General features: G+C 42.5%; 5 protein-coding genes across 22 annotated transcripts; 2 read left to right on the top strand and 3 right to left on the bottom strand.

Moving 5' to 3' along the window:
* Window positions 1–19,735: 19,735 nt before the first annotated feature.
* Window positions 19,736–43,208, top strand: PLAC9 (placenta associated 9). Of its 2 annotated transcripts, none has more exons than XM_054033743.1 (4): window positions 19,736–20,146; window positions 40,529–40,629; window positions 41,770–41,887; window positions 43,017–43,208. In XM_054033743.1, the coding sequence occupies exons 1-4, from the start codon at window positions 20,089–20,091 to the stop codon at window positions 43,025–43,027; spliced, it is 288 nt and encodes a 95-aa protein (XP_053889718.1). In that variant the 5' UTR covers window positions 19,736–20,088; the 3' UTR covers window positions 43,028–43,208. The 2 variants fall into 2 exon arrangements, with proteins under 2 accessions (XP_053889718.1, XP_053889717.1); XM_054033742.1 differs by having other exon boundaries at window positions 19,743–20,146; window positions 41,767–41,887.
* Window positions 43,209–44,584: 1,376 nt separating this feature from the next.
* ANXA11 (annexin A11) lies at window positions 44,585–114,252 on the bottom strand. The gene is made up of 15 exons (XM_054033741.1): window positions 113,931–114,252; window positions 68,321–68,381; window positions 64,243–64,355; window positions 61,816–62,250; window positions 61,261–61,348; window positions 60,719–60,813; window positions 60,125–60,238; window positions 58,778–58,868; window positions 58,293–58,372; window positions 56,695–56,751; window positions 53,358–53,451; window positions 51,352–51,447; window positions 48,121–48,179; window positions 47,013–47,135; window positions 44,585–45,337 (listed from the first exon to the last, which is right to left on the bottom strand). Exons 2-15 carry the CDS (start codon window positions 68,370–68,372, stop codon window positions 45,278–45,280), a joined length of 1,557 nt encoding a protein of 518 aa, XP_053889716.1. The 5' UTR covers window positions 68,373–68,381; window positions 113,931–114,252; the 3' UTR covers window positions 44,585–45,277.
* An 89,241-nt stretch (window positions 114,253–203,493) lies between these two features.
* On the top strand, window positions 203,494–370,247 carry ZCCHC24 (zinc finger CCHC-type containing 24). Of its 2 annotated transcripts, XM_054034315.1 has the most exons (4): window positions 203,506–204,115; window positions 234,819–235,019; window positions 348,306–348,470; window positions 362,490–370,247. In XM_054034315.1, exons 1-4 carry the CDS (start codon window positions 203,876–203,878, stop codon window positions 362,601–362,603), a joined length of 720 nt encoding a protein of 239 aa, XP_053890290.1. In that variant the 5' UTR covers window positions 203,506–203,875; the 3' UTR covers window positions 362,604–370,247. The 2 variants fall into 2 exon arrangements, with proteins under 2 accessions (XP_053890291.1, XP_053890290.1); XM_054034316.1 differs by lacking the exons at window positions 348,306–348,470; window positions 362,490–370,247 and adding an exon at window positions 246,221–247,077 and having other exon boundaries at window positions 203,494–204,115.
* Window positions 370,248–409,176: 38,929 nt separating this feature from the next.
* On the bottom strand, window positions 409,177–424,347 carry PPIF (peptidylprolyl isomerase F). The gene is made up of 6 exons (XM_054034770.1): window positions 423,977–424,347; window positions 420,097–420,127; window positions 417,973–418,061; window positions 413,727–413,823; window positions 412,697–412,772; window positions 409,177–410,529 (listed from the first exon to the last, which is right to left on the bottom strand). Exons 1-6 carry the CDS (start codon window positions 424,142–424,144, stop codon window positions 410,394–410,396), a joined length of 597 nt encoding a protein of 198 aa, XP_053890745.1. The 5' UTR covers window positions 424,145–424,347; the 3' UTR covers window positions 409,177–410,393.
* A 38,571-nt stretch (window positions 424,348–462,918) lies between these two features.
* ZMIZ1 (zinc finger MIZ-type containing 1) lies at window positions 462,919–953,649 on the bottom strand. 16 transcript variants are annotated; one of them, XM_054033720.1, is made up of 26 exons: window positions 953,474–953,649; window positions 885,270–885,390; window positions 838,920–839,044; window positions 794,043–794,122; window positions 746,243–746,348; window positions 678,755–678,865; window positions 650,321–650,434; window positions 631,890–631,995; window positions 526,689–526,833; window positions 503,163–503,277; window positions 501,127–501,344; window positions 499,170–499,368; window positions 497,859–498,149; window positions 493,590–493,772; window positions 491,759–491,933; window positions 490,019–490,205; window positions 485,874–486,084; window positions 484,523–484,628; window positions 483,091–483,251; window positions 481,946–482,013; window positions 480,963–481,031; window positions 480,050–480,297; window positions 479,571–479,651; window positions 476,981–477,144; window positions 471,055–471,303; window positions 462,919–467,209 (listed from the first exon to the last, which is right to left on the bottom strand). In XM_054033720.1, exons 6-26 carry the CDS (start codon window positions 678,812–678,814, stop codon window positions 467,102–467,104), a joined length of 3,258 nt encoding a protein of 1,085 aa, XP_053889695.1. In that variant the 5' UTR covers window positions 678,815–678,865; window positions 746,243–746,348; window positions 794,043–794,122; window positions 838,920–839,044; window positions 885,270–885,390; window positions 953,474–953,649; the 3' UTR covers window positions 462,919–467,101. The 16 variants fall into 16 exon arrangements, with proteins under 16 accessions (XP_053889695.1, XP_053889694.1, XP_053889704.1 ...); XM_054033719.1 differs by lacking the exon at window positions 746,243–746,348; XM_054033729.1 differs by lacking the exon at window positions 746,243–746,348 and having other exon boundaries at window positions 490,019–490,160.
* Window positions 953,650–1,110,898: the final 157,249 nt, after the last annotated feature.

Here is a 1,110,898-nt window from a genome sequence, read left to right as displayed (position 1 = left end):
GCTCCGTCGGCAATTTAAAGGGCCCGGGGCTCTGCTGCGGTAGCAGCAGCTAGAGCCCCAGGCCCTTTAAATTGCCCCCGAGCCCCAGGGCTCCCAGACACCTCTGCAGCTGGGAGCTCAGGGGGTGATTTAAAGGGCTTGGGGCTCCCAGCTGCTGCTACCACAGCCCTAGCCCTGGGCCCTTTAAATCCTGATTTAAATCCTGATTTAAAGGGCCTGGGGATTTAAAGGCACTGCCTCTTCCGGTGGAGGCCACGCCCCTCCTCAGGACTCCGGAGTACTGGCAAGTCCTTTAAGTTACTTTCACCCCTGATGGCAACACAGGAAAACAAAATGATCACTTAGAATTATGCTGTGCAGTGATGCAACTGACATTTTACAGAACATCATTATATAAAAACTAATGTTGATACACAAATTATGTGAGGTGAAGAGCCAACGAGAAACACACAAAATATAGAACAAACACTAACTGATGTCAAATTTCTCTTGATCAGTTTCAAGTTCTGTTCTACCTAATGCTCTGTTCAATCTTACAGACCGCATCACTCAGAGTTTAGTGGCGAGTAAGATCAGAATGTGTCCCCATCTGTTCACATTTGTAAAATAGCAGCTGAGGTATGTGCGCATAATTTCATCTTATTGTTCATTATCTCCAGGGAGCAACTGAATAACCTCCCCCAAAATGAAGCAGCAGGCTGAAATGAATGGGAACAGAAACAGCTTTCCTACGCTATGTAAGGTGGGGAGAGGGAGGAAAACCAATTCAAAGAAAAATGTCTGTCGGTGTAAAACTCTGGAATGGAGTCTGACACTTCTCTGCGAGACACTTACTGTGTGGGGTACAGACTCAGACCGTGTTCATTTATAATTCAGATACACGTGCAGAAGTTAACTTCCAAAATTCATATTTAGACACCTCTGTAAGTGATCTGATTTTCACAAAGGCTGAGTACCTTCACATGCCTAGGCCAGTATGCGCTAGTCCAGTGATACTCAGACCTCAGTGGTTCAGGAGCCAAATGTTGATTGCTAATTATCCAAAAGAGCCACAGTAGTGTGAATTCATTGTTTCATTTACAATAGTGCTATATATTCATATTTAAAACAGTATGCTAGGGGAAATATTTAATTTTTATATCTTATTCTCACAGCAAAATGACTGACCAAGTAGCATTATTTTATCAACTACAATTGATTAACAGAGTAAAAGCATGCCGATTGGTTAATAATTAAATCACACAGTATTTTAATATCATGTGCTGCAAAGACTACTGGAAACACGTTAAAGAGCCATTTGAGGCTTGCGAGCCTCAGTCTGAGTATCACTGCTCCAGACCTTCCTACAATTCAGAGACAAAAATAGGTGTTGTGTGCTCTTTACACAAACAAACAATGTGAAGGAACCACAGGCACAGTGGGGACCAAAGGACTGCGTTTACTCACTGTTTACAGCACACTAAGCTGCTCTATGTTCTCTGGTCAGGTTCTACTGGACTCCAACAGGATAGACTGTGATGGTTACCAGAGGACTCACACACCATTTAAAGGTATAATACCCAACTGCTATATCTACTGTTGTGCACTAAAGCATCTCTCTAACTGCCAAGATGGACATATCTGATGCAAAATGTGGACCAAAAAATATTACTTATGCAGGCAACTGATTGCTGTGGGATTCATTCCTTCAGCGTAAGTAAATTTTTATACTTTCGGTTTCATGTTCATTTCTGATTTAAACCATATTCAACAATGAAAGTGAAACAACTCCCAGTTTGGTGGAAGGAAGGTAACTTTGGGACTAAAATGAGGGTGCCAGAAAGTAGTGCACCAAAGTGATCTGTAGTTTAATGCCACAAATGAGGCTTCTGCTTGCCTTAATGTCAAAAAACATCATTTTAACACAGGCAGTAGAGACAGTAGTGCTAGCACTGCAGATACACAGAAATGTCTAACAAATCATTTAGAACCAACATATTATGATACTAACCAGGGAAACTGATATCTAGATAGAGATGCACAAATAAATTTATATTATGCTACCACACCAGTCTTTAAATGTATTGTTCCCCTTTTACAGACACTAACGTCCCTTGCTGACATCAGCATTGTCCCTCAGATGAGTGGTAGCAGATGGCTGGGGCCTTGCAGGTTGGCTTCCCAGTACAGAAGAAATCAGTAACTCAGATAGATTCTATATTTAGTTTGCACTATTTACACATATGTCAGTCCTGGAACAGAGGTGGTCAATCATCATACAGGGCAACCCCATTTTTCAGAAATCACAGCCCAAAACTAATGTCCAGTTACTAGGAATTAACTCTGCCCCAAGAATTTACTCTAATCAGAGCTCAAGCTCTGATGCCACCTCACAGCTCCCTCTCCAAGGACCCTTGCCCCGACACACAAACTTGCAAAACAAAAACTAGCAATAACACAGCTTGTGTTCCAAGATGGCACTTTTGATTGCTTGCTCACTAAGAAAGAACTCAGAAGAAAACTATGTAACAGCACCACTGGGGGACACCTGCCAGAGCGGCATAATAAAGACCAATCAGACCAAAATAGACAAGAAGAATGAGCATCAGGAAAGGAACAAGAGTAAACAGATGATTGAGATTTTCCCCTTTTGTAATTCACTTACAGAATTATTGTCTCCTAATACTGGAGAGTGATCTGCCATTACGGATTAGGTAAAAAGGAGAGTCATCCGCCCCATCCCACCCTCCCACTCTGATCATGGCCTGAAGGTACTGCACACATGGTCCAAAGAGTACCAAGATGTGATCTCGATTCTGTCCATACTTACACCCTTACCTGCAGACACTTATGCACCATGGGTAGTCTCATTGATTTCAGTAGAACTACTCACGGCTTCTAAACTTAAGCACCTGCTTAAGTCTTTGCAAAATTAGGGTCTAAAGCCCTCAGACCCGCAATTGCATCCGTGCAGGAGGAACCCCATGCAGAGCCCCTGAGATATGCCAGACTACTTCTTGGAGGGGGAAGTGGACTCTTCTCACCACTTTCTGGTCTTTTTCCTCTAACAGCTGTGAATAGAAGTGACACATTCCGTAACTCACAAGGCTCAAGAATTACTATCATTTTCTATTAACTGCGCTTCTATTTGTTTCCTCATCTGTGTAATGAGGATAATGATACTGACCTCCTTTGTAAAGCACTTTGAAATCCATAGATCTCAAACTGTTATACAAGAGTTAGGTATTGTTGATTTTTAAAACCCAAATACCTCAATTAAAATTTAAAATTCACTTTATGTACAATGTATGTATATTTACAAATGTAGCCAAAGAGCTAAAATCCTAATAAAACCTGAGAGCAGAGACACACATAGGTTATTCTAGAATTGTTCAGAGTGGCTAGCATTCCTTATGGTGTTTAGAATCATAGAATATCTGGGTTGGAAGGGACCTCAGGAGGTCATCTAGTTCAACCCCCTGCTCAAAGCAGAACCAATTCCCAACTAAATCATCCCAGCCAGGGCTTTATCAAGCCTGACCTTAAAAACCTCTAAGGAAGGAGATTCCACCACCTCCCTAGGTAACCCATTCCAGTGCTTCACCACCCTCCTAGTGAAAAAGTTTTTCCTAATATCCAACCTAAACCTCCCCAACTGCAACTTGAGACCATTACTCCTTGTTCTGTCATCAGCTACCACTGAGAACAGTCTAGATCCATCCTCTTTGGAACCCCCTTTCAGGTAGTTGAAAGCAGCTATCAAATCCCCCCTCATTCTTCTCTTCTGCAGACTAAACAATCCCAGTTCCCTCAGCCTCTCCTCATAAGTCATGTGCTCCAGCCCCCTAATAATTTTTGTGGCCCACCGCTGGACTCTTTCCAATTTTTCCACATCCTTCTTGTAGTGTGAGGCCCAAAACTGGACACAGTACTCCAGATAAGGCCTCACCAATGTTGAATAGAGGGGAACGATCACGTCCCTCGATCTGCTGGCAATGCCCCTACTTATACAGCCCAGAATGCCGTTAGCCTTCTTGGCAACAAGGGCACACTGTTGACTCATATCCAGCTTCTCGTCCACTGTAACCCCTAGGTCCTTTTCTGCAGAACTGCTTCCTAGCCATTCAGTCCCTAGTCTGTAACAGTGCATGGGATTCTTCTGTCCTAAGTGCAGGACTCTGCACTTGTCCTTGTTGAACCTCATTGGGTTTCTTTTGGCTCAATCCTCTAATTTGTCTAGGTCCCTCTGTATCCTGCCCCTACCCTCCAGCGTATCTACCACTCCTCCCAGTTTAGTGTCATCTGCAAACTTGCTGAGAGTGCAGTCCATGCCATCCTCCAGATCATTAATGAAGATATTGAACAAAACCGGCCCCAGGACCGACCCCTCGGGCACTCCACTTGAAACCGGCTGCCAACTAGACATGGAGCCATTGATCACTACCCGTTGAGCCCGACAATCTAGTTAGCTTTCTATCCACCTTATAGTCCATTCATCCAGCCCATACTTCTTTAACTTGCTGGCAAGAATACTGTGGGAGACCGTATCAAAAGCTTTGCTAAAGTCAAGGAATAACACATCCACTGCTTTCCCCTCATCCACAGACCCAGATATCTCCTCATAGAAGGCAATTAGGTTAGTCAGGCATGACTTGCCCTTGGTGAATCCATGCTGACTGTTCCTGATCACTTTCCTCTCTTCCAAGTACTTCAGAATTGATTCCTTGAGGACCTGCTGCATGATTTTTCCAGGGACTGAGGTGAGGCTGACTGGCCTGTAGTTCCATGGATCCTCCTTCTTTCCTTTTTTAAAGATGGGCACTACATTAGCCTTTTTCCAGTCTTCTGGGACCTCCCCCGATCGCCATGAGTTTTCAAAGATAATGGCCAATGGCTCTGCAATCACATCCGCTAACTCCTTTAGCACCCTCGGATGCAGCGCATCTGGCCCCATGGACTTGTGCTCGTCCAGTTTTTCTAAATAGTCCCGAACCACTTCTTTCTCCACAGAGGGCTGGTCACCTTCTCCCCATACTGTGCTGCCCAGTGCAGCAGTCTCGGAGCTGACCTTGTTCGTGAAGACAGAGGCAAAAAATTCATTGAGTACATTAGCTTTTTCCACATCCTCTGTTACTAGGTTGCCTCCCTCATTCAGTAAGGGGCCCACACTTTCCCTGACTTTCTTCTTGTTGCTAACATACCTGAAGAAACCCTTCTTGTTACTCTTAACATCTCTTGCTAGCTGCAACTCCAAGTGTGATTTGGCCTTCCTGATTTCCTGCATGCATGAGCAATATTTTTATACTTCTCCCTGGTCATTTGTCCAATCTTCCACTTCTTGTAAGCTTCTTTTTTGTGTTTAAGGTCAGCAGGGATTTCACTGTTAAACCAAGCTGGTCACCTGCTATATTTACTGTTCTTTCTACACATTGGGATGGTTTTTTCCTGCAACCTCAATAAGGATTCTTTAAAATATAGCCAGTTCTCCCGGACTCCTTTGCCCCTCATGTTATTCTCCCAGGGGATCCTGCCCATCAGTTCCCTGAGGGAGTCAAAGTCTGCTTTTCTGAAGTCCAGGGTCCGTATTCTGCTGCTCTCTTTTCTTCCTTGTGTCCGGATCCTGAACTCGACCATCTCATGGTCACTGCCTCCCAGGTTCCCATCCACTTTTGCTTCCCCTGCTAATTCTTCCCGGTTTGTGAGCAGCAGGTCTAGAAGAGCTCTGCCCCTGGACCTAGTTGGTTCCTCCAACACTTGCACCAGGAAATTGTCCCCTACACTTTCCAAAAACTTCCTGGATTGTCTGTGCACTGCTGTATTGCTCTCCCAGCAAATATCAGGGTGATTAAAGTCTCCCATGAGAACCAGGGCCTGTGATCTAGTAACTTGTGCTAGTTGCCGGAAGAAAGCCTCGTCCACCTCATCCCCCTGGTCTGGTGGTCTATAGCAGACTCCCACCACAACATCACCCTTGTTGCTCACACTTCTAAACTTAATCCAGAGACTCTCAGGTTTTTCTGCAGTTTCATACCGGAGCTCTGAGCAATCATACTCCTCTCTTACATACAATGCAACTCCCCCACCTTTTCTGCCCTGCCTGTCCTTCCTGAACAGTTTATATCCATCCATGACAGTACTCCAGAGTTATCCCACCAAGTCTCTGTTATTCCAATCCCATCATAGTTCCTTGACTGTGCCAGGACTTCCAGTTCTCCCTGCTTGTTTCCCAGGCTTCTTGCATTTGTGTATAGGCACTTTAGATAACTCGCTGATTGTCCCGCTTTCTCAGTCTGAGACAGGAGTCCTCCCCTCTTGCACTCTCCTGCTCATGGTTCCTCCCAATATCCCATTTCTCCTCTTACGTCAGGGCTTTGGTCTCCTTCCCCCGGTGAACCTAGTTTAAAGCCCTCCTCGCTAACCTGAGGCCTTGGCTACACTTGCAGATGTACAGCACTGTGAGTTAAACCTGACTTCGTGCAGCTGAGTAGGGAAAGTGCTGCAGTCTGTCCACACTGACAGCTGCCCAGCGCACTGTCGTGGCCACATATGCAGCAATTGCAGCGCTATTGGGAGCGGTGCATTATGGGCAGCTATCCCACAGAGCACCTTTTCCCATTCTGGTGCCGTGGGTTGTGGGAAGGGGGCGTGGGTGCGGGGGATTCTGGGTCCTGTCCCAATGCCCCATGATGCATCGCTTCGCATCCCAGAAATCCCTTTGTTTCCGTCCACCTTTGGTGCCATCTTTCAACGGTTTCTGTGTGGTGTGATCTGTCTGCGGGAAATGGAGTCTGAACTGCTGAGGCGTATGCTGATGAGTCTCGCCAGCACGTCACGTTTGGCTGTCGAACTATTCCTTAAGATCCAAAGTGACAGTGAGAGTGAGGGTGAGGAGTCCGACGATGCTATCAAGCCGCATAACGCGTACGACACGAAATTGCTTGTGGCATTCACGGACATGCTCAGCACCATGGAACGCCGCTTTTGGGCTCAGGAAACAATCACCGAGTGGTGGGATCACATCGTCATGGAAGTCTGGGATGACGAGCAGTGGCTGCAGGACTTTCGGATGAGAAAAGCCACTTTCATGGGACTGCGTGAGGAGCTTGCCCCCACCCTGCGGCGCAAGGACACGAGATTGAGAGCTGCCCTGCCAGTGGAGAAGTGGGTGGCTATTGCAATCTGGAAGCTGGCAACTCTACCGGTCGGTCGCAAACCAGTTTGGAGTGGGAAAGTCGACCGTTGGAATCGTGTTGATGCAAGTTTGCAAGGCCATTAATTGCATCCTACTCAGAAGAACCGTGACTCTGGGTAACATGCAGGAAATAGTGGATGGCTTTGCACAAATGGGGTTCCCGAACTGTGGAGGGGCGATAGATGGGCTGCACATTCCTATTCTGGCACCACTCCACCTAGGATACGAGTACAATAATCGGAAGGGGTATTTCTCTATGGTTCTCCAGGCGCTTGTGGATCACCGTGGGCTTTTCATTGACATTAACACAGGCTGGCCCGGAAAGGTGCATGACGCACGCATCTTTCGGAACACTTGGCTGTTCAGGAAGATGCAGGCCAGGACTTTTTTCCCAGAGCGGAAGATCACGGTAGGGGAAGTTGAAATGCCCATTGTGATCCTTGGAGATCCCGCTTACCCGTTAATCCTGTGGCTCATGAAACCCTACAGAGGGAGCCTTGACAGCAGCAAGGAATGGTTCAATACAGGCTGAGCCGGTGCCGAATGACTGTGGAGTGTGCCTTTGGCTGTTTAAAGGTCCGCTGGCAATCTCTGCATGGGAAGCTGGACTTGGCCGAAAACAGCATCCCCACGGTTATATCCGCGTGCTGTGCTGATAGCACTCCACACCACACCGGGCTGAGCAAACAGGAAGGGGATTTTTAAAATTCCCGGGGAATATAAAGGGTCGGTCACATGGTTGGTTACCTGAGGCCAGGGCAGTAGAGTTTGACCAGAGTGGCTACTGCCGAATAATTCTGGAGGCCATTCACAGCGCATTGGGCGGCCACACTGGCGCTGCAGCGGCAGTGCTGCACTTGCTATTCCTCTTGAAGAGGTGGAGTACATGCAGTGCTGCAACCACGGAGATACAGCGCTGCAAATGCCTTGCCAGTGTGGACGGGGAGTGAGTTACAGCACTGGGGGAGCCTTTACAGCGCTGTAACTCGCAAGTGTAGCCAAGGCCTTAGTTATGTGATGTGTTGTGTTGATAAGAGCTCAAAAAGCCTTCATTTATGATGCATTGCTGCTTAGATGTGACAACAGAAACCATGAATGATTGTGCACTTTGCTGAAAGCAAATAAATGTTTTGGCTCAGTGTTAGACAATACATCAGGGCGGATTTGGAAATGGAACACTAAACTCTTTGCTTTCCAGTCAGCACTAGTAGTCTCAAGGTAAAGTACTTAATGGTTCAAAGTCTCTTACCCTGTTCTAGACTCTCATTGATCTAAATCCTCTTTCCTATCCTCCTGATGTGTCTGATTAAAACACTTAGCTTTGAATCACAGTTCAAGCTGTGCTTAAAATCAACTCGGTTGGCCCAATGCCAGGCAGGCCTCATTTTCTGTTGGTGCAACTGTGGCAACACTGAAATAAACCAAATGTCTGAATTGGGGTGGGGGAACAGCTGTGCAAAATGTATGCCTATTTGGCACATAGGCCAATAACAATAATGAAGGGACCCTGACAAAAATGTACTCAAACAGGAAATAAACCTAAGAAATAGGTAACCTATAAGTACAGTACCAGAATCAGACTAAGAAATGAGCAAGATCGGGTAAGTGGACTACCTGTGCAAGTTTCCGGATCATAGCTCTTGGGTTAAAAAAAAAAATAGTTTACCTGGATCCTTTAATCTCATTGCTACCCACTATCCACCTTGCTTTTTGGTTGGTCTGCTCTCTATAATCATTCCCACTCATGAGTTAACTAGTCTAGGATCAGATCTTGCAGCCTTCGTGCAGTCAGATCTCCTGCTAACTTCATAAAGGCTGAAAGATCAGGCCCCTTATACGGACTATTTCCAGGAAGGAAATATGGTGCCCCCCCACTGCCCAGTCTTCTTACAATACCCAGTTACCCACATGGGGCAGAACATTTTCTACTGCCTAGTCTACCACATTTTCCTTTTTTAACTTCAGACCATTGCTTCTTGTCTTACCATCTTTTGAGGTGAAAAAGAGTTCCCTTCCTTATTTGAGAGAGAGAGAGAGAGAGAGTGTATATTCCTTCCTTGAAATTATTCATAGGCTTATTACAATTCGTATCATCTCCTCTTCTCCTATCCCGACTCTTCATTTCTTGAGCATAATCAATTAGCTCCCCGGTTCTCTCCTGTGTATTTTATCTTCCAATCTGTATAATATTTAGTGCTCTGGGAATTCTCTGTATCAGCTTTCCTCAGTGGCAATATTAGTAAGTGACCTTAGAAGTGCATTAGCTTTCTAAGTAAACATCACAAACATTTTTAAAGAGTTATGAATGCCCTTGAATTACTACTTGGGTCACAGCAGCATCCATAGATATTAATGCAAAATAACTACTGATAAATAGGTGAAGCCACAACAACTAGGTCTGTGTGTACCTTCCACTGAATTCCAATGGGGGGGGGGGGTTCTACATTTAAGACCCATAAAATTAGCCACAAAGGACCATGTGAGGACATCTGTACATTTAACTTTGTTTTGGCAAAATGCTGCCACACAAATATTTTATCAGCGTATGTACGAAACTAGTGTTATCGTAAAACTATAATTGATGTACCAAAACTTCACATTATAAGCAGCATCTAGCATTCTAAATAATGCAGAGCTTCACATGAAAGCCCTCGCTTTATTTCACTTCCTTAATCTTAGTAATTATTTGTTCATTTCAATTTCAGCATTTATTGGAATCACCACTGTGTCCCTGGCAGAACCATCTATACTTGAAATCGTAAAGAACTGGTGTATATTTCTGTAATGATTAGTGCATCTTAAGAAATACATTGTCTTTTTTAGAAAGAAACCTCAAGAGAAAAGGACGGAGGGAGGATCATAATTCAGATTATGCATCTAGCTCCTAACAACATGAACCAAAGTCTTGGCTCCTGCTAATTTAGATCTTTTATTAGGTAGTTTAAAGTGTGTCAAGTTTTTTTATGCTGTGGACCACATTTTAATAGAGAGTTTCATGGCTATCTGCATTTCTACTCATGATCACAAACCATCTGTGTGGCAAATGTGGCAGTTGTTTCCGAGAAATAGTCTTTGGGAAAGTATTTAAATGCCTTTTCATGCAGGTTTGTGGCTGGAAATAAGGAGAAGTCAGTGCTGTATGATCAGCCAGCTCTCGTTTGACAATTTTAGGCTTATTCTACGTGCCAATGCTGGTCAGGAGCCCTTATGTGATTAACTACGTAACTAAGAAAATATCAGACACTCACATTCTCTGCTCAGCAAAGTTATGAACTGAAGTTCCCAGGCTTGTCCTTTGAAGGCATTGTGCAGGTTTCCTTTGAGGACAAAGACTGAGAGGTCAGATATGAAGGGATCACTTTGTGAAAATTTCCCACTTCACTTTACATGGTGTTCTACAGCACACGTGAAGCCCTTGCCTGTACTTAATCTGTCGTATCTTGCATTTAGCTTGGACATTCTGGTTACCTTCCCCAGAATTGAAGAGCTCTGCAAAGCTCATAAGCTTGTCTCTCTTACTAACAGAAGTTGATCCAATTAAAGATATTACCTCACCCACCTGGTCTCTCTCACATACTGCAACCACCACAGCTACAACAATATGGCTAACATGTCTCCTACTACCTATTTTAAAGGATTCATTGCTTGCTTCTGTTATATGCCACCTGAAACATGACATGTGCGCGCTGTATGTTATCAGAAGATGGGTAAAAATTAACCCCTTTTCTGCTGGTTTCTGCCTCTTAAAAAATGCTACTGGAACATTACAGGTAACATAGCAGGAACATGAGGGAGCATTGGAGGTGTCTTTTATTCACTATGCACATTTTCATTGAAATGGCTCATTTGGTCCCTCCCTTTGGCAAGACATTCCCTTTTCTGAATCAGTCTGTGACCTCCTGTAACTATGGAAAAGGGAGCATAGGCCAATGGTTAGAGTCCAATTTAGGAGTCAGATTCAGGTTCTATTCCCAATTCTACATCTGACCAGCTAAATGGCCTTGGATAAGTTTGTATGATATCCTGCACCTCAGTTTCCCCACGTGTTAAGTGTCACCTATGTTGTGAGGCTTAATACACTCATGGCAACTGCTATAAAATGCAAAGTAATACAGTGCTCAGTCTCATTGGTATTTGACAACACGACTTCCCTTCCTCCACAGCAAGAGAACCTTAACTTGCTGTATGCAAGTCCTACAGTCACCTAAGCTTCTCTCAGCAATCAATTTCTCATTCTTGTGATGAAAAAGGTTCTTCCTGCACTTTCAGTTGTTTTCCACTTTGACAAGTGCAATTTACAAAGCTAACCTGCCAAAGACCCTAGCAATCTAATCCTGATTTCTGGGTTACTCAGATAATTCCCTGACTAGTTTTTCTGAAGTATGAAATGCCATGGATCCATTTTACCATTTGGTAACCCTGGAATACTCCACATTAGTGACGGGTCGTACTCTTGTATGATCTAAAGTTGTATTATACAGGAAGTGTGTAACAAATTCTTTATATTTAGTAAGCAGCATGCTTAGAATAGGGGACTGGAACTCACAAATTCTACTTCTGCTTCAGTCATTTAGACCTTAGTTAAGTCAAGTTCTCCAGACCTAAGTTTACCCCTCTCTGATGTAGGTATAACTAATATTCACTGATACCGATAACACTGGTCTACAATTTTTGAGAAGTCGTCTGCTTCAGAGATAAAACGTGCTATTTATTATGTATTTTGATGTGCTGAATTCAAATATGACAATTAAAACAACTGATTGGCTACTGTTTCTAAGATATTTAAGTTTTTACATTTTATGTCTATGTATATTGTGTAGATAATAGAGTTTTAATCATAAATTGTAAATCTAGGTCTTTTCATGTGTTTATGGTTGCTTTACATGATAATATTTCACCTGTCCTGTTTATGTAACACTTTAAAAATCAGCAAAAGGGTTATATAAATCAAATTTATTATGAAACAAAAGGCAAAAAACTATTATGTACATAGTTTAGTCCTATTCAGTGTCTACTCGGCGCTTCTTGGCTTGTCTCTTGTATTCATTAAATGGAGCATCTCTTGTCACTGTCCAGCAATAGTCTGCAAGCATTGATGGGCTCCATTTGCCCTGATTGCAACAATGGAGAAACGCTATGTCCTGGTGAAATCGCTCGCCGTGCTCATCGCTCACTGTTCTGCAGTTCGGTGGAAAAAAATCTAGATGAGAGTGCAAAAAATATATCTTTAGTGACATGTTGCAACCAAGGCTTTTGTATGCCTTGAGGAGGTTTTCCACCAACAACCTGTAGTTGTCTGCCTTGTTGTTTCCAAGAAAATTTATTGCCACTAACTGGAAGACTTTCCATGCCGTCTTTTCCTTGCCACGCAGTGCATGGTCAAATGCATCATCTCGAAGAAGTTCACGAATCTGAGGACCAACAAAGACACCTTCCTTTATCTTAGCTTCACTTAACCTTGGAAATTTTCCACGGAGGTACTTGAAAGCTGCTTGTGTTTTGTCAATGGCCTTGACAAAGTTCTTCATCAGACCCAGCTTGATGTGTAAGGGTGGTAACAAAATTTTCCTTGATTCAACAAGTGGTGGATGCTAAACACTTTTCCTCCCAGACTCCAATGACTGTCGGAGTGGCCAATCTTTCTTGATGTCGTGGGAATCTCTTGCACGACTATCCCATTCGCAGAGAAAACAGCAGTACTTTGTGTATCCAGTCTGCAGACCAAGCAAGAGAGCAAAAACCTTCAAATTGCCACAAAGCTGCCACTGATGTTGGTCATAGTTTATGCACCTCAAAAGTTGTTTCATGTTGTCATAGGTTTCCTTCATATGGACTGCATGACCAACTGGAATTGATGGCAAAACATTGCCATTATGCAGTAAAACAGCTTTAAGACTCGTCTTCGATGAATCAATGAACAGTCTCCACTCATCTGGATCATGAATGATGTGGAGGGCTGCCATCACACCATCGATGTTGTTGCAGGCTACAAGATCACCTTCCATGAAGAAGAATGGGACAAGATCCTTTTGACGGTCACGGAACATGGAAACCCTAACATCACCTGCCAGGAGATTCCACTGCTGTAGTCTGGAGCCCAACAGCTCTGCCTTACTCTTGGGTAGTTCCAAATCCCTGACAAGGTCATCATTCAGTTCACCTTGTGTTATGAGGTGTGGTTCAGAGGAGGAGGATGGGAGAAAATGTGGGTCCTGTGACATTGACGGTTCAGGACCAGAAGTTTCATCCTCTTCCTCGTCTGACTCAAGTGAGAATGATTCAGGTGCATCAGGAACCGGCAGTCCTTCTCCGTGGGGTACTGGGCATATAGCTGATGGAATGTTTGGATAATGCACAGTCCACTTTTTCTTCTTTGACACACCTTTCCCAACTGGAGGCACCATGCAGAAGTAACAATTGCTGGTATGATCTGTTGGCTCTCTCCAAATCATTGGCACTGCAAAAGGCATAGATTTCCTTTTCCTGGTCAACCACTGGCGAAGATTTGTTGCACAAGTGTTGCAGCATGTGTGTGGGGCCCACCTCTTGTCCGGATCTCCAATTTTGCAGCCAAAATAAAGGTGATAGGCTTTCTTAACCATAGTGGTTATATTACGCTTTTGTGATGCAAAAGTCACTTCACCACAAACATAGCAGAAGTTATATGCACTGTTCACACAAGTACGAGGCATCTCTGCTCACTTTGGCTAAACAGAAATGTGTCCCTTTGCAAAATCAAACACTGACAAATAAGAGAGCACGACACTGGATGATTTCTAGAGCTGATATAGGGCAATTTGTTCAGCAGAGTGATGTAAGCTTCGTTATGATTGCATCACCCATGACTTCTAGGAATAACACGATGCAATTCATATCATGTATGACGCAATACCAGCTTCAGATTGCATCATTCATTGTTTTGCCTAAAAAGCAAATACTGTCCAAACCCAGTCATAGATTTATTCATAGATCCAGTCAAAGATGTATTTTAGTCATTTCTGGTTTAAATTGAGATCCCTTCCCTTTATAACTCACTTATCCTCCGCCATTCCCAAGTCAAGGGTCGTATATACTGACCCAATAGCATATCTTGAAAACTAGAGCCAATCAACAATTTTAAGCATCATTTTCGTTCTCAGTGACCCAGAATTAGTAAAGTTTGACTACATGTATTTCAGAAGCATTTTGGCTGTAGAGCAGTGTAATATTTCACAGGGGTGTTCTGCGTCCTAATGAGGCTTCATAAAGCGCTGAGATCCTCAGTCTGAGGCTGGTTAAAAATGCAAAGTGACAATATTACTCAATTGTTTTCCACTTGAACCCCCTATTTTCCTGTCAGTTTCCCGGCCCACCTAGTTGATTACTCACAAAACTCTGAAGCAACTGCTGCACACAGCTTGGAGTCATCATTAGATTCTTAGCCAGTTTTGGCAAATACACTAAGCTAGATTGTATTGGCACCAAGAAGACCTAGGAGCAACATTTCCAATTACTGACTCACTGCTGGCTTTCAACACAGTACAAAATGTATTGTTCTAAAGGGGGCTGGCTCCAAAGAGGTCTGCTACATTATCCTAAGATTTCTCTCTTTGTCCCTGTGACAGTATGTGTGTATACCGTTATGCATGCAGTTATTCTCGGCAATACATTATGTAACCATTTGTTTTTTTGCTTATTTCCACACTGTCAGCTGTTGGTGTAGTCATGTTGGTCCCAGGCTATTAGAGATAAGGTGGGTGAGATGGTATCTTTTATTGGACTAACTTCTGTTGGCAAGAGAGACAAGCTTTTGAACTTACATTGAGCTCTTCTTCAGATTCAAAGAGCTCTGTAAGCACGAAAGTTTGTCTCCTTCACCAACACAAGTTGGCTCAATAAAAGATATTGCCTCACCCACCTTGTCTCTCTACTGTCATCTGCAGAGTTGTACTTCAGTGTCAGAAAATAGAGAGCTTTATTGAAATGATGTAAAGCTTCATGCGCAAAGTATAGATAGTAGACAACAACACTAGTTCAGTTCAACTGCTATGTTGCTGCTTATGACAGTGATACTGTCTAGCAGGCTGTAATATGAAGGCACTCACAACACAGGCTGTAGCCCACAGAATCTTGCAATGTTGATCAAAGTGCTCTCATGTAGAATATGTCTTCACTGGAGACTACAGGTGCTAGGATGCCGCATTCCTGCTGCTTAGAAAACAAATGTGTATGGCTGCCAACATGACCCTTGATTAGGCAAATACTGACTGCCCCGTCTGAATTGTAGTCGGTGTCTTTTTATTCACTCTTTTTCTTTGTAATTAGACTGGAAGTTCTTTCATCTTTTCAGAGGATCTGAACGGTTTTCCCATTCGTGTTCATTTCTTAAAGTAAGGACTGAAAAATAAAGCACTTCTTATATTTCTGTGCTTCGTACCTGGGGGTTTCCCACCCTCTCTCATTGGCCTATTATATATATTTTCATACAAAAATTAGCAGATAAGAGGAACAGTTTGTGTGACATTCTAAGTGTTAAGGTGAGTTTAGCGCTGGTGAAATCTCTGGTCCTCAGACCTTTACTTATTCCCAGAACAGGTTACAGTAGCAGCAATGCAAACTTCCCCCACAAAGATCATCCCATGAGTTGCAATGGTGCCCTGGAGGGACCCACCCCTGAAGGCAAAAGGTCAGTTTAGTTTCCATGTCTATTCAACCCGCAATCTCTTGCCTGCAGATGCCAACAAAGGGGGACAGGTGTTCAGTGAGACCTATCTAGTGCACACTGGAATGGATCCAGAACAAAACCCCTCGTTTTACATACAAACCGCTTTGATAACTTCTGGTCATTACCAGCCAACCACCATTAGCTAAGTTTAGATGGGGGAGGGGAGACAATTCTCAGAGTACCTATAGGCATGTCTCCTTGGTTTGATCAGCAAAATGATCTCCTCCTAGTGATGAAATAGCTTTTATCCATATCAGCTCAGGAGAAAGCTCATTGTACTTCACCCCCTTCTCTCTAGTGAAGGATGCTTTTCTTTCCCTAGACGTTGCCACAACATTTCTGTTCCTGGGGTGATTTCCCTTTGAAGCCTATCGCTGCATCTCCTTCCCTGGTCATAGGGGACTCCACATCAGACAAAATCCTTGCCCAGGACATGCCCAACCCTAACTTCAGTCAGCCCTTTTACAAGAGATCAGACCCAGGAACGCTACTGATGTTTCTCTCATTGCAGTACAAAATCTGCCTACAGATGTCCCCTCTTTACTTCATTCCTCCTCCCTACAACTCAGCAATATCATTGAGCATTTATTTCCTTCTTTTACCAAGCATTGGACTTGTTCAAGTGAAAGAGAGAGAGAAAAGGTTTATGCAAACATCATTGGCCAGTGGTATGTTGGGAACTTCACAACAGCTGGATTTTGTACAAACCCATATTCACATGATCTAATTAGTTTCTCATGTTATGCCATTGCCAAAATGAATACACTGGAGAATGGTAATTAGTAGCTTACTTTCCAGAGAACTGCATCTGTAACATTCTGTTTTCTCTGTTCCAAAAACTTCCTTCCACTCTTCTGTTGAAGAATTTACTTAATCAGCTTAGTCATGTATGTGCTGTGCTTTTTTATCTAGTAAGTCACTTTGTTGCTAATTACGTGCTCTTTGCCTGTATTTTTGTTCTAAGGCCTAGATCTGTAAAGAGTCTTGGGTGCTAGCCAGTTTTAGGGACAACTGCAATCCACAAAATCCCTGCTTGGTGGCCACCTAACTCTGCAGACAGCTAAACTCACAGAATGCCTAAATTTCCTCTGTAAATATTCCTTAAGTGCCTAAATTTCTGCCACTGGGCATCACACTGCTGCCTCACTCCTAGCTCCCAGATGCCTCTCTTATGTCTAAGATTCCGCACGATTCTCAAGCCAGGTGTAGATAGGTGTTCCTCCCCGCCCTTGCCAGGGGGGCCTGAGCCGGAGCATGCCTAAGGGTACGTCCAGACAGCCCGCCGAATCGGAGGGTAGTAATCGATATATCGGGGATCGATATATCGTGTCTCATCTAGACACAATATATCGATCCCCAAACGCGCTCCCATCGACTCCGGAACTCCACCAGGGCGAGTGGCAGTAGTGGAGTCAACAGGGGAGCTGCGGCCATCGATCCTGTGCCTTGAGGACCCGAGGTAAGTCGAAATAAGATACGTCGACTTCAGCTACGCTATTCCCGTAGCTGAAGTTGCATATCTTACATTGACCCTCTTTCCCCAGTGTAGACCAGCCCTAACTCCTTACATAATGGCCAGGGAGGAGGTTGTGGCAGCAGCCTCCCTTATAACCATTAGCCCAGTTGTTAGGTTACTCATTCAGGATGTAGGAGATGCTAGTTCAATTCCCCCACACACACATACCTGATGAAGAAAATGGATTTGAATAGGACTTTCGCACCTCTCAGGAGAGTGCCCTAATCACCGGACTATAAAGTCACTATTATACAAAGTGGAACAGCTTCAATAAGAGAGATCGAGAGAGAGACCACCTAGCAATATTGTATAGTTCAGCTGCTCGGTCCCAAGAATTGACCTCAAATACAGCAAATGAGAGAGACCAAACTCTCCACTGTCTGCAACAGCATCTCTCAAAGGACATCAGCATAACAAAACTAAAGGCAGCATTTCTTCAGAGTAAAAATTTGTGTGCATGCTAAGAAAGAGCATTTGTAAGATTATGTACAACAGCACCACCTGGCTTATACCACATCAAAGTGGGGTAGATTAAAGCGGGCTAGGAAATTTCTAGTGCAAGGCAGCAGGATCCACACAGATTTCCCTTGTGCACTGCAGGTGAGCATGGAGTAGACTCAGGGCCGGTGCAAGGATATTTTGCACCCTAGGCGAAACTTCCACCTTGCACCTCCCCTCCCCGAAATTATGCCCCAGACAATTTTTTCTATCTGCCATGAGGCTGCATCAGCTGAAAATGAAAAAAAAAATTATTCCTATCAGTTCTTTTTCTTGTTCACTATTAAAAGCAAAGGATAGAGAATACATGTCACTTACTAACTGTGAAAAGAACAGGAGTACTTGTGGCACCTTAGAGACTAACAAATTTATTAGAGCATAAGCTTTCGTGGGCTACAACCCACTTCTTCGGATGCGTGGGTTGTAGCCCACGAAAGCTTATGCTCTAATAAATTTGTCAGTCTCTAAGGTGCCACAAGTACTCCTGTTCTGTTTGAGGATACAGACTAACACGGCTGCTACCCTGAAACCTTACTGTGAGTCACTATTTGAATTTCATCAACTGTTTGACATAAACATTAATTAAGAGATCAAGATGACTTTTCCTTAAAATTAAGCAATGTTGATTGTAATTGGAAATACACCCTTTTTAGTCGCGTATACATCCTTCCTTCATTCTTTCATATCAAAATCTACTGCATTTTATTCTACCATCCTGAAAAGCATCCAAGAAAAATACTAACTCTGCAGGCTCAGTACGACAACAGGATTTTCAGTGGGTCCCACCCAGAACAGATGTTATGTTATCATAGCCACTCTTCGCTGAAGTGGCTTTTGTAATTTTTTTCCCGTGTGTTCATTTTCCTTCAACAAAGAATAATGCTTTACTTGTACATATCCCCCTTTTCCAAGAATCGCAACGCACTTTACAAACATTAAGTAAGCTTCACGGTCCTGTGAGGTAAAGTAGTATTTTGTTTCCACTTTGCAGTTGGAATCTGAGGGATAGAGGGTTTAAAGTGATGTGCTCAAAGTTACACAGGAATTCTGTGGCAGAGTCCAGACTAGAGCCCAGCTGAACCCAAACCATAGTCCCATACACTAATCACTGGCCCAGCCGATACAGGCTAGCCCCATTGGACAAAAATATATGTTTGGTAACAGTTAGTTGTGATCCTGTTAAAAGATAACCAAGTCTTCAAGACAAGCCTTCCTTGGCACTGAAATTTTCATGCATGACAATATCAAAGACAAATATCATGATTTAGGTTAGTATTTAAGACGGCTGCAAAACTGAAAATTCAATGCGGTGAGCCCCAAATTAGGTCCAGCAGTATTTTTAAGACATTAGGCAGAAAGAACAACTACTAATAGAGGCAGTGTTGGCAAGAGCACTGGTCAGGGATTCAGAAAACCTGGGGTCTATTCTGATTCTGCCACCGGCCTACTGGTTGATTTTGGGCAAGTCATTTCCCCTCTGTGCCTCTGTCTGTAAAATGGGGTAATGATAACCCTTGTAAAGTTCTTTGAGATCTATGGATGAAAAGCCCTACACAAGAGCTAGATATTATTACCACCTGTAATCCAATACTATTTAATCCAGTAGAATTTTCAGCTGTCTAAAAGACATTTAGACACTAGCCAATATCTTTAAAAAGAAAGAATTTTACTGCCAGGAAGATTTATGGATTTAAAAAAAATAAAACCTGTTAGATCATATGCTGAAAGCCATTATGTTCTTAAATGTTCACCCTCAATATCCCCACCCTAGACTGACTCCTAAAGGAGGACTAAACATGCACACACCCACTTCTGTCTCAGGATCCCAGGCAGATCAGCCCCCTCTTTTTCTTGCCTCATTTGCCTATAGTCAGGATTCGAAGCTCTTCAACACATTCCATTCATTCTCAATATAAATAAATACAAGAGTTAAAGGTTTGGGAAGCTTGGACTGCAGCCAATTTGCTTGGTTAACTGGACCCTTTGTGGAGTTTGAAGGGTGTTTTTAAAAAGAGGAAGGAAAGAGATCAATTTAAGAATCTTGGCTCAGCCTTGGAGTATTTCCTCCCAGCTCTGGCTAAACCTCAGCACAAAAGCCTGGACTGGGAGGCTGTGTAAACGGAGGAGGGACTCTGCATTGCTCCTCTCCTCCCGGACTAAGAGAGACATCCCCAGACAGAGCTTGGAGGCTTCGAAACCATGCTTTTCATTTGGGCTTTGGCTTTGATTTTAGTGCTTCAGGAGCAAGATTTTTCAGGTAAGTGATTCCAAGCTTGCAAGGAACAGACTGTAGGATAATTAACTTCTTGAGTGATGGGTTTGCATGGGGAAAAAAGTAGATAATTTCTTTTTATAGGTGCTGAAATCAAGTCAACAAGGATTTTACGTGAAGATGACATAGGTAGTGTTTGTAAAGCACTACATAGGTTTTTTTTTTTTTATATATAGAAGTTCATATTTTGTGCTATTAAAAGGCATGTGAGCATTACAGCTCTAGTTAGAAATGTTACAGAATAGGAGATGTTCCATCACTTGTGAAACATACCATCACTGAGCTATTGCAGAAATTTTAGCATCCACAGGCTGCTTCTAATGTCCTGCATGTTTATAATTATAGCTGTGGCAGTCTTAAATAATAATGTACATACAAAACCATCTTGAATTAACTCCACATGGGCACTGGGAGATAAATGTCCCAGGAGATCAGAAAGACATTTCCTCAAAAAAAAAATCTACTTTAATTTTCCATTAGTAATAACAACTTCTGTTTCTGGTGCTTTTGCAATTATTGACTTTTACTCGTTCCTGAGCTGTCTAAGCACATAAATCTAAGCATGCTGAAACCACGTGATGATGAGCCTAGAATAAGCACGTAGACAGAAAGCACACTGATATCTATGTTTAATTTTTATTAGTAGTACATCTAGCTCTGCGCTACCCTCTAACAAAATTGCAGCTGCTTTTATGGTGAGCACTGAAATCTATTCTCTAATCAAAATTTCCATTTGGCTGGTTCAACGATTTATAGTCCCCATGTAACCACAAACCTTGCATTGCTGAATGTTTGTTTTATGTGTTTTTTAATAACTAGAACCAATCATTATTTTACCTCTCCTATTACTTCTTGACAGCACTTAACTTTTTTGGATTTTATGACAAGGTAGCAGGTTTTCTTTACAACCAAAATAGTTTCTGAAAAAAACTAGTGGTACCTTTCCCCTCCCAAACCTAGGCCAACCTTCGCTGTTATTGTACAAGCCCACCAGGGATTATGCCAGCTTTCAGCCTAGATGGGGCACTGTAACTTTCCTTCACTTTATACGAGTTCATTACCCTTTTCTGCATTTTGTGGCTTTCAAGTAGGACTGGCTGCAAAACAGCGTTTGTGTTTCATGAAAGATTCTGAAATGTTGAAATCTGTTTTCATTCTGATCCAAACAAACATGAGCGAGACCATCCCAATAGCCAATTGACCAGGGTATTGATTGGGAGCAGCGGCTTGAACCTGGGCCTTACACATCCGAAGTGAGTACCCTAGTCATCAGGTTATGGGTATTCTGGGCCCTCTCTCTCTTGTCCCAACCTGAGAAAGTTTTCTCTGAACTAATACATCTCCACAAATTGGCATTTTCCACCGAAATCACGCATCTCTCAAAAATTCTCAACCTGCTCTACTGACAAGTAGCTTGATGAAGACTAGTGGTGACATGGCGTCTCCTAGGTTAACACACTTATGCTCCCTACATAATGGCTGTGCTTTGCTATGGTTTGCTGGACTATTCGATGGGGTTCTGCTACTGTTAAGGTGTACTAAGCAGCCCGGTGCTTTGCAATGGCTGCCCCCTCAGAACAACTCCGTTAATTCAACTCATTCAAGTACTCCAGGGTGATACCCCGGGCTGGGCAGCTCTATAAGGTGCTTTGTGGGCTGTTCTGAACTCGGTGCTGAATGACCTTAGATCAGCAACCAGACCTGGATGATCAGCATGCCTGAGTATTTGAGAGAGGAAAAATTGCTTCAGATCAGTCTATTCCTGCCCAGACGGGCTGCATGCATCTTACAATTGTGATGTGCTTTGCATCCAGGAGTCTACACTCCACTGAATACTTTTCTCAGCTGGAGAAGCAAATCCATAGTTAAGTTTTTAAGAGCATTTCCACTGTAAGCTAGATTTTTGTCCTCTATCCCTCATGTCATAAATCAATTGCGAGTTAGTTCACATCCCCCAGTCACGGACATTTAATCTCCATATGCAAGTCCAGAAGCGCTGATACACAGACTTCAGCAGATGCAGGGGTAACCTTTGGATGGGCTAGAGTTTACTTCACTGCCCTTCTCCTAGTGCCTAAAACCCCCCTATTCCCATAGCAAAGCACATGGAGACCCTGAATTCAGTCACTGAGGTTTTTCAGCAATGAATGCATAGGGTCAACACAATCAACTCCAAAAAGATTAATTAATTAAATTAAGTAGCAACTTTACATAATCTTATAATGATAAAGCAACACAAATAACTTAAGTGTTACAACATAACATGGCTACTTTATAATCCACATATATTATCTTCAGTTATACACAAATTAAATCTAAACAGGTCAGTCTCCACAGAAATGCCGTGAGAACTAACTCAGAGTTCCCAAAAGCAAAGGTTGAGTGCACCCAAGTCTGAGTTAGTCTTTTATCACCAAAATCTGTACAGTCTGCTGAGTCTAAAGCACTGCGACAATATCGTATTTCCTTTTGCTTGTAGAAACTGCCAACTGAAATCCATGCAGACTCTTCCTCTGCTGAAATCACTCAGTTAGCTAGTCAGCTAACTAATTAACCAACCACTTACTTTAAGTATGTAGATAAAAGAACCCCGCAGCAAAACCCTTCAGAGTTACGGGGGGGGGGGGGGGGGGGGGGGGGGGGGAACAGCCTGCTTTCTGCTCCTGGATTCAGTTTCTCCCAGCCCATACAGGGCACGTGGCCTTTTGTAAAGCAGCTGCCATGACTGCTTGCCCTCATGGAGTCTGAGTCCAGCTACAGGGAACTTATTGAGCATACCCAAAACTACCACACCCAATTCCAGAAAGTTCTGGGTGTGGAGAGCTAATTGTGCATCTGCGTAGCAACAATGAACCAGACAACTCATTCCTACCCCCATAGATCTCTTTAAGAGATATCTTCCTATTAAGCACCTAGGTTACATGGACATTGTTATCTGGGAGCTCTTATGGGGGAGTGAAAAGGAAGGTTGGCACAATAGAGGGGATGTGTCCGGATACAGGGAGGGCTCTGAGCAGAATAAGATCATACCAACAAAAGAACAGCCATGGTGGGTCAGACCAATGTTCCATCTAGCCCAGTATCCTGTCTTCCCGCAGTGGCCAATGCCAAGTGCTTCAGAGGGAATGAACAGAACAGATAATCAAGTGATTCATCCCGTCACCCATTCCCAGCTTCTGGCAAACAGAGGCTAGGGACACTTCAGAGCATCCCTGCCCATCCTGGATAATTGCCATTGATGGACCTATCCTCCATAAATGTATCTAGTTCTTTTTTGAACCTTGTTATAGTCTTGGCTTTCACAATGTTCCCTGACAAAGCATTCCACAGGTTGACTGCGCATTGTATGAAGAATCAGAGGTCTGAAGAAGGGGTCCAAGTAGGATTGGGCTCTTTACCAGATTTAATAAACCCTTCAAAAGTCCATGTTCCAGACTTTACATTCCATTAAGTGGAGTTTAGTTTATTATTAAATTCTGTGGAGTTTATAAACTCCACATGTAACAATCTTAACTCCCAAGCCAGCCAGGGGTCAGGTGCAATTTATAAACCCTGTGCTCTTCAGCTGTATTTATAAAGTGTAGTTGATCTGCTCTGGCTGAAGGAAGCATTAGGTTTAAATGTTGGAATATTGTACATTGAATATTAAATATTAAACATTAAATACAAGGCCCTCCTTAACTAGCAAAATTGCAATATTAGGGTTCCACTGCATTTTTGGAAGTGGATGGCTGACAGTGGAAAATCGCATAAAAGTAATAGTGGACTTCATTACTGCAAATAAGGTCTATTATTACTTTTCCATGGCTTGCCTGCAATTCAGCCGCAATATTTTGACAATCATCCTGCAATTCAAGTAGAGCCTTAAATATACCATATTTACACCACATGGAACAATAGGAAAATGTAATCTATCTCCCATCTACAGCAAGCTCTCAGGAGTAGCTAAGTACTGCCGGGGGGAGGGAACCACCTTTGCCTCACACAAAGGTTGCAAAGACATAAATTACTCCCCCTGTACTGTCCTATTTCCAGTATAAGCTACCTACTCACACAAACAGCCCATACAAACTACATTCAGTATGGAGCTGACAAGCTAACCCCAGAGCCTTCTGGCATGAGGGGCTACAACAGCTTTCACTCTCCTATCTACTAGATACAAATTAAGAGATGTCTCCTTAGGCCAAGAGACAATTTCTGTCTCATTATCTACTGTAAGAAAGATAGGATATAAAACGAACCTAGTTAAGCAACTGCTTAATGGAGTATGTGTACCACCTTTCTTGGGGTTCTTTTAAATTCAATTGCTTAACACAAGAACAGGATTCAAGAGATCAATTTAGTTTTATTATACATCCTTAACAGCAGCAACTAATAATAATAATAATAATAATATACGATATAAGAAGTCAAGAAATGGTATTGGACTATGATTTGGCTATAACCACAATAGAAAAATAATTCTTATATTCAGTCACTATATTGGTGACTTTTTTTAGATTTTATGACTAATTGTTGCTCAGAACAGGGCCTCACTTGTGTCAATTGGTTATCAGCTCTGGTGTTGCTAACACAACAGAGGAAAAACAAATCAAAGCTAGATCACAAAACAATTTGGTCAGTTATTCACATGCCAATTCACGCAAGTTTCCCTCCCAATCGATCTATGGTAGTCAACCCTTGTTACCTATTTCCTAATTAACAATATTAGTCCTAGGATCTGACTAACACTCCTACAGACAGAGTGCAGTTCAAAAAGCTTGCACTCTTGGTCTCATTTTATGTCTACATACACCTAGGACTTGAAAGGCTGTGTGAAACCATTGACTATGGTAGACACATGTATATTGTTCTATAATCCTAGTTAACAGTACCTTATTCAGTTTTAAAGTTACTTTACAGCAATCTTGATTGGAACCAGTTACAAAACAAGACACCCTGCAACTCTGTGACAATCTTTAGAACATATACAGGAGCATATACATTTCCTTACTAATTAGATACTCTGTTTCAGGAACTGATCAATTAACTGATTTGGGTCATCACTCAAGAAAAAGTCTGTACTGTATATTACTTATCATTAGATCTTTGCTCAGTCATCAATTTTCAGCTCTGTTATTGTATCAGGTAGAGTGAAGGATGGACACAAGTATAATCTTTTCCCAGTGCGCTAGCAGGAAACCCATATTGCTGAAAAATGGGAAGACAGTTGAATGTGCCTCTCCAAGACAGACACTTGATGTCACCAGGAGGGCTCCAAGGTGGCCAGCCTTGGAGCCCAGTCTTCTCCCTTCAAGTTTTTCTTTGGCTTTCTGGAAGCAATGTGCCAAAGGAGAAAGGTAGTTTTATCCTATTTCTGCTGGGTGGCGCAACTTGGTTCCTTTTCTTGGAGGTGCTGACATGGGCAAATCAGATGGTTACTCACACTTCTTCCAAAGATTCAAAATCTCCAACCAAAATGAAAGTCTTCCTCTCTCACCATCCAATCAGGGAACAAGACATCAGACACCACCCCATCTTAATGTTTTGTAGCAGCATCCATCACTCCAATGACTGAGTGCCTCAAACATCAGACTGGTCTTCTAAAAACTCTAATGTATAGTAGTACCAGTGCCACTACTTGCTGCTTATTTTCCTTCCAAATGAAGTCATCCATACGCTGCTATCCACTGACAACTGTCTTGTCAAGTGCCAGATGCAATCTACAGAACACAGTGCCTCAATCTCCAAAACAAAAAAAATTATATTTATAACAAATAAAATAAACGGGCACCTCTCCAAGGCTCTAGGCACCCATCCCATAAGTTACAAAACCAAATAAAGCTAATCCATTTGCAGGAGCACTAAACTCCCCTCTCCTTTCATAAATCTGCTTTCCTCCAAAAGCCCACCTCTGCAGCAGTTTGCACAAGTAGATTGGCAGCATGACCCGGAGGTCAATAGTCTTGCGCTATTTTGGACACATGTTCCAGAATCCAAGGCAGAGGACCCATCACAGAGAACGTTGTAGTACCTGCCCCCTCTCTTTTAAATCACTGTTGTCGTATGGAACAAGGAAAAGGCTAGTCTCTCAAGTACCAACATCCTAGGGCTTGTCTACACAGTAGGTTAATGCACTCTATGGGGGTGTGATTTCTAAAACACACTAATGTGTTGCACATTCATTGGTCTGCATAGACCCTGCTGGTAAGCACTAAAGGTTCCCCTCTGCACTTTAATGTAGAACCATTTCAAACAGCACCATGTTAAAGCACACCAGCAGGGTCTGCATGGACCAGTTAGTGTGCAAACCGTTAGTGCACTTGAGAAACCACACCTCCATAGAGTGCATTACCCCACTATGTAGGCAAGCCCCTAAGACATTTAGGGCTTTATAGACCAAAGCCAACAGCTTACACTGAACCCAGAAACAAGCAGGCAACTAGTGCAGATCATGACGCACCAGTGACACATACTATCACTGAAACATGGGCCACTGCATTCTCTATCAGTATAAATCTCCAGCTAGAAGCAAGTAGTTGCCCCAGGTAGAGTGCATGGCAGTAATTCCATCACGGGGTGACAAAGGCACGGATCACAACAGCAAGATCTGCATCCAGATTAAATGGTTGCAATCTCCTGGACAGTGCAGATAGCAAAAATATCCTTGGACCCTGCTGCTTCTGATTTTGCCTCCAAACAAAATACTTAGAGGCACCAAACAATGTTGCACAACACGTGCACACGATGGCAGAAATGATGCCAAAAAGGAAAACTAAGGACTGGTTTTGTAGTGTGCCTATTTCTTATGTTGTCTTTACCTGTATTATTAATTAATCTGGATACACAATCAGGGCTGGCTCTAGGCACCAGCAAAACAAGCAGGTGCTTGGGGCAGCACATTTCTAGGGGCGGCATTCTGGCGCCGGCCATCATAGGCACCGACCCGTGGCATGGAGAAAAAGTGCCCCCGCCGCCCCAGCTCACCTCCACTCCACCTCCGCCTGCCCCCCTGAGCGCGCTGCTGCCGTTCCGCTTCTCCCCCTTCCCTCCCAGGCTTGCAGGGTGCAAAACAGCTGTTTCACGCAGCAAAGCTGGGAGGGAGGAGAAGCCGAGTGGCGGGCGCTCGGGGGAGGCGGTAGTGGTGGAGCGGAGGTGAGCTGGAGCAGGGACTGGTTCCTCTACCCCTCGTTACTTCCTGCCCCCCCCCCAGTTACTTCCTAGCTCACCTCCGCTCTGCCTGCTCCCCTGAATGCGCCGCTGCTCCGCTTCTCCCCCCTCCCTCACCTGAGAGGGAGGGGGGAGAAGCGGAGTGGTGGTGCACCTGGGGGAGCAGGCGGAGCCGAGGTGAGCTAGGGCGGGAGGTCACGGGAGGAGCCGCAGGAAGCAATGGGGGGGGGGGAGGAATGCGGCACCCCTGGGGGAGGAGGTGGGGCCGGGGATTTGGGGAAGGGGTTTGGAAGGGGTGGAGTTGGGGGTGGGGGAGCACAAAAAAAAGGGGGGGGGCAGCCAAAAATTTTTTTGCTTGATGCGGCAAAAATCCTACAGCCGGCCTGTACACAATTGGAATTCCTTCTCTTGGTACTTCCCTTTTTCAGCGAAATGCTTTTAGCATTTATAGCAGGTACTGCATCAATAGCCCTAGTGATTGAAGTCCTAGAAATTAACTTTTTACAGTTAATGGGTAAATTCTTCCTCTCCAGTCTGCACTGCAGACCTTTATCTGTAGTTTGGGTCACTTTTGCATGTTCTACACTTGCTCTTTTTAGAATTTTCAGCAATGTTCTGCATTGCGAGTTGGAGGAGAATCAAGGTGCATTTGTGCAGATATGCAAATCCTTGCAACTACCTCTGGAATGGAGCACAGCAGCCTATGCACAATATGCCATAAACTCAAAACAATCTTTGCATGTAACTTATTACTCCACTGAGCCTCATCAATATAAATTCCTAAAATCCAATAGCTGAACATTGTATCTTAACTGGAGGTTGGGGGTGTGCGGATATAAGCAGACCCAGTTAGTGATACAATGAGTTCATCCAGTACCTTTAACCCTGGAGATGTGAGCGTAATTGAGACTTGGGATTCATGGAAGCTGAGTGATGCCCCTAGGTAAGACCCTAACCAGCATTGATCTATGTCACAAAATCACCATATATAGTCTACCAGATTAAGCATGGCAAACAGGGGCTCAGGGCAGAGCACGATCAACTATCTGAAGCTTGCAGTGGGCCTATTTTACACTAAACCTCCAGTTAGCTAACCACATTAGTCCCTTTTCATAAAGTGTATAATTTGCTGGGCTAACAAGTTATTTAAAGTGGAGCACAATAATTTAAGCAGGGAAAGGCAAAGCCCTTGGGAAGTCAGGGATTCAAGAAACCTCTCAAACTGTTGTTTTGGTTCACCATGAACTTTTCCTAAACCCACTCTAACCTCCCCACAACCCCATGGGTATTAAGGGACACTTGTGCTATGTATCAGGGCTAGAAGGATCCTTCTAGTCAATTCCCGCCTCCCCCCCCCCCCCGCCAAACATGCTGTTATCCGCATCAGTTACACCCTCTTCTCCCCTGATATATTATTCCCTCTTCCCCTCCACCTTTTGGATATTTTCAAGCTCTCACACTTGCCATCTGGTTCCTGTTTTAGTCTCACTTGTCTGTCATTTAGCTTTCAGTCTGCTCTTTTTTTAAATTTGATTTTTCCCCCTCCTCCCCACACACACTTTCTTGAGCAGATCACAAACCCGGTAACAATTCAAAGCCTCAGGGGTGATGGAATGAAGCATAGCGAGTGTTGCAGATTCATCAATTTGAAGGTCAGAATGGACAATTATGATAATTTAGCCTGACCTTTATAGGCCACAGAACCACACCTAGTAATTTCGGCAGCAAGCCCATAACTTCTGTTGAGTTACAGCATATATTTTTAGAAAGCTATCCAGTTTTCATGTAAAGACTACAAGTAATGGAGACTCCACCACATCCCTAGGTAAGTTGTTCCAATCGTTATTTACTCTCACTGTTTAAACAAACTTATTTCTAGTTTGAATTGGTCTAGCTTCATTTTCCAACCATTGGACCATATTATGCCTTCTTTTAGGCTGAAGAGCAAGTTACTATCAGAAATTTCTTCACCAGGTAGCTACTTGGAGTCTGAGTTTGCGTATCCCTAATACTAAATCAAGTTATAACGAAGTTTGGGTTTTTTGTCAAGTAAATAAAATTATCTAAAGCTTTCCACTTACTGGCAGAGAAGCGATAAGTGACCTCTGTGAATTTGGAACTGAACCTATGCAAACAGGCACACATTTAAGGGAAGGCATGTTTGGAAGATAATCACTACCTGGATCAGAGTGGGCTCTGTATGACATTTTTTTTTATTGGAGTCAATGATATTACTAATCTTAATCGCTTCATCCCCAGTGGGATTTTTCTTACTTGAACAGCTCCACTCCACCCTTGGCTACAGTCCAACAGCACAACTGGCAGTTATATTTTAAGATAAACCAGAGATAATTCTCCTTTGACATACATACATACATACATATAATTATTAAACGATTAGATGTTGATTCGAGTGTGCTGTTAACCAACTTGGCTAAACGTACACCTGGGTGTGGGCAGCTGTTATGCAAACTTCCCTTCCCACTAGTCTTCTGCAAACAAATAATCAGTCTTGACCTATAACACTGTCATAGGCATCTGTGTGCTGCAATTTGTGCTTGCGTTAGAACAGAGGTTATTACATGGGTGGCCGCGAGCAATCAGCCTCCACCCCAAACCCCACTTCACCTCCAGCATTTATAATGGTGTTAAATATATATAAAAAAGTGTTTTTAATGTATAAGGGGGTGGGGGGTCACACTCAGAGGCTTGCTGTGTGAAAGGGGTCACCAGTACAAAAGTCTGAGAACCCCTGCATTAAAATAAGGACATATGTTCTCAGAACTAAACTAGGAAGATCTTTTACTTGTGAGTTGAACCAGTAACATGACAGCCTAATGGAACACTGATCTTGGGAGTAACACAGGGTTTGTCCTCACTGCAAAGTCAACGCATGATATAACTCAAGTCCCATCCATGCACAAAAACCCATGTGTGATGATGCTTTTAACTCAAGTTGGCTGAAGTGTCGGTGGTAAAGACTAAAGCTCAGATTAGAACAACTCGTCAGTGTTAGCTTGTGTCCACACTGCAGAGTGGTCATGTTATCTCCACTTGAGTGGCGGTAGTCCTCCAATGGCTTCCCACAATTTCCTCCATCTGCCCAGAAAGGACAAACAATGTCTCCCACAGTTCACCGGAAAAGAATTGATAGAGCAGCTCAACTTACTGCCGTGTAAAGAACCATGGGACATGCCCCCAGAAGCCTTAGTGCCACTCATGGGTGAGTGCATTGCCAGTGGGACACGGCAGCTCGAACGTTATTTCATAGCGGCTGTTCTCTCTGGAGCAAGGCTAACTCCAAAGGAATAGCTTGAGTGTAGATAACGAGTTAACTCTGCAGTGAAGACATACCCACAGAGGGGTGCAAGTAAATTTTTTTTTTGTTTAGTTTGCTATGTCACAGCCAGCTTTTGAAAGCAGTTACAGGAAATTACTGTTACAATTTGGATTAGACTGGCCCATATGGAGATCTACAGCCGAGAGAGCTTCCCTACATGTCATCAAGCAAAAAGTTTCAGCTGATGAGCCACGTTATGTCTAAAATCACTATGTAACCCAATATCAAATGTACACATCATCATTTACTGGTACAGCATGGCAAACATTCAACCCATTACTGAAAGTTGCAGGCCTGATTCTCTCCGTCACTGTGTGCAGTCATTTACACCAGTTCAGTTCTCATCCAGCTACAGTAACAGTGGGAGGCTAGTGTAGACAAGGCACATGTGGCTGCTGACTTTTCAGCAACCACATCAGACAAACTTGGTGCTTCACGTTGGCAGCCACCCGGAGCTTTGTCTACTTGTTTCCACCAGTGGTAGCAATAACCAGCAGTGGTAACACTGGGGACATTCAAAAACAAACAAACAATCTGGTATATTAGAACTGGGGGCTGATCATTTTAACAGCATATGGAAGCTATCTGCAGGAAATGACAGAGTGCAACTGTTTGTAAGGGGAGGAAGGAGCCCAAGGTGGGCCAGGTATAACAGCAGCCACGGCCCTAAAAACCTCACCAAGGTTTGCAGTGTTATTTCATATTAGCCTTTTGGCTAAGCCCAAATGAATTAACAGTTAATTACTGTAACTATCCCCTATTAAAAGACTAAGTCCTGTCCTCTAGGAATGGAAAAGACCTACTAGATCAGAATCCATCCCAAAATTACTCCATCTCTTTCCTACATTTCCATGAGAGATTTTTGTTAACAGTTGATTCAGAGATTTACCAATTTCCTGGTCCCTCTATAGGTGCAGGCTGTACCACACAAGGAATTTAAAGTTACTCAACTCATTGGCATAGACAATTCAGTACAGAGATTTTAATCAAGAGAAAGGGAATGGGGGAAAAGGACAGCATAGTGCATGTAGCAGCCTTTTAAAAGTTTCCAACTGCATATACAATGGTCATAGAAACTGTAAGTAACTCTTAATAACACATGAACGTAGTTACCCTGTTACTGCAAAAAGATTAAATTTTCTGAAAAATAAGCCCTCTTTCTTAATAGTTAAGCTATTTAGCATAGAGTTGTAAAAACCATTTGAATATTAAGATGTTGACCTCCAGAGTGAGTAGTTTGGGTTTTAAGAGTCTGCTTAGCATTTCTCTTGCAAGAAGTAGACTGAAGCCCAGGGGTCTTGGACTTTGAGTTTGGAGAGAAATTTGGCCCAAAACTACTGATTTTTCCTCCAGATTGAAACATTATTGCAAAACATCTGAGGGATCTAGTCTGCTAAGTAAATACAACTGCTTGGAAGACAAGATAGTTACTTCAAAGTTTTTTCTCTTGGAGAATAGCCTGACAACCAGAGGTCAATCATACATACATACACACACACCCCCCTAAATTTCCAAGAGTGACTAGTGATTTTGAGTGCCTAATTTGAAACACTGTCCCACCCTCTGAAAACCAGGCCCCTTTAAGCTATCAAATTGAGCACCCCCCAAAAAATTCACGTTATTTTTGAAAATGTAATAGTGTATAAAATCTATGTATTGCAGTACAAAGAGCAGCTGGCCTTCAAGAGTTCTTTATTATAAACTGCCTACTTAATCTCCCAATGAAATGTACCTGCCCTATTTTGGAAGGACTGCTGACTCATCCTGGCCCCACCAAGTGCACACCTGCTTAGAGCAGCACTCAGGTCAAGCAGCGTCATGTTGAGGTGCAGCCTACAGAATAGAATCTCACTGGCACCCAGACAGACAAGGCAAAGTAAAGACAAAAGCTGGTTCTTTGAAGAAGGCCTAATTGTACCATCCCTGCTTCTAACTACCATTTTGCCACATCGTAGTCAGCAGTATTCTCCATGGCTGCTAAGTCAGGGCCAAGATGTAAGGAAATCTAGTTGTTCCAGGCACTGCAGACTGTTGGAGGAGTTAGAGAAGCAGAGAGAACCCCAAGGTCACAGTCTGTGTCCAGCAGCACAAGTAGTTACCTTTCCATTCATGCCAATAGAGCCCTGTGTTTTCAATAACCTACATGAACATTATAAGGATCATAATGAGAGGAGGCAGCATTGGCTAAACACTAACTTCCTTGCATTCTCTTTCCATAAAGTGAGAAAATGAATCTGACACTTAAGTTGAAGCTGACCAAAAGCTACTTTAACAAATGTACACAACAGATGCTGGGTCCCTACTCAGACCTTCCCATATCCTCCTGATCCAGCCACCTACCATTAGATTATCCCAGTAATCAACACTAAAGAGAATAATATTCCATTGTGGGATTTTTACATGGGGTTACCTTCCTGCATTTGCTGTACCAAGCTCAGAACACAAGAGTTCAATGTACATCAGAGGTTATTATAGATGGCAACATTCCTTTCCATTTGCATGAATTATGTGAATACCGCACATTTTACTTTTACAGCATTTACCCATTGTGGTTAAACCTGGGGAAGTTCTCAACAAGCTGAATTAGAAACTGTTTCCTTCACAAACAACAAGGAGTCTGGTGGCACCTTAAAGACTAACAGATTTATTTGGGCATAAGCTTTCGTGAGTAAAAACCTCACTTCTTCGGATGCATCCGAAGAAGTGAGGTTTTTACTCACGAAGGCTTATGCCCAAATAAATCTGTTAGTCTTTAAGGTGCCACCAGACTCCTTGTTGTTTGTGAAGATACAGACTAACACGGCTACCCCCTGATACTTGTTTCCTTCACAGCTGACCCGCCGCTACACTCTGTTAATAAATCAGCTCTGAGTCTCATATATGCAGTGTTCTCATCAGCATACATGTAACTTTTGAAAAGAATAACAGCAGGCAAAGTACACATGCAATTCTCCTTGACCTAGGTCTTCTAGACAGGAAAGACTGCAGTTCACCATGCTGCTGAATCAGATCAGGCTTAAATCTGTAAATATTGGAGCTGGAGAGAGATTTTATTATCCTCTTTCAGCAGAATGGAGCTTACCCCATTATGATAGTCTTGCATAACTGTCAAGCTCTAAGTACATATGACAAATTACTGTTTCATAGTTGATCTGTGCAGTCAATTCCTATAGCCAGACTCTGGTTTTACTTTTAGTTAAGATAGCATAAAAATGTTTCCAGAACATCAATAGTGGCAACAAAATATTGATGACTGTAGTGTTCTGTATCCATTTGCAGAATAGTTAGTAGCTATGTACAAGCCAAATTCCAGCAGTCCTTGCCGAGAGTTAAATTGGCATATTACTTTAGTAGGATTCAGTCCCAGCAGCACCACCTATTGGTGAATTCACTGAAACAAACCAAAATCTACCTTCAAAGAGAAGAATGGAAATGGTCTTTATTTAAGCACTGACTAGCCCATTTTAAAATAAAAACCAGATCACATTCTAGATTAGAAAAAATTAATCTAGCTTCAGAAAATTTCTTCTATCAGTGACACTCTAGCCTAGTGGATGGGGGGATGCAGTAAATGTGATATATCTGGCTCCTAGTAAGGCTTTTTGACACAGGCCTACATGACATTTTTATAAGCAAACTAGGGAAATGGGATCTAGATGAGATTCCTATAAAATGGGTGCACAATTAGTTGAAAGACTGTACTCAGAGTAGTTATTAATGTTTCACTGTCCACCTGGGAGAGAGTATCTAGTGGAGTCTTGCCTGGGTTCAGTCCTGAGTCTGGTATTATTCAATACTTTCATTAATGACTTGGATAATGAAGTGGTGAGTATGCGTATAAAATTTGCATATTACACTAAGCTTGGAAAGGTTGCAAGCACTTGAGAGGACAGGATTAGAATTCAAAATGATCTTTGGAGAAGATTGGAGAATTGGTCTGAAATCAACAAGACGAAATTCAGTAAAAACAAGTACTTCACTTTGTAAGAAAAAAAACAAAATCAAATGTACCACTACAGCATGGAGAATAATTTTTAGGCAGCAGTAGTGCTGAAGAGGATCTCGGTTATAGAGGATCACAAGTTGAATGAGTAAACAATGTGATGCAGCTGCAAAAAAAAAAAAAAAGCCATTATCATTCTGCAGTGGGTTAACAGTAGGTTTACCATATTTCAGCAAGCAAAAAAAGAGGACGGGAGGAGCCCCGCCCTAGCCCTGCCCCCATCCTGCCCTAGCCCCTCCCACTTCCCGCCCCCCTCAGAACCCCCAACCCTCCCCCTGCTCCTTGTCCCCGACTGACCACTCCTGGGATCCCTGCCCCTAACTGCCCCCCAGGACTCCACCCCCTACCTAAGCCTCCCTGCCTCTTGTCCCCTGACTGCCCCCTCCTGAGACCCTCCCCCCATCCTAACTGGCCTCCTAGGATCCTACCCCCTACCTGTCCCTTGACTGCCCCAACCCTTATCCACACCCCCAGACAGACCCCTGGGACTCCCACGCCCCATCCAACCACTCCCTACCCCCTGACAGCCCCCCCCAGAACTCCCGACCCATCTAAACCCCTCTGCTCCCTGTCCCATTGACTGCTCCAATCCCTCTCCCCACTCCTGCCCCCTGACAGCCCCCCCACAACTCCCACCCCCCCTCGCTCCTTGTCCCCTGACTGCCCCCTGCTCCTAACCGCCCTCCAGAACCCCACCCCCTACCTAAGCCTCCCTGTTCCTTGTCCCCTAACTGCCCCCTCCTGAGACCCTCCCACCCTAACTGCCCCCCCGGACCCTACCTGTACCCTGACTGCCCAAAACCTTATCCACACCCCCCCAGAAAGCCCCCCTCCGAACTCCCGACCCCCCCCCCCCGGCTCCCTGTCTCTTGACTGCCCACCCCAGAACCTCCCTGCCCCTTCTCTGACCCCCTGGCCCCCTTACCCTGCTGCTCAGACCAGCGTGCCGGGGAGGAGGAGCAGGGGGAGGAGCTCCAGACTGCCGGTGCGAACGGCCAGCTGGTGATCTGCAAATGCAGGGAGGGAAGGAGGGAGTGCTCTCAGCTGCAGGGGAGAGGAGGGGGAAGCAGAGGAGGGGCTCTCTCTGGCTGTTGGAGCCCCATGTAAATGGCACCATCCGGCCGGCTGCCCTGTTAGCCGTGCGCGCTCTGCATGGGGGGTGGTGGGGAAGTCCGGACATTTACAAATTCCCCCCGGATGCTATTTTTAACTCTAAAAGCTGGACAGGTCCGGGGGAATCCGGACGAATGGTAACCCTAGTTAACAGGGGTGTCATATGGAAGACATGGGAGGCAATTGTCCCACTGTACTCCACACTGGTGAAGCCTCAGCTGGAGTAATGTGTCCAGTTTTGGGCACCACACTTTAGGAAACATGTGGACTAATTAAGGAGAGTCCAGAGGGGAGCAATAAAAATGATAAAAGATTTATGACCTATGAGGAAAGGTTAAAAAACTGGATATGTTTAGTCTTGGGAAAATATGACTAAGCGGGGGATCAGATAACAGTCTTCAAACATGTTAAATGTATAAAGAAAACAGACAATCAATTGTTCTTGTTCTACTTTCACTGGACCGGGAGAAGTAATGGGCTTAATCTGTCACAAGGGAGATTTAGGTTAGTTATTAGGAAAAACTTTCTAACTGTGAAGGTAATTAAGCTCTGGAGTAGGGTTCCCAGGGAGGTTATGGAATCCCCATCACTGAAGGATTTTAAAAGACAGGTTGAACAAACACCTTTCAGGGATGGTCTAGGTTTATTTGGTCCTGCCACAGCACAGGGGGCTGGACTCGCTGACCTCTTGAGGTCGCTTCTAGCCCTACATTTCTAGGATTCTGTTCAAGTAACAACTTTTAGTGCAACTATTGTGGCTCTTAGCCACTTTATAACTGTACTTAAGAAATTCAATAGAATATTCAGCAGCTAATATATAATATTGTACACATTTCCCCTCCCCACAGCTTGTAGTAGAGCGGGAGGCGGGGGGGCGGGGAAGGGAATGGAAAAGGTGGTAAGCAAAGAATCACTCCTGAGACTAATTTATTTAAAGTTAACTTGGACAATGTAAAGTAGGTCTAAGCTTGATGGTGAGTGAGATCACTGACATTTTGACTAGAGCTCTGAGTTGGAAGAAGTGTGTATTTGAAATGCAATATTCAAATTGCCCTCTCCCAGTAAGCACTACAGTAACTCTTCGCTTAACGCTGTAGTTATGTTCCTGAAAAATGTGACTTTAAGCGAAACGATGTTAAGCAAATCCAATTTCCCCATAAGAATTAATGTAAATGGAGGGGTTAGGTTCCAGGGAATTTTTTTTCACCAGACAAAAGACTATATTATATATACAGACACTCCCTCACTTACGCAAGTTTTCCATTCTGGAACACCTTGCGTAACTCAAATTTTGCGTAAGTTGGAAATATATACCCCACCATTACGCAAAAAACACCCTCCTATTTTTAGCTTATGGAACTTTTTCCGGTAAGTGCAGATTTGCGTACGTCGCGTTTGCATAACCCAGGGGGCATCTGTACACACACACACACACACACACACACACACTATAAGTTTTAAACAAACAATTTAATACTGTACACAGCAGCGATGATTGTGAAGCTTGGTTGAGCTGGTGAAGTCAAAGGGTGGGATATTTCCCAGGGAATGCCTTACTGCTAAATGATGAACTAACATTTGGCTGAGCCTTCAGGGGTTAACACATTGTTGTTAATGTAGCCTCACACTCTACAAGGCAGCACAAATGGAGGGAGGGGAGACAGCATGGCAGAGAGAGACAGAGACACTCACTGTGTGTGTGTGTGTGTGTGTGTGTGTGTGTGTGTGTGAGATGCACATTGCCCCTTTAAGTATTCTGACCCCACTCTAAGTACATTGCCTTTTTAAGTAGGTCAGCAAGTTGAGACAGCAGCTGCTGCCAGCAAGCTCCCTTTGTCCTGAGGCCTGTTGTGTCCCCCTGCGCTCTATAGAGATGGGGCAAGTGGGGGACAGGAACAGGGGAGAGGGGGACACCCTGACATTAGCCCCCTACTTCCTCCCCCCCCCCACCACACAGCAAGCAGGAGGCTCCCGGGAACAGCTCCAAGGTAGAGGGCAGGAGCAGCACATGGCAGTGGAGGGAGGGACAGCTGAGCTGCTGGTAATTGATAGCCTGCTGGGCGGCTGCCGCACAGGGAACTTAAGGGAGTGGGGAGCGGATAGGGGGGCTGCCAGTCCACCCTGGTTCCAAACCCTCACAAGCTAGCTGCAACAGGCTGCTCTTCCTGCAAGCAGTGGACAAAGCAGGCAGCTGCCAAACGACGTTATAAGGGAGCCCTGCGCAAATTTAAACGAGCATGTTCCCTAATTGATCAGCAACATAACAAGGAAACAACGTTAACCAGGACAACTTTAAGTGAGGACTTACTGAATTCTATATTGTGGAGCAAGAAGACAGGCAGAATGGGCTAGTGGATAGGGCACTAGATTAGGAGTCAGGAGCCCAATGTTTCCCATCCCAGTTCTTCCTGTGACCTTGGATGAGTCATTTCACCTCGCAAGTTCCTATCTTTCCCCTCCCAGCCTTTACCGCTCTTGTCTTTTTGGGTTGCAAGCTCTACAGAGTGGGCCTGTAGGCTCAGCTGACATATAAATAATAATAAAATCTCTTCACTCAACACTCAAAGTTACTCAGAGCAACTTTGGCAAACTTTTCTTCTGATTGTACAAACATGGTTTCTAGGAAAGCCTATTCCAAAGAGAAGGTTAATGATATTGGGTGGGGAGAGACTAGGGGTAAACATAAGCTAGGATGCACATTGATCAGGACACGCAGGAAAATGAAGACCGACATATGGATGATTTAAGCAGCAGGCTTAACTTTATTAATGTAACAGTGAACATGGGCCCTCTCTGCCCCGGCTCTTTCATATCAGGCATTTAAGTGGGTCCAGTGCAGCTTTACAGGAATCTTACCATATAATCCAGGGGTAGTCAATAAGTGGACCTCAGGCCAAACCCTGACCACCAGATGCTTTTGAATGGACCCCAAAATCTTTTTATTTACTTATTTTCTTCTCAGGAGACTGGACCTTGACTATAGCTTGACCAAGATATCTGGACCTTGATGAAATAATTGACTACCCCAATATAACCATAACTCCCTCTCCTCTGTGATGGGGGACAAAGGGTTCCTGAAGAAGGACCTGTCAACAAATCTTCAGGACTTGAATTTGCTCATATGCTAATGAGATCCCAGGTCTTTTATTTCTGGGAGCTAGCCTCTCTCTCTCCCTCCTCCCCCCTGTATGGCTTCAAGTTGAGCAATGCAGATATTCTTCTTCTACATTTTGGCCACTCTCTACCTTTCCCTCAGCCCTGTGGGCTGGTGCCAGCAATAGCCACCAGATATGGGAGTTGGCTCAGCCCTTATAGGTATTGATAGAAAAAACTCCCAATTACTTCCATGAGTGCTAGATCAGGCCCTTTTAAATAGCAGAATGTGTCACTGTTACAAGATGTTTCTCCACTATTTCTTTAGTGTTTGTCAGTCATCTTTTAATAGGAGCTTCTTAAAATTAACTCATTATTATTTGTTTAGAATCAGAGTTTAAAGCCAGAAGGGACGCCTAGATCATTTACTCTGATCTCCTACATACCACCAATGCCATCCAGCACTCACACACTAAACCAAACAATGGAAATGAGACCAAAGGAAATGAGACCCACATTGCTCTGGGTTCTGTACAAACACAGAGACAATCCCATCCCAAAGACCTTAAAAGGCTAAATAGACAAGATGTGTGGGGTGAATTAATTTGCTCACAGCAGATCAGTGGCAGAGCTGGAAATAGAACACCCGTCTCCAGCTCACACCCTTCTCCACAGGACTGTCCTGCCTCCTGTCCTTTCACATTCAGCATTCCAATCTGAAATGCTTGTGTCTGTGGAGGTACCATTAATTATGAAATTCTTTTAAAAGAACTCTTATAGGATTTTACACAAATGCTTACAAAACCCTAAAGCAGCAGAGCATAGACACGAAAGAATTATTAAAGGAAATTCATCATGAGATGGCTACATTAATTAATGAATGCTGACAGACTCCTAATCCATACCCAGGGTCCTCTCAGAGGCTACAGACAAGAAAATGAAAAGTGCACTAATAAGAAGTGAAAGGAGCTCATTAGTGCCCTCAATCAAGTTCCTGAGTAAATTAAGAGGAAGAGCAATGCAAACAATCAACAGCACTACTAAGCAGATAAACAAAGATTAACCACATTGTAAACAGCCCCACAGACACACCATTTGTCAATAAAACATCATTTGTACACGTCTTGATTATTTCTCCTCCCTGCTGTGAAACTAGAGCAACAGACACTTGTTCAATGGCAATAGGGCATCACCAAACAGATTGTATCCCTTCAAGCAGCATAAGCAAACAGGCATGCCCTTCCAGGCCAGGGTACACCATTTTCCTTGGAGAAAGGCTGGTATAGAGTCATGTGGAAGTACAGCTACACCGCCTTGACCCTCAGGATCTACATTAGTAGAGATACAGCAATGTTATGGAAAGCACAGAATATGCATATAGCAAGGGCTACACATGGCATGGAAGAAAATCAATGGTCTCAAAAAGCATACAGCTTGATCCCAACAACCCCAGTGTGTGTACCACAACATAACACCCCAGGGCCTGGCTTAGGAGGCTTAGTTATTAGGACCACAGGTTCAAAAATCCTATGTTGATATTTCATTGCATTCTCTTTAACATCCCACGAGCCCTTCAGTCATTAGAATTCCAAGCTGAGCTGCCTGATGAAAGGTTATCAACCATTAGCAATAGCAAAGCCCCATCGCATCACTGTAATTGTTTCCACAGCTGCTGCAGATCCTGTCAGCATACCACCTGGAAGTTCAGGGAGGAGCGACTGGTGCAATGAACACAACACAATCCATAGGCGCTTAGATGTGATCGAAGAGGTAATAACTGCTGCCACCTGGCCCCAAACCTTAGTCCTAATAGGCTGACCAAAAAGGTGGGCAAAAGGCCACATTTTCAGGCAGTTTTCCTTCCCGGATTCAGTTTAGCCAGACCTTCCAGAGGGGGCAAGGGCTCTTGCACTATCTGCAGCAGACCTAAATGCTTAAAGGCAGGAGATAAAATCTTGGTGCCTCTGAAGTCAATAGGAATTTTGCCACTGACTTCAGAGGAGCCAGGATTTCACCCACAGGACATCTGTAAGTAGCTGGACCAGAGCTTCCATGGTTGTGGTTCACCACTCCAGGCCAATGGGGGTGGCGGGAAGCGGCGGCTAGCTCATCCCTCGGCCCACGCCGCTTCCCGCCGCCTCCATTGGCCTGGAGAGGCGAACCGTGGCCAGTTGGAGCCGCGATCGGCCAAACCTGCGGACGCGGCAGGTAAACAAACTGGCCCGGCCTGCCAGGGTGCTTACCCTGGCGAGCCGCATGCCAAAGGTTGCCAATCCCTGCATCAGATCATTATTAATTGTGTGAGAACATTAACACCAGTTCCTTGCAGACTTCATGGCTGAAGAAGGCTGGGCTATTGCAGATGCTTAAAACACAAATAAAGGCAGTGAATGGATTTCTAGTCAAGTCTGTCCCTTTATTGTCTTGCCATAGTGTAGGAAGCACCTGCAATACACAATTTATGTTCAGCACCAAGTATTTTCAATGAGAACATGGGCTGGCACCTAATCTGCCTTTTCTCAGTTCTTAACAGGCAGGCCCTCCACCCAGCACCTCTGACCTAGCTTCTCCATTGGTTGTGTTTTCCTGGGTGCTCTGCTGGCTCAAACAAACACATCCTTTCTAACCCACCCTCCAAAAGCCAACATTACAAACAGCTCAGTTTATTGAGATGCTACACGTAAAAAAACCCCCCAAAATTCAATGAAAATTCATCTCTCATGGCCACCAGAGGTCAGTATGACACAAAAGTTATTAAATCAACAGGCAGTTCAACTGACTGGATGAGTACAGGACTTAAACACAGTTGTAGCTAATATCCTGACCCTCAGTTAGTTGTTTTACAAGCAGGCTTGATAGTCTTTCCCCTCCATCCTATCCTGACTTCCTTGCCTCTGTTTTTATTAGCAGGTAGAGAAAACAGTCGAGTATCTAGAGTCAGAAGTGAAGACATTACTGAAGGACATCAGTGAAACAGCATGGAGTGCCCCAATTGCTCCTGGAATCCCCCTCATGGACATTTTTGATGGTCTGTATCTCCTAGGGATAGTATGTAGTAAGGTCAGCAACAATTTTTGTTACACTACACCAAAATATCCTATTTCTCCCCCCAGTTGTAGCCCGACATATAGTCTTTTGAAAAATCACTGGCAAGATTACATTTTTGATAGCCTGAGTTTACTTTTGAAATGCAGAGCTTGAACACCAAATGCATGCATGCATGCATGCATGAAGAGCATCTGCAAACCAGCAGGCCCAGAGAGGTGAAGTGACTTCCACAAGGTCCCATTTCTATACAAAATATCAGGGAGTAGCCGTGTTAGTCTATATCCACTCAATGCATCTGAAGAAGTGTTTTTTACCCACGAAAGCTCATGCCCAAATAAATCTGTTAGTCTTTAAGGTGCCACCTGACTCCTTATTACTTCTATACAAAATATTTTATTGCACGCATGACCTGTCATATGTGGTTTGTTCTCTCCCCCATTCACTCTTCAAAGGAAAAAAAAAACCTGTGCATGAAATATTGGGTTTTGTTTTGGTGAATTTTTTGGTTATTTAATGTACACACAGCTGGGTGTTTTGAGAAGGCAGGTTGCAGAAGTGTGCCTTGCAAGCATTGGCACATGGACCTTGGTTCATGCGAGAGTTCATTCCAGTGCCTCAGCCCCCCTGAGAAATCTGTATTCAGGTCAGCATCAAGAGCTGGGTTTAGGACCAAGGGCTCCTGCATCCCAGTCCAGTGCCTATTCATTAGACCATGCTGCCTCTCCATTAACCACAGTTACTAGTCAGTAATTAATGCTCTCCCTTACATTAACTATAATTTTTTCCAAAAATGAAAAATTTCGAGGGACTACAGAATGGAAGTCAGATGTAACCGGTTTTGTAGAATTAGGAAAGAAGACAATGTTCTTTATATTTTACAAGGTATAATATACACTATTGTGCGGGGAGGGAAGAAATTGTTGACTGGTCCAAGAATTGCAGAGAGACTGCAGGCATCTCCCCTCTGTGACCCAATGAATCAGTAGAGCCTCTCTCATACTTAAAGCCAGTCTCTTATTTGTTCTTTAAAGTGTCAAAAACCTCACACACGTGAAGTATCTATTTGGCCTTCATATCACCAAAAATAATATCAAATCTTCTTCCCACAGATGCCAGCTGAGCACCATGACAATGGAAGAGAACAGAATTTAATAATATTCCCAAGTATGGCTGTCTTAGACAGTTGCACTTTGTTGCTTTAATAAGCCTTGTAGGATTTCTAGAGATTGAAGAGGGATGAAGAACACTGAGAAGTCAATTACTTTGCATTTGTGCTTTTTAATAAAAACAATTGCTTTTCAGACATTGTTTTAAAGCTTTATCACAGAAGCAATCCAGACCCCACACTTGACGAAACGTGCATTTGGAGGGTGAGATTTTCAAAGATGCCTTGACATCAGCAGTTTTGAAAATTTCAGCCTGATCCTCTTTCCTTATTACCTGGGCCAGATCACACCTGACAAACTCAACTACCACAATCTCAAAGTCCAGGAAGCGGCTGTTACTCCTTTCTACCTAAGAATTCAGCTCTTGTCAATCGTGTGTACTGGTGAAGACATGTATTCAATTATGGTTTCCGTTCAGAATTTTCTTAACACACTGCTAGGCTGTCTGACAGAACAGACAGAACTAGGGGTTTTCTGATTTGGGATACAAGCACATCCCTACCTTTGCCTGAAATGTGAGTGGCACATCCATATCTGAAGCCAGAATGTTGGATACATTACCACCACCTAAACTGGAAGTGCAGTCACATTATTATAACAGTGTCACACTGCTTCTCTCGGCCTTTTTGTGGTGAGAACCAAATCTGGAGCTGAACTCATTCCAAGGCCAGAGATGGAGGCATTCACAGCAAATAAAAATCTAAAGGCTGAAGGCCAAGGAGCTTATTAGGTGAAGGTAAATTTATTCTGAGGAAGGTTTTACTAGGCAAAGGTTAAGACTAATTGATCTGTAAAACCACAGTAGGCAAAGCAGGTTTTAAAAAAAGTTTGAAGTTACTTGCCTCCCGTCCCATCCCTAGGACTCAGCCAGGCTCCTCTCCCCATAATAACAGCAATAGGTATTTGCTTACATGTTGTTTCAAACCTATATTTGGAAGGCCTAGGCTTCTCCCAGTGTAAACAATGTAATTTATCCTAGGAACAGGTGCCTGGCTGAGTTTTAGTAGATAAGAGTGGAAGGAATGAAATCAGTTAACAGAGCTTTGCATTTTTCCTAAATCTTTCCCTTTCACAGCTCTAGCTCATCCCCTAGTCTCTTGAAAATGTTGACATTTTCCTTCTTTGGGAGTGACAAAATGAAGAGGGATTCATGTTGTGGCAAAAGGTCTGAAAATTCAGAGTTACAGGAGCCAATCATAGAAGAGATGAGTCAGAGTAGAGAGATTTGCATATTTGGTACATGCCTACTGAGAAAAAACAGAGCAGTGATTAAACATGTCAAACACCCACATCTAATCAGCATGCAGGAAATTGCATAAGTAAAGAAACACAGAATAGCTGTGCACAATTAGCAAGGCACTGTCATTGGCTAAGACAGTTCTGTTTGGTTGGATAACCCTTAATCAGTTCCAGCAGAATGTTTCCATCTAAGTCCCAAGTAACATGATTTAACTGAGTCACAACACAAAAAATGTAGGATGATATTAAGAACAAAAGGAAGCTGTTCTGGGTGGTGTAAAAGATATATGGCTTTAATTTTACAATCCTCTTTTAGATATATGCAATGCTTTTAAGGCACAATCCAAAAACTGTAACTGGAGAGGCTGAATTGGTATTGATGCTACATTCTTGTGATATTTGCAGTGAAGCATAAATCGCAGAGCAGGTCTTCCTGAAAAAAAGTATTTAGTAAAACTTCTTTAAAAAACAATATAATTAAATGCAAAACAAACTGAGGGCGGTTCCATTCATGCACACAAAACCACGGTGTTCAACAGATGCAAGAAAATTGGCATGTGAAAAAAAGACTCATACAATGTCCATAGAAAAGGCATCCAAAACAAAAAACAAAGTCCCCAACCCCCCCACACCACCACCACAAGAGGGATTTTTGTACCAGGAAACAAAATTATTGTAGCTAAGGATGCAAGCAGAAATAATAATCCGTTATTCATTAACTAGAGAGTGACTTAAAAAATCCTGAGCAGTTTCTACAATCGCTAGATTTTCTTGTGTTCATTATACATTTTTGGATGGAAAGGGGAAGATATGGAGAGTTAGTTTTACATAGGCATAGTAGCTTTAGGAAAACAATTCACTGCCTGTTTGTTTTTTTTGGAAAACAAAAAGAAACAAAACCCAACATTGATATTTTAACGCGTTAACAGAAAAGCAGCTGGTTTTTAAAAAGCTGAAAGCTCCATTTAGTCGTTTCCACCACACAACTTGAGCAGGATTTTCCGGTAGTCTCCTGAAGTATCACCCTAGTAACAAATCCAAAGGGAAAAAGTTAGGGAAAGAAAGCCATCCAATTGTTACACTTCTTTTTTGTTTCTGTTTTTTGTGAGGGAGGTGAGAGAATATGCACTGTACGGATCCCAACATTCAGAACGGCTAAAAATGGACTGAGGGAAGCCTTTAATAAAAAGGAGCCTTCATTATTCTAGACTCCACATTTGAATTCCAGATCCCAGGGCTAATAAAGAGTTGAACCCCAACCACAGTATAAGTCCACAGTAGGATTTATCTAGCAAAAACCCTTCAAGAACATATTTCTTCAGAAGACTGTCCTGGACTCCTAAGTACTGTGTTATGTTCTTCTGTCATGGAGGACACACCAACTTGTCCTCCACTATTCAAATTCACCTAATTTTCGAGCAGCATCATAAAAGCAATATGATGGAAACTGGAAAATGGGGCCCGTCTTTTCTTTCCCTCTGACCTTCCATCCTGCTGTGTTATGGGGACATGCAATGAGAATGACACCCTTATAGTATCCTACTAGACACCAGTATGCAGCTAACAATATCTCATCACAAATGCCATACTGGCTGAAATTCACCAATGGTTCCTTAGGAGCAGAGGCATGCCAGCTACAATCATTTTAAATATCGGTTTCTGAATGACAATGTGTGATAGCTAAACCGGTGCTGTAAAAGGGCTCACACTGTTTTTCTGTCCAAGAATATTGTGTACTAGCTAAAGCCATGCTACAATCTGGTTTTGGACATGGCTGCTAACTGTTGTGTGTGGATTAACAGTGTCACAGCAGTTCTCAGCTGGGTTTGGAAGTTGCTTCAATACACCAGGACAAATCCTAAACATTTCATAATTTTAATAATCAGATCTATGCCATGGTCAATGGAAGGAGAGGGCTGCTCTGCATTAACAAGGGGAATATGCATTAGGAACCTGATCCTGTTTGCATTGAAGTCAATGGAAGTTTCCACTTTTACTTCAAAGGAAACAGAAATGGGGCCATATTATAACTACTTTTTAATTCACATCCACGGTGTCCTGAATACTCACCATGGATTCATATCTTTGAACCACAAACTCTGTTTAAACTGATTAGCGCTGGCAATTGCTGCTGCCTGATAAAAGAGCTGATTTCACACACAACCACACACCCCTTCCCAGCTGACAGCATGTCCAATTTTCGGGCTTTAATTTACATTCTAGTAGTTATAGTGCAAACGCATCTCCACCCAAAGACAGACTTGTAGTGAGCATTTGCTAAGGGTTGCGGACACTAGTCCTCTCTCTGTCATCCATGGTCAGGTTACAGAGTTGCTGTGCAGGCAGTCAGTCTCTTTGGCTGCCATTACAGCCCGTTACACTTCAGTAGAGGCTGGGGACCCGCATATCTCCTCTGCAAGTGAGGTGGGTGCCAGTGAATCTGTGGAGTTGCTGATCCTTTGGCCTCTCTCTCTCCAAACCCACATTCCACTGCTGCCATGGAGAGTAGACAGAAGCCACCAGTATGGCCTCTTCCCAGTCTCCTCCTCACACAGCTTTTCTATGGCACTTTGGCCCTCCATGTATGAAGAGAGAAGCAGGGAGCATACACTCAGTAATTCAATGTCGGGAGTGGGATTTTATGGTATGTACAGGAATCAACGGTAGGAGACAAATAATTAAAAAAAAAAAAAGTCTTACTGTGATGTCTGTGTAGAGGGATTTGCCATACATTCGCTTGTATTCAGTGCGTATATCCAGCAAGTCAACCTCGCTGCGCGACACCATAATCCGAATCAGAGTCCTGTCTTTTGTTCCCGCTCCCTGTGAAGAAACCAGTGAAGTGCATGAATACAATCAGCTTGTAAATTCTAGATAATTCAACACAAATTGGAGAGTCCAAGGGCCAATCCTTCCCCATGTTATGCCAGGGCAACCCCACCAAAGTCAATAGGATTGAAACAGACAAACACAGGGCAGAATTTAGCCTACAGTGCTTTAGTGAATGAAGCGTGTGCTAACAGGACATTACCACTTTCAGTTCCTTGCACAAAGAACAACTGAAGAGATGATGAATTTCCACCCCATTCCACACATTCCCATCATTGTCAACCCTTCCTTGTCTTTTGCATAAATAAATGCACTGAGTTGCATTTCTGAGGGGATCCCAGTTTTAGACTCATGCTCTAGCTCCAAGAACAAGAAATAGAAGCGAAATACATTTGTAGGAAGGTCAAGGTGTGGAGGCCAGAAATTCGCATTACAACTGTTATTAGTTTAACTTTAATGTCTTGACTTGAATGGGGCTGAAGCACACACTTAAGTGCTTTGCTGAATTGAGGCTTTCATAAACAGACAGCAGGTTATGATCATGTGCATTACTTTAATAAATCCCCTACTGAAGGCCAGATTCTATCAACCTTACTCCTGGGTGAGCAATACCTCACTCCTGGAGAAATTCCATGAAAACATATGTAGAGCTTATCGAAAAAAGGTGCTTTTCAACATGAACAACGTGGCAAGATATGGACATTAGTAAGTACAGTAGTGCCCATCCTAATACAGACAGCACACCCCAAACTCTTCACATCATTTACAGCCCTAACTGGGATGATTTTCATCCTCTCAGCCTAATTAGCTTTATTCCATGCTCACACAATAAGTGATCAAATCTTTGCTCAGTCAAAAACTCTCAACACATTTGACCCATTACTAATGAAGTTATGTTTTATCAGTACCAAGGCACTTATGCAATTATATAAAAATACAGTGATGCACAGAGAGAGCACACACAGCCACAGAGACCTACCTTCATGGCTTTATGGAGTCTTTCTGCAAAGAAAGCTGGTGTATTTTTCACGCACTTAACTGCAAAAAAAATGGTAGTAACAGGTTAGTTACTCACAGCTAAATAAAAATCATTGTACTTTATTGGACTTGCTCTGAATCAGGTATGTTTTTCTCTCTACATATACATACACATACACACACACACACACACACGCCCCTGTTCCTGCTCACTTGAGTTAATCACTGAAATTAACTTTTAATTTGCAAGACAAAATTTCTAACTTTGCATCAGACTGGTAGTAGTTGTGTCCGAGAAACCTCAGTACTTCCTTGCTAAAAGCGAATCTTTTGGTCAGTGGACTGAATCTAGTTATGGGACTGAGGCAGGGGAACAACATTAGGTCTTCGCCAGTCTTCCTGATGTGGAGAAGTTCTAGTGCAAATTTTCTGCAAGGTGGATTCAATTTCTTGTCCTAAAAGTTCAAGGGAGTGATTAAGCTGGTCAGATGAGTCCCATTCTCTCAACTTTCCAGCCTCTTGCTGTATAATCAAAAATACTTGTAATTTCCTTCAAATACTTGACAGCTGGTTTCCCTCCAGCTGCCAAAGTCTGGGATTTTTAGACAGAGAAATAACCAACAACAAGGATTTAGTACACTGCATGGCATAGCATTAATTCCAGGTGACTTCGACAACTTAATAGCCATTGTAGCACATGCAGAAATAGGTGGCAGTTTAACAGCTACACAGCCACAAATAATTTGTATTTTAACAGTTCTGAAAACTATAGTCAGCAAGTTTGATAAGCTACCAAACTATACTAGCAGTTCAACTTACAGTTGTTGACTGTGGGGAAGATTTTCAAGGGTAGGAGCATAAAATTTAACTTCTAAATCCATTTAGGAGCCTAAATCAGTGGGGTGACATTCTAAAGTTGCTGAGCACCCAGCACCTTCCACTGACTTCAACTGATTTAGGAGACTAAATTGGGATTCTAGTTTTGAGTCTAGCAGCTGCCTTCACTGGAAGCCTCACCCTTCACTTCCAGGCAAGTTATTTGTTCTTTGTTTTAGTAACTGCACACAGGCTCACGAGGACTTCTGAAAATCTTGGCATCCCCGTGTAAGTGAAATCTAGCTAGAACTGGCTTTCCATAAATCATAAAAAAGGTAAAAAAGCATATTAAAAATATACTGACAAAAATCCCACCCATTATTTCAACAGAATGAAAAAAATCTACAAACGGATCCCATATTTGATATGAATAAACAGTCAGTCACAAAGTGTAAAACAAATGATGCAGTAACCACACCACACATCCGTCTCATTAGGACAGTTCGTAGGGAATTACAAAAGTATGAAAAGCAACCAACTAAGATCAGGGTAAAACGTAAGGAGCAAATCTGAAAAGGGAGTGTTTTATAGCAATGCACACTTTATATAGAAAAATGTAGGTTTCTTGGTTTTTAATTGAAATGTAGATGAAAGACAGCAGTCCACATATACACACACAACTGCCAAGGATGTGCACAATTCACTTCAAAACATAGGATGACAAAACATGAAATGCATGTTTTCCGATTACCATAATCAGCTAAAACAATCCACTTGCACTGCAAGATATTTTGAGTCTATTATTGTAAATTACCATCTGTACAGTCCAGAAAGCTTTAAAGACAGAAAAACCAAAAGGAAACAAATATTTACAATTAGACTTTTGCAGACTAGGTGCAAAGAACAAATCATCCCAGGGAAAAGGCTGATTTATGCAAGTAAAAAAACTGGTCAAAACCAGGATGATTTCAATGTGTTACATAATGATCAAACATTAATGTTATGAAGGTCACATTAAAAAGGGTTATTGCTTTGTTTGCAAACTAGAGTCCGAGTCCTGTAACTGGAACCTTGCACTCTTGCAAAGTCCCATCCAAGTCAGTGAGACTCCATGTGGGGAAAGGGCACTCCTAAAAGGATCAGACTGTAGGATCCAAGATGTGACAATAGAGTTTCTTTGCTGTGGTAAATGGTAGCCTTTTCAAACACATTATCCTCAGTCCTAAATACGATGCCAAAGGGGTACCAGTTTTACTGTGGTAATATGTAATTAATTTGCTATTATTTCTGTTCTGTAGGACTGACTTTCTAACCTTAGGATATGATTAATCTGGTATGAATTTATCAATCATGGCAAAAGCCAAAGAAATAAGTCCCATTGAGGGCTTCAAAAAGTCATTGGAATGACAATCTGGCCAAGCAGAGAAATATAAGCACAGTTAACTAAGAGAGCAATTAGCTTTAAAACTGCATTTCAAAAACATTAATTATTAGTAAAGGATGGTTACATAGTGTGCACATTAGCTAGGGAGTGAAAAATAAAGGATATTTACATAAAATTCAACATTTTGAAAAGTTTTGTTGGAACTTGCATAAAATGAACCCGCAACTTTATCCTAAGGCAGCCAAATGGCCTGTTCTTCCTCCTGTTGCAGTTAGCTGTAGTTTTGCTATTGATTTCAGCAACAGCAGGATCAGGGCCCAAATTTTTATTGTCATGTCCCTGTTCTAGTGACTGTTGAACCATGTTAACCAGTTACTTGTTAATGTAATTAAGAAGAAGAAGAAAAAAGAATTCTGTGGGAGGCAGCACTCAAGTATCATAGCAAGACAGTTATTTAAAGGAGGTAATTTGGAACAGATGTGTCAGTAAATTAGCCTTAACAATGTGCTTTACAGAGAGGATGCACAGCAACTCTAAACTGGTAAAGCTTGACCCAGCTGAGCTGCTGTTTAAGGAATTGGGACCTAATCCAAAGCCCACTGAAGTTAATGGTCTGATTTTCAAAAGGCACTCAACACGCACCATTCTTGTTGACTTCAATGGAAAGTGCTCATTACTTCTGAAAATGAGGCCATACATGCGTAATAATTACCTCTCCTCTGTCTAACAAATTCTAATTTTAAGTCCAGAGGCTGCCTTCAGTGGAAGCCTCACCCTTCCTTTCCAGGTAAGTTATTTGTCACGTTTTATTAACCGCAGGCAGATTCACTAGAAGGCCCAACAAAAATGCGAAAAACTGGAAATACAGGTCAGGTTTCCTCTGGTGGAAAACAAAACAAAAAAAACAAAAAAAAACAAAAAAAAAAAACCCATCTCCAGCTAGAACGAGCAGTGCAAACAGTGCAGCTATTCCTGCTGCTATCGTCATTGCTGCAACAGCTTCTCTACACTGAAACAAAAAGAAAGACATACCTACTGCCACCATGCCGCTTTCAAGGTCCCCAGACATCTCACGAGATATGCTCTTCTCAATATCACGGTTACACATCCGCTGGTACTCACTGAAAACTGGGGGGGGGGGGGGGGGTGTTGGGGAAGAAAGGAAAAAAAAGAGCTTTCAGCAGCCAGTCTTGTAAGATGAGCATTGATTCATGCTTATACTTGTCAGCTTCCTCTGAAGTTATACTATGCTTACAGAGCCTTTACAGTAGCATTTGGTGACGGTGGTTCAAATGCTTTTCAGGCCTAGTTTGCCAGTTTTCAAAATAAAACTAGAAGTTCATCCTTCATGCCTGGCAAGACTTCCCCACACTTAGTACTCCATTTAGAGGCCATGCATTTATAATCTATCCCCTTCTCTTCATGGTAATTGTGAAGAGTGGATGTGAATAAATAGGACATGCCTTCTTCATATCTCCCTGTCTTGATTTCTGCTTCTTCAAGGACATAGGAGTCATAGTACTGCTATTGGCGACAACCTTTGAGAGCCCAGCAGCACGAACAGAAAAGGGGTCTGTGGTAAAGAGAGGCCTTTTTTACACACACACACACACACACACACACACACACACACACACACACACCAATCTTTAAAAAGATCTAGAACACACCTCTAAATATAAACTTAAAAAAAAACCTTTAAATTCAAACAGGATTTAAAAAAACCAAACAAACCACAAAGCCACCACCTTAATGATCAGGCAGCCTAGCTAGTGTATCTAGAGGCTGCGTGGCAGTGGATTGTTCACTCTCCACACTTCTCCATCTTGGCCTCTTTGAGACTGTCAATCATACAACAACTTTCCGGTCATTGCCAACCCGGGCTGGCTTTGAATTAGCAACCCCGCGGTTAAGGTTGGGAGCCTAATTCATTTAGGCTCCTTTGAAAATCTCAGCATAAAGACTTTATAGCCTAGTCACAGTTCCCTAAAGTTAAGCCATTCTTTTTTAAAACTTTGACAACAGACTGGAAGGTGACCTTTAAGACCGTCTTACAGTAACAGCTACTCTGTTAATCCAGGATCACAAGGAGGACCAGGGATGAAAAAAAAGCATCCTCTTCTACTCTGTCACCCTGGGGCACTTCTAAGCCACATCTCTTAGCCATGCTGAGCACGTTGCTACAGAAATCCAAAGGAAAAATGAAGTCTAGGGTCTATACATAGACTCTCTCTCTCTGTACCATGAGCAAGATGTAGAGCTGGGTGACTGCAGACTGTGACCATGATGAAACTTCACTTGTGGGGGAGGAGGACAGAAAAATGCCAACCAAAATCATCTACAGCTGCAAACTGACATTCTGAACTATTATGGCTGTGTCTGCACTAGACATGTTCCCTAAAATTTCTCTCTGCTGTAGCTCCACAAGTGGTAGCAATGGTGGGAGCACTAGTGCAGAGCAGTTTTTAACCACCATGTTGTCTAGCCCTTAAAAAGCACCTTGTCTACACTACAGCTCCATGCTAACACCAGTGGAGCTGCACTGAGAGTAGCAATGGGGAGATTGTTTAGGGATGATAAAAGACGAGAATAGAAAAGACCCATGTTGAGATCAGAGCACTATAGCATTGGATATAGAGGGAACTAATTGGGCATGGCACTAGATTTAAAGGATGAGATCTGGACCTTTTCCTTTCTCATGCCACCCCAGAGTCCCAATACCCAGCATTTAAAAATGGTGCTAACTGTAAAACAATTACAGTATTCGTGTGTAGATTCCAAAAGAGCTACTGATATGACTGTAACAAGGAATATGTGGGACTGCATGTGGATGTAAAAATTAAGTAGAGCTCCTTAATTTCTTCATAAGACACAAATTCAGACAAAAGATGAGCCTCTATAATAGTTTCATCTTTAGGGGAGATATAGGCCTACACACACACACACACACAGAGAGCAGGATAAGCTAAAAGCAACGTGTATGTGTGTAATCCAAGGTCCTTAGGAGACATTTATGTAGCAAATCAAGACACCATTACCTGCCCTGAGGTGAGCTCTGCTCCTGGCACACAGAATGGCATTGAACTTAGACTCGTCGGTCCCTAGACGGTTCTCTCCAGCAGCATAGAGCTCCTAAACACAAAAAGGAATCCACACTTCATTAATTAGTTTCCCAGTCTGGTGGCTGTTAGACCTACATTCTAGGCACTTATACACTTCCCCTCTTCTAACACTGACCACTCGGTCTGAACAACAAGTGACCTGAGTGGCACTAGCTTGAGCCTTATTTGCACCCATAATTGCCAGTGAAAGATGTATAGATGCTTGACTACAAGAGCTCCAGAGTACCCACCTTAAGGGGAAACCCCTGGGAAAAAAAGATTGGTCACATGGGATGAGAGTAATTCTTGCCAATGATAAGGTTCAGTTCTAATTTTCATCCTAAAATATTCCCAGACACTGTCGGAGTTCCTCAGAATTCTCCTTTTTCTCTTAGGATGAAATTCACGATTCAGAAAGCTAATTTTATTACTATTTATATCACACTAGGACACTAAATAGGCCAGGCATGGTACAGACCTAGAGAAAGACACAGTACTTGGCACAAAGATCTTATTCTCCCACTTCCACAGATAGTAAGTGGCTACATGCTATGACAAGGTGAAACATTTCATTAGGATCCAAGTCTCTCCCTGCTCAACAAATCCTGAGTTAATGGGCTTTGAGGGAAGTTTAGTTAGTTGGGAAGGGAAAGTTTTCCTCTACTCCAAACATGTATTTCACTTAAAAACACTGGTCTTCAGCCTGTGGCTGCTTCACATACTTCCCTCCCACCCACCACACAAGGGCTTTCGCCAACATAGCCACAAATTTACAGAATCAGGGCCTGATCAAAAGCCCATTGAAATCAATGAGTCTTTTCCCATTGCCTTCAGTGGGCTTTGGATGAGGCCTTCCATGAGAGACACTCTACTCCTGGGAGAATTCTGCACTACTGCGCATGTGCAGAATTTATGTCCTCCACAGATTTCTTTGCTTCCCCTCAGAAAAATGACTCTCTGACAGGGGCGCAAAGAGAAGCCACAAGTGTGGTCATGTAACCCTCTAACCCTCTCCAGCAGTATGTATCAGGTGCCCAGGAAAGCCAGCAGAGAGGCAAATCACTGTGGGGCAGAGGGTGGGACTGGGGAAGACCCAGCTGGTAGCTCCTACCCTAAACCAGGCTCAGCTGCTAGTACTGGCTAGGCTGGGGAGAATAGGATTTCCTCTTCCCATGCACGGCATCCAGGGTTGTGTCAGACCCACCCCCAGATTTCTCCCCCAGCTGTAGAAAACTCTGCAAACTTCCCCTCCCCGTGCTTCCCGCTGCCAGGGGAGGGGTCACTGTACAGGGAACTGCTCCCCCCATCTGCCTAACCCTCGGGGCATCCAGACCACCTCATAACGAGACCCTCTCACCAAGCCTCGTCCCCCTCCCCGCACTAAGAACCTTCTCCCTCCCCACCCCCATCAACAAGCACCACTCCCACTGCACCTGGACCACCCCGACGTGTCACCCACACCTGGATCCCCACCCTGCCAAGCCCCAACCAACCGCACCTGGATCCCCACCCCACTGGGCCTCACTCCCCCTGCATCTGGACCCACCCCTCCCAGAGTCCCTCACATCCCTCTGCCGAGCTCTATCCCCCCCCTACACCCAGATTCCCCCCCGCTGAGCCCAAACCACCTTCAACTGGACCCCCCCCTTCAGAGTCTTATTACTGATGCACCCAAAACGTCTCAATAAGACCCTGTGCATCCAGATCCCTCACTGAGCCACCCACACCCAGATTGCCCCACACACAACCCTCTCAACCCACACCTGGATCCCCCGACACTAAGCCCCTTCACACTTGGATCATGCCTTACTGAGCCTGCCTGCCCACACCTGGTGCACCTGGCATGGAAGAGCAGGGCCCTGGGGTGTTTCTGGGGTAGGCCCTGCCCTTGTGTTGTGTCAAGGTTGGGTGCAGACTTACCACTGAGTCCATGTCGCGGGTGGGAGCTGCACAGTGATTTCCTATCTCTGTGCAGCCAGTGGCCTGTGCTCCCCAATGCCATGTTGGAGCCTCCCCATTTATTTGGCAAATAAAATTTGAAGAATTTTAAATTATGCACAGAATTTTTCTTTTTTGGTGCAGAATTCCCTCAGGAGTAACACACTTTCACCTTTCCCATCTCATTCCTCAAAATCCACTCACTGGGACATAAGGAGCATCTCACAGAACACAATTCCACAACATGAAAGGGCTGTGTCCTCCTAGCTCAGGAGCTCCATTTCCAGCCTCCTGCAGCAGAAACACACAGTTCTATTGCTCTGTCAAGATTGTCTACAATGCAATTAGACACTCACAACTGGCCCATACCAGCTAACTCTGGCTAAGAGGCTGTTTAATTGCAGTGTAGATGTTCAGGCTCCCACCGCTGTGAGGTGGGAGGGCCCTAGAGCCTGGACTCCAGCATGAGCCTGAACATCTACACTGCAATTAAACATCCCCATAGCCCGATCACTGTGAGCCTGAGTCAACTGGCACAGGTCAGCTATGGGTGTCTAATTGCAATGTAGACATAACCTCAGGGTCCTTCGGGGCTCCTTCTTGGGCTGAAACATTGACCCTGGGCCAATAAAACACACTTTGTAATCAGAATAAAATAGTCAAGGGCATGCATTGCAAGGAGGTGAGACTTAAGCACCAATGTTGCCATGTCATTTTACAATAATAATAAAACAGTTTGACTTTATTTCCATAACCTGATGCAAGGAGGATGGGGCACACAGAGCTGGAACCCACAAAGGTATACAGAAAACAGAGTTCAACTTTTTCTTGTTATTAGTGCAATGGCTCACCCAACAGTATTTGGTAGTAAACCACCAGATAAACATGAACCTGACAATTCCTGCTTGCCAACATCAGTAAGCAGAACCATGTTTGGAGGTACCCACATTCTCGTGGGGATCTCCAAAGCAATTTCTAACCTCAGCCACAGACGTCATTTGATATTGTTTTGTAAAAACAGGAGGGGGGGGTGGAAGGGGGCAGAAAGCGACTGAAGTTATTAAAAACCAACCTAAATGAATCATCAACAATCTTTGAACAGTTATTTTTACAAGTAATTTTTTTAAAGGGTCAAAAGAAAATATTTGTACAAAATCAACTAAACAAAGGTAGTAAAAACATTTTGAAAGAGAATAAACAAATAAAAATCTCTCAGTTCAATGTGCCCAGTTTGAGTAGACCAAATCCTACTGGATTTAATGGGAATTGTGCTACTAAACTCCCACATACTGAGATGAGATATACACCTGTACACAAGGAAGCATCTCTTACTAACCTGAACATCCCTTTGGACAAGGGACATGTCTACATTCGTACTCTCATCTCTGTTTCCCTGAAAGAATTACAAATAGTAGCGATTAATATACACCCTTTTCAGTTAACAAAACAGCCCCTTCCACTCAAGCTCCCACACACCCAAAAAAAGCCACTAAGCCTTTACACTTTAATGTTTATAACCTGGGACAAACAAAACCGTGTTTGCTTTGTTACTATGGGGATTTTGGTTCTGAAGGTACAGGAAACTGCAGACCCTTTCACTTTGGGGCAAATAAAATTCCTATTCATAGAAGTAACAGATAAAAATATAGGATTCACTTGTAATCAAGTAAAGAAAAACATAGTTGTGTGCAAGTAATAGTGTTCACCTGAATTCAGGAGAGAGTGTTTGCCTTACTGTTGCAATGAACTGGTGCAAGCATAAGGACAATAGAAAGAATGACATTGTTACCATCTTCATTTATCCAAAACCCACAAGAAAACGTTATGAACCAATTTGTAGTGGGTAGAATATCCTGCTAATCCTTGTACAGAGACAGAAAATTAAAATAAATCCATGAAGAAGGGGACATGAGGATTTATGTATTCTAGTTACAGGATAGCAATATTATCATATTTTTATTTCTTAAAGTTAAGCTTATTTTTTCCCCCCTTCTTCCACTCATCTCTGAAGACCCACCAGCACTAACACGGACAATCATTTTCCAGACTAGGGATCAGTTTCTGAAATCATACACTGATTTCATTGGAAGTTTTGCATGAGTGAAGTTTGCAGTACTTGCTCCTTTTATCACTGCAAATAGGTAAGTAGAAACCAGTATTTCAAAAAAATTCTTGCTCTATTTTGCATCAAAATTTCAAAATTGAAAAAAGAAAAAAAAAAAAAAAAAAAAAAGAAAGAAAACCAAACTCAGGTTAAGTGTGTGTGCGTGCACGTATGCAACAATAAAATTACTTTCCAAACAAGTTTAGTTTAAGCGCTTTGCTTCTTTATTTTAATGCAGGTTATGTGATTCCTGGAGAAACAGTGAACTGTGTTAGCCACAACGGAGTTCAAAACTAAGGCCCCAGGTTCTGCAAACACTTATGAACATGTTCCATTGCAGACCTTCAATACAATTGTCATGTGGTTTAAAAATTAAGTTGTGTCTCCCTACTACATATTACCCTTTCTTAAAAGACAAGACAAGAAACGGGGGGAAAAGTGGAGAAATATTTAGAGCCTTGAGGCCTGGCCACATGATAATTTTAAGTCTTTTCTATCCTTTTAGTCTCCTCTTAGCCAGAATAATTCAACCTGTGTTGCTAAAGGACTTTCACCATCTTACACTACCTGGCACAGTAAGGACCATATACTGCTGTGGTGGCCATATTCAAGAGTGCCTTACAAAAAAACAGCACACTTCAATTTTAGAGGCTAAAAACACAAGAGAGCAGATCCTCAGCAGCTGTAAATTGGCACAGTTCCACTGATGCCAATGAGGGACGGCAGTTTATATCAGATGAAGAGCTGGATATGCCTCTCTCTCTCACCCCACTATGTCCACTAATTTTCAGGAACAATTGTACGGAAGTGTTACTTGAGTATTGAAGTACCTGAGAAAGTGAGATTAAAAGCCTCTGGAAGTGTCCAGATGTGTCACTTCGTATAGCTTCCTCCAGAGTTTTCTTAAATTCTGCAAGACCAAAAGTCATTGTGCATATCTGCTCATTTCATAAGTGCTTGTACACAGTTTTACTACAAATCTGTGATTAAAGCCTCCAATGGCTTTAATCACGGATTTGGGGGGAGGGATGGCTCAGTGGTTTGAGCATTGGCCTGCTAAACCCAGGGTTGTGAGTTCAATCCTTGAGGGGGCCATTTAGGGATCTGGGGCAAAAATCTGTCTGGGGATTGGTCCTGCTTTGAGCAGGGGGTTGGACTAGATGACCTCCTGAGGTCCCTTCCAACCCTGATATTCTATGATATTCTATGATAATGCCTGGTGGAGGCCTCTGATTTTTTTCCATTATCGTTATGAAAATGTGCTCTGCAGGGTGATCAGAAAAGGGAGAGTTACTGGGACTACGTCAAGCCTAACCTGTTTTGAAGGTCCTGCTGATTTCTCGAATGTGCTCATTACTGCGAGAAGACATTATTTCAATGAGACAGGCTTCATCTGTGCCAGCACCCTATATGCAAAGAAGAGGAGAGGAAAAAAAATATATACATATGCATATCTTGGACACTCAGTTCTTGATATGATAATACATTACAGCAGTGAGCTATCTCCAGGTCAGAATTAAAACTAGGCAATTCAGAAGTCATTATTTTGTGTAAGAAATATTCCAGCTGAATAGTTCACATGTTTCTCATAACACAAACGTCCAGAACACAAATACATATTAACAGGCTCTTTTTTCCCTGAGAAAACATAAGAGCCATGTTAAGGGCATTAATTAAGTACTTATAAAAGTATTTTAAATTATATAATCATTTATATCAATTTTATACAGCAAACTTTACACAGTTAATATTTCTTATAACGAACAATACTTGAGAAAGACTAATTTGATCCAATTCTGTTTCTGAGGGCAACTAATGTTTTTAAGTGTTGTTTCAACCCCCTGGCTACTTTTCTTATACCCTGCAACTGAGAACTTCTATGTAAACCTTGGTGCTGTGATTCAGGGATTTACATGTTTATTTCAGCTCATTTTTGTAAGGTTATCAAAAAAGTTCAAGAATTAACATGTTTAAAAATGGAACTATCTTGAGAATAAAGGTTGCAAAACAGTCTGGAAAGTTTCAGTAATAAATAACCATCATTTCTATAATGCTTTCCATCATTTAAAGCATTCTATGTCAAGTCCTAGATGAGATAGGAAACTATATCCCCATTTTACTCATGAGGGAAACCAAAGCCGGGGTTACAGCCAAAGTTTTCGCCCAGTAATTTTTGGTGCCCAAGTGACATATCTACGGACCTGATTTTCAGAGGCGCTGGGCACCCCAACCCAAAGGAAGCCGATGGGAGCTGTGGGTGTTCAGCAGCTCTGCTAATCAGGCCCAGCATGTTTCAACCTGGGCATCCAAGCCTGGAAGAACCTCAGATCAGCAGCCAATCTGGAAAATGTTGGTCTAAATAACTTGCCTCCACCCACACTGCATGTTAGTGGCAGAATCAGGATTAGAACTCAGTTCCTGAGACTCACCAACACAGATCCTCTGCATAATGTTGTTTCTCTCTCTCTTTTTTTTTTTTTTAATTAAAAAGAGAACCTTAAATCTATTTCACAGTTACACTTGGTCATTGTCTACTTGAGAGATGGAGCATAAACAATCATTTAAGAGACACAATCCAAAAACAAGTTTTTGGGGAATTTAAGCACCCAACAGGATTAACAAAAACTACATAATCTTAAAGGCTTAATTTCCCTAAACAAACCTTTATAGCCTCCTTTATTTCACAAACATCATACATGACGGGTGTCTTCAACATTGCCAAGATTGTCTTCTCAAAGTTGCCTGACAGCTCAGATTTAAGATCTTTGATCAAATCCTGATTGGAAATAATAATTTTTAAAAAAGGCTCAGAATCAGAGATATTAACAATTACTAGCACTAGATTCTTGCAGCTTACTGGGACTTTTTCACATTTAAGAATAAGTAGCACATACACAATATAAAATTGTTCCACTTAATGGTACTAATGGTAGCAACTGGCAACAACTTAAAAAAAACAAAACAAAAACAAAAAAAACAAAAAAAGAACTTTAAATGTCGTATACCGAACAAAGGGTCAAAATGAACAGCTAGCAAAGAGGACTGATGCTTTGCAACCAAACTGGATTACAGACTGGAGGTGAGGGAGGGTGGAGCCATACCTGCATGGGCTATGGTGGCTGCCCACCAATACCATCATTCCTTTATGTGTGATATCAACATTGGTTTTTTTTCAAGCACTGGCACTGGTTGGCCCATTGATAAAAGGCAGGGCAGCAGGTAGTGGTTGGCTCTTAATGGTCTGTGAAATACTTGCCTTTCCATAAGCTGTTTTGAAGGACAGGATGATCTGCTGCCTTTGCTTGTTTGAGCGACTTCCAAGACAATCTATAATTGCCTGCTCATCAGTTCCTGTGAACACAAAGGGTGATAACGTATGATATTTTAATGCTATCACATTCTATTAGGGTCTGATCCCGCTCCTACTTATGTCAGTAGCTAAATTCTTTACTTTCTTGACTTTCGTAGGCGCTGAATTGAACCCTTACTGCACAGCGTCCCCAACGTATCAGATGGGACATTACATCCAATATTCTAGTTATATGCTCTGATTGTCAAATTATTTCCAGCACTAATCTCAACTGTAAATACAACAGAAAGAAACACCAGACTCATAACATTGGTTATTCTTGTGGTCTCTCCCAGTTGATTACCTCAGATAAAGGTTTAGTTTGTTACAGGAAGGATAATAGTTCTGGAACTATTCCACTCTTCGCAAGTATAACAATGAAGAATGGCAGTGGTGGAGCAATGCTGCAATACCACTTTCAACAGAAACTAAGCCCATGGACCACTCACCAAATCCTTTCATAGCTTTTCTCAAAACTTCTGCATCCCGCAGGGGGTCGAATCCTGGTGCATCAGTGATTGTGCCTCTCTTTCCAGACTAAGTCATGCCAATAAAAAGGATAACTGTTAGATACTGGATTAGCTAGAAAACTGGATTTCACATTATTAGTAACTTGCCCCAGTCACAGCCCATGTCAGAGAAGAAACGACGAAAATTACAACGGCATTTAAATGGTTTATTCATTTTATATTCAAACTATGTGGACATGTGGAAAAGAAAAAGCCTCACAGCATCTCGTTAGGCAAATGGAAATATTTTGTTAGGAAAGGTAGATTCAATAAAAGGGATTTAGAACTCGCTTTAAAAATTTCATTTAGGATATTTTGCCAATATGGAGATTTAATGTCACCCAGTCTGTATTTATATTGTTGCTATCTGAATAAGAGCTGTCTCTGGCCAAACCTCCTCCTTTGTCCATGATTTTATTGGACTTAGTTTGCTTCTGGTTTACGCAAAGGAAACATGCAGCAATTAAAAATTAAACACACTGAAATGCATCTTACTGTTCCAGGTGTGATTGTGGGCATCACAGATCCTGAATAAGAAGGCATAGAGGGATTCACAGCTGGGCCTGATGGATAACTTGGCATTGGCTGTTGCCCAGGCAGTGGCATTGGCTGTTGCCCAGGTGGTGGCATGGGTTGCTGCCCTGGGTAGGTCATTGGCTGTTGCCCAGGCAGTGGCATGGGTTGCTGCCCTGGGTAGGTCATTGGTTGCTGCCCTGGTGGTGGCATGTGGCTGCCTGGGTACCCTGGATAAGCTGGCATTCCTGCTGTTGCATTTCCTCCAGGTGGGGGGTACATTCCGTAAGAAGCTTGCTGTCCTGACGGAGGTTGCCCAAAGCCCCCAGGAGGGACAGGGGGATAGCCTCCAGGCGCAGGAGGATATATGCTTTGTGGTACATTGGCACCTCCAAAGGTTCCTGACAAATTAGAAGCCTGCAATGACAGATAATTAAAGCAATATAGATTAAGACGGATCAGGTGTTGATTTTCAGCTGTATACTTGGCACTGTTAAAAATAAATAAATAAATACATACATACATACATAAAGTAGAGAGTCACCTCCCCCAAGTCAGGAAAGGGAAGTGTATATCCATGTGTGAAAATCTCTTTCCCCAAAGGAAAGGGATTGACCAGCAACCATGGAGAAAATGAACCATACTCCATGCATATCTGCTACTGTCTCTTCTTAAGTTTCTCTACCTCAGCCATCAGAACTACAGTCACATAATCACAGCTTCTAGCTTTATAGACCACATGCTCATACAAGCAGCACTAGTAACCACACCGTCCTTACAGTTAAAAAGGTTATCAGATTAACACCAACACCAAAAAGCCAAACAAACAAGGTACAGGTCAATTCCTTCTCTGATCATGGTTATTTTACTGTATCAGCTGGGATTTACTCTCAGATACTGTGAGTTAAAAGCATTTGCCCTCCTCCCTGGGGTATTTTATGTGGCAGACAGATAATTTATAAAATCCTCTGCAGCGCACTTGGGCATCTAAGGTAGAATCCCACAGAACTATCCTTCAGTGATCGCACCATGCTCTTGCAAAGTACTCCTTTTCCAGTAGCATAAATTAGACTAGAACAGGATGGTTCTGGTCAGTTTCATGCTGCTGGTGCTGCCACTTACTCTACTGAGAACACACTGCTAATTTCAATCTGTAGCTACCAAATATCTCCACATAATAAACACTCAGGAATGCACTTTGTGGTGCAAATGTTCACAATTTGCCCAAGTCTGTCATATAAACAGAGAGACCAGGTGGGTGAGGTAATATCTTTTATTGGGCCAACTTGTGTTCATGAGAGAGAAGCTTTTGAGCCACACAGAGCTCTTCCTCAGGTGTGGGAAAGGTACTGCCAGTGTCCCAGCAAAATGCAAGGTGGAACAGATGGTTTAGCATAAGTAGTTTGTACGTTAGGGACCATACAAGATAGAGTGGCTCCTTAATACCTCTGCAGTATTAGGACAAAAAGAGGGGTTAGTGAGTTACAGATTTTTGTAATAAATCATAAATTCGGTGGCTTCTTTCAGTCCACAATTTTTAGTGTCTAGCAGAATAATGAATTTAAGCACCCAGGCTTGTCTTTGGAAAGAGTGTAGGTTTCCTTTGAGGATGAGGATTGATAGGTCAGATCTACATTGATCACTTTGTGTATAAGCAGCATACAGTGAAAGGAGATTTATCAACAGTTTCAGCCTTTCTGCAGCTTCTACTTTGAGCACAAGAATAAAATAAAAATAAAGAGATAAATCACTTCTGCGTTTTCCTAGGTCTACAAAAGTTACTTTCACCTTAATCTGTTACAAGGAGACACATCTGGTCTTAGAGAAGGAGTGTGGGAGACAAGGGATGAGACACTGTCTCACACTATGTAACCTCAGTTAAGTCATTTGGTCACAGCCTTGCTCACTCAAACTGGCTGAAGAGTTAGGTAAAAAGCAGAACTTGGCCTGAGTTTTCCACTGTGAACCAATTAGCCATATACACCAACATTATTAGTTCTTCCCCTTCCTCTTTGCACTGCAAGAGCCACAATACCACGCCAAGATTTAAAAACAAATAACCCTCCCTGAAGTTAGGCTCCTAAACCCTTATTTTGTTGACTAAATTAGTGGCCTGATTTTCTTAAATGCCGAACTCCCAACAGCACACATTAGCCTCAATAGAGGTTATTGTATGCTCAGTACCTTTAAAAATCAGGCCATGAATTCAGCCACTACATTCTTCCCATTTTCCTCCCTTTCTGGAAATCTTGCCCCCAGAAGATATGGAGCTTTGGGCTACTCCTGTATGTTCCTAGGCAAAAACAGACAAACTGAAAACATACCCAACCCTCTTGCTGCTACAGTAGAAATACAGCTTGACATTGGAGTAAAACATATTTAAAATAAGTTAAATGGAAATATACTCACCATCCCTGACATATAGTCAGGATTAAATTGATTGGCATAGTTGGCAACATTTTCCAGTCCAATTGGAGGTGGATTTGTAGGAGGATAGCCAGAACCACCCCAGGGATTACTACCTGAAATAATCAAACAGTCACCTTGAACCACAAAACTTAAATGATTTTCTGCCCTATGCATTACTACGTGCATTTTTTACTGTAATATCTATTAAACATAGGCAGTTTGGACAAGAGGAAAATAAACTAAAAAAAAAATGGTTACTTACCTTTCTGTAACTGTTGTTCTTCGAGATGTGTTGCTCATATCTATTCCAGTTAGGTGTGTGCACACGCCACGTGCATGGATGTCGGAAAACTTTACCCTAGCAGCTACCCGTCGGGCCCCTGGAGTGGCGCCGAAATGGTGATCTATATAAGCCCCTGCCGGCCTGACCCCCCTTCAGTTCCTTCTTGCCGGCTACTCCAACAGAGGGGAAGGTATGGGGGAATGGAATAGATACGAGTAACATCTCGAAGAACAACAGTTACAGAAAGGTAAGTAACTGTTTTTTCTTCTTCGAGTGATTGCTCATATCAACTCCAGTTAGGCGACTCCCAAGCCTTACCTCGGAGGTGGGGTCAGAGTCAAGGAACCACAGATTGAAGGATTGCTCCGCCAAAGGCTGCATCATCCCGAGAGTGCTGGACGATGGCATAGTGGGACGTGAAGGTATGAATCGAGGCCCACGTGGCAGCCCTGCAGATTTCCTGGAGAGGAATGTGTGCCAGAAAGGCAGCTGATTACGCTTGAGCTCTCGTGGAGTGAGCTGTAACAGCAGGCGGAAGGACGTTTGCCAGATTATAGCAAGCACAAATGCATCCGGTGAGCCACAAAAATATTAATTGAGAGGAAACCGGGGCGCCTTTTATCTGCTTTGCAATGGCGACAAACAACTGGGTTGTTTTACGAAAGGGCTTTGTCCGGTCTATATAGAAAGTGAGTGTCCTTCTAACATCGAGAGAATGAAGGCGTTGTTCATGCAGGTCAGCATGCGGTTTTGGGTAGAAAACTGGTAAGAAGATATCCTGGCTCACGTGGAAGCGGGATAGCACCTTTGGTAGAAAGGCCGGGTGAGGTCTTAGTTGAAAGATGGTATAGGGTGGCTCACAGGTGAGAGCACATAATTCGGAGACCCGTCGTGCGGAAGTGATGGCCACTAGGAAGGTGACCTTCCAGGAGAGATAGAGAAGAGAACAGGTGGCCAGCGGCTCGAAAGGAGGACCCATAAGGCAGGAGAGGACCAGGTTGAGGTCCCATGCAGGCATGGGTGACTTCGTTGGAGGATGGATTTTCTCCAGGCCTTTGAGAAAACGCCGCACGATCGGATGTGCAAACACAGAACGCGTCGCCGCGCCTGGGTGGAATGCAGAAATGGCCGCAAGGTGGACCTTAAGGGATCCAAAGGCTAGGTGTTGGTCCTTTAGGGACATCAGGTAGTCCACAATGCACGAAATGGAAGCCTGGGGTGGGGGTACCTGCCGCTGAGCGCACCAGCTGGAAAACTCTTCCACTTCGCCTCATAGGTAAGTCTAGTTGATGGCTTGCGACTTTCCAGAAGGACCCGCCATACTGTGCCCGAACAGATGCATTCAGCCTGGTTCAACCACGTATCCTTCAGGCCGTGAGATGGAGCGACTGGAGGTATGGGTGAAGGAGACGACCGTGGTTCTGGGATACGGGTTGGGGCCGAGAGGAAGACGTAGGGGAGCCTGAATGACAGGTCCAGCAGAGTCGGGTACCAACACTGACGCGGCCAGGCAGGGGCTACCAGTATTACATCTGCCTTGTCCCAGCGGATCTTGAGGAGCACCTTGTGAACCAGCGGGAACGGTGGGAAGGCATACAGCAACTGGCCCAACCATGTGATCTGGAAGGCGTCCACTAACGAGCCTGGGCTGTGACTCTGGAAGGAGCAGAAGGCTGGGCACTTTCTGTTGATCTGGAAGCGAACAAGTTGATTCGGGGAAACCCCCAGGTGCGGAAAACAGAATGAATGATATCCGAGTGTATGGAACATTCGTGAGTCAGAAAACGCCGGCTCAAAGTATCCACCAGGACGTTCTGGACGCCCGGCAGGTACGAGGCCTGAAGGTTGATGGAGTGGACTAAGCAGAAGTCCCACAGAGAGAGGGCTTCTTGGCAGAGCGGCGATGACCGGGCTCTGCCTGGCTTGTTCAGATAGAACATGGCAGTGGTGTTGTCCATTAGGACTGCTATGCAGTGATCCCGCAAGTGGGGAAGAAAGGCTTGGCATGCAAGGCGGCTCGCCCTGAGCTCTCTGATGTTGATGTGCAGCAACAGCTCGCTCTCATGCCATAAGCCCTGCGTTGTCAGGCTGCCAAGGTGGGGTCCCAATCCCAGGGCTGATGTGTCTGTAACTAGAGTCAGAGTGGGTTGGGAGGGATGAAACGGGACCCTGGCACCCACTGTCTGAGGGTCCAGCCATCACTGCAGGGAGTCGAGTGTGTACTTCGGGACTGTGAGGACCATGTCTAGGCTGTTGCGTTCCGGTTGATAGGCAGACGCCAGCCACGCCTGAAGCGGCCTAAGCCTGACATGTTGCACAACGTATGCGCAGGACGCCATGTGACCCAGCAGCCTGAGACACTGCCTTGCTGTAGTGGTTGGAAACTTGCAGAGGCTGGTAATTATGCCTGCTATAGCCAGGTGCCGTGCCTCTGGAAGGAAGGCTCTCGCTTGGCTTGCATCCAGGACCGCTCCGATAAACTCTATTGTTTGAGTAGGGGCGAGGACAGATTTGCTGAGGTTTACCATGATGCCCAAGCAAGTGAATGTGTCCAGGAGTAGGCGTACCTGCGACTGCACATGACGATGAGACCAGCCCTGTATAAGCCAGGGGGCTTCCCAGCCGGCCTGACAGGTAGCTGCTAGAGTAAAGGTTTCTGACATCCGTGTACGCGGCGCGCGCACACACACCTAACTGGAATTGATATGAGCAATCACTCAAAGAAGAACTAAAAGGTCTGCAAGGTTCAAATGAGCAGATCTCACACCTAACCAAGGTGATAATATGACGATAATAGGAAAAGAAACCTGAGCAGAAACGTGCAATAATGTGTGAAGTATCCTCAGACCATTATGTTCTCTATTAGGAAAAGCAAACTTGATACAGTTATATAATAGAATATAGTTGAAGATCCTTCAATCCTCACGTGTAAGGACTTGATCTATTTTGGGATGGCAGCAGTTGACACTGAATATTCAGCAGGCTGAGCGTTCCAATAGGATGGACATTCTCAGGCACTTCATAGTTCTGGTAACATAGCGATCTCTTTTTATCCCTTCACTAGCAAATAGCGTCAAAGTTCAAATGCTGTTCTAAAACAGTATCTACAGAGGTTTTAGATCCAGCACTGTTGGGAGCCCTCTAGCAGCCCTGTCTGTTCAATATTTTGCTGTATTCACTGCTTCATCATACTATGTAGTGCACTGGGGATAATGTTCCATGTGGCTTATTGGTCTCAAATTACACAACAGATCCTCACTAAGCATGCAGCAAAGCCTTCTAGTTCTTTCCGCTATCCAGTGCCATCAAGGCATTTTTTCTTGCTATTTATTTATACTGGCCAAAATTTTCAGAAGTGACTACTGATGTTGGGTGCATCGTTTTTTGGGTGCTCAACATGAGACTCTCTAAGGGGGCCTGATGTGCAGAAAGTGCCGAGCCCCTTCCATCTGGAAATCAGGCTCCTTTAAGGCAGCACAAGTTGGGTACCCGGAATCACTGATAACGTTTGGAAATCACAGTCTCCAGTATCAAAATCAATTTATTTTCTACTGACTCCAGTGTTGAGTGTGCAAGTACCTGTACATTAGGAGCAAGGCTGAAAGTACTCAATTCATTTCATAAGAGGCCACATAACCACCAGACATAACAATGCTCATTCACTCCTGTCCTGAATTTTAACTGATGACTTAGACACAAAAGGCTCTGTGTTCGAATCCCCAATTCCTGAAGTCATTCAGATCCCTCTTTTTTGTGCTCTGTCTCCACTTGAACTGGGTTGTTTGGATAAGTTACCTGGGGCTGCTGGGGGGTACCCGCCTGCCGGAGGATAGCCTGGGTAGCTCATTGCTAAGATCTGAAAAGAAAAAAAGAGAAGTATTTATGAAGTTGTTTTTAAAAATATTCTGTGTTTTATATACCATGTTCATTTATTGTATATATGGGCTAACATCAAACTTTATATCTCTCTGCACTACCCTTATTGTGTAAACCACAGAGGTTCTGATACAAAAAAAAAAAAAAAAAAGACATGAACAGAGGTCCCCTGTTCCCAGCTCCTGGTACTGGATCAAGGGATATTATGTGTGTGACAGCGTGGCAACACTTCATGTTAAGAATAAAGTAACAGTATGAGTGCGCATACTCAAATGACAGAAAGAGCAACAGCGACTGACAGCATTCAAATGTTATATAATTAACCCTTATACCTGTAAACTTTGCCGTTTGTTTGGGTTAATCATACCTGCGTCTCCATCTATTAACTAGCCTGCCTAACCACCAGTTAATCATTAACAACGTGGGGGCTAGTTAGTTATAACAATGATTATTTCCCTTCCCCAATAATCACCTAAGCCTCGATCCAACAAGGTGCTTAAGTATCTTGATGATTCTAGTCCATAATTAGCTAGCCAACTGTTACCATTCGTTCAGTAGATTGTTGACTAGCCACTGTTCAATCATATACAGTAACTCCTCACTTAAAGTCATCCCAGTTAATGTTGTTACATTGCTGATCAATTAGAGAACATGCTTGTTTAAAGTTGCGCGATGCTCCCTTATAATGTTGTTTGGCAGCTGCCTGCTTTGTCCACTGCTTGCAGAAAGAGCAGCCCGTTGCAGCTAGCTGGTGGGGGCTTGGAACCAGGGTGGACTGGTAGCCCCCCTAAGTTCCCTGTGCGGCAGCTGCCCACCAGACTATTAATTGCCAGCAGTTCAGCTGTCCCTCCCCCCACTGCCATGTGCTCATGGCCGCCCAGAGGGAGGGCAAGTGGGGCAATTTGTGGGGCAATCCCTCCATTCATGCTGCCTTGTAGATTATGAGGCTACATTAACAATGTGTTAACCCTTGAGGGCTCAGCCGAGTTCTAGTTCATCATTTAGCAGTAAGGCATTCCCTGGGAAATATCCCACCCTCTGACTCCACCACCGCAACTAAGCTTCACAATCATCATTGCTCTGTACAGTATTAAATTGTTTGTTTAAAACTTATTGTGTGTGTGTGTGTGTGTGTGTGTGTGTGTGTGTGTGTGTGTGTATTATATATATATATATATATATATATATATAGTCTTTTGTCTAGTGAAAAAAATTTCCCTGGAACCTAACCATCCACCCCCCATTTACATCAATTCTTATGGGGAAATTGGATTTGCTTAACATCGTTTCACTTTTAAAAAAAAAAAAAAAAAAAAAAAAAAAAAAAATCACATTTTTCAGGAACAGAACTACAACGTTAAGCAAGGAGTTACTGTAGTTAAGTTGGCATTGCCCCAACCCACTTGTAATCCTTACTGTACTATTAACCATCATAGTTCGCCTCATTAGCTGAGAGTATGAGTGTTAGTTCACCAGTGTTCCCCTAGCCTCACGCTGCCCTACTCTAGAAGGCCATGCATAGTGACTGCACTTACGGGTTTAGCGCTTTCACTGTCTTCAGTCTAATTTTGGTCCGGGTTTGGTGTGTGGGTGCTTGCGTGGGTGGCCTGTGTTATACAGGAGATCAGACTAAATTACCTGGTTGGTCCTTCTGGCCTCAAAATCTATGACTATGTTTATACTTACAATGCTACAGCAGCACCGGTGCCACGGTAGTGCTTTAAGCATAGGCACTCCCTACAGCGACAGAAGGAGTTCTCCCATTGGCACAGGTAACCAGCCTCCCCGAGAGGTGGTAGCTAGGTTGACAGAAGAATTCTTCTGTCAACCTAGCACTCTCGACACCAGGGGATAGGTCGGCTGAGCTACGTTGCTCAGAGATGTGGATTTTTCACACACTTGAGCGATGCAGCTGGGTTGACCTAACTTTTTAGTTTAGACCAGGCCTAAGAGAGGGTGTGGCACAGTGGAAAGCGCAGGAGGACGTATGCAATACTCAATGTTAATAGAATTTGTAAACAGGTAACGGGAAAAGGGAGGAAGAGGGAAATCAGGTCAAATTTTGGCTACATTAATCTTGACAGTGTTCCTTTAAGCACTAAACTGTATGAAATAATCAGCTGTCCAAAATAACTGCAGAGAGAACAGAGATCCAAATGGGAAAGACAGCTGCACAATCCCAACAATGGTTTCCTAAGCTAAAGGTTTTTTTTTTTTTTTTTTAATTACTTAAAACAAAAAAATTGACCCAGAAATTGAGAGGAAACATTTTTAAATGGTGTGTGAGGATTTTAGTCTTGTGCCTCCTGCCAACTAATTTATCTGAGTGATGTGATTACCCAGACACCACTTGATTGATGTCTCAGGGTACACACAGGCTCAAAAAAGCTTCTGATAATGGTAAACTAACACTTTGCTAGTGATCCTACTGAAACATTGATTATGGATTTGAGCATCCAAGTAAGTAATAAGGAAAATCTTTGAGAAGCTATCACATATACAATGGGATTCACACACTCACTCTTTGTTGTATATTTATCCTTCCACATCAGGGGTGGGTAAACTACGGCCCGCGGGACCGTCCTGCCTGGCCCCCGAGCTCCTGGCCCAGGAGGCTAGACCCTGGCCCCTCCCCTGCTGTCCCCCCTTCCCCACAGCCTCATGCTCTGGGTGGGGCTGTGAGCTTCTGGGGCAGCGCAGCTGCAGAGCCCGGCCTGAGCCAGTGCTCTGTGCTGCGTGGTGGTGGTCATCGTGGTGGCGGTGGCAGCGTGGCCCAGCTCCAGCCAGGCGGCGTGGCTGTAGTGCCACCAGCCACCGGTGCTCCAGGCAGTGCGGTAAGGGGAAGGGAGAGTTGGATAGAGGGCAGGGGAGTTTGGGGTGGTGGTCAGGGGGCGGGAGTGTAAATGGTGGTCGGGGGGGAAACAGGGGGTTGAATAGGGGCAGGAGTCCCGGGGGGGGCAGTAAGGAAGGAGGACGGGTTGGATGGGGTGGCAGGGGGCAGTGATAAGGGGTGGTTGGATGGGGCAGGGCGTCAGGAATGAGAGGAGGGATTGGATGGGGCGGCAGGGGTCCAGGGCAGTCAGAGGACAGGGCGGTGTGGATGGGGCAGGGGTCCCAGAGGTGCCATCAGGGAACGGGGGGGTGGGGAGGGGTTGGATGGGGCAGGGGTCCCAGGGGGGGGGAGGGGGGCAGATGGGAGGTGGGGGCTGGGCCACAACCCCCTCCCCTAACTGGCCCTCCATACAATTTATGAAACCCGATGTGGTCCTCAGGCCAAAAAGTTTGCCAGCCCCTGTTCCACATGTTTTGTAAACAAACAAACAAACAAACAAACAATTTTAAAGTGTGTATTTCAGGCTGCAATACAGTCAGTCTGTTCTTTAACCTTTTTGGTTGCAGATGCAGGATCTCCAGGCATTAGCAAGCAGTGTTGTGAAAGCAGTATAGGAATCAGAGATCAGTGAATCTTAACTCCTAGGTTTTCCAGGTTATTTTTAGTGATAAGAAAATACCAAAGTCTATTTTTAAAAAATACTGTGCAGAGTATTTCACTCATGAAATGTAGTATACATTTGGATATGCAGAGTACTGACTGGAATACAGCATCATCTCTCATTACCACTTACTGAAGCGCACGTCACGTGCTATTGTCACTCATCAGAACTTGAAATGCTTGGTAAAGCCACAGATTTAACTGTGGATAAATGAACCAGAAGTCTTCTTTAGAAACACATTGTGACTGTTTCAGTGAAATTGTTTTTATTAGAGAATGAAAAAGGTTCAAGACGTCAGCATGCAATCAGTTTGTGATAAATACTTGTGGTTGCGAACCCACAACCTTTCACCTTTTCTTGCTCATCATCAGCAGAAATAAAGGAAGGGACATAGAATGTCAGGGTTGGAAGGGACTTCAGGAGGTCATCTAGTCCAACCCCCTGCTCAAAGCAGGACCAATCCCCAGATAGATTTTTACACACAGTTCCCTAAATGGCCCCCCTCAAGGACTGAGCTCAAAACCCTGGGTTTAGCAGGCCAATACTCAAACCATTGAGCTATCCCCCTCTCCCCCACTTAAAAAAATTATACACCATCTCAAAATTTTACATCCTCTTATTGTCAATATCTACTATAATGACTCAGAGATTAGCGAGAAAAGCATTGCTTTATTTTTTAGTTTGTTCACGTTGGGCATGTGACAGCATTGTGTGTCTAGTCAGTTTCGCAATTTCTTCTACATAGTTGGATTCATTTCCCTCTTCAGTTTGAATGGATCTTTCACACAGCAAACAGTGTAGAAAAACAGTTTTAAAAAGGAAAGGCCACAAAAAGTGGCAGGTGTGAGTGTTGTACCTAAAATGCCTATAACCTCATTCTAAAAGACTGAGTCGATTTCAAATTGCTGGTGCTCATTTAACTTACGAGACAAAATTTGAAGAATTGCAGTACAGATTACACTAAGCAGGGCAGACTAACAAAAGTCCAAAGAAATAGATTTTTCTTGTATATCCAACCTATTAGGCTGGGTACAGGAGAATGTACTTTCCTGGTGTGGAGTTCAGCAGTAGAAAGGCAGAGTATTGTCTCACTTCCAGTATAGTCAGAATGGGATGTCTGCTCACATACCTGTTCCCTGAAATAAGGATTTCCCTGCAACTAATTTAGGCTGGAAAAAGCCTGGGTATTTACCAAATCACTCGTCCCCTGTAGCTAGTGCAATGGAAGCTTCATATTGCTGCACCCAGGAAGAATAAGTGGCTCCTTCAATTAACTGTTCCTGTGTCAGGCAGGGAGCATTGAGGAATAACAAGGGCTACACTCTACAGCTGCACAAGTATCTGTGAATGTTGTAATGTCCATCCTCTATGGTTGGTGTTAACAAGGTTAATCATTTAACCAACTCCACCCATCAGGAGAGTGAGCAGGAGGAATCTCAGCACAAGGTGCGGATGTTTGTGCACATTTAGGTCCCAATCCTGCGAACTGACCCTCACAAGCAGACCCTCACACCATACAAAGCCCCACTAAAGTCAATGAAGCGGCCTTCTGGTGCTGGGATCCATCTGTACAGATCTGATTGCAAGACCACGGCCATCGTTTGGCTTCTAATGCACAGTGCACAGCCAAACTACATTTAAAAGAAAGGAGCATTTTAAAAGGAAAATCCTGTACACCGTATGAGGTGCCCCCTCAATATTCTACAGAAAGCACTAAACATTTCCCACATTTCCTCCCATCATTTCCCACTGTCCCTGGTTACTTATATAAGCACTTACTGATATGGTAATATCTAAGTTCACTGAAAGCATTTATAAATGCACAGTTGTTGCTAGCAATTAGTTTGCCACCCACACACAAACGAAATATTTAGCTGCAGGGCCACACTAAAGAAAAACCAGATCAATCAGATGCATCTTGCACTCATGCTAAGAACCACCAAATTAGGATCTGGCAACTGTAGTAAATATGATTCACCAGAGTTAGCAACGGGCCAGGCAAAATACTAAAATTTGGTCTCCCCAAATTTTGCAGGTATTTTTCAGATCTGAAACCAAAACTTTACAACTCATCCTGATCTCCATGTCTCAGGCCAAAACCCCAGATCCAAACTTTGAGGAAGGATTGGCTCAAGATCCAAATTTTGTGTTTAAGGCCTATTTCTATTTTGAATAGATTTTTCATCAGAATTATAAAAGACAGGGTAGGCAAATGAATCCAACTCCAATTCTCTAAGATATCCAGACTGCTATCAAAATCCTATTGCTTACTTCTCTCATCACATTCTCACAGCTTCCCTCTCCTGCTCTCAGGGTCTTAGGCCAGGTGGGCACACAGTATGACCTAGTAGATAGAGCACTGGACTAGGACTCAGGAGACCTGGGTTGTATTCCTGGCTCTGCCATTGGCCTGCTGGGTGACTATGGGCAAGTTACCTTCCCTTCTGTGCTTCAGTTTCCCCATTTGTCTGACCTCTTTTGTAAAGAGCTTTGAGATCTATAGATGAAAAACTGTATATAAGAGCTAGGTAGAGAAGCCTAGAGTATGCTAATGCACATAAGCTTAAGAAACAACAATAGCCTGAAAGTTATTTCGTAAACGATAATCCTTGAATCAGGGTGAACAAGGCAACAGGTATGCAAGGTGCCCCTTTTTTCATGACTGCCATTTCTCAAAGAAATTAAGGATTTAAATTTTTTTTTTTTAAGTTTCTCTAAGTGCAACAAAGGAAAAAGAGTTTGTGTTTTATACTACAGTATTTACAATCCAGGAAAACACAGACACCTTCACCTACCAAGAACCATCTTCACAGTACAAATACCACAAATTAAAGAGCTATATTCCCTTGCACAGACTTGGGAGATTGAGCTTTTTGCTGCCATGTCCCTGGTTTGAATTTGGCATGGGTTCAACAGCGACCTAAAATTGGTGCCAGCAGATGTGTGACTGATCAGAGGCCTATATAAAAGTCAGCTAGTGGCCTCAACTTTGGTAGTATGTCTTTGCTGCTCAAAATGCTCCTGAGCTGAACTGCAGGCAAAGGCAAATGCAATAGGCAAAAAGAGTGAGGGAGCGCATTGCCCCACTCCTCAAAGACTCTGTCTACACTCTCCTCCAAATATACATTCATCCTTCCCTTTGGGCATCCTGCTTACCAGTATTGCCTTGGCTGGATTGCCCACTACAGCCTCCACAATGCCAGAGCCACTTTCTTTATTGCCCCAGTAGCTTCCTTCTATTTTTGGGAGGGGGACATATGGACCATCAACCCTCCCCCCCTACCTTCTTGCAGCACACCCATTTGTCCTTCTGCTCCTACAGGCCAGCCCATTAGCCAAGAAGCCCTCAAACAGCTCTTACAAGGCCCAATCCTAAACGGGGACTTCTTTATGTGACAAACAGAATCTATGGGTTCTGAAATGCATGGTGTGACTCATTTGTTCCCAGTCTTAACAGAGACGTGATGAAGCAATTCAGACAAACCCTTCGATTGTCATGGGCTTGAGATAGGAAAAATATCTTTGAACAAAACTCGCTCTTCAGAGATTTGTTTATGATTCATCCAGATGGTAGAGATGTGCAACTCTCCCCCTTTAGCTAAGGGATTAAACATGGGGAGTCTCATGCAATCATCCAAATCTTGCCCTCTGATATGCTCATGCAATTCTCTGACTTCCCCTTGATCGAATGCACCCCAGTGTTTGTACAGTCTACCTAAATTCAGATGGTCCTCTACTGTACTTCCCCAAGTAGGACACAATCTTACAGAGTGCTAGAACCCCCCACAGCTCTTACTGTAATCAGTGGTATGTGAGCATGCTAAGCACCTGGCAAGATTTGGCTCTTTAAAGCTGTTTCATAGGAATCGTTACTGCTTCGTGAGATTTTTATTTTTAAATTATTCTTGCAGTATTTTTGGTCTTTTTTAAAGCATTTCACTTTAACAAACAAAAATAAAGCAGAAAAGAAAGAAGAACATGACAAGTATTAAAGAACAAGAAATTGCTTACACCTATTTTTCCCTAAAAGTAGGTTAGGAATAATGCTCCAAATGAATTTGTTATGAATCATTCCTTAAAAAAAAAAAAAAAAAAAAATCAAAATACAATTTGACAATTAATACCTAGCAGCCCTGTGGAGTCACTGAAATAAGAGGCTTTAAGAAACGTAAGAGATCTAAAGTATTTTGGAGTCAGTGGCAGAAATTCAGCTTCATTTGTTTGGCTACCGAAGTGTTGTATTTGTTCTACAAGCCAGGTAAACTGCAATCATCTCATGTAAAACTTCCCAGCCCTTGCTTGGATTCTGCAACTTCTTTATCATTTTAAAGACAGATAATGATTTAGCTTACACCTGCATAAATCAAGAGTGACTCTGCTGAGGTTATAAATAGAGTTGGTAGAAAAACAATTTTTGTCAGAATTTTCAAACAAAAATTGGGTTTTCAACTAAATGAAGTTTGTTGTGGACAGTGCCAGCTTTGCATAAAAATTTTGAATTTTCATTGAAAAAGTGAAAGTCTTCGGTTTTCAGGTGAAAATTTTTTGTTTTTGTTTTTGTTTTAAACTATGTAAACTCAAAATTTTCTGTGAAACTTTTTTTGGATTTCTTTCCCTTCATTTTAATCAAAATTTTCTGCAGGAGGGGAAAAAACAACAACATTTCTAACCAGTTCTAGTTATAAACTGGCAGAATCCAAATTAGGCTCAGAAAGTGTATCTAGCTCTGTGCCACATGGGACCACAAACTGAAGCACAGGCTGATGAACCTGGGAGATAACAATAGCAAGAGCCAAATCACCCAGGGAACACATTCAAAGAAGAGCAGGAAACTAGATCAGTGGCTGTGTTCATGACAGAACAGAGATGTGCAACAGTATTGTGACATTCTTTCTCCTTGAGTCCTATGGAAACCCCCTCCAAAAGTCTGCAGTTTTGTGTTCTACCTCCCATAGAACTCAGGTATTTTCCACACAAGAAAACTCTGCACACTGAAAATGGTAGGGAAGGGAAGAAGTTTCGTTCAGCCAGAAGGTTCACTGATTCAAAGCCCAATTAAGCCAATGGGAGTCCTTCTATTCACGTTAGTAGGTTTCAGGTTGATCCTTGAGGTGCTCCTCTCCCGCCTCCCTGCTAGCGTCAGTTGGTTTCCAGACACTGTGACCGTGACTCTCTCAATACCAACAATGGCTTTGTGAACGTACATTTCCACCCTGATCTCAGGTAGGAGGTAGCAAGGGATGAAGGGACAGGGAAACCAGGCCCCAGCAACAGGATGCTGTAGTGGAATTTTGTACCTGAGGGAGTTTCCAGTCCCACAGAAGGAATGAGTCCCACCCTGACCAGCTGAGACGATTGGAGGGAAACTCCATGAGTCAAAATTGCCGTGTTTTCTTCCCCCCAAACAGATTTTTCCAGTATAAACAACCACCTAGCCCAATATTTGTTCAGTGTTTTGGCATAATCCAGAGAAGTGCTGGAGCAGTGTGAAATATTTAATAGTAAAGGACACAGTCAAGAGCCCCCTGCCCTCATATTTCCTATAATTTTCCCACCGCTATTGCTCAAAATCAGATCTTAAATCAGATCTCTGGAATTGAGATTGCTCTGCTTAGTAGTATTTCCCGCTCCAAGTACCCATGATGGGTGTGTGTGTGGGGAGGGAAAGGGGTGGAAATACAGGAATTGAAGCATTTGTTTTGAGACTAACTATAAAACATTAACACATGAGGAAAAACAGGGAGGTCATATTTTTGAACTCCGGTCTCGATAATGTCCTTTTCACACTGGTAAACAAGTTTCAAAGTGGATCCACAAAAGATTTAAAATAATAAAGAGACAGGGTGGGTGAGGTAATATCTTTTATTGGACCAACTTCTGTTGGTGAAAGAGAGAAGCTTTCGAGCTACACAGTTTCCAGCCTGAAAACCACCTCTTTCACTAACAGAAGTTGGTCCAATAAAAGATATTACTTCACCCGCCTTATCTCTCTAATATCCTGGAATCAACATGGCTATAACAGGGGAAACAAAATAATAAAAAGAATCACAAATGCACCATTCTCCATTTTTCATTTCACCAGCAAGTGCATTATATAAAACTTAAAGTATCAAATCAGGACTAAAAGCACACACACATATCCCACACTAAATGAGCAATAAAGACCAAATTCCATGCATCGATGTTAACCCATAGATCCCATTGACTTTACTGGGACTGCCATGTGTGCATCCAAGGACAGAATTTGGCTCCACTGGTGTGCTAGCGGTAACAGAGCATAAAATCTCAAACTTGGGAAAAGGCCTCTGGTGCTCAGAATATACCACTCTATTGTCCACTAAGTTACTAATTCCCCCCCCACGCGCACACCCATTTTTACTGATAAGAAATGCCAAGACAAATACTGTAAAGTTATGGTGGAAACTCTGTGTGTCCCCTTTTGAAGGATATAAAGAGGCAACATTCCAGCCTGAAAGTTATTCACTGCGACTTCTTTGTTTTTCTTGGAAAGCCATTGTAACTCTCCACAATTTAATGGAACATAATAAAGCTGGGCTATGTTAAAAGAGGCTCAAATCCATGTCATACTAAACATCCAAGTGCTTTTTTCAAAACTGTATTATCCCAAAAGATAGCTCATTACTGGAGTTAGTTCCAAACTAGAAGACCTTGTAAGCGTTTCCCATATAAAGGACGTTGTGATTCCCAGTGATAATGGCACCGCCTACAAAGCAAAGTATTATTTAAGACTTCTAACCAAGGCTGAAGGCAGAACTGTTTTTTCCTGTGCCTGAAGAAGGTACAAAGGACCTCTTCCTTCTTGCCCATCTTGTGTATTCATCCAGGAAGACAGAGAGGTCAACTGAGGATGCTCCCCCTAAAGTAGGAACATTCAATTGATTTGGAGATGTAGCCAGGGCCATGCCCTAGCATGAGCTCGTTATCACCACCAAGCAGGCATGGGAAACTACATGCCACACCTCAATACAGAAGCAGTGAACACTGTGTACAGCCTTTCCTTTCTATCCGCTGTACTGCATAGGCAGAATGCCTTGGGAAGCTTGTTTGGCCATTACAGCTGGTAATGCCACTACAGCTGTTTGTACTTGTGAAAGGACAGGTTAGCCCAAGTATGTTTGGCAGCTCAAGTTGTTACATATTAACTTGCTCTTTGCTATAAAATCTGACCTCTTCCAAATGCCTTTATAGAAAGAGATGCCCTTAGTTTTTTTATTTTGTTCTCTCTCCCTCCCCACCCCCTTCATCTTTGGAAAATGGAACAGGCCTATTAACAAACAAGAGTTTTCTGGCAATAAAGTAAACCCTGCCCTTTGAAACACATCAATCAGAGAAAGTACAGTATTTTTTAAAACCCTATACTATTTCCTCATTAAGCAAGTTCTATTTATTAGTACTGTGTAGTACACTATAGCACAGCTTCTTACAAAGCGCTACAAAAGGGAGAAACTCTTGTTAAGGAAACCTGGGTATATATATACTTGGTGGATTAAGACTGTGAACAGAATGATGTTTAAAAAACAAAAACCAGCCAAAACACTAGCCCTGCTCCAGAAAACGCTATTGAGCCAGACACCTACCCTTGGGTTAATGACTCTAAATGCTGTTTCGCCCAGTTTATATTTAGCCTTGCCCAGATCCCTCCTGGTGGCCAATGGATTACAGCGACGACCGATGCCCAGCGCACACCAGTGACTTCATCGGGGGCAGGGCCGGCTTTAGGCCGATTCAGCCGATTCGGCTGAATTGGGCCCCGCGCCAAGAGGGCCCCGCGCTGCAGCTGTCCGCCCCGCCCCCAGCTCACTTCCCCCTCCTCCCCTCCCCTGCACGCTCCGCCCCCTCCCCTGCTTCCCGCGAATCAGAGATTCGCGGGAAGTCTGAGACGAAGCAGGGGCGGGCCAGCAGCATGAGGTAAGCTGGGGTGGGGGGGATGGGGGCGGGAGAAGGGCTCCGGGGAGGCGCGGCCCGTTCCCGCAGGCCCCAGCGGCTTTGGCCCCGCTTGGCTCCAGCCCGGTCCCCGCGGCTCGGGTCCCCCCCTGGCGCGGCTTCCGCGGCTTGGCTCCCCCCCGCGGCGCGGCTCCCCCCGTCCCTGTCCCCGCCCGCGGCGCGGCTTGGCTACCCAGTCCCCGCAGCGCGGCTCGGGTCCCCCCGTCCCGTCCCCCCCCCCGCGGCGCGGCTCGGGTCCCCCCGTCCCGTCCCCGTCCGTCCCCCCCGCGGCGCGGGTCCTGCTAAAGCCTCTTGCTAAAGCCGGCCCTGATCGGGGGCCTCGACTGAGACGTGGTGTGATCGACCCCGGAGGGCACAACGGTGCAACGCACTCGAGTAGTGGAGAAGCAGTTGGGGGCAACGGTGAGGAACCGGACCCTTGGATAAGGTAGGAACAATCCAGTGGGGACTTTACCTGTTTTGACCTGGGGACGCCCAGTGTCTCCATAGAATATGGGGCAGGGACAGAGTACTCTAGGCAGGGCAAGGTGTACACCCTTAGAATGCATTCTGGTGAACTGAAAGGTGTTTGGATCGGATCCGTTGATTAGAAGTAAATTAAAAAGATTCTGTACAGTAGACAGCTAGAGTGCCAGGAAAGGTGGCCACTGGAAGGATCACTTAATTACAACACAATCCTTCAGTTACTTTTGTTTTGTCAGCGAACAGGTAAATGGAATGAACATCTCTATGCGTATACATTTATGATGTTAAGAAATAGGCCTGATATTTTGCACAAGTGCCATTTGACTCCGACAGGCTCGGTAGTACCTGCTGCCAATCCTCAGAACCCTCCCACAGTTGTAATGGCAGAATCGGTATCCCCTTCAGCTCCAGCACCCCCACAGGCTCCAGAGAGTACCCCCTCGGTGGGATTGTATCCGTTGATTACTGAGAATGTGGTAGCCCGTCCAGGAACACAGGAACGTGCAGCCCAGATTGTGTCAGTGTATTCTCATGTTCCTTTTAACCCAGTGCACCTAGCTGCCTTTAAGGCAGAAGCAGGGGAATTCTCAACGAATCCAAACACCTTTATTTCAATCTTTGAAGGGTGTCTAGCAAGTCATAAGCCTGACTGGGATGATTGCAATATACTGATGAGAACCTTGTTGTCTGAGGTGGAGCAGAATCAGGTTATAGCCAAGGCTAGGGAGGAGGCACAGAAAAGGCATAATGAGGACAGAGAAGGCAAGCCCCTGCCTGAGATTGCTGTCCCCATAGCGGACCCCTGGTGGAACCCAAATGAGGAGAGGGATTTGAGGATGCTTAACTCCTATAAGGAACTGCTTATGTTTGGCCTCCGGCATTCAGCTGTCAGACATAACAATTGGACAAAGCCTTATGAGTTAATCCAGGAATCAAAAGAAAGTCCAGTGGCTTTCCTGGAGCGTATTCGGGATACCATCAGGCAAACTACTAATGCAGACCCAGATGATCAGGCAACTGAGGCAATTATAAAAGGGTATCTTTACCAGCCGTGCGGCCCCTGATATTAAAAGGAAACTGCAGAAAAAGGAGGATTTAATGGGAATGTCTGTGGCTCAGATCTTGGAGACTGCAAATAGGGCTTATACCCTTAGAGAGGGAGAGAAGGAAAAAAGGTAAGTGAAAATGATGGTAGCAGCGATGCAGGCCGGCGGCAGAGGAAGGTCACAGAAAGGTGAAAGGGGCCGGGGAATGAGAGGTCGTGGTCGCCCTGTTCCCCAGGACAGGCGCCTGGGTCACAACCAGTGTGGCATATGCCGAAAGGAGGGACATTGGAAAATTGAGTGCCCTGAAAGGGAAGGTACCCCTATGATGGCAGCGGAGGATCAAGACTAGGGGTGTCAGAGGCGACGGACCATCCTGCCCCCGGAACCCCAAGTAAAAATGAGGGTGGAAAATTCAGAAATAGATTTTTTAGTAGACTCTGGACCAGCAAGGACCACTGTAAACCAACCCCTTCAGCTGCCAGTGGCAGACTCCCTTACTGTGGTGGGTGCCACAGGGAAAGGAATTAAGTGCCCAGTGTATGCCCCAGCGGAATGTGCTTTGGGAAACAAAACTGTATCTCACAAGTTGGTTTACCTCCCCGATTGTCCAACACCCCTACTAGGACGGGACCTGCTTTGTCGCTTAGGTGCCACCCTGCATTTCACTCAAGATGATATAATTCTCATCTTACCCCCTGAGAATGCTTGGATAATGACCCTTGCAGTTGAACCCTCAACCATGCAAGCCCCAGAGTGGAGCGAGTGGGAGGACCAGGTGTATTCCCTTGTCTGGGCATCAGGGGTCCCAGGGAAGGCAACCCGTCAAACTCCTGTTCATATTCAGCTTCTCCCAGGAAAAAGCCCAGGCGAATCAAACAGTATCCGATTAAGAGGGAAGCCAGAGAGGGACTGCAAGAGACTATAGATCGGTTCCTAGAATACGGTGTACTACGAGAATGCCAGTCAGCTTGGAACACCCCCATTCTGCCCGCGCAAAAGCCCAATGGCACGTATCGGCTGGTACAGGACCTCAGGGCAGTCAATGAACGGGTTAAGACTCTGCACCCCCTTGTTCCAAATCCATATACACTGCTGGCCTCTATAGGGGGGCAGTACACCCATTTCTCGGTCCTAGATTTAAAAGACGCTTTTTTCACAATTCCAGTCGACGCCCAATCTCAGGAGATATTCTCCTTCGAGTGGGAGGACAACAGAAGGGTTAAAAAGCAGCTTTGCTGGACAGTATTGGCCCAGGGATTTAAAATTCCCCCCACTCTGTTCAGCCAGGCTCTGGCCAGAGACTTGGAGGAGTGGGACAATGAAGACAAAGCCCTGCTCCTGCAATATGTAGACAATTTGCTAATTGCTGCTGTGGGTTTAATCCCTTGTCTCAAAGCTACTGTGAGTCTCCTGAACTTTGTTGGACTCTGAAGATACAGGGTAGCTCGAAGCAAAGCTCAAATTGCACTCTTTGAAGTACAGTATCTGGGATTTCACATCAGGCAGGGAGAGAGACGACTCTCAAATGACAGAAAGGAGGCTATCTGCCAAGTTCTATCCCTAGCAACCGTAAACGGCTCAGAGCATTTTTGGGCATGGCAGGTTTTTGTAGAATATGGATCCCAGAGTATGGACTGTGGGGTAAACCGCTGTATGAATGTGTTAAGGGAATGGATCATGACCCCTTTCACTGGTCCCCAGAAGCGGACAGGGCATTTAAAATCTTAAAAAGGAAGTTGATGGAAGCCCCAGCCCTAGGTCTGCCAGATCTTTCTAAGCCGTTCCAACTGTATGTGCATGAAAGGAGAGGGGTAGCCCTGGGAGTGCTTACTCAGCTATTAGGTGCCTGGAAACATCCCGTAGCCTACTTTTCTAAACAACTGGATCAAGTTTCAAAGGGATGGCCAGCATGCTTGCAAGTGGTCGCAGCCACTGCTCTAGTGCTTGGGGAAGCTGAAAAACTGACACTGGGAGGAACTGTGCAAGTGTATATTTCCCATATGGTCCAAGCCCTGCTGGACACTAAGGGTGGTCTCTGGCTCACACAGGCTCGGGTTGCTCGGTACCAGGCAAAACTGTTAGAGAATCCTGAAGTTACCCTGCAAACCTGTCCCTTCCTTAATCCAGCTACCCTGCTACCAGAAACAGAAAAGCAGGAACATGACTGTCTGGAAATCATAGATGCCCACTACTCCAGCCACCCAGATTTAAAAAGATCAACCACTCCAAATGCTGACTTGGAATGGTATACCGATGGCAGTAGTACTGATGTGGATGGGCAAAGGAGGGCGGGTTATGCTGTTGTGACACTTCATGATACCGTGGAAACTGAAAGTTTACCTGCTGGGACATCTGCCCAACTTGCTGAACTAGTGGCCCTGACTCGTGCACTCGAGCTGGCAAAAGACAAACGGGTTAATATCTTTACTGATTCAAAGTATGCTTTTGGGGTATTGCATGCTCACGCTGGTCTGTGGAAGCAAAGAGGGATGCTAACAACCCAAGGTTCTCCGGTTAAGCATGGGTCTCAAATTCTCTGGCTGTTAGAAGCAGTACAACTCCCTTCAGCAGTAGCAGTGGTACATTGCAAAGCCCATCAAAGGGAAGATCAAGATGTAACCAAGGGCAATGCCAGAGCAGACAGGGAAGCCAAGCATGCTGCTACCCTGAAATCACCAACAGAGGAGAATGCCCAAATGCATGTCCTCATCCCATCAGTAGGTGAGCTTGCAGCTCCTCAGTACTCCCATGACGACAGAAACCTGGCTGACAGGCTCGGTCTCCAGGAAAAGGAGGGATGGCTTTATTCCACTTAGGGAAAAATCCTCCTGCCCAAGGGCCTGATCCAACCAGTGTTGCAGAAACTGCATCAAACCACACACGCAGGCAGAGAGGCTCTTACCCAGTTTATGAATAAATATTTTCTAACCTCTGGACTTAAACCCCTAGCATCACAGGTACAGGCTGAATGTTTGATCTGCCAGAAGAACAACCCTCGACCAGGAGTAGCAGTGTTGCCAGCCACTCTGGAACCTACCCCAGGTCCAGGATTGGTGTGGCAAATAGACTTTACTAAGTTTCCCAGGACCCAAGGGTACAGGTACCTCCTCGTCTTGGTGGATCAATTCAGTGGATGGCCTGAAGCCTTCCCATGTCGTAACACCACTACCAAAACGGTGGCTCTTAAGTTTGTCAAGGAGATCATTCCTCGCTTTGGACTCCCCCAGTGGATGGAATCTGATAACGGAACACACTTCACATCACAAGTTGTTCAAAAGATATCAAGTGCTTTGTAAATCTCCTGGAAGCTCCACACACCATGGCGACCACAAGCCAGTGGAGTAGTGGAACGCACAAATCAGACACTCAAGCGACACCTCTCAAAGGTCTGTCAGGAGGCGTCTCTTAGGTGGCCTGATGCTTTGCCCCTTGTTTTACTTCGCATTCGTGCTCTCCCCAAGGGCAGGTTAGGGCTTAGTCCCTTTGAGATTATGTTTGGAAGAGCCTGGCCTCTGAATAGTACACCGGTTCTGGCAGGAGAGTGGGAAATGGGGTGTGGTTTTTTGTCTCAGTACAGTGCTCTTTGTCTGCTGTTCTTTCTTCTCTTCACAGACACACCAAAGATTCACAGCCTCTTCTGCTGGATGCCCCAGTCCACTCCCTTCAACCTGGTGACTCCATTCTCGTTCGGACCTGGAAGGACGAGCCTCTCCAAGAGAAGTGGAAGGGACCCCACACCGTCCTGCTGGTTTCCCACACAGCAGCAAAAGGTCGAAGGACACAAGAACTGGATTCATCACTCTCAACTGAAAGCAGTACCCACTCCTGAACAGCGGACTGTCCAGCCTGCAGAGAAGACTGCCAGCGACGATTTGGGACTTAAGCTATTATTCAAAAGACAGTAAGGGTCACTGGGAATGCCTGGTGATCTCTCTGAACAGCCACAGCACACTCCCCACGAGAACCCTGAGCATTGGTTCTATCTATTCACAGAAGGCCGACCTAGCCTATGGTCCTGGTCTTTTTATTTTTTTGATTTGTTTGGTATCAATAATTCTTATCTTCTGGGCATTTGGGTTGTTGTAATTACAATATGGATTCAGGTTTAGGGTCTCTCACAACATTCCTTTTTGTCACAGGAGCAATCCTTCTGTTACCTACTGTTTCACCCACATCGCATGCAGGATGGGGAGCCATCCCTGCAGATATGGCTACCAATACCTAGGAGGCCCTGAAAATTGCCTTTGCCCATGAGTTCAATCTCTCCCACTGTTGGATACGTGCCCAGACTCCCCACCATTCGGCTAGATTGCCCTGGAGAGTAGTTCCCCAAAATTGGTCAGACTATTGTCAAAGGTGGATGGTTACCAGCAGTAGCACTTCTGACAATTTAAGTTTGCGATCTAACTGTACTGTGGAAGCTCCTTATGGCCTACACAATGGCTCTTGGAATTCCCACTATAGTAGCACTCTTAAGCCCCAGCCTATTCATTTACGCTCTCCACCCACTGGTCTCATATGTTATCAGCAAGCCAGTACAAGTAATCATGCCTGGTTTGCAGGCATTAGTACATATAGATTTTATATTGGTCCTGGTATAAGTCTCACTGTTCCTTTACTAAATGCCACCAGTTGGCAAACCGGCGCTGCATTCTTTGCCCTGTCCCCACAAGCCACCCTACGGGACCTACAAGATAACAATGGAAAGGCTACTTATGGTGAAGCATTCTGGATTTGTGGTAATAGTGCCTATAAATGGCTTCCTCATGGTTGGCATGGTAGCTGTTACAAAGGTTATCTTGCTCCTCCCCTCCGTGTTCTCACCCAGGCTCTCTCAGGTTGCCCTAGATACTATCAGTCCTTGAGAGCTACCATTGAACCCATCGGAGAAGGAGACAGGTTTGGGATGATATTCCTTCCTACTTATGGAGTGGGACGGCTAACCCAACTGTACAGAAGACTTTCTAAATTTCTCACTCAGTTTGCCAATGATACCCTGGCCATAGAGAAAAGCATAAGTTCTAAACTGTACCAGCTTCGACTGCTGGCTTTGCAAAACCGCCAGGTCCTAGATTATGTGTTAGCCTCACAGGGCGGGGTCTGTGCCCTGATTGGAGAAGAATGTTGTACCTATGTCCCAGAATTTTCACAGGATATTAACAAGCATATCTTGTCAGCCGAACAGGCCTTGAACCAGTGGCAGGCCCAGGAAGGGGAACCCACTATTTTTGATTCCCTTTGGGGTTGATTACCTAGTCTAGGAGGACTAGGGGGAGGCCTTGTTCGCATCTTACTCACAGGTGTTGTGATATGTTTTGTCCTTTTCCTTTTGCTCGCTTGCTGTAAAGTGCTCATACGTAAGATCTGTACCTCCCATTCCCCAGAAGTTCCTTTATACTCTCTCATTGATGATCCCAATTGCATGGAGCTTAATCGCATTTTGCTTTTATAGTATGAGAAAACTCTGCCAAAGGTTTGTTGGGTGTTCTCAAAGGAGGGATTGTTGGTGTCACTAGGCATAGCTACCAGGTAACTCGGGGGGGGGTGGGGGTGGAAGGCCATAAGTGCCGATGAAACCTCCCTGCTCTGGGTCTAAGTGAACCACAGAACTCCATCTTGTGAACTTTCACCTACTTCCATGCTAACAGCCTATGCTGAAGCAGAATATGTAATGGTCAGCTTTCCTAGCAGACAGCTGCAGTTTTGCTCGCACTAACAGAAACGGTAGTGATAATGCGGGGGAAAAGGGGGAGGGAAATGCCTAGTGCATAGAGCTTCCAAGGTCAAAGATAAGCATGTGAACGGGAAACTTTTCTAACAAGCCACAGTGTGTACCTGCTGTAACTGCTCGGGACGGGAGGGGTAGAGGGAAGAGTAACAGAACAAAACTTACACACACAGCTTGGAATATAAAAGGGAACACTTGCTTGTATGTGCTGTGCTTGATTTGAGACATGCCTGTCTCCCTGCACCACTTTGAGATCTCAAATAAACTTTGTTTGCCTCTCCATCCCTGGTGTGTCTATTGGTACGGCGCACACCAGGCAACGAACGCTGTTGCCCCCTCGGGGCCCATCTGGGCCGGCAACACTCTTGTTAAGGAAACCTGGGTATATATATACTTCTTGGATTAAGACTGTGACCAGAATGGATGTTTAAAAAACAAAAACCAGCCAAAACACTAGCCCTGCTCCAGAAAACCCTATTGAGCCAGACACCTACCCTTGGGTTAATGACTCTAAATGCTGTTTCGCCCAGTTTATATTTTTCCACAGCAAAACTATTTCAGCATCCAAATACAACATTGCTGCCTCCGGGTTTAAAGTAAATGTAGAGCCAGCAGGACATTCTGAAACTCTCAAGATTTCATTATAGAACTCCAGAAATAAAATGGTGTGCGTGCGCGCGCGGGAGAACACAACAGATCAGACCTTAACAACAAATTACAGAAGCACCGCCACAAATTTCATACAGGTTAGTCAATCACAACTTGCCCCTCCATTCTATCTTCCAGCTGAACCCTTTAAATGTTTAGATGAAAGTTTGGGGGGAAAAAAAAAATAAAGCCCATACAGACCATCTTGTCAAATTATAGAGAAATTTAGAAACATCCTTAGACTCAAAAAGCAAGACTACTACTGAAGACGTTATTTTCAACTAGAAAGGCCAGGATTCCTCAATATGCAAAGTATGTTACATAAAATCCTGTAATCCTTTTGGGTAAATACATTATTCATGTGTTATTAGAATAGATTTTTTTCAACATCACTTTGATTTCGGTCAAGTCCTGCCCACCAGAATCCGAACTTCTCACTCTCTACAGCTGATTTGTCCACAGCTTCTTGCTTGCTCTGTCAATTTTTCTTGAGCCATTTCTCCATCTCTGTGGTCAGCCACCTCTCCGGGTTATTTTCCCCAAGCACTGCCATAACCTTTTGTCCCCCTCTTCCTAACATTTCCCCAGCCTGGTGCATGCAGTGAGTGACATGTCCAATGAGGAGAAAATGCTTAAGTATCTCATTTCAATACTCATTGTGCCGGAACCAGCTATTTCAACATTCTAAAGCTGAGCAGTTGAAACTGGATTTAGAATACACCCCATTGTGTAAACACAGTGAGCATGTGGCACATGAGTTACAATGTCTACATTTCCTCAAGCCACTGATGAAAAGCACAGAAGTGCCAGATATTCCTTCCAAACCCCACATAAAACAACAGAAAGAGGGAGTGTCCTCAAAAAACTCCAAAACAACAAACACACCTACAGTCAACATCTCTCTCCTTGACGTCAATCCCACATCCCTTCATAGCATTCGCCCTTGGTCACAGCCTGAAACTCTGAAAAGTTGTACAAGGTTCTTCCCCAGCAATACAAGCTACCTGACCTGACTCAAAATTCAAACAGAAGGACTCCTTAGCTATCCAGGACAAAAAGGGAAGTGCCTAAGACTAAACGAACAGATCTATCTATAAGAGACATAGCTCGTAACATGGTTTTGAGAAGTTTATGGGGGGGCTTACTCTTCAGTAAACTCCAAAAGTAAACCCCACATATAAACCAATGTGGTTGGAAAAAAAAAAAAAATCACAAAAGACAGTATGTGTTTTACAATATGCATAAGACCAAAATGCAAAAAGGTAAATAAAATTATACAGAAAAAGCAGCTTACTTCACTACTAGAGAATTGGTTGGTAATGCTGGCAGAAAGCTTGTTACAAAGGGAAGCAAGAAAAAGCTTCACAAAATTTTAATAGGATGCCCAGAGTTTGAACTCACTGGGCATAGGTGCCATGCTCAAGAGCATGAGAGAAGGAATGTCATGGTCTATTTTTGTTGTAAAATCTCTTTTAATCTAATTAGCATTATATGCATCACAGTAGTGCTTAAACCAGGGCCCCCTTTGTGTCTTGTACCAAATATATAGTAAGAAAGTCCTTGCCCCAGAGACCTTGCAGTTTTAATAAGACAAGACAAAGGATGGAGGGGAAAAAACATGCACATAGGTGAAGTGATCTGGCTAAAGGCTCATAGTAGGTCAGTGGCAAAACTGGGAATAGAATCTAGATCTCCTGAGTCCAGCCCAGCACCGTAATTCTCGAGACCATGCTGCCTCAGCTCCTCTCTCTCTTGTTGGGAAATTCTATCCAAGTGTGGTGTCAATTCTGTCACACTTTACCAATGGCTAATCAAATTAGGCTATAATGCTGAACCCATTTATCAGTCAGTGTAGATGAGGACAAGCCACATGCAGCATATCAGCTAACTATGATTAAACCCAGGGTTGAGCAAGATATAATCATTCTCATCATTAAGTCAGATTTGTCCTGGTCCACATTGAATTAGGGTGACCAGATGTCCCAATATTATTGGGACAGCCTCAAATATTTAGGACTTGGTCTTCTATAGGCACTTATTACCCCCACCACCACCCCCTTGTTTTGATTTTTCTGATTTTTCACCCTTGCTATCTGGTCACCCTACGCTGAATGCAAGTCATGTTCATCATTATGTCAGATAAGAGCTCTTTAGTATCTCCCTCCCAAAAAAAAAAAAAAAAAAAAAAAAAAAAAAGGAGGTATGTGTGTTTATTTTATATAATTTCAAATACTTGTCTAGACTTCCTCCATTTTAAACTGTAGATATGACCTAATTCAATAAAATATTTTAAACCCATTGCAGTAAGTTTAAACATTGTCTCAATCTGTGATTTGACATAAGCCCTATCTCATGTGCAGAAAGTACTATTCATGGTTTCTCTTTGGGAACCTTTCTGGTTTCTATCCAAGAGACATTTTACTGAGAATCATGTATAATCATCCTTAAAAAGCACTACAGTCTCATTCACCGAGCCTGTGATTCCCTACACAAAGGTGCTTTCAACAACCCGTGAGATGATGGTAAGTGAGTGTCATAGAAATTTCTGTCCGTTCCAGCTGAGGAATAAGGAGAGACGGACACAGCTAGCCAAGCAAGGAGCCCTGGGAGGGGCGATCCGTTTATTTCAATTGCAATTGGGTTCGAGCTCATAAGTCAGCAAGAACGAAGAAAACACACCAAAGCATTATATGCAGTTGCTTATGATAATCTATCACCCTATGATTGGCCAAAATTTGCTATCATTACCATACATAATTAGCAAGCTACATGTATCTGCCCCTCTTATGACCCCTTATTGTTCATCTATTTGCCCCCTCCTCCTTGCTTATTTTGCAAACTAAGCGGTTAGCTATCTACAGGACGCAGGCCCAGAAAGGTCCATTGTAGCCAAACTCCAAACCTGGAGACATTTCCTCTTGAAGGAACTTCCTGACTACCTATAGCTGACCCTGCATTTTGTCCTTCTTCTTTCTCCCGTGTGTAAGTGATAAATTTGCCCCCTGGCAGTTAAGTAGAATAATTTTATATCATGAGGAAAACAAAAAACGAATTAACCTAAAAAAAAAAACCACTCCTATTTTAAATTATGTGTTTAAAATTGCTTCCTGGAGCAGAATCAGGAGAAAAACCATTACTGAAGTTTGCTAATTTTATAACACACCATAATATTACTTCCTTGGAAAACATCACAACATTTTCTGTCCTGGCTGTTGGGGGGGGGGGGGGGGGAATACAATAAAATAAATCACAGAAGCTGCAGTTACAAATCCTAGTCAAAACAAGGTCAAAGCAGGAGAAAAGAAGCTGTTTCCACCACACAGCAGCTCAGTATGAAGGTTCCTCAATAAAGCAGTTCTATTAACAAAAGCATACTACAGAGTTCTGTTATGTTTTTAATTAGTATTTATTTTCAGCAATACAGAACCGTACCACAGTAGGATCAGAAGCAAAGCTAGTCAATAACTACAAATTTCACATTATTCAGAAAATACTCTGGTGTCAGACATTTCCTAGCATATTTGATTCTGGTATTTAGAGCCTGTTTACTTTCACTTTCAGCCATATTAATTATTTAAGCCATTTTGTTTCACTTCTGCCTGTACACAGCAACTCAGTTCAACTGCAATCAAACAAGATACGCTAGTATCAATAGGATTCCCTGCAACAGAGACTGTGTACTGACCATTACAGCCTGGAAAACTGAAAGCAATCCGTTGATTTCCCCCCATAGTTTTCAGGAATTTTGACAGCTGTCATGAGTACCCTTAAACAGACCTCAAACTATTAGAAAAACTTAGTCATTAACACTAAGTAACTAAGGATACATCTAGTGCCATAAAGCCCTGCACAGTGCATGTGACGAAACAATTTTGTGAAACAAAAACATTCAAACAGGAAAATAAACTAAGCTCACATTAAAGCAGATGAAGTGGGCATTCACCCACGAAAGCTTATGCTGCAATACTTCTGTTAGTCTTAAAGGTGCCACAGGACCCTCTGTTGCTTTTTTACAGATTCAGACTAACACGGCTACCCCTCCGATAATTAAAGCAGATGTTTTCTGGTCCTGGAATCTAACAGGAACACTAGCCCATAGGAACAGTAGCCCACAAGTTACCTGAATGTAGTGCTACTCTGTTATCTGGATATCAGAGAGGAACTTCATAGGGGATAGATAATTAGAAGAGCATTATTGCCATGACAGAAGAGAGCTATATGTGAGGGTGAGAAGAAGGCTAGACTGCCTCAAGCACTGTAAGCCAACACAATGGAAACCCATTTTACATACGGAACCAACTGGGGGATGTGAAATCAATAGTAAAGAGCACACTGGAGAACAAAACACTGGTGTGTGGGGAGTATATATCAAAAGTTTACTGCATTGTAACTGGGGGACAAGGACAGCACCCAATTATCCTGCACCTTGGGAGTAACTGATCAGTGCAATTACATTCATCCGAAGAAGTGGGCTTATGCTCTAATAAATTTGTTAGTCTCTAAGGTGCCACAAGTACTCCTGTTCTTTTTGCGGATACAGACTAACACGGCTGCTACTCTGAAACCATTCATGAAAATGGGATCCCAACTTATCTTGGTTGGAAATGCTGCAATAAAGCTTTGGGTGAGACAAGACTGCTTTTAGACAGATGGTTTGCCTGTAAAAGGTAAGCTGAGACTCTAAGAAGTATGTTATACCTTCTTGTTTTCTATGTAACTATTTCTGTTCCCACTTGTTATCCTTGCTTGCTGTCTTAGATCTTAATCTTTATTATTAAACTTACAATTGTTTTCACTATAAATATATCTCCGTGCTGTGAAGTTATCAAGGACCTGATTGTGAATTGTACCAGTATAGCTGTGTGCATACTAGCCCTTTGGGGCCTGCAAGCCTGTTAATTTCTGTGAGTGTCCAGTGACAGAGATGTGTCAAGGGGGTTGCGGGGGTTGGTATATGCCTATTGCTTGTCTGCACAGAGAGAGCAAGGCCTGAGGAGACCTGGAAGACAGTGCTTATGTGGCCAGAGGTTGTTAGTCTCAGGCAGCTCATAAACAAGAGTTTAACACTAACGGGAGGTGGTGGTGACAGCCCTCACAGCCCGACCCCCCAGGGAGCATAACCAGATTTCACCCAGCTCATAGCAGTGTGATATTAAAAGTAACTTTGCAATCACCCTACTTCTTGGTGTGCAAACTATATAAATTTTGGTTTGGCCTTTAAGATATTGCTAGATCCAGATATGATTATTACCTATTCAGACTGAGTCTTACAGTGTGACACCACTTGAAACCCCGTGTACATTAGAAGTGGTCTGAAATGTGGTCATTTTTGAGCAAGAGAGAAAAGCTGGTGGTCTTCTGGTGACAAAGAAGGCAGGAGTAATTTACTGTAGCGTCATGATACTGGGTGCACATTGGTTTAAGTGCTGTAGTACACAGAGTCTAAAATATAATCTAAGATTATTCAGTTAGATCCTCTCAGTTTTCAGAGTTGCTGGCGTGCTGAAGATCTAATACTGATAGCAAAGAGGATTGTTTTCTGGTTTTGTTTCTGTTTTTTCTGGTAATCCTGCAGACTGAAAGCAGAGCAGGAGCAGAGTTGCAGCTGTTTGGCCAATGTTATCCATGCTTTCCAATGCATGTTGACTTTATTTTTATTTTTTTTAAGTTAACCTTGAATTTCCAGGGTTTTTAATATTCATCTTGCTTGAGAAAAATGCAGTAGTTTCTTAAGAATTTTTTTTTTTACCCTTTATTCTTATGTACAGTCTTTTGAGTGTGCAATTGGATGCACAAGTTTAAGCCAGTATTTCCCCAAACAAGGATATCCAGAAAACATTTGGCTGAGACAAACAACCATTGGCAACCAATCAATCAATGTAGAACTTGACTTAAGAGGAAGGGAGGAAAGTTCTTTTTCTGACCTGATAAAGCAGGCCTGCACAACTCGTAAAGCGGCGAGGGCCATATTACTCCAAAGAAAACAGTTGAGTGCCGTAACTCCCTGAGCGCCGCCAACCCCCCCACCACCACCCACCCAGCACCGCCCGCCCCACTGAAACAAATCCTCCTTCCCCAGTGCCACCCCACCGAAACAGCAGTATTGAACCTCGGTAATATGTTATAGCGGGCCCCTAAGGTAGTATAATTAAGGTAAAAGAAAAATGTCTTTTTGCTAGAAGTAAAATAAGATCTTCCCCCCACTTTTAATTAATTGCCCTGTTGAATGAATGAGGTGTGAATGAGGAAGGTGTGGAAGGCAGGTACCTCCAGACAGCTGCAACCCTTGGAGAGGGCAGGGCCGGCTCTAGGATTTTTGCCGCCCCAAGCAAAAAAATTTTTGGCCGCCTCCCCTTTCTTTTTCATGCCCCTCTGCCCCCGGCCCCACCCCAACTCCACCCTTCCAAACCCCTTCCCCAAATCCCCAGCACCGCCTCCTCCCCTGGCGTGCTGCATTTCTCCTCCCCTCCATTGCTTCCTGCGGGCCCCCCGCAACCTCCCGCCCTAGCTCACCTCCGCTCCGCCTGCTCCCCCAGGCGCGCCACCGCTCCGCTTCTCCCCCCTCCCTCTCAGGCGAGGGAGGGCGGAGAAGTGGAGCAGCGGCGTGTTCAGGGGAGCAGGTGGAGCAGAGGTGAGCTAGAGTGAGGGGGAGCAGGAAGTAACGGGGGGGGTAGAGGAACCGCTCCCCGGTCCAGTTCACCTCCGCTCCACCACCTCCGCCTCCCCCGAGCACCCGCCTTCTCCTCCCTCCCAGCCTTGCTGCACAAAATAGCAGTTTCGCACATGGCAAGCCTGGGAGGGAGGGCGGACAAGTGGAGCGGCGGCGCGGAGGTGAGCTAGGGTGGGGGGGGCAGGAAGTAATGGGGGGGTAGAGGAACCACTCCCCACTCCAGCTCACCTCCGCCATCTCCCCCGAGTGCCCCGCCGGTTGGCTTCTCCTCCCTCCCAGCCTTGCTGCGTGAAACAGCTGTTTCGCGCGCAGCAAGCCTGGGAGGGAGAGGGGAAAAGCGGAGCGGCGGCGGTGCGCTCAGGGGAGCAGGCGGAAGCAGAGTGGAGGCGAGCTGGGGCACTTTTTCCCCATGCCCCGGAGTCGGCACCTATGATGGTCGGCGCCAGAATGCCGCACCTAGAAATGTGCCGCCCCAAGCACCTGCTTGTTTTGCTGGGAGAGGGGATGGGAGCCAGACCAGATCAGTAGAACAGGTCAGCAACCGACTCACCACTGGCCTCCTCAGCCCTCCTCCCCCGGTTCACTTACTCACCCTCCGCCACTGCCTGCTCGCTCGCCTCCTCAGCCCCCCCACCTCTCCAGCTTGCCAGCTCACCTGCCCCCCCCCGCCACTGCCCGCCTGCTCGCCTCCTCAGCCTCCCCTCCCCCTCCATCGGCTCACCTGCCCCCCCTGCCACTGCCCGCCCACTCGCCTCCTCAGCCCTTCACCCGCCCGGCTCGCCTACTCATTCCCCGCCACTGCCCGCCCGCTCGCCTACTCACCCCCCCTCCCCCCCGCATGGGCCGCACAGTGAGCCTATCTACTCAACCCCCGCGGGCCGCACAGTGAGCCCATGCGGGCCGCATGTTGTGCAGGCCTGCTCTAAGACACATTTTTGCACCTAAACGTAACTCCTTAAAAATCATCATACATACATCTCACAATGATTATGCGTATTACTAGGACAGAAGCTTTTATTAGTCACCTCCCACAACCCTTTTTAGACAAATAATATGAAAGCAGCACATTAGGAGTTGCTGTTACAGAAGAGCAAACCCTTTGCCAGTTGGCATTGCAGGGTTCTTAGGGTCACAATAGGTTCAGACAGACACCATACAGCAGAGGGATTTCCATTTGGTTATTCTGTATTCATGTTCCCCGAAAGTGTCCGAGATAAAATACACCAAATAAGTCATGAGGTAAACAGACAGCCACAATCTAAGCAAGACATAATTTTGATACCCACAAATACAGCGTTCTTGCATCCCTTACTCCCATAAGTAGTTCCGCTCTGCCTGTGCAGTGGCTGACTAATCACCCTTGAAGAACACCCACAGAATAAAAGGCAGTAATTTCAGGGCAAGTTTGGTGTCATCACTGAAAAACACTATGCACTTAAGCCTCAATTTTGCAAACTTTAATTCACATGTGTAACTTTATTCACAAAGTTATGGATGTGCTATGCAGAGTGGCACCCATAACTCATAGCCCTTGCACCATGGGGATTTACAGTGCACCCAAGAGAGTGACTAGTGAACCAATTCCTGTTGTGTTATGTCTTGTTTAACAAGGACAGGACAAGAAAGGAGATGGCATTTTGTAAAGTAAGTTGACAGCTATGGGAACAGCTACTTACATGGTCAAAGCAAGGCCAGTATGCGAGTCAGGCCTGCAACAGCCAAAGATTTGACATGTGCAATAGTAGTATGAGGTCATGTAACAAGTTATTGGCTTTTTATTCTTATATTGGTTCAGGCCATTTTAAAACCCTCTCTATATTAAAGGGATACACACACACACACACACCCCCCAGGCTCAGTGAAGACAACTTTCCCAAGCAGGAAATGATCCCAATTAACCCATCTCACCAGTTCCATGTAGAACGCAGGCATCAGAAGAGCAGGGTTTACAATCCATACGAAATCTGTGGTTAAACAGGCACCCACCTGTTTGGAAGGGACCCCATAAGGGAGGCAGAGAGGCAAACTTGCTCATCAGTCCTTCTCCAGAAGGCACAAGCAGTGAGCATCCATGAATGGTGGAGAGATGTGCTGCCCCAGATCCAGTTTCTGGAGCTATATGCCAGTCTACATCCCTGGAGGAGGCCTACTGACATTTCTGTCCCCCACTGAAAGCAGAGGAAGCATGGTCAGAGTTCCCTCTAGCACTCTTACTCTTACAGACTGTGGCCTGGCAGTTGCTTCTGCCTCAGACTAGAGTTGCATCAGATCGACCACCATCTGCTGCCCCTAACGGGAGTGATTTCAAGCCCTTCCTTCCCCCAACAACTGCTTCAGGATCCTCTCCAGCACCATTGCTACAGCCACTACCAGCAACAAAGCTTGCTTAAGGTCTCCTTAGCCATAGCCGCAGCCTGGATGCTGCCTTCTACCTTTGCCCCACACTCTTGGGGGTCTGCTGCTCCTCTTTGTTTTAATCAGAATGGTGGGGTGACAGAAATGAATGGTCTTCAGGAGCCCCCCAGAGCCTTTGGACTGGAATAAAGCTAGAGAAGGTACCATGCTATTTTGAAAGACCAGGAGGTGCTCGACTTACTGGAGTTCTACTCTCAGTCTTCAGTTGTTACAACTGAATCAAATGTATCACCATCCAGAGTGGTAATAAAGACAGACAGAGACGGAAAAGAAAGAAAAGAGTTCTACCATATTGAAGAACCATAACAAACTGTTGCCTTTCTATTCTATTTCCTTGAAGTAGCAAAGGTTTCTTTTACCAGTGGTTAGTGAGGATTCTGCATAGTCAATAGGACTACTGTGGAGTTTCAAAGGCTGATTTGATGAAGTGAGCAATTCAGCAGCTCCACACCAAGACCCTTTAAAGATGATTCACAGTAGGTCCCACCTATGTTAGCACAGTTGGTAGTGACCGCCAAACAGCCATCAAATTACAACTTTCAATCTATGTGAAATAAATGGGCAACGTAAGCCCATGTTCTCATCAATATCATACCACCGGGACGCCCACATTCTCAGGAAAGGTCATGGACTGAATGAGTTTGGAGACCAAACTGGTTTCTCAGCCGTGGATGTAGTTCCTCCAAATCAGCCCAGCGGTAGGATGGAGGAGCGATACAAAAACATCCGCACCTATGCCACTGCACATTTTGTGACATATGCAGGACCACGGTCTCGAGCACAATTCACCAGCATTAAGTCAGAGGAAATCACAGGCAAAGGAAAGAAAATGTCTGTATGCTTATTTTTAAGGGGAACTTTGCATTAGGATTCCAGATAAGTAGGGGAAGGGTTAATATGTTAACTAGCATGATATGGAGCAGCCAATCATCATCAGCTCTTGATTGCTATATCCACAGAAAAGTCCAGCTTTTAACTCCAAAAATCCTGTATTATTATTATGCAGCTGAACATTTGTTTCCCCAATCATTCTGTTCTGTGCTCTCTGGGCTAGTTCAGCCCCTGTGGGCGTGGGGGATTACATTAATGCTCATTAGAGAGCTTTTAGTGAATACCAGCATAGTTCACAAGAGCTAGTTGTTGTGCAACACACTGGAGTGCCCTAAAATTGAGGCTCCTCAAGTACGGACTAAAGCACCACGTAGACAAGCTCTTAGTTTATTAAAAAGTCTCTCAAAACATACTGGGAGACAACACATACCAAAGCCTTTAACTGTGTCTGTCCAAGCTTCTAACTTCCCCACCCAGTGTCAAAAGGTCAATTAATTCCATCTCTCAGTTTACAAGCAGCCCTGATTGATCGTTTTCCTTTTGTAGCACCCCCATGGTAGTTCATTTTGAAATGCTTCTTATACTTCCAGTCAAAAAACATTTTTGACAATACACACATTATGACACTTGCTTTGAGACACACTGTAAAAACAAGATGTTTGCATAAGGAAAACATCTTCAGCTGACATCAAATGAGGTCTATGAGCTCTTGGAATATATGATTCAATTGAACGGTTATGATTTAATCCTAATATTTTCTATAAAGTCATTTGGCGAATAGATAAAACAGCCTCCATACAAATATCATGGATGTTTTTCAGAGTTCAATTACTCCTCAGAGGTTTAGAATATTCTATTTTAAAAGGGCATACGTCCAACACAGCCCAAACCTTGCAAAGTTTCAGCCTTTAATATTTAGCCTTTTTGTCTTAATTATTCTGAGTAGGTTTTTTCGAAGAGTCAAACAGCACTAAAATAACCTTGCCCTTTTCTTTGATATGAAAACACGAACACAGGAAAAAGCAGTGTCATGTTTAAGTTGTCTAAAAAAGAAAAAACAAACCATGTTGGCAATTTGTATTACAAACCCCCGCCTTGTTTACTGTTTGTTGTATAACAAACTTTATAAGGTGGGGCCTTAGAGAATGTATCAGCCACCCTCTGTGGCCTAAGGGTTCAGGAATTCTCTCCACTTAGCTCGGGGAAATAAAAATAGAAATACAGAAGCCTTTCAAAACCTCTATTGCAAATACTTGTATTTCTGTTCCAGAGACTGCAAAAGAAGGGGAAAAATACACCACCACCACCTAGCTCTTAAGGAGACAATCTCATACACAGTAGGATGGAAAACCCCAGTGGCTCTCAATCTTTCCAGACTACTGTACCCCTTTCAGGAGTTTGATTTATCTTCTGTACCCCTAAGTTTCACTTCACTTAAAAACTACTTGCTTACAAAAATCAGATATAAAAATACAAAAAAGTGTCACATTGCTGAAAAATTGCTTACTCATTTTAGCACATCATTATAAAATAAATCAACTGGAATACAAACATTGTACTTATATTTCACTGTATAGTATACAAAGCAGTATAAACAAATCTGTATGAATTTTAGTTTATACAGACTTCGCTACTGTTTTTTATGTAGCCTGTTGTAAAACTAGGCAAATATCTAGATGAGTTGGTGTGTCCCCTGGAAAACCTCTGCATATCCCTGGTTGAGAAATACTGGCTGGAAGAGACCTTTGTAGAAGCTGTATTTGTGAAACCTATGCAGTATAAATATATGAATGTGTTCTGTAAGTAGGGTGACCAGATCACCACACTAAAGTATCGGGACACACTGGGATGCCATCAGCCCCGCCCACAGTCCACCCCCGCTCCTCCCAGCCTCTGCCCCCACTCTGCCCCAGGACCCACTCCCTTCCTGCTCAGCCCCCACACCGCGCCCTTCCTCATCCCCTGACCTGCCACTGGCTTGCTGTGTCCCTCCTCAGTCCCCCACCCACCGCTCGCCTCTTTGCACTCCCCGCCCCCCCACCCCTCACCCCTACGGCACTGACTTCCCCTCTGCCGGGTGGATGCTCGCCCATCCCCCACCTCTTACCGCCCAAGCATCCACCCTCGCTCTGCCCCCATTCCAGCCCCTTCCCCCAAGTCCCCACCCCTGCCCTGCTTCTTCTCCACCTCCTCCCCTGAGTGCGCTGCGTACCCGCTCCTCCCCCTTGGAAAGCGCTAAGTGCCGCCAAAGGGGGGGGAGGAGCGGGGACGCGGTGCACTGGGGGAGGGAAGGAGGCAAGGAGGGGGGAGCTTGGCTCCAGCCCCAGAGCACCCACGGGGTCAGCGCCTCCCTCCCGCTCGCCTCCTCACCCGAATTTCGGGACAAATGGTGTCCCGATCGTACATTGATCGGGATGTGGGACAAAGTGTTAAATATCGGGACAGTCCCAATATCGGGACATCCGGTCACCCTATCTGTAAGAAGCTAGCTAGATTTGGCAAGACCAAGCTCAAAACACAGTTAAATATCAGTCTGCATATAATCAGTCAACAGTTTTTTATGGAGACTAGTGTAACAACATTCACTACATACTTAACTCCCTCAGGTGCTGAATTGTCCAGGAAGTCAATATGCAAAGTACCGTATTCAGTAGTCATACTTCGACTGTGTGCTTTGTTCATTAATGACAGCAAAGAGTTACTGCTGTGCCTCAACTAATTCTTCACAGGCACCAAGTGAACTGTATTTAAATCAGAAATCCATGCATTCCACAGTAATTAACATTTTACTAAAATAGTCAAAAGTGTAGTTAAAAAAGAGAAACGCTTTGTATACACTAGAAAATTAAGTCAGCTTAACTGCGTCACTCAGAGGTGAGGAAAAAAACCCATTGTAGACAGCGCTACACGGTCTGCTTCTGTCGACTTAGGGGAGGTAGATTACTTACACCGACTGGAAAACCCTTCCTGCCGCTGTAGCTTGTGTCTACACTGAAGTGCTACAACCCTTACAATATGTGACCCTTCCATCACCTCAACCCCAGCACATGTTGAATCAACAAAACAATTTTGAAAAGAACATAGTCAATTTACATCTTTAACATAAAAACACTGGGCAGAATTCAATTTTTAAAATTAATTTTAACAAATATTGATGTTCATTTTAAGTTTTTTTATTTTATCAATTTAAATTTTAACAGTTGTATGAAATTATGCCTGGGAGACAGCTATTTGATGACAGATATTGAGATTCAAAAAGTTAAAGTTGTATTAATTGTTAAAACAAATTATCAACATCATGACAATATCCTTTAGTCAACAAATCATATCTGTTTTCACTACTCATTTGCTTGTCCATTTGTAAAAAGCCTAATTTAAAAGTCTATATTATTGGATTTTGACCCGGTCAAGCTCCCAAGCAACATTTTTCTTACTTTGCCATCTGTAAACGTTGTCAGTTTTTGTGTATATGGTGAAAGCAACATTTACTGACCTTTACCAATATAATCCTTTTAAGCCTAAACATACCATTTCTGAGACAGTCTTTCTATATCATCTCCAGATTTTTATCATTACTATTCCAAAAAAAAATTGTTCCAACAATTTTATAAGTCTTTTCAGCAATGGAGAAACTGACTGACTTTACAGGGGGTCCAGCCTGATTATATCCAAAGTTTCCTCAAATGTAGCAGGTACTTGTAATCTGGTACTTGCAACTATCCCAGGTACAATATTTTCAGATAAAATGTGATTTTCAGGCTGGAAGTGTCCCTTTATAAAGAACACTGTGAAGGCTGAACAATGCTATTGAAGATCAGCCCAACCCAAAACCCACTTCCCGCAACTCCCATTGGCCGGGAACGGCGAACTGCGGCCACTGGGAGCTGCGGGCGGCCGTGCAAATGTAAATATTTACTGCTGCCCTTTTCACTATCTATATACCTGCAGCACGGCAGGATATTTCACCCTGGCAGCTGCAAGAAGGGAAATACAGTATTTGCATAATATCAGAAGCTGAAAAATACAATAAGATGACTGTTGTTCAAGTCAACAGCAAACCATTTAGCAGAGATGCTGGGGAGGGGAGCACCATAATTTAAAAAAAGGACTACCTCCATCAACACTATTCATTATAAAAGGTGTGTGAAGCATCAGAACACTATTTATTAGTTCTACCTGTGCATTCTATCCCTATATAATTTCTGTATATTGTAGAAAATCTAGCAGGCTCTGTTTTGAGAACCCTGGTGTTTTAGTATCAAACTTCAGATATTTGCCTGTACATTTGAATCATCATCGTTATTCTGATGACACTGAGCTCCAATCTTCTCTTTCACAGGTTCTCTCTGTGCTACTGTGTCTTACCCAAGTCCAGACCCAGATGTCAGATCATTTTCTTCAGCTGAGCAATGACAAAGCTGAGTTTATTGCAGGTGACTTCCTTGCATATTTGTGGTGCCATTGCCTCTAGGTAGGCCCCATGAATAAGGCTACATTTTAGCCACGGGTATTTTTAATAAAAGTCATGGAAAAATTCACAGGCCCATGACCTGTCCATGACTTACTAAAAATACCTGACTAAAACTCGGGGGGTGGGGGGGGTGCTCAGGGCCCCACGGGTGCTGGGGAGGGAGCTGCTACCTGGGGAGTGGGGGCGGGCGCGCGCGCAGGTGCTCAGGGGGAGGGGGCTCAGCCTTGCTCCTTACCCAGCTCCTGGGAAGCTGCGGCCCCAAGCCCTGAACCTAGGGTTACCATATCTCATAAATAAAAAAAAAGAGGACCCTCCACGGGCCATGGCCACGCCCATTTCCCCACCCCTAGCCCCGCCCCAACTCCGCCCCTTCCCCACCCTAACTCCGCCCCCTCCTCCCTCCCACTCCCAGCCAGGGGGAAAAGGGCTGCCCCAGTGCTACCAGCTCCATGGTTTCCCGGGCAGCCCCCAGACCCTGCGCCCCCAGCCGGTGCTTCCCCAGCGCAGCTGGAGCCCGGGAGGGGAAGCACCCAGCCGGGGGCGCAGGGTCTGGAGGCTGCCCAGCAAACCGTGAAGCCGGCAGCGCTCGGGCTTTGGGCAACCCCTATGCCTCCGGACCCTGTGCCACCAGCCGGGCACTTCCCCTCCGGGGCTCCGGCGGCTCTGCGTAACTTACGCTGTATAAGTTACACAGAGCCGAAGAGGAGCAGAGCCCCCGCAGCTGGAGGCTCTGCTCCTCTTAGGCTCTGTTTAAGAGCCAGGCTGCCCCAGCGCTACCGGCTTCGGGCAGCCCCGTGCCTCCGGACCCTGCGCCGCCGGAGCCCGGAAGGGGAAGTGCCCGGCTGGGGGCGTAGGGTCTGGAGGCAAGGGGGCTGCCCGAAGCCAGTAGCTCTCGGGCAGCCCGGTTCTTAAACAGAGCCTCCAGGGGCTGGGGCTCTGTGTAACTGACACTGTGTCAGTTACACAGAGCCCCGGGGGCTGGAGGCTCCAGCCGCTGCGGCTCTGGCACTTTTGTAGCTAGCATTTCAAGGTATTTACGTGCCAGATATGTTAAATATTCATATGCCCCTTCATGCTTCAACCGCCATTCTAGAGGACATGCTTCCATGTTAATGCCGCTGATTAAAAAAAAAATAATAATAATAATAATAATAATCTTTAATTAAATTTGTGACTCAACTCCTTGGGGAAGAATTGTACTTCTCCTGCTCTGTTTTACCCACATTCTGCCATATATCTCATGTTATAGCAGTCTCGGATTATGACCTAGCACATGCTGTTCATTTTAAGAACACTTTCATTGCAGATTTGACAAAATGCAAAGATTGCTACAGCACTCAACCCAAGGTTTAAGAATCTGAAGTGCCTTCCAAAATCTGAGAGGGATGAGGTGTGGAGCATGCTTTCAGAAGTCTTAAAAGAGCAACACTCCGATGCAAAAACTACAGAACCCAAACAAGAAAAATCAACCTTCTGCTGGTGGCATCTGACTGCTTTGGATCATTATCGAGCAGAACCCATTATCAGCATGGACACGTCCTCCGGCATGGTGGTTGAAGCATGTAAATATCCTGCGACACAGGCTACAACAGTGCCTTGCAAATGCCTGTTCTCACTTTCAGGTGACATTGTAAATAAGAAGTGGGCACCATTATCTCCCGTAAATGTAAACAAACTTGTTTGTCTTAGCAATTGGCTGAACAAGAAGTAGAACTGAGTGGACTCGTAAGCTCTAATGTTTTACATTGTTTTGTTTCTGAATACAGTTATTTTTTGCACATAATTCTACATTTGTAAGTTCAACTTTCATGATAAAGAGATTGCACAACAGTACTTGTATAAGGTGAATAGAAAAATTCTATTTATTTTAATTTTTACAGTGCAAATATTTGTAAGCAAAAAAATGTAAAATGAGCACTGTACACTTTTTATTCTGTCTTGTAATGGAAATCAATATATTTGAAAATGTAGAAAACATCAAAAAATACTTAATAAGAGAACATTTATTTAACAGCACAATTAATCACGCAATTAATTGTAATTAATTTTTTTAATCACTTGACAGCCCTAGTTATAAGGCAATATTGAAGTGTTTGCATCTGTAAGTCACCAGACAAAAGAGAAGCATTGAGTGTGACATATTAGGGCATGGCTACACTTGCAGATGTAGAGCACTGTGAGTTAAACCAGCCTTCGTAGAGCACCGTAGGGAAAGTGCTGCAGTCTGTCCACACTGACAGCTTCAAGCGCACTGGCGTGGCCACATTTGCGGCACTTGCAGCGGCATTGGGAGCAGTACATTATGGGCAGCTATCCCAGCATGCAAGTGACTGCAACATGCTTTTCAAATGGGGGAGGGGGGATGGAATGTGACAGGGAGTGTGTATGTGGGGGGAGAGAAGTGGGTTTTTGGGGTGCTGAGTGTGTGTCAGCATGCTGTCTTGTAAGTTCATATCCCCCTGTCCCTCCCTCACTCAAAGCAAACAGTAAATGTTTGTTTTTTTCTCAGAGCTGATAAGCAGCCGGCTTCTCCGAAACAGAGCTTTGAAAGGCTATTTCTGCATTCCTGCAGCCAATTTCACAACAATGACAAGAGTGGCCACTTGACTTAAGGGGATTACAGAATTTCCAGAGGCTGATCACAGCACAGTAACGCAAGTGTGAATGAAGTGTTGCGCCACGGTGCTCCAGCGGGGGCACAGCAAATGTTATTCCACTCCCTGAGGTGGAGTACCAGCAGCGCTGTAGCTGCGGAGTCAGAGTGCTCTACGTGTCTTGCCAGTGTGGACAGGGAGTGAGCTAGTGTGCCCGGGGCTGCTTTATTGCACTGTAACTCGCAAGTGTAGCCAAGGCCTTAGTTTCCAGCAGGAGGTGTTATTTCCTGGCCAAGAAAAGAAGGCCAACACCACCAGCTGGAAACTAAAGCCTTGGCTACACTTGCGAGTTACAGTGCAATAAAGCAGGTCCGGGTGCCCTAGCTCACTCCCCACCAGACGAACCATTGTGGAACATCAGAGGATGGAAGACTTTGTGGACTGCTCCTCCCTCCCCAGGAGATGTGCAAGTGAATTCCTTCCAACAGCTGAATTTGCAGAAGGTGGGAAGGAATCAAAAGCCCGAGCAAGGAGGAACTGTATCTTTTATGCTGCTTGAACTCTGAAGGGCAAAGATTATTAAGCATAAACAAAAGAATACCAGTGCTTAGTCTAGGTTAGTGCTAAAGAACATAGAAAGTTTGCTTATTATAGAAGTCTATTACTTTTAGAAACCTAAGATCGGAACCCAGTTGTGTTTATCTACGTTTACCTGCTTTAGCCTTGTAAATAACACTTATTTCCTTTTCCTAGTTAGTAACTCTTTAGACAGTTTATTACAAGTTTGGCTACAAGCATTGTTTTTGGTGAGAGATCTAAGGTGCAACTGAAGTGGGACAAGGGACTAGTTCTTTGGGACTGGGAGTAATCTGAATATTGTTGTGATTTTAATGTAAGGGACCATCTATCACAAGATAGATCAGAGTACCCCAGGGGACTGTCTATGACTCCATGTTAAGGCTGGTACAGTGCTTGAGGAATTTGGCTAGTGATAATTGGCTAGTGAAATCTAAGTGTAAGGAGACTGTTATCCCCCAACTAACATTCAGTGGGGGTGTTTTGGTTGGCTAGCTCCCAGTACTAAAAAGGAGAAGGGTCAATGGGAAATGAGGTCCCTGAGACTGACAATCCCCAGGGGCAATGGGGACAGGCCAAAACTCCAGGTCAGCCTGATTGACAGGACGGGCAGGCTAACCAAGGAGTCAGGAGGCCAGGGGGGTCCTGTCCTCCGCGTGACCTGGAATTGCCTGGGTCAGACAGAGTGGGGCCGAGCTAAGGAGAGAGCAGGGCCCAAACTAAGCTGCTGGGAGCAGAGCTGCAGCCCCAAAGCCAGAGCACAGCCCAGAGAGAGCAGACCTGCCCTGGGAGCAGAGCTGCAGCAACCACAGCCAGAGGGGCCAGAAAAGCAGCCCAGGGAGCTGGAGGCAGAGCAGCGCTGCAGCCTTGCTGAGGCAGAGTGGTGCAGTCCAGAGCCGGGTGTGGTGAGCAGCTGGGGAGAGGAGGGGAACCCTGGGCAGTGGGCCCAGCAAAGGGAGATGCCTCAGCCAAGAGGCTCTGCAGGCCAGACTTGGAGGAGGATCGTAACCCTGACAGGGCAGGGGCGACGCTGGGAAGAAGGGTCCTGCCACCTAGAGCCTGAGGCCACCGCCAGAGAAGTGTCCGACCCACAGCATCCCTGCAGCAAAGCCAGGGCCTGAGAAGGAGCCTGGCACCTACAAGAAACAGACTGAACTGCCCTGATGTTACAGAGACACTGTTTGTAACGTTTCCTGCCACAGAGCGGGGTGATGTGTTTCCTTCAACCTTTTCCATTTTTCCTTATTCCTTTTCAAACTAATTGTTAATTAACTAAACTAAATTGCTTTAAATCGTATGTAATGATCAGTGGGGTCAGGAGCATCCAGTGCGGAGAGAGGACCCCAGACAGGGAACACTCTAGCCCCTGACCTAGGTGACCACAGCAAGGTGTGTGTGTGTGGGGGGGGGGGGGAGAAATCGAGCCCCCCAGGAATCCTGGGCCCAGCCTTGTTAGGGTTATGAGGACTCTGCCAGACAGAAGTGTGCAAGGGGAGTCCTTGGGGGCAGGGAGGCCTCCGAGTAAAGGAAATGGGAGCGAGGACTCAGATCCTTCCGCTAGCTCATTTCACTGGGGCAGTGCAGAAGCCAGGAAAGTTCCCCACAATAGCAGGACCATTCCCCTGCTTACAGAAGTATAGAACTCAGAACCAATTTGGAGTTTGTGCCCTGGTTCTTAACAGTCTGCCCTGAGGCTGGTACCTATGCTCTTGAGCCACTGCAGGACAGCATGACAGGCTCTTATGATGCAGGACTTCTGGTGACTACTAGGTATAGGATTAGCAAGTGGGATTTCCACAAGAACCTCAGTGAGTCTGGGAACTCTGCCTTGCTCAATAAGGAGATAGATATGAGGCCAAGTTCTCTGCTGGCATAACTCCACTGTAAACAGAGAAAATAGCCTTATATGTATTTTAAGGCTTGGTCTAGGACATTTATTTCTGATGGCACTGGTCTACAATTTTTGAGAAGTCGTCTGCTTCAGAGAGAAAATGTGCTATTTATTATGTATTTTGATGTGCTGAATTCAAATATGACAAAACAACTGATTGGCTACTGTTCCTAAGATATTTAAGTTTTTATATTTGATGTCTATGTATATTGTGTAGATAGTAGCGTTTTAATCATAAATTGTAAATCTAGGTCTTTTCATGTGTTTATGGTTGCTTTACATGATAATATTTCAGCTGCCCTGTTTATGTAACACTTTAAAAATCAGCAAAAGGGTTATATAAATGAAATTTATTATGAAACAAAAGGCAAAAAACTCTTATGTACACAGTTTAGTCCTATTCAGTGTCTACTCGGCGCTTCTTGGCTTGTCTCTTGTAATTATTAAATGGAGCATCTCTTGTCACTGTCCAGCAATAGTCTGCAAGCATTGATGGGCTCCATTTGCCCTGATAGCGTTTCTCCATTGTTGCAATGTCCTGGTGAAATCACTTGCCGTGCTAGTCGCTCACTGCTCCGCAGTTAGGTGGAAAAAAAAAAAAAAAAAAGTATCTTTAGTGACAGGTTGCAACCAAGGCTTTTGTATGCCTTGAGGAGGTTTTCCCCACCAACAACCTGTAGTTGTCTACCTTGTTCTTTCCGAGAAAATTTATTGCCACTAACTGGAAGGCTTTCCATGCCGTCTTTTCCTTACCATGCAGTGCATGGTCAAATGCATCATCTCGAAGAAGTTCACGAATCTGAGGACCAACAAAGACACCTTCCTTTATCTTAGCTTCACTTAACCTTGGAAATTTTCCACGGAGGTACTTGAAAGCTGCTTGTGTTTTGTCAATGGCCTTGACAAAGTTCTTCATCAGACCCAGCTTGATGTGTAAGGGTGGTAACAAAATCTTCCTTGATTCAACAAGTGGTGGATGCTGAACACTTTTCCTCCCAGGCTCCAATGACTGTCGGAGTGGCCAATCTTTCTTGATGTAGTGGGAATCTCTTGCACGACTATCCCATTCACAGAGAAAACAGCAGTACTTTGTGTATCCAGTCTGCAGACCAAGCAAGAGAGCAACAACCTTCAAATCGCCACAAAGCTGCCACTGATGTTGGTCATAGTTTATGCACCTCAAAAGTTGTTTCATGTTGTCATAGGTTTCCTTCATATGGGCTGCATGACCAACTGGAATTGATGGCAAAACATTGCCATTATGCAGTAAAACAGCTTTAAGACTCGTCTTCAATGAATCAATGAACAGTCTCCACTCATCTGGATCGTGAACGATGTGGAGGGCTGCCATCACACCATCGATGTTGTTGCAGGCTACAAGATCACCTTCCATGAAGAAGGATGGGACAAGATCCTTTTGACGGTCACGGAACATGGAAACCCTAACATCACCTGCCAGGAGATTCCACTGCTGTAGTCTGGAGCCCAACAGCTCTGCCTTACTCTTGGGTAGTTCCAAATCCCTGACAAGGTCATTCAGTTCACCTTGTGTTATGAGGTGTGGTTCAGAGGAGGAGGATGGGAGAAAATGTCGGTCCTGTGAAAACATTGATGGTTCAGGACCAGAAGTTTCATCCTCTTCCTCATCTGACTCAAGTGAGAATGATTCTGGTGCATCAGGAACCGGCAGTCCTTCTCCGTGGGATACTGGGTGTATAGCTGATGGAATGTTTGGATAATGCACAGTCCATTTTTTCTTCTTTGACACACCTTTCCCAACTGGAGGCACCATGCAGAAGTAACAATTGCTCGTAAGATCTGTTGGCTCTCTCCAAATCATTGGCACTGCAAAAGGCATAGATTTCCTTTTCCTGTTCAACCACTGGCGAAGATTTGTTGCACAAGTGTTGCAGCATATGTGTGGGGCCCACCTCTTGTCCTGATCTCCAATTTTGCAGCCAAAATAAAGGTGATAAGCTTTCTTAACCATAGTGCTTATACTGCACTTTTGTGATGCAAAAGTCACGTCACCACAAACATAGCAGAAGTTATCTGCACTGTTCACACAAGTACGAGGCATCTCTGCTCACTTTGGCTAAACAGAAGTGTGTCCCTTTGCAAAAATCAAACACTGACAAATAAGAGCACGACACTGGAGGATTTCTAGAGCTGATATAGGGCAATTTGTTCAGCAGAGTGATGTAAGCTTCGTTATGATTGCATCATCCATGACTTCTAGGAATAACATGATGCAATTCATATCATGTATGATGCAATACCAGCTTCAGATTGCATCATTCATTGTTTTGCCTAAAAAGCAAGTACTGTCCAAACCCAGTCATAGATTTATTCATAGATCCAGTCAAAGATGTATTTTAGTCATTTCTGGTTTAAATTGAGATTCCCTTCCCTTTATAACTCACTCATCCTCCGCCATTCCCAAGTCAAGGGTCGTATATACTGACCCAATAGCATATCTTGAAAACTAGAGCCAGTCAACAATTTTAAGCATCATTTTCGTTCTCAGTGACCCAAAATTAGTAAAGTTTGACTATATTTATTTCAGAAGCATTTTGGCTGTAGAGCAGTGTGGCTTACCCAATGGCAGTTGTATTTATATATTTTATGGGTTGAGGGAAAGAGCCACCATGAACACTCCCATCGCATGGTAAGGGGGTGCAGGGAGAGGAGGGTTGGATAAGGGGAAGGAGGTCCCGACGGGCAGTCAGGGGACAGGGGGCAGTCAGGAGACAGGGAGCGGGGGGATTGGATGGGGGTGGGGTCCCTGGGGGTTGAGGAGTCCCGGGGGGGGGGGGGGAGACAGGGAGGGTTGAATAGGGGGTGAGGTACTGGGGGGGCAGTTAGGGACGGGGGTCCCAGGAGGAGGCGGTCAGGGGACAAGGAATGGGGGGGGGGATGGGTTGGGGGGCCTGTCAGGGGGCAGGAGCAGTCAGGGGATAGGGAGATGGGGGCGTTGGATAGGGGGCGGAGTCCCAGGAGGGGGCGGTCAGAGGACAAGGAGCAGAGGGGGTTGGATGAGTTGGGGTTCTGGGGAGCAGTCAGGGGGCAGGAAGTGGGAGGGGGCGGATAGGGGGCAGGAGCCAGGCTGCTTGTGAAGGCACAGCCTTCCCTACCTGGCCCTCCATACCGTTTTGTAACCCTGATGTGGCCCTCGGGCCAAAAAGTTTGCCCACCCCTGCCGTATATGCTCCACCTCATGGCAGGGATTCCCATTCATCTGACAGTTCGTTTCTCTGGCTATGTCTACATTTGAGCTGGGAGACATGTCTCCCAGCTCACATAGAGGTACCCACGTTAGTGCCTAAAGATAGCAGCGTGTCCACAGTGGCATGGATGACAGCTTAGGCTTGCCACCCGAATACATAGCCAGGGGGTCGGGAAGGATTGTACTCCAGGCCAAGTGGCCGATTGTGCCACCATGGACACACCGCTATGTTTAGGTGCTAGCTCACGTAGACATCTACACAAACTGCTAATCGCACCTCCCCACATGAATAAGAACATAGAACACAAGAATGGCCATAATGAGTCAGACGAATGGTCCATCTAGCCCAATATCCAGTCTTCTGACAGTGGCCAATGCCAGGTGCCCCAGAGGAAATGAACAGAACAGGCAATCAACAAGCGATCCATCTCCTGTCGCCCACTCCCAGCTTCTGGCAAACAGAGGCTAGGGACACTCAGAGCATGGCATTGCATCCCTGCCCACCAATGGCTATCAATCCTCCATGAACTTACCTAGTTCTTTTTTTAACCCTGTTATAATTGTGGCCTTCACAACGTCCCTGGTAATGAGTTCTAGAGATTGACTATATGTTGTGTGAAGAAGTACTTCCTTTTGTTTTAAACCTGCAGCCTATTAAATTCATTTGGTGACCCCTAGTTTTTGTGTTATGAGGAGTAAAAAAATAACACTTCCTTATTTACTTTCTCCACACCAGTCATGATTTTATAGACCTCTATCATATCCCACCTTAGTCATCCTTTTTCCAAGCTGAAACGTCCCAGTCTTATTAATTTGTCCTCATATGGCAGACGCTCCATGCTCCTAATAATTTTTGTTGCCCTTTTCTGAACCTTTTCCAATTCCAATATACCTTTTTTGAGACAGGGTGACCACATCTGCACACAGTATTCAAGATGGGGGCGTACCATGGATTTATACAGAGGCAACATGATATTTTCTGTCATATTATCTATCCCTTTCTTAATGATTCCCAACATTCTGTTTACTTTTTTGACTGCCGCTGCACATTGAGTGGATGTTTTCAGAGAACTATCCACAATGACTCCAAGATCTCTTTGTTGAGTGGTAACAGCTAATTTAAACCCCATCATTTTATACGTATAGTTGGGATTATGTTTTCCAATGTGCATTACTTTGCATTTATCAACATTGAATTTTATCTGCCACTCAGTTTTGAGATCCTTTTGTAGCTCTTAGCAGCCTGTCTGGGACTTAACTATCTTGAGTAGTTTTGTACCATCTGAAAAGGTTGCCACTTCACTGTTTACCCCTTTTTCCAGATCATTTATGAATATGTTGAATAGAACTGGTCCCAGTACAGACCCCTGGGGGACACCACTATTTTCCTCTCTCCATTCTGAAAACTGACCATATATTCCTACCCTTTATTTCCCATCTTTTAACCAGTTACCAATCCATAAGAAAACCTTCCCTCTTATCCCATGCCTGCTTACTTTGCTCAATAGCCTTTGGTGAGGGACTTTGTCAAAGGTCTGAAAATCTTTCTGAAAATCTAAATATACTATATCCACCCCTTGTCCACATGTTTGTTGGTCCTCTCTAAGAATTCTAGTAGATTGGTGAGGCATGATTTCCCTTTACAAAAACCGTATTGACTATTCCCCAACAAATTATGTTCATCTATGTGTCTGACAATTTTGTTCTTTACTATAGTTTCAACCGGTTTGCCCGGTACTGAAGTCAGGCTTACCGGCCTGTAATTGCCACTGTCACCTCTGGAGCCCCTTTTAAAAATTGGCTTCAGATTAGCTATCCTCCCGTCACTTGGTACAGAAGCTGATTTAAATGATAGGTTATATACCACAGTTAGTATTCCTTATTCCATATTTGAGTTCCTTCAGAACTCTTGAGTGAATGCCATCTGGTCCTGGTGAATTATTACTGTTTAGTTTATCAATTTGTTCCAAAACCTCCTCTAATGACACCTCAAACTGGGACAGTTCCTCAGATTTGTCACCTAAAAAGAATGGCTCAGGTTTGGGAATCTCCCTCACATCCTCAACCGTGAAGACCGATGCCAAGAATCATTTAGTTTCTCCATAATGGCCTTATTGTCCTTGAGTGCTCCTTTAGCATCTCGATGGTCCAATGGCCCCAGTGGTTGTTTAGCAGGCTTCCTGCTTCTATACTTAAAATTTTTTTTTGCTATTACTTTTTGAGTCTTTGGCTAGCTGTTCTTCAAAATCTGTTTTGGACTTCCTAATTATATTTTTTACATTTCATTTGCCAGAGTTTATGTTCCTTTCTATTTTCCTCACTAGGATTTAACTTGCACTTTTTAAAGGATGCCTTTTTGCCTCTCACTGTTTCTTTTACTTTGTTGTTTAGCCACAGTGATACTTGTTTGGTTCTCTTGCTGTGTTTTTTAATTTGGGGTATACATTTAAGTTGAGCCTCTGTTATGGTGTCTTTTAAAAGTTTCCATGCAACTGCAGGGGATTTTACTTTTAGTGCTGTAACGTTTAGTTTTTGTTTAACTAACCCCCCCAATTTTTGTGTAGTTCCCCTTTCTGAAATTAAATGCAACACACCTAAGAAGAGCAAGTGATGTGACAACACTCTGGAGGGAATTCAGGTGAAGAGGAAACACTTTCAGCTGATTAAAAGGCACATGGTATGACCTATGTAATGTTTAACAATATATTTCAACAAGGTTATTTTTATTAGCCACTCTCCTGGACCGTACCAGGAAGCAACCACATGACATCACACTGTTGCCTACTGCCCAAAAGAAGTGTAGGAAAATGTGTGCACGGGGAGGGATGTAAATATGGAAGCTTATACTCCTTCCCTGCCCCCCCCATACATACCCCTCCTGTCCTTTTAGCAGTAGTTACTGAGCAGTGAAATTGACACGTATTTCCATTGCAGCCCTGCCTGTGGTTAGGTGCTGCACCACACAGAAAGACAGTCCACCCTCCCTCCCCCGAGTTTGCAGTCCCAACCGCAGCAACCCCCCAGTCAAGCTACACCAGAAACCCTGGGTACGCTGCAGGTAAGGGGCTGGACTCTGACTGGTTCTGCCCCGCTGCAGCTCCCCAGGCTTTCAGGGAGTTTCCTTCGCTTCTGGCTGCTGGGAGATCGGCCTCGGCCGGGGAACTGCAGTCGGGGCTGGGGGTGAGAAGCAGCAGAGGAAGGGGCTGAGAAGCTGGGGAGGGGGAAGGGTTCCCACCCAGCCCCGTCTAGGTGCCGCAGGCGCGCCTGTGCTGCCCCCCGCCTCCGGTGAGCGGACAGCAAATGTGAAAAATCAGGGCGAGGGTGGGGGGGGGGGTAAATAGGAGTCTATATAAGATAAAGACCCAAAAATCAGGACTGTCCGTATAAGAACTGGACATCTGGTCACCCTATCCCCGCCGCTCCGCCTCGCCTGCCAGCCCGTCCCCACAACCTCAGCGCCCCCAGCCGCCTGCGCGCCTCGCCGGGCCCCGCCACCCCTGGGCTCCTACCTGGGGGACGCGGGGCTCTCCGGAAGCTGAGACGGCCGCTCCTCCTGTGGGCCGAGGCGCTCTAGGGGAGGAGGAGCCGCAGCTGCCGACAAGAGCTCTTCCTGCTTCCCCTCTGTGGGCTCGGCAGGACCCGGGGCGGGGAGGAGAGTTTCACTCGCCCGCAGCAGCAATGGAAAACATGACAGCGCGTCCTGCAGCCTGGGGCAGGGCGGGGCTCTCTTATCCCAGCGGGCTGCTCCGCTCGGAAAATGCAGGTGTGGCTCGCTCCGTGCTCCGGCGAGTTCTGCTGTGCCCCAGGCGAGCGCCAGCGCCTGCTCCGCCCGCTGCCATCCAGCCAGGGCGCTCGGGGCTGCCCAGGCAGGGTCAGTGTTACAAAGGGTTTGCACGCCCGAGTGCCTGGGTGGGGCTTGAAAAATCACCGAAAATAGGCTACATAACTACGCTGTGACTTGCAAGTGGAGTCAGGGGGTCTCCCACGGACTAGGCTTCATTTCCACTGTCACTAAACCTAAAAGGAAACTGATGGAATATTTTATGCAATTGTTTTCTTGCAACATCCTTTTGACTAACTCTCAGCTGATTAAACCCTCCCCAACCTCGGTGAAGTCACCCTGAGGTTGCACAGGCTATAGGTCAGACCAAAGTATTTGGTCAGGCTTTTTAATAGCCCTCTAGAAGTTGAGAAGCCAGCCCCTCCCTCACTAAGTCACCACTCCACTCCTATCCTTTCACACACACAATAATAATTATTCTTTATAGTGCCATGGATCAGGACTCCATTCTACTAAGCTCTGTACAAGCAGGGAACAAAGACTGGCCCTGCTCCAAAGAGATTGGTACGTAGAAGTAATGGTGCAGAACGGAGTTCTGATAGCATGGATTCGTCTCCCCATACAGCGATCAGATCCAGTACCTCCCGTTTGGTCCATGCTGGAGCTCTTTTGCGATTCTGGGACTCCATAGTCACCTGTGCTGATCAGCTTGCCACGCTGGCCAAACAGGAAATAAAATTCAAAAGTTTGCGGGGCTTTTCCTGTCTACCTGGCCAGTGCATCTGAGCTGAGAGTGCTGTCCAGAGTGGTCACAATGGAGCACTCTGGGATAGCTCCCAGAGGCCAATACTGTTGAATTGCGTCCACACTACCCCCAAATTCAACCCGGCGATGTCGATTTCAGCGCTAATCCCCTCATCGGGGAGGAGTACAGAAATCGATTTGAAGACCCCTTTAAGTCGACAAAAATGGCTTTGTCATGTGGACGGGTGCAGGGTTAAATCAATCTAACGCTGCTAAATTCGACCTAAACTCATAGTGTAGACCAGGGCTAACTGGCATCCTCCTGACAAGGATTGAATGGGCATGCAGACCGAGGCCTTGTCCACTTGAGAAAGTTTGATTTAAACTAGTCTTTAAACCAGTGCAACCCCTTGTGAACACTCTTATTCCAGTTTAAGAAGTGACTTATTTTGGTTTAGCTTAATCCTGTTCCCAACTGACTAAAGCTAATCCACTATAAACCAATCTTAAACCACAGTAAGAGTTTCCACACATGGCTTTGCACTGGTTTAAAATCATACTAAGTTAAACTGGTGCAACTTCCCTTGTGTAGACAAGATCTAGCTACCACCACACCCAGACTGTCAAACTTCAGGTATGTTGGCCAGGCAATAGGAGGAAGCTTGCAGTAGTGCATTCGGTACTGTATCTGTTCCAAGCCCAGTCCCTCTTGCCTTGAAATCAATGGCAAATTTCCATTGACTTAATTAGGAGTATGATTTGGCAGTCCTCGTGGATAGAGAGAGGGATTCAGTCTCTACGGTTGTCCATCAGTCAACTCTCACTAGCACAATATTCACAAACAGGAACTGGGGCAGCTGTGGCAGTCTGTGGAATAATTCTGGACAAGGAAACCATTGTAGGATGAACTCACTGACTGCCCTTTCATACAGGCAGGGAGGGAGGCATTTGGTTAATGCATTTCATTTCTGGACGTCTCCCCACAGGAATGCTACCCTCAGAGTACAGGCTCCTTAGGTAGCTTTGATATAAAATTATCCCTTGTATAACTAACTCATTGGGTCTGCCATTTGGAGCTCGCTGCACTACAGTGTTCATTTTCTTTTTCTAGCTAGTTTATTTGCTGCCTATAGCAACATTTGGGGGAGGGGGGCCATTAAACTACCTAAGGGGCCTGTAAGAGCTGCATGGTGAGTTTGAACCAATTGGTAAACGGTAAGAATGAGATTTTCTCATTGTGCTGGAGATACAGGAAGCACAGTGCTACTAGAGCCTTGTGAGATGCAGCACAGTTACGGCCAGATCCAGAGTCCAGTGAAGTCAGTAGGAATCTCACCATTGAATCTGTAAGGATATTTGCGATTTTACCCCCAAGTTTGGTTTGAAACAAGTAGGTCTAAGGTCTGAACGTAGCCCCAAAACAGAAAGAGCTCAGTTGAAAGCATGGTTAGATTAAAGCAAAGGCCATATTGGCTTGTGGCTCGGGCCCCAGATCCTGGAGTCAGTCTGAGTATAAAGCAGCTAAGTTTGTTAATACTCATAAAGCAGTATGTTACCTTCCTGTTGTGTTGTATACAGTTCAGGGTAGTGAAGCTCTGGCTTTTCATTCTATGGGTCACTTAGTAAGGGTTGGCTCCTCCACCTCAACTTCAACTGATACTACTCAAACTCCTTGTTGTATGGTCCTTAAAATACTTCACTCAGCAGACTACCAGGATAGAATTTGACAGCCCACAGCAAATCCAATGAGCTGTCTGTACATGTCCCCCCTGCCCTGCTCCTCCTCCTTTCCTAGCTCTCAGATCCAAATGTCACATCAATAAACAGCCCATGAATGGTAACTACCTATCAATGAACAGCCCTTGATTTTCTCCTGATCTAGAGAAAAAACCCAAAATACTAAAGAAGAATTACTCCTGGGGGATTTCTGCATCACTGCGCCTGTGCAGAATTCATGTTGCCCACAGATTTCTTTGTTTCCCCGTGGAAAAATGACTTCTGATGGGGAAGCAAAGGGAAGCCACAAGAGTGGTCACATGCCCCTCCCTGGCAGTGCAGGCAGGTCAGTTTGGGTGCCTGGAGCAGCTGGTAGAAACATAAATCACCGCCAGGGGGAGGGATGTTGGGAAGTCGTGCATGTGAGAGAGCGCCATTTGGTCCCTCTTGCTTGCTATTGTAGCACGCTCGGCTTGGTGGGGCAGGGTGTTTCTGAGGAGGTAGGAGTAGGGCAGGCTCTGTCCCCTCAGGCAGAACAGAATGTATACTCCTGGGGGAATTCTGCACCACTGCGCCATGCAGAATTTTGCAGAAAGTAACGTGCATGCAGAATTTCCTTTCTCTCACAGAAATGGGCTGCAATGCTGCTAGCTGCCACTAGAGACCACTGGACCCAGCAGAGTCCAGCTCACATATAGAAGACACTGTCTGGGGGAGAGAGACGGAGCTAGAAGGTTCCTGGCAGCTGTAGATCCCAGCATGCCCTGAGGGAAGGAGAGGATGGTATAAACAGCACAAGGTGTAAGGCAGGTCCAGGACTTGTTACAAGGTGTTTTGCTATAACAAGGGCTATAAGATCTTTAATGACCAGAAGTAATCAGGATCTTCATTTTTCAATGTCATCTGGAACACGGCAATTCCAGCAGCCTATTGTCCCCTAACATTATGCCAGGGTATTGGTTCAATACGGATTCAAAGGGAAGAGTCCCAACCTACTGAATCAGAGACACCATTTCCTGCTGCACCTGCATTTTTCTGGAAGCTCTCCCAACCTTAATCTCCAGCCTTATTCCTTCCCCTCACCAGACCATGCCCATGTGCGTATGCATGCTGGGATTGGGGATGGGAAACTGCTAGGTAACAGTTGTAGCAGCATATCGCACACACCTGTGATTTCACAGCTAGGCCTGGTCTACACTATGACTTTAATTCGGATTTAGCAGCGTTAAATCGAATTAACCCTGCACCCGTCCACACAACGAAGCCATTTATTTCAAAATAAAGGGCTCTTAAAATCGATTTCTGTACTCCACCCCGACAAGCGGAGTAGCGCCAAAATTGATATTGTCATTTCGAATTAGGGTTAGTGTGGCCGCAATTCGATGGTATTGGCCTCTGGGAGCTGTCCCACAGTGCACCATTGTGACCGCTTCGGACAGCAATCTGAACTCGGATGCACTGGCCAGGTAGACAGGAAAAGTCCCACGAACATTTGAATTTCATTTCCTGTTTACCCAACGTGGAGAGCACAGGTGACCACAGATCGCTCAGCTCATCAGCACAAGTAACCATGCAGGCCGATAAATGAAAAAGAGCACCAGCATGGACCATACGGGAAGTACTGGATCTGATCGCTATATGGGGAGGGGATTCAGTGCTAGCAGAACTTCGTTCGAAAAGACGAAATGCCAAAACTTTTGAAAAAATCTCCAAGGGCATGATGGAGAGAGGCCACAATAGGGACTCAGATCAGTGCCGCGTGAAAGTCAAGGAGCTCAGACAAGCCTATCAAAAAACAAAGGAGGCAAACGGTCGCTCCGGGTCAGAGCTGCAGACATGCCGCTTCTACACCGAGCTGCATGAAGTTCTAGGGGGGGCCACCACCACTACCCCACCTCTGACCGTGGATTCCGAGGCGGGGATAATCTCATCAGCTACACCTGAGGATTCTGCGGATGGGGAAGAGGAGGAGGAAGAGGACGAGCTTGCAGAAAGCACCCAGCACTCCGTTCTCCCCAACAGCCAGGATCTTTTTCTCAGCCTGACTGAAGTACCCTCCCAAGCCAGTATCCAAGACCATGACCCCATGGAAGGGACATCAGGTGAGTTTACCTTTTAAAATATAAAACTTGTTTTAAAAGCAAACATTTTTTAATGATTACTTTGCCCTGAGGACTTGGGATGCATTTGCGGCCAGTACAGCTACTGGAAAAGTCTGTTAACGTGTCTGGGGATGGAGCGGAAATCCTCCAGGGACATCTCCATGAAGCTCTCCTGGAAGTACTCCAAAAGTCTTGCCACAAGGTTTCTGGGCAGTGCAGCCTTATTCCGTCCTCCATGGTAGGACACTTGACCACCCCATGTTTGCAGCAAGTAATCTGGTATCATTGCATGACAAAGCCTGGCAACGTGTGGTCCTGGTGTTTGCTGGCATTCAAGCAACATCCGTTCTTTATCTTGCTGTGTAGTCCTCAGGAGAGTGATATCGCTCATGGTAACCTGGTTGAAATACGGGAATTTAATTAAGGGGACAGAGGTGGCCGTTCCTACTGGGCTGTTTGCCTGTGGCTGAAAAGAAATCCTTCCCTGCAGTTAGCCAAGCACGGGGGGCAGGGGAGGGGAATTGGCCCTGAGCTTTTCATGTTTGGCTAGCAGGGATCTTCCCTGTTACCAGCCACACAGTGGCGGGAGGAGTACAGCGATCATCTCAGATAATTCATGGCGGGAGGGGAGGCAGGGGGTTAGTTTGGTTTCTGCAGGGATCTTCCCTGATACCAGCCACGCGGTGTAGGGAGGGATAAAGCGATCAGCCCAGAGAATTTGATGGGGGGGGTTAGTTTGTTTTCTGCTGCTGAAGGTTAACAGGAAAACTGCAGCAGTCAACGAGCTTTGCTTGGTATGTGGGAAAGGAGGGTGCAGAAGCCGAAAGACAATGGCTTACCATGGCCGCATGCAAGCTGAATTCTGTTGCCCAGACCTGCGTCTGTGATCTCTAACACCAAAGCCACAGGCACTCAATATTAAGATGGAAAATGCGACCTTGTACTGAAATCACATGTGCTATGTAATGTGAATAGTGTTGTTCACCATGAAAGAATATAGGCATTGTTCTGTAAAATGGATCATTTTAAAAACTTCTCTCCTTTTTTTCAACCCTCCCTCCAGCAGCTGCAAATTTTTCAAGGCTCCCTCCTCCATCCCAAAGGCTATCTCAGATAAGGCAGTGGAGAAAGAGGACGCGAGACGAGATGTTCTTGGAAATAATGGAATTCACCCACAATGAAAGAGCTCATTTGAATGAGTGGAAGGACATGGTATCTAAATTTACAGGAAAGATGCCAGTGAACATGAGGTCATGAGGGATGCTCGAAATCAGAGGTGGCAGGCTGCAACGCTGGGGCTGCTGTGTGATCAAACGGACATGCTCCGGCGTCTGGTGGAGCTTCAGGAATGGCAGCAGGATAACAGACTGCCGCTGCAGCTGCTGTATAACCTCCCTCCCCCCTCACCATGTTCCATATTCTCCTCACCCAGATGTGTAAGAACGCAGTGCACCCTCCGTGCACCCTCCCACTCCACCCCAGTGGACAGCCCAACCAAAAGGCTGTCATTATATTGAATTTTTTCAGTGGCCTTTTATTTCCCTCCTATCCTCCTCCCAAACCTCACCCAGATTACCTTGTTGGTTCTCTCCCTATGTTTATAATCAAATAATAAAGAATACATGAGTTTTAAATGATAGTGACTTTATTTCCTTTGAAAGCAAGCTGAGGGAAGCGGGAGGGTGGGTTCCTTACAGAGAATGAGTCAATAAAGGGGGCGGGTTTTCATGAAGGAGAAACAAACAGAAATTTCACACTGTAGCCTGGCTAGTCATGAAACTGGTTTTCAAAGCTTCTCTTATGCACAACGCTTCCTGGTGTGCTCTTCTAATCGCCCTGGTGTCTGGCTGCGCGTAATCAGCAGTCAGGCAATTTGCCTCAGCCTCCCACCCCGCCATAAAGGTCTCGCCCTTACTTTCACAGAGATTGTGGAGCACACAGCAAGCAGAAATAACAATGGAGATATTGGTTTGGCTGAGGTCTGAGCAAGTCAGTAACGATCGCCAGCGACCTTTTAAATGGCCAAATGCACATGCTACCACCATTCTGCACTTGCTCAGCCTGTAGTTGAACAGCTCCTCACTCCTGTCCAGGCTGCCTGTGTATGGCTTCATGAGCCATGGCATTAAGGGGTAGGCTGGGTCCCCAAGAATAACTATTGGCATTTCAACACCCCCAACGGTTATTTTCTGGTCCGGGAAGTAAGTCCCTTGCTGCAGCCATTTGAACAGATTAGTGTTCCTGAAGATGCGAGCGTCATGAACCCTTCCCGGCCAGCCCACATTGATGTTGGTGAAACGTCCCTTGTGATCCACAAGTGCTTGCAGCACCACTGAAAAGTACCCCTTGCGGTTTACTGGGTACCCTGGTGCTCCGGTGCCAAGATAGGGATATGGGTTCCATCTATCGCCCCATCACAGTTATGGAATCCCATTGCAGCAAAGCCATCCACTATGACCTGCACATTTCCCAGAGTCACTACCTTTCGTAGCAGCACCTCAGTGATTGCTTTGGCTACTTGCATCACAGCAGCCCCCACAGTAGATTTGCCCACTCCAAATTGATTCCCGACTGACTGGTAGCTGTCTGGCGTTGCAAGCTTCCACAGGGCTATCGCCACTCGCTTCTCAACTGTGAGGGCTGCTCTCATCTTGGTATTCTGGTGCTTCAGGGCAGGGGAAAGCAACTCCCAAAGTTCCAAGAAAGTTCCCTTATGCATGCGCAAGTTTCGCAGCTACTGGGAATTGTCCCACACCTGCAACACTATGCGGTCCCACTAGTCTGTGCTTGTTTCCCTGGCCCAGAATCGGCGTTCCACGGCTATAACCTGTCCCATTAACAGCATGATCTCCAAAGCACCGGGGCCCGTGATTTGATAGAATTCCATGTCCATATCCTCATCACTCTCGCCGCCGTGCTGCCGTAGCCTACTCCTCGCTGACTGGTTTTGCAGGTTCTGGTTCAGCATAAACTGCACGATAACGCGTGAGGTGTTCACAATGTTCATGACTGCTATCTTGAGCTGAGCGGACTCCATGCTTGCCATGGGATGGCGTCTGCACTGTTCACCCAGGAAAAAGGAGTGAAACGGTTGTCTGCCATTGCTTCCCTGGAGAGGGGGGAGGATATACCCAGAACCACCCGCGACAATGTTTTTGGCCCGATCAGGCATTGGGATCTCAACCCAGAATTCCAATGGGTGGAGGAGACTGCGGGAACTATGGGATAGCTTTGGGATAGCTACCCAGAGTGCAGTGCTCCAGAAATCGACGCTAGCCCCGGTACATGGACGCACACCACCGAATTAATGTGCTTAGTGTGGCCGCATACATTCGACTTTATACAATCTGTTTCCAAAATTCAAATTATATAAATTCGGATTAATCCCGTAGTGTAGACATACCCCTAGTGTCTTCCTTCCTTTTTCCATGGAGGCATACGCTGCTTTCACTTGCCTACATTTTGCAGCACTTTCACTTGTCCTGCTGCACATTCAGATGCTGAAAAGCTCAAAGATAAACGCAACAGTTTACTCATTCAAAATAAAACAAAACCCACCACAAAATAGAATTAAAAGGCTTGGGAATTCTGGGCCATTGTCAATAAATCCAGGAGCTACACAAAGTATGTCTGAGAGAGGAAGGCTGTATCTAGGGGTTAGAACACCAACCTAGGACACAGGAGATCTAGATTCAAGTCCCTGCTTTGCCAAAGACTTTCTGTGAGACCTTATGCAGGTCATTTTGCCTCTCTGTGCCATTGTTTATCAATACAGATAACAGCACTTCCCCTTTCCTTACAGGGTTGTTGGGAGGATAAATACCTGGAAGACTGTGCAGTGCTCAGATACTATGGTAACAGGGGCAAGGTCCATACCTAATAGTTTTAGAGAGTTGTATAAACATTCTTATAGAACAGGAGCCATGAAAGCTTCCTAAAAGTGGGGGGCCACGGGTGCCAGAACTGTGACCCTGCCCCCACGCTGCCCCTTCCCCCAAGGCCCCGCCCCCTGCTCTGCCCCCTTTCCCCCACTGCTCGCCCTTAAGGCCAGTAAAAAAAGTGATGGAGCCATGGCCTCCTGGGTCCCCCCATTCCAGTGCCCTGTTATAGAATTCTTGCTGCAAAGCCTTATTCTGCACATACATTAGCTTTCTTTCCAAACAAGCAATCACACATGAGGCTTTGGCCTCCAGGCTGTCATTCTGGCGCCTTTCACCATTACTAAATTCACTCAAATATTAGGAAAGGAGCTAATTAGACACTTCAATTTATGCAGCATATATATGTAAAAAAAAAATCTATCTTTCTGTGAGAAGCAGATTAAGGTTCTTGAAGCTAATTCATTAAGGTGTAACAGATGGAATTGCTGCCTGCTTCCATTTAATTAATATGAACATCTCCATTCAAAATCATATTTTATTCAAATATTCAAATTACAATGGGGTTGCGCAGTGTTTTACTACCTTACCGGACATAATCCAGCTTTTGCTGCAGACTTCACACTCAGCATCATGCACTATCCCTAGAAGGGACTGGCTCAGCCCTCTGCAGTTTTGATTGCTCTATAATTTCCCTTAACAAGCTGCCAGCTGAACTTTTCCTGTTATTGCTCCTTATGCAACTCACTTGGCTCTTCTGCCTAAGGCCATAGGTTCTGCATAATCACATTCAGTCCTGAAATCTAATCTAGTTACATTTGTAACCCTATTATCTGAAGCTCTGTTTTATCCCAATCCCTTCCTTGCACCCCCCACATCTCATGCTGGGGGGCTAGGAAGGGATTTGGATAATTCAGTGGTTAGGATATTTGAACAGAGGACTGTCCAGCCAGGACTGTGAAGAGGCTGAGCCCCCCGCCATAGGGGTGGCCTCCTGCTGCTGAATAGTTCCTGAGGCAGTGCAGGGAACCCTCTGCAGCCCCACGTCCCTGTCTGACGCAAGGTTCAGGGAAGGCTGTGGTCTTGGGGGGGCAGAGCAGAGTCCTGGCCAGGGGTCTCTTTCCTGCTTTGCCCCACACCTTGCGCCTGCAGAGATTGGGTATAGCTGAGTGAAGGGGACTGAGCAGAGACCTCCCATCAAACTGCAAAGGGGAGGAAGGCATGGAGGCGGGGGAGGTTCAATGGCTCCTGCTGTCTTGATTATCTGGAGTCCAAATTAGTCAATAAAATCCATGTCCCCCAACCTAGTTGGATAATTGAGAGTATACTGTGCCTTTAATTTTCAAATTGCACTGTGCAATTTTTTGGGGGTAAATGGGCAGGTGAGTACAGCAGAAGGACCAGGCTGGTACTGGCCCAAATGCTCAGCCATTTCTACAGATTTTATATTGGCAATTCATGCAATTTTATCAGGAGTCTTGTGATAGTTGGTGTTTTTCTTAAAGCCCCAACTCCTGGAGTCTCCTGATGGAAGCTGAAAATTTCAGCTTCCATTTTAAAACAGAAGTTTCTAATTCCAGAGGCAACCTTGCCTAAAGTATAAAGAACCTCAAATTTATTATTTTTTAAAATCTCATGCACTTGGGGGGGCCTGACTTGAGTGCTTGGGGTTGACAGTACTGGATGCAGAAGTAGTCATTAGAGGACCTTCAACTGATCACATTTATCTGAATGGGGTGTTAACCCTGAAGGCTAATGTTAGTCTATCTTTCAATATTGTTAACTATTTTATTGCCATCATTTTAACCAAAATGCTACCCCAGGTTTGTGGGTGGGGCTTGGGTTTAATGGTTGGAGTTTAACTAGAAGATTAAACCCTTTTCCCCATCTGACTCTTAGATACGGATAGTGAACTGACCTCCAAGCACCTCTTGCCATCTTATCATACAATAAGGATTTTAAGAATCGGGTCAAGAGTTGAGCACAGGATTTCCTGTTCTTCAGTGAACCACTCCCAGGGCTGTGCATGGAATGTGGGAGTCTGCTTGTGCTTTGCTGAACTGTAGCATTAGGTTCAACAGCCTTGCAAGTTCAGGAACAGGATATTTCACCAGCAGCAGGTTGCTGGAAAGGAATGTGCTGAGCAAAAAGGAAGACACTTTTCCCCAGCACCTTCCCTATGTCAGCATGAATCTCTGCTGAAGCGGAAGTAGGGTATGCTGCTCTAGGCTGATAGCAGGTAGCTCTGGCAACTGTATTAGATTTCCTCCTGTCACATAAAAATTTCTCCACAACCTGTAGTAAAGGTGCATGCTGTTTACTATTAGCATGGGAAAAGCCATGCATATTTTAAAAAAAAAACTGGACTAAAGGGTAAAATATAATTCAAACCAGCTGTTGTGCAACTTGTGATGCCCTCAGTTTACCCTATGTTACACTCAATCTGATCCCGGAAGGTTTTGAGGGCCTCACTGACCTCAATAGGAGTTGAGGGTGCTCAGCACCTTGCAGAACCGTGCCCTTAAATTACAGCCAGATGTAGCTGTAGTAGGCATATTTCTATGGGCACAATACCAGAAACAATTTAGAGTACGTTTTATTTCCACAAAAATAGCACACTGTTCCCATAACTTGGCTCTGACTCTCCGGAAGAGTCCTTGCCACATTCAAAGGAAAACGGTGGCATTTTCCATGCAGCTCCCCAAAAGCCTCTTCACCCACCTACTCTACTCCAAGACTCACGCTAAGCAAGGAAACCATTGCCTTTCATATTGTCACGTTGTACCCAGCTAGCTGCGCTAGCATTAATCTAATGAATCAGTTATGCATCTATAGCTGATATGCTACTGCTTAACAGTGAGTTGTCTTTCTAGAGCAGCGTTTCCCAAACTTGGGATGCCACTTGTGGGGAAAGCCCCTGGTGGGCCGGGCCGGTTTGTTTACTTGCCGTGTTCACAGGTCCGGCCGATCGCGGCTCCCAGTGGCCGCGGTTCGCTGCTCCAGGCCAATGGGGGCTGCTGGAAGTGGCGCGGGCCGAGGGACGTACTGGCCGCCGCTTCCAGCAGCCCCCAGTGGCCTGGAGCAGTGAACCACGGCCACGGGGAGCCGCAATCGGCCGGACCTGCGGACGCGGCAGGTAAACAAACCGGCCCGGCCCAGCCCGCCAGGGGCTTTCCCTACACAAGCGGCGTCCCAAGTTTGGGAAACACTGTTCTAGAAAAAAATCTTAGTTGAGAATCACAAGGTGCGTTAGAGCCATTACTTCATGTCTGAGGCACAGAGCTGAAGAGACTTAAAGCCATTGAGCCTAGTTAAGCTCAATCAATTTTAAAACTGGTGGGAGACAAAGTGTAGGCCTGGATTTAGATGGTTTAATGCAGCATGGCTCATTTTTACTAAACTAATTTTAAATACCCATATGTGTGTATATATATATACACACTAGGACTTGAAGCCAGTTCAGGAAAAACAAATCAGGCTGCCTTAAACCAGATCTTCACTGAAGCTCTAAATGGTTTAAACCAGTTTAGAACCAGGTAGAAAGTTTCCTCATTGAGTCAGTGGCAGATCACCCCTGAGTTTCTCTACTCAACTCTACCTACTTGATAACAATCTGTCCTTCTATCCTCGCACAGGACAATCACTGAATGACAACCATCACCGGGGGGGAAGATACAATGGAAATATCTAAGGGCTTGTCTACAAACAGAAGTTATGGTACATAGATTCATAGATTCATAGATTATAGGACTGGAAGGGACCTCGAGAGGTCATCGAGTCCAGTCCCCTGCCCGCATGGCAGGACCAAATACTGTCTAGACCATCCCTGATAGACATTTATCTAACCTACTCTTAAATATCTCCAGAGACGGAGATTCCACAACCTCCCTAGGCAATTTGTTCCAGTGTTTAAAAAGTTAGGAACTTTTTCCTAATGTCCAACCTAGACCTCCCTTGCTGCAGTTTAAACCCATTGTTTCTGGTTCTATCCTTAGAGGCTAAGGTGAACAAGTTCTCTCCCTCCTCCTTATGACACCCTATTAGATACCTGAAAACTGCTATCATGTCCCCTCTCAGTCTTCTCTTTTCCAAACTAAACAAACCCAGTTCTTTCAGCCTTCCTTCATAGGTCATGTTCTCAAGACCTTTAATCATTCTTGTTGCTCTTCTTTGGACCCTTTCCAATTTCTCCACATCTTTTTTAAAATGCGGCGCCCAGAACTGGACACAATACTCCAGCTGAGGCCTAACCAGAGCAGAGTAGAGCGGAAGAAGGACTTCTCGTGTCTTGCTCACAACACACCTGTTAATGCATCCCAGAATCATGTTTGCTTTTTTTGCAACAGCATCACACTGTTGACTCATATTTAGCTTGTGGTCCACTATAACCCCTAGATCCCTTTCTGCCGTACTCCTTCCTAGACAGTCTTTTCCCATTCTGTATGTGTGAAATTGATTTTTCCTTCCTAAGTGGAGCACTTTGCATTTGTCTTTGTTAAACTTCATCCTGTTTACCTCAGCCCATTTCTCCAATTTGTCCAGATCATTTTGAATTATGACCCTGTCCTCCAAAGTAGTTGCAATCCCTCCCAGTTTGGTATCATCCGCAAACTTAATAAGCGTACTTTCTATGCCAATATCTAAGTCGTTGATGAAGATATTGAACAGAGCCGGTCCCAAAACAGACCCCTGCGGAACCCCACTCGTTACGCCTTTCCAGCAGGATTGGGAACCATTAATAACAACTCTCTGAGTACGGTTATCCAGCCAGTTATGCACCCACCTTATAGTAGCCCCATCTAATTTGTATTTGCCTAGTTTATCGATAAGAATATCATGCGAGACCGTATCAAATGCCTTACTAAAGTCTAGGTATACCACATCCACCGCTTCACCCTTATCCACAAGGCTCGTTATCCTATCAAAGAAAGCTATCAGATTGGTTTGACATGATTTGTTCTTCACAAATCCATGCTGGCTGTTCCCTATCACCTTACCACCTTCCAAGTGTTTGCAGATGATTTCCTTAATTACTTGCTCCATTATCTTCCCTGGCACAGAAGTTAAACTAACTGGTCTGTAGTTACCTGGGTTGTTTTTATTTCCCTTTTTATAGATGGGCACTATATTTGCCCTTTTCCAGTCTTCTGGAATCTCTCCTGTCTCCCATGACTTTCCAAAGATAATAGCTAGAGGCTCAGATACCTCCTCTATTAGCTCCTTGAGTATTCTAGGATGCATTTCATCAGGCCCGGGTGACTTGCAGGCATCTAACTTTTCTAAGTGATTTTTAACTTGTTCTTTTTTTATTTTATCCGCTAAACCTACCCCCTTCCCATTAGCATTCACTATGTTAGGCATTCCTTCAGACTTCTCGGTGAAGACCGAAACAAAGAAGTCATTAAGCATCTCTGCCATTTCCAAGTTTCCTGTTACTGTTTCTCCCTCTTCACTAAGCAGTGGGCCTACCCTGTCTTTGGTCTTCCTCTTGCTTCTAATGTATTGATAAAAAGTCTTCTTGTTTCCTTTTATTCCCGTAGCTAGTTTGAGCTCATTTTTTCTAGTTAAAGTAGTACAGCTTTTATACAGATATGAAAGTGCTTATACCAGTATAGATTATTCCCATAGGGAAAGGGGAATAAGTTATACCAATACAAGGCACCTTTAGTCTGATATAACTGCATGTACACTAGTTATTTTACTGGTATAACTATTCTGGTAAAAAGCGAAGTCACACTCCTAACCAATATAGCTATACTGGTAAAACTTTTAAGTGTAGACGTAAAGCTTTAAAGTGAAAATAGCTAGATTCACTGATTGTATCATATGTCCATAGAGCCGTACTGTTGTCACTTTATGTACCTATTGTACTTCAGTACTTATAAGGCACTTTCAGAGTCTGCTCCTTTTGCTCTAGTTTGCATGAGTATAAGGACTTGTCTTTGTCAGACTTTTGTTTACCTCTTGTTAAAAAACCTAGATCCAACATGTGGGGAGTGTCCACATTAGCCTATACAAACATGTTATGTAAGTACTTCATGTTGGCAATCAATTGAGTCTAGTGCAGCCATACCCTAAGGGCTTGTCTACACTGCAAAGTTGTCGACAAAACTTTTGTCTTTAACGGGTACTTAAAAAAGCCCTCCCCTCCCCCCACAAAAGACAAAAGTTTTGCGGAGGCAAGTGGCAGTGTGAATACAGCTTCCTGCCGACAAAGCTAACGCCACTCATGGGGCTGGACGTATTTTGTCGGCAAAAGTGCCAACAAAGTACCGAAAAAGAGTGTCGACACAGCCTTGTCGCTAAAAGCTGTGTGGTATAGACATGCCCTTAGACAAGTGTTAACAGACTGAGTGATGGTCTAGTGACAGTTGTTACACATATCCACCAGGCTCTGTTCTAGACCTGGTAATGCACAGCATAAATAGCTCCTGTGCCTCTGGGGCAGGTTGGTAGAAAGTTAGGTCGTATTACAACACAACCTTGATCAGTTAACTCACAAGCTGGGGAGCATAACTTCACAATCAGAATAAACCTGGCAGCTGGTTGTGTTTAAACTTAGGATTCCAACAGGGTTTACACATTAATATCACATCAGCTCCTAATGGGACTCTAAATTGTGTTTGTACAGGAGCTGATTTTCCTAGTGAGGGAAACTCTGGTTCAGAGGTTCCCAAACTTATTTGGCCTACTGCCCCCTTTTCAGAAAAAAATTACTCAGCGCCCCCCTGGAAATCTACCTTCTTTAAGCGAACAAACAGAAAGATGCAGTGACAAATTTGCATTCTTTTATGTATCTATATTTCTACCTACGTCCTACAATATAGTAAAGAAAGATGTGTTATTAGAATATCGCCCACAACATCAGGTATACAGTGGTTTTTGCGTAAGACGGCAAAAGACAACCAAACTAAAATACTAATGAAACTAATAAACTGGGTTTTGTTCTTTGCTCAGCATTAGATATATGTATTTGATATTAAATTGTCAAATATCAAACTAAATTTATCAAGAAATAATTAATTTAAAAAATAATCAATATGCAATTAAAAATCAGTTAATAGTTTTAATTTAGTTTGCCCTTATTTAAATAATTGTTCCTTATTAACACACGCCTTATTTACCAATTAACACAGATGATTCGATAGATATAAATAAATGTTAATAGTTAACAGTTTTTTTACGATTTCATTCCCGTTTTTGTTAATATTGTAATAAAAATATGACAAATATATTGACTGTACACTTCAAATAGTACTGTACTGACACAAGCCTGCTACGATTTTATTATTAGTAAGCACTAGAGACACAGAAACGTACGGTAGAGATGTAAGAAAATGTATAAAAATACTCACGTGTAAATTGCTGTTTTATTGAAACACCAATAATACAATTTGCTTTGTATGTGATCCGTAATCCGTAAAGATCGAAGGTATTGAATATGAATACAAAATTTTAAATACTTATTGCACCATTGTTAACTGCTTTTTACACAACTCAGAAACAATCTAAATTAGATTTCATACATGTCGCCTATTTATAGTATCATATTGTAAACAAGTCATTACACGCACATATTCCTGCCGATGCATGCTGGACTTCCCGAAAATGCGCGACACGCTCGCCTGCCAACACTTGCTTGTTAAGAGCTGTTGGCGGACTTGACACCTGATCGGTTAGAATTTGTGAATTTATTTGGAAAATAAAGTAATCAGTACAACTTTAACTCTATGTTACACAACAGATGAAACATGTACGAACGGTTTTTCAAAATTTTCTTATATTCTCTTCTTTATGCTTCCACCGCCCCCTTATTTTTATTCAATGCCCCCCAATTGCACCCGAGGCTACTACTGCCCCCCTGGATCGTTCCAGCGCCCCCCAGGGGGCGGTATCGCCCACTTTGGGAACCTCTGCTCTGGTTGAACATTCCAAGCATATTATGTTGTTGGGAACTTGTATACTCCATCTACAGGTCAGAAGCTGGATTGTATCTTGGAAGATCTTTGTGCTAGCAATAGTAAAGCAGATAAAAGCATTGGGGTCAGTCAGCAGAGGAAGCAGTTCCCATTAGTTTGTGCTCAGATAACAGAAGATATAATAGGTATCAGAAAACCAAGACTGGTGAAAGAGGGGAATAAATTCTTCATCCTTTTGCTATTGGTCTTGGTTGCTGCGTCTTAGTAGCAGAGGAGTAAAGCAACAAGTTTTTAAAGGTACAGTTAAGGTCAGAAAGATGACTGTAAAAATAGCACCTTCTTACTGAACAGATTTTCTCCCTGTTTGTGGATTCTGAATCAATCATACGTGCTTATTGTCCTGACAAAAATAAGTTTCAGTACTTTTTAACTGTGGTTAGCACATCAGACCCTAGATAGCTGTGGGAGAGGGAGCTGGATTCCATTGTGGTTGTAGCACCACCTGCAGAAATGCTAACTATGGGTCTGATCACAGAAGTTGTTTTCCTGGCAATGTTGTGTGAACTGGAAAGAGCCCAAGTTGACTTTCAGGTACCAGGGTGGGAGTTGTAGAGCTGGCCAAAAAAAGTCACTATCATTTGTAAGCTGAGTGAACTTATTATGGAATTACTGAGACACAACAAACATGGCATCCCATAGTGTCTTTTTTTCTTTAAAACAGAGAATAACTTTAAAAACCTCATCAGAGGAATTCTGTTGGGTGATCCAGTTACAACAGTTGCCTCCTGAAATGCTGAAAATTCTCTTGGGGCACAGATGGAAAGCCAGTCACACCTTAACAAGGTGTCTTTGGTATTAGTGATAAAAATGAGTTTGCTGGAAGCTGGAAACCAAGGCGGTAGCATGCGACATGGTGCAAAGTGAAGTGCTGAGCCACAACCTATCATTCTACCTATCTGAGTTTTAATGACCAGTGAATGACTGTTCTTTAACACCGTGTCCTCTTTACCCACTGATGCAGCAGATTTTAGAGGCAGAAATATACTTTAGTGCATCCTAAAAGGAATTTCTTTCAATCTTGTTCTAGTACAAAAGGAGTCACTTTCATCCTTTTGTTTCTTGTCCAAGAAGTGTTTGCTGCTAAATTAGGTAAAGAGGACAAAGTGGATGATGTATTATCCTCTTCCTGGATCTGTTGATCTATCTATATATTTTAATATACTGTGATTAAGAAACTTGACACAGGAAATCTGTGTTCTATTCCCACCTCTGCCATCAGCCTCCTGTGTGACCGTGGGCATGTCACTTAATCTCTGTCTCAGAATAGGGATAATGCTTCCTTTCCTCCATCCTTCTTCTGCCTTGTCTATTAAGATTATAAACTCTTTAGGACAGCAGCTGTCTCTCTACACTGCAGCTGTAAGCATGCTTCCTAGCTTGGGGAGACAGACGCACGCTTGCTCTGCCCAAGCTACCACACTAGAAGTAGTGTGGTAGCTTGGGATAGCACAGGCAGCAACTTGGGTTAGCCGTCTGAGTACAAACCCATCCGGGTACATATGCAGGCAGCTAGCCCAAGCCACTGCCCATGCTAGTCCTGGCTCCATAGCTAATTTTAGCAGCTAATTTAGCACAGAGCTAGCAACTGTCTGTCTACTCACATTAGGAAGCCTGCTTCCAGCTGCAGTGTTAAATGCACCCTCTGTGTACATCACAGCACATGCAGCACCTGGAATAGTGGGGCGCCTGGTTTCTACTGCAATGCAAATAAACATAGTTCATCTTATGGACCAAAAAGTCCCTTTCTCTGGCATTACTAAAAATAACTGATAACATGCGTATCTGAAACCCCCTTTTACTTTTGTTTATAAGTAAACCCCTTTTTACCTATATCTTTATGTTCTGCCAGAGCTCAAATGTGGGATAAAGTCCCCAAAACAGAACTCCTAAGAAACATCAGAGGGCAGAAAGTTTGAAATGATCCAGAATCAATTTCTGTGGTATTGGAATAAACAAATTTCTTCAGTCTCGATTTAATAAGTCAGCATTTCTGCTGTCACTGTTGATAGTAATGAGAGGAAGAGACAGCAGCAGTTATCTATGGAAAGGAGGTAAATCTGGATCTAAAATTAAGGAATTCCCCTAACAAACAGTTGAGCTGGTTAGTTTGTTACAATAATAAATGTACTGCAATAACGGAACTGAAGAAGTAGGGAGCCCCCTGGTGGTCAGAGGTATTGATTTATTCAAGTGCATAATCTCCAAATGTAAGGCAAAATTTTGCCCTCCTCTGTGAGCTGCAGATTGCAGCATGGGTTTCTCTTGTACATCCTACACTCACGACTCATGCAGAGTTTCCTTTGACATTAAGGAGTTTTGCGCAAAGAGCCAGGGCACAATGTGCAATACAAAGAGACAGTCAAATCAGATGCAATGAGAATTTACACTTGCCTAAGGCCACGTCTATACGTACAGCGCTATAGCAGCTCAGTGTACCAATCCAGCTGCACTGCTGCAGAGCATGTGCTGAAGACGTTCTATGCCAATGGGAGAGCGCTCTCTCATCAGCATAAACTCCCCCCGCCCCCGCAAGCGACAGAAACTACGTCAGCAGGAGAAGCTCTCCCGCCAACATAGCGCTGTACACACAAGTGCTTATAGTGGTGTAACTTATGTCACTCCAATGGATGCGTTATTTACACCCCTGAGTGACATAAATTAAGCCAGCATAAGCTGTAATGTGGACCTAGCCTAAGAATTCACCTCTGTCTTATTCCCCATCATCCTCAGCCAATTCTGGAAAGTTACAAATGGCCTCAAACACAACAAGCTTTTCTATATTTCAGCCTTCAGCCCAACTCTAAAGCCTGCAAACATACTGGAGAAGGGCTCTTTGGCTCTCAGGTCACTTTCTGAGTATAGAAATCCTCTTACTCTCTCTGCATTGGATATTAGGATTCCTGACAGAGGCATAGCTTGTACAATGCTGTGTATCCTGGATAGGAAATCTGGGTTCCAGTCCATGCTCTTCCACTGGCCTGCTTGGTGTCCTTTGGGCAAATCACTTAAGCTCTCTGTATCTCAGTGTCCCCATCTGTAAAATGGAGATAATGATACTGACCTCCTTTGTCAAGGGCTTTGAGATCTACTGATGAAAATCCTATAGATAAGTGCTAGGTATAACATGATATATCTCTATTAGGGCCTCTGTGAAATGAGTTTGGTGGTTCTCAGAATAGTTCCCAGCATCCACAAAAACTAGTCTCAGAAGAAAAAACAAAAACAACCTTAGACACTAACAAATTTATTTGGGCATAAGCTTTCGTGGGCTAAAACCCACTTCATCAGATGCATGGTGTGGAAAATACAGTAGAAAGATATATATACACAGTACATGAAAAGATGGGATTTGCCTTATCAAGTGGGGGGGGGGGGGTCAGTGCTAACGAGACAATTCAATTAAAGTGGGCTATCAACAACAGGAGGGAAAATCACTTTTGTAGTGGTAATCAGGATGGTCCATTTCAAACAGTTGACAAGAAGGTGTGAGTAACAGTGGGGTGAATTTAGCATGGGGAAATTAGATTTTAGTTTTGGTAGTGACCCATCCACTCCCACAGAGACACCCCTAGAATCCCAACATGGGGTATTCTATCTGCTACCCAAGATCCATAAACCTGGGATCCTGGATGCCCTATCATCTCAGGCATTGGCACCCTGACAGCAGCATTGTCTGGCTATGTAGACTCTCTTCTCAGGCCCTACGCTACCAGCACTCCCAGCTATCTTCGAGATACCACTGATTTCCTGAGGAAACTACAATCCATTGGTGGTCTTCCAGAAAACACCATCCTAGCCACTATGGATGTAGAAGCCCTCTTCACCAACATTCCACACAAAGATGGACTACAAGCCATCAGGAACAGTATCCCTGATAATACTTACCTACATGCCTCCCGCTTTCATCCAGACCACATCACACAATCCATTGTCTACAGCCAAGCTCTAACATACAACTGCATTTGCTCCAATCCCTCAGACAGAGACAAACACCTACAGGATCTCTATCAAGCATTCTTAAAACTATAATACCCACCTGCTGAAGTGAAGAAACAGATTGACAGAGCCAGAAGGGTACCCAGAAGTCATCTTCTACAGGACAGGCCCAACAAAGAAAGTAACAGAATGCCACTAGCTGTCACCTTCAGCCCCCAACTAAAACCTTTCCAGCACATCATCAAGGATCTACAACCTATCCTGAAGGACGATCTCTTACTCTCACAGACCTTGGGAGACAGGCCAGTCCTTGCTTACAGACAGCCCCCCACTTGAAGCAAATACTCACCAGCAACTACACACCACAGAACAAAAACACTAATCCATTAACTTATCCCTGCAACAAACCCCGTTGCCAACTCTGTCCACATATCTATTCAAGGGACATCATCATAGGACCTAACCACATCAGTCACACCATCAGGTTCATTCACCTGCACATCTACCAATGTGATATATGCCATCATGTGCCAGCAATGCCCCTCTGTACATTGGCCAAACTGGTCAGTCTCTACGCAAAAGAATAAATGAACACAAATCAGATGTCAAGAATTATAACATTCAAAAACCAGTCGGAGAACACTTCAACTTCCCTGGACACTCAATAACAGACTTAAAAGTGGCAATTCTTCAACAAAAAAACTTCAAAAACAGACTCCAATGAGAAACTGCAGAACTGGAATTAATTTGCAAACTGGACACCATCAAATTAGGCCTGAATAAACAGTGTCAGCTCTAGGTTTTTTGCTACCCCAAGCAAAAAAAATTTTGGCTGCCCCTCCCCGCTTTTTTTTTTTTTTTTTTGGCTTTTACACATATTTGCACTTTGCAGTTTTGTTTTGACTGTTTAAAATTAAAAATAAAATGAAAACAGAATTTGTAGTTAGTGAAATAAAACAATTTCCTACTAGTGTAATTTTGACATTTAATTTTAACAAAAACACAATTACAAACAATTTGAGTTCAACTATACACTGTAATGAAAAATGTTAGTGTCTTCCAGTTTCTCATAAATGAAAAGAATTTATATGAACTGACTTTTTCTGGTTTTTATTCTTGCGCAGTCTTTTAATAAGTCAGTGAAATCTAAATTTTTTGCAATAGTACTTTCAATTGAAATTAATGCCAGTCCTGACATATGATTTTGAGACATAGTGGACCTCAAATAATTTTTTAGTAATTTCAGTTTTGAGAAACTGCGCTCACCAGAAGCCACTGATACTGGTAATGTTAAAAGAATGTGTAATGCTATAGCAGTGTTTGGAGTGAAAAAATCATTTCTTGCTATAAATTCTAATACTTTTAGAGGAGAAGTTTTAGGACTTATTAGCTCAGATAAAGCTATTAATTCATCATACAATTCTACTGCATCAATGTCAGCAGCATTATCAGTACTGAGCGCTAAATGTAGGTCGTGTCACTGCTTCATGAGGTCTTCTTTGGAAAACTGTTTTTTAATATTTCCAATATTGTATAAAAATTCAAAAGTTTCACAATGACCATGCAACTGACAAAATCTTTCTTCAATGGAAGTTATAGCTACATCCAAAATACAATAGAAACATTCAACTTTAAACCTTTCGTTTGGATCGAGAATAGGATCATCATGAGCCTCATAACAAAACTGTCTTGTTTTTTTCCCCGAGGACGAATGAATTGTTGAGGTGCAAACATCGGTTCAAAATCAAGATCCTCTGCTATTGTTGTTGCTTCTTTGACAGTTTCTTCAAATCCTTCATCTGAACGGTATTTTTTTAAATATTCCAGCGTTTTATTCAAAATCGTCTTTGCCTCGGATATGTCTATGATTATGTTTTGCATAACTTTGCTGGTCAAATTAATTTGATTCAGAATATTGTACCAAATAACCGTGCAACATGAAAATTGAAACTGCATCATTTTCTGAGCCAATGTTTCAGCTTCATGTCGAAATGAAGGATCATACATCTAGTCCTGGCTTATTTTGAATAGTGCATCATAAATCTCTCCTGATGAATATCAGGATGGTCTAATAGCGTATCCTGCTTTCCCATATAGTTTGACTCAGAGGTTTAAGAGTGAGTTTTTGTTCAAGATGCTTCTTCAAGACTGCCCAACGGTGTGTGGAAGCACTAAAAACGTTGTAAATTGCTTGCACTGTGGTAAAATATGAAATGGCATCTTTACATGATTTGGCAGCATCACTGACAACCAGATTGAGTGAATGCGCATGAAAAAAGCTCGATTGTTTAAATTCAATATTCTTTGTTGTACACTTGTATGTCATCCTCGCATGTTTGAGCCGTTATCGTACCCTTGGCCGCGCATATTTTCTAAAAGGTATTCCATAGTGTTCCAGTCTCTGTAGAATTACATCTGTGAGGGCTTTCCCAGTAGTTTTGTTCACTGGTATAAATTCTAGAAAGTGTTCACAAATGTTCACTTCTGCATTTTCATCAATTTTCAGAAATTGTAAAACTATTCACATTTGCTCGGTTTTGCTCAGATCTTGAGTACAATCAACTATAATTGAGTAATATTTGGCATGTTTCAAATTCAATAAAATTTCATTATGCACTCCATTAGAAATTAATTCTATTATCTCATTTTGTGTATTTTTACCCAAATAATGGGTGTGAATCTCTCCATCTTTCACTCTTCGTATATGCTCAGCCATAACATTATCAAATTTTGCCAATAACTCAACCAATTTCCATTGTTATTCTCATATAAAATATCCGAGGATCCACGGAATGAGAGGCACTGTTTGGCTAGGAAATTAATGATTGCCAATAAACGTTCCAACACCGCTTGCCAACGTCGAAGTTCTGAATTTAGTTGACGTTGCTGTACCGCATCGATTGTTGTACCGGAACATAATCTGTTTGACAGCTCAGTCCAATTTGTCAATGAGCGTAAATGATTTTTTGATGTTTCACATTCTTTCAAATGCTGATGTAAATTTCACCAGTCATTAAAACCTGCAGTTGCCAGAAGAATGTCTGAGTTACAGAACAGTTTGCGACAAAAACAAAAAACTACATCTTTGGTCTGTGAATACACTAGCCCCAATCTATTAATTTGTTCCCCATTTTTCATTTTTTTCTTCATACTGGATGGCATAAATTGATGATTCGACTCATTAAATGGATATTCAAATGTAGGATCTAGTTTTGAAGGACCTTTTTCACAATAATAATTTGCATTGTATCAGTAATTATTGTCGGCCATGTACTTGGATCCGATCCTATGTCAGTCTCTCCACCTTCCAATAATTGTTCTTCAGTTTTAGATTTGGATAACAGTTCTTCATTTCTGGACTCTTCAGCTGAAGTAGTAAATCTTTGGATGGATTGTGATTGTTTGTCTTTATCAGTTAGTGAAGATAATCTTTGATCAGATTGTTGTTCATCTTTATCAGTTGATAAAAGGTCATCTTTAGTTCCATCGGTCTTTCAGTTGATGAATAATCACCTTCAATGCATTGCTTAGAGCTTTCTCCTTGATTGTCGACTTTTTTAAAATACTTTTTTGAAGAGATAGTTTTTCTAATTCTTTTTGCCATTTCTCTCTTTGTTGCCGGTAAGCAGCACCGGAAAGTCGTTTTCATTTTTGTCCTGGCATTTTAGCCCTATAACCACTGGCACCGACGCGAAACAGAAATTAGCACGAATGGTGCCAATAGGGCAGCACAGTACACACACGTAATCGTGATTTGAGTGACCATGTCACAACGTGACATGATATTTTTCACATCACCCTCCTATTGCACTACTGTACTTGCCGTAGGTAAGGCGCTAGTCATTGGGGCGAGAGAGCTCCCCACAAGCTCGGATACACACTGAACCCAGCCCTGCTGGCGTTTTCCCATCGCTGAGGCCGCCCAGTTGGGAGCCCGAGGGGCATGCAATGGAGAGAGCTCTGGGGCTGGAGGAGCCAAGGAAAAGGTGGGCTTGCCGGACAGATGCTGCCCCTTTCTGCCAGGTCGCTTGCCCCCTGCAGGGGGGGAGGCAGAAGGAGACTCCAGGCACCAGCACCCTGAGGCCACCCAGCTGGGTACCCGAGGGGCATGTAATGGAGAGAGCTCTGGGGTTGGAGGAGCCAAGGAAGAGGTGCTGGGCTTGCTAAACAGATGCTACCCCTCTCTGCCAGGTCACTCGCTCCTCCCAGGTAGGAGCCGGTAGCGCGGCCCTGTCCCAGCTGCAGAGGACGGGCTGCTCCTTGGCTTGCAGCGGCGGGGACAAGCCAAGGAGGAGCGGTCTGTCCTCTGCAGCCAGGGCAGGGCCGTGCTACTGGCTCCCACCTGAGGGGAGGTGGCCGCTGCCACCAAGAGAGTGGTGGGGACACACTCCCCACTTAGCCGGCTCCCTGCCCTGCCGCACCCGGCGGCAGAACAACAGGCTGGTTACCACCCCCGGGGTGGTCAGGATCCAGCCCAGGACGCTGCTTGAGGTTTGAGCTGGGGCTCCAGCATTATGCCGCCCCATATATTATGCCGCCCTAGGCACCTGCTTGTTTAGCTGGTGCCTAGGGCCGCCCCTGTGAATAAAGACTGGGAGTGGATGGGTCACTACAAAAATGAAAAACAAATTTCCCCATGATAATTTCACCCTACTCTTACTCACACCTTCTTGTCAACTGTTTGAAATGTGCCACCCTGATCACCACTACAAAAGTGATTTTTCCTCCTGTTGATAATATCCCACTTTAATTGAATTGTCACATTAGAACTGACCCCCCACTTGGTAAGGCAACTTCCATCTTTTCATGTACTGTGTATGTATATATCTTCCTACTGTATTTTCCACTCCATGCATCTGATAAAGTGGGTTTTAGCCCACAAAAGCTTATGCCCAAATAAATTTGTTAGTCTCTAAGGTGCCACAAGGACTCCTCGTTGTTTTTGCTGATACAGACTAACAGGGCTACCACTCTGAAATCTAGTCTCAGAAGGCCTCCTTGTCAGACACAGCAGAGTGGCTCCGGCTCAAGGTTAGCATGTATTGGGTATGGTAGTGAGGGGGAAGCTTATGCTACTGCTGCCTGGGCTAGATCTGTACCTGTTATAAATAAACACTTCCACCAGCTTTGCAATCCTTTTCGTCTAGCGGTTTTAATAAGCACTAGGCTCCTAACATTTTCAAATTAAATGAATGCTTAGGAGGATGTAATTATACACACACACACACACACACACACACTTGCTTTATATACTACAGATCTAAATATACATAAGGGTGACAATTTTTGAAAAGCACAGCTCTAGCTAAAACTGTTACATGGATTCTGCTAGAAAAATATTAAGAAGTTTCTGTTTAATTAAGGAGCAGTGAGGGACCCTGCTTGCATATTGATAGTTTGCTCTTTGCTTTGTCTTGCTTTGAAAAAACTGTCTGCTCCAAAAGCAGGAGCAGAAGGGGATAGGGAACAAGTAAAGGAAAATCTGTCTCCCTAGGACATCTTGTCTGAGGTTGAGTCTGGTTTGTAAGTTCAACAGTATGTTCAGGATCACAACTGTCAGAGTCTGGAGAGGAGTGTGTGTGTGTATACACAGACACATACATCCAGGGGTGGGGTCATGTGGCCATTTGGAACTAAGGAGAAACAAAGAACTTCTGAAAAACCCACCAGATGGTGAAATTCATTTCCCCTTAGATTTCTTTACTGCTTTTTAAAAACAGGATAGTTCAGCACCCAAGCATATGACCCCTCAGCCCTGTCAGGAGATGACCCAGGATTGACAACTGTCTTCATCCCTATGCATAGAGCATGGAACAAAACAACAAAAAGTACTCGGGTAAAAAGTAAAAGATAAAACATTTGTGACTAAGGTAAATATATCAGCTTATTGGATTGAGGAGTCTGAATCTTTAGAATTAGTTAATTGCAGTCTGCAGTCGGTTGTTTTAGATCTTAGCAGCGTTAACTAAATTACTGTTATTAGACAAAGTCAAAGTAGAAGCACGAAGAAGACACACAAATGGGATTTATTAATTTTGCAGTTATGCATGGATCTGCCAACAGAGGGAGTCCTTTAACTATGTAGTGTAGTTCTAGACAAATGATTATTAGTAAAGGTTTAAAACAACACCAGTTGTGTCCCTACTGTGCCACTACCATGGCAGTAATAGCACAAAAGGTTTGTGAATAACGTCACATCATAGTATTTAATAGAGTAACAAACCATGGGGTAATATCAGCCATCCAATCACTTCAAGGAGACTGCAGAATTCAATTGGTAAATTATATCTAGGGGCACAACATTAAAATAGCTGAGAGAATAATCACTTTTATACCCATTTTAGATAATTATGCCATATAGCTTAAGGGCTCTTCTCTCAGTTGGCCAACACATACCCAAGAGTCATTTGGGTTCTTTCCGGATGTAATTTGGTCTTGTCCAACAGCTACAATTCAGTTAAACCACCTCACAGGCTGTTGTGAGGCTTAGTTCATTGATGTTTGCAAAGCACATTGTGATCCTAATATGGAAGGTGTTCTCTGCACCTAAAGACATTTTGCTCTACAGTTCTCGTGTCATTATACAGGCTAAACTCACATTGACTTCACTGGGAAATTTGACCGTGCAGAGATTCTGGGATCATACTCTAAATGATTCACTGCGTTTCTATATTAAAACCACCGTAGCAATGGACAGACCAATTCTGATCAAGTAAGAGCCAACTCTAAACTGAAACCAAGCTGGAACCAAACCTTTGAGAGTCTAAAAATATCTGTTCACCTTTTCCCTCTTCAACAAGAGCAGCTCTTCACTTCCTGGTCTGTGTCAGGACCACAAAATGAAGTTACAAAACATAGTATGAGCTTCAATGGAAACAAGTACATAACACAAACACACAAGTACACACACAAACACACACACATGTTTCCAGCCCAGTTCTTGCAAGTCTGGCTATTTTAGATCAGCGTTCAAACTTTTAGATGCTTAAAGATAAACTACAACGCTGAAGCTTTTGGTGTTTCACTTAGCACCATCATCCCCATGTTTAATTGAAAGGCTGCCAGAAATATTCTTCCCGCAGGTAGATGCAGAAAGAAACCCATGCACAAATCCAAGTCTATCAAAGGAATATATGATTATCAGTCTCTTTGAATATTTAGCACATTCCTGTCTAACTAGTGGGATTTATAGTTGGGTTATGTGGGATTTCCAAGTTTTAAGAGGTTTCTCTCTCTATTTCCAGTCCATTTAAGAAGAATGACTAATGATAGAACTCAAATGATGACTGGAGCTTGGCTTTGGAGTTCCAAACTACAGATTTCCCACCAAATTCCAGCACAATAAAAATCAAGAATTTGACAGAATTTCTTACAAGATTTCAGTGGCTCTTCTTACCTGCTTATGGTTTCTAGTCCATCACTCACTCCATGCCCTCCGTTATTCAGTGTCTTGTCCAGCCTGGATTGAAACACAGATGATGGGCTACCACCACTTTACAACACAAAGTCTGATTTTCCTCTGCCTTGTACCTGGTGATGACATCTAGGGCCTGATCCAGAAATCAGTGAATTCAGTGGAAACACTTTCATTGATTTCAACGGGCTTTGGCTCTTCCCTTCGTACCTGTGCGGATAAAGCGTAACATGTATTTTGATGTGGTAGCATTTCTACACTCACTGTGTGCTGGTATAAGTCACACAGGCATAAGACAGTAGTGAATCAGGCCCAGTGGTTGGATACTAGGAACAATTTTCGAACCATTTGAATAATTAAGTACTAGAATAGGCTTCCAACTGAGGTTGCAGAATCCCTGTCATTGTTTTTAAGAACAGATTGGTCAAACACCTGTCAGAGATGCACAGGAGGATGGACTAAATGACCTCTAAAGGTCCTTTCTCTCATTCTATTTATGCATCATCTAGAAGCACGCAGTGCTGGGAAATTTCAAGCATTGAGTCTAGTATTGTTTGGTTTCTTCTCTTTGCTCCTCGTTCAGACCAGTTGGAATTGCTCTGAACTAGTCCTCTCTCTCTCCCTGGTGTTTATGTCACTCAGATCCTTTTGGGACAGTTGTCCTATTTGCCAGTATACAGACAGATGAAAATTAAAAGGAAAAAGACACAGATGGACCTAACCTAATTCACAATTCACTGAAAAAGCCAATTCATTTGCAGAAAGAAAGTTAACTGGCCTATGATGTTGTCTGTCTTTTTTGTTTTGATCTGTTTATTTCCTTTTTAAACGCCCTCAGGTACTAGTTGCTTGCATGCTGTTATTTGCGGCTCTGCTTTTATATAGAAGCTTTTCTTTTTAAACCAGTATGATGCAGGCAAGGAAAGGTCTAAACTTCCATAGGCAACTTGTATGTTTTGATTCCATTGACGAGTTTCAGATGGATGTGTGCAGGATATTTAGTTCTAGAGCTTCCTTTGGGGCTCACACCATCACACATTTCCTGTTTTGTACATGACACAATGAGCTTTTTCAAAGACACAGTTGTATGAATGGAGTTAGGAATTCATGCTGGCACCTGATATGCGTAGATGAGAAGAAAACACTGGGCCTGATTCACCACTCTGCTATTCCTGTAGAGTTACTCAGTGTAAACTGGGAGCCTGGTGAATCAAACATACTGATCTCTAACGAGACTAAGAACCGGACCTGAGTTCACAGCTGAAAGGGGCTGAATTCAAACACTAAATTTGAAAACATTGGTCACTTCGAGCTTCAGATTTGGATTGCAGATTTCTAGGTTTGGAGTGCCTGTGGCTGGGGTTTTGGCCTCATTATTTTACAGGCAAGCAGCCGAACTCTGATCTCAGTTACACCACAGTAAATTCATGGCATCCCTCAAAGTTGGTGACATGGGGGCTATATTCAGACCTAGTGCAAGCACCTGCGTTTCCATTGAAGTCAACTGAGAAGCAGCATGGTCTAGTGGATGGCACTGGACTGGGATTCAGGGGATCTAGGTTCTAGATCCAGGTCCTGCCACTTCCCTGCTGTGTGACCTTAGTCTAGCTAGTTAATTCATCCTCTGTTCTTCCTCCATCCTTGTCAATGTAGATGGGAAACTGTTTGGGGCAGGGGTAGCCTACAGGTCTGTATAGCGTCTAGCACAATGGGACCCTAATCTCAGTTGGTGCTTCTATGCACAACTCCTATACAAATAATAACATTCCAATCACTTGCACTAGGTCCGAATTGGGGATCCTGAGTGAAATGTCCCATAAGAAACCTCTGAAACATTTGCTGAATGCTACCTAGTTGGAACTACAAAATCCTAACACTGTATACAATAAAAGCATATGCAACACTGTACGAATCTGCAGGATTTCATGCTAACTATAGTATTCTTTAGGTAGTTAATTCCTAAGAAGGGACTTCAGAGCTATAGCAGTTTAAATTAGAAAAAAGATTGGCCAGAGTTTCTACCACATTTATAAGGAGGGGAAAAAAATACACCACTATTTTAGCCCATAGGAAAACTATCTGGGTTGCCATTTTCTTATTTGAAATGATTCCAAGTGATAACCTATTTAGCGTTACCACTAGCCAGATTTTATACAAAGCTATTTTAAAAAAGAAATTAGGAAGATCATGTAAGTCAATTTTCTGAAGTGTTCTCGGTAATTTAGAGCTTAAACATGCCCATGATTTAACAGTCTAATTTCTCAGTTGTTTTGCTGACAATGTAGAACCAGCATTTTCCAAGTAACAAACTGATTTCTTCAAAAGAGTTTACTTAATAAACTATTCTTTAACGTGACCTTTTTAGCAATGTAGCCTACAAGTCTCGAAAGGTGAGGCCATTGCGTGAAATGTACTAATAGCCAGTGGATCACTAGAGTGGTAAGAAAAATAGCAATGAGAAACAAGTATTTGGTATCTATTCCTATCAGAATGTGGGTTTTTTTAAAGCCCATTGGGCTAGCTGAGAAGTCTGACAGCAGTGCAGTGAACCACCGTAGATATCAGAGGCCCAGTTTCTCAATAGATCAGCTTAGCATCACAGAAGTCAGTGGAGCCAGACTGAATTACACCAGTTTATGATCTGGGCCAGAGCTCACATCTGTTGGGGCAGCAGGTGCTGGAATCACTGTTTGAAGAGTAAAAGTTTGGGCTCTGGGAGCACATTAGCACTGCTCCCTCTGATCACGTTGGGGAGCATCCAAGAGTTGACAAAGAACAATCTGAAATTCTCCATGTGTCCTTTTGTGCGATAAGCAGAGTTTCACACATATCTAAAGGCTCTGTGATGGGACACTGGATCACCATGCAGCACCAGGATCAGATGAGCCAAAATTCTCAGTAAAACCAGTGGAATATGAGTGCACCAGAAAGGCAGGATCATGCCCAAAATGAAAAACCTTATTAACTGAAGCTAAATTTTAGGCCCTTTGTGAAGGAAAATACATGCAGTACCTATGAAAGAACACCAGGAGGAGATAAAAAACCCTTCATTTATAGGCAGCTGAAGACCTGGATATTTGGCAAGCAGTGAATATCAGCTACTCAGTAAATTAGGTCAAAGGGTATTCTCTCATAGTGTGTTCTTTACTGCACGATAAACTAGGAGCAAGATCTATTCTGCGAGGGAATGAGAAACTACAAGGCACACATTTATGGGCGTTCTACAGCCAGGAAGGGTGAGTTTAGGCAAAGCTTCATGGGAAGCAAGACATGGTTCTGAATTACAGTGTGCTCCGAGCTCATCATGTGGGAGCTTAATTCAAAAAGAGGGAAAAATAGGAATTCCAACAATTCTTGCTTGAGTGGAGATTGGACTGGCCATCGGATATGGAACCTTCCATCTCTAGGCCCCGAGTGTAAATCCAGCTTTGGCATGGACCACGAACCCGTCTCACACCCCACCAAACAGCTGTCAGGCACACATTGATCTCAGCTCTGCTCCTGCAATGGCTCCAGGCAGATGGATCCATGAATGGGACTCTGTGAGGCTGCAGAGGCTGCCTATGCGGTGCTCAGCGTAGACTCCTACATCTGTTTTTTGCCTGACAGCAGTTCGGTGATGTGAAAGAGATGAGCTGATAGATGTTTGCTGGGGACTGGTCTGAGTCTCTCTGGCAAAAGTTAGTCATCTCAGCAGAGAAGCTGTAGAACAATGTGCCATGGGGACTTCATTACCATCTTACACCAAGTACTGCCATTGCTTGTGTGCTATTTGTTCAAGGCAGAGGGCTTCATTTGCCAAGGTTTGTGCAGTACTGACTGTATGGTTAACTTTCTGTCCTTGCTATGGAATAAGGAAATATACCACACCAGTGGAATTCTCTCTTTCTATCAAAGTGCTCTCACCAGGAAAGACAACACAATTACAGAAGTTAGAAATGGGGAAAAACATTCTAAATCATCTAGTCCTACTCCTTGCCAGTGCAAGATTGTTCCCTGTTGTATATTTTCATGTGCTACAGCCAGTCAAATGATGTGTCCAGGAAGGAAGTTCCACCACTTCCACAATCTAATATCAAGTTCACTGTCAGTGTAGCTTGATATTTAGAGTAAAATCTTTCCCTTTCTTAATTGCTTCCCATTATTCTTCATTATGCTGCCCTAAACAATGCCCTCTCTCATTGATGTTTACACTCTTCAAATATTTGCAGGCTGTTACCATGAACCTTCTGCACTTTAGTTATTGCTTAATCAAGACATACATATTTATTTAGCCGTTTCAGGGCTTGAACCTGCTGGTATTTTATATGAGACGCTCCCAGTGACTTCAGGGGGAATTGTACACCCAAGAACATCTGCAGTAATGGGCCTTTAATCTTTTCTCAGAAGACAATCCCTCTAGTGTTCTACTCACTTTGATGCTCTTCTCTGGACACCCTCTAGCTTACCTCTATTCTTCTGGCAATTAGGTGCCCCAAATTGAATATAGTATGCCAGTGGCTCTCAACCTTTCCAGACTACTGTACCCCTTTCAGGAGTCTGATTTGTCTTGTGTACCCCAAGTTTCACCTCACTAAAAAACTACTTGCTTAAAACCAAAGATACAAAAGTGTCCCAGTACACTGTTACTGAAAAATTGCTTATTTTCTTTTTACCATATAATTATAAAATAAATCAATTAGAATATAAGTGTTGTACTTACATTTCAGTGTATAGTATGTAAAACAGTATAAACAAAACACTGTCTGTATGAAATTTTAGTTTGTATTGACTTCGCTAGTGCTTTTTACGTAGCCTGTTGCAAAACTAGGCAAATAGCTAGATGAGTTGATGTACTCCTTGGAAGACCTCTGTGTACCCCCAGGGATATGTGTACCCCGGATTGAGAACCATTGTAGTATGCAACTTGTGGTCACACCCAAGTCATGTTAAGTCCTTCCTCCATTAGTATAACACGTCTACACACACAGCCCAAAATTGTATTGGCCTTTTTTGATATCTTAATGCTTAGCAAATTAAAATCTAGTCTGCAGTCTGATATTACCCACAGTGTCTTTTCAGATTTCTAAGCTTCTCCTTCCCATAGAATACTTGCCTTTCAAATTCACCCCCGCAGCTGTTGTAGTTGCTATTATCCATATCAAATATCATTTTATTATTCCCTGCTCATACTACTAATTGCAGCAGATCTTTTATTTCTCAGCCCTCCATGGTATTTGCAACTTACTCCAAATTTAGTATGATCTGTAAATTTTGTTAACTTGCTTTTTACTCCTTCTTCTATAGTGCCTAAATAACGTTATTTATTTCCATTCTACGTGTGCCAAGTCAGAAGTTTATCTATATTCTAAGGATTTAAAAAACAGAAAAATGTTTGCTAAGTGTTAGCTCTCACTGTTCCTTGCATGTGAAATTAGTTTAAATCCTGAGCTTAAACTTCCCCATTATTGTATTCTGTTTTATTTTACAGCTGTTTGAAGTTTATCACTGAACTTCTGCAATTGGAGTAGTAATAGTAGCTTTAAAAAGCATTTACTTACTATCTGTGTCACATTAGATTCTCACTTCTAATTAAACTCTCAGAAATGGAAGAGTTAAGCAACTCTGTTTTTAAGTCTTTTTAATCAGGAAATGTGGGGAAAACATACACGGGCAACAGCAGTGCAAACCAGTCTTTTGATATGCAATACCAATGGGAGTTAGCTATATAAAAGCTCGATAAAGAATACTGTATTAAAAAACACTAGCATTTATAAGACCAAATCATGCATGCAAATTAAGCAAGACTTCCACTGATTTCACTGAGTCAAAAGACCAGGTAAGGGCTGCAGGACTGGGCTCACAGTATTTAGGAATGCAATTCCAGATTGTTTCAAATACAGTTTTATCTTGTGAAATCTGCTTATAGCTCGAGCCAGGAGAGGCCTAGTGAAATAGTAGATCTCCCCTGGAGACAGCCCTTTTACAGTCCTCATGTGGAAATAGGATATGCAGGGGGTGGGGCTGGAGGGAATTAAGCACCAGGGAATGCATGTTAAGAAGTCTATTGTGGAATAGAACGAGAGAAAATACTAGCCAATACTACAATATAATTTATTTTGATTCACGGGAGTCTGTCCTGGAATCACAAAAAGCAGAGGGAGTGAACATTAAGTCCTTTATCTTTTTGTAACTTTCTTTGTGAAAACAAAGCATCTATCTATTTATAATTTTAAGTATTACTGAATGAGAGAGAAAGTGAGGGCAACAAGTCATAGGAAAGCCGTAGGGATTTGGGGTGGGATTTTGAGCATTGGCCCAACTCTGCTCCCACTGAAGTCAATGGAGGACTTAACCCTTAATAAATGAGCATTTAAATTCCCACTAAGGCCCCGATCCTGCAAACAGTTATGCTCGAGTCAAGAGTAGTTCCATGAGCACTGAGCATTCCATTCAATGGGACTAATCACGCATGTGTTTACTTTTAGAACTGGGGCTTCGTAGTGTCTGGCAGAAAAATCTCAACAGTCCTTTCACACCAGAGTAATTTTAGGGTCTTGCAGTCAATTATTAGGGTACTGTAGATAATGAAAGCCCAGAGCAGGGTGGAAATAGGAGAAAGACCTGCCTCTCTGTTCTAGGATAGCTGCAGGAAGACTCCTGAACAGATGGGTAAGAGAGGGTTCTGAACCCCTGGATCTCACAGATTTAAAGGGATTGGAGCATGAAGAGATCATACCATGTGGATTTCTATAAGGCTTGTGTTGGATGAGACAAAAGTTATTCTCCTTCTCCCATGAGATGCACCCAGACAAGTGAGGAGAACACTGCCTCCTAAAGCAGCTGGGACAAAGAACCACAGCTGCCAGGAACAGGGAAAGTTGCCAAGGAAAGGGAAGAATTAAGCAAAGTGTAACCATTTTATCAACAAAGTCCTTAGGCTAGGGAAAGGAAAACCTATGTGTGCGTCCAATCTCAGTACACAGAACAGTTCAGAGATAGGGGAAGGTCAGGGATTTCAGCAACGGCACAGGGTAAGGTTTAGAACAGGAAGTGAAGGGAAGAGATCACATTACCAGCCTTTAGAAATACATGGTTTTCATTTAGGGCCCAGCTGGACAGTAAAACAATCCCCTAATTCTCTTTAAACTATCAAGCAGGATTAAAACTGTAATATATAAATGGGACCAACTATTATGATTCATATTGTGCCATCCAAACAAATCTCTCTCTTGTGTGTTCTAGCTGCTCTCCTCCTTGCTGTTCTCTCACCTAGGGTCCTGTCCTGTCTCATTGTGGAAGTAACCTATGCAGGAGATCGAGTACTTTACTCACTGGGTAAAGTGCCATGAACCCTTATGAGCCAACATACAAACATTAAATAACAGAATCAGTCAGACAAATACTAGCTTATGTTTTTTTGATAACATGGGTATAGAAATATCAGATTGCTGAAGTTTGCATATGAAACTAACACACACTATTGTGGTGCTTCTCAGCTTTAACAATATCACTTAGAATTTCCCCACCCTGTTTCTAAATCCCAGAGGGGTGGGAAAAGTCAAAAGGCATCACAGAGTCACCATTTCCAGACACCTCTGCAGAAACTAATCTGACTTTAGAAAGGGTAGGGTTGGAAGAAATTTCCCTCCAGATCAGATTGGCAGAGACCCTGGGGTATTTTTGCCTTCTTCTGCAGCAGGGAGTACAAGTCACTTGCTCGTTTAAATTAGAGTAAATGGTCAATTCTCTGTAACTTCAAGTCCTTAAACCACGATTTAAGAACTTCAGTAACTTGGCCAGAGGTTAGGGGTCTAATACAGGAGTGGGTGGGTGAGGTTCTGTGGCCTGCAGGAGATCAGACTAAATGATCATCATGGTCCCTTCCGGCCTTAAAGTCTATGAGGGCAAGTATGAATATCTTTGCCCCATGCCCCCCTCTTCTACCCTACTTTTTCTTGTCAGGGTTTGTGCATGTGTGTTTTTAAACAGAGCATGGGGGGTGTGGGGGAAGAATAATGTTGTGGAAATTTCTTTAAATTGTTTCTACTCTCTGCTTGTGTAAGCAGGACTGACTTCACCAAGAAGCTACACCCATAATTCCCAAATAACATGTTCAAGTAATCTCCCCACACTCTTCCTTAACATACCCTGGAAGCCCACCTGTTCTGTGCCACATTTCAGCGATAACGGCCACATGGCACTCCCTGTTCTGTTCTCGGTTTGCACTGTATTTTACCACTGCTGGCTTTCCTTCCCAAAGTTCTTCAGGGCAAGGACTGAGTCCTGAAGCAACCCACCTCCCTGCCCCACCAACCTCTTTCTACTATATAAATAAAATTACATTGTCTGCTTTCAGAGTAGCAGCTGTGTTAGTCTGTATCTGCAAAAAGAACGTGAGTACTTGTGGCACCTTAGAGACTAACAAATTTATTTGAGCATAAGCTTTTGTGGGCTACAGCCCATCCAATGAAGTGGGCTGTAGCCCACAAAAGCTTATGCTCAAATAAATTTGTTAGTCTCTAAGGTGCCACAAGTACTCCTGTTCTTATTGTCTGCTTTGGGACCCAGAAGCTGTATGGAGCAAGCCCTCTTGAATTTGCATTGACTAGTAGGGTGATGCTATTGAATTCTATGATATGAATGCATTCATCCCACCTGCCTTAAAGGGACACTGATTTTCAGAATGATCAGAGGTGAACATAGATGTTTAGTGTTAAGGGATCAACCTTACCTGGGTTTTATTTCTGTTAGGATATTTAGTGGGACATAGATAAATGTTGGGAACTGGGGATATTAAGTATTGCTGAATTTTAAAGAAGTTCCTTAAATTTCCCTAAAGAAATGATTTTTTTATTCATATACAGATCCATTTTTTGTAAAGTTCACGCATTTCCTTGGATTTGCAAAACACCTTAAGATTGTGTCCACACAGCAGAGAGCCTCACATGTGCAAAGGCACCAGCTTTCATGCTTTTAGGATATGGGTTAGAAGCATACAAGGTGCTTTAGAAATAAGCCACTCAAACCAAAATAAGAACAGGGATGTAAAAGAGTGGCATTACCGAAGCTGCTCCCCCTTGTGGTTCTCCTTGGCTAGCACCCCAGTCAACAACTGGTCTGCCTTTTCTCCTGACCAGGTCACACTTGAGTCCCATCCCTTCTGGGGAACTCCAGTCCCAAGTCTACATAAAATAAAGTTCCAGTCTGTTCAGTAACCCCCAGGAAGAAGACCCATGACATCTTCAATGTAGACCACTCAAAGAAATCTCAGTTCAAGTACTTCTAGTCTCACTCAGCTCCCAATACTTTGCTGAACCCTGTTTCGGGGTTGCCATGGCAAGAACTGCTCACCTCTCACCACCTTGGTACTTCCTCGGTCTCAGCTCCATCCTGAGCCCCCTTTCAGGGCCAAAGCAGTGAGAATCACCACCTCCTGTAGCCTTGGCCTTTTTAGCTCTCCCTTCCAAGGGTTTTCCCTGCCTCTTGTGGCCTCCCCTGACACCCTTTGCTTCCCAGATTTCCTTTCCAGGCCCCCCACCCTCCTTCCTCAGGGCTTCTTGATGGAGCTCAGCCTAATACCTGCAAAGTTCTTTCCTGATCTTATTTCAGAGCACTGCCTCCTAGGGCTTTCTCCCTGGGATCTCATTTTCTCAAGGGCTGCCATAGGAGCCAAATCCTTCCTGAAGCTCCTTTCCCAGTCCTGAAGACTTCAGTCCAAACACTCAGACTTTACCCTCGCTGCCTTTTGGGGTTTACGGCCTACTCCTGGCTGAGGACAACACACCTTTTGCCTTTCCCTAGCTTCCCAGGCTTCCTCCTGGCTCCCTACTCTAGTTCTGGCTCCAAGCCTCCCAGGCTTCTGTCAGTTTTTAACCCAGAAGAGGAAACTCACAGTTACCTTTACCTGGATCTCCTCTCTGGCTTTTCCTACTGTCCTGTGCGCCTTCCTTTATGAAGGCCCAACTCCTCCCCTGATGGGTTTGATCACTAGTTATGCCTAACAGGTGACCTAACTGGACCTGGTAAGTGGTAAGCAGAGTGGGGTTTACACTGGTGTTTTCACAAGGTGTTTGCACTGGTATAACTCGGTTTAAAAACTGATTTAAGTTAAACCGTGCACATTTTTAATGTAAACAAAGCCACAACAGGGGTCTCTAGACACTACGATAATTGAGAACATAGATCCAAACACCTTTCCTAGTCCCATAGATAGAAACTGCTTGTATGATTGTAATAAGAGCTTTTTGTGATGTGTAATGTAGTGTACTTGCAATAAAGTATGTGCACACATGTCTACATGGTATTTAATGTAAACACGATAACTCTCATATGCAACCTACTACTGAACCTCAAGTTTTCTATTTCAGAGTGAGGAACACATTCTCCTAACAGCATGATCCTGTTTTACCAGACGGAGTATATAGTGTGTAAATGAAGAAGGGAAGCGGAAATTACATTAGTGTATTTGCACATTCTGTTGACTTAGCCTAGCACCCACTTGCCACATGCTGTATGGAAGAATATAAAAATGTACAGTAGTTGGCACTGAACTCTATGTGGCAGTAATGTACCAGTTCAGTTTGCACAGCTCAGGCCCAGAATTGTAGGCAGGGAATACACACCATTAAAATACAAGGTAATTACATGGTACAGGTCCAGCTAGTAAAGTATTAGGACTGAGCCCCAGCAGCTATATGAAAGCAAGAACCCAATAAACTACAGTTTGCCATCCTTTCTAGGTAATTGTAACCACTCTCTTCTGCATTCAGTCTGGCAGTAACTGCCCTTCACTTTTTCTGACTCTGTATTCATGCCGGGAAACAATAGTACAGTCTTAAAATCTACTTATATTTTGAGGTCATCCTGCTTGGCTTTGTAGGAGCTGTTGGAACTGAGCTTTACAATTTTCCATCCTAAGACACCCGATAGCTACACTAAAAATAGCCATGGACCAGTTCCTGTGTTACGACCTGCCTCCTAGTAGGCGTCATGTTGATCACAGTTTAGGATCCACTTGGGCTATCACCAGGGCACCCTGGACTGTAAATGACCACCCTCAAACTACAACAGTGTCATCCTCAGTGTGCACTTTAAAGCAGGGTGACCAAGGCAGTGCTCCTAGCCAAGAGATGTGTCTGTTCCTCTGCCTTAAGTGTATGTGATTTACAACATTCTCTGACCAAATGGAGGGGGATGCAACTCAAGCAGGGAGGGAGGGAGTGCGAAGAACATCTTAGCATCATTTGCACAGCTGTAGTGTCATTCCTCCTCCTCCCCCGTCCGCATTACAGCTTCCAGTATTCGTGTTCCAACCAGTGAAATACACAAGGAGATTTACAAATGTCTTCCTGTGATTTGTTACGTGCTGCTGTTCTGTAAACATCCATGCAGACAATTTATGGAGCTTTTGAGGGTTAGTCTTCCTTTGAAGCATGGGGGGGCTTACACAGATAACCCCCATTCAGGCTATTGGGAAGCACAGATTGCAATTCCCTCATGAGTACATCAATGGGAGAAAAGACCCCTTTGTATTCACTCCATGGGTGTTAGAAGCAGAAATTCCTGCTTCTGACATAGGAACGTTTCTAGACAAGTCTCATTTTACATTTTCATTTCATCTGTACCAAGCACTTGAAGTCTGAGTGTAAGTGGACTTAAAGAAAGAGAGAGAGAACGAAAACACATACAAGAAGTAAAACACAGTTTTACTGCTGATCGTGATCTCGCCCCAATGGAGGCTTCACCATACACTTGTCACCCTTCCGCCAGGGGGTGTCAGCAGCAAGCAGGGTTGGGTTCAGTATCTAGGGGTTCCTACTAGCATTACAAAACAGACCCAATTAGATCCCACCCACCCTCCCCAGGAATCTGGGAAAACTAAGCACCACCCAGAGTGCCTCCAAGAGGCAATACTTCCCCTCTCACAAGCACTGAGTCTGCTGAGGAAACACAGCATTCATTTAGAAAAACACCACCACAAAGATTCAAAAGCATGCCAACAATAAGCATGCCTACTCCCCTCAAGACGTAAGTGAATTTTAACTCCAAACAACCAAAACTGATCACTTTGACAAAACAGGTAAGCAAACAAGTAAGCGAAGTAGGTATGTCTATGCAAATATGGTCTGCTTCTGGGGGATTTTCCCACAGTTCATCAGCAGATGGCAGGAGGGAGTTCATTCAGACCACCAGCTTACATACCCTATGTCATTCTGATATAAAGGTCTCCCTCCCTCTAAGAAACTGAAGACAGGAACTTACTGGGCACAAAACTTAGGTATTGTTCATCCAACATTTTCTGCCTTATCTGATTGTGCTCCACCATGGTAACAAACATTTTGTCTCCCTTCCAGTTTATAAGATGAAATACCTGGAGCAAACTTATCCTAGTTTTTTTTTTTAAATGTTTCTTCATTACTTTACGACCCCCCATATAGGTATAAGGTATTAATGCAACTGGTTCAAATTAGTTGCCTGGTACCTCCACTCTAGACCCTCATTCAGGTAATACTGGAGTGATAAGATTGGACACATGAAATTCCAGGGATGGGATGGAATGGGTTTTTGTGAAAAGATGAGTGAGGAAAGACCACCAAATTAAAAGGCTTTCACTTATCCAGTGGTCTCCCTTTTTATTTGATGGTCCTTTATTTGAACCAAGCAGTGACTCTGGAAAGGGTTAACATGAAATATGGAGGATTAGTAAAAGGCAAATAAAAAAAATATAATTACACAGGCTCATGTCTAGTCTACCAGATGCACTGAACCAAATTCAGAGCTGACTTACAGCTGTTCTCTGTTTGAAAGCAAAAGACAGTGCTCCTACTGGAAGGAGCACCTATTCTTCAGTCCATAATCATTTGCCTGTTGTAGGAGAGGCTGGATGAGAGGTTATCTTGTAGAGGACTGTGATGAGGGACAGTTTCAATACAGCTTTACGGTGGTGGGATAATGGGATACAATCCTGGGCTGAAATGCCCACTTCTCTCCCCTTGGCAGTACAGGAATTTATTTGGCTCCCTTCCTACTAGCAGACTACCCATGGCATAGAACTTCCCAACATTGCTGTGATTTCTGGAAGGAAGAAAAGGCAAACAGAAATTTCCTGCCAAGCAGCCTGGCCACACCACAGTTTTCCATGCATTTCAACCATCAAGAGTCATGGGGGTTACATTGTACTGTTCTCTCTGTGGCAGAGTAGGGTGTAAGTCAGTGCTAAATCTGGTCTTCTACTTGTCTGACTATCAGAACTGATAACTCTGTGGTAACCTGGCACCAGAAACCTAAGACTCCATAGGAACAGTACAGTCTAAGCTGAGCATCTTTCATTCCAATCAAATACTTGGTGAAACTCCCAGAGACAGTTCAGTCACCGCAGAAGAGAATTTCTTGCATGGAGCCTGCAGAAAACAGTGCAATGTGACTCACAGGACTGTGACTCCTTGAAGCCTAGGACGCCTGTGGCCTATCATCTTTTCTCAGACACAGAGCAACTGTAGGCAGCTTTGCGTAGGGACTGGGGAGACATGAAAATAAGTTTACATGAGAACACAAGGGAGAAATAAGCCAATCATTTTACGGGTCACAAGCTAGATCATTATGAAATGTAATACACAACCAAGTATGGAGAAAGGAATGGTGTGGGCAGTGCATGGCAGGGGCATTCTGGAAGTGAGAGTGGGTCATTTATAAACAGAATCGTATCTGTCAGCATCTTCCTTTAATGTGTAGAATGTCACTTCTGTACACCCTGAAACTCACAACAACTGGCTTCGAACCTGAGGTGGGGGAAGTTCACCCATGTATATGTTAGGTTGATTGATTTTCTTTTAAGAGTTGCCTTGATTCTATATAAACATGACCAGCACAAAGTTAACAATTACATGCATTTAAATACCATTCATCTTTCTATTTTTCCATAGGACTCTGGCAAATGTCCTGCTTTATTAGAATATGTTTGACTTTGCGTTGACATCATGTAGTCGTTCTGTCTCTGGAGCTGGGATTGAGAGGGAAGGGGTAGAAAGCTAGGGAATGAAGGTACATGGAGGAGGACAAAGGGTTAAATTAAGGCTCTTGTGCCTTACACTGAAATAAAGAAAGGGGTTTTTGGGGTGGTTGGGGTTGTTTTTGGAGGGGGGGGGAGGAAGGAAGTTAGGAAGGAGGGTTCTTGATATAGCTCTCATACTACAGCAATTTCCAATCTCTCCCCACCCACTACAAACTCTTATAAAAAGGGAACACTGAGGCTCAAAGATTATGCAAAGTTACATGTGTAGGAACAAGGAGTGCAGGCTACACCTACAGAATGGGGGACAGTAACCTGGACAGCAGTAGCTCTAAAAAGGAATTTGGGGTCACAGTAGACAAGAGACAGTGCAACGCTGTGTCAAAAAATGGCTAATGTGATCCTTGGATGTACAAAGAGAGTAGAGAATAGGAGCAGGGTGATTATTTTACCTCTGCATATAGCACCAGTGAGACCAGTACCAGAATACTGCATTCTTCTCTTCTGTTCATATTTTAAAAAGGAAAAATTGAAGATTTAAAAAAAAAACAGTTGAAAAATAGGAGTGGTTGCAGAAAAGAGCCACAAAAATGATTCAAAGGCTGCAGACAATGTCCTACGTGAGATTTAAACAGCTCAATCTGTTGGATCAAAAAGAAGATTGAGAGGTGACTTGATTACAGTGTCTAAATACCTTCATGAAGAAGAAATACTGGATAGTAAAGGACTCCTTAATCTAGTGGAGAAAGGCATAACAAGAACCAGTGGTTAGAAGCTGAAGACAGACAAATACAAAAGAGAAATAAGGGAGACATTAACAACATTGAGAGTGATTAACTGCTGGAACAAGCTACTGAGGGAAATGATGGATGATCCATCTCTTGATGTCTTCACATCAAGACTGGATGCCCCTTTGAAAGATATGCTTTAGACAGACACAAGTTGGGCTCAATGCAGGGGTACCTTGGGTGAAACTGAATAGCCTGTGTTATACGAGGTCAGATTACATGATGTAATTGTCCATTCTGGCCTTAAACTGTATGAAGAATTAGATTCTCAGCACGGTATTCTGGAGTGAAGGTTCTGATTGAAGCTTCTACCACAAATCACCCAATAAGGTATCCAACTGGTTTTACTTTGGTATTTAAGACCACCCTAAATGAAGTTTGTGATGCTGGCAGACCAGATGCCAGCACACGCGAAGGCCCCTAGCCATCATTGAACACTGACAAATGCATAGCTGGAAACCAGTCTGTCTCACCAGTGTATAGTTAAGATATTGTATAGTTAAGATATTGATATAAGTGCAATACCTATGTATAGTGTTTAGATTTTATGCAATGCCTGTAAGTTGCTGCATGCATCATTCTCACTTTAACCTCTATATTCCATGCTATAAGACGATTCTTTAGTGTTTGTTCTATAACTGTAAGTGTTTGTTCTGAAACTATGTAACACACAGGAAGCTATGTAACAAACAGGAAAAAAAGTCACCCTATAAAAATTGCTGGATTCCTACAGAAGGTGTGGCCCATCAGAAAGAACTATGGACTCCAAATGGGCCATTGTGGAATAAAGACTTTGTTGATTGCTTTCCCCACAGCCTGAAGAGGGTAGGTACCCAAGCTCTCCTTCCATCATAGCTTGAACATTGAGGGAAGAGAGGAGAACTGATTATCCCTATGCTGCTTGAACTCTGAGGGGCAATGATTTTTAAGCATAAGCAAGTGGTCCCTAGCTGTTTGGCTTGGGTTAGCCCTAAAGGACACTAAGTTTGCTTATTATAGAAGTTTCTATTATCTTTTGGATCCTAATACTGTAACTCATTTGTTTGTGTATATTACCTGCTTTAACCTTGTAAATAACTAATTTCTTTTTCCTATAGTTTACTATAGGACTGTCTACCAGCATTGTGTTTGGTGTAAGCTCTGAGATGCGAATTGACCTGGGGTAAGGGACTGAACCTTTGGGACTGGGAGTAACCCAAATATTTTGTGATCTTTGGTGTAAAGTAACAGTCTATCACAGAGTTAAGTTTGCCTGGGTGGCAAGGTAGGTCAGAATATCCAAGGGTACTGTCCATGTTAAAGCTGTATAGTGCCTGAGGAGTTCATGCTTGTTACTTGGTTGATGAAAAGTAAGTATAGAACTCTTCACACTATGCCAGAGGATGTTGTGAAGGTCAAGACTATAACAGGGTTCAAAAAGGAACTAGACACATTCAAGGAGGATGGGTCCATCAATAGCTATTAGCCAGTATGGGCAGGGATGGTGTTTCTAGCCTCTGTTTGCCAGAAGCTGGGAATGGCTGACATGGGATAGATCACTTGATAATTACCTGTTCTGTTCATTCCCACTGGGGCACTTGGCATTGGCCACTGTTGGAAGGCAGGGTACTGGACCTTTGGTCTGACCCAGTATGGCTGTTCTTATGCTCACAACCAATTTGGAGTTTGTGCCCTACTTCTTAACAGTCTACCCTGAGTTTGGTGTTCTTGCTCGTGAGCCACTTCAGAGATCATGACAAGGTTTATACTCATCCCAGGCAAAGAAGAAGAAATCTGACTAAGTGTCATGAAAATGGCTAACACACAGGGCTAAAACATGCAAGCATTACCCAGCTGGTGAAATGAAACATTTGTCATTCACATCTACAGGGCTGACAGGTCAGATCATTAGATAACCCTTTCAGTGTGTCTGACTGGGTTAGTCACACACGAAAACTGGGCTTTTGGACTCCCAGGAAAAATCTCAAGTGCCCTGGAAGGTAAAACAAGCCACATACAGATGAAAAAACAGACAAACTGAGAAATACCCAATGGATTGAGGATAATATCTAGACCTTGATCTACATGCCTCTATGTTGGCATGAATGGGTTTGCCACTGTAGAGAGAGGTCAGAGTATACCCTTGATCCTAGGAACACCTGGGACCTCATCCTGCAATTGCTGTGCTCTTCAAAAGGTCTATGTGCAAATCTATTAAAGAATCTGATGTGTGGTAGTGGGGATAGTATACATGGATCAAGTTCAACCACAAAAGGATGAATTTGACCATTTGTTAAAAAGCAATCTCCCTTCCTTTTCTGGATTACAATATACAGCATGTCTTCTTCCTCTCTTTCTTTTTTTAAAAAAAAAAAATCTTTATGTAATTGTATTTTTCCTCCGTTGGTGATTTCTGACCTTGATTCCCCCATCATTCTGGAAAGGTCAGCAATGACCACTTCCTGTGGCCCACAGGCGAGACAGATTACCACTGCAATTCACACTCTGTACTCTCTGTTCCTCATGCAAGCAGTACAGCTAGGAGATGGGAAAGAGAACAGATCACATAAGGATCTTTTTTGGAGGATATGTTTCTGCACTACTCAGTGTGAGAGGTCACTCTCAAACACCCTAGGGGATTGTGGGTGAAAACTTGCCAAGGAAGGAAATGAATATTAATGGAAATGCTGTGGACAGTGGCATTTTTACCCCTTCTATTCCTCAGACTAACAAAATATGCAATGATAAGAAAATAAATAATTGGAGAATTATTTTTTCAATCTGATTCGAACATTTTTCATGTGAATGTACTAGTGGAGAGTGCTTGTCTTATGTACTGCATGCTGGGTAATAACACAAGAGGACTCCATATACCTAAAACTAAACTGGCTCTTTATTAAGAGAACTATTTGCAGAGATGTTGCATCTGCCGCTAGTATTCTGTGCATACAGACTGACTTCCTGGTCCCTCCCTCCTGCAACCTGTGTTATGCCCTCAAAGTTCCATGCAGTGCAGGTTGCTACAGGACTGGCTCTAGGGACTGATATTCTCCAGTTATGCACAGAACAAATATGACTGAGGCCACCCTTCCTCAGCTCTAAACTGGAATGACCATCTACAGGGGACGGTTCCAATTTAACCCTTGTCCGCTCTGCTCACACTGTCAACAAGCTGGCCAATTATGTCAGGAACTAGACTGGAACCACCAATAGCTTTTTGCATACACGACTGAGTATAACTCTCACATGACAAGTATCAGAGGGGTAGCTGTGTTAGTCTGAATCTGTAAAAAGCAACAGCGGGTTCTGTGGCACCTTTAAGACTAACAGAAGTATTGGGAGCATAAGCTTTCGTGGGTAAGAACCTCACTTCTTCAGATGGCATCTGAAGAAGTGAGGTTCTTACCCACGAAAGCTTATGCTCCCAATACTTCTGTTAGTCTTAAAGGTGCCACAGGACCCTCTGTCTCAAATGACAGTGACTTTTGGTCACTACAGATAGGGACTAGATTTGAAATTGTGACCTATCCATGAAAGATTTTATGGCCCAGTGTGATTCCCTTAAGCTACTTAACCCCATTCTACCCTGTGTCCACACCAGGGGAGGTATTTTAAATTACAAACAAAATGGGATATCTGCGAACCGCATTCTGTGTCAAGAGGATGTACAGGGTTCTGCAGGAAGAATGAAATACATGCAGTGTAAGACTCAGTTCTGAAAAGGAGACTGATGAGACAAATACAAGCACATGTGCGCCACACATCTTAAGATACACATTACATTCATTTCTAGCCCTGTAAACTATCTGCTAGGCATTATGATATCACAGTGATGGGCAAAGTATAAGAATCTACATAGCTGTATACACTATCCAATGTATTATCAGTCATGTGTGGGGCATAGTAGGCCAGTCCTTGATTCAAAGAGCTTGCAAAAGATGGGAGGAGACAGACAAAGGATGGCAAAAGGAACAGAAGCACAGTGGCTGAAATGGGACGAGAACAGAGCGCCTCCTAACTCTCAGCCATTGCTCTACACCAGCAGCTATTCTTCAAGAAAAGATTATGGCTTTATTCTGTATCTAGGGGCTGACAAACACAAAAACAGTTCAGAAGTGTAGTAAGATATCAATGGACCATTGTATATTTCTTTCCCAGTAGCCATTGTGCTTTATGAGATGCTGTGGTACAAGATTTAAGGGAGAGCTATAATCAACAATGCAGCCCTTCTTTATCAGAGCAGTAACATGCTTTTCAACATTTAGTTTCAATTAAGATACTGTAGCAACTGAAATATTTAAAATTGTTTAGTTTGCTAAGTGCTTTTGAGAAAGAAACAGATTGGCAGTCACAGGGGTGCATGAAAGAAATTCTCAGAGCTTTGGAAGACATTTGTGTAGGGAACAGTGAACAGAAAGGTAGACCAAATCTGAGTGATGATCATTTGTACTTCTAAAGTATCTTCCCATCAAGGATCTCAAAGCTCTCTATAAACTCTAAGGAATTTAGATTCCAAATAGCCATGTGAGGGAGGGAGGTATCCTTTTTCTAAACAAAGATTGGGAAACTGAGGTGCACAGAGGTTAAATACCTTGCTCAGGTACTGCTAGTATTCTCTCCATAACTTGCTGCCACTGCACTGGCTGAAGAGGAAAAAAAACAACAACCCCAAGCTTTGTTCCCTATATATGAGAAAATATAACAAGGCACCCAGAAAGAGAAAAATTTAAACTGTTTCGGCCATCTGTCTTTGGCCTAAGTAACTTCATTGTTGGCATGAGGGGAAGCACACAACTGTTTTTGTATGCAGTGTAGTTGTAGCCACATCGGTCCCAGGATATTAGAGACAAGGTGGATGAGGTAATATTTTTTATTGGAGCAACTTTTTTCTGAAACCTGAAGAAGAGCTCCATGTGGCTCTAAAGCTTGTTTCTTTCACCAACAGACATTGGTCCAATAAGAGATATTACCTCACCGTGTCCCTCTAATAACTGTTTATGGTTAGTTAGGAAACCCTCCTAGAAGGAATGGGCCAAATAATAGCTCCTTGAACACTGGGCTCAAAGACATGAACTGAAGAATAATGAAAGATGAAGGATGTCTATGTCTGGGTTACTGAAGGGTGGCCGTGTCAGTCTGACGAAATGGATGTGTCAGGCACTTTGTCAGGCATGCGTCTGACGAAGTGGGTATTCACCCACGAAAGCTTATGCTCCAATACATCTGTTAGTCTTAAAGGTGCCACAGGTCTCTCTGTTGCTTTTTACAGATCCAGACTAACACGGCTACCCCTCTGATACGTGTCAGTCTGTATCCACAAAAACAACGAGGAGTCCGGTGGCACCTTAAAGACTAACAGATTTATTTGGGCATAAGCTTTTGTGGGTAAAAACCCCACTTCTTCAGATGCATGTTTGAGGGGATGCATCTGGATGCAGGACTTGAGGAGAGCATTGACTTATTGATATATAGGGCCCTACCAAATTCACAGCAGTGAAAAATGCATCATGGACTGTGAAATCTGATCTCCCCTGTGAAATCTGGCTATTGTAGGAGAGGACTGGGGGTGCCCCAGCTGGGGGCTCCTACCGTGTGCCAGGCTCCATCTGCTAGTCCTGGCCTGGCGAGGGACAGAACTTCCTCTTCCCCTGCAGGGGCTGCTCTTGGAGCCAGGTCAGACCCACCTCCAGGAACTTCCCTTGGCTGCAGGAAGCTCCATGGCTGCTGGCTGAGAGCCCAGCTCTGAAGGCAGCACAGAAATGAGGGTGACTGTCAGCCCCCAACCCGGGTGGAGAGACTGCTGGGAAAACCCGGACATATGGTAACCTTCCCATCCCCCCTCACTTCTGCCCTGGTGCTGGCAGTGGTGCCTGGCCAGCAGCTTCTTCTCTCGCTGCCCAGCTCTGAAGGCAGCAGCAGTGCAGAAGTAAGGGTGGCAATCCCACGACCCATCTATAATAACCTTGACTCCTTTTTGAGTCAGGACCCCCCTGGTTACAACACCATGAAATTTCAGATGTAAACAGATCTGAAACCGTGAAATTGACTATTTTTAAAAATATTATATATCGTTCTCTATTCGATATTTTTTCTATTTTTGTAAGATAGCCAAACACACACTTCTATTTAAAGACCAGCTAGTTGGATCTCAGAATTGTTTGCTTCTGAAAGGCACTTTGGAGAGAGAAAACAAACATTGATGCTGAGGGAGGCTGAGCAAGGTATAAGTAATAAACTGGTTACGAGGCTCCAAAAGACACTTTGATTGTACAGTCCACTTAGTGCCAAAGGACAACTGGTGTGGGCAATTGTGGGCCTGGGGAAAGCCAAATGATCTAAAAGGTACTAAACATAATTACTGTGGTCCATCCAGAACAACACTGGTGGGGCAACAGGGGAAAATTTGCACTAGCACTGCCCATACCATGCACATTGTGCAGATAGAAAGAGGGCTTCCATTTTTAGGGCAATCAATCTGGCTATAAATGTGCAAAAGCTTTAAATCAGAACTATTCAATAAAAATAATTCAACACATTCTATGGAAAATAAAGCAATTAAAAGGGAGAACTGAAAAGTGAGGGGCTCTGTAAAAATAAGGTAGTGCTCAGTGATCAGCAACAGATTCCTACACTGGTAGAAAGGAAGTAGTAGCATGTGCCAACAGGTAATCACATGAGGATTTTACTGCATTAGCAAATATTTTGCAGTGTGTGTTTTAAGGATTTATAGAAATAGATATCTATATTTAAACTGTTTGGCCAAAAATGTTGTATTTGTAATTTCTTTGGTACTGAAGATTGACTCCAACCTGATATTTTAAAAGAAACGAGTAGCCAGAACTCCAGAGCACAAAACCACCTACATACATTCAGTAAAATTATAATGCTGTATGCATTATATGCACTAGATACAGTCAGGGCCGATGCTACCATTAAGGCAAACTAGGCGGTTGTCTAGGGTGCCAAGATTTGGGGGCGCCAAAAAGCAGTGCCCCCAATTTTTTTTTTTACAGCGTTCCTGGACTGGGCTGGCGGCGATGCGCTGACCTGTGTGGCTCATACTCCCTCTCCCAGCGCAGCGGCCACTCCATGCAATTATTGTCATTGCCGGCAGGGGCAGCATGCTCGGGGAGGGGGCGTAGCAGAGGTGAGCGGGGGTGGGGTAGGGTTACCATACGTCCGGATTTTCCCGGACATGTCCGGCTTTTGGGGGCTCAAATCCCCGTCCGGGGGGAAATCCCCAAAAGCCGGGCATGTCTGGGAAAATCGGGAGGGCTCGGCCAGGGCCTCTTTGGCTGGGGCCGGTGCGGGGCCGGGGGCATGGTGCCGGGCGCGCGGTGCCGGGCGGGGAGCCGGGGGCACGGTGCCGGGCCGGGGTCCGCTGGGCCCGCGGGGCCACGGGGCCGGGAGGGTCCGCTGGGCCGCGGGGCCGGGGGGTCTGCGGGGCCGGGAGGTCCGCTGGGCCAGGAGCCGGGTCGGGGCCGCGAGCCGGGGGCTGCCGGGGGCCGGCGGTGCTGGGCGGGCCGGGGATGGTCGGCAGAGGCCGGGGCCGGCACCCCAGGGCCCCAGCCGACCCAGGCTGGAGCCGCCGGGGGGCCAGCCTGGGTCGCGCCTCCTCCCCCCACACTCCCCCTTACCTGCTTCAGGCTTCCCGCGAATTAAATGTTCGCGGGAAGCAGGGGAGGGGGCGGAGACTTTGGGGAAGGGGCGGAGTAGGGGCGTGGGCGTGGGCGTGGCTGGGGGCGGGGCCAGGGCCCCGTGGAGTGTCCTCCATTTAGAGGCACAAAATATGGTAACCCTAGGGTGGGGAGCCCTGCAGCAGCTCCCCTCCCTGAGGCACCCCCCCCCCCCGTGGCAGCTCCCCACCCCAGCTCATTTCTGCTACGCCCCCTCCCTGAGAGCGCGGTCGCTGCTCCACTTCTCCCGCCTCCCAGGCTTGCAGCACCAATCAGCTGTTTGGTGCCGCAAGCCTTGAGTGGAGGAGAATTAAAGCGGGGGTGGTGTGCTCTGGGGAGTAGGCGGAGCAGAGGTGAGCTGGGGTGAGGAGCTGCCACATGGCTCCCCGGGGAAGGGGAGCTGCCGCGGGTGGGGGCGCCTCAGGGCAGGGGAGGGAGCTGCCACGGGGGGGGGGGTGCCTCAGGGCAGGGGGGGGGACGCACAAGGTGGAAGTTTTGCCTAGGGCGTGAAACATTCTTGTACCGGCCCCGGATACAGTTTGGATGAAGACTGCTTTATTTTCATGTCTGGAGAGTTGGTCCTCTATGGTTAGGGCTGAGGTCAGTGGTTTATAGCAGCACTGGGGAAAACTCACTATGTTGCTAGCTACACGAGCTGTATTGTGAGCAGGTCAGTGGATAAATATAAAACTCTGGTCTAGTGTCTCACCAGTCCCTTAATGTCCATAAACATATATACTTAAAAAGATTTTTTTTTTTCAAATTTACACCATATTTCATTTTTCTTGCAAAAGCATAGAAGATTCATTGATGAGAAGGTGAGTCTGGATGAAAGGCTAGAGTCCCTTTTCAAAGAAGACTGTAAAGTGATGAACATTAGGATCTCTCTTTTGCAATAGTCTCAGTCATATGAATCATAAGGTTTTCAGTAAAGACTGAATCTAAAACACCTCTAAAAATTGGGTTCTTTAAAATAATTGCAAAACTCAGAACCAGGCTCCTAAGTGTCTTAAAATTTATAAAGGAGCTATATCAAAACCTCCCATTTGAACACCGGTGAGGTTTCATATCTGAATTAAAATTTTCCAGCTTCTGTAGAGTTAAATGAAATTACTAAGAAATCCAACTACTGAGTATTTTTGAAGTCATGGAGAATAGAGGAGACGAAGAAACTAGGCAAAAACAAGACTTGCTCCTGGATAGTGAATTCTTTTGTATATTCATACAGCTCACCAACCCCTCCTTCAGAAAGCCAGCCTATTGGCCACCCAGAAACATGCAACAGAACAACTGGGGCTCAAGAAACTATTGTGCAAAGTGAACAATTCTGAGCTATCATCCTGTCTCTAACCTTCTCTTCGAGGGCAATGGGACAGAGAAGCTGGCAATGAATTCTCTCCAACAGGATCTGAGACCCACCAATATTCTAAGCTTCTCCCATCGTTATTTCTAAATCATATCCTAGTTTGAAGGCTGCACTGGTCACACTTGGGACCTCTGTTTAGCCCTCAATATGAAGTAAATATCCATGTTAGTGCTGTTAGGTCTTTCAACACCATTGAGCCAGTGAAAGCACTTGTGACTTACCTGATTGGCCAGAGTGAACAGAACTGTAGTAAGCTGATCCAGTCAATCCTCTTAGATCCCAGAGTGTTATCATCTGTAATTGTGCCTGAGAACTCTCTTTTGTGGGGTCTGCGAGGCTCAGGCTTGTCCAGTCTCAATTCTATTGCCAGCATCATGCAGGTGACAGACTGCTTCTCCAGATCAAATGCAAACAGGCCCAACCCCTCAGGGAGAACAGCACTTGGATGAAGAACCGCTGCTTTGAACTAAACCTAGGCATTTTCCCATTAAAGCCTTCATCACCACTGACGGCATCTGACCTCCCATCATCAACATGCTGTGGAGTCTGAATCCTCTTGGACTCAAACCATTCTCTGGAAACTCAAACAAACAGTAACTCTCCAGAAATGCCCTTCCCACCTTGGAGCTGGTCACGGGCCTCTGCTTCTCCTTCTCATACACTCACCTACACACAGTGGTGCATTCAGGGCCGGCTCCAGGCACCAGCTTACCAAGCAGGTGCTTGGGGTGGCCACTTCGGAGAGGGGCGGCAGGTCCAGCTGTTCGGTGGCAATTTGGTGGACGGTCCCTCACTCCTGCTCAGAGCGAAGGACCTTCCACCGAATTGCCGCCGCAGATCGCGATTGCGGCTTTTTTTTGTTTGTTTGTTTGGCTGCTTGGGGCGGCCAAAACCCTGGAGCCGGCCCTGCATATATTTATCATCTCCAGGCTTGACTGGTGCACGAATGATAGCTGAGGTGAAAGAGGAAGCCATGAAGAGAGATCAGCTGGTTCCACAGACAGCAGCTCGTCTACTTAGCAATACAGGCTGAAGGAAACATGTCACTCCATTGCTCCACATCCCCGTGATCAGATCAGTAAAATGGGGATACCTACTTACCTCAGAGGGATGCCTTGAGACTTTAATGCCTGTAATGTGCTTTGAGATCCCTGGGTGAAGAACTTTAGAGTACATCAGTGAACATTTGTAGACCCTTTTCTAATTCCCTCACCGCTAGTTACAATTCCGTTTTGTAGCATGTATGGGGAGTGGTCACAGTGGAAAGCTGTGGCACAGCTGCTGTCCAGTGGAGCTCCACAGGAACTATGATCCAGTGCAGACGCCACTGTAGACGCCACTGTGAGTGGGAATCCCAATGCAAAGCATTGGCAGTAGCTGGGAATTGAAACTAATTCCAACTGTGAAGACTAGCAAATCCACCTCCTGAGAAGGGCAATTCACATCTGGTGAGGTGATGCTAGAACAGCACAGTTAGCCCACACGAAGTGCATGTGGACCACTGCTTTCCCTCCTAGTAGTGGGACCTCTTGTTGAACAAAACGGTCATGAGACTCCTATTCTAGTGAGAATTGCAGACTGACCAGAATGCTGGGAGGATTCCAGCAGCCTGACTGGCTAATGATGGTGAGGGTGACCCAGTGGTTTCTGGCAATGGGCTGGGAGCCAGGGGTGAATGAGTTCCAATCCCCGCTTTGAAAGTCACTCTCCCTGCGGGCATGGGAAAGTCCCTCTCTCTCTGCCTCAGCTCCCCTATTGGCAAAATGGCAATAATACTCCTCCTCTCTATACCCTTATAGGGCCGACATGAAGATTAATTAGATCATTGTACAGCATTTTGAATATGAACAACAGTATATACATTGAAAAACTCCAGTCTCTAGCTTAAAGAAGCAAATAAAAGGCTGTTTGATATCAACCTTGTACGGAGGTTACATTGCTCCCTCTGAATTCTGGGCTTGGCCAGGCCCCAGAGTAATTCATCCTCAGTGGCTGCTCGGAATTATGGCAGCCTTCAATCCAGCCACCCCTCTTTCTGCTCTATCCCACCACATACCTGCTCTGCCAGACTTACAGTGCGGGAACCCTTTGACCTGAAGTGCTATTCCCCAGGTGACCATTCGTCCCCCCTTTACGCTACCAGAGTGGTATACTGGGGCTGGAGAGGAGAGAGAACTGAGTCCATTCTATGTACACCTACCTACTGAGAATGCATGATCTATTAAAATCCAAAATCATATGAAAACTTCCCCTTCACACATCTCCGTTTTCCAGTTCAAAACAGCAGGAGTGACATTGGCAGCAGGAATCCCCAGAAAGAAGTGAGAACTGATAAGTTTTAACGCACTCAGGGGGCCATCCAGTTCATCTGTCATTCAACTCCAGGAAGTGATCTGCAGTGAGGGGGCTATTGACTAAATAATGGATGCGTTTATCTCCTCGCACAAAGAGTTTACACAGCAGAGTGCCTTTAGCTCAAATTCTGTTTAGGGAAGAAACAAAGCACAGCTGACCAGAGGATGGAACAGACGGTGGAAGGTAAATGACAAGGGAGGTATGAGAACGTCGCCTTGGCCGGTGCTCAATAAATAAAGCCATTTGCTCAACCCTTTTGAAAGATAACAGTGATGATCACGCCTTCCATAACGTGAGAAAACAGTTCCGTCTCCCTGCCAGGCATCAAACTTGGAAGAAAAAATAATGTAACATGGTAAAAGCAAGGCATTTGAGAGGAAACTAGTGCCCCAGCTTTACAATACTTTGCCCTTCAAGGGCACCTCCCATCCAAAGCGGTCAGAATTCTTCCAGTCCAGAACCTGTGCGGCCTGCCAAACGTGCAGATGGAGGTGTCCACCAATCACACCAGTGACAGTGCTTACTGCTCTGGCTCTACAGAGGGAAGGTGGGTAGGATGAGTTGCTTTATGTTGACAGACCTGGTAGCAAGAACTCAAAGCCCTTGGGAAATCAGAACCTCTCTCTTGGCCCTCGCTGGGGTCCATAATAGATTTCTTCTCCCCTTTTAATGCCAAAGCTCCAACACTATTCTCTTTCTCCACCCCTCAACCTCACTGCACTTCTGGACATAGTCCATTTTCACCTCATATTACCCCCCTTTTCCTCAGCCAGCAGGGTAGAGGAGTTGGGATACCATGGGATGTAGACGGTTGCTCACTGAATCACAACCCTTGCAGCTAACGTGCCTAATCATGGCTTCACAAGAGGATGAGATTTGCTTGACCTAGCCCTATGCTCGGGGAGGCAGCTATGGTAACACTATTTTCTTTGCTTCAAAGGGGGGGGGGTCACAAAAGCTGGTAAATAATTTTCCATCTAAAACAATTTTTGCCATTGAAACAATGGCTTTTTGACAAAAATATCAGTTTCATAAAAAAATGGGGATTTCATTAAACATTTTTTACAAATTTTGAACTCCCCCAAAAAAAGTTTGGAAGATTTTTTTTTAATATATAAAAATGAAAATATAGTTTGTGGAAACTTTTCAGTGGGAAAATAATATTTCCCTGACCAGCTCTAGCAGTAAGCCCCATCCCTATGTACCACTGTTACTCAGCTTAACATTTTACTTCAGCAAGTGAATGCCATAAGAGTACATGACACTTTAATGGGATTTAAGTAAAATACGTATTTTGCAAACGTTCGCCAGAGTTTGGCCATAGTCAGTTCAAGTATTTATTCCATTAAAACATTCCCCATTAATCCTCCCCTCTTCCCATCTTGCAGTTACATATAGTGTATAATAAATTGCTCCTGTGTAATAATGATAGTCATTTTACAGGAAACTGATGGAGACTGTAATTAAGGAGAAAGTTGAACAACACTTGGATACAACTATAAACTATTGGCTCAAAGCAGCATGGTTTCTTTGAGGGAAAGCTGTGCCCCTCTATACTGCTAGAACACACTGAAAAAAAGTAATAGAAGAGTTGACAACAGCAAGCCACTGGACGTAATTTATGTGGATTTTCAAAAGGCTTTTGAGGAGTTCCCTCTTAAAAGATTATTAAGGAAAATAAATAACCATGGGGTTAGGTGCATAATCCTGTCATGGTTTAAAACCTGATTAAAGCGATAAGAAATCAAGAGGTATGGTGAACGGCTGCTCCACAGAGTGAAGAGAAATAAACAGTGGGATAGTACAGACGCTACATTTATTTCATCTATTTATTAATGATTTGGAAGAGGAAGAGGACAGTGCGCTCATGAAATGCAGGGTTCTTGAAGGAAAGACTTCAGAGTAAAGTTGAGCAAGTTACTCTAACGCTACCAAATAATTTTGCCTATTTCAGTTTGCTGCTAGTTGGCTAAACAGAATAGGATTTTCTCAAATATATTCATTGCTCAAATTATTTGCCAAGTAATCTCCACAAATATAAGTATGTAAGTCACATGGGAGCAGTTTGTTGAAGTTACTGGTTACTCATAGTTACAGCTGTTTCATTGGCAATGCAAACCATGTGGTGTTTTTCTAGATACATGAAGGAACAGGGGGGTTCATGTGAATGTTGCAGAATATTAACAAAGTAAAATTCAATCTTGTTTTTCCCCGCCAAAAAGAGTCTCAGCAAAATCCCAATTAAAATAGTAACATTTACCCAGCTGATGAACAGAAAGATACCATGTGACTCATACTGCCAGTCAAAACAGACGTATCCTGCTGCGCACTGCAAGATCACTTGCTGGGTCAGAATCTACATCAGCTATGACTTTCTCAAAGCAGGATACTAAGTAGGACAAAGGACCCATTATATATTCAGTAAAGATATTGATCAAGAATGTAGATCGTGTTTCCATAAAGACGAGCTGATGTGAAAATGAAACAAACCCAACACTTTAGCAACATACACCAGATCAATGAAGACTGATCAGTTGGTTCTGATGTATTTGGCAATTGCATATTGGGACAAACTCCTCTGAGCTTGCAGGACTGGATTACTAGTTCAAATTCAGCCTGTATTCAGTGGCAAGGTGCAACCCTAAGTCACGTTCTGTTGGCTATTTAGTACCCCTTGAGAGATAAGTGGTGGTCTCAAGCCATTTCCCAGTGCCCCATCTCCTTCCAATAAGAGCACCATATGTAATGCAGACAAGGACTGGAGACACATGAAAACTAAAGTGCCTACCTACTGCTGGTCCCCTCAGAACAGAGGCGAGACATTTACCGGCAACTGCTTCATATTCTGTGGACAAACAGAGGAAGTCTGGCTCTGGGACCATAAATCTGGTATCTCTTGTGACTCAAATTCACATATTTAAGTTCCTGTTTCAAATAGGAGTTGAAGCTGATAATTTTGCTCTAATATAAACTAATAAAACTTAGCAACTCATATAACATTTTTCAGCTGAGGATTTCAAAAAGTCAGCATTATTATCAAAAGAGCTCTTAGACATAAAAATGTGGAAACACTTGTACCAAATCTTTTCAACAAATGAGCATAAAGATTTGTAAAGAAAAATAAAATAGCCCTTGTACAGTATTGGGGAGGGGGGGAAACTAAAGAAAAAAAGTTGTACCATTATTATTAGACTGTCCTAAATGAATAATGTTGCACAAACAGACAACGTTTAGGGCTGCTAGTATCAAGTTTGTGAACTGACTGAACTAGCCAGTATGCTAGGGGCATCAAGAGCAGGGAGAATGAAAAAATCCTTGCTCCACAAACTAATCAACAGTACATGATGGTTGGAACCTGTGAATGCAGGGAAGTATTTTACAGTAGGCCAAGGACTCTCATACTTCCACTAGCATATCTGGGAGAGTAAGTGCAGTGTTTTCAGCAGCTGAAGGTCTGAGCTGTGGTTTGCATAGCAGACAGTGTCCTCATTCCTGGAGATGGAAGTTCTCCAGGTAGATACAGGAGGCTAGGAATGATTAAAGGCAAACCTAAAAGCCATCCTCTTTTTAGGAGATGGGGGGGATAGCTCAGTGGTTTGAGCATTAGCCTGCTAAACCCAGGGTTGTGAGTTCAATCCTTGAGGGGACCACTTGGGGATCTGGGGCAAAATCAGCACTTGGTCCTGCCTAGTGAAGGCAGGGGGCTGGATTCAATGACCTTTCAAGGTCCTTTTCAGCTCTAGGAAATGGGATATCTCCATTAAGGTTTATTAGCTCTGGGAATGCATCACAGCCAACTAATGGGGGCTGGAGGTATTCCAGGTGGAGATGCAGCAAAACAGTTTGCAAACAAAACTCTCACCTTATGCAAAGAAATTTTCAAATTTAAACATTATCCCACAAACGTAACAGTACCTACTTGAAGTCTAGCCTATACCTACAATGCAGAAGGTGGTCAAATAGGACAGTAACAGTAGAGGTTTTCATTGAAAAAGCGTTTGAAGTTGAAAGCTCATAGTAAATTATTAGCTTATGCTTAGAACACCAAGGCCTGGACAGACATTTAAATACCATGAGCACACACACACAGCCAAGCAAACCCAATTTATCCTAAGTGTCCAGAACCACTGTTTCAAGATATGGTTTTAATTACTTTCATGTGTTGATTTTGAAAACCCTTCAGCTTTAGAATAGGTTTTTAATTAAACCATTATAAGAGAATTTTGCATCCTCAGGATTGGCAGGAAATGCATTATTGGTGTTTACCACAACTATTCCAGATAGAAACAGTCTGAACTTTCTAACACATCTTCCCTCCACCCTACCCCCACTGATTGGGTGCCAAATGACAGCAAGGTTCTAGCTTTAAAGTCCCTGCTTTGCAAAGTTGCTATTTCTCACTCTGACTGAGTGCCACTTTTCAATGAAGTCTAAGCAGTGTGAAAAGAAAGGAAGAATGTGTGTTGAGGCCTTTACAGTTCCCCAGTAGTGTCTGTCACTCAAATGCAGCCAGGCTTAATCCCAGCACTGATAAACAGTGAAAACCGTTCCTCTGGAGTCCATGATGAGAGGCAGGGCAAGTGGGATGGTGAAAGAAAACTACACAGACTATGATGTGTGCCAGGATCTCTAATCAGACCAAGTCAGCTAACTAGAAAAAAAAGGGGGGAGAAGAAGGACGGTGGAAACTGGCTCCAAACTAAAATACTATCATGGAATGCAGAGTGGATTTTTTAAAATTAATGTTTGCATTTTAGACTGCTCTCCAATGAAGAGGAAAAGCCGAAAGGGCAAATATATTTTCATAAATGGGTTAATCCCCAAGGATCCTTTATTGAAAACTGTTCTTACATTTTACCAAAGGGCTCTTTCACCCTCAGTGCAAAGCAACGTTAGTCTATAGAAGGTATTTCTAGAGCATCCATCATCCCACCAGAACACACATCAAATTACTGTTGTGGTTTTAGTGCTTGGGATTGAGAGAGTGGAAGTCTACATTTTTGGGTTCCATTGCAGACTCTACCATTGATTCCCTCAGACATGGGGCACAACGTTTTGTTACTCTGAGCATATGCGCCTGGAAAAATGGTTTCATACTATCTACCAAATGCGCACTCTTTGGCTTAATTCAAACAAAAGTGCTTTACAGATATTTCTATGGCGCCTTTCTCCCAAGGATCTCAAAAGAAAAAAAAATGTGTTATTTCCCTCCCCACATGTACACAAAATAGAACCTTAATCAAATTCAAATACAGGCAATCAAGCAAGGAACAAATTTCTCCTTTCTTTGACCTGTTGACCTCCTTTCTGTGCAGTGCCAATTTCTATTATGTGTCCTGCACATGGAACTCCATTAAATGTTGATGTAGGATCAAGTCCAGAGTTTGCATTAAACATTCTCACATAGAATTCTTCTAGCCAGATTTCTTTGTTCTGGCCTTAAATTGAAGGGAAATATAAAGTTGAATACACCTCCAAGGACGCACTATTCTTATTTATGCTGAGCACAACTCACAGTGCTAGTATATGGGTGCAGGGTTAGGTTAGACTGCTGAAACCATTTCCAAAAACAAGTCATGAATAAATAACTGTAAGCACAGCCTATCTGCATATATATGCTGTGAGATTATTGCACTGTGAGTGAAATCCTTGTTGCACCTACCTTGACTTCAAGTAGGACTGGAATTAGACCTATGAGAACAGGACTGTGTGCTGGGAAATACATAAATTTTTAGTTAAAGTGAATTCCTCCCCCCCCCCCATCTTGTATTATGTTTCCGAGAAAAGGCAGGTGACTTGTGCAAAGTTTAGCAAAAGTGAGGATTTGATGGCAAAATTTTAACCAATTTATTTTTCAATTTTGCACATTTATCTTTATTTCACTGAACTTCACAGCCTGGGTTTTTTTTTGGGGGGGGGGGGAAGGAGGGATAGAGGGGAAATAGTGTTGCAATAATTTATAAGACAGCTTCAGTTTTCCTTAGAAAACACACACACACACTTTCCAAAATTACACTAGTAAAAAGTGAATATCCTTGCACACCTCACATTTTCATAAAACTGGCAATGTTCAGAGCAACTACTAAATGACTTGGCCCAGGCCCAAGGGAGCTAATGGTAGAGTCCACAACAGAACCCAGATTTGCAAGTTTCAGTCAAGATGAGAGTTTAAAAAGAAAAAGAAAAAAAAAGGAGCCTTAGATTCCTCAGGCTGTTTCTGAAGCTCTCAGAAGAAAAAAAGAGTAAAGACTTTTTGGAAGAGGAACTGGATGATTTAGGGATATTGCTACTTCTCTCTCCATATTGCTGGTTTACCTGGCCCAGATCAGCAGTGAATGAAAATCAGGCTGCCTCTGTCATTTGATTGGTGATGGCAATCCAGTTACAAGCAAACATGTGTCCACTTTACAAGTAATGCAACCCACTACAGCTGTCACTTTTTGGAAACCTCAGTAGAGAAGGAATTAATGGGTATTTATGGACAATCATTGGGGGTGAGAGAACGGCAAAGGGGGACAAAAATATGGGGGGGGGGCAAAATATATTTGGTATCTCAAGGAGGACACAAAAAAGTGTGAACATTTTACTGGGCTGCTTGTCCCCTTCCTAGCAGATAGGCAGGGAGTAGGCAAAGCCTTGGATTCACCCTCCACAGCCAGCACAGAAGGGGAAATAACTAATAATAATATATGGAGATATACCTATCTCATAGAACTGGAAGGGACCCCAAAAGGTCATTAAGTCCAGCCCCCTGCTTTCACTAGCAGGACCAAGTACTGATTTTGGCCCCAGATCCCTAATTGGCCCCCTCAAAGATTGAGCTCACAACCCTGGGTTTAGCAAGCCAATGCTCAAACCACTGAGCTATCACTCTCCCCCTAAAGTGGTTCAGTTTATTTCCATATGACAATGGGAAGCAGAGTCACAACATGGTTCATGTTCTGCTTCAGGGTTAGCACAGCTATGCACTGCCCGATACTTGGTAGGATTGTTAGTTCACAATCCAGCCCTAAAAAAAAGTAAGTATTCAAACAAGGCATAGGACAAGAGTGGAGGACAAGAGAAGGGACATGGGGCTTATAGATGACACCAAGGGAGAAGGGATTGCTTTGAGGAAGCGGGTGGGAAGGAGGAGTGAGACCTCCCTCCATCTCTAGGAATCATTGGTGGTCATACAAAGAAGGAAAAAGGAACCAGGTCAAGATATAAAGTTCTTCTAGTTTTACATGAAGTCATAAATTGAACAGTTTCTCAAGCTTTAAAAGGACTATGCAGGTACCCTGATTAAACACCCATGATAGATTATAATGAGTGTGAACTGTATCTAAATTAGCTGTGGCTAATTCAGTGGAATTTAATCACCCGTCCCAGATTTGGTGTCATTGTAGTCAAAAGTAAATTATTCAGTTTAAAGGATGACGGCAGGCTCCATGAACAATGGTTAGAGGCAGCCCAGAAAACAATCCAGAAATCAGAGCTTTACAGAGTATTCAATGAAATTATTTAGCTTTTTGCTTTCAAGAGCCATTTTACAATCATAGAATTATGATGGTGGAACAAACATATGAATCTTTAAAGTGCAGTTACGCTCCAAGATGTGACTCTGCTAAAACAGCACTATAATGTTCCTCATTTGTGTCTCAAAGATTTCTGGATTCAACTTGCTCATATCCCAAGTAAAACACGTTTTTTTTTTAAACCTGGTGCCCAAGGGTCTGAACCTGGGACTTGAAAGTCATGCTGGGCTCTTTATTCCTTGTATATCATTATCATCCTCAGAAATAAATTGCTCTGCAGACTAAGTTAGTAATACCTGTGCAACACTACTGTCTTCAGATTATACTCTCAATGATAACAGTGCATCCCAATCTGGGTTTGCACAGGAGTAACTACTTTCTGCTGATGCACAAAAAAAGAACACAGTCCAGCAAGATCCTTCCAAGCTGCATGGGGTCTGCATATCTCATCTCAAAACAATATGGTGCAATAGGAAAGAAGTTTCAGTAGGTCTGTACCATTTCCATTCAAGTCATTGTGGAACCTGAGAGAATCAGACTGAAAAATGAGGGTACTACCTATTGTAGTGCCTCAATATGGATTCAGAAGTCAGACTGTTACCTAAATTTTGGCCAATATATACACTGAAAATACACAAGTTCAGACTGCACTGTGAAATATGTACTACTACACACCAGTCAGTGAATTTGAACACTGATTTTTTTCCCCTCAGAAGCCACAAACATTATTTTAGTATTCCTCACTCTCCAACCTATAATCCCTCTGAGTCACCCCAAAAAAAGGACAAGGCCCCAAATCCCATCCTTCTCATCATACAGCACAGAATTCAGATCTGTTTCTCAGCTTAATTTGCCCTGGACGGTGTCTGAATGCTCCAAAACATATGAATAATGGTGGGTTTGCAACTAAAAATACTGACTGTGCATTCTCTCTATTGATTTTTCTTTGCCCTGAACTCATGGAAAGGAAACATGAATAGAGATCACCTTAAATGCAGCTCGACTCTCATCCTTGATCATGATTTTGATTCTTGGTACGTGATTGGCTGGGTACCAGTAGACTGCTGATATAGTGAAATGGTCCAATAATAGCTTCATTCTGAAAGTCTACCTAATCTAACTCTCTAGCCCTAAAGAAAGAAGAACCTTTTTTTAAATGTAAAGGATGCATGTACTGCAGAATTCCCATTAAAAAGTGATGCAGTCATTATTTAATAGTCTACAAAATTTTACCCTTTAGCCCAACTACACACACCCATCAAAACCTTGCTAATTTGCACTAATGATCACCTTTTGCACCATTGCAAATTAGCAGGTAAGTGGATAAAAAAAAGCAAAGATTCTTCAACCTGTCTTATCTGTTTTTCCCACTACATATATTTTTTTATTTTAACTATTTCAGATCAGTGTTATTTATAATACAATAAATATTAGAGCTATTCAGGAAGTGATTTCTTCCCCATCCCCGCAACAAATTTTTTGACACTTTTTTTAATTTTTGGTGAAACTTCCTATTTTTGAGAAACTGAAAACCAAGTTTTGGGTTTAAAAATGCTTTTACAGTGGAAACCTGAACATTTTCAAAGAGAAGTTTTCTTGCAAAAAATTCTATTTAGTCTAAGAACTTGACAAAAAAAAAAAAACCAAAAAAAAAAAAAAAAAACCCCAAAAAACCACAAAACAAAAAACAAACTTCAATAGCTCTGCTAGTAAATATACTACTTGGTAGAGATAATTAAATCTTAGTCAAATGGAAACTTTTCTATAGCAGCCTGCTATTAGATCTCTACTGCAAGGTAGGAAAACTTTTTTTGGTGCAAATTATAATTTGTGCCATTAGTGAGTATGGCATGTGACAATGGTTTAGGCATGCAAATACCATATGGACATAATCAGTGTGGCATTTGCACACACACACGCCCTCTAAGAAGTTCAGCCCCTGCTGATGATGTGCTTGTCTATTACACCGGTTTCCCTTTTTAGAGAAAGTTATTGAGAAAGTGATGACTTTACAGCGCCAGTTACACCTTAGCACTATCGTCATTCTAAGTATGTTCCAGTAAGTTCAGGCTCTTTTTTGGGGCTTGAGACTATGTTGGTCAGAGTCAGGTTATAGACTGGGGTCAGTTGGCCATGCTGGTAGTTCTCAGCAGCTTTTAAATGACAATGAATTCTAAGGGAGGTTGGTAGTGAGCCAGGGAGGTGTTCTCCAGAGAGAAGTCACATCTAGAGGATCAGAGTAAATTGGTGGGGACAGAAGTCATCACAGAGGAATGTGAAGTACAGGGTTCCTCAAGGATCAGTCTTATCTTTTCTGTTTTTTCCCAGGATATGCACATAGAAAAGGCTTCTTGTCATAATCTCTAAAAAGAGTATCAGGACTATATGGTTGTCCCTCAGTGGCCCAGCCCTACGGATCATGCTAGTTTGTGCAGCTCTCTAAATCCATAATTGGGGATGACAGTGAATTTTATACATCAGATGATCATACAGTCAACATTCTGTGGCAGTAACACTGTGGTAGGTATGCACTGGCTGTAGCATGCATCCATAAATTATCTGGAAAAAGGGGTAAACAGTGAGGTGGCAAAGTCTAGATCAGTGTTTCCCAAACTTGGGACACCGCTTGTGTAGGGAAAGTCCCTGGTGGGCCGGGCCAGTTTGTTTACTTGCCGCATCCGCAGGTCCGGCCGATTGCGGCTCCCACTGGCCGCGGTTCGCTGCTCCAGGCCAATGGGAGCTGCTGGAAGCAGCGTGGGCCGAGGGACATACTGGCCGCTGCTTCCAGCCGCTCCCATTGGCCTGGAGCGGTGAACCGCGGCCAGTGGGAGCCGCGATCGGCCAGACCTGCAAACGCGGCAGGTAAACAAACCGGCCCAGCCCGCCAAGGGCTTTCCCTAAACAAACGGCATCCGAAGTTTGGGAAACACTGGTCTGGATGATACAAAATTACTCAAGATAGTTAAACCCAAAGCAGACTGCGAATAGTTACAAAGGGATCTCACTAAACTGGGTGACTGGGCAAGAAAATGGCAAATGAAATTCAGTGTTGATAAATGCAAAGTAATGCATGTTGAAAAACATAATCCCAACTATGCGAACAAAATGATGCCATCTAAATTAGCTGTAATGACCCAAGAAAGATCTTGGAATCATTGTGGATAGTTCCCTGAAAACATCGGCTCAACGTGCAACAGCAGTCAAAAAAAGCTAACAATGTTAGGAACCATTATGAAAGGGGTAGATAAGAAGACAGAAAATATGCCACTATATAAATCCGTGGTATGCCCACACCTTGAACACTGCATGCAGTTCTGGTCACCTCATGTCAAAAAAGATATATTAGAAATGGAAAAGGTACAGAGAAGGGCAACAAAAATTATTAAGGGTATGGAACAGCTTTCACATGAGGAGAGATTAAAAAGACTGGAACAGTTCAGCTTGGAAAAAGAGGCAACTAAGGTGTGGCATATGTTAGAGGTGCATAAAATCATGAATGGTGTGGACAAAATAAAAAAAGAAGAAGTGTTATTTACCCCCCTCACATAACACATGAACCAGGGGTCACCCAATGAAATTAATAGGCACCAGGTTTAAAAACAAACACAAGGAAGTACTTCTTCATGTAATGGACAGTTAACTTTGTGGAACTCATTGCCAGGAGATGTTGTGAAGGCCAAACTAAAACTGGATTAAAAAATGAATGAGTTCACAGAGCCAAGATGGTCAGGGATGCAACCCCATGCTCCAGTGTCCCTAAAATTCAGAGAGATCTTGATAAATTGGAGAACTAGGCTGTAGACAACAAAATGAAATTCAACAAAGACAAACACAAGATGCTACACATAGGGAAGAAAAAGCAAATGCACAAATACAGAATGGGGGATAACTGGCTTGGCAGCAGCACTGCTGAGAAAGATCTGGAAGGTGTGGTGGATCACAACCTCAACATGAATCAGCAATGCGATGCTGTTGCAAAAAAAAAAATCAAATGCAATTTTAAGTTGCATTAACAGAGGCATAGCATGCAAGTCATGGAAGGTGATAGTACCACTCTACTTGGCACTGGTTAGGCCTCAGCTGGAGTACTGCATCCAATTTCATTCACCAGTGTATAGAAAGGATGTAGAGATGAGTGACAAAGATGATCAAAGGAATGGAATGCAAGCCATATGAGAAAAGACTGAAGGAACTAGGTATGTTTAGTTTGGAAAAGAGGAGATGAAGAGAGGAATATGATAGCACAGTCTTCAAATACTTGAAAGGCTGCCATAAAAAAAGATGGAGAAAAAGTTGTTCTCTATTGCCACAGAGGGCAAGACAAGAGGCAATAGGTTCAAATTACAGGATAGAAGATTTAGATTAAGTCTCAGGAAAAACTTTCTAACAGTAAGAACAGTAGGACAATGGAAAAGACTGCCTAGGGAGGTTGGGGAAGCTCTTTCACTGGAGGGTTTCAAAAAGAAGCTGGATAGCCATCTGTCTTGGATGATTTAGACACGACAAATCCTGCATTTTGGCAGTGGGTTAGACTAGATGACCCTTGCGGACCCTTCTAACTCTAAGATACTATGATTTAAACCTCTAACCACCAGATGCTGGAAATGGACGACAGGGGCTGGATCACTCAATCACTGCCCTGTTCTGTTCATTCCCTCTGAAGCATCTGGCATTGGCCACTGTCAGAGACAGAATATTGGACTAGATCAGAGGTTCCCAAACTTATTTGGCCTACCACCCCCTTTTCAGAAAAAAAATTACTCAGCGCCCTCCTTTTCAGAAAAAAAATTACTTAGCGCCCCCCTGAAAATCTACCTTCTTTAAGCGAACAAATAGAAAGATGCAGTGACAAATTTGCGTTCTTTTATGTATATATATTTCTACCTACGTCCTACAATATAGTAAAGAAAGATGTGTTATTAGAATATCGCCCACGACATCAGGTATACAGTGGTTTTTGCATAAGACGGCAAAAGACAACCAAACTAAAATACTAATGAAACTAATAAACTGGGTTTTGTTCTTTGCTCAGCATTAGATATATGTATTTGATATTAAATTGTCAAATATCAAACTAAATTTATCAAGAAATAATTAATTTAAAAAATAATCAATATGCAATTAAAAATCAGTTAATATTTTTAATTTAGTTTGCCCTTATTTAAATAATTGTTCCTTATTAACACACGCCTTATTTACCAATTAACACAGATGATTCGATAGATATAAACGTTAATAGTTAACAGTTTTTTTACCATTTCATTCCCCTGTTTTCGTTAATATTGTAATAAAAAATCTGACAAATATATTGACCGTACACTTCAAATAGTACTGTACCCACACAAGCCTGCTACGATTTTATTATTAGTAAGCACTAGAGACACAGAAACGTATGGTAGATATGTAAGAAAATGTATAAAAATACTCACGTGTAAATTGCTGTTTTATTGAAACACCAATAATACAATTTGCTTTGTATGTGATCCATAATCCGTAAAGATCGAAGGTATCGAATATGAATAAAAATTTTTAAATACTTATTGCACTATTGTTAACTGCTTTTTACACAATTCAGAAACAATCTAAATTAGATTTCATACATGTCGCCTATTTATAGTATCGTATTGTAAACAAGTCATTACACGCACATATTCCTGTCGATGCATTCTGGACTTCCCAACAATGCGCGACACGCTCGCCTGCCAACACTTGCTTGTTAAGAGCTGTTGGCAGACTTGACACCTGATCGGTTAGAATTTGTGAATTTATTTGGAAAATAAAGTAATCACTACAATTTTAACTCTATGTTACACAACAGATGAAACATATACGAATGTTTTTTCAAAATTTTCTTATATTCTTTTCTTTCTTTATGCTTCCACCGCCCCCTTATTTTTATTCAACGCCCCCCAATTGCACCCGAGGCTACTACTGCCCCCCTGAATTGTTCCAGCGCCCCCCAGGGGATGGTATCACCAATTTTGGGAACCTCTGGACTAGATGGACCAGTGGTCTGACCCAATATAGCCAATATGCTCTTATCCATTGCATTCTGGGGACATTTCAATAGCCACGTTCTGTCATGCTCTGCGGCACACCTTGGTGTATGATTATCCTACTTCTCTCACAGCAACAGTAACATTGTTATTAAAACATAAAAAAAACCCCAAGTTATTTTCCAGTTTGTCAGAAAGTCCACATTCTATTCACTGGTTTCTCAGTTTCTCAGGCAAATAAGATATCCCATGACACAGAAACATTAGAAAGTTAATTTTAGAGCAATGACAGCCCCACAGACTTCATCACCATGCACTTTTATTTTTTGTTTAACAGATGAATAGTGTTAATGATACTTTTGGCTAGTCTTCCTTACAGGACCAGCAGGGCTGGCCCACAACGTTTTGGCACCTGAGGAGGGGAGCTCAAATGATGCCCCCATTCCCCCTCGCTTGGGCCAAAACTTTGAAAGGTCTCAATTCTGCCTTCTTCCTGTTCTATTCCTCTCATGGTACTGCTCTGCTACCTACCCCAATAAAGGAGAACTAACAACTTAAAATGCCTTGTTCAAAAATTTTAAGTAACACTTAACTTTCAAACACCTGAACAGCAAATGTAACTTTTCTTGTCTGTATAGTAACACTGGCATTTTTATCTGTTTGAATAATCAAAGTTGTGCTTTCCAGGCCTTCTTGGTTGCAAAGATTTGAACTGCTTCCTGAAGGTCCACAGTCTGGGCTAGCTCATGCTCTATTGAGATGGCTGCAAGGCCAACCAGCCTCTCCTGTGACATTGTGGAGCATAGATGTGTTTTTATTAACTTCAGCTTGGAGAAGCTGCATTCTCCACTGGCAACTGTTACAGGAAGTGTTAGAAGCATGTGCAGAGCAACAAAAGCATTTGGAAAGAGAGTGGTCATCTTATTTGTGCACATATATTCCAGAACAGCCTTTGGAGTTGATCCTGCTGAAATGTATCTTGAAAGGGCTTTCAGTTTATCACCTAAATCACTTGCCTCAATATTGTGCATGTGATCATGTGTCAACACTGTCTCTAGTGCCCTGCATTGCTGGTGTAGGTCTTCTTCAGGTATAGTGAGGAGTTTTGGAATATGATACAACAACCCAAATATACTGCTGTGTTCCTTGAGCTGCATGAAATGTTCTTCAACTGACTGTATTGCACAATCTAGCACTTGGTTAAAGAATTCAACTTTGAATTGTTGTTTGGGGTTTCTTATGGGATTATCCCGTGCCTCGTAATCAAAATGTCGTCTTCTTCGTGACTCTTGTATTCTTGAATGGGTGGGAAAATAGCTTCAGTGTGAAGTTCCTCTGCCAACTTCTGTGCACTCTTCAGAACATTTTGAAATCCCTCATCTGACCAGTAAGACTGTAGGTATGACTTTGCTTTGTCCAGTTGTTCCATTGCTCCAGATATATCAAGGTCAGCACCTTGGAGTCTCTTGCTTACAACATTTATTTCAAACAGTACGTCATGCCACAACACTAAGCCACACAGAAATTTGAAGTTATGTATGTTTCTGGTGATTTCATTTCCCTCTGCCACTGTTCTCCCACAAACAGTTCCTGTCATAACATTATCCTCCATAATGGCAACTATGGCATCATCGATCTTTCCAATTTGGTGTTTGATAGGCTTTATCGCCTCCACTTGACTTTCCCATCATGGGGCACTCAATGGTTTCAGTGTCAGAGATGATCCAGTGCCACAGTCCTGGATCATCTAGACTTAAGGAACTAAACTCAGCAGCAGCTGTTTCTTGCGCCTCCACCACACTCTTCTCTGATCTACACTTTTCTTCAGGAATGTGCATGGTTACATCCATTTGAGATGGAGATATGGATGCTGCAGTAGCTGTCAGGTCACCTGCCCTCTGACTAACTGGAAGATCAGGCATCTCCTCACCACTCACATCCTCACTGGGGCCGCAAGGCTCACCGTGAACATTTGTGTCTATGTATCTCAGGAGAGCTCCTTCCTGCTTAGATAGAAAAGCTTCCTTTCCTTTCTTTCTTTTTCTGAATGCTGCCCCAGAGGGGCGTTTTCTTCTTTCACTCATGACTGCTGTTCTGTGCCAGCTATAGTGGCTCTCAACACTCAATTGTGTAGGGATATTAAAGAAGGTACTAACAGTGATTTCCCCAAGTGACAGTGACACCCCCCCATAATTTGTCCCCCACACTTTCAAATCCAACAGTTTCACCAAGTAAACTTGTAAGCTACTGTTTGTAGAAACCATTGATTGTATCTGTCCTGTGAAAGATACTTTATTACTATGTAAAACTTACAAACAAGTTAATTGACTTTGTTCTTGAAGTAAACACTATGTTACCACCCCTGATACAAGGTAAACAAACGCTATAAGCCATTAAGTGACTTTCACTTCATTGTAACAGCAACGGCTCCTAGGAACAGACCTCCACCCTCTGTGATTAAAGTGCTAGGAGTCTGAAATGAATTAGCACACACCCCAAAAGTGGTGGAAACAGTAAATTAAAATATGGTTAAGATATGGAATGTATGTTGATGAATGCTTGATGTACATGAATGGTTAGGGAGGTGTCAGCCTAGAAAGGGAGTATCCATCGGCCAAAGAATGTGTCAAGTAGATCACCAGACAACCCCCGGAGGGTAAACTGGGATCCACCCCATCACCTGGAAGGATGAAAAACACAAACTTTGGACAGTGTGGAGCCACCAGGAATGTGCCATCTGCTGATTGAGTCAGCAACAGCAGGATGAAACAGCTCCCATAGACTAACATAGAAATTAATTCCTATAAGAATGGACTCTAAAGACTGAGGACTTTGAGTCTCTGGTTCTGCTGCCAACCTCCAGGAGCATCAGGTGCACCTGACACGGACTCGGCTCCATCTTCATGACCAAGATACCTGACCAGTAACTTGGCATGAGCAACTTCTAGGCTGGTAACTATAACACCTATACAGAACTTGAATGAATGAGTGTGTAATTAATCAATCTATCTATCTATCTATGTGTGTGTGTAAGGAATAAGTAGTGATAGGAATAAGTGGTCAAACAACATTGTTTACTTTTATCTTTTGCTTTATTATATTTACAATAAATGTGGCATCTTTGCCTTATCCCTCTTAACAAGATTCTGGCAGGTCTTTACTCATCCTAGCAGTCTCACTGTCTACCCTGGTATTTATACCCGTGCTAGCCGGGTGTGCAGTGTATGTACTCTACATGGTGCTGTAAGCATAGTCACAGCCAGGGTACATTAATAGAGAAAAGAATGGTGTTTTTTAATCAAGTTACCTCAGCTGAGTTAACTTAACTTGCTCTAAGTTAACAACATGGGAGACAGATTTCAACACCTTCTAGCCCTTGTCTACATACAAGAGCTGTACTGTTTTCACTATACCAGTGCAGTTAAGTGGTGTGATCTCCCCTAACATAGACAGTTATACTAGTATAGAAGTGCTTATACTGGAATAGCTTATTCCACTATGGGAAGGGAAATAAGATATAGTGGTGTAAGGCACTTTTATATCCCTAGTACGGATGTGATTTTAACCACATCCATACTAGGGGTTGTACCAGGATAACTATTTTGGTAAAATAAATAAATATTTTTTAAAAAAAATCAACCCCCTAGCCAAAATAGTTATATTGGTACAAAAAAACACCAAGCAAACCTCACACGTACGTAGGCCAGACCTAAAATCATTTTAGATGGTTGCACTGTAGGCTAGGCCAAGGGTGTTCAGGTGGGTTTTCAACTGAGTTAAGCTAATTAAATTAAAAATATTTTTGCGGATGTATACATGGCCTCAGTGGCATGATTAACATCGCCTACTTCAGGAATAAGAGGACAAAGACAATGCCATTAAGAAACCCTTAATTTTAGTTTCCCTTTTAAAATAATAATTAAAAAAACCTAAGTGAGCCAGTAATTCAGAGCACCTCAGCAATACTGAACTAGACTGAATGGAGTATTCACCAAAACTGGAAGGTTTCCATTCCCCTCCACTTCCTCACAAACATCAACATTCTCTGTTGGCCAAACATCTTTCACCAAAAATATCCATTTTCTGTCAGAAGAGCCTTTAAATAGTAACCCCTCGATTTTATCTTTTAAAATTCCTTTAGAAAAGTTTTCTACTTCCGTGCTGATATTTGGAAGCAGTTTGGGGGCTAATCTGAGAGCATCAAATGTGACAGGAACCACTGCTTCTACTCAGCTTCCTTTTCTCTCTGTGCACATAACTACCTGCTGCCTGTCAGGTTCAGCTTTGCTACTTCTGAGCACCCTTTTGCAGAGCCTGGTCAAGCCCAAGCCAATGGGCTCTCACTAGACCATGGTGTGAGTGTGATGTCATTGTGCTAGGCATGAGACAAGAAGCCCATGTGACCATTTAAAGTATTGTCAAATGCACACAGTAAACACTGAAAAATTATCTTCCCCTCTGATCTCTCTTATGTAAAGTAACTCTGGATTTTACTTGTGACAATAACAGGAACAAAATTTTAAGATGAAAATGTGATTTTCAAGTTCATTTGGTTCTCTTAAATAACTTTTCCTGATCAGCTGGAAATTTTGCAGTGATTGTTATAGTTACCAAAGCTTATGGTTTCCGGGTCCTACAAGTGTGAAACCTGGGACAGTGCTGGGCAAGAAAGACTGTTGGAAGGTATGCTTGCTACTGGCTAGCCAGAGATGTAGAATGGGATGGGTTAGTGGTATTTGCTGGCCACTCCACCACCTCTACCAAGGTACTTGTTACAGGAAGTGGCAAAGAGTTACTAGTTACACATGAACCCAGTGAATTTGACAAGCAGGGATAAAGGATTATAGCAGGGATAAAGGAGAGACAAGAGAGAACTGCAGGGAGGGAAGTAAATAGGATGAAATTCAATAAAGACAAATGAAAACTACTCCACTTAGGAAGGAAAACTCAGTTGCACACATTCAAAATGGGAAATGACTGCCTAGGAAGGAGTACTGCAGAAAGGGATCTGGAGATTATAGTCGACTACAAGCTAAATATGAGTCAACAGTGTAACGCTTTTGCAAAAAAAGCAAACATCATTCTGGGATGTATTATCAGGAGTGTTGTAAGCAAGACACAAGAAGTAATTCTTCTGCTCTACTCCACGCTGATTAGGCCTCATCTGGAGTATAAAAACAACAAGGAGTCTGGTGGCACCTTAAAGACTAACAGATTTATTTGGGCATAAGACTATCTGTTAGTCTTTAAGGTGCCACCAGACTCCTTGTTGTTTTTGTAGATACAGACTAACACGGCTACCCCCTGATATCTGGAGTATAGTGTCCTGTTTGGGGCACCACATTACAGAAAAGATGTGGACAAATTGGAGAAAGTCCAGAGAAGAGAATACTTGTTCTTCTTAATCTCTGAGGATAGGACAAGAAGCAATGGTCTTAAACTGCAGCAAGGGAGGTTTACGTCAGACATTAGGAAAAACTTCCTGTCAGGGTGGTTAAGCACTGGAATAAATTGCCTAGGGAGGTTGTGGAATCTCCATCATTGGAGATTTTTAAGAGCAGATTTGACAAACACCTGTCAGGAATGGTCTAGACAATACTTAGTCCTGCCATGAATGCAGGGGACTTAACTAGATGACCACTCAAGGTCCCTTCCAGTCCTATGATCCTAAGCATCTCTCTCAAGCTGCCCAGGCCCAAATGTGGGACACAGAGTGAGACGAAGACCCAAAATTAGGGACATAAAAAAAACCCATTGATGCAAGGAGTGAGGGAGCACACGGTTTGGACAGAGGCATCTTTTAGAGGAAGATCTATTAATGGGACTTCTCTATATCCAATAAAGAAGAAAGGATAGAAGTTGATAAAGTACTGGTAGGAACTGAAGAGAAACAGTCAAACAAAAAAAAGAGTCCCATTCAATTACATCACATGAAGGCAAACAACAAAATAATGACAAATTTGATAAGTGCTTGAATATAAATGCTAGAAGTCTAAATACTAAGATGAATGAACTTGAATGCCTGGTATTGAATGAGAATATTGATATAACAGGTATCACAGAAACTTGGTGGAATGACAATAATCAATGGAACATGGTAATAAAGGGTACAAAACATATAGGAATAACAGAGTAGGTTGCACTAGTGGGGGAGTTGCACTATATGTGAAAGAAAGCACAGAGTCAAATACAGTAAAAACTTTAAATGAATCAAACTATAGCATAAGATCTCTATAGATAGAAATGTCAGGATTGAATAATAAAAGTATAGCAATAGGTATATACTACCAACCACCTGACCAGGATGGTGACAGAGAAACAAATGCTGAGGGAGATTAGAGAGGCTACAAAACAGAAGACCCAATAATAATAAGAAGAAATTTCAGCTATCCCTATATTGACTAGGTATATGACTCATTCCCATATGCATAGGTACAAAATTTCTAGACATTATTAACAACTGCTTCTTGGAATAGCTAGTCCTGGAACCCACAAGGGAAGAGATAGTTCTTGATTTAGTCTTTAGATTTAAATGAAGCACAAGATCTGGTCCCAAAAGGTGAATATAGGTGACCCACTCAGTAATAGCAACCATTCCGTAATTAAATTTAACATCGTTGTGGGGAGGAAAATACCAAAGAAACCCACAATAGTAGTGTTTAACTTCATAAAGGTGAATTACACAAAAATTAGGAAGCTAGTTAGATTGAAATTGAAACAAACAGTCACAAGAGTGAAATCCCTGCATGCTGCATAGAAACGTTTTTAAAACACCGCAATAGAGTCTGGAACTAAATGTGTACCCCAAACAAAAAACAACCACCAGTAAGAGAACCAAAAAAATGCCACCATGGATAAACAGCAGAGTAAAAAAGGCAGTTTGAGGCAAAAAGGCATGCTTTAAAAATTGGAAGTCAAATCCTACTGAGGAAACTAGCAAGGAGCATAAATTATGGCAAGTCGAGTATAATTATGCAGATCAAAAAAGAATTTGCAGAACGAGCAGAAGAACTCAAAAACTAACTGCATTTTTTTTTAATTACATCAGAAGCAAGAAGCCTGTCAAACAATTATTGGGGCCACTAGATGATCAAGGTGCCGAAAGAACACTCAAAGAAGACCAGGCCATTGCAGACAAGCTAAATGAATTCTTTGCAACCGTCTTCATTGGAGAGGGTGTGAGCAAGATACTCACACCTGAGCATTCTTTTTAGGTGACAGATCTGAGGAGCTGTCCCAAATGGAGGTGTGACTAGAGGTGGTTTTGGATCGAATTGATGATTTAAACAGTAATAAGTTACCTGGACCAGATGATATTCACTCAAGAGTTAAGAAAAGAAAGAAAGAAAGAACCACTGTGGCTAAATAGCAAAGTAAAAGAAGCAGTGAGAGGCAACTAGTCTAGTTCAAGTTTAATTTAACTTCCACTTTAAAAAGTGGAAGTTAAATCCTAGTGAGGAAAATAGAAAGGAGCATAAACACCGACTAATGAAGTGTAAAAATACAATTAGGAAGGCCATAAAAGAATCTGAGGAACAGTTAGCCAAAGACTCAAAAAGTAATAGCAAATGTTTTTTTAGGAATATCAGAAGCAGAAAGCCTGCTAAACAACCAGTGGGGTCTCTGGACGATCGAGGTGATAAAGGAGCATTCAAGGACAATAAGGCCATTGCAGAGAAACTAAATGAATTCTTTGCATCGGTCTTCACAGCTGAGGATGTGAGGGAGATTCCCAAACCTGAACCATTCTTTTTAGGTGACAGATCTGAGGAACTGTCCCAGATTGAAGTATCATTAGAGGAAGTTTTGGAACAAATTGATAAATTAAACAGCAATAAGTCACCAGGACCAGATGGTATTCACCCAAGAGTTCTGAAGAAACTCAAATGTGAAATTGCAGAACTACATTTAAATCAGCTTCTGTACCAAATGATTGGAGGATAGCTAATCTGATGTCAATTTTTAAAAGGGGCTCCAGAGGTGATCCTGGCAATTACAGGCCTGTAAGCCTACCTTCAGTACCGGGCAAACTGGTTGAAACTATAATAAAGAACAATATTGTCAGACATATAGATGAACATAATTTGTTGAGGAAGAGTCAACGTGGTTTTAGTAAAGGGAAATAATGTCTCACCAATCTACTAGAATTCTTTGAGGGGAATCAACAAGCATGTGGACCAAGGGGATCCAGTGGATATAGTGTACTTAGATTTTCAGAAAATCTTTGACAAGATCCCTCACCAAAGGCTCTAATGCAAAGTAAGCTGCCACGGGATAAGAGGGAAGGTACTCTCATGGATTGGTAACTGGTTAAAAGATAGGAAACAAAGAGTAGGCATAAATGGTCAGTTTTCAGAATGGAGAGAGGTAAATAGCGGTGTCCCCCAGAGGTCTGTTCTGGGACCAGTCCTATTCAACATATTCATAAATGATCTGGAAAAACGGGTAAACAGTAAGGTGGCAAAATTTGCAGATGATACAAAACTACTCAAGACAGTTAAGACCCAGGCAGACTGCGAAGAGCTACAAATGGATCTCTCAAAACTGGGTGACTGGGCAACAAAATGGCAGATGAAATTTAATACTGATAAATGCAAAGTAATGCACATTGGAAAGCATAATTCCAACAACACATATCAAATGATGGGGTCTAAATTACTTGTTACCACTCAAGAAAGAGATCTTGGAGTCATTGTGGATAGGTCTCTGAAAACATCCACTCAATATGCAGCGGCAGTCAAAAAAGCAAACAGAATGCTGGGAATAATTAAGAAAGGGATAGATAATAGGACAGAAAATATCATGTTGCCTCTATATAAATCCATGGTACGCCCACATCTTGAATACTGTGTGCAGATGTGGTCGCCCCATCTCAAAAAAAGATATTTTGGAATTGGAAAATGTTCAAAAAAGGGTGACAAAAATGATTAGGGGTATGGAGCGTCTGCCATATGAGGAGAAATTAATAAGACTGGGACTTTTCAGCTTGGAAAACAGATGACTAAGGTGGGATATGATAGAGGTCTATAAAATCATGAGAAAGTAGATAAGGAAGTGTTGTTTACTATTTCTCATAACACAAGAACTAGGGATCACCAAATGAAATTAATAAGCAGCAGGTTTAAAACAAATAAAAGAAAGTATTTCTTCATACAATGCACAGTCAACCTGTGGAACTCCTTGCCAGAGAATGTTGTGAAGGCCAAGACCATAACAGGGTTAAAAAAATAACTAGATAAATTCAAGGAGGATAGGTCCATCAATAGCTATTAGGCAGGATGGGCAGAAATGGTGTATATAGCCTCTGTTTGCCAGAAGCTGGGAATGAGCGACAGGGAATGGATCACTTGATGACTGATTACCTGTTCTGTTCATTCCCTCTGGGGCACCTGGCACTGGCCACTGTCAGAAGACAGGATACTGGGCTAGATGGACCTTTGGTTTGATCCAGTAGGGCCATTCTTATGTTCTTAAATATGAAATTGCAAGACTACCAACCATGGCATTTAACCTAGTGCTTAAATCAGCCTCTGTCCCAGATGACTGGAGTCTCCAGAGGCAATCCTGGTAATTACAGGTCGGTAAGACTAACTTAAGTACCAAGCAAATGGGTTAAAACTATAGTAAATAACACAATTAGCAGACACATAATGGAACACGATATGTTGGAAAAGAGTTAACACAGCTTTTGTAAACTGAAATCCTGCCTCACCAATCTATTAGAATTCTTTGAGGGAGTCAACAAACATGTGGACAACAGTGATCCAGTGGATATAACGTACTTGGACTTTAAAAGCCTTTGGTGAGGGACCTAATCAAAGTAAGCAATCATTGGATAAGAGGGAAGGTCATCTCATGGATCACTAACTGTCGAAAGACAAAAAAAACAAAGGATAGGAATAAATAGCGAGTTTCAGCAATGGAAAGAGGTAAATAACAGGGTCCCCCAAGGACCTGTATTAGGACCTGTGCTTCATAAATGATCTGGAAAAAGGAGTAGACATTGAGGTGGGAAAGTTTGCAGATGATGCTTAAATTACTCAAGAAAGTTAAGCCCAAAGCTGACTGCAAAGAGTTACAAAGGGATCTCATAAACCTGGGAGACTAGATCACAAAAATTGCATTTGAAACACTATGTTGGTAAGTGCAAAGTAATGTACACTTCAGTTGGAGATTCAAGTTCCAGCCTCAGGTATACATACTCATGCTCGATCTGATTGTGCTAGCATGCTAATAACAGAAGTGTAGCCCTGGCATCAGGAATGGTGGGACAGGCTAGCTACCGGAGTGCATGCCTAGAATCTTGGATGGGATCATATTTGGGGTGGCTAGCCTATCCCAACGCTCATGCCACTGCAGCTATACTTCTATTTTTAACATGCTAGTTCAATCACAGCTAGCGTGGGCATGTCTCCTTGAGCTTGACATTATACCTCCAGCTCCAGTGTAGACATTAGTTTCTATTTGGGGCTCTCCCCTGTTCCTTATCTTGTGATTGCCATCGCTCCCACCACCATTGGCAACCGCCCCATACTCCCACACCCAGATTTACCACAGAGCTTGGATGTACAGGGAATGAATCTACTACTGGTCAGGGAGGGCAGAAAAGTGGTGGATGAACTAGGGTGTTGAAGGGGCTGCTGCAACTGGCAGCAGTGGGGGTGAACGGAGGAAAGCCTGTGGGCAGAGGTGACACAACAGTCAAAGCTTTACCACTGAGGCACTATCCCCACTTCGAGAACAACCAAAGACATTCAAAGTAAAATAAACAGAGCCTCTAGCACAGCTGCTCCAGTGCCCTAGTCTGCATGGTTATACAGAGCATTCAAGGGGCTCCAGAGAAGCAGCAGGACTTCATTTAACAGCACTGAGGAGACTTAAAAATACCCTCATTCAAGTTACAGAGCCACAGCTCAAATTTTCTACCTAAACCACCACAGAACAACCTAGAGGCCATACTCCCTTGAGGTGGCATCAGCTCCAGGCATAGAGAAGGCTCCTGCAGTGTGGCAGGTGGGATGAGGATGGGCTGTCTCTCTTGCCACCATGACCCTTGCTGCTTTGTTCTCTATTTCCTGGCTTTTCAACTTCCCTATACTCCCCCTAACCTTCTTTGGTCAATGAGACCATGATAATGCAGAGGATAGAAGGGGCAAGTGACTCCCCTGATTAACATTCTGGCCACCGCTGCTGTAGATCACAAGATACTATCAGTTGTCAGAATCCAGTACATTTCTGAATGAAGCCAACAACCAGCAGAGTATCTTAGGAGCCAGTGCTGTACCGGGCAAGTCACAGCAATAGGAGGGTCAACTGAAAGAGCATGAAGGGCTGCCCCATGAACCCAAACTAGTGTTTATAACCAACCTCTATTTAGATCTGTGGCAGTGTCTCATTGCAACTGTGAAGTGATATGCGGATAACTGGACACTGTAGTTTTTGTATAGTTAGGTGACATCTCAGCCTGTCAGATGCCAGGGACAAGCCGGGAGAGCTCCCTGGGAAGCCAGTCAGGGCAGGATTTAGTTCCAGAACCCTAAATGCTACACTTTAGTCTGCTAACATCCTTCCTCCTGGTTGGGGGCTTGTCACTGGTGTATAAGCTTTGCCCTGTAATTATCCCATGCAGTGTATGTTTGTTATAATTCATTTTATTAATCAATTACACCTCTACCTCGATAGAACGCTGTCCTCGGGAGCCAAAAAAATCTTACCGTGTTATAGGTGAAACCACATTATATTGAACTTGTTTTGATCCACCGGAGTGCGCAGCCCCGCCCCCCTGGAGCGCTGCTTTACCGCATTATATCCGAATTCGTGTTATATCGGATCGCATTATATCAGGGTAGAGGTGTATAAGGAGCTTAATTTATATAAATTCAAGCAGTATAAATCAGTCACAGTAAATAGCACTGGTTGTATCTCACACCCTACAGTGTATATCTGACACTCTCCTGATAATCTTTGTATGGCGTCTTGTGCTTGACAATCTGGGTTACATTTATATGACCAGGAAATATTTAAGTCCTTCATATGGAAATAGTCTGCGCTGATGCAGCACTGTTCAGCCAAGCATCTCAGCACTCGTGGAACAGGTGGGTATCATCCCCATTGGGTTGATGGGGAAACTGAGGCAGAGACGTGAAGTGACTTGTCCAAGGCCCCACAGAAAGTTACTGGCAGAGTGGCTGGGAACAGAACCAAGGTTGCTTGGCTGTTTGTACCGTACTTGAAGATATTCACTACCAGAGTAGTGCAGTTAAATAGAGTAGCACTGTTTTAGAGTGGTTTATAAAGCCGATTAAAATCAATGCATAGGCCTGTGAGTATAGAATCAACATGTTTAAGTTTTCATTACACAGCCAAATGAAGGAGGGGAGAAGTGTCCAGGGGCCTATAAGGAATTAAAGTGTCAGGGATGCAAAGCTGATTTTGAGAACCTGAGGGGAAGGGGAAACAGGAAATGTTAGCATCAGTCATATCATTTAGGCCAAGGGTCAGTTTTTAGAAGGTCTCTTTCTATAAGTCTATAAGTCTATAATATATAACTAAACTATTGTTGTATGTAAAGTAAATAAAGTTTTAAAAATGTTTAAGAAGCTTCATTTAAAATTAAATTAAAATGCAGGGCCTCCCGGACTGGTGGCCAGGACCCGGGCATTGTGATTGCCACTGAAAATCAGCTTGCGTGCCGCCTTCAGCACGCGTGCCATAGGTTGCCTACCCCTTATTTAGGCAAAACCTTGTATTGATGCAGTGCTTTCCAGTTCCCAGGATGAGTGAACCATCTTGATATACCATTCCAGAGAGTGTTGCAAACTCGCCCATCCCCCAAAGAGGAGAGAAGCCATAGCAGTGCCTCATCCCCACACCTCAAGGCCCCTACTCCATTGTCTTGCTCCCCAGAAGAGGCAGAGGCACATAGGGGGTAGTCCCTGTAGTCCAGGGAGCACAGGGGCTGTAATTATATCTCACTTCTGTTTAGGAGTGCAAGGCAGGAGTCCTTATACCCCTCCCCTCCTTCAGCACCTGGACACAATCTAGTCCAGGGATAGGCAACCTATGGCACATGTATCAAAGGCAGCACACGAGCTGATTTTCAGTGGCACTCACACTGCACGGGTCCCGGCCACCGGTCCAGGGGGCTCTGCATTTTAATTTAATTTTAAATTAAGCTTCTTAAACATTTTAAAAACCTTATTTACTTTACATACAACAATAGTTTAGTTATATATTATAGACTTATAGACTTATAGAAAGAGACCTTCTAAAAACCTTAAAATGTATTACTGGCACGCGAAACCTTAAATTAGAGTGAATAAATGAAGACTCGGCACACCACTTCTGAAAGATTGCTGACCCCTGATCTAGTCCTTATGCACCTGCAGCAAACAATTTATAATGTGCTAAATCAAATGCATTTCTTTCCAGACAAGGATTATGTCTGACCTGCCTTCAGTTCTTGAGGAGAAAGAACTGCTGTATCTACATATCAAGGACTCATGTCACTTGTATGTCAGGCACTCCAAAAGCTACATATGAATTTGTTTTAAGGACTTAGATGTGTTTTGGAGAAGTCTTCTTATAATTTCAAGAATTTTACATGCCCTTCCAATAGCACAATTAAATCATTTCATAATAAAATGAGAACTCTCGTCACGTGAAACCCACTCGCTTGGAACATTCCATGTACATTTTGGCTGCAGAGCCCAGAGAAAGTTCCTAAAGTCATATGTTTTATATATACTAGTCCACAAATCAGAGAATTGCTTTGTATCTTGTTTCTGTATTAGCACTGTTATGCTCACTTGCACATTTCAGGGTGCTTTATCCCCACCCCATTTTGTGAATCTGGTCTAGTCTGGAGCCAGATTAGAAATATAGATTGTGCATATTACATTTGGATGAGCAGTTCTTGTAAACAGACTATAAGAATACTACAAATGGTCCATTTAGAGATGCAGATTTTTATCTATCATCTGTCAAAGCACATACAAGAGGATTAGCCTAACATTTGTAACATCACAATTTTGTATAACAGGCTGCCTAGAGTTTAGAGACCAGGATTAGAAATCCCCAAATCCTATTCCTGGGTCTGCCACTGACTTGTTTTAAGATGTGGGTCATGTCACTTAAGCACTCTGCTCATGCTTTGATTTCAGTGGGACTACTCAGGAGAAAGGTAAGCAGGATTTGTCCCTAAAGAGTACTTAACTATCTCAGTTCAGTAAGGCTACATTAACATTTGTTAAGTTATTGCAATCCAAGGATCAGACACTGCTTTCAGTCCACAGAATCACAGAATCATAGAAGATTAGGGTTGGAGGAGGCCTCAGGAGGTCATCTAGTCCAACCTTCTGCTCAAAGCAGGACCAACCCCATCTAAATCATTCCAGCCAGGGCTTTGTCAAGCCAGGCCTTAAAAACCTCTAAAGATGGAGATTCCACCACCTCCCTAGGTAATCCATTCCAGTGCATCACCACCCTCCTAGTGAAATAGTTTTTCCTAATATCCAATTTAGACCTCCCCCACTGCAACTTGAGACCATTGCTCCTTGTTCTGTCATCTGCCACCATTGAGAACAGCTGACCTCCATCCTTTTTGGAACCCCCTTTCAGATAGTTGAAGGTTGATATCAAATCCCTCCTCACTCTTCTTTTCTGCAGACTAAATAAGACCAGTTCCCTCAGCCTCTCCTCATTAGTCATGTGCCCCAGCCCCCTAATAATTTTCGTTGCTCTCCGCTGGACTCTCTCCAATTTGTGCACATCCTTTCTGCAGTGGGGAGCCCAAACCTGGACATGATACTCCAGATGTGGCCTCACCAGTGCCAAATAGAGGGGAATAATCAGCTCCCTTGATCTGCTGGCAATGCTCCTACTAATGAGGCCCAATATGAAGCCCATTAGCCTTCTTGGCAACGAGGGCACACTGCTGACTCATATCCAGCTTCTCATCCACTGTAATCCCCAGGTCCTTTTCTGCAGAACTGCCGCTTAGCCAGTCGGTCCCCAGCCTGAAGCAGTGCATGGGATTCATCCATCCTAAATGCAGGACTCTGCACTTGTCCTTGTTGAACGTCATCAGATTTCTTTTGGCCCAATCCTCCAATTTGTATAGGTCACTCTGGACCCTATCCCTACCCTCCAGCGTATCTACCTCTCCCCCCATCTTAGTATCATCCACAAACTTGATGAGGGTGCAATCCATCCATCATCCAGATCATTAATGAAGATGTTGAACAAAACCGGCCCTAGGACCAACCCCTGGGGCACTCTGCTTGAATCCGGCTGTCAACTAGACATTGACCCGTTGAGCCTGATGATCTAGCCAGCTTTCTATCCACCTTAGAGTCCATCCATCCAAGGCCGGCTCCAGGGTTTTTGCTGCCCCAAGCGGCGCAAAAAAAAAAAAAAAAAAAAAGCCGCGATCATGATCTGTGGCAGCAATTCGGCGGGAGGTTCTTCACTCCGAGCAGGAGTGAGGGACCCTCCGCCAAATTGCCGCGGAAGAGGTGGACGTGCCGCCCCTCTCCGAAGTGGCCGCCCCAAGCACCTGCTTGGCAAGCTGGTGCCTGGAGCCGGCCCTGCATCCATCCAATCCATAGTTCTTTAACTTGCTGGCAAGAATACCACGGGAGACAGTATCAAAAGCTTTGCTGATGTCAAGCTATATCATGTCCACTGCTTTCACCATATCCACAGAGCCAGTTATCTCATCATAGAAGACAATCAGGTTGGTCAGGCATGACTTGCCCTTGGTGAATCCATGTTGACTGTTCCTGATCACCTTCCTTTCCTCCAAGTGCTTCAAAATGGATTCCTTGAGTACCTGCTCCATGATTTTTCGGGGGACTGAGGTGAGGCTGTAGTTCCCCGGATTCTCCTTTTCCCCTTTTTTAAAGATGGGCACTATATTTGCCTTTTTCCAATAGTCCGGGATCTCCCCTGATCGTCACGAGTTTTCAAAGATAATGGTCAATGGCTCTTCAGTCACATCAGCCAACTCCCTCAGTACCCTTGGATGCATTGGACTTGTACACGTCCAGCTTTTCTAAATAGTTCGTAACCTGTTCTTTCACCACTAAGGGTACGTCTTCACTTACCGGAGGGTCCGGCGGCAGGCAATCAATGTTCTGGGATTGATTTATCGCGTCTGGTTAAGACGCGATAAATCGATCCCGGATCGATCCCGGAAGTGCTCGCCGTCGACGCCGGTACTCCAGCTCGGCGAGAGGAGTACGCGGCATCGACAGGGGAGCCTCCCTGCCACGTCTGGACCCGTGGTAAGTTCAGACTAAGGTACTTTGAATTCAGCTACGTTATTAACTGAATTATTATTAACGTAGCTGAATTTGCGTACCTTAGTCCGAAGTGGGGACTTAGTGGGGACCAGGCCTAAGGGCTGCTCATCTCCTCCCCATACTGTGCTGCTCAGTGCAGCAGTCTGGGAGCTGACCTCGTCTGTGAAGACCAAGGCAAAAAAAGCATTGAATCCATATGCGTAACTCCCATGGGGAATTGTGCACATGGGTTGAAGACAGTCCCTTTCTACAGTACTTTCTAGCAAAGATTGGGAGTTCCATTTTGAAGGGTCATGGAAGTCATTGCTCTTATTAATGAAACTTTGCTCTCCTTGATACTCCCTTTGTCTCCTCCTCCCACTTGTGATCAGGGTGGATTTATTTAAGTCTAGGCAATTTAAATCACCAAGTTGGAATCCTTGATTTCAATCATTGATTTAAAATCAACTTTTCCATTTGCACTTTAGTTATTTCCTAAACAAAAGGTACATTCTCATTGGTTAATATAACTTTTAAAACATGTTGATTTACAGCTAAATACAGCCTTTACACTAGATGTGGAGCAGCTTTTTTTGCTAATTAGGAGGGTACACTATATATACACACATTTTAGCAATTATAGAGTTTAATATTTTCAGATTCTTATTATTGTATACTTTTAGAATGTTAGAAAATGGCACATGATATATTGCTTATTTACTAGATAATATTTTGCTCATGATTTGTATCAAGCTGCATTAGGGATAGTAACTGGAATTAAGATACATTTTATGTGTTGTTTGATGTGTTTAAACAAAACAACCTTAAGTGTTTTGGATACATAAACTTCTTCTATCAAAACATGTTGCACATTTACAACTAGATGATTTATTAAAGGAACAGAGGGATTAACTGTAGTCAATTAATTAAACTGATTATTTCAGGTCAGAGTAGAAAACTTTCAAATATGCCTAAGTGAAAGTGACTGGAGCTTAAGTGCCTATTCGCCTAAGTCTCTTGAAAATGAGACAAGAGTCACCTTACTTAAGCTGCCTTCTGAGGAGCATTTTTCATAAGGTTGTTTCATTCTGACAAACAGGCCTTGCATCTCTTTGCTATACAATTTACATTTGGCATGGGTTCCTTTTTACCCAGAGGTACAGGAATTTCTTGAAAATATTTCCAAATAGGGTTTTTTGTAACCTGCACCCATGGCAGTCTCTTTCTCCTGTTCCCAGGTGTTGAAATGAACACTAGAAGCAGCATTCTGAAGAATGTGGTCCCTTCTTCCCACTGTCTTCTGCTTTGCCACCAGAGGCACTCCTTTCTAGTGGCACATTCTGCTCCTTCTCCCTTGTTACATAACTCCCCCACCATCCCATTCTACCCCAATCTCCCCTCCTCCCCCCAAAAAAAGAATTATCCAAGATTTCTGCTCATGTAACCCACATCTTTTGGCACTGCAGTGTTGAGAAAATGGATTCCAGGTGGTTTGTATCTCTGCATACACAAGCAAAGAGACAGAGCAAGGCCATTTACTTCAAGTGCCCAGAACCATCCACAAGGAAGAACTGGTAGTTAGTGGGCAGATCAGTTTTCCCCATGATCTGGAGAGTAAATTTCCACAGTGTGTGGAGTTACAAATATTCATAATTTGACAACTGAGCCAATAAGAGCTCAGGTAGGGAGAAGCTATAAAACCCAGATGGACTCAGGAGATGATCCTGAGGATGCTGTATCTTTCTTCATGCTGCTGTGTAATCCTGGAATAGTCTCCTTTCCATATGCCAGGAACTCTTCCCTCCCTCATGAAATACTCCTTCTATTTCCCTTGGAGAGCTTTGTGCATGTACTCTGGACAGCCATGTGTGTGCCAAAGACCAACATTCTGCACAAGCCAGAAAAAAAGAAGCCCTAAAGAGCCAGAAGATGACTGTAATTGAATCTGTGTGTCATGGGGTTGACTCACCACTTGGGATGCCTCTCCTGGCCATTCTGGGGATTAGCTCCTTCCAGGTCTGCATCCCTCTTCTGCTGCTCATTGCATATCCTACTTCTGCTCTGTCTCTGCAACCCCAGCTGCTCTTTCTTCATGGAGGAAGGCCAAGTCACTATCCGTATTTCCTCCTTCTGGGGTATCAAAAGCCTTCTGCACCAACCATCTCAGGCAGTCTTCCCATGCACTGCCCCGATGATGCCATTTCATTAGTGGCCAGTAGGGGAACCCTGGCCTGCCCACCCACTACTCCAGGTTCCAGTCCAGGGACCCTACACATGGCAACTCTGACCTGCTTCCCCTCAGACCCTGTTGCTGCTTCCCTGGACTCCTTCCTGCAGCTTCTGCCCCCCCCGAGTGTATCGGCTCAAACACCCTCCTCCTAGGGAGTAAGTGCAGACAAATGAACTCCGTTGACCTTCAAACACAACTCCCCACTCCCAGGCAGTAACTACAGCCTACTTCGGAACAGCCCCTTTCTGCTGTCAACTTCCTGTCTTTATAAATCCAACCCAGCTCTTCCCGCAGCTGGACTTCATCAGCAAATTAGGCCTTAGCACAACCTGGCTTCCCTCCAGGTATGGCCTATAGATTAATTAGCCTAATTTACTCCTGAAGGCCTCGTGTGAGATGGACAACTCACCACACTGTACTACACAGTCATATTCACATTATAAATATTACCATATTCTATGCAAGGTACAGAATGATAGGCAGAGGAACAAGGTCAACTACTTGCTTCACCCAAAGTAATAGGAACTGAATTTGTCAAAGTAAAAGGAAGATCCCATATATAAACATGGTTTCATTAAGAACAATGCAGATTCAATGGTTATAGCAGAATAGTAAAACAGGGGGGAAAAAACCTCATCTCATTATACAATCTGGATTTTCTATTGTCTTGAGAACAGTAGGAAAATGACAGCAAAATAAGGGCAAAATTATCCTCTCTGATCCTCTAGCAAGGGGACAAGATCTATTTCCTTGAATGCATAGGTTCACTGTATATTCTAAATTCAGTACTCAGAACTAGCACTGACAGTAATGGGAGTTCAACGCAGGGAACAAGTGAAGACTGCACAGGGAGGTGCAGAGGGGAAAGGGCCTGGGAATGATGAGAGAAAAGATCCAGAAAGCCGATATGAAGGGAAGATAGTGATAATGATTTGTATTGCACTTGCTGGCAGAATAAGGATAATACCCACTGGTTAGGATACTAGGCTGTGATCTCCAAGATCCAGGTTTGTTTCTCAGTTCTGCCACAGGCTTCTTGTTTGACCTTGGGGAAGTCACTTAGGCTCTCAGTGCCTCAGCTCCCCCTCCATACAATGGGAATAATAGCACTGCCTTACTGTATGGGGGTTGTGAGGATAAATACATTAAAGATTGTCTGGGGCTCATACATTACAACAATAGGGGATGCCTAAGTACCAAAAACAACAAATAAGCTTCCAATTGGCTCATTGTATGCCCCAGTGTATAATGTTATTCCATTATTCAGTTTAAAAAACAAGTCATCAGAGTTAATGCAATATTAAGTTTGACAACCAGGTCAGGACACAATAAAAATTAAACAAGTGCAACATTAAATCAGCCACACTCAATATTTTTGATACTCATCACATGAACCATGTTGTATCCATATTTGTTAAGGACTCTCATTACCTTCAATGAGAGGTCTAGAAGCCAAATGAGGGCTGGATCTGACCCATGAACAAGATCTGACATCTTTTATTTATCCAGGAAAACAGGGATTGAAAATACTCCCTTTGTGACATGGTAATTAACATGCACAAAAAAAAGGGAGTCCATTACACCAAAGACACAATTTCAAGCAATCATCTGGGCTTCCAAGCGCACTGCTCTGCCTGCCTGTTGAAGTGTGAGCTCTCGAGGCAGGGACAGTATTTTGTGTCTCATTCAGCCTTATCAGCAGATCTCAATAATTCCTTATTCCAGAGATAATGGGCTTGCAGAACCACGAAGGCCTGCTTTTGTATTGGCATAACAATATTGGTTAAAGGGTGGTGTTATTTATCAGTACAACTGCTTGTGTAAACGTTCCTTATACCAGTACAGTTTATTGCTATCTTCTTATACAGGAAAAAGTTATACTGGTATAAACCATTTTATACCAGTACAACTGCATCCAAAGTATGTGGAGGTATTGTTTTAAATTACCAGCACAGCAAAACTGATCCAACTTGTCAGCAAATGAGGCCTTTAGCATCTTGCTTCCTTTTACAAACTCCACCATCCATTGCTCCAAGTGTCTGGACTTTACAAGCTCCATCTTCAGCAACTGAGTTTATAAATTCCTGTAGCCAGACAGCTGTGCAGTTAACTAGCTACTCTCATATGCAAAATACATCCATCTTTTGAGTTTGTAGCTGACAGCTTAATGGTATTTTCTACTGTGCACACTCAGCCCTGCATTTCCAGAACATTTGTAACTTTGCTTTTTCAGAACGTTTTTCTTCCATGTGAACAGCACACATACCACTCATTAAGGCCAACTCATGAGCCAAGTCTGAAGGGTCAAAGTGTTGATGTTTTTCAGTTATCTAAGCAAAGAAAATGATGAGATTCTTAAAAACAAAACAAAGCAAATACATGCTCTGAAGGTGTGTGTGTTTTTAGCCTCGGATAACTCAAGAAACAGATTAAGGGGTTTTGTTTAAATGTAAAAATTCACCTTCACATAGAGACTCTAGCTTTGAAAAAAAAGTCTTGGTTTCGTTGCCATGGAATTTCTAGTAAGAAATAGCTACTCTGCCACAATCTTTAAACAGTATAGGGAAAGCAGGATGGAAAAGGTTTTGGAACAGTCATTACCCACTCAGGCACTTTCCCAAAAGAAGAATAACTCCTCTTCCTCTTTTCTGCTGTTGACTCCTTAAAAGGCCTAGGTAGTTATCCCTTCATTGTATGCTAACTGCACCATGGCTCTTCAAGAAGCCAATCCCAGTCTACTTAGCTGGCTTTCCAAAGGGAAGCTCACATCACTCTCCTGCCTTATTTGGGAAACCTTCACTCTGCAAGGTCTTGGCACAGCCTCAATAGCCAAGGAACCTTTTGCGGACCTGGAGTTTTGACAAAGATTGAGTGAGACAGGCCCTCAAATAATGAGCCCTTAGCCCTGGTGAGAAACAGAAATTAAGAGGGGAATGCACACTACCACGGCACCGTGAAAACACCCTCACAGGACTGGAGTCCTGGTTGGCAGGCGAGCCCTTCTCTAGGAAGACCACAAAAGAAACCCGTGCAGCGAGAGACAGACCCACAAAGGCACGGTAAAAGTTTGCACATAAGATGCACGAACTCCCGCACTTCAGAGCCAAGCAGGACTACGTTCTGTTCCACCGCCACTCGTGGCGCGTCCGTACCCTGCAGGGAGGGAAGGAGGCGGTGCCGTCCACTGATTGGCCTATAGCCTCATACATATTCAAATTAGCCAGTCCATTGAGCTTTCGGGCAGCGCCGAACTTCCATCTCCCCGCCCCAGCGCTCCATATGCAGCGAGATGACCCGCGGACTGGATCGGCTGCTGTTGCATAGTCAATCAGCCCCGCCCCTGCAGGGCTGCCTGAGGGAGTGGGAATAAAGTCAGATAGCGGATCTGGCAGCAAAAGGAAAACGAGGGGGGAAATACTCACAAGAAAGTTTCCTGCTAACTTTGTAGCCGCAGCAGCAGCTATGCCCGTGCGGTGCGGTGCCTCGGGGCTAGGGGGGCTCGGATCGCCTTAGGAAGGGGAAGGAGGGGGAGAGACAAAAGTGTGGGGCTGGCCGGATTAAAGCAAAATAAAGAGCAGCACCCCTCCCCCTAAGCGAGAAGAACCCAGCAGAAGCGCGTGGGGTGGAGAAAACATCCCGGGGAGAGCTGACCGGAGGCAGTGAGCGAGGAGAGGAGGGAGGGGGAACAGAGAGACTGAGGCAGGCGGCAGAGTTTTGGGGAAAGATGAGCTTGTTGTCAGCCATAGACACCAGTGCTGCTTCTGTCTACCAGCCTGCCCAGCTCCTCAACTGGGTCTATCTGTCGCTGCAAGACACCCACCAGGCCAGCGCCTTTGATGCCTTCAGACCCGAGCCCTCTTCTTCCCAGCACCCCGATCTCAGCTACACCAAGACCAGCCCGGAGCTGGGCTCGTCCCTCAATTCCAGCTATCTGAACAGCTTCTTCCAGCTCCAGAGGAACGAGGTAGGTGCCTTTCTCCCCGTGCCTGCCGAGTGGGATCGCTAGGTTGAGTGCAATAGTTTCTCACACAGTCTGAGCTGAGCCAGGAGGGGGGACAGTATCTCTGCTGCCAGAGGAGCCGAGCTGCAATCTGTGATCGCTTTGCAAAAGAATCGCAGAAAGTTCACTCTGAAATTTAGCCCCAACCGCCATGATGTTTGAGAAGTTCTCCCATTTTTCTAGAGTTGGATTCCTGCTATTTTAAACAAAAGCTGTCCGGACCAAAGGGAGCCTTTGCTTTTAATAGTTTTTGTAAAGTACAGGGGGAGTACTTAAGAGCTGGAGAAAGAGTTCCCTTCTTTTAAGTCCGTGAAAAATAATCAGTGCAGGTTATTTAACCAGTAATCCTGGTTTGTCTCTCCAATTTCGGATCTTGCCCTAAAGCTCTCAGTTTTGTTGGAAATGGTTTTTAATTTTCCAACCAGTAAAAATGCAGCTTTAGCCTGTAACTTTCTGCTGTTGCTGATGTTACCAAGTCTGCGCAAATGAACCGTGCTCAGCATTGTGTTCAGATGGGAATGCAACCAAAGTTGTAACAAAGTTTATTTCACTTTCAGGTTGGGGGGGGGGGGGGGAGGGAATTACCGTTTGCTTCTGTGGGGGAGGTATGGCCTATATTTAAATTATATATTTTTAAACCCCCTCCCCCCGGAGTGTGCTAGGCACACAACTTCTGTTGACAATCTGGTAAACGATTACACTGATATATTTGCATTGCTATCACGGAGCTGAACCAGATACGGTAGAACAACTAATAACGGGAGGGGGTGGGAAGGAAGAGGGGAAGGGAAAGGACAACAAATACATTGTAACCTTTTAAGTCAGTGAAATTACTGAAGTTCAAAACATCCCTCTCAAGCTTAAAAATAGGACTGGAAATAAACTGGAAATACAGGGTAACATTGTCAGATACAGATCTTGTTTAAATAAATACCTTGCAGATGGTAGAACTGAAGCCGAACATTTTAATCAATAATGATGGGAGACTGAAAATATTGGGATTGTTTACTTTAGAAAAGAGATGAAGGGATGTGATAAAAGTATATAAAATAATGGTCTACAGCAGAATCTTCTGTTCTCCCTGTCTCATACCACAAGAAAAAGGAAACAGTCAATGACGTTAAAAACTGATAAAGGAAAAATGTTGTGTGGGGAAGTATTTAAACTGTGGAACTCACTGACACATGGAATCCTGAAGGCCAAGAACTTAATATTTAAAAAGGGTTTGGCAATTTATACGAGTATCAAGAATATGGCAAAAATTGTGAAAGAGTTTCAGGTTTTAAGACCCTCTCTAATTACTAACGATCAGGACAACACCTAATGCGGCATCATTCTTGCACTTTCAACTGATGCTGGCCACTGTAGAAGACAGGATACTGGAGTAGATGGACATTGAGTCCAATGCAGTATGGCAATTCTCGGGTAATGGAGTTTCAGAACATTCCTGAAGCCTATTTAAACTAAGGAACAGGTTAAAAGGAGCTCCCACTGTAAAGTAGAGGACTCTTTTTTTTTATTTTGGCAGAGGAACCAAAGCTAAGGAATCTTCAATTAAAGTCAGTAGCCAGTTTTTGGCATAATTTTATTAATGGGTTACTAGTGATGCGATTAAGAACCACCACCAAGGAAACAAGTTTAAAAATCAGTCAGCTTCATTTAATAATGGAATGTTTTGCAGAAGCCCTGTAGTCCCAAATGGACAAGTCTGCTATTTTTCAAAGGACGTTATTCAACATTCAGAAGTTCCATGTCCAAATTTTTATTCAGTGTAATTCCTTTGAAAAGGTAAAAAATGCAGAATTCAAAAGCACATTATTCTGTTAGCAAAGTCAGCAGGCAGTGGGAGTCAAACACAGAACTGCACACCTGTCAGTTCCAAGTTGACAGATATTGTCATTTTGCATTTGAGTTGCACACATTCTGGTTTCGAGACAGAGCTAAGAATCCAGAGTTTCAGTCTTCGTAGTCTTTCTCATTAGGGGGTTGATAACACTGTGCAGCTCAGCATTTGCTAATGTTAGAATCCATTCTGTTCAGAGTCAGGTGTTTTCCCCCTAATGTAAAACTAGCCAACAGTAATGTGTGGTTGCAGCTAGGGAGGCTGGGAAATTGTGTCCCAGGAACAGAGCCCTTGGTAGAGATTTTTGGTCTTTCTAGGGTTCCCTCTTTCTGTTCCCACTGTACAATTTGTAACTAGGGATTCATCCTTCTTTCTATCAGAAACCTTACCCTCTGCCTTCTGGGAAATATTTCTCTCCAGTTCTTTCTCTACATCCAAAACCTATTCTCACCAACTCTACTTCAAGGTTCAGTCCCTAGGTTTACTAGGCCACTTCCAGATGGCTGCCTCTGTTGTATGTTGCAAACCACAACTTTATCAACCCCATCCTCACTAAGCACTCATGGTGAGTCTCACAGCTACATTTACCTGTGCTACATGTCTGCAAAGGCCCCCACTCAGGTAGGGAGCATGCAGATGCAACTGTGTTTTACTACTTTCACTCTGGTAACCACTTCCTAAAGCACTTCGTTCACATTAGCTGAGAATGCGAACACTGTACAAAGTCTGTAGGATTCAACATCCAGGTAACATGGAGCCATGATTCCGTGAGGATACTTCATATTTACAGAGGATCAAGCTTGTTTGCAATTTTCACAAATGCATTCTTCTGTTTCTAGCTGCAATTGAGCAGAGCATGCAGTTGATCTGAGGCACTTTTTACATTTCACATTAGTGTGTCTATTGTACTTGTTAATCAATAATTTGCACTTCTACAGCATCTTTCATTTAAGAATTGCCAAAGAATTTAGACATGCTGTAGCTCAAAAAAGCTCAAGTTGATACACTTCTCCACTCAGTCCAGAAGTTGGAAGCTTGAATGTTTCTTGGCAGGAGAGACCCCAAGAATGTCATATTCTTAATTCTTGAAATTCTAATGTCTGTTTTTGTCAACAGTTTCAAATGCCATTAAGTACATACTTAGTAGTTAGACTGTTTACAATTATTTTTGGGAGTAATGGTGCCGTATATTTCTTTTACATCAAGTGGGTTCGTGTGATGCCTTTGGAACACAAATAGCTTTCCAAAGTTAAACTGTTAACTGTTTTTAATATAGTGCTTACTTTGGTTGGCGTTTTTTCCTCCTCGTTTTGAATTGGCTTGGCTTAGCCTCGGGCTGAGCTGTGACAATGATTGACGCATAGCTTGTACACAATATTTGGAAAGTGACCTAATGAGAGGCCAAAATAGCAACAGATTGAGAAATGACAGGATCATAGGGAATATAATAAGCATGTGTACACCATGTTGTCGTGCAGCTGAAAAATTTTCAGAGGAGATTGCTTGGAAAAGTAGACAGCTCATGAAAAGTTGCTGTTATACAGGACTTGCAAGTCTGCATGGCAGTGCCTGTGTATGTGACTTGCATGCTGACCAAAGGAACTGGACAGAAAAAAATGTCAGCATCCACAAAGTACTTTTGCACTTAACCAAGATTTTTGTCCTCCAGACTTTTTTCCACTACACTGGATGCCTTCTAGATAAACATGATGAATACAGCTGTTTGGTGCATAAAAGCTCCTTGTACCAACAAAAAGGCAACAATAAAGGTTTAAACAGTACATTGACAATGAATGTTTTGTTCCATCTGGGAGACTAATTTTACAAAACAGACCTGGTTTAAATAAAATTTTACTGGAGCATTTATTGCCCAAGATATGAAATAAAGGCATTTTGGAACACGACGATGCTATTGAACTCAACTTAACTTTCATTATAACCTCGTTCTTTGGAGCCAAGTATTTGAAGTTTGTTGTAGAGTTGCTTACAAGGGATTTAATGTATTTGAGAGTTAGCAAGGTAACTGTGTCAATAAGTGGCATAATTGAGAAACCTAGGATAATGGTGTGGCAGATTTGTATGTTGTTTTCCATACTCACTTTCAACAGGGTGCCTCCCAAATTGGTTCAGAATTTGGTCATGTAGTAATAGCCACCATTATGTAGGGACATGGGGTTTACATAACAAACTTGACGTATCAAGTTCAGTGTCCTAACTCCATCCGAGGCCAATACCTATACTTGAGAGGAAGCACCATGTCTTTACGATACACAACCATTTGTGCAGTGCTGTACACAGCACTGAAGAGAGGGGAATTCTTTCCAGTAGCCTTTGCAACAGCCCTGCTACATCTGGTCTATTTACCGTTATTTTAACATGCATAACTGCAAGTATTTACTGATTATAAAAGTGTAACTAGAAGATAATTTGATACCCTGTGACCTCCCAGATCAAACTTCTTACTGACAAGGAAGAACTAATTGGTAATGAGAAAACATGAGCTACACAAATTCACCATTGTAAGGAATGGATTCACCAATTTCGAAAGGCAATTTATTTGGGGGGAGGCAGAGGAATTAAGAAATCTAATGGATGTCCTGTGGGAAGTAGTACTAACACCTATTGTAATGAAAGAAGGCTAGATGGCTGAAGACCACCAGCCCATCCTCACATTAGTGAGGTTTCCAAGAGAAAAGGTAATGAAATTAACAGGTAATATTAAACTGGGAAATGTGAATGACAGTGAGGACAGAGACCATACAAAGGTACTTGAGGCTCTGTTTGCTTAAAATCTCTCTATTTTTTTCTACCCAAATATCAACTTTACTTGCCTCAAATCAGCCTGTATGTGCCTAAACAGAGATTCAGGTGCCTAAGTGTGGCTAACAATATGAGCAGAAAGTAACAAAATGAAATTAACTATCATAAAAGGTAAGTACATATACACCAGGAAAAGATACTCCCATGCACTGATATTCAGTGGGAGGAAGAAATATAGGCATGATGGGGACAGTAGATCAGATGCAAACTGAAAATGTTACATGGCAACAAAACAAAAAAAGGCCTTTGTAATTTTGACTCCATACAGACAAGCTTTAATTACCTCAGGGAGTAGGAAATAGTCCTGTATATCTGTAGCTCATCTTAGATTGTAAAATCTTTGGGGCCATTGATTACATGTTTGTACAGTGCCTAGTACAGTGGGGCTTGGGCCTCTAGGCATTACTATAATACAGATAATAAACTGTAGCTAAAGTGTTACATTTGCTGTAGTTAGGTGGCTCTGAGCACCTCATTCGTTACCAAACAACTGGCCAAAATGGAATGAGTGCAGATGATCAGAATGACTAATTATACTTTTAGTAAAGCAATGACTAGAAGGCTGGAGGAATATTACTGTATATTAATATGTGAAGGATGTAAATAGTAAGCATTGAGATAATTACTTAGGTGGTACACAGAAGAAAGTGGGATGAAATCAAAAGAGGCAAAATCAAGTCAAAATATCAAGAACAGCTTCCCCATAGTAAAATCTAAAAGCTGGTGGATTAGCCTTCGAAGGGAAGTGATGGGAGCCCCGTAGATTGGGACTCTTGGAATTAAACTGGACTGTGCACTAGTGAAAACAGTGTAGGGACCTAACTTGTATTTGCAGGGAAATGGATCAGGTGACCTGTTATCCATCTCTCATTTCTAGGAATACCACACTGACTTCATATTTTGTGAAGAGAGATTTCCTTTTCTTCTAAACTTATTAATTTTGGGGGAGATGGTAAGAAAAGACTGATGAATCTTCACTACACTCTTTGTATCTTCTGAACATAGGAACTGCCATATGTGATCATATCACCGGTCCAGTAAGTTCAGTATCCTGTCACTGACAGCAGATGCCTCAGCTCAAGGTGCTAGAAACCCTTCAATAGGCAGTTCTCAGATAATCTGCCCCTAGGGCAAGTTTCCCCCTGATCCCCAATAGAAGTTAGCTTATGCCCTGCAGCCTGGGAGTTTATATCCCTTCCAGACCTCTTGTTTATTTAAAACGTTTACTATTCTAAATCTGAATATCCTCATCATCCATACTAAAGTACAATCCCTTAAATATTTCAGTCAGATGTTTCCTAACGTCTCTATTTCAGGGTAAATAAGTGCAGTTACTAGCCATCTTTTATTTAAGTGCTGTTGTGTGAAAAGTGAAGTGATAGCCACGGCCATTAAATTTAAAAAGGTTGTTTTCAGAACTGTAAAGGTTTGGTTTAAGATGACAAAAATAAGTATTTTTATTCATGCCAAATGCTTGTCATCCTTGAAGCAAATGCAAGAATTACCATTAGAGCAATGTCTTCAAGGCCCTAACCATAAAGTACCAAATTGACTTCTGTAGGGCTATTCATGCGAGTAACGATTACTTTCATAAATAAAGACAGCAGGACTATGCCTTGTGTTGGACCATGGCAATAAGCCTCCTTGACTGCTCTTCTCTGGAGAGCTTTTCAATTTCAGTTATGCCCATAACCTGTCTGTTGAGCCAGGGTAGTTTAGCTCTCCTCTATGGAAAAAGAAATTTAAACGGCTGTAAAAAAACCAAAACAAAACATGTTTTCACCTATTTCCTCTTTAATCAAATAGATTTGCTAGAATTTCCAGGGCAGTGTGTGTATGTGTGTGTATATATAAAATAATTGTGGATATATTATGTTTATAACCCCAGAGATATCAATAAGATTTGTAATACATTAAAAAGGCATTTAACACTGAAACACAGTCTATAGACCAACATACTGTTAAACATACGAACAGGCCCATGTGCCCAAAATTAAACTTTAACAAAACATGCTGTAATGGTGGTGGTCTGTTTCTTATGCTTGATTAAATTTCCTCATTGTCATTTTTCTCACTCTTGTTCATGTAATTACTGGCACTTGTGAACTGCACACTTGACATGATAGGCAATAGCTCAACAATCCCCTGCCCTCTGACTCCTTTAAGAATAATAGGAGATGATTAACCATCTTTTTTTTTTTTTTTTTTTTTTTGTGTGTGTGAATTACAAGTAGCTTATGGCCATTTAAAGTATCAGTCAACTTTATTCTAGCTAATTTTTAAAAAAAAGTTAAAAATACTTTCATGTACACCCCTCCAGTCACCATCGCCTGCTATTTTCTATTTCTCCACACAAACAGGGGAATCTGACAACACAGGTGAAAGGGTGAACCTGACTAGACACACAAAGTATTGTCAAATACAAAGCAATCAAACTGGAACAAAATAACTTTGACTCTAACTTTTCAATTCTATCATTTTTATCTGTTACTTGTAACAATAGGTAAAAAATTCCAGAGGGAAGCAAGATTGTTTTATGCTGACTGTGTCCCTTTAAATCTTTCCTTTCAGTAACCCTAGAAATACTGAATTCAGCCCCCCAAAACTTTTGAGATTCCAAGAGACCAATCCCAATAATGTAATTGGGGCCCAGTGTAAAGTTTATTTTTAGATTTTCTTCATTAATTAATACTTGTGAAAGATTCCATTTTCCATGTGAAATCCTCTGTTTATTCACAGGCATTATGGGGAAGTAGCCAGGAGCAGTGCAAGCTTCCCCCCATTGCCCAGTCAGCATGCCCCAATACTCTTTAGGAGAGATTACCCTTAAGGGTGAGAAGATCAGATTTCAGAGTCTGTTCAGTGCTGAATATATTTGTTGAGATTTTGAAGAAACTGCCAATTAGTGCTAAATGCAGTTGTATCTTCTGTGGTGTAATGTAACCTGAACAGGACTACAACCATTCTACTTATGCCACTGCATAGGGTTTTGGATGGTTAAGGATTTTGGTCATTACCAACTCAGAGCAGATTTAAAATAACAGTCTAGAGATAGAAGGCTCCATAGCCCCTTAACATTTGCTTTACTTCATATTCCTGTGTTGCTACTTATTTTTTGTTGTTGTTGTGTAGTCTCCTATGAGATGTACCCTCCAGCTGTGTTAGAGGGAGGCAGTCAACTTCACTTACAAAAAAAAGAGAGCTTGAATGAGTATGTCCTGATTTTAAAAAAAAATCCCTTAAGAGATTTATAAGGGGGTTTCTGTTTTCTGTTGATTTTCAGAAGGGTGGGGCAAAAGCCACAGCCCCAAACCTACTCAGAACCGTCTTACCTCGCCCCACTCTTCATAGGTCTGCTGCTATCAGTTCAGTTTCAGTTTTGCTGCTGTTGTCCTGGTAAACACCATCTTGCATAATCTGGGAAAGAGCATGCATGCAAACACCCTAAGGAGCAGTACATCGGAGTCAGGTCATCATGCTACTGCATGAGACAAGAAGCACAAGTGACCAAATTACACATTATGGCACATGCCAAGTCTTTCTTATTCTTAAAGTAGTGCCAGGATTAAGCAGCAGAGCAGTTTGGCTACTAAAGGGAAATCCTGCTTGTTTTACTCAGTGGAGTTATCCCACTGAAGACAATTGGATTCTTCATCTGAGTAAGGACAGCAGGACTCAGCCCTAAATTGGTCCCACTGATTTTGAAGTAGCTTCAGCTGCAAAAGCCTTTCCTCTGTTGCTCCTTTACCCTCCCCGTTTCTGAAACTAGTGCTGCTGAGTTAAGCAGTGCATATGCTTTTGCTTCGTTATCTAAGCAGTTAAAGTTTATTTACACTTGGGCATTTACATCATGGCAACAAAGGAGACATCCACACAGTGTTCCATAGCCACTTAATATCACAACAAAGGATGAGCCACATTTGGAAAACTGGAAAGGGCAAGAGAGAGCAGAATTAATTGCAAAGTCTAATTCAGCTCCCAGGAGAATGATATGGAGCCAATAATTTATGGTTAAGTTCTTATTAATTAGTTTTTGAAAAGTCAGCAGCGGAGAAGAGCCCAGTTACATGTATTTTCATTCTGACTGGTGGAAAAATCATTGGCTAACTCAGGGGTCGGCAACCTTTCAGAAGTGGTGTGCCAAGTCTTCATTTATTCACTTTAATTTAAGGTTTCGCATGCCGATAATACATGTTAACGGTTTTTAGAAGGTCTCTCTCTATAAGTCTATATATAACTAAACTACTGTTGTACGTAAAGTAAACAAGGTTTTCAAAATGTTTAAGAAGCTTCATTTAAAATTAAATTAAAATGCTGATCTTAAGCTGTTGGCCTGCTCAGCTCGCTGCCAGCCTGGGATTCCATTCACCTAGGCCGGCAGCGGGCTGAGCGGGGCCTGTGGCCGGAACCCCGGTTGGCAAGGGGCCAGCAGCCAGAACCCCAGGTTGGCAGCGGGCTGAGCAGGGCCGGCAGCTGGGACCCCAGCTGACAAGGGGCTGGCAGCCAGAACCCCAGGCCAGCAGTGGGCTGAGCGGGGCTGGGATCCCAGACCGGCGGCGGCGGGCTGAGCGGGGCCAGCACCCCAGACCGGCAGCGGGCCGAGCGGCTCAGCCCGCTGCCGGTCTGGGGTTCTGTCCGCTGGCTCCTGCCAGCCAGAGTCCCGGCTGCCGGCCCCGCTCAGCCCGCTGCCGGTCTGGGGTGCTGGCTGCCGGCCCCTTGCCAGCTGGGGTCCCAGGTGCTGGCCCCGCTCAGCCCGCTGCCAACCTGGTGCTCAGGGTGGGGAATGGGGGGTGCAAGAGTCAGGGCATGGGATGTGGGGGGGGGCTGGGTATGTGTGGGGAGTGCAGGAGTCAGGGCAGGGGTGTGTGGGGAGTGCAGGAGTCGGCAGGAGGGTTTGGAGGGGCTGGGTATGTGTGGAGGGTGCAGGAATCAGGGATGGGGTCGTGGGGGGCATACAGGGGGCTGGGGTGCAAGGGGGGGCAGAGGTCAGGGCAGAGGGCTGGGGAGGTGGGCTAGGATCAGGGGGGTGCTCCCTGCCCCCTGAGTGGCTCACGGCAGGGGGCTGGAGGGATACGCCCCGCTCCTACCCCCTTTCCCCCTGCCTCTTCTCTGCCTCCTTACTGGTCTGAACAGTGAGGGCACTGGGGCTGCTCTTCTCTCCTCCCTCGCAAGGGCCATTGGTGGCAGAGAGGGAGAGGAGGCGGGGCTCGCACAGCACGCTGGGGGAAGAGGCGGGGGAGGGGGAAGCTTGGCTGCCAGCGGAGCCTGCCATACAGGAGCGGCCGGCAAGAGCAAGCTTACTTCTGTCCCCTGCCCCACCAGAGAGAGCGGTAGGCGGGTGGCGGAGAAGAGCGTGCTGGGTCGGGCTAGGATTCGGCAGCGGGCTGAGCGGGACCCCGGCAGGCAGCAGTGTACCATTAAAAATCAGCTCGCGTGCCGTCTTTGGCACGTGTGCCATAGGTTGCCGACCCCTGGGCTAACTCATATAAACAATTTGGAATTTTACATTCCCAGAAACCCCTCATTGATGCAGCCTTAGCACTCATTTTCTGTCCCAACCCAGACTCCCCAAGATAAACCTCATAAGATTTTTTAGTTAGGTTTTTCACACAGAATATGTAACAGCATTTATCTTACCTTTCATTCCAAAGGACCTAAACAAGCTGTTATTGTAGCTAAGTACCATGGAGTGATCTTTCATTCATTCTTCCTATGTAGATCCTTATGGGGTGGAACAGTCCACAGGAAAACCACTCAGCTGTTTAGAACAGCAAGCAAAAAACAAGTTTGCTGATGAAATAGCACGGGTAATTTGGGTAGGCAGGTAGGAATTTGACCAGGACACTTGTTAACATGCCTGTTCTTGTGGAAAGTAACATGGATCTTAAATTCTCAAAACCAGATATAAAACCAAGGTCCTATTTCTTCCAAGATATGAAAACTTCTCCCCTGTTATTGTAAATGTTGGGGTGTGGGGAGATGAATGAAGGGAGGGGTAAGCATGGGTAATATGCAGCAACTATCAGTAGTTGTACTGGTCCTCAGGAAGGAAAATGGACTTTAGAAAATCACCATGTTGTCTCTGCTTACTAGGCCAGGAATAGTGCTAAAAAAAAGTTTTCTGGTTCAAAGTTTCTGGGCAGTGAAGCAGAGAGGACACTTGATTTAACACAAGTACAATGATGTTGGATACTTCCTTAAAACTGCTGGGTAGTTCCACAAGACACAAGAGTTAGTATTTGCACTTCCCTCTTTATGTGAAATCTGAGAAGCAATTTGATGCCCATTTTGCCACACTCAGGCAGTTTTAAGAGGCCCCACAATGAAATGCTTACATTAGGCAGAGAATATTAGGCTTTGCTCCTTTGACATTATATGAAGGAAACTTTTTTCAGCCATTGTAGCTCCTCTTGAACCTGAAAGTATTTTGAAGTTTTGCAAAACTATTGAGATTCAAAAAATCTAGAAAGATAGGATTTCACTAAATCTGATATGACTGAAGCAGATAATGTTTCATTAGTGGCATGAGTTAGATAATGCTTTGACATGTGAAGTCAGTCTAATCTTTCATATGATACAAAATATTGATATCTACTTACAGTGGAACCTAATAAAGATTCACCTGGGGAAGATAAGATGAGGTACAGAACTAAGAGTTTGTGCATTTTTATTTTTAATGCCCTAACCTATTAGGTCTGGAAGCAGCTGTTTTATACTCTTGGGAATTCAAGATGCTCAGCTTTCCAAGGATATGACAGTTGGAAAGCCTTAGTGGCTTGTGAGATATCACACTTTAAAACTGTCACCGGTGTATCATGGACTTTTTGTCACTGGTTAAGTCTGAATATGTATTAAGTCCCAGATTTAGAACCAGAGAAATTTGAAATCCCTGCATCTTGTAGATGTCTCACTCTGCAGCTCTTCAGGTCCCACTGAACAGTTGAAACTTACTGCATGCTTGTTACAACTAAGGAATTATGTTCTGCATTTCTTGAAATGGACTGTGAGTGAACTAAAAGCATTCTGCATGGCTCACAAAAGCGCTGCAGTCTCTTTGACTCCTGCAGCCTATTTTGAGGACTGCTTCAGCCTTGTAGCAGCTGCATAATGCTGCTTTAGTCATTGCATGACCACCTACATCCATTACCTTCAAAGGGCAAGAATCTGTGGTTCTGCCCCATCTGACAACCACATAACAGAGCAACATCTTAAGAGGATGTAGAGGCTGGTTCTTCTATCTCAGCGACCTGCCTGCCAGCCAAGTATTTTAGAGAGGCTACATGGTTCAGAGAAGGCTTTCCCCCAAGCTAACAGCTCCAACCCCTCAATCTCTCCGGTGGTGGGTGTGTTTGCAGGGGGAATCCACATTTTTTCAGGTTAGATCAACTGCTAGACAACCAGGGTACATGTCTCAGAGCCATGGACACCTTGGGCTGGATAGACCCAAAGCAGCAAAAGTTACTCTGTAGTTATCAGAAAGTTATTTTATTGACTGCATCTTAAATTGTGGGAAGCCAAGAAACTAAATGAAAGCTTAAACAAAAAACAGAACAAGATTAAGATGTAAATGTGCACTTTCATCCACTCTTCCTCCCCCGGCACCCCTGAAAATTAATTTCCATTTAATAGGACAGACTTCATCCCTCCAACAGATAAGGAAAAAAGCCTAGATTAAAAAAATCTTTAAAACCGACTTGAAAAGGAGACTGCTTCTTTATTAACGTGTGAATTAAGTGTTTGAGAGAATTCATACGGTAAAGGGCTAGCTAACTTGGACTAAAACTATGCATAACTGGAGTTACCAAATTACAATTCCAGCCTACAGCTTCGTAAACAGTTCTCTTTCTATTTGTGTTAATACAACATTTATCTTACTCAAGAACTGGCATTAAACCCCAAACATATTGTGAAGCTCAATCTGGCCGGACGATTTATTGTTTTCTACCGCTGACAGTGACCTGAGGTTTGTTTCTCAAACTTTGGCAGCCGTTGTACAGGTTGCCGTGCCAAGAAGGCATTATTAAATTGAAAGAATATAAACAAAACTGTCTCAGATTTATGGGTTAAATTGAACCGTAGCAAAATGTTTAACCATCAGATAACTGCACAGGAGGTAAATGCCTTCTTTAGTGTGTCTTAAACAGGAATTATTTTTCTTGCATTTAGAGTGTCAGAAGATCCACCAAACAAAAGGAAAGCTGACCCTTGTTTTTTTCAGACTATAGGTCAAACTGAGACAAACTCTCCTGCAGGAAGCAGAGACGTTAACAGAATGTGACCATGGGTATTAAAGTGCAGAAATCAGAATATGTCCATCCGCTCCCCATATCGCTTTTTAACCTCACATCTTTGAACAACCTGCCTTGACGCCCATAAAACTCTGTGCTTATTTTTAACAGAGTAAGGAGGCACTTTTGAATCAAGCTGTTGGCCAGAGGTCTAATATGTTGCAATCCCTCTCCCTGCCGCAAAAGGTCAGGAAGATTAGTAGTCTGTACCTTGGGGAGATTCAGCTGCACGGAGTCCAGAGACAGAAGGAATGAAAGCTCCTGTGAGGATGGGTAGCAGTAATTTGCAGTGTGAATGGTCTCCCTTGTCCCTAATATAGTGCTCATGTGTTAGAGCATCTCTTCAGTATAAGTGGGCAGTTGTTTAACATTCAGAAGATGAAAAGGCTCCCTGCAGAGCTTGGTACAGGAATTAGAAAGCTCCTCCAAGACTGTATGTCTGACCAGTGGAAATCTTTATAGTTGCCTTCTCATCCCTTACTCCCACCCTGAGGGCTTTTCCCGGGGTCACTGCTACACTGTAATGGTATTTGGGGCTCAGTGCTGCTCCCACTAACAGCGAAGGGAGCAGGAGCAGACCTTTAGGTAGCAAGGGGCAGGGGAAGCTACTTGGACTTGTGAGTCATTCTGAGTACAACAAAATTTGTCAGAAAAGCCCCATGAAGTTTTGTGGCCTACTAGGCTGTGCATTTCAGTAAATAGTCTGGGGCTTCTTCCCCCGACCTCCCCAGCTGTTCTCTAGCCATTGGCACAGATTTAGGGGAGTTGCGTGATGAAATCTCATGCAACTCTTTGCATGCCTGTTCACAGGACGCACAGAAGTGACCAGTCTCAGGTAGAATTTTTAGCTAATCCTCGCTAAACCAAGAATATCACCCTCTCTGATTTACAGATGAGGAAACTGAGGCAGAGAGGGATTGGGTGGCTTCCCTAAGGTTGCACAGTGAATTATCAGCAAATATGAGACTAACTTCCATGCCCTTGCTCCGTGCACTAGGCTATACTACCCCTGTAGCTCCAGATCTCTGTGTCTGAAAGCCCCATCCCGCTAGAGAATTCTTACAATTCCTCTCCTCAAGAAAGGCATATCTAATTATACAGTGGTCTAGAATTCCTTTCCCCTCAAGCTGAGAGGCTAAGGGAAGGAACAGATGTCATAGTTTGGGGTCAGACACTGGTGCACCATGTTTGATAAAATAAGCATCCGCCAGAATCTGAAGGTAGACAAGGCTTCCTCCTTTCACCCAGTTAAATTCACATCCTTATTCACTTCTGCATTTCAGAATTCTGGAAGAGAGAAACTATGGGAAAGGCTATTGTCACAAGAGGCACAGCTCACTAAAGAGGTCCAGATCCAGATATTTAGGTGCTTCTCTGAATCCAGACCTGCCAGCTTTCTGATAGACACCCCTTGGGATTTACAATTCTTATGCAAAACTGTTTGCCTGAAAAGGACCTAATATATCATTTAACAAGGATTTTTAATACCAGCACCCCAGAATTAGAGCAAAGACAGGCGTTTACACTTTACTCTCCCTCTCCCCCACCAAGGCAGCTGGAGCAAGATGTAAAGAGTACTCATCCTTCCCTGTGTCAAGGTGAAGGCTCATTTGGAGTTTAGAATTGTTCATTCAACGACGGTTCCCCTCCCCGACCTGCCTCCTGTATTCATACTGACTATTTAAACTAAATGTTAGCTACAAAAGTTTCTGGAGGTAACAGACCACCGGTGCATACTTTTTTAAAGGGACACCAGCACTTTGTTTTAATGCTGTGTACATCTTGGTTTTGCATGTAGAGCTTGTCAGGGATTAGGAAATGGAAATCATACCTAGTGATCAGAGCAGAAGTCGGGGGCAGATACCAGAGACAAGGGTCAGAACCAAAGTCAGGAATCAGAGGTGAGGGTCAGAACTGGTATCAGGAAACTGAGCCCGGGGTCAGAACTGGAGTCAGAGCCAGGTTACCTGGAGTATGTGAAAACAAGAGCAGGGCTGGGAACAAACAAGCACAGACACTATCAGAGCCTTAGGGGAATGTTTTGAGTAGCCAATGCCTTGTTCCTGCTGCTAGTCTTAAGAGCAGGTCTGCTGATTCCCTCAGCTAATCAGGCAGTTTGGCCAATCAGGTATCTCAGTTGGGGTCCAGCTGTTCTCATTAGAGCACCTGGACATTAAGCTAGCAAGTAAGCAGGCTAGCTGTGGTTCCTTATTCCTGACAGAGCTTGATTTCTGTCTCATCGCATTTTCATACTTATCAAACTGATCATGCAAGGTGTGGGAGGTAGGACAGACAGCTTAATGGGACAAATTGAATGTTGGTGTAACCCCACAGTTGTCACAGAGTCAGGCCAGGAATGAAGTTGTCCTCGTCTTATTTTGATAGCTTTGTTTCTGTTGCTTAGATGCACAAGCAACAATCACATATAAGTTTAATCATGTTAAGTTATGAAGAGTGGGTTTTTTTGTGGCCACTGATTCAGGGACAGGAAATCCCTCAATGGTTAATTGACCCGCACAGAATTATTCCAAATAGAATTCCTGAAATTATGTTCATTACATTACAGCCAGAGAAAAATGCCATCCTGAAATATACTTGAGAGTGATTGATATAGCCAGAGCCAGCAGCCAAAGAGAAACTGTGCAACTCCTTTAAAATGTCTCCCCTGGCTTTCTTTGTAAAGGGATTTCAGACCTACAGTGAAAAGCCACATAAGAGATGGATATTTTTATGGATAATTATTAATGAATTACCTCAATACATCTTGAAATCACAGCACTTCCAGGAGTGGCCCAGTGATTTAGGGGTAATTCTTCAAGAATCTGGTCACTCCTTGAAGCCTATTCAGTGAGTCCATCTGCCAGCTCTGTTAATATGTATAGAGTTCTATGTAATTACCAAGTAATAGAGTAAAATTCAGTGAGTAATTAGAAAGGCTACTGTCTTGAAGCCCATACTGGAGAGCCAGATCATGCAATAAATCAGGCCACACAGAGCTCATTGCATGATGGAGGCCTGAATCTTCATTCAGGTGCAAACATTCCTGCTGAAGTCAGTGGGAGTTGTGTACACTTATCTGGGGGCAGAATCTGGCTAAACCAAAATAAGTGCTTTCAGCTCACGTATTGCCAAATGTTTATTACTACTTCTGAATTAGAGATCTTTTAAAAAAAGCTCTATCCTGACACTTTTTTGGCCTTGATAGCTAACATATCCTATTTTATTATTCTAGCCTGTTTGAACTGCTGTAGTTAAGGTGATGTCACAATTTCCATTAAAACCCCTATGTTCAGGGGTTTATTACTCGGCTATAAAAATTCACTCTCCACTGAAAATTGGCATAGGAAAATGGAATCATCTCAGCTATTAAGAAATAGCAGGTGCACAAAGTCACAGGTTTGAGGTGCTGTTCCCCACATGCCAGTATTTCCAAAATAGCTCTTATTTTGTTGTTGTTTAAAAACAAGTTATTTTGGCTGTTAGTCCTTGTTGTGAGCAGGTTTTATTAGGTGAAGGTGAGGACAGTTACAACTGGTGAGTTAGTTCATTCCCAAGAGGCCACTTGCATGCACAAACCTTCCCATCAACAAGAAAATCCCAACCAATTTATTATGACTTGAGCATCTTTTGGCATTTCATTGCAAGACCTGTTAGTATAATCAGTCTAACTTCTGTGACATGTTATTCATCAGTTTGTTGGTATTTATCATTTCCAGTGTATTAGAACGTGACAAGTGACAGGACAAAACTTAAAGCTCTTTATTCAGCCAACCACAAACATCAAATAATCCAAGCGATTTAAAGTCATTGGGACGACTTGCTGGTTGAAATTTAAGCATGTGCTTTAGTATCTTGCTGAATCAGGACAAGGATAACATATGACAAGTGTTCTTTGCTGATTGCTTTTCAATTGTAATTTATTTTTGTTTCTAGTGGAATAGGTGGCACGTTGGACTGTATTTTGTAGGAAAATTAGTTATGACACCTCACTATAGCAATTAAAGAGATTGCTGATATAGATTATAAAAGGGGTCATTTAGTTAGGTGCTACTGCAGTTCCTTATCAGCCTGCACAGCATAAATCAATGTTTTTTAATTTTCACCCCTCAGATTTCAAACTGCCCCAGTGCATTTGTAGTCGAATATACCAAGATATGGGTATTCTAATCCCATCCTTCAGAGCATAAGGTGAGCAGTGCAGGAGTCAGGAGGTATTTTACCGCACATATATCTTAGTGCACTCTGACGGATGGGGTGGGGTCACAGGATTTTCTGACACAAGGTTTGGCCCACTGCTGGAGGCAGGATGCTGACTTGATGGGGTCACTAGCCCAAGGGAATAGGGAAAATCCTATGTTCCTGAGTGCCCCACTTTTTTATTTTGAGGAAGCCATCCGTGCATGAGGGAACTGCCTCTCTCCATGCTGCTGAGAAGATGTTGGTGCTTCTCTCCAATGTCAGCTGAAGAATCAGCAGTAGCGGTTTTCAATATAGCTAATGGTGCTGCCTGGGGACAGATGTTTTAACCTTGCAGCAGCGCTTCCACAATGCAGTGTCCAGTTTCACTTCTATCTCTTTCTGTATAATCAGATCATTGCCCCGTGGAAACTGTATTCTCATGGTGTTGCACTGTAACTTGCCAAGAGTCCCGTTTCCCTCAGCACTGTCTCACTTTCACTGAAAGATCCTGCTCTCACTCCCTCTCTGCTACCTTGGCTGTCAGAGAGCAGCTCTGATGATCTCTCAGCAGTGCCAGTTCCAAAGGGAGTTTTCTCATGCTCGGTGACCTAACAATATAAATGGAATTGTAGGCAAAGTTATTTGGTCATTTAAGTGCAGTTCTTCATGGACAGTAGTTCACATCACAAAAGCCATCATCCCAACTGGCCCTAATTGGACCCATGCTAGCCTCAGAAGATGATTGAATGTACATGGAGACTCAACTGCAATCTCGTTCCTGGAAATACCCCTCTAGGTCTGATTTAAGAGATATTAGTGGAGAAGGGGAGGGGATGTTTGCACTGCCACTGCCTGTGCTGAACCTGTTCTGCAGAAAAAGTACTTTCCCATCTGTAGCCACATCTGTAGCCATTAATCTAGAAGCATTCTCAACAGCTACAAAATAAGATACTATTGTTAGAAGATTTTATTTAAGAAAAATAAATACTATACCAAAGAGAGAGAGAAACACCCTGGCAATGGGTCACTGATTGGGAAAACTTTTTGGCCCGAGGGCCACATCGGCGTGCAAAACTGTATGGGGGGGCCGGGAAGGGAAGGCTGTGCCTCCCCAAACAGCTTGGCCCCTGCCCCCATCCGACCCCTCCCACTTTCCACCCCTGACTGCCCCCCTCAGAACCACCGACCTATCCAACCCCCCACCCCGCTCCTTGTCCCCTGACTGCCCCCTCCTGGGAACCCCCCGCCCCTAACCGCCCCCAGGACCCTACCCCCATCCAACCTCCCCCGCTCCCTGTCCCCTGACTGCCCTGACCCCTATCCACACCCCTGCCCCCTGACAGGCCCCCTGGGACCCCATCCCCTATCCAGTTCCCCCTGTTCCCTACCCCTACCCCCCCAACCTCTGCCCCATCCAACCGCTCCCTGCTCCCTGTCCCCTGACTGCCCCCCAGGACCCTCTTCCCCATATCTAACCCCCCTGGCCCCAGCCCCCTTACCATGCCGCTCAGAGCAGCATGTCTGGAGCCATGCCTCCTGGCTGGAGCCAAACACACTGCCCTGCACGAGTGCGCAAGCCCGCTGCCCAGAGCGCTGCCCGCGTGGCTGTGGGGGAGAGGAGACAGCAGGGGAGGGATTGGGGACTAGCCTCCCCGGCCGGGAGCTCAGGGGCCGGAAAGGACAGTCCCATGGGCCGGATGTGGCCCGCGGGCCGTAGTTTGCCCACCTCTGGATTAGAGAGAATACCTTCACTATCCTTAGATTTGCTGCTCTTTAAACTGATCAGTACTTGAGGGAAACACATTAGTAGTAGACAAGCCTTCTGTTTAGTTGATATAGTTAAGATGTCCAGATTTAAACTTTTCACAACATCCAAAGTTCTATTTCAAGAACTAGTATTGCACAGAACTCATGATTTGAGACAGCAACATTCCTTTGGAACTTTGTACGTGTACTAGGAGAGCTAAGCAATATAATAGGTCTAATAAATCCCAGGAGAATGTTTGCTGAGAGTGTGTCCAATAGCCAGAAGACATTGGAAATCTATGGCATCAAATGGCCTAAATGCTGTAGGCTGGCATAGGAATCAGAATGTGCTGGCAAGTCTGGACACTTTAACAGTTTACATAATCAAACAATAGGAATATTTAAAGACATGGTCATGCTTCTGGGAAGTCTGATTAGTACCTTCTTGAATTTTGTTCCCAGGCAAGATACTAGATATAAACTTCAGCATCATCAGACTGTTTGTCCGCAGAATGGGTTCAACGCACGCATGCAGCAACAGTGAAAGCTTCCCATCCTCTGTCCTTGTGACTCAACCCTGAGCTGAGCGGGTACTTTAGATTCCTATTTAGCCACTGTCCCTGCCAGTGAGACTTCTAACAAAGGAGGTCAGTGTTAGAGTTTTGTGACATGATCACTTATACAGTAAGAGCTGGCCTAAGCCAGACCAGTCTAACACCACCAACACAGACCAAAGAGACATCAGATGGTAAATCTACGCTATTCAAAGTGGACCTGACTAACGGGATATGAGACAAAAGGCTTCAAATCTCATGACCAATTCTGAGCTGTTCCACACTGTGGGCCTTTTTTTCTCCTAAACAGTGATACATGTTTTGTAGGATATATGTATATGTGTGTATATATATATATAGGAAATAATCCTTCAAAACAACAAAAATAGACAGTTACAGTCACATAGGATCCGGTTTGCCTAGTATTGGCAAGGGAGAGAACCATTCCTAGGTCCCCATGTGCTATCCCATCCCAGGCCAGCAATGTGCAGCAAAGACCTAAGTTCACTACTTGCCCTAGTGCAGTGGTGGGCAACCTGTGGCCCACGCCGCTTCCCGCAGCTCCCATTGGCCAGGAACGGCGAACCGCAGACACTGGGAGCTGCAGGTGGCCATGCCTGTGGACGGTCAATGTAAAGAAACTGTCTCATGGCCCGCCAGCGGATTACCCTGACAGGCCGCAGATTGCCCACCACTTCCCTAGTGTCTTCCACTCCTGCTCAGTAAACTGTGCTTTTAAATCTGCCTAGTGTGCCAGGAGCCAGCACGGCAGCCATGTCAAATGGGGTGAGTCAGCCATAGCCTCAGTGGTCAGCAGAGTAGTATCTCAGAGGTAGCAGTGACAAATACTGCATAGGCTAGCTAAATTTAAGAACATAAGACCTTAAAAATGGCCATACGGGCCAGACCAATAGTCCATCTAGCCAGTATCCTGTCTTCCAGCAGTGACCAAAGCCAGATGCTTCAAAGGGAATGCTTCATCCACTCCCAGTATTTGGCGCTCAGAGGCTTAGGGATAGCCAAAGCATGGGGTTGCATCCCTGACCATCTTGACTAAAAGCCGCTGATGGATCTATCTTCCATGAACTTATCTAATTCTTTTTAACCCAGTTTGGCCTTCACAGCATCCTCTGGCAAGGAGTTCCACAGGTTGACTATGCATTGTATGAAGAAGTGCTTCCTTTTGTTTGTTTTAAACCTGCAGCCTATTAATTTCATTGGGTGACCCCTGGTTCTTGGGTTATGTGAAGTAGTGTAACGGGGTGGCACTCACCTCTCACGAGCGCCCCCTAGCCAGGTGTGCATCTGCTCCTTTCTCAGTCTGTGGTGATCCCTGTTGGTGGTTTCTCAGGCAGTTTCAGCGATCCAACCCTCCAGCCAAGTCACACACATAGGTGGAGGGCTTTCAACAAAACAAAATCTCTTCTGGGATAAACAGTAAAGTCTTGGTCCGCAGTCTTTAAACAGTCCTGGTGCTGGTATCAAGCTGTATTCCCCACCCCCCCAGCTTCCTCTTTAGAGGCAATTGCCCTTTCTGGCCCCAGCTCTCCAGCTGAGACACTAAATAGGTTAGGTCCCCTTCCTGGGTTATATTACAGTTCCATGTCCAGTAAATTGCTGACCCTCTTCAGGGTCTTCAGTCCTCTCTCTGGGGTTAGATTCAACTCTCTCCTCAGGGAGTAATCTATTTCACCTGTGGCTGGTGGTGGGATACTGGCCCACCCACTACTCTGGGTCCTGACCCAGGGACTCTATGAATAGCAGCAATGGGCCATTGCTTACCTTTCAACTGCTCACAATGCTGCTATGATTCCCTGGCTACTTTCCTGTTGTCTTAGGAACTTCACCAACACTTTACCCTTTACTATAGAGCTGAAGTTTTGTACTCAACCCCAGCAGCCAGCCAAGAGCTCCTTCTTGCTCTCCCGGTCCCTGCCAGGAACTGCTCTGTCTGTGGTCCTGCAGCTCCCTCACACTCCTCCAGCTCCAGGCAGCAACTGCTTGACTCTAGCTCCTTTTATACTGGCCTGCAACCCTCTTACTGGCTAGCCCATTGCAGCCTCCCCCTGATTGACCATGTCCCATGCAGTCTCTCTGTGCAGCTTGGAGGACTCCTCTACTACTTTTTTTCCTGGGACAGGTGTGGCAGGACTCTGAGGTCTCTAGCAGAAGGGCCTCTTGGGCCTAGTCCACCCCATCACAAGGAGTAAATAACACTAATTTTTTTGTCTACGCCATTCATGATTTTATAGACCTTTATCATATCCGCCTTAGTCATCTCTTTTTGAAGCTGAATAGTCCTAGTCTTTTTAATCTGTTTCATACCATTAATCATTTTTGTTTCCCTTCTCTGTACCTTTTCCATTTCTTATTTATCTTTTTTGAGATGGGGGCAATCAGTATTGAATGCAGTATTCAAGATGTGAGAAAAGCATGGATTTATATAGAGGCATTATGATATTTACCATCTTATTATCTCTTTCCTAATGGTTCTTAACATTCTGTTAGCTTTTTTGACGGTCGCTGCACATTGAGTAAATGTTTTCAGAGAACTATCCACAATGACTCCAAAGATCTGTTTCTTGACTAGGAACAGCTAATTTAGACCCCATCATTTTGTATACATAGTTGGGATTATGTTTTCCAATATGCATTACTTTGCATTTATGAACATTGAATTTCATCTGCCATTTTGTTGCTGAGTCATCCAGTCTTATGAGATCCCTTTGTAACTCTTTGCAGTCAGCTTGGGATTTAACTATTTTGAGTAATTTTGTATCATCTGCAAACTTTGCCACCTCACTGTTTATTCCTTTTTCCATATAATTTACAAATGTGTTGAACAGCACTGGTGCCAGTAGACATCCTGAGGAGACACCATTTACCTTTCTCCCTTCTGAAAACTGACTATTGATTCCTATCCTTTGTTTCCTGTCTTTTAACTAGGTACTGAGCTATGAGAGGACCTTCCCTCTGATCCCATGACTGCTTAGTTTCCTTATGGCGGGCCTGGCACTGCAGCGCCCCTTTGTGGCAGGGATGGGTTGGGATGTTGGCGCCTCACCACTCTCCAGTCCTTGCGTCCGCTTCCCTGCAGGCGGTCGGTTACGGCCTCTTGGCCTTCTTTCCTGCTATCGCCTCTGTCTGGAGGGGTAGCGCGGCCTAGAGACTTTAGTCCATACAACCTGCCTCCCCTCACGAGCGGGGTAGTGCGGCCTAGCAGCCAGAGTCTATACAACCCCTCTTATGAGCGGGGTAGCGCAGCTTAGCAGCCGGAGTCTCTAGGATCCCACACGGTTCCACGACCCAGGGCCCTGGTAGTGGCAAGCTCTCCTTGCCACTTGCTCGGCGGGGATCCACCCACAACACGCCGAGCAGCAATACAGCTCTAACGCTGTTTGTCTCTAAAGATCCCCTGGGTCACTTCCTACCGTGAATACCAGTTCATCTGTGGCGGGGGGGGTCCTCCGGTCTGTTCCTCCCCTGTGACGTCCTCCGTTGGGGTCTCAGATAGTGCCTCGGCTTGACTGACTCCTGGCGCGCAGGCTCTTCCTCTTCAGGAGCTAGCACCGTGTGTCCTTCTCCTCCAGTGGTCAGCCCCGACTGAGCTGATCTGCAGGCTTTTATACCTGTTCTCCAGTTGGAGCATGCCCAGCAGAGCTTCCGGTGTGTGGCTTCCTCTGCTAGGAAGGAAGGGTTAACTTCTGCAGTATCAGTGCGGGGCCGCTCTTCCCCGTCACATTCCTTAAGAGTCTTTTGAGTGGGACCTTGTCAAAGGCTTTCTGAAAGTCCAAGTACACTATATACCCTGGATTACCCTTATCCACATGTTTGTTGACCCCCTAAAAGAATTCTAATAGATTGGTGAGGCACGATTTCCCTTCACAAAAGCTGTGTTGATCTTCCCTAACAAATCCTGTCCATCTATGTATCTGATAATTCTATTCTTTACTACTGATAATTCTATGCTTTACTGTTTTAACCAATTTGCTGGTACTGGAGTTAGGCTTACCGGATCGCCTCTGGAGCCTTTTTAAAAATGAGATTCACATTAGCTATATCCTTCAGTCATCTGGTATAGCAGCTGATTTAAGTGATAAGTTACATACCACAATTAGTAGTTCTGCAATTTCTTATTTGAGTTCATTTTGAACTCATGAGTTCAATACTATCTAGTCCTGCTTAATTTATTAGTTTGTTCCAAAACCTCCATTATTGACACCTCAATCCGAAACAGTAGCTCAGATTTGTCACCTAAAAAGAATGGCTCAGGTGTGGGACTCAGCCTCAAAGCCTCTGCAGTGCAGACCGATGCCAAGAATTCATTTAGCGTCTTCACAATAGCGTTGTCTTCCTTGTGTGCTCCTTTAGCACCTCGATCATCCAGTGGCCTCACTGATTGTTTGGCAGGCTTCCTGCATCTGGTGTACTTAAAAATTTTTTGCTATTAGTTTTTGAGTCTTTTGCTAGTTGTTCTTCAAATTCTTTTTTGGCCTGCTTTATTGTATTTCACATTTGACTTTCCAGAATTTATATTCCTTTCCATTTTCCTCAAGAGGATTTGACTTAAAATTTTTAAAGGATGCCTTTTTACCTCTACTTGCCTCTTTTACTTTGTTGTTTAGCCATGGTGACACTTTTTTGGTCATCTTACTATTGTTTTTTAATTTAAGGTATATATTAAACTTGAACCTCTATTGTGGTGTTTTTAAAAAGTTTCCATGCAGCTTGCAGGAATTTCATTCTTGTGACTGTTCTTTTAATGTCCGTTTAACTAGCTTCCTCATTTTTCTGTAGTCCCCCATTCTGTAGTGGGTTTCTTTTATTCCCTTTCCCGCCAAGGATGTTAAATTTAATAATATTGTGTTCAGAGTAGCAGCTGTGTTAGTCTGTATATTAATATTGTGGTCGCTATTACTGAGTGGTTCAGCTATATTCACCTCTTGGACCAGATCCGGTGCTCCACTTAGGACTAAATCGAGAATTGCCTCTTCCCTTGTGGATTCCAGGACTAGGTACTCCAAGAGTCATTAATGGTGTCTAGAAACTTTTTCTCTGCATCCCGTCCTGAGGTGACATGCTCCCAGTCAATATGGGGATAGTTGAAATCCCCCTTTGTTATTGAGTTTTCTATTTTTATAGCCTCTCTAATCTCTGTGACCTCTTTTTTTGTGACCTCTAATCACAGTCACTAACACCATCAGGTGGTTGGTAGTATATTCATACTGCCATGTTCTTCTTATTCAAGCATGGAATTTCTATCCATAGAGGTTCTATGCTACAGTTTGACTCAGTTAAGATTTTTACTATATTTTATTCTATGCTTTCTTTCATCTATAGTTCACCTCCCCTATCAGTTCCACCTAGTCCGTCATTCCGATGTTTTGTACCCTGGTATTACCATGTCTCATTGATTGTTCTCATTCCACCATTTCTGTGATGCCTGTTATATCAATATCCTCATTTAATACGAGGCACTCAAGTTCACTCATTGTATTTAGGCTTCTAGCATTTGTATATAAGCACTTATAAAATTTGTCACTTTTTAGTTGTCTGCCTTCATGTTATGTAATTGAATGGAACTCTTTTTCATTTGACTTTCTCTTCAGTTCCTACCTGTACTTTTCTCAACTTCTATTCTCTCCTCTTTACTAGCATATAGAGAATCCCTGTTAATAGATCCTCCCCTAAGAAATGTCTGTGTCTGAACCGTGTGTTCCTCTATACCTCTTGGCTTTCTTCCTGCACTTAGTGTAAAAACTCCTCTATGACTTCTTTAATGTTACATACCAGCAATCTGGTTCTAGTATGGTTGAGGTGGAGCCAATCCTTCCTCTATAGGCTCCTCCTTCTCCAAAAAGTTCCCCAGTTCCTAATAAACCTAAATCCCTCCTCCCTACACCATCATCTCATCCACACATTGAGATCCTGCAGTTCTGCCAGTCTAGCTGGTCCTGCATGTTTAACTGGAAGCATTTCCAAGAATGCTACCATGGAGGTCCTGGACTTTAATCTCTTGCCTAGCAGCCTAAATTTGGCCTCCAGGACCTCTCTCCTACCTTTCCCTATATATCATTGGTACCTACCACTGGCTCCTCCCGAGCACTGCAGATAAGTCTGAGTATAAGCCTTGAGAAATCTGCAATCTTTGCACCCAGCGGGCAATCGACCATGTGATTCTCCCAGTCATCACAAACCCAGTTATCCATATTTCTAATGATCGAATCCCCCATTACTATTACCTATTTCTTCCTAATAACTGGGATTCCCTCCCCCGAGGAGGTATCCTCATTGCGAGAGGATACCATGGCATCATCTGGAAGGAGGGTCCCAACTATGGGATCGTTTCCCTTCATTCCAGTTTGATGATGTCCCTCCCAAGACTTGCATCCTCCTCAGCAGCACAAAGGCTGTCAGACTGGGGGTGGGACCCAGAAAGTCCCAGAAAGTCTCATCTTGTACCTCTCTGCCTCCCTTAGCTCCTCCAGTTCAGCTACTCTGGTTTCAAGAGCCCACACTTGGTCTCTGAGGGCCCGGAGCTCCTTGCGCTGAATGCACACATATGCCACCTGGCCACAAGGCAAGTAATCATACATGCTGCAGTTAGGGTTAGGCTATCCCCCCACTCTGCTGCTGGACTTCTGCCTGTATTATTTTTACTCCTTCAGCTTTTTTGGGGGGAGGTGTTTGAGGGTTTTTTTTTGAGGGGGGGTAGGGTTGTTTATTGCCCAATTGTTAGGTGTATCTGGTTCTCATGCTCCCTCTCTAAACTCCCTCACAAAAAACTCTTCTGTTTGGTAGCTCCTCTGGTCACTTAGGAGCTGGCTTTTTAAACACCTGATCTCCCTGAGTAGCCCTGCCCCTGGTTAATGGTCAATGGATCCTAAAGGGATGGGGGATCAAAGCTTCATCAAGAAGCCATCAGCCTTGCTTAGAAGGCTGGTAGGCGCAGGCACTGCCCCCCAAACAGGCCACACTATATGCTAAAATCAAACAGTGAGCACACAACAAACAAACAAACTCACCTCAAAGGTCATGAAGTCATTCCTCCTCACCTGGCAAACTCTCTTGCCAAATTCCCCAGCTTGCCACTCTTGTTCGCTAACTCCGCTGGTCGCCTAGGAGCTGGCTTTTTCAAGTTAAACAGGGAGCTACTCAGGGGAACTCTGACTCCTGTTGTTTCATCTGCCTGGCTGTTTCGGTCCCCAGGCCTTGACAACAGTAGGTTCTTCTCCCATTATTACTAGAACTGGCTCAATTCCACCAACAGATGACGGGGCACTAACAGCACTTTAGCCACTGTGTTGTCCAGGTCTGTTCTGAGCAGGACCAGCTGACATCATGGTACAAACACCATGTCTACGCTAGCATTCTCATCTTCGCTCACTGCCTTTAGATCTGAGCTGGTTCTAGCATCAAAAGAAAGCTTTAGAGAGGGAAAGTGCAGCATAGACACTCGGAGCGAAGGGCCTTTTTTATGATATATAACATAAATTAAATTGTGTTGTTGTGTCATCCTGTTCTTATTGCTGCCCTGTCTCCATTTTTAAGTAACCGGAGAAGCAAATTTAGATTTAGTGGTTCCCTAGTCTTCCTTTTGGCATGGGAGTCTTGAAAGAGCAGCATAGGAGGTGGTCTCTGCCAAGCAAGGAGCAACCCAGGTAAGATTTTCAAGGGTGCCCAAGTGACATAGTAGCCCAAATCTCATTTTCAAAAGAGACTTTGGTTCTTTAACACCTAAATCACTTAGACATCCTTGAAAATGTTACCCAACGTGCCTGTGTGGACTTGAATAAGGAGGCTGGATAGGACTACAGCAGGGGTGGGCAAACTTTTTGGCTCGAGGGCCACATCGGGTTTCAGAAATTATATGGAGAGCCATTTAGGGGAGACTGTGCCTCCCCAAACAGCCAGGCATGGCCTGGCCCCTGCCCCCTATCCAACCCCCCTGCTTCTCACCCCCTGATAGCTCCCCCGGGACCCCTGCCCCATCCAAATCAGAGACTTAAACTAAGATTTCAAAAGCTTCCTTCAGCTTAGATCCCCATGATTCAACTAAAACAAGTCCAAGCTTTGCAGAGTCATTGAGGGAAAGAGGCAGACAGGTTTTGCCAACTAGCATTTTCATCCTCTCCCAACCAGAAGACACTAATTCCTAACACCAGTAAACCCACATCCCTAATACAGCCTGATAGGGAACTCCTTAATTCGCCACAGCTGGCCCAGCCCTTCTACCCTCACAATCCTTGTAATTAGGACATGCAGCTGTGGTCTTTCCTCTGCTTGGGGAGTGAGAGTTAACCCTCTCCCTGCCGACATTTGATGGATTCTATACATCTCGGCGCAGCTCAAAGGGAATTTTCCAGTGATAGGTAGTGTTTGGTGATTACAAAGTATGGTGGTTAGTATTAGACCACTGACTCACTGTGGGACCCAGGGAAAATTGTGTGCTCTCTCAGTGATATTCACTGCTGCAGCAGAGGGTACAATGTGGTACTAGTCGAGTGGCCAAGTAGGCACCCTCTGCAAGCCCTGCATTGGCCTTGAATATGTCAGGAAGGGTAGCGCCTGCCTTGACCAACATAAAACACAGTCATGAGGCTCCAGTAGCTCATGGATGGGGAATGGAAAGTGGCCACTGTTGCAATCTACAGGCCCAACCCAATGCCTATGGGAGTCAAATGAAGGACTCCTCTTGCCAAGAATGGGCATTGGATTGGGTCCTGTGAGACGAAAAAACACCCATGTGCAGATTGTACTGCAGCCTTGTGTCCTGCCCATGTGTTGCAGAGGACTTGCATGCGACCCAACCCAAGGAAGATCTGTGGATTTCTGCAGTGGGTGGTGGGAGTGGAATTTCTCACTCTCTGTATGTAAGGTCACGATCTGTAAAATGGGGATAATATAGATATTTCACAAGGCAGCTGAGGAGTTTAATTATTTAATGCACGTGAAACAATTTGAGAGTCCTCAGTCAAAATGTGCTATTAAAAACATTTTGTATTATTCCAAGTGTGTGTAAGTGAAAGTGGCTACTCGGGAGAGAAGAGCTTCTTGAAGTCTCTTAATTAACAACAATTTGGGTTCCATGGCACTTCTCCTTCCTCTTACCAATTTGTTGCCAAGATTTTCTCATTCCTGTGGAATTCCATAATTCTAGAAAATAAGTGCTGATGACTGTTGAAGTATCTTTAGTCACTTGATGACTGAAGCAGTTAGAACCTTTCAGTCACTCGTTGAGATCATTTTCATTTTCAAAATGTACAGAATTAACCCCAAAGACAGAGGTCCCAATTCTTCGCTCACCAAATTTATGCCACGTACTATTACACTAATGTAGCTCCTCCTGGGTTAGACTGGTGTAAAATGAGGGGAGAATCAGGTCCACCAGGTAAGTATAGATAGCAACCTCCAACTGAGATTAGGACTCATTGTGCGGGGCATTGTGCAAACACACAGTACAGACTGTGCCACCCCAAAACGCTTCCAGTGCAATTGGACAAGACAAAGGATGAGAAGGAAACTGAGGTAGAGAGGGTTGCAATGATTTTCCCAGGGTCACAGAGCAAGTCACAGGAACAGAATGCAAGTTATCTTGCCTCCCAATCCAGTGCCCTATCTACTAGACCCTTCATCAGTTGTGTAACTTGGTCACTTTTGCCTCTGGTGTGGCTAAAGGAGATTGCAAAGTGTGACACCACTGATCTGTTGCTTGCACCTAATTTTCACTTGCATATCCAAAGCCACTGTCCTAGGATGCAGTTATAGATTCAAATTATGCAGAGATCCATGTTTGAGTTGCCCTTATTCAACTATCCCTATGTGACTCCTTTATTATTTGAGCATCACATCAGCTGGACAGAAATCCTGACTATCTGAGGTTCTCAAAGATTAGTGAATTCGTTTCACAAATTCACTAAATCTCAGCTTCTAGCATCTATTTATGTAAAGGATTTTTAATTAATTTTTTTTGGCCCTCATTAAAAGTTTCTGATTGACAGCACTGAAAAAATATAGCCACAGAACAGGTCTGATTCTGGTTGCACATCAGTGTAAATTAGGAGTAACTCCACTGAATCAGTGAAGTTACAATATCGGGGTAGCCGTGTTAGTCTGTATCCACAAAAACAACAAGGAGTCCGGTGGCACCTTAAAGACTAACAGATTTATTTGGGCATAAGCTTTTGTGGGTAAAAAACCTGTTTTTTTACCCACGAAAGCTTATGCCCAAATAAATCTGTTAGTCTTGAAAGTGCCACTGGACTCCTTGTTGTTTTTGAAGTTTATAATAGTGTGAGAGGAGAACCAGGCCTAATAAGTACAAGTGCAAATTCCTTATGTTACCCTGGCAAATGTGTCCTACCTGTACTTTGGGTGGGAACAACTGTTCATGCTGTGATCCTGTCTGCAGAACAGCCATGTTGCAAAATCCAGAGAAGAAGCTATTTTTTATGTTTTAAAGCTCCTATCAACCAGTTACTATTCTGTTGTACCCCAGGGCATTAAAGATAATGAATACTTGTTATCACTTAACTCCTGTGTAGGCGATTATGGGTTTCCTGCTGTTCTGAAGCTTCAGAATGGCAAATTGGGCTCCCTTTAGTTTTGATTTGCCAGTTGAATAAAGTGGAGATCCCATGCAGGTGAAAGACAAAACTGTGTATTTGCTATTTATCAGGAAATGGTTAAATCACAGCAGTTTCCCCTGGATCTGATGAGCACTTCTTATTGTTTAAAACTCAGGACACTATGTTTATTGTCTCATCAAGCAGTCTGCAAATGAACATTTACATTTTTATTGGTGTTCTTTTCCTTTCTCTGGTTTCAATATTGATCTTTCAAATAGTTGTGGACACCAAAAAATGTTCCTTTTTGTGGGTCACTCTTCAGCACTTTGCTTGGAAGCTCTAACCACTCCATGACTGTGGTAGGGTATCACATAAGAAAGCAATCATCGCTTAGTGGCCAGGCTGGGATGAGTGAACTGCGGTGAGCTCAGTACTTTCCCCACCAATGGGATAATCTGATCTGTCGTGCCATCTTTAGGCTTACAACCAAGAGGCCTCTGTATTAATGACCCATATATTGTTTTCAAAAAGTCTGCAGCCCTGTTCCTAATGAAAAGACTCTATTCAAGTTCCTGCTGCTATTTTTAGCCTGCTGCGGTTCAGCTCACTCTTAGAAGAACCTTTAGTACAATACTATCTTTCTTTCTTTCTTTCTTTCTTTTTTTGCAGGCGCTGAGTAGCAGTCTGTATAAGAGCGCATCGCCCTATGGCTCCCTTAATAACATAGTGGATGGGTTAAGCTCGCTCACTGAGCATTTCTCTGACCTATCCCTCTCCTCGGAAGCCAGAAAACCCAGCAAGAGGCCACCTCCTAACTACCTATGTCACCTCTGTTTTAACAAGGGACACTACATCAAAGACTGTCCACAGGTAAGTGATGTGTGATGGTCTGTAAGAGTATTCACCGCACCACTCGTCTAATAAGACAATTTCCTGAACTTGACTCACTTTTTTTTTTCAGAGCAGCTTTGCAGAAATGTCTTGACAGTTTACCAAGCCAGGCCAAGGTTCTTTTCATCCACCTGTTATCATGGGGCCTGTTACCATGACATTTTACTTGTTTGTCGGCCCCACCTACCCATAGATGCTGGAACTAGGGGTGTGGGGGATGTTGCCTCACCCCCTGGCTTGAAGTGGTTTCCATCATATACCGGGTTTGCAGTTTGAATCAATGACTCTCAGCACCCCCACTATACAAATTGTTCCAGCACCCCTGCAACTACCCCAATGCGACTTGCACCCCTGCAACTACCCCAATGCGACTCGCACCCCAAAAAAACACCTCACTCCAGGCAAGTGAGTGGGTAGATTTTGGCAATGGTAAAGGTTGTTACTGTGTCATTTTCCATTTTGAAGATTGTGCTAAATTCATTTTAAAGCTGCACATTTCTTAGCTATCTTGGATATAACATTTAATAAAAAAAAATAGCAAGTAATGGAAGTACCCAGCACTAAACACTGTAAGGAAAGAGAAAATGCTATATCAGATGAAAACCTTAAGTCACTGTTGCAGGAACCCAAGCTCCAGGTATAGCTAGTGCAAAATGTCCCTTGCCTGATATATGAGAGGTTTATGCTACTTGATGATGAGTTCATGATGGTTCTTGGCTTAGTAGACTGCCTTTGCAATAGCAAAACTGGTAACGTTATTTTCTTAAAGATGTGGGGTACAGTAATTTGCACTAAAACTGTATACTAATTTGCATTTCTCCTCTGAAGAGCCAAATCCCAGCATACCAGGTTTTCCCATCTTCTCAAGTTTCAGCTTGGCATTGCTAAGGTGCGCTTGTTCCCATAGAAGTAGAGACGGTTCAAACTTTAACAGTTCCAACAAGCAATCTACTTAGAGTCCTGAGGCAAAAAAATGCTGATGGCATTCCAAAAATACAGAAGTGCACATTAGTGGCATCCTCTAGACCACAATTTTCAAATCCTGGCTTCTTAACATGTAACCTTTGTTCTCTCAGTAAAATTGACTACAGTCGATGGCAGCTAGCGGTGTCAGACATATAAAAGCCAGATTTGCAGGCAGAAGGAATGTTTGCCAGCTAAGCAAGGTCAGCATAAAATTGAGTGTGTTCCTGTTGCAGTTGGTCACAGAGGTGTGAACTAAAGAGGGGGTTATCGCCATGAAGTTTTAGCTGCATATCTCCTTCTGATTTTAAGGGAAGTTGTGGGACAAAACGCCCCGTGCAGCTCTGCAAATGCACTTCAAAATATTGTACATTGTATTGTTTCAGAATACTGAATGGAGCATTTTGTTCAGGAATGAGACAAAAAATATTTAGAAATGTGTTTTAATTTTTAATTGATTCAGTTTAGCATGTACTTGCAAAATACACAGAAATGATCATGTGATAGCATACATTGTTCAATACTAGGATAGAAATATACTAACTGTAACTGAATATGCCCAGCAGTGGACTCCAATGCAATATTGTGTGAGATAACAGTGCAGTTCTGGGTATGTATGAGAGAAACGCAACAGGTTCCCTAACAATCAATACATATCGGGCAGTGGCTTGCGTAGATTGTCCCCAGTGAATGTATCAGAAATATCTTGAGTGGAGATTCAGGGTTAGTTAAGAAAATTAACTAAAAAAAGAAAATCAGCTAATGCCAATTAAAGCACAGCATATGCAAAAGTTAAGGTTCCTACAGCAAGGTTTATGTGACTTTGTTGTACACTCTATCCAATTTTTGTATGCATGTTGGCCCAGATCTTCAAAGGTATTTAGGCATCTCACTCCTATTGAAATACTATTGAGGATCTAGGCTATTATGATTTAAGCAATAATATATTAAGCTATCCGTTGAACCAAAACAGGAATGGAGAATACTACCTATAGTATGTGCTCTGTGGCTGAATTGTAATATTATATAAACAAATATATATATGTGCCTGTGTGTTTATGAGTACATGTGTGCTGTATATCAGTGTATACTTTCAGGGGAGGTGGTATGAAATTAGGTCAGTATTGTGTGCAATATCAAAAATAAACCCTGATTCAGGAAAGCACTTAAACACAAGCACTTTACTGGGCCTCAAGCCTGCAGTTGAGTGCTTTATTGAATAGTGTTGTACTTAAACCTGTGCTTAAAGTTAAGCGTGTACTTAAATGCTTTGTAGACTCAGGATCTTATTTTCAAATGCCTTGAATCTGGAATCGGATCCACATGATCCCATATGGCACCCCACTGACTTCAGTGGGACTCAGTGCAAGCTTACGGATCCAACAGCATGGATCCAGTTGCTGGATCAGGACCCATGTTATAAAACCCCTTCATTTTACCAATCCTCTAACTGCAACTGATTTTGGTTTTTAAATTTATTAATATACTGTGTAATAGCTGTAGGGTTTGGTGGTTAATTCCTCCCAGTGTCATCAAAAACAACAGCTATTTTGAATATGGTACAATGGTTAAAAATATTACTCCATATTTTAAATTATGTTTTAATTCAGACAGGGGGAAAGATAAAATAATCAGACTTGGACAATATGCAGAGCAGTAAATCACATGGTATTTGAATTCTCGTTCTTTCTTTTTTACGTAATCACCTAATAAGAAACAGATTTTGTTATGGAGTTTATTATGAAGTTTTTTCTACATAATAAAAAAAATTACTTAACTTCAGGACTTTTTAATCCTCCCTTATTCTCCTTGTTGCAAACATAACAACATACTGTTTGCTTTTCCTGCTGCCATATGAGTTGACGTTATACCATTCTGACAGAAATGTAAGTACTTATTTCAGATTACACCTTGAGAGATGACCCAGTCCAGAAGCATAAATCACAACAGGTAAAATCTGATTTTCTAACACCTCACATATCTAAAGCTTCTTTTCATTTTAAATTCCATCTCAATACGTTTGTATCAAACCTGAAATATGATTTCATAAAGCTCTGATTTTACAAAGGTTTTTGGGATCCCTAAAGACTGTTGTAAAATCATGGTTAACGTCACTTTTTTGGAGCATGTAGAAATAGGGTAATATACCTTTAAATAGTTTGTGAGCCATGTAGTGGCGCTCAATGTATTCTATGTTTTAGAAGCTCCCTGAAACCTGTAAGAGCAGTAGTGTGTATGCAGCTAGTCACTGCAGGTTTGTGTATATTTAGTCAACATGATTATTTGGGACCCAACTGTTTCCGTGTGGTTTCATCACATTGTAATTGTGCCAAGAGGACAACACTTTCAACTAAGCACGTTTTTCCATGTGCTCCTACACTTGCTCTGAACTAATTTTTTTAATCCAAGTAGCCAAAACAGTTAAACTTCCATTCCAGTCAGGCATTACTATTCTTTCAAATGCAAAACTCTCACTGATTTCAACAGGACTTTCAATCATAAGAATTACTATAGGATTGAGGGCAAAAGCATCACATCTCAATTTAATTTGGATCTCTGTAATTATATCTAACAATGGCAAACATTCAACATATTTAATTTAAAATGATAGGTAATGTGAGGAGTGAAATAATACACTTTTTTCTTTGTTCACGCATGGGCATATGCACACATATATAGAAACTTCTTGTCCTTGTCATCAAGGTCCTACACAATTCCACCCTAACCTACATCTCAGATCTTGTCTCTGACCTCACCCTCTACATCTTCCCCATCTACATGGGCCAGTAACAGCTATCATATAGATAAAATGGAATGATTTTCTAGTCCGATATCTCACAGCCCTGCAAGGCTAGAAGTGGGAGACAATACTCACTTTCCAACAGGAAAGATCCAGAAATATTGGAACGGAAAATCAGTCTGGGGGGATGGAGATGTGTAGAAAATCTATTTTAAGTCATTTTTAGAAGGTTTTATTGCTTCCTGTGTGTTATAGTTGTAGTCTCAATATTTTTTTTTTAAATCTACAATATTTGTAAAATGGCATTCCTCCCCAGAGATATATGTGGCCTATACAAAATACATGATGGCATGTTGTGATATAAATATCTTATTGGCATCCATTTGGGATAACCAGGGTAACTCACTCACTGCTTCACCACTGTTGATTTATGCAGCCACCCCAAACTCAAGCCAATGAAACCATAAAATCTCTTTACCACATCACACTATCATGTATTAAATGTACTGGTTTTGTGTGTACTTTTACATACTTACACACACACACAAGCATGCTATCCCAACTTCTAGGAAGTCACGAAATGCTTGCGCTTCTGGACTGTTTTAATTCCTTGGTGGGAGAGGAATGAGTGGATGCAGATTCAGGATAGTCTTTCCTAGGCTATATTTATAAAATGCATAGTTCCCTTTATTGCTTTGAGCAAGGGTGGATTAACAGCAAAGGCAACAACAAAGCTAACAGAGATACAGTCCAATCTCAGGGCTCCAGCAAAACAGGTCTGTGTTCAAAACTTCCAGCCAAACCCCTTTTCTGTCTGCTGCTTCTGCCAAGCACTGATTTCAGCTGCTGGGTCTCTGTGTTCCATCCCTACCCAAATGCCTGCAAGTCCTGTTGTAAGAATACATGCATGGTCCGTCAGTCAAACTTCATCCCACGTTTATGGCCTCAGCCATGTGGTTCTGAATGCTGGCCAAAGAGTTCTTCTGACCCCTTAGTCATTGCCAAGCTGTCTAGAATGGTCTTGTCAACAAAGAGGGAACCATTTGAACTCGTTTGAACTGGAAAGGAACTTGTATCATGGAGACAGTACGTAAGACACCCTGGAAAATATAGGTGGTGGTCTTAATTCCGCACTCATGTACCGTAATCATTAATCCCACTTAAGGAGAGTTGGAAGGTACATAAACTTGTGTTTGATATCTTCTACCACTTTGTCTATATTTTTGTGAATATATATGTACGTCTACATAGATGATAACTATATACATGCAGAGGTGTATATTTATGTAAATATACACACACATGTACCAGTATAGACACAGGCGTAGTGGATAATAACATTTGCCTTCCTTTGCAAAAGCATTTTGAGATCTATGGATGAAAATCACTATATCGGCATGATTCAAAGTCATTGCAACTAATAACAGGAGTATTTCCATGAGTTTTGAATCAGACCCTATAAAAGCTATATACATATTCAGGTCAATGAGAGTGACACTCAGCATATCTGAATTGAGATGCCTAATTTCAGGCACTCAAATTTAAACATTTTTTCTGTATGGACTGACCCAGATATAGACCACATCAGTTATAAACTGAGCTTAATCCCATGCTCTCAGTCCATTACTTAGTCCACAAGCCCATGCTACCTCATGCTATTGAGCTGTCTCTCCTTGTGATCAGAGATCATGCTGGCTGCTCTACAGCAGAGTTGAGTTAGGAGGCAGCCCTCTGGTTGGGAGCTTGTAGTGACCCTAGGACCGTAAGTGGTAACCCTGAGTGGTACTGCTCCCTACAACAGTCAACTGATCTGGAGCATGCCCAAGATTCAAAGGACCGAAGGACGCGTGGCTTTTGTTTTTTAACAGACACCAAAGGGAAGCCCTGGCTAGCTGTGATGGGGATGGTGAAGAATCTCTAATCTTTACAAAAAAGTGACAAGCCTTCAACCTAAGTGGTTGGCGTGTGTCAAGGCTCTTCATAAAAAGAAGAGAAACTTACTTTTGTTTTTAAGTGAAAGATGAGATCCTCCTTTACCTTTATAGTTCCCCAGAATCAGGTCAGGAGGTCAGAGACTGTGTGAGACCTTAAAACCAGCTCTAGGTCATGGAAACATCAGCTAATTTAAGGCTACACTCATCCACACACACCCTATTGAAATCCTAAACAATTACATAGACTCAAAGAATCACAGATATTTAAGGCCAGAGGGGACCATCTTGATCACCTAGTCTGACCTCCTGCACATTGCAGGCCACAGAACCTGACCCACCCACTCCAGTAATAGACCCCTAACCTCTGGCCAAGTTACTGAAATACATGTTGGCAATGCATTGGGGTATTTTTAAGGATGATCATAGAAGGATCTCCTTTTGACTTGGTGAATATATGTGTGGCTTACAAACAAATGCACACGTTCCACTTTGAACTTTAGGGTACAAATGTAGGGGCCTGCATGAAAACTTCTAAGCTTAACTACCAGCTTAGCTCTGGTTCTGCTGCCACCATTCCCAATGGACTCCCCCCCCCCGGGAAGCCTTGAGAAACCTTTCACCAATTCCCTGGTGAATACAGATCCAAACCCCTTGGATCTTAAAACAAGGAGAAATTAACCATTCCCCCTCCTTCCTTCCACCAACTCCTGGTGAATACAGATCCAACCCCCTTGGATCTAAAACAAGGAGAAATTAACCATTCCCCTCCTTCCTCCCACCAGCTCCTGGTGAATCAAGATCCAAACCCCTTGGATCTTAAAACAAGAAAAAATCAATCAGGTTCTTAAAAAGAAGGCTTTTAATTAAAGAAAAAGGTAAAAATCATCTCTGTAAAATCAGTATGGAAATTAACCTTACAGGGTAATCAAACTTAAAGAGCTCAGAGGACTCCCCTCTAGTCTTAGGTTCAAAGTACAGCAAACAAAGATAAACACTCTAGTAAAAGGTACATTTACAAGTTGAGAAAACAAAGGAAAACTAACACGCCTTGCCTGACTATTTACTTACAAGTTTGAAATAGGAGAGACTTGTTTAGAAAGATGTGGAGAACCTGGATTAATGTCTGGTCCCTCTCAGTCCCGAGAGCGAACGCACTCCCAAATAAAGAACACAAACAAAAGCCTTCCCCCCACACCCTCCCCAAGATTTGAAAGTATCTTGTCCCCTTATTGGTCCTTTAGGTCAGATGCCAGCCAGGTTACCTGAGCTTCTTAACCCTTCACAGGGAAAAGGATTTTGGAGTCTCTGGCCAGGAGGGATTTTATAGTACTGTACACAGGACAGCTGTTACCCTTCCCTTTATAGTTATGACAGGGATCAAGTACATTATCCCCATGATTCTGCTAACCCTCAAATGCAGAACATGGGCTTTCAAACTAGCTGGCTTAACGCCCCCATCTTCTTGGGTTGGAGACCATATGTGTGGGCATTTGTTGTTACATAGGTCTGGATTTCACAAGCTGCAGTCCCCAGAATTTGAGAATCACATAGGATCTGGATCATGCAAGCTCTAGTTAGAAACAAATGGCATTTGAACCACCAGTCCACGTAGTATTTTACTTACATTGGGTAAGTGGACATTCTGTGATATACATTCTACAGGAAGACAACAGTCCAAATTCAACCTTGGTGTAACACCACTGACTTCTTTAAGACCAGGGATGATTTTGGCCCAGTACATCTTTATCCAGAAAAGAGAGCACTCTTCACCTGTACTTTATGGGAGTATATTAGCATTCTGGCCAAAATTAAAAAGGATTCTCCAGATCTGATTCTCTCCTCCACACAAGTCTCTGCTAACAAACCTCTTTATCTTTCTGAGACTTACATATGGAAAGCTGGGATATTTAAATGTCATACACGTGTTTGTATATAATGTGAAACAAATATCTGGTTTGTAACATAAAAAAGTAGCCCTGTTTTACATCATATAATATATGAGAGAGACAAGGTGGATGAGGTAATATTTTTCATTGGACCAGCTTAATGATAGAAACAAACTTTTGAGCTTCACAGAGAACGTCTTCAGATCTGGAAAAGGTAAAAGAGCTCTGTGAAGCTCAAAAGCTTGTCTCTTCGACGAATAGACATTGGTCCAATAAAAGATATTACCTCACCCACCTGGTCTCTTTCATATCCGGGGACCAACATGGCTACAACAACACTGCAAACAACATATATGGTAAGAAAAAATAACATACACTTTTAATAATGTGAATTAATTTGTTTTAATTGTATATGTTATGGACCAAATTCCCAGCTTGTATAAATTAGTGTAGCTTCACTGAGTTAAACAGAACCAAGCCAATTCACATCCGCCGAGGATCTGGCCTTATATCTTTAAAATATACTGTAAGCAACCATTTACATAAGACATTTTTTTTCCACATATGTACATCTCCGGAAGCAAAGATTAATTTGCAGATCGTGATCTTGAAAACATTTATGCACATGCTTAACTAAATACTGTGTTTACAATATCATGTCCTAGGTTTGTACATTTTAATGCACTGGAACAATATGCAGTTTTCAACCTTAAATTTCATTATTGCACATTAACGCTGTTCCACTTTATATCTCAATCATACTGTTTTTGTTTTAGGTGATTTGAAATTGGTTCAAGTTTTTTCACATGTATTTGTTTAAAATCTCTACTTGAAAAAAGTAAATCTTAGTTTATTTGTTTGTTTTTTCTCATAGGCTATGTTTAACTTTGCACTGTGAGTTTTAGAACTGTTTTCAGATTGTTACAAGTTTTGTTATGAAAACCTGCAGATGTCTTGCGTACAATAACTCAGTGCAGAGGTCTATGATTTTGTAACATCCCTTTCAACACTGGAAACTTAAGCTGGTTGAGGGTCTGAGATATCGAAGAACACTCACTGATGTCTACATTTTGAAATTCTGAATAACTTGTGTGTGTTGTGCCTTCAAACCATTTAGCAGCACAACATGTAACTCAGACTTCTGTGTGCAAGCAGAGAAGGGCCTATCATGGCCACATTTGCTAGCACATTAGTTCAAACAGTCCATGCTTTCATAGTAAGCTCACAGAGTTTCAGTTTGAAAATTGTATCTGTAGCAGGGTCCTTGACATTTGGATTAAATGTTTGATATTATTTTGAGAAAGGATAATGGATCCTAATACAAGCAGATGAGAGTGACTACACAAAGAGAAAGAGAAAATAAAGAAATCTCCAGTCGACCCCTTTGATTTTATTATGCTACTTTCCTGTCTAACATACTTTTTGATTATGCGTATGAGTTCCAAAAAGTGCACAAAACCAGCTGAAAACAAACACTTCCTGATGTGCTGTCTCTCATATACCCACCTTACTTTCACTCTGCTATTGCTATGAACTTTCTTTGTTTTGGGAAATGGAATGTAAACAGACATTTCAAAGGCAAATGGACTAAAAATAACATATGCAGCTATTGTAGAATTCTATTTTAGAATTCGACGACAGGTCGTTCTAGCTCTTCCCTTGTTGGTTATGGTACCTTTTGACTGGAGTTTTAGCCTTACATTTTTGTCTCTTTTTAGTATACCATATTAGATTAGAGCAAGAGGCTACTTCACAAGCCCATTGTCACTGCCCCAGGATTTCCTTGGGGCTGGTACTGTGGCATCACCCTTCATGGAACTCCCATTCATGTCAGTGGAATAGTGAGTTCCATAATCACAATTTCATTTCAAAGCCTATTGCCCATTGACTGAGATCAAATGGGATGGAGAGAAATGGATGTCAGGAAAAGGACAGTAGGCCCTAATATATGCGTCATATTTCAATTGAGTAAGAGCGTTATCATATGTTAATAAAATACCTGGTTACCATAAACATGCTGAATTAGATTTAAAAAAAATCATACACCACAGGCCAGATCCAAATCCCATTGAAGTCAATGGGAAGATTGTCATTTACCTCAGTGAGCTATGGAGCAAGCCACAGGTGCATATCCATTGCACAATTCCTAACGCTGTTTACTAACAAAATTATATTTGCTCAGTGTGCAATAAATGTCTTAATAAACCTGAATTAAGTTCCCAGCTAGGAACTTAAATGTAAGCATTCCCTCTGAGAGGCACAGGGTTTTATCTGGTAGAACTGAGAAGTATCTGTTTTCTCACTCTCCCATAAGGTGACCTATAGACAAAACAGGAGGAATATTAGGGCAATATTATTAATGTTTATAAGAGAGAGGTCAATATGAGCAAGGTGGAGTAGATCATGCCCTCCCACTGAAAAGCCTGTGGGATGGGGCTGGAAAGAAAAGCAACTCCTCCAAGCAGACTGTTGTTTCATGATGGGGAGAAGGGTTGGGGGTTATTGAATTCATTCTCAGTATGAACTAATCTGTTTCAAATTAATCACAACAACATAAAACAAGCACCTTCTATGCAACACAGGCAGGATAAAACATAACACAAATAGCCTGCCAGCACCAGAGGAAAAAAATTCTATGGGCTTTTCACCAAATAAGCAGTGGTTTTCTATGTATTTGTATGGACAGGGTGATGTATTTTGGTTTACTTTCATATTTAAATAACTACATTTTCAGACCTCAGTACTGATAGTGTATTGACTGTTTTTCAAGATCTCCTCCTGTATCAGATCAAATTTCCACCAGAGCCTGACCCCTAACATAAAACATAAAAGAGCAGCAAAACTCCATATGCTTTATAGCAAAAACGCATATACAGTAAATCCTGCGAAGAAAGTGGGTTGACATTTTTGAGACAAAATGTTTTTCCATTAGAAATTGTAGTTTCATTGACATCGACATTTTAAATGTCAATGAAATTTTCCAACAGGAATTTTCCATGGGAAAATGGTGACTTCAACAACACTTTTCAATTTTCCAATTGGGATAGCAAAATGAAAAGTTTTTGTTTTTAAATTGATGTGGGAAGGGGTCACCCTTTTCATTTGGAAACAAAGTATCATTTTGACATGACAAATTGTTTTGTTTCAATTGAAAATGGCAACATTTTTGTTTTGTTGGTTCAGATTTGAAACTTTCTGGAATTTTTCATTCATGAAATTTATCAGTATTTTGACACTGTTCTGATTCGGAATGGAAACTAATTTCAACATTTCTTATTGGATGAAAAATCCAGTTTTACCCACAAATAAAGAACCCCAACGAGGCTTGGGCTTGGTTCAGATTAGCGTCCTACAGCTTGGCTGTTTAAAAGGCGGTGTTGCCTTTTTAGAGGTGCCAGGTTTGTTCTTTCTCCCCTTTTCAGACTCACCACCCTTCCCAGAATCTCCCTTCTCTCTTCCCCTTCCCTAGTAACTCCCTGTACTGTGCACCCTGTTTCCTCACTTCACCAGCTGTAGTGTCTCTCCCCTTTCTTCCCTCCACCCTAGTATCTCCCATCTGCATGGTCCCTCTTTACTTCTTTCCCTATTGAGTGACATCACCAGGATTTCAAACCCCCGTCCCGAGCCTCCTTTCTTCCCTTATCTCTTCCCCTGCAGGCTGGAGCTGCTGCCAAAGCTGAGTGGATGGGGGCGGAATGGACTGGCGCCTGCTCTCCTTCCCTCCTCCTAATGCACAGAGCAGGGAGCTGGGAAACGGTAGGGAGAGAACAACAGGGAAGCAGCAGAGGAGGCAACACCCCTCTCCTTGTCAGCAGTGGGACCAGCAACTTCTAGTGGCTAGAGCTAACAGCTACTGCCCAAAACTTTTGTTTCCTTTCTGATTTGCCCAGGACAGTCTGGGAGATTCCGGGGACAGAGACAAAACCCAAACATTCCTCTCTTTCCAGTTATCATCCCATCCCAGTGGAAGTAGACATCAAAATAAATGAGTCAGTCATACCCCTCCCTCCTGTTGCCCTGTCCTCCCTAAGCAATTCAGACATTAAAGGTAATTCAATCAACCTTTTACCTCCTTCCTGATGTCCAATCTATTCAACTAGATTTTGAAATCAGAGGTAGACAAACACTCATCCACCACTCTCCTGATGTTCTGCCACTTCACCTGAATTGTGCCATTGGGAGCCACAGACAATCATTCCCGTCTTGCTTGTCTGAAGCTGCACCACCCCGTCTGGATTATGCCATCAGAAGTAAAAGGAGCCACATATATTTGGATAACCACCACTTTAGCTGTAAAATCCCTATTAATGATGGACATCAAGCACTAGTCCATTAAGTATGAGATGCATCATGTAATATACGCCATTAATGAAGTATTCCAGGTGATGCTGTCTGGAGTAGAGGTATTACCTGCGCAGTGCGCATTTGCTCACATGCCAGTCAGCCTTCTTGTAGTTACAGAGGGAGACTCAGGGATTAAAAGGTTTTTTTTAGAGATCATTGTGCATATTAGAAAATAAATGCTTTTGGCTGTGGCACTTCAAGGGCTTGTTTAATGTTCATAGTTTATAATCTTAAAAAGTCACAGTACATTTAAAAAAAATCCTGGTCATTAGTCTTTGGAACAAGTTTGATTTAGCTGCAGTTTGCTTTTTGCACTGTGAAAATCACACTTTATAGCTTTAAATTAACAACGTTCCATAGCAAAGAACTGATTGAAGGTTCCTTGGTGCAGCAGCACCACTCAGAGCATACCTTTGAAAAGGACAATGCCTCTGTAAACTTGCTGAAGTAGATCCTTGAAGACCTGTCAGCCCAGCCATGCTAATCTTCTTGTAAATCCAAGGGCAATAATTTCATGAGAGCAGCTCCTGTGCTTGCTCTGACTGATTTTCAACAGAGGCCATTCTTAATGCTTTGATCTGTCTTACTAAAATATTTGATGCCCTCTTAATAGTATTAAAAGAGTCACCTGTACCATATTTTTGCTTATATTATGGAGGGTCATTGTGCATAGAGAAGACTGAGTTCTATTTTGTACATAAAATAGGGATTCATCCTCTTTGTTTTGTATGAAAAATACAATGCATCCTCCCCAAACTTACAGCACTTACTCTTTGAGTACAGAATGAATTCTGTACAAATTTACAAGTCACTCTGTTAATTGGTTTGCGCTAATTAATTATCTGTCTTCCATCCAAGGATCTTACAAACATTAATTAATTAATGTAACATCACAGTACTCCTATGGGCGAGAGATGTATGGTTATCTTTATTTTACAGATAGGTAAACTGAGGCACAGAAAGGTTTAGTGATTTGTCCACTCACCAAATGAAAGAGCTGGGAATAGAATACTGATTTCAGTCCTGTGGCTTAACTACTGGATTATGTTTCCTGTTTGCATATTTAGTGAATGAAACTTTGGCAACAGGTCTGTCTGTATCTTCAAATTCCAGAAAGCAATGCTTAATATTCTCATAAACATCATTTCCTGGATCCCAAGTAGCAAAAGTACACTAAGCAAAGCTACTAATCAAGCTTAAATTATAATCATACTGAGCAGTTATATAATCTTTTCATTAGCCTTTAACACTAGGTACTGGAATCACAACTGAAATATTGTAGTTTAAAAAGCCATTACCAAGGTTCATAGGCCCAAAACTGTGCCTACCTTTTCTTCCAAGATCTAGTATTTCCTCCTATACTTCTTTCCCTCCTGCAGAAGAGAGAAGCTACAGTGTTCTTTTGGTAATTAAAGAAAAGAAGGGAAAGAATTTTATACTAGACAGTAATCAATGCCAGTTTAATAGCTAACACACCAGAAACTTGGGATGGAATACTGATTAATATGTTAGGGAGTTTTACCATTATTACTGAACATTCTGGAGGTAACTCATTCTTGATTTATGAATTGATTCTTAAGCTATGGTTCTTGATTTTCTATTAAACTGTTATGCACCTTTTGTTTCTAACTCACTTTCTGACTGTAACGAAATCTGAATAAGAGTTTGGCAAATTCTGCTGAGATCTTCATCTCCATTAAACAGAATTCAGTAGACTATAGACATTTTTTTTTAAACACATTACAAGTTATAAAGAATAGCCATATTTTAACTAGATTTGGACCTTTGGATCTCAACTGGGTTCAGATCAGAATCAGAATTTTCCCCAGGTTCAGGGGCTTCAGATGCAAAGCATCAGTTTGAAGCCCACTGTTAATTTTAACCCATGTTGCAGGTGGACCTACAAAGAAATCGATGAAATTTAGCAATGGCCCAGCCAGTCAATATTGCCACTTTAGGATGTGTATCTACCCACTTATGCAGCAGTTCAAATGGTGCAATGTCAGGCAGCAAAGTAAGAGGCCCAAACTCAAGCCGAGATTCTGTCTTTCACTCTCACAAATATTTGTAGCGTTGGTTTCTAATCCTGCCACAGCACAGGGAGATGGACTACCTGACCACGAGGTCCGTTCCAGCTCTACATTTCTATGATTCTGTGATCAGCTCCGTTTGCTTCGCATGGGTAGGTGACAGTTGAAATGGTCATATAAAAGTCATATACATATTCCTGTCCCATGCAATCACTACATGGGTTGGGAAGATTGGTGAAACGGTCGGGCTGATTCTCAGTAATCATGTGCATCGATGCAAAGTGGGTGTAAAAATGCACCCATTTTGATTCGGTAGCATTTTACTCTCACTTGGCACTGTTGCAAATGACTACACAAGGCACAGGACAAAGGGAGAATCAGGCCCAGTGTTTTTCACTTTGCCTCACTATATGTTACATAGCATAGCTGTGTAATAGCTGCTTCATTTCAGCCCAGAGGTGGTTGCATGATTGTGATGAGTGAAGTGGTCTCTGTGTGCATGTATATAAAATAGCATGTCATGAGTTTTTAAAATTTGTTCAGCTTTTTGGAATCTGTGATTGAAAGGTTCTGTCTGGTTTTTGTTAGCATTATTATTGCTATGCATGTCCTTGTTACGATGGACTGTAGTGGTTTCCTCTGCTCCCATTGGTACAGCTGCCCTGGATGCATGCACTATGCCGAGGTGCAGAAGATCCTTTGGAAATGCTTCCTTCTGAAATGCATAGTGTAAAGTGCTGTACAGGGTTGTTAGGCCTGAACCCCACACTGAGCTTTTCTCCAATATCTATCATTTGACCTTGTTTCTTTGGTGGGGCTTTTTGGTTTGGAGTTTGGGTTCCTTATTCTAGACCTGTTTCACCTTTTAAATCTGGAGTGAACTTTTTGTTCTTGCCTCTTTCTCGGTGTGCTTCAGCTTGTAGCTCAGTCCGAAGCACATCCTTGAAATCTTCCCCCCCCAAAACACACATGCTGATAGGATAGGTGTCTTTAGAAAATGGATCTCTCTTGATAAATGGCATAGTCAAAGGTGATGTGTTTGTTTGGGGGGAGGGACAGATGAATGTTGTATATCTGCAAGCATCAAAGTGGTTGACTAATCAAAAAAAGATAAGATATAACAAAAGACTAGAAGGATTGCACAGAAGGAATGTTTGCATAGCATCACATACAGGCCTGACTCAAAGCCCCTGTTTATATTACATTGCTGTTATTCAGTAACTAAGGTTATGGTGATTAGCAGTACTGTGACTATAAGGGCACTACTAAAACAGCCCATGCTGCTGCCCATTACACTTTTAATTGCACAAATCCACCCTATTAATGATACCCGTTGGTGTCATTAACATCCGACTCCTAAGCACCAAGCCCTAGCCCTAGTCTGGCGAATTAATTCCTTTCATACTGTACTGAATCTATTTCTTTAGGAGACAGGAGTTTGTAGCTACAGACTTGAAAGACAAACAAAAGCTTATGCCCAAATAAATTTGTTAGTCTCTAAGGTGCCACAAGTACTTCTCATTCCTTTTGCTGATACAGACCAACCCGGCTACCACTCTGAGACTTGAAAGGTGCCGCTATTAATGTGAAATTGTGGCAAAGGCTTTTTAACAGTGACGATAATTAATAAATAATGTAATGATCTGCTTTGGAGGAATTTGGGGCACTGAATCCAAAACAGGCATAAATAGGAGCAGCTATGAGGACAATTAGCAGGACCTGCATCACTTTATGGCTAGGCTGAATTTGGCCCATACTGTTGTGACCGTGTTTGCTGACTAGGTGGGGGTAGGGAGGGGATAAGGCAGTTTCTTCAGTGCTAAAAGACTTAATTCTCATCTGCTCTGGTCTGAGCTCCCATTCCTGATTCAGCACGCATGAGACTGCTAACAAAATCCAGATGTCAGACAAAAAACCCAATAAGCTCTCCCACCCATCTGGTGGCTCAGGTTTCTTGGAGATTGAGGGGGGTGGAGAGAGAATCAGGAGAGATTCCTACAACAGCTGAAACTTTAGATTGCAGTATGTAAATAGTTTTCAAGGAGAAGGAGCAGCTGGGGGAGGGGGCGGAGGTAGGCTGCCAGCAAATCAAGATTTCCCCATGAGGCAGAGGGAGAGGAAACAGAAGGGGTGATGGTTTTAATTCATGTTATGAACCCTAATAGGCACAGAGTGCCCACTCCTTTTTTGTTACTCAGTTTCTCTTGGGAAAGGGAAGTTTGGAAGTGTTGTAGGTTGTTAGTTGCCAGAGTCCTGGAAAATTACAGTGAGCACCACAGATGGCAATTTTGAGTCAGAAATAAAGGAGCAACATGAAGTAAGCTAGTCCAACTATAAAACTGGCAGCTTGGCTCTTTTCTTCCTTCACTTTGTTGGTTGTGGGCCTGAATGCACGAACATGTTTTATACTCTATTTTATTTCATTCCTGGAATGTTTGAAACTGTCACATCTTAAGCGCAGCTGTAAGAAAAGTCCAAAAAAATGTTGTACCAAAACTCTGGGAATGGGGTAGGGGAGGAGAATGGGGGAATTTTCTTCCATTTTTTCAGGGGAGGGGCAGACAATGCAGAAAAATCCATTTTACTTTAGTCTGGTGTGTAGGGTTACCATACGTCCGGATTTTCCCGGACATGTCCGGCTTTTGGGGGCTCAAATCCCTGTCCGGGGGGAAATCCCCCAAAGCCGGGCATGTCCAGGAAAATCGGGAGGCTCGGCCGGGGCCTCTTTGTGCGGGGCCGGGGGCATGGTGCCCGGCCGGGAGCCGGGCCGGGGGCCAGGGTCGCAGTGCTGGGCCGGTCCGGGCCCGCGGGGCCGGGGAGCCGGGCCCAGGTCGGGGAGCTGGGCCCGCGGGGCTGGGAGCCGGGAGCCGGCCCGGGCCGGGGTCGGGGAGCCGGCCCGCGGGGCTGGGAGCCGAGCCGGGAGCCGGCCCGCGGGGCTGGGAGCCGGGCCGGGCCCGCGGGGCTGGGAGCCGGGGGGTGCGCCGGGGGTGGTCGGCCAGGGCCCGAGCCGACCCAGGCTGGAGCCGCCGGGGGCCAGCCTGGGCCGCGCCTCCCCCCTTACCTGCTTCAGGCTTCAAGCAGGGGAGGGGGCGGAGACTTTGGGAGGGGGCGGAGTTGGGGCGTGGGCGGGGCTGGGGGCGGGGGCGGGGCCCCCGGGAGTGCCCTCCATTAGGAGGCACAAAATATGGTAACCCTACTGGTGTGAGGCCACCACTTAACACAAAGGAAGTGGGAAAAGACACCTTTTAGGAGGGGGCAGCAACTTCACACATACAGTAGATGGGTAATTAAAACTGAAATCTTTGCTTTTGACTTTGTGCTGATGTTGGGATGGATTTCCAAAACAGGCTACAACAGAACTTTAAGATGCAGATCTTCATAGGTATACCTCCGGCACACGGGGCCTGATTCTTTATTTCAATGGAGCTCTACTCGCTGCAGAATCATGCCAAAAATTACTTTATGCTGCTTTTAGAGTCCCTGTACTCTGGAGCTAGTGAGAGGCTGATTCGTATCCTGATGCAACTGAAAGAAGTCTCAGGGCTGCTCAGAGTTCATCCTGGCTTCCCAGAGCCACCATTCTGACAGCTGAGAATAGCCAGAATGCAGCAGAGCTCTGACCAACCCGATGGCCTCTTACTGGGTGAGACTGGAAGAGAGGTTGGCAAAGTTGCTATGCCAGGTCTCTCCTAGCTGGAGAATCCTCCTCTACAAGGACATTTCCCAGAAAACTGGGTAAGCCAGCCTTATGGTGCCTTTGCTTCAGGAGAAGAATTGTATGTATAGTGTCGTATTTTTTTGTGGTGTTTATTTTTTTTAGTGTGAGAAAACACGGGTCAAAGAAATGCCCTTTGCACATGGCGTGGAAGATGTTTGATGTTCATGACAGTCCACAGTTCATTCCCCAGTCTTGACCAGCCCCCAGCTAAACTTAGTCTCCTCTACTAATGAGCTTTACCCTGCTGGTAGAAAGTGCCATGGTGCCTGAGGAGCAAAGGTGTTGAACACTGTGCTCTCCCATTTAGCTATGTTAGGCCCAGAGCCTTGAAGCTAAGGACCAAGACTTTGAACTTGATTCTGTGGGAAGCCAGAGTAAAGATCAGAGGCCAGGTCTGACCTGTTCATGGTAGACCATGTCGCTGAGGAGATGCACTGCAGCATTCTGTAGTAGCTGGAGTTTCTGCGGGCTGATGGCTTCCTGCCCAGGTATATTACATTGCTGTAGTTCAGAGAGAACATAACAGTGTATAAGGCCAGGCCACTGACTGCCAGGATGGGACAGAGTCTCCTACCCCACTAGAGATGATAGAAAGTATTACCTGTGAATGCTGCTATATGAGAGCTTAGGGTTGGGGAGAAATCCAGGAGCACTTTTAAAACTATGGACTTGAATTGACCAATGGGGGGGAGGGGGTGTACTTTCAACCAAAGGAGACTGCACTGGGGATGCAGTCTCTTCAAAGCGCTTTTCTCTGCCCACGAGCATCATCTCTGACTTGCTTGGATTTAGCTTCAACCAGCCGTTCTTCATCTGAGCTGGTAGTTTATGGTGAAGAAGAGGTAGGTGTGTGTCTCATCTGCATATTGCTGGCACTTGAGTCCATGTTGTCTGACCAGTCTGTCTAGTGGTTGCATGCTGATGTTAAATCTTTAGGGACTCTGCAAGTGATGGGGCTAGTGGCGGAGGTACAATTTCCTGTCATTACTTGTTGGGTGTGTGACTCAGACCATTTTAGTACGTTCCCTTGAACCACTACCACCTCTCTCAGGAGGAACAGTAGTATCTCTTGAGTATCTCTCTCACAAGCACTTCTTGGGTGAATTCTCCTTCTGCTCCCAAACCTCCTCCCATGCACACCCTTTATATGTTTGGTTGTTGTGTAGGTTCAAGACCAGAAGCTGGTGGAGATAAGAGTGAGGGAAGTGTGAGGAATGAGGGGAGAAAGAGATGCTGAGAGAAAGCTGCTGCTGACCAATGGCTTCACACTGGTGTTAATTCTGTGTGTGCCTGAAGCCAGAAGATGCCGACGGGACTGTATGTAACATTCATTCCCCAATAGTTACCCTCAATAAGGGCCCTACAAACTCCAATTTAAGTCAGCAGAAAGACCAGTTGATTTCACCGGGAGTTGGATCTGACATCAAGACAATTCTAGCTGGGTTAAATAACTGAATTTGGATGTAGGCAGTAAAAAGTACCCTGTTGTAGGGCACCCAGAAACAAAGCCTCGTTGAGCTGACATTTGATTTAACCCCTTCATTGCTGCTGTGCTTCTGGATGAGCGATCAGGTAGATATATAGTATCATAGAACGCAGAGCTGGTATTAGGACACCTTCGTCAACACCCTTCTATCAACGCAGGTTTGTCCCAGACCGGTAGAGCTGAGAGAACAGCTTACTGCAAACAATGTATTCGGTGAATTCAGTCTCCTTCTCATGGAACAGCCGAGATCTGATTTTGATTGCCTCCATTTATTTGTTATTTGAAGAATAATAATTTTAGAATGGAGGGAGTCCAGCTCCCTGCCTAGGCTTCGGAGCCTGAGCCACAACTGCAAAGCACTGCCCAACACAGCTACGTGTAGAGCACGAGTTCAAGCACACAAGCCCAAGTCCGTTGACCGGGACTGGGAAGCTCACTCCCGTGAGCTCTAAAATGCTGTTTAGACATACCCTAAATGTACTGCAAAGTAGGGGAAAAACCATGAATCGTATTACCAGATGGATGGCAACTCTTTCTCCTGGACCAGGGTATGGCCTGGGGGAGATGGTCTCCAGGTCAAGCCAAGGAGCTGGCAGAATTCAGCCTCTTTATATTGCTGACATGGGAACTTTTCTCAAGTGAATCTTAGATCTAGTGAATCTTAGATCTTTTGGGAGATGCTCCTGACATGTTGGGTATAACCTGAGGCAATACACAACTGACCTTGGGTAAAGTGATTACCCCAGGGGAAGTTTAGCCACCACAAATTCCACTTTCCCTGTCTTCTGTGTAGATTAAAAAACTCCACCACCACTCAGTTTTAACTTTTAAGTCATAACAGCTGCACTGGGGTTTGCATTTTAACAGCCTTCCTGTCTTCGACTCCTGCCAGAAAAAAGTGCTTATGCTGCAGTTTTCAAACTGCAGGCACCCAGTTTTCAACTAGTTCTTCATTTTAAATGGAATCGCAGGGCTAGGATTTCTGAAGTCTACTGCTCCATCACACCTGCTTCTCCTCCCTTTCTTCTACCTTCTACTGGTATTACCTCAGAGCCTTTCCCACTGCTGGAGTTTTCACAAAGCTGTCTCTGCTCAGCCTTGACATGGTAGACTGACAGCTCTCGCAGGAGCTGCTCCATGGGATGCTGTATATAGGCACAGTTTTATTTAAGTCAATGAAGGTGCATCTGTTTACACCACATGAGGATCTTGCCCACAATAACTATTTGCATTACAAATAGAAAGAAAATTCCAGGTGACTCCTTCACTGAATGGGAAGGAAACACTATTTCACTAGGAGGGTGGTGAAGCACTGGAATGCGTTACCTAGGGAGGTGTGGAATCTCCTTCCTTGGAGGTTTTTAAGGCCCGGCTTGACACAGCCCTGGTTGGGATGATTTAGTTGGGAATTGGTCCTGCTTTGAGCAGGGGGTTGGACTCGATGACCTCCTGAGGTCCCTTCCAACCCTGATATTCTATGATTCTATGTTTTGCCTCTTTTTTTTTTATTGTGGTTTAGCCATTACCCAGCTTCACCACCACACAGAGGGCTACATCCTAGTGGTGCTGTATGTGTATAGTTGGTGAAGTGCTTTGCGATTGCATGTGGAAAGCGCTGTATAAATGTAACGTATGAATACTACTTCTATGAAACAAGCCTCCTACAAAATTGTGCAACTAATACATTAATCTTATATCAGTTAAAATGGCTACTTAAAATCAATTTTATTTTATTTTTTGGGTGGGGCATAAGCCTTATTTTATCTTGTGCATTCTCACCCATTGCTACATGAAGCATAGCCATGGCAACACCGTTGTGGCTGACACCAGGGATCAAAATGGGGACCTCCACAGCTAAAAAAGCATAAATTGCTACAGCTTGAGCTAAAGCGCCAGACTCCTAACCTGAGAGCTGTAACTGACTCGTATTTTCTGTTGTTGAGACCCAGAGAAGGATGTCTAACGCATACTGAGTGCATTACAGGAGCAGGGTCAGTGATTGATGCTCTATCCCTTTTCAGACATTTCCCCACCCGTCCTGTTTGTGATTTATATTTTACTTAAGTGGAGGTGGCAGGCTCAGTGTGAATTAATTGAGAGAATTTTCTCTAGCCAGTAGTCTGCTAACAGGACTGGTTTGTGCCTTATTGTTGCTGCTACTCAGTATCATCTTTCCATAGGAAGCTAATGATTCAACCAGCCAACCAAATTCGGTGATGAATCCCAGTCACTTGCCACCTGAGGCATGTTGTATATATGCCAAGAAGTGGTGAAATAAAGAAAAAATGTTATCTCAACACTAAAATTTTCTGAACAGTGTTAAACTTCTGCTTTAGGATTTGTTAGCCCCTCCCCCCCCAAAACTTCTTTAGAGAGCAAGAAAGGCGCCCATTATATCCAGTTCTGGTCTATGTATGACCCAGGGAATGGTTCATATTTGTCATCATTGACAAATCCTAAAATTGCCTGTTATTGCCTCTTTAAAAGATCCTGTATTAAGTTATGATGAGAAAGGTTCAAAGGTGTTCTGGCTCTTTTCTTTTCAAAAGGTGTGAATGTTAAGTTGTGATTTACAGTAACATCAGTAAACCTCTTTGCACTCCATTATTTAAAATGCTGCTAACCTGCCCTTGGTGATAGGACTCGGGCTTAAATAAGGCGTTAGTAAAAATATATCCCTGTAAGGTATGATCAGGAGAGCCAGTGAAAAAATGCATTTTCCACAAAAGAATTTGAATGAAACAAAACACTTTTTATTTTGTTCAACATATTTCATGGAATTTTTCCAGTGTCAATGACAGTAATAAAAACTGATATTTGTATTTCCTCTGGATTTGAATCAAAATGAACATCTTCTGTTTAAATGGAACAAAAAAAATTTGTTTTTATTAATTTCAGAGAACACTTGAAAATTTAGAAGGAAACAAAAATTTCCGCTAAAATGTTTTGTTTATTTTGAAAAGTCATTGTTTGTTAAAAAAATCTTTTTAGATGAAAACATTTCAATTGGCTCTAAAGATCAGCTAATATGGCTTGGTTCTCGTGATGTAATGCTCGTAACTTGATAGTCCAAAGAAGAGTGTTGGTGGGTTGAGTTTCTCTGGAATTAGAATTCTCTCTTCCCCCCACGCACACCCGTCTTGCTAATGCAATTTCAATCAAGTTGGGTAGACTTAGGGGGAAATCCTGGCCCCACTGAAGTCAAAGGCAAAGCTCCCATTAACTTCCATGGAGCCAGGATTTCCTAAGGCCTGATCCTGCAAACACTTACACACCTGAGTAACTTCAATTACATGAGTAGCCTCAATGAACTAAATGTCAACACACACTGGTGTTATTTTTCTAACTTGCATCTGGTCTCTAAAATACCTAACACAAACCTAACGTTCCTTTCAACTTTGTATCTTAATGAATGGTAGTTTAAAGGGATTAAAAAGCTCTGAGGAGTGGGCATCGGGGAGTGGTTACAGCAATTGTATTTTGGGCATTGCTCCTCTTTTCCATCCCCCTTTTGGTTACAAAGTGCTATTTGATGTCTCTCCCTTCTTATTGCTCCTCCCACTTCCCAGCTTCTCTTTTTACTAACACTGTTCTACCATACAGAAAAATGCCAAGAGAAAGAGTAAAGAAGAAATCTCAGAAAGAGCCCACTTGGAGCTCAACTGCAAGGAAGAAGTATAACTCAATTCAGTGCTTGGCAAGAACCATTACAAACTAGGTATCTCCTCCCAGCATGAATCTGGATGCGTGATCTGTGGAAGCCTTTTGCTCCTGAAGTTTTTTCTCACCCCTCATTCAAGTCAGCTCTTCAACCTTTAGTTGCTAGCCCAATCCAGGTGAAGAAAGTTATACTATCTTAGAACCTTAGGTTCTCTGGGTGTGGTTAAGCCTGAAGCCTCTACAGGGATTCCTCTCACAATCTCCCCTTCCTGGAGAACTGCCCCTTTGCGCCCAAAGTAGTCATGAACTCTGGAGTCATGACTTCAGCAATTGTGTGTGGGATTACAACTCCCTATGGTGTGTCACTGATAATGCCAGTCTCAGGGGTGGGAGGCACATTTTGGGAATTCCTGCCTTCAGGGACACTGGTCAGTGGTGGTATGTGCTCTCCCCATCAACCTACAAAAAGGCAAGTGTCAGCAAACGGGAGGACGACCGACAGTAGCTAGCCCCTGACAAAGCTATTCAGTTCTGTTTGTGTTCGAAATCACACTGGCTCTCTCTGTGAGCTATGTACCTTTAGAGGAAGGACGGCTCTTGGGCAGCTATGCTTGGTCTTCAGAAACTCTTGCCTGGAGAAAGGAGTCTGAAGCCTTAGATATTTCCTTACCTAGGAGTGCGCTTACTTTGTTTCCCCTACAATAACTGGTTTGCAAAGGGATGGTTGATGAAAGCATTTGCAGTTATGTGCCATCACCTGGCACTTGTTCTGTTCACTCTCCAGGCAGGCAGAGACAAGGTCATCCAGATTCTTGATTAGGAGCAGACCCCGGTGAAACAGATCCACACTGACAGGGAGACTCCCAAGGATCCTGTGGTCTGGGAGCATGGGGTATTGGGTCAGACAGGAGATTGTAAATCACCTCCATCTCATCCTGACCTGTCTTTTTCAGTGTTCTCATCAGTAGGGGAACATCATATACACCACTTGTCTTTCCTTCTTTTCCTGGATGGCCTGTCTCTGTCTGCCTAGAGAGTGAAAGGGTCAAGTGAATAGCTAACTAGTTTTCCTAGAAGTGGCAGCTCTTAACAAACTACATATCTGTCCTAGAGGGCTCATTTTTTTCAGGATGCTCTGACCATCTCTTCTTGTGGAAGAAGGCTGAATACTGAGGTCATTTGCTGCAGGGCAGCCATGTTTTATCTATTTAAAGCTTTGTTTCTGATCACAAGACGGGCCTCTTTCCCATCTTCCCTTTACAATCAGATCCTCCTGAATTCTACCACGGCTACAGTAGCATTTGCCAGATGCACTGTACAAGCAGCTGGGTATGATAAATCCCTTTCCTTATGTGGTTTTCTGCTCTTCCCACACCCTGTGTCTCTTCCATCCTTCCTTCATAGTGGGGTGTCACTGAGGGAGTATTTTTCTGTATTACTTTTCTGGAGTTGAGGCTGCTGGGGGAGTACTCAGTTTGTAGGGCATTGGATGGAGCATAACCTAATGTAAACCGGAATGACTGACAAGTCTTTTGCTCCCTGGAAGGAGGAGTCATAGCAGCGCTCTGTAAGTAACAGGAAAGATGGAGAAGAGGAGAAAACAACAGCAACAAAATTCACCAGTAAATTACTCACCGTCTTTGGAGAAAACTACTCCAAGTCTCTTTTGAAACCCTGTCTCTCCTGTGGCTCAACAATTTGCTTATGTCTTGTGGAACTGGACCCTCGTGTGCAGCTGTAGGCTCCCCTGCTGCTGAACTTTTCAAAAGCTACAGCAGCCCTTCTGTTTTGTAGGCTAAATACATTTATTAGCCATCTTTATAAAATACAGTCTCTGTCTGTCTCTCCCCTTCTCCCCGCTCCAAAGTAATCTCCTACAGTATTTAAGATCTGTGCCACTTCCTGTTTTGATGATCCACCCTCAGAAGTTAACGGAATCGGAGCACGTCTAGAGAGCTCGGGGGGGGGGGGGGGGGGGAATACAGTCCCTCACACAGACCATTCCATCAGTGAGTTAGTAGGACTTTAAAATGATTCTGGGTCCTCGGCTCTCAATGAAGTGGACCCTAGGCATCTTCCGCTCTTCCCCTTAATTTGCAGGTGTTCTGCCAGCAACAAAGCAGATGGGAGGTGACTTCTGTGCTGGAGATAGGAGTCTTAGAATAAGATTGCACTACAGAGAATTGTTGAAGTCTTTGGTGCCCTGTATAGTGGGAACAGTATTTCAGGCTATTTGGCAAAACTATGTCACCAGGTTCATTAACTTGTGATTAAAATCCACAGTGCTCATGTGCTCTTACAACAACCAAAAAGATGATTTCATTATGATTTACCTGCCTTTAATGACATGTTTCTATATTTTGTTACTCTCTGAAATATTAAATATCAGAAACAGAGTAGGCGGAGTTCCTTCTTAGTCCACTTAAAATAAATAAGTGTCCTAAGAAAATATAATTGTTTCTATAGCACACATTTTCATAAATCTTGCATGATTTTTGACTGTTAGGATTAGGATCAGTCATTGTTAAAGTAAACAAAAACTTTAACAGCCTTATGACATCAGAATTTCAACTCTAACTGCACTATCTTACAGGCCAGGTCTGTTTATACTTCCAGTGACAGGCCCAAGTGGTTAAAATCTAAATTAAGAAAATAGACGACACCCAAGGAAAGTGAGGGGAGGGGGGAAGGGAGGCGGAAAAGGCCAGGGATGGGGTGGGGAGAGAGCATATTGACTAAACTTCCTTAAAAAGGAAATCAAAAGTTAAGAGTAAGAGAGGGGTTTCCTGCCAGCTGTGGTGAGTTATATAAAGGGGATGTAGCCTTCCTTGCAGTTTGCTGATCTAAGAGTCAGAGAACTTCCCTTTGGTCTAGTTCGCCAGCTGAGATTGACCTGCATACAAATTTGACCTATCTCCCTGTGAGGTACTCCAGTGCAAAACGCAAAATTTCAGTGGAAGTCAAATTTGACTATAAAACCTTTGTTGATATTGAAAAAAAGTGATTGGGATCTGATAGTGCTCGCTGGTGGCCTGGGTGAAATAGGATGATGGTCTCAGTCCAGTTCCTAGTGGGCAGCGTGTCCCCATCACAGATGCCATTGTCATGACTGGCACAAACTGATACCCTGATTGGCAGCCTCAGTAGAGAGCCAAGTATGGATCTGGGGCACAGAGACCTCGCACTTATAAGGGTTGTCCAGCCAAGCCAACAGGCCGGTGTGGGGAAGTTTGCACTATCACAGCCTGTGCTGTACCTGTTATGTGGATCAAGAGAGAGCTTTACATCATTCCTGCACATACCAGTCTCTAAGTGGCAGCACTGCTGGGTATCATGTTACATTGTTGGAGGATGAAGGATTGATGCTATCACCTCTTTCTAGGAGGTATATCTGAAATCTCAGGTACATTAGAAATGAGGTCTGAGCATAGCAGCAGCACTACCAGGAAGGTGGACTCCTAAGTGCACTGGATATTTTGGGATAGCAGTGGGTGTCCAAAAGGATGGGTATGTTCGATATTTGGCCATCTAGTTTCAGTTATCACTGGAAAGGAAATCCACTTGGGTCACACATAACAGTGCGACAGGCCCATTGAAACAATCTCTCCATCAAAACAATGCTAGCTCAACCAGTACATCCCTCCCGTACTTGTGGCATCCAGCCACAGGGCTTGATGGCAAGAATGAGTCTCATAGCAGCTGAGAGAAGAGATTGTGAAAGACATAACTGTGTTCTGTTTAGTCCATCAAAGGCAAATCTTATTTGTTACTGGCTTGGAGAAACTCTGCAGCTTTTTAGCAAGATCTAATGAAAAACATGGAGGTAACTGAGTGCCACATTGGGAAACTGAAGGAAACTAAGGATCACACATAATTTGTATCCTGTTGCAGGGAAACTCCTCGTTATATGGAAGTGCACCCTGGGAAGACTATTATGATGATTATTTATTTGTATTACAGTAGCACTTAGAGTCCCGAACTAAGGTCTAGGATCCATTGTACTAAACACCATCAATATACATACTAATGAAAATCCTGGCCCCAAAGAGTTTATAAACAAAATAAACTAGACAAATAAAGGACGGGAGAGCAGATCCCTATTTTACATAATAGGAACAGACACAGAAATTAAATACTTGCCCAGGATACCGCAGGACATCTGCAACAAAGCCAAGGGATTGAACCCAGATCTCAGGAGTTCTAGTCTTAGCCTTAACTACAAGATCATCCTTCCCATTGACAGATCCCTGTCAACAATGCTTTAGCTAGCTACTTGAATCAAAGTGGAACATTACATCCTTGGATCTATGTGGGCTGTCCCTCTGTTGAGGAGATCTGCAGGCCACAGAATAGAACTCCTTCTGGCTGCCTTTAGCCCTCTAACTGCTCTTTGAATTCCAGTCACATATCAAAGCGTAGATAGTTTGGTTTTACTGTGTGAGTTATGCACCTAAGGAAGATAATCCCATTTACTATTCAGTGAAGATAGTTCCAGTTGTGTCCCATTCAGCTATTGTTTCTTGCAATGTCACATATTTGCCATAGTAATACAACAGAGACATTGTGTGGGGCCTCTCTGATTTAGCTGTAGTGTGCAATATGCTAAGGCATTTCAGTCACAAAGAGCATCCTTTTTTTTACAAGAAGGCGGTAATGTGCCCTTAGAAGCCGGCCACATCACGTGAAACAGAGCCATGTTTGTTCTGACTCATGGACTTTGCATGGGCATCTTTCTAGCGCAGTCAGAAATATATTCCTTGGCTCTCCCAGTTTGCCCTGAGGTGGTATAGTGCCCCACACATTCTTCCTAGGGAGCACATGCTTTTCAAAACTGTAGCCAGCTCCTCCTTGGGAAATACTAGTGCCCAGGGAACTTCAGTTTACCCTGTTGCTACTGGCTACAAGTCCTAGCTATAAAATATATACTGGAAACAGCATGGGCTTTTTGTGTTGTTTTATTAATGTAAAGATTGACTGGACTGTGTTTCTGCAGTTCATTCAAGACGGTCATCTTTGTTTGCTGCTTTGAGGACTCCAAGGGGAAGAGGCCTTTAAAGGGAATCACATTAGATTGCAGCAGTTTGTTATAGCAGTCTCCTAACAGGAGCAGAACATGGGTTTCAGAAACTGACGGTGAAGTTATGGACAAATTGCTATCAGTCCCTGAAGAACTGAAGAAAGTGACTTATATTGCTGAGTCAGCAAGCTGTTCTTTTTCTTTCCCTTTTTTGCAGCTCCGGTAGAAATTTGCAGTCTGACACTTTACAGAACTACAAATCCTGGAAGGTAAAAAACATGTTCCCCCCCCCCCCTCCGCCCCCCCGCTGCAGGTCAGGTGCAGTCTTAGCAGTTTTTGGACCTGAAAGTGGCATTTTTTGGCTTCTCGTGAGAACTAATGTTATGTGTGGTCATTTCATAATGGGTTCTGCTTAGTGTCCCCACCAGAGACACAACTTGAGATCAACAAGCTTAAGTTGTTGAAAGGAGCAGGGCTAAACATGAGCTCAGAGGTAAGAGGCTGGAGCCCAACCTGACTCCCTCAGAACTGGTGTTTCCAGTTCACAGTTAGACATCTCACAATGTCTGGGTCATCTCTTTTGAGAAAAAGGATGATTTGGGGTTAAGGCACCAGACTGGGACTCAGGCAATCTCGGTTCAATTCATGTCTCTGCCACGACTTCCTGTGTGACCGTGGCCAAGTCACGTCATCTCTTTGTCTCAATTTTCCATCTATAAAATTAAGGCAAATACAGCCATTTACCCACCCCTTGTCTATTTAGACTGTAAGTTCTTCGCAGCAGGGAGTGTCTCTTATGAGTTGAGTGTACAGCCCCTGGCACAAAGGGACCCCATCTTTGGAATTCTGTGCACTACTCTAATATAAATAATGATAATACAGTATTGGGACAAAGGGAGAAAATAGTTTCCTCACTCCCTGATTTTCATGCGTTTGGGGACAGTAGCAAGAAGTTAGTACATTTCACACCTCACCGATTTGAAGCAAGCTGACTGTTTACAGGAATGATGGTGAACCTAAGAAAAGTTCAGTTAAGGTTCAAAACTTCCACACGGAACCTCTCTCAACCTTTTGGGGTTGCCAAGCAGGGCTGGAAGGCAAACAGGAACAGACTCTTCCATGAGATTTTCCTACATCTGATCCGCCCAGAAATTTTGCAAGAGCTGCTTTTCCCGTGGTATTTTGGCACCTCTGCTTCTGGTCCCGGCTGGAACCCAGAGGAGCAGAGCCATGAGAAACTAAAAACTCACTGAGGAAGCAAATTAGCCAAAGTTTTTTGATCTTTAGCTATAGGCAGCAAAGTTCACACTAGTTCTTATATTTTATCTATACCCAACCCTCATTTGCAGGCTCAAGTCTTTACATTCATGTACCCCCTCTTACAACTGGGATTATGGTACCTCCCTGGGGGCTTGATCCTGCCCCACTGAAATCAGTTGGAGTTTCCCCATTAATGTCAATCTTAAGAAAAGTGGCTGCCTTTGGAGAACTGAATAGTGCTAGCTGTTCACCTAGCTCTAAAGCTGTCCTACTAGTGTAGTGCCAGGGGAAGAAAGAGCTGGCAGAAATACTGCTTTGAAAACCAGTTTTGTGCAACCCGGCTAGTGCATATTGCTAGACCACAACATAGGCTTCATGCATCTTTTGCAGTCAATGGGAACATTGCCATTGACTTAAATGAGCAGAGGATCAGACCCCAAGTGTACTAGTCAGCAGACTTATAAAATGTGGATACTACTACTTCCTTTTTCCCCACCCTTAGTCCATCTTGTCTATCTAGCATAGCAGGGACTGTCCCTTAATGTGTGTTTGTACAGTGCCTAGCACAGTGGAGCCCTGATCGCATGTGAGACCCCTAGGCACCACGGTATTACAAACAGTAAACAATGATGGTAATATCACGGCTTTGTCCCCTTGGCAACACAGTGGCTGGTCACCCTGCCTAGTCCTGTCAAATGGTAGGTAGGAATATAGCTCTGCTTCTGCATGGGTGAGCTAATGCAGGAAATAATAATTCCCCTCTCCCAGTGCATCCACTTTACAAAGGACAGGATCTGGCCCCTGGTTAGCAAGATAATTTAGACTAGTCTGATCTTTTCTTAGGAGTACTAAATACACCATTCCCATGAGCATCTTATCTAACCTGTTTATGATTATCTGTAGTGTTGCCATAAATGTAGTGATGTTTGTGCCAGCGTGCCTGCCTTATTTCTCTCTGTCACCCCATCCTCTCCTTTCTGTGCAATAATCTGCTAAAAACAAAAGTTGCAGCATATTGGGTTTTATGGTGAGCTGCCTGTGAGTTGATCCCTTTTTTTCCTCCACAGCCATTCTGTCTTTTTTTCAGTGTAGCACAGAGGGTTGTCCTCACCTAGTTAGATTCACCCAGGAACATATGTGCACATAGCTGGACCCACCACAGAGACTCTCAGAGTGCACTCTGGAGGCAGGTGATGGTCAGATACCAGGCTACTGAAATTTCATTTGGTCTGTACTTTTTCTTAACTACAGCTGTTTCTCAGACGATAAAAATAGGCTGAGGCTAATGCTGCCTCTGTTATCTCTTTATTAAATCAAGATGCAAAAAATGGGCTCAGCTGTGATATCCAATGGAGGGGAAACCAAAGCTTTTTTTCTTCACTTTTTTTTTTTTTTAATGTAAGCACAAAGCAAAGTTTGAGAGCTCAAACCAGCAAACCCTTTCACAGCCTTATCTAGATGTGTGCTACCAGGCTGGATAGCAGGGATCAGAACATAGTGCAACATGCTGAAGTTTACACTAGGCTCTCGTTTCTTTGATATGTTTAAATGAAAGAACAATTTGTTCAGTTCAAGAAATCTGTGTCTTAATGGGAAGAACAACAAAATGGTGGCTTCTTTGCAGTCCTTGATGACGCATGCCAGGCAACCATTGCACATTCTACATGATTGCCAGTTTGCTAAAGGGGAGGTAAAGACTGGAATAAGTGGTGATGCTGTGATAGCTTTGTAGAGTGGCGTTTACACAACATATTGACTGTCCTGGTGTCTCAAAAGGAATCACACTGATTTTCTCTGTGTTTTTATTCCTTTATTTTAAGAAGGCTTGGAAGGACCACATTTTTATCAGTAAATGTTAATTTCACTGTACACACAAACCAACAAAAAAAGATTTCCATTGATAATAATAGAAATGTACAGATAGGTGAAATAAGAAAAATGCTTTTTGAGAACTTATTTGGGCTTGATTTAAGAATATTTATTTCGTATATTTTGACACACAATGTTGACAAATGGTGTTTTAACAGCTATAGAGCTTTAACTTTTTGAATCTCAACACCCTACTGTCACTAGTTCTTTCAGTGCGGTTCACGTTTCCTTAATGTAGTGAGCATCCTTTAAAATTATTTTGCATTATTATGGGGGCTTTGTAGAAATCTCCATGACCCCAAAGAAGGGGTTAAAGTTCTGTTTTAGACTGACAATGAGAGTGTGTCCCACAACAACAGAGATTTCTGGTGACTTTAAGTCTCAGATGACAATATTTTTGTCTGTCCCAAATATCACTAGCTGGCATGAGAAATTCTTCTTTTAAATTGGCTGCTGCCATCATTGAGGACCATGCCGGGGATCAAGGCTCAGGAGAGAGTTTGGGGGCAGGAAGCACTGAGGAATCTCTTGCTTTTCCAGATTGCGAGGGTGATGCAGCTCATGCCGGTTCCTTGCATCACTAGAAGATGGCTGTGGAAGCATTTCTTGCAGCAAGATGAGCCACAGGAATGAGTGTAGCATTAGGAGTTGGGAATGGTTGATGAACAGAATCAGGTAAAATAGGAATGTTTTTTCAAAATCTCTGTCTGAACCAAATCCCAACTGACCTTTTATTGAGGGTTGAAAAAGTTTGAGTACTTGGCTTTTTCTCATCGTGTTTCATCTTATACACCTCTGCTGTATTGTTCCAGCAGGAATAGGAAGCAGACCTGCTGAGTACAGGAAAAGTTATTATGGTATAATCATCCCAGAAGGCAGGAGGTACTGGAAATCTGAAGAGAGTCCATCATCTAGACATCTCCATCTTACTTTTGCATATTTAAGGGGTTTGGATAGGAATCCAGACTTGGAGGTGTTAATCTGAACCCAACCTCTGAACCTTTTTTGAATTTTGCCCACCATCAAATAGGATTAGATGAGGGAAACAGGTCAGCCCAGACTAAAATAGTGGGTGGCGGTTTCATTACTAACCCTGCCTGAGCTGTGCCAAATTCCTTCAGTCATTACCTTAGGGAAGAGAATACCTGGGATGGCTTGGAAGTGAGTTTATACTCAAATACTAGAGCCTCTTGACAAGATGCATTAGAAAAAAAGTGAACTGTTTTCTATAGACACTACACACGTTTGATGTAACTGGAGTTCTTTTATCAGGAAGTACTCCCTGTCCCTGGAATCTGGATTAGTACTAAATGTGTAATGTTGGAAAGAACAGAATGCATTTTTAAATTGTATGATCTATGTGATGAAACTCACCCACCTGCACTGTCTTTTACCTTAGGCCAGGTCTACACTATACATTTACATGGGTATAACTGCATCACTCAGGGGGTGTGAAAAATCCACATGCAGTTATACTGACCTCTCCCCTGGTGTAGACAGTGCTATGTCAACAGGGGGCGGAGGGGGAGGCCTTCTCCTATCAACGTAGCTACCACCTCTTGTGGAGGTGGATTAACTTAGCTGACGGGAGAAGCTCTGGAGCAGCCGCACCACTGCAGCATTTTAAGTATAGACCTGCCCTTAGTCTGGCACAGTTTTATCTAAAAACAAAGGTGTTAAAACAGCCATGAATGTGTGCACAATTGTGATATGTCCCAGGCTGTAACAATATCTTCATCATGTGACATGGCCTGTATCCATCCTATTGGAACACTGAGATCTCCTCTTGGGTCATCAGTAATGTGGAAAAGTTCTTCACTATACACTGGAATGTTTTGTTTCACTTTGAGTCTACAGACAGCTTTGGCAGGTTTATGGAATTTGTTTTAGAAGCTAATTTGTCTTGCAGAGTTACAAGTGAGCTGATCAAGAGCACTGGATAAAGTGTGTATGTACAGAAGGCTGCATTTATGGCTACTCATGGAAAAGGATATAGTCCCAGTCAGTGAAAACAGAGATCATGCATGCTCATTACAACTTTGGAAAGGAGAAGTTTTCGCTTTATACCTTTTCGTTCCATTCTGAGTATAAGTTACTTGCAGATCAATTCCAATTGCCTCCGTCAGCTCAAATTCTCGATTAGACTTTGATTTAATGGTTTGGAGGGGGGGGTTGGCTGTTGTTTCGGAGTTCCAGAGTCTGCAGTTCAAATTCTCTGCTGTCATAACTCCCCTGAATTCATTGGAGTTACCCCAGCAATGAATTGCCACTTCAGTTTATACTGTAGTCTTTTATTATTTAAGTGCTGCAGTCTTGTGCTTGGTGATGTATATTACCAGAATATAAAGACAGTACACCTCTACCCCGATATAACGCTGTCCTCGGGAGCCAAAAAATCTTCTTGCGTTATAGGTGAAACTGCGTTATATTGAACTTACTTTGATCCACCGGAGTGCGCAGCCCCGCCCCCCCCGGAGCGCTGCTTTACCGCATTATATCCAAATTCATGTTATATTGGGCCGCATTCTATGGGGGTAGAGGTGTACCTGTCCAGAAGAGCTTACCTTAGAAAAGAGGAAAATAACAAGATGCCTGAGGAGACCGAGAAATCTTTCTAATCAATCAAATGTCCTTTCCTGGGGTGTGAATGAGGGTACAATCCCTTTCGTGTTGTTTCACAATATCCTCTTGCAAGGTGTAACAACAGTAACTATGGCTGTAAACAGCAAGCTATAGAAACTGTTTCTCCAGGGGAAATTAAATACCAGTCAGTGTTGTTTGGCTGTCTTTCTCATTAGTTTGTACACTAACATGAAATTCCCATTAGAGAATTACACAATGGTTCAAAAATGCTCCATTTTGGGAGGATGATCCACTTTGAAGTGTTTATGCTATTCTTTAAACTCTCAGTTAGTAAAACAGATTCCCGAGTTTGTCACCATTTCAGTGAATCATAGATTCCTCGAAATTCTAAATGGAACATACTTATTGGGTCATCTAGTCCATACTACTGCCAGTAGTAGATTTTTCCCTGAACTACATTCTTTAATAATGTCCAGTTTAAAATGAATCATTGACAAGGTTTCCACAACTACATTTTAAATCAATTCCACAGACTAATTAATTTATCTTTCTTGCTTCTGGCTTTCTACTGCTGAAAGAGAACTGCTTTTGTAAACCTTAGCACAGAGCAACTGCATTATTCTGGCACGGAGAGATGGAAACATTTATTTCATAACCTCTCTCTGGCTGCGGAGGTCTTTGATCCTATAACACTTGCACTCTAATAAAAATAAAAGCACGGGCGGGTTCAAACCATTAGACACCAATACAACTCAGTAAATCAGATCATGCAAATCAATGTGACCTCAAAGACAGAAATTTTGATCTTTGTACCAACGAACTTTTTTTAAAAAGAGCAATAGAAAAGTTTCCTTGGTTTTGTTTTTGGCTGCATTATGAACTTGAAACACAATGTCATGGTGTTAGTGCAGAAGAATCTGAAAGTGTAATTGTCTAGAACCGAAGGTGAACCTGACTAGTCTATATTCCATGTCCAAGGCTCCATTTCAGCAAGGTACTTAATCACGTGTCTGAACTACACATTTGCTTAAAGTTCGGCATTTGCTGAAATTGGACCAAAGCTGAGAGAAAGGCAAAAAGTAAAGAAATGGCATAAACAATGAGAAAGTAGAAGAAATCCTTTCTAGTTTGTATCTCAGTGTTAGTAGTATAGATAAGGAAATGTGTATTTCCTCATAAAAGACTGGAATCTCCATTACCCTTGTTGTAGTCATTAACACCAGTGCCAAGTGAGTTCTTCCCTCTCAAATACTGAGTCTGGTGTCTTGGAAGTTAAAGCATGATCCCTAGCTTCTCTTGTTAGATTAAGTGCCATTGTGATATGGGGAAGCAAGGGGAAAACAAAGTATCTACAAAGAATTTAACTTCACTTAGCCAAAGTAGTGGTTTAGCCGCAATTTATGTTTTCAGCCAATGGTGTGGTGAATGTCTGACCAATATGGCAGGGAAGGGTGCAAAGAAGGAAGAGGAGAAAAAGCAATCACAGTCAGAAATGGAAATGTTCTATTAAGTTATTTTGACTTCCTCTTGCTGCTGCCAAACTATTCCACATTTATTCTTAAGTTTTTTGTCCAGTATAGTTTCAGATATCATAAGCAGTGGTGATTCTACCACTTCCTTTGGGAGATTATTACCCTAATAGATCTCTGTTACGATGAAATTGAACAAAGGGAAATCTAGGTTGTACACCAGGGGGAAAAAATCCTATTACTCACAATTGTAACCCTGGGATTGTCTTAAACAACTCCTTGACCTCCATGGAGTTTATACCTATAAATATATGTATAAGGGTATTGTAGCACCTCCTACATCCACTTAGTCTTTGGTTAGCTAATCAATACATATTTAGACTGGAATTTTTGTTGCTTGCATCTAGTGTCCCTCTAATATGTCAACAAAAGAGGTTCTAACCAATAGACATCTCTTGTAGCAACAAATCTCATCATAGCCAAATTCCCATCATCCCAAATAGTGATCACCAAAATGTTTTTAACCAGCTGATCCAATAAAGTCACATGGCATTCCACTGTTTTGATGATGCTTTGGGACTCCATTGCTTTTGTGACTGCAACCTACAAAGTTCCTACTTCAGTATTTATTTATATCCCCTATTTCAACAATATTCTTTCCCAGCAAGCTTTGTTTCTTAAATGATTAAACAGTCTTTATAGTGTTTGTTGAATCTCTGGCACAGAACAAGCAGACATGGTGTATATTCTAACATTTTACAGACAATTGCAAACTTTCTCCACCCAGGGTGACCAGATAGCAAGTATAAAAAATCAGAACATTTTTTTCCCCCCAGGAGGGTTGGTGGAGGGGTAGAATAATTGCATATTATAAGACAAAGCCCCTAATATCGGGACAGTCCCAATAATACAGAGACATCTGATCACCCTGTCCCCATCCCAGTGGGTGAGCCTAGGTACAGAGGAGACTTGAGAAGGGTGAGAACAAAGAAGTAGTGGGAGAACTTACTCTTAAAACACAGCTGCATGTGCTGGGTTCTGAAATCACCAGTGATGTAGACAATAATAAAAAAATAATTATGAAAGCTCTTGCTGTGAAACCTCTTGTCCCCATGTGTTTCTAAGAGTATATTCAGCACTGAAATATTTATGTGATGGCCAATGGTAGGCTGCACAGCTCCATGATCCAGCCAGAGTATGCAACTCTGTATAAAGACTTTTGTGTTTATTTCAGGGTAGTCTTTGGGGTCAGGGAGCCATGTTTACTCATGGGGGTGCTGGCAGCTGCTCCTAAAGGCATATTTTTTCAGTACAGTCAGCGCAAACATTTTTTAACTATTACTTACAAAACAGCAGTGACTTCCTCAAGGCCAGATCTTTGTTTCTTTGTACAGTGCTTTGATTGTGTAAATGTTCTTGTGTAAGCACTTTGGCCCACACTGGAATTCATTTCTTCTCCTTTATGGCCTTTCACTGTTGTTCTTGTATGGCGTATTTGCCCCTTCAATGGCAGAAATCCATTTCTGTTACAGGAGAGAACATGGTTAAGTCTGGCCTTTGAGTTTGCAGGGGATCTAGACTGATCATTAGTTTCCTCTCTTCTTGGTGCTACTGCCAGAGACAGAGAGGTGGACAGACTGTTTCTCAGTATTGTTACAGAACTGCAGGGCTCCCAAATGCATGTGATTCAAAGAGATTGCTTGCACATGTTGTGTCTTAAGACCAGCCCTGGATGTGCCTTATAGCTGAACAAACTATCCTCCAGATTTCTTTGTGATAATGCCATTGGGAGATGAGTTGTCATTAATGAATCCAGAGTATACTGCATTATCTATGCTACTCTCGGTGTTATTTTTCATAATGCAGTTGTATTGCAATGTCAGCACAGAACCAAAATTATGACATTTAACTCATGACTTTTAATCACAATGTCTCATCGTGGTTGGAGTTTGGATTGGCTGAGCTTTGCAACTAGAGCTCGATCCCAAACTTCAGGTTTCCCTGACGCTTACAGGCTACCGATCTGAATACAGCACCAGAGCCTTCACAGCTCATTTTTCAATTGCAGGATTATCACTAAGGCTGCGAATCTTTCATGGAGGTCACGGAACTCACGGATTCCGCGACTTTCCGAGACCTCCGTGTCTTCTGCAGCTGCAGTGGCTGGTGCGGCTGACCCGGTGGCCCAGACAACTAGTCCTGGGTGCTGCCCTGGAGCAGCGGTCCAGGAGCAGCAGTGGCACTACAGGCCACCCCTCCCCTGCCCCCCAGATGAGCAGCGGCAGTTGCAGGGCCCTGGGCCACCCCCCACCCCCAGAAGCAGCAGCGTCTGCTGGAGCACCGCCCCCTTCTTCCCCCCTCAGGTAAGATTTAGTTAGGGGTATTTTTAGTAAAAGTCATGGACAAGTCACTGGCTGTGAGTTTTTGGTTATTGCCTGTGACCTTTTACTAAAAATATCCGTGACTAAATCGTAGCTTTAATTATCACCAGTAATAAAGATTCTTCAAGCCTGATTCTTCCATGAATTACTCTTCAGCAACTCCATTGTTTTCAGTGGCATTGCAGAGACCTAATGAGGAGCCAGATTTGGCTCTGCATTAGTATCAGTCTGTTGCTGCTTTGCCAGAAGGAATATAATCCAGTTCACTCTCCCTGTAGATGTGTTGGTTATACATTACAAACAGGAGCAAAAAGAGGTAAAATCCTATTGCTGTCACTCAGTTAACCAGGCATGGCTCTTAATACACCCATGAAGTGTATCCAAAGCACATGGGAAGTGAGTAGACTCCGATTGGCTTTAATTGGCTTTGGATCAGGCCCATTGAGGGCAGATCTGCTGAGTAAAGTGCTATTTGGACATAGTAGAATCACCTTAACTGTTGCAGCTACTATCCAAGAAACAGTCTATTCTGTGTAAATACAATAACTTATATTTTATAAATAAATGAGTTCTACTAATTAAGTTTAATCTGCAGCATTTTGGCCAACCTACAAAGAAAATCATACATAAAAAGTATGAATGTTCCGAGTACAGGTCAAATGTCAAGATCAAATCATAGAACGTATTTAAACTGTATGGGAAATGACCTTTTCATCGACATATGGCACGATCTTTGACTCTGAGTAATTTAGGAACACTTTGCATCTGAATATTCATAAATTACATAATACTATTTTTAACAACAGCTAGACTGGCTGATGGTGCCAAACCAATGTTGGGCTATGTTGATCTTGTCAAATGCAGAGGCATTAAGAAGCTTGAAGTGGGATGGAAATATTTTTCTTCTCTTTGAATGAGGTCACCCTGATGTCATCACTAATTCTCACACCTTTTTTTGGAAATCAAATCAAAGTGATCAGCTTAAAGCACAAATACTGGAAATAAAAGTAGGACCCACTGTTAGTAACAGTTGCCGACAGTGGGTTTTTTCAGGTTTTGTTTTGGTTTTTAATTATACAAAAAATTGCTCTGTATTTGTTTCTGATGTGCTGAAAGAGCAACAATTAGCATTTCCCAAAATGCTTATTGAGACTCATAGTGAGAAATCCTCTTGCCAATAGAATTAAAACTGAGAAGAAATATACTGACTGGCTCTTCTGGCATATGTCAGCTTGATTGACCTTGAATAAATAGCCAAGCTAAATGTTTTTGGTTCAGAACACAATCTGAAATCCAACATGATGGCATATCCCATAAAGGTACCTTTAACTGAGCCCTGGTCTAGGTTAGTGTTTGGCACTGCTACATGGGAGACTTGAGTTCAGTCCCCAACATGTGGGACTTAACTAGGTGAGAGAAAATGCCTCATGCTGTTTATTGACAACCTTTCAGCACATCAATTCACTGACTGTTATAGAATATTTGGCTCTTAACTGACCTGATCATTACCTTAATCACGAGGAGTGCCCTCCTCAGCCACTGCCAACTAGCAAAATTTTCTCACCCCACATAAGCACCATGATGACAACTTTCCTTCACAACTGCTGGACTTTTCTGCTAACAACAGAACAACAACAGTTGTAGTTATAAAACACTGAGATTTGTTTTTATTTCTCTATCTTTGTTTGAAGCTTGGCCTCCTGTGATTCCCTGGTAGAGATTCTCACCTCCACAATTTGGGAGAGGGGGAGCGATTGGAACATCTCTGTGGGAGGGGCGGGGGGGGGGGGTGGAGAGAATTGGAAAAGCACCCATTTGGTCCCAATATCTTCTCCACAATTGTGAGAAGTTTGGAAATCTTCATTCTGTATATAAAAGGACTCAAGCTACAGTAAAAATTGTAGCTTATAGCGTTCATCTTGGACTAAGTGCATAGTGAAGGCAGGAATGAATTTAAGGAAGTAGAAATTGAAGATCTAGACTATACACACAAGAATGGGGGGCCACCGTGTTTAGAATGATACTGAGGCTTTTGAGAAAACCTGAGGTGCCTATAACTAACTAGTGAAGCGATCCCAAGACATGACGTGCAGAAGGCCCATGGAAGACAGAAATGTAGAAGATGATAGGAGGATCCAGGTCCACCAGAATCTGTTCCTCACTGCAGTTGCAGGAATTGGATACCATTTGATACATCCACTTAATCCTAATGGCTGATATACAAGTTAGAGAAAGCAAATGCAAGTTGCACTGTCTCCGTAGTGCATTCCCCCTACAACCAGTCTAGTTTGGCACAGAATGGAACTGGGATAGCCTCTAACCCTCACTTGCTTGACATGCAGTGAGTGCAATGTACCCATGTACTAAATAGCTGAGCTAAAAAGTGCAAGTGCAGTTTGCAAGCAAAGGTTTTTGAGCTGCTACTTACAAGCTAAAAACTGCCATCAAAGTAAACGTACAAAGCTGATTCCTGTGTGTAACTCTGAAAGAAGGACCCTGGAATCAGGGAACTGAACAAAATTTCTTATCAACTTAATGGTCAAGTCTCTTTGGACTGAGCTCAGTTTGTGGATAAAGATGCAGTTGTAAAAAATAGGTTTCAGAGTAGCAGCCGTGTTAGTCTGTATCCGCAAAAAGAACAGGAGTACTTGTGGCACCTTAGAGACTAACAAATTTGTTAGTCTCTAAGGTGCCACAAGTACTCCTGTTCTTTTAGTTGTAAAAGAGGCATTAGCACTTTTGATTTCTAGGTTGACGACTTTGCAGGTCTGTATTACAGAAGGGAGCTGACGGCAGGGCTGGCGCTTCCACTAGGCAACCTAGGCAGTCGCCTAGGGTGGCAGGATTTGGGGGGCGGCATTTTGCCGTCCTCAGCAGAAATTCGGCTGCAGGGGTCCTTCCTTTCTAGGGCGGCAAAAACCCTGGCGCCGCTCCTGGCTGACGGAAGGATGACATCTGAGGGATTTAAAAGGAAAATGCAGGCAATAATTAGGTGATTCTGAGGTATCTAGCACATAGTTTACATAATCAATTGCTGAATAGTTAATATGGTAGGTCAATATGCAAATTCTCCAAGCAGCAGAAAGTTGAGGAGTTAGACCCACATTTGTGACAAAGAGCAGAAACAGATCTGCATGTTTCTTTTTGGTAAAATTAGAAACTAAGTTAACCCTAAAACAGATCTAAGTTTTCCAGGGTTCTTTGTCAGAGTGGTGTCCTGGAAACTGTTGTAAAGAAATGGGAAGATTTTTCAACTTATGGGCACGAGTGGAAATTTAGAAAGTGGAATTTAGTGTGACATGAAAATAGCCTGGTATAGAAGACTCTGCACTGATTTCAAATACACATGGCACATTTTCTTTTTAACAGTCTAGTGAGACCAACTGTAGAAATTCTGACTCGTTTATTGTGAATAATTGAACTTTGAAAAAAGTAAGAACACTGCAAACCGATTTAGCAAGCAGTATGGTCACGATAACTTCAGCAGATAGACTTCTGTAACACTGATCTTGTTTAGAATTCTACTGCATCTTTAATCATTTTATACATTTTACTTATACACTGTAATGTTAAGTCAAGATTTTTGGAGGTCTGAGGTTCTCTTTAACCCCAGGCCCTTCCAAAATATCTCATGCATGAGAAATGGAAAATCACTGCTTTCTGTTAGGAAATACAAACTAGTAACCAGAGCTGATTCATGAGCCACCAGTGCAGTCACCGGTCACACTGAGTACACTTGCAGGGAACTTCAAGCTCAGCATTTGTTTAATGTTTGGGGCAATGGTGAGGGAGCAGAAGCTGCAGATGTGTGTATGTGTACATACATGTAAGCCTAAATTTCCAAAAGGGGTTGCTGATTTTGGGAGAATTGCTAGCTATCCCTTTCTCCTTGCCCAAGTCTGATGCAATAATCTCTACACATGCTTTGCTTCTTCTCTAACATCTGACTGAAACATCCAGATGTCAGCAAAACCCACAGACGAAGCAAAGGGCTCAGAGCTGCCCCAAGGATAATTCTAACCCTCCAGGGAGCTTTCATTTCCCCAAACACAAATCTCTGTGTCTGGCCGGAGTCCAAAGGAGGGGTTTGGGAGGAACATAAACATCATGCAGGAGGCTCGGCAGGCCTGGGGAAATGGTGGTGTCCTAACAGTCTGTCTTAGTTGTGAGTACAGAGCGACTCCCTAGTAAGGCGAATAAGGTGACTTTGAGATCATGGCCTATCAGCTCTTTTCTCCACTCTCTCTCTCTCTTTCCAAGCAGAGACTTCCTTTTAACAACATTTCACCTTCCAAAAGAAACAGTCCAAACATCCAGACTCTTCAAAAGTAATTTCATTATTGCATTGCCTGAGGTCTGGAAGAATACATAGTAGGCAAAGGTCTATAATCCAAGGGGAAAGTGGGTAATGAGATCATTTTAATTAAAGGGATTAACTTGGTGATGTCAAACATCTGTAAAATAAGTAAAGTGCTTTGGGGAATCAGGGCCTAAACTTTAGGCACACAGACTTCAGCTGAATCAGGGCCTTCTGTCTGAGGACTTCAAAGCACTACATGGACATGAATGAATTAATCCTCGCAACATCTATGTGAGGCCAGGAAAGTATTGTCCCTGTTTTACAGATGGGTTAACTAAGGCATAGAGAGGTAAAGTCTCTTGCCTGAGGTCATACAGGAAGTGTATTCCAGAGAGGGGACCAGAAACCAGCACTCCCAGGTCTTAACCGTAAGCCTATTCTTCCCCGCCAAGGGGTTTTCCCCTCATTATAATATATAAGTTTTACATAAAATAATAAAAGCGTCCGTCCTTTGTAAATTATTGCACTTGTCTAACACCAGCCTACTGGCAAACTGAACAGAACAATGAGGCTGGGAGGACAAGGACACCACGGAGAAACTGTTGTTGTTAGACTCGGTGTTCTGGCTTCAAACTTTTCTTGAATGCCAAAAATATTGATAGCAGACCCTTGAGCGAGAACCCCAAATGCTGCAGTAAACTAAAGAGCCTCCAGTCCCTTTTTATACTGTAGAAACATAGGCGGGACTCTAAAATATCTGCTTGGAAACTGCTGCATGCCAGAGTTAAGAGAGTGAGGGGACATGCACGCTCATGGATACCTGCCTACCTAAAGAATGTGTAATACACAGAGGAAATACATCCCATTCCTTATTAATGTCATAATCCTAGACACGGTGGTGTGCAAGAGCTTTTTGTACTATATTTTGGGTCTATCCCATGGCATTTCTATAAAGGATCCTCTCACTCTGGAATTGGCAGGTGGCCATGTAGGGATTCTTAGGGCTTCACAGATGAGTTAAGCATACAAAGCACTTCCTTGTGAGTCCTCTTCCCAGTCTGGAAAGGGGACAGATATCTCTTTTTTGTTTTGTTCTCAAGCCCAGGCACCCCACCTGCTCCTGCAGCTCACATCCCCTGAAACCAGACCCTGTCTGGCAGCTGCATAAATCATTAAAAACAGGCCTGTACTGGGGTGTCAGCCTGTTAGCAAAACATGGGGGAGGTTACACCCTTCTCCCTTGTACTCCTCCATCTTTCCCCAAAGTAAACAACTGCAGTCCCCAATGCTGGACTGCAGCTGTGCACTGGGAGCCTTGCAGAGGTCTCACATGTGAGAGTATCTAGCATTTTCTCTTTTCCCTTCCAAGTCTCCAGTAACAGAATTCTTCACACAGGTCATGTGTCCAGACTAGGAAAAACATCATGTTAACTAATATGATGTTAAACACTCTTAGCACTTAGAGCACTGTAGAGATGGCCAAATTGTGTGTGGAAATGCATTTACCATGAGCAAACACATTTTTAAACGTGACTGCCCTTCTCAACACTAGCACATTTACTAGAGTTGTTAAAACGTGTTAGTTAACACAACTCACGCAGCGCACAGTCAACTTGTGGAACTCCTTACTTGAGGAGGTTGTGAAGGCTATAACAGCGTTTAAAAGAGAACTGGATAAATTCATGGTGGTTAAGTCCATTAATGGCTGTTAGCCAGGATGGGTAAGGAATGGTGTCCCTAGCCTCTGTTTGTGAGAGAATGGAGATGGATGGCAGGAGAGAGATCACTTGATCATTGCCTGTTGGTCCACTCCCTCTGGGGCACCTGGCATTGGCCACTGTCAGTAGACAGGATACTGGGCTAGATGGACCTTTGGTCTGACCCAGTACGGCCGTTCTTATGTTCTTATGATCTAACTTAAAACATGTTTTGGGTTTTTTTTATTTTAGCACAGCAAGCCCTTAACAGTAAACAAAATACAAAACGAAGCACCAATCAGTCAAGCTGCAAAGCTCAAATCTGGATCACTCTTAACTTCCCCATAGTTTAGTGATGTGAACAAAAAACTTCAGGTCCCCCGTATTTCTAAAAAACATGTTTTAGGGTTTGATGTATTTTTAAGAAGCTGGACTATCCCAGGATATCAAGGGCTACCCTCTGTCACAGCTGAGGAAACCATTCCCTTAGTGAAGAAATGATGGCACATAAAAAAAAAAAAGAGAGAGATTTCTGTTGAACTGGTGATCCAGAGATCCATGCTGGATCTGTGCATTACTACCCTGCAGACTCTTCACAATCCCAGTCATGATTAGAGGAATTCTTCAAGTCTCACCTGCACAAGAAGTCCTGGGACAAAACCAGCTCCAGGAAACAGCACTCTACAATATTTCTTTCACATAATGGAAGGCTTCCTCCCCTCCCCTTTCATTATACACCTCTACCCCGATATAACGCGACCCGATATAACACTAATTCGGATATAATGCGGTAAAGCAGTGCTCCGGGGGATGGGGGGGCTGTGCACTCCGGCGGATCAAAGCAAGTACAATATAACGCGGTTTCACCTATAACGCGGTAAGCTTTTTTGGCTCCCGAGGACAGCATTATATCGGGGTAGAGGTGTAATGATTTTTGCAGTCAGAGAGAGGACCAGAAGCCAGCTCTCCAAGCCCCAGGCCTTAACTACAAACTCATCCCTTTCTCCCAAAGCTTCCCCCGACCCCCATTGGCATGTTAAATCAGCATTGAAGTTTGTTGCACATTAATTTCTTAGTCCATGACCAGAAATTAGCCTGCCCTGTTGGGTTTTTAAACTCTATGCAGGCCTGAACCTCCCCAGAGTGAGATGGGCACCAATAGGAACACTCCATCTGGAACTCCTCCCCTCCCAAAGTTTGAATCTAGATATAAACTTCTCAGCTCAGGTCTATCATTATAATAGGCTGAACCAAAACATCCCAGATTGGGGGAAGTTTGGCTCTGAATCCAGATCTGAAGTTCATCACTTGGGCCTCTTTCTAATCTATCTGTCTAGAGATGAATATCTCTGCATTCCCAGGCTATAAACAACTAAAACTAATGTGTGTCAAGGAACAGAACCTGGCAGGAAGAGCAAAAGAAATCAAGCAGAGCTTGGAACAGAAAATGTAGCAACAGGAGAAGAATAACATCCTGTAACAATGCAAGTGTGAGCTCTCAGGAAAGTGTAGCAGTTCTAGTGGAATTTAAATTTTACTAGTGTCTGAAGCACAAACTCTGTGTACTGGTAAATTCCACTCTGAATTTGAGCTTTGGTAGGTTAGAAAGCTCAGTAGTTGCAGGGTGTTCTGTTGATAGTGTCCTTTGGGCTCTTTGGAGGAAAAACTCTGTTTAATTTTTGTTAATTGTAAGTGTCTAGACATTTTCTTGATATAAACTGATTACAAAAGTGGATTGAGTAAGGCTCCCTTTCTGCAGCAGGAGCTAGGGGGTGGGGTGAGGAACCTAAATATTCCACCCCCACACATATACATGCAAACATGCTTTTATGTAAATATGGGTTTGTGATTCACCCCCGAAAGAACCATCTCACTAACCCTCCCCCACATGTTAAGTGTGTACTGCATGTGTCCATGCACACAAAAAAATTGTTTTGCAGGCCCACTCCAAAATGCCAGCTGTTAACATTTATTAAATTGTTAAAATGTCCAGCCCTCTTTGAAGGTGGAATTAAGCCAGCTGCTGGTCACTAATTCCCTGCAACCACCACAATGTTACTTCACCAGCAAAAGTCTGCCTTTCCCTTTCACTGGCCACTTCAGTAGTGCAAGAGGAGAAGAAGAGGAAGCGTCAAGCTGCTGTTGCACTGAGTGGAAGCTCTGCTTGCCCCGACACCTTTGCCCTCCATCTAGGGAAACAACCCCACTAAATCCACCCCCTCTTCCAGACAAGAACAGTGCTGCGCTCACTGTCCAGGAGGCCAACTCCTTAATGACCCCATCAGAGAGGGAAGAGAATAGAACTGAGAGATTCCCACCCCCTCAGGGAATTTCACCTTCACTGCCACCCAAGAGGGATAGTTTTTGAGGCAGCCCTTGTTAAAATGTTGGCAGCACCTTGCCAAGTATCCCTCACCAGCTGCGCAGTCATTAGTTCTGCCATTGTGGTGCTATGAGATCTTTGGCTAAAAGTCACTATACAGAGACAGAGTATTGTCTTTATGGCATGTGTTACTCCTGCATTTTCCTTGATCAGAGCAATCTCATTGACGGGCACTCCCCTCCTTCAGTCCAGTATAAAGACCAACTGGCCACAATGGCTATGTGCCTCCAAGGCATGACCTCTCGCTTGCTTCTAGTATATCATTCAAGGACTTCAGCTATTTTTGGAGCGTAACCTAGTATCAGAGATTACAGGGTACTCTAGCAAGTATGCCAAAATGATCCTCTCTAACTTTGTTTTCCTCAAGGAGTTGTGGTTTCCATGTAAACACTTCCATGAATACGCCTCTTGAGATGGGCCTGGAAGAATATATGTTCTGCTAGGACATATCCACGGTGTCTTAGCAGTCTGGAATCCAAATTCTGCAGTCAAACTGAACATCACCTCAGCCTGACTGAGCTGATCATGAGAATAAAGAACAAGGAAGTGTGTGTGCTGGGGGGAGGTGGTGGCCTTTGTTATTTCTTTGCATGGTGACAGGTTTCAGTGGTAGCCATGTTAGTCTGTATCAGAAAAAACAACAACAACAACAACAAGGAGTCCTTGTGGCACCTTAGAGACTAACAAATGTATTTGGGTATAAGCTTTTGTGGGCTAGAACCCACTTCATCAGATGTATGAAGTAAAAGATACAGGATACCTGCTCTGCTTATGCCCAAATAAAATTGTTAGTCTCTAAGGTGCTACAAGGACTCCTCGTTGTTGTTGTTCTGTTGTTGTTTTTTTGTTATTTCTATGTCCCTTCCCAGCCTGCCCTCAAGGTTAGTCTTTTAGCTTTAGAAAACGCTGTGGTAAATGAGGCAAGAGATATCATAACGCCTTATGGTGCTGTTGCATTGCAGTGGGCATCTCATAGTCCTGGCTGAAGTTTGAAAGCAAAGAACAGTTAAAAAGAAGACTAGAGAAAGGTTGCACATCTCTCTCACTGAATTCTGAGGTGCTCGACATGCTCTTATTAATGAATTGTTCTTCCTGCAGTGAGTAATGTGTTTCATGAGTGTCAGGCATCTCTTTCACTCTTGCCTCTGCGTAAAACAGTATTTTCCTGATTGTACAGCACTGTAGATCAGATTTTTCACATTCCAGGCTCAAGATGCTTCTGTCACCTGACGTGTTCCACACTTGAGACAGGCTACAGTGCCCCAAAACAATGGAGCAACATCTAATGTGTATGTTGTGCTCTGAAGTGACATGAGTTAACCCACTGATTGAGGCAATTGATTTATAGAGAAGGAGCCTCCCCACATCTGCTGAGTACTTGAGTCAGATATCTGTATCATTGTGTACTGTACAAGACCATTAGTGCTTATGCCAGCATCTGTGAGCATTAACTGCCATGACAAAGCTTGTACCTTGTCTTTGATTATACTTATTCTGATAGTCATGCAAAGCATTTCCCAATGAACTGTTCTCCTGTATTTAAGACTTTCTTTATGCATGCCTGTACTGCTGTTATCTGCTAGCTCGCTGCTTAGCATAATGGAGGTCTTTCCACTGGAGCTGACCGCTATAGGTAAGTGTGACCTGCTGCATTTGTTTCCAGAAGCTGCAAATGCAGAAGCTTTTACTGGGATGAACATTTGGATTTTTTTCACAAACTGAAATCGCAACCAGAATTTGCTGTTCACCTGGAACTGGTTGGATGCTAGGTTGACTTTTACATGATGTTTCAGCTAAAATGATCAGCAGTGAAACAGCGTTGACATTTAAATTATCATTAGGTTTCAAAGTCAACAGCCCATAGAACCGAATGGGGTAGTTTTCACCTCTCTGTGCTATTGTTTCAGGAGATCTGCACATTGAGGCAGTTGACACCATTTGACATTAGTTTCCTGTTTGACAAGTTACCTTTGCAGCCATAAGGACTGTACAGCTCTTTTTCCTTTTAAATTAAAACTTAGATTCTGCAGCAGAAGGAAGGTTCAATACAATATTCTGCAGCATAGTGAAAATTCAGGGGCAGCATAAAATCAAATTGTTGAATAATACAGGCGATACTGTCCTGGTTATAATAATTCATTTTCACTTAATTCAACACAAATCTGCAATTTTAAATTGTATCAGAAGCCAGTCTGCAGCCCTAGAGTACTGCACAAACCAGAGCGCTTGCGACAGAGTTTAGGCAATCATCCCACAATGTATGCAGGGCCTTGTTCCTACACGTATATTGTGTAGGGTCTGATATTACATTTCTTACCAGACAGCTCCTTTGAAGCCCATGGGTGGTTCATATGCCAGAGCAATACAATCAGACCTATAGAGGATGAAAGGTGAAATCTAAATGCAAGCTATTGTCTGAGATGAGTTTGAAGCAAAATCCCTGATTTGAACATCTCTGAACTTTGCAGGCTGAGGAGTTCAGAATCAGAGCTCTGACCCAGGTCTGAATTTCACAGCTGGCCCTGTCTATCTAATGGTCTGAATCTAAACCCTGGATCTGAATGCCCATGGGTTTTGGAGCATTCAAAATCTCAGGATTTGAATTCCATAGCCTGGGCCCACTTCTAATCATTTTACCGTTATTCATACAACTCATGTCACTAAATCTGTTAGTTGGGTTTTTTCTCATGTGCACTAGGTCATAATCTCAGCATGCTATTAAATATTAGTAATGCTTATTAAGCTAACTGGCCAGCTGTACATAGCTCCCATGACGAGTCTGGAGGAAAGCACTGAGCTCCCATCCAGAAACTCCCAACTGCAGCACAAGGGAAAAAAGGCAACCCTGGGATTTACAATTGCAGGATGTTTGTCTTTAAGGTGTGCTCCTGCAGCAGGCAGGTTCTGAATTCATCTTGCACATAACCATTGACGTTCTTCCTTCATAACAGAATAGCCATTTCTTACGCCAGTTGCACAAAGGGGGAGACATATAGGGCAGGAGATAGTGAGAAAACGTGTGTGCATGCAGTGGAAACTGAAAATGCTCACAATCTGGTCATCAAGAGACATAGGGACTGCAGAGGAGAAGCTGAAGCCTAGCACTACATTTCCACTGTGACGGGTGTGTTAAAGGTTCACTTTTGAGAGGGCAGCATTTTGAATGTGAAATTGTTGTCCAGACAATGGCCTTTTGGCAAGCGACTAGGAAAGTTCATTTCCGGAGTGGAAGCACAAGGCCTGGTGCAGCTCAAATGGTCTATATTTCTTTTTTTTCTCTCTCTCTCTCCTGTTGGCCTCTGCTTTGCTGCTTCCTGGCAACAGGCATCTCCGAGCAGGAAGCTGCCCTAATGGTACAGGGCAGGGGCAGGGTTTCCAAAAGAAAACTCACTAAGGCCATTTTAGGGTTTGGTTGTTTTCAAAAGAATGAGAATGAGAAGCTAATCCTGGGTCAGATCCTGAAACCCACTCAGCCCTTGGGCAAATGAGCACTGCTCATTCCTCCTACAGTCTGTGGAGGATGCAGGAACTGAGAATCTCTCAGGACTTGGCCTATGAGCTCCAATGAAAGCTAAAGAAGGACTAACCTGAGGGAATTAGGCACCTAAGTCCCCCTGAATTTCCCACATTCCTTTTGCCTCCAGTTTGTCATTCTTGTGATTTATATGCCCCCCCATATCTGTGTTGTGCTCTGCCTGGGGCTCTGGGCATTTCAAGTAGCACATTGCCCTTTCCTTGCACTGCGTTGCACTCATCCGTAAACAGAACATTACATGTGTTGCTGTAGTGATTTTATATCTGGACCTTTAATTCAGAAGAGTCTTAATATAATCTGGTTTCAGTGTAGCAGCCGTGTTAGTCTGTATCCGCAAAAAGAACAGGAGTACTTGTGGCACCTTAGAGATTAACAAATTTATTTGAGCATAAGCTTTCATGGGCTACAGCCCACTTCTTCAGATGAATAGAATGGAACATATATTGAGGAGATATATATACACATACAGAGAGCATGAAAAGGTGGGAGTTGTCTTACCAACTCTGAGATAGCCCTGGGCTATCTTGATTATCACTTCAAAAGTTTTTTTTCTCTTACTTAATTGGCCTCTCAGAGTTGGTAAGACAACTCCCACCTGTTCATGCTCTCTGTATATATCTCCTCAATATATGTTCCATTCTGTGCATCCGAAGAAATGGGCTGTAGCCCACGAAAGCTTATGCTCAAATAAGTTTGTTAGTCTCTAAGGTGCCACAAGTACTCCTGTTCTTTTTAATATAATCTGATTAATCTCTTGTGATATAACTCAAGATGGTTGTATGATGGGTTGGATCACAGAAACCCTCTTGGGAACTGCCAACTGATGTGCCAAGACTACTTCTGCCCTTGCTTTCCCTGCCAGCCTGGGAATCCAGCACCCGGTCTTGTTGAGCCAGACAGGCCAGTCTGCTCCAACACAGACCCAGAGTCTGAACCATGTACCCCAAAGCTGCAGACTTAACTGAAAGCAGCCTACAGATGTGTTCCTGTCTTTAACACTCAGATGTCCAACTCCCAATGGGGTCCAAACCCCAAATAAATCCGTTTTACCCTGAATAAAGCTTATACAGGGTAAACTCATAAATTGTTCACCCTCTATAACACTGATAGAGAGATATGCACAACTATTTGCCCTCCTCCCGCCCCCAGGTATTAATACATACTCTGGGTTAATTAATAAGTAAAAAGTGATTTTATTAAATACAGAAAGTAGGATTTAAATGGTTCCAAGTAATAGCAGACAGAACAAAGTGACTTACCAAGTAAAATAAAATAAAACACACAAGTCTATGTCTAAGAAAACTGAATACAAATACAACCTCACCAGTTCCAGTAAGCTTCCTTTTACAGACTAGTCTCCTTCTAGTCTGGGTCCAGCAATCACTCATATAGGGTTACCATACGTCCGGATTTTCCCGGACATGTCCGGCTTTTTGGGCCTCAAATCCCCGTCCGGGAGGAAATCCCAAAAAGCTGGACATGTCCAGGAAAATAGGGAGGGAGGGACCGGCAGTGCTTGTCTGGGGGCCGGAGCCCCTGGGGCCGGCAGTGCTCGGCCGGAGCCGCCGGGGCCGGCGGTGTGGGGCTGGAGCCAGCGGTGTGGGGCTGGAGCCGGTGGTGCGGGGCCGGGGCCTGGGGCCGGCGGTGCTCGGCCGGGGGCCGGGACGGGCCCGGCGGTGCTCAGCCGGGGGTGGCGATGTGCTCGACTGGGGGCCAGGGCCAGAGCCGCCGGGACCGGAGCCGGTGGTGCAGGGCACGGGGCCGGCAGTGTTCGGCCCGGGGCCGGCGGTGTTCAGCCGGGGATTGGGCTGGGGCCAGCGGTGTGGAGCCGGGGGCCGGGGTGCTCAGCCGGGGCCGGAGCCGGCGGTGCGGGGCCCGGGGCCGGGCCAGGCGGTGCTCAGCCGGGGGCTGGGCCGGGGCCGGTGGTGCTCGGGGCCAGAGGCCGGGGGTGCGGGGCCCGAGCCAAGCCGGGCAGGAGACGCCAGGGCCAGAGCCACGCCTCCTCGCGCCCCCCTGCTCCAGCTTGCCTGCTGCTTCAGGCTTCCCGCGAATCAAATGTTCGCGGGACGCAGGGGAGGGGCAGGGGCAGGGGCAGAGGGCGAAGCGTCCAGGGGACGGGGCAGAGTTGGGGCGGGGCCGGGGCCCGTGGAGTGTCCTCTTTTTGGACACTTAAAATATGGTAACCCTAACTCATACCCCCTGTAGTTACCGTCCTTTGTTCCAGTTTCTTTCAGATATCCTTGGGGGTGGAGAGGCTATCTCTTTAGCCAGCTGAAGACAAAATGGAGGGGTCTCCCACAGGCTTAAATAGACTTTCCCTTGTGCGGGGAGACCCCCCCCCTCCTCTCTCCTATGCAAAGTCCAGCTCCAAGATGGAGTTTTGGAGTCACATGGGCAAGTCACATGTCCATGCATGACTGAGTTTCTTACCAGCCAAGCCACATTCCTGGGAAAGCTCCGATGTGGATTGGCATCTTCCAGTTCATTGTTGGTTTAAGTGGTTCTTGATTGGGCATTTAATTTGCACATTCCTTTCTCAACAGAAATCAAGCAAGTATACAGCCAATATTCCTAACTTCCAGTACAAAAATGATACATGCATACAAATAGGATTAATAGATTCAGTAGATCATAAGTAGATATGTTACATGGCATATGTAGCATAAAACATATTCCAGTTATATCATACACATTCATAAGCATATTCCCATGAAGCCCTATGGGGTACACCGTCAAAGGTTGCATGTAATGTTAGCACAGAATTTGGCTTCTTATAGGTCTGGTTTATTATCTATGTCTTTTTTTCTAGAGACAGGTACCTATCTGTAAAGATACACACTACACAGCTATAAACTCTGCTTTCAAGCGGTGCATACATCCTGCTGTGTAACTACCCTTTTGATACTAAAGATATTTCCTGTCATATTTCCTTCATTGCCAAGTGTTGATTGTTGACATAAGTGTTTCATTTATAAATATTGCCAGTGTGTGTGCATGTGCGTGTGCGTGGATGATTCAGCAATGTCAGGAGGGCATATGGCACCAGTCTAACAGGAAGAAAAAAGTGACTGCTTCATAACAAATAAATCAGTTGCCACATCTAGAGGAACAAGGGAAACTTTTTTCTCACTAGGTTTTTTTGCCTTGGCTAAGTATAACTCAGGATCACACACGTAGAAAAGAAACCATTTTTCAGGTCAGACTACAGTCCTGTTAACTTCTGGGCTTGTTTCTTAAACAAACGCTAGACTGCTGTAAGTGATAGTGTAGAGATGGCCTCCTCCCCAGAGCTGAAGCTTAAGCTGTTTTAGTTCATTTTAGTCTCATTTCCACTTTACTGCACATGAGTGCAAGGAGTTCCGACAGGAGAGCAAAATCCTTGTGGATAGTGGGTATCTTTGCTTCCATTGCAGATGCAGCACTGTGAGAATGTCACAACAGTGGCAGTCTTCAGCCTCTGTAACCTATGCACAACATTACCACAAGATAGAGAACTGGACATGGGTCTGTGACTAGACTGTCTGTCTGATGCCAGCGGCAAATCATGAATTTTATAGCTGCTTCTATAGCTGCTTGCAAAGTTTCACTTTAGGACTAGGCACTTGCTCATGGCCCACATTTAGCTGGCACTAAAAGCCACACAGGTTAGAGGGTTTGCTACAGCTTAAGGGAGGTCACAGGCAGGTGGAAAGGGGCCAGGAATGTGTGGGCACATGAACATGGGGGGAAAACCTGTCATATATGGGTAAGGAGCTAGAGGAGATTGCGCTTCTTTTATTTTGCATAGGGAGTCATGAAGCCAGTTCTACCCTTCCCTTCCCTACCCTCCCCCTCTCCACACACACACAGCAGTAGGAGTCGTAAGCAGTACCCATCTGTTGAAGGAATTCATTCCTGAGGATCTTCTTCATGTAGGTTTACTCCACCAAAAGGTAGGTTTTAAGCACCAAAAAAAAAAAAAAATCTACCTAGGCTTTGTAGAAGAACAGGCCCACAGGTTCATCAAGGAACCTTCTGGAATTCACTGAGGAATGAATATGTGTTGGGCACAAAGGTTTTCTAGTCATTTTTTTCATTCTGTCAAATATAATTACTAGGATTGCCAATTTTGTTTGGATGTATTCCTGGAGATTTAATCACATGATATAATCTTTTATTAAAGATTAATCTTTAATTCCTGGAGACTCTAGGTCAATCCTGTAGGGTTGGCAACCCTAATAATTGCCAATGTTACTAGTGCTTTTTCTTCCATTGGCCACAATCTTAGTAAAAAATTTTAAAAAATTTATTTACCAGAGAAATTGGCCTATGCACAGTCCATGAGGTGCCACAGAGGCTGCTTGTTTTTAAACCATTCCCTACAGTTAGGGTGACAGAAAACAGTTTATTGAGATCAAGGCTGATGCAGTCTTTCAGACATAAGGAAACATGCTGGGCTTGTGGCCCACAAATTCCTGGGCCTGTTGTTTTAGGGCGCCTATTGGGTCAGTATTGCTTAGAGAAAGTGGGGAGGCTATCAGAAAGAGAGGGTTACTTGAAACTTACTCATCCTGATAGCGTTACACCAAAAGGGCAATTAAACATGGGTAAACAAGTGTGAATATGAGGCTACCCAAATATATTTAATACTCCTGAGTTCTGTCCCTTATTCTGACACCTGCAATCCTAGGGAAGTCACTTAATTTCTCTTCCTCCATTTCCTCAGCTGCAGTACAGGGATAATAATATTTACCTAACCCCCAGGGCTATTATAAGGAATAAAGAATTAGTTGTGAGGTTCTGTGGAGATGAAAACAACTACGTAGGTGCCCAAGGATAAGTTATATGAAGGGCCAGGTTGTGAGCCCCTTACCCTGGAGAGCTGGTGCTCACACCAATAATCCCATTGATATCCTGGGAGTAACTGCTCACTAAGAGGGAGGTGTTCATAAACTGGCCCTAAAACGAATTCCAACGTTTAAAAATGAATGTAGATTACAAGCTGTAAATGCCAGAAAGGCCCACCAAATCATCTCGTCCGACCTGTCTGCCACAGGCCACCCAACACCACCACCCAGGAGCTGCACGCTAATGAGATGAAATACGTGTGTGATAAGGGTTTATTTCAAGCTCATATAAGGTAATTTTGCTACATTAACGTGGATTAAAGTTCCATGAAATCCCAACTGGAAAGTGGTTGAAGAATTAAACATTGTTTTTATTAGGCAAATATCTGGATAAATATATAGCTGAAATCCTAACTGTTCACATCACCATTCCTCTCTCTGGTTCTTTCTTGGCATAGCTGGGTTATATTTGCAGTAGTGTTTCATGATTTAAGATGTGTTTTGTGTATTATTCTGTTAAGCACTCTGAAAAACTGCAGAGCATCCATATTTGTTACCTGATGGAATTTCTGAAGCACCAGGGACTTTCTGCTCCAGCTTATTGTCCTGGAGGCTTAAAACATTCAAATCTGTTTTTCCAAATTGCATTCCCGCCCCAAACAGTGGAGCCAAGTTGGACCCGTAGGATTATTCTGTGCTCTTACTGGATGAAAGTTCTGTTTTTTAAATTGATTTAGATATAAATATTTAGCTACAGGCTTTGGAGAGTCTTCATTTGTTTGGGTTTGTCTCTTACTCCATTGCGTCACAGTGTTTGGCAATTCTCGTCTCTTGGGGGTATCTTCCTACTTACAATATTACACAAAGAAAGCATTTTCAGGCTGGATTTCCAGTAAATTATCCTGTGGTTCCAGGATATGGACTAAAATAAAAGCATGCATGCAGTACAGTGCCCCTCCAGTTGAGTTCAAATCTTTCATGCAATCATTACTCTCTTTCACTATTCTGGCCACATCACCCTCCTTTTCTCCTCCCCCCACAACATTTGAATCTATGCTGGCTTCCTCTTCCTTCAAGCATCAAAGTTAGGGCTCCTTGTGCTCACGTTCTGGGTGCTGCACAACCCCATCCTTGCTAACAGCTTTGCTCTCATCTCATCTACACCCAAATCTTCCTTCTAATGTTCTTCCAACTGTTTCCAAAATCACCTCTCTCCCACGCTCAGCTTTACATCTTCCATGTTGGCTCCTGTGTTTTGGACATCCTCCCACTTCAGACCTGTCAAACATCTTCGCTCAGGGATTTTCCTTAGAGAAAGCCTTGTTTAACACAGAAACATGGGAATTGCCATGCAGGATCAGATCAGTTTTCCTTCTAGTATAGTACCTGACAGTGGCCACTCCCAAATCATTCAGAGGAAAATGCAAGAAACCACCTAATGGTCAATTATGGCATCATCTGAATATAGGGTAAGTTTCTTTCTAAATCCCCAACAGTTAGTGGTTGACTTATGTCCTGAAGCATGAGAGCTCGCATCTAAAAATGTTTTTATCTTGTCTAATATAACTGACTGTTCTCACTAATATAAATGTCAGATCCTATTTGAAATCCTACTAAGCTGTTGGCCTCAGTGATGTCTTGTAGCAATGAGTTCCACTGGTTAATGATGCATTGTGTAAAAATGTATTTCCCTTTCTAAATTGAAAAGCAACACATTTAGAATTTAATTGAATGTCTCCATGTTCTGATATTTAAAAGGGCCAATTGGAGCTTGTGATTCACCTTCTCTGCATTATTTTATGTACTTCTCTCATATACCCTCTAATTTGTCATGTCTCTAAGAAGTTCCAATTACTTAAATCTCTTTAAAGTCATTCCAAGCCTCTAACCCTTTTTGTTGCATCTCTCTGGAGATGTATTTCTGGATGACCAAAACTGAACACAATATCCCAGGTGAGCGAATCCCATTGATTTATACAATGACCTAGTCTCAGTTATTTTCTATCCCACATTTTATACATCCTATCAGTTGGTTTACTTTTTGCAGAAGTTTTCATTGATCTGTTCACAACGATGCACAAATGTTTTGTTCCCTGAGGTGTCACAGTTATTTGGGACCTAGGCAATGTGTACAAATAGCTCAAACCAATCTTTCCAATGGACATTACCTAGCATCTTAATTAATATCTAGAAGAGTGAGTAGTCAGCAGGCCAATGAACTCTAGAGGATAATAAATTGGGCCACATTGTCAGCACCCAGTAAAGACAAAAATATCAGAAGTGGACCTCAAGAAGTTTAAAACATTGGTAGAAAATAACAAAATGAAAATCAGCTTGGAAAAATGGAAGCTAATAAGTCTAGAGAAAAGCAATCCACAGCACATAAACTGGTGGTCTAAAGGATCTGGTGGTCCATTCTGGCGTAAAACTCTGTGACTCAATGGGAGGCAGAAGCCTAGGTACCAGTATAGTACCAAGTTGCGGAGGGATGTTAAGAGGTGAGTGCCCCATTATGAGTGCCTCTGAGCAGCTGGATTTGGTATCACAGTCCTTTTCTCACCCCTGGCACCCGCTGCAGACTGCCAGTCAACTTTGATGATTCTTTAGTGACTTGGTCATCCAGCCAAGTCATAAAGTCCAAGTGATTCCCTTCCAGGACAGTCAAGAATCCAATAATGGGCCCTTTAAATTCAGACCTTTGTTTGGACTCTCAAATAAGCCCTGTCCCTTTCTTGAGGTTTATGCCACTGTGGCTGATCGCAGTAGTGGGAGGGTCCTGGTTCCCTTGTTTCCAACCCAGGGACCCTGAAAACAGCAGCTACACACTGCACAATTTCAGTTTGTTGCTGCTTCTTCCCTATGCCTCTTTCTGCCTGGTTTCTTTTAGCTTCACCCTTAGTTCAGGGTTAAGGTTCTCAGGTCTTCTCTCTTCCAGCTTAAGCAAATGCAGCCGGAACCAAACCCTGGTTATCCCTCAAGCTCCTTTGGCCAGAGAGACACACCCTTCCTCACCCCTCTGGTCCCAGACAGGCACTAATCTGCTAAGGCCCTTCAGCTCCTTTTATCTGAACCTGCTTGGCTCTGATTGGCTGCTTCCATGAGGCTTCTCTAGGCATGCTTGGAGGACCCACCTTCTCTGCTTCTTTCCCTTCACTTCGTGTTTCCTAGGATAGTAGGACCATGGGGCTTTCTGTAGGGAGCCAAAGGCCAGGTACACCCCATCGCAGATGGTAGCAGATAATAATGAGGTTGTAGATCAACTACTAGGGCAGGAGTCAAGCAACCTTTCAAAAGTGGTGTGCCGAGTCTTTATTTATTCACTCTAATTTAAGGTTTTGCGTGCCAGTAATACCTTTTAACCTTTTTAGAAGCTCTCTTTCTATAAGTCTATCATATATAACTAAACTATTGTTGTATGTAAAGTAAATAAGGTTTTTAAAATGTTTAAGAAGCTTCATTTCAAATTAAATTAAAATGCAGAGCCCCCCGGACTGGTGGCCAGGACCTGGGCAGTGTGAGTGCCACTGAAAATCAGCTCGCGTACTGCCTTCGGCACGCGTACCATAAGTTGCCTACCCCTGTACTAGGGGAAGGAAATCTGCATAGCCAAAACAAGATGACTGTAGGCTGTTAATCTAAAAGGCTGTTTTCACTGATCAGCAATGGGCAGATTATCAGCTTGTATAAATTGGTGTAGCCCTTTGACATCAGTGAAGCTATGCTGATTTGCACTGGGGATCTGACCCATCCGATTTTTTTTTCAACTCCTGAATTTTGAATTTAATGAAATAAAATGACCCCTTGTCCCAAGAGAAGTCTTGGTCATGGTCAGCCTTTCTATGAGAGGGGAACATTTAAGTCCCCTTGCTTTGTGTTTATTTCCTTTGTTGCTCTCTCCTCCCTTTTTTTCCACCACTGCCACATGCATGAATATTACTGTTTAAAGAGAGTAGAAGAACTGAGTTTGAAAAAACTGTTAGAAAAGAAAAGAGACATTACACAGCTATTCCTGCCTAGCCCCACTAGCCACCATTCACTGAATCCCTCCACTCAAACTTTAGCATAAATCTTTTCACATCCAGTTGGAACCCAGAGAATGACATTGCACTGCTCCATTCTAAATGGAAGAATGTCACTGAGACTGTCCTTGCTCTCGCTGTTACCTTAGTCCCAGAGGTATGAAAAGAGAAGAGAGGATCAACAGAGAAATTGATTGGATTGCTACACACATTGCTGATAAAGAGCAGTAGAACTGAATGTGAATTGCTTTTACCACTGCCCGTCGAGGAGAGGTGACAGCAGCAGGGCTGGGTGATCCACAGGCATCGGACCTACTCTGGACAGAGCAGAATGCAGGTTGAAGTGGGATGCTCAGCTGTTCTCAAAGCCAAATTGAGAACAAGGCCGCTCGGGCCATCCAGCCCAAAATTTCCATGTTGGTCACAAATGTCTGCCTCACATCAGTAACCCTACAGGATCCTGTGTGACTACCCATCTCACTAGCTGTTTCAACTCTGTTTTTTATTGCACCCCCAGTATAGTCAGCAGAAAAGTCTCTTATCTGAATGTCTAGCCAATCACATCACAACAGGGCAAGGACAACTTCTATCTGATACCAGCAAGTCTTGTCTCATGGTGTTGCTAGCTCATCCGGAAGCAAGACTTACAAGTTCAGTTCTCGCAGGCTCCCTATCCCAATGACCCAAACTTAATACCATGAGATATCTGGATACATTTCAGGTAGGAGCCACATTTCTGTGGTTCTCAGAACCATAGCATCAAAATGTTTACCTACTAATAGCATCCATTTGACTTTAGGGGATAATCTGACATGAAATATAAAAGCAGGCTTATCTTCAGTTAAATTCCTACCCCAATTTATCTCAGACACATTTATGGACTCTCTGTAGCATTTTATAAACTTGGCAGCTGTGCTGTCTTCTTAAATGGGAACATAGATGCACATTTGTCTTGGAAGCTCCCAACTCCCCACATGCTGCACAGGAAAGAATGGGACAGGAAATTTCAGGGTTACTGGGCTCTCTTTGGTTGCAGCTGTCTTTTTTTTTTTTTTTTTTTTTCCACACATACTTTTATAGCAAGACTAGAGCCATCTTGAGTAACGGAAACAGAGCCCCATTCACTTCTGATTCTTTTCTCTCTTTTCTGATCAAAAACAGAGAGAGTATTAGGAAAAGTAACACACACACACACAGAGGCAGGAATAAAACAGAGCTTAGATATGGCTGTTTTCTTTCTTTTTTTTTTTTGACTATGTGGGGGGAAAAAAGTTCTAGTTAAAATTCCTTAAAATCAAATCTTCCTTCAGCACTAAGGATATGAGCCAGCAAAACACAAGCGCGTGCTTAACTTTGACATCAATGGGACTTCTCATGTGCTTAAAGTTAAGCATATATGTTTAACTGCTTTGCTGGACTGGGATCTATGGTAGGATGGTTGAACTAGTTATACTAGACCCATGCATGCAAACTCCAAGTTGCTTTTAAGTTCACGTGGCTATAAAGTGGCCTAAGCAGGGCTACATGTGTATAACTCATTTTCACTTCTCAGAAAAATCGTAGGTACATATAAGATACAAAGCCAAATTCTATGATCCTTAATTCAGCAACATGGGAGCTTTGCTTGGACAATAACAGAATTTGGCCCAAGTATGTGCCTATGGTCTCAGGTGGGTATCGACTCAGTGTGGCTAGCCCCTCCTGCAGCTTGCACCACTGAGGCTACACTCCATTTTAGCGTGCTAGCTGGATCACCATGGTATTTAGCACCTCACAATGATTAATATAGTTCTCCTTATAATGTTTCTGTTAGCCTGTACTGTTATCTCATAGGCAGCGGCAGCATGTGCTAGCAGCCTCAAATACTACCCCCAGGCTTTAGGCGGGTTTGTAGTCAGGATGGCTAACATCATGCCACCACTCCTATGGCCCATGCGACAACATTACTGTTTTTAGCTGCTAGCTCAGATGAGAGCTTGTATGAGTATGTTACATGAGCTGGGATTGCACCCCTAGCTTGTAGCATAGACATAGCCTAATGGTGCCCAAGAGGGCAGACTTGAGTATTGAACTGAGATCTCCTAAGTCCCAGTCCGGTGTCAGTGATGTCAGTTTGCCATAGGCACTGACTCTGTGGGTGCTCCAGGGCTGGAGTACCCCTGGGGAAAAATTTGTGAGTTCTCCGTAACCCACCGGCAGCCAAGCTCCCCCTATCTCCCCCCACCCCCAGCACACCATGTCCCCGCTCCTCACCCTCCCTCCTAGCGCTTCCTGCCACCTAACAACTGTTTGGTGGCACTTAAGATTTTCCAGGAGGGAGGGGGAGAAACAGTGACACGGCGCGCTCAGGGGGGAAGACAGAGAAGAGGCGGAGCAGGGGCAGGGACTTGGGGGAAGGGTGGAATGGGGGCGGGGTGAGGGTGGTGCAGGGGCGGGGCAAGGGATAGGGGGGTGGGGTCGAGCACCAACCCGGAAGAAAGGAAGTCAGCACCTATGGCCTGGTTCATGATTCCCCATTAAAATATTTTGTACTGTGCATCTAAAACAGATTGTAAATGGTTAATATGGGAAGTGGCACATTATGGCACATACCGAGATGGACATAAGTCATTAGCTTTGGGCTTCATTCTGACAGTAAAAGAAATATATCATGTTGCTATAACTGTTCATACTTTAAATGTGTCCTGGGGACAGACCTGGCTTGTTAGTCTGGAAAAGGATAAAAGGATAAATGACCAAGATTTCCAGAAGTGATCAGTGATTCTGGCATCTCTATTTATGAGTGTACAGTTTTAGATACTTTAAAGGTCCTGATATTCAGAGGGACAGTGCTCCATATTTTCCAAAAAAAAAAAACCTTTTTGAGGCCTCTGAAACAAGATATCCAAAATCTGAGGCACTCAAATCACTAGTCACGTTTGAAAATTTTGACCATTAGTCAAACTTATTCAAATATTTTGTTAGGCCACTCAAAAATATTTATGAATGGATTGTGATATTTGTACAATGATTCAAAAAGTACTATGATAAGAAGTGCAAAGCATTATTATTGTTTATAATATCTAAGTCAATTCCCAAACCCACCCTGGGAAGAAAAATGTAGAGCCTCTAGGCGTTTATGGACCTACTATCAGCTCCCCTCAAAACAAGCCCTGATTGTGAGCTGAAAAATTTGCTTGCATTTGCACACACATAAGGGGTGAAATCTTGGCCAACAGAAGTCAATAGCAAAACCCCCATTGACTTCAGGGAAGCCAGGATTTCACCCAAAGTGGGTAGTTAGATAATGCTCCTTTTCCTGATTTGTTCATGCACTTAGTTTGATGCTCAGATACATGATTTGCATGCACAATGACCAGTTTGCACATCTAAAATAGATAAATGCACACTTCTGTAGATGCAAAATCAGGGCCACAGTTGAAATGAACAGGACTTTTGTGCAAGACCAGGCCCTTATTGTGTTTGTGTGTTGTGAAACTACTAATGTTTGCAGTAAACAATTTGTTTGTACACCACAAAATCCACAAAATACTTTAACACTTTCAGAAGAGATCACAGATTTCTCCATTTTGTGCAAACTGATCGGACTGATTAGCATAAAAGCTTATTTTGTGCCCATCAGCCTAAGAGGAACCTGGAAGCATGAAATTAACTTGATTAATATGTCAAAATTGCTGGCATTCTAACTGATGACATTTTGACCGCAATGTGCAATCCAGGGATGTGTGTCATATTGTGTAAAAATGTTTAGAGCCAAAAGGACAGAAGACTCCTCAGAAACCATGGCACTGTTATAGGAGAACATGCATTGTAGAAATCTGCTGCAAATCCTCCTCTAAATTTATGCTTGCAGCCAAATCCACTTCACTTCCTATGATACTAAACATGACACAGCCCTTTGAGGTCCACCACTAGCCATAAATCCTAGTGAGGAAACAGTTCTGAGGCCTAAGAGGAAAGAGAGCATTTCATTTTCTAAAGACAGCACAGAGCAGCAGGGTCAAGCAAAGCTTGGCATTGAAGCTCTCAAAATGCAGGATATAATTTTGGATGTTTTTGTATTTGTTTTGTTACCGGTGAACCATATGAAACAACTGAAACCATTTTCCGTTCTTCTTCTCCTGCTATAACTGTCTCTTTGGGAGCTGATCCTTCTATAAACTAGAGCTCCCTAAGGTGAAGATATCTGCGACGTCACTTGTATTTGAAGGAAGTCAGATGCTTGTGAACAAGGAAATTGCCAGCAGACTGAAGTCATAGACCAGTGCTGAAGATAAACTCTCCCATTCACTGCCTGTCACAGTGAAACTGCCCTCTCATATGCACCCTCACTTAATCAGACCTTTCTATTGAGAATGGACCTAGAGACCTGTCTTTTGCAGCTGTAGGGCTGGATATACGGTGCTGTTTGGCAATTAGCTGCCTGCAGATTTAAAATGTTTAATCAGTGCACTACTATAGATGTTTAAGTTGTAAACTATGATAATTGCAGAACAGTTGTTGTGAGATAAAATGCTAGTTTCACATTAAAGGGATTGGGTCCCAAATGTGCCTCTCCCCCTTCCCCCCCCCCTTGTAAATATTAGCTAAATCATACAGGCCCAGATTTTCAAAAATGAGTGATTTTGGGTGCCCAACATTTATATGAGGAATGGGTGTTTAGCAATCCCTGAAAATCAGGCCCCTTTAAGGTGTCTCAGATTGGGCACCCAAAAACTGACACCCAGATTTGCTAGTCCCATTTGAAAACTTTGGAGACAATTCTTTCCATGTATCTTTTCTAAACAAATCAAATGTTTTGGTGCTATGTGTATTAAAAAAAATGAAAGCCAGCATTCACATGCAACCCTACAATAACAAAGCAGCGTGTATAGGTAGCAGAAGAAAAACATTTTTGGTAAGGAGACATATCTTGCTTTCAAATCTCCTATGGGTTATTCTGTACTGAACAGTGAGAAAAAACCCTTCCAGACACCCTTTTAAGTAGCAAAAAGGAAAAGTTAGTTTGAAATAGCACCAGAAGAGCAGTGAATTTTTATAGTAAGGAAAATCTTCATGGAAGAACCGCACAGTTCAGAATTCAAACCTTGCACACACGAGTGCCAGCTTGGCAGCTGTTAAAAGTGCAATGGAATTGAAGTTTCCACACTGCCTTTAAGCTTTTCCATGCTGTGTTTTACATGTTTCTTACTAGGCTGCCCAAGACAAGCAGCACCAAGCATACCATTCATTAGAGCCAGACGGGGATGACCCTTATCCTGGTACATGGAGGTGAGAGGGCACATGCGACTTTCCACCACGTCTGGCACAGTGCGCATAAAGGCCAGCCATGGTTGCAGTCGCTGCACTTACAGTAGCTCAGGAACTACTCCCTCCGTGCATCTAGTCCACTGTCTTTAGCTTCCGTTTTAAACTTCCTTGGTCGGATCCTCAGCTAAGAACCAGGGCCCGAACATTTCTACCCCTCTTCTGAGCTTCTCACATGACTACAGTACCTTATATTAAATATCCTTTTATATCGTGTCCATTTTATCCCCTATCCTCCCATCTGCTTTACTGATTCTCTTACACGTGTACCAAACTCCATTTTGAGTTACATACCTAGTTCATTTCAACACTGCCAGAGAAAACGGAAAACGTTAAGGAGGCTAGTTCAAAAACTCTCCAATCTGCACTGTGTCCCAGTGGGGCTATAAGTCTGTCTGTAACCACATTTACTGCAATAAACAAAGTTTGAAAAAAAAGAAAGAAAGAAGAAAGAAATGCTTAAACAGATTTGGTGTGTTAATTAAAGCATGATTTACAGTCTCATTTCCAGAGTATTTTCCTGCATCATACTTTATGTCAAGCTACCAAGTCCACGTACTTTCTCTCAATTTTCTTTTAAGTGCTGGTGAAAGATATTGGGTTGACAGCCTGGAGAATGAAGTCTTCTGTTTATCCACAGAGACGGTATAACATAGACAGCAGCTTTTCAAGTTTCCCCACTTCTCATGCCTGACCTGAAGAGACCCACCATAGCTGTCTCAGTCTCCATTCCCATTCTATCCTTGGCCCCTGTATTAAGACCACCACAAAGGGAGATATTTATGGTAGTGGCTTTTGCCTAGGGAATGCTTGTCCTCTGGGAATTGGACAGAAACCACAATTCAACAGGCCACGAAACCAAGCGGGATATTTAAACCAAGAAACAACCTGGTTGAACCTTTGTAGAGAAAACAGATGCCTCTGTAAACAAATTAGTGCTAAGCTGTGATCAAATATACCTCTTGATCCCACTAATGCACAAGTCTAAGAAGAAAAACTTTTCTGCCCTGATTCTAAGTAAGACACATTCTGTTTCCATCTGCAGGCTACTGTGTTAGAGGGAGGTGAGGTGAAGGAAAGAGATAATAATTGTAGGTGTTTTGCTAATTGTTTGGTACTTAGCTTCCTCATTAACTCCTAGCATTGGAGCAGGAAAGACGTATTGGTTGGTTGTGCCTTTTTTTGCATACATCGGAACCATGACTAAATGCTGCCATTTAGTCAGTATATTTTTAACACCACAATTTACTCACTCACTCATTTCTTTATAATTTGTGCTCTCTGCCACCAGCACTCTTGGATGATTTGCTCCTGTGCAGCATTCTGGAATAGCATTTGCATATGTACAAAATGAAGCTATAGGGCCAAATTACTGCTGTCCATTACACTGGAGTAAATCAGGAGCAACTCCGGTGGAGTTAATGGATTTATAGCCGAGTAACTGAGAACAGAATTTGGCCTGTATTATATTGTAAAGTGGAAACCATATTAATGATTTTAAACTCTTTGGGGCAGTGTCAGAGTGGACTCACTGCTAGTATGTCCCCTTGCAGCTTCACGACATAGCAACCTCTCCTTTTCAAGTGCCGCCTGCCGACAGCCACTCCCACCCTGCAGCGGTCTGCCTCTTCTCTCTGGCCAGGTGGCTCAGTCCCACCCCTTCCAGGTAAGCATAGAGTCCAATAATCAAACTCAAACTCCTCCCTCCCTATGCTGGCTCATTCCTCCCTTCCTAGGCTCTGCAGGGTTGTCCTCCCGCTCTTATGCAGAGCAATGCCTCCCAGGGCTTTCTCCTGAGAGGCCGGGCTCCAAACTCAATAGTCCTCCTCTGCGTGTATCAGGGTGTTTCTGCCCCACCTTTTCCAGTGGACTCGAAGCCCTTCATCATCCAGTCCAGGGACTCTGTGGCAAGCAGCTGCTGTCTGCTCCCTCAGACTCTTCACTGCCTTGGATTTCCTTCAGACCCTTTTCCACAGGCCCTCCCTGGGCTTATTATACAATTGCCTCTCTCTAGTCCTCTCTAGCAACTAGAGAGAGACTGCAGCCTCCTTCTTCCCTTTATGCTCACCACCCAACTCCTCTCCCATCTTCACCTTCACTTAGGCCTAGCCCACCCTCCAGGTGTAACCAGGCACAGTAATTGCTCTCCATCTCCAGTTTACTCTTTCATTACCTGTGTGGGGTACATGGTTCCTGCCTGCGATGGGCTATCTTCTTGTTATATGTTTGAACAGAACCCAGAACAGTGGGAATCTGATCTCTGATGCGGGGGGGTGTCTTTAGGTACTACTGTACTTCAGAAAAATAATAATAATAATAGATTTGCTCCACAGCTTGGGTGCAGAGCAGTAAGTTACCAGTTCATTTACTAAATATTGTTTGAGCACGAAGAAAGAGTCAAATATAAACCCCAGAAAACTCCCTACTTTCGAATATGGTTAAGGGTTGACGTAAACACACACAGTAAAAAAAATTCAAGGCTGTGGCTGCCTCCCTTTGCCTTTTTTAACTCGCTCTGTTGGGCGTTGCCATTTCAACACATGATGTGCCTTGTAAGAGGATCACACACTTTTGGAATAGGGCTAATTAGCCAGTTCTGACTTTCACCCAGAAATTCTTTGATGAACTCAGACCTTTAAAGTCCAATTTTCACATGTGGGAGAAGCGAGTATCCGCTACAAAAACCAAGCACATGCAGATGCAAAATAGGTAACTACAGGCCTTCTGACTGGTTTGTGAATGCATTTACCTGGTGTGTATGTGCAAATACCTGTTAGCACATGCATTTATCTGGCTTGGACATAGAATTATGAGGCTTACATGTGTCAGTGAAGGCACAAAGATACATCCCACATTTTTGCCGAGATGCCTATTTTGCCTCTCTTTGGAAATTCCATCTCTCATATCTTGTACTGGAATGTAATTTTCTTAGTGTGAAATACTCATTAGCTTCAGTGGGGCCAGGATTTCACCCTTTGCATGCTAGTGTTAGTACACACGAAGTAAGGAAGAATAATTCCCTTTTCATTGGAGGAATGAGTGGATGAAATTCTATGGCCTGTTCAGCAGGAGGTCAGACTAGGTGATGATAATCAGGGCCACCCGTGGGGAGGGGGGGGCAAGTGGGGCAATTTGCCCCAGGCCCCGGGCCCAGCAGGGGCCCCCACGAGAATGTCGGAGGCTCCCCCCCACCTCCGCCTTCACTTTCCCCCATCCCCCGGCGCCTCAGCGCGCCACGTCCAGGAGCGGCCCTGGACAGTGCTGCAGCGGCGTGGCTCGGGCGGGGCCTGAGGTCCTCCCGCTCAGAGCTGCGTGGTAAGGGGGCGGGGCTGCGAGCTCCGGCGGGTTGAGCAGTAGGAGATCCTGGACGCGGCTTGCTGAGGCTCTGGGAGAGGGGGTAAGTGGCATGGTAAGCCCCTCTGAGTCGGGCACCCCCCCAGCCCTGACCCCCAGCTCCAAGCCCAGCCCCTCTGAGCTGGGCACCCCTGACCCCATCCCCCCACAGCCCTGACCCCCAGCTCCGAGCCCACCCCCTCTGAGCCGGGCACCCCCGAGCCCAGCCCCCCGCAGCCCTGACCCCCAGCTCCGAGCCCAGCCCCTCTGAGCCAGGCACTCCCCGACCCCATTCCCCCCCCTCCAGCCCTGACCCCCTACTCCGAGCCCAGCCCTTCTGAGCTGGGCACCCCTGGACCCAGAGCCCAGCTCCCCACCCAGCCCTTGGCAATGGTAGCACCACCCCCAGCCAGTGACAGCCCATTGGCACCAACCATCCCATCGCCCAGCGACAACCCATTATGTAATTGCAAATGTATACATACCATTAAAGCATTTAATGTTTTTAAATAATATATTTAGTGTATTTTCAAATTATTAAAAATTAATTTTTGAATGTATTTCACTGGTTATTTTTTTACAGTTCCAAATACATGTTACTATAGTATTGCAACTTTTTTTTATGGAAGGGGCCCCCCCGAAATTGCTTTGCCCCAGGACCCCTGAATCCTCTGGGTGGCCCTGAAGATAATGGTTCCTTCTGGCCTTAAAAATCTATGAAATCTTAATGACAAACAAATAGAAAATCCTCAGAGGTTAATGTGTTTACATTAGCCCCTCTCCCCTTGGAAATTTGTCTCCTGCAATGAACCACTCATATGAATTTCTGAGGGATAGACTGAATGAAAATCCATTTTAAACTGAAACCTATCAAATTCCAATAGGAACAGACCTGGGGTCCATTCTTAAATGCTATATATCCATGATCTGTGACACAAAAAGAAAATCATTCATACTTACTGCACTTCCGTTCTTGACTTCCTTGTTTTTACTAGAAGACTATTTGGAGAACTGAATGATTGGAGTAGGACAAAGATATCACAATAGGCTGAAATCTGCTTTCCCAGACTTCAGATGAGGGGGGAAATGAATATTGAGTCAAGAGGTTGCTTTTACACAGGTGATTTTACCCACATCAGTGAGTCTAGAATCAGGCTACAACACTCTAGTTAAAATGCTTTATTCCATTTTGGAGGGCAGCATTCATTAAAGACTGGTTAATGGAGATTCCTGACAATGAATGCTTGCAGAAAGAGATTTTCTCCCAAAAGACACAACACTCCCTCTGTCTCAGTTGAGGGCTGGGAGAACTGTAACTATGATGTCACTATAGCCGTTCTCCAAAGAGGTCCTTTCAGTATAACAAAAGAAAGGTCAAGGCCTGATATTCCCATTGAGTTCCGTAGGCTTTGCCTCAGGCCTCAAGTCACCCACACAATGTAGAGTCTTATACATCACGAAGACCAGTCAGCTGCAGGAATCAAACCAAAAAATTCCCTTTTCCTTTTTTGTTCATTTTTCAGGCCTTGAGCCTGTAAACAATTACCCAGGAGTAACTTTACATCATCTCACACGTTTGTTTGCAGGGCAAAGGCATTCAGGTGTCAAACTTAAAGGTTTGTTTCAATATAGTAGAGGTGGAAGACACACTTTTACAGATCTCTCTCAGTAACCATGTAATGAGTTGAAACAGTTATTTACAGAAATGTGGAATGGCAAGGCTATGTGGAGTTCACACTGCCTTGTCTCCGAACAAAATAAAAAATATGTTAAGCACATTTAATAAAGTGGGGGTCGGGAAATTGTTATTGCATGTTACAGGGCTTCATGAAAACCTGATGGTATCGAATGATACTTCGTGCTGGGGTTTGTGCATTTCTTTTCAGAGCCATTGCAATGTAAGCCGCAAAGGCAGATAAATAATAGTATGCATTCTGCATGTTCGTAAATGGGTTGTATTTGGTATACTAATTTTAATATGCATTCAACAGCACGCAGTACATTGTCAGGGGGTGGTGCTCTGAATACATATTTATTGAGGACACGTGTCTTTGTGGGGCCATAGTTTGCATTCACAAGTATCATGGGTACAGAATGCTGAAGGCACAAAATCAGCATCCAACAAAGTCACTGCAGAAACTGTGATCGATGCTTTTGACAACGCACTTCATAAAATCAGTTTTATAGAAGTGAGACTCACTTCCCCCATGGAAACAGGCCCTAGGAGGTGGACATCCTCTTGAAGGAGAAGGGTCATAGCAGAACAAGGTGTCTGTAACTGCAATATAATCAGGAGCTCATAGCCAGCCAAGGCAATCCGAAGGGTGAGTAGGGCATGACTGATTTATAGGCTCTCCTGGGCAGACTCCAACAATTGGGCTATCACAGAGCCCTGATGGCCATTTAAAGTTGCCCCCACCACTGTCCCATGACACTTCAGAGGGAAAGGGTGCACTAAGGTGCAAATGGTACATCAGGTCCCATTAACCTACAATGTGGACTGACGGTCATTTTCATTTGCAAATACTGTGCTCTTATTTAGCTTCAGGAGATGCATTGTGGTCTACTAGTCAGTGCAGGGAACTAGGAGATCATGTTCCTGGTTCTGTTTCCTGCTCCACTAATAACTATTATGTGACTCTGAGCAAACCACTTACCATAGCCTGTCCATGTATTCCTTTGTAAAATGGATGTAATAACATTTGCCTACCTTATGGGGATATTGTGAGGTTAACTTAATGTCTGTAAGATTCCTTGAAACCCTAGCAATATAAGTGGAAGATATTACGGTCTAAAATTAGATTATGAACTTTTCAGGGTGTCTTTTTGTCTTTAAAGCATCTAGCACACTTCTGCATGGTGTAAAAAGAAGAAATGATAATACACAGGGGAAAGTATTTGAAATGGGTAAATGTTTCTTTCTTCCTGGACTCATGTAAGTTAAAAATGCTAAATTAATTTTGCAATAATAATAATAATAATTAATAATAAAATACACATTACCCTAGGTTGGGACCTTCCCTTCTGTCCTCCTCCTGAAGAGAGATTTTGTAATGTTTACTGTAAAAATCTTGCTTTGTAACATAAATCCATAACAATAGCATGCTGCTGGCCATTCCAGTAACACTGGAGTTCCTAAGTAAGGGCAGTATTGATTGTACTGGGAAGATCTTTTGTTGGTAGCCACATAAAATTCCAGCTTCCACATGGAGATCCATAATTAACATTTGTTTTATGTTTAAGAAGAATAAAGGATTTATCAGTCCTTCCTTATTCAGATCTTACTCAGGTGACTACTGTCATTGAAGTTAGTGAAGTTTGATTGGATTGTAAGCGCTTGTCTACATTCAGAAGTTGCACTGGTTTAACTAAAGGTGTGTTAAATTGATTTAGGGAAACTGGTGCAGCTTGGTGTGCAGACACTTTTACATTGATTTAAACCTGGCTTATAGCAATTTAGCTCACACTTTATAAATTACAGGAGCAAGATGAACTGCTGTAAACCAGATTTAAATCCATTTAAGAATGTCCTCATACACCACCAGTCGCACCAGTATAAATCAGTTTAACATCACAATTTTAATTAAACCAGTACAACTTGTGTATAAGTCATGCCTGTGACCATGGTGCAGACTAACTAAAGCAAGTAAAACCAGAGTTACAGTTGATAAACTAAGAAATGTGAAATAAATATTAAAATTAAAATATTTTGGTTAACATTAAAATAAAATACAAAAATTTTGCTCTTCGGTAGCCACTTAATCAGAGGCTGTCAAAGCCTTTACCAAACATCAATTAAGTCTCACAATTTCCAACACTATGAGAAAAGGAAATATTATTCCTGTTTTACATAGAGGAAACTGAGGCACAGAAAGGTTAAGTGATTAACACAGGAAGTCAGTGGCAGAGCTAAGAATACAACTAGGGTTCCTAACTGCTAGAGTACTGCTGTAGTCAAAAGACTTCCTTCTCTGACTCTTCAGTGTTCTGGGGCTTATGAAATATTCTCCTAGTTGTTCTCTGCCCCATTTTTTTTCTGTTTCACTTCTGTGCTTCCTGGCTGTGCCTGGACCAGACGTGAAAGTGCCTGAAATCATGTGGGGGGAAAACCAACCCTTTGTTCTTATGAGATTTCAAGCCTCCCATTCCCTCACCCCCCAATTAAATGTTTGGACAAGCTTTCATAAGTATATGCACTTCTGAGAGCTTTGCCAAACCAAACTCAAAGCCTACAGAGGCTTTCCCATCACTATTAACAGCCTGACAGAGATGTGCCTGCCTCAGTGTTTTACTGAGATTTTCAGTTCTCCACGATGTTGCACATACATGACACTACAATACACACACGCAGCAGGATGAGCTAGGGAAACATCGCAAACACTTTGCATTGTCTTGGTTAGCTGCATTACAACTTTGACTACACAGCTACTTAAGCACAGAGGTAGTGTGTATGTGTCTGTTTGAGAAAGAGAGGCCTATAAATATGAAGGCGTTTTTATTGAAGTACTGTCTCTTTAAAAATAGAAATAAAAACCCCTTAATGTTTTCTTTAGTCTTTGCCGTTCTTTGGCAGAGTCCCAAAGATTTCACTGTCGTTGTCTCCAGCATCTGGAAACCATCAGTGTAAACAATAGAGTGCTAGGAACTGGAACCCCTGCCTCAGCTCCCATGGGACTTCACTCCAGAGAACACGAGAACACAAACCATTGGACACCATGTGGTCAATTACTTCAAACTAACAAATCTGTGCGCCTTCCTATTTTCTGTTTTGCTTGGCACCACATGACCCTTTCACAATGGAACCCAGCTGTTGGAAAAGCCAGCCGTTTTCTGTTTTAACCTCTTGCTGACTCTTGTGCTTTCTGTCCATCGCAATCTGAGGATTAGCATGTGCCCTAGGTAAAAGTGTCCCAGTTGTTAAAATTCTGGCTAGGCAGTAATGTTTGGCTGTATTAGTCAGTAGAAAGGTTGACAGCATTAATGTAACAGGGCACTGAAACTATGTCACACTAGAGCATCGCAGGTGGTCATCTTGTGTGACATTGCATGCCAGCCTAGGTGAGATTAAAACAGAGCCTTAAACTGGTAGAGCAATTTTATAACCTAGCTACTTTATTCAATGACTCTGTAATGCAGTGATGCTATACATTTCTTTAATTAATGGGATTTTAGCATAAGCACCACGCTGATGGCATCAGGGGACCAAAATCATCTCAACATTGGCAGGATCAGTGCAAGCTTTCCCTACACCTGAGCTTTGCCCCTGCTCAGGAAAGCCAAATTCCAGGGCTGAGAGGGGATGTCAGTTTCTTTGCTCATTCAGACCTCTGTTTCACCAACACCAGTTGCTGACCTATGTGAAACAGATCCATTTTTGCTTTGCCAGTTTTCCTGTGCAAAAAGCAAAAATGTGTGCATTGCTTTGAGTTTTACTTAAATATTAGGTTATAGCCTTTGGGACATGTTATTTTTACATTCCTTAATTCCCACTGAGGACAGGGAGACCAACTGGAAGTGGCTGATTAGTCAGAATTAGGGCCTCATCCTGTAAATTGCTGATTGCCCCTAATGCCCACTGAAGATTTAATGGAAATTTTAAAAACAGGAGCATAGCGAACACCACATTTCTGATACAAATGATCATACATGGAGTTTTGGGATTTGTAAACATTTTCATTGATACCTGGTAGTTGACTGAAAGCTTGCAAATAACATGACACCTTGAATAAAAAAGAAATTAATTTGCTCATTTGATTTGGAAAAATATAATTGAGTCAGTTTTTTACTACTCATCCAGCTCCAAAACCTACTAGATTATTGTTCAGCATTCGGCTAGTTTTGTCAAGGTGACCAACTCATAATTTCATTGTGACACATGATGCGTTATTTACATAAAGTTCATATGGACCTATATTAATACATTTGTGCAATAAAAATCGGCATATTATGAATGTTACAGGCAGGAGCCAACCATAAAATAGGCGAGTGCCAAACAAGTATAATAATCCACAATTATGCAGCATGGCTCTCTGTTCTTATCTAGGGTCTGGAGCGCAAAGATTTATGTCTGCTTTAAGCTAACAGAGTAGATCTTTCAGCTCATGCAGTAGAGGCTCACGGTTTTAGACTCAGCCGTCCCAAGTTTGATCCCTGCTACTGCTGACCCACCCAGGCATGTGGTCTGACACAAGTTTTGTCAGACAGCTCTATCAGGTGTGATCAGATCGTGTCCCCATAGTGACTCTCTTGTGCTAGTCTTCTAAGAAAAAGCTGCCAATTGTGCCATTTTGGGCAGGGCCCAGGGTTCGTGCTGCTGTGAGGAACACTACTTCTTCCAGGGATTTGATAGAGGCAAATATAGTCATATTGATTGTGTATTAAACCTAGTTTACACCTAACTCTCCAAACAAGAAGAGCTATTTAATTAACTGCTCCATCAATATTATTAGCTGAATTCTTACCTTAGATAGGGGCTCATTGTAAATTATATAATGCATTAGGGGGTAGGGAGGTCCTTATTTTTACATGTTTATTTCAGTGTTACAGGTGGGTGGGTCTCAAAAAAATCACCAAAAAATTTATTCTGTCATTTATGGACAGCCCTGTAGGTTCAAGAAGACCAGCAAACCTGATCTCCAGGAAGCAATGTTTGAGTTTTGTTGATATTGCATCACAACCCTGCTCCTGTGTCACTTTAATCCATCATTGTTCCCATCAAGAGAATCGCCTTTCGTTGCTCTTTACCAAGAGTTTAAACAACTTCTTACAATAGTGTTTTTCCCCTCAGTTAAAACTATAATTTGTGATTTTTTTTTAACAAGCATCTTGAGTACACTGGGAAGAGCAATTTTGATGCAGTTAACGTTAGTGAATCCTGTGATTTGTGTTGTTTTCATTAATGCTCCCATCCTGCCAGCTGTAAATAAGGCATTGTAAGAAAACAGTGAGCTGAAGTTCTAATGGGGGCCTCTCACAGCCCAAAACACTATGCAGCAAAGGGGCTTGAGAGTTTCTCGCTTTGCAGGAGGCTTGTATTTTCTTAGTGCTATACAGCACTAAACACACTGGGCTGGCATTAGTCAGGATAGTTCTATTGACTCTAATGGTGCTATATCAGTTTGCAGCAGCTGAGGATCTGGCCCATCATTGCAGCACTCAACAAATAGTAAAGATTTTCTTCCTCTTTCTTTCTTTCCTTAGTACAAACCACCAAGAACCTCTCCAAGGCTCTAGGCACCTTGGCCGTACATTAAAAATACAATCCAGCTAACACAAACAAATTAAACACAGCAATAATGTAATACACGCACACACATGCTGTATGAACTGCAGCTGTTAACTACAATCAAAAATGGGGGTAAGTCCAAGTTTAAAGAGACAAAGAAAACAAACAAACAGTTCTCTTTGGGAGACTGAAATAAATTGAGATAGTTGAAGTGTTACCTCTGATTTTGTGAGAGCCGAGACACAACACTGACTGTGGTGGTGGCTGCTATCTGGATATAGCCCAGTGGTGGCCAAACCGGCTTGTGAGCCACATGTGGCTTTTTTACAGTTAAAGTGTGGCTCTTGGAGCCCCTCAACCCTCCACCCATTCTCTGCCTACCAGACTAGGGAGGGGGAGCTCGGGGCTCCTGCCCTGCGGCGGGGTGGTGGGGCTAGGTGTTTTTGCCCAGCGGGGATGGAGGTCATGGGGCGTCAGCATTTCAGGAGGCGTCTGCCGAGGCTTGGGGCTTCAGTCTTCAGCAAAAGCGGGGCTGAAGTCCCTAACCCCACCACCATGCCACGGAGCAGAAGCACTGAGCCCTGGCAGGTGCGCCTGGCTCTCGAACTTCTGAAGATTATTGTATGCAGCTCGGCAGATCAATACATTTGGCCACCCCTGCCATATTATATAATCTGTTTTATTGGTTGGATCATGTTCCCCCTCAAAATGAAGTGCAAAGTGGTGTTTACAGACTTGTTTTTATATATACTTATGTTTCCTTTTAAAAGAGAGAGATTTAGATAGACCATTAAATGTGTTTGCTAGAGGAACTCTTACTCCAGGAGCTAGGCTTTGAGCCATTTTGTTTGTATCTAATAACAATTATTCAAGATGCGGTTTGCAGTTCAGCAGTAATACTCATGAAGATTTCTTCCTTTTTCTGCCAGAAGTTGTTTAACCCAAATGTCTGTAGAACTGATTAGGATGACACTGAGGCAGGTTGAGACAATGCAGTAGCAACTTAAAATGACAAAATGCATATTTAATCTTTTAATAATTATGGAATTTCTTAAATCTATGCTATAATTCAGCCTGATCAAATGTTTACAAGTGTATACCATGGATTGGACAGGTTGAGGTCAGGCTGACAGATTTCAAGTGCTCCACAAACAAGCATAGATCAAAAATGTAATGCTCGAGGGAACGTTTTGTCCCTGGCAATGTGTAATTTTCACAAGAGTTAAGGCTCTGCTCATTTTTTTGACACTAACATTCTAGACCCAGCACAATCAGGATTCAGGCCAGGACATAGAACTGAAACCGCCTTCATGGCACTCATAGACTTTAAGGCCAGAAATGACCTCCTACACATCGCAGGCCACAGAACCCCTCCCACCCACCGCTGCAATAGGCCCATAATCTTTGGCTGAATTACGAAAATCCTCAAATCTTGATTTAAAGATTTCAAGTTAGAGAATCCACTGTTTACTGTAGTTCAGACCAGCACTGATGGATGATCTCCATCCAGTGGATAAAGGCAACCATCCATTCTCATCCTTCTGGATCTCTGAAGGATTCCGTACTGTCTGCCACAAGGCACTGCTCTCTTACCTGACAGAGGTGGCAGGGGTCCAGGTGTTGCAGTACAATGGTTAGAGTCATGCCTGGAAGGATGCACACGAGTAGTGATGGGAAACTGCGCCTCCGGCTAGGCCCCACACGTGTGGAGTCCCAGCAGGATCTATTTTCTCTCCAGTCCTTTTCAACATCTAAATGAAGCCAGTAGGTGAACTGGTCAGATGACGTTGACATAAGTGCCAACAATAAGCAGAAAACACACTGCTCTATATATCCTTCACCACATACAACCCTACCATTACCACCAAGATGGCCTAATGCTTGGATGAGATCAGCTTTTGGATAAAGAAGAGATGGCTGAAGCTGTGCAAGACAAAGGTGATGCTCTTGGGCAGAGGAAAACATCCTGAAGAGCTGAAGGTACAAACCCACAAGTGTTCAATTCAGTCCATAGCCTAAGAGTATTCTTGGGATATGCCTAGACAGCCCATGGCAGCAAGCCCCCCAGCTTGGGTGGATAGAGTTGGGCTCACACTAGTGCCATATAAAGTAGCTCTGTAGACCGCACTTTGACATTGCAGCTCGGGCTGGAGCTTGGGGTCTGAACCCCAGGGACAGGGAGTGGGCTTCAGTTATTGACTTTGACACCTCTTAGCTGGACTACAGCATAAACCTAGGCATGGAGCCGTCAGCACTTTAGGTAATTTGAGATAGTAGAAAACATTGCCATACATCTCCTCAGCAACACAGGCTCCCACACGCACATGTCTTCTGCTCTCTATTCTGGCTTCCCGTGTAATATTCAAGTGATTCAAGGTCTGACTCCTGATCTTCAGGCGCTCCATGCCATAAAGCTCCTAAGTGAACAACCCTGGTCAACAACTATGCTTCTCTGGCACAATGGCACTCTCTGCGATTAGGATAAAGCTCATCTACGTGGGAGACAGAACTTTCTCATGAGTCTGTGTGTGACTGTGGAATCAACTCCCCCAGGAAGTGAGGAGCATTGCAGACCTTACCGCCCCCGTCCACTCCAAGTGCAAAGCACATTTCTTTTGCCTGCCTTCTCTACCAGAAATACATAGCAACATGTATATTTATACCTGCCTTCTCTACCAGAAATACATAGCAAAATGCATATTTATAAAAGGAAGAAAAAACTACCAAAATAAGATACTCCACGGCACATGCTTCTTTCACTGGGGAGAGAATGAGGGAACAAACCACGTCACAGACATTAGTCATGTTGCTTCATGCACTACTGAAAGGTGCTTGGATACTACAGTGATGAGTGTGGTGCAAAAACCTATATAGTACAGAATAAGTAAGTGTTTTTGTCATATTCCTGCTTCTGAACAACTCCTCCAGCTTGCATACTTTTTTATACTGTGTTTTTTAAAATGTGTGTTAGATTGACATATGTCTTAGCTGAATAAATACATAGGCATTTGTGTCACCAACCTCTCTGAAGGAGACACTTTTCCATAAACTGAGAGCACAGTTGCGTCTCCAGCCAGGCCTAAGGAAAAGCTTGCAACTAAGCTGTTGTTACAGAAGGAGAAAAGCAGGTGCCCTTTTCAAGTTCCCTGCAGGATGTTTTTATTATAAACAAGGCTTCTGTCTACACTCGTTAAAGGACTGAAGTTCAAAAAACCCAAAGCCACTGCCGCTGTGTTTGTACAATATTACTCCTACTACTTCAGTTTCCGATTTCAACGAGAATCTCCTGATAAGTACTTAGTGGAACTGGGTGAACTATTCATAGCAAATAGCTTACTCAGTGGGTTTTGGCTTATTTTTTCCCCTATTTGCAAATTGTACAATTTTGTTTGCGAATTTATTTATAACTATTAGTCTACCCGTGTATGCAAACAAATTCCAGTTAATGGGTTGTTGGTGAACTACTTTACTAAGGATGAGCTTTGAGTACAGGCAAGTAATCACCAATCTGTGATTGGTTACTATAGCTTCTGTTTCTTAATTGGATGAATGCCATTGTAACAAAGAGAATGGGATATAATCAAGTCACTGGAGTTTTGATTCTTTCAGGGTCAGACTGGGAGCAGCACATAGAGTTATGTTGACAGGACCTGGGGATTTAAGGAAATGTTTAGTCTTTTTTCTTTTCTGGGCCACTTGAGTCAGGCCTTGCGTGTGACAACACTGCTACAGAAATAAAAGGGTAAGCTGATGGCATAGTCTGGAGCCACATTCATACAAATTAACTGCATGTACCTGCCTGGTCCCAGCCATTGTCACCAGTTCCTTCCCTGGGTTACTTAATCACCTCTGACTTGGGAAGCTAGTACTAGCTGTGAAGTGTGCAATTGCATACTCTGGTTAGTTACACTTACCTACCTGAATCCCAGAGCTCTAACCTGAGGTTGTGGGAGCAGAGTCCCCAGAGTGTTGGTGCTAACCAGCGTCCTGTAGATAGCAGAAATATTGCTGAAGGGCATTGATTGAATTTACCCATCTGCAGTTTCCTGTCCCTGATACCCAGTCACCACAGTCATTGTCCCAGACTAATGAATAATTGCACCATGGCTGTCTGTATATGTATGGTCCAAGTTGGTGGGATCACATTCCTCCAACAGCCTACATATCAGGACTCTGGCGAAGAACTTGAGGAATACTTTAAACCATCTGTCCTCCTGTTGTATTAATACTCATTGTCCCATTGTAACAGCTTTTACTGGTCATTAGCACAAGCAGTGAAGGAGAGCATTGGCTGTGGAGGGAAAGAGACGTCTCCCCAAAGGAGACCTTTAGGTCCTGTCCAGAGACCAAATGACAGTCTAAGCATCAGCACTAGCAGCCTTGTGTCACTAGGGTGACTAGACAGCAAGTGTGAAAAGTTGGGACAGGGGGTGGGGGGATGATAGGAGCCTATATAAGAAAAAGACCCAAAAATCAGGACTGTCCCTATAAAATAGGGACATCTGGTCACCCTACGTGTCACCCTCTCAGCTGGCACTTCTAGTGCTACACCGCTGTTAGTACCACACCACAGCAGTGAGCTGCCCAGGGATCTGCCTAGCACAGTCAGACTCGGACTGAGATCAGCAAGTGGTCAGAGATGGGGGTTCCCCAGCTAAGTACACAAGATGTGATGCAGACTGTTGTCTAACTGGAGAGAAGGTTTCACTTGCATGAGACATATGTCAGTTTTTCCACAGAGTAGAGCTGGTCAAAAAAGAGGGGAGAGATTGTATTTTTCTTTTATTTTTTCCCCTTTTTTAAAAAAAATTAAATTTGAAACATTTCAACCAGCTCTACTGCTGAAGACGAGAAGGAAGAGGGGAGGAAGGACTGTGAGCATCACAGCAGGAAAGAACAGGACCCAGAATAGGTGCTGGAACTAGGGATGCTGCCCCCCACTCCCCAACTTGAAGTGGTTTCCATAATATACAGGGTTTACAGTTTGGTTCAATGGCTCACAGCTTCCCCACTATACATATTGTTCTAGCACCCCAGCCCAGAGGAGGAGAATAACTTGGAGAGGCTCAGTGAGCACTAATGTATGCTTTATTTTTTGGAGATTATTTAGTTTTGGTTTGGGGGCGGTGTGGGTGTCCTTACTCAGACATTAGCACTTGGCAGACTGATAGCACAGAGGTCAACCTAGCACCAGAGCCAATAAACATGTCAGAATTTTCTGTTCCTTTCTCAATTCTTTCTCAATGTGTATGTGAATTTTTGTTGTTGGTTTGTTTTTCCTTTAACCACACAAACATCTTCACCTATGAATGCACAGAAAATCTGCAAGCAGTTTAGTTTATGACCCGTAGCATGAGATTGAAATGTATTCTATTGGAAGATCTGAAGTCTTCTGTAGCAGTGTATTTGCCTGGCTTAACAGGCCATGCCACATTGGAGCTAGGAGGGAAGCAGACCTTGAAGAAAAAGGGTTTTGTGAGTGACACCTTCCCTGTATGAGGAGGAAAAATAGGATGTTTGTGCTGCCGCTCCTGCTGTCACATAGTTACGGCCCTTCACAGTCATGAAAAATGTATCACGGACTGTGAAATCTGGTCTTTTGTGTGCTTTTACCCTGTGCTATACAGGTTTCACAGGGCAGACCAGCATTTCTCCAATTGGGGGTCCTGACACAAAAGGGAGTTTCGGGGGGGGGGTCACAAGGTTATTTTAGGGCGGGTCTCGGAATTGCCACACTTACTTCTGTGCTGCCTTCAGAGCTGGGCGACTGGAGAGTGACGGCTCTTGGCTGAGCGCCCAGCTCTGGAAGCAGAGCTCCACCAGCAGCAGCACAGAAGTAAGGGTAGCAGTACCATGATATCCCCCCCCCCCCCACACACACACACACACAACTCCTTTTTGGATTAGGACCCCTACAATTACAACACTGTGAAATTTCAGCTTTAAATAGCTAAAATCATGAAATTTATTATTTTTAAAATCCTATGACAGTAAAATTGACGAAAATGGACTGCGAATTTGGTAGGGCCCTACACATAGTATGGTGTAATGTAATGTACAGGCCTTGCCTTAGAGGGCAGTCTATTTCCACCTGAAATGACCTTTATGTAATTGCAAAACGAATTGCAGCTCGGGGCCCAAAAATCACAAACATTCACCAAAAACCTTGCTCACAAAAATCGAATACACAACCGAGGCAGATACTGCAAAGTGAAATTCAGGGTCAAGTTGGCTGAAATGGTAATGGATCATTACCCTTCACTATTTGCCAAGCTCTTGTACTGACAAACTCAGGGTAGGGCTTTCAAAGGGAGTTAATGAAAGTCCCTGGCACTTGGGTGCTTAATTCCATTTGAATATCCCATCCTCTGTCTTCATTATAAGGCTCTGTGTTGAATGTCTGTCACTTGGTGTAGGTGTCACCCCTTTGCTTATAATTATATTAAAACTCAATCTGAACACCCTAAAAATTCTACCACCTCATTCAAATACTTGAAATGCTCTGTGCTCCCCAAGAATGGTGTAACAAAAGGTTTGGTAATGTTGAAAGTTTGTTTCCTAGAGAGAAAAATCCTTTCTGTCTGCTATTTATATGCTTTTTACTGGCAATGTCCCATTCATCCCTTTCATCCACCCCATTCACTGATGCAAAGGCTAAAATGATCTACTCACAGCTGTTAGAATCACCAAACTGCTCCCAGCATGATCCACCCCAGGAACTAATTGCTTCTACCAGGCATGACGCAGCCATTGCAGTCTGAATTCCAAGCAATCTTGGTCATTGCTTTTCTTGGGATTGGCTTGAAACTGTTTTTGAAAGAGCTCTATATTGCTAGCCAGGAGCTGCATATGTGTTTCTACTTTTGTTCTTTGTACTAACCGTGAGATGAGTTAGCCAAAAGAGATCTTTCTTGTTGGTTGTTCGTTAATTGTAGCTTAACTCGCTTTTTGTGAACTCTTTGATATAGCAAAACTCTGTTTATAGTGAAGCAGAATGCAAATCCCACGTTGCACCAGTGCATTTCAGCAGGCCAATCACAATTCCAGTTAGAGCAAACTTGCACTTAGAGGGAAGTTGTTCGGTGAGGAGAAAAACAAGTGACTTCAGTGTAATAGAGTTGCCTTGAACATAAGGCCCAGTCCTCCCTAAACCATGTTTAACATGATTGTGGCTAGCACAGTTCCCCATCTCCCTCAATGGGGATTTTTTCCCTGCCAAACAATGTTACACTGTAACCTTATTTGGTAGTCTGCAGCATGGATCTATCTACCTATTCTGTAACATCGACTGTGTCAGGGTGGAAACTGAGTTATAATACAATTGTAGCCTAACGCTGTTAAAATAAGGTTTGGTCTTGTAGTATAGATAACTGTATTCAATACAAAGTTTAACAGTTGGGTTTAAACATTGGTCCATGTTGGTCAAGGAAGCCATGCCAAACTCCTGCTGCATCCAAATACAGTTATGGCTAGCGCGATTACCACCTTTCTGTAGACAGAACCATGCAGTGTATTTGCTCTAGGAATAGAAATGATCTGCTTGTTTGCAGGCAGCATGATACAATGGGTTTTGTTTTAAAACTGGAAATCAAACAGCACAGAAAGGATCAGGGCAGCTGTTCTTTTTCCTTGGCATTTGCTGTGCATATCTTCTCTTTATGGAGCATTTTTATTTATTTTGTTGTTACTTCAACAATATTTTGTTGTCAGAACCTTCTGCCAAATATCATTGCATCTCTGCCCCCCACCACAGCAAAAAAGTTTTAATTTCTAACACACTTCCTATAGCACTTTAATGATTTGATGCAAGTGACATGCTCAGTAGTTCACACCAATCTGTGAGGGAATCCGCTGATCTTGGCTTTCTGTACTTGGGGCGATCAAATATCTTGTTTGGAACAAGACAGTTCTCTTGTGTTGGTACAGTTTTCTGGCATCATAATTAGCTTTTCTCCAGTGTGATAAAATCCGTCACAGTAGAATGCTCTTGACTGGCACAGATTCCCGGGGGGTAAGAGAAACAAACTAATTAAGCAGTCATCTTGACTTAATCAGGGACTCCCAGGAATTTACCAGTCTGGGAGAAGTGCACCTTATTTCACTAGCCTTATTCAGAGCCTGAAAACATTTTTAAGGTATAATACAGTAAGATCGGCCTGTTTAGTAACTCCAGTAAAGCATAGAAGCAGCCCAAAGAGAACAAAGAGAGGTATGGTGGGAAATGCGTTCCAGTAAACTCCAGTTCACACGGTTACCCATGATTTGGTGCATACAGTCTAATCATTTAAAAGGGACTACACGCAGGCTGTTTATCCATTGTTTAGTGCCAAGAAAATGTTTTTATACCAATCTGCAGAAATCAATGTAAATAAACAGTTGTGTTGTTTATCAGGGGTGAATTCATGCTGTACTCCAACCTTGCCATCTCCTTACCATCTATCTTATAAACATATTTGGCCCTTGTTACCTTAGTATCTGAGCATCTCACAGTCTTTAATGTTTTGATCCTCACAATCATTGTCATTGGCTTCAATGGGAGTAGGATTGGGCCCTTAATCCTTTGTTGTTAATACTTTTCCTTCGGTCTAGTTTTCTCTGTTTTTCTTACATCTCTCTCTCTTCTCTTCAAAGCACTGTTTTCTGATACTATCACTGTTCATTTTCCCCATAAATATATTCCCTTCTCTCACAACCTGTTCCCTATTTCCTCCCCCCACACACTTTTTTCTTTTCCTGTCTTTTTTGCCTCCTTTCCAAATGTTCTCTTTCCTTCATCGACCCCTGTGCAGAGCTTAGAATGCTTAAGCACCAGGCTGAGAATGCATAAACTTCCACAAACATAGGTTCAAATCTGATTAGGGTTAACTTGGCCATGCATCTTTTTTTAAGCAGATAACAGAATATCAGGCACTATATGTGGGTCTTCCAGATATGAGACCTTCTAAACTGAGGATTTCCCAGTACTACTGAACAAAATTTTCTCTTCTCATAGGAGTGTGCAGGATACTACACACTGGTTGCCGACTGCTCTCCACCCTAGATGTGGCTGCATTTCAGTAGGGATGTATGTATTCTGCATAGTTTGCAAAGTGCTTTGGGAGGAAGTGGCTATGTAAGGCTGAAATATTACTGTTATTATCTCAAAGTGTTTTATTTACCAAAATAAGAATCATTTGATCTTTCACTGAAATGCAGCCACCTCAGGAGTGAACCAAGGCATCTGTTTAACAGAACACAGCACCACTACACAACCATTTAGAATAGGAAGTCAAGAATACCTTAACTAGGAGAACCTGCAAGGGGAACACAGATTGCAACCTTGTCTACCTTATACATGATCTCCATTGTAGCAACTCTAATTATACCATCCCCACCTCAGGATAACACACCCAAGTGACTGGCCTCCCAAGGGTGGTGATTTCAAAGAGGACACGGTGTATTATTGTACCCACACCACTCTCAGTTTGAGCATTTTAACTTCCTGGCATCTGCTTGTAATACAACAAAATATTGCTGCTAAAACATAATGCTAGCTTGGGTCATTTACTGTGATTCACAAGCAGCTCTCAACATTGCATGAGAAACATCTGGTACTTTTTGTTAGAAGGGGGTCTGGTGATGTATGGAGAAAAGCTGTAAGAGGGCCTACGTCTCCCTCTCTCTCTCCCCCTCTCAGCTTAAGGTTGATGCCTATGCAATGGGAGTTCTGCACTCAAGTTCCAGCTGTGCACATGCTTTAAAAGCACTCTTGAAAGTATCTTGGCAGTGGTTGCCAGGTTGTTCAAAGAAGTGCAGGCAATTCTCCTTCAAGTCCGGCTCCTCATCACTGAGGTGTGGCCTAGCCCATGTGGGGCACTGGATTAGCTACTCTGCTTGGACCCCTCATTGAGGAGATGCAAGCCATGTCAGTGTGAATAGAATAGGATTGATGGTAAATCCATTTTACATTGCTTTAATTTTGCAGAGTGAACTAGTGCCATGGATACACCAATGGTGGAACCCCTGCTGTGTGTGTGATTTCCCAGAGTGCACCTGCCCTGTGAAAAGAGAGACTTTATTGCTAGTACTGAATTTCTGAAGGAGTTAAACCTCCGTTAGGCTTGCTGAAGACGCGGTCTGAATGAGGCAGCACACTGTCTTCAATTCAGTCAAGCTTCAAGACAAATGGCAGCTCCTTTTGAGTTCAGAGTTTGATAGAAGAACTTTTTTTTGTTTCCTCTTGCAGGGTATTTCCTGAGGCCCTTTCTCTGTCTCCTGGCTAAATGAATACTCTCGTTGTTCCCATCAACTTGACAAACACCAGTCTTGCAGAATAACGATGACATTTCTGTTGTGGCATTAGGTTTTGAGAGAGGGGATTATTCTGACCAGAGCTGGCTGGGAGACAGTGCAGAAAGGGAGACTACAGGATGAGATTATTTGTGCTGTGACAAGGAGGCCCTTGGAGGAAGCCAAACACAAGACCTGTGTGTGTAGAGATGCTCGCCCCCCACCCCCCATCACCACCACCACTACCACACACAGACACACACACACATGCATTGTCTTGAGGCCAAATTTCCTACTTCATGGCACACCTGTCATTTTGACAGTTTCCTTCTGAGCCCTTTTTATTACATCTTAGCCTATAAAGAGACAGCTGCACTTGTGATCAAGGAGCCCAGAATGCTGGCTCAGCTAGAAAGACCGGAAACCAGGGCCGGCTTCTCCTTTTGTTTTCTTTTTTCAATCAAGGGCTAGAGTTGAGTCTCTGCTGGATAATGAGCCACTCGCTAAACACAAGTGAACTGCGCATCACACTGAAACCTGCAGGGCAGATCAAGCTAACCAGTCCTTGGAAACACAGAAATGGAAGGGATTTTTTTAAAAGCATGAGTACTAGTGACAAGCCATAAGTCTGGACTTCTCAGTGTGGATGCAGAACAAGTTCAGCCCCCAGGAATGCTAGCACAGCTTTCACTACACCACCCTGTTTTGGAGGGATCACCCTTACGATAGAGAGTATTTCCCGCTCCCTGAACAAAGAAATGTGGGCTTCACCGATTGCCGTTCATCCCCTGGCACCCTCTCAACATGTTTCCTTGGATATGAAATGGTTTGGATTCCGTGGGGCTTTAGGGCAGTCTCCTGTCCTGCCGGTAATAGCTAGCTCAGGATGCATGTGTGATGCCAGAAGCCTAGGAGGCCAGCATCAGGCCCTGAAAACATTCTTCTCTGGTATGAGCATAACAGTCAGAGAATAACTGTGTTGCACAGTGCTTAAGTGAAATCATGAAGGTGCTTTTTTCAAACTATACCTCCTATGAAAACAGAATAGAAGGAGGTGTAAAATCTCAGATATCGGGCTCCAATGCTGTGATGTTGCTGAATGAAGTGCCCCAGTGCTGCAGATAGAAGGAAAGGGGGGCTCTTAATGTGAAAGGTGTGATCGAGGGAGGATGGACTCCTGCTTTAAAACAAGGAGAAGTCTTGCCCAATACCAAAGATGGTTCTGGATGAGGAGGTGTTTATCAAAGGTTTAAGGACAAATTCATTCCTGGAGTTACCACGGCAGCCAATGGAATTATTCCAGGGATGAATTTCGCCCTTGTTTGGCATTGTTATAAAACCAGGATGTCCGAGTGAGACAGAGAAGGGAAGAAAAGCAGGGAAAGGCCAGAGGGACAGGGGACCATGACTCCCTCTGTCCGCATCTTCACCCCAACTTCCCAATGTTGTTTTGTTTTCCTGTAGCATTGCTCTGACCAACATTTCAGATTTCTCCAGCTGAGTCCTGTGCAATGTCATTTCTGGTATATGTTCTGGCGTTAAAAGAGAAATAACATCTAGTGTGGACAATTTGCAGTGGTCTGTTCAGTGTCTCTCTCAGGAATAAATGGCTTTTACTTCAGAGAAGCTGGACTTGTTCTTGCTCAAAAGCTTGTTCCCATGCAAGTGCTGAATAACAACAAATGACCTCGTCATGCCTCCAGAACCCTGCAGTCCTCTACTAGGGTCCTCTTTTTCAAACTCTTGTTATTAAAAGCATTTATTCTTCTTTTCCATTGTTTAATAATGAAGTGTGCATGTTATCTGCTGACTGCTCTTGGGTAATAGAGCTGTGGCACAGTATGTAAATACAGCAGAGTGAGGATGGAATCAGATGTTCCAAACAGGGACAAGTGGATGAAGTTTAAAGTATAATTAGCTGCTCTGAAACAAAACGAAAGCCTCTAGAAAATTGATGATGGCTGATTAGAGCAGCTGTCCCTTGAACTTTTTCAGTGCAACATTTTCTCAGCTAGCAAGACCAGTACCTAGTTGTATGTCATTTTGTTCCTTAATAAATAGTGTGTTTTTCCTAGTCTCTATGGCAGATTTACCTCCACAGTTTGCAGGGTGCAGGATACAGCCATGAAAGTTGTGATTGTCTTGAATTTTGGGGCATTTGGCAACTCTAACTCACAACTGCTCTTGAATGCCTGAGGTGGTCTCAGAATAGGGCATAGCCTCGGGTCAAGCTCAGAGGGGATGGGCACAAAACAGGAGAAGCTTCCTGGCATCAAACAGATCTTTCTTTCTGGCCTCTATTAATCTCTGCTTTTGGCTGTGCTGGGCTGTAGAAGTGACTCTAGTGTGCTGGGCTGTAGAAGTGACTTTTGAGTGCAATAGGATAGCTGAAATCAGGGGTAAGGCAGAACCACACAAGAACTGTGGATGGTCACTTACAAATCTCATGAAGTGTGCTTAGGAGACAAAGAGCTACAGCAGGATCAGCGTAAATCAGATCCGCTTCCCCCACACTCCTGTGGCCTGAATCAACAGAGGAAGCCATGTAGCCTGAGGGAGCCCCTCCCTTTTAAGTCTGTGGTCACCAGCCAAGTTTGTAATCTTTCCCTAAGTAATGTAATGAGTGCGTGCACCAAAATCATCATTCCTATTTTCACCGACCTTAGGTCCTTAAAATGAAGGAAGTGAGGAAAGCCTGTCTCTCACTGTTTTATCAAAAAGACTTTAGTGCTTGCGAAGAGTACCTGATCCCCACTGCTGGAGAATGAAGTCCTCGGGGTATCTATAGAACAGGTACAGCCAGATGGCCGCACTGCAAGCTGGCCCACAGCTCTGACACGGAGGGGTGCCTCTTGGGACGACAAGGCTAGTTCATTCCCTATGGCCCATTCAATTCTCGGCTTCAATGTGTTTGGAGCTAGACAAAGGTATTCCTACCACTACCAACTGGCCTCAGACCAGTGGCCCATTTTCACATAGGCCACCAAACAGTCATCAGCTGGCAACAACTATGGGTCACTACCACCACCGAGGCAGATTCAGAAGAGTGACCCAGTGGGTGACAGGCTTCCCATCTGTTTTGAAAGAAATCACATACCTATGCATAGATGCAAAGTGGGGACTCTCATGTGGTCAGATTCTAGGTATCAACGGCAAGGAAACTGTATGTGTCTTTGATGGGAAAAGTATGTTTGTTTAACACAGGAAAAGCAATCTGGGCTACTGTCCAAATATATTTTGAAAAGTCAAGAGGTGCTGAAGTGGAGGGTTTTTTTAAAAAAAGGAGGAGTAGGGAGAATAGCAGATGAATAAAAAGTACTAATAAGGAAATCTCAGCCCACTTGCTGCCAGGGTCTACAACTCAAACCTTTGTCGAGGAGACTGAAGGCTGGTCATTAGTGGAAAGACCTAATACAAAAATGGTTCATCCCTACTGTTTAATTCTTTTTCTGTTCCTTGGCCGTCTCTCATCCCCATTCCTGCAAACTCTGGCCTCCTCACTTCTCACCTTGCTCCCTTTCAGTCAATCCAGAATGCTGTTGTGAAAAATCATTTTCTTTGCCTGCCATTTTGATCACGTTGCCCCACTCACTACAGATCCTCTTAGTAGCTTCTCTCCCTCCCCCCCGCCACCATCCACATCAGCTTCAGCTTCCTTATCCTCAGCTTCAAGGCTCTCCATATCTCTGAATATGACAGTGTGTGGAGTTACACTGGGAATTAAATTTGACCCATCGCCTTTTGACAAGTCTTTCATTGAAATTTTAAGAGTTCCTAAAATTCTATGGAGATCAACAAATTTTGATGGTCAGAAAGCTTGAATAGTTTATGCAGCTGTCAGTGGACTCTAGTAGCCTGACACAGACAACTCCTCAAATGATGCAGGCTAGTTTTGTATCCATGCTGTGATAAACCGTAGTAGAATTTTTAACCGCAAGAACAGGAAAGGATGGGACAGTGGGGGATTGCAGACTCTCCCAGCACTATGCTTGCATGCCTAGATATGGGCAAGTTTTGAAGAAGGCAAGCTTTTGAGACAGGGTGCTCTACTACCTAGTGCTGATGTCTATTGCTCCAAGCCTTTGCTGATGCACTCAACTAATAAGACAGTGAAAACCTGCCCTCGCCCAACAGAGCAGTACAAGGGAATGAAGAGTGGAGAGTTGCCGAGCCAGCTGGCAACTATATGAAAGATGGTTCAGATGGGCTGGGGGCAACATACATCTTGTTGCTACTCCAACAAGGAACTCCTTCCTAACATCTGCACCAGAAGGAAACATGCACTGGAGTCTGGGTCCACCAAGCCAGTAAACCATGCCAATTAGTGTTGTCATGCATGCTAGCCATGACTAGCTGCTAGGACTCGAGGAAACTTGAGTTAGATTGTAATCATGCCTGGTAGCTTCACAGGGGGGTTGAAGGGAGTTGTGAAGGGAAGGGGCTTCCACTCTGCAGCACACTCTTGTATGACAGGACAAGGTTTTTCCAGAAGAAAGAGGTTAAGGGTAGAGGAAGATATGGAAGATATGGAAGAAGTACTTGACTTGCATTGTTAAATGCTATAAATATTTACTCATCTCAGGATGATGGCAGGAGCCAAAGTCAAGGTTCAAATACTTGAGGTGCGCGTAGCGTGTATTTTTCCAGGCTCAAAAAGAATGCTGTAATTTAAAGCAGGCTGACTGACTCAACTGGTGTTTTCATGTATCATCTCAGGGAGGGGAAAAAAAGAAGGGAGGGAGGGAGGTTGCTCATCTGGTCTTTATTTCCTTTCCCTTTTCTCAATAGTTCAGAGCAAAGGACCCATTCCAGCTGGAAACAATGAGTCTCTTGCTCATTTCATCCTAGAGAAGGACAGGCTGCAGCATGAGTATGAGTATCCGAGCATGCACTGGGCCTCTGTTACATTTCCTTAGGCAGTGGAGACTAGGTGGGAGTTGGGAGTCTTTGTACTGATTTTGGGGGGAGTAGGTGAGAGGAAAGAGATGATACTCTGTCTTTAACACAAAGGACTCATGAGTAGGAATCCTTCAAAATGACCATGTATCTACATATCCCAGCTTCTAAAATAGGAATGCTTGTTGAAGTGCTGCCATGGTGGATCTTGGGGTCTAGGGTTTTTTTAAAAAGAGAGAGAGAGAGAAAGAGAGAGAGAGAGAGGCATCAGTGGAGATGGCACAAACAGTTTTGAGGAAAATGACAGCCCCAGCTACTCCAATCAATTAGTTGTAAGGAAAAGAGAAAATGTATGAAAAAGAAAATATAGGTGCACCAGATGCTTAAAATAATGCAATATCAAGAAGTGAGGTCAAGTTCACTGGTATCAGCCCTTGGCTAGCATTCATTAAAAAATATATATATCTGCCAGAACTTTACATAACTCAACAGTCTCTTCCTTGCTGATCTCCATAATACCAGAACACCTAGCACACATCAGTGAATATATTTTCACAACATGAAATAGAGACATATGCTGTTGTTACCCATTTTGCAGATAAGGAACTTAGGCACAGAGAAATTAAGTGATTTGTCCACAAGCTCACACAGGAAGTCAATGGTCAAGCTAGGACTTAAAACGAGATCTCCAGAGGCCCACTCCAGGGCCTTAACCACAAGACTACCCTTCCTGTTGGCTGCTTTTCTTACTAAAACTCCACCCTTTCATATCCTAAGTACTCAAGTTACACCAACTCCCACTCACCTGTCAATTTACCAACATAATTTAAGTAATAATTTATGTAACTTCTGAATCTGGTCCAGAATTCTAAACCCAGGACTTGGCAGATAAGAGAAAAAGGACACAGCTCATTTAAAAAACCTAGGAAGGAAAAAGGCAGAACTCTTTTAGCAACATCCTTTCCTCTGAAATCCACCTGGCTCTTATCACGTTAACAGTGTTTTCCTTTGCTTCCCAAGATTTGTTTTGAAGAGATAAAAACCTTTAAAAGAATTTGAAAATGTTTCTCATTCTAAATGGAAAGCGATCATTGGAAATGTTTCTAATTCTAAATGGAAAGCAATCATTGGAAACCTTGTCCTTGTAATAGTTCAATCAGATTTCTAGCCAAATGCACAGGACTAAAAGCAGCATTAGCCAGTGTTGCCATCAGACTCAGCAATCATCCTGTAACGTGCAAACCTCATTGACCCTCATTCTCAATTAGAGGATCCACATACTACCCCTCCACATTTTCTGGAGGTTTCCTGCAACCAAACAGAAGTACATCCATCTTGCCTGGCCCTCCTTCTCATCGATCACCCAGACTCCTAGTCTGGTCTAAGGAAAGAAACTGAACTGTTTGGGTCTAATGGAGAGATAAAGATGTATCATCAATATGCTATTGATAAATTCCAACCCAAGCTCTCTTCCCCTGGCTGGTGCTTTACATTCTCTGGAGCAATGGCAGAGGAGAAGAAACTTCCCCTTTTTTCCCCTGTATAGGAGCATTATGACCTGCACTCATGTCTGGCTTCCTTCCTATCTACTGTACCTCTGTGAGGGAACTGTGGCCTGTAAGAAGGCAGGGGTGTGACTGAGCCCCTATATTGCTAGTTAAAAGAAAAAAGATAGTCCTCATTAGACCTGCCAAGTGATCATAAGAGCAGTGCACCATATTAGTCCTTGGGGAAATCTGAAACACAACTTGAGGCCACTGTTCTCCAAGCATAGCCCAATTAAACAGGTCCTATAAGACCAAAAACATGAGCCCTGATCTCAGTCTGGAGGAGGGCAAGTCTGACTACAGCAAGGATGTGGTCCTCACCACTCCCAAACTCCAATGCCAACCATAAAGTCCCAGCATGCTTGCCATAGCGTGCGTGTGGGGTGAGGGATTGCCACTGTAAATATTCAAGCACCATATGAAGAGAGAGAGAAAAAAACACACATCAGGAAGCTATTAAGGGGAATGCATTCCTAGTTTCCTCATAATTAACTCGATATAGGCCGTTTTGTATCAGAGAGGGGGAAAGAAGGATTTCAGCCACTTACTTTTATCTCAAGGTATTTGGAACAATATGATTTTGTAACACCGAAGGCCCCATTTAAAAAAATAAGAATATGCCTGACTTCACCCTAGTGTGCAAATACAGCATTAGCTGTTGCATATGCTAATCCGATACACGAGTCCCCATGTTTTATATGACACATTAGACCTAAATTATATGGCAGGACCCAGATTTATATAAGTACTGCCCTTTCCTCACAGCCTCCCCCTCCCAGTCCCCATTGAAGCTTTCCTTGTGAATTAAATATGAAAATAAATAACACAATCAGTACAGTATTTATTTTCTCTCAGAGCTGTTTTTTCAGGTTGTCTGTTTGCTTCACGTGTCAGCTAAAATTTGGTTCACAGTTGGACGGTTATCTTCACATCCATAAGGGCCAGAGATCTACTTTTTATATTATTATTGAAAATTTAGGTTCTGAATTAGGTTCAGTTATATATTTTCAAAAAAGAGGGTAAATAGGCAGCCATTTACATTCCTCGATATACATAGGGTCCTGCTGGTATGCGTGCTAGACAAAAGCCAGTTGTGCATGCAACTGGCTATTTGCAGGCACACATAGCTGATTTGGGTGTTCATTTATAGTAACTGCAACTGCAAATTATATGTGGAGTTGTATACACACAGTTTTGTATATCAGGTCCTAAATATCAGCACTTAATTAGATAGGGTTACCATATTTCAGCGAGCAAAAAAGAGGACGGGAGAAGCCCCGCCCTAGCCCCGCCCCTGCCCCTCCCACTTCCCGCCCCCCCTGACCTCCCAACCCTCCCCCCGTTCCTTGTCCCCTGACTACCCCCTCCTGGGACCCCTGCCCCTAACTGCCCCCCAGGACTATCTAAGCCTCCCTGCCTCTTGTCCCCTGACTGCCCCAACCTTTATCCACACCCCCACCCCCAGACAGACCCCTGGGACTCCCACGCCCCATCCAACCACTCCCCACCCCCTGACAGCCCCCCCCCCAGAACTCCCAACCCATCTAAACCCCTCTGCTCCCTGTCCCGACTGCTCCGATCCCTCTCCCCACTCCTGCCCCCTGACAGCTCCCCCCCAGAACTCCCAACCCATCTAAACCCCTCTGCTCCCTGTCCCCTGACTGCTCCGATCCCTCTCCGCACTCCTGCCCCCTGACAGCCCCCCCCAGAACTCCCAACCCATCTAAACCCCTCTGCTCCCTGTCCCCTGACTGCTCCGATCCCTCTCCGCACTCCTGCCCCCTGACAGCCCCCCCCAGAACTCCCAACCCATCTAAACCCCTCTGCTCCCTGTCCCCTGACTGCTCCGATCCCTCTCCGCACTCCTGCCCCCTGACAGCCCCCCCCAGAACTCCCAACCCATCTAAACCCTTCTGCTCCCTGTCCCCTGACTGCTCCGATCCCTCTCCCCACTCCTGCCCCCTGACAGCTCCCCCCCAGAACTCCCAGCCCCCCACCCCGCTCCTTGTCCCCTGACTGCCCCCTCCTGGGACCCCTGCTCCTAACTGCCCTCCAGAACCCCACCCCCTACCTAAGACTCCCTGTTCCTTGTCCCCTAACTGCCCCCTCCTAAGACCCCCCCCCAACTGCCCACCAGGACCCTACCCCCTACCTGTACCCTGACTGCCCAAAACTTTCTCCACTCCCCCCAAAAAGCCCCCCCCGTTTCTTGACTGCCCCCTCCAGAACCTCCCTGCCCCTTCTTCTGCCCCCCTTACCCTGCTGCTCAGAACAGGGTGTTGGGCTCTGTGCGAGCCGGACACATGGCTGAGCTCCCCAGCACAACAAAACCCGGTCCCTGGTCCGGACCGGGTTGCAGGGGAGAGCTGCCCTTGTATCAGCACAAAGTGCTCTCGCTCCCGTTTTGCTACGCTGCATGGCAGTAACTGCTCCCAGTTGCAAAAGGGGAGGGCTGCACTTTGTGCTGAGACACTTGCTCAGAATGCAGGGCGGAGCTCCTCTCCAGCTGCTCCGGAGTCCAGCCCGGGACTTCCCTGCAGCCCTCCCAGCCGCTCCGGGGGAGGGGGGAAATCCCGGACATTGTGAGTGCTTTACAAATTCCCCCCGGACGCTATTTTTAGCACAAAAAGGAGGACATGTCCGGGTAAATCCGGACGAATGGTAACCCTAAATTAGATCAAATGGCAGTGGTTTCACATACAGTGGCACTCAGTATCACTCATTCAGTATTATTGATATGATATTATAGGAAAAAATCAATTTGAGTTTTTCTGCAAATAAGAAGATTGTAGCAATTGCTGAGACAGGACATGACGCACACTACCAGAAGCTTCATTTGATTTTAGGACATTTAAAATAGCAACAAGCATAAAGGTCTTGTTATAGGAAAAGGACACTGGGCCATCAATGCATTTATATAGTACCTGCTACCAGACTACTGCTTCCAGAGATTGTTCTCTAACAATTCCTGTGGCAAGTGGTTCCTTTGTCACAGAGTGCATGTCACTAGAGGAAAGAACACCTGCAGAGAGTCAAAAACCATTCCTTTTGGACATGTAGTTCCTTTAGCTTATTGTACTATGCAAGTTGTGGTCCTGAGAAACCCTAGTAGAGAAACTCCTTGGAGAAGGTGTTTCCTCCAGCTCAGAATACAAGTCATTGCCAAAAGTATCTCCTGGACAGAGTGATTCACCCTCTCCCAACTCCTTTTAGCTCATTCTCTCATGAAACTATGGGAGAAATTCTGCAAAGTAACACAAAGCCCACAGAAGGAATGCAGATCACCACTATATACTGGGTATTGCCTCTCTCGGTTCTGACAACAGTTTGATGCCAAACACTATATTTTTGTTCTTCATTCTTAATTTGCTTACTTTAGTTACCTAACTTTGTTGCTTTACATGCACTTAGCCAAGACAATTCATGCTCAGCTTTCCTCAATGTAATGTCATTCCTTAATAGAAAGGCTTGGTGGGAGGAGTAGGGAATGTCTAGCAAGATATTAATTCTGAGGGAAATTTTCAAAGGCACAGGGGGGCTCAGCCACCTCCCCTTTGTGCCTTTGAGAAACTTGTTCTTTACCTACCATGGTAACACTTTCAGCCTTTGCCTGCTGGACTATACATGCCATAAATGTAAGCATACCATCTGAGCTTCCAAATGAGAAGCTCTAGGCACCAGTTCCTGAGAATGCAATCAACCCTGAGATAAGATAAACTCTCTTTGAGGTTAGTTCATATTGTGAACCTTTGAGGTTAGTTAATATTGAGAAGTTTCATCTGCAAGTCTGAGGTCCCATTGTGCTAAGGATAAGACACGGTATTGCAGATGATTGGAACTCAGCAAATGCCACTCAGAAGTCTTATGAAAAAGAAAGAGTTGACTTGCAGGGCACATTTTAAGGGGTTCATTGGCCGTGCAGGTTTATGGGCACTGGAAGGGAAAGATGATAAAAGGAGAACACAAAGCAGAGAACCAAGATCTTAGATGGATGATGTGATAGCCTGCATGGATCAAAAGGACTATTCATCTACTAAGAAATAAGCAGCGGACCAGAATGGGCTATTATGCTTGTACACCTCCAGTAATGGACATAGGCACAGAAGAAGAGACAAACCCTGCCCTAAAATGCTTACAGTCCAAATAGAGGAGACACAAAAGCGAGGGAAAGAAAGTATAATCATTCTTATTTCACAGATGGGGAACTGAGGCACAGAGTGATTATGTGACATGCCCAAAGTCACACAGGAAGTCTGGGGTAAAGCAGGGCATTGAACTTAGGTCTCAAAAGTCCAAGACCTTCCCCACAGACTGGCCTTCTTTTCAAATAATTGTCCATCTGTATTCATTGTGCAGTGCTTCCTTTGTAAGAATACCTCCAGCTTTTCTTCATTATGAAGGCAGAGGCTTGTGAAAATAGCACACCACTGTACCATGGAGAAAATATTTAACCATTCTTCCTGGGGATTTTATAGTAAATTAGCGAATTACATGCCTCTCTCCCCTCATTCAAGATGTGGTGGGTGGGATTAATGCTGAACATCAACAGAAAAAACAGTATCCACACTCCTCACTTCTCCTAGCACTAGTGACATTTGTTAGTTGAGACGTCAGACAGTAACAAATATTTGGCAGCCCAGCTGCTGCGGTGCTTAGAACTGAACATTGTCTAAAAGTGGCTTTTATACCTTTCACCCTGGGATGGCTCTAATGATCAGCTCAATTGAAGAAAAATCTCTGTTCCAAAAGCATGACTAGGATTTTGAAAGATCTGCTGCAAAGATTCGATTTAAACAATAGAGTGTTTGCCAAGCCAGCTTCTTGGATTTCTAGACTTTGATCAGCTCATCCGTCACAACCATGCCTATCATTTTAATCAGCATCAGAAAACATGTGTGCACTATTACTGATGAACGCTGCCAAATCTTACCCATGGTTTATCATTGTGGAAACCAGATCCAAATTTCAGTTGTAATTACAGTAGGTTGGTGATTGATTTTCTAAGCAGCCGGCATTGCAAAGAGACATGCTTACTCACACATGGAAGTGACCTATGGTAAAATAAGTCTTCTGACATTTCAGAACTACCTGTAATGGGTCCATTGACACTGCTTAATAAATGTATTTTTCAATACAATCCTAAAGAGAGCATGGATAGGGAACTTGTAGAAGGAATATAAAAAGGGAGTGCAGTGTTGTGTTGCATGATGGATAAGTATCACATCCCTCTCTCTAAGGCTTTGCTCCTGGTACACTGCATTCTGTTCTGCGCACTACCTTATTAGAAAGACATTGACCAAGTGGAGGGATTCCCTACAAGAACAGTAGAAACAAACAGGGACTGGGGGGAATTACTGTCATAAGAGGAAAGATTAAAAGAACTAAGTATGCATGCCTTGGGTAGGGCAGAGCTCGGATTGGGGATTTTGTGCGGGATGTGATAACAGTCTAAACCTTTTTGAAGGGTGCAAGCACAGGAAAGGAAGGGTGCAAGCACAGTGTCACATGGAGGTATAACTATGAGTACTGGGATGAAATTAAGAAAGAGATGATTTAGGTCAATTCTTCCTTGAATATTGGGCTGTGGAAACATTTTTCAAAGGAAAAAGTAGACTCCTCATTGCATGAGACAACTGAAAAACTAGATGGAACAACATGCTATAAGTGTACTGTAGGCCAGTGGTTTTCAAGCTTTTTCTGGAGACCCAGTTGAGGAAAATTGTTGATGCCCGCGACCCAATGGAGGCATTTGGGTTTGGGAGGCATTCAGGGCTTGGGCAGAGAGTTGGAGTGTGGGAGGGGGTTAAGGCTCTGGGCAGGGGGTGCAGGCTCTGGGGTGGGGCTGGGGATGAGGGGGTTTGGGGTACAGGAGGGGACTCCAGGTTTGGAGGAGGTTCAGGGCTCAGGCAGGGGGTAGGGGTGCAGGAGGGGGGTCAGGGCTCTGGGATGGGGCCAGAGATGAGGGGTTAAGGATGCAGGAAGGGGCTCCAGGTTTGGGGGGGTCAGGGCTGGGGCAGGGGATTGGGGTGCTGGCTTACTTCCGGCGGTTCCTGGTCAGCAGCACAGCCAGGGTGCAGAGGCAGGCTTCCCTCCTGTCCTGACGCCGCGGACCGCGCTGCACCCTGGAAGCTGCCAGCAGCAGGTCCAGCTCCTAGGTGGAGGCGCGCAACCAGTTCCGCATGGCTCTCGCCCGCAGGCACTGCCCCCCTCCAACTGCCGGCCAATGGAAGTGCGAAGCCGGTGCTTGGGGCGGGGGTAGTGTGCGGAGCCCCATGGCCCCCCCACCTAGGAGCCGGACCTACTGCTGACTGCTTCCGGGGTGCAGTGAGGTGTCGGAACAGGTAGAGACTAGCCTGCCTTAGCCGGGCAGCACCGCCAATGGGACTTTTAATGGCCCGGTCAGCGGTGCTGACCAGAGCCATCGTGACCCACTGCCTTACATTCCGCGAACCAGTACTGGGTCGTGACCCACAGTTTGAAAACCACTGCTTTAGGCAACAATCCTGCACTGACAAGGAAATGGACTAGAATGATGGCCTAATGTGGCTTTTCTACCTCTAATGTATGAGATTCTATGTAAGGGCCATGCAGCACCTCAGCCCTCATTGCCCATTTTTCTATCCCAAGCCCTTGTCATCAGGACGGGAAGAGGTGGTCAGAGGTGAAAGTAAGCCGGTCCGGTCTGGTATGGCGTATAAGCAAGAGCCAGTACACCATGCCGGACCGCACCAGCTTCCGTGGAGGGGATTTAAAGGGCTCGGAGCTCCCCGCCGCAGCTCCCCAGCCCAGCAAGGCTCGGGGCTCCCCACAGCCTTTAAATCCACGTCCGAGCCCGGCTGCCGGAGCTGCGGTGGGGATTTAAAGGTCCCGGAGCTCCACAGCGGCCGGAGCCCCGGGCCCTTTAATTTGCCTCTGAGCCCTGGGGGACTCCCAACCACCTCTGCAGCTGGGAGCCCCGGGTTGATTTAAAGGCCCTGGGGCTCCCAGCCACAGCCGGCGCCCCAGGGCCTTTAAATCTTGAGAGGCCCCGCCTCTTCCGGATGAGGCCACACACCCCTCAGGACTCCGGTAGTACCGGTAAGTCCTGTAAGTTACTTTCACCCCTGGAGGTGGTCCTGCTGGACTGTGTGTAATATGCACTCAGCCTCCCACTCACCACTGCGGCAGGACTGGCAGGAAAAGCTCTGCTTGTTTTGTGGGGTGCCTGCCCTAGCTTCATTATTTGGGGCCCCACAAATCAGAATATCATTGCCTGTACAGGTCAGATTTTAAGAATGATAATGGTAACTAGGGTGACATGAGGAGAGCAGGAAACTGAGAGCAACGTATCCAAAACTAGTTCCATGTCAATGATAACTAACAAAGTCAACTCTATCAAGTACAATAACTTCAGTGCATTTAACAAACTAGATCTAGAAGATTCGCAGCAGGGGCAATAAGCTTGTGTTATTAATGTGATTGTATAACATTTCTCATACATCCCAGGGATGTCAAGAGCATACACCTGAACCAGTTATCATAGAATCACTAATGGCACCATCCCACGGTTTCATATATGGGATGAGAGCTGAATGGGTCTTCTCTATTTTGCCCCCACAAAATACCTGAGGCCTCTCCTGTAACATTCCCTTTGTTTGTCACTCATGTGTTGCCCACATATTGTGATTTAGTGTGTCAAACTCATAACTCCTTCGACCGGCAATATCTGGCTAGCTCACACTATATGTTGTCCAATGAATAGGATGATAAATACTTACCATTTGAATAGCAAGGCTTTGGTTAACAGTTTGGTTTCTAGCACTTACCCCTCCTTTCCCATAACATTCCCATATCAAATAATAGGAATACGCATCATGCTACTGCATACCAGCTATGCCAGAAACTAGGATGCTCACAGCATTAGCCTCAAATTGGTTTCTGTAGCATGTCTCTTGTGTTATATACATCATTAAAAAGATATGGCTATATAACTCAGTTAAATACTTCAAAAGCAACAATGTCATCCAACACAGACCTCACATAGCCACAGTAAATAGATTATATCAGTGATATTTCTGAAAGGCACAATCTGTGCAACAGAGTATTTGTAACCTAGATTTAAAATAGCGAGAGAATCAGATAAGGATGAGGAAAAGCATTTGACAAACTCATGAGCTAGGCTCATCTGCCATCTTGGCATTACTTTTGCCGAGCACGGCTATGGGTCTGGGACTACACCCAGACTCCTCGCAGGAACTCTATCATGAGATGACTCCTAATGGATAGCATTAGCACTGAAAGGCCATGTCCCACCCCAAAAGATTGTACACAGAAAAGTCAATGAGAAGTTAAGTAAAACGTCCACGGTCACACAGGAAATTGAGAACAGGACCCCTGGACTCCTGCTTCCCAAATCTGCAGTTTAATCACAGGACCATCCTTCCTCCATTTTCAATCCAATAGCCTCTGTATGTTCTATACCATATTCGTTTCTGAACATGAGCAAGACCACTCTGTGCTTCCTCTTTTCCAAAACTACTCAAAGGAGTGTGAAGCAGAGATCTGTGGTGGTTTTGCCCCTCCCCCCCCTTATAATAATGTTGGCTTTATAGGTTGTAGAGAGCTCAAATTCCAAGATAAAGCTCTGCCTTTACCCCCACTTCACAAAATACTGGTTCGCTTGGGAGTTAGTAAGTGGATCAAGTTGGTGTTTTTTGTTATTACTCTTATGTTACAAGGAGAGGAATTTATTTGATCAAGGGTCCCCTACACACAGATGCTTAAGAAGCCCTCTGGGTACGTCACACATCCAATATCAGGCTGACTTTCTCTTGCTGCATTCTGTACCTTTCGGATATGTAACAAACTGCTGGTCCCTGGAGTACATGGCATGGGGGGAGCGGGGAGGAAGCAGAGGGGGAAGGAATTTAATAAATTGCTCCTTTTACATTTTATTTGGAGGGAACTTTTTGCAAGTTGTTTATAATGAATCCAGTCTCAAATCTTGGTATTGGGGCTGGGTGTTTTGTTCTTTGCTGACTGTGCAAACTGATACTTTGGCAGCATTGTCCAGGGGAAGCAAGAGACCTTTATTGTGTCCATCATTGCCAAGCAATTTGGCAGGTTCTTCCATGAGATGCATGATCTGATAGGTCCTGTTAGAGCTCCGCTGGCCAGTTACCAACAGAAAAGATTAACTTAAACACTTTTAAAATCTCATTATGGGCAATTTGTGGTTTTGGCTGAAGAAAGGAAAGGGATAAAAAAAGAAAGTGTGGAGGAATGCCGGGGGGGGAGGGGTTGTGAAATATTGATGCCATTTTTGTTGCTTATGCTGCACAGAATAGGAGGCCATGGATCTGTGCATATGCTAGATCTAGCTAAAGGAAAGACATCCATTGGCTTCTAAAAGCCAACATTTGAACCAGACAGGTAAGAGAATTTAGTTGGTTTCCGCATTTCTGTATGTGTCCTAGATAAAACATTATTGTTAGAAGTCAGCTGATGGGAAGTGTCAGGAATCAGTGGGCCAGATCCCTGGGCCAGGCTAAGCTCTACTTGGCACAGGACCAGGTGGGGAGCAGGCAAGGTGGTTTTGTGACTTCTTTGCTATTCCCTGATCCCAAGGACAGCTACGGTCCCGTTCAGCCCTGACAGTAATGAGAACAGCTTGACAGCTGCTCTAACTTGTGCCCGGTTCTGTCAGCAACGAAAGGAGCCTGCTGGCAGGCAGGAATCATTCCCTCGGCTGAGGGCTGTGAAGGTGGTGGTGACGCAAGGCTGGCATGGCAAGTGTGCTACCTGGGGACTCCTTTGTACAAGGGGAATTCCCAGGAAACTCCTTAAGCCAGATCAGCACAAAGGGGCCATGGTAGGGTGGCAGGATCTGGAGCCCTAACTATAATGGTGACAACACATGAACGTCAACAGAAGCAAGTTGTTGTTACTTGTTAATCAGTTTGGATCCAAATGTCCCCAATGCTCAGGAGCAGGGACAGCTCCAGACACCAGCGCAGCAAGCGCCTGCCTGGGGCGGCAAGCCTTCGGCAGCATGCCTGCAGGAGATCCCCCAGTCCCGAGAGGCACCCCTGCTCTTACACACCCCAAATACTCTGTCCAGCACCTCCCAAATACCATCTCCCAGTACACACACACCCCTCCGGCATCCCAAAATACCCCCTCGAGTTCCCCCCCTCTCCCCCGCAGCAGTGTCCTCTATTACGGAACTTGAAATACAGGTGGGGTCACCCTAGATACAGTTGAATTTTAAAGGCAGGTGTTTCTGTTCTACCTCATGGAGTGACCACAGTGGGGCCAGGCTCTGGAAGTCTCAATGAGCTACAATCCCAGCTGGGTCCCCAGAGGTAGTTCCAGAAGGGCGGGGTGATTCCGTGCACAGCCCGGGCAGAGGCAGCATTGCCCTTTTCTCTCCCCTCATTCCGAAGGCTTGGCCCGGACCCATGACACAAGGTTGGGTGAGCTGAGTACATGCTGGGAAAAGCCCTGAGTGGAGGGACTCAGGCTGGTGCAGAGAGGGGAGCAGAGCCCGGAGGCCTCCAGCCTGGCTCTCTCTCTCTTTCCCCTCTCCACCTAGTACCTTGTGTACCCTGCTGTGGCTGGGCTGAATCTCACCCCAGGGGGCCCAGCCGAGGGACACCCCATCTCTCTCTCACTCTCCCGGGGGTCTCTCTCGGAGTCAGGGTCACCGTCCACTGACGGAAGAGGTGCCTGGCAGTTGCGGGGAGTCTCGCTTGCTCAAGTGGAGATGACTCCGTCCAAGGCAGAGTGGCGCCTGCCGACATTCCCCGTTCCGGCGGGGTCTGTCCACCAGCTACCTCGTCCCTGGAGTACCTCTGCCCCACACGGAGGGAGCCCTCATTGCTCAGTGTATAACAGGGGGGTCGCTTAGCCTCCTGTACAACACGAGCAAGAGCCTTGTGTCCAGCAAGTATAAATGGGAGTGGTTCCCTGGCTTTGTGTCTGTGGGTCCAGAAGCCCGGGAGGGCGCCGCCCCTCGCTCCCAGGCTGGGGTGGCCGCACGGCCAGAGTGAGACTGCTGTCTAGCCCTGTCCACACGGGGGGACAGAGAGGGGGACATGGGGGCACACATCAGAGCTCCTCACCTATGATATAGGAGCACAAGCCCCGTGGACTCTCGCCCTCAGTTTTACAATTGTACTTCTATTTTCTTTCTTTCTGTGTGTGTGTTTTTTCTTAATAGTTATATTTTTACCTTTTTAATATATTTTACTTGTATTTCCTTTTTGATTTTATTGTTTATATATATATATATATTAAGTTTCATTTTATTTTATTTCCCCTTTTATGGTTTTTATGTATTTTACAATTCTTTTATTTTTCAGTTTTTATTATTTTACTTTTTTAAGTCTGTTAATATTTTTGTATTTTATTCATTATTACTATTTTAAATTTATTTTGCACTTTTTATAAATGTATTATTTTTTCTATTTTTTATTCTACTTTATGTGAATCGTATACTGTTGTCCAATCATTTGGGCTCCTATCTTCTCTCACTCCAGTGAGGATCTTCAGCCTCTCACCCCATCATGGTAGTCATGTGCTGCCCCAGCCAAGTCTCTTTGTCCCCTGACTCCAGCCAGACCCCCCATCACCACCATTCCAGCCCATGGTGCTGAAGCGCGCACCCCTGGCTTGAAGTGGTTTCCATCCTATGTTTACAGATTGGTTCACTGACTCTCAGCACCCCACTATAAAAATTGTTCCAGCACCTCTGATCCAGCCTGGTCCCTTGTCCCAGGAGTCAGCTGACTGGTGTGGGGGCCAAAGGGCTGAGCTAGATTTTACAGTTCAGTCAACATAACCAAATAAAGCATGTTTGTAAGCCTCTGTGAAAAAGTGGTAGCCTAAAGGAAGTTAGGCACCAACCTCTTTTAGAGCATAAAGTGCTATAGAAAGTTAACAGGTAACAGTACTCCTATGTTTTACCCCACCCATAAAACTTTGGCTGTTTTATCAAAATGTAAATTAATGTGATCATTTACCATATAACTTGCTTAAATCCAAGGAATGAGGTTAATCCATATAAGGGACAAATTGTCAAGGCCCCAGGGCTCACATAAGTCAGGTTTGGGCATTGTTTTAAGAACGTGAATAGAATAGAATCTGACTCCTGGTTAGGAAGAAAACAATTCAGTGATAGAGTGGGGATACACAACTGGATACACAACTGCAGTTATTGCTGTAGCTCCATAAACAGGCTGAACTGACTTATTCTCTGCCCCCCATCTCTTCTCTTTCCCCCCTCTGGTAGATGCATAGGGAATTTCCTAGCATGGGCCACCTAATTCGTCTCTCCTTTCCTGGACTAATCCATGATCTCAAAGGAATAATTGTGATCTTATTACCTCTTACTAGCCACCAAGAAGGCACACTGGATGCACAAGCCTAAGCACAAATATTCCCTTTGAGTAAAGCAAGTGGGTTTAAATATCTTTTAAAAAACATCTCTGACAAATGCTGCATTTAATAAATCCCTTTGAAGATCAATTCCATCAGCCAGGGAAAAGTGGTTTTACTGAACAGCCATTATGGATAAAAGCAAGGGGAACAAAGGAAATTGCACTGCAGAATTGTGAAGGAGTGGGGAAGCATGACAGATGTAGCTACAGAATAAGTGGGAAACAGGGCCGGCTCCAGGCACCAGCTAAAGAAGCAGGTGCTTGAGGCTGCCAATACCAAAGGGCGGCACTCCAGCTGCTATCGGGGCGGCACGTCTGGGTCTGCAGCGCCAGTAATTCGGTGGCGGGTCCCTCAGTCCCTCTCGGAGCAAAGGACCTGCCACCCAATTGCCACCGAAGAGTGGAATGGCGCAATCTTGCTGCCACGGCTTTTTTTTTTTTTTTTTTGGCCGCTTGGGGCGGCAGAAAACCTGAAGTCGGCTCTGCTCAGGGCAGGGTGTTGAGATGCGGCCTATCCCTATGGGCAACATTAAATAATATTTGAGATGTTGGCATGATGGTGTATTTAGACCCTGCACAGGGAAAAAGTCAGATGCTGGGGGAAAGACTTGGAGATTTATGAGGGAGTAGGGTTTTTTAAAAATCAAATTCAGGGTTTAAAGCCTGGGACAAGCTTCCCAGCTACCCAGATGGGAGACAGCTGAAAATACTCGGGCCTTGTCCCTGCTATGGCTTGAATTATTTTCAAACACAGTTAGAGTCTAACAGCTGTAGCATGGATTGGATTCCATACATACCATTTACAACCAAATGCAGAAATCATACTACAGACTACCTGGGAGGAAGGTGAGAAGAGAGTGTGTCTAGCACAGTTAACAACACAATCCATCTCCATAATGGGTAGGGGCACTGTGCTAGCTACACTTAGCCAGGTTAAGCCAGGGGCCATGTTTTAGCACAAAACTATCTGTAATAATAGAGAAGAAACAGGAAGAGGAGAAGATAAAGTTTACTGAACAAACCACAGGATGGAAAGAGCAAAGTCCAAGATGATTGTTGTGCTTAACTTTACACTATTATGTGCCTAGATGCAATAGTTGTTGGTGCCCTATAAAATGCCACAGGATGGAGTGGGGGAAGGATTGCTGCAAATGCTGTTCAAACCATCACGTAACAGGAAACTAGTGTGAGGGGGAAATGAACTGTGGAGGCCAGCTGTCTCGGGAAGTCAAACCCTACTGTTTGAATGGTGGGAGGGTGCTTTGGGCTAGAAAAGTCAAGAAGGTCCAATGAGGAGAAGCACATAAGTGTGTTTCTTCTTGCTCTTTCTTAGCACTTGGCTAAGGAAAAGCTTTGGATTCTGTTGGAGTAGAGCCATTTACATGTTACCTTTGGACTGTGGCTGAGAGACTCCTCTGGCCTGGAAGGATGAGGAGCTTGCAAGCCCCTCAGATATGATGGAGCATTCAGTTTCTTGGAAAGTCCTGTTTGACTCAATTGTCCTGCTCCCAGCGCAACCCATGGACAAGAAATGTGTGTACTAACAAGACCAGAGAGGGCTGCTGCTGTCATTACTTCTTAAGGCTATTTCTAACTAGAGAAAACTGGCTTGTTTGTTTGAACATCCAGATTTCCTTTGATGCAGCATTTAGGAAACTGAAGATACAGGGAGGAAAATAATATCTGTGATGGCATCAAACTGTAAACATCCATAAAAAAACAATATCAAAATGCCTGCAGAGAATGCTGTAGTTTTTCCAGCAAACTAATTGAAATTACTGACAGAGAGGAGTTGTGATGGCTTAAAGGTTAAAATAAAAATAAAACAAATGTAAATGTAGTCTAGCGATTAAAACAGGAAATTACCACCGGAGTCAAGACTCCTGAGTTCATTTCCTGGTTCTGTTTCTGATTTGGGTGACCTTGAATATGTTACTGAGGTCAAATTTTCAAAGTAGATTCTAAATTAGAGTGCCTCCATGTTTTGGATGCCCAGCTACAGACATAGAAGTCCTAATTTTCCAAGGGACTGAGTATCTGTAGACCCCCCCCCCTCAGGATTTTCAGGGATGCTGAGCCCTCACACCTCCAGTTGAAGTGTGTCTAAAGTTGGCTCTAAAATATGAACAACCCTTCATTAGAAGCTCTTTTGAAGTTAACATTTCTATATCTCATATTTCCCAATGTATAAACGTAGATAATACCATATGTTGGAAGGGTGTTGTGAGGCTTAGTTAATTATTGTTTTTAAAGTGCTGTATTAATTTTAGAGTCAGTGGACCCCATTACCTGCACCTACCTTACAGCCACAATTACTGCTCTCAAGGAACTATAGTGCGGATGTATATCCAGGTCTAAGCGTAGTAAGATTCTCTGGCTAAGTAGAGATGCCGCTGAAATTCAATGAGTGTTAGCTCTGCATGACTTCCTTAAGTTCCTTCGAAAATCCCAACCTTAAAAACTAGGCCAGGTTAAAAAAAATAGCATGATATGATTGGTTATTAATGTACATTAAGAAATTAGAAGAAAATTAACTTGGGTTTCTAATGTTCAATAAAAGAGTCCTAGCTGAATCTACAAAGAAATGATTTATGAAACCTCTAGATCAGAAGAGATCTCACAAGATACCCTGGGCCCATCCCGAAAGAGTTCTACACAAAGGACTCCTTTTGATTTCCATAAGGAATTTTGAGTGCAGTGAGTCTGCAGATTCACAACAATCTATTGACTTGAACTGTACTACAAAGTCCTCTGGACATGATCAATTAAGTGTCCCAAATAAAGATGTTCAAACAAACTGACCCCAAAAATGGTAGCTGCTTGTGTTTTGTCAGAATTTTCTTGCCCCTCATTTAATGTTCATCTTCCTTCTTTATCAGAGGAGACTGTGGATCAGAGGATTAAATTTTGGGTGCATGCCAGTACTCATTTACACTTGGATGTCCAATGGTTTCTCATTACACACAGAGCTTCTCTTTACAATACTGCTGCAAATTTACTATTCTGGTGCAGTGTCGATTTCAGTTTTTTTTCCTGTTACAGTCGCCAATCAGATTTCAGGGAAGCCCTGTAAACTGGTTATTTTAGCAGCTTGGCTCTCAGTCAGTTCAGTTCATTCAGGTTACCATTGTTTGATCTCAGAAACAAAAAATTATTGCAACACTGAAAAATATAAATGTGTAAAAAGCAGTCAAGGTTGTTCACTGATGATCTCTTCATAGATATTACAAGTAGAAAAGGTCAGGCTAGTTATGTGGTCCTTCTGTTCCCCTACCCGTCTTTCTGCACTATGCAGGATGGAACATGTACTGTTCCCAACTGCTCACATGTGCAACCATTGAAATAAAACAGTACTCACAATCTCCATCAGCCATGGGAGCTGGAGTCCCAAAGTTGTTGCCAAGTTCAGGTTTTCTGCCAAGCACCTGCTTTTTCTACATACGATTATACATGCAGAGCAACTTGGACCTGCACACTGAGAAACGGTACAAGTGAAACAAACCCTTTCCCAGAATGATGGACCCATTTTAATTCTTTACATCTAATTTGGGAACTTTGTAAAATGTCTCAGGAGGGCAACAAAATGTCTATCACATGAATGGATAACAAAGAACTGTAGGCTGGTGGGCTCCCTCAGCAGCCCAGGAAAACCTCATGGCCGCTCCTCAGTCTCTCTCAGGCCTTTCCCTTGGGGCAGATTTTATTAATTCAAACACAAAACTCACTAAGTAACACAAAACAAAGCCATTCCCCGTCCCACGCAGGCTTTAGGGGCTTAGAGGCCTTTCACTCTATATCTCCCTTGATGCTCCAGGGCCAGGCCTAGGAGCCAGCTCCCCTCCAGATGAACTCTCTGAGCCCATTCCCCAACTCTAGGGTTACCATACGTCCGGATTTTCCCGGACATGTCCGGCTTTTGGGGGCTCAAATCCCCGTCCGGGGGGAAATCCCCCAAAGCCGGGCATGTCCGGGAAAATCGGGAGGCTTGTGCGGGGCCGGGGGCATGGTGCCCGGCCGGGCCGGGGGCCAGGCTGGGCCAGGGTCGCAGTGCCGGGCCGGTTTGGGCCCGCGGGGCCGGGGAGCCGGGCCGGGCCCGCGGGGCCGGGAGCCGGGGGCCGGGCCGGGCCCGCGGGGCCGGGAGCCGGGCCCGCGGGGCCGGGAGCCGGGCCCGCGGGGCCGGGGGTCGGGGAGCCGGAGCCGGGGTCGGGGAGCCGGGAGCCGGGCCCGCGGAGCCGGGCCGGGGTCGGGGAGCCGGGAGCCGGGCCCGCGGGGCCGGGAGCTGGGCCGGGGTCGGGGAGCCAGGCCCGCGGGGCTGGGAGCCGGGAGCCGGGCCCGCGGGGCCGGGAGCCGGGGGGTGCGCCGGGGGTGGTCGGCCAGGGCCCAAGCCGACCCAGGCTGGAGCCGCCGGGGGCCAGCCTGGGCCGCGCCTCCTCCCCCCCCTCTCCCTTACCTGCTTCAGGCTTCAAGCAGGGGAGGGGGCGGAGTGGGGGCGGGGGCGGGGCCGGGGCCCCCGGGAGTGTCCTCCATTAGGAGGCACAAAATATGGTAACCCTACCCAACTCTCAAATAGCTGCCCTCCCACAATTGTTCTGTGGAGCCATTCGATCAAGGGAACCTCTCTCTGGAAATGTTTAACTTTCACACGTCAGGACAGTCCATGATATTTCAGCATCCCTTCTTATCACATATCTCTTTCTAGATGCAAAGTATACATGTATGCTCGAAGCAACAGAAACCTCACAAGTTAACCCTTCACAAAACCCACATTATTCCACTAATCAAAACCTTGGTTTCCCACCTCTTCCATGCCAGATTTTCATTCTATGTATGTAAAATATTTTCCCTCATATTTCTTAATTCCCCCCAGTATCTCAGAATGCTGGGAAATATTTTGTTTGGTTGTATTAATTCTGGTGCCTGCTCCAAAAGTAGACCTCAAAAACAAAGTAAAATTATAAATGCATCTATAGGAGCAGATCTTTCACACAGGCAATGGGATCACTGATGCCTTAATTTAGCCCACAGAACGTTTATAGCACATGATAATGCATGAGAAGGAGAGAACAAAACTTCACTGAGCCCACGGTAAAGTTTGCAGGAATGGCAGACAGAAGAAGCCTCTGCTTACTTGCAATATGAGTATTTTGCCATGAAAATCATTGAGACATAATAAACATGCTACCCCACAATGAAATTTTTTGCAAAGTCACTTTTCAGTGCAGAGCTGCATTTTAAGCTTTCTGTATTAGTTAGAATATTCATTGTGTGTGTTATCTTCCATCACGAGCCTGGATTTAAATATAGCTAAGGATTTACTGGCATTACTACAACATATACTTGAAATTTGAGGAAACACAAAAATATCAGATGTCAATGCATAACTGAATATATCTAGCAGGATAGTCCAATACTAGTTTTGACACAAGCACCATGCAGACATACTATTTAAAGATTGCTTTTGTTTGTCAGTTGAGTTTGTAATTTAATGAAACCCTATGTTGGGAGAGGCAGATGTCATAAATTTCCCACACAGCCTGTCCAAAAATGACAGACAAAATTTCTCTCTCTAGTCTTCAGCCTTTCAAAATCAGAAAAATACTATTGCTATCATTCCATGCTTTTGCCTCTAATTCTTTACAGTGGCTTTCTGACATTAGGAATGATACATAGTCATGGCCTTTGATACTATTTTCAAACAAGTTACAGTCTAATGCTGCCGTTGTCACACAGTTTGTAACTGTGTTGGTCATGGATTCAAACCATTAGGAAATATTCTGCACAAGCCAGTAGGTAACTTAAAAAAAAAGCTGATTAAAAAAAATCCATCTTGGCACAGTTCATAATTATCGTACATAGAAACCATGCTTGCAGGATCATACTGGACAATTGTTATGGCTAGCATCATTCTGTTCTGATTGAGGAGATGGCCTTATGCTACTGTACTTATTCTGACACACTACAGGATGTGCCATGTTCAACATCAGTTGTCAAACACTGTTGCATCCTCATTCCCATCCCCTCAAACTGGGTTGAGCTGAATTTAATATGGGTGTGATGTTGCACTCCATAATGTTTTATGGAAATATGCTTATGAGTGTAAATATGATGTAACTGGAATATGCTTTATGCAAACGGTCTCCTGTAAGCATTACAAGCATTACAAAGCTTATAATCTACCAAGTGTGTTCATCCTATTTGTATGTATGTATCATTCTTGTATCTGAAGCTAGAAATATAAAGTATAACTCTGAGGTACGATTGTAATTATGCAAAGTGTGGGCCATTGATGATGGTTTAGTATCTTGATGCCCCCATTGACTAGGACAATCGGTTGCAAATGGTGCTGTTGACTTGCAAGCCTTCCTGTGTTTGTGTAAGCCAGCCCAGGAAGAATGGTAAAATCCATCTTAAACCTGGTACTTTTCCATTTAGAAGGAGGGGTAGGGATCCAGAGAGACAAAAGATTCCCACCTTGTGCCAAAGCTATAAAAGGGGGTGGAAGAGAACAAAGGGGGTCCCAGTCATGAGAAAGCCCCTGCTTTTCACCTAAGATGCCCGCTGGAACTAATTAGGACTGTACCAGGGAAAGGATGGGCCCAGACTAGGGAGGAATCTAGTCTGTGAAAGAAGTTTATTGGAACATCTCTGAGGGTGAGATTTACCTGTATTCAGTTTCTTAATGTATTAGGGTTAGATTTGCATGTTTTGTTTTATTTTGCTTGGTAACTTACTTTGTTCTGTCTGTTATTACTTGAAATCACTTAAATTGTACTTTTTATACTTAATAAAATCACTTTTGTTTATTAATTAACCCAGAATAAGTGATTAATACCTGGGGGAGAAAACAGCTGTGCATATCTCTCTATCAGTGTTATAGAGGGCGATCAGTTTATGAGTTTACCCTGTATAAGCTTTATACAGAGTAAAACAGATTTATTTGGGGTTTGGATCCCATTGGGAACTGGGTGTCTGGGTGCTGGAGATAGGTGACCTGCTGAGCAGTGTTTGGTTAAAGTCTGCAGCTTTGGGGGCATGGACCAGACCTGGATCTCTGTTGCAGCAGACTAGCATGTCTGGCTCACCAAGGCAGGGTTCTGGAGTCCCAAGCTGGCAGGGAAAACGGGCTCAGAGGTAATTCCAGCACGTCAGGTGACAGTCCCAAGAGGGTCTCTGTGACCGAACCCATCACAGTGGGTATGTCCAGGACTTGGTAATTGGTGTGGGGAGGTCCAAACTGTTCAGCACCTCCCATTGGATGTGTGATTAACTCCTGTTAAAATGTGGGTTTGAACAAACTTTCTTACAGTAGTTGCAGAGCATGTCTGATCAGACCAGAAGGATAACCATTTACAACACCAGCTTGGAGGTGGGGAGCCCTGCTGCATATGACACTTAATACCAAACAGGGTAGCTGTGGTAAAGTGTAGACAGCCTCTGATTCTTCCCTAATACAATGAAGGTTTGCTGGAGACTGCAAGGTTTAAAGCAGCAGAATTCCCTTTTGGACACTTGCACTGAGCACAGCTTCCGTCTCCTGTTTAAATTGGTATGATTTGAATTGTAATGCTTCTCAAAATAAAAAGCAACTGCTGGAACTGACTTGACCCAGCCACAATGCAGACAAGTGTTGTTCAGGGTTCCCCACACATCAATACATGTCAATCCTAATCTTCAAAACCATCTACGGTTCTAATCCTGGACCTTGCTGTAACAGCAATTATGAAATGCACTAGAGTGAATAGTGGTTTCATGATAAGGACAAACAAGCATTTAGGATGAGACTATCATATTTTTATATTGTGACTTACTGTACTACTTTGTCGGATTACATATAAATTAAGTGTAGTTTTCACTTGTAAATTGCAACAGTGGACATAAATAGATTATAATAAAACAGAAATAATGCTGCACTACATGAAACCTGCAAGTGAAAGTTTTCTGTAAATATTTGCAGCATATCAGTCACATAAATTCTAGCTACTGGACATTACATATGCATGGTTTGGATACTGAAGGTTATGAATCCCAAGTTTCAGTACGTTTTTAAATTAGAATCTCCATCCATCCCTCCAACACTGATATAACAAATTAATGTATTTAGTGAAGGAACAGTTTAGGAGGCGAAAAAAAAGCTATGAAATCCTACAGATTAATTGATTGATTTAGCTGGGAATTGGTCCTGCTTTGAGCAGGGGGTTGGACTAGATGACCTCTTGAGGTCCCTTCCAACTCTGATATTCTATGATTCTATGATTATATGGATTTACTCTAGTGTGCATGCATTTTTATACTCCTAAATCTTGCTGAAAATACTTAATGCCATCCTAAGTAATAGTGTATTTAACATGGCCACATTTTCGCAATATTGTAACAGACAAGAAGGCTTAATATTCAGCCATGTGAGAGAAAACCCACACCAGATCAGAGTTCATCAGCATCTAAGTTCTGCAGGATTTCTACTGATGAGACCAGAAGCACACAGATTCTGTACACAGCTGAAGTTTTATTTTTTACTAAGTACAAATTTTCTTTACTGGGATGTGGGTTGCCTAAAAGCATTCAAGTTACTCTGTGGCTGTTAGAATCCATCAGAGGAGGTTAAGCAACCTTAAAAGCTTAGGCAAAAGAGTAAACATTATGATGAGAGGCAATGATGTAGTTATCAGGCTGTCAGTCCCACAGAGAAAAACATGATTCACTGTTTCCAGGATTTGGGGTAGGAGAATGAAAATGTAAAATAGAAACCATGTGGATCTCAATACTCGCTAGATGATGGGCATTTTAATCATTTCTTTCTGCCCTTCCTCGTGAGTCATGAAATGAAGGAAATATACTCAGGAGGGTAATCAAGGGAAATAATATAATTTGTGACCTAACGTATTAATAGTTATCAGCGAATCCCCCTACGATGCTTTAAGCCACTAATTATATTATTTAGAGTGATCTGCCATTGAACAAAACCTAACCAATTTAGCGATTTATTGTGAGAGCTAATTAATTACCTAAAGGGTTTCTTTTAGGGGCACCGTAAGGCAGATTTACAAACAAAAACAGACTATCAAACAAAATTAAAACTTTCCTAACTACAGCTAGCAAATAAATACAGCAATGGAGAATGGACCAGAGTTTAATAATGGGATATGGAGCCTTTCACTGCTAGGTCACCTAACCGAATCCCATCTATGGCTTGTAGCGAGTTCAGATTACCACTGCTGACAATTTGGTGGCTAGTATGAAATAAATCCCAATCCAGTTCCTCACAGATAAATTATGCATTTCAGTGTAATAATTGACACCCTTGTTCTTAGGGTCAGAAGAGAGGTCATGAGTTAAATAGGAATGGAGGCCCAACAGCCCTCTGAGGATTGAAGCCCATTTAGGGCACCATCCGCGAGAGCTGCTGGGTACCAAATGTTTTTGAAAAAAATAAGGCAGTTTATTTAGGTGCCAAAGTTAGGAGCCTAAGTTTAGGCACCCATTTTTGAAACTTCTGTGATGGGTACTGTGTAAGTGCTCAAGATATATGACATACTTTGGCTAAATAATGCGGATTAGCAGTTAATAGTAGCAATCAGGGAGTTCAGATTTGTGGAACTCCAGCTTTGCCACAGTCTCATTACATGAACTTGGGGATTCACTTAGCTTTTGTGCCTCAGTTTACCTGTCTATAAAATGGAAGCAATCCTCTCTCTCTCAATTGTTTTGGAAATGTTCTGGTATCTGTGGATGCAAGATGCTGAAGATCTACAAAGCATTATTATTATCATAACATGGAGGATGCACCGTACAGAAGAGTCATAAGCGTGGTTTGGTTTGATTTACTGTGTTTCCTAAGAGAAAACTGAAGATTGGATTGAAAAGTTGATGGAGTATCATCGGACACTATCCTGCTGTAATGGGATAGATATTGATATCAGAGCAGTAACTGCAGAAGATGCTGAATACAGAATTCTAAATGTCCTTTTAACCTCATTTTGGAGCTATCTGGTGACCCCTTCATCTCTATTTAGCTCCCTCAGAACTGGTGAAATTGAAGTTTTGTGTATGACTAACCATTTGTGGGGGTTGGGGGAACTGGGTCCAACTTATATGAAGTTCCTGGTTAAATGTTCTTTTCTATTGATTTGTTCTCCCATCATTACTACTTATTTTTCCTTTTTGTAATTTAGGCTCGTCCAAAAGGAGAGGGTCTGACCCCGTACCAGGGCAAGAAACGCTGCTTTGGTGAATACAAGTGCCCCAAGTGCAAGAGAAAATGGATGAGTGGAAACTCCTGGGCTAACATGGGACAAGAATGTATCAAGTGTCACATCAACGTTTATCCTCACAAACAGGTAGGGTAGCTGCTGGGCAGCATGGACACTGGAGATATAGGCATGGAATCAGGAGAATTCTGACCTGACTTTTAAATCATGATGGACCCAAAATGTAACTTGGGGTAACAGTGTATGGACAAGCCTGATCAGCTGCAGGTTTTTGTTCCTAGTGAACACAAACAAGCGATTTCTATTCATCTAGGAAAGGATTTGCAGCACAAGTGTAAGCAAATATTATTGTGGGTTTTATGCCAAGTTATATGCAAACAAGATACTGTCTAATAGCGTTTAAGGCTAGAGATCATCCGGCCACCAGATCATCTAGTCTGACATCCTTTGCTCACTGTCTTGACCAGCTTGCCTATCATTGTCTCAGGGTTTCAAAATTTGGGTACCCTTCTCTTCATTGGAAAACTTCTCCAGATCAGAAACAGTCTGTCTCTGTACAGCAACCAGCACAATGGAGTCCCAACCCTGAGAGGAACCTTTGGATGCTATGGTAAAGCATAAGGTTTAACAATAACAGGCCTCCTAGTATTAGTGATTCTCCTGTCTCTTATGCCAATTTTATTACAGTTTAAATTCACTGACACCAGTGAAGTTATTCCTGATTTACATCATCGTTAAGGAACACGACATTCTCATTTCCATGTCAATTCATCTGGACAATGTTTTAAGATTAGTGATGGAAACAAACACAGAGATGAGCCCAACGTGCTATACCTCGGGGTTAACACAGTGACACAGTAAAGCAAGACAGCTTAGGTGTAAAGAAAAAGGTGTCTTGTTTTGTTATTAATAAGTGATGCAGCAAGCAAGCAGAGTTGTAGGAAAGAAAGCTTTAGTAAATATGCTGAGATTATAGAGACAGCGATAGCAGCCTGGTCCCAACTTGTATTCCTGAACCCCCAGCATCCTATCAAAATAGCATCCCATGAAAACCTCCTGAAATGTTACTCTCCTTCACTTCCACTCATCACACTACACGTCCATCCTGTACGAATGCTAGGAGTATGCAACACAGTCAGTCTGCTGGCAGAGAATTACAATTTTCAAGTGTGATGTGATTGAACACAGATCTAATTTAGAGAAGGATTGAGAAAATGGAGCTGAAGTGGCAGTGAGATTATATCAAAGCTGCAGAAAGAAATGCTATGAATATTTTCTGATGAAACTTGCATATGTAGGAAAACCACTCGCTGGACTTAGAAACTAAATTTGCTTGACCCAGTAGAAACGAACACTTAAGTTGGTCAGGGGAGACTGGAAATTCTATATTGTACCTCCAACATTAGAGAAATCAGTTCACAAAGGTCTCTTACATGTAAAATCATTTCCTCATGAGCCCAAAACATTGATATTGGGAGATTTTGATTACTCTGATATCAAATAGGATACTGACTATGTAAAAAACGCATTGCTAGTTTTATTGCAGAATTGTTTCCTTATGCAGACAGACAGAATCCAAGGCTACTCCTGGCCTCATTCTTGGAAGTGAGTCAAGTATGAAAAGCACAGTTGATGCTGATCAAGATCTAGTTATTTCAATATAATTAGACATGAAATACTTATGAGAGCAAGTTTACAGAGATGCAACACCACAGTTTCTTATTTTAAAATAGCCAATTTGGAGTAAATGCAAGATACCTCAAGGAAAAATGTGATGGAGTTTTTATAATTTTGGAGAACATTTTTGTAAATGGAAAAATGGGATTAACACATTCCACGGGAGGTGGTTTGCTGCAGATGTGATTCATCTTGGCCGAGTCTAAACAAGGAATAGAGCACTCTGTGAGACGAAGAGCTGTATAAGGTTTAAGCAGAATGTGAAACTATCTAGTAAGGAGGAGAAAAGGCATTTCTATAAAACAGGTAGAACAAATTTGAAGAGCAAATCAAATTACCAGCTGTCCATCCATAGAAGAATTGTCCAGACATATGATATATGCAATAGGTAGAAAGGAAAACTGATCCAATAAAAATAAGCTTAGATGCTCTGCAGTTAGCACCCTTTGATGTCATGGAAGAGACTCAGGCCCAGTTACACAGGCACAGTCTCCTTGGGCCAGATTTTTAATGGTATTTAGGCATCTAAAGATGCATCTAGGCATCTAATTGGATTTTCAAATCCAAGTTGAGCCACAGAATCATTTAAACAAAAATAGGGAGAACTCTGGTTTCTAACAAGAGGTTATAAATGACTCCTATGTAAGTGTTTTAAACACAAAGCAAGCAGCAAAAGACAGCTTACATGGACTTCATAAATTCAACATGCTTCCTTGATTGAGCCAAATACTATCACCCCCATACATGACTTAGAGTAGTCAGTTGCCAAAGGGGCATCAAGGATATGTGGCAGACTACACATCAGGAAGTGTAATAGGGATTTGTAGCTGTGTAGTGGGTCCTTAACTATGGTACTTAATACTTTCTGGACATCGTATATACAGGTACTAATCCTCTGATCCAAATAATCCAATAGTTTTCAAGAGGTTCATAAACAATCAGTTGACTTTTATTTTATTTTTTATTAAAAAATTAGTAAATCTAAATGCTTAGGACCTGATTTTTTTTAAATCCCATATTCCAAGGCTGCGATCTAAATGTGCATTCTATTTGCACACGCAATTACTGTGTTTGAACATACAAATAAGCGGTTTGCAAATGGTCAGTCTGTGAGGCAACTGTGAATACACTTGTGACTGGCTCTGGGCTGTTGAAACCTCAGCCCTAAGAATTTTAACACAGTTCCATACAAGTAGATACTGAATGGGCCATGAAATACAGACACTAAAATGTTTTTATGAATGTAGTACTATTCAGTTGCTTTTTATTATTTAATTGCGTGCATACACACACACTAAAATACCACTATTATAAATAGTTTCACATTATTAAACCCATCTTAAGTTTGGCCTGCTGGTTCAAAAAACTGGACTGGGAGCTAGCATTTTGGAATTTCATTGTTGGCTCAGACACCAATCTACTGCATGACTTTGGGCAAGCAACTAAAACTTTCTTGTGCCTCAGTTTCCTGATCTGTAACAGGGATATACTGCTTACCTCCTAAAAGTGTTGTTTGCCAATATTAATTAATTTAAGCCTAAGTGCATTAAGATCTGTGGATTACATGGGATACATAGAACACCAGACCCTGAAGCCAGCCTTTTTGTCCTTTTCTTCCTTCCTGGTCCAGTTCTTGGTTTTTAAAATAGCATGAGATTTATAAATCACCATATTTGATGGCAGTTGAAGAAGCCTCCCCTCATGCAGAAGCATATGGACCTGTAATCACAGCTGTCATTGTTTGATCTTTGCTATGCCATTCTGATAGAGGGCTCATCATCTTAATAAAATTGTGAAGGGATTAAAGTGATCTGCAGTTTCAGTAGCTAGTATAAAATTTACAAGTGCTTTCAGTCTTCATGCTTCAAGACATAAGCAGATAGAGTGAGGATGAAATCTGTTCCTCCTCCCATGGTGCAATTAGGTTCAGTGGGCCTGAACCTGTGCTCATTGAAGTCAGTGAGAAAATTCCTATTGACTTCAACAGTGTAGGATCAGACTAATATAAGGGATTTGTACCGTGCTCTGAATCATTTAATATTGGCCATTATGGGTAGGTCTACACTGCAGTAAAACACCCACAGCTGACCCTGTGTCAGCTAACTCAGGCTCGCGATTGTGGGGCTATAAAATTGCAATGTAGGCATTTGGGCTTGGACTGGAGCCTGGGTTCTGAGACCCCAATCGTGGGGAGGGTTCCCGAGCCCGAGCGCCTACACTGCAATTTTATAGCCCCGCAGCCCTAGCCCAAGTCAGCTGACACGGCAGTATAGACGTACGCTATAAGACACAGACTACTGGGCTGTACTACTTGGGAAATTCTCTTGTGAAATTAGAGCTGGGTGGATAATGGATTTTTCAGTTCACTGGCAATTTCAAAAAAATCATTTGGGTCAAACCAAAAATGATTTTTATCTAAAGTTTCAGCTAATCAAAAGGGCAAAAAATATCATTTCAGGTCAAACAAAACATTTTGTTCCACCCAAAATCAAATGTTTCATTTTAATTTAAAGCACGTTATTACATTTAAAATTTTTAAAAAATACATTGAAAGGAAATTTCAAAATCAAAAATAAATTTGAATGCTAAAATCAAAAATGTTTCTTCTGGAAAATGTCAGAACAAAATGTTTCTTTTTTTGGAGGATTTTTTTGGGGGGAAGGGACGTTTTGACTGAAACAATTCACTAAGATTAATACAAATTCGTGAAATGTTTCAGTGTCACTGAATCTGTATTTTTTGCTGGAAAATGTTTCAGTCAAAAAATTTCATTCCGTTCTAGTCCAAATACTTTGTGGTATTACTGGGGTAGGTCCTGTATTCCAAGTGTGCTGTGCAAATGCTAGTTTATGCAAGTAGAAGAACCAAATTTACTATACTCTGTTCTTTCACTGAAAAGTCACCATGCTTCAAAATGTCATTAGAGGGATATATCCCTATCACTCAGAATTCCCTTTTTTGAGAAGAAGGTATGCAGCAAGGCTTAATAGCGCCAGCTGTTTGCAGTCAACATCCAGAGGTACTGGCCCATAAAGGAAAAAGAATGGCCAGTGCTTTGCTTCAGTCAGTATTTGTCTTCTTTGATAATAAATGGTTGATGTTGACAAAATTGTTGATGATGCAAGAATCTCAGTATCTGTTCAATGCTTCTTATCTGCAGTATGGTTGGGTTTAGTATCCTAACCCCCTGCTCATTCCTATCACTACCACTTGATAAATGCTTGATTGTGACCTACAAAGGAAAAGGGCATCTTGACATGAACATAAGTAAAAGCACAAAGGGCCATATCCTCAACTGGTGATATAGCCATATTAACATAGTCCCATTAATCAATGTACACCAGCTGAGGACTTGGCCTGAAAATAGTTACACAAAATCACTCCTAACTTCCATTAATTAGAACAGAAGAATGCCATATTGGGTCAGACAGTGTCCTGTCTTCTGACAGTGGCTGCTGCCAGATGCTTCAGAGGGAATGAAAAGAACAGGGCATTTTCAAGTGATCCATCCCTTGTTGTCCAGTATACCAGCTTCTGCTAGTCAGAGATTTAAGGGTTACATCCCTGACCATCTTGGTGAACAGCCATTGATGGACCTATCATAAACTTATTTAGCTCTTTTTTTTAACTCAGTTATAGTTTTGGCCTTCACAACATCCCCTGGCAACAAGTTCCAAAGGTTGACTATGCATTGTATGAAGAAGCACTTTCTTTTGTTTGTTTTAAACCTGATGCCTAATCTTTTCATCGGGTCACCCCTAATTCTCGTGTTATGTGAAGGGGTAAATAATACTTCCTTATACACTTTCTCCACACCATTCATGATTTTATAGACCCCCATTATATCTCCTCTTTGTTATCTCTTTTCTAAGATGAGCAGTTCTAGTCTTTTTAATCTCTCCTCATATGGAAGTTGTTCATTTTGTTGCCTTTTTCTTTATCTTTTCCAATACAAATGAACTGCACGCAGAATTCAAGGTGTGGATGTACCCTGGATTTATATAGTGGCATTATGAAGTTTTGTCTTATTTTCTATCTCTTTTCTAGTGTCAAATACAAACTAGTTGTTTTCAACTTCCAAGCTTGTCACGACTGTTCCCACCTACATTTCTCTTCTTCCATCCCCTCCAGTGCCTCTGCTTGTTTCATATGCTCTGCAGTCTCTTTTCGTCTTCTCCCATGCACACGTTTCAGCATTAGGTCCTTTCTGCTTGGAACAGCCACAATTCCATGGGCTGGCCACCTGCTCTTTGCTTCTTACAACCCATTGAGTTCCAATGCCAGCTGCCCACAGAGAAGGTCTCCATTCAGTCTTGCACTGTTATTCCACACACCCTATCCATCCAAATTAGATTTGAATCTCTTGGGACAGGATAAGTCTTCTCAATGTTTTTACAGCACTGTGTACAAATAAGGCATTCAAGCTCTGTAAAAGAAGGGATGGAAGAATTTGTATAGTGGAAGGTGTTGCCGATGCTCCCCAAATAATAAATTATGATGAATTATCACACACAGTTTGGTTGGATCTAGGTAGTCTCAAAGCTTGTCACAGGCTGATGTAGCTTCATTTGATGGTTTCTTTTTGCTTTGTGTGAAGCTCCCCATGTCTTACGATTTTCATTCCTCAATTGTTTCACTGCTGGTCCTCCACTCCTCCTTCCTGTGCTGCTGCCATGAAATACCTGTGGACCATCAATGAAAGCCGAAAAAAAGTACCATCAAATGGCATTATTTTTCTGAACATGCCAGTGTGGACGAGTAGTGAGCTAGGGCGCCCGTGGCTGCTTTAATGTGCTCTAACTTGCAAGGGTAGCCAAGCCCAAAGAGTAACCAGATATTTCCAATCTGAATATCTTATTTCAGCAAGGAACAAGAACAACAATTAAAGTAACCCTGAGAGAGCACAGTGTGTGTATATATCACTCCAAATTAACAGGCTGCATCAGCTCTGCCTCACAAAATGCCAGTTCAGTTTTGCACACAGCAGTCTTTTGTTATTGTTTAACATTTTTATTGTGGTACTTCCTAAAGGCCACAACTAAATTGGGCTCCATTTGCTAGGCACTGTACAAACATACAATAGTCTCAAAGAGCTTACTTCTACTAACGTAATGGTGCAGTCCACTGAAAATAAGACTATTATTCCAGATCTACTTGTACCATTAAAAATGTGTCACTCTAATGGGAGTGCATAATTAAACAAGGGGAACATTTTTTTATCTGTTAGTAGAAATGCAGAATTATGTCAGCTATATACAAACTGCCCTACTTATTAATATTACTTAAACTTCTGATATGATTGATCATTCTTATTTTCTTTTGGCTTTAGCACAGGGATGGGCAAACTATGGCCTGTGGGCCGGATCCGGCCCATCAGGGCTTTGGATCTGGCCTGCGGGATTGCCCCCTGTGGCGCCGCGGGCCCCGCGCCGCTCTCAGCAGCAGCTGGCCCAACATCCCTGCGGCCCCCGGGCCCTTGCCTCCAGGCACTGCCCCCCACAGCTCCCATTGGCCAGGAACAGGGAACCACGGCCAATGGGAGCTTCGGGGGAGATACCTGGAGGCCCGGCAAGGGCAGTGTATGCGGAGCCCTCCGCCCCTGCCCTGGCCCCAGTGCGCACCACTGCCACTCCAGAGCCCAAACCCCTCCTGCACCCCTCCCCCCAACTCCCTGCCCTAAGCCCCCTCATACACTGCACCCTCCTGCACCCCAAACCCCTGCTCTGAGCCTCCTCCCACAGTCCGCACCACTCCTGCACCCCTGCCCTGAGTCCCCTCTTGCACTCTGCACCCCTCCTGCACCCCAACCCCCTGCCCTCAGCCCCTTCATACACCCCGCACCCCTCCTCTGCCCAAATCCCTTGCCCCGAGCCCCTTCCTGCACACCCCACCCCCTCCCACACCCCAACCCCCTGCCCCGGCCCTGCATACAATTTCCCTACCCAGATGTGGCCCTCAGCCCAAAAAGTTTGTCTACCCCTGCTTTAGTACAACACTTCGTACTTTCATTCTCAGGGCTAAATTCATTACTGCATAACAAGACTGATGGAGATGTACCAGATAGGCAAAATGTAGACTGACACTACAGACACATTGTGTATACTTTGGATAAGATTATTAATTACATTTAAAGTTCACATAGGAACTGCTGTCTTTGAACAGGCCAATGATCTGACAATGGCTAATGCTGGATCCTTCAGAGAAAAGCAAGAACAAACCTATAATGATATACCAGTGTCATGGGGGAAATTTCTGACCACTTGAGGATCACAAACCATTGTAACTGTTATCCTATCTGTGTAATTGTAGAGTCTATTTTAATTCATACATGTCTAATCCTTTATTTAAACCATGCAAATCTATTTACCTCATTAAGACCTTGAAACAATTAATCTCATGGGTTAATTACATGCTGTTTGTTCACTTGCATTTGAATTTCATTAAGTTCCACTTTCTATTTCTATTATGAGCCAGGGCCTGGCTGGCCTTCTCTCTCTGTGCTCTTATTATTTCATAGCTCTCCTCCGCATATCAGCTTGTTCTCCCTTCCAAACAAGGTAAATTTAGGCTTAAAATAGGGTTACCATATTTAACAAATTAAAAAAGAGGACCCTCCACGGGTCCCTGGCCCCGCCCATTACCCACCCCAGCCCTGCCCCAACTCCGCCCTTTCCCTGCCCCAACCCCGCCCCCTCCTCCCTCCCACTCCCAGCCACGCGAAAAGGGCTGCCCGAGCGCTACCGGCTTCACGGTTTGCCGGGCAGCCCCCAGACCCTGCGCCCCCGGCCGGCGCTTCCCCAGCGCAGCTGGAGCCCGGCAGGGGAAGCGCCCAGCTGGGGACGCAGGGTCTGGAGGCTGCCCGGCAAACCGTGAAGCCGGTAGTGCTTGGGCTTCGGGCAGCCCCTATGCCTCCGGACCCTGTGCCCCTGGCCGGGCACTTCCCCTCCCGGGCTCCGGCGGCGCAGGGTCCGGAGGCCTGGGGGCTGCCTAAAGCCCGTAGCGCTCGGCTCTTAAACAGAGCCGGAGGCTCTGCTCCTCCCCTGACTCTTCGGCTCTGTTTAAGAGCCGAGCTGCCCGAGCGCTACCGGCTTCAGGCAGCCCCTGTGCCTCCAGACCCTGTGCTGCCGGAGCCCGGGAGGGGAAGTGCCCGCCGGCAGCTGGGGTCCGGAGGCAAGGGGGCTGCCTGAAGCCCATAGCGCTCGGGCAGCTCGGCTCTTAAACAGAGCCGAAGAGTCAGGGGAGGAGCAGAGCAGCCGCGGGAGGGGAAGTGCCCGGCCGGCATTTTCCCAGACATGTTCGGATTTTTGGCAATTCCCCCCGGACGGGGGTTTGATTGCCGAAAAGCCGGACGTGTCCAGGAAAAACCGGACGTATGATAACCCTACTTAAAAATACATCTCTAAAAACAGGGCAGGTCATTCCAGTCCATGGTACAATCTGTGAGGGGGAAAGTGAACATCCATGAGGACCCCCATGTGGAGATTCCCTCACACCATCCCATGGGAATGACCTTGAAGCATGCCCCCAGGCAGGAAGAATCTCTCTGTATCTGCAGGAGACATTTTGTCTCCACACTGGCTCTGCACCTTAATGCTCCTGTCAACCCCATCTCCTTGGTGGTACAGCTCTGTTGGAGAGAAGCTGAATTCTCTCTCCTAAATATATTTCATTCTTCTGGACCAGCTTTTCCTTTCCCCTGCATGTGCGGTCTCCAACCCTCCCGCAAACACAGACTTAGGGACGCATTGAGAAGCCTCCACAGGTAGGGGGTGAGAGGGAGGCCCTCTCTTTTCACACAGGAAGGGAAAGATCCACAAACAGAGGGCTGTGAATCTCAAAAGGGATGATCAAAGCCAGAATATGAACTCTGTACCGTACCTTTGAGACATAGCGCAGTGAGCTTAGATCCATTACAGTACACACATCTGCAACTGTAAATTACCACTTGTAGACAGGCAGTGATGGACAGTGGTGTCCCTGGTCTTACTTCCATTGCTCATGCAGACTCGCCTTATTTTTCTAACAACTCATAAGGTTTCATTTGTTTTTTTGGTGTTTTGGTTAATTATTTATTTACTGGGGTGGGGATTATAATCAGAAAAATGCTGAATGTGGCTTAGCAAAAGGCTTCAATTAAAAGTTAATTTGGGAAGCAGGCCTTGCTGTTTAAATATAGAATCATTTCAGCTTTATTCCATGCAGGCACAGCATAGTCACTGCAGCCCAACGCCTTCTCAGTAGAGGTGGTCAGAATTTTCTTTCCCCCCTCTCACCCCACACACAAAGAAAACTTTATGTGAAAAACTAGATTTTTTTTCAATTTTTGTCAATTACAAAAATGGGTTTTTATTGAAAAAACAAAACACCAAAACCCAATTTTTTCAGTTTAAAACAGTTTCAGTTTTTCAATAAAAACTTGAAAAATTTCAGTGAAAAATTGATATTTTTTCCATGAAAGCATTCATAAACTGAAAAGCCATTTTCCCAATGGACATTTTTTGACAGCTGTTTTTTTGTTTTGTTTTACCATCACTACTTCTCAGTTTCTTATTTTTCCAGTGACCAGCACTTGTGACCAAAGAAACATAAGTGAGATTCCCTGATGGGCCTCTAAGAGGTGCATCACAGAGCTTGCAGCCCAGGGGAGGGGGCTGTGGTGTCTTTAAGCCACCTTTGTGCCCTCCAGATCTTGGGGTGCTGAAGAGGCTCTTGACATAACTTAGGCCTGATCTACACCTAAAACCTAGGTTGACCTAGCAACATATCACTCAAGGCTGCAAAAAATGTCATGCCGTGTGCAATGTAGTTAGGTTGAGCTAACCGCACTGTAGATGGACCTAGATGGATGGAAGAATTCTTCCACTGACCTAGCTACCATCTCTCAAGTGGGTGGATTTACTCCAAGGACAGAAAAACTCCTTCCATTTCTGTTGTGTCTATATTACAGCACTATAGCTGCATCGCTGTAGCACTTGTACTGTAGACATGCCCTTAGATAGCCCTGTGGGCCTGTCTGTGTTACAGCAGCTAGCTCTGAGTCTCTGCAGCCTGCATCCCTCAATACATCCCTCCTGCCACCAACCCCTTGTCCCCCCGGTACACCTCCCAGAACCTCAGGAGGCAGCCTTATAGCTGTCCTGCACCATGCCTGTGCTAGGGGAATTCTGCTACAGCTGGACATGGGGCTTTTAGGGCCTCTTTACGCCACTCTGGACCTTTCACATGGTGTAAAAAGGGTGGAGCGGGAATGCTGCGCTCATCCTAGCACTCTCCACATTGTTTTTTTATTATGAAATATTTGTTTTATCATTATTAATGATAAAGGAATAATAGGAATGGGGCAGATTAATTTTTACAGCAAATAACTTAGATACACACCAAAGCCAAGCCCTTCAGTGCATTTAAATATTGAAGCAACACATTTTATTTTTTTTATTCAACCTCTCTATACATAGTGTAGTTTCTGGAGATATAGCCCTCTAACCTCATCAAAATAGCAGCCCTAACACTGCTTTCTGCCTTCCAGCTGGCCCCAAGCAACCTGGTTTCCTGTGTTCATAACCCTTCTTTCCCCAGCCTGTATGTCGTAACGTGCTGGTAACAATAACATTTCTGAAATCTAAGTGGCTCCCAGGCCAAAAAAGCTGAGCTCAGTCATCACAGGGGGAACGCAAACCATGGAGAGGTATTGTTTCTGACAGCAGTCCAAGAAACTCTTGGCACTCCAAGGCATTCTCAACATCCTTTGCACTATTTCCAGGAAAAACGATTCCCGAGGCCTTGTGTTAAAAAAAAAAAAAAAAAAAAGCTGGCTTATATCAATAAACATGATAACTGCTGTATTTTTCTCTTTAATCAGAGCACAGCTAGTATGTAGAAGCAATCAGAGCTGTGCCGAATGGCTGCTCTGTTTTAACTGTAGCATTTCAAAGCTTCCAGAAGCTCTCCTCTTGGGATACAAATTAACTCTTGTAGTGCCTGAATCTCAACTTAGACTGTATTGCAGATGGGGGTCAAACTTCAGGGAAAACATATATTATCCAACACATCTCCTTGGGTGACATATGAAGGAAATATTTGCGGGGGCGGGGGGGACAAGGGGGAGATGACCATTTTTCCCAATTGAAAACAGACCTTACATTGCTTATTCATCTTGGTTTTATATATATACACATATATCTCCGTTACTAGACTGGCAGAACCACTGTGCGGCCTAGTGGAATGAGCACAGGGCTGGAATCCCAGTTCTAATGCTCTGTTTTTAAGGAACTCATTAATAGCCTGTTCCAAAGCCCACTGAAGTCAGTGGGAATCTTTCACAGGTTTTGAATGCTGGGAACGCTATACTTGATCCAGCTAAGTACTGAAGTTTGTGATTAATTTTAATCATGTGCTAGTCCCTTGAAGTAAACAGAACTATGCACGTTTACACCAGTTCAGAATCTGGCCCCCAGTGGACAAAGCATTGGACCATGTACTGTAGAGAAAGGGGTGAACAAACTATTGGCAATCTCCACAGAATTAATTCCATTTGCTATTATTATTATCTGTAAAAGGCAATAAGTGAAAATGTTCAGCTCAGCGCTCAGAAAGAAGAATGAACACAGCAAGAAGTTGCAGGTATCCTTTCTTGGGCTAAGTAGAATATAGTAGACTTTGGCTTATTTTATTCTTCTTTTAGAATGCAATAAAATGTACCCCTTCAACTCTGGGTTGTTACTACTTGCACTAAAAGTTTCAAATGGCCTTTTCGTTTTGATGCTCAATATTTTAAGAGGGTTACGCTGGAATGAAGAGCAGACATTTAAATTCATAAGCTCATAGACTTTAAGCCAGAAGGGACCATTGTGATCATCTAGTCAATTGTTGTTAATTTAGAAATCTTAATAATTTAGAACATCGAATGCTCTTAACATTTTATCGCTTCAGGCAAGATTGGAGCAAGGGTTTGGGAATGGGGCAGGGAGGTGAACAGGGTTAAATGTCTACTGTATATTTCTCCACTTCCCTCCCCAAGAACAATATTTTGAGACAGTCAGCAAGAAGCTACTATTCCTAAAACAGTGGAAAATCTTTGGCTTGTTTTCGGATTTCACCCCATTCGCTGTCACTATCCACAGTACCGTGGAACACTCACTGCCGCCTTTATTGCAAACCATCGTGCAACCAGACTGCCTTTTAAATGCACTCTTAGCAGACGTGAAAGTAAGCCAGTACGCCCCGGTACGGTGTACTGGCCGGGGCTGTAGAAGCACGGGATCCCCGGGTCCTTTAAATAGCTCCCGGAGCCCAGGGGTAGCGGGAGGCTCCAGGGGCTATTTAAAGGGCCCGGGGCTCCAGCTGCCTCTGCCACCCCGGTCCTATAAATAGCCGCCGGAGCTCCGCCGCTTCCCCAGGGCTCCTGCAGCTATTTACAGGGCCGGGGCGGTAGAAGCAGGGGAGCCCCAGGCTGCTGCTGCTACCCCGGCCGGGGGTGGGGGGGGGGACACACTTACCTTACAGAGTGGGCTGGGACTGGCTCTGACTCCCTAGGCCAAGCCCCTTCCGGGGGCCAGAGCTGGCCCCAGCATACCGGTAAGTCACTGGACTTACTTTTACCCCTGACTCTTAGAAAGCCAGAGAAGTTATACATTTTCATGATTCCACTATAAAGTGCACACGTATTATTTCATCTTTATGTCTCTCTCACCTTTGTACCCATCAGATCTTTCAAACAGGCAGGCTTGCTTTGATATACAGTGTGGGTGTTTTATTTTTTAAACAAATGTGAAAGCTTTTAGATCTTAGGGAAATTTAAAGTACAAGATCTAGTAAATCTGAGGAATTTTCACTCCCTGTTTTGATGATTACCTCCTCTGTCCCCCCCCCCCCACCAAATCTTACTCAACTGTTATTACAAATACTTAACCATGTTACTAGTTGAGCAGTTTTCTTCCCCTACTTTGGCAGCTGCTGTGTTTGGGAAATTCCAGCTCTCCAAATATGGAGGTGTGTGTCAGGCAAACCTCCGTTACTTGTTTCATAACCGTACATTGGCAAGATGACTTGTTGGTATTAGCACCGAAAATCCTAATGGCGTTAACCCCCCTGGCGTGCCTGAGGCAATGGGATGCCTATGTTCTAAGTGCTAATGCCTTTGGGACATAATCACTGAGGCCAAGTCAATAAATGGGGCTGTTTTATAGCATGAGGTTATAAATTAAGTCTTTTTTAGCAATATAGCTAGAGTAAGGGTTTACAAGACCTTGTGTGAAAGGGAATGACATTCATGCTGTCGAGACAGTTCCCACCATTGCAGAGCCAGATGGCTGGCAACATGTTTTGGCTTTTCAGGAAAGAAATATAGCACCATTAGCTGCACTTGGAGAAAGTCTAGCAAAATAACCTTAAAAGTTGGGTTTGTAGGCCTAGTCACGATCGATTGTCAGTGACATTTACTATAGTATGCGCTATTCCCTTTCTTCCCTGCAGAGACCCCTGGAAAAGCCGGATGGCCTGGATGTTTCAGATCAGAGCAAGGAGCATCCTCAGCATCTGTGTGAGAAGTGCAAAGTTTTGGGCTACTACTGCCGTCGTGTGCAATAAACCTTCAAGGGTGGCCTCTTCCGTCCCCATCATCCTGCGAGATCCTTTGGCAGCACGCGATCAACAGCAACACAGAATCCAAGACAAAAAAAAAAAAAAAAACTAAAAAAAAGATTGCCAATTTTGCCTATCTTTAACTAATAATATGCCTTACCATTAATAGAATGTAACACTTTTCCTGTGTATGTGTATACGTGCAAGATATATTTATAGGACTATGGTGTGTTTTATATATCGATCTATCTATATATCTATCAAACAGTGTTACTGATAGTGTTCACAATGGAACCACTGCTGTGGTTTCTGTTGATTGTTTACACAGTTCCTATATCATGGCCAGGTGAAATGAAGAGAAGTGCTGTGTGTTAGGCAAGATATAATGTTCACTGGGGAGTAAACATTATGAATGGCTTTTGCAGGACTTAGGTAACCTGCAAGGCCACTAATTGGGAGTGCTCGCTAACCCCATGAACATTATTCCTCTTATACGACAAGACAAAGGAAGATTCAACAAGCCACAGCATTAAAGAAGGGAAACTATCATGTTTTCCTTGCTTTGGAAGATTTGAAAGTTTCATGCTACTGCTTTCTTGGACTTCCACTGCTTAATATAACTTGGGTAGGGCGTAGGTGGACTCAGTGAAGGTAAAACAAAGTGTATAATTGTTTGAGGGAGTGGGTTTTTTTTTATGGAAATGGAGAATAGCAGCTGGATAGATTGTCAGTAAGGATTCCAGCATCTTTTGGGAGAGAATAGTGTTTGCTTTCCTCAGGCTGTGATTGACTGAAATCCTTCTCTTGTCATATAATTTCTTTTAAATGGGCCCTTTATGTGTATTTGCTATTCATTAGGCCACAAGCACACTAAATTTACTGTGAATAATGGGGAATGAGAATGATGAAATTTGTCCCCAAGCCCTAATTGAGTGAGTAACCAGACTTAATATTTATACTAGTTCGAAAGCCACTTTCTGGAAATATTTTTATGTCCTGTTTTCTACTGTGCAAATTTATTAATATAAAAGTATATACTTATGTAGCCACAGGGGTTGTATAGGGCATGAAGAACATAACCTACCCTCTTCTCTGTCTTTCTAAAACATCTATATAGGTTAGGAGAAATGTAGTAATTGTATGTGGTTGTCCTATTTCAGGTAGAAGGGACTTTGTGCAGGAAGATCCTGTTACAAAGAAAAATATATTATCAGAGATTGGGGAATGTCATGAAATGAAAGTACCTCAAGACAGTAGTCTGGTTTTGTATGTATTTTTAAGAGTAGATTGGCAAAAGGACAGAATGAATAAGACTTGTATGTGTCATCCACTTCTATAGAAAGCTTCTATAGAAAGCTACAGGAGGGTGTTTTTTTAAAATCAATCATTTTCATGACATTTTCTTTAAGAAATAGGTGTGTGTGTTATTGTTATGTAGTGGAACTGTTTTAAATTCAAAACACTCATAGCAAGTTAAAGCTGTTTCAAAGTTAAATTTGATAGATACAATCCAGAGTTATCGCATGCTAAGGTAGGATGAGGTGGTACCAATACAACCAGTCAAAGTCTTGTAAAGCAGATTAAAAACTTGTAGTAAGCATTCTCATGTGAAATGTGAAGATCTTCACAAAGTTGATCTGGAGTGAAACTTTTGCCATTTCCATGTTTGTCTGTGAACAGGGCAAAACGTTGATGGGGCAAAAAATGATTTGTTTAGAAATTTCACACAAAATTCAGTTTTCACAATTTATGGGGAACCCAAAAATTCAAGTCGTAAGTAATGTGGTCTACTAGTTAGAGTAGTGTACTGGGAGACAGGACACACGGATACTGTCCTGGGTTCTGCCAGTGGCCTGCTGTTTGACATTGGGCAACTCTCTGAACCTCTCCATGCCTCAGTTTCCCCATCTGCAAAATGGGGATAATAATACTTAACATACCTACCTCACCAGGGTGTTGTGAGGTTTATTTAATGTCTAAAGGCCTTTTGACATTGTTGGATGAAAACTGCTATATAATTACAAAATAATATTAAGTTAAACACTTCGAGACTAATTTTGCCCAGTTAGCAGTACCATAATTAAAACAAAAATGACTGAAATTTAACACTGATCACAGATTTTGATTGCCTAAATCAAGTGAGACAGTTAGCATCTTCAAGAGGGAACGCATTCTTAGCCGAAGACTGAAAAGTACACTTAGGGACAGATTTTCTAAACAAATCTTCTTAGTTTGCCCATGAAATAAGAAAATTTGTGCATGCCAGTTTAGAGGTGGGTTTTTAAAACTTGGCCTCAGTGTTAATTTTGACCCATTGTTTGGGGTGTCAGTAATGCAAAGGGGAATATTGCAAGAAGGCCATACAATAAACTGGCTATAATTTTTTCCCTTGAGCACTTAATGGTATATTAGCAGCAATTTCTTTGACACTTAAGATCCAGCTAAAGGAAAAGTTAAGAAATAGCACCAAACAAAAGCTAAGAGAAAAGCCGTTTTCTTCATAAAGCTAAGAATGTATCAACCAATCTGCCCCTCCATTTCAAAATAATTTCAAATTTGTGGCAACCACTTAAAGAAGAAATACTATTGATCAGGGCCGGCTCCAGCATTTTTGCCACCCCAAGCAGCGGGGGGAAAAAAAAAAAAAACACGATTGGCAGCACTTCGCTTCATTCTTTAGCAGCAATTCAGTGGCAGGTCCTTCCCTCCGAGAGGGACTGAGGGACTTGCTGCCGAAGTGCCGCCGAAGAGCCAGACGTGCCGCCCCTTTCCGTTGGCCGCCCCAAGCACCTGCTTGCTGTGCTGGTGCCTGGAGCCGGCCCTGCTGCTGATGAACATCAGAGCTGCAAAATATGTAGTTATATGTAGCTATAATTACATGCTATATTTAAGCCACTGCAGGATCTTAACATAGACCAGTTGAAGGACATTATTAAACAAAATTGTTGCCTTTTTCACATTAGTACCATTTTAAATGTTATTTGTTCAGGTTCAGTACTGCATTACTTTTAGCTTATAGATTTCTAGGGAATGCTTTAAAGCAAGGTTCCCAAATATACATCCAATGTGGCTTTAATACAGCTACCATTTGCATATGCATAGAATAACCCTTTTTTTTTTTAACATACTTGTTGGAGGTTAAACACTCATGTCATCATATTATCCTACATGTTAGAAATGTCAGCACATTAACTGAAGACACAAATCAAATGCATTTGGGTCCTGGTCCAACTCCAGATGAAGTCAATGGAAAGACTCCCATTGACTTCTCCGGGCTTTGGAGTTTCCCCACCCCACCCCATTTTAGTTAGTGAAAGGAAAGGATGAATATTGCTGGCTGGAACCAGGCAAGGACTATGCAAGCTTCCCTACACATCTCGATCAGTGAACCCCTTTCATGACCAATAGCATCCCCCTCTTATTGTAGTCTTCCACCTGTGGTGATTAAGCAATTACCACTTAATCTTGCACAATGTACCCAAATGAGGTGTAGAATGAAACCCACCAAATGTATTGTCACTGGTGACCTAGTAAGTACATCTTTAATTCATACTTAGTAAGCACATTTGAAATAATCAAGGGGCAAATGGGATCCTCCTCTCCACTTATTCTGGAGAAGAGGGGCCAGAAGCAGGTGGTGAAGGAGTTAAGACTGTGGGAAAGCAAGAAGCAACACTCCCTGGCCTGCTCCCCTCTCCCCAGAGTCAACAAAAACCACTCCACATAATGGGGGAGCCACAGGTATATAAGCCAGAAAGAGGGGGCAGAAAGGGAAGCAGCATGCTTTTCTCTGAGCCTGGTAGGGATAGATGTTGCTTCATGCAGAATTTATTCTGGCCATGGTTTCCATCTGTATCAATGAAGCAAGATATATGGTGCAGTCCGTGAGGTGTGGAGAAAGAGTGAACAACATGAAATGCCAGAGAGCTGGAGAAGTCAGCTCACAATGCTTACTGCCCCTACATCCACAGGGATGAAATTTGGCATTCCCTCTGGGTTTTTTGGGACACCCAGACTCACTGTGCATTGTCAAAAACCCCATCACCTCAAGGGGTGGATCTGGGGAAAAGCCCACATGGCCAAACAAAGTTTCAGGTGTACTCCGGCCCCCTCCTGATGGGTTTATTTGTAGGAGTGAAATGTTGAGCTCTTGGGGTTTATCTTTATTGGTAAGTATCCTTATTGTATATGGATTTATAGGTCAGTATCAGAACATATTCCACTGTTAATCTGCAGTAGTTCACAGTTGTTAGTCTTTAGTAATGGCATAGTTTTTAGTAAAGGTTGAAATTTTCTGAATTTCAGATTTACACATTTCTTTATAAAAAAAATTAATGTTGAGTAAGCGAAGATGATTTTTGCTCATTTTTTTTGGTAAAAATTCATCCCATTTCTGACCAGCTGAACTGGCTGAAATTTTCCAAATTTGAAAATTTTCTTCAAAATTTCTGATTTAGACCTGGAAATTATGGAATTATTTTTTCCTCAAATTTTCATGAAAAATGTCTACCATTTTTTTTCTTTGATCAGCTCTAGTTTTTTAACTCATCAACTGGTATTCCATGCTGGGTTTTAGCGGTTTTATTGAAAGTCAAAAGCAAGTCTTAGTGAAAACATTTGTGATTCAGTACAAATTAATTCAGTCAAATTCTGCCCGAAGGAATTTAAGTCGCTTCACTGAGTCTGCTGATAGCGGCACACATGAGAGCAGGATTTGATCCTATGGATATGTTTGGGAAACTTAATTATAAACATTAGATTGTTATCTACCTGTGAATTGAACTGTGCACCACACCCTATTCCTTGTTTCTTCTGGAGACTTACATGGAAAAAATTAATGATAAAAGTCATAATTCTTCCTTCCTTCAGTCAATCAGAACCTTCATGTATACCTGATCTTCTGGATCACTATCGCTCAGGAAAAAAAATAATCAGTTGACAGGGGTACATCAGTTTGCACCAGCTGAGGATACTTCCCCCCCACCCTCCAAATAATTTAAATCTTGGCCCCAGGTTACCCAGTTTCTACTGCTGCTTCCCCATAATACATTATGATGCCACCTGAGAAAAATCCAAGGCCTTGGTGTCTCAAAATTGTTTTTTAATTGCAAATAAATACACAAAAGGTAAATATTATTTCTGCAAATACGTGTATTTTAAAGTTCCCCATTATATGGGACCTAGTCTGTAAACTATAATGTGAAGTTATGTATATCAGAGGAGGCCATTTATAGAAGGATCCTCTATATTTTACCTTTTTGTACAACATGGAATTTAGACTAGACATTAATTGCAGACTCTTGAAGCTATAGCCATTATTCCAAAAATGAAACTACTTAAACCAGTAGATGAAAACTAAGACCATTTGAAAGTATTAGAAATAAATAGATTAGTTCTCTATGGCTTGCAGTTAAATCATTTGTGTGTGTCCAGTCAGGGCCGGCTCCAGGGTTTTGGCCGCCCCAAGCATCCAAACAAAAACAAAACAAAAAAAAAGCCACAATCACGATCTGCGGCGGCAATTCGGCGGGAGGTCCTTTGCTCCGAGCAGGGACAGTCCGCCAAATTGCCACCGAACAGCTGGACATGCCGCCCCTCTCCGAAGTGGCCGCCCCAAGCACCTGCTTGGTAAGCTGGTGCCTGAAGCCAGCCCTGTGTCCACTACATATTCTAAGTGCTAGTCAGTGAATAGCATGCAATAATTCATCAACATACAAGCATTGTTAAAATGAAGTGACTCAGCATGTGTTTCTCACTTGCTTCTGCCAACATAATTAGAAGTTTGATGGAATTTTAGCCCCTCAAAATGTCATTTTTTAAGACATCACTCCACTCCTGATTGAATATCAGTGCATATCAGTTTTACATCTGCAAAAACCACTGCTGTCCATTTATATTGCTTAAGTGCTCAGAGGGCGGATAGAGATTTTAGATGTATGGATGACGGTTTGCGTTTTTAGGATGAATTTCAAAGGGACAATCGTGTGCAGTTACTAGATGTAGTTGATTGATATTAATGTTTACCCCCTGTATGAAGTATTTTACAGTTTTACTTGCAGATGTGTATTTATCTTGAGTTATACTTGACGGAGTTCATTTCAGTTTTTGTTTGTTTTTGTTTTGTTTTAATACTATGTGTGTATTTTGGAAACCTTTTTAGATGTTAAAATTTTTGAATGGTTACAAATATTTCTTGTAATACTGAATTATCTTATCTGGAAACTCTTTGCAGTAACTTTTTTGTATATATTTGAGGGCCTTTTAAAAAAAAGAAAAATAGTATTGTTTGTTTTGTTTTTTTTAAAAAGTGTTTTTACAACTTGGAAGCTTTCAAAAGGGCCTTGCTCTCAACTAGAATACTAACAGAGGTAAGAGTTTTCTTAAGTATTTTGCAAAACTAAGGGTATATCCTCAAGAAAATATTTATGGAAGTAATTTACATTTTTGTTTTTTTACAATGCTTTTGTTTGTATAAAGTATGCAACAGAACTACATTAAGAAGGAAATATTGTCTACATAGAATATTATATGAAAGTTGGTACATAATTCTGACAAAAAACCCTTGCAATTCTTTAAGCCATATTGTTTTTGTTTTCCTTGGATGAAAATATCAGTATTAAGTAACCAATGTATTATTCAAGTGCATAGACTTCTATTAATGAGCTTATGCAGTTTATTTATATGTGTATTTTGGGAAGTATTGCCTCTTTAGGCAAAGCTATAACTAGATGTATTCATGAGTAAGGATCAGATAATATTATACTATCACTTTATGACCTTGTGAGAGAGACAGTAAATGCTGAAAGCACAGTACCTATTCAGCTTTCAGAAATTCTGGAACACAGATATTCAATTTTTGTATTGTAGGGATTTTCTTTTCATAATGCGAGGGTGGGTGCGTGTGAAGGTTTGGTTGGGGGGGCATCATTTGACAAACTGACATTCATGACAGTTTGCAGACAATAAACAGAGAGCTGCAACGCAATACTGGCTAAAGCAATATTGTCAATCAAAGGACATAATGGAAAAGGATCAAGGTAGATTGTTGTAGGGATTTGTGTCTATTTTAATTAGAATTCATAGTGTGATAGAATATGCATGTATTTGAAGCATTTTTACACTTTACGTTTCATGTAGCTTGATTATGTAATGGATTTTGTTTTTAAACCATGCTTAAATGGAAGGTTTGCCTAATCCTGTTCTGGATTTTTGTTTCCTTTAAAAGGTTATTTAGTACAGCAGTCACTACATTGTATAATAGTGCTAAAACTGTATCTTATGAATTTCTGCAGCTTTAAAAATTAGCTTAATTATTATGACTTTTGTTTGTTTTTAACCAGCTGTACCCACTGACCTTGTCAATTTTAGTTGCCAATTTGTATGATTTTCTTTTCTGTAATTGTTAATAAACTTGTACAGCTTAAAAACAAAAACCTATGGACAAAGGCCTCAGAGGGACCAGTCCTACCTCAGCAACCAAGATGATAACTCACTCAACTAGTGACTGTGTTGCTGAAAAGACTGTAAAGCCTCTGTTGTGGATTGTCCATAAAATGGCATTCCGACATGTGCCTTATTAGCTGGATAGTATACAGCTTTCCTCTAGTATCATAGCATTTTAATGCTGTATTAAAATATTGCAACAACACAGTGAGAGAGTTGTGTGCTTTTGTTGAGAGTTGTTTGTTTCAGGGTTTTAACATAACTTGGGTTGGTTTCATGGTAATAATGCAAGACCGGGTGCTGGCAGTCATAGCACGAGCTTATCCCAACAACCCAGACCTTAGAAAGAGCAGATCACCACGCCAGTTCAGTCCTTTAGCCCTCTGCTAGTTTGGTCACATTGCAATTTAGCAGGTTTTCTCTTGTGAGCAAGTCTTCTCTGTCGGGGACAGAGTTACAGTAGTGCATCCAGTGCTCACGGTTGTATCGCCAATGTCACGGTCTCTAGTGCTTTTCTTAAAGCCCTCGGAATCATGTTCTTACCTGAGAATCTTCACGTTCTTTAAAAAAAGAAAAGGGTACCTTTCTAGCCCTCACGGTTGCAGAGAAAAGCTGGAAAATGTCAACCCTAAAACCTCCAATGCCAGAAGGCAAATTAAAAAAACACCACCACATTATTTTAAAAAGTCTCACGACTGTTAAGTCAATCTCGTGATTGTGGAGGGGGGAGCAAACCAATGATTTGTAAATGTAGGATTGCAACACTGAACTCCATTAAATTCACTGCTCATAAATAAGGCTACAGTTTGGTCATGGAGGTCGTGGAAGTCAGGGAATCCATAACTTCATCAGACCTCTGTGACTTCAGCCTGCAGCCGGGAGCTGCAGGGTACCCTACCTCACATGGTGGCTGGGAGCTGCGGGGTACCCCTGCCACCACCAGCGAGGGGGAATTCCCCAGTAGCTCCCCAGCCGCCACTGCAGGCAGTGCGGGAGAATCCCCCGGCAGCTCCCCAGTCCCCATGGGCAGGTGTCCCTCCCAATTCCCAGTCACAGGGCAAGGGCCGCAGCTCCAAGCCACAGCAGGGCAGGGTGCTGGACCCTCCTCCATCCCCGTTTTGTCATGGACATTTTTAGTAAAAGTCAGGGACAGGTCACAGCTTCTGTGAATTTTTGTTCATTGCCCGTGACCTGGTCATGACTTTTACTAAAAATATCCATGACAAAATCATAGCCTTACTCATAAAGTCACAAGCCATTCTTGAAACCTCAGCCAAAGTTGATTTCTCTACTAGAGTGATTTTCAACCTTTTTTCATTTGCGGACTCTTAAAAAATTTCAAATAGAGGTGTGGACCACTTTGGAAATCAGACAGTCTGCGGACTGCCAGGGGTCCACAGACCACAGGTTGAAAACCTCTGCTCTATTAAGCCTGTCAGAGCTACCTTAGAGGTATGAAGTGTTAAAAATATAAATGGATCATTAAAATTAATTCTGTTAATTAAATATGCTACTTCTAAAATAAAACCTTCCCTTTATTTTTAATTCCAATTCATATTATTTGAAAAACATGTAACACCTTATAGATGCATAAAGCCTCCAGTTGCCCTAAGAAACATCGTGCAGATTTGATATCCACAGTATTATCCTTAGGGGATGCAATGTATCCTGTAGGTATAGCTTGATCTCTGTGGAAAGGCTTGCGCAGCTATCCTCATTCAGTGACTTTGAACTCCTCAAACTTTAAATTGTAAGGAGTTTTTGACTGGCTAAGTAATTTCTACCATCATTTGGAAAAGCAAGTGGTTCTTCATTTTAAATTAAAATTATAAAATAGTGCTGCTACCCCACAAAAGTGACTACAAAGTTGCCTGCTGATCTAGAATCCCAAGGAGAGTTTTGCCTTTTGATAGAAAACTTGCTCCTAGTACTCATAATGCACTACCCTAACAAAAACTCAGAGGTGAAATAAACCGCATAGTAACCCAGCCCTCTATTCATACTCAGGAATTATGCACAGAATCATGCACCTTAAATGGCCAACATGCCCTTTAAACCAAAAAGCAGAAGATAAACTAGGTAGAGTAGACAAACCATGCTGTTGTATACTTCCCTCTTACAATGCTTCATTATAGAAATGGCTTCCTATATTTAATACACCAAACACTAATACAAACAATATTTACCGTTGCATTAACAAAATAACACCAGACTACATTTTCCAGAGGACTACAGGATGGAGGTCACGGGTCAAAGTAACCCACTCCCAATTTACAAAACCTCCAAAGTAGTACTTCTGTAGCCAAAACAAACAGGTTAGTAATAGGCTCTTCATATTAATTGTCCATCCTTTAGATAAGCAGCACAAATATATGAGAGAGAGAGAGAGAAGAAATAACTTGTTTAAACAACATCGAAGCCTTATAATATTTGTTGTTACCAAACTGTTGTTACCTTCGATTTTTAAATGCAGTTTTAGTATGCAGAGGTCAAAAGCTCAAAAACATCCTTTCAAAACACAGTAAGATCACATTTTATTAAGTTTTTTCACTATCACTATGGTTTATTCTACTTCACTATGGGGTTAAGTATAAACTATATGACTTATGCCTAAATCTGCTGTCCAGCAAGAAAAATGCTCATTCAAGCTTGTGCATCCCTGTGCATAGCAAACACATACAAGCCATCTAAGATTATTACAACCTCCAGTATTGCATTGTACATGCAGTAAATCAGCAAAGAGTTTCCCTTTTATCTCTATCCCCAGATATGGGGAAGGCAAAGCAAGGGGTAGAAAGGAAAGTGAACCACCAGATCCCAGAATATTGGTAATGCTTAGAGTCTGTTGTGTCGATTCATAGCAGCAGCCCATAAAAAGTATTACATAAAGAACATATAAATATAACAAATGAGTAACTTGCAGTACTGAAAAAATAATATCCCCTCCAATTCCATTGTTTGCTAGCACGCAGTTCTGAGTGAATGTAAACAGATATCTTTTGGCCCAACACATTGATAATCTCAGGGCTCAGACTCACAATTGACCCCATAGTGGTTAGCTTGTTGAAAATGACAAAATTATCTTCACTTATTATCTTTGCCTCAAGCATATCTTAAACAAAGGTTTTGATGCTTGGCACAGCCTTCTTAGCAAGGACAGACCCTAAAAACCATAATTAAAACAAAATTCCCCTTCAAAACATCATAAAATCTAAAAGGTTGTTGGTGGTGATGTAATGCAATGGGAAAACCTACCTCCATCAGTACGGTTTAGTTTTTTCTTTAATGAGCTGAAATGCAAGTCTAAACAATCAGATTCCTGGATGTCAGAACCTCCCTGAGTTACACTCCAGGTCCATTGCTTCTCTGAAAGAAACAAAAAAAGATTGACCATCTTAACTGTTTAAGCACAATCCAGAAATATAACAAACCCAAACTGGCTGATGAGCAGACCATGGGAACAGCCATGACCTTGGTCATTCTCTGTAGACACTCTGTGACCCATGCTGAGAAACAATGCAGTAATTATGGACTTAAAATGATTTAGATTGCCTACCCATCAAACATGGCCCTACTTTGCAAAACTTAGATTTATTTGGCTTCCACTCTCCATTAGACTAAACCTTCATAGTTTCATCCAGATTTTGTTAAAGCAGTATGAGTTCTTTAAGAATGGGTGAGTTGAAATGGATTTTAAAAAGCCCAACCCAAGAATCAAAGAAAATCAGAGCCAAGCTTTTTTAGAGGTTTTCAAAAGTTTGGCTTGCACCATTCGCCAACTATTTTTCATTTTGCCTCTGCCCTTTCTGATTCCAGCTGAGATGAAAAACAAAAAAGGCCGATCTACCACAATGAACTGTTCCCTTGTGTTATTTCTGGCCTGGACCTAAAGTGGCAGGTACTAGCAGTCCAATATTAGCCAGTTTTCATAGGTTTCCATTCCAGTTTTGCAAACTTAATGGGCAAAATCCAGATGTAACATAAGCAAGTGCAACTCAGATGACTTCAGTAAAGTTGGACATAACTTACACTGTGTCTGAATTTGGCCTACTGCCGTTGGGAAATATGTGAGTATACTTCTGAACTTTGGCATATTAGTTTGAATCAAAGCCTTGAAATAAATTGGTTTATTGGTGTCAGACCAAATAGCTGGGCTGGCTTCTTGTAAAGTACAAATAAAATGTACCGCTATCAAAGTAGGGAAAATTGCATATATTTGTCCTTCCTACCTGGGGGAAAAGCTTCCAAAACACCACACAGCCTGGATTATCAATACCAGCACAAAGACCCTGGCTTAGCTGTCAGAGCTAGATACATGCTCCTGTGAGCTTTCTATCTTCCTTAATATTCCCTATTGCTAACTTATTGCATCTGACTCTTCCAGACATTGGAAGCCATCATCTGCATTCACTTGTCCACAGGTCTGTATGTTTAAGTTGCCTATTTGTCCTTTGCTGCTTTTTCTTAGAAGGATAGAAAATACTGCAGTAAGAACAAAGACAACTACTATTTTTCACACTTCATTTATATCCCACTTATTCACATATACAAACCACAGAAAACAAAAAAACCCAGAACAGCAAACCTGATTGCTTAAGGGGAAAAGTGAGGTGAGACAGATCACTCTGTTGTAATTAGGGAATATTGCTCAGAAGCTTTCATTTTCACAATAATTACAAGCAACACAGAATAGTCTTGGTCAGCTATAGAATGTTCATCATAGGAAATATGCAAACGTAAGATTTTTTTTGTAAAGAAAGTTTTACTGTAAATACTTTTTTAAATGAACAGACTCAAACTGCATCTAACCTCTCTTGTGCATTTTCCCCCCATAAGTGCAAAATTGGGAAGTTAATGTCAGGGCCACCCAGAGGATTCAGGGAGCCTGGGACAAAGCAATTTTGGGGGCCCCTTCCATAAAAAAAAGTTGCAATACTATAGTAACATGTATTTGGAAATGTAAAAAATAACCAGTGAAATACATTCAAAAATTAATTTTAATAATTTGAAAATACACAAAATACATTATTAAAAAACATTAAATGCTTTAATGGTATGTATACATTTGCAATTACATAATGGGCTGTCGCTGGGTGATGGTGATGGTTGGTGCCAATGGGCTGTCGCTGCCTGGGGGTGACACTACCATTGCCCAGGGCTGGATAGGGAGCTGGGCTCTGGGTTGGGGGGTGCCTGGCTCAGAGGGGTTGGGCTCGGAGCTGGGGATCAGGGCTGGGGTAGGGGATGGGGTTGGGGGAGTGTCTGGTTCAGAGGGGCTGGGCTCGGAGCTGGAGGTCAGGGCTCGGGGGGGATGGGGTCGAGGGGTGTCCGGCTCAGAGTGGCTGGGCTCAGAGCTAGGGGTCAAGGCTGCGGGGGGGAAGGGGGTGCCCAGTTCAGAGGGGCTGGGCTCAGAGCTGAGGGTCAGGGCTGTGGGGGGCTGGGCTCGGGGGGTGTCCGGCTTAGAGGGGCTGGGCTCGGAGCTGGGGGTCAGGGCTGTGGGGAGATGGGGTCGGGGGGGTGCCTGGCTCAGAGGGGCTGGACTCGGAGCTGAGGGTCTGGGCTGTGGGGGGATGGAGTCAGGAGGGTGCCCGGCTCAGAGGGGCTTACCATGCCACTTACCCCCTCTCCCAGAGCCTCAGCGAGCCGCATCCAGGAGCTCGGCCCACCGGAGCTCACAGCCCTGCCCCCTTACCATGCGGCTCTGAGCAGGAGGACCTCAGGCCATGCCACTGCAGCGCTGTCCAGGACCACTCCTGGACGCGGCCCGCTGAGGCACTGGGGGATGGGTGAAGGCGAAGGCAGGGGGAGCCTCTGACATTCTCATGGGGGCCCCTGCGGGGCCCAGGGCAAATTGCCCCACTTGCCCCTCCTCTGGGCGGCCCTGGTTAATGTTTTCCACATTTATTGGGTCTGAAGTCTGCATTTGCTTTGTTTAACTTAGGTCTTTTTGCACAGGTTTAACAACAACTGTAGTTAGCCAACATAGTTAAATCTGTGCAACAAATGCAAAGGCAGTTATACCAACAGAAAAGTGTTATATACTCTTTTCTTTCACTATAGCTCCATGCACACTAGGGAATTGCACCACTTTAATTAAGCCAATTTTTCCTACAGATTTAATTAAATCAGTGCAAAACTGGCATGCTCTTAGATTTGCAACAGCTTTACAGATGAGGAAACCGAGGCACAGATTTAGGGGATTTACAGGATCCATCTACATTGCAATAAAAAAACCAATGGCACCGAGTCTCAGAGGCCAGGTCAGCTGACTCAATCTCACAGGGCTTGGGCTGTGAGATTAAAAATTGCAGCGTAGATGTTTGGACTTGGGCTAGAGCCTGGGCTCTGAGACCCAACCCCCTTGCCAGGCTCCAGAACCCGGGCTCCAGCCCAAGGCCAAATATTTACACTACAATTTTTTTGCCCCACAGCGCAAGCCCATGTCAGCCTGGGCCAGCCACAGGTCTTTTATTGCAATGTAGACATACTCTCAGGGGCTTAACTCTCATTGATTTTCAGTGGGAATTAGGCACTCTACTGTCATTTGAAACAAAGTCTTCCCCCCAAAACTGACTTGCCCAAGGTTATACAATAAAGGTGCCTAGTTAGAGTCTGTGGTGTGGTTTTAAGTCAAGTTATTAAATGCTCATCTAGATACTTTACAAACATTTGTGTACTGCAACAAACTTGTGTGGAGTGTCCAGATTAATATTTTAAAAGTGTTAAATTGAGTCAGTGAGCAAATAACTAATTAAAATAGCACTGTAAACTGTAGTCTAGAAATAAATGTTGCACTAGTTTAACTAAAGTAATCATTTGAAAATCAGTGCAAGACCTTGGGCAGGCATTCTTATTTGAAAAATGAATCAGTTTAAGCTTAATCAATACAAACCAGGTTTATATTGGAAGAGTGCTCACGCAGCTTTTTGCACTGGTTTAACTCAGTGCTACTTCTTGGGCATGGAAAGGTTGAATGATCAGACTGGCTGGGGAGAAGACAAGCTAGCCTTTAAGGTTCTGCTACAGGGAAGATGAGTGTCTTCTTTTGACCACCCCTCCCTTTCCTGTGCCTCTTTGCACATGGGGGTTGGGTGAAGACAGGATGAGTGGCAGGGAGCTCCACCTCTTCTAACCATCCAATTGCCAATTCAGAGAGGGTGTGGGAGCTGACTGGCTCCACTAATCCCCCTTTCCTGGGTGTTTAAGCATTGCTGGGCACATAACAGCAGAAAACTGCCTTACCCTATAGGAGTCAGAGTAGGGTTTCCAGGGTCGCCTTTTGGAGTCAGGAATGTTGCCCTCTAGGGAAAGTGTCAGGTGGAGTTTTATGCCTTCCTCACTGCATGCGGGAGACCTGGTAGGTGGGGTTAAGAAGGAAGAGATGATACATCTTAAAAAATAAGAGGAAGCGTGTAGAAATCTCAAATATTGTCACAGGTGGCATCCAGTGTGAGTAAGAGGCTTTAAAGGGCCAGTTCCTGAGGTAAACGTGAGCACAGACCCTGTGGCCCAAGAGGTGCTCTTAAAGTTCCCTCAGACAGAACTCCCCTCATCTGTACTCTCATTCCCCTTCATTGGCCAGGAGGCTCATTAGTGGCATACTAGGAAGGTTGGGTTAAGTGAGCCAACCCTCCTTCCTTGGTTTTATGGCTTGAGGCCATTCAGTCCTGCTCTGGACTTGATTAATACCAGGTTGTTAGAGGGAGGGGGTCAGACCCCTCCCTTTCAATGTTAAAGTTTAATAAAGTTGTGGCCTGCCACTTTAAATTCACTCACATGTCTGCCATCAATCTCATGATAAACTGATCTTAAATCACACCTTTAGTTAAACTGGTGGAACTGTGGGTGTAAACAAGTCCTTAATCTGCAGTAGAGGTGGTAATGGGATCTGTCTCTCCCAGCCCTATGCCTCTTTTGTATAGGCAAAAATGTACAGTAAACATGAAAAAACATACATGCCTGATATTGCAGAGGCTGGATTAAGAAACCGTTTAAAATGTGGCCTCTTCCTCTTCACAAATCTCTGTTCATCTCACTCCTATGAAAGGAAGTGTCAGCCTGAGCCAGATAGAAGTGTTCAGACACAAGGAGTTACATCTGGAGGCCTTTGTAAAATAAACTTAGCCAAGAGAAGAACTTGAACTTTTTATCCCCCACCACTTTCCTTCCTACATTCAGACTCTGTATGCTTTCTAGAATTTATCACAATTGCAGAAGTAGACATTCAAATCAAGATTTATAAACAGTGAAGTTCAGTCTAAGGTATGTGTGGTTTTGTCCCCTCAAGGACTATACACATGAAATACAATTTAAAGATTTTGAAATAAGAATTTAATGTGTTCCGTAAACTCAGTCTTCCTCTTTAACACCTTACCAGAAAAACCTGGTAGTCTTTAAACAGCTTTCTAAATATTGCAAAGCGGGTGAAACAGGAGAAATTTGTTACCTGAGATCATTTTGTAAGCAGAGAATACAGCTGGTATCATTTTAACTTTACAATAATGGGTATAAAAATGCAATTTATCCTGTAGAAGGTATTTTGTTTTCTTAGGAGGTAAAGATCCCCTCCCCCACAGTGGTGATATTCCTTAAAATTATTAGCAATTCCTTTTAGGAAAATTTAGTGGTCAAATAAATAAATAATCTGGTATTAATTCCTTCAGTTCCTCCCTCCCCCAAGCAGAGTTTCTCTGTAGCTAAACTTTTAAGTGAACATCTGGCTAAAATCTTCCTAACCACAGTAATGAGACAGTTAAATTTAGATAACGACGTTTATCAATTTTGATAGAGGTTCCTTTCTCTACAAACTTGCTTGGGGGGGGGGGGGAGTGTTAACTGAAACTGTAAACTCATAAAAGTCTATAGATGCCTCTTACCCATTTTCTCCCTGTACCCCCAAAATAATCTGTGCTTTGTAATAGTTGACATACTAACTTGTCTCTTGTGGGCCTCTGTACTTTAAATCTGGGGTTAGCTACACTCCCTGCTCTGCAGTTTCCTTGATTTAAGGCTGAAGCAACAGCATTATTATTTGTAGTCCAGTAGTGCCATGATAGGCGCCCCCATTGTGCTTAGCATTGCACATACATCATCCTAAGTTAGACCCTACTGCAAATTGCTTATAATTGAAGTAATACAGTAGGGCTTCCTAGAGTCATGCTGAATGTGCTGTTACTGTTAATAAATTGTATATTCTGCTGTATTTAAGTTATTTTAACAGGGTTTTTTGTAAGCAATAAAAATAAATCAATACATTGCTATTTATCTGAAGAGAGCTGAAAGTACCATGTTTCTTACAATTCACATGTAGTTACAGAAGAATGGCTTTAATCTATTACTGAAATGCAGCCACTTCTGGGGTGCAGCTGTTTAACAGTACATTACAAAAATAGACAATATTTTAGATCAGGAAATAAATTGTTCTGTATCCAATGCAAGCAGCAGAGAGGAGAAATGTAGGCACATAATGTAATTCCCCAAGCTGGAATTTTACCAGGTTAATGCTATGGCATAAAACCTCATGATCATAAGTTACTGGCGGTTCTGGTGCATGTTCAAACCGAACAATCATTCCTCCTGCTGCACCATGGCCTTCAACACTATGCTGGTCATTGGTACCGTATTGTTGAACCACTAACAATACTAATTTTTGTGTGTGATTAATTTATTATTGATTTCCTAAAGAAACACAAAGTACAAAAAGGTAGAGACTTACAGCTTGTATACCGCATGCTTTATGGGATCGCCAATAGAATGATGGAATTCTACAACTAGTCAAAGCTGCAAGACTAGACAATACACAACCAGACAATACTACATAGATGTGACATTTTAGAGTGGTGTAACAGTAATAAAATAGAAGACAGACATGAATAGGAAAAGGAAAGAAGAAGGGGACCGAGGAGGAGCAAAAGGAATGAGTTAGGAGGAAGGGAGGTCTGGCATTCGGTCAGTCTGGTGCAGCATGTTCCATATGTGCTGTAAATGACAGAAGAGATCCTTCCTCATGATGGATCCTAGATTTTTCCATTGAAGAAATAGAAGTCATTTTTGATAATTGAGTATAAAGAGTAAAGAACAACTGGCTTCAGCCTGCATGCTTTGTGGGAACTCTTGATTTAATTTCAAGACCAGTGATTGGGATGATATAATTTGAAAGCTGGCTCAACAGAAAAAATCTGCATGTTGACACATAATGTAGTATTGTGGTTCCATGTCCCAAATGTATCGCTATTATGGGGTACTTGCTACAGGAACACAATATCAGAGTGAGGCACATAAGGGGGGCATAGAAAAAAAACATCTAAAAATGGTTCAATAAGACTTTCATATACCCGTAAGTGATCTGCAAGATAAGACCTTCTGCTTTATCCCTGTAGTCAGTCATCTGTAAAATCCTAAGCTCTAGAAAGGGGTCCAAGTTCATAAGGGTTTGTACTGAATAGTCAAACCTGAACTTCTTAGGCTTCTCTGTCCCCTACAACAGTTTCCCAAGTAGTGGTAAATTGTTTGGAAAACCCCCTGCAGTTTGGGTGGGAATTGGAGACATGTTACAACATCTGGGAATAGTTTCTGAGCCACTCTCCCTCCCTGTAACCAACTTGGCTTGGATTTAGAACCTTGGAAACTACTTCTGGCAGTCAGCTTGAAATGAAAGCCAACCAGCACACTCCTTTCATGAGGATCGTTGGTATGGACTAGGTCAAGCATTACAGATCTGCAGCTCTGTAAACAAAAAGCTGGTGAATTTCATTATCAAACGATACTAAAATGTGGCTGGTCAGTTAGCGTGCACCTCCATCAGGGAATGGATAATTAAGTAAGGGTGTGAGATATTAGCCCCCATTGCACAGTATACTCACTTAGAGGTGTGGTTATCACTAATAACATATGCACAGTGAAGTATTTTATTGCAATGCTATATATATCCAAAGAAACAGCTATTGTAAGAGCATGTGGGAGTAAAGTAAACAGTTTAATGCCCTGAACTCTATCTCTTCGTTGAGCCCCATCTAAACCAGTGGGTTCTGCCCACATCACTGGAACAGGGCTTTATCTTGCAAGCACAACCTTAACTCTGCCTCTCTATATGTATGCACTCCAGTGTGTTTTTCAGTTATAGGACCATTGCCTCATTCAATTGGCAATGGTTTGCAGTGATGACGGAAGAGTTGTCACTTATTTGTAAACATGTAGGTAAGACAATTGCACACATTACAATTTTCTGCCTATCTAAAGTTAAATGCTTATTTTAAATAATTTCTTAACAATTAACAGTGAGGCTAAAAATAACTGAGTGCACTAGCCTCCTTCAATGCCTGTCTTCTCCTCTAATAAGACCTCTTCCTCATTCACTGAATACTGTGGACCAATTCTCAGCTGGAGTATATTGATATAATGCCATTGAAGTTGACAGAGCTACACTGGTTTACACCAACTGATAATATGGCCCTTTCCCTACATTATTATGTACTGAGGGCCAAATTTTGCTTTCATTTACTTCAGTGTAAATTCAGACTATGGATTTATGCTGCCTGTTGATTTTTGCCCCAGAAAAAAGCAGGAATCTTCAAGGCCCCTGCCTTATTCACTAAGTATCCCTACCTTTTTCACTACTCCCCATCCCACTGTCCACCCCTGCCTGCTATGGTGGTACAACTGTTCAAAAAATGCATACCCTTTTATAAGAGGAAAAATTCACTGTTCAGCCAATTGTGTTCAAATTCTTCCCTTTACAAGACCATGCATGGAAAGTTTCAGAAAATTATGAACAACACCATGAGCAAAAGTGGGTTTAGCATAGAAATGCTTAAGCAACCTCTAGCTTTTAGTAATACAATACTACAGCTATAATCATTTTTTTAATATGTTGTCCTCGATGTACCAAGAGATACAGTGGTAGGTGGCACACACTGTGAAAATTAAACAAACAAAATCAAAACATGAGTGAGTTGCTAATGGAGGACAAAATCCATGAATTGAAGAGGTGGGGAGCTGGAAAAATGATACAAGGAGTCAGCAAAATAGTCTTACTGGTTGCCTTATTCAGTTTAGTTGGTCCCTTTGATCATCCCTTAAACTCTGCCATTCACCTGTGGAACTAAGGATACAAGGTCAGGCCTTTATGCACTGCCCTCTCACTTAGAACATAAGAACAGCCATATCGGATCAGACCAATGGTGCATCTAGCCCAGTATTCCGTCTTACAACAGTGGCCAATGCCAGGTGCTTTAGAGGGAATGAACAGAACAGGCAATCATTGAGAGTTCCATTCCCTGTCATCTACTCCCAGCTTCTGGTAATCAGAGGCTAGGGACAACCAGAGCATGACCATAGTATCTAATAGCCATTGATGGACCTATCCTCCATAAACTTTTCTAGTTCTTTTTTGAACCCAGTTATAGTTTTGACCTTCACAACATCCCTGGCAACAGATTGACTGTGCATTGTGTGAAAAAGTTCTTCCTTATTCACTTTCTCCATATCATTCATGATTTTATAGACCTCTATCATATCCCCTCTTAGTCGCTTCTTTCCCAAGCCGAAAGGTTCCTGTCTTTTAATCTCTTCTCTATGGAAGCTGTTCCATACCGATAATCGTTTTTGTTGCCCTTCTCTGTGCCTTTTCCAATTCTAATATATTTTTTGAGATGGGTGACCAGAACTCTGCAGAGTATTTAAGGTGTGGGGGGTACCATGGATTTATACAGTGGCATTATGCAGGGCTGCCCAGAGGATTCTGGGAGGCCAGGGCAAAGCAATTTCGAGGGCCCCTTCCATAAAAAAAAGTTGCAATACTATAGGATAATATATTCTCATGGGGGCCCCTGTGGGGCCCGGGGCCTGGGGCAAATTGCCCCACTCCCCCCCCCACCCCCCGCCCCGGGCAGCCCTGGCATTATGATATTGCTGTTTTATCATCTATCCCTTTGCTAATGATTTCCAACAGTCTGTTTGCTTTTTTGGCTGCTATTGCACATTGAGTGGAGGTTTTCAAAGAACTAGCCACAATGACTCCAAGATCTCTTTGAGTGTTATCAGCTAATTTATCATTTTGTATGTATAGTTGGGATTATGTTTTCCAATACACATTAATTTACATTTATCAACATTGAATTTCATCTGCCATTTTGTTGCCCAGTCACCCAATTTTGTGAGATCTCCTTTGTAACTCTTCTCAGTCTGCTTTGGATTTAACTATCTTGAGTAACTTTGTATGGTCTGCACATTTTGCCACCTCACTGTTTACTCCTTTTTCCAGCTCAATTGTCGGTAAATCAGGTGTAATTTCACTGAAGTCAAAGAATAAACTGCTGTAAGTAAAGCAAGAATTGAGCCCCTGGCTGGTGCCTGCTACCTCACTTCTGCTTTGTCCCCAGCTTTACCGAGGCTACAGTGCTTTCCAAACAGTTTATGCTTGAAGCCAAGCTACTTAGGGCTTTAGTGTTTTATTATGAAAGACAGATTGGGAACATTTTCCTCATTACTTGGAACCAGCAATTGCTACAGTACATTCTGCACCCCTTATTGCAATGCTTGATTCATTACACTGTGTATTACTTTGCAATGCTAACAATGTGCCTTTAACAATATGTGCTTTCTGGGGCCTGTTACAGTTACCTCCACAAGTCGGTTTTTTTTTTTTTTTTTTTTGTAAATCAAACATCTTGACAGCTCCAGCACTATGTTATTACCTGCTCAAGGCTACATCAGCACAGTAGTGCTGTAATGTTTCTCTAGGAGACTTTTGCCAGACCACCCGGTCATGGTGTTATTCTAAAAGCCAAATGCAATCCTGACAGGTACATTTACTTACAATGTTCATGGATTTAGTCTGCCAGAATAAAATGATTTTCCTGTTGAGGTTGAGTTTTGAAGCAAGTTTAGGTTTTTATTTAAGAGTCTGGAAGAATCCCTTGGAGGAGCACTTAGTGTTCAGACACTGCACTGCTATTGCACTGACAAGCTTTCCTGCTCATAGCAGGAGAGATCTATCACTCCAGGAAAAGTGACCAACTGGATTTACCAGAGGGAGAGAATACTGCAGCACAGGGACAGGTCAAGATTCAGCATGCAACATTCCAAACCCCTCCTCTTTCTCAAATTCCTTTGCCAGTCTGCCTGTGAACAGGAGTCCGGCTGGAAAGAGTAGCAGATGCGTCTAAAAGTGCACTGTGCCTATGGTGAGGAGGAGGGACAGGTGTTAGGGAACTTTTTTATGCTGAGGATACCAGAGGGCAGTTCAGCTATCACTGCAGGTTAGAGAAGTCTCAGGGGCTGCTTTCACTTGTGCCTGGCTGCCCCTAGCCCTTATGGGTTGTTGCAGCAGCCAGGAATAGTCTAAGCATAGACCCCTTCGGCTTCTGCTGGGATAGCACGGCCGCAGTTCCACTGATTCTATACCTGGCAAGTACTCCCTCTAAATCAAGGGAATTCATCAGGTAGCCCTTACAGCTCTTTACATCAGGGTAGCCAGTGTGCACTGACAAATCAAGCCGAGGGGCCACAATTTCCTCGTTCTTATTGACAGTGCTGACAGCCAGTAGCTATGCTATTGCAGCTGATGGTGTGGAAATAGTATCCATGGAAGAGGATCAGGCGAATGGCATTTAAGTGGGTGTAAGGTTCTCCCAGTTGTGTTCCTCCTGTTCTTACTACTTTTTGTAGATTATTCAGTCTTCAATCACATACCTCATGATGCAGGAGGGAGCATGTCTTCTGTGACTTAGCAACTGCTGCATTGAGCTATTGTTACCACTGTTGTTTCCTGTTCTAAGTACAAGGGAAAACTTTGGTATCATTGCAATATTCTGTGGAAATGATTGACAAATGCTGACTTCTTAATAGCAATGACAGTAGACTACTTGCACCTGAGATCCATGTCTAGGTGCTATACTAATTTTGCCTGTTGGTTGGTTATGTAACAATGTATTTATAGTCTGAGTAATCTCTGTGTTTTGAGGAGAGCTGCTTCATAAATAACCACTGGACCAGATGCTGACATCAGTTCTGCATCTGCTACCTAGTTCCCAGAGCTAAGGGATGAGATCAAAACAGAGCCTAACTCACTGGCAGGCTACTTGAGTAACAAAAAAATGAACATCTCTGGACATCTCCAGGAGCCATGGAAACTAATAATTCTTCTGGACAGGATGGATTTCCTGTTGACCTTAATAACAAAAGTTGGAGACCACAGTCTGGATACTTGCTGCTTTGAGATAACCAGCCAGTAAAATAGCATTGATAATTTTCACTGCAGAAAATTCATACTTGACAGCAGACATTTATTCTCTAACTTCTAATCATTGTTTTTCTTATTGCAAATATCTATAGGGCACCCCTCATCATGGTATTTGGGCTTGGGGAATATTAACTAAAGATAAAAATAAAGAAAAAACCTTGCTCTCAGAGTTGTACCCATTTTTTATGATGCCTTCAAAGCGGTACCTTAAATACATTTAACATTAGATGTGAGATCAGCCAAGCTCAAGGCTTTAGGTTGGAATTTTCAAAGGAGCCTAAAAGAACTAGATGCCCAACATTGAACTAGGAGCCCAGCTCCCTTCAGAACCTTTGAAAATCCCACACCGGTGACTGCTGTAGCTCTGCTGTCCTAGCCCTTGCTGTAGATGAGGCTAAGTTATGGAAGAATGTTTCTGTCAACCTACCTACCATCACTCAAGGGGGCAGAGCTCCCACAGCAACAGAAAACCCTCTTCCACATCTACACCACAAGGTTACAGCGTCAGAGCTATGCAACTGTAGCACCCCTAGTGTCAACATGGCCTTAGTCTGCAGCAGAGCAGTGAAATGCTGGGACTTGTAACCGGACAAGGGGAGAGGAGAAACCTCTACAGAACAGAATCAAGAAGAGATAACAGGGAAGGATCGGGAAGCCAAGGTTAAGGGCAGAGAAGATGGCTGTGAAAGAGAATCTCACCATGAGATTCCAGTGCATTGTATGTAAGGGCCTTTTCTTGAGGGGTTTGAATGTTGTTTTTTTCATGTCACAGAAGTGGAGTTAATCTTCTGCATTGAGAAAGAGAAAAAGTGTGTTCTGCATGGGTGCTAAGTCATTCCTCCTGATGCACAAGCCTACAAATGCACTTGGAGATTATTCCCAGAATTTTACAGTATTTCACAAACTACCTGAGAGACGTTACCACATGTCGTGTGAGACCAGTGCAGTATGTTACTGCAGTTATTTAGAAGGAAGCTGTTCACGCCATTTTTTTTTTTTTTTTTGGGTGGCACCTAGTTAGAGACACCAGCATCATCAGGAATAAATGTGAGGGTTGGACTAGACAGAGGATTAAATTTGAGAAAAATATGGAAAATTATCTCTCATTCACTACCCAGGATTAACTGCGACAAGAAGCGTATATAGAGAAGGCCAGATTGTGACTTTTGGCTCAGCCCCAAGCAAGCAGAGGTGTGTAAACTACAATGCTGTGGGAGGCATTCTGATTCCTTCCTTACTTCCTGCTTGCCCTGCTGGGTAGCAATTTGTTCCTGGTTTATATCAACAAAAGTTCTAGCAGCCCCAGTTGCACTGGCCAGTGAGATGGAGAGAGTTGCATGCTGGGATACCTATTCATGGTGCCTCACATGTGACATCAACACAAGTACTCCTGATGAGTATGCACAGTGCTGTCGCAAGCAGCCAAGCATGCAAACTTTGACAGCTGTATGCTCATTAACTTGTGACAACCAAAGTTTGTAGTATAGACACAGCCTGAGAATTAACACTCAACCTGCAGAATAATTATATTAGCTGCAGTGATTGCATTAGCAGCAGAGAGTGACTGTGTAGGCAGATGACAATTTGTGCTCACTCTAACTGTAGCCTGTGCCCCCTGGTGGGCCAGGCAACTTGAGTTAGAAGTGCCACTACATTGGAATTAAGGGATTTTGAGTGTAGACAGGATTCAAGTTAACTCTCTGAAGTCAAAGGGTATATCTACACTAGAAATGCTACAGCTGTGCTTCTGTAGCTTCTCCAATGTAAACACTTATTACAGTGACAGAAGGGGTTCTTCCATCACTGCAGTAAATCCACTTATCCAAGTTGCAGTAGCTAGGCCTCTGGAAGAATCCTTGCATTGACCTATCAGTGTCTACACCAGGGCTTAGGTCAACTTAACCACGTCGCACAGGTTATGAAATTGTTCACAGCCCTGAGTGATGTAGTTGAATTAACTTATAAGTGTAAACTTAGGCCATGTCTACACCATGGACACTATAGTAGCATAGCTACAGAACCATACTTGTGCCGGCATAACCCAGAGTGTAGACACACCCTAGAGCAAGGGTTTTCAAACTGGGGGTCGGGACCCCTCAGGGGGTCATGAGGTTATTACATGGGGGGGTCGCGAGCTGTCAGCCTCCACCCCAAACCCCGCTTCACCTCCAGCATTTATAATAGTGTTAAATATAAAAGAAGTGTTTTTAATTTATAAAGGGGGTCACACTCAGAGGCTTGCTGTGTGAAAAGGGGTCACCAGTACAAAAGTTTGAGAACCACTGGCCTAGAGGGAGGAAAGAGTTTTTCCATCACTGTACACCGGGGATTACACTGACATAGTTACGGCACTCAGGGGTATGAAAAATCCTGCCAGTGTGAGTGTAGTCCATACCTTACTCCCTTGCCAAGGGACATTGTCAGAGTCACAATGTAGTCCTCAGTGTCAGATCCTGTCTTGAATTTGGAGTAAAGGGTGCGTGGGAGGGGCAGGTCTCATTGGGATCTACATAGATAGGGAAACGCAGAAAGAAAACCTGTTGGAAGGGTGGCAAGTGTAAGCTCTTTAAAACTGTGTGTGTTTCTTCTGATACAGCCCTCAGTCTACCGGGTAATGGGAAGACAGTCAACACAATGTGCTGTGAGGCAGCTGAAAATGAACTGAAGTCTCATGAGGAAGATTTTAAAAACACATTGTACTGGGAGGAATGGATGACTCAAAGAAACATAAATTAGATTCCAACCTACTTCTAGAACAGTTGAATAGTCCAAAGAAAAACTGCCTAATTTTAAAAGATTAGAAGCATTTCTGATTACTAAAGCTGACTCAACTCGCTCACTGTCAGGGTTGTCCCTAGGGGGGTGTGGAGCCTGGGGCAGAAGTGACGGATTCGTCTCTTCTGGGACCGACCGCACGGGCCAATTGCACCGGCCCGTGGGGCCTGGAGTGGTCACCCTGATTTGCCCTACCCAAGGGACAGCTCTGCTCACTGTCACACCTCTGGCATCACAAATGACATCTCTTTTCCAGCACTAGGGTCAGAAATGCCAATTGCAATATAAAAAAAAAACAGCATAAACAAATGGGTTTCACAGTTAATTCATTTTGACAAGGGCTTCTTACCCTTTGACCCTTCCTATGACTGGTGGGGAAAAACAACCCAGTTTTCCTTAAAGTCCAAGGACTTCTGCCAGCTTATTCAGTGAAGCCCTCTCCAAGTCTCCGTCTCCTGAGCAATCTGCTATGCCCATAAAAATAGCGCTCTGGGACAGATCTTCAGCTGGTACGCCCTGGCATTGCACCACTGAAGTCAGTCGAGCTATGCCACTTTACAGCAGCGGAGGATCTGGCCTTGCATGTTTATTTTTAATCATGTAAGCATTTCCCCCCCTTTTCAAAATCCATGCAATGAGTTTGTCATGCCCATCTGTAGTAACCTCCAATCAAAATCATTGACTGTCCTTGCCAACAGACTCTGGTCAATCCCAAAAACCCTCTCTGCAAGACTATTGCATTTGCTAGTGATAACTTAATGGTGCTTTCTGGAGGCTCACCTCTACTAAGGCAGGGCCGGCTCTACCATTTTTGCCACCCCAAGCAAAAAAAAAAAAAAAAAAAAAGCCGTTCGGACTACCGCCCGAACTGCCAAAGCAAAAAAAAGCCATTCGGACTGTGCCGCCCCAAGAATGGTTGGAATGCCGCCCCTTAGCATGTGCCACCCCAGGCACGTGCTTCCTCCGCTGGTGCCTGGAGCCGGCCCTGTACTAAGGGAAACTAAACGAGGTGATGACGAAGGACTAACAACTCCTTTCCATACTGAGTCTGGGTTGTCCCAGGCTAAAATTAGCTTTTTGATTTAGATGAAGTGATCTCACTTTCTGCCATGTTATAATTGGTGAAAAATATATAAATAGAGGGGAATTTTGCCTATCTGTAAATAAAAGTTCGGTTGTGTAGCAGCACACACCAATCATATTTAGACCTTCCCGAATCTAATAATCACCATGAAATAGAACTGGCATGATGCATTGTGCAAACAAGCATCTTGTGTGAACTTTTCCTCCTCCACTCCCTTTGCCTGATGGTATCCTCCCCCAATGTCACATCAAATTGAATCCAAACAATAGTAGATATTCAGTGTCTAGGGGCAAAGGTGGTGCCTTTTTATGCTCTCTGTACAGCTCCATGCACGTCTGTGGTACTATGCAAATGGTAACTAACTATGATAATAATTCATGATAAAGTTCCCCACAAGCTGAATCAAGCAGCAGAGAATCTTTTGTTGAATAGCTACAGTTCCATTTACTAAATAAAGCCCCAGTCCTGCACACTGCTTTGCACAGGCAGACCCTTGCACATGAGCAGATCGCTAGTGAAGTCCATGGGAAAGCTATGCATGCACAAGGGGCTGCTCATGTTGATCATTTTGCAGGATCAGGGCCTTAGTAACCATTAGCAACTAATATAGAAAGAAAAAAATGTCAGTGATCTTGTTAGCAGTGTTGACTGAAAAACAGTAATTTCTGGATAAGCTGGGAGCATTTCCCACTACAGAGCTACCATCAGGCCTTTATTTATGATTGTCTTAAAAAAATATTGCATTTCAAGCTGTCAGCTTCTTTTTTTAAAGATATCTCAGTTTTGTTACAAAAAAAAATCTAGGCAGGAGTGCTGAATATTAAAAAGTAGTGCCAATAAAAATTAGCCAGAAGACCAAAATTCCTTAAAGAATCCACAGTAAAAAGAGTTGGACATGAATATGACATTTTGGAGCATGGGCACGGGAAATTAATACTTTCACTGTAAATTATTTTTTCAGACAGAACAAAACATCAATGAATTATAAAAAAATAAAATCACTGATCCCTGCCTGGCCTGGGATGAGTTTAAAAGGAACCACAAAACTAGAACAGCTTCAGACTCCGCTCTCCACAGCAGGAGTTTTGCCATTTACTTCAATGAGCCAGGATTTCGCCCACAAGCTTTACAGCAATGATGTTTATGAGTGCCTTAAAAAAACCCAGCATTGACGCATATTTTAAACAAGCAGCAAATTCCGCATACAGATCTACCCTTTCCAAAGTTCAGGGATGTTCAGATCCAATGGCTTGGTCTAGGCCCATTTCAATTTTTAATAGACTAGTGCGTACAGCACAGGAAGGGGAGATGTAGAACATGAAGAACTAAAGTATACCTTGTATAGTTTGTCCTGCAAGGTAGATAATTGGTGTGTCACTGGTGAGTATTAGTAGTTGCTGGGATCAGAGATGGAGAGAGTAAGGGGTCCCGTTTATTTTTTGTTTTTATTCTTTTCCATTCCATTTTAAGGCACCTTTGCACTGCATCTTGTGGCGGCATTTGCACCAGTACAAAGTGGTTATAAACCACTACTAATCTGGTAGCGTTTTTACACCCACCTTGCATTGGTATAAATGACTACACACGGGGCCTGCCTTTACACTGGTGAACATCACTGACTTCCATGAAGTTACTCCTGATTTATTGGTGTGAGAACAGAATCAGGCCCAAAGTGCAGATCAGTGGGAAGCGGGTGTCTTAATTGCCTTTCCATTTAGTGTAATTAGTTTATCATCCAGACACATTTTTTTTTCTCCCAGAGCTATTGAGGGCTTGACTGACCAAAGGATACATGTTCAAGCCATAGTTTTAGAGACAAGAGAAGTCAAACAATTAAAAAACAGGATAACAAATGACATCACTGGAACAAGAACAATTTGGGATCTTGTTAAACCTAGGACCTTAGTCAGCGATTTCATGCTGTGGCAACATTATTATAACCTGTTTGACTCCTTGATATAGTATTCAGTCTATCTTTTTTTTAGGCGCCTACTCTCAAAAGAGTAACATGGAGTGAGTTTATGTATCTGCAGGCTGCTAACAGCCATTGCAAACTGCCTACTTCATTTTTGGGAAATCGAGATATGACTATCTGGAGGTTGACTAAGCCAGCAAGGAATGGTCCTTCAATTCTTTTGCAATGTGACAAGAAGGAACTGAATCACTCTTAGGAGATGACACACAACAATGGTTGCAACTGAGAATCCTCACTGATATAAAGGAATAGCCGTTATGCTGTACATGTAAGACACAGCTAAAAGATTAAAGGACAATTCTGCAAGCTATTCATTATTTCTAGTGCCTGTGGAAGGGATCAGGTTGACATTCCTTATATGTGAAAGAACATGAATTGTAAAGGCAGAAGGTGTTCAACTTTCCCCAGCTATGTACCTCAACCCTGAAGTGAGAAACCACTTCCAAGGATGAGAGGATAGTTTCATGGCCATTCAATCCACAACCTCTCTTCTGGGACTGCCAACAAGGGGACAGATATTTGTGATGTGGACCCCATCCAGTAGGAACTAGACTGAGATCAGCATCACCATGGAGTTCTCACTTACAAGACATGACAGTGCTGTACGGCCCTAGCGTTTGTGCCAAGTTCCAATTTGCTGAGGGCACATTCAGTTCAGATGTCAGGGCAAACATTGACAGGATAAAAAAAAGCACATTACAATGAATATTTTAAAATACAATGGACCCACCTTAAATGGCCCCAAAGGTGCATGTCTGTACCAAGGCTCTGCTCCTGCATTGAAATCAATGGAACCCAAGGGGGCCACCCAAATAGAATTCATTACAGGAGCAGGACCTAAGTAAGGAAGCCATTTCTGGTCTACTGGTTACATGTTATACATTGCTTGTGCTTGCCATGGTTTAGGGGGTCTTTTAAGATGCACTGCGCCATGCCGTCATCTCAATGTGTAAACTACTATGCCACAAACCATAGGGGAAACAACCCCTGTCCAAAGTACACCGATCCAAAACACTTGGGAAATGTCCACAGAGCAATCAGCTTGAGGAGTATGGAATATGAATAGGAATATGCCCCTAGGAGTCATGAGCTTCCTGTACCCCACAAATCCACATGGTCTGTCTACATTTCTTGTCTGCCTGCAGACTCAAACATGTATCCTGTTTAACCACCGAGAAGAATTACCAGGCAACTTCAATTCATTTCTGTCATCCTTTTTGCCTATTAAGATACACAGCAAGAGACCAGGTTAAAAAGATGTATCTTGTGTTACTGTTGGCCCCTCCTCTTTAGCCATGACCACATCCCCTAATATCTCTTCCATCTGTTTAGCGTTACTTGTAATCCAGCAGCAGATTTGGCATATATTAATAAAACCTAACTCTTATGTAGCACATTTCATCAGTAGATCGCAAAGCGCTTTACAAAGGGGTCAGTCTCATTACCCCTCCTTTTACAGGTAGGAAAACAGTGGCACAGAGCAGGGAAGCGACTTGCCCAAGATCACCCAGCATCAGACCTGGGACTAAAACGCAGGATTTAGGAGTCCCAGACTAGCATACAGGGGCGGCTCTATGTTTTTTGCCGCCCCAAGCACAGCAGTCAGGCGGCCTTCGGTGGCATGCCTGCGGGTGGTCCGCTGGTAACGTGGATTCGGTGGCATTTCTGCGGGTGATTTGCTGGTCTCACACCTTCGGTGTACCCGCTGCCGAATTGCCGCTGAAGCTGCGGGACAGGTGGACCTCCCACAGGCATGCTGCCAAAGGCTGCCTGACTGCCACCCTGTGACCGGCACACCGCCCCCTGCGGCATTTTGAAACCCCCGAAGTTCGAGTATGTTCAGATCTGGTCTTTGGTTCACCCATTATAGAAATAGGAGTTAGCTACAAATTTTGGGATTTGGAATTGAATATTTAAACTCCCCCAGACCAAAAGACATTTAGCTCTAGGGTTCCAGTTAGGGCCCCATCTTTACTGAATTACATTAAATTCAAATAAGTGACATCAGAAATATACACAGTATCTATTATAGGTGGGGTGGGGTGGGGTACATTTTTTACCAAATTCTTTCAGTTCATTATAAGGGTATAATTTATTTTCTTCCATTCATTCTGAAGCCAGAATGGTGTGGGAAAATAAGACTTGGAGCTCAAGCTAAAAATAACGTGCACTTCGCTTTAATCAATGATAGGCTAAATCCCAACCAAAATCAAAAATATCTTCACACCAGTTCCAAATCAATGTTCACGCATCCATAATAAAAAACAACATAATCCCCCAATTTATGCCAGAAATGAGGTCTTCATTCCATGTAAAGGAAACATCTTGTTTTCCTTCATGATGTCCTGCTGCATATGTGTGCATGAATACTATTTTCCAAAGCTTAGAAGCATCATGATGTCACAATCCTTGGAAATGAAACAGAATTAAGACAACTGGAAAATGACCTGCTATGTCTTGACCCAATATGACTCAGTTCATTCCAATGAACTATTGGTAAAAACATCCACAGCAAAATAAAAGGTAAATAGGCCTACAGTTATGTCTCTGCTTTGTATAAGACAAGACAGCCTGCTTTTCTGCTCCCAGTGAAGTCAATAGGATATTTGCTACTAAGTGAAATGGGTGCAGGAAGAGGCCTTGCATTATAGGGCCAGTTCCTCAGCTGGTATAAATCAGTGTAGCTCCATTGACTTCAGTGGAACAATGACCTCCATTGAGCCATGTAGATTTACACCAAGTCAAGATTTAGCCCCATATTAGCTCTGGGGGGACTCTGATTGAGAGATGGTCCTAAGCTACAGAGACATTCACATCTAAGTCCCTTGTCCAAAGCTACTTCAATGGCATAGGTGGCACGGATTGGTTGTCTCTGTCAACCAACATACCTGCCACTACAGCCGGCACCCTTATTGGCAAACACCACTGAGGTGCCAAGGTGAAGGAGCTCAGATACTGAACCCCTCATAGCAGCAGTCCCTCCAAATTAAAGGGTGAGGTTCTGGGAGGAGGCTTGCTCAGTAATTTGTTACCCATGTGCCCAAGACCCTGTGCTACGGTTAGACAGAGGATTTCGGTTTCCAACATTGCCAATCCAACAGCTTCCAGGTGCACTAGATTTGCTTTAAAAAATTAAAATAAACTAATAATGGTAGAGTTGACCTGAGGACAGTGAATCACAGGAAGTCCAAGAATCTGTACTGCCCTTTGTCTTTGTGAAAGTAAGGAATTTACTTTAAAACAAAAGATTCTCATTAAGATTCAACTGGAAGTTTCACTGAATCAAGTGTACTTGAAGTCGCCACAATTAATTGCATGTTTACTTAAAAAAAAAACAAGGCTTTTAATTGACTTGTCGTATATCTAACTGTGAAGCTGCATCTGTTCCTTGCTAATCAAGCTGCAATGGGAACATTCTGTACACTAGCAGCTGAGGGCAAGGATTTTTGCCAAACAGGTGGGTTTCTTCTCCCATCATGATGTGCTGCCCTTGCTGACCAGTACATGTAACTGCCTGCAAAGGAAAGACAGGAATAGCTACAGTCTACTACACCTTCCATTTTGTGAGATGATAGGGAACCACACCTGCCTAGCCAGGAGTCTTTGGCCTTGGACTCAGGCCTCATGGGGATTCCTTCGGCCTGTCTCCAAACTCTCAGGGCTTTTGGCACTGCAGCTGTGAAAATGATGTTGAATAGAAGAGAGGCTTAATAGAGAGAAAGATGGCATTCGAGTACATCGAGCTTCAAATAAGACAGTTCATGAAACCCTCCATTGCCCTTCCTTCTTAAGGCTAGGCTAGGCGTGTATTTAAGGCCAGATACAGAGCTGTGATGCGGCTAGCTTCTGGTGCCCTGTTGGTGTAAACATCCCAAAAGCCAGCTCTCAGAGAATGATCTCAGTGCTGGAGGATCCTCTTTGCGTATAAAGCTGGGGTAGCAGTGTCTACCACATTTCACCTCCCTGCAGCCAGTGTAGAGAGAGAGCATGGGTGTACCTGCACCCCAGTGATTATTGGCTGCCATATCCACCTACTAGGACTATTGGCAACTGGTGCAAGTTAGAGCTGCCCTCAGGCTGCCTGCTTGGTCTTACCTCAGGGGACTGGCCGGCCCGTAACCAGCCCAGGATCAAGATAGCTTTGCTGTCCCCTTCCTGATTTGTTCTGTGCACTCATTGGCCCCTGACAATGATCTGGGCCATTATTGTCCAGATTTTTAAATATGTTTTATCTTCTTCCCATATGAGGGAGAAACGGTGTGTGTTGGCGTGAGAAAGAGAGAGAAATAACAGTGGACTTTTGGGTTAGCCACAGAGAAATTTGCCGGGTACTTTTTCATTCCTCCCTGTAATGGGATACTGAAGAGAATTCAAAACAACTATTGTGGAAGAATTGTTGCCATTAATGATCCCATGACTTTTTTTCACTGATGGGATGTTAGCATCAGTGCCTGGATCAAATTCCAATCTAAGTTATAAGGAACTATTTGAAATACTGCTTTGGATATACATTACTGTTCCTATACAATACCATTATGTTTTATTGCTCTGTAGTGTAGAACTCAATCCAATGTCTGCTGAAGTGAATGGAAGAATTTCATTGACTTCAGTGGTCATAGGATCATAAGATTTGTTCATAAATGGCTGCTTTGTTCAACCAGAGAGGCAGCTGTAATTTAGTGGTCGCAATTCCTATATATATATATATATGTTTTAGTGATACAGTTTGCAATTAACTTAAGCTACAATTAGCTGTTCATTCAGGTAAAACAAGTAGATAATGCCCGTTACCAAAAGTAGAATGTGTGGGTCTTGGTGCCAAATCAAGCTTTAAGATTCATAATTTAAGGACTCCAGGAAGACAAGGATGGTCTTGCTGTTAAGACACTGGGTTGGATCTCAGAGAGACCTGGGTTTATTCTGAGCTTTGCCACTGGCTTTCTGTGTGACCTTGGACAAATCCCTTAACCTCTCTGAGTCTCATTTCCCCATCTATGAAATGGGGATAAGACCTCCATTCTCCCACACTCTTTGTCTACTTCGATTGTAAGCTCTTTGTGATGGGGGCTATCTCTCACTGCGTGATCATAAAGAGTAATAAATGCACACACTGTTGTGTACATGATGTAACAATATGCATTGTTTTTACAGTTTTGAACATGTGTTTAGTGTTCGCGAACACAAGGGAGTCAACAGGGCCACGGGTTAGTGGGTGAAGACAGGCATAATGTCATTTCAACAAACATTTCACACTTAGGGTGTGGAATATAGGGTGTAACTGAGCATTGGGTGTAACTTGAATGCTGGATCCAAGTTACATCTTCTGCACCTCTTTATAGCCAGCCCTCTCACACCCGGCTCACACACATAACCATCCAAGTGTGGCTGCACAGCCCTTGATGTGCTCAAGAAAAACAGATCTGAAAATATTTCACCCATGCACTTTGAACAAGAACATTGGTAATACAAAAAGGAAGCATTGAAAACTTTCTGAGAGTTTGGCAGTATAGCCCTGTCCTGTGACAGTCTGCAGCAGTGTGGTTATGGGCTGGCATCCCGTGACTCTTAATGTACAGAGTTACACAGCTTTTTCAGAGGACTCTTTGCACTTTATTTGGCCTTGGCAATTATCAATCTAACAGCGAAATCACTTCCAAAAAAAAATAAAAAATCCTAACCACAGACTGACTTTCAGCAGGAAAAAAAAAATCCAAGACACTGCCTCATTTGGACCCCGTGCTGGTTAGCACTAATGTACAATTTATTACTCCAGCAAACCCTAAACATTAGCAGCTGCCTTCTCATCGCACTCCTCTGTCTCTCAAAGGACCCCCTCACATCAGCTGTGCCAGTGGTGGGGCTGGATTAGTGACTCCTCTGAGGTACATGCTAGGCCTTGTTCAGAGCCCCTCCTATGGGCTGAGGTCCCACTGGAGGCTCATGTTCCAGCTGACACATATCACAAACAGATTACATCTGGCTCTTCCAGTGGCTGTTGTTAGAGAGACACCAGCGGCTCTACAGCTTCTCTGGAGGATACTGCAGTGAGTAGGGGATGAGGCAGGGGTGGATAGAGAGAGCAGGAAAACCACAAAACACTTGCGCCTACTAGATATGATTCCCACTTGGTAATTTTAGCAGCTGTTGTGTCCCTCTGCCCACCCTGCTGGATACATTTTATGTAAGAGGTAAGTGAAAATGAAAATTGTGACAGGGTTTTTCCCTCAACCTCTATTTCCACACATTTCAATTTCTCAGTGACTTCTTCTCAAAGACACACAGCCATCTTTCCTAGCCACATATTTTTAGTCCAGGTGGGTGAAAATAGCTGGATATTCAAATTCATGTGTCTCAAGTGTGGTTGAAAACAACGACACTTGAGCGTTAGAATGAGCTGAACAGCTGCTCTTGGCTTGTCCCTTCTCCCCTCCCTCCCCTCACTTAACAGGAAATTTCAGTTTTAGGTGTTAAGACTGGATACAAATGAACAAATTTGGAGATTTTTAAACATGGGAATGAATAACTGCAGGCCAAATATATAGCATCATATCCTTATTGTGGTGCTTAATAATGGAATCGGTCTTCAAAATAAACAACACAGAACCATCTAGGTCAACGCACTTGGATTTATTTTCTGCTGGTAACCAATGCTAGCTTAAATAGCTATCTCCAGGTTTATTTCTTGTTGTCTCTTATCTGCTCTCTCTCAAATCCATAATACTTCACAGAAGTGAGGAAGATTCCATGACATGTCTGTTATCAATGTTGAGCAGCTATATGTAAATATAGATAGAGCCTACATGGCAAGTATATAGCAAGAAATCCAAGATATAGTCCCCTGTGCTACAAAGACTAACACGCTTGCTTAACTTGGCTCACGGACATCAAGGCTTCCACACAGCTTAAGTTCCAGCTTCATCTACTTGATTTGCCAGGGAGCATGTCATGCCTAGCATGCTGCACAGCTCCCAGGAACCTCTAGTGGCTAAATGATATGCTACATGTAACCATCATTACCAGTCTCTTCTTGTTCAAGTTATTATATCCAAGGCAACGTATCTGTTTTCATCTACCATTCTGAACAAAAGGGGAGTGGGGGCTGATGCTGAACCATTAGGCTGAGTGCTCGGATAGGAATCAGGGGGTTCCTGTTCATTCCCCTGAGGGTTGGGCATCCTGCTTGGGTCAGGTATCTCTTGGAAGTGGTGGCGGTCTCCCTCTCCAGTGAGGACTGGATATCTGAGCAGAGATTGACTTGCACATAACCCAACTCTTCCAAAACTGGTGTATGTTTTCAGCCAAGAAACTGGTTTAAGCAGAGCATATACAGCATGTAAAATAGTTTTCTACTAAGGACAGTAACTGAGCCTATTATTCACCTATTAAATTAGGAGGAACTGGCTACAGGGGGCCAAAAAGCACTGTTTTCAATGCCCTTTGGTCAACAAGGTACTGAAATCCTAATGCATAGCTACACTTCAGCTTTGCTACTGCTATAACTGCACACCTCAACCCACTGGCATGTTTTACACTGCCTCCCTAATGAGTGTATATGTGCATAGGGGCATACATTGTGTACACAGAGAGAGAGAGAGAGAGAGAGAGAAATTGAAAAGCCAGAGATTTTCCTCCTAGCTATTTCTTGCACCTTTTCCCCAAAAGTTTCTGTTTGATGTAAATTATGTCAAATCTCAATAACCTATTCCCCCACTTTAGGGTGAGTGTGGACCAACATCTCAGAGCTCAAGAACTGTCTCCTTGGTATTCTGCCTTAACAGGATTTGTTTGTCTATCCCTCCTCTGCTCTGTTCAATGTCACGTTCACAGCTGTAGCACCAAGACTCCTGAGATTTTAGAGACAGGATGGAGACACCTCTACAAGAGCCTGAATCTCAGACCGAAAGCCTGGCATTATGCAAGCGTGGGGCTTAAAGGCACACTCATTAACACAATCACAACAATGCTACAGTTCAGATTGTGATGTGGTTTCTACTCTAACCCTCTCCCGTACACACTACAAACTGCATCTATTTGTAATCCCCAACAAGGCTACATAGTGCAGCTAGGCTTGTGTAAGTAAAACAAAATGCATTGCACATTGCTAGTGGAGAGGAAGAACTGCCTCTTGAATGGGTTATGCTGAGGGATGGGGTGCAGTTAATTTTGTTTACATTCAGTTTATCATCTTGGATTTGTTGCACTTCCAAAACAAACAGTTGAGACCTGGGACTTTTCCTAGAGCCTTATTGACTGACTAGGAGCACTGATAACAAGCAGCTTTGCTTTAGTCCGTTTGAGCTAAAGCTGCTTGAGTTTTCTTTCAAACAAACAATAATGTGGGGGCAGATTCATCCCTGGAGTAATGCCCCTGAAATCAGGTCCAAGACACAAAAAAACATTTTGTTTCCAATACCAAGAATGGCCCAGGAGCTCTCCTGCTTCAGCCCAGATACATTAGCTACTAATAACTCTCTACCATCAGGCTCCATCCAGTCATGTGATATGACCTCATCCTACACCATTCACCCACATCGCCCATAACAGAGAATGTTCCAATCCCTCCATTTCCCTGTTCTTTACAATGTCCACAATAAGCTTTCCAATCACACCTGATGCTTCCCCAAAGCCTCTGCCCCATCCAAAGCTTAAAGCTCACTCCCAGTTAGACTCCCCTGGAACCTCCGCCACCCTGCCAAATTCCAGAGTCTCATCTTTAGCTCCTTCTCCTAAATCACATTCCTTCCAATAGATTCTCCTTCCTAGAGGCTGGGTTTGTTGTTGTTGTTTTTGCCAGAGTTGAGGTCAATCCACTTACCTTCTTGCTGCCACTCCCCACACCGCCTTCTGCTTTTTCCATCGTGCTGGGCCTTCTCCGTCCACAAAGCATTGCAGTCGTCCAGGCCTGCGTCTCTGCCATCTCCCACTGTTGGTGGCATCATGATGCAATATGGGGAGGAGACATCTTGTAAAACAAGAGCATACTGAACACCACTAAGACATGAAGGTGGGAGTGCCCCTTCTCTAGGAGTTGGGTGTGAGGTAAAGCCCCATTTGGGGGGCATGTCAGCAAAGGGAATAACCAGTTTTAATACAACATTTCCTGTCCATACTTTCTTTTTTTAGTTGGCTGAGAAACCTCTCTGCCTTTACTGTTCTCCGTGTTCCTGTAGGGAGGAGCTGCTAGACTGTACCTCCCCTAGCATCAGCTGAAAGGCATCGCTGTTGTAATTGCTATTTGTTAAGCTCTCTGGTAGTATGCATGGCACTGTATAAAACAGGGTCCCTCCCCCCAAAAGAGTTCTCCTGATATGCTAAGGCTATACTAACTGCATTGGGGAGGGGCAGCATGACTCTGGGTTTGGGAGGTTGTCCTGGCCTTTGGTCTACAGGAGACTTACTGAAGAAACAAGAAAGAGAAATCCTTCAAAAATTAGGGGTTTTGACAGAACAGATGCAGAGCATGAAAGCCCAAGCTAGCTCATCTTAAGCACTTGGGTGTCTGGAGCTGAGGTTTGGTCAGGTAACAACTATGTGGAATGGCTACCCCCGAAGGGCGCTCTCAGCCCTAACAAAAAAAAGCATTCTATGCTGGCTCATGGTAATTGGTGCCTGAGGTGAGTGTAGCTATGTCACTTCTCCCTGCACACTGTGCCCCTCCCTCCACCCCATGGCCTTCCCTCTTTCCAGTCACACCTTGGTGCTCCCCTTCTAATCCAGCTGTTGACTCGTTCCTGTGGTACGAGAGAGAGAAACCCACATTAAAAACCGGATGAGTGTCTCTGTCTAGTGGTTAGACCTCATAGTAAGGTTTGTGAGTCTAGTTACTGCCTCTGAACTAATGTACCTGGGTGGGGGTCCTTTAGCTCAAACACTAGACACTCATGCTTTTGATCCAGAGGACCCATGTCCAGTTCTCACTGTTGATCCACACAGGAGGTGGTTACATGAGCAATGTTTATGCTGCTGTCAGTGCATCTGATTTATTGTGCTCCTGCTGATTGGCTCTACAGTTATTGGTAATGGGGGAGGGGAGCATGAAATGGACCTCTTGTTGTGAAAGAATCTTGTGCAGTCTTTTCCAGAGGATTTAATGACAGCATGATGTCAGGACACCATCTCACAGTAAGAGTGTACTAGAAAATGAAGGGAATTCTCAGAAATGTCAGTTAAAATTAGAGAAGGCTGAAGGGGTGGTTTTCACTAGGACTTTTTAAGATTTTCAGCTGGGTTCCAGTTTGAATTTGACAGTGCCAAAATGCTGTGGGATCTTCTAAAGATTTTGGCCCAAAGTTGCAGAAATCTTCTGAAATCAGTTGATCTCACAAGACTTCTGCCATCATGAATGGTGAAAAATCTCATAAATTCACCAATATTGACATGGTGCCTTTCTTAAAACCAGAACTGGGAAATAGGCTCTTTCTTGTTTTGGATCAAACTCCAAACCAGATAGATTGAGATCTGGGGATTTCAACTTCAACTCTTCCAAGATTCAAAGGGTTGTAGATTTGAGACTCTAGTCAGAACCCATCTAGTTTTAATCTGTGGAGAAGTGCTTTTTACATTAGGAATTTTCAGAATGCAGAACTGAGCAAAGTGGGTTCTCTTTTAAAATCAAATAAAGTGATCATTGCAAATTTGTGTAAATACACTTTGCTGAAAGTCCTTAAATACTGAAGTTCTGCCACCTGCTGAAATCCTACAGGATCATAAGAGAGAACAATAGTTACATCTTGGGTGCCTCTTCTCCAAGTATTTTAATTTTTCCAAACAAGAGGACAGATCCTCAGTGTCGCAACAGTAAAATCAATTTACATCAGCTGTGGGTCTGGAACAAAGAATTACATCACAAGGCTAAACAAAAAGGCTTGCTGAACAGCTGGAACAACTTTAAAATCTGATTTTATTTTAGTGGGGAATATTTGGTAACACTAAAAAAAATAGAATCTGTAAAGGATGTTAATCACATGTGTATTGCATTTGGAATTACATCCACATTAACAAATAATGCCACCACTTGTATTCTTTCATTGCATTCATATCTCATGCCAGAAGAATTCAGTGTTGGCTACAGAGGGCATAATAAAATATTCTTTCAGTGTGAAAATCCTCACCATAAACATTAAGGTGTAAACTTCTGTCCTTCAGAGCATGGTGACCTTTCTTAGCACAGTTTATTAACAAAACTATCTACAATGTCTTTTAGTAACACTCTTTTCCTTTTTGAACAAGGAAAATTAGAATTGCTCAAGGCTTTTAGAAGATGAGTCAAATCAAAAAGACTTAGCACATGTATTTCCATTGTTATAACATCTTCCACGTCATCTTTAAGTTAGATTATGATAATGTGGTGCGATTGCACTTAGTAAAATTTTATAAGATTAATAATATTGTCTAACCTCCCAATGCCAAAACACTAAACTAATCTACACTTCTTTTTAGCAAGTCATGCAAATCAAAATGCAGTCACTTTTAGTACCTCCAGAGACTATACCAGTGGGATGAGATGAATGCAATGTAACTGAGGGAGACCTAAGAGCATCAAATAGAAACAGTATTAGAATTTTACTTAGAATTCAGATGCTCTTAATAAAAGCTGTATACTGTGACTTCAAGGTTTCTGCTCTGAATGTTAATAAAAATGCATTTGCAAGTCTATGGTTGGGACTTGCTCTTAGCAGCTGTCAACTGAGCAATGGACAATCCTTTGGTGCCACCTAGTGGTAGAATAAGACTAAATAAAACCTCCCTAGCAAAGTCTATAGATTTAGGATCATAAGGCATTAATGGGAGCTCATGGCAAAGGCCTTGGGGTAGTAAGTATCACCTCTTGAAAGAGTTATATGAAATGTGCTCAATAAAAAGTAGGAGGGAAAAATTAGTTTATATATGAGAAACTGATAGTTAAGGTACCAGTTCTATACAAGATAATATTTTAGATAATTTTAAAGTCTTCTGCTAAAGCAATATTGTACCAGCCCACTATCAGTTCATAAATAAAAATGCATACTAATTGTGTCGTATAACAATCAGCAAGTTGAACACAGCACTGCACGACTATCAAATGCACCACAGCCATAGAACAGATACAATTTAGAGAATTTTTCACTTGACCAGAGCTCTACTACACCTATAGCAGGATTAAAACCACAACTCAAATCTCCATCTTTACAACTTAGATACATTGGTGAAGAAAATTCCAAGTCAAGACTCAAAATTTTACTTGACAACTAAAATCTAAATACATGAACAAATTACCATAACTGACCTATTCACTAAACCCAAAGTAATTGTGCTCCTGTTATTTTGTGGAGTAGTTAGTATTCCACTCTGTCCCCAGTTCTGCTGCAGGATTCCTGTATGCTATTGCAGAAGCCACAGCGTTGGGAGCTGTAGCTCCTTCGAAAAAAATATCACACTTCAGCTCTACTCTTGCAACTCTTCACATGCCTAATTTATTTGAGACGGCTAATTAACTTCTATGAGATTATTCACATGCTTAAAGTTAAGCACCTGCTTAAGTGTTTTGGCGATCAAGGTCTTTTTCAGGTTCTTGAGACCCAATTTAGGACAGCATGCCTATCCAGGACAACACTTAAGGACATGCTTGACTCCCATAGCTGGCCTGAATACAAAGGGACTTAAGCATGTGCTTAAGTTCTATCCTGAACTGGGGCCTAAATATTGATTTAGTACTTAAACTTTGTACACCCAAGTTGAAAACGTCTGTCTCTAAGCTTCCCCCTCCCTGTCCCTATTTGTAGGATAGGGAATAGTTATCTACCTTACAGGAGAATTGAGGCCCCGCATATTCATGGTCTGTAAAATGCTTTGAGATCCTCAATTATATGTTTAATCCTCACCATATCACCACACCCAATATGTTTTCCCCGTAGGGATTTTACCTTCTTAAGTGCATTTGGACAAATGCATGAGGTGGGATTTTAAATCTCACAATTTAAATTAATTAATATCCATGTTGCACATTGGGGTGCTTTATCATGGTAACAACCATTTAAATATCCAAAATTATTTTTATTTAAAACTCCACAACAGCTTCAGCGACCTATAGCTTCTAAGCACATAATAGATCTACCAGATAGGGCTTGGCCACATAAGAAAGTTGCACTGGTTTACCCTAACCTCTGAAATTAAACTGATGTGGTGAAACTGGGGTGTGGACAGTCTTATTTCAGTTTAAATCTACTGGGAAAAAGTTTAAGCTAAATGAAAATCGGAGCATACACACAGGAATCTGCACCAGTTTAATTGCAAGCAATTAAGGTACTTGGGTGCTGAGAGTACTCTACACATCTGAAAATAAAGTAACTTTTATTTAGGTGCGTAAAGTTAGGTAGCTGATTGGTGCCAAAATTTTCAGTGTTTTATCTTCTACCATGCTGATTTCCTATCTAAGGCTAAGTTTGTAGATAAAAAATCAGACCATGATGATTGCATTAATCACCTGTAACAGATCATATTTTTCTTTAATTGAATTTACATAATGATCTTTGTTTTCCAGTAATTTACAAGTGCAGCATTGAACTAATTTTGCCACATCTATTTATACCACACAGAGGCCTTGACAAAGTAATGAATATTTGTTAAACACTCAGCTTCTCAGTTGAAATATACATCCTTAGTAATTGGCACTCTTTATTAAAAACACCATTACCTGTTTTAAATTAATTAATAACTCAGCCACAGCATCATCAATTAATAGGGATCAAAATGCTAACAAACTAAGCCAGATGTCCCAATTTTATAGGGACAGTCCTGATATTTGGGGCTTTTGTCTTATATAGGTGCCAATTACCCCCCACCCCATCCCAATTTTTCACCTTTGCTATCTGGTCACCCTAGGATCACGACCCTGTTTAAATGGGGTTGCTAGGGCTGGTATTAGACTTACTGGGCCTGGGGCTGAAGTCCTTCGGCTTTGGGCCCCTGTACTGGGTGGCAGGGCTCGGGTGGGCTCAGTCTTTGGCCCCCGCTCCTGAGGCTGTGTAGGCATTGTTAGAACAGGGTCACAGTGCAATGAAGTTTGAGAACTGCTAGTTAGCCTGATATCAATTCCAGGCAAAGTAATTCTTTATCAGTTGAATCACTTACCAGCTTTTCCATTAAAGGATAGGAACAGAACAGGCTAGTCAATGTTTCTTTGGGGGGGAGGGGGGAAGAGAGGGGAAGAGCATAGATCTTGTCAAACCTGATTTCATTTTCTGAGAATACAAGTTTGGTTGACAAAGGTAGCCATGTAGATGTAATAGACTTTAAGGTGTTTTGTAAGGTGTACCAAATGGTAGATTAAAAAATTAGCACTACATCAATAAAGCACATGGATTTCAAGAAGGCAGACTTTAGCAAACTCAGGAAGTTGGTAGGTAATATCCCATGGGAAGCAAGTCTAAGGAGAAAAACAGTTCAAAGGAGTTGGCCCTTTTTCAAAGAGACCTTATCAAGAGCAAACTATCCTACTGTGTAGGAAAGATAGGAAGTGTGGCAAGCGACCACCCTGGCTTAACCAGGAGATCTTCAATGACCTGAAACTCAAAAGAGTCCTATAAAAAGTGGAAACTAGGTCAAATTACAAAGAATATATATATATATATATATATATATAAGAACATACACACGTAGGGACAAAATTAGACAGGGCAAGGCAAAAAACAAGATCAAACTAGCTAGAGACAAAGGGTAACAAGAAAACGTTCTACAAATACATTAGAAGCAAGAGGAAGACCAAGGATATGGTAGGCCCCATTATTCAATGGGGGGGCGGGGGGGAGGGCGGGGAGAGAGACACAGTAACAGAAAATGAGGAAATAGAAGTGCTAAATGATTTGTTTCAGTTTTCACCAAAAGGGTTACAAGCAATTAGATGTCTAACATAGTGATGTGGTATATCTTTATTTTAATAAGGCTTTTGATACTATCTCACATGATCTTCTCATAAACAAACTAGGGATATACAACCTAGATGGAGCTACTATAAGATGGGTGTATAACTGATTGGAAAACCCTCCCAGAGAGTAATCATCAGTGGTTCACAGTCAAGCTGGAAGGGCATGTCAGGTGGGGGCCTGCAGGGATCAGTTCTGGGTCCCTTTCTGTTCAATATCTTCATCAATGAATTAGATAATGGCATAGAGAGTGAACTTAAAGTTTTCAGACAAAACCAAGCTGGGAGAGATTGAAATGCTTTGGAGGATAGGATTTGACACAATCTGGCCAAAATGGAGAAATGGTCTGAAGTAAATAGGATGAAATTCAAAAAGGACAAATGCAAAGTACTCCACTTAAGAAGGACCAATCAGTTGCCCACATACAAAATGGGAAATAACTGCCTAGGAAGGAGTAGTGCAGAAAGATCTCAGGGTCATAGTGGATCACAAGCTAAATAGGAGTCAACAGTGTAACACTGTTGCAAAAAAAGCAAACATTCTGGGATGTATTAGCAGGAGTGTTGTCAGCAAGACACAAGAAGTAATTCTTCCACTCTACTCCGTGCTGATTACTCCTCAACTGGAGTACTGTGTCCAGTTCTGGGAGCCACGTTTCAGGAAAGATATGGACAAATGGGAGACAGTCCAGAGAAGAGAAACCATTATTAAAGGTCTACAAAACATGACCTCTGAGGGAAGATTGCAAAAAAAATGGGTTTGTTTAGTCTGGAGAAGAGAAGACAGGGGGACATGATAACAGTTTCTAAGTACATAAAAGGATGTTACAAGGAGGAGAGAGAAAAATTATTCTACTTAACCTCTGAGGATAGGACAAGAAGCAATGGATTTAAATGGCAGCCAGGGTGGTTTAGGCTGGACATTAGGATAAACTTCCTATCAGGGTGGTTAAGCACTGGAATAAATTGCCTAGGGAGGTTGTGGATTCCCCATCATTGGAGATTTTTAAGAGCAGGTTAGACAAACACCCGTCAGGGATGGTCTAAATAATACTTGTCCAGTCCCCTGCACTCAAGGCAGGACTAAGATGACCTCTCGAGGTCCCTTCCAGTCCTACAATTCTATGATTCCATGTTAAAAGCATTAAGAACTGGCTAACTGACAAATCTCAAAAAAGTAGTAGCAGACAATGGGGAATCATCCCTGAATAATTGTTTCTAGTGGGATTCAGCAGTGATTAGTACTAGGCCTGGGATTCAGAAGTAAACATATAATCACTGCTGATAAAATTTGCAAATGACACAGATTGGGAAAATTATAAATAACTATGACAGGGCAGTCATAGTGATCGCTTGGTAAGGTAGGCCCTTTCAAACAAAATGTGTTTTAATGCAGCCAAATGCAAAGTTATTCCTCTAGGAACAAGAGCTCAGACTTACAGGAAGGGTAACTTTATCCTGAGAAGCAATGACTCCAAAAAGGATTAGGGGGTCATACTAGACAAGCAACTCCCACGTGACCTTCCAGTGGAGTACTGTGGCAAAAAGGGCTAATGCAATCTGTGGATGTATAAACAGAAGTAGTGACTAGGACCAGGAAGGAGATTTTACCTCTTCATATGACAGTAGTGAGAGACAGATAGTGGAATACTGCATCAAGTTCTGGAGTCCATATTTTAAAGAGGATATTGAAAAATTGAAGACTGTTCAAAAAAAACAAATGATTTGAAGGCTAGTGAAAATTCTCTCTATTGAGATAAACTAAACAAGATTGAGTGCTGTGTCAAAAAACATTAAGAGTGTATAAGTGCCTCCACAGTGTATAAGTGTATTACAGTGTATAAGTACCTTCACAGGGAAAAAGATACTAGATTTCTTTAATCTAGTGGACAAAGGTATGCTAACAACCAATGACCGGAAGCTAAAAATCAGACAAATTTCAAATTAGAAAGAAGGCACTTGTTTAAACAAACAAAACAAAAATTAAATACTGAAACAAATTGCCAGGGGAAGTTATGGATTCTCCATCTCTTGATATCTTCAAATCAATATTGGAGGCCTTTCTGGAAGTTATGCTTTAGTCAAACTGAAGTTATTGAGCTCAGTACAGGGATAACAGTGAAATTGTATGTCTTGTGTTATCCAGATCAGGCCAGATGATCCCTTCTGGCCTTAATCTCCACAAGCACATATTAACCCATTTTAGAAGAGCTATCTTGCCAGCGTAAGATCATAAAAGTTTGACTTGCTGACTACAACCAGTTTTGTGGTCCTCAGTATTTACTAAAGGAAGAAGTGGCAGCTCTGAGGACCATTGATATAGACCATATGACAAAGGGGAATTTCAGAGAATAGTGCAGCCTGAGTAAAACTCAACCAATGCAGTGATATTTCAGCTGTTGACATGCCAGTTTTCAATCAATGGGCAACATTATACTCACATAAGAAACAGACACTTTTTTAAACCAAAAAAAATGTATTTAATGATTTTCCACATACAAATGAAGGGAACATAAAATATTTTATGTCAAAATTCAACATTAGCTAAAAAAGTTAAAATTAATATTTAAAAACATGTAAAAAAATCAATAGTGGAACTACAATAAAAAGCTGTTCAGTCCCATTTTCTGTGACATTATACTTGAAATTCCATCACACACACACAAATGTATGTAATCTTCAATTAGCTAAAAAGATATTGATCTAGTGCAAGATACATTTTAAACTTGCATACTGTTGTTCTATATGATGGAGATTAACTCACATTTGGAAAGAGCCTTCACATTTTATTTTTATTTCCTGAATAATTACTGTACCAGCCACCAAGGCGCTTTTTCCACCACTAATACATATATATTTAGCAGTTTAAGTGACTCTAAAAATGCCATTATAAGGTTTTAATCATCATTATTTCTCAATGCTTCCCTATCAGTTGTACACAGTTTACAAGTGAAAAGATGTATTTTCTAACTGCCAGCCCTGAAAACTCTTGCTGGACTCCCATCAGTCCATCTGTATTCTTTCCTTCTCACACATCAAGCCCAGTAATAATGGTTCTGCAGATTAAACCAGGCCTCAGTTACACTGAGTAACCAATTTTAAATTAGTAATTCTGATGATAATGCACCAGAAGAAACGGAATCCAGCTAATCCCCAAGATGAGTTGGCTCTGACGGGCTAACAAACAAAAAGCAGTAAAACTTATTTGTCATTTGGGATAGCATTCTGAATACACACAGGGAACGAATCTGCTGTTATTTTTACCTAGTCAGGTTTCAGAGTACAGCTGCACTGCAGGTTAGTTTGCAGTTGCAGTACAAAAAAGTCACTTGATCAGTTCTGGTTATCTCTTGATTCTATCAAGTAAACGACTGGAGCTGTGGTAGCATGCCCACCAACTCAGTTTCATATAATGTAAAGCAAAAAGTTAAGATCAATTAATTTAGATACAAGATACTTTATGTCTTAAGTTTCCCCCCCTCTGTTGAAGAATTAGCAATGGTCCAAGACAATAGAAATCCATGGATTTAAGTTGCGTTGTAAGTTTTGTCATCTTTTGCAGAAAGAAGATTCTAGCCCTTCTGGTTGCAGAGATAGCCTTGAGAGCATTAACTAATTTGCTTTATCAATACAACTTCAAGTCTGCAACCAGACGGGAATGAAACATAGCACCAAAGGAAAGGCAGCATTCTTTATTTCATCTTAATGAAGCATTTTAACCCCAATTACAAAAGTTTAAATGCAACATCCTTAATTACTTCACTGTTGATCCTCCTGCCTGAAATATCCAGCTAATGAATTTATCCCCTGTACCTGAATGTATTTATCAAACACTAACTTTACATTCATTTGAAATAGAGAAGGGTGCAAACACTGACTAGCAAAGTCAACAAGGTAATCTTTCAAATATTCTGATAAGGCTCACAATGTTTCTTGTGACACATGACAAAATTAATATTCATATTCCTGCCAAATACGGTGTTGAATGACCACTTCAGCTTGCAGGATACTATGGGGTTCTCTATCAAACTTGGCCTGAGAGCCTCTATTTTGGTAATTTAATTTAACACGCTAATACATATTTTAAGAAAATGCTTATTGTTCTTAGTAAATATTATACAACAATGTAAAAGTTGGGCCAAGTTAGATAGAAAATGTGGACTCTCTAGACCCTACCCACAGTAAGTTGAATAAATTTTTAACTAGAATTCCTCACATTTCTACTGTCCCTGATCACAGTACCTTCAATGAATTATCTTGAACAGAAATAAATAGATTTTCACATCAGCAATTAACAACCCTAAAAGTGAAATCAGATATACTTTTCTCATTTTTCTTTTTCACAGCATCTAAGTTCTCCTGAGTTACAGGCAGTGGGGTTATGACAGCTGACCACAGTCAGTAATGACAATCTTTTTTGAGGTCTTTCCATTCTTGGAGCCAAAGCTCTCGATTTTTTTCACAACTTCCATTCCTTCCTTTACATGGCCAAACACAACATGTTTTCCATCTAGCCTGTAATAAATAATAAATAAGTGTAAGTAAAAGCAATATTAAACTAAATACACACTGAAAGTAAGGGGGGGTGCTGAATATGAATGCATATTCAGACTAGCTGATGACATTCTGACCAACTCTAGTTACCGAAAAAGTAAAATACAATACAGCTTTAGGACCTGATCCTACAGGACCTTCCCTCACATGAATAAAAGTTAGCAGCATAATGACCTTATCTTGCGTAGTGCCCATTACTTAAAAACGTAAAGCACGTCAGGTTGCAAGCCTTAAGTACCAATAGCAGAGGGAGATGGATATAGAAGGGAACTGGTATAGTTGGGGAGGGTGGGCAAGGAGAATGTCTTAAAATATTGGAGCAAAACATACTGACACAATGAGGCAGAGAACTACAGAAAATGTGTTCCAGATGGCAGGAGCAGTAGAGAGGGATATCTGAACAAAGGCTGTTCTAAGCGGGGCTAATCCAAAGCTCACTGAAGCTCAAGACATCTCTCTTGAGTACAATTCAATCTGGATCAGGCCTTTAGGGACAGTAGGGCAGTATGATGTCTAGTGAACCAAACAGGTCTGGGAGACTGGAGGCCCTAGGATTGACCAAATCACTTAACCTTTCTATCTCCACTTGTCAGTAAGCATTCTATACATCATTCTATACAGTGAGAATTTGTTCATGGAATCTTTTTCCATGGAGGGGAGGGGAAAGCATAGATTGCATTCATTACTGTCCTGCAGTTTTGTAGGATGTCTCAATACACTTACAAGATTGTTATTTAATTATGTGGCAGGGGTGGGAGGGGAAGATGCATGAACCTTCAGCTAACCAAGGTTTTAGATTTTCTAACTCACATAATGCTTAGTGAAATAGTCCCAGAGTCCAGAATCACTTGTGATTTCTTTACAAGTTAAAAAAAGTAAGCTTTTTAAACATGCAATGGAGAGCAGTCCTCCACCCATGTTCAACCCATTAACTTATGTTTAGAGCTTCTGTCTCTAACAGAATATTTCCTAGGAAGTGATGGAGAAATTTAAGGTCACAACTCACAAGGTAAATATTTGGTTAAGGCTGACTCTTTTCTTAATTGCCACTCCTGACCTATGGCTTCACCCTGCTCTACCAATGCTAATCATTTTTGGACTTGGAAAAAGCAAAGGCTTGTTCCAGCAATGAGGGAGGTATTGCTGAAGTATGCTGGAAACAGCAGGAGGTACACTACTGCATCCAAAGAAAATAATAAAAATCAACATGATGCCTTCATTTTATAATAGAAAAAAACCCATCTTATTGGACCCCATTCAAATGCACAGAGCAACATCAACTGTTTGATTTATCTCCCTTATGTCTTCAGTTTCCTCCAACCTCCCCAAATCATAGAATCCTAGAAGATTAGGGTTGGAAGAGATCTCAGGCGGTCATCTACTCCAACTTTCTGCTCAAAGCAGAACCAGCACCAACTAAATCATCCCAGCCAGGGTTTTGTCAAGCCAGGCCTTAAAAACCTCTATGGATGGAGATTCCACCACCTCCTTAGGTAACCCATTCCAGTGCTTCACCACCCTCCTAATGAAATAGTGTTTCCTAATATCCAACCTAGATCTCCTTCACTGCAACTTGAGACCATTGCTCCTTGTTCTGTCATCTGCCACCACTGTGAACAGCCGAGCTCCATCCTCTTTGGAACCCCACTTCAGGTAGTTGAAGGCTGCTATCAAATCCCCCCTCACTCTTCTCTTCTGCAGACTAAACAAGACCAGTTCCCTCAGCCTCTCCTTGCAAGTCATGTGCCCCAGCCCCCTAATCATTTTCGTTGTCCTCCGCTGGACTCTCTCTCCAATTTGTCCACAGCCTTTCTGTAGTGGAGGGCCCAAAACTGGACGCAATACTCCAGATGTGGCCTCACCAGTGCCGAATAGAGGGGAATAATCAGCTCCCTTGATCTGCTGGCAATGCTCCTACTAATGAGGCCCAATATGAAGCCCCTTAGCCTTCTTGGCAACGAGGGCACACTGCTGACTCATATCCAGCTTCTCGTCCACTGTAATCCCCAGGTCCTTTTCTGGGGAACTGCTAGGCTTGTAATAACAAAGCAATTAATGTAGATACATTTTTAAAAACTGCAGACCCATGGGTTAAGTGTTACCACATGTATTTCTACGGAAAACTTACCAGTCAGTTTTGGCAGTGCAAATGAAGAACTGAGACCCATTTGTATTGGGTCCTGCATTGGCCATTGAGAGTATACCTGCAAAAACATGAACGTTTTAGCGATGTATTCATCTGAAAAATGTGCTGCAGAGAAAATGCACTTTTCCTTTGCATACGTAAGGCTAGTAGAGATGCGGAATAGGGGAGAGGCATGTTGCTTCAACCTGACTGCTAATGTCCCACCCTTTCCTTTGCCTGTTCTCTGTCTCCTCCAGCAATGGTAGTATGGTGCTAGTTCATCTGCCATTCGGACCCTGAAGGTGGCTCCTACCTTGTAACGTCTATTGTGCCTTGCACGTAAATAGGGAAAACCAACACCAACTTGGTCCCCATGATAAATGGAATGGTCTGGTCTGATAGGAAATGTATTTGCAATTCTAACATAAGTGTATGTTCCTAGATGACTGGGTTCTCCCCCGCCACCCCCACATCCACCTGCTCTTTCGGCTATAGTTGGTTATAATTGGTCTGTTGGTATAACTGATCTTTTGGCTAAAAGCTTGTGTGCTCCCTTCCACACCATCTAGCCAGTGGACAGCCAACACCATGGTGACCAGTCAGATAGACTCATGACCACTTCATTTCACTCTGAGTAAAAATTCAAGTCAGGAGATTCACAAAACAGAAAACTTAGCCAAATTCCATTCCATCACAAAAAGAGTTGTTCCACATTTGGGAGTTTGTAAACATAAAACAGAACATAATCATGTTAGGCTATGATAATTTGCATAGCAGGCACTTAAAGCAAACTGTAAGCAATAGGTGTGATGATCTGACTGTCACCCATCAGAGGCGGTCTACATGATCACTGTATACTAGCACAGTTACTGAACTAGTAACACCTCACCACTTCGACACCACCCCAATGACCTTTTTGTAACGATCAAGTACCTCACCCACCTCAAATATGTGCTCCTTAAAATGACATTTTCTACAGGTAACAATCATTATAGGTTACTCAGCAGAAGGGAAAAAGAATAAGTTTATTTACCAGGTCCAACATGCTTAAGTATGAAATTTTCATCTGGAAATCGACTGCCATAAATGGATTTTCCTCCTGTGCCATTGTGGTTGGTAAAGTCCCCAGCCTGAAACACAAGTGGTTTTTAACTTTACTAAGGTACAGGTTGCATTTTTTACTAGAATGGGTGCTATTAAAAATATACCCACTTTTGTAATTAAAATTTACATGGACTATACGGGCCCAAAGGAGTTAATATGACCCTGTCACCATCCAACATTAGACAACATTAAGCAAGGTTCAGGCTTTGGTATACAGAGACCTCATCCTGCTTAGTACCACAGCAAACATGATTAAAAATTTTAAAGCTTTTATTAACGATATAGAAATAAAGGAAAAACAGTTAATACTTTATATTTCAAATGTGTTAAGTTGCGCTTTCATTTTAACATCTTTGTTCCCTTTAGCTGTAGAGAGTCCTTAAAGGGAAAAAACCAAAACCATCGTTCGACAGTTTTTTAGATGGTATTAAAGATGGAAATAACTGTTCTTTTTGGGGAAAAAGAAGTTAATTGAGATAGGCTTGTGTGGTTTTTGTTAAAATCCCAGTCTTGTTTCCTAGAAGACAAAATAAGAAACACAAGACGGAAGAGAAAAGAATAGCAAAGATAGAAAATACAACTTCTGTCTTGGGTGGGTCAATGTTTACTTGCTACCTCACTGCTGGAAAAACAAATACATGGCACTTGGTCTTATTAGCCACTCTGGAACCTGGGAAACTCATGCCAGCATTGACCCTTATTAAACAGAAGGTAAAAAGAGAGAGTTAGGAAAGAGAAGAAATAAACTGGGGAAGAAAAAGGACATGTGTGAGAGTGGGGATCGGTGACAAAGTCTCACATCCCAGTTAGCCATCTTCAGTGGCTCTGGCTATGTCATCTGGGTCCCCCTCCCTCCGGCTTGGTCTGGTCAGGATTAGGATGATGAAGGCTCAGTGATGTGGTGGATCCCAGAGTACCAGGAAACGATGGGGGTGGCAGCAAGGATCATATACCTTGCTCCTGTCCTGTCTGCCCATTTCTCAGTCAGCAGTTGTCAGACAGCTGCTTCTGATAATTTCCCCCCAAAAGTCTTATCATTTGTTATAGGTTCCTGTAACAATTTTATAAACTTGCACTCACTTTTTCCAGTTGAGTTCACAATTAGGATAACTTTGCAGGAAAGAAGGTCGCCAATGGATATTTTATTCACCACTCCAATACAGAGGTACTGAAGATTCACCTGGTGATTATGCAGTATTGGCAGACTTCCTACCCTCAATGGAAGAGATTCAGATACTGTGGGAGTCTTAATCCAAACATTTTGCTTTTGTAGTTTTAAATTTGGAAAGATGATCTGATTCTAGTCACACTTGGAGCTGAATGCGAGTTTTCGTAGCGACAGCAGGATCAGGCCCCCAATAGCTTCTCTTTTACAGGACAAAAATTGTTAGGCAATTAATCCTAATTCATAGGATCACCTGACGTGTCATCTACCTGACTTGTTTTATCTGCCTTGTAATTACCATAGTCTGAACGTTCAAGACACAGACTGAGACTTCTTATGTATGTACAGTGCCAAGCACACTGCTGCAAACGAAAGCTAATCCTTGCAAACAGAAGGTTAGGAACTATTAGGAAAGGGATAGAAAATAAGTCAGAAAATATAATGCCACTGTATAAATCCATGGTGCGCCAACACCTTGAATACTGTGTCCCGTACTTTAAAACCCATCTCAAAAAGGATATGATATACTGGACAAGGTTCAGAGAAGGGCAAAAAGATGATCAAGGGTATGGAACAGCTTCCATATAAGCAGAGACTTAAAAAGATTAGAGCACTTCAGCTTAGAAGAGGGATGACTAAGGGGGGATATGATAGGGGTCTATAAAATTATGGAAAGTGTGGAAAAAGTGAATAGAGAAGTGTTATTTACTGGGGTCACCTGATAAAATTAAAAGGTGGCAGGTAGAATACAAGTAAGAGGAGGTACTTTTTTACACAACAAAAAACTAACCCATAGAACTCATTGCCACAGGATGTTGTGATGGCCATAAGTATAACTGGGTTCAAAAAAGGATTGGAAAAGTTCATGGAGAAATAGGTCCATCAATTGCTATTAGCCAAGATGGTCAGATGCCACTCCATGCTTGGGGCAGGTCTAAAACCTCTGACTACCAGAAGCTGGGAGTGGAAGACAGGGGTAGATCACTTTATAATTGCTCTGCAAATCTCCCCTAAAGCTCTGGCACAGGACACTATTGGAGACATAATACTGGGCAAGACAGACCATAGTCTAACCCAGTATGGTAGCTCTTATGTTCTTTGGAATCATAAGATATTGTCAGGTTTCAGAGTAACAGCCGTGTTAGTCTGTATCCGCAAAAAGAAGAACAGGAGTACTTGTGGCACCTTAGAGACTAACAAATTTATTAGAGCATAAGCTTTCGTGGACTACAGCCCACTTCTTATGCATCCGAAGAAGTGGGCTGTAGTCCACGAAAGCTTATGCTCTAATAAATTTGTTAGTCTCTAAGGTGCCACAAGTACTCCTGTTCTTTTTATAAGATATTGTGTATGACATTCACATTTTCAAGATTGCCTTGAGCAGCCCAAAGTTGTGCTTTACATAATAGTGTGGCAATTCTTGTGTAATCCCAGAAGCATGCTTTACGTGCTGTGTATCATCAAGTGGCATTTGAATTGCAAAGTAAAGTACATGGCAACCTTTAATTAGGTGTATTCGTCAGGCTGCATCACACTAACACTGCACCTCCTACAAGTGGAATGGCCTTCACTATTTCCACCAACTTTAGAATGTTAAAAGGAAAATTGTCCTAGAATTATTATATCGGCCTTGAAGCGTATAGCAGCAGTTACACATCTGTAACAAATACAGAGCACTTTACAAACAGTAACTCATCATCTCAACACTTCTGAGAGACAGGCAACTAATTTTCCTGTTTTACAAATGGGCAAACAGAGGCAATAGGGACTATATGATTTGGATAGAACTATGTTAAGTTAGTGGTGGAGCAGCAATCAATATTTTCAAGTTCCTGACCCCAGGTCACAGTCTAGACCTTGCTTCTTCACCACCACCAAAAGATCCAACATGTATTTTCAAAAAAAAAGGTCAGTCTACTGCAGCATATTTGTCCACTTTCTCTTATCAAAAGTAGGACAACATAAGAACATTTGCTTTTTGGTATTTTTTAAATTTTAAATGCAGTTTTTTGCTCAAGATGCAAGTGCCTTCAAGGTTATCAATTAATAACAGCAATTATTTACATGTTTATAAAGCCTTTCACCTCAAATAAATCAAAGCCATTCAAAAACTCTATAAATACACTACTGTTGAAATGCAGCCTTCAGTTGGGTGAGAGAAAGCAACCAATTATCCAGTACACTGCAGCAATTGTGGGTGGGGGGAATTTTGTCCAAGTGCAATGGAACAAACCCCTACTGTCATGCACAGCATCATGGAATGTTAATACAGCATCCATACAAAACAGATAAATTAATCACCTATCTTCCAAAAGCATATATACACTTTATTTTGAACAGAATCACAGTCATGTTTGTGTACACTTTGTAGCACTTTAGAATGATTCAGTCTTCAAATTAGAAGTAATTGCCACATTCAAAATCTCTTAAGACACCAAGTATTCTTTTAGTGAGTTAGCCTATTTACTTGGAAAACACAGTAGGTGTTCTTTTTTCCCCAGGTGAGGTGTTCATAGGAAGCCTCTGATTGTTTTCTTTTAAATGCCTATATCTCAACAGCAAATATAACAAGATGTCAGCAAAGAAAGAACTGATACATTGTTCTCTTATCTCGTATGTGCTACTTTACACTGATTATAATTCTACACACAGACTGTTTTCCTAACCAAGAGCCATTTTACTGAGCACGTCACTTGTTAAGATACATCACTACACAAAAGCACAGCTCCCGAAGTCAGGATTTCTAAAGCAGTCTGAGCGGCATTTGCATTTAGTTGTACAAACCCATGTGCTACACAACAGCCATAGCAACAGGATCAGAAATGCAAGGCACATTGTCATATCTTCCTTTTGCTGTTAAGAGGTTACACAGCAAAACTATTTAAGTTAAACTTCTGTTCTAATGCAAATAAAAATCATTCTTAACTAGATATCAGAATTCAGCATAATAGATCCGTTATAATAGGTTTCCCAAAATAAAAGTTGGTAAAAATACTAAAGGTTACATTACCTGGCACATAAATAAAGGAATCACTCTGTGAAAGGTGGATCCTTTATACCCGAAACCCTTTTCACCGGTACAAAGAGCTCTGAAATTTTCTGGTAAAACAAAAACATATATGAACTACTATCATGTAACATCAGCATTATACAGTACCCTACAACCAAATTAAAATAAACTGGCAGGTAATTTAGGTCCCACCATCAGTGTTTTTTAAAAAACGTTTAACGCACATTCTTTAAAAAAGAATAGTGCCCAACAGGAATATAAAGTCCTATTAATTTTTTTTAATTCTTCTATTGTTCATGCTTGAGAGATTTGTATTAGTGAAAGATGCTTATGAGAGAGTTTTGATGAAAGACAGTTTGTTTACCCCCCACTACTGTGCAGTATTATAGGTAGCTGCAATGCAAGGTTTCTCATTTCACTTGCACTCTTTTGGCCTGGTCTACACTACAGCTAAGTGCCTCTCCCCTGACTGCAGCCCTGAGCCCCCTTTCCCTCCGTCCCCCAGCCCAGGTGCTGCTGAAGGTAGAGAAAGCTGGGGGGGAGGGGGAAGTCCTTTCTCCCCACTGTAGCCCCCAGGCAGCCTGCACTCCAAACCCTTCATCCCCAGCCCCACCCCAGAGCCCGCACCCGAAGCCAAAGCCCTCAAACCTCCACACCCCAATCCTCTGCCCCAGCCCTGAGTCCCCCTCCCACACTCCAAATCCCTCAGCCCCCACACCCACCACATGAATTTTGTTATGTGCACCAATTCATTCCACATATGTGTGGGAAAAATTAGAGGGAGCACTGCACTACAGATAGGTCGACGGAAAGCAGCTTACTTCAACCTAACTCTGTAAGCATCTAAACTAAAACGTAGCTCCCACCGATGTAACTCGCCAACTACAGTGACTTAACTCCACATCCGTGAGAGGTGTAGAGCTTAGGTCTACATAGTTAGGCCGATGCAGTGTCAGTGCAGACACTGTGTTGCTTACAAGTATCGGGGGTAGCCGTGTTAGTCTGTATCTACAAAAAACAACAAGGAGTCTGGTGGCACCTTTGCATCCGAAGAAGTGAGGTTTTTACCCACGAAAGCTTATGCCCAAATAAATCTATTAGTTTTAAGGTGCCACCAGACTCCTTGTTGTTTGTGTTGCTTACATCAACTGTGGCTGCCTTTCAGAAGCCATCCCACAATGCCCCACACTGACAGTTAAATCAGTGCAAGGGGTCCTGGTGAGGACACGCACTGCTGGCACAAGGAGAGTAATTTGGGCATGCAAAAGCAATTCAATCACTGAGGTGGCTGTACATCAAAATTAGGTCAACTTAATTTTGTAGTCTAGATTTGCCCTTAATCTCAGTTTGAAATAACACCTCTACGAGTGAGATTTCAGTCTCCATGCCTTTTAAACCTTTGCTCTTGCTACCAGTTGTGAAAGTAGTATTTTTCCCCAGGGATATTGGTCTACTAGAAAGTAGACCAAGACAACCAACTCAGACTAAGGTCAGAAGGAACCATCATGATCATCCAGTCTGACCTCCTACACACAGCAGGTCACAGATTCTTATCCTCCCAGTCCTGTAACAGACCTATAACCTCTGGCTGAGTTACTGAAGTCCTCAAATCATACTTTAAAGACTTCAAGTTCACTTGGGTCATCGAAGAGCCCTCAAAGAAAAACTTTTGATCACTATCAGGGTAGGAGGATTGAAACCAGCTTAGAGGTGAAAGGGAAAAAGTCTATATCCCCATTACCAATCTCCCAAACCACACCATCCCCACTCCACAATTCCTCCAGTTTGCTGTTGCTTTGGATTTCAGTGAAAGAAGTGCATGGGATTTTTTTGGTTAAACATTTTTGTCCAGCGTTGGTAACCAAAACACATCACTACCTTGCCTGTGCACAAAAGTTAACCCAACTGTGTCGGGGGGGGGGGGGGGGGGAGGGGGGAAATCAGAAAAATTTGTGACGAAACATGCATTATATTTTCCAACCAACTATTGAGCTAGTTAAAGTTTCTCTAAAGCTTTAATTTTGCATGAAACTGGAGGGAAAAATGCATCCTCCCGCCCCGCCCCCCAAATCTAACCTAAACCTTAAAATCACAAAGTATGAAACTTTCAAGACACTTTCTTACCAGCTGTCTTTGGAACCACATCAGCTTTCAGCTGTTAAAAAGAGAGAGAAAAAGCACAAAAAGTCAGCTTTTACATAACAAAATAGACACATGAAAAAAGTTGAAAAGATACCTACATCTGTTTCATGAACTAAGCCAATGCAAGGAGGGGGAGACCTGTACTAAGGATGACCTTTTATTATACAATAAGCCACCCCATGTCCTAAACAACCATTTTAACATAGCCTAATAGTTTCTACAATAATGTGGTTTGACCTGTAATTAAAGACCACCTCTTCGAAGCAACTATTTTTTGTTGGGCCTGTGGTCAGTCATTTAAGACTGATTCATGTTGTATTGTTAATTATAGTTCTTAAATACAACTGCAAATTCAGGAAGAATTTGAAATTTGACTGGAAACACTCCGGATCACTGACCAAAACTATTTTGGACTATCATTGCAATTAAATTACTTCCAGCAGAGACCAAACTTTGAAGCCTGCTTAAAAATAGTTATATTAGGGAAACTGAGGTAGCAGGAACAGAAAGAAGAGCAGACGTTGCACACCTAAAATTAATTCCCAAAGTCACACACTGGCAAATTAATAAGTCTTCATTTCTAAAGATTTCACAGGAAGTACTTTTGTAGACAATACAAAACTCGTCATAACAGCCAGCATGGATTTTTTAAGACTAGTGACCATCTGCAAAAAATGTACATGATTGTTCTCAAGTACATATTGTCCCTCAATCAACTTAGACCCCAAATTAGAGCAGAGACAGATATCCTTGTGAAGATGCAGGCGTTGCCAGATCCACGAAGGGTACGTATCGGATCTGCAAGTGCAATGGCAGTTATCTTGGCTGACACACCAGGACTGAACTGGGAGCCTCCAGAGCTAAAAGCATGACCAAAGCTCTCTAGCTGGGGCTTTAACAGACTCATATCCTCTGCAGTTCAGCACAGAGGGGACCCTGTAGTATGTTCTCAACAGTTACTCACAAGGATAACACTATTGCCACATAAGTACAGTCACTGAAAGACCATGCAACCATGAACATCATGCTACAGCCAAGCATGCAGACTTCCTCCTGTTGCCTTAACATTCAGTCCCAAGAAGGTGCTATCTTTATAAGCCCATCCAGTTTATAGGAATGATTTTATGATACCAAAGAGAAGACTATCTGGTAATGAACTACTTGCACAATGGTATTTTTACCAGAAGTCCCTCTAGTCAAGACAATGTGAAGATTATTTGGTTTTGGTTAGTTTTCACAGCAATACTTTCAACAAAGGTTTTGGCCACATGGAAACCCTTCTCTGAGGGAGCATTTGAGCCCTCATGTGCTACATCAAAAGAAACCTATGGATGGGTGGGCAAGAAAGAAGCTGTGATGAACTTTCTATCAATATCAAATCAGAATGGAACATGACAGTCTTTCTTGTCTTCATATTCTGAAGCATAAACATTTCAGTCCTTCTCCTACGCAATGTGTTCACAAACAGGTACTAATGATATAAGTGATGCATCACTACTATAGATTCAGTATTTGTCATGACTATCACAGGAGTAATACGTGCCATGATTTTTCTGTTTCTATAGCTTTACTGGCAAAGATTTTTCAGTATCTGTGAATTATTATGACCTAGCAAGCAACCACTTGCATGGTTGAGTGGATGTGAAAGACAGCAGCTGCCCTAACTTGTAGAGTGTGATCCTGCAGGATCCTAATGCAAAGCGTAGGAACTGGGACAACACCTCCAGGAAACAAGACAAGGAACCAGAATAGTAAACGCCATTTCCTTAACCAGAGTACAAAACACACAAAATAAAGGAAAAACAGGCAACCCTAAAACTTTATGGAAGTATTTTTAACAAATAAAGCAGCTGAAAACTCAGAAGCCTATGAGAAAGAAAGAGACAATAGATAGCTACAGACCCAAAAGTCTCAAGTGCGTTTACATAAGCTATACTAAAGACTGCAGCTGGAAAGGCAGTTTTGGACAACTGAAAGAGTTTCTGGTGTTTTATTATTTTGAAAACACTTTGCTTACTCTATGCAATTTAAGCATAATTTTCTAGATACATATTTTGTTTTTAATCAATTTAAAAATTCAGAATTTTTCTTCAAAGCATTTTAGTCCAAACTTGCCTCTTAGTACAAAGATTAACAGTTGAATCAAACCAGTATTACTCATTTCTCTCCATTTCTAGATGCATTATTTAACTTCTCAACAGAAATTGTGGGGACATAACCCAACAGAAAGCTGAGAAAGCAAAAATAGATGGATCATTTTCTGTGTGTATTACAGACATACTCATTCCCAGGACCTTTCATAATTGTCCATCTCTCCACAATTTCTATGACTCTTTTACAGGTAATTTTCATACTTCACCTTAACAAAGAAGCCAGCCTTAACAAAGCTCTTTAGCTGAAAGAAGACAAACACCACATATAATGCCAGAAGCCTACCACTGAAAAGTTCTCAAAACTGCCCTATCAGATCCTGAGGAAGTTAAATAATAATAGCCACATACAGGAAGTGGGCGGTTTCACTTTCATAATGAAAATTAAGCTTAAGAAATAGGATTTTGGGAGGAGTGGGAGATAAAATAAGAGGATCCAAAGTCTGTGGAAGTTACAAAAACTGTACAGCTTGAATTTCAGTAGATTGACTGATTCTACAAAGGAGAATTTTACAGTCTTAAGTACTCCATTGTATCAGTATTTATGTACTTTCATAGCTGAGTTCCTGAAGACAGAGCAACAGTTCATTGAGCGCTCAATATGTACCCAAACACCAGCTGGGGGTTTTGCTGTTTGAGTTTGGCTAGGGAGAATATACTTGCAACACCCTACTCAGTAACATTTCCTGTTTGAACGTTTTGGTGCTCTCCCTTGGTAAATGACAGTTCTGCTGAAGTGGTAAAGTCTGCTCCTCTGCCAATCATGACCTTGCCTGTGTCATTTTCAAAGTCAGGCACTCATCTTCTCTATGACAGGACTTTTTGCCCCCATCTCATCAATTTAGAGTAAATCAACATACAAATAAGTCTGGATATCCAGCCTTGCCTGAGCCACTTTATATACTAGATATTAAACCAATTCCTCCTGGAGTTCCTTCTGGTGCTGCCTAGAACAGGCATTCAGCAGCAGGAGAGGGAGCAGGAGGGAACATATTATATTGAAAGGATGCATGGTCTAGCAATTAAGGCACAGGACTGGGAGTCAGGATATCTGGTGTGCAATCCCAGCTCTGGCCGGACTTACTGTGTGACCTTGGAAAGTGCAAAGTAAATAATAAGAACTCAGCCTGCCAGTGGTCTCTAAAAGGCAGTGATGGGGACTGTCCTGTTGCATAATTTGAAGACAATGTCCCTACTACACACATTCCCTGTGCATGCGAGACACAGGCCTGGCGATTTCAAAGGCGCTCGGGAAGAGTGTTTAGATGGCTATTTGTAAGGCAAATATTCCTGTAGCAGCTGGGCTACGATACAGGTGGTTCAGATCTGGAGCAAACACTATTTCCAGATAACAATCCCTATTGAATCCCGATTCCCAAAGGGCTTTTTACAGCTGCCTCCCCCCGATCTCCTTGGCCAGGCGCAGAGAGGGGGACGCGCTCAGGGAGCAGCCGGAACTCGCCCAAGGTCACACCGCCAGCCAGTAGCGAAGCCAGGAACAACCCCCCGGCGACTCTCTGGATTCCCAGGCTGCTTCGGGCACCGGACACCATCACCCCGAGGTGGGGTCTCCCTCACCCCACGCACCGCCCCAGCCCGCTGCAGGAGCCTGGATCAGAGTTGGGGGCTGCTCCGGCTAACTCCCAGCGTGGGGCCAGTAGAGCCCCGCCGGCCGGGCACAGGGGACCCCGGGGGGAGGGGGGAGCGGCTACCTCCAACACGACGCGCCCCAGGGGCTGGTTGTCGGCTCCCACGTCCAGGTAGACCAGCGGGTTCCGCGGGCTGGCGCTGCTGCAGCCCCGGCTCCAGACGGCCCGCGGGCAGGCGAGCTGCGCCGGGCGCAGCAGGAGCAGGCGGCGGGCGGAGCTCAGCGTGGACATGCTGGCACGGCGGAGCAGTGCGCACGCGGCCGGCTGGCTCTCTGCGCTGCGAAGGGGGGCGGGCGGGGCCGCAAAATACTGTGGGGCTGCTACTGCGGCGCTTTTTATGGCCTCCGCCGGGAGCCTCCGCAGCGCCTCTAGAGGTGGAAAGCGCCAGGAGGCGGCGGCCAGGTGAGGTGTCGCGCGCCAGCTGCCCGGGGCACGGGCCAGGCCGGTGCTGCAGGGAGCCAGATGCAGGGAAGAGGCAGGTAGGAAAAGGCGGGGGCGGGGAACCAGGGAGAGATGGGCAGCTGGGAAAACACTGCTCTTGCCAGTCTGTGACAGCCCTTGCCTTGCTGCCTCAGCACCTGCTTGCCCAGCACGCAGCCTGAACAACAGCCCTGTCCTGGACTGACCCCTGACACCCTGGGCTAGTAACTAATACATGATTCAAACTTGACAGCCCAACTGCTTAGATCTGAGATTCCCACACAGAGGTGTGTGGCAGTCTGGCGCGGGTCCCATGGTGCTGCCTCTGTCTGCCTCCATCTTTCCAACTGTTAAATCACACCAGACAGTTAAAAATACATTAAATACTTTCCTAATGCTACTTTTCTATGGAAGCAATTGCTAGAATTGCCACTGTCTTAGACCTTTGTGACTAGGAAAGAAGGCGGTGATGAGACAATCTAGGTATTGAGGTCTGGGTCATGCTATAAAAAAAAAGTTTGAGAACCTCAGACTAAGACTGTCCGTGTTTTGGAACAAAGACTGTGTCGGTATTCTGTCAGAACTGGGTGTACAACTCAGGGCCATAAACCGACCATAATTCATCTCCGGAAAGAGAACCAGCACCACTTAAAGTGCTCAAACTAGGTTGAGTTTCTGACTGAAATAGGGTTGAGTTTCTGGCTGGTTTCCACATAAAGGGGCATTGCCAAACTGAAATTTAGGGCCTGGTTCTCATTGCCATACACCTTTTTCTTGACCATTTCTGTCATGATCACAGGAGATGTTTAATTTCTTACCATACATACATAACTACATTCTTAAGAGTTGCCACTTTTAGAAGGGTGATTCATCATATTAGTTCAAAAAACTGAATAGCCATCACCATTAAGTGTTAAGAAGGGAATGAATAGACTCTGCCAACTAATACCCCAATTCTGCAATTGATGGCCCACCAACATGCAGGGTCAGGGCCTAAACTAGTTTCGCTGACCCAACATGTTTATAATAATAATTATTTGTAGCATGCCCAAAAGTGGGATACGCCCTCAGCTATTATTTATTTAATTTTTGTTGGCAAACTTCCCCAGGAGGTGCTTTACATTTGACATGCAATGACCAGCTCAAAGACAGGGTACTACTTTCTTCTGAGACTATGCACAAGGGTGAAAGTGGATTTTGAGAGAGTTGGTAATCTACCCACTAAGAGCTAAATAGAAGCCATCAACTAATTTCCCCAGTCCCAGAACAACCATCCAATGAGACACACACTTGGAGCACTAAGATGTGAAATGCAATTAAATTGGTTATTACCACATGCATCGGGTAGTGTGATGAGCCACAAGGTCAGAGAAGAAAAGTAATTAGCTACCCATGGTGTACAGCAACCCTTTACAAATGCATTGACTGGAACATATTATTACCCATTATGAAACAGTATTTATAAATAGAAATAAGTAAAACAGTCACACCCAGGTGTGTAATATGACTCTGACATCACAGACATCCACAGGTGCCCAGGATACTAAAATGCTTTCCTAATCCTATGTAGTTTCCTGTTGTTACCTAAGAGACTATTACAATGATACAGTATGTCATTATACCATATCATGGTGCGCCAGGTTATGCTGGTTTATAAAGGAAAGTTGTGTTTCTGTTTAGTAAGATTAACAATTTACAAAATAACAAAAAGCCACAGTCTGGCAGCTTAGTTGCAGTTCTTCACCCTAAATTAGTAACATTTAGTTCAACAATATTTACTAATACATTACTAACTCTTTTTTAGCAAATTTCAGCCATTATTTTAGAATTATTCCCATTGAGTTTCCGTATTCTGTTCATTTGCCAAAATTTTCAAAATCTCCTGCTACTACAAGCTCTTTTGGGACTCTGTTGTGCTCTGTTGAAATCAAAGGCAACATTTCCAATAATTCTCACTGGTAGCAGGATGCGGCCTTTAGTAAATCATTCCTCCGCTTTCTTTTTCTCTTTTTAAAAACATTACAGTGCAGTTTCTATAAAGGGAAACAGTAATTCTCAGACCTGCTAGAGTTCTTTGAAAAAATGAATAAAGTAACAGCTAAAGATGACTTGATTGACATAATTTACCTGAATTTTCAAAAAGCTGTCAACAAAGTTTCTTTCAAAGTCATTCTGAAGAAAAAGATAACTATGGGATAAATGGCAAGGATACAATATAAAACTATGAAGATTATGAGAAATCCCTTATGAGCACATTTGGTCAAATTCATCCCTGGTTCACTGCCAGTTTCTTCATGGCATGTATTCCCAGATACCATCATATAATGTAAAGTAAGTGAAGGGGCACCAGAGTGAATTTGACTCATTGGGTCAAATGCAATACTGTATGCTAAGTCAATAGTTGACCTCCTTATGCAATGGCAGGTAAGTAAACCCCATACTCATCCTCCATAAGACAAGCCATACTGGGTTAGACCAATTGTCCATCTAGCCCAATATCCTGTCTTCCAGTAGTGGCCAATGCCAGATGCTTCAAAGGGAATTAAAAGAACAGGGCAATTATCAAGCGATCCATCCTCTGTCATCCAGTCCCACCCTCTGACAGTCAGAAGCTTAGGGACACCCAGATCATGGGATTGCATCCAGAACCATTTTATAGTGTTGGCCTTCACAACATCCCCTGGCAAGGAGATGATTGACTGTGTGTTGTGTGAAGAAGTACTGTCTTTTTTTGTTTGTTTGTTTTAAACCTGCTGCCTATTAATTTCATGGGGTGATCCCTGGTTGTTATGTTATGTAAAGAAGTAAACAATACTTCCTTATTCATTTTCTCCACACAATTTATGATTTTGTAGACCTCTGTCATATCCCTCCCTCATTTGTTTCTTTTCTAAGCAGAACAGGCCCAGTCTTTTTCATCTCTTTTCCTACTGAAGCTGTTCCATACCCTTAATAATTTTTTTCCTTCTCTGTACCTTTTCCATTTCTAATATATCTTTTTTGTGATGTGGCGACCAGAAGTGCATGCAGTATTCAAGATATGGTCGTACCATGTAGTGGCAGTATGATATTTTCTGTCTTCTTATCAATCCCTTTCCAAACTTTGCCTTTATCAATGTTGAATTTTATCTGTCCTTTTGTTGCCCAGTCACCCAGTTTTGTGAGATCCCTTTGTAATCTTCACAGTCTGCCTTGGACTTTCCTATCTTGAGTAATATTGTATCTGCAAACTTTGCCACCTCACTGTTTGCCCCTTTTTTCAGATCATTTCTGAATATGTTAAACAGCACTGATCCTTGTGGGACCCTGCTATTCACCTCTCCCCACTCTGAAAATCGACCATTTATTCCTATCCTTTGCTTCGTATCTTAACCAGTTACTGATCCATGAAAGGGCCTTCCCTTATTCTATGACTGCTCAGTTTGCTTAAGAGCCTTTTGAATGGGACCTTGTCAAAGGTTTTCTGAAAGGTCAAGTACACGATATCCATGGGATCACTCTTGTCCACATGTTTGTTGACCTCTCAAAGAATTCTAATAGATTGGTGAGGCATGATTTCTTTAACAAATCATGTTCATCTAGGTGTTGATAATTCTGTTCTTTATTATAGTTTCAACCAATTTGCCTGGTACTGCGGTTAGACTTACCAGCCTGTAATTGTCAGGATTGCCTCTGGAGTCTTTGTTTAAAATTGGCATCACATTAGCTATTTCCAGTCATCTGGTACAGAAGCTGATTTAAGTGATAGGTTACATACCACAGTTAGTAGATCTGCAATATCATATTTGAGTTCTATTAGAACTCGTGGATGAATACCATCTGATCCTGGTGACTTTACTGTTCAACTTATCAATTTGCTCCAAAACCTCCTCTATTGATACCTCAGTCTGGGATAGTTCCTCAGATTTGTCACCTCCCTTATTAGAAACACAGCAGATGTTTGCAGGTGTCATCAGGTCTGGTTATGAGAGAGGTTCTGGGTGCTGGCCCCAACACCTATTATATACAGTGATTGGAGCACACACCATTTGGACTTAGTCTACCACCCTGGACCCATTTTTGACACTCAGTGGTAACCCATCAGCAAGAAAATTTTAATTGCTGCCACATGTTAGGCATATGTGTGGTGGTTATCACCAAGGTGGAGATAGATCTGGAAATGATGCAGTTTTTCTTTATCACCTAATGTTTAAATATTATTGAGCACCAAGGCTGAAAAAAATCATAAAATCGCACAACCGGCCATAACTCATAAAAACTTAGTTTAATTTTGGCCAAAATTGGCAGATAGCTTCAAAATACAATTTATAATGCAACTACGTACTCAAAATAGTACAGTTTTGGAAAGGTTGGGAAATATTTAGCCCCAGGTAATATATTTTGTCCATTTTCCCATACTACTTTGTGTCTGGTTAAAGCAAAAGTCTGTAGTCATACCACAGTATGAGCTTGTTTGTACCATGCAATGTATCAAAATATTTGTCATTATTTGTAGAATGGATTTATTTGAGAACAGTTTTTCCATCTGCTATTTTTATGAAGTTATGTAGATAATAAGACTCCTGTCCCCTAGTTACAGAACTTTTTTATGTAATCTGCTCAGCTGGAGTCATAACTCTAAAGCACACATAGTACACCTGTAATTATCTTCTTACTATCACTGAGTAAAATGACAATACATGTAAGCTACTTATGTAACAGTAAAAACTCTTAGTAGAAGGGATGTAGAATATCTTGTATGAATATAACATGTGAATAACAAAGTGTAACCATATATGGTTTTGTAACACCTGTTGGGATGGTGCCGAATTGTTGTGGCCATACTGAATGAATGGTGAGAACATGGCTTGACATGACTGAACTGCGAAAGAGGATTCTGGGAGCAGAATCCTTCTCTTAGCATCAGGCAGTTGGCAGAGTTGAAACTGACTGGCTCCATGCTGCATGTATGATCAGTACTGATCATTGGGTCAGCAAATATGTCCACTTGAAAGGAAGCAACACATGTAGAACATCCTGAGTGGAGTATGGGCTGACCAGGGCATCTCGACCCCGTTGAAGGACATCATGCAGGGAGCTGAAGTAAATGATTAATAAGGGAGTGAATGTAGGGTAATGTTCAGTAGGCACCACTCTGCAGTCTCCTCCTAAAATATTAACTAGATAAAAATTAGTAGCCACATGCTTGTAAGACATGTGACTCCTTTGAAGAAAGAGTATAAAAATCAAGCAAATTAAATTACTGTTGGGAATTCCTTAATTAACACTTAAAGAAGCAACGCTGCTAGACAGAGTAGCCAAAACTCTGCTCCGTGGGCTCAAGTAGGACTGTGAAGCCAAGGCCTTGCCTCGAGGAAATCAGAGACAGATCAGAGGGCTGAGGAGACCAGACCTGGAGGGAAGAAGTCTTCCATGGAATTGGTAACCACCTTCTCTGCCAAGCAGGAACTGTGTGAGCTAACACAGGGCATGTTTGTGAAAGAGAGGCTCACTAAGAGGAATGTATAGCTCTTGCTGTATAGTTTTTTAATGTCTAACATAGAAGTTATGTGCTCAATGTAACCTTTACTGTTTGTGTAATTCCCTCTCAAATAAACATTGGTATGACAGTAATCTGCTCCTCTGGGAGCCATTAAAGATCCAATCAGGGGTAGTAGCCCCTGATGCCAAAATTTGGTAGCAGAGGATGGTTACTGTCACGTCCAAGAAAAAAGGGGCTTTAAACTGAATCAAACTGTTTTCTGGACTGGTGGCCTTTGAGGAGTTTGGTATCCTGAATCGCTGGTGTTAACCAACTAATTTAAACATTGTTCTGAATCAGTTCTGCTTTATATTAATTTTAGCTCAAAGGAACCAGATTTAGTTACAGTACGCAGAAAGGGAAATATACCAGTGAGCGGGGTTGTATTGGTCGTTCCTAGAGTCAATAATTTTTACAAATGCAGGCAGGGAAAGGTCATCAAACTGGAGGATGAGGGGGACACCCCAAATCCTCCACGTGTGGTTGATGAGTGTTTGTTAAAACAGGTGTTTAAAAGCTTGGGGTCTGATCCATGTCTGGCTGATGCAGTCCCCACACTGCATAAGAAAGTTTTGGACAACTTGTTGTTGAGGTACCGAAAAGGTTACACTCCCAAGAAAGCCCAAACAGAAGCACATTTCATCTGTGCTATGTATTGTGCTGTAGATAATCTTGTAAAGGAGCGAGATGTTGTGCCAGAAAGTTTGGAACAGGAATTGGAAAAACTAAAATTGCAGAATGAAAGCCTGAAACATGACTTGCAAACTGCTGTAGCACAAAATGTAACCAAGGCTCAGCAGATAACAGCTTTAACCCATACATGTACAGAAAGAATAAATCTACATGTGGAAGAGAAAGAGGAGCCCCTTCCAGGGCCTCCAGCAGCCCAGCCAATAGTGATAGCAAAAATGCCTCAGCCTTCACGGCAAATATGAGAGGAAGTAAATCGTCCTCTGACTGAAACTATAAAACAGGCACTGGCTAAACAAATGGACTCTTTGACTAAGAAAACATGTTTGTCTTGGCTGTTGGAATACGTGGCTAGAAAACCTTTAGATCTTGAAGATTTAGAAGAACTGATAATAACTTGTGCTGGCCCTATGGAAGGAACGGCTTTGTTGGCAGAAATTGAGGCAGAGTTAAACAAAGGTGATAGAGATGGGGTTATCCAGAAGGTAGCTCGATACTTTCTGACCCCCTCTGAATTGAGGACAGCTTTGTTAATACATCAGAAGGAAGGAGACTCTGTTATGGCTTATTGTATTAGGTTGTTGTTGGTATGGTCTCTGGCTGAAATCAAGGAGAAACAGCTGACATTTAATCTATGATGGTTTAAGAAAACCTATTAAGGTGTTCATAGGATCCTGGATGGATTTAGATCAGGTTGAATTGATTAAAACAGCTCGGGAGGCAGAAAGGGTAGGAAGTGGAGCAGGTAGTTCTTCTCGGAAAGTGATTAGTGAGGCTCCCTACATGCAATCAAGCAGGCTATAATGGCTCCAACCACACTGATATGTGACGTGGTAGTTTCAATGACATAGGACAAGGCCGAGGATGGTATGGTAGGAGACGTGGAGTGTTTAGTGGGGGATCATTGCGAGCACAGATATGGTCTCAACTTCAGGAAAGAGGGGCAGATATAATCTGTTTGAATAGGCAACCTATGGAGACTTTGCTAACTGCTTTCATAGAATATTAGGGTTGGAAGAGACCTCAGGAGGTCATCTAGTCCAATCCCCTGCTCAAAGCAGGACCAACACCAACTAAATCATCCCAGCCAGGTTTTTGTCAAGCCGGGCCTTAAAAACCTTTAAGGATGGAGATTCCACCACCTCCCTAGGTAATCCATTCCAGTTCTTTACCACCCTCCTAGTGAAATAGTGTTTCCTAATATCCGACCTAGACCTCCCCCACTGCAACTTGAGACCATTGCTTCCTGTTCTGTCATCTGCCACCACTGAGAACAGCCGTGCTCCAGCCTCTTTGGAAGCCCCCTTCAGGTAGCTGAAGGCTGCTATCAAATCCCCCCTCACTCTTCTCTTCTGCAGACTAAATAACCCCAGTTCCCTCAGCCTCTCCTTGTAAGTCATGTGCTCCAGCCCCCTAGTCATTTTTGTTGCCCTCCGCTGGATTCTCTCCAATTTGTCCACATCCTTTCTGTAGTGGGGGGAACAAAACTGGACACAATACTCCAGGTGTGGCCTCACCAGTGCCAAATAGAGGGGAATAATCACTTCCCTCAATCTGCTGGCAATGTTCCTAATAATAGAGCCCAATATGCCATTGGCCTTCTTGGCAACAAGGGCACACTGCTGACTCATATCCAGCTTTTCGTCCACTGTAATCCCCAGGTCCTTTTCTGCAGAACTGCTGCTTAGCCAGTCGGTCCCCAGCCTGTAGAGGTGCATGGGATTCTTCCTTTCTAAGTGCAGGACTCTGCACTTGTCTTTGTTGAACCTCATCAGATTTCTTTTGGACCAATCCTCCAATTTGTCTAGGTCACTCTGGACCCTATCCCTATCCTCCAGCGTATCTACCTCTCCACCCCAGCTTAGTGTCATCTGCAAACTTGCTAAGGGTGCAATTAATCCCATCATCCAGATCATTAATAAAGATGTTGAACAAAACCAGCCCCAGAACTGACCCCTGGGGCACTCCGTTTGATACCGGCTGCCAACTAGACATTGAGCCGTTGATCGCTACCCGTTGAGCCCAACAATCTAGCCAGTTTTCTATCCACCTTATAGGCTGTGACGGGTTAGAGTCACAGAAACCCCCTTGGGAGCTGCCACCTGATGTGCTAAGACTACTTCTATCCCTGTTTTCCCTGCCAGCTCAGGACTCCAGCACCCTGTCTTGCTGAGCCAGACACTCCCATCTGCTCCAACACAGACCCAGGGTCTGAATCACTTTCCCCAAAGCTGCAGGTTTACCTGGAAACAGCTCACAGAAGTGTGCTTGTCTTTAGCACTCAGATGCCCAACTCCCAATAGGGTCTAAACCCAAATAAATCCGTTTTATCCTGTATAAAGCTTATTCAGGGTAAACTCATAAATTGTTCGCCCTCTATAACACTGATAGAGAGATATGCACAGTTGTTTGCTCCCCAGATATTAATACATACCCTGAGTTAATTAATAAGTAAAAAGTGATTTTATTAAATACAGAAAGTAGGATTTAAGTGGTTCCCAGTAGTAACAGACAGAACAAAGTAAGTCACCAAGCAAAATAAAATAAAATGCACAAATCTATGTCTAATCAAACTAAATATAGCTAAGATCCTCACCAGTTCCAGAACGCTCCTTTTTACAGACTAATCTCCTTTTAGCCTGGGTTCAGCAATCACTCACACCCCCTGTAGTTACTGTCCTTTGTTTGGCTGTATAATTGCTTGATTTCTAAGTAGCAATGTTTATAACTTTGAACACACAAATGGTGCCTGCATATAACTAGAATAAACATAACCAGTGAATCATAATCTTTACATAGATATGTTACATGGCATATGTAGCAAAATCCTATTCCAGGTATATTATAGATACATTTATAAGCACATCCCCCCATAAAGCCTTATGGGGTACACTGTCACATAGGCCATTCATCCAATCCATACTTTTTTAACTTGCTGGCAAGAATACTGTGGGAGACCATATCAAAAGCCTCTATGAATTTAGCTCTTTCTTTTAAAAAAAACAACAACAAAACACCTTGTTATAGTCTTGTCCTTTATAACATTTTCTGACAAGAAGTTCCACAGGTTAATTTTCCTGTGTTTATTTCCTTTTGTTTATTTTAAACCTGCTGCTTAGCAATCTTAATTGGTAACCCCTAATTCTTGTTACATATATAAAAAAAGTAGTAAATAACACTTTTTTATTTACTTTTTCAACAACAGTCAGATTTCATAGACCTCTATTGTATTCCCCATTTAGTTATCTCTTTCCCAAATTGGAAAGTCCTAGTCTTGTTAATCTTTTCTTATATAAAGTTGTTCCAGACCCCTGATTATTTTTGTCGCTTTTTTCCTATCCTTTTTTTTCTTGGATATGGCTATTGCACATTAAGTGAATGTTTTTAGGGATCTATACACAATGATTCCAGAACCTTTTTTCTTTTGGGTGGTAGCAGCTAATTTAGACCCCATTGTTTTATACGTATAGTTGGAATTATGTTTTTCCAACGTGCATGACTTTGCATTTGTCAGCATTTAATTTCATCTGCTTAGTCACCCAGTTTAGTAAAATCCCTTTGCAACTCTTTAAAGTCTGTTTTGGACTTGACTATTTGAGGTTTTGTGTCATCTGCAGATTTTTGCCACTTCATTGTTTGCCGTTTTAATATATAGATCATTTAACAGTACTGCCTTTTCCCAGTACAGACCCCTGGAAATGCCACTGTTTACCTCTCTCCATTCTAAAAACTAACCAGTTATTCTTGCCTTTTGTCTTTTATCTTTGAACCAGTTATTGATCCATAAAGAACTTTCTCTCTTATCCAATAACAGTTCACCTTGCCTAAAAACCTTCAGTAAGGGTTCAAAGACTTTCTGAAAATCTAAGTGTACTATATGCACTAAATCATCTTGTCTGTATGCCTTGTTAATCCTCTCAAAGAATTCTAGTAAACTAATCTTTACTATGATTTCTTAACTGTAAAGATGAATGCAAATTTCTTTAGTTCTTCTATATTGGCTTTATTCTTCTTGGGTGTTCCAAGGTGCTAAGGAGACCTTAATTACCCAATGGCCTGACTGGTTCTGTAGTAGGCTTCCTGCTTTTGATATTCTAGCAGTATAGGAAAATCTCAAAATCTGAAAGCAGCCACCAGGCTTGATTCTCTGAGGAGGGGAAAGTTTAAAAAAAAAAAAAAATTTTGGAAAGTCTAAATTCCAGTATTAGGATAGATAACAGTGCAGATTTAATCAAAGTCCTAGCCAAAGTAAACCTTACTGTGGGACCAACTTGAAGCCAACCTCTGCAAAAAAGTCCTGTACAAAAGTCATGTTAGAGTTGTTTCCCTGATAATGTTTACTCTAGCAGCATTTATTTCACTAAGCTCAAAGGAAAAGAAAAAAGGCTGAAAGAAAGCAAAGTAAAAGGGAATAAAAGAAATTTCTATCCAGGTAACTGATTTTCCAGTACAAAAGCTCTCCACAACTCAATAAAGGAATATCAAGTTGCTAAACCCAGTAAAGGGGATGATAAGAAGGAAGAATTTGGAAGATGGGGAAATCTGGCACTCTATTGTAACAGAATCTGCCATTCCCTTTAAGGCCATAAAAGACACTCAGGGAATATGGACATTTCATATACCAAATAAGGCATGTATTTCTGTGTGGGTACAAGGATTAAATATCCAAGATATTAACAAAAGGGTGGCAAGAAGCTTCAGGAAAACATGCTTTAGTAGTTAAGAGGGAATATAATCAATCTGACAAAAGGTGCTTAGGGATCTCAAGTGTAATAAATGGTGCATATGCATTGGGGGCCAACGTATCCCAAGCAATTAATACCAAAACTGGGGAATTGTGGGACGCACATACACCACATAAAAAAAACCCTCAGATACACCAACACCATCAGAAAAAAGCACCCCAAGAATACATAATTCAAGGGGCTTGCTTTAAAAATAAAACTAAAATTCCAGTCATAAATATAGGATCAAGTGTAAAATTGTATAACATCACTGAGAATATGAAAATGTGTCAATGAAAATGTAATTGGTGCACACAGAACACATTTACTGGGGTATGGTAATAAATCTGTATTTAAAGTGTCCAAACAAAAGTTCTCTAACATAGATGTGCTTTAAAATGCCATACCACATATGGGGACAATATGTAATATATGGAAGTATAAACTTGGGTTAATGTAACCAACTCAACACAAAAACACCACAATGTTCCTAAACGTATGAAATGGTTATTTCCCAATTGTAATCATAGTATATACACACAAGGAATCTAAATTTAAGATTTCTGTAATCTTACTTCCTCCCTAAGAAGTGGATAATCAACAGTCTGTCACAGAGTCACCAGACTAATGTTCTAAAACTGCTCTCTAAAAAGCCAGTCAAAACCCTGGTAAAGCATGCCTCCCCTCACACTGTTGCCGGGGCAAAAAAGCCTAAGTCAGGGGTCTCAAAGTCCCAGCCCACGGGCCATCTGCGGCCAGAGAACCTCCCCACTGCGGCCCGTGAAGGAGAGACGCATGCAGCCACGCGGCCAGCACTGTCTGCTGCAGGCACCGCCCCCCCCAGCCCCCCCACAGCTCCCATTGGCTGGGGGAGAGGGACAGAGATACCATCACTAGTCGCCGGGCAGAGTCAGCCATGGAGGCAGCATCATTAGTTGCCGGAAAGAGTTAGCCATGGAGGCACATCACTTTTTTCCACATTGAATATAAACAAGTCAAAATACTGAACACAACGCTCTGATGCACACCTTGCTGCAATCCTGAAGGTTTCAACTGCTCAGTCACTGAGGCCAGACATCAACAAACTGACAGAACTGAATCATTGCCAGGTGTCTGGCAAACACTAAAAACTCTCTGGCAGGTGAAGAATTATATAAAGTTGTATGACAGTTTTATTATTTCTAAGAAATTCGAAATAAAAAATACAATATAAACGTTTTCTTTTCTGAACACCATCTTCAGTGTCATTATTGGCCCGCTGGGAGGATTTGAGGACTGGCACTGGCCCTTAGGTAAATTAAGTTTGAGACCCCCTGGCCTAAGTGGTCTTGGCCTTCCTGTGTCTGACCTCGGGGAATTTAGTATCCCTGCAGTGAGTCCACCTGGGCACGGCTCCTGAGGAAGCCAAGGGGCCCTGTGTGTCAACTCTGTAGTCAGCTGTAACTCTCAGCCAACATTGTAAAACAGAGGGCTTATTAATTAACAGGTGTACAATGTGGAACGGACTTGTTGGCATGGGAATCGTTAACTTTTAGCCAAGTCCATCTTGGTTTCCCTGCCTCTCTCCCAACCACAGACTGCCCAGCTTCTAGCAACCCAATCTCCAACACGCCCATTGCTCCTCCTCCTGGTCTTTGGCTCATTTCCTGGACAAAGTGTCAACTGGTCGCATCCCCCATGCCTAGGTTTTAGGTTACGAAGAGCACCTTCTATAGCTTACGTGCAGGCAACTGTAGTAGCCATACCTGCCCTCAAGGGTCTTAGCAAGTCACATACCCTTCTTCCTACCACCTAAGCATTGGTGCAACACACAGGAAAACTAAGGCACCACACAGTATTTGTGCAAAACAGTCAGAACTCACATAGATTCACAACAAAAAAATGTACCAGGTAATATATGCCAGCACCTGGAAAATAAAACAGGATATTATGGCATAGTATCAGAAGGAAATGGATTATAGTAAATACCCAAAGTGAAATGGAAACAAATAATAGGAGCCCAGTAAAAATAGGGCACCTTAATCATAGAAGGAAATTGAAATTTGGATTAAAAAGGGGGTAACCTCACCAGAATTTACAGTGGAAAAAGGATTGGTGGGAATTATATAAAATAAACCAAAACATATGTTGGTATCAAAAGGAAAAGAGTAATGTAGTAATAAATAACCTGGCCTATGGACCAAGGAATGTAATGTACTCGTGAAAAATGTAACTCACTTCCAGCATGAACAATATCAATGGCACCCTCAGATAACTAAAACCTTTATGACTCACCCTGGATTAGCATCGCCAAATTTAAGGAAATTAAAGTGAAACGATACAGATTGGGATATTAAAATACAAACTAATCAAGGCATACTAGACCAAATAAAATGGTCAACTAGATTGATAATATCTGTAAAAGGTACGCTTGCTCGGAAACATAAAATTGTTAAAAAATCTGTAGAAAAAATAAGATCTCAAATGTGTGCTTGGTATAATGTTGTATGTCAAGTTACAGCATAAAATGAAGTTGAATGGACAATGTTATTTTAAATTTCTAAAACTGCAGCATTATTCCTTGTATGTTTCTGTTTTAAATACCAAATGTGTAAACAATATAAAAAAAAACAAGCTTTGCAAAAAACTTATAAAATTAAGTTATTGGATTATGCTACTAAAAATCATAAGATAATGCTTTGAGTTTTATAAAAACCAGAAAAGGAGACACACAATCTAATAGTGTACAAATTGTGGGTATGATTGATGCGATATTACAATTATCTTTGTTAATTGAATATTGAATGGGGGACTGTTGGGATGGTGCCGAATTGTTGTGGCCATACTGAATGAATGGTGAGAACATGGCTTGACATGACTGAACTGCGAAAGAGGATTCTGGGAGCAGAATCCTTCTCTTAGCAGCAGGCAGATGGCAGAGTTGAAAGTGACTGGCTCCATGCTGCATGTATGATCAATACTGATCATTGGGTCAGCAAATATGTCCACCTGAAAGCAAGCAACACATGTAGAACATCCTGAGTGGAGTATGGCCTGACCGGGGCATCTCAACCCTGTTGAAGGACATCACGCAGGGGGCTGAAGTGAATGATTGATAAGGGAGTGAATGTGGGGTAATGTTCAGTTGGCACCACTCTGCAGTCTCCTCCTAAAGTATTAATTAGGTTAAAATTAGTAGCCACACGCCCATTGGGCATGCTTGTAAGACATGTGACTCCTTTGAGGAAAAAGAGTATAAAAATTAAGCAAATTAAGTTACTGTTGGGAATTCCTTAATTAACACTTAAAGAAGCAATGCTGCTAGACAGAGTAGCAAAAACTCTGCTCCGTGAGCTTGAGTAGGACCATGAGTCAGAGGGGTTTCTAGGCAGCCAAGGCCTTGCCTTGAGGGAATCCGAGACAGATCAGAGGGCTGAGGAGACTAGACCTAGAGGGAAGAAGTCTTCCATGGAATTGATAACCTCCTTCTCTGTTTGCCAAGCAGGAACTGTGTGAGGCTAGCACAGGGCCTGTTTGTATATGTTTGTGAAAGAGATGCTCACTAAGAGGAATGTATAGCTCTTACTGTATAGTTCTTTAATGTCTAACATAGGAGTTATGTGCTTAATGTAACCTTTACAGTTTGTGTAATTCCTTCTCAAATAAACTGCAGTTTACGCAAGTTAATTATTGTGGACCTTTTTCATTGGTATGACAGTAATCTGCTCTGGCAGGAGCCATTAAAGATCCAATCTGGGGTAGTAGCACCTGGTGCCAACTACCCCTACATATAACTATGAGCTACTGAATGTCTAATGCAACACCTCCTCAACCTATATTTACTCACAAAAATAGTCACAGTAATTTGCAGATAGTTGAAACATTTCTACTCACCCTCCAAACCTGTGTCTAATGAGTACATACACGTGTCACTGTCACAATTGAATGCATTGAATGCACGAAATCTTCCCTGTGACATTTGCATCTCCTTGTTGCACAGGTACTCACACAGCCACATTGCACAAAGGTGGGGATGGCTTCTGGAACAGGTGGCATTGTGACAGATTTTCGTTACCAATCTGCCTGGAGCATTAGGTGATCAGGCTGATGCTGCAGGATCGTTTGGGGAGGAGATGACGTAACACACCAAGTGTTTAAATTTTAAAGCTTTATTAACAAAATAATAAAAATACAGCAGAGAGTGCTGGGAATGCTCCCACGTCACTCAAGGGAAGAAAGAAAGCAATAGAGCCCCAAGCCCTAACCCACTTTCAAACGCAGACCCCCACTACCCAAAGCTGGCCAGGTCTGGGTGTAAGTAAGAAGAAGAGGGGAAGGGGTGGACGGGAGTTCTTGCCCTGGGCCCAGGTCGTCCGGGGGATCCACTGTAATCTCCGAATTGCTCCAGCTCTCAGGAGGGTTTTAAGTCCTGGGCTCCTTTGGGGGTTTTCCATTCCGCGACCTCTGTTCCTGGTGCTCCTTGTGCCAGTCCAAATCGCTTTCTGTGGTCTCTTTCCCTTTCCCAATACATCCCGGCTCTGGAGACTGTTTTCTTTTCTGTCTTGGCCTTCACTGATCTCACTGTTATCTTTGCAGCTCTGTGTCTCACTTAGTTCTTCTTTTCTCACAGCTGGTTGGGGGGTGGGGGGAGTTGGACTTCCCCCCTTCTGTCTTGGTGGGTAGCAGCTGGCCTTGGGCAGGAGTTCTCTTATCTTTGGACTGAGCTTGTTAATTGCAGTGTTGAGTTAACCCGTTCTCTGCTCTTTTCTTTTTCTTCTCCCCCCTTTTCAGCCTCTTGTGACCTACAAAAAACCTTCCACTCTCCACTCTCACACCTTTAACCCTCCCCAAAATGCTTTGCGATGCTTGCAACAGTGTTAGCAATATACAGTGCTGATCTGCCTTCCCAGGGGACTCCCTAAGGGGAGGGGGCCATTGGGTTGTGACAGCAGCACCCTTATTTTAGGAACAAGATGTTCTGAGTTATCTATCACCTATTCGTTGTTGACAGGGGACCCTTGAAAATACTGAACTGTTGCATGAGTCTATATATATGACTGATAATTTGCACATTTCAGGTACTGCCTGAAGGAGTCCATTGTTGGTGGCAGTTTCTCACTTGTTTTGTTTTTCTTCGCAAACAACTCATAGTACACATTATCCAAAGATGTGTGTTTCTTACTACAGTATAATAAAGATACCAGTGAGACAGGGAGAGGAATAGACAGAAGCAGTCTGAGATGCACTGCTTCCAAGATGCTTCAAACCCTCCGTTAGCTCTGGGTGTTCATCTGCTATCTTCAGCCATCTTTTTTCCCATGCCACTGAAAGCTGAAGTAGAGTCACATCCATTGACTGCATGAATGTTTGGCAGCATAAGACACATGTCCATTCTTAGCTCCATAGCCACTCCATGCATGGGAATGAATCTCTTGTTTTGGCCAAAACCTCTTCTGAATAGATATGTACCCCAGAAACAGAGCAATATCTTGGGCACATAGATGCAACATCTGAGTCCAGTCTCCACATTAGCACCCTGTTTACTCTGACAGTTTGCTTTGCGTGAACATGCAAAAGCAGGCATGAATCTGCTTCCTTGTGAACTGCCTCGAGTTCTGCTATTGCAGAATGGTTGCTGGGCACTATTTTCACTGCTCATGCAATGTCGCAAAACCCAACAGCAAGGTATACTTCACGATGAGGTGACAACCTCCATTCACACTCCATGACCCAGTTACTAAGGAGAAAGTTTGCAATGTTTGGTTTATTCTTTGAATTTGATACCTTCAAGTGTTGCTTTGATATGATGGAAAACAAAGTGGGGTTCTGAACGTCTTGCATTTCGACAATGCGGGCTCTCTCCCCAGATTTGATTGATTCTTCATTGGCATGATTGTCACCACCCAACAGCAGTGTATTGACATTTTAGTCCAAGGATAATGGTCAGCAGCTGATCGACAGCTCCCCAAAAGTTTTACATATTACACTCTTAGTGCACATCATCTGCAGAAGATCATGAGGTCAATAATAGCTAATGTTGGCTCACAGGATGGTGGTACCTCAAACAATGACAGATTTTTCTCCTGCTAAGACAGTGTTGCTTTTTTGAGTCTTTCTTAGAGATCCATTCAAGTTGAAGAGGGAAAGATGCCAACTTATATTTTATCAGACCTTGGCTGTCAACATCTCAGGACTGGGAAATAACTCTCAGCTTGCTGAATAGCTGGCGATCAGTAGTTATTCCTTGTGCTATCTGCTTCTACTTTTGTTTGATTGTTTTGTTGAGATTTTCAAATGATTTGAGATTATGCCTTTTTAAGGAATCAAAGACATCTCCCTCACCCCTTTGCAGCCTGCTGGTTAAAAACTACTTCATTTCTTGTGTGCCATTCTCTCTTATCATGCACAAATTTCTGCAATTTCAGTTGTGGTCACAGTAGACGATGCAGTGTCCACAAGTGGCAGTCTGTTGTCTGGGATTGTTCCAGGTTCAATGCTAAAAGTATTTGTCATTCTTTCAGTCACAGTGTTTACAGTTTGCTGTTTAGGAGTTTCATCTGCAGCAATGCACTTTGTGGTAGCTTCTTTGTGGAGATCTGGTACTGAAGGCTGCATTCTGCACTTTTGTTATGTCATAGCTGTTACAGCTGGCTTAAAATGTGCAGTCTGGTAATACTTGGTCAGAGGTTTATCTTTCAAAGCATCAAAGATGTTGATGCTTCTTACAGTCCTTGTTCAGAAATTGCTTGATGGCCACATCATGCTGTACACCACCAAAGGGTCTGGCAGTCCAGTATACTACTCCTTGACTATCAGCTAGACAGAGCATGATTTTTATCCGTCTTCTGCTACATTTATACAATTCACATGACCATACTGGAAGGCAAATGGAATAATCTCTGCAAATGTCTCATGCTCCACGGACTTGTTTTTGTCTCTCTTTGCTACTATGTAATCCATCAGTAGTTGGGAAAAACCCATTACATCGTTTTTCCAGAACAGAAATGTATCTGAATAGGTTTTTTCCTTGGGTATTCTAAGTGTCCATGAGCTGCTGGAGTGATTGGGTATTGTTCATGAAGTCTGCCAGAGCATTGTAAACATCAAAAACATTTTATAATTAGGGGCTAAGCGTCTTAGTTGCATAACTTCATAAAAAAGAAGACAGAAAAACTACTCAGATCAGTCCATTCTTCAAATAATGACAAATATTTTGATGTTTGCCAGAAGCTGGGAATGGGCAATGGGATGGATCACTTGATGTTTACCTGTTCTGTTCATTCCCTCTGAAGCATCTGGCATTGGCCACAGTTGGAAGACAGGCTACTGGGCTAGATGGACCATTGGTGTGATCCAGTATGGCCGTTCTTATGATATATTACATGGTACAAACAAGCTCATACTGTTGTGGGATTACAGACTTTTGTTTTAATTAAAAATATTTAATTTAAAAATACAGTCTCGCCATAGCTTACTTAGGGTGCAGTGCATAAGGTTACATCTTCAGTGCAGTGACCCACATGGGCACAACAGCACTTCACCAGACAGTGATGTAGCAGTTACTTGCAGATCTTTGCCAATGTAGCCTTCCCTGAACACACAGCAGCTTGCTACATTACTATATTTTAACAGTCAGGGAAATCTGTTGCCTGCATAGGACTGGAGAATTCACTCTACAGAGCTGGGGTGGGGAGATTTGAGGGGTTGGAAGCACTTCAAGTAGGTACTGATTTTTCATCTGTCCTCCAACATAACTGGGTCAGCAGCCCAGTCTTTCACAAAGCTTTAGCATAGCAAAGCTCCCAAGCTTCATCAAAGCAGAACTTCTCCTTACCCCAAACCTGAATAATGTATCAGGCCATTTTTTCCTTAGGGTAGGTCTACACAGCAAAAGATGTGCCTGGGCTGGCCTACCCAAGCTTGCTTGAATTCAGCTTGCATGTGTAAAACTGTGAGCGAAGACAGAGCAGAGTGGTTTTCAGAGCAGGCTAGTGGGCTAAGCAGGTACCCATTGGCTGTGCCAGGCTTGTACTACCCATTCTGGAGTCCGTGTTGCACTGTCTTTGTGGCTATTGTTACCCACGCTAGCTAGATTCAAACTAGCCCAGGTAGGCCAGTCCGTTCACAAATAGGACTCTGAAAAGATACCCTGCCCAACTGGCAGCTCGGGGTTTCGTATTTAACATCTCCAAGTTTTCCATATCACATTGCCCAGAAAGGAATTAATCTCAGTCTCTCCCAATTGTGTTGGCTCTGCAGTACTAAAAACTTCGCTTTGTCACCCCAGGGGATAAATCTGGTTTTGAATGCACAGGGGGAGCAGACCTGCCCCTAAATGGACACTGGGAGAAGAGCTGTTGAATGAGAAGGCACTATTTCTGCATAGTCTATTTAAAGCATGGGCCACACCTTAAACATTCCTTTCCCCCTTACAATATGGTTCTTCTCTAGCTGTGCCTTTTGCCAGTATGTTAATTGGGTGTTTTCTCCTAAACTAATCTTACACTGTAACTCTCATTCTCTTTCCCTCAACAGGAAGCAGCTATGCAGATAGTCAGAAATTACACTATTAGTTTGGCTTAAAAAGTCTGATGCAGACCGATAAACTCTACCGCCAGCCACGCTGCCTGTCACAGCTATTCAAAATGTATACACATACCCTCGCTCCCCAACCACTACATATACCCATCATCTTATAAAGTGAACCTGCCATGATCCAAAATACAATCTGTTATACTTCAGATACAGTCAGATGGAGAGATTCAACAGTTGTTAAAATGCCTGATCCTTTGGGGAATGAAAGGGAAGTCTGTAAGAAATATTGTGCTTAGGAACTAAAAATGACTTCCCATGGCATATCCCTTTGTAAATGTATATCCAGAAGATGAAAAATCATTCATAGTTAACAGCAATGTGTATGTTACAGAGTATTTAAACATACCATACAGTACTTTTGAAGGAAAATATTTGGAGAACATTTCTGTATATGTTCCTTAAAGCAAAACACTATGTTTTCATATATTTAAACAGCAAACAAATGCTGTTACTGCAAGAAACCAGCTAATTAAATATGCCAGATAGCTGATTTTACACTAATTGCTGGAATAATTGCTACCATGTTCCTAAGCAAAATTAGAACATTTTGTGCATGTAACAATATAGCCAACTCAGTATTTACCAAATTAATTCTTGTTCTTGGCTCATCTATATTTAATAGGAAGACTATTATAAAGACTATTATACTAACCTCTAAAAGATAATATAGATATATACTGCACCAAGCTAATTGGCTCACTCATCCATATAGGAAAGGTGGTGTGACCTCTATTATCCTAACATGTGTTTATTCATAAATATAAATTCCTTTGTTTTGCTTTATTCTAATTGCACTCCATTGTGCCTCACTGTGTTAGCTGGGCTCTTGAATGAATATGGACAGGATAGAGGAGAGACAATGTCTATCAATAAGGCAGTGGACTGGGAAGTGAAAGCTAGGTTCTCTTCCAATCTCTGCACTGATCTGCTGTGCAGTCACATCACTTCACCCCTTTCCACTCCCACCCTTTGCCCGTTTAAATTGTAAGCTCCCCAGGGCTTAATGAACATCTTAATGTCTCTTAAAGAGCAGCAGTACAGGGTCTAGCACAATGGGGCCCTGATTTTGGCTGGGGCCTGTGGCAGGGCACCATCCGCTATGTGCCCCCTTATGGAATGACATGGCTCAGGTCCCTCCTAGTTCTCGCAATAATTTACTTGTGCCCCAAAATACATTCCTTTTCTAGGGATCTAATTATAAAAATACAATCCCCCTTTGGCCCCTCAGACCCAAACCCTTCCCTCTTGGGGTTTCATGTTCACTCTTGTTCCAAGGCTTCAGGTGCATAGTACCCATACAGTTCCTCTGAACAAGGAAGCTTCCCAGTCCCAGGGCAGCCCCTGGCCTCTCTGAAGAGGCTTTCCTGCTTGCATCCTCATGCCCTGGTCCCTAGGCTCACAATTCCTTCCCCCGGGTTAAGGAAGTCCAGAACCCTCTTCTTGATGAGGCTATGCAGGCTTCCCCAGCTCACCAGGATCTGGGTTCCAGCCCCACTCCCTGGGGGGGTACCCTTTGTCTAACACACTTCTTCCCCTTGGTTCAGGGGCCTCACACCCCTCCTTGTAGGGCTGTGCTACAGTTCAGGCAGGCTTCCCCATCCCTTTCATTCCCACCCCAGGGAGCCTAGCTGATTCAGTGTTCCCAACTCCGCATTCTTCAGGTTATCTGTCCTCTCTCTCCTCTTCCTGGCATCAAACCTCTGGGCTTTATCATGTTCAAGAAGCAGCTCCCTGATTAACACCTGTCCCCTAGTCCCCAGTTTGTCTGCTGCTTCCTTGAACACCTGTTTCCTTAAAGGGGCCATGCCATGAAACAGGGTTTGACTGGCCCTGAGTTCCCCTCTCTCTTAATGGGGACAAACCATGCTGTTACAGGGCATTTAGGTACTACCATAATATAAAGAATAAATGACATGGCCCAGAGGTTCACAGGGGCAAGAGGTTGGTAGAGAAGGGCTTGGAAGGGGTATGAACTTGAAATGTCATTTATCACCTAAAAGGAAATGGATATTTGGATTTCATTTAGTTGCATTTCAGTCTAAAAGGAACTCCACACCAAAAGGCACTCAGCCAAAGCTCTTGGGACCCTTGATATGCCTTTAACAACACAATCATACTGTTGTCACACAACATAAAATGGAGCAGGACTTTTCTTCCCTCCTACCATGTATCCTTTAATTACCAGTTATGCAAACCATACAGCTAATGAAGAATTATTAATGACCATTTGATTTCAGTGCAAGGTAGAGACGGAGAGTAGACAGTTGGATATTTGGAAAGGACACCCGAAAAAGCTGTGTCCCATAACATCAGCAGATCAAAGGAAAGGAGAAGGCTCCTGAACAGCTGGCCGAGGTGAGCCTACTGTAAGGTTGACATCTTTACTTCAAAGTTAGAGGAATTATAAAAGGGATTGGGTGGCTGAGCAAATGTGACATGCTTCTCACAGCTCTGAGAAAGTGCCAAGGCTTTTACCATGTATGGGACAAGGCAAACTATCCACTTGACGCCTGGGCTGCACTACGGGGTTAGGTCGAATTTAGCCGCATTAAGTTGATTTAAAAATGACTGCGTCCACACAACCAACACCATTCCGTTGACCTAAAGGGTTCTTAAAATTGACTTCTGTACTCCTCCCAGACGAGGGGAGTATCACTAAAATTGACCTTGCTGGGTCGAATTTGGGGTAGTGTGGATGCAATTTGACAGTATTGGCCTCTGGGAGCTATCCCAGAGTGCTCCATTGTTACCGCTCTGGACAGCACTTTGAACTCTGATGCACTAGCCAGGTACACAGGAAAAGCCCCAGGAACTTTTGAATTTCATTTCCTGTTTGGTCAGTGTGGCGAACTCAGCAGCACCAGTGACCATGCAGGCCCCCCAGAATCGCAAACTAGCTCCAGCATGGACCGAAAGGGAGATACTGGATCTGATTGCTGTATGGGGAGAATCTGTGCAGGCCGAACTCCGATCAAAAAGAAGAAATGCAAATATATTTGCCAAAATCTCACAAGGCATGTTGGACAGAGGCTACAACAGGGACACACAGCAGTGCCCCGTGAAAGTTAAGGAGCTTAGGCAAGCTTACCAAAAGACAAAGGAGGCAAGCGGTTGCTCCGGGTCAGAGCCCCATACATGCCGCTTCTATGATCAGCTGCATGGCATTCTAGGGGGGGACCCTACCACTATCAAACCACTGTCCGTGGACATCTGCAAGGGGGGAGTCTAATGCAACAGGGGGGAGGATTTTGCGGATGACGAAGAGGAAGAGGTGGAGGAGAATGTGCAGCAGGCAAGCGGTGAATCCGTTCTCCCCGGCAGCCAGGACCTTTTCATCACCCTGGAGCCAATACCCTCCCAAGGCGGGATCCCCGACCCTGAAGCCGGAGAAGGCACCTCTGGTAAGTGTACATTTGTAACTACAGTACAGGGTTTAAAAGCAATTGTGTTTAATGTTTGATTTGCCCTGAAGAACTGGGATGCATTCGCAGTCAGTACAGCTACTGGAAAGATCAGCTCACGTCTGGGGATGGAGCAGGAATCCTCCAGGGACATCTCCATGAAGCAATCCTGGAGGTACTCTGAAAGCCTTTGCAGAAGGTTTCTGGGGAGGGCTGCCTTATTTCGTTCTCCACGGTAGGACACTTTACCATGCCAAGCCAGTAGCAAGTAGTCTGGAATCATTGCAGCACAAACCATGGCAGTGAATGGTCCTGCATTTTGGTCACATTCAAGCAACATTCAGCCTATATCTTTCTGTGTTAGCCTCAATAGAGTGATATCATTCATGCCCATCTGGTTGAAATAGGGGAATTTTTGTAAGGGAACAGTAAAAGGACCCCGTTTATGCTGGGCTGTTTGCGCTTGGCTAAAATGGATCATCCCAGAGAATAGCCACACAGTGGGGGTGAGGGGTGAAGGGATCATCCCAGAGAATAGCCACGTGGTGGGGTGGGGGTAGGTGTGTGCTGCACATCCACCTGAAAACCGCAGCCCCTCCTTTTAAATGTGAAACCCAGCCCATTGCTTGCTTGGGGAAAGGAGTACACTGCAATTTGAAAACATTCCCACATGTTATGAAGGCATAAGAAGCCAACCCCGCGTACCAAAAGGCTTACCATGGCTGCATGGAAACCGAATTCTGTTGCCCAGCCGTGTGTGATGTGTCACCATACCGGCAGGTGCTCAATATAAAAGGCATAATGTGACCTTGTACCTAAAGTACATGTGCTGTCTGCTGTGAATTGCTTGATTCACTGTGAAAGAGTCTCCCTTTTGATCTCAGAAATGTATCACCTTAAATTTTACTCTCCCTTTTTATCTCCCCCCGGAGCAAATGTTTCTATGCTCCCCCTATCATCTCCATTCCTGAGGTTATCGCCGATTAGAAGGCGAAAAAAATGCACTAGCGATGACATGTTTTCCGAGCTCATGCAGTCCTCCCGCACTGATAGGGCACAGCTTAATGCATGGAGGCATTCAGTGACAGAGGCCAGGAAAGAATTAAGTGAGCGCAAAGAGCGGAGGCAGGACGCGATGCTGAGGCTAATGGGGGAGCAAACAGACATGATGAAGCATCTATTGGAGCTTCAGGAAAGCCAACAAGAGCACAGACCCCCCCCCTGCATCCACTGTATAACCGCATGCCCTCCTCCCCAAGATCCATATCCGCCTCACCCAGACGCCTAAGAACACGGGGGAGGAGGCTCTGGGCACCCAGCCATTCCATTCCAGAAGATGGCCCAAGCAACAGAAGGCTGTCATTCAAACAGTTTGATTTTTAGTGTGGCTACAATAAACAATGTGGCCTTGTCCTTCCCTCCTCCCCCACCCCACCCGAGCTATCTTGTCCGTTATCTCATTTTTTTTAATTACTAAAGAAAGAATGCATGGTTTCAAAACAATAGTTACTTTATTTCGAAGGGGGGAGGATGGTTGGCTTAGAGGGAATTAAAATCAACAAAGGGAGCGGGTTTGCATCCAGGGGAAACACACACAACTGTCACACTGAAGCCTCGCCAGTCATGAAACTGGTTTTCAAAGCCTCTCTGATGCACAGCACGCCTTGCTGTGCTCTTCTAATCGCTCTGGTGTCTGGCTGCATGTAATCAGCGGCCAGGCGATTAGCATCAACCTCCCACTCCGCCATAAACGTCTCCCCCTTACTCTCTCAGATATTATGGAACACACAGCAAGCAGCAATAACAATGGGAATGTTGGTTGTGCTGTGGTCTGACCTAGTCAGTAAACAGCACCAGCGAGCTTTTAAACGTCCAAAGGCACATTCTACCACCATTCTGCACTTGCTTAGCAGCCTATAGTTGAACTGCTCCTTACTACTGTCCAGGCTGCCTGTGTAAGGCCATGAGCCATGGGAGCAAGGGATAGGCTGGGTCCCCAAGGATAACTATTGGCATTTCAACATCGCCAATGGTAATTTTCTGGTCTGGGAAGTAAGTCCCTTCTTGCAGCTGTTCGAACAGCCTGGAGTTCCAGCGAGCATCATGCACCTTTCCCAGCCATCCCATGTTGATGTCGGTGAAACATCCCTTGTGATCCACAAGTGCTTGCAGCACCATTGAGAAGTACTTGCGGTTCACGTACTGGTTGGCAAGGTGGTCCAGTGCCAAGATGGCGATATGCGTTCCGCCTATTGCCCCACCACAGTTAGGGAACCCCATTGCAGCAAAGCCATCCAGTATGACCTGCACATTTCCCAGAGTCACTACCCTTGATAACAGAATGTCATTGGCTACTTGGATCACAGCAGCCCCACAGTAGACCTGCCCACTCCAAATTGATTCCCGACTGACCGGTAGCAGTCAGACATTGCAAGCTTCCACAGGGCTATCGCCACTCGCTTCTCAACTGTCAGGGCAGCTCTCATCTTGGTATTCCTGAATTTCAGGGTGGGGGAAAGCAACTCACATAGTTCCTGGAAAGTGGCCTTACGCATGCAAAAGTTTCGCAGCCACTGTGAATCATCCCATACTTGCAACACTATGCAGTCCTACCAGTCTGTGCTTGTTTGCCGGGCCCAGAATCGGTGTTCCACTGTATCAACCAGCCCCACTGCCATCATGATGTCCCAATTGCCACAGCCCGTGCTTTCAGGAACGTCTGTATCCATGTCCTCATCAAAATCCTCCTTGTGCTGGCGTCTCTTAGCCCGGTTCTCCATATACTCAAGGATAATGTGCAAGGTATTTACAATGCTCACAGCAGCAGCGGTGATGGTGAGCTGAGAGGACTCCATGCTTGCCATGGTGTGGCGTCTACATGGGTAACCCAGGAAAAAAGGCACGAAACGATTGTCTGCCGTTGCTTTCACAGAGGGAGGGGTGACTGACGACATGTACCCAAAACCACCCATGACAACGTTTTTGCCCCATCAGGCATTGGGAGCTTAACCCAGAATTCCAATGGGCAGCGGAGACTGCGGGAAATGTGGGATAGCTACCCACAGTGCACCACTCGGTAAGTCGATGCTAGCCACAGTAGTGAGGATGCACTCCGCCGACTTAATGTGCTTAGTGGGGACATATGCAATAGACTGTATAAAATCGATTTCTAAAAATCGACTTCTATAAAATCGATCTAATTTCGTAGTGTAGACATACCCTGAGTCTCTAACGATAATTAGCAACTAGGCAGAAGGTGCTTTTCACAGTAGCTGGAGCAGGCATATATTATCTGACCCTTTTCGTTTTGTTCTCTCTCATCCCTGATTTTATTTCATCTGATTGATAATACTTGCTGATGATCACAAAAGAAATTAAGCTCTTATTGCTGTTATATTACTTGTATCACTGCAGCACCCGGATTGGGGCCCTATTGTGTTAGACACTGTACTCACACAGAATAAGAGACAGTTCCTGCCCTGAAGAGCTTCTGATCTAAACAGACAAGAAAGTCGAAAGGTGGGAGAAAGGAAGTATGATCCCCATTTTACACATGGGAACAGAAACAGAGACACATTAACTAACTCTCCCAAAAGTACACAGGAAAGTCTGTAGCACAGCAGGGAAGAGAATGCAGGTCTCATTCCCAGGCCTGTGTTTTAACCATAAGAACATGCCTCCTTCCTTAGTGACTGTTTGCTCAGATTTGGAAGTTTCTGGTGCATTATTATTTTTCCAGATGTATTAAAACAATAAAACTGTCCAGTCACTTGGGATTATGATGTTTATTGTTGTGCAGCAGGCAGAGTTAAAAATAATATGAACTGATGATTTAGTTCCAAAGAGTTCACTCTCCAGTAAAGATTTCAAATGTGAAAAATTCCTCTGGAAACTCACTGTCAAAAGATTATCTTAGGTCACTAGACAATGAGGTCTAAAGCTAGCTGAGCTCACTCAGAAGTGAAATGAGTTTGGTGATGATGTCAAGCCTTGTTGCTTGAAGACATTTGGCCACATCACTGAAACTCCACAGGATTTGGCTAGAAAATCAGCACAACTGGTGCCCTCTGCACCTGCAGTGATAAAAAGTGGAATGAGAAGGCTCGGTTACAAGTCAGGACAGGTAAGTTGGCAGAGTTATAAATGAACTTTATATAAGCACTAGAAATTACATCTATTCATTGGGATCATGTCTAGTCCCGGCACATGGGCACAAGGTGGGAGGTAAGAGAGTGGAAGGAGCCTTACTTGCACAAGGTCAGACACATTTGGCCTTAAGAGACTTGTCCCAGATCGCAGAAAGTGTCTTTGGCAGGGTGGTTATTAGAACCTAGGAGGAGTCCCAGATTCCTGCTTCCTGCTCTACTCACTAGCCTACACTATGTTTACACACATTCTGCTTATGAGATGGGATCTTAAAGTTATTTTAAAGTTCCTTAAAAATTCAGTTCCCCTTTTAAAGTCTGCCTCCTCCTGCTTTGATATTTCCCCCTCTGCGGCATAGCCAGAAAAGTGTGTGCCCTTGAGAAAAGAGGCAAAGTGTATTGAACAAATGACAAACTATTTTCAGAAAAAAGAGACATTTTTCCAGCACAATAAAACAAAACACAATAGCCATCCATTTAACAAGCTTTGTCCCAGAGTTTTTAGTTAGTTCCAAGCCTTCATCCCCCAAAAGGCAATACAAAATTATACCAGTAAACAACATAAGAAACCAACAGGAAAGCCCTTACAGAGAGGGCTCATAAATGGACCCTGGATAAGACATATTAAAAAAAATCCCACAAGGAAAAGAAATCAATGTATGTAGCACTCGAGGTGAGCGTGGGGGTTTCCAGTTTTTTCATATGGTTATATCAGTATTTAGTATTTATACAGTGCTTTTCAAATTCCAGGCTTTTTACCCATGTGAGGTAGGTCAGTAAATGGTACCCACATTTTGCAGATGGCAGACAGGTTAAGTGACTTGCTCAAAGCCACAGAGGGGGGTAAATGCAGGAGCCAGGATGAGAACTCAGGAGTTCTAGTCTCCAGGGACTTAGACATGGCAGCATAGTCCAGTAGACAGGGCACTGGACCGATAAGGAAGGAGATCTGGATTCTATTCCTGACTCTGCCACTGACAAGCTCAAAATCTTGTCTCACTCACCAACAAAATTTGGTCCAATAAAAGCTATTGCCGCTCACACCTGATGTCTCAATATCGTGGAACCGACCTGGCTACCACTGCACTGCATACGGACCTGTTGTGTGACCTGGGGCAATTCACTTAATCTTTCTTTGCCCAAGTTTCCTCTGGCATACTTTGTCTCTCTAGTTTAGGTAGAATTTATGCATTTCGGGTTAGGGACTGCCACACACTATGGGTGAATGCCTTACCTTATTGAAGTCAAGGGGAGTTTTGCCATTGATTTTAAAGGAATTGGGGTTTCACCCTACAGTGCATAGTACAATGGCCCTCCAGCTTCAGATGGGGTCTATCAATGGTACTGTAACAAATGATCCTGTAATATGCTTAAACATGCTATGAACATAATTGTTACGACAATAGCTGAGAAAATGCACAACATCCTTGCCATACAATGGAGCCACACAAAGTTCCATTTATAACATGGTGATTCGATAGCTATTTTTTAAAGTTAAAATAAAGGATTACTGTAGTTTCATGTTTAGCCTTGTTGAGAAAGAAATAGGGCTACTAAAACTGACAATACCTGCTCCATAGCTCTCTGCTGAGTAAGAAGATAGGTACAATAATTGCATGTCTGAACAAAGACCTTGAACCTGATGTTACTTAGTGTAGTATAGTTTTAGCAAAGACAATGATGCAAACCTTGGAAATCTGATGACAAAATTCTGGTGCGAAATTTAATTAATTAATTAAGACTACCCATCATAAATTCTGTATGCTTTGCAAGATAAAACACACAGTATTGCAAACAAAAAATTAAAAAAAAAATCTATAATTGACTTGCGATGAATCTTTCTCAGTTCAGAAGCCAAGACTAGCAGGGAGACCCACTACCACATACTTAGAATTTAGCGCTAAAAATTAGAGATGGATCCAAACTGGAACAAGTGTATATGAACCTCACTGGAACCTTGAAAAATAGCAAATCTAGATCCAGACTTAGATTCAGACTAAGAACTAAATCTATTGAGAATATACTGAGATGTTTGGCTAGGAGAAAAGTAGATGACAGCATTTTAGTTAACTTCTAAACTATGGGTTTGGCTAAGAAACTCTACTTATCTCCCTCATTTAAAGTGACGCATCCACTGAGGCTGTTGTCTTATGAGGTAGTGGATGAGTATAGCTGGCTATACCACCACATCATCTACTTTCTTTTCTAAGGATCCAATTGCAGAGAAGACATGCTCTCAACTGAAAGGCCATGCATTCCTGGCAATGACTGAGCAAGTAGAAAGGATTTTCTGGTATGGAATCCAGAGCCAGAATGAGTAGCGCTGAGTGAAAAAATTTGGACAAAAAGATGGGCTGACTCAAAACAAACCAAGAAATTTTTTTTTTTGCATCAACCTGAAATATTTTGGTCAATTTGAAATGAATTTTTTTTAGTTCTTCACTTTTTTTTTTTTTTTTTTTTAATGATGGCTTTGGTTCAAATTGAACTGGATTTTTTTCTTTTAGTTTTTGATTCAGTTCCTGAAGGCTCTCTCTGACCCAAACTCAATATCTAGATGAATTTGGGGCTTTGACAAGAGCTAGGTGGCTGCAACTTGGTACAGCTAAGCCTAAAGAAATGTTGGTGGGTTGGATGAAGCATGCACAAATATCCAAGTTAAGAAAACAAGAACTGCCATATTGGGTTAGACCATGGTCAGTCTTGCCCAGTATAGCATCTCCAACAGTGGCCTATACCAGAGCTTCAGGTGTGAAAAGAACATGGCAATTATGGAGTGACCCATCCCTGTCTTCCACTTCCGGCTTCTGTGGTCAGAGGATTAGGGTCATCCCGAGAATGAGGTTGCGTCCCTAACCATCTTGGCTAATAGCCATTGATAGAGCTATCTTCCATGAACTTACCCAGTTCTTTTCTGTACCCTGTTATGCTTTTGACCATCACAAGGCAATGAGTTCAATAGGTTAGTTGTGTGTTGTATGAAAAAGTACCTCTTGTTTGTGTTAAACCTGCTGCCTATTCATTTCATTGGGTGACTGCTGGAATTTGTACTGTGTGGAAAGATAAATAATACTTTTCTGTGAATTTTTTCCATACCATGCACGAATTTATAGACCTCTGTCAGCTATATGACAGATGTCTCAAGACATCTAGATAGACTTATGTGCAGTGCTGGGGAGGAACTAATGGTTGTGGTACTTGTAGGTACCAGTGACATAGGGAAAGGTAGGAGAGAGGTTCTGGAGGCCAAATTTAGGCTGTTAGGTAAAAGATTGAAGTTCAGGACCTTCATGGTAGCATTCTCTGAACTGCTACCATGTCCAGTTAGACAAGGTCTCAGTGTGTGGATGAGACTATGATGTTGGGAAGAGGAATTTAGATTTATTAGGACCTGGAAAACCTTTTGGGAAAGGAGGAGCCTATAGAGGAAGGATGGGCTCCACCTAAACCAAAAAGGAGCCCGATTGCTGGCATGTCAAATTAAAAAGTTCATAGAGGAGTTTTTAAACTAAGGGCTGGGGGAATGCCAACAGTTCAAACAAAGACATCCCCTAGGGGATGATCTATTAAAGGGGATACTCTATATCATAGTAAAGAGGAGAAAATAGAAGTTGATAAAATACAGGTAGGAACTGAAGAGAAAAAGTCAAATGAAAAAGAGTCTCAGTTACATCACTCGAAGGCAGACAGCTAAAATGACAAATTTTGTAAGTTCTTAAATGCTAGAAGTTTAAAAACTAAGATGAGTGAATTTGAGTGCCTGGTATTAAATGAGGATATTGATATAACAGGCATCACATCTTTCTTGGCTGGTAATAGCTAGTTTAGAGGGTTTTTTAGGTGTAGAGTTGGGGTATTTCCCACCCCCCCACACCCAGTGTACATTACTTTTCACTTATCAATATTGAGCTATACTGGCACTCCTAATACAGCGAGTCCATCTGCTCTTTTATAATGCAAATTCATAAATTAGGTATATTAATAGATCTTGGGTCATTCCCAGTAGCAGCTGTGTTCAAGAGCACGTTTTTCCACCTCTAGGTGGTGATAAGTGTGACCATTTATCTCTATCATGGATCTAGCCCCAATTATCCACGCCTTTTGCTGTGATGTGCCCTACCTTGGCCTACACATTTGAAACTCCACAGAAAAGAACCCTAATGCTGACTGCAGAGATCTGTTTATCAAGCACCGTTTCACATGAGAAGCACATTACCCCTGTGACTTAGGGTCTGCACTGCTGGTAAGTAGGTTTCATAGACTCATAGACTCATAGACTCATAGATATTAAGGTCAGAAGGGACCATTATGATCATCTGGTCTGACCCCCTGCATGCTGCAGGCCGCAAGACCCTTCCCTGTACTCTACTGTTGAAGTCCCCAGTCCTGTGTTTTAGTGACTTCAATCGGCTGAGACCCTCCTGCTAGTGATCCCTGCCCCATGCTGCGGAGGAAGGCGAAAAACCTCCAGAGGCTCAGCCAATCTACCCTGGAGGAAAATTCCTTCCCGACCCCAAATATGGCGATCAGTAATACCCCGAGCATATAGGCAAGAGTCTCTAGCCTGACCCTTGTTGGCCATTATGTTGTTCATGTACCATTGCTTGGTTTTCCTTGGCTACTATGTTTTATCATTAAACCATTCCCTCCATAAACTTATCCAACTTAATCTTAAAACCAGACAGGTCCGTCGCCCCCACCGTTTCCCTCGGAAGGCCGTTCCAATATTTCACCCCTCTGACGGTCAGAAACCTTCGTCTAATTTCTAGCCTAAACTTCCCCCCGGCCAGTTTGTATCCATTCGTTCTCGTGTCCACATTAGTACTAAACTGGAATAATTCCTCTCCCTCCCTTGTATTAACCCCTCTGATATATTTAAAGATAGCAATCATATCCCCCCTCAGCCTTCGCTTTGTCAGACTAAACAACCCAAGCTCCTCTAATCTCTTTTCATACGACAGGTTTTCCATTCCTCTGATCATCTTAGTCGCCCTTCTCTGCACCCGTTCCAGTTTGAGTTCATCTTTTTTAAACATTGGAGACCAGAACTGCACACAGTACTCCAAATGAGGTCTCACCAGTGCCTTATACAACGGAAGCAGGACCTCCCTATCTCTACTAGATATACCTCGCCTAATACATCCCAAGACCGCATTGGCTTTTTTCACCGCCACGTCACATTGCCGACTCATAGTCATCCTGCGGTCCACAAGGACCCCTAGGTCCTTCTCCTCTTCCGTTACTTCTAACCAATGCGTCCCCATCTTGTAACTAAAATTGTTATTATTCGTCCCCAAGTGCATAACCTTACACTTTTTACTATTAAATTTCATCCTATTTCTAATACTCCAATTCACAAGCTCATTCAAGTCTCCCTGCAGAGTATCCCTATCCTCCTCCGAGTTTGCAACTCCTCCCACCTTCGTATCATCCGCAAACTTTATCAGCCCACTCTTGCAATCTGTCCCGAGGTCAGTTATAAATAGATTAAATAAGATGGGTCCCAAAACCGAACCTTGAGGCACTCCACTAGTAACCTCCCTCCAACCCGACAATTCACCCTTTAATACGACCCGCTGCATTCTCCCCATTAACCAATTCCCTATCCACCTCTGGATTTTCATATCGATCCCCATGTTTTTCATTTTAACCAATAGTTCCTCATGGGGTACTGTATCAAACGCTTTACTGAAATCCAGGTAAATTAGGTCCACCGCATTTCCCTTATCTAATAAGTCCGTTACTTTCTCAAAGAAGGAGATCAGATTCGTTTGGCACGATCTGCCCTTCGTAAAACCATGCTGTAATTTATCGCATTTGCCATTAACTTCAAGGTCCTCAACTAGTTTCTCTTTCAGAATCTTCTCCAGCACCTTGCACACTACTGATGTTAAACTAACAGGCCTATAGTTACCCGGGTCACTTTTTTTCCCTTTCTTGAAAATAGGAACCACATTGGCTATTCTCCAGTCTAACGGGACTACCCCCGAGTTTACAGATTCATTAAATATAGTCGCTAATGGGCCTGCTATTTCCCGCGCCAATTCCTTCAATATTCTCGGATGAAGATCGTCCGGTCCACCCGACTTAGTCCCATTAAGGCGTTCTAGTTTTGTTTCTACCTCGGATGCGGTAATCCCCCATCCCATATGCCCCTCTGTAACGGTGCTAGTATCCCTAATACCTTCATTGGCCTCATTAAACACCGATGCAAAATATTCATTGAGATATTGCGCCATGCCTAGATTATGTTTAATCTCCTCTCCGGCTATAGTCTTCAGCGGTCCCACTTCTTCTTTCTTTGCTTTCTTCCTATTTATATGGCTGTAAAACCTCTTACTATTACTTTTAATTCCCCTCGCTAAGTCCAACTCTTCCTGGCCTTTGGCCTTTCTCACTCTATCTCTACATTCTCTGACTTCGCTAAGGTAAGTTTCCTTACTGATCCCTCCCCTCTTCCACTCTTTGTACGCTTTCTGTTTTTTCCTAATCGCCCCTTTCAGCCGGTCGCTCATCCAGCTCGGTCTAAGTCTCTTGCTTAGTAATCTTTTTCCCTTTTTGGGGATACAGGCCTCTGACAGCTCTCGCATCTTTAACTTAAAGTAATCCCAGGCTTCTTCTGCCTTTAGGTCCCTTAATACGTTTGCCCAATCCACTTCCCTTACCAGTCCCCTTAATTTGTTAAAATTGGCCTTTTTAAAATTATAAACCCTAGTCTTTGACTTAATTCTGGTACTCTTTCCATTTAGTTTAAAGCGAATTAGCTCATGATCACTGGAGCCCAAGTTGTCCCCCACTACCACTTCCTCAACAAGGTCCTCACTACTTACCAGAATCAAATCTAAAATGGCCTCCCCCCTCGTCGGCTCAGCTACCACTTGATAAAGGAATTGATCCGCAAGCACATCTAGGAACATCTGAGCCCTATTATTGCTACTAGCGTTTGTTCCCCAATCTATATCCGGGAAGTTAAAGTCCCCCATAATTACACAGTTTCTATTAGTATTTACCTCCCTTAATACATTAAACAATTCCGTATCCATATCCTGGGTCAATCCCGGCGGTCTATAGCACACCCCAAGCACTATCCCCGGAGAGGCTCTAGTAGTACTTTTACCGAGCTTGAGTATCGCCCAGACGGACTCTGTATTATCTATTCCATCCACTATTATTTCTTTACAGCTTATTTCACTATTGACATACAATGCCACCCCCCCCCCTTTACCTTTATCCCGGTCTTTCCTAAACAGCGCATACCCCTCCATACCTGCGTTCCAGTCGTGACTGCCATTCCACCATGTTTCAGTTATTCCTACGATATCCGGTTTCAATTCTCGGACCAAGAGCTCCAATTCCTCCATTTTATTACCTAGGCTTCTCGCATTGGTGTACAAACAGCCTAATATATGTCGTTTAGCCTGTCTCCCATTACTAGCACTGTATGTTGCGCTCCTCTTTGTGTTCGTCCCCCCTGTCCCTCCTATGTCCAATCTCATTTCCCCGGCTATGTCTCCTCTTATTACACTCAGCTTTTCAATACCGGAAACTGGCGTGGAGATTAACTGTGCATCTCCCAACCATCTCCCCAAACTTCCTAGTTTAAAGCTCTTTTGATAAGATGAGCCAGCCTCCCTCCCAGAAGTCTATTTCCTTCCCTACTCAGGTGAAGCCCATCCCGCGAGAACAGGTGTCTGTCCCCGAAAGCCTCCCAGTGGCCATACATCCCAAAGCCCTCCTTATAGCACCACTCCCTTAGCCAACTATTTATCCTCGCAATCCTATCAGCCCTCCACAGAAAAGAATCCTAATGCTGACTGCAGAGATCTGTTTATCAAGCACCGTTTCACATGAGAAGCACATTACCCCTGTGACTTAGGGTCTGCACTGCTGGTAAGTAGGTTTCCAACTTGTTGGTTTTAACCAATGGCTTGGGACCTCAGACACTGTATCAAGGTCATGTCAGGTTTTAAAGAGAGTTGGCTGTTGTCAGGACATTACCGTTGAAAGGTTCTCAGCTTTGCAATTACCCCTTCTTCATCCTTAATCTGACAGAGCCTGGAACTGTCACCCTGCGGGGCACACCAAAAGGGTCATTTTTCTCCCAATGGTTTGAGGAGGATGGGCTCAGAGTGGGTGTGGTATTTATGTCAGCTAGCTAGAGCTTTTATTAGCTGGTGTGTATTTTGTTCATTAGTAGATTTGGCCTGGGAAAAGAGGGTGAAATAGTTGTCCATCACATTACTAGATTGTGAAATTAAACTATGTAAGAGCCCCCAGCGCATGAAAAGGGACACACGTGTGTTTATAGATTGAAAGAAACACTAATAAATATTTGCTCTGATTAATAGGTCTATTCCTCAACTTCCTCTTACAAACATGCAGTGACTTGTCTCGCAACACAAACCTTCTCTCTGTCACACACTGTCCAGAAAGAATGGAGTTCCCCACATCTCATCTTAATTACCTGCAAAAAGCCATATGAGAAAAACCTCATCCTCCTACTCATGCTTCTTATTACCATAATTAGGCAGTTTGGTTTCAAGTGTACTGAATGACGTTGTATGCCTGGAATTCATTACTCGACCTGCACTATGTATCATTTTATAGAATGCCTTTAGCTAGCCCCAGAATGCCTTACAGGGGTGCTTCCCAAATGGTGGTCAATGGAACACGTGGTCTATAAAGCAGTTCCTGTGGTCCACAATGAGCTGTTTGGTCACAATGGGCCAGTTTTTAAAAAAGTTCTTCATTGCCTAAAGATGCAGATAGGTGCCCAGTGGGCTTCACAAATACCCATTAATACCTACCTCCCATTAAAAATCAGTGAGTTCCAAGATCACTTGTGGGAGGAGAAGAGGTCTGCACAATCGTGAATGAGAAGGTCCATGAGATGATCCCTATTAAGATGAGGCCCCATTCTGTGAAAACGTTTGGGAATCCCAGCGTTATTGAATTAAAAACTCTACATCTATAGGAATCCATTCACTTTACCTATCTGTAAAATACCACCTTTGACGCAAGAAGCAGCTACCATTATGATAGAACCAGCCACACTAATTCTGGAACAGGATATGAATATTGCCTTATCCAGTTGAAGCAAGAGGGAATTTGGGAGACAGGAGGCAGAATGCAGTTAATCAAAATGGAAGTGGCCCAGGACTCTTACAGAAGGACAAAGAGCTCTTTAATGATCATGAAGACTCAGTTTCCATCCCACAGGATGGCATAGCCAGCACCACGTTGCCCCCCCAGCACCATACTGGGACATTACTACACTACTGGCTGAAATGCAAATGTGCCATCTATTGCAATACTACTTCTTGACGCACCTGTTTTTTTCCCTGTCTGTCTCATCCAACAACTCTACTGACCGAGTCTCAACTTGATTATATAAGGATACCTGACGAAATCACAACTGGATGCTTGTCAACACCACATGCTAGATTAGTATCTACTATCTGAAACATATGCGTTAAGATAAAAAGTGCCAATATATTTTGACTATATTAAGATTGTCAGAGTGGGGCTGTAAAATTGCAGATTATGGCAGCTCTGAGGGACTAATCTTGTTTACAATTTAAATAAACAAGACAGAGAAAAGGTAGGAAGGGAAACAGAAGCACACAAAAATGAAGTTATTTGCCCAAAGCCTCACACGTCTGTAGCAGAGCCAGAAACAGAACCCAGGACTCCTGACTTGCAGTAGAGTGCCCTACCTACTAGACTACACTACACTACCTTTTGCTACATGTTGCCCTATATATTAAAACTGGCCAAAAATGGAATCTCTATCCTATGGGAAATTCCAACATTATGAAATTGTCTCATCCCAAACCGGGACAAAAAGTTGAAATCTTGGAATTTTTTGCCAAGATAATATTTTATCTTGACCTTATTGAAAGGTTTTGTGTTGATAAGGTCAAAACATTTTGTTTTAGGGGATTGTTTCACCTGTTTATTATATTATACATTGTATTACAACATAAATCAAAACAATGTCAAAATGAAATCTTTTGATAATTTCCCATTGACAATGTGGATGAAATTGGTATTTTCCCATACAATGTTTGATTTCTGACCAGCTCTACTAGATATCCAGACAATATAATGAAATCCTTTATGGGATGGGTTTTGATACTACCCTTCCCCAGCATATTAGTCACCCATTCTCTTTCCTCTCAGACCCCTCCTCTAATCTCACGTGGCCCCACGAATGCTAACCCATAAAGTATTTCATAAAAATATCAACCACCCATCTAAACAAAACAAAACCCTTCAAGACAGAATCTTTGTCTGAGCCTCCCAGTGCATTTTGCACTGTGACTAATTAGACTGTAAGCTCTTTGAAGCAATTCTTCCACTGTGTCTTGTACAGCACCAGGCAGTCTGTACTAAACTAGCAATAACAATAGTTTTGAGGCAGCTGCTCTTGATCCCACGAAATCACAGCAGAAATCTATGAGCTAACAATGGCTAGTAGAATTAGTTACTAGTTCGGAGCAGAGTCAATTAATCTTGGGGAAACTTACCTTTTATTTATTAATTATTATTATTATATAAAGGCAGCTCCATTAGTCTTGCAACAAGACTTTAAAATTCCAACTAATTCTTTAACATTAACGTCCATCCTAGAACAGATATATCATGATGTCTCTGCTTCCTCTGTATTTAGCTCCACTTTTTGCTATATAAAAGGATTACCTTTCAGTCTTTAGCAATGTTAGCATGCTTGCCAATGCACTGCTTTACGACATACCTCGATGACAACCGCATGTGGCAATTCTGGATACATAACTCCTCACTTGTTGTTCTGGTACAATTGTCAAGAGTACATTAGTATCTGTGCCACATGTATAATTTCACAACAGGTGATAAAACAAGATTTTACAATGAAACGTTATGGAATATTTAAAATGTGTGTGACTCAGGAGCCTAAAACATTTTGACCAATGTTTTTCCATGACATTTTTATCCTCAGTCATGAAATAGGAATCTGAAAATACTTTTTTCCACACAAGGACTGAAGTTCATAATTTCTACAGCCAGTGGAAAAAAATCAGTTTTGTAATCAAATAGCATTTATTTAAAACAAAAAATTTCCATTAAAAATTTCATTTCCTTCAAAATTTTCCAGTTTTAGTTTGAAAAACCTCAAACTGAATATTTTTTTGGTTTTTCATTGAAAAATAGAAACATTCCATTGAATATTTTGAAAAAAAGACTATTTTATTTCTTTCAAAAATTTTCACAGAAAATACTGGCCCTCGCTGTTCTCACTTTTCCTCCCACATACATTAGAGTTACTTTTAAATTAACATACAAACTGGGTTTTGTTTGTTTGTTTTAAAAAGAAACTTCAAATTTACAAAACCGCTGCCAATTAGCCAAACCTTAATTTTGTAAATTTATTTAGAAAAAAAATTAACATGAGCAAATGAGAATATTTCAGTGTTACAACAGAATATATGTGTCTAGCAATTGTCAAATAATTTGATTTTTAAATACAAAATAACCACATGAACACCTAATATACAGGTTTCATCTGAATACATATTTATTAGATAAATATTAGGTTGTCACATCATCTAACTACATACAGTTTTGCAAGACTAAAAATCACAATTATTTTTTCTGACCAGTTTAAAGTATGAAATGATTGCATTGTACTGTACATACAATGTACAAACAAAGACAATGGCCATTTTTGCATGTTACTTCAGATTGTACTTTTTTTTTTTAATTCTCCTCTGATCATGATATCAAAAATTGTACAAAGTATGAATTTGGTTACAATTTTTTTAAATCCCCTTATTTTCTTCATTATTTCTGTAGCACCCTAAAAATACACAGGTGATAGACTAGTACACTTAAGCTAATTATTACATGTAGGTAAAACAAAAACAAAACAAACAAAAAATTCTTTCCACAAAGGGTCAGAGTATATTACAGAAGTGAAAGTGAAACAAATGCTGAGACTTCACAAACGCTAACGAACAGGATTCATTTTCCACATAAGATGGCGCTTCAAGCTTTTTTTTTTCCTGCAAAATAAAAACAATGCACATTCCAAGGAAAATGAATGCGTTTCTGTTAACATGTCTCTATTCATCATTTACATATGTACAGATGTCCCTTGAGTCTCCACTGCAGACATCGGTGTGTATCTGTCAGTCCTATAATAATGTCTTGGCAGACTGTAGATCGTTGTGGGTTCTTTCCCAGATGAGCTTCCATAAGGAAACAATTTTTAAAAACCAAAAAGCAGATTAAAACACTACTGGGAATTTGATATAATAATTAAGCTTTAAAGGAAAATAACTGTGATTATCCTATTTGGTAGGTCTTTCCCTACATTTTAACATTATGGCAGTGAACAGATTAAAAATTATCCGTATTTTCATTTAGAAGTTTTTTCATATTGAATCTATTGTACAGTACCTGACGTCAGCTGACGAACAGTCTTGAAACTGTCTCAAATTTCTGACAGTTTGATGATGGCTAAAAATCCTAGTGTCACTTTTTCTTAGGAACCAAGTGTTTCTGTAGGCTTAAAATATCCATTTAATTCTCTGTTATTAATGTACGAAGTAGAAAACCACCCCAACCACATTGCCATTCTCTGTGGGATTTTCTGTTTATGTTTCCCAACAGGTACCTCTACATGATACAGTTAGACGACTACCAATTAGCAATAGATTGATTCTTAACATATCTGGTTTGAAAAGCGTAGACTCATTTTAATAGATGAATCATTTCAGGTGGCTAATTTAGCCAGCTATTCGAGCAACAATAGGGTAGAGCAATTAAATAATCATTAACAAAATCAATTACAGAATCCGAGCAACCAATTCCAACTCAGAGTGAGAAGTGTTCTTTATTCCAAGATCTATGACTAAAACCCCCCAAATACCTAAAGGCAATACAAAGTCAGTTTATCATTATCTGCCCATGCAAATGACTTCAACACCTACATAAATGATGCAGCAAAAATACAGGGGGAAAACTACTACAGTAAAACCGGCTACAAAACACATTGGTAACTGAAGGATGGTCTTTCCTACTAATTGTGTGAGAGTGGCACCACACCACAACCACGTCACCATGTATTATACCAAGATCTCTTTAACATTCTGCAGAGATCCTCTACATGTGGTCAAGTCTAGAGAAGAAAAAGACAGTTCTAAGCAGAATAAAACATACTGTAATGTTTCCCTGCCCCACCCACCAACACACTTATGTGTTAGACAGCTCCAGTCTCAAAGGCTGGAGGAACAGAAGAGTGATATACATATTGTATCTTATATACTTGCTGCTTGCCTTAATGCATGTTTACTTGTTTTCAGGGCTGGCTTTAGGAGTTCTGCTGATGTAGGCAAAATGTCTGCCACTAACCAGCTCATAATCACCCACACAAGTCAATGAAGATTATTTTGTGCCCCAGGAAATTATTATTCACTTTGCATGGCAGAGCTGGAACCTGATTACCCAGGTACTGCCTGATGTATCAATTCATTTGAGAAATGGATATGAAAGTTGGGCTAATTTATCAAAGAAAAAATGCTCCCTCATTCTGTTAAAGAACCCTACTTTTTTTTTTTTTTTAAGGACCCATTTTTTTTTTCCAGACAAGGTATTTAAAAACACCAGCAAAATGATAACCAGATGATGAAAATGTTGAATATTATCAAAGACGATACTAAAATATTCACAAAGATATTTACAATAGCAATTCTTAAAATAATTGATTTTGCATAATGAACAGCGCCTTTTAAAAAAACGTAAAACAGGAAAAATATAAGCGTGGGAACACCTCTACATAAAATGTTTGACAAATTCAATACGCCTATTGGAAAATAAAAGAACTAAACCGCCATTTCCTTTAATATCTACAGCAAGGTGCTGCGGACTAGCATATATATATATCACGATGCATGTACAGCAGTAGTGGGAAATGTTAACAAAAAATACGCAAAGAATTTACAAATATTGACTTTGGTGAGGAAAGCAAATCCAGAACTGTAAGCACATGTCATGCCATTTACAGCATTGCAAACTAAAAGGGAAATGGGGGAGGAGGGATTACATATTCAAACAGACAAAAAAAATCCTAACAAAATTTCATCTGGCACTTAAGTTTAAAACATATTGTTCAGAACAACTAAGGGACTATTTGATGGGATGTGGTGGTCAAATTTACTTTTGTAATAAAGAAAGCAATAACTGTACAGTGGGCAAAAGCTGAAATGTCGCACCACGAGGGCAAAGTTGGCACACATGCACTTTTTACACAGCTACTGTACATAATTTATGAGAGCGCGAGAGCGAGCGCACAAAAATGGGCACCGAAGCAGTAGGAAGCTCATGCAGGAGAAGCAACCACACGAGAAGCACGGATCACAAGGGCAAGACAGTGATTGTGGCAGCAGGGTCTGTTGAGGGCAGTAGTAACCTACTAACAATTACTTATTCTCCCCATGCCCATCCTTCTTGAAAAATAAAACCTCCTGGGCTGCTAAAGAGTTAAAAAAGCAGGGTGGAAAAAGGCTTAATTACGTGTAACAGTCTTGTAAACAAAACATAAAGCAAAACAAAAGAGAAGCTCTAAGGTGTCTGTCCAATTTCAATGCTCCTTTCAAGCTCTTAAAAAAAAAAACAACAAAAACCGCCAAGAGCGATGTCACTCTCCCCATCCAGCATGGAGCTCTTCCCTGCCTTCATCCAGCTTGTCCTGCTAGGTATTGTGCAGTACAGAGGATCTAATGACACAGAGGCTGAACACACTGAAGGCTCTGGGAGACAGAAAACTTTTTACACTTCCTCCCCACTCTTTTTCTGCTTTGTATGGATACATGGGATAAAAATAATCATGTCAACAATTGGATAACGACACAGTTACAAATGGTAGTGATTGGAAACCAATCTCCCCGCCCCCCCCCCAAAACCAAAACAAATTTAAAGGTTTTTTTCTCTGAGTCTGTGTGTCTAAGCAGAGGGATCCCTTGCAAACAGGTGTCGCAGATTCCTACGCTTTATAAACACAAACACACACTGTCTGCAGCCTGGAGATTCTCAGGGCTCCTCTACTGAAGACAAACATTAGTTATGCAGATGTCTCCCTTTGATGCATTTCTTCCCGACTTTTGATTTTTATTGTATTATTTGTGCTTTTTGGTGATTTAGATGTTTGTTTGTTTTCCTTTATGCGTGTGGCCAATACAATTTGTCCAACACAAATCTGCAGTTGAGGGGGGAAGGAGGGAAAGCAGGGGAAGGGTTTAAAAAAAATGGAAGAACACTCGTTGGAAGGACATTCCGAGACCGGTCAATTAGGACAGTTCCATTCTTTTGCCTTTTGTTTCCTTGCCAAGATCGGTTCTTGCCAGTATACTTCACACTATGTGTATCATAGAACTCTCTCCCTATAGGATTAACAATGAATGGGGTTTCCATTAGCTGCACTATTGTCTATGCTTTGTTATGACAAGTAGCGGCAGTCTACGAGATCACTGCATTTCTTTCTTTTTTCCCCCTCGCCTTGCTTTCACAGTCAGTGAAGCTGACAAAACCAGTTCTGAGATGAAGAAAGCGGGGAGTGCACCATTCGATCGAGTCTGAGTTTGTTGGTTTTTCTGTGGAAAGGGAGTGTGAAGATTCCTCTTTGTGCAGCTACCCACGTGTGGACAAGTGAGGGAGTGGGGAAAATACATAGGGTTTCAGTTGTTCTCAAAGAGAGAGAGAAGGTCGTCATTGCTATTGCTTGGCAAGTCGGGAGGATCCAGGTACGAAAGCAGCTCATCTGGATTTGTGAGTTCTGGAAGCAGCTACAAAATATAAAGTTAAAAGGAAAATTAAAGGTAATAAAAACAGATTGGCAGAACGAGGGATTAAAAACTGCACATACCTGGAAACTGACTGTAATGTATCTACATCAGAACAAATCCAAAGCATAAACAAGAAATTAAGATGGTGTAATGTCAAGATTTTTTGGCCACTTCATAGAGTATAAGACTAGAAGGAACCACTGTGATCATCTAGTCTGAGCTCTTGCCTGGGAAAGTCTGTATAACCCACTTTTGGCATAAGAATTGCAGTCATCCCAGTACGTCAATTACAGTCTCAAGGCCAACATCCTTAACATGAATTCCTTTTGTGCAGGGCAAAGTGACTTTATTCCATGGGTTACAATTTATTCCCTGGCTGGTGATATTTGCAAAGGTTTTTCTTGCCCATGTATATGACTTTCTCATAGGGAGCACTCATAAAAGCTATACGCAAATACATACTCTAAATATGCACTAAGTTTGATCAACAATTATCTCTCAGCTTTATGTAGGCAAAGTAGAATTATGCATATCTGCATGGAAAGATGAATCGGCAGCAGTATCTTATGGGTGACCCAAGCTGGGTTAATGACTCAGAGGCACTATACCCGTCTGACAGCAGAGTGCACTCACTATTCACTATAGCTTTTGAAGAGTAACTGCAGAAATATTTTGAGATATATTCCCACTGACATAATGCTTCAAACAGGGAAAAATTCTTCTTCAAAATTCCATTCAGATCCCTTTTTGGTCTGACATATACACAGGAATCCTAACTACTCAGTTTTACAACCAGTGACATTTTACAGTTTATTCTGCTCCTAACACTTTCTTGGTAAAAAGTAAAAATGACAAATTTAAACTGTGGCAGTGAAAAGGAGTATGTAATAAGCACTTTTTATATTCAAAATTCTTTTAGTGCCAAAATAAAAGATATGGATTACTTCAAAAAATGAAATAGCAGCTCAGATGCACACTTGTAGTTGCTATGTGTTTATCCAATGCTGCAAAACTAAAAGCTAGACTTTAATATATTACACTTTGTATATTAACATTACACTAATATATTTTTAGTATTCTTATGCAAATACAGGTTTCATTCCCTAACTTTAAACAGGTAAATTTATATTGCAATATTTTAAAAATGAAATGTAAACATAATCTCTAAGTTTTATGAGAAACACAAAGATTGTATTTTTTGTATTTGCTTTTTAAAAGTATGATTGCGATGATTAAAAAAGTTGCATCTCCCAGAGGAAATAATTGTTATTGTTCTTAACAATATCTATCTTCTATTCAGGAACATGCATTAAATGTAAAAAAAGCATTGTCACCACAAAGATTACTGGGCAATGACATTAGTATAATTTGCATTACAGTTCTGTATAGAGGGCCCTGTTCAGAACTACGGCCCCACCGTGCAAAGCGCTATACAGAGTACAAGGCAGCCCCCACTCTCAAGACCTTACAGTTAATTAATGATAAAGAATTAACGTAATGTTATTGAGGCTCACTGTATTCATTTTTTGCAAGGGTGGATGTAAACAATCTCTCCCTCCACTATCCCACAAGCCATACTTTTCCAAGTTTGGGGGGTGCATTTAAAATAAAGAAGCAGTTGTAAAAGATCAGGGAGTTGTTAGTATGTGGCTGAAACCAAGCAGTTATACCTGTGTGGCCCTCCGTGAATTATTGTGTAAACATAATCTGTTTAGTTATTTGTGCCAGTTATTAGGTATCTTGGCACACTGTCTGAGCTTGTAAAAAGAAGACTTCTGAAAACTAGAGTGTCTTGAATTGCTGTATAAACACAAGAACAGATCTACAGCTATATCTGGATAATGTAGATCTTTGTACAGAAGAGAAATTCTCATGTTATGGGAATCATCATACTGAGCCACACTGAAGCAGATTATTCTGCCCAACAACGAGTACACCATGCTAGATTATTAGCCACTGCACATTTGGAAGTTATCTTTTAGTTCACTGATAACACTGCATGGCATTTTTATCCAATCGTTACTTCATAACATGTTCACTGAAGTCATCACCTAATGAACTCAAAGAACTCCCACTGAACATTCTGCAGTATTTGTCTCATTACCTAGGTAAAGCAATTTCAGGGCCTCTTCAAGAATCCAACATGACTCTATCGGTGATAACCATCTCTATCTATCCAGATTTCTATACTATGATTATCCCCAAAGAATGAGTGCTTCAACCAAAAGAGCATTCTCTACGTTACCTAAACATGTGTATGAGAAGGAGCCTAGCTGTTTATGTGACCCATTAACACTATTTGAATGTGGTCTTTAATGGCTTTGTTCAGTCTCTGCCCCCTCAAAGTGCATCCCCCAACGGCTTAAGTGAGCTTGCTATGAATGGCAGCAGAATCTGGCTCACAGTAAGTCCATGTCTATACTAGCACTTATGTGGGCAAAACTTTTGTCGCTCAGGGTGTGAAAAAACACCCCCCAGAGCGACAAACATTTTGCCAGCATAAGTGCTTGTGTGCACAGCACTATGTCGGCAGGAGACGCTCTCCCATTGACATAGCTACCTCTGCTCGTTGAGCTGGTTTTATTATGTCAATGGCAGAGCTCCCTCCCGTCGGCATAATGTGGCTCCAGGAGCACTCTTACAGTAGCACCCATATCAGTACAGCTGTGCCGCTGTAAGCTTGTAAGTGTAGACATGGCCTTAGAAACTGACCTGCCTAGAACTTTCATAGTTATTAAAGGAGGAATGACCAAAATGACTTGGGTCATCCTGTTTCCCCTACTTCCATCCTTCCTCCTTTTGTATGGTTATTTAAAGACACAGTGCTGTTCTGTGACAGAGAACATTTAAAAGCACGAGCAATAAATACATGTGCAAGACTGCAGCACAACAGTAAGCACTTCTTTGGAAGTTATAATCACACCATGTATTGAGTTCACAATAGAGACTGAAAATATGAGGATAGGAGCAAGGTATTCAAAACCAAACCAAATCAAACCAAACCCTAGCATTAAGAAATGTATGTTCGAAGAAGTGCCTGGCTGACCAAAAGGATTCCTGGAGACAGATAAACTAACTCCTTAACCTTGTTTGAAAGAGAGGATTACGATTTGCCTTAAAACAGGATACAGAAGTAACTCAGGATTCAGTCATGAGCTGCCTTAAGCAACCAAACAGGGAAGTAAAGGGACAAAAGGCATTCTCTTAGCTTGCTCCTCTGCAGTGGAACCGTCAGGGCTGGTCAGTGCATAGTGAGGGAGAGCAGCCATTGCAGGGCTGCTACTGCACAGGTGGGTGTGGGTGGAGATAAGCTTTCACCCAGACACCAGTTAGCACGGAAAGGGATGGTAAAGGATGCCAGACTGGCGCAGATTACTATGTCCTAGGAGCAAGGGGGGAAGCAGGCTCTGAATTGTGACTTTCTCAGTACAATTCAGTCCATTCACCTGGGGAGGGCAACTGTGCCCTGCCCCTGACTCAGGGCCTGTGGTAACTTCAGGATCTAGCCCTTAATATGCAGGCTTACCAGTCCAAAGAAGAAAAACAAATCAGATGCTTAAATGATCTGTTGTCTTGAGAAAAGGTTGGCCCCATGGAAACACCCTCACTAGAAAGAAGATACGGCTTGCGTGTCATGCAGCTGCTTACAACAGAAAGGTTTTCTCAGCAAGCCAAGAGTGCCTATCATCTCAGCTTCAGTGATTACGTTCATGTAACAATGCATGAAACGATGACATGTGCTGTGAAAGCTGTTTCCCCTTCCCTCTCCCTGCCCTCCCCCGCCATCTCTCAGAAATGTAAAGCACATTCCAAGGCAGGCAGATGATAGTATGACACAAACTTACATCCAGTGAGGGCTCCGGCATGTCAGATGCTCCCTGTCCACCAGCCTGACCTTCTAAGGCTGAGGAGGGGTTAAAAGTCAGGTCACTGTGTGGATGGTTGCTAGAAGCGGCCTGTGGTGGCTGCCGGGACTGCTGGGTAGGAGGACCACTGTGATGTAATGGCTGCCCTGACTGGCTGCTGGGGTGAGGTACGTGCAAACCTTGCTGCATGGAACTATGGGATTGATCAGTGCTGCCAGGATGAGGGATCTGCGAAGGAGGAAAAAAGCAGGAAAAGAAAGTGAGGCCACAAGGTACAGTGCTCAAGGTGTTTGAAGAAAATGAAATTCCTCAACTGAATGTTAAAACAAAACAAAACAAAAAAAGCCATCAGAAAAGAGAATCCCATATCCCAATATCAGAGGAAATGTTTGTCTCTTTAAAGGTTTTCCGCAAAGGGGGGGAGGGCACTGAATTTGTGCTATTTATTTGCTTCTTCATGATGGGTAAACAAAGCCTTAAACGTGAGAAAAGAGCAGGGTCGGAAGGTTCTGCTTATTTCTTTGCATTAATAATCCAGGTCTGGTTGACCCTGTTTTTCCTGGAAGTGTCTATGGATGACTGGAGAAATAGTAGGTGACATCAAAGAAGCTAGTCAAGGGAAACCTGCTTAACTGAGAAGACAAGTGATCATTATTCAGACTATTTTGGTTAAGTTGGTAATATTAACAACACTTTATTCCATTCTGATTATTACTTTATTAAAAACACCTGGCAGAAAACCTTTCTTTGTCAGGGACCTCTGTCCTTCAGTTAAAGGCGGAGAAAGTTCCCAGTCCACCTCTGAGTCACCCAAGAACTCCTCTTTCAAAGTCCGAGAGGGTGAGGACTTGCCAGTCCTGACATTTCTATGTGCAAAAAAATTCCAACCCCCCAAATTAAACAAATATTCAAAACTCTGTTATTGGGGTGGTGGGGAATGGTCTTCTGTTCTTCAATTCACATCATAAAGAAGCAATCAAAGGGCACAAGCCCTATTTCCCCCCTTCCTTTCCATGCTACCTTTAATGTTGGAGTGTTCCTGGGAATTTGATCTTGGTGCCATGAGAAAAAAAGTGCATGAATGTTCATGGAACCAATGTGTTCACGTTAATTGGGTAGATGGATAAGCAAATGTGAACATTTTTTGAGGAATGCTACATATTGCCACAAAGTAGAGCTGAAATAAAAGAGCAAATGCAAACAACAGCATGAAAACAATCCAACACAAACCGACAAAAGCCAGGAAAACTCTGTCAGAATTCACTTCAAAGGGAATTGTCAGGTTATTTAGCTAGAACATTTTAATTTTAATTTTTGGAAAGTAAAAGGGAGGTTTATTATAAAAGCCTATGTTAATAGAAATATTTTACAACAGTCAAAAATATAACTGAAACCAGTCATTTTTAGTCAAATATTTGTCTACAATTCTGTATTTTAATTTCCAGTGGGCCTGACTGTCATTTACACAGAGGGCCCTTTACAATACTCTGGCTATGTAAATGGTGCTGAAAGTGGGTGTAACTGTAATTTAGGTCTCTTTATATTTCCAGAATAGTGCAAGGGAGCCTTAAGCCTTGTCAACACAAAATTGCACTCCTTTAACTATACTGGTATAGTTAAAGTGGTGTAACCCACTCTAGTGTGGGCTTTTGTTATGCCAGTATAGTTATTCCCATACAGGAAGGGGAATAAGCTCTGTACTAGTTATAAAGCACCTTTATGCCAGTATAATTGTGTCCACAGTAAGGGTTCTACTGGTATAACTAGATCAGTACCAAAAAAAAAAAAAAAAATTCACACCCCTCACTGATGTAGTGATACAAGTACAGGCCTTACTGTACATGAGTGTCAAAGCTAATAAAGTTATGAAATGCAAGAGAAATTGGACAGTCAGTGTATATCTAACCAAGTGAGTAAATGTACACCAGAAGTCGGGAAAAGTAAGCTAGCATTTTTAAAAATATATTTATTTTTAATAATTCAAAGTAGTGTTGATAAAATGGGAAAGATTTTTAAAAAAAATATGATTATCTTGGACTCCTGTTTAATTTATGCCACTTAAACTGAAAAGGCACAACAGTATAAGTATGCTGGAATAATTGCTAGAAATTTATAAAACCAATTATTTAAACCAAGAGTCATTCTTATGTTCTCAGACAGACACACTTCAAAGCAGAGAAATATTTTAGGCAATATGTGAATACCACTGTTGACAAATGATATTTCTGGCTAGCGAAATAAATATTTTGGTGCCTGAGCTATTTACTGGATGGACAATGATCGTTCATAACAACATCAAAGGATAGGGAATCCAAAAAAGCTGCATTATAGACCAATGTCTAACTCTACATTTGAGTGTTGTTTATAAGGTGAACTTGTGTCTCAGACAGACATCTGGGCTTTAAATCCACCTTATTTAGTGTATTATTTACCATAAAACCTCATAAAATCTACCCGTGGAAAAAAGCCCATGAGGATGCAAAAGCAGGATGCAGCATTTCTAAACATCACTCAGACATCTTTAATTTCTTCATGTCCCTATCCTTGTATCTTAGAGACACAAATCCACATTATAAAAAAGCTGGATGCACAGTCTAACAAAACTGCTTTTGTTTTACAGCGTGGCATACACACCAAAGACATCTAAGACCACAAACTTTTCTGGGTTTTTGTACTCCTATAACTTAAAATGGAGATATACACAATCTATACAATAGCAGTTTATACCAGAAATAGGGATGCAAGCCCCTTTTCCAATTTAATGTCACAAAATGGCACTGACCACAGTTATAAGACTGACACTAAGTTCTAGGAATCTTGATGTGAAGTACACCTGCTTAGCTATTTTGAAAATGCCAGCCAAAACCTAATATTCCTTTGACCTCAATAGAAAATTGATGTTGGGAAAAGGACTAAGAGGTAAATTCGGCAGCCCATCTTTGGATCTCACTGCAGAGAATTACAGTGCTGCTAAATGTACGGTATTAATCTGGGTACCACGTTCATATGGAACTCTTCTTCTCCTCTGCTTTTCAGAGCAATAGGCTTGAAATTAGTCTGAAATCTCCTTCTCCTTAAAACTTATTTGAAACCTCTGAAATGTTATGAAAATATATAAGTATGAAGGAATTGCACCTACTATGTTGCAGTCTTATCTTACATCTGTATAGAGCCTTTCCCTCCACGGAATACCAAAATACTTTATAATCTAGGGGTTTATTTCTCCTCTCGTAGCCACACGCTGGATTGGGGATTGATTTTCTCTTCTTGCTACATAGGTGGAACACCACTGTTGACAATGATATTTCTGATGATCAAATTCACTGTTACCAGAATCTGTCTATGTCTCACCACACACATTTCCTGGAGCGATCTACATTGTGTGTGAAGAAGGATCAAGTTTCACTAGCTTCCCCTCTATGCAGGCTACTCTATATAGTCCATTAAGGGATTACTTGCAACTTCCTCTGAAGTATCCGGCATTCATTGCTCAATGTTAGTTAGATACAGGACACTGGCCTAGATGGCCATTGGTATGGCAATTTTATATTTCTATATTCTCAGTGAATAGCAGAATAATAAACAAGCTATCTGTATAGCGCTAAAGGTAAACAGCATATAAAAAATGGTCATTGAGTAGTTTGTGTGTTAATACATCTCTTATCATGCAGTGTGTTACTTAGTTATTTTAATGTATTGATGTCCAGTTCAGGTATGCACTTTATGAGTCTGTGCAATGGAATGCAGTTACTGAAAAGCTGAGGGTTTAAAGTAATCTTTCCTGAATGCTTGCTATAGGTCAAGCCAAGATTTATAATTTTAAGGGAGGGAAGAGAAAGAACGACAAAGGGATAAAAATGAATACTTTATAATACTCAAATAGCTAAATTAGAATCCTGACGTAACCTCTTCTACGGGAACTATCTGAAGATTTAGGGGAAGATTCTCTAATCCAATCTGATTTCCTTGTGCTATTCAGGCAGCACAAGGGAGATGGAAACTGGCTATAACTTGTCAGCTGAGAATCCCCCTCATGTACAGGAAGGAACTATCAGCTGACATAAACTGGATGGAGCCTACTTTAGTGCCATCTCCACTCCACTGGCATAGAGTGCACTTCCTAGTGGGGAGAAAGCGAAACAAAGCAAAGCTCTGTTCCATCAGTTACCAACTAGTATGAGTAACTAGCTCACAAACTGACCACAGAATCAAGGAGCCATAAATAGCTCCATAATTGCCCCTTCAGTCTCCTGCACCAAGTGAAGCCCAGAGACTGGAGAAAATTTTGCCCTTCATATTTTCTCTTAGCTTACCGAAGGCCACACAGCTCCTCAAGCTCTGCATTCTAATATCAAGCCACTTGCCTTTTGAATCTTCTGCCACTTGTCATGTGAAATGTCACTGGGCCAACTAGAGGAGCAGTGACATTGCTTAACTCTGATGAACTCAATCTGCACTGGCTGGCTTAGGACTCTTGTTTGAAGTGTTTCATAGCTGGAGGCAAAGCAGAAGTCCCTGCAGCCTTTATATAAAGGGATAGTTGCTTTGCATGGATAGTTCTTGCTGGTAGCAAATCCTCACTATATTATATTTTAGGGCTATTTCAGTTGGCTCTGATACAGATAGTCTGGACGGTTCAACAAGCTGATTTCCCAAGGCTTGTACGTATGCCTTGCACTATTGCTTATTAGCCTACAATTCACAAAGTTGCTATGGTTTCTGGACTTTTCCTCTGCCGCCAGCCTTCTGTTCACTGGGACACTTGGGCCTGTCCTAAGTTCCCTTTTCTCTTCTTCCTTTATTACCGTCTTCCAAATTCCCCACCACCCTCTTTCAGGAAAACCTGCTGCTATCTAGAAGAGCCCTGTCCTAAGCTGCTGGCACCACATGTCCATGTCACACACTGTAAATGTACTTCACAATACTCACTAAAAACGCGGCACATCTGACATGTCAAGTTTTGCATTCTTCCTTTGCATGTAACGCAGTGCCAGACGATATACAGCCCCTACCCTGTTACTTAAACAAATACAGAGGGGGATATATATATACACACATTAAATTGTACTGCGCTAGTTAAAACAGATGATTAGCCAAGCCTAAAAGCTAAGTGTTGCTGTTAGGTTTTGTACTGCTGATGTTGCTGCAGTGCTGTATTTTCTGGATATAAAGTTCCGTACATGAAATAGTCACAATCCAGTGTTCTGAAATGAACAAACTCTGTTCCTAACTTGTGGTCTTGTGTCTCCATCTGAGATCTGAGAATCCTGTTTTTTTCTCTCCTCAACAACTGATGTCCTTTCAGCACAGAGTTGGCATCTATCCTTGAAATCCACAGGTCTACCTCGCCTCATCCAAGGTACTCTCCTATGTCCTGCCAGACCAGTTTACAGGCTGTTTACCCCCTCCCGCCTCAGTTTACCTTGGGAAGGATACAATATTACAATACTGTGATGCAAAATTCTCTCCCAAAGGACAAAGGCAGACAAGATAGCACCCATGCGTTGAAGCTAGTCAGTGCCATGCTTTAACAGGCTCTCTGTTGAGGATGAGTATTTACAGACCCTGCTGCCTAGGGAATGAAACACTGGGAATGAAATCTATGTTTTCCATGTGCTAGCACAAACCACTGCGACTAACATACTGGACCAGGCTGCCTCTTTCAAATAGACAAGGTAGAGTGACAACTCAAAAAGCTCAGAACTGCTGCTTCACAGGCCCCAACCTAGACTCTAAACGTGGCACTTCTGACTCTATTACCAGGACATATCTTTTTTAAGAATTGACAAGGGGAATCCACTAAGAGCTATGAACAGCTCACAGTCTGATACAGATTCCTCTAGTGCTGCAAGACCTCCACCCTGCATAAGGAAAAAACAGAAAGATCTGGTGTAAGGTTACTTACTGATTCTTGCATGGGGTGACTGAGGGGTTTGTCAAGAGCTGCCATACTGCTCGGCATGTCTGGAGGGTGAGACAGCTGTGGCCCGTGCATGAAGTCGTTCATAGAAGTTCCACCAGGATTCCCATGAGGGAAATCAAAATTGCCATGACCTTGGTAACTGTTGCCTAAAAAAAGCCAAAAAAGAGTTACCATGAAAGAGACTCTTAGCTTTCTCACACTGCTCCCTCAACAGTGCAATTCACACTGCACAGCGCTGCAATGCAGTGATTTGGACTCTTACTGTGGAATTTTGTTCTGTGTACTAGAGCAAAGTAGAGGAAGAGAAACAAATACCAAACCAGTCTCTTATATGTCGTCTTCCACAGAAAGGTAACCATTCACCGATTGATACCACATAGTTCCTATTCTATGAATAAGGGGAAACTGAAGCAGCTCAGATACATTCATGTAGTAACTTGGCAAATGCTGGTATTTTAAATGGCAACCACTTCAACTTAGCACATTCATTTAAGAAAGGAGAAAAACAATACACAGTAGCGAAGACATAAAATCCTGGAGGATATTCCACTTCTGGGGACATGGGTTCAAATTTGATTGATGTCCTACATCCAAAAGTGTGTGGTGGTCTTTGTTCCTAAAGATTATTGTCTAACTAGGATTACACGCTTGTTGCAGTTAATCAGGAGGCTTATTGGCAGAACTGCGTAAGGAAGTTACTGCAGTGCGTGCTCACAGTTGGCATCTATTTTCCTGCCCCCTCTTTAGAGTAAACATATAGCTTCCTTTAAGATTAATACAGAAGAGGCCTTAATGCTTTGGCTCAAGCCTGTGCTATCATGTTCCTTGTTTTCACAAAACCTAATAAAATTCACTCAGTGATTTGGAAAATGGAACATTAATGATCTACTTTTTAAGGCATTTATTCTTTTAATTTGCAGTGTTACAATCTGACTGCGGCCAACATTTTAAAACATGAAGTGCACATTCTTAACGGAAGATTAATGAATTTCCAAAACTAAATTGAGGTTGGTTTGAGTCTGAAGCACAAAAGTTCCAGGGGTTTTCAAAATAAATGTTTTGGTTTTAGCCCTCACTCACCTAGTTTTAAATGAAGTTAGAGCTGGTGAGGGATGGGAGATTGCCATATCTAGAGAATAAAATCCTCTCTTTGTCTGCAGAGAAGGTACTGTATGGCCAGCACCAGTGTGTTTTGCTCCATTCCATTCCAGCGACTGTGCTCCAACTCTCTTCCGAACTGATCCTCTATAGGTGTACAGATAAGTTCACCCTCCATATCCTTTTCTATCCTGGGTGTCTCTGTTAAGATTTCCAACTGGGCTGCCAACTCTGGTGGTTTACTTGATATGAACAGTGGAAACTGAACTAAAGCTACCAAGCAATCACATAAGCCAGGAATGGGATCATATTGAGCTCTGAAATAATACAACGGCTTTGGAGCTTGTTTGCAGTTTGTCAGCTGAAGTAGAGCAGCTTTAAATGTACAAGTCAAGCAGGTAGTTTGACAAACTGAAGTATCTGCATCATTTGCTTTTCAGCACAGAAGTTTAATCTCAGAGGAATAGAAGTCATTAGCCATGTAAGAGTATTTCTCAAAGAAGTTGGGACTTTGATCTATCATGTAAATGCTGTAGAGCCTTTCTAATTCTCACTTTGCTAATCTGCAAACTGGATAAGTCTCATAGTACAGAGCTGGTCTCACACCATTTCTCAGGAAAGATTTAGTAGCAGGGAGCTGGAATGAGGTCTCGTATTATTGACATACTGCAGTGTGTTTACTGCTATACTGGAAAATATTGCAATAAATAAATAAAACTAAGCTACGAACATCAAAGTAGTACTATTACTACTACTTTGTCCTTCTACAGTGCCTTTCATCACAGGACATTAAATGCTTTTAAACACTCAGTCTCACTGTCCGGCTATGTGTAATGAGAGGAAAAGAGGTAATTTGCCCCAGGTGTCACAGTCAGTGGGAAGAGCAGGGAGCAAAGCCCAAATTAAGTGACTCCTGGTCTCATGCTCTAACTACGCTTCCTCCATATTGGCTGAGTGAAACACACTTTGTGATGGAGTACCCATGATATTGTTATAGTGTTTGTTCCCCTACTTGATAATTCAAAAAGCTGGATAATCTGTTGTTGGTCTCACAATCATTGGAGTAAATTATATATATATATTCTCTCCAAAATGCCTGTAAGAAGCACATCTATTGTCTTGTAATGACATTTTCTGAAACTACTGAGAGTTGTACTGAGAGTCATATCATACCACTGCAAAGATAATTGTTTCTAGTTTTACAACAATATCATGAGAATTTGAGCTACAACCTGCCCCTATAATATACCAGGTCCTTGAATAGATATCTCCACCGCCTGCATTTAGTCCAGTGTTTCCCAACCTTGGGGCATGTGGTGGTGGAGAAATTTGCATGACTCTAAATCTGACTTCCTAATGCAAAAACACTCCTGTGCTTCTCAGCAAAGCGGTGTATGGTTCTTTAAAAGTTGCCCACCTTCTGTCCCTACACCCACAGTGGCCCTTAATGAAGCTGGCCAATGGAGAAGCTTACATGTACAGGACTGCAGGCTCAGACGGCAGCCCACTGGCCCAAGCTTCTCCATGGTTATCACCCTCAGCAGTATGTGGCCTTCTGTAGAGCGGGAACAGGGAAAGGAAGTCACCAAAGGGAGGGATGGAGGAAATGGACAGAAAGCAAGATGAAGGGAACTGTGTTGGGGCATGACAAAAGCAGACATGGGAGCAGCCGCTGCTCATCCATTGTAGGGGGGATAGAGGTGCTTTATCATAAAATGGGTGAGAATAATTGATTTACTTCATTACAGATTTTTGCCTAAATAAATTCTAAAGTGAAAGGGCTGCGTTAGTGTTTCATATCAGTAGCTGTATATTTTCTTACTTGCTCAAACAATCTTCCATGCAAGGGCATTCATAGATTACACTGCTACACATGTGGATCACAAAAACTGACTGAATCGCTCAACAATTTTTGGGATATGTTTTCTATACTCTTGAAATAATAAAACCAACCTTGGTTACCATACTCAGTGGAGTTATTGCCCCCTGGTGGAGGTGGAAGGGATGGGTAAGGTGATGGGCCGGGACCCAAAGCTGCAATCATCTCCATCACATTTGGCATGATCATCTGGCTGGGACTCATGGTTTTAAATCTCTTGGAAGGAATGCCATCTGGATCATCTTTGATGTGAATATCTGACTTTATAGGGACTGGCCTCCAACTGCACGTTGGGTCGATTGTAACTTCTTCAAACTCAGAGCTATAAGACAGAAACAACTTACAATATCACTGGCTCTTGCTTTGCTATCAGTTCTTCTGAACTTCCCACGAAAAGCTGCATTGTAACTTGTGAATTCCATTTGCCCCAAAGACAATACAATTTCAAAGTGTTTCCTTTGCAAAGAATGTGTAGGCAGCACTCTTAAAAGGTGATAGTTTCAGAGTCTTGAAAAATGAACTCCTCCCTTTGTCCACAAGTGGGTACAGTAGGACTGCAGCATTGCAAACATCTCTGTATGGTCCTGCCTAAAGTGCCACCAACCTGAGTTAGACGGGTCGCTTCTAGAAGCGAGAAAATTGTTCATTCCCCATTCCATCTTTTGCCTCTCTGATGAGTCTGCCATCAAGAGTGCCAATTAGGAGCCAGGTCCATTAGCAACCAGACTAAGACCAAGTCACTTCACCTAAGTTACCAAACAGCCATCAGATTTATAATGAATTTCACTTACTACTAACCTGCCCTGCAATTGAACAGGTGACAAGCTTCATACTCAGTAACCCAAGCTATTCAGTCTCTCCCTTGCAACTTACAGATCTAATACCTTTAAAGATCCCTACTCATTCTGGGGAAAATCTTTTTAACCCAAGCAGAGAACTGATGCAGCTGGTCAGAACCAAAACCGGAAATAAAGAGAGTTCACTTACTTTTGTATAGCGTTCAGAATACCCCACATATACTGGTCGACCTCCAAGCCCTCCAGTAGAGCAGTTTTACTAGAAAGGAAGAAGCCTAAATTGTAATAGCTGCAAGTATGTATATAGAGAGGAAGGATGGTTTGGGGGTAAGTCACCAGAATGAGACCTGTTCAGTTACTGGATGTGCCACACACTTTCTTCAGGAACTTGGATTTTGTGACTAGCCTATCCCCAGATTAAAACATTATAAGGAGCAGTGCATTACTGTTTCAAGTTCAGTGTAGATTTCCTCTCCCCCTCTACAGTAGATTGATTCCCACCTCTAAAACGTGACCTTGCCTATATTTTCCCAGTGGATGTACTGAATGTGAGCACTTTAATATCTGCTCATCTGAAGTTTAGTCATTTGTGAATTACAACATAGAAGAACAGAAATGCAATCTCAGAACAGACCAGAAGTCCTTCTACTCTGGTATCTTGTCTCTGATTGTGGCTTACACTTGATGATCCAGAGGAAGGCAATGAACCCACAATTCAATTGTCCAATGCCACCGCTGCTTGGTAGAGAGTTTCTTCCTGAATTTATCTGGAGTTCATGCTGTGATGCATAAGGAATGACAGCCTTAGTAACTATTATCCTAGCTGAAATAACCAGGTAGGTACCAATCTTATCAATATAAAGGTTCAAATCTCTTTTTAATCCTGCACAACTCCTTGCCTCATTAATATCCTGAATCAGTGAGCCACCGGTTATGAATTGCAGGGGAAAGTATTTTCTTTCATTCATTTTAATTTTGTCGCCTTTTAAATATCATGGAGTGTCCCCATATTCTTGTAACATAGAACAAGATAAACCAAACATTCTTAATGGCCTTCTCCATTCTTTTCAACAATTTTTAACATCTCTATCCTATTGCCTCTTATTGTTTGTTTTGGAAGATAACTTGGGACAAATTCTATGCAACTTGCATTTGACATAATGTTTCACTTACTTGCATACAGGACACCTCCAAGTTCCTCGTTCACAGTTCAGTTGCAAGTAAGATTCCAGATCAAAGCACTGCAAGTCAAATACACACACACACACAAACAGACCATATTAACTGAGCCAACTGAGCAAAAATAAAACTGCAGACAGCGGAGAAACAAGACTGCAAGCACTGAGACATAAATCTTCAGAAGTAAGAAGGTGGCTTACGGGAAATATCCTTTTCCCTGCTGCATAAAGGCACATGAGACTTTCCAACATTTCCCCCCTTGGTAAAAAAATGAAGACAAAGAAGGGGGATCATTTTCTTGGATAGTGATTGGTAATAGGAATTGTTCAAAACAAGCAGATGCATTGTGTTTATTTATTTACATTTACTAAATGCTAAAGCCAAGTGCTGACCATATGTTCTAGGCACCCTTGATATGGCTTAAAAATACATCACAAATAATTCCTTGAGTGCAGCAGTACAATTCAAGAGGACCCACAATCAATAAAACTGGGTAACTTAAAAACTCAATCGCCAACTGATCCCTCCAATAATTTCTCAGCCCATTTTCAAATGCCTGGAAATAAAGGTGAGCCAAGCCACCAGAGACTGGACACACAGCATTTTGGGCCAAATCTGGAAGGCCTTACTTTTTTAGTTCATGTTCTTACTTAAGTCTTTACTCTGTCAATGAAGTCAGTAGCAGCTCGCCTGTTTGCCTATGTAAGGACTCAGGCGCTGTTCCTACAAATACATACATAAGTAGTTCCACTGAATTCAATGGGATTACTGACATGTGTAAGTGTTTCAGGACTGGAGTCTCAGTAGCAACCTGAGGATCTGGCCAATGATGGTATTATTCATGATTACAAGTGAAATGTTATGTGACATTTCTTATTTCATTCATCACACTCCATGTGATTTTGCAATAGGATAAGAGGAATTAAAGCCTTCATCATCAATTGAACAACTTAGTATTTATTTAAAAAACAGTCATACCCTTTGGTTGAAATTAGACAAATTTAAAATATGATCTCGAACCACAAAATCCATGTGATAAACAGAGAAATTCATCACATCTCCTACCCACAAAAAACCACTCAAAAGACATTGTAATGCACAGCATAGGGAAAAATATCAGGACACTGAAATGCACTCACTTGTACATGCTTGCAATCATGGCCTCTCGCTGGGAGCTGGATTCGCCGGAATGTGATTGGACATTTCAGAGACACTTTAATAGCTGTCTGCTCCACTCCATCCTCACCGTTTAGTGTTGCATTGCCAGAGGAGGCTGCCACGCTGCTGAAGTTCCTCTTGACTGTTTAGGAAGATGGTATATGTATGTGAAAGAAACCACTCATGCACTATGGTTTCTAATGTAACTGCTTGAAGTCTGGCTGTGCAAATACACCTCTACCCCGATATAACACGAATTCGGATATAACGCAGTAAAGCAGCGCTCCGGGCGGGGCTGTGCGCTCCAGCAGATCAAAGCAAGTTCAGTATAACGCGGTTTCACACGCGGTAAGATTTTTTGGTTCCCGAGGACAGCGTTATATCAGGGTAGAGGTGTAGCGTCTTCCTCTGATCTGATAAACTGCTCTCATGAGATGGCATAGAATCCTATATACTTAAACCAGGTATTGTGTGCACAACTGAATATAAGCATAGATATGATAAAAATCAAATTTAGAGAAACCATCACATACTGAAAAGTTATAGGGCTGGGCACTCAGGCCCAGTTTGTCCAATTTGTGTTTCAAAGAGGATGGAAAGCAGCCCTAAATGGACAGCTAGGGATTCCACCAGCTTGGGAGGATCTCTGAGTGATGAAAAGCTGACATGGTTAGGGATTCCCCCAGCCTGACAGTTCTTGGGTCGTGTAAAGCTGACATCACTGGTCGCTCTGCCCTGTTTCTCACTCCAGAATTGGAGTATGCCAGGGAGGTAGCCCAACGGCATAATGCTCTGGCAAGCCCAGGCCAGAGTTATTAAAAGTTTCAATAGGTGAATAAAATATTATAAATGATTATAAGGCACTTTGGATAGTCTTGGTTAATACAATTAATACAGTCATTGTTTGCAGTGTTGTTGTAGCCGGGTAGATCCCAGGATATTAGAAAGACAAGGTGGGTGAGATAATATTCTTTATTGGACCAACTTCTGTTGGTGAGAGAGACTAGCTTTCGAGCTTACACAGAGCTCTCCTGAAGCTGGGAGCATGCGGCAGGGAGAGAGGAAGCTGCTGGAGTGTAATCCTGTTCTATGTTTTCTTACAGAATGCAACTTTGTTCCTGGTGGTTTGTCTGAGTAGGTCTGGTCTGAGTTGAATACACACTGGCACACAAAGCAGAGTACACTGAGGAACCTCAGGCCCTGGCCCCCAAAGCTGTGTAAAAAGCCACAAGGCAGACTTATCCTGCCTTTAACAACCCCACCCTGGCCTGGTGGACAGGAGGGGGTTACATTTTATTTGGCTGAAGAAGATCGAAAGCTTGTCTCTCTCACCAATAGAAGCTGGTACAATAAAAGATAATCCCTCATCCACCTTGTCTCTAATACATTCTCTCTCACACACACAAAACTCACTCTTAGTGATACAATGTTCCGCTGGGAGAAGACGTTTCTTTAGCAAGCCTTGAAGCACAGAACGAACTGATGGCCGGTGCACTAACTGCAACACGAACAAGTGTGACTGAAAAAAAAAAATCACTGAGTTACTAACAGAACCACGCATGTTACGTTGTTATAGACCACTGGGTGGCGCAGAGTTCTGCCCTTGGACGGCACATGTGCAGCTCTACACTGATTCCAATGGGAACCCTGCAAATACATGCTAGAGTGGATTTTGCTCATCTGAGTTAACACACTCCCTTTAAGGACAGTCTGAAGTTGCAGTCTAGGATTGAGTAACACCTATCACCTGGCTACGTTGCTGTTAAGAAAAGGTAACATTCGCTGCATCATTTTCCCCTTGAAAGTCAAAAATGTGATGTGATAATCTGTTATTTATGGGGTTTGTCACAGTGACCTCTGGATTTTCTACCCCTGCCCTATTGCCCACTTGCCCTGCACTCAGAATAGCTAGGAGGGTTGCTGAGATGACCTCTCCTCCTAGCCATCAGATAAGTGATCCACCACTACACTGTGGGGCACAAGACAAGGAATGTGAGACTGTGCACGGAAGAAGAAGTCTGAAGTAAAACAATGGGTTTAAGCTTGAGGTCTCTCTTCAAATTGTCTCAGACTCTGACCCTGGGAAAGCTGTCCCCAGACTCTTTGCCCTTGCCAATGGCAATGAAATGGCAGAAAGCCCAGACTATGAAGTGTGCAGCCCCTCTCCATTAAAAGTACAATCTATGCTAATTGTAATTGAGAGCTATCAGTGGGAGGCAAGTTGCATGGCTCAGTGGATTGAGTAATGGAATATGAGCCTTTCACCTTTATCTCACTGGTTTAAACCCAGCCCAGAGTCACAGTGGCAAACAAATGGCAATTTGATGCTCTGTGTGAAGTAAGATTTTGGCCTCAGTCCAATTCCCAGTGGACAAGTGTCCACAGCAAGAAAACCATCCACCGTCACATTACCTGCCTTGCTATCAGGACTGTTAGCCTGGCAAGTACTGACTGGGCACAGAGAGCTGATGCACTCTCCCCTTCAGAGATGGGTCCTTCTAGACATATTGGCAAGGTAGCTGCTCTGCCCATGCTGCCCCAGTTCTACAGCAAATTATGATCTGGTCTTTAGCGCTCTCTCTCTGGCCCTGTCCTGTCCCAGCGCTACAATCAGTGACACCTCCCTTCCCCCACAATGAACATTTAAAAAAAAGTAAAAGTGAAAGAGGTAAGAACTGCTGGCCTAAGTGAATATTTCCAAACAGTTCTTTCCTGTGCCGCAGACCTTTAGAGTCAGCGGCAGCAGCAAGCCCCATGTACTTACACAACAACACGCTGTTACTGTAATTTGAATTGTGTTTCTTCCCGGCTGACAGACGTGCTTTAGGTGCAGAGGTTTATGAGATGTCTTGTTGTCGCCACGTTCAATGGTAAGAGGGGTTGCATTAACGCTGACCTGGACCGATGCTGGCCAGTTTGTGTTCATTTGTCTGTCTTCATGGTGGTAGCACTTGAACTGCAGCTCCAAGTCAGACCTGTATCGCAAGGCACAAACGAGGCTTAAACTCTGTTTTCATATGACTAAAGGATTTTTTTGAGGACGCTAGAAATTCTATGCCATCTCACCCCCTTCACTTTAATTCTGCTTTGCTCAACTCTGATTTTTTTTTTCTGGAAATGTCTCACAAATAATAAATGCATAACACATATCCTCCCCATAAAAGCCATTAACAGAAACAACACAGGATGGCTCATGCATCTTAAATTTGAGAGAATAATAATAATAATACTTTACACTTATACATGACTTTTCACGTGGAGATCTCAAAGTGCTTTACAAAGGTGGGTTGTAAGTCGGTGGAATGACTCAGCAGAAAGGAAAAAGTTGCAGTCAGGTAGGTCTTTCCTCAAGCGTTAGTGTTTATAACAAGAAAATAAAGCAAGTAACACATTCAGAGAGTAAGTAGAACTCACCCAGCCTGGGGATCATCTCAGTAGCAGAATCCCTGCCTACCTACCTAAAAACACATGTCCCACTCTATCTCCAAAGCAACCACTCTTGATCTACCACAATGATAGATAATACCAAACTGAGCTGAAGTTAACCCTTGAGTAACTGAGGGTATGTCTAGACTACAGCCGCTACAGTGACACAACTACACTTCCGCAATAGTGTCATAGTGTAGACCAGTCCCACACTGATGGAATTATTTTTGTAATCCATCTCTCTGATTTTTCATCAACCTAGCTGCATCTACTGTGGGGGTTAGGTCGACCTAACCATGTCGCACAGAGCACAAAATTTTTCACAGCCCTGAGTGATGTATCTAGGTCAACCTAAATCTTAGGTGTAGACCAGGCCTCAGTAGATAGTAGTGCACTTGCACCTAATCACGTCGGTATTAACCTCATTTTACAAATGAGTAAACTGAAATACAGAGAGGTTAAAGGTGGACTGGAAAGTTAAACTGAAATTTTGGGGTTTTGTCCTTCACTGTGAATTTATTATGAACAAAGACTGCCACAAAGTCCATTGATGACCATCTTTTACATAAGAAAAATCAGGTGCTCATTTCCTTCTCTTTGCTGGATCTCCTGTAAGACCTTTGAAGGACATGAATAGTGATGTCATATGAGACCATAATCTGAGATGCAACTTGCTCTCTCCCCCACCCCCAGCAGGTGGGAAGAGGATGCAATTTGTTAGAGTCTAAGAATGGAGGCCCTGTGCTGAGACTGTTTCTTAGAATCTGATAATTTAAAAAAAAAAAAGCAATGAGCAGCCTCGCGTTTAGACTGCTTTTACTGAAGGCTCAGATATTTGTACTCAGTTTTTTCCCTGTAAAGGTCATGTTTATGTCCTATACTGGTGGTGTGGCCATGCTCAAAAATTCAGGAGCTTTAGGTTAGAATCACAATCTCTATTTTTGGAGAAGGAAAGTAACTCAGGTGAAGATCTCAAGTGACATCGCTATTCAGAGCCTACAGAAATCTAGTTAGCACAAAAAATAAAAAGAGGGAAGCAGGGACCCGATATCTCTAACCTAAAACCAAGTAGATTAAAAAAACCAGGGAAAGTCTTTATACATTACGCAGAAGCTGTAAAAGACAAAACTGCCTCCCTGACCCCTCTTAAAAAGTTTGTCCAGGGTCACATAGGGAGGAATGGAAATGTGGAGAATCTCGTGTTCTAGCCAGGCTGCTCCACAATAATAGATAATACATAAATTGTGGTGAGCAAAGACTGATCCATTTTTAAGGCAAAATTCTCCTGGTTGATTTCCTCTCCATTCTTTTGCTTTGTAAGAGCATGGAGTCCCCAGTAGGGAGAAGAACATTTGCGTCGCCATCAGATGTGTGACTATCAGAGGGATATTTTACTCAATATTTTAACTAGCATAAAAACCTTCACAGCTGGCCCCATTCCATCATTCTCTATTAAAATCTAAAGGCTTGGTCTAGAATTCACATGACTAATACATGCATTGGAATCCACACAGTACAAGGTAAACTTCATATTTACTTCATTATAATTTCAACGTGCAAAATCTCTTAATGCCATTTAATATCTATTCTCTTTTAGCCGAGCTTTTGTACAACAAATGCTAACACAACTGATGCTCCACACACAGCTGACAGGGTTAGAGACACAGTCTGGGCATTTTCCATGTGGGTGTAACTGTGTGATCAAGCAGAGAAAAATGAATGAGATAAGGACGACAGACACAAGACTCAGTTTTCTGAGTGTTCAGACTGCCCCTGGCTTCCCATCACTAACAAGTTTTTCAAGGTGGCAAACCTGAGCACAAATTACCGATGAGTCTTCATTAAAATTAATTTAAATACAAGTCCAAGTCAGGGTGCTAAAGCAGTTTTTTTTTTTTTAAAGAAAGATCAGGTATTAAGAAACAGCCTCATGTCTCAGTGCAGCTCTATAAATCTATAGAACTAGCCTGCACAATCCCCAACGGTGATTACTTATTAATAAGAACCAGCAAATAACTGCCAAAACTCCCTCTTGCTGTGAGTACTCCAGGATAATGAAATGCAAGTAAGCAATAACTGACCTCAAAGTTAGGCATTAATTATTGGATGTAGCCTATTTTAGATCTCTCACATTTCTAATTCCTAGGCTTGAGACTACCAACATCATGCAGGCAAATAAGTATCTATATTCTAGGTCAAATCTCAACCAGGAGTCGTGATGCCCAGGAGATTACAACCACCCCACCCTTCCCACATTACAAAATGGGTGGGTGATTGCAATGGGTCCCAGTATGGAAAATGTTGAGGTCATAACATTATTAATCCAATGATTCACCTAGCTTGAAGGATGACTTAGAGAAACTGGAAGAAGGGAAATTTTGGGCACACTGGAAAGTGTGTTGACGAGAAGAGGTTTCATTTGCTCAGCTATTTCATGTGTTACAAAGGAAAGCTCCATACAATAAGACAAGATAATGAGAAACTAAATTCTCCAAGGCACACAAGCACAGATTCAAAACAAGTCCATCCTACAGTATTTGGAAATGAAAACAAATCAAGGCTTTGGTTTTGATTTGATTTAATGCCATTTCATTCCTTGTCCATATATCAAAGCCAGTACAGAATCTGGAATCATTTTATGCAAGTTTGAATTACAGAGCTGCAAAATATAATCCAGAGGGACTATTCGCTCTCTCTGTCTCTGATGAAAAGTAATATTTACTGTAGGTGAAAGAGCTATATTGTGTGGGGAAAGCTGCACTTCAGCCACTTGGCTCATTTCTGTTCTGAGTAAGTTAAAACAGCTCTTTAAAATCAACCTTCTATCTGAAATTTGGGCCTTATCCTGAGAGGGGTTTAGCACCTATAACTGCCACTGAATTTACCATCTCTCTGAATCAGGTCCTTAATTTGCCTACAATTTTTATTTTCGGATACCTTTGCACTTCTGAGTTCCAGCTGAAAATAGAAGCAACCTTGTCAAGTTATTGTGAGAAAGCTTATCACAGACTGTCCAGACCAACTACCAACACAGTAACAAAAGATCACCTGTGGATGATGCAAGGAGTATGCCTAGTTCAGAAATATTCCATGAATGATCCTTGCATGCTGGTCTCAGCTACGCATGCTCCTAGCACTTTTACCAGAAAGAGCAGAAGCAAGTCAAAAGGTACATTTAAATAATTATTTTTCAGACATTGCCCTTTGCCTCATTCACATTGATTCCATCAGGTTTGCTTGGAAGGATGGCATATAACTTGGCACCAGCCAAAGGGTTGGGAGCTGAATCAGGAAGCATATTATTGCACTTTACTCTCTGGAAGTTGAGGGTTGTTCACATATATATGAGCTAAAGGGATTTTTTTTCTCTCCAGACCATATTTACTAATGTTGAAATCCATGACTGACTCAAACAAAGTTCATCTGCCCCACCATTTTGCTTTCAGTCACGCAAGATTGCCTCACAACACTGCTCAAACCTACCTCCACATCAACGTCTGATGGACGGTTGGCCGCAAGTGAAAGACATGGTTACTGACTGCCAGGTTGTGCTCCAGCCGAAAGGGCTCCAATACCACCCCATCTCTCACAGGGAATGTCAGACGCAGCTCATCGTTGTGGTTGGCTGGGATCGAAGAGGGAGAGAAAGTGTGAACTTTCCCTTTAGCATCTGCAGTGCAATAACAATGTGTATATTTATACAGAATAATGACAAATGATACAGTGATCTATTGCTGGGGTTAACATAGTAGAGTCACATATAGAAAAGAAAATGACAAATAATCGTATAAGTGGATTTCGCGCAGGTGATAGGGCACAGACTGACAGCTCTGGAGACTGATGTCTTCTACTTATATCCACAGATAAGGTTTATGAAAGGAGCAGCAAAAGTGCCTCTCACTACAGTCATGCCTTACACCTGATGTGGGGGGACCATTTTTCATTGTGAGAGATTAGTTCAGTTACCATTCAATCACTCTGCTGAGACTGCCAATGAGTGCCAGTTGTGGTGGTGCGTTGCTATTTGTTTTTCTGTGATGTGGCTATTTTCCCCATAGAAATTGGAATTGAGATTACCAAACTCATTTCAAGTGTGCCAGTAGATAGTAATGACTCTCGGTTCTAATGGTGATCTACAGATGGAAGGCTCTGGTATTCTATTACTAGTTCCACAAACAATTCAGTCTCCCATCATGAAGAGCTTTGCTGCTTGTTATGCACAATTTATGATGGCCAACTATTTTCAGCAGATATGTTCTGGCTGAAAAAACAGGTTTGTTTGAAGTCATTCTGAAGCAGGAAGACTTGGAGTATGAAAAGGTTACCACTGTCCATTGTAATTACTGGATTTAAGATTGTGTTTCTTCTTTACTCATCAGAAACAGAAGCTGCTGTTCAACTCTTACCTAAAATACTCTCCTCCCTCTGAGGCTGCTGAAGCTAAAACAGTACCAATAACCTTAATCTTTCAGCTCTCCATGAACCCCAAAATGCTGGTTGTAAAGAGCTAATACAACAGAGATCTTTCTATAGAGAACATATTGCTTCTTCCAGTGCCTAACTTTTGATTATTCTTTAGTCACTTTTAGACTGTAGACAAATTGTATGAGTACACAGCCACTGAGATGGTGTTATTCCTGACTCACTCTCAGCCAAACATAGCTGTGAAGTTGAGTGGCTTTGAAAGGAGTATACATTATTTTTTTGGCACTCTATTGAATATTTTTAAGGGGTCTGCATGGACATAATAGGAGTACCATTATAAATATTCACCCTTTAAGCTATTCTTCAGTAGTATTCAAAAGCTTTGCCCTTGACCAAAACACACTACATTACTATTGATGGAGATTCTATGCAATAAATAAACCCAACAACATGAAACGGCTGAAAATTAAGAGTTTCATTCTGAGAAATCAACTACAGGAATATTTAAGGGGAAAAGTCCTTAAAAGTTTAACTTTGGAGAGAGTTTTCCATCTGGCATTTTCCAGTACTTTGTTTGGAAACAAATATTCTTCTTTCCTGTTTCCTTCCTCTCTGAGTAGCTTGCATAATGTGGTTGGTTGATGCCATGTATCAACTGGCAATCAACATTTCTCTCCATGTCAAAAAATAGCAATCAAGATGCTATTTTTAAAGCATCACTTCTGGGTTGCGTGATATGCATGGCAGAGGAAGGAGAGACAGTAAAAGGCTGAGGGGCCGGCTGCATTTGCTACTCACTTGGAGGTGGCGGTAAAGCATTGATATTTGGCTTAATGTCAGGTGGGAATGGTGGTTTGACATCCTGGTTAGGTGACAGGTATGGTGGAATACTGCTCCCTGGAGTCATGGGTGGTGTGGGGTTTCCTGGAACTGGTGAGTGAGGGTAATTTGCCACAGGTACAGGCCTTGATGGCTAGAAAATAAATAATACCAAGTTGTTACTGAATTTTGAAAAAAAAAAAAAAGACCTAATCATATGTACTGCTATTAAACACTGAATCTATATCTAGGTACTGTGGCTTGGGCCTGGCACTATTTAAAACGTACTGAGGAGGAGAGCTAAAACCTAAAACCTTAATTACTTTTTTCTTTGCATTTACTTCTCACTTTTAAAACATACAGTAGTCTAAATTTGAGACAAGAAGTTGCAAGCCCCAGAAACTGCAGATGCTCCACTTTTTCATTCTTCCCTGCCCCTTTATCCAGCTTTCCACCTTTGATCTCTCCTATTTTTGCCCTAATTTTCTTACTCTTCTCCTCTCCTCTTGATGTAGCAGTAAATATTATAGCACCTCATCTTTGGCTGAGAGCATTTTATCTTTGGTCACTGAGCAGTCACAGGTTGAAAGGCACTACAGACTATACCCATCCCTGTCTCCGCTGAGACCAAACTTCCTCACAGTTCTCAATTCATCAAGGCTTTAGTCTCCACAATCTTCAAACTCCCAAAGACCAGGTCATCAATATTGCAAATCAGAGCCTTGCCCCCTAGCTGGGAAAACTGTCTTTCTCCATGAGCTCATCTCATCTATTCATCCTGTCACCACATCAATCTATATTTCCATGAAAAACATGCAACGCATTTCGATAGACCAAGGGTTCCCCTTTCAAATTTTGTTGTGATTTTCTTCTCAAACCAAACTAAGATTCTCTTGTAATAGCCATGGGTCACTCCCAGAAAAGGCTATTTTGTTCCTTAAACTGCTCCGGCTATAAAACAAAACAAAATGTTAAAAACCTAACAAAAATAAACAGGATAAAAATATATATAGAATCTTTCACCTTTAAAACACTCGTGACTGATCTTCAGCTGGCATAAATCATTGTAGCTTCAGTCACTGCAATGGAGCTACCCTGATTTACACCGGCTGAGCATATAGCCCTTTGGAGCATTCATCTTGACAATGTGGGACAGAAGCTGCCACAGTATACCCAAAATTTCTTTAGAAAAAGCAATGTTTCTAGGCATCCCACATCAGGCAATGAGTGACCTGACTGCATGCAAGACTGATGTTCTGTGGGAAATGATTCCTTATTCTTTTCCAATAGTGCTGTCATCTCAAACAGTACCCACCTCCCATGCAAATAATGACAAAACAACCCCATTTCCAGAACCATATGCGTCTTAATGGCCCTAAGATTCTTCTGGCTCAGAATCCAACACCAGAAATGACTTGGCTACTCTAATGTTAAAGCAGATCTGATCTACCAGCTTTACTGCAATTTTCTCAATTAATCCAAGAACCGTGCAGTGTGTGCCCTCATTGTGCTTTGCCACAACTAGAAACGTCAAACCTCAAAGGCAGGCTCAGTTTGGCATTCACTTTTACTTTGGTCCACCATTTAGCTAAAGTGCCCCCAAGTTATGATGTGGTATAGCTTACTGTACTATGGGCTTGATTCTGACTCATTAAAGGCAATGGCATAACTTCCATTGCCTTTAATAGCGTATTATCAGGCCCTATCTGGGGATCCTATGGTATTGCCGGTGTCTCATTTTATCCACTAACAAGGAAGAAAGAACTTTCACCAGCACCAGATGAGAAAGTCAATGAACCCAAGGTCTCACCTTGTAATACTGTCCCATGTTGACTGTCGGAGGAGGGTACTGCCCCGTGTTTTGCTGGGTAGGCATCCTCTGTCCAGGGTAATTGGGAGATGTAAGAGGTCTTGGAGGGTTGGGAGTTGGATACTGACCAGGCTGGGTAGGAAACTGGCTATTTGGTCCATACTGCTGGTTTCCATAATTTGGCTATTTTACAACAGAGATGAAACAAACCAAGAGATAATTTTGAACGGAACTTTGAACTATAGAATTAAAATGAAAATAAAATCAGGCTGATGTCCCCTGTCTCATGAACTCTTTGCCCAACATTTTCAAACCTGGGTGCCTGGAGTTGGGCCTTTGAGGGACAGGGGATTACGGACATTCAAAGGTGCTCAAATCTTATTAATGTTCAGTCTGGGACACCAAACCATTTGTGCCATTGAAAATCTCCACTCCAGGATGCCCAATTTTAGGCACTTAAATAAATAGACAGATTTTCAGGAGCTGAGCACCTGCATCCATCTATCTAAAGTACTTTTATGGTCCCATAACCACAGTATCTGAGGGCCTTACCACCTCACGTGTGTAATGTTCACAACACCCCTGGGAGACAGAGAAGGGCTATTAACTCCATGTTTTACAGTTGGGGAACTGAGGCATAGGGCTATTAACTCACAGAGACATAGAGTTTAAGGCCAGAAGGGACGACCAGATCATCTAGTCTGTCCTCCTGTGTACAACACACCACCCAACAACATACACACTAAATCAAACCAAAATTATTACACTCCCCAGGAGATAGACTATTATATGCCACAGGAAGAAAATAGGAGGGACTGAGAAGCATCAGTGCCTGAGGCCACTTCAGTGGCAGGGAAAGGATTAAGTGAGATATACCCAGATAATCCTTGCAAGGACCCACACCCACATGCTATTAGGATTCTTTGAGGGGGGTCAACAAACACATGAACAAGGGTGATTCAGTGGATATGGTGTACTTGGACTTTCAGAGAGCTTATGACAAGGTCTTTCATCAAAGGCTCTTAAGAAAACTCAGCAGTCATGGGATAAGAGGGGAGGTCTTCTCATGGATCAGTAACTGGTTAAAAGACAGGAAACAAAGGGTAGGAATAAATAGTCAGTTTTCAGAATGGAGAGAGGTAAATAACAAAATCCCCCAGGGATCTGTACTGGGACGAGTGCAGTTCAACATACTCATAAATGATATGGAAAAAGGGGTAAACAGTGAGGTGGCAAAGTTTGCAGCCCATACACAATTACTCAGGATAGTTAAGTCCAAAGTAGATTGCGAAAAATTACAAAGGATGACTGGGCAACAAATGGCTGATGAAATTCAATGTTGATTAATGCAAAGTAATGCATATCGGAAAACATAATCCCAACTATATATACAAAATGATGGTATCTAAATTAGCCATTGCCGCTCAAGAAAAAGATTGTGGATAGTTCCCTGAAAACATCTGATCACTGTGCAGCAGGAGTCATAAAAGCTAACAGAATGTTAGGAACCATCAGGAAAGGGATAGATAATAAGACAGAAGATATCATAATGCCACTTTATAAATCCAGGGTAGGTCCACAACTTGAATATTGCATGCAGTACTGGACACCCCACCTCAGAAAAGATGCATTAGAAATGGAAAAGGTATAGAGAAGGGCAAAGAAAAATGATTAAGGGTGTGGAACAGCTTCCATATGAGGAGAGATTAAAAAGACTGGGACTGCTCAACTTGGAAAAGAGATGACTAAGGGGGGAATAAAAAATCATGAATGGTATGGATAAAAAAAAACAACAAAAAACAAGTGTTGTTTACCCCTTCACATAGCACACGAGCAAGCGGGGTGAGGGTGGGGTGTCACCCAATGAAATTAATAGGCAGCAGGTTTAAAACAAACAAAAGGAAGCACTTCTTCACACAACGAACAGTCAACCTGTGGAACTCGTTACCAGGTGCTGTTGTGAAGGTCAGAACTGTAACTGGGTTAAAAAAAGAACTAGATAAGTTCATGGAGGATAGGTCCATGAATGGCTATTAGCCAAGATGGTCAGGGATGCAACCCCATGCTCTGGGTGTCCCTAAACTTCTGATTGCCAAGTGCTGGGACTAGATGACAGGGGATGGATCACTTGATAATTGCTCTGTTCTGTTCATTTCCTCTGAAGCATCTGGCATTGTCCACTCTCAGAAGACAGGATACAAGGTTAGATGGACTATTGGTCTGGCCCAATATGGCCGGTCTAATGTTCTTATGTTACAAAGAAAGGCTAAAGCCCTCAAAGATCACTGCCAATATGACCTGGGGAAAAATTCTTTCCTGACCCTACGTATCAGTTAGACTCTGAGCATGTGATTAAAAACCAGCCAGCCAAGCACCCAAGAAAGAGAGAATGCTTCATACCACGTCAGAACCTTGGCCCTTTCTGGCCAATGTCCCATCCCCAGCTGTGGTAATCATGGATGAAATAAACTTCCCCAAAACTAGAATACATTGGGGGGTGCGGACGGAATCCTTATAGGTGGCTGGCTGAAACGCTGAAGCAAGTGACTTGCCCAATGTCACAAAAGAAGTCTGTGGCAGAGTAGATGACTGAACCCAGGCCTCTGAAATCCTAGGCTAGTGCCCTAACTCCTGGGCCTAAGTTCCTTCCTATTTTCCCTGCAGTGATCCAACAGGAAGTCAATGGGCATGGTTATTGCTCAGCACCTTTAGGGTGAGGTCAAGAATATTACCGTTCTGATGGCAAATCTATTTATGAATATTGATTACTTAAAACAAAAACAAAATAATTCTGGAGCAAGCTAATTTATAACAACTATCCCCTTTATGACATTTTCATAAATCAATAAATAAATAGCATCTACTAAACTTACACAGCACCCTTACAACAAGCATATGATTTTATAGCACTGTAAAATGCGTATTACATGAGAACATTCTTGTATTCACTTGTGACGAAAAACATGCTATTGGAACAATGAGGAGGGATTCCCAATCTTCAACAAAGGTGTGAAATATGAAATATAACAATGAAAATAATCATCTGAAGAAGTCACACACTATGCATTGTTAGCTCAATTGGAAAGGAGTGATAGCATTTACAGAGTAGAAAAGCCTTGTTAGATAAGCAACTCCTGCAGCAGTAAGTCATTTTTGATGTATAAGGTAACAACAACAACAGAATTCATTTACAGACCAGGATACATTGCATTTAGAAAAACTGCAAGAAACTCAATAAATATTTGTTAAATGTTGGATATCAGTGTATATTTTCTGTAAACTTACATTGCCACTATTATATTTTGCCCAATAAAATGCTAGTGTAAACTCTACTGACTAAAAGCATAGCATCAATTTAGTATATGTTATGATTCTATCTAAAGTTATAGACTAAGGGCTAGATTTATAAAGGTATATAGGCCCCTAAAGATGAAGATAGGTGACTAGTGGGATTTTCAAAAGCATCTCGGTGCCTAACTCCCATTGATTTCAATAGAACTTCCCTGAAATCATACAGCAAGCCAAAGGCTGTGTGATTTTGATTACTACGTCTTGGGAAATGCTAACATCCTATGCTAATCTTATAAAAACCTGGAGAGACAAATAGATATAGACAGGCAGACAGGAAAAGAACTCAGATAATCTTCACCCCAGACCAAAAGAAAATGACCTAAATGACACCGGGGGAATTTTCAGGGATGCTGAGCTCAACAGGAGTTTTGAGTTTGAGCACCTATGAAAATCAAGCCACAGGAGGTTTGGAAAGCAATGGGATTTTTAAAAGTTTTACATGCTTTTGGTGTTTATGTGAGGTACTGCCTCATATTTCTTTAAAATAATAAAAAATCCAGAGTAAAGAAAGCTTATGCTCTGCCCATGACAAATTTATTTTAAGCTTTCAGGTTGAAATTCATCTCTGCGCAGAGAGTCTGTATAAGACTTATGAACTTAAGCTCTATTATGAGGGCTTCAAAGTGATGTTCTGAGGGCTCAAGAACTTCACAGGGCTGTGTGGGCTTGGTGTGGCCATCTTGGCTGACACACCAGGGACTGAACTCTGGGGACCTCCAGAGCTAAAAAGCACAAGCAGCTAAAGCTTGAGCTGAACCTCCATAGGCAGGGCTACTATTTGTGGACTAATCACAGAGGTGACCTGCTACACACACTCACCAGGGTGTTATACAGGTTTTCTCCACAGGGTGAATTTCATCCATAGCATAATTGGTATCGTTTGTAAGACAAAAGGAATAAGGGAGCGAGAATACTCACCTCTCCTGGGTACGGTCTCTTCATGCCCTGTATAGGCAAAGACTGGGGGCGTGGGCCTGGGTAAGCTTGCTGTGGCATCCTCTGCCCATGGCTGCTGAAGGGGCTTATCCCAGGGGGCCTCGGCTGGCTCATACCCATAGGCGGCCCACTCATGCTGGAAGGTGTCATTCCGGCTCCCATGCTCGCTGGGTTCATGCTGCCTGGCATAGAAGCAGGGCCACGAGGGCCAGATTGATTCATGAACTGGCTGTTGTAAGCCTGAGTCGGACCCATCTGGAAAGAGGAACAAACCTTCAACGGAAGAAAAAAAGAAAAGAAAAGAAAAAAAAAGAATAAAATGCGACATGCATTTAAAATGGGAGCGGGGAGCTGAACATGTTTGTTAGCAGGGGCTGGGATTATGTCGCATTTTCTTTTTATGTTCTGTAACCTTCTGTGAGGTTTTTTTTTTTTTTGGCATAATAATAATTCAACTGGAATTCTAAAAGCAACAAGAGACAAAAATAATAGTTTAGTAAGAGAAAAACTGCTTTAATATGAGCAAATAAAAATCTACTGACATGATCAGTCATCTTCCTCAAGGTAATGGCCCAGGATCCTCAGCTGGTGTAATTCAGCATCCCTTTATTGACTTCCAAGGAGCTTTGCTTATTTACGCCAGCTGAGGTTCCGCATGCGCCCCACCCTCATCCCCTATGCTTAGAACCACTACACGGAATGGAAGCGGTGACAAAAGCAGCTGCACAGATCAAACACTCATTCCTTTTTCATTAATAGTTATTACAGGAAATAATTGTGTGTTGAGCTTAGGGTCACCAAAAACGGGTGCTTCAAATTGCTATTCTCACAGATAATACCTTAAAAAGTGGGGTTTTTTACTGTATTTAGAAAAACTAAACTGAGTTGATCAACATAATGAATTAGAGAAACAGCAAGGCCCTAAAATAAAGCTTTAGAACACTTAGCTGTGTGCTAAAGTTTGGGGGAGGGGAAGTACTAATACATCACATTAGAAGTGGGTATAAAACTTTGCATGCAATTTTTTTTAGCTAAGTGATGACCTCTTTGAAGTACAAATGCATTACTAGTGCAGATAACAGGGATTCATAAAGATGATGTATTGGCCACTCTGTGTCATTAATGTACACATACTTATACATGCTACAAGAGATCTCTTGGTCTCCGTCTCTTGTGCACACAGACACACAATACAGCTGATACCGGAATAGCTCACATGCTAAACAGGGGCACTCACTTCTCTCTAAAGGCAGAAGTCAGAAGGATACGAGTTTGCAAGATCTACTTTCTTACCGGTCCATACTGGTTCATGTCCTTGTTCTGGGTTTCCTGAAGGGCTGCTACAGTGGCTGTAGCTGTAGCTGTTGCTGTGGCAGCTGCGGCGGCAACTGCAGCTGCGGCGGCAGCTGCAGCCGGCTGAGTGAAATCTGCAGGCGGCCTCGTGTGTGGAGGGATCCCCATTCCCGCAGGAGTATTTGGGCCACCAGGGTAACTACCAGGTGAAGAAAGAAAGGAATATTAAAATGGGCCTAGATTTGGGGCCTCAGTCTGATGTCATTTGGAACAGTTCCAAAACCATGTCTAAGTTTCTATTGAAACAAGCACTCTGACAGGAAGAGAGAAGCAGGGATGTAAATGAGGATACAAGAGCTGCTCTGGCATAGAGTGCAGATAAGTCGGCACTTTTCAATGGAGTTAGAAACTCCAGACTTCAGGAGTTTCTAACTAATTTTTAATACTCTGTTCTACCAAGCTGCTGGACTCAGAGGTTGTAAATGAACATGTGCGCTGATTATCCACAATTTAGGGGCAGCATGGACAGTAGCATCCGTTGTGAGCTTCCTCCACAATGAGCCATCTATGTGCCTCAACAGTGGAATGTATCAGCTTTTCCAGGAGTAGAAAAGTAAATCTGTCCCCACTGAAGTCTCAGCAAAAAGGCCGACAGGGGCCATTTGTGATCGACAGTGACTGACAGCTGTCATTTGGTGCCTCTTCAGAGTTCTGCATGAAGCAAGTTGGCTGTGCCTGCACCTGCACACTTCATGTACTAATCACAAAACTACCACAAAATAAATAAATGAATAAATAATCTAAAGTACTTCACACCTGTAATCTTTAAAGGTCTTTAAAAAGGTGGGTCAACATTATGCCCATTTTACAGATGAACTGTACAGAAAGTTTAATGAATGGTACAAATTCATGTAGCGAGACAGTGGCAGAGATGAAAACAGAGGCTATGTCTCCCAATTTCTAGGATAGTGCTGTTCCACTGTACTCTGCTGGTACCCTTTTCAGCAGTAACAACAAAGGAACCCAGGGATTGATTAGGACCGGAGACAGAGCTCACTATCACAATAGAAATGCATTCAGGAAAAGCATTAGGAGCATGGGAAGCTTGCATGCTTACTGCCTGTGTTTACTTTTTAACTGCCCATGCCTGTGTTTTGTAGATAACCTGGGATATTAATTTGACACATTTCACAAGAACTACACTTACCCCACAAAAATAAATACATAACTTAAAATTTAAGACCAAAGCCCTGTCCCTCATTCCTCCGAAGTGCTTTATAAATTCCTGTAGTGGTGCAAACCTTCTGTTATTAGCTTTGCAGGACTGTAGCCTTACTAATATTCGAGCTCATTTCTTTGCACAGACTGATGGAAGTTGTACCATCAATACTTCTCACATAGTAGCCCTACTGAATGTTAATCATTCCTAGGAGCTTGGTTTGTGTCTTGTATTTGTGGTAATTAAAACTTTATTTTTGGTGTTTGTCAGGGGTAATTGATTGACCTAATTTCCAGGTATAGTGATGAATTTCCTGCTCTTTGGGTAGCCAATTTTTCAAGCAATGGACCCAGTATGCAATTTAGCTAGGCCTCATGAAATAACCACCAAGACTTGGGGTATTTCTAAGCAGCAGCTGGGAGGTGTGCTTACCAGCACAAGTCAACATGTGCTAGCCCTGATCAAGCTAAGAGCAGCGTGGCTGCAGTGGCCTGAGTATGTACCCAGGAAGTTGGGTGGCTTGCCGGAGCAGCTGCAGCCACGCTGCTATTTTTATTACACTAGCTTAAGCAGAACTAGCCCATGTCTACCCAAGATGGGAATCACACCATCCAGCTGGTGTGTAGACTTACCCTTTAACCAAAGGGAACCTATGGCATATCCAGTAGATTGCTATGCAAAGCTAGAACACCCTGAACTATTCACATCCAATTTCCATCCCATACAGACTCGTCTTACCTCCCGCCAAAGCCTCCACTTCCGGGATAGTTGGGTCTCCCGTACATGCCCTGCTGCATATAAGGTTGAGCGGAGCCTGCCTTGGCTGAAAACTGCTGCTGCTGCCCAGCAAACTGAGGGGAATTAATGCCAGGATTGCTGGTAGTCATCCCAGAAGCCATGGGGTTTCCTGCTGGGTTCATAGGGTTATTGGCATTTGCCATTGGGTTTCCCAGCACCTATGAGGAGAAATATTCAAAATAAAGAGAAAGCCCTTAGAAAGTTTGCTACAGACATTAACGTACAATCAACTAACCTATATACTCTGTACTCAAATGAGTCCAGGGTTCATTGTGCTATATGTACCTAGGTATGTTAATTTCTTATGAGCTCTCCCTTGCCATTTTCTGATTCCTACCATAAGATTAGTCCCTCACTGAAGCTTCTGAAAAGTTACAATAAGGAACAGCAGATATCACATTTTTTTTTTATCATGTGGAGAATCCATCTGATTAAGTGAAGAAGCAAGAAACAACTGTGTTATTTGACAATTTGTTGGTCTCCAAGATGACAATTTGATAAAAAAAAAATATTTTGCCCCAACATAATGTCTTTGATGTAGGACCTCAAAATGACTTACAAATATTAATTAAGCCTCAAAACACTACTATAAAGAAGTATCTCCATTTTACCGATGACCAAACCAAAGCTACGTCTACACTATGAGCTATGCTGTGATTCCCCTGCCCATGTAACGTGTACTTGTGTTAAGTCTCTTCGAGCTATCACAAGTACAAATAGCAGCATAGCTGCAGTGAAGGCACAGCTGAGCCGTGTCTAGTACATATGCTCTGGTTTCAGGCAGGTTTCCACTCGGTACGGATCAGCCGTGCCTCCAGTGCCGCTGGCTGTGCTACTGTGGCTACAGTACTATTTACACTCGTGCTAGCTCGATGAGACTAACACAAGATGCTCACAGGAGATGGGGAATCACACCCCTAGCCCATAGGGTGGACATAGCCTAAGGCATAAAGTGGTTCAGTGACTTGACTAATGTCACATAAAGTGGGTGGTCCTGGATCCAGCTCCTTTTCAAGTAAAGGGAAGTCTTTCTACTGGCTTCAACATCAGCTGGATGGAGATTTGAGTCCTTGATATAGAGAACTGGTTGGGAATTTGCCAGCTGAATGATTTACCAATAGAAAATAGAGTTTTCACGAAACTGAATTTTTCTGTGGCAAAATGTAAATTTCCCTGAAAAATGTCAATTTTCCACTGAAAAAAATTGAAATGACAGCTCCCAGCTCAAGAGAAAGCAAAATGAACAAGAACATTCCAGTCAGGCAGCCAGACAGATGTAGCTGTGCTGGGGGAGAGGTGAAGAGCCAGGTGCTTGGCCTCTGGCATTTTGATTGGAAGGTTCTGGTCAATTTCACTTTCTGCCTGCAGGGAAAAAGTGAAATTGACAAGAACTGTCCAGGCTGGCTGCCTGCAAGCTAAAAAATTCCATTTCAGTTCTCCTGAAACAAAATTTTGTGGAAGTCCCTTCCTGTGAAAAGTTTCGTATTTTGAACTTTTCATCCCAATATGAGATGACATTTTGTTCAAAAATACAACATTTTTCACGGGAACGGATTTCTATTTTCTGGACAGTTATACTCTGGCACTAACCACTTAGCTCTTGCCTCTGTCCCAACGCTTCAGAACATTGCACCAGGCTAAATGAGAAAAGTTTTCCATTAAGGACTCAAGAAAAATGCTATAATAAACATGTTAGGTCTGATAATCACCCCTCTCCTGTACAGAAAGCAAGTGATGCTCGCAACTGCCACCAATATAATCTGACACTTCCACCCACATAGTTAAATGTGTTACCAGCTCAAAATACGTCAAACCCTAATATGTAGCCATTGTGCTGCCAGAAGAAGAAAATAAGTGGGAAAAAATACAGTTTTATAACAGTCCTTTCCCTTCTTTTCTCTATTTTTTTTCATTTTACTGACAAACATTTAACCAAAATGCATAGCTCAGGGTAGCGAGCATAAAATGAAGCTTACCTGGCTTTGGGAGGTATTAGTCACACCCCATACTGTAGTGACCACCGATAAAGAACCTGGTGGTTGGTTGGTGTTTTGCTGCCAAGGAACAGAGTCATAGGGGAAAGACCCATCACTGTAAAACACAAACACACCAGAGTCATGGTTTGGAACATGGAACATTAAATGAATGATGGTTGGGAAAGAGGGATTGATTTCTTAACTGACAAAGGCAGATGGAGTAATCTTAACTCCTCTCCAACTCATCAGCTTTATAAGTATCTTAGTATGTTTAAGAAGTGGGAAGTTTCTGTTTGGTTACAAGCAAAGTGATCACCACAGCATCAAAGCAGAAGGGAAATTAAGTTAATTCATTGCACATAAACCCATTTGGTGATGGATGAAATGAAGAGTTCACCCCTAAAACTCTGCCACCTGCGGAAGTAAAAATAAACTCTCGGCCACAGCTTTCAACAATAAGAACATTAAGCTAGCTGGATGTTTGGATGCATTCATTTTGCAAAAGTCATCCATCTCAAGCTCTTCAACAATCATTGCTTCAGCTGTCTCATTCCAATTCAATTAGGTTTTGAGACTAGACTGCAGCCCCACTGTCTGCAGTTGGTACCAGCATGGCCAGAAGAGCCTTTAAAGGAATAGCAGTCCAACAATAATTTTCAAAAAGTGAATTAAAATCCAGATGGAGTCCTACCGCATGATGGATGAGCTGTATGCCAAAAAGTATTAGCTAATCAGTATTCTAGAAAATCAACTGCTGAAACTAAAAATGCTCCTTTCAGATAACTATGTGGTGGAGAGCACTGGGTTTTTCAATAAACTAAATCCAACAGATACAAGCAAGAAGCCTGTTACATACAAGTCTTGGTGCATATAATACAGAGAAAGAATATGTGTATGTATATATTTTGAACTAAAACACTGTGTATATGCAATATAATTACTGGATACGTCAAACCTCAGTTAAATAACCAGAGGTATAAATAGGATATGTAGGAAAAAATATTGTATCATGTGTTATTATTCATTACTTTTTAAAGTTGATTTTAAGTTTATGACTTTTTCCAGGTATATACAAACTATTTAAGGAACACCACATATTGTCCTTTTATTTTAAAGAGATACTGATAAGCGGTATAGGCCATGAATTCATTTTTAAACGAAATTACAAATGATAACTCTGACCTTGCAAATGCTTATCTGGCTATCTAAGGGTACATCTACACTACAGGGGGGAGTCGATTTAAGATACACAAATTCAGCTACGTGAATAGCGTAGCTGAATTCGACATATTGCAGCCGACTTACCCCGTTGTGAGGACGGCGGCAAAATCGACTTCTGCGGCTTTCTGTCGGCGGCGCTTACTACCACCTCCGCTGGTGGAGTAAGAGCGCCGATTCGGGGATCGATCCCCGAGAGGTCGATTTCTACCCGCCGATTCAGGCGGGTAGTATAGACCTAGCCTAAGAAACTCATACAACTTCTATTATCATAGAATCTGAGTGCCCCACAATCTTTATCCTGCAAGGCAGGGAAGTACTGTTCTCATTTTCCAGCTGAGACACAGAAGTGTCATGTGGGGGACTGTGCTGAGCGGGGAATTGAACATGGGTATCCAGCTATCACTCTGACCACTGGACGATCTTTCCATTCCCCTATGCCTCAGGACTATTTGAGTGTAAAACTGAGTTAATAGGTATGTACTTGAAGGATCAAAAGACATAAATATTTTTCTTTTCAAAACTTGGTGTGAATATTATGGGGTCTGGGATGTCCTTGTGTTAAGTACTGTACATGCATGCTCCTTGCCCCCAAAGAGGCTACAATCTAGTAAGAGTAACATTAATAATATAAATTAAAATTAAGTAATTAACATACATTTGTAAAAGGGGGGGGGAAATCTTTAAAACTGATTTTCCAATTTTTAAAAAAAACTTTTTCCTCACACAGACAGGAAGTCCAGCAAATCTACACTTTAATAATAATAAATTAATTAATATAATAATATATGGAGATATCCTATCTCCTAGAACTGGAAGAGACCCCAAATGGTTATCACATCCTGCCCCCTGCCTTCACTAGCAGAACCAAGTACTGATTTTGCCCCAGATCCCTAAGTGGCCCCCTCCAGGATTGAACTCATAACCCTGGGTTTAGGAGACCAATGCTCAAACCACTGACCTATCCCTCCCCCCATTTTCTGTCTTATACAGCACATCACAATGTTTTTCACTGCACAATGTTTCAGCATGATGCTACATTTCTAATACATGCAGCAGCAACATCCCTCCATCAACACTGCAAAAAAGCATATACAGCCAGGGATGGGAGATCCTCAGGGTCTGGAATTAGGGGCTGATTTGGACTTCTGCTTTAATGCTTTCCACCTTTTCCCCTCTACCCATGTGATGTTTGCCACTTTTACTTCTTTCCTTACTCCTTTTGGTGGATGTCTACACTGGCCTTCTGTAGTCATTTGTGGTACATTCTAACATTTGAAGAGAAATCCTCTCCACAACATTGTTCTTGTTGAACAGCACAAGGGTAATTAAGTCTCTTCATTACACCCTGGAGGGCAGTGAGTCAGCTGGAGTTCACTAAAAGAATATTGGCTAATTTAAAATAATGTTAATGAACCCCCACATGGTAGGGGTCAGCAGAGGAGGGCCAACCAGCAGAGGAAGCAGGAGCGGTGCCAGGGTTTTTGCCACCCTAGGCGGCAGCGCTCCTCCTCAGAGCATTCGGCAGTGGGGGGTCCTTCCGCTCCGCGTCTTCGGGGCGCTTCGGTGGCGGGTCCCAGAGCGAGTGAAGAAGCAGAGTGGAAGGACCCCCGCCGCCAAATTGCCGCCGAGGACAGCAAAATGCCGCTCCCCAAATCCTGCCGCCCTAGGCAACTGCCTAGGGTCGCCTAGTGGAAGCGCCGGCCCTGAGAGGAAACCATCAGATGAAAAGGAAGGCGATTACTTCTCAGGCTATGATGTAGCGATGCTGCAACCATTCACCACAGTGCAAAGAAGAAAGATATAAAAAAAGATTCCCTAGCTGCTAACGCATATTGAAGCCAATGGTCAGTCAACACTGATGTCAAAGAGGTAAGTGAGGCTTTACGTTTAAATAACTTTTTTTAAAATAGTGGCATTCAAAGAACAAACTGACAAACTAACACCATGAGTTGGTTTCAGATTTCCATATCAGACCTGGATTCACTTTTCTTCCCGACTCCTCTTCCAGGTTGACACAGGGTCGCAGGTGCCCATGATTCTTCACCACGCTGTCCATGGCACAGGTTCATAGGTCTTGGAGTTCCAGTCCTTTTCTCTCAACAGTCTTTCCATCAAACCTTTGGTCTTCCATGTCCTTTCTTACTGTCCTCTTCCTCCTATGTTTTCTTTGCTGGTCGTTCTTCTCCCAATCTTATCACACCCAGTCTACCTCAGCTGTGCACTCCCGGCCTATCATGTAGAGTCCCAAGTTCATTTATCCCCTAATTTCTCCCGGGCACATGTTCTACCCTCCACTTGCCTGCTATTATCCTCAGTATATTATCTTCTACTACCTATATCTTCTTTTCTTCCAACTCCATAAGGCCCACTGTTTCCAAACCATAGAGTAGGCAGGGACAAAAACATGCAGCATATATCTTTTCTTTCAGTTACTTAATTGCCAGTGCTGCAGTACTCCTGCCACCTTTTTCACTGCCACCCAGGCACACTGGGTTCTTATTTTCAATTCTCCAGATCTCCCTCTGATGGCACAAAGTGTACTTCCCAAGTACACTAATTCTTTCTTATGATTCAGCTTCTCTCCTGAAACTTCCATCAATAGCTCTTCTTCAGTTTTCTTTGTGTTTTACCTTCAGAGTACGATCTTCAAACTCAGATGCCCACTCTGATACCAATTTATCAGTTCCTCTTTGCCATCAGCAAAAAGGGCTAGATTGTCAACATGCATTAGTTTTCTCTGTCTCTTCACAGGCTCAATTCTCCTACTAGTTGTCTCCATAACTAGGATGAAGTGAAGTGGTCTCAGCACACTGCCATGTCTCAATCCCACCATCACCTCAAAATGCTTCAAAATTCCAAGTGCTATCACCATATTTCCTGACCCTCAATACAACTCCTTATTCTTGAAGTCCCGCTGCCATCCATCTCAATACTCCAAATACCAATTCCTGCAGAACCAACTCATAGGCTTTCTCAAGATCAATAAATGTAACACAGCAATTACACCCTCCATTTATCATTCTTTCAAACTTCTGTCTCATTGCAAATGTCCTTCCCTTCCTAAAAACATGTTGCTCCTCTCCTACGTTTTCCTCCACCTTACCCTCAAACTTGCCTGCAAAACTCTCTCAAGGAATTTGAGCGTTGACTTAACAAAGTGATGCCCCATTAGGCATTGGGATCATTTGCATCACCCTTACTCTTCTAAAGAGGCACGATCAATCCTGATCTCCAGTCTGGTATCCTTATTTGATCCCAGTAAACACACAGTAATCTATGAAACCTCTTTACTCCAGTACTTCCAACTACCTTGATCATATCAACAATTATGTCATCTTCACATCTGCTTTACCATTCTTCATCTTATTCAGTGCTGCTTCTACTTCATGTACAGAGATTGATAACTTTTGAAACATCTCCATAATTGTTGATGGTGTTTGCCCTCGCAAATCTTTCTTCTCATTTAACAACCTTTGAAAATATCTTTTCCATACCTCTACTACCTCTTTAGACTTAATCACTGATTTCTTCATCTATTGTGCTTCATTGTTTCTTTTTTGCCAACCCAAAAATAAACTTCCTGCCATCATCTTCCTCCAGCTTTCTGTACAAATTCCTCTTCAGCCTCCAATCTTGCGTTAGCAACTTCCTTTTTTTCCTGTTTGAATTTTTGATTGTTTCATTATCAAAACCTGCTTCCTCAAACTCTTTGAATAATACTTTTCTTCTTTTTAACTTCTCTGGTACATCACATTCTATCACCAACTTGTTCTCCGAAAGCACCCCATCTTTCTACTCATTCTGCCACGTATTATCTCCATGAAAAATTCTTCAAAATTCCTCTGTTCTCCCCCCGCTTACTTCATTGCCATTGGCATGAAAGCCTTCACTGACTTTTTGGCAAAACTTTTCCTTTCTCTCCTCCCTTACATAATCGCCAATGCAATTTCTTTCTCAATTTCATCTTCTTTCCTCAGGTTGCTGTCAGATTTCAGCTATTAATACTGTATGTTGTTCTGCTACATATTTATTTTAGATCTTTCACCATTTTCATATGTTCTCTTCTTATCAATGTACAGGCAACACAGTCTTTACTTTTTCCACTGTAGTGTGTTACCAGGCAGGATTCTCTTTTTTCAATCCATGTAGCCATCACTGAAAACCCATTAAACAAACACCACTCAATTCACTTCTTTCCTTCTGCATTTCTTTTATCAAAGCCAAATTTACCCGCTTCTCCTTCTACTGGGCTCCCTTCACCAAAATTAGTGTTAAATCTTCACCGACCACTAACAAATTATTACTCTCAACCACACTAGTCATCATGTCGCACATGGATTGTTAGCTAAATTCACCATGAGAAGTCACTGCATGAAAAATGAGGTTTACGTAGTGAATAGAAACTAGTGATTTGCAATGATTTACACATGATTTGTGGCATTTATTTGGAAATACTGTGTGTATGTGTAAACTAAGATTTATTTTTAAAAAAGGTTTACATAACTGACATTAATTTATTAGTTCGCTTGTTAATGCAAGTGTGTGCGTGTATTGGACACTCCATTTACACACCTCCACTCACTGAGAGAGGAGCGATTCACATTGCTTTTTGTGCATGGAGAGGGTTAGGTTTGTTTAGACAATTACTTACCTTTATGTTTATAAACTATTTATTTTAATAAAACCAGTCAGTTTAAACATAGCAAATACATTAGCTATAGTATGTAAATGGGCAGCTTTGTTCATGAGGTAATAAACATACGATTTACATGGTCAAGGATTTGCAAAAGGTAATCTAACAAAGAATAATAATGAAGATGTACGAAAGATTTTTGGTGATGTATTTGTATTAGCATATAGGACAACTACTGATATACAGACGTAATACAAACCTCACAGCAAAGTTAAAGTGAAGGAAGGGGAAAGGACAGACTAGCTAACCTTTAAAATGTTTCCAGTCCATGCATATGCTGTGATGAACATACTTCTCTTGTTACCTTTTTCCTGTTTTATGGTTCTGGGGTTCCCAACAAAGCCCTAAAGGCTGATGGAGACACAACCCACATGTACTTTATAGCACTAGGCATTAGCTTTCCTGAAAAAATTTCACCACTTTCACTTCAAAGTTAGGCTACAATTATGCATAAACCCAGCTATTTCATGCAATTAGGCTCCCAGCAATTTATTTCCATTGTTTTTTCCCACGTCTGCTCTCCAGTGTTGGTTGAATCTCTGTCATTTGAGGCATAGGTGCTCTCCTTGGCTTAACTACAGTATCTGCAAAACTGCTAATACATAAAAACAGTCCTTTAAATATACTACCTGCACCAGTAATCCTTGGAATGACAGTGATGTGGATAGACAACAGCCATCACAACACTCACTGTCATTTCTCCCATTTCCTTGTCAGTTAGTCACCTATGGACACCTACAGAAACACTTGGTTGCAGGGAGTGAAATTCCAGAGTTCAAAACTAGACCAACTTTCTTGGCTCCTTTTCACAATCATTTAAATGAAAGCAGTGTGGTCTAGTACATAGCATGCTGGACTGGGACTCAACAGATTTAGATGCTATTCCTGGATTTGTTGTTTGATTGACCTTGGGCACATCACTTTGCCTCTCTGTGCTTTTCTTCTGCCTTTCCGCTGTCTTATAGTTAGACTATAGCTCCCTGGAGCAGAATCTGCCTCTTACTATGTGTATGTATAGTCCTATTGACTATACATACACATAGTATGTATGTATAGGATCTCAACCTTGGTTATGGCCTCTGGGTGCTTTTACTGTAATACAAATTATTAATAATAAATATCCTCCCCCCAAAAAACCCAGAAAACAAAACAAAACAAAAACCATTACACCTACAATGGATAAATACAAAAAGCCCAGAGTGAGAAAAAGAAATAAACCCTCAAGCCTCTCTTGTACCAATCAAAGGATTTCTTATTATAGGTCTATAAATTTAATAGCTTTATGAGTTTCTACTTTATTTTATTTAATGTTTATGTGAGATTCTCTATAACTGCTATACAAGTTAACTAATGACACATTGCCATCAGTGAGCTCTCTTAGTCAGGTCACCATTGTAAATTTAGTGTCAACTTATTTCAATGGTTTCGTATTGTAGAAGATCTGCTATATTACTAAACACACACACACTGAATTCCAACATTCTTTAGATTTTTCAGTGTGCTCACCGCATAGTGTGACCAGGCTTCTCTGCTTCGTTCCTTTTGTGTACATGAATAGAACCGTCTTCAATAAAAATGAAATTACAAAAATGGACAGAACTCCATTAATACCTTAGTTTTGATAACAGTAGAAGGCTTCAGAAAGGAACTCAGGTTGTATCTCACCACTGCTCTGAAACTGGATGTTCCTGGTAACCTTTTCAATATATACTGAAGCAAGTCAAAATTTTTATTCAGAAATTATTTTTGGACGAAGAATGGCTTTTGTAGTGGTCAACACAGAAGTTCCCATGGGAAATAGCTGATTGTGAGAAAATTTTGGGGACCCCCAAACTTGAAAATCAAAATGCTTCTGCTTTTGGCAATCAAAACCAAAACATTCTCAGGTTTCAGTATTTCAACAACCCCCCAAAACTTCTGAAGAAAATTTTTGACGTTTTCCCACTTTATTGAAATTATTTCACAGGAACAAAAACGGTGCACCGTTCATTCAGCAGAATGTAGAGTACATACCTACAGAGTCCCCCTAGCACAGGTATAAACAGCACTATAGCTGATGGGGCATGGCTGAGGCAAGGAAAGACATACCTGAAGGGTGTGGGTATGTATGCAAGCACATATCATACATGCTCTACACTCACCCAAGCCATGTCTTTCTGTCTCCTCTGCAGCAGTGTGGTGTCCTCCTGTCTCCCTGCTTCTGGATCCTTTCCCTGCTATAAGGAAAGCCTCCCCGCAGTGGGGAAAGGATCTGGTCGGGGGAAGGCAACGGAGAAAGGCTTAGGCAGCTCCTTCCCCTGGAGCCTTTCCATTCTGCAGGAAGAGGCTCTGCCACAGCCTTTCCTTCCCACAATGAAAGGCTCCAGCTGCGGGGAGCTGCTGAAGCTTTCCTCTATTGCCAAAGACTTTCACTGACACATGTAGCTACACACCAGAGTGTGGACACAGCCTGCTTTTCACTGCAGTGTCTGGCTACACATATGCTATGCCACTGCCAGTTGTGTGCAGTGTAGATGTAGGCCCTCCAACACCCCCACAGACGGAGTGTTCCAATTTGGAGCTTTTTTGGTTTAGAGTCAACTTTAAAAAAAAAAATAAAGCATTATTATTAACTACATTTTATCAAAAGTTACATGTAGTGAAGTTATCACATGTCCTTTTAGGCTATCTTTTATGTGGATTTTAAAAAACATTGCATACCGTACAGAAACACACAAATACATATTTACATATAAGCACATATAGTCTTAACTTTGGATACCGATACATTTGAAGCTTGCCGCTATGAATGCTGTGAGTTGTAATCAGATGCCTTTCTGTACGGGGATGGCCAGACCCTGGATATATGCAAGATAGGGACCAGAATGCAAGCAATGGCATGGGAATGGGCATAAGGACCACATACATTTGATTAATTCATTTTTATTAATGATTTAGGGTGTAGCCTAAGTGGTCCAAGCCAACAGGGACATCTAAGGAGTCACTGTAAGGACAACAAATAATATCTCCATTTATGTAATATCCTCTAAAAACTGGTTTTACGTGTTTATATATATGATAGAGAATGAAATAAAAGAACCCAAGCATGATGGTGTCATGATGTAAAGATTTGTACTAGCGTAAGTTTGGGGTGGCTACAATACTTTGACTATTGAATTCTGCAGCTCTTCCTAAAATAAGAGTCAGTATTTACTTAATATTGTCATTTGTATTATGGTCATTCTTAGGGCCCTTAGCATGAATTTGGACTCCACTGTGCATACAAATATATAACAAAGAGATGGACTTTGCCCCAAGCACCATAAAAACTTTATCTCACGTCACATCACTGACTAGTCTGAATATGCCACATGTTATAGAAAAGCTATTTTAGAAATGTTTCAAAAGGTTCTTATTGAGACTATTTTTTGTATAATCTCCACCAGACTTTCTTAGTAGTATGAGTATAAATGCACAAACCACAGAGGGCAAGACAAAATATAATTTTTTTAAACTTCAAAAATGACCCCAAGATGTTTTCTATACGTAAAAATGTCTAATCTGATATCTCTCAAACTTCCCAACGAGATGCATGTGTTGCGTCTCCCTTTGGAAGGCTCTGAATCTCCCATTTCCAATGGCATTAAAGCAGGCATTTCTAGCGCCTGAACCCCAATGTTCCAGGACTGAATATTGCCTATATTGGGCCATGGACCAATGTAAATTGGAAGGGAAGGGGGTTAGGAATTCCACTTTTGGGTGGAAAAAAGGTAGAGTTTTTCTGGCTGGTTGTTTGGGGGGAGGGGGAGAGTAGCTGATCAAAACTGCTCTAGACAGACAATTTGTCCGGTTTTAAGCAGGACAGTTCTGTTTTTAAATGGTTTGTCCCCAGTCCAGTTCTGAGAGAAAATCAGATGTGGTTTTGTCTGGTATCACAGATGAGGGCTGCCAGTTTCAAGAGCATGCTGCTCTGCCCCCGCTGTGATCATGTGTACATGATGTGTGCAAGGTCACATCGGTTGGGGCTTGGTGTGCTCTTCAAAATGGTGTTCTCCATACATGCAAAGTTATGCCAGCATGAATGGACCCACCCATTCTGTTCCAGGAAGTACTGGAATGTCTGGTATTCTTGGAATGCAAGAGTGGCCACCCTAAAACTGCTCTGAGGTTTGGAATGTCACTCCCCATAAAGATTAGTCAGTGGGCAGAAGGCAGGTTACATAGTGACGAGGTGCATGATAAATGCAGTTCATAACATGGCTCTGCAATTTAGCACATGGCTAACACCACCAAAAGCACACAGATGTTCATTAACCACCATCGCTACTGAAAATCAGCTATTTTTGGGGTGGAATCTGGTGGATGTTTAACACTGCAAAATAAAACCCGGAGGTCGGAGGAGGATAGCACCTCTGGATGCTGTGTGACTTGAACATTTTTTCTTTGAGGTGTGCAATGGCCCAAGCCTGTGAGGCCTACACAGCCTATGTATCGCATTGGGGTTACTTGCATAGTAAGACACTACTCAACTTGAGTTCGGGTATTGGGATCTGACTCTCTATATCTGAATATGAATCAGGCCCAAGTATTTCCCTTATAAATAAATTCACGTTTCTTAACCTGATACAAACTACACACAGAGTCCTGTTATATTATATATTCCACATGTCTAGACACATGTGCATGCAAACATACACAGCTATATGCAACTTAGTTTTGGTTGTGTAGAACAAATGACAACAAAGCTATGCAGTTAAGAAACAAACACACTCCCTGCATCAAAAAGAAGCTGGATGGGGTTATCACCATATGACATTGTGGGACTACAGCATCCATTCTGATTAAAGAAGAAAGATTAAAGCATCACATCCAATTCTGTCTATTGTTACACAAGTAGACCATGCAATGTGCTATCACAGTCGCAGATTACAGTTACAAATTCCACAACTAATGGCTCTGTTATTAACATGCCACCTGTTACCTTTTCTAAGATGTTGAAAAATATCTTAAGAACATTTTCAGCTTGACAAACGCAGTTTAATTTTTATTGCCTTTCATAGTACAGCCAGACCCATGTCTTATTTATCTCATGTGCCAGAAAGCAAAACCAATTCCTCAGTTTCCCCCCCAGTCAGTTGCAAGGCATTCATTTTGCTCTGGTTTATCAATATACCTGGGATTCCATATCCGATTGCTCCTTTGCAATAATAAAAAAACAAAAAAACAAACACCCACCCAGTATTCTACCATTGCCTGTTGCCTTGGTAATCCAAATGCCTGGGTACTCGCTGATTATCGGAGAATGAGACTCGCATTGTTCACACCGCAGCGCGTCTGCTATGTTAATGTGAGATAATGGCAGCCAGAAGACTCCTTTTGTTCCCAGCTTTGCTGTTTATTCATAATGCCTGGAGGTCAGCGGCTGCTACAACAACCCAGTAAGGAACCGCTGAAAGCGTGAGCAGATTCCACTTCTGCTTTTGCTTCTGAGACAGCGGGTGGGGGGGATGCACAGAAATAAGACTACTGGAAGATCTGCAGAGAGTCTGACTCAGAGAGAAGGTGCAGCAGCAACCAGGAGGGTTTGATGCAATTGCACTTCTGAGATTACAGACGAAGCTAATTTACTCTCCCCCAAAAAGCAGAAAAATTGCTTTCTAAAAAAAAAAAAAAAAAACCTACAGGAACTGAGGCCGTTGATGAATTATTTTCGATGGAAAAGTCACAATGAGATTAGCTTGGTTTTGAATTTCAGACGCGAGTTCAGGGGCTGATCGATTTGCAGTTCAGATACCTCAACACCTCTGAATAGAAGGAAATTACTGAATGAGCAGCTTGTGCCTTTTGATCGGAACCAATGAATGATTTTTTTTAAATTTCGATTTCTAGGACAGAACAAATTGGCCCATGCCCAGTGGAAGAGAATGAGCTTTTAGAATGAAGCAAAGTAATTAAGTAAAATGTGTGGATGGATTTTCCTTTGTTTTACTTTGAGATGCAGTTTGTGGACTAATTCTTAGTAGTCTAAGACAAACACAGCATAGTGCTTCCACAGAGATCAGGGATGGGAGTATGTTGTGTTAATACAGAGATTCAGATTAGCCAGGGGTGACTGTACTGGGGGGTTCAAATGGGGGGAGGGAGGTGGAAAGCCTTCCCTAGGCAAATATGACTTCACTGTTCTGATGTGACTAAACTTCATAGCATGTAAAGGACAGGTTTGAGAAATGTTAACAGAAGTCTTTAATACTTTGCCTGTCAAAATTATTTGGAAAATGCTATTGCTTTGAAACAATGACAGTGGCAAACAAACTATCACATCATATCTCCTTTGACATGGTAAGTGGTAAATGAGAGCATGAACAGGATTACTGCACGTTCCCTGAATTCCTTACTTAGCATGGTGGGAGATGAGCAAATTCAAGCAGCTCCCTTGGCTAATGTGTTTTTCCTCACTCTTTTAACAGCCTCTTTATTTGAAGAAATAACCAATGCCCATTAAAGGCATTGTCAGTATCTAATTAATTTCACAGATACATCTGTACAGGTTGTTGATGTGCTCTGTCTATTGAACAAAGTCTTTGTTGTTATCGCTAATGAAACACAGGCAGTGATTTTAGCTAGAGTTCCTACCCACTTTAATTTAGGGGAACCATTAGAAAAGCCCTCCATCACTTCAATTACTAGCGACTACTTCCCTTTCTTCCCACTGTGAAATTTAGTGAAACTTGAGAGCCCAAGTGTATGAGAATGTTCAAAAAATAAAAAAAATGATAGTCATAGATGAAGAATTTATTCCTTTTATGATTTCCACCTTAACTGAGGTAACTTATTGAGGAGATTCATATTTTCATCCAAGTGAATTAATTACAGGTATTTTTTAAAGAGGTGTCAGGATAAAAATCATATTAAAATTCTCATAGGTGTTACCACTAATATTAGAGCAGGGGTTCTCAAACTGGGGGTCGGGACCCCTCAGTGGGTCACGAGGTTATTACATGGGGGCGTCATGAGCTGTCAGCCCCCAGCCCAGACCCCACTTTGCCTCCAGCATTTATAATGGTGTTAAATATATTAAGAAGTGTTTTTAATTTATAAGGGGGGGGGTCACACTCAGAGGCGAAAGGGGTCACCAAAACAAAATTCTGAGAACCACTGCATTAGAGTATTAATAAAGAATTCTAAAAAACAAATGCACTTTCTACCTTTTATGCCTTTTTTTTTTTTTTTACTTTTTGCATTTCACTTAGATTTGAAAATGAAGCTAGATTGGTAAATTCACTTTCCATTCAGAGTCCTGTCACTTTCTGGTTTTCAAGCAAGAATGTGATGTTAGCCAATTGTTTGGGTTTCCATCACTTCAGACAGCCCTTTAAATAACTATCAAAGTAACAACCATTTCTATCAGTAACACCTTGTAAACCATGTCCCCTCCCACCAACCTCACCCTCTCGTTCTCTCTCTTTTTTAAAAACAGACACAAAACTTAATTTGGACCTGAAACTATAGTTGTCTTTTAAATGGAAAATCCTGATGCTCAAAGGGCCTGATCCAAAGCTTACTAAAGTCAGCAGAAAGACCCCCCAATGACTTTAATGAGTTTTGGATCAGGCCCTATATAAAGTGCACCTCGCAGTGTCACCACACAGTTATCAGGCTGACAATCAAATTGGTAAAGACAAGAGATATGGCCACAGCTGAATGATTTTAATCCAATGCCATCATAAAGGAGTTGGTTTCACCAAAGACAAGTGACAGAGGGAACCTTCCTATCACACTAGATGGGCACAAACAGGGTTGTATATTCAGCATCAATTATTTGCTTTGTACAGTAGCCTTCATGTAAAGAGATGATACTGTTATGAAAGTCAGTAAACCAAACAGTAAGTTACTAATTTATTAACTGCAAATAGTAAATATTCAGCGAAGTTTCTCCAGAAGCATTTTAAAACCCTAGGATAGGCAGGGCAAGCTGTATTTCAACAGGTTTTGGCCACCTGAGGTGAACCCTAGCAAGCTGCTCAAAGTTAATCTCAAACAGCTAGCACATGTAAAATTAAAACTTGCCCTATCTACACTAGGGTTTTAAAATGTGTTAGCTAATACCTTGTATTTAAAAAAAATCACCTTGTATCCTAGCGTAGACAGGACAACAGAATAATATTTTAAACACAATTCTAATACATATACACACATTCACACAGATACATACACGTAAATTGTATGCTATTAATATCATTGTTATTTATTATTAGCATTGCAGTAATACCTAGAGGCCCCAGTCAAGAATCATTGTGCTAGGCACCGCACACAGAAATAATTAAAAGCTGGTCTTTGCCCTAAAGAGCTTGTAGTCTAAGTGTACATAAAGAATATACACTTAAAAGAAGACATAAGAAGGAATCTTCCAATTGTTCTTTGCAGAAATGAAGTCTCTAATCCCCATGTGCACCATTAAGACAGATCGCCAAATTATTTTGTCCAGAATGTAAACACCACTCTTTTACATTCTTTATTTAAAAGACAGTATCTAGCAATTATAAATCATAAGATGTGGTGAACAGTGTCTCAAGACTTCAATGCTAGAATCTGGATACTTATCATTTGGCTTTTGCTTCTGCACTTCCGACCACAACATGCATTCAAGACCTTCTTCCATCTCTTCCTAAGACAACATGCTGACCCCAGATATTAATAGTGGTCTCATTTACAGAGCAACATGTTGAGCAAAGGCAAGATTGCACAGAACATTTTGGGGAATCATTTCCTAACAATCACATCACAACCTTTTCTGTACAAAGTTTTCAAGCACAAGTGGCCACTTTTACCACAGTTTTAAGCAAACAACCTCTAGGCACCGCAATGCTTTCCCTAAGTCTTACTACTTGATCAAGGATTTATCATACAGAACCCAACAGATTTTGGATTACGAACTTTTCTTTAATCTGTTTCCTTCTGATGGTGCAGTCCACCACCTTCCCACATGATAACACCACAACATCAGCACTACCCTTGCAGAATCAGGAGTAGCATAGGTTGCCTTATTGGACATATTCCTTTAAATTAAGCATTCACCATCTGTTAGTCCTGTTCAGTCCCTTATACATATTTCACAGTTTCATCACAAAAAGATGGACATTCTTTGAAAGTCAGCAGATGCCTCCTCTTCGCAATGCCGCATTTGTGTTGATTTTTCCCATGTTTCAAGCCCAAGCTAGGTGTGGAAAGGACCCAAACTCTCAGAACAGAAGTGTACATAATATAGAAAGGGTTGTTTTCACACAAAAAATGGCCTCTGTTCCACTGCTTCTACTTTTAAAATGACTGGATTTGGAAAGTGTTTAAAGCAGCTATCTTCACTGTTAGTCAAAACTGCCAGAGATAGTGATGGAGGCAGGCTCTCCAGTTGCTTCAGAAATGATTCCATCAACACTCTGGAACTGGATGACATCTGACCTTAACAAACCATGCACAGGGCAGGACCCTAAGCACACACAAAAAATTTAGCTGCAAATTATCTCCAACAAGCCACAGACACCTCCCTACAAAATACCTCAGTTACTGGCTATATTTCAAATGGAAAAAAACACCACTACGCTACCTACCTTAAAACAATTTTAAACAATATCGAAAGTGCTATTTTGGAGCCATGGCTTAGATGTAAAATAATAATGATAATTAAGAAATAAAGTGCCTAAAACCTAACTGAATTACTGGTTAATTTGAACGTCAGTTTAATTTTATCACAACCTCCAGAACCAAATCATTTGTATTAAAAAATAGCTGTATCCCTTTATTTCTATCAATTTTGATTGCTCTAAGCAGACATTATTATAATTCAATCACTGGCTATAAGAAAGCTGCCATTTAATTAATATGGAAGGCCAAAATTCAAAATGAGATAGAAGATAAAAAGAACCAAAGGAAGACTCATGGTAACATATGAGACTACAGCAGCCAGCTGTGTGATTTCAGACATTGTTATTGACAGTGTAATCATAAATATGCGCTGTACCATCTGTAATATGCACCCTGGCACTTATACAGAGTCAAACTCATCACAAGCAGCAGTAACATGTAGCTCCCACACACTTCGAAGAAAGCTGTGCCCATTTAAAGCTGGGCTTAATAAGGTCCATATAGAACAAGGTCAACCACTTAATTCAATAAATGCGGTAAGCATAGACTTGATCAAAATAAGGGGAAGATACTGTAATAATAATAATAATTTGTACTTACACAGCACCATTCCCCCAGGATCTTTAAGTACTCTACAAATATTAATTAAAACTCAACTACCTTGTGTGATAAGTATGTGTTGTTATACATATTAGCACAGATTGAGAAACTATAGTGTATGTCACTTGCCCACAGCCACATAGTGCGAAATTTACCCTATGCTGAGGGCCAACCACAGGATTATATGATAAATCCCACTTAAACTCTCACAGGAGGGCTAATTTGGGACTTAAGTGATGGACAGGTCTCATGTTGGCGCTCTGCTCAGGGATGGATTTTCATTAATCAACAATAGTGTTGCGAACAAAATTCATGAGTTTATTATCCAGTCTTGCACTAACTACCGTACCACACTGTGATTACTGAAATATTAAATGAGTTATTTAAGAGCCAACGGAGATCTCAGTGCTCCATAAAACACAGATGACAATTCCTGCCACAAGGAGCTTACAATCTAACCACATTTCATGTTAAACCAAAAGCATGTCTTTTTTCAAATTGAAGTCTTTATTTTATTGAACTGTTTGGCTTGCATGCAACTGACTGCACACCCAATTACTTTACTATTAGTGAAAAATATTGAATAAATAATTAGAGCACATAATTGCCTCTAACCTTTAAAAGACAACATTTTGTATTTATGAAAAACCCAAGCAGAGAGGGATTTTCAGGTTCTGTGTGCTCAGAACCACACAACCCGAAGCCAATGCTAAAACCATCCAAATATATACCTTTTAACACAAGAAACTTTCAGTCTTGCTTTCTGCTTCCCTTTGCCCTATGTTTGACCTGAAATATTACTGTCAGGGCCCTCTTGGCCTAGTTGTTTCAATTCTTCACCAACCCAGCTTAAGCTTTCAAAAAACAGTTGGACTATACATGAGGAATGGGACAAACCTGGAATCTTGTCCCTGAGTTCCTTTGAAATTCATGTGCATGTATAATCACTGATAATTCAGATGAAAATTATCTTGAATGTTATGATTCAACATCTTAACAGATAAAAACACAAGATGGGGTATTAGTTGGCGTATGCTACAGACCACCAAATGACACTACGGAACAGGATGACTGCTTCCTTATGCACCTACAAGGTGTAGGGCAAAAAAAAGCTGTATGATCATGAGGGATTTCAATTTGACATAGGCTGAAGGTCTCATGCTGCCAGTATTAAAACATCCTTGGAATTCCTAAACATTATAGATGACAATCTCCTAACTCAAAAGTGTTGCAGCCAACATGGATGAATTCTTTATTAGAGCTTGTCTAAAAGAGGAACAGATCACAGAACTAATAAATAAAGGTAGCTTAGGTACAAGAGATCATGACTTGATCACATTTATAATGTGCAAGCAGAATAAATTCCAGAATAAATAAATAAATATATATTTATATATTTATTTATTCTGCTTGCACATTATAAATGTGATATATATATATATACTTGGTCCCAAATCTGAAAACAATTGAGCCAAATCAGCTGGAAGGCAGAATTTAATCAGAAAAATGTGAATGATAATTGGGAATCATTTAAGAAAGCTTTATTATATCCCCAAAAACCCACAATCCTGGAAGAAGGCTGTACAAGTTAAAAAATCAACCTGGTTTAGAGGGGAAGCGAAGGCACTTTAAGCAATAAAATATATAACAAATAGAAGAATAGGGAAGTTGACAGCACTGAATACAAATCAGAAGTTAAGAATTGTAGAAAATTTATAAGGGAAGCCAAGGGACACAAGGAGAAATCTATGACCAGGATAGTTAAGGAATGAGAAGGAGTTTTTTAAACATATGAGGAACAAAAAGAACCATGACAACGGTATTGGTCCATTAGTAGATGTATGTGGTAGAATTATCAGTAATAATGCAGAAAAGGCTAAGTGTTCAATAAATATTTTTGTCATGTATTTGGGGGAAAACATATGATATAGTCTCATTATAGTGATAACACTCTTTCTATTCCACTAGTATCTCTGGAGGTTGTTAAACAGAAGCTATTAAAGTTAGACTTTTTAAAATCAGCAGGTGAATATGACTTGCATTCAAGAGTTTTAAAAGAGCTGGTTGAAGAGCTCGCCGGACCATTAAGGTTAATTTTTAATAAGTCTTGGAGCACTGGGAAAGTTCCAGAAGACTGGAAGAAAGCTAATGCCTCCTCAACCCAGTTTGACTTTGTATCCTTGAGGGGAGATTTAATGGTTGCTGTTGGTCCTCTATTTTTTAAAAGGCAAAATAGAATAAAATAAAATAATAATAATAAAAAAAAACACCCAAAACCAAAAACCAAAAAACAACCCAGTAAATCCCCACTCTATATTTAATTTCTGTTTTATAGGTTCACTGCAGAACAATCATGGAAATGTACAGTTTCAGCAAGGACTGCAAGGCAGTTGCAAATAAGCTACATCTGCCCTACCATCTGACATATAATTTACAGTGGCTAGATTAGGGTCCAATTTAGAGCTGAAATGAATGCACATTCTGAAGTGATGATACAAATACCCAACAGGCCTCAGAGGCTGCTGCGTGCCATTATGTTAAATTTCACCACTACAAGAAGATATGCCACAGAATTGATGTTTCCAACGGGACATCACAGCATTGGACAACTCTGATTTAGGATTTACCTCATAGTGCCAGCCAAAGTAAAGCTTTTTTTTTTTTTCAAGACAGTATTCCAGGAGAAAGAGAGAGAAGCGTGGTGTTCAACTGGACATGCCCACTTGTGAACATAACTGGAGGGCATGCATTAGTACAGGCAGTGATCTATTACGGGTACATGGAATACCCAAAGAATATAGTATTGGTTTTATAAACATTATATGTATCAGTATGGGCTAGGGATTTTATTCTAATCCCATGGAGGAGTTACAGGAGTTTCCTAGAGGAACAAAAATCAATGGGGGGTAATACAAATTCCTAGGCCAGTAACCTCAACGCTTCGGGGGAAACTGCATATACTAGTGTAACCTGGTTTAAAAGACCTGACACACAAAGAAAGGAGAACTGTGTAAAGTGACCAGCCTGACATAGAGAGGGAGGTCACTCTCACTCAGTATAAGAACTGACATGCTGAGACCAACAGGGACAGACTTTGAACCCTGCCAGGGTCTCCAGGTGGGAGAGGGATGTCTGCCTGGTAAGCTAAGGCCTGCACGTAAACTGTGTATGGTTTTTAAGATAAGTTTTCTCTGTAATGCTTATATTCTGAATAAATAATAGTTGCTTTGAAAAGCACTGGAAAACCCTGGTCACTGCCCCTGAGAGAACAGGACAGGAGAGGCTGAATTGCTAAGGTGATCAGACTTGCTAAGGTGATCACTGTGAATGGAATTGTAGACTAACTCCCTGGTCTACAGGGAGAGTGTTGCAAGACTCTGCCTGAGAAAGGTGATAGCTAGAGGCCTAAGACTTAAGTGGGATGCCCTCAGAGAGGCCACAAAGGGGTCAGAGGTGTAATTAACTCAGGAACTGTGACATAAGTCAGTCAGGTATTTCAAGACCTAACAATCTTAGAATCTAAATCTAGGCTTTGACAGGATACATTATTTACACTATGATACATGATGGACTGGTTCACTGGATGACAGCCATACAGGATTATTGCTGATTGTTTTTTTTATCCCTCTTAGCTACTCATATGGTCTCCATTACTGTACTATTTGAGAGCCTCACAATATTTAATGTATTTATCCTCAACACCCCTAGGAGGGAGGGCGGTGCTATTATCTTCATTTTACAGATGAGGAACTGAGGCACAGAAAAACTAAGTGACTTTCTCAAGGTCACACAACAAGTCTGTAGTGGAACAGGGAATTGAACTCAAGTGTCCAAGTCCCATACTAGTGCCCTAAACATTGGACCATTCTGTCTTTCCCTAGCTCTACTGACTAGTCCCTGTGGGTCCCAATAAGAGCGTGTTACTATGCAGACTTCCCATCTGATTTCATCTTGGATGATGAAAAGAGGACAGTAGTTTATTTAAAGTCCAAACAGCAGGAGCCCAACTATTATTTTTAGAATCAAAGGGGTTTTCTAGTAAGAAATATGTTTTCGTCAATCTAATGTAATTAAGTATTTGATCCAAATCATTTCATAAGCTAAGTTAGACAAGAAGCAGCCTATTCACAGATATCACTCAAATCAGTGATAGGAGAATAAGGGGCATTGCTTGTAGTAAATGATGTGTATCTTCCCTATACCTTCCATTCATTAAACAGAAATATACCAAAACAAAAACAAAAGGAAAACCCTAAAACCCAAACCTGAAAATACAGTGCCAAACACAGTGGCATAAAGTGGAGGCATAAAGTGGCAATTCAACTTAGTGTACAGTGTTATTATGATTTAATAATAAAAATTTCCTACATTTTGGCTATAAACAGAGCAGCTGTAGAAATTATTTTTGGTTTGTGATGTTAAAAATAAAGAAAAACAGAAACATATGGGATGCAGTTCCAATGTTTGATGTTGCCTACATGAATCCTCCCAATCTCTCATTGACCTGAAGCAATACCACTGCTCTTTTCCCAGCTAACTGGGAACTCGAGTTTCAAATCCTGCATGCTTTAGTCTCTCCTCAGACAATCCTTGGGGCTCACTTTTCCACTCAAATGTTATAATTCTTTTATGAATTTCTCCTGACTGATGACATTAAGAGTGCAGTGAAGGTTCTCATTTCCCTGATTAACCCCATAATATTAACACCTTCATGCAACATCCAATCTACTCTAATCTATACAGATTTTTCTAATGCAACCATCAGCATGGAACCTAAAAGAAAAAAAACCTTCAATAAAACATTTGCAGCCCAGAGAAAAAGCAGTGTTCTTTAAATATTCCATGGGAAAAAAATCTGATGAGTGATGCACAGCAGTGTTGTTTTAATTAATGTAAGTACAGTTTGCCTCCTTAGGGTGGGGCTTAAGGCTTGATGTCTCAGGGGGCCAATTACACGCTTCTTTGCTAAACCTGAACTCAGGTTGGGAAATGGAAAAGTCACATCACCATGTACTGGGTAGTTAGCAATGCTGAAAATTTAGCTTATTTAATATGTGCTGGTATCTCTAGTTCCAATCGGTGAAGGAACCACTTTAGCTATCCTTCGTTACAGGATCATAAAAGTGTAGGACTGGAAGGGACCTCAATAGGTGATCTAGTCCAGCCCCCAGCGCTCAAGGCAGGACTACGTAATAACTAGACCATTCCTGACAGGTGTTTGTCTAACCTATTCTTAAAAACCAACAATGATGGAGATTCCGCAATCTGCTATGCAATTTTTTCCTGTGCTTAACTACCCTGATAACTGTTAAACCCATTGCTTAACTACCCTGATAACAATTTAAACCCATTGATTCTTGTCCTATCCTCAGAGGTTAAGGAGAACAATTTTTTACCCTCCTCCTTGTGACAACCTTTTATAGGTACTTGAAAACTGTTATCATGTCCTCCCTCAATCTTCTCTTCTCCAGACTAAACAAATCCAAGTTTTTCAATCTTCCCTCATAGGTCATGTTTTCTAGACCTTTAATCATTGTTGTTGCTCTCTTCTGGACTTTCTCCAATTTGTCCACATCTTTCCTGAAATGTGGCGCCCAGAACTGGACACAATACTCCAGTTGAGGCCTTATCAGTGTGGAGTAGAGCTGAATTACTTCTCGTGTCTTGCTTACAACAGCTCCTGCTTATAAATCACAGTATGATGTTTGCTTTTTTTGCAACACAGTTAAACTGCTGACTAATATTTAGCTTATGATCCACTATGACTCCCAAATCCCTTTCCACAGTACTCCCTCCTAGGCAGCCATTGCCCATTTTGTATATGTGCAATTGATTGTTCCTTCTTAAGTGTAGCACTTTGCATTTGTCTTGATTGAAGTTAATCCTATTTACTTCAGACCTATTTACTATTTTCTCCAATTTGTCCCGATCATTTTGAATTTTAATCCTATCCTCGAAAGCACTTGCAACCCCTCCCAGCTTGGTATCATCCACAAACTTTGTAAGTGTACTTTCTCTGCTATTATCTACATCATTTATGAAGATATTGAACAGAACTGGATCCAGGACTGATCTCTGCGGGAACCCACTCAATATACCCTTCCAAGTTGACTGTGAACCACTGATAACTACTCTCTGGGAATGGTTTTACAACCAGTTATGCACCCACCTTATAGTAGCTCCATCTAGGTTGCATTTCCCTAGTTTGTTTATGAGAAGGTCATGCAAGACAGTATGCAAAGCCTTACTAAAGTGAAGATATACCACATCCACAAGGCTTGTTACTCTGTCAAAGAAAGCTGTTGGGTTGGTTTGACATGATTTGTTCTTGACAAATCCATGTTGACTGTTACTTATCATCTTGATTGCTTGCTTATTTGCTCCATTATCTTTCCAGGGACTGAAGTTAAGCTGACTGGTCTGTAATTCCCTGGGTTGTCTTTATTCCCCTTTATATTTTCCCTCTTCTAGTCCTCTGGAATCTCTCCACCCTTCCAAGAATTTTCAAAGATAAATGCTAATGGCTCAGATATTTCCTGAGTCAGCTCCTTGAATATTCTAGGATTTCATCAAAGACAGCTAACTTGTCTAAATAATTTTTAACTTGTTCTTTCCCTATTTTAGCCTCAGATCCTACTTCATATTCCCGAGTGTTCACTATGTTAGACGTCTGATCTCTACTAACCTTTTTGGTTAAAACTGAAACAAGAAAGGCATTTACCACTTCCACAATTTCCATATTTTATATTATTGTCTTTACCCGCTCATTGAGTAATGGGCCTACCTTGTCCTTGGTCTTCCTCTTGCTTCTAATGTATTTGTAGAATGTTTTCTTGTTACCCTTTATGTCTCTAGTTAGTTTAATCTCGTTTGGTGCCTTGTCCTTTCTAATTTTATCCCTATATGCTTTTGTTCTTTGTAATTTGACCTAGTTTCCACTTTTTGTAGGACTCTTCTTTGAGGTTCAGATAATTGAAGATCTCCCGGTTAAGCCAGGGTGATCTCTTGCCATTTTTCCTATTTTTCCTATGCAGTGGGATAGTTTGATTTTGTGTCTTTAATAATGTCTCTTTGAAAAACTGCCAACTCTCTCAAACTGTTTTTCCCTTAGACTTGCTTCCCATGGGATCTTTCCTACCAACTCCCTGAATTTGCTCAAGTCTGCCTTCTTGAAATCCATTATCTTTATTTTGCTATCTTCTCTCCTACCAGCTGTTAGAATCATGAACTCTACCATCTCATGATCACTTTCACCCAAGCTGCCTTCCACTTGCAAAGTCTCAACCAGTTCCTCCCGATTTGTCATGGTAATAAGCATTTCAGTTAAAAGATTTCTCACTGTAATGAATTTGTATATGCATCTACTCTCGTAATAGCAGGCTTGTGTGACTCACCTATGAGAGAGTGTGGGTTTCATGGAGCTCATAGAGTTCATGGGGGGTTGCATGGGTAGCTTCCCAGGAGGATCGTTTTGCCGGCTTTTCTGGTGACGAAGGAGCAAGAGCCGTCCCAACTCCTCACACCACGACGAAAGCAGCGCTGTGTAAACAGAACAAAATGAAGGTGTACAACTTAATGAAGAGTCCAGCTGTGTTGAGATGCAGGATATTTTAACCACATTAGTCACTAACTGAATGGACATACACCAGTTCTGAAAACTTTCCCCATGAGCCACTACCATCATATGAAGAATATGTTGCTACACTAAAAGGGGAAAAACTAGGGAAAAACAGAGATCATTGGTAGATAAGAAGGGAGGGGAGCAAGAGAAATCAAGATTTCTTTCTACAGTCTCCCACAACCCGTTCCACCTCTAATGTTAATAGGCAACGGATGATAGCTTTAGTTCTGCTAGTTATTCTAGTTTGGATTTAGTTTATTATAGATAAGCTCCACAATCTGCACAATCAGCATTTCTTAATATAGCCAGTCTTATATATGATTTATTGTGATGGCTGTTCTTTGCCTTCTTGCATAACTAAAATAGTATCATTCCGTACGATTGACAATACTGCAATTTCTTTGTATGAAATTTTATTGCAGAAGACACAGATTACAAAAGAAAAAATCAGGCGTTGGATTTAATTTGCAACATTATATTACCTACCCCAACTGTGAATGAGCTTACAAAATAGAGTGGCCATGATATTCAAATTTGGGTGCTTAAAGTTAGACACTGGATCCATATTTGGGGCCTAATTCAGCAAAACACCTAAACATATGCCAAACTTTAAGTATGTGAATATTCCTTTGGTCAATGGGACTACTCATATATTCACAGATCAGCACATGCTTACACAATTTGATAAATTGGGGCCTTAGGCACCTAAATAAGAGGCCTGATTTTCAGAGGCACTAAAATTCTGGCCTATGTTACAAAAGCACACAAATTCTGATAAACAGAGCCTCTAGAAATGACACTGAGCACAATCTAGGCTCCATTGATTGCAGTGAAGCAGGATTTTATCCAGTACGTCTTCATAGAAAAGTGATTAAACCAAGGAGCTGCCCTTTTAAATTCCAATTTGATAACTAACTGTTGTGAAATATAATTAAAGATCTTTTGCGCTAAGTGGTGGGTGAAGAATTCCAATAAGATACAGCTCAGACCAACTGCAAAATTTTGTGGTTGATACAAACAACTTTGTCAAACAGAAGGGTCTATTTTGTTCTTCCTTAAAAGAAGGTTTTGCAAATCTTCATGCCGATCAAAAATGGTCTTGAATGTCAATTAAAAGGTTTTAAAATGTAGAAGTTTCCCTACAAACAACAATTTGTTGTGTACCCAAACAACAATTTGTTCTAGTGGGCAAGAACCAGAAAGGCAGTCTAAAATAAACATGTGGTATAAATAGTCAAAAGTAGATGAGGTTTAAAACATTATGTCAGGTTTACCAATGGAAGTGACACAGGTGAGGAGATGTCCAATACATGGATGTTTATTTTCACTTGTATGCTTTTTGTAATGGTGTGATACCATAATTACCCATCATTTAAAAGGGACCTCACCTTCTTCTTCCATTATACACTCAAAAGTGGTGTAATTGATAATTATCAGAACCAGTTTTAAAGGATGTAATTGGAAAGTTACACTGTGAAAAGTAAGATTCTCAGATTTTGACAGGAACACAGAAAAATATGTCTCTATATAAAAACACTAGAAATTAAAAAAAAAAAAAAAATCAACTGGCCATACCAGAGAAATATTTAATAAAACCAATTCTATTAAAGAAAAGTAAACACACATCGGGGTATTGAGGATGTAGTAATTTCTTTGTATTTACCACATGCAAGGTCAATAATGGTGCTTTGGGAGGTACTTTAGAGTCCTTCTATGACAAGAAGGGGATACTGCTTCTTTATATAACTAAATATGGTTGCTCTGAAATTGTTAGCATCACATCTAGCCTACAGAAAGCATTCCCACTGAGCTCCGTGCCTAAATGTTCTAGCAACGAGTGTCATTCTAAGCTGCTTCTCTATTAGCCAAGGAATCTGTCAACAAGCATTTGATCAAATTATACTCACCTTTTATCCCTGGCATGTCATTACTTATGTGCCAGTGACAAAGGGTCTTTCCTCTCCACCCCCTTTTCAAGCCGCCTGCAGATAAAAATCACTGCCTAACATAGTTTCCTCATGCACACTGTGGCTACTTGAGTTCTGAGAAAAATGAACAAAGTGTTCTGCCGAGCTGTAAATGCAGCCATGTCAGAATAATAGCGGATGCTGAGCACTTCCACAGCTGAGTGTAATTACTATGGTGTCGAATGGAAACCGTCCATCTTAAACGTGGCTTTGATGTGAGGAGGGAGCTGTTCCTAGTGCACACATATAAGTGCTTGACAAATAAAGATAAAAAGCAGCTGCCTAATGGATTTGAGGACATGAATCTGCAAACAAAGCCAGTACCTGCTTTGAAAAAACAGAGTTAACTCCTGGCCAAATAATTTGCAATGGAAATGAGATAACATCGCATTGAGTAGGTAGGGAAGGTTAGATATTAATGAGTTATTATTACTAATATCAAATGCACACATTTGTAAAGGTGAAATGTAAATGTCAGAGAATGGCCAGGCTTTTGAGATAAGGGAGACAGTTACATGCTACAAATTATCAGGAGATGACTTACATTTTTGGAAAGTAAGAATCTGAAGGTATAAAACATAACAAATGTACTCATCCCCATCTCACTGCTCATTACTGAGAGGTTTAACCTTTCCTCTCCTGGGACTTTTCCCAGTCATGTACCATGTATAATAATAATTTGTGTTTGTGCACTGAATGAAAAGAGACCGGTTCAGAACTGTCTCAAAAAATGTCAAATCCACCATTATCTCCATCAAAGCGGGGAGGTGGGAGAGAGAAAACCCCTCTGGGTATGCCTACACTGCAATGTAAGCCCTGGGTAATTGGAATTTGAGGTAGCTGATCCTGGGTTTGTTAAGCTACGACTGAGCATCTACATTCATTTGTAACCCTAGATTAGGAACTGCAGAACCCTTGGGTCCCAGCCTGAGGCTGCAGGATCTACATTGCATTATGCAGGCCTGAGTCCAACCACCCGTATCCCAGACTCCCTAGCACTCTCCCAAAACGTGGTCACTCTAGCCTTGTGTTTGTGATGCAGTGTGGGAAAACTTTACTGTCCAGAGGATAAAAAATCAGCCAGTGGCGTTCTTTTGGTGTACCTCCAGATCACGAGTCCAGTGGGGTTGTGTCAACACTGCAAAGCAGTTGGTCTTGAACTCTGGGTCCCGGCTTGACTCAGGTTCGGACCCTCCAACACCATGGGGTCCTTGGACCTGGGGTCCAAGCCTGAGGTTAGTGCAATGTTTGTGTAGACTGAAGAGGGGTTAGGCTTGAGCCCAAGTTCAAATCCTGGGCTTACACTGCCGTGTAGACATTCCCTCAGTGATTTTGCCATTGTCTGTCTGAAATGTTGCAACTTCTCCCATACCCCCCTCTTATATTGGTTTGCACTTAGTGTAGTGAGATGAAATGCGCCACACAAGCATCTGGTACAGCTGGATTCTGAAGAACATTACTTCCTTTGCCTATTCAAGTAAGATGAAAATGAATTTACAGATTACACTATTCATCTTTAGTGTACTTAGTTTCAGCTTTTTGTGCTGACAGTATTAGGCACATCTCAACTCATTTAAACTCAGAGCACGAGAAATTCAGCATCACTCTAATGAACAGATAAAGAAGGAAGCACAAAGGACAGCTACAGATGGTGCCAACAGTCAGTCTCTCCCTCTCAGAGAATAGCCAAGCAGCTGCTTTTTCTCTCCCCACACCCTCTAATCCCTCCTCCTTGTAATACAGGAGCACAGATTTTGCAGATGGACCATCCACACTACCTCTCACAGCCTCTTTCTGCTGCAGTTTAATGATTGATTTAAATTGTGTTCCTATGCTGCATTGCTACAATGCCCCTTCAATATAATAATGTAGCTTGCTTGTTAAAATAAAAAGTCAACGTTTGCAAGGGTAGAACAGGAATTCTTTATACCTCCATATCCCCATCCCAAACCCAAATATAAAGGATATTCTGGTTAAAATACTAAAATTGACATTTTCCCACAATACTCAGTTACATGGGCTTTGCCAGGTCACACCAAAGCAGCATATACAGGCAACCAAATGATGGGCTGACAATTTTAGTGTATTCCCCATTTATTTTTCTTAAAGGGACATTCTCACAGTTGATTGGCACAATATTTGACCTACTTCTCTTTTGAAAAACCCATGTAATTCTTCATGTGATTATTTTATTTTAAGGATTTCAGTATTTTTAGTAAAACAAATTAATGCTAGCTTGCTAAATTGGATGACAGGAGCAAACCAACACCAAAACCTATAGCAACAGGCCTGTATGTTTGTGAAATGGAGAAAAATGGAATCAGTAAAAAAAAAAAAAAAGGAGGGGGGGGAAAGAGCGATTTCATTTACAAGCAGCCAAGGAGTTGTTGAAAAAGTGAGAAAAATATATTTGAAAGTTAGGAAATGTACTTTCAATGGTGTCAGCTCCTGCCATCTAGCTCTGTTGTCTTACTTTCATTCTTCCAGGGGGACTTACAAATATAGTGCCACATGATGTGTTCACATGTGCATACCTGAAGACAGAGTTTAACCCATATCCTCTCAATATTAAAATCACGTCCTATTACATCCATTTTATAGCCTTTTGCATATTTAAGATCCAGTATTGCCAAACCCTCATATTTAAATGAGTTAAGCCTCAAAAAATCATGAAGAATGGTTTAAAAACATTATATATATATGTGTGTGTGTACATATGGTGTTCTTTTAATTTCCTTCTGACTTTTAAGAGACACTTGAATAACATCTCTCTGCAGCCATGTGGGCTACAAACTTACTAAAACACGGAGATGTTTGTATAATAATTTGAGTCTAGAGTCTGGGGCTTTAAAGAAAAACACTCGATATCTCAAGACTTGCGATAAAAAAAAATCATGAGAGTTGGCAACATACCTTAATATTGCTCCTATCTTGTTAGGCCCCCTTTATACTGATATGTTGTCCACACAGTGCAACATTGTTTCCACCAAACATACTCCGGTGTATTTGATCAATGTATTGCATAATTATAAGTGTATCAATCATTGTCTTGAAATTAAAAACATGTTTTTCAAAAGTATTTTAATAAAATACTGATAACTATGATCTTAGAAAGTGCTATGCATGTTCATGTGGACCCAGGATGTAGCACAGTCATTGCAAGTGCCTATATATGTGCTGACATGACCAAAAAAGGGAATCCATTCTGAAAGACGGGTCACTAGGTGGTGCAGGAGAAATGGGAAAAGGAAGCAGCCTGTTTGGAAAGAACAGAGAAACTATTTGAGGAATGAAAACAGGAAGGGTTCATGGTTAAAATGTATGCTTCTGCATCAGTGCTCAAAGGTTGAAAGACTAGTACAATTTAATTAGTAAAATGAGTTTAGTGGTCCTGGCTCAGCCCAGAGCGATCACCTGTTACACAGACAAGAGATGCTCGGGACTGAAGAATGCATCGCTACCTGCCCTGAGGGCAGCCTTGGTTTAGGTCATTAACACAGAACAAATAAACAATGATTCGGCTAATTAAAGATCCATAGTCTCCAGAAAAGCCAGACTTTTAAGAATGTAAAAGTAATTAATCCAAGATGGGGAAACCATGGATGAAACCCAGAATGCATATTCAGTTTTTAACACCTTGCTGCAAATGATCCGACTGTACTTCACATCATTCAAAACCCCAAAATAAAATGATGATGCATTTCAAAATATATAATCATGGTACTGAATAATGGATTCTGCCCATCATAATCCTTTTATGGGGGAGAGGTGTTGAGGGAGAAAAGAAGAGATCCTAAACAATCAATGCTATCTGATAGATTCACTAATGCATTTCATTAGCTTTATACATACAACCATCAATAGCTACAATCCTGGAACTGATTTAACTTCACGTATTGCAAAGTGCTGTAGTAAGCATCTACAATGAATGAATGAGCCAGTGGACTCCCTAGAAAGCAAAATACAGAGAAGCACTGTGCTAATCTATTTACCTATTATGATACCCTAGTATTAGTTACAGCTTATCACCTCAGTAAATCACCTCCTCTTGTTAGGGAACGTGCTTAAAGGTGCAGCAAACTGTTATTTATAGGCAGACACTATATTTACAGCTACAAAGGCAGGTGAGGAAGAGACAAGACAACTGCTCAGTAATTTCAATGCCTTCTGCTTCCCAGGAGACTGCTGTAGGAGCACAATAGGATTACTGTTTTCTTGCTGCAGTTAAGCTGCAGCAGATAGTTCAATAGGCAGCTTGGCAGACTCATATTTCTTACTCAGTGCAATGAAAATTGTGAAGAAATATCTGTTGAGCACCATCCCCCAGTTTTTGTTTTGTTTTTGAATCTCAGCAAGAAATGCAATAAGGTGCTAGGGCTTTTGTGGCAGATGCAGAGCCTTTCACAGATCTACACCAATAAATTACATGTAGCTTTTAAAGGCAAATTCACATTTTCTTTATGCAGAATTTTTTAGACCTTTTAGGTGGTGCTGTATCTTCTGCTGTACAGGCAGAGTCTGCAACACTCTTTTTGACAAATCATCCTGGCAGATAATTTGTGGCATTGGGGGAGAGAGAATATTGTGCTGGCTATTTATTTATTTCATTTCTATCCTCACAAGGGACAAATAGGATGCAGAAGATACAGTCACATATCTATCTATATGAATGCTAGATAGATTTCAAATCAATATTTAACTGTCACATAGATTGAAGTCTTCAGTCATGATTTTGGAATACAGCAAAATTGAGTGTTCTCTCTCTTACTTAAAAGGGTGGCAGGTTTTGGGGAGCTGGAGAAGAGAGGGGCAACTCTGTGGCCCCAAACTACTCAATTAATTAATTAAAGACCTCTTCTTCCTGCTCACCACTACGGTCTGAAAATCACTTTCACTCACTTAACAAACCTGGCTAGGTTCAAACCAGGGACTCCAAGGTGAGAAGCTGTGTTTCCCATTATCAATACTCGGAGCTAGCAAAGTACCACAAAAGCATCTTCTGAGAAGCATTTTTGTTTATGCTAACAGGTGTTAGGAAAGGTGTTTAGGTGCTTATTGTCTAGCATATGGGAAATCTATGCTCTGTCATATTACTTTACACAGCTATTCAAAACAAAGATTTTGCATTTGAGCAAAGTTAAGTTTGAATTCTTTCTTGTTTTCTGTTTTTTCAGAATAATAATTTTACTTGAAATCTATAACATTTTAGTTATGGAATAAACAGCTCCTTACAAAGATCAGTAAACTAAGCCACCCAACAAAGACTAAATTTTAAAGATGGAGAAACTACAGCATAGACAAGAGGGGAATTCCTCAAGGTCACATTGTTAGTGGCAGAATCAAGATGAGAACCCAGGAGTCCAGATTCCTAGGAGACCACACTCCCTTCTCTCAGTGGAAGGAAAAACCACATTAACCACATCAAGGTTAGTTTTCTAGCCCCATATTTTCAGTACTGGCCCTGGAACATGTTCATACAACAACCATAAATCATCTGTACACGCTTTCAAAAAGGGAGAAAAAAATATGAAAACCATGCAGCCAAAATGTATTGCACAAATGTATTTCCTAACTTAACATCATGCTGCCAGATTCCCGGAGAAGACCCACAAGCTATTTTAAGAACTTTTGCTCTTGGGTTTTGCTTAAGGCTCAACTTAACTTGAATTTTACACTTTTACCTTGTGTGTAAAAAAAAAAAAGTTTTATTATTTGATAGCTACAGAAAATATTTTTGAGCAGAGAAGAAGGATAAGATCATTTTGTCCTAGCCGATTTTACTGAAACTGTTAAAAAAAAAAAAAAATCAGTCTTGAAATCTGTCAGCTGTGGAGGTGTTTTTTTTGTGACATGGACACCTGACTGCTTGAACTGAGACCATCCACCCAGCTCACTGTGGACACCTGATTTGACCACATCCCAGTTTCCCCCTTGTCTTTCATATGCATATAATTGCAGAAGACTATTTAGCCTGCAAGAGATTTGAAGTTAATCATAATCCTAATGATGCAAGGTAGCTAGAATGATGCAGAACATGTGTAAGGGATATATAGAACAGATATGCCTTGATTGATTAATAACTACTGATTCCTTATGGCCCTTAAAAATTAGAAAAGCTATTCACCTCTGTTTATTCCTAAAACAAGATCCATCTAGGAAGAGAAGAAACCGGCATCCATCACATGAGACACTTTGTCTAAGGACCCACAGATCAGCCAAAGTCAGGAGTTCTCCCCAAGAATAGAAACTAAAATGGCTAAATGAGAGTATCATTAATCACCTCGGCAGGAATCTCTCAGAATTTGCATATGGATAAAAGCTCTTTCTCTCTTCCAATCTAGCTAAAAAGTATTCCAGGTCTTTCATCCCAAATAAGAATCTGCATATTTGTTTGCCTTGTGAGTCAGATCAACATCCTTCTACATGTGGGAAATGTCCTAAATAAGGTGAACTGCTTGTGTACTTGTCTTAATATAAGAATGGCCATGCTGGATCAGACCAATGGTCCATATAGTTCAGTATCCAGTCTTCAAGAGTGGCTAATGCCAGTGCTTCATTCATCTCCTGTTGTCCAGTCCCAACATCTGGCAGGCAGAGGTTTAGGGATACCCAGAGCATGGGGTTGCACCCCTGACCATATTGGCTAATAGCCAATGATGGACCTATCCCCCATGAATTTCCCTTATTTTTTTTTAACCCAGTTATAGTTTTGGCCTTCACAACATCCTCTGGCAACAAGCCTTCCAAATTTAGAAGATTATAAGGATTGTGTTGGTTATCACTGTAAATAATTGCATTGTAGAACTAATAGCAGAGGTGAAAGTAAGCCAGTACGGTCCAGTATGCTGTGCCGGCAAGAGCCGGTACGCCGTGCCGGACTGGACCGGCTTCTCCAGCAGTGATTTAAAGGGCCCAGGGCTCCAGCCACTGCGGGGAGCCCCAGGCCCTTTAAATCACTGCCTGAGTTCCAGCCGGGCTCGGGCAGTGCTCCTGCCATTGCAGGGAGCCCCGGTCCCTTTAAATCACCGCCGGAGCCCTGCCGCCGCTACCCCACAGTAGCAGGAGCACCGCCCGAGCCCGGCTGCTGGAGCTCCAGCGGTGCTTTAAAGGGCCCGGGGCTCCCTGCAATGGCAGGAGCACCGGGCCCTTTAAATCACCACGGGAGCCCTGCCGCCACTACCCCAGGGCAGCAGGGCTTCCGCGGTGATTTAAAGGGCCCAAAGCTCTGTGGCGGCCGGAGCCCTGGGCCCTTTAATTCACCCCTGAGCCCCGGGGATCCCAGCCGCCTCTGCAGCTGGTAGCTCCGGGGTGATTGAAAGGCCCCCCCTCTTCTGGTTGAGGCCACGCCCCCACTCAGGACTCCGGCGTACCGGTAAGTCCTTTAAGTTACTTTCACCCCTGAGTAATAGGAATTGTCTGGCACTGGCACAAGGAAAAATAAATGTTAAAGGACATAAATGAAGCTATAAACTTTGGGATATTAAGATAAAAGGAGGGATCCCAACTGACAGTAGCGGCTAATAATGAAACACAATCCTTGAAATAGATCAGACTTAAAAAGCCTCCGATAAGAAAAGGATTGAAGAAATCTGTTATACACTATCACCATCTACTGGATACCAATGGAAGCTGCAAAGAAACTGAAAACTCTAAAACTTGATCACTCTTGGCATGTTCCCAGTAGCAATGAGGGGTGGGAGAGGGTGTGTGTGGATGAGTGCCTCCTACAAGACCTGAAACTAGGTTATATAAACTGAAGTCACCATGTGCTCAAGAGAGTTGACTGGGAACAATGCCTGTGGGAAATGCCACTTCCCCCATCCCAGGATGAACAGGATAAGAAGCTGAGATTTCATTTCAAAGACTACTGGCTCCTCTCCTTTTTAATATAAATAATTAAACATTATCTTGCTGAGTCTACGCTCTCTAGTGATACCTCAAGTAACCATATTTTAGATTTTAACTCCTTTATAAGTCCAAGCAAATTGGCCTAAGAAATACTGAAAAAAATAACTTTAAGCAATTTGTTTTAATATTCTAAACTTGTCCCTTTGGGATTAATCTAGTCAAAGAGACACAACCGTATGGTTCAAAGCTCCTTAAAGACAGGTATACCCATGGAAGTGTGATAAATGTATTAGGTACTAAAGAATTGGGAACGCATGGTCATATGTACATGTAATAAGAAATCTTGGTAATTTGCATTGTTTCTTGATATAACTGCTGAGCCTCAACTCTAGTCTGTGATAATTGCTCTCAAACCTGTATTTGTGCATGTAGTACACACGGTTGCATTTACTGTTGATTGTATATTAATGCGGTTCTGGGTGAATTAATAAATTGTTGGTTGGTTAAGAAGAAACAAGTGTCCTGATTTGAGAAATACTGTTCAAGTTAAAAGTTGACCTGAAAACCCTCCAGCATTAAAACTAGTAAGACTAACCACTCCCTAGACTCAATAAAAAAGTGTCATCCTCTTGGATTTGATTATATATTGCCAAACCGAGTTTGCTAGATTTCAGCTTTAAAAATCTAAATGACATCTTGACAAATTCATAAATTGACCCCCTAATATATGAAATATATGATTTCTTATATATTCCAAAGCTTATTTTCCACAAATATGGCAAAGAAAATAAAGCTATTATATTTTCTATTTAAGCCTAAGTTTTCAAACCTGGGAACTAAAATAAGGAACTAAAAACCTAAATACACACCAACAGATTTTCATGGGTACTTAGTGAGCACACACAAGCCTAGGGTTACCATTCGTCCGGATTTACCCGGACATGTCCTCCTTTTTGTGCTAAAAATAGCGTCCGGGGGGAATTTGTAAAGCACTCACAATGTCCGGGATTAGCAGAGCGAGCGGCTGGGAGGGCTGCAGGGAAGTCCCGGGCTGGACTCAGGAGCAGCTGTAGAGGAGCCGGATCCGCCCTGCATTCTGAGCCGGCAGCTCCCTTGCAGCCCAGTCCAGCAGCACTGTGCAGAGCCAGACCGGGTTTTGTTGTGCAGGGCCAGGGACCGGGTTTTGTTGTGCTGGGAAGCGCAGCCACGTGTCCGGCTCGGCTGCACAGAGCCCAACACCCTGTTCTGAGCAGCAGGGTAAGGGGGACTGGGGGCAGGAAGGTTCTGGAGGTGGCAGTCAAGAAACGGGGGGGGCTTTTTGGGGGGAGTGGAGAAAGTTTTGGGCAGTCAGGGTACAGGTAGGGGATAGGGTCCTGGGGGGCAGTTGGGGGGGGGGTCTTAGGAGGGGGCAGTTAGGGGACAAGGAACAGGGAGTCTTAGGTAGGGGGTGGGGTTCTGGAGGGCAGTTAGGAGCAGGGGTCCCAGGAGGGGGCAGTCAGGGGACAAGGAGCAGGGGGGGGTGTTTGGGAGTTCTGGGGGGGGCTGTCAGGTGGCAGGGGTGGGGAGATGGATCGGAGCAGTCAGGGGACAGGGAGCAGAGGGGTTTCGATGGGTTGGGAGTTCTGGGGAGGGGGTGGGGAGTGGTTGGATGGGGCGTGGGAGTCCCAGGGGTCTGTCGGGGGTGGGGGTGTGGATAAGGGTTGGGGCAGTCAGGGGACAAGAGGCAAGGAGGCTTAGATAGGGAGTGGAGTCCTGGGGGGCAGTTAGGGGCGGGGTCCCAGGAGGGGGCAGTCAGGGGACAAGGAGCAGGGGGGGAGTGTTTGGGAGTTCTGGGGGGGCCTGTCAGGTGGCAGGGGTGGGGAGATGGATCGGAGCAGTCAGGGGACAGGGAGCAGAGGGGTTTAGATGGGTTGGGAGTTCTGGGGAGGGAGTGGGGAGTGGTTGGATGGGGCGTGGGAGTCCCAGGGGTCTGTCTGGGGGTGGGGGTGTGGATAAGGGTTGGGGCAGTCAGGGGACAAGAGGCAGGGAGGCTTAGATAGGGAGTGGAGTCCTGGGGGGCAGTTAGGAGCAGGGGTCCCAGGAGGGGGCAGTCAGGGGACAAGGAGCAGGGGGGGAGTGTTTGGGAGTTCTGGGGGGGGGCTGTCAGGTGGCAGGGGTGGGGAGATGGATCGGAGCAGTCAGGGGACAGGGAGCAGAGGGGTTTAGATGGGTTGGGAGTTCTGGGGAGGGAGTGGGGAGTGGTTGGATGGGGCGTGGGAGTCCCAGGGGTCTGTCTGGGGGTGGGGGTGTGGATAAGGGTTGGGGCAGTCAGGGGACAAGAGGCAGGGAGGCTTAGATAGGGAGTGGAGTCCTGGGGGGCAGTTAGGAGCAGGGGTCCCAGGAGGGGGCAGTCAGGGGACAAGGAGCAGGGGGGGAGTGTTTGGGAGTTCTGGGGGGGGCTGTCAGGTGGCAGGGGTGGGGAGATGGATCGGAGCAGTCAGGGGACAGGGAGCAGAGGGGTTTAGATGGGTTGGGAGTTCTGGGGAGGGAGTGGGGAGTGGTTGGATGGGGCGTGGGAGTCCCAGGGGTCTGTCTGGGGGTGGGGGTGTGGATAAGGGTTGGGGCAGTCAGGGGACAAGAGGCAGGGAGGCTTAGATAGGGAGTGGAGTCCTGGGGGGCAGTTAGGAGCAGGGGTCCCAGGAGGGGGCAGTCAGGGGACAAGGAGCAGGGGGGGAGTGTTTGGGAGTTCTGGGGGGGGGCTGTCAGGTGGCAGGGGTGGGGAGATGGATCGGAGCAGTCAGGGGACAGGGAGCAGAGGGGTTTAGATGGGTTGGGAGTTCTGGGGAGGGAGTGGGGAGTGGTTGGATGGGGCGTGGGAGTCCCAGGGGTCTGTCTGGGGGTGGGGGTGTGGATAAGGGTTGGGGCAGTCAGGGGACAAGAGGCAGGGAGGCTTAGATAGGGAGTGGAGTCCTGGGGGGCAGTTAGGAGCAGGGGTCCCAGGAGGGGGCAGTCAGGGGACAAGGAGCAGGGGGGGAGTGTTTGGGAGTTCTGGGGGGGGCTGTCAGGTGGCAGGGGTGGGGAGATGGATCGGAGCAGTCAGGGGACAGGGAGCAGAGGGGTTTAGATGGGTTGGGAGTTCGGGGGGGGGCTGTCAGGGGGTGGGGAGTGGTTGGATGGGGCGTGGGAGTCCCAGGGGTCTGTCTGGGGGTGGGGGTGTGGATAAGGGTTGGGGCAGTCAGGGGACAAGAGGCAGGGAGGCTTAGATAGGGAGTGGAGTCCTGGGGGGCAGTTAGGGGCAGGGGTCCCAGGAGGGGGCAGTCAGGGGACAAGGAACGGGGGGAGGGTTGGGGGTTCTGGGGGGGCGGGAAGTGGGAGGGGCAGGGGCGGGGCTAGGGCGGGGCTCCTCCCGTCCTCTTTTTTTCTTGCTGAAATATGGTAACCCTACACAAGCCTGAATGAAATCATTGGGAGCTACAGATACTCAGCACTTTGGAATATCAAACAGTTATTATTTGGGAGCCTAACTTTAGACAGCCTGATCTGGAAAAAGTTGGTCTTTGTCTTCAGTGGAATACGTATTTTTTCCCCCTGAGTTACAACAGGTTGTATGGGGAAATGGAAGAGAGGAGAAAAGAATGATCATTTAAGGACCAGGTGATTCAATTTTGTTATGCACATCCAGAGAAGAAGCCAGTGACAATCACAGCCCATTCTGATTTTTTACAATACCCTTTATTTCCTGCCTTTGAAAATAAAAAGATGGGGAAGGCTATTCTGCAATCATCTGATAGTTGGAACATTTACAAAATGAGCCATCGATCTGAATTCTTGTGGAAGGCATCTGGCCCTGTATCGCTACAGAAGAACACTATAATTTCAGTCCTGAACAGTGCTATAAGATAATGCCATCACTACCCCTACCATCTATAAATAACAGCTGCACTGGATTCAACAGGGTCACGTGGAAAAGCTGACTAAGGATATATGTATGTGTGTGGGAGCATGCATTTGGAAACCAAGCTTTAGTATTCCAAATTTAGCTCTGGTCCATTCACTCCCTCTGGTCTCCAGAGAAGTACCGTTATTTATTTATTTTCCAATCCAGCTCTTCCCTAGGAAGCTGCTGAGTAGGATATTAACTGGGTATTGTGTAAAATCATATCATGTGCTGCTGTGCACACAGACCGCTCAGAAAGGCGGACAAGAATCAATTCCTGAGGCAGCTCTGTTAACCCTCCCGCCCCTCTAATTGACACAGTATCTCAACCACTGAAAAGGCGAATGGGCCCAAGAGATGCAGATGAAGGAAAGGAGTGGATGGCATAAAAGAGCAAGCATGCACAAGACAGCACAGAATGGAGGCCACACAGTGAAACAGTTTTGCGGTCTTGTACTGAACTGCAGTTTGTCTACCCCCTCCCTCCTATGAATATTTCAGAAGCAGGATTAGGACAATGCAGAAATGAATAAAATCTGAATGAGTCAAGAAATCAGATCTTAAGACCAATTTCATATGACAAAACTAGCTGTAGAAATGCAGAAGAACCAAATAATTTTATCTGCTTTGACTGCTTAAGTAATTCTACAGTATTAGTAACAAAGGTAGATAGGAAAGCATTTTGGACAAGTTATACCCGACTCCTCAGGGTTTCTCTTTGAAAATGTTTCGAATAGAAGCTGACATGGCCAATATAGAATGAAAAAAAATGTTTTGTTTATCTATCTGTAATAACCCCAAGTCGTTATCAGGAGGCAGATTTTGATCTTTGGGAGCAAAATCTGGGGGGGAAAAAACAAAAACAAAAACAAAAGGATGTTCCCAAGGCTTCAGTTCTGTTATTTCTACAGAGCTGTTGTTGTGTGTGGAGGTGTGGGGTTTTTTTGTTTTGTTTTTTTAAATATAAACACAGACAACCTTTCTGATATCTTATTCTGCAAAAAATCAACAGCTTCATTTCTGCATTGTCCTAATCCTGCTACTGATCATTTTATTGGAATAGAAACTAAATATGTGAGACAATTCCATGGCATCTGGAGAAAAGGAAACAGAGAGGACATCAGAACACCAAGTATCGCTACATGACAATTTGGAGGATGCTATCCAAGAACATAAGATGGTGAATAACAGGTCCAGTTTCTTCTTGATCAGCACAATTCTGGATTTGATCCTGCTAGTGAAGTCAATGGAAGTTCTGCAATTGACTTCAACGGTAGCAGGACCAAGTCTTCTGTTACCTCTGTACAATGCCTACAGTTCTGATCCTTCTATGGGAATATACAGTCAGATGTCATGTTGCAAAAGGCATTTCTATTCTTTAAATTAGAGAAAACTGTAATCTGCTGGTCTGACATTTTTAAACTTTAGTGATAAGATCATATAAGTTATGGAAAAAATGACTGAAATGGGGGTGCGAAAAGAAGAGAAAACAGAACAGACAGTAAGAGCTCTATAAAAGTGGAGAAATACAGATTTTCACCAGTGTTTGGAGATAGCACTCCAGTGAAGTTATCAACTGTCTACAGACAGTTGTGAGCATACATGGTCCTTTGCAAATACAAAAGACTTGGTCCCTATTCTGTGGAACTTGAAACAAACACAATACATGGGATAATAGTTCAAAACAAGATGGCTTGGACAAGGAATTTTCAAAGAGTCTAATGCAGGAAAGTTTCCTGGGGCGGTGGTGGTGGTGGTGGTGGTGGTGGTGGTGGTGGTGGTGGTGGTGGGGTTATAAAAGGATTGAAAGGGAAGAGGGCTTTGGAGACAGGAAGTGGAAAACTCTTCCAAAGGTAAGAGTCAGCTTTGAAAGGAGTGAAACTGGAGAAAGAAATGAAGAAAGCCCTAAAGAGCAGAGAGGAAAATAAGGAATGAGAGTAGTAGGAAAGTAAAGTAGATACTATAGGCACTGGTGGAATGTTAAAGGTGAATAAAGGATGTGTAACTATACCTGTTAAAGTAATAAGAAATTAAAAGATTTTGTTTTGACAACTAGATAGAGAGAGCAGGGACAGGTGTTCCCAGGGCCGGCTCTAGGATTTTTGCCGCCCCAAGCAAAAACAATTTTGGCCGCCCCCCCCCCCCCGCCCCCGTTTTTTTCTTACCCCACCCCCGGCCCCGCCTCAACTCCGCCCCTTCCCCAAATCCCCAGCCCTGCCTCCTCCCGCCAGGCTCTCAAGCCTAGGAGGGAGGAAGGGAGAGGGAGAAGCAGCGCGTGCGCCGCGGCCACTCAGGGTCTCCCCCTCCCTCCCAGGCTCTCAAACCCGGGAGGGAGGGGGAGATCCCGAGTGGCCGCAGCGCGCGAATCAGCTGTTTCGTGCGCCACAACCGCTCGGGATCTCCCCCTTCCTCCCTGGCTCCCAAATCCAGGAGGGAGGGGGAGATCCCAAGTGGTCGCGGCGCGCGAAACAGCTGATTCGCGCGCCGCTGCTCCCCCTCCCTCCCAGGCTCTCAAACCCGATAGGGAGGGGGAGATCCCGAGCAGCCACGCGAATCAGCTGTTTCGCGCGGCGCAGCCGCTCGGGATCTCCCCCTCCCTCCCGGGTTTGAGAGCCTGGGAGGGAGGGCAAGCAGCGGTGCGCGAGCGGCAGCAGCAGAGGCGAGTTAGAGTGGCTGGGGCACATTTTTAGGGGCAGCATGGCCCGCGCCAGAATGCCGCCCCTAAAAATGTGCCGCCCCAAGCACCAGCTTGATTTGCTGGTGCCTAGAGCCGGCCCTGGGTGTTCCTACCTGGTTAGAGTGGGCTCTGCCTCAGGAGACCTAGACACCATTTCAGACAGAGCTGATTAGGCTCAATTGAGATATGTCCTCTTCTGAGCCATTCATCTAAGCTGATATGTTTCCTTACTCATGGAATAGAGGCCAGTAGTAAATATTAAATCTGCCAAAATGCAGCCATTGAGATAATAAAGGCACAAACCCCATTCTGTGCTCATCTTTTACAACCTAAACACACCTATAACATGAACCTGAAGTTTGGAGCTCCCAAATGTCTGGAATAATGCCCAAAAACTGGATACTGCAGCCATTTGCAAAAGAAAGTGGGAGAAACCGCTTCAAATATCTTGTGATTGACCTGGGGAAAGTGTTGCGCAATAGAATTACGCCTGCTCTTATTCCAGATGATCTCTTCATTTTCAAAATAGCCAAGAATAAACTAAACACAGGCAATCTGCCCACGCTCCCATATTGGTGTAGTCCCATTAAAAGAGAAGAGCAGGGTTGACACCTAGATTCTTCTTGATGATGACATCAGGAACATGTATCTGCACGTGTACAAGCATCTATTATAGGGGTCGGCAACCTTTCAGAAGTGATGTGCCGAGTTTTCATTTATTCACTCTGATTTAAGGTTTTGTGTGCCAGTAATACATTTTAACATTTTTAGAAGGTCTCTTTCTATAAGTCTATAATATATAACTAAACTATTGTATGTAAAGTAAATAAGGTTTTTAAAATGTTTAAGAAGCTTCATTTAAAATTAAATTAAAATGCAGAGCCTCCTGGACCGGTAGCCAGGACCCGGGCAGTGTGAGTGCCACTGAAAATCAGCTCGCGTGCCGCCTTCGGCACACATGCCATAGGTTGCCTACCCCTGCCTGATCTTTTTCATGTGGGTGGAATGGGATCAATGCAGAATACCAGCTGAAGTTCAAGTGCCTGCCATCCAAAGTCTAAGAATTAAAATGAGAAAAGCTGCTATTATGGTACAGTCACTATGGTTTAAGTGTTGCAATGGCCAGAAGACTAGTATCATAATTACCTTCCTGCACAACATATCTTCTTTCCCTGAGTCTTCTGAGTCATATCTGCTCATGCTACTGACCAAAGCCTTGCAGGGTCAAAACCATCAAGGAAGAAAAAGATACATTTTGTGCTCTCTCCTGCATTATCAACAAAATTATCAACTAAGTTCTAGCTGCAAAATCTTTATTGCTAGAAATGATAGAAGAAGCAGAAGGAACATCTTGATTTCAGGTTCCAGTGTGACTTTGCAGGACTGGACAGCTGGGAAAAAATAACCTCTGACTTGTAAACAAGGAACAATGGATGTGGAAGATACTGAGGATAATAAGGTGCCCATCTAACTCCTTTTTAAGATGATCAACACTTCAGCAAGGCCGGGACAGTGTCCACTTCAACTTTTGCACACCACTCATTGTAGTGGGACCAGAATCCAAACCGGGGCTCTTGGTATTACCATAATAAAATTATTAAATATCAATAATAATGTGGAATATTTTAAAAATAGGAAAAATATCAGGATTAAGAGGGCCGTATTCAATTCTGCTAATGCTCAGCATCTCTCTTTTATTGTTCTGTAATATTTATACTGCAGCAGCGTCCCAAATTAGGTACTTTCCAAACAGAGGAATGCACAGTGCCTCTGTCAAAGAGCATGTAGTCCAACAGATATACATGTACATAAAGCACTTTTAATCTTTAAGTCACCTGATGAACACTCGCTAAGCTGCACCTAACCTGTGAAGCATGCATCATCCTAATTTTACAAAGGGAGAAACTGAGGCAGCAAGGTTATCCCTTAGGAAAATGGCCAGAGGGCTGTGCTGTAGGGACTAGTTTATTTCATGGGGGGTATGGTGAGAACGCCATCATGGACACAGCATCAGGGAGAAACGAGGTGTGTGGCTGCTGAGTGGCGGTTCTGGAGCAGGACTCCTGCCTACAATCTGTTTGGTCACATTCTGCTGACAGGAACCATGCTGTCTACCTAGTTGGGTAAGAGTGGACATGAGGGGTACAAGGGAGAGCTAGAGCTTGGCCATGCATATAGGGGAGGAATCTTCAAATTTCTATAGCAGGGCCATGGAAAGATGGGAGGGAACTGTGCTGAAGGATGAATATCCTTCAAACTCAGTATCTCAGAGTCAGTTACTGAGGACAAGCATACTTGACCATAGCATCCTAAAAGGCAGACATTGCTTAAATCAGCATCAGAGCTGGAATAAAGACTCAAACTCCTTTGAGGTCTGTGCTGAGATCACTACATCACACTAAGTTGGCTTTCCAACTACAGAAGCAGTTTCTCCTCCCTTGGTGTTCACACCTCAACTGCTAGCAGAGTACCTCACCCTCCCTGATTGAACTAACCTCGTTATCTCCATACTGATTTATACCTGCCTCTGGAGATTTCCATTACTTGCATCTGAAGAAGTGAGGTTCTTACCCACGAAAGCTTATGCTCCCAATACTTCTGTTAGTCTCAAAGGTGCCACAGGACCCTCTGTTGCTTTTTATAGATCACACTAAATTGTTGTTAATGTCTTGCACTATCACTGGGAGAGATCCTCAGCTGGTTGAAATGGGCGTAGTGTCATCAACTTCAATGCCATTCCATTTGACTCCAATGGAGTTATCCAGCTGAGGATCTGGCCCCTCTGTTTCTTTTGGGCAATTTAAAATATATGGACTAATAATTATATGGGATAAAAGAGAAAGATATCGAAGAAACTGAACCCTGCATAGCACAATGAGTTCTGCAAAGGCAGATGGAAGAGTCACAAATGTAATATTTCTATTTTATAAAGGAATAATTGTAAAAATGTTCCTAGTATGATGAGCACACCAATGAAGACTTGTAAAGAAATAAAGGCTGGGTCACTAATCTTCCTTAATGGGTGGGATTCTAGAAATACCCTGAAATTAATGGAGGTTAGTTCATGTTCTTGGTATAATGTAGAGACTTAGTTATACATGTTGATCAACACCAATAAAGATCAAAGGCTATTCTGGTTTTAGCCCTAGAAAATGTAACTCAGGTACATTTTAAAAAAGGAGTAGAGGCTGAGGAACAGGATCTAGAAATCAACAATATAAAATGAAGTAGGCTAGGCCACTGAAATATACATGAAAGGCCTCAGGAGGCCTGGACTTAAAGCTTTCATAAAGTACAGAATAAGCTTATGCTATTAAAGTCTGGAATAAACTAATATAGAAAAGTAGGATATGTTTAAGGAAGCATTAGAATGGCAGCAGCGTAAATTCATCCCAGTAAAATCTAGGAATAAAAAAGGATAGCAGGACGCAACATGGCTAAGCCAAGATGGACCCTATGTAAGTTAAAAGGAATGCATAGAAAAGGTACAAAGGTCTTGGTATAAGGGAAGACTGGAAGAATGATATGGTCTACAGCCCGTAAACTGGAAATGACATGATGAAATAAAATTAATATTCTAAATAAGAGATCATTTTAACTAACTAAATGTTCCTCAAGAACAGACAATAGACGAATAGTGACTTTTTTTTTTTTTTTAAAGTCCCTTTGAGGACTAAGATGAGGAAGAAACTGAAGATATGAAGAATAGTCATTAAGCAAGAACAGTGACTCTCTTTATAAATGAAGAACACTTGCCTAAGTCAAGGGTAAGGTGTTTAGGCAAGGAGATGAGAAACTATTATAACAAGAGCTGATAGAACAATTAACAAACAAAGCTGGAAGTTTTTAAAACTGATCAAACTTAATGTTATAGCGCTGACGTTGCACACAGCAGTCTACAAGACATGGGATCACTACTAGAGAAATCTTTGCTCATATGAGAAGCTATAATGAATCAGCCAATTGGTTCAATAAGCCCAGTTTTCTTCATCGATAAGTGGCCAAACTTGATGCTTCAGAGGAACGAGAAAATATTTCCAACACGTTTACTTATTCAGTTGTATTTTCCAGGAATTTCCAACTTCTGTGGTGCACAGTTGAAGCCCAGACAAATGAGTTTTAATTATAATTTTCTATGCACACAGATCTTGAAATATAACTGGTCACAAAATCAGGTAAGTTAAACCTAAATTCTAAATAGAGTCTTGAAATATAGTAACAATTCCTTTTTAAGTGGATCATGCAGCAGTTGCTTCTAGAATTATTTTCATCAGTGAATGAATTTTATCAATTTAATTGTAGTCCTGTTTGATGATGTACTGGAATCTTTTTGATCTACTAGAGTTTATATATTCCATCCAGGCAAAAAAACAGATAAATAAAAAGTGCTACTATAACTACAAAAATGCACAAGTGATCTACCAGATAACCAGAAGTGAGTGGTGAAAAGAAATCACTCTAAGTAAGTGAAAGGACTAAATTAGAAATCCGCTTAGCTCTTTAGAGCAGGGAGTGTGTCTTTGCCTGTGTTTTCATGCTTAGCACAATGGGGGTGCTCAGCTGGTGTTGTTTAGCATGAACACTAAACAAAGAATAAGTAACAGTGGTAAATGTTATAATCTCAGGAAAGCAATGTATCTGTGACGGCATTTGTTATAGTACAGATATTACAGTGATAAGGAATGAGTGTGGATCCTTAACTTGCTATCAGCTAAAAGATATGGGGATCTTGCATACATTATGACAGTTCACAATGCAGTCTACATTGCTACAGAAAACTTGTAAAATCCGATGGTGCCCTGAATGAGCTCACAAACTACACCATGGGAACCCAGCAATTTTGGCCTGGCATGCTGAATAGTGTCTGAAGCCTTACATAAGTCAGTATTTAACTCTTAAGATCACAAAAAGGTGAAAAATTAAAATCAAAAGCAAGTCAAAAGTGGCAAGGGGAACAAGACGCAAGCCACAAACAGTTTATGCAGGAAGGAGCTGACAAGAACGCATCAAGTGCATCAGTTCTGAGAGCCAGTACCATTCTTCTACATGAAACCATGTGGCTGCTGGCTACAGAAGTTTGGCATTTGACTGCAGTTAACTTACTGTCCTGAGTCAAAACAAGCTGTGCTGTATATATAAATAAATGGTTTGGCTGTTGGCAACAAAAGGAGAATACATATTAAAGTTTCAAAAGAACATTCATTAATTGGGATGCAAAGCAAGTAATGAGAAACAATCTAGTCAGCTACAGGAGAACTTTAGATAATTATGTCACCTAACTCTGATGGTACATGCAATCGGAGAAGGTAAATATATATCTGGGAACTATATGCTAAAAGAGAAGACAGGTCAGTGGACAAAACGCTAACAAGAAATGACCTGTAAGCACAGTGGGTAAAAAGCATGATTTCCATGTGCTTAAAACAAGCATATTGTGACAAAGCACAAGTAACAGAAGGGCAATGTTTGGTTTATGCTTGCAAAGATATCGTCACACCTAAGGGCTAAAAATGTACTTAAATCAAAGCTTAGATTTTGCAAACATTGATGCCACTTGCTTGGGAAACTTTCCTTTTTACCCCTACCAAGGAGGAATGTTCAAGCCCTGCAGCAGGAGTTCATTACTACGCTGTATAAAAAACTCCTTAGACATTCAGCTCCCCAGGACACTGTTGATTAGCATGTTAGACACTTTGAGGCAATATAACAATTAGGAAAACAACTCAAATATTTCAGAAGAGAAATGCTGCTATTGCTTCTAGAGTTGTTTCTCAGTGAAAAGAAATGAGTTAGGTGAACTAAATAGTTCTGCTTTCTATCACTGAAGATAATAAATGTGATCTAGGCAAACATTTTATATTGCAAAACCTGCTTCCCAAACAAATTGGGAGACACTGCCCAATTAGAACCTGTAAGCAAACAAGATTTCTATATAGCTCATTCACAAAATATGAAAGAGTCACCAAAAGGGGCCGTTGAAGCACCAATAGTGTCAATCAGTTCATGAGACCTACACTAGATGTGTTTCTATTCAAACGATCCTTCCCCTCCAAAACCTCCTACCCCTGCCACTTCCTCTCCCCCAGACTCCCAATCCCAGATTCCCCTCCTTGTCCCTCTTTACTCCTTTTCCTTCCCCAAGTCCGGCTTTTGTCCCCGTTGTGTCCAAATCAAGTGGCTTCCTCCTGCATGCTGCTTGAGTGCCAGCAGGGGGAGTTTTGAGACCACAGGAGAGACAAGCTCCCTGCTCTCAGTTGTGGTTGGTACCTGTCCCCTGGCCCAGAGCAGCAGGGACCGTTCAGCTCTGCCTGGGTAGCCGTGCACAGGAAGGAGTATGCTCTGTCACTCTGTGGGGATGGCACATACAAAGTCCTGTTACACACAGGAGCTGTGAAGGAATGGAGCAGGCAAAGGGCTTGTCTACACTGGCACTTTACAGTGCTGCAACTTTCTCGCTCAGCGCTGTAACGTGCCAGTATAGACAGTGCACCAGCGCTGGGAGCCGTGCTCCCAACGCTGGTAGCTACGCCCCTCGTGGAGGTGGTTTTTTTAAGAGCTCTCTCCCAGCGCTCTGCCACGACTACACAAGCCACGTTAAAGTGCTGCTGCGGCAGCACTTTAACATTGCCAGTGTAAACAAACCCTAAGTCACTCTGTGGGGATGAGTCATGCGTTGTCTGGTCAACACTAGGAGGTGGGAGAGGCTTGACATGCTCAAGTGTGGCCAGAATCTTTGGAGATTTAGCTGCTAAAATCGAAGTAGTTGCTATTGAGCCTCTGCAAACTGCATTCTTTCAAAGGCTCATGATTAGCCAAATTTGGGGAGATTTTCCAGGGGATGGCCAAATGCGCATACCTCTCACAAAGGCCACCTCCTGCCAAATTTCAAGTCCCTGATTCAAAGCATGGGGTGTTAGAGCTGTTCAAAAAAAAAAAAAAGTCACCAGTTTTTGTTTTTTAACAAAACAATGTATTTTTGTCCTAGCTTTGTTCACAGAAATGGCTGGACCATTTTGGCTGAAATTCATATATAAGCCTGATGTAGACACTCATCATATAAAATTTCAACCCAAATGGTTAAAGTTTGGCAAAATTATAAGAAACTGAAATTAGGGTCTAATAATAGGCAGTGACAGTCTACCTTAACAACAGGCAGGGCCTACCAGCCCTACCTGCAAAATAAATACATGAATTGAATGCTCAGATTTTACCATTGCACCATGTTAGACTAAAATGATGCAGACGATCTTTTGTCAAGAGCTTTAAACCAAAGAAAGCTTGATGAAATTTCCCTCTGTAACGGCTAATGTCATTTGGGTATTAAAATGCAGCCTAAAGCGTATGGCATAAAGCACTGATACAGCTTACAATATGATGATTTATTTTGGTCAGGTCAGCCTTTTCCTGCCTACATGAAAAAACTGGCAATGAACAGTGTATAGGAAGAACACACACACACAGGATTTAGTTTCCTAAGCAACACACACACACACAGGATTTAGTTTCCTAAGCAACACACACACACGCAGGATTTAGTTTCCTAAGCAATGAAACTCTTCTACTATAGGGTGATTTTTTAACAAGTTATTATTCCAAAAAAACATTCAAATATGTTCTTTCTAGACTCATTCCCCCCACCTTTCCCCCACTGGTAAAATGGAGAATAACTTGAATTCAGGTAGTCTAAAAGCCCCATTTTTCTTACAGGCTATGACATTTAGTACCACTATCAGCCACCCTCAAGGGTGCCAGAGTCACTGAACTTTTTCTTAATGTGAATTTAGTGGCTCATGAAAGGTTCTGGAGTGACAAATTTGGGAGACTAAGGCCCTCTATTTAACCAGAGAAAAGTTACAACACAGAGAACACACATGAGCTTTTCCACACAGCCCACCAATATCCCCTTACCTAGAAGGGCACTGCATTTTGGGAGATGCCCATTTAATCTTTATTGAGACTACAACATGAGTGCCAACTGTAATGGTAATTTAGGAGGTGCAGACACCTGTTCACTAGCAACTGGAGTGAGATCAATGGCTATTTGAAAGAAAGCATCAAATCGCTGTCAGAGGTCAACTACTTGAATTAACTCTCTCCTTTATGAGAGAAGGGAGAGAAACTTCAAATTGCTTGGTGGGGTTTGTTTTTTGATCAGGAGCTCAGATGCTCCAGACAAGAGTGGATATAAGTAACAAGATAGATTAGAGATCTTAAAGTTACAGATAATGATGTTAAAGGTGTCTTTTTTTCTTGTAGAACAGCTCATTCTTTTTAAGTGGCATAAACTGTTTAGGTGCAATTTTTTCAGCTTTAACAAATACTCCCCCCCCCCCCTTTTCAAGAAGTTCTTTCTAATCTTCACACATCTTCACAACTGTACTTTGCAAATGAATGGGATACTGAAAACCAGTTGGCCAAAGCCTACAAAATTGCAACAAAGTCACACTGACCCCTCCCCCGCCCAAATCAGCACTCACTGAAAGCATCATTTAAGTGCTTCCATATGTAGTTAGAGGAGATTGTGGTAAAAGTTAGCAAATGGTATCTTTTAATGGATTATGTTACACATGTTTCTTTAAATGAAAAATAATTCATTCCCATCCGGATGAGGCAAGAAAGTCTTTTTTTCATTCCCATTTTAAAGCTGGGAAAGCTAAGATGCAGAAAAACAAATTAAAACTTGGAATAAGCAGGAAGGTGCAATTCCACTGAAGTCGGGTATGAATTTGCCCCACAGGCTAAAAATCAACATTTTCTAAAGTGGCCTCTGATTTTAGGTATCCAATCTCAGATGCATAGGGCCATATTTTCAGAGGCTAAGTACCTATAGCAAATTAACTGACTTCTGTTAATTCTGGATGGAACCAGAAGAGGACACAATAACATTTTGTGAGAAAGGCTGTTCTTGCTTATTTACAACTCTGCCAAGAGGCAGCAATAACTGGGGAACCTGGAGTTCTGATAGCCTGGAGACCTGAGTTCTATTCCCAATTGCCTCTGACTTCCTGTGCAATCATGAGCCAGCCACCTGGCCACACTATGCCATAGTTTCTCTGTCTGAAATAGACAGATATTTGAAATTTACTCTGGTGCAATACAAGAATAACTAGCATTATCATAGCTGTGAAGTACTAACCATCTCATTATGTGAGACAACCTGTTCTCATGAGGTACCACATTCCAGGGTGCCACCAGACCAGTAAGGGGCTATGTCATGCTTGCCCTGCAACCTGGGGTGCCTCACACAGCTTTGCTGCTGTAGCTCCCAGCTGGGCCTCTCACAAATAGTCTGCCAGTATACAGGTCATACCCTGAGTATCTGTGTACAGTCACATCCCTGGTCCAGCAGCTCTGACCCCTGCAACCTGTCAGCAAACATCAGCCACACTCTGGCTTCCAGCTGTCTGGTTACTGTTTGCAGGGTGACCCCAACACACTCCCAGTCTCAAATTCCCCCCTCCCACACCCAAAACGTGTGTTCTGCACTGTCCAGCCCTCTCCTGGACAGTTTAGATGTATTAGGTCGGTTGCCCCTCTAATGGGATCAATATTCAACAGTCTGCTACCTTAAACGGAGTTATCCAGTGTTGTGAATTTTGGGTAAGTTTTAATTAAAGAATAAAACAAGTTTATTTAACTACAAGGAGATAAGTTTTAAGTGAGTACAAGTAAAAAGCATTAAAGTCAGAAATGCTTACAAGAGAAATAAAGTAGTGCTGTCGATTAATCAGAGTTAACTCACATGATTAACTCAAAAAAAATTAATCATGATTAATCACGATTAATTTTTTTAATCGCACTGTTAAACAATAGAATACCAATTGAAATTTATTAAATATTTTGGATGTTATTCTACATTTTCATATATTGTATTCTGTGTTTCAATTGAAATCAAAGTGTATATTATTTTTAATTACAAATATTTTCACTGTAAAAAATGATAAAAGAAATAGTATTTTTCAATTCACCTCATACAAGTAGTGCAATCTCTTTATCGTGAAAGTGCAACTTATAAACGTAGATTTTTTTTTTGTTACATAACTGCACTCAAAAACAAGACAATGTAAAACTCCAGAGCCTACAAGTCCACTGAATCCTACTTCTTGTTCAGCCAATCACTAAGACAAACAAGTGTGTTTACATTTACAGGAGATAATACTGCCCTCTTCTTATTTACATCATGAGAAAATGAGAACAGGCATTTGCATGGCATGTTTGTAGCCGGCACTGCAAAGTATTTACATGCCAGATATGCTAAACATTTGTATGCCCCTTCATGCTTCGATCACCATTCCAGAGGACATGCTTCCATGCTGATGACACTCGTTAAAAAAATAATGTGTTAATTAAATTTATGACTGAACTCCTTGGAGGAGAATTGTATGTCCTCTGCTCTGTTTTACCCGCATTCTGCCATACATTTCATGGTATAGCAGTCTCAGATGATGACCCAGCACATGTTCATTTTAAGAACACTTTCACTGCAGAATTCACAAATGCAAAGAAGGTACCAATGTGAGATTTCTAAAGATAGCTACAGCACTCGACCCAAGGTTTAAGAATCTGAATTGCCTTCCAAAATCTGAGAAGGATGGGGTTTGGAGAATGGTTTCAGAAGTCTTAAAAGAGCAACACTCCAGTGTGGAAACTACAGAACCCGAACCACCAAAAAAGAACATCAACCTGTTCTTTATTATTATCTGACTCAGATAATGAAAATGAAAATGCGTCGGTCCGCACTGCTTCTGATTGTTATCGAGCAGAACCTGTCATCATCATGGACAAATGAAGCATGAAGGGACAAATGAATCTTTAGCGCATCTGGCACATAAATATCTTGCGACACCAGCTACAACAATGCCATGAAAACACATGTTCTCACTTTCAGGTGACATTGTAAACAAGAAGCGGACAGCAATATCGCCTACAAATGTAAACAAACTTGTTTGTCAGTGAAATTGGTTGAACAAGAAGTAGGACTGAGTGGACTTGCAGGCTCTAAACTTTTACATTGTTTTATTTTTGAATGCAGTTTTTTGTACATAATTCTATATTTGTCAGTTCAACTTTCATGATAAAGAGATTGCACTACAGTACTTGTATTAGGTGAATTGAAAAATACTATTTATTTTGTTTTTTACAGTGCAAATATGTATAATCAAAAATAAATATAAAGTGAGCACTGTACAATTTGTATTCTCTGTTGTAATTGAAATCAATAGATTTGAAAATGTAGAAAACATCCAAAAATATTTAAATAAATGGTATTCTATCATTGTTTAACAGTGCGATTAATCGCACAATTAATTGCTATTAATTTTTTTAATCGCTTGACAGCCCTAAAATAAAGATAAAATGCTCCCTAAGACTAAAACTTAACAAGCTAGACTTGGTTCAAGATAAAATTCTTACCAAATGCTCCCAAGTTTCAGGTCAGGGTCTCTCCCAAAGTAAAATGGGCTGGTTTCTTTTGTGCTCTTAAGGTGAAAGAGAGAGAGATGGTATTTTTGTCCCTCACTTTTATAGTTCAGTCACCCTTTAAAATGCATTTTCCTGAGGGTTACCTGGAGATAAAGTTCATTCATGCTATGAGGATGAAGACAAGGAGTCTGGTGGTAAAAGAGGTTTCATGCTGTTGTTAGCTAAGATGCAGATCTGTTTGCTCTTGCCCTCCTTCCTTGCCATAGAATGGCCACTTGACAGGCCCCTGCCCATCAACTTTGAGGACACCTGGCTAGAGGCATTAGCTTCTCCTTTGTCTTTGAGAAACTGGTCTACCCACTGCCCAGACTTCTCTGGTAAACACACTTAAGTCATGATTGCAGCTTATGTTCATAACTTTGCATATAATGTTGCTACATATATTTCACCATGATATTACTGACCAGTATGTTATTCATTTTCAAACGATACCTCTCAAGGCTTATTTTGTACAAAGATTATTACAATAGTCAGTGCTTAGGGTGCGAATACAGGGGTGCATTCAGTCTCACCAAATACCTGTCAGGATCTCAGCTGCCTCTGGGCACAGCTCCGTTGCAACAGCAGCACTGTGGCTGGTCAATGCATTTCACACCAATAATTGTGCCAGACTTGCTTCCTATCTGGCACTTGCTCCAACCTTTGCCTACTCTGCTCCAGCCCTAGTCCCTGCCTACCTCTGAACTCCTGATTCTTGGCTCTGACCACTGGACTGTCTCCTAACCATGACTCTGCTTCTGCCCTTTGTTTCTGTTCTGGCTCCTGGATCCAATCATTGGCTTATGTCCTGACCACGCCTCTGATTCTGCTTCGAACATGAGGCCAGACTCCTGCTCTGACCATTAGGTCGCACTGTGATGTGTGACAGTATGCCGCTCAAAAGAGGATAATCCAAGTAGTTGGTTCACAGCTAGGGGGTCACATACTGGCATGGCAACCATCCATCTCAAAAGATATGGTGTAAGCACCAAAGCAGTTCAGGCACTGTGTCATGTTGCAGGATCATGAATGGCTAAAAACCCTAATTCTTGAGCAATAACCCTTGTCACAAATAGTGCACGCATAAGGCACAGGGTCAGCAGATGAAGCCACCACACTACGAGAGCCTGAGGCCTGCTGTGCTTTCCTCTCTCCCAAGCACCTTTCTTCATCCTCTCTGACTCCCTGGCACAGTACACTTTCCAGCGTGACCTGTTGCTACCCATATCTTTCCAGCTTGTGGTGTCAATGTTGGAAGTTTTCCAGTGCTTCTTCCAAATGTCCTTGAACCTGAAACCTGAACTTGGGGTCATATCCCATGAAAGGGTTTCCCCTACTGCTAAATGGGAGATGAATACCAGATAGATCCTGGCTCTACGGGAGGATGGTCCCAGTATGGGAAAGTTTCAGAGCCAATGATTTAAGGTAAAGATAAACATAAGATCGACTGGACACTTACCCTGTTAAATCCTCAGACCTATTTAAGTCCATCTGTTATTATGAAAACAAGTTTTGTAAGTGTACCTGGGGAGAAAAACCCTAGCTACATAGCTTTGTCTGCTTGTCCAGAAATACAACCTAGTTTGCTCGCAAGAGAAACTATTCATGGATAGAAAAGGCAGTGCATAATTTGTAAGTGTTTCCAGGGTGCTTTCCCCCCCCAAGATTCCCTTTTCCTAGAAACAGCATGAGCCAGACAGAGCTTTGCTCCCCCCTACTAGTCTTGACTATTTTAGGGCTTGTATGAGTGAATCGTGAAGAGCTCTAGACACAAAGTTCAGTATAAGTAACTGCCAAGACGGAAAGTACTCATTACTAGTTTAAAAGCACCCTTTGTGTGAATGACTACAGTAGGGAATGTTGAATTAAAAAAAAAAAAAAAAAAAAAACCCACACATGCAAAATGAACAGAGTCCATCTATCCAATGCAGCATAAACAGCCGGCAGACACTACTTTCTCCTTTATCCGCTTTCTCAAGCTGACCTTGTTGATCCACTAGACCGTGAGTCAGTGCACTGTATTTATAATAACAGAGAGCGCCAGCAGACAGCTGACTTCCACTAGAATGTCAGCAAAATGCCAGCTTTTCCTTTGCCTTCAAGACTCCCTTCTGACCGCCATGCAATTAGAGCCTCAGGAATAAAACATTTGAAAAGTTTGCTCAAGGAGTGCCAATCAATTAATACTTAGTACTATAGACAATTACAGTATCATAGAATAGATCCAAGAAGAAAAGGAAGGTTTTGTATTGCAGTTCAAACCCAGTGACACCCATCAGTTTACAATTATATACTATAAATCATTTACATTCTGTATTGGCAACAATCTGATTATTATGCTTTAGACTGAAATGGAGGATCAACAAGGTTTCCCCTTCACCTCATGTAGAGTCTATTACATACACTTAGCAGGACATTTGATCTAAATCCTCCCTTTAAAAACAAAAAGGAGCAGAGGTGTTAGGGGTCATCCTGGGAATTTCAGACAAGTAGATCTTGCTTCAGTGCCAGGGAAACCGGTTGAAACGGTAATTAAAAATACAAGAATAAAACAACCAGATGATTTGCATATGAGAAAGGTAAACTACTAGAATTCTTTGAGTATGTCAGCAACATGTCAATCAGAACATGCTCAGATAATTTGGGTTGGTACTATTTAGTTTAGAAAGCAGATGAATAAGAGGGGACAGAGAAGTATACAAAATAATGAATTGTCCAGAAAAAGGAAGTTGGGCACTCCTGTTTCCCCTTTCACATAATCCAAAATGCTAGTGTGTGGAACTAACATATATCACTGACGCCAAGAGCACAGCAGAATTCAAAAGATGATTAAGCACTTATGTGAATAATGAGCACGTCTCCAGTGACGTTAGAAAGGATAAAAAAATAGGGACATAAAGGGACCGCTGGCATTGGCATTTGCCAACCACTAACTTGTTTGGGGTCCTTATAGTTATCCCAGTGTGTGTGCGCATGTGTGCACACGTTCTGACTGTGTGGTGGTATCTGTAGTTTTTAAGAACTTAAAGCATGAGAACAAATCATACCATTTTATCCATTTGCTGAAACATGGAATACCATGGGAGTTCAGACCCATCAAACTAATGTTACTTAATATTTTACTTTGATTTTCACCTCCACAATGAAAGTAGCATGTCTAAATCTCTTATATGACTAAGAGCTATAAAGGACAACAAATCAAATCAGAGGATCAGAAAAAACAAGATTAGCAAATCAAGGGTCAGAAAAAAAGAACTGCATTATATAAGACTGTTGCCTATACTGTCTGTTGGACTGGTGCTTTTCAAAGCAAGCTGTTCATTCCAGGCAGCATGTACATCAAGACAATTATTTGTTTTCATTTCTCCAGTGTTTAATCACCATAAAAACGTAACTCTGCGCCTTACATTTCTGATGAAGCTCATAAAAAATTAATAGAAAGAGACGAAGGAAACATGATGTGAGGTGATATTACATCCAGATGACAAGACGACAATTGCAAGCCTTGTATGCCCATCACAAATAGTAACACTCGCTTCATTTTTAAAGGAAAGGCAGGTATCATTTTGAAACTAGAAACTGAATTATAAAATACACAGCAAAAGTTGTTAGCCATGATGACAGAAGTATATGCACTGGTCAAATATACTGATTTTATTTGTTAGGTTCTTTATAGTTTAGTTTTTGTGAGACACAAATATAGGAGAAGAAAAACTCTTGTGGTGACATCCCAACCTCATTGAAGTCTATGGCAAAACTTCCATTGACTTCAGTGGGGCCAGGATTTCACCCCTTTGGATGAGATTCTGATTGTGCAGCCCAGAACTCATACTCTAAGGTGGCTTTAAACCAACTGCATCCTTCTGATCCTGGAATGCTCTACAGCCCCCAGCATAATTAAGATAACTTATGGGTCCATGGCACTACCCAGGATCATTGCAGATCTGTGTGTTGTGGCCCTGCCCCTGCCCCAGCTCTGCATTTCCTTGCCGCATTCCCTGGGTCAGGATTTGCAAGGGGATCACTGGAAATTTCTATCAGTTCTGTTATCTTCTGATGAAGGACTGACTAATAACTTAGGCTATGTCTACACTAGCGTGGTAAGTCGACTTACGCTACGCAACTCCAGTTACGTGAATAATGTAGCTGGAGTCGACGTACCTTAGGTTGAGTTACCGTGCGGTCTACACCGCGTATGTGTGGGGGGGTGTCGTCAACGGGAGAAAATCTCCCATCGACTTACCCTGCTCTTCTTGTCGGGGGTAGAGTACAGGGATTGACTAGAGAGCGTCAATCCCTGCCGTAGTGTAGACCTGCCCTTATTTACATATCAGTGATGAGCAAAGATACTCCTTTCACAACAAACACTCCTTCTAACTTACAGCAACCTAATACAATAGGTGGGCTTGCTGTACTTTTCCCAGCATACTTATACTATCCTACTCTTGCAATACTGTGCTAAATCAGAGCTGCAGAGTTAATGTTTAGCTTCATAGCAGTAGGCCTGCACATAAGAGTACACTGAAAATGTTATTATTTTCTCCTGAAATAAAAGTGCCAACACATAAATGGCAACAACACATCAGATGAAAATCAGTCACATAGAATATACATTAGAACTGAACTTAAATCATAGGACTTAACCTGTTTCAATGAGGGGATTTAACTCAGTTGTAGAAAGGAGATGGTTAGATTTCTTATTTATTCCTCTCCATGACATTCAGATCAAATCTGATCAGTTTACAAGTCAAAAGCTGATTCTTACATCTGTTCTGCAATCTTGCCCTGGGATTTCAAAACTCAGCTATGTTTTTTGCTCATTAACATCACTGCGAGAGGAAAAAAAAGTTAGAATTTAGTTGGTGATTCATGAGGATAAAACCCAGTTCACTTTCCAAAGCTTTATTTTATCTTCAAGGCTAACAGTAGTAAAGCAAGTAGATAAGAACCCAAAAGAGAACAGCTATGAAGAACTGGAAGAGGCTGTTTTCAGTTAGTGACTTTTCTGACTAAAAATTACAGTTTAAAGTTTCAAGCATTAGATCTAATAATAGTACAGAAACATTTCTGAAACGAAAAAAGCTACCTTCTCGAGTGGAGAAAATGGCATGTTTAAAATGATCTGCCCTATCTCCTCTAACATTTTGACACACTTCTGATACACATTAAGCAAATTTTGTATAATTCCACAGTAAATCTTGCAATTGTTTTTGGATTTCTTGCTGTATTGTACTTGTCTACACAATTACATCTCCGGCTGATGTTTTGCTACTGTAATTGTATGGTAATTCCCTGTGTGTTTATGATTGGTGCTTATAATGCTATTGTTTTCTAAAGCACTATTTAAAAAAAAAAAGAATAAGTATTTACCTCAGTGAGTTTGTACCCCTCATAAAAATTAAATTAAATTGAACAAAAACTTCTTGTACTAATCCCTCTGATGAGCAGACTGACTGGGGCTGTCTACTAAACAGATCAGCAGCATTCTTGAATCATATTAGTAAGCAATATAACAAGCCACTAAGCTTAAAAGGGATGGAATTATAAATACTAATGAATCGTAAGAAGACAGATAGCAACTGAGATTACAATTCGCTGAAAACTACCCTTCCATTAACAAGGACAATGAAAGAAAATGTACAGCACATACTAATTCAGTCCCCTTGCAAACTGGTGCTCTGCAAGACTACTTAGAGTGTCAAGATTAATCATTTGATTCTGGTTCAGAATCATGCCTCTGCTTATGTCATTTTGCTTTTCGCATCTGTCCTAACTATTATATACCTGTTTATTTAAAGAAAAGAGCATATGGCACTGGAGAGACTCAAATAGCAAATGCAGACTAATGGGTACAGCTGTGATGCAGAGAAGTCGCTCAGGTACATTCACCCATCTGTCAACGCAGACCTAGCATAACATCGGGCAGCCCCCTCCAGCAAAAAAGAACAGTTCTGAAAATGGGAAGGTTTCTTAAACTGTAGTTCGAATTGTATTCGCCTTTCACATTTTAATTCAACAAAGGTTTTGTTTTCAGGCTAAAATGACAACCAAAGACTCATTGTTTCCATTAAGTATTAACATGTGCTGCAAAAAGAGACATTTGGATACCTTATTATGGGCTTGATTCCCATCTCATCTGCACCAGTACACAGTTGCTTTGACTTATGGATTTATTCCTGATCTGCACTGGAATAAGTGAGATCCAAATCTGGTGCTATCTGTTCCATAGTTGCGCATATTGGTGATTACCCATGTACGTGCATGTCCTTTTGACTTCAACCATAATGACTGTGGTTTAGTGGGTGTTCCGTTGTTTATTTAGCTGTGATTATTTTGGAATCAGATCGCTAGCAGAACCCTTTTTATATAGTGCAAACAGACTGGGTTACAGATTTACTGCATCAAACAATTTTCTTCACTATATTTATTCACTTAAATGTTGCTTTTCTCTATTTCCCTATTTATTTTGTATTGATCTTTACAAAAATCTTTCAAATATATATTTTTTAAACACAGCCAAAGAGAGTCTGGAAAACTGGACCACATGAATTTTGGTCTAGAAGGCATTACTGCATTTCTATTCATTTACTAAAGCTCCATAGATGTGGTTTAGACCAGTGTTTCTCAAGCTGCAAGTATGTCTTGCCCTCATAAGCATCAATTTCTTCCAAGAGGTGGGTCTAAGTGTGGGAGTGCAGAGAAAGCACAGGTAGTACAGGGTATATGTGAAAGCATTTTCACTCAGGGCTGCAGCAATGCGTATTTGCTTGAAACCAGGCTGACCTGACTTAGTTTTCAGTATAGTTATCAAAGGAAACTCAGGCCAGGTTGGCCAAAGAGCAAGAAGAGATTGAATGACCTAGGGTCAAGTCTTGAGCAACTACAAATTCAGATGAAGAGAATGTGAAACTCACTAGTTACAATCATTAGCAGAGCCAAGCCTGTTTCTGCTGAGTTCTGTTAAGAATTTTTTTGTGGTTCTTTGAACCAGAAACTTGAAGTGAAACTTAGGGTGGAATCAAATCCATCCAAACTGAAACCTCCAAATTATGCTCAGCTCTACTAGGACTCATCTTAAATGTGACCTGCAAAAGGAAAAAAAAAAAAGTTTTTTTTTTATGCTGCCTTATGATGTCAGGAAGGGAGAACAAGAACAAGTCTGAGAAGCTGCTCTAGTGTAGTTAAATCACTTCAAATCTACAGATCTTTTCTTTATCTCTTTGCAAAATTGCAGACTATTCAGGTTTACTGGCACAATACCATTACTTGTGACACTAAAGGGATGTCACAAGATAAAGGAAAATATAATGCCACAAGGAGAATGGCTGTTTCTAGCTAGATATTGAAGAGTGTCCACAGGAGACTTTCTGGGAATGAGTTTTATTTTTCTTTTGTGGGAACTTGAAGAAACAGCCTGAACTAACCTCACAAGCTTTTAGAGTATATTCATAATTCTGACATTCATGAACGAACAACAGGGAAGATCTAGGTATGATTACTCAGTGTGAGAGACAAAGAGGAGTATAGGGAAACCAGTGATCGGTGAGACCTCAAAAAAAGTTTGCAAGTTCAAATCAGCACTGAGAAGTTTAGATACTCCCAGAATTTTAATGCATCTTGCCTCTTTTGCTACTTGAGACAATTCGAGTAGATCAGTGGTTCTCAAACTTTAGTACTGGTGACCCCTTTCACATAGCATACCTCTGAGTGCGACCCCCCCCCTTATAAATTAAAAACATTTTTTATATATTAAACACCATTATAAATGCTGGAGGCAAAGCAGGGTTTGCGATCCCCCAGGTAATAACCTCACGGGGGGTCTTGACCCCCAGATGGAGAACCCCTGGAGTAGATCTTCCATCCACCCAACAACCCTAGAAAAGGTTTATAAGCCGAGCCCCTCCGAAGATGGATAAGTAAAAATGGAAATTTTTTATAACCCATTCATAAGCTGACGCTATAATTCAGGGGTCAGCAAACTTTGGCTCCAGGGCCATCAGGATAAGGCGCTGGTGGGCCAAGATGGTTTGTTTACCTCGAGCGTCCGCAGGCACGAAGGTAAACCTAAGTAAACAAAGTGTCCCGACGCGCCAGCTGCTTACTCTGATGGGCTGGGACAGCAACTGGTGGGGAAATTTTTTGGGGGGGGAGAAGCTGGGGGTCAGGGGAGTAACCACTGTGACCACCACCCCCCATGACCCCACTCCTAGGGACCCCCACACTCTCCCCATCCCATCCCTTCCCACCTTATTTGGGGAAGGCCAGGGGAGGATGTCTCTGGCCTGGCTGGAGCTGCTCTGGCAGGCTGGGCAGTGCGGCCGCAGCCTGCTCAGGCGGGCCAGACCAGGTGGCGTGGCCGCAGCATGTTCCGGCGGACTGGGTGGGTGGCACAGCCGCAGCATATTCCGGCGGGCTGAGCGGTCGGCCCCAGCCTGCTCTGGGGGGCGGGGCCGAGCAGCAGGGCTGTAGCCTGCCAGCCCCGGAGCTGCAGCTGCTTCGTAGACTGTGGGGAGAGCAGCGTGGCCAGAAGCAGAGAGACTCTGACCCTACCTCTTCTCTACTGGCTGTGCTGCCTTGTTGGGGGGAGGGGCTGTGTCCCACATCTCCCTCTCTCTACCTGTTCATAAGCCGACCCCCTTCTCTGGTGCTTCCCTTTTTTACTAAAAAAAGTTGGCTTATGAACGAGTATATACGGTAAGCTATATCAGCAAAAGCATTTTTTTGCCAGTATAATTGCGTCTATACTAGGGCTTAGCCAGTATGGAAATGTCATTAAAAAAAAAAAATCACACCCCAAACCAACATTACTATATTGGCAAAAGTTTTAAGTGTAGACCCGTCTTCTCTTCTCCACACTGCAAAACTCCTCATCATTCTGTGCCTTCATTGTGTTATTCCCAGAAGAGACAGGCTGTCTAAGCACGCTTGCTTTCTCTTCAGAGACAGTTAACAAGTGTAATTGCTACAGTTACAAGTACCACACTGTTCTTATGCATTCTTAAGGTAAAAGCATTACAGAGAAAACATTAAAAACAATAAAAGAACCTACACACATGCTAATATGTTTACCAGAGATCACCCCAACCCTAACATAGATTCTGGTGGGCAAAGTTCTTCAAATTCCCAACCAAAGGGATTCCTTGTGGTAACAAGTTCATTACAGTTTCAGCATCATGGGGCCAAGGTAGGCCTAGTTCTTCCACCCCTAACCTAAGGATTGTGCCCTCTCAGGACCAGGAAGAAGGCCCTGAGCCAGTTTAAAACCAGGGTATTTATTCAAAAATCTTTTTTTTTTGGTCTGTTGGTCCCTGGAAAATCCGTTTTGAATGTATATGCACAGGGCCGGCTCCAGGGTTTTGGCCGCCCCAAGCAGCAAAAAAAAAAAAAAAAAAAAAAAAAAAAAATCCGTGATTGCGATCTGCAGCGGCAATTTGGCAGGAGGTCCTTCGCTCGGAGTGGGAGTGAGGGACCGTCCGCCAAATTGCCGCCAAATAGCTGGACGTGCTGCCCCTTTCCGGAGCGGCCGCCCTAAGCACCTGCTTGCCAGGCTGGTGCCTGGAGCCGGCCCTGTATATACACACCTCCCTGAGAGGGTGGAGGGGGAGGGAGAGATGTGGCTTCCAAGGGCTGATGGTGGCATAAGTACATTAGCAACCCCTTCCTCCTAGAGAAGGTTTTGCATTTTTTATACAATATACCCCAAAGGTGTTAACCTGAATTCAATTTGGGGCCACCAAATGAAAATTAATGGGCAGCAGGTTTAAAACAAATAAAAGGAAGTTCTTCACACAGCACACAGGCAACCTGTGGAACTCCTTGCCTGAGGAGGTTGTGAAGGCTAGGACTATAATGGCGTTTAAAAGAGAACTAGATAAATTCATGGAGGTTAAGTCCATTAATGGCTATTAGCCAGAATGGGTAAAGAATGGTGTCCCTAGCCTCTGTTTGTAATAGGGTGGAGATGGATGGCAGGAGAGAGATCACTTGATCATTACCTGTTAGGTTCACTCCCTCTGGGGCACCTGGCATTGGCCACTGTTGGCAGACAGGATACTGGGCTGGATGGACCTTTGGTCTGACCCAGTATGGCCATTCTTATAAGGTTTAACTTCACTCAATAAAGTTCATTTTAATTCCACAAGGTTTGTTGAGGCTATTATAGGATATTGTCACAGTCTGTCACAATTTCCTATATGAATTTATACCAAAAATTAAGTGGAATTATTTTCAAGCTTGTAAGAGAGACATTGTCAACATGGAGGAATGAGCAAGACTAACACCAGCAAAGACAAAAAGACTTGAGAGTGTCCTTTCATACAACAAAACTACATTACAAAAACATAACAAGCATCTTCAACATGGGAAGTGTAAAGGTGGATGACCCCATATCTTTGATTCACCAGGGTGTACATAGATATTGCAGCTCATATGGAATGTAACACTAGCTTTGACCCCTGTCCTAATTAAGTTAAACTGGGTGAGTAAAGGATAGGCTGGACGGGTCTCAATCTTTGAGGAAATCTGAGCAGAAGCTTCTGGAGTTCGCAAGTTAGATTTTCTCCAAGAAAACTTAGTTCATGCATAACCAGTTTCAAAAGAGATTACCAGGAGGTGGCAAATACAAGTGGGAAAGCTCTGCTGTAGATTCTTGTTATAGATTATGCCAGTGGGTAAAATTTTCAAAAGAGCCTTAGGGTTGGTCTACACTGCGGGGAAGGAGGGGGTCGATGTAAGATACGCAACTTCAGCTACGGGAATAGTGTAGCTGAAGTCGATGTATCTTATTTCGACTTACCTTGGGTCCTCACGGCGCAGGATTGACCGCTGCAGCTCCCCCGTCGACTCTGCTTCCGCCACTTGCTCTGGTGGAGTTCCGGAGTCGACGGGAGCGCGTTCAGGGATTGATACATTGCGTCTAGACCAGACGCGATATATCGATCCCCGATAGATCGATTACTACCCGCCAATTTGGCGGGTAGTCTGGACGCACCCTTAGTAACTATGGAGCTTGAGTTCCACTGACGTTAAATATTTTGTACAGTTCCACTGCTTGCGCTGGGTAAAATTTTCCAAGGTGCCTAAGTGATTTAGCAGCCTAACACCCAATGGAAATTGAGCGTTTTTCAGAATTTTACCCAGTGTTACCAATGGAACTATACAAAAGATCTAAATGGCACAATTAGGAGGGTGGTGTAATGACATGAAACTGAGATCCACAATTATCCACAGCTAAAAGTATACAAGGGTGACCAGATGTCCCGGTTTTATAGGGACAGTTCCGATATTTGGGACTTTGTCTTATATAGGCGCCTACTGACTATTATCCCCCACTCCCATCCTGATTTTTCACACTTCGTGTCTGGTCACCCTAAAGTATACAGATGCTTTCAGAAAGAGATTTTGTGAAATTCTGAAACTTTCTGATATGCTATTTGAAGATTAAAGACTTTCATTGTCATGTTAACTGATTAATAAATGAATATTACTTCCACTTTAAGACACTGGCTGCTATATTTCAGCCCCTAAGACATTTTTACAGCGAGGTTATCATATAAATGTAGGCAGAACCTAAAACTAAAGCTGTATGTAGATAGGACTGAATTACAAAAGAACCACTCTGGCTTTATTTAGGACTTCACTTTAAAAATAAAGTGTTTAACTCACATGGTATTATTCTGCAATCAGATTCTGCCTTCTTGAAATAAATTCTCCTGTTTCAATCCGCTCTGGGTCACCCTGACACCTTTTGCAATTTGTACATCCTTAAACTGATTAAATGTCTGGAGAACAGAATGCATATTTCAAGTAAAGTACCTGTCACCCAGTATTTCGGATGATTTAGGCAAACTCTTTGAGTGTTCAAATGGGCTGTGTGCATGTGGGGCTAGCTGCAAGGAGGGCATTTATAATTGAGAACTGTGGAGCTGTGAGTGAACACTGGGCTCGTGTTGGGTGAGATTTCAGATAAAGAAATCTTAGTACTTACAGCAATCTAATACATGGTGCAAATCAGCTCTGTTGGCTTCTAATCTAAATAGTCACCATGCTGCCAAAATTATAAATGAAGATCCTGTCTCCAGTGGTAGTTCACAGAACTATAATTCTCCTTCTAGAAATGCTGAGCATAGGCTGGGTCACATTTACAACAAAGGCTTTGAATAACATACACATTTTAAAATAATGTATTTGAAAAGTCTCATTGGTTAATTGTTTTCTTGGTCACTAATAAATATGAAGCATGTGAGACAGGGAATACCTTTTGTTTTGTTTTTTTAAGATGTAGGTCCAATTTTCCACTGGGTTACACGACTGACGTGACTCCAGGGAGAGTACAGTGGACAATCACGTGAATTTGGTACTAGGGAAAGTCACAGTGGCAGTGCAAGCATCCCATACACAATGTCTCACTATAACAGTTCAGCCATATTCGGGCACGCCTTGGATTACGTGCTGGTGTGATCTCCCCTCGAAATGAGAGAGTGCCATTTCAATTTTCACTCAAATCCTTGGTGTCTCAGCTATGGCTGTCAACGAGGCTGCCAGTTAGTGCAAGCTATGATAGTGGTTCTTGTTGTATAGGTGATGGCACACAAGGAAGTGGATTGATTCCACCTGCTCATTTCACAGACGCCAAAGAACAACCATCAGATGGCAATGAATAATAATGTCAGGTCACTATTGACCCAGGACAGATTTCAACAAATGACAGAGACAAATGGCTCTACATACTGTACTAGTAGGGATAATGGCTCATTGCAGTAAATTATATGAGAAGTAATGGTCTGATCTCGGGGAAGAAAAAGGTACAAATCAGAAATGTATAGTTAAGTCACATATTTCCTGGTTTCAATCAAAACACCCTTCACTTTGCAACTTGGGGACAAAAGCCCCCCCACAAACAAGCAGACCAAAAAATAATCACAGAACACCCCTTTGGTAAGCCCATTCCATTCGATAACATTTAACCAGCATCTTAAACCCATTGAAAACCACTAGCCTGGGGTTTGGTTGTCCAGTGCTGTAGCAGCAGTGTGGAAAGTTCTTTTTCAGAGCTGCTTTCCTCTCATCTTTGCAGTGGAAGAAGGAGCACTGCACAGACTCCTTTTATGTAAGCTCTGGGTCTGTATTTACCATAAACCTGAGAAATCACAGAAGCCCACCAATGGCAACCCATTAGTTCCCATTCATTTGGGGAGGGAGCTGGATCCATCTCTCTGTCAGCTGAGTATTTAACTCTAATCCACACCCAACATTCCCAAAATATCAAATGTCACAGACAATTGTGTTTAAATACGAAAATCAGAGAACGCACTACTCTTGTGACAAAAAATGAAGCAGTAGCTATTAGCTAATCCCCTGATGCAGCCAGCCACCCGGAAAAATATTTTACAGTTGTGGGTACTGCCTCAAAACATCTGTTTTGATCAGCTAGCAGCAGCAGACAATGAGCTAAACTCACTCACTTCTGGACTGCCAAGGATTGAGAATGCTGCTTTGGCAGTGTATTGAAGGGGTACCTATCTCATAACACTTGCCAGTGTCCCCTGCTGGTTGACTTCAGTAACGTAACCACATCCAGTCGTACACTGTACAGAGGGTCGTTGTATAGTAAGTTTTGGGGCCTAAGGAGAATCCTCGGGACTAAGACTCCCTAGGGAAAAGCAGCACATCTGTTTTATTTTAAAGGTCAGACCCTTGAGCATTCCTAGTCACCATCATAGGACTCAGAATTGAGCCTGAGTGCTCCTGGAGGCTCCCAAATATGATTTTGGTCAGCGAAGCAGGAGAAACTTCCCCTCCAGAAAGACACAAATTCTGCTATTTGTTCCCTCTGTTTAAAGGCCATTTTGTGCCATCCCCTACCCCAATTAATTTCTCCTTTAAACAGCCCCAAGCTGGCCTTTTACTGCCCCCCAAAATTAGATTGGATTAGAGTTCAAGTGTAAGGACCATATTTTGTTTTTCTTTTTCACATCTTACTGTGCTTGGCTGTAATGTTATATGAAAATAATGGAGATGTGAAAACTCACTGAAAGAGAAGGTCTTTTCCATACAAATGCAAGGGCTGCAGGACATTTCCCTCCATCAGTTATATATCAGGTCTCAAACCAGGCATATTTTCAAACAGCCACATACAGTTCACCCTCCATCTTTGCCTTGAGTCACTCTCCTACTTAGTGTTTTGAATCAGCACAGCACTGTTGCTTCACATGTCAAAGTCAGATTAATCTTTAACTAACCAGAATAATGTTAACAAAATCCAGTCATATGAGACTAATCATTTCACATCTACGACCTCCCTGTAAATAGGGAAGATCATCTGTGGATAGGGCACTATACTGTGACTCCTGAGACCTGGGTGCAGGTGAAGTGATTTGCCTGGCTTAGCCACAGACTTCGTGTGTGACCTAGTGCCTCAGTTCCCCATTTGTAGATGAGGATAATACTTTCTACCTCACAGACATGTTCTGAAGTGCTCCAACGCTGTGGTGATGGGGGCCATAAAAGTGGCTACATAGTTTCCAACGTTGCAATAAAGTTGAGGTTGAGTTGTCAGCCATTAATCGACAGAAAATTCAAATTCTACAATGGGGACTGGGTGGCTTGGGAACTGGAAAGCAGAGCTATTCACCTCGACGACACCTATTTGAAAATATTCTACTTTGGTAGTGACTTCAAGCTGTCACCAGCTGCTTACTGGCTTGTGTGCAAGTATCCAGTAGATTCAGTCTATTTCTATGTGCGAACAACAAGGTGGGAGTGGTTTTTATGGGCAGTATCAGCAGGGAAGGAAGGCTGAACTAGCTAAGAGTAGACTACCCTGTATCTGTCATTTATTTCCTTGAGCTCAGGGTGAGACACACTGGTGATGTAGTGTAGGGAAATTTGCACTGCTACTGCTATAGACTTGCATTGCAGATTAAGCAGATGACATCAGTTGCTGGAGTTGTCAGTTCGACACCTTCCATGAGCACAAAATTGATTTTAAAAAACCATACAAAGCAAGACTGACATTCCATTCTAAGTCATGTCATCATGTGGTGTAAATTGACTGACAAATGCATGTGCTGGATTGTGGTTATTGCTTACTTAAGGGGCTATGTTCCCACTGAAAAACCTGCAGAATGTCCATTACTATTAATGGGAGCTCTACAGGTGCAGGGAAGGGAGAAGAGTAGGGAATCCAAAAAATACTAGTGAAACTGAACCAAGGAGAGGAAAGCTGCACAGTACTTTTTCTTCTATATGGAAAGGAAACTGGTTCTTACAAGTTTTTAAATAAGAATAGGGGGAGGGGACCTTTAATCAGGTCAAATGTATATTCAAGTGAAGGTAAGAAACCACTTAAAGCTCTTATAGGATTCCCTTTGACAGCTCTGATTATTTTAAAGGCTTAATTCCATTACAGTATCTGGCAGCCTGCAAGGGCATATTTTACTAACTATAGGTCATACAGTCATGATAGATGTTGACAGAAAACATTAAAGGTTAAGTAGATGCAAGACTATAAAACATTTCAAGCTGTACTATGCCAACCGCGTTAACTAACAAACATGCAGCTACTTAAGAGAAAAAAAATCTATTCATCTTTTCCAGATTTAAGTTGCACTGACTTATAGAACAAACAGTATTTCCGTGAGGGTTTGCAATGGTTCTTGATGTATGCATATTTCGTGTAATATGGGACATGCTTATACTTAAGTAAATACATTCTTCATTACATTTAGGTGTGTGGCAATACTCCACAAGGACCGTATTTTTACAGTTCAGTGTACCCATGCTACACACACACACACACTTTAAAAGCTTATTTTATGTACATTTAGATGAGATAGGAGGTGGAGTTGTCAAATGGTGCCATAACCCTGTAGGCAAGGTGAAAACATGGTACCCAAAACTGAGAGGGACATTTTTTTGCACAGTTTCAGAAACATGGCAACATGACTAGTACTACAGTGTTTACTATTTAAGTTCATGTCAACACCTTAATATGGTGTTTATTCGTCAAAGCTACCAAACAACAATGTATTCAAAGATTTGTATTGGTTTTGCATGGGCAAGTTTTTTTTTTCCAGAAATGATTAAACTATTTAGCATGTGGCAAAAAGGATAATATCAGCATTTTCAATATACTAATATGAAATGCTTTCACATTGCATATTCTTAATTGTCAACGTATCTCACAAGTGATTCGAATAGTATTCTGTATTTTTAATTGAAATTTTCTGACCAGATCAGTCTGAAGGTAGTGTACCAGAAGCAGTAGATTGTATGTCCACAGTTCGTAGTGCATAGTGGGTAGATATAAATGTACATGAATTCCTAATGTAATACTTCTCTATTTGTAAGCTTTTGTACCTACAACATAGTATCTAATCTGCCCTATGCATGCAGTCCTAGCCTTTGAAATATTATAGAAACTAGCTTTTTAATTCAGTGACACTTATGCACAGGTTAATATTATGTGACAATACACAGCTTCATATTGGGTTTCAAAGAGCATACTAAACAAAAATGCTATTTTGATACTGACCAATTAATCTAATTTATATCTAATTTAGCACAAGTCTGTATATGTGTACAAAATGAAAACTGGTGGTGGTGGGCATGGTAATGCTAACAATATACTTCAGGAATTTTCCTCTACAGGCAAGTTACTGCATATGAAGACATGGAGAATACAAGCCCCTCAAAGCTTACATCAAGGAGACAAAGACTCCCCACAAACTTTGAAAAATGTGTTATTTGTCAAGAAATTCAAAAGAATGCAGAAACTGTCAAAAGCCACCAATGCTGGACAGAATTCTGTGATGCTGGCAGCAGAAACCAGGAGAGATGAATTGTACTGGATCAGTTTTCTAGTTTAAATGATGTGTCACCAATATTCTATCGCAGGGGTTGCTTTCAGAAATATACAAGCAAGTTGGATTTGGCACATGTCAGAACTGTATTGAACCTAGGAAAGAAAACAGAAATCAGAAACCTAATCAGAGAGCATCATGTTGACCTGCTTTTATAGCCACCAGAACAAGCACATCCTCCAGCGATTAGTCCTATTGTATTGTTTGCCTGAGAAACGCACACAAAACAGACAAGAACCTTCATAAAACAGAAAAATTTGAAAGAGCAACCAATCTAAAGGAGGCAGTTCTTCAGAGAAAAGATGACATGTTCACAGAATATCTGTGGAAGACTTGATTGCTAAGAATATAGTTTATCACTCACCATGCCTTTCTTCCTACTTAAGTTAAATGAATCTAAGCAAAACCATCTAGTTACACTGCAACAATACAGTCACCTTATGCATTTTATCCGCTGATTGAAGACCTAGACAATGATCTTATACACAAGCGGCTCTTCTCCTGTCCTAGCTGCTACCAAGGTATGAAGTCCTACTAAGATGTAGAAACTGCAAACTATTCCAGTAGCAAGTTACAGGCAAGGTCAGAAAAACGTTATGGTTCTGCAATTTTGTTCCATGCACAACAACATTAGCCGATGCTATCCAAGCTGCTCGTAATCTGAAGCAAGAACTTAAGTCATCCAAATGTTTATGGATGTTTTTCTGGCGAGTGAGCCTGATAAACAGCTTTCAAGTAAACAAGTGGTTTTGTACAATGTCGCTTCAATCCTTTGGTTTGAAATAGCCAAAAATGAAAGCCTCCGAATATTATCCAAAGCCAGGAGACTGTAGTTTACAGAGGTCAGCTACTTATGTGCCGGAGTTTCTCCTTTGGTTGATATACAAAGAGGCACCTAATTTAGCCAGCAATGTGTACCATCCTTCAGAAGACATTCAAAGAAGGCCCCTTTCAGTTGCGGAGTATATAGTATGTAACAGTTGCAAAATTATCACACCACTGCACATAAGCCTTAGTGCACAGCTACACCGTGAGTTTGGGTCTTGCAATGTAATTGACATACAAGAAAGAAGCTGGCCCTTGTCAGATTGACCCTCACAAGCCATGTTCCGTGTGACTATGCAAAAGTTACGAGAGAAAGAAGTGACCGAAGAAGAAGTAGTGAAGTCAAAGTCCAAGAGTATTACTGAAAAAAGCAGATCTTGGTGAAGAAGAAATGAGAGATTTGTGATAGGTGCACGTGATTCTGGTGATTAATGTAGCTTCTTCAGGCCCAGTCAAGAAACCTGGCAGCAAAACATTTGCTGACATGGCCAAGAGGATCAAATTTAAGTCTGACAAGGAAGGGACAATCACAGCAGCCAACTGTCCAGAAAATTGTTTTTTGCAGAGCCCTGTCCTTAACAAGGTGCAAAGATGATATTTCAGTGGCAACTGTTCTTATTCATCCAATAGAACCTGTGTGATGATGAACAGTGAGAAAAACAGACAAAGCTGAATTAGGGCATCAAGCTGGAAGTTCAAGCTGAAAGAGTCCTTGAGCTAAGCATATGTAAAAAGAAACTACAGTGTACATCAGAGATGCCATGGCTGTCATACAAATGACGGCTGGAGACAAATTCCACACATTTGATGAATTGGCTGCTGAGTACTTGAGGCAAGGCCCTAAAAGGATTTGACAAAGCTAATTCTATAATTGACTCTTTGACAGATACGACAACAGTAACTCTGTGAAAACTGCAGAAAGACAGCGCTGGACAGGATCTAAGATTGGATTCAAGAAATACCAGGAGGTAAGTGGACACCCTGGAAAAAATTTCTGTGTGTGTCATCCAACAAGCAGTCACTTGTAAAATTCCTCTGTGAATATATGATTCAAAATGCACCTGAGTGTGTAGGAGTGCAAACACTCCTTCTTGCTGGAGGTTTTTCCAATAGTGAAGTAGCAAAGTCTATCACCAGCAGAGGTGTTGAAGAAACCCAAGTCCTTTACACTACTTTAGAAGAAGCAGACACAGGATGCTTCTGCATGCTGTATGTGCCAATATGACTTTTGGGTCAGTTGGTGTCAGAGGAACCATACTAATTAGGTCACCAGATACAGATGTTTTGGTTCTTGCTGTTCACGACTTTCCAAAAATGGAACACACAGATAACATGTGGATTGAAACAGGCACCATTACCAGCACCAGTGACAAGTTTTGAAGAATATGTCAAAAGAGGATCTTGGCAATCAAAAAGTTAGATGTCTTCACAAGTAAGTAAACCAGATATTGGATTACCATTGCAACATACATGGAAAAATGTGGATGATGAACTGCTTCCTGTATTCTTCAAGGGCCCAATGGCATCTGAGCTTCTACAAGACCCCATTCGTGCCTGTATCAGTAGGAATCGCTGCACAATCAACTGTGTTTGTAGTTAGAACAATCTCCTTTGACCAAACTGTGTACATACTGAAGAGAGTGGTAACCCACACACTCTCGACAGATTACAATGATAAATAAGATGATAATGTTGACTAGAAATGTCACCAGTACTATTACATTTCACGGATACCTGGATAAATTTATTATTAGATTTTGATTTACCCTTTAGATTGTTGTAGGGGGTGTGCTGAGGTCACAAAGGAATCCAATTTTATGTCTTGAAATAATACATAGAGATATTAAACTAACAGAAACAAATGTAAATATTTCAAAGTGGTCATTTTAACATGTTGTTAGTGTCATTGTTTAACCACATTTCTATGGCAAAGGCACCATATCAGGCACTTAATCAGGGCCGGCTCTAACTTTTTTGCCACCTCAGGCAAAAAAGAAGAGCGCCGCCCCGCCGTAACACCCCCCTGTGAGCAACGCACAGCCGAACCCACCTCCACCAGCGCCGCCCAAAGCCCCGCCCCCCAAGCGCCGCGCAAGCCCCCGCCCCCCCAGCGCCACGCTGCCTGAAGCCCCGCCCCCTCCAAGCGACGTGACGCCCGAAGCCCCCGCTCCCCCTCCGAGCGACGCGTCCCTGCCCCCCCCTCTGAGCAACACGCCGTGCCAAGCCCCTGCCCCCCCTCTGAGCGCCGCACTAAGCCCCCGCCCCCCCGAGCGCCCCGCCTCCAAACCAAAATAAATAAATAAAAATCCTAGCACTGCCCCACTCCAAGGTGCCGCCCCAAGCACGTGCTTGGTCGGCTGGTGCCTGGAGCCAGCCCTGCACTTGATAGCTCCATATCATACCTCATCTTGAAGTAGCCATAATAAGCTTTCAACTGCATGTAGACAGGGTACATTAAGTTCATCAAATCGGTGATGTCTGCTGCTTGACTAATTGAACTCTGAACACCATTTTAAACTTACTGTGTACAAGTACAAGCTTATATTCACTTTGCACAAACCACTATCAGACACTTATTCAGTTGAATACACCAGTTTGCTTCAGTCTATTCTTGGGGATGGGCTTGTATGAATAAATTAATAGGTTGATTAGAATAGAAATGCTGAGCTCCCACAGCAGGGAGCTCAGAACTCTGAAAGGCCAGCAATAATATACAACCAGCACATAGCCAGTAAAGATACTTAGGCTTTGGCTACACTGGCGCTGTACAGCACTGCAACTTGCTGCGCTCAGGGGTGTGAAAAAACACCCCCCTGAGCGCAGCGAGTAATTAGTGCCTGCAGCACTGCACGCTCCTCGCAGCGCTGCAAGCTACTCCCCTCGGAGAGGTGGAGTACATACAGCGCTGCGAGAGCTCTCTTGCAGCGCTGGCGGCGCGACTACACTCGCGCTTCACAGCGCTGTGAAGTCCCAAGTGTAGCCAAGCCCTTAGTTGCAATTGTCAGAAAACATGTATTGTCTCTATTGCTACAATAAAATCATATCATTTTACCTTCGAAAGGTGAAGCTTAGAACAACACAGCGATGAAAGAAACCACATTCATTTTTCTACTGAATGCACTACAGAACTATAAGTGTGAGTCGCACAGCAAAAGAACAGTTTAACAGATTATAGAGCAGGGATTCTCAAACTGGGGGTCGGGACCCCTCAGGGGGTCACGAGGTTATTACATGGGGGTGGGGGGTGATCTGTCAGCCTGCACCCCAAACCCCGCTTTGCCTCCAGCATTTATAATGATGTTAAATATACAAAAACATGTTTTTTAATATTATGAGGGGGGGTCACACTCAGAGGCTTGCTATGTGAAAGGGGTCACCAGTACAAAAGTTTGAGAACCACTGTTATAGAGCACACCTCACGCCTTTTGTACTTGCATAATAATAAATAAAATAACACTTCAAACTACTAACACAACATTGACTTATCATTTTGGTTATTGTCTCTTGTAGGTCCTCGGATATAATGGAAATGGGCACCATCATAAGATGATGAGATAGAAAGAATAAATGAAGTTGAGCCCTTCTAGTACCCTGCTCTAACCATCAGACAACTATCCTTAAAATCTAACATTTCAACATCCCAAATGTGTTTAAAAAAAAAATTAAACCTCCTCAGATAGTTTCTGTCTCGTTTCAGAAATGCTGTAATGTACATGTAAGAGGCAATATTTTCATCCATCTTTATTTATTATCATATTAACAAACAATTACTTCAGCTTTTAAAAAAGGTCCTCTTCTGATTGACACCTGTCTGGATAATAATTTGCCTCCATGATAAACAATTACATTAAAAGCTGTTCAAATGTGGGGAGTGTGGGTAAGAGGGGGAGGTACCACCCATACCTAACGTGCAAATAGCTTGTTAATTTGTCAATCAGCCAAAATAAACAGAATGGGCATGCAACAGATTTAGTTAAATGCCTGAGGAATAGATGTCAAATAAATCACTTAGTTAGCCCTATCTACCATGCTAAATTATAGTCATTTAACAAGGAGGAGGATTTCTTTTGTTAAAGCTTTTTTCCTACTCAGAATCCATCAAATATAGTTTGTGTCATTTTGAAGTCCCTATTAAACAGTAGGGGCAGTTGGTGTACAGAATGGCTCTTTTATGCTTTCTTACAAACACTTTAACAAAAAATCTATAGACAGTAGTGTCTTTATGGGCTTTTTCAATAGTTAGCTCCTATTCTCCACTTAGTTCCTTGGCCCTGATTGGCAAGTTAAAAGTTGTGGCTTTCCACTGTGGTTCTTGGGGGCAAAATGCATGGTCCAAAATTACAGCAAAGGTGAGCATTAAACTTGATGAATGCTCAAGATGTGACACTGTCGTGAGAGCCACAATAAGTTCTCTATATGGGAGGGGAAAGAAAAAGCCTAGCTCAGAGAAATGAAGGCAGTATTTTAGTCTGGTTGTGAACTTTGAGGAGCTCGCAGGGGAGGGACAGGGATGGACAGCAGGATACAAGCCTTCAGTGCACTGTGGTACATTGCCAACCTGGTCTTTTTTAGACCCTCACATTTCTATAGCTAAAAAAACTGCTGCAGAAATCAGCCCCTGGTCACAGCATCTCCCTGCTGTACTAGTATCTTCTCTGCCCTCACTCTCCTTGTTGTTACTCTCCACCTAAAGGGAAGTTTTCCCTCCAAGCCCACAAACTCATGTTCTGCCTTCTTTCTCCCTGCTAGCCCTTATATAGTATGCATCTTTGCAGCACCTGTGATAGGTTCTTACTGTCTGAGGCAGGATCAATAGGAGGTCGGCACATGGAGTGAATGAAGAATTGGGACCAACGTAAATGCATTTCATGTGGTTGTAGTGTCCAGAGACTCTTTGGCTCCAAGCTGCAGTACATGGAATTGATGGGCTGAATTAAGAAAGCAATGGCAGTTTTAACTCTAAATATCTTGGCTTTAGTGGATTTAAAGTTGGTTTCAGTATAATTTTCCAGTTTTCTCATATTTCATTTCAGCTGATGCAGCTCTACGAATAAAACACTCAATAGTAAGGATTCTTGTGTACCACTAACTAGGCATGCGTATGATGAAGTGGGTATTCACCCACGAAAGCTTATGCTCCAATACGTCTGTTAGTCTGTAAGGTGCCACAGGACTCTTTGTCGCTTTTTACAGATCCAGACTAACACGACTACCCCTCTGATACTTAACCAGCAATGTTCCCTGGTTATCTTGCTGATTCTGAGCCATTGCCTCCTGCCCAAATTATGGCCACAATATACCATAAAAGACATGCCACTAAATACTGTATGATCACTAACGCTTAAGATGCAGTTGTTTATGGATATTGGGAAGTTTGTTAATGAGAAGTCTAATGAAGGTCAAAAAACATTTGCTAGTCAATGTAAGAAATGTTGACTCAGGAAATAAAAAACTATACCACAGCACATGCTGAAAGCAAAGAAAGTTGCGCTGGAAGTTCAAAGTTACAATTATTATTATTCTCACTCTGAATTAGAGTGGAAATTAACAGTAATTACACCCCCCCCCAAACACACTATTTTATTGGGCCTTTTATGCTAAAACATTGCACAGGCTTATAGGTAAGTAAATTAATCCACCAGGAAAAATCTAATTGGGGGTTCAAAAAGAAAATAGGTTGTCCCCTCACTTTAGAAGATAGGTTTATCCAGAAATAAAACAGAAGCATAACCACCTAAATCTCTTTTCCATAAGGCTTGAAAGTGAATCTTGGAACCACAAACAAATTTTACTTGGAAAATCTAAAAGAACATCTTGCAACGCAGGATTAAGACGCACAGCAAGATCTGATGGACTAAGGCCATCTAATAGTTTAGAAGTAAGGATCTCAATTTTTAAGCAGAATGCAATGCACAGTGCAGTACATTGTAGACAACCATGTTTTACTCTGTGGAGTCAATGTAAAGTCTTTGTAGGCAAATCAGCCAATTAAGAAATTATAACGTTTCTTCCCCAAGGAACAGAAACAAAACAGGGATAACCATCAGGAGATCTGACTGAAACAGAAAAGCGCATACACTGGAAATGCTCCCCCTAAATGGTAAGAAGATATAGGCCAGATGTTTCTTCAAAGATAACCCTTCATTTCTGTACAGCTAGAAAAATAATATGATTTCAAACAAATGAAATATTATGTAGTAGCAACAAAAGACCAACGCGATGTTTAGGGCTACGAGCATTTCATTTTATTAGAGCGAAGACAGAAGGAGTTTTCCAATACTCAAGACCAGATAGATATCTGACAGATAAGTGCACTGGAACCAAAAATGATGTACTGATAAGAATAGACAAAACTCAAAGAATAAATCCAGATTACAGCTATAGTGCTTATTAAAGGTATCATCACATGTAGTAAAAGGCATAGCACACTGAACATAAAGAGAATCAATCAGAGATAAAACTATTGACAGCAACAAAACGAGAATGTAGAGAAATATAAGAAGTAAACCAAGTTAACAGAACCTGGGAGACCTAAAAGTTGCTCAAGGCAGTCAAATAACGTTCTGTGATCAATAGAATCAAATGCTGTTGACAGATCAAGCAGGATCCAGGCTACCTAAGCCACTGAAGTTTGCATGAACAAGTAAATCAGGATGGGCTCTACCGAAAGTATTGGTGTTATAGGTAGGAGTGAAACCAGAGTGAAATTTCCCAAACAGTTTTACAGCTGCTAGATAAGACAGTGCAAGTAACTGCACAACAACCACACTTCCTAGAGATGTAGCCAAAACACAGGTAATTCATTGGCAAAGTATTCTCACAATGTATATTTTTTGCTTCCTAGTGATGCCCAGTAAAGAGATAAGACAACTTCTGACACTTGCCTAAATTTATGACTTAATTAAAACAAACAAGGGGCCAGACTCAGGCTCTGACTTTAAGGTTAGAAGGTCATTTAATCTAACCTGCTGCACATTGCAGGCCACAGAACCTCACCTACCCACTCCTGTTAAACAAGGCTAAATGAAGTCTGGCGGGCAGTGGTGGAACAACCAGCCTCTAATAATATCAAGTTTGATCTTTGAAAAAAAGAACGACAGCCACTAAAATATTACTAGTGTGATTTTTACACTGAGCGCTGGCCTAACTCTGCTGCCATTGAATTCAATTGGAGCCAAGTGAGGCCAAAGCTGAGTGCTGCTGAGAATCCCACCCGAGAATTTTAAAATGTCAAGTATTTGAAAAAGAAAAGGCCCTACTGATGGTAACACAATCTAAAAATAAATTACACGCAGCTCATATTTGCCAGTCTTGTATGTTTTTGTTCACTTCCTCAATGGTGCCAAGATAAAATATAACACTCATAGATGGATGAGCTTCAAGGAAGAGGTCAAAAGACACTAGGAGTCATAGCTAGAAGCCTTCAAACCTGGTTTGAGGAATTAGGTTTCAAGAAAAAAAGAACAGGTATCAAAGTTTGGTTTCTCACAACATTTTTGGGAGTTACACTTGGACTATATCAGACAAAAATTAGGGACATGAATGGGTGGCTGAATATTTTTTGTATTAATACACATAATTTATGCTTTGGCAACAGGTTGAATGGGCTAACTCTCAACAGAAGGAATCTTAGGATATGCCTTCACTACTGGCCGGATCGCCAGACAGAGATTGATCCAGCAGGGATCGATTTATCGCGTGTAGTCTAGACGCAATAAATTGATCCCTGAGTGCTCTCCCGTCGACTCCTTTACTCCAGCTCGGCGAGAGGCGCAGGCAGAGTCGACGGGGGAGCGGCAGCAGTCGACTCACTGTAGTGAAGACACCACGGTAAGTAGATCTAAGTATGTAACTTAGATTGAAACCACCACCACCACCCCCCGAGTGTAGACCAGGCCTTAGTGAAGTGGGCATCAGGATTAACAGTGCTGTAGAGGAGCTGTAAAATATCAGGAATGAAGTATGTTAGTGAAATGCAGCATGATTCAGGTATGCTGGTTGAAAACATTCGATACTGATGAAGTAACTGCTGTTTCAACGTCATTTATTTTCATCCCTCTGTTCTCAGGGTTACTTTGTCTTGATACTGAAGGAGAAATTCTTAAAAGAACTTCTAATTAAGAGTGAAAAGATGGTATAATTGTTCTGGGCTTCACTCTCTTCAGTGAGTCCTGAATGAATGATCCTAGGTGTGTGCCAGATGGGCTGGCTTTCAGATTGATGATGAACGATAGACACTCTTCACCATGATTTAGCAGCAATTACTGCATGATTTTATTGTGCACTTGCGTACCTCTTATCATTTTCGAACAGTTACATTTCATAAGGGCTCAACCATCTCTTAATGTTATGTGGATTTCCTGGCTGAAGGGCTTGTTCAGTCAAACACATTTGATTCTTGGCCAACAGTTTGCAAGCTTTTATGTATCCTGACAGGCCTCGATTGTCCTGCCCCAAGCCCTGCTTGGGGTTTGTCCCAAAGTGATCCACAGATGCCATTTTGATTGGGGTATGTCTGTGGGATGACAAGGGCAGATGGGGGCAGTTGATTCTCATGAAGTCTTTAAACCATGATTTAAGGATTTCAATAGCTCAGACATAGGTTAGGGGTTTGATACAGGAGTGGGTAGGTGAGATTCTGTGGCCTGCGTTGTGCAGGAGGTCAGGCTAGATGATCATAATGGTCCCTTCTGACCTTAAAATCTATGATTCTATGATCTCCAGTACCCGTCACCCAAGAGGCAACTTGGCATGACCACATTCACTTGCATTATCTATTTATCTCTGGAAAGTCAGGATGCTTATTCCAAGGAGAACCCCCTAGCATTATCTACATTTTTGGTTCCACTGGAGGAAGAGGCGGCTTTCTAATAGTCTCTCTCCCACACACTTTTGCACACACTAACCACGAGGAGCTTCTTGATCGCAATACTGTTTTAATTGAATAGAAGGGCCTTAATTAGAGTAGCAGAGAGGGAAGATCTACTCATCTGTGCCCTGTCTCCTATTCTGATTTCTATCTTGGATGCTTATTAGGTAGGGAATAACGCTGCCATAGTTCTAGAAAAGCTAAGCAATGGATTAGTGTCATGTAGCAATATTTCTTAGGCACTGATGAGAAAAGATGTGCTCACTTTTACTCATTTCACCTCCTCTCCTTGTCTGTGTAAACTGTCTTTCTGTGTCACTTTCCAGACCCTGCTACAAACTGGAATGGGAAACTTTGCCATCTTTTCTGATTTTTTTTTCTCTGTACTTTTCTATCCCACTGTTGAAGCGCTACAGAACAAGGGATTCATTGGACCTGAAGATGTTCTGGGGAGAAGGACTGGGGGAGGGGAGAGCAATGAAAAAAATGGGGGTAGCTATGTTTACAGCACTCCAACCCTATGCTGAGGTGAGGCTTGTTTCTTTCAGCCTGTCTGCAAACTGCAATGGGCTATCCCTGCAGCCCAGCTTGTTTCATGAAGTCTTCTGTAATGACTTCCTATAAGTTTTCTGCGTAAGACACCTAGCAGTTACCCCATTTATAGGGGCAGCAGCAGAGGAAGGAATTTCACTGGTAGTCTCTTTTTACAGATGTTAACGGATATCTCTGGAATGCCAATTTGTGTCAATAACTTTGCAAATCGTAAAAATGTATTTTGTTTGCTGGCATTCCTAAAGCAATAAAAGGTGAACAGGAAAAGTAAACTTGCCTCCTGTCTTAACACAGAATTCGATCTTTTCTTTTGAGTCATCTAGGGAAAGAATATGAATATGATCAAAAATTTCTTTTTGTTCAATAAGATCCTTGCCTCAGTGGCAACTAACACACAGATTTGTGTGCTATCAGTTCAGCTTGTAACATATAGAGCAGCAATAAACAGCTTATACGCAGATTCTTATCCCTGGTTAAACCTCTTGGGTAGGCCACAGCAACTCTTAACCTAATTGTTACGCTAACCTTTAGCGCACAAGAAGTCCATGTTGCCAGATCTCTCTCTAAATTACCTCACTATAATTAAAACCACACAGCTACTACATTGATAAGCGACTTAAATAACCCCCATCCCAAAACGTACTCCCCACATTATTGTCTCACTGTTTCTTTGTATTCCTGTCTTTCTGTAACCCTCTGTTGTCTCTTTCCTTATACTTAGATTGTAAGATGTCTGGGAGAAGGACTGTCTTTCCATTCTGTGTTTGTACAGCACCTGGCCTGGTCCATGACTGGGACTTCCCTAGGTGTTATGGTAATACAAATGTTATGTGCGTGTCACTCAAGCACAGTCAATGCAACATTTCTATCAAGGCCATTTAAACAGAGATGTGGAAATTTTATGTTTGCACCCATTCTGCTACAAAACTATGCAAGATCAAAGACTTTAAGACTCAACTTTGGACCCCTCTTAGGTAAGCATTTTCATTTCCTACCACAAAATTGTCTCTTACATGTTCAGATTGTCTCATAAAAAGATCATAGAATCATACGGTTGGAAGGGACCTCAGGAGGTCATCTAGTCCAACCCCCTGCTTAAAGCAGGACCAATCAATCCCTAGACAGATTTTTACCCCAGTTCCCTAAATGGCCTCCTCAAGGATTGAACTCACAACCCTGGGTTTAGCAGGCCAATGCTCAAACCACTGAGCTATCCTCCCCCAAGCAAACTTCTTTGAGCTGGATACTTCGATACTATCAATGCAGTTACATGTCCCCCAAGAACTTTTTCTGGTGGCTCCATCATAAGGGAACCCACTCCTCCCTAAAATTACCGTTTATACTCGATCATAAACCGGTTCGTTTATAAGCCGAACCCCCCAAGATGGATAAGTAAAAATGGAAAATTTTTATAACCCATTCATAAGCCGACGCTATAATTCAGGGGTCAGCAAACTTTGGCTACCGGGCCATGAGGATAAGGCGCTGGTGGGCCGAGATGGTTTGTTTACCTCAAGCGTCCGCAGGCACGAAGGTAAACCTAAGTACACAAAAGTGTCCCGACGCGCCAGCTGCTTACCCTAATGGGCCGGGACAGCAACTGGTTGCTGGCTGTGCTGCCTCTCCTTGCTCACTCTGTTGGGGGGAGGGGCTGTGTCCCACCTCTCCCTCTCTCTACCTATTCATAAGCTGACCCCCTTCTCTGGTGCTCAGGACCGGCTCCAGGGTTTTTGCCGCCCCAAGAGGCGGGGGAAAAAAAAAAAAAAGCGCGATCACAATCGCAATCAGCAGCACTCCAGCGGCAGCTCCATCGCGCCGCCGAACAGCCCGACATGCCACCCCTTCCTCTTGGTCACCCCAAGTACCTGCTTGCTGGGCTGGTGCCTGGAGCCGGCCCTGCTGGTGCTTCCCTTTTTTACTAAAAAAATTCGGCTTACGAACGGTACATATGGTAATTTTAAATGGTTGTAAGCAATTTTTCACCTCAGTTTCAGCCCAAAAGCTTTGCTCCAGATGCCTTTTTGATATACAAAATAAATCAAAAGAGAAATAAAAAAATTGCAGAGCAGTGTGGCACAAAGTAGGAAGAGAATGTATGTTTTTGTTACTTTAAAATGCAGCATCTACTATGTATTATAAAACCAAGACAAAGTCAAACGACAAGTGATTTCTGTGATGGAACCCATTCACATCTACAAGATCCACAGCAACAGATGCTTAATCAAATCTTATTAATAAAATTGTAATAAAGCTCTATGCAAAAAAAATGGGTAACTATGAATAATTTATTTGAACTTTATTTTTAGTTTAAATACTACCACTTTTCAAATGGCATATTGCTCATACAGATGAAGTTTGTCATCTTGGCCCAAGTAACTGCCTAACCTAACCCTGATCAAGATATCACTTCTTAAAATAAACCTGGCTACTTCATTATCAGGCTAGTTCATAGTTTCATCCTGCACACACAAGAGAATACATTTCTACTTATTCGTCTTCAAAAACTAAATCCATGGGTTTTCATAGCAATCTCCCTTTCTACAGTTGCGTCATCCTGGCATAGGGCAACATGTAAGTGGTTGACAAGAATCACTATAATTGCTCAGTTCAGGCCACTCTGGACTGAAGGCCTGATTCAAAGCCCGCTGAAGCCAATGGATTTTGGATCAGGCCCTAAATGAAAACAGTTCAACTGCATGTCTGACCCTAGATGACTGAAATCAATAGGTGCTTTGCTGCTAACTTCATTGGACATAGGATCAGGCTCTAAAACTACTCAAGACACAACAGGATTCCACTGGATCAGGAGAGTTGTTACATACTGTACTACTCTCCCCCCAGTAAATAGCTGGAAGCATGCTATTCTTTACACCCATGTTGCTGATGTTTATTAGATACACAATTTTACGAATTTATACACTGCTTCATTCCAACCACATCTCTGCATGCCTAATTTCTGTCCAGATTTAACTGAGCCTGGTTTATTTCACTCTAAAACTATCACTTGCTCTGCTCCATGTAATTAAGAACATCACCAAGAGACTTAGCAGGACTTCAAATGCTTCAGTGTCACTAGTTTTAATTTTCGAACTTTCGAAATACTCTTTCAAATGTATCAATGGTGTCCTGTATTTTTTTTAAATAAAGCTAAATATCACAATTAGTATTGAAGACTGCATTCCACTTGGGAGGAAAAAATACCTGTCAACTTTAGTACCTGAGATTGCTATTGACACCATCATGTCTGTGCCAGTTTCCTTGACACCACTTGCCAGGATGCATGTTAGTTGTAAGTTACGTACAAGCAAGGTCTTTCTCAAAGTAGCGTAAATGAAATGGTGACAACACTTATAGTATTTGCTGTTTCCAGAATATCTTTTGGAATATACAACATTCTGACAGTAAAGACAGTTTAAGGAAATGCCATCAATGCTTGATGCACATTCTGCTTTTATGGTTGCAGGTAAAAAAAAAAAGCAAAAAAAGATCTTGTAAAATGTCTGCTTACTAGTCAACATTTCACCCTCTAAAATAACAATGTCCTAAGGATCAATCAATCAAATTAGTAAGATCTGAATATCCCCCAGCTTCCCAAATTCTCTTCAGGGGCAAGCACAAGGAACAGTAACTGTATGCAAATATGTCCCAGTTTCCTACTCAGTCTGCCTTTCATCTCCTTATTCTGCCTTTTCCATCTGACAACATGCAGTATTGCTTTACCCACAATGCTCTCTCTCTCTCTGTCACACATACACCACACACACAGTCTCAGACAGACTGGAGCAAACACACACGCGCACACGCTCGCACACATCCATATATACTCCCTCCCCCCAAAAGAAACCAACTTACCCACAAGTTATATTTCATTCAAAAACTAGTCCTCCTCTGCTCCCCCTCCTCTGTTTTTCCTGCCTCTCTTCCGTTGCAGAAAAAGGCCACATATGTCTGAAAACACTTCTAGGCAGAAACCATCTAGTGCAGAACAAAGACAGCCAGGGTTGCCTTAATCTCAGCATAAGGCAGCCAGTAGCTATTTTCAAGCTTGTTCTCTCTCTCTCCCCCCTCTGAGGGCACCCTGCGCTGCTCTGTTTCTCTCTCTCTCTCTCTCTTCTCTTTGCCTGTCCAGCCACTGCACAACACACATCAATTATTCATTGCTTGTCTCCCGGTTTCCAGGCAAAACCAATCACAGATGGAGTCTTGCTAATGGGCTCATGCCGTACTTGCCAACAGGCTATTTGTGCTCAAGCTACAACCCTCCAGAGACAATAAAGAGAATCAGGTTAAGCTTTAAAACTTCACACATACACGAACAGACCTGAAACAGCGATGTGCATGTCAGCATCCATATGACATTGCTTAGGAGCATGTCTTCGGCGCACAGGATGCAAGAAGGCTGCTTTAAATCTTCTGAAAGGGTTTTAAGAAAAATCAAACACTCAGAAAATCTCACCTCAGCTGCATGTTACTGATATGGCTGGTTTTCTTTTCTGTCTCTAGTGATCCATCTCTCCCATTACACACATCTCTCTCATCCATATATACATCCACTTCTCTCTCTCTCTCTCTCACACACATACACACACACACACACCACACACACACACACATACACAAGCAATCACAGCCACTTTGCCCAGAAGGGAGAGAGAGAAAGGAGGAGGGGAGGGGGAAAAAACCCAGGCAGCTCACATTTCAAACTTGCAAGGAGGGGTGGTGCTTAGAGCACTAGGACAAAGCCTCTTTATTTGGCATCCAGCCAAAATACTAAAATAAAATCCCTTGATCAATTAATTTGAAGCAACTTTTGTTCGAATGTATATAACAAATCATTAAGGGTGCGGAGGCTGAAAAGTCTTCAGAATTGGAAAAATTAATACACTTTTTTCCCCCTCCCCTGCTCAGAATGCTGTTGACTAAATCCATCAAACTAGTCATGCTAATTAGCGCCAAGAGAAGCCTCTGCATTTAGGCAGTGCTGGTGGCTTCCTATGTGAAGAGGAATCAGTCCACTGGAGGCAGAGTGGGAGGAAGTGAATGGACAAGTTTTCTAGTCAGATGAATGTTAAATATGCATCAGGAGCATGATTGATCTTAGTTACTTGTTGAAACATAGGAAGGTTGGTTAGTGCCATTTGATCGGCACCTATATCTGAATTTGTTTTTTGGGGTGTGAGGGGTGGGTTGTGAGAAAGGAAGGATTGTGTTACTTGACCCTTCGTTTTTATTTAGCCTTGATAATCCAAGATACTGCAATAATACTGAGCATTTATGGATCATTAAATATACAAAGCACCATTCAAGTATTTAGCCCTGCCAAATGGATAGGAAATATTATTCCTAATTTACAGATGGGGAAACTGAGGCATAGATAAATTAAGACTGTGCTTTCAAAGGAGCCTAAGGGAATTCAATGGAAGTTAGGCACCTAATTCCCATGGCCTGCTTTGAAAATCTCACTCAAATGATTTCCTCAAGACCACAGAGAATGGCAGGATTAGAACTCAGTTCGAGCCCCCTCAACTACCTACCTGTGGCTCATTCTTCTTAATAACTCCAATAATTTTCCATGTAACATAACTAAAACTGTTTACGTTTAAAATTAGACTTGTGCGCATTTTAAATATTTTCAACACTTCAAAAGTACTCTTTACAGAGAAAGATATTTCAATAAGCTCTTCTGTGTAAAGGCTTTCTGTAAGGAGTTGACAATATAAAGGACAAGAAAGAAATGTACAGGAAGCATATGTGACTTTTTTTCCTCCTCTGAGGGAAAACTGGCAGTTTAAGTTGTGGCTGACCAAGAATCAGCCTTTTCCTGACATAGCATCCTGTGGTAAATAGCCGCTTCCTTCCCAGGCACAACCTTCACAAATGTTCCTCCACTTCTTAAAGGGGCACTCGGACATTTTATCACAGAGCTCACTGGGTTAATATGCTGCTGCTTCCATTCCAAAAAAAGAAAATGGACCATAAATTACCAAAAAACAAACAAAAAAAACACAACCCCCCCCCCCCAAAACTAGCAGGCCCACTTACATTCCTTTTTGTTAAAGAACCTAAAAAGGCTCTGCATTTTTTTCCAGTATTCACAGTTACTCACTGAACTATGTTTAAATAAATAAATAAATAAATAAAATACAAGTGTCTGCAACATGACCAATCAGGTCAGCAAACTACCAGAGATACCAAAGTGCGGTTCTGCTCTGAAAAGTGACTCAAAAAATGACATTGTCAGGTTCAATGTTTATTTTTTTCTGTGAATCCAGATCAAACAAGTAAAAATACATTTTATTCTCACTAACTTCCATCCCCGAAAATACAGCTTCAGGTCAGACAGTCAAACTGGGTTCTTGCCTCCTCTCATAGTTCTGCCAGTGTAAAAAAGGTGCTGCAAGTCAAATTCTCCTTTCAGTTACACCTCTGCAAACCCCAGAGCTGCACAAGTACAACTAACGGCAGAATTTTAAAACAATATGGCTTGCACAGGTGCCACAAAAAGCATGATTTGGCCTATATAAGCGTTAGTATTGATGCATGCATGAGATGGAAGGAATCCAGCTAGATTCTCACAGCCCAGAAAGAGAGTCTGCAGGGGTGATAGAAAAACAAACAAACAAACAAAAAATATTTTAATTTGCAAACTGATCAAACTTGAGATGGAGGCAATGAGAGAAACACACAGAATCTCATGAAACTGTTTTTATCACTTTTCAGAATAGAACTGTACTTTAAGAAGATGTGAATTATATTGATTGGCAGGCAGAGAAAATGATAATATGTATGAGTTTCAGATGACAATGTTATTCGGAACTGGCAAAACTAGGAGGGATTTAGGATGATAATCCTGAACAAACACCAAATTCCTTGCTGGCATAACTGCACTGATTTCAGAGTTTGAAGTTATGCCTGAAGAAAAATATATAGATAGATATAATTTCCACTTTGATATGTTTACACTTTTTTTAAAACTTTCATTAAAAAAAAAGATCACTATTTTTTTTCTGCTATTATATTCACTTTCCAGTGTCAGAGTGTAGGTTTCTCTTTAAACTGCCTGTCTTTTCAACGGAAGTGGTTTAGAGTAGACAAATCATTTATCTAAAAATTATGTACTTACTTCTCCTTTGACAAATCTTCAGCAGGTTTCTAATCCCACCCTGCCACTTGAAATAACACTTTCTGTGATGACTTTTGAGTCACAGTTGTCAGAGGAATCTGGCACTGTAGTTAAATGGATTAAATCATACTTCATAGCCTACCGTATTTTGGCAAAGAAGTGGTTTATCATTTGTAGAAATTAATCATAAGAGTTTTTTCTGCAGGGCAAATTCCCAATCATTTTTAAGATTACTATGTTTAAGCCCCAATGACAGCAGTATGTCAAATTACATCATAGGAAGGGTTGTCTCATGCAGTGATAACTATTAACAAGACTCACTGAAGTCATTTACCACTGGGAGGAGTGTGTGTCCGTGCTGGGGAAGCCATTTTTAAAAACCGGTGTAGGAGAGCAAGCCCAGTGGCTGTGCTTTGTGCTGCCATTTGGGAAAACATGGATTCTACTTCCAGGAAAACCACCTCGCTCCTATGACTAGAGAAGTCTGGTGTCCTTTGGACTCTCAGTGTCATTCAGCCCTTGCGGAAAGAGCGAGGAGTACTTTATTTGCAACATCTCTAGCTGATTAAGGAGAGATGGTGATAGGCTCCCAAAGGAGTATTGCCCAGCACTTATATCTATCTTGAACTATAAACTCTTTAAGGCAGGGACTGTCTATTTTTGCATACTGTGCAGTGCCAAGCACATTACTAATGCTAAATAAAACCTAAAAAATTAAATAACAAAAAACAACAATAAACATTTCTCAGCAAGCAGAAGAATGAAAATAAGTGGGCTGCAGAAGGGACAATGAACCAATCTCCAATTTAAATGCTTTAGTGCCAATTACAGTGTCAGCCACACACCACCAGTGGTGCCTGATGTATTGGGATATCATGATACGTCAGCGTGGTTTCGTTATCGTGGCAGGGCAGACACTTATGTGGAGGGGCAAAGTAGTTTAGAGACATGAAGTGCGGGGGATGAAGGAACCACTCATGCTCTTTGTCAAGCAGCGACAATGTCAGTTATTCCCAATTCTGGAATAACATGACACTTTGTATAATTAAAGTATAACTGCTGACTTGGCAAATTACCCATAATAAAAGAAATAAAGCATCTAAAATTATCCAAGGGCCCAATCTGGCAGTCCTTATTCAATGGGAGTTTTAGTGGAGTAAAGTTTTTAACTGCAGGATCAGTCCCTTAGTACATTAATTCAAAGGTTATTTATCTAAAGCAGACAGGAATGCCATCGCTGTGTATACATCTTAGCACTGATGCAATGGCTTTTTAAAACCCTTTAGAAGAATTATAATTACATGTTAAAAATACAGAGACTCCATGGGTCAGTGGCCTTGTGGGTTTTTTTTAAATGTCTCACAGTAGACTGCATCAGTAGAAGCTGTTATAAATCACAAAGCTGCATCCTAGTCAGAAAGCAGCAATATACTTAAAAAAAAAAGAATATCCTTTAACTCAGCATCAAGTGCCTTTCATGCATAATCCACTTTTCCAAGATCAAACCAACTCAATCCAAAGAGGTGGGAGAGGAAGCCCAGCATATTAAGCAAGGAAAACAAACTCTGCAATGTGGTTAGTCCTGTTCTTTTGTTTAAATCAAAGATTGCTACACTACACAGCTCACCATACCCATGAAGTCCTGATCTCTGCCAGGTGTCTCCAAAAGCAAGGCAGAAAAGTTCCAGAATGTAATGTAGCATCTCGGCTCACACAGGCTCCCTCTTTTCACCACTGCTACTCTGTGCTAACTTTCACGGACTCTACAATTTTAATATTCTGAGGTACCAAAGAATACTGGAAATACTGAAAACACTTCCCTTTGGACAAGCACACCCTATATCTGTTCAAGTGGACTTGACCTTTTCACATTTTCTTTGACAATCTCAGGTGCCATTTTTAATGTTTAAGACCTTGGACATTTTTATGTTCTTGTATAACCCCATGATGAAAGAACCTTCTCTCCTCCAACCCAACAGATGAGGTCAGGATGGGCTGTGATTATGGAAGCTCATAACTATTGTAAGGAGGAAATGCCCTCCCCTTTTCCCTTTATAATCACCATCATCTTCGGAAGAGGAAGCCCACCTTACAACCCCATCTCTCTTATTAGTGTAGGATTTTGCTACCTTCTCATTCTATTTCTTCTTTATTAAATGTCTTTACCATACAGAGACCCAAAGAGCTATGACAATTACAATGAAATATGGAAAACTACAGAACGATAGAAAAAAAAGCCAAATTCATCATGTTCATATATTTACATTTTATTCACTGCTATCCACTGTAAGAAAATAGAGGGGAAAAGGAACCAAAGCAAAGAGAAAGGAGCACATAAGGGAAAGAACACACTCCCAACATAGTGTGGCAGACAGAAAACATATCATGAAGAACCAGAAAACCATTATACAATGACACCATCAGTCTATAACTGTCTCCAGTGCTGTTTCACCATTCCCATCAATAGAGCTCCCTGTACACATCGCTAGCTGTCAATCAGACAACTCTAAAAAGAAAGACCAAATATTCTCAAATCTGTTGAGTTTTTCCGTTCGTCTTTCAAGAGCTACTACATCATTTAACTCACCGGAACAGTTTTCTGCCCTGGGAGGTGTAGGTGACTTTCAGCATGATAAGATCAGACTCCATACCGTTAAGAATAATGAGGATCACAGGAACCAGCATTTTTGTGAATTCATCATGTGGGAGATTTAGGCTGGAGAGTCCCAATATAAATATTTCTGGTTGCAGCAAAAGAGAAGCTCCTACTAGTTATTAAATTCTTACATTTCCCTACTCCCCAATGCTCCTAATTTGTAGACAGTCCCATACAAACCACCATATAGATGAAAGCCAGAAATGTACATTTCCAATGGTCATTTGCATCTTTAATGCCTCCTTTGGACACAGCAGTTGGGAGTCCATTGCATGCAAAGCACTTCTGGTGAATTAGACAGAGACAGAGGCCTTTTTGTACCAAGTCCAATTTCGTTACACTGTTGCGTGATCAAAGGGATTCCCAAAACCAAGTTCCATTTATTTTTAACCATCTCTGTACTTTTTTCAGTAGCCTTCATTAAGTAAGTAGATACTTCTGCAGAGGGGTTGGCAAGCTGCCCAATTTACCTTGTTACTTCAGTAAGTCTAGAGATGCAGGAACTACTTTTAGATGGGGGCAAACCTGATTGACTAATTCTAATGGGCTTATGTGTTATTTAAAGGGTAAAGCCCCCTGTTTTTGCCTATATTTATTTCACAAGACCACCCTTTTGTGCCTGCCTCGTCTAGCATTGCATATTGATGATAATTCAAGCTCATTAGAGGCATCACTTGCTTCACTTTCATCTTGTACCTTCTCCAGCATCTAAGCACAGCTCAAGGCCCACCATGCCTCTCCACAAATGGGAGACCAGTCACATCTATGAGGTAGCTTTATCTCTGTTTGTTAAGCACTTGGGGATTAGAGTCACTGTCTATTGACTTCAGCAGGAGCAGAGTTAGGCCAATGCTATCCAGGCATTTACTATTATTTATTTGGTTCCACTCCTCCATTTGTTTTGCACTTGCTGTGTGCCAGCGAACTAAAGCCACATGTTGGCACAGGCATGCAGAGCTATAGCTAAGCTATAGCTAAGCTCCTTCCTCCCCCTGCAAAAGGTGCTCAGGGGTAAATAATGAGGCAGGTCTGGAGACAGCAAGCTAAAAAGAAAGAGGACAGGAAACTCCACAAGGAGGTAGCGGGTGGGGATGCCGTGGAGTAAAGAAAATTCCATCCCCAGTCACTCCATGACTGATAGTAAAAATCCTGGTCTGGGTTCTGTTTTTTCTTGGCACTGTAAGACCAGTTTGTTTTATTTCAGCTGCTGTCAAGGTTGCTCTCTAAGACCCTCAGGAGATAAAAGCCTTCAGGAAAACAAGGTCAGCCTAAATGACTGTTTTTACTTTGATTATTACAAACATTCCACTACCATTTATCATACCATACCTTGTGTCACTAAATGTCATCTCCTCCTCATTCCATACCCACTCCCCCATGTCAGGGCCATTCAAATGGTTCTGTGAATAGGGCCCTCAGGGTTTGCTTGTACTCATCCCCTTGAGCCTAAGTATGCCACTGTCTGATGCAGCTGAGCTTCAACAGTGAAGGGGAATGCAAAGGTTCCCTCTCAAACCCAACTCATCCACCTATAGCCACAAGAGAGAAGCGAAAGTATTAGAGGGACCAAAACTGAGGAAGAACAAGTGATGCAAATGCATTGAGTAGGACATGAATAAGATAGGAAAAGGTCCTCATCTTCCCACAATGGTTTGCATCTTCTGCATTGGAAAGTCAACAAGAGAATGCCAGTCCCACAGTGGGCATGAGTTGTTAGAGCATTAGAATTCAAATGTAACAAGAAAGTTGAGATGAAACGGATTGGATTCCATTCAAAAAAACGAGGACAATGTTGTGTGCCCCTCTCCCAAGACCACCATCAAACCATGAAAACCATCACAAATGCACACAGCTCTCTTGCTGGTGCCATTCCGCATATGCTAGAGGAAGATGCAGAAGTTGTCAGAAGGCAACATTATCCAGAATCACTTAAGGAATGGCATCAGTGTTTCAGGCCAGAAAAACTGACCTATTTTGAGAGTCACCACACTCTGGAAAATCTTTCCCGTCTACATGCAAAAAGCATATGTGTGTGTGTGTGCGCGCGCGAAATCTGTTTCAGAAATACCACTGCATGTTTTTCGCTATCTAAACAAACCTCTGCACATATGCAGATACTTGTTTTTCATATTAATCTGACAGAAAGCCATCCAACATTGCTTTTAGTGGATATTGAGATGTAGCATGGATCAGGCGTTTAAGATCAATAAGGCAAAATTTTCTTGATGTGGACCAAATCCAGTTATTGTCACTTTTTTTCTCCTTGCATCAATCTGACTTTAAGAGCATCCCTCAATACCCATATTTGACTGTACACTAAGGAGGATTACAATATTAGCAAAACCAAAATAGAATTATTAAAGTTTTGTGCTATTTTGAAAGTGAATATATGCAGTTACTGCAGAAGAAAGGGAATGGACCTGAATGGAAAGCGGTGTAGCTCAGAGGAATCCCAAGAGAACACTGGTAGGTAATCACTACAGCTACATAAAGAAGAGCTTTAGGGATAACAGATATTTACCAAATTTCTCTCTACAACATTCTGTTCAAAGCAGGTAGTTCTCCAAAAACTGCAGACCCTTATTATAAGAAAGCCCAGAGCTTAATCTTGGTATTTCAAAGGTTACTGGACTATGGGCTCTTTCAACTCTGAATATTATGCGCCTGATTCTCATTTTACACTGAGCTCAGTTACACTTTATGCCCCCTTAGCAGTGTAAAGGAGCCTCCGTGACTGTGTTTCAATACTGGAACGGCTTCTCTTATAGCTAAAAATGTCTTAGACCCCATTAGCTTATTCAGAATCTGAAAAAAAGAGTCACTTCAGCATTTTTTGCTGAGGGAAAAAATATCTGTAACTATTTATAAGAACAAAATTAAAAACAGCAATTAACACAGGCTTCTATCTTTAGTAATTATTCATATACCTGTTTAGCTGATAATAAGTAGTAGCTCCAGGCTGTCTGCCTGCATTGCTAGGACGCAGACAGCAACCTTTGCTAAATTGACTCTATTGGTTACACTCATGCTGCAAGAGCTGTTTTCAAGGACAGATGTACAATGTTATATGGGTAAAGAGACAAGCAAATTAGAGATGGGTGCTCTGTCAGAATTGGACTGAAAAACATGTGTCAGCATTTCCCTACATTAATAAGGCCTTACATTTTTAACTCTTCACCTTCTGGCTATTCCAGGGATGCAAGAAGCATCTATACTCACAAGTACAATATATAACAGAGTTTTGTCTTCTAAAATACATTTATTTATTTAATCCCTGAAATGTAATGGAGGATCAAAAACAAAACAACAGCAAGAGTATGAAAAGGGGTACTATGGCGATTCATACGGAGTATTTAACCCCAATTAGATCATGGTGCATATGTCGTCACAGATTATGGATTAAGCAAGTTTAGAACAGCTAAGCAAAGCGACAGAAAATTGTGTTTTTGCTATTAACCACTAAAATACAATGAATTAGGGGTGGTCAAAAAATGACAAACATTTTGTAAAAATTTTTGTAGCCAAGTTTCTACGAAAAAGATGTATCACAATATTTGAAATTTTTGACCATCTCTATTCTAAAGTCACAGGAGGCACTATGCTGCCTAGTGGATAGAACACTGGACTGGGATTCAAGAGATCTGATTTCTATACATGGCTCTCCCACTGGCCCGCTGAGTGGCCTTTTGCAAGTCACTTCACCTCTCTGTGCCTCAGTTTCCCCATCTGTAAAATCAGCATGTTTGCTACCTCCTTTGTAAAGCGCCTTGAGATCTACTGATGAAAAGCACTATATAAGAGCTAGATATTATATTATTATTATTTATGAACAAATGAAGGCAAGCAACAATCATTTAGGCCTATACTAAAAAAGGTTTGCCAGTATAGCTTCCCCTCCCTCCCGCTCAGAGACATATACCAGCAAAAAAGAGTGCTATACCACCACAACCACATTTTTGCCAGTGTAACTGCGCCTAAAATAGAGCTTTTGCCAATATAGAAATGCAGTTAAAAAAAAATCACCTCCCTAACAAACATATCAGCAAAAGTTTGTAGTGTAAACCTGGCTTAACTGGAGGATGAAATCCCCTGAGAGACGGGTAATGAGTTCGATGTGATCAGTGGAACTGGAGTCAGAGGGCCCACATTCTCTGGAGGGGCTGCTATTGACAAGACACTAGGAAAACAGACACCGTGCAGAGTTAGACTAGAAACAACTCAGCCACATGGAGAGAGCTGTGCACAGGGCTTAATAAAGTTCCACTTGTTCAGCTTAGCCTGCATTCAGCTTCACTCTTTGCAAATGAAATAGGATAGCATCTTTCACCTGTGCAAGTTTTCATCATCATGCTCCTATTACGCCTCTGGCGTTTAGGGCAGTGACGAAGCTCCTCCACTCCAGTGTGTTTCTGGCAAGTCTTTCAATGGTCCCCAGCTGTGCCCCAGGTTTTTCAGCTTGGATTCCACAGCTCTTCACCATGTTGTTTTCAGGCAGCCTCGTTTTCGCTTGCCTTCAAGTATCCATCTTATTGCTACTCTGGTGATGGAATCAGTTTCCATCCGAAGCACATGACCGATCCATCTCCAGTGCCTCCTGGCAATGATGATGCTCAAATCCTCTTGGCTTCACTGTGTCAATAGATCTTGGTTTGAGATTGTTCTGGGCCAAAAGATACAGAGGATTTTTCTGAGGCAGGTTGTATGGAATGAAGACAGTTTGGACATGTCATACTTTCTCATTCTCCAACATTCTGCACTGTAAAGTAGTGTTGAAAGTATGCAGCTCTGACAAATCTTGAGTTTGGTTTTGGTGTTGTATTTTGATGATTTCCAGACTGTATTTAAGCTCCCAAAAGTGATCCTGGCTTTATTGATTTTGTTCTGGATGTCCTGGCTTTTTCCACCGTCCTGGCTGATGGTGCTGCCCAAGTATGTGAATGTTTCCACATTGGTGAGAACATAATCCTCTATCTGTACTGGCGATGGTGAGTGTAAGTGGGGCAGCTGCCCCACTCCAGAAGAGCAGGAGTTAAAAGCAGCCCTTGGAGAGGGCTGTGGCTGGTACCCAATTAGAAAAGGGAGTAAGAGCAGCTGAGGGAGGCTGGCTGGCTAGCGGGCCCCAGGTGTGGCTAGCTCAATCAGGACACAGCTTGCCCTGATGGTGAGCCAGGAGACAGAGAGTCTCACTCCAGCCTTGGAGTGGGAAGGACCTAGCTGCCCGGGAGCATAGGGTACCTGAAGCAGAGTAGTGCTGGGGAAGGACAGGCAGAGCTGGGGAGCTCTGGCCTGGTGAGTCCCCAGGCTGAGGCATTGCTGAAGGCCAAAGGAGGTACTGGGGCTGCAGGGAGACAGCTGGGCCAAGAAAAGCAGCAGGTCCAACCCCTTTGCCAGTGATGAGTGGCCATTACAGACTGCAGTCTGTACCAGAGAAAGGGGGCTAGATGATGACTGGCAGTAGCCACTGAGATAAGGTGGACTTAGAGGGTTGGGGGTTCCGAGGGAAAAGGGCACCGGGGTCTGGGACAGACACGAGGCCTGAGGCAGGAGAGACACCGGCCAGCAGGGGGCATTCTGAGTGCTGGAATCAAGCTAATTCCAGGACAACCAGCAGGAGGCACTGCGGCAGTGAGTCTGCGATCTGCTACACGGAGACAATATTAAAGGTCATGATATCTGTCTTACTGCGGTTGATTTTCAGTCCAATTTGCTGGCAGAATGTGCTGAGTCGAGTTGTTTTTTGTTGTATATGGCGTTGGGTATGTGATAGGAGAGTGACATCATCTGCGAAGTCCAGGTCTTCAAGGGATGAGAAGAGTGTCCATTTAATGCCTCTTGGCATGTCTTCTGTTGTACGCCACATTACCCAGTTGATGGCAATGTTGCAGAGGATTGCAGACATGACACACCCCTCAAGTACTCCTGTTTTAACTTCAAAACTGAGCTCACTGTGATCAACACTGCATGTAAAGTTGCAATAGAAGCTTTTGATTACGTTGATTATACGGAAAGGAATTTCATATGCCCGCAGAATACGCCATAGGCTGGACCTGGGAATGCTATCAAAAGCCTTCTCAAAGTCTATGAAGTTTATGTAGAGTTGCCGTTGCCATTCTAAGTACTGTTCTATTATGTTTCGTAGAATGAAGATCTGGTCTGTGCATCCACACCCTTTCTGAAAACCAATTTGCTCTTTTCTGCGAACGCGATCAACTGCCTCTCATATATGCTGGACCATGATCTTACACAATACTTTCCTTGGCACAGATAAAAGTGTGATACCACGCCAGTTATTACAATCGCTGAGAGTTCCTTTCTTTGGTATCTTTACTATAACCCCATTGGTCCACTCATCTGCACTTTCTCCCTTTCCTAGACTGATGTAAATAGAGGGGCCAGGAGAGATGCTGCTAATTTAGGATTTACCTTGAACAATTCTGCATTCAAGTTATCCTTGCCAGGAGCTTTCCCATTTTTTAAGGATTTGATGGCTTGAATGATCTTTTCCTTAGTTGAGGTGTCTGTGTTGATACCAAGATCTTCTTCTGCCTCCTGGATATTTGTTTCCTCTTTAGGTGGCTCCCTGTTCAGCAGTTCTTTTTTGGTTGTTAGTAGGTGTCCTTGTTTGTTCCTGATGAGAGTGTTTGTTGGTGTTTGCCATTTACCACTGATAAGATGTCACTTTGTAGACGGTTCCTTGTTCACCACAAGCAGCTGCATCCTCTGTTTGTGTTGCCAGATTATCAATATTATGCCATTGTCCGCTCTAACAAGGCATTTGACCTCCTGGTGTGCCTTGTTATACTGCTCACAGTATTTGTCCTTTAGCGTCTGGGATTTTGTGTCTAAAACTTTTTTCTTCAGGGCTTGTCTGGTTTCTATGGCGTTCCATGTGCTGGGTGTAATCCACTCCTTCCTTCTCTCCTGCCTGTAGCCTAGACAGGCTTCGCTGCTCTGTTTATAAATTGCTGTTACTTTGTCCCACTTCTTGTTCATCTCCTCATCCGCATTCCTCTCCTCTTCATCAAGGTCTGCAAGTGCCTGAAACCTGTTCTTTAACTGCAGAACGAAGACTTTCTGTATTTCAGGGAACTTTAGCTTGTCAATATCATAATGTCTACGTCCCTTGTTTGGTGGACCCACACTTCTCAGTTTCAGCTTGATGGAGGCTGTCACAAGGTGGTGGTTGCTGCCAACATCTGCTTCCCTTCTCACTTTCACATCTGTCAGTGAGCGTCACCATTTGCCATTGATCACGATATGGTAAATCTGATTCTTATCTCTGCCATTTGGAGAACACCATGTCAGGTTGTGAATTTCACAATGTTCAAATAGGGTTCCGCCAATGTCTAGGTCATTCATATTACAGAAATCAACAAGCCGTTCTCTGTTTTCATTCATGTCTTCCCATTGCTCTGTCGTTGTTTGTGTTGTCCTTACAGACCTTGGCAGTCAGGTCTCCCATGACAATAGTTAAGTCGTGGCGTGGTACTCTCTCTAACTCCGCCTGTAGTGCAAGGTAGAATTTGTCCTTTACTTCTTCATCACTGTCATTTGTCAGAGCATAGCACTGAATCAGGGTGATATTATTATGTTTCCCTTTCAGTCTGGCTCTCCCAAGTCTGCTGCTGATGGATTTCCATTCAAGCAGGGAATGCTCCACTCCCTTCTTCAAAAGGATGGCAACACCCTCATGTTGTTGTCCATCATCCCATCCAGAAAACAGCAAAGTTTCTCCCAAGGCTGTTGTTAATCTTCCTGATCCCATCCATCTGCTCTCGCTGACACCCAGGATGCGTAAGCTGTAGTGTCTCATCTCTGCTGTGACCTGAGCTAACTTCCCTGTTTCGTACATTGTCCGTATGTTCCAAAAAACTAGTTTGGTTTTGTCTTGGTGTTGAGCACTTTAGTCTTCATGCCAGTGGTTTCCTTTCGGCTTTCGCCACTGGCAGTCATACGGGTCATTGACTCCTGAAGGCCATCACACACAGTAATGGGCGATTTTTCCGTCGCTGTTTCCGTAACATATTTTTTTTACGGGACAGGGTTGTTAGCCCTGTGCCTAAACCCCAACCTGGAGGACCAGGGTGTCTGTTTTGTCTGGCACCTCCCCTACAGACCACTCCAGCATGGCTGAACCTACCAGGAGCAAATCCCCCACCGACACAGACTCTGGGGATCGTTAGAGCACGGAAGCTGTTCCACCACGACAAGGCATGGACACCAGAGGACAGTCTTGTTTACATGGCATTATAATAATGCATATTTTTATTAAACAAAAAATGCTATTTTACTTGAAGCAAGTAGCAAGTGTGCCAGTTTTAACCTAGGCTATTCCCATCTGACCGTTATTCGGGGCCTAAGTGAAATCAAAGTTGTGATCTTAGTCCATTTTCTAGCAGACAAGTATTCATATCACACATACACAACCCTATTCTTGTAGATGGCACCTCTGATTAGCACTTTAAGGGTCTCACAGGTTTAACTTCAGTGAGGCAGTCTGGTCTAGTGTATAAAGCACTAGACTGGGACTTAGGAGCTGTGGATTCTTATCCTCAGCTCTGCCACTGGAGTGATGAGTGACCTCAGGCAACTCACTTCATCGTCCTTTGCTCTCAGTTTCCCCATCTGTAAAAATAGAGATAATGATGACTACTTCCTCTGTAAAGTACTTCAAGATCAATGGATGAAAAATGCTATGTAAGAGCTATATAATATTATATAGATGTGTATTTTGTGCTTGGCTATGTTTACAATGCAGCTGGGAATGTGCTTCACAGCACAGGTACATAGACACACACTAGTATACTAAAAATAGCATCATGGCTGGGGTAGCACAGGCAGCCTCCTGAGTACAAACCCACTCGCACTCTGTGGGTATGCACTTGGGGAGTCAGCCCAAGTCACTGCACATGCTATCCCCAACTACACTGCTATTTTTAGCATGTTAGGTCAAGGAGAGTTAGCACGTACCTGTCTACTTATGATGAGATGCACGCTCCCAGCTGCTGTGTAGATGTACCCTATGTGCACGTGTAAGGACTCTCCCACATCATTCTGAAATGGGTTACTGTATTTTGGTTTTATTTGTGCCTGTGAATGTACAGCTACAAGCTAAACTGCTGTAAGCCAGGTTTTAATCAATATAAGCCTGTCAACACACAAAGTTGCACAGGTCTAACTAACTCACTATAAAATTACACCCCTAACTATGTTGTGCATAGACCAGGTGTAAGATTAGGCAAAGAACAGAATGGGCATTGAGACTGTGCCATCCTTCCACGATTAGAAGTTGTTCCTGTAAGTCAAGGTTTACACACATTGGTACAGAATAGTGGGGAAGCTCAAGTTGCAGATGCCTACATTTTACCTCTTTGCGTAAACAGAAAATTAGGAAAGCTTTTCAGATTTTCACCTGGGATATCTTACTTCCTGGAAATAGATATGAATCTAAGACACATTAAAAATTGCACAGTAGTAATACAAAAGTCATAATGGTATGTTCCTAATAACTATGATTAATGCAAAGTTGATGCGCAATAGACAGTCAGAAGGTAACACAATACAAAATTTTCTTCTAAATGAAAATGGGTTTGTGGTAAGAGAGGTAAATTTCCTGTGCAGTTTCTGTTATTTTGTATTAAACAACAGAAACAACCCAAGATGAGAGAACTCTTTAGGGTAATGCAAGGGATAAAACTAGGTTCCAACCAGATGATATTAAGAATTGAAAATTTAGGCTATTAAGAAAAGAAACCTTCCTAACACTGCGATTGCTCAGGTTTTGGAATAATCTGCAAGAGGAAGTGGTAAAAACCCCATAAATTTATGGTTTCAGAGAGCGAAGAAGCCACTCATTAGGAGTTTGTCTTAACTTCCTCCTCCTCCACGCCCCGCCCCCCCCGGGCAAAAAAAAACAAACAAAAAATACCTTGTTTGAAGACAGAGAAATAAATATTCAAGTTCCTAGTTCAACATTTTGAGCATTTTCAACATTTTGAGCATTTTCATCCATTTGTTAAATAATGTATGCGTTGCGTGAACATGTGTCAATAGCATAGCTACAAAAGTACATATTATGCTATAACCTGGAAACTATCCATCAGTGTTTAAACCGTCATTTTTATATCTCTCATGCACTCATGAGGCCTGCACAAAAGTAGACCGTTAATGATTTACAGCCACCGGGCAGGATTCCTGTCCATAATAAGATACACCATTCAACTGGCTTAAACAAGTCAAAGACTTCTTGCATTCAGACTAACTGATGTTAGCCGGTATTTGTCCCTCCTGCCTGGCATATACACACAATACAAAAAGCCCTAGCACAATGACGATCCACAAAATGAAACATTTTGAGAACCAAGCAATAGGAGACTGGATCTTGGGAGGAGAGGCTGGATCATGAAAGGATGTATTTTAAAACAGGCCTGCACAGTGGATGTTGGAGAATCACACCCCTTGCACGCACAACTCTCTCAAACAGCTTATGTGTCTTTTCCCTCTTTGTCTTGTGTTCAAACTTCTTGTAAGTGAACATTACAGAAGAATGTATCTTACATTAGTTAGAACAAAGACACAGAAGACTTTAACTACTCAGAATTTGGGTTAGTAAACCATGCCACTTTTGGCAGTAAAAACTGTCAGACACCACCCACAGCCTTGAATGTTGGGAGCCTTTGTCTGGTCAGGGAAAGAAAAGGGGCTGTAGCTCCTTTAAAGGTTAAGGGAGGGGCAGTGGGGACAACATCTGAGCCAGGGTGGACTGGAAATGGCTCAGGTAGGCCACTGGACCATGGGCACCTGTATAAGGGAGGGTATCTATACCATGGTGCTGCCAGACAGAGCCCCGTTTCATCCCAGAGCAAAAGCACCCTGCCTCCCACCCACGGGATCAGAGTACGACTGGGGGTTTTCAGGTCTGTGGGGCTGAGAAGAAAATTTTCCCTCCAATTTGTCACCTCCTCTGTAAGCAAAGGGAACAATGTCTCTCCGTGAGCTTGGGATCCTTAGACAAGGCGATACGGAGGAGGGAGATCTAGGGAATGGTCAAGTTGGTTTCCTCACTTGTAACTGTATTTCTCCCATGTAGGTAACCAGCTACTGTCAGTCAGTCTTGAACTAATGAGTTTCCTGACCCTAATCCCATGCCACAAAGATGCATCTCTTTTTTGGGTGCCATTAGTGGTCAGCTCCCTCAGTAGCACACTGGGATAAAACTGCTGAAATCCAGAGCCCGGCCATTCATGTTAGGAATGCATGGGCTCTGCACATTGGGCTCACCATGAATCCAGGCAGTATTCTGGGGCTCTTCCTCTTGGCCTAGCAGCAATTCTTGTAGGGATGGGGTACACAGAACGATTCTGAGGGAAGAAGACAATTTCCTTTACTCTATGTTTTTTTGGTGGCTTCAGTGGAGCCCAACATAAAATGAAAAGGTCTCTGCTCCACACTTAGCTCTGTGCACCTGTTATTGGTGTATTGTGGTAGTGCCTAGGAGCCCATGTCCAGCAGCACCCCACTGTGCTAGGCACTGTGCAAACACAGAACAAAAAGACAGTCCCTGGCCTAAGGAGCTTCAATCTAAGGGTATGTCTACATTGCAGCTAGGAGCATGTTTCCCAGTGTGGGAAGACAGACACGCACTAGCTCTGCTCAAGCTAGTGGTCCAAAAATAACAGTGTAGTCAGCATAGCAAGGGTGGCAGCTCAGGCTAGCTGCCTGAGTAGATATCGAAAGGGTCCGGGCAGATTTGTACTCAGGTGCTTAGCCCAAGCTGCTACTGGCAGCTACATTGCTATTAGCTAGACATACTCTAAGTATTCACAGACAGTTTGGTTTTTTCCTGCAACTTAATCTGCCTATTACTTGACATGGCTTCTAAGAGCAAGAGCAGGGGACGGGTCAATCAGAGGAAAATGAAATGCCCACGGAGTTGGAGGCAGCAGTTCGCTGAAGCAACAAGACACACAAAACTAGTTTCCTGTGATGTAGGATTTGAGGTGCAAACCCCCATCAGGTCAGGTCTGACAGTGAAGCAGTATCCACATGGGACAGGATAATGAGCAAATCCATTTTTAAAAATAAAATAAAAAAACTCACAGGCCGGGAGACACCAATTAAACTGAAGGAATTGCAGGTGTGATTTAATTATTAGTAGTATTAGCACTATTGCTGGTATTATAGTAGTGCCTCGTAGAGGCCCTACTATAAATTAGGGCTCTATTATGCTAAACACTGGAGCGCAAAAAGGAAAATGCAATTAATAATTTTTACTCTTAAAACACAGACAGACACAAGGACATGATCTAATACAAATATAAGTATCATTTTCATGGATATCTAATAATTTAAGAAAGACTTCCAACAGGAAGACTTAATTTATATACTAAACTTTGGAAGATAGGACTCATGTAAGTTATCAAATATTTATATGATGTTATACTAAGAAGAAAGAAAAGTATTGATTGTGATGTCTGATTATTTCAAACAGATAAAAACAATTCTTGAAACAGTTGCATTGGATTACAGAAGTGATTCTTTAGTGATTCAATATGTTTTTAGAGTAGTCAGTCATCTTTTAGAAAGACACATGCAAAGGTAAGACAAAACATGGGCAGGCACCACTTCCATATTTTTATTACATAATCATCTTCACTGATATGTGCATGTCAGCCAACTGCAATGCTAACTGGAGGATACAATCCAACATGAATTATAAATCGTGAAAAAAATCCACAATCTTTTCCATTTACGCCTGCAGTGCTTAGTAGCAACAAGTGGATTCTTTTGTACAAGCAACCAAGACACAGAGATCATCAGCAGCACTCTACTATAAACGCTGTTCACTGGCCAGACACGCTTGGGTGAATCAAGGCAAAAGTGATGTGTGATCTACTCAACATGGAATTCCTCAGGGTGGTACCAAATCCTCCAGGGTAACCTGGCATGTTTTTCACTCTAGTTTGTAAACATAAACACCTACTTCAAAGAAAGTCACAGGAGAGACAAACTTTTTGCCCTTAAACCTTCCCTTTAAAATACAAAAAAATAAAGCCAATCTCCCTATCTATCCTCAGTTTACAAGCAGTAACCAGATGCAATACCTTAATTAGCTTAAAATATACACAGAGTCCGAGAACAGAGGGGGGAAAAGAAAGAAGAGAGTTCACTGTGTTGCCATTTCAGCAGAAATTGAACACATTAACAGAATCAATTATATTAACTCACCATGCATTTGTAATACTGATAAATAAGGAATAAATGAACCAGAGGTCTGTTGACATGTCTGATAGCTAGTGGGTTGGGAAGTCACCTTGCTCTGGGAGACATTTGTAGTTGGGCACAGATCAGGAGCTCTCAGTTCCTGTGGGTAGACTGGCTGCCTAAATCTGTGTTACCAGGAGCTGTAACTTCCTGTTTGTGAGTCCCCTGCTGACAATATCCCTTCTGTTGGGATGGCATCAGTGGCACCTTTCCCTTACAATGAAAACTGAAAACTTCCTTCTATTATCATCTATTATCCTAATTCTAAACTAGGTTCCAGGAATCCACACTCCTTAGACATTTATAATGGGCCATCATAGAAATACCCTGTAGTCTGTTCTCTATCTCCCATCTTCAGACAGAAACTCACAAGGGGACACATTAGTTACAGTCACCCTAAAATCTCTCATAATTAGTTAACATTATTACATTCATGGGAGTCTCCAGTGCAAATGCAACGTTTCCATCACTGCCACAGAGGGACTGTCAAATTAAATGGACAGCTTCAGGATTATAGCAAATTCTTTATCCCGGTCCCCCTACAAAGAGGTAAGATCTCACCACGGAAAATATGATCTTGTGGTTATAGCATTAGACTGAGTTTTAAGAGATGGAGTGCAATGCCTAGCTCTATCACAAACTTTCTGTGTGACGCTGTTTAAGTCACTTAACCCACTCTGTGCCTCTTTCCCCCATCTGTAAAATGGAAATAACACTGCCATTCTTCCACCCTTTGGCTGCCTGGTCTATTTCAATTATAGACTCTTCAAGGCAGGAGACTAACTATGTATGCATACAATGCCTAGCATAACGGGGTCCCAATCTCACTGGGGCCTCAAGGCATTATTAACACACAAATAATAAAACAACAACAGCATAACAGCCAAGAGATTCTCTGCATAAGATAGGATAGAAAATATAGCAGACACTGTTATAATTTTCCAATTTTACCTTCGATAAATGTGGTAGATGTTATTGCCTTAGCAGATGCAGTATTCCCTTTAACTTCCTTATATTATTTATAGGAAATACTCGGATATTGCAAATACTGACATAACGTTATTTAGTTATCTAAGGAATTGACTAAAGGCAAGCAAATTTTTGATTGCTTACTTCAAAGGGGATCACTACATATTTAATCATGAGAGAAGGGAATTAAAAATAATTTTTAAAAGAGGTTTCATTCTAAAGGTTTGTCTGCACAGCACTGCAGTCTATGCGGCTGTGAACTGCAGAGTGCTCTAATGTGTTGCACTCCAACTGCCCCGTGTAGACCTGCTGGAGCAAACCAAAAGATGCCTAGTATGCATTAACCTAGTCCCGTTTAAAATAGGACTAGGTACCGTGTAGTTGCGCCAACAGGGTCTACACAAGACAGAGAGAGTGCAACACGAAAGAACATTCTATAGTTCACATCCCATACCCTGGACAGCAGTGCCATGCCATGCCATCTAGAGAAGCCATAAGTCCCATTTTTTGTTAATTGGGATAAAGCAGCCTTTCAACTATAGGCTGGCTTGAATCCCGCCCAGGCTATCTTGTTACCCTTGATGGCTGTTCAGTGGCCTATGTGAAACGAACATGGTGGCTGCAGTCTAGTTGCCAGTGGACAAATGTCCACATCACCAAAACACTTCATCTAAATTTGGTAACTTTGTCGTCAGCCTCGAAGGTCTGAATGGGCCTGGATACTGAGCTCTAGAGATGCTCCCTCCCAGATCAGGTTTGAAATACGCTGGCAGGAATGACAAGGCTAGTTTGCAATGCCTTTGCCTATGCGGTACCTGTCCAGTGGATGACTAGAAGACTGCAATCCTAAGGGATTTTGCTTTGAGCAACATTATATTCACATATACAGCTGTGGGGGTGTCTCATTTTTCAGATGACACCTAATGCCTAAGAAGCTTCTGAAACGTCCATCAGCCTTAAATAAAAGCCTTAAAATAGCTATTTAGAAGGACAGACACACAGTGACGGTCCTGTCATCATTCTCTTGTAAACCATTTGCACTTCTGCAGACTAAGATCTATGTAACAAAAGAAGCAAAATACTGTGGAATCTTATCACTAATCTGACACCACCACTTCTTGCTATTAAAACACACACACACACACAAGCACACACACACACACTTTAATTCAAGATAATTTGCCACCAGACAAGCTTTTATTTGCAAAGCTGCTGAACTTCCATCTGCAAAGGTTTATGTTCGTGTCTATTTGCTTTTTTTATTGGTTTCTCCCTCATAGGATAAAATTAAGGTTTTTCTCCAATTTCCTCATGAATGCAGCTCTCCTTTTAATCTTCCCTCCTATTCCCCTAAGGCAGTCACCACTCAATATTTTACTTCAGCAAGGGAAACTACAAAAGCATTTCTAGCTGCCAACCTCACTATCTCTCCTACCAGTTAGAAGAGTGATGTCCTAATATGCCATAGCCCCAAATCATACCCACACAAAGCCCATGTCCCCCACTTCCAAGACCTCTATGAACTTGGTGGTCAAAGAATGTGATTGTCATGTGAGTCACAATTTGCTAGCATAGTCTCATTGCACAATGCTCGGATTTTTAATTTTTTAAACAGCGAAACTCTCATTCAATAAAACAGTCGAAGCTAAGAAAACCAACTAGCTAAAATTGCCCTCCTCCCTGATAAAAAAATTACCACATAAATCCACGTTATCATCTCTCTTAACCTGCCAAGGCCCAAATATAGGATGCTATTTGTGACAAAGGCCCAAAAATGAGGGAAACAGACATTATCTATTTAACTTTAAATGAGGTGAGATTCATTCCTTTTGCCTAAATAACATTCTATATCGCCAGTTTCATGATTCTTTATTTCTGATGTAAGTAATTTTCAATCATAAAAGTAAGGAGAGGCCAAATTTGTGTGGAATTTGGGAACTTTGGGACTACTGAGTAATATCCCTTGAAATCAGAGGCAACTGAGACATGTGTTTGTCACTAACAAAAAACCACAGAAGATACACAAAAAAGAACCTTACTTTTAAAAATGTACTTAAAACCACCACTCTGTCTCCCCCATGGAGTTCAATAAGTGGAGCAATTTCTCACCGTCTGTGCATTAAAAGCCAAGGCAGAGGGAGAAGTTTCCATTTTATCTAGTAAAAAAACTGTTTGCGCATACATGGGCCCTTCAGACATATGCAGCCCTACGCTTCAACACTTCGTGGCAGATGTTTAATTGGAAGGAAGTGATTTTAAACATCTGCAAGCAACATCTGAGAAGGTGGCTGAAGACCACACAGAGCCTAAAGGAAATTAAATTGTATGCAATTATGTCACTTCCTATACTGTGCATTTAGGAGAATGAACATAATAAACAAAAACAGAAGTTTCAGTGGTGAGCCATCAACACCCCCACCCCCCTAGCAAAGAAAAATGATGGTGCTTTAAAAGATACAAAGATATTGAATCACAGCCACATTTGATGCCAACCAGTATTTGACCAACAGAAGATGTTGCCATCCATAGAAATTTACCCCCTAGGGAAAAAGGAAAATATAGACTCAGAAACAATTTATTACCAGGCCCTTAAATCCCCTCAAGGTTTGGGTGGCTGAAGATGTAGTATATATAAATACTGTCAGGCTTTTCACCAAAAAGGCAGGAGACAGTGTCCTACTGCAGTTCTCCAACCACACTGCAGAACCTTTGCTGGTGGCCCACACAAAACTGGCAACCTACATGGTACTTGCTCCTTTCCCTTGTTGTTTCTAGCTACACCTAGAAAACTTTAGGCTCTTTATTACAAAAAAGCACTGGGGATACTTGTAAAAGCAGCTAGTAGCAAGGAAGAGTAATCAGCCTAGCTTTCTCTTCTAGGGTTGATGCTACCTTGGAGGAAGAGGACAGGAAGTGAGAGTGGATCACAAGTACTGGAGACAGCAGCAGGACAGGGGCTGCTAAACAAGTAACTGTAAAAAGTATCCGCAAGACAATTTTAAGAATTCGTCCACATTATACAGTTTAACAAACCCAGGTGCAATAAATCCATCTCCCAGGAAACATTTTCTGAAGTTTTCATTTTTCAGCACTGCTTTGAAGATTTACTGTAAGGTAACTAAACACAGCAACATTTGTACTGACAATGTTGGAATGGTTTTAAATGAAAAATATGGATGCTTTCTTGGTCCTTCCTTTATGTCAATAACTTCAGAAGTCATTTACACTCTTACACTCTGTGATTTACACTCTTAGGATCTTAAGTTACAGTAACTCCTTGCTTAACATTGTAGTTATGTTCCTGAAAAATGCGACTTTAAAGCGAAACGATGTTAAGCGAATCCAATTTCCCCATAAGAATTAATGTAAATAGTGGGGGTTAGGTTCCAGGGAAATTTTTTTCACCAGACAAAAAACTATCTATTATACAGAAATACACACAGTATAAGTTTTAAACAAAATTTAATACTGTTCACAGCAATGTTGATTGTGAAGCTTGGTTGAAGTAGTGAAGTTAGAGGGTGGAAGAGGGAGGGATATTTCCCAGGGAATGCCTTGCTGCTAAATGATGAACTAGCATTGAGCTGAGCCCTCAAGGGTTAACACATTGTTGTTAATGTAGCCTCTCACACAAGGCAGCACGAACACGAGGGAGGGGAGACAGCATAGCAGACAGAGACAGACACACACCTTGTGTGTGGGGGAGAGAGATGCACACTGCCCCTTTAAGTAAGCTGACCCACTCTTAAGTGGATCAGGAAGTTGAGACAGCAGCTGCTGCCCCAAGCTCTCTCTGTCTCTCTCCGTCCATGTCCCCTCCCTGCTCTATATGGAGAAAGGGTAAGTGGGGTACAGGAGCAGGGGGGAGGAGGACACCCTGACATTAACCCCCCCCCTTTCCCCTCCTGCACAGCAAGCCGGAGTCTCTGGGAGCAGCTCCAAGGCAGAGGGCAGAAGCAGCACATGGCAGTGGGGGGAGGGACAGTGGAACTGCCGATTGATAGCTGCTGGGCAGCTGCCGCACAGGGAACTTAGGGGAGTGGGGAGCTGATAGGGGGGCTGCCTGTCCACCCTGGTTACAAGACCCCATCAGCTAGCTGCAACGGTCTGCTCTTCCTGCAAGCAGTGGACAAAGCAGGCAGCTGCCAAACAATGTTAGAAGGGAGCATTGGGCAACTTTAAATTAGCATGTTCTCTAATTGATCAGCAATATAACAACGAAACAACGTTAACTGGGACGACTTTAAGTGAGGAGTTACTATATTTTAAAAGAGAATAATATTCTAAGCAACTTATAGGCCTACACTTGAGTCCCAACCACAGTGTAGAAGTTACTCGTAATATCTGTATTAGAGTAATTTTTAAAATAAACATTATTTCACCAGGAATGTATAAAAATAACTGTCCCATGGTTGGAGGTGATGTGAGTTAAGAGTTGTGGGAGCTCAGCATCTCTGAACATGAGACCACTTACTTAAGTGTCTAATATAGCCCTAGATGCCCAACTTCAGACAAGTCTGAAAATGTTGGCTTATCATTCCAATAGTTAAACACATGTCAATAATTAAATAGCACCACTGTGAAGTTTTGATTTAATTTTTGAGACTACTAAAGTGCTGAAATCTTTAAACTGAATTAGGATCAAGCCAATTGAATGGCAAAGGCTGAACTTACACAGGGACATCATACAGTTTCATAAAAGTAGTAAGTGACCCATAAATCTTTTCTATAAAACTGTATGATCACTTAAATGTTCTGCAGGGGGAAACCAACCCTTTTGATCAGTTCATTGGGAGCGATGAGCTACTACTTAGAGTGCCCTGTAAATAGCACTGGTAGTCTACTGGAACTGGGTAATATCAAAAGAACATTTAAGGATATGTGACCTACAAAAATACTGGAGTGATGCCCAGCAGAATATGAAGAAATGGGAGGAGAGTATGCTGTGCTCTTGCTATAATATTCTCCCTTATATAGCTGATATGCCTTGACTTCCCACAATAAATCCTTTCTTAATCTAATGGAGAGTCAAAGACTTTGAAGATAAAAGCAAAAAAAGGGCAACCTAAAAGGGATGGAATCCCTGAGGAAGAGATGATTCCACACCATTTGTCAGCCCCTGTCTTAACTCTTATATGCAATACACTTTTCTCTGGAAGATTGATAGTTTTATAGTGTGGAAAGAAGGCTGCTAATGCACTTCTGGGCAACTTGGAAACATTTACAGTCCAGTGGCCACAGGTTACCAAGCTCACACATATTGGACAATGTGAAACACACTTTGGTGGAAAGCACTGTCAACTCTTTATTCTCTAAATGCTATAAACTGGAACTGTGCCTGTCTTCCTCCAGGAAAAAAAAAACAGTCATAACAGAAGCAGGGAAAATAATTGCTTAAAGTGATGTAAAAAGGTCTCATTTTGTCACACAGAATGCATAGTACTTAGCAACGGTGGTGTTGCCCCAACTTGTGGCATGTACCTTCATTTTGAAATATTAAAAATATTTTTTTTAAATTAACCGCTGAGAAGGAGCAACTCAAGATGGAAAAGCGAGTGCTTTCTCCCCTCTGACAAGTTACAGTGGCCCACTCAGAGCCACCTAAGGAACTAATGTGGTTGTTTTAAGAAGCAAGATAGCAAAAGATTACATCTTTGCCAGCTGTTAAGCCATCAATTTCATCACGCCTGTTCTGTACTCCATAATTTTACCAGATTATGGGTTTCACTTCATTTGTGGCAGAAAACAAACACTGTGCTTTTGGAGTTGGGAAGAAACAGTCTCAAAATGGAGCTGTTGAGGAAAGAAAAGGGCTCAATATTTTTGTGCATTAAAGTGTGTTAAACCAACTCCTCCCCTTACATGAGGAATTCTGTGTGTGTTTTGAAGCAAAAGCAAATTGGAATGCGCCACACTGACCTGAAAAATGAGGATGTGGGAAATAGCTGTTGTTAAGCACTTTACTGAGGCAGTACAGTGGATCTTATCATTATTTCCAAAGGAAGACTCTAAAAGTACCTGTTGCTCCTCTAGGAAATCTATTATTAGTGAAAAGGGCAGATTTCTTCAGATCAAAAGTTGTAATTTTTCCATGTAAGCTCTTAGTGTTACAAGAAACTGTGGGTATAATAATGGTCAGTGAGTATCCAATGAGTAAGAGCCGGTCTCTCCCAAAACACAGCACATCCCTTCCTCTCTCTCCCCACCATGAACAAACAACAGGCAGTTCTCTGAGATCACATGTTCACAGAAGAAGTTAGTCCCACAGTTAAATTCACCCATCCAATAATTTCTTAACACCTATTATAGGGTTTGTCTTCACTGCAGAATTAGCCCAGATGATCGGCACCTGGCTCTGATTCCTTCCCAGTGAATAGTGGGAGAACTTGTTTGTCCTCTGGGCAGACAGTAGGGAACTGTGGGATGGCATTGGAGTACTATCAGCACTGCAGTGGTTTAGCCTGTCTCCTCACTGCAAACTAGGCAGGTTACCAGCACAAGTGAATGTGGAACGCCGGCTCTAACCCATTACCCCAGTCAAACTAGCTAGCCTAGATTGAAAACACTACTAAGCTTTGGGTAAGAAGTTTTGTTTGTGATTTTAAAGTGAGCAATTTGTTTGTGAATGGAAGGGGGTTAGGGGCAACACCCAAGTAAAAGCCTGGGCTAACTCTGCAGTGAAGACATAGAGGAGGCCAGTCAACATGAAGCACCCTCTTGCTGAATGATCTGCCAAGGATCCTGATAATAACTCACATATATATTATAATTATTGATTTCAGTGGGACTACTTCAGGGAATGAAGTTAAGCACATGCATTAAATGTTGCTGAATCATGACAGAATCTAACAGAACTGGCCAGCAAATGGGGAAATAAATAAATTGAAATAAAATTCACTGTCACCAACATTTTTCAATCAGTCCCTTATAAATAACTTAAATTTATCATCTTCTGCAATAGTCAAAACTAAAAAGGGAAAGGCATATATTGATTTTAAAGTGAGCAATTTGAATGTGTAAGCAATCTGAATACTAGGAGAAATGTGCAGAACAGGACTTTTGATGGGAGAAATGCACTTTACAATATGGTGTGTTGTGTCGTTTAAAAAATTTTTAGTTGAATTTTACATATAGATAAAAATACATACAAAAAGAAATAGCCAAATATATAATGAATCAAGAGCTTGACTAGAATGTAAAATTGGCCAACAGAACGTAAGAAAAATTAGTATTAGTATTCTATTAAGTTTGCTATATTATGCTGTAAGATTTGCCATATTGAGGCAAAACATAAATCTGTATGTTCACAGTTGACAGCATAACATCTCTCAAAGGAGTAAGTCTAGAAGATGGAATGGATCCAATGGTTTATATAAGGTTGTGTATCAACTTTCCATTAATGAAGGATTATTTCAACGGATTCATCACCTTTCATCTCTGCACACACAGTTGAAGTATAACAAAAAGGTTACCACAGGAGAAGTTTTCTTTTCTCACAACACTTGAAAATACAGTGAGGTATATTTCCTTCTTTTTAAACTTTTAAGGGCCTGATTTTTAGAGAAGTTAATAGAAACTGTAAGTGCTCAGCAGCAGACATCTTTAGTTTTTAGCCACACACTAGGGTAGGCACGGTCAACAATATATTCCCGGGCTGTAGTTGACCTGGCCTAGTTCACCTCCTGATAAAAATGACAAGTGTCTAGTTTCCACTAGGATTTTACAGCAGGATAGCTAATGCACATTAATTATCCTGCTGTAAAGACCCCACCATTTCTGCAGTGAAGTCATAGCTTGAGACTGTGAACACAGCTGCTAGCTGGCATGCAAGTAACATTTCTGACAGAGATACACATTTGCTGAGAACCTCTCCTCCATCAAGTCATCTCATGAAGACAACCAAGCAACTTCAGAAACCAATAACTTTCAGTGGGTACTAACCTGAAGAATTCAATGCAGAAACCTAGAAGGGAAAGGTGTTTATTTTCACCTTTTAAACATACACACACGCAATCATCAAACATGGTGCTTCATTTCCAGTATCTTAAGGCAGCCTATAATTTTAAACTTGTAGGCTCAAGCAATTACCAGGAAATAAGGATTAGAAGATGTGTGCATCTGATCAGAATATTAAGCACATTTTAAAATAGAAGTCATGATTTATTTAGCCCTCTTACCTGCTTTTCCTTTCTGAATTAATTGCTGTTGATAACTTTATTAACTTCCTGTGCAGCCCATCAGTCCCCATGGCAGGAGTTTTACCAAGTGGAAGAAATCTGATCTTTTGCAGTATACCTACTTGATTAATCCCCTGGTAGTACATCAGGGCAAGTTTACTGTGTTATTTAGGGAGGGAGCATACTTAAAAGCTCACAATCAACCCTAGTCATTTAGGAAGCTTTACTGAAGGTCCCACGTGAACATCTCCATGTGAGGAGTATCACGTTGTCCTTTACATCCCTTTGGGGAAAATTCCTACTAACTCCTTAATGAGCTAAAACCAGCAAATGCTGGCTTTATTTATGACATTAAAAAAAAATCAAGCATAGAAAACCAAAAGAATAAAAGCTTCTCACAAAAGACAAGGAATCTTCCTTTAAATAATTTCCCCCCTTACACCCCTTGGTTCCAATTTTGTAATAGAGGCAGCTGGGTAATTTGGTTTCAAAGTACGGGCAAAAAGAGACTCATTTAAAAAAGGATAGGAAAAAAACAAAGTTGAAGAGATCTGTGTGTCAGGCAATATTTTTGAATACCATGAGGTGCGTTAAAAATACCTGAGATCAGACAGACACACGTTTCATTCCGTCCTTACAGTATTGTTGACTTAAATTAGGAAAAACTCAAAAAAACAGATGTTTAACATTGTTTCACAAGGGAATATATCATAGGGACTGTTAAGAGACTAGGAGAAGGTGTTTGAACACCTTTCCATTCACAATAGTGTATGTTTTACCAATAACCATTTCCAGTAACTCAGTGGTTTGAATACACCTGATTCACCGAAGAACTTAAGCATTTGCCTAAATTTAAGCACTTTAAACTAACTTTGATGTCAATGAAACTACTCGTATGCTCAGTGTTAGACATGTTCTTGATGAATCAGAGCCCATATCAGTAGAATTTCATTGATTCTGATTTGGCCACATATTCCCTTCTGCTGCCTCCTCTCCTTCTTTATCGTTTGCAATAACTGAAGGGAAGTGAGGTTTTTTTTACCCACGAAAGCATATGCCCAAATATATCTGCTAGTCTTTAAGGTGCCACCAGACTCCTTGTTGTTTTTGTGGATACAGACTAACATGGCTACCCCCTGATACTGAAGGGTTAGTATTAACATCCTGATTCAAGAAAGCACTTTAAGCAAGTTCTTATCTATAAGGGCATGCACTTAAAACCCACAGAGTTCAATGGAAACTAAGCATGTGCTTAAATCTAAGCAAGTGTTTGAGTTTTTCTGAGTAAGGATGATTTAATGAATGGCCACTTAAGTCGATGACAAAAATGGGGCAGGATTACCCTTTTAAAAAGCTCAACAGCATGAATTCTTTGGTAGTGACAAAATGTTCCTTTTTTACTTATTTAAGGGAAGAGCTGCAGACTGATACGGCTTGTCTCCAATGAAAATAAATTGACAATTGAGTAGATGCATTAGATAGAATTTGATTCCTACATAGAAATCCTTTTCTAATTTTGGTGTGTACCAGCCTGCTGTAAATCTTTCATTTACTGAACAGAATGATGTGTAATTCTAGATCCATAAATCAGAAACATTTTAACAATTTAGAAATAATAAAGTATTAATTTAAAAAAGCAAACAGTTCTAATAGTGCTGAGAAGATAAACAAACCTTATCGAGACAGCAGAAATAGCAATGGGAGTCCCTGGAGGTCAAAATACAGCTAGCTGCCTCTGCAACACAGAGCACCAGGGCAACGCAGCAGAATCAAAACCGAGACTCCCACCAGACTGCTCTGCTAAACACTTCCACAGGAATATCTGATTTCTTTTAACATGCCTGTGCAATTTTATTCAGCACACAGAGAGCAGCTCAAACAAGCCTCTAAGGCTATGTCTACACCAGAGAGCTTACAGCGGCGCCGCTATAAGATCTCTCGTGTAGCCGCTCTATGCAGACAGGAGAGAGCTCTCCTGTTGACATAATTAATCCACCCCACAAGCAGCAGCTTATGCCGGCGTAATTTGTGTTGCTCGGGGGATGGAATATTCACACCCCTAAGCGACATAAATTTTGCTGACATAAGTGGTATCATAGACATGGCCTTAGCTTTGATAATTCAGCCCATTCCTCTCATTTATGGCCATTTTAAATTTAATTTGACAGACTATATGACAACCATTATTAAGTGCTGCAGTGTTGCAATTAAAGGTGGATGTGGAAGGATACAGACTGTGAGGCGAGGCAGGGGCAACAGTAAACATATCAAGCAAAGATGTAACTTCTAGACTGGTGCAACTAGATTTTGGTGCAACTGAGGACTGTTTAATGAAAAATGTTACAGAAATATAACTATTTTCAAGTATACAAAGCGGCAGCACCCCCTTTGCAACAAACAAATAGGATAGTTATGGAGTGCTACATCCTTTAGTCTCACTGATCTGCAGAACTCATCTCCGGTGTCCCCAGGGGCCCCAACTCAGCAAGGTACTTACATGTTAGCACATGATGGGATTACTCACACGTTTAAAGTTAGGCACATTTTTCACTATCATGCTACATCAAAGCCACAATGCTGACAGCACTACTGTTGTGTAGAGCAGCGGTTCTCAACCTTTCCAGACTACTGTACCCCTTTCAGGAGTCTGATGTGTCTTGCGTAACACAAGTTTCACCTCATTTAAAAATTACTTGCTTATAAAATCAGACATAAAAATACAAAAGTGTCACAACACACTATTCCTGAAAAGTTGCTTACTTTCTCATTTTTACCAGGTAACTATAAAATAAATCAATTGGAATATAAATATTGTACTTCTATTTCAGTGTATAGTATATAGAGCAGTATAAACAAATCATTGTATGAAATGTTAGTTTGCACTGATGTCGCTAGTGCTTTTTATTTAGCCTGTTGTAAACCTAGGCATATATCTAGGTGAGTTGATGTACCCCTCGAAGACCTCCGTGTATCCCACAGGAACGCGTACCCCTAGTTGAGAACCACTGGTGTAGAGGAACCAAGCAAAGCAAGCACTAGTCATATCCTCTGTGAGACTGTTGCATTAAATGTGCATGTGGGAGGAGGAGGGGACATACAGATTGAGATTTTCCTGTAGCGGATTTAACTATGCATCTTTAGTGACTTTTAATGGAAGACATATGGCTAAATCCCCTACAAGTCTTCGAAAAATTGCAATCACAATTCACATAATCTTGTGATAAAAATCAGAGTGAATAAAGAATATACCAGCTGAATTTTCAAATCAACTAGCTTTAAACAGTCAAATCCTTTTCAGGCCACCCAATCTGCAAATCTGGGCCAACATTCTCATCTTGGGCGGTGATGTGAAATGAACTTCAGTTAACTAAGAAATTTGGTTAATTGGTAGTTTTGTTTGCTTTTTAACCCAAGCATGGATAGTGAGAGCCAGAAGATTAATTGCAGAGCTAGCAGCTAATAAATTGCATGTATCATGTATCTTTTGACTATGTCACCTGCACTCTGCCCACTAATCCCTTTTCACTGCTCTGGGGCCTGTTCAATTGATCTCATGGTAGCTAAGGCATGTGGCTTTGCACGTTGATATGGGTGGTGCCCAAAAATAGTACATTTACAATCCTCTAAGGACTGGACTATATGAACATTTAGTTTGCAGTAGGCTGGGGTGTGACTTTACCCCGCAGTAGCCAGCCTGCCATGCACGGACTGTCCATGCAGATCCTGCTGATGTGCATTAACAATTCCTTAGTGTGCTTTAATCAAGGCAGGCTAGTGAGGGGTAGATTCACAATCCAGCTTGATGCGAACTAAGTGTTTGGCTAGACAAGCCCTAAAGCATTGCTATTAAGAGTTTTTTCCTCTAGCATAAGTGACATATGCAGAATAAGAGCTTTAGTGGTATGGGATGTGTAATTTACTCACCTGAGTAGTATGATCATTCAAAATTTACAGCATACTTATAGAGACTTTATATCATACTCAAGCATAGGGTATTTACTTTATAATACACATACATACACTTCTACAAATCCCCAGATTTATATCCAAAATCCTAATCTGTTCCCAAGATTATATGAAGGGTATCACCCACTTGTGCATCTCAACATTTTGAAGAGGGCAAAGGAATCTCTTTGGAGATACCAATTACATCACTCTGTCATCATTCTATTGAGTCTAAAACACTTACCTAACTGTTCATTGATTGATGACCTAAGGTTAAATAAATGTATTCAGCACATTTATCCATCTCCCCCCATGACCAACACATATATCCCTTCATGTTTAGTACTTGAGCCTCCCACGCACAGGACAGGTTTTGAAAACAAATCACTCCACAGTGAACAATCCCAGCCTCTCTCAAACCTGTACATTTCTCAGTGAAGTCCCTAGGACATGAATTCTACCAGATCATAATGAAATGAGAGAGAGACAACATAGCCTTTAACAAAACAAAAGGCTAGCAGGCTCTGGAGCTCAGTGACTCAAAGAGGGCTGTGTCATAGGAAATTGTCAAGACAGCTCTGACTGTTGGGATTTCTCCTCCATTTTCCCATGTATCATTTTCGGTGTTTCCTTTCCCCCTTCTCATAATCAAAGCTGTCTGCTCTCACAGAAGTTTATACACTTAGGCCAAATTTCAGGAGCATTTTGGAAAGAGGTACTTTGATGATACTTGAGTCAAGGGAGAAGAAAAATGCTGATGTGCCAGAGAACACCCAGCCCTATATGGAGCCTGTGTTGAAAGCCGTTCCAATGGGGAGTCTACCTCCCAGCCAGAAGAAAATGCTGCCGCACTTGAGGAGCAGCTAGTCTGCTTGGGGGTACAAGTGTGACTGCACTGGAAGGACTGGCTGCTGCCCTTTGGTCAACTGAGTCTTTGCCCTTGGATGTGGTGTGGGTTCCCATATTTGCACATAAGGCTATTTACTGTATCTGAACGTAGAGTGCCCTGAATTAATTTTATGCACAAGTGTGGGTTAATTTATATACAAGCATATATAGAGTAATCAAAGCCTTCCTTTGAGCCGCAACTAAGAAGTACTTGCCCTCTTTTTATAGTATTATTTATGTTACTGTAGAGGTTTAACTATTGCAATGGGGAGCCACGCTTTTGCTAAGCAGCATTCCAAGGGTATGGAATTTGCTCCACTCAGAGCATCTGCCTCAGCCAATTCTTCTGCTCTTTGGAAAATAAAGAAAGGACAGTCTCTCTCTCTCTCATCCTGGGACATTGCTAGCCCCTCCTCCCTTTGCTCACTGACGTTCCTCGCCTTGGTATTTTTACTGGTGCCATGGGGGTTGTTTTTTATATATTGTGTAATGTTTTAACATAAGTGCTAGAACTAGGGGTGATGACACTCCCCCCTTGGTTGAAGTGGTTTCCATTATATACAGTTTGGTTCAATGACTCTCAGCTCCCCCACTATACAAATTGTTCCAGCACCCCCTGTATTTTAAACAACATCCCAAACAATTTAATGCCAGGGCCATATATTTAGCTCCCTCTGTAGCACTCCAGGTGACTGATGTGACCAGGGCAGGGAGAGTACGTTTTGTAACTGTACTTTTGTTGTAATGATTCTCTGGTAAGATTTTGTTCCCAAGAAAACCCCATCCTCTCCCTGCCCCCGCCCCACACGCCTTCCTGCTTTGTGGTTTATACTTTGGTCAATTCACAGTTCTTGGGGTTACCACTAATTATTTCAAAGAAAGACAGATACACATTTGACTGCAGTATTAAAAAAAAAAAAAAAAAGCCAGGAGTATTCCAAAAAAAACCCTTTCACACTGCTGTCTGGCATTTCAAGGCCAGAAGACCTGCACAATAACACCCAGTGGGAAACGATGACTGTTACAAATTCTCAACAATTTACATCTACCAATCTCATTTTAGACCTGCGGTGAATCATTTTTCACACCGAGAATCTAGAGGCCACTACAATTCTTTGTTTTAATGAAATTGCTTCTATAGTGAGCACACTAAATAATGTGATTTGTTTTTCTTATGATGAAAAGGCCCTAATTTCCAAAGCAAGTAAGATTAATATGATTTAGGTCCAGCCAGGCAATTGTAGAGGAGACCATCATACAAAACCCAACCACTCTGTTTTCAGAAGTTCAATATTATTTCCTGGGGACCAGTCTTGTCCAGATTTGTATGTTTAAATGACTCCAAAGTAAAGTAAGAAATAAATAAAATTGACTATTAAAAATATTTTAATATATGAGGCACTGCAAGAGCCTGCATTAGAGGTTTTCAGGGCTCAGAGTGATCAGCTGGAATTCAAGGTATTGGTTTCCATTTATAAAGCCCTGAGTGGTTTGGGAAATGATTATGTGCTTAACTTCTCTTTCTCTTTCCTTGTGTGAAAATGCCACATTGGGATCAGCAGAGATGCACAAGCCGGTGTCTCCTTGGTTTAACCAGGACAGGGGGAGTTGGCAAGCATTTTCCATGAAAGCACTTAAACTTTGGAACTTCCTTTCTCCAAACCTGGGATCTGAGCGCCGGGATTGATCAGCCTCTCAGTTTCCATTTCATCTGGGGAGGGAATGGGCTGATGGGCTAATGAGACTTCTGTGTGGGGTTTGATTTCAGAGGGGTTTATGGCAGCTTCATGAATTTGTTCATGCTTAACATTACTGTATGGAGTAAAGTATAACATTTTGTAAAGTGCTGAGAGTGTGAGGCTGGTGCTCTAGAATCCACATACAGACATGACTCAGCTTTAGCAAAGGGAAGCAATGGCTCTTCATACGCCTGCCTAATTGTTGCAAACTGAGAAATGAACTAATAATAATATTTAACATTAAAGAACACTTTTACCCCATCTACAAAATGTGTTACAAGCCTTAAACAATTCATCCTCACAATGCCCCTGTGTAGATATGTAGGTAATAATCATCCTCACTTTACATATGGGGTCAAAAGTCTTGTCTAAGGCAGCTCAGCCACACTTCAGCTTCAGTTTTTCTCTCTCTCTCTCTCTCTCTCTCTCTCTCACACACACACACACACTCTCTCTCTCTCTCGCCATTGAGGTCAGCTTCAGAACAATCAGCAGTTGGAGAGTGTTGGTTAAAAGCAGGGGTTTGATTCAGGCCCCATTTCTAGTTTTAGGTCCCTACGTTTTTGATTGATCCAATCTTCATGCGGAACGCTAATTTATTTTTGTAAGTGAAAAGTTATTTCTCCCCTTATTCCTTAATTTATTTCCTACCTATAAGTGCTACATACCATGATTTAGCATGCTTGGATGTCAAGAATACAAAAGAACAAGGGGATTTGTTAGAAAATTAAAACAGGTCGACAAAAAAAATGCAAATCAAGTAAACAAACAAATAAATAAATAAAATAAGGCAGTTTTCCCTCTACCTGAAACACCTGCAGAGGAAACACACACTGATTGTTTTCTTTATGAGTTATTAAAAACTGAAGTAACATGGAAGAAAAACAATGTATATAAAGAGAACAATCAAGGTACATTTTCAAAGATGGCCAAATTTACTCCACTGAGTTTCATAGAAAATATACATTTATACACTGTAGGGAACAATCTTGCACCAATGAGGGGAATATATGTTTTAAAAGGTCTTTTCATATCTACTCTTCTTTTACTCTAGGACATTGCTCCTTGACTTCCACTTCCATACGATGTCAGAAAGATATGGTTTAAAAATGAACATAATTTATTAGACTGGATCTGCTTGATTCTTTGATTATTCTTATTTGATGTTTAAAATTATGTTTTATCACACAGTACTTAATCTAAATTCTTTGTTACAGGTCTATTATATCTGGAAAGAACTAATAAGAATGAAAGGAGAAGTAATAGTAAAAACTATTCAAGAAAATAATACTCCTCTGCATGGAAATTAACCTAATTCATAATACTTCTCTGAAAATAAGCATTGTCTACTAACTTTTATACTGGGACATACTAGTTTCCTTTGCAAGGGGTTAAGAGCAAGAACATTCTTTAAGGCTAAGTGACACAGGAATACAAGAATTAAGAAATGGATTTGGGATTTTGACCAGCAGAAACTCAGTTGCATATATTGACTGCAATTGTTATCTTGGGATAGAATGAGCTAATTTGCTCATCCAATTCATGCTCCTGCTAGCACTGCACATCAGTGGCAAAAAGCTATCAATCCCAGTGGAAGCGGCTTATCCTACTGTCCAGGTGGCTGGGCACTGGAATGACCCAAATGTGTACATCTGGATGAAGCACAGCTGGAAAAGGATAACATGCCAGACTGTATTACAGCTCAGAAAGGGCAACTTGTGATGGGCAAATGCCACTATGTCCTTGGCTACACTGGCAATTCACAGCGCTGCACTTGCTGCGCTCAGGGGTGTGAAAAAACACCCCCCCCTGAGCGCAGCGAGTGCAGCCCTGTAAAGTGCCAGTGTAATCAGCGCCTGCAGCACTGCACGCTCACTCGCAGCGCTGCAAGCTACTCCCCTCGGAGAGAGCTCTCGCAGCGCTGGCGGCGCAACTACACTTGCACTTCACAGCGCTGCCGTGGCAGCGCAGCCGCAGCAGCGCTGTGAATCTGCGAGTGTAGCCAAGGCCTATAAAGAATTTGCTTACTTCTCTCCTCCGTATGCATATATGCATTCCCCTATCTTCCACCCCTTTTCGTTTCAGGTTTCTGTTGGACAGTTAGGTCACCAATTTCTTCACTTTCGAAGTGCTTTACAAGGATTGGGCCACGGTTTAAGTTTGTCTTTACCTCCAAAAACCCAAGGACAGCATCCTGAAGTAGAGGTTCCACTGAGGGAAGGATACAGTAATAAAAAGGGGCTGAAATCTTTCCACAACCACTGTCAGCTCCAGCCTAGCCCCAAAGTGGATTGTGCTCATTGGGAAATGTATGACAGGATGAGCTAATTCACTGTATCCCTTCCATAGTCTATGCTGATGGGGTGCCCACAGAGCACAGACACAAGCTACAGTCTCCCCCTAGGTAGCATTAACACTGGCTGCTCTCCTACATGGTGAATCACCCTGGTGTGCAGGGGACCAGGCTGCGCAGGGATGTGGAATTCGTGAATCTAGCCCATTGATCTAAACTAAGTATCAGAGGGGTAGCCATATTAGTCTGGATCTCTAAAAAGCGACAAAGAGTCCTGTGGCACCTTATAGACTAACGGAAGTATTGGAGCATAAGCTTTTGTGGGTGAATACCCACTTCGTCAGACGCATGTGGTGGAAATTTCCAGAGGCAGGTATAAATATGCAGGCAGGAATCAGTCTAGAGATAACGAGGTTAGTTCAATCAGGAAGGATGAGGCCCTCTTCTAGCAGTTGAGGTATGAACACCAAGGGAGGAGAAACTACTTTTGTAGTTGGCTAGCTGTTCACAGTCTCTGTTTAATCCTGAGCTGATGAAATCAAATTTGCAAATGAACTGAAGTTCAGCAGTTTCTCTTTGGAGTCTGGTCCTGAAGTTTTTTTGCTGCAGGATGGCTACCTTTAAATCTGCTATTGTGTGTCCAGGGAGGTTGAAGTGTTCTCCTACAGGTTTTTGTATACTGCCATTCCTAATATCTGACTACAAAACTAAGTAGTTAGGCATGAATTACCTGCTTGTGTGCTGAAGCCACTATAAATCGTTGAGAAGGAGATTTGTACATTTAATAGAGCTATATTTCTTGGATCTGTACTCCAGCATAGAATTATTATTATTTGAATTCTAGCAGTGCTTAGGGGTCCCACCTGTGATCAGAGCCCCTCTGTGCTAAGCACCGCACAAATACAGATTTAGAAGCAGTCCCTGCCCCAAAGGCCTCTCAATTTCAACAGACCAGGTAGGCCATGGGTGAGAGAAAGGCAAGGCCGCCCAGAGGATTCAGAGGGCCTGGGGCAAAGCAATTTCGGGGGTCCCTTCCATAAAAAAAAGTTGCAATACTCTAGTAACATGCATTTGGAAATGTAAAAAAATACCAGTGAAATACATTAAAAAATTAATTTTTAATAATTTGAAAATACACAAAATACATTATTTAAAAATATTAAATGCTTTAATGGTATATATACTTTTCCAATTACATAATGGGCTGTCGCTGGGTGATGGTTGGTGCCAATGGGCTGTCGCTGCCTGGGGGTGGCGCTACTGTTGCCCAGGGCTGGGTGGGGAGCTGGTCTCTGGGTTGGGGGGTGCCCGGCTCAAAGGGGCTGGGCTTGGAGCTGGGAGTAAGGGCTGTGGGGGGGGGAGGAGGTGTCTGGCTCAGAGGGGCTGGGCTCAGAGCTGGGGGTCAGGGCTGTGGGGGGGAATGGGGTCAGGGGGGTGCCTGGCTCAGAGGGACTGGGCTCGGAGCTGGGGGTCAGGGATGTGGGGGGATGGGGTCGGGGGGGGGGTACCCGGCTCAGAGGGGCTTACCATGCTGCTTACCCCCGTCTCCCCCCTCTCCCAGAGCCTCAGCGAGCCGCATCCAGGAGCTCCTGCCGTTCAGCCCACTGGAGCTCACAGCCCCGCCCCCTTACCACGCGGCTCCGAGCGGGATGACCTCAGGCCCCGCCCGAGCCACGCCGCTGAAGCGCTGTCCAGGGCCGCGGCATGCTGAGGCGCCAGGGGATGGGGGAAGGCGGAGGTGGGGGGGGGGCGCCGACATTCTCGTGGGGACCCATGCGAGGCCCAGGGCAAATTGTCCCACTTGTTGCCCCCTCCCCCTCAAGTGGACATTTTAATCCTTAATTCACAGACGGAGAGCTGAGGCACAGAGAGATTGACTGACTTGCCATGGGGCACACAGTGAGTGTATGGCAGAGCTGGGAACTGAACCCAGTCCAGTGTCATACATACAACACAACCTCAAAAGGTGAGACCTAAAAGCAAATACCACTCTTATTTAACCACCCATGATCAATGTTCTCTTTTAGGATACTGTATATCTAGATTAGAATCCACATGTTTGCTGGAAGCATAGTGAAGAGCCAAGAGTTCTTTGACTAGATAACCTGTGTTAAAATACGACTCGCCCTGTCCACGCTAATGTTTTAAGTCACATTAGCTAACACACTGAACAAGAAAAAGACCTTTTAGCCTACTCAAGACAAACCCTTTGGCTCCAGCACCACGTCAAGGCTATGTCTTAAAACTGCGACTTGCCAGTTCACTTAACTGCAATACAAACTGGTTATCCCAGGGTCCTTTGTACTGATAACTTTGGTATCTGACCCACTAAAAGCACAGCTTAATTACTCTTATGATAAGCCATTATGGTCTTAAAAGGATACCCCAAAACCAAACAAATCTTAATATACAAAACCCTAATGACATGAAGCTTCATACTTTATTTAATAAAGTCCATAATTAAGAAGATTAAGTAGTATTATTGTTTAACTGCAATACTAAAGAAAACCAAACAGAGCCAATTGTGGTTGAAAACAAGCCAATCACAGCACTCTATCAAAGAGAAAGGGTTGCTATCTCTGCTATCAAATGTCTAACACTTAGCCGCCCATCCAGGCTGTCACAGGATTCATTTGCTGCAGTTTCTCAGTGACTGCTGAGATACTTTCTCTGCACAATACTGCCCTCAGGCCTCTCTCAGTGCAGAGATATCGAACACTGTCTTTTTCTGACAAAGCTCCTGTATGATCTCATCCTGTCGTCCCCTTGTCTGGCCCCAGCTTGGCCTACTGACAAAAGCAAAAGCTACTCTGAGAGCAAGGAAAAGTTCAGCAGCTTGTTAAAGTATTTATGAATTTTTTTTTTTAGCAAATGATTAACTTACTGACTTACCAATAAATAAATAAATAAATCAATAAAAATAGAAAACCCACCATGATCTGTGAACTCCATTTTACTTGCATAATAGGCCTTAAAATAAATGTATTATACAACTGAAAATGCTGGGATTGGAAGGGCAAAATCAGCTAAGCTCATGCTCCAAAGAGCCTTCATTTAAATTCTGGAACCTCTAGGGGTTCCAATCAGCACTATGCTACGAGGAGAACTCAGGCAGCACTGAGGGAGGAGGCATTAAGGAGAGAGAAAAGACCAAACACAAAGGCACACAGGTAGCCCTAGTTCAGAAGCAAATGAGCATGTAGCTAACCTGCTGGGCCATTCCCTATAGGTGTCAACAAGTCAATGGAACTTACCCTGATGTTTTGGGAGTAGCTGTCATGAAAAGACTCATAAATCTATTTTTTAAAGCTGTGTCATCTGTCTTCAGGGTGGGAAATGCTGCATTTGACCTGCTACAGAGGCAGTGGCCCAGACACAGCAGCGTGGGCTTTAAGAGTAAATGGAGGTGCAGACATTATGACAGGTTAAATGCCAAGAAACAGAGGCAAGAGGCACAAGTCATTAAATCACCATTACTACTGAAAAACCACACAATAATTTTTTAATACTTTTCACGCCACATGGGTCTCCCTAGGCACCCTCCAGAACAATTCACATTAACCACTTGGATTAGCTAAGTAAAATAAATAAGGACTTACAAGGAGCACTTCAAACCCAGTCTCAGCAACACAGCGCAAGAATGGAAGGAAACTGATGCTCTGAAGAGCTGACAACTCCACGCCCAAAGGGCTTAGGCCAAAAAGTGGGAAAAGAAGCTACACAAGTACACTACGTAGGAGCTGTGCCAGTACTGGATGAACTTTACAAGGGCTTGGGGTAGATATTTTCCCCAACAATAACCTAACAGGCTTTGTTTTCACTAGGAAAAAACATGTATTCTCAGCTTACGGCAACTAACATGTGGCAACGAACATGGAAGTAAAATCCTAATGAAGACAAGACCGTTTTTCTACTAACATGTGTTAGCAGATCAAGATAAACCCTAGGCTCCCACAGTCTTCACTCTGACTGCTAAACACATGTGAAAACTACAGACTGCCTTCTCTTCACTAGGACTTTACCTCCTTTTAGTGGCAATGCATTAGCTAAGACAATGTAAGAACTCACCTTTTAAAGACGCAGCCCACAGAAGCTTCTCCTTTCCACCACACCCAATGAACCATCTTCTTTCATCTCTGTCCTTCCCCCTGTCGCTTCCTCCTCCCTATCATTTCAGATACGCCACCAGGTCTGGAGACCTCCACATGCTGCTCACATCATTACTCTGGCAATGACTGGACCCTCCAGAGCGCACACCATATGCACAGTGCTCTGGGGCACAAGTCGATGTAGGGGTCTAAAATCCAGTGGGCAGCAATTCAGGGCTAAGCAGAGAAACCTAAGGACTGATTTGCCCCAAATTAAAATGTTAGGGGGATGGAACAGTAGTGGGAGGAAAGACATACTGGCTGCATGGCTTAGAGAGAAGAGGAGGTGGTGAATTACACTGATCTGGATAAATCCAAGCTTCCAGAAAACTTGGGAGATGATTGACATTTGAAGCCACTTGTTACTTGGCACAAAGTCGTTTGTTCATCTCTACAGTATATACAACTCAATGAGTAGTTTAGCAATTGATTTTATTTTAGTATGCCATTTACCAGCCCCTCTCCCCCCAAAAAAGAAAAATAATAATAGTTCTAAGAAAATGGATAGATATTTACAGTTGGCACTCTCAGTTTTTGAATGCATATTGTCTTATTGACAATGTAACAACAATCTCTCTCTTTTTTAGGGTGGGGTTGGACATGGGGGAAACAGAACTTTATAAAGCACATTTAATGTTTGTGAAAAGTAGCAGAATGAATTTTCTCTTTATCCACAGAAAAGCTGCAGCACGAACAGCAACGGTGCTGGCTCCTCAAAGTCCCTCAAGCATATTGTGGAGGGTCTCAGTACAAGTTCCAACTCTGGCCTTAATTGTGATCTTGATGCTAGTGTAAATTGTTATGCACTTCTTCTACAAGAGTGAGGGACTTGTGTATTGCAAGAAGTCTTGTATTGTGGTACACAAAAAGGCCCATTTATACATTGGGGTGGTATCCTGGTCCCACTGAAGCCAATGGGAACTTTCTTTTCACAGAAGGAATGAAAGCTTTAGGATCCTAACATGAAAAGCATTACTGAAGGGCAAATAGTTAACAGTCGTACTTTTTCTTAAACCCAAGACTGTTAAAACATTACCCTTTGTGTTACAACAAATGGATGGATCAATTTAGATTGTTAAGAATTTGCATGTGATAAGTTTGCTCTCCAAAATTTTGCAGTGAAGTCATTTGGAGTCTCACCATACTATATGAAGTACTCAGTGTAAACTGTAAAGAAGACGCTCCTCGAAGTGGAAATACTTTCCTACCTGACAGGAAGTGCCAATACCAGCCCCTTTAACCATAACAAAGTGACTGATTCTAGTAAAGCAATTCCAACTCATGGGGGAAAAAAATACTGTTTCTACAAAGGGGAATGACATAAGGGAAAAAAGTTCAAAATCTGCGTAATAATAAAAAGCAGATCTTCAGCTCTCAAGACATTGGACTGCAAATGCAAGAAAATGCCTCTGTTAAAAGGCCATTCTAGGGTACCATATTTAGTCTCTCAATTATATCCAGATTAATTCTGCTCAGTTTAAAAGTAAAAAAAAGATGTTTATTCTAATTACCAGCTCTACAAACTAAATCTGAGAACTGAAAATCAAGCTATGTCGTCCGTCCCCCCCCCCCAACATCATCCCAGGAAGAAAGATTCTGCCATTAGAATTTAGATTACAATTTGGCCACTGATGCATGAGTCAGAATACACTCCAGCTTGATCGCCGAGATATGTATGTCCTGTATGACAATACTCTTCCACACTCACACAAAAGAGGTTTTCAGTAACATTAGCAGGTATGATTTGGGGGATACATACGCAGCAAATATATTGAGCAAGGGCAATTTTAACACTTTTCTAACTAGAACCTCATTTAAAAAAAGATTCAAATAAGCCACTTTAACTTGTTGGCAATAAATTACTACTAATGGGAACAATTTTCTTTTTTAAGGCAACACTTGACTTTCCTGATGATTTGTATGTAACACATATAGAAACAATAGATAGGGGATACATAACGAACCATTTAAGAATCACTGCATTTCATATTTTTGGACTTTTAAACATAAAAAATGAGGATCATATTCATTTTAGACCAAATAAGTAATCTAGAAATTATGGGCTGGAGAGGCGTTTACAAAAATTTCTGGTTACCTCTCTTTAATGAAATTTTGCTTATCTCACATCTCAAAGAGGTGGACAATATGGAAAAACAGCATTTATAGAACTACCTTTCCTTAATAACATTAAAGTGTAACTTGTAGGAATGGACTCAAACCCTTGCACATTCCTCAAGTCCAGAGAAAGAAAATACTCCAAAAAACTATTGGATTAAAAAAAAATCACACGGGATATACATCAGCACATATTGGGAGTAGGAAACGGGGGGTCATTCAGATAAAGTTTTGAAGGTGTCCTATACAAAATCAATAAGCCAGGCCAGGGAAAAAGAAAATGTTATTCAGAAACTACACATGCAAGAATTCTTGACATAATAACTTAAGTGAGTCATGAAGGGAGCTATAAATACTGAGGAATATAGAGTACTTAGAAAGATCCAGAGAAAACGCTGAAGGAGAAAAGGTAGTGTCAAGAAATAACTGACAGAAGATCTTAGAGGAGGTTTCATGAGAAGTAGAATCATTGTGGCTTAACAGACCATAAAACAGTGGGGATATTTGGAATTTACTATGAAGCCCCTCCTGTCAGAATGATTAGGAGTGACCATACTTTTGTAACCCGGGTCTGCCTATCTTCCAATTTCCCCACTTATTGTAGTAGCGCTCATATGTCTGCTATGTGAACATAAGCCCTTCTGGGCAAGGACTGTGTCTACTGATGTGAATTTTCACAGATTCATTAATAGATGCCCATGGTTATGCTCCTACTCTAGCAAATTTGGTTATAAGGGCGATTGTGAAAAGTTGATGTTAATGGAAAAGGAAATGCAAAGATTATTGGTGAAACACAGGTAGACAAGACAAAACACAGGCACGGGTGAAAGCAAATACTTAAGGTCATTGGAATTAAAGGATGAGGCTATGTACATGAGGAGGAAATGGCAAGCAAAGGAGGAGAGTGAGAAGATTCTTACTATCATATGTTAAGCTAAAAATTAAAGATTTTTATTCCCAAATACATAAAGATACAAGCAGCTAATGACAGAGACAGCAGTACCTTTCTGGGGTTGCAAGGGAAATGCACTGAGTGAAGACAGATATGACTAAAAAATAATTATTTGCAGCAGCTAAACACAGACATAACATTTCCCTAGAAGGAATGAAAAACTGGAGGTTGTCAAGACTACGCCAGAAAAGTGAATCAAGAAATGAAAATGTCTGAAGACTGACAACCTTCCCTCTGCCAGCACCGTGATGGGATACATGTCAAGAAAAAGTGGCAAAAGAAATGAAACGGCACCTTTAGTAGGTCTATTTTAAACATATTTAGAAATAGAGGAATCTTAATGCACACAAAGGTGGACTTAAAAAGCCTCTGATAAGATTAACCAGGAAAGAACAGATAGCTATCACTGGAGATAATTCACAAATGGGAGATCATGCCTAATACATTGGATAGAACATTTTGAGAGCCAATAAGTATTTCCTGGAGGTGCTTAGAGGAGTAAAAATCATGGACAATTTATTGGACATTTAGCAAAATTAATAATCTGGTAATCGTACAAAAGGCAAATCTGTGAAGTCAATGAGTATGACATAAGGCATGACCCACTATTTGATAAGGAACTGCCTTGAACACTGAAGGCAAAAGTTACCCGTGAATGGAAGTTTGGCACCAATAAGAAACAGCAGTATGATCCAATCAGTTCACTATAAGAATTACTGTCTTGGAAGGAGGTAACATTTGCTAAGGTTGTGACTGTGGTGGCATGGCAGTCAATACTAAGCATGAAGGCAATACAATTAAGTATGTCCAATTCTGAAAACGTGCAGTTATCTGCTCATTTTCCTAGATTATGCGTGTTATATTGACATTCGTCACCTAAGAGAATAGGTGAAAATTAAGCACAGTAAATAAATGTAAGCAAGTGCGACAAAGACACAAAACAATGGATTCTTCATCTTTCCCACACAACAGTGACATGTCGAGGGTCCATTATTGCTACTTTGGTAGCAAGCTGTGGTACAATGGAGGAGAATGCATTGTTTGCCAGACTATTGGAATGGTGGTTGCATGGTATTACGCAGGTTTAGTATAGGTGAGAATACTACCAAACAGCAAGAATTACAAGAACAAGTGGTACTCTTTATACATCAGAGGGATAGCCGTATTAGTCTGGATCTGTAAAAAGCGACAAAGAGTCCTGTTGCACCTTATAGACTAACAGAAGTATTGAAGCATAAGCTTTCGTGGGTGAATACCCACATCATCAGATGCTTATGCTCCAATACTTCTGTTAGTCTATAAGGTGCCACAGGACTCTTTGTCATCTTTTATACAGACACCTATGGCCCACACAACAAAAAGTCCACACTAGATAGAGTTAGGATTGTAGGAGGAATTTGAAGGAGTGAGACAAATAGACACATTATGGAAAGGCAATGGAGGGATTAAGAGTTCACTAAAATGGTGGGATTGGGTGTATAGTTTCTCCCTTAGGCCTTTTTTTCCATCTCAGGGTTACAGAATATTAGGGACCTTGTTTCTGGAAGTAACACTAAGTAGGAGGAGCACCGGGGCAGCAAGTGACACTTTTTGGAGAGAATGCAGGGGTTCCCAGCATCAGGTATCCCTGGTTCATGGCCAGCACATTCAGTGGCTATGGTGGAGCAAGATACTTGTTCAGAATCTGACCCTCAAAGAACCATTGATAAATGGAAATAGCCTTTTCCTACCAGCTGATTTTGGAGTGAATTTGTCCCTGTTGGCTGCACATACGGCCAGTAGCCTGTATCCAAGATCCAAGTCAAATCCTTGCTGTGCTGCCACTCGACTAACAACCTGTGAAGGGAAAGAGAAAGCTTCAGTGGGGGTTACTTCTGGCTCCTTGCAAAGTCACATTAACCTGCTTATTGACACAAATGGCAAATGACTGTCTGCTGTTGTGACATCCATAGCATATACACGGGTATGAGGCATTGTTCTCCAAGAGCTTTTCAAGCAAGCACAGAAACCTGCACTTTTGCATCTGTTATCTGTTCGTTCCCCTGGAGAGGCAAAGCTTAATACAAACAAACAAACAGTAGAACTTTTATATACACTTAAGGATGACATGTTTTATTGTGTTTAGGAACTATCAGACCAGATCTTAAACACTATTGTACAGACATTAACAAGCACAATGCATTGTTCTTAAGAGCACTGTCTTGATCTTCGTGATTAAAAAAATCCTCCCACCTCACTGCTATGCAACATGCTATGTTCTAGTCAGCTGCCACCCCAGAGATGGCTGCACTTCAGTAGCACTGTATACTGTCTGGGAAATATCTTGGGATACCTTCTGGATAAACAGGATCTCTAATAAAAGGTGCTATATAAAGTATTATCCAAACATATATCATACAAGCTGAAAGGAGAACTTAAATAAGGTGTAGACAGTTTTATTTATTTGTATTGCAACAGTACCAAAAGGCCCCCAGCCACAACTGAAGCTCTATTGCACCAGGTGCCATGAGAGACAATCCGTGCTCATTAGTGTGCAATTATCTGTGTCTAGAACTGGCTCTCAAAAAAGAATTGGTATAGAACTGAGTTAGAAACCAAGATACACAATAACTTATAAATGGTAATGAAATGTACCATTCTGTGGTAAGTAGTCAGTTCTATCACATGAATCTTCTTATTCCAAATTGTTTTCCAGTATCTACTTTTCCTAATTAACAATAAAGAATCAGATTTCTTTATTAAGAGAGTATTACTACAGATAATGCTGCAGTTTATGGATAGATTTTTGTTGATGTTAATTTGGAAACTAAGATTTATGCAACTGCATCAGGTGATTTCCCCTCCCATTTTCTTTAACACTTCTAATCTCAAAATTGAGCACCAGTGATCTTCATGACAAATAAATAAGATTAAATTTGGAATAATCAACACAATAATATACAGGTCTGGAACACTGCTGCTAGCCCTTTTACATCCAGTTTATCTGTGTTAGTTGCAGAGATATAAAGTAAAATTTTAGATAGGAAGAGAATTATAATTTAGGAGAAAAGACCTGTTTATTTTTTGATAAATCATTAAACATTTTGAACTCAGTAAAATAATCTTCAGACCCTTACATGTAACAGTACAGTTGTTAGTAGACAGTTAGTGTCTTTGTTAAAATTCAAGGTCTAGAGCTTGCAAAAAATTGATGCAGTGGGACGACTCACCTGCATAAAGTTAAGCTCATGCAAAAGTCTTCACAGGATCAGGGACCTGGAGACATTAACAAGACCCCGAGATGGCTCAAGCCCTTTTGGGACGGAGGGCTGTCAGACTCGTATTTGGAGTTGGAGGATACTCACATTTGGAAGGCTCCAGATGTTTGCACCCCCTAAACTGAGTATCACCAGAATCCAAATATTAATCTATTTGCCCATTCATACCATCAGGTACATGTCATGAAAGAGAACTGGAAAAAGCAAACTGGAAGCTCATTTTTTAATCTTGTTAAAGGCTCCTGAGAGGGATCTCCTGTTATTATGCAAATATAATTGAAACTCATTTAGGCACCATCTACTCTAACATCACACACTAGCTAATTTAAAGCATGGCTCACTTCATTGAGATAAGAAAGGGAACCTGCCTCCCTGCCTTTATTAAAATGCTGTTTTGACTGGCACATTATCTGCAAGCTTAATATTTTGAAACTGGATAGGAATGAAAGCAGATACGTCTGCTCATCAATGAAACTAGAGTAAAGTATGTTTACTTGCAAAATTCATTGACATTTTTACGCTTGGTTCTGTTTAAAATATGGACTTATGGACACAGATGCTGCTGGGCAAAGGCCAAGTAAGGACTTCCAACCAACGTCTTGCTAATTATGGAAATTAGAGTCCTTTTGCAAAAATTCAGGAGACACACAATCACAGACCCTGACCCATGACACACAGTTTATGATTAAGGTAACTTTATTAGTCATATCAGAAAGTCAGGGTCAGTTTAAGCCTACATACAGACAAGGCACAATCTGCTATGCTCATTAATTGCATTATTTATTTATTTATTTATTTAATTTAACTAATTATAGTAAATATTCTTCTATACTTGACCTGATCTTGATCTATAATAATAAATAATAATATATTGAGATATACTTATCTCATAGAACTGGAAGGGACCTTGAAAGATCATTGAGTCCAGCCCCCTGCTTTCATTAACAGGACCAAGTACTGATTTTTGCCCCAGATCCCTAAGTGGCCCCCTCAAGGATTAAACTCACAACCCTGGGTTTAGCAGGCCAATGTTCAAACCATTGAGCTATCCCTCCCCCCACCAGTCATATTGGCTTGTCCGGGCCCAATCCAAAAGCGATGTACAAAGTAATTTCTGTAAGTAGGAGTCTGTAAATAAGGGAAGGTGTGAAGCAATCTGAATCTATGGACATCTAAATAATAGAATTGGTCCAAAAATGCTTTTTCCCCCCACATAAGAAATTTCATTAAAAAAATATTTTTTCCAACAACAATCCAGCATATGTAATCAAAAATGGACATTTCCTGTGGAAATCTCCATTTTGACAAAGTAGCCATTTTCTACTGGGGAAATCGCCCCCTCCCCCCATTAGTTGTACTAAGTAGAGGGACCACCCATTCTATGTCTGATGGTGGATGCCCTGCTGGAGTCTACAAGATAGTCAGCTCAGATGTCCCTCTGGGCTCCCCTCCTCTCCTCTGCCCTTTTGGCTTCATGAAGCCACACCTATGTCTCTATTGGGTATCTAAGTTAACATGAATAGGGCAGTTCCCACCTCTCAGAGCTTTTGTCCTAGTCCCTCTGCAGATTCAAAGATTACATTTGGTTCACATTTTTGATATCTTCTTTGCAACTGTAACAGCTAGAGAGCTTTTGAAAGCCGCTGCCGCCATCAGAGCTAGAGACTTTCTTCTTTTCCTTCTTCTATTTTAAATCAACACTGATTCAGGAGAACAAAACGGCAGTCTCGGAAAGGAATACTAATTTGCTGACTGGTACAACCCAACCCAATTTGAATCAGTTTGCCTGTATTACAAAGTTTTATTGTGTTTGAACCCAGCTGCAAATTAAAGTGCAGATGCAAGTTAGATTACACAATGTGACCACAAGTTAGTGGTTAGGTTAGGCCAGGATGAACTGTGATCAGCATCATTTCAGCTAACTGTGCAGAGTACAGTCATGATTAGCTGATACACAGCACCAGCTGCAATTTCTCCTGACCTACGCAGACTGCAAATTCATCTTCTACAGTGAGTCAGCTAACTCAATTGTTTACCACCATGGTCAAACATGATGTAATTTTATAATGTAGAAAGCCCATCCCTGCTGGGCCAGGTATGGCGAGCCATAAATCTGGATTTAAAATGAGACCCATCTCTTATAAAAGGGGCAGCTGATACACCTCTACCTAAATATAGCGCTGTCCCTGGGAGCCAAAAAATCTTACCGCGTTATAGGTGAAACCGTGTTATATTGAACTTGCTTTGATCCACCGGAGCACTGCTTTACCACGTTATATCTGAATTCGTGTTATATCGGGTCACGTTATATCGAGGTAGAGGGGTAGTTATGCCAAGGCCAGAAATTGAGCCCGGGGTCTCCTTCATGGTGATGTAAAGCACTAGATCAAAGCCATTTGGCCAGCCCAAGGTTTGTATTTAATATTTTTCTATGGAATTTTATTGAAGTCCTTAGGGCATTCATAGTTTGCTACATGAAATGGTGCGGTTACTTTAGTTTAGATGTGTTAACAATTTCAAAAGGTGTTTTTAGGTGAAGTACATACACTATTTTCAGATTCCTGCATTATTTCAAATGGTTGCCTACAGGCAGATCTGACTGCCTCCAGTACTTTAAAATCTTTAACCTACACCGTATTGCATTCGTGACTGAAACACCACATTCAGCCGCTGTGACATAGTTCAGCAGGGTTCCAGCAGGTTGGAATCTCATGGGCATCAATAATGAGCAAAAAGATATTAGTGTTGGGTTCTAATAATGGGAAACTGATACCAAGTAAGCACAGAAATGCAGCTATCAACTTCTCTCATTAAAAAGTAGCACTGTTTTTCTTTCCCCTTTTTCTCCTTTTTGTGAGGCAAAGGGCATGACTTGCTGTAGCTAGCTCCACTCCCTGCCCTTCTTGTCATCGCAACATGAAGTACTGGAACAATGCACCTCTTAACCTAACAGGCCTGTTAATCAAGAGAGCTTTATGACTGCTTATTACAAAACTCCCTTCCCATTATGTTGCACTTTCAATGAATCTCTTAACTGGCAGCAGTCAAGAGCACCCCCCCTGCTGGCATCAGAATGAATTTTCCCAATTCAATTTGCCAGCTTTTCAAAAAAATAAAAATGCCAACTGATTGCTAGTTCAGAGGGCTATGTGTTCAGCCACTTGTGTGCCCTTGAAATTATCTGAATACAGTTTGAAGACTACAGCAGAAATTTTGTAATTACAATTCTGCAATGTAGATGGTAATTCCCCTCCCCACCCCTCCAGTAGCAGAGGAAGATCAGATAAACAAGAAGCAAACAGGATTTTTGCAGCATGACTAGAGAACTGCTTTAAAAAGAACAAGAGGGAAGGGAGGGGAGTTACCTTAGTGATCTCAGCGCCTCGTTTGACTAGACTCACAGATTCAAATCTCAGCAGGTTTGCTTCAGCAATTTAGATAGCCAAAGTAGGTAAGTAAAATGACACACAATGTATTAGTCTTTCACAATGGACCTTAAAACAGAGATCGTGCCTGTTCTCTGTGGACATAAAAGAGTCCATAAAGTCCCCGTTCCTTAAAGCAGACATTTTCCACATTTCCCTCCCCATCACATGGATAAGGATCATGTTTTGAAAATCAGACCCTGAGACCCTTGTGGCAACAACGATTAGCATTGTGAAATATTTGATTGCTTTGCATCCTGGCTTCTTTTTTAAATCTGTTCCATTTGGAAAAGTTCCACCCAGAGCAGTGGAGTGGAGCTCTGCTTTTGCTCCACATCTGTCTCTCCCTTCCCTGCTCTCTATGGTTCTGGCAACCACAGAGATTAGTTAGGGAAAGGAGGGACCTAAGATCATGTTCCCAATGTTGTCCCCTAATGGGCCAAAGCAGGGATTTTTGACTGATTAGACAGGGTAATCAACTCATTGGACTCATTGCAATATTGTCACATGTCACATTATGACGAGCTTTGACCTTGAGGAGTGGTTAGTGAGTGATAAATTGGGTTAGCAGTCTACCTCAAACACTTTCAAGCGGTAAAATATACAAACATTTTGACTGATAAAGTGCAAGAACAAAATAAGTGCATAGGACGCCAAGATCTCATATGAAAAGCCAGGACTGACCCAGTAAAACTGGGATTTATGGGTGTCTTTATGCTCCTGCTGTTATGCAGGGTGTTCTGTGCCTGCTGGCTGCCTTTTGATGGTTCAGTACATCCAAAGCAATAAAGTGCTTTGGGATCCTTTGGGATGAAAGGCACTATATACACTTGAGATGTCTCTATAACTACACCTCTATCCCGATATAACATGACTTGATATAACACGAACTCGGCTATAACGCGGTAAAGCAGTGCTCCGGGAGGTGGGGCTGCGCACTCCGGTGGATCAAAGCAAGTTCAATATAATGCGGTAAGATTTTTTGGCTCCCGAGGACAGCATTATATCGGGGTAGAGGTGTACTTCGTTCATTTGAAAACCTCACGAGTAGGTAGCACTGTCACGGGTAGCTCCCCTTCTTTTTATCTCTTCCATCTCCTTTTCAATCCATATGCATTAGGGTTTGTACAATATATCCCCTGTAGACTGCAGCCACACATTTCACCCACAGAAGGCAGTGAGTACACTGTATACACACATGAGAGATCAGGCACAAATACAAATCTGTCTTAGGACAGATAGTGCTCTGTGTTCTCCCACCATGCATATGTGCCCAGCTGGCGTCTACTGAGTGGAATGTAAGCGCCTGCTTATAAGTTCAGCCTGATCATGTGAGTGGCAGCAGTCTACAGAAAATATGAACTCTAATACTACTTCACAAGCAGAGCTGTTTCACAGGTGGTTGGAGTATTATAAAAAGTGTATTAAATAAAATTTTAAAAAGAGAAAAATGGATGATCACACGTCTCAAGTCTGTGCCACTGAAGCTAACTATGGGAATCCTGTGGTAAAACTCAAAAATGCCAGGGGGGAGATATGAATTCCTTTGTCGACCTCAGCACCTCACTACCTGGACCAGCAAGGAGCAGAGTGCCAATAAGGACCTTCAGCCCCCCACTCCTCACCCCCAGAGCGAGTGTCTGATGTTGCGTATACACTAAGCAAACTTCCAATGATGTAACTACATTGATGTAGCTACCCAAAGTGCAAACCCCAAATGTAGATGAGCTGCACAAGCACAAAGCAGGGCTTACCTCTATGTAACACACTGAAGTCAGAGCTCAGGAGCGATCCCTGCAGACAGTTAAAGACTGGCACTGAATGAGCATGAGGGAAATCTTCCTATCTAGTCATCCAAGGAGGTCAGAATGGTGGCCATGACACACACCCCTGAGAGAGATCCTAAACTTAGCTGAACACAGTTCACCATTTGAAACACATAAAAATATTTGTCTAATGAATGTAGGGAGAGGACAGGATGGAATCAGAATTTCTCCACAGAAGCCTTAGAAGCAAGTAGGTGTGTGCCATCCTTAGGGGTCTGCAGGCTATCTCCTCTCCTTTCATCAGGGCTGGCTCCAGGCACCAGACGAGAAAGCATGTGCCTGGGGCGGCACATTGTAAGGGGCGGCATTCCAGCCAATCGTGGGGCGGCACATTCCGGCCACCCTGCCGTGGTTTTTTTTTTTTTTTTTTGCTTTGGCAGCCCCCCGGACTTCCGGCTGGCTCCCTGCGCTCTGCTCCCAGCCCAGCCCTGCAGGGGCACGGACCCCGGCCCGGGGGGGGCCAGGAACTAGCAATCCCCGCTGCTCACCAGGCCTCTGGGCTCCCTGGGATGTGCCACGCCCCGCTGCCTGCACCGGCCTCCGATCCCCCACCGCTCTGAGCCTGGCCCGGCCGAGCCGCCTTTAAAGGAGCGGCTGAGCCAGCACCTCCTGCAGCCCCCGGGGGCTCCGCCTGCCCAGCCGGGAGAGACACCCCAAGGTGGGAGGGGGGGAACCCCTCTTGCCCGGCTGTGAGTGGGCTGCAGCACCTGGCTGCCCACGAGCGGAGGAGCGGGCGGGCGCCGCCCTTCACCCCCATGCGAGCCACCTTGGCCGCCCTCCACGCGGCTGCCGTTTTTTTGTTTGTTTTGCTTTGGCGGTCCGGCACCCTTTTTTTTTTTTTTTTTGGCTTGGGGCAGCAAAAAAGCTAGAGCCGGCCCTGCCTTTCATGGGTATAGATGTGATCTTCTATCTGTAATTACTGTGATCCTGATCTGATCTGAAATCTGATCTTTGAAGTGTCAGTTGATTTTCGATTCTGTACTTCTCTGTATTAAACAGAAAGAGCCTAGACAGCCATGAAGTCAATTTAGCAGCAGATACCTTGCAAACACATTAGCCTAACTTTGTTGTTTCTGCCATCTGAGGCATTCTGTTTTGGAAACCTGACCTCATCCAAACGTATGGTTCTTGTCCTTTTTGTTTTTAATTAAATTTTTTAATTACACGTTTGATGAGCTAAAATGGGTTTCCATATCACAAAACTGACAACAGCTTTCCTAGTCTTAAAATGATCTGAAAAACGTCAAGAGCTTTGCCTCAAAGATTTTTTTCAAGGAGAAATGGAACTCAGAAGGTTATTTTGCATTGTAAAATGACTGAGCATACGCAATATCACAACCACAAATAAGTGGCCCAAAGCATTGTTCCTTTGGACATTTTAATACAACCATTTTTGAGTAATGCTTCTCTTTAGAGTATATAGAGAGCCTCAGGTTACAGAAAGGATACAAATGAAAACCTGGAATTTCAGATACAGCATGACCAGAGTTATCAAAGAATTTTATGTCTAACAATCTTTCTTTCACTTTAGTACAGTCCTACCACCTTGGTTATGACTCCATCAGGTCACACCGGCTAAGCAAGGTTGAGCTGAGCCATTATTTGAATAGAAAACCTCCAAGAACACCTAGGCGATGAAAGAAGTGTTGTGAGTCATGAGGTATCACTTCTCCCTCTATCGATGTTTAATGAATACCTCAGCATAGTGTTTGTGGTCAGGGTGGCATGGGAAGTGACATCTGTCAGATGAGATGAGAAACCAAGGTCCTGACCATCTGTGGTCAGCAATCCCACAACACTTTTGATAAGCAGAGTTGCGTAACTCCAGTGTTTTGACCAACAGCCCATTCTGGTAATTACATTCAGCCTGCCTAAATTCCTCCTGCCATCCAAACTGGATATGCTATTGCTTTTCATAACCTATCGTGAACTGTTAAACAACTGCAGTATTCCACCCCAGAGATGACTGCATGAAGCTACGTGTCCCTCTCTTTGAACTGCCTTGCAGGCATGTTGTGAGGCCTAAATAATGTAAAATACTGTGAAATAAGAGTGCAAAAGTACTGCTATTATTGTTCCTTGCCGAAAGTGGTCAAAGACAGGCATATGCATATGTCCAGTGGTCTTAGCTCTCCCCTTCTTATTACTACTGCTCCATAGTACGACACAAGATGGAAATCTCCAAAACACCATCATTAATATGCCAGGATATTTTTCAATGGTAGAATAATGCAGTGGGATGGGGATGGATTTAAGAATGGGTGAAAGGGAGAGTTACAACTCTTGACCAGATTTAAGTTCTACTTGATACAGTGGTCTAAATTATTTTACTATTGGCTTTGTTTTATTTGTGGGGAGAAAGGAGCAAGACAACAACCTTCACATGTTGCTCCTGTTATATGTTACTCATTAACACAATGAATATCATCAATTTGTTAGGAGTCCTTGTCTGGGACTTCATTGAAGAACTGCAGGACCAGTTCTATGTATGTACAAACTCAATAGGAAGGTCGGACACATGCCAAATATGCAGCATAGTTGTAGCCGTATTGATCCCAGGATATTAGAGAGACAAAGTACGTAAAGATAATATCTTATTGGGCCAAGGTCTGTTGGTGAGAGAGACAAGTTTTTGAGCTGCACAAGCTCAAAAGCTTGTCTCTCACACCAACCAAATTTGGTCCCATAAAAGATATTACCTCACCCCCCTTCTCTCTCTAACATGCTAAACATGACTATCTTTCAAGAGTTCTCAAGGTGAATAACATCGATGTTGCTCAACAAGAAACTCATACTAACAGGCTATGAGCAAGCTGCAAGATACAAAATTCATGCCTATGAATTAACTGCCACTGTGAACAATGCGAAGTATGCCGACGACATCGCTCTTGTGGTATAAGGCAAAGACCTCGCCACTATTGGTGATATCCTTTCAGCACATCAAGATAATGGTGGCATACTTTTAATACTGGAAGCTCTACCCTAATGCCTCCAAAATGTTGGTAATATCCTTTCACTTAAACAACAAAGCTGATAAGGAACCACTCAGTGTCACCTTTTACAGTCAGCAGGACTGAAAGGAGACCTATCTGAAGTACCTGGGTGTAACCTTGGCCTTTTAAACCTTATTTGGAAAAGACATGGAAAAAAATAAAAGCAGGAACTAGTTCATCCAAACACTTGCAAACACAAAATGGGGTGATGATGCATGCGCGCGCACACACACACATACACACACACAGAACAGCGACTCTAGCACTGGTATACTTGATTGCCGAACATTGCGCACCAGCTCACATATACTAAATCTTTGGAGGTGTAGTTTAATGTCGCAAGGAAAATCATAACTGGAACATTAAAATCAACACTCCTTCAATGACTGCCCACTTTGGCACATATAGCCCCACCCAAAATCTGGACACACGCACGCGCACCCACCCACCCACCCACACAGCTGGTGCATACAATCAAACCATGGCCAACTAGAATTTACCAATTCATGAGGACCTCCAGAACCTTCCAAAGACATGCCTGAAATCTCACAAACCTATTTGGGATCGGGCTAAAACTCTTCAGGCAGCCTCATTCAATCCTGAAGCACACTGGAGAGAATTCTGGGATAATGCTAATGTCTCAAACAAACACCTGATTGCTGACCCCACAAAAAAACTTCCAGGCTTCAACCTGCCCCAGAAACAATGACTCACTTTGAACCATTTCAGAACATTGAATGGCAGATGCTGTCTCATCTCTTCCACCTCTGGAAAATAGGAGATAATACACAACGTAACTGTGGACACCAGTCGCAAACTATGGACCATACTATAAATCACTGATGCTTCAATCATGTGTCTGTGTTATCTCATGAAGCCACTTCCAAAGGTATTCACTGGCTCACTAATCTGGACTTGGTTATTTGGGGTTGCCATTGTTTGGGAAGATAGTAAGTACAGCTGCATATATAGTATACTAATATGTATAATACTAATGAATATTCTTATGTTTACAGAGCATAAAGATTATTACTCACATAATGTAACTTTAGTTTTATAAAGCAGATTTAATTCCAAATTGCTTTACAAATTTCACACCCGCTATATTTAGAAAATATTTCTCCTAGCTATGAAATGCAGCCACTTTGGGTTACAAACTGGCAGCTATTTTAATCAGTTTTTTACAACCGTATGCAACAGTTAGTGACAGACAGAGAAGAATACTACATCCAAATAAAACTTCAGGAATATTAACAGGACAGATACAATTTCATTTATAGACAGAATTCAGGCTTCAGAATACAGATTCTCAAATCTGATTGGCAAAGTAACCCTGGTGGAAAAGCAGCTCACACAGCACCTCGTTTTCCTTTGCAAATTAGAAGACTCACACAGGTTCTCACTAGAAGAACACAAATATGTGTTTGCATTTTATGTATGTTTCTACGTTTTTCCTCCAAGCTGTTTTCTGTAATCTCTCTCTGGAGTATGTAACTTGCAAGAAAAAAATATATATATAAGATTTACCTCCACCTCCTTGCATGTTCTCTATCTGTTTAAATGGGTTTCTGTTGAAAAGTACATTAAGCTCTCATTTCAGGAGTTTTCATGGGTCAGATATAAAAATCAGTTCTAGGATTACTGTTTTTTGACATTATTTTGCATGGTGGTAGTGCTCGTAGGCTAGGGTTATATCCCCCTAAAGGAAGTGTCCCTTAAAGGGTCTTATTTAAAAGGAAAGGGTCTTTAACAAGATAAATCTAGCTCACTATGGGTCTAATAAAACCTGTCCATTTTCTTTTCTGGCAAAGTTTCAGTAGTTCTGACAAACTCTGAGTTTATTCTTAAAATAAGAAAGCCAGACCTGTTATCTCCAGTATATTCTCACTGGCTCCTACAGGAGCAATTTCAACCTGAATAATGCCAAGTGCAGGGAACGCACAAAGGCAAATCTATTCATTAGCTTAAAATGTGGTCACTGGGAGAAAAGTGATACTGTGAAAATTATGTTTTGATGTTCCACACATGCTCTGTATCCGATTCACGCAGTTTACCAGTCAAAACAAGATTTCCATAACTGCTGGCACTTCAAACTCAATCTAGGATCTGAAAATCATGCTGTGATGGCTTTCTGTTTCTTACATCAACAACAGTGATTTCGCAATCAAAGCAGGCAACTTTGCAGATGACGCACAGAATGATATGCAGCATGTTCTTTTGCAGCTATATTGATTCAGTGGGACTGGCAGAAGGAGAAAATAATTGCTTTTGTTATTAAGCTAAGTAGAGCTAGCTAAGACCGTACACAGGAAACTGGGGTGTAGCCCCAACCTACCATTTCCCAAGAATGACTGTTTGGATCAAAACCACAATTTGAGGGATTTGAAGTAATCTGTCTTATGTAAGGGTACAACTCTTATTTGTTATTTCAGCAAAAATATTAGTTTTAAAGTGAACTACCTAGGGAAGAAAACTGCTGTTCATGAAGATCTGCCAAATACATTGGACAGGCTTTTCATAACAGCACACAGGTCTGTGTTGAAGACCTGGTCTTGCAACTCACATTTCTAAATTTTGCAGTTTGTGAATGCTCTGCTCATTTTAGAGACAGCCTGCCCTTTGTTCGCATTCTCTGAATACTTTAGGATTGGGATCTTGCCTAGTATATCCTGAGTGTTATCCTATAGCACAAAACTCTACATTAGTAAGTTGTTCTTTCATGTCATTTATGTGCTGGAAGGAGTAGTTTCATGTTGAACTTTTTTTTTTTTTTTGGCAGTGTGCGCAGAAAATCATGTCTGTGTGTTGTATGAAAAATTAAGAAAATAAATTTTTCTTTACACACGAAAAAGGAGGAGACGATACTGCAAACCTTTCTAACGTTTTGTAGAAATTCCTGGGTCATTTATCAGCATGCTTGCTGCTTTGGAATCCCGTGTAATGCAAATGTTCTAATGATGCCAGAGGCTAAGTGCTTTTTAATTTATATCCCAAAAGTAATGAAGTTCCAAAGTAATTTGTTTTCAAAGGTCATTTTAGGGATTGGAGAAATAAAGAATTAATAATCCTGCTGCAATGGAATGAATAGGCTTTTACACTTTTTGGGGGGGGGGGGGGGGAGAAGGGGAATCATAGTATAATCCCCCACAAGGTAAAATAATTGATAAACATTTCCAAAGATAAGCAGCTTTGGCTCTTAATATCATAGCGCATGCAGTTGCTAAATTAATATTAATTTTGCTTATGACTAAGGCCCTACTTGAATTGCGGTATGATTGTCAAATAATTGTGGCTGAGTTGTGGACAAGACATGGAAAATCATGGAAAGTAATAAATGGAGCCCCAGCCACCCGGAGCTGACAGCACAAGCCCCACCCACTATCAGCTCGGATAAATGGGGTTCTACTGTACTAATGAAGAAAGAAGTGTGTGTTGCAAACCTCAAAATGTATGCAACTTTGTGGACTATGCAAAGTGAGCTAATTAAAATAAAAACTGTGGTGGAAATATTGTAAATTAAGTAGGGCCTTACTTATGACGGTCCAATATACAATTTGTTTTCAGTTGCTCATAACTTTCTGAAAAAATCTCCTTTGGTGTTGAAACACCCCTTGTTTGGTCTTACCCTCCTTACAGGTGGGTTTGTTTTGGTTTGTTACTGAAAATAACGTACATATTCTCACTGTGATTGCGGTGGAAGTTGATGCCATATCAGCTGCATCGACTGCAGCTTGTAAAGAGGTTCTGGCCACTAGTTTGCCCTCATCAATAAGGGCCTGAATACTGAGTCTTGTCCTGAGGCAACGTGTTCCTGGAGTCCAGGAACTTAGAATAATTCAAGAAATTGTATTTGGCATGAAGGGCCTGATAGTCTGAGATTTGACACTGCAGTGGTGGTATATGTAAACACCTTCCACCCCATAAGGTGAAGATGCTTGGCCTCCCTATCTGCAGGGGGGCCCTTGGGTGCTGTTGCCTGGATCATTCAGTGGCTGCCTGGACCGGTAAGGAGTTCAGGGCAAGGTGGGTGAACAAGAATTCTGCTTCCTTAGCTGCAACTAAATATTGCTTCTCTGCCTTCTTGGGGATGGGGGCACAGTCCTTAGCCAGGATCCAAACGCAGAGCCCAAAGTGCTTGGTTTTGGCTCCTCAGGTGAAGAATATCTAAGGGGTTCTCTTCCCCTCACTTTATAGTCCAATAAACCTTTGAAATGTATTCTTCTAAAGCGTAACCCCAGGGAAAACATGCCGGCCAATCACACTGGCCCATGTGCCCCCCCCCCCAAAGCACAGGGCCCGGAGCAGTCACCCCAATTTCCCCTACCTAAGGGATGGCTCTGCATGCAACAATATATACCAGTGAGTTTTTTAGTTTTCCAGTGCTCTATTGTGTGCCACCTTTCGGATAAATATCATGATGACAACAGTGTGAGAGATGCACAGAGCTGGCCAGGCCAGGCCATGATTCACAGCTACATAGCCGGGGGCTCATGCCATCTGGCCCTGCGGTGCTCTTCAAGCCACAGCAACACAGCCCCTGCTGGTTCTCATATAGCTTAATTTACTGGAAGTGCACCACGACTGGAGCGCCTGGGCTGCAGGATATCCAGGAGTTTATGCTGAAGGTCCTGGATTTCCTTTAAAGAAATGTGGAGCTCTTGCACCATTCTCCTTAGGAGCTCCTGAAACGGTCTATGATTACCCAGGGGAAAAGAAAAGGCTGGAGCAATCGCCTCATAGAGCAACAATGATGGAACCCGTCTCAGAACCGATGTTACCAGTGGATCCAGCTCATCTTCCATAGGCTCAGGGAATTCAGACTGTCCCCTTGGAGCAGAAGGGCAGTAACATTTCCTATAGGAACAGATGGATTCTAGGTAATGTGTGTAAAGATGCCATGAGCACCAATAAGGCCAGTATGAGGAGTCGAAGTTGGGTTGTGATGGGACCACCTGTCCAGATTAGGAAGTTCCTGTCTCTGTGGTCGAGGCTGGTTCCAGGAAAGTCTTGATCATGTCCGGGCTGAATTCACTGAGTGGAGGAGAAGCTGGTTCCACTGGTATATCTGTCTCCCAAAGATGAAAAAGTCAGATCCTGGTCCATCAGTGGTGCTGACAGATCCATGGAGAGGAAACTGCTGCTCGTGGACGGCACAAGGGGACAGACTTCTCCCAGAGTCTTGCACTCTGTAAGAGGGTCCGGACTCACCCCTGCGGCGCCTCCTGCTGGTCGTCCAGGGAATTAGCTCACCAGCCCCTGGAGTGCCCTCTGCAGGCCGGTGATCCGCCTTGTCCTCTTCCTCAGGCTCCCATGTCCCTCCCAGGACCCCAGTGCCCCTTGCTCTGGGTGCTGCCCCCTGGCAGTACCCACACACGCTAGGTCTCCCTCCCACCCACTAACCCCACCTCACCTCAGGATAAGGCCACTGCCAGTCACCAGCTAGCCCCCACTCTCTGGGGCAGACTGCAGTATAGGCCACTCATCATCGGCAAGGTTGGGTTTGGACCTGCTGCCTTGGCCTAGCCCTGGGCTGCCCTCTGCTACCCCGAGTACCCCTTGGCCTATTACCAGGCCGCAGCCTGGGGCTATCCAGGCTGGAGCTCCCCAGCTCCTCAGCCTTTCCCCAGCCCTGCTCCACTCAGGTACCCTGTCTAGCTCCCTGCAGCCAGGCCCTTCTCTCTCTGAAGGCAGAGAGAGACTCTTGAGCTCCTGGTTCCCAGCCTTCTTATACAGGCCAGCTGGAGCCTGATTGGGGCATGGCCCAGCTGTGGCTACTTCCCCAATCAGCCCAGTAGCTTTTCCCTTTGCCCCAGCCCTCTGCCAGGACTGTTTTAAACCCCTCAGGCAGGAGTAAGGTAGCCACCCTGCTACACACTCCCACAGGCATTTGCATCTCCCTGGTGCGGACTGGTCCCAATAACAAGGGAGATTGTGGGACCAGGAGGTATCATCTGGAAAGGTTGTCTCTTGTCACTTCATACCACTAGAGTAGGTATAGACAGTGGCCCCTTACAGGAATGTAATGGTACCACCAGTGAATGAGTCACCAACATCACAGTTTTCAGTGGTACCGACAGTTTCCAGTCCTTCGGGTCCCAGTGTTTTATTTAGGTGGTACAGCAGTTGGTGTCGAGGTAGATGCAGAGACTTGTACTGAAGGAGACTTGCTCCTTGGAATCTTTTGAACACGATCATGCAACTTAGGAGTGCCTAAGTCCTTATGGCTTGGGTATGAGCGCACACCCCACTTGGATGGGGCTGGGAAGGGATCTCTCCTCCTAGAGGAGGGAGTCTGGGAGAGTGCCCCTTATTCTAATGAGATGGCCCAGCCAAAAGTTCCTTCCCTCTGCATTCCTATCCTTGCCAACTCTGGCCAATGCACAGAGGGTCTCTCAGGTTTGGGTCTGACTGAAACCTTATTGCATGCTCCACTTCTGAAACCAAAGCTCTCATGCTTGCTGTGTTCTGGTGGGGGAAAAAGCAGCAGATACTGCACTTAGTGGAGATCTGAGCTTCTCTGAGGCAGTAGAGGCAGAGCTGGTGGCCATCCAGGCCAAAAAGGATCAGGGGCAGGAGATGCAGTTTTTGAAGCTCAGTAGCTAGGGCATAATCCCAGGATCAATCCCTTGCTGGAAAGCCAGGAGGGCTCCCTGGGGTGGGAATTCTAACACACACTAACGTAGGAACTACCAAAACACTAACCACACCAAAACTAAGACCAATACAGAATTTGAATATTTACAGGAAGAAGAGAAAGGAGAAGCTCCAGATACTGGAGGATTTTTACTAGGCCAGGAGGGGGTATAAAGGAACTGGAGAGGCGGAGGGTCTGCCCCCCTTTTATACCTTTGGTGACGAACACATGGAGAGCAGGGGCATAGGTATGGACCAATGGAACTACTTGCAAGAAATCTCTGCCACATGGAATGCATGCATGCCCACAGTGAAATATACGTATGGACTAGCACTCGGAGAAGGAGGCCCTGATACCAACTGGAGCCTTTGGGGGCTTCAGCTATAATATTATATGTGTGTGGCTTTGTTTACATTGTAAGTTATTTGGGGCAGGGAGCATCTTTTTATTCTGTGCTTGTACAGCACCTAGCACAGTGGGGTCTTGGTCCGTGGCTAAGGTTCTTAGGTGCTGACAATACAAATAATAAAAAATAGACAAATGAATAAATAACAATAAATCATTCAGACAGGAAAAAACTAGGCAACTAGCCATGAGTGGTATCTTGGAGTCTAAATGGGTGATTCTCTGTCACTTGCACAGAGTTGAATCAATCAAATGAAATAGAGCAGGGTGAGCTGGGCATTCCTTTTCTTTCTTGCTCTCTTATTGAACTATCTTCAGCCATGAGGTCAGGTGAGCATAGTTAACCCACAGACACAGGAGTCTACAGGAGTTCATAATGCGCCAGTCTTTCATTTGTCTCCTTTTCACAAACACCAAACTCAGACACAGTGTTTATCAATCGCCAGATACAACATAAACATATAGGGACAGTATAACTATGGCCACATTACATCATGTGTATATTTTGAGAAATCAGGGAATTTGCTGAAGAGAACTTACAGTTTAAACATCATCAGAAGTCTGTGGAGCCCAATAACATTTATAATTCTCTCAAAAAATATTTCCTGCCTGGAAGGATGATATGCAATTTCTTATAGATCACTAGATTCATTCCATACCTTGACAGAGTTCTGAGAGATGCTATACACTTGAACACATTAAGATGGAGCCATTCCTTAACATTTGAAGTATTACAGCTGAATCTGGCTCTTAGTAACTGCTATATGTATGCTCTTTACAAACTGTATGAAACCAATTTGTGTATTTTTGCCTGGATAACAAGCATCTGTCAACACTTATGCTGTAGGATGGCATAAGCTATCTAGGTGATCTATTTGTTTCTCTTGCTATTTTGTTGGCTTTTGTTTTAATTTATCTTTATTATGTAATGTTAGGAAAATAGCAAGAAAGCTTTTGAGTACCCCCACCGCACAGTGTTTACTTGACTCTGTGAATATTTCTGGGCTGGATCCTAAATCTGCCAGGCAAGCGGCACCATTCAGAACAAAAATTGCTGCTGTTGTAGGCACTGAAATTACATTCTGCATTTGATAGTTGCTCTAGGATCAATCACCGCTCATTTGACTCACACAGGCAGTCCCATTAAAGTCAACAGCACTCTCACAAGTAGTAAGACAGGATTTGACCCACGTCATCATATGAAACAGGCTAAGCCAAATGAAATGGATTTCTCTAGAGTGCTCATCAGCTGATGGACTAGCCCTGGTTACCTCAGAAGAGTGCCCTTCCACCCACTTCCTCAAAAATAAGCAATAGGGGAGATTTGTCTGAAATTTCGATGGCTCCTCTAATTAGTGGCTCAGTTAGTGTATATAGAGAGATGCAGTCTAGCTATATAAGATTTTACCCTCCAAATGATTAATTTCCTATTGCCTTCTTAAGTTGCACGTTAAGTAAGATTAGTCACCCTGATCGCTATGCAATATATAGATATTAGTATGTGAGGATTAAGGAGCCACATGCTGTACAAAAACAGTGACTAACTGCAGACTCCGTTACCAGTCTTTGACAGACAGCACAAAGAGAGGAAGAAATGCCATCACAGAAAGAGTTGACGTACCGTCAAACAGCCCATCAGACTCTGCTCAAAAGGTCTCTGGAAAGCTCTCGGGTCTCCACACCAATCCAGGAGCTCTGTAGCTGCATTATGGAAGTTTGCAGGATTCTGTAAGTGCTGAAAAGGGGGGAGATTAAACAATATTGTAAATAAATAATGTTAACTGCTAGATGCATTCTCATCACACTATTTGAAAGCCAAAAAACCAAGGAAATGATAAGAGACGAATAGAGTAGACCAACTTAATTCATTCTCTATTATCTGTATATGGCTCCTAATTTAATTTTATTGCGTAGAGGTAATAACTCAACTGAAAGTCCAGATCCAGTTCCCCAAAACTTCATGAATTGTGCCCAGAGATGTAATAAGTTGAACTAGGACATCAAGGCTCGCCAACCCCAACGCAGGGCAGACTTGAATCTCGTTCTGCATTTCACCTCTTTGCCTCAGGCCCAACTCCAACTGCTGGAAAGGGGGACACAGAGCCAGCAATCCTTTTAGAATAGCTAGATTTCAGCATCTGCCCACTTAATGAATGTGGCCCGACTGCCTTGCTATGGACATTGCTGATACTTATTAAACAGTTTGCACAACTGTAGCTACTGTGGTTGCAACAAATATTGAGACATTTGCGGCACTGTAGTTCAGGAAAACAGCACACGGAGGAAAACACTGACACCAAGGTATGGCTGTGACATTGCTACAACTGAAAATACAAAAGCACATAGAGTGTTGAGAAATATCCAAAGGAAATCTCACAACCCCTGCAGGAGCAGGATTTCATTAGCCGGCAAAACTTGGAGAAGGAAACCCATCTAACTGCTAATCTCTTGGGTTCCCCTGCACTGGTCAAATTACAGTCCTGTTTTGGGAGACATTTAGTAGTATTATTTAATACCATAATGCCTATTGTCATTGTGACAGGTTGGATCACAGAAACCCCCTTGGGAGCTGCCACCAGATGTGCAAAGACTACCCCTGCTTCTGTTTTCCCTGCCAGCTCAGGACTCCAGCACCCTGTCTTGCTAAGCCAGACACTCCCGTCTGGCTCCAGACACAGACCCAGGGTCTGAATCTCCTGTCCCAAAGCTGCAAGTTACCTGAAAACAGCTTACAGAAGTGCGCTTGTCTTTAGCACTCAGATGCTCAACTCCCAATGGTGTCTAAACCCAAATAAATCCGTTTTACCCTGCATAAAGCTTATGCAGGGCAAACTCATAAATTGTTCGCCCTCTATAACACTGATAGAGAGATATGCACAGTTGTTCGCTCCCCCAGGTATTAATACATACTCTGAGTGAATTACTAAATAGAAAGTGATTTTATTAAATACAGACAGTAGGATTTAAGTGGTTCAAAGTAGTAACAGACAGAACAAAGTAAGTCACCAAGCAAAATAAAATAAAATGCGCAAATCTATGCCTAATCAAACTGAATACAGATAATCTCATCCTCAGAGATGCTTATGTAAGTTTTTTCTCAGACTGGACGCCTTCCAGGCCTGGGCACAGTTCTTTCCCCTGGTACAGCTCTTGTTGCAGCTCAGGTGGTAGCTAGGGGATTCTTCATGATGGCTCCTCCCTCTCTCTGTTCTCTTCCACCCCTTTATATATCTTTTGCATAAGGCGGGAACCCTTTGTCCCTCTGGGTTTCCATCCCCCCTCACTGGAAAAGCACCAGGTTAAAGATGGATTCCAGTTCAGGTGACATGATCACATGTCACTGCAAGACTTCATTACTCACTTGCCAGCACACACATATACAGGAAGACTCACAGGTAAATACGGCCATCTGCAGACAACGGGAGTCATCAAGATTCCAAACCATCCTTAATGGCCCACACTTTACATAATTACAATAGGCCCTCAGAGTTATGTTTTATATTTCTAGTTTTAGATACTAGAGTGGTACATTTCTACAAATAGGATGATCACACTCAGTAGATTATGAGCTTTGTAATGATACCTTACAAGAGACCTTTTGCATGAAGCATATCCAAGTTACATTATATTCACTTATATTTTTATCTTATATTTTTATAAAACCATATAGACTGCACAACGTCACAGTCATATCTCAAAGTACTCTAAAACCAAAATGCTCCAAATTTTTAGCGTGGGGTGGAATTCAAGACGGTAGCCGCTAAATCCCCTGAGAAGAAAGCACTATTTGTCTGGATTTTGAAAACAACTGACATTTACATATATCCATATTCCTATCTGGGTTTGTATAAGGCAGGGGTCGGCAACCTTTCAGAAGTGGTGTGCTGAGTCTTCATTTATTCACTCTAATTTAAGGTTTCGCGTGCCAGTAATACATTTTAAGATTTTTAGAAGGTCTCTTTCTATAAGTGTATAATATATAACTAAACTATTGTTGTATGTAAAGTAAATAAGGTTTTTAAAATGTTTAAGAAGCTTCATTTAAAATTAAATTAAAATGCAGAGCCCCCCGGATCGGTGGCCAGGACCCGGGCAGCGTGAGTGCCACTGAAAATCAGTTCACCTGCCGCCTTTGGCACACGTGCCATAGGTTGCCTACCCCTGGTATAAGGTCTCCATTAACATGATGCCTGTGTGCCTACATACTGTACAAGGCTCACGCCCAGAATGGGAATACATTATGGCACAAGAGAGCCACATGGTACAAGGCTTTGCTTGTCGAGCCTTCATTTGTGAGGTCTTTGGGGCAAAGGCCATTTTTTATTGGTGTAAAGCACCTAGCAGACATCAGGCACTATAAGAGTTTTTGCTTGGGGGACAGGCATGACTGGCAAGGTGGTAATAGATCTAATCAGTGGCCAGAAAGAAGCTGGGTTAACAGCTACCAACAGCACAGACAAGGACAGTCTTATTACCCCCAGTATGACTATGGCTACAACTCCTACAATCCAAGGCCTCATTACGGCCGCTATTAATATGGTATTTTGCTGTTAAGTATCCACTAAAACCATTTAACTTGAATGCCAGATTTGGGGTTTTGTTTTGCTCAATTTTCTCATATTTTCTATGTAATGCCTGTTAATAATAAACTAATACATACTATTATTAAAACAACAGTAGAATTGAAAGAAGAATAAAATAAGAATTCCTAACTAATGGAGACAATCACTACCATGGCATATGAGGTGTATAAAAGATTTCCACTATCCTGTGGTGAGAGGGCCTTGAGCTAACAAGCCAATGCTTTCTAGCTGTGGCTGTAACAGACTCATATCCTCTGCACATTGGGCATAGAGAAGGCCCTGTAACATACACTCACCAGCAAGTTACATACTTTCTCCGATCAAAGAAAGCTCAAGCCGACCTCTGAGGCTCATAGTCATCTGAATCCCGACAAGCCCCTATTTACGTGGTAGCTGCCATCTTCCTATACTTCCCCCTTTTTATGTATTCGTTTATCTAAGAGCTGGAGGACATATTCTATGTCCAGGAGAACAGCACCTGGTTATACCAAAGTTCTGTATGTTATATCTGTCCTTCATACCTTGCAATGGAAAATGCAAAACAAAAAAACCCCAAACCAAACCTCATTATTGAAGGACTACACACTATATGCACCAGGAAATTGTCAGCAATTCCTAGAATTGCCATTTTCAGGAGATCGGACTAGCCCATACGGTTTATCAAAAAGGGTGACCCGTTGGTGTCCTCGGCATATCCAAATATCCAACTTTGAGACTTAGCTGAATTTTTTCAAGCCCTTTGGCTTTTTGCTTCACAGATTTTGCATAAAGGGGATTTCTGTCAATGGAAAACTTGGAGAACTCTCCAGCTCAACAGAGCCAGCAGCGTTGACAAAAATGAGGTGGTCAGTGAGGACCCAAAACTACTTTACTCAGTTTATACATGTTCCAATAAGACTTCACAGTAATTAAAAATACTGATATTCACTCTAAAGATTCACTTATTTCCTTTCCCATGTGTATCATCAAATCTCATGTAAGTATCTTCCTAAATAGGCTACATACACAGTAATGCCAGATCTCACAATAGGTGTGATGTTTGACTTAAAGCCCAAACTTCTACAGACAAGAGCTCACATGGGAAACTCAGCTTGATTTTTAAAAAGTAAGGTCCTAGCCTTTCTGGTTGCAGAGAAAAGTCTGAAAATGTGCACCCAGAAGGCTCAAAACCCAGACGGCAAATAAAATAGGGTTACCATATTTCCACAAACAAAAAAGAGGACACTGGGGGGGGAGGGAAGCCCCGCCCTAGCCCCGCCCCGCCCCATCCACTCCCTCCCACTTCCCACCCCCTGACTGCTCCCCTCAGAACTCCAACCCCCCTGCTTCTTGTCCCCTGACTGCCCCCTGCTGAGAACCCCCTACCCTAACTGCCCCCCCTCCAGGACCCTACCTGTCCCCTGACTGCCCTGACCCTTATCCACTCGCATGGGTGGCAGGGTTGTAGAAATTTTGGTGGTGCCCAGAACCCCCCACCCCACCTGCCTAAGGCTCTGGGAGGGGGGTTGGAGGTCTGGGGTGCAGGTCCTGGGCTGGGGATTAGGGTGCAGGAGGGGTGCAGGTTCTGGGATAGAGTTTGGGTGCTGGGTGCAGGCTCCGGGCTGGGGTAAGGGGTGGGTGTGCAGGAGGGGGTGAGGGGTGCAGGCTCTGGGATGGAGTTTGGGGGTGAGAGGCGGTGCAAAGGGAGGGGGTGCAGGCTTTGGGAGGAAGTTTGAGGGCAGGAGGGGGTGTGTGGGAAGAGGGAGGGGGATTGGGAGGGAGTTTGGGGATAGGAGGGGATGCAGGGGTGAGGGCTGTGGGTCTGGGGATGAGGGGTTCATGATGCAGGAGGGGGCTCAGGGATGGAGCAGAGGATTAGGGTGTGTGGGGATGAGGGCTGGGGCTGGGGGGTTTGGGGTGTTGGAGAGGCTCAGGGCTAGGGTGGAAGGGCAGGGTAAGGGCAGCCTGTCTTCCCATTAGTGGATGGGGGCACTAGGACCCGGGGGCAGCAGACAGCAGTTGCTGCTGGCTCTGGCAGTACACGCAGACAAGGGAGAGGCAGACAGGGAGGGGGGACCCACGGAGGGGGGGATGCGCAGAGGGGGGATGGCAGGTGGAGGCTGGGGACCCATCCAACACTCCCCCGCTCCCTGACTGCCCCCCCCCCCGGACTCCTCTTACCATTCTGGCTCCACGTGGGTCGGTTTGTGTGTTACACAGGACTACAGAGAGAGGGAGGGGGGAGCAGGGGAGGGCTCTGGCTGCTGGAGGCCAATGGGAGTGGGTCAATCGGCCTAGCCGCCCAATCAGCAGCCACACTCTGCATGGAAGGGAGGGAGGGAGAAAAAAACCCTGGACATTTTAACCTTGTTACCAATTCCTCGCGGACGGCTATTTAGAGACGCAAAAGCCGGACATGTCCGGGGAAATACGGACGGATGGTAACCCTAAAATAAAAGGAAACCAACAATAAAAGGAATTTATTAAATTCTCATTATTTTTAAGCCAACCTGATGAATTTAGGGAGGTTGTTTGACTCATGATTTTTGAATATTTGGAGTTGGCATTGCTATAAACATATGTCCTACATCCAAAATCTATTCACATTAAAGAATATTCACTTCTCTCCCCCTCTTATTCTCATGCCAGATAAACCAAATAAATTAGCTCCAAGACAGTGGAGTGAAAACAAGTATCCTCCCACACCAGGGTGTGACAAGCTCTTATGTCTGTGACCTTTTGGATCCTGTTACACTAATCCTTGTTCTATGGAGGATCTTTGTCAGAAGCCCTTGTATTGACAAGAGATGACTGGTATGTGGGGCAGCAAGTTTTAAAACAAAGGAAGAATTAAAAAAAACAAACATTAGGCAGCATGGTATCTTCCCACTCAACAACATGGAGCCAAATTTATACCAACTGCATGACTTCCTCTGGATTGTATTTTCAAAGCAACATTTCCATGCCAGCTCAATGAGAGGAGTCAAAGCTCTTTGTATACTTATGAATATTAGCATATCCAAATAAACAAAGATAAGAGGGATCTTTTATGTCTGTTATAAAAACCAACAGGCCAAGTAGTTTAGGTTATTTGTCCTATCTAGCAAGCAGAAAGGTGAGAGATTGGGAGCTTTCAAAGCTGCGAATGTCTGTTGCAAAAGCTCTCAGTATCTACTGTCATTTCAATTCTCCATTCTCATTCAGCAGAAAAACACAAAAACCAACTCAAAACTCCTTAGAGCATCATACACCAAAGGCAACTTCTCCTGCTATAATGCATCTGCAAAAATTGCAGAGAAAGAAAAATGTGAGCGTAACTGGAGCACAAATCATACTGTGATAATCACATGCTGCAGGGGTAGCAAAAAGATCGCATGTTGCAACCTCAATAACACAAAACCAACATTAAATAGAATAGAGAGGAAATGTGGTATGCACATGTTGTTGGGCATTGTAGGTTTCGCCACCAAGACTAATACATATTTTTAAACATACACGATTTTGTAGGTGATGTTTCCATCAGACACATCCTGCACTGACAGCAAAGAACTCCCAATCCTGAACACAAAGCACAGAACAATATGGCTATTTTTTGTTTGCGGTTTGAGATCATTGGGTCCAAACTGCTTTTCAGTATCACTTCACCAGCTCCTCCTACAGTGACCTGTCAGTCCACACACTCAGAATATGGAAAAAAAATAGTTATTTTTGTTTTACTGATCATCTTTATGTTTGAGTAGTTTCTGGAGCAAGAGAGAGAGTTCATGCTGTACAACGTAGGGAACCTGTTGTAGAGGCTGCATGAAGCCTTTCATGCCAAAAACCTATTTCTCATCCTTTTCTAATTTTCTCGGTACATAATTTTTAAAATAAGTAAGGGTTTGGGGTTTTTTTTGCCTGAAATTTCTCAGGATTACAGAGACCAAAGATGTTTTCTGTGGGGATGGGGAGTTGAAAGGAAACCACACATGAATCAAAACATACATATGGAGAAGAGATTACATCCTAGGAAATGTTGCCTTATGCAAGAACTACTACTATAAAACTACCACTACTACTATAAAAAAACTGAAGACTTCAGCACTCACTTTGGGCTATTACATCTAATACAATAAGCACACAAGACATTAACAGGCTGGCAGAGCTCTAAGCCCAAAGGTTCTACAAGAGAACCACAATATTTAACCTACAACCATGATGTTTAAATACGTGTTACTTATTTTTTCATCACCAACAACGTACTCAACACTGCAGAAGACACTTGTATCAAGGTAGTCGCAGGGAACTCACAATCTAAAATAGCAACAAACAAACCAAGACACACTGTAAGAATCAGTTATTTACAAGACTGATCTTCAGTATTACTTAATTTTACTAGAAAACAACTATTGACAAAACATCACAATTTCATTATTTCACAACCTATCACAGAGGTGGGCAAACTATGGCCCGCGGGCCACATCCGGCCTGTGGGACCCTCCTGCCCAGCCCCTGAGCTCCTGGCCTAGGAGGCTAGACCCTGGCCCCTCCCCTGTTGTTCACCCTGGCGAAATGCTCTGGGCGGCGGGGCTGCGAGCTCCTGGGGCAGTCCAGTGCTCTGTGCTGCATGGCGGCAGGGCTGGCTCCAGCCGGGCAGCATGGCTGTAGTGCTGCCAGCAACTGGTGCTCCAGGCAGCGCAGTAAGGGGGCAGGGAGCGGGGGTTGATAGAAGGCAGGGGAGTTCGGGGTGGTGGCTAGGGGGCAGGGGTGTGTGTGGATAGAGGTTGGGGCAGTCAGAGGGCGGGGAACAGGGGTTGAATGGGGGCAGCGGTCCCGGGGGGACAGTCAGGAAGGGGGGGGGCCAATGGTGGGGGGCAGTCAGGGGCAGGAGTTCTGGGGGCAGTTCAGGAGACAAGAGAAGGGGTGGTTGGATGGGGCAGGGGTCCCGGGGGGGAGCAGTCAGGAATGAGAGGAGGGGTTGGATGGGGGCAACGGGGGTAGTCAGAGGCGGGGGTTCTAGGGGCTGTCAGGGGACAGGGAGCAGGGGGGTGGATGGGGAAGGGGTCCGGGGGGGGCCGTCAGGGAATGGGGGGAGTTGGATGGGGCAGGAGTCCGGGGGGAGGGGGGGCATCAGGGGGTGAGAAGCAGTGGGGGTCAGATAGAGAGCAGGGCCAGGCCATTCCTGGCTGTTTAGGGAGGCACAGCCTCCCCTAACCGGCCCTCCATACAATTTCCGAAACCCGATGTGGCCCTCAGGCCAAAAAGTTTGCCCGCCCCTGGCCTATCAGAACTTTCAAGTGAAGTTTCCAGAACTGAGTTGTTATAATTAAGTGCTTCTTAGGACTCCAGCTGACTTAACTGAATGAAACTGAGAGACTCAAATGCACAAAAATCAGCGATGTGTGACTATATATTATTATGGGCAGGAATCACCAGGTGGTGCTGCCAGTCCCAAGTTCTTTTTTTTTTTTTTGCAAGCAAATTTTATTTATTTATTTACTGGTGCACTATTTTGCACAGGGGAGCTATGGTAAGAAGCAAGGGGGTTCTCTCTCTGCCTTAATCTCATTAACTTCTTGAGGCAGAGTTGCTCCCTGGGAAGTAGGAATTGGTGGTTGGGCTGAGATCCCTGAAAGAGAGGATTATCTATATGTTGTCTGTGAGCACCTCTGCTTTGGAACTGGTATATATGTGTAAATAGAAGAAGCTGCATTAAGATTATACCTAAACTCTGCATCACTGATTTTTCCTTCAATGGGAAGTCAACTTGCAAGGCCCTGACATCTGTTGGCCTGCAACAGGGGTAGGTAATTATTTTTGGTCAAGGTCCAATTTCTTGGGCAAGATATAGTCAAGGTCCAGACTCCACAGAAAATAATAAAAAAAATAACCACAAGGATAAGTAAATAAAAAGATTTTGGGGTCTGTTCAAAAGCATCTGGTGGTCTGGATTTGGTCTGCAGCCCACCTATTGACTACCCCTGACCTACAATATGTAATCACATGCACATCAACCTGCACACACACACACACACCCACACCAGTATATGCCAGTTCATGCACAAATATGGGCAAGACAGGCATATATAATAAAGATTTGAAATTTTCAAAGGATCCCAGAGCACTGTAAAACAAAGTCATATACCCTTTATATACTGAGTTCTCTACACACCCACACCAAAACGAATGCCTTATACAACTGAAATCTTGGGGAAAAAAATTAGGAAGACAGAAATCAGTTACCTGGAATGAAATACGGCTAGGATACCAGGTATATCTCCTCTAAATACACTGGTCTACAGTTTTTGAGAAAACGTCTGCTTCAGAGATAAAATGTGCTATTTATTATGTATTTTGATGTGCTGCATTCAAATATGACAATGAAAACAACTGATTGGCTATTGTTTCTAAGATATTTAAGTTTTTACATTTTATGTCTATGTATATTGTGTAGATAGTAGAATTTTAATCATAAATTGTAAACCTAGGTCTTTTCATGTGTTTATGGTTGCTTTACATGATAATATTTCACCTGTCCTGTTTATGTAACACTTTAAAAATCAGCAAAAGGGTTATATAAATAAAATTTATTATGAAACAAAAGGCAAAAAACTATTATGTACATAGTTTATTCCTATTCAGTGTCTACTCGGCGCTTCTTGGCTTATCTCTTGTATTCATTAAATGGAGCATCTCTTGTCATTGTCCAGCAATAGTCTGCAAGCACTGATGGGCTCCATTTGCCCTGATAGCGTTTCTCCATTGTTGCAATGTCCTAGTGAAATCGCTCGCCGTGCTCATCGCTCACTGCTCCGCAGTGCGGTGGAAACAAATCTAGATGAGAGTGCAAAAAATGTATCTTTAGTGACATGTTGCAACCAAGGCTTTTGTATGCCTTGAGGAGGTTTTCCACCAACAACCTGTAGTTGTCTGCCTTGTTGTTTCTGAGAAAATTTATTGCCACTAACTGGAAGGCTTTCCATGCCGTCTTTTCCTTGCCACGCAGTGCATGGTCAAATGCATCATCTCGAAGAAGTTCACGAATCTGAGGACCAACAAAGACACCTTCCTTTATCTTAGCTTCACTTAACCTTGGAAATTTTCCACGGAGGTACTTGAAAGCTGCTTGTGTTTTGTCAATGGCCTTGACAAAGTTCTTCATCAGACCCAGCTTGATGTGTAAGGGTGGTAACAAAATCTTCCTTGATTCAACAAGTGGTGGATGCTGAACACTTTACTTAACATGCTCCAATGACTGTCGGAGTGGCCAATCTTTCTTGATGTAGTGGGAATCTCTTGCACGACTATCCCATTCACAGAGAAAACAGCAGTACTTTGTGTAGCCAGTCTGCAGACCAAGCAAGAGAGCAACAACCTTCAAATAGCCACAAAGCTGCCACTCATGTTGGTCATAGTTTATGCACCTCAAAAGTTGTTTCATGTTGTCATAGGTTTCCTTCATATGGACTGCATGACCAACTGGAATTGATGGCAAAACATTGCCATTATGTAGTATAACAGCTTTAAGACTCGTCTTCGATAAATCAATGAACAGTCTCCACTCATCTGGATCGTGAATGATGTTGAGGGCTGCCATCACATCATCGATGTTGTTGCAGGCTACAAGATCACCTTCCATGAAGAAGAATGGGACAAGATCCTTTTGACGGTCACGGAACATGGAAACCCTAACATCACCTGCCAGGAGATTCCACTGCTGTAGTCTGAAGCCCAACAGCTCTGCCTTACTCTTGGGTAGTTCCAAATCCCTGACAAGGTCATTCAGTTCACCTTGTGTTATGAGGTGTGGTTCAGAGGAGAAGGATGGGAGAAAATGTGGGTCCTGTGACATTGATGGTTCAGGACCAGAAGTTTCATCCTCTTCCTCGTCTGACTCAAGAGAGAATGATTCTGATGCATCAGGAACCGGCAGTCCTTCTCCGTGGGGTACTGGGCATATAGCTGATGGAATGTTTGGATAATGCACAGTCCACTTTTTCTTCTTTGACACACCTTTCCCAACTGGAGGCACCATGCAGAAGTAACAATCGCTGGTATGATCTGTTGGCTCTCTCCAAATCATTGGCACTGCAAAAGGCATAGATTTCCTTTTCCTCTTCAACCACTGGCGAAGATTTGTTGCACAAGTGTTGCAGCATATGTGTGGGGCCCACCTCTTGTCCTGATCTCCAATTTTGCAGCCAAAATAAAGGTGATAGGCTTTCTTAACCATAGTGGTTATACTGCGCTTTTGTGATGCAAAAGTCACTTCACCACAAACATAGCAGAAGTTATCTGCACTGTTCACACAAGTATGAGGCATCTCTGCTCACTTTGGCTAAACAGAAATGTGTCCCTTTGCAAAATCAAACACTGACAAATAAGAGAGCACGACACTGTATGATTTCTAGAGCTGATATAGGGCAATTTGTTCAGCAGAGTGATGTAAGCTTCGTTATGATTGCATCATCTATGACTTCTAGGAATAACATGATGCAATTCATATCATGTATGACGTAATACCAGCTTCAGATTGCATCATTCATTGTTTTGCCTAAAAAGCAAGTACTGTCCAAACCCAGTCATAGATTTATTCATAGATCCAGTCAAAGATGTATTTTAGTCATTTCTGGTTTAAATTGAGATCCCTTCCCTTTATAATTCACTTATCCTAGCCATTCCCAAGTCAAGGGTTGTATATACTGACCCAACAGCATATCTTGAAAACTAGAGCCAATCAACAATTTCAAGCATCATTTTCATTCTCAGTGACCCAGAATTAGTAAAGTTTGACTACATTTATTTCAGAAGCATTTTGGCTGTAGAGCAGTGATATAGAAGATTACAATCCAGATGTATACCAACATGCTGTAGATATAGCAATGCAGTAAATTCTGGGACAACTCTGTGCAAAATTAAGAGTAATTACAGAGGGTTAATGTTATCATGCATATATCAAGACACCACTAACATGACAGCAATAATATGGAAAACAAAACAATCTCAGTGCAGACTCTGTTTTTATATGTTGCTATGGAAATTAAACGTGGAATTTTAATTTACAAGCTTGCATATTTGGGGGGGGGGGGGGGGGGGGAGGAGAGTATTTTTTTTCTTTTCTTTGAAACATGCCAGGCTCTGAAGACACAGAACTAATTTACCGTAGCTTAACTGCTGCTCAAATGGGATGTCATGCAAATAGGGTGCTTTTGAGTAGTAAACTGCTTAACTATGCTAAACAAGTTATTGCATTTATTTATGTGATGTCGCACCAAATTATGAAGGCTGACTCAAGTTGTCTGTTTATTTTGCCCAGTTACGTCTGCTCTTTGTCTCATGTCTCGCTTTAATTGAACTGCTGAATGATAACGTAACTAATCACACAGACACTAAGCCATGTTGCTAGATTCTAGGTTAATTAACAATGGCCTACAGTCACTGCATTTCTCACATGGATAGCCACTTTGGCCCCTGCCTAGTCTCTGGCTTCACCTAGCCACACGAAGCCTTGCAATTTTGTATTAGAGTAGAAGAACACAACTACCAACAAATGGAGATTTTTCACTGCTTGAAGACATACAGTATCAACTTGCTCCAATTAGCCATACGTTGCCTTTTCTACACTAGGAAATTAACCCATGACTCCAAGAGCTGGGGATTAAAAAGATATCCACCAAACATCATGAGACCCTATATTAAAATCTCAAGAGTTGGCAACACTGAAATTGGCCTAGTTCCTTTGCAGAGAAGTCAATTAACACCAGCTGACAATCTGGCCAAACTTATTTACCTCTAAAAGCATTTTCTCCATTTCTGGCACTCCCCAAATCTATTCCTTTAGTGTGGAAGATATGGGATCCAGCTGCTTTTGAAGAGTCCACCAGCCAAGAAAACTTTTTTGGCTGAAGATCAAAAACTATAATTTCTATCTAAAATCAGTCAACGTTTTCTAATCATTTACTACATCTTAATATTCACCTGGACTTGCTTTTCACTGTGTTTAATGAAAATATACTTCAGCCTTGAATACACACAGAACAGCAAAAGACAAACAGGAAAGATGAGAAGGATTCTCTGCAACTTAAACAACATTGGAGCAGAATTAGTGTGGTCCTGTGTACTTGATAAAGCAAGCTTAACGCTGAAATTAAAATAAATTGCCTGTCTAAATAATGTAAACATAACTCTCATTCAGACACCCTTGCCATTGACTAACTGATATGAGACCAGGCAGTTTTTTGTGTATAGCATACAAATATGTGGCTATTAGACCTAAATTTGATAAGTCATTCCCACCACATGCAAAAAGAGAAGGACCTGCATATCAGCCATGATCATTCACGGTAATTCATTAATACAGCCTTTTATTAGTCTAAAAGCTCAAGAGGCTCAGCGAGTAAGCCCAGCCTTGATCCCCTCCCTCTCATGCATGGATAACTGCTATGGTTCTTCATTCATGAATTAAGTCCCTTTCTCACTCCCCGACATGTCCTTCATTGGCTCTTACGGAACTAAAGTGGTGTTGTAGAAATATGAGCCACTAATTGCTGATGTGCTTCTAAAACGGAAAAAGCCATGACCCAAAATAGGTGGTTTTTCTCTTTTGTGATGGTAAAGTAATGTGATTATACATCTGACAGTCTGTATACATCAGGAACTATACTTAGTAAATTAAAAACACAACTGAAACCAAGAATCAAAATGTCCTTTCTTTCCTCAGGAGGATAGAGGGGAATATTGAGCTATTTTCTTTCTTTTAGGGAATTGAACTGTGCTTATCTACATATAGCTATACATAGTGCAATTCTCTAAAAGGAATAGCTCTACAGACTCCTTCTGTAGCAAAGATTGTTTTATATATAGGCAAATAAAAAGGTTCAAGCTATGAACTTTGCATCCAGATATAAACTTTTTCAAATTTCAAATGCTTTTCTCATTCCGACTAGTCTTTAAGAATACCTTGCATTTATATGGAGCATCTTTCATCAAAGGCTCTCAAATTTCTCTACAAATGTTTATTAAACTTCTAAACACTCCCTATTATCCATGGGGTAAACTGAGGAACAGACAGATTAAATGACTCATACAAGGCCACAGACCTAGGAATAAAATCTACAGCTACTAAGAGAAGATACACTGAAAGCAGACTGCCTTCGATAAACTTCAGTATTTGAAGTTCCCATTTCAAGGGAAGGAAAACAATAAACAATGAGCAAGAAAAGAACATCTTTATCCAGAGCATTTCAATGAAAACAGGAAAAATATCAGCACAGACAAGCAGAGTCCAATTCAGTCCCTGGATAAGTAAGTGCCACTCCCATGGAAATCTCTGAGCAAAATTCAGTGTACCTGGGTTGAAAATAGGCGCAAGGAATTGTATAGTAATCAGTGAGGCAGCGTAACTTATACTGATGCAGAATCCAGCAGACATGCAGAGTGTTCTCAATGTTCACACCAACAGACCATACTATGCGTTAATGGGAAAAGCAAGGAGAGTGTACCAAATAAAGCAGTGATTCCAAGCTTAATTATCCCCTTGCTTTCCTTTTACACCTCTTCTGCTTCTTAACTTTATACTAAAGTGTTTATTGCAAAGCCCCGTTTGCTTCCCCACCATTTGTAAGTGACATGCTTTTTTTTGTATGGCCAGTGTACACCAAATCAATTTCTAGGGCTGCACAAATATTTTGGAAATTTTGACAAAGAATTTTTCAAATATTGTTGCTGGGTTTGTTCAGTTTATAGAGTGGTTGAAATTTTTCAAAAATGTGAAGTTTCAGCTAAAGAATGTTCATGGAAAAATGTTTCACTACCTTTTTTTCTGAAGTTTTCAACAAGCTGTTTTCCAACCCGCTTGTCCCCAAACAGGTAACTGACCCCAGTGTGTAGGTCAGAACTGAATCTGGCTCACACTGAATCTTTCCAACTCAGGTTAAATATTCTATTCCCATGAGAACATTGCCCCCGCGGGCAGGGGATCACTTGCAAAACAAAGGCCACTCTCACAATGATACACAGATGTTTGCAGAATTGATTACAGAATTTATCCAATTCATTTTTCAAAATTTAAATAGCAATGTCAGCTAAACTACTTTGCAGTGTTGGTCTCTTAATTTAGTGATCACAAGATTTGCTTTTGAATTGCGGAGGAGGAGTGGGGGTGGCTGGGGTAGGGGATAATCTGTGTCTGGGAGCAACTCCATCTTGTCCACCTACTTTAAAAAGCCATGTTGTGTGTCAGCAATATACCCATCATGAGGCTGTTCTTGAAAACCATTAGCAGAAGCTAAAAGTGCTGAAATGAGGATTACTGTCTGCCTTTGCTGATCAGAATTACATCAGCTGCATCTCTTTTCTGGGTTATATGCTTAGTATATAAATAGCTACAGTACACTCTGAATATTTACAATAGAACCTTTGTCTCCTAATAAGGCAGAAAATGACAAATGCACCTTCTCTATAACAAAAATTATTGGGTGCTGTTGTGCTATACTCTGCCCTGCCAAGCCAGCCAACGTGCCTTTGCGATTTAAGACCAAGATGAGCTGTTGCCACTAAAGTGAGCCTGTTTTCTCTGCTGGCTATGAGAATGAGATACGAGGCTCACTTTAGCGGCAACAGCTCATTTTGCTCAATAGTAACGCATATATCCAGTAACATTTGCCAATCCAGTCTTTAGCCATGTCACCATCACCACCTGAGGAATGGTAATACTCAACCTGGAGCTCTCAGATCAATGTGGTACATATCAGGAAGGCCTGATTTGTGCTTCTCCTTCTGCCTATTCTAAGGTGGAACAAGAGTGATGTCGATCATGAGAACACTCCTTGACACACAAGGCCCCATGGAAAGTGCCGGACATCTGGATTATCATCATGGACACTGCTTCTTGAATCCTTCCTTCAGAGAGGAGAAAAGTACCTTGGAGGGGGGGAGTGTGACAAGTGAAAGAGATGCCACAGTGAGTCTCAAGATAATCAGACCATAGTGATCAAGTTGCTTCTTTAATCATATTTTCCTGACCAGGCGTAATAATACAAAGCTTCAGTATTACAATGCAAACATCAACATGTAAAGTTAGGATTTCCTGGCACGATTATTTGGTGGCTCTTCAGGACCCTTTTTAATGATTACATGGTTCCTCACATCTTCATGTCTAAGCATCACTGCCTAAGGTTATTAATACCAAAAAAATTATTAAATCTAATTTGTCTAACTGGTGCACTACACTCATATTGGAGAATTAAACTAGACTGATCAATTTCATTTTCTAGCCACCTTGACCTGGTTTATATGTGCTAGCACAACACACTAGTAATTAGGATTATAGCACTTCTGGAAAACTTTATGTATACTTATACATTTACATCCAAAATATATTAGAAATAAAATGCCTGTACATGAGTTCTAGGTGCCCCAATAAAAATTAAACGTACGGGTCTCTTAGAATATCACTTATAAGCTAACATACCCACAAGAAAATACACAGAAAAATATACTGCCCCTTCCTATTTCACGCAAAACCCAAAACTTCAGCAGCTCCTATCAATTGTGTATGATTTTGCAGTGTCCCCAGAAGGTCAAGAAATTTGGGCCATTTTGGAGCAGGAGGAGTAGGGGAATGAGTGCCAAAGCTAATGGGCTTTCAAATAGAACACACTCTTCACTACCACCCTCTGTTTTATTCTGGGGGACAAGCTAGAGCCAGAACAGTGATATGGGGGTAGGGGTGGGATTCCTAAGTGGGCAGGTTCCGAGCCATTTAGATCTGTGAGATCCTGTCTGCTGTGAAATTTAAGTAATACTCATGAAAACATCTGTACTCATACTGGACTTTATATAGGTTTCTCCCCCTTCTCCTCCATTTGATTTCCAATATAAAAGGTTGTAATAAAATACAATGCCATGGGTGGGTGAGTCTAACATTTACCCCTATCTATTCTGGGTGGGTGAATATTGTATATTGCCCACTCTAGTTAGCCAGAATGTTTACAAAGAAAACCTCAGCAAAGGTGTTGGGACCAATTTAATGATATAGGAACTTCCATCTGCAATGCCTGTGCCATTTAGCAAGGCCGTTTGAGCTTTTAAATACACCTCTACCCCGATATAACGCTGTCCTCGGGAGCCAAAAAATCTTACCGCGTTATAGGTGAAACCACATTATATCGAACTTGCTTTGATCTGCCGGAGTGCGCAGCCCCGCCCTTCCAGAGCACTGCTTTACCGTGTTATATCCAAATTCGTGCTATATCGGGTCACGTTATATCAGGGTAGAGGTGTATCTCAACATGTTTCTGAGTTACCATTCTCAAGGTATCTGTCAGTCTTTCCCTCCAAAATATACCAGGTCTCCCTATGTGGATGAAAATCTAAACCTTTACTTCAGGTAAAGTTGTTAATGGATATTATTGATGGAAGCTGATTTGTTCCAGACACATGCTTACTTGTCTTGTTTACAAGAAACTACTCGTGCAATGTATTTTAAAATAGGATATGTGGAGACGACAGGTCAGTAGGGTCCTCGGGCTGCAAAATTCCACATTAGGAACAATTATATAATTTGAAGCTGAAATGACTGCATTTTGAATTGTCTGAGTTTATTCATAAGTAATATCTGAACATTTATTGGAAAACGTAGATTGTTACACATGTGCAAAATACAATTGATAAGTAATTCTATAGCACCTTCCACTGGAGAATCTCAAACTGATTTAAAGACATGGCACAGGGACATTAAGTGAGTTGCCCAATAGCACAAAGGGAGCCAAGAACAGAGTTGGCAAAAGAAAGCAGAAGTACTGACTCCCATTTCCTTGCTCTTTCCAATGGACCAAACTCAATTTTTATTCTATTTTCTCAATTCTAGTGGCATAAGGGCAGAGATTTTCTTAAAAAACAATAAGAAATCTACAGCCAACAGTCAAATTACATATACTGTATTGGGTTTGACATGTATTTTTTCAAAGTTTTTTTACTCATTTACTGAACACTTAAATATTTATCATGTGTCTTCCTTGTATTTCAGTGTTTTAGCTTTATTATTTTAATCTCATAGTCCATATAGAATGAATAGAACTGATGCCACTCTGATGGCACAGACATCCAAACATGTCCTATTCTCACCAGCCCCCATCAGCAAAATATACATTATTAACATGTTTCAAATTCGTACATAAAATGTCTGCATGGGAATGATTTTTCAGTATTCCTAGGAAAGATGAAATTTGCAATACTCATTGCAATAAAGATAAACATGCATTCAGAAAGCTTCTGGGTTATATTTAGGAAGGGCCACGTATAGGAAGAGGTGCATGTAATAGATTAATTTTTTCATTGTCTTAAATGGCCAACCTGAAGGCTACAACTAACATTGGAAATTAAAAGTTCCATCGCCAACAGCAATTTTACAATTTCCAGTATGAAGGAGCATTCAGTGATGATTACCCTGAGAAACAACACAAGACATCTGAATGTTCAAAATTTGTTCCAAATCATAACCTGATAAATTTAACTTAATTTCTCACATTATGATCACTTATAGGATGACTGTTTAAGAGATTCAATTTTGAGGGGTCAAATCCCCCATACCACTAGATTCATAACTCAGTACTTTTTTTTTTTTTTAATCATCATCGTCTACTCCAGTTTCAGGAAGAATATTTGTAACTGGCATTGCAGGCAGCTGTTCAGAGTTCGATTTAGTCTTTAAAAAATCATCAATTTCCTTTTCATGAAACCCTGAACAAACATTTTAAAATGCTTTTGTTTGACCACAAACAGAAGACAAATACCCATAGAACCATTAAGTGTCCTTAATTTTCCAGGATACAGGAATGACACTTGCCATCTACCTTCCTGAAACCTAGAGTCCAACCATCCACTTTATTTCTCCTCTTCTTGTTTATCCCTATCCTACTCTGGAAAAAATAGGACTGATATTTCTGAAGGGAAAAAGGTTTTGCAGGCAGCAATATCAGATAGGAATGCACAAGTTTGTAGGCATATACCTTGTCTGTTCTACTCTTTCTGTACCTCCAATAGACAGGGCTCTTTTAGTTACAGTCCTATACATTTTGCCCACTTCCATCTGTGTTTACAGTTTTCAGTGTAGGACTGCTTCAAAACAAAGTAATAAATAATTTGGGATCCTGGCTTTTTATATAAGCTAAGCATCCCAATAAGCATCGTATTCAAAAAATCCTTTTCAGGATTCATTTCAGACTCTCACGTTTGGAGTGAAATGAAAAATTGTCTTTAATTAAAGCTCTAGAAGGCACTGCACTGTTGCTTCTGAATCTTACTTCTGCTTTCAGACAGGAATAGAGGGAAACTGACCGTTAAGACATCCTCTCCCTTCCAAGCCTGCTGCCAAAGGGGAAAGCAGGCTGGCCCTGGAGTTCCTGAGCTAGAACAGGAATGCAGTGTCCCTAAAGACCATGACACCTGGAGATCTCCTCAGTTACTTGTGCCACAGGGCTGGGCCTGTTACGATATGCCCCTAAATAACCCTCATCTCTCGCTGAGTCATCAAATGATGCTCTCCTTTTAGTTGCTCCCTTGTTTCTATCCTCTGGCTTCAATTTCAAGTTAAACAAAATGCTTGTTTACTAAGCTAAACTGGTTAGACAACATTACCTGTCCAATGCACAGCTCCAGAGCTTGAATTGTTTGTAGTATCACCTCCTCCTCATTATCTGGCTGTGAGAGGCTGACCAAGAAGGGACAATCAGTTGCCACCATACCTCTGATTCCGACTCCAGACTCAGCAAGTCTAGACTGCTGTAGCAATAACTTTGTAAACGGAGTAACCGCCAAAGTTCTGATCTCAGATTCCTGAGTAGCCCTACTGACTCTCTTCTTGGGAGCCATAATGCTTCCCACAAACAGCGAGAAAGGGAAGAGGAAAACCAGGAATCTTCAAATGCTCAGAGTAGCAGAACTGCACCTCCTGGTAGGTAATTAGCAACTAAGGACACAGAGACCCACGCAAAGAAAAACATTTGCTGTTGGAAGTCAAAGTCTCAGCAGCACTATCTCAGCAGCTTCTGTAACCAGTTCATCCAAATAGGAAGTGACCCTCCCCCAAGGAAATTACCCTTCTCCCCACCCTTCCTTACCCCACGTACTTCTGTGTTTTATGCATTTGGGGGAGGAGGGCAACTCTGTCATATCAGCTTTTTTTTCAGTTAGAAATCAAACAGCTCAAATGTGGGGAGGAGGGCGGGAAGATCTCTGGCAGCTAGCCCTAACCAGCTAAGGAAGAAAAGCTCCATTATGCCATGGAGCACAGTGATGCTGTTAATATAAATGGCCATTATGTCTGCTTGGAAATAACAGTGTCTTCCCCCTACCATGATCCAATATTTAAAGAACCTGATGGAAAATAAGTTACTTCAATTGGCATCATAAAAGCTTCTTCCCTCCTCCTTAGCAGAGCAGAATGTCAGGGCTGATGGGAGACTTTTCTCAGGGCTTGTCTATATGGAGAGTTAGCGCATGGCAAGCTGAGATGTGAATCTGTAACGCTCTGGCCTGCCACGCACTAACTGGCCATGTGGACTCTGCTAGGCTGAAGAAGACTCTGGAATTTTTAGTGCACAACAGGAGGATCCACATTTGCAGCAGGCTAGAGCATTGTAGATTTACACCTCAGCTTGCTGTGCACTTACACTCTGTAGAGACATGCCAATAAGCATCTGTGGAAACTTACAGACACCTGGAGACTTGCCAGAGCAAAAAGGAACATAGGGTAACATTTTCAAAAGTGCCTTAGTGACTCCGGAGTCTGCTGGCCATATTTCAAAGGTATTTAGGCACCTAAAATGAAATCAATGCTAGATGCTTTTGGAAATCCCACTAGGCATTTATCTGCATCTTTAAAAGGCACTTAAGTACCTTTAAAAATCTGGTCTTAAGCCCAATTTCCAAACATGATATAGGCACTTAGGGACCTAAGTCTCATTGAAAGTTAATGGGATTTCAGATCCTAAGTACTTAAGTCACCTTTGAAAATAAGACTTAGGATCCCAAGTCAATTCTGTGCTTTTAAAAATCTGACCAGCAGACTTTTAGCAGATTACAATCTGAATACTGGAATGGCCCACACAATACCCATTATTAACAGCAACAACATAACAGATTTACGGACTTAAACAATTCATATATTGATTGGGTTTGAACCATTAAGTAAATGAAAGTCAGGCTAACTTCTCACCTAGCAAGCAGGATATATCCCATAGCTGTACAACTGACTCCCTCACCCAAAGACCTAAGTCAGGTACACTAATCATTTAGAGAAAAACAAAGGACAACATAGCAAACAACCAACATACTCTGGTGCAGCTCAAGGCTCAGACACAAACTCCAGTTTGAAGATGCATAAAAATGGTGAAAACTTGTGTTCCTTTTTAAAAATCTAATCTCTCTGGAGTTACCAACTTTCAGAACCGCAGCATGCCCTTTGCCTCAGCAAACCCACACATGCTGCTGTGTGGTTTAGCCAACATTCTGAAACTGCATTCACTATCACAGTGTGCTGTCTTGGTGCACTTCACATTAATAAATGAGAATGGACCTTCCTGTCTGGTGAACAGAAGAGCACATTCCACCACCACCGACAGAGTTCTCCTTCAGTTTTAATGGCAGAGTTGTGTAAAATGGAAGGATCAGGGTGCTAAAAGAGAGACAGTAAGAAAATTTTGAAGAAAAAAATTGATACAAAAATTATTCCGTATTTACCCCTCCCCCCCATTTTTGGACAGAACTAATCTAATCGAGCTGTCCATGGATAATATATTAATTGTATCCATTGTCTGAAGCACATGGGTTCATTACTGTACTAACACGTATAAGCATATGAAAAGAAATAAGCAGAACCTTGCTCCTGTAAAGATATTCAACTTGACGGACAAGGCAAAAATGGGATGTCAAAAATCAGAGACATGCAACCAGCTGTATCACATATTCATTGCAGAGCAAAGGCCAGCTGCTAATCAAAGAATTCCATGTGCATGATTGACCCATAGCCTTTTGGATTTCCAGTATTGTTAAAATTATAGCCTTTATTTACCCATGAAAATCACATGCCATTTTTAGCAGTAGGTCAGATGAGATAATTATGTGGAAGAGTAACTAACAGTCTTCCTGATATGTAGACTTTAAAGATTAAAAGCTTTGAGAGAGTACATTCCCTCTATGGAAAAATCACTCATCCCTTAGAAACAGGTGCTACGATAAGGCAATTGATAGAACTTGGGGAATAGGCACACTCACCACTACTAGCCCAGATCAAAAAGTTGAAGGATCATATTCAAGAGGCTGCACCTTTCATAAACACAGCCAATTCTCAAGTAACAAGCCACCCAAATTCTGCCTTTGACACAAACATGGGTACAAAGCATACATTTCCTTCCCCGGGCCTGTTCATACCACGCCACATCTTTTTCTCTTTCCCTCACATCCTGACTGCCCACATCAGAAGGCAGCCTACTAAGATGAAGGATCAAAGATGGTAGAAATGTTGACTGATAAAGTCTATAAATGGTCTTGAGAAGCCAGGGAAGCAAGTCTTTTCCTAAACATATTTACCCACAGCAGAGAGATGTTCCAATGGACCGAGGAGGGAAGCAGACAAAGGATTTGTAATTATACAGGCCTCAGGAAAAATAGGAGCAAGATAGATACTAGGACACTTTTGATGGACAGACCAAACAATAATCTATAACACAACTTTTTTTTAAGGTAAAGAAAGGGCCTTTTTCAACCTTTTCTTTATTGGTATAAGCCACTGGATAATTCAGTACTAAAAAAAACAGCAGTAGCTACATGGAACTACAACCACTAATAAGAAGGTGTTTCTGCCCAAATATTCTCTATGGCAAAATGCCATTAATTTTTAAAATTAATGAATTATGCAACTTTCAAGTATCTTTATTACTACCTTTACACCATTAACCCACACCAATCAAAAATATGTTAATAGTGTAGTGCTTTTATGCTTATGAATTGGGAACACCGACATTAATCTCCAACAAGAGATTTTGGAAAGTAGGAAGATTTTTTTTCAAATGGTTTCAGGATTTTCATGCTAACAGAAGTTATGCAAATATGTGAAGAATCCAACTTTCCACCAAATGGCAAGTTACCAAAAAATCCAAGCACTGAAGGCAGAAAAAGAAAAAGGCTGTTTCCAAGGTTAGTTTGCAATTGCAGAAAGAAAGAAGCAACACAAACACATACAATTAGACTTTTTAGCATACATCTGCCGAATGGCCAGCTAGGCAATAAAATGCATTCAAACCACAGCAATTCAGCAAGCTCCTTCTTTGAAGAGAAGGGGCAGAAATGCTAATCTGTTTCTAGAAATCAGCAATATGATGTGTGCTTCCCATTAGGTTGGGTTCACAGAGTGATAGAGCATCGCTTGATGTGATATTGCTCAGTGCACCCTGATGTAACATGACATATGCAGCGGAAACAGCACTCTCCACTCCCACCACAGCAAAATACCCCAGATACCAGAGAACCTCCAGATACTTCCTTTAACCTATTACTGGAAATAAACGTGGCTATTTCAACACAGCTTTAAGATGCATCATGAAGGCAATCCTCAATCCAATCAAGATATCAGGTGTATTTTGAAAGGGGTGATTTCCTTGTAATTTTTACATGGAAAGATTTTCTGACCTTCCTCTCTTCAAGAATTTAATAAAAGCCATAAAAAGCTGTATGCACACAGAGCCAGTTCAGAAAGCAGTAGACAGCAGCCAGGAAGTCTCAGGGTTGGGGCAGCTCTACATTTCGGATCTAGACATTTTTAAGGCCACAGGGGTGCAATCCAAAGACTTTGCAGGAGGCCTGGAATTTGCTTGTACTGCCTAAGAAAAATAATGAATGCTATGACTCAAGTCATTATTTACTTGGCTGAAGTATCACAAGGGTATTATGAGGAATGAGTAAAAAAGCAAATACTACTATGGGGATGACAGGATTGCAGGAGGGACTGGTCATGGGCTATACAGTCAGTCTTTTATTATTATTATTCTCCTAGTGGCTAGCTCATCTCCAGCCCAGTTGTTTAGCAGTTACTGAAAGTTACCAGTATGAATAAGGCTACTGGGTTGCCTCCCAAAATACATCACAGTGTTGAGCACTCATTGGGCAGTCCCAGCAGAAGACTAAGGGGAACATGGAAACTAAACTACCCTCTCACCACTGCGTGGGCTGGTCAGGCCAGTGGTTCTCATACTTTAGTAACCCGAGGATCCCCATTTTGATTTAAAAATTTTTGCAGCCCCCCCAAGCCTTCCCCGCTCAGCCTCTTCCCCCAAGGCCTCACCCCACCCCACCAGGAGGGAGGGAGAGAAGTTGATCAGCGGGGCCGGCCACCCCAGGTATGACTCACAGACTCCCTGAAGTACCCTTGCAGACCTCCAGGGGTCCACGGATCCCAGTTTGAGAAACCCAGGGCTAAGCTATATTAGCCAGATGGCATGGGGGATCTGTCAGTGCTGTAAGTGTTCTGGGAATAAACAGAGAACTTCAGTTTGCAGGGGCTATCAGTCCTGCACCTTTGATGAGCACTTCGTTTAAACAAACATGTAAAAATGTAACTAAGGTCAACCCCTCCCCCCCCCAGTTCACCCACAACTCTCCTTTGTATCACGGTGAACTAATTGTATGTACCAAGGGAAGAATATCACTTAAGTTTTTCTACTGAACACTGAAAAAAAAATGTACCCTTGATTTTAGAGAACGTTCTCCTATGTCTGCTATAGTATTCACACCGAGAGACCACACAAGCTCTTACAGTTTCACAGAAGGCTGGTAATTTTTTTTAAGAGCTAATATATTTCCTTGTCTGCTGTTTGTCCTGTTTTATCTACTCTGAAACATTTTTGTTACTAATGCACCTCATTTGCTCGCGAGCAGATCAATATACAGGTTTTTGTTTCCTTTTTTAAAATGCAAAATATAAAGAGAAAATCACAACTTTGATCCTGAAACAGGAGTCAGTGGAGTCAGAAAAGGATTGTCTGTGTCTTAGAGACTGGGAGAGCTGGGAAGAAAGAAACCTGCGCTGACCCTCTGTTGTAACCTGATCCAGTTAAAGAGGCACAGGGATTACCATTTATAGTGTTTCTCAGGGGTTGGGGTGAAGGGCAGGGAGTGCAGCAGACAGTTCTCAGTCTGGTTGCATGGGCCAATAGCTGCAGCAAGGTTATAAAATGTGTAGACACTGGAGGCCAAGGAAATATTTTTGATTTTTTTTTTTTTGCTTTGCCTTTCATGCTCCTGACGTGTTAACAATCTCGCAAAGCACACATCTTTCTAAGAAAGAAGGGTGATGTTACTTTTTGTTCACTAGGTGGTGGGGTGGGTGGTTGTGGTGGAGTGGAGTAGATAAGGTGGGGAAGGATGTCTGACCCAGCCATGATTCCCAACTGTCACTACATAGCACAAAGTATTATCAGGCTCCCCACATCAAGGAAGGTATATGTGAGTAAGAGCAAGGGCCTGACCCTTAGTTGCTGTAAAGCAACATAGCTCCACAGATTTACACCATCTGGGGATCTGGGCCAACCTACGAGCAAACCCAGTTAACATTTTCAAGCAAGGACTCTGTTGATACCAGGAGGGCATTTACAAATGCATGGGCCAAAGATTCCCAGCACTGAACCAAGTAGGGTGGGTTCAATTTATGTGATCTTTTCCCACTGTTATAAAAGACATTGTATAGGATTTTAAAATTGCCACTACTAAAACAGTGATAAACTAAGGGGCTATTTATAGGCTAACCTTTTCATGGAAAAAAAATACATTACTCTATATAAACAAAGCCCAAAGCAAAGAAGCTTCTGCTGAGGAACTAAACTTGGTGTGCATTCTCTGCGTTCAACTGCTGCCTTGCCAGGCTACAGTTGTTAGTGGGTGAGGGTAAATAAGCAACCGTATTCAAATTTAGATAACCAGAACTCTTCTACTTTCTCCTTTGTAGGAGGTGGTGGGCCATTCTCACTTGCCAAGGTTGCCACTTATCCTCCTGGTGTCTTGCAAAACAAAAATCTCTGTGTTTGCTGGGCTGTGGCACCATTCCCTAACCTACACAAATGGAACACAAAGTCTCCTGTTAACTCATCTTCCAGACAACCTCCATTCCACACACAATTGGGAACGTCCTATGAATGCTGGGAAGGTTGATGGCTTTCCTTTCTTCCTCCTCTTCCTGGTCACTAAATAGAAACACAGGTTAGGTAACTAAATCAAAGCAACAGTGTTTGGGTGCAGTATTAGTGGTTTAACTGACAAATTATCCACTATGCAGCCAAAAACTGTTCTTCTGAAAAAGCTTCATTGTGTTTTGCCTTGGATTATTACAAAAAATATAAGTGAATTCTGTGCATATGAAAGGCTGGTGCCTCTGGAAAAGAAGACCTTTCATTTACCCATGGAATACATAGAGAACAGCATCTTCCATCCGGCCCCATCTGTCTCTCTCAACCTGACCTGGAGGTCTACTTCTAGGGCTGGGAAAGCAAGATTGTTCCCCACGCTCCACCTGCTCTTGGCCTCTTGGTTGAGACTGTCAGGAAGCAGGCCAATTAGTGCCAAACAAGATTGATTTGGGGGATGTGGATACTTATCCCCAAGGAGTGGGGCTGAGGCACCACAACTTAATTTCATTTGGGCCTCTGTACAGCTATGAGATAACTTTCAGGTCACTTGACTTGGAGTGGATTTGGACCAACTGAATTCCATGAACCAGACTCATCGGATTTGTCCCAGCATCTGCGCTTTTTTTTTTTTTGGGGGGGGGGGGGGAGGGAGGAGGAGGAATCAGCTGTTTTAGACGATCTTCTAACCTTCCCAAAAGCAGCTGTGTTCAGCTCACCACATCAGTAACACCAGACTAGCAAATAAACAAACTTTCAGAACCAAAGCCTCCAGCTGCTTTAAAATAATTGATTTGTATGAAAAAAATATCCTTTAACTTAGAAAACATAATCCTTGGCTAACAGCCACACACCAGACAGTGCTGCATAGTGTGATGCTATAAAACGGTGGCTATTTCTAAAGCTAAGAGTAAGGGAGCAAATAAAAGCAATAGAAGAAGACGTTTCAGAAGTCTAGTGTAGCCAATATACCACCACTTGTTCTTACTTTAAACTGAGCTTCAAATGAGGATTTAAGCTAGGGTTCTAAATTCTCACTCCACTGTGCAAAAGAAAGTTATGAGGGGAAAGAGGACCACAGCATGATGTATGCTTTTAACAGAGAGAGATTTTTATGCTACGAGGGCAAGATTTCATACTTAGTTAACACACACATTAACCGGGGATCCTACTAGAATTATTTATTATTTGTATCACAGTACTACCTAGGGGCTAGAACCCCATCATGCTGGTACAGTATAAACATATAATAGAGACCAACCCTGCCCTGCAGAGATTAAAAAAATGGAAGCAAATAATCTATACCAGCCTCTGGATCATCATGGTTCAAAATTTTTCAGGAAGTAGTACAAGAGGTGAACTGGTCAAAAAAGGGGGGAAATTGTGGAATGTGTTATGAAAAACGTGTCCCCTTTTTTGGTTGTAATTTGAAATTTCACTGAAACAAAAATTCACAACATTTCATCCAACTTTAATAAGTGATATTTTAGAGTTCATCTCCTGGATCCAGTTGGGTTAAGAGATCTCCCGAATACATTTTACACATGGTTGGAAATAAAATACAGCAACCTTTAGCCTCATCTCAAATTGAGAAACTGCACCCCCACCATCACCCACCCACAGTGACAGATTCCTGTCAGAGAAAGTATGCAGCTGGAGGTCGGGAGTCAGGCAGAACAGCTCACAAGGAGGAGTGAGCAGGCAGAGATGGTGTCAGCTTCTGCCATCAATTAGACAAGCATTTGGAACTACTTCTTTCCTCCCCCAGTAATGCAGAGAGGGTAACAATTTCAAACCCAAAGGGATTCTGGAGCCTAAATTCTATTTTCAAAAGTGTTTTAGGTATTAGGGCCCAGATCCTCAAAAAGTATTTAAGCAACTAGTTTCCACTGAAATCAATGGAAGTGAGCCTAAGTCCCACTGACTTTCAATGAAACTTAGGCTCCTAAGTGCCTACATCATTTCTGAATGTGGGTCTTAGATGCTTATGAAAATTTAGCCCCAGGTCTCCGGTCCCTAAAACTCAGCTTAGCAAGAAATATTTTAAAAAACCCACACATTAAGAACAAACTTCTACTAACTATGAATTCATTCATTTGGTTTGTTCACTGCTCTCCGCTTCTAGGGAGCAAATTGATTAACCCAAGCAGACGACTCTCTGGGGAGTTTGAAATCTGTGGCCATCCTTGCAGGAGTCGTTTGTATACTCAGCCAGATTAGAACGTTCCCCCCACACACCTTACAAAAAGGCTCTGAAAGTAGCTATGTGCCATGCCAGGCAATGCAATGCAGTGGCTGCTCTAGCTTTACTCGTAGTAGCGGTCTACAGTTTCAGCTTACCTGTTTTATGCACTGCAGCCGGTCATTGGTCTGCTGTATGTGCCTGTCCATAGAATTCATTTTGATTGTCTCCACTTGGCTTCTACCTGAAAGCCATTAAAATCCCTCAATCTGCAAGATAAAAAGAACAGGAAAGATGACTGAACAAAGTCCATGCACTTCTGCCAACTCTACTGTCAGAGAGACCATGGATGTTACACACCACAGGTTTAACCTTCCTTCCTGGGGATGATTTTTTCTCTTCTGGTTTGGGAAAGGGGACTGTCAGGGGGCCCACAAGGTATGCACAGGCAGAGGCTCCGTATTTTAAATTCAACAATGACATTCCAAAGTCACATGATGACACCTAGCTAGGTAAAGCAAACTCCACTGGGAGCTTTTGTGAAGCCAATGACAAAGGTTCCTTTTACACAAAGAACTACAGAACTGCTTCACCAAATGCCACTAAAATGAAACAGCAGAGCTGCTGGCAACATCCAAGAAAGTCTGGATTTTATGAAGACAAGAACATAAAGGACTCATCATTCTATTTCTATGGGAAAAAATACCTCTCGCTCTCACAAGTATTTCAGATACACTGTACCATTACATGGCCAGCAAATAAGGACTGGGATTACACAACTGAGCCTAGATATACTTGCCTATGTATTAGTTAGGAAAGCTTTGGATCTCGGTACTTTCAGTTAGAATGATAAGAATGTCTTGATATAAAACGTCATTTAAAAATGGTTCTGGAAGGAATTATGGTGGCAGCGAGCACAGCACTGGGATTCAGGACTCAGGCAAGATTTTCAAAAGTGACTAGTGATTTTGTGACATCTTGACATACCTTAAAGAAGTCTGATTTTCAAAAGTGCTGAGCAATAGCCACCCTCTAAAAATCTGGATCTTTTCAGATGTCTTTCTTTAAGCCACAAAAACTACTAGTCGCATTTGAAAAATCTTGGCTTGTTTTTATCCCCAGCTTGCTACTGACTTGCTATGTAACCTTAGGGAAGCCACAAACTCTCTGAGCCTCATTTTATGCATCTGGAAAATGAGCAGCATATTCCCATCTCAAAGAGGTGTTGAGAATTTTGATTTGTATGGGAATAGCACTAGGAAATCACCACATGAGAAATGACATCAAGGAATTATGATGATATAAACAGCAAAACTGTGATCTGTTGGCCCCACCATCAACACTCAGTAAGAGGAGCAGAGTTAAATAGGTTTCTTAACCCCTTTTCAGAGTCAGGCTTCATGCTACCCTGCACCTGAACATTAGCATCTCTGGTCAAAATAATTAATATATCAGCACAGAATTGTTTTTCAGCAGTGGTGAAATGTAAGTAAAGAATTAAGATCAGTGACCAAGCTAGGGCCATGGAAGGTACTGGGTTAGCAAGTAACCTCTGCATCTCATTCTGGATTCTGTTTACTAAATCCCTTTTATCTCTGCCTCAGCCCATCCCACAGCTGAAAGTGTCGGCTATGCCACTTATGGCTCCATCCATTTTAGAGACAGGGATAAATATCTATTTGGGATTTTGCTCTGACCTTTCAACTACTGTAGTCAAAACTAGGCTTGGCACCTAGGCCAACTGGAATGCAGTACAAAGCTAACCCACTGAGCCCTGCAGCCCATGCGCACTGTCTGTGGATTGAGTTTAACAGAGTCCCTCTTGGCTTTATCTGTTCTTTTACTTTAGTGGCAAAGCAGTTGCTTGGAAAGATGGAAACTTGGATTCCAATCAGCAATTTCTGTTCATAATTCACAATATCAACTGATATGCACTGTAATTTGTTTAAAAGCAGAACTGTGACAAGGCTCCAGCTATGTATAATTGTACTTAACAGGCTTAACAGTTTTAAAGGCTTTTTTCTAATACTCCTTTCTCAGGGAAGGGTGATGAGCACCCCCCCCCCCCCCCACACACACACACACACTCCTCTTTCTCCCAACCCCTTTCATGACACTCTGAAGCGAACAAGGAGTGAATATTGTGTCACAAAACTGATCTTTGCCTATATTGATTTCTCTGTCCTTGCAACACTGTAATAGCCAGCTTGGAAGAACACTGTAAGAAGCTACTTTCACACACCCAATGACTGGGGCAGGGGGAGGGGAGGGGAAGAGGAATATTAGGATTTTGGATATTAGGAAACACTATTTCACTAGGAGGGTGGTGAAGCACTGGAATGAGTTACCTAGGGAGGTGGTAGAATCTCCATCCTTAGAGGTTTTCAAGGCCCAGCTCGACAAAGCCCTGGCTGGGATGATTTAGTTGGTGTTGGTCCTGCTTTGAGCAGGAAGTTGGACTAGATGACCTCCTGAGGTCTCTTCCAACCCTAATATTCTATGATTCTATGAGAGGGGAAGGACAGATTCTGCAAGACTCATAGACTTTAGACTCATAGACTTTAAGGTCAGAAGGGACCATTATGATCATCTAGTCTGACCTCCTGCACAACACAGGCCACAGAATCTCACTCACCCACTTCTGTAACAAACCCCTAACCTATGTCTGAGTTATTGAAGTCCTCAAATCGTGGTTTAAAGACCTCAAGACACATTCTCATGGCATATTTACAAGAGTGCAAACTTTATACTGGCACAACAGGATTCCAAGTTTGCACTCCAATGTCTGCCGTTGTGAATTCTAGTTTCATTCCTATTACACCTAGCAGTTTGTTTTGTTTATCATAGCTCTGTCCCTGATGGAACATCTTCACACACACGAGACAGAGGGTGGATTTTTCTGATGCTCGTTCTGCTAGGGAAGCTAAAACCCTTCCCCACTCCCACCTCACAGCACTTTAAAGTCCTTCAATTAGAGCACCTCTAAAAGCCTGCAGTGTGAATGCCCAGCCCCCAGAAAGGGAATTGTGCTCCCCTGGATGGAGATGCTGAATGCATCACTGTCACAACACGATGGATTCCAGACCATGGCATCTGCGTGTGTCCCACGCACCCGAGCCGTCTGAGATTTCTGTACCTAACTGATAACGTTCTCTCACGGCTCCTGCTGGATTAGACTCCGGGAAAGAAATCTTTTCTGCTAGACAGCTAAATGAAGTCTTACAACAGCAGCTCAAGCGCCTCATCCCCACACTCCAGACACAAGAGGGTTCAATAAAGCACTCCTGTCAATAAATTATAATACTCATGGAATGGTAAAGCCAGTTTCATGTACAAGTATCATTATTAAACTTTGCCAGCGCCACCTTCTCAATGGCAGGCACTGTCCAAGGACCCTTTAGAAAACGCAGATTGATATATTTTATTAAAAACGAGTAACACATTCTTATCTGCTTACAAGACCCCAAAACAACCTCAGTAGCCATGGCGTTTAATCTTTCAGTGGACAGCAGAGGTATTTATCATGAGATAAGCTAGCCCAGACATGACACCACTTCAGCAACGATCCATCTTAAGAATCGGAATACATTATCTGCATTTTAATTGTGTATTGGGACAGAAGGAAAAGAGCATATTACAAAAATCCGCCCCTTCTCCCCCCCACCGCCAAGTGTTGTTAAACATAACTGAGGAATTAAATCACTGGCTTCATTTCTTTTTGCAAACAAAACAAAACTAAACAAAAATAGTAGAAATTTTCTTAACCAGCCAGTAATCACAATGCTGTGTTTAAGCTGCTTTTGGAACAGAGATAAGTGCCCCCTTTTTTTTTTTTTTTTTTTTTTTTTTTTTTTTTGCATTATTTAATTAACCCTCTCACAACTATAGAACACTGTAGAATCCAATCTCAAAAACAACTCTACTCCAGGCAACAGATTCAAGGACATCCCCAATACCTCCAGAAAAAATGATTCCCGTGGATGCAAGGCTGGATGTACCAGGCACTGAAGCTGTCAGCTAATAACAACAGAAAACTCCTGTGTTGCTGTTGGCAGTACAATGTGGGGTTGGGAGACTGGGGGATTCTATAGAGATAATGATAATGACTTGCATTTATGTAGTACCATTCATGCCAGAACATTGCAAATAATTTTACAAATTGATTTATAAACTGTATATAATACACCTCCAATCATCTGACTTCCAGTTAACCACATGTGTAAATGAAGGTGATCTCAGCTACCTGAACCGTGCATTACTCTACCATTTGTCCAAAACCCCATTTTCCCCAAGAGCGGTAAATTTCTCAGAAACTTTTCGGAAAATCAGAGCTGTACAACATACATAAATGAACCACGATAGTCATGCAGCTACCTCTGAGAGTAACATGGAAGCTGTTTCATTGCCCATAGCAACACTTAATGGTTTCAGATGGGAAGTAAAGAATAGCAGCATATGCACATGAAATTGCACAGAGAATATAGAAAGCTGAATAACTGCCACGGTACTGAGGGCTGGCTACATGCAGAAAATTAGGCCTGGTCCACACTAACCCCCCATTTCGAACTAAGGTACGCAAATTCAGTTACGTTAATAACGTAGCTGAATTCGAAGTACCTTAGTTCGAACTTACCGAGGGTCCAGACACGGCAGGCTACATGCGGAAAATTAGGCCTGGTCCACACTAACCCCCCATTTCGAACTAAGGTACGCAAATTCAGCTACGTTTTCGAAGTACCTTAGTTCGAACTTACTGCGGGTCCAGACACGGCAGGCAGGCTCCTCCGTCAATGCCGCTTACTCCTCTCACCAAGCTGGAGTACCGGCGTCAACAGCGAGCACTTCTGGGATCGATCCCAGAAGATCGATTGTTTACCGCCGGACCTGGAGGTAAGTGTAGACCTACCCTTTAAGGCACGACTATACTAGTATAATTACACTGCTATAGTTATACCAATAGATCTCTGTGTGTGGACACACTCATTCTGGAATAAGAGTGCTGTTTTCTGGTTTAGTTTATGTCTCTTTGAAAGAGGATGCAACCCCACCAAAGATTAGCCACAGTACTGTATCTTACTTTGAAAATAACAGTGTTTAAGCAAGGGCAAGCCCAACAGAGTGGAATGGGACTCGCCTTCTATTATTTAGCTAAGTGCTGTATCAGGTCACACAAGTGAAAATGACTTTGTTGGGTCTCATTCTAGTCTCTTGTATATCAGCATTAGCAAATCATAGCAGGATTCAGCACAACAAGCAGCCTCTGCTCAGAGGAATAGCAGCGGGGGCTGCTGATCAGGATTAAAGGGCATCAACAGAGCTGTGGGGAAGAGGAAGCTTACTTGGTGCCTTCAAAAACAACAAAATATCTCACACACACACACACACACACACACACACACACACACACACACACACACACACACACACACACACACACACACACACCCCTGTTTTACATGCTAACTCCATCTACAAGGATGAAAAGAACTGTTCTTGTTCCCCTTTGATTATATTGTTCTGTGCACAGAGAGCATATTCTCCTGTTGTGTTTCTGAGGCATAGACCTGCTCTCTTTTAAAGAAAATACTATGTACATTATTCTTGCCTTCCCTCCCCGCAAGCGAGTTTATAGCCCCAGGCAGTAATTAAATAGACCTTATTTACATATTTATGATGCCTCAAAAGGGGAAGAGGTTTTTTTTAAAGGAACAGATGTATTGACCTATTAGACAATGATTTTTTTTAATCTTAAATGTATTGAATCTTTCTCTGGTGAACTACAGTTAGTAGCATGTTCTTTAATAGGGATTATGTAGTGGATAATAGAAAAACTGGAAAAAGGAATTTCACATCTTGCTGTTATAGTCTGTTATATTGGGTGAAATTCCCCACATTTTGAGTTTTCAATTAATTTTTTGTCAAAAGTTTGATTTTCAACCAAAAATATTTTCAAAAAGCATTTCTGTAAAAAGAATTTCAAGTTTTTAATCAGCTTTAGAGCTGTTTGAAACATTTCAAGTCACACATTTCAACAACATTTCAAAATTTTGACATTTTTTAAAATTAAAAAGAATGGTTGTTTTGAAAAAAATCATGTTCTTTTTAATCATCTCTACCTCATATGGTAGATTATGACATGAACCACTATTAAATCAATCACAGAACAGATTCAGACTCCAAAATTGCATGTCATTTGTGACATAACTGAGAATTGCTGGCTAGTGACCTCGAGAATGACTAGGGTGACAAGTTGGTTCAAAAATATTGTATTTGGCACTTTACATCCATGAAACCTCGCAAGACCCCTGTAAGATAGGTATGTGTCAGCCATATTTTACAGGTGGCAAAACACAATCAGAGCTGATTGACTTGCCCATTGCCATGTGGCGAGTCAATGGCATCTAAGAGTAGAATCCCTGAGACTCCTGGTCCCAGGTCTGAAGCTCACTGGCGGATTGGTGGGAGGAAGTTGACACATATTTTGTCTTACAACTGGCACTAATACATGTTGTCAACCACTCACTTTCATGAGCACTCAAGCTGCTGACCAAATTCCTTACTCTACATATACACACAAAGCAGCTACCATCGTTTACACTACTGTAGTAGACAACATAAAGAGTAGACAAACTGGATTGCATAAAATAAGAGCAGACCCAAGTCATCAGCTAAAACCTGAGTCCAACCTTTTAGAGACGTTATCAAAATTTTGGTCCCTTCTTCACTCAATGCTTGTGCCCATACACACTTTCAGACCACTCCACTTTCTGGTTTTGAGATGCAAGTAGTATTGAAATACCATAGGAAATTGCTTATGCCTGGTCAATGGAAGTAGAAGTAACTGAGAATGTCCCAAGAAAGCCTATTCAGTAAGTTTCTGCCTGATTTTTAGACCACAGAGGCTCAGATAATACTTACGCACACAGCCTGGGAACCATTACGCTCATATAGGCCCAGCATATAAACCAAAGAAATCAATTTGTAAACAATTACTAACTGATTAGTTTCAGCAAATAGATGGGAGATCCTTTAACATACAGGAAGAAATAGAGCAATAGAACCTGTCTCGAAAGTAAATAATGCGTCAGCATGTACGATGGGTAATAAATAATACGCCATTTTGTAATTTAATTACTTAATTCATGTAATTACCTAACAGTTGATTAGAACATCACTGACAAATGAGATGGCATTTTTAGACTCAAGAGATTAGTGGTAACATAAATAAAAATAAATAAATAAGTATAGTGGAGTAATAACCGTGAACAAAAAGTAATTACCTGAATTTAAAGTTAATGTTTTAAAAATTAAAGATGGAGTTACAAATAGATAACAAGATAAAGGAGAAGAAGTTTGGCAGGAGTGCACTCCTCTTAACTCACTGCATCTCATCTATTGATTTTTATCCCATCTGCTCTCCGAGAGGTAAAGGAACATCCACCACAATGTATGTGCTAGGAACATCTAGTGTCTAAAAGGGAGAGAAAATAACTGCCGTGGGGCAAAGAACAAGGGCCTAAAGATGTTGCCAGGTGAGAGCTCAGCAGGTCAAGATACTTGGTTTCAATTTTACAAGTTGAGGGTATAAGGAAGATGCACACTAGCAGCCACCATCTGGGAAATCATATATTTGTTATCAATAAAAGGGTCAGACTTGGAGCCACTTGGAACCAGTCAATCGAAGTGGGAAATTTATTGAGAAAAGAAATCACACTGGTATGGTGTATTTCATTTCTTTGTTTTAACCTTAACAAGGTGCGAGAAAGGGAAAGAAATCAATTTCCAAAGCAAGAATTCTACAATACATTTAAATAACCCTGTCTCCCCTCAGTATCGGATGGTAGCATAGGATGAAGCACAAACAATTGGTGAATGCTGTTGCTATGTACTACTGATGCTTGTTTATTCAATCAGATACAATGGAATAATTTGTTATATGTCTCTAATATGCTGAAAGTCATAAGAGAGGACTGAGATTTTTTTTTAATCTAATAAATGTCTTTGATCAGGCTACAAACCAGGCTATGAACAGGGTGGGAAGGGATTACATTGGCTAATTAATCAATTAAGTCATCAGCAAAGAAGTGGCCCAAACTATGGTGTTGTAGTTTAACACAGAGATGATTAAGACAAGACATTTGTATTGTACCATTAACACATCAGGGGGGTTAAAAACAATTAATTTGCCTAACATACCATCTCTCTCAGGAGAGCAGCCAACTGAGTGCTTTACCTATACAAAAGGAGTTTAGTTTCTGCACAAAAGCTTGGCCAAGGAAGATCATTACATATTAAGATGGAAGCATGGAAGCCTGGAGGATTTAGCACCATTCATGATTTCACAACACTTGCTGTTCCAGTATCAAAGTACTCTATTTACTGAAACACGCCTTGAAATGACATTCACTGTTTCCATTTTATATGCACACATATCCTATATTGCTATTACATATGTTGGTTTGTAGTATACATCTATATTAATAGGAAGAACAATGCTAAATGAAATTATTTCATTTAAAAGTACTTAAAGAACCTTCCTGTTGATTAGCTGGGTTGAAGTGAGGTTGTAGGTCTATCTTGATTAACAAAAGTACTGGACAAATTTCCGCCCCCCCCCCCCCCCCCCCCATCCTAGACAAGCCAGCAGATGTCTCCCTTTTCTACTAAAGCCGAGAAAACTCCATTCCTTTCTCACACAGCAGTCTTGTGTTTCTTTAAGCCTTTACAAGCCCCTACAAATCCTTTGCTGCTGCTTCCTAACAGGGAGCACTAAAACTGACACTGTCTGTCTGACCTTGTGGTTATTGATTAACTATCTCCCCATTTGCTGCCATCTTTCACACCTCCAGAGCTTGCAAATAGAGAGCTAAGGAGTTGCAGTCATACTCCGTGACAGCTATTCTCAAAAAGGGCTGCCTTTGGAGATGCAGAGAGAGAACACTGCTGTTTGATCAAATGCGTTAGTGTCAAGACTAAATACCAAACAGGTTCTGACAGCGTGTACCATTTAATATAAATTTGTTACAACAATTCAACACAAATAGGAGAAGGGGAAAAAAGAATCCTAAACCCAATTATTTATTGGCTAAAAAATATTCACTGCACTTTCCTTTCACAGCAATATGCTCCCCTAAAATTCAGGGAGGGGGGAACAGGGCAGAAAACCACTTGCATGCTAAATACCGAAAATGTTCCTGAATACCATATTCTAATCTATCCATCTTTAACAATACTAAACTCAGAATAGTTTCCAACATTTTAAACACAGTGTTATTCCAATACAACCATCACTCATAAGCATCAGAATTAAATAATGCTTTCCATAGGTTTGAAACATACTTTCCAATCACAGACCAAGTAGGATTGTTTGAGTGCTCAGGTATTTCTGTTTCCTTATGAAAGGCACTGAAGGAAACCACTTGCCTTACTAAATATTTTATAAGCTATACAATTGTATAGTAGGTTTATGTATGCTTGGGATTATAAACATTTTAAATAAATTATAACATTTTTCTTTATTGAAAAGCAGATTTAAAAACAAAGTTATTTCCTGAACTATAGGTGGGGGGACAGGTTTGAGGAGCAGTGGTGACGTATACACACAGATTATATATTAAATTCATTTTTAGGTACTTATGCTAACGTCCTTAGGTATCATAACAAAAAAATGATGACATGTAGACCTTTGGGCATAGGCACCTAAAAATAAGATATAATCATTACATATTAAGTATATGCTTTGTGCATACACATACTCACAAAAACACCTACATGCTATGATATTACATTAAAACAGCTTTGTTTTTAAATCTGCTTTTCCAAAAAAACATTCAAAAATGCCCTTAAACGTTGTTTTCATCTCGAGAATAAAACTGCGATAAGTTTAATATCCATCCATGACAACTATTTTATTTCCCTTGCTAGATCAGTACTTCAAAAAATGAGAAGCATGAAATGTCAGGTGAAAGGCCATTTAATCATTAAACACTTGAAAAAAGGAAGTAGTTTTAATAAAGCTTTATTTACCATAAGCTGCTAAATAGCTACTGCTTTTGGCTTTGAGCTATTAAAAAGGGCCAGATGTGAGACAAAGCAGCGTTTGTTATGCTGGGCGAGGAAGAATAGATATTTGTGCAGTACTGCTTTCCATTGTTGCTCTACAAATGTGCAATAATCCCCCAAAGACTTTCTATCATCTTTGACGGAGAGAAAGCAAGAGAGAGAGAGTTTGTGTGTTTGTGTGCATGCATGCTGCCAATACGCACAGCTTCAGTGAGGGGTGGGAGTGGATTTATTTAATTTATGGTGGCTTGAACTGTGAGCACTGGTAGTTATGTTGGGTTAAGAAAGCTTTTTCTGCAGCCATGTGCTTGAGAACATGTCTGTATACATGGTCTATTATAGACAGACGTGCACACAGACACACACAAAAAACAAATCCACACATTTTTGAAAAAAAAAGAAGACATGACAGCTTGCATAAGCAAGCCTGCTGGACTCCTCTGGGAGGAGAAGCGGTGGTGCGCAGAAATTATTCAATCATCAAGCACATCTGCAGCCTGATTACAAAAGCAAAGGTGGTAGTGTTATCTGTGGAGCGCAAAGCACTATGATCCTACCTGTGTGGGGTGAGGGTGGGAAACCATACAGGAGTGGGATCAGAGGGCCAAAACAGTGGGGGAGGGATAGCTCAGTGGTTTGAACATTGGCCTGCTAAACCCAGGGTTGTGAGTTCAATCCTTGAGGGGGCCACTTAGGAATCTGGGGCAAAATCAGTGCTTGGTCCTGCTAGTGAAGACAGGGGGCTGGACTCAATGACCTTTCGAGGTCCCTCCCAGTTCTAGGACATGGGATACCTCCATTAATTTATTTATAATTTATTAACAGTATCACATCTCTAATCAAGTGTAACACTTATTAAAATCTCTACACACTGATCATTGGCCAGTACAATAAACTTAAAGCACATGAGCAGTCTTTTGCACCTCTGGCCCGCTGGCTGAAATGACTGGTTTCCCCAGGCCAAATACAGTATCTGTGCAGATCCAGTTTCAAGTAATCGTCCTGCTGCATGCTTATATTATAAGGCTGGTTTCCCTACATTCCACCTAAGCACAAGCATCAAAAACTCTGTCAAGCTTGTTATATTTAGAGAGGGTAGGGGGAAAGACAGACACTGCAGTTTATAACAGCAAGAAGTAATAATACAAAATTAAAGGCAAAAGCGCTTAAACGTGTGCTCCTAGGGAGCAGGAACTGACAGACCTGCTGTAGCATTCTCAGAGGCTTTGCACATTACTATGTAGACAGATCAGCCAACACAAACATTGACAGTTCCACAGCAAAGTCCACTGATCCAGTGGTTTATTAAATATACAGTAGCTTGCAGCAAGAAATGTTAATCCGCACAGGGACAGCTATAAGCAAATGAGCCATCTCTAACTAGTGACCCTGATCACTCAGCTAACACCGCTACCATCAAAGGAAACTCCCCAGGAAACTTGCAAATGCCTAAAATGACAAGGGACAAGACTCCCCTTTCTCCAATCCGTGGTCCCATTCCAAGAAAGAAAGTACGCTATTTTAAGTAAATTAATTGGAAGTTTCTACGCACGGGACTGGAGCGTCTGTTGAGGCAATGGGTCCTTTTAAGAGGGGAAGAGAGCAAGGAATGGGATTGGTATCCAAACAGGACACCCTTCACCTGACATTCAGATCTGAAGTTAGGTCTGTAGTGACAATGTTTTTACCATTCTGTGGCCTCCCAGATTTCTCAACAGAGTGGCCTCCCAGAACCCTAAACAGAAGACAGGACTGAGCAGACTAGCCGCCTAGTTAATGATAGTGCTGCGTTTTCTCTCCAGAGACCAGCCTGCTCAGTGTCTGAACACGACAGCTGAGGCCCCCATTGGTAGGCTCAGTGGTGCAATTAAGGATGGAATCTCACTTCTCAGCAGGTGAGGATGGACCATAGGCACACTGGAAGTGGCACAGGGAAACTTCTGTTGCTGCTGCCACCTGTGCTGTACGTGTTCTGTGGGTAAGGGCCCCAGTCTCTAGGGATGTCAATACAGTGTCTTTGCACTGTGTCTATATAGGCTGTCTTGCTGGCCAGTAAGTTACAAATAAAACCCCAATTGGGTTGGACAGGTTCACCCAAGTCCTCTCTGGCTACGGGCTCACAGATGTTGGGTATTGCAACAAGAATTGAAGGAAAAAAAGCCAATATTTTTCTAGGTACCAGAGTGACCAGCAGCAACAAAACCTTCACAGAGAGGACCTCAGAAACAGGAGTAGAGAAAGACAGAAAAGAGTTAGTACTAGCAGCAAATGTTAGTAACAATTTAACAATTACCTATCAAAAACTGAAGATGCTGCTTTGTGTTTGCTCTGCTCTGATAATATCCCTGCTGTACCAGACAGTCGACAATATATCAAGCAGAGAGAGGTCAAAGCCTCCTGGGCCCAGCCAGCAGAAACGCTCCTAGCAAGGTAAATCTCAAGTCCACCAAGAATGAGAACTGAGAAGGATTGCACTCTGACATGAAATGCCTTCGTGTTTGTTTAATGTAACTAGGCATGTTTTGGAAGCTGCATCATAAAATTTGAAGGGAACATTTGTTGACATGAAAGGTAGCATTTGTTAAAAAATAAAAACAACATTGTACCATCAGGCATTTTCTTGTATTCCCTAGAACCCATTAGCAGTACAAAGCACTTGATCGTTCTCTTCAAAACCATTTTCCACACCCCACATGTACACACAAATGTGGATAGATTTGGATCCTTTTTTTTTGGTCGCTAGAATTAAACATAACCCAGAAAAATATATAATTAATTAAAGTAGCCAGCATTTTCCTTTTATGGTCCATAAACACAACACAATTTATTCTATTGCTCTTTCATTCTAGGAGAACTGAAAAACTGCTCCCAAGACCAATACTTTCTGGTTAACCATCAGGGATTGCTTCACTCTTTCAGAGAAAACCACCGGGGGTAAAAAAGAAGAAAAAAGAAAAGCATTGCTGCAATTAACAAAATCTCTAGAGAACAGAGAGAACTGAATAGCTGCTGTGGGACATGGACTCTAACAACTTAGATCTACCATTATCCTGGTCTGTTCTGATGAAATTTAAGTAAAGATTTACCCAATTTCCCAGAATGGAAGCACAATGAATTCCAGGGGGATGGGCAAAACTCATAAAAGCTAAACATAGCTGAAGGAAGAAGGTAGAAATTAGATGGATGAGCAATTTTTTTTTATCTTTTTTTTTTTTTTTTTTTGAGCCAGAGAAACAAAGTAGTCAATGGCTGCTGAATTACATTTTCGACATTGCCTTCCAGTATTTACTGGAATGTAACCTCTCTGTACTCCACATTTATCTCTGCTTACTAGGAGTTCTAGCATTTGGGGTGGTGCTTGTTGATAATGACCGAAGCACAAGATATTAAACATCTACACTTCCTAGACCAGGGAGGGGTTCTCACAAGAAAGTTTTTGGTGGCCTCAGAGTGCAGCCACCAACTTCCCCCGCCCCCAAAATACTTAATTAACTTTAGAAAAAACAAATAAATATATACATGTCCACATCGTAATTTATTTATGTAGGTTTTTATTGCAGACTCAATAATAAAAATAATGTACTGTTGTATCTATTGTTTACTGGACCTAAACAGAATAGAAACAAATAATTCACTTTGCATGGTCTTGTCTTTTTGTTGTTGTTTCTTTTGCTTTTTTGGTAGGTATTTTTTTTTAAAGACTTGCTAGCTAATAAGTCTGTTTCTGTGAAAAGTGTATATTTGTTAACACTGCTTTGCCTCCCCAGTGACCACCCAGGAGGCTGTGGCTGCACAAAAAACTCCTGTTGGCCACATTTGAGAAACGCTGTACCTAGACCTACAGTTTTGATATCTTGTTCAGCTTAACCCTTCATCCTTCCCAGGTAGCTATACAAACGTCCATGCAGTTTACCATGTGGAAGTTTTTGGAATAACACCTTGAAAATAATGGTCTTTGGTCACGGTCCATTTCCTCATGTACGAGTGGCATCTCAAAAGTCCCATCCCATCCCAATTGACAGAAACTGACAGCCTTGTTCAAAACCTTTGCAAAAAAACAACAAAAACTCAAGGGTTGAATGGGCAAGAAGAGTAACTAATAACGTCCTTAATGGTGGCCCTTGCTGGTCAGGAGTGATGCACACTATCAGGACAGTGCCCGGGATGCTTGGGCTGCCACTGTCACAGCCATACCTATTCTATGGATAAAATATTTCAGTCTCCACAGCTGTCATTCAAGCACACTAAGGAGCAAGTTCAGCCCTGATATAACTCCTCTGAAAAAAATATTTAGGGCATGGCAAAGTCCAAGATCCTGCCTGTTCTGCATAGAAATTAGGATCCTCTGGTACTTCTCCAAGAGAAATAGCTCCCCCTTGACTGTCCTTGGTCAGACCACCCCCTCCATCCACACTCTAATTTGCCATGTGTTGCATGTCTCTTTCCACCTCATAATTGGCTCTCTCTCCAGAGGTATAGGTAGTCTTCTATGTACATAGATTTCAAAACCTCTGCATAGATGCAAGACATTCTAAATATCTTCAGTTCCAAAACATTTTCCTAAAGTCACATTGGGTATCTTCTGCTTCAGGAACACAGGTAGGTCCCTGACCACTTTAACTAAAAGAAACATCTCACTGGGCTGTAGTACCAATAGGGCTATCTTCTCTAAGCCCCAAGCCACTGAAGGGCAGAGGTGCACATGTCACAGATATGCTTGATAAGGTTCCTCATTCTGTAGAAGTGAGCGTGTCCACAAGCCTACTACCATCGTGAGTAGGTAAAATAGGTAGCCACAGGAATAGCGGAAATTGCTGTGGTTCCTTTTTGGTGTCAAAGGGGGTGGGGTGAGAGAGAGTGAGAGAGCGCTGTACAAAATCCCATTTATTTAAGTCTAATTTCCTTTTCACTATGCCTATGGACTTGACATTAATGTCAGAAGGAATAACACACAAGTGTGCCTATAGACCCCTCAGAGAACAAGGAAACTCCCAACAAGTATGAAATTTTCAGTTTACTTGGCCAAGCAATGACTGGCCCAGGCATTTTAAAAGAAAGTGCTTTCATACGCGAGATGCCACTTAGCGTGACAATATATGAGGGCACTTCATCAAACGGGGAATACCAGCCCATGAAGCCATTGCACATTCTGAGGTTACATTTCACATCACCAAATGTCTATTGAAATAATAATGCATTTCACCATACAGATACTTCTTTTTATATAGAGCAGCAATTACCATAGTGTAGATGATTTGTATTGTGCAGCAATTTTGTGAAGGGGACTGCTCTCTAGAAGGAACTGAGAAATTAATTTCATCTCTGACTTCTACCAGATAAGAATACATTCTAAGAAATTTAACTAATTCCACTAGTAAGGTATAGATGCCCCATGTATCACCACTAACACATGTCCTGTCTTACACATCCTCTAATCTGATCTAACAACACGCAGTATAGACAGATATTAGTGTCAACAAATAGACTCCCTAATCCAAGATGTAGAATTATAGTGAAAAACATGATATCTGGTAAATAAATTTCACAGTCAACTCTGTTTCTAGAAGTTTGAACAATTCCATGGCAGCGGACTTCTGTCACCTCCACTGGTCACTGCAGCTGCATAAAATTCTGACGTATGATCAGGTCTAGAATTCAGCACTTTTTGTTCCAAGAGGACAGAAGATCTCTGCTAGCTATAATTATATTAGAACTTGTAACTTCTGTAACCTGCATCACATGACCATGTGAGCAGATATGAGATGACATGCAGCAGAAAACTAGTGTAGACACTGACTAGACAAAAGCATTAAAAAGCCCACAGGCATTCAGAAGCATTGTGATGGGGAGTCCACCCTACACAAGCCTTATGGGGTAACATTAGGACAATTAACATATAGTCCATTCCTGGAGGAAAACCAGGGAGTGTTAAGGCCTAATTTGCTGATTAAGTCCAGCTGGGGGAGGAGCTGTGTTGGGTTTATAAAGCCAGGAAGTCGGCAACAGATGGGGGCTGCAGGGAAGTAGGCTGCGGTCACTCCCTTGGAGAAGGGACATGTGTTAGAGCGAGACAGTAGCAGCCTACAATTACTCCCTGGGAAGAGGGAGTTTGAGTTAGTACATCCAGAGAAGTGTGGGAACCAGACACAGTAGGAAAGAATCCCAGGAAGGAGCAAAAAGGGCTGAGGGAAGAAGACCACAGGTGCCAGGTACAGGGTCCCTGGACTGGAATTCGGAAGTAGTGGGCGAGCCAGGATTCCCCTGCCGGCCACTGGGAAAGTGGCACTGTCAGGACAGTGCTAAAGGAGACTGCCTGAGACTTTACAGAAGGACTTTGGTTAACACCATGTAGTGGCCCGACTGGAGGGCTGAGTCACAAAAAGGATGCTGCAGTTCCTGGAGCAAGAGGGGCCACAGGATGAGACAGGAAGGGTGAGGACACTGCCAGAGGAGGGTGTGATGCCTGGAAGAGCTAATCCCCAGGACAGCCGGGAGGTGGTGCAACCTGCAGTGAGTGGCTCTTGTTACAAGCATTAATTGTACAAATGCCAAGCTGGGTCTTGAGCAAAAACTGGCACAATGGAAGAGATCACCGATCCCCAATTAATCCCGTATCCTTTCTTCAGGAGATGCCACAACCACCACCATCTCCATTGTCCCTGAAAGCCTCAGAATTCTAGTTCAGAGGTTCTCAAACTGTGGTCCGCGGACCAGCTCTATTTTGGTGGTCCACAGATAGTTCCCTCTAAGGTGTGCACCTGGCCAGCTGCACTTGAGAGAACAAAGGGCCACCCACCTAATTAGTGGAGCCGCGCAGGCGTAGCTCCACTAATTAGGTGCCTGGACCCTGGAGAAGATGCACATGTAAGGTGAGGTGGTGGCCTTGGGGGCAATAGGGGGTAGGAGGGAGGGGGAAGAGGGGTGAGAAGAGGGGGCGGGGGGAATTTGGGACATGCAGGGCTGCGGTGGCCAGAGAAAGAGATGACTTTCCCCAGCTCCAGGGCTGTGGCTGCCAGGGCGAGACGGCCCTCCTTCCCAGACTCAGCTCTGTGGTTTCTGTGGTGAGGGAGATACCCCCATCCTTCCCAGCCGCAGCTCGGGGGCTGCCGGGGCTGGGGGGAGAGGGCACATCCATCGCATTAGAAAGATGAGACTACTGATATTAAAATATGAGTTGTGTGCTTTTATTTGTAGAACAAAAAAATGTTTATTATAAAGGTTTTTTTTTTATATAGCGCTTTTATCCAAAGCGCTTTACAATAGTTAGCTAATGGTACAAACAACATTTGGAAAGATCATTAAGTGGTCCGCCGAGACCCTCAACAAAATTCAAGTGGTCCACACAAAAAAAAGTTTGAGAACCACTGTTCTAGTTGATGATCATCTTATGTCCCGAAGCATGAAGACTCATAACTGTTATCCTAGTCAGTATATATTCAGTTATTATCTTAATGAATAATGCAAAATAGTCTATGAGACCAAAATACCTGGACTCCTTTGCTTTTTTATGAATTATTATTAGGTAGCTACACAGACAGAAGCATGCAAGCTTGCACCATAATTACAGGACAACAGTGTGATCTAGAAGATAGGAATCTGGAGAGAGAGTCAGTGGACCTAGGTTTATTCCTAGCTCTGTCACAGACTTCTCTTCTCTGCACCTGTTTCCCTTTGTTGGTCTTGTCTATTTAGATGGTAAACTCTTCAAGGCAGAGACTGTCTCCACCACATGCATGAACAACACCAACACATGTGAGCCCCAATCTCAGATGAGGCCTCTAGGTACTACTGTAATACAAATAATTAATAATATGATAATAATCAGGGTGAAATATGGATGGTACATTCATCTGAACCTTACCTATGCTAATAGAATGTAGCTTCCCATCCTTCCTGCAATTAAAAAAAAAAAAAAAAGACAAATTTCCAAATACAGCATAAATTAATCTGTTAAACTCATATTACACATGCACATGACATCTGGAATAAAGTAGTCTGGGTCCAGCTGGCAGTTTCTTTTCCTCTTTCCTCTACCCCTCCTTTCATAGGATTTTCTTTCCTTTCCTTTCAAAATGCTCATTATGGCATGGCATAACAGGCCTCAAAACACTGAACACTTTTCTTTTTTGTTCTGAACAGCAACACTACACACTCCAGAGGTCAGCTTTATAGCCTTCAAATTTTTCTGAACCCCTGCTTGATTAGACAAACACTGAAGTGAGTGACATGCATACAAAGTTGGCAGTGCTGTAGGCATTAGTAGGTGCAGCATCTTATTATTTGAAACAATACACAGTTCTACCAAATGTAATAACAAGGATACGCCTTTGAATTAGAACTATCTGTACAAACACAACATCAGATACACTTTGTACACAGACATATGTACCTGGCCTGTAGTGCCCCCTGCTGACCTCGTGAGGCACTGCAGACACTCCCTCAGTTTCGCTTCTCTCAGAGCTCCAGAAGAACTCCACACAGTCCAAAAGGGAGTGAGACAAAATTCTCTCGCTGGGGTTCTACATTATTAAACACAAATTACTTTGAAACAGACTCTCTGCTCTTGGGTGCAGAGATTGCACAGCCTTCCTTCTTGGGGCCTGGGGTCTCTGCAAACTCCTCTCCCTTAGGAGAGTTTCTCTCTCCGTGATCACCTGGCTACAACTGAGCTCTTATGGGCTTTTATCAGCCTGAGGTGCTCATTATTCACTTAACTTAGATAGGTTTGTGTCCCTTAAATTAGATCATCATGGGTTCAGACTCCCATTAAAGGAGTGGCTGGGGGGTGGGCAGGACAGCTCCATCTTCCTCTTTTGGAGATAGAGTTCCCTGCCACCCTTCCCCGCACTGTAAGATGGTGATGTTAGGTGAAGATTTCTGGTGGTTTCTTCTTTTTCTCCCTATAACCCTCCTAGACAGAAAGAGAAAGGACACTGCAGTTCCAAACGAATCACGTTTTGCCCAATGCTTAACTTCCAATTTGGCTTGATACAGATGTCAGAAGCAAAACAGAGATTCTCTCTTTGAGGAACACTCGTCTTGATCAGAACAAGATCAAGCACAATGCACTAAGTTCACAGGTCTCATGAAGCGTAGATCACCGCGTATTTGACAGAGGTCTTTGAGACTACTCCAAGAGGGCAAAACTCAGGAACCTTCTACTTTGCCCCAAGTCTAACTCTAAGTAGCTGCAACTTTAAGATTAGAGAATGTCCATGAAAAGTTATTATATGGCTGGAGTGGAGTTGCAGAAATATTAATATTTAACAGGAATATTAATTTACTGCCCAGTTCAGAAATCATGGGACAATCCTGTTTTACATTTAGTTTGGCCAACATTCTGTGAGCATTCACTTGCAGGACAATGAAACAGACTGGACTTTATTTTGGGCCTAAGGATATTGTGTCAAGACGTATGGAAGAAAAGTTATCACATAACAGTTCAGAATCACAGGGCACGGGCGGCAGCATCATGATACAATTATTTTATCTCACAGAACAAATAATGATAAAGTAGTTGATCTCTCTTCCAGTTCTGAACTCTTAAACTACTAATTTCATCTTTCAATCTCTAGGCAAGCAGACATGTCACAGGCAGTAAGACAACACCAACAAGGTAGATTTCGCATGAATCTCTTTCATTCACCTGCCAATGTCATGGCCATTTGCAAATGGCTGAGAGATCAAAACAACAAACCACAATCTGACCTTCAGCTGCAGACAACTAAAAATATATATTTTTAAAAGGAGGCTGTAGGAACGAAAGAGAACACACTAGCCGCTAGAACAGTTCTAGTATTGATGGCAAGGTGAAAGGAGAGGTATAAGCAAATGGAAGATCTATGGTACAGTAAGTGACAACAGGCCAACTCTTTTAAACAGTGCTGTGAAAAAACATATCTTCTATTGTAAATCTCTGTTAATCCAAATGATACTGAGTAGGTCTGAGTAGATTTAGTTGACATTTTTTGATTTTTCAAAAGTGTGTTGAAATTTGTCCTGGAAAAATTAGCATATTTTTCAACTTTTTAAAGAAAAGTCAATGATTTTTTTATGAAATGTTCACCATCTTTGACCGGCTCAACTACTGAGTTTGACTATTGTATGTGGGGATTTCATATTCAAGATTTATGACAACAATGTTTATGTTTATTTTTCTGTATTGAGCCCAGGCACTTTACAAGGAATTTTGGGGGAGGAGACGGAAGAAGAGGCACCGTTTTACAAATAAAATTATTAACACAGTCCTATGCTTTTCAAGGGCTAGAACAAATGTTCATTCCTCATGTGTTAGGTACCTAAAGTTGGGGATGACTCTCATTGTACATGCTTAATCACAAAGTCCTCCTAACACAGGGGTGGGCAAACTACAGCCTGCGGGCTCGATCCGGCCACTCAGGGCTTTGGACCTGGCCTGCGGCACCGCCAGCACCACCTGCCTGCGGCCCCCGGGGGGGGGGGGGGGGCAGAAGGCTTTGTGCGATGCCTCCAGGAACCGCCCCTCGGAGCTCCCATTGGCCGGGAATGGGGAACTGTGGCCAATGGGGGCTTCGGGGAAGGTACCTGGAGGTGCGGCAAAGGCAGCACATGAGGAGCTCCGCAGCGCTTCCTGGAGCGGCGCGGGGCCGGGGCTGGGGCTGGGGCCGGGGCCAGGGCACACCGCTGCCACCTTGGAGCCACTTGAGGTAAGTGGCACTGGGCCGGAGCCCAAACCCCTCCTGTAGCCCGCCCCCCAACTCCGTGCCCTAAGCCCCCTGCTTGCACCCCACACCCCTCCTGCACCCCAACCCCCTGCCGCAGTCTGCACCCCTCCTGCACCCCTGCCCTGAGCCCCCTCATAAACCCCCCACCCCTCCTTTGCCCCAATCTCTTCCCTGAGCCCCTTCCTGCACACCACACCCCCTCGCACACCCCAACCCCCTGCCTCAGCCCTGCATACAATTTCCCCACCCAGATGTGGCCCTCGGCCCAAAAAGTTTGCCCACCCCTGTCCTAACACCAACAGCAAGAATTCAATTGGTTGGGTGCTATTACCTATATCTGAGCTACAATATATAGGAGTTGGCATCCCAGAATATCATAACCATTATCGCTTTCCCTTAGCAGTTTTAAATTCTATATATAACTTGTTTAAAACGACAGAAAAGGTCAGCTTACATTACTTGTACTTTAAGTTTCCCCAAACTTCCATATCACTTGTGTAAGCACTTTTATAATACCAATCCCTGTGCTGCAGTTCAAGGAATAACTCCTGGATGACATCCAAACTAGTGTTATGAAACGAACACATGCAAAATCCCTGTGATCATGCTGGGAAGCAAAGTTATACAAAGTGTTCTAATTTGGATGAGAAAAACACCTTGTCCTTTTAGTGTTTTCAGCATAAGTTGCACACTCATCCTGGGGCTCAACCAACTGAGTTTAGACTTAAAATGTCGGTTTTGGTTTAAAAAAAAAAAAAACATCTGGATGGACGAGTGGGGAAGACATAGATATCTGTAAGAACAAATATAAGCATTACAAGGTTGAACACCCAACTGTAATAGCATTTTGGTAGTGTCCAAAAGACTGAAGTTTACTCAAATGATATTGACCAGATTTTTTTCATTTCCACAATGATGGAATGCATAAAATGAAGCAACATAAATGGTTTAAAAATACTAGGGCCACAATCATACCCACTGTTCTGCCTGTGCCAAGTAGCTTGCAGAACGGCCTAGATTTTTGCAAATCATCCAATGTGTTAATAACACGGACTAAATTTTAAAGACTGTATGATAAATATGTTTTTATATTGCCAACATCCCAATTTTTAAAATCTGGAAAAAAAGCATGATACATTTGGATTATTTTTAAACACTAATTTAACAAACTATGTTCAGAAATTAACAGAGCAATGTTAAAGAATATATATAATCCGCAAACCCAGTTTACCATTGGCAATGACCTGGTAGGCTCCTTTATGGATTCAGTGAATGATAAGGAAGAAAGAAATGATGATGGTATCCGGAAAGGAGCCTCTTACAACACTTACTGGCATGGAAAATATCAGAGTTGGAAGGTCATATAAATTGCTAGACAAGATCTGTCAAAAAGACAAACTACCCAGCAATTTTAGCCTATTGACTAGAGTTGTCCATGTCGACATAATGTTAACATATATTACAACCCCATCCCAAAAAAGGCTGTGTAGTGAGAAGAGAAGCTTCATCCCCTCTCTTCATATAGAACAGACCTGCTAGTAAGAAGTGGCTTAAGGAAATATTTTCTCCTCAACCATTTGATTTCCCCCAGCCTCCCTAAAATTTAAAGTTGTAAATAGAGATTTATTACTGAGGTAAAAGCATCAAAGCTTAGTTCTTTTACCACTACAGGCTCAGCTGGGGCTTCCAATATGGATTCTTCTAAGTGTAGATGACAATTTTTTAAAAATTAATAATAAAATATTTAATAGTATGAAGCACTGCATTTTGTTGCCAAGACATTAAATAATTTTTCAACATCTTAAATTTATTTGCAATGTATTTGTCAAACACACACACAGTGTAAAATTCAACTATGGCGCTATAACTGGCATCTTCATAATATACTGCTATGTTGCCGATGTCTCTACTGATTCGTAACGGATGCCATTTGACGGTTTTACTTATACTTTATTAATGAACTGCAACTCTGTCCACATTGTAACGGTCCTTCACCTGCAAACAGATTGCCCTAGTCCTCCATTGCCCAATACCATTTTATTACGTTTTGTCACATCTTCCCCCAAGCCTTGTTTGGATCAGTATTTGGAGGAAAGGCCTCCAGGAAGGGCTAATGGGAGTAGTGTTAGTGATTTAGTAAGTCAGATTCTTCCCTGGGAATCAAAATACTAAACAAGCTCTCCAGGGGGACTGTAAAGGGTACTGTGCTCCGAGGGTAGTTTTGGACCATGTGGGGATGTGTGGATGGTTTTTATGAGACAAGGCCTCTCCACTCAGGAATTGATTGATCCAACAGAGCCAGTCAGTTGACCTTCAAGAGTGGGTGAAATCCTGACTCCACTGAATTCAATGGCAAAACTCCCATTGATATCAGTGGGGTAAGGACTTCGCCTATGCCATACAGCCCATCCTGAGTGAATAGTTTTCCTAATGGTGTAAGTTGGGACGCATTTTAATCATTACAACTTGATTTTAGCATCAGCCTGTAGATCAGTTAAAGAATGGAAACACTGATTTGTGAATGTTTTTTGCACATAAAATAAGAGTACTGAGTTGAGTTCTCTAGGATTCATGCGGGTATATTATGTTGCCGAAGTATTCAGACAACTGCTAGGCATTTGTGAATCCCAAAAGTTACACATATTTGAACACAAATGACTATCATCCAAAAATTCATGCCAGCGGTGCTTTATCCATTGTCACTTTTGCTTCTGGTATTAAGTTTCAATTAGCTGTTCAGAAACAGTATTGTGTGGCTTAAGTACAGGGCCGGCTCCAGGTTTTCTGCCGCCCCAAGCGGCGGGGAAAAAAAAAAAAAAAATCAGCGGCACTTCGGCAGCAGCTCAATCGTTCCGCTCCATTCTTCGGCGGCAGTTCGGTCCTTCACTCCCTCTCTTCCTCTTCAGCGGCGCTTCAGCAGACACTCAAAGAGGAAGAGAGGGACTGAGGGACTCGCTGCCAAATTCCCACCAAAGACCCGGATGTGCCACCCCAATAGCGGACGGAGTGCCGCCCCAAGCACCTGCTTCCTTAGCTGGTGCCTGGAGCCGGCCTTGCTTAAGTGACCAACTATACATAATGCAAAACTAATAATGAGATTTCAAACCAAAGAGTTCATGAAAAAAACAGGTTGAAAACTATTAATCAGAACTATGGAACTTGTAAACTTGTAAGTTATAAATTAAAAAAGCAGCACTAGCACAGGCACAATTTCCCCTTAACCCCATAAACTACTATCCCCGAACTCATAAATCTTTTTTGATGCTTGAAAACATCAACTACCACATCTGGTTAGTTACTCCATCATGAGCCAAACCTTATTGCTGTAACCGTACACAAGTTACTGTATAGCTGACAACTACAGCAGTTTGTCATACCTTCTCTGAAGCATCTACTATTGCCCACTGTCACACAAGTTACTATACTAGATGCACCACTGGCCTAATCCAAGATGACAATTCCTACCATTTCTCTCAACCTTCTGACCTCGCAGTGTGTGACACAAGCAACTGAAATGTGTGACAAATGACTGAACTGTGGATCCTTTGGCTTTTGTAACATGTCTTCCATAATTGGTAACAGGTAACAGATTTTTAATGGTAAAACCTGCCTTAAAGATTGTTTCTCTCACTCACTGACCCTCTCATGCACCAGATTTTTTTTTTCCCTTAAGGAAACTGGGAAAATGGAAATTCCATCATGGGATAATTATAAGGACCCCCTGTTCTGGACAGTCAGCAGGGTTTGATCTCTGGATCTTCAGATTTCCAGAACAGATCTCTACCACTTAAGCTAGTGGTAGAGCTACATTTCACTAAACATACCCAAACCAACAAAAACAAAATTTCCACTGATGATGATTAACATTTACAGATCAGCAAAGTGAGAAAAATGATGCTTGAGAACTTATTTTAAGGAAATTTATTTTGTCTATTTTGACATGTGGTTACAAACTTTTAACTTTTTAACTTTTAATATATCAATGTTAAATAACTATTGTCTGATCCCCAACCCCTTAAAGTTCCTGCACACATCCCTGGAAAGGGTGTCTAATCAAGCTACTGGGTTGTGGATGATGGAGACTACACTGACTTAGGAGTCTACATTACCTAATTTATACCTAAAATCATTTCTGTGAATATTTGTTGAGGGGAAAAAAATGAATCCACTTCATTTGTGTTTGTTTTATGTTAATATTATAGCCAACAAGTCTATGGTTCAATAGCATATATTAAAGGAATTTTAGAGGGTACTGAACTCTCATCTCCTGAGAAAGGCAAATTTCTGGTACATGAGTCAGGCACCATATTATATGCTGCTTTTCATAGATCAGGAGCACTACGCTGTCTAAAACCCAGACTGTGTGACCATATCTATAGTTGAGAAATTTCTAAGAACTTCCCACCAATGCTAATATCCATTCAGTTACACCAGTGGTAGTCTTAGCAAAAAGAGATCTCTGGATAGCAAAGACACTTTATCAACTACTGTGTCATGTTCTTCTGTTTCTCTGACGTGGAGTAAAAAAAAAAAAAATACATGAAGCCTGTCTATTCTAGGGCTGCTAATGATGTTAACCCCAGTGGAGATGAACAGATATTGGTGATGGTACAAAATTGTGACAACATGGCTTGCAAGGCTTCACTGATGTGACCCAATTTAAACCTCATCCTTACCCAGGTCCAGTACAGACAACTCAGTAGCATGTCTGGAGAAAGTTGATTTGACTGAGTTTATATCACTGAACGGAAATGTTGTTTAGGAGGAAAAGCCCTATGGCTTAAAGCTTCCAAGCAAAATAATTTAAAAAAAATCTTTATGTTCTACAATATACATAGCACAGTAAAGAAAGCAAAACTGACTGATTCCAAAACCTAAAAGACAAGGCTTTACACTGCTCAGTTTTAAAGATATCATATAAGACAACAACAAATAGGTTGGGATTTACACTGATTCTTTCTTAGGAGAAAAGAAATAACAAAGGTATTTAAAATTAAACAGGACATTCACAATTAATCTGTTTTTTAATTAACTTGCTCTGCTGCTGTAAGTGATTCTGCATTTACTCTCATTCTTTCGAAAATTCCAAGTGCTATTCCTGACCTATGATTTACTGTTGCTGTACATCTTTATAAGCAGTGCTTTAGTTTAAGTGGCAGTTGCATATTAATTACAAAGTTAATTGTGTGCTGTGTAATCATGCTGTAATTCATTAGTTTACTCTACAGTGTGAAAGTATAATGCTAAACAGAAGACCTGATGCAAAGTATTTCAGTCATTTCCATATGAAATATTCAAACTATTAACTAGAAAAAAATAAAAACCTGCTCGTTCCTGAGGAATCCTTCACACAAATTATCAGCCTGACTCTGCTAACATTTATGCATGTAACTTTTCTCATGCAAGAAGTTACTCACATGTGTGAAAGTTAGCAGGACTGGGACCTCATCCGAAATCAGTGAGTTTACTTAGGGTTACCATATTTAAAAAATAAAAAAGAGGACACTCCACGGGGCCCCAGCCCCGCCCCTTTCCCACCCCCCAGCCCCGCCCCAACTCCGCCCCTTCCCCAAAGTCCCCGCCCTAATTCCCCCTCCTCCCTCCCAGCCACGCGAAAAGGGCTGCCCAAGCGCTACTGGCTTCATGGTTTGCCGGGCAGCCCCCAGACCCTACGCCCCCGGCCTGCGCTTCCCCAGCACAGCTGGAGCCCAGGAGGAGAAGCGCGCAGCTGGGGGCGCAGGATCTGGAGGCTGCCCGGCAAACCGTGAAGCCAGTAGCTCTTGGGCTTCGGGCAGCCCCCATGCCTCTGGACCCTGCGCCCCCGGCCGGGCACTTCCCCTCCTGGGCTCCGGCTGCTCTGCTCCTCCCCTGACTCTTCAGATCTGTTTAAGAGCCGAGCTGCCCGAGCACTACCGGCTTCAGGCAGCCCCCATGCCTCCGGACCCTGCGCCGCCGGAGCAGAGCAGCTGAAGCCCGGGAGGAGAAGTTCCCGGCCGGCGGCTAGGATCCGGAGGCAAGGGGGCTGCCCGAAGCCGGAGCGCTCAGGCAGCTCGGCTCTTAAACAGAGCCAAAGAGTCGGGGGAGGAGCAGAGCAGCTGGAGCCCGGGAGGGGAAGTGCCTGGCGGCAGGGGGGCTGCCCGAAGCCGGTAGCGCTCGGGCAGCTCAGGCTCTTAAACAGAGCCGAAGAGTCAGGGGAGGAGCAGAGCAGCCGCGGGAGGGGAAGTGCCCGGCCGGTATTTTCCCGGACATGTTCGACTTTTTGGCAATTCCCCCTGGACGGGGGTTTGATTACCAAAAAGGCGGACATGTCCGGGAAAAACCAGACGTATGGTAACCCTAGTTTACTTCCTTACTGTACAGAAGATCAAAAGCCAAAATTTTCGTTAAGTGATAAGTGATTTTAAGTGCTCAGGTTGAGATGCCTTACCCGGGTCTGATTCTCAGAGGATGGGTGGTCAGGGCTTTCTGAAAAATCAGGCTCCTTTGACACCTAAAAATCACTGGCCAAATTTGAAAATATAGATCACAGTCTTTTGTCATTCTTAGTTGTTGACCTTTTGCATATAGTACTCACCACCAGATACTTTATTAGTGGGCCTGCCTGGAATGTACTAACAATTAGAATTGACGTTTGCAATGGTCTCTAATAGGTCTCTCACCACAGATCTATGTTTGCCAATAGAAATATTGAACACAAAGGTAAATAAAATGTATTTAAGAAAAAGATAATGATTTCTGGGTGAAAAATTAACTATGCACAATGTTATAAAGCTCCCTCTCTCTCCTCCTTACTTTCATTATCCTTGGAACTCTTTAACTCAACCTAATCAATAGCCACGGAAAAATTAATTTTTACAAAATTACTCTTAGTCACAAAGAGTTCTTCTTCAGCTTTGAACATTTCCCTCCACCCCCCAAAACTAACCCAATATTTCCTATTCTTCCTCAAGGAGTGCAGTTTTCCAGCACCAACTTTTCACAAGTTTTAGTCTTTTTCTTTCCCACAAGCTATCACTGCTTTGCAAAATGATGCTCTTTATGTGGCATTTAAAAGCAAACATCAGTAAGAGTATCTCTTCCTAAAAGAACCACCGTAAAATCCACAATAAAAAGCAGCTCTGACTCTTTTTAGTAAACCATCACTTAGTGTAAGACTACAGTCAGAAAAATCACTATATCAGACAGTGACATTCTTACATCACCTGTCTGCTCTCTCTATGTTTGAGCGATCGGTGCTTACTTTACTAACAATAAATTAAAAGCAATTTTTACTAGTATTAGTCCTGCAGAATCAAAACACGTAGTGAGTGAGCTGGATTCTATTCTGGCTCCTGCATCAGGAACAGAATTGTCAGCTAACTTTTGACTACTGAATCTTTATTCTAATGACTATATTCGAAGACCAAAGGAAAGTCAGCTTGATAATCAGATCCAAAGTTAAGTTTGCAGCACTGGAAGTTACAAAAAGTGCTTTTTGTCTTTTGAACTGAACACGTTTCATGTTTATCACTGAAAAGAGACAGAGATCCTGCACTTTTTATAGAGGAATTATGACATTTAAATTTAGACTGTAAATGTTTTCTATCTTCAAATTGTTATTGTTTGATGGGGGAAATTACAGCTGGGATCTAAATATACATATATATAAATATCCACTACATATGTATCTCAATTAGTCGCTGCCAACACAAAACACATAATTGATTTCTTATTTTTACTTGGGATCTATGCAAAAATGTTTTGTGCTCTGTAGCAATAGACAAAAAATAGATCATTTTTTTCAGATGTTAGTGAACATGGATGGTACGCAACCCAAGAAATACTTTTAAAAAATTGTTAATTTCAAGCTGTTAGAAAAAGGAAACTAATTGTGTTGAGCAATACAGAAGAAAAAGGACAAATCTGTACAGAAATTAATTTCACTTTCACAGTTGAATGAAATATCAAAACAGCTAAGAAAAATGAAAATATGGGACAGTCTCTCATTTAGAAACAGCCACAAAAGTTTCCGATTTATATATAAAGCAGGTATATTGCTGAACTGCTTAATGTAATACTGGTATACAAACAGCTGGTTTACAGATACTACATATTTACTGCTGCCTTCAGTTTGTATTTTGGATCAGATACCTGCTGTATATTCATAGAGGGCACGTGATGTGGAAAGGCATATATCTACATTTCTAATAATACAGAACCCAACAGTGTGTGACCTAATGATATGAAAGTAAATTGATGAAGTCTGGGGTGTTCAAACAAGTCCAGGGGAGTTAGGTGAATTTCAGTGGGATTCGGGTGTCTAACTCCCTTAGGCTCCTTTGAAAATCCTGCCCCTAGTGTTTACTAAAAGTGACAAGTTTTCGTTAATGAATATTTCCCTCTACCTTTGTAAGAAGCAAATTTATAAGAACTCTAGGGAGGCTGATGAAAATTATTTCACAAAGAACACCTAATGAGAAGTTATGTGGGGCAACTCAAGAAGCTTTTATATTCATCACAGTTTTCCTTTTGGACATTATACGCTGTAGCTAGAATATTGATGCTATCTCTTAGCAAACCCCAACAGTGACATTCCAATCTAAGGCAAGTTGAAATAAAGTTTCAAACTGTTTCAATGTACCAACTTCAGCTGTAGTTATGGTGTCCTTCCACACATGTAGCAAATTGTTCTATAAAATCAAAGAGAGATTATACTCTAAAAGAGGAATCCCAATATATTTCTACTTAAATTGTTTTATTAAGAAACACACATATAAAGAAGCTTCAATTCTAATACTACTGTAGCCATAGGCTTCCTATGTATTTGGGTTCTTAAACTGTACCAAGCACTGTGATATCTGAGCATATAAAAGTTTCAAAAACACCTAAGTAACTTAGGAGCCTATGTGCTTGTCTACACTTACAGCGCTACAGCGCACCAGTACAGTGTAGCACTTCATGAAGACGGCAGTCGGCGTAGATACTCCACCTCCACAATAGGCAGTAGCTATGTCGACGGGAGAAGTACTCACTTCAACATAGCACTTTCTGCACTATGGGTTAGGGCGGTATAACTATGTCACATAGAGGTGTGGATTTTCCACACCCCTGAATGATGTAGTTATACCGACATAAGTTGGTACTGTAGACCAAGCCTAGGTGTTACTGACTTTCAGTGAGATTTAGGTGCCCAAGGCCCAGATTTTTAAGGATATTTAGGTGTTGCTGTGCTCAGACTTGCAATGCCTAACTGAATTAGGAGCCTAAAACTCATTTAAGTACCTACGTGACTTTTGAAAATGGTAATTAGGCTCCTAAGTCATTTTTCTGCTTTCAAATTTTTTATCCATAGTTCACAAAGGAAGTTGGGAAGCATTGCTACATTCATTCAGTAGAATTAGCTCTACCAAAATAAAAATTAATAGAATAAAATTTCTGAAAGAAAAGGATCCTAAATTATTGCATGATCCTTAGTTTTCAATTAAAGGGAACTAGACCCCAAACCTGAAAAATCCTTGTTCACTGATGTTTCCTGTTTACAATTATAGAAATATTTCTTTTTTAAATATAAATGAGCAAAATTATATTTGCCCATTAGTAAAATATAAGTATTGTATATTTATTGCCAATTGTCATCATGGTAAGGGGCTGGTGACTAGACTTTGTTCTAGAGGTGCAAAGTTTTACAAGGCATATACAGACATACACAAGATCATTATATATTATAGGGTGAGAGGAATCTGTCCAGTGGTTAGGATGCTAAAGCCAAGGATTTGGGAGACAAAGCTCCGTTCCCAACTCTGCCTTTCTTTGTGACCCAGGGCACATCTGTACAACGAAGCAATGTTCACTACAGGCGTGTGATTTGTAAAGTCCACTAAAAGTTCCCTAGAGCACTTTGAATTAGGGAACTTTTTGTATCCACCAGCAGGGTCTATGTGAACCAATTAGTGCACAACACATTAGTGTGCTTTAGAAATAACATCCCCATCATGTGCATTGCCACACTATGCAGACATGCCCTCAGTCTTCCTGTGCCTTGATTTCCCATCTATAGAATGAGGATAATAGCACCTTCCTACCTAACATGGGTGTTATAAAAATTAAAAAAATTAATGGAGATATCCCATCTCCTAGAACTGGAAGGGACCTTGAAAGGTCATCGAGTCCAGCCCCCTGCCTTCACTAGCAGGACCAAGTACTGATTTTGCCCCAGATCCCTAAGTGGCCCCCTCAAGGATTGAACTCACAACCCTGGGTTTAGCAGGCCAATGCTCAAACCACTGAGCTATCCCTTTGATGCAAATACATCAAAGATTGAGCCACTCAGATACTACAGTAATGGGGGGGATCTGTTAAAAATAGATACAAAGTTGAATGACAAAAATTCATTTCAACAGAATTTCCTACAAGAAAGTTGTTAGCCGAGAGTGCTGCCTATACATTTTTGTAGTCCCTTATGCTTTATTAATGACCTTTAATTACCCAAAATTGAAGGCACACAGATTATTCAGGCCCTTTGCCCCTACCAGGGAGGTGATTCTAGTACAAATTTCCTAAGAGCACAAAAAACATTAAAATTTGGGCATAACCATTAAGACGTTCTATTTTTGCCAGACAATACTCTTAACAAAGGACAGTACTGCTGATTTACAACTCTAAAAGTAAACAGAATTGCAAATCTCTCACACAAATCTTCCTTATCACCCTACTAGGGATGTGCAGGCATGTAATGAATTCCCTGGAACAGACAGTTCACCACCTCTTCTCACCTTCCCTAACACAACACTTACGCTTCTACTTCGCTGGCGGATTACTGCTTAACTGTCCTTCTGTGTCTGTTATGCTCAAACGGTTTACAGCTCATTCAAAGGAAGTCTAATATACACCAACTGCTGTTTACAAAGCAATCTTTAGCTCTGTACTGATTACCAACCACTGGGCAATCAAGATGATACACTCTTTTACTTAATTATTGGCATCTGGATGAGCAGTGTTATTGTTAAACAAGAAAGGGCTCTGTTGTTTAGCAGTTCCCAGTGAATCTGAAATGTTAAGATTTGTTATTAAAAGACTTATTTCCACTAATGAAACTCTAAAACCAATTTTCCCCTTCAATCATTTTGAATGTTAACTAGAGTTAGACCCAAACCACAAATCTGGATCTGATCGCCTCAGAATTGAAAAGATTGGGTCTATTTCTGATATTGAACATGTGAGCTGCTGCAACTTAATTTCTCTCCAATATGCATCAAGTTTTTATTCGCATTCAGGTAGTTGTTGCAACGCAAAACTAGAAGGAAGATGCAGTACCCGCTGCACAGAACTTAAAATCTAAATTATACAGGTGGAATTGTTCAGACAATCTTGCACGATCTAAAAAATAAAAAGGAGTCATATAAAAAATGGAAACTAGGACAGATTACAAAGGATGAATATAGGCAAACAACACAGGAATGCAGGGGCAAGATTAGAAAGGCAAAGGCACAAAATGAGCTCAAACTAGCTACGGGAATAAAAGGAAACAAGAAGACTTTTTATCAATACATTAGAAGCAAGAGGAAGACCAAAGACAGGGTAGGCCCACTGCTTAGTGAAGAGGGAGAAACAGTAACAGGAAACTTGGAAATGGCAGAGATGCTTAATGACTTCTTTGTTTCGGTCTTCACCGAGAAGTCTGAAGGAATGCCTAACATAGTGAATGCTAATGGGAAGGGGGTAGGTTTAGCGGATAAAATAAAAAAAGAACAAGTTAAAAATCACTTAGAAAAGTTAGATGCCTGCAAGTCACCCGGGCCTGATGAAATGCATCCTAGAATACTCAAGGAGCTAATAGAGGAGGTATCTGAGCCTCTAGCTATTATCTTTGGAAAGTCATGGGAGACGGGAGAGATTCCAGAAGACTGGAAAAGGGCAAATATAGTGCCCATCTATAAAAAGGGAACTAAAAACAACCCAGGTAACTACAGACCAGTTAGTTTAACTTCTGTGCCAGGGAAGATAATGGAGCAAGTAATTAAGGAAATCATCTGCCAACACTTGGAAGGTGGTAAGGTGATAGGGAATAGCCAGCATGGATTTGTGAAGAACAAATCATGTCAAACCAATCTGATAGCTTTCTTTGATAGGATAACGAGCCTTGTGGATAAGGGTGAAGCGGTGGATGTGGTATACCTAGACTTTAGTAAGGCATTTGATACGGTCTCGCATGATATTCTTATCGATAAACTAGGCAAATACAAATTAGATGGGGCTACTATAAGGTGGGTGCATAACTGGCTGGATAATCGTACTCAGAGAGTTGTTATTAATGGTTCCCAATCCTGCTGGAAAGGCGTAACGAGTGGGGTACCGCAGGGGTCTGTTTTGGGACCGGCTCTGTTCAATATCTTCATCAACGACTTAGATATTGGCATAGAAAGTACGCTTATTAAGTTTGCGGATGATACCAAACTGGGAGGGATTGCAACTACTTTGGAGGACAGGGTCATAATTCAAAATGATCTGGACAAATTGGAGAAATGGTCTGAGTTAAACAGGATGAAGTTTAACAAAGACAAATGCAAAGTGCTCCACTTAGGAAGGAAAAATCAATTTCACACATACAGAATGGGAAAAGACTGTCTAGGAAGGAGTACGGCAGAAAGGGATCTAGGGGTTATAGTGGACCACAAGCTAAATATGAGTCAACAGTGTGATGCTGTTGCAAAAAAAGCAAACATGATTCTGGGATGCATTAACAGGTGTGTTGTGAGCAAGACACGAGAAGTCATTCTTCCGCTCTACTCTGCTCTGGTTAGGCCTCAGCTGGAGTATTGTGTCCAGTTCTGGGCGCCGCATTTTAAAAAAGATGTGGAGAAACTGGAAAGGGTCCAAAGAAGAGCAACAAGAATGATTAAAGGTCTTGAGAACATGACCTATGAAGGAAGGCTGAAAGAATTGGGTTTGTTTAGTTTGGAAAAGAGAAGACTGAGAGGGGACATGATAGCAGTTTTCAGGTATATAAAAGGGTGTCATAAGGAGGAGGGAGAGAACTTGTTCACCTTAGCCTCTAAGGATAGAACCAGAAACAATGGGTTTAAACTGCAGCAAGGGAGGTCTAGATTGGACATTAGGAAAAAGTTCCTAACTGTCAGGGTGGTTAAACACTGGAACAAATTGCCTAGGGAGGTTGTGGAATCTCCGTCTCTGGAGATATTTAAGGGTAGGTTAGATAAATGTCTACTAGGGATGGTCTAGGCAGTATTTGGTCCTGCCATGCGGGCAGGGGACTGGACTCGATGACCTCTCGAGGTCCCTTCCAGTCCTAGAATCTATGAATCTATGAATCTATGAATCTATATGCAGTATATGGAGAACTGGCAACATCGTACTCCAAACAAGAGCAGCACATTTCTTATCAATTTAGGAAGTCACCCCTTCTAGGATGTGATTTTATGTTGAAATTATTTTTGGCTAACACCACTGCATTAATTCCCCAGTCAAAGACTTCCCCATAGGCCTGACTTTTCCTAAGCTCTTCCTATCATGATTGGTAGCTCCTAGGGTTCCTTCCCTCATAAGCCACTTTTACCTCAATTTAATTAACCTGTAGCCTACTACAGCGTTCCCTCACCTGCTAAGAAGGTTCTCCAGCAACAGGAGAAAAACATTTCACTCTCAAAATGTGTGAGTGCCCTCTAGTGAGAGTCCCCAAGTGGATATCAGACCCTCCACTAGTGTCAGCTGAATGTGTATTTATGTGGCAGTGGTCTGCTCTGTAGGGTATGCAATTACTATAATATTGTCCCATAACGCACCATCAAGCATGGGAAAGCATTGCCAGTCATCAGTGGACTCTGTAGATAGTACTGATAGCTCAGAAAATTGGCACTAATATCTTTTGTCTCGTTAAAGAAACCACAAAACTAATGCAAAGTTAAAAAGAGTCAATGTGAACCCATTTTACTGCTGCTTAAGGGCTACTTGCTGAGAATTGTTGGAAGTCTAAACTCAGGATGTAAATAGAAATACAAGGCATAGAACTGGAAGGCATCCCCCGGGTCACAGAATTCAATCTCCTGGTATCATAAGCAACTGCATCATACAATCCCATTCATAAATTTATCAAACTCCATCTCAAAACTAGTTAGGTGGTTTACACACACTACTCCTATTGGAAGACTGTTCCAGAACCTCACTCCTATGGTGGTTCGTACTGGTTAATATTAGGCCTGGCAGAATTTGATTTTTTTAAATAATTTTGATGGATAATATCTATGTTTACTTTTAAGCCTTTTTTATTTTTATTAATTTAAATGTTCTCAGTTGTGGGAAATTATTGGGGGGGGGAAGAGTCAGACAATGACAGTATACATTCAAAAAGTTAAAGCTTTGCAACCGTTAAAACACAAACTGTCAACATCATACGTCAACATTTTAGACATAATTATACCATAGTAAGTTCTCAAACAGTATTTTTCTTACTTTGCTTACCTGTAAAATACGGTTATTATCAATAGAAATATTTTTTTCATTGGTTTTTGTGTGCGTGGGAAATTGCCATTTATCAACATTTACCAATAAAAATCTAATCCTTCCAAGCATAATTAATGTGATGTAGTATTGTTTGTTAATACGAGCAAAAGTTTAATAAGAGACATAGGCACAAACTGGTACAATTCTTGCCTTCATACGAGACATTTTGTAATGCTCAACTGTAATCTATCAACATACCCGATTGTGTTGTGCAGGAAAGTAAAATTATTATTGTGTGAACAGATGCAGATAACACACTAAGCAAGTAAAATGTGGTGTATGACTGTCAAATAGGTAAACTGAGAAATTCCATGTCTTACTGATTTAGGCTCAAACTGTTGATCCATCTATTATACACTTGCTGTAATCATGAATCTTGTAGTGTGCCTGGCAGCATTGCTTGCAGCTGATACCTCAGGGTACTACTTTAACTTACTGTAGATCTTTTTCATCAGCTCGTAATGGCAGTACTTTCTAGACTAAATAGCATCCATATCCACCCTTGTTAGCAATATATAAATAAAAATATATGAATATTTTAAACTAAGAACTTGTATGGATTGGGGAGTACGTTTATCCATTTGGACTGAGATCTAGAAGAAACACGTGACAAAAAATCCTTATCTATTGGCCATTAATAAACATAACTGTGCTCTGGGAATGGCAGTTACACCATTTGCACAAAGGAGCAGTATAAGCCATTATGATCTACATTTTATGGGAAGGCGTGGGGTGCCAAGGAAAGCTGAACTACAGCAAGCTGTCCATTGAAGAACATGGAATAACTCACACATGTAAGTGGTGGGTGTTGAATTGTTGCATAGACAGAATCTCACAGGCGGTTATGCAACTGTATACATGGTGCTGGCCGAAAAGTTTCTGTGCAAATGATTTTCATACGCAAAGCGCATTTTCCACAAAATCAAAATATTCCAGAGGAAATATTCAATTTTCCCTTGGAAAAATTTCCCCAGCTCCACAGGTCCTCGGCAGCCCTCCTGGACTTCCAGGGTGCCTGGCTCCAGTGCAGCCACTGGATGGACTGACTTGCAGCCATGGTTCTCAGTGCTCCCAACTCCTTAATATCTTGAAAGTCTTGGGAGCCGCAGCTCCCAAGTTTCCCAAGCTCCCTAGCTCAGGAGCCTTGGAAACATTTTAATGGGGTTTGATGAAATGTTGTTTTAGCTTTTTCTAAACAAAACTGCAGAATTCCTGTTCTGTAGGAATTTTCAAATTTTTGGTTTTGTGTTCTGTTTTGGAATGGTTTTTTTTTTTTTTTTTTTTTTTTTTTAAATTTTGGAATTTCCCATGTAATGGGAATTCCAGTTTCTGTCCAGGTCTAGGTGTAAACCACTTCTCGGGAAGCTGTTGTATAATGATGCAAACTATCAACTGGATATTTCCTGGAATGACTGAAAGGAAGGCATCCAGAAAGCATCATCACTATCAAAATAGCAAAATTAGGCAAGTACCCAAAACACTGAATACCTTCTAAAAAGTGTAAAAAATAGCTAAACCTGTTTTTCTGAAAATCTCCTTTTCAAAATGCAGGAGGGTTGCTCTTTAGATGGGGGACATTTTGCATCAAGCTCTCATCAAACGTGAATGTTAATTAATGTGTAACAATCTTACAACAAGAGGGCTTATGACAGGAAAAGTTGACAATTTTAAACTATAACCATGGAATAAACCAGCAGTTCTCAAACTGTGGGTCACAACCCCATTTTAATGGGCTCAGACTTGGGGCCTGGGGTTGGGACCGAAGCTAAAACCCAAGCGCTTCAGCTTTGGGCTGCCCCCACCCCAGGATGGTGAGGCTCGGGCTTTGGCCCTGCCACCCCAGGAAGCTGGGCTCAGGCTTTGGTCCCCCCCTCCTGGGGTCGTGTAGTAATTTTTGTTGTCAGAAGGGGGTCACAGTGCAATGAAGTTTGAGAACCCCTGGAGTAAACAAAACAAAACAAAGTCTTTACAACTGAAGGAGAAAATGTTTTCCTGAACTGCACACATTCATGCCTTATTTGGTGTTATGTATTTCCTAGGCTGGGTATCATAATAAATGTATTCAATTGATGGCTCATGGGATCTTAATGGGAGATAGCGGCTTTCACTTCTAGGTCAACAGTTCAAATGCAGCCTAAGTAAGCAATGACCAAACATTGTTACCATATGCCTGTTCAGTGGCCTATATGAGATGAGTTGTGTTGATGGCCTCTGTTCTGTTCTTAGTGGGACAGCGTCCATGTCACAGAAACCACCATCACAAGTGGCCCTAATTGGGAGTTGCAGCAGAGAGGTCAAGGACTGAATGGGTGCAAAGCTCGAATGCACAGATTAAGGATGCAGGCTGTGACGCATGGCTAGAAAGGGTTAAACAGCTTGCAGGTTGAATGACCCAAAGTCCACCTTTAAAGTCATGTTAGAAAGGTATGTGAATAATAATTAGGGCCATTCATGTTAAATAGGCTAGAACTTTGAAGTGCAAACCTATATTGTTAGAAGTAATACTAATTGTGTGTATCTTAGATGCTAGCCATAAACAGACAGTTCCTGTCTCTCTCTATAACTATTGATTCAGAGATCAAAAGGGAATATTAACATTTAGCTGAATCTTGGGTAAAATAATGTCATTGTCTATATGTCTCTTTCAAGTTTGTAATAGACTACTTAATGGATAAATTGCCTTATGTTAATGTGTGTAACTTATTACTGGTGGTGTTTAGAAAGCAAAAGGTTACATCAAAAGCCTATTGTTTAATGAGGACTGTGTGGTCAAGTGGATGCTAGAACACTGTATAAAAAGACCGTTGGGTCCTGATCCTGTTCATCTCAGATCTGCTTAAGCTTCATCAGGGAAGTTTGAGTCGCAAGACTGAGGTCCCAGTTACGCTGGTATGCCCTGAATATGATATTTGGACATTGGACTATAACCTATTAACTAAATTCTAAAGAAACTCTTTGCAACTAAAAGCTCACCATCTCTATTATGAATCTGAACCTCAATGGATTGAACTCATGTCTGTATGTATATTGATCTTTTAACCATACTCTGTTGTTTTTTAATACATTTTAGTTTAGTTAATAAGAATTGGCTGTAGGGTGTATTTGGGTAAGATCTGAAACATTCATTAACCTGGGAGGTAATGTGTCCGATCCTTTGGGATTGGCAGAACCTTTTCTTTTATATGATGGATCACTTTAAGCCTTAAAGTTTAAGGGAACTGTTGTTGTTTGGACTTCTGAGTAACCAGTGAGGTGATAAAGAAGCTGTTTTATGCTGGCTTGGTAAATCTAAGTATTGGCATATACACAAGCCTTTTGGAGTTTGTCTGCCCCATTCTTTGCAGTTCAGTAATTGAGTGACCATAGCTGGCCCCCACTAGGACCCCAGTCACACAGGCCCTTTAGATCAGGGTTAAGGTACTTGGGTTCTTGTTCTCTGGATAACGAGCATTTCTGTCTCCTGAGCTTACAATGACATGCCTATCACAAGAACGAAAGTCATTTAAAAATGGAAACAATTGAATACGGGACGTTTATAATTTAATTTAAATTTAGCCATTCAATAGGTATCCATTTCCTTTATAACCAGCTGGGGGTATACGTGTGTGTAGGCCCATTTTATGTCTTACAAAACCACATCATTAAATATCAATATCGTGCCTCAGATTTCATCCAGCTTGAAGGACAGATGAATGATGCCACAGACATGTAAACATGGCCACAGCCATACTACAACCACTACAAACCAAAGCCACTAGGGTTTTATGTAGTAGGCACTGAAAGTCACATACACAGCTGAGATTTAAATAGTCGGTCTTGGAAGGACTGGTAGTGAAAATACTAAATATTGAGCCTAAACTATTTGTCAACCTCCTTGTAAAATTTACCATAAGTTGCTGCTTATTGAAGTTTCACTTAACACTGATACAAAAGTACACTTAAGACTGGGGGGGCTGTATTCCCTTAGGGAAGAAAGAAACTTCTACTCTAATTATATTTTTTCTATCTGTATTTGAAGCCTGTAATTCACTTCCTGAAAAATGACAGCTTTTCAAAGATTTGCACTGTCTTTGGCGTGGCAGCAGATGGATGAGTGCATATGCTGGAAGAAAGAGGATGAGCCAACAAAGGGAGTCAGAAGAGGACCTCACAAACAATGGAAAATTATTTTAGCCAACAGGTTTTAATCTCCAATTAACTTGTGTTTCAAGACAGGCTGTGGAGAAACAGCAATGGATAGTTCATATCCTTTAGAGCGGATTCTAAAAAGATAGTGGGTCAGTGCAAGGGTGCAGGTAAATCACTAACTTTTTAATGTCCTGCCCACGTGAGTACCAACCATGGTGTAAGTGTGTCTTGTCCACAACAAATATTGGAGGCCAGGTCACTCCTTCCCTTCAGCCTTTGAGCCACTTGCTGTGCAATTCTTCCTTACCTCACTGAGTGAGCAATTCCTTTTCCAGTGAGTGTCATTCACCTACCATGGCACTGTGGTTGCCAATTTTGGTTGAACATATTCCTGGAGGTCTCATCATGCCACATAATCTTTAATTAAAGAATTTCATTCCTGGAGACTCCAGGCCAATCCTGGAGGGTTGGCAGCCCTATATGGCACCATCTGTCCTGCAGCATCACCCTAGTTAATTAAGATGTCCTAATTGCCAAGAATGCAATGTAGTTTAGTGTATAGGACATGATACTGGAAGTCAGGAGACCTGAGTCCTGTTCCCCGGTCTGCCACTTACCTGCAAATCACTTCACCTCTCTACCCCTATGTTTCCCCACCCACCCTTTGTCTTATCTAGACAGACTATAAGTTCTTTGGGCTCAGGACTGTCTCTTACTAGGCTTTCGAACAGTGCTTAGCACAATGAGACCCTGATCTTAACTGAGGCCACCTGGCACTAATACACCTCTACCCCTATACAACGCTGTCCTCGGGAGCCAAAAAATCTTATGACGTTACATTGAACTTGCTTTGATCTGCCAGAGTGCTCAGCCCCGCCCCCCCTCCCCCGGAGCACTGCTTTACCGTGTTATATCCGAATTCAAGTTATATCGGGTCGCGTTATATTGGGTCGCGTTATATTGGGGTAGAGGTGTAGAATATGAACAATAATGTTACCTGTATACCACCTCTCCATGTTAGGTCACAGCATAACCTAAATTGATGCCCACAATTCATTGAAATTACTAGGGTAAAGAGAATTGTGAAAATCCCTGCCTCTTTAGCAACTATCCCGAAAAGCTTGTCTGCGAGGCATTCAGCACTCTAATACTTACCTTACACTGAGCTAAGCAGCCCCTCTAAGATTGCCAGCTCTCATTCTGTGATGAACCCAGCATGCGCTGTTGCTGGTGACAACACATCAAACTGGGAGCCCCTCTGAGTAATGAGTCAGCCATTTTTAATCTGGGCAATACAGCATAATAGTGAACACAAATGAACCCCTCCGAATAAGGGACCGTGTTTCAGCAGGGGACTATGGCGGCTGAAATTGTCATCAGTGCTTTGCACACTGGAACATTATACTGAAGTAGGAGACAGTGAACCAAGTGAGACTGGCTGTCACAGAACCTAGGGAAAGAAAAGTGATTTTATGGGAGTGTGTTGAATTGCCTCACTTAGCTTGGCTATTGGGAAATAGTCAACATGTACTGCTAAAGGTGAGGGTATTCAATTTCCAGGCCACCTTTAGAAATAAGAGAGACACTTCTTCCCTTTAAAATTGCTCCCAGGAAGCTAGCCCTTCTTACAATGCTCATCACTCATTACCCAAAGTTATGATTTTCTGTCCTCAAGTAACTGTACTATGTAGCCCCTTGCTAAATCACCAGGAAAAACATAGTATTAAAGGTTATGTTTAAATGTTCAGCTATTTAAACATCTTTGCCGTTTTAGTAAAGCAAAAGAAACCAAAAACTGCACACCTGACTAAGGTCCCACATAGAAAAGTGCACCATCAGCTGAATATAATCCAGATACAGACCCATTATCACACACCTAAAGTCACACAAAGCTGCTGCAGGTAAATCTATCAAGTTGTTTTGTTGTAGTCTGCTTTTGTATTCACTGGGAGTTAGCTCATTGAGGAGCCAATGCTGCGGTGCCAAACCAAGCAGAACATGTGAATTGCTGAAGACATGAGTTAATTCTGGAGCCTTAGCTAGCTGGTCACTTGTATACAGGCAAGGTCCAATCTATGCGACACAATCAACTGTGTTTGCAGCTTGCAGCATGTTAGACCAAACTGTGTCCTCCAAACTGTGCTAAAGTCTTCTAGTCTAAGAGACAATACAGTTGACCACAGCACATTACATTTGCCAACCTACCACCAGCAAAATGCTTAATGTGACGGAACTAGGAAATAACTGCATTATTCTTATGAATATAATCAGTGGTTCTGTTTCCCTGTATCAATTTGCCTGCCTGAGTGCACAAAGTTTAATCAAAGGAGACTGTAAAGGGGTTGTAAGAATCGAGCAGAAAAAGTGAAACAATGACACAGATAAAAGCAGCCTCAGGTACACAACTGCAAAGCAACTGAGGGAACAATGGGGCTATCCCAATGGCTGAGACCCCAAAGATCAAAGGATCTTGACCAGATAAAAGATAGTCCTGGCAGAAAAGAAGGGGGAGGAGAAGTGGTCAGCATTCCATGAGGCTGATACAGAACTGGGATAGAGGGAAAAGCTCCAGGCAGGTAGGCTCTCTAAGCAGGGCCTATGCATCTAGGCCAGGGTCTCAAACTGGGGGTCGGGACCCCTCAAGGCGTCACGAGGTTACATGGGGGGGTCACAAGCTGTCAAACTCCACCCCAACCCTGCTTTCCCTCCAGCATTTATAATGGTGTTAAATATATTAAAAAAGTGTTTTTAATTTATAAGGGGGAGTCACACTCAGAGGCTTGCTATGTGAAAGGGGTCACCAGTAAAAAAGTTTGAGAACCACTGATCTAGGCCAGGAGAAGCTAAAAGGCTGAGTAAGGTCCATGAGGTTAGGTCTCTTTTTGTGCTGAAGCCATGTCTCTCAATACTGTAGTCCTATGGGTAACATTAAACAATACTGTCTGGGAAGTCTATGTAAGCACTATATATTTTGCACTAGGCCAAATAGAAGTCACCAGTACAGTTCAAACACCAGTCGGAACTACTGAAATAGGCCTTATTGGTACTTAGACTGAGAACTTAGCATCTCCTGTGCCTAGTGGCACAAAGCCATTTTCCCCACAGCTGTCTGTCCTCAGCAAGATGTTTGGCTCCATCATAAATTCTCTCGATGATAGCAGCATCCTTTTAGATTGTCATGTGAAAGGTCAGTCTTTGTCCTCCACGCCTTCTCTTTCCTCTAGGTGGAATCCAATCTAAGACGTACCTTGTGCTTCTGCCACAGGCTAGCCCAATGACATGGCCAAATGACCAAAGCCATTCCTTTCTATTACTGAATCCACAGTTTGCTAACCCATGCAGGGCAGCACTTCCACAGTGGTTACACAATCTCTCCAATATGGTCCCAAGATTCTTAACACTGGTGGAACGCATTCAGCTTCCTGTTGTGTACTTCCACCTTCTGCCATATTTCTGAGAGATACAATAGCATTGGAAGGACATTATCATTTTAGTGTGTGTATGTATCTTCTTAAGCTTCCAGATGTTTGACAAATGGAAAAACAATCCACTGGCTTTACCGATTCCTGCCTTCACTTACTAAGTGAGCTGGCCTTTAGCAGATATTGTACTTCCAAGACAAACAAAGTCATCAACTCTTTCGTACTCTTCTCCATCATTTACACATACACCAATGTAAACAACATTCTCTCCTATCTCCATGTCTTTGGTCTTCTGCATATTGATTTAAAGTCTCACTTTAGCAGCTTCTGCTTTTATGTTCATGAAGAGTCTTTTCATTCCATCCAACTTGGTATCGAGTATGACTATATCATCTGCCAAATCCAAGTCTCACAGCTTATCTCTTGCCTGAATACCACCAGTGTCCTTGGCAGCAGCCATCACTCTTCTCATCACAAAGTCTATGACAATACTGAAGAGAAGCGGGGACAGTATGCAATTTTGTCATATGCCAATAACAATCTTAAACCATTCTGTGTCTCCACTCTGTCCTGATGGAGCACACAGATTCATCATATGAAGCTTTTATCAAATTAACCATCTTTGATGGAATTCCATAGTGTCTCAGGATCTTCCAAGGTGCTTCTCTGTAGACAGTATCACTTGCTTTTCTAAAATCAAGAAAAAACATCTTCTGCTGGTATTCTAAGCCTTTCTCAATCAGTCATCTCCAGATGAAAATCTGGTCTCAACATAACCTACCAGAGTGAAATCCAGCCTGTTCTTCTCTGAGTATCAGAGTACTATCACCGGCAGTTTTCACCCTATTAAAAATGATAATGCAACACAGTTTTACATGAAGAGATAAGAATGTCATCCCTTTCCAGTTATCACAAATAAGCTGGTCCTCGCCCCTCTTTTTAGAAATTTTGTGGATAACACCTCTTCTCCAATCTTTAGGAGAAATCGCCTTCTCCCAAAACAGTCCACACAACCTGCACACGTAATTCACCATCACTCCCTCTCTAAGTTTTAACATTATAGTATCTCTCTTATCACAGCCTGGTGCTTTACCATTCTTCAGTCAGTTTATGCCCTCAGTTACTTCCTCAAAGGTAATTACTTCTAGTGATAAAGATAAGTCCTCTATTTCTTCACATCTCTCTCAAAGTGTGTTAGTGGTTCTGACTGGTTGAGCAGAGCCTGGAAATATTCCATCCATTGGGCTCTCTGTCCTTCCTCTGTAACACAAAGTATACCATCTTGAGCCTTAACAGTGCCACAATAGTTTGAGAACTATGACCTCTGTTGTTTAGAAACTAGAAAAACCTTTTTAGAACTCCCCCTCTTCTATGCCTCCTCAGTTTCTCTTGCTTTATTTTCCATCCATTCTTTCTTATCTCTTCTGGTTCATCTTTTAAATTCCATAGTTTTGTCTGCAATATTCTTGTTGCAGAATAGCTCTTACTGCTCTCTCATTCTTGTAGAATTCTCTTCTTTAATTTTTGCCTCTCTTCACCAAGCCTCCATATATTTGGTTGGACACATTCTTCTTTCTTAGATTGTCTCAGCCCCACTGTGGTCCTAGCTGCATCCACACTCGCTTCTTTGAAAAACTTCCATTTTAGTTCTTTGTCCTCCATCAGTGTCTAACTCTTCAGATCTATTGTTAAGTTTCAGCTTGAAATGTGCCTTAACTGCTGGATCTACTTACTTCATAGCATCATACATACCCTCCACCTTGCGTGGTGTTACCTTCCTTAGTTTTATTTTGATTAACCCAAGATCATAATCACTTCCAACATCGACAGTTTTACACACCCTGGGATCCAAAAGTGAACTTCTCCATGTCTATTCATGACAACATGAGCTGTTTCTGGATAAAACTATCATGTTTATGACTTTCCTTGTGTGGAAATAATGTACCACCAAAGCAAAGACTGCACAGGTCACAGAGTTCAACAAAACATTATCCATTGGCAACCTGCCCTGGGATGCCATATCTGCCCATAATGCGGTCATATCCTCAGTATTGTAATGACTAACCCTGTGCATTTAGATCTCCGATGAGGATAACAATGTCAAATTACTGATCTTGCCAAGGATGCTCTGCAATCTTTCATAGAAATAACCTTTGACCTGTTCAGCGCTTTCATTTGTTGGTGGATAACACTGAACCAACGGTTCCTTTTTCATGTTTTGTCACAAGAATTTACCTGATTGACACCCAGCATATTGTAACCCATGTGCTCCTCTAAGAGTGGGTGAACTGCAGAATTCCATCCCAGAAATGGTAAAGAACACCTGTGGGGGTAAATTTGGTGAGACCCTGCGAAGGGAGAGCGATGCAGCTAATCTAGTAACTGTGACACACACACACCCATGCCAATTAGTCTAGTATCATGTCTCAATAGTGACCAGAACCACAAACATCAGCGGCAGGTGTAAGAAACCTTGTAGTGGACAATACTAGAATAAGTAGAATAAGCCTTAGGGAGGGTGGGCAGAAACTATCACTGAGAGAATGGAATAAGCCATGTGGTTTTATATAAACTCAAATTTTTCAAAAATCCTACCTAATGTAACTGTACATGTCCATATTAATGTTAATGCCTAACCAGTTTTTGAATCCGGCTAAATTCTTTGACTAATAATCTTGTGCAAGGAGTTCTATATGTTAATTATGCATTGTGTAAAAGTGCATTCTTTTATCAGTTTTAAATTATTTTGCCTTTCAGTTTCATGAACTGTGCACCCTTCTTGTATTATGAGAGAGGGTAATCAGGAGGGCCTGATTTATCTTCTTTAGCTCATTCATTATTTTGTATATGTCTATCATATCCCAGCTTAGGTGTCTTCCTTCTAAACTAAACAGTCCCTATCTGCTATTTCTCTCAGTTTCTCACTAATCCTTTTCAACTACAACTTTTTGGTGACATGGTGACCAGACAGGACACGTTATTTCAGGTAAGGATGTACCATTGTTTTATTAATGTCATTATAGCATTTTCAGCATTATTGTCCATTCCTTTACTGAGTTCAAAGTCACCTAAGTTCCAATTTCACTACTTTCTTGTAAGGTTTTAATGTGCTTTTTTAACTTCTATTCTTAATTAAGAATCCAATTACATTAACAAAAACCCCTCTTCATAAACACTCACCTTGTTACAACATTCACATGCTTTTTAATGGGAGACTTGAACAAACAATGGAATTTGTCTTTGTTGAAAACGACAACCTGTGACCACATCATACTTCCCCTCTATATAGCTAGTAATTAGAATGCTACAAGTACTATATCACTATTTATGCTGGAGAGCTTCTTTGAAATCTGTGTCTGGCTACTAATTATGATTTCCCCCCTACCCTCGGATATACAGACTCTATGAAATATGGAAGGCAAACTAATTAAAATTTGACAGATTCCATCTTCAAGACAAGCCTCCCAAGATAACAATTTTCCTATTATTAGTGAGGAGCTTGATCTCTCTTTCACAAAGGCACCTTGTCTCCAACTCCCCAAATGTCATAGCAAGTGGTTTATGTTATCATGCCATCTGATTTACCTATGCGGTACCATGTGGAGAGACTTCTGGTTTTTTTAAGCCTACCTAATATTTAAAAAATTGCTTGGATACCTTCCAGAGTGGGATGCAAGGGTCTGTTTTAGCTCTCAAGATAACATCCTGCCAAGAGTGGCCACTTTAGATAAAAGATGACAAGTCCCTGAGATAACAACTCTTTCCAAGTACAAAGGACTCAAAAGCAGACCCATTTCTGAACTAAATGCCTGTTCTTTTGATTCTATTGCTGAGCCTGGTTACTGGTTAGTGCCTGTGATACTTTTATATACTACAGCTACTGCATTCTGTTAGACCCGAAACGGAAGCCAGCAAGGACCCCTTCCTCACTATCTATACTCAAATCTGCAACTCCCGCAGGAATCTTTACAGCATGCTGCCAATAGCATACACAATCTGCCGATGTTCGTTTTCTAGCTCACAGTCCCCCCTCCCATCTATAAATTAGACAACATTTGGCTACCAAATACCGCTGTCGTTATAACATTACCAGTGTTTATTTAAATCTCTTCCTACAACTAGGAAGAAAGAATATTTTCTCTCTCTCTCGCACACACACACACACATCATTTCTAATTCAATATGAACTCAGCTCCTTGGTCTGTTTTTTATTACATCAAGGCATTTATCTCAACTCCTTGATTTGTTTGTATTATATCAAGGCATTTATGTGATGCGTATTAACTCTAAGTAGGGTTTATGTTGACTATTTCAGCCATTTTATACACAAAACAGTCATTTAACAACAACAGAATGATAAGACAAATGCATCTGGACTTTGGACTTAACTTGAAGAGTTTTCCAGTAAATCGCAGAGGCAGAAGATTGAAGTCAGATAATTCAGCATCTTTGGTCATAATCTAGAACTCAAAATACATTCCTTCCCCACCCCAAAATGAGCTCCTCTATTACAATATGCTTTCTGAATGGGACTACTCTACCTTGGTTCTCCAGCGCATTGAATGACATTATAATTGCCCTGGTTATAACAGTGCCTTCTTTCAAATGTTCAAAATGCTTGACTTCATGATTGCTGGGGTTATAAAGAGGGTGCAATGTAATTGCAAATACTGAAACCGCTACACCAGCTTGTGTAGACAAATTATCATTGTCTGTTTCAGCTCTCTTTAAAAAATTACTTAAAAAAAAAAGTCTTTAATGCTATACCACCAACCAGAAAAGTTTAAGATTATGATAATTTTCTGTTACTATTCCATGTCCATGTCTGATACTTTCTTATCTACATTTCTCTTGCTAAAGACATTTGCTGATCTTAAACCTGGCTTGAATGAATAGCAATTGTTCCCTTCTGGTTTTGAAGGTACTTTGTTTGTCTACCCCATTCACTGGCCTGAAATCAGCAAGGCCTCAGATGGCTGTTGCTATGGTAACTCTGTTCATTCAACACTGGCATATAATGAAGACAATGTGTTTTCCATTTAGATGAGTTTTAGAGCAAAAGAGAGGAGACTCCTGCTTAACAGCCCCCTAGAATGCCAGAGTAATATAATCAGGTTTTCTGTAGTACCAGTTAAAGCATGATGTGTGACTAAAAGAGAGAAAGTTACACTGATATTTAGCAATAATTACAGCATTGGCCAAATTAATCAACAGTGCTTTTGCAGTTATGTTTATGTTTTAAAGACTTCTCCCTTGAGAACAGAAGTAAAATGCAGTCACAACCAGAAAGCAACAGCTGTGCTCCTACTTTTTTCTATTAATATGACATTTTATACCTCACTGACTTGAAAATGGACTCTTTGGAGCGTCTCTTTAACCCCTATTACTTTCTGTTTCTTTAAGTGGAAAGGATATTTTAAAATACAATCAACATGTGCTATTTTTTTTTTTAACACAAACTTGCATGAATACTCACTGAGGGAATAAATCTAAAACACCAACTTTTTCAGCATTACACTATCATCTGAGTGCTGAGGAGGTAAACTGGAGCTACGGGTTAGCGAGCCCAAAAACACCCTTTATGAAGTGTAGGAAATACAGTAAGTTACTTAAAGGGAATTCTAGAAAGATAGTATTATTGATAAAACAGGAACCAGATTTGCTTGGATCAATTCAGTACACAAACAACATGACTCACCCACGAAAAGAATAACATCAGTACAAGCAGAAATATTTCTTTGATTTGATGCATTTTTCATACCTATGCTGTAAACTATCTTGCCTAGTTTGGTTTTGTTAATAGTAAGTTGAAGAAGAGAATAAATAGTGTATCATGAGAAAGGAAAAAATAGGGACTCTTTCCACAAAGAATAACAAACAGCAGGAAAGGCTGTTTATTCAATCCACTTAGTATTTGCATGGGATGTACAGTTGAGTATTGTTACTCTAAATCTACTGCTAAATTGGACATTTTAAAGAGACATTTGCAAACACAGACACTTGCTAACTCAGCCTTCCCCACCTCAAAAAAAAAAAAAAAATTATACAGCAAAAACTGTTTTAGTGCCTTGATAGATTAGTTATAGACCCCCCAAAAAATGAAAGCCTTTTTCCAGCCTTTATATTACAGCTTCTTGTCTAATTGCTTTTATATCCATTGTGAACTTCACTCTGGGAAAGAAAAAGAGGGACTTTGAGATCCCCAGTAATAACAAAGTGGAAAATGGAAACGAGACGTAGTTTTTCTTCTATTTACAGTGGAAACAGTGACTTGAAAATGTTTCACTTTTCCACTGTTTTTGCAGAGCAGTAGGGAGCAAACACTTCCTGAAGGGAAAGCCAGTTTTCCAAGCTTAGATGAAGTCCAAGATTTTACAATTCAAAAAGGAAACATCATGTTTCCAATTTACAAGTTCTACACTTAATCAAGTAACCGCTCCCTCCCTCCTCTTATTTCATTCCAGAATGGCAGTGCTGGTGGCAGGAAGATTTTATTTCTTTTAGGAATCACATTCATGCCATTTTTGTTTTAAGAAAATAAAGTGAATTTATGTAGAACAAGAATGTGTGTACAAGACTCATATTTTTCTACCTTCAAGTTTTGTTCCATACACTCTTTCAAGCCTCACACATGTGAGTAATCTTGACTTTGCCAAGTAGCCCTCATTAAGTAAATAGGATTTTGTGTGTGTGTGTGTAGGGAAGGGTTACAGAATGATTCTCCAAGTTTTGAATGGTGTGAAGGTAGCAGATATTCTGCTTGGTTTAAATAGCCAGTGTGCACAAAGAATCAGGTTTTGTGAAGCTATAGACATTTGATGAAATGCTATAATAGTACCAGTGTTTGGAATGTCAACAATTACTGTGCCACTAGCTTGTTTAAAATTCCTGAAAACAAAAAAAAATATTCCTCACCCATGTCCAATTACTCATGTCAAGCCAGGCCTACAAAATACACACAATTGTCTCCACACTAAAACCTCTGCCATTTCTAATTGGCTCCCAAATATAAGACCTATATGGATGGATCTAACTAGTATTTCACACTGTTTTCAAGGGAGCTGGCTTTGATGAATTAGGAAACCTAGTGACTAACAATATATTTTGTAAGACTACCTAAGAAGAGGAAGATGTGTGTCAAGATCTGTGTTCATTCCTTTGTACTTCTACAGTTGAAGAAAGCAGTCATGTTAACGTCTGTCAGTTCTTTTCTGGCTCTTCATGCGTGCTGACAGTCAACAGCCTTACTTCAGCCCCTACAAAACTTAAAACCTGCAGCTGCACTAGCTGGCATGCCTTTTCTAGTTCCTCTCCCTCCCATTCCCCCACCCTTTTATTTCTAACTTTTTGTGTCTAGATCAAAGGAACAAAGTTACAAAACCTGACTGAGCTCCAAGTACAGACAAAGAGTAAATTTTAACAGATGACTGTGTGTACATATTTATATATAATCATTTTTTCCTTTTCTCCCAATTTCAAACAAACATTCTTCTTTCTAAGGGGTGACTACTTCGGTGATCTCAGTTACTGACAGAATACCAAAAAGCAGACACCACTTACGCAAGGAAGACAGCAATATAAATCAAGACAACCTCAGTGTATTTGAACATAGAACTATTGTCATTTCAGACCTTGAAATACAGTCCTTCGTCTCCTGCCAGCTCAGTCAAGATTCAAGGCTATGACCCTCTGGATAAAATGTCAGACAAACCCATTCTGTAGAACCAGCCCACTGAAAATATATTTTGGTTTAAAAGCAATAGCTACAATTGCTTACAAATAATTTAATACTTAGTTTCTAGAAGAAAATAGGGGGGTTGAATAGATTACCTGTACTTATGGGTCTACATAGCCATTTTTTTTTTTTTATTTCAGTGTCCACATGAAGATCTGTAATGTTTAGATATAAAAATAATTATAGCTTGAAATGAAATTATGGTGAATGTAGCTTGCTAGGAGCTAGAGACAAACTTTCAAGATAGCTTGACAAACTAGCTTTAAAATGCACCCAGAATAACATTGTTCAGGCCTGGCAAACTATTCAGTACAGGATTCATTTTCTCTCTCTTCTTTTCTGGAGAAATGACTGCAGCTTTACTATACTAATTAGAAATAAAAAAGCATATGAAAAAACTAGACAACGGCATACGGAAGACATCAGTAAAGAAGTGGAATGAAAAAAAATCACAAATAAACAAGAAGAGATGAGAGAAGAAAATTTGAAAGGAAAAAAGGCTAGAAACATCTCCCTATTCAACAAACATAACCAGAACAACAGCCACAGCAAAAATCCTTTACCAAAAAACATTTTAACAAAACAAGTTTGAATTGCTATAAATTGGACTACATATATTTAGGCCCTGGTTCAGCAATGTGCTTAAGCATTAATATAATTTGTATTGCAGTAACACTGAGTTAGGTACACTAGTCATGGACCAGGACCTGGTTGTGCTAGGTGCTGTATGGGCCGAACCTCAAGCACGTGAGTAGACCTTTGATGTGACTCACAAGATTAATAGTAGGTACATGCTTAAGTACCTTAGTGTTGAAAAACTACTCTTGAATTTTGCAATTCATTGGATTATTATTGCTAAAATGTTTAGAGGAATCTGGAGTCTGAAAACTTCCTAATTTTAAGAAACACAATGGGCAGGTCCCCAGCTGCTGTAAATGGTTATAGTTCCATGAAGACAACGGAGATACGACCATTCACACCAGCTGAAGGTCTGACCCAAGTTATTTTAATAAAAGAGTACTTGCCTTTTTTAATATAAATATATATATATTTTTTTTTACTTTTCACCATTATGTGTATGAACAGCAACTAGCACCCTGATCTTAGTTGTGGCGCTAAATTGTAACACAAATAATAAATAACTGGAAGAATTCATGCTGCTTACTTGTAATACTTCATTTAGTTTGGACAATGAAAATTAACTAGTCTATTTGAATGTTCTGGTTTTGATTAACTGATTAACAGTAACAACAACAATTAATAATGCATAATAGCAGCAGCTCCATGGTGCAATCTTTAGATTTCAAATGCTGCAGGGAATGTTTAAACATAAAAGAACATAATTTTTAAATTCATTTTCCCTGTGTGTCCCTTATATAGATTAGGCCCCCACCCCGCATTGGCTTCTGCTAGCACTGATCCATGCAGCATCTCACAGGCACAAAACTACATGCTAGTGGATCCTTTTGTAGAACAGAACTAAGGCCTTCATGTGCAAATGGCTTTGAAAAAATAATTGTGTCCATAAAGCATGTAAGTAATAGTTTCTCCCATTAAAAGCTACCTCCTATATGCTCCTATTAGCTTACAAACACTGTCATTTTAAAAAAATCTTCCTCTTGATTTATTCAGTATTTAAAATATATCAGTATAGAGGCTGACAAGTTATGCATGCTTGTTTATGACTATTAACAAAGTTTATGCCCTACACACAACAGAGTTCTTCACACTCTAGATTTTCCCTAACCAGAACCTTAACACACAACTATACAAATTTTCAGCAACAGAATGGAATTTTATGGGAGGAGATTTACTTGGCTAAATGTCCAGTAGTTCTTATTTTGCCCTTTCTGTATTACACTATTGTTTATCAGCTGAGAAATGCTGTTTAGTAGAAATATCACAGCAGTAGCAAACACCATGGCTAAACTAAATCCTAATGTAAACTCCAGTTAGAGGGCTTTTACATTGCTTTCATTTGCTGTGTGTGTACAGTTGCAGACTTTAAGATAATAATATTGCTCAGTAATAGCAATAGTTTAATTTCATGTTGTAACACCCTAATGACTTTACTGTTTCACTCCCATTCGAATTCCAATAGCTATTACCATTTAAACACCTGTATTATCAAAGAGCTGTGCATGAATGCCTTCCGGATAATTTACTTATGTTACAAAAGACTAATTCAGTGGAAGGCTATATGTTTCTCTAACTGTTGCACCATTTATCTTCTCTAGCATAACTGGAATCCATCAGAAGAGCTGCCTAAAATTAAAACAAGTCATACTTCAGCTGATATACAGTATGCATTTCCTTCCATCTGATAACCAGACAGAGACAGAAAAATAAAGATCAATTTTAATTTTCAAAACATTTATAAAATATTCCATGGTGGCAAATTCATTGCTACATAAAATTAAGAAATTTAAGCTTCTCAGACTGTACAGCTAAACTATACATTTAGGCTGACAATTTAAGATTAACCAGTAGAGGCTCAACTATCATTTAGTATTTGAAGAATGTAGTTGACTCCTCCACAGAGTTAACTAATAACTCGAGACCAGTTTAAGTTTCAGTGGAAGGCATGCAAGTCAAATGTGGGGATGTCTCTAACTGACTTACACTGTCAGTGTGACATCAAAGAGGGAAAAAATGACCAATGAGATTAAATTACACTATCTGTTAAAAAGTGACCCATCAATCTAACATCATACCAAATTATGAGAGCTAGTCAAAAAATGAGTCAAAAGCTTGATAAAATTTTTGTACCATGTCAGCAAAATTCAAACATTTAATGAAAAATGTAATTGAAATTTCAAAAATTTTCAACTGGGTCTACAAATTATTGCTTGACTCCCACTACTATCAATATGTAGATGAAGAAAAGCCTCCAGAAGAAATGTGGAAGTCATAACTAGAGACAAGTACTTGAACTATATTTCCATACATAAATACTTTCCAACAAGTTAACTCACTGATACTTCTGTGCATTATCAGGGTGTCCAGACAACTGAATGTGGAATCTCTTGGGGCATGAATGGTTGGAATGACGACATTTAATGACTTGCAGCAGCCAGGTTACACGCAATGTGATCTTTCAGGCCCTGTCTTGAACAAATACTGGCATGTTAACCTGGTTACAACTCAGTTGTCTCGTAATCTAGTTAGAAACATGGTTCCAATTTGTACTAAAGTCTAGACCATAACAGTGATTTGTTATCAAGCTGAAGCACCCTTTGCTAACACTTCAGTAAAAGCTCTTTAGAGTGGTTATCAAATGCTACTATGGTCCAGACTTCACTAAAAATTACATCCTTGCCCCTGCAATGGAGGTAACTGTGGGACCAGCGCCCATAAACACATTAGGAGGCAAAGGAGTCGTAAGCAGCTTTCCTGCCATGGTGGTGCTTCTAGTCATAATCTTTGTTCCCTCTGCTCTTCCATGTGCCTTTTTATTCATGACTGTCTTGGTACCTCAAATGATTCGCATTTTACAGATTACCATTTATTTACACAAATACACTGTATCTATTTTAATCGCAGGTGCGTTGCCAAGTGTTACATCAAACACGCTTTCAACAAACAAAACAGGGCGCTCCAACACAGCAGCACGTGTAGATCTTACAGAAGAAAAAACCTCATGCCAGCTCTTCTCAACCCCTCATGTTCCACCCAAGTCTGACACAATGCTGTTTTCAGGAAAGGGCCGCCTCTATGCTGCTTTCCTGAAAACTTTTCCATCTACAAGACCAGAGTTCATATGAACAACAAATCTACATGGGGGAATCGTTCAAACATTCCTACAGTTAGCCTAAATGTAACAAAGTATTTTTTAATTTGAAATTCTCTCTTGATTTTTCCATTAAAGATACCCAAGACCCCTTTAATAAAACAATTAACTATAAACACGCATTTCTCTGATGCACAAAACTTTAAAGTGTATTTTTCATCGTATATAATGAAAAATATTTCTGCACTAAACCAGCTCCCCATGAAATATAAAGAATCTCTCTCTCAAACGCCGAATATTTGGTGACGCAAAGACCTTGTTTGTCAAAATTCATTAAAACCAGGCATGCCAACATAATTAGTCTAGCCTCAGCATGGACGGGATTGATTTTTGAAGTCTCTTCTAGCCCTACATTTCTTTGTTTCTATAATATGCATATCCTGGATTTCTTAATCATGGAGGAAATAATAAAATATATATGTCTATTTTTAAACAAGTTTTTTACCTATAAAAAGAAAAGCAAAAGTTGAAAATAAGAAATATATATTTCAACCACTGCAAGGAAATGCACAATATAATGGTACTGATAATTTTATTTTAGGGTTCAGATGACTCATGGGTTTGGTAATGCTATATGGAACTTCTCTGGTTTAATTTCCATGGCCTAAAGTTGGTCTATGTTTCAGAAGTAGTAGTGACCAGCCATTGTGACTGTTCTAAAGGTGTTTCGTGGCCTATGTGAATCAGCATGTGATCTCACTCCAACTTTTAGTTACAGCTATCTGCAATACAAGAAACCAGCACCACAACCGAGACATGTGTTTGCTGTCTCAGCCAAGACGCCAAGGACTGCATGGGAATAGAGACTGAATCATCATTACACCCTAAGGTGTAAATACCTTTGAAGTCAGGATTGATGGTCTTTGGTAGGACGTTTCTGGGAAGCTTATACCACTAGAGTTGGACCTATTCTGTAGATATTTCAGGGATATGAAGTAAAATTTGGACAGTATTGTCTATACCAGAGGTGGGCAAACTATGGCCCGTGGGCCAGATGTGGCCCACGGGACCCTCCTGCCCGGCCCCTGAGCTCCTGGCCTGGGAGGTTCGCCCCCGGCCCCTCCTCCTTCCCCCCGCAGCCTCAGCTCACTGCACCGTAGGCGCAATGCTCTGGGTGGCTGGGCTGCAAGCTCCTGGGGTAGCACAGCTGCAGAGACAAGTCCAATCCGGTGCTCTGTGCTGTGCGGTCCGTGGCTGGCTCCAGCCGGGCGGCACAGTTGCCTGTCTTGGTGCAGCCGCGCCGCCAGCCACCAGGTGCTCCAGGCAGCGCGGTAATGGGGCAGGGAGCAAGGGGTTTGGATAGAGGGCAGGGGAGTTCGGGGGGGGGTGATTAGGGGTCAGGGGTGTGGATAGGGGTGGGGGCGGTCAGAGGGCAGGGAACAGGAGGGTTGAATGGGAACAGAGGTTCCGGGGGGCGGTCAGGGAGAAGGGGTGGTTGGATGGGACAGGGGTACCGGGGGCACAGTCAGGAAGGAGAGGGGGGGTTGGATGGAGCGGCGGGGGGCATTCGGGGTAGAGGTTCCGGGGGCAGTCAGGGGACAGAAAGCAGGGGGAGTGGATGGAGAAGGGGTTCCAGGGGGTCCATCAGGGGGGCGAGAAACAGGGGGGCTCAGATAGGGGGTGGGGGCCAGGCCACGCCTGGCTATCTGCCTCCCCTAACTGGCCCTCCATACAATTTCTGAAACCCAAAGTGGCCCTCAGGCCAAAAAGTTTGCCCACCCCTGGTATATACTGTATACACATAAGACTTTATCCTGAGAATACTATGGCATTTGTGAGATATGGGGTTGAAATGTATCCTAAGTAAAAACAGAAATATTTGCTTTTTTAATATAATTTAACATTTCATGCATTGTTCACTAGCACTCTGTATTAATGCAGAAACCCTCATTAATGCAAGATTTAGGTTCAGTGTAAACCCTAATTAAGAATGACACCATATTTTTTTTCCCTTTAGAGGAAAAAATTGATACCTGCATCCCCTGTGTATTATAAATGTAAATATCTGTGCTTGAAAGCAGATCCCCTCTGCTGATGGGAATCATAATGAAGTCTTGCTTTTGTGATCTTAACATATAATTCATTTTCCCTATGGTACGGAGACACATTTTCCATGTGAAAGACTAAAGTGGTTTCCTTTCTACATTCTGTGTCACTTTTGAACCGGGAATTTATTTGCCAATATTGTGCATTATTTTCTTTATGCAATGGAAAATAAAGGCTGTTCAAAGCCTGAATGTTTACAAATACCTAGAAGGTGATGCTATATTTTAATGAATCAGAGCACTAGAAAAAGTTGTCCCTGGCTTGCCTGAAATATTCAGCACATCATCAAGATAAATGCACACATGAAGGGCTTGAGGGGGGATGTTCCAAAAACGTCCTACTTCGGACAGAATGCGCCTGCTGCTACTCTGAAACCTCTCATCAGCAACAGTCATCAGGCTTCATCTCCATCTTCACTGTAGCCCACAGAGGTATACGATGCTGCATTATTTTTCCTAGAGGGCATTCTTATTGCATCTATGATCTCTATGTAATTCATTTTCTAACACCTTATAAAGACTTACAAAGAGCATCTCACGGAGAGATTTTTAAGTGGTTTTTATGTTTGATTTTTTTAAAAGTATAATTATGGGAAGTAGTGCTTTGTACTGGTGCAACTGGGGGAGCTGGTGTCAGGACTCTTGGGATGTATAAGTACTTATGCCACTGACTCACAGCGTGCCCTTAGGCAAGTGGTACAATTTCTCTGTGTTTCATTTTATCTTTTGTGAAATCCACCTTACATGAGTGTTGAAAAGACCTTCTGAGATCCTTGGACACAAGGATGCACTCAACAACAGATACAAGTGCACTCAACAACAGACAGACCTGAAACCTGACTTTTGCTTGGAAATATTCATGAATTAACTACAATTAAATTATTTCACAATACAAATTGGAAAAAATTTGGTTTTCATTGAACTATGGACACAAAAACTCTTCTATGATACTGTTCCTTTCCAATACCTTCTTGATACATATTTGCTTGTTTTTCTGCTCTCCACCAAATATTCCACAAAAAAGAAACAAAATGGAATTTATTATTAATTATGATTATTATTATTAGTGGTAGCAAGGAACACACGCGCGCACACACACACACACAATGGCAAATTAAATTATTTCACTGCATGAGATACAAAAGACTTGACATTAATTTGTCAAGAGAGAACCAGCAGTAATGTCCATTAAGTATTATTTCAAGGGCAGAAAAATGACCTGCATAGTATTTTTTGAAGAAAAAAGTTCCTTTAAAACATGATTAATAAATTCCATTGACAGGCACTGCAATTAAGATTTTTGTCTGTGTATCAAAACTATCATTTAACAAACCTCTTCTTTAATCTCTTTAATAAGTCAACTTTCCAGTCTATTTAGGAGGTAACGTGAGTGGAACAGCTTTCACAATACAATGGTCTGCTTTTCCAGAAATGCTCAGTATTTATGGAGATTCAACAGCTCTAGCACTACTTCCATCTACACAGAAATCTTTCCCACTTGGGCTCAGAACTAAGGTCCTTGAACCCTCAGGGGCTGGAGAATTCGAGCCCAAGCCAAGCTGGGACCCAGGGTTCGGGCCCTATTGCTTTGTAGGGTAAACACAGCTCCCTGACTCGGGTCCTGGGAGTCCACCAAAAGCAACCCACAATCCCATGGGCCAGCTTTCTTTGTCCTCTCTATCCCAAGGAACTCCAGCAGACTCCAGGGAAATGGGAGCAGCCCCCCTTGGTGTAGTGCAGCAGCTCAGTGGGTCAGTGTTTAACCCTTCCATTGTCTTCTGAACACCAAGCTGCTAACAAACCAGCAGAGCTTTCTGTGATTGTAATGGAGATTGAAGAGAAGTCTTCTACAAAGCACACTGCTTCAAAGTCACAGGAGCACAACCAGATTTTGGTAAATCTCTGGTGCTGAAACCAGGCTCAAAGGAGGTTTTGGAGCAGAAGCAGCAACAGCACATCCTGGGACCATACTCAGAGAAGCTGTTTTATGCCCATCTCCTAGGGAACAGCTGGCTGCAGAGACGGCAGCAGACACAGAAGGGATAGGAGCTGCCCCTGAGCCTAGTAAATTTCTGGCTCCATTTTAATGTTTATTAATACAGTAATGGGAGGGATTTCCATTCTATGAACCAATGCAAAATTAGAGGCCCCACCTAGCAAAGTGTATCCGCTAATGCCAGATTGTATGCCACCAGCAGCTTGGCTCCCCTCACTCCCCATTAAAATGGTGACCAGAAAATGCAAAAGAGTAAAAATGCCTTGAAAGGGAATTTTAATTTGAGATGGCATAGATTTTTGCTAGGGCCTTCCTGTTTCTTAAAAATAATAACCTTACGTTGCCATGCCTGTAAGTACACTGCGCTGTAACCACTCAATAGTGTAACGAGCCACATGGCAACAGTGAGTCGAGGTGAGGGGAGGTGGAAACGTTTTCCATTTAGAATCTCGTCCATTTCAATTAAAGACGGTCCATTGGTGACAAAATCGTTTCTGGATAAAATTTGAAACCCCAATTGAATTTGGCACAAACGTGGTGCGGGGAGGCAAGGGGGTAAGGAGGATGGCTGTGGAATTCCATTGTTTCCATGTCTCCATAACCAAAAGTCTCAGCCATGTGGAAGCTAATGCATCATCCCGTTGATTCCATCAAGAATTGTGACCCAATTCTGGGGGCTGAGCACTGCAAACTTTTCCATATTGAAGTAAGAACTCCAGATAGATAGTCACATTATAGGGAAGGGCCAACTCAATAGCTGACCAGCTCACTCCACTCTAGATGTGCTGTTTAGTCATTATATGTTTGAATATTTGGGTTGCATCCACTACAGGTTTCCCAACAGAAACTTGGAATAACATCTCCCTTTGGCAATTGGGCACAACAAGAACTGTTATGTCTTCCAAAATGCAGATGTCCTGAAATGATAGAAAAAGCTTTTGTAGCACAGCCACGGGCAGCACTTCTTCTGGAAACTCAAGTAATTTTGCAAAACAAAAAACAGTTTGAATATTAAACTTACCATTGTCTCTGCACTTCACTCACTGCTATTAACCAGGCCGTGTTCAAGGAACTTCTGTGTCTGAAGCATCCCTCTCACAATGTACACCAGTTCAGTTTGGAAAAGTAACAATTTATAACCTTGAAATTCAACAGGGATTTATTTTGTGCTCCTCCACTGAGCTATTTAAGACAATAACCTCGCCTTTGTCTTGTCCTATTCCTGGCTCCTCAACCTCTACCGGCTGCAGTACCGTCACAGCTTGCCCATACTGCAGCAACAGTCTGGGACAACATTCCTTCATGGATCATTCCAAGAGGAAGCATTTCCATGATGAACACATGGTTGAAGTTCTGAACAGGGCCAAGCAGGACAAGTACCAAAGATAGAGGGACTTGCAGCTAAAAAAATAGGATAGCAAGAGGCAAGAAGAAAGGCTCAAGCTGGTTGCACAGCTTGAGGAGAGAGTTTCAGCAAGGGAACAGGCACTTGCTTTGCAATTCCTGGAACAGAAACGGTGGCTAAGAGAAGAGGACAGAGCTCAGCAGAAAGAACTGCTTGAGGGGCTCATCTCACTATTGACTGCAAGAGTATCGACTCCTGCTGCATCAGCCACACCAAAGTCTGAGTCCCCTACCAGTACTCAATGAAGAAATCCAGATACTGGTTGGAAAACTCCATTACTGAGTGACTCATGCAATCAGGCCCCATATATGACTGGGAAGGGCAACTTTGCCCCTTGAAGCCCTCCATATTGCCCCCTCCCCTGTGGATATCTCCATCCCCCTTCCCGGGGCCAAGTGCATGGCAAACGAGGAAAGAAGGGAAAAGAGAAGGGGGGGGCTAAAAGACGTGCAACAGTAGGGAATTTCTGTTTTGTAGATAGTATAGGTGTTTGCACATCTTCATGCGCTTGTTTGTTGTTTTTTAAGGTTCTGTTGTTATAGGTGTTTCAGTGTGGTAATGGCAGATGGCTTACCTGGCAATGAGTGAGTGATGTACTTTTCTAATCCATGGTTATAAATAAAACTTTTTATTTCATCACCACAGTTTACTGTTATCATTGTATCACAATGAGCATTTAAAATAATAAAGTTAAACACATGATCAGGGACAATTGGTAATTACTTTGCAAACACTATTCTTCAATACAGTGGCCTACATCACTCTAGACATCAATCACTTTCTTACATCAATCCATATGGTGAATTAACTCCCACCCCCGCATTTGATAAGTGATCATGTTATTCACAAAGTACTTTGCAATCAATCCCCCCACAATCAAGGAGCCCCATTCCCACGCCCCACAAGCACGTTCATAAAGGTACTATTCCTCCTCTTCCATTGGGCCATGCAAGTCCATGATGTGGGAGCATCAAGCATCCCTGACCTCTGTTGCCTGGGTACATCCAGCTCCACTTGTGGTTGGTGCCCTTTCTGGCTGTACCAGTTCAGCAGCCCCTTGCTGTTACAGGTCCATTCAGGGGGAAATGGTTCACCTCTGACTTCACAAAGATTGTGAAGAGCACAAGAAGCCACAGTAATGCGTACAGCATTGATGATACTGGACTACAAACAGGTCTGTAGACATCTCCAACGGGATTTCAATCTGCCAAAAGCACACTGAACTGAGAGTGTAATTAAGCCATCTTTTTCCAGGGCCTCTTAAATCAGGATACAATTTCGTAAGCCAAGCTAAAAGGGTGTATTGTGGGATCCCCCAGAATAATGGTGGGTACAGTAGCTCTATTTATGTTAATGTCATTTGGTAGGAATAGTATCAGAGCCTGTCCATGAATTCAGATTCCTGATCGGCAAAAAACCCTGGCACCATGAACTTTCCCAGTGCAACCCATGTTGACATTCATAAATCGCCCTCTGTAGTCCATGGGGGTCTACATAACAATGGAGTTGTACCCTCTGCAGTTTATGTACTCATGTGGTCCTTGAGGAGGGCAAACCATGGGCACGAGTCCGATCAATGGGCCTGGTGCAGTTTGGAAACCCCCATTCTCTCAAAGTCAGGAATTATATTGAAGTAGCAGAGAGGTTATATTGAAAAGGAGATGCTTCATTAAGCATATATTTGCTTACTGCAAAAAAAAAGAAAATTGTATATCTACCCATAAAAAAATATATGTAATCGTTTCCCTAACCACTTTCTCAGGTAGGGTGTATTTAATGGATAAGCAGCTGGTGTGATGAGGCCACTGCATGACCTGGTGACCAGCACTGTCATTTTATTTTCTTGTGCTTTCCCACATCTGTTTGTTGTATCCCCATTGGTTGTCTCTTGTCTTAAGACTTAGATTGTAAACTCTTTGGGGCTGGAACCATCTATTTGTTATGTGTTTGTACAGTACCTAGCACAATCCATTCCCCCATTCATGACTGCGGCTTCTCAGTGCTACTGAAATACAAACAAATTATATGCAAGTCTGAACATGTTTGTGCCCACACTATATAAATTGCAGATGTCGGGAAAAAGGACAGTTACCTGTTCCGTAACTGGTGTTCTTTGAGATGTGTTGCTCAGGTGTATTCCACAGTAGGTGTGCGTGCTCGCCACGTGCACCGGAAGATTTTCCCTTAGCAGTACCCGTAGTGGGAGAGCCCCACTGCGATCCCTAAAGTGGCGCCTCTATATCATGCTATAAAGGGGGCTGTGCACTTCCCCCACCCTCAGTTCCTTCTTGCCAGACAACTCCGACAGAGGGGAAGGAGGGCGGGATGTGGAATACACCTGAGCAACACATCGCGAAGAACGCCAGTTACGGAACAGGTAACTGTCCTTTCTTCTTTGAATGATTGCTCATGTATATTCCACAGTAGGTGACTCCAAGCTATACCTGATGGAGGTGGGTAGGAGTTTAGAGGTTATCCGGGTGGAGTACTGCCCTACCAAACCCAGCGTCATCCCGTGTTTGGGAGACGATTGCATAGTGCGATGAAAAGGTGTGGACCGAGGACCATGTAGCAACCCTACAGATGTCCTGAATAGGGACAAGAACCACGTAGGCAGTCGACGAGGCCTGAGCTCTCGTCGAATGAGCCTTCACTATAAGAGGCAGGGAACCCCCTGCCAGGTCGTAACACGTGCGTATGCACGAGGTGATCCAGCGGGAGATCCTCTGGGTGGAAACCGGTTGCCCCCTCATGCGCTCAGCCGAAGCAATGAAAAGCTGAGGGGGATTTCTGGAATGGCCTGGTTCGGTCTGGTAAAAAGCCAGCGCTCTACGCACATCTAGCATGTGCGGGCGTCGTTCCTTATTAGAGGAATGGGGCTTAGGACACAGGACTGGGAGGAAAATGTCCTGATCAACGTGAGAAGCCAAGACTACCTTCGGCAGAAAAGCCGGGTGCGGATGGAACTGGACCTTATCCCTATGGAAGACCATATTTGGGAGTTCAGAGGTCAGGGCCCTAAGCTCCGAGACCTGGCAGGCTGAGGTGATAGCCACCAGGAACGCCACTTTCCATGATAAGTGGGACCAGGAACACATGGCCAAGGGCTCAAAGGGGTGACCCGTGAGGCAGGAGAGCACTAGGTTCAGGTCCCAGAGCGGGACCGGGGGTCTGGAGTAAGGGAATGCCCGATCCAGCCCTTTTAAAAACCGGGATGTCACGTGGTGGGAAAACACTGAGTGACCATGCACCGGGGGGGGGGGGGGGGGGGAAGAAAGCCGAAATGGCCGCAAGGTGTACCCTGACCGAGGAGGGCACCAGCCCTTGGGTTCTAAGGGGCAGGAAGTAATCGAGGATGATCTGGATAGATGCAGAGGAGGGGGAGGAGCCCCTTTCCCTCGCCCACATGGAGAACCGATACCATTTGGCCAGGTAGGTTCATCGTATGGACGATTTCCTGCTCTCAAGAAGAACCTGTCTAACATCCTCAGAACACCTCTCCTCCTCCTCGTTTAACCATGGAGCAGCCACGCTGTCAAATGAAGCGTGGCCAGATTGGAGTCGCACGACTTGAAGCCTGGGGCTTGGGGCATGCCCCGAGCCAGGCCACTAACTATAGAAAACTATTTACGGTTGAAGATCGTACTACTAAGGATAGACTCTACAGTAATGCTGGAGCACAAAGTTCCAACTACCTTCACTGGAGGCAAGAAGGAACTGAGGGTGGGGGGAGCGCACAGCCCCCTTTATGATGTGATTTAGAGGCGTCACTCCAGCAGTCGCAGCGGGGCTCCCCCACTACAGGTACTGCTAAGGGAAAAACTTCCGGCACCGGTGCACATGGCGAGCACGCACACCTACTGTGGAATGCACATGAGCAATCACTCGAAGAAGAACTTATTTCATGTGTTATTTGCTCGTTATAAGAGGAAAACTATTCAATTTGAGTTGGTCAATGTTAAGGGACCAGTGGATGGGGTGGAGAACAGTTCTAATTAGAGCAGCAACATTGTTTTTACTTCTTATTAATATAACAGAAAAGTAACATCATGCTATATTGAATGGAAAGTGTATGAAACGTTACTTATTTGATGAGGATTTTGCCTTTCATTAGACTATTACTGAAAGACTCCACTAAGATTCTGTATGAAATACATGCCCACATTCAATTAATTACTTTGAACAGAATAGCACTTAAAGCAGGAGATCTTATCAAGATGTAGGAGTAAGAGAATACTACCTGTTTAGGGTGAGATTGAGTTAAATATAAGATCAATAAAAAGAATAGCATTAGAGCTGCTGAGCTCTGGAATAATAACACTGCTACCCCATTAGCAACAATATCAATGTCAGCACCCAAGATTTCCAAAAGGTGAGTCTCAGCCCAGAAGCAGTTTGCTTATCATTTGGTTGCTTTGCCAGCCGCTGCACTGGGAGATGGCTGACTTAAAAAAAAAAAAAAAAAAAAATCACTAAATTTAGTTTGCTATTGTTTGACTGACGTCACTTCTAATGATTTTTCCAGCAAGGAAACTAACACATACTGAACAGTGTACTGTAAACAAAACCAGAGTCAAATTCCAAGCAGGGCATCACATCCAAATCTGCAGCTTTCTTGCTCTCCCTGAGCCAACTCAAATACTGGATTTCAAGGTATATTTGCTAGTCATCTTGGCACACCCATCAGAGAGGTCTGGTTAAGCTTCAGCTGAACTTTATGGTGGGACAATCTATATGGAATAAGTAATTCACTCCGGGAAGTCCATGAATGTGAAAAATTAGTGTATGCTGGTAAGACAGTCTGGGATAAAGATATAAGGAAATCTAAGCATGGGGACAAATGGGGAGGGGGGGGGAGAAGGGGAGGAAATAACCTTGATATGGATACATTCCTGATTCAGGATGTACACACTCTTTTCTCCTCCCCTGATCTCTAGAATAACCACCGTCATAACAACATACAACTTGTCTGCAGGTGGCAAAACATCTGACAAACACTCTCATTCTACAGCACTTTAGCTATTCATGGTCCTCCTTCCTGTCTACGGCCACTCCCAGTAACACTGGAAAACATATGGAAACGACAAAAAGAGAACAATCCGAGACAGTTCAACGATTACCTGTGTAAACAGAAATGGATCTTAACCTTGTTGTAGCCTCACAAAATGCAAAACAATGTTTCCTCTTCAATTTACGTCACCCCTGAATTCTCACACAGCAGACCTATAATGCAGCATGTACACAGCTGTGCTTTAAGGTCAAGCACATTATTTAGTATAAGGTCCAAGTCAGCAAGGACTCTACCAGAATACAGTTCAAAGCAGTGCACACTTGACAGAGAAAGGCTGACCCGACTGCAAATAGTTATTCCTGAGTAGCAGAAGCCTTTTTGGGGCTGTGATTTGGTATCATAAACCCCACATTTTATTTAAGAAGCAGTCTGGGTTTTCCCAGAGACAGAAGAATAATTTTGTATGGGGTGAACATTTATTTCCCCCTTTGATTTGCCAGACTGGCAGTCATGGAGGCAGAGCCCTTAGTAGAAAAAGGAAAAGCACAGTGCAGCACAGAGTGTTTCAATCCGATTGTTTGGAAAGCATATGGAGAGCTTTGGATGGTAAGAGCTGTGTAAATGCAATGTATTATTATGTATTATTTAATTATTGTAAGGGAACCACTGACAGTGCTGATAAGGCACTTCAGTCCGATTCAAACTTCAACCTCCCTGGTAAGACTGACAGGCTCCTTGGTTTGCAATGGTAGTGTCTGTGACATGGATAGCTGACCACTAGCAATGGAATCAGAACCATACAATCATTTCACAAAGACCCAAGAACAGTCAGACAGTGATAACATTTGGTTACTATCACCATGCCTAGGCTACAGGGATTATAGCAGCATAGATATGGCACCACAGCTGAACCGGCATAACCCCTTAAGTGCAGACGCAGCCTACAGCAACGGAAGGGGCTTTTCCATTGATGTAGGGACACTACCTCCCCTCAGTGAGGATACCTAGGTTGACAAGAAGCATTCTTCCATCAACCTATCTGCGTCTGCAGCTGGGGTTAGGTCAGCATAGCTAGTCACTCAGTGATGTAGATGTTTCACACCCCTTGAGTGCCATAGTTGTCAACCTAAATTTCAAGTCTGGACCAGGCTTTTCTTAGGATGGATTTCACCAGTGAATTATTTAGAGGTGAAAAGCTTCATAGCCCTTGACTACTGAGCCTTCCAGAATTGGACATTTTTAAATCTGTTCCTTAGAAGGGCATTTCTACTAACTGGGTGATACACACTGGATATCATAAAGTGGTTTGATAGTATTAAAATTTCATTTTTAAATGCACGTACAGCAGAAAACATTGGTAGGCAGTGACATAAATATAGAGATGTGGTTTCCTTACCAAGGCCAGATGTGTATATCTAGAAGTAGAATGAAAACTGAACAGAAATGTCAGTGTAGATCCCACATAGTAAATACTACTTTGATTAAGATCACATAACTTGAAAAAAATTAAGGTGTTTATAAGACAATAGCCGTTTGCTGATAGACATGACACTTACTTACCAGGCAACATTAAAAAAAACAGACCAGCTTAACAGCTCCCTTAATACTTTAAGTGTTCTCTTAACCCTTGGCAAAGACAGTTAATTTCTCAGTGCCTGGTAATATTTCTGTAGGCTACCCAACCCTTTATCTTTTGACATAGCTGAATTTTTTTATTAATATTACGCTCAACCATAAAAAATGCACTTTTTCCTCATCATTTCCCATTCCCAAAGAAGAGGTGGAGATAAATTGCATACCTGTTAAAAACAACAAGATTTAAAACTTTACGACAGAACAAAGCTCCTGTTGTACCATCTGGTTAATAAGCTGTCTGTTCGTTTATTAAGAACTGTACATATCTGATAGAATTTGGGGGAAAGGGTTGACAGCCCATCATATTTCTAATGGTAAGGTACATCCTGTCTTTCAGTTCATTTTGAATAAAACACAATTCCACATGCCAGCTTTGCAAGTGAGCTGCACAAAGAACAAAGACACTCTGAGGGAGGCTTGTAAAGATCTAAGGCTCTGCAGTGTCTAGAGAAATTTATCTATAACGAGGCACTGAAGCAGATTCTCATTCTTCCCCCACCCCGCGATTTCTCCCCTCCCTCCTCCACTCCGTACCACCTTCTTTAGAGCAACACTGTCTGAAGGAAGGTTAGCAGAAAGTAATCAGTCTTCGAGGTTGGGAGGAGGAGTGGGGGATGCCTCATCTGAGTGGCTAAAGGGAGGAAGCTGATCTTAATGGATAGCATCTGTAACTGTTCTCCGGTTGGCTTTTTCAGACTCACTGAAGAACAAAAACAACTCTCAGCTTGATCTGAAAGAAAATGGAGGGGACGTAGGGGAAGAGAAAACCCTTAAGAGTTGTGTTTCACTGCAGCGTAAAGTAGTCTTTGAAAAGAGTTCTTGCAGCACAGAAGCTAAAAGTAACAAAGGTAGCTTTTAGTGCCCTTCCTGGATGTTTTACTACCTCCTCACCAGGGTCTCCATTAAAATCCTATTTAAGTTTAAGTTGCTGGCTGGTTGCAATGGTAAAGTGGCACCCCTGGGATGCTGCCCAATGTGATTAAAAAGCACACCGCAGAGTGTCACAAATTGTCGCTTTTTCGATTGAAAATACTTATGCTCAAAAAAACCCTACATTTAGATTGAAATCTATTGTGTGTAAAAAAAAAAAACAACTTGTGTTACTGGGGGGGGGTGGGGGGGGGTGGAAGGGCACAGCACTAAGTAGTGGGACTCCAGCAAAAGACTGGACAAGTGGTTTGCTTTGATAAAATACCATTTGCCCACTGAAGAGCTTACCTGCCAAATAACCAATAAAAGGAAATTTTCAACATCAAGGAAAGACAGTCCTGGTTCTCTCCACTCTGACTTCTACCTTCTTTTCCTGGATGTTGATTGCGACCTTCTGAGATTCAAGCAAAAACACCATAGTATCTATTTATAATTATTTGTTACTTTTATTACAGTAACCTTGAGAGGCCTCAACTGGACATTGTACAAATACACCATAAGGGAGAATCCCTCCCCAAAGAGCTCACAACCTAATACAATGATCCTGCAAAGACTTAAGCACAAGCTTAACTTTATGCATTAAGAGCAATGCCAGCATGTACCTATCTTTGCAGGATTGAGGTTTAAACAGACATGTCCATCAAAGGGAGACTGTGAGAAAAGATGTATTATCACAGATGGAGAACTCAGACACAGAGAGGCTAAGTGACTTGACAAAGATTACACAAGGAGTATGTGGCAGAGCCAGAAACTGAACCCAGAGCTCCCAAGTCCCAGTCCTGTGCCTTTATTTATAGTTTCACATTTTTAAAATACAGCCATATTAACAAAAACATCTTTCCTCTTAGTTAATGTTTAGTCAGCCCTGTTTATGAATTCTTGGCTGTGAAACACCTTGAACAGTAGAGGTTGTGCAACAAGTTTAACTTAAAAATGTTACAAAAATGTCCCTGTTATTAAAGTTGATATAAATCAGCAGTTATCAAACTATGGTGCTGGCCTACCTAGAGAGGCACAGGACACAGATGTGTCAAGGGAAGTGCAAGCTGTGTGCCTTTTTTTTTTTTTTTTTTTTTTTTTTGGAGTGCTGGCTGTCAGCCCCAGGTGGCTGGGGCAGAATGGTAATGCACATCTGGGAGGGAGGATAAAGGGGACAGCCAAAGCCCCACCAACCTGGGGCTGACAGCCAGCCACCCAGGCTCTCTGCCCCAATCACCCACCGGGAGGCAGCCTGGGCTCAGGCTCTGCCCCCCCAATACACACAAAATCCCTCACCTGGAGTCAGCAGGGCTCCGGCTGTGACAGCAGCAGCATAGAAGTAAGGGTGGCAATGGGGCGCTAAGTCTGCGGTGAAAAGTGATATTGATAAATATCACTTTTCATATTGCCACCCTTACTTCTGTGCTGCTGCTGGCATGACACTGCCTTCAGAGCTAGGCGCCCAGTGAACAGCCACTGCTCTCTGCTCTGCCTTCAGAGGTGGGTGGCGGTAAATGTACTTATGGGGGTGTGTGCGTGTAAAGGATTACAGACACAAAGAAGGGGGGGCGATCAAATAAGTTTGATCTAATTGATAAATAATGTATTCAATTTCAAAATTTATTTTTTCTTTGTGGGGGTGGGGGGAAGAGAAGGGATAGGAATCCAGTACTGCTACCTTTATTTTACCTGGATTCTTATCTTTATATATATAAAGGTACTTGATTCTCATAATGCCTACTCTGTTATGTAGGTATTATTGTATAGCCATTTACTGATGAATAAAATGGAGAACCCCATGAAACAGAGAAAATGAGGGGCATAACCAGAAACAAGACCCTTTATTCCAGAGTTCCCATGCCATGTTATTGGCTATTAATTAATATTCTCTGAATATACTAAGGCCATAGTAATATTTACATAGGCCCCAAGCACAGATTTAAAGAGGGTTTCCTACACAGCTTTGAAAATCCTCCCATCCTTCCTAAAACGTCTGTCTAACCCTTGCCCTGCTCCTGGTGGCTCCTCACCAGCCCCATCCTACGAGTTCCTGCTGGCTTTGTCCCTCACCCAAGTTTCTCTGCCCACTTGCACTTGAGGTTAGTAAAGGAAGCTGCCATCACTGTTTACCACGCCCTAGTGTGGGTGGCTGCCTTCCTATATGTGCTAATCCCTTGGCTGGCTGCTCCAGGGGCCACCGCATGGGCTGGTGGAAAGGAAAAACATGAAAGCAGCTAAACAATTTTTCTGGCAGTGTAGGGAACTTCCTGCAGTGACAGCTGAGATCTGGCAGCTTTCCTCCATTACTCGTGGTCCTACCCTCCCCTCCACCATTCCCTGCTGTTCCTCCTCTGCCACAAAACTTGGTGAACTGGGCCACAAAATGGCAGATTAAATTCAATGTTGATAAGTGCAAAGTAATGCTCACTGGAAAAAAGAATCTCAACTATATATACAAAATGAGGGAATCTAAATTAGCTGTTACCACTCTGGAAAGAGATCTCAGAGTCATCATGTCTAGTTCTCTGAAAGCATCTGCTCAATGAGCAGTGGTAGTCAGAAAAGCTAACAGAATGTTAGGAACCATTAGGAAAGGGATAGATAATAAGACAGAAATTATCATAATGTCACTATATAAATCCATGGTACACACACCTTGAATACTGCATGCTGTTCTGGTTGCTCATCTTTAAAAAACTACTGGTATATTAGAATTGGAAAAGGTACAAAGAAGGACAAAAAATGATTAGGGGTATGGAGAAATTTAAAGGATTGGATTGTTCAGCTTAGAAAAGAGACAACTAATTGGATGCAGGGGAAAGGGGAAGATATGTAAGATATGAAATATTGGGTTTGTTTAGTTTGGAAAAGAGAAGACTGAGAGGAGACATGATAGCAGTTTTCAGATATCTAAAAGGATGTCATAAGGAGGTGGGAGAAAACTTGTTCATCTTAGCCTCTAAGGATAGAACAAGAAGCAATGGGCTTAAACTGCAGCAAGGGAGGTTTAGGTTGGACATTAGGAAAAAGTTCCTAACTGTCAGGGTGGTTAAACATTGGAATAAACTGCCTAGAGAGGTTGTGGAATCTCCATCTCTGGAGATATTTAAGAGTAGGTTAGATAAATGTCTATCAGTGATGGTCTAGAGTATTTGGTCCTGCCATAAGGGCAGGGGACTGGACTCGATGACCTCTCAAGGTCCCTTCCAGTCCTAGAGACTATGAATCTATGAATCTATGTTAGAAGTCTATAAAATCATGAATGGTGTGGAGAAAGAGAATTAGCAAGTTTTATTTACCCCTTTCACATAACACAAGAACCAGAGGTCATCCGATGAAATTAATAGGCAGCAGGTTTAAAACTAACAAAAGGAAGTACTTCTTCACACAACACATGGTCACTCATGGCCTGGAGACTTTGTAAGAGACATTGTTAGGGTTACCATTCGTCCGGATTCCCCCGGACATGTCCGGCTTTTTCGGGTTAAAAATAGCGTCCGGGGGGAATTTGTCAATGTCCGGACTTCCCCTCCTCCCCCCTCCCATGCAGAGCGTGCGCGTGCTTACAAAGCAGCCGGTGCTCCAAAAGCCAGAGCCAGAGCCCTGCTTGCACTTCCCCCTCCTCCCTCCTGAAACTTGACACCACTCCCCTCCTCTCCCTCTCCCTCCCCCTCCCTGCACTCACAGATCGCGGGCTGTTCGTCTGGAGCTCCGACCCTGCTCCCCTCCCCCGCTCCAAGCGCGCTGCTCTGCAGCACAGTAAGGGGGCCGGGGGCCAGAGAAGCGGCAGGGAGGTTCGGGGGGGGGTTAATCAAGAGACAGGGAGCAGGGGGGAGGGTTGAATGGGTCAGGGAGTTCGGGGGGGCTGTCTGGGGGTTGGGGGTGTAAGGTTTTGGATAGTCAGGGTACAGGTGGGGGGGTCTCAGGAGGGGGCAGTTAGGGGACAAGGAACAGGGAGGCTTAGGTAGGGGGTGGGGTTCTGGAGGGCAGTTAGGAGCAGGGGTCCCAGGAGGGGGCAGTCAGGGGACAAGGAGCGGGGGGGGGAGTTCGGGGCGGACTTTCTGGGGGAGGGTGGATAAGGTTTTGGGCAGTCAGGGTACAGGTAGGGGGTAGGGTCCTGGGGGGCAGTTGGGGGGGGTCTTAGGAAGGGGCAGTTAGGGGACAAGGAACAGGGAGGCTTAGGTAGGGGGTGGGGTTCTGGAGGGCAGTTAGGAGCAGGGGTCCCAGGAGGGGGCAGTCAGGGGACAGGGAGCAGAGGGGTTTAGATGGGTCAGGAGTTCTGGGGGGGGCTGTCAGGGGGTGGGGGTGTGGATAAGGGTTGGGGCAGTCAGGGGACAGGTAGGGGGGTAGGGTCCTAGGGGGCCAGTTAGGATGTGGGGAAGGTCTCAGGAGGAGGCAGTCAGGGGACAAGAGGCAGGGAGGCTTAGGGAGGGAGTGGAGTCCTGGGGGGGCAGTCAGGGGACAAGGAGTGGGGGGGAGGGTTGGGGGTTCTGAGGGGGCAGGAAGTGGGAGGGAGTGGAAGGGGCAGGGCTAGGACAGGACGGGGGCGGGGCTAGGACAGGGGCGGGGCTAGGGCGGGGCTCCTCCCGTCCTCTTTTTTGATTGTTGAAATATGGTAACCCTAGACATTGTAAAGGCCAAAAGTAAAACTAAGTTAAAAAAAAAGAAGTACTTAAATTCGTTGAGGATAATTCCAGCAATGGCTATTAACCAGAATGATCAGAGATGCAACCCCATATTCCGGCTGTTCCTAAACCTCTGACTTACAGAAGCTGGGACTGGATGACAAGGGATGGATCACTTGAAATTGCCCTGTTTTGTTCATTCTCTCTGAAGCATCTGGCACTGGCCACTGCCAGGAGACAGGACACGGGGCTCGACGGTCTATTGATCTGACCCAGTATGGCCATTCTTATTTTATGTTCTTTCACTGCAAGCAGTCAGCTGTAGAGGAAGCGTCAGCCTTTCTGCAATTACCTCCGTGGCAACAGTTGCTTTTGCAGGGCTCCCTGGACTGGCAGGTCTCCACACGCCACTGGGGCTGCTAGAGCAGGGTTTATTCCCCTATATCTAACTTGTACAATTTTTCTTAATATTACAGTCCTGATTCAGCATAGAACCAAAGTATGCAAAACATGTGGTCAATGTTAAGCATGCATTTAACTTCCATTCAAGTCACATGCTTAAAAGCTTTGCTGAATACAGCAAAGGTTACTCTTGTGCTTCAAGTTAAGCATGTCCTTAAGTCCTTTTCTGAAACAGGGCCTATCCTGGAGATTCCCTCATGACTTTTGGGAATCATGCTTTATATCTCAAAATCCATTCACTGGTTATAGCACCTCAGATGTCTATAATGAATAAGCTTTGGGTGTGTAAAATGTGTTTTTAGAAAAAATCTACATTGCACCAGTTCCTCACTGGCCAGACACAATCACCATGTTTGTTTAAAACACAGACAGTACTTGTTTTGTAATACAGATCTGAGCATGGCTCCCTTATTCATAACCATAAGGAATACACAAGGGACTAAATATGTAGTCATTTTTAAAACTGGGCATTATTTTTCAACACATTGCTCTACTCAAAATTGCAGTTTATTCTCTTCCTTAAAAACAGAATAATGGTAATACAGCAGAAAGGAAAATACATCAGCTCTCCCTTAGGTTCTTTGTTTATATTTCAAATGTAAGCTTTGTAGCAGAAAGCTGATTTGTGGAAACGCCCGGCATCTGAACACTTTGAGCTGAATAAATGTAGAAATAAGAATCAGCAAATTTGGTTTTGGAATTAAAATTAATGGTAAATCTCGAAAAATGTTCATTCCAATTCTAAAGGCCCGGTAAAGCAAACAGGCTTACCAAAAGCCTCATAAAACCTGCAAGGAGCATGTCATGGTGGGGGAGGGTTTTCTTGGAGTTATACTTTCCCTTCAAATCCACTGGGACCTGCAAGACTCAGACTTCAATCAGAACAGTATTAAATAAAACTCATGTTATATCACACTAAGCTGAAGGTTCCAGAGTGGCTACAAAATCATCCATGAAGTACGATAAAATGGCTTTAGCTCTCATTTTCTAGACACTCTGGAAAGCCACAAGGCATCCCAACGTTGTCTTGTTCCTGTTCTCTCACCAATGGCATGTAGCTCTGGACCACACAGCAACAGCAGAAACAGGAGGTTGGGTCAGCGGCACATCCATTTGCTTGAATGAGAAAATAAGCAAAAGTTCTAATATCAATAATCCCACTCCACATATATTTATAGCTAATCTCTTGGAAACTAGAAACCCGAAATATGAATGCTGCATTGCTTCCAAGAACAGCCCATTTCTTTTCTTCAAAATTAAAAACAAACAAACAAAAAGCAAAGGGACTCTATAGTCAGGTGGCTAATGTCTGAAAGGCAGGTTTTTTGGTTAAATTAAAATTTTGAAAAGCCTAATATCAATGAAAACTCTTTAATAAACATCTTTTACAATCTGTGATGACAGTTCTTACTTCATTTGCAGAATTTGCAAATGATATAAAATTTTGCTAGTGTAGAAGAACCAGAAAGATAAACAGTTAAATGTCTCTCCATTAAAAACTGGAAGTCAAATCCTAGTGAGGAAAATAGAAAGAAGCATAAACTCTGGCAAGTAAAGTGTAAAAGTATGCTAAAACAGACCAAGAAAGAATTTGAGGGGTAACTAGTTAAGGACACAAAAACTAACAGTACATTTTTTTTAAGGATATCAGATTCAGGAAGCCTGCCAAACAAGTCAGTTGGGTCACTGATGGACCGAGGTGCTAAAGGAACATTCAAGGAAGTCAAGACCTTTGCTGAGAAGCTAAATGAATTATTTGGATCAGTCTTCAATGCAGAAGATGAGGGGGAGATTTCCATTCCTGAGGCATTCTTTTTCTATGACAAATCTGAGAAACTGTCTCAGGCTGAGCTGTCAATAGAGGAGATTTTGGAACAAACTGATACATAGTAGAAATCACCAGGATGGAATTCCTCCAGGAGTTCTCAATGAACTCAAATGAGAAACTGCAGAACTACTAGCTGTGGTATGTAACCTATCACTTAAATCAGCCTCTGTACCAGATAACTAGAGGATAGCTACTGTAACATTGATTTTTAGAAAGGCTCCTGAGGTAATCCGGACAATTACAGGTCAGTAAGCCTAACTTCCATACTGGTAAATTGGTTGATGAATATGATATGTTGGAACAGTCAACACGGCTCTGTAACATGGCTTTTGTAAAGGGAAATCATACTTCACCAATCTATTAAACTTCCTTGAGGGAGTCAACAAGAGCGATCCAGTAGATATAGTATATTTGAACTTTCAGAACGCTTTGACAAGATCTCTCACCAAAGGCTCTTAAGCAAAGTAAAAAGTCATGGGGTAAGAGGGAAGGTCCTCTCATGGATCAGTAACTGGTTACAAATAGGAAACAAAAATAAATGGTCAATTTTCACAATGGAGAAAGGTAAATAGCCGGGCTCTCCAAGGATCTGTACTGGGACTAGTGCTGCTCAACATATTCATAAATGATCTGAAAAAGGGGTGAATAGTTAGGTGGCAAAGTTTGCAGATGATAACTATCTTGAATAATTTTCTAAGTCCAAAGCTGACTGCAAAGAGTTACACGCGATCTAACTAAACTGGGTGATTGGGCAACAAAATGGCAGATGAAATTCCGTGTTAATAAGGGCAAAGTAACACATGTTGGAAAAAGAATCCTAACTATACATACAAAATGATGGGTTCTAAATTAGCCATGCCACTCAAAAAAGAGATCTAGAGTTATCATGAGTATTTGCCTAAAAGCAATCTGCTCAACGTGCAGCAGCAGTCAAAAATGCTAACAGAATGTTTGGGACCATTAGGAAAAGGATAGATAATAAGACAGAAAATCTCATAATGTCACAGTGTAAGTCCACACTTTGAATACTGCACACTGTTCTAGTCACCTCATCTAAAAATATATATATAATATTATAAAATATATATTAGAATTGGAAAAGATGCAGAGAAAGGCAGAAAAAATGATTTTGGGGTATGGAACAACTTCCATATGCGGAGAGATTAATAAGACTGGGATTTTTTAGCTTGGAAAAGAGACAACTAACGGGGATATGATAGAGGTTTATAAAATCATGACCGATGTGGAAAAAGTGAATGAGGAAGTGTTATTATCTCCTTCACATATCACAAGTCCGGGGGTCACCCAATCCAATGAACAAGCGGCAGGTTTAAAACAAACAAAAGGAAGTAATTTTTCTCACAATGCACAGTCAACCTGTGGATCTCATTGCCAGGGGATGTTGTGAAGACCAGAAGTATAAGAGGGTTCATAAAAGAACTTGGTAAGTTCATGGTCCATGAATGGCTATTAGCCAAGATGATCGGAGATGCAATGTGCACATGCTCCAGGTGTTCCTAAACCTCTGACTTCCAGAAGCTGGGACTGGATGACAGGGGGTGGATCACTCAAAATTGCCCTGCTCTGTTAATTCCCGCTGAAGCATCAGGTACCGGCCACTGTCAGAACAGGATACTCGGCTACACAGACCACTGCTATGACCCACTATAGCCATTCTTATGTACTTATAACTAACTGAAGAGAAAATGGTATGAGCAAACCTAGTATCTGTCTCCAAGCTAGAAATTAAGGCATGCACTACACAGAATGATACTTTAAGGCCAGAAGGGACCACCAAATGATATAGTCTGACCTGCTGTATATCACAAGCCACCTACATGTTAAATCCAACAACCAAAAGCTTTGTCCTTTATGTCCCAGTGCAGGATCATGGATTTTAGCATGGATTTTTTTATTTAAATTAATAAGGGGCTCTGGTCTTTAAAGAAACTATGTACATTGGGACCTTGGGCCTGTTCAGAGCTCAGTGTTAGATCAGGGCCTAAAATACTACTAATGACACAGGTGAAGAAATTTCCTATGCTTGAACCAATCTGTTTTCCTGAAGCAAAACCAGATTGCAAGTGCAAAACTGGAATTCCTTAATCAGATAATGGATATGGTCATCATATTTTTATACATAAACATAAATAAAACAGAAAGAACCAACAGCCAACCCTGCACCATTCTACCCACTTGCCAGCCGTAAACTGGGGCCACTATTCTGGGTTAAGACAAACCTAGGACCTGGATTCATCCCAGAAGACGTCCCAATGATTTCAATGGGAATTGCATGCACAAATCTCCGGAGGGTGATCAGGTCACTTATGCTCAATTAACTCTGACTAGCTGGTACAACTCAAAATGAGCGCAATCAGAACTTAGATCAAAGACACAGAAAGTACTAAATACATAGTATCATCATCTTTTATTATTTTTAAGTAGTAATGGGGTTAAAGATTAAAAAAATACTTTTTCGAACAACAGAGAGCAGAATGCTGCTTTGTGTCCTGTGCTTAAATATAGCTGGCTCTGTTACTGCATCTGCAGTAGACATTTCTTAGAAATTTCCCACCACTGTCTCTGGTGCAGCTCCCCTGGTGGTACAAACAGTAAAGAACCAGAGCAGATTGCCTGGTGATGCTTGAGCCATCTACTCAAAGCCAGTGGCTAAAATGCAAGTGGGCCAAGAGCACCCTTGCTTCCACTGGTACAGCTGTATCAGATATAGCAAAAGAAGAGATTTTTAAGAAGAAAAGCGCAGGGTAGGGAAGACCCAAATTGATCAGTTTCTCATCCCCAAACCACTTTAAAATCTAATACATTTTACATATTGTTGCACGTTTCCTGTTTTCAAAGGCAAAACGTGCATCGACCTTTTTTGACATCATTAGTTGTGACTAGCTTTGGGCAAACCTCAAAATTCTCAGAGGTTTGGGCTTGTATGCACAGCTGACATACCTGCCAAACATCTTTGATCTAAAAATCCTGAGAGATTTCCAGTTCTTCCTGGTTCCAAACTGGTAAGAAAAATTTCAAGAATAAACCTTTCTGTGGCCTTTCTCTTTCTTATTCCAAACAAAATCATTAAGTTCAGAGGCATATTAAAAATGTTGTAAAAGTTTATCTATACCTTTTTCAAGCTTCTAAAAAGGTTCAGTTACATTTTTGGATGAAGACTTCCTTTTAGAGTAGAACATACACATGATTATTAGGTGCTGTAGAAACAGAAAAAAAATTACCCCAAAGGACTTACAGTCTAAGTTTAAGACAAAAGACAACAGATGGATACAAAATGGGGGAGTACAAGGAAACTGTGGTACAGTACTGGTTAGCATGATAGGTACAGATCATGCCAGCAGCCTACTCGTCATCACATACAAATGTGACCCATAACGACTACAAAGTATGTTCAATGCAATCGTTTATTCTATTGAGCAAATGGGGCATCCATGTAACAGTGCTTTAGGACTAGTTAATGCATTTAAACCCTTCTACAACAAAGGTCTGAATCTCAACAGTGTCAGCAACTACTCTGCATCATTTACAATGCAGATATGTTTATGTCCATACTTTCCCAATGGAGTTACTCAAGCCAATAGCAGATCTGTCCCTTTAATTTTTAGTTAACCTTGTAACAATGCAGGCACCCTGAAAGCAATCAGGCCTTGCTATTCATTGATTTCAGTGGGAAGTAGATTTTGCACAAGGATGCATTATCATCTCAAGGTTGAAAAAGACTTATATAATGAAACTTTGATAAAAATCAACTCCTAAGAGTAGTTACAGGAGAAATCAAAGGCTCCAACTATTTGAGGCAGCAAATAGGCTTCAAATTATGTTCAATTTAACACCTGCTGGGGCCAAACACTGGATGTGTATCTCCATTAATTTCTACAGAGCTGCATCTGCTTACACTCCGACTAAGTCTGGAGCCCTATATTAAGGGATGACCTAATGATCCATTCTGGCACTAAAATCTATGAAACATTACATCTATAAGAATAACTGCATTCTGTTTTACAAATGGCTAAATGTTTGGGAAAATGGTCAATTTGTTTTTAACAGTGCGACTATTCCTGTTTTTGATTACTCTACATTCGCATGTTGTATACCGATGGTGGCTGGTTAGTAGCCTGTTGAAGATTCTTGGTCTCAGTTTGGTTGTGTCCTCATTGAAAGGCTTCATCACACTGGAATCCTTAAAAGGTAGTTTCAGGCCAATGACTCAGTGGATGAGGCTGTTAGATATCTTCTCCCCTTTAAGGATTCTCTTCACTACAAAACACAACCCAAATTAGAGGGGCCAAGTTTAAACATGTAGCTTGAACAATGTCACGGCTGGGTTGTGTTCCCAGATAGGCATGAGCTTTAGACACAACCAAAGCTTTAGCTCAGTTATGTAATATGGATACACGCTAACCACGACAGCAGGGTCAGGGAACAACTGTGTTGTAACTGGGTTCCCCTAATTTTATTGTACTGCAGACAAACCTGCAGAGGAGGTCTATCCCAAAAGAGCACTGGGGCACATTGCCAAGACTGTGAAGAGAAGCTGATATTAGTTCTGCTGCATCTGTTCAGTGGACAAACAGCTGACTTCACTCTCCACGCCTGTTGAGACGGTACTTTTTCACAAGCGTATAATTCATTCAAAAAATAGTCATCCTCCTTCCGCAAGACTAGCGATGCTAACTTATGTTGTTATGTTATTTCCGCAGCCTGGTTACAGAAAACATTTACTGCTTACAAAAAAGCTCTGAAGAAAAGTCTTAGAAGAAATAAGGTAGTTGGGCTTTTTATACAACAAGGACCTGTCTAAAAGGCAAACTGATCATAGTTTAACATCAGTGTTATTATTACAACCATTAGGGGGTGGTCCACCTACATCAAACCATATTATAATATGGTCAGGGACAATCTAAAGAGATGAGGGATAGGAGAAAGGATGTACTATTGTCCCCCTTTTAGACAAGGAGGACCTGAGGTGCAGTAGGATTAAGTACAACGCCCACAGTCAGATAAGTAGTTTGTGGCAGGGCCAAGAATTGAATCCAGGTTTCCTGAATACCTGAACCACAAAACCATCATTCTCCCTGCCATCCCTAGGACGATCAGTCTACCCAGGTAAACTTTTCATCTCTCTCCAGTTTGATCACAGGTCTCCACTTCTGGAGAAGTGTTGTATCAAATGCTCTAATCTGATGGTCATGGGAAATCTTAAGTGAGGAGACTGTAGTTTATTAGTAAACCAATTAGCACCTCACTAGCACCATGTTCATATTTAATTGTATTTTGGAAGTAATTATCAGCACAGGCCTTTGCCAATATCCTCAGCACTGTTAGCAAAACCATGCCCAGGGAGATGATAAATTGAACACTATTCAACAGTTTAACCACTTGACTATTACTTTTTATGCCTGCTGTACACTGGCCCTCTGCACATTTTTAATTTTTTTTATTGCTGTATCCAGTGATTGATCTTTTTAAAACATTGATAAATAAAATATAAACTTGATGCAGAAATTATTGCTTGAGGTTCTGTGACCTGAGTTATGCAGGAGGTCAGACTAGATGATCACAATGCTCCCTGCTGGCCTTAAAGATCTATGAATGATGAAAATCAGACTTTCCTCCCACTATCAAAATATACACAAACTTTCTAAAGCTACCGCCGAGGCCTCACCTGCACTAGCGATTTGTGCTGGTTACATCTATCGGTGCTAGCTCCCAGGGCAATTGAACCAATCTAAACCTTTAACGGAAACAGGTAAGGCTACAGTTTGCCCCCATCCAGCTTTCCTGCTTATCCCAGTAGGTAGGGATGAGCTTCCTCAAAGTGCAAAATGCCAAAAATGTCTGCTCAGAATATTGCCCATGGTATTCTGTATGCCTGGAAGATAAGAAGCTGAAATGAGAATGTGATTGGCTATACACCAGTTCCACAGTTTTATTACTTCGGCACACAGAGAAGGGAACTTTGACGAGCTGCCGGTACCAGAGACACCGGCTGCCTCAGCAGTAGCCTTTCTGGAACACGAAGTCTCCAATTTTGACTGTGACACAAGTTTCTTTGAGGTAGGTAGGATGAGCTTCCTCAAGGTGCAAAATGCCATTTATAGCAGCTTTGCCCATCTGCACTAGGAGGTTTCCACGAGGGGCTCCTATCACTGGCTGAAATCTCCAATGCCGACAAGGCCTCAGAAGCAGATTTCCCCTGTAGTATGAGCCTCAAGATCCTAGAAGAAGAGCTGATCAGTCCTATCTACCCAGCACTCTGCACTGTTAAAAGGGCCAGCTGAATTCCCTGCGCATGCAGTATGCTCCTAAGACTGAACAGGCTAGTTGCGACCATAGTTTGGCACGGCAGTAATAGCAGTCATCATCTGAAAAAAGTTACTGAATTGCACTGGTCGGAGGGACTGTTTGATTGTATCATGATGTTAGCAATAGTTAATATTTACTTAAGTCACAGCTCCTGAACACAAGTGATTCTTAGTCAGAAATCTCAACCTTTATTAAAAAAAATTAAGTTATTAACCCACATAATTGTGGAGAAAGGCTTGAATATATGATCCAAGCAAACTGTAAAAGCTCAAAAAACAGAAGGCAAATAAAAGGAACCCCAAATGAATTTTATCTCATGATTTTTAAAGCAATCTTATGATATTTTGGCATCTGACTCATGCATGATATTTGAATGGTTGGTGTTGGTAACTCCAGGATTATTAATTTTATTTTTTTAAAAGACCTATTAAAGCATCTCATTGATATTAAAAGTTCTAAGTCTTTTAGTCAAGTTCTTTCTGTAGGGGTAAGAGGTCAGAGAAGGTACAAGCAGCTAAGATTTTTCCCCCCAATTAAACATCTTTGATGCTAATGCTGCAAAACACAGGGCTAGATTTCCACATGAGCCACACACATTGCAAGTAAAGCTCTATGTGAGGCAAGAGAGCAATCTTCTAATAATGGCTGGTTGTACTGGTAAAGCATTTTGACATGACCTATTATGCAACAGGCTATTTTTCTACACAGGCCATGGGCTAAATAAGAACAGCTCAGCAGCTACACTGCATCACAACGTAAGTAAGTGGCCTGGACACAAGTCAATCATTCAGAGAGGCAATTTCCCTGTGAAGATTTTTCTCCAGCATCAACACAGGCAACAAATTATCAGCTCAAAAAGGGAAAGTGTTTGGAACCAGAGCTTGATCATGTATAATAATCCAGTTACTACACGTAACAAAAGCCAGGCTCATTATGATGTTTATATGAATGCAGGTAAAGTTATGACTGGTTGGCTGCCTTTCTCAGAGTGGCTGCCTTCTACTGAGAATGCATGCATTGTGCCTCCAAGTCTAATCACCAGTCAAAGGGGAAACTGCCAGTAAAAACTGCTACATTCGTAGAAAACACTAGTGATAGTTATTTTTTGATGTACTTTTGGAAGATCACTCAATTATCCCATTTATTTAATGTAATCAAGTGGCTATGGAAAGATCTTTAAAAATGACATAAGCAGGTTCCTCTCTGGCAAAAATCAAATCAGGAAAGCAGCAGTCTCTATGTAGCTACTTCCCACAGCAAAGCAGGGGATCTAGGTTTACACAGCAGCCTTGAACTCCATACAAGTCAGAGAACTGCAAAGGTATAGGGCCAATCAGAGGGGAAGGTCTTCTGAGCACCCCTTGACAATCTAAACAGCAGTTTTTAAAACATGCCCAAACAGTCACTATAGACAAGAAGATACTGGGAAACAGATGATCATTTCCAAGAATGAAGTGTTCAAGTGTGTGACACAAAAGGGCCACCTTATTATTGTCTATATTACGCTAGCACTGAGAGGACCCAACTGACACCGAAGCCACGATACACTAGAACCTGAACAAAAAAAATACAAGACAGTTCTTGCCCCAAAGAACTTACAATCTAACTAAGCAAAACAGAGAGGGGAAGTGACTTGCTTGCAGTCACACAGAAGGTCAATGACAGAAGCAAGAACAAGAGGAGAGGTTACTCACCTTGTGCAGTAACTGGAGTTCTTTGCAATGTGCGTCCCTCTGGATGCTCCACTCCAGGTGCACATGCACTCCATGTGCCTTTGATCAGAAATGTTTTTGGTAGCAATGCCCGTTCAGCCTGCGCATACTTCCTACACATCCTTGTGCCCCGTATCAAGGATATATAGGGCTGCACTGGAGAACTTCCCTCAATTCCTTCTCCACCACAAAGACCCGGAGAGGAAACTTCAAAGCAGAGAGGAAGGAGAGTGGATCTTGAAACACCCCAAGGGACACACATCTCAAAGAACTCCAGTTAGGTAAGTTACCTCTTCCTGTCTTCTTTCAATGGCATCCATATGGGTGTATCACTTCAGGTCACTTCCTAACGGTATCTCCTGATAGGAGAAGTGGGCTTCAGAACAGGATCCAACACTCCAGAAAGGACTGCTGTGCCAACAACCGTGTCTGATCTAGAGACAGATATCAGAGCATAGTGTTTGGAAAAGGTGTGCACTTATGCCCACGTTGCAAGTTTTAGCAATTAGAACATCTTTTCTCCCAACTGGGTATCAGCTGCAAATTTTAAAAGTATTCTTTCCACTCCATTATCCTAGTCATTAATGAAAATATTCAACTGCACCAGACTTAGGACCGACCACTGCGGGACCCCACTAGATATACCCCTCAATCTGACAGCAAACCATTGATTTTACTGTTTCAGTATGATCTTTCAACCAGTTCTGCACCCATCTTATAGTAATTTCATCTAGACCATATTTCCCTAGTTTGCTTATGGGAATGTCATGTGGAACTGTGTCAAAAGCCTTACTAAAATCAAGGTATATCACATCTACTGCTTCCCCCCCATCCACTAGCTCAGTAATCCAATCAAAGATATGCATAAAGAAGGTCCCTTGTTCAAGGGATGAGGAACGCATTTCCCAAAAAATGAGGAACCAGACCTCCTCTTGAACAGAATCTTTTGCACTTCCTGTTGATGGCAGTCAGGAAAAGGTCCGCACGTGGAAACCTCCATGTCAGGAATATCTATCTGCGGATCTGAGTGTTCAATTCCCACTCAGAGTCCAGAGAAAAATGTCTGCTCAGAATATTGCCCATGGTATTCTGTATGCCTGGAAGATAAGAAACTGAAACGAGAATGTGATTGGCTATACACCAGTTCCACAGTTGTATTGCTTTGGCACACAGAGAAGAGAACTTTGACGAGCTGCCGGTACCAGAGACACCTGCTACCTCCAGCCTTTCTGGAACATGAAGTCTCCAATTTTGACTGTGACACAGGTTTCTTTGAGGTAGGTTCTCTGTGGAGAGATGAAGAACTCTTCTTGGAAGCTCTAAGAGAATTATCAGAGCTCTTATCCATTGAAGGTCTATGTTCTGAGGTTGATGGGGCACTCTGTTTGCTTGGAGGTAAATGTCCAAGGGTGGTATCCAGGCCTGGACCTGAGTCTGGTCAGAGGGAGGTTCCACCATGAGAAGCTTAAGTTTAATCTCCCAATTTTTATAGGATCTGCTTTTAAAAGCTTAGCAGATCTTGCTCTTTGATGGGATGTGGGTATCACCCAGACAGTGGACACAGTGGGAATGTCCATTGCTGATGAGATAGCTTCCAAGCAGTCAAGACAGCATTTGAATCAAAGAAATCCCAGCATACCAGTAGAAGAGAACTCCTGAACAAAACCCCTCTGAATGGAGGGGAGAGGAAGGGGGCGGGGCATGGAAATGGAGTCCCTCAAAATAAAATCAAAGTTAAATCAAGATAAACTAAACTACACTGACTGAAAATCAAATTTTAAAATTAGAATTTGAGGCTATAGTTATGAAGTGGAAGGCGGTCACTGCCAGACACACCATCGTAGGCTGTAAGTTGGTTGAAAAGGAACTGAGGGCAGTTCGCCGGTGCAGCCCTACAGCCAAAATGCTTCTGAAATAAATGTAGTCAAACTTTACTAATTCTGGGTCACTGAGAACGAAAATGATGGTTAAAATTGTTGATTGGCTCTAGTTTTCAAGATATGCTGTTGGGTCAGTATATACGACCCTTGACTTGGGAATGGCGGAGGATAAGTGAGTTATAAAGGGAAGGGATCTCAATTTAAACCAGAAATGACTAAAATACATCTTTGACTGGATCTATGAATAAATCTATGACTGGGTTTGGACAGTACTTGCTTTTTAGGCAAAACAATGAATGATGCAATCTGAAGCTGGTATTGCGTCATACATGATATGAATTGCATCATGTTATTCCTAGAAGTCATGGATGATGCAATCATAACGAAGCTTACATCACTCTGCTGAACAAATTGCCCTATATCAGCTCTAGAAATCATACAGTGTCGTGCTCTCTTATTTGTCAGTGTTTGATTTTGCAAAGGGACACATTTCTGTTTAGCCAAAGTGAGCAGAGATGCCTCGTACTTGTGTGAACAGTGCAGATAACTTCTGCTATGTTTGTGGTGAAGTGACTTTTGCATCACAAAAGTGCAGTATAACCGCTATGGTTAAGAAAGCCTATCACCTTTATTTTGGCTGCAAAATTGGAGATCAGGACAAGAGGTGGGCCCCACACATATGCTGCAACACTTGTGCAACAAATCTTCGCCAGTGGTTGAACAGGAAAAGGAAATCTATGCCTTTTGCAGTGCCAATGATTTGGAGAGAGCCAACAGATCATACCAGCGATTGTTACTTCTGTATGGTGCCTCCAGTTGGGAAAGGTGTGTCAAAGAAGAAAAAGTGGACTGTGCATTATCCAAACATTCCATCAGCTATACGCCCAGTACCTCACGGAGAAGGCCTGCCAGTTCCTGATGCACCAGAATCATTCTCACTTGAGTCAGACGAGGAAGAGGAGGAGGATGAAACTTCTGGTCCTGAACCATCAATGTCACAGGACCCACATTTTCTCCAATCCTCCTCCTCTGAACCACACCTCATAACACAAGGTGAACTGAATGACCTTGTCAGGGATTTGGAACTACCCAAGAGTAAGGCAGAGCTGTTGGGCTCCAGACTACAGCAGTGGAATGTTAAGGTTTCCATGTTCCATAACCGTCAAAAGTATCTTGTCCCATTCTTCTTCATGGAAGGTGATTTTGTAGATGATGGTGTGATGGCAGCCCTCAACATCGTTCACGATCCAGATGAGTGGAGACTGTTCACTGATTCATCGAAGACGAGTCTTAAAGCTGTTTTACTACATAATGGCAATGTTTTGCCATCAACTCCAGTTGGTCATGCAGTCCATATGAAGGAAACCTATGACAACATGAAACAACTTTTGAGGTGCATAAAATATGACCAACATCAGTGGCAGCTTTGTGGCTATTTGAAGGTTGTTGCTCTCTTGCTTGGTCTGCAGACTGGAAACACAAAATACTGCTGTTTTCTCTGCGAATGGAATAGTCGTGCAAGAGATTCCCACTACATCAAGAAAGATTGGCCACTCCGACAGTCATTGAAGCCTGGAAGGAAAAGTGTTCAGCATCCACCACTTGCTGAATCAAGGAAGATTTTGTTACCACCCTTACACATCAATCTGGGTCTGATGAAGAACTTTGTCAAGGCCATTGACAAAACACAAGCAGTTTTCAAGTACCTCCGTGGAAAATTTCCAAGGTTAAGTGAAGCTAAGATAAAGGAAGGTGTCTTTGTTGGTCCTCAGATTCGTGAACTTCTTCGAGATGATGCATTTGACCATGCACTGCGTGGCAAGGAAAAGACGGCATGGAAAGCCTTCCAGTTAGTGGCAATAAATTTTCTCAGAAACAACAAGGCAGACAACTACAGGTTGTTGGTGGAAAACCTCCTCAAGGCATACAAAAGCCTTGGTTGCAACATGTCACTAAAGATACATTTTTTGCACTCTCATCTAGATTTGTTTCCACTGAACTGCGGAGCAGTGAGCAACGAGCATGGCGAGCGATTTCACCAGGACATTGCAACAATGGAGAAACGCTATCAGGGAAAATGGAGCCCATCAATGCTTGCAGACTATTGCTGGACAGTGACAAGAGATGTTCCATTTAATGAATACAAGAGACAAGCCAAGAAGAGACGAGTAGACACTGAATAGGACTAAACTATGTACATAATAGTTTTTTGCCTTTTGTTTCATAATAAATTTTATTTATATAACCCTTTTGCTGATTTTTAAAGTGTTACATAAACAGGACAGGTGAAATATTATCATGTAAAGCAACCATAAACACATGAAAAGACCTAGATTTACAATTTATGATTAAAACTCTACTATCTACACAATATACATAGACATAAAATGTAAAAACTTAAATATCTTAGAAACAGTAGCCAGTTGTTTTAATTGACATACTTGAATCCAGCACATCAAAATACATAATAAATAGCACATTTTATCTCTGAAGCAGACGTTTTCTCAAAAATTGTAGACCACTGTAATCAGTACGGAGCACAATGATGCATAGGACCCATATGCAGGCTGAATGGGCACTGTTACCAAAAATCTCTGATCAAAGGCGCATGCTCACCTGAAGTGGAGCACCCCAGGGGACACGACTCAAAAAGAACTCTTGTCTCCTGACTCTGAGGCCAGCACCCTCTCCACTAGACCAGTGGTTCTCAAAGCCGGTCCGCCGCTTGTTCAGGGAAAGCCCCTGGCGGGCCGGGCTGGTTTCTTTACCAGCCGCGTCCGCAGGTTCGGCAGATCGCGGCTCCCACTGGCCGCGGTTCGCCGCTCCAGGCCAATGGGGGCTGCGGGAAGCGGCGCAGGCCGAAGGATGTGCTGCTGCTGAGAATATAAATGCTTTCAATGAAGCCATGAAGTTAACATCTCTGAGGTAATGTGGAAGGGCTGGAGGTAAGGTTCTTGAATTTGTATTATTGCAAGATGAGAGTGAAAGTTCCTGAATTACATCCATAAGGTTACTTTCAAATGGACAAAAGAAACCTTTAATTAAAGTTTATGACCCTAAAATCATAAGATCTGACAAATTGTTCCTCTTGAGATGTTTATTGCTGCTAATCTTCTATGAGCAACATTTTAGGGAGAACTCAAGTAATAAGAAGCATAAGCAGAACTACTATCCTCCTTCCCTGCTTGCCTTTGTTTACCATTTAAATTGCCACCCACACACTTTTCCACATAGAACACTGTGGGGTGTTATTCACCAGCACAGAAATTCAACAAATGCTGCTCCTGTCCCCAGCAGGAATAAGGTTCTGCCTGGCGTTCCCTCTCTTTAAGTCATATAAATTTATTTGGGGGAACAGAAAAGAGGTCTGAAAACAGTCACTGAGCTAATCTGACTTTCGCCTAATGGACTGGGGGAGGTGAGAATAGAAAACACATAGGAATTAGCTAATTTCACGCAGTCGTTTTTAATCACATAAATTCTCATTTTATTTGGTTCCTTACCAATATGTATAGCCTACATATTTCATTTAGAATCTGACGAGGTTTAAATAACCCAAAGATCCAGAATCACATAGGTTTCAATTCTTTGAGCAATGAGAGTTGTGCATGAGTATCAGAGTTGAATTTGTCCCTCAGAGTATAACATCTTCCACCTTCAAAGTGCTTTAATAAATACTACATCTCACAACAACTTTGTAAACTATCACCCTACCCGTTTTAGAAATGGGAAACTGAGGCACAATTTAATCAACTTGCCCAGACAAGTCAGTGGCAGCTTTTGCATCTTCTCCCAAAGATTTAGTATATACTAGACAAACCCATCCACTAGAGAAGTTTGGTCCATTGATTAGGATGCTCCCCTGGGACTTGGGAGACTTAGATTCAACTCCCTGCTCCACAACAGACTTCCTGCGTGACCGGTGGGCAAGTCAGTCTCTCTGTGCCTCAATTCATCATCTGTAAAATGGGGATAATAGCACTTTCCTACTTCACAGGGTAGCATAAGTACATTAAATACTGCAAGGCCTAGACACTTGTACATTGTAGCTTAGGGGGGGGAATAACACTCTGTGCACAGAGCAACTTTCATCCTAAAAGCACTTCATAAACTTGGGTTTTTACAGATGGGGAAAACTGAGACACCGAAAAGCAAACCACTGCAGAGCAAGAAACATGATCATTGCCTCCTACAACTGACACACTGCTGCTTTTACAGCCCTGAACACATGTACCCAGAAAGTCCAATATATCTATATTTATTTAGATATAGATACAGATATATACACACACGTACGTATGTTCTGCTTTAGTAAACCCCTAGCGTTACTGCTTTCCTACAAAATTGTGTGATGAAACACATGCCACTAGGGCAGGAAAGAGCCACAAAGCAACCTAATTCAAAATGCATGTCCAAGCATTTCCAGGTATCGCTTTTCAAGGTACCACGGTAATAAACTTTGGGTAGCTCATAAACACAGCACCGGAGCCTCTTCCAGGTTTCAATTAGTCCTTACTATCTGAAAGTCTTCACTTTTTTGAGTGTGTGTGCACGCACGTGAGTGAAATGCTTTGCCATTAAACCAAATGGAGGATTAGGAGTAATTACTATTAATGGAGTAAATGTTTGTACAATGAAATCATGCTTGTATCTGCAAACAAAGCAAGACAACGAGGATAGCCTTCCCCATTCCAGATTTGCTACTGTGTAGCCTCAACTATTACAGGAAAACAATTTAGAGTGAAGGATTATCCTCCGGCTCTTGATCTGGTGTTGTGTTTACTGGGAACAAACACAGGCAATATTATCCCAAGTGACATGCTTAGCATGTTCAGAACTTCCTTTCTTATTCTGCTGCCTATTTCTTTCCCTCCCTGCCACCTTCTAAAAGAGAGATCTTGTGAAATACTTTAGTATTTTTAAAGGTCTGTTTATTCCCATCACAGAACAATTTCCAAGCTGATGAAGTATGGTGTTCAATACCTAGTACAACCTGTTTCAATGGGATCCCAAATTTCTCTTTATAAGAGTAAGACTCTCTCTTTCCAGTCCCAATCTCCCAGTACTTGGTTCTCAAAACATTCCATTCCATGGGCCACCTAAAAGAGATCTATGGCCTACTGTGTGCTCAAATTTTACAAGAGCGCTATATTTTCAAGAGCCAAATTCTGCCTCTGATGTACATAGGTGCGATTCGCATTGAAATCCAATGGGAGTTGTGCGGACAGAATTCAGCCATAAGAAAAATGCAAAGAGTTTGGATGATAGAAATTTCCTGGGAAACTTTTGCAATTGAAGCTGTGTTGGAGAATTTTATTCAGATGGGTTTACACGCGAGTTAAGTTCTGAGTTGCCTTGTGACACATGAGAGCATGATTTTTCACAAATAATTTACTAATTGCACAGTTATTCATACAATTGCCATGACATATCATAAAATATTAGGTTGCTTATTTCAGTAGTGACATGATTTATCCTGAGTTAGTGAGTGCATACCGAGCTATAGCTATAGAAATAGATATTACTCCCAGCCATAATATTATACCAAAAAATATGATTAGGACACGATGAAAATCAGATTTTCATGTTATTGATTACTGTGCACCTCTCTAGATTGTAGATCTCAAAACTATAAAGAAAAACACCTGGTTCTCACTTCTCTGATCATAAACTGCAGTGACACAGTCACGCCTAATTTTTGAATCAGTGATTGCTTACATTACTATTAACACTTTTAGATACACCTCTACCCCGATATAACACGGTAAAGCAGTGCTCGGGGGGGGGGGGGGTTGCGCACTCTGGCAGATCAAAGCAAGTTCGATATAACGCGGTTTCACCTATAACGCGGTAAGATTTCTTGGCTCCCGTGGACAGTGTTATATCGGGGTAGAGGTGTAGTTAAAACAGACATTTAGAAGTCTAGTTTATTTCGCATGGTTTATGCCAGTTGCTTGTCGCATTTAACTTAGCAGTCAAACTAGACTGGTTTATATTCAGCTTCATGCGCTGGCCCAATGCTGTTGTTTTTGGAATCCAAACTCTGTAAGGGGATATTTAACGGTATCTCTGGGGCCCTCTCCTCCACAGCCCAGGCAACAGGAAGGGGCACTGGGACTCCCACCCTCCACTGTGGCCAGGGCTCCTTCCCTTCTTCTTTCTGTCATCCCCTGCTCCGTTTCTCTGCCTCCTTTTCCTAACAAGGAGATGAGACAGAGAGAAGGGTATGACACTGGGGAACTGTCCAGGAAGGGAGACATGACACACACTGGGAAGCGAACATGGGCAGAGGTATGGGTGGTGCTTAGAGTATGGGCCTAAGATGGGAGATTATCACCATTTTCCCCATAATGTGGACCCCTTTTTCGTACATATATGCATACCTATGGAGTGCATGACAATATCCACATGCATGTAAATGGGGATTTGCCCTCATATATCAGAGGTCATAGCCCAGAGAAATCACTGAAGATTACCCTTCCATGAATGACAAGTCCTTACTGACTCAGTTCATGTTCAATCACGCCGTATTTCCTCAGATGCCACGCCTTCAGTTATTCATAGGTGAGTACTGCCCCCCAAATGACAACAGCAAAATTACTGAGCAAGCAGCTGCACCAGACCCTCATAAGGGAAGAATTATGTCAATCTTGTTTGCTATGTAGAATGTAACGCTGCGCTTTTCATTAAAGACCTTCCCTTCCAGAGTGGAGTGACAGCAATTTGTACTTATAGTAACAGGTTCTATTATGGAATTCGTTAGTAGTTCTAAGATAATGATCTGTATTATTTAGGCAACTGCACCTGTGGATTTGACTGGTCAGTGTTGTAGTTAAACCGTTTTAATTAATTTATTTTATTTTTGATGGAAGAAACACAGTCAAGGAGATGTAGATGCTATAATCTTCCAAAGAATACCTAGCAGAGCTCAGGGATACAGTGTAATAAGAGGAGAAATTAAAAGATAAAAGGGAAAAAGGAGTTTCACTTTCTTGTCTTTATAATATTAAACAAACCTTAGAAACAGACATACAGTATAATGTAAAGGAAAGTCAGACACTATCCTTCTAAATATAAATCAATATTGCTACCATTGGTGTTTTAAAATGTGTTCTTAATGATCTTTACAGCCTAAGGCTCAACTGACTTTTTTTTTTAAATAGTCAGTTTTCTGATCCTTGGAAAGATTGGTTATGTACAGTAATGTATCCTTCATCCACGCTCCCAGTTACTGCATCTCACTGTTAGTTAACCTATTGTTTGGTCCCTTGTGTGCTGATAATTTCTATCCTTTCCTCTGTGCATGTGTGGGTAGCATGGTCAAAACATTGTATTTTAACTATACAAAGAATACTGTTCTGCTAAATCACATTTATGTCTCAAATGAGTGGCAGAACTAACCACCATTTTTATCTTATAATCAAATATTTCACATGTATTTTAAAAAACTGAAAGGCATTTTTGAGAAAAACACTACTCCTTCATTCCTGCCTCCCTCTTACCTCCAAAGGAGCCAAAAATACATAGAATCTACAGACAAATTAAGAAAAAAATTTGAAGGTTTTGAGCTTCTCCTTGCATACGTGCAAGCGACGCTCCACTCATGCCTTTAACTGATAAAGTAATACAGCTGTCAGAATAATGGGTCAGCCTGTAATAAATTTCTTTATACAATATTTGCCTTGGGACAAGGTACAACATACCCCAGGCTGCAAATCAATGTCTAGTAAAAAGAACTTCCAACACATATAAGAGAATGGGGAGAGGGGGGATGGACATCATGTTAAAAATGCTTGATTTATCCTCTAAACTATTGTAAACAATTTTTTCCCCTCAAGGAATCCCAGAGATGTACCTACATTTAATTATACTGACAGCATCCCTGTAGGTTTTATTTATTGGGAATGGCGTGATTAGAGTGAATAGAATTTCCTAATGCTTTCATTTAAGGGTAGTCAACAATAATATTACACCAAGTGCACAAAAACAAGGACTGACCTTTTTATGGCAGGTCCAAGATACCACCCTATCACCCTGACTGGTGAAAATGGTCTATGCCACAAAATTCCCGGAAGTCCAGGGGCATTTACGTCTGAGGCTTTGGTTCAAACCCATCCTTCGTAATTAATAGTTAAGTTTTAACTGCCAACCTAACACACATGCTCACAGATGTTTAATGGAATGGTAAAGTGTGGTCACTTTATCAAAATTAGATTAGATTTGTGCTGATGCTTAAATTTGGATTTGTTCAATAGCACATGCTGAAGGGTAGCAGTCTGTATCTGATATCATCGCTGATATCCCAGGTGTACAACCTCAAGCAGGCCAGACAACATGGCAGCTGGCTCCCCTGAGTCCCTTATAAGAGAAGCCAGCCAGCTATCCCCAATAAAACCAACTGTGGGAGAGGAGACTGTCAGCTGCCCCAAATTCTCCCACCCCCAAGAGAAGCTTGCAAGCAGACTGTCTCCTGTTCCCCATGACAACTTGGCATAGACATGTTACTGTACTAGTCTTTAGGCACTGAAGTGCCTATGAGACCAATGAGACTTCAGGGTATTTAAGAGAAACAGATATAGTAATGGTTTGTCCAGGGACATTACAATAAGTCAATTTTACTGCTAAAAACAGGTCCTATGGCTGTGTACATTACCTTCTAGCTTTGGCCAATACTGGATATATCACAACCTCAAGAATAATTTCTGCAGATGAACATTTTTTTACTGCTATTGTCTTCTGAACTATTCACTATTTCCATGCTTTAACAAATGTAGCCAATATTTTGCTGACTGTTCATTAAAGGATCTTGATTTCTATGAATACATTTGTTATTCATCAAAGAACAAATTTCAGCCCATGTGTTATTTGTGACCTGTTCACCTCTACTATATGCTACTCATGGTATTCTTGCTGCTCTCTGATCTGGCAATCAAATAAGGAAGAATAGCAAATAACATGCTTCCAACATGAATGTTCAGGAGAATAATTTGTGCTAAAATTCATGGATCTTTCACTTCACTAACATTTTCATGAAAAACCCAGATTTTGCCCAAACACTTGAAAAAAGTAATAATGTGACCCCAGAAACAATAATAGAATCAATTTCTTACATTTACTTACAGATCACTTCTTGTATCCTTCAACAGCTTCATTTTACATAAGTATATATTCAGATACTCATATACAGCATCTTATTGTTAATTACTCTGACAGTCTGTAAAATTCCTCTATCCTTTTATTTGTAGCCATTTCCAAGTACTTTCTGTCAGGGTTTGAACACTGGCAAAAGGTATGTAAATTTTTATTAATCAATCAGTGATGGCAGTGGTGGTGTGTTCTAGTTTTTCATTCTGACTGCAAAGCAAAATTAAAAGCTGCATTTTGCAAATTTACGCATTATACATTGCACTGGCAGCTGGTGGACTGCTGCTGAGACAGACCGTCTTTTCCTTTCCAGTCCCCTGTGACCGAGATGGAAGAATTACAGGACAGCAATAGCAGCTGCTACTGCCACCCCACAAGCAGCAAGCCAAGGTCCCGGGGGGGGGGGGGGGGGGGGGGGGCGCGGCGGACGACAGCAAAAAGGAAGAAGGCAGTGCCAACGCTGGCAACACAAAACACTGCATCTCACTCACAAAAGAAACAGTGGAACTGGTTTTGGCTTCCCCTCAGCTGACACAGGGGCTCTTGCAGTGCTATTCACTTTGAAAACACTAAAAATTTTGATTGGAGCTTTTAGGAATCAATGGCATTGTTCTCTCCTCTAGATGATTGAAGCAGCTTGTTTTGGGGCCTTCGGTCATTCATAGCCAAGAGTTGCCAATTCTGGTTGGACATATTCCTGGAGGTCTCATCACATGACATAATCTTTAATTAACGGTTAACCTTTAATTCCTGGGGACTCCAGGACAACCCTGGAGGGTTGGCAACCCTAGCATAGCCCCTCTATTAAAAATACAGCATGGCATAAGGAGCCACCCTTTGTTTAACACAGGGCAATTCAATGGCGTGCCACTGAGTAGTGATGACATGAAAACCACATTAGGTGCATCATTTCAGCAATCAGCTCCCCCGCTCCAATGATTGGTAAGCCCCACCACTCCTGCCATGAAATAATGGCTAAGCCACACCACTCCTCCCCTGCAATATTGGCGAAGCCCTTTCAGCCATACCATTCCATGGCTCTCCTGTAGCCATACCATCCCTCTCCTCCAAACCCTCATGCCCATGTTCGGTCATAGTTGCAGTGCCTTGGCACAGGGAGACAGCACCTGCCCATGCTGCTCAGTGCACCGAACGCCAAAAGCATCTGGCAGAGACAAATAGCAACCTGCACAAACACAGTGACCAAGCAATGTTGGCAGCTCCCTGTGCCTACAGTACAGACCCAAGTTTTAGCCCAGAGCATTCACAGATCTTAGTAGATCTGCCAGAGGCCACAGCTATCCATTCACAAACTCTGAGCTATCCCACTTCAGGCAGCTGCAGAAAGAGACCTCCTGGAACACTCGAGCGTTGTCAAGCAAGTAAAAAAAGAGAATGAAGTACACATTTTTCTAAGGTAATTTTCACTAGAGCACAACTGCTCTAGTGATTCATATTTTCACAGAGATATGGTTACAACTTGTATTACACAGGACAAATGAGGTCACTCTTGCCCAGTGTTGAAAAACAACGTTCTTAAGTACTCTCTACACATAGGTCACTACACAAATTCTAAATACTGTTGTGTGAACTGGAGACTGCTTCATTCCCACATTTTTAAGGACAAGGAAAAAAATATCTAGACTAACCACAAGAGAGTCAAATTCTATGAAACATTAGGTTATTGCTTCCTTTTTACATACTAGGATTCTATGCAGGATCTGTATGGGCAGATGAGCATAAAAAACATTCAAATGATCTAAATAATTTTTGGCTGCATAGAAGAACTGATTTGCTGTTTAGGTGTTGATTTTGTGTCCTTATCTTTTAATTGCAAGTGTTCTTTTTCCCAGTATGTTTGGTCATTCAAAAAAAAGAAAAACATCAAATCCTCTTTGAATGAATCCTATACACATAAACTAAAGGATACTTAAGGTCACAAGAAACCACTGGTGGTTGAAACTGTTTTTTTATCAGTTTTGTTGTGTGTCAGAACCCCCTACAAGATAAGAGCAGAATTCTGAATACAAAACAGGCACCATTATAAGCGGATACAGGCCTCTCTCAATGCTCCAACTCCATGTTCATTTTGGGAAGCTAAGCCAATGATTACTATCTGGTGAAACAGCTTTTGAAATATCATCAATTTCCTGAAGAATGTATCAGTTTATTGAGCAGAGTTTTTCAGACTCCTCGTATCTCATTTGATAGGATTATGCCTCACAATTTTTTATGAACCGTATTTAAAATATTGATATGCCTGCACAAGACACTTATTTCCCCAACAATCTAACCACTGTTATCTGCTGTTAAGACTGTCAGGGGCTCATCCTGTTAAAAAGGTAAAAAGAACAACAACAAAAAAACCTGTCGTCTGAGCGTATTAGATGAAATCCTGTCCTGTATCTAAATCCGAAGAATATCTAGTCAAAACACTTGTTCATGTGTCACAGACTCAGCCTATTGTCGTTAAGTTTTAAAATATACATATGGAAGCACTCTCAATAGCATTAAGTCCTTTTTTTCTGCCACAAACCCTTCAGAGCTCCTTCCACACATACAGAGCTTTACTAAATACACCTACAAGCCTTTATCCAGCAACAAAAATTTCAGCCTCATGTCTGCACAGTGTTCATTATGAAACATCTTTCAGATTTAGTTCTATGATAGTACCTGGAAGTTAGCAACCCAAAGTAGGTATCATTTGATGCCTGTTGCAGGGCCACTCTGAAACGAATTGCTCATCTCAGTCCAGCTCCAAGTGGACACGTGACCACAATGCAAACTAGTGACACAAATGGCAGGAACCAACATCCTTTCTGGCAGGCTTCGCAGAGGAGCCAAGAACTGAATCACCTTGTTACTCATAGCAGGGTCTCTCACGATCAGGTCTGAAGCACAATGAAAGGGCACAACAGGGAATGCTGTTCCCCACAGCATCAGAGTAAGACATTCTGCTGGTCAGCCCAGTTTTAAAGATTGGGAAACAAGGTTCAAGTACAATAAAAATGTTTGTGCTCCTGAGGATGCAGACACACTAAATTGCCACGGATATCCTAATCTGGCCTCACTTGCATTTTTCTCGGCTCTCCTGAAAACATGGGGAACTTTGTTTCATACCTCATTCTTATAATTTGCATTTTCAGAAACAGAACACCTGCTCACATTCTTAGCATGACGTTTCGGGAAGATAATGGGTTGTGTGCGTGCATGCAAGAGAGAGAGAATTACAAAAAGCATTCAACTAAAATCATTTGTAAGACTGAAAAAGTTTAAAAAAATAGAATCTCAGTGACACAATGAAGTTATTCTAATAAAAGGAAACACCTTTAGGTGCTTCTCACATTATTGCAGTGATGATGATAACTTATGGTATTTCATCCATGCTATAAACACAGACAGACATGGAAAACTGAGGCACGTCAAAACAAAACAAAACAAAACAAAACAAAAACAAAACAAACAATAAGCCAAAGATTGGATTACACTACAGGTATATGCTGGGCCATTACACAACCCAGATTCAAGTCTGCTTTCTTCAGACAATTCCTAATGGCTTTATTTAATAAAATAGGTCAGTTTGGTTAATTCTCTGGGGACATAGAATCATAGAAGTATAGGAATGGAAGGGACCGCAATAGGTCATCTAGTCCAGCCCCCTGCACTCAAGGCAGGAATAAGTATTAATTAGACCATTCCTGACAGATGTTTGTCTAACCTGTTCTTAAAAACCTCCAGTGAGGGAGATTCCATAACCTCCCTAGGCAATTTGTTCCAGTTCTTAGCTACCTTGACAGGAAGTTTTTCCTAACTTCCAACCTAAACCTCCCTTGCCACAAATTCAGCTCATTGCTTCTCGTCCTATCCTCAGAGGTTAAGAAGATCAATTTTTCACCCTCCTCCTTGTAAGTACGTTTTGCGTACTTAAAAACTGTTATCATTTACCCCCTCAGTCTTCTCCAGACTAACAAATCCAAATTTTTAAATCTTTCCTTATAGGTCATGTTTTCTAGACCATTTTTGTTGCTCTTCTCTGGATTTTCTCCAATTTGTCCACATCTTCCCTGAAATGTGGTGCCCAAAACTGGAAACAATACTTCAGCTGAGGCCCTATCAGCACAGAGTAGACCAGAAGAATTACTTCTCATGTCTTGCTTACAACACTCCTGCTGATACATCCCAGAATGGTGGGTGTTTTTTTTTTTTTTTTTTTTTTTTTTTTTTTTTAAACACAACAGTGTTAAATAGGTGATTCATATTTAGATTGTGATCCACTATGACCCCCAGATCCCTTTCCACAGTACTCCCTCCTAAGCAGCCATTGCCTATTTTGTATGTGTGCAATTGATTGTTCCTTCCTAAGTGGAATAGTTGCAACCCTCATCTGATGAAACCTCCAGGAATACATTCAACCAAATCTGGCAAACCTATTAATTTGTCCTTATTGAAGTTCATCCTATTTACTTCATTACCATTTCTCCAGATCATTTTGAATTTTAATCCTACCCTCCAAAGCACTTGCAACCCCTACCAGTTTGGTATTGTCTGCAAACTTTATAAGTGTACGCTCTATGCCATTATGTAAATCATTGATGAAGATATTGAACAGAACCAGACCCAAAACTGATCCCTGTGAGACCCCACTCAACATGCCCTTCCAGCATGCCTGTGAACCACTGATAGCTACTCTCTGGGAACAGTTTTCCAACCAGTTATACACTCACTTTATAGTAGCTCCATCTACAATGTATTTCCCTAATTCGTGTATAAGCTCACAAAGGCAGCAGAACAGAAACCAAGCTAGTCACTGGTGAGCCAGTGTTTCTAATGAGCCATAATTTGTTATTACCTTAACACCACTCACACTGAGCAACTAAGGGATAAACATTCAAAGATAACTTCAAGGAGGCGCCTTACTTCTAAAATGCTCTGAGGGTAACTCATAAGGCTGTCCTCTGAGTAAAGCATCCTCCTCCTTCAAGTATGAGCTGAAAAGTTAACTCGGGAACAGTGCAGCCAATAAACTTTGTTAACATTCAGACTCATTTAAGAGGACTACCGGTCTTGTTGCACACAACTCCCATTCACACTAATGGGTATGGCATGGTTGTATCAATGGGGGAATTTATACCTCTTACAGTTCGATACCTTTTTAAGAAGGTCAGTGGAAAATGAGTATATACAGGGCTAACCTAGCCATATTTTTGAAAAATTGAAAACTAGATCCTCATTCTTAAAAGCGTTTATAACTTTTAAATGGAGACCTTAATTTGTGATGTTATAGCAGTGGCCAGAATCTGAAGTGGGGCAGCCTCTGATCAATCCAGACAAGTCAGCTGGCACGACGTGAACCACACTACACATTGGAAACTCTCCAGAGTAAAGTTGCATTGAGGTTTGTACTTAAAGCTGGATTCAAATCCCTCTATTTCATGTTTTAATTATCAAGTTCAGTCTCCAAACGTAGCACAATAATTCTGCATGTGATTTTTGTGGTAATATTTTTACTAACTTTTGTCAAGGAAATGTTGGGGGGGCCCTCTTGCAAAGAATCACAGTCCCTCCAAATTTCTCTCACACACATATATGTACTTTAACGAGATCCCAGACATAGGCCACTTTTCAAACATTTAACTTAATCATAAGAAGACAGTCTGAAATGCTAGATTTTAGCTTCTATTTTAACATCTAGTACTTTTAAATATAATTTCCCCCAAACTCTAATAATTCTCCTATGTATCCATCACTATGCAAGTTGGGTATAATATGTTAATATAAATGCATCAACAGGACTTCGCCTCACAGAAATATTAAACATTGCAGACATATGTAGACTTGCACACACCTACCCACCCTTCAAGTCCAGAAACTTATAAATTATAAAATTGCCAATACAAGCACTATTCTGTGTAATTATCATCCAATTATGGAAGGAATCAAAGGTAATTAGTTGCAGTCCAAGTGCAAGAGCACTTATCCATAATTTGAGTAGCATTTATTGCTACTGGTAACCTAATGTTTTTAGCTGTTTGTATTAAGCTACAACTGCAGAATGAACTTAGGATAAACTGCTATATGTTTGGGGAGGGAGGAAGAGGTGGACGGGCAGTATTTGCTGTAGATGTTCCTCTTCCTCAAAGAATAGGCATAATTTGTATTTGACAACGTACTTTTCCCAGGAATAAGACCCTTCATCCCTGGAAGCTGCATGTGGTGTAAGATACCAGATAATAGAAACATGCATATCTAGCAGCCTTTACAATGTACCACCAATATGAATTTGGATTATTATTACGATTACTTGTATTCTCACATTGCCCAGTCAGCAGCGTGCTAGGTGCTGTACAAATGTATAATTAAAGACTATCCCCGCATTGCCCCACCAGTAGTCTGACGTGGTCACTTCCACTGACCCCAAAATCTGCCTATAAACATACTGTAACACTTTTAACAGTGTAGCTCTCACCAGGACAATAGCTGGAAAAATTCCATCACATTATGTTGTCATGGGTTGCTGCCTGGCAACAGATATGAAGATATATGACAACATGATATAATTCCCAGTTTCTTACATAAACCTCTATATATTGCCTGGAAAAAGCTTTAATTATATAAACATATGATCTTAAATTCTTTAGCAACTTCACTTAGAAACACTTTTTACTTTTTTTTTTTTTTGCCTCAGAGCCTTACAGATAAAATGTTAGAAATCTCTTGGATGCCAGCGGAGCAATGCACTATCCACTGATCTGTAAATAAAGATAAACTAAACTGACAGCATAGTCAACAAATTTCACCAAGGCAGCACAGGGCACGTGTGCTACCCTCTCCATATCTACATAAAGAAGCATCCAATTGACTCTGTAATAAGTAGGAAAGCCTGTTAAATATGTATAATCTTATATAGACGTTTGTGTTTGTTATCAGCCATGCTATGCTCACTACCTCCCTAACACTCATAAGGGCTTAATGAGCTGTAGGTGTAGCTGGTTTAGTTTATTGCACTCAAGCTTCATTTAAAGTCTAGTTTTAACAGTCAGACAAGGGAATTTAAGCACAGTGTGGCAAGTTTCCAGACCAAATACTAGGCCAACACTGTTTCAAAATTAGTCTATCCAAACAGCCCATGATGGGTGAAATTGCATGTCACAGAATGCCAAAGGAGTTTGTATTCCAGATATCTGCCTCCAGTGAACTAAGGGAGAAATGGTTTTCAATTATTTACCATCAGTGAAACTGGCAAGATTATTTCCTGCTTTGACTGAAATTTTCAGCTGTTGGATCAGCCGAACCCTAACTACAAAATGTGAAAACGGGAGCTGGTCCTGCCACAGATATGCTGAAAGGGCCATTGAACTGGCATGGTGATATTAAGCAAATAAAAGCATGCATTAAAAGTCTGGGGTGGCAAAGGGTTAAGGTTTCTGCCCAGCCTGAACTTTGTGTTACTTCTATTTCACCATGTATGCCTGTGCCCTTCAGGCAGAAGTAGGGGTAACAGAAGGTCCCCAACTTTATTTCAGGCTAGTGCAGGGGTTCTCAAAATTCATTGCACTGTGACCCCCTTCTGACAACAAAAATTACTACACGACCCCAGGAAATATTTATTGATACAATAAAGGGAACAACATCAGATTATTATGTATTTTGCCCTATTTTTTCCTAAGGGATCACTATGCTGACACCTTTCTTACATTTAAGTTTTACAATGAATGTTTTAAATTCTCTATTTTTACTTAAAAATGACAGCTCGTGATTAATCACCAGCCTCCTCGGTCACTAGAGACCCATCCCCGGCTGAGATCTGTTTGTCTAGGGAAATTTCTGAAAAAACACCCATTGACTTTCACTTCAAAAACCCATCCAACACGAGAGCAACATGGAGCAGGAAGCTAAGGTCATGCTGCTCATTTTAAAATGAAGGCTGATTACTTTTAAACCACCACCAAAACTGTGAAATGACCATCTGCTCTGATTTGGGTGGAAATTACCTCTGTGCAGAGGGCCAGGACTAGGTCTATACATCACTTAAGTCCTACTTAACTTCTGTTATAAGTGTTTACATGGTGCTTAGGCCATTCCTGATACTCTGACATGGGTGAATTTAATCCATTTGTAAACCCAAACCATTAATGTGATCAAACCCCAGGTTCCCCCCCACACACACACACACAATTCCAAAGTCAGAGAGCCCTCACACAAAACACCCTGTCAGCATTCCCTTGCCTTTACATCATATTCAATTCTATCAACATTGAACAGCTGTTATTAGTTTCAAATATAGGTTTATACTAAGATACCACCATCTCCATTACATTTGGAGCACGCAGTGCCTCAGACATTCAGGTGTGTTAGCTGCTGCTAAATGCTGAATTCTAATGGTGATCATTATATAGCATCACAGCTTGCACTGTATTCTGTTCTCGGTGCAGCAAAACACTAGCAAAAACTACAGGTGCTTGGCAAGGATCACACCTTTGACAGGTGAGATAAATTTGCCATGTTCTATTCCAGAGGTTAAGCCACGTAATGGATTTGGGTGGCAAGATCTTGCCACCACATTAAAAAATATGCACTTTTTTAAATGTTACTTTATCTCATTCTTCTAATTTATTATTGCAACTTGCTTTAGACTGGAACCTTCTCAACCACCAGCACTATGCACTGTTTATAGGATTGGCAAGTTGCCGTCAGCACCGCTCCTGCCATTTTAAATAATTTCCATTCACATGGAACATAGCAAGAGGGAAACAGAGTTGCCATACTGTACAGAATCTATCTACTTAGGCCAAGATAAATAAGTAGCTGGATTTTCAGAACTGCTGAGCATCTAACATCTCTCACTGAAGTCAACAGGGGCTTCTGGTGCTCTGCACTTTTGAAAAATCAACACACTGATTAAGCTGTCTAAATATGAATTTAGAGGGAGATTTTCAAAGACATGAAGGGGAGCTAGATGCCCACTCCCCATTGTGCTTTCAACAGGCAGTGGGGGCCTAATTGCCCTTTGTGCCTTTCAAAATCTCCTCATTAGGAAGCCAAATTTAGCCTTGTATGTTTGAAAGTCCTGGCCTTCATTCTGAACCTTGCCAATATCTGGTGCTTTATAGGAAGACCAAATCTTCAATTATGCACCTAGCCACTGGCTGCTTAGATTAGATCAGAGAAACTCTCAATAAATGTAGAATTACCAGTTGGCCTCAACAGAGAAAATCTTTAAGCAGATATTCTTTTTAAAGCTGGTCTGGATCTGAAAATCCCTCAAATTCAGGTTTTCCCCATTATGTCATCTACCAGTTGAACTATTTACGTAAATGGCCATGTTTCTTATTCCCACTATCTTCTGTCTCTGTTTCTCTCTCTCTCTCTCTCTCTGTAAGCATTTGTTCTGGTAAGTATTTAGCGGTACAAGCAGCAGATAAATGATGTTCTGGGCTAAGGAAGAGAAAGCGCTTTGGTCCGTTAGGTGTAATTGTTTTTATAAAACCTCTAATCTATGTATTTGGAGAGGCAAAGTAAACACAGTTTATACAATTCACCCTTGACATTCTGCCAAATATCCTCAATCCTATAAAATGCCTCCTAATGACCTGAATGTAATACTGTGATGCTATAGTGTCATTTAACTACTTTAGGGTTCTTTTAACAGCAGCACTATCTGCAGACTTAATATGAAACGTACAGGATTATGCTGCCACTAAAATATTATTCAATGCTGCTGAAATTTCAAATTAATTCCAAGAGACAAATCATTATTCAGTTCTGTCTTTAGCACAGATACAATCCCCCAAGTTAGTTTAATAAAAGCAATTTTACAACTAATGAAGGTTGATATTGTCTTTTTGAGGATACTGGCTAAATGGAAAAATTACTTTTTAAACAGCAAGTGAGTTAGTATCAGCGATTCATTAAGGTTTGTGTGTGACACAGAAAAACTTTGGAGGAAAGAAATAATTTGAGGACCATTGAATCGAGTTACAGAAGAGTTGGTATGAAATGTGCTGAGGAAGCATTTTGTTGTTTCATTAAAAGACTAGACTGATCTAGCTTTCACTAGATGTTTCAAAATTTTCTCTCTCTCTCTCTCACACACACACACACACACTTGCACGCACATATCTTCTCTATGCTGGCAACCCTTCCCCCCACTGCTAGTAACATAGGGAAATTTCCCAAGAATTACCGGCCATGTATGTAGGGACAGAGTCTCAGCTGACGTAAATACATATAGTTGCCGCTAAACCTACTGAAGTCAACAGAACTAGGCCAATTTATGGCAGCTGAGGATGTGGCTCACAGGCTTTGCTGTGCAATGGTTTTCCAAAGTTGAATACACAAACTCTGGCTTTTTAGTTTTGTTTTGACATAATTCCTGTTTCTAGATGAGTATTATATACCTTTAACTTTTTTCATAACTACTGGCACTGAGAAATACCAGTCTGGTACTCTCCTATAACCAATGTATAATTCAGCAGTGAACATTTGCTAACCGACAAGCGAGGGCATTCGTTACAGAAAGTGGTCGGAGCAGAGGGTTGAGATCAAGAGAAAACTTTCCTCCTGTGGAATTCTGTGGGTTTCTAAACTTGTATTTTAGGTTAATTTCTCTTCTCCTTCCCCAGTTAGGACATTGGGCTACTCACCTCCCTCATAATGAAGCAGCTTAAATCTGAGAGAAAATACCCTGGAAAAATTAAAGAAAAAGAGTGTATTTTGGTAGTATTCTAAAGAACAGGAGAAAACACACTGAAGCCAAAGACAGGGAATGAAAACCATTTATGGTGGCAAGCCTAAATCTGGAATAATCAGGCCTTTTCCTCTTTAATACTGCTACTCACCTCCTCATTCATTAGTCCACCCACTCACCCGGACATAATATTTCCCCCTCCCCATACACACAGTTTTCTACTATTGACAGACCCTTTCATGTCCTGATCGCCTGTGTATCTACTCCTGGCTATTTTGAGCCTGTTTCTTTTCTATTGCCTGCCAGCGCATAGACACTGAAGTGCTCCAAATGCTACTACAGCATGATTGATAAGAGAAAAGCTTGCTAAGGCTTACTAGTGCCACTACAGACAGCAGATGGAAGAAACAGGGACCACTGTCACTCTGGGGATTTCAGGGGAGCTGCAAGAGCTAAGGCAGCAGATAAACAGTTGTGAGTGTAGGGATGGGAAGGAGGAGATGGCTCTGGGGACTGGTAATGGGAATAAGGAGTATTTCACCTCTAGGTCATCAGTTCAAACCAGGTCCAGGATGTTAATGTCTGAAAGGCATTTCCATCTGACAGATGTTCAATGGGCTCACGCCGGCTCCTGGTGGGCAGGAATCAATATGACCAAACAAAGGAAAACTACACCCTATTTAGCAGCCCTACTGGTAGTCTCAGCACAGAGACCAAAGGTGGAATGAGTATGGAGAATGAAATATCTCATATCACACTGCAATGGAGGTTCATACAGAAAGTATTACAATGCCATTATGGAAATCAATGGTGCAGCTGCACCGACTGTACTCTGTGCAGTATTGGTCACCCCATTGCAAACAGAATATTACAGAAGGTGGGGGGGGGGGAGGTCAGAGAAATAAACAAAAATTAATAGGGCTGTGGGTCTCCCAGAGCCTCACAGGCTCACATGTTATGGAACTGTCCCAGGACAGAAGTAGGCAGGAGGAATAATATAATGGAGCCCTCCTAAAAAGTACAGCCCCGAACTGTGTTTTGGGATGTATCTAGGGCCCTATCAAATTCACAGCCGTGAAAAATGCATCATGAACCGTGAAATCTGATCTCCCCTGTGAAATCTGTCGGGGGTGGCAAGGCAGGGCTAGAGATGCCCCAGCCAGGGCTCCTACCAGGCCTCAGACTCCAGCTGCTAGTCCTGGCTGGCCTAGGGAGGGATGGGACTTCCTCTTCTCCTGCAAGGGCTGCTCTGCACTCCTGTCCCACTTCCTGCCCCATCACTCGGGTCTCTGCACAGGGAGCAGCCGCAAAGCTTCATGCAGCGTGGGGGGGGGGGGGGGGGAGGTTTCCAGTGCGGGGTCTGACCTGGCCCTGGGAGCGGCCCCTGCAGGAGAAGAGGAAGTCCCATCCCTCCCCAGCCTAGCTGGGACTAGCAGCTAGAGCCCACCCTACGGCAAAAGCCCCCGGCCAGGGGTACCCCAGCCAATGGCACAAGAATGAGGGAGGGGTCATCCAGGGGGCCATGCCCCCAACTTTTTAACATGGGCTTAGTTTGGGGGGGCAAGGGGCAGCATTGCTCAAACGCAAAGCGGCACTGACAGGGGCTACACTTCGTGGCAGAGGAACTGAAACAGTGATCGGCTCTATGCCTGCCCAAGGTTGCAATTTGGGGGGGCACCAACACCCTGTCCCCCAAACTAAACCCATGTTAAAGAGTGGGGAGCATGGCCCCCAGCCCTCCTCAGTTCTGACACCAGTGCCCCCATTCCCCCCTCATTTCTACAAAGGTTGTGGTGTCCTTGCCTCCAGCCCTGCACCTCCCCGGCTCCAGGCCCTGCACTCAGAGGTTAAAGGGACCTTGGGCATTCTGGTGGTTGGGGAGGAACCACAGTGCTCCCTTGACCACAAGGCCTTAAGCAGTCGCCCGCATTCAAGGCTGGTCCTGCCTCTCCACCCCCCACAATACCATCTGACCCTCACGTCTGCACTGCCCATTGCTCTCCGGCTGCCCAGCTCTGAAGGCAGCGCCTCAGTCAGCAGTAGTGCAAAAGCAAAGGTGGCAATACCACAACTCCCCTACAATAGCCTTGCCACCCCTCCCACAACTCTCTTTTGGGTCAGGACCCCCATGGTTATAACACGGTGAGATTTCAGATGTAAATAGCTGAAACCGTGTAATAGATTATTTTTAAAATCCTATAACTATGAAATTTATGAAAATGGACCTTGAATTTGGGAAGGTCCTAAATATATCCCATCATCTTTGCAACTCTCCAACTCACGGAAAGTGTGGCTCTCCAAAGCAGCCACATTATTCAGCAGGAAGAACAGACTGCCTGCTGGGATAGGAGCTTGGGTCAGTAATCTGGCAGCTAAAGAGCAGGTAACATTTCAGAGAAGACGGGCTTCCGACATATTTGAAAAAAATTGGCATGACTTATTGGAAATCCTTGGTTAATTTCTGGCTCATGGAAATCAAGATGTCATTCTCTTTTCCCATCCCTGCCCTCCTTCCTTCTTTTCCTTTCTCTCCCTTTCCAACACTTAAACTTCTTTGTTATTTTTGCCTGTTTTTGTTTTGTTCTCTCCTTATTTTGGAGGGATGGGAGGAAATTAATAAAATATGAATAAAAAATTATTAGGACCATAAGGAAATTCTCATATGAAGAGATATTGAAAGGACTGGGATTGTTTACCTTGGAAAAGGGATATGATAAAAGTATATTAAATAATTAATGGTCTAGAGAAATTAAGTCAGGAGCTTCTGTTCTCTCTGTCCCATAATGCAAGAACAATGGACCATTCAATTAAATTAACAGGTGGCAAATTCAAGACCAATTACAGCAAACACTTTTTCTAATGTGTAATAAGACCGAGGAACTCTCTGCTACATGATGTCAGGCTTCAGGAATCAAACCAATCTTTAAATAACTATTAGGGAGTACTAGACACCTAACATGGGAGGCAGATTATCTGACATCTGCCTAATGCAAGGTTTCTTGCATATTCTCCGAAGCATCTGGTGATACTGAAGACTAGATGGACAATAGGTCCAATACAGTCCAGTCCAGCAACTTTCAGAACTGTTGCTTCCACTTGCACACCTCTTCTTACCCCATTTGTAAAGTACAATTTTTAATGTTAGTTTTTATTTTTGGCTTTATACTGCATATGTTTCAGGGTAGAAACCAGTAACAGGCAATTGCCTTCTGCAAATAAACCATCAAGAAGACATGATCTTTTCTTGTTACCTTTTTTAAGCCGAATTTTGTTTACGTTCATTAGGAGATTTCAAAAAAAGGATTTTTTAATTTATTATTATTTTGTATGTGGGGACATTTGATGTCTCTCTAACTCAAAAAGTATCCTTTGAAAATCCTGTGGTCCTTAGGGTAAAATAGACATTTTCAACAAATAGCTGATCTACTTTGAATTGAAATCAATTATATTCACGTTAAATCATAATCACGTTAAATCAGTTGCGTACATTCACCAACCTTGTCTCTCTTCCATTCACATGTGCAGCCATATTACATAGCACTTTGTGCGTGTGTGTGTGTTATACAAATAAATAGAAATATTGCAATTTACATATCTTTATGACTTTAACCAGCATTTACATGAACAGGTAATTAATGATTCCCTCCCCCTCCCATTTTTATATATTATTGTAATAAATCTAGAGGAAATTTAAGAATACAAACTAGATTAAAGTAACGTAAAAAAAGATTAAAGTAAGGTAAAAAGAAAAGATTAAAGTAAGGTTAAGAGACATATCTAGATATACAAAAGGGAAGGAAATTCAGAGTTAAGATTGAACTCGCAATGTGCCTATGTATTGAAGCTTATATAGTATAAAGGTGGTGTGAACAGAAGTACATTTCACCATCCAGAATCTAGTCCATGTGTTTGTATTATGCCAGTGGCTCTCAAACTTTTTTACTGGTGACCCCTTTCACATAGTAAGCCTCTGAGTGTAACCCTCCCCCCCTTATAAATTAAAAACACTTTTTATATTTTAACACCATTATAAATGCTGGAGACAAAGCGGGGTTTGCGGTGGTGGTTGACTACTCGCGACACCCCCCCCCCCATGTAATAACCTTGCCACCCCCTGAGGGGTTCCAACCCCCAGTTTGAGAACCTCTGTATTATGCTTTGTTTAATTTTATAGAAACATATGCCACACAAGTCATACTACCCAATTATCCCTTCGACATGCATTTCACTAAAACATGCCAATTCCTAGAACAGCTTATGAAAGACCCCTAGAACAATACATTTCTGATAGCTGGAAGAACACTCTGAACAGATAAACAAGATTAAGAAAAAAAGTAAAAATGTATCCAGTTAGCCAATAAACTGTTTTTATATAGCAGAAAAAAATAAAGACGCGGGCAGTATCTTATTTCTTTTGGAAATATTTCTCTACACACAAAGAAAAAAATGCATGCTAACACCCTTTAAAAGGACACGAAAATATGCTTGGATCTTCTCCATAGCAAAATACAATGTTTTCTAGTACAGGATGCAGCAATAACCGTCCTGAAAGGTTACATGATGATAGAGTATTTGAAAAATTGCTCTTATTTAGTCTCCTTTAAAGTAGAGCAGACCAAAAAATCCCCAAACAGAAACAAAAAACACCCCACAAGAAGCCCTATTTTCAGAGGAAAGTACACCAAACTAAGGGCCTGTCTACACTGAGTTTTTCTTTTTGCACCCGTGTAACACAAATTCCTGATATGGAAGTGCTACACAGTATAATTTATCCCAGCCAGTAAGGAATCAGGTTGTAGCGTGTCTACATTAGGGAGTTACACTGTTGCAGTTATGTCGGTATAACTTCGCCAGTTCTAAGAACTCAGGGTCAAAAATAGAACCTATTCTGCCCGCTTTTCGTTACCGTGAAGCTCCATCTTTCCCAATCACTGTGAAATTCAATGAAGGAAGTGTAGCTCATGAAAATTTAGTTTCAACTGTGAATCCCTTTGGTCTACCATATACAAGATTTCCTTACAAAGGCTTAGAGGGCTTAAGATGACTTTTGATGGTTAAGTCTGTGCATGAAAAATAACCTCCCAAAAATAAACTTCCGTTTAAAAAAAATGAGCTGCAGAAACTCCCTTTGGTGTTCCCACTAAGACACAGCTCTCAGATAATGGCAAGATAAACTAAGAGACAAAGGAAAGCACTGAGACATTTTACCTCCGGGAAATGAAACTCACATACAATGTTTGCACTATCTAAGAAGTCATGTTAGTGTCTTTTATTCCAGTTGGGCATTTACCAGGGTGTTATATGTGCCAGCCTTGAAGACAACTCAAGTATAAGGTTAATAAAAGTTTATTCAGTTCTATCCAATACAGAGTTAATTGGGTATTTCTCTATATTTATCTGTGTTCATTTCTCCTCTGTATCAACTTTTTTTTTTGAAGGAAATATATGCTTAAAGATCTGGCATACTTATATTTAATCTGGTTAAGACACTATTTGTTTCACATGTAAAAAACTAATGTTATTTAAGGAATCATTTTACCTGAGATCGTTTTTCTGTCACTTGGCTTGTCTAGTCACAGGCCGATGAGTATTCCCGTTCTGGTCTATGCCACTTTAACAGAGGCAACCAATAACCTTCATATGATTTTTATGACTCAGGACGCAGTAGTTTGCTCTGGATTCCTCAACTGAAAATCCTTAGGGGTATGAAGGAAAACTAGGGTACACTTCTAATCCCTAAATGAAACTCCACTAGTGTCAGGTGAGTCTTGCAACAGGTTGATAAGACCGCCCCAAAAAAACAGAGCATTAAAAAACTTACCCATTTTTAGGTTCAGTGCAGGCATCAACCCAAATTTATGGGTTTCAAACCTTGAAGTAAGGTAGGCTAAGGAACCAGATAGTGCTAACACTGCTGCCCAAGGTAGCACTTGCTGCAGCCTGTCTAAATTTACAAAATTTAATGTACGCGAGAGAGCACTTCCAAAATAGCCACGGTGTACAAAGGGAATACAGCACAGGTGCAAACTGCTCTTCAGTTTACAGGAACTACATCGCTTTCTGACCTGCAAATCTGCCTGTTGTTGGCTTCTATTTCTTCGAGCGTGACAAACCTACAGACACTGTTTCTTTCTTGAGATGTCCCAAAAGGACAAACTAGGCATGAGTTTTACAGGCCAATCAAGAGCTTTGGAGTAAAACTGAATATCAATTCACAGAGGTTAAGATGGAGATTAATTCACTGAGATTGCATTGTATGCCATGTTCCCCTTCCAAAGAGGAACTATAGTCTCTTCCCAGGCAAGGAGACTTCCCTTCATTCATTCCAAGCTACACTCACGAAAAGCAGAGCAGGACTAGTTAGTGGTGTGCTGTAAAATATGGCATCCAGTTTCTTTATCCTCACAACCATGATACAGCTGCTAGAGGATAAAGCCTTCGTAGTAAGTGTAACAAGCCCTATAGTTTCCTCCAAACCAGGCTAAAGTACCCAACAGAGGCTGAAAAGTCACTGAATGTAACCTGCAGCCTGTGCTGAGTGTGGAGAGAACTCTTCTGATTGAAAGGCATTCCTGGACCATTTCCATTTCCTGAATATGTCGATTGCTTTTCAGGGACCAATCTACAAGAACAGTTAAACACATCTGCTGTGGTGACCTCTTGATGGTAAAGGGGAGGAGAGATAAGAAACATCTGCTTATCAAGGAAGAGTATTTGACCCAAGCCCTCTAATATGCCTGTAGATCTTTCCAAACACCCACCGATCTGACTAGCATACTCTGGTTAAAAATAGCCTCTCAGAAGGCCAGTGTGACATGTGGGATTTTCTAACTGCTCTCTAACATTGAATATGTACATCAGAGATCAGCAACCTTTGGCCCGCGGCCCGCCAGGATAAGCACCCTGGTGGGCCAGGCCGGTTTGTTTACCTGCCGGGTCCGCGGGTTCGGCCAATCGCGGCTCCCGCTGGCTGCGGTTCACCGCTCCAGGCCAATGGAGGCTGTGAGAAGCAGTGCGGTCCGAGGGATGTGCTGGCTGCTGCTTCCCGCCGCCCCCATTGGCCTGGAGTGGTGAACCGCAGCCAGTGGGAGCCGCGATCGGCCGAACCTGCGGACGCAGCAGGTAAACAAATCGACCCGGCAGGTAAACAAACCGACCCGACCCTGGCGGGCCGCTGGCCAAAGGTTGCCGATCCCTGATGTACATGTTTATTTGGGTCTCTTTTTTGATCATTGATCTTTAACAGTGACTTTATCACGCGATCCCTTAACGCTTAAGGTTCGCATTAACAGTTCAACTCATCCAATGGTGCACGCTGCAGGAAGACCTAGTAAGACCCTATTCGCTGTGGTAGAATTATAAGAGGTAGAGCTGTGAGCTGTACTTCCATTTTGGTCTTGGGGAAAATAATGGAAGAAAAGACGAATAGCGTGTGACCTCTATTTCCAGTTCCAAAACCCAGAACTGCTGTTACTTCCCACCCACACCTCCTGCAGCCTTGAGACCCAAGGTTGGTACATTTACTTCTCCCTATACAGGTTACTGGCTCCTGCCTTTCCTTTCATGTAATATTTTCCTTCTATGAGCCTTGCTTTTTTTTTTTTTCCTTTTAGTCTCTTCCATTCCTTTCCTCCCTCACAGCTCCTACTTCTTCTTGTCCTTTGCTACTCTCCTTCTTTCTTTGTCGTTCATTATTGTCCTGGATTTTTTTTTTGTTTTCTCACCTGCCAACCGGAAGATTGCCTCTCCCCCTCTTCCCCATGTGAGGTTCTTCTCTACTCAGTATCCTTTACTCCCTTCTGTCAGACTTTCCCAACAGACCCTGGACACAAGTCACAGGAGTTCAGTGCTAATAGCTGAGACAGACAGGTGGCACCTGGTGTGATCAATATCCCAGAGTTTACTGGAACAGGAAAATATTCCAGTTTCAATAAAGCCACTGAGACTGCATTTGTAGACCAAGATAGTCTCATTCAATAGGAATATTCATTCACAAGATGAACTGCTGAAGAAAAGCTTAAAAGAGAAGGATGGTTTGTGGTTAATGAGCTGGTCTGGGATGCAGGAGCTCTGGGCTCACTATTAGACTCACCTACAGACTTCCTCTTTGACCTCATGCAAATCACTTAATCTCTCCTTGCCTCAGTTCCACAACCATGACATGGGGGTAATGCTACTACTTTTCCCTGCCCTTTCTCTGTCTTGTCTCTTTCGAGTGTATGATCTCCAGGACAAGGACTGAGTCTTACTATGTGTAGCGTCTAGCACAGTGTGTCCCAGACCTCTGCTGGGGCCTCTAGAAGTACCATATTATAATTTAATGGAGCATGTCAAAAGCATTTTTTGTTTATGAAAAATGGCCTTCCATTTTTAAAGGTGAGTATTTTCACAGAATTGTTCAAAAATTTCTAATTTCAATGAAAACCTGAAAAAGTTAGGTTTTTTTATCTATTTTTTTCCAAACAAAAAAACCTGACAATTTCAGCAATATTTTTAACCAAGTTTTTTCATTTCTTTCCATTTTTTCATGGATTATACTTACCATTGTCCAAACAGCATTAATGAGAGATTAAAATAAGAGGGAGAGTTTTCAGAGAAGTCCAGAGAACTCCTTTTTAACAGAAGAAAGATTACTTCCTCTACAAGAAGCCCGTGTTTGCTATTCTCGGGGCCAATGGCTCTTCCCTGGCTAGATGCATCTACAGTATGAAATTTTGCAATGCTGTTTCAACACAGTCTTTGAGAGCAGGTATATATTTTTGAAGTTTAAACAAGGCCACGGTGTCATATTGTGCAATTGCAATGGGACCGGTATGTTCGTCTCTAATTTCATCACTCATCACTAATCTCACTCATGCATAAAGCTGTATCGATATGGCTATAAAGCTTCCACTAACCAGTCACTCGAGTGGAATGGCCCCATCCTGTCCAAGATCGAGGCCCTCACACTTCATCCTCCAGCCTGGTCTGGATTGGTGTTTACAGAGTCTCAGAAGGAATGTGTGCTTTTCTTACAATGAGAAAGAGCAGGTTTGCATAATCTTAACTGCAGGATCCCAGGAGCCAGAACTACTTCAAAACTCTCCTAATTTGACTTGGGGATTCTACACTGTGACAGCAAGACTTAGGGAATGGCTCTTCTCTATAACCTTGTTTGAGTGATCATCTTTTGTTTCCATTACTCCAGTTTGCAAGATGACAGCTATCAAGACAGATTCCAGAATGCCTTTTAAAATGACACATGTCAAAAGTGAACTGTTAAGAGCATCTAAACAGAGGGATTTGCGTTAATATTTAGCTTGCCAAGAATCACATTTCAATAACAACTGATTTATTCTCTCACACATGTGCAACAACAAAAACATTGCCTGACATTGTTTTTCTGATTTTTCTTTAATTAAAAACATGCACTTTAAGACACACTTGCACAGTTTATAAGAGAAACCCTCATCATTTGAGCTTTTAGCACTCTTGGATTGTAATGTCCTTGTGCTGGCAAAAAATAAAAAAACCTGCTCTTTCTGTGTGTTTATGAAGCCTCCGGAAATACCATAGCAAACATTCCTGCTCTACAGCAGTGAAACCATGTGACCTGAAGGCACAGCCAGGAACTTCTTTCCCTGAGTTTCTTCATGGAATGGAAAAAGGAAATTTTTCCTTTGAAGCCAGAATCCATGGCCAGGACAACATACACAAGGTTGTTTTTAAAGATTATTTGGCTGAATTCTCTAACCTATGGCTGGACACGTCATATTATTTTGTACTGAAAGGGTCAAGTCTTTAGACATATATTCAGATGTAGGACACAAACCCGAACGAACCTTTTAGGACACTGCTACAAAAATATTCCCAGGGTATTCTAAAGCAAGGTTTATCATTCTTGTTCTGCAATATTCTATTTCTTGGTATAAATAATTAAGAGGTATTTCCCTCCAGTGAAGACTTGGTTAATTGCTCTCCTTTTTTTTTTCGGTCTTCCCATTTTTCAGTTTGGTTTTTGTTACTACTGTTAATGAACGGATTTGTCCATGCAAGTTTTGCTAAGTGTGACCAAAGATGACTTAAAGCATAAGCCTGAATAATAGCTTTCCATTTTTTATCAGTATTTGTAAGTAGGGGGTAGAGGAGGGTCATACAATGCTAGTTTTATACCAGTGAATATCTGTTTTCTTGGTTTAAAAGAAAAAAAAAAACACAAAAAAGGAAGGCAGCACTGCAGTAAAAAAGTACAGCAAATGGCAGCCATGCACCACTAACTGGTTCTAGTGGCCATGTCAGAAATGTTTCTAATTATCGGAGGCAAAACTGGGATGGCATTTTCTGCTGGAAGCAAGATTTACACTATACCCTCCTCCCCACACACCCCCAGCATATAAATATTGGTCAAACAGTTTTTTCTCATTTGGTTCTTGAAATAAGCGGTGGGTAGGAGCAGGGGGCGTTTGGAGGTGAGGCTGGGAAGAAATATTGATGAAGAAATGCTTCAGGTCAACCGTCTGCACCTCACCAAGATGTATCATTGAAATGCTGGGGAGCAATATTGGTAGTAATAGATAAGGGAAGTCTATTCAATCATTAATGCCAATCCCTCTCAAAGTGGGCTTTCAAATTATGATCCTTGGACCACTGGCTGGTGAGCTGCAGGAAGCTGGATGGTCACATGGTACTAACACCACCTCCTTATTTCCAGCTGCTAATTTGCATTAAAAACAACTGAAAATACATTAAATATTTCCCTAAAGTCACTTCCCCACCTATGCAGTGTCATGTAGACATTCTTGAGAGTTGAAGTGGAAATGGTCCACATGATAGCAAGTGAGAGGGCAGTTGATTCATAAGACAAAATGTGAACCACACTGCAAAAACACTTGAAACCCACTAAGATATTCTGGAACTATGCCAAAGGCAGAGATGCAACAACCTATCATCTTATGTATTTTAAATACTATAAAAAATAGATTGAACCAAACAAAGAGTAGAACAAGTTTGAAGGAAATGTCTAAATATGACAAAAACAAATAAAAAAATACTTGTTGTGTACTTTTCATTCCTCACTACACCTGGATAGAAATACTAAACACTACTTCATTGAAACTACTGTTGAATTTCTACTAAGGAACTGCTAGTTTGTTTATTATAAGTGCATGTTTACTGGGAGCGCGCAGAACATACTATTTTACAGCTGGAAAGGCCAGTGCAAGCATCATTTGTTTGTACTGTATATTAGAATCAACAGAATTAAACCAAGGTAGCCAATGAATGTTTATACCGAGGGCTTTGCTAGCAGTGTTGTGTCATTGCCATCAATTGAACTACTTCTCAAAAGAGCTGATGAACCTTGATAGCAACCAGATGAGTGGTTAAAGCATAAACGATGATGCACTGGCTAGAAAAGACAAGAGGCCCATATGCATTTTACCAGCTGAGAATAAAAATCTTCCTACCTGAGTTCCACAAGTGCCTTCTTCCTCTCAGGAGCTGATGACTATTTCTTCAGTGCCTTCACATAACACGATCCATTTTCCTACAATGAAATATAGCTGCATTACTCACACATCCTCATCGGTATAATGCAGCAGCATTTAAGCTGCAAGAGCAGATCTGCAAAAATTCATGGAACTTTAAAAGTTCTAAAAAGCAAGATGTGGGGAAAAAGGATTAAGATTTGGGACCACAGGTCTATAACAAGCAATTCCACTGATTCGTTGTGGGACTAGGGTGAATCACTTCATCAGTTTAAACCTCAAAGTTTGCTCATCTGTAAAATGAAGATGAGAAGCTGATAGTGAATTTTACTAACGTGAGTATCCAGATTTATTAACCTGAAAAGTAAATATTTTTTCTTCAGTTAAATGCCATGTTGAACTCTCTTTCATTCTCTTTATGGAGAGTCTTTGCTGAATGTTATGAACTATCATTAAAAAAAAAAAAAAAAACAACCCTGAACTTTGCTTAGGTGGAGGAGACAAAATACCACAAAACACCACCCTGTCTGAAGCAAAACAAAGCAAATTTACAGATTACTTTGGCACGGCCCCTTGACTTCTAGGAAATGCTGTTTAAATCATAAAAGACATGCTGTAAGGGGGGACAGTGGAATGTTTACTGGCAGCATGGGTTCTGTTACATGCTGTCTCAGCAATCAAGCAGGGTATCCTTATAGGCTTCTGTTAATAGGCACTAAAACTCAGAATACTGGGCAGAAAAAATGAAGAACGTTCACACACGAATACCGTTTGTAATCCTTTTTATTCATTTTCCACCAACTTTTACACAATGATTTTTTGTTTGCAAGAACGTTCATGAAAAGCCAGTCTTCTGAAGCAGAAAATATCCCACGTGATTTCAGTGCCCAGTCCATCAGCAACCGCTAATGATCAATTATCAGGAGTTGAAGCCAGATATTAGGGAACAACTCAGACACCGCAAAATACTCACATTCAGGGTTAGATGACAAATGTAGAATAATGAAAAAATGTAAGTTATGATTACTTCCTATTTGGATTGCAGGAGCATTTAGTTTGTTAATGGATAATTCACAAAAAGTAAAAAAGCTAAAAATTAAATTGTTTCCTAAGAACAGCATCCTCAACTGAAATAAGTATATTGTCATGAAGACACAATCTGCCTAAGAAACGGATTCGGCTGTATTTCTTGTCCAGGTAAAAAATAACCATTTTAGGAAGCCTGCATTTTGACAGACACTATTGGTGAAAAATTGGTCTTTAAGTCTCCTGACAATAATCTCTTCAAAACTCCATTATGTATTTGTTCTCTTCCACAGATTCCTTCCCTCTCCCCTCACAATTTTAACTTCTTTCTACTAGAGGTTAAACTTTTGTTCCACCCAGTAGAGAAGTCAGGAGTCCTGGGTTCTATTTCAGGTTCTGCCACTGACACTCTATGTGATTCTGGGTAAGTCACTTCACTTCTCTGGTCCTCAGTTTCCCCATCTGTAAAATGGGAATGATGATACTGATCTTCCCTTTTAAAGTGCTTTCAGATCTATGGCTGAAAAGCATTATGCAACAGCTGAGTATCATTATTATTAATGATCCCACATTATGGATTCTCCATCGCTTTTTTAAAAAGCTGGCCCAAATCCATCTCTTCCATGCTGCCCATATCCTATACCCCCACTGACACTCGCTATCACCAACCCATTGGTTTAGTATCTCAAACTTCTCTCTGTCCTTCTGACACTTTCCTGTAAGTACTGCACATGCAATGAGGCAGTTGTATAAGCAGTGCACTGTGAAGAGGAACCGTGTTATACAAACATGGACAATCTCTCCTAACAAAGCTTCCAGTTTGCATATCAGCACTGTCAGTGCAATCATGGCTTGGGGAAGACAGTGCATGTCTGCTGCTCCTGCAGAGCCAGCAGAGGGAGCACAAGAACCAGTTTGTGGGACCCAAAGGAGTCATTTTTTTAGATAAAGTTTCTTGGCTATGAAATGCTAAATCATTAAAATCCAAAGCACTTGGTATTAGATTACTTCTAGTATCAAAGGCCTGTGTGGTGCATTACAAGTTATAAGAGACTAAAATCTCTGCTCTGAGGCAATGGCGCTCTAAGATCAATAAGTGAAAGGACAACCAACACATTACATACAGACTAGGAACGTTGTGGGGGTGATGGAAAGACAACAGTGTTGCCTGCCAACTCTTGTGATTTTATCACGAGTCTGACAATATTTGGTGTTTTTCTTTAAGCCTCAGCTCCTGGAATCCTGTGATTACATGAAAATCTCTGTTTCCGTTTTAAAAGAAAAGCAACTGTCCAATTTCTAGCCCCCATCATTGTGCAAAAAAGTTCAGAAACGTGACCCAAGTGCACACTCCAAAGACTCGAAAAACAAAAGACAAATAAAAAGAACCCAAAATATGGGGTGGGGTGGCGGCGCGTGGTTTTATAAGTATAATGACTTTTAAGCCAATCATAATTTTGGGCACGTGACTCATGGTTTTTGAATACTTGGGGTTGGTAATTAGCAATTCTGCAAGAGTAAACAAAGGGAAAGGAAAATATAGCTTGAGATTGCGTAGGACGCACACAGAGCAAACCATGCACGATGGACAGTTTAACATATTTCTCATTTAAATGCATCTCTTCGGTGGCTTATTGTCAGGCCTTATGGAGCAGGGGTTTTTTAAGGCGGGATTAGAACAAAGCCTGTTCCAAGCACAAAAGGGCAGCAAGGAAGAAGGTCTGAAGGCAAGAGTGGAAGCAGGATACACGGAGAGCTCTTAAACAGGAGGGGCTTGTGCAGGGAAAAAAAGAAAGAGGTGAGCAGAGAGAAATAAGCAGTGATTTAGCCGGAGAAGAGCTGAGCAAAAGCTTGGAAAGCTGAGGGAAGCCAGTGAAAGCGTACAAATAGGGAAGTGACACAATCCAGCGTTGGATCTTAAAATTTGCAACCACTGACAAGGCTCACAAGAAAAGAAGGCTTTCCCTTCCTTCTCACATACACTGGTCCGACATCACAGCTACCAGCCTTTTGACACAGGACGGTCAAGACTTCTTCTCAGAGCCAAGCAACTCTGCTTTGCAGTCATCTGGAGAGGTCACTGCTGAGAAACACAAGATATTCCTCCTCAGCTGGAAGAACAATCACATTACATCCCCTTGAGCTCCCACCTCTGTTGGCCCAAGGAAAAAGAAGAGAAGTTATGACCAGGAGTCAAACCCCCATCTCTTGAAAGACAGTATAAAAAACTAAAAGCAAAACCCAGGGAAAGTGAAAGCAGGAGAGACCAAACAAGTGAACCCCAGGCAAACCAAAATGGCCTCAGCCCCCCAAATCTGCAAAAACTTACACATGTGCCTTAAGCACATAACCTCAGTCTCACTGAGGCCTAAATTACGGTGGGTGCAACTAAAAATTTCATTCTGGTTTTAGAGTTATTACCTATTCCACTAATAATCTCATTAAAATGGATGATACCATTCAAATCAGGAATACCCCCAATACCAGAATGAACAGTTTAGTGTGCTAGAAGCTTTGCCTCCTCCTTCATAAACACCATATCCAGTATTATAATTGTATCCTACATAGGAAGCATTCAACAGACACGCTTCCTAAATAAGATTGTTAACCCACAAGTGTACTATACTATTCAGGAAAACAAACAAACGTACAAAATAGTGTCTTTAAACATCAAATATAACCTTCATTATGCAGCCTGTGTTATAAATTAGTTAACTGAGCCCTCTATAGGCTTGCAAAGTTTTTGCAATGTTATTGCTCCAAAATTTGGTGTAGCAATTTATATTCACCATCATTTAAACTCTCTACATATTTCTTAGGCCCCTACAGAGCTCCCACCGAAAAAAGGGGAGGTGTTTGCTAGTTTTATAGTGAAGAAAAGCCTAAGAACTGGTGGTACAGATTTTAAGTGCCATACTGGTAAAGAAATAATGGATATAGATCAAAGAGCCCTGTCACAGCATAGATGTAATAAGACCATTTATTTGATTTAACTAACCTCGTTAACTCTTCTTTCAAAATGCACACGGGTGCTTTCCTGTATAGCAGCACATCATCAGTCTGTGCTCTCTCCAAAGCACAAGCACTGCTCCCTTTGTGTACCCCCTATACAACACCTTAAAAAGAGGACAGGCTTAAATAACCCCATACTCATCAGCCAAAAGAACTAGCTGGCTGCACGGGGCCACAGTCTGTCTCTTTCCCTGTAGTTGTGGACAGACCCCTGCTGCATGCTTGTGAGCTTCAGGGAGCAGCCTGTTTTCCCTGAGCTCCCACTGAGGGCAGTGATGGCTCTATATCCATTATTTCTTTACCAGTATGCCCCTCCTCCCAGCAGAGGGCTGGTGCCCTAAAGGCATAAATGAACCCTTCGTCAACAGCCATGTGCTACATAATTTCTCTTCCAACAGCAGCACAGGGTTCTGTAGGTGCAGAATGAGGCAGTGATTATGAAGCTGCCTTAGGTGTACACTTGGGTGGCTTATCCATACTATCCAATGTGCACTGTATTATGTTTACACTGTAACATGTTGCTTAAAAACAGCTTACTATGTACTTTTCTCCTAAATGACTATAACGGAATGACTAGTGGGTGCAGTACCAAGAGATTACAGCTGGTCAGGAAAGGATTTTTTTCCCTTGTAAAAAACTGATGAATTTTTTAATTTTGTCAACATTGTCAGGTTTAAAACTGGAAATTTTTGGTTTTCAATAGCTGGGTGGTGGGCAGTTTTGTTCCATTTTGTAACAAAACCCTGTTTTTGTTTAAAAGTAAGTGGGCAATTTTTTAAAGATTTTTTTTTCGTTTTGTCAAAAACAATTTCCATCACAAAATAATGAGGGTAAATTTTCAACCAGCTCTGTACAAGATGCTTCACGGATGTATAGAAGTATATACGTTAGACTGTATTATTTGAGAGAGAGTATCTAATCACAAACTGGACTGGACTGTGTATACGCTTAACTTTGCAACTTCCTGACTTTTAAGTGCCTAACAGTGCATCCTTAACATTCGGTTACTTTCTTATGAAAGCGTATACATCCTCAGACTTCTCCATATGTCTTATGTGGCCCGGTACTCCCAGAAATGGAAGTAGCCTCCTCTAGCCCACCAAAATACCCAGACTCCTTTGCTGCAATACAGCCACTCCTAGCCTGTTCTGCAAAGATCCCCGTATTAGAGGGGCAGGATTTTCAAATCTGTTCCCTGACCCCCTGCTGTTTGAGGACCTGGAGGCCAGTGATCCAAGACCATGACCCATGCAACCTGGCTTTGCAGTTCAGTCCGATCAAAATGCTATGTACAAATTACCCCTCCACGAACCACCAACCTGAAAGGGCTACCACTAGGGTGACCAGACAGCAAAAGTGAAAAATCAGGATGGGGGTGGGGGTAATAGGAGCCTATATAAGAAAAAGACCCTAAAATTGGGACATCTGGTCACCTAGCTACCACCCAGTCTGGTGCAGTGCATGTGGAGCACCATTTGTGTGGAGAGCACTCTAATACTGACTCATGAGCATCAGACAGTGGTCTCTACTAGAGCGGGTTCAGCATTTTTCAGTGGCATAGATCTGAGGAACAAAGAGAGACATCCCAGAATAGCTGAGAGCAGGGTGGTTAGGGCACTCGTGGGATGTGGGGGACCCAGGTTCAAGTCCCTGCTGAGAACCAGGCAGAGGAAGAACTTGCATTTGTTTCCCCCACATCCAAGTGCCTTCATCACTGGGCTATTGGCTAGTTTCTTTCTCTCAAAAAAATTATTTTGTTTATGGAAGGGTCTCAGTTGAATATAGAACAGGGAAATTTCGGAAATTCTGTGAAAATTTTCACACGGTGGCAAAAATGTTTCCTATCCATCTCTAGTCATTATAAATCTTGCCTGGAGATGAACCACTCAGATGGGAGAGCCCGCTCTGTATACTGTTACCAGGAGCACCAGCCATCCAGCCCCGCTGCAAGCGTTTTTAGTCTATTTCGTATTTCTAATTTAACTGAATCCTTCCCCCCCCCCCCCCCCACGCCCCCCGTAGCTAAACGCACAAACTATCACGCACTCTAGCAGAGCAATAGAAGTAGTCTGTAGGCACAAAGGTTCTGCTTCTGTCATTATTAGAGCATCAGATTCTTCTTTACGTATGGCCACTTGCCCACTGAACACATTTGCAGAGAAGCAGAAGTAACTGATTTTTTTGGTGCATGTGTTGGATACCAAATAACCTGTAGGCAGAAACTACACTTAAAGCAAAGACTAATGATATAGATGAATCACCAGGTAGTTCAGCAGCTATTACTGCTAAAAGAAAAGGTCTGAGCAGGATAACAAGGATAGAAAGCAGTACGCATTAACAAGACTTACATACAAGACCAAATACAGGGAGGAGGTAGGGAGGAGAGAAAATGTCTCAGGTTCTCCTAAAGTAGATTATTGCTGCATCCAGCAGTGAGCCTCCCACTCAAATGTGTGCTATAAACTTAATTCTCAAATGACAGTATCGCTACTGGGTGCATAAACACTGAGACAAGATTAGACATGCTTGTTTTTAACCATTCATTTCTCTCTCCAGTGAAACGCTAACAGCATAACTTTGCTATCAAAATTATTGCCCTTCAGAATGTATGCTTTTAGCTTTATACATAGCAATTATGTCTTAGTGGGTAATTAATGTAAAGTGGCAACAACAAAAAAAATCCAAAATGTTTCAAGAAGGACAAATTTGCTTGGTGAGAGTCCAGAGAAAATCAATCATGCACAATTCGTAGGATGATTCTGTAATCTGGACAGAAACTGAGTTGACAATAAAGCCATTTAAATTGTGGTTTAAATGAAATGTAAAGATATAGAACACCAACATCTAATGAATTTAAGACTTTATTTGCTGGGTCTAATAAATCTATCATAGTAGTTCTGGCCACACATGGATACATTTTTAAAGAGAATTGTTTGCCTCTGGGATCTCCACTCAAGGACTATAGAGCAAAACAGTGTGGACTCTCCAAAGATTTTAGTATATAAGTGCACTTAGCCAATGTGTTTTATTATAGCTGACTGAAAAAGAGTATATTTCACTAAAACTATTGAAAAAAGAAACATGTTTTTTCAGAAATGACTGAAATAAATGATTTTTCATTTTTTTTTTTTTAAACAACTTGCTTGTTAATGGAAAAATTTGCTTCATTTTGGTCAGAAAAAAAACCTCTCCCACTCTTTAGGGGAGATGGGGGGAGAGGGGAGAACTGGAGGGAAGGGGTGCAATAGTGAGAAGAAAAAAAAAGAAATTAAACCAAAAAGGAAACAAAGTGCTTTGGAAAACTGCCAAATTTTTCATCAAAAAATGAAACACTTTAGAAAAAAAATCAAAATATTTTCACAAAACATTGTTGTTTTGGTTAAATTGAATTTTTCAGCAATTTATGCATGTGGGGAAATACTTCAGCCAGCATGAAGGTTTTAGTTTTGCATCAGATAAGAACAGGATTCTTTATTTAGGTAAATTATTTAGGTGAAAGGTCCTGTTTTAGTTCAGTTTCTCTCAAATAATGATATGAGGAGGTTTCATCATTTTGAAGAAAGTTTAAACTCCTTCATTCTTGTAAAAAAAGAAAAGAATGGAGAATGTTCCAGGTGGTAAGCTAAAGGCCTGCATTAGCGAAAACAAGGCCTACCTGCCAGAAGAAAATCATAATTCTGATAACTCAATTTTGTCATCAACCAATATAGATTATTAAAAGTCTACATATAATACACTCACCTCACTGGTTAGCAGATATGTAAAAGCCTTGAGCTATCAAACTGTATCCTAAAGCTGGGTATTTAACACAAGAACATCCAAACATTGCTCACATGTACACCTGCACAGCCAAGACCTTTTCCTTCTCATTTTTCTGTGTGGCATCTGCAACTTTGGCTCACCACAGCAGAAAGTATTCTAAGTTACAATACTGTATCCATCTCCTTCTGTACCACTATACATAGCACAGAGCAGTAGAAGGTTTGATTTTGCAGCCCTTACTCATATAAGTAGTCCCATCATTTCTAAGAACAAACGAGTAAAAGCTGCAGCATCACAACCTAAAGGAGATACAAGCACATTATCTAGTTTGATTCTACAGTTCCAAGCCCTTTACCTTGGATTAATGTCACATAAATCCAGCACTGAAGAAAACAACTAGTCACACAACCATGCCTCAAAGGAAAAACCTTCATATACAGGGGTTTGTTGGCGAGAAGCAGAAGGCTTGAGGGCTTTTTTTTCCCACTGCCTTCCAATTTGTTCAGTTACAACAGATGATCGTCAAGAGCTCTCCTTACTGATTTAATCAAATAAGCAGTTATGCAAGTACCCCCAAACCGGTAGGCCTAGATCTTGATTTTCTGATCTTTGGATTTGGAGAGCTTTAGACTAGGATCCAGGGCCCGCCCTCATGACAAACCTAGTCAGCAGGCCCACGCTGAAATTCTAAACCATCAACACAGAGAAGCAGTTGAAAGCAGAAAGCATTGCAAAATTTGTATCCAATATACAGAACTGACTTGAAAGACAATCTGAAGTTTGCCTCAGGATCTTTGAGATTTTACTACAAGCTCTTCCTAAACTCTGCCACTGATGAGGATGGCAAAATTCAGTTAAACTGCTATGGCATTTAAGGGGAAAATGCTACTGCCTTGCACCCCACTACTCACACCCACCTAAACAGTTCATCTGTATCGTCTATTCCCTCCACAACAAAAAGGGTCTGATCATGAAAACTGACGAGAATTTGTCACTCTCATTAAAGTCCATGGAAGTTGCTAGTCCTTAGGACCCCTCAGATCAGCGGCTCTGGCAGCAGAAGATACAGCTCAGCTAAGGTATATTTCCATAGAATGAATACTCCCTATCCAGGGGATTCCTCCCCACCCCGCCCCCACTCCCTGAGCAAACAAACATATAAGGGGGGTTGGGAGGGATAAGTGAGAGAAAGGAAACAAGCAAAACAAAACCCAAGCATTAAATATTTACATAAGAATGAAATGTTTCATTAATTACATACAGAATCAATTTGCAGCTATTTTCCTTAAATTTCTCAGTCAAACCCACAGATTTGAAGCACTTTGAACTGCGCTGCACCAGTAATTGTGGATGAATATTTTAAATCAGTCTTGAATCACTGTATTGCATTCACCAAATGAACTAATAAGTTGCTCATGTGTGGACTACTAATGTCTTTTTTCTTTCCTAGACAGATGGAGTGCAGTCCTGAAATCAGTTGCATTTGCTATTGGGAATCTTCAGAAAAAGACTTAAAGAAATTCTTAATTTTTCTGTTTTATTAAAAAACACAACTCTCTAGCCTGTGTGTTAAAAAAGGAAATTATAACAGATTAAGAAAAGCTCAAACAATTTGCAAAGATGGGACACAAGTGTTAGAGTGATATAATTAATCAGAACATTACAATCTTCAGAGAGAGGCAATTGTGAAATACGATTATAATCTATCTAAGGGACAGACATTATTGCCAACTATGGCGTATATATTACAGTATTTCTATTTATAGTCAGACAGTTAAAATGATATCCACTGGCACACCAGTTTCCCAAATCTGACAGACACGTTCTAAGCAATCTAAGCAAAAGAACAGGATAGTTAATTGTGACTATTTTTGAGATGGTTTATGAGACAATAATCTCAATCCCCAAATTTAAAGCAACTGTAAAATTCCCCATAGATTAACCTCCCATTCTTAACTAGAATTAGGATATCCACCCATGCTCCACGGTCATTAAATGTTAGTGTGAACAATACAAGAAAACTTAAGGAATGCTTTGCTCCCCTCTTTGCAAACACAGTCTTAACTGTGATGCAAAATAATACAGTCGAAAAAACAGCATATGACCCTCTGCATAATTAATGCCACTTCTATTGACTTGATACATTATGCAGGGATATTAAGCTCCAAAAAGGAACTTCCTTTAAAAAAAGGGACAGGTGAATACTTTCACATCACATCTATAGAAGGGTGATATTTGCTTTTTTTCACTAGGTGTCTATAATGCTCTCAAAACAAACACACAGGGGCCAGATCCTGCCCAGTGATGGAGAAGTTTTGAGCCAGCCCCTCAGTCAAAGATGCCGCCGAAACCCATCGGACTTGAACCCTTGAAAAGACACACATACACACACCCCTGTGAAAAGGTGTGGGGGTTTTGAGTGATACAGAGCCATCCAATAGCAGCTCTCATATTACAAACCATCCCCCATCACTACTACCTCCCTAGTAACCAGAGTAGGAGATGAGGCCAAGTGTCCTGTACCTGGATAATCTGTAGGTGCTGTAAGAAGCCACTGTAGATTAGGGGAGCCTTTGGGCTGCTCTAATTTATACCAGGGGTTGGACCATATTACTCGCCCTCCTCCAAAGCTGTGCGCTCTAATTTATACCAGGGGTTGGACCATATTACTCGCCCTCCTCCAAAGCTGTGCTGACTGCTCCTTGATTGCATCGGAGGATCTGGACCAGGATCTCAGTTTCTCTCTCTCTCCAAATGGAAAATTATTAAAAACTTAAACTAAATACACACACCGTGTTGTGTGAAGCCTACATGTGTTTTGCAAATCCAGAGGGGCAGCCTGAATAGCTCCAGTGCTCCCAGCCCTAAAGTTCACTAGAAACTTTTGAATTCACAGTTATACCTTTATTTTCACATTGGGTTAGCAAACCTCATTTTCAAGAGAGGGTTATAAATCCTAAATTTAGAGTTTAAACCAAGTCAACAGTATCTTTTTAACAAGATGAAGATAGGTGCAGTCTCTCTATTTATTGGACATCACTAAATCTGTGCGCTTTGTGGCTTACAGATCATTGGGTTTTCACGACCAATCTAAATCAACCTAATATTTATTTCACTAAGTAAGTGATCATAAGGCTCAGGTGTTACTTAGTAACCAAGAACTCAAGGATAGAGATACCAATCTTCCATCTGTCTTTTGTTTTTTCTATAAAACATAAACTGACAACCCATCTTAGCCACTGTAACGAGCACATTATTCTTGAGCACCGAGGAAATCAAACCTAAAGTGAGAGTGTAAAAGTTGAGACAGGTCCTGTTAACATGGCCAAGCTTTAAAGAAGGTACCTCGTCGTTTAAAAGTTACTGCATATCCTTTCACTGCTGAATTAAACTAAGACTGCTGTCTCAGTTGCATTAAATTATTAGCTAATTAGCCCTGACTAAGGACAACAGAGTGTTTGTGCTGGCAAGCTGTGAAAAGAACACTTCAGCAAAGAAGATCAATGGCATTTTTGTCTGGCTCACAATAAGAAAACTGCTGGCCCGGGTTATGAGTTTAAGCCATCCTTCATTTGGCAGACAAGACAGCCCTAGTGACAGATCAATACAGTAACTTTATGATAGGCTGCTGCTCCTGCAGATGGCAGAATCATAAACAGGCATCATTTTTAAAGCCATGAGCAGTGTATTACTTGGACAAAAACTACCTGACCTTTTGTAATACTTACACATTTTTTTTTCCTTTTTATGTAGCAAAGGGATGAAACTAGTATGATTTGTATCCAACGCAGCACAGTGATGTCCCTCCAAGATCAGATGTCCTTTGGGGGGTAGAAGTGGTGTGAGGAAGTCAATTTTTTTGGTTGTGTGCGTGTGTCTTGTCCCTGAGTTATTTGATCTGATCTGGGGTCACTGATGGATCTGTTTATTCATCTATTTTTAAAATATTACCAAGGTTCCCCAGAGTGCTAGAGGGGCACTCTTTCATCGTTGGTTAGTCAAAATTTGACTAAAGAAATTTTCACATGGTCATTTTATTCTTCACCGCTCCATAAGTACGAAGCATTCGTATGTCCGTTATTGCTCCACATCAATATTGGGGTTTTACTAGGCATGTTGCTGCTTTTATCAAAAAGATGACTGAAAGCAAAAGAAGGAATTCATAATTCTATTGCATAAATGATTAGCTCTGAAACCAGACAGATAGAACATAAAAGATAAGACTTCAATAAACTTTTTAGGCCAGATTTTCAGCTGGTACAAAGTGCTGTCACTCCACTGAGGTCAATGGCGCTACACCCATTTACACAAATTGATCATCTGGCTTTTTTTGTTGATAGTAAGTTTTTTACCATAAGTCTGGCGTCAACACAGAATATGGTAAATAAACACTACATACAGATGGATTTCCTTTGTCTCCATTCCCGGGACTGTCTTCTTTTAATAACAGCAGCATCTGCCCAAGAGGGAAACATTCGAAAATAGCACACAGGCACTGTACTTTTTGGTCTCTGCATTATCCTCAATACAAGGGTGGGGGAAAGGGAAGCTATTAATGAGCACGATGCAATAATTGAGCTGGCTGCTTCTTCACATATGGCACTGTGGTTCAAATGGAGCCAATTCTATACTGCATCCTGGGCACCTGAAAATGAATTATGAATTTGATCACTTATTTTACCTCAAACCTGAGAGAAAACAGCACTGTTTTCCCCTAGATAAAATTACGTAATGATCATCTATTAAACTGTTGACTTTATGAAAACATAGGAGAGATAAGGCACAGTTTTTCTAAAAATAACTCTGGTGGCTAAGTCACCCAAAAGTCTACTTAGCCCAAAAACTAAAACATCAAGGTCTTCTGTAAAACATTATAGGGATCAGGTTTCATTAAGGCAGGGACACCCCATATTTAATGTACTTCAAAAACAAATCCAATTTCATTACGCTAAAGGGAGGGGAAGAAAGGTTTGAACAAAGTTTTACGTTTATAATCTCACTTCTTTGCAGTCTAAATTTTCCATGGTGCTGTCAGAGTGCACAAGGGTTCTTTATACCCTGCTGCAATTAGACATTCTGGCTGCCAAGCCTGCCAACCACCGACATTTGGTTTCAACCCAGAGACTCTGCCAGTCTACCGCAAAATTACTGACACATGACATTGAACTGGCACAAACACACAAAACTGTGGCCCAGAATGCCAGTTCACAGGACACTAAATACACTTGGACAAGATGCCTTCATGTCTCCATATAAACAAGACATTTTGAACTAGCCAGTTTTGTTTGTCTGTTTGAGATACATCTTCTAGGTCTCTCAGAATCTAGGTTTTTGTATGCAACTGGTATACACATTTGAAAAAAATATAGAATATACCATTTAGAAATAAAGACTGATACAATGTATCAGTAATACGGTTTGGCTTTTAAAAGAATAAAAATTTTCATTGATACCAAAAAGCCTCAGATACTTAAGTCATATTGAGGCAAGAAGTGATCCTGCACTAAGAGCTCCAAAAACATGAACCATTGCATCAGCCCTTCCCCATCCTTCCCAACTGACTGAAGCCTCAAGCTTAGATCTAAGAGTCACTATCCACAATAGCCAAGCTACGAATGGGGTCTGAAGGAAGGCCCAGTCATGCAGGTCATACTGCTCCGAATCTCCAGGGGACCTGACTACGTCAGAGGAAGCCTACTGTACTCGCCTGGAATACCGTCAAGATCAGTAAATGGCAATAGTGCAAAGGCATAAAGAAACCACGTGATCAAACCAAAATATGAGGATACATTGCTACTTCCTCCTACCACTCCCCTCATCATATACCCTCTGCAGGAACACCTCAGTGTTTTATCTGTTAGGACAATGATCCATAAGCATTCAAGATCCTTTTCTTCTGAGTCATCAGTGACTTCGGAAAAGGTAATGTTATTTTTGACAAAGTGTCATTCCCTCTCCCCTTCTCCCACTTGATCCTTCCTAAATAGATTATAACCATTGACTTTAATATTCCACTCATGTGAATCATCCCACCAGGTTTCAGTAATACCAACTAGCCTGAAACTATGCTTATAAATGAGCAATTCCAATTCCTCTTGTTTGTTACCTAGGCTCCTAGCATATAGGCAATTCAAGAATTTCTTCTCTTCATATGTTTTGGTTCCTCGATTCATTTAGTTCTCAACATCTTGATGTTGTACTGAGTGTTCATATCTTCCCTCTTTTTACCCTCCCCTTTGGTTCTTAGTTTAACCCATTCCTGACTACTGTAGCCAGCCTACTCCCAAAGAGATTGGTCGCCCTTGTATTGAGGTGGATGCCATCCAAACTATTCAATCCTTTCCCAACAGAAGATGGGCCAGGGTTCTGCAAAACCAAAACCCTCCACCCTATGTCATTTACCTAACCAGCAGTTCACATCCACAATCTACCACCCTCTGTCTTCCTTTGCTTGTGGGACAGGAAGTATGTCAGAGAAGATTGCTTCGACATTCTTTTTCTTCAGCATGCTTCTGAATTCCCTGAAGCCATCTACTGTCTACGAGATATCTTGCAACACAGTGTCATTAGTGCCGATATGAACCATCACCAATGGATCCTTGCCCATCGATTTCAGAAGCCTATACAGTCTTTGAGTGACATCTCTTGTCTTGGCTCCAAGAAGGCAGCATACTGTCCTGTAATCTGCCTGTTCCTTGCAAAATGTTCTTTCAGTTCTTCTGAATACTGACTCTCCAACAAGGATTGTCTGTCTTCCTCGGACAGCTGGATAACTCTGCACACAAGTTTGATTTTCTTACAGATTGGCCTAACCTATCATCCATACATGTGCCCTGTCTATCTCTTTGTTCCCTTAGACCTACTTGATCTTGAAAGGAATCTTCCAAAGTTTCCATGTTGATGCCCTGGTATAGATTTGAAACTTCTGTCTGTGTGGAATTCCTCCTGTTCCTCTTCTCTTTGGTAGCCTCCCACCTTCATCTGTCTCCAGCTGTGTAGAATGCCGCCATGACCTGCTGCCTCTGGTGGCGGCCATCTGCTCCTATCACTTATTTCCCCCAAAATCTCATTGAAATTGGTGCAAAGACTCCCACTGATTTCAGACCAGGCTTTTAAGTGTTCATAATATTGATTAATAAGATCTGATACTAAACAGCAATCTCCTTCATATCAAGGAGGAGAAATAATTAGTACATTTTCTCCATTTCTTCTTTTAAAATATTGTTTCAGCATTAACTATTTAACAAAATACATTTCGGGGAAGCTTCGCCCCTTCTTTTCAGAGCTACAAAATACTAAAAAAAAAAAAAAAAAAAAAAAAAGATTTTTAATACGTATAAAACAAGTACAAATTAAGTACACAAAACAAATAGCAGGCTAAACAGTTTAATCCTCACAAGGCAGATAAAGACCATAAATCATGGCTTTCATACGGATGAGATGTGGGTCTATTCTTTATCAGTGGAGATAAATGCTCCCCTCCTCAATCTGTAATATGTTATTCTTACATAACTACGGGGTACATTTCCAGGTCAATCTGTGGGAGATTTAGATACACAATGTTAATCCCAGGGCTGAAAACTGAAGCAACACGAGCACATTTTCTAAGTGGTGCACAATGTTTTAGCCACAAGCAGTAACCCCCATTAAATAGGACACCATCAAGATAAAAATCATTTATTACTAACCTCCTCAGGGCCTGATCCTGCCAACATTTAAATACATATCAAACAAACGCAAATAGCATTGCCTACTAGTATATATTGGCAGGATCAGGTCGTAAATAAGGATTTTATATATTTTAAACCTTACATTCAAGTGAACATTTATTAAAATTCTAATGACGCGTTCATCATCTGTGCTGCATTTCACTAAGACTGCACAATGACACTAATCGGATCAGTTTCTCACCAATTTCATCACTTGGTTCTCATGTAATTACGATGTTGTTCATGTCTGGTAGGAACATTTACACTAAAGTATACCTTAAATTTTCAGAAGTAACTAGTGACTTTCAGTGCCCAAACTGAGACACACTGAAGAAGCCTGGCTTTCAGAAAGTACAGGGCGCAGCCTGCTTTTGAAAATCAGGTTCCTTCGTGGAGTCACAAGCTGGGCACCTAAGAACTGAGACACTCAAAACTGGTCATTTTCAGAAGTGCAGACCTATTCTTTTGACATTAAAATAAATAACATTCTTTTATCACACAAAACCTAAATATCGGGCATTTATGTACACAGGGATTCTGTTAATTTATATGCCATGATGAAAGCCAGATACAGCACGCGAATCAACAGGGTCCTAAACTACTTAATAACGTCCCTTTAAAATGAATGGGAGTCATGCAACTAAATACACTGCACAAGTCTGAAATTATGTTCTTATGTCCAATTTCCCCCAAGGCAAAGCATTAAAATAATCACCATTGTTGTTACATTTGCTGACAATGACCCTCACAAGGTGATAACATTTTGATCTCACTTGATTAAATTCTTGTTAATAGATCCTAATAGAAATACAAGTAAATCCTCTTTCTTATCACTCATTCTCATTAACTTCAGCAGTCACTGTAACTTAACCTCTCAAGGGCCTTCAAGCATACCTTGAGCGCCATTGAAGGGGAACGCGTACTGCCTTACATGCTTCATAACATTCTGAATGAATTAGGATACCTTTAAGCGAAGTGCCCCCCAGTATCCAGATAAAGTGGGGTACAGTGTTCCAGGAGGAGATAATCCTATTAATTATTGTTTGAGCACTGACAGTGTGCTCAGCACTGTACAAGAGAGAAAAAAATCCAGCCAGGCCTTCTACCAAAGAGCTTGCAATATAAATAAGACAGACTCAAGAATAGACAAAATGCACTGGGAAGCCCATAAAAGAGAATAAATAGGATTATTATTATTATTGATTTACTTCTTGTTGGCATCATGAAAGAACTGAGTCTTTAGGAGGGATTTGAGCAAAGCGAGGCCATAGTGGCTTGACTTATTTGGAAGTGCATTCCATGCTTAGAGGTTGATGTGGACAAAAAGAACAAAGACTGTTGTGGGAAAAGTGGATGAATGGAGCACCAAGACTTGCACTGCCAAAAAGAAAGCCTTCTGGCAAGTACAAGTGCAATGTAGTCACAGTGTCCAAGAAAGGTACTGGAGAATGAAAGAAAAGTGCAAACCACATTGAATGGCTGCTGTTTACGCTTAAGCAACCCCTTAGAAAATAAGACATCCTGACATCAGAAATCAGACTGGCCCATAAATGAGACAACTGTGCTGAAATCTGGTTTAACTGCAAAGGTCAGGGAAGCTCATCAGACAGCTGTTCTGCTATGTAAGTGTAACAAGACACCTGCAGCTCTCTGCTCCTCTGGCGTAATCGCACAATTTTGTCCTTTGTAATAAAACATACTACCTATACAGTGTTATAGAGACATAACTAATCCTCACAGATCCCACTGAGAGGCAGTGGATACATATTATCATCCCCATTTTACAGATGGGTAATATATATAATAAAAAAGAACACACTCGTGACTGGCATAATGTGATGCAATTCAATAGACTTGTAGTCACAGCAGCACTAAACTTGGCATGAAGAGGTTGAATGATTTGTTCAGATCCACAGAGATGTTTAGAATGTATTCCTGGCTCCCAGATCTGTACTCCAGCCATCAGTGGTGGGCAGCTCCCACTGGCCAGGAACGGCGAACCGCGGCGGCCACTGGGAGCTGCGGGGAGCCGTGCCAGCGGATGGTCCATGTCAGCAAAATGTCTCGCGGCCTGCAATCAGATTACCCTGATGGGCCGCAGGTTGCCCACCGATGCATTAGACCATGTTGCCCTCCTGGAAAATATCTTTAATAAAAACAAGTCATAATGAATTGTATAAAAAGTTGTTTAAGCTAAAATAAAGCTAGAACTTTGCTCATTATTCTTACAATGGAAAGAAATCTGATTCTTCCCCAGCTCCACTTATTAAAGGTCTATCCTGCAAACAACTATTTATTATTTGTTTTTGGCAGCACTCACAAAATGCTATGGTAGACGATCTCCAAGTCACAGCCTCTGACAAAGATCAACAGTAGGGGGAAAGAAGGAAACATTCAAGTGACATGCAAAGGGGGTACCAGGCTACATTAGCTAATTGGTAGTGTTCTTGCTACACTGTATTTCTTCACTTTTCTTTTCCTTGGTTAATGTTGAACTATACTGATTATCCCCAAATGCCCAGGACTGTGCTATGATCACCTGGTTAGTTTCTTATTGACAATGCACTGGGTCTGGATGGAGCAGAGGGTAGCTGCTTGGCAGACCAGCTTAGGAGGGGCATTCCACGATTGGAGCAGTATAGAAGCAGATGCAGAGGTTCTTGTTAAAGCAGGGAATCATAAAAAGTGCTTTGAGGCTGGCAGTGGGAAAGGGACAAAGATGGTGAAGCCAGGACTCGTCCTCAGTCATGAGCACTGTGCCTGAGAGTATATGTGCACAGGATTGATTTGTAAGTTCTTCTCATCATGGCGTGTGTCTTCCTGTGTGCCTGTGAAGTGCTCCAAGTTTAAAGTGTTGGACAAGTGATTTTTAATGATCAATAATGCTTCCTTTTCAAACCTGAACAGTCAGCGTGTAAACAGACTGTCATTTGAAAAAACAAGTTTATACCTTTTGTATTTCATGGGTTTAAAAAAAAAAACAAAACCTAGCTATTTCAGTACTGGCAACCTCAAATGTTCATGATAATGAATCAAGCCTCATCCCAAATTCATATTATTACAAAATAATACATTTGGGCTTCTTTTTATTTGCCTTAGTTTTTGAGTCTTTAGGATGTATTGGGGTCATATTTTCAATCTTTTCTCTGCAACCAGACTGGTTAGAAATTTCAGGTTTTTTTAAATGACAGCTGATAGTCTCTTATAGTCACATGACTCCAGGAACTGGGGCTTTAAGTAAAACAAAGCATCACAAGACTCATGATAAAATCACTAGTGATGGCAACACAGCAGTCCAGCTCTATTTCCCAGTCTCTCCTCAACCAACACTGATGGCAAGTGGGGGTTGGTTATTTACCGTAAAACCTTACACTGATATAGTTTTATTGCACTGTTTTGTGATCAACAGACAACATCTGCAAAGCAGTTTTGAATCACAGCATGAAGTTCTAGATGGAGTCGTATAAAGAGATTCCAGTATAATGGCTATCCCCTGCTTTTCACTAAGGCAAGTCTTAGAGTACATCTACACTGCAAGTGAAGGTGCAACCCTAATGCACGTAAGCATAGCAGTGCTAGCTTTAATCTACCTAGCAACGGTAACAGTAGCAATGAAGACATAGCAGCATGGGTTAGCAACCAGAATATAAACCCACGAGGGGGTCCTGACTATATTCTCTGGTTACTAGCCCATACTGCTACATCTTCACTGCCTGTGCTAGCTAGATTAAAGCTAGCATGGGTATACCTACCCGAGCTGCAATTACACCTTCACTTGCAGTGTAGACATACCCTTAGTCATGTTTACTTTCAGCCCAGTGGCATTTCCTTTATCACCATCATCAAAGGTTTCCTCTCAAATCATTTTAAATTTTGGTGGAAAGAGGAGGGAAAGGGAGTTTTGCCCCAAAAATGTAAGTGTTTCCTATTAACCACCAGTCCTCTGGGGAAAAGTGGTGGCTAGAGCTAGGATTGAGGTTCAGAATTTCGATGTTCTGGTCCCAGCACTGCCACAGGCTTCCTGAGTAAGTGGGTCATCAGCACCTATGTCTCTCAGCTTACTCATACATAACACTGACAATGCCACCTAGCCTACAGGGAAATCATATTTGCATGTTGCTTGCAAGAAGCTTTGAGATTCTCTGTTGAAAGACACGATAAGGGGTTCTTATAGTGTAATCTAGTGTCACGTTTCTGCCTGTTGTTTGCTTGAGGATTCCAGCTAGACTGACGTCTTTTTTGATTGTTAACCAGTTTATTGTATCTAAATGTGAAAAATAGATTTTCCTTCTCCTTTCGTAGAGAACACAGGATACAATACACTTGATGCAACTGAATTTAGCAAAGATATGAAGGTAAATTATGTGACACCATACACACCAAAACCAGCATTAAAGCAAAAATAACTGTTTTCAGTAATCAGTCCAGCCTGTTCACTAAACTAGCTGGCTAACAGCCAGAAGTTAGCAGTCTGAAGGGGATTTATACAATCACTTCCCCCATCCACCCAAAAAAACAACAAAAAACCACACATCACTTTTCCAGAAAGCATTCACAATTCACCAATTCCTTCTCAATCAAAAGGAACATGTAGAAATGCTACAGCAACCTTCTGTTCATTTTAGAATGTAGACACAGTTCTTGTGATCAATCTCATCTAATGTTTACCCCCCCCCCCTTTTAGGTTTCTGAGTTACAATTTACCCACGAGTTTTTATGGATTATGTAAACAGTTATTAATAACATATGGTTTCAACTAGTACAGGAAAATCCTGGATGAAACAGTTTGCCAAATTACCTTTTTTCTCCCATTACATTCAAGATTAAGTCTTCTGATGAGAATATCTGCTTTTTAAGTGACATTATTCACTAACAAAGAAGAGACGTATTCACATCTTTTTTTTTTTTTTAAAAAGAAGCCAGGTTCATACAAAATACGATGGATTAGATAACTGCTTTAGAGAACATCTAAACAAATTAATACCAACATACATGAAAAATGGATGCACAGATTTTAAGGCCAGAAAGGCCTACTGTGATCATCTAATCCCGCCTCCTATGTAACACAATCCATAGAATTTCACCCAGTACAGTAACTCCTCACTTAACGTTGTAGTTATGTTCCTGAAAAATTTGACTTTAAGTGAAATGATGTTAAGCGAATCCAATTTTCCCATAAGAATGAATGTAAATGGGGGGGTTAGGTTCCAGGGAAATTTTTTTTGCAATATAGTACAGTACTATAGTTGGGAGGTGCCCCCACCTTACCCCACACAGGCACATCCCACTGGCTCTGGAGACAATGAGGCAGGCAAGGAGGCTGAAGGTGCTGTAGGCTAGGAGAAGCACGTTGCGCAGCGGCAGCTTCCCCTACTCTGCAAGCACCAGGGGCGGGGGACTCAACCCTTGGCCCGCCCACACCACCCCTTTCCCCAAGCCCCCACCCTTAACCCGCCTCTTCTTCCCCTCCTCTTCCCCCTTTACTCTGCACGCCGTGTCCTCGCTCCTCCCCCCTCCCTCCCCTGTCTCCTGCCCACGGCAATCAGCTGATAGGAGGGCTGCCAGCTGTGGACAAAGCAGGCAGCCAAAGGTTATAGTGAAGCATTGCACAACTTTAAACAGATTATGTTCTGTAATTGAGCAGGGACGTAAGATCAAAACAACGTTAAGTGAGAGGACGTTAAGTGGGGAGTTACTGTGTTTATGAATCAAGCCCATGACTTCTTGCTGAACAAGAGCATGGTAGGGTCACTTTATATTAAGTTTCCATTTATAACTGGGTTATGAAGCATTAATAAATGGTTAATAGATGTAATAAGTATGTTACAGACACACATAGTATGTTTTATAGATGGTTATAAGCCAAGCCGGTCGGAAAATTAGGTTCTACCCCCCACCAGTGGAATATATCAGTGAAAATGAATTTTTTCATTTTTGTCAAAATTTTCAGTGGAAAAATTTAACTTTTCATCAAAAAATAAAACCATGAAAACCAAGTGTATTTTGGGTTTTGACAGATTTGAGCCAAAAACTGCCAGAAGCCAAAATAAAAAAATGGTTTAAACCAAAACCTAATTTTCTGTAGAAAAAATGTTTTGATGGAAAAATGTTGACCATCTCTAGTTATAAGCCATGGTTACAGAAACCAACTGACATGTTGGTCTGTATAACTTTAACCATTTATTAAAATATCTACTAACCATTTCTTAGTTTTTATTAACTATTTATTTACTATTTTATTAACTATTTATAAATGGCATCTGAATATAAATGTGACAATATAAATTGTAGAAATGCCATGTTATATGCTCGCTACTATCCAAAGGATCCCATGTGCTACATATTGATCCCAGGCCTCCTAGCTACTGTCCAAGGGGGCTCTACCTGCTGTGAGAGGGAATCAATGCCCCATGTTGCCAGCCCCGGAAGTGATTTAGACCACATTAACAAAACCTGACATTGCAGCAGGGCTCCCAGGTTATGGAAATACACAACCCAGGGACAGATTGAAATGTTAGGGTGTGGAGATTATGGCCCACTCTCCAGAACCAACTGAGGTATAATACAGCCTGCTTTGCACTAACAGAGCTCTTGAGACAACTGGAAGTTCTTGCGCATTCAGGGTGACTTCCCTTTTTATCATACCATGGGGGGGAAGAAGGGGGAGAGATTCCTTCCTTTTGTGTTACAACACACAGCCCAGTTCTGCACACATTCTCCCTTCTATTCTCCTTCCCAACAGCTCTTCATATTTGGGGCAGATGGGAGGGAGGAGGTATCTTATGGAATCTTGGGCCTTGGTGCTAGCAGACAAGCACTGAAACGGCTTTTTTTGTCCTGTGGTCAAAGTGTAGGAGAATGGTGTAACCTGAGCACAGGAACGCCTGGCTCAGACTCAGCTGTCTAAGGACACAAAAGACAAGTCACATAACCTTCCTGCCTCAGTTTCCCCAATTACAAAACTGGGACAAAACTCACCTACTTCTGAAAATGTTCAAAGTGCTTTGCACACATTAATTAAGATGAAAATACACTTTACTTCTAGGCTCTGAGCTACTGCCCTCTACTTCACAGAGCTCACAGCAGCTGGGAGCTTCCTATTCAACTGGATATAAAAGAGACGCCACTCTCTTGACAGCTCTGTGTGACCCACATCTCCCCCGTGAGCCAGCTGATGTAGTATCTAAATGTCAAAGAGTTTATCAGTACATAATTGAAATGCTGTGGGGGGTGGCAGGAAGTGGATTAGTGAAATTATGAGGCAAAATTTATGATATATAAAAAGTGCAGCTTATTCAGACTAAATTTATTATAGACCATTTGAGATGAAACATCAAGTATGCATGAAATCTTAACGCTAGCATAATCGAAAAGGGAGACGAAGAGAACAGAAGTCACTGCACGCTCTTAAAGAAGAATCTAATTCTGCAGCTTACCAGGTAAAACCATAACTAGCTTCAAGTTTATAGCATATAAATAAAGATTAAAAATGAAGCTCTGGAACTTAATGTGGGGGGAGAGAGGGGAATATAGCAACAAGCTGGTAAAGAGTGGATATCAATGGTTTCAAATGTATTTTCTATTATAGTCTGTGGGGTAAAAGCATAATGATTCACAAGAGATCAGGACTGGGACTGTGTTTTGTGTGTTTGTACGGTGTCAAGAAAAAAACAGATGGCTGATCTCTGTTGGGATTTCCTGGCACTTCTATAATAAAAAATAATAATGTCGGTTTCCACATCAGAGGTGTGTACTTCAAGTTGTTTTCAAGTGAAGCTTTTCTGGTCCATTCCATGAGTAGTGCTGAGAAACTCTGGAGGCTGCTGTCTTAGCCCTCCTCTACTTGCGGTTATGATTTGCCACACTGCAAAGTCTCTGAAGGCAAATGTGTAAAGGAAGAAGAATAAGGGACAGAGAATAAGGAGAGCAATCTGATTAGTCTTCAGTCATGCAAATGGCTTCAGTAAGTGGTGAAAGAGGAGCACAAGAAACACAGCTGTGACCACCAGTGGGCCAGAAAATGAGTTGCCTTCTCAGACCTAGAGATGGGTCCGTTTAGGGTGTGACTTCAGGGTCTAGGAATGTCACGCTCACCAGTATCATAAACAGGGCCAACTCTAGGCACCAGCAAAGCAAGCAGGTGCTTGGGTCGACACATTTGCAGGGGCAGCAAGGATCCAGCATGGGAGCTGAGAACCAACAGGGGGCCCTGGGAGCTGTAGTTCCTTGGTTAGCTCCCTGCCTATAGAGCCAGCCCTGGAGCAGGGAAAGAACTACATTTCCCAGCATTCCCTTGGCAGTGATCGACAGGAAAGGGAGGGGGAGGGAGGGAGGTAGCTGAGACCTCATGCTGCAGCTTGCTGTGAATGGAGAGCTCACTGCTAGAACGGGGTGGCACTGTGAATGGGGAACAAGTATGCCCAAGGAGTAGAAGGCTTTGGCCCAGATATCCCCTTCAGAAGACATCCCAAGACTGGATTAGGGATACTGGTGTGACCTTACCTTGCAAAGAAAGAATTGGGTGGACTAAATGGACAGTGCACCTCTCTATCTGAAGCCTAGCAAGGCAGATACGTGGATCCCACCAGAATTTAAAATGAAAAGTAAAGGAGGGGAGGCTCTACTAGAGGACCTGGGCAGCTTCAGATACAGTACCAGGCATGTAGGAGGATTTCCACTTCTGAGCCATGGAAGCAGAGATTGGCTTTTCCTTCCCAGATTTATCTAATATTCAGAAAGGGAATCTAGCACCTGCCTTCCAGATTTGAACACCCTCAAAATTCAGGTGTGCTCAAGCTCAATTTGGGCAGCTGTTACTTCATTTCTCCCAAATCAAATATACTGATCCACTGTAACCTGCTGTAGAAAAAGTAGGATAAAATTGAGCAAGAAATGCTTCCCAGTGGTTATTAGGATTGGAATTGCTATTTTCAACAGCCATTGCCATTTTTTTTTTTTTTTTTTTTTTTTTTAGTATTATTTGTTTAAAAGGAAGACAGTGATATTGCATTGGCAAATTCCCCATAGAAACAAAAGTGGAACAAAAGAATAATAAAGGCACCTCAACTTTTCCTCATTTATGTAGGACAGTCTTATAATAAGCATCCAGATATCCTTCAATCACACAAGCTGAAAATTGTTGCACTTTACTGCAGTTCTGTAACCATATAGGAACCAATCCTGTCTGTGTTCTGTGCACATCCAAAATTCCTGCTGAATGACCCGCCCTGGGAGCAAGTTACCAGTGACCCAGGGCTGGGGCGACAGGAGGGTGCAGTTGGGGGGGGAGAGGGGGGGAGGGAAGCCCAGGGCTGGGGCAGCAGGGGGTGGGTGGGTGGGGGGCGGGGCCCAGAACTGGGGCAGCAGGGGGTGCGGGGAGAGCGCAGGGCTGTGGCAGCAAGGGGGGGGGGAAACCTAGGGCTGGGGTGGAGGGAGCAGCCAAAAATTTTTTTTCTTGGGGTGGCAAAAAACCTAGAGCCGGCCCTGATCATAAATACTACAATCTAGTTCCCGGCACACATTCCACCCAGCCCCTCTCTTAGCTCAATATTTGCACCAGATGAATACATCACAGTTTTAAATACTGGTTTACAAGGGACTAGATCAAAGCAGCCAATATAAATTGACCAGGTCACTGAGGCATTTTAAATGATATCCTTTTTGAATGCTTTATTTTCCAGATTAAGCAACAATCGAGTACATTGGCATGGCAAACCAGAGCAGTCTTTGGTGCCAGTTAATTAAGGAGTCTAAAGAGGAGGTGACACAACAGACATAGAACTGACTGTTGTGTCAAAAATCCATATACTCCATTATGGCCAGCCAAAGCCTGGACATCAAACTGTAATAGTTCCAACCATCAATATGATTGCATCAACAGCACTCATGTTAACAGCTCCTTCAGAATTCAATAGTATAATAGGTCTCACCACCTCCAGTGAGTTTTGTTTATTTATTCGCTTTAATAATAGTACTGGGGGAAATAATTACCCCACAAAGTTGTATTAAAGTTAAGGCCCTGAATCTGGAGAAAGCAACAAGTAGGACATTTGAGAATACACTGCAAAAACCTATGCACAATGAGGTGAGTCGGGGCAGAGGGTAACTGAACTGTGATTCCCCCTGTTTTTATAGAAAGTTTTTTTTACAAAACCCAGTATGAAAAAATATATCATTAAATGTAAACACACAAAGCAGGTTCGTTTTGGTTTAAAAGTCCTCTGCAGCGTTGGAAAATATGAAACTGCCACCATAGAATTAGTATTAAAGAACAGTAAATAATAAATGTATGATTCCACAAAACAGTAAATGTACAGTAAATTGCTGCTAAATAGTAATTTGCAATTTTTTAGTAAAAATTAACTAAGTTTTCCAAAGTAACTAGTGATTTTGGGTGCCCAACATCAGAGAACAATTCTAGAATAGCTGCCATCTCGCCATAATACCACCTGCCTTCCTGGAGATGTAGTGAGGCTTAATGTTTGTATAGCACATTGAAAGCCATGGACAGAATATACTATGTAAGTGTTCCGGGGGTGGGGAGGAGAACGATGTTTCAGCAGAAAACAGCGTTCTTTGGAGTTAAATTAAGAACCTTCATACCACTTTATTACACAACATTTAATGTAGGATCTGCCTGGGTTTAATAACTATATTAATTATTGGCTAAGGGTATGAAACTTTATATCAATGTCAGCTAACAGTGTAGAACTGCAAGGAACAAGATGTTTCATACTTCAACATGTTGGTTTGGGCAAGTATTCTTCAAGCAAATACAAAAATCCAAATCACATTGGCCAGTGGCCATCAGACAGAAAACACAATGAAGAAAGTTATGGTTGAGCAGCTACACAAGTTTGGGGGGTTTCGTGTTTTTTTTTTTTTTTTTTTTTTTTTGAGGGGGTGGGGGTTTAGTTAAAAAGAAATCCATACTTCTTGACCAGTTTTCTCTGCTGGGGGTTTCCTAATTCACCCTCAGGCAAATCATGCTTTCTTTGAATTTTCACTGTGAAATTAACTGCTCATAATTTTATCATGGCATTGTTCTTAAAGCCCCAGCATCTGGATTCAGGTCATTATTTGAAAATTGCAGCTTTCACATGTTTTGAAAAGTAAAATTTTAGCCCTCATTGTTGTTAAGAAATGTTTTAAAAGGGTAAAGGGTCAAAAACCAGGCAGCTAATATAATGCACCCCAACACGTGTTTTCGTTAAAATGGGTCTGACTTATGATTTTTGAATGCTTGGGCTAGTGATACTATTAACTGGAGAATGCTGAACCCATTTACATAGTACAGGACTGGTAAACTATGGTACTGTTCTAAAATGCCTACATGGAGTAAAGTGTCAGCCTGCTATTTAACTTGAAGCTTTACTGACATTACAACAGCAGATTCTACCATGTTCCTAACTTAAGGATCACAGTCAAATAGGCAGCTTATAACTACTCTTCTAATTTTAAATGCACATATATGAGAACCTATCTTTTTTGGTGCTCTGCCTCAAGCATGACAACCCTCCCTCTTACCCCACACATACACAGATACTATGATTTGTGCTAAAGAGACAGAAATAGCAGTTTGACAGAGGCCCAAGTGCATGATCCGACGCATGCAGCTGTCTAAATAGCACCAGTCTTGGCTTCACTATGTGCTAATGGCATTCCTTCTGCTTGGTCTCCTCTCTCCCCTTTTCACCGGAGCTTAAAAAGTCAGCCACTTCCAACTCCACCAGGACTGAAGTGCTTACTTAAACAAATAGGAAAAATAGTCACACAACTGGGTAAGATTTCATTCACTTTGGAAGAGATTCAAAAAATCTTGGGTCATATGGCAGCAACTCGACTGTCTGACTTCTGTAGCTTTATGGAGTAACTGTTTGATTGAGGCGGGGGAGGGTATTTTCTTTCCATCCTTAAGGTCTCTTTAGAAAAACATCAGTTTTATTACCTATATTTGAATGACAAATGCAGAGCTGTGAAAATAATGGCAGAAAGATCTTTAGCTGTCTGGTTGTCATTTTCGGAGTCAGTTTTTATAGTAAAAACAAGACTTCTGCTTTTGTATATGCATGCTTTTTTTAGGTGTCCCTCTTAAATGCTACATAGTCTGGAACAGTTTTTAAAAAATTAACATGAACTATTCCTGCTAATTTGCTAGCCTAGCAGAGATATGTCTTTGTAGCTGTTAGGCACAGTCACTTTACCTAGATCTAGAGTGGCAGGGAAGAGAATAAGTTCCAGCATTCCTTTTCTCATATTTTCAGACATATCCTCCATCATTGGTGGACTTGAAATCCTGACACAATGTGGTGGCACAACATTCCTGTCATTTAGCTTCCCTCTCCACAGCAGCAGTGCAACTGGTGAGCTTCAAGAGCTAAAAATATCAGCCAAACATTTCTCTTCTCCAAAGGATTAGGTGTACCAGAGAGAAAACCCACTGGATGATAGTGAAATCCAGGTAACACAACATTGTATGTAGGCCTTGGGAAGCATTTAAAACTTGTAAAATTGGGATATCATAAAAATGAATGTTGGGTTGGATGTGAATTTCAGATACTGCTCCAGAAAGGAGTGTCAGACAATGTGGATATCTGGGGTTTGAAAAAATAAAAATAAAAAAGGGTTTATCTGTGATGTTGCAGTCATGGGTTAGCTTTGCAGGAACAAGCTATGAGAAACCACCAGCATTCTTTACCAAAAGATAAGAGGGAACCCCTTCAAAGAGGTGACAAGAATCTCAAATGTCATTTCAAGAGATTGCTAGCAGAATATGAAGCTCTTATGCCTCTATCACCAGATGGAATCCAGCCTAGATAGCAAACAAAAGTTATCCAATCCTATTTGGTGACCTCAGCGCAATTCCTAGTGAACGACTATTCACATCACATAAACCCCCATCTCAGTTAACAATAGTACACACCCAACTTCAGTGAGAGGGAAACTTGCACCATATGTGTTCTGTGAATACAAAGGAGGCTTTAGTCTCCAGGACTGTCAATCTGGGACTTTTCCCAGCACTCAATTCACTAAAATGGAAACCATTCCTTCAAAGAAAATTAATCCTAGTTATCAAAAGAGATTGAGAAGAGAGACAGAGAACATCACTATTACAAAATAAAGTGATAGAATAACATCGCTAAAATGCTTCCAGAGTTCATAGAGCTCTGGTAGATTTATAGATTACAGGGTGATTAAAAAACCTTACATGTGGCTTAAATGTTAACTAGTATACCTAGGTATACTGTTAAAGGTTGAGCTGATCTAGCTTTAGCAATTAAAAAAAAAAAAAAAAAAAAGTCTTCCTTGTGTTTGCCAATCTGAGCACAGAGCACAAGATTTCTGCTTGGCTCCACCCACAAGAAGAGTTTACACCTGTTAATTTCCTTATCAATGGTATAGTGTTGGGTTTGAGTTAGTGACAGTTCCACACAACTGGAGAAAGGGGTGTGTGTGTGTGGAGTTTGAGGGAAATATCGAACATCTGCACAAATCAATGAGTTCAATTTAATTACCTGCTAACAGAAAGATTAAATAGGGTGCAACAGGTGATGTTGAATCTTCCTAACCAACTCCACTATTTGAGGGGATTGCTCATCAAATTGAATATTTTTTAAACAATGTAAAATCAAACATCACTGTAGCCGGGCAACAACTCACCGCTGCGGCGCCTCCTACTGTTCGTCCAGGGAATTAGCTCGCCAGCCTCCGGAGTGCCCTCTGCAGGCCCAAGTCTTGCCTGTCGCTGGCCCCCGTGTCCCTCCCAGACCCCAGTGCTCCTCTACATCAGGGTTTCTGACCCTGCGGTACCCTGCAGTCTCTCGGGGTCTCCCCTCCCTGGGGAACCCTATCCCACCTCGCCTCAGTCTTGGGCTACTGCCAGTCACCATCTAGCCCCCGCTCACTGGGGCGGACTGCAGTATAATTTCCACTCATTATCGGCAAGGAGGGTTTGGACCTGCTGCCTTTGCCTCCCCTGGGCCGCACCTCTAAAACCCCATTACCTTTCCCGGCATTTACCAAGGCCTGCAGCCTGGGGGTTTTCCAAGCTGGAGCTCCCCTGCTCCTCTCGCCTTCCCCCAGCCCTGCTACACTCCTGGTACCTTGCTCAGCTCCCAGCAGCCAGGCCCATCTCTCTCAATGAAACTAGAGAGAGTGTCTGTCTCAGCTTCTGGCCCTCAGCCCTCTTAAAGGGCTAGCCGTGGCCTGAATGGGGTCTGGCCTCACCTGTGGCTGCTTCCCCAGTCAGCCTCTCTTTTCCCAGCTGTAGCCCTCTCCAGGGCAGCAGCGGGATGGCCATCACGCTACAATCGCTCATGAGATATTGTTACAGTTCCCATCTCAAACTGAGTATATTGTATATAGAAATGTGAGGGTTTTGTAGGGAGCTTTGGTTTCCTCATCTCCTTCCAGCGCTCCAGTTCCGCTGTAAACGAGGTCTGATGGACTAGCAGTGATATACGGCAGCATTGGAATAGTAGCGCCAACTCAGGATGAAAGGTATACAGGTATACTATTGGTAGGATTCTAAAATAACTCATCACACTGGTATAGCTCCCATTAACTTCAATGGTAGAAGAGTTAGGCCAACACTTTGAAAGACTACCCCATATCTAAGAGCAAATTTGTGAGTATACAAGTGACCTCCACAGAATGGTTAATTCGTGGTAACCTCTCTCTCATACGGAGACAGCGATCCACATTAAGCACTCGTAAAGTCTGTCCTGTACCACTCTGGATTCAAAAACATGCCAAGTAGACATAGGGACTTTGGTATAAGATAGTTGAGCTTACATCCTGGGTAGATAATCTTTGGTCTCTTCCCTCCCATTCCATACTCATGTACTGTTGCAGGAGACTGAACCGGAAAGCAGACACAAGAGTGTAAGTTCCATTCCACGAATCCATCATCTTATTTTAATACTTAAAATATTTTTAAATGTTAGGATTTATGCACAGTCTGATGAAGTAAAAAGGGGAAGGTGATATCAGCATTTTCAAGAAAGCAAAAAGAGGACCAAACCCTAAACAGTGCCATGTAATCTGGGAGTTAATTTCATAAATTTGCCTCAGAAATATGATGAATAAAAGCAGACTACAACATTAAATAGAAATTCGTGTTTCACACTATGTTGTTAGAGCAAAGATTTTCAGATGTCACTTGTGATTTTGGGTGTCCAATCTGAGACACCCTAAATGGACCTGATTTTCATAAAGTGCCTACAACTCAGCTTCTGAAAATCAGAGCCCTTTAAATAACCTTCAGTTGGGGACCCAAATACGGGGGCACATAATATCACCAACCACTTTTTAAAATCTTGGGCTAGATGGAAGAAGAATGCTAAAACATACCCTCCGCTGCACGTTTTTGCTGAATATATTTATTAAAAGGTCCTTGAAGAAACTACACAAGTTATATTTTTGTTTCCTGGAAGAGGCTTCCTTCCTATCAAGAGCGCAAACAAAAAACAGTTAACTCAACTCTGAACATTTCAGGTTCATTTTACCCAATACGGATGTTTCAAAAATGCAACTTGACAAGTTCTATCTTCACCAAAGTGATTTGTAATTTGACTGGTTGCCAAAGAAAGATCCATTTATTCATCAGAGCCTTGTGTTGGGCAAGTGTTTGCTAGGACAATTGTTATCCGTGTCAGAAAGCCTCAACCCTAATCATTAAATGTATTAAGTGCTAAAACGCATCTGATATTTCAAATGAAATCCAAGTGCTGTTGGCATAAAAGGCTCACTGAACAAGAGCAATCAAACAAAAGAAGGCCATATGAAAAGAGCACAACAGACGTCTTTGGAATAGCACAGTTACACCTGTTCAATCAATTTTATTTCTTTGCTAATCAATAGATTAAATGCAATATTTCCAATATCGGTTTTGTGTAACTTTTCCTCATTCCATCATGCATACATGGAAGGAAATCATACTCATCCTGTCTAAAAGTGAAGAGTACATTCCATATCAGGTCAAAAAGTGAAAAGGGAGGGAAAAGAAGGAAAAAACCCACACCCTGCACAATGTTAAATACCTAACAGGAAATGATAAATCAAATGGGAATTACTGTAGTAAAAACATAATTAAAAACTTGATTGAAGTTAAACAGAATTTACATAACACTGCAAATTAACTTTACACTGAAAGTCTTCACTGAGAAAGCAATAAAAAGGCATTTCATTAGTAATCTATATTTAAACAATACGCACAATAGAGTTGTTCTAATGAGAAACATAGGGTTTTTAATAACAGCCGTTTCCAATGGCTGCCAAGAGACACTGCTATCACTAAGACTGCTGTGTATTAGCAAACAAGCTTTGGGGATATCATTTGTGGACTGTAGCCACAAGAAACCAATGGACAGATAAATGCAGGTTCTTTCTGTATAGCTATTATAAATGGACTGAGTTGAAATCACAAGTACAAAGCCCTAAATTTAATGCACTGTGTGAAATCCTGGTTCCATCTTAGTCAATGGTAACTGAGACTTCAATGGAGCCAAGATTCTACCAATTTTTCTTAAAAATAAGCCTTCAGGAAACCACATTTCTATTGGCTAAACATTACATTTTACTGTAAATTCTTTGGCCAGTGACTTTTTGTTATATGCATAGACAAGTACATTCCACAATGAGGCCAAAAAACAAATATTAAATAGAATTAATACCATTTTTATAAAGTGTATCTAATCCCTGCACAATGTTTAGCTAATGTGAATTTTTTTCAGATTAACAAGACTCATCACCAAATGAAATAACTAAAATGATGACAAGATGAGTAAGAAAAGAAATGTATTACAACTACCCAATGAAAACCAACCTGAAAAACATGGTGCAGGACATTGATTCATCTTATATTTTGTTTGATTTTGTGGATTTAGTTCATTTTAACTTTTGTCTTATTCTTACCAATGGAGGAACACTGGGTCAACTTTTATTTAGGCAACTCCAACAATTCTTTAATGCTGTTCATTTTGGCAGCTTACAACAGTAGTTTTATTTCATTTTTCTGAATAAGTACTGATTTTCAATGTTTTTAAGTGCCTAAAGATGGAGATAGGCACCTTGTGAGATTTACAAAACTATCCAAGTGTTTAATTTCCATTTTGGGCTCTTTATCTTTAGACACCTAAAAAATAAAAAAATTGTCCCTGAGCTACCAGGCAACAGGGACTATAAAAATGAAGAATCATAATCAATACATCAAAAAGCAAAGACAATAAAAAATCTACCCTTGTGTAGATTTCAAGGGTTCTGGGTCCAGACCAGGCATTTTTATGCCTTCTGTACGATGCGTGGCATGCTGCCCTTTGGGGGGGGGGGGGTGTAGCGGGGCCGGGGGAGGTACCGCTCCTGCCCTGCCGGGTTGGAAAAGCCCTGAAGAAGGCTGGTGTCTGGGAGCTGCTAACTGGGCTGATTGGGGAAGCAGCTGCAGCTGGGCCACGCCCCAATCAGGCCTCAGCTGGCTCTATATAAGAGGCTGCGAGCCAGAAGCTCAAGAGTCTCTCTCTGCCTTCAGAGAGAGAAGGGCCTGGCTGCAGGGGGGGGGGGGGGGGGCGGCGGCGGCTAGACACAGGGTACCTGTAGTGGAGCAGGGCTGGGGAAAGGCTGAGGAGCTGGGGAGCTCCAACCTGGAAAGCCCCAGGCTGCGGCCTAGGAGAAGGCTAAGGGGTACTGGGGGTTGCAGAGGGCAGCCCAGGGCTAGGCCAAGGCAGCAGGTCCAAACCCAACCTTGCCGATGATGAGTGGCCTATACTGCAGTCTGCCCCAGAGAGTGGGGGCTAGTGGGGGACTGGCAGTGGCCTTATTGTGAGGTGAGGTGGGGTTAGTGGGTGGGGGTTCCCCTGGGAAGGGAGACGTAGTGTGTGTGGGTATTGCCAGGGGGCACCACCCAGGGCAAGGGGCACCAGGGTCCTGGGAGGGACACAGGGGCCAGAGAAGAGGACAAGGTGGATCACCGGCCTGCAGAGGGCGCTCCAGGGGCTGGTGAGCTAATTCCCTGGACGACCAGCAGGAGGCGCTGCAGGGGTGAGTCCGCTCCTCTACTCTGTGTGTGTGTGTGTGTGTGTGTGTGTGTGTATATATATATATATATATACACACACACACACACTAAAACAATGAAATAATAACAACAACAGGCTCCATGACATTATATAACATTGATCCAGACATAGGCAGAATTCAGCTGCCCAGCAGGGGCATGAGGAAATAGATAACCACTTTATCATCATAGCTGTAACAGACACTCAGGTTAAAATGGAGGCCTAGAGTGAGAAGAAAGAAGGGAACTCACCTTTTTGTTCCACTTGATTTTATGTGTTATTGAAACATCCTTACTCCAGATAAAGCATGCAAATTATTTAAAAAAACAGAACTTCTACTTTTATACCCATTCCTTTCTGTCACCATTGGAATTTCATTTCATGGTCATGCCAGCTTTTACCCTTCTCTAAAAAATTAGCAACTAACATCAGAAAACTACTAATTCTCCCACTTTACTTTTTAAACAACAAATGTAAGCTAAAAACCCAGCATAGCCACAGGGTTAAGTGCCAATTCATCTTATAGCCTTGCAATTAGTTCCTTTAGGAGAGCAACCTAAGAGGTAAAGGAAATTTTGTTTTAAATAGTCATCCAGACAACTTCACCTTCCCATTGACAGCCATGATGAATTATCACTTTCACAAGGAAAAAAAAACACTCTACAATTGGAGAGGTTCAATAACCATGAGAACGACTGTCTATCTTCTCCCCAACCTGCTTAAATATTCATCCAAAACATTAACCCTCATTATTTTTCATTTTCAGGATCTTCTTGGTTCTTAGGCCTATTGCCATCTGACAGCAGTGAGCTAAGCTGGTGGTAAACTGGGACTGCTGCAGCTACTGTGCATAACATGTTCCTGTTAACTGGTTCCAGTTTCTATTTTGTCTGTCTTCCACTTGCTGTGCTTTGCCATAATTCTGGATGGTGAGATGTGTGAGGCTGGGATGCTCTAATTTATAAGCATCTAGTATAATGGGGCCTGGGATCCTGGATTGGGACCTCTGGGCACTACTGTAAGACAAAATACACAAAACAATGAAATAGGTTGTTGCTGGGGAATGTATGGTACACAGAAGCATATTTTGTACATAACTGCAAATATGGAATGAGACAGTCCCTGCCTCGAAAATTTTACGTTCCTGACAGGCTAAAACTGGAGAGGATGACAAACAGCAGAGACGGAATCAAGTTAAGAAGAACAAGGAGTTACGTAAAAAGGTTCATGTCACTGCTCAAAATATAGTCACATACACATCCACGGAGGTGCTCCTCCCCTTTCACTGACATTAGTGGAGTAAGTGACTCACTTATTGTGGTCATCCCAGAGGAAGTGCTTTCATAAGACTTAAATGATGAGAGTGCAGTGGTTAGCAGATAAGGGTTGGAAGGGCATTTCATTTATTGGAGGTTGGATAGCCATCTGTCTTGGATGGTTTAGACACAACAAACCCTGCATCTTGGCAGGGGGTTAGACTAGATGACCCTTGCAGTCCTTTCTCACCCTATGATTCACATAGAGTACCATGAACAATAGTATGGAGATACTTGTAGTAGAAACATATTAAGGTATCAAAGCTCATGTTGTTGGCAGAGCAGAGGGAGTGAAGACAACACAGTCAGACTAGTTGGGATAAACAGGAAAGAGTCAGAGTGGCATAAGACCTTTAAAGCAAGGGCAAACCCTTTAAATCTGAGGTGATGTAGAAAGCAGAGTCAGTGAAGTTTTTTACAAGCTGCATTTTGTATGGCTGAGAGGGGATGGTGTGGATGTCTGGAACACCAAAGATTAGGAGGTTGCAGTAATCAAGATGTAAGATGATCAATGCATGGATGAAAGATGGTCTGGATAGAGCTAGAGAGAAAAAAAATAAAATCTCATTAGACAGTGGTATGGCAAAGTGTACTCATAGTTGGCACAGCTGGGAGACTTGTTCAGTTTAACAGATTGGGATGCAGATATGGACTAGCAGGTTGATGCTCCACCCAGATAACACCTAAATAGCGCTTCTAAATGGTGAGATAGCAACTGGAAGGAGTCTTGGAGATTATAGTCTCATTCCTGATATCAAGAGCATGTCCATTTGTTATAAGAACTCTCAGTTTATGGGTCTTGTTGGATTTCCATATGCTGTTGGATGACCACATAGGATCAGTTGTCAGGAGTGTCTTTTCATCACCTGCAGTTGCCAAGGAGGCTGAAACATTTTCCTTTGAATGAAGACCATGCCTTTGTGACTCAAGGTTGAATTATTGCAATGTGTTCCACATGGGATTATATGTTTGGACTATTCAGAAGCTTCAAGTGCAGAAGAGGGTTGATCGTGCATTACGTGATACTCCGTACGGAACACATTACACCAGTGCTCTGTGAACAGTATGGGCTACTGTTACATTTTGATGTAATTCATAGCACATGTCAATATTAAGAACCAAAAAAAACTGTGTGGGGGGTTTACCAAGATGTCTAACCAAAAGTGGCACTGCCAACCAAAGTGGTCTGTGAACGGTTGTATCTGAGATATCTTATCAAGTCTTTGAAAGACAGCTACTCATCACTGTCAAGGGTTTTCTCTTCACAATGGACAATATCCTAGAAGGTAGAGAATGAAACTGTTTTACTAATGTCTATTGTGTGCCTCTGTCTCCAGAAAAGAGCTTGGAAAAACCTGTTCCATTTAAAAAATTTAATAAGGATGTTCAGGGGAGAAATTGAGGTTTTGTTGGTATCTGGACAGTAATTGATGCTGACAGTCAGGCCAGACTGGTGAGAGAGGGGATTGCTTTCAAGAGATGTAAGCAATTCACTTTTTTCCTCACTCTAAGACAGGGGTCGGCAACGTTTGGCACGCGGCTCGCCAGGGTAAGCACCCTGGCAGTCCGGGCCAGTTTTATTTACCTGCTGACACAGCAGGTTTGGCCGATCGCGGCCCCCACTGGCCGCGGTTCGCCGTCCCGCGGCCAGCACATCGCTCGCCTGCGCCGCTTATCGCCGCCCCCATTGGCCCGGGACGGCGAACCGCGGCCAGTGGGGGCCGCGGTCGGCCGAACCTGCTGCATCAGCAGGTAAATAAAACTGGCCCAGCCGCCAGGGTGCTTACCCTGGCGAGCCGCGTGCTGAACGTTGCCGACCCCTGCTCTAAGATAAGAAGACCTTATCCTGCTTACAAGAAGTGTAAAACTAGAGATGGTAAGCAAACTATTTATTTTATTTTAATTCCACCTCCTCTCAAATAAATCTTGGTTTTGCTAAGATTACTGTTGAATGGGTAATTCCATGTAAATGCCCCCCATGAGAAAAGAGTAATCCATCTCCTCTAAAGAGATGCCGAGAAGGGAGTCACCTGAACCTATAATCAGGCTTGAAAAGATTATTTTTATCAATAAATATTGGTAAATGTAGATTTCACCATGCACATACAAACCAACGAAAAATATTTTGATCGATAATAGAAATTTGCACAAAGACAAATGCTCCTTGAGATTATATTAGAGTTTAAGGATATTTACTTCGCATGTTTTGACAATTTGTGTTAACATTTATAAACCTTTAACTTCTTACAGTTGGTATGGCTATTTCCACCTTTTCATGTTCTCTGTATGTATAAATATCTTCTGTGTGTTCCATTCTATGCATCCGATGAAGTGGGCTGTAGCCCATGAAAGCTTATGCTCAAATAAATTTGTTAGTCTCTAAGGTGCCACAAGTACTCTTGTTCTTTTTGCGGATACAGACTAACGTGGCTGCTACTCTGAAACTTTTAACTTCTTGAATTTCAACATCTGTTATTAAATAATTGTCTGACTCCCCCAAAATTTCCAGAAACTCTGAAAATTTAAACTTGAAAAAATATTGAAAAATGCTAAAAATAAAAATTGATAGCTATCAAAATTATAAAAAATAAAAATTGAATTCTGCCAATTCTATCTATAACACACCCCCTCAGTCTCAATCAAGGCACACAGACAAACATGTCCTCTCCCAGCAATTTGTTTTGCCATCAATCTGCAACAGGAGAACACAAGGAAAAAACCCCAAAACACCAAGAGATTTTGCCGTGGTATTAGTCACCGTTCCCTGCTGATTTCCGTATCATGATTAAGGTGTTGGTTTTATCCAAAAAAAACCTTAAACAGTTTGGGCCCTGCCTATTGTAAAGGACTCCTCTCTTCATGAGAGATTCCATGGCAGTTGTGATCAATGCTAAGTAATCAAGCTTTTATTCCCTTTGTGTAAATGAGAGGGGGATGAGGATAGGGCTCTCTGCAAATAGGCCTTGGCTGTGGAAATTAGTTCCCTTCTTGATCCATCAGAGCCCTTTGATAACTTTTAGGGCCCATTTGTTCTTCTGGTCTTTCTTGGGAGATGTGATTTTTAGAGAGTTGATTGTTGGCTTTGAGTCAATACATAAATGTTTTTGCCCAATTAGTTTTTACAATATCAGACACAATGCTTGACAGAGTTATGGACCCATTTAAAATTATTTAAATGAAGAAAGATACAAACTTTCCAACAGCATTCGTTTAATAATATTGCCTACCTCTCAAATCTCCTCCTTTTCCCAGACCTTAATGCACTCTAGCCCCACTGGTTATTACAATTATATCATGTTCTACAGGAAAGCACATGACACATTCATTAATAGAACATCTGCACATTAGGAAGTGGTAATAAACCAATAACTACAGACTGATTCTTATTCCTCTAGGACAGCGGTCCCCAAACGTTAGGGGACCCGTATCTGTGTCCCCCCCGGAGCCAGCGGGGCCACAGCTCGGGAGGCAGATGGGGGTAAAGGGCTGAAGTTGGGGGTGGGTCTGCAGCCGGGAGCAGGGCCATGGCCAGAGGCAAGGTTACGGGCTGGCACAGTAGTCATGGAGCTATGCCAAGACTGGGGGTGGGGCCAGATGCGGAAGCAAGGGGGCGCACCCCACACTTTGGGGACCTCTGTTCTAGGAGGTGACACTTCAGAAGACCACTCCGACAACTACTCCCCAACCTCCACACCAACTCAAAGGCAATCACATTCTGCTAAATATGATGTGGAGCCTAAACTAACTGGTGGTTCTTGCCATCTGTGTATACTCTGTACAGAAAAGTCCTCTCAGCCTTTCCTGCTCTTGCCCACTGAAAAATTACTAGCTTAAAGCAGCGCAAAGTTATGTTTTATTCTGAAAGTGCCTATGGCGAAATAAAAAAATATTGTCTGGAGAAGGGATGTTTGGGGAAAGGCCCAGTAACTATTGAGTGTGCTTCAATCATAAAACTGATGGCACTGAAAAGAGAAGCTCTAGACAAGTGGTTTCCAATCATTATTACACAGATACTTCAGCTTCTTCTGATTAGTACTCTATGCTTCCCCCATCCCCACCTTAGTGATCTGCTTCTGTGCTAGGTCACCCCAGCGCCATCTCCCAGTGCAGCTGTTTATACTCTTCCCCACAATGGCACACGGGATGCTCACAAGCAAGGTATGGAATAGTCCAAGCTCATTTGTGAGTGGTAACTGAATGGAAATTGGTGGGCACTGGCTGAGAGAGTTGAGCATAAAAGCTATGACCCAATGCTCAGCATATTATGTCATGAAGTTCTTGTACTGCTACTGATTTTGCCACTGGACAAAGATATATAGGGGAGTATTTTCAAAAGGCACAAAGGCACCAAATTCCCATGAGAAACCAATGGCAACCAGGGGCCTAAAGCCTACCTGTGCCTTTGAAAAATCTCCCCCTTAGTGACTTACACGCTCCAGAGAATTGCACAGCTTTTCAGTAGCAATTAAAGTGCCTTTCTCTCATCAAGGAGAATTCTATAGGATAGTTGAGGAAGAGGAGCAACATTTCAGAAAAACCAACCAACCAACCAACCATGTGCTGGCTGGAATCCTAGAATTTCCATCTTTTATTTGGATTTCTGAAAGATAAAATGCACTAGGTACACGTTCATTAAAAACTCCACAAAGTATGTAAGTAACACATGTTTTGGACTGACCAATGTCACATCCAAAGATGTTTTCTGGAGTAGAAAGCTTACTTTCATACCATGGTGATGGGCAACCTTAGAAAAAGATAGATTAGATAGGAAAATCCACCTAGGTTTCGTCTCCCGGACACAGGGAAGGAGCGTGCATGGAACTATTTGAAAAATTGTATAAGTATTAGTGACTCAAGTGGCCAGGTTATATGTTGCTGCTTTGCCCTGGGTAATGTTTCTTGAAAATCTTTGCACACAATAACCTGTTTATTACACACTGGTTTTTATGTGGGACGGAATAAATTAAGGATTTTTCACCCAGCTGAGATTTACTCAAATTAACTTCTGTTATTTCTCCATTTCACAGTCATAAAATGAGCTCCTTTTGGAGGAGAAAATAAAACAAACAAGCTATGGTAAAGGTCAGGTGAGAAGTAAAACAAGTGGTGCAATAAACCTAACAAGAATCTATGTCTTGGTAAGCAGATAATCCTGGAACGTCTGCTTGTTACTCCGAGAGCTGATTTCTCCAATTGGCTGCGGGTAGTTATTGTCCCTAGACTTACTCTGGAATGATGATCTCAGGAGAAAGGAATCATCACCATCAGTTCCAAGAAGAGGATCAACACACCAGAAAGCATGCTGCTCTCAGTGCTTTTCCTTTTATACTGTGATATATTTATACCCAGGAGAACGCTGTTCATGTGCAGCATCTGCTCTGGTCAGGGGAGGCCCCTACTGTTACCCAATTTTACAACTGAGGCACAAGGAAGGCTGATGCTGGCTAAAATCCTCCCACATATTCCACACATGACCACACATGAGCCAATGAGGGTTGGTAGCAAGAAGAAGATTGATTGTTTTCAAAAATACTCCTCAAATCCTGATTAAGCACCCTTTACACAATACATACATAAATAATAATAAATGCTTTTCATCCCTAGATCTCTCAGTGATTTACCAAGGAGATCTGTATCATTTTTTCCATCTTATGGCTAGGGCAACCATGCCACAGACAAAAAAGTGTCTTGCCCAAGTTTACTCAGCAAACCAGTGGCAGGAGCTGGCACTAGAACCCAAAGCTGATGTCCAGCACTCTATCCATTAGAAGACACTGCCTCTCTTACCAATTTACATTTATATGGTGATCTCTCCATAGAGGAGCCTTGCAAAATTCTATTTGTTTAGTAATACATAATTAGTCATTTACATAATCGTCATGTTCCCCCACCTTGGGTGGGCAAGCAGATTTTGTCCCTGTGCGTTCATTATAATTTTACAAGGCAACCGTAGAGTAGGCTTCCAGGATTTTATGTACAATGGTGCTTTATTTTAGCTCATCGTTTTCCAGCCTCTGCCCCCTCATTCTGTGTCTTAGACTATAATCTCCTTAAGGTGCGGCCCATGTGTCTTTCCTATGTTCTATAAAGTGTTGTGTACATTTATGGCAAATATAAAGGTTTAATTAAATACATGACAATGAAAACAAGATCAGAAAGGAGTGCTGCCCTCATGCTGGATGCAGTCCAGCTCCTCAGGGCATGGAAAAGGAATGCTCCAATAAGAAATGCTGGAACACTGGTCTAGTGGTTAAACATTGGAGTGAGGAAAAGGAGACCAATGCTGCATTCTTGGGTCTGTCACTGACCAGCTATGTGACCTTGGTCAAATCAATGCATCTCTCTGCTCCTGCTTCTACTCCCAGCTTTTGTGTGACTTGTCTATTTGGACTGTGAGTCTTTTGGAACAGGGACTGTCTCTTACTATGTCTGTATAGTGCCTAGTACACAGAGTGGGGGGCTCCCAACAGAACCCTGCCATCCTGACTCCAAGCCTCCTGCTCTGACTAGTAGAAAATGTTTCCTTTAAAAAAAATAAAATTTATAATTCTAAATACTGAAAATACATCTTAGTACTAGCATAACTCTTCCAATGGCTTACACTAATTGCCCTCATTTTTTCTCCTTATTACTACTGCACATTTGTTCCCCATTTCAGAATGCTTGTGATTTTTTCCATAGATTCCTAACTCAAAACAACGTGCTTCTAAAATCCTGACTGTAATTAATCAATACAAATCACTAGCTAAAATCTAGCCAGCCTAAACAAAGAGCATGAAATATTTGCTTTACTACAATATCAACATATTAATAAGCAGACAATCTGGTGTAAGCTTTGGGGATTTTTCCTCTTTTGGAGAGAGTTAGGCAAATTGTCAGGGAAAATTAAGTTTAAAAAACTGCAAGCTAGACAAACCAATATACCTCCAGCTATGAAATCCCTACCTTTGAATTACATTCAACCATAACATTTAAAAGTATTGATTGTACCTAAATTCCCTCCTACATGAAAACAATTAAGAGAAGTTGGAGCACTGAGAAAAATACTAGCTCCTCAAGAAAATGAAAGAAAGAGCATGAATAGCAAGATCCTGACACCCCCTCCCAATAGGAATCCCGTGTGTTAATGAGACCACTCTGAGGTTCATTTTGGATCTGAACTAAAGGCAGGTCTACATGGCAATTAGACACAGGTGGCTGGGCCGTACCAGCTGACTCGGGCTTGTGGGGCTCAGGCTCGAGGGCTCTTTAATTGCGGTGTAGCCCTTTGGACCCAGGCTGAGCTCTGGGACCCTCCCACCTTGCAGGGTCCTAGAGTCTGGGCTTCAGCCCCAATCTCTACAATGCAATTAAACATCCTCTTAGCCCAAGCCCCAAAAGCCCAATTCAGCTGGCATGGCCCAGCCTCAGGTTTTTAATTGCAGCGTGGACATACCGTGAGCCCCAAACTTACTCCTGAGTTCTGATATGAACACAACAGAATATCACGCTTCCCGCCCCATTCATTTTATATGTAAGGTGTGTGGTTGGGGGCGCAGGGGAGGGCAGACCGGGGAGAGCTTTGTATGAAATCCTGCTCTTTCATTAGCACCTATTATCATAATTTACCAGTGGGATGCGATCACACAATTCCCATTACAGCTGATGTGACCTATGCACAGAGAGGGGAAAAACAGACATGAGAGCATGCAAGTGATGCCATACCGGGCAATCTCTAACTCTCAGAGGATGACGTTTCTGATGGTTATTGGCAGATGCCCTTGGCTCTTCATCAGGGCTCCCATCACGATTAACATATTGCTTGATATCTTTAACCTGCTCGATCATTACCCAGCTTTTAACTACCAAGGGAGGAGCTGGAGGGCGGGGGGAAACGTGGTACCTGGATCAGCCAATGTGGCGAAGCACCAGACTCCTGTGACATCAAAACCCCTTGGAAAAGGGTCCCCTGTTCTTTACAAACAACTTTCACCCCAGACCTGACAAACTCATGACAGCAGACACACGTCTTTCAGGATATTTATTCATAAAGGGTAACATGTAAGGTATCTACAGAAAGCTCGTAACTTGTCAAGATTCATAATCACGGTGAGATGTCTGTATGAATAATATTTAAGGAATAATGTCTTTCAATATAAAGTATGCTTTATGGACTTTGAAGCAACTGAAGGTAAAAAGGAACTTTGCAAGACAGGGGTTCGCCCTCTGTGAATGGAAACATAAGGCTGTTTTCAGTATAACAGAGGAAGAAGAAGCCCGCTGAATCCTTTCACTGAGGAGACATCTTGAGGAGCAAGGTGTTCTCATGAAAAATTGGATCCTAGTTCTTGAGAAACCAGCCAGCTCTGTAACAGACTGAACTTGATGGGGAAAACCTACTTTATTAGATAGAAAAGGTAACTATTAATAAAGTATATGCAGGTTTGCCTTTTATGATTGTGTTTTGTATTGTAACCATTTGTTTCCATCACTCTCTCTTGTTTCTAGTTAAATCTTTATTGTTTCTTAAATAAACTGACTTTTGTTTTATAAATAAGTGCTCACATGCACTCTGTGGTTCACAGGAGTGGTGGTCTGAGGTAAAACCAGTAAACTTGGGTATGCTGCACCTCGGGGAGCAGAGGATCTGTGATCTCTGTGAGTAGCCAGTGTCAGGGGCTAGATAGCACAAGGGGATGATTCAAAGGCAGTTGTGGGTGGGGGTGCTCCTACTGTTAACCTGCAAGGCGAAGGTAGGGCTGGCATAGCCCAGAGGAGAGTGCGTGAGCAGCTGAAAGGCTGGTGGTGTCAGGGATCTGACATCCAGCCAGACACAGGCAAGACTCCCTCATGCTGGGGGCAGGGCCGGCTCCAGGGTTTTGGCCGCCCCAAGCAGCCAAAAAAAGAAAAAGCCGCGATCGCGATCTGCGACGGCAATTCAGTGGGAGGTCCTTCGCTCCAAGCCGGAGGGAGGGACTGCCTGCCAAATAGCTGGATGTGCTGCCCCTCTCCGGAGGGGCTGCCCCAAGCACCTGCTTGCCAGGCTAGTGCCTAAAGCCGGCCCTGGCTGGGGGAAGGGAGTAACAAGGTGACCCACAGTCCTGGCTGCCCCAAGAACTGTCACAGCTCCCATTTTATTAGGCGGGAAACTGATCCACAAAACAGTTAAACAACTTGCTGAAGGTCGTGGAGTTAATTGGTAGGATAGCCTGGAATAGAATTCAAGTCACCTAATTCCCCACCCTGTGCTATTATTCAGGCTGAACATCACCGCTTCCTTCCTTTAGGGCTCACCTCTGCCAAGTGCTGAGTACCTCCTGCAAGGTGCCATGTGCTTTCAACATCCATTGACTTCCAGAGCAGCAGTCAGGTCACACAGGCATTGTTCAGTACCTTGCAGGGCCAGGCACCTCATTAGTATCTGAGCCAATCCACTCCCTCTCTATCTTGCTGGCGCTCATATCACAGTTCACATTACTACTGCTTGGCACTTAAAATAGCACCTGGTATTTTCAAAGCTCTGTACAAGCATTAACTTGAAACTAGCTCCGTGTATGTACTAATATCAAAATCAGGACCAGCTCGCACCCAGCCACAGCTAGCAACAACATAAGAGTTTCCTCTGCAATCCAAAGGAATAGATATTTAGCAGAAATGCGAAGTCCTAGACAGGCTTTGCGTAAAGGTAGGTCTGATCAGTGGCAGAGCAGATTAGAGAGTTCCCGCCATGTGTCAATAATGACAAAAGAACAAAAGGTATTTGACGTAAACATTGCTTCCAGAAAATTGGCAAGTACCAAGTGTGGTGTCCCTGAACTCTCAAAATCCCAAGTGCTTTTCTTTTCCTTTTTATACTAAATCTGAGCACTATTGCAGCCAGAGACAAAACGTAGCGTCCACACTCTCCTGTGTGCAAGTGAGCTACTTAAATGAGGAATCAAAATGGATGTGGAAACATAACCCAGGCACTTTTGTAACTTCTTCAAAAACAGAAAGTTTTACCTTTGCACTGTTCAGCACTTAGGAATAAACTATATGTCTGTTTCGAGTCATTCGTCGGACACTGCTGGAAAGACGTGTAATTTGACGACAAGTGGATCTCGTAGAGCAAATTGCTCGCACTCTCTCTGGAAAAAAAATTAAGAGAAAAAGCATTTTTTTTTTACTTTGTGTGAAAAATCTAAGTCTTTGCTTGAGAAAAGTGAGAGAAAAAGCTAGAATTGTACTCTCAGGGGAGAGAGATCTGTTTGGGAATAGATTACACTTCATCTTCTTATGCAGATAATCTATGTTTTCATTGAGCAACTCATTGTGCAGCAAGCACTTTTGCATGAATTGAAAGAAACTTTGATTTATCCAGCTTGCCAGGTTTTGTTTAAGAAAAACAAAGTAATATCTTGCCTGTGAAGATGATAGTCACTATGACAGAGAAAGGCCAGTATTTTTAGCTGAATATACAAAGCCCTTGCTGTCTGTGTCTCTCTCCTCTCCTTTCCCCCCCTCCCCCAATCACCAGCCCAGCTTCAGAATTATCTCACATAGCATTAGTTGCAGCAGCCGCTTCCAGCACTGCACTTTGACCTGCTGTTAAGTTCTTTACTAAATATGAATTAGTTAGTAGATTCCTTACTGAGACTGTGTGTCTGCTCACACACAAGTGTGTGCACGCACATCTGTATTTCCACTTTACACAAGACTTGCAAAATAAAAAAATCACTGAGTGATATGGCAAAGGCTGCTTTTAAATTTACTCTCCCCCGGAAAAGCTTACAGGAAATAGTTTAAACTCAGCAATCCTTAGAAATCATGTGTATGAATTAGTGCATGTTAGTTAATTCAAAACATCTTCTACACAGTCTAATAATATTTAACATTGATTTCATATACAGAGATCTCCATTAAAATCTGTACCCTTTTACTTTTCACAAGATTGATGGTACTAGAGTATTTCCTGCACTTGGTATAAGGAATACCACTGTAATGCTAATTACCTGCAAACAGCAATTGCAGAGATTTTAATGGGGAGCACTGTCGGTCATACAAGGTTTTCAACCAATTCATGCATACCCAGGTCACTTATATTTTTCTACATTTATGTAGAAAACCTTTTTTATGCACCAAACCAGACGAAATTAGATCCATTCAACATTGAGCTTAATAATTACTAGTTATGGGGGAGAAAAAGAAGCAGAGAACAGGACTAAAGGTCACAAAATGATGTTGCACCTGGCTAGTGTGGTGACATAGAAATCATATAGTTTTCCCTAAAACTAGAAATAGTCCACAAAGCCCTGACTGACAATGCTGCATGCTTGTACACAGACTATTGAAATCAAGACCGAGGATATAGCGTCTAATGCCTTCCAGTTGAACAGAGAGAGAGAAGGGGCTTTTCATTACAATCTGATTGAGAACACCAGAAGCAGGAGATTGGTAATTAGGAGGGGAGATAGGCCAGAAGAGGGTTGCTCTCTGATGAACTGATCCACAGAAGAGGAGGATGACAATTTCCCTTTCCTATTACCTAGAACATTCACAAATATTTTAGCTGTGTGATGAAAAAGCCAAGCAGGAGGCGGGACCAAGAGAGTCAATGGTTTGGGAGTATTTTAAAGAAGAAATAGGCCTACACCCATTGCCCAAACTCTACTGCTCCCTAAACTTTGGATGTTCCTATGTGGAGGTATTTCAGAATTTGAGTTTTCCATCTTTGCCCTCTCTCCCAAAGGCAAAACCCAAATCCTGCCACACCTGAATTCTGGGTGACAGAACAAAAAAGCCTCCTCTACTGAATCAAGCACATATCTGCTTTAAAAACCTTTACAAAATGCAAACATCCATAAAATCAGGAGATGCACAACAACTAACGTTGATCTTAATCTCCATTGGAGGTCAGAGGAAACACCCTCAGTTTCAATTTACGAGTGAAGCAAACCAGAAAGTTACACCAGCAGAGCTCCTCATTTTAAATCGGCCATGCTATCACTGTTTGCATTAGAATTAAAAGAAAAAGACATTGAGGCATATCAAAACGAGTATGGGGCGGAAGCTAGGAGTTCCCTATCACAAAGTCCTAGTTCTTCAGTACACGTGACCAAGTCAATCAACCTTTCTGCCTCAGTCTTCCCCTATATAAAATGAGAGTGACAATCCTTACCACATCAGGACGTTGGGAGGAATAATTAACAAACATCTGCAAAGTACTTTTTAAAAATGTCAAGCACTACATAAATGCTAACTATTTCCATTATAATTATTTAAAATGCTAACAATGGTTTAATTTTAATAGGGGGGGAACATACAACTACAATTTCATTTTTTTCCACTTGCACAACAGTCAAAGAAAATCCTAGCCAGAGTCAAGCAAAGCCTCTCTTACTGCTCTACCAACTGGGATGGAGGAGACTACATGTGCGCATGTGTGGTGAGAGATGGTGGCGAGGGGAGGGGGAAATGAGGAGAAGGAACATTGCTTTCCAAGGGCCAGACTGGTTTACCACACTGAGCTGAGTCCTGGACCGCACAGCTGCAAGTTATAAATGTCCAGGCAGGCAAACATGAGTGGCATCCCCTCCAGTCTGCCAAAATTCCAAGCAATTAGAACAGCTAGCACTTTCAGCTCTTTTGCAGGTTGCCTAGATGGAGCCTCAACAGCAGGGAAGAATGAAGGGAGGGAGCGTTGTTTTAAGAAAATATGTTAAATCAATTTTATTTTTTATTCCCACTGCTGAATATTACTTGGCTCTCTCCACAGCCTTTATGAATGTTTGCCTTACGCTGTAATGTGTTTGCCAGAAATCAATATCCTCTTATCCTCACTAACTAGTAGCCAGTGTCATCACCTTTCAAGCTGCCCAGTGTAGCTGGAACAGGAGAACTGGTTTCTTACTTGTCTCATTTCAGACAATTCATAATGTTCGACTTAGACACCAGAGATAAATACTCCTATTGCAGCTGGTTGCCAACAGCTTTTAAATCAAATTCTTTGTCTTTCAAATGCACTTTTCCACTGAGTAAATAGGGAGGGGCCATTCCAGGACCTCATTTAAAAAAATACTGCATGCCCAGAATATGGGGAATTTTAAATTGACCCACCAGGATGGCTGGTGAAGGGTTCTTACCCTCAGGAGATGTGGGAGAAAGGAAGGGACAAAGCAAGTGATTTCAAGTGCTCCCATAGAGTACAAATGATGGGAACAACAATTATTATTTGTACGGTAGTAATGCCTAGAGGCCCTGATAGTGCTAGGCACTATATATACTTGTAACAGTGGGCAGTCCTTGAGTTAACAACTCACAATCTGAATGGACAAGAGAAATGGTGAAAGGGCACAAAAAGGAGAAATGATCCCAAGGTCAGTGATAAAGCCAGCAATCAAACCTAGTCATCCTATGTCCCAATCCCATGCCCTAATCACCAAACCATCCCACTCCCTCAGTCATTCAATGGTCCCTCAGCTTCAGCATTTCTGACCCCTAATGCAAAAATCAGAGTAAGTTCCTTAGAAATGGGGGTTACACATTTTATAAAAGCTTATAGCTTTTTTCCCTCTGCTACAAATCTTCCCAACACATGAACAAATGGTTTCTAGATCAAATTTGTGATATGACAAATTTGTGATATCCCCTTTGTATTTTAATTTTGCCTATGCTCTTCATTTTCTGTCTTGTAAAAGTGTGTTAATAACAAGCTATCATTCTAATTCTCTGCAACTGCATGCTGGGTATGTCTACACTAAGGAGGCATAGCTCCATAGTGTAGCGAAGACACAGCCTAAAGCGACGAAAGGGCTTTTCTATCAGTATAGGAGCACCACCTTCCCAAGTGACAGCAGCTAGGTCAATGGAAGCATTCTTCCAGTGACCTATCTGTGGCTACACTGGGGGTTAGTTTGGCATAGCTACTTTGCTCCTCGACATGGATTTTTCACACCTGACTGACACAGCTAAGTCAACCTTAATTTTCAGTGTAGACTAGACCTCTATTGAAAGTTTATCCTCCCAGAGCATTGAAGATGAAGTTATTCCAACACCCATCAGCTGGGTAGCATCTGAAAGCAATTCCCATTGGGAATTGGGACAACAGTCTGACTCAAGATAAGCTGGGGAGACTTTACCACAGAGCAGTGCAACCCTGGATGCTTTTTTTGAGTGCTTTCAGGCTCCACCATCTGACAATCACTGCATGGAAATGGTATCTATATGCCAAGGAGAAAAGTTGTGACACTGCCTCAGACACTGCCACCATTCCTCTTTTGGAAAGGACAATGCAAAAATCCAGCTGTCTGAAAAGCATATGTGATTCTACAATGGAAAATAACAACCTTTAATGATCAGGCAGAAGAAATCCCAAAATTCCAGATGACCCAATATCTTGCTTCTGGGAAGCATGTGCGACACATCTTGGTATATGCCCCTTGGATTAGTCCAATCAGTGATAGAAAGCCTGTACTGTTAAAAAGTGGGGAGTGGGGGCTATTTCCTCCTCAGCACCACTAGATAAACAAATTCTCACCTAAAACACCAGTGACCCAGCCACATAAACACTGCCCAAGTTAGGGCCAAAATAGCAAGTAGCCAGGAGACTGAGAGGGAGCTAGTGGTTATTTTGGGAGAGGGAGGGGGAGGTTGTATAAAACCCATCTCACTTAACACACAATTGTCCTGTGAAGACTGTGTGAGTCCCAGCATGCAATGCTTGATGTTGCCACACACCGCATTATAGAACTGTCTTTGACCCACACACAGTACAGTACAGTCTGCATGGAACCCGAACCCACACCTACTCAGGGTGGTGCTCTGTCTCCCTTTAGTGGTGGCTGGGCCATATCTACAAGCTGATGACCCTGCTGCAGCCTTGGTGAAAGGAGCCGTGTTTTAGATCAAACAGCAGAGACTCACGCTTTCAGATCCTAAAGGTCCGAGTTTTGATTCCTGCTGCTGATATCACTCAGGGGTGCAGTGTATTATGCACATTGGCCACCCCAATAGAACATAAAATCCTCAAGACCTTATAAGCTAGTCTGTTTATATGCTTGCCTCCTTACACTCATCTCTTGGAATTAAACTGATCAGTTGTAACCTTTATATCAGAATTTCATCATACAGATGCTGGAAAGAAAGCGTCAGAATGCTGCTGTTGGAAATGCCCCTACATTTTCCTCCCAAAGGGATTTAGTATTGCAGTTTAATACATTCTTCTAAATGGGCAAGTGCCAATTTCGACTCTGTTAAGACAAGTACATTTTAAATTTGTAATGCATGCTTGGTAAAAAGACAACAGGCTTGTTCATGAAACACCAAGGTTGGTAGTACAAAATAGTGAAGCAAGAAGTGGCTTATAGTAAAGCAGGATCCGTCATTCTGGTTTTATATTATACCTCTTCAAAACCATAAAGCTGCCTCTACGGGGAGAGATCCATCATTCAAACAATAGCTTGAAATAAACCACAATCTGATGACTGTCATAGCCCCTTTGACACCACTGCCTACCATCTCCCAGCGTTTATACACTAATCAGTTTAGTCTTCCCACTTGGATGCGTGTGAGGCAGCTGTTTCTAATGGCTTGTATTTTCTTAAAGCCTCATAGAGCAGACAGCCAGGGCTCTACAATTTCCTCTGCTCTCTCGGCACATACTGCCCCAAAGGAGGAACAAAACAACAAGAAAGAGGGCATGGAAAAAAAAACATTCATTTTCATGCTTCCTGAATCATGGAAAATCTCAGCTCATTCTAGTTAATGATCAATTGTTCTTTTCCAGTGTTTTAAATAAAAGCCTTTCTACAAAATCTGACAGTTATCTATTACTAAAGTTAAAATTCAATCTCTGGTCTCTTCACAAATAGCATAGGGTTTTCCTTTTATTTTTTTTTTTAATTAATATATTCAATTTTAAAAAGATCTTGCCAGCAGCTGAAGTTGATGCACTTGAAGTATATGTGTCACTCTTATTTGTAACTTTGTTTTATAAATAAATTATATAAATAGGCTTCTTTGATTGCTCAGAGCATCCAGCATTAAGTACTGGGGCATAGCTTTAGGCATAATTGTACTACTGAATTCATCAGCTGCCTAATTATCATTCATTTTGCATCTATTTCTGCTAATTAAAAAGAAAAACTCTTAACAACTTTTACATAAATACTATATTTGTTCTCTGTAAAGACATGAGGTTAATTTACCAGTTATTAACAGATTATCTAATTTTATAGCTGTCATTCTGCAGAGGCCAGTACCCCACAGTCCTGGCAAAAGGAAGCAAAAACGGAGAACTGAAGTTCTCTCTCTCTCTCTTGCTATAACCCCCCTACCTAATCTTAGTCACACTCATTTGCTGCATCATTTCCAACTTTGGATTGTAAGTGGACAATCACCAGGGACTGACCCCAGGGGCTCTCCCAGAGCTAACGGCGGAACCTCCACACCCTGAGCAGAAGACGACTCACACTGAATTCAATGACTCTTGGATCAAGCCCTAAGGGTCTTCACAGCAATTAAATAACCACAGCTGGTCCAGACCATCTGATTCAGGCTCAGGCTGTGGGGTTGTAAAATTGCTGTGCAGATGTTGAGATTTCACAAGCTCTGGGACCCCGCGAGAGAGGAACGTCTCAGAGCCCAGGCTTCAGCCTGAGCCTGAACGTCTACACAGCAATTTTTAGCCCTGCACTCTGAGCCTCAGTTAGAAGACCTGGGCCAGCCATGCCATGATCTTTAATTCCTGAGTGGCCTCGCTGGGAGCTGTAGTAAGCTCCTCTCCACTAAAAAGAATGAGGAGTATTTGTGGCACCTTAGAGACTAACCAATTTATTTGAGCACAAACTTTCGTGGGCTAAAGCCCACTTCATCAGATGCATGGAGTGGAAAATACAGTAGGAAGATATATACACACACACACACACACACACACACAGAACATGAAAAATGGGGGTTGCCATACCTACTCTAACGAGACTAATCGATTAAGGTGGGTATTATCAGCAGGAGAAAAAAAACTTTTGTAGTGATAATCAGGATGGCCCATTTCAAACAGTTGACAAGTAGGTGTGAGTAACACTAGGGGGGAAATAGTTTTTAGTTTGTGGAATGACTCATCCACTCCCAGTCTTTATTCAAGCCTAATTTAATGGTGTCCAGTTTGCAAATTAATTCCAGTTCTGCACTTTCTTGTTGGAGTCTGTTTTTGAAGGTTTTTTTGTTGAATAATTGCGACTTTTAGGTCTGTAATTGAGTGTCCTGGGAGGCTGACGTGTTCTCCGACTGGTTTTTGAATGTTATAATTCTTGACGTCTGATTTGTGTTCATTTATTCTTTTGCATAGAGACTGTCCAGTTTAGCCAATGTACATGGCAGAGGAGCATTGCTGGCACATGATGGCATATATCACATTGGTAGATGTGCAGGTGAACGAGCCTCTGATAGTGTGGCTGATGTGACTTGAATGGTGTCCCTTGAATAGATATGTGGACAGAATTGGCAACGGGCTTTGTTGCAAGGATAGGTTCCTGGGTTAAGAGAGCATGACACAAACACACTGAGCTCTTTGGAGCAAGGTCTCGCTCTTTCTTTTTGTATGTCTACATGGAAAAGATGTGTTCTTGACTTGCATTAGCTAACACATTTTAAAACAGCAGTAAAAACAACGAGGAGTCCTTGTGGCACCTCATTGTTTTTACTGATTCAGACTTAACACGGCTACCCCTCTGAAACCTGTCATAAAACAGCAGTGAAAACATATCACTGCCCTATAGGGTAGCCTGGGCTTGCTTGAACTGGAACTGCTAACTCGAGTTAAAAGACAAGTTGCTGTATCTTCACGGATATTTTAATCCAAGTTACTTAACATGGATTAAGATAACCTGAGTTAAATTTCCAATTTCAGGAAATCATGGAGAGAGTCAGACAATAATTATTTAACAACAGTAGAGTAGACACATTGAAAAAGTTAAAGCTTTATAACTATTAAACATAAATTATCAACATCACATCAGAAGATATAAAATAAATATCTTTCAAACCAAAAACTCTAATACATTCTCAAGAAGCATTTTTCTTGTTTTGCCTCTCTGTAAATTGTGATGATGTTCATCAATGGAAATACCTTTTTTGTTGGTTTGTGTGCAATAGATATTGGCCAACATTTACTGATAAAAGTCTACTTCTTCCAAGCCTGTATATAGATAAAGAGTAGCAGCATTCCCATTTTACCCAGGGGCTGTCCCTGATCCTACCTAGCCACTCCAGGCAATGGGCTCTCCAGCCAACCTCACTGGTCTCGGATGGGGACCCAGCAGCACCTTTCCCTGCTGTTCAGTAATCCTCTCCCCACCTCCTCTGATTACTACCTTAGCTGCAGCAGCAAGAGCTCCTGCCTTCCTGAGGGCTGCCTCTCAGCTGTGCTCAATGGGAGCCTCTGACTGAAGGTGAGAATCAGCTGCTAGCACTTACTTTAGGCCGAGAAGGTTGCAAAGCCTGCACTCCATGCTGGCATAGAGGTCTGTCCCAGTTCGAAGGAAGGGAGAGAGAAACAGAGCAAGAGCAAAAATGATCAGTAGTGAAGGTGAATGACTGGGGTGAATAGCCAATGTAACAAGACAATTCTGTTTCAAACAACCCAGGAATCTGGGGGCAGGTGGGAGACAACACACATTCAGGTGAATTTTAGTTCTCTCTCTCTCTCTCTTTCTTTTCCTATCACCATTCTAAGGGAAAAAATAACTTAAAACACACCCTACTGCACACAACCCATTAAATGGTTGGTGGTGAAGACCACCATGCCTTCCACCCAGCACCTCAGCTAACTTGGAGAACTGTCCCTTTCAAAAGACAGCTGTCAGCATTTAAAGCCAAGTTCTTTCTCTGAGTGGAGAATGCACATAACCTGATGGAAGTGGAGGGAAAAAGGAAAGCTGTCTCAGGTACATACCTAACCCCTCCAGTCGGCATATGTGCTATTAGGACAAAGGGATCAATACCCAGCCAGCCTCCACCAAAATACAGGGCTTTAAGATGGGGTGAAGGGCATTTAAAGTAGGGAGCCAAATGGGATGATCCTCAGGATGACATGAAAAGTGCAGATAATCCAGGGGGAAGGAAGTTAAATACCAAAACTACAATTCATTGGTACACCCCCAAAAAAATGTTTAAGGGCCAGATCCTGAGCTGGGGTAAATCAGTGTAGCTCCACTGACTTCAGTTTACGCAAGCTGACAATCTGGCCCTTAGTCTTTAAAGGTAGACAATGCAACCAAAAGTTCAGGCAAGAACAAACAAGGCTGATCCCACCAGCTCAGGTTTTGTGGGCAAGCAGCATTTTAGCTCCCCATAAATCTTCTATTGGTGCATTAATTATAAATATTACCACTCCAGAACTCCTCCGCTCCCTGCAGGTAGTAGCTGGGTAGCCAAGTAGCTCAGTTCAAGAAGCATGGGTAGAAGTTTTAATTAAGATTAGACACTACTACTTAGGGTTAGTCACTCTGTACATCAGAAAAGGGGGAGGGAGTGTAGACATTCGTATATTGACTTCTGAAGGATTCTAGTGGGGATAGATAGTATTTAATTTTTTTATCTGAACTGAAATTTAAAAAAAATATTCTATGAATAGTCATTAAAAAAAAAAAGACTCCCACCAGACCACAGAGATGTGTAGACTACTATACTATTAACAAACTGTACATGCAAGAGCTAACTGAACATACAGGAAGATGTAAAAGATTAATTTCACTACTAGCAAGGACAGCCAGTGCTGGCCTAGAAGTCGCCAGCCATACATACAGAGTGTTAGATTGAATCATTCATTTGGTAATAGCTAAACATTTGGGTTGGCTATTTTTATTTGCCTCATGTTTGAGCACCTCATGAGTAGCTCCTTTTTGTTTAGGGTCCTCTTAAATTTCAATACATTATTCAAATTTGAAAAATACACAGCAATAAAATAGAAAATGTTGTCAGAGGAAAAATGAATTCTCTTCACCAGTATCTGGAGTTCTACTGATTCGAAATAACCCACCCTATTAACTGTAGTATGTTCATTGTTTTGGGTTTGGTTTTAGGGTGGGTTATTTTTTATGTTTCTCTTGAAAAATTAAGAATAAGTTTAAAAATAACTGGAGATTACAATTAATAAAAACTAGATTACATTGTTTGATCTAAGCTATTCCCTTATATTACAAAAACAAAACAAATGAATTGGCTAAGTATTTCTTTATCTCGGAATTTTATTGAAGGACTTCATGATATTAAAATGACAAACTAGATCATAGAGTTCAAAAGGCAACATATACTTTATATAAAAATAAAGTGTTACCTTCATCCCCATAGTGTATTAAGAGGGCTAGAATAAATTTAGATAAGATATCCACCAATGGAAACGGGATTTGTGATTACAAAGCCAAATAATGAGACCCAATTCTGCAGAGACTTACATGTGTACAAGTAACTGGATGCACTGTGAGCAGTCCCATTAAAGTCAGTGGAACTAGTCATAGGGGCAGATCCTCAGCTAGTGTAAGCTGTCCCAGCTCTACTCAAGTCAATGGAACTGTAACCACTGAAAAACAGCTGAGGATCTGGCCCACAGTGCATAAACGTAAGCACACAGATAAGTCTATGCAGGATCAGAGCTAAGGGTTTATATTTGGAAAGGTGATTTGTTATCCCCATGTTTAACCCTACCAATGAAAACTAGCTCACTTTAATAGCCAATGAAACTCCTAGCCCAAATGAATGTACGTACACCCATCAAAGCTAAAGAAAGTGGCCTCATGGTGGAATTTGATTAAAATATGGAACAAAGCAGTAGGATCTCTAAAAGCAGTCCATTTTTTGACAATATAAAATATAGACATTATTCCAATGCACCTTCAAATGAGCATTGTTAACTGATAGGAAGTAATACCTTATCAGTTAGATTTAATTAATATAGTACTAAAATTATTTCAAAAGACAAATTAGAAGAGTTAAATTTAGCATTTCATAAATATTTACAGATGAGAGAGTGCAAATATTTTGGACCAGATTTATTTACAAGTTTGGACCGCTCTGTATTCCATTGGACACAAATCTTGTCCATAATTTTGATGAATAAAAAAGCCCTACAATGTTTACCAAAACGCAAACTAGCAATGGCCTCAACAAACAGATATTTTATGGATGAAAGAGTAATGACTAAAATTTTAACTGAAGCTATATTGCCTACAGTTTTCAGATCAATTAAATATCCTCTACAGATACTACTCTAGATGATTAGTACACTTTTCTAGATTATTTTTTCATATCTACAGATGTAAAGTGACATTGGACACTTTATTTCATATGCTGTGTTCTAGTGCTTCATTAAGAAAATTTTCACGTATTTTGTGAACGTGCTACACACAGTTACTCAAGTGGTCAGACTTTCATGCCCAACTGTGTGTGTGTTTGGCATCTATGTAACCATGCTAGAACGAAGAAAATAAGGAGAAGTTCTGTCCTATGGCTTAGTAGGTGGCCAATGAAGCCGCAACATTGGCAGGTCTGTGGTAGAATTCTTGAGCAGTATTGTCTAGTGGATAAAGCAACAGCCTATGACGCAGGAGACCTGGATTCTAGTCCCAGCTCAGCCACTGGCCTGCTGAATGACCTTGGGCAAGGAACTTCATCTCTGGGTCTCAGTTTCCCTATCTGTACAATGGGAATATGATGGTTGCCTCCTTTGTAAAGGGCTTTTGAAATCTACTAATGGCAAGTGCTATTTTAAAGAATTAGGTACTATTAGCAGTAATCTCATTGTGCCTCTGTTCCTGCAAAATGGGTGAAATATAATCCACTCTCTCTCACTTACCTATTTAGACTGTAAACTCTTTGGAGCAGGGACTGCCTCTTAGTACATATTTGTACAGGCCCTAGTATAATGGTGTCCTGACCTCAGCTGGGGCCCTGAGATGCTATTGGAATACAAACAAACAACAAATGCAAAATTGCTGTCCTTTGGAAATATGGCAGATTGCTTAATATGCTTTCTTGATTTAGTTAAAATATTCACTATTTCTAACTAGAAATAACATGACAAGCCATAAGGTTAAGTATATTTTACTCGTCTGGTACCCATAGATAGCCACTTAATTTAAAGTTTATATGGTGTAATTGTGACTTTACTCAATGACAAGAACAACAGAAAGGAAATTTTGGACACAACTAGCAGGATTTTTGGTTTCTGTCACTCCCCCTTTTGTGTGTGTGTGTGTAAATGATAAAATTATGTAAATAAATGCATTACAAATAATTGACAATTATAGGAGGTACACACATTTATTACTGGCTTTATTATAACTGCATATAATCTGTGCAGGGAGGGGGACTAGATGATCTTTTGAGGTCCCTTCCAGCCCTACAGTTCTATGATTCTGTAACAATTATAAATTGAGATATTTGAATTTATATGTAATTGATCAGAAGTAATAATATTCATGAGCATTTTATTATAATGTTCCTTAATGGACAGAGATCATATTTAATATAACAATTTGAAATTGAATAATAGTATTGTTAGAACTTATTACGAATGGTGAACAGAACAATTTCTGCCTCAGGAATTATTTCAGTAACATTTTATGTCATAAGATATTCATACACTCCCTTTTGTATTTTTATTACTAAGTTCAATCTATAACATTTTTTAAACTGCCAGGCAAAACCAGAAGCTTGTCAGTGACACAATAAAATACATTCAATGTTGACTAGTCCTTTTCTCACTAAATTTTGCAGATTACAGAGAAAGGGAGGAGGAGAGAGGCACAAACATCTGGAATATCTTCCCCCTTTCTATTAATCAAGAAACCCTGTTAAAACCCTCTTCTTCCACCTCACCCTTCATCTCTCAGATCCAGTCTGCTCCCACTTTCCCCCTCATCTTTTATTGCTTGTATTGTAGCTACCTGAGTTAGTCTGTAAGCTTCTGAGGGTAATAAGGGGGTTCCTTTTGAGTTTGTATAATCTAAATTTGAAATTCTAGCTCATTGAAGTCAATGGCAAAACTCCATTGACTTCAATGGGGCCAGGATTTCACCCTAAGTTCTCTGTAAATAGTCACGCTCTCGCCTCTCTTCGCATTATTTACAAGTGGCAAAGCCATTCCCCGGTTTCGCAGGTCTTCCCGAAAGTGGTAACAGAAATCCCAAAAACTTTATAGTACTCCCACACACACACAGTCATCTGTGTTGTTAAAATCACTGTCTCCCGCTGAATTTTCCCATTTGAAGTCTGTTAGTGGAACAGTTGGGGCAGGGGGCTGACAACAACATTTGCAAGTGCAGCACTAACTCTGTTTTTAGAATCATTTGTAATTTAAGCAACCGTTTTTGAAAGAAAAGAACCATCACAAACGCTTATATCCATAGACTGGTATATGGAGAGCAAGTATACACCCGCTACTACACATTCAGTGCGGGGAAGCACAGAGGAGCAATCAGAAAGATGCCAGGGTTGCAAGGGTTAATATATCTGCTCTTTATTTAGATAGACTGAGAACCAGCAACACTCTTGGCAACATTTAGAGTCAGTCTGTGAAAGGCACAGGCATACACAACCTCTCTTTATATTCCCCTTTTCAAAGCACATTTCATGTTTTAATCATTTTGTTTTTAAATTGAGTTCACTTCCAAATATCCCCCCAGCTCCAGCGCCCCCTCCCCCACCACACACACACACACACACACACACACACAGCCCTTTATTGCCTGGTTAATATCGTTCATACACGAGGGCAGGCCTGGGAAGCATAATTACATATCTAGTACCTGGCTGTATATGAACACTCCCAGTGATAGGGGGTTCATTGCCAAATCTAATTTGTGAAGAGCACGATTTGCAGCAGATGGATAGAAAAGGCCCCCGCATGGGGTTGCCTTTCATTCTGCCCACTGGCCTCAGCAAGAAGCTATTCACTGCCTCTTCCCAAGGCTAATGATACAGAGCATTCTGCGCAAGACTGAAATAATCCTCGTCCAAAGATTCCAGCATTAGCCTTCCCTTGCAAAAGGAGCACTGTCATATTATAAGACAGAGAATGGCCATATCACAACTATGATTTAAGGAGATTCAGTATACAGTATATTAGTCACCTTGCATTCCTTTGTAGCCTCGAATGGCTCTCTTTAGGCATATCAACACTGCAATTAAAAAAACGCTGGCTGTCCCGTGCCAGCTGACTTGGACTGATGGGGCTCAGGCTAAGGGATTGTTTAACTGCAGTGTAGAAATTCAGAGACCCTCTCAGGACCCTAGAGCCCAGGCTCCAGCCCAAGCTGGAAGGTCTACATTGCAATTAAACAACCCCTTAGTCAGAGTCCCATGAGCTAGAGTCAGCTGGCACAGGCCAGCCATGGGTTTTTAACTGCAGCGTAGACATACCCTTTGTGTCATGCTTCCTTTTGACCTCTTAGCTTCTTCCTGCCAATAAGCTTGGAACAACCTCTAACTTTTGTGTTCCAAATACCTTCCTATTCCTCTAAATGAGTCCTTTAAAAAAAAAATAATAATCAGCACATATCTTTTGCAAACACACAATGAAATCACTGACATGTCTGAGCCATTGTCTTGTGTATTTTTTTTTTCTGCATTCTATTATAAGGAACTCGGGGCAGAAATTTGATCTTTACATGTCTTATAAGTCACTGCATACACTTTTTTTCAATTTTAGAATTGCAGAAAAGGTTCCACATATACAATTCTCCCACCAGTTCCTGTTGTTAGTTCTCACTGTTCATACCATGGTTTCTCTACGTGCAGAGAAGCCAGATGGGATTCCTGCTTTCCCTCTCTCTGCACCCCACCTTTTGGTGTTCCATTTATACAATGATTGTTAAAAGAGGAAGCGGAGGAAAACTTGTATGGCTCTTGTTTTGCCATAAAATTGCCACATTTGCTGTGAATTGCCATTTGCTTTTCATAAGTTCAAGCTTCATGATGCTAGACATTGGGGAAACAGTTTCATTTTGTAAGTGAGCGGCCTTGTCTGGAAATATCATTAGCAAAAAGAAACCTACGTTTCCTATTCACTTTGTCTCATTATCCAAAATACCATGTTCCTTTTTATTAAAGTAAGAAGATTGGCACTCCCAGCACCCATCCTGCTTCATACCAATTGATTTTTAAGGTTCATGGGGTACCAACAAATGTTTAAGCAAAAATGGCAACCCCCTTGGGTAGTCATATATTAAAGTGTCCTATCTTTACTTCTGTATTTCAAGCAGCAGAATAGTTCCCTGCACAATATGCAATACTCCATGACTTGTTGCAGATGAGAGGTAGTCTATTCTTAGAACTCCTGGTACTGGTATACTGTGGTTAAGCAATGTAAGCTGAAAAGGTCTCAGTAGCAGGATTCTCTACTGCAGTGTAAAATGGATCATTTCAGATTGTCCTCCCCAGTGTGTAAAAAAAAATTCAGAGATTGGAAAGTAAAAGGTACCTTATGTGGATGATTGGTAGGACACAGTAAGCAATGGCCAACAGCAGCATAGCCGTGCTGTCAGAATCTGCACAGCAGTCCCACTGCTACTATATTAATGTATTGGAGTGTTTAGACAAAGAAAGTAGGAGGAGGGAAAGGGTAGCGAAGGTAGGAAATTTACCTGAATCAGATTTTCAATCAAGCTAACTACGCCTGCCAGGTATGCACAAAGCCTAAGCTGGTACACTTTGCATAAGGGTAGCAGAAAAAGGAGAAAATCAGAACATAAAACAAAAGCACCCAATGAAGATCAAGTAAGAGTCAATGCAAGTTCACAGACAATTGGGAGAATTTTCCTCTTCCTAGTCTTTTTTTTAATGTTTTCCTGGAAGCTGAATTTGCCAAGAAACAGTTATGAAAATGTCAGGGGGAGGGGAAGACTTAGCCTCGTGCACCAATTATTCTGACTTTGAGTTTACAAAATGTAAACAGCAAGGTCAGATTGTCAGAGCAAGTGCAGGATGCTTGCATTCCAATCAGCCTGGCTGCTGAGGATTTGGTTCTCTTTGGTGAAAGATTCAGGGTCTGATGAAGTTCATGCCTTGGTTGATAGGGCAATGCTGACCTCAGCTACAATATTCTCTTAGTAAGACAGAGAGTGTCTCTTCCACCCGCCCCCATGAAAGCTCACATTCCCTTGTGGGTGCCATTTTATTGCTATCAGGAGCCCAGCTTGTTCCACCCAGTGCCTAGGCTTGATGCGTGGGGGGGAGGGGGGAGTTGGGAAGAGGGCAGGGAGAGAAAGTGAGGTGGGGGTTAGTCGTGGTTTCTCCAAGCTGCCACAAAATGCATCTCTCCAGAGTTATCCCAGTGCTATTCGTCAACTGTTTTTCAGGGCTGTGAAAAATCAATGAGATTTGTGCTGCAAACTGATCATTATGACAGGAAAAACTCTGCAATGAAATTGATTTGCTTAAATATAATAACAATTTAACAGTGAGTTGTAGGAGGGGAAAACCCTCAAGATCTGAGACAAAAAGTGAGATAAGCAATAAACCTCCTTGCTATGCTAACTCAACGGATTTTTTTTTTAAAAATAGGCTTCAGACTTGTTAAAATGGAGATTCCCCATTCCAGCTAACACAATGCAGAAAAAGGATAGCGAGGGCAGCCGAATCACAACATGCCTTTGGCTGGGCAAACAAATGAATCCAGATTAGTGCATTTATAAATTACATGCAGCAGAAACAATTAAAGACTGTGAGCTGTCCCAGTCTTTTGGCTTTATTTCACCCTTTTGTAAGAGTGTACAGAGCATATATCTAGCAACATTTCCATGAAATCCCAACCTGCTCTTCTGCAGGGCTCAACACCCTGAAATCAGTGGCGGTCTTGCCATTCAGTGTAAGGAGAACAGACATTCAAATAGGACAAAGTAAGTTTTTACTTCCATTTCAATTCATAGCTATTAAACTAACATTGTAACTCTTCTCAATCACAAATCCATTGTAGGGTAACTGCTGCACTGGTCTGGATGGTGTATAATACACATTCCGATCCAGTGGATAGAGCTCTGGACTAAGAGTCAAGAAATCTGGTTTCTATTCTTGGTTCTTCCACTATATACTTCATCTCTCTAGGCCTGCATCTCCTCTCCCATTCTGTATTATTTGTATTATCATAGCCCCTTTGTTTGTCTTGTCTATGTAGATCGTAAACCTTTGGGCCACAAACTGCCTCTTATTACGTATTTATACAATGACTAGCACAATGAAACCCCTGCCCCAGTCTCAGCTGGGGTCCCTAGGCACTACTGTAATGCAACTAATAAAAATAATAAGAAATAATTCCATTATATGGTTATATATTAGCATCAATTGAGCTAGAAATGTTACGTATGCTTCATTCAACAAGTTAACGAGGTCAACAGTGAGAAGATCAACTCTTCTCCTTTTCCCCGTGAAGGAAGAAAAACAGAGGTAGATCACACTGACACCACACCACCATTGCTTTTAGTGGCTCAACGCTTTTATGTAGAAATTCAATAGTTTGCATACAAGTCAGAGCATTTTATTTTTGAGGCACTCGCATTCCATTATGCACAAGAATAATGTTTGCACCCAGAATAGGTGCATATTTGAATCCATGGCTAGAAATACAGTCACAAGAAGCACACAGCTAACTGCTTGATTTACAGGCACAAACAGGTAGGTTCCTATCAGAATCAGCTCTACCTCCACTACCCCCATGTAGATGAATTTCAGTTTATGAAATGCCGCGGTGAAGCACATTTCGTCACCACAGGTGAGCATGTGCAGCTTAATGAGTTTGTATGCTTCCGATCTGCTTCACTACCCTCACTGTAAGCATCCTAATTTCCGTGTCAGTTTGGGGTCATCCTCAGAGAAAAATTGCAAGAGAAGAACAGAGTAGTTAAGGTCATATGATACAAGTCCCCTTTCCATCCCACGCAGTATTCTAGTAGAGTGATTTTATTCCAGAGATTGCACCAAACCCTCCGACAGCAGCCACATGTTGCTCAGAAGTGGTCAATCATGCAGACTGACATTTAATCTCCATCACAGATCCTTTATTTAGAGAAGTGATGGACAACGCTACCTGGGCACATTACAATGGATGAGCTGAAGGACTCATTTCTATGAACCAATCCAATTTTTACAAGAACAGAATCATTGTTTTCTTTCCCCGTTGCAATTTTTTTAAAAACATATGCACTTCAGTCTACTGGGAAGACAACTTCTTTTTCTGCAGGCTACTGTCAGCAGCCTGTTTGCGTCATCATGCAATGGTATGTTTCTTAATATAGCAATAAAGGATTAATCGTTCTGCTTGAAAGAGGAGATTCAGACAACCATGGGTGAACACTGAACCAACAAATGAGTGATCAGCAATGTAAAATGAACTTTGTGTATAGCTAGGGTTACCATATTTTGTGCCTCCAAAAGGCGGACACTCCACGGGCCCTGGCCCCGCCCCCATCCCCGCCCCCTCCCCGCCCCAACTCCGCCCCCTCCCCAAAGTCTCCGCCCCCTCCCCTGCTTCCCGCGAACATTTAATTCGCGGGAAGCCTGGGCAGGTAAGGGGGGTGTGGGGGGAGGAGGCGCGGCCCAGGCTGGCCCCCCCGGCGGCTCCAGCCTGGGTCGGCTCGGGCCCTGGGGTGCCGGCCCTGGCCCCCGGCCGACCACCCGCGGCCCGCCCAGCACTGCCGGCCGGCCCCCGGCGGCCCAGCGCACCCCCCCGGCGGCCCGACCCCACGGCCCAGCGCACCCTCCCGGCGGCCCGGCCCGACCCCCCGGCTCCCGGCCCCGCGGCCCAACGCACCCCCCCGGCGGCCCGGCTCCCGGCCCGACCCCCCGGCGGCCCGGCCCCGGCGTCCCAGCGCACCCCCCCCGGCGGCCTGGCCCCGGCGTCCCAGCGCACCCCCCCCCCCCCGGCGGCCCGGCCCCGGCGGCCCAGCGCGGCCCGACCCCGCGGCCCAGCGAACCCCCCCGGCGGCCCGGCTCCCGGCCCGACTCCCCGGCTCCCGGCCCCGCGGCCCAGCGCACCCCCCCAGCGGCCCGGCTCCCAGCCCGACCCCCCGGCTCCCGGCCCAGCGCACCCCCCCGGCTCCCGGCCCCGCGGCCCAGCGCACCCCCCCCGGCGGCCCGGCTCCCGGCCCCGCGGCCCAGCGCACCCCCTCGGCGGCCCGACCCCGCGGCCCTGGCCCGGCTCCCGGCCCGGCACTGCGCCCCTGGACCCCGGCCCGGCACCGCGCGCCCGGCACCGCGACCCCGGCCCAGCCCTCCCTCCCGATTTTCCCAGACATGCCCGGCTTTTGGGGATTTCCCCCCGGACGGGGATTTGAGCCCCCAAAAGCCGGACATGTCCGGGAAAATCCGGACGTATGGTAACCCTATGTATAGCAGATAGAGAAAAGTAAGTATTTAGCATACAGCTCTTGCGAGTGCAGCACACTTCTGAAAACGAATACACTGCAGGGGGAAAGGCAACTGAAGTCAACAAAGAATTATAGTCACAGCTATTTCTCAAATTCAATCCCACCTACAGTAAATGCTTGTAATTGCATCAGTTTTAAATCTGCAACCAGGCGATCGACTGAGATTCAACTTCATGCAGTATTGTGCCATCACTACCACTAAAAACAATGGCTACAGGAGATTGAGAAGTTACCGTTCAATATGTCAGGTGACAACAAAGAACAGAGAAATTGCACGCGTTAAAAATTAAGGGCCAAGATTTTCACAATTTAGGTGCCTAAGTGAATTGTTTTTTTGAAGTGTTCAGCACACAACAGGCAGACTTCGAAGGCATTAAATGGGAGCTTCCAGTTGCTCAGCACTTTTCAAAAACAGGATCCTCACGTAGGTGCCCAATTATGGATCTGGGAGATTAATTTTTGGTGCCAGTTTTTGTTTTTTAAAATCTTGACCAAAGAATTTATCTGGTAATCAGGCCAGCATAAGGATCTAGCTAATTCTGCCTTTTCATTTTTAAATTCTTTGCATGAGTTTGATTCCCCTCCAGATACCAATGTTCTTCAGGATCTATAATATAGATCCAATTATTCAATCTACAGGTAAGTCCACTTCTATTGGTGCCAGAAACAAAATGTTCACATCTTCTCATGAACGCACGCTGGAGTTACACGTTGTTTGGGTGGTGGTGGGGGGGGGAGTTTATACAGAGATCTGGACATCCGCAAGGGGCAATTGCCCAAATCCCATTGGCTTTCATTAGACTTAGGGACCTAAGTGCACTTTTTGAAATTCTCCCCATCGAAAATTAAATTATATTATCAGACTTATAAAATTACTTTCTAGTAAGAAATAAATGCTCCTACTTAAGTCAAAAATCACTGCTCCTGTTTCTTCTGCTTCTCTTGTTTCCTGCAAATCTTACCTTCATCCAAGACCTAAATCACAATACTTCATTATAATGCAAAAACCTCTTATTTCTCAAATCTAGTCATATACTTTCTTACTTCTTAAAAGTAAAGAAAGATGGTTTTGTCAATCTGGACAATGCTGACAATATTGATTGTGATTTAATATTCAATTAATGATTATTCTGAAAGTAATCTGAACTATAATTACTGTACGAGATTAATATTATGGCTCCAAGATATGTAATTTCTCTGTTCTTCTTCAAGATGTTTGGAGACTTTACTTTTTTACACGATATGTGGGTATGAACTATTGATATAAAATCTTTCAAAATTCTGTCCTTTGCTATCAGTTGATGTCAGAATTGGAGTAAGAGATCTATAATAGTTACATAACCAAGGTAACATCCTAAGAGCAAAGTTCATACTGCTTACTAATTATTATGGTTTCAAAAGCCAAATGATCCAATGGTTAGGGTGTTAGCCTGGATCTGGAACACCCAATTGCCAGCTCTGCCATAGATTTGCTTTGTGACCTTGGGCAAATCACTTAGGCTGGTCTACATTGGGAATTTATGGAAGAGTTCTTCTGTCAACCTGGCTACCTACCTCTCGGGAAGGTGGATTACTTGCACCGACAGAAGAACCCCTCCCATCAGCATAGGTAGTGTGCCGCTCTAGGGCTTTAAATATAGACATACTCCCAGTCTCTGTGTCACAGTTCTCCCACTATAAAATGGGGATAACAGCACTTCCCTACCTCTTCGGGGTGTTGTGAGGATTGCTATATTAAAAGATTCTGAGGCACTCAGATGGTATTGGGGGCCACAGAAAGTATCTAGTGCAGATAGACACTACATGTTATTGACCAGATTGGTGCTACCACAACAACGGTAATAGATTGCTCCCACAGCAAATAGGGAAGTAAACCTATTTCATTGGGTACGCTCCCCACCCTACATTCTCCTCCCTCACCCCAGTCACACCTCCCTCCTTTACCTTCTTATCAGGGCATTCTTTTCTACAATGTGAAAAAAGTAAGTGCCTCTCCTGAGTTGCCTGATGCCTTTGTTAATCTAATACTCAATCACTACATGTGGATGCCTCCAGCAAGGAGTGGTGAAAAGTCTTTATATATTCAGCTTGGAGAATCCTCCTTAAAACCACAGATGACTTCTCTTGTGGTTGCTAAAGTCCACCTGATAATAAGCAGCTAATTTCTATGGTTGAAGCCCATATTGCTGCTCCACAGAAGTCCAACACAGACCCATCTTACTAAAGCCCATGGGATCCAACAGCCAGCCATACATACAAGGATGGTCTACAGTGGACACAGGAAGTGTTAGTGAAACAATATATTCACTGGCACGTGTGTACACGAACACACACAACCCCCACTTCGCCAAAACAAAGACAAAGAGAAAAAACTCCGCATGTGCTCATTGGTCAAGAAATCCAGGAGCAGAAAGAAATTACAAGAGTTTATCTCAGAAAATTAAACGAAGACAAAAAGGAATCACTAAACAGAGCTCCCTGCTCCCCAAAAGTGCCCAGCTTTCCTGGCCGATATAATGCAATGTCCAAGACCATACTGCTTTATCAAACAACGCTGGCTCAGACAGGGATTTGGAGCAATCAAATTTTTGAATTGCTCTGCTCCAGCACCAATAGTGACTGCTAGAGCTCCGCTCCAGCTCCGGGCAAAAACCTGCAGCTCCACTGCTCCGCGCTCCAGTTCCGGGCTCCGCTCCGAAGCCCTGGGTGCCCTGACAGCTGGGCTCTTCACCCAAATCTGGTCTAACTCTGGTTTACCTTTTGTGAAAGGAGATTATTCTAAATGAAAAACCGTGAACAGGATAGCTCCTCTGGGTGATTTGAGCCCTGCATGATTCCCACCTTGAAAGATGACACTTCAGCATGATAATTTCCAAACACGCAACCAAATTCCAAAGTCACAGGACAAAGAATCACTATCCTGCTTGCTCTTCTATACACCACTCTTCAAAACATATATAAAAGCAAGCGAGTCAATTGCAAAGATGGGAACCTCTGGAAGACATCACAAGAATCCTCCACAAGGTCACTAGAATACCCTTCTTGAAAGCAATGGAACTCTTTGTTAGGTAACATCGTAGTTCAACTCCCTGCTGATTTCATTTGGCTGACTGTCAATGTGTACTGAATGTCAGTGTACCCCTTCTGCCAAGTGTATTGGTCACAGAAATTTTGCTCATCACTTCTGAGCCAATAATTCTTGTCCCCCTGTGGTACATGCTATCCAAAGCTGGCAGAGTATTAATAGTAAACATATTCACTAACTTTCCTCACTCATGCTACTGATGGACATTGGTCCCTAGCCATTCTAACCAATGAATCATATTCAGTCTCCTTCCGTGCTCTCAGAGTTTTCAGGCCCTAAAATATGATGTTATTCCATTTGGGGGAATTTTTTCAAACGTACCCATGAAAGTTAGGCACCTGAAGGAGAATGAGAATTAAAGTACACAATTCCCATTTGTTCTTTTGAAAAATCTCCCCTTTCCTTAATTGGAAAGAATATCATCACCTCCTACTCCATTCTGTGTATTTTCTTTTTAATAGGAAAAATAATTTTCAGAAGTCACAGCAATTGGGATTTCATATTTACAATCACAATAGAGTAAATTAATTCGCCATGTTATTTCCCTCAAGTAGGCAGAAGCCGGAGGCATGATGGAGCAGTCTTATCATAGCGGCAAAATATGCCTTGCTAAATGACTGCTCCAGCAGCTGCAGCCCATCTATTTGTTTTATTTGGCCTTTTGAACATCTGCATAACTTGCATGCTTCAAATACTGGGTTACTGTTTTCCTTCTCTACAGAGAAAAAAAAAAAGGGCAAAAAAAAAGCACAGCCTTGGTGTTTACCGGGCTTTCAGATTCACAATAAGTGGGTGAAACCCGACACTCAAACTAATGCCATAATATGCTTTAGAGGCTTTGTTTCCTTATATAGAACCAATGTATGGTGTTTCATCCTGGCTCAAGTTACATCCATCAATTACAAAGTTACTAGAAAGAATGATATCCACATAACTAGATTCTTTCTAACTTAAAGACTACCAATCATTATTATTCAGCCCCTTAGCTTTCTTGATAACATGTTTGTAGAAGATAAAGACCTTACTACAGATACATTATTTAGAACTATTGAACCCATGTTATCACTTAAAGATCAGATCAAATAAATTCACCTAAATTAGTTTCTTCCTTCCCTCCAGCCAGTCCTCCGTGTTGGCTGTACTACCTTTTCCACTCTGTCTGGTGCACTAAGATTTTAAATGTAGGGTCAACTGTACCATACTGCAAGATACATTAAAAATAAATAACGGGGAGAAAGGAGGAGACCAAAAGTGAAAATTCATGTGTCCTGCAGTAGCAAAAGAGGATGACATCAACTGCACAATGAAAAGTTTGTGTGGTATAGAGTTTTGTCACAGAACCAGTCCTTGAGTTATGGTGCCCACAGCTCGTCCCATCCTGAAATCTGGCACCCTAGGCACTGCCTAAAGCTGCCTCTGCATAGAAATCAGTGTTGCATTAGAGAGCACTGCTTTAGTTGCCTTAAAACTGGGTCACCATCAAAGATACTACTATATGCTGAAGTAAAGTGGAATTTAATGAGAGAAGAGTTGTAATGGCCAATCTATGGGTCAGATTCTCAGCTGACGTAAACTAAATTGAAGTCAATGAAGCCACACAAATTTACACCAGCTGGGTATCTTACCCTGTAACCAAGTGATGCACAGCTTTTAGAGTCCCTGAGATGGACTAGCAAACGCACCATGAGCAAAAGCCTTAGGCCGGGCAATGTTGGCAGTGGAGGAAGAATCAGAGGCATACCGTAGAAATAAAGATGCTAAACTAAAAACATTTGTCATTTTTTAAAAAAAGGTTTGATCTTGTTTAAACCGGTTGTAAAATTAAAACACTCATACAAAATACGTTTCTCAGTATAGTCTCATCAAATTGATCTGCTTAGGAATAGTGACTATTGCAGTGGTTGCAACCTTTTCTATACCATGACCCGCCCCCATTCCTGTTTGGGTATAAATGCAGGGTGGTCTTGAGCCACCAGATCTTTGAAAGGGGCTGTGGCATCCAGGTTCAGAACCCACAGGCTACTGAACTGGGATTAAGAAATGTAACTGAGATCAGTTAGACTATAAAATTGAAATGAATGACATTAAACTGTTGTATCAAAAGTTATTATGCTCACGTGCATACAAACCCATTTTAAACTGAAGCATTTGTTTTGGATATATTTCCAAACAAAGCAAGGAAAAGTGAGCCCAAATTCTCCTAAATTAAAAACAACGTATTACTACTCATTTCCCAACAATCACTTCAATCAACTTCAATCTAAGAAAAAATGATAAAGCGATCACGTGGGAACATATCAAAATAAAATATTATTCCTTTCTCTTTTCATCTGACAAAAATGTAATGATTCCATAATGTATTTTTTTTTCTTACAGCGCAAGGGGACTATGATGGAATTTAAGTGAAACAATCTCTGGGTATTACTGAAAACTATCAACAATTGTACACTCTATTTTGGTTCCATTCACTCACAAATGAACATTTTTCTATAATGGCTGTTGAGACAATCCCTACTGCCTTACAGAAAAAACATTGGTATTAAGTGTATTTTAATCAGGCATTTAAAGCATACTACACACACCCCACTATATCACAAGTACGAATCAGTTGGATAGATTCACTCTTGGTGAAATTTACATGACAGTCAAAAACATCTGAAAGTATCAGTCTTAAGATGTCACTGAGCTTGCATCAAAAATCAGTAAAGTAAAACCTACAAATAACCCTAAAACAAGTCTTCCAGGCACATGGTCCACCACTCTGTATTTCTAAAATAATAAATCAGCAGCAATTCTCGGGGTTTTTTTTTGTGTGTTTGGGGGTGGGGGGAGAGGGATAGCAGGGCAGAAGAAAAAGTAAGAAGGGGGGAAGAGAAAGCAGAGGGAAATTTAACTTTACAGGCAATCAATTCATATAATCTGCAAAGCAAGTGAAATTCAAAATTTCTAAATGGGCTACTTCCTTCAAAATGAAAATGGTAATTTTTCCCCCATTAGCAAAATCTGGACCTCAGTGCTGTCTGTTAAACATATTCAGACATTAGCATTTTGACTTATGGTATACTCAACAAACCTCCACTCAGTAACACTTGGGGAATTAAATAGGTACTTTAAATAAATTTTAATAATTTTAATTATAATTTTAATTAAATAGACACATCAATACATGTCAAGTTGTGTTTTTCTACTTCTATAGAATTTCCTCTCTTTTTGCAATGCACCATAACTGGGGACCTTATCTTTCTGACTTCTTGTTATAAGAATCTATATATGGCTAATTGTAACTATTTATATTCTGCTGCGTGTCCGGTCCTATCTATCTACTATAACATCATAAATGGAAATACTTTGAAAGGTTCCACCTAACAGCGATATATTTCATTCAATAATTTTTAGCTAAGATCAAGTGTAATATCAGATAGGGACTTCAGTTGATGAACTATATCCTGTACATATACAGAGACGGATTTGATTATCTAACAGGTCTGTTTAATCTCCAGACATGTTACAAGTTTGATTAAACTGTGTTCCTGGTTGCAGACTTTCACTAAATGAAATTTATAAAGGATTTTCAGTGTTCCTGTCTAAATGAGTATAATATTTTCGTGTGTGTGTGTGTGTGTGTGTGTGTGTGTGTGTGTGTGTGTGTGTGTGAGAGAGAGAGAGAGAGAGAGAGAGAAAATTTGAAATAAAATATAGGATAATACTGACAACCCCTCATTAAACAGATTCACTCTGCATTCTACAAGAGAACTATGTTCTTATCTGCAATCACATTAAAAATTGCATGTCACAGAATTAAAATCAGTGTGTAGTCCATAAATAGAAAAACAAAATCAAAACAGCATACCATGTCATGAGCACTATTTTACTAGTCTGCTATCAGCCCACACTAGAAATTACCATCAAATCCATTAGATGGCAGGATTAGGCCCATAGTTTGTAAACATCTGGCCCTTTAGTGGGTGGAGGCCTGACATGATGATGGTTGTTACTGGTGCTAAACTTCTAACAGATTTATCATTTGGCACAAATTGTGGAGCTGCTGCTTTTTGGCTCTAAGGGACTTTGTTTCCAATTTCAGGGACATGTTGCATGCAAATTAATGAAGACTGAAAACCCTGGTGCAGTGGTGTGTTCACAGTTCTCTTGGGAGCGGGGTGAGGTGGAGATGCATCTAACCAGGTATTTGTACAGTGCCATACCACCATAGTTAGCGGAGCACTTGGTCTCATTCAGATACCTTTAGTCCTGCACTCTATGCTTTCTAGGAGTTTCTTCATTATCAGCCAAATTTTGCTACAACAGATAGAGCTAAAAGTGTTAGATACTGACTAGAAGGATTAAATAGCCATAGAATAGATGAACTAATAGAAGAGGGATGTGTTCTATTTTAAATGCAATCCAAACAAAATCATCTCAGCTATTGTAAATTTCCGCCAGTTATACCACAACTAAAATATAAGGGGTGGAGGAAAGGGAATAATTATCAAGAAAGTCATGCCAACTCCTGACAAGAAACTTTTTACCCTATTTAACTAGAAGGACTTACTATATTTCTGATCTACACTGTCACATTTGACACTAGCCAGCTTGAAGGACAGTATTATTATACTTTGTACCTATGAATATTATTTAATCTAATGATTACATAAATTTCACAATATAAATAATTTTGGGCTCTCTAACAGGATTCCATTTGTAACCCTAAGTACTGTAAAATACAAGAGTTAATTGCCTGTGCAAATATTTCAGGGTAGTGTTTACGTAATCAACAGTACATTAAGTACCAGAGTTGTGCTCGCTGATAGGTGAAAGAACAAGTTTGAAAGGCAACTGCACTGCCAATTAGCTTTCAACAAATATGTACACAAGCTGTGCTTGCAGGCTTATACTTAGCTTCCTCATTCTCTGTAGGATGCCAGGTTTTAGAATAGCTGATTCTTCTATACTGAAACCCTTAGTTAGCATAGGAGAACTTGAACAAAAGAGGGTAGCAAATTTTGGTCAACCAGAGGTCTAAAATGTCAGACTTTAAATTTCAAATCATTGTGGTCATGAATATTGAAGCCAAGGTCTGACTTGGACAAAAACCCAAACCAGAGAAACTTGTGTCTTCAGGTTACCTTAATATCAGGGTCAGTCCAAAGAGGAAGACTGAAAATTGCCTATCCATCCAATGCCTTTCTATTCATAGAGAAGAATACACAGATACTTTGCTTTCTACAGGGCCTCCTACAATTCTCAGATCTTATGCGTCTTCCAGGTACCCCCATTCAAAGCATTATATCCTGCCGGTGGTCAACTGGCTGGGCCAGATGTTTTTCTTAAAAAACACACCACAAGACTTCCATGGATGGCAAGGAGACATTTCATTGCCAAGGTGATGCTTCACATTCCTTCTACCCTTTCTCCACATTCCTAACTCCCCCCCCCCCCCCACTCATTATCCCCTCAGGGATAGCTCATGGAAGTTGGTTGAGTGGAGAAAGGGTAAAAGGAGAACACCCTTCAGATGGTACAACTCCCTATCAGATCAATGGAACAGGATCCAAACACAATCAATAAGCCTAATGAAGGAAGTCCATGTATAGAAAAATGTAGCAATTTCTCTCCCAGGCTAGGTACCTTGGATGCTGTGGGCAGAGATGTAAGGTATAAACAAGCCCAGATGTCCCGCAACAGAACAGTTTTCTTTGAAGGAGGACTCATGCTCACAGAGATTTATATTTGGATCCAAAACTGCCCCCAAACTCTGCCCAATAGAACTATTAGACTTCATGGAAAGACTACCTGACTACATGTTTCTAAATAAACATGTCCAATTATAATCACAGACTAGTCAGGACTGAGGTTTTCTTCCATACAGGATGTAATTTCTCTGCATTTTGGAATATGTGCCTTTTTCCACGTGGCACTACAAATGCCATCACTGGGAAAAAATGCAGAATGACCGGTTCTACCCAAACATTTCAACTGCACTGTATTTTATAGTGAATACGGTTCTCCAACACCCAAATTTGCTTATTAAGGGATTGAAGGTATTCCATTCATGATTCAAAAAAATGCACTTCTGTTTGGCCATGTTTACAGATTGTAAATCCAGTATATCAAGTTGGGGAAAACAGGGAAACCCAGCCATATACCTAAGCAAGTCCACACACAAACAGATCTTTAAACTCTTAAGGGCTGTATCAAGTTTTAAAAGCTCTGTGTTACTCTAGCAAATCTTTAACAGCCAGGAATGGTGACAGTGAGTAAACAAAGGATTTTTCTAGTAATTCATTAGCTGGGTTATGTGGCTAACCAACAAATTAACAACAGTCTATTTTACCCACCCCCCTCCTTCCCCACAGAGCCTATGTGGGGGGAGGGAGAAACATATTATAGCAGACTCTTCAAGCCCAATCATTCACACACTGCTATTTCCACTGGGGATGTAAGATGAAGATGACAGCTTATGTCCCACACACACTATACTTGCCACAGGAACATTTATTTAAAATGCAACTAACTGCTTTGATGCCCTGTTCCAGATAAGACCAGTATATCCATAGTTGCTCCTGATTTAAACACACACACACACACACACACACACACACAGCTTGCTTTTTCCAGTGAAAACCTTGAAATACACAAAATTCTACTAACCAATAGAAAGAAAAATTACACACATCGGCAGTATATGCGGCTCCCTCTCCACAAGGCACCGGCAATATTAAGAATGTTTTCTCCTGCAAAATATTCTTTACTCTGCTCTCAATCCTCTTTGCAAAAAGGGGACTTTCTACTGAGGCATGTGCAATATGCAATAAAAGGCTCTGAAATGGGCCATCAGCTCTAGATCTAATGGTAGTAATTTGCTACTACTGTGCAAGGGTTCAGGGTTTGATTTGCAGATTAGGGACCTTGCTCCCATGACTGGGAGGCTCATAGAAACAAACAGATTGAACCAAGGGAGAGAATGGATAGGATTAAATAATAGGATCTCTGCCTCTCTTGCAGTGACCCCCACTGGTTTATCAGGAAAGACACAAACTCAGAGACAGAGACTACAACCAAAACAGAAATTGTGGGAAGAAATATTTTATATTATCTCTATATAAAATTAAACTGTAGACAGAACTAGTTTCACTGGGATCACCATTCTCCAAAACTTCTTTGCACTTTTTGTTTTGCCCTTTTATAGCAGTAATTTGAAAAAAAGAGACAAATAATCTCTACTTTTATTTTGATCATCAATCTGAAAGTCACAATTGAGTCCTGCACACCACATTTGCCTGTCACTGGGGTTGTTGGGTTTTTCTTTTTTCTTTTTTTTTTTTTTTTTCTTTGGTGTGCACTTTCACTCACTCATTGGTCTCTGTACTGTACCAGTTTGAGAGGCACTTCAAAGCCAATTCCTAAAATGGAACAAAACCATTGAGACAAGGACTGCACAGGTTTTTAAGCTAAGTAAAAATGATGTGCTGTCTTTATTAAATTATATCGAAACCACGCAGCTCATCAATATTATAGATTAATATTGGCCTTTGCTCTTCAGTTCACAGTATTTCTCCAGATGTATTTAATGGCTATTATCATACTTTCATCTGAATTTCAATTTATCAGCTTTCAAATTTTCCACTATCACCCCTTTCTCATAGTGTCCATAATCCGTGGAGAAGAGATTGCTGATGGTGTTATCACAGGCAAACAGAATGAAGTTAATGGTAACAGGCACTCCTTGCTAGGTAATTATTATAGGAGAAAGAATGCAAATGAGACCTAATCTGTCTCTCACAATGGCAGAGGCCTTGGATTTGCATTAAACCTTTTGCAGCACTCTGCTAGATAGGAGAGTTTACAGATAACAATGCATCTGAAACACAGACTGCTTCCTCGACTCATTGCTGTTTATTAAATTGTTCCCAAGCAGGTACAGTTGTCCCTGAATGCCCTTCCCCTCCTCCTGCATTTCACTGCAATATTCCCCCCTACACACAGACCTTTGATGCAAGAAGCTAATTGTGCATGCCATTTCTGACCGATTCACGTTCACAGTGCATAAAAAGAAAACATTGTTTAGTAATTATAGCAGGAGACTGGAAGTAAGGAAATCGGGATTCCACACCAGCTATGCCGTTTACTTGCCATGAGACCCTGGGCAAGTCATTTAAGCTTTCTGTGCCTCAGTTTGCTCATCTATAAAAAAGGCAGAAGTAACATTTACAGGGGCCTAGGGCCCTCCTGCACCTGAGAATGACATCTACCAAAAAGCTCCCAAGACTTCCCGGAAGGGCTCACAACCAGCTCAATGGAATGAGGACTATGGGTCCTGTCGGAAGGGGTACTGCCTGGCTTCTCTAGCTGTTAATTGGTTTCAGGAGAACAATGGCAACTCCCATCTTTTCATATATATACTGCTTACTGTATTTTTCACTCCATGCATCTGATGAAGTGGGGTTTAGCCCACTAAAGCTTATGCCCAAATAAATGTGTTAGTCTCTAAGGTGCCATAAGGATTCCTTGTTGTTTTTGCTGATACTGACTAACATGGCTACCCCTCTGAATCTTGCCCCTTGTTTCACAAGAATGATCCTCTAGACCCTTCAAGAAGGATTTCCTCAACATCCCCAGTGACCAACTTCAGTTACTGTGTACAGCTGTCCCGGTGTCTTCTGCTGGAGTTTTCCTGGGAAGGAATGGGAGTAGTTAAGACACAGTGAACCCCTCACCAAGGAGCCTACTAAACAGAGAGACAGTTCTCTTGGGAACAATCAGGGGCAGCTACACAGTGTGGGTGTCCCAGTCCCATTATTGTCAACCTCAAGAGATAAACAAATCTGTTGTCAGCCCCTGCCCTCCTCACCCCCAACATCATGAGATTTTTAAAAAAATTATAGTGTGTGTGTTTTTAATCTGTTCTTTTGATTTTTGAATTCCACCTGCTCCTCCCCAGCAGCAGTGTATGACTGACAGCTAGTACTGCCACTCCGGAGTTATTAGGTAAAATGACTTTGGTCCCTGCTGCAGGAGCACCCCTTCACAACATCTGCCTGTCCCCTGACCAGCAACTAATGCTGCCTCCCAACCAATCTTGTCTCCCCAGTCCCTGCATCAATTCTGCCTCTCAGCTTCAACTTGGCTGCTCCTGGCATTCTTCCCCCCGTCCCAGGCCTGAGGTGGGGCCTAGAGTCATCCCCCCGCTCCCCAGGTTGGGTGAGCAGGGGGGAATGGGGAAGAGCAGAGGAACTCTCCTGACCTCACTGTTCACAGGTGGTGTAGAGGTAGCAGAATCACCCTGAGCTACTGGGCTCTTAGCTCCCTCTCCCCTCTTTCGAGAATGCTTTTGGGTTGCTGAGGGGAAGGGGAAAAGACAGAGCTCTTCCTATAGCAGCTCTGATTGGTAGGAGGCAGGCAAGGGGGGCAAAGCAGCCAATCAGAAGGGGCTCTCTCTTCCCCCACAGGCAGGGCTTTCGAGTCCTATGTGTCATAGGACAAGAGGTATTATTACTTCCACCTACTGGAGACAGCAAAAAGTTTGGTGAGCTAGCAAATCCCTGTCATACAGGGGGATGACTTTCTCAAGATGAGACGGAACACTGAATCTACCTGCTGGCAGAGAGGAACTCGACCTAAACCGATAGAGGACACTGAAGAACAAAATAACCATGGCTTAAAAAAAAGAAAAAGGCAACCAATATATATTTTGAGGACAAATAGAGGCAGAAGGGATGGCAATCAACAAATTATAAACACTGATATTCTGTACTGGGTGTTGCTTCAAAAGCCAACATAAGCGACAATTCAATATTATGTCACCATCTATTGTCAATATTTCACCTAAAGGGCCCACAAAAACAGTACATGTTTATTCTTTAGTTTGTATCTGTAAAATTAGCGGTATGGAAATTATTATTATACTTTTTAAAATTTAGATTTATAAACAGGCAGGGGGCATGCACTGCAAACCTCAGATTAAAATATTTTTTGAAATATTAGTTGCTCACTCCCAAGTCACTGGTATACAGTATTGCCTTTAAGACAGACACATGGAAAATACATTATCAGCAACAATTCAAATGTAACATATCCTATTTCACATAATTTATATTACGAAATAAGAAACTTAAATTTTTGCTAACACTAGAAATTTAATTATTCTAATTTCCTGTACAGTAAGAATAATTAGAGCTGGCACCTGTGTAGGACTATGCTAAATGACTTGTTTCCTTGCCCTTCAAGCCACAGATATAGAGACTCTCATGCTCAGTCTAATTTATAAGCCTGTTGTGGGACCTCGTTCACAGAGTTCAACTAAGGAGAAGAAATTCTAGCACCCACCTGAACAGACCAAGATGTCAAATTCCATTGATACCACGACTATGAAATATGCCATTCTGAAACACTAATAGACTCATAGACTCTAAGGTCAGAAGGGACCATTATGATCATCTAGTCTGACCTCCCGCATGATGCGGGCCACAAAAGCTGACCCCCCCACTCCTGGAAGAATTCTCTCCCTTGACTCAGCTGTTGAAGTCCCCAAATCATGATTTAAAGACTTCAAATCGCTGAGAATCCTCCAGCAAGCGACCCCTGCCCCATGCTGCGGAGGAAGGCGAAAAACCTCCAGGGCCTTTGCCAATCTACCCTGGAGGAAAATTCCTTCATGACCCCAAATATGGCAATCAGCTGAACCCCGAGCATGCGGGCAAGATTCTCTAACCAGACCCTCTGGAAAAGTTCTCTGTAGTAACTTTTAATATCCCATCACTGACCATTGTTACTAATTACCAGCAATGGCACGTTATTGACCAAAATCACTTTATCCCATCAAACCATCCCCTCCATAAACTTATCAAGCTTAATCTTAAAGCCAGAGAGGTCTTTCGCCCCCACTGTTTCCCTCGGAAGGCTGTTCCAAAACTTCACCCCTCTGATGGTTAGAAACCTTCGTCTAATTTCAAGCCTAAACTTCCTGACGGCCAGTTTATATCCATTCGTTCTCGTGTCCACATTAGTACTGAGCTGAAATAATTCCTCTCCCTCCCTGGTATTTATCCCTCTGATATATTTAAAGAGAGCAATCATATCCCCCCTCAGGCTTCTTTTGGTTAAGGTAAACAAACCGAGCTCCTCGAGTCTCCTTTCATACGACAGATTTTCCATTCCTCGGATCATCCTAGTGGCCCTTCTCTGTACCCCTTCCAGTTTAATTTCATCCTTTTTAAACATGGGAGTCCAGAACTGCACACAGTACTCCAAATGAGGTCTCACCAGTGCCTTGTATAATGGAACCAGCACCTCCTTATCCCTACTAGAAATACCTCGCCTAATGCATCCCAAGACCGCATTAGCTTTTTTCACGGCCACGTCACATTGCCGACTCATAGTCATCCTGCGATCAACCAGGACTCCGAGGTCCTTCTCCTCTTCCGTTACTTCCAACCGATGCATCCCCAGCTTATAACTAAAATTCTTGTTATTTATCCCTAAATGCATAACCTTACACTTCTCACTATTAAATTTCATCCTATTACTATTACTCCAGTTTACAAGGTCATCCAAATCTCCCTGCAGGATATCCTGATCCTTCTCCGAATTGGCAATACCTCCCAACTTTGTGTCATCCGCAAACTTTATCAGACCACTCCCTAATTTGGTTCCGAGGTCAGTAATGAATAGATTAAATAAAATCGGACCCAAAACCGAACCTTGAAGAACTCCACTGGTAACCTCCCTCCAACCTGACAGTTCACCTTTTAGTACGATCCGCTGCAGTCTCCCCTTTAACCAGTTCTTTATCCACCTCTGGATTTTCATATCGATCCCCATCTTTTCCAATTTAACCAATAATTCCTCATGCGGTACCGTATCAAACGCTTTACTGAAATCGAGGTATATTAGATCCACCGCATTTCCTTTATCTAAATAATCTGTTAACTTTCTCAAAGAAGGAGATCAGGTTGGTTTGGCACGATCTACCTTTCATAAAACCGTGTTGTAATTTGTCCCAATTGGCATTGACCTCAAGGTCCTTAACTACTTTCTCCTTCAAAATTTTTTCCAAGACCTTGCATATTACAGATGTTAAACTAACAGGCCTGTAGTTACCCGGGTCACTTTTTTTCCCCTTCTTGAAAATAGGAACCACATTAGCTATTCTCCAGTCAAACGGTACCACCCCCGAGTTTACAGATTCATTAAAAATTATCGCTAACGGGCTTGCAATTTCTCGCGCCAGTTCCTTTAATATTCTCGGATGAAGATCATCCGGTCCACCCGATTTAGTCCCATTAAGCTGTTTGAGTTTGGCTTCTACCTCGGATACGGTAATGTCAATCCCCACTCCTTTATTCCCATCTGTGTCGCTTCCACTATTCCTCAGCCTTTCATTAGCCTCATTAAATACCGATGCAAAATATTCATTTAGATATTGTGCCATGCCTAGATTATCCTTAATCTCCACTCCATCTACAGTCTTAAGCGGTCCCACTTCTTCTTTCTTTGTTTTCTTCCTATTTATATGGCTATAAAAGCTCTTACTATTGGTTTTAATTCCCCTTGCAAGGTCCATCTCTACACGGCTTTTGGCTTTTCTCACTCCATCTCTACATGCTCTGACCTCAGTAAGGTAGGTTTCTTTGCTGATCCTTCCCATCTTCCACTCCCTGTACGCTTTCTGTTTTTTCTTAATGACCCCTCTGAGATGCTTGCTCATCCAGCTCGGTCTAAATCTCCTGCCTATGAACCGTTTTCCCTTTCTCGGGATACAGGCCTCCGACAGCTCCTGCAACTTCAACTTGAAATAATCCCAGGAGCCTTCCGCCTTTAGATCCCTAAATATGTTAGTCCAATCCACTTCCCTAACTAGTCCCCTTAATTTATTAAAGTTAGCCCTTTTGAAATCGTAAACCTTAGTCTCCGATTTAATTCTGTTAATCTTTCCATTTAGTTTAAACTGAATTAGCTCATGATCACTCGAGCCAAGGTTGTCCCCTATAACCATTTCCTCAACGAGGTCCTCACTACTCACCAAAACCAAATCTAAAATGGCATTCCCCCTCGTCGGTTCAGCAACTACTTGATGAAGGAATTCATCAGCTATCACGTCTAGGAAAATCTGAGCCCTCTTATTGTTACTAGCATTTGTTCCCCAATCTATATCCGGGAAGTTAAAGTCTCCCATGATTACACAGTTCCTATTAGTATTTACTTCCCTAAAAACATTAAAGAGTTCTCTGTCCATATCCAGGCTAGATCCCGGCGGTCTATAGCACACCCCAAGCACTATCCCAGGGGAGGCTCTAGTAGTTCTTTTACCCAATGTGAGTATTGCCCAGACAGACTCTGTCTTATCCATTCCATAACTTATTATTTCTTTACAGTTTACCTCATTATTGACATACAATGCTACTCCCCCACCTTCACCTTTGATCCGGTCTTTCCTAAACAGCACATACCCTTCCATACCTGTACTCCAGTCATGACTACCGTTCCACCACGTTTCAGTTATTCCTACGATACCCGGTTTCATTTGTTGGACCAGGAGCTCCAATTCCTCCATTTTGTTACCTACGCTTCTCGCATTGGTGTATAAACATCTTAATTTATGCCGTTTGGCCTCTCTCACATTCGTTATCCCATTTGGTATGGAAACTGTACTGCTAGTATGACCTATTAGTCTAGTATCCATCCCCACCTCCTCCTTATGTCCAATCTCTTCCCCCCGGCTGTATCTGTTCTTATCTCCCTTTCAATGTTATAATCTGGTGTGGAGATTAACTGGACGTCTCCCAACCGTCTCCCCCAAATTCGTAGTTTAAAGCTCTTTTGATGAGATGAGCCAGCCTCCCTCCCAGAAGTCTATTTCCTTCCCTACTCAGATGAAGTCCGTCCCATGAGAACAGTTTTCTGTCCCCGAAAGCCTCCCAGTGGCCATACATCCCAAAGCCCTCTTTATAGCACCACTCCCTTAGCCAACTATTTATCATCACAATCCTGTCACCCCTTTGCTGCCCTTCTCTAGGAACAGGCAGAATCCCACTGAAGATGATCTGAGCCTCGATTTCCTTAAGCATCTTCCCCAGCCTGGCATAATCTCCCTTGATTCTCTCTAGCGAGAACCTAGCTGTGTCATTCGTTCCTATATGAAGGATGATCAAGGTGTTCTTACCTGCTCCTTTTAGGATCCTTTTCAGCCGCAGGTCCACATCTCGTATCTTAGCGTCCGGTAGACAGCACACCCTTCTGTTCTCTGGGTCTGCCCTGGTCATAAGCCTGTCTAACCTCCTCAGTAAGGAGTCCCCAATCACGTAAACCTGCTTTTGCCTGGTGACAGTGCGATCTACTAATCTATCCCCTGTTCCCTCTAGTTGCAAGACCTGTCCATTCCTATTTTCCCTTATAATCCCCCTTATGCCATACTGTACCCTCCCGGGGCCCAGATTTGGTGCTGTCTCCATCAACTCCTCCCCTCTTCTATGGGACTAACCGCTCTTCTCTTTTTCCTCACTCTGCCCCCTTCAGTTACCACCTGCTGCACCCCTTCCTCGTTTTCCAAACACCCAAACCTGTTCCTGAGCTCTATTTCTCCTTCACTGGCCCTCCTTTTCACTTACTAGCTTCATGTTGGAGGAGATCACATGCATTAGTCCTTCAGCCTGTGAAACACTACCATCTTCCCCTACATTTTTTTCATCAGACCCAGTTTCGAATTATTTGCTTACTTCTAGGCTTCTTCCCTTCTTTATGTTCAATACTCTTCCATTTCCCACTGATGCTATTTTCATGGGTTCAGTGGCTTTTATCCTTCACCAGGCTTTAATTCAGCCAGTTTAGCATGTGCTAAAGTACAGTTTGCCTTAACTAGTTAGTTATAGAAGGTGTTAAGATTATGTTAGCTAGCTCAGTCTAACCCAGTGGTTCCCAAACTGTGGGTCGTGACCTCCTCTGAATGGGGTCACCAGGACTGACTTCCACTTGCTGGGGCGAAGGCCGAAGCCCGAGTCCCACTGCCCAGGGCCGAAGGCAAAGCCAGAGGGCTTCAACCCTGGGGAGCATGGCTCAGGTTGCAGGCCCCATAACTAGGGGCTGAAGCCCTTGAGCTTCAGCTTTGACCCCCCTTCCCAGAGCAGTGAGGCTTGGGTTTTGGCCTCCTCACCCAGGGCAGTGGGGCTCTGGCAGGCTCAGGCTCAGGCTCCCCCCCCCCCCCCCCCCCCGCCACTTCCATCCTCCCCCGGGGTTGTGAAGTAATTTTTGTTGTCAGAAGGGGGTCACAGTGCAATGAAGTTTGAGAATTGCTGGTCTAACCTAATGTCATCCTGTTAGATCCAATGCAACACATGGTCCAAACAGGTTGCATGCACTTTTTCTTGCTTTACAGGAAAATAGACCACTTTTTGATCTGAGTTCTACTTTTAAAGCTTCTCCTCCATAGCTAGCAAGGAAATTCTTATGGCAAAATTATTAAAAAACCAAAATGATGGTTTAGATGCTGAAATATAAAGCAAAAAAACCCCAGAGGTAGTTGGCGCATTCTTTGAACAAAATACTGGGACTACAATATTGCCAAGCTAGGTAGCATGCTCTCTTCATCAGAAAATAATCGCACAAAAAATGCAATTCCTGAGTTACTGACTCCAGCTTCTCATTTCCCTGGTTCAGCTGTGCTTTCAAGGCTCCCCCGGCCTTTTACCTACCATTCTAGCCAGCTTTTTGAGCATTTGTCTCACTATAATGGAATTATTTCGTTCGGTGGATTCAACCTTTCAACTTAAGCCTGCAGTATCACTTACACCCTTGAACCACTAGGGACGTCAGTTTCTCCTTTGTTGCTAGGGAATTCATACTTGAATGAATGTAGGCAGCTTAGTCTTTTAAATAAATTTTCTTTTACTTGCTTATGTCTTACTATCAAGCCACTCAAATCCATTGGATACATTTCTCTAGTTCACACAAGCGTATTAACTTATTCCTACAAAACTTTGCATGTAAAGGGACTCAGGAACAATTTAATAGCATGAGTTGTGCATTAAAAGCCCTGCTTAGTCAATTTTTACACCAGTCTGAAATATAAACATTTAAAACAATGTAGGATAGCTCAGAGTAAATTTGCTAATTCCACCAAGAATACACTTTTCCTTTTGTAAAGGGGAAAGGTTCCCATTTGTTATAACAGAAATACTGACTTTTCAATAGATCGCAAAGCTCCTCAGCCATTTGCCTACTGTAATTTGCATTGCCATTCATATCCCAGAACACTCTCTTACAGTTTCCACAGCATTTCAGGTGACACCACTGGAACGAGCCCAATAGTTTAGAGGCATTGCTTATGGCAGACGATCATTTGGAAGGGACTAAGCAAATCAACTTCAGTTTAATAGCCAAACGCACACTGGCTCATGACCCTCTGAGTCTAGATAAATAGCAGGTAACTCCCTTGTGGATTACTACCCAGAGGCTGCGAACTCCCCTAGATTATGCAGGCAATCATGTGTTGCACCAGTTTGGGGTACACCAACATTAACTAAGCAATACCAAATTGTTTACTTTCACATATTCTAATTTCCTTTGTGAAGCTGTGTAGTTTTTCTGTGAAAGCCCAGTTATCCCCAAAGGCAAAATAAGTATCTGAATTATCAGGGCCAGTAATTATTGGCCTCTGGCATACAGGAAAAATGTACAAGGAACAATTTATCTGTTTTTAATTTAATTCCAGTCCCCTATTTCCCAGCAATTGCACATGGCCACACATTCTAAACACACACCCCTAACTCAGAGTGCAACAAAAGAGGCTAGTAATCTCCAAAGCCAATGCCTCACTACAGGCCCAATCAAACCCACATGTGGAGGAGACCAAATATTTTTGCATTTTGCTTACTGCTAATAATGCTGCTTCACTTCATTAAAAGCAGCTTATCATTTTATCTACTCTCTCTGATTAATTAACCTCTGGTTAAAATGAATGAGCACTTGATTTCAGGATGCTATTAATGTGTCACTGGTGAGCCACTGCTTGCATATTTCCATTCTTTTCTTTTTATTCCCTGATCATTCACACCACACTAACATTGTTTTTCAGACCTCCCTACTTACTGTCCCTCCCCCTCAAATATGCCACAAATATGTTTTTTTCCCGGGGCGGGGGGGGGGGGGGGGGGGGTAGAGGGGGGCGGGGGCAGGGGAGAGACAGGAGCTGTAACCTAAAACTTTCAGCGCCTCTGCAGGAAAATGCAATTTAATAGTCTGCATTTTAGTATAATTTCCATACTGACCAAAAGAATAGAAATAAAAGAATGGGAAGAAAGACTAGGCTGGTGAGGGCAGGTCAAAAGATACCATTAAGACATTCAAATCATTTAGCTATCAGGAGTAGGATATAGTTTTACATGGTAATCACAAACAGTAGCTCCATTAAGAAAACCTACATTCGGAAAGAAGGAAAGAATTCCCTTCCTGAGCCAAATTCCATGTGCTGTATATGAATAGAGACCTGCTATCGTATATACCTGCAAGTTCACCATGGCACGTGATCCCTGTATCTTGATTTCTAAGAAGAAAATAAATAAATGAAATCACACCACCACACTTAAACTAAGTATTTTAGAACTGCAACAATCCCATTCAAACCTACAATTCCCCTTTGACTTTGTATTTCTGAATGGGGAAGTTATTGAAATGTACAAGACTCTCACACGCATGTATATACAGAACCGAAGAATGGAGCAATGTGTACACATACCAGAGCTTCCTTAACAGCAGGGAACAATTCTGCACTTGAGGGGAAAAAAACACTTTTCATTGCTAATTTCCACAAATGGGCCTTAAACTTTCCCATTAGAATTAATGTGGAACATGATAAAAACTGTCATACACACACATATGTACACACACACACACACACACACACACTTTTTCTCCCAGTCACTGATTACAGATTAGCTCCACAGACCCACTTTAAAAACTTCATTCTGCGGATTGTTAGGTTGCACTCCCACAACTCTGCTGCAGTCATTGCAAAGCATACTAGTCACAGCTCCTCTTAGTGAGAAGAGAATGTACAAGAGAAAAGACTTTAAATGTATAGCTCTGCAGGAAACTCTTTTCCTGGCCTGGGAAATTTTAAAAATTTAGGGGACAAACATCCCATTCTAAATGGGACAAAAAGTTGAAATCTTGAAAATTTTCAAGAACCAACAATGTGAAAAAATTGATTTTGATAATTGCAAAATGTTTTATTACTTTGGCTTCTTTTTTACTGTAATTAGTTAAATTGCAAAAACAAAAAGTCATTTCAAACAAAAAGTCATTTCAAACAAAAATTTTCATCTTAAATTTTTTTTAAAGTATCCAAATAGTCAAAACAGCTCATTAGAACAATTTCAAAACATTCCTCTTCTCCCCCCAAGTTTTTTCTAAACAACAAATTCATCAAAATCTATCCTTTCCCATTGACATTTTTGGATTTGATGAACTGGTGTTTTCTGACAAAATGCATTTTCGAAAAATTCCTAACCAGCTCCTCTTAAATGTAAAGTCTGACAATATTTGTTATTTTTTACTGCTTTATTTAGAAGTCTACTTAGTTAAGATTCACATAAGAAATGTAAGAGACACAGATCTATTCCACTAATTCTGTACTATGTAGTTTATGATACTGATGTCCAGCCATCATATGTCATGCAAGTAAAAAACTTAGCTCATCTCACAAATTGTCTTCCTCCATATTCTGTGTTCATTTTCTTCTCTTCGCTCCAAGTTTTCTCCCTTCCATATATCTATAACCTGTCCCCAACTCCACAGACTACAGAGGGGGTCTCCTCTTCTCTAATATCAGGGGTGGGCAAACTTTTTGGCCCGAGGGCCACATCGGGGAATAGAAATTGTATGGCAGGCCATGAATGTTCACAAAGTTGGGGCTGGGGTACAGGAGGGGGTGAGGGCTCTGGCTGGGGGTGCGGGCTCTGGAGTGGCGGGTGTAGGAGGGTGCTCTGGGCTGGGAACATGGGGTTCGGAGGGTGGGTGGGGGATCAGGGCTGGGGAAGGGGTGCAGGTTCCAGCTGTTGGTGCAGGCTCTGGGGTGGGGCTAGGAATAAGAAGTTTGGGGTGCAGGAGGGTGCTCCGGGCTGGGATTGAGGCATTTGGAGAACGGGAGAGGGATCAGGGCTGGGGCAGGGGGTTGGGGTGTAGGGAGAGGCTCAGGGGTGCAGGCGCCGAGTGGCGCTTACCTTAAGTGGCTTTCAGAAGCCATGTCCTTTCTCTGGCTCCTATGCGGAGGCGCAGCCAGGCAGCTCTGCACACTGCCCCATCCGCAGGCACCACCCCTGCAGCTCCCATTGGCGCACCGGAAAAGGCCATTGGAGCGTGTAGGAGCCGGAGCGGGGCCATGCCGCGGCTTCCAGGACCCCCGACCCAGCGCCCAGGACGGAGCAGGGACGAGCCGCGTGGTGTGGCCCCCCAATCCAGCGTCCTGACGGAGCGCAAGAGAAGGGCGAAGCCGCATGATGTGGCTGCCGACCAAATAACCCGGCCGGAGCAGGGCCAAGCCACAAAGTCCGTTCCCTGCCCTAGCGGGAGCTTGCTGGCCAGCTTAAAACAGCTCGTGGGCCGAATCCGGTCCACGGGCCGTAGTTCGCCCACCCCTGTCTTATATGGTATAACAAGACTTGGCAGAATTTGATTTTTTTAAATATAATTTTACATTATCAATTTTTATTTTAAGCATTTTTCCTATTTTTATCAATTTAAATTTTCAAAGCTGTGCAGAATAATGGGGAAAGGGGTCAGCCAATGGTTATTTAATGACAGTGGACACTGATGAAATTCAAGATGTTAAAGCTTTGTAACAATTAAAATGTAACAGATGGTCAGCATCACATGTCAAAATATACAAAGTAAATATTCTTAAATGGTTCAAAAAATACTCAGGCAGCATTTTTTTTACTTTGAGTATCTGTAAATTTTGATTACGATTGATGGAAATATTTTTTCTTTGGTTTGTGGGTGGAAAGTGAAATCGACGTTTACTGATATTTACCAATAAAAATCTAATCCTTCCAAGCATAGGCATAACTAGCCCTTAAAGAGAGCTCTTCGGGCAGAGAGAAAATGCAAGCCTCCATGAAGCGCTCCTCCTCCCATCCAAGGAGTTCTACTGAAGGATTACAGGGTCAATGTATAGAAAGGCCCCAATTCATCAAATCATTTAAGCATGTGCTTAAGTCCATCCCTATTCATCAAAGTACTTAAGCACAAGCATGTGCTTAAAATTTAGCATAACTTAAAGTTAAGCATGCACTTAAGTGGTGATGTACTGTTTAATCAGGACTTAAGGCTTGTGTGAAGATTAGGTCTCCAGAGACTGGAACCCCTGGAAACACAAGCTCTGCTGTTAATTCATTGGGACTCAGAAGTCTGACTCCTGGATGGGTTCTGGATAGCTTCATAGCTTTGACACTGGATATGTTTGCTGTACTAGAAATCCTAACTCAAAACCTATCTTAAAAGCTCTTTAAAAAAAAAAAAAAAAAAAAAAAAAAAGAAGACATTAAGCAAATATCCTGTTGAAACACTGCTCAAAGTCTTGAAAACTATTAACTTGATTTATGTGTGAAAAGAGAAATACAAACAGAGTAAGCTTACCACCAGTAGATAAGCTATTACAGACACCGCTTAACATATCACAGCGTCACCCACCTGAAATATGTTAGCTAGAAGCTGTATCATCTTTTCTCTGGAGATGGGTTAGGAGAGTGGGAAAAAATAAAATAAAGAGATGACTTTGCTCCAATCTTGAAAGCACTTTTTTCTTCTTGTTATTCTAAGTGTGTCAATTATGAACAGGGTCTCACCTTTGTATATGATTTATACTTTCTAGGAGCAAAAAATCTTTGCCCAAGTTTAATTGAAGAAAGGACAAAAAAGGTAACTCCATGTATAGCTATGAAACAACAAACATGAAACTTCAGCAAATGTTTGGCTACTTAACAATCAGACATTCCCTCCTTCCCCACCCCCTCAAAAAATACTTCAAAGTCCAGCAAGAATACCTTTCCTTCTTCCCTCCCGCTCCCCCCAAAAGGTTTCAGCCCAACAAACTTGGAAGAATTTCCTTTTGCTTTGTTTCCAAAATATCACTACCATGTCCCACGTCTTCTCCTAAAGCTTTTCTCCCCAAGGGATACAGACTGCTGCTTAAATACCATACATAAGCAGACAGTTAAAAACACATGCTGCACTAAGGTACTGTCAAGGGGCTTAACAATGTACATTTCCTGGAGTCTGATACATGGAAGCAGTTGGAAAAGGACATCACCCAAAACCACCATGATCTCCCCAGACCTCTGGCATGTTGGTCAGGTGAAGAATAAAGAAAAGAGGGGCATATAGGGACAAGGGGTTTTATGTCTGAGCTCCTGGCGTAAGCAACAGCCGAGGAGGAGGAAAATATCTCTGACTTGTTACAGTAATGTGAGCCAGCAACAGGAAGAGAGGGGGTTATCCAAGGAAAAACCCAGTACTATGCTGAGGTAACAGAGGCACAGACCGAGTACCCTGACCTAAGAGAAATGGCAATAGTTCCGAAGCAGGGCCTTCACAGGAAGAGACTGGGAATATAGGGTAAATGCAAAAGTTTTCAGTGAAAAAAATATGATTGATTAAAACAAAACAAAACACAAACAGAACCCCCCCCCCCCAGGCTAATGAGCAGAGTCCCACCAAAAACCCCTCCACAACCCTGTGAGGTTTGGGTTTACAGGTTTACATTAACCCAGTTCCTGAGAGTTTGGGGGTCTGAAAGAACCCAGAGACTGTAAGCAAGCTCAGCTGGAACTGCCAGGTTTTGCAGTGGCTTTTGCCCAGAACTCCAGGTCAGAACAGGCTTGCAAATCTCAGTGAATTTGCTCCAAGTTCTGGGTTTGAAATGAACATATCCCACAGCTCTAATAAAGAATCTATCTGGGGGAAAGTGGATTTAGGGATTGTGAGGTGGCTTCTGCTAGCCTCTCTTCCCTATCAACTCCCTCTTACCCATATGGCTAATTCAGGGAATACATGCCTGAAGTAGTCAGGAGATTCCCATGATTTGTCTGGCAGCCAGGGAGAAAGGTTAGCAGCCATTTTTAAACAAGATGTAGAGAGCCAAGCCAGCTGGGTAGTTGGTGCCATTTTTCAAAGGTGAGAAAGGGAGGAGTGAAACTTACTTTTTTACAGTAATAAGGATTAGTGGTCTGGGAGTCTAGCACTCCTCCCTCATTAAAAGATAGGAGACAAAGTGATAGACAGGTAATTACCTAGAAGGAGCCCTAGGGAAATTCCAGAAGACTCCATTAGAATGCTTCAACTGGTCTGTAGGTTTCTGCTTGTCTCTTAGTATCAATTGAAGTTCCCCAGAAAGAGTAACCCGAAAGGTTCATTGCTTTGTTTCAGAAAGTAATCAGTCATCCAATAGGGGCCCTTCTAATAAAGGATTTGCTTTCTTCCCCACTGTCAACAGCATGGTGGCAAGCATGGGACAGAACTGCTCCAGGCAGATTTGCGTACCTGCAGTTTGTCATTTGGTCAGCAAGTTATACCTTGCGGTATCTGCACTTAGTCTGAGGTTTTACATTTTGCATCAAACAGTCTATGGGGCTGTTGTCCATGGGTGCCCCTGAATCACAGGGCGAATGATTCCTTTAGGAATCAGCTATCGTAGGATACAGAGAGCTAAAGAATAAACAATGGACTTTCCAAAGGAGCCTAAAGGAATTAGGTGCTCAAATCAACTTGGCTTTCAATGGAACTTGGGCACTTAACTCTCTTAGCATCACCTGAAAGTCTCAGCAGGAAGTAACAACATTTAAAAACATGTTCTAAGATAGGTTCATCTAAAATGCTTGTAAGGACAGAAACTGCTTTGCAATCATTAACTTGCAGGGCATTGTGGACATGGAATATAAACCATATTCCAAGAAATGGAAAGATGAGTGAGGATTACATAAGGTCACGCCATCATCTATGGCCATGGAATTTATTACATAGAGGCTCACACATACCATATTCTGGCACTTCTGCCTGGAACTAGAAGCATTTAAATACATGAAAAACAAGTTCAGTTGGAAGGAAGCATAGTGTAGAAAATAGGGCACTGGATTTGGACTTAGGAAACCTGGGTTCAATTCTTGGCTCTGCCACCAGTCTCCTGTGTAACCTTTGGCAAGTCACAACCGCCCATGCCTCACTTTCCTCATATGTAAAAAAAGGATATTGATACTGATTCCATTTGTAAAGTGTTTTGACATCTACTGATAAAAATTGCTATGTAAGATCTAGGTATTATGATTATTACACAATCTTTTCCAAATCTCAAGGAAAGATGTGATTCAAATGCAGAGTTATTCAAATGTAGGTCATTTTACCTGAACTGGTATTTTGCCCAATGGGAGGCCTTTCTCCCCTGATATTGTTGTTCCATCATTTTGATGCAACAAGAGATTGTAAATGACCACAGAGGACCTGAGGTGGAGGGCAGGGGCCCAGGAACTAAGCTAATGCAGATAGGTCATCATTCCACCAATGCATTGGTCATTTTTTTAAAACATTATGTTTTCTACTAACATTTTAAGCAAACCTTTTCCTGCAGTTGCTAAAAATGAGCCCTCTGTCCTACACGTAGAAATAGGCACAGGACAGGACTGTATGCATGAATGAACATACACAGAAGCCTCTCTTTGCATGAGTACATTGAAGAGGATGGAAAACCATCCTCATCAACTTGGAGATGATCTAAGAAAATAAAAATTCCACATTGACAAGCTTATTCTAACCTTATCCTCCCCTCCTTTCTCACCTGCTCCAAAAGAGGTTTAACAGGCAAGACACCTAAAGCAGGCAGATAACAATTACCTTTTACCTCCTGAAGAGGCCGCCGCCAATTAGCACATTCCTGGAGCTTCTAATTCAGGCAAGAAAAAAAAAGGGGGGGTGAGCTGGGATTGAAGTCTCAGTCTGTAACACACAGTATTTCCTAAGAGAGAGAAAAAACAGAAAAGGGAAAGGTAAATATCAGCTTTCTTGTCCTTTGAAGGTGCAGCAGATTACAGCAACTCCTTAGTCCCGCCCCATTTCTCCAGCCCCAAAATAGCCATCCATGGCTGTACTGATTTGCTGATCATGTCAAGGTCCAGAATGTGTTGGCCAAATCAACTGCTAATAAAAAAAAAAAAAAAGCATGGATTGATCTGAACTGTCAGATATCTTACTCAAACCAAATGTTTTCCAGGGGTGGGGGTGGGAAGACTCTAAAGAGCAAGATACTGATCCTAAAATAGCCTACAACAGGATAATTGCAAGGGAGATGCTAAAATATACCCAAGTATTCATTCAAATGAATTTGCCTCAGTCACGATCAGGCCCATTTCTGTAAAACATTCACATTAGCTGCTTTTACTGGCAAAACAACAGTGGAGGATTTTAAAGTCACATGCCCAAGTATGCGTACACATGCATGCGTGCGCACACACAGACATTTAAAAATCACACATACAAATGCTTGTGTGCTCATCCTATCAAAGAACATTAATACCAACACATGACGTATCTGAATAACCACTACCCCAAATTTAAATATTTTTATTTTTTATTTTCATTCCAGTGTACACAAACACCAGGGAACTCCTAACCCAGGTTACGTTCTTTAACAAATACTTTAAAATACAATCCAAAAAGATGAGGCACAAACCAACAACCCTTCTCCAGACTGAGGTACAAACCAACAACCCTTCTCCAGACTGAAGAAGCCAATTCACAAAACAGAAACTTTCCCAACTCAGCTCCCACAATAGCTTAATCCCTCCCCTCAGAGGGATCTCTGGCCCCATATGCCACAACTGGATGTCCAAGGAAGAAACACACACCTGACTGACACAAGTTTCCCCAAGAAAGGCGCTGGTGTGGACAGTGCTATGTGGGCAGGAGAGGCTCTCCTGCCAACACAGCTACCACTGCTCATTGTGAGTGGTTTAATTATGCTGGCGGGAGAGCTCTCTCCCGCTGGCATAGAGCAGCTACACAGGAGACCTTACAGCGGCTATCCGTAGTGCAGACATAGCCGTAGGCAGGCTTAGCATAACCCTTAGCCGAAAGAGAAACTTAGAACAAGGAACCCAATGCTCAGCCTCAGCCTCCACTACCTAATAAGCTTCTCACAGAGTTTCACTCATTTCTGTTATCCCAGTCAGGACTAACTTGCCCTCCCCCTCCACATACCACTGTCAGAAAAAGAGATGTTTACAGCCTGTTCCATTCCTTCCCCCACGGCTACCACCAATGTTAGGGAGTACTCAAAGGTGTCTCATATTTCATGGTCCTCTTCTTCTCACTGGTGGCTAGCCCCTAAATGAAAGGCAAACAAGTTGGGGGTGGGGGGTATCAAAGAGATACATAGGAAATAAATTTGCCTGGTTAATATATTTGAGGAAATGGCAAACTGCTTTCTGCCCTTCTCTGACTGAGGGTTTATTTAAAGAATTGTCCCTGAAAAATCTGAGTATGAATTGTCTGAACACAGAAGAAACTAAGATTATCCTTCTCCCCAAAAAGAAAAAACAAATGCATCTAATACCAAAAAGTGACTAATTGTGCCACTTGATCTCGCTAAAGAGGTGATTTTTATCTGATGCTGGGAAAGCTAACAGGGAGAAAAGGGAAGGTAACCCCATCATAAGGAAATCTGTTCTTAAAACCATTCAATGCACAGTACAGTTTCTCCAATTCCAAAAGGCCACCGCTTCTGCATCTGCCAGGGGGACTAAACCTCTACTCTTCACCCTTTTCTACCTGATAGGCAGACTTAAAGCTGCAAAGATAATTCTGACCAGCTTCCCCTCTAGATACGTGATGGCCTAAAAAAGAATTCACAAAGTAACAACAATAGTGTAAATAAACAATGAAAACCTCAACAAAGATCCTGGAGGAAAAGACACAGAGACTGCACGTAACAGGAGTGAGAGAGATAAAGAACAAAAAAGATCAGTGGCACAAAATGTCTCCTGTTCAGCTCTGCTACATCTGCCCATTGAAGTACCCAGACAAAATAAACCAGTGATCCAGAATGATAGATCCTAAGATACAAAAGAATCATCTATCTTAAAAAAAAAAAACCCTAACGGCAGACTCTCCCACATAGTAGAAAAGCACAATTATATACAGTTTCCCTATTTGCATCTCCTCTACACATCAGGTACCACGGCTGTTTGCACTAAATTGCCTTTAACCAATTTCAGATAATAAGTAGAGTACTCAAAATGTGACACTTTTTCATGCAAAGGGGAGTAGGCTTAGAGCCCTGATTGTGGAGAACTGAAAAGAAATGACCCTCAATGAACTGGTTGTGACATATGTACTTCCTGAGGCAATGCACTAATCAATATTTACTGACAGACTCACCACAGACCATGTCGGGAAAGACAGCAAAAGAAATACACACACTTATTTTGCATTCATCAGTGATACAAATCAAATACATCCGTCTTTCCTTTTTAATTATTAAATCAAAGACACGCTTTAGGCAGCATTATGATGAAAAGTCTGTACGGATGATTATAAAAACCACAGACACCAGTCAGGTGGAGCCAGTTAGGAGTCGCTATACTAGTTAAATGTCATATGTTTTAAATACATATTATATATAAAAATCATACACATAGTTTCACTCTCCTAAAACAGAACAGGGACTTGAACCTGGGTCTTCCACATCCCCGGTAAGTATCCTAACCACTCAGCTATTAGCTATTCTAGATTAAGGGGTGCAGGCATCTCTTGCTTTCACAATTCCATCCTGGTCCCGCGAAACCTTTCCTGATGAATGTTTCCCCTAAACTCACCCTTTTGCAGGAAAAGCTTTGGGTTGGCATTTTCAACAAAAAACAGTTTTCTCAAACATTTCCTGACCAGTTCTAGTCACAAGCCTCACTGAGGGCCAGAGCCAGGACTCAACAATCACTGCTTTTATAGAGATAGTTGTAGTCCTCTTCCCACCATGAACAAAAAGAGAATTGGGACCTACGGAAAAGCAAAACATCTGCAAAGCTCTCTCATTATCCTCCTTTGCCATAATGCTTACAAAAGAAAGGGAGTTCTGTGTAGTACTTGTTTTTATAAAGATCATATTCCGCTCAGGTTATCTGTGGTATTAACTTGCCTAAATGCCAGGAGCCCAGACACTGGAAAGTGAGGCACAGCCAAACCAAGAATTCCCAAAAGCCATAAAATACATTTTGCATATTCTTTTTTATTTCATTGATAAATATATACAGATTTAAGGACAAATTGTCACTAGGCTTAAATGTCATAACTCACTCTTTCCAGTGGTGAAACACAATGCCAGAAACTTTGAAGAACATAGTGCCACGTGAGACTCAAATCTTGGCATACCTAATAGTGCCTCAAGAAGTTGCCTTGTTACCATGGCAATTTAACAACGCCCAGGAGTCACTTTATAATGGCGTTGCTGTGGTAACCACTGCTTGGTGAGGCCATGGCAGGTTTGTAGCAGCCCAGGATGCAGGAGAGTTGCGGGCATGAGGCCTACACCCTGCGCCTTTCTGGCCCCATGTGTGCGCGTGAGGAGCTGCCATTAAGCCCTGTGCCTGCCTTATGTTCTTCCTCCCACCCTCCCACGCTGGGCTGGGTAGCGGCTCCAGCTCCTGGGTTCACCTGCTGCTTCTTCACTGTAAATAAGGACAGCTTTTAGTAGCTATTCAATTAAACACTGGGTAGCCTATTTTGTGATTTATGCCTCGCCAGTCAAAAACTTCATGAGCAACCAGTGGCCAGGAGTTAAATCAAAAGGAGGCTGTAAAGAGAAATGAAACAATGGCAAAGACAAGGGTCCTTGAGGGAAACAATTTGGACAATACCCCGTCTGGCTCCATGCAGCCCAGAATGGATGACTCTTCCCAAGGGTGAGCCTAAGTAGTCTGCTGTACTCAGAGAAGTTGCTTCTCCCTGCCAGTTAGATGGAGTTAGATAAGATGAGAGGAACTTACACCTTAAACTTTCTTTGCCAGCTGTTGTAAATATGACCCAAGAGGCCTTTTATTGTTTTTATCCTTTGCTCTACATGCTTTGTACCTTAGAGGAATGAATAAATGATGCTTTGTTTTGATGATGTTGTTTGTGTCACAGCATACTTAAAATATGCCTGCACTACAACAGCCACACTGGTACAGCTATGGTCATAGTGCCATAGCTGTACCACCATAGTATAGACCACTTTCAGAAGTGGTGTGCCGAGTCTCCATTTATTCACTCTAATTTAAGGTTTTGCGTGCCAGTAATACATTTTAACGCTTTTAGAAGGTCTCTTTCTATAAGTCTATAATATATAACTAAACTATTGTTGTATGTAAAGTAAATAAGGTTTTTAAAATGTTTAAGAAGCTTCGTTTAAAATTAAATTAAAATGCAGAGCCCCCGGACCAGTGGCCAGGACCTGGACAGTGTGAGTGCCACTGAAAATCAGCTTGGGTGCCACCTTTGGCACGCGTGCCATAGGTTGCCTACCCCTGGTATAGACGCTTCCTCTGTTGACAGAAGGGGTTTTCCTGACGCAGTAGTTAACCCATTTCATGAAAGGTGATGCTTAGGTTGAAAGAAGAATTTTTCCATCAACCTAGCTAGGTCTACAGTGTGGGTTAGGTTGAACTAACTAGGCTGCACATGGCGTGACATTTTTCACAGCCCTGAGCGATGTAAATCTAGACATTAGACTAGGCCTTATTACTGTCACAGGCTCCTGAAGGTAAACTATTACAGGTGGCAAAACCAAGTTGGGCCTGTGTTATTAACTCGGTTGGAAACTGGGTGGCTGCAGCCCAGATATCCAGTCAGAGTGGCTGGACCAGAGTGGTTCCATCCAGTGAGGTGCAGGAAGCCAGGCTAGTCACATAAGAGCTGCATTCCAGAGGGACTAAAGCGATCTAAGGCACAGTTCATCCTGTAACCATGAAACATGACTCCCCCATGTCTGTCTGCAACTGTTAACACTAGTCTTCTACTTCCAGCGTGAACTCTGGGGGGCAGAAACCATCTTCTTGTTCTGTGTTTGTACAGCGCCTACCACAATTAGGGTGACCAGATGTCCCGATTTTATACGGACAGTCCCGATATTTGGGGCTTTTTCTTATGTAGATGTCTATTACCCCCACCTCCTGTCCCGATTTTTCACACTTGCTGTCTGGTCACCCTAACCACAATGGAGTGTTGGTATATACACACAAACTACAACATAGTCTGAGAATACAGAAATGGAGAACAGAGGACATTCAGTACTGACACAGAAACTTCAATATTCATTGTAATCAACAGTAACTGATCCTAATTGAAGGGAAGATCCACATATTCACAACACAAGCTTTCTCACAAGATCTGTTGATAAACATCAAGGATTTATTCCAATAATTTTGCCATATCTAACTTTTAATAAATATAAGCCTACAGCCACATTCAGCGTGAGGTGAGGTTTCATTAGATCTCAGCCTAAGCAAGATAATTGTAGGTAAACACTAAGGCCATGGGAGCACTGTTCTACTGCAGGTGCCATACATATCCCACCCATTTCTTATCATTCAAAAATCCCACCATGCTTGCAAGAGTAGGAGTATTAACCCTGGTACTTCTGCCAATATCCATTCCAGACAGCTATAGCATTCTGCCTACCTAAGCCGTCCAAATCACAGTTCAGGGGGAAAAACAACACGGAGTCCTTGTGGCACCTTAGAGACTAATACATTTATTTGGGCGTATCTCTAAGGTGCCACAAGAACTCCTCGTTGTTTTTGCTGACACAGACTAACACGGCTACCACTCTGAAACAATTCAGGGGGAAGTTATTCCTCATCATTTCCTGACCAAGACTGATCACCTATCCCCCATCCCCCTTTCTCTCTCTCTCTGACTGACACACACACACCACACACTCAGTGCCAGGGCTTTGGGAGGAGAAGAGATGATTTGGGTAACTGCTCCGTTAAAAGTGATTTGGTTTATAATCTGGTTTTGTTTCTTGATTATTTAAGACCATGCCCAAAAGTTTATTATTTGTGTTACAGTAATACCTAGAGAAATCAACTAAAATCAGAGCCCCATTGTATTAATGCTGAACATATACATAGTAAGAGAAAGTCCCTGATCCAAAGAGTTTACAAGGTAAGTAGGCAAGACAAAGAAAGTATTATCACCATTTTACTGATGGGAAAGTGAGGGAGAGAGAGATTAAGGCTATGTCTTCAATAGCACTTTTGTCAGTCCGGGGAGTGAAAAAGTGTTTTCCTATCCCAGGAACAAATGTTCAAGATGACAAAGTTTTTTTCCCATCCTGAATGGGGATGAAAAGTCAAATCAACAACTCAACAACTTCCACAAACCAAAAATTCAAACAAAAATTTGGTTTACATGTCTCAACTGTTCTTTATATTTTAATAATTAAAAGTTGTTTCAAACCTAAAACAGAACTTTTCATTTTGAAAGAATCAAAACAACATCGCCATTTCAACTTTTTTCAAAACTGGAAATTTGTTAACACTGCAGAAAGTTTCAATTTTGTTCAACCAGCATTTTTTGACAGAAAAACATTTCATTAAAAGATTCCCAACCAGCTCTATTGCTTACATCGTTAAAGGTTTATTTTGGTCATTTTCATGTTATACCTATATATACTTCCCCAAATACACCCTAAGAACTATTTTTAAATGTATTCTAACCTGGAAAAAGACAAGAAAACTATTTGTCAATGTGAAACAAAGTTTAATATTTATATTCATATTCATACACACACATTTAAATTTACCATCCCAGGCACTAAGTTTACTCACACAGCCTTTAACCACAATGACCAACAAGAAGAAAGCAAATTACATTGGACTATTTCATCAATGTAATTTATACATCCAGGGCAAGTAGAATTTTGCAGTGTGTGTTTATTTTATACACAAGGCCTGAGGACCAAATCTAGCAAGATTCCTTCCACTCCAAAAGATGACTATGGATGAAGACACTCAGCACTTCATAGGGCTGGTGCCTTCCAGAGAAGCAGAGACCCAGTTATATCAGTCCAAATATCTATTTTCCCCTCTCTTTAATTCAGGGTTGCCACCTTTTTAAGGGCTGGTAACCTAGAGGCCCCGCCCCCTTCTCTGCCTCTTGCCCCAAGATCCCGCCCCCATCACTCCCCCGCCGTCCCCCCCTCCCCCAGGTCAGTCGCTTGCTGGATTGTCTCAAGGAGCCTGTCTGCAGGTAGGAGAGGGCGGGTGCAGGTTAATGACCTGGTGCCTCCCCCTACCCCGCGGTAACCAGACTTTTGGTTTAGGTGCCATTTAGGGTTGTCAGGTCTGCTTTTCAACTGGACTTTCCAGTCAAAAACTGGGCACCTGGCAACCCTAAATGGCACCCGGACACAGAAGCCAAAACCTGGACTGTCTGGGTAAAAACTGGACAGGTGGCAACCCTACTTTAATTCCTGATTTGCAGTTTTCGGTACCAGGCTAAGGCAAATGATCCCAAGAGTTACATCTAGAAGTAATCCCCTCTCTTTGTTTTTTGTTTTTATAAATGAATTTGATTATTGGATGCAGATAAATCAAGTCAAATAACATTTCTGTGTGACTTGAGCCCTGGGTTAGAATAGAAAAGGCAGGAATGTCAGGCACATGGATACACTCTCTAGAGTGGCGTTCTCTTGGGGATCCCTGTTAGTTACACCATGTCAGGCTCCTATGCTTTCCATTATCGATGGGCAGCATGCTAACATGACAGCAGACACAGGTTCTTATTTAGCTTTGAAACGGCTTTCAGCGATTCAGAAAACCAGCTATCTTGCTACAACAGAACTAAAGGATACTGAAAAAACAGAGCCATTTGTTTCAAGAGAAATGCCTCTACCTCATGTCCCCATATTTTTTTTTTAATTAAAAAGGGAAAACCTCTAGCTCCTCAAAACAACATTTGTGAAGCTTGAATCATTTAACCTGCGAAACCCAAGCCTGTAAAATGGGTGCTATTTCTTAAAAACATACAGTAAGTGTATTAAATTATTGATAGCCATTGAACAGGAAAAAAATTAAACAGCTCTCAGCTTTTATCAATCATTAATGCAGTTTCCAGAGCATCTCACTGGGTAGCTATCACATAGCACAGTGCAAAGACTACAAATCCTGAAGGCATGAATTTGTTCACCATGAATGGAGAAGAAAAAAGAGTTCTGTTGGGAGGGGCTGAAGCAGATAGGGAAAAGGGAGATTTTTGTTGTTAGCAATACAGGGAACTGGATGATTTCATAGAGTGGTGACAGGCTATCCACCTCCCCTCATTTAAGGTCCAATGTATAAGGTGGCAGGCACCCTCCACTCTTATTAGCCTCAGTGGGTGCTGAAGGCACTTGGTATCATCCAGGAAGCATTCAGTAACTTAGAGGATCAGGCCCTTTGCTCTCTAGTTCAAATCTAATCTATCTCAGTAGCAACCAGGGGTGAAATCCTGAGCCCACTGACTTCAGTGAGGCCAAGATTTCACCACACACTGATAACTAGCTGGCAGCTAATGTAAAATGGGTTGTTCACAAAGCCAAGCCACCCCCACCAATAACAACTGGTAGTCTCAGCACAAAAGCCAAGGCCTGATCTGCATACAGACTGATCTCTTTCCCATATATGAACCCTCCGTGGTCAAGGCTGCACCCTACATCTGAACAGAAAAAACTTCAAGGGATCCACCATCCATCAGAGAATACAGGTGGGTCTAAGCTGAAATACTACGCAAAACTGTGTCCCTTTCACTAACATTTTGTTTGAGGGGAAAACCAACATTTTTGGAACAAAAGGTTTTGATTTTTGTTTGGAAATTACTATTAATAAAAACCACATTTTGATCCACCAAAAATCAACTTTTTTCTCTGAATTTTCTTCTGGATAATTTTTCAGGTTTCATTTCTAAACAGAACAAAGACAAAGACAAATTTCTAAATCTTTCATGAAATGCAATTTCCATCATCTGCACAGCTCTAGTTGTGATATACGGGCCAGGCAGTGATGTTAAGCCTGCAATGCCATGGCCCACGTTGTGACTAAAAAGGAAGACTTCAATATTCCACTGTCAGCCTCCCATCTTTCAACCAGCACTAAATCCACTGAAATTCTTCCTTTTTAAAATTCAGTAAATTAAAGCAATTAAGAACTACATACAGGCTAGATCCACTAATGCACATTATTGTTTGTGAGCCTCTGTTCCCATTATCCAGAACCCAAGTAGAAATTACTGCCAGGAAAGATTCCTGATGATCAGAATGCTGCATTGTACATATCAGCGTAAAAACTGAAGTAGAACATTTCTCTCCATGTAAAAAAGATAATTTAGATGTTACAATAGAACTATGCTTAAACACACAAGATTTAAGTCTCTATTTGCTCCCAAACCTAAATCCTAAGGAGTTTTTTGTTGAAAGCAATTAAAGAAAGCAGAGTCAAGCAATGAAATGGTGCCAAATGTTGATATCCAACTAGCCAGGAAAAGCTGCTGTCATAACAAAACATTTTGTACAATGTTTGTTTACAATCAAAAGCTGTCATCAAAAAACCCCCCACCAAACATGTTTTTTTCAAATTGGTGTAGGAATGCATCAAACTTCTTTAAAATTTCTCTTTCCAAACCAGCTTATGACTCGTATGATAACGAGTCTCATGGAATGTAATACAATAATATTGGTAAAATGAAAAGATATGACAATGTTGAATTATTGATTTTATGCTGCATCACAAGCACTCATTTGCAATCAATTTCAGTACAATATTTCATCCTCATCTCTATACTTAACTACAAGAGTAATAACTCAGATTATTAACATAACAGGCAATAACCGCAAGCTTTCACACTGAGACAGGCACCAGTGTCAACCTCAGAGTAATGCGCTAGCCTATCCTCAGGCCATAAACAGTCTACCACAATGCTAGCTAACTGCAAAGATAAGGAGGATAAAAATCAGGGTGGGTCCAGCAATTCATTGTGCTTGTAACAGCTCCATGGCATGCATGCCAACAACACTGCAGTTAAATCACACACAAGCTGAGCAATCAAGCTGAACAAGGGACATTATGGGTGGCTATATTCCTGCCATCCCAGGCCTTGCCTCCTAGACCTATGTGATGAAATCAACAGCGCTTGCCTGTCTAGAAAGGTATCTTTTTGTCCTGTGCCACCTTTGCAGCTCATGAAGTCATTTGTTTAAAATGGACAGCCCCTGAAACTGTGGCACTATTTACACCTTCATGTCTATGTACTTCAGATATGTGAATTTAGACATTTTGCATTACTCTTCTTTGGATACACATACATTTAATTTACTGGAAGCAGAGGAGCGAATTATTAAACAAGTCCTGGGGTCTTCAGAGGGACGGGGGACACCTCATGTTCCTACCATGAGCCAATACAATAGACAGCACAGTATTCCATGTACCTTCTCATACATTACCCATTACTTTGATCCATAACAGGAGAGGGCTTTCTGGTCCCATTAATTTGTAGCATTCTACATGTAACCCATCATAGCTCATCTGTATTTAAGTTTCACTGAGAATGCATGGTTCATCGTTATTTGAATACATCTGACTCATTAGGATAAGCTTCTTGCACCTATTTTTTTCCACAATGTCATGTGCTTAGGTTTATCAGATTTGTTATATTAGATCTTTAAAGTTACGACAAGAAGTAACATAATTGATCACCATCTCCTCTGTTTGCTCTTATGCTTTTGTCTTGTATATGGTCTGTTTAAATGCTGTTATCTATCGCTAGCATTTAATTGCCTTAAAAACTGCTTTAATATTCCAACATGACCCCAAATAAGTGATACTGATCTGCACAGGTATGCCATGGGGAAGCCTACCAACCTCTACTAGTTCATCTACAGGAGATGGTACATTTAGTATATGGCGAGTTTTCCATCATAATGTTTTCTGAATGGAAATTGCAATTTCTGGAAAATTTAGGTTTTCCCCACAGAAAAATTTTCCATTTGGAAAATCAAAACATTTTCGTTTTGGGTTAGCGCAACAATGAACTGTAGCTGCTTGAGCTGCTGTATAATGCCTCATGGAAGCTGTAGTACCTCATGCCTCCATTTTTCTCTATAGGCTGAGTTCCTCTAGATTAGAATAGGTTTCAGATTAGAATAGGGGCATGAGGCATCCAAACTACAACTCACATCAGGCACTGAGGCAGTTCAGTGGATGGAGAACAGATGACTGTCGAACCAAAGTAAAATAAAATTTCTTGATCTGAGAACGTTAACACAATCTGTTTCAATGGGCAATGTCTACATGAAATGTTTAGACATTTCCAAATACATATTTTTCAGAACTTTCCATTCCACAAAAGAAATGGATACTTTGCATTTTCACCCCAATTCATGTCAAAAACAACATTTTGAAATATCGGTTTCCTGTAGTACAGAAATTCCCATTTTCAACCAGCTATAGTGCTAAGGTTAAATATATTATCACTGGAGCCCACGCCCACTCTCCCTCTTTCACAGAATACACATTCACAAAGAGACCACAGCTCCTCTCCATTCTACGCTATATTTGAGATTTCCCCTAGTATTCCTCCTTCATATCTTAAAGCAGCTCTGGTGGAGAGGAGACATAGCCAATGGCCACAAAAAGTTCAATTCTCCAAGAAAAAACATAATATGAAAATGATCTACAGCATCTACAGTTACCTTTGCTAGGATAAATGGGAAGGGTGCTCTGTGAACCAATAAATAAAGGCAATGAAGTCCTCATGCTTTAGGGTATAAGCAGATCAGAAAAAATTCATACCCTGTTCCATTATGACGTTGCACAGTTAGCTGCACTATCGTGGGTCCACATCTGGCATTGGCCTCTTTCAGAGAGAGTGTACCCATCTACCTTTGGACTTCTCTCATATGGCTGTACCAAAAAAGTGTTGGTTTTCCAGAAACTGATCCCTTGACAAGAAAGTCTTAGAATAATGAGGCCACTCATTTGAGCAAACAATTACCAACCCATTGCTAATCTGAAACTTAGAGTAAGGTGTCCTTTTCATAAGTCATTTGCTGATAAATAAAACTGGTCTGAACACCTGGGGGAAGTTACAAGCATAAGAGACAAAATTTCATTATCTGTAAACAAAGATCATTTGGCAAGAGCATCCCCACTATCAAGGACTTGTAATGGTATTCTGATACTTGTAATGGTATTGTCATTTCAAACCATTTCATGTGCAACGGCGGGGAGAGCTGTTTAAAATCTATGGGTCAGTTCTAGTTTTGCAAAATCATAATCAGGGCAATTCTGCTCTGGATCCTATTTTACCTGAGGGCATGGCTACACTCCAAACTCCAAAGCGCTGCCGCGGGAGCGCTCCCGCAGCAGTGCTTTGAAGTGCAAGTGTGGTCGCGGCGCCAGCACTGGGAGAGAGCTCTCCCAGAGCTGCAGGTACTCCACCTCCCCGAGGGGATTAGTTTACAGCGCTGGGAGCCACACTCCCAGCGCTGGGGAACTGTTTACAGTGGTGCTTTACAGCGCTGTAACTTGCTGCGCTCAGGGGGGTGTTTTTTCACACCCCTGAGCGAAAAGGTTGCAGCGCTGTAAAGTCCAGTGTAGCCATAGCCTGAGACTCTCTTAAAAGTCACAGGGTGGTGCTGGCAAAGAGAGAAGAGAATCCTGCCAATGGGTCCAGTTGCATTTCTTTGCGATATATAGGGAAATTAACTTCGACCAGCTCTCTCAATTTTCTAATCATTTTCAAGAGTCTGGAGATGTTAAAAATGTAGTGACCTTGAAAGCTAAGGGGAGACACCCTAGCCTACTCATTATTAAAACAAATTACCACCCTCAAAGAAAGTACTATGACTAACAATGCTTCACTTATATAACTTCCCCCTCATCCTTTCTACATTACACAGGTATTTTGAAGAGCTCGGTGTGTTAAAATACTTGGTTATATTCTGTAACGAAGACCTGCACATTTAAATAAAAATAGTCATGTGTTCCTTGCAGTCTCAATATTTCTATAAAATACTATTGGCCCTTTTTCTAATAGTAGGATCCCTTTCTGACACCAGCATCATGTCCTGCCAAACAGCAGCAGATGGTCAGGGCCTTGCTGGCTGACTTCCCAATGGAGGAGAAATTATCAATTCATAGTCTGAGTATATTCTTAATGTAACTTATTTTATTATTACATATGCACCAGTTCCGGAACAGCAGCAATCACTACAGCACACAAGTAATCCCTTCTCTCAGGGTTCTCACCCAAACACCAATGTCCGGTTTCTAAAGTGTAAATAAATAAATAAATACATACATTAATTAATGGAGATATCTTATCTCCTAGAACTGGAAGGTCATTGAGTCCAGCTCCCTGCCTTCACTAGCAGGACCACGTACTGATTTTGCCCCAAATCCCTAAAGTGGCCCCCTCAAGGACTGAACTCACAACCCTGGGTTTAGCAGGCCAATGCTCAAACCACTGAGCTATCCCTCCCCCCTCAAGAACAGACTCTAATTAGAGACCAGGCAGAGAGCAAACTCTCCTGCTCCCACTGCTCTTCCTTCCAGTAACTACAGCCTCTACACAGAAATTTGCATTACCCAAATCACCACCACTCTGGCTTGTCTTCCCGGTGCATGCGCAAAAAACAGTGCCACCTGGCGATGCCAACCATAACTCACTTTTATGAATTAAGTTGTTTTCAATTTTTCTAAAATGGAAATATTTTCACATTATCCTATTTAACTTTGTTCTGCGATCACTGATTTTAAAATGAGGAAATAATTGGAGCAGGGATAAATTTAAAGTAAGGAATATTCAGATGGAATTTGGCAATTTTGGATTTGGATATATATTTGTAAATGTGTGGGGGGAAATCACTTGGCAAGCTGTATTACTTACGGTATATTAGCATGTCCCTTAGAGATTGATGATAACCGAAATTTGCATTAGAGATAAAACAGGTACATGGTTTCCATTTTGTGAAATTGTATCCAAAAGAATAATTCTGACCTCCGTGTTCACTTATAATATTTATATTGGGATTTTATGTCTTTCCAAAAGCTTCATATGGAGGAATAAGAAATATTTCTAGAACCTGAAATATAGAACTATTCCTAGAAATGTAATATTTTTAAAAGATTACTAACATTATTATTTGATAAATAATTTAACACACATTAAATTTGTAATCAACTGAAAGCAACAGAACTGGTGTTTCAAGGAGATTAGTCCTGCTGGGGTTTCTCAAAAATACTATCGGGAAAGGCTGCGGTGAGGAGAGGAAGTTAAGGACCAAAAGAGAAATAGCCGGCTCCCAGTAGATTAATAAAATCCAGAGGTAGGCTACATGCAAAAAACATTACAAAGCAAGGCCCTGATGCTGTAAATAAAATCATGCAGCTGGATCCTGACTTCAGTAGGGCTTTGTGTGGTTTGATTTGTAGGACTGGGGCCGAAGGCCTGCTCTTACCCATAAGTTAGTCCTTTCTTTTTTGCATCAAGGGGAATACTCATGCAAATATGAGCTGCAGGATTGTGCCCTTGGAGTCTGAGCAAATCCAAAAACAAACCCATTGAGTTTCTCTGAAACACACATGTTTTTTTTTTCCAAACCAGCCACCACAGCTCTTCTGCACTAGCCTTTCCCCTATGTACCTTATCATTCCACTCTCCTTGTAGTAGCAACAATTGAGTGCTATAGGGTAGACAGGGCTCTGGGATTTTACTAGTGTCAATTAGGCCTGCTCTGAGCAGTGTTAGATAACATGGGTGTTAAAAGGGCTTCCCCACTGGTCACAGGAGCCCCTCTACTCTAGCACTCTGATAGTGGCAGTAACAATAGGGACATTTTGTAGGGTGGGGGAAAGACTAGTGTAGATACAGAGTAAGATGTTCAAAAGCACTTGAGATTTGAAAACCTAAATTCCAAGTCATTTAGGCATTTTTGAAAGTTTCACCAGTAGCCCATATTTCTTGTCTGCCTTCCTCCCACCCTCCACCCCTTACTCTTTTAAAACCTGCCAGGATAAGGTATTAGGACAAACTCTACCCTTCATTTAATCAACAGTCATTGCTTGCTAAAACTACTCTTTTTTTTTTTTTTAAAGGTGAATTATAACAGCCACTCTGAGGGAGAATTTCCCATCATGGTGTGGTGTGTATGTAAAGCTTCAGAGCAGATTGTTCCATGACAATGGATTTGCGAAGCAAGAATGGAGGGATTATTTGATTTGGCTCCTAGTCAAGTGGCCAATTCCTTCAGCAATCAATACTAATCAATCGGCTGGCACCTTGCAAGAGAAATCAGACAGTATTTGAATCCTTCCTGTGGCAGGGAGCAGCTCTCTCAGTAAACCTTAACCTTCTATACAGATACTTCACTGCAATTAAAGAAAAGTGATTTTACTTAGGACTGTTTAAAAAAAAAATGAATCCAAGCAGAACTCTATATTATGCCTATGGAAGGTATTTCTTGCTCAGCACCTCCAATCTATATTTTTATGTTAAAACATATAGCCAACTAATGGCATCTATTTCTAACTGGCAATTTGGTTTCACAAATGAAATCTTGAGGTGACTGCAGAGGGAAAAATTCTGGAAATGTACTGTTTAAAAAATATGTATCTTACATTTTAATCTCTTCTATGGTTTTCCAGGGGAGTCAGATGTGGACAGTACAGCTCTGTCAGTTCATAAGGAAAGGAGAGTGCTGAATCTTCAGCAATTGCTTCTCCTCTCCCCCGTCCTCCGCATGTCTGTAGGGTGATTGAGTTAAACTGGTATTTTAAAATACCCAAACCACAGCTTTAAAGTAAAAAATGCCATCTCTCATGTAAATAGATTTCATTTCCTTGGGATCATGCTATGTTATCATAACCCCATTAGTGATCCACTATGCCAAAGAATCTCCCAGGTTAGGCAATACCCAAGAATAAAGATTTGCAAGTTGTTCCTTATGTAATTAAGAAGTGAAGAGAGGCACAAATCCATTTTTCCCCTTTACAGGTCACTTACAAAACTGTTGCAATTATTAAGTTATCCTTCGCATAGCTAAAATCATAATGACTGAACCACACTGGAAGAGTCATACAATTGGGAGGCGGGCTGTCTATGCAGCATTCTCTTCTCCTCTCTTCCCACCCCTAATCCAGCGAACACATTACTTTCATGAGTACGATATACAGAGCCGTCCCTTGGGTAGGGTGAATTGGGGTGACCGCATTCTCTCCTCCCCAGCCCCAATCCCCCACTCTGGGCCCCACGCTTTGGGGGGCCCCGCAGGCCGGTGCAATTGGCCGACGCAGTCGGTCCCGGAAGAGACCAATCCATCACTTCCGCCCCGGGTACTGAGCCCCCCTAAGGACAGCCCTGACGATATACCATCATGTACGTAATTATTAGAGTACATGACCTTACTTTGGATAACAGGACTTTTTAGCTAATTGAGATCATATTGCATGGCCAAACGAAGTAAAAAGCACTAAAATTTGGGATTATTAAAAAAAACGGTTAAAAAAATGACTGGTTTTACTAAAAAATCAAAAGCATTTCAGGCACACATTTAAGTTGAGGCTCTAAACACTAGTTCAGCTTCTGCTCTTTACAATTCACCATCACTAATCTGATAGTACTCATAATATTCAAATGTCATACCCTATTCTTCTTCAGCCACACAGAATACTAACCTCATTCCCACCATTCTCTCTACTACGCTCATTATGCTGTAATACAAATAGTCTCTAAAACAATGTATCAAATCTCTTAATTATATATAATGAAATTTAAAATATAGCTATGGAACATCTCTCTTTATTTGCATGCAGTCTGCATATAGTCAGATTTGTTTAAGTAGAGTAGAGTAAACATTTTAGAGGAGACTGAGTTACAGTTCTTCCACTAGGCAACAATGATTAAAACTTGAATATTTCATACTGGTGGATCACATCACCAGGTCTCTAGGGACTCGAGCAATTTGAATTGGCATAAACTAATGTTTCCCCTATCTGCTGCAGCTTGTATAATGAGTTGTGTTCCAGCCCTGCCAATCATCTCCCTGAACACAGACATCCTCTGCAGCTTGATAGCCTAACCCTCCCCTCACCAGCGCTGGGAAGGCTGTGCTTTCACAAACAGAAACGGCTGTTTCTGTTTCTCACAACCAAAGCATAAGCACTTTGAATCTTTCACCTGAGCTTCCTGTGCACTTCCTCAAAGCTTTTCCAGCTTCAGCTCCACAATGCAAGGACAGAGAGAAAGAAGCCATAGCTGAAATCCCCTGCCTCCTTTCAGTTTTACCTTCTTAAATCACTGAATACACAATTTAGACAATTTCAATACAGGTAACAAGGCTTAGCTTCGCTCCTCTCTAAAACACCCTCCTGCTGGGTTTTTCGTGGGAGAAGGCTCCACTGAACAAGCCCCTAGAAATGTAACACTGATCTCAAAACACTAGTCTATTCCCCTGCTGAAATAGGTTTACCTCACCAGAAAGGGAGGAAGCAAGCTGCCATGCACAGATTAGAGGGGTTGAGCAATAAGTAATGACTAGAGAGCTGTGTCAAACTGTGGTTACAGCAACTTTTTCTTTTTTGGTGTGTGTGGGTTCACACACCGAAGTTTCGCTTTGAGTTTCCTGTTTGAGTGAACCTGAACTTCAACCAAAATTCAGCTGAGAAAACCAGTTGGGTTTGAGACACAAATATTTTCTTCCTGGCACCCACAGACAAGGATTTCTTCCAAAGGGTATGAGAAATCCTGGGAAACCTAGGCCTAATTTCAGGTTAATAACCAAACCATGCGAGTTGGAGTTGTTTTGGAGTTTTGTTTCAGAAAGATGCACAACTGAGCATTTAGACTAACTAGAGCTAGCAGATGTTAAGTCAGACACTGCTAAAGTGAGTCAATTCCTTCTTCCCCTCCCAAAATATGACACCTGGCCTGTGAGGCATGGCCAGGGAAAAACACCTTGCAAAATCAGACCAGAACTATTGCATTTACACAGTTAACCAGTAGTCACACAACACACCTTGTTTCTATATTGGCTAAAGTAGCAGAGACAGACATTGCAAAGTATCTACATTTGACTTTCTGGAAGTCTCCCACAGTTCATCAGCTACTACCGCTAACATAGACAGGGTCCGGCATTTTTACCACTGTCAGTTAACCCTGCTCAGAGCTAGCATAAGCAACACGGTGTTAAAAATTCTGACAGCCCCGGTGAGTGCTCTCCCCTTTATTACCATCAGTGGAACTACACTGATGGGAGACTTAAATAAAAGAAGCGAGTTTATGCAGAGACTGAGCCACAGATCCAGAATGCAGTGATGATGATGAGATGGAATGTAAACATGCAGACATATAATATAGACAGGGCACTTACCAGTATGGCACTGTGTGGCATGTAGGCACTCCAATAAGCGGTCTCTTGGGACCCAATCCAGCTGCCATTGAAATCAAAGGAAGTCTTTCCATTGACTTCAATGAGAGCTGGATCAGGCCCTGGAAACTCCAAACTCAGTATGTAAACTGCCAGAAGTTTAATTTTATTAAATCTACACAAAAGAAAAAGGGATACCTGCAATTAAAACCACCAGAAAACACCTAGCAAGAGAATTAGAAGCCTTGCTCTTTTACACCAACTCCCAATATCACAAATGCAAACCGCTGTCCATCACGCCACTGATTCCAAACCTGCTTCCCACCCCCCACCCCACACAGCCATCCTAACTGCTCCTACTCCACCAGAGTCAGGTAAGGGGAAGAATTTGGGTTGTCCCAAATGACTTTCCCAGGAGGCTTAGCTCCACAAATGAACTTTATTTTCATTTCTTCATTACTGAACCACTTTTGAGCCCATCTTCAGATCATGCTTTTGAATAGATTCTTCTCTTTTGACATCTTTTCAGAAAGTGAAAAAAACCAACAAACTAAAGTAGTACCACTCTTGGGAGAACCTCTAGAAACCTAAATAAAACAAAAATCCTCAACCGGCGCATGTAACCCAAGTTCTGCACCTACACTTTTCGTTTTCTCAAGTGCTAGTCTTTGAGTGAGTTTATACCAGCATTGGATAAGAAGAGTAAGAGGCACTATTCCAAAACATGGTTAGGGACTTTGTTCATACATTAACCATACCAGATCGCTCCTCAGGCATACCTAAAGCAGATTATTTTAATTATTATATATATTGCAGTATTGCCCACACATCTCAACTGAGATCAGGGCCACGCTGGACTGCACTAAAAAACCATGCTGTATAAAGAGATTTGGTTTTTTAATTTCAAAATCCGATTTTTTTTTTTTAGTACACATTGCTAGTTCCTTTGTTTCTATTTTTGAGTATAAAATTTTTAACGTGGAGGTTTTGTTCTTGTTTCTCTAATCAATCCTCATTATTAACAGAATTTCTGACTTAACAGTTTCCACTAAGAAGTTTCACACTCTACATGTTCATCTATGCTGAAAAGGGCAAGTGCAATGCCTCATTAGCATCCTTACTGCAAGAAGATCATAAACTCTAAACTCATAAGCAAAAAGCCTGGACTATATTTGCAACAAACACTACCTTCCAATATATTGAACTGCCACATGTCAAGAAAGCTGAAATGCTACAATCTCTTCCATCAGGGTTTCCATCTGGAGGTCAGTGGGATTAGTGCTCAAATCAATTTGGGCCTGTGTACAAAGAAGTGCACAATAACTTTGCAAGTTTATTGAAAATCTAAATAGCTTTTCACTGTTAATGCTAAAGCATTTCTGTTTTGGAGTGACAAAGACGGTATGCCACTAAGCAAAAGGTTTTTAATAAACATACAATTTTTACCTCTGATGCTGCTAACACTTATGCACATGCTTCACTTTGCTAACAGGGATAGACCTGTTGACTTCAATGGGACTACATATGTGATTAAATTCATGTACCAGTTTAATGGTGAAATCCTTTCAATGATTACATTTATTTCAAGTGTGTAAAGGATCAGGACAATAGTTTTTAGTATTTTCTTGTGCCTATTGCAATTGTGTAAAATTTAAATAAGATATCACAAAAGTAGAGGCATTTAAAAAAACCCTAACGTTTATATTTTAATTAATTGTAACTGTTAATCTAAAGTGGCAATAGCTCAAATTCATTTTACAAAGCCTCACCCTGATTTAAACCATTTAAAAAAAAAAATAAGATTGAGATCATGGTTTAAATGGCCTTCATTCAATTTGCTCTACCCTGGTACAAACACATGAAGACACAAGACATCCCTGCCTTGAAAAGTTTTCAATTTAAACAGATCAAGGGTGGGAGGGTAAACTGAGGCACAGAGAGGCGACAGTGACTAGCAATGGTCACACAGGAAGTCAGTGGCAGAGCCAGGAATAGAACACTGATCTGAGACCACTGCCCTATCCACCAAGTAGGCCACACTGCCTCCTTTCTAACATTGTAAGCACCCATGTTTTCAGCTTTCGTAAATAACACCCACTAATGAGGTCGGTCACCAGTGCCAAGTCAGCAGAAAGAAGCTTTTTTTGAACCCTCCTATCAGTATAATTCTACAGGATTTTAGAGTAAGTTTGTGGAGCTTTATTTCCACAGTGCCAGTGTAGAGGGTAAAATGGGTACTAACTTAATTTTTGCCTTTTACAACAAAACAGTTTCTGGGGCCTGATCCAAAGTCACTTAGTATAAATAGAAAGACTCAGACTGCCTTCTGTGGGCTTTAGTTCAGGACTGTCTATCACTCTTTCGCTGGCCTTGGTACGCGCCACGCTATTAACCCTTTATAAAGTCCACCAGAAGACTGTTTTGTTGTCTAAAAACTCTGGTGCATTTTAAAATTTTAACAGGCTCTGGAACTATACAAGTAAAACTTACATGTACCTATCTTTTTTGGGTAGAGCCAATGTCTTCTCTCTGTATAGCACTGAATGCTCCCCCATCAGTGCTTAACAGATATTATGCCAAACTCTCCACTTCCACCATTAAATCAGTATCTGCACAAAGTATTATCAGCACGGATTATTTTCTTAGAATACAGCGTGGGAAATATGGAAAAATATCTAATCTAATAAAAATAGAATAACTCATGATTTAATAGAAGGAAATTCTATATAGATGTTCTCATAAAAAATACTGCAGATTTTCTACTTAGCTATTGTGGTTTTAGCAAGTCACCAGAGCCCCTTAATGGAATTGTTCTGCATACAGAAAAGGAATTAACAACTCAAAAGGAATAACAAAAATTAGTTGTTTTTACTCTGTGCGGGCACGTATTTTGGGTGGGGAGCGAAGATACCAAAATGTCGTCAGTCATTTTCAAAAGCCCCCCAAAAAATCATGTTGCCAAAAAGCCCAATAGTTCTTTGAAGGAAAACAAAATATTCTCAATTTTTACAAAAATTTTGGCAGACGAGACTTACCATTTTTCAACCATCCCTACTGAGAAAGCTAACCTAGGCTGATGTGGGTTACTTTAGCTGGACATTCATTACTGTGATTAAAGAGCTTGGTGGACAAAACATACTTAGATATTTGATTATTATTTATACCATACTCAGACAAAGTGCACTTCCCTACCAAAAAACAAACCCACACACTCGTCTGTTTTTGTTTTTGTTTTTTTTTTTTAATATTAACATTTGAAAGGCATGCCTGGTTTGTTTAGGGCTACCATATTTAAACATTAAAAAAAGAGGACACTCCACGGGGCCCTGGCCCTGCCCCTTCCCCGCCCCAACTCCGCCCCAACACAAGCTTACTGTTGCAATGATATGATTATTGTACTGTCTCTGATATTTACATAACAAGAATTTGTAAACAGATTAAAACTTCCTAAATAAATAGTTAAAAAAGCTTGCTGGACTATATTTCCAAAATAAGTTATAAATGAAGACTAATGCACATATGCCTCTTTCCAGTCAAGATTTTAAGCAAGTGCTCAATTCCTAACATGTGAATCGTCCTCCTGAAGTCAAGGGGCTGCGTGTGTGATTCAAGTTAAGCATGTGCTTACATGTTTTGCTTGAATGGAACTACAGCTTCTAGCTATATCTTCTTAAAAAAATTATTCTCAGATCCTGCCACTGCACAGGGGGAAAGGAAAATCCTCCCACAAAGGGACCAGGATATTCCAATGTTCCCTTCATCGTCTTTCTACCAGATGGTTTCGTCAGAACAGGGAAAACAGAAAGTTTGCTTCCCAACTTACAATAAACTCAAAAAACAAAAACAAAAACCCTAAAAAACTATAACATAACATAAGAATGGCCATACTGGGTCCGACCAAAGGCCCATCCAGCCGAGTATCCTGTCTACCAACTGTGGCCAATGCCAGGTGCCCCAGAGGGAGTGAACCTAACAGGTAATGATCAAGTGATCTCTCTCCTGCCATCCCTCTCCACCCTCTGACAAACAGAGGCTAGGGACACCATTCCTTATCCATCCTGGCTAATAGCCATTAAAGGACTTAACTAGATAAATTCATGGAGGTTCTCTTTTAAATCTTGTTATAGTCCTAGCCTTCAGAACCTCCTCAGGCAAGGAGTTCCACAGGTTGTGCGCTGTGTGAAGAAGAACTTCCTTTTATTTGTTTTAAACCTGCTGCCCATTAATTTCATTTGGTGGCCCCTAGTTCTTATATTATGGGAAAAAGTAAATAACTTTCCTTATTCACTTTCTCCACACCACTCATGATTTTAAATACTTCTATCACATCCCCCCTTCGTCTCCTCTTTTCCAAGCTGAAAAGTCCTAGCCTCTTTAATCTCTCCATATATGGGACCCGTTCCAAACCCCTAATCATTTTAGTTGCCCTTCTCTGAATCTTTTCTAATGCCAGTATATCTTTTTTGAAATGAGGCGACCACATCTGTATGCAATATTCAAGATGTGGGCGTACCATGGATTTATATAAGGGCAATAAGATATTCTCCATCTTATTCTCTATCCCTTTTTTAATGATTCCTAACTTCCTGTTTGCTTTTTTGACTGCCACTGCACACTGCGTGGACGTCTTCAGAAAACTATCCATAATTAGTTTCTTCTTAGAAAACTTTCCTGATTAGTTGTAGCTAAATTAGCACCCATCATATTGTATGTATAGTTGGGGTTATTTTTTCCAATGTGCATTACTTTACATTTATCCACATTAAATTTCATTTGCCCTTTTGTTGCCCAATCACTTAGTTTTGTGAGATCTTTTTGAAGTTTTTCACAGTCTGCTTTGGTCTTAACTATCTTGAGCAGTTTAGTATCGTCTGCAAACTTTGCCACCTCACTGTTTATCCCTTTCTCCAGATCATTTATGAATAAGTTTAATAGGATTGATCCTAGGACCTTGGGGAAACACCATTATATAAACACCATTTTATATAAAACACCATTAGTTCCCCTCTCCATTCTGAAAATTTACCATTTATTCCTACCCTTTGTTCCCTGTCTTTTAACCAGTTCTCAATCCATGAAAGGATCTTCCCTCTTACCCCATGACAACTTAATTTACGTAAGAGCCTTTGGTGAGGGACCTTGTCAAAGGCTTTCTGGAAATCTAAGTACACTCTGGCCACTGGATTCCCCCTTGTCCACATGTTTGTTGACCCCTTCAAAGAACTCTATTAGATTAGTAAGACATGATTTCCATTTACAGAAACCATGTTGACTTTTGCCCAACAATTTATGTTCTTCTATGTGTCTGACAATTTTATTCTTTACTATTATTTCAACTAATTTTCTGGTACTGACATTAGACTTACTGGTCTGTAATTGCCAGGATCACCTCTAGAACCCTTTTTAAATATTGGCGTTACATTAGCTATCTTCCAGTCATTGGGTACAGAAGCTGATTTAAAGGACAGGTTAGAAACCATAGTTAACAGTTCCGCAATTTCACATTTCAGAACTCTTGGGTGAATGCCATCTGGTCTCGATGACTTGTTACTGTTAAGTTTGTCAATTAATTCCAAAAACTCCTCTAGTGACACTTCAATCTGTGACAATTCCTCAGATTTGTCACCTACAGAGGACAGCTCAGGTTCAGGAATCTCCCTAACATCCTCAGCCGTGAAGACTGAAGCAAAGAATTCATTTAGTTTCTCCGCAATGACTTTATCGTCTTTAAGTGCTCCTTTTGTATCTCAGTCGTCCAGGGGCCCCACTGGTCGTTTAGCAGGCTTACTGCTTCTGATGTACTTAAAAAACATTTTATTACCTTTTGAGTTTTTGGCTAGCTGTTCTTCAAACTCTTTTTTGGCTTTTCTTATTACATTTTTACACTTAATCTGGCAATGTTTATGCTCCTTTCTATTTACCTCAGTAGGATTTGACTTCCACTTTTTAAAAGATGCCTTTTTATCTCTCACTGCTTCTTTTACATGGTTAAGCCAAACCACGATGGCTCTTTTTTAGTTCTTTTACTGTGTTTTTTAATTTGGGGTGTACATTTAAGTAGATTGCCATTTATCAGTACAACAAACTCTTTAAATAGTCTCCATTTCAAACCAGCACCATTTTATATAAAACTAAAGTCTTCAAAGTAACAAACAAGTGACATAAATTAACTTTAAGATGCGCATTCAGTTAACAGCTTTAACTTCATTACAAACATTTCTGCAGCATTCACCAAGTAGCCACAACTGTACCATGACAGCTAGTCTGCAACTGTCTAAGCCTCTGCTGAAATGTGCCCACATCTTAGTGCTGCATTTGGCTATGCTAACAAAATTAATGGTCCCGTTTCCGTTCTCTTCTCCCATTCATGCTTTGAGGCAAAACTGTTCCAACTACAAAACCAAAAAAATAATCATTTATTTTTAGTAAGATGTAGAGCTAGTGCAGATAAGAAGAAAATAAAGCTTTCACATGCAGAATCATCATATGCTGGCAGTTTTAAAAGATGCAAAATAAATCTGGAAAGGGCTGCCAATTGTGTGTTAAACCCCCAGACCTTTTTGAAGGGCAATCACAGAAATACCTGGAGCAAAAATTACAGTAAACAAGCCCACTCAAACATAGAATAGCTATTTTTATGGTGCTATTAGAAAAACCCTCCCATACAGCATCTTTAATAATGATCATGTTCTGTATTATCAGTAATTGATTAACTGAAGATACCGCATAGTAATTTTTTAAAAAGATATTTGATGTTGAACCAACCCTCTAAACATTAAACAAACACAACCCTGATGTCCAGAGGAGGGGAGATTCCCCAAGCTGTACAGGGACAGGATCAGTCTCTCTAGCAGAGTGGTTCTCAACCTTTCCAGACTACTGTACCCCTTTCAGGAGTCTGATTTATCTTGCATACCCCCAAGTTTCATCTCACTTAAAAACTACTTGCTTACAAAATCAGACATAAAAATACACAAGTGTCACAGCACACTATTACTGAAGCATTGCTTACTGTCTCATTTTGTCTGTATGAAAGTTTAGTTTGTACTGACTTCGCTAGTGCTTTTTATGCAGTCTATTGTAAAACTAGGCCAATATCTACATGAGCTGATGTACCCCCTGGAAGACATTTGCGTATCCCAGGGGTATGGGTACCCTGGTTGAGAACCACTACTCCAGCACATCTCACACCCCAAAGTGAGGCTTCTGCCCTTCCTCCCATACTCCCACACTGCCAACCTCACATAAGCCAACATGGAGGGTAGCAGTGAGAGCAAGCCAAGTGAGTTCAGCAGTCCATCGCTATTCAGCGCAGCATGTACACTTACGAACTTTTCTGAATAGGGATGGAATTAAGCACATGTTCAAATGCTTTGCTGAACTGGAACCCTCCATTGGCCCTAACCAACCACTGAAGTGACACACAGTGGCTGGGTTAGTGGCAATCAAGGATGGAGGAATGTGCACTGCAGCCTTTACCCTGGGATCTCACGTACATTTCACCTCTCCTACCCTCTCCCACTTCACTCAAAGAAGTGAATTGCACCAACTGGCTGTTAAGGGTTTAAAGGGAAATATTTTCAACCTTATGGGAAAAAAAAAACCTGATAAGATTCCATATCAAGAAGGATACTGGTCCTAAGGATTATTAGATCAAGACAACAATCTACCTTTTAAAACAATAAGCCATTTTACGACTGCAATCCAAGGGATGCATTTCTTGAATAAGAACAAACCTAAAGCAACCAACTGACCCAAGTTAGCGTGTTATAGTTGGGAAACCCAAGTAAGGTCTCAAAGGTCCATCATCAAAATTAATCTCATGAAACAAAGTGGAAGCAAACCAAAGCAATGCTGGACTACTGTTGGATGTTAAACAGGTTCTATCGTCTGTATGATTATAACAGAAATAAACCCAACTGAAAACTCATTCCACATAATACCCTTCGTTTATGGAAGAGCATAAGGTGCACTATTTCACCAGTTGGGCAGTATCTGGAAGGCACACCTGAAAGCTGTCATAAGAACATAAGAAAGACCATACTGGGTCCATCTAGCCCAGTTTCCTGTCTTCCGACAGTGGCCAATGCCAGGTGCTTCAGAAGGAATGGAACAGAACAGGTAATCATCAAGTGATCCATCCCCTGGTGATCAACACAAATGAAGCAAATGAGACACCAAAGCTATTCCTCATCTTTGTCAAGTATGATCATTTTGTGGCTGAACATTAAAGAAAAGCTAACACTATCTTCTGAGAGAGAAAAAAATCTGAAAACAAATTAAGGCATAAATAAAGCAAAGCTGAGGCCTAGTCTTCACTTACCGGCTGGTCCGGAGGCACGCCATCGATGTTCTGGGATCGATCCCGGAAGTGCTCACAATCGACGCCGGTACTCCAGCTCGCCGAGAGGAGTACGCGGCGTCGACGGGGGGAGACTTCCGGCCGCGTCTGGACCGCGGTAAGTCCGGAGTAAGGTACTTCGAATTCAGCTACGTTATTAACGTAGCTGAATTTGCGTACCTTAGTCCGAAGTCCGGACTAAGTGTAGACCAGCCCTGAGTCTCATCTTCCTCCGTCTGTTTTTTCTACTGGAGAAGTTGGGTCTTTAAACAGCTCAGCCTCTTCACTTGTTACCATTCCTTTTGTCTTCCCATATCAAGCAGATATGAAATCGGATGTAATTCAAAGCTAAATCAGTCTCTAATTAGTTTGGGATCTTAATGGCCCTGATCCTACACGTTAATTCTAATTTTTATCATCATATTAGATACTTCACAGATGTCCCAAATTCTTGCTAATCTGGATCGGCTCTTTTCAAGAATTTTTAGTAAGAGAAAAATTGAGGAGGCAGCAAAAAAAAAAAAAAAAAAAAAAAGTTAAACAACAGATTTGCTCATGACAATGCTCTAGAGAGCAGACAGATAAAAACAAGTGGTTTCATTTATTTAAGGGATAGGATTTATTTGTCTTCTGGAAAGAGTTAGGGAAGATAATCTATTACCATATTAGCCCCTATGGAACCCTAACTCTATGTACGCTTTTAACCCCCCCCCAAAAGGAAGGGAAAAAAACATTATTAAATAAACGGTGACTATTGCAAGTGGTTAGACACTACATTTGAGAAAGGCAGAAATAAAAAGTTATTTTTTTAAACCAGAAGCTTTTTTGGTGGAACAAATTTATAACAGAGTAACTGAGAACAGAATTCTGCAGATTAGATGAGATGTAGCGGATACATGAGTGAATGGGATAAAGGCTCTAACAGCAAGAATTATGCAAGCTACGCCAAACACATGCCAATAAAACCTATAAACCACACCAATCTGCATTCCCTATATTTAATCAAATCTATCAAATTCTGCCCTCAATTATTCCACTGTAAATTAACTCCAGATTTATACCAGCATATCCAAGGGTAATATTTGGCTATATATATATATATATATATATATATATATATATATATATATATTCTAAAACGTAACATGTTCTCTACAGATTAGTGTCGTCTCCGTAAAGCAGAGGGTCAGTATAACAGCAAAGCTCCTTGCCTCTGGGGAAAGTTTACATCCTGGAGCTGACCAGTGGAAGCCAGTTTAATGTCCAGGTCTTCACCAACACCATTACAATACCACCACATAGTTATCATGATCTTCATAAAAGGGGACCAAAGTTTAACAATATAGATAGTACAGGCCAGAACTGAGAAGCACTGGAAGAGATGTTAAAGTGAAACTTTCCCAGCATCTGCCCCAGACTAGACCTGGCTCAAACTAATGCTATTAGTTTCCCACATTTAGGAGGATGATAATCACAATTGGGTGGAAACTGGACTCAGTGATTAGAGCCCGGAGCCAAGAATCAGTCAGTACTCCTGGGTTCTATTTGCAGTTCTGCCACCCACTCACCTTTAGCAATTTGTATAATACCTACTTTGTAGAGTGAGACTTAACAGTCTAAATCAGTGTAGCTCCATTGAAGTCATGGTGCTACACCGATTTATACCATTATAAGATCCAGCCCTACACATTTTTAGAATAACAAACATAATGACATGCTGAATTTCTGTTAATCAAAGCCTTAACTCTAACAAAACTGGGTTCTGCAGACCCCTGCAAAAGGAGGAAGGGAAAATGGGTATATGTACTCAACTGAATTTGTTATTAGAAGCAGGACTGCGTGTTTTCCTACATAGAACATTCACAACTGAGTGTACATTTTTAAAGAGTGCCAGAGGAATATATTTCCCCTTATCTGAAACACATCACGTCTAGAGAACGCGAACGACAGTTTGTGTTGAGTTTCTACAATAAACTAAGAGGGCTGTCAAGTTTGATGGCATATTAGTTTGTCACTTGTAACAGGCAAAGCTGTGTGAGCAGATTAGACAATGCTACATAATTTAATAATTTTATCATCTATTCTACCTGACATCACCAGCTATTCCTCATCACTCTTGCTGCCTATAGTAGCCTAAGTGCCAGATGCAGAACCTCCTTAGCCCTGACTAAAATAAATATGTTCTACACACGTACAGTTGCCTATTACACAGAAAGTCCATTTAGCTTTACACACTGTCAGAATACAAACTCTGTAATTTCTGGAAACTATCAAATCTATCAGATCAGAGCAGCTCCTTTACACAGCTACTGTGCTCAACTCATGCAACTCTAATCATATTAAAATATATCACATGTACTATAATCCCCTAACCAAATTCACAGGAACAGAGCCTTAAATGCTCAACCTCTGCAGGAGAAGGATACAGGGAGGAACAGGAAGGTTAAACAGTGTGTAAAAAAAATTAAAAACTCTATGGAATGAAAAGCATTTATTTGGCAGCAATTTGTTTTGAGAAAGCCAGCTACCTATGAGGTATCATTAGTACCATGAATATTCTATTACCCTGAACTAAGAAGAAATGTAAGTATCAACAAAAGGAGGATTAGGGTGGGCACCTACCTTTGCGCCAGCAGGGACATCTGAAAAACAAGTAGCAAATCAGCCAAGTCAGCTCGCATGAAGTTATCTGGTTCGCTTTATAGTTTTCTTTCTAAACACAGCTGCTAATTCTACAGCTCCAGGGAAAGTAGGAACAGATATATGTATATATTTAGGACCACAGGAGGAGTCAAAGATATTTTGATTAAACTAGTTGGAACCAGAATTAGCGTCTTTTCCTCTATGAAATCCAAAGTTTCCAAGGCTGATGATGCTTCCTGCTTCACCTCCCAGGCCTCCAGTTTCAGGCTGTAGAAGGAGTAATAACCAAATCTCTCACCTTAAGTATTGGGCACTCAACATAATCTGGGAAATAAACTATTTTATTTTTATTTGTCAATGATAGCTGTGCTCCTTACTTTAATAAAATACCTTTAAAAGGCGCGGGGGAGGGGGGGCGCGTGCAGCTTCTTGGATGTGTTTTTAATAGGCTTACAGTCCTGTATTTATTACATATTTGTAGAATTCTTGGGGTTGACCAGTACCCCAAATTCATAGCCAGCAGCCTTTAGAAATTACGTCATCTACCCAAGCTGCCATTTACAGAAGTAGCAATCTGTCAGTGATCAGAGTTTCAACTCTGCTTTAAGCCACCTTTTAGTCCTGGGCTGGCTGTGTACCCAGTCAATGCTGAAATCAACAGAGCTGTTCTAACTCGGATGAACCCTAATCACACCCCCCAAGGGGCACATGTGTTTTAGAAGCCATTAAGCAGCTCTGAGCCACTGGTAGATCCCTGCCTACACTGAGGTGCTCTTCCTATACACCAGCTAAAACTAGGGTGACCAGACAGCAAGTGTGAAAAATCAGGACGGGGGTGGGGGGTAATAGGCGCCTATAGAAGAAAATGCCCCAAATATCGGGACTTCCAATAAAATAGGGACATCTGGTCACCCTAGCTAGAACAGACTTATATCCACAATCTGCCAGAGGTGCAATGCAAAGCAACTGCAGCACAGGAAGAATCCAGGCCTACAGATTTTTAGAATACTTTTTTAGTAGATCCCAATTAATTTTCTATAGAACGCTATCATTATTAAATTCTATAGGACTTCACTACAATGCATACCACTCATACCTTCACAAGGAGGTGGGCAGGAGTGATGGGGGGGGGGGGGGATAAACAGTTTTATAATTGAAGTTTTATTCACACCTGGGCTCCCTTGAGGCTTTATCCATTTCGTTCTGAGGAATGTTGTATTTTCCAAGGACTTTGGCGTTTCCTGCCTTTTTATTATTATTTGCTGTTTGATTTAGAGGTTTACTTCACCCCATCAGAGTGGTTATCATCAGGGTGATCTTTTAGTAATGTTGTCTGTGAGGTTGGGCCCCACAAGTTTGTTTACACACAATTCAGAGAGTATGGATTCAAAGTATCTGAGGCTCCTCTTCTGAGGTTTTACCCTCAGCTAGGTTTACAATTTTGACAGAGCTTCACAGCACAGAAACACCACTTTCCCCTAATCCTGTCAAGATTAGAAATCATTGACAATCTCATGCTGTAAACCAGAAGGGAAATGCCTTCCCTGACTTCAGTTTCAAAATGCAACAATACACCTGCTTTAAACGGCTTTCAAGTAGTTTTTACAGCAAACACTTTTAGGCCAACTTTGGCTCAAAGCCACCCAAAAGTCCCCACTGCCGCAATACACAGTTATAAACTTTCCCCTCTGGTGGCAAGGACCCCGTTTTTGTTTATGGAGACCTCTTTGTGTTATTGGATATCAAGGGTGAACAAGGCTTTAATGAAAGTATAAATCAGAGCAATCCCTAAGGGCAGCAAATCCACCTGGCTGTGTGTTCCTTACAGGCTGTAAATGGAGACTAGCTCACTTATCAGTATTTGCTTTAAGCAAACTAGTTTGTTTATTTTTCCTTAAAGTTGCAGATATTTGCACCACTTTCCATCCATTTGGTCTTTGCAACGTACCCATTTTATTTTTGAAGTAATCACACGAGAAGTAGGCGGTTTAAAATGATTTATCTAAAAGATAAATCAGAAATTATCAGTATCAGATGGTTCAAAGCTTGAATGGAAAGAAAAAAAATTCAGAGGCCAAATAAAGAGGAGCCAATCCATCAATCAGCTCTTTGGGTGCCTCTCCTAGACAAGGTGGCTAATTAGGATACTAAATAACTGACTTGCTGTTCTAGATGTGCCACTGTAAGTTCTTACCGGTAGCTGGCAAGTTCGGCTTCCAATTTCCATCAAAAGTCTTATTACTGACAACAGATACCTAACCACTGCCAATTATAGCATTACATTCCTAATGCTATGGTACTGGTATAATCAAACAACATATTGAAAACGCAAAGCTGATTCTTCTTTTAAACAACGTTCCCAACACTAAATATTAAAAAAAGCACAGTTAGCATTTCAGCCACCAACAGAAAGGGCAAGGAAGACCACAGATGTAGTGAGCACATAAGACAAAAAGGACAAAAATTGATAAAAACTTCATCACATGGCTGACACCCCATATATCAAAACCCTAAATCTCATTCTCTGCTTGCCTCCAATTTCCATCAAAGCCTGCCAGCTGCACATTTATTGAGAAGTTTGTGATCTGACAGCCACTGTATTACCAACATTAATGATGCATCAGTCTCTAGAATTACTGGGGAAACAGTCCAATTGATTTTATTATTATACAGAGTTCCTCACATTTCATTTCAGGCAGCTTCCTACCACAATTTTTAGCAATAACTAAAAATGCGACACAGCTGACACACAATACACTGAGGCTAAATATGGTTAGCGTAGCTTTATTCCACCCCATTCCCTCGCCAGGAGAGCGTGGAATCATTCATACACCACTGTGTTACCTATGAGTTATTGTTCCAAAACTGAATCACTTATACGCTGTAATATGACAAATGGCACATACTAACATTCATTCATTTGGCCAAGAAAGCCAAAAATGGACGCGTGATGTCTTCCTGCACCAAGGAAACCAGGTTTACTAAGTCCTACGAGATAAAAATTATGGAAAATGAAGAAAGGCATACATAATGGTTGACATTAACCTGCCACGGTAGAAGAATTGCATTTGCCCCATTTTGCCTCTCTCCCCAGCGGCTTCTATAAAGAAGGCCTTAAAAATTTTCTTAAAATTAGAAATTCAGGTCTTGTCTGCCCTTTTCTCCATGGACAACTATGCATGAATGGTGAACAAATAGCATGACAACACCACAAACACCGAGACAGTGCAATGTGACATGTCAGACCATTAAAAGCTACTTTAGTTAACTATTTTATTCAACATTCTGATCAACATTTGGAAGGCTAGATCTCTTTGTGAAAATTCCAACACCCCTTCCTGTTGAATTATGAGCTCTGAAATCTCCCATTCCAGTTCTCTGGTCCTCCAAGGGGCCCTCTAACATAAACTCCTAAGATAGGACTTGCTATTCCTAATACTTCTCAGGTTAAAAAAGACACACACAAAGTATTTTTGTGAGCAATACTTTCAGGGCCGGCTCTAGGATTTTTGCCGCCCAATGCAAAAACAATTTTGCCCCCCCCCTTCTTTAATTACCCCACCCCCGGCCCCGCCTCAACTCCGCCCCTTCCCCAAATCCCCAGCCCCGCCTCCTCCCCCCAGGCTCTCAAGCCTAGGAGGGAGGGAGGGAGAGAAGCGGCGCCCGCACCGCGGCCACTTGGAGTCTCCCCCCCTCGCAGGTTTGAGAGCCTGGGAAGGAGGGGGAGACTCCGAGTGGCCGCGGCGCGGGCGGCGCGCGAAACGGCCGCTCGGGATCTCCCCCTCCCTCCCAGGTTTGAGAGCCTGGGAGGGAGGGGAAGACCCCGAGCCACCGTGGCGCACGAAACAACTGATTCGCGCGCCGCTGCTCCCCCTCCCTCCCAGGCTCTCAAACCTGGGAGGGAGGGCAAGTAGCGGCACACGAATCAGCTGTTTCGCGCGCTGTGGCAGCAGCAGCGGAGGTGAGCTAGGGCGGCCGGGGCACATTTTTAGGGGCAGCATTCTGGCGCCGGCCATGCCGCCCCTAAAAATGTGCCACCCCAAGCACCAGCTTGTTTTGCTGGTGCCTAGAGCTCGCCCTGAATACTTTTCAGGATTTCATCTCTCCTAAAAAAAGGAAAAAAAAAAAAAAAACAGCACTAATAATTTTCCTCCCCCATCCTGCAGCTCTGCTTTAAGCTAGTTCTGATTTTCAATATTTAAAAGGCAAAAATATCTCTCAATCTAAAGACACTCTCCTTCCTTCCCCAGACCTGAGGAATATCTGTGTAGCTCAAAAACTTGTATTTTCCATCAACAGAAGTTAGCCTAATTAAAGATATTACCTCACCTACCTTGACTATCTCTACATATATGTAATTAACCCTGGTTTACTCATATGTTTTCAATAGTAGGGAACAATCTACAACATGATAGTAAAAAGCATGCATAAGTGGAATAAACAAGACAGAAGCAAAATGACACTCTTTCCCACTTTACAATACAAATGTCACTTACCTGACAAAAGTAGGCTGAAAATTATGACTGCCCTGGCCCCAGCGGCTGCAGCCCGGCTTGGCTCAGGCCCCGGGGTGCTGACCCCGGTTCCGGCCGAGCGCGCCGGCCCCGGCCCCAGCGGCTTCGGCCCGGCTCAGGACCCAGGGTGGGCGGCCCGGCCCCGGCCCCAGGGTGGGCGGCCCGGCCCCGGCCCCGCACCCCCGGCCCCGGGGCACTGGCCCCGGCCGAACACACCAGCCCCGGCCCCAGCGGCTCCAGCCCGGCGGCCCCGGTTCCGGCCGAGCGCGCCGGCCCTGGCCCCAGCGGCTTCGGCCCGGCTCGGGCCACAGGGTGGGCGGCTTGGCCCTGGCCGAGCACCTCCGGCCCGGCCCCAAGCCCCGCGACTTCGGCCGGAGCGCAGCCCGATTCCTGGGCTCTTGTTAAAGCCGGCCCTGATCAGGGGACAGGGGGGTGGGGTTGGAGGGGTCGGGAGTTCGGGGGGGCTGTCAGGGGGGCAGGGGTGTGGAGGGGGTCGAGGCAGGCAAGGAGCAGAGGGGGTTGGATGGGTTGGGAGTTCTGGGGGTCCTGTCAGGGGGCAGGAAGCAGTTGGATAGGGCATGGGAATCCCAGGGGTCTGTCTGGGAGCGGGGGGGTGAATATGGGGTGAGGGTGTAGATAAGGGTCGGGGCAGTCAGGGGACAGGTAGGATGGGGGGTTCTCAGGAGGGGGCAGTCAGGGGACAAGAAGCAGGGAGGCTTAGATAGGGGGTGGGGTCCTAGGGAGCAGTTAGGGGCAGAGGTCCCAGGAGGGGGCAGTCAGGGGACAAGGAGCGGGGGGAGGGTTGGGGGTTCTGAGGGGGGCAGTCAGGGGGTGGGAAGTGGGAGGGAGTGGATGGGGGCGGGGCAGGGCAGGGGCAGGGCTAGAGCGGGGCTCCTCCCCCCCCCCCCAAGTCCTCTTTTTTGATTGTGGAAATATGGTAACCCTAAATTAACTCTAAGGAATGTCACGCCCATTGTTTCTCTTAATTTAATATTTATGATTGGACTACAATGAGAGATACATGCATGCAATTAGGTTGTTTCTTAATTGAGAAATGAATGCTGCAGTATATTTATTCTCTATTTTCCCCCTCCACAAGGCTCGCCTCATCCTCTCCCCAAGCACGTGGCTATGTAGGTGAATAGATTTGGGTTGAGGTCTTGTCTCTGCTCAAATTCAAGAAGAGAATTTAGCATATACCATTGAGTAAGGGCAGCTGAATTACTTGTGTACTCTGAAGCTATTAACATATTTAGCAAACATTTCCCTAGATTCATACTACTACTTCAAATCATATAACCACTTTTGGGACAGGTATAATGACAAAAAGTTTTCCCCTCATAGATACGATGAAGGTTCTACAGCTGATGTTCACTGCTAACTGGGAAAAAACAACAAGGAGTCTGGTGGCACCTTAAAGACTAACAGATTTATTTGGGCATAAGCTTTCGTGAGTAAAAACCTCACTTCTTCGGATGCATCCGAAAGCTTATGCCCAAATAAATCTGTTAGTCTTTAAGGTGCCACCAGACTCCTTGTTGTTTTGGTAGATACAGACTAACACGGCTACCCCCTGATACTTGACTGCTAACTGGGGAAAGTTTTCAAAAGGAGATTGAGTTTTCCTATTGAATGGTATTTTTATTCCCTTGTATTCACTCCTGTTAAACAGAGTAACTTAATATGCTGGGAATTCCTATAGAGAAAGCAGTCTGTATAAAGGAATGCATGGGGAATATTTCACCTCTTTTCGTGGGGTGGGGTGCGTGGGGAAAGGGGAACAGATAAAGAAGGTCCTGAAAGCAGAATTTCACAGCATTGTTTCCATGGTATTAGATATGCATTTGAGCCACCATATTTGGATAAACCTACATGAGGATTTTGGCCCATCTTACATTTTTAAAATCCCTTAATATACCAATTGTCTAAAAAAATTCACAATCGTTGTTTTGCAATACTTGTAACAGCCCAAAAGTGTGCAACTCTAATGGATACTCCACTCAATTGCTAACAAACAGTTCAGCAGACACCCAACATGCATTTACAGGTTTATTCTTGACTTACTGAGTACAACCAACTCTAGGCACTAAGAATGAAAGCCTGAAAAAACAAGTAACTTAGGCATTTCAATTACAATCTGTTAAACACATTGGACACAATTGGGTAAGAGGGCACACTGGATGTACAGTCTATCCTCAAATTCTATATTTAGTATCAAGAACCAAAATGACACGCTTTGTTTATGCTATTTATTTGTACACGCTGCTGACTCTGTGTGGCTTTCAGATTTAGCGGTTTTCCAAAATGCAAACTGACTTATTCTATAGGTCAAACACCAGCACATGCAAGCTGATAAAGATCACCTTAAACTGGGACTTTTTTCTCCCCATACAGCTTGCATGGAGACAGACATAGTAACTAATGTTTTGGACTATTTTAAAAAAAATAAGACTGCTTAAGTGTAAAATACTTAAGAGATGTTATGACTATTTAGCATCTGATTAGTTTTCTGTTTCCTTCACATGCTTGATTTACTGCATTTTTACCAGGTCCAAAAAGAAGCTATGTAACACACCTTTTATTATGTATTTGCCATACACTCACCTTACCAGCTATGAAATGGATGTATCCTATTGAAAGTTTGAAAGAGGAAGTTTATTTGCCAGAGAAACTGACTGAAATGTGGTTACGTGCTTTGCTTTCAACTCAACCACCAAGTTCACTTAAAAGTTAACATATTAAAAGCAAGTTACACCGGGATAATCTGGTCTGATAAGCTATCATTACATATTATAATAATAATAGGCCTCTAGGGAAGGAACAGGAAGGATATATAAATGGAAAATGAGCCCTAAGAGACTTCATAAACCAATAAAAGCCTTAGACTTACAGCCTTAAAGTTACAAGTTCAAATGCTGTCATGACAATCATATGCAGATAATCTGATGTCACATAAATGACATCACATTAATGACATCTTATGTCAAATAACTGACATAAGAGAAAAATAAGCTAAATAATTCTAGACCCTGGTCTTTGAAAGATGCAAGAAAATGTTTATCTTGTAAGAGTAGTCTCACTGAATTCTACTGAACTAGTCACATCAGTAATGTTACACATACATTTAAAGCATTTACAGAATTCATGTACTAAGAGCATTTTCTCCCCTTTTAATTACTCCTTATAATGTAAGCTTTAAAGCAGTGTTTCTCAAACTAGGGTAACCACTTGTGTAGAGAAAGCCCCTGGCGGGCCGGGCCGGTTTGTTTACCTGCCCCGTCCGCAGCTCCGGCCGATCGCGGCTCACACAGGCCGCGGTTCGGAGCTGCAGGCCAAAGAGAGCTGCTGGAAGTGGCGCCCAGTATGTCCCTTGGCCCGCGCCGCTTCCAGCAGCTCCCATTGGCCCAGAGCAGTGAACCGCGGCCAGCGTGAGCCGCAATCGGCCGGACCTGCGGACGGGGCAGGTAAACAAACCGGCCCGGCCCGCCAGAGGCTTTCCCTACACAAGCGGCGACCCCAGTTTGAGAAACACTGCTTTAAAGGGACTCTCAGTTGAAAGTACAATTTAGAATAAACTGTTTTAACTAGGTGTCTTGGACTGTTAAAACTGAAAGTTCTTTTTTGCACTTCTTTAAGTTCAGGCAACGGAAAAACAAGCAAGTCAGTTTCATATTGGTTTATAATGTTTCTTTACTTGGTTTTAAAAACAAAAACAAACAAAAAAAACCCTTTCCATTGTAATTTTAAAAACTCCACACCAGCATTAGGCCCTACATTAGTAAAATTTGTTATCAATACGATGACTTGCATTAGTTAATTGTGCATATACTTAAATGTTTGCAGGATCAGGCCCTTATTTACCACTACATTAAAGAAATAAGCTTCAAAGGAAAAATGTGAACATAGCCTACCTTATTTTTGGTTCTCAGGCACCACAATTTTGATTAGAGATGGCATTCAGAAGCACACGCGATTTTTATTAATTTAGTTTTATTATTAAAGGCCTAGTTTTGACCTCCGACCTATTTATACCCATTCTATGAAATTATTTCCTTTCAGAAAACCTAAAACGTGACTAGAACACTGTGCAAACTGTGTTCCATTCCTAACAATTTACATTCACCCCTAAGCCACACATTTGTTGTTATATTCACTTTTCCAACCCAATGATGATAGAATTAATTAAAACATCTCAAACTGGCTCCAGATAATCCCCTCACATGGAAAGGTGGTCAGTGAAGAGTTTGTCATGCTGTATAGCACAAGATAAGTTTCATTAGCGTCCATTAAAAATAGAACTGGACCATATATAAAAGAAAAACCCATAGTTGTTATTCTTTATTTGAGAGTAAAGAGCCTTTATCCTATATTGTCACGTCTTCTCAGGGGAAGAGAATTAACTAGAACAGTTTCATATTTTGAACTCCTCAGTGGTACTAAATAAACTCAAGAGTGTTGGCAAAGTTAACCACAATCCTGGGACCTGATCCAAGTCTCCCATGACAATAGGAAAAACATTAGAACTATAACATTCAAAATATTATTTAACTTTTAAAATCTTTGCACACTTCAAATTGTCCTTTGTTCCAGCTTCGCCTTTGAAAATGTCAGTTATATTCTGGAGACAAAGTATTTTCCTCCTAATCGTGTACAATATTATCTGAATAGTCATAAGAACCACCCTTCTGGTTTAACCCACTTGCCCACCTAGCCCCATATCCTATCTTCCAACAGTGGCCAATGCCAAATGCTTCAGAAGGAATGAGCACAACTAGCAATCTGTCAAGTGATCCATTCCCCATCATTCAGTCCCAGCTTTTGGCAGTCAGAGGCTTATGGACACCCAGGGCATGGGGTTGCGTCCCTGACTGTCTTGGCTAATAGCCATTGAAGGATCTATGCTCCATGAACTTCTCTCATTCTTTTTTAACCCAGTTATAGTTTTGGCCTTCACCACATCCCCAGGCAATGAGTTCCCACAGGTTGACTGTGCGCTGTCTGAAGAAGTACTTCCTCATGTTTGTTTTAAACCTGCTGCCTATTAATTTCATTGGGTGACCCCTGGTTCATGTGTTATGTGAAGGAGTAAAATAACACTTCCTTATTCACCTTCTCCACACCATTCATGATTTTCTGTAATTATATCAGATGCCCCCTTAGTTGTCTCTTTTCTAAAATGAACAGTCCCAATATTTTTAATCTCTCTTCAGATAGAAGCTGTTCCATACTAGGGATGTGAATATCCTTTTTAAAAGTACCCATTTAAAACTATTAAAATTATATTGGTTAACCGTTTAATCGTTAACAAGTTCACAATCTACCGCTGGCATCGGAGGAAGGGCCCACCTTGCGGTCTCTCCTCGGAGGTGGAGTACATTGGGCTGGGGCATCATTTTTGTGTGCATGGCTGGGCACTGCACACCTTGCTCTGATCCCACCCCTCACTCTCCCAGTTACTAGGTGCTGCCTAGTGCAGTTGTTAGTTGGATCGCTGCCAGGAGAGCAGCAGTGCCAGGGCAGATCCAAGCGTTCTGGCAGAGCCAGTAGTTCCCAGGAAGACCCATTGCTGCAGCCAGCTGCAAGAGAGAAGCAGAGCCGGAGGGAGAAGGTGGAGGGGGGTATTGCAGGGCTGCCCCCCAGCGGTGCCCTCCCCGCCGGGCAGGGGCTGATGCTGCGGTGCCCTGAGCTGCGAGAGTGCTGCAAGCTCCTGTGCCCCCCAGGTATTGCTGCAATGTTTTTAATGTGCACATTAGGTATTACGGTGTCATGAAATCATTTTACCAATCTATTTTAAACGTTAACTGCAATATATTAACGGTAAGATTAATACTTATCGGTTAACTATTTAACCGTTTAATATTTTACATCCCTAGTCCATACCCCTAATCATTTTGGTTGCCCTTATCTGTACTTATTCTAATTCTAATATAGCTTTTTCAAGATGGGGCAAAGAGTCAGGATTTCTAATAAGAGAACTAGACACTCAACAGAACTGGGGGAGGGGGAAAGGGGAGGGCAGAGAAGGTGCTTAAAATGATTGCAGAATTCTTAAAAGCTGGTAAAAGGTTTAATCCTGTATAATGATTTACAAAGTGACAAGTAAAATAGATTTACTGTGACAGTTTGAAAGGAGACCAACATAAATAAAATTACCACTCACGTGGTACAACCTCTCAACCACCCTTTTTACAGCTAAAAGCATACACAAAAGGAAGTGCTCTACCAACCTATGTAATGATTCCCTCTGCTTCCCTCCCCCACACACACAATCCAGATCAACAGGGGGAAAGAAAGGAAAACCCAATAATGCATGAAAGCTGTATTGAGTAATTGCTTTTTAACCTAACGGGAGAGGGGGAGGAAATCAAAACACTGAACTATTTGTTGATCACAAAAATGCTGCAATTCAAAAATAAAAGATATCTATATACTATATTCCTAAGTAAAATACTACCAATGCCCATCCCCCAAAAAACTTAATGGGATTTGAAGATCAATGTTTTATCCATTCAATTGTAGATGAACTTGAACATTACTGTAATAGTTGTATTTCACAAAAGAGGCAAAACAGAGCACACAATATTCATAGATTAAGCGTCCTAAATGCTTCCCTGACCAGTAAGTGTGATACCGCCACAACACAGCTCAGATCCTCTGGCATTGTTTGCATTACTTTTACCACCGAATGCCAGCTATCAATGATTCAATGCTTGCATTAGGTACCCTGGGCCAAAAATACATACAAGGTCTTACACTGTTTATTCCTGCCACTCTAGTCCGTAGAATAGAGCCAATGTCTTTCACTGAAACACAACAAAAACGTAAAACTTTACCAACTTGTATAAATATAGTTCTCTCTCACACTGTACTTCTGATGTGCAAGTCACATTTCAGTTTCTTTGTCAAGGCTGTTGTCTCTCAAACTGTGTTTACACAAACACCAAGGACTGAGTTTTCCTCCACTGAAGCAAACTCATTCAGCTTCCAGCTGTGCAGCAAAAAAAAAAAAAGCATTTAAAACACACTGGCTAGAGACCAGCTGCTCTTCTCTGCCTGCATTGAATTTCTGTCAGCTGCACTAGGCTTCACAACCTTAATCCACAAACAGAGCAGATCGCAGGGCCCCAGAATGACCTGATCTTCAGCCACAGAGCAAGGGGACGCTGCAGCTTTGGCGATGCCATTTCTCTTCCCATTAATCCCTCTGCCTTGCACAGATCATGAGGAACTGAATCTGCCCTTAAGAGGCTCTCTCTCCTTCCCCTCCCCCCATCCCCATCCCTTTTCCAGCCTCCTCCCCATCTTTCACCCCCTCGGCTCCCCTAGCTCTAGGGCACATCACAGCCCGCTGCGGGGAACCCAGCTGATGCTAATCATGTTTCCATCAGCGGTCCCAGGCTCCCTCTCTTGGGGATGGGGCGGGGAGAGGGAGAAAGGAGAGACACACATGCTCCAGCCCCTTTGCCAATTACATCAAGCCCCGGACGCTTGCTGTAACTGCTAGCGCCAGCAGCCCATCCCTGGCTCCAAAGCCCAGCCTAAAAGCCACACAAGCCAAGCGGGTCTCCCCGCCTCCCCTCTTTTCTGGTGGGGCATCATCATGTAAAGAACGCCCCCCTCCTCCCCCAATAGGTGCTGGAACTGGTTTGAAGTGGTTCCCATCATATACAGGGTTTATAGTTTGGTTCAATGGCTCTCAGCGCCCCCACTATACAAATTGTTCCAGCACCCCTGCCATCCCCACCCCAGATCAATTCTCCCCTGGATGCAAGGTCCTTTTATACCACCTCCTTCAGCGGCTTCTCAAAACTAGTGTCAAGCATCTGTTTCCTTTATCTGAATGTATGGAATCAACATGGATAATGCCCGCTACCTCCACAAACCACGCCAGAGATTGTAAACAGGTCAATAACCGCCAAGGGCATCTTCCTTGCAAAAGAAAAATAAAAGTGTGACATTAAGAATCTAATATACAGAATTATTTTAAGAAGCAGCGTGGTGTTTCCAGCAACCCTGGGCTTGAGGACACATTGGAAGTCATCTGATTCAACCACATGACTGTGTAAAATTACTCTTCATTAAGCAGGTTTTGGAAAAATTCAGTCTGATTTCATACTTGCAAGAAACACACACACACACACAGTTCTCTGCAGAATTCCCATTGTTTAACATAGTCTCTAAATAGAAAGCACTGATTTGAACATGTCGTTTGGAAACTTGTAATCAAGCCTGCCACCATTCCCTCCTCTCCCTCACTCCCTTCCTCCACAACTCTCCCTATCAGCTCTGTTGGAACACACAATGCTGCATCTCTATGAGCTTAGGTAAAGTGAAATACCCATGTTTCTCCAATTTTCCCCTCTCCCTCCTGCAAAGAGCATGCATCTTCATCTGAGTCTTAACCACTGTTTGTCCACAGACTTGTAAAGTACATGCAGAAATGCCTAATGAGAATCCAATTTGGAATCCAAGTGTTCTCCCACCATCCCTCTCCCTGGTGGGCAGTTGCCTACTTAGCACACTGGTTGATGTTATAATTTGCTTACCAATCCTCCAAGGAAGGAAGCAAAGTGAGGGATCTAAAATCAGTGTAACATCAGCACATGGCTGCTGGACTCTCAGGTTTTCATGTGCTGACAGCTTTTCTCAAAACACATAACAATAGCACTTAAGAACTACCCAAAGAAGCAGTTACCACACAAGCTTTTCCTTCAAACCCAGGGCACCCGAGTATCCTTAGTTCTGAATTGACTGAATTGAGATTATTCATAAAGAGTTACTTTACAATAATACATTGAGGCCCCAACTGAGATTGATGCTCCATTGTGCTTGGTGCTGTACAAATAATGTAGGAAGGCAATCCCTGCTCCAGATAGACAAGTCAGACAGAGGATGGGACTGCTGTTTTCCTTTTTATAGATGGGACACCAAATTACAGAGAGTTTAAGTGATTCACCCATCACATTATCAGGGCCTGGTAATATATTGTGCATTTGACAGCGCTCTGTAGAGTCAGTTTTGCCATTTCATATGTCAGTTTCCTCTGTTTGTGTCTTATACATACAAACTGGAAAAACTTTTTTTTTTTTTTTTATAAAAGGGGAAAGTATGAATATAAAGCCATGCAAATTGGTATGGTAACTCAGTAGTAAATGAAATACTTGAAACTATTTTTTTTACCTGTGCCATTAATAACTCATTTAAAGTATTAAAGAGACACCAACCTGAAATCTAGTCAGTTAAAAAAATTATTAATAATTTTAATTATGAGTGCCACTTTAAATGAATTTCCTACTTTGTGTTATAGTAACAACAGTACAGTGAATCCTCAAAAGTAAGATTTTGTAATAATTACAGATTTCAGCATCTACAAATTACATTCCCTTTGATAGGAAAATAGTTTTTATATAAAAAGTGGTTCTGATGACACATTCTGAGAGTTTAAATATGAAGTCCTCTGCTTAAATATTTTCAACTATCTATATTTGTCAATACATACATGTCTGAAAAGTGTTAATCAAATGTGCATAATCAGGAGTGCTGGAACAATTTTATAGTGGGGTGCTGAGAGCCATTGAACCAAATTGTAAACCCTGTATATGATGGAAACCACTTCAAGCCAGGGGGTACAGCAGCACCCCCAGCATCCCTATTTCCAGCACTTGTGTGTGTGTAACGCACAGATCTCTAAGGCAGATCCTTTTGAAATAGAGGGGTTTCAACATGAAATTTTCTCCTGAGAATTATTATTAAAGCAACCAATCATGAAAAGAAAAATGACAAATTCTATGCACAAAGAAAGTGTATGCTCTAAATTTTCAAAGGTGACTAGTGATTTCGAGATACTCTTTTTGGATGTCCAACTTGAGTTACCTTAAAGGGGCCTGATTTTCACATGGGAAGTGCTTAGGACATACTAGATTTGGGCCGCTTTTACAGCATGTCATTTAATGCACCCAAAAAACTTGTCACCTGGGAAAACGTGCAGAATTGGTCAGAAAAATGTTGTCCAAACCAAATTTTGATGGAAAATGATGGGGGAACGAAGATGTCTATGATTTTTTGTGTGCGTTTGTTTTCCAACCAGCTGCAATTAGTAAAAAATAAATAAATTAGTTAGTTAGTTACTTAAGTTTGAGAAGCATGCATAATTTAAGGCTCTATGAGACGAATGGAAGGCTTTCCTGATAGCAGCTACAGAGAATGTGTGACAGGATCATTCTTCTGGGATGTTTTATAATAAAGGCTGAAAAGAGAGGACTGTTATTCTGTTGGCAGCACTATTCTAGTCAAAAATTTTACACAGAGATGAGCCCTAGCCCTGACCCCGAAACACTTGCACACATGCTTAACTTTATTGTTGTTAATTAATGTATTGTTATTTATTATTTGTACTACTAAAGTGCCTAACACTCCCAATCATGGAGCAGGACTGCATTGTGCTAGGTGCTGTACAAACACAACATAAACTAGTTCTAATGACTTCACTGAGACTACTCAGAGTGCCCAACATTCAGCATGTGCATAAGCATTTGCAGGACCAAGTCCCTAGTTCGTATGCATTTGTTCCATCTATTTGTTCTTTAGGAAGTTGAAGACATTTATTTAATTCATTTCTATTCTCCATTTAACATATGTATGTGCCTCCCATTATGCACATCAGTGGGGGAAGAGCCCCTTAAATCTCTCTCTCATACACACACACACGTTTTATATAAAATCGAGAGAAATATTTCATTCCCAAGGATTCTAAAGCACATGACAGATATATTACCTAAGCACCTACAAAGTAATCCTAATGACTTTATCCACCACTACTAAACTGATGCAACCACCTCTAGGGCAAAACTTGGCAGCTGCTTAAGAACAAACAGAAGCAGTGCGTAGACTACACAACAGTATTAAAAATCATGAAGCAAAGAATATTGCACTCAGTGTTTCTTGGGGAACTTAAATAAGCAGATAACTTACTACCAGTTGGATATTAGTCAGCATGAATTTCTGGGTTGACACTAGAGATTATTATTTATTATGTGTCTTATTACAGTGCTTAGGAGCCCCAGTAAGGGACCAGGACCCCATTATGCTAGGAACTGTATAATGTGCAAAATACCAAAACCTCAAACTCCTCCTGCAGCACTTCAGCGCGCCTCCCCTCCCCCCGACTAAGCTTTAAAGCTTCAAAAATTGAGCAGGGGATTGGTCAAGCAAGCAGCTAAAGGATTCTGCCAGTTGGCCTACTTGACAGCTAGTCCCTCCCAAGAAGCAGCTGACTGTACTGTACTGGTATTGTTTGCATGAGTGAGCAACATTGATAACTAGAGGCTGGCCCACAGGGAGGCTATGAGAGCTGCTGGTACTGCAGTTCTCCTTTAGTTCAGTGAGTAGGGGCCTGTGTTTCTGGAGCATGAGAACCAGGGTTCTAGTCCCAGCTGTCCGTGTGTGGTTCATATATTGTAACAGAGGATTTATTCTGTAGCTATACCTAGGGCCTTGCCAAATTCACAGTCATGAAAAATGTGTCACGCACCATGAAATCTAGTCTCTTGTATACTTTTACCCTATATTACATATTCAAACTGGGGTCCCGACCCAAAAGGGAGTCGCAAAGCTATAGTAGAGGGCTCATGGTATTGCCCCCCTTACTTCTGCGCTGCCTTCAGAGCTGGGCATCTGGAGAGGCGTGGCTGCTGGCCGGGTGCCCAGCTCTGAAGGCAGCGTAGAAGTAAGGGGGGGCAATACCATGAGCCCTCTACTATAGCCTTGCGATCATCTTTTGGGTTGAGACTCCCAGTTTGAGAAACACCATTAAGTCTTAAGGTCTTTTACATCTTAATATTTTGTTGTTTTTAAATACATATTCATGCTTTGTTACAACACTGTGAAATTTAAGATTTAAATATCTGAACCCATGAAATTCAAGATTTTAAAAATGCTATGACCATGAAATTTACAAAAATGGACTGTGAATTTGATAGGGCCCTAGCTATACCCCACCTCAAATGTGTTAGGGCCTGGGCTTCAAGGCCATAGCCCTGTCTCCCACCAAATTTCTCAGGGAAAAAGGTCCCAGGTTGAGGAGGCTATCTACATAAATTGCCAGTTTTGTAGCAAAACCCAATGTGTTTAATAAGCTTCACATGAAGATTTTGGATCTGTGGAAATATCAACTTCGTCTGAACCACAGGAACTTAACTGGTTGTTCTAGAGAAAACTAAATGACTAAATCTGTGTTAACTAAATCTACACTTGCCAGAATTGTCATGAAATCTTAAATGGCCATGAATGCTCAGGACCTTGGCTCTATGGCTCATCTAAGGGTATATCTACACTTAAAATGCTGCAGCTGTGCCGCTGTAGCGCTTCTGGCCATCTACACAACCACTTACGTCGGCAAAACCCATGTTGCTCAGGGGTGTGAATATTCCAACCCCTGAGCGACATAAATTACGCCGGCATAAGCATTAGTGTGCACAGTGCTATGTCAGCCAGAGAGATTCTCCCACCAGCATAGCTACCGTCACCTGCTGGGGGTGGATTAATTATGTCGACGGGAGAGCTCTCTCCTGTCGGCATAGAGCAGCTACATGAGAGATCTTACAGTGATGTAGCTGCATCTGTAAAGCTGTGTCACGGTAAGCTCTCTAGTGTAGACATAGCCTCAGTGTAGACACTAACTACTCCAACAGGAGGAGTTCTGTCGACCTAGCACTGTCTATATTGGGGGATAGGCCAGTATAGCTACATCTCTCAAAGGTGTGAAAAATCCACCCCTCAGAGAAACAAGTTCCTAGTGCAGACCAGGCCTTAAACTCAGTATCTTATAGTACCATAGTGTAGCATTTGTTGAGTACTGACAAAGGGAAGAATGACACATACTGAAAAACCAAACACAACTTGCCCTGCAGCACCAGATGGAGGGAAGAGGGGGTTCTTTGGAGATTTCTCCTTTGTAGTGGCCAGGCTAACCCTGTCTATTTTATGAGGCATGATCAGATCACAGCCTGAAGTGGTATGGCTTCAGGCAGAGTGTTTCCAGCATCGTTTCCGTTCTCTGAATCACTTCGCTGAAGATCAAAAGGGTTTCAGCCTTCTAAGTTCATAAACTGGACCAAGGGCTTCGAACAGGAATTGGCTACAATCACCCAGTCTCACTGACTGGCTATGTTTGTTTTGTTCTTGTTTTTCTTGATCCCTGATGATTTCCATTACCAGCAAGGGCTTCTTAGCACAGATTTACTCTGACTTTTACTTACTCCCTAATAATAATGATGCTAACAACCAAGTTGAAATGTCACCCTTGTTTAGAGCTTTATACCAGAGCCATGTTAGGAAAAGATGACCTGTTTGTCAAGGCTTACATGAGCCAACTACAAGTGAATGATTACATAGTATATTTGTAAGTAAAGCAAGTATTTTGGAAGTTTCTTACCCTGTTAGCTTTAGAAAAGAAAAATATGTTAAAGAAAGAAAGTGTTTCTTCCCTAGAAAAATCTATCACACTGGATTTAAAGACCTCCAAATTTACCTTCTTCAGAGATTTAACAATATTCCTTTGATTTTGCTTTGGGCGTGCTGTGAAGTGGCTACAGGCTAACTATGGCTATTTCTAGACTTTTTTTTTTTAAGTGCATCTTGGGAGCTATAGTTTTGAGCACACATTGTTCTGTCTGCTTTAAAAGCTGTCTGTTTAAAAGAAACATTTCTCTTAGGATATATTGTTTGCACTACACTACTGAAAAAAAAAAAAAAAAAAAAAAAAACTTATAAAGACAATCTGGCACCTTTCATATGATTTCCTTAGCAGACCTGCAGCCACAGAGCAGGTATAGCAGAATTTAAGTATCCTCACATCTGCTTAATTATTGTACCTCTACCCTCTTTGGAGGTATAGACTGAGAGGTCAGGAGAATGCATCTAGGGGTAGTTCATTCCGGCTATATCTACACTGCATACACCACAGCAGCTGGGCCACTGTAGCACAGTAATGCAAACATTTATTACAGAGACAGAATGGGTTTTTCTGTCTCTGTAGTTAATCCACACCTCCAAGAGGCAGTAGCTAAGTTGACAGCAGAATTCTTTCATTGACCTTGTGCTGTCTACACTAGGGCTTAAGTCATCTTAACTTCCTCTCTCAGGTAGGGAGCCCATTCATCCAGTTTTAAGCTAGACAGTTTTGTTTTTGTATGGTTTGTTCCTGTCCGGTACTGATATATAACCGGACAGAAAAGATGGTTTTATCTTGTATCATCATAGACACACTGAAGATGCCATTTTGCAAAGCATGGGCTCCACCCTTGCTACCATGACCTGCATGGCGCTCTCTTCAAAATGGCATCCTTATATGGTGTGACCTTGCACTCACCATGCATATGACATAACGCAGACTGGGGTAGGCTCATGCCATCCCGGAAGTTTGTGCAACTGAGATGATGTTCTGTATTCTAGACATACATCAGTGGGCATCCTACTCTCGGGGCAGTGAATTTTTCAGATCCCTAAATGACAAAGCTTGGTTGACCCGTGTTTTAGATGTAAACCAGGCCTAAGAGCTTTGTAACACCTGTTAGCAATCCTAGTGCAGACAAAGGCAACTGTTGTTGATACACCTCTGAGCTGGTTGAGGTAAATCTTAGGGGTTGGGAGCCTACTGTTTCCCTCAGACAGCGAACAAGTTAAATCTACAATTTGCCTTGTCTACGTTAGGATTTTAACAGGTGTTAGTTAATATGTTAGCACCTCTTTTCCTAGTGAAGGTAAGGCCCCTAAGCGTGAATACAGATCATTAGTCTGCTGAGATTTCTATCAAGGTTATCGGTAAGTGATAATTCTAATGATTTTTTTTTTTAAATGTGGACATATAGGTCTCAGAATTAGACCAAGATCAAGCTCATTGTAAATAGGTACTAAAATGAGACAGCAGTAAAGTAACTTTTGGGCACCTCTGATCTGGGCTACCTTAAACCTATGATGTGGCAAGATGAAAGTAAATTAATTGACAACAAATCAGGAGATTTAGATTTAATTTAAATATAAACATCTGTATGTTAAAGTCATGTTCTGGCACTTTAATCCAGTATGAATATAACTTAATTAAAGATTGTTTTATATTGACATGCATTTTGATACTCCAGTTTGTGGGGTTCAAAAGAGACATTCTAGTCACTTAATCCTTTGACAGACAACTGTTTTACACCATCATTTCACACACACACACACACACACACACACACACACTTTAGGTTTTTTTAACAGTAGAATACACACTGGCTTTCTATGGGATGTATATTGCCATCTCATTTGCCTACATGGCTGCATTGTCATCTTTTTCTACCAAGGCAAAAAAAACCAAACAAACAAAAAACCACCACTCATGTGTGCACTCTTTCGCCTCTTCCTCCCCCACCCCCAGGAGCTAACAAAGTAAATTGGTTTAAAACAGTGGAAAACAATCCATTCTCTCCAGCTGTCAAGAACTGTTCTCCAGAGTCTCTTAGGAAATTAAGTAAAATAACTTCTCTGATGGAAAGGCATTAGGATTTTCCTCATAGAAACAGAAAGCTCACACCTGAATATGCCTTGGATGAAAATGAAAGGCCATAGTACAGTATGTATATGACATCCTGCAAAACAGTTACCACACCAAGTCAAACTACCAAAACTCCATTGATTACATGACCGTGACTAGCAATGCAGCAGGGAAGTCATCCACATATAAGGGCTAGAGGTGTATTCGGAGTACTTATCAGAAGCCAGTGCAATAATTCTTACCTGGAAAGTGCTGTTTGCAGCTGCTCGTTGATTTGTCAGCACACATACTGCTCTCTCCTCATGATTTATGATGTTCTAGCATTGAGACTTCTATTACTGTCCTCATTTATTGCCTGCAGCTGTCATTCTTACCAGGAATTCTACAGTTGGTTTGTAGGTGAAGTACCTAAGGTATTTAGAGCGTACACCTAGAGATGCAATTTTAAATCAAACCGATTCACAAGCTGCATTTAGATGTTGGAACGATGCACAGAACATAGCAATTAAAGTGGACTTGACCGACAGAGATAAAAGTCCTATCTCTCTCTCTCTCTCTCATACGCAAGCAATTAAATACCTCCAACAGTATTTGTATCTAGCAGCACTATGGATTTATGTGGATTTGTTAAATAAAGGTAAAAATTTCTACAGCTCAGACTCTCAGAGCCCTTGACAAATATTTAAAAATGCAATATATATGTTATATATGTTAGAAATCCAGCATTTTCACTTTACCCTCTCTTCTCCCGCCCTCACCCAAAATGACCAAGCAAAAGGTAAACAAACAAAAAACAACCCCACTCACCATTTACTATTCTCTCACTATTCTTCCCCCGTTCAAATAGATGGACTTTCCAACATGTCCTAGAAGACAACAGATTCAAGCTATTTCAGACTAATGCGGGTGGGGCCTGAACTACATTATTTCCTCAAATAGAGATCCTCCCATCTGAGGAAGCATTTTCTACACATCAAGAATTTGAGTTTCAAAAGGTACCAAGCCTCCACAGCTGCCACTTAAGTCAGTGGGAGCTGCAGGTGCTTTGTACTTTTGAAAATTAAGCCCCCAGTTTCATAAATAATTGTTTATAAATAAATGTTTTAGAGACAGTAAACTGAGGCAAAGTGTGAGATAGTGGACTCAAGCAATAATAAAAATCTCTGCTTTCATTTAAAAAGGGGGGGAAAGGGCATTTCTAGCACTGATGGTTGTGGAGAAAAACTTGTAGGCATGAATACTAAAGGAACAAAAATAAGAAGGCAAATAAAAAGAACCCCAAGTGAATTATTATTTACAACCTTATGATTTTGGGCGTCCTGGTTCATAATGGATAAATGTTGGAGGTAATCAGTTCTGGATTGTTGACACCTAGTTGTCTGCTTTAATCACTAGACAACACCATTTCTGTAGTACATTCACTCTTTCAAACACTATGCAAACGACACAACCTAAAACTACAACACTCAAGCAGTGCCGGTGCAAGGATATTTTGCGCCCTAGGCGAAATTTCCACCTTACGCCCCCCCCGCAAATTGGTTCATTGAGGGGCAAATCCAACTAGCCTTTATAGACCCCAGGGGCCAGCCATGCCCAGGGGCTGCTCTCCAGACCAGGTTCCCCCCCTCCCTGCCTCCTGAACTCCCCTGGAGGATGCACAGTCGTCGTCCCGTCCCCCCTCCCCCCGCAAACCCTCCCCACCCCATCCTGGCAGCCTCCACCCCGAGTCCACTCACTGGCTTTGCTGGGCTTGGGCTGCTGCAGCAGCTCGGCAGGGAGGAGCCGCCTTCCAGAGGCACCAGAGAGCCAGAGCGTCCCGCTTTTGGCGGAGGCGAGCCCCAGCCACGGAGGAGCCGGCGTGGCGCAGGGCAGCAGCACCTCTGTAAAGGCAGCAGCGCCACTAGCGGGGAGCAGCTGCGCCCCCCACCCCTCCTGCCCAGGCTGCGGCCCGGCGCCCCCCCGCCCCCGGGGGCTCCTGCAGGCTGCAGCGGATGCATGTGGGCGCTGGCCCCCCATGCGCCCTCCCCCCCGGCTTCCCCCTCACCTAAGGTTACCATATTTCAACAATCAAAAAAGAGGACCGGGGGGGGGAGCCCTGCCCTAGCCTTGCCCCCATCCACTCCCTCCCACTTCCCATCCCCTGACTGGCCCCCTCAGAACTCCCAACTCCCCCCTGTTTCTTGTCCCCTGACTGCCCCTGACTGCCCCAAACCTTATTCACACCCCCGCCCCCAGAAAGACCCCCGGGACTCCCATGCCCCATCCAACCACTCCCCGCCCCCTGACAGGACCCCCAGATCTCCCGACCTAACCCCTGCTGCTCCCTGTCCTCTGACTGCTCAGATCCCTCTCCACAGCCCCGCCCCCTGACAGCCCCCCCCCCCCCCCCCGAGAACTCCTGACCCATCCAACTCTCCCCCTGCTCCCTGACTCCCCCCGCACCCTGTGACTCCCCTTACCATGCCCATGCTGGTCAGACGCTGGGTCCACGTGGAGGCAAAACACACTGCCGCACGCACAGCCCCTCCCCTGCAGAGTGCTGAGGAAGCAGGAGAAGGAAGCTCCGAGATGGGCAGCGGCGGTGGCGGCTCACGTGCCCAGGAGCCGCAGAACCCGAGCGCGGTGAGGGGGGATCCAGGGGACGCGCCTCCCTGGGCTGCGGGCGGCGGCCCCCGTGTGCCCCCCAGTTCCCCCCTCGCCGATCTCAGGCTCTGCAGCTCCCAGGAGTGAGAGCCGCCGCTGCCCTTCCTGGAGCAGGCTCAGGGCCCCACGCCCTGGCGGCAACTCACATGCCCGGAAGCCGCAGAGCTCAAGCACAGCAAGGGGAGAGCCGGGGGGCACACAGTGGCCGGCGCCCGAATGCATCTGCTGCAGCCTGCAGGAGCCCCCTGGGGGGGGGGCGCCAGGCCGCAACCTGGGCAGGAGGAGTGGGGGGGCCTGGCTACTCCCCACTAGCAGCCGTGCCGCCTTTGCAGGGCTGCTGCCCGCCTGCACTGCATCGGCTCCTCCATGGCTGGGGCTCACCGCCCCCGCAAGCCAACACTCTGGCTCTCCGGTGCCTCCGGAAGGCGGCTTCTCCCTGCCGAGCCAGGACACCGCTTTTTGGTGCCCCCAAACACTAGGCGACCGCCTAGTTTGCCTAGTGGTTGAACCCAGGGCCGGCTCCAGGCACCAGCTTCTCAAGCAGGTGCTTGGGGCGGCCATTCCGGACAGGGGCGGCAGTTCCAGGTATTCGGCGGCAATTCGGCGGAGGGTCCGTCATTCGGCTTTTTTTAGATCGCGATCGCGGCTTTTTTTTTTTTTTTTTTTTGGTTTTTTTTTTTTGGTTTTGCCTGCTTGGGGCGGCCAAAACCCTGGAGCCGGCCCTGGTTGAACCGGCCCTGAACTCAAGTCAAAAATGTTAATCATCAAGTTACAGAAGGAAGGTGCCTGAAAGCTACCATTTCTGTAGTCAAGCATTATTTAAAAGATGATAAAAAACACAAAAACCAAATTACAAATAACAAATGAAGGCTCTTGACCTAAACCTCTAAATGCAAAAAGAAAACCCGTGCTTTGGCTCATACCATCATATTAAGATATGGTAGGACAGCTAGAGTGTAAAACCATGTGGTATTCAGATATTGGTCCGTCACATTTGTGCAATCCCATTATCACCCTTAGAAAAGTTTGGTCTGATCATATCAGTGTGTATTTCAAGAAGTGTACAGAATTGAACCTGTGGAATAATGGGCCCTAAGAAAACAATTAGTTTCTACTCAGTAGTCTGCTTTCCAGGTTAAAAAACGAAATCAGCTTTTAAATAGTATGCTAAATAGAGAACCACATGCCGTCCAAAGTTGTATGATGCTCAAACTATTTTTTCACCATACCGACATTTACATCTGCATTAAACCCCTCATCCTCCAACTAACAACATTTAGGAAAAAAACTTCAGTCTAAAATTAAACCTGCAGTTGTTTAGGGATAAAAGTAGCCAACTAAAGCTAGCCTAGCTTTTAATCTTTATACTGTATTCTTTACGAATGAAATTTCTCTCACACACACTTCCACTCCCTTTTCCTCCATCTCTGTGTGTAACTGGAAGACACTTTCTCTAATTATATCCTTTTCTATAGATGCTACAACACACAAATATTACAAGCACACACAAATTTAAAGGCTGCTTTCAGGCTGAGACTGTCCCTGTTCAGCTGGATGCAAACGTTTCTAATTAAATTAAGAATATCACAAATACTTAGCCTCTCCCCCACACCCTCTTAAGTACAGTGGGAGCCACAATTGAAAAGGGGAGTTTGTTCCAATTGCCTGCTAATCACCTGATGCTGTCCTGATCCATTGATGTGGCAGAAAGACACAGGTGGAGCACTCCAGCTGTTGAACTGATCTCTTGAAGTTCCTCATCCTAGTCACTCAAAGATAGCAATGAAAACTAATAACATTTGGAGCATCCCTCAATCATTAAAATTTTCTTAACACGGGGGCAGGAAGATTTAAGCATTATCAACATGGGGAAAAAAACACACCTCAAAACATTTTCAAACCTGTTTCACTTACAAGTATTGTTTAAGCCACATTTGTTTTCAAGACATAAATCACAAATCTGATCTTATTTCCTGGCACGAAACCTTTAGGGCACAATCCTGCAAACACTTAAGCACATATCTTTACTAATGCAAGTATCTAGGTGTACTATACGTGCAACTTAAGTTACTCATCTGCATGTGTGGGCAAGGGCAGGCCAATATACATTAATTGTAAGGGTTGAGACCCAGATTTTTAAAAGTATGTAGGCACTGCTGTGCTCAGTGTCCCAACTCTACGTGATATAGGAGCCTAAATCTCATTTCAAAAGGGATTTAGGCACTTGGGGGGGTCTAAATTCCATCAACATTTAGGCTCCTAAATCAATTAAGCATTGCAATGTTCAGCACAGCAACACCTTAATGCCTTAAGAATTTTGGACCTTAGACCCCTTAGGTTTTAAAGTAAATGGAAAGGGTACGGTGGTTATATCAGGGTGTGTGTTTGTATCTCAAACTAAAAATATTACACATTCACAAAACAAGCCATGTCTATCTTCAAACACAGCAGTTGCCAGAGAACACCAGCCTTTTCAGTGTTGTTTATTAGGGTTTTGTATTTATTGACCAAAGAAGCCAAGCAATCTTTTAAAAGGGATTGGCATACGTATAGCTCATCTTTAGCCTCCTTTGAAAATGTTTCCAAATCCATATTGGAAGTGAGGAAAGAAACTTGGCTTCCAAATTCTTTGCTTCCTCCATAAGAAAATTTCAGATCACTTTCCTGCCTTACTAATTTCTGCCACAAAATAAAGTGAGAAGTCACGAGAGCCTGAGGGGAATAAACAGAAAAATATAAGTATTTAAAAATATATTTAATGCGCCAGGAGATATGACCTATGTTTCATCATTTTGTGACTTAATATACTGGGAAATTGCTAGGCAATACTACCAATATTTTTATTTCCATTTCTCTCTATTGAGAAAGACAGTTTCAGACAACGGGGAGCTAAAAATGACATGCCAGGCCTCTGTTTTTCTTTGTTTAAACCAAGTTCAGTGAGGTACAAAGTACTAAACTATACAGCAGTGTCAGAAATACTTGAAATTCTTCTGCAAAGAAGTATCCGAAATTTTGGTAGCGCTTTCATGACAGGACTATTCCCAAAATAGGAATTTCTCAAACAGTTATAACGAAGTTTATGCACTGAGAAAATAATTTTCCTATTATTTCAGGTCATGTCACATCATAATAAAGTCAATAAGTATTGGAGTGGGCAAATTACTTGGAACCTATCAGGGTGTTTTCACTTTCTGCATTTAAGTGTGAAAGGAATCTAGTAAAACAATTACATGAAGCCCTGATCAAAAACCTATTGTTAAGCATCTCGCTTCGCCTTAGTAATGAACAGTTATAAATGGAACAAAATTAGTATATATTCATGTGATTTCCCCCCCCCTTTTTACTTCAATGATAAATACATTCACCTAGGGTTGCCAAGCGTCCAGTTTTCAATCGGAATGCCCGGTCGAAAAGAGGCCCTGGCGGCTCCGGTCAGCACTGCCAACTGGGCCATTAAAAGTCCAGTCAGCGGTGCAACAGGGGCCCGGGGCTAAGACAGGTTCCCTGCCTGCCCTAGCTCTGCACAGCTCCCAGGAGCAGCCACCAGGTCCCTGCAGCCCCTAGATGCATGAACGGCCAAGGAGGTTCCGCACACTGCCCCTGCCCCAAGGGCCGGCTCCGCAGCTCCCATTGATCGGGAACTGTGTCCAATAGGAGCTGCGGGGGCAGCACGTGTCCAGGGGCTGCAGGGACCTGTTGGCTACTTCCTGGGAGCTGGAGTAAGTGTCGCTGGGACCCTGTACCCTCTCCCGCACCCCAACCTCCTGCCCCAGCCCTCTCCTGCACCCCCTATTTCTGGCCCCACCCAGAGCCCACACACACACACCCCAGCTCCCTGAGCCAGCCCCGTAAAAGTGAGTGAGGGTAGGGGAGAGCGAGCAACAGAGGGAGGGGGGATGGACTGAATGGCCTCGGAGAAGGTGCAGGAGTGGGGCCTCAGGGAAGGAGTGGGGCATGGGGTGGGGCAGGGGTGTTCTCTTTTGTGCAATTAGAAAGTTGGCAACCCTACATTTACCTGTGTTTCTAACAGCATTGAGCAGAGCCAGGCAGGGTACTATCAGAAACAGCACAAGCTTGTGGGACAGTTGTACTACATGAATCAGTGTTGTTGTTGTTGTTGTTGTTGTATCTAAACAGGTCTAATATCTGTTAAAATCGGCAAGGAACCTCTATCACCTAAGGTAGCATTGAACCCAGATATCCAAAGATTAAAGATAATGTATTAAACACACTGCACCAATCAGTCAACTTACATTCTAACCCAAACAATGGAAATATGTCAAATCTTCAATACAGATGCTTAACATCTCTGTGTTTTAGTTAAGGGAACTACAATAAACCCAAATTGAGCATATTAAATATTTTGTTGCAGACCTCTTATTTCTGAGCACATAAGGTATTTTCTGACAAGGCAGGCTGAGAGAGAAGTGGAGGGGGAAAGTTGTAAGAGCCAGTGGATCTGTACATATTTTGGTAGATTTACTTAGTAAGTTGTTCTGGATAAACATTTAAGACATTATTTACTGTTGTTGCATCTGCCCTTAAATGGCAACTGTAAGAGCATGGATAAATGGACTAAGATGTCATCTATCCACACTACAGTTCCTATGGAGCAGTTTACTTTCAGACCCTCTGCTTTTAATCTGTGTCAATGTTATTACCAACTCAGTGCCACTCCCACTTATTTAAATCAATGCCAGATAAGGTCCTAGTTTTTTAGCTTCCTAAATAAATGCTTCTGAACAAATTTTTCTCCGTCTTCTACAGCAGAACAAATTATCACAATAAAGCTGTGACATACGAGGACTATTGCCTTTTCTGGTCCTGATCCTGGAAGTCTACCTTTTGCATGCACAATTTCCTTTAAAGTGAATCGGAATCCTGCATAGAGAACTTCCAGGTCGATGAAACCAAAAGATCCAGAGTTAAAAGCACAAAACATACATAATGCAAAACTGCATACACAATACTATGCGCATGCACACAGGGAATATATGATGGTGTGTGGTCTGACTTAAGGATTTTATCGGCAGGTGGTTAAGATGTCCTCATTATTATCAAATGGCTTTGCCACTGGTCAGTTATGTAGGTCAATTCAAACCAGTGCCAGTAAAAGCTATACACCACACCACTGTTTATTCTGCATATGCCACAGACTTGACAGAAAAATATTTATTAATGTTTCAGGGAGTTTCAAAAGAAAGTTACTAGAATTACTATTATACCCCTCTGCCTGTCAAACCAGTGGTCTGAGTTAAAAGAGGCCTGATTTTCTGAAATACCGAGCGCCCACATCTATTTTAATCAACTGCAAGCTCTCTGGGGCAAGGACTGTCTTTTACTATGTGTTTGTAGTGTGGCTATCATAACGCAGTCCCAATCCCCAATTTCTACTTTAATACAAAACACAAATAATAATACTAAAAATAAGTGCCCATCACCTCTTAAAATGTAACCCTGTAAGTCCTAGCACACAGACCTGACAGGGAAATTACAATTCAAAGTCACTGGCACGGGATTTTAAAAAATATTGGACTTGTGTCTGCCTCATGCTTCTTTATGAAATATAAACAAAGTCTGAATGAGTTTTTCTTTGCTTGCACTTATACCTTAGACGCTAGGTTCCCTGTAAGCTGCAAAGCCACGCAGCAAGCTATTTAGGGCCGCGCAGGTCCCCCAGCGCAGCCTCTCTGGAGCTGCCAGGGGGAGAAGCCCCTCCCCCGGCCCAGCCCAGGCCCGCCGGAACTGCCAAGGCCTGGGAGAGGAGCTCTTCCACCAGAGCTGCCGCGGTGGGGAGAGGTGCTCCTCCCTCCCCAGCCCAGGTGCTGCTGCGGGGAGAGAGCTGGGGGGAGTCCTCTCTTCCTGCCGTAGCCCCGGGGCAGCCTGCACCCCAAACCCCTTATCCCCAGCCCCACCCCAGAGCCTGCACCCCAGCTGGAGCCCTCACCCCCCGCACCCCAACCCTCTGCCCCAGCCCTGAGCCCCTCATCCCTGACCCCACCCTGGAGCCTGCACCCCTCTGCCCCAGCCCTAAGCCCCCTCGCACACACTGAACCCCTTGACCCCACCCCACCACATGAATTTTGTTATGTGCACCAATATGGAGGCATTTTTTTCACACATCACCTCCATATTGGTGCACATAACAAAATTCATTCCGTACATGGGTGGGAAAAATTAGGAGGGAATGCTGCTTAGAAGTATCAGATATGCAAGGTCTGGTTTTGCCAGAAGACTTCTTGTAGGCCTCAGATGACTGAAGTGAGCTCTTACACCATAACTGAAAGATGTGGGTGTGAGATATTTGACAAAGATGTCCTTTCTCCCAATTGTTAATTGCACATTGGAGCTTTGTGTGTGTGTTAACAAAAAACAAAAGTTTCAAAAAGTCTGACCAAATATTTCTTCCCCATTCAGTCTCTTGATTTGCAACACTCCTTAAACAGGTCATCTGAAGAATCACCATCAGCAGTTTTAAAAGCTTGTTCGATCAGTCGGCTATGAGGGAGGAGCAGCAGAAAAGATGAATTGGTGAGGAGTGCACAAAAATGCAGATGTTATTATGGCGGAGCAGGAGGGAGTCCACAGTTAAGTTGCCTTAGAGTTTTCAGTAAGCGTATACTCTATCTGCACAGTGTTCACAAACAAGGAACTACTTCTCAGTGCCTCAGTTTCTTTATCTATAAAATGGAGATAATACCTACATAACAGTGCCATCATGAGCTGTACTTAAAGTTTATAAAGTACTTTAATAAGGTTGGATTGAAGAGATATAATAATCATAGAAGCACTGTCAGGAGGAAGTTCACTAAACCAGGTTCCTTTTAGAAGGAGCAGTCCAATCTTAGATACAAAATGTTAAATCAAATGTAAAGTGCATCAACCTGCAGCAGAACAAAAAGAGGAAGCTTTCTTTGAAAATGCTTGGGGGTGGCATAGGGTTGCTGCAAGGGCAGCCAGTGCAAGCTGTGCACCTGTTGTAAACAAGTTAACTTCTGTGATCCTATTGTTGGGAAAGAGTTATAAGAGCTTTAAACAAACATCGAAATTGTAGGAAAGACACAAAGAAATGAGACAGATCTTATGACAGTCACATCATTCTTCTTTCCCTCTGCAAACCTCAGCAGAAGAAACCCTCTCTCTCATTTATAAATTGTTCTATTAAGAATTTAATGCCACTGAGGAAGTCTCAAAATTATTTTTAATGCTTTTTCCCCCCCTTGGGAAGAGGAAAAGGCAACCAGATGGGATGTCCGTTGACCTATGAACACTTTTCCGCTTTTAACAGTGATGGCTCTTTACTGTCACACACTTCTTACCCTGGTAACCAGCATTCTCAAACTCTCTCTTAACCTGAAACACACTCTAGGCAAATTTTCCTTACAGATAAGCATTCCAACTTCTGGTCACTAAGGTGGCCAAAATCTTATGAGCAACTGCAATCCCGTGGAATCCTTAAGGTTTGTGTTGAGGCCATGCTGTGTGTGATACTTAATTGAAAACATTACAGCTCCTGAAAAAAGAGCCTGTTCCAGACTATAAAGGCTTTGTTTTGCTTTAACATTATTAAATTTGGAGGCAGAAAGGGGAGCTCTTAAAAACCTCACTGTGAGAAAGGAATCCTCTTATTAAACCCAACTTAAGTCATTGCCCAAAAGCTTCCTTAACACACAGTTAAGGTTGCCTGACAGTGCCTCATTCCCTTTCAGAATGTTGAATGCACCTATACCGAAACCAGGAAATACATAGTCAAGGTACACACCAATCCCTCCCCACAACCTCCGTTCTGCCCCCTGGAGCTGGCAAGAGCCATTGATGATAAAGTGTAAGTATGTTTCAGCCAGGGCTGCCCTATAATAGGAAGACACTAGGAATAATTAAATGAATGTGCTATTTTAAGTGGTTGGTTGTGTCCCACAGAACTGTATTCTCTCATTTGTCTGCATTCTGTGCCAACGGCTCTTCGGTGTGTTATTAACAGCTATATTGACTGGTGCAGGGATACTTGCTGTAGATTGCCACAGCTCACACTGGGATATGAGGAGAGGTGCATCTGCACCCAAATGTATCCTGGGCCCCTCCTTTCTGTGTTGAGTTATGTGGGTTGTGTGGGCAGAAGAGCACAATGGTCTGTTGTTGCCATAGGGATTTGTAGCAAGCTGCAAGCATACATGACAATACACTACAGGAAAGAGGTAAGTTTGGGTGATGTTCCAGAAGGAATCCTTAGGACAAGGGTCAAAGGAGCTAACATCTGCCAACTCTGAGGTGGTTTGTCCTGAACAGGTGAAATGCTTTGGTATAGGCCCGGCACAGCCAGCTTGTGTTCACTAAACCCATCCTAAATATAACTTTTGCCTTAATGAGGACATAGCCTGACATTTTCTACTGCTGTACTCAGCTACCATCCCTGGAGTGTTCCATATCATCTGGAAGGACAGAGTGCTGCAATGTTATCTGTCGGGGTGGGCTGGGGTATCATTCAAAAGAGGGCAGAGTTAAGGGTGCAGGGCACAATTGGCAGTACTTTAACTCTGTAGTTCCTATTTTTCATAGATTAAAGTATAGGTGCATTTGACTTCCTGATGACATAAGAGGCACTCCAGTCAACCTCAGCCCTACATTAACCATTTCTGGGCAGTGAATTTCCCTTGTTTTTTGAGGAAATGATAGTACTGAGGGGGCCATGATGGGAGGGCTGAAGGAGATCACCTGGGGAACACCTCATTGCTATTCAAACACTTTGTATCTGTAACATCCTGGAACCAGCATGGCTACAAGAACACTGCATACCTCACGGCCATTCACCTACCTGCTCTGCCCTCTTCCTGGCTCCTTCATGCCTCCTGCTATAGCCTCTTGCAATAAGGGTGCCAAACTGAGATAAATTGCAAGTGGGTGATACCAGATTGGGGAGGATCAAAGCCATCATTTGAGCTTCAAATATGGGGGATGGGGGGAGAGACATTAAGAACTGTAAAATTTTGAATCATGTGATTTTTAGGAGGTGGGGTGGGGAATGTATTTCAGGAACACCTTGATCGAAAGATCTCAGATTTGGACCATTAACTCTCCCTGGATTCTCATGAGGCACACAATTTTCAAGACAATTCAAGTAAGGATGTGGATTTCAAAGCACTTAGAAAAATCAGCTGCTAAACAGTAAACTAGTCTCAACCTTAACTATAGTAGCACTATCACCCAGTGATAGTGATGACCTATTAATAGTCATGACCTATTAACAGAGGAAGGCAGAAAGCTCAAGCTGACTGTATTTGGGGAGGGTGGGTGTTTAAACAAGGAAAAGAGAAGAGATGCTTACTCTTTAAAAACTGCTGGCTAAGGCACAGAAGGTGTACCTTTCAGAGCAGGCTGAAAAGCTCTTCTGTTCTCAGAGGGTAACAGGAGCACAGCCAAGAGACAAACACATATTTATCAGAGGAATTGTTTTTTCCTACTAAATGACCAATTGAAGCCCTTACCATTTTGTCATATATCTGTGTCACTGTATCCCCAATAAATAAACTGCTCTGATTAGTTATGAGACTATCTGGAAACCCCTAGGAGACTGATAACACTGGCTTTGTCAGCCAGTCAATCATCATGCTCTGCAGTCTCACAGACATGCACAAACAAAAACCCCAAACTTGCTCACAGCTGAGCTGCATTTCTCCATTTATTTCACTCCTCCAAGTCCCCTCTGCCAACAAGTGTGTTAATCTGTTAAGCAAAAGGTCCTTACAAAACGAGGGCAGATAATATTTCACCAGGTACAGAAAACTGTAACAAGATCAGGGCACAGTTTATCTACACTGTATGCATTTGTGTATTAAGCAGATCGACCTGTTAGTATCCTTCAATTAATACCATCCTGGCCCAGATTGACTTATGCTTGTGAAATAACTCACCAGGAGACTGTTTACACACACAGCTCCTTCCCCTCTTCCTCCCTCCCCTCCCCAACCCCCGATTACCTCCTCCAGTGATTTCTTACACGTGGTTTACAATAGCAGAGGCAAGAAACAGTTTCAAGAGGCCAGACACAGTGATTAGAAAATTACCATGTTGATTTCATATCACACTGTATGGAAGGTATATAATGTCTGTTGGCTTCATTCTGATGCTAATTTCTAGTAGATACATTTATTAATATCTAGTTTGGAATTGCTCCCAGTTCCTACCTTATGTTAAGCTTTCAGGAAGTAGTGACTGCTGTGGAGAGTAGTAAGATAAAAACATGTGCCCTTCACAATTAACAAAAAGCTGAGCAACCAGTTGAGTCTGCACACACAATATTCATGGAAGCTGGGGCCAGCCAAAGGTAGTTCTACCTCGCCACGGCCTTAGCCCAGTAAAGAAGGCTCAGAGCAACCAAGCATGCCTCTGAGCTTGCACTCCATACAGTACTGAAAAACTAAAATATGGTTCTATTGCAAAGGAGATAGCAGGGCAGGGAACCACAGAATACTTTGAGAGAGAGAGAGAGAGAGACAAAATTCAAGGCTGCATAGATCTGGAGAAGGATGTCTTAGTATTATGACATCTGTTTTATAAATCGACTCTTCACCATCCGCTGACATATAAACATTTAGTCAGGAGAAAATCAAATAGCAAGCTCCTTACGCAGACAAACAGTGAACAGTAGGGGCAATCCAAATCCACAGATTTATGGTACTTCCACAGATTTCTGTAGTGCCATGAATAGTAAAGGGATTTTATATTTAAAAAAAAAAATCCTACCTAGATTGAACCAATAGGCTACACACTTTACTTTGTGAAGCAATTCACTGCAGCTTTGTAGAGTCAAAGAGAGACAGTATCAACAGAAGGAAAATTTCCCATATTCATTTTAATGAAGTGTTAATTTGATAGTTTAGATGTGACCACCTGAATGCAAACTTATTAAATAACTAAATAAAATACAAAACACCCAGCCTGAATTACTGAACTATCATTACAAAGGGCATATGGGTCTATTTTGTTTTTAGCCCTTTAGAGACACCTTTAAAAAGTAGGCCATCATCCCCTCACCCCAGAAACAATTGGATCCAGCTGTTCCAGAATTGAATGATAGGAATATAAGCTACTGCTTTTACCCCCATATGCAGGTTTGAAAGGTATAATTATCTCAACTGATGCAAACATAAGACAGCTTGAATCAAATGAATATTTCTGAGTTACACAGAGGGGTATGTTCCTTGCAGACTTGGGTTCTTCCCACTGATTAAAGTTAATTTCTATTATCATGGGCTGGATAATTTAGCTAGGCACACTAAGGACCTACACAAGATAGTTTTCTCTCTCCCACTAGAAAAGTACTGTCTACACTATTTTTCATCCTTCTCTCCTTGGGAGAAAGTTGTACCACTTTGCTCATATAATCAGAGCCCAACATTTGCAAGTAGTAAAAACCACTCAGTTTTCAATGCATCTCAACCTATTAGAAACAAAAGCATCACATGACAAAGCCTAAGACCATCTCTACTCTCATAATACACTACTGCCTCCAACAGTCAAACTAGGATGATCCATTACACCTCCTTGCCTGGACATTTCTCTTGCAACCTACAGCCCTTTTAAAAACCTCCTAAAATTAACCAACCTAAATGCAGATTGTTCTATAAAATCCAATGTAAACAAATAAAATGAAAATTGCTACATAAGAAGTTTTTGCTTTGGGGGAAGAGAGAGGAATAAAATCATTATGACAAAGTAACACTTGCGTTTGCAAACCTTTTGTTTTAAACCAAAAAGACACCCATTTGAAGAATAAATTCTAGCTCCACTGACACTGCCTAGCCTTATGTCAGCAGGGAAGTTTAGATCCACACAAAGTTCAGTGAAATAACAAAACGCTCCTACCATATTCAACTACTGGATATACCCCATGCATATTTGCTTTGTACTACATCTTGATGAAATATGCTTCCTCTTTAAAAAACAAACCAACATCTTAAATGGATAAAGAAGTCTTGTCAGCACAGTAGCTGATGAGTGCAACCATAAACCAATTCTCAACTCCGCAGCAATATTCTCTCCATGTCTTTACACTAATACTGTATAGGATTTCAGAGAAATTGGTATAACTAGGAGGGAAAAATTAGTCAGTTGCATAGTGGTTAAATTCGCTACCACAGGCACCAACTGCAGTCCCAGGTATGTATAAGAAACAGATTTTACAGGTAGAACAATAACTAGATTACTCTCTGCACTGTTTGATTCCCCAAGTTGTTATGACATAGTGACTAAAAACTAGTAGATCCTGAGCCACCCTTATGTTCACTCCTCAAGTCACACTGTACTCTGTATAACTTGGAAATGCAGGGCCCCATTGCCTCCAAATGCTAGGGCACGTTAGCAAGACAGAAGGCAAAACAAAAAACAAAATTAACAAACTTATACGTTTTTCCGGTTTACAGTGAGCAACCAAGCTTTTCTGGCAGATAACACACATGTCAAGTTGCTAGGGACCAGCTAACTTTGGATCAACTGTAGTGTCACTGATGTAATTACCACCCATGAGTTTTGTTGTGGACACAAAACCTTTGGAACCTATAAAAGTGGAAGAGATATAGGGTAAAGGGCAGGCAACTCCCAAGAAAAGTTATGAATGGAAACATATGGTACCGAGAATTCCATCACTTCAACTCCTTGTAAAACTTTCTGATTATTAAAAAAAATCCTTTAAGTAATGGGAAAAAATAACTATTATCTTTTGTGTGATACAATATTTTGGAAAACAAAGTTCTACACCATACTCATAGCCAGGTTTCATGATCTCAGACACTACAAAACATTCACTGTATAGATGTCCAGCAACATGGTTCTTTCCCCAACAAAGTTTTAACTGAGCCTTTGCCATAGACACAATTTCTGAAATCATTAAATTTTATTTAAGGTGTTGTGAACCTTAGCTGCTGTAAACAATGAAAGCATCCATTCATGTTGACATTAATGAGACAGACAAGTGAAATACTAAATTAACTGGCTCTGCTTTTTATTTTTAAATGAAACTAAAATCTCCTTTAAGCTTAGCCTACAGAGTAGACAAGAACTACTTTTGATATAGGGCAAAACCACAGATCTGGCAATTAAATCCTGAGCAATTTTTTATTTTTTTCTTCTTTTTACATCCTAAAGACAATTCTAGAACTTCAGTTCTCATGTTCTTTAAAACAATTTTTCTTTAAAAAAAAATAAACAGGATAGATACTTCAAAATTCATATCATTATTGCACTCAGGAAGAAAACATTGCAGTCTCTTTCCTTAGCCTCAGAATTTTGAAGAAACTAAAAAGGTGATTATTTTAAAAAAAGCAAAATTGTGTCCTCTAATTAGGGGTGTTTAGATTATTTTAAGTAAGTCATTTTTTCCAAAATCTCATTTTAATAAATGGCCTTTTCTCCTCCCCTCCCCCCAACTCTCACCCGAACTCAGAAGAAAACAGTGTCACCAAATGCACTCAACCAGCCTCAAAGTCACACGTGCTCTATTGCAGATCTTGCTTTCAATGTGTCTTTTGTTTGATGGCTGGTGTTTCAACATCCTCGAGTTGAACAGAAAAAGGTCAGCGCAAGTCTTCTGGCATTCATAAATCTGAATCAGGCCCCGCCAAGAGAAGATTGATGCCATAGTAAACTTCCCTCGATCAAAAGAAGGGGGTGCAAGTTTGAGGCAGAGACCAACTCTGTGTCTGCTAGATTAATCCTAATTCTCCCAAAAACTGTCAGTAGTTCTAAGTGTATAATTTTGCTGAACCTCTTTGACAAACTTTTTCTCAGTTGACTGTATATTAATTTTGGGTTAGAACTTTTGCCACAGTGCAAAATGATTGTACAAGTATTAAAGCTGGAATAGTCTTTCATTAGCAACAGCCCTGCCTAATCATTTATTGTGGGGTTTTTTTTTTTTACCCTTGTATCCATATCCTATACCCACCCCCCATTCTCCTGTCTGGAGAGGAGGAGACTGCATCATTAACCTTCCAATTTACAAGGCCAAGTTCCATATTGCCACTATAGAGAAGCTGTTGCTAAAGATTCTTTAAAAGCTCTGGCACTTCAAGGCAGTTGGAACTACTCAACCAAAGCCCAGAGCCAAAGCTTTGCCAAAGCATTAATGGGCTTTTGCCCTTTTAAATTTTATAAGCCTGTCACCTTTCTGATGCACACAGTTCTATTCAGGGTTCTAAATGGCCATTTCATATTTAAAAGAAAGCTTGCATAGGTAGCACCCTAAAACTACCCCAGGTCATTCATCTCCCACCGACTCTCTTACTGTCTCTTAGGAAACCTTTGATAGAGCATTTGTTCAGGCTGCCAAGTTAAATCCTCCTCCCTCATGTCAATGCATTGAAAAAAGCAGTCAGAATACCAGTTTCACTCAGGCCTGCTGAAGTAAATGGAGAAAACCAATTCCTCTGTGCTACAGAGCCATTAAGCCGTTTGCAGATTATTAACTGAGGCAAAAAAATATACACTGTGCACAATCAAACAGTAATGCAGGGCTATTGCTTAAGTTAGCTTCAGTTTCAATAAATTACCTATATGTGGTAGTTTCTAATTCTCAGTCCAGCTGCCTGGACCAGTTAGTGAGAACCACAATCAGAGCAATTTGTTATGTTTTCACCATTATACATGTCAGTTTTATTAAGCATAAGAATGAGGTCTGCAACAGTAGAAGGAACTTAACACAAGAACTAGTCTAATGCTCCCCATCACAGACTCCAAAGTAGGATTGAAATTAAACTATACAGGTGTAAAACAAAAGTTTGCAGAGTAAAAAAATGGGTATAGTAACAACTTCCCCATTCCTCCTTTTACCTCTCCACCCCTCCCCCATTACAAAATCAGCCTAGAGAATCCCATTCCAGATTATTAGAGCAAGGAATACAACATGACTAGATGGCTCCTATTTTTATGTTTACATTCCTTAAGTGTCTTTTAACTGGCTGCCATTCTCCCTTTTACTGCAGCTAGCTCAGCCAGTCTCCCGTGAAAACGATTCCCTCCTTTTTCCTTTCACAATGGCAAGAAAGCAGGAGCTGGGTTCTTTCAATCGGCCCCTCTCCCCCCCCAGCTTCCTGGACAGATGTACACAGGAGAGAGAGAGACTACTCCTGCCTTGTGATTGAGAGAGGCCCCAGTCCCAACTGGCTTTCAAAACCCAGACACAAGGAATTTACACTCAGGCAAGCTTCCCAAAGCCCGGAAAACATGCCCAATCCCCCCGCCACACACGCGCCCCCCGCCCCGGAAAAATACTTTGCTATTGTAACCTTCCTCTTCCCACCCCTTACCCCCAAAGATTCTTCAGTGCCAGCTCGATTGATTACGAGCCTGTCGGTGCACAACCGGAGCAGTCAGGAAAGGTAAACTGGCCAGAAAACAGAAGCTATCCGGAATATTTTAAAACCTCCTTTGTTTTTATGGCACAAGATCGCTCGCTCTCTTTCTCTCAGGCATGCCTAATTCGCCTCATTGTTTCAGCTTTTAAAACTTAAATCTACAACACGACACCACCCCCCCCCGCTATAATTTTCAAGGATTCCTCCTTTTACAGTCAAGACACCTATTTCCCCAACACTGCCCCCTTCCCTCCCCAGCTCAAAGGGGGTGAGGGAGTGATCTGAGCCCCATATCCATAATATAGAACACTCTGGCTCCTTAATCTCTATTCGCTACAATCACAGAAAGGCAAGGAATTTCCTTTTCCGCTGGATCTCCTGTTTTCTTTTTCTGTCTCATTCCCCCTTCTCCTCTCCTTTTCCAGACACACACATACAACCTGTCCCTTTAAGAAATCTTCACACATTTTCTTGTCTCGCAAAAAACAAATGTTCTCTCTCTCTCTCTCTCTCTCTATATATATACATATATATTTCCTTAGCTTGGTTACTCCATTGTTTCGCCTCATTCAAGATACAATCCTTGCCCAGTCACAAACACAGGGAGGTGTGAACATAAGACTGAAATAGACACGAAACTTACCTAGATTGCACAGCAGGCTTGCAGTAAGAAATATAATAAGAAAGCAGGCAGGCAAAAATCCTCTTTCCCCAACTGATTGGCAGCTCTGTTCAGGTGCTTTTAAAAATATTTTTCATTTAAAAGCGGTTTCTCTCTCCTGCTCCCCCCCCCCATACAGACAGTGAAAAGGAGCTCAATGTTAGTGGGTGAGTAAGTGAATCAACTAGCAGAGAGCACAGCAAGTTGAAGTGTCAAATTACATTGGCTATTCTATTACCAAAGGGCCATGCTTTGTGGCTGTTGGCAAAATCTGTCCCAGATTCCTATCTGAAAGGGAGCTGCCTCCTGTAAGGATGTTCTGTCCCTCGCTCTCTATTCTCGCCCCCTCTCTTCCCTCCCCGCATCACATAAAGTTAAAGTTAAAAATGCAAATATTGTTTTACAGGATTTAAAAAAAAAAAACACAAACTTCCTCTTAATCCTAGTGAATGGCGTGCAGTGCAAACCATCCCAGAGTGAACGCATGGGACTATCCTCCCCTCTGGATTTTGATATTGCTGATATTTTTGATATTTTGATATTCCCACTCTGGAATTTATGTAATTAAAAGCGTGCGATGCTGCCCCAGTTTATGTTTTCCTCAAAGGGGATCTTTGCCGGGGTTTGGGGGAAGACGGGGTGGGGGGGGGGAGAGAGAGACTACTGAATGGCTGGTTGCAAGGGTCAAGCTCTTTTGCCTTTTTGATGCGTTTCACGTTATATTAGTTCTGTGGGGTTTTATTTTCAAGGCGAGCAGCCCTAATGATTCAGGAAGGAAGGGATAAAGGAACCGATGGAGAGGAGCGCTGGATTACCCTTCTAGACCCACGGAAAAAAGGCTCTCTGTTCTGGTGGGGAAGGAGAGAAGCTTTTCTAGGACTAGCAAGAGAATAGAATCGTTCCTTAAGAGAGCTTTCTGACTGCCAGTAGCAGCCCCAGCCAACACAATCTCCAGACCGAAGAGGAGTGGCGGTATCACTACACGCACAAGCTTCCCCAAAGAAGGACGGCTTAGGGAAGAGGGAGGGGAAAACAGAAAAAAAAAGAGGAGGGGCTGTTTTTTATTTTAATAGCAACCACTCCGGATGCGGGTGTCCAATTGTCCCTGAAAGTTTGATCGTGTTCTTTGCTATCAATTCAAAGAGCTATCCTCCCCGCCCCACACACTTTTTGACCATGTCACTGCAAATCTCGGGGCTTTAAGATGAGCTCTCAGACCTTACTGCTAGGCGGTTCAATCGAATAACAAAAATAATAGAGGGTGAGTTTTTTTTTTCTTTTTTTTTTTTTAAGAACAAATCCAGCGTGATTTCCAATAAGAAAAGACAAGGACAATTTCTTGTTATTACTAGCACCAATCCTCTAAAAACAACTCCCCCGACTTCTCTTTCCCCTGATAAAATATTGATTGTCCTGGAAGTGTTTTATGATGAGTTGTTAATAAGCCTAATATATTCATTCCGGTTCCAACGGGGTTTGTTAGATTATGCAATTAAGATAAGCAATTTAAACAGTGCTATAGAGCTCTTCATCGGCTCGGATTTATTTTGATGTTGGAGGAGGAGAAAGAGATCTAGTATTTAAAGGATGTCGAGTTACTAGAAGGGGGAGGGACTATGTTTTTATCAGTCAAACTGCAACTGTATTCACATTGCACTATTTACGGTAGGAACACTTTTGCACTTATGCCGACTAACGACTGCAGTTGTTTCCCTGACCCATTTTAATGGTGCTCGCTTATTTACGTGGGTGTTCCGTCTGTAAGGAGAAGGGCGAGTAGGAATTCAGAGTTGATTAGTAGGGGATGGGTCATACCCTTAACTACTACCTTCTCTTTTCCAGCCTGCTTCCTAATACATAAATCCCTCATCAAACCAGAATTTAACCTCATCATGTTCTTGTTGCTATTATTACCTCAAAAAATGTAGCCCCCCCCAAAAATCCGTTTAACCTCGTGTTATTCCTGCTTTTCATTAACACTTTAATGCTCTGAGGACCTGATCCATTATTGAAGTCAGTGGAAGCCTGGCCATTAACTTCGGGGGGCTTTTGATCAGTCCCTTAGTGATTTTTTTCCTGTTCCTCAATCTAAAGTAACCTCCCCACCTCCTTAGTGCTTTTCCCACGTCCCTCTCCCAAATCTACCCCACTAAAGGGTCTTAGTGCTTTCCCCTGATCTCCGAATCCCAGCCCAGTGTGCTTTCTGCCTCCCCTTGCCCCTCTGACCGTGTTTGTAACAGACCAACCAGAAGGCGTGGAGAGCTCCTTATTGCATAGAGCGATCCCCTTCGATCAGGGACTGTCTCCTGACGCGCCTGCAAAGCACCAGCCATATGCAGCTGTGTAAATAATAAATCCCCGCCAGCAGGTCACCTCTATAGCTAGGGAAATGTGGGGAGACATACAGGGGCGCAGATCTGGGTGCTATTGCAATGTACCACTGGCAGGGAGATCCGAAGGGCCCCCGCGGGGGGAAACGAGCGAAATGTTGCTAGAGGCCAGCGCTGTCGGTAACGGGGAGGTGCAGCAGCAGCGTGCGTGGAGGAAGCTCCAGTCCAGGTGCTGCGGGGCCGACTCCGGGCGCCGCGTTTTGCAGACAGCCGCCGTGTCAGCCGGAGAGCGCTGAATAACAAAGACAAGTTTGAGAGCAGCGGCAGCCGCAGCCGCGGCGGCAGGGCTGGCGGAGTGACGTCAGGGAACAATGCCAGTGCCAGCCGCGCTGACACACGCACCGCGCCGCTGCTGCTCCCCACCGCCACACGCAGCGCGGGGCTCTCCGCTACTCTGCGCCTTAAAGGGGCCGCGCCCCGCTGCAGGACCAGCCCCGCTGTGCCCGGCTGCCACTCACACCGGGGTGCGGGAACCGGCCGGGCTTGGTGCTGTTTGGAGCCTTGCTCTTATTTGCTCAAGGCAGCTGCTGGCCCTGCATGGGCCTGGAGGCGGACACGGCTCTTGCCCCCAACGGGGCCGTTCCTACAGGCTCTTACTTACGAGCGTAAGCCATACCTGTGAGCAGGGGGTGCAGGATCGGGCCCCACCTCGGCCACCAGCCTAGACTCCAGACTCCACACACCAGATGGCCCGATCATTAGTTACTAGATTATTTGATTGTTGAAAAAAAACATTGCAGTAGTTCTATTAATTGCCATGGTGCTCATTACACAGGGTGCTTGCTGGGAAAGGCCAAGCTCCTTTTTTCCATGTTGCTCTACTGGGTCAGGAGAAGAAGGGGAGGATAATTCATCTTGTGGTCTGGTCATATGAGTAGGGCCTAGTACAGGGGTTCTCAAACGCGGTTGGGACCCCTCAGAGGGTCATGAGGTAATTACATGGGGGGGGTCACAAGCTGTCAACCTCCACCCCAAACTGCACTTTGCCTCCAGCATTTTTAATGGTGTTAAATATATTAAAAGGTGTTTTTAATTTATAAGGGGAGTTGCACTCAGGCTTGCTATGTGAAAGGGGTCACCAGTAAAAAAGTTTGAGAGCCACTGGCCTAGAAGATCTGGGTTCTTATTCTGTGTCACTCTCCCCATGTGAGTGACCTTGGGCTTGGCACTCAGGAACCAATTGAGATAGCCCCACTACCTTTGGACCCCTTAAGCACCCATTCTGGTTCACCTGGGGGTGTAGTTGCTTATTGACTTCCAAGGGGAAAATTTCCATGCATAAGTGTGGCCAGCAGCAAATTTAAATTTTGAAATGAGTCCTCGAGTTTGGGTGCCGCAGTTGCTGGGTGCCATTTTGGAATACCCAGGGCCTGAGTGTCAGAGGTGCTCAGTGCATAGACCTGATTCAAAGCCCCATGCAGTCAATATAAATATTTCAATTTACTTCAGTGGGCTTTGCATCAACAACCTGCAGCTTTCATAGGCATCAGCTGGGGGTACTCAGCCCCAGAGGGCCAGATTTTTAAAAGGTATTTAGTAGGGTTGCCAACTTTCTAATTGTATAGAACCCTGCCCTGCCCCTTCCCTGAGGCCCTGCCCATACCTACTGCATCCCCTTTTCCTCTGTTGCTCCCTCTCCCCTACCCTCCCTCACTTTCACCAGGCTAGGGCAGAGGGCTAGGGTGTGGGCTCTGGGGTAGGGCCAGGGATGAGGGGTTTGGGTGAAGGAAGGGACTCAGGGCTGGGGCAGGGTGTTGGGGGAGTGAGGGTGTGACAGTGTACCCCATAAGGCTTTATGGGGAGGGGGGTGCTTATAAATGTATGTATGACATAACTGGAATATGTTTTGTGCTGCCTGTGCCATGTAATATATCTCCCTAAAGGTTATGGTCTACTATATCTATTCATCCTATTTGTACATACATATCATTTTCTACTTGAGGTTAAGAATATGGGCTGTATGCTTGCTTGGTTTCTAAGTAAGCTTTGGGAGGCATTTGGTCAGCTTCTTTAGGAAGGAATTCACCAGGTTAAGTACCTGATGAGGAAACACTTGGAGAACAATGCATCTTGGAATGCTCCAATCCACATAAGAAGTCTTCCTGGAGACATGCAAGATACCATGTGGACAATGGCTTCAGCTTGTAAAGACTGAGTCATGCAGGGACATGTGACTTGCTCAGGTGACTCCAGAACTCCATCTTGGAGCTGGACTTTGCATAGGAGGAAGGAAGGGGGTCTCCACCCACGAGAGAGAATCTATTTAAACCCGTGGGAGATCCCTCCATTTTGTCTTCAGCTGGCTAAGGAAGGAGTCTCTCCACCCCCACAAGATACTTGAAGGGAACTGGAACAAAGAACAGTAACTACAGGGGGTGTGAGTGATTGCTGGACCCAGGCTAAAAGGCGTGGCGCATTCTGTGTGAGGGAGAAGGTACAGGGGTCGCTGTGGGGAACTGTGACAGAAGCCACATGGAGCTAGGGCAGGTGGGGAGCCTGCCTTAGCCTCAGGCTCCCGCTGTACCGGTAAATGGACTTTTAACGGCCTGGTTGGCAGTGTGGACTGGAGCCGCCAGGGTCCCTTTTTGACTGGGCATTCGGGTCCAAAACCAGACACCTGGCAACCCTAGTATTTAGGCATGTAGACTGTAAGCTCTTTGGGGGCAGGGATTATTTTGTGTCCCCTTAGCACAATGGGGACCTGGTCCATTACTTGGGCTGCTGGATTATAATTATTATTTGTATTACCATAGCAGCAAAATACATAAACAAAAAGTAACAACAATTGGGATTTTCAAAACATGCAGCTGCCTAACTCCCATTTATTTCAAGGCACTTTTGAAAATCCCCCCTGAATGCCTACTGCCTTTAATAAACTGGTCCTTAGTGGCTCCAGCTGGGCTCCCAAAAACAGTGATACTAACTTTTAAAAATGTAGTCCTTAACCAATCTATGCTTCTGTTTCCTTATCTGGAAAATAGGAATAATCATCATATATTACATGCCTGAAAGATATGGAAGGCTCCCTAAAAAGAAAAAAAGGAGTGTAATTTTATTTACTATGCTAGAAGTGCAAAAATGTCAGTGTTATATTGTCTCTGCTCCATGTTTGTAAAGAGCCATATAAAGTTTCATAAGAAGAGTACTAAGAGCTTTGGTGGATTTTCATTGAATGGCTGTAGGGACAAAATGTGTATTAAAGTTGGATTTTAATGTAGGTGATTTGATTAGGGTGGTTATTTAATATCAATTTAGGATTAGACAGGCTGTTTGTACAGCACTTTGCAAGTGCTAACCATTACCAATACAATTAGAATATTTTAAACAACATGTTTTTAAATTGGGGAAAAACAAGGGTTTCCCTTCCTATCACCTTAGAGGGATCCCTGTGTCAGAAACCGGGTTAATACTGAGCTGGATCTCTTGGAGGGTGAGAATGCCCGTGTCACACATTTGCAGAAAGCCCCATATGATTTTAGGACAGCCTGAGGACAAGACCATCAGTCCCAACATGTCTTACCTTCCTTTAAATATGATGGCCCCTTTGCCTCTCCATTTCTATACTCCATTGCCCTTCCTTTGAGATCCATATAAACCCCAATAATTTTACCTAGCAGTCCAGAGATTAAAAAGATGGATACTGTTTAGTCAATGCAGCCCATAAATCATTCTGCTCCCGAGCCTGCATTTGATGCCCATTATTGAAACGTGGGCTGTATAAACCCAGGCTTCTAAGTAACTGATGATGACATTGTACCCATGCAGTCATTTCATTATAATCACATAGATATGTCATTAGCATCACACCGTAATAGTGGATTAATTAGCAATTAATTTCCTCTTCTTATTAAATGATCAGCTTGCTAAGGAGTCAAAACTTTTGTTGTAAGAGTCCACAAAAGCAAAGGCCAGAACTAGGTTTAATGTTTCACATTCTAACAATTAATGGTTTAGAACTGTGCTGGTTGAAGGCAAAAGTATTATAAAATTAAGAAATTAAATGTTGCTCTGGGATGGAAAAAATGTTTACAAGGCCACATTCTAATCTCTCTAGTTAAACATCATTTCCACTGATGTCAACAGGATAGAAAATGGAAATTGGAAGCTGTGTTATTGGTATGTTGTGTAGTAACTGGTTTAATTCTTCAAGATTCTTTGGGACTTTGCCACCAAAGTACCCCCGTATCACTGCATTGTGTGGGTTTTTTAATCAACCATACCACCTTGTGCTGTGCTCCTGCAGTTTTCAGCAGCTAAGCAGATGTGGACTGAATTTGTATAGGGCTGGGAAAAGTCAAGGTGTTGCAGGAAGTGGTGGTGTTGATTTAGGAGGTGTCATTCTACTCTCCCAGTCTGTACTAAAAATCAGTCTGAGTACAGTGTTAGGGGCACGGGGATGCTAGGGTTGCCAGGTCCAGAGACATAAAACTGAGGTCCTGGCCCCTTGTAGTCACTGGAGATCAGACTCTCTTGTAAGAGTAAGGGTGTAAACCACAGTGCCTGGCCAAAAGCCAGCTGTTACATTCTGCCTAATACCCGCCTGAGAATGCACTGGGGCAAGATATTGTCCTTTACTTTCTCCCCAACTGTTGCTGTGTTTAACTCCAGCCATGTTTATCCCAGAGGGGGTTTCAGTGGTCCATTTGTAAGGTATATTTGGAGATTATTTTAAGTTTGTGAAGTTCTTTGGGATGAGAGGTGTTATATAAATGCAAGCTAAGAGATAAAGCTGAGAGCCCAAGCTGGTTTGATCTGTGCTCAGCATAATTCAAGGAGCTGCAAAGGTGACTTTATGACACAGTATACTCTCTACTTCCCATCCTTCTGATTCTGGGGCCATCTTGGGGGACTAGGTCAGTCCTCAGCATGAAGCAGAGCAGCCCCAAAACTGCTCAAATATACATCCAGCTGCCCAAGGGACAATTCTGGTAGTTGAGGTTTACCCAGGCATAGGAATATCGTGGGGGCTCACGAGAAGGGGCAATGTAAGAACCACTACAGTGGCCTCATGTCACCTGGAGATTTCCAGTATAGGGAGCAGCAGCCTTTCCAAATCCTTCGCACTGCCAGAGCAAGACAAAACAGCATTTGCAGGGCCAAGGCTTAGGCCCAGTTTTTTGGTTGGGTGTTTTTTACCGTGGAGGCTGCATTTAGTGAATGAGTGCTCTTGACAATTAAAGACTCATAGCAGTGGCTATAACCAGCCTTCACATAGAAATCCTGGCTTAACGTTATAATGCTGAAGTACTAAAACCTCTCCTGAGAAGAGAGAGTTGTTCTGAATCATGTTGCACTATGCGGTGGTCCTGTCCTCAGGGACTAGACTGAATCTGCTAAACTCATTTCTCTTCTATAACCCAAGGCAGATTTGAATTCCATTCTGCAGAGGATCGAGTACTAAACCAGTGCATCACCTCACCCTCTACAGATGTAGTTTAAATTATTAGTTTTTGATGCGCCCATAATTCACATTGTAATGAAAATGAAATTGATCATGATTACATGCAGGAACCTAGGTCATCATATGATATTCTCAGAAAACCACTCCCTATTTGATTCCTTTGCTCTAGAACTATCACTGATGATCATTTCTCATTGTCCAGCATGGTTTTAAGTCAGGATTGCTTTATTTTCTTGCTCTTTGCTTATTATTCCGGACCATAGATTCTAAGGCCAGAATGGACCACTGTGATCATCTTGTCAGACCTCTTATGTAACAGGCCATAGAACTTCCCCCAAATTATTCCTGGTTGAATTAGAGCAGGTCTTTCAGGCAAACATGTAATCTTGATTCTAAAATTACCAGTAATGGATATTCCACCAGTAGTGAGGCACCATTATGTTAGGTGTTGTACAGACACATATGAAGATCTTTGCCCTGAAGAGCAGTGCATTGTTCTTACCCTCTGATCCAGATTCCAGGGAACAAAAGTCTCATCATGTATCAATATCTCTCATATGTGTTTCTCTATTCATTACCAACCACCTATAGAGGCTCTCCTGCAGATACTTAGTCATGTAAATAGTCCTACTAAGGTTCTACTAACATTGCCTCAGAGAGAGGATGTGGACTCAGAACCTGATTCTGATCTCATCCCAATGTAAATCAGACCTAATACCATTGAAGACTGTGAAATTCCACTAATGTGAAACTAAGGGTACATCTACACTGCAACTAGAGATGTAAGGTTGTCAGCTTGGGTAGACGTAACCGTGCTAATTCTGATTGAGCTAGCATGCTAAAAACAGAAGCTTAGTTGCAAAGATGGACAGGTTAGCTGTCCCAAGTATTATCCCATCTGAAACCGTGGGCAACTACTCAGGTGACTAGCTGGTTCAGCAGCTCAGGCTGCTGCAGCAATACTATTATTTTTAACTCAATCAGAGCTCGGATGGGTATATTTACTCAAGTTGGAAACTGCACCTTAAGTGTACACATACACTAACTGAGACCAGACTCAGGCCCTGTGTGTTTCCCTATGGCCGTGAGGCGTATAGTTCCAGTAGTGACGAATGTCTGTATTTTTATCTTTGTCTTAATAATATAGAAAATGGGGCTTATTTGGATTTTTCAAGGAGAGATTAAATTGCAGTGCAACAAACATTAAGTAAATCTGCAGTTATGCAATTGGAGTCCTAGAGAAAAAACAAACAAACAAGTTTGTAGAGAAAAACACATTGAAAATGATTACAAGACATTAGGAGAAGAGTGGTTGAAGTTCCCTCCTCCCCTCCCTTTTGAAGCTTTTAAGCAATAAGCTTTTGTATATTCTCAGAGATTGTCCTCCTTTTGTTCTTTTTAATCTACACTACCTGACAGTCAGTCTTCAGCAACAAAAACAAGGGACCAAATTTCTTCGAGAGCAGTGGTCCCCAATGCGGTGCCTGCGGGCACCATGGCACCCGCCGGGGCATTTATGTGCACCCGCCTAGTGCCCAGCAGGGGACAGAGGCAGCGCCCCTGCGCCTGCCAGGGTCAGAGAGAACTCCGGGACTGCAGGTGTTCTCTGTCCCTGACAGGCGCAGGGCTGCGGCTTCTCTCCAGCTTCTCCGGGGCTGCAGGCGCCGGTGTTCTCTGTCCTCGCGGCTTCTCTCAGGCTTCTCTCTGCACTGCCCAGAACTGCCGCCAAAAACAAAACGCTCCACCTCTGCAGAATGGACTGAATTTTTGATATTTATTTTGTAAAAACTCCTTAATTTTTCTTACAGGTAGATTAAAAAAAGAGCAAATTCACATGGTAAGGTGAAAGAGTAATTGCCGAATAATTTAATACCTTTTACATGTAAAATTATCTTTATCTTATGGATTCATATATTATGTAATATATTAAATATGATGTTTTTTGTATTATTTAATGTACAAATACAAAATAAGCCTTGAAAAATTGTTGGAACCTGCCACACTCTTCTGAAAACATGAATATGCTACTGGTCACAAAAAGGTTGGGGACCACTGTTAGCATATGAGAAGGGACCTGGCTTATGTGCACTGGCTAAATGCAGTGTGACTGGGTCATTCCTAGGCTCATAACAACCCTCTGCTGCATCCCCCATCAGCTGTAAAAGACAAAAGGATTTTATTTGGTTGCTGCCCCTTTCAGGCAGGGCACTGCCTACAGCAGTATTATTCAACCACAACAAGCAAGTCACTGGTAGCAAATCAAACAATAGTCCTGTATCAGGCTACCTTCCCTCAGAAAGGCTCTGGCAGCAGCAATGGCCTCTACTCAGTTTTTGGCCCTTGCCAGACTTTTTTCCACAGAATGAAACCTAAGAGTCTGTTCTCCCTCAAAACCTGTTCCCAAATATGCTGGACTCTCCCCCTTTTAACTCCTCCCTCTAAGACAGACACCTATTGCAGATGTAGCAGAGGGTGTCCCACAGTGGCTCATTAACCCTTTTCTAACCAGTGTGGGATTTGTAGATCCTATCATGTGCGGCATCATAAATGTTATTGGTACATTGTCCAAGATGTACATTTAAAAAGACATCTACAATAGTCATTGTTATAGTCTCTAGCATCCTTCATTCTAAAAGGATCTCGACCCACACTGTCAGCGATTTGGCCAAACCAAAGTTTCAGATCCAAACACCTTCTCAGCTTCGAGGAAATTTAAATCTAGACTTGGTTCTGGCTAAATCCCTTTGCTGGCCCCAAAATCTTGGATCCAAAGACACCTGAACAGTAGGGAAATTTGGATTCAGACCTGAAATGAGAGATTTGGGCCCCACTGGTACTATTTCACTTATTGTTTCAGTAACACTTCACAACTTTGTAGGACAGGAAGTGAAGGAAAATACCTGATGAGATTATATTCGCCTGAGTTTCAGGCAAGCAGAATATAATTATCCATACTGGAATCTGGCCAGGATGTTGTGCCTAACAAGCCTGCTTTTGCAAGAAGTGCCAGAAAATCTTTAATGACCACAAGTGTCGGGACCTTGTTTTTAATCTCCTCCAAATGATGCAATCAGGTACCACCCACAGAACTAGACATGCATATAGCTTCCTTTAAATCATTCTAGTTACTATGGACCCGATCCTCAAAGCTCTTTAGACTCCTGAATCAATGGGAGTAAGGCACCTAAATCTCTTTGAGGAGCTGGGTATGTATATGAGGTGCCTGTGATGTATGTTCTCACTTTTGAGCGGGTAGAAGGAATGTATTGCGTCTGTCTCTGTGACACCTACTGTCTAGCTGGAAAAGGAGTACAGCTTCTCTGGCCAGCCTGATTTTTAATGGAGAAAGAGAATGCGATTTAGGAGGAAACAGACAAACATTCTTGCTTTGCAAGTGGCTGTAAGTCTGAAAAGTTCTTCGCCTCTGCTCTGGATCCTGATATATGACCTGGACCAGGCAAAAAGGCAAATTACAAGAAAGAATCCAGATGTTGGTTGTGGGAGGTTGTTGTGAGAATGGAATAGGAGATGGGAACTCCCTGGGCTTTGGGGGTGTTTAGATCAGGTTTTGGTCACAGCTAACCCTACCCGCCATGACATCATGGGATATCAGACTATACAAAAGTGAACCAACATTGATGAAGCCTAATAGTGAATGAGGATAGTCCCATTTAAAACAGAGCCCCAAGATATAATATCAGTGACAAGGCTAATTGTGCTAAATAAAATGCAACCTTGTCAGGGAGGGAAAACTTATTTATGACTTGCTTTCCTATAGGTATCTCTATTTAACCTCCTTTACATTTTTCATTGCCTGTATTTTGTGCCACAGGGAGATGGTTAGTCAAATTTGTAGGAAAAAAGCACTTCACAAAATCTGAATAAATAAACAAGTTTTTCTGAGGCATCAGGTTTTATGTAATAGCTGCCTTAATACGGATGAAGCACAAAGTCTGACTTCCATTGAAGCTAAAACTGTAACAATTAGCTTCCCTTAATCTTCAGTGCTTCAACAAATACTAATGGTTTGCTGTTTGCAGGCCAAACAAAAATGCCGACTTTCAAGTGTGACAAAACTCTTTTGATGGGCATGTGTTTGGGTGTGTGTGCGCCACATAAAAGCGTTAAGGTTGAAATAGTTTCATGGAGTCCAGCTAGCATAAAAAATAGGTTCCTTTCTTTATGAAGATCCAATAGGCTGTGTAAGTCAGCTAGGGTGAGAGTGAGTGATGAAGGGTTGTAGGGCAGTGAGCTCCTTTTCAGATTCTTTCCCAAGCTTCCAAGTTGAGAATGAGATGAAGCCTACACAGTTTTAGTTTTAGTGACACTGGTTTCTTTCTAGGCAAGTTACACTAGATGGGGATTGAAAATAGGGTTTACAATGGGAAACTAACTTCATCCCTACCTCTGGAGTAACTAATATTGCTGTACATTTCTTAGAAAGACATACACATTCATGCACATTTATAAAGCAGATTAACAATTTCTAGCACTTGTGTCCAAGTTAAGATGCCAATCTAGAAATTCAGATCTGGCATTTTAAGATACTTGTTTAAGAGCAGAACAACCAAGTTACTTAAACACTTCTTTGAGTAATCAGACTAGATACAAGGGGTGAAATCCCAGTACCATTGAAGTCAATGGAAGTTTCACCCTTGACTTCACAAGAAGCCTAAATCTATTTCACTTACTGAAGAAGCCTTCTCATGCTGGAAACTTAACTGGGAACTGTTTCTTCTGTTTTCAGAATGTATCAAAGATCTCAGTAAAACAGTATATTTGACAGACAGCAGCTCATGTTGGTGGGGACTGATTACTTTTGGTTATGAACCAGGAAAGAGACAAGGAATTTTAAACAGTGTATCTGAGCAGCAGGGCCGGCTCCAGGTACCAGCCGACCAAGCACATGCTTGGGGCAGCACCTTGTAAGGGGTGGCCAATCTTGGGGTGGCAGGGGGCGCTAGGGTTTTTTTTTGTTGTTGTTTTTGTTTCAGCCGGGCGCGCTGGGGGGGGTGGGGTGGATTGTTTTTGTTTCGGCAGCACAGCGCTCGGGGGGGGGGGGGGGGGGGGGTTCGGCAGCACGGTGCTGGGGGGTGTGTGTTTTTTTTTTTTTTTTTTTTTTTTGCTTGGGGCGGCAAAAAAGTTAGAGCCGGCCCTGCTGAGCACAGGCAATTTCCCCTGCTAAAGTTTAATAAGGATTGTTAGTACATCATTGTAGCTGGTAATTGTATAGGTACACATGGTAATTGCATGTATTTGCACTAATTATGCAAATGCACCATAATTGAAGCTTCAAGGTTTTCATGGTAAATTTTTGAGACACACATGGATTTGTCATGGCAAAAGTGTCAGAAGTCACGTAAACTGTGGGAAAAATAAAGAAAACCCAGGAATCAAGGCCTCTTCAAAATTGAAGGTAGCAAAGCTCTATTATTAAAAAACAACAACAACAATGTCCCACATGTTCCTTTGGGTACCTGGATACTGCTACTCTTTAAAAAAAATGTCCTTTCCGAGTTGGGCTTTTTTCCATTTTGTTAAAACTTTTTATGTTTGAACTTAAACATAAAACTTAATCTTTGGCCCTTTTCTTCTGCTGAGTGTCCCAGTTCTTCTGTTTGTTTAGGGAAAGGGAGCAAGAGGAATTTTTATTGCTTTTTATTACTACACTGATCCCCCATACTCCCAATAGCCGCCCATTTCTCCCTAAGGACCTGATCCAAGTCCATTGAAGAAGTCAATGGAAGGACTCCCATTTACTTCAATGGGTTTCAGTCAGGCCTTATACCACAACCCCAGCAGGCTGTGCTGGCTTTTGGATGTTGTGTAAAAACCGGAGGCTCATTTCACTTGTGGTTATTACAGATATCAAGGTACTTTTTTCAAGAGTAGCAGTTTTAAACTTTGGTGTCCTGGCCAAATTCCAACTCCTTTTTCCTACCTAATTTCTAGAAACAGGCTTGGAGAAAAATTCTAAAGACAAACAGCCCCGACGACTGGGGGGGAATGTGGGTCCAAATTTATTGGGATTTCCTCCTATAATGGTTCAAACCCAAGCAACAGATCTGCCTCCTAGCTTCATGGGGGTTGAAATCCAGTTTTGCAGCAGAGGCCTGTATCCTTTAGACTCCAAAATATTGCAACACTAGTAACACAAAGATGCTTTTCACTTGCCCTCCAAAAACTGTTGCATAGCAGTGCTGAGACAATTGCTGCAGAGATTCACTCCAGAGTTCAGTAAATAGCAGATGAAATGATCCTCTAGGGCTGGATGGAGCCTTCAGGCTCAACCTTGAGTATAGGGGGACATGTAACTGCTCCATCCCAGAGAGGAATTGGGACTCAGCGAACTGTAATTCCTCCCCTAATCAACTGTTGTCCAGATATAGGAGGAATGTATGTCATTGCAGCTCTTGAAAGGCTGAAGGTTCAGGCCCAGATGAGAGAAATTTGGGGATCTGTGCACTATGGAAATTGTCACACACCCCCTCCCCCCACCTTCCACCTTCCTTAAACTAGTCAGAGCACGTGATATACAAGATATACAATCACCACCCTAGGCAAAACTTCAATATGCCACCCTATCCCACTCCTACCCCCTAGAACAGAGTTTCTCAAATGGGTGGGGGAGGGAGGCGCGCACACTCCTGGGGCAGAATGTTGGATTTTCACAGGGGTTGTGGCGAGTCTTCTGATAGTTTGGTGGTTGGGCGGGGGGGATTGCCAATCACCAGCTCACAGCGCCACTTGGGTTTGACCCCTCATGACGGTGGGGCGGCCTGACCAAATATGTGTGAGTTGTTGTGACTAGGCACATGGGGTTGCAGCACCACTTAGTTTTTTTCCTCCATTTGTCAGGCACCCTGGTTAATCTAGGCTGGTGCAGCTTCCTTGCCCTGCCCCCACACATGGCTAGCAAGCATGGAGGTACAGAGGCACGGCTCTACCTAATCCACACCCTCTCCACTACTTTTTTTGCACCTTCTTGCTGAGGGGGGCAGAGGGAGTACCTGGAATACAGAGACTGTGTTGGCACCAATCCTAGGCCCAACATCCAAAGTATGCTGAGCCAGGCAGGCTGCATGGAGCATTACTGCGCTACTTGACCCACTAAGAGAAGAACTACATAGCCCTGTCTGAGTAGTCTGGACAACTTTGAGATCCATCTGCATGAAAAGTGCTCAAAATATGAAATTGTGATCAACCCTCAAGTGCACTGGATGTTTCACCCCTAAACAAACTCCTTAGTTGTTATGAGCTTGAACATCTTGAGGCCAAAATTCTATTCTCCTTCCCCCCCCCCCCCCCCACTGTAATGTAAGTCCATTGAATTCAACAATTACTCCAGATTTACACCAGTGTAAGAGCAGATTCCCCTCCTCCCCCGTTCTGTTGCTATGCAAAAAAATATATATATTTATCTTTGGTCTCTCTTTTCCTGCATCTGAAGTGAGCCTAGCAATTAGCATAGCACCATTGGGATTGCCATGTTTTTCAGGTAAACATGTCCATAAGTAAGTCCTTCTCAATAAACTATCAGCTCTGCTCTCTCCTCTTAGAGAGTTAGGAGTCTGTTAGAGACAGAATTGGGTCCATCATGTGGATCATAATCCTGTATGTGGAATTGAGGTTGACTTCTACACAGGTTGGTTGTCCCACATGGCACTGGGAAGGGAATTTACCCCAGATTTGGAATAAAATTTTGATTGGACCTGCTGCATTACTTTAATGTCACAAGGAATTAATGACCTCCTTTCCAGGCAGGGCCGGCTCCAGGGTTTTGGTCGCCCCAAGCAGCCAAACAAAAAAAAGCCGCGATTGCGATCTGCGGCAGCAATTCGGCGGGAGGTCCTTCGCTCCGAGCAGGAGTGAGGGACCGTCCACCGAATTGCTGCCGAACAGCTGGACGTGCCGCCCCTCTCGGAAGTGGCCGCCCCAAGCACCTGCTTGGTAAACTGGTGCCTGGAGCCGGCCCTGCTTCCAGGTAAACAATTTGAATAGGTTTGTTTAGACTGAACTAAAGGACCAGGAGAAACTAAGGCCTAGATTCTAACATCCTCACTATCACTGACTAGTAAGTCACTGATATCAGTGGAACTACTCACAGAATAAGCTACTATTAGGTGCAAGTAAAAGCATCTGTCTAGCTCTAGGTAAGTAGTAGCGATTACTAACTAGAACTGTTCAAAACAGAAAGAATTCACTAGAACTTCAGCAAATTTAAAAACATTTCTTATATCACTGCATTTTGCAGTTGTCTGATTTTATTTTCCACATTTTCTGTTTTATTTAAACAAAATCATCACACATTTTCAAAAAAAATTGATTTAGAAATTTTCTAAATTAGTTCAAATTTTTAAAAAATCCACCGTGTGATTAATCTGAACAATCACAACTGGCAATGCTGAAAAAAAGAGAGAAAAAACAGTAATTTCTAGCAATTAATGGGATTACCTTTTAGCAAAGTGAGCTCTTTGGGACAGCTACTATGTTGTGTTTGTACAGCACCTACCACACTGGAACTCCATTCATGGTTGGGGCGTAGGAACTACCATAATACAATAATAATATTTGACCTGGTTTAAGTGTAGCAGAATATAACCCTAAATATATTTGCTAAATTCAATAAGTGTCCTAATTTTTCTCTTAACTTAAAAAAATTAATAGCAGGTTTTCATACAAATATACAGTTTTTGTTTAAAAGGAAAAAATATTCAAACAAAATTCTGACCAGCCCTGTTAATTTCCAGCACTTGATTTACAACTGAGTTCACCTGTTCTTCAGCTGAGTTGTACAAGAAATTGCTTCATTGCTAGAATTTAGAGGAAGTATGGTTTGTGGTTAAGGCACAAGACTTGGACTCAGGAGACCTGGTCTCTGTGTGTAGCTCTTCAACAGATTTCCTGTGTGACCTTGGACAAGTCACTTCAGTTTCCCCATCTTGAAAGTGAGGATAATAATAGCTTCATCACAGAGGCATGGCCAGGGCCGGCTCCACGCACCAGCCGACCAAGCATATGCTTGGGGCGGCCCCTTGTAAGGGGCGGCCAATCTTGGGGTGACAGGGGGCACTCGGGTTTTGTTTTTTGTTCGGCAGGGTGGTGCTCAAGGTTTTTTTTTGTTGTTGTTTTCATTTTGGCCAGGCGGCGTGGGTTGGTTTTGTTTCGGCGGCGCAGCACTTGGGGGGGAGGGGGTGTTATGGTAGTGCGGGGCGGCGCTCGGGGGAGGGGGTGTTACGGCGGGGCAGGTCTCTCTTTTTTTTTTTTTTTTTTTTTGCTTGGGCTGGCAAAAAAGTTAGAGCCGGCCCTGGGCATGGCAAGGCTCAGCTAATTAGCATCAGCACTAGAGAAGGAGAGAGTGTTTTTGTTTTTCTCTACTGTGATATGCAAGATCTCACGGATGTCTATCTGTGGCATGGTCCAAAGGCATGGCTATGCCTATCAGATGAACTGCAACCAAAGGAGGCCCCCAGGATCTGATCTTCCAGTGCTTTACACTTGTGGAAAATGGGTGTAAAATGCTACCACTGCATTTGGGAACAAGATTAAGGGGTTACAAGTTGGAAGATAAATCTGTCTGGGACCCTGGAAGTGTTGGGAAGAGACCAGAGACCCTGGAAGTGTTTGGTGAAGTCCCAGAAATCTGACGAATCCAGACCTTCTTCATCCTTAAGCCATTACTATCATATTCATAGATTAGTAATAATACCAGTGTTTACCTATTACTTTCCATCTCTCAAGCTACTTTACAGAGAGGATTATCACCACCCCCCTTTTGCAGATTGAGAAACAGAGGCACAGAGAGATGAAGGGACTTGCTCAAGGTCACCCAGCAGGCCAGTAGCAGAGCTGGAAATAGAACCCAGGTCTCCTAAGTCAGAGGACAGTGCTCTGTGCACGAGGCCACACTGCCTCTTGCTTTGCAAACTTATTTTTGTTTCATAGAACTCCAGGCAGTGGATGTATTGTCAGTCCTGGCCTAACGTATAACATTTTAGTTTCTGGTCAGCTACCTGATTTTCAGCAGTGTTTCTCAGCCACATCCCATACTGATCTTTGCTCTTTCAAACTGGGCACTCACAAACTGAGGCATCTTCAGTTAGTGGCCATTTAAAAATTTAGTCCCTGATTAATGAAACTCAACTGGCCCATCTGAACAATGGAAATAATAATGCTTATAGTTATTGCACATGGCCTTTGTGAAAATAACTGCTTGCTTTGAGAACTTTGCATAAAAAGTGCTATAGTGACAGGTTGTTCAATGCTCAATGACAGAATATTTGAACTGTGGTTGCTCGGCACCTCTGTTGCTCAGACATTAGCTGTCTCAAGTTCAGTACCCAAAATTAGTGAAAACTTGAAAATGTAGGCCAAAGTGATTTGCTCAAACTCATACAGCAAGAAAATGGCAGAGCAAAGAATAGAACCCAGGAGCCATGATGACCAGGCTCTTGTTCTAACTACTAGACAACCCTTCCTCCCACTTCCCCAGTAGCTTCAATCCCTACATTAAAGTTACAGCAATTTAAATGGAGGTGAAACTATGCATCATCTTCTCTGATCTGCTGCAAAATTGCTATTATTCTTCCTTTAAGTAGCCTTCGCAGCAAATTCACCCCTTCTCTTTTGAAACAAAGTTAGGTGGTGATTTCCTATCTGATGCATCACAATATATCTGTCCAAATGAGAGAGTACCTGACCAACCTATTTTTGCTCACTGATCTCTGCTTGTATGGAAGAAGAGAGGTGATATTAATGTTCCAAACTAAACTCTACTTGTTCCACTTTCCCTCGCAGTTCAAAAAAATTCAGAGCAGAGAAAGCCATCCCTTTGTCTTTCTCTTCTGCTTTTAGGGTTCGTTCTATTCATTAATTTTTAAAAGTTATTTTGCCATGTACATTCTGACAGCACCCATTTCATTTCCTGTGATTGTTAACAATTCAGTTTTGTAGAGAGGCTCTTTAATTGATGGCTTCCTGGCTTTTGATGGTGTTCTTTTGTACCAACCTTACTTCTCCACATTTCCGTTCTGAGAATTTTTCTTTTGGCAACTGGCATACTGAATGCCTGTCAAAGGCAATAATACTCTCCCCCACATGGAGAAATGGCTTTAAGAGGACTGGCAATTGCCTAGACTTGCCTCTTACAAAGCTAAAAATCCCCCAATGCCCATCTGAACCTATATGTGGCATGTTTAGCTATTATGTATGACCAATGCCTTTGTTTTCTGCATAGTGCATCTTAATATATGAGCCGGCAGCAACCAGGGCCAGGTTCATTATCTAGGGCAGGGATCTCAAACTCAAATGACCATGAGGGCCACATGCGGACTAGTACATTGGCCCCAGGGCCGCATTTACTGACACCTCCCCCCCCCCGCTGCCCTCGACCCTGCCCCCACTCCACCCCTTCCATGAGGCCCCGCCCCTGCCCCACCTCTTCCCACCCCTTCCCTCCCCCCATTCCAATCCCTTCCCCGAAATCCCCACCGCAACTCCGCCCCCTCCCTGCCCCCAGGGGGTGCAGGTGGGGTGTGGCAGGGACTCAGGGCAAGGGGTCGGGGTGCAGGAGGGGTGCGGCAGGGGTATCAGGGCAGGGGGTCGGGGGGTGGGCTCCGGACCAACGCGCACCAGGAGCAGGGCAGGCTTTCTGAAATACAGGGCTGGCAAGCCTGCCATTTCCTCAATAACATGAGCTCAACCTGAGGGCCCTAAAGGACATATAGAGCTTGTTTATCATAGAGCTTTTAGTAGTTTGGAAACATAGGATTGTAACTCATTTGTGTACATATATTTACCTGCTTTAACCTAGTAAATAACCCTCTAATTTCCTTTTCCTATGTAATAAATCTTTAGATAGTTTATTATAGGCTACAAGCATTGTCTTTGGTGTGAGATCTAAAGGGCAATTGATCTAGCGTAACTGGCTGGCCTTTTGGGACTGGGAGTAACCTGAATATTGCTGTGATCCTTGGTGTAAGAGACCATCTATCACAAAGATACTCTGACCTGGGGGGCAAGACTGATCAGAGTACCCAAGGGGACTGTCTGTGACTATGTTAAGGCTGGTATAGTGCCTGAGGAGTTTACACTTGATAATTGGTTGGTAAATCTAAGTATAACCCTAACAGCCAGTGTGGGGTTTGTGCACTGGTTCCTAGAAGTCTGCCCTGAGGTGGTACTTATGCTCTTTGAGAGCCCCGTCCTCCCAAAAACATTTTTTTCTCCCAACTCCTGATTTTTTAGCCAATCTTATGATTTCTATGGCCCTTGACTCATGCTTTCTGAAATACGGGGCTGGCGAGCCTGCCATTTCCTCAATAACATGAGCTCAAACTGAGAGCCCTAAAGACTTGACACCTTTCACCACAGCTGAATTCATTTAGTGTGACTATAACAATAAGACATGTAAGGGGGGAAAGGGTTGGATACATATTTGTTTTAATTGGGAGAGTGCTGAGGCTCTCAGACTAAATATAGTTGTTGCTAAGATATTTTGCAAAACATCCTTGTCTCTCTTAGGAAAATATATGCCAAGAAAGCTGGCAATTTGGCCCAGCACTATATACATTTCAAGTATTGTAAAATGTACATAACAATGGACTGCTTTTATCCTCAGGAAAGCAGGAAGAGCAATTCCATGGGGGAGCAGAGAGAGTACAGTCAAACTTTCTTCCATTTCTTAGTCCCTTTCCATTTTTGCTTCAGGAAATTAAGTCCCCAGTCCTGCATTGACAGCTTCACAAGCAGACACTGGCACCCAGTAACTTCAATGGAACTCCCCCTTCCTTGTGAATCAGAGCTTGAGTCACTTCTCCTCCCACCCACCCCCCTTTCTCTTTTATTCGAGTGGTTTTTAATATTGTGTTCATGCAATTATAGTGGACATTTTTGGCAGACCCTTGATTGCCTCCTGAAGATCAGCATTCGCTTTATAAATACATAGATTATTGGGCCCAATCCTGCCAAAGCACAGCAGTGCCATGATTGGGCCAATTAGTGGTCATAGAAAAAAATTACCAATTTGAGTTACACAAGGAAAATTCCTGTAAACCCACAACTGAGCGTTAAGTGAATTGCCCAAAGGTACCCAACAAAGCTTGGATGTCCCTATGGCAAAGAACTCAGAAATCCCGAATCCCAGGTTGTAGCTCCAACCACTCGATCACATTTCCTCTTCCAAGATCAGACCACTAGCTTGTTGGGAAAACAGAATTTCAACTACCAGGGCCATTCTGACATTTTGAAATCTGTTTGTGTTCTGAATCGGAATGAGAAGTGGACATGTACAAATTTCTGGGCAAAATTAACCACTAAAAAAATTCCATTTAGATATCATAATTATGTGGATATTAAATATATATTTAAATGTTCAAAATGGAATGTAGCAAAATGAAAAAGTCAAAGTGAAGCATTCTTTCCTTATTGTAATGAGTTTAAATGATTAATTTAGATTTTCTTCAATTGACAACTGTGTGGAAATAAACACATTCCTGAAGAAATAGCTAGATTAACAAAACTACATTTTTCTAAGCATATGTACTGTTGGGCCCAAAACACCTCTATTTGATACCACTCTGTACCCACTTTGTGTTTACTTTGCACTAGGGGCAAGTGACTGCATAAGGGGGAAAGGAATAATATATCTGCTGCTCTGGATTTACATCCATGTAAAGGAGAGCAGAAGAGGTCTAATGTATGATTTATCAACACACATTTGCAAGCTGTAGGGATTTCAAAATGTCCAACTTCTTTAAATATGGGTTAGGCACAATATGAACATATGAAAAGCGGGAGTAGAAAAGCCAGCCTCACTACAAAGAAATTCTTGTGCCTCTTTAATTACCCTTCTTCACCTATAGGTGGATTTTTCCACTCAAGCTGTTTCAGAAATGAGGATGTTAACCTGGGAAGAGATTTCTGCGTTTGTCTTTGCACAGCAGACGCTGGCTCTGTTATGTGGCTCGATTTTCTGATTCTAATGATTTCCTCAGTTCGTTCTCTTTTATACCTCAGGGAAGGAAGAGGTGATCCTCCTGAAAATTCATATAATTGCTTTTATTTGATTTTTATTAAACCTCACTCAAGAATAATATGATGGCTTTCTTTATTATCTTGTTCATCACTATGGCATTTTAAAATTTGCTTTTATAACACAGTTTACTGAGCCAAAGATCTAATTCAAGGATTTTAGCAGAGATGGGGTGAACTGGGAGTAAGGCGGGGGTTTGTTTTGTTTTTCATGCCAAGCCTTTTGTAAAAGGGACACCTATCATCACCCCCACTTTGTATATCAATATGCTTGCTTCTTTGCAGGCCCCCACCAGCCACACTATTTTGCCATTTACATAATACTTTACAAATATTAGGAGCCTGCTTTGCCTGTCTGCACAGCTAAGGGCTGCCTGTAACACATAGCCTCAGCAGAGGTACTACCCCCCGCTCTCCCAGGCAGACAGGACAGATGTCCTTATCTTACCCAACTCTGTGCCAGCACACCAAGGGGGATGTATGATGTGCCAGGTATAGGGCTGCTGCAGAGGACATCCCCACAGCGTGCAAGGGGATGGCCCCCAGAGGCAGGTTGTGACTGAATTAAAAGTCTGCTTCCCATGCAACTCAACAATAGGCTGCTCCTTTCACAGGGCTCATGGAAAAGCCATGATTGGGCTCTAAGTAATTAATCCTCGCAACAGCCCTCTGAGGTTGGTAAATACTATTATTCCCATTTTACATATGGGAAAGTGAGGCAGAGAAGCAAAGTAACTAGCCCAAGGTCACTCAGCAAGTCCGTGGCAGAGCCAAGACTAAAAACACTCCATACTCCTAGTACCAGACCATGACCTCTGCAAATAGTCTAAGGCTACATCTACACTACAGCACTTACAGCGGCACAGCTGCAGTGATGCTGCTGTGGTAGAGACACTCTAAGCAGACAGGCAAAAGCTCTCCCATCGGCTTAACTCCTGCCTATGCAAGAAGAGGGGTAGCTATGTTGTGGTCTATACTGGCACTTAGGTCGGGGGGTAGATTATTTACACCCCTGAGTGATGTAAATTATGCCTAAAGTAACCTGTAGTGTAGACAAGGTCTAAAATAAACTTCCTCTTCACTTATGAGGCAATCACCACACAATCTAGTTGTACAGAGATTATGTGTTATGAATTAATTATACTGAGATCTATTCAACTAGACAGAAAGAGACACGGTGGGTGAGGTAATATCTTTTTTTGGACCAACTTCTGTCAGTAAGAGAGAGAAGCTTTCTAGCCACACAGAGCTCTCCTTCAGCTCGGGGAAAGTTTATTGTGAGCTTTTGAGGGGGCAGTGCAATTATTTTGGTGGCTTGGCATTTTTTTATTTGATATGCTGGATACCCCTTGGCACTGTTCCTTTCTCTTTAATCTTAGCTTTCCCTGGAGTAAAGTACTTTGATCCTTATCTATGGGTTCTTAACTCCCTGCAACAATAATTTGTAACATCCTAGATGTTATAGGGGTTGTCTTCTAGTTTATGCACCTGCTCACTAGGTGGAAACACAGAGTGCGAGCAACTTAACATCCATTAGTCACCAAGCCCTGGAGAGGGAGAAATAAGGGAATATATTGCTCTTCAGAAGCAATAAAGTCTACATATGAACAGTCAACAACAAACCCAAAGTTGGGTTTTCATTGACATTATTCTGATATCTCCGTATGCATCAGATCCAAAATATGCAATAGAGAACCCTAGATTGGATTGGACAATAGAATTTTTCCATTCTTCTGCATGTTCCACCTCTACAATGGGACTGACCATGAATTTTTTGTAGTTTTGGTAAGTGCAGTTGCACCAGTTGCTTCAGGTTACCATTCATAGAAGTAGGGGCAACAGCAGTTTTCAACACACAAAAGGTTCTTGGGGGGCACCAACAAATGTTAGTGAGGAGTGAGACTCAGAGGGTTTAAATTTATATCTAAAATAAATTTATTTTCTTTGCAAACCTCAAACATCTGCAAGCTCCTCAGAAGCAGGTTTTCACGGAGTATTTTAGCATCTCCACTGCTACCAAGAGTGGTGGAAGATGAAAGTTTTCCCATTTGCTTTCCTCCCTATTAGTATTCCTCTTCAGCCTAGGCCTGAACTTCATAGTGTGTTCCATTTAGGTTAGGGTGAATGTCCATGTGCATTTCATTGAGGAAGAATAATAAGAGGCCAACAGGGCTTCATCAGGAGCTCTTTAGTGACCTGACAGTCAAAAAGGAATCCTACAAAAAGTGGAAGCATGGATGAATTGCTAAGGAGGAGTACAAAAGAACAGCACTAGCACATAGGAACAAAATAAGAAAAAGCTAAGGCGCAAGATGAGTTACATCCAGCAAGGGACATAAAGGCAGGGAGATGAGGTTCTATAAATAGATTAGGAGCAGCAGAAAGATAAAGGAAAGTGTAGGTCCTCTACTTAGTGGGGAAGGAGCACTAATAACTGAGGACATCAAGATGGCTGAGGAGTTTAATACCTACTTTACATCAGTCTCTACTAAAAAGGTTAATTGTGACCAGATACTCAACCCAATTAAATACTATTAAGGGGGAAGGAACTCAAGCCAAAATAGGAAAAAAGAAACCCTGTAAAAAATATTTAGGTAAGTATTCCAGTTACTAGTTAAGGAACTAGCTGAAGCCACCTTGGAACTGTTAGCAGTTATTTTTGAGAACTCATGGATTACAGGTGAGGCCCCAGAGAACTGGAGAAGGGCAGACATGGGACTTATCTTTAAGAAGGTGAACTATAGACCAGTCAACCTGAAAGATACTGGAACAAGTTATTAAGCAATCAATTTGTAAGCACCTAGAGCATAAATAGGGTTATAAGGAATAGCCAGCATGGATTTGTCAAGAACAAATCATGCCAAACCAACCCAATTTCCTTCTTTGGAAGAATTATGGGCCTAGTGGATCGGGGGAAGCAGTAGACATGATATAGCTTGATTTTATTAAGATTTTTAATACACTTCCACGTAACATTCTCATAAGTAAACTAAGGAAATGTGGTCTAGATGAAATCACTATAAGGTGGCACAAGGGGTTGAAAGACTGTACTCCAAGAGTAGTTATCAATGGTTCACTGTCAAACCAGGAGGGTGTTGTGGTGCTTCCTTAGGGGTACGAGGCACCTCCCCACCACCTGCCCTTAGTGTGAGAAAGTCTGTGTGGATCATTTCCCTGAAGAACCACCACCTCTGGCAGCACAAGCACGGCCTTCCAAGCCTCTGCAGGCCTTGCTCTATCTGTGCGGGTTAGAGATAGGCACACACCAACCCGAGTCCTCTGAGCATCGTTGTAGTGCTTGGCCCCTGTTCCACTGAACATGTGCAGAACTCCTATATCTGCTATTGCCAAAGGCATAGTACACACCAGCTTGTAAGAGTCAACTCAGGATCTCCACTTAAAACACAGCACTTCACTTTTTTTATTAGGGTGACCAGATGAGAACTTCAAAGTATCGGGACCTCCGCAGGGGGAATGCTTTTTCAATTGCTACACTCACCGCGTCCGGGTCTTCGGCGGAACTCCGGGGACGGGTCCTTCAGTCACTGATGGTCTTCGGTGGCATTTCGGCAGCGGGTCATAAATTTTGCCGCCAAAGAAAGAAGTACCTGCCACCAAAATGCCGCTGAAGACCATCAGCGTCTGAAGGACCCACTGCCGAAATGCTGCCAAAGACACAGACGTGCCGGGTGAGTGTAACAATTGAAAAGGTGCTCCCCTTGCCTCTCCCCGCCGCCTAAGCAGAAAAATAAAAATAAAATAAAAGTGGGCTGCCACGCCCGAAACAAAATATCGGGACAAATGGCGTCCCGACCCTACTTCGGTCAGGATGCGGGGCAAACTGCTCAATATCGGGACAGTCCCGATTTTTTCAGGACCTCTGGTCACCCTACTTTTTTATATATTATATACAGTGAAAACAATATATTTATTATTGAAGAACAGAGATTCAAGTGAGAGAGAGAGTGTTAGAATATTGGAAACAAATGGTTACATAGAAAACAAAATCATAACATTTTTTTTTCTAGAAAGTATGCAAATAACAAGGCTTTCCCCTGTCTTCTGCAAGATAGCTTACCCGAAGTCCTTTCCCCAGCATTTTCAACCAGTTTGGCTTAGACATCTTCTCATAACATCTAGCCCCCTGGCAGCTTGTCTTCACTGATTGAATGAACCAAGCTATACCTCTGTACCCCTTAGTTATACCCCAAAAAGTTCATTGTCCTTACTTGTAAACAGGGTTCTACCCTGCTGATTAACTTCTTTTGTAAATTTACTCTTTGAAGATTTCACAATCCTTCCTTAGCACTTGGCTCAGACTGTAAATGGAGGCCCATTGTGAACCATACAATACTTAATTTACATGTAAACAGACAAACAAACATTTCTTGCCTGAAACAAGAAACTGTACAACTAGATCAAAATGCCCAAATTTAACTCACCAGTGAACTTCAATTCTCTTAGCATGTTTTCACGTGGCAGCTGAACTCCATGTGGAAAGAGGAGTATGTAGTTTGTGCCAGTTTTCTGGTCTATGTAAAAGGAAGGGAAGCAGGACACAATCAATTCCCTTGTGTTTAAAGAGGAACTCCACAAGAAAAAAAGATGCTATCCAATGGTTATGAATATTGTATGGAACACAGTAATATGTGCAGTGCTGCCCTCTGTTGGATGGATTCAGTACAGCTCAATTGTGTCAGAGGACCTCTACTGATGATAGCCAATGGAGAGTCTTCTTTAACTTAAAGGAGTAGACCCAATGTTTTTAAGCAGAAAGATTCAAGGTCTACTTCTGCTGACTCTTTGAAATTCTGAGTGTCCACTGCCTGTAGCATACTTGCAATCATGAAGTTCCTAGAAACTCACAGATTTGTTAAAATAAGCCAAGTGTGATTGATGAAAGATTTGTTCGTACCAGAATGTTGAATATGTTACAGACTCTAGGGAATCTTTTTTGAGGCCTGTATGATTTGGGAATTTGATAACATCTTGAGCCCACGCTGAGAAGGATTCTAGAGAGGGGCATCCGTGGGGATAGCTTTACAGAGTCACAGGCCTCATCTCTAGACCTCTTGAGATTACATCATGCAAGAACGAGCAGCTCCTGTTTGCAGCTGCCTCATAAGGACGCGAGGCAGCAGTTGTCTATTATTTAAGGCCTTAAATATGAATGAACCTTGAATAACTTGCTGGATAACAGGCAAGTAGTACAGTTGGTGGAGCACAGGTGCCAGGGGCACTCACAAATGAAGGCCCTTAAGTCATTAAGCCACTTCCAATAGCTATCTGCAACCTGTAATTTGCGTAGGAGGCATACTGCTTTAATACCTGCAACCAGGTATTGGTTTAAGATTGAAAGAGTAAAGACAAGGGACCTTATTCTGGAAGGCACAAGGCAGCAGACAAAGAAGAGTTTCTTTATGTAGCACCAGCTACTCCAGCATCATCCTCTTGGACTTCCCATGGGGAAAGGGGCAGCTATTTCATACCACATAGGTATGAAACTTGCTCTCAATCATCTTCCATCATATATATCAGCAAAAGGAGAAACCCAGTGATACATTTCTATTACAGTAGTATCCAAAGGCCCCTGTTGAAATTAATGTTCCATAGTGCTGGGCACTGTATAAACATTAAAGAGAGAACCTCTACCCAGATTCATCAGGAAGACATCCACACCCTGGATCATGTTCCTTACATTACTTCTTAGATGGTGTACTGAAAAATAGGAGTGCTACAGCCAAAATCAGGAGGTAAAGAGAGGAGAATAAATATAAACAATGAAGTGAAAAAACACGACTGAAAAACACTGAGTGCTAACTGGGATATTTCAAAGAACTTAGCTGGGGATATGTTTGTATTTCCATAAGAATAACATAGGTGTTTGCTAGCAGAGATTTCATGAGCCTCTTCTTGGTAATTTGTTTTCCCAGACAAACACTTATTCTAGGACACCTTAGTCTTAAATAGCTTAGTGCTAACGAAAGTAACCTTCAGAGAGACTTAGACTTTCACATCATGTAATAAATTCCTTTCCATCTAGAAAACTGCTGGGTATCTTTCAACTTGAGAACTGAATTGAATAGTCTGTACAAAGCAGACATTTTTTAAAATAAAATTAAAAAAAAAAATCTATGGACAGTTTACAATCTATTGTCAATAACTTCTTAATTTCAAATCCAAGAGACCAATATATGAAGAGACAAAAACCCGAGTGCTGAGAATCTGTCTTATATAGAAGACTTTCTTTGGGGTAAATGTTACGTTTTCTGTGTAAAAGACATTTGCATTAAAAAAAAAACTTCTTTGCCTATTTGTGTGTGTTTTAAATCCTTTAGAAACAACAGTAGCACTGAGATTTGATTAATACAGAAATTGTACATAAGATAAAGGCAAGGAAATCTCTTTGCTTTGAATCTAAATGTTTTGCATGTTAGCCTGATGTGATATAATGGGCCTGGACCCCCTAACCCGCTGCAAGGCCTAGGACAAGTCATTTCACCTCTCTGTGCCTCTATTTCCCCTCCAACTCTTTGACTTGTCCATTTAGACTGCAAGCAATTTGAGATAGGGACTGTTATTTACTATGTGTTTCTACAGCACCTAGTACAGTGAGCCTGATCTTGGTTGGGACATCTAGGTGTTACTGTAATAGACATAATAAACAAACAGAATAGAATCACAGAAATGTAGCGCTCAACGTGACCTTGAGAAATCATCTAGTCCAGCCCCTTGTGCTGAGGCTGGGCCAAGTAAACCTAGGCCAACCCAACCTGTAATTTAGCCAGGACATTGGGACTATCATCTACCATGTGATCATCAATGACTATTGTAGAATACTGTAGATTTAATACCACAAGGGAAATATTCTCTCTGACCAGGGAGTATATGCTCTTTGCAGAACACATGGCTGAAGTCATAATAGAACATTATCTGAACTGAGATTAATGCTCATGCACATTTTTATGTAACCACACTCCAGCACCAACATTAATAATTTAATGTTGCATTCAAGCTCTGCCTACATTTAAGAATGGGGTTCTGTGACATTTCTTTTTCTCCAGACATTAGGATAGCATCATACATAACTGCACAGATGTATGAGCATGGTGGCCTGTTTTGGGTACTATAGAGATGTAATGAAGCAATCAAAGCTTCCAAACAATGAAAGGTTTGAAAAATGGCTTGTGGCTAACTCCAGAAATGAGGAGCTGGTCTTAAGATTTCATGGACACCAGGTTGCTTGTCCCTTTAACAATTGCTATATCATCCATCTTGTTTTCTGTCATTCCCCTAAGGACTGCCCCCGCAAGCAATAAAAATTCTTTGCGCTTGTATAGTGCCTTTCATGCACTGAGCTTACAGTTGAACAAACATTAATGAATTGAGCCTCATAACACTCCTGAGTAGCAGGATAAAAGATATACAGTGATGACTACACCTACTACTGAAATGCAGGACGTGTTTAACAGCACACAGCAACAATAGAGATGTGAGAACTACTGTAGTCTTTTGAAACACTGAAAGATGACAGTAGGTGAGAATTCAATTACTGTGCTAACATTTAACCAGGGCACTGAGCCTGAAACCCTAGCCTTATAAAAATGCCATGTGATATTGAGGGCACAGTTCATCAGAGCACGTAAGCATGTGTTTAAGATAGTGGTTTTCAACCCTTGGCCCAATCAGTACACAACTGTGGCCCATGTGACAACCCCTGGGGCATAGAGGTAGTATATGTATTGTATGGATGCAGCCCACAAGACACAAAGCTGCATATGTGGCCAAGAATGGTAAATAGGTTGAGAACCACTGGTTAAAGCCTTGTACTTAAAAGCAATGTACTTAAGCAAGCCTCTAAAGAGTGTAGCCTTTTATATTCTACACGTGTGTCTGGCCCAGTTAAGGGATGCACCAAAAGAGAGCCAGAGCACCTAGAAAATCATCTAATAATGAGACAAGTCCAGCTACAGCAGAAGTTGCTACCTCTGTTACCATCTCCTGAGAGTAAGCTACCAACAATGTGGCTAGGACTTCATGAAGTCCTGAAGAAGATACGCCCTCTCACCATGAAATCTATGCTAGGCAGAGTAATGAAGCAGCTGTCATAACATGTGACCTTCCTAAAAGAGGAGAAGGAGAGAGCTCCTTCTATTAAAAAGCTAAGGAATTTTTTTTTTTATTCATTATCAGTAGAGCTGCCAATTTTGGTTATGAAAGTTGCTAGACTGAGTCTCCCCGCAGGGAGAAACTAGAATTTGTATGGCAAACACCCTGAACTCTAAAATTGTTCTCTCTCAGATTAGTATGTTTGAGCCCAAGGTTATGTACAATACTTCTCCTATTTACATTGATTAGAGGCTTGTGCATCCAAGAGCAAAAATTAGGCTCCTAGACCTTTAGTTACAGAGCTGCATTGTCTTATAGCAGGGACAGAATTGTCTTTCCCAATAGAGGTTTGCTACTCCAGCAAAAATCTGATATGAAATTCATCAGTGCAGGTGCAACCTGGTGTTAAAAATTCCCCAAGTCCTGGCTATACTGTACTTCCTACTGTTACAATTACCAATGGCCCCACACTGGTAGTGAATTCTACGTTCAATTTGTCAGCGTAAACACATCCCAGAAGTATCAGTAGTTGTTCTCGATTCAAACGTGAAAGTTGAAAACTGTACTGGAGTTATGTACCTCACATAAGTGTTTTGTAATTAGAGCTGGTTTAAAGAGATGCATTTGTGTGCAAAAAAACTTGTCCCTGTTATTCAGTGAAAATTTTTCCACCAGCTATAGTTATAATGGGATTTATCATTTGCCTCATTATTTTATCTCCCAGAAAATATCACTGGAAAAAAGAGGATATACCCCAATAGAACTTTCATGGACAGTAATGTTAGCTAATAAAAGACAAGAGGGCTGCTGCTACTTTGAGACGTTCATAATCAGTGCAAGTCATTTGACACCTACTTAAATGGGTATTTTAGTCCTGTGTGGATTGAGGACTTGTCTACACAAGGAAACTGACCTGAGGAACCACAGCAATATAATTACAGTGCTATAGCTATGCAGGTATAACTCCACATGTGGACACTCCATTCTGGAATCAGTGGCTTTCTTTGGTATAGTTTATTGCTATAGGACAACCTCCAACTGGGTCATCCTCCAACCATAGGCTGCAGCCTGATAGGTACACCTGCCTCAGTTTCCCCTTTATTCACTTATGCTAAGGAATGCTGTCTCTTTCAGTGGCAAATTCAAACCCTTTTATTCCTATAAAGAGCTACATTTTGCAGATCCCTTATGGTAACAACAACTCTTCTCAAAATCTCAAAGTAGAACAAAGTTACAACATAGCAGCTTTCTAATCCCATTCAAAAGTCACTACTCCCTGGTCACTCACCCGAGAGTGACTAACCATTCCATCCCAGCACCTTTAGCTCCCGTGCCAGGGACCCTCTCTCCTACCTGAGAGTTCCAAGACCCACTTCTGTCCCTTGAGTCTTCTGCAGCCCCAAGTCACATTTGCCATAAGAAAGCTCCCTCCATGGTTTTACTTCCCTAGGCCTCCTTGCCTGGGAGTCCTACCCCTGCTCCTGCTCACCTCCCTCTGGAGTCAGCTCCTTGCTTCTGGGCCTGGCTTACACTGATCAAGCTGGTTCTTCCCCCTTCTTTCTAGTGGTCTCTGTACAAGCCTTCCCACAACACAGCAGGATTCCCCAGCCCTAGCCAGTCCTCCTAGCAGCTCACAATTACTGATCTCTTCAGATCTTTCCCTCAGGCAATTCTCTGCTGTTCCTTCCATCTCTCCTCAGACAGCTCTCGCCTACCCCTCATGACTCTTTCAATCTCCTGTCAGGCAGTTTATATCTTCTCCTTCCTACCTTTTCAGGCCCATCGAGCTCTCTCTTAAATCCAATTGGGAAGCAGCTGACGAGTCACAGGTGCACTGGATCCTGCTCCATCTTAAAGGGGCAAGTCACCCTGTGATACTTACTTATACTCATGCCACTTCAAGCATGAAGATAAATAAAAACAAAACAATTGAACAGAGTAACTGAGATAAGAGAGAGTCTTTAAACTCACTCTACCAAATTCACCCTTGGTATAACTCAGAGTTAAATTAAGTTACATCAGGGATGAATTTGGCCCGTGTTTAACCTCTAAAAGGAGACATATCAGGACATATAATCCCTGCTTTGAAGAGTTTACAAGGTAAAGATTAGATCCTGACATGGACATGGGCCCATGCAAGGATTTAAGGGGGAGTAAGAACTGCCTTATATTCCTGTGTGGGTCACTGGACTTTTGTTCTGGGTATTTAGTAGTAAGTAGGCAGTAAAATCTGGAGCAGGTGAGTGAAGGAGAGAGAGGATGGAACTTTTGCGCTAACTCTCAAATCAAGTCCTGCCCTGTTGTGGGAAGGCTTGTACAGAAGCCCCTAGAAAAAAGGGGAAGAATCAGCTTGGTCGGCATAAGCCAGGCCCAGAAGCAAGGGATTGACTCTGGAGGGGAGATTCCCTGGAGCAGGCATTGGACTCACAGGCAAGGAGACCTAGGGAATGTAATTCTTCAGGGAGCCCTCTGGCAGAAGGCCTGAGTGGAGGGCTGCAGGAGGAACCCAGGAGCAAGGGGCTGGTCCCAGAGAGAGGTTCCCTGGAGCAGGGATAGGATTCAGAGGCAAGGATACCTGGGGGAATGAAGTTGTGCAGGAAGCTTTCTTGTGGCAGATGTGACATGAGGCTACAGAAGACTCATGGGAGAGAAATGGGTCATGGAAATGATGAAGAAACAGAAGTATGTGTTGGCCTAAACACCATTTTACAACAAAACCTCAACCTCAAACTCCTGGAAGTCAAATGAAGTTTATCATGTTTAAATCTCCTGTATTATCATCAGTGACCATATTGTAAGTTACCAGGTTCTGAAGCTCCTCTCATTTCCTGGCAGATAAACATGCTAGTTTTATAGAGATACTGAAAAAGTCATACAGTAACTGACATTGCATACTCCAGCATTGACAAACAGTGGGATTCAACTGTATTCTTTACAACATGGAACAGACGGAACACTAACTAGATGTTAGCACAAACCACTAGTGCTATTACATAAATCTAATAGCGCCATTCACAAGTAAAGTGAGGCATAATGGCTAGATGCAAATGAGATGCACTATCACATTCAAATAGAGGTGATGAGCAGAGTGACCTTTGAGCAGAGTCTGAAGCATGTCATGTGTGCTGAAGTTTGTGGCAAACAAATGAAAAATAATCAAATACAAAGGTGAAATTTAAGTTTGGTTTTAAAACCAAGATCCAAATCAGGGGCACAAATAGCCTACGGGAGGGAATTCTAAGGGAACATTTTATTTTGAAACAGCTTCCATTTTGTAAACCAAATTCAGTGACATGTGTCCTTTGCAGGTTATTGATCTGTGTCTGCTTTATTAATACAGATATCTTCTCCATACATTGGATAAGATTGTCTGATTTGTGATAGCAGAAGACCCCAGTGTGGTGCTGTAACTCTAAACTAGCCAGGTGACTGAACAGAGGAAGAAAGAGTTCTAAAATTTAACCTCATTTTAACTTATATAACAATAGAGGAATTCTTTTTGCTGAACCTCTAGTTACTGAGAGGAAAAATACAAACAGCTAAGTAGAAATTTTCTGGTAACAAATGTAAACTCTCAGGATTCCTTTTTTAAAAAGGCAATTGGAAGTTTGCACTGTGTAATGAATCTGTATTAGGGTCTGAAGTTACTGTGATTGCATATGCAAACAAACACAGAGTCATCTAGCCAGTTATTTTCATGCACCTGCAATGATTAACATGTAAGTGCAAAGTTGTACATGGCTCTAGGACCTCTCTTTTTGAAGCTTTGGTCTTACAGTTTTCAAAGTGTCGTTGTCCATACTGCTTTCATCACTGTGGTGCAACTTAAATAAAAAAAACAAAAAACAAACAAACCCCACACTCAGTGCCAGGTTTACAATGGCACCAGTGGCTCCATGGAGCTGGTTCCATGCTCAGAAGGGGCCCTGGCTTGCTCCGCTTGCACTGCATCCTGAGACCCTGCCAGCCTGCTGGCTCCCCACCACCCACCACTTGCTTCTCAGGCCGAAGGCGCCTCTCCACCCCTTGGCCCCACCTCCCTGCTCCTCTCTGCCCCCTGGCCAGACCCCAGTGCACCTCTGGCTCCGGGCAGTCTCTTCTTCCCAACACCTGTGGGGCCCCGTCTGTCTCCCTGTTGCTGAGCTGCCTAGGACTGGTGCGGAAGCCTGGCCAGTCTCAGCCAGGTGTGTGGGGGGTGACAGTATGGGGGGAGATTGCCTGTGTCCCTCCAGGCAAATGGGTCCTGAGGGAGCCTGAGTGGAGCAGGCCCTGGCCTGGCTGATCGCGCCATTCCTGAGGGGCCAGAGTGATTCCCGGCCCCGGGACCAGCTCTGGCTGCGCTGCTGGTTCAACCCAGCAGACACAGTCCTCCCAGCAGTTCTGGTGTGTGCAGCCAGGATGCAGGGGGTGGGAAGTGGGTCTCGGGGGGGGCATCCCTGTCCCCTGCTTACGTTAGAGCGGCTCCGGGGGCAGTGGCGGCTGCTGCTGCTCCCCCCAGACACCTCAGCTCTGTGCAGCTGAAGAGCCGAGCTGCCCGAGCGCTACTGGCTTCACGGTTTGCCGGGCAGCCCCCAGACCTCCAGACCTTGCGCCCCCAGCCGGGTGCTTCCCCTCCCGGACTCCGGCTGCACTGGGGAAGCGCCCGGCCGGGGGCGCAGAGTCTGGAGGTCTGGGGGCTGCCTGGCAAACCGTGAAGCCGGTAGCGCTCGAGCAGTTGTTTTGCGTGGCTGGGAGGGAGGAGGAGGGGGAATGCGGGGCGCTCAGGGGAGGGGGCGGAGACTTTGGGGAAGGGGTTGGAATGGGGGTGGAGTTGGGGCAGGGGTGGGGAAGGGGCGGAGTTGGGACAGGGATGGGGGCGGGGAAAGAGCGGAGTTGGGGCAGGGATGGGGATGGGGAAGGGGCGGGGCCAGAGCCCGTGGAGTGTCCTCTTTTAAAAATGTTTTAATATGGTAACCCTAGCCTCATCCCTCCCCCCTGGGCTGCGAGCCCAGGCTGCCGGAGCATCTGCTGCATATGAAGCTGTGTGTGTGTCAGCATTTGGGGGGAGTGTGTGTCTTCTGGTTGTCCGTGGGCAGAGATGGTGGCTGTGCCCCAAGTTGGGCATAGGGGCACAAGTTTAATCATACCCATAAATCCTAAGGAGGGCCCTGGGGGTGGGGCTGTGGGCAGGGGGGCACTGTGCAGGGTGCTGTGCATTTGGGGATGGGGGAGGTGCTGGGCATAGTGCGTCCAGGAGACTCTGGCCATAGGGAATGGGGGCGGGAGGGCGGTGTTCCGGCGTTGGCCGGGGTGCTGTGTGGCACACCATGGGCTGCCCCCGCGGGGAAGGGGCATGCTGGCAGCACAGGGTCAGGTGGGCCACTGTGTGTCTGGCAACTGCCGGTTTGTAAATAGTGCCCCAGCCCTGCCATGCCATGCCATGCCATGCCCCATTGCCTCTGGCTGGCCCCTCCCTCTGGGGACTGACGTCCCCACGCCATGCTCCATTGCCTCCATGGGGGCCCACAAATATGTTTGGTGCCGGGCCCACAAAAGGTTAATCTGGGCCTGCCCACACTTGTATCAGTTACCTTCACCAACACCAACACCACTGCTGCATGACTGTCACTAGAAATCCATGCAAATCCATGGATCTCTGCTTTATATCCGCAGATGTCTGCAGATCAGGGATTGGATGCGGCTACAAATTGTGTGTCTGTGCAGGGCTCTATCCGTAACAGGCAGAAAGGGTGGACCAGCCCCTAATTTGTATAGACCACACCCTGTTTCCATTACCCAACTCTGTCCCAGCCCTGAGCAAGGGGATTTAGCACACAGTTGCACTAGCACTGAATTGCATCAGCTTGCACATTGCACTTCCATCTCACTTACTGTATGCGTCCGAGGAGATAGTTTGTCAACAACTAAGTCATTACACCACTCCTTACATTGTGAATGAAGAGTCAAGCCCTTGATATTATTTATGATCTTTTCCTCCCACCTCATCCTTCCCCCTGCAAAGTGTTATGCAAAGGATTTTAAAGCATCTTTATCAAAAAGAAACTCTAACTTAAATTGAACTGCTGCAAAAACAGGTCTGACTTTGACTGATGAACTGCAATTTAACTTGAAATAGTACAGGGACTTGTTAGACCTACCTGAACCATGAGATCAAGTCAAGAGGCTAATCTGCCAGGCTCTTACTAAACCCGTTGTATGCCTAATCCATTTTAAAGTCCTGTAAGTAAATGGGTATTCTTCTAGTATGCTCAGATCTGTGAATGTTTGCGTTGGGGTTCTTGGAGCCCACCTTTTAATGAGTAGGTCATAGATATTCATTGCATTTACATCAAGTTTGGTACCTTTTCTAAAGGTAAGTAGTGACCCCGCCCTCTTGACGAAGAACAGTAATGTTAAGTGAACAGGAGACTTCCCGTACACCATATCTTATTATATTCTGATTACACCAGCAAAAATCTGATAGCCTCTCTGCTAGTGAATGTGCTTTCCAAGATAAGAGCTCCTTCTTAACCTGCTATAGCACCTGATCTTTTGTGCAATGAGACCTTAAATTCAACTTCTTTTCCTGGTTCTGTCATAATAAAAGCTGAGACAAGATGGTTACGGGAATATCTTTTATTGGACCAACTTATTGGTCAGAGACAAGCTTTCAAGTTTACATAGAGCTCTTCTCAGGTCTGAGAAATGTACTCAGCTGTTAAGTTTTGCTTCCTTTTTCTTCATATTGTGGAGTTTCCATTTTTCTACATGTTCTACAACACTGCATATAACAAAAGCTGTAGAGGGTCACCAAGTTCTGCATAACAAGTTCTCTTTCCAGGAGGTGTAAATTATTTGTATATAGTTCATTAAGTCAATGGGAGTTAGGCATCTAACTCACTTAGATGCTTTTGCAAATCTCACTGGGCACCTAAATACCTTTGTAAATTTGACTCCTAGCTTCCAGTTTGGTGCATAGACATCTTAATAGTAGCTCAGCTGATCTACACTTGGTAGAAACAGTATCAGAGAGGTAGCCGTGTTAGGCCTGGTCTACACTACGGGTTTAGGTCGACTTTAGCAGGGTTAAATCGAATTAAGCCTGGACACATTCACACGATGAAGCCCTTTCTTTCGACTTAAAGGGCCCTTTAAACCGGTTTCTTTATACCACCTTCGACGAGGGGATTAGCGATAAAATCGGCCTTTGCAGGTCGGAATTGGGGTAGTGTGGACGGAATTCAACGTTATTGGCCTCCGGGAGCTATCCCACAGTGCTTCATTGTGACCGCTCTGGACAGCACTCTCAACTCAGATGCACTGACCAGGTAGACAGGAAAAGACCCGCGAACGTTTGAATTTCATTTCCTGTTTGCCCAGCGTGGAGAGCATAGGTAACCACGCAGAGCTCATCAGCACAGGTAACCGTGATGGAGTCCCAGGATCGCAAAAGAGCTCCAGCATGGACCGAACGGGAGGTATGGGATCTGCTCGCCATATGGGGAGATGAATCAGTGCTAGCTGAACTCCGTAGCAGTAAAAGAAATGGCAAAGTATTAGAAAAGGTCTCCAAGGCAATGAAGGACCGAGGCCATAACAGGGACACACAGCAGTGCCGCGTGAAAATTAAGGAGCTATGGCAAGCCTACCACAAAGCCAGAGAAGCAAATGGAAGGTCCGGGGCAGAGCCGCAAACTTGCTGCTTCTACGCGGAGCTACATGCCATTCTAGGGGGTGCAGCCACCACTACCCCAACCGTGTGCTATGACTCTGTCAATGGAGAAACACACAGGGAAGAGGGATCGGGGAACGAGGAAGATGAGGATGGAGGTAATGTAGGTAGCTCACAGCAGCAAGAAAGTGGAGAAACCGGTTTCCCCAACAGCCAGGATATGTTTGTCACCCTGGACCTGGAACCAGTAACCCCCGAACTCACCCAAGACCCTGAGGGCACACAGGGGACTTCTGGTGAGTGTACCTTTGTAAATATTACACATGGTTTAAAAGCAAGCATGTTTAATGATTAATGATTAATTTGCCCTGGCAATCACAGCCAGTACAGCTACTGGAAAAGTCTGTTAACGTGTATGGGGATGGAGCGGAAATCCTCCAGGGACATCTCCAGAAAGCTCTCCTTGGTGTACTCCCAAAGCCTTTGCAAAAGGTTTCTGGGGAGGGCTGCCTTATCCCGTCCGCCATGGTAGGACACTTTACCACGCCCGGCCAGTAGCACGTAGTCTGGAATCATTGCATAACAAAGCATGGCAGCGTATGGACCCGGTGTTTGCTGGCATGTAAACAACATCCATTCCTTATCTCTCTTTGTTATCCTCAGGAGAGTGATATCATTCACGGTCACCTGGTTGAAATGGGGTGATTTTATTAATGGGACATTCAGAGGTGCCTGTTCCTGCTCTTCTGAACAGAAATGTTCCCCGCTGTTAGCCACGCGGTGGGGGGAGGGGTGAAGTGATCATCCCAGAGAATTGGCTGTGTGTGTGTGTGGGGGGTGTAGTTTAGTTGGGTTTGTGCTGCATGTTAACCTGGAAACCGCAGCCCCTCCTTTTACATTGAAAACCCATTTTAAATGGCCAACCCAATTCATCCTTGATATGGGAAATGAGGGCGCTGCTGTTTGAAACCATTCCCACATGTTACTATGGCTGCCTGCAAGCCGAAATCTGTTGCCTGGCACTGCGTGAGTGATCTCTCATACCAAACCAGCAGGCCCTCACTATAAGAGGAAAAATGCGACCTTGTAACGAAAGAGTGTACCCATTGTTCTCTAAAATGTGTCTTTTTTAACCACCTCTCCCTTCTCCTCCACCAGCTGCAAATGTTTCTCCTTCACAGAGGCTAGTGAACATTAGAAAGACAAAACGGAGGACACGGGACGATATGTTCACGGAGCTCCAGAAGTCCTCCCACACTGATAGAGCACAGCAGAATGCGTGGAGGCAGTCAATGTCAGACATGAGAAAAGCACAATATGAACGAGAGGAGAGGTGGCAGGCTGAATCGCGGGATGAAAAGAGCAAGTGGCGGGCTGAAGATGATAGGTGGCGTCAGCTTGCAGACAGAAGGCAAGAGTCAATGCTCTGTCTGCTGGAGCATCAAACTGATATGCTCCAGCGTATGGTTGAGCTGCAGGAAAGGCAGCAGGAGCAGAGACCGCCGCTACAGCCCCTGTGTAACCAACAGCCCTCCTCCCCAAGTTCCATAGCCTCCTCACCAAGACGCCCAAGAACACGGTGGGGGGGCCTCCGGCCACCCAGTCACTCCACCCCAGATGATTGCCCAAGCATCAGAAGGCTGACCTTCAATAAGAGTTAAAGTTTTAAAATGCAGTGTGTCCTTTTCCATCCCTCCTCCACCACCCATCCCAGGCTACCTTGGCAATTATCCCCCTACTTGTGTGAGGAATTAATAAAGAATGCATGAATGTGAAATAACAATGACTTTATTGCCTCTGCAAGCGGTGCTCGAAGTGGGGAGGGTGGGGTGGTTGGTTTACAGGGAAGTAGAGTGAACCGGGGGGGGGGGGGGGGCGGAGGGTTCATCAAGGAGAAACAAACAGAAGTTTCACACCATAGCCTGGCCAGTCACAAAACTCGTTTTCAAAGCTTCTCTGATGCACACCGCGCCCTGCTGTGCTCCTCTAACCGCCCTGGTGTCTGGCTGCGCGTAATCAGCGGCCAGGCGAGTTGCCTCAACCTCCCACCCCGCCATAAATGTCTCCCCCTTACTCTCACAGATATTGTGGAGCACACAGCAAGCAGCAATAACAATGGGGATATTCTTTTCGCTGAGGTCTGAGCGAGTCAGTAAGCTGCGCCAGCGCGCTTTTAAATGTCCAAATGCACATTCCACCACCATTCGGCACTTGCTCAGCCTGTAGTTGAACAGGTCCTGACTACTGTCCAGGCTGCCTGTGTACGGCTTCATGAGCCATGGCATTAAGGGGTAGGCTGGGTCCCCAAGGATCACGATAGGCATTTCAACATCCCCAACGGTTACTTTCTGGTCTGGGAAGAAAGTCCCTTCCTCCAGCTTTCGAAACAGACCAGAGTGCCTGAAGATGCGAGCATCATGTACCTTTCCTGGCCATCCCATGTTGATGTTGGTGAAACGTCCCTTGTGATCCACCAAGGCTTGCAGCAGCATTGAAAAGTACCCCTTACGGTTTATGTACTCAGTGGCTTGGTGCTCCGGTGCCAAGATAGGGATATGGGTTCCGTCTATGGCCCCACCACAGTTTGGGAATCCCATTTCAGCAAAACCATCCACTATTGCCTGCACGTTGCCCAGAGTCACTACCCTTGATATCACCAGGTCTTTCATTGCCCTGGCAACTTGGATCACAGCAGCCCCCACAGTAGATTTGCCCACTCCAAATTGATTCCCGACTGACCAGTAGCTGTCTGGCGTTGCAAGCTTCCACAGGGCTATCGCCACTCGCTTCTCAACTCGCTGCTCTCATCCTGGTATTCTGGCGCTTCAGGGCAGGGGAAAGCAAGTCACAAAGTTCCATGAAAGTGCCCTTACGCATGCGAAAGTTTCACAGCCACTGGGAATCGTCCCACACCTGCAGCACGATGCGGTCCCACCAGTCTGTGCTTGTTTCCCGTGCCCAGAATCGGCGTTCCACGGCATGAACCTGCCCCAGTAACACCATGATTTCCACATTGCTGGGGCCTGTGCCTTGTGAGAGGTCTATGTCCAGGTCAATTTCCTCATCACTCTCTTCGCCGCGCTGCAATCGCCTCCTCGGCTGGTCCGGGTTTCACCTTGGCATGTCCTGGCTCTGCATATACTCCAGGACAATGCGCATGGTGTTCATAGTGCTCATAATTGCTGCGGTGATCTGAGCGGGCTCCATGATCCCAGTGCTAGCTATGGCGCCTGGTCTGAAAAAAGGCGCGAAACTAGTATCTGACGGACCAGGGGAAGGAGGGAGGGAGGGCCGGTCGAGTGACGACATGACGTACAGGTACAGGGAATTAAAATCAAGAAAGGTGGCTGTGCATCAGGGAGAAACACAAACAACTGTCAGACAGAATGGTCCCCACACAGATTAAACTGAAAACCCTGGGTTTAGCAGGCCGTTGATTTGACAGAGGGAGGGGGAAGCAAATGAATACAGAACAAATCTATTTTTTACATCTTAAGACGACGGTGCAGAATGACTGATAGCCCTCAGCATCTTCTGGGTGCTTGGCAGCAAATACTGGGCGCTTGGCAGTTAGTGTACTAAGACTGATAGCCACATTTTTCCTGTATGATGACGATGGCCTTCAGGCCTATTGCACGATCTGCTGCTCAGGGAAGACTCTGCTAATGTGCGATGATCCAACTTGTAATAGGACGGTTACCAGTCGTAATACACCATCTACTGCCAAAAGGCAAAAGGCTGGTGCAATGCAGCCCTACGGCTGCCAGCCCCACAGCTGCCAGCACCCAGATCGCCGATGAAGGCTACCAGTCATGCTGCACTGTCTACCGCCAAAAGGCAGTTAGCTGCTGCTGCTGTGTAGCAATGCAGTCCCACGTCTGCCGGCACCCAGAGGACATATGGTGACGGTGAGCTGAGCTGAGCGGGCTCAATGCTTGGCGTGGTATGTTGTCTGCACAGGTAACCCAGGTAAAAAGGCACGAATCTATTGTCTGCCGTTGTTCTGACGGAGGGGGAGGGGCCTGACGACATGTACCCAGAACCTCCCGCGACACTATTTTGCATCATGCGGGCATTGGGATCTCAACCCAGAATTCCAATGGGCGGCGGAGACTGCGGGAACTGTGGGATAGGTACCCATAGTGCAATGCTCCGGAAGTCGACGCTAGCCTTGGTACTGTGGACGCAGTCCGCCGACTAGAGCACTTAGAGCATGTTATGTGGGGGGACACAAAATCGGCTGTATACAACCGATTTCTATAAAACCGGCTTCTATTAATTCGACCTAATTTCGTAGTGTGGACATACCCTTAGTCTGGATCTGTAAAAAGCAACAGAGAGTCCTGTGGCACCTTTAAGACACTAAGGACTCTGTTGCTTTTTGGTAGAAACAGACAGCCTCATTCTCCACATTGTTACAGTAGTTTTAGGATGATGCAACTCCAACCGGCCCTGTGTGGTGGTCCTGACAAAACAAGAAAAGTTATTTTCTGATTTTAAGATAATTTCTCTCTTCTAGGCTGACCAGATAGCAAGTATCAAAAATCGGGTCAGGAGGTGGGGGGTAATAGGTGCCTATGGGAGAAAAAAACTGAAAAATTGTGACTGTCCCTATAAAATCAGGACATCTGGTCACCCTACTCTCTTCTGACAACTTTCCTGGAAGGGTTAAAGAGTTCTCACAAAGCATTTGGCTTCCCTGGTTCTGATGGTAAGAGACTAATAAACATTTAGAATAGAGTTGGTTGCAAACTTTTTAAAACAACAACAAAGCTTTTGCAGCCTCATTGTGGGCCACAGGGTGGAAGGAAGGAAGGAAGGAAGATGATCCTTTCCTCATACTATTACATCCCTATCCAGAAAGGCTCCCATCATCTGGCTCTGTTAGAACATACAAACAATTTATTGCTATTCTAATTATGCATGTGCTATGATCAGAAGGTTGTTCACCTATGGAAGGTAAATTACATATGAATTCACTGCCATGGGCCATAGTCCCCATACCTTAGAATATGCTGATGCAAGAGAAGTCTTTGTGCTAACTGACCAGGTTTACACATACAAATGGATTCTTCACATCCTTGACAGTATCTGATCACATGTGACCTATCGACATTTTTACCTTGATATCTATGCCCTGAAATGGTGGTTCCTTAAACCTTTCCTTATTTCTGTGCTAGGTGCACCACAAACCGAGAAGTAGTCGCCATCCCTGCACTGAAGAATTACACTCTGGGGGGAAAAAGTAATCAAACCAAACAATCCACGAAACCCCCAAAACCTTACAGAGGATGGGGAGTAACAAACAAATAAAGTTGGCAGATGGTGATTGGCCATATCCTTATGAGCCTTTATTGAAATCAAATGGAAATCAATGAGCATTTTCCTATTGACTTCAAGACTAGCAGAGTTAGAAACTGGGGAAACTTTTGGGAAAGGGGGAGCATATACAGGAAAGATGGGCTCCACTTAACCAAAATGGAACCAGATTGCTGGCACTTAAAATTAAAAAGGTCATAGAGCAGTTTTTAAACTAAGCGCTGGGGGAAAGCAGAGAAGCACGTGGTTCAGAAAGCAACATTCTTAAGGGAGGATCTATTAATGGAGATTCTGTGTGTCCTAGTAAGGAGGAGAGGATGGAAGAGGATAAAATACAGGTAAGATCTGATAAGAAACAGTCAAATGAAAAAGAATCCCATTCAATTACATCGTGTAATGGCAGACAGCTAAAAAGTTACAGGTTTTTAAAGTGCTTATATACCAATGCTAGAAATCTAAATAATAAGATGGGTGAACTAGAGTGCCTTGTATTAAATGTATGCATCCGAAAAAGTGGGCTGTAGTCCACGAAAGCTTATGCTCTAATAAATTTGTTAGTCTCTAAGGTGCCACAAGTACTCCTGTTCTTCTTTTTGTATTAAATGAGGATATTGATATAATAGGCATCACAGAAACTTGGTGGAATGAGGTTAATCAATGGGACACAGTAATACCAGGTTACAAAATATATCAGAAGGACAGAACAGGACATGCTGGTGGGGGAGTAGCACTATATGTGAAAGAAAGCGTAGAATCAAAATGTAGTAAAAATCTTAAATGAACCAAACAATACCATAGAATCTCTATGGATAAAAATTCCATGCTCTAAGAAGATGAATATAGCAATAGGGATATATTACCGACCACCTAACCAGGATGGTGATAATGACTGTGAAATGCTCAGGGAGATTAGAGAGGCTATTAAAATTAAAAACTCAATAATAATGGGGGATTTCAACTATCCCCATATTGACTGGGTACACATCACCTCAGGATGGGATGCAGAGAAAGTTTCTTGATACCTTAAATGACTGCTTCTTGGAGCAGCTAGTCCTGGAACTCACAAGAGGAGAGGCAATTCTTGATTAAGTCCTAAATGGAGCACAGGATCTGGTCCAAGAGGTAAATATAGCTGGACCGCTTGGTGACCATAATATTAAATTTAACATCCCTGTGGTGGGGAAAACACCACAGCAGCCCAACACTGTAGCATTTAATTTCAGAAAGGGGAACTACACAAAAATGAGGAGGTTAGTCAAACAGAAATTAAAAGGTACAGAACTAAAAGTGAAATTCCTGCAAGCTTCACGGAATTTTTTTAAAGACACCATAATAGAGGTTCAACTTAAATGTATACCCCAAATTAAAAAAGATAGTAAGAGAACCAAAAAAAGTGCACTGTGGCTAAACAACAAAGTAAAAGAAGCAGTGAGAGGCAAAAAGGCATCCTTTAAAAAGTGGAAGTTAAATCTTAGTGAGGAAAATAGAAAGGGGCATAAACTCTGGCAAATGAAATGTAAAAATATAATTAGGAAGGCCAAAAAAGAATTGGAAGAACAGCTAGCCAAAGACGGAAAAAGTAATAGCAAATATTTAAGTATATCAGAAGCAGGAAGCCTGCTAAACAATCAGTGGGGCCACTGGAGGATCGAGATGCTAAAGGAGCACTCAAGGATGATAAGGCCATTGCGGAGAAACTAATTGAATTCTTTGTATTGGTCTTCATGGCTGAGGATGTGAGGGAGATTCCCAAACCTGAGCCATTCTTTTTAAGTGATGAATCTGAGGAACTGTCCCAGATTGAGGTGTCATTAGAGGATGTTTTGAAATAAATTGATAAACTAAACAGTCCAGAATACCATCTGGTCACCTGGACCAGATGGTATTCACCCAAGAGTTCTGAAGGAACTCAAATTTTCAAATTGTGAAATTTCAGAACTACTAACTATAGTCTGTAACCTTTCATTTAAAATCAGCGTCAGTACCAAATGACCGGAGGATAGCTAATGTGACGCCAATTTTTAAAAAGGGCTCCAGAGGTGATACCAGCAATTACAGGCCGGTAAGCCTGACTTCAGTAGCGGGCAAACTGGTTGAAACGATAGTAAAGAACAAAAATGTCAGACACATAGATGAACATAATTTGTTGGGGAAGAGTCAACATGGTTTTTGTAAAGAATTCATGCTTCACCAATCTACTAGAATTCTTTGAGGGGGGTCAACAAGCATGTGAGCAAGAGGGATCCAGTGGATATAGTGTACTTGTATAGTGACAAGGTCCCTTATCAAAGGCTCTCAAGCAAAGTAAGCTGTCATGGGATAAGAGGGAAGGTCTGCGCATGGATGGTAACTGGTTAAAAGTTAGGAAACAAAGTAGGAATAAATGGTCAGTTTTGAGAATGGAGAGAGGTAAATGGTCGTGTCCCCCAGAGGTCCGTACTGGGTAGGGTTACCATACGTCCGGATTTTCCCGGACATGTCCGGCTTTTGGGGGTTCAAATCCCCGTCCGGGGGGAAATCCCCAAAAGCCGGGCATGTCCGGGAAAATCGGGAGGGAGGGATGGAGGGCTCGGGCGGGGCCTCTTTGGCCGGGCCGGTGCGGGGCCGGGCCGGGGTCGCGGGGCCGGGGGCATGGTGCCGGGCCAGGCGCGGGGCCGGGCGGGGAGCCGGGGGCGCGGTGCCGGGCCGGGAGCCGGGCGGTGCGCCGGGCCGCGGGCCGGGGTAGCGGGGGGGTGCGCGGGGCCGGGCGGGGAGCCGGTCCAGGGTAGCGGGGGGGTGCGCTGGGCTGCGGGGCCGGGCGGGGAGCCGGTCCAGGGTAGCGGGGAGGTGCGCCGGGCCACGGGGCCGGGCGGGGAGCCGGTCCAGGGTAGCGGGGGGGTGCGCCTGGCCGCGGGGCCGGGCGGGGAGCCGGTCCGAGGTAGCGGGGGGTGCGCCGGGCTGCGGGGCCGGGCGGGGAGCCGGTCCGGGGTAGCGGGGGGGTGCGCCGGGCCGCGGGGCTGGGCGGGGAGCCGGGGGTGCGCGGGGCCGCGGGCCGGTCCGGGGTCGCGGGGCCGGGCCGCCGGGGGGTGCGCTGGGCCGCGGGGCCGGGAGCCAGTCCGGGATAGCGGGGGGGGGGGTGCACTGGGCCGCCGGGGGCCGGCAGTGCTGGGCGGGCTGGGGGTGGTCGGCCGGGGCTGGCACCCCAGGGCCCGAGCCGACCCAGGCTGGCGCTGCCGGGGGGCCAGCCTGGGCCGCGCCTGCTCCCCCCACACCCCCCCTTACCAGCTTCAGGCTTCCCGCGAATTTAATATTCGCGGGAAGCAGGGGAGGGGGCGGAGACTTTGGGGAGGGGGCGGAGTTGGGGAGGGGGCATGGGCGGGGCTGGGGGCGGGGCCGAGGCCCCGTGGAGTGTCCTCCATTTGGAGGCACAAAATATGGTAACCCTAGTACTGGGCCCAGTCCTATTCAACCAATTCATAAATGCCCGTTTGCCTGGTCTTTTGTGACAGTATCATACATCGGCTGAGCAGCCCTGCTTACTACAATGAGAGCATCCTAACTTGCTTTGAGTCTTTCCAGGGCACTACCTGCTTTTAAACTTGTTAGTTCCTCTGCCATCTTCCCATAGCCATATCCATCACCTTTCTTAATGTATTGCTGTGTATCAATAGCTACAGTACCCGTGTGTTTCTTGTTCATTTCACCCTTACCTGAATCTGTTCTGTGAAGCAGAGTAGGACCAGGAGCAGAGTTGGACCTAACCTTGGCCCTGATTTAGCAACATCCTTAAGTTTGCTGAACATTAAACAAAAGAGTAATCCATTGACGTCAGTAGGACTAAAGTTAGACACATCAAGACCCTGCTGAATCAGAGTTCTTCTGCAGAGGGTTTATGCAGATGATACTAAAGCCCTGTAGCGATGGTGCAATGGGTTGGAATGGGGGTCATGGCACACTGCTGAATCTCCCACGTTTGTATAACTTTGTGCAGAGTCTATGAGTTGTACTGTTTATAGGGACCAGGATTTGGCCCTTGATGTCCGATGGAGTGACTGCTTGTTAACGATTGATAGACCTGCAGTCACGGTGAAGTGCTATAACCTTGAAACGCTACTGAAGTATTAAAGGAACTATGTTCCTAGAGTTCAACAATGTTTTAGTAAGTTTGTTCTCTTTCAGAGAAGCCAAGGATTTCTTCTGAAAAAGACACAGTATCCTCTGTTCAGCAGTCTGCTCTGGAAACCATGCTTGCAAATGCTTGCTGGCACCTTAGAAAAACACAGCAACTTGTTTACATTCACTCAATATGCATCATGGCTCCGCCTTTGGATATAATAGTTTGAGAAGTTGGGGGACTCCAAAGTTTTAACCAGAAATACATTAACATTTAATAAGTTTTAGTTAATAGATATGTGGGACTCTGGAGCTAATGGTCTGATAATATAGACAGCACCTCCACCAACAGATGATAGTTTACCTTAGTGTTAAAGTTGTTGTCTTGTTATGTTGTATCTGATTGGGAGATGGGATGGTTTCGTAAGAAGTTATATCCTGCCTGGGATGATGAAATTGTTACTTGTAGTGTGCCAATAAATCCCTAGGATTTCTATGAGCAAGTTTTACACTAAAGCCTTCCATAATCAATGGTGCCAACTCTATTTTGTCATGAGTCTCATGGTATTTGGTGTTTTTTTTTCCCCTTAGAGTTTCAGCTCCTGGAAATGTGATTAAGTGAAAATCTCTAAGATTTTATTGGTTTTTAAATTATAAGTTTCTGGTCATCATGCTTGTGGTGAAAAAGCTTCAAAAAAATCAGAGTAAAGCCTCAAGACTCAGAGCCAAGGAAAGATAACCCAACATTTAAAAAAAAATAAATAAATAAAAAAAAGGACATGATTTTTTGGGACTTGACTCATGAGTTTTGATGGCTTGGTGCTGGCCACACTTCACCCTTTTCAGGCAGGCCCGGGCAGGTTTTGAATCAGAGGGTTTGGGTCAAGTTTCACTGAAATTGAAAATAGAGTGGGCCAACACGCACTTACCTATATCAAAGCTAGATGGCTATAGCTGGCAGGTGGACAAGAATCTGCTTTGGAGAAAGATAAAGTCCTTCAGTGATCATTCTGAAGGAAAAAAAGGTGGAGCAGGAGGAAATATCAGAGGTTATCCTGGAGGCTTCCAGATCCTAAAGAATGTAATGTTTGCTTAGTGGTTATGTAGAAGAACTGGATGAAAAATTGAGGAACAAAAAAAAAAATCACAGGTGTTTCCATCTGACAGAGTTTAAAAGCAGATCCATTTTTCTCTCTTTATTCTTTTGCAAAGTTTAGTTGAAGTTGGTCAATTATATTTCAAAACATCAAAAGGGTTATTGACTCTCTTTGTTTGCTGAAAAGCAGGTTCAGATAAACAAGTTTACATTCCTTTTCTACATTTATCCAAACTGTTCAGTATTTTGGGAAATTTCTCATTCTTAAAAACCCTACCCACCATTTCATTTGAAAAATTTTCAACCAGCTCTACTATGTTAGGGGCCTGATCCACAACCTATTGAACACTATTGGAAGACTTTCATTGACTTCAGTAGGTTCTTAAGTGGTCGAAGTGGGCAGGTCCAGGTAGGATGAAGTAGTTTAGAAAAAACAAAGAGCAGCTTTGGGGCAACAGGTAACTGACCACTTGAATGGGTTGTCAGGAGCTGGATTAACTTCAACCCTGGAGATTATCAGTCTCAGATGTTTGTGAGGTAACAAGAACCAACACCTTACAAATATCTAATAGATATGTGGTTCTGGTCCCTTTCTGTGGTCATACTGCTACAGTTACAGTGGAAAAGGGAGAGGTGATGTTTGAAACTTGTAATTCTCATACCTTTGTGTACTGTGTCTAACATTTTAGTAACTGTACAGCCATTTTGTTCTCAGATGCTGTACCCTGATAGAATATTTACTATACCCTGTCATGACAATTTTTTCTCGTTTTTCTTAAGAAACTTTAGTCTACAAGAATGTTTTGCTACCTGTGTAGGAAAATTTAAGAGTAGTAGAGCTGGCTAAAAATTTATATACACACATACTATATATATATATATATATATATTTGCAAATAGTCTCTCTCTCTCTCTCGCTATCTACAAAGATATAAGACTGGCTCTGGTTAACTGGTGAAGTTAGTTGGTTCTTGTTCATCAAGTACTTTGACTTCAAGAGGTTTCTCACAATGAACATGAGACTAGAAAAGGGACCTACAGATTTCCTCTAAAATTCAAGGATTTAGGTTTTGTACATAAGAAATGCAATTTTTTTCAGATGACATAAAAATCCTCCTTCCAACCTTTGCCCAAAACTCACATGAAACATTGAGGTTCATAAAGATTTTTCTTCTTCACTTTGCATACAGATTATCGTAAGCAGTAATCTGCATACGACAAGAGAACCTGTTCTCGTAAGACCCAGCAGGGTGGGGGTGAACAGCAGACCTTTGAATGCTTTTCTTACACCAGTTGTGTGAATTTGAGGCTGCTAGATTTTTTTATTACCTTTTAATATACTATTAGGGGAGAGGGATAACCCAGGGTTATGAGCTCAATCCTTGAGGGGGCCACTTAGGGATCTAGAGCAAAAAATCAGTACTTAGTCCTGCTAGTGAAGGCAGGGGGCTGGACTCAATGACCTTTTGGGGTCTCTTCCAGTTCTATGAGATAGGTATAGCTCCATATATTATGTTTGTGACTTACAATAAAAAACCCAACCAGTTAATCATGCAAAAAAGGCTTATACTAAAGAATTACTTTAATCAATCACATCCCCAGCTTCTTGCTTTGTTTTTATTCCACCATTCGTGATACAAGGCTGTTCTGGCAGTATGTATATGTTAATGCACTCATCAAGTGTAGAGCCAATCATTGCATAATTAAGAAACAGGGCTTGTATTGCAAGTCACCACACGACATAGGAGTGGCAAGTATACAAGGGATATTTGAAGTCATTTATTGTGCAATTAGTAGCAACTAATATGGAGATTTTTTTCAAAGCGCTTGCAAGATGTCTACAAGGGCTTACTTTTAAATACTGGTGGTTGGAAGTTAATAAATGTAATGATTTAGGAGCCTTTTTTCCATTTGATTTAAATGAATTGCTCAAGGTTTTTCTGAAGAGTTAATCACTTCTTTCCATGGTTTTTAAAAGGAGGCCCATAATATATTTATTGTGGACGATGAAATACAGTACCTATGTCAAACATACTACCTGGTATTATCCATCCATGAAGAGAGAAAGGGAGAAATAATTTCCCCCAAGTCTGCCCAGTAGTACGCCCTCCTCCAGGCTTTGCAGCCAAGTTTCTGTTCCTCATGGTTTAGTTTCCTAATTCACTTAATGCAGATTTATCAAAGTCTAAGTGTTTCATCTAAATGGTGTTAAGCTCAAGATATTATCTAGTAGTGATGTTGAAGTAAGTAAAGTGACACTATATGGCACTCAAGCCCATATAATATGGAACACAGAAACATTAAGGACCAGCAGAAGAGCAAAACCCCCCATAAGCACCAGGCAGCAGTACTGGAGGCAAAAATGGCACTTTTAGTTCATGAAGCTTTACAGTGAATTTAAACTGTCATTACTGTAGTCTGGATGATGAGTCTCTTCAGCAACTAGCAAAAAAAAGAAGGCAAGTTGGGGGAAATATGCACTTGGGAGAAGAGGTGATGGGTAAGGGAAGCAAGTTCTTTAAGAGGCATTAAGTGTCACTTTGGTGAACAGGGAAGTGAAATTAAACAAGAAAGGAGAAGTTTGTGACATCACTTTTTAATATCAGTCATTAACTAATAGGGTAACATTGAAATCAATGGGAGCTGTGGGCTTTTAACATCACAGGGTTTGGCCCAACAATAGACTAATATTTAATAATACAATTTACAATACATTTACCCCACCAATGTGCCTAGGGCACTCTACATACAATTAGAGATGCTAATAAATTAGGAGCATTGTAATTTGTTATTAAAGCTGAGACAATAAGATTTTTTTTGCTTAAAGAATTGTCCCTAAGAAGATTAGATCCTTTTAGAGACATCAGGGTCTCTGGTTCCAGTTCAATTGCTGAATTGCTTTTGCAATTTTCTGTCTATGGACTGATTGCAAATAGTTTATAAGTATTCAACATTTGGGCTGTGTTGGCTAGAGTTGCTGAACAGGTCATTCCTTGGTAAGTTAGACTTCTCCGGTAAGATGCATTATCTGGGTGCAGAGCTAAAATTTCAGTTTGTCTTGTCATATTAATATATAATGATTACATGTTTTTATGGTTCTAGCTATGATGGGTACAGTCAGATGTTTGTGCCAGGGCTCTGGGGAGGGTTTTTTGGGAGAATCCCATCTCATATACAGGGCCGGCTCTAGGCACCAGCAAAACAAGCTGGTGCTTGGGGCGGCACATTTTTAGGGGCAGCATGGCCGGCGCCAGAATGCCGCCCCTAAAAATGTGCCCTGGCCGCCCTAGGTCACCTCCGCTGCTGCTGCCACGGCGCGCAAAACGGCTGATTCGCGTGCCGCTACTCGCCCTCCCTCCCAGGCTCTCAAACCTCGGAGGGAGGGGGAGCAGCGGCGCGCGAATCAGCTGTTTCGCGCGCCGTGGCGGCTCGGGGTCTCCCCCTCCCTCCCAGGCTCTCAAACCTGGGAGGGAAGGGGAGACTCCGAGTGGCTGCGGCGCGGCGCTGCTTCTCCCCCTCCCTCCTACGCTTGAGAGCCTGGGGGGAGGAGGCAGGGCTGGGGATTTGGGGAAGAGGCGGAGTTGAGACGGGGCCGGGAGTGGGGTAATTAAATAAGGGGGGGGGGGCAAAATTGTTTTTGCTTTGGGCGGCAAAAATCCTAGAGCCGGCCCTGCTCATATAGCCTATATCGGGGCGGCTCCAGGCACAAGCACACCAAGCGTGTGCCTGGGGCGGCAAGCCGTAGGGGGTGGCCTGCTGGTCAGGGCCGGCTCCAGGCACCAGCCCAGCAAGCAGGTGCTTGGGGTGGCCCCTAGAAGGGGGTGGCACGTCCGGCTCTTTGACGGCAATTCGGCAGCAGGTCCCTCAGTCCGTGTTGGAGGGAAGGACCTACCACCGAATTGCGCCGAAAAATGAAGCGGTGGCATTAGAGTTCCCGATCGCAGCTTTTTTTCTTTTTGCGCGCTTGGGGCGGCAAAAACTATAGACCCGTGGGGGTGGCAGTCAGGGAGCCTTTGGCGACATGCCTGCGGGAGGTCCGCCGGTCCCGCGGCTTCAGTGGCAATTCGGCGGCAGGTACAGCAAAGCCGCGGGACCGGCGAACCTCCCGCAGACACACCACCGAAAGCCGCCTGACTGCCGTGCTTGGGGAGGCAAAATACATAGAGTTGCCCCTGGCCTATACCAAGTGCATACCATTTCCTGGTTTGCAGTCCACAGCACAGTCACTGACAAATTAACTGCCTGTGCATATGTAATCTAGCTGCAAAGCAGTGAAGTGAACTCTTAAAAAGAGTGGTGTCAATTTATCTGACCATACATACCAGGAAGCAGTTCAAAGGGGAGGCCTTGCTTGACTAGGAGTTTCAATTAAAAACAAAAGCTCGCTACTGAATCTGGGTGTTCACCTTCTAATATCACCGGAACAAGCATGAAGATCTAGCAGAGAAAAGAGGGGAATCTTAGGAAGGAAATAGTGTTCTGGGAATGATTAGCTGACAACATTGAACATGATTTGCCCTGAGCTGCACTGACAACTGAGTTGTGGTCAGCAGTGTATCTGCCATCTGGTCTCTACATTGTGTACACAGTAACATTTTTTAATTAAGAATGCCCTAGAGAGGTAACATGCACTGTGGTGTGACCATGGCCAGTGAAGGAATTTGCTAGACCTGCTGAGGTTCTTTTTAATGGAACTTAACTTTTAACGGCACTTACTTTATTTTATTTTTGAATACTCTGCTTTATATTAAACAGAGATCAGTTGAATCAACATCCCCAAACTCTGGGGTGGGATTGGGTGTTTTGAAATCCAAATTTAGATCCCAATATGATCTACCTCTACAATGAGCCAAACAAAACCTCAGCTCCAGACACCCCTGAATCTCAGAAGATTCTGATACCCTGGACCCTGGCAGAGTGTTCTGAAGAGTTCACGTATTTGGACTCTCAATTTGGGCTATAAATTGTTCTCTCTTCTAGAGAAGAATGTCTTATTTTGTCCATCACAAAACCCTACCTATGGCAGGGAACAGCAATAATGGATGCAGTGAAATTCAAGCAGTAAGAATGCCCCATATTGTTTCCATGTCTGTACCAGTTGCAGTTCTGGTTACAGTTATGTTGTTCTGCGAGGGCAGGAAAAAAGTGACTGTTGTAAGTATAATTATTCAGCCAAGAGATGCTTCTAATTTTTCATCTCGGATAAGCTTTGCAATGTGATTAAATTAGATTTCTTATATTGTTCACTGACTTTTGGTAAATTACACCTTTGATTTCTGGTCCAATGAAAAGGTGCTAATTACCTTTTTAAGTGCTCATTTAATGTTCTGCGGTGACATAAACCATTAGTGCAGCAGAGTGCATGCTGGAACCTTCGAGAGGTTTCCCTCTGGCTGCTCTCTTTCATCAATTCTTCCCATTTTCCCCCTTCACTTTTTTCTTCAGACCCTTCAAGGTCCCCTGAGTACTAATTCTTCTGCAGATGAATAAATCTACAACATTGTTTGCTGCAACTAGCTATATTTTAACCAAGTTAAAAAAATTGTATCCCATCCAGAAGTCTCTCTGTCACTGCCCATCTCAGATTGTGACTTTTCTACTAGCAGGAGACTAATGAACCCCACGCTGTCAGCGCAGCCACCTCCTCTCACTGCAAGGAGGTATGTCTTTCTTCAAGGAAACCCTTCACTCCAGCCTTGCACAGCCTATACCTTCTGCAATTTATGAATGCTTCCCCTACTCTGGTGCTGTCTGTATCTGAGTCACTAGCACTGTAAGGTTGGGATATTTACACGAGCAAATCCCATTGAAATTAATGGAAGTTGTTAAAACCACCTGGCCCAGTCCCCCTTCTTGACAGTCACCAGTCTATTGCAGGTGTATCCAATTGCTGGGTTCCAATTTCCATGTGCTTCCAAGCCAACTGGATCTAGGCTGAGTCTAATCACTGTTTCTAGCTCTGGGTCTCTAGGGCGCACTCCCAGCTGAGACCTCTTGTATGAGCCCTTCTTGGGAACATGGGACTCTGCAGTCCAGCTATTGCAGACCCTGTAACCAGTGCCTCAGGCCTCCCAATCCCCCTCGTAGTTTACACATGCTTTCTCAGCATCCCACCTATGCTGGGGCACTCTGGATTCTCATTTAACCTTCTGGGGACAAAATAGCTGGCAAGCAAAGAACAGCTATGCAAAGGAATTTCTTAATCACATTTACGCTTAAAAGTACTACAGCGTAACAGATATTTGCAAATAACAAAAGGTCTGACCTCACCTCAAATATCTCCACTGACCCTCCTAAACCATCTGTTATCTACAGACAGGCACTCAGATACCACAGAATATGCTCTGAGGAGAAAGTTTGGGATATACACGATAACTCCCACAAAACTGCTATCAAACAAAGACACTCCACCAGAGAAGTAGATTGCACCATGGAATGGGCCACCAAAATACCCCAAGAGAACATGCTTCAGGTTCAGAAATAAAAACCCCTCCAACCTCACTCCCTAGTTGTCACCGACATACAGTGCATCATCAAACAACTATAACCCATACTCAATGGGGACCACATCCTGAAAGAAATCTTTCCTAAACCCCTACTTCTGGCCTTCAAACAGCCTCTCCAAGCTAGTCACCAGAAGCAAGCTCCCCACAGCCCAGGACAGACCAAATCAAAGTGGCACTAGACCCTGTCACAACATCAGATGCAAAATCTGTAGAGATATCTCCATTGCTACAATGATCAACACCCCCCACAACACACCTTTCAAGATCCATGGGTCCTACATATGCCAATGACAACATGTGGTGTAACTCATCCAGCGCACTAAATGCCCCCATAGCAACTATGCGGGTGAAACCAGATAATTAGTACACTCTTGAATGAGCTCACACAGGAAAAAGATAAGATAAAACCACCACATCAGTGTGGGTGAACACGTCTCACGAAGTGCTCACTCTGTATCTGACCTTCAGTCCTCATCCTCAAAGGAAACCTGCACCACACTTCCAAAAGACGAGCCTGGGAGTTTAAATTCATAGCTTTGCTAGATACTAAAAATCATGGACTGAACAGAGACACTGGATTTATGGCATATTACAACACTATAAAACCTACTAACACCCTCCCCCAGATCCTTCCCCAGTCTCCCGCCACTTTCTTTCCTCCCTATGACTGGAGGGATGTTAATGGGCCACTTCACCTAGGGTTACCATATTTTGTGCCTCCTAATAGAGGACACTCCCGGGGGCCCCGGCCCCGCCCCCAACCCCGCCCACGCCCACGCCCCAACTCCGCCCCCTCCCAAAGTCTCCGCCCCCTCCCCTGCTTGAAGCCTGAAGCAGGTAAGGGGGAGTGTGGGGGGGAGGAGGCGCGGCCCAGGCTGGCCCCCGGCGGCTCCAGCCTGGGTCGGCTCGGGCCCTGGCCGACCACCCCCGGCTCCCAGCCCCCCGGGCCGGCTCCCAGCGCCGCGGGCCGGCTCCCAGCTCCCCGACCCCGGCCCGGCTCCCGGCTCCCCGACCCTGGCCCGGCTCCCAGCGCCGCGGGCCGGCTCCCAGCTCCCCGACCCCGGCCCGGCTCCCGGCTCCCCGACCCTGGCCCGGCTCCCGGCCCCGCGGGCCGGCTCCCCAACCGCGGGCCGGCTCCCCGCCCCGCGGGCCGGCGGCTCCCGGCTCCCCGACCCCGGCCCGGCTCCCCGCCCCCCGCCCCGCGGGCCTGGCCCGGCTCCCAGCCCCGCGGGCCGGCTCCCGGCTCCCGGACCCGGCTCCCAGCTCCCCGGCCCGGCTCCCGGCTTCCAGCGCTGCGGGCCGGCTTCCGGCTCCCCGACCCCGGCCCGGCTTCCCGCCCCGCGGGCCGGCGGCTCCCGGCTCCCAGCCCCGCGGGCCCGGCTCCCCGCCCCGCGGGCTGGCTCCCAGCTCCCAGCCCCATGGGCCGGCTCCCGGCCCCGCGGGCCCAGCCCGGCACCATGCCCCCGGCCCCGCACAAAGAGGCCCCGGCCGAGCCTCCCGATTTTCCCGGACATGCCCGGCTTTTGGGGATTTCCCCCCGGACGGGGATTTGAGCCCCCAAAAGCCGGACATGTCCGGGAAAATCCGGACGTATGGTAACCCTAACTTCACCTCAATTGTTTGAAATGTGTTAACTGCTTATGGTAAACAATCTGTTCCACATTTGTATTTAGCTGTGACGCTAAGCACATTTCCTAGACTTGTAGAACAACGCCGTGTAAGCGCCAAAGCGGGTCTCTCTCACCAACAGAAGGTGGTTCAAAGAAGATATTACCTCACCCACCTTGTCTCTCTAGTATCTTGGAACCGACACAGTTACACCACCACTGCATACTCACCCAAGAGTTTGAGATCTTGTCAGCATTTCAGACTAGGCAGAGTCCCTCCTGCCTCCTCTCTCCAGCCTATTTTTCCTTGTACATGGTGATGGAAAACTGCTATCTGTCCTCTCTCCCCCTCCCCCCCACCACATACCCAGACTGAGACACTACAGTTCCTCCAGCCTTTGTGATGACTTTTCTGTCATTCAATTACATGTCAAAACACCTTTTGTGGGCAGGATGGCTCTCTGGTATATGTCATAACAGCATTGCTGTAGGTGAGGTTGCCAACCCTCCAGGATTGGCCGGGAGTCTCCAGGAATGAAAGTTAATCTTTAATTAAAGATTAAGTCATGTGATGAAATCTCCAGGAATTCGTCCAACCACACTTGGCAACCCTAGGTTAGACATGAGTTCATTGCATAATACAAAATGGTTGCAGTACAAAACTAAGATCACAATTTGTCCCAGACATATTGCACTCTGTCACAGTTGTGTTTTAAATCTTCTAGGTGATTCTGGTTTCCATGTGTCACCGTGCCTCCATGGGTCACAACTAAGAGTACCAAATTCAGGACAAACTGCTAAGAAATAGGGCAGACACCCACCCCCAGAACTAGTGGTTATTCTCCCACAAGATTTACCAAACCAGCAACAAAAGTAAATTTCTGTCTCACCATATTGGCTAACAAGAAGTCAGAAAAGCAGTCTCCTTAGGCATTCAAGTCCTTGTACCACCACCAAAAACACTAGAGTTAATGATGAGTGGTTATTTAAAACCAATTTAATCAAACAAAAGGTTCTACTGATCCCTATGGACCAGCCACACACCAAGGTCAATGCATCACTCAGATCTTACCCAATAATCATGCTGTTGCTAATCCTTTAGTATCTAAAAATCTAAAGGTTTATTTATAAAAAGAAAGAAAGAAAGGTGAGAGTTAAAATTGGCTAAAGGAATCAAATACATACAATAATTGCAAAGTTATTGGATCAGACTTGTAGCAGTGATGGAATAAACTGCTGGCTTAAGTCAAGTCTCTGGTTGCTTCCAAATCATTGGAAGGTCCTCAGTCCCTTAGTTAGAATGCTCTCATTAGTATAAGTTCAAAGTCCAGAGGTTTGAGCAGAAAAGAGGCAAAATGGAGGGGTTACCAGAGCTTTTTATAGCTTCTGCCAATTGAAGGGAATCCCATTGTTCTCACTGTGGAAAATTACAGGGACCAAGATGGGGTTTGGAGTCACATGGGCAAGTCACACGTCCATGCATGATTTCGCTTAGTCACAGAAGATGCCATTATCTATACTCCAGATAGAATGTTCACAGGAAAGTCCATTAAGTGTAGATAGGCATCTCCCATGGTCCATTGTGAGTTAAGTGTTCCTTGATGAGCCATTTAACTTGAATAGTCCCTTCAAGATGTGCAGGCTAAATAGCTTGTCGGCGTTACCACGGAAGCAAACATATTTGAAATACATGTATAGAGCCAATACTCAACTTCCAATACAAAAAATATACATGTGTACAAATAATCATATTCAGCAAATCATAATCTTTCCATAGATACCTTACTTGACATACTTAATACAAGATTTGTTGCAATTATATAACAGTGGTAGCAACAGTGCTCTACGTGGTCATATTTTATCAGATAAAGTCACAAATTAAATTTTTTTAGTTAGTTAATAAAACAATTATTTTTTTCCTAACTGCCAGCCTCGCAAATGCACCTTGGAGTCTTGCTGAGATCAGGTATAACCAACAATAATAATCTGGGAGTCCAAATGACTCGTTCATTGACAACCCATTACCCTTCAGTGGGATTGATGGGTATTGCTGAGGGTAGGATTTGGAGACAATGAAAGTGCGCAGGTGTTATTGTGGACAATTGGCCTACAGAATCTTTAGTACTAGTGTTGTGTGAGAAGTGAACATCCCAGTTAAGAAGAAAAAAATTCTACTTATAAACTGCAGAAATCAGAGGTGGAGTGATTGACACACAATACTTCTAAAAGTATTTTTTTCCAAAGCAAAATCATACCCAAAGTTGATAAAACACAGTTACCCTACGAGTGGACTGGACCCCCACAGTTTTACAGTAAATTTTCCTTCTTTTAAACATATTTAGCGCTTTGTTTGTCAGCACAGTTGTCAGACATGACCATGTGGGCTTTGCTGACAAGGAAGGTGCACAGCCATTCTCTTGTGAACTGCTCTGAAAAGTAAAGCATGCATAAGTCAAACATGGCAATAGTTCAGCAGAGCTGACTGGTGTGTGCCAATGTCACTTCAATTAGAGTGCCCCTTAAAATTAGACCAGCTTATTTTTTGTTATTACTTCCAAAGAAGATTAAACATGTCCCAATTTGAACTGGAAGAATTATTTTAGTTGCACTGAAATGCATCCCTTCCACTATGTAAAATCCCAGGATTGTGAAGCTGTTACATGAGACCTGGAGTTTGTTCCTGATCTCCTCACCACAAAACCCCACTTTCCAAAGGGTCTAGTCCCTCGTCAGTAGCCAGAATATACATTCCGATGGGCAATAGCAAAGTCCATTAGAAAAGCAAAATCAGACATATTTCAAATGTATCCGTTATTCTACTTGAGGACAGGCCCAGCCAGGATGCTTATTTTTATCTTTTTCCTCCTGATAGTTTTTATGGAGTAGACTAGAGCCTAGTTGCTCAGTGGTCACATCATGCCCTCACACAGAAACCCCTGCCAGAGGGTGCTAAGTGAGGTTGGGAAGGAAAATTCTTTGGTATCTCTTTGGCAGTTTTCCACGTGTTAGTATTATGTAATGCCTAGATGCCTCAAACAGGAGGCCAGGCACTGGGCAAACACAAGAAGAGACAGTCCATTGAGCTTGGAGTTAAAAAAAAAACAAAAACCAAAAACCAAAAAACAAAAACAAAAACAAAAAAAAGAAGGGTAGATAAAGGGTGGAAGGAAAGAGAGGTACAGAGAGGTGACATGACTTGTCAAAATTTCCATGGCAGTCACTGGTGGGAATAGAACCTAGGTCTCCAGAATCAAATTCTTGCATGCTATCCCTTAGGCTAATGCACCCCTCCAACTAGTTTCTTCCCATTGGTGTGACTGGTTAGGGGAGCTATGGAATTTGGCAGGCATGCCCACATGGCTCTTGTGGATTCATGAGAACCCACAGCAATAGCTCTTACTCCACTCAACACCCATCCCCCTCTTCCCTCTTACTGGCAGTATCGCTTCCAGTTTAGATTTCCTTGTGGACATCTCCCATCCTCTCCCACACTTGACCCTTGACTGCTGAAATCCACGGTGTCCCTTCTGCCAACTGTCAGCATGGTGGCGGTAGGAGACACAAGGGTCAAAGGAAGCAAAGGAATGGTGCTTCAGAGGCGGCGTGCCCTCCCCTTTCCCTACCCCCTTGTCATGAAAAGAAAAGGAGACGAGACCCATGAATGGGAAGCTCTCTCCATGCATGGATCTCTACAAGATGACCCAGACTTAACTTCTCATTTTGGTACCTGCTTCGGTAATAATGCAGCGAAGTATTTTTTTCCTAGGGTGGGGAACAGCATGGAAGAGTTATATTTCCAACACTGATCACTCCTTAGTACTTATTCACAAAAGAAAAAAGAGCAGTGAGATGGGGTGGAATAGTTTTAGGCATAATTTTCCTCACTCAAAGTTTCATGCTATGCTTATCTATTCAATTGTGTCATTCAATTTAAAGGGATACCATGAAGGCAATTCATTCTTTTGAAATAATAGTTCTACTTCTCACCAGGGTGTTGAGAGAGCTAATTCATTAAATACTCATCAAGTGTTTTGAGATATGAATGGGAGACACTATGGGCTCATTCCAGTTCTCACTATTGTCATTCTGTTTTATATATTAATAGTTTGCTTTATATAAAGTGTACAACAAAACATTTGAAATCTACGAGAGTCTCTCTTGTCATCAATGCAATTGGACTGGGCCCGCTAGATAGACAAAATATTACTAGTTTATAATGTCTTTCCTCAGGTTACTAATACATTAGATTATTAAAACGGAATTTTAAACATCAGAGTGAGTGCTCACATTTATTATGTTTCCTTCTTGCATTTCATTGAGCTTGGACAATAAAAATAGTCTGGTTGGTTTCAGTTTCCAGGTGCTGTCGTGTTTGGGTTCACAGCACTGCAGAACAGTGGTTAAAATATTTACAATGAAATAAGTGAAGAGCATTTTGAATAGAAATGTATCCTTTTTTGTCTGAAGGCTTTGGTCCCATTTCAGCAAGATATTTAAGCACAAGTGTAACTAAGATGCAAGTAGTCCCACATGCTGCTTGAAGTTTCACGGGTACATCAGTACCTTTCTGAATCAGAGCCTTAAAGTGGAAGAGTGTGCATGCACGTGAAAGCTTTACTGGTTTTCAGTGTGTGGTGGCCCTTGCAATCCTGTTCTAATGTAAACTGCTGGTAGCGACTGAAGTCTTGGCGCATATTAGGCACAGCCATTGTAAGTAACATTAAATAAAGCAATTACACAAATGGAAGCAGGGATTGCAACAAGGTCCTAATGTCTTGTGGTTAAAGCACTGGACTAGGACTCAGGAGAGCTGGGTTCATTCTCATCTCTGCGCTGCTGAAGCCTTCAAGTGTGACCTTGGGCAAGCCAATCTCTTTGTGTCTCAGTCCCCTAGCTATAAAACATGGATAATAATGCATTCTTTATCCTGCTACTGCATATGTAGATCAGGACAGGAATTGTCTCACTTTTTTTTCTGCAATGCCTAGCACAATGGTCTCAGCTACACCTCTACATGCAACAGTGGACATAGGGATGTAATTGAGTAAGGAAAAATGCACAACCTGGAAACATGAAGGGGTTACCTCACTGAGGTACAGCACTTTTCTCATCCATTTGTTTTCTTTCAGTGCCCTAGCTTTCCTCCAGCTGTCTAGTTGTTTGGAAATAGTTATTTTTACACTGAGAATGTCAGCTCTCTGAGCTCTGGTCAAGTGTAGTATCTGTTCTTATCAGTTTAATTTTTTCTGATGGACAACTGCAAACACCCGTCCAGAAGATGGAATCTCCTGCAGCCATTTTTGAAAAAATTGATGCTGCTTTAAAGATACTCCACTTCTCCTATTTTGGAAGGAAACTCTTTTTCAACTTCAGCTATTCTGTCATCGGCTGCTGCTGTTCCTGCTTCCCAGAAAGCTCAGCAAAAATCTATCCTGAAGGCCACCCTTGGTGCCTCACAGAAGACCCAGACCACCTGCAAGAACCAAAACATTAGGAGCTGGCTGAAGAAACCCCTTGTGGATACCTCTGCAGGGAGACCTGGCTCCAGAAGGACAGCTCTTCGGGACTTCACATCCCAGAGCAAGAATATCTCAACAGCTCTTCAGGAGGGGGACCCCCAGAGAACCCTGTCTGCTTCCCAGGATGCTGATCGCTGCCCCACTGGGAAGGACACCACCAGAGAAGCCCCACCAGCGACCCAGGACCAGGATGCTGATCGCCGTCCCGCCGGGAAGGATGCCACCGGAGGAGCCCCCCCGGCAACCCAGGACCAGGATGCTGATCGCTGTCCCGCTGCTCCAGAGAGGGATGCTCCGGAAGGAACCACCTCCTCAACCCCAGACCCCAAAACTACTTACCACCCGGCTGTCCGGAGGAGGGCCGCTCAAAGGGGAATGCACCTCAGAGCCCAAGATCTCGATGCCACATGCTGCCCTTCTGGGCAAAGAGACAACGTGGCCAGTGCGTCCAGCGCCCCCCCAAGAGCGACTTCACCTTCCCAAGCTTCTCTACCAGACCCAGAGGAATCACCTGGCGAGTCTGCAGGCACAACAGAGATCCGCCCCACGGAGAGTGAGGCGGGGGAAGAGGACCGCATCTACCTCCAGTACCCACTCCCTACAGGTCTCCTCCTCTGCCCCTTCTGTCTCCCCGTCCACGGAGTCCAGGCCCTCGCGGCCCTCAGCAAACACGTTCGTAAGACCTACAACAAACGGATTGCTTTCCAGTGTAGCCGCTGCGTTCTCCCCTTCGAGACCCAAAAGAAATATAAGTTTCATCAAGCCACGTGCAGGGGACCCCCCATGACCGCGAAAGTGAATCCCACTGACATCCTCTGGGTTCCAACCCTGACCCCCACTGATCTGGCTTCAGCACCCCAGCCAGCATCCCCAGAGTCACAGCAGATAAGGGGGGACCAACCGCCAACTGAGGGAAGCGTAACTCCCGCCTCAAGGACTGACGATGCCACCAAAAGGACCAGTCCCGTCTCCAGAATCCCCACACTGGACCCTGCTGTGAGGGGGACCACCGTCACCTCTCAGGTCAACAACCTCACCAGACGCCTCAGCGACCTCATAAAAACCATCCAGCACAACACGGACATGAGACGCTGCAGCGCTCCCCCACAGGTAACCTCATGCCGCCCTGCCGTAGGAGCAACTAGCATCGTCCCCCAGGCTGCATGGCGAGATCCAGCCAACGGAGGAGCCTCCTGTAGCCCCCAGATCCCACAGCCAGACCCCGCCCCCAGGAGACCCAACACCTCCTCCTAGGTTACCCAAAGAGCCTCTGACCGCCAAAAACCCCATACCTCACTGAGGACCCACCAGCCGGATGCTGCCCGCAGAAGAACCAGAACCATCCCCAGCGCTTCCAAACACGACCGCGCTCCGACAAAGCCCAGCACCGGCGCTTCCAGAACCCCACTCCCTCCTGGAAGATCCAGTGCTGCCTTGGAGACACCTCCCCACCACACCAGGATCCCCGCCTCAAGACCCACCTGAACACCGCTCCACAGTCCAGGGGACAACAAGGCCGCAAACCGTCCCTGCAGCACCTGAACCTGCAGAGACAACGCAGCAGGAGGAGCAATGGCCACGAGCGAGGGTCGCCATGCCGTGGCAATCGGCCTGGATGGAGGAGCTAGCAAAGGCTGAGGACTTTGAGAATTTCGACCCCCTGATGGACAGACTGACTGCAGAACTGTCTGCGGAAATTATGGCCAGAAGGAGGGAACCCCAGGAAGCCATATGGGCCACTCGCAGATTCCCTGCGCCGAGCCGTAACACCGCCAGAGAAGGCAGGAGAGGGGATGTCGGCTGCTGCTACGATCCGGCGGCTGCATCCCGTATTCAGAAACTATACAGGATGAACCGCATGAAAGCCATGAGGGAGATCCTCGACGGGACCTCCTCCTACTGTGCCATCCAGCCTGAGAGGCTCTACTCCTACTTCAAGGATGTGTTCGATCACGAGGCCCAGACCAACTTGTGACGCCCAGAGTGCCTTTCCCTGCTACCCTGGATCGACCTCATGGAGGACTTGGAGTGAGATTTTTCCCCACAGGAGGTGCAGGCGAGGCTGTCGAGGACCAAAAACACCGCCCCTGGAAAAGATGGCATCCGCTACCCACTGCTGAAGAAGCAAGACCCTGGCTGCTTGGTGCTCGCTGCCATCTTCAACAAATGCAAGCAGTTCCATCGTGTTCCCTGCTCCTGGAAAAAGTCCATGACTGTGCTCATCCACAAAAAAGGTGAACGAGACGACCCCGGCAACTGGAGGCCCATCTCCCTCTGCTCCACCATCTACAAGCTGTATGCCAGCTGCCTCACGGCAAGGATCACAGACTGGTCAGTGTGCGGGGGCACTGTCAGCTCAGTGCAGAAGGATTTCATGTCCTGCGAGGGATGCTACGAGCACAACTTCCTCCTTCAGACGGCCATCCAGGAGGCCAGGAGGTCCAAGAGGCAGTGCGCAGTAGCATGGCTTGATCTGACCAACGCCTTTGGGTCCATACCCCACCATCACATCTTTGCCACCCTGGGAGAGTTCGGGATGCCAGAAACCTTCATCCAGATCCTCCAGGACCTCTACAAGGACTGCACCACCACCATCTGCGCCACACTCAGAGAGACGGACGCCATCCCCATCTGCTGTGGCATGAAACAAGGATGCCCCCTTAGCCCCATCATCTTCAACCTGGCCATGGAACTGCTCATCCGAGCCATCTTCAGCGGCCCGACCGGCTTCGACCTGCATGGCAAAAAACTCAGCATTCTAGCCTATGCGGATGAACTGGTCCTGACTGCGGATGACCCAGAGAGCCTCCAAGATATGCTAGATGCCACCAGCCGAGCTACTGACTGGATGGGGCTCCACTTCAATGCGAAGAAGTGCACAACTCTGCACATTGACGGCAGCAAAAGGGACTCAGTGAAGACAACAGGGTTCCAGATCCAGGGTGAGCCCATCATCCCCCTGGCAGAGAGGCAGGCACCAGCACCTGGGCACGCCAACAGGGTTCTGTGTCCGGCAGACACCCGAGGACACCATCTAGGAGATCTTGCAGGACGCCACCAAGATTGATGCCTCCCTGCTGGCACTGTGGCAGAAGATAAACGCCCTGAACACCTTCCTGATCCCATGCATCTCGTTCACCCTAAGGGGATCCACCGTGGCGAAGGTGCCCCTCAACAAGGCAGACAAGATCATCCGGAAGCTGGTGAAGAAGTGGCTGTTCCTTCCCCAGAGGGCCAGCAATGAGCTGGTCTACATCGCCCACAGGCATGGCGGCGCCAATGTCCCCCGCATGGGTGACCTGTGCGACGTGGCGGTGATCACCCACACCTTCCGTCTGCTGACATGTCCCGACGCCACGGTGAGGAACGTTGCGACGAATGCCCTGCATGATGCGACAGAGAAGCGGATCGGCAGAGCCCCCTCGAACCAAGACATCGCCACCTTCCTGAGTGGCTCCCTAGATGGGGAATTTGGATGGGACGGGTGCAACATCGCTTCACTGTGGTCCCGCACTCGCAACGCCACGTGTTGCCTGGGCAAGCACATTGGCTGCTGCTGGGAGTGGTGTGAGGAGCGCCAGGAGCTGGGAATCCGGGTGCCGCAGATCAGGTCGGACAACAACACCATCGTCACCCCGACGGCCAGGGGCTTGCTGGAGAGGACTCTGAAGGCTGCCATTCGCTCGCTGTACGTGGAAACCCTGAAGCGTAAACCGGACCAAGGTAAAGCCTTTGAGTTGACCAGCAAGTGGGACGCCAGCAACCACTTCCTCGCTGGGGGCGGCTTCACCCGCTCCGTCGACTGGCGGTTCATCCACTGTGCCTGGCTCAACTGCGTCCCGCTCAACGGAGCCGTCCGCTACGGGAACCGAGACAAGCGTTGCAGGAAGTGCGGCTACCCCAACGAGACCCTGCCCCACGTCGTGTGCAGCTGCAAACCTCACTCCAGAGCCTGGCAGCTGTGCCACAACGCCATCCAGAACCGCCTGGTGAAAACCATCGTGCCATGTCTGGGGGAGATCTCCATGAACTGGACCATCCCCGGTACCGACTGCCAGCTATGACCTGATGTGGTCGTCACCAACGAGGCCCAGAAAAAGATCATCCTCATCGACGTCACGGTCTCCTTTGAGAACAGGACTCCAGCATTTTGCGAAGCCCGAGCTCGTAAGCTGGAAAAGTACGCCCCTCTGGCTGACACCATGAGAGTGAAGGGCTATGAGGTGCAAATGGATGCCCTGATTGTCGGAGCCCTGGGCACCTGGGACCCCTGCAACGAGCGTGTGCTGCGGACCTGTGGGATCTGTCGATGCTACGCACGTCTCATGCGGCGCCTCATGGTCTCAGATGCCATCCGATGGTCCAGGGACATCTACATAAAGCACATCACCGGCCACCGACAGTACCAGGAGGCATGAGCCAGAGTGACATTGTTCTCCCACTACGAGAAAGGGACCAAGTAACCTTCTCCGTTAGATCATATGAACTGGAACCGTAAACTCCCTAAACATTAAATCTCACCAAATGAGGGTCAATCCATCCTCATCATCATATCCACTCATACTCCACACGCGAACACAATCACTCTATGAACTTCATACCCTCGTATCTCAATGTCGGTACTTTGACGCATCAACCTTTTACCCCCAATCGGGGATATTGCAGATTATGTATTCCTCATGCCACCTGATCTTAAACCAAACTTTGCACCCTCGATAATCTGTATGTTATTCCCTGATAACCAGAAACTTCTATGCTCAAATTCTGTTCACAATTTTTTTTTTTAACATCATCTTAATAAAATTTTAAAGTCTGTTTTAATAAAGTGTTAAATGAGGTTTGGAGAATCATTAAATTGGTTTGTGGCAACATTGTGTCTCCATGTGTTTATATTTTGGCCAGAAGCTAGGAGTGATTAGTTTTGCAGTCAGGTCTCCTGTTGCTTAAGATGAGCCTAACTAAACAGGGTTTGCAGAATCCTTTGCTCTGATTTTTCCAGCTGCCATCTAAGGGTACATCTACATTGCAGCTGGGAGCATGCTTCCCAGCTTGGACAGACAGACATATGTGAGCTTTGCTTGAGCTAGCATGCTAAAAATGACATGTGGCTGGTGGCATTAGAGATGCTCATGCTAGCCACCCAACTACCTACCCAGCAGCCTGGATGGGATTGTACTTGGGTGACTAGCCAACATCACTGCAGCCACATTACTCTGTTTTGCATACTAGCTCACATAGAGATAACTTTAGTCTATCTACCCACCCTCGGACACAAGCTCCCCGCTGCTGTGTAGATATACCCTAAAATTGAAGAGAATTCCCTTTAGATCCTCATGCTAGAATGTCCCAACAGGGGCATTTCTCCCTAGTGAAGACTTTCCTTTTTGCCCTCATAGGGAATGAAAACCCTCTGCAATGCTTCTGCTGGCCTGGGCAGAACTCAGCTGAGCCAAGGGAACTATCTGGAGATTTCAGATGGCAGCTCAGAGTTGCTATTAGTCTGTGATGCTTCTAATTTAGCTCTAATGGGCATTGTGATGATTTAGTCCATCTGCGCGGCTCACTTTGGAGTCAACTAGCCCTTTAGGGCCTGATGTGATGTCCACTGAAGTCAACAGGTAGGATCCTTTTGTCTTCACAGAACACTGGATCAGAACCTTAAGTACTCTATATTCTTGAAATTAAATGTAGTTCTGGTGGAGGGTGGTGGATTGGCAGCCATAGGGATATTAGAGACCAGGTTCTGATACTCATTGCATGTGTCTCAAATCCAGAGTAGCTGCATTGATTTTTGTGGGGTTATTCTGGCTTTACATCAGTATAGCAGAATCAGAATCTGGACCATGCTATAAGCTAGTAAGAAAGGCAGTGGTCCATAAGTGCAGGTCGCTGCTTTATTTGCACTAATTTGGCATTTAGCAGGAATCTAATTCAATCTTTGGGCAACAGGGGGCAACTGCAACTCAAGTAAGAGATTAATCATAGCAATCTCCCAAAGTGAAGTCCAACACTGGCAGGCCAGGTGCTAGCTCATGCCAAAGTCCCCATGTCTCAGTTGGATACAGAGCTGGAATCTGTCCAGCTCACTTGTGGGTTAATATTGATAAAATAGGTATTAGAATGATAAGAAAGTGTTTAGTGTTTAAACTAGTGAATGCTTGTGAGTTGCTGCCTGCATTAATTTTACTTGTAATATCTGTGTTCCACGCAGTAGTGTAATATTTGAGCAGTTGTATTTTGAGCCTCTGACCCTATGAATCACCATTCAGGTGAGGGCCATTAATTAGCATGAAGAACTGCTCTTCTACAGAAATCTTTACGCCCCTGCTGAAAGAGGAGACCCATTGATAGCAGACAGGCAGATCTTACAACTGGAAACTTCACATATCTGCTTTGAGGAATCGTCAGCCAAATGACTGAAGACTCTTGTTGCCGTTCTGTTCTTCTCCCCATGAGGATAAGTCATGCAAGTGGATTCCTCGCATCAGCTGAGTTTGCAGCTCAGAGCACTTGGTAGGAGGGGGATAAAAACCCCAAACAAAAGGAACTAGATATTTCTAGGATGCTTGGACTCTGTGGAGACAAAGTGTTTCTAGGCATAAGAAAAAGATCCCCAGATGCTGAGCTTGGATTAGCCCTAAGGGACAAATTGAGCTTGCTGAGTATAGAATCTGCCTATACTACCTCCTTCATGTGTCTATGTTTGATTGATTAAATAGGAAAAGGAAAATAGAGAGTTATTTACAAGATTAAAGCAGACTTCATATATTTACTATAGCATTGGCTACAAGCTTTGTCTTTGATGAGAGACCTAAAGCGCAATTGACCTGGGGTAAATGTCTGGTCCTTTGGGATCAGGAGAAATCTGAATATTGGTGTGATTCTCGGACTAAGGGGCCCTCTCTCACAGTGGTACAGTCCCCTGGATGGCAAGACAGACCAGAGTACCCAAGGGGACTGTCTGTGACTCCATGTTAAGGCTAGTATAGTGCCTGAGGAGTTTGCACTTGGTGAAGTTGATTGGTGAAATCTAAGTTTAGAACTCACAACCAACTGGAAATTTGTGCCCTGGTTTTTAACAGTCTGCATTGAGGTTGATACTCATACTCTCATATAACCTTTGGGAGTGTTACAGGAAATAATGTCAATGGGTATTGCGCCTGATTACTCCAGAGCTGAATTTGGCCTGGAACCATTTTGGATGGTGAAGCATAAGTTAATGGTCTTCTCTTAGCTGTTTTTCCTTTTGGATTGTAAAATATGCATTTTGTACACCCACTAAATGCCAAAATGGTGCATGTTACAGTGTTGCCACATATACCCTTTCTGATAATCTTACGCTGAAGTGCATTTCTCACTGTTTACATGTCTGCTGAGTTTGGCCCAGAAATGTCAAATGAAATTCCACTTGCTAGCTCCAGGTTGCAATTGGCCCTATGTCTTGCCATCTCTGATTCCAGTAAGAATTTGTGATGGTGAAACTGATCAAGACTCTTAAAACAGAAACCACAATGGCTGTTTATAACAGTTGAATCAGAAGACCTAACTGCTAGAGATTATATTGTGGCTTTGAAGCCACAGCCTGCATTGAGTGGGAGAGGAAGGCTTAATCAGTAGCTAGAGTCCCCTATCATTCTGTCTATCCCAACTTGAGTTCCTCCAAGGGTTCTGAGAAAGACACACACACTTGCCTGAGAATTCCATTATGCTATGCAGTAACATGGGAGAAGGTTCCTTGCACACACTCCCCTTTACACACCCATGCACAACCAAGCCTTATGGATTTATTTTTGTGTGAGCAGTGCTTTGAGTTTCAGTGCTTACTGAGAGCCATATCAAGCGAAAAAATTGTTATACCTGTACTGCACCTGTATTACTCCTCCGTGGTCCACGGCACTCACTCTAGCTTCCAGCTCCTCAGCTGTCACATTTTGGGCAGAGACCTGCATATCTCCCCATCCTGATGGTTTTTTTCAGGCTGCACAGTTCCCTGACTGCACTGCGAGTTCCCCAGGAAGTCAGACTGCCTACGCAGGCCTGCTTAGGCATTCTCCTCGGAGGCTATAAACAATGCAAGTGCCCACAGTTAAAAGTTACTCAAAGCCCTTTCTAAGCAAGCATATTAAGTCTTAAAGTGAAAGCAGAGGAAACATTAAAAATAAATTAAAAACTCTACACACATGCTAATAAGCTTACAAGGGATCACCCCACAACTCCAACAAGGGCTCTGGTAGGATTCAGTCCTTCAGACTCCAGCAAGGGGTTTTTCTGTGATCACAAGTTCCTAAAAGCCTTAGCTCAGAACAAGAACCCCTATGCATAGGTTAGCCTTTCCTTCATGCAGCCTGGGGCTTTGATCTGCAGAGACCATGAATAGGTAATCAGCTAGACAATACTTCTCGCTTCTGGGTGTAACTTCAAAAGGTTGGGTCTGGAGGTGGGAATTTGCAGTACTCTCCCCCCAGGTATTTCCTAGGAACCCCATTTACCTTTGTTGATCCTGAAAGTTCCTTCTTGTCTGGCACATTGTTTAAAATAGTCCTTTGATGCTCCTAACACTTCCCAGGATTTACATTGGCTACGTCTCCCCCACTAGAGAAGTTACATACAATCTTACAATAATACATAAACTTTGCATTTCTAATGCAACGGACTCCAAAGCCAATTAAACTTGATTCAATAAGATCTCCCAAAGATACTGTAGGAAATTGCCATATCTGTCACAAATTCATCTCAGTCTTTAGCAGCATGACATGATTCTTTTATTGCTCTGTTATCAGGTGCTGGCTCCATACAAAGAGCTGCAGTTTAGCAACTATGGATGCTAATGTGGCTATTCAGATTTCATCCTGAAGACAAAGGCAGGTCTCCCCATCCGAGGTGAGGTTACTGTGGCCTTAGGACTAAAGAAGCCTGGGGAGAAGGCTGAGGCTCGGGTGTATGTAGAGTTTAAATGATCTTCATATTAATATACCCAGACTCCGGAAGGGGATGGCTGTGACGGGTTCAGTCCAGAGACCCCCTTAGGACTGTCACCTGAAGTGCTGGAATTACCTCTGAGCCTATTTTCCCTGCCAGCTTGGGACTCCAGAACCCTGCCTTGGTGAGCCAGACATGCTAGCCTGCTGCAACACAGACCCAGATCTGGTCCACACACCCTCTAAGCTGCAGACTTTAACCAAAAACTGCTCAGCAGGTCACCTATCTCCAGCACCCAACTCCCAATGTGATCCAAATGCCAAATAAATCAGTTTTACTCTGTATAAAGCTTATATTGGATAAACTCAAATTGTCCACCCTCTATAACACTGATAGAGAGATATGCACAGCTGTTTGCTCCACCAGGTATTAATCACTTACTCTGGGTTAATTAATAAACAAAAGTGATGTTATTAAGTATAAAGTAGGATTTAAGTGGTTTCAAGTAATAACAGCCAAAATAAAGCAAGTCACCAAGCAAAATAAAGCAAAACACGCAAGTCTAAGCCTAATACATTAAGAAACTGATTCCAGGTAAAATCTCACCCTCAGAGATGTTCCAATAAGCTTCTTTCACAGTCTAGACTCCTTCCTAGTCTTGGCCCAATCCTTTCCCCGGGACAGTCCTTGTTAGTTCCAGCTCAGGTGGTAACCAGAGGTTTTCTCATGACTGGCAGCCCCTTTGCTCTGTTCCACTCCCTTTTATAGCAGCAAGGTGGGAATCCTTTGTCTCTCTCTGGGTTCCCATCCCTCCTTCAAAATGGAAAAGTACCAGATTTAAGATGGATTCCAGTATCATGTGATATGGTCACATGTCCTGTGAGCCCTCATTCTTCATTACCCATGGGCTGGCCAGCACACGTACACCAGAAGGTTTTCAGGTAAATAAACCCATTCACAACCAATTGTCCTAGTCAATGGGAGCCATCAAGATTCTAGGCTATCATTAATAGCCCACACTTTGCATAATTACAATAGGACCTCAGAGTTGTACTTAATATTTCTAGCTTCATATACAAGAATGATACATACATGCAAATAGGATGAACACACTCAGATTATAAGCTTTGTAATGACACCTTACAAGATACCTTTTCCATAAAGCATATTCCAGCTATATTATATTCACACTCAAGCATATTTCCATATAATATTATTGAGTGCAGCATCACAATGGCATTTATTCTGTGCAGAAAGGCTGCAGTTTGTAGGAGCTGGGTGGGGATTCCACCAGTTGCTGAAAGCCATCAGGCTGATGTGCATGGCTGCACCTGCACATATGGCATCTCATGGAACCTAAGAGAGCTTGTTTTTGCTGGCTTTTTCCTAAAACACGAATATTTACATTTGTCTCTCTCCCTGCATTTCAACTGTGTACACCTGGGATAGTTGTTTCCAGAGTTACTAATCCTTATGCTTCAGGGTCTGAATTACTACCTTAGATCAGGAAGGAATTTTTACCCTCATGGTATAATATCCTGCTAAGCAGGGGCTTTGTGGGATTTAGTCTTTATTCAGAGTATCAGCCATTGGCCAGAGCCCAAGACAGTCGATTCTCAGCGGGCCTAACCCAACATTGTTCCCCTCACTTCAGTGGAGCAATGCTGATTTACACCAATTCAGGATCTGACCCAGAATCTGCAATCTATGTGCCTGGTCTAGCAGTTCCTCATCACCTCACATTCCAGCAGCATGAATGATAATTTAGTAGGCACTTTGTTTCTTACTGCCGTGGCTTCAGCGCTCTGTTGGAATGGGCACAAAAGGGCAGAGGGCAACTGCAGAGCACAAAGATGACAAAATAAAATGGGGAGAAGCTGTGGGCTGTTAGGATCCTAATGGAGAGCCCTGTGACGAAATGCAATCAGACAGAAAGGACTTGGTTTCAGATGTAAAGTAAGCTACATAGGTGAAAGGGTTCTCTTTAAACTGTCAGCATTAATTTAAGCCAAACTTAATTAAAAAAATAAACCAAAACAGCTGGATCTAGGAAGTGGTTGATTGACCTCAGCACTGGCCATTTTCCTTTTCTCCTCTTAAACCATTGTTCATCAGCTTCCATTTAAAGCAAACCAGAGCTATCAGGCTAACCACAATCAAAACCAGTGGGTTTGCATCCATATATTATTTCTCTGCATATTATTTGACGTGCATTAAGAAAAAGCACAAAGCATTACTTAAAATCTTTCCTCCCCATGTAAAAAGGTGCTGTGTTGTGCTGCTTAAGTGGAAGTCTCAGCAAAATAATTTATACTAGCATAATGCCTTGTACTCCAGAGAACCTCAAACTGCTGTGCTCACTGAAAATGACCTGCCGATTATAGATGAGGATCAGTGCAATGATTGTACCAGGGAAACAGTATTGTGTGATAGTTAGGGTACAGGATTGTGATGCAGAAAAGACAGATTCAACTCTTGGCTCTACAAACGAACTTGTTGAGTGAACTTGGAGGAGTTGCATTTTCTGTCTGTCTCTTTTCCCTCCCACCACTTGTCTTGTCTAGAGAAAATGTGAGCTCCTTAGGGCAAAGATTATCTCTTACTATGTGCTTGTACAATGCCTAGCACAGGGGGTCCCCAGTTGCTGTTGCGGCCTCTCTAGGCACAGTTGTAATACAAATAAATAAATACTAAACTCAAATGCAACTTACTTTGAGGTGAAACATAGCAACTGTATAGAAGTATACAATAGCATATACTCAACATGGATGGTGGGGTGGGAGGACTTAGGCAGAACATGAATTTGGCCAGGACACTGGATTTAATATCCGACCTCTTGTGGAAAAAGCTGTAGCCCCTGGTTTTATTTCTCAGCTTAATCAGCACTGATGATGACTAGAGAGAAATACCCAGCTCCTTAAAAGGTATTTAGGTGTCAATCTCATTGAAGTCATTGGGAGTTTGTGTCTAAATACCTTTGAAGATCTGGGCCAAATTAAAAAAAAAAATTAATAACTGGTGTTATTTATCACATCAGTACCGTAAAGCCTACCCAAAAGATTAACATAACACTGGTGCAGTTGGTGATGGCCATCATTCAGTCTAATTAATACTGCAGGGCCAATGATTTCTCTACACCCCTTCTCAAAGCATCTTTTCTCAAAGCATCTGGGCTACCTGTGGGAAAGCCAAGTTGTGTTTCTTCGAAAATTCTGTCATGTGATCAGTGTGTCTGCCACTCATTCAACCTCCGGCAGGGAACTCACTCTGATACTGAAAAATAAATATGTTCATCATGTTTATTTTCTGAGCCATTTCTCAGAAGCTACTAAAGGATGACATACGGTTTACTTACTCGACTTTCTATTGTGGGACTTCCAACATTCCCCCATATAGGTACAGAGTGCTGGTACAAGGAGCAACTGGTACAACACCTGAGTGGGCAACTGGATGGCTTAAGAAATTACTAACATAATACCTCTCACTCCTAGGTTACCAGTTTAAGTCCAAACCATGGAGTATTGTCTAAAAGGTGTTATCCCACAGTTTGTCAGCAAACCAGTTCAGTTCTCAGTCCTGCCCCTAGTGGACAGTTGTGGACAAAACACATTCTGTTAACCTGAGATTATTAGCCTGTTTACATTTAGGCATGTGCTTAAGTTACTTGCTTAATCAGGGCTCAAATCTAGTAACAGACTTTAGAAAATAACAATTATCTGTCAAAGGGATTGTTCATATAGTGAAACAGTATCTGGTGCTGAGGGATCTTCTAAAATCTATATATATGATAATTTTGCAAAGTATAAAGCCAAAATGTTCAAAAATACAATCTAAGATCAGACTCCTGAGTCCATATTTAACTTTAGACTCCTATTCATAAAGTTTTGCCTAAATGTTTTGATTCACTGGGTTTTGTTATTTTATTTGACCCTCATCTTGAATACCATAATAGTATTAAGAAAATGAAGTGTATGGCACTGGCATTCTTAATGGCTAACTGTACAGAAATCTGAGCAAATATAATTAATTAAGGTGATTTATGATGAAATATTGTTGTCCCTCTCCTTTAAATATTAGCAGGACATTGTGTCAGTATTTGTATTAGAATAAGAAATGATTTGATGTTTAGTTCATTAATTGTATTTGGAAAAATATCTAATACAAGTACGTGTTGGCTTTTGTTTTAGTGGAAATCTGTTGATTTAGTTGGTGAAATGGCTCTTGTGGTGAGCTGGCCTTATTTCCCTTTGGTACTTGAGAAGGAAGCCTGAAACTCTGGGGTTGATTCTGATCTCACTTACACCAGTGTAAGTCAGGCGTAACAGCATTCAAAGTCAAGTGACACTGGTGAAAGTCAGATCAAAATTAAGCCCTCTCCCCGTACCTGTATCTGCATCCAATATTCAAGCCAAACTGCCACATTTAACATTCGAAAAAGTTTGGCTAACTTTTTCCTTAGTGTTCATGGTCTTTACATTTCTAGATTCTGTCCAGCAATAGAAGTTCCAAATTGCCAACATAAAGGCTATTCTTGTAGTGTTTTTGAATAATCAGATTTCTGGTGCAAGTGGTTCATATAACTGTAATAAGCATCTCCAGCCCTTTGAGTGCTTATCAGAAGCACATTGAATTAGGCACCTGAATTCGAGTCAGGACCCATTATGTTCTACCACACAAAGAGTAACACATTCAACCTCGATGGCCTTTATTTCAGTTTGCGAGAACAGGGGGAAACCAGGAAAAACTAGCATAAGTTGTCCATCGGAGAGAGGCCTCAGTGACTCATGAATCAGAATGACAAAATGGTGGCACCCTCAGAGCTGCTTATGCATCAGGCAGGGAAACTTACAATTAAAGATGACATCTTTTGCCCATGCTGTCTACATAAACCGCAGGTGAACTTTGGATCTGAACTTTGCTGCTGACTCCTATTTCTATAACCACCCAAGCTAAAACCTCTAATCCAAACAACCCCAACTGCTGGAAAAGTTTGGCTCCAACTTGGGCCCATCTCTGCTCAAAGCCTTTCAGTTTGTTTGCTAGTCTCAGTACAGCAAGGGAGTAAGAGTTTTAGTCATTTTAAATTTTGTAAGAGTCCTCTCTCTCCCTTTCAATTTTGTCTTAATGTATTTTTCATCTCAGTGACACTTGTCCCAGACCACCGTCATGGCCTAACAGAATTGTCAAATAGCTTTGAAGAACTATAATTTGATGTCTGGATAGTTTGACATATTTAAAAAGATTTTCTATTAACCTACAATTTAAAATTTTGAGGGAAGTTTATTTAAAAAAAAAAAAAAAAATCCAGCCTAGAACCTGTGGCAGTGCATTCATATAAAAGGCATAAGTGTTCAAACTCTCCATTTTATTACATGCCACTGTCTCCTACATTCCTGTCGTATATGCCTGCCTCTTCCTGCTTCAGCATTATGGTTGTCCTGCTGCTTTTTCCTCTAACAATTAAGAGATCAAGCCAAAGATACTGTAGATGAACTCAGAAATGCGCAATATATGGTAATGAAAGATGGCCATGAGAGCAATTTGTACTGTATTACTGAGATTTTTCCTCTTCACTGCATTGGCCGTGAACCACCTACAATGGGACCAGGAGAATTTCCCTAATGCAGGCACTGTGTTACCATAGGTGACCGTACACAGTCCTGCTCACAAGCTCCAGCAGAGGGGTTATGCCAGGGAATGGAGGGGCATTTGAGGCATGGCTATAACACACATCACACTATGGCCATTCTGGCTTGTGCCAGTGGTAGTCCTGGCAGAGATGCTGTAATTTAGAGCTGCTCCTCACAAAGCTGCCTGCTTTATAGCAGGGCTTGGTCTATACTATCAACTTGTGTTGGTACAATGATGTTGCTCAGTGGAAACTCCACACCCCTAAGTGATGTATTTATGGTATAGCTACCTAACCCTGGGTGTAGATGAACTTCTTCTGTCGACATAGCTACTGCCTCTCGGGGAGGTAGAGTACCTATGTTGATGGGAGAAGCCCTACTGTTGGTGTAGATAGTGTCTTCACTAACTGCCGCACCACTAAGTGTTGACAAGCCTCAGAACAGTTTCAGCACCGGGAGCAACCCAGAATCAGGAGAGCAAAGGTGAGAAAGCCCCCTCTTTCCTTCTCCTCCTATGGGCTGGGCTGTGCCTGTTGTACAGGTCATAGGGCTTCAGCCTATGTCTATAACTTCCCCTAGGGTGCTAAGCAACACAGAATCCGTCTGATAGCAGTTTGAAGTGAAGTGACAGTGTCATCTTGGCTTGAGGATGAACAGAGATTTTTAAAGCTGGATAAAACCTTGTTATGGGTTGAGTTAAAACCCTTTTAAACTGATGCGTCAATGAGTCTGTGATGGGTTGGACCCCCCCATCCGGGATGCCACCTGATGTACTGGGGTTTCACTGAGCCTCTCCTGCTCCACCAGCCTGGATTCCGTCCCCGTTCTACTGAATTAGGTTCTCTGGTCTCTTGCAGCACACACACCTAGGTAGGGCCACACCAGCTGCAGACACAGACTGAAGTCAGCTCTGTGAGAGAGGACTCCCCCAGCACTCATGTGCACACCCCTTTTCAGAGACAAACCCAAAATAATACTGTCTTGAACTGTAGAGAAAAATCTGCACAGTGCAAGTTCATAAAAATTCACCCTCTTCCTCAATGTGAAGAGAGATATCCACAGCTCCTTGCCCTCCTACCCCAGTTAGAAATTGCATAAACTGGGTTTAATGATAAATAAATCTTATTAACGCAAAAAGGCAGGTTTTAAGCGGTTAAAGAGATAGCAAACAGAACAAAGCAGATCACTAAGTAAATAAACAAAACATGCAAACTAATCTTGATTCACTAAAGAAATTGTCTACAAATAGTAAATTTCTCATCCTAAATATTGTCACAGGCACATTACAGAGAGTCTTGAAAGCCAATAGGACTGGCCTACAGCTTGAAACTTCAGGCAGTTCCACTCCCTTCCAGCCTGGGCTCAACCCTTCTCCCCCAGTTCAGTTCTTGCTGCCAGGTGTTTTTCAGTATCTCTTTGGGTGGGGAGGCAGAGGAGAACCACGATGATGTCACTCCCCTGCCTTATATAGTGCTTGTGTATGGTGGGAACCCTTTGTCTCCCAATGTAAGAACACTGGCATTCCAAGGGGGCGGGGGTGATCCAGTACCAGGTGACTCAGACCCATGTCTCTGCAGGGTTGTAGCCTACGAGTAATGGCTGCTATCTGGAGTGTCCACAGGAAGACTAAGCTCTTTCATAGTCCATTGTCTTTGCTAATGGGACATGTTGCATAAAGTATATCTCAGTTATGTCATGTACATATCATAAGCATATTTCCATAAAGAATATCGAGTGTAACGTGACAGAGTCCACCACTTAAGTCAGCTGTAAGAAGCTACACCTAAAACATAACCTATTAGCCTCTGCCCAGAACCATGTGACAGAGGATTTGACAGGGTATTGCGACTGGGGGTGGGTGCATAGGGGAGAAATTCAGAACACACCAAAACTCAGAACAGACTGGGTGAGAGATAAGCTGAAGGAGCAGTTGAAATCTTGTGGCTGACTTTTTAAGGAGTTAGGACTTTTATCATTTTAAACAGCACCTAGGTACCTATCTGCATCTTCAGGCACCTAAATATCTTTCAAAATCTGAACCTGAGCATCTTTTGCAGCAGGATTAAAACTAATATTGCTAATATCCCTAGACCTGCCTGCATGAAACCTCTGAGGAAACCACCTAAAAATCTGCTAGTAAGCAAAGGGTAAATCTGACTGTAGGAAGTAATTCATGACCTCTTTTTGATCCTATAAGACAACAGTGGTAGTGGAATTACTCCCTGATTGCAGACTCAGCTTCCTGCTGGAGAATGGAGCAGTTTTCTTAGAGCTAAACATTTTCTAGATTTAAATAAAACAGATTAACCCCCCTCCCTCCAATTCAAAATGGACTCCACATACTGTCAGACTCCTCCGGTCACTCCATATCTCATGGTGAATCTAGGAGTGTTTGCATCATCCTATTGACATACAATACACTGAATTGCTAATTGCTTTTTCTACTATGTGTGGGGGTAGCCATTTTTAATTGTTTCCATAATGACAAACAAGCATGAGGGCCTATCATTAGATTAGCAAGATGAATGCATCAATATTCAACTTCTATTCCAAAGACCCCAGTAAAAAAAGCGCTTTTCATTTTTGTATTGCATACTTTACACTGCAATTTGCTTCTATCAATCTTTAATAAAAAGAATATAAAAGTGTTTTCCACATGGTGCACATTAATAGTTATGATATCCAAGAAAACAAGAAACTGCATTCCTGTAATTAACATTCCCTAGCACAGACTCCAGGAGAGCTTGCTGCGGAAGTAGGGCTCAAAATGCATTCTGACAGCAGTAACACCACCAGCATATAACTGCCATGGCGATCCTTCTCTAGTGCATGCCTGTTCCTCTAACCAGTATTGTCTCATGGTTTCCTTGTACTCCCCATCTGCCTCCCTATTATCTGTTGTCCTAGACTTAGACTGGAAGCTCTTTGGGTCAGGAACCAACTCCTTGTGCTGTGTTTGTTCGGCACCCAGCCCAATGGGGTCCTAGGCCACCCCAGGGCTCTTAGGTAGTATGGGGTAGTTATTATAACAGCAGCTTAGGATAGGATCTTTGAAACACAGAGAGAGGGAAAGACAGAAATCATGGCATATGACTGCAATTTGTCTGAGTCTGGAAATTGAAAACGGCCACTATTTCTTATTTGTGCTACAAATAGATCTGGAGACCCTAACCAAAATAGCTGTACATACACACAATTAAGGGAATCATTACTCCCAAAAGCCTACAGGCAAAATAGAAAGACACACAGAGGAAGCATTTTCCCCATCTTAGAGAGGGAGGACTAAGGCAGAGATAGTTGAAGCAATTTGCCAAAGGGGACATAGAAAATCTGTGGCAAAGGTAGGAATTGAACCCAGAGATTTCCAGTCTCTCAAAGTCATTTTCCTCTAAGGAAACCCTCTAAGAAGTGGGCCTACATACTTTTTTTTTTTAAACTTACCCTTCAGTATTTTAAGTTTCAGGACATCATAATTACACCAGGTGATCAGTTCATTTTAAACAGTGAATTTAAAAAAAGTGGCTTTGATTATAATTACACATTTTTTTTTTTGGCAAGTTACTGAGTTTTCTTCCTTTGTGCCAAATTCAGGAAGTTGAAACAAAAACCACCACCACCACCATTTTACCAGAAACAGTGGGGTTGGGCTTTGACAACACATATACTAAAAGTTGGTGATTATGATGCAAACTGACTAAACTGTCTTATCTATGCCTTTTTGTACACAAACTGAAACCCTGAATGTGGAGAGTGCATGAATCCAAAGCAAACTGTAGGAGGATGGAATGACTCAGGAGAAGGGAAGAAACACCCCAACACAGCTACAACCAGCAAAAACATTTTTTCTAGAGATAATAGCTAAACAAGAAAGCCAAATAAGTTATCATAAACAGAATAGACACTCCCTACCTTAAGGCTAAACCTAGCTTGACAACTGCATACAAACTGGCCAGCCTTCCACAAAATATACTCAACCCCAGTGCTTTTAAAGCAACCAATTTACAGTCCTAGTCCTAAGCACCTGTGCAGGTAAGGGAGCAGCTGAACGGAGCTTAACCCCTTGTTTGCTGGTAATGCCCCTGCATCCGTTACACAGACATAAATCAGAGCAGCACTCCTCTTTCTTCACAGCGCAACTTATAAAAGGCGAGCAAGACAATATCTGTTCATGTTTTGGTCAGAGATAGGTGTAACATGGTCACACAACCTGGGCTATATCTATGCTATGAGCAAGGGGTGTGATTCCCCTGCTTGTGCGCACATACTTGTACTAGCTTGATGCGAGCTATCACAAGCTTACATAGTAGTGTTGCTGCGGTAGCAGGGGTAACAGTAGCTTAGCCATGACGAGTACACACACGCCTGAACCCTATGGGTACATACTTGGTTTAGCTAAGCTGTGCCTCCACTGCTGTGAGCCATGCTATTGTGGCTACCCTGCCATTTACGCTCATGCTAGCTCAATGACAGCTAGCGTATGTGTACATGAGCAGGGGAAATCACACCCCTAGCTCATAACCTAGATGTAGCCACAGAACTGTCCCTGTCCTGATTTCTCTCTCTGCCTCCCGGTTATCTTTCATTCTTGTGCAGCTCTTGACTTGCAGGATCTGGCAGTGGACATGCCAAAATAGAATGAAAAAAAGGTTATTTATGGGTTGAATGCATTCACAAAGTACCGGGAATCTTGAAAGAGCTCCTGTAAGCTTGAGATTTCTGGATCAATTCTGGAGAGCCAAATTCAGCCTTGTGTATGCAGGTTACTTCATTGGAGTCATGGCTGAATATGATTCAAAATTTTGCTTAGTTCAGATAACCAGCCCAGCTTCTGGATGCTAAACCTTCTGGGATCGACAGTATTTTTCCTTTGCCCAATAGCCAAAGTGCTAATTCACATGTGAATTCCAGCTATTGGTCTAACTCGGGACAACCACAATTTGACAAGTAATTCAGATATTCTTTGTTTGGATTTATTAGAGATGATCCCAAACTAAATTCCCAGATCCAAAGACCTTTGAACGTTGGGGCAAGGTCAGCATCAGAGATGGAGCTGAACTTCATGTCTCAAACCCATCTTTACATTCACAAGATGAGTTATAATCAAAATATTTGTTCAATGCTGGGACCCCAACCACCCTTTTAAAAATACCCTGCTAATAGGCTAGCGAGATCTAGATTTCAGACGTATGAAACAGATCCTTCACTGGTGTAAATCAAAGGGCTGTGCCACTTTCCACTGGCTGCAAATCTGGCACTACGAGCTATGAACTACTAAATTAGTTTACAGTTCTTACCAGATGGGTGTAAATATATTTGTTTCTATGTTTATATATTTATATCAGGATTAAAGGTCTGAGTCCAAGAAGTTCTGAGCAACTGCAACTCATATTTGCAGTCAGTGAAAACTGCGAGTGTTCTGCACAAGTCCATGGCAGTTACATTTCACAAACTCTGACAAAAAATGTCACTGATTCACTCATTTGCGGGATTCCTGGATTACTAAACCACAGGATAATGTAACGCGTGTGTGTGTGTGTGTGTGAGAGAGAGAGAGAGAGAGGGATGGGGGAGAAAGGGAGAGGGCATCAGCTGCTTCTAAATATACCTGACATGCTATTGTGCGATTGCAATTTGCTTTGAGGTTTAAGGAACCATATCCCAATGGGCCAGTGTTGGATACAGCTATGTGGTTTGGTAGATTAAGACATACTGGATATCAGTCATGCAGACAGAGGGTTGTCATCCCGGTGGGGGTCTGGAGCAGGAGGAATGTTCTCCGAGGGAGGAGATAAGAGCAGTAAAGCTGTTTTGCTCTTATTGTTCTGTGAGTCAATGGTCAGGAGCTATTTCCACTACTGAAATGTTCAGGTCAGACAAAAGCCTCTGGCAGTATTAGCCCGTGACTTCATGACGGATTCTGCCAAAGTCCTTCACTTCAGATAGGTTTGAATTGAAACAATCTGGCAAAGGCAAAACATCAAGTCAGAATTCAATAAAAGTACCAATCAGAACGCTCCCCCTGCCCTGCCGGTTTTTAATGAATGAATAGTTATAAGGTGACTAGGCTAGCTCACTTTTCTGGTGTCATTAACTGAGAGGAGAGCTAAAAAAGTGTCCCCACAGAAATCTTATTCATATGTTTTATTATATGCTCTAGCACAGGCACCACTTTAGTTTAATGGTGTGTTGGATGATGGTACAAATTTATAGCCAAAGGTTTACATCACAGACAGCTGGAATGAATAACAATAAATTAATTTAAAGTGCTACAAAAGTGCTCCCCATAGTATATGGTGCTTATGTGCTCAAGGCTAATAATTTATAAATGCACGTCTTTTATAATCCTGATCTAAAGTCTTGAAAGCAGCTAGTTAAAAAGCAGTCACATGACATAAATTATTTTTATTCATATTTCAAATGCATGATTAGGGTGGGCACCATGGTCATTACCATTAGATGGCTTTCATTTATGACCCAAGTGCAATGAAACCAATAACCACGCACAGACACACTAGTGAAAGCAATGACACAACAACCATTATGGAACTGGGGATGAAATATACCTATATTTTCCCACGTTCTATATGTTAGCAATCCCCTTGGCTGTTACAACCTATTATTTCCTTGTCTCATGGTCCCTTTCCTTTTCCTGATGTATCATGTTCAGCCCATCAAATACTCACATGGCCCCCAAAATAAAAATACATGCTACCTCAGTTAGCCAGAAACAGTAATGATCTGCTGTGTAATATTAATTCTGTCAACAAAGGCTGAACATCAACATTGCATAATGGAGTTGGGTGACCAGTCGATGCATTAATGGTAGCTATGTTAACTTAATCACTGATCTAAAAATAACACATATATACAAGGTAAGCAAACCCTGCTTGGCTGAGAAAAAACTACTTTAAGGTGTTTTGACATGCTTTGAGAGGCCAACACTATTTCTGGAACAACGGCAGAAGATTAGAAAAAAGTCTTGCCAACAGGCAAACAAATATTTGCAGGAAAAAAACTGAGGGACTAAAGCCAAGTCAGAAGTTTGCACCTTTTTTTTTGGTGGAGGTGTTGGTATTTTTCTAAAGTAACCAAATACTAATTGCAGTCTTTCTGTGACTTCTCTAGTGAAAGAGTATGTTGGCTAATGCATGCTATTGTAAAAGAGCAGCTAACTGAGGTCTAGATTCTGCTCCCTTTACTGACATGGAATAGCATCTTATTACACAACATACTTCTCAAGTGTACTGCACTTGAGGGAAGTCACCCATGTTAATCCCAAAATTACCTTCATTCCACACATATTTGCCATTCCCTCACTCCTGCCGGGGAAAATCATTTATATGTGAAATGTAACGTCATGAAACTGAGGTTAGAGACATTGACACGAAAAGAAGGGATCTGCATGAATTATTTTTGCGTTCTTTGTTTTGGGCCTTTGCCACATATATTAGCATACCCATTTGGGCCCTGACAGGTTGAGATGTACACTTCCAAAAGCAGTCCTGTTCACGTCAGCGGTGTTTCTGGTGGAGTAAACTGCTACACAGTGTGTGTAGGCAGGTATCCTAAGCTGACCTCTCCACTTTTCCTTGGCAGAAAGATAGCTTTCTGCTTTCTTTACCAAATTATGAACTTCTGAACTTGGATCCTCCATTTATTTTACAAAGCTTTGCAAAATCTTCTTGTCCCTTTCACAAAAGTGACACCTGCTTTCTTTGACAATACATTGTAACACCAGACATTTCCCCCCTCCCATATGTGCACCTTGGTATAGTCTGAATTCTTACCTCCAGCAAGCCACTCAAATGCAGAGGACAGTATAAATTAATCAGACCCACGTAATTATCTCCTAACTACTTTAAGAGTGTGAATGGTCAGATAAAAGCATCAATTAATGGAGAAAAAAAGTGAGAGAGAAATATATGAAACTTTAAAAAAGGATATGATTATACTACCTAGAGAGGTTCGAATTGGTAAACTAAAGAATTCTGCATGGAATAAACAGCTAATGTGTTTATGTGCAGCACTGAGGTGATAAGGGGATTCAGAGGACTGTTGAGCTGAACTCACTGTACTCCTGGAGCTTCCGTTTCCCTGGGACATATCACTTGTAAATCACTATCCTTAGATGACAAATAAGCACTTCTGAGGGTGTCTTATACAATCAGTGATCAGAACAAACCATATCCAAAATTATGCAGTGTCTAGAACAATGGGACAGTAACAATGCTGTTCTGAATTGAAGAACAGGAGTACTTGTGGCACCTTAGAGACTAACAAATTTATTAGAGCATAAGCTTTCGTGGACTACAGCCCACTTCTTCGGATGCATATACTGGCATTTCAGTCTATGCTCAATCAGAATTTTGGGTGGCCTTTCCTTTATAGTAATAGTGACATGTTTCCACTCAACAATTCCTGCTCCTATGGGGTGGGAAAAAGATAAAAAGAGCAGAGCGCACTCAGACATGTCATGGATTTTTTTTTTAAAGCTAGAAAACATTTGCCGTACAGAAGCACCAGGAAGCATTAGCACTTCATCATTAACTACAACACTGGAAGAAAAACTCCTGATAAGCAGATGTTTTGCAAACAGCTCAGCTGGGCAATATGATGTGTGTGTGTGTGTGTGTAGAAAGGGTATGTGAGAGAAAGATAATCACGTGTGAAAGCAAAAGTGAACTCCACTATTTGTGAGTGTGTGTGTGTGTGTGTGCCTAAGTAAGAGAAGGCAAGAGGAGGAGCTAGAGAGAGAGAGCACGCGGGTGAAAAGAGGAGGTAGGAATGACCAGCTAATAGAACGACTGGAATGGCAGCAGTGCAACATAAGAAAACTAGACAGCAGGGAAATCAGTTAAAGCCATATTGATTTGCTTTAGAGGTGAGAAAAAGCAGATGCACTCAGCTGCCATGGAATGGCTTTTACAGGAGCTGCAGCCTCTTGATGTTTTCTTTTTTTAAATGACTTTCATTTCACTAAAAGACCACAACGTAAAAACAAATCCGCTCACACCCCTTGCTGCGTTTTTCCCCACCCCTTAGTAATAGGAGATGCAATCAAAGCATCCCCAGAAAAAGGAAGTGCATTCAGAAAGCCAACTGTGCCCTCAGGCAACAGAGGAAAGAAAGACAGGTAAAGAGAGCAAGCGAAGGGGAGAGATGGTAATCAATGGCTCAAAAGCAGATTTCCGTTAGCACTGTTGTCGTAATAAGCTGCAGAGCATTCAGCGCTGGGTACTAGAAAAGCAGTACACATCAAATCCAAATCTTTTGCTAAAAGATGTCTTTTAATGAGAAATACTCTCAAAGCTTCATTTCTTCATCAGTACATGTGGCAGGCTACGAAGGAGGGTTCCTAAATCATGCAGTTACTGTTTAATTCTTGCATCCAGTAGAAGCCCAGGCAGAAATATGAATTAGTTGAACACACTGGAGCACGTTCTGCTTTCAGCTACATGGCTATCACGCCAGATTTATGCTGGTACAGCTGAGTGCCAAATTAGCTCCACGTTGTTTATTTTCAGCATGTATTTTTAACAAATATTTATTTTGATGAAGAAAAGTACTATTTGCATACATGGGGGTGAAAGCAGACTCTTTCTTTACTACAACAATTGGGGGCCAGTCCAGCAAAGCACTTAAGCAAGTGCACAACTTTAAGCATCTGAGCTAGCACACACAAGTCACTGAATCCCTTCAAAACTTGGCTGAACTGGGGCCTTGGTATCGTTACATTTATGTGTCTGAAAACCTCCTAATCTTTAATATATTTGTCCTCACCACTCCCTGTGAGGGTGGGCAGTGCTATTATCCCCATTTCACAGAGGGGGAACTGAGACACAGAGAAACTAAATGACTTGTCCAAGATGAGTCTGTGGTTCGCCAGAGAATTGAATCCAACTCTCCCATGTCCCAAGCTAGCAATCTAACCACTGGAACATCCTTCCTCTTCAAATTACAGCTGTCCTTGAATGTAATCTCATGGGAAAGGGAACACATGTGTGAACTGGGGTTCTCACTAGCTCCCTCATTCCTGAATTTCAGCTTAGCACTGTTTTATTTGTGTGAATTATGAGTCAGATTTAGAGCTGGTCAAAAATTTGCCACCAACACCTGTTTTTCTACAGAAAAATGACCTTTCAATTAAATGGAAAATATGAGCAAAAAAGCTTCCATTTTCATCATTTTTTTTAGGTTTTTGTTGAAAACCCCAAAAGATTTTCTCCCCACCCAGGTTTTTAGGTTTTTGATGAAAAGGCCCCTCCTCTCCTCCCCCCCCCCCAAAAAAATTAGAAGAAAATGAAAAAAAATGTTTCCATCTTTTTTTACAGAAAAACAAAACAAAAACAAAAAAAGATTTCCAACCAACACTAATCAGATTCTCCTCTTGGTTACACTGGGAGGTGTAAATCCAGAGTAACTCCATAGGCCTCAGTGTTGTTACTCTGGATTTATACTGATGTAAATGAGATTAGAATCCAGTGCCACATGCTTGGATCTTGCGACATGTATCTTTCCCTTCTGGATACATCTCAGGGAATCACTAGACTAGATGTTTTCAGGGTCAAGGCCATCATGAGGTGGTTTATTTTAGCTACAGCTGGAAAGGAAACTTTGAAATGTGAATTTTTGATGAAAATGAAAAAAATTGTCTGAATGTTTTTGTGGAAATTCATTCCCCCACTTTTTTTTTTTATTTTTTGACCAACTGTAATTTGAACAGCCTGTGACCTGGATACCACTATCCCAGTTTTCATGAGGCTGGTCCATGTCGTCCTGAAGTACATTGAAAGCATACTGAAATATCTTTTGGGCTTATGATGGATGGTACTGTTTGCCTTACAATGTCAACTGACCTCCACAGGTCATTAGTTCATTTATGGGACAACACCATCTCTCTTTCAGCCTCTTATCCCTTTCTTGTGATTTAAAAAAAACCCTTATATTTCAGATTTTGAAATGAGAATTCTCACAGTATAGGGATAAATTCCCCACCTTCAGACAGCCATGAGCAACTTGCAGTGAAGTCAAACATAATGTATACATATGTACAGGAGGACAGACTAGCTCTAAGCCAAGTCTATATATTAAAAATACCACTTCTCTGTCTGACCAGGGCTGGCTCTAGGTTTTTTGCCTCCCCAAGCAAAAAAATTTTTGGCTGCCCCCCACCCCAGCCCTGGGCTCCCCCCCGCACCCCCCTGCCACCCCAGCCCTGGGCTCTCCCCCCTCCCAGTGTCCTCCCCCACCTGCACCCCAGCACTGGGCTCTCTCTCTCCCCGCCAGTGCTGACTCTGGCTGCTCCCCCCTCGCCTCCAGCCAGCAGGATCAGGGTAAGCAGCAAGGCTCCCTGGTCGCGCCTCAGCCCAGGCGGCCACCCTGCAGCACCTGCAAGCGGCTCCATGTGCCCCGTGGGCTCGGGCCGCTTCGCCCAGCCCTGGCTGTGGCGCTGGGGGGCGGCCACCCTGTAGCACCTGCAAGCGGCTCCATGTGCCCCATGGGGTGGCCCCCAGCCCGAGTGTCCTGTGCTCGGAGCCGGCCTGGCCACAAGGTGTGGGCGCTGCTCCCTGATACAAACCGCAGTGGCCCCAGGGCGCCCCCTGCGCAGGACACGCTGCTGCTGCCAGGGCTGGCTCTAGGCAAAAAAGCAAAAAAAAAAAAAAAAAAAAAGGATGGCCGGAATGCCGCCCCTGAAAATGTGCCGCCCCATGTCTGACATATAAATGCATGGGAGTTCCCACACATCTCTGAGTGGAGAATTTAGGTTGTTAGTGTGCATGTGCTGCGTCTTAATTTTCATTCACTCAGTTCGGAGGCCAGCTCATTTCTGCTAGAATTATCAGTTGAAACCACTATCATAGTTGCACTACTTTTGGCTGACAGGTACAAACACAAGCTGGAATTCTTCAGCTTAGCTTTTAGTTGCTTTTTTCATGTTGGATGCCAATATTTTTAGAATTGATCGAGAGCTAATTGTAGGCAATTCTGGTTTCCAAGGCAAATAAATAATCTATGAAAAACACCATGAGGCCGAATTCATCCTTGATGTAATTCCACTGAAGTCAGTGAAGTCAAACCAGAGATGGTTTCGGACCAGGACCTATTACACAGAGAATAACACAAATTGTATTAAATAAAGAAGTAACTTAAATCATGCCACAGGCACAATAGTTTAGTTAAACAATCCCAAAGTGTTTGTTGTGAGAAAATTCCTTCTGCCTCCCCCCAGTGTTCCAGCGAACCTAGCAAGCAGTTTATTTAAACTTTCTCAAAGAGTTTAAATAAATTCTCCCCCTTAGATCAAAATTCAGATTTTCTTGTGAAGCTTTTTATCACAATAAATTTTCATAAAATACATGCTCATGGGATTTTGGGGTTACTTAGTGCAAAACTCCATGCTGGATTTCTTTTAATCCTGAACCCTTGGCTATACGAGCATTCTGCCTCCATGCATACAAACATGCATGTATGTTTCCCATCTGAGGCAGAATTTGGTCCTTAATTTAATGATTTTGCTTTCATTGAAGTCAATGGGAGCTTTCCTCCACACTACAATAAAACAGGATTAAACACATTATTTAAATCCTAATTCATAAAAGCTGTGCAGGAACTGGAATTTCCATTTTGTGGGAAATTCTGCAATTTTGAAATTTGTTTTTGTTCCAATTCAGAACATTTGGCCAGCTCTGCTTATTAACTTTGATATGACAATCGAGGTTTTTCATTCACAAATTTTCATGAAGAGCCAGGTTGTGAATTCCATCCTCATACTGATAATACTTTACAGCATGAGCATTTCCACTGAAATTAACACAGATATTTTTGGAATATGGTGTTACTTAGGGTTTCACAATCTGTGTCTGACATAAAGTATTTATGATACATGTAGCTAAGAAAAATAAAAGTGCAATTACATATTAACAAAATAAATACAGATGGGTTACATCAAGTATTTCCAAATAATGGGATGGAATGCCATGCATTTGTTTTACAATATGGACACCAATTTTATCATTACAGGTCCAATCCTGAATTTGTACTGGGAGCAATGCTTACTACTTTTAGGGCTTCTCTTCACTGGCAATTTACAGTTCTGCAACTTTCTCGCTCAGGGGTGTGAAAAAACACCCCCCTGATGGCAGCAAGTTTCAGCGCTGTAAAGCACCAGAGTAGACAGTGCACCAGCGCTGGGAGATAGTGCACCAGTAGCTACGCCCCTCGTGGAGGTGGTTATTTTAGAGCACTGCGAGAGCTCTCTCCCAGTGCTGTGCCGCTACCACAAGGAACGTTAAAGCGCTGCCACAGCAGCGCTTTAGTGTTGCCAGTGTAGACTAGCCCTTAATAACCTCTGTCTGCTGCCCCCGATATCAATGTGATTACTCTTACTAAAGCACTACTCTGGGTAATAGGTTTTGGCAGTATTGGAATGTTATGCTTCAGTCCTGCATACACGCACACACTTTATCCACGTGAGTAATTCCATTGAAGCTAGTATGCCTGTAAGCTCTGTGGGCAAGGCCTGTGTCTGTCCCTGTTTTATACAACACAAAGTACACTGATGGCTATCAACAAAAGATAAAAATAGAAGTTTTTAAACAGTCTCTAAGCAATTTGTGACATAAATCAATCACTTCTTCATTGCACATTTTAAAACAAATAACATGTTTTGGAGTAATAATTAAGTTAGCCAAATGTGCGCATTAGAACTGGTCAAAAGTTTTCAAATTATGAAATGTTTGATTAAAAATTTTACAAACAGATCAGGGCATTTTTGACTTTTTCACAAAATGTTCCCTCCATTTTTAACCAATTACTGAGCTAGTGAAATTTTTTTCAATTTTAAAATTTCTGATTTAAGGGGAAAAAATTAATTCTGTTTGGCAATATTTTTCATGATCCCAACCACACCCTATTTTTTTTGACCAGCTCAAATGATCATGTTTGCTGAGATTAGTCTAGCAATACATCTAATATTGCCAGCCCTAAACTTTGATGAGTCAAGTCTCTCAACAATAAGAGATTGGCTTCTAAGTGATGAGATTTTTTTTAAAAAATAAATATTTTGGATTCTTTTAATTTGCCATCTAGTTTCTGAGTCTTTTGCGGGTGCATTGAGATCATGTTCTCACGATTTCCTCCACAACTCTGAGGACCAGAAATGTAGTTTCCATTTGATACAAGTGAGATTCTCACATATTCACATGACTCTAGAAGCTGGGACTTTAAGAAAAATGCCAAATACCATAAGACTAACGATAAAATTGTCAGAGTTGGCAACACTGGAAAACACTACTTCATTCATGAAAGTCTAACACAGAATTGAAAATAGATACTGCCTGTTTTTCGGCTGTTGCTCCTTCATCCCTCTTAAGAAGACTATCAAATAACTGCTAACCTAAATATCAGACAAATTTTCAGCTGCTAGGATAAGTGTATTAGGTGCCTTGATACCATGATGAGGTATGTGGCGTAAGTATATGAAGGGAAGTCAACAGAATATTCTTTCCAAGTTAACTCTGCGCCTACAGTTGATTTACAGGCTGGCATTGCTGAAGTCATGCCATTGTGAGCATACTCAAGGAACAGCGTGGTCCACTTTGTGGCTAGCAGTGGACTCCTACAGTCCAAGCTTTGCCCCTCTATTCTACAGGTCTCTTGACAAACAGGCCTCTTTTCAGAGTCTGTCAGCCTTCGTATCAGCATGAGGGAGGAAGTCTGTTCATCATTCCACTCACCACTTCTCCTGGTCCCCCCCACCCCCTCACTTGTGTGCACAAAACTGCAATCACAAATGTAAAATCTATTTCACAGATGGTCCCTAATGCATAGAACTTGGCAGGACCAGATGCAGCAGCCTGCAACCAGTCAAAACTGTTGATCCCAGTGCAAATTGAATATAGCTGAATAAGAACAGTAGGATCTGGATCATAGTGAGTTGTATATATATTTATATATAACAACTGGTGGGTGGGAGGGGCATATATTTAATTAATTAAATAAGTATTCCAGTTCACCCTTTAGTTCCAGGGGATCCCATTAGTCTCATTAAAACCAGAGGGATGTGACAGCATTAGGAGCCTCGCTTACAGAAATGCTTTTGTCGATTCCATTCAAGACGCCTAGGTACATTGTGTATTAGTTCAGCAATACTTCCTTCCTTCTTTTCTTCATTGTCCTGATCCTACCGACCTACTCATGCCTCGTTTTCCTTCTACCCTTTAATTTATTCTCCTGGTTCAGCCTTCAAGGTTTATAGATTCCGTTTTGATTGACAGTTGTGTATGTAAAGTTGATTTATTTTGTTGGCATAGCTCTGAGCCAAAGTACAGGCCCTCTGAATGGCCAAGCTGTTAAGAAACTCATTGTATGATGAACTGCAGTTAGAGTGGTGCCTTTGCTGTTTGCTTCATCTAATCACATTTACTACCAAGAATTTCTCTTCTTTGTGCCCCTCCCCCCACTTTCCATTGTTTGAATTGGAAACATACTGGAGTTACACCAGGGATGAACTTGGCCTGTTGGTTTCAAGTCCTTTATCATCAGTTTGTAGGTGCCTTCAGTTACCATGAATGTTTCCTTATTTTTGCCTGGAAAGTTTTTTACCTGCCAGGCTCTAAGCTTGGGGAGCTGTGTTTGTTCTGCCGGTGTTGATGAAGTCACTAATTCCACAATCAAGGGCAAGCAGCTTTAAGGGGTAATGATTCCATCATCTGTAACAGAGAAAACACAATCTCTAAGAAAATCATTTTCAGTTGTTTTGGGTTCAGATGTATCTAAACATGGATCTAAACTAAAACCTTAGGTCCAAAGACCTTAGACTTTGGGAAAACCTAGACCAGGGTTTAAACTTTGTGCCTCAAACTCATCTTTAGTCAGGCCTTGATTCAGCCTAGGTCATACAGAGAGCATTTTCCTGTCCCCGCAGGAACACTCAACAGAAATGCAGGGGCAGTTTACACTGCTGCCTTTCCTTAGGGGTTCAACTGCGGGAAGATGACTGCAAGGGGATGGAGCCCCAGCTACAGAGATGGGCCAAATCAGCACATTCCTCAGCCTCCCCTTGGCCCCTGCCACCCAGTTGTGCCCAACCACAACAATAACCCTCTCCATGGGTGTGATGCTATGTACCTCGAGGGAACAGCCTACACCCCCATGTTCATCTTTATAAAATGATTGTGTGGTATCCAATGCAAAGTTTGTCATGTTGGGTATCTTCGGAAGGCTTATGATGCACTGAGCATGGTTGTTATAGTGATGTTATCGTAATTGTTACAGTGATGTTATAGGTTATAATTTCATGTATATAGTTATGAGGCTGAAAATGTATCCTTATGGCTTAAAGCAAGACCAGACAAAAGCTCTCCAGCAGCAGAGGGGCAATTCACACCTCATCAGGGCGTGGATGGGACAAACCCAGTCCAGTCTCACAGGAACAAAGGGCGCTGGCCTAGGCAGCAACAAAAGAATCTATTAAGACTCTCAGGGAGTCACCCCCCTTCCTTTGGTCAGTTTGGAACTGCGATGAGGTAATGCTCACCTGACTCTGAAGGCGGGCAGGAGCCAAGAGGGAAGACAGGACAAGATAAAAGGGAGAGACATTTGCCATGCTCTCTCTCTCTCCCACCTACATCTACAGACACCACCACCACCACCAAGCGACTGAAGCACTGATCAAAGGGGAGAGCCTGGCTGAAGAACAACCAGCCAGCCTATGGTGAGAAGCATCTAAGTTTGTAAGGGCACTGAAAGTGTTAAGCTCAGTTTAGAATGAGTTTTGCTTTTATTTCATTTGACCAAATCTGATTTGTTATGTTTTGACTTATAATCACTTAAAATCTATCCTTATGGATAATAAATCTGTTTGTTTATTCTACCTGAAGCAATGTGTTTGGTTTGAAGCGTGTCAGAGGCTCTCCTTGGGATAACAAGCCTGGTACATATCTATTTCTTTGTTAAATCGATGAACTCGTATAAGCTTGCAGTGTCCAGTGGGCATAACTAGACACAGCAAGACAGAGGTTCCTAGGGTTGTGTCTGGGACCAGAGATATTGGGTAGTGTCATTCAGTTGCATGTAGCTGGGAGCAGCTTACATGCCAGAGACTGTGTGTGAACAGACCAGGAGTGGGGGTTCCCACAGCAGAACAGGGTAAGGCTGGCTCCCAGAGTCAAGGATTGGAGTGACCCAACAGATCACTGGTCCAGATAACACCAGAGGGGAACGTCACAATGGGGAATCTATACCACTGGGGCTCTGTGCCCAGGGTTGCTATTCTCTTATCACAGAGGTGGACAAACTACGGCCCAGGAGCCACATCCAGCCCTTCAGATGTTTTAATCCAGCCCTCGAGCTCCTGCCAGGAAGCGGGATCTGGGCTTGCCCTGCTCCAGCACTCCAGCTGGGGAGTGGGGTCAGGGGCTTACCCCTCTCCACATGTGTCGTGGCTCCCGGCAGCAGCATCATGTCTCCATTCCGGCTCCTACGCCTGGGGCAGCCAAGGGGTTCTGCGCGCTGCTCCTGCCCCAAGCGCTGCCCCCACAGCTCCCATTGGCCAGGAACTGTGGCCAGTGGGAGCTGCAGGGGCAACACCTGCAGACTGGGCAGCACGCAGAGCCACCGGGCCATGCCTCCACGTAGGAGCCAGAGGGGGGACATGCTGCTGCTTCCGGGAGCTGCTTGAGGTAAGCACCACCCGGAGCCTGCACCCCTGACCTCCTCCCATGCCCCAACCCTCTGCCCCAGCCCTGATCCCACTCCCACCTTCCGAAGCCCTCTGTCCCAGCCCGAAGCACCCTCCTGCACCCTCAACCCCTTATCCCCAGCCCCACCCCAGAGCTCACATCCCTAGCCTGAGCCCTCCCCTCCTGCACCCCAATCCTCTGCCCCAGCCCAGAGCTCCCTCCCACAACCTGAACTCCCCATTTCTAGACCCATCCCAGAGCCCACACTCCCAGCTGGAGCCCTCCTGCACCCCAACCCCCCAATTTCATGAGTATTCACGGCCTGCCATACAATTTCCATATCCAGATGTGGCCCTTGGGCCAAAAAGTTTGCTCACCCCGTATTATCATTTGTGATGATCAGTTATGTGAAATTTCCTTTACCTGCAATTGATGAGCACATTTCCAGTCTTAGATAGGGTTTGCACCAAATTTCACTCTGAGATTCAGTTTCATATGACTCAATCAAAAATAGTGAACTTCCTGTCAAATCTGAATTTCACATAATTCCAGTGCAAAATGCAGAATGGTCCTAGAGTCACTCAAAAGCTTTTATGGGAAATGCGCACTGAGTTCTAAGTCCCCCATCACCTCCCAAAATAGGTTAATTTTGCATGATGGCTAATTTAACTATGACCATTTGGCACAGCTTGTATTAGAGATGGTTTTAAAAATTTGTCTAGTTAAGTCATTTCTGTTCCCTTTAACTTGCATAAACACTTTTCAAATTTAACATGTAATTTAAAACCAAATTCTCAGCTGGGGTAAATTAGCTCTCTCTCCTGCAGGCAATGGACCTACTCTGATTTACACTGGTCCTTAGGTCCGGATCCAAAGCCTGTTGAAGTCCATGAAATACTCCCATTGACTTCACTGGGCTTTGATTCAGACCTGAAATGTCTGAGAGGTTTTTTCCCCCCCTCTGTTGTCCTAGTCCATAACGATGCATTGAAAGTGCTGCACTTAAGCAGCATCACTGAGGATTGAGAGATACAAACTGTCAAAAGCCACAAGCTTCAAAGCAGACTCTGGCCTTCAGGTGCCTATGAGAAAAAACAACCACCAGAGGGATGACAGCTTGAGTTAAATGCAGAAAGTCAGCCTTAAATTTGTGTCACATTCTTAGAAGGAAACTCAGTCCAAAACTTTTGCCAGCTAAGACCTTATTTCCGCTCTCTATTTCTTCTGCAATGGTAGAACAACATCCAAAACAGCATTTGCCACTGTGTTAGGTGGTTGCCACTGGGAGTTGTACAAAATATTCACATCAAACCCACCTCAAACTGAACTTTGGGCTTACAGTTCTCTAGATTCAAGAATTTCAGCCCATGCTTGAGAAAGTTCAGCAAATGGGTTGATTTTCCCCTACAAGTTCCTCTCTTCCACCACACATTGAGATGGAAAACTAGCAAACCTTCCTCTTCCCAGCCAATTTACCTCTCTTCTGAAGAGCTGCCCTCTTTCCCAGCAATAGATCACAGAGTGACTTGGACAACGGAAGTACTTGTGAAACAAAGTACTTCTCCATGTGAATAGAGTATCAGAATCCAGCCTGTTGAAAGCATCTATGTAAGAAATGTATCTGCAGTAGAGATTGCTGGGGAGGGTGGAAGAGAGGGCATGAGTAAAGGTTTCCTCTGAATTAAGCAAACTCTAAGCTTCAGGTGTTGGTTTCCTTTGAACCACTTCAAATTGAAGTGCAAGGACTGGTTTGTAATCCCCTTCATGAACTGAACCCTACAGGGTTCTCACTGCCTTAGCTGTCAGATTACCACCACTTGGAGAGAGACAGATTGGATAAATAGGCCATCGCTAGATATGTATAGCAGAAAGCCAGGATGGAAAAAAAGATCCATACTTGCCTGACGAGGTCAAGATAGCAGATTCGGGTTTCCTGGTGACTGGGGCTTGTCAAGTCACTGTAGGCTACCCTGCAGGAATTTACCACCAGCCAAGCCACTTTACTGAAGCAGCTTTGAAGAAATCTGATCAATATATTTGATTTTTCCTTCAAAGTCGGCACCAAAAGTCCAGAATGTGTGGACATAGAGCAGCTCATTTTCCACCACTGATTGCAATGCACTCTCCTCCAGCCCCCAGCACAGGATGAACTGCACATACACTCCACCCCCCAAAACACTTATTTGTGGGGAGAAGTCTTGATACTGCTCTCCTGACCTCTTTCTGGGCTTCTGCAAAAGCAGATTGGCACAGCAACAGCAGTTTTCCCCCCCTCTTTGACATGAGGGGGACAAATTCATCCCTGATACAGTTCTCCTGAGATCCAAGGAATTAGCAGGGCCGCTTTTGGCCTGAAAAGTGACCCATAAACCATTACTCCAAATCCAGTGTCACCTGCTCTGAAGAGCAACAGGAAGTGGTGCAAAGACTTTTGAGCTGCATCCAAAGATAAGTTGTGAGTATCCAACTATGGAAGATTCAGGTGTGAAAAAGTTTGAGAAGCCCTGACCTAGAACCAGGCAAAATAAGAGTAGAAGTTTCCCCATTTTCCTTACCCCTCCTTACTACACACAAATACAACACACTGCATCATAGCCTTGACCAATAACATGTTCCATTCCTTGCAACTCCTGATAACAGATTGCCAAAGTGCGAGGTGATTTTGGTGATCTGGAAATACAAATGTCCATTGGCAGGATACTGAGAATTTTAAACTCATCTCCACGTGTAAGAAGAGTGTGAACTATTGATTCCTTGGTTAGTTTGTTATTTTTTTTAAAGAAGGAAGTGATTTCTAGAGGAAAGAAGAACCTCAGCTGTCTAGACTTACATTGCCTCTCAGCAAAACCTGGTCATATGGAGAGATGAACCATCCTTCTTAGAGTTTGGAAAGCTAATTGAGAAGTAAAGCCCTGGAAGCTCGTCAGAGTTACAGTGCTTGCACATCACACTCTGCCTTGTCTGTGGTTCTCTCTTTCTACCTTTGAAAACAAAATTCTCATTCAACAGGGCAGTTCTTTTTTTTGTTATGAGGGGGTGGGGTGGGGGAAATCACCACAGAAGCCAACTCTTTAACTGTAGAGAAGTTGAGATCAAGGTGGCCAAATGTCCACCATTATTCAGTCGCTGCTCTAACTATCTGTGGGAACAGTGTATTCCTTTAAACTAATGAGTGGCGCCAGATTCAGTGTAGACAGGCCTTCATCAAAGGAAAATCCAGGCACTTCTTTTTGAACTAAAGTGTTCTCTTTCCCATGGTAACAGCAATTTATTTTTGCACACAAGGAACCTCGTCTTCCACTGACACTAGCACAATAATAATCCTTCTTCTCCTTTTCATTTTCTCTTTGACTATCAAAGAATCCTTTCCACTCCATGTCACATGACCCTGCTCTTCCCATGACGTATGTACAATGACCTCTCTTCTCCTGGATCCCATGCAGCCTAATCCTTTTCCTCCAGTATCATTTACACAGTAATCCTTTTCCTTCTGTGACACAAGCACAAAACTCCCCTTCCGCCACTGTCACTTGCAGAGTAATCCATTACTTCTAGTGTCACACAGAGAGTAACCATTTGTGTTCTATGTTGCCTACAAAACAATCTTCCTCTTGCACAATAATCTGTCTTTCCCTATTGCATGTGCCCAGGAACCTGTCCTTTAGGCTAATTCTGTTTGCTGCAGTGAACCCACACTACGGTCCTTCTTTTCCTCGGTCATTATTAGCCCTCATTCCATGAGCTAGGATCAGAAGATGTGGGTAAGACAGCCCTTTGGAAAATGGGAAGTAGATCAGTAACACGTTTTCATTATTTTGAAAAATTTCAAGAAAAAAATCGAAAGTTTTCAGATTTTTGCACAGAAAAATAACTGAAAATTTGAGCATGTTTGTGTTTTCCCCATTTCTCTTCCTTTTCCCTCCTTATGCTTGCCTCCTTTTAACCTTTGTGTGGATATACTTGTACTCATGTAGAACCACCTTTACAAATTTACAGAGGCAAGCTAAAGCAACATAAGGCAGGTTTCAATAAGTTTACATGTGTCAACACACACAGTGGCACCAGTTTAACTAAACTGATTTAACATTGCAACTTCAGTTAAACCAATGCAACTTTCTTGTGTAGACAAGTCACAGCTATGTCTACATTGCAATCATGGGTCACGGTTGCAGTTTGTGGGTGTAGAAATACCCAAGGTAGTTTTAATTTAACTAGCTGAAATACTAGAACAAAGAAGAGGAGCAGCATGGACTTTACTGCAGGCTGTACAAGCCTTCCTGGGACTCTGGGTAATTACTCGGGTAGCTAGCCTGCACTGATACCCGTCCTATTGCATCGTCACTGCTCCAGTATCCAAGTTAGCTAGATTAAAGCTAGCTTGGGTATGTCTACATGAGCTGCTATCAGACCCTGTAATTGCAGTGTAAATATACACTTAGTCAGTTCATCTCTAAAATGCAGATAATACCTCTCTGGATCCTATGGGAACCTGTGTTCATAAAATGCATTAAGATTCCTGGATGAAAGATGCATTAGACGCTTACAGTGTAATTATGGTGATCACCTCACCTTAGTACTATTCTTGCCTGCATTATGAAAACATCACATGACTCTGTATGAATTAATTCCTGGCCTGGGACAACGGCGGTGTAGGTGCAAGGAGAGGTCAAGCTTGTGAACTGGTGGGTAAATATATTTTATCTGGTATGTCTGTAACCCTGCATTACACATGCACCATAATTCTTTATCTCTGTTGTCCCTTGCATGGCAGTTTTTTTTCCCTTTCTCCACCCTTTATGTCATATGTGCATTATTTTTTTTTTTTTTGCACAGGCTACATAAACTCCCCCTCCCATGCTTCTCGCCCCTATTCCCTAGATATGCTGGCCTGGATTATGTAGTTAAAAAAATTCTTTATCGCTAATAAAAAGCCCCCCTAATAATTGATGTTGCTGCTATTGTTGCTTCCATTTACTATCAAACATATGGCCCAGAACTGAATAATCAAACTGGTATTCTGTGTCAGCATTTCAATGCTGATTAAAACCCATTAACTCAATAGTGGGTCCTTCCGCTAATAGACGCAAGGACCTTGAATTTCAAACAGTGCTGAGAGTGAACTGACATGCACCAGGACTGAGTTATGGGCCAGCCCCTTTAAAGAAAATCTGGAACACTGTTTTGGCACTTAAGGTTTTGCACTGTGGTGAAAGCAGCTTCTGCTCTCCCTTCACTGTTTGCCCCCCTGTTACGTTCCCCCCCCCATGGAAAATGTTGAAAGACATTCTACCTCGATAAAGTTTTGATCATATTTCATACTTTTTTTTGGTACTTCTCTTCTCCTTTTCCTTCTGAACACTAAGGACATTTGCATGAAAGAGGATCTTTGTGGTTTATGGGCTTGTCTGCTCATGCTTTTCCACACTTGAAATCACCATAATACTCTCTCCAGCCCAACCATTCTACAAATAAAACTATGTTAACTGTAACCAGCCTTGAACATGCTCATGAACATGGATACAGCTGAGATAACATGTTTCCATGCACCTGATTGGCAGCAATATTCCTGGCACAAATGTAGGTCAATTGTGTTGCCTTGTCCACACCAACTAAGCTGTACAGCCAGTTATGGGATGTTCTGGGAAAATGTGGGCAGCTATCCCATACTGCCTCAGCTACTGGAGTTGGAGGCAGAATTTTGTGGGTGCTTTTCATATGGTGCAGTGTGCTTTGGGATTTCCTCCTGGACAGCTTCCTGGGAGGCAGAGTGGCAAGTGAACTCAGGCTATGATTACATTTTAAGCTCTTATTGAGCTAGTGTGAGTGTAAATAGCAGTTTAGCTGTGGCAGCAGGGTAGCAGCAGCAGAGGCACGGCTCAGGACAAGAACAAACCCGCCTGAACCTGGTGGGTACATATTTGACATAGCTCAATCATACTTCTGGTGTCACTCTGGCTAGATCACTATTTATACTCACGCTAGCTTGATAGGAGCAGGGGAATCACATCCTAGCTCGCAGTGTAGACATAGCCTCAGTGAAACAGACATATCGGGTGTCCTTTCTGCACAAAAGAACAATTGTGTTAGAACCCATTTACAGCTTGATACACTCATGTGAGATCAGGGGAAAAACACTACCTACTTAAGGAATATAAGGCCAGAAGGGACTATCATGATTTTCTAATCTGACCAGCTACATAACACAGGCCATTGGATTTCACCCAGTGATTCCTGAGTTAAGTCCAACCTCTTCTGGTTGAACTGGACTCAGCATCTCTTTTTCAGGGAGACATCCAAACCTACATTAAAATTGATGGGAGAATTTTACCACATCCCTTGGTCATCTGTTCCAAAAGGTAGTCAATTAATTCCTCACTGTTCTCATGGCTAGGAACTAGACGGTAACCAGGCTGTATGGGGACATAGACTGCATGTGGAGTCAGCAATGCTCAACGGGGTACTTAAATGATTAATTGGGGTGGGATCAGGCTCTGTGCTAGGCACGTTGATTCAGGAGCTATGGAATCTCATTCCAGGAATTGAGATTTGGGATTGTTATACTGGAGAAGGAGTGACACTATTGCTTGGTTACAGGTCGTTCAGTGTGTAAGAATTTGTATCCTACTGAATCATCTCCCCTCTTGGTCTGTGAAACCACAAACTGTTTCCTAACACTTAAATCTACTTACCTAGCAGTCTGGCGGGTTAGGAGATTAGAAAAATATAAAGGCTTTATTGATAGTTACATGGGCACACCTAAGATGTGATGTCACCGCTATCTGCTACTAGCTGTGTGATGAAGAGGGAAGATCAATACCACACAGCAGCCAAACCTGAATTAATTAAAGCCAAGAGGAGTTTTGCTATTGACTTCTCTGAGACCAGGATTTGACCCTACATATTATTTACTCTTTAACATTCTTTATACATTTTAAAAATCCCTCTAAACACAAATTGAGAAAATGAAATGTAGGATCAAAAATGAGAAACATAATATGAAAAAATCATGAACATATTTGGGATTCTGGACATATGTCCTCAGTCAAAAACAAAGGCAGGAGAAAATTTAAAATTAACTCATCTACATATGTATAGTCAAACTCCCTATGATATAACTCCATTAACTTAAGTGGCATTATGCCAGCAGGAAGTTTGGCCCATCGTTTAATTTTTAATTTCAAGACATATTCCAGGATTCAGTGTATTAATATTTAGTTCAGATGTTACCACAAGAATATAATCACTACCATAAAAAATCTTTTATAAAGAGTCTTTGAGAAACCTCAAGGACAAAATCCCGAACAAGAGATTAATTAAACCATTATTTTAAGCTCAAAATGCCAGATAAGTAGGAGTTGACAGCCGATGTTCAAATTTCCTTCTGGTACCTTTAGGAGAAAATCAGTTTTAGGCCCAGATCATGTTCTGAGCTCTTCTTGGGCATAAGGCTGCACTAGAATGGAGCCCCATTTGCTATGCATGGAGCTCAGTGCAGGAACAGAGCTTAGCTCAAGAGGTGTGGAAATATTTGCAAGTTTGGAGCCTTTGATTTTAAGTAGTCTCTTGCATCACCCTAATTAAAAGATCTGTATTTTACATTTCCTAGAATAACTTGCAATTGAATCTGAATACATTCTGATTTTAATCAATCTCATTTCCTACTCTGGTATTTAACAGATCTTTGTTATTCTTTAAAAAAAAAAAAAAAACTTGTTTATTTCTCTCTCTCGCTTGCTTTGTCTACACTGGCAAGCGAACGACAAAACTTTTGTCATCCAGAGGTGTTAAAAAAAACACACCCCTCCCCCAAAGACAAAAGCTTGTCCAGGAAAAGCACGGGTGTGAACAGCACTTTATTGGCAGGAGCACAGCCATGTCCCTAAAAGCTGCATAGTGTAGACAAATCCTTTATGCAATAGACCAGTCCTATCCCCTAGGCAGAAATAATAATTGTATACTGACTAGTATGTAGTCACCTTCTCTCCCAGAAACTCTTCTAGAACCAGAAATCTTGGCTGTATAATGATACATTTTAGGACCACATTCTCAGCCCTGCTAAATCCCCTTTGTGCAGCTGTGGCCTTACTTTAATGGTCCTTGGAATATATTTAAGGCCTCATTCCTTAAACCAAACTCAGAGATAATGTAGAAAGGTGAAAGAGAGGACTAGAAATTCCTGAAGATAGGGGAAGGCTCTTTCCTTATTAGGTGCTTCCAGAATTACAACCGAACTTGGCTTTAAAAAGGATTCCAATGATTTAGGCCCCAGATCTTTTAGCTTGGACCCCAAGATCTTTACAGAGACAGTGAGACTCAGACTCTGATACAAAATGAAGGCCATTGTATTTGATTCTAGTTTGGAACAATTCTGTCAAACTGCCTTCTCAGAAATAGAAACCCTATAATTAAAGAGGCAAAGGCTAAACCAACAGAGATTCACACAACACTCACCAGCACATATCAAGTTTACTCACTTGCTGCAAATTGTTGAAAGGTGTTGTGAATATTTCTAATTGACTGAACAAGCATAAAAACATAACTCTCAAATGTAGCCGCTATACTTAATCTCTGTAGATGCTTGTAGAGCTCCCATCGCTGTCCTCACAACACTCCTGTGAGACGGGAGAATTGTCCCTATTTTACAGATAGGGATCAGAATTGCACAGAGGAATGGATCCACAGAGGTTTTTAGGCAACTCTCTTCAGGCACCCAATTCCACCATTTTGGTGCCACTGATTATTTTCCAAACCACACCTCAGCTGTCATCTAGCTCCCTAGTGCCTATATTCCCAGTCAGCATTTGCAAAGCTGCCTAAGCCCTAACGCTTGGAGCCCTAGATCAAGCGGAAGCTCTCAAACTAAATGGGGGGGGGGGGGGGGGGAGAATGCCTTTCTCTTCAGCAGGGCCCGATCCTGTAGCTGTTCTCAGAGCATGCCTCAGACCTGATACCGATCAGACCCTACAGCTGCAGGGCCAGATGTAGGACACCAATAGGTAGAAGTGCTGCATGGCAGCCCCACAAAAGACTGCCAAGGGCAAAGGGAAATGTAGGATGAGTATGAGAGATATGAAGCATGAGCTGGAGACAGAGACACACACACAGAGTTTTGGCTCCTAGTACATGTGCTAATTCACCTAACCTGGCTTAGATGCTTAACTCCATGAGAGGGTTTGTGGCTGAGGATCTCAAGCAGAGGGAAGTACCTATCTGCCTCATCAGCCAGGCACACTAGGTCAGCTGCTTAGGTGCCTAAGCCCCTCTTTTCTCACCACCTCTCCTTGCCATTTCACTCCTGGAGAGGCAGCTCCCTGGCTTCTGAACATCCCACTGTTAGGCACTTAACTCTCCTCATACCTTTTACAGGGATGCTGGGAGCCTCACCCAGGGCTGAGAATTCCACTGGGTGGCCACTGGCCTACTGGTTAGGAGTTGCAGTGGTGAATAGAGCAATGCTTGAGTACCTTTGAGGAGTGGGGCCAGAGAGACTAAGGGTATGCCCAGGGCCGGCTCCAGGCACCAGGCAACCAAGCACATGCTTGGGGCGGCACCTGGTAAGGGGCGGCAGGGAGAGCGCGGTGTGGCATTCCGTGGGGGGGGGGGGCGGGCTCCGGCGGCGCGGCGCTCGGGACGGGGTTCCGGCAGCGCGGCGCTCGGCGGGGGGGGCGGCGCGGGGCGCGGCGCTGGGGGTGTGTGTGTTCCGGCGGCGATCGGCTGGGGGGGTGGGCTCCGGCGGCGCGGCGCTTGGCGGGGGGTGGCGCTGGGGGGGTGGCGTGGCGCTCAGCGGGGGTTCGGGGGAGGCGGCACTTTTTTTTGCTGCTTGGGGCAGCAAAAAAGTTAGAGCTGGCCCTGGGTATGCCTACATTACAACCCCACCATGGCAGCAAGTCTCAGAGCCTGGGTCAACTGACTTGGGCTCATGGGGCTCAAGTTACAGGGCTAAAAATAGCATTGTAGATGTTCTCGCTTGGGCTGGCAGTTGGGCTCTGAGCCCCATTCCCCTTACTGGGCTTCAGACCCTGAGCTCCAGCCCGAGTGGAAATGTCTACACTGCTATTTTTAGCCTTCGTCTGTTGACCTGGGTTCTGAGACTCACTACCATGGGTTTTTTCTTTGCAGAGTAGATGTATCTTAAGGGTATGTCTACATTACACATTAAGTCTGGGCTCTGACTCAGGTTTGAGCCCAAGCCCCCTGCCATTCACACACAAATCAGTCTGACTCAGGTCAGCAAACACTCAGGATCCAGATCCTAGCATCCTACTGGGGGTGGGTGAGTCAGAGCCCAAGTCCCACTGTAACTCGGGTCTAAGTCCTGTCATTTTGCAACATGGACACTGCTCAAGCCCCAGACCTGAGTCAGAAGGCCTGTATACTACAGTGCGGATACATTAGCCTGGCTGTGAGACCCAAGTCAAGCAATTGTTAACCAAGTTTTACAAAATGAGTGTTTTTATATGGAGACACTGAGTCCCACAGATCCAGATTTACAATACAATATGGACATACCTGAAGTGACTCACCCAATGCCACGCACAGCAAATCTTTGACATAGAAAGGAATTGCATGCTGGTCTCCCAAGTCCCAGGCCAGTCCCCAACCACAGGCCAGGGCTGAGCATTTCTCTCTCAAAAACAGGTCAACATCACCAGACAAAGGGAAGATAGACAGCTACAACAAGAACCACAAACTCTCACAACCAAAAATAGAACTAGTGTCTTAAAAGTCACTAATAGAAGTGGCTAGATTAGGGGATTTGACTGTTTCAGGCAGGGAGCCCAGCTCATTATACATTTTAAAATAACACACATATTGAGCCCAATTCATCCCTGGCAGCTGCAGGACTTGGTCCTTTGGCACAAACTGTAGTGTCGTATTCTTTTAGCTCCCGAGGTCCTTGGGTTTAATCCTTTGCCAAGATGACAGTTGTGGCACTTCCACGTCTGGTGATATCACAGATGCTCTTTACAAGGTACTGCCAGCAGTGGATGTTTCAGGACAGAGAGATGCAATGGGTGCTCTGCAGAACACAGGATCAATAGTAGGTGCCTTAACCTATGGAAAGGCAACATATGGTTTTGCAGGACAGAAGACGAATAATGAGAGCCCCAGCATTCTACATCACATGTTCTAATGATGGATGCGGAAAAAGAAGCAATAGTAGTTCCTGCATATTTCATAAAGGGAGAGTTACAATCTGGGAAAGCATTCTATAGGGCGGAATGCCTATAAACACAATCAGCAAACAGTGAAGGGCAGAGACAGTGGAGTGGAATCACAGCACAGGTGCTCATGCAAGTTAATCTGGTATCAAAATATTAAAGACTAAAATAAACTATCCCCAACCTTAAGGACTATAGATAGATAATATGCAGCAATAAAGTTTTTATCTGTGCTGAAGTACATATTTTTTTATGCAGCTAAAGCTATGTCACAGATGGTCTTCACTAGAATAGATTTTGCCTTTGCTAATCCTGTATTAATCTGCTGGTAGAGCTATGTCTGCATTATTACCACTAGGTTCCTTACTGAGAGGAGCTATTACTCACTGATGGCACAGTCCCTTTACATATTAGCTTCTTGTGCTTTGGTCCTGAATTCAAGCTAGCTTGATTGTGCTTGGGGTGCAATACACACACAGCCGCCCAGTTCAATTACCACTACAACAGTGCTCTGCCATGAGAGGGAGCTGGAAGTCTGATATTCTGTAGCCTTTTGTGTTTTCTGTTCACAAATGATGAAGGTGTTACTGTTGTCCAATATACTGTACAGGGCTTTCTCTTTGACTGGATACTCCGGAGCCAATGATTTTGCACATAGGATTGAATTGGGAGGGGAGAAACATTTGTAAAAAGGATTTCAGTTTGCTCTAGGATCCCAAAGCACTTTGCACATTGTGGATCAGATCCTGAGGCCCTTTGTCATTTTTGCTGAGCCCTTCACCAGGTCAACTCCAATGAGAATTTGAGCTCAGGAAAAAGTGAATGTAGAGCTCAGAATTTGGTCTAATGCTATAATACACATACAGGACCACTGAAATGCAGTCACCTCTGAGGCGGTAGGAAGCAACCAACCAACTCATGAATAGCAAGGCAAGCAATACCTAGGAGGAGAGGACATTTTGGTTAAGGGCACCAGATGGTATATGGATGTTGGACAACATCTATTTTAGCAGGAGAAACTCAACCTTCTCCTTCCCCCCACAGTGTATTTGTTTCATTCTGAACAGGCAACCAGCAGCTGTAGAAAAGCATTAGAAGATGATAGGTCTAAGTGTCCAGCACTTGCAACAGCAGCAGAATTACCTGCCTCATATCCCTATCCAACTTCTTTTTTATTTTGTTGGCTTCAAATCAGAATATTCTGAAGAGATGTGCCAGCAAGGGAATAATCACAGCTCTGAGCTGTTTAGCGTGTAGAAAGAAGAGTTAAACCCAAGCTGGCATAGGTGCAAAGCCACTTATTATCTGAGTCCTGGCTGTGGTTGGACTACCAGTAAGAACACAGGAAATGAATCATTAAAAACTTGAAAAACAGCTGATGCTCTGATGCAGCACTCCCCGTTCAAGTGTCTGTGAGTGCTGATAAAGGAGGGCATGTGAAGGGAAAATGTCCTATCAGTATTAAAGCCCCTTCAGTTTTATTTTTGTTTCACGTTACTTTAGTAGCTAGATTCTGGCCAAAGGAGGGAGAATAACCTAATTTTTTTTTATTGTTGAAATGTGAGCATTTACCATTGTGTGCTTCTATTGCACTGAGTGTTCAAGGTGATAATTTGGATATGATGGGACTCACGGCTCTGAGGTGATTCTAAAGTACTTGTAATATTTTGCACTACAGCTGAAATTGGAAACAGAGCTAATCCTCATATAATCCTCCTCCTAGAACGTTCACTTCATTGGGTACTGTTGGGGAAAGTAGAAAACTTTGCCTGGCTTCATTCATTTCTAGGATGGAGGGATAGCTCATCAAAAGCTGCAATGCAGCAATAGGAGCAAACACCCATCCAGGCAATAACTTGGTGTAACAGCTGGCTACATTCAGAACTTTTAGGTAAAGGTGGCAGTGTTCCGTATCATGCAGAGCAGTGAAGGCTTCTCAGTTTGGATAGGTAGGTGTTGCTGGGTCTGTTTAGAGTCAGATACAGTATGATCTGTACTCTAGCCATTATTTAGCTCTAGCCCCTATTTTCTACATGTCAGTTTTAGCTGCTCACTTTGAGGACACCAGCAGCTGCTGCTAGCATTTGCTCACAGTTTTAAAAATGATTCTTTATTCTGGTTCTCAAGAGGACAGAGATTGGGGTGGGGATTGTTTGGGAGCAGGGCCAGCTCCAGCATTTCTGCCACCCCAAGCAAAAAAAAAAAAAAAAAAAAAAAAAAAAAAAAAAAAAAGCCGCGATCGCGATCGGCGGCGGCAATTGGGAAAAAAAAAAAAGCCGCGATCGGCGGTGGCAGTTCAGCGGCAGGTTCTTCGCTCCTAGAGGGAGTGAGGGACCTGCCGCCCCCGAATTGCCGCAGGTGCCACCCCTCTCCCTTGGCCGCCCCAAGCACCTGCTTGTTAAGCTGGTGCCTGGAGCTGGCCCTGTTTGGGAGGAAATGTTTGGTGGTAAAGGCTCGTCCAAAATTTGCAGTTATCATCATTATGGGAGCTTTCCTTTGCAACTCCCTCTTCTTTGCAAGGGATCTATGACAAAGAATGGATGATGCTGAATCTTGCTGCTTCTGGCTCCTCATTGCCACACCAGCCAACAAGTTATTACACAAATAAATACCTCTGTGGCAGTAGCAGTATCAATCCCAGAGGCCATTTAGTAGTACTGGCACAACTCATCCCTGTTAAGGAGCCCAAGCCAAATCCTACAGAGACGAGTGGGAATCTCTTCAGGCTTTTGGAGATCTAAGTGTACTCAATGGAGAAAACATTGATACTAAGTCATATTTATCACCATGTCAGTTAAAATGTGTCAGCAGTTAACACCTTTTCTAACACAACATGTTTTCTGAGCCTGAAAGGAGGAGACAAGTTCCTTTTTTTCCCCTCTCTATTCCCCCCCCCCCCGAGATATAACTCGTAATTCTGATTTACTTCTGAAATTGCACAACATACACTGTGAACGGCAGTCTGTGGAATGTCCAGGGATCAATTACCCTTTCATGTGTAAACTGATCTGAACGCATCTATCAATCTCCAGGAGATATGTCTCACTCTGGATGACAGAGAAAACACAGGAAGGTGGGAATAGGAGTTACGCTCTTCCTTAACTTGATTTCTAGGAGCATGTGTTGGGGTTGGGAGCGGTGGTGAGGTTACTTTTTATAAACGACAACAAAATCACAGCCATCATGGACAAGATAAAATGTACCTACCAATTGACTTCTCTCATTTCCTTCATTTGCACACACCTTACTGTAACTCATTCTTTTGCTTGGGATGCAACTATCCAGTGGGAAGGACAGAAAGGTATTTTTCTAAAGGCTTTGTCTATACAGAAAAGTTGTACTGTTTTAACTGTACCAGTTTGGATGTATAAACGTGCCTATAGCAGTATAGCTTATTCTCATATGGGAAGGGGAATAAGCTATGTACAGATCTAAGGCATCTTTCTCTCTCTCTCTCTCTCTCTCTCTAACTGCTTTCACTCTAGTGGATGTACTGGTATAAGTATACTGGTGATAAAAGTCACCCCCCTAAGGAACAATGCCAGTACAAAAACTTGTTCTTAGGACAAACCTAAGAAAACTATGGATTTCATTTTTTGGGGGTAGGGGGTTTATGGATTGATTCTTCCCTGCCCTTAAAAGTTTCATGCTTTGTGAAGACAAGGCATTTCCCATGCTGATGCACCTTTGGTAAAGAGAATACAAGGGGCAATGCACAATTGATCAGTTAATTCATATTCAGCTATTAAATGTGACATACTATAGACAATAGGCTCTGTTTCACTCCTGTTAATTTAGGGGCTGGTCTACACACAAATCCTGGCTTCAATGAAGTCAACAGAAGTTTTGCCATGGACTTCTATGGGGCCAGGATTCCACCTAGTTTTTGTACCACTGTAAATATATCAGTTTCAAATCATTATAATCAAAGCAATACAATCAGGGCCGGCTCCAGGCACCAGCCCTCCAAGCATGTGCTTGGGGCGGCACCTGGAGTGGGGCGGTGCTCACCTGGGGAGAGCGGGGCCGTGGCCGGGCTCACCGCCCTCCCCCCCTGCGCCCCGGCTGGCCGGGAAGAGCGGGGACCCGGCCGGGCTCACTGCCCTCCCCCCGGCGCCCCGGCCGGTCGCTCCGGTTGGACTCGCCGCTCTCCCCTGCCACGCTCCCCACTGGGGGGTAAGGGGTGGGAGGCTTTTTTGCCTCGGGTGGCAAGAAAGCCAGAGCCAGCCCTGAATACAATCTCCAGTGTAGGTGCAATTAAACTGGTTTAAAAGTGCTTATCTTGGTATAGCTTAATAAACTGATACAGTTATAATGGTAATTCTCAAATAATACAGCCCCAGTGGTCCCAGTTCCAGGTTCTTAAGATTTCAGTCAGTTCCCTTTACAATACCAGGTTTGCTTGTGTCTAAAATCTTCTGCTCCTTGAATGTTTCACAGAGCTTCTCAGTCCTAAGTCCTGGCTGTTTCTTGCCCTTTGAAAGTAAATAGTAAGGAAATTCAGCTGGTGACTCCGATTGCTGAATTGTCCTCTCATGTCCTTTTCCTCAGCTCCTGTTATGTTTCTTTCACTCTCAAAGTGCGCAGGATATACTCTCGAGTTCATTTTTATTTAAGACAGATAAAATTTAAGTAGATAAAGGGAGTTTACGTTTACAAAACCCCAAGAACCATTTGTTATATTTGCATTATATTTGAGCCATGAAAAAAGGGTTACATTTTTTACTAATTCAAAGCAAAATTACCCTGCAATGCCACCTAGAGATAGAGAGAGGCGTGAACTAGCAGCAAGCTTCCTAAGCTTTCATAGTAAATTGGCACAGACAAAAAAAGTCAGCCCCAAAGCCACAAGAAACACACTGGGTAAGAACCCTAATGTTTGTCAATTATTTTTTTTAAATAGAGAAAGAACATTTCCAAGTTATATCAATGGAATGGAAGTATAAACTTGAAGACAAAATCTGTCTAAACAAACAAACAAACTTGACCTTGTCCCATTAATAATGACTCTGATAATGAAGATAATTGACTGTTATTAAATGTTCATTACAAGACTCTTTATTACAAATGAAAGCTGATCTATGGTTTCTCTTACTTTTAACCTTGTTAGTTTCAATGGAAGGTCCTTGCACTTCACTCATAGTTAGCCCCTCATCGCTACCGCCATTTTTGCCTCTTTATAATTGTGAGTGAATTTAATGTGCTTGAACAGTATCAGATTGACAGCTACAGTGCTTGAGGAAAAACCTGACACACTTCTCTGTATGCCCCTTTGCCTGGCCACATAGGACAACAGCAGCATTTCCATCCTTTCTGGGAGAAGCGGTATCTATTTTTGCCCCAGCTCTGTACACTCACATCCTTTCCACTGCTGGGTGGGCCTCTCAGATGTGATCTGAACAAGAGAGCACATTGGCTTTTGTGCTGAAGACAATTGGATAAGATGAAGCAACCAGCTCATACTCTCCTAGTGTGTTTCAAACCCAATCTGGAGGGAGCCCATCCTAGGGTGACAAGGTTTCTGTCCTCTATAAATCTTTGGCGTTTTTTGCAGATGCTGTCCAATAAGAATGCTAAGTGTAATGGCAATTTCTTGTGGTGTGACACCAGTCTAATACAAACTGTACTGATATAATCAACTAGTCTCACAGATTTCAGAGTAACAGCCGTGTTAGTCTGTATCCGCAAAAAGAAGAACAGGAGTACTTGTGGCACCTTAGAGACTAACAAATTTATTAGAGCATAAGCTTTCGTGGACTACAGTCCACTTCTTCGGATGCATATGCATCCGAAGAAGTGGACTGTAGTCCACGAAAGCTTATGCTCTAATAAATTTGTTAGTCTCTAAGGTGCCACAAGTACTCCTAGTCTCACAGAGGTCTCTAATAGCTATCAGACAGTAAAGACCAACAGAACAACACCTACCTAGTCTGGATTAGAAATGGTGCTTTAGGTGTCACAAAGTCTTCATATGTCCAGTTCTAATCCTCTGAGCCTCCAAACCATAGCAACATACTTGGCAAAAGTACCTAGATATCTTCAAAACAAGATGGAGAGCAGGAAATAATTAAGTTTCATTTAAATAAGTTTTCCTGTCACCCTCATGATGATTTAGATTGTCCACAGTTTGGTCTTTCAGGAAACATGCAGGCCAGTTTTTCTTACTGATGTTCCCAAAGAATTAAAGTCTGCAATATTTATATCTGACAACTTTATAGCCTCTTTTTTGTAATAAGTGAGCCCATGGGGTTTATGTTTCCTACTGGAGTGTATGTCTGGCTCTACAGAACATCAAGAGATTTTAAATGATATGTGAAAACCAACCCATGTTTTCCAGCCTTTTAATTCCATGATCACAGGAAGACAGTAGCAATATGCCACTTATTAGCCTTTGGGTATAATGTTACGTTGAAATTGGGTACATGTCAAACCTCAGTATGGGATGCATAGAAAAAATTTCTTGACCCCATAAATGACTGCTTCTTGGAGCAGCTAATCCTGGAACCCACAAGAGGAGAGGCAATTCTTGATTTAGTCCTAAGTGGAGCACAGGATCTGGTCCAAGGGGTGAAGATAGCTGGACTGCTCGGTAATAGCGACCATAATATAATTAAATTTAATATCCTTGGGGGGAGCACACCAAAAAGCCCACCACAGTAGCATTTAACTTCAGAAAGAAGAACTACACAAAAATGAGGAAGCTAATTAAACAGAAATTAAAAGGTACACTCCCAAAAGTGAAATGCCTGCAAGCTGCATGGAAACTTTTAAAAAACACTAATAGAGGCTCAAATTTACTGTATACACCAAATTAAAACACATAGTAAGAGGATCAAAAGAGTGTCATCATGGCTAATCAACAAAATAAAAGAAGCGATCAGAGGCAAAAAAGCATCCTTCAAAATTCTGAAGTTAAACCCTACTGAGGAAAATAGAAAGGAACATAAACTGGCAAGTCAAGTATAAAAGTATAATCAGGCAGGCCAAAAAAGAATTTGAAGAGCAACTAGCCAAAGACTCAAAAACTAACAGCAAAAAATGTTACATTAGAAGCAGGAAGCCAGCTAATCAATCAGTGGAGCCACTGGACGATCAAGGTGCTAAAGAAGCACTTAAGGAAGATAAGGTGGAGAAACTAAATTAATTCTTTGCATCAGTCTTCACTGCAGAGGATGGGAGGGAGATTTCCACACCTGAGCCATTCTTTTTAGGTGACAAATCTGAGGAACTTTCCCAGATTGAAGTGTCATTAGAGGAGGTTCTGGAACAAATTGATGAATTAAACAGTAGGAAGTCACCAGGACCAGATGGTATTCACCCAAGAGTTCTGAAGGAGCTCAAACAAGAAACTGCAGAACTACTAACTGTGGTATGTAACCTATCACTTAAATCAGGTTCTATACAAGATGATTGGAGAATAGCTAATGTGACACCAATTTTTTAAAAGGCTCCAGAGGTGATCCCGGCAAATACAGGCCAGTAAGGCTAACTTCAATACCAGGGAAACTGGTTGAAACTATAGTAAAGAAAAAAAATTATCAGACACATAGATGAACACGATTTGTTAGGGAAGAGTCAACATGACTTTTGAAATCATGGCTCACCAATCTATCAGAATTTGTAGAGGGGGTCATCAAACACCTGGACAAGCGTGATCCAGTGGATATACTGTACTTAGACTTTCAGAACGCCTTTGACAAGTCCCCTCACCAAAGGCTCTTAAGCAAACTAAGCAATCATGGGATAAGAGGGAAGGTCCTCTCATGGATCAGTAACTGGTTACAAGATAGGAAACAAAGAGTAGAAATAAATGGTCAGTTTTCAAAATGGAAAGAGGTAAATAGTGGTGTACCCCAGGGGTCTGTACTGGGACCAGTGCTGTTCAACATATTCATAAATGATCTGGAAAAAGGGATAAACAGTGAGGTGGCAAAATTTGAAGATTATACAAAACTACTCAAGATAGTTAAGTCCAAAGCAGACTGAGAAAAGCTACAAGGGGATCTCACAAGACTGGATGACTGGGCAACAAAACGGCAGATGAAATTCAATGTTGATAAATGCAAAGTAATGCACATTGGAAAACAATTCTAACTATACATACAAAATGATGGGGTCTAAATTAGCTGCTACCACTCAAGAAAGAGATCTTCAGAGTTCTCTGAAAACATCTGCTCACTGTGCAGGGCAGTAAAAAAAGCAAACAATGTTGGGAACCATTAGGAAGGGGATAAATAATAAGACAGAAAATATCATTGCCTCTATATAAATCCATGGTATGCCCACATCTTGAATACTGTGTGCAGATCTGCTCACCCCCTTTCAAAAAAGATGTGCTAGAATTGGAAAAGGTACAGAGAAGGGCAACAAAAATGATTAAGGGAATGGAACAATTTCTGTATGAGAAGAGATTAAAAAGACACAGACTTTTCAGCTTGGAAAAGAGATAACTTGGAGAGGTATGACAGAGGTCTATAAAATCTTGACTAGTGTGGAGAAAGTAAATACGGAAGCATTATTTACTCCTTAACATAGCACAAGAACCAGGGGTCACCCAATGAGAATAATAGGCTTCAGTTTTAAAACAAACACAAGGAAGTGCTTCTCTACACGATGCAGAGTCAGCCCATGGAACTCATTGCCAGGGGATGTTGTGAAGGCCAAAACTATAACTGGGTTAAAAAAGAACTAGATCAGTTCAAGGTAAATGGTTATTAGCCAGGATAGTCAGGGATGCAACACCACGCTCAGAGTGTCACTAGCCTCTGTTTGCCAGAAGGTGGGTGTGGACAGCAGGGGATTGATCACTTAATGATTGCCTGTTGCATTCATTCCCTCTGAAGCACCTGTCATTAGCCACTGCCGGAAGACAGGATACTGGGCTAGATGGACCATTGGTCTGACCCAGTATAGCCATTCTTATGAAATCTCCAGTCAGCCTGTCTGTGGTATCCTCAATTAATAGTGATGTGAGTAACTATATTCTGCCTATGGTAGTGACATTTCTCCTACAGTTTCTACTAGGTATAGTATTATTCTTCATTGCCTGGCCTGAAGACTTGTGCAGTTTGAGTGTGCTCTGTCAAAAGGCTACCGTGCTCCAGGCTAGGATCACCAGCATCTAAAGATGCCCTAGACGTGACCCCCAATCATGCTCCTGTGATAAAGGCTGGAAATGCTGGCACCGGAACATCTGTGGTAGCTCTATGACTTCCACTGATCCCCTATGCAAAGCAGCCAGAAGAGTGTCAAAACCTGGCAGGAAGTGTTTTGGGGTCAATCCTCCAGCTGAAATATGTTATATTAATACAAGTTATTAGTACTATTTTCAAGCAAACATTCCTTCCCCAATAACAAAAGTTATAACAAGGTCTTCTTAGCATATGTGCAACATGCCTCAGGTTGCATGTGACCAGGATTCATCATCAAATTTGGTCCTCTGGTTGGATCATTGGCATTCCCAGCTTGGGCTGGGTACTGACGGGGAGCATGATGTGATCGCTGATCCATGCCCCCTTACATGGTTGTGCGTGGCCTCTTGCTGAGAGGACAATTGTGCTCTGTTAGCCCACAAAGCCACTGTGGGAGGACATCTCTTCTTGTCATCATTGCCTGCAGGCCATAAAACATCATTCACCAACATTTCTTCCTTATTCAGTGCTGCAGTGTCCAAGTTATCATAGAAACATCTCAGTTCAAAAGCTAAACTCCCTCCCTCTGTCTTGGAGATCCCACAATCCAAGGGCCCAGTCCTGTGAAGACTGAGACCTGTGCTTATCCTGTTGCCCCACTGAAGTCCATGAGACTTCTCAGAGTGAGTAAAGTTAAGCATGACTTTTCTGGATTGGGGCCTAAGTATGTTTGAGGAGTACAGAGGGGCCCAAAACCCAACTGGTGGCTTTGGTTGCTACCATAATACCAATGATCGAGTAATTTTTTCACAATGAATAATTCGACCAGTTCTACAGGAAAGATTGGAAACTCGATAAGAAGACACCTTTACTGGGACAGTAGGAGCCTCTCTGTCTGTTGCTACCCATTTATCTACATGGGAAAAAAGTGAAAAGCAAGAAAACACAGTGCTTCTAACACACTTAAAAGGGATCATTGTGTAGAAAAATTCTCTCAACGTGAAAATCAAAAGGTGTATAACAGCCGAGAGGCAGCGCCTGCTCTGCAATGACAGCTTCATGTTTATTTATTCCTAGAAAAAAATAAATAAAAAGGAGATACTAATGTAAAGACATGATAATTTTATTCCCAGATCAAATAAAGGAACCCAGAGTGTGTTCTCATCAAAGTGATTACTTCAGGGGGAACTAATGCAATGAATGTTATTAAATGAAACAACCTCTTTATAGAGCATCTCACATTAAGGATTTTAGTGTAAGTAATATTTGTGTCAGCCAAACTGACATGAGACAAAACGTCTTGCAGAAGATATGGAAAGTCCTTTCAAAAGCTCTAATGAACAAGGAACATGTACTGTTGTAAGCTCTCATGTCAGATGGTGCTTTTCCAGTAGTGGGCATGCATTTATACATCTTTATAGATGTTTTTTCATATTCAAAAACCCATTCCTGTGAACCAGCCCCCCCCCCCCCCCCAAACTAGATAGTGCTTACTATGCTTCTTCTGCAGCAAACAACCCCTGCTCCACTCCAAATGTAGTTCTGAGAAACAGAGGCATCAGGAGCAAAAATGATAGCCTTTTCTTTTGTTTGGCCAAAATCTTTAGGTTGAAATTTAGCTTTCAGAGGCTGGTATACATAAAACCAAAATCAATGATTAATCAATAGAAACCTCAGCTCTGGAAGAACATAGCTGGGAAAGAGTTTTATGTATCTCCCTCCATGTCCCTGAGTGCCATGTGGAGAGGTGGTAGCTCTGCAGTTCTACCCTACAACAGGTGAAACCCCAAGGAGGCAGAGCAGTGCAAAGGAGCTGTATCCGGGCCAGGGATTAGGCTCTGAAAGATATTGAGAAGCATAAGAAGATAGATAGAGATATTTTTATGCATGTATAGTGTCCTGTCTATGTATTGTGGCAGAGCTCTGACCTTGTCCCCGTGGGTCCTGCGCTTCTAGGCAGTATATGCTAGCCTCAGTGGCTCTCTGTGACCCTCCCCGTAGCCCTTCTCTCTCTCTAGGGCCAGGGTAACAGTCTACTGAGCCCTTTTCATCATAAGCCAGCAAGGAGGTTGGTGAGAGAATTCCCACAGTCTCTGTTGTCCCTAGGGCTTGTTTTAGAACAGTTTAGCCTCCTATTCTGACAGGGGCCTGACTTCCCCTCCCAGGAGGTGTTCCTGTAGTGGTGGGTTGGGGGGAACCCGGGCCACCCTCTACTCCGGGTTCCGGCCCAGGGACCCTAATGGTAGCAGCTGTTGGCAGCCAACCTTTCATTGCCAGAAGTTGCTACATTTCCCTGGGCCACTTCCCCACAGCTCTCCTGCTTCTCCCTTCTTCACCCTTACCTTAGGGCTCCCTTATCAATAACTTGAGGGTGTCTTCATTAACCAGTCCTTCAGCCGCACTTCCTCTCCTCTGGTTCCCTGGCTCTCCCCTGCCTGACTGGAGTGAGCCCTTTTTATAGAATCAGCGGGCCTTAATTAGAGTCAGGTGGTCACATTAGCTTAATGGCCTCACCTGACTCTTTGCAGGTTAATTGGAGTCAGATGTTCTCATTAGTCTGGAGCAGCCCCTGCTCTGGTCAGTCAGGGAACAGAAAACTGTTAATCCAGTGGCCAGTTTATCTGCCTTCTGCTATTCTGCTGTACCCAACTGGCCTGGGTCTATCACAGTATATACAACAGTATTAATGCAAGGTTAAGGTTGCATATAATCAGATAGACCAAAGTCAAGCAATATCCCCTTGGCCATATCATTCATTTGTATATCCTGAGCAACGCACCTATGTTTCAGCACACAACTGAAGACCTAAGGTGATTTTTTACTGTGATAAGAGTCTTAGGGCTTGTCTACATGAACAATTACTTTGTGGCAAGCTGGGGTGTGAATCTACCCCTGCACGAGCCTGCTACAGGCTCACTGTCTGGTGGACCCTGCTGACTTGCTTTCACAGTTTGTTAATGTGCTTTGATCTAGACCTCTTTGAAATCAGAGTAGATCAAATCGCATTAACAAACTGTTAATGCGCGTCAGCAGGGTCCACATGGACAATTAGTCCACAGCTGGCTAGTGCCCATTAGATTTGCACCATAGCTTGTGTCAAACTAAATGTTCATGTAGACAAGCCCTTTGCTGCCCAAGAAGTGCTTATATATAAAATGATTAAAGGATTATAATAAAGCCAGTGCCATTGTGATGGACTTGTGTGAACTTCTGAAACACCAAGGCCTATGGAAGTTAGAGATGGAAAAGCCCTGTTAGGTCATCCTTATAGTACATTTTCTAGTGTTTTCTCCACTCTAGTTTTATCTTAAGTACTTATATAGGACACCTATTACAGTACTATCTGAGTACCTCACAATATGCAGTGTATTTATTCTCAAAAAGGTGACTTGCCCAAGGTCCTACAGGTAGTCTGGGGAAGACCAGGGAATTAAAGCCAGAACCCTCAAATCCTTGCTTAGCACTCTAATACCATACTATGCTTCCATTCTCTAGTGATTTAGTGAGTGAGCAGCATGGCAGAGTGAGTGCGTGCTGGGGCCTGTGATCCAGGCGTTGATGGATCAAAACTGTCCTGTGCTTGCTGCTACTTGGCTCCACAACATATGGGGCTCAGTGCAGGGATTGCACAAGTTATTGAGCATGGTACAGGTATCACTAGGTGAAATTCTATGGTCTGTGTTATGCAGGAGGTCAGATTAGATGGTCATTATGGTCCCTTCTTCCCTCAAATATCTAGGAAACTCACATGCTAATTTTAATGGACACATTTTATATTAGAAGTGTGTGCGCTCTCTGGGTGGGGAGGGAATTTTAGGTTTCCCCAAGCACTCACTGCCATAGAGTCCAGCTGCTTTTTTGCTTTCAACCCTAAGCATTAGCTTACTTTGGCTTCTTCTACTTCATCCCCAAGGAAAAGGGCTAGAATCCCACTAACAAATGAACAAACAAAACTAATCAACCAACCAGGCCTGGGTCTCTCCTGTAACTGGCTTGAGGGGAATCTCTACATGTAATCTCAACTGCATTAAAAAAAGGCAATTTTCCTAGCCCTTTGCCTTGCAAAAAAATAAAATAAAAAATAACCCGAGAACGTAAACTGATATAAACCAACTGCCAGGGCTGAAATGGACAAGCACTTGGGCTGCCCTTTTTCAGCAGGAAGCTGTAGTGGAACTGAGGATTGCTTCTCACACGTATACCCTGTATGGAAAAGGAGACTCGCATTAAGGATGTATCCCAAAGAGTCATCTCAGTAACCTTCCCCAAAATTCATAGGCCAGCCCCATGAATAGTAACATGGATCACTGTAGACAGGAGTTAGTTGGTTTGGAGGAGGTAGAAGGATAAAAACAAATTCTAAGCCTGCCTCTATCCTTTACATTTTTAATTCTCCTACATCAGGGGATCGCAGGGCAGCAGCCTTTGCAGACAGCAAATGCTGGCTCTGTTCGTTATGGCAGGCAAAGTTCAGAGTCATAAGATGACACATCAAAGTGGCTCATATGGTAACAGAACTAGAAAACTCTGCTATCACAGGACAGTCTGAATAATGAGATTCTTTTAAGCTTAGAGGAAATATTTTTAGCATCATAGAATGCATCCATTTGCTAGGATAGTTTTCATATTTTAAATTTACAATTTTATTAGTTTTTACTACCAAACAACTTCAGCCACAGCATTTACAGGTGATGTCAGATCATACTGGAACCAGCAGGTCTGTCTCAAGAAGATTAACAGACATTTCAACCTTCTTCTACAACTTATCATCAGAAACATAATGGAATAATAAACAGAATGGCATACGAAAAATGCCTGAGGACTCTTTTCAAAAATCAGCAAAAGGCCTATAATGTGGAGAAAGATGCATGATGCTTCAACTCATAACTCTCAACTAGTCATTCTTTCACTGTCAATTTAATAAACCCCCCACAGCAACCTTGAATAATGCAGTGAAGAGGTTACATGCATCATCACTTACTCCACAATTTACCTAATCCAAAATCGGGGCCCTTCCTGTGGATAAGTGGCCAGATTCTCAGTTACAGTAAGGCCCCTTTATACCATTCTAACAACGTGAAGTGGCCTTAACGAACATGAATGTAATGTACACCTGCCTTAGTGTAAATGAGAAATTAGGCCCAAAGAACTAACTGTAAGGATAGTATATCTTCACTTAGTAATTCACTTAATAGCCACAACTTTACTGTTTGTAAAGTAGCCACATGGTTTAGTAGCCATTCCTTTATCATGTAAGTTACAAAGGAAAATAATCAAAATCAAGAGAAATCACCCCCACTTTTAAGCCACATGAAGTAGTAGTACTTTTATTTAGAAAACAGCTTCAATTACGTACTACTTGCTATTTGTTCTTTGATCATTATTTTTACATATTGCAATGCAAAATTTTCCAGTATGTCACTATCATTATTATCATAGAATGGAATAGAATTGTGCAGAAAGGTTCAACCAATCTTTTCACTCCAGTAATGAAGCTTTCAAATGCCCTTTACCAGATGGATGTTGGTTCACGCTGTGAGATGTCAAACACACTAGTTCACTGTTCGTAAATATGCAAAATGGAATTCTGGTGATACTGAACCTTCCCATAAAGTGAAATTGCTCTGTGAAAACAATGAGGCCAGATGCTGATGTTGCTGACACTGGCACATATTCAGACTTTGTATCAGATTCAGAAATCAGAATTTGACCCAATAATTTCCACTCTGAGGGAATCCACCAAATGCCTCCAAATTCACCAAGACCTATCACTTGTGCACCATGGCGCTCAACTAAATTCAAATCCCGCAGTAGCAAATAGAAGTGGATCAACAGGCTCAATCCAGCATGAGTAATTTAATAGGTCTAAAAAGGGGGTGGCTACCAAAAGATAGTAGAAAAAGTAAAGAGCCAGATTCTTAGATGAGATAAATCAGTGTAACTCCATTGAGTCCAGTGGAGTCAATGGAACTATGCTGATTTACAGCATCCTAAGTTCTGGCCTAAATATTTTATTCTTGACTTAAAGGCCATTTCTCTCCCAAATATTACTTGGAATCTATTCCCCAGGCACAAAGAGTAAATAAAAATAAAAATAATAATAAAAAAAACCTTGGATTTTTTACATAATTAATTTATTTCTATAATTAATCAAAGCTATTTTAAAATCCAAATCAGAAAGGAAGGGTAAACTCCCTGTGTGGATGAAGCATATATAGCTAATATTACTATTTGAATTTGGCATGTACAATAAGCTAGTACCATTGTGTGATCTATTGTACTATGCTGAAGAAAACCAATTTCAAGCTTAAAAAAGGAGGATGAGTGCTCCAAATTTATGACTAGAGGAGTCTGAACCATTACAAACCATAACCCCATGGCAAGTTAGACCCATTTTACTTCATATTTCATTACAAACTCCAAATCTGGCTGACATGTTCTTGAACCTTTTGAGTCCTTTCTGTGGGGTCTGGGAATTCATAATCCCAATAAAGGTTTAATGGATGAACAGATGTTTGGGCCTGGATTTTTAAAAAGGAGATTCTGAGAGCCTTATTCATTAGAGACTCTCTCTTTGACTATCCCCCCGTGCCTATGTGCTACTGTGATGGCCACCATCTTGGCTACCACACTTAGAATTGAAGCAGCGCCCTCCAGAGCTAAAAGCATGAGATTCTACAGCATGAACTAGAGAGTCAATGATCTGTAGCTGGGGGCTGTCACAGCTTCTGGGGACTGGCACAGAGGAGGACTTGTAACTCACAGGTGAGTGTATTTCAGGGCTGGCCTTACCATGAGGCAAACTGAGGCGTCTGCCTCAGGTGCCAGACTGGGGTGGGGGGGTGCCACTAGGACCCAGAGTGTAGAAAATTGTGTCTGCTGCTGGTGCATATGTATTCTCTCTGCTCAAGATGCAGAGATATGGTGGAGTGCTGTGCTGGAGGAAGGGGGGCACAAGAGACATAACAGGCAGGCAGGAGAAAAGGTGAGAGGGAATAACAGAAAGCAGCAGGAGCTGCAGGGAGAGAGAGGAGGAGGAGGAGCCTCTTATGTACCTCTCTAGCACCCCCAAGAGCCTGGACTGATTAACACCAGCTTCTCAGGGAGCTTCCTGTTTCCTGCTGCTTCCCTGAACCCACTTGAGGAGCACAAGGAGTCAACTGAAGTAATAGGAGCCAGTTAGGCCCTTAAGACACTGGTATCTTCCCTCACTCAGGCCCTGCTACCAGCCTGCTTATTTGTCCCCTTCAATTGAGTGTTGAGAGCCACTATAGCTGGCACAGAACAGCAGTCATGAGTGAAAGAAGAAAACGCCCCTCTGGGGCAGCATTCAGAAAAAGAAAGAAAGCAAAGGAAGCTTTTCTATCTAAGCAGGAAGGAGCTCTCCTGAGATACATAGACACAAATGTTCATGGTGAGCCTTCTGGCCCCAGTGAGGTGTGAGTGGTGAGGAGATGCCTGATCTTCCAGTTAGTCAGAGGGCAGGTGACCTGGCAGCTACTGCAGCATCCATATCTCCATCTCAAATGGATGTAACTATGCACATTTTTGAAGAAAAGTGTAGATCAGAGAAGAGTGTGGGGGAGGCGCAAGAAACAGCTGCTGCTGAGTTTAGTTCCTTAAGTCTAGATGATCCAGGACTGTGGACCAACTTGAGCAGTAGCCTGAGGGGTTTCCTTGTACTGCGTGGGCCACAGCAAGTGAAAAACTTCATGTTCCCCAAAGACAATTAAAATAGAAGTTTCCATCCAACACATTACTGGCGTGACATCCCTAATGGTGACAAAGTGGAGAGGCCATGGCTTATGTACTCAAAAACCCAGAATGATGCATATTGTTTTTGTTGCAAACTCTTCCAGTCTAATGTTCCAGCCACATTGGGTTCTACAGGAACAAAGGACTGGAAAAATCTGGCCAGAAATCTGGCATGCCTTGAGAAGGCAGCAAATCACCAGAGAGTATTCCATAGGTGGAAAGAGCTTGAGATGAGACTAAGGTTAAAGGCCTTAGATGATCAGCATCAAGAGAAGGTTGCATCTGAGTCTCTTTACTGGCAAAATATTCTGAAAAGCCTCATTGCCATTGTGAGAATGCTTGCTACCCAAAACCTAGCACCGTGTGGCACTTCAGATCAGCTGTATGTGCCAAACAATGGAAACTTCCTTAAAATTGTGGAGCTGATGGCTGAGTTTTATGCTGTACTCCAGGAGCATCTAAGAAGAGTCACCACCCAAGAAATGTACACACACCACTACCTGGGAAAAACAATTCAAAATAAGATCATAGTTACTGGCAACAAAAGTCAAACAGAAGATTTGTAGCAGAGCTGAAGTCAGCAAGATATTAATCTGTTATTCTGGACTGCACACCTGACATCAATCATGCGGAACAAATGACTTTAATGGTGCTTTTTGTAACAACAACAGAACCCAGTGAAAATGTCCCTGCAATGGTGACTGTCAGAGAGCATTTTCTAGAATTTATTGACATTGATGATACTACAGGAGCTGGTATGACAAATGTGCTTCTTAAAAAGCTGGAAGATACGGGAATTGCGATAGCTGACATGAGATGTCAGGGCTATGATAATAGTGCCAACATGAGAGGAAAGAACAGAGGAGTGCAGACACGGATCCGAGAGTAAAACCCTTGAGCTTTTCTTGTCCCATACAGTTCTCATTCATTGAACTTGGTGATCAGTGATGCAGCATCAGCTTCTAGTGAGGCTGCTGCATTTTTGAATATAATTCAAAGCATCTATGTATTTTTCTCTGCATCAACTCATCGATGGCAAATTTAGAAGCCACATCTGGGAACATCCTCTCTGACACTCCACTGACTGCCACATGATGGGAAAGTCGAGTGGAGGTGATAAAACCTATCAAACACCAAATTGGGAAGATAGATGATGTCATAGTTGCCATTATGGAGGATAATGCTATGACAGGAACTGTTCATGGGAGAACAGTGGCAGAGGGAAATGAAATCACTAGAAACATACATAACTTCAAATTTCTGTGTGGCTTAGTGTTGTGGCATGACATACTGTTTGAAATAAATGTTGTAAGCAAGAGACTCCAAGGTGCTGACCTTGATATATCTGGAGCAATGGAACAACTGGACAAAGTAAAGTCATACCTACATTCTTACCGGTCAGATGAGGGATTTCAAAACATTCTGAAGAGTGCAAAGAAGTTGGCAGAGGAACTTCACACTGAAGCTATTTTCCCACCCATTCAAGAATACAAGAGTCACCGAAGAAGATGACATTTTGATTACGAGGCACGGGATAATCCCATAAGAGACCCCAAACAACAATTCAAAGTTGAATTCTTTAACCAGGTGTTAGATTGTGCAATACAGTCAGTTGAAGAATGTTTCATGCAGCGCAAGGAACCCAGCAGTATATTTGGGATGTTGTATGATATTCCAAAACTCCGCACTATACCTGAAGAAGACCTACACCAGCAATGCAGGGCACTAGAGACAGTGTTGATACATGATGACATGCGCGATATTGATGTGAGTGATTTAGGTGATGAACTGAAAGCCTTTCAAGATACATTTCAGCAGGATCAACTCTAAAGGCTGTTCTGGAATATATGTGCATAAATAAGATGACCACCCTCTTTCCAAATGCTTTTGTTGCTCTGCACATGCTTCTAACACTTCCTGTAACAGTTGCCAGTGGAGAACGCAGCTTCTCCAAGCTGAAGTTAATGAAAACACATCTACACTCCACAATGACACAGGAGAGGCTGGTTGGCCTTGCAACCATCTCAACAGGGCATGAGCTGGCCCAGACTGTGGATCTTTAACAGGAAGCAGTTCAAATCTTTGCACCCGAGAAGGCATGGAAAGCACCACTTTGATTATTCAAACAGATAAAAATGCCAGTGTTTACTATGCAGACAAGAAAAATTACATTTGCTGTTCAGGCGTTTGAAAGTTAAGTGTTACTTAAAATTTTTGAACAAGGCATTTTAAGTTGTTAGTTCTCCTCTATTGGGGTAGGTAAAAGAGCAATACCATGAGAGGAGTAGAACAGGAAGAAGGCAGGATTGAGACCTTCCAAAGTTTTGGCCCAAGCGAGGGGGAATGGGGGTGTCATTTGAGCTCCCTGCCTCAGGTGCCAAAATGTTGTGGGCCGGCCCTGGTGTGTTTCACAGTACCATAACTTCCACGTTTTTTGTTGTAATAGGATTCTCCCTTATCAGAATACAAGTCCAACTGGGTAACGAACAATTCCTGACCAAATAAATAGCACAAAGAAAAAGTAATTTAAAAGCTTACAGTGGTGAGTCTCAGAGTGTTGACAGCTTAGAGAACTAATATGCAAATACTCAGTAAATTTATTAGACATATCTATCTATGGTATCTGCATTTTCTATCTAGAACTCACTGAAAAAGTCCTGTTCCAACTTTCAAAGGCTCTTGTGTAAAACCTAGGGCAGATTCTTCAGGGAGATCTTTTTTCTGTTATAATTTTCCTTATCATGACCATACAGGGCATCTTTCCAGGGCATTACACTGAGCATTTAAAACTTCTCTCATATGGTAGGTGGAGGAGAAAACAATGTTTTGGCAACTGCCAGCCTAGCTTTAACCCAGAATGCCGCTGACAGTAGTGATACTGTCAAACTATTGTTCTTAAAGTTCATCAGCATGAAAATGAAAACATCTTCTCCTTATAAGCTTCCAAATTCGAGCAAGCTCTCAGAGGAAGGAGCTTCATACAAATCCCTAATTAAATTCAGAAGGGCAAGAACATTTGTGTATGTCTGGCATCCAACCTCACTTCCTAACTCTCTAAGACACTTTTTCAGTCAAGGGTTTGAAATGTGATTTAAATGTAACTCTGAAAAAATCCAGTAATCCAGCAACCTGGGAATCCAGCAAAAAAAGAGCATGTGTATGTGTGTGTGAGAGAGATGGAGAATAGAAGTGGAAAAGGTCCAAAGAAAGTCTCAGAAGTGCAGACACAATTAAGCAATATGCCTAATAAGGACAAAAATCTCCACATTCTGATTTTGGAAAATTTAGACACTAACTTGAGAAAATGAACTGGAGAGCAAAGCATTCAGGACCAGGTTAGAATGGAGAAAACCCGCCAGCAATCCCAGTCTACGTCCTCACTACGGGGGGGTGGGGTGGGGGACGACAGAGTCAATTTAAGATTCGCAAATTCAGCTACGCGAATAGCGTAGCTGAATTCGACGTATCTGAGCCGACTTACCCCGCTGTGAGGACGGCAGCAAATCAACCTCTGCGGCTCCCCCGTCGACGGTGCTTACTCCTGCGCTGGTGGAGTACAAGCGTCGATTCGGGGATCGATTGTCACGTCCCGACGAGACGTGATAATTCGATCCCTGAGAGATCGATTTCTACCCGCCGATTCAGGCTGGGAGTGAAGACGTAGCCCCAGTGTCATAGTCCTGGCTGAACTTCCCCTTCTTGATGCTCACCAGGCAGCTGTGTACAGAGCCACATGCTGGATCGGTATGCTTCTAAGCTTCTCTGGTAGTCTCTAGCTATAGTCTCTGGTTCTGGCCTTGCAGGTACCTTTCCTAAGAATAGACTCTGCCTGGTAACACTTCTAGGGAATGGGGTCCCATGGTCCAGCTGTCCTGGGGCCCCAGGACCAGTACTGACCCCGCAAGCCACCCCAATCACTCAAACACACCCTCCCCAGAGCTTCACCAACATACAGTGCAGTTTATAGTTTAACCCTTCAGGGACAAGTGTCTAGGGTTACCATATTTTGAGTGTCCAAAAAGAGGACACTCCACGGGACCCCATCCCCGCCCCCAGCTCTGCCACACCCCCACTCCACCCCTTCCCCAAAGTCCCCGCCCCAACTCCGCCCCCTCCCCTGCTTCCTGCGAACATTTGATTTGCGGGAAGCCTGAAGCAGGTAAGGGGGGGAGGAGGCGCGGCTCAGTCTGGGCCCCCCGGCGTCTCCAGCCTGGGTCGGCTCGGGCCCTGGGGTGCCGGCCCCGGGCCAGCCCCCGGCCGAGCACTCCCGGCCTGCCCAGCACCGCCGGCCCGGCCCCAGCCCAGCACCGCCAGTCCCCGGCCCGGCCCCCGGCCCAGCACCACCGGCCCCCGGCCCGGCCCCCGACCCAGCACCGCCGGCTCCCGGCCCTGGCGCCCGGGCCCCGGCCCCAGGCCCAGCACCGCCGGCCCGGCCCCCAGCCCAGCACCGCCGGCCCCTGGCCCGGCCCCCGGTCCAGCACCGCTGGCCCGGCCCTGGCCCCCGGCTCAGTACCCCTGACCCCCGGCCCAGCACCGCCGGCCCGGCCCCGGCCCCTGGCTCAGCACCGCCGGCCCGGCCCCGGCCCCCGGCCCCTGGCTCAGCGCCGCCGGCCCGGCCGCCGGCCCATCCCCGTCCCCCAGCCCAGCACCGCCGGCCCCACATGTCCCGATTTTCCCGGACATGTCCGGCTTTTTGGGATTTCCCCCCGGACGGGGATTTGAAGCCCAAAAAGCCGGACATGTCCGGGAAAATCTGGACGTATGGTAACCCTACAAGTGTCAGCTGAAGTAAGTAAAAAACATTTTGCAGAGGAATTTCTAACCCAATCACACTTTACTCAGATCTAAGCAAAATAAAAAACAATGCAATTCCTGCTTCAAAGTCCTCACCATTCTTGAGTTTTCTTTGGGTTTGGTTGGCGCCTTCATGGATCCCCATATATCATCTCCTGGATCCTACTCCCCAAGTTCAGTCTTCTTTCTCTGATTACCAAGTCAACTCTCACTCCTGCAGCAAGCTCTCTTTAGCTTGTTCAGGTCCAGCATTGAAAGAGTCCCCAGCTAACAGAGCATGTCCCTTTGTCAGTGGTCCCTGAACCTCCCAGAGTTTGTGTCTTTAGAAGCCAGTTCTAACACCTTGTGTCTTCCTTCTTTTTTCTTCCTGGGAATTTCCCACTGATCCAACCCCTTCTCCTGCAAGCAACCTGGGGAGAATTGATTCTTCTGTAGATTACAGCAATCCCATTGTTCTAAAACCCTCCCATTTGAATGGCAGGCTATTCAGGTTAAAGCCTCTCCATTGTTCCAGGCCTGGGAGATGTGACACCAGCCCTGGTAGCAAATGACTGATTCAATATATAGTGAAAAAAAAATGAGGAGTCCTTGTGGCACCTTAGAGACTAACAAATTTATTTGGGCATAAGCTTTCGTGGGCTATAACCCACTTCATCAGATGTATGAAGTAAAACATACAGGAGCAGGTATAAATACATGGAAGGATGGGGGTGCTTTACCAAGTGTTAGGTCAGTCTAACGAGATAAATCAATTAACAGCAGGATACCAAGGGAGGAAAAATAACTTTTGACGTGGTAAGAGAGTGGCCCATTACAGACAGTTGACAAGAAGGTGTGAGTAACAGTAGGGAGAAATTAGCATTAGGGAAATTAAGTTTAGGTTTTGTAATGACCCAACCACTCCCAGTCTTTATTCAGGCCTAATCTGATGGTATCTAGTTTGCAAATTAATTCCAGTTCTGGAGCTTCATGTTGGAGTCTGTTTTTGAAGTTTTTTTGCTGAAGAATTGCCACTTTGAGATCTGTTATTGAGTGACCAGAGAAATTGAAGTGTTCTCCTACTGGTTTTTGAATGTTATGATTCCTGATGTCAGATTTGTGTCCATTTATTCTTTTCTGTAGAGATTGTCTGGTTTGGCCAATGTACATGGCAGAGGGGCATTGCTGGCACATGATGGCATATATCACATTGGTAGATGTGCAGGTGAACAAGCCGCTGATGGTGTGGCTGATGTGGTTAGGGCCTATGATGGTGTCCCTTGAATAGATATGTGGACAGAGTTGGCACCGGGGTTTGTAGCAGGGTTTGGTTCCGGGTTGGTGTTTTTGTTGTGTGGTGTGTAGTTGCTGGTGAGTATTTGCTTAAGGTTGGGGGGCTGTTTGTAAGCGAGGATTGGCCTGTCTCCCAAGGTCTGAGAGAGTGAGGGATCGTCCTTCAGGATAGATTGTAGATCCTTGATGCGCTAGTGAGACCTTCGGTGACAAAGCAACTTCACAAAATTCACAAATTTCACAAAGAGAGATTTCTCAAACTATCACATCCAGCAACATGATTACAGAAAACTCACTGAGATCCAGGCAATGCAAGACTGTAAGTGGCACATGCAGCTACATTGGAGATGCTTTGGCCCTGGGAAGTATCCGTGTACCTAGTCCAATGTGTATGTGTGAATGTCAGGGGATCTAAGTACTTAACTGACAAAAAGTACTGGATGAAGCAGAAGCCTTGTTAGAGAATTTGTCTCTTTCCAGGATTGCACTTCAGGGCCTAGTCCTAAAGGGTGCTGAACATTCAAATCTGACTGGCTCCAGGCCCAAAGCCCCTAAAATTCTCTGTTGTAAAGTTGTTCATGGACTTGTCTTGGGAAAGATGGAATCACTGTCTAGGAAACTTTTAGTGACAGACTTGATAAATGACAAACTGTTCAAGAGTTCACTGCTGCATAAATTGCTAGTGGAAACAAAAGAGGGAATCTTGGTTTCATCACAATACTTAGGAAAATAGGACATGTGGAATCTTGTGCTCTGGTGCAGAGCAGAGAGGCATTAAGGAAAGAGTGTCCAGGAAGACCTGAGAAAAGTGTACAGGGTAAACTAGGCTCTATTCTATACATGTTTTTATACCACATTGATCACTGTTGTAGCTGAGTGCTTTCAGTGGTGTGTTATGCAACATGACTAAACATCTGTCACTTGTTTGCTCTCTCATTCTTTCCCCAGAGAGTGTCAGGGGAGTGTCTTGATTTGGTAAGGGTGTACCTTTATTTTTAAACAAATATATATAATTATACCTTTTGCTGTGTGTTTATATTAGAGAAAGCAAGGTCAAAGAAATGTGCCTTGCACTTGGAGTGGAAGGTGGTGAGGTTTGTGATAGTCCTTAGTTCCTGGGGAAGTTCATTCTAGTCTTGGACTGCCCCCGGAGAAAGTTCTGTCTCTGGCACAGATGAGCTTTAATCTTATTGTTGAGAGTGTAGTTGTTGACCATGGTCTTTGTCCCAGAGCTTTAAATGAATTTTCAGATATCTTGCGTACAGTGAATGGAACACTGTGAAGGACTGAGACCTTGAACTTGATTCACAATACTATGGGAAGCCAGCACAGAGAGAAGAGGACAGGCTTGATAGGCTTATGGTAGTCTGTTTTGCTGAGCAGATGTACTGCAGTTGGAGTTTGCTAAGTACTGAATTAGTTGGAGTTTCCTCAGTAAATGCTGAAGACTTCAAGTGTACTGCACTGGTGTAATTCAGACAAGAAGTGACCAACAGAATAACTGAAGCCAGGTCTTTGTCTACCAGAACAGAATGGAGTTTCCTAGCCAACCAGAGATAATAGAAATCATTACTCGCAGATGCTACTACATGAGAGCTCATCATCACCAAGGAATCCCAGATTACTCCTAGACAACAGGCTGAACTGACCAATTGTGGGTGGGTATCTTTAACCAGTATGAGACATCTGCTTTGCCTCTTCCTTAGCTAGAATTATCCTGCTCCAGCCAATAGCTATAGAACCAGTCATGGTTCACTCTTAAAACTCATCATCAGAAGCAGTTGTAGGGGCCTCATTTTGTTAACTGGGTTTCCTGCCTGCTCTGGGGAAAAATCCCCACCCCCGTTTCTTCTCCATTATTGGGTTTTGTGCTGAATCAGGACTTTCTGGCTTACACAACAGAAGCATGTGGCTTGCTCCTTGGAAACAGTCAGCCAGTAGGAGGATCCTTTACAAAAGGTTATGTGAGGTAATTTTGTCACAACTTGCTGTGATGAGAACAGAGCCAAAGGCTGCAACTGCTACATCTTTCAGCAAAGATGAACAGCAGTTTTTCTTCTTTATTTTCAGTTTAGTTTTTCCAACCATTATGCAGACACAGACGTAACTGGTTGTACAGCAGGCTCTGCTTGCTCACGGAGAGGTGTAAGTTACAACTCTCTGCACCACTGCAGCTTAGGAGGATGCACCCAAGAGGTAATGCCACCGATCCTACCTCATGGTCAGCAGGGGGTAGCTTTAGTTTCTGCTGGGGCCCTGACCAAGGAAGCTGCTCAGGGGGTAGAGTGGAGGAGGACATCCCTTGCTACTATAGCGCGGCCTTCTTCCAGGCTGGTGCTGGCTCCCTCCATACCACTTTGGAAGAGATGGAGGCCACTTTGCACAACTGCATCCTCCTCCCTGGCTGTCTTTCCACTGCCTGAAATACTGCAGCTGTGGTTATGCCATCATAAACCATGAGGGATTTCAGCTCTCCAACTGCTCCATCACATAGAGCCCAAATATGCATACTCATCATAGTGGGCCATATTTGGCTCTCAGTTACACAGGTAACTCCAAATCAAGGCAGTGAGGCTGCTCCAGATTTACACCCTTGTAAGTAATACAAAGATTGGCCCAATCTCTTAAGGCCCAATTCGCAATATGTTTAAAAGTGGCCTAGCAACAGTCACATTTACATATCATTTTTCTCCAGGATACTTCTAGCCCAGGTGCTCCAAAGAGGTATTTTTTCTTGGAATCATGGTAGTTGATTCATGCTACCACCTAGCCCCATGGGTGACTGATTGAATAGTTTTCAGAGAGGAAAAAAGTCTGTGGTCACAATGACCAAAGAAAGTTCCAGCAATAGATGTGATCAATATTGTTCCAACGTCAAAATTTGATGCAGTTTTCCATCCAAATATTGATGAAAAATGTTCACAATTCCCACTCTCAACATGTTTTCAATCAACTTTTGCTAGCAACAGCCATGTTTAAACATGGTTTCAACAGTACTGTGGCAGGGCCATATATTTAATGATTTTTGACATCCAGACAGATTTCCAGAGATTTTCATCTTTACTTCTGTTGATCTCTTTGCAGCTTTATTTCCCACTTCTAGGATTCCCTGATATTTTAATAAACTGTAGAAGGTTCCATGGTGGCTTGTATTGCACTGTGAGGAATGACACGTGTCCTGGTAATGCTCCTCTCTACAAAGTTTTCCTGGAATGTTAACATCATATACCTTGATATATAGGAATGTACTGGAATTACTGTTAGATCTTCCTGGAAAAAAAAAAAAGTTTACAGTAACGACTGTAACAGAGTGGAAGAAAATCTGAGTTCTCTAAATTTTAACTCCAGCTGGGCATTTGGTTTTAATACATCTTGGGTGTTCCTCATGTCTGTATTTGCTTCCCATGTCTGCACTTGCCTTCACCCTATGTCAGTGCCAGCCTGTATGCCATGTGAGTTGATAACTTTCTTTATGAATGGTGAATTTGCACTCTGAGTCATGGATAAAAGCAACACATATACATCCCCCCCAACTCCAATCAATTCAAATGTGTGAAGTCTTTTGCAATGCAGCAGTGCTTTAATCATGTGGTTAATTTAAGAACTCAAAACTGACATTCTAAAAGCTGCTGCAATTATTCTTTATCCTAAAACTGTGATGTGTTTTCATAGCTTCTTGCTGTGTCTGACAGAGACACGCCTCTCAGACTTTGTCTTCACCCTTTGAAAAGTTCAAAGTAAATAAATAAATAAAAGTGAATTAAAAATAAAAACCAGCCACCCTCAGCAATTCCTCTCTCCCACCCAAACTGGCCTAACCTGCTTCTGACTTGAAGAAACCTTTCCTTATAGCGTAAGATTCTTGCCATTGAGATAACACTTGGATTTCCTTCCCGGTTCTAGGGTTTAAGGTTTTTTTTTGTGGACCCAGAAAGGGCTGCCTCAGTGTCCTCAAAGATTTATTAGTCAAAGTTGAAGAGACAGCAGGGAGGTTAGCGATTTCCCCCTGAACTAAAAGACAGTGAACATTAACGACTATAGTACTAGTATAGTAATTCAACACTAGCAATGACTGCAGTAGGAGTATAGTAACTGAACACTAGTAACAATTGCAGTGGCAATAGACTGAATACTAGTTATGATTCTAGTGGTGCTAGTTTTGGCTTCGATCCTGCTGAGTATTCTGTCTCTGATCCAGCAAAGCCCTGAAACATATGCTTGAAGCCTGTGAGTCATGCTTGAATTCAAGCATGTGCTTAAGTGCTTTGCTGAAGCAGGGCCAGGTGCACCTTGTAGAACCATGTCCCCATTGTAATTTTAGGAGGGTAAAATTAATCTCAAAGCCTTCTGCACCAAGTAAGTCCCACACAGAGAATGCATAGTGGGGTTCTACTGTTCAGCCTGCCACATGAACATGTATATAGTTGCATATAAGTGGATAGAATGCTATAAATTTACAGAACAATTTACTGCTCTGAACAGTTTATAATCTAAGGGCCTGATTGTGCAAACATAATCAGAGCATTGCTAGCTATCATGAAGAGTCCCATTGAAAAGCTGTATAAATTTATAGCAAAATAAACAAGACCCTTAATAAATTAAGTTAATGGGTAGTAGGCATTGCATTGGATAATAAATGCTTGTAGGGTTGGGCTCTAAGGCAAATATAAGACAAAGACAAGACAAGACACGTTGCAAGTCCCTCATTAAAGGATAATGTGTATGCTCAGCATTCCAGCCTATATGTTTACATATGCTAACACTTTAATCTTACAAAACATCATAGCCTACATTTTCAAAAGTGACTAATGATTTTAGGTGGCTCCATTCTCGGGTGCCCAACTTAAAACACCTTAAAGAGCATCTGGTTTTCAGCAAGTTCTGACCACCCACTATTTGAAAATCAGGCCCATTTTGAAGTGTTTCAAGTTGAAGCATCTAAAAATTCAAAAAGTTAGTCACTTTTGAAAATGAAGGCTCTACCTTCCAGGCTTAGTTATACAAAATCAATGAAATATGGAGTTGGAACAGAGGAGTTCCTTACACTGCCTCGCCCTCCTCCCCTCCCCCACAAAAAAGGAAGAATAGTGTGTATATTTGTGAGTGTAGGCAGTATTGCCGCCATTAAGCTTTCAGCAACCAGGAGTCAGTCCCCTAAAAATGATGAGCCTGGCTTAAAAATAGTGAGATTTTTAAAAATAAAGACTCCTATTTTGAGTGTCCAAACCCCCTGATTTGTACACCCAAGTAGCATTTGCACACACAAATCAAGCTGTTTGTTATGGAGAGGGGCTCCACAGTCCATCACCTGAGACAACATGGGGTCTTTGCATTCTAGCATCGGCTAGGGGACATCCTGGGCTCAGGTGCTGAAGATGTGTTCAGGATGGGCCCAGGGAGCAGCACCCCAGAAGCATGTGGAACCAGAACCTGGTAAGCGGTGCCTGCCGTCTTCGTTGTTATAATGGTCAGAACTGCAGATTTCTGGACTATGACCAATGCAATTATTGTTATAGTGGATATTACATACAGGGGGTTTGATTTAGTTTCAGCTGAGGGTGGAAGCTATGCCATTTCCCTGGTCTCCCTTCCCATCATATGGGATCCAAGTTGGATTCCAAGTGAGGGGGAGGGAGGAAAAATCTAACAAGCCACTAGTGGTTAATTTTTACTAAATATCTGCTCATTGTTAGAAAAGGGGCTCAGGATTACAGCTTACCTTGAGCACATATTTCTGCATGTACTGCTCTCTTTATAACTCTGTTGTCATGCTGGTTTGACAGCTGCTAGCACTGCTGCAGGGTCGCAGTGGCTGGAGTAGGTGAAGAAGCTCCTTGGAGACAGCGATGTTTGGTTTCCGGAACTCCTGACTCATCGCAGCATGCTGGCGAGGGTGGTAAGGGAGCTCAGTTCATTGCTAGCAAGCCTCGGGGTCCTACCTAATGTTTGTCTGAATTTTCACCCACTGCTAGCTGGTGAGGCTTGCAATCATCCCATGGAGTAGAAGATTCCTGAGCAGGACAAACTTACAATGGCTGCCTCTGTAGCTCACTAGCTCCCTCCATTCATTGATATGCTGTTAGGTCAACTGATGCCAAAAATCTCCTTTGCCTAGATAGATGGTATTCCTGGAATAAGAACCCCCTCTTCCAGTCTGGCACCTCAAGCAGATTTGTCTCTTCTAAGGCTTCCCTAGCCTGAAATAATATTGAAACCAATATTAGTAAATGGCCCCTTGATAGGATCATTGCCCTCCACCCAGTCCCCCTTTTTTTTTTTGCTTAAAATAATTATGTAATTCTTCCCATAATGTATTTGTGGGCTGGCAACAAGCTAGCCACTGCTTCTTAACAGGCCAGTGAGTAATGAATGGATTAAATATATCAAGGTGATAAAATGATCAACTTGGGGCCTTGGCATGAAGCAGGATGTAAGAGTGGTGGTGGGGATTCTTTTCTCTCCCCCGTGGACAACAAATACTGTGATCTATCATTGTGTAAGCAGGCTCTTCCATATCTGATGGACTGAGGCATCTACCGAGGACTTGAGCAGTGGACTCAACCAGCCCGGGAGAAGGAGACGGTTCAGGGATTCAATGTTGCACGACACTGTGGCCAAGACAGATGGCCAAATGGAGTACCAGAGAGGGAAGGAGGAGTGGAAGGTGCAGAAGGAGAGGGAGACAGCTGAGCAGAAGGAGAGAATGGTACTGCATTTCCTCCAACATGAGGTTGAAGGAGGAGGACAGAGCATAACAGAAGGACCTGGTTGAGAAGCTGCTTATATTCATGGCCTCCAGCTTCAGCTCAGTCCCCAAAATGCTACCACCTTCTGCAGCCAATAGACAGCTCAGGGTTGGGAAGGCTTTTGAATCATTTAGTTGAGTGGAACAGCCAGATGTATGTTGCACACTCCACCCCCGTACAATTATGGACAACCCACACATTGCGTTCTAACAGGGGCAAGGAGAACAGGCACATAGTAGACATTCAGTTCCACCACCAGCGAGACTGCACCAGTTGCACTGTACATAGTTAGCCAGTTTTACAACATTTTGCACTTTTTTTGTTTGCTTGCTGGCAGCTGGGATGCCTGCAAGAGACAAAATCTTTACATGTTAACAAATTGTTGTGGCTGCACTATGTGTTGGCATCTCAGTGCACAGTTTAAAAAGGATGAGTCATAAAGTTGTATACAAGTTTTGTTAAAGAATCTGAGTCCATAGAAATCTTATTCCATATATAAGCAGTAGCAAATAAACTGCACTGCTCACCTAAAAGATACACTGAACAAAAACTGCAATGCCCACAAAATTTTCCATCCCCTCCCACACGTCACCCTGCAAAGCTAGGATATGGGCACACAAGGCAATCCTGATTTTTGTTGCCCAGATGGAGTCAGCCCTAAGTAATGGTTGGTGCATTTATTCGCTGCCTGCACCAAATCTGCAAGCTAGTGGAACCACTCCCATTCCATGAGCTTTTTTCCTAACCGATATTGTGCAGGGTGCAGCATTCCACAATAATACCAATGAGATTGGACACACTGGCATCCAAACAGTTTTATAGACAGCACCATCTTGCCTTGAGCCAAATGCACACTCCATCATCATCCTGCAACTGCTAAGTGTGTATTTAAACTTTCTTTTACCAGGCCCTCTGAGGTATGGTTTCGTGAGTCATGGGAGTAGATGCTGGGCAAGGTTTCCTAAAATCACAGTGGGCACTGAGACTTGATTACTCTGCCACTTGGAAGGAATAAGTTCCCTTCTTGTCTAAAGAATAAATGCCAGATCTCCTCAGTCTGCTGGCATCATGCACCTTACCAGTACATTTCACATTAGTGTCCATGAACCTAGCCCTATGGTCGGCCAAGGCCTGCATAATGATAGGAGTAGTATCTTTGTGATTAACATACTCATGTGCTCCTTGTGGTGGGTGAACTATGGGCACATAGTGCCATCCATGACTTCAGTGCAGTTTGGAAAGCCCATTTTCTCAATGCCAGCTATTATTTCAGGCACATTTGTTATGCCCGCCACCTGTAGGCAAACCACAGTTCTAACTGCCTCAACAAGCCTCCACTACCAGACAACCTCCACAGTTGAGTTGCCAACACCAAACTGGTTAGCCATGGACCTGCATCAGTCTGTGTTAACCAGCTTCCAGGTGGCTATGGCAACCTGTTTCTGGCTTCCCTCATGTATCTGTCCTGGTGCTGGAGGGTCGGGCAAACGCCTCACACAGCTCCATGAAGGTCTGATTCCTCAGATGGAAGTTGTGAGGCCACTGCTAGCCATCCAAGTTCTGCATGATGACAAAGTCCCACCACTCTGTACACCAGAAGCTCTGGTTTACATATGGGGCATGAGCAGCTAAGACAGCAAGCTTCAGGCACCTCAATTGTGCCACGGCTGCCATGCCTGCATCCCTTCTCTGACAACCACTGCCACTACCTTCTGAAGGACAGAAACTGCTGCTGAAATGTCCAGCACTCATCTCATGGACCCTATGTGGCTCCTGCTATGACAGTGCATGCAGGAAAATCTTTTCCACTGGTGCTGGATCCATGGCTTGTTCCTGGCTGGAATGGGCAAGAGCAGGAAGCAGAAAGACCTGGAAGTGCATCTGCTAAATGTGTTGTCAGGCTAAAAATGCTTCTGCATGGGGGCTTGGGAAGGACAGACAAGTTCTCCCATGATGCACCACAAACCAAGCCCTAGAGTGGCTTCAGGCTAAGAACTCTGGAATGCATCGCCCAGAAATTCTAGCTCCAAACATGTGTCAAAGCAGTGCCAGTGTGGACACAGTCACGCAAGTATGAGATGTGTAGTATGGATGCTCAAAGGTGGTTTTGGCAGGCATGGGTTTGCAGGCCCAGGAGCAAGTAATATCCTTTGCTATACTATGCCCTAAAGGCCTGATTTTTAAGAGGCCTTAATCAGGCCTCTGTTTTTTGCACGTACCTGCACCTTTGACCCTACAGGATGCTAAATGGGAGGCTAGGTTTTAAAGATGATAGAAATTAGCATGGTGAGTGTTGTGAGCTGTAGTTTAACCTTAGAGAGACACTGTTGTATGGTATAGTTTTATTGATAAAGGTGGAGATTTTCAAATGAGCCTAAGGGATTTGGGCATCCAATTCATTTAGACTCATGTGAGAATCTCAGTCTATATCTTTCAGAGCACTGCTGTTGGAATAAATCAACAAAGTTTCCCAGCCTCTGTCCCGCAAACTATCTGACATGTCTTCTCTGTAATTGTATTTGTTATCCAATCACAATTCATGACAGGTATTCAAGAGGGGACACATCTAAGGAAAGAGTGGATTTGTAACATGTCTATTATTCATAGTACATGAGCACATTAATGCTAACAAGATCTGAAACATACTCCAAGAAATATTGTAATATATTTCAAGTTAAATGCATTTTATAGGGTTTTTAAAATCATTTTCATCAGTTTCTGTGATACAAAATATTGTTGGTTTTATGAATCACAATATTCTCGGTTTTGTGAATCACAATATTCTCAGATATGCTCAGAAGACAGCACTGTAACATATAACAATCGCTGTATGTATCTGCAATACAACCTCATCTGGGTTCACTAGACATTGGTCACTCTTCTGGGAACGCACAAGGAAAGAAATATCTTTTTTCCTTTAAAATCTGTATTACGGAATTATACAATTCAGTTTCATGCACCTCTTTGTTTCCTGGCTCGAGAGGGACATAAAAAGAGCAGATAACAAAAAACGAAATATAACGAGGGGGATAGGGCCTCTTAAAATATTCATTGTCTGGGGAAAGAGGGAGGGAAGGGACTCATCTGACCCTGACCATCCAGCTTTTAACAGTAAAAAGGAATTTCAAGCCTTTCTGTTGAAGATTTACAGTGTAAAAGGATCATTGGAATTATCCATAGAGGCGTAAGTCATAAGATCACCACAGAGGCATAAAGGAGTTTAAAATTCCCCTCCTTTTCCCCCAACACACTACAGTCACTTTTGCGTTTCTAGAAACATTATCTGAATTGGTTTTGGAATTGCATTCTTGTTAGTATCTAAGGAATTCCTGGCTGAACACACACAATTTCTCTCCAGATTTCTCCTATTTCTCTTATATGAGCTTTGCATCTAATGCCCATGTTTTCAGCCAGTTCTGTGCCCTTTTTAACAAAGGAGCCCATTACAAAGACTCTGTCAATAGTGTAATTAACACATTGAAGTGATGGTTTCTTTTGAACCTATACATACCTAGCAGGTTTTCTCATTTTGAGAAAAGTAAATATTGTGGGCAGGTGTTGCAGTCCTTGAGCTCCTGAAAAGTTGGCAATGGTGGCCAAGTTTGGATGCCTCTTTATGGTGCGGGTATTATTGCTGTACTGTAGCATCACTTGCAAACTCCAAAACGGATCAGAGCTCAGTTGTGCTGGGTACTGTACACAGTGACATGCTTTATATGATGTCAATAAATGTGTCAACACTTCCAACTTTATCATAGAACAGCAATAATTTCTAGTTCCTGAATCATTGATAGGACAAGGACTTCCCCGTCACAGTTGAATTTTCCTAGAACTCTTTGGGGGCAAGGCTGTCTGTCTATACACACACAAAAAAATGTTTTAATCAAAGACTACTTGAATATTGAGGAAACTATTGCAAAGAAGAGACCTAAAATTCTGCAGCATCTGAACATCAAATTCCAGTGCCAAAGCTAGATTTACACAGGATTATTCTAGTGGTGAAAAAATTTACTGCATCTCTTCTTGGAAAAATCATCGCTTGCAAAATTTCCGGATCCTTGGGGTTTCGACCATACTAGGGGAAACAGCATAATGATGCGGTGCCCTGGGGGATGTATTCACCTATTTGATACAGTTAGATATGCAGCATGAAGAGAAATGTTGCATTTTCTTCATGTTGTATATGTGACTGTGCTAAACAGGTAAATACAGGTATTGCTGAATTTATTTCAGTTTCTCTGTTGAAGTTATTGAAGACTCATCACCAGCTCCATCAGTGAGTTCTCTCTGTCTCTCTCTCTCTCTCTCTGGTTTGATTTATCTTGGATTCTAGCTCAGATAAATAGAGATGAATCCAGACCCAAACCCTGGATCCAAGCACCCTTGAATTGGTCTGAAGCACACTTGAGTCTGGATCTGTATTTGCAGATGAATCCTACCTTTATACCTCCCTCAAACTTTGGAAATGTTCATATAAACATTCAGATGTGAACAGTAGAGTTCAGATTTCTCTCTAAATGATTCTATTCTGTTGCTTCTTCTTCATCATCAGTATGCATTTTGAAAGTCAATAACATATGGAATGTATCAATGTATTCAAGTGAAGATGACATATTCATAACTCACAAGGCTTCCCCCCCCACACCTGAGATGATATAAAGCAGCACATCAGTGCTTATCCACAGCTGTAACACACAAATAAAATAAGAAGGTAAAAAGAAATGGCTGATCAAAAGAAAACTCAGCTTTCTGACATCCAAGTTGCTGCAATACTAGATAAACAATTCTAAGAGTTAATTAAGCACAATTATGAAACATTATTGCTTCCAAAATTAATGCTTTCCTAGGGAACTCCAGCATCACTGATTTTATGATCATATGATCTGAAGTGAAGGATTTAAGATTGCATGAGTAAAATAAAAAGGTTCTAGTATACCAGGTGGAAAGACAAATGTTCTGTGCACAATATACTTCGAGATGTGCCCATGGCATTAAGGTTACAAGAGAGTTTTCATTTAGAGACCTCAATAAATACAACTTTTCTCTTGTAATTAGAGCAGAAAATTCTGATGGGACAAACTCCTCCTTCATGATATTGGAAATGAATCTTAATGACATTTTGCAACACCCTCAGCATGTTTGCCAATACATCAGGTGTCAAGGGATTCTGAAGTGGTTTGGGGACTCAGGATTGTTCCACAAGCCCTGCTTATGGACCATGGAATTCCCCTGAAAAATTAGATTCAGCTTGCAAATCCTAGCTTGCACCTGGACTAAAAGCACTCATGTATTTCAGACAGATCACCAATGCCATTGGCCTGGGATAGCTTTTGAGCACTACAATCCTGGTCTTGATTCAAACCAAAAGGCAACATATTTCTATTAATTAAAATGTACTTGTCACCAAGTGCAACAATTCTCTGAACTCTGTATCCCTCCCCCCCCCCCCCCCCCCCGGCTTTTTTGCTAACTTTATCTATTATCTTCATGGAGAAAATTTGCTCATTTCCTTAAATCTTGCTATTAAATATATATGTATATTTGGTTCTTCAGTTCCCTTTGTCATGTCAATAGGAAAGTCTAACCTGAGGACTGCTTCTTTGATCACTTAGGACAATTCATTAATGAATAGAAGGCTGCAGCAGGGCAACTGTTTCCATGTGTAACAAAAGATGTTGTATAACCTTAAATTGACCTCAGAAGGTTAACAGAAGAACCAGCAAATATAACAATGCAGCATTATTATAACTTGATACTCATTCACTTTTATTTGTAAAATGCATCCATTTAAATCCTACCATGGCATATAGGTCCAAAGGGCTCAGCCATATTGCTCTGCCATGGATTTCTCACTCATCAGTGTATGAATGTAATTTTCTTTTCTTGCCCAGTGTTTGCTAATATCTCATTGTACTACTCTTTAGAGAGTGTCAGGTTTAATTTCTCTTTCAGGTTGCTACAATTTTGACTCTCGGATATCAGAGTGATTTTTTTAATAGTTTCAGGATCACTCAGCATTTTCGTTTCTGGTTCCACCATACAATCAGGGCCGGCTCTAGGTTTTTTGCTGCCTCAAGCAAAAAAATTTTTGGCTGCCCCCCCTGCACCCTCCTGCCACCCCAGCCATGGGTCACTGGTAACTCGCTCCCAGGGCGGGTCATTCAGCAGGAATTTTGGATGTGCACAGAACACAGACAGGATTGGTTCCCATATGGTTACAGAACTGCAGTAAAGTGGAACAATTTTCAGCTTGTGTGATTGAAGGCTATCTAGATGCATATTATAAGACTGTCCTATATAAATGAGGAAAAGTTGAGGTGCCTTTATTATTCTTTTGTTCCATTATTTGTTTCTATGGGGAATTTGCCAATGCAATATCACTGTCTTCCTTTTAAACAAACAAAACTAAAACTTAAAGAAGAGCCCAGGCTGGGGCGGCAGGAGGTGCAGGTGGGGGCCAGAGCTGGGGCGGCAGGGGGTGCGGGTGCGGGGGGGGGGAAGAAGAGCCCAGGGCTGGGGTGGCAGGAGATGCGGGTGGTGGGAGAGCCCAGGGCTGGGGCAGCAGGGGGTGCGGGTGGGGGCCAGGGCAGGGGTGGCAGGGGGTGCGGGTGGTGGGAGAGCCCAGGGCTGGGGCAGCAGGGGGTGTGGGCAGGAGAGAGTCCAGGGCTGGGGCAACACAAGGGTGCAGGGGGAGCCCAGGGCTGGGGTGTGGGGCGGCAAAAAACCTAGAGTTGGCTCTGTTCCTACCATTTACAGCAAGCTGCAGCATGAGGTTTCAGTTCCACACTCCTTTCCCAGCCCTTTCCTGTTAATTGTGGCCAAGGGAATGCTGGGAAATGTAGTTCTTTCCCTGCTCCAGGGCTGGCTCTATAGGCAGGGAGCTAACCAAGGAACTACAGCTCCCAGGGCTCCCTGTTGGTTCTCAGCTCCCATGCTGGATTCTTGCGCCCCTGCAAATTTGCCGCCCCAAGCAACTGCTTGCTTTGCTGGTGCTGAGAGCCAGCCCTGCATACAATGACAGTTTTGGAACATGCTACATTAGGACACAATGGAATAGTCTGTCATGCCTTTCTCATGAAAGTTATTGCTTTAGGAGAAAGCTGCAAAGTTCTGGCAGTGCAGTAATAGCGTAGGCAAACTGAGGCAGATCCTGCCTCTCCCACTATGTACAGAACACCATACCATTGCACAATCTGAGTAGATCGCACAGAGGTTTTCTCCATCCCTGCATGGTTCAGAATCCAGCTCCCTGCATTAATGCTTAAGAGTGGGGTATTTTAAGAGGGCCTGGGACTAGGTCAGAAGTTCTGCTGCTACCTGAAATTTCCTGTATTCTCCAAACCCCTGGAGATGGCAAGGAAGCGATTGGTGTAGAACATACTCTGCTCCTACTTCACAGCCTGCATCCAGTAACCAGCCAAGTTATTCGGCCTCAGCATTTGGTCACAGAATTTGGGCCTTAAAGCAGAAATTCTGGCTTCCGCTGCATAGAGCTTCCACTTTACTGAAAGCTCACTTGTGCCATCAAGTTGTGACTCCAAATTGCACTGCCGCAACGGGAGCACGAGGAAGAATGATCTCCTAGCATACTATGAAATGTGCCTGTTACAACATCCCTCCTGAGGGTGCAACACGCTTGGCACTTTCTGCCCAGCCACCTCTATTGCCTCCCGAGAAGGGAGGTTGGAGCCATGGTGGCCCCTCCTCTTTCCCTCTGACTCCTCTTTTCGGGTATGTTGATTCTTTGTGGATGCACAAAGAGAGCAGCCCCTGTGCTCCAGGTCTGACTCCTGCATGATGCAGCTGGGCACAGTGTATATGCAAGAGAGGATGCTGGCTAAGACACTGATGTACTGTCCCACTCTGTGCAGCAAGTGCTTAGGCATCTATAAGAATCATCTTAGCATCTACCTGAGACAAGGGGTGGGGATCCTGACTCAATGGCACCCCTAGTGACAACCACTTTAGTGAAAGTTGAGTAAACTTAACTCTATTTGCCACCTCCCCTTAACATTGACACATCTCTGATCTCCTATTGATTAAGTTTTCTGAAGTCTACTGCTTATGTTTGTCAAAGTAATAGAGGAGGAAAATGTGACCTACATTTAGAGCTGGTCAAAATTGATATTTTAACCAAAAAAGAGAAAAAAGTTATTTTGGCTATGATCCAATAGAAAAAAATGTAAAAATTTAAATTCTATTTTTTTTGGTCAAAATTCTAATTTTTGACCTAAATAATAAAGCAAGTTAACATTTTTTTGGTGAAAATTATATACTATTCTCTACCAGCTCTGCTTATAATAAAAAGATAATCTGGAGGGGAGGAAAAAAGATATTCCCCAGGCTGGGAATCACCCACCATTCCAGGTCTAAAAATTTGAAAAGAAAAAAGAAGTAGCCACTATTTACATCAGACCTACACAAAAACATAGTTGTGTGCTCTTGTGGCCATGCAGAAGCAAGGTAAACTAACAAAAATTGGTCCCAGAACAGTGTCTGGCCTTTGCTGATCATGCTGGCAAACAACTAAAATAGCAAACAAAACCCCCACATTAATTATCAAGCTCCAGTAGGAACATAAGGCTTAAGGGCGGGACGTGGAAAATCCATATTTGGCAAATGGACTGGGGCATAATTGAAACTGACCTTTGTTTTCAAACTTTTGAAAGGGTGTGACAAAAAAGAGAGAGAGGGAAATAACTATCAGGGAATGCAACTACTTTAAGAACATTTCTCCCTCCCCTGCCTGAAAAGCAACAACTCCTGCTTGTCTATAACAATTTACCATGAGACTGTAACTGCATTTAAGAGTTTGATGCCCATGTAATAGAAAGCTGTCACAGGATGATGGTCTTCTGCTCCTAGATAAATGCCCAGGATTAATGATTAGACGTTATCTCCTTTGCCTGACGGAAGATGCTGTAGTGACAGTTTTTCACTCTACAGGGAGGTCACCAAAAGGTACTATCTGCCTATGGTAAATTTACCGTGTGACCATGACAAGGCTCATAGAAAAACATCAGCTACCTTGCAGCCTGATAGTACATTTATCAAATAGGAAGATTGTGTTTTCTGCTGACCTTCACTCAACCTCACCTCCATGCCCTCCACATTGGCTCATGACACTGTATCCCTCTCCCCGATGCAGCAGAACTGCACTGGTTGTTCCATGTGAAAGGCCCTCCTCACCTAAGGGATTGTAGGCTGGGGCAGGAGCTGTATCTTGGCACACATAAATCCTACTTCTTGCACATACAAAACCGAGAGGTTTAAAAAAAAAAAAAGAAGATGCCAACATTTTTAGAGAATGGTTTTTTAAAAATTTGGCCCTATATGTTAAAAAAAAAGGATTTTTAAGTCACAGCAGCAACACTCTGCTTCTTCTGTGCTCTAGCATTATATCTAGTGCTACTCACTGCTTAATTTCAAAACCAACTCCCACTCTCAAAACAATTAAAATCTAACATACAAGATGACTATTTGTTAGAATGGACTGTTTTTAACAGGCCATATTTCTCTCTATATAGCCCATAATTTACCTCAGACACTTCCCACTACTTGAGCTAGGAATTCTTTTAGCTCTAGAGAAGTAGTAATGGAATATGACACTAATACGCAAACAGGTCTGTTAATACTTACAGCTCATAGCAAAGGTCTGGTCAGTGTTTCCTTAGTTTCCTTGGAACAGTCTTTTTTCATTCAATAAATAAAAACTAGACATCCTTCTCATTAGAAATGCACCTTGCAGTGTTAGGTAATCACCAAAGGAAAGATTATTTTTCCTTTTCATTGTTTTAATCTCTAATTTTTACATGGGAATAAATGTGCCATAAATAGAAAAATATGCCAAGTATTAAAAGGTTGGAAGATTGATCATTTTTAGATGAATGTTTACAACAAATGAAAAGAAAAAAAGATGTATCGATGGGATTAAGGTAATTTGAAATGTGGTTGCTTAAGGACTTGGATTCTGGTTCCATTCACACTGGTTTAACATTCTATTATCTTCCTTCCGATTTGCACAAGTGTAAGTGAACTCAGAATCAGGTCCTGGTTTTCTTCTGATTGATTAAAGGGTAGCTATCTTGCATTTTATCTCTAACTTCACTGTGGATTGCCTTGCTGGCCCATAGCAGTTGACACAAGTCTGCTATTATTATCATTTTTAAAATGATAAAGCTTATTCTCAACCCTTTAAATGTAGTTTTCATTTTCAGACCTTGCCTGTCTCTTGCTTGTAGGTATTGTCTGTGCATCACTCTACTGATTACATGCCCAGAGCAGCTTGCAGGTGGTGTCCCGGCTGGTAGGATGGGACATTGTCACATGTAACTTACAAAATTCCCCTTTCAGCTTCTCTCCTCTGAAGATCAGATTGTGAGAAGGGTATTCTAAACATGATCTGGTGTGGGGGAAGATGTTTTTTGGGGAAGTACTTAGTGATGTGAGGAGTAGGCTGTACAAATAGCATTAGCGAAATTCCACCATGAACCTGATCTGATGTTTACAAGTTTGCCTGTAACCTGACCAAACCTTGGTTTGCGGGGTCCGGGTTCTAGAATAATTGTTTATACTGCTCATGCGCCAATTCCCACTGCAGGGGAAAATAAACATGAAGGAACAAAGAAAGAACCAGCTTGGGAAATCATTGCTGTTATAACTATAAAGGGAAGGGTAACAGCCCTCCTATGTACAATGCTATAAAATCCCTCCTGGCCAGAGACTCCAAAATCCTTTTACCTGTAAAGGGTTAAGAAGCTCAGGTAACCTGGCTGACACTTGACCCAAAGGACCAATGAGGGGACAAGATATTTTCAAATCTTGGGGGGGGGGGGGGAGGAAGGCTTTTGTTTGTGCTCTTTGTTTTGGTGGAGTTCGCTCTTGAGACTGAGAGGTACCAGATATCAATCCATGCTCTCCAAATCTTTCTGAACAAGTCTCTCGTATCTCAAAGTTGTAAGTAAACAGCCAGGCAAGGCGTTAGTTTTATCTTTGTTTTCTCACCTTGTAAATGTACCTTTTACTAGGGTGTTTACCTCTGTTTGCTGTAACTTTGAACCTAAGGCTAGAGGGGGATCCTCTGGCTCTTTAAGTTTGATTACCCTGTAAAGTTATTTTCCATCCTGATTTTACAGAGATGATTTTTACCTTTTTCTTTAATTAAAAGCCTGCTTTTTAAGAACCTGATTGATTTCCCCTGTTTTTTAGATCCAAGGGGGTTGGATCTTGATCCACCAGGAGTTGGTGGGAGAGAGGAGAGGGGATGGTTAATTTCTCCTTGTTTTAAGATCCAAGGTGTTTGGATCTGTATTCACCAGGGAATTGGTGAAGAGACTCTCAAGGCTACCCAGGGAAGGGAATTAGCACATTGGGAGTGGTGGCAGCGGACCAGATCTAAGCTGGTGGTTAAGCTTAGAAGTTTTCATGCAGCCCCCCACATTGGTACCCTAAAGTTCAGAGTGGGGAAGAAGCCTTGACAATTGCCAGTAAATATGGTAACCTTAAAAGCAGCCTCCTGAGATTAAATGTATTTGATATGCTAATTCAAGGCTATTTTGCACTTGAACTGAACTGTCATGAGACCATGGCTAAAAGTTCCATGTCTACAAAGCACACAGACATCCACCAGCATCACTTACCTCAACTGAGCAATGTTGTTATAAAACCATCACAGTAAGCTAGCGTGACCAGATAGCAAGTATGAAAAATCAGGACAGGGCTGGGGGGTAATAGACGCCTATATAAGAAAAAGATCCCAAAATTGGGACTGTCCCTATAAAATCAGGACATCTGGTCACCCTACAGTAAGCTATAAGCATATTAGTTACCCTTATTATTGGCTAAGTTCAGATAGTGTGTTTATTGCTGTGGGGCACATGGAGAATGACATGGATCCTGTCCAGAGGAATTCCTACTACAGAAAATAAAACCCTCCATCACAAACTATTTCATCAGAACCAAAAAGTAGTAATTTTTATTAGGGTTACCATATTTCAACACTGAAAAAAAGAGGACACTCCACCGGGCTCTCGCCCCAACTCCGCCCCTTCCCCGCCCCCATTGCAACCCCTTCCCCAAAGTCCCCGACCCAACTCTGCCCCCTCCCCTGAGAATTCCCCCTCCGCCCTCCCGGGCTCTGGCTGCTGCTGCGCTGGGGAAGTTGCTTCGGCCCCGGCGCTCGGTGGAGAGCGGCGGGAACCGGGAAAGTTGGAGCCCGGGGAGGAGGCAGCTGTGTGCTCGGATGCCGCCCGCTGCCTCTGTGCCCCGGCAGATCGGCAGATCGCGGGAGTTGTAAGTTTTGCTGCAGCCACTCGCACTCGGGATCCCCTTACCATGCCTCCCTATTTTCCCGGACATGTTCAGCTTTTTGGAAATTCCTCCCGGACGGGGATTTGAGGACCAAAAAGCCGGACATGTCCGGGAAAATCCGGACGTATGGTAACCCTATTTTTATAAAGACTGACCAACCAAGGCAGATTACATCTGTAAACAGGCCTCAAAGTTTGCCCACCACTGAGATCAGATGGGTGTTTTTTCAGGTGAAACAGGATAATTGGTAAAAAGTCATTGTTATTATTTATCATTTAGATTATGTTAACACTACATGCCTGCAGTCAGGATTGGGGCTTTCCACTAGGTGCTGTACAAGCACAGATGATCTCCAGCCCCAGAGAGTTTACAATCTAATTTAAGACAAGACAAAACAAGCAATTTTAACAAATTATAGAAGGAAGATGGCCACAGTGGAAATCACTGCTGTGATAAGATGGTGAGAGAACTAAGTAGAGGAAATCATTTAATTCTGTAGAATAAACATACAGCTTTCAGATGCTTGTAAATCCTGTTTGCTATAATTGATAAAGCTAAAAATTCAACCCAACCCAAAACAATTCTCAAGATCGTTTATTTTCTTAATCAACATACACAGGTAAATCATGATTCCTAAGAGGAGGAACTCACTTTTATGCTAGATCTTATTTTGGAAATGAAGCATATTAGTTTAATAGTAATCATAACAACAAGAGATAAAGATGCTGCTACCTATTCTCCATAAACATGTTAGTTTGTTGCTGGAGATATCGGTTTCTCTCTCTGTATGCGTGTGTGTATTTGTATTATATAGCACTATTTAACATCCAGCAACTATCAGAGTTTACCATGTGGATCTTCAAAAGAAAAAAATATACCACGTGCAGTAGTAATTGATTTAGATAAGTAATTTTTCACAGATCAGCCAGCATCACTTAGATTCTAAATACATCCTGGTCTTGTTGTATCATCTGGAATCAATACTTATGATAAAAGCAAAGCAAAATGAGTCATCGGAGAAAAAGGTAAATACTAACAATCAAAAATGTTTTAAATTTTGAACAGTGCAAGTGAAGAGTGAGAATAACAATTTGTCAGAAGATAACTGGCAACATTTTCAAGAGATTTAATTTGTGTGTGTCAACTCCTTAGAGGTTGCTGAGAAATTCCAGTCTGTTACATTGACACAAGGTTCTAAGCTATTTCATCTGACTTGTGAGTTTTCTGAGGCATTAACCTATCCCAGGTAAGTTAAATGTTCTGACATGGAGATATTGGCTAATGAAGACATTTGTTACGTGTCACAGAAGTAATTTGAGCAGATACTCTCTGGAGCACTAGACAGGCTATTTTAATGCCACACATAATATAAAGCTTTATGAGCTCTTAGAGGTCAGGGAGGCAATGAAACGTTCAAGGTAGAAAGCTGGAATCATCGTTCACCTTGAATTTATTTCAGGTTTAGTCATTTCCCCCATGTTTCAATCTGTCTCTTCCCATCTTTCAAGCCCACCAATGAAACATAGAATTAGTTCACATGAATAGTTTGATGTAACCATTCACCAGTATGTGAAAGCAAAGGTCAATAGGAAAAACCAACATGACATGAATACACCCGTCTTTGCAACTTAAATGCCAAATATTCCATAGTTCTGATCTAGTGTTATATTATGTTAGTGTGATATTCACCAGCTTAATTCTTCTATCCCACCAATGTATCAATGATCTGCTCAGACTTTCTTTCTCATGCAATTTCATGTTGCAAAGCCATACTGCACTTTAGATGTTTTATTTTGTCATTTTCAATATAGTTTTGGAAGCTTTTATAGATTAAAAGAATGAGATCTTTGTCAACTCAGTGAGTCCAGAATTTTTTTGGGGAAAAATCCTCTTTAAATATATTATTGTGTGATTTCTAATATTCTCCCTTGCCTCCCAAGAACTAAGAGCTGGTGAAAGGCAAAAGATTGAGAGTGTTGGAGACATAAGACCTCTATTCATCCCATGTAAGCGTCCACATACTGCAGCCCATATACCTCACTCCTTACACAGAGCACATAGGCATAGATATCCTTACACACCTGTAGGTGTAAGATGTTGGTTTAATTTCCATTTCCATTTTATCTTAAGCTTCACAGCTGAATCTGCCAACAAGGAAACTGGCATGACCCCAACCATTCCTCTATGACAATTGCAGTTCCTGCAGTATTTGCTGGCGGTGTGTTGTTTCATGTCTACCCTGCTGTGTGAATTACTGGGCATGTTCTCAGAGGTTTGTCCACCAGTCCACATATCTGTAGTCAGATGCCTGTGGCTGCCCTCACAGCTGTCAAGAGCCTGCCATAGGGCAGATCTGAATTGTTGGCAAACCCATGCCACAGCCTTTTCATTGGGGAAAAACTATGGCATGGCACTTGCCACTGGGGCTCAGCAGCAGCTGTCAATTTCTAGAAGCTTTCTACCTCTAGATGGGGCAAGGGCAAGAAGTCACATGCCATCATCCTTGCATAGATGGTACTCAGGAAAAAGCCTGAGTGTACATGGTGCTAGATGGTGCCCATTCTCAACAGTGGCTTGCCATCTTGCTGCTGCTCATACGTCAATATGTTTGCCCTGACATGAGGAAGTCTCCACTCCATCTGAGCCATACTGGAGCCCACCTTTTTTTCCTGTATATATATATTCAGCTAGAATTATTTGACATGATTTAGGGAGAGGAAAGTATTTTGAAGAGGTTGCAGCCATGGTGCAAATCTCCATTGGCTGAAGATACACACCCACAGTTGGTCAATTCAGTCTGCAGTCTAGGAGTACTCTTGGATTCCTCACTGATGCTAAGCTCTCACACAGCAGCATACCAGAGAAACACTTTCTATCATCTCTAGTTGGTAAGGACACATCATCTTCTCCTGCACATGAAGACCTGGCTTCAGTTGTACATGCCTTCATCACCTCTTGGCTGGACTTCAGCAATACAGTATACCTGAGCATGAAGCCTTCAGCACGTAGGAAACTCCAGTGAGCACAGAATACAGTAGAGCATTTCCACAGAAATACCGGCTACTGCAAATGGATCAAACCTCCAATCTCTACACTGGTTTCCCTTGGAATTTCTAATCAAGTTCAAGGTCTCCAGTCCTGATCTTCAAAGCACTGCATGGCCTGGGCTCAAGGTACCTAAAAAACCTCAAACTCCAGGATGAAGATCATGGTAGACAACTACACTTCTGTGGAACAATGGAACACATAAAAATATTTATAAAACTCTTCTGTGTCAGAGACAGAACTTTCTCTAGTGGTGACTGGAGACCGTGGAATGAATTCCCCCAGGATCTAAGGACCATCACAAACCATACCAACTTCTGATCCAAGTGCAAGACAAATCTCCTTGACTGCCTTCTCTAATATAAACATATAACAGCAAGTATATTTATATTAAGAAAACCCAACAATGACAACAAAATCCACTACCAACCCAAGACATTCCATTGTTCACACTTCTCACTGGGGAGAGAATGAGAGAACAAATAACTGTGACAGATATTAGTCACGTTGCTTAATGCACTACTGGATGGCATTCAGATTCCACAGTGATGAGCATGGGATAAGATCCTATATAGAAGAGAAGAGAATAGATTTTGCAGAGATAAGGTCCCCAACTGCTTGGGCTTAGTTACACATTTAAGTGTCCGCTGTCATATCACATTAAGTACATGGTTTTGCATCAAAGGTATTAATGGAAAAATGGTGCCACTAACCCAGTGCTGCTGCTGCTGGCTGCCTGTGTGGAGCAGTAGAGACAGCACTAATGGGCATCTTCAGTGCCCTTACTAGTCTTTGTACTCTGTCATCTTACAGTATGCCTAGTAAGAACTTCGCACACACCCCATCACCACTATGGCTGTATGTGTGCCTGTATGTGTGCCTAGATGCTAGTAACACACAAAGATTATATTTATGTAGGTATTTACTTTGATTTTTAAAATGACTATCCTAATCCTAGGTGCTCAGACTGAACATTATAATTATGCAACCAAATAAAACTTTAAAGACAAGTTACTGCTGCCTCCCAAACTGCAATAATAATTATAGTGCAATCCAGTTTAAGTACCTTGACAAATCCAATAATTAATGCCTGCATACGGCTCCCCACAAACCCTTATCTCATCTTTCCAGAAAGAGATGAGTCTTGTAGTGTGTCCTGAAGGTCAAGAAATCTGGGTTCTGTTGAACTCAAGAGGGAAGCAAGTCCAAGTCTAGCAGACACAGATGGATTAAAAACTGGTTAACTGATAGATCACAAAAAGTAAATGAGGAATCGTCATTCAGTTTCTAGAAAGGTCCTGTAGGTAGCTGTTCCTAGCTCAATATTATTCAATATCTTCCTTAATGATCTGGAAGAAAACATACAAACATTCCTGGTAAAATTTGCAGATGATACAGAGATTGGTGTCTGCTTTAGAAGCCACTAGAACCCTGCTAGACTAGTAGTATATATAGGTAGCTAGGCCTTGCATGTTGCATATAATTAGTAAACACAGTTATTTGGAACCTACTGTGACCTTGTCATTCCTTCACATTATGTTTGACAGCAAAAAGATACACCGGGGTAGGTGGTAAACAACCAACTAATAAGCTCCCAGCTGTAAATAATAGGGTAACACACCCCTAGGATGCATAAGCAGGGGAATATTAAATAGGAGTAGTGATGTGGTATTATTTCTGTACACACCATTTCAGACCATTGCTGGAATACTGTGAGCAGTTATGGCATCCACATTTCAAAAATGATGTGGAAAAACTAAAAAGGATGAGAAGTGAGCTACCAGAATGATTTGTTGTCTGAAAAACATGCATTACAGGGAGAAATTTAAGAAACTCAGCCTATTTAGTTTATCCAAGAGAAAGTTATGACTTGGTCATAGTCTTCAAGTACCTACATAGGGAATAGATTTCTGATAGTGGACAGCTCTTTAATTTAGCAGCAAATGGTATAACAGGATGAAATGGCTGGAAACTGAAACTAGAATCATTCTGTCTAGAAATAAGGTTTAAATTTTTAATAGTGAGGGTAATTAACCATGGAACAACTTACCAAGGTATGTGGTTGATTCTCCATCATGAAGTCAGAATAAAGACTAGATACTTTTTTAAAAGATAAGCTAGAGCTGAAAGAGAAGTTATAGGCTCCATGCAGAAATTATTGAGAGTGAGGTAGTATAGCAAGAGCCGAGAGTAGATGATAACGCTCCCTTCTGATATTCAATCTATACATCTCTGCCCAGTTTCATTTCACTGGCTCCTTGTGCTTCTCCTGTCCTAATTGCATCCACCTGCTGTCTCATACGTAGCTCTTTGGGATAATGTCCATCTCTTAGTTATATGTTTGTACGGTGCCTATCATTACGGGGCCCTGGCCTCTAGACACTACTGCAATACAAATAATTAATAAAAATAAGTGTCGAGGATCATTCCTAGGATTTGTTTTCATTAGAAAATTAGGTAGTGGTAGAACATGACCTTGAGGAATCATGTTAACTAACATGACATTAAATATGACTTTGCAGTCAGTGGAGACAGCAACAAGTTGTGTCAGCCCAGCAGGATGCATGAGCTCAAGTGTCTCCAATGATAGCAATTGGCATGGTGGTTCTCAGCCACTGCACAAGTCCCTTAGGCCTAGTCTTCACTTACCGGCTGGTCCGGCGGCACGCCATCGATGTTCTGGGATCGATTTATCGCATCTGGTTAAGACGCGATAAATCGATCCCGGATCGATCCCGGAAGTGCTCACAGTCGGCGCCGGTACTCCAGCTCGCCGAGAGGAGTACGCGGCGTCGACGGGGGGAGACTTCCGGCCGCGTCTGGACCGCGGTAAGTTCGGACTAAGGTACTTCGAATTCAGCTACGTTATTAACGTAGCTGAATTTGCGTACCTTAGTCCGAAGTCCGGACTAAGTGGGGACCAGCCCTTAGATAGCCAGAGCACTATGGAATTTAGAGCTTTACACTGGGATTGTTGAAAGAACCTAAGGAAGTTCAGCATCTCAATCCTGTTGCATTTCAGTGGGGCTGCGGCTTTGAAAATTCCAGCCCTGTAGGTCAAAAACAACTTCTTAAATTCTACTGCTATGACTTCCTGAATAAGAACACCTTGTATTTATATTGTATCTTTATGATCTAACTGGTAACATGAGCAGTACAAGGTCTATCCTACAGCAAAACCATAGAATGTGTTGGACACATGCAGTTCTCTATAACAGCATTATTGTGTGTTCCAGCTTTTGTACTGAAATATTCTACAGCTTATCTGCCTTTTGCCTTGAAGACCTAACTCACACAAAACATTTGAATAAAATATCTTGTTTATCTCCAGGAAGATTGTGCCTTAAGGAATACAAATTAATGTGAGGCATCAATAATCTGAAGGAAATTTGTGAAATCCGGTCACATTTGTTTCAGGGATTTTTTTTTCTCAGTTGATATGGGGATATTATTTAGCATTTTAAGTTTGCAGATAATTGAAGGGAAATAACCACAATAATGAAATCACTGCTGGATCATATTCTGATAGGTGACAAATCAATTCATTTATGATACTTTCTTTGTCATACTGAGCCATTTTACTGCTCAGTGGAAACCTCTTAAATTAATAAAACTGTTAAATCCATAAAATCCTATGTACCAAATAGCATATCATGGAAAAAAGAAGTTTGAGTCATTAAAGGAATAAAACTGATAAATGCTTGCTTGAGATTGTCTGAAAAAGAACCTTGCTTTTAAGGATACGCTATAATAGTAATAAGCTGCAATATATCCTCACTATATATAGCAGAATGGTTGGAAGAAGGTACCATTTTGCATATTACTGAGAGAGTGAGCATGGTGAATTCCAAGCAGTTGCATCGTATGCCATTTTAATACTGTTTTGCAGTGGGTTTGCTTTTTAAATAAAATATGATTTAACAGCAAGAAATAAAGCTTTCATTAGACTCCATCTAACATGATTTAGCTCAGTTGGGATTTTCTAAAGTAGCTACACTTGTGTACAAAGGAAAGAGATTAGAGAGACTTTAAAATTACATAACAACACATTAATTCAGAGTCCCCCTCCAGATGCTATATACAGCACACTCATTTATGTTGTCTGTTTTACTTGAAGACACTGATGAAGCTATGATTCTAGTTCTCTTGTCAATGATACCGACTAGACAACTTTGGCGGTGAAGAACAAAGCAAGAGGCACTAAAATGTTGACCTTAGTATTGAAGTTATTTCTTCTTCCACCTCTAAAATTCTGCCGCTTTGTAAGAATGAAACAAGTAACTTGTTTAACAGTGTAAAGCAAAACTGCACAACAGTGCTAGGATGGGAAGTGGAGGGATACCTTCTCCAGTTGAAAGAGTGGTGAAAATTTCTGATAGGGTTGAAAGAATGAAAGTCTGGCCATGATATCCAGGTTAACACCTTTACTGTTTTAAAAAATGCTATTGGATCTTCAATGAACCCAGTGCTCAGTACAACAGCTGGTCAAAATTTTTCAACTTTTTTTCCCTCATTAAATGGCCTGAAAGTTTAACAAATATATATATATATATATATATATATATATTTAAATGTTAAGTATTTCTAACAAAAACTGAACAGTTTTTGCTTTTTTATTTTTCAGTTTAGGATTTTTTCCTTCTTTTTTAATTGCAAAATGGAAAAAGCAGTGGGAGGGAAGTAAAGGTCGAAGGAGGAAAGGTTAAAAAAATCAAACCCAACCAAAAATTTTCAGTAAAACTTTGAGAAAAAAATTTAAGTTTGTTTTTTGTGTGTGGATATGGATAGAGACCTCTTTAATATTTTTAATGAAATAAATTATGTGTGATTATGGGAGATTTTAATTCCCAGATACAGATTGGAGGACAAGTACTACTAATAATGGTAGGGCCCAGATATTCCTGGATGGGTTAGGTGACTGATTTTTTTCCACCATACAGTAACTGAACCAACAAGAGATGATGCCATTTTAAATTTAGTATTGGTCAGTAGTGAGGACCTCATAGAAGAACTGGTTGTAGAGTCCAACATCGGTTCAAGTGATCATAAACTAATTCAGTTTAGAGTAAATGGAAAGATAAACAAAAATAGGTCTAAAACTAAGGTCCTTGATTTCAAAAGACCAAACTTTAAAAAAAAATCAAGGGAAGTAGTTATGAAGTAGACTGGACTGATGAACTCAAGGATCTAAATGTGGAGGTGGCTTGGAATTACTTGAAGTAAAAGTTGCAGAAACTATCTCAAGATTGCATCCCAAGCAACGGGAAAAAATTAGTAGGGAAGGGTTAGTGACCAAACTGGATGAATAAGCATCTCAAGCATATTATTAAGAGAAAGCAGAAAGCCTACAAGGAATGGAAGGTGGAATGGATCAGTAAGGAAAACTACCACTTAGAAGTTAGAAAGTATAGGGGAGAAGTCGGAACTGCCAAAAGCCAAGCAGAGTTGGACCTTGCAAAGGAAATTAAAACCCATAGTAAATGGTTCTTTAGCCATATAAACAAAAAAGAAAAGGAGGAAAGAAGAAGTGGGACTCCTAAGCACTGAGGATGGAGTAGAGATTAAAGATAGTCTAGGCATAGCCCAATACCTAAATGAATATTTTGCATCAGTTTTTAATAAGGGTAATGAGGAGCTCAGAGGTAGTGGCAGGATGGCTAATGGAAACAGAAATTACCACATCTGAGGTGAAAGTCAAATGCAAACACAGTTTAAGGGGACCAAATTGGGGGGCCTGGATTATCTTGACCCAATATTATTAAAGGAAGTGGCAGATGAAATTGCAAGTCCAATAGCAAGGATCTTTAGTGCATCTATAAACTTGGGAGGAGGGGGTTGTACCCTATGACTGGAGAATTGCTAATATAGTACCTATTTCTAAGAAAGGGGAAAAAATGTGATTTGGGAAACTACAGGCCCATCAGTTTGACCTCAAGTGTATGCAAGGTGTTGGAATAAAGCTTGAAAGAGAAAGTAGGTAAGGACTCAAAGGTAAACGGTAATTGGGATAAAATATAACATGGTTTTACAAAAGGTAGATCATGTCAGACCAACCTGATCTCTTTCTTTGAAAAGATAACCAAATTTTTAGACAAAGAGAATGCAGTAGATCTAATCTACCTGGATGTCAGTAAGGCATTTGATACAGTTCCACATGGGAAATTATTAGTTAGATTGGAGAAGATGGGGATTAATAATATGACAACTGAAGGGTGGGTAAAGAACTAGTTAAAGGGGAGACTATAACGGGCCATACTGAAAAGTGAAATGTCAGGCTGGAAGGAGGTTACTAGTGGAGTTCCTCAGGGACTGGACTTGAGAGCAATTGTATTTAACATTTTCATTAATGATGTTGGCACAAAAAAGGGGAGTGTGCTGATAAATATTTGTGGATGACACAAAGTTGGGAGATATTTACAATACAGGAGGAGGACCAGAATATCATATAAGAAGATTTGGATGACCTTGAAAACGGGGATAACAGAAATGGCATGAAATTTAGTAGTGCAAACTGCAAGGTCATGTACTTGGGACTAATAAGAAGAATTTTTGCTATAAGTTGGGGACATATCAGTTGGAAGCACCAGAGGAGGAGAAAGAGCTGGGTGTATTGGTCGATCACAGGATGACTATGAGCCACCAATGTGATGCGGATGTGAAAAAGGATTATGCAGTCCTAGGATGCATTAAGTGAAGTATTTCCAGTAGATATAGGGAAGTGTCATTGCCATTACACAAGGAACTGGCGAGACATCATCTGGAATACTGTGTGTAATTCTGGTCTCCCACGTTTAAGAAAGATGAATTCAAACTGGAACAGGTACAGAGAAAGGCTACTCGGATGATCAGAGGAATGGAGACCCTAACTTAGGAGAAGAGATTTGAGGAGCTTGGCTTGTTTAGCCTAACCAAATGAAGGCTGACGGACATATAATTGCTCTTTATAAATACATCAGAGGAATAAACACCAGGGAGGGAGAAGAATTATTTAGGTTAAGGACCATGGATATAAACTGGCCATCAACAAGTTTAGGCTTGATATTATATGAAGGTTTCTAACCATCAGAGGAGTGAAGTACTGGAACAGCCTCCAAAGGGGAACAGTGGGGGCAAAAAACCTAACTGGTTTCAAGACTCAGCTTGACAAGTTTATGAAGGGGATGGAATGGTGAGACTGCCTACAATGGCATGTAGCTGATCTGTGATTACTAGTAGCAAATATCTCCAATGGCTGGAGATGGG

Source organism: Malaclemys terrapin, chromosome 7 (genome assembly GCF_027887155.1).
Source record: "Malaclemys terrapin pileata isolate rMalTer1 chromosome 7, rMalTer1.hap1, whole genome shotgun sequence".
NCBI lineage: Eukaryota > Metazoa > Chordata > Testudines > Emydidae > Malaclemys > Malaclemys terrapin.
This window is presented reverse-complemented; position numbering and strand designations above follow the sequence as displayed.

Excerpts from the sequence above, each read along its gene's own strand:
- PLAC9 (XM_054033742.1), top strand. The coding sequence starts at position 20,089 with ATGCTTTTCATTTGGGCTTTGGCTTTGATTTTAGTGCTTCAGGAGCAA. Across the intron at positions 20,147-40,528 it reads TCAGGAGCAAGATTTTTCAG|CTGCTGCAGATCCTGTCAGC; the intron begins GTAAGTGATTCC and ends TTGTTTCCACAG. Across the intron at positions 40,630-41,766 it reads GCTTAGATGTGATCGAAGAG|CAGGTAGAGAAAACAGTCGA; the intron begins GTAATAACTGCT and ends TGTTTTTATTAG.
- ANXA11 (XM_054033741.1), bottom strand. The coding sequence starts at position 68,372 with ATGAGCTACCCAGGCTATCCTCCGGCAGGCGGGTACCCCCCAGCAGCC. Across the intron at positions 47,136-48,120 it reads GACTCCATAAAGCCATGAAG|GGAGCGGGAACAAAAGACAG; the intron begins GTAGGTCTCTGT and ends GTTTCTTCACAG. Across the intron at positions 45,338-47,012 it reads CCCTCTACACAGACATCACA|GGTGATACTTCAGGAGACTA; the intron begins GTAAGACTTTTT and ends ATTTGTTACTAG.
- ZCCHC24 (XM_054034315.1), top strand. The coding sequence starts at position 203,876 with ATGAGCTTGTTGTCAGCCATAGACACCAGTGCTGCTTCTGTCTACCAG. Across the intron at positions 235,020-348,305 it reads ACATCAAAGACTGTCCACAG|GCTCGTCCAAAAGGAGAGGG; the intron begins GTAAGTGATGTG and ends TTTGTAATTTAG. Across the intron at positions 348,471-362,489 it reads ACGTTTATCCTCACAAACAG|AGACCCCTGGAAAAGCCGGA; the intron begins GTAGGGTAGCTG and ends TCTTCCCTGCAG.
- PPIF (XM_054034770.1), bottom strand. The coding sequence starts at position 424,144 with ATGTCCACGCTGAGCTCCGCCCGCCGCCTGCTCCTGCTGCGCCCGGCG. Across the intron at positions 418,062-420,096 it reads TGTGGTTCCAAAGACAGCTG|AAAATTTCAGAGCTCTTTGT; the intron begins GTAAGAAAGTGT and ends TTGTTTTACCAG. Across the intron at positions 412,773-413,726 it reads ACTTAAGCATGTTGGACCTG|GTATACTCTCAATGGCCAAT; the intron begins GTAAATAAACTT and ends ATGTTTTTGCAG.
- ZMIZ1 (XM_054033720.1), bottom strand. The coding sequence starts at position 678,814 with ATGAATTCTATGGACAGGCACATACAGCAGACCAATGACCGGCTGCAG. Across the intron at positions 490,206-491,758 it reads TGCTTTACCGCCACCTCCAA|ATGCTAAAGGGAAAGTTCAC; the intron begins GTGAGTAGCAAA and ends ATTGCACTGCAG. Across the intron at positions 483,252-484,522 it reads GGAACATTGTATCACTAAGA|TCAAGAGGAACTTCAGCAGC; the intron begins GTGAGTTTTGTG and ends CTTCCTAAACAG.